The 1,004,892-nt window shown below is 40.7% G+C and overlaps 3 protein-coding genes across 5 annotated transcripts; 2 read left to right on the top strand and 1 right to left on the bottom strand.

The window, feature by feature from the left end:
- Nucleotides 1–127,794: 127,794 nt before the first annotated feature.
- Nucleotides 127,795–707,795, top strand: RYa (RYamide). Its single transcript, XM_067147954.2, has 5 exons — nt 127,795–127,861; nt 668,440–668,568; nt 687,256–687,402; nt 697,740–697,842; nt 706,381–707,795. Exons 2-5 carry the CDS (start codon nt 668,442–668,444, stop codon nt 706,421–706,423), a joined length of 420 nt encoding a protein of 139 aa, XP_067004055.2. The 5' UTR covers nt 127,795–127,861; nt 668,440–668,441; the 3' UTR covers nt 706,424–707,795.
- An 82,285-nt stretch (nt 707,796–790,080) lies between these two features.
- Nucleotides 790,081–902,050, bottom strand: LOC136873727 (presequence protease, mitochondrial). 3 transcript variants are annotated; one of them, XM_067146876.2, is made up of 8 exons: nt 901,889–902,050; nt 888,743–888,818; nt 868,512–868,722; nt 826,705–826,929; nt 823,226–823,424; nt 809,705–810,088; nt 802,407–802,497; nt 790,081–790,515 (listed from the first exon to the last, which is right to left on the bottom strand). In XM_067146876.2, exons 2-8 carry the CDS (start codon nt 888,763–888,765, stop codon nt 790,230–790,232), a joined length of 1,419 nt encoding a protein of 472 aa, XP_067002977.2. In that variant the 5' UTR covers nt 888,766–888,818; nt 901,889–902,050; the 3' UTR covers nt 790,081–790,229. The 3 variants fall into 3 exon arrangements, with proteins under 3 accessions (XP_067002977.2, XP_067002978.2, XP_067002976.2); XM_067146877.2 differs by lacking the exon at nt 809,705–810,088; XM_067146875.2 differs by lacking the exons at nt 790,081–790,515; nt 802,407–802,497; nt 809,705–810,088; ... (2 more) ...; nt 868,512–868,722; nt 888,743–888,818 and adding an exon at nt 898,355–901,754.
- A 324-nt stretch (nt 902,051–902,374) lies between these two features.
- On the top strand, nt 902,375–955,067 carry Prosbeta7 (proteasome subunit beta type-4). Its single transcript, XM_067147953.2, has 6 exons — nt 902,375–902,578; nt 902,713–902,919; nt 913,202–913,348; nt 933,559–933,757; nt 954,759–954,847; nt 954,956–955,067. Exons 1-6 carry the CDS (start codon nt 902,448–902,450, stop codon nt 954,966–954,968), a joined length of 786 nt encoding a protein of 261 aa, XP_067004054.2. The 5' UTR covers nt 902,375–902,447; the 3' UTR covers nt 954,969–955,067.
- Nucleotides 955,068–1,004,892: the final 49,825 nt, after the last annotated feature.

The following is a 1,004,892-nucleotide window of genomic DNA, read 5'->3' as shown; positions in this document are numbered from 1 at the left end:
ACATATAGGTTCTGGGAAAAGGAGATTGGCGTTTGTTTTCTCCCATTAAAATGTGAGGTTATCTGATCTACTATAGAAATGAAACAATCAACTATATTTGGTAATGAACAAAATATATTCTTTAAAAATTGACTTTAACTACTGACACCTACTGTGATAATACAAAAAGTATAAAACTTTGACATTGTAACCGAAGGAAACTGTAGGCATTAAATTTGAAATCTTCTTGACCGGACATTTAAAATTTATCCCTCACTGTTCACTTGACTGTACCTCGAACACTGAGTGTTATTACGATGTATTCCTTTGAGTTGGTATCAGCTATAGGTATATCAAGCCTGATTTGGGAATGTATCCTTTTAGTTTCATAGACGAGATATAGTATGACTTGAAATTATATTTACACTTCACAATAAACTTTACAAATAATTCACTGATAACTGTTAGTCTGCATTACGACGACTCAGTATTCGGCTGTCACCTAACTGACACATGAACTCAATATGTTTTATATGTTTAATATGTTTTTTTTTTTTTTTTTGGCTGCCTCTGTGGTTTAACAGCTAAGCTTCTAAACCATTCACCACTTAATTATTTGTAGGGCCTACTCAAAATTGGTTTCATTTTACAGTAACTACGAACTATACTCTGTAACCGATACCTAAGTCTCAGTTATAATTATGTATTTGATTACAACACAATGTATATCTATATATATATAAAGTAGCTTGTCCTGACTGACTGACTGATTCATCATCGCCGAGCCAAAACTACTGGACATAAAGAAATGAAATTTTGGGGATATATTCATATTAAGATGTAGGTGCTCGCTAAGAGAGGGTTTTTGGATATTCCGCCGCTAAGGGGGTGAAAAAGGGGGTGAAATTTTAAAATGAGTGTGTCTATATCTCAAAACTTTAAAAGTTTACAGATGTGAAAATTGGTATTTAGAATCTTCTTTAAAAATAAGGAAATACGTATTTTTTTGTTTTCAGAAAATCCCAATAGGAGGGGTGAAAAAGGGGTTGAATGCCTTTAATCAGGATACCGGTACCTATATCTCAGAAACTGAAGATATTACAGACCTCAAAATTGGTACTTTTGATCTCTTTCAAAAATAAAGAAACACATATTTTTTTGTTTTTGGAAAATACAATTAATGCGAGGGTGAAAAGGGGGGTGAATTTTTAAAATGAGTGCATCTATATCTCAAAAGTTTTAAAGTTTAGAGATGTAAAAATTGGTATTTGGAATCTTCATTAATAATAAAGGAACACGTATTTTTTTGTTTTCGGAAAATCCCAATAAGAAGGGAGAAAAGGGGTGAAAAAGGGGTAGAATGCCTTTAAAGAGAATACTTATATCTTAGAAACTGAAGATATTACAGACCTGAAAATTGGTATTTGGGATCTCCTTTAAAAATAAAGAAACGCGCATTTTTTGTTTTTAGAAAATCCAATTAATGGTGGGGGTAAAAGGGGGATGATTTTTTAATATGAGTGTATCTATACCTCAAAACTTTTAAAGTTTATAGATGTAAACATTGGTATTTAGAATGTCCTTTAAAAATAAAGAAACACGTATTTTTTGTTTTTGGAAAATCCAATTAATCGGAGGGTGAAAAGGGGGTGAATTTTTAAAATGAGTGAATCTATATCTCCAAATTTTTAAAGTTTGCAGATGTAAAAATTGGTATTTAGAATCTTCATTAAAAATAAAGAAACACGTATTTTTTTGTTTTCGGAAAATCGCAATAGGAGGAGTGAAAAGGGGTGAAAAGCGGTTGAATCCTTTAATGAGGCTACTTATATCTCAGAAACTGAAGATATTACAGATCTGAAAATTGGTGTTTGGGATCTCTTTTAAAAATAAAGATACACGTATTTTTTGTTTTTGGAAAATCCAATTAATGCGGGGTGAAAAGGGGGTGATTTTTTAAAATGAGTGTATCTATATCTCAAAACTTTATAGTTTATAGACGTAAAAATTGGTATTTAGAATCTCCTTTAAAAATAAAGAAACACGTATTCTTTTGTTTTCGGAAAATCCCAATAGGAAGGGTGTAAAAGGGTGAGTAATGGGTTGAATGCCTTTAATGAGGCTGCTTATATTTCAGAACCTGAAGATATTACAGACCTGAAAATTTGTATTTGGGATCTACTTTAAAAGTAAAGAAACACGTATTTTTTCGTTTTTGGAATATCCAAATATTGGGGGGTGAATTTTTAAAATGAGTGTGTCTACATCTTAAAACTTTAAAATTTACAGATGTAAAATTGGTACTTAGATTCTCCTCTAAAAATAAAGGAACACGTCTTTTTCTGTTTCCTTAAATCCCAATAGGAGGGGTTTAAAAGGGTGAAAAATGGGTTGAATGCCTTTAATAAGGATACATATATCTCAGAAACGAAAGATATTACAGAACTGAAAATTTGTATATGGGATCTCCTTTAAAAATAAAGAAACACGTATTTTTTAGTTTTTGGAAAATCCAATTAATGGCGGTTAAACAGGAGTGACAAAATGGGGTGAATTTTTTGAAAGACTATATCTACAGAATATCTTGGAAACGTAAAATGTTACAGACGTAAAAAGAGGGTGTTTGAAATCTCCTGTAAATGTAAAGAATATATGTGATTTGTTTTGGGAAACTCCACTTAAGGGGAACTCAAAAGGGGTGAAATTTTAAAATGAGAATTTTTACAGTATATCTCAAAAAACTTAACATGTTACAGAAGTGAAAAATGGTATTTTTTATCTCTATTAAACATAAATAAACGTGTATTTTTAGTTTTCGGAAATACCACTTGGGTGGAGCGGGGGGGGGGGGGGGGTAAAAGTGACTGAAAATGGTGTTGAATTCTTTTAGTTAGGCTACTGATATCTCAAATATGAAGATATTACAGACGTGAAATTTGATATTTGGAATCTGCTTTGAAAGTAAAGAAACACGTATTGTCGGAAAATCCAATATGGGGGGGGGGGGTGAAAGAATTGAAATATTAATTGACTTAATTGTATGAGAATACATACATCTAATAAAAACTAAAGTTGTTACAGACGTGATAATTCGTATTTGGATCTCCTTTAAAAACAAAGAAAAACGCGTTTGGGGGGGGGGGGGGGCGGGGAACCATCTTGGAGGGCGGGAGTGTCAAGGAGTTGAATTCCTTTAATGAGGACACATAAATCAAAAACTGAAGAATTTTGAGTCGTGATAATTGGTATTTAGAAGATCCTTTACTATTAAAGAAACAAGTATTTTTTGCGGGAAAATTCACTTGGTGAGGGGGGGAGTAGTGTGAAATGAAGTGCAAAAAGTAAATTATTTTTATGGGGATACTTATATCTCAAAGCTGAAGGTAATAGACGTGAACATTGGTGTTTGGAATCTCCCTTAAACATAAAGAAACAAGCCTTCTTTTAATTTTTCGTCGGGGGGGGGGGGAGGTGGCGGTAAATAAACTTAACGGCGGTGGGGTGTAGAAGGAGGTGAGACCAATTGATTTTACTGTTATTAATGTACTTATAAGGATCCTCCGTTGCCCAGACGCAAGCGTGCCGGCCTCTCACAGCTGGGTTCCGTGGTTCAAATCCCGTTCGCTCCATGTGTCATTCGTGCTGGACAAAACGGAGGCGGGACAGGTTTTTCTCCGGATACTCCGGTTTTCCCTGTCATCAGCCATTCCAGCAACACATAATAATAATAATAATAATAATAATAATAATAATAATAATAATAATAATAATAATAATAATAATAATAATGTTCCGGACCGTCGTCAAATGTGCGGACCGCGCTGGAAACGGCTCCCGGACGGGTAATGACTAAGAATGCAGCCTGGCCGCGGGTTCAGTGCCGCCAAGGCACCGAATATGACACCACGCTGGATCTCCTGAAGGATTTTATCCATATTAAAAATGATTATAGGAAAAGATGGCACAGATTTACGGACCCAACTGACCGGGAGGAATACCTGAGCCTAACCCGGGAAGTACGAAATCGATTGCTGAAAAGGAAGATTGAAAAATGGGAGGAAACGTGCCGTAAAATTATAGAAAACGAGTCAGATCGGGAATTTTGGTGGATTCTCGCAGAAAACGAGTCAGATCGCGAATTTCGGAGGATTATATATCTAAAACAATAAGCATTCAATTATATATTTCAGTATAATACCGTCGCGAAGCACGGGTATCTTGCTAGTATATTATATACACACAAACGAAATTAAACCAAAAACTGTTCAAATAATGTCTGAAAACTATCAAATAGCACATCTGATAAACCTTCATGCAAAGGGAGCTCATTCGAAACTAAATTGACCGAGTGTTACTACACCTACTTTTTATTACCATTAGCCTATCTATTGTTGTCGAAACGTTTAAATGTTCAGCAAAATTTGTGCATAATATGATCTCATGTGTACTATACATCAACAACTAAAATATGATATTTTTATATCAATTTTCATTGCTGTAATTATTTTTAAATAATATGGTGCTGTCTTTTGTGAGGAACGTGCCGCGTTGTTGCAAGGGCAAGCCTTGTTTACAACTGCTGCTAAATGCAACCAAATGGCAATATTCCTCTACGTACAAATTGTAAAGCAAACTACTGTATTCAGACTGATTCTACAAAACCGCCCTGACCATTTCCGTGCAGAGCGACATTAGACTATAGATATATTATTTTTTGCGAGGAGTCTGCGGGCCCCATTAAAGACCCGGGACCGCCTGCACTGCAGGCCCTACAGACCCTACCGTTACGCCCCCGTGCACCAGTACGTTTGAGAGAGGCAGATTTTGCATAAGTCCAAGACAAGGCCTGTACTTTAACATGCCCCATTCGAAAGATGATCATTCACGTCACCTTGCCGCGACCAGTAGCGCAACCGACTATTACCTTCAAATACTTGTAACCCATGATTTTTGGCATGTCAGTATGTATATTAACGATCACAAACATCTAACTGCCGAGCTAGAGGAATTAACTAGACACGACTGAAATCCTCGGTCTGGGCGGGAATCGAACTCGAGACCCTATGAACCGAAGGCTACTACGTTGATCATTCGCACAAGCAGCCAGATCGAAATACAAATGACGTACCATCTGAAAATTTGGAATGCACATAGAGAATGTCACATTCTTAACCATATACTTGTGTCAGACTCCATCGTCTATCCTATCTGACCTTCCCTGGTCAACTCTTGTTCTTTTCCAACTAATGGATGCCTTGGGAGTCTTTCATTTTAATGCCATTGGTGGCCCTGCCTTTCTTTGGCTAATACTTCATTTTTCGAAGTGTTGGACCTCTTCTCATTTTCCCCCTCTCATTAGTGCTAATAGAAAATGTCCCACTAACTACATTTACGATTTTCGAAGACGCTGAGGTGCCGGAATTTTGTCACGCAGGAGTTCTTTTACGTGACAGTAAATCTACCTATACGAGGCTGACGTATTTGATCACCTTCAAATACCGCCGGACTGAACCAGGATCGAACCTGCGAAGTTGGGGTCGGAAGGCCAGCGCCTCAACCGTCTGAGTCACCAAGTCCGGCAGTGCTAATAGAGGATGGTTGCCCAGTTGAACTTCCTCTTAAACCAATAGTCACCATCACCACCTCTTAATCGTATTCATCCAACAGCCTTTAAAGAGTACCGGTATATACCACTAAATGAATGTTGCGTCTATCCTTAACGCCAGGTAAACTAATCAGTAGTCCACCCGCTGTTCGCAATTTTGTAAGCAAACTAATCTTGTCCTCTCTCGTCTAACTCTAGGTATGGTAAACACACCTAACAAGATATAATAACGAAAGCGTTCTTCTGTGACCGAGCAAGGTCTATATGCAACATGTTAAGGCAGATGCCGCGTTGTGCGAGCACATATATCGAGGTAGCGGTAGATAACACTCTAAAAGGACGCCATGACCGTCGCTGATAAAGTTTTTCTACCAGTTTTATCCACTTAGTATTTACTGGCGCATTTTGGTGAGAATACGTTTATGCAATGCAATTTTACAGTAAATATAAACTTTATTCCGCCTCAGTAACGGAGGAATGGAAGAAGGCTCCGCTGAGCTATTCTACTTCTTAGCCTGGGGGCGCTACGATGAGATGGTAAATGAGAGAAGAAGTGGCAAATATTTTAATGTAAAAAATACAAACCTGTTATTTAAATGTTAGCATAATTGGTGAAATGAGACAATATAATCTTAGATGTAAGAACAAGTAAACTGGAATACTGTATATTAAATTACGTACTACTTAGTCGAGCAACTCGTCTCCTTCCTCCCAAGTCTCCCCGGCCCAAACTTTGCAATATTTTTGTAACTACCTTTTTGTCTGAAATCGCCCAGAACAAATCGCGCTGCTTTTCTTTGGATTTTTTTTCCAGTTGTTGAGTCAAGTAATCCTGGTGAGAGTCCCATACACTGGAACATTAATAACTGGTTCGATAGAAGGCAGTTCGGGTTTAGGAAATGTTATTCCACTAAAGCTCAATTTGTAGGATTCCAGTAAAGATATTGCAGATATCTTGGATTCAGGAGGCCAAATGGAATGTATCGCGATTGACCTATCTAAGACAGTTGATAGGGTAGATCGTGGGAGACTACTGGCAGAAATGAGTGCAATTTGACTGGACAAAGGAGTGACTGATTGGGTGACTATATTTCTAGAAAGTAGATCTTAGTAGACGAATAAGTTTGAGCGGTGTCTTTAAAAGTAGGAAGGATCACAATATGAACATAATTTGGAATTCAAGAGGACAAATTGGGGCAAATAATCGTTTTTAGGAAGGGGAGTTAGGGATTGGAATAACTTACCAAGGGAGATGTTCAATAAATTTCCGATTTCCTTGCAATCATTTAAGAAAATTCTAGGAAAACAACAAATAGGGAATCTGCCACCTGGGCGACCGCCCTAAATGCATATCAGTAGTGACTGGATACTTTGAGAGTTGATATTAACATTGTAGGAAATGTCATATTCAAGCTATTCCGTTTAGTACTGTATGCAAGATGTATGCAGTATAAGAGGTAGGCCTACCATTAGGTTGTAACAATTTTATTTATCCCCATGCCTTCCAAGGTAGGAAATGTGAAACTTACTGCAGTAACCTTAGTCTACGTTAGTAAAGCATTATTGAGTCTTCTAGCTTTGAATAAATCCAGTCGTTGCCGCCTAGAATAAACCACAAATTCGTCAAGCGTAAACATTGTTTTCGTGAAATCTGAGACCACTTTTCCTGGTTTTCTTGTTGGAAGTCTCGATGAAATAGTAGAAGGCAAATGTTTAACCGGTTTAACCATTAGATCTTCCTCCTCCATAACTATCTCTCAAAACTCTTCATTCCGCAACATTGCTCCGCTTGACGTTCTGCATAAGCACCAGCCGCTGATAGATCTGTGAGCTTTCGTGCAGAAGCGTAGTGCAGTAAGTTTGATAATGAAGATTGGGATGTGTACTACAGTATGAATGCCAATATTGGGTAGAGTCGCACTTCTTATGGCTATGAATGTGGGGTCCTAGTTACGACGATATCGATTGGGACATAGAACGTGCTTCAGAAACATACAATTCACTATCAGAATGTTGGGTGGTCTAAAGTAACAGATGCTTCGGAGTACATTGTCAGTCCAAACTCCTGATGTATCTGTAACTAAGTTAACCTCTTTGTTTTACTTGTGCAGCATGACGATCTACTCTTAAGGTGAAAATTCTCGATTGATGGAAAGAAGAAAAATGTAAACAGTGCACTTTCGTTACTGTCTAGTGCTTTCTTATTTAAAAGTTGCTTTACGTCACACTGTCACAGATAGGTTTCATGACGACGATGGGATAGGAAAGGAGTGGGAAGAAAGCGGCAGTGGTCTTAATTAAGGTACAGTCCCAGCATTTGCCTGCTAATGAAATGGCGTATGGCTTTTAGTACCGGGAGTGTCCGAGGACATGATTGGCTCGCCAGGTGCTGGTCTCATTTATTTGACGCCTGTAAGGCGACCTGCGCGTCGTGATGAGGATGAAATGATGATGACGGCACATAGACTATATCCAGCCCCTGTGCCAGCGGAATTAACCAATGATGGTTAAAATTCCCGACCCTGCTGGGAATCGAACCCGGGGCCCCTGTGATCACAGGCCAGCATACTAACCATTTAGCCATGGAGCCGGACATTTGCCTGATGTGAAAATGGGAAACCACGAAAAACCATCTTCAGGGCTGCCGCGAGTGGGGATCCAACCCACTATATCCCGAATGCAAGCTCACAGCTGCGCACCCCTAACCGCAAGGCCAACTCGTTCGGTACTGTCTAGTACCATTTTTATTTACAAAATAATATGTTCTAAACTTCTAAATACCCCTCTCTTGTTCCGCACAAAGCACTATACGCCTCATAACTCTTGCTTGCACCCTCGACAACATGAGTGGTGTGGAACTTCCACTTGCTGCCTTATCCTTCCCGAAAGATTTCTTATACTACTGAAATCTGTGAATAGATCAGCCCATGGAACACACTGTATTTTTTTGAATACGGGTTTTCTACAACCCCTTCCTCAATGAGTTATCAAGCGAGGTTTGATTGGACACAAGATTTTGTGTGTAACAAATTCTAATTTTCACGAACATTCGCCTATATATGTACCAGGTGGCCCTCTAGTCCCGTACTTTCTTCGTATAAGTTTCCCGCATGCACTAATGATGAATAGGTTGCCTAATCGCTGGTTTACAAAGGAGCGCTACAACGTGCTATATTTCGGATGTGACACAAACACACGTTCTCTAAATAGAGTGCATCTGTAAACACGCAAAAGATGCAGAAAATAAAGTTGAATAACTCATTAAGTTATACATATACTCACGGTGTTTGTGCTCAGCGCTACGGCAGCTCCAGAATGGCAGACACTGGCGTAGTTCTTGACCTTGCCAGCAGCCTGCACGTATTCGACCTGGCAAATATGAGTCGCTAGTCTGAATCTCAGCTGTTAACATGGTGAGACAGTTATCAGTGCAACACCCTATTTTCGTATATAAAAGTTCTGGTTTCATCTTAATGGTCGTCTGAATAATCATAACAACTCTCGCTATTGGTGTGCAGAAAATCTTAATGGTATTTATGAAGTCCTTCATTATTATAGGAAGATTGCTGTTTGGTGTGCTGTTAGTGCAAGACAAATAATTGGGCCTATTTTTTCGAGACGACAGTAAATGAAGAGAGGTATCAAGATGACATTTCGACGCCATTCTTCCATCAGTTAACGGAAGGAAAAACTCGCGTGGGCCGTTTCAGCACGATTCTGCTCATACAGAAGAAGATTCCCTTCTTACAATCTTGGAAGTGTTTTCAGACGGAGAGATCAGTGCTGCTCTATTTCTCCTTCATTCTCCAGATCTAACAGCGTGTGATTTTTACTTGTGGGGTAAACTGAAAGAAATAGGGTATCGAACAAATCCTCACACGTTGGAGGAACTGAAAGAAAATATTACGAATCAAATCACAAACATTACAGTGGCAGAATTCATTCGTGTCAGCCAGAGTGTGGTTACGAGGTACGATGTCCGTATAACCCAGGAAGGACGACACTTCCAACATATTTTATAAGGTAATATTTCATACACTACTACCACTAAAATGTTTTCATTCCTCCCGTGAAGGGGGAGGTGGACCTCTTAAACGGTGACGCCCTCACTCAGAGATCTGTTGCGGTGAAGGAGATGTTCGGAGAAGGTGAGGGGTTGGCGGTCGTGGCCTGTACTAGGAACTGTCTCGGCATTCGCCTTTGTACAGGAGAATGAAAACCACGGAAAACCATTCTCAGGACAGCGTACGGTTGGGGCCAGTTGCGAGGTCCAGCCCTTTCCCGTCTCCCGAATGCAGAGCCGTAGTGCCACGGTAGAGCCGTGGCCACCTCTCCTCTGTTGGCCGGTCGGAGTGCAGAGCTGGTGGACCACAGACCAGCTGTGGCCACTTGTGTGCCGAAACCCACTCTGCATCCACCGACCTATTTCATACAAGATTGTACACACGCTTAAAGCAGGCAGGTCGCGTGCGACATAAGTTCCGCTAAGGCAGTTGCCGTAGCGCAGAGTACAAATACCGTGCGTTCGGTCCGAGTTTGCATGAGAGACCCTGTAGACATACCAGCTCTAGCAAAGAGTTGCTTGTGTGTGCCTTGCACGATCCATTAGCTCTTAATTGCAACTTTTTCCAGCGAAATACGTGTAGCCTATAGAAGGCAGGCGGCTAGATGAAAACTCCTGCGAATACTGTCTGCGAGCTTCGGTTACATTCCGACCAGAATCCCCTTAGATTAAAATTATGCTTGTATATTCGTCGTTGCTGAACACACCAGCCATTGTCGATCAGTTGACAGCAACTGGAGTGCTGATATACGAAATACCAGTCTTGCGTTCGAAAACGAAGCTTACTAACGCAACGAGGGTGCACTAAACTGTTAGCGCTGAGGAACATGCAGCGAGCGGTCGTCCGGTTGTAATCTCTTCGTATTCTGGCGTAACCTTCCTGTAGACAGCAATACCCCTGTCAAATCAGTAATTAGATATCCCATTCATCACTTCTGCATGCGAGACACTTATAAGTAGAAAGTACGGCGCTGGCGCGTCACCTGATGTATACCCTATTTTCAGTGGTTTAGTTGGACCGGAACGGGCCGGAACGCCGTTCCAGAAAACATTTTCCCGCTTTAGAATGACGTAACATTTTTACATTCAGTAAGAAAATCTTATAATCCATACATAGCGCTGAAACGTCACGGGTGTACTCTAGCGGACTAATATTGAACCTTACGGTTTTATGTTCATAATTATCAGTGATTCAAAGGTACTATACAAAAATAATTGGCCCTCCACTTCTACTTTGGATATCTGCTATGGTGATGAGAGTGTTGGCAACCTTTGTGACTTTTTCCACATGTCAGACAAGATGAGGTACATTAATGCTTTTAGAAAGTATGTCGAGACCAAGGAAATTCCTATTGAGCTGATGCCTTTAATCAAGAATGTACAGACTATTCCCGTCTTTTCAGCAGAAGCTGAAAGAGCTTTCAGTACCATGAATGAGATCCACGCCGAAAAGAGAAATAGGCTGCTGGCTGCAAGATCAAGCGGACTTATTTTCATAAGCAGCGTTTGACCTCCTGTGCATACAACCATATGTCAAGTCATGGCTACGAAAGGGGAGACGTTCATCTGATGAAACGACTTGTCGGAAACATGAGGCCGCTGATTTTGACACCCAATACGAGTCCATCTGGAAATTGCTGAATTAATAAGGTGAGTTCCTGTAAATATTTTTTTCCAACTAAATCACTGCCTATTTTCCCCTGAACATACGCAACCAGCTAGGAATTAAATGTCTCTTATTCCTATCTTACGCAACATCGTACAGCAATTTTATGTGGAGTTAGCCCGACTTCTCCGCACAATGCAAAAACGATACAAGAGGAAGTAAGTGAGGCCCATCTCAAAAACCCTGTATCACTGTATGTAGAACTGTGTACACTACTCTATAGCCATTTTTACGAAATGTTACTGTACTGTACAAATCATAGCCACTCTTATAGCTGTCGGTAGAGAATTGTGCACGTGACTGGTCCAAGAGGCCATTTTCTTTTGATAGAAAAGGGTGGTCGCTGTATTATAGAAAACGTGATAGGTTAGGACCAAATATGGGCATGCCAATTCACCGTCATTTTGTATAGTCTCATCACATCGAAGTTGATTCTTCGCAGTATTTTATAATCTATGACACGCAGATGCTGCAAAGCAGATGTGAAAGCTTGTGGCATATAATTACTATCGTTACAGCGTTTAATAAAGGTATAAGACTATAACACATCCGTAACTTTTCGAAGCGAGAACTTTCGCACTTCTCGTATAATATAATTTCGTGTGGATATTTCTAGCCGAGTGCAGCCCTTGTAAGGCAGACCCTCCGACGAGGGAGGGCGGCATTTGCCATGTGTAGGTAACTGCGTGTTATTGTGGTGGAGGATAGTGTTATGTGTGGTGTGTGAGTTGCAGGGATGTTGGGGACAGCACAAACACCCAGCCCCCGGGCCATTGGAATTAACCAATGAAGGATAAAATCCCCGACCCGGCCGGGAATCGAACCCGGGACCCTCTGTACCGAAGGCCAGTACGCTGACCATTCAGCCAACGAGTCGGACGCACTTCTCGTGAATACAGAGTTATAAAAGAGTTAAACTTCGCGCTGGAAGTAGCTGCGTGGAGTTATGCATGGTACACGCACTTAGCTAGGCATCTTGGAGTAGAAAGGGCTCAAACCCTTGTCGAGTCATGCCTTTTGTTTATTTCCTTTTCGTACTCGCCTAGGCATCCTCTATGAAGACTTGACTTTAGGCGGTAGAGGTGGGATCCCTCGCTGAGTCCGAGGGAGAAGCCGAACCTGGAGGGTAAACAGATGATGATGATGATGATGAAGCACTGACTATGGACAAACGACTTGTAAATATAACCTGAAACATTGTGCAGGACTCATTCAGCCAAGTAATAGGTAGATCTCTACGCGTAGGGAATGGTTGCAACTATCTGGGCTTGAGAGAGACACGATTCTTTATCACACTGTGGTGTTTGCAGCAAGGTAAACCTCTCTGTACATTAGGTTCAGAACTTGCAAAAATACAGTAGTCACAGAAGGTATTCGTACAGCAACATTTTAACGTATACCTTGTATATTAAGCACCATGAAGTAATATAAACACATCCAGCGAGACATATGCATAAAGAAAAGTCACCTCGCTGTACATTTGCTATGAGATTTGCAGCGCTCAACATAATAAACAAATAAACTCGTCTTTTTTTTTTTGCTAGGGGCTTTACGTCGCACCGACACAGATAGGTCTTATGGCGACGATGGGATAGGAAAGGCCTAGGAGTTGGAAGGAAGCGGCCGTGGCCTTAATTAAGGTACAGACCCAGCATTTGCCTGGTGTGAAAATGGGAAACCACGGAAAACCATTTTCAGGGCTGCCGATAGTGGGATTCGAACCTACTATCTCCCGGATGCAAGCTCACAGCCGCGCGCCTCTACGCGCACGGCCAACTCGCCCGGTAACTCGTCTTTTAACACAACAAAAAGTAATCGTACACTACTAGATAATTCAAACACTTGTCGAAGTCTTTGTTCAAACACGGTCTTAATAGTTTGTACGCATGCCTTTAGCTTTGATGACCTGTTCCAGACGTCTTAGCATTGAGTTAACTAAACGTTTGGTGTACTCTTGAGATATGTTGGATCTTGCATTTGAGAGTATCTCTTTAAGATATCTCTTACTAGTAGGATGGCGTTTTTTCTCTTCTTTGGCTAGATTTTCCCACAGGTTCTCTATGGGACTGGGATATGGATTCTGCGGTGAAGTGAGAATTCTTCTTGGGGCGTTGTTCACGGGTTATCATGGCACAATGCTTAGAATCATTGTCCTGTTGGAAGTGGAAGACTCCTTCCAGATAAAGCTTTTGTGCACTGCTGCTTAAATTATGGCGCAACACATCTATGTACTTCCTGGCATCCATAATACCATCAATAAATGCCAGGTTTTCCAGTCCATTCGCAGCCATGTAGCCCCAAACCATCACCATCGTTCCTCCGTGTTTTACCGTGGGGATTGCATATTGAGGTTCACGTTCGGTGTTTGGCTTCCGCCATACCTTCCTGCTCCTACCAGTTCCAACTGTGTAAATTTCGCTTCATCAGAAAAAATTATAGTGTTCCAAAACTCCATTGCCTTTCCACAACACTCTTTCGCGAACTGTAGGCGCGTCTGCCTACTTCTTTCACTTGTAAGTGGCTTCTTTCGTGGACATCTACTGCTCAGGTTCGTACTGTGCAATACATTCCTTATAGTTTGCACACTGGCCGTTTTGTTGGGCCTTGAAGCGAGTTCTGTAGCACTTCGGAACGGTTCCTTTCGTGCCGAATGCACAATATTGCGTCGCTCCCGTACTGTCAGCACTTTTGAATGACCAGATCTGAGTTTGTTTTCTGTTTGTCGGCTGTGTTTGTAATTATTATCTATTGAACTCACCGTAGTAAAGCTAATGCCAAGCTGTTTTCCAGTCTGACGATAACTTTTACCTTGTTTATACAGTAACACTATATTCTCTCGTAGACTCAATGAAAGTTCCGTCTTCTTTCGCCCCATACTAAATAACCTTGTGGTAACGACAGCACAGTGTTAACTGAATAGATAACAACCCCTCCTGCAGACAGCGGCCTAAACCTGTGGCGACAACTGATTTAACCAGTCACAAAGACAGTGCACCCGCACTGTACGAATACTTTCTTGGCGGTACGATCTGCAGTTTGTATACAATATAGTGCCGATCATGTTACATTTTTAAACGATCTGTATGTTCAGCGTGTATATTTGATCTCTGTCGTTATGCCGTTTATATATCTGACTTCAGCTCGTAAGTCGTAATGATGTTCCATCACTTTCCATAGGTGTGCGAATACTTTCTGTGGCCACTGTACAACAGTTTCGAAGCGAAAGACTAGATTATTTAATTAGTACAGAGTTACGGGTCGTACTGTTTGTCGCCTGGAGTGGCTACATGGTACTAATCGCACCCAGAATTTGATATTTTGCAGCGATTCGGAGTTCGAATCTGATTGCGAGCTTTTCAATTTTATGTTTATATTATATTCGTAAATGGATTGTTAATTAAGATTTAATTTCCTTAAGTCTCAAAAGGCATTCTTCACCTTTGCAAAGAAAGCATACATAAGAAAGTAATAATAACATGCGACTTACATATGGCAAACGTCTACAACGAACACCCGGTCTAGAAAGTCAAGAATAATGACCGAGAGGATTCGTCGTGCTGACCACACGACACCTCATTATCTGCAGGCCTTCGGGCTGAGTGTGCAGCGGTCGCTTGGTAGGCCAGGGCCTTTTGGGGCTATTACGCCATGGTTTTTTTCTACAACGAATGAAACATACTGCGCTTATTGTCAACATTATGCCACACCCGTTCAACCAAGCAACTCAGCACGTTCGATTCGTAGGGCACATAACAGAGCGCGTCGTAATCTTTGCAGCAAATTGCGAACACCTGATGTACGGTTAGCGCAAAGGCAAATATTATGTATTCGCGGGATTCCTCAACACATAAGGGACAACATGTTCCCCAGAAGAAAGGGTTTCCATAATAGGGGCCAGCACAGGATCTTGACGTTGATATTTTTCAATATCCCTAAACAACATGGGGGCATCAGTTAGAATGGCATTTACACCAGAAAGTATGGGCGCGGGAAGAGAAGAACTATCATCCAATTCGGAGGTCTCCACATCATTAGCAAACATTCGGCTTAGTCCGTTCGCCGTAACATTTTCCGATCCTCTGATATGCCTAACATCAAACTGGAAGGCAGAAATCTTGATGGCCCATCGGGCTATACGACCAGTACGACGCGGCCTAGCTAAGACCCAACTTAAGGCTTGGTTATCTGTTTCTAGGTCGAACTTGACATGTTCCAGATAGAGGCGGAACTTCTCTAATGCAAATACGACTGCCAAACCCTCAAGTTCATAGATGGAATACTTGGCTTCTTGAGCCGATAGTGTCCTAGAGGCGATGGGTCGCCTTCCGAGTTCAGTTTCTTGAAGAAGCACAGCAGCCACCGCCGACGACGAGGCGTCGGTCTGAACGATGAATTTCTTCGAGAAATCAGGCATAGCAAGGACGGGGGCGTTTCAAAGGTCTAATTTCAGATCTTCAAAAGCGGCTTGTTGAGAAGGCCCCCACTCGAATTTGACGCCTTTTCTATGGAGTACGTTCAAGGGCGCCGCTCTGTTAGCGAAGTTGGGAATAAATTTCCTGAAGAAATTTACCATGCCGATGAATCTGGCAATACCTTTGATGTCCTTAGGAGGTTTGAAATCACGGATGGCCTGTGTTCTAGAATGATCAATAGAAACACCATCGGGCGACACAATATGCCCTACGAATGACATGGAAGGCTTAGCAAAAGCTACCTTAGATAACTTCACCGTTAACCCTGCCTTACGAAGGCGATTGAGAACTCCTTTCAGATGATCTAGATGTTCTTCAAAGGTCTCCGAAAATACGACGACATCATCAAGTATTCGAATTTGATGTCGGAGAAGACCCTATCTAGCAGTCTCGTGAACACGCGGTTGTACTCATACAAGTTCCAATCCGTTGCAAAAGCTGTTAGATGTTTCGATTCCTCGGCTAGAGGGATCTGATTATACGCCTGATTAAGGTCTAAGATGGTGAAGAACTTAGCTTTCCGAAACCATGAAAAACAAGAGTGTAGGTCGGGAAGAGGAACAGATTATAACACCACCTTACGATTTAAAGCTTTATAGTCAATCACAGGCCTGAAAATACCTTGGGGTTTCGGAACCAGGAAAATAGGCGATGAATACGCCGACTTAGAGGGTCGAATAATACCATCCTTTAGCATTTGATCGATGATCTCCTTGAGAGCCTTCATTTTAGGAGAAGATAATCTATAAGGAGGAAATCTAACTGGGATAGAATCCGTAACCTCAATCTTGTATTCAATAAGGTCAGTAACACCAAGAGTATCGGAAAATACATCCGGAAACGACTGGCACAACTTACGAATCAGCCTGCTCCTCAGGTAGATGTCTAAGGTCTAACATAATCTCATCCTGGGTAGGCGAAACAGATGAACATGATGCAGAACTACATTTAAGCAAAGGAATTTTACAGTTACTAGCAAATTTGAAAGTGCACGACTTGCTCTGAATATCGAGCACTAGACCGGTATAAGACATGAAATCCGCTCCTAATATAATGGGGCAAGACACGTGGTTAGCCACAAACAGTTTAATTTTTAAAGTAAATTTAGAAATCCGAATTTTGGCAAATAGGAAACCTAAAATTTCTAATGGAGAAGAATTAGCCGAAACGCATTGAACTGAAGTCGAACAATAACCAGAAAATTTACAAACGGACTTTAATTTAGAATACCAGTCCGATGAAATAATGGAACAAACACTCCCTGAATCTAATAGAGCGGTGACGGGTTCATTATTCAATTCCACTTTCAGAAAAGGTACAAGTGCGGGGGTCTCCGCCGCAATCCTAAGGCATTCTTTGGGGCTTTCAAGTGCGGAATTAGAAGAACTTCTACCTTGTTCCGAGCCTGAGCTTTCGGACGGTTTAACAGGGGCTGAGCCTTGAAAAGATGAACACACTGACTCAGCCGGAGATACTAGTCATTTCCTATTATTGGAATTGGTGGAGGTTGCACCAGAAGTTGAACAGGAGGGGGTGCTATTGGCATTAGGGCAGTTCTTGGCAAGGTGATTAAATGAGCCACATTTAAAACAGCCTTAGCATGACCCTGATCCATTCTTTGTCCCACTTAATTTCATCACTGGGCACTTGTTACGCAGATGATCTGCCGACCCACAAGCATAGCATTTGCGGGTATTGAAAGTTCGGCGAGGTTGAGGCCGAAAATTACTCGAAGACGGAGGGGGCTCCTTAGCGACTCGTAAGGTGTCGGTATACCTCACTCCTTCGGCTGAGACCGCCATAGCCTCTAATTCAGCAAAAGTTTGAGGGCGCGACGCAAAACACAAGTATGACCTGTAGGGTGGGGAAATGCCTTCCACAATGGTCTGAACAATTTGATCCTCAGGGAAATGAAGAGAAAATATCCTTGTATAGAACTTAATGTCCTGGATGAAGTCGGCGGGATTTTCATGCAGTCGCTGTACTCTGTACTAATACCTTTGATTCAATGATGACATTGCTCGAGCCGGAATGAAATTCGCCAGAAAGTGTGCATGGAAGTCTTCAATAGAGGATTGTTCAGCTATGGCTCTGACTATTTTGTCTGAGAGGACACCTATGGAGTAAGGGTAAATAATTTGAAGAGTTTGAGAAGGGGAAAGAGAAAACACTAGAGCGTGATCTTGGAATTCAACTAAAAACCTTAAAAATGAAATAACCTCGTTAGTGGAATTAATAGAAAATTTAGAAATTCCCCTGAGCAACATAGCCAAGGATGAGGCAAACTACTGAACACGGGTGACATAATCGGTGCAGGCCTAGGGGGTGAAGAAGCTTCAGAGACAGCATTATTCAAAAAGAAAGGTGGAATTGAGGTACGACGATCAGACTCATTTCCTAATGGGGCAGAAGTTTGTTGAGTAGCTACCGACTTCCCGCTTTCTACATTCTTGGACGGGTATTCCTCAGTTACGATGTTTACAACAGCGGTTGGTCGGTTTTGGGAGTAGTAGTCCCAGTTAACAATTGACTAACTTTACTGGACATTTTAGAACGGTGTTCAACAAGATTAGTTGTCTCCTTACCCTGAACTTCGTTCAACTTAAGAGACAATAAATCGCTAACTCTATGGTAAAAATGAAACAATCTAGCCTGCACTCTTTTAAGTTGGTTAGCCGAAGGATCACTCACTTCAAAAAAACTAACTACGTATGCTAGCTCAGTGGTGTTATCAATGATAGTGGAGAGAGCCTCATCAATTTCTTTCTCTCCCAAAGTGGGGATACTAATAGGTAATTCTAAAGACTCTTTAAGCTTGGCGGTATCGGCAGCAACCGTGCCTCCAGATTGAACATTCCTAATAAGCAATTCGTAAATTAATTCCTCCTTGCGCAAGTAACCGGGATGGAGGACTTCGCGAGGGCCAGACATGATGGAAGAAATTCACAAATTTAGAAAAGAGAAAAAAGAAAATTCCAGCGACTGAGAAAATTGTTCGAGTATAAATCGAATCCGATATTTAGCCGTCAAAATGGGCTTAATTGAGACCCATTCAACCACCCCCTGCTACCACTTGTTACGGGGTTACCCGTGGACCAGCAGAGGTGAAAGAAGGTGCCGGGGTGAATGGGTCTAACTACAATGTCCAGAACAAAATTTAAAGTTCAAACTGAAGGTTATATTTAAAAAACAACAAAACTTTAACAACCTTTCGCTTAGTGAGATAACAATGACAGTTCAGGTACAAGACTTAGGAAAAATCCAAAATTTCGGAACTTTAACACATTTGGGCTACCAGCCCCTTGTTTTACAATTTTTGTGAGCTCTTAATTCGAATTTACAAATGTACAAATTTACACAAGGGCAGAAATCCCTCAATACATGGAGCGCTTGCTCCCAACTCACTATATCAAGCCTCCCAGAGGCATTCATTAATCTTACAAAAACTTTGAAAAAGAGCTAACAGGCTCTCAGTTTTCCAAGCCTATTCAAGGCAGCATTAAATTATAAATTCTGGCCTCTGAAGGCACAACTTACAATAGGAAAATGATTATACAGGCGTATTTGGTACTCAACCTATTGGGCTGTTGCGGAAAGAAACAGGTTAAGTAAATGGCCTGAAACACAAATTGAATGGAGGCGAGTACTTGCGCTCCTAAATATGCATCCTTAAAACCTAAAGAGCACTAGGCCGATGAAACAGGGGCTATTCCCAAACTAAGGAGCTGACTCGTATACGAAAGAAAATTTAAGACATTACGGAAAGGAAGAAAACCAGTTATAAAACGTAGTCATCTCAAACCAATATGAAGGGGAGCTCGAGAGGGTACATTACTCTCTATCCCCGATTTGCAGTTAAAGTTTTATGAAGTTATTACAAAAGCCGGCAGAAGTTACATTTACAGAAAAGTAGGTTACATAGTTAAGGTTTCGGACCTCTCCATCGGGTTAAACTGCAGAGCTAGCAAGAAATAAAGATGTTAATTGGTCATGACCTTGCTGAAGAACTGCTGCCTGATGAAAGAGGCGCCCCCCGCCTCCTGCTTGACACACACACTTAGTTGACGATCAAATGGCCAAGAGCCGTAAAAATACACAGTTTATAAACCCTCGGGGAAAGTTCGAGACCTTTCATGAATAAACCAGCCACACCCTCTCACTTTATTGGAGAATTTAAAAGTTACACTCAATATCGAGGAAGAAGCCTGTGATGGGCGGAAAATTAATTACAGAAATTCGTGATTGGCTAAATTCAAAACTGGCTGAAAGAAAAGATAAATATTGCAAACCAAAAAATGAATGAATGAAATTTAGTAAAAAAAAAAAAAAAACACACAACAACGTATGAATACAAAATTTCTTCAAATAAAGGTTCTTCAACTTCGCACCAGGGTGCATGATCATAGTTTGTGAGCATTTTCATCTGTTGAAGAAAGTCCAAACTTCTTGTTAAAAGGCAAACAAAACAAGTAGAAATTTACACAGTACTGGAAACTTCACAATAACAAAATTACATCAAATTTTAGTGGTGCTATCTTCAGAGTAAATTTATAAGTTGGTCCAGTTTCAAGTTCACTGTTCCTCCAGTAGAGGAGTTCTATTAGGCGCAAGATTTAAATGTGCGGCGTAGAGGTGTACCTCCCGGTACACTACTTATCAATAATATATTAATAAGAAGCCGATTTATTAGTAAGCTGTTTTTTTCTAATATTTTTCAAGTGAGAGTACATGCCTAGTTTGTTTGTTTGTTTGTTTGTTAAAAGACAAATTCAACGACCTTGCTTTTACAATCACTGTCTCGAGTAAAAAGTACACAATTATGTATACGAAATATACTAATATTTATGTTGAGTAACCGTTTGAGTAATACTGAGAATGAGTATTTTTATAGTATATTAGTTTAGCATTATTTTCTACTGTGGAGAACAGTAAAAAAGAGGGATATACAAGGCTGGGGCGATCAACTGCCTTACCAACGTAGTGCAGGAATGAACCAAAATGGCGGGCAAGCATTCCTAGTCTTTAGAGAGCCCTATACAACACTCAATAGCGGAGTACCCTGAAGTCGATTCTGACAAGTACAGATATCAACAACACTGATTCGCGCACTCGCTTGAATTCACCGTCTCACTCACTCGAGTCCCATACTCTGACTCCACCTCGGAACCCAACTGTCACTCCCAGTCCATCACTTGTCTGAGTCCTAAGAACTAAGAACTGAGAACTAAGAACTAAGAACTGACTTCACTGACTGACAGCTCGATATATATACCATTCGATCAACCATCTAGAATGATCGACTTCTGAAAGAGTTCTTAGAACACTCCAATGGAACACACTCGAAACGTCGATCGACCAGCTAGTCGAATGGGTACTCGAACATTCGTTGACTATTTACTAATCCATATGGAAACATCTACAACATTCGTAATATCTCTACATGTATCTGGATAATAAAACTTTCGAGTAAGTTTCCAGAACTTTTCATATATACCAAATATAGTACAACAAGTCTAATATACGAACATTACTGTATGGAATTTTCTACCGCTTTCGACTATCTAGATTTTGAGGTTAAACTTATACACAATACGTATTTGAGGTTATACAATTTTATACTACATATTTACAGGGAAACCATGCACTAGTCATGTTTAACACTTAATAATATAATACCGAATGATGGTGTCCGACTAGTTGGCTGAATGGTCAGCGTACTGGCCTTCGGTTCAGAGGATCCCGGGTTCGATTTTCGGCCGGGTCGGGGATTTTAACCTTCATTGGTTAATTCCTGTGGCCCGGGGGCTGGCTGTTTGTGCTGTCTCCAACATCCCTGCAACTCACACACCACACATAACACTATCCTCCACCACAATAACACCCAGTTACCTACACATGGCAGATGCCGCCCTCCCTCATCGGAGGGTCTGGCTTACAAGGACTGCACTCGGCTGGTAATAGCCACACGAAATTATTATTATTATTACCGAATGATGGTAAAGGATCGTGAAAATTCTGTACCACAGGAACGTCATGTACCGCACAGAACAAAATGAAATGGCGTATGGCTTTTAGTGCCGAGATGTGCCTGCTCGCCAGGTGCAGGTCTTTTGATTTGACTCCCTTAGGCGACCAGCACGTCGTAATGAAGATGAAATGATGATGAAGACGACACATACACCCAGCCCCCGTGCCAGGGGAATCAACCAGTTAAGGCCCTGTGACTAAAGGCCAGCACGCTAACCATTTAGCCATGGAGCCGGACACCGTGCAGAGAATATGATGGCTGAATGACTAGAAGTAGTTACTAACATAAGACCAGTAAATGAAGACTCGTGATAGCCGAGCGCGGTAAAAGTTAGAGGAGGAAACCGGTGCGAGGTTCGAGTCCGATTGTCGTTGGTACGACATCGTAATTGTATGTTTAATATATTTTAATAATAGTTTATTTAATGCTAAATTATCTTTTATTAATGCTGATTTGATTGTTGTGGGTAGCCAAGGTCAATATATATCTACGGGGTGCATAAAACTGAGTGGATAGAGGCAGCTGCACCACACGGTATATTTAATAAGGGTTTTGTCTGTACATTGCTCACAATTAACATGTTAGGTATCTTCTCTTGTAATATTGCTTCGTATTCATATTCCACCCTATGCAGGGACAATGAATGATCGTTTACTTCAGACTTAGGCGCGAGCCTAAGGATAAGAATTGGTGCTAAAAGTTACCACGTGCAAATGGAGTCTTCCGGACGTGCATTATCGCTGTGACCATTTCCTTCCTCTGAGCAGTTCTGCAGAAGATAAGGACAGCTAAAACTGATTTATAACGAACAGTTCTCAAGATAGCCTAACCGAGAGTAAAATTATCCTGAACTTCCATTCATAATCGTTACTTTATTCCTGCTCGTTTGGAAAGACTGAGCTTTTTAAGTTGTTTTCTGTCAGGATAGAGAAATGTAAAAATGTAAATGTAGCTGATAAATTTTGTCCGTTATGAATAATAAGAAAATAGTGCATATCTTCTTGAAGAAAGCCTTCGTAGCTCAGGCAGTACGCGCCGGTCTCTTACTGCTGGGTTCCGTGGTTCAAATCCCGGTCACTCCATGTGAGATTTGTACTGGACAAAGCGGAGGCGGGACAGGTTTTCCTCCGGGTACTCTGGTTTTCCCCTGTCATCTTTCACTCCATCAACACTCTGCAGTGTCATTTCATTTCATCTGACAGTCATTAATCATTGCCCCCAGAACAGTGCGACAGGCTTCGACAGCCGGCACAGTTCCTATCCTCGCCGCTAGATGGGGGCTTCATCGATTCCATTCCTGTGGATTTTCATTTAATTTTCATCTTCTTCAAGAAAACATTCAAGCGATTTGATCAGTTTCTGGCAAAGGTTGACGGAGAGCGTTCTGGTTATTTTCAAGTGGTATCATAGAAATCCAGTCTTTCCCTAGCAGATGACTTCATTTTAGGATCAAAGAACTGAGTGCATCTATCTTGTGTGCGTTGGCCATCACCGTAGAACAAATTGCAGTTCGGGTTAGAATCCCAAGAGAGGTTACATTTTTAGTTTTCGTATTAAAATCATGTCGGCCCAGAAAACCAAGAAAAACGGCCGAGAGAATGTGTTGTGCTGACCACACGACACCTCGTAATCTGCAAGCCTTCAGGCTGAGTAGCGGTCGCTTGATAGGCCATGACCCTTCAAAGCTGTTACGCCACGGGGTTTTATTAGAATCATGACCACTATCTTCTAAACCCACTTCTAAGTTTAATTTACATGTACACACCAGACCTGTGGAGTAGCGTTAGTACGGCTGTAGCCGGGCTGAGTGGCTCAGACGGTTGAGGCGCTGGCCTTCTGACCCCAACTTGGCAGGTTCGACCCTGGCTCAGTGCGGTGGTATATGAAGGTGCTCAAATACTTCAGCCTCGTGTTGGTAGATTTGCTGGCACGTAAAAGAACTCCTGCGGGACTAAATTCCGGCACCTCGGCGCCTCCGAAAACCGTAAAAGTAGTTAGTGGGACGTAAAGGCAATAACATTATTATTATTATTATTATTATTATTATTATTATTATTATTATTATTATTATTATTGCTGTCTCTTTCCTGGAGGTCCCAGTTTCGACTTCCGAGTCGTCCAAGGATATTCATCCTAAGCTGAGGAATGAACTCAACATCTTGGGGTCAGTTGAGGAGCCATTTGAGATGTCTCATTTCTAGACATAGGATTTCTATGCTGTATACATAATCAATATAAGCATGCAACCGTGCTGCAAAAAGTTGTGAAATATGAATTTAAGTACGCACTTACTTTCGCGCTATTAAACACTTGAATGACCGAGATCGATAGCTGCAGTCGCTTAAATACGGCCAGTATCCAGTATTCGGGAGATAATGGATTCGAACCCCACTATCGGCAGCCCTGAAGATGGTTTTCCGTGGTTTTCCACTTTCACACCAGGCAAATGCTCGGGCTGAACCTTAATTAAAGCCACGGCCGCTTCCTTCCAACTCCTAGCCGTTTTCTGTCCCTTCGTCGCAATAAGACCTATTTGTGTCGGTGCGACGTAAAGCAACTTGCAGAAAGAAAAAAAAGAAACCACTTGAATGCAATGAAAATTTAACATTCCTTTACTCGACTCACGCGATTCACCCACACCAATACCTAAAATCATGATCATGAATTACTGAATGGAAAACAAAAATCACACTGCTTGCAGCCGCGGCTGTTCCACTAAAATAGTACAAACAATCCGTGCATAGTTTGTGAGACGTATAAATCTATCAGTGTTCACTGTTAAAATAATATGACCGAACTCGATAGTTGCAGTCGCTTAAGTGCGGCCAGTATCCAGTAATCGGGAGATAGTGGGTTCGAACCCCACTGTCGGCAGCCCTGAAGATGGTTTTCCGTGGTTTCCCATTTTCACACCAGTCAAATGCTGGGGCTGTACCTTGATTAAGGCCACGGCCAATTCCTTCCCATTCCTAGGCCTTTCCTATCCCATCGTCGCCATAAGACATATCTGTGTCAGTGCGACGTAAAGCAAATAGAAAAAAAAATGAACACGTCTTCTCGATAAGACACAGTGTGCTAATTAATATACATGATAAACCAATTAGTAAGGTTGCAAGAAAAACATGTAAAAAAAAAAAAAAAAGCACAAACGTGAAGAAGCACGCTTAAATAAATATTCTTTTGTTTTCATTTAACACTGCACACCTGCTTTGCAATACAATACACAATCATCTCCAAGTTTTCTGGTATAAATCTGTGACGTTTGTCTGTTAAAACTAGCTTCAATGCGGAGAATGATCTCTCTACATTTCCGATGTGACAGGACATTGCTTGAATTCGGGAGCGAGTGTAGGTGCGAGATCCACATTATTATTGTTACCGTGTTTTCGTGGAGCAGAGAGGTGAAAGATGGTGCTGGTTTGAATGAGTTTATCTACGACAGTCAAAAGATTCATTTAAAACTTGAAAATTTAAGGTTATATTTCGTTTGAGATATTCAATTTTAACAATCAACAAGATTTCAGGCACAGAGCTAGTTTGGTACAAAATAGAAAAACAAAAAAAACCTAGAAAAAGTTAGTTACAATTGGAGCTCCCTATTTACAGAAGTCCCTACATCATTAATAAGGTTATGTTTAGACAGATAGCCAATTTCTTTTACACGATATTTAAATCACAATTTTCAAGAGCACATTGCTCCAACGGTTACAGGTTACGGCCTTCCAAAGGCACCACTCATTATTTACACAAATATCTATTACATTACCGAATAGAGTCTCTAATTAAACCGAGGAGACTGCTCTCCCAAACCATTACAGCCTAATCACGGCAACCTTTAAGTTTACATTACAAACTAGAGCGCCTTTGCTCAGTAAATTTTACACATGCAGGCCTCTCGAGGCACAATCTATATTTAATAGTTCAAAAAGATATAATTGTCTCCAACACTCAACAGTTTAACAACTTAACAGGAAAGTTTTTACACGAGTATAGAAATACTCATTCTACCGGCCCTTGGTGGGAAGAATTAAAAAAAGGTTAAAGTTACTGGCCCGAAAATCAAATTGATGTGGTGGCAGACACGGATACTTAGCCCTAGTAGGGCTCACTGCTCGACGTTACAGGGGCTAATCCCATACTACTGAGGTGACTAGATGGACAAGTTAAGTTACAATTTACAATAGCGAAAACAGTTAAAAAATTGCAGTCACTTCAACATTAACAGAAGGGGAATTCGAAAAGGTAACGCACTCTCTATCCCCGGTTTTCAGTTGAGTACTCTCGACTTACTTGAACTTTTACATGAGACGGAAGAAAAGTTTACATTTTAGGAAATTGACTGTTACATAGTTAAAGATTGGAAACCTTCCCCTCGAGTCAGCTTGCGGAGGTAACTACTGAGATGGAAAAATGGTGGCCATTACCTTTGCTGATGTTCTGCCTGACAATAGACGAGGCCGCCATCTCCTCTCTCAAAACACACACACACACACACACACACACACACACACACACACACACACACACACACACACACACACACACACACACACACACACACACACACACACACACACACACACACACACACACACACACGAGCGCGCGACGTTCAATAACACAAGTTAAATCGAAAAGGCGTCAGCTTTTATACCCGAGAGGAAGGTTCGAGAAGGCTCTGGACTGAAACCGGACACACCCTCTCATTTTACTGGTAGATAAAATAGGTACAAGATTAAATATAATTGGCTGAAAAATAAATACAAAAAATTTCTGATTGGCCAGGATCCAACGTTGGCGGGATGATCAAGAAGTGTTGCAAACCTTGAAGTAACCCTAAAACAAATGAAGTCAATTCAGCTCAGGAAACATATAAACACAAAATTTCTTTAAATTTCGAGTTGTTCCACTTTGCACCAGAGTGCATGACATCAGTATTTTAATAGAGACATCTATGGAGAAAACTCCCAACGTCTTGAAATAGCTATTGCAACTTTATGTGTTAGATAGCGTTCTTCAAGGCGCTTCATTTAAATGCACGGGAGTTGAGGTGTAGCCCGGTACAATTATTACCAGCCAAAGGCCTGTGTTAAACGCACTATCAGTTATGATGCTATGTCTGGTCACTTGCGAGTAGAGCACAATATTCTGACACAAACATTTCTGTTTTACCTTCTGCTGTTCACTTACGCAGACTGGTGAAGGGGTTGGGTGCTCTGTGGAAGGTTATCACTTTGTGTATGTGATCTTTGGTGTTATTTCACATTTGCAAGACAAAACCTATCTTTGAACCGCAAAGAAAATACTAAAATGGGAGAAAGCTAAAATTTGTCACGTAACGGAAATGTAGAGCTGAAAATGTGGCTAATTGCTAGACTCAAAATTTGGTGGCAAATGACATTTCAAAAATAGCTAGAACTAGCTATAAAATGGCTAAATTGGCAACACTGAGACAAAGGTGTTCGAAACACAATCTACTCTGTCCCCTCCATAAACTCTAGCAAACCGAACTTGATAGCTGCAATCACTTAAGTGCCGCCAGTATCCAGTATTCGGGAGATAGTAGGTTCGAACCCCACTGTCGGCAGCCCTGAAGATGGTTTTCCGTGGTTTCCCATTATCATACCAGGCAAATACTGGGGCTGTACCTTAATTAAGGCCACGGCCGCTTCCTTCCTAGTTCTAGCTCTTTCCTGTCCCATCGTCGCCATAAAACATATATGTGTCGGTACGACGTAAAGCTAATAGCAAAAAAAAAAAAAACCCTAGCAAACCGGGGAGTTGGCCGTGCGGTTAGGGGCGCTCGGCTCTGAGCTTGCATCCGGGAGAAAGTCGTTTAGAACCCCTCTGTCGGGACCCCTGAAGATGGTTTTCCGTGGTTTCCCATTTTCACACCAGGCAAATGCTGGGGCTGTACCTTAATTAACGCCACGGCCGCTTCCTTCCCACTCCTAGGCCTTTCCTATCCCTTGATCGCCATAAAATCTATCTGTGTTGGTGCGACGTAAAGACAATTGAAAACAAAACCTAGCAGTTTCTAACAGACTTTCGAAACTCGCAATGTAAAGTAAATATATGAGAGCACGTTTTTTCTCTGTCTAATAGTTTATAACCCATGTTAAAGTCGGTGTCCTCTGGCATTGATCCTGCAGCTGCTTGGGTGGAGAAGTGCGGGGAGGAAGTAAATATAATTTTAAAAAGCTGCGAACTTAATTGGCGGGATGGTGTGCTAATGGGAAAGTCGTTTAGTCAGACTTGCTCGCCATCTTCTGTTGTATTCCGGAAACATACACGCCCTCGAGAAACAGGAAAGGAAGGTCCACCATGGTCTCGGGCTTAGCATAATAGCTTCCTTGTGGGCGCCGGGTTCGAGCTCCATTTCTACCATGAATTAAGGGTATGTTTATGGGATTGGAACCGGCTGCACTAAGCCTCAAATTGTGATTTTCACACTTCAATTCCAGGCGGGTGCATGGACCGTGACCAATATACACTCAGTAGCGGATTAAATAGTTACAAGCTAAGAAATCTCTCAAATAAAAACAATCTTATTACTAGAGATGGGAATTATTGGCAGGGATAAGTTAGATTGCAAACGTATTTGAACAGGGCTCAAGCGTTATCTAGCCGCTCTACAGTTATGTAGTTGAGTTGCATTAATTTCAGGCGTTCTGATAGTCCGGCTCGCTAATATTTATGCCAATCTCACTGCAAAACTGTTGTGCGGGTAGACAACACTTGCCCCTTGATTAAGTACGTTTGCTTTCTAACTTGAGTATTCGTGCCTATAATTCCCATCTCTGCTTATTACTAACTAACTGTCTGGCTCCATGCCTAAATGGTTATCGTGCTGGCATTTGGTCACAGGGGTTCCAGGTTCGATTCCCGGAACGGTCGGGAATTTTAACCATCATTGATTAATTTCGCTGGCACGGAGACTGGGTGTATGTGTCGTCTTCATCATCATTTCATCCTCATCACGACGCGCAGGTCGCCTACGCGATTGAAATAAAAAGACCTGCACCTGGCGAGCCGAACTTGTCCTCTGACACCCCCGGCACTAAACGCCATACGCTATTTTGACATTTCATTTCATTTCACTTCACTTCTTTTCTTCTCTTTCTACCGCGTTTTCCCACACCTGTGGGGTCGCGGGTGCGAACTGCGTCGCACATTTAGATTTAGCCATGTTTTGCGGCCGGATGCCCTTCTTGACGCAACCCTATATGGAGGTATGTAATCACTACCGTGTGTTACTGTGGTGGTTGGTAGCGTAGTATGTTGTATGAATATGAAGAGGAGAGTGTTGGGACATACACAAACACCCAGTCCCCGAGCCAGAAGAATTAATCAGAAGCGATTAAAATCCCCGATCCAGCCGAGAATCGAACCCCGGACTCTCTGAACCGAAGGGCAGTACGCTGATCATTCAGTCAACGAGTCGGACTGCCATTTCATTTCACTAACTAGCTATATTACCCGGCACTGCCCGAGCATTTTAATGATTGTTTACTTTTAGGTATTTTATTACCTGTTAATTATGTGTGAAGCGAATTTTTGTAGATTTAGTTATTGTGATGTTCACTGATACGTCACCACCTTTCCATAATCTGGTCCATTTTGAACTTTATTCACCCCTTTTCACCCCTCCCCATGCTGATGGGGGCTGAGCTTGGACTTAGACAACATGCGGTGTGTCACTGTTCATCTCAGCGACCCCGAAACCTATGGATTCGACAATATTTTCGATTATTTTTATATGACACCCCCTCCCCACCTCCACCCATAGTGCTTTTTTTCCAGAAAGTCACATGTGTAGCAGAATATCTTCTTCTTCTTCTTATTAATCCGTTTGCCCTCCAGGGTTGGTTTCTCTCTCGGACTCAGCGAGGGATCCCACCTCTACCGCCTCAAGGGCAGTGTCCTGGAGCTTCAGACTCTGAGTAGGGGATACAACTGGGGAGGATGACCAGTACCTCTCCCAGGCGGCCGAACCTGCTATGCTGAACAGGGGCCTTGTGGGGGGATGGGAAGATTGGAAGGGATAGACAAGGAAGAAGGAAGGAAGCGGCCGTGGCCTTAAGTTAGGTACCATCCCGTCATTTGCCTGGAGGAGAAGTGAGAAACCACAGAAAACCACTTCCAGGATGGCTGAGATGGGAATCGAACCCACCTCTACTCAGTTGACCTCCCGAGGCTGAGTGTACCGCGTTCCAGCCCTCGTACCACTTTCCAAATTTCGTGGCAGAGGCGGGAATCGAACCCGGGCCTCCTGGGGTGGCAGCTAATCACACTAACTACTACACCACAAAGGCGGACTAGAATATCTCCTTGGTCTGGTCTACATTTACGCACGTGCCTACTTCGAACCGCAGGCCTGTATTCTACTGTAGAATCCTTGATCTGGCATTGCCATAATTACGGCCGATCATTTCTTCATCCGTATCCTATAGCGGGGTATAGTGATGGCAATATCTTCATAACGGTTGATTTCAGGCCCTTAAAACATGACTTTCGTGGCCCGTAGTGCCTTACCGGGTTTTGTTCTTCGCGTCGTGAGCTTTGCCTCGTCCTTGTGCGACAAATTCGATATTTCGTCTGTATTGGCCCATAATGACTTTTATAGGCAAATTTTCGATACCTTGGGTTACATGATTTGAATTTTCATAGGGATCTCTAATTGTTTTGAAAATAAAATACAGCCCATATTACTCATTGGTAAATAGCTTTCTATAGGTGAAATAATTTTTCAAATCAGTTCAGTAGTTTTTGAGTTAATCGATTACAAACAAATATATGAACATACAAATCTTTTTCTCTTTATGATATTAGTATAGATTCGAAGTGTGGGCTGTAATAACGATTATATTATTTTCCAGTTCTTGTTGTATACCTTTATGAACTTCTTGTTCGTTATTTACATTTTCTCTATTCAACCTTCTCCTATACTTGAGAGATAATTCACTTTATAAACATTACTAGCAACCGGCCCCAGCTTTGCACAGTAGCAATTTTGAATTTATGGTGGCAGGACTTATATTTCCTTGTAGGCAACAGCATAATAATAGTTTTTCTCCCCTAATGTATGTACGCTTGGGAGCAAAAATTCTGGCCCGTATAGGAAGTGTGAGTTACGTTACTAATAAAATGTTTAACAGTCCGTCTTCCTCCTCCTGCATGTTTCTAGCAACATGATTGATAAGTACTTCTTCTTGTACCATATCCTCATTGGATGTCGACTGTCATCAGGACGATCTGATTCTTGCTCTCAGTAACTATGAAATGAGTAGGGGTACTGAGTCCATATTGTCTTTCCTCCAATTTTACAAGCTGCTTTACGTCACACCGACACCGATATGTCTTATGGCGACGATGGGACAGGAAATGGCTAGGAGTGAGAAAAAAGCGGCCGTGGCCTTAATTAAGGTACAGCTCCAGTTTTGCCTGGTGTGAAAGTGGGAAACCATCTTCAAGGCTGCCCCGACAGCGAGGTTCGAACCTAATATCTCCCGAATACTGGTTACTGGCCGCACTTAAGGGACGGCAGCTATCGAGCTCGGTCCAGTTTGACCTTGCAATATAAGCTGAAGGAGTCTATACTTATCAAGGTACTCAAGTTTCTTCTTTATGATATTGTGGATGGCCTCAAGCTCTTTGTGTAGGTGTTGGAGTACGTCAGTGTTCCGTATTTTATCAACCCATGATATTGTGAGCAGGCGCCGGTAGCAGCAGATCTTAAAATGATCTTTTTTGGTGGTGTTCTGTGTTCGGAACCAGGTCTCAGACCCATGAAGTAAAACAGAGAGTACAGTACAGAACACCGAAGTAAACGGAGATTAAAATTAAAGTCCCTATTACAAAGTAATTTACTTATTTTCTTGAATGCAGTCCTTGTCCATTCATTTGGAGATGTAATTTCGTCAGCAGCCGAGATACTTAAAGCGCTGGACTTGCTCCTGTGTTGTGTCAGCTACTGTCACGTTAACAAGTTGAATGTCCGGTTTGCTTACGGTCGTTACTTCGGTGTTTTTTTTTTTACAATCTCCTTTACGTAGCACCGTTGCAGACAGGTCTTATGGCGACTATGTTATAGGAAGGGACTAGGAGTGCGAAGGAAGGGGCCGTGGCCTTAATTAAGGTACAACCCCAGCATTTTCCTGGGGTAGAAATGGGAAACCATGGAAAATCATTTTCAGGGGTGCCGACAGTGGCTTTCGAACCCACTATATCCCGAATGCAAGCTCACATCTGCGCGCCCCTGACCGCACGGCCAACTCGCACTGTACTTTGGTCTTTTTCGTGTTTAAACGCATATCGCAGATTGTTTATTGTGATCCCATTAAAGATGATATCTTCCTGTTTTCCTTTCAGTGCTTCAGAAATGAGCCTTTCATAGTGCATAATAAAGAGGAGTGGAGACAGATCTCCTGAAGAATGAATGGAGTATATCACTCACCCCCCTTCCCCTCTCTCCAATCTTATTACATTGAGCTAGCTCCCTCTCCTTATTTACTCCAATGATGACACATTTGAGGAGGCTGTTAATGGCCCATTTTTCATTTTACACCGAATGTAACATCGTTGGTTCGTTCTTGTTTCTCTAGAACAGAGGTGTTCACGCTGGGCATTTCATCCCGCGGGTGCCCGGTACTGTAAGCGGCTTGACAATAGTGTTACTTTTTCTTCATATTCTGATAGTGAATAAGAACTGTTTAGTAACAGCCAATTTTTGAGATATGTTTCGAAGTTTGTTAAGGGCATATCTTTCCATTGGGTAGACAGCTTACTGGACAATTGAATTCCATTATATCTATAATTTTATTGTGCTTTTTCAATCTACAGTTCATGTAGTGCTCTGTTTAATGACATTTGGATGCATTTTTTACAGGGTGATAGGAAATAACTTTAACCGAGTATATGAGCGTTAGATCTTTTGTCATTCTGATAAGTAATTTGAAAAAGTTTCGTCGATATCTCGCTCGGTTGTCATTTTATCAGCTGCTGAAGTTAGCCAATCAGAACGCTTCACGGGCGAATTGAAATGGGCTTTACGAGGCGGTGTTGCCAAATCTGCACGTGGCTTGGTCGGGCTTGAGAGCCGTGAGCATCAAACACTAACACACCGTGAGTTTCAGCCAATGCCAACATAGCGTGCTTGCTGTGGACCGAGCCTATCAGCAGAGTCCCTCCCCTGGAAAAGTTTATTTCTTCTATTTGCGCTCTCAAGCCGGACGTAAGCCGCGTGCAGATTTAGCAACATCGCCTTGCAAAAGTCCATCTGAAGTCGTCCGTGAAGCGATCTGACTGGCTAACTTCAGCTTCTGATAAAATGACAACGGTGCGGGTTATCCAATTATTTATTTCCAATTATTATATTCATCAGTATGACCAACTCTCTAACACTCAAATACACGGTTCTCATTGTTTCCGACCACGCTGTATATTTTAACTGTAACTTATGTATTGCATTTGACTGTCAATTGCAATTGTATGGTGTAATGCCAATAAACTATATTATTTTTGTACCGGGCGGTACACCTCCTCGCCGCTAATTTAAAATGTGCGCCTGTTGAAACTCCTCTGCTGGAGGAAGTCTGAACTTTATGGACAGTATTAATTTTCTACTTTCTCAGAAGATGTCACTACCTGTAAATTTTGGAGTTTTAGAACTGTGTCATTTTTGATGTGTTTTTGTTTTGCTTGAAGTAAGAAGTGTGAACTTTCTCTTCTAGAGGACACTACTGAAGAACTACAATAGTGCACCCTAGTGCGAAGAAAAAGAACTGTTCTTTGGAGAAAATTTTATTTCAAAAGTTTGTTTCTTGTTAAATTTCCTTCTGTTATTGTTTAAGTTGGCTGTATACCCCTCTTTTTCCCCTTGTTTTAGATTTATCCAATCCCGAATTTCTTTGAGTAATTTCCGACCAATCCGATGTATCTTCCCCCAACTTGGATATGTTTCTGTACCCTAGCCAATAAAGTGATTGTGGGCGGGTGTTCTCTTCCCTAAAACGCCTAGAACCTTCCGCGAGAGTATTTAAACTGCTGATTTTTGGGTCTCCGGGCCACTTCTGTTCCATCTTTCAGTGTGTAAAGTACATAGCAGGGGGCGGGAAGCGCCTCTTTCTTCTCCAGCTGTTCAACACCAGGTAATGGCCTCTTAATAACTTCTTTTCTTGCTAGGTTGGCAGTTTAACTCTCGGAGCGGGTTCGAAGCGTTTCCACCATGTAACCTTTTCCTAAAATGTAACCAATCTTTTCATCTATTCTCTTTTAAAGCTGCATATTGGGATAGAGAGTGCTAACCCTCTCGAGCTCCCACTCACATTGTTTTGAGGTGAACTTATTTTCTCAACCTATTCTTCGTTAACGTAAAACAAATTGCTCTTTTCTAAAGTCACCTCTGTAGTATGGGATTAGCCCTTGCATTAGTGGCCTAGAGCCAGATTAGGTTTTAAAAACAAGTGTATTAGGAGTGCAGATCGCCTCCTCTCAAATTGTTATTTTAGAGGTCATGTAATTGCCCCTTTTCATTTAATAGACCTCAGTAGGTTGGGTATTTTACCCCTGTGTCTATGTCCAGTGAGGACAAATCGAAGGTGGAGTTTGGTGTGGCCTTTGAGAGGCTTAAAGTTGAGAGCGTGTGGCTCTTTTGAAAATTGAGTGTTGTATGCCTCGTGGAGGCTTTTCAGTGTAATTTGGAGTAAGGACTCCTAGGCATGAATGGGGTTTTCTGCCCCTCTGTTGAAACTTGTGTTTGGGGTAAAACTGAGCTGATTGCCCAAGCATTGTGAAGTCAGGGCGCGAAGCCCAAATCCTGTAAATATTGTAACTACCCTTTGGACTTGCTACTTTGTACCTGCCATGCTTGTCTTTTTTGTTTTTGAAAAGAAAATATAACCTTGTTAAATTTTAAATTAATTTTACTTTCGTAGCTTGAGACCCGTTCACGCCCGCACCTTATTTCACCTCTACCTACCGCTAAAACACGGTAACAATTATTATTATTATTGTCATTATTATAAGGAAAAAGAACCTTACCGTACTGTAGGAATTTATCTTTGCTTGACGTATTTACGCACTCCTACAGTATAATGTATTTAAGACTATTATTTGTACCCGTTCTTCGCACGGGAATTCGCAGTGGATTACATGTCTCCTTCAGAAATTTATGCGAAGTAACATGGCTCTATTTACACATTTAATGCGTCATGTTAAAATGATATTTTCCTACGAAAGCTCCTGGTAGTAGCGTAGAATATGATGAGGCTGAACAAAATTGATAGAGAATGAGGTCGATTTCCGAATTTATTGTACATTGCAGTTCTTGATCCGAAGTAGTGTGAAATTCTCCGTGGTTCTCATTTTGCATATTGTATCTCTGACCACTGGCGTGGCGCTCTGACGATGATACCTCTTTGGTTTTTCCGATGCCCACCTTGAAGTGACATGCACGACATGTCCCTCGGGACTTGGACTAAAAATCAATTTTTCGTAATCATCTCCGTTATTATCCGCCATACGATGATATACAGTCTTTTGATACATCTAATGTTAAAGAGAATATTTGAGAATAACCTTCCTATAAATACCAATCCCATGTGCATACCATGCCATCATATGCACGTGATAACACAACCCTGAGTGATTAGATTGCAAATACGTAGTTTGGTTGAAATAAGTCCAACAGTTTTCCTCTTTTAGGAATATGCAAACAGATAGACAGGCAGGCAGACAAACAGACAGACACCAAAGGGAAAAGTTCTACTTCATGTTTTCTCGGTATTCAGTAACTATAGGTGGGATTAATTTTCAAGCCGAGCGAAATATTATGCATCCTCTGATTTTCTCCTGATATAGATCTTCAAATAACTATAGGTGTGCGAGGGTGTCCGTCACTGCCTGTAGAGCATGAAGCTCGTAGAAAATAAAAAGAATTCTCCGTCATTTGAAGAGCAAGTGAAATTGTGTACATAATAAAAATAATTTAAAATGAAGGAACGTTTTACTTATAGTCTAAGCTGCCTCTGTGGATCAGCGGTAGAGTGTCGGCATCCGGATCCCAAGATAGCGGGTTCAAACCCGGTAGAGGTAGTCGGATTTTTGAAGGGCGGAAAAAAGTCCATTCGACACTCCATGTCGTATGATGTCAGCATGTAAAAGATCGCTGGTGACACATTTGGTGTTTACCCGACAAAATTCATTAAATCTCAGCCATAGACGCCCAAGAGAGTTTCGGTTTACTCGGTCTGCCACCTAGTGGGGGCCTAGAGTAAAACGAAACGTCGAAATTGACGAGCAGACAGCCAGATGGCGTCAAATTGAAATGTCTGCACACGGTAGCTGAGGCCATACGATTATTATTATTATTATTATTACTTATAGTCTACAAATTTTACTTATAACCAATAGTGTAAGAGAAAACTGAAAAAAAAAACCGTTCTTCTGGTCTTCCTATATATCCGCAATCTATTCAGTGATTTTCATATGATATGCATATAAACCTGATCCTAGATGGGTAGACTCTAAATACGAAGTTTGGTCGAGATCTATTCAGCTGTTTATCCGTGATAGTGGAAGAAAGAAAGAAAGAAAGAAAGAAAGAAAGAAAGAAAGAAAGAAAGAAAGAAGAGAGCTAAAAACTACTGATATGACCTTGAGTTGACTTAAAACTGATAAATACCTGTTTCAAAATATGGCGAAATAAATGACATTACAGACAGCGGATCCCTACAACTTTATTTATAAGACTAGGAAATGTACCCGTGCTTCGCTACGGTACTCTGCATTGTATACGGATTTCTGCGTGAATTATTGTAAATGCAGTGAATAAGATTATATTAAATAGCATATCTCTTAGCGCAATCTGATAAACAAAACAGGGAGGACGCCATACGTTGTTTCTGAGGTAAGGTAGGCATTGAGGAAAATTTTGAGGATAATGACAGGCCACAATTCCTACTGCCAATCACAGTCGAGTTCGGGGGTTTCTGCTATAACGAAAGGCTCACTTGGCAACTGCCATTCACAATAGAGATGGAAAGTTATCATTATAAAACAGGACCCTTTTCCTAATGCCAGTCACATTCGAGTTGGAGAGATTTGATTATAATCGAGAAACGCAGCGCTATCTATCGTATCAACAATCGAGACACGACAAAAAGTCATAGGACCAAAGTTGTAGATCTCTCCAAATTGAACGGCGATTGTGCTATCTGTTTTGTGAAACGACTTACCGTTTAGCCACCAATTAACCCGAAACGAAGGTCTGAACCGCCATTAAAATGCATCCATATTTCGATACTTTCCGGGGCCGAAAGTTATACATTTGAACAGCATGGAATTTTCCCTCAAAGAAAAGAGTGTCCAGGTTACGGGATTAGCACTCGCATACATACGGAGTAATAAGGGAAGAAAGTAATACAGTTTAAATTAATAGAAAATGGGACAGGCTGATAAGACAAATATGTAAATACTGAGTGGATGTATTGGAAAGTAAAACATCTCTCAATAAATTGTGTTAGTATGAGTTGGGTTATACAGTAAGAAGGCGGTAACAGAGGCGCAGGGATTTTAAGGTAAACAGATAAGAAGATGACTTATGGTGTTATTACTTAAGCCTAAAGAGGCAAGGCAGAGGCAATAAATTAAAGCGAAAAACAGAAGTAGAATAGAAATGCAGTAAAAATTATAGCAAATGACATAAAACACCTTACGGAGTGAAATAATGGCCTACACTCCGCGGTACTGTTCAAATATCAACAGCGCCCCTTAGTGCTATTCGAGGACGATTGCAACCTCCAACGTTATTCTGCCAATACCCCGCAGAATGGGCGACTGACAACATCTCGTGCTTTCTACCCGTGGAACAATCACGAGTTTACAGGAATGAAGACGAAAATGACAATACGTTACTTTCCTGTTGGCAAGCAGAGACGTTACCATGGTAACCTGTAGGTTCGTTGTCGGTCTGTCGGTCACTCAATGGAGAGCATAATGAAGGGTAGTTTCACATACAGTCCACGTATTTCACAGAAAATCAATAGTGTGAGAGAAAATGGAAGAAAACTGTCCTGGTTTTCCTATAAACCCCCGTCTATTCAGAGATTTTAATATCATATGGATATCAAAACCTTCCCTGGGATGAGTATACTTAAATGTGAAGATTTGTCGAGATCTATCCAGCCGTTTCGCCGTGATGGTGGAACAAATAGACAAATAGAAACGAAAAATAAAAACCACTGATACGGTCTTGAGTTGACCTAAAACGGATAAATATCTAAAAAAAATGGCAAAACAAACGAAATTACAGACAGCGGACCCCCTACAACTTTATTTATATGGATTTACACACTAACTAGGATTTAGAAATGATGACGAAACTGAATTTGAATTTAAAATAGTGAATCTCATTCGTCTATAAAATTAATAAAACCTAAATTCAAATTAAAAAAAAGCAATAAGGAATTGACTTAAAAGTAACGTTAAGTATATTATTCAAGTTAAAATTAAAAACGTATTAAAACACTCAAAATAGACAAAAGCACAGTGAAAAGATTACAAATTTGGACTACAATAAAAGAAACGCCCAAAACAAATAACTACAATTAAACCGTTAAAACGATAAACAGGCCATTATCGTTCATAAAACCAGGGCGAATGAAGTATAAAGTGCTGGAACTCATGTAGTTCAGCGTTACCGCCGCAAGTCTCGCTAGTGCCACTTGGTCTTAAACAGTTGGACCTCGAACTTGTCGCCGCTGTACTTCTGCACATAAATTAAATGCAGATTAATGCGCCTGTTATTGTGTGTTCTATATAACGCACTGCAGTACTGTTTGCAGAAAGAAATGGTACAAAATATGCGTTGCAGAATATACACAGTTATAGAGAAACTTAAAATACTTTTGTTGCTGCTTTAGAAGATGACCTGGTCTTCGCCTCTCTTGGTATTTCCTTCACCCAAAAATAAATATGGAATTAATGTAATGAAATAACATTGTGGGTAAATATAATACCAGATGATCCTCTGAAGAGAAAAAAAATTCTAAACGTCATATCCACACAGTCTGAAAATACATCGCGTCTTCCCTTTTTAGCTTTTCTTCCATTGTAACGTCCACACGTTTCAGCACGTCATAGAAGGCATTGAGACATTTAGAGTCACTACTGCCAAAAACAAGTAATTTGGAAGGAGCGCCTACATCACTAAGGACACAGTGAGTTTCAAAACCATATTCTAACAATTTCACACACACTCATTACCGAGTACAATTTTATTTGCTTTTCTGTGAATCAAGCAGTTACACAAATAATACACTTGATTATCGCCTGCTCCAGCTGAACTGTTATCATTTATTGACAGATCCATGGGACCGAGCCTGGTTTAATATCTGTCAGTGAAATAGTGTCCTCTATCTGATCATGAAGAAAGAAATGGTAAAGAATTTGCGATGCAGGATATACAAAGTTATTGAAAATGATCACCTACAGTTGGAAAGAGCGAATTCCTTGCATACATCCCATATACAGTACTGTAGGCCGACGCAAAAGGTGAGAAAAATAAATAGCATCAGAAATGTTGCTCTTATCACGTGTAAATATTTCAAGCACTCCTCTGTTTTCGAAGCCATGCACACTAAGTGCTCTGTAAAATACCACACCTAACGCAATTGACCTTCTAAACAGCTGCATCGCCAACTTGGTATCCATCTTTAGAAAAACCTTAGGATTGATGTACGTTAAGATTTACATTCTGACAGAAAACAGTCTGCCATGATGCTAACTACATTCGATAACAACAATCAATACACTCGCAAACAATATTATATAGAGTGCGTCGTGCCTTCACCATATTGCTTTCAACTGCTAACCGTTGAGACTAAACGATCTGTGCGGCGCGTGGTGTTGAAATACGGAACTCATTTCGCTGGACTACGGAGCCTTATGGAAGTTCCAACACTACTCGCCCTGCTCACCTCAACTGAATGTATGGGACATTGTTGAAAGAAGGCGTTAGCAAGTCTCCACCGGTCTGTGTGACCATCGCTATGTTGCTAAGTTTGCGAAGGCGTACAAATCACGAAATCGAACGAAAATTGGCACCATTGATAGAGAGCACGTGACTTAAGGTAGAAACGCCCGTGGTAGAAAAAAGGAAAAAAGGGTTTCCATCGTAGAAATATGTATTCTTTCCAGTGATGCTGCTACTCTTATTGTGGATTAATTGCTCAAAGAAATAGAGGTCTTACGAGTTAAAAAAGGAACCTGTAATTTTAAAAATGTGATTGCATATATTTTAAGCGTTCAGTGCATTATAGGGAAAAATAAGCTGCCTCTATGGATCAGTGGTAGTGTGTCAGCCTCCGGATCCCAAACCCGGCAGAGGTAGTCGGATTTTTGAAGGGCGGAAAAAAGTCCATTCAACACTCCATGTCATACTTGTCGGCATGCAAAAGATCTCTGGTGACACATCTGGTGTTTACCCGACAAAATTCATTAAATCTCACCCATAGACGCCCAAGAGAGTTTCGGTTTACTCGGTCTGCCATCTAGTGGGCCTAGAGTAAAACGGAACGTCGAAACTGACGCGCAGACACCAAGATGGCGTCAAATTGAAATATCTGCACACTGTAGCTGAGGCCATAGATTATTATTATTATTATTATTATTATTATTATTATTATTATTATTATTATTATTATTATTATTATTATTGTAACGGGTGGTACACCTCCACGTCGCTAATTCAAACTTTGCGCCAGTTGAAACTCCCCTACTGGAGGAAGTCTGAACTTTATCTAATGTGTTAATTTTCAAGTTTCTCAGAAGATGTCACTACTTGGAAATTTTGAAGTTTCTGAACTGGGTCGTTTTCGATGTATTTTTGTTTTGCCTGTAGTAAGAAGTGTGAACATTCTCTTCTAGAGGACACTACTGAAGAACTACAATGGTGCACCCTACTGCGAAGTGAAAGAACTGTTTTTTGGAGAAATTTTTATTTCAAAAGTTTGTTCCTTGTTAAATTTCTTTCTGTTATTGTTTAAGTTGGCTGTATAACCCTTTCTTTCCCCTTGTTTTGAATTTAGCCAATCCCGAATTTCTTTAATTAATTTATGACCAATCTGGTGTATCTTCCTCAACGGGGATATGTTGCTTAACCCTAGCCAATAAAATTCTTGTGGGAGGGTGTTCTCATTCCTGAAACGCCTCGAACTTTCCGCGAGAGTATATAAACTGCTGATTTTCGGTCTCCGCGCCACTTCAGTAACATCTTTCAGTGTGTAAAGTACGTACCAGGGGGCGGGAAGCGCCTCTTTCTTCGGGCAGCCGTTCATCCACAAGGTAATGGCCGTTTAATAACTTCTTTTCTTGCTAGCTCAGCAGTTTAACTCTCGGGGCAGGTCCGAAGCCTTTTCCATTGTAACTTTCCTTTAAAAATGTAAAGACACTCGGTGTCAATTCTTTCTGTTTTAACTACATATTGGGATAGAGAGTGCTTAACCCTCTCGAGCTCCCACTCATATTGCATTGAGGTGAACTTATTTTCTCAACCGTTTCGTCCTTAACGTAATGTAAACTGTTTCCTTCTAAAAGTCACCTCTTTAGTATGGGATTAGCCCTTGCAGTAACGGCCTAGTGCCAAGTAGGTTTTACATAAAATGTATTAGGAGTGCGGATCGCCTCCTCTCAAGTTGGTATTTTAGAGGCCACGTAATTAACCTTTCCTTACTTAATAGGCCTCAGTAGGTTGGGTATTTTTACCCCTGTGTTTATGTCCTTAGAGGACAACTTGAAGGTGGAGTTTGGTGTGGCCTTTATAGGCTTGAACGTTGAGAGCGGTTTGCTCTTTTTGAAATTTGGTTCTGCGTGCCTCGAGGAGACTTTACTGTGTAATTTGGAGCAAGTGCTCCTGGGCATGAATGGGGTTTTCTGCCCCTCTGTTGAAACTTGTTTTGGGGTAAAGCTGGGCTAATTGCTCAAGAATTGTGAGTTCGGGGCTCGAAGCCCAAATCCTGTAAATAATGTAATTGTACTTTTGTTGCCTTGCTACTCTGTACCTGCCATGCTTGTTTTTTCTTGATTTTGAAAAGAAAATATAACCTTGTTAAATTTAATCTTAACTTTAATTTCGTATTTTGAGGCCCGTTCACCCCCGCACCTTCTTTCACCTCTGCTGTTCCACAGATACCTCGGAACAATTATTATTATTATTATTGTTACCGTGTTTTGGTGGTAGTTGTGCATGAAAGAAGGTGCTGGGTGGTGAAGGGGTCTCAAGCTACTAAAGTGAAATTAATTTTAAAATTTAACAAGGTTATATTTTCTTTTGAAAATTAGGTAACAACAACTAGAACAGGTACTTAGTAGCCGAAACACGATTGACAATTACATTTACATAGGTACCCCATTTGGGGCTTCAAAAGGTCAGAAACATAATTCTTGAGCCATGAGCCCAACCTTACAATGAACACCATACAACAAAGGGGCCGAAAACCCCCAAATATGCCAGAAACACCGGCTTCCAATTACATCCAAAAGCCTCCTTGAGGCAGAAACACAATTTTCAAAAAGGGCAACTTCCCCTTAAAATACAAGCCTATCATAGGCCACTCCGAACTCCACCTTTAAGCCGTCCTCAAAGGACATATACACAGGAGCAAAATACCCAATCTACTGAGGTCTGTTAAATGACAAGAAAGTTAATACATGACCTCTAAAATCACAATTTGAGAGGAGGCGAACTTGCACTCCTAATACACTTTGTCTTTAAGACCTATTTTGGCTCTAAGGCCACTGATGCAAGGGCTAATCCCATACTACAGAGGTGACTTAAGAAACTACTAACTTACATTACTGAAGAATAGGTTGCGAAAAATAAGTTCACCTCAAACAATGTGAGTGGGAGCTCGAGAGGGTTAACACTCTCTATCCCAGTATGTCGCTTTACAAGAGAATAGAAGAAAAGAGAAGTTACATTTTAGGAAAAGGTTACATAGGGGAACGCTTAGAACCTGCCCCGAAAGTTAAACTGCTGAGCTGGCAAAGAAAAAATTTATTAATCGGCCATTACCTTATTGTTGACCGCTGCCGAGGAAAGAGGCGCTTCCCGCCTCCTGCTATGTACTTAATACACTGAAAGATGGAACAGAAGTGGCCCGGAGACCCAAAATCAGCAGTTTAAATACTCTCGCAGAAAGTTCTAGGCGTTAGGGGAAAGAAAACACCCTCCCACAAAGATTTTATTGGGTAGGACCCCGCAACAGATTCAAGTTGGGGAAAGATACACCAGATTGGTCAGAAATTAATTGAAAAAATTCGTGATTGGATACATTCAAAACAAGGGGAAGAAAGGGGTAAATATTGCCAACTTAAACAATGACAGAAAGAAATTTAACAAAGAACAAACTCCTGAAATTAAATTTTCTCCACCAAAATAGTTCTTTGACTCCGCACTAGGGTGCACTATTGTTGATCTTCAGTAGTGTCCTCTAGAAGAGAAAGTTCACACTTCTTAATACAAGCAAGACAAAAGTACGTCGAAAATGACACAGTTCACAAACTCAAAATTTTCCAGGTAGTGACATCTTCTGAGAAATTTGGAAATTAAGACCGTAGATAAAGTTCAGACTTCCTCCAGAAGAGGAGTTTCAACTGGCGCAACTTTTAAATAAACGGTGTGGAGGTGTACCGCCCGGTACAGACCTCCCCCCCCAAAAGTTCCTCCACGGGGTAACACAGAAGAACATAAACTTTTGTTTGAAAATAAGTTCCAAGTTTTGATGTTGATATTAAGATAACTTGCAGAAGTATTTGAGAAATTTCTTAATTCGGTTCCAAAATTTTGTTGTTGGAGGTGAAGTGAAGTCTTTAGGTTTATAGAAGTTGAATTTCTGAAGATAAGCTTTTACTACTTAAAAGTGAAGGAAAAATTTGCAATGTCCATCAGATATTGCTGTTGAATTCCCAAATGTAGTTATCTCTTATAGTAACTGTCCATGTAGTTGATGTTGATGAAGTTGGATGGCCGGACCGGCCGTTGCAGCTTGCGTCCAAAAGGAGGCCGCTCGGACCCCTCAAGTACCCTGAGATACCGCTCGCCCGCACTATGAGGGGAGCAGAGGTGTTGAAGCACGCCGCGCCCGCGGTGAACATATACAGGCTGCGGGCAAGTAGCAGGTCGTGCGCCGCACATCAGCCTTGGCCGGGAGGAGAGCTCCGGCTCGCCGTGCACATGTCGTCCTCGCTGGAGAGGAGGGGGCCCATCCCCCTCCCCAGTTGCTGCACGGCGCTGCGCGGCTGCGGGGGCACTGAAACATTAAGTCTAGGCGGCAGAATTGTGTTGGACCATCGTCTTTTTGAAGGCACAGGCATTATGGAGAGGTTGAGGGGCCAGCGGCGTGTAGATATCCGTGGCATTTAATCTAATGAAGCCACAGTGTAAGGTGGAGCAGGAGACGGGAGCGTGGTAATGGCCGTGGCAAGAACAGGATGGCAGTTTAACGGATCGGGGCGGGTTTTACAAAAGGCTTACATCTAAAACCAAAATATTATAGAAGGGGCAGAATGCCATAAAAGTGAAACTCAAAAAAAAATATAACCTTCATATCCTTTCAAAATAATATGAAGCAAGTTAACACAAAATTACACCGGTTTCACCTGGGACAGGTGAACCCTAAATATCCTCTCGGTGGCTGGATTACTTAACAATAAGGTAACCGGCGTAAGAAAATCGAGAATGATACAAGGCCCATGAAATCTGGGGGCAAGCTTGCCCGCGGGAACAAAATTTTTGACCATAACCTGGTCACCTACCTTCAAAGGGGTTGGTCTCCGTCCACGATCATACCTTTCCCTAACCTTTTCATGAGACACTTTAAGATTGGCTTTAGCCTTCTTCCAAAGATCTTTAATGTTATCCGGATCTATTGTCTCGGGTAGAATGTCATTCAGAGACCAGAGGTTAGAGAGCGGCGAGTTGGGAACAAACTTGAACATCAAAGAAGCTGGAGTAAACTTGTGAGATTCATGAACCGCCGAATTCAAAGCAAAAGCTATCCAATGCAGGGACGTGTCCCACCTGGAAGGATCTTCATGATGATAGGCAATGAGTGCGGACCTGAGATTACGGTTAACCCGTTCAGCCAGAGATGTTTGAGGGTAATAAGCAGAAGTAGTTACATGAGAGATGGATAAGTCAAAACAGAATTTACGAAATAAATTAGATGTAAAAGCCTTAGCATTATCAGATACAATATATTGACACGGACCAAAAGAAGCAAAAATAGAATTTAAGCAGGTAATAGTAGACTGAGCGGTAGCCAGCTTAGTCGGAAATAACCAAGAAAATCTGGTAAAACCATCTACGCACACAAAGATGAACTTGTTAGCATTACCCTTTGACTGGGGGAAGGGTCCTACATAATCGATATACAGACGTTCCATGGGGCGCGACGCTTGATGCGAAGACAAAAGGCCTACCTTGGTGGACATGGTGGGTTTACTGAGCAAACAAGATTTACAAGCTTTTACAAGTTCACGGATTTCACCGTCCATACCTTTCCAGATGAACATTTCACGAATCTTCTCACGAGTTTTAAAGATTCCAAGATGCCCTCCTAATGGGGTCTCATGATAATACTTGAAGATCATAGGTACAAAAACAGCTGGAACGACAACTTTCATCATCCTATCATGCCTCGATGGGCAACATAGAACACCATTCCTCAGAACATAAGGGACAACATGTTCCCCAGAAGAAAGGGTTTCCATTATCGGAGCCAGCGTCGGATCTTCACGTTGGTATTTCTCAATATCCCTAAAAAGCATGGGAGCATCTGTTAAGATGGCATTAACACCAGATGGTATGGACTCGGGAGGTGATGAACTGTCGACCGGTTCGTGGGTCTCGACGTCGTTATGAAACATACGGCTGAGTCCATCAGCAACAACATTTTCGGTACCTCTGATATGCCGAACATCAAACTGGAAGGCGGAAATACGAATAGCCCAGCGGGCTATACGACCAGTACGACGCGGCCTACCTAAGACCCAGCTTAATGCTTGATTATCTGTCTCCAGGTCGAATTTGACGTGTTCCAGATAGAGACGGAACTTTTCTAAGGCGAATAAGACTGCCAAACCTTCGAGCTCATAGATGGAATACTTGGCTTCTTGAGCCGACAAGGTCCTAGACGCATAGGCGATGGGTCGCCTCCCTAGTTCAGTCTCTTGAAGAAGAACTGCCGCTACCGCCGACGACGACGCGTCCGTTTGGACGATGAATTTCTTTGAGAAATCAGGCATAGCAAGGACAGGTGCATTACAGAGAGCTAATTTCAGATCTTCAAAAGCGGCTTGTTGAGAAGGTCCCCACTCGAATTTGATGCCTTTCCTACGAAGAAGGTTTAAGGGCGCCGCTCTATTAGCAAAGTTAGGAATGAACTTCCTGAAGAAATTCACCATACCAATGAACCTGGCGATACCTTTAATGTCCTTGGGAGGTTTAAAATCACGGATGGCCTGTGTTCTAGAATGATCGACTGCTACACCATCGGGTGACACAATATGCCCTAGGAATGACATAGAGGGCTTAGCAAAGGCAACCTTGGACAACTTAACAGTTAACCCAGCCTTACGAAGGCGATCGAGAACTTCTCGCAAATGATCTAGATGTTCTTCAAAAGTCACTGAAAATACGACGACATCATCTAAATAGTGATATAAGTACTCAAATTTGATGTCGGAGAAGACCCTATCTAGTAGCCTAGTGAGCACAGCTGCCCCCGTGGGGAGCCCGAAAGGCACGCGGTTGTATTCGTATAAATTCCAGTCCGTGGCAAACGCTGTAAGGTGTTTAGACTCTTCAGCAAGGGGAATTTGATTATAGGCCTGATTCAAGTCCAAGATAGTAAAGAACTTGGCCTTACGAAACCATGAAAAGCAAGAATGAAGGTCGGGAAGGGGCACAGATTGTAACACCACCTTCCGATTGAGAGCCCTGTAGTCAATTACAGGCCTGAAGCCCCCTTGGGGTTTCGGGACTAGAAAAATAGGCGAAGAATACGCTGACTTAGAGGGCCTAATAATACCATCCTTCAACATCTGATCGATGATTTCTTTCAGAGCCTTCATTTTAGGTGGAGATAGCCTATACGGTGGAAAACGGACAGGAATCGAATCCGTGACCTCAATTTTGTATTCGATCAGGTCAGTAACGCCAAGAGTATCAGAGAATACCTCGGGAAACGACTGACACAGTTTGCGAATACTAGCAGCCTGCTCCTCAGGTAGATGTCTAAGGTCTAACAACATCTCATCCTGGGTAGGCGAAATAGAAGAACATGACACAGAATTACACTTTAATAGTGGAATTTTACAACTAGAAGCAAATTTGAATGTTCATGACCTAGACTGGAGATCGAGCACAAGACCAGTGTGAGAAATAAAGTCAGCTCCCAATATAATGGGGCAAGACAATTGCTTGGCCACAAACAATTTAATTTTCCATGTAAATTTAAAAATACGAATTTTGACCAGTAAGGAACCTAGAATTTCTAATGGAGATGTATTAGCTGAAACACATTTCACAGGAGAAGAGTCATAGACAGGTAGGTTACAAACAGACTTCAATTTCGAGTACCATTCAGCCGAAATAATGGAACAAACACTGCCTGAATCTAATAGAGCTGTTATAGGTTCATTATTTACCTCAATCTTAAGGAAAGGAACAGGTGCGGGGGTATCCGCCGCAATCTTAAGACACTCTTTGGGGCATTCAAAGGACAGATTAGCAGATTGAACGTTCCCAGGATTTTCGATCTGCTTACCAGGGGCTGAGCCTCGGGAAGATGAATTAGTTGACTCAGCCGAAGCCACTAGTCACTTTTGATTGTTGTTGGAAGTTACCCCAGAAGTTGAGCAGGAGGGGGTGCTATTCGAATTGGGACAATTCTTGGCGATATGTGAGAAAGCCCCACATTTAAAACAGCCTTGTGATGAACCAGCTCCATTATTTGCCCTACTAGACTTGATCAGAGGACACTTATTGCGCAGGTGGTCAGGCGCCCCGCACGCATAACATTTACGGGGATTGACTGGTCGGCGAGGTGGAGGCCGAGTGTTACTAAAGGAAGGCGGGGGTTCTTTCGCGACACGCAAAGAATCGGCGTATCTAACTCCTTCCGCCGAGACGGCCAACGCTTCAAGTTCCGAGAAGGTTTGCGGGCACGCCGCGAAACACAAATATGACCTATAGGGAGGTGAAATTCCCTCTACAATAGCCTGCACAATCTGATCTTCAGGAAAATGAAGGGCAAACACCCTAGTATAAAACTTAATGTCCTGTATGAAATCAGCCAAGTTTTCATCCAAGCGCTGTACCCGATAATAGTATTTCTGAATCAGAGATGACCTCGCGCGGGCAGGAATGAAATTTGCAAGCAAGTGTGCGTGAAAATCTTCAATAGATGACTGTTCAGCAATAGCTCTTACTATTTTATCTGAAAGAACACCAATAGCATAAGGATAGATTATTTGTAAAATTTGACAAGGGGAAAGAGAAAACACAAGGGCGTGATCCTGAAATTCAACTAAAAATCTTAAAAATGAAATAACTTCACTGGTGGTGTTGACAGAAAACTTAGAGATACCTCTTAGCAACATTGCCAATGGATGAGGCAAGCTGCTAAACCCGGGTGACATAGTAGGTAGAGGTTTCAGGGGCAAAGAAGTTAATTCAGAACGGATGTTACTCAACGATGCACGGCGTTCAGACTCGTTGTCCAATGGGGCAGAGATAGTTTGAGCAGTGGGGGTTTTCCTATTTACTTCTCCCTTAGGAGACTCTTCCTCGCTACCTACATTCACTATGGTGGGTTGATCAGATTTGGGAGGAATTTCCCCAGTTAACAATTGAGTGACTTTACTAGACAATTCAGAAATAGTTTCAAGGAGCGTATTAGCTTCCTTCCTCTGAACGTCATTCACCTTTAGAGACAACAGATCATTAACTCTATTTGAAAAATGATATAGCCTGCCTTGCACACGCTTAATTTGATTAGGAGACGGATCATTTTCATCAAAAAAACTAACGACCGATGCTAGCCCAGTAATGTTCTCGACGATCGTGGAAAGAGAGTCATCAATTTCTTTCTCTCCCAAATTGGGGATGGAAATGGGCAAATCAAGGGAGTCTCTAAGCTTGTTAGTGTCGATAGCAACCGTGCCTCCAGATTGCACGTTTCTAATAGTTAATTCGTAGATCAACTCCTCTTTGCGCAAGTAGTTAAGGAGGAGAACATCGCGAGGGCCGGGCATGATAACAGAAAAATTTTGAAAAACCTCAATAAAAAATTTCCAGCAACTGAGAAAATGGTTAGAGTTCGGATCAAAACAGAGCTTAGCCGTCAACAGGGTCTAAATTGAGACCCATTCAACCACGCTCTGCTACCACTTGTTACCGTGTTTTGGTGGTAGTTGTGCATGAAAGAAGGTGCTGGGTGGTGAAGGGGTCTCAAGCTACTAAAGTGAAATTAATTTTAAAATTTAACAAGGTTATATTTTCTTTTGAAAATTAGGTAACAACAACTAGAACAGGTACTTAGTAGCCGAAACACGATTGACAATTACATTTACATAGGTACCCCATTTGGGGCTTCAAAAGGTCAGAAACATAATTCTTGAGCCATGAGCCCAACCTTACAATGAACACCATACAACAAAGGGGCCGAAAACCCCCAAACATGCCAGAAACACCGGCTTCCAATTACATCCAAAAGCCTCCTTGAGGCAGAAACACAATTTTCAAAAAGGGCAACTTCCCCTTAAAATACAAGCCTATCATAGGCCACTCCGAACTCCACCTTTAAGCCGTCCTCAAAGGACATATACACAGGAGCAAAATACCCAATCTACTGAGGTCTGTTAAATGACAAGAAAGTTAATACATGACCTCTAAAATCACAATTTGAGAGGAGGCGAACTTGCACTCCTAATACACTTTGTCTTTAAGACCTATTTTGGCTCTAAGGCCACTGATGCAAGGGCTAATCCCATACTACAGAGGTGACTTAAGAAACTACTAACTTACATTACTGAAGAATAGGTTGCGAAAAATAAGTTCACCTCAAACAATGTGAGTGGGAGCTCGAGAGGGTTAACACTCTCTATCCCAGTATGTCGCTTTACAAGAGAATAGAAGAAAAGAGAAGTTACATTTTAGGAAAAGGTTACATAGGGGAACGCTTAGAACCTGCCCCGAAAGTTAAACTGCTGAGCTGGCAAAGAAAAAATTTATTAATCGGCCATTACCTTATTGTTGACCGCTGCCGAGGAAAGAGGCGCTTCCCGCCTCCTGCTATGTACTTAATACACTGAAAGATGGAACAGAAGTGGCCCGGAGACCCAAAATCAGCAGTTTAAATACTCTCGCAGAAAGTTCTAGGCGTTAGGGGAAAGAAAACACCCTCCCACAAAGATTTTATTGGGTAGGACCCCGCAACAGATTCAAGTTGGGGAAAGATACACCAGATTGGTCAGAAATTAATTGAAAAAATTCGTGATTGGATACATTCAAAACAAGGGGAAGAAAGGGGTAAATATTGCCAACTTAAACAATGACAGAAAGAAATTTAACAAAGAACAAACTCCTGAAATTAAATTTTCTCCACCAAAATAGTTCTTTGACTCCGCACTAGGGTGCACTATTGTTGATCTTCAGTAGTGTCCTCTAGAAGAGAAAGTTCACACTTCTTAATACAAGCAAGACAAAAGTACGTCGAAAATGACACAGTTCACAAACTCAAAATTTTCCAGGTAGTGACATCTTCTGAGAAATTTGGAAATTAAGACCGTAGATAAAGTTCAGACTTCCTCCAGAAGAGGAGTTTCAACTGGCGCAACTTTTAAATAAACGGTGTGGAGGTGTACCGCCCGGTACAATTATTATTATTATTATTATTATTATTATTATTATTATTATTATTATTATTATTATTATTATTATTATTATTATTATTACCGTGGTTTGGTGGATTAGCAGAGGTGAAAGAAGGTACTGGAATGAATGGGTCTAACTACAGAATCAAAGTTAATTTTAAAATTTCAAATAAAGGTTATATTTTTGAATTTTAACAATCGATCAACGACAAAATCTTAACAACATTTACTTTGGGAATAACAATTTGTAAACAAGACTAGAAAGATCCAAGATTCCAGAACTTTAACTCTCTCGGGCTACACGCCCCTAGTTTTACAAAACCACAATTTGTTCAAAGGGGCAGAAAACCCCTACCACATGGAGCACTTGCTCCCAAATTTTAACCTCAAGCCTCCCAGAGGACTTCTTACAACACCAGAAAAGAGCAGACGCGCTCTCAGTTTTTCTAGCCTATTTAAGGCAATGTCAGACTTTACAATAAATTGCCATCAAGGCACAACTTACAACAATTGAAACAGGAGTATCTCGTACACAATCTACTGGGCCATAGCAGAAAATAACAGGTTAAGTAATTGGCCCGCAACATCAAGTTGAATGGAGGCGCGTACTTGCACTCCTACATGAAACCTTAAAACCTAAAAGGCACTAGGCCGATGAAACAGGGGCTATTCCCAAACTATGGAGGTGACCCGTATAAGGAAGAAATTTAAACATTAAGGAAGAGAAGAAAATCAGTTACCAAAACGTAGTCACCTCAAATCAAAAAGAAGAGGAGCTCGAGAGGGTAAGGCACTCTCTATCCCCGATTTATAGTTAAAGATATTTACATAAGCCGGCAAAAATTAGATTACAGAAAAGTAGGTTACATGGTAAAAGTTTCGGACCTTTTCCGCGGGTTAAACTGCTGAGCTAGCAAGAAAATAAAGATGTTAAACGGCCATTACCTTACTGAAGAGCTGCTGCCTGATGAAAGAGGCGCTTCCCGCCTCCTGCTACACGTCCATACACTAAGTTAGATGATGATGAAGTGGCCAGGAGACGTAAAAATCAGCAGTTTTTATACCCTCGGGGAAAGTTCGAGACCTTTCATGAATAAAACAGCCACACCCACTTAATTTTATTGGGTCGCTTAGATTTACACACCAAAATCGAAGAAGAAACCTGTGATTGGTAGAAAATTAATTACAGAAATTATTGATTGGTTAAAATCAAAACAGGCGGAAAGACAAGATAAATATTGCCAACCCAAAAATGAATGCACTAAATTTAGTAAAGAACAAACTTGCGAATACAAAATTTCTTCAAATAAAGTTCCTTCACTTCGCACCAGGGTGCATGGTCATAGTTTTTTTTGCAGAGATATCTATGAGAGAATGTCCAAACTTCTTGATAAATATTAAACAAAAACACGTCGAAATGCACACAGTGACATCTTCAGAGGAAAGGTTTAAGTAGGTCCAGTTTTAAGTTCAGAGTTTCTCCTGTAGAGTTGGATTTATTGGCGCAAGATTTAAAGGTGCAGCGTAGGGGTGTACCGCCCGGTACAATTATTATTATTATTATTATTATTATTATTATTATTATTATTATTATTATTATTGAACAATACTTTTCACTTCGAAATGGACAAACCTGCAGTAAAGGCGTGTAAATACAAAGCCAGCACGGCACAAGTTTTTCTGGTTTCAATTACAGGATATCGGTGCAATGCAGGAGAACTGAGAACCCTACTACTCGTACTCTTGGGTGAAGTCCATTACTAGCCTCTATTTCTATATCATATTTACCCTAGGAGTTGGTCATCAGTCACTGTACTTGTATTTCTAGAGACTTCACATCATTTCGTTACAAAATGAGTCACGAAGCTGATTTTGGCTTTGCTAGGTGGGCTGTGAAATTTTTTCTCCATTTTTACTGAGATGAGTTACTGATAGTGAATATAATCAAATATCACATCCACCCCTTTAATCCTTATCTTGACCAGATTTAACTGTTTCAAACAATATTTATTGTACCGGGAGGTACACCTGAATTCCGCACATTTAAAAGAAGCGCCTTAAACAAAACGCGAAACAGCTACGGCATGAAGTTGGGACATTGACCAGAAGAGGTCAAAGTTGCCTAAACTGACTGGATTTATTTGTTTTGTTTTGGTTAAGAAGTTGGAACGTTTCTCCATAGATGACATCACAAAAAGACTGAGGTAATGCACTCTGGAGCAAGGCAGAAGAATTGGTGATTTAAAGAAGTTTTGTGTTTATAGGTTTTCACAACTAAACTAACTTTCATTTATTTCTATATTCCAAGGTTTGCAACACTTCTTTCTCATTCCGCCAACTTTTGATTCTGGTCAATCACAAATTTTCTGTAATTATTTTTGTACCTTTTAAATTTGCCAATAAAAATGAGAGGATGTGTCCGTATTTAGTCCAGAACCCTCTCGAATCATCCCCTCGGGTATATAAGCTGCGGCTTTTCCAGCTACCTTGTCTTACTGATCGTCGTCTTACTGTGTGTGCGTTAGGACAGGAGCCGGGGCGCCTCATTCTCCGGCAGGCAGTTCAACAGCTCAGGTAACAGCTACCAGATTTATATTTCTGTAGCTACCTCCGCATACTTACACGAGGGAAGGTTCTAATTTCTAAATATGTAACCACCTGTTTTCTAAAATGTGAACCTTCTTTCGACTAATATAACATTTCATAAAGACTTAAACTGTAAATCGGGGATAGAGAGTGCGTTACCCTCTCGAGTTCCCCTTCAATTTATCTTGAGGTGACTACGATTTTGTAATTGTTTCTCCTTTCTGTAAAGCATTAAATTAACCTTCATTCTAGTTACCTCAGTAGCTTGGGATTAGCCTCTGCATCATCGAGCTGCGAGCCCAATTAGGGTTTTATACTTAATTTTCTAGGAGCGCAAGTGTACACCTGCATACATTTTGTGTTTGGGCCAGTAATTTAATCTGTTCTTCTTTCCACGAAGGCCCAGTAGTTTGGGTAATAGATACCCCTGTGTAAAAATTGTAAATTGTAGGTTGGGCCTAAAGAGGCCAGGAATTTGTAAGATTTTTTTTTTTGGTGTAATGTTGCCTTGAGCGGGCTGTAAGAAATTGGGAGCGCAGTCTCCTTAGTTAAAGTTCAATCAATCAATCAATCAACCAATGAATACTGATCTGCATTTAGGGCAGTCGCCCAGGTGGCAGATTCCCTATCTGTTGCTTTCCTAGCCTTTTCCGAAATGATTTCAAAGAAATTGGAAATTTATTGAACATCTCCCTTGGTAAGTTTTTCCAATCCCTAACTCCCCTTCCTATAAATGAATATTTGCCCCAGTTTGTCCTCTTGAATTCCAACTTTATCTTCATATTGTAATCTTTCCTACTTTTATAGACGCCATTCAAACCTATTCGTCTACTAATGTCATTCCACGCCATCTCTCCGCTGACAGCTCGGAACATACCACTTAGTCGAGCAGCTCTTCTTCTTTCTCTCAATTCTTCCCAACCCAAACATTGCAACATTTTTGTAACGCTACTCTTTTGTCGGAAATCACCCACAACAAATCGAGCTGCTTTTCTTTGGATTTTTTCCAGTTCTTGAATCAGGTAATCCTGGTGAGGGTCCCATACACTGGAACCATACTCTAGGTGGGGTCTTACCAGAGACTTATATGCACTCTCCTTTACATCCTTACTACAACCCCTAAACACCCTCATAACCATGTGCAGAGATCGGTACCCTTTACTTACAATCCCATTTATGTGATTACCCCAGTGAAGATCTTTCCTTATATTAACACCTAGATACTTACAATGATCCCCAAAAGGAACTTTCACCCCATCAACGCAGTAATTAAAACTGAGAGGACTTTTCCTATTTGTGAAACTCACAACCTGACTTTTAGCCCCGTTTATCAACATACCATTGCCTGCTGTCCATCTCACAATATTTTCGAGGTCACGTTGCAGTTGCTCACAATCTTGTAACTTATTTATCACTCTATAGAGAATAACATCATCCGCAAAAAGCCTTACCTCCGATTCCACTCCTTTACTCATATCATTTATATATATAAGAAAACATAAAGGTTGGAGAGCATGTGAGCTCTTATCTGAGATTGCTAATTTAACTGTAATATTGAAGGGTGCCTTTGGAAGGCCGCATTGTAACCTTTATAGCAAAGTGCTCTTGAATTGGGAGATTCGCTCCTCGTCCAACTAAACGTAACATTTGTGATGTGGTAAACTTGTAAATTTGGAGCTGGAAGCTCAGCACTTGTAATTTCCAAACTGCTATTTGTACCTGTAACCTTGTTAAGTTGGTTAAGTTTGTGATTTGAAAAGAAATATAACATTTATTTAAAGATTTTCTTTTTCTATTTGTTCTACGTCGCACCGACACAGATATGTCTTATGGTGACCATGGGATAGGAAAGGTATAGGAAGTGGAAGGAAGCAGCCGTGGCCTTAATTAAGGTACAGCCCCGGCATTTGCCTGGTGTGAAAATGGGAAACCACGGAATTCCATCTTCAAGGCTGCCGACAGTGGGGCTCGAACCCACTATCTCCCGATTACTGAATACTGGCAGCACTTAAACGACTTCAGCTATCAAGCTCGGTTATTCAAAGTTTTAAGTTAATTTTTGATATAGTAGATAGACCCATTCAACCTGCACCTTCTTTAACCTCTCTGCGATCCACAAAACCCGGTAACATTTATTATGCATATTTTGCTGTTGTAGACTTGAGCCAGTCCTGTGTTCAGGAGCAATTTACCGTGAATATCATACTTTTCCCTTTAAATATTCATAACTTTCATCCGGCTCTCATGACAGTGCTTCATAACAATACCACATCAAACTACAATCAATACGAGGACTTTAAATGTTATTCTGCGCCAAGCGAGGATCAACGACGAAATTGGACCACAGAAGAAGAGCAATCAACTGCTAAGTTACGAAATTCCTTGCTTGTTGGAGGTACACTGACTGACAGTGACAATGCAACACCAAGGAGGAGTGGTTCGAAAGGGATGAAAGTTGGGGAAAAAACAGAGTCGGCACGGAAGAATAATTGATGTTTATTTCAAACCGATATGCAGGTTACACAATGCGCACGGCATCGACTCAGTAGGATGTAGGACCACCGCGAGCGGCGATGCACGCAGAAACACGTCGAGGTACAGCGTCAATAAGAGTGCGGATGGTGTCCTGAGGGATGGTTCTCCATTCTCTGTCAACCATTTGCCACAGTTGGTCGTCCGTACGAGGCTGGGGCAGAGTTTGCAAACGGCGTCCAATGAGATCCCACACGTGTTCGATTGGTGAGAGATCCGGAGAGTACGCTGGCCACGGAAGCATCTGTACACCTCGTAGAGCCTGTTGGGAGATGCGAGCAGTGTGTGGGCGGGCATTATCCTGCTGAAACAGAGCATTGGGCAGCCCCTGAAGGTACGGGAGTGCCACCGGCCGCAGCACATGCTGCACGTAGCGGTGGGCATTTAACGTGCCTTGAATACGCACTAGAGGTGACGTGGAATCATACGCAATAGCGCCCCAAACCATGATGCCGCGTTGTCTAGCGGTAGGGCGCTCCACAGTTACTGCCGGATTTGACCTTTCTCCTCGCCGACGCCACACTCGTCTGCGGTGACTATCACTGACAGAACAGAAGCGTGACTCATCGGAGAACACGACGTTCCGCCATTCCCTCATCCAAGTCGCTCTAGCCCGGCACCATGCCAGGCGTGCACGTCTATGCTGTAGAGTCAATGGTAGTCTTCTGAGCGGGCGCCGGGAGTGCATGCCTCCTTCAACCAATCGACGGGAAATTGTTCTGGTCGATATTGGAACAGCCAGGGTGTCTTGCACATGCTGAAGAATGGCGGTTGACGTGGCGTGACGTGCGGGGCTGCCACCGCTTGGCGGCGGATGCGCCGATCCTCGCATGCTGACGTCACTCGGGCTGCGCCTGGACCCCTCGCACGTGCCACATGTCCCTGCGCCAACCATCTTCGCCACAGGCGCTGCACCGTGGACACATCCCTATGGGTATCGGCTGCGATTTGACGAAGCGACCAACCTGCCCTTCTCAGCCCGATCACCATACCCCTCGTAAAGTCGTCTGTCTGCTGGAAATGCCTCCGTTGACGGCGGCCTGGCATTCTTAGCTATACACGTGTCCTGTGGCACACGACAACACGTTCTACAATGTCTGTCGGCTGAGAAATCACGGTACGAAGTGGGCCATTCGCCAACGCCGTGTCCCATTTATCGTTCGCTACGTGCGCAGCACAGCGGCGCATTTCACATCATGAGCATACCTCAGTGACGTCAGTCTACCCTGCAATTGGCATAAAGTTCTGACCACTCCTTCATGGTGTTGCATTTGCTCTGTCAGTCAGTGTATTTACACTTCACTTATACCGTAACAGGAAATGCAAATATATACCGTATTTCTCAGAATCTTGTGTGAAATATCAAGGGTCGTCTTGCATTCGCGACCTAACAGTAATGAACACCACTGGCAGCTACCATGGTAACCTCGTTCTTCTTTTCAACCCCCACGCGCGTGCACACAAAACTCGTTGCCAATTATCGTCCGCCTCTTTATTATAGATCGCTAGCCGTAGCAACCGGTTGTACAGTGCCTGTGTGTGACGTCACTAGATCTCGGTATATAGTGAAGAGAGAATGACATTCTATTAGTCTCTACAAAAACGTTCCTTAAATCCACAGAATGGAATCAAAACATGCGAGCCTTCGAATTCTTAGAAAGGCCAAGGCTACTCAATGGCAAAGTTATAACGCGTCTACTGTACCTGACGCTTCGTAAAATTAAGTTTCATGGACAGGAGGAATATTTTCATGATGGATCGTCGTATTGTAAAGATACGTGGACCAGGTATTGCCGGCAAATTTTCAACGAGTTCTCGTCGATATTATGATGCCAATTTTAAGTTAATGGTTATTGATGATGATGATAATGATGTTTGTTGTTTAAAGGGGCCTGACATTGAGGTCATCGGCCCCTAATGGTACGAAATGAGACGAAATAAAATGGCAAATTAAAATTCCAAAATCCTCCACCGACCAGAATTCAAAGCGTGAGGACAAAGAATGAATGGATGGATGGAGATGATTTTGAAACCATCAGTGGATCCAACCCACAGTGCCTCACATACACAGAAGCTGGTACAAAACAATTGTATTACTGACCAAGGGGCTGCTTCTATAGCACGATGCTGAATCGCTTATGCTTATAGTCGAAACGCGTCCAAAATCCAGGTCAACGGCCCCTCATAATGGTATTTATCGCTAGGGAAGTAGAACCATGCTATTTGTCATGTTGCGGTATTAATCAAGAGTAGCGTAGACACGCGGTATTCCACACATTATGGTACTACTCACAGGTAATGAAATTCGCACATGTATTACAGACCTACTGTGTTTCGCACATTGCGGCGCCATTGAAAGGCAACGCAAACCTATGGTGTTCATCACCTAAGTGTACTAACCACAGGGACTCGTACTATCCCGTGGTGTTCCTCATATAGTGGGTACTAATCCTAGGCAAGCCAGAACCATGGGTTCCATCATCCCATGGTGTCGCTTATATAGTGCTATCAGTCACAGATACAAACCTATTTGGTACCTAACATAGTGGTACTACGCGCAAGTAAATTCGACCCATGGTGTTCCCCGCATGGTAGTACTAATCACAAGTAGTTTCATGGTTCTAATATAATCATCCCTTGGTCGCCCCTTTTAGTCGCCTCTTACGACAGGCAGGGGATACCGTGGGTGTATTCTTCGACTGCGTCGCCCACCCACAGGGGGTTGTGTGTTTGGTCCGCGAGAGGTATTTTATTTCCCTCAAGTCCGCCGGCAAGCCGGTTAGGACCCCCCTTTCCGCCACCTGGGACGCGCCACGTAGGAGTATCACCTCCCCCCCTGCTACGCCAGCGTAGTAGGTTCGTGGAAGTTAATGGTTATTAAACACGCGGAAATGAAGAATAATTTTGCATCTGCAAGAAAATACGGCACAGGCCTAACTAAAGCCAATATTCGGCGTTAGCGTGAAGACAAAGATAGGTTAAAAATGTGTACTGTACTAAAACTGCATTCTGTGGCCCACAACAAGGACGCTTTAAAGAAGTCCTAAGATGAAATTTTGACGTATGTGCGCGAAGAACTCAAGGGCGGAATGGCCACACCACGGCGCAATAAACTCGTTCGTTAATCTTCAATTGCCGTATATTTATTAGGCCGTTGCATCGCTAGCCGCTGAAGTCGGCCGAACTCGGCAAGCGAGACGTGCGTGTAGCGGCAGCCGGTTGTACCTGACGCTGAGTAAAATTAACAGTTTTATAGACAGCAGGAATATTTTCCTGATGGATCGGCGTATTGTAGAGACGCGTGGAACAGGTATTGCCGGCAAATTTTCAACGGGTTTTCGTCGATATTATGATACCAATTTTAAGTTAATGGTTATTGAACCCGCGGAAATAAAGAATAATTCTGCATCCGCAAAACATACGGCATAACTAAAGCCAATGTTCGGCGTTGGCGTGAAGACAAAGATAGTCCTAAAATGCGTAATGTACAAGAAAGGCATTCATATGATTTTAAAAAGTACTTTTTAAGCCCGATTTTTTGAAGGAAAAATGGGGATCGTCTTGCATTCCGGGTGGTCTTGGATACTGAGAAATACGGTATTTTCAATATAGACATGCCTTTCAGCATTCAGTCTGCAAACCTCTGTGAATAAATTAAGCGCCCCCAAACCAAACCCCATGGCGCAACAGCCCCGAAAGGTCATGGCCTACCAAGTGACCACTGCTCACCCCGAAGGTTTACAGATTATGAGGCGTCGTATGGTCAGCACGACGAATCCTTTCGGGCGTTATACTTGACTTCCTATACCGGGGCCGCTATCTTACCGTCAGATAGCTCCTCAGTTGTAATCACATAGGCTGCTATTGGCTTTACGTCGCACAGACGCAGATGGGTCTTACGGCGACGATGGGGAAGGTAGCGGCCGTGGCCTGAATTAAGGTACAGCCTGGTGTGAAAATGGAAAACCACGGAAAACCATCTTTAGGGCTGCCGACAGTGGGATTCAAACCCACTATCTCCCGAATACTGCACATAGGCTGAGTGGACCTCGAACCAGCCTTCACATCCTAGTAAAAAATTCCTGACCTGGCCGGGAATCGAACCCGGGGCCTCCGGGTAAGAGAAAGACACGTTACCCCTACACCGCGGGGCTGCAGTAAAGCCTCCCCCAATCCTCTATTTATAACTAGTTCTGTGGTCTTGTGTAGTCCCACACGCCTTGTCTTTAAATGATTACCGTCGTAGTCTTGGTATTACTCTGTTTCTCTTACTCCTTACAGCCGAGTCCACTATTCTCCTAGATAATCTATCGTCACCCATTTGCCTGGTGGTTGTGGTGATTATTGTTTTAAGGGGATGTGCAACTGGGAGACCATCCTCTATTAATGGTTAATGGTGGAAGGGGAGTCCGAAACTTCGAAAAATGAAGGTATCGGCCAAAGAAAAACAAGGGCCACGAAGGGCATGAAAATGAGACTCCCTAAGCCTCGAATGCTCTAGTACCATTGAGGTCGTAGAAGAACAAGAGTTGACCAAGGGAAGACGGATAGGAGGGAGGAATGTTAGGAGCCTCGCACAAGTAAGTGGAAGAAATGCTAGCTATTTGCTTTACGTCGCAAAGACACAGATAGTTCTTATGGCGACGATGGGATAGGAAAGGCCTAGGAATGGGAAGGAAGGAGCCGTGGCCCTAATTAAGCTACAGCTCCAGCATTTTCCTGGTGTGAAAATGGGAAACCACGGAAAACCATCTCAGGGCTGCCGACAGTGGGGTTCGAACCCACTATTTCTCGGATGCAAGCTCACAGCTGCGCGGCCCTAACTGAACGGCCAACTCGCCCGGTGGAAGAAATTCCAGAACTCGGCTAGAGCCGCGTGGTCGCCAACCTACGATCCCAAATTAAAAGGTCCTGGGGTTCCATTTGCCTCACACGACTCCACTGGCAAAGCCGATTTGTAGACCCACATCGAGTTCATTATCAACCTTTACATCCCTACTAAAACCCCTAAATAACCTCATAACCATGTGCAGAGATCTGTACCCTTCATTTACAATCCCATTTATGCGATTACCCCCATGGAGATCTTTCTTTTTTCTTATATTAATACCTAGGTACTTGCAGTGATCCCATAAGGAACTTTCAACCCATCAACTCAGTAATTAAATCTGAGAGGACTTTTCTTATTAGTGAAACTCACAAGCTGACTTTTAAGCCCGTTTATCGTCATACCATTGCCAACCGTCCATCTCACATCACTATCGAGGTCACCCTGCAGCCGCTCACAATCTTGTAACTTATTTATTACTCTGTACAAAATAACATCATCTGCAAACAGCCTTATCTCTGATTCCACTTCTTTACACATATCATTGATATATTTAAGAAAACATAATCCCCCTCTAAATTATTACAGGATCAGATAAAGCTTCACCTATTCTAATTCTCTGAGTTCTACTTTTTAGGAATATAGCCACCCATTCAGTCACTCTTTTGTCTAGTCCAATAGCCCTAATTTTTGCCAGAAGCCAGTAGTTTGTTCTTAATTGCTTTCAAAGCAGTTCGAATTTTATCAAACATCTCCGTTGATAAGTGATTACAATCCCTAATTCCTTTGCCTATAAACGAATATTTGCCCCAATTTACCTCTTGAATTCGAAATTTATCTTCTATGATCTTTCCTACTTTTAAAAATCTCCAATCAAGCTTATTCGTCTGAGAGCTCGAAATATTCCGCTTTGTCGAGCAGCTCGTCGCCTTACTTCCAAGTCTTCCAAGCCCAAAGCTTGCAACATTTTCGTAACACTACTCTTTTGTCGGAAGTCACCCAGAACAAATCGCGCTGCTTTACTTTGTATCTACCGGGCGAGTTGGCCGTGCGGTTAGGGTCGCGCAGCTGTGAGCATGCATCCGAGAGATGGTGGGTTCGAACCCCACTGTCGGCAGCCCTGAAGATGGTTTTCCGTGGTCTCCCATTTTCAGACCAGAAAAACGCTGGGGCTTACCTTAAGGCCACGACCGCTTCCTTCCCACTCCTAGACCTTTTCTATCCCATCGTCGCCATAAGACCTATCTGTGTCGGTGCGACGTAAAGCAAATAGCAAAATACTTTCTATCTTTTCCAGTTCTCGACTCAAGTTATTCCTGTGAGGGTCCCATAGGGCCTACACTAGAATCATACTCTAATTGGGGTATTGCCAGTGACTTACACGCTTTCCCCCTTAGATTATTACTACTACTCCTAAATACCTTCAACCATATGAAGATATTGCAACCCTTATTTACTATCCTGTTTATGTGATTACCCCAATGGAGATTTTTGTTTTATTGATATCCGCATAGGTACTTACAATGATCGCCATGAATTACTGTCATCCCGTCAACACAGTAATTAATAAGAGGACTTCTCTGTTTTGTGAGCCGGGCTCCGTAGCTCAGGCGGTAAAACGCTGACTTTCTGAGCTCAATTCGGCGGGTTCGATCGCGACTCAGTCCGGTGGTACTTGAAGGTGCTCAAATACGTTAGTCTCGTGTCGGTAGATTTACAGGCACGTTAAAGAACTCTTGCGGGACAAAATTTCGCCACCTTGGCGTCTCCGAACACCGTAAAAGTAGTTAGTGGGACGTGAAACCAATAAACTTCTTTTTCTTTTTCTTGGTGAAATATACAACCTGACTATTCACCCTGTTCACCATCATACCATTGCCTGCTGTCCATCTTGTAACTTTGTCAAGGTCTTTTTGCAATCACTCACAATACTGTAACTTAATTTTTACTCCAGAAAGTATAACGACTGTGGCGCAGGCGGCGGCCTCTCACCGCTCGGTTCCGTGCTTCAAATTTCGGTCTCTCCATGTGAGATATGTGCTGGACAAAACGGAGGTGGGACAGGTTTTTCTCCGGGTACTCCGATTTTCCCTGTCATCTTTCATTCCAGCAACGCTCTCCGATATCATTTCATTTCATTTGTCGGGCATTAAAAAACATTGCCCCAGGAGTGCGACAGGCTTCGGCAGCCGGCACTGTTCCTGTCCTCGCCGCTAGATGGCTTAATTCATTCCATTCCTCACCCGGTCGAATGACTGGAAACAGTATGTGGATTTCTTTTTTCTTTTTTTGCTATTTTCTTTACGTCGCACTATCACAGATAGGTCTTATGGCGACGATGGAACAGGAAAGGCCTAGGTATGGGAAGGAAGTGTCCGTGGCCTTACTTAAGGTACAGCCCCAGCAGTTGCCTAGTGTGAAAATGGGAAACCATGGAAAACCGTCTTCAGGGCTACCGACAGTGGGGTTCGTACCCACTATCTCCAGAATACTGGGTACTGGCCGCACTTAAGCGACTGCAGCTATCGAGGTCGGTACTGTGGGTTTTAATTTTCACAGTATCACATCATCCGCAGAAAGCTTTATCAGGTGGGTGTGGACATATGAAAAGGTCTAACTAACTAACCAACTAACCCCATGGCACTAGAGTCCTGAAGGGCCTTGGCCTACAAAGCGACCACTGCTCAGCCCGAAGGCCTGCAGATTACGAGGTGTCGTGTGGTCAGCACGACGAATCCTCTCGACCGCTATTCTTGGCTTTCTAGACCGGGGCCGCTATCTCACCGTCAGAGAGCTCCTCAATTCTAATCACGTAGGCTGAGTGGATCTCGAACCAGCCCTCATATATAGGTAAAAATCCATGACCTGGCCGGGAATCGAACACGGGGCCACCGGGTACGAGGCAGGCACGCTACCCCTACACCACGGGATATGAAAAGGTCAGCGTATTTAAATGAATGCATATTATAGAATACACAATCGCAAAAAAAGGAAACATGTCCTTTTAAAATCCACCATTTACCGCTTTAATAGATAATTCGCTACCGCTTGTGTACTGACGCACGTGTATTGCCGCACTCCTGCACACAGAGAATATATATTTATTGAACGAATCAACGACTTCCCGCAATTACGGGTTGCCACAATGGACAAAGTAAAGCTTATCAGGATACAGAATATTTTTATCACATAGAAATATAGCGATGAAACGGATTTTTTAGGTTATGGAGGTCCGAACAAGTGAGATTTTAGGATGTGTACAGATCCACGTATGGTGGTGGTAACTATTCTTTCGATGCTGTTCATAGGCAGGTCAGGGCTGAGTGGCTCAGACGGTTGAGGCGCTGGCCGTCTGCCCCAAGTTGGCAGTTTCGATCCTGGCTCAGTTCGGTGGTATTTGAAGGTGCTCAAATACGTCAGCCTCGTGTCGGTAGATTTACTGGCACGTAAAAGAACTCCTGCGGGACAAAATTCCGGCACCCCGGCGTCTCCGAAAACCGTAAAAGAGTAGTTAGTGGGACGTAAAGCAAATAACATTATTATTATTATTATTATTATTATTATTATTATTATTATTATTATAATATTATTATTATAGGCAGGTCAAACTTCTTCCAGAATTCTACGAACAACGCAGGTATTGTGCCACGAGCACCAATCATTAGGCCGATAATCTTTACTTCATTCAGCTGGTATTTATTTTTGTAGAACGGAATGGTGGGCGCGTAAATGTTCTGCTTTTCAAGAAGAACTTCAGTAGACTGGCCGCCATGGGGCTCGAATCGGATGGTCGGATCGATAATGAAGCCTTTCTTGTCGTTATCTTTAAAGGCAAGTATGTCAATTCGTCTTGTACTCCCTGTCGTAGACAAACCGTGGACTTCTTCATATACACGGAAGTTTTTGCTACGGAGTTCTTCTGCAATCAGTGATCTTATCTTGTGGTGACGTGAGTTTCTCAGTACTTCGCCGTAGGGACAAGAACCCAGAACGTGAGCCAGTGTTTCTTTCTCTCTGACGCATCTGCGACAGAGGTTTCCGTCCTGAGTTCTGCCCGGGATAGTTCGTGCTGCAGAAACATTTGATGTCATCTTGATTGCCTCTCGCAATTCGCTACAAGAAAGTCCCTGGTTATGCCTAATCCAATTATTGGCCGGAGTGTATTCTTTATACAACTCTACACCGATCCCCTTCTGAGGCAAAGAGCACCAAGTTGCCATTTCACGACTTCATAGGTCTTGGCGGATTTTTCTTGGATTTGGAAGGTCACTGCCTTTATTGGAGAATCTGTTTATATCTGTGATGTTGAGGGCCTGTAGACAATGCGTCGTTTCGGATATCAGATCACGCATCTTTAAAACGTAGCTATTGCTGGCTCGGCGAAGAGCGTTGCATGCGCTTATTTGTTGCGGATGTACTTCCCAGCTTGCTTTGAAAAGTCCGAGGCCTTTGAATCTTAAATTAGAATACAGAGCACTATCGGGTGTATCCCTGGGTAATTGCAAAATTTCCTTTAGGGAGCTCTTTACCATTTTGTCGGCGGTTTTCAGGAAGCTAAGCGGTACTTGTCTAATTTCAGCGGTCTGAAAAGCATACACGAGAGTAGGGCTGACTGCTTTGTTCAAAACAATGAACTTTTGATCTGCCTTTAACAAAGGTGAGGCTGTAAGCACATCTAACTCTTTGTGCAAAATTTTTAAAGAAGTGTTCGCATCAAAGGTGAGTGTTTCGTTAAAAGTGACGCCAAGATATCGAATTTCTTCTCTTTCTTTAATTGTACTGATCCTAAAATTGTCGTGAATATCGAGCACTCCTTCCACGAGTTTCCCCTTTTCAATACATATGCCCACACATATGTTGGCATTTATCTGTAGACCGATTTTCTGGAACAACGTGATAGCGATGCGTGTCAACTCAAGAGCTGCTTCTTTATTTTTGCCAACAATGACTGTGTCATCGGCGAAACCAATAATACTAAAAGGGGGCAATTCTGCAGAAACTGATTTGCCATATGCTTGTACTAGGTTTTCTTCTGTTATCTCATCAAAAATGAAATCTGTGGCCAGGTTATACAATGCTGGCGATAATGGTGATTCCTGCATAAGTCCTCTCAACAAGCGAAATTGGCTTTGTTTTACCCTTAGTGGTTTCGGTCTGTGTTGTATTGTCAGTCTGTAGATTAAGGATTAGTTCCTTCAGTTTAGATGGAAGTGGCTCGGCAGTTAGTGTTAGATTTAGGTGATGATGTCCGATGTTGTCGAAGGCTTTTGATATGTCTAAAAAAATCACAGTAACATCTTGCTTCTCTGTCTTTGCTGTCCTGAGGAGTCCTCTGAGAATAGAAGTATTTATAAGGCATCCTGGCTAGTCGTTAAAGCCTCTTTGGTGTTCACTGAAAGTTACAAAGGAGCGCCAATGCTGATCTAATACCCTTTCAATAACACGTCTAATTACCGAACAGATCGTTATCGGTCTCCAGTTTGACAGACATTCGACATCGTCTTTCTTATGTATCAACACGGTTCTAGCACTCTTTAGACACTGGGGTATTTTGCCTGTTGAAAGCATTCGAGTCGCAAGATTGCTATGATTTCGCATACCGTGTCGTCCCTGCTGACACGTACTAAGACACGGTCAGGACCAGGAGCGGTATCTACTGCAATTCGACGTGTTGCGGCGGAGATTTCTGGGGCTGTACGTTTCATCTAGCTCTACACGGTCTACGCCACTGATTTTGGAGCAGTAATCGTGCCTTATATTGGAATTTTCAATGGAAAATAAATCGGAGTAAATGGCAAATATTTTGGAAATATCGACGTTGCAAGATTAAGATCTTGGATTCAGTACCCTCCGCACGGCTTTCCTTAGCTGATTGTAGAACCGAAACTGAGTGAGCTGATAGTCATATTTACGTTTTCTTTCTTGGCGTTCTCTCTTGGTCGCACGTTGTGGACTCGAGGACTTACTAAGTTATATGTTTTACCTTGATGTCCGAGACGTTGTTTTCTCCTGGCTTCGTAATAGTTCGTAGCTGGGTGTTTTGGACCAGGTAAGAGGTGGATAGAGTTACTCAGAAATTCCGACAACTTCCACACGAGTATGTCGAACTCAGAATCGTTTTCACTGGAGAACTGAATGAATTTGTTCTTCCATTCCTTTAATTCTGACTGAAAAGTAGTCTCCTCTTGAACAGGATATTGATGCTCGATGGGAATAATATCTTCTGACTGAGATACGCGTTGACTGAAGTTGGTTCACAAGGTAGTTCGATGTATTTGTGGATGAGAGCGACTGATGTGAATGTTTACACCTTTTGCTCCTTGAAAATACCCACCACAGTGAGGGCATTGGGTTCTTCGCGTATCGGAATTATCTTCCGTTCAGTTCACAGTCTCCTCGTTTTGTTCATCCTGTACATCTTCACTTTCTGTCTCAGAGTCCGAATATTTATACTGTGGTCTAAAATTTCTTCCTAACGAAGACAATATTCCCGTGGAGCCCGTAGAAGTAGTATGTCGTTCCGTGGGGGCGTAGTACTGATTCTCATTCTGGCTTACCTATCTTATGCTTCTTCCCCATGTGGACAAGCAAACCTTTATGAGAAAAGGTTTTATCACAGTGAAGGCATTTATTTCTTGTTTCTAAATCGGTCTCCATTTTGAATGAGGACGGTGGTATGATCATTCATGGCAGAGTACCATAGAGACCAAATAACAGCTTAACTAAAATCTAGCGCCTAGCGATCGCGGCGGAATTATTATCAGTTAACGGAGAGGTCAGACTGGACTCTTGCAAAGAGAGTGTTAACTAAGGACCATATTATCACGGCCCCCTTCACCAGCCTCTATCCACAGTTATTTGAGTTAAACGTAGTATAATGCGGGATATCGCTAAGGTTCCATTGATTTTCAATTTGCATCCTTCACCACGAGAAGAACCTGGAAGGAACTAGTTGGTATTTTGTGTGGTATGGTTTGACAGAAAATTGATTTGAAAACGTGTAATCGAGAAAATTAATTTATTTCACAAACGTCTTAAAAATGTACTCGTTGAGAAATGGAATGGAATAGAATGGACTGGACTGGACTGGAATAGAATAGAATAGAAAATATTTATTTATCACCTACAGGATGTCCCAATTACAGATGATTTTGTAGTTATTGATGATGGTTATGTACTTAAATGAATAATAGAAAAGAGATGGTGTATTTATGTGTTTAATTAACACTCCGAGTATCGTGGAGACGAACGTAAAACATGAATAATTATCAGAGAGAATATAGATAACATTAGAAGAACAGAACATCAATATATAGAAGTCTTCGAAACATAAACAAAGTTCAAGGAGTTTATAAACATATATTAATACTCGAGGCCGCCACAATGTAATAGAAAATTAAATAAAAAATTAAATTAAATAATTAAATTAAATACAAAATTAAATTTAATATATATACAAAATATACATAAATATACAAACATATAAATCTTCACATGTTTTCTACAGATTATTTACATAATTTACAAAATTATGACGTTCCACCCTTGAGGAGAACTTCACGAATTGCAGTGGAAGGGTGGTGAAAAATGTCGAGAGACCCTTCCAGCCGATTTATGGTACTAAGGGCTTGCATGAACCAAATAGTTTCATGTGCAATACATGTTCTCGAAATTACTAAGTAAAGGGTAGTTGGATGTGAAAGCTGCATGCTTTAATGCCCAATTTGTAAGGCCATACGTAAGAAACTATTTGTTCCTAGACTACCAATATTTGCTCACAATTTAATATCAACTAGGACAAATACAATGCATCATATGAATTATCTGTCTCCCTCAGTTCATCAACAGTGATGAAAATAGCAACAAATCATTTAAAAATCAAGTTTCTGCTACAACTTCCAGGGAGAATATTACGTTGCAAGCATAAAAGCCCAGTACCAATTTTATGCAATGGGCTTGAGAAATGTATCGTTCCACTAATTGTGTTGACATTTGAAACTAGTAACTGAATACCGAAGCGTCTGCAGGAATCTAAACTTTTGCCTGGTGTGAAAATGGGAAACCTCGGAAACCCATCTTCAGGGCTGCTGACAGTGGGGTTCGAATCCACTATCTCCCGAGTGCAAGCTCATAGCTGCGCGATCTTTACTGCACGGCCAGCTCGCTCTGTGAGACAATGTTATTAAGCACAGAGTGACATCTTTCGTCCGATAAAGTGGACATCCTCAGATTTTCACATTGTAGATATCAAAATGACTTTCGATAACAATGATTATCTGTACGGTAATGGGAATCAGGTACAGAGAAAGAGAGGTTATTTACAATATGCACAAAGCTCGAACTGCAGTGATAAGAGTTGAGGTATATGAATAAGCAACTATCGAGAAAAGAGTGAGGCAGGGTTGAATTTTTTCCCAGTTCCTATTTTATGTCTTCCTAAGATAGACAAGTAATAAAATAAGATAAAATAGAATAAAGTAAAAGAAAAGAAAAGGGAAGAAAAGAAAAAAGGGATAACGTAACATGTGATAGCTGTGAGGACCAGTTTAGCTGTACTAATCAAGGAAACACTTTAACCTACAATATATTGCGTGAACATATGAACCCATGGCTTGTTGACACCTCCTTTATGAAAGTGACCATATTATTGACCTGTCATGAGGTTTATGAAGACGAGTTGCGCCTACTTGCAAATACACTAGAGAGAAAGAAGACAGCGTCGGTACAAAACAGAGGTCTCCTGCCAAACACATTCAAAGGATTGGTTAATTTGCTTTCTTTTTTTTGGAGGAAGTCCAACGGGGCATACGGAGATTAATAATAATAATATTCAACAACATCATGCTAATAAGTTGAAGATAGTGGGGAGATCAATCGAAGTCGGTCTCAGGGATACAACTAAGGTACTGAGCCTTGGAGGTTGCCTCAAGATGTTTCCAGGTTGTTATTTTACAGCTTTAAGCCAATGGTATTTGGATGAAAAGGAAATCACAGGAAATCTATCAAATGACAGAAAAAATCACAGACACCAATAGAAAAAGAAGATAAAACTTCTATTGTCACCTGATCAGGACAGATAAAAATAAGCTAACAAAGAAAATACTTAATCTCGCAGTATCTCTCAAAATCACAACTGGCTTACAGAAATAAACAAATATTTTCAGGAAATTGGTATAAATGAAGAAATCTTGCAAGACGGAAAAAAAAATTTCAGAAATCTCATAAACAAACCGAAATTTGATGATCAACCTAAAGGACACGCTACAGGATTGACGGAAGAACGCAAAAAGGAGCACAACGAAATGATGAAAAGATTTTGGGAAGACAAGAAGAAACGTTGTGCCAAATAAGTTCACACGCGCACTTTAGTTGGGCATAACGAATCAAAAAAATCGACATCATCTTCCCGACAAGGATCAGGCCCAATGCCCTGTTTTGGCTTCAGTCCATCTTACCTTTGGCCTTCCAACGTGGGGGGTTGGTGGGGGGGGGGGGGTACTGATGTGCAAGTTTTGCACAACTGGATGGGTACATACGTTCTACATTCTGCATGATCTTCCAGTTTTTTCTTTGTTTAAGTATAGGTTCCATATCCAGTTCTAGTCCGCCTCCGTAGCGTAACGGTTAGTGTTATTAGCTGCCGTCCTCGGGGGCCCGGGTTCGATTCCCGGTACTGCCAGAAATTTAAGAATGGCAGGAGGGCTGGTATGTGGTTGAAATGGCACTCCAATGGGAGTGTGCCTGAAAAGAGCTGCACCACCTCGGGATGAGGACACGAGTTTACTTTATCCAGTTCTAGACGGATGTGTTCGTTCTGAATCCTGTATGCGGAGGCAGTGCAGACGTGCTTATTTGACCCGAATGGACGTGATTTCGAGTCCCGTCTTGGAAGTCAAGAAATTTAGAAATGATATTTCCATTTCTAGAGAAGACCTTGGCTGTGAGGTCCATTCATCCTGCACCAAAACTGAGCACCAGGTTAATTCCTGGGGGCCCAAGCAGGTGAGAAAAGAGTTAACCATTCTATTCTATTCAGTGCCGAGGTTACGGATAGTGAAGGCTTTTACCTTTCACTACCTTTCGGGGCTTGCACGGAGGAATCTTTGCTTTGTAATTGGTATAGATAGCTGAAGATAAATATTATTTACACAAAATTTGGAGAGAAGTTAAAATAAACTTTATTCAATAAAACAGCTCCTTTAAAATTATCGAAGGAGAAATAGAAAGTAACAAGGCATGGATAAAAGCAGGAAAGGGCCATGAAAGGTGAAAACATGAAAGCCCCGCTGGGCGTAGGTAGAAATAATATAATATCGGAAATGTTAGAAGAGAACAAGATTTGACCGAGGAAGGAAGGAAGGAAGGAAGGAAGGAAGGAAGGAAGGAAGGAAGGATGGAAGGAAGTTTTTCATGTTCACACCAGGCAAATGCTGGACATGTTCCTTAAATAAGGCCACGGTCGCTTCCTTCCCACTCCTAGCCCTTTCCTATCCCATCGTCGCCATAATACCTATCTGTGTCGGTGCGACGTAAAGCCAGTTGTAGAACATTGAAGAAAGAAAGAAAGAAAGAAAGAAAGAAACCAAGCACAAATATGTGTTAGGAATGTCAGACTGCTGATACACTGGGAATACCACACACTGATCTAACAACAACGAAGTATAACTTCAAGGGGAAATTGTCATCATATTTAAGTGTATAAGTTATCTGATATGAAATGGTATGTATTTGTAGTGTCTGAATTAGCAGGCACATCTGTAAAATTTCGGTCTATTTTTCCCTTCCTTTATCGTTTTTTGGATGTTGAACTGCGTTGCCTGATACGTAATACTATTACCACCACCACCTCCGTGTGGCAATTTCATCCAGATGCAACCTTTGTAAAGAAGAGTCTCCGAAGAATGTACGCGGCATCAGTCGTGTGTTGGAAGCTACGTGTTAATGTGTGGTGGACGACAGTGGTGTGTGTGTGTGTGTTGCAGAAATATTGGGGACAGCACAAATACCCAGTCTCCGAGCCAAGATAGTTAACTGCTTACGATTAATATCCGAAAATCCAGCCAGGTCCATAAATGAATGGAAAGCAATGGTTTCCACTATATGTAACCTCGAAACTAAGTGGGATTGATTAGCTTCATTCCTTTGCCTTCAAGAATTAATCTGTACTCATTTTTGGTTCGTCAGGACCATGTGTGTCTATAGAAGTGAAAGTCTCGTTTCTGAACGTTTCGACCGAACATGTGTCCATCTAAATGAACCGAGCATGCCTTTATCGAGTTGCTTAGATATGCCCCTAGTCCAGGTTATCTGAAATGCCCCCGAAATCGCAAATCCAAAAGACACGTACTGTACTGTAGACAAAGTAGGGGTTTCCATACTACGAACAACGTAAAATTAAGCAGTTTCCTCAATTGTGTCGAAAGTTGAAGGTCTAAAAGGCCAGGAAAGGTTTAACATTGTGAGTTTTGGATAGCTCTATCAAACAAGCAAAACAAATTTCAAAAATCAGTTCCGGCCTAAATGTAATTCCAGAAAAACAGCCTAAAATCGCTTTTTTTTTTTTTTTTTTTTGCTATTTGCTTTACGTCGCACCGACACAGATAGGTCTTATGGCGACGATGGGACAGGAAAGGCCTGGGAATGGGAAGGAAGCGGTCGTGGCCTTAATTAAGGTACAGTAAAATGGGAAACCACGGAAAACCATCTTCAGGGCTGCCGACAGTGTGGTTCGAACCCACAATCTCCCGGATACGAACTCACAGCTGCGCGCCTCTAACCGCACGGCCAACTCATCCGGTGTTCTCACATGCAGTGAGACGTCCTTCTAGTGAAAAGATGACGGGACATAGCTGCTCGAAAACGTTGAGAGAGACGCAAGAAACAAACAAACATTACTGAGCTTTTTGAATGATTAATGCACAGTAAGTGTAGGCCTAAAGCCGCCTCTGTGGTGTAGTGGTTAGCGTGATTAGCTGCCACCCCCGGAGGTCCGGGTTCGATTCCCGGCTCTGCCACGAAATTTGAAAAGTGGTACGAGGGCTGGAACGGGGTCCACTCAGCCTCGGGAGGTCAACTGAGTAGAGGCGGGTTCGATTCCCACCTCAGCCATCCTCGAAGTGGTTTTCCGTGGTTTCCCACTTCACCTCCAGGCAAATGCCGGGATGGTACCTATCTTAAGGCCACGGCCGCTTCCTTCCCTCATCCTTGCCTATCCCTTCCAATCTTCCCACCATCCCCCTACTAGGCCCCTGTTCACTATAGCAGGTGAGGCCGCCTGGGCGAGGTACTGGTCATACTCCCCAGTTGTATCCCCCGACCAAGAGTCTGAAGCTCCAGGACACTGCCCTTGAGGCGGTGGAGGTGGGATCCCTCGCTCAGTCCGAGGGAAACGCCGAACCTGGAGGGTAAACAGATGATGATGATGATGAAGTGTAGGCCTATATTGATGTTCTGCAATCCTAAAACCGTAATTTTAAGTTTAATAAAGAACATACCCGGTACTGTACGTGTAGCCTACAAAGATAGTTCTGAATTAGATTGGGATTCAAAATATTTCAGAATCACATACTGTAATTAGATAAATTTAGTTATAGATGTTCGCGGCTTAACAGAAAAAAATAATTTTCCGAAACGGCTTTTCCCTCCTCACCCTTTAGTTCGGTTAACCGAGGTTGTGCTGTATTTTTCTCATTTTCATCTGGTACCCTCGTTTCTAAGCTCTTGAAATCCCATGACTTACCCATCTCTTGTACCGCAATTACGAATATTTCTGTTCGCAGAAATAAATTTGAGAATAATGTAGAATATATGTGAATATTCAAAACTCAAAATTGCACAGTAACTAATTTGAACAAAACTGGGTGTTGTGGCTCAAGAGTGTAGATTTAAATATATAAAAATAATCATACATTAACAAACTGTCAGTCTCAAGCTGCTGTTTCAAACTGTCGAAGACTGATGCTCACTTCCCCCCCCCCGTCCCATGGCGCAACATCCTCCAAGGGTCATGGCTTACCAAGTGACCGCTGCTCAGCCCGAAGGCCAGCATATTATGAGGTGTCGGTGTTTTCAGCACGACGAATCCTCGCGGCCGTTATTCTTGGTTTTCTAAACCGGAGCCGCTATCTCATCGTCAGATAGGTCCTCAAGTGTAATCGCGTAGGCTGAGTTGACTTCGAACCAGTCCTCAGGTCCAGGTAAAAATCCCACAATTTGCCGGAAATCGAACCCGGGGCCCTCTGGTAAGAGGCAGGCACGCTACCCCTACACCACGGGTCCGGCGATGCTCACATAACCAACATGAAATATTGATGAAAGGGCATCAAGATGACAGATAATTTCGAGATGAATCCACTAACTTTCCTAAAAGCACTTCCCCGCGTTGTAGAGATAGCGCTAATGTTTTAGCGGGACTGTTACACGATTTAACATCGTGTCCGCTGATCCGCGCAGGTGAAAATATTCACCAATAACAGAAAAGTTACAGAAGATTTTGCACTTACGTGTAAAGAAATGAACGGATGGATGGATGGATGGATGGATGGATGGATGGATGGATGGATGGATGGATGGATGGATGGATGGATGGATGGATGGATGGATGGATGGATGGATGGATGGATGGATGGAACATTCGTAAAACTGATGACAGAGATTACAGTCTGTTTGTCCATTACTACATTAGACATTAGCCCAATTAATGTTTACACCAATTCCCCAAACTGTCACTGATTTTTTTGTTATATAATCTAGGACAATATGTAACCTACCCTTCAACAGCCAAATTATTTTATTTTATTCTTATTTTCTTTCACCACATATTCTTTAATGTAAAAAATAAAATGCTGTCCTACCCGGTGTGATTCACTCTTTGTTTAATAATTATAAAATTTTTCTTCTTTCTTTCTTTCTTTCTTAATCTGTTTACTCTCCAGGGTTGGTTTTTCCCTCGAACTCAGTGAGGGATCCCACCTCTACCGCCTCAAGGACAGTGTCCTAGAGCGGGAGACTTTGGGTCGGGGATACAACTGGTGGGAGGACCAGTACCTCGTCCATGCGGCCTCACCTGCTATGCTGAACAGGGGCCTTGTAGGGGGGATGGAAAGATTGGAAGGAATAGACAAGGAAGAGGGAAGGAAGCGGCCGTGGCCATAGGTTAGGTAGCACCCCGGCATTTGCCTGGAGGAGAAGTGTGAACCACGGAAAAAAACTTCGAGGATGGCTGAGGTGGGAATCGAACCCACCTCTACTCATTTGACCTCCCGAGGCTGAGTGGACCCCGTTCCAGACCTCGTCCCCCAGTGGGTGGGGGCGGTAGAATAACACCCACGGTATCCCCTGCCCGTCGTAAGAGGCGACTAAAAGGGGCCCAGGTGCTCTGAATTTTGGAGCGTGGGTTGGCGACCATGGGGCCCTTAGCTGAGCCCGCCTTTGCCCTAAACCTTATAGATAACCATTAGCAGTGCCATACCTCTTATTTCTCTGTTCATTTATTTCTTTATTGACAACATTTTGACAACTTCACAGAATTCTGGTAATGGATGTTCTTTTGGTTCTACATTCTGACATGTTCACCTGCTTCTCATTATCTTTTACTCGAATAGTCACTTTCTTACTCAGCTTCTTTTCTTCGCTCTGAATTTCTTTATCCCAGTAGTTCCTATTCCTATTCTATCTAGCATCCTTTTCACCTTGATTACTCAGTGAACGTTGTGTAGAACAGGCATCGTCAATCGAGAACGAAATGCCTTCGAAGCCAGTTTGCTCCCCGGTCTTGAGGAACGAGAACAGCTTAGGGAGCAAGTAGGGGAAGAAGTAGGGGAAGTGCATGACGTAGTACGCACTGAAGGTCAGTAGCGCAAAGGTATAGCACATAGCCCAGCGTAGGCCATCGACGCCAACAAGTTTCAAACCTTCTTGGAAAGAAGAGTATTTGATACTTAAAGAAAAACACAAAATGTTCAATATGTAATAAAATATTTCATCTCATTAAAAAAATTAATCCGCAGCGCCGTTGTTTCTTACGTCATGCCAACAAGTATGATAAATATGAAGGCAGAGAAAGGGTAGCGTTACTAGAAAAAACATAAAAATACTAAATTTGAGGATGTATGTACATTTTATATTATCCTACTCAACTCTATTGATATTATAATGTTTCATAATACCTCAGAGATGATTTATTTACGTACCTGTATGTATTTCATTGCTGTTGCTCAGATGGTAACATTTCCGAGCGGCAAGTACAGTACCGCCACGGTATGCAACCCGCCTGTCCGCTGCTCTCTTGTCACGTGACTGACAGCCGTCCCGAGCAGAGCAAGTAACACCGGCTCCCTAGAGCAAATACGAGATGACGTGTGCCCTAGAGCAACTACGTGATGACTGATGACGTCTGGTGGAGATGCTTCATTTAATTTTGGTGTGGTAAATTCAATATTTCAATCCCTCCCCCTCCTTAATCTTAACCGATAGTTTTGTTACTCTTTTAGATATATCTATTTGTATAATTTCATCTTTATATAGAATTTAACTCCATTATTAGCTGCACATTCTGGTAGCCCCATTATTATCTTACAAAACTTCTTACTATCATTTCTTTACTGCCTTCTTCAAGGCAGTGAACACTCTAGTTCTGCCCCACACCAGAAGAGAAAATGCTCTGAAAAAAGACTATATCTGATTCTTGTTTGAAAGTTACAAGATATATCAAGGGCCGATGGTTAGTGAAATAGACAGTTCTGCGAGTATCAGTGTTGGAGGCGGTCATTCCCATTAGTTAGAATTTCTGGCGAGTGTAATTGCCCTTGGATGTTCCCGGATAAAATACGCTCCCCATTCATTAAGCTAATTATATATTTTTTCCTTCTTCCTTACCAGGTGTGGAACCAGTGTACAGTATATGATGCGCCTACACTGTACGCAAGAGCCTATTTGTACAGTTCACGTAGTCTGACCGTTCGGGATGATTACTGAGACGGTTTGCACGATAAATGCCAATGTTAGCCTCGTGGACACGATAGATCCTTAGAGTTATCGAAAGTCAAGTCATCAGGACGTCGTGAGGGTAATTATTCATTATAAAGGATAAAACAAAGGGATTATCAACCAACCATTGGAAGAGAGTACGTGCGCTATTGGATGGTAGAGAAGTTTAACATAATTTATAGACAAAATAAGCTCAGAATAGGGTGTCATTCGTCTCGTTTCTTCACCCCGTGGGTAGCGGCGGTAGAAAAGGAGCCACGGTATCCCCTGCCTGTCGTAAGAGGCGACTAAAAGGGGCTCTTAACTTGGGAGCATGGGCTGGTGACCATGGGCCCCGTAGCTAAGTCATGGCATTGTTTCCATTTACTTGTACCAGGCTCCTCACTTTTATCTCTCCTATCCGACCACCCTTGGTCAACTCTTGTTCTTTTCCGACCCCGACGGTATTACAGTATTACAGCATTCGAGGCTTAGGGAGTCTTTCATTTTCACATCCTTCGTGGCCCGCGTCTTTCTTTGTCCGATATCTTCATTTTTCGAAGTGTCGGATCACTTATAATTTTCTCTCTGATTAGTGTTATGTAGAGGATGGTTGTACTTCCTACTAAAACAATAATCATCACCACCACCACCACCACTACCGCTACCATCTCATTTCATCCCAAATTCTTCATCGAGTGAGTTGGTCGTGCGGATTGGATCGCTTAGCTGTGAGCTCGTATTTGGGAGATGATGGGTTCAAATCTCACCGTCGACAAACCTGAATATGGTGTTCTGTGATTTCTGATTTTTGCACCAGGCAAATGCACCGGATCACGGCCTCTACATTCCCAATCCTGTCATTTTCCCATCCTTGTGTCGCAGAAAACCTTCGATGTGTTAGTGAGACGTTAAACCACTAGCAAAAAATAATATTCTTCTTAAAAAATGGCTTTCATGGCCGAAGATCTTTAAATCTCGGGAATAGAACGGGTTCTCTCTTCTTCTTCTTCTTCTTCTTCTTCTTCTTCTTCTTCTTCTTCTGCATGACTTCGTCCCCAATTTACTGTGGTCGGAACTTGAGTGGACTCGACAGAGTTTTGTGACCGAGTGCCCTTCCTAATGTCAACCCCATGTGAGAAAGTTATTTCCAAAAGTACCAAATCTGAAAAATTCTACATTGAGATGATGGACAATATACCTTTAGGAAGCTCCATGTTATACAGAGTGTCCCAGGAGGAATGGTCAATATTCTGGTACTTGACAGGAACGACCATTTGAAGCAAGTAACTTCATATGGACATATGCGCTATTCAGAATGGTTTTTGAGATAGAACATGTTTAATGTACATTTGTTTTTGGGCTAGTGGAGCGGGCGCACGTATGTCTTACTCACCCAACCTGTTTGACGTTTTGGAATGGGTACAAGTTTTCCGCATGTAATGTTCGTCATACACGTGTTCGTGGGACGTTGATACGTGCAGAAAGTCGCCGTGTGCTGGTAGTAGGACTACGCTGCACCATTTCAGCAATTTGTTGCTGTTCCTGCATAGAAGAAGAATGGAAACTTGGAAGAATACCTGTTTCGTCGTGTCGGAAAGCGCCGATGGTATTCCTCTACAGCAGCAGGAGCACTGCTGTACCATCGCAGAAGCCATAAACATACACCATATCTGCATATCCTTCATTAGTGTAGATGTGTGGCAGTTTAGCCAGCGCGTGTACAAACTCAGTTAACCGATATTTATCTCTGATACACTCTCAGTCCCTCGCACCATTTCACTCGCAGCCGGACTAGTGGCTCAGACAGTTGAGGAGCTGGCCTTTTGACCCCAAGTTGGCAGGTTCGGTGGTATTTGAAGGGGCTCAAATACGTCAGCCTCGTCTCAGTAAATTTACTGGTACGTAAAAGAATCCCTGCGGGGCTAAATTCCGCCACCTCGGTGTCTCCGAAAACCGTAAAAGTAGTTAGTGGGACGTAAAGCAATTATTATTATTGTTACGGGGTTACCCGTGGAGCAGAAAGAGGTGAAAGAAGGCGCGGGCTTGAATGGGTCTAACTACAATATTAAGAATTAAATTAAAATTTTAACAAAGGTTATATTTCTTTAAATATCAACAAACAAACAAATTTCCACAAGGAAAAATAACAATCAGGTACAATGCCAATCTTGAAATCAGATTAGAAGAAAATCCAAGATTCAGAACCTTAACAACTTTGGGCTTTAAGCCCCTAGTTTTACAATTTTACAAATGGAAGTGGAGATAGTTAAGGGCAGAAATCTCCTAATTCAAGAGCGCTTGCTCCCAAAATACAGTATCCAGCCTTTCAGAGGCACTCGTTACAGTTACAAAATTTTGGAAAAGAGCAGACAGGTTCTCAGTATCTTCTAGCCTATTCAAGGCAATATCAGAAAATTACAATCACTCGCCCATCAAGGCACAACTTACAAATTGAAAGATAATGTTATACAGGGGTATCTGGTACCCAACCTACAGGGCCTATGCGGAAAAGAACAGGTTAAGTAAATGGCCCGAAACACAAACTGAATGGAGGCGTATACTTGCACTCCCAGATATGAACACTAAAACAACCTAAGGGGCTCTAGGCCGATGAAACAGGGGCTATTCCCAAACTACTGAGGTGACTCGTATAGTAATTACTTTACCACATTACAGAATGAAAAACAGTTATGAAAACGTAGTCACCTCAAACCAAGATGAAGGGGAGCTCGAGAGGGTAATTCACTCTCTATCCCCGACTTACAGGTAAAGAGTTTACAAAGTTTTTACATTAGCCGAAAGAAGGTTTACATTTTAGAAAAGTTGGTTACATAGTTAAAGATTCGGACCTTTTTCTCGGGTTAAACTGCCGAGGTAGCAAGAAAGAAAAAGTTATGTGGCCATTACCTGGTAGAAGTTCTAGCAGCTGACGAAAGAGGCCACTCGCCTCCCGCTTTGACACACACACTCAGTAAGATGACGATCAACTGGCCAAGAGACGTGAAAAGGTGAAGTTTATAAACCCTCAGGGAAGGTTCGAGATCATTCAAGTTGAATCAGGACACACCCTCTTGATTTTATTGGTTAAACACAAGGTGAAGAAGAAATACGGGATTGGTTGGAAATTAATTACAAAAATTAGGGATTGGCTAGATTCAAAACTGGCGGAAGGAAAAGGAAGAATTGCAAACACACAAATATATGAACATCATTCAGTTACAAAAACCTAGAAATACAAAACAACTTTAAATTATAAGTTCTTTAACTTCGCACCAGGGCGCATGATCATACTTTTTAGTGGTGTCCTTTGTGGAAGAATGTCCAACTTCTTGATGAATGTCAAACAAAACAAGTAGAAATTCACTCAGGTTAGGAAACTGCACAATAACAAAATTACATCATATTTCAGTGGTGACATCTTCTGGGTAAAGTTCTAAGTTGGTGTAGTTTCACTTTCATTGTGAGTTCATTTAGGCGCTGAATTTAAATGCGCGGCGTTGGGGTGTACCTCCCGGTAAATTATTATTATTGTTACGGAGTTTTGTGGATGTGCAGAGGTGAAAGAAGGTGCGGGGGTGAACAGGTCTCAAAATACGAAATTAAAGTTAAGATAAAATTTAACAAGGTTATATTTTCTTTGCAAAATCAAGAAATAACAAATAGAACAGGTACTCAGTAGCCGAAACACAATTCGAAAATGTACAATTACAGTGATTACAGGATTTGGGCTCCGAGAGCCAGACACACAATTCTTGAGCTATAAGCCCAACCTTACGATATACAGAATTCAACAAAGGGGCAGAAGACCCCAATCATGCCCAGGAGCACTTGCTCCCATTTACACAGTAAAGCCTCCTCGAGGCATGCAGAAACAAATTTTAAGAAAGAGCCACCCGCTCTTAAGTTCAAGCCTATCAAAGGCCACACCAAACTCCACATTCAAGCTGTCCTCCAAGGACATATACACAGGGGTAAAAATACCCAACCTACTGAGGCCTATTCAGTGAAGAAACAGAAATATTACATGGCCTCCACAACACCAACTTGAGAGGAGGCGAAACTGCACTCCTAATACGCCTTATTCAAACCTACTTGGCACTAGGCCTCAAATGCAAGGGCTAATCCCATACTAAAGAGGTGACTTATAGAAGGAGACAATTTACATTACGTTAAGGAAGAAACGGTTGTGAAAATAAGTTCACCTCAACGCAATATGAGTGGGAGCTCGAGAGGGTTAAGCACTCTCTATCCCAATATGTAGTTTAAAAGATAGAATTGGTACCAAGTGTCTTTACATTTTAGGGGAAAGTTACATGGTAAAAAGGCTTCGGACCTGCCCCGAGAGTTAAACTGCTGAGCTAGCAAGAAAAGAAGTTATTAAACGGCCATTACCTGGTGGTTGAACTGCTGCCCGAAGAAAGAGGCGCTTCCCGCCCCCTGCTACGTACTTTACACACTGATAGATGTTACTGAAGTGGCGCGGTGACCCGAAAATCAGCAGTTTATATACCCTCGTGGAAAGTTCGAGGCGTTTCAGGAATGAGAACACCCGCCCACAATCATTTTGTTGGATAATAACGAAAACCCCTACACCAGATGAAGAAGAAACACATTATTGGTGGAAAATTCATTAGAGAAATTCGGGATTGGTAAATTCAAAACAAGGGGAAAGAGCAGGGTTATACAGCCAACTTAAACAATAACAGAAAGAAATTTAACAAGGAACAAACTTTTGAACTCAAAATTTCTCCAAAAAACACTTCTTTCACTTCGCACTAGGGTGCACCATTGTAATTCTTCAGTAGTGTCCTCTAGAAGAGAATGTTCACACTTCTTACTACAAGCAAAACAAAAATACATCGAAAACGACCCAGTTCAGAAACTTCAAAATTTACAAGTAGGGACATCTTCTGAGAAACTTGAGAATTAACACAGTAGATAAAGTTCAGGTTTCCTCCAGTAGAGGAGTTTCAACTGGCGCAAAGTTTGAATTAGCGGCGTGGAGGTGTCCCACCCGGTACAATTATTATTATTATTATTATTATTATTATTATTATTATTATTATTATTATTATTATTATTATTATTATTATTATTCACAGTGGTTCATGTTTGTGGGTTACTGTAGTCACGTCCTAGTTCGTGAACCATGGGCAACGGCTGAGTGGCCTAGTAAGTGGTCCTGAGAGTCGGGATACCAGTTGCTATGGAATGGGAGTGGGCATCTCGGACATATTCTGAGTCCTGGCCCTCCTTGTGCTCAGGCGGCTAGGACTATACAATCCACCGGTGGTCCACAACCCGTTAGAGGAGAGATCCTCACTTGGACTATGTGCAAGTAGGGCAGCATCCTGCTTCATGAATCGACCGAGCTCAGAACATTTTAAGCAAGCCTCGGACCTATGGGAGTAACGGAGTCCCACTCCCATTTGACAGGCGAGGGACTCCTTGGAAACAACTTTGCGAACGAAATGGAATTCGATGGGGAGCTATCAATATTAATGGGGCTTATGGAAGAAAGAAAGTAGAACTGGCTGAGTCAGCAAAGAGGATGCAGCTGGATGTGCTGGGAGTAAGTGATATTCGGGTAAGGGGAGATAACGAGGAAGAGATAGGAGATTATAAAGTGTACTTGACGGGTGTTAGAAAGGGAAGGGCAGAGTCTGGGGTAGGGCTCTTTATCAGGAATAACATTGCACGGAACATAGTTTCTGTTAGGCACGTAAATGAGCGAATGATGTGGGTAGATTTGTCAGTTGGAGGAATTAGGACTAGAATTGTGTCCGTGTATTCACCATGTGAGGGTGCAGATGAGGATGAAGTTGACAAGTTTTATGAAGCATTGAGTGACATCGTAGTCAGGGTAAACAGCAAGGATAGAATAGTGCTAATGGGCGATTTCAATGCGAGAGTTGGGAATAGAACTGAAGGATACGAAAGGGTGATTGGTAAATGTGGGGAAGATATGGAAGCTAATGGGAATGGGAAGCGTTTGCTGGACTTCTGTGCTAGTATGGGTTTAGCTGTTACGAATACATTCTTCAAGCATAAGGCTATTCACCGCTACACATGGGAGGCTAGGGGTACCAGATCCATAATAGACTATATCTTAACAGACTTCGAATTCAGGAAATCTGTTAGGAATGTACGAGTTTTCCGGGGATTTTTCGATGATACAGACCACTATCTGATCTGTAGTGAACTAAGTATCTCTAGGCCTAAGGTAGAGAAAGTGAAATCTGTCTGCAAACGAATAAGGGTAGAAAATCTCCAGGACGAGGAAATTAGACGGAAGTACGTGGATATGATTAGTGAGAAGTTTCGAACAGTAGACAGTAAGCAGGTTCAGGATATAGAAAGTGAATGGGTGGCATACAGGGATGCTGTAGTAGAAACAGCCAGGGAATGCCTTGGAACAACTGTGTGTAAAGATGGGAAAAGGCGAACATCTTGGTGGAATGATGAAGTGAGAGCAGCTTGTAAACGTAAAAAGAAGGCTTATAAGAAATGGCTCCAAACAAGGGCCGAGGCAGATAGGGAGTTGTATGTAGATGAAAGAAACAGAGCGAAACAAATAATTGTTGAATCCAAAAAGAAGTCATGGGAAGATTTTGGTAACAACCTGGAAAGGCTAGGTCAAGCAGCAGGGAAACCTTTCTGGACAGTAATAAAGAATCTTAGGAAGGGAGGGAAAAAGGAAATGAACAGTGTTTTGAGTAATTCAGGTGAACTCATAATAGATCCCAGGGAATCACTGGAGAGGTGGAAGGAATATTTTGAACATCTTCTCAATGTAAAAGGAAATCATCCTGGTAGTGTTGTGAACAGCGAAGCTCAAGGGGAGGAGGAAAATGATGTTGGTGAAATTATGCTTGAGGAAGTGGAAAGGATGGTAAATAAACTTCATTGTCATAAGGCAGCAGGAATAGATGAAATTAGACCTGAAATGGTGAAGTATAGTGGGAAGGCAGGGATGAAATGGCTTCATAGAGTAGTAAAATTAGCGTGGAGTGTTGGTAAGGTACCTTCAGATTGGGCAAAAGCAGTAATTGCACCGATTTATAAGCAAGGGAATAGGAAGGATTGCAACAACTATCGAGGTATCTCACTGATTAGTATACCAGGCAAAGTATTCACTGGCATCTTGGAAGGGAGGGTGCGATCAGTCGTTGAAAGGAAGTTGGATGAAAACCAGTGTGGTTTCAGACCACAGAGAGGCTGTCAGGATCAGATTTTCAGTATGCGCCAGGTAATTGAAAAATGCTACGAGAAGAATAGGCAGTTGTGCTTATGTTTCGTAGATCTAGAGAAAGCATATGACAGGGTACCGAGGGAAAAGATGTTCGCCATACTGGGGGACTATGGAATTAAAGGCAGATTATTAAAAGCAATCAAAGGCATTTATGTTGACAATTGGGCTTCAGTGAGAATTGATGGCAGAATGAGTTCTTGGTTCAGGGTACTTACAGGGGTTAGACAAGGCTGTAATCTTTCACCTTTGCTGTTTGTAGTTTACATGGATCATCTGCTGAAAGGTATAAAATGGCAGGGAGGGATTCAATTAGGTGGAAATGTAGTAAGCAGTCTGGCCTATGCTGACGACTTGGTCTTAATGGCAGATTGTGCCGAAAGCCTACAGTCTAATATCGTGGAACTTGAAAATAGGTGCAATGAGTTTGGTATGAAAATTAGCCTCTCGAAGACTAAATTGATGTCAGTAGGTAAGAAATTCAACAGAATTGAATGTCAGATTGGTGATACAAAGCTAGAACAGGTCGATAATTTCAAGTATTTAGGTTGTGTGTTCTCCCAGGATGGTAATATAGCAAGTGAGATTGAATCAAGGTGCCGTAAAGCTAATGCAGTGAGCTCGCAGTTGCGATCGACTGTATTCTGTAAGAAGGAAGTCAGCTCCCAGACGAAACTATCTTTACATCGGTCTGTTTTCAGACCAACTTTGCTTTACGGGAGCGAAAGCTGGGTGGACTCAGGATATCTTATTCATAAGTTAGAAGTAACAGACATGAAAGTAGCAAGAATGATTGCTGGTACAAACAGGTGGGAACAATGGCAGGAGGGTACTCGGAATGAGGAGATAAAGGCTAATTTAGGATTGAACTCGATGGATGAAGCTGTACGCATAAACCGGCTTCGGTGGTGGGGTCATGTGAGGCGAATGGAGGAGGATAGGTTACCTAGGAGAATAATGGACTCTGCTATGGAGGGTAAGAGAAGTAGAGGTAGACCAAGGCGACGATGGTTAGACTCGGTTTCTAATGATTTAAAGATAAGAGGTATAGAACTAAATGAGGCCACAACACTAGTTGCAAATCGAGGATTGTGGCGACGTTTAGTAAATTCACAGAGGCTTGAGACTGAACGCTGAAAGGCATAACAGTCTATAATGATAATGTATGTATGTATGTATGTTATTATTCACTCCCAACACACCACGGACAATCGCGTGTTCAACGGACAAGTTTAATGGTAGAAAGAGAGCAAGATTTGACCAAGTAAGGTCAAATAGGAAAGTGGCGAACGACTCGGTATCACTAACTAGAAGTAATGGAAGACTCAACCACGAGATCCATGGCCACCGACTAATTCTCCAAAGTTAATTGATGTTATTGCTTTACGCCCCACTAACTATTTGAACGGTTTTCGCAGACGCAGAGGGGCCAGAAATTTTGCCGCGGGAGTTCTTAAACGTGCCAGTGAATGTGCCGAGACAGGGCTGGCGCATTTTTAAATTTTTAATAATTAAAAATATATCGGAATTGGGAAATATTCCGGTGGCAATGATTACTTTATTATTACACTACCGTAAGTGAAGTTAAAGCATTATTACCCAACAACAACAATAACAGTACCGGCACAACAATACATTTCCATAATTTACAACTTTTACTTTTGAACACATTCAAATACCTCCGGACTGAGCCAGGATCGAACCTATTAACTTGGGCTCAGAAAGCCAGCGACTCAACAGTCTGAGCCACTTAGCCGGAAGTTGAGACACCCTTGTCCTCCCTTCTGACGCCTCTTATAGTAGGCAAGAGATACCGTGGTTGTGTGATACAGCCCCATCCACACGGGATTCTTAAATTCAATAGCAACTAAGGCAAGAGTTACCGTGGATGTACGATATACTTGGGGAAAAATCATGACGACCTCAGTTCCTGGAAGTGAGCTGGAAGTTAGCAGCCCATCACACCCTGCAGCCTGCTGACTTAACGAGTTCTAAGTGATCCCTGTTTGGTGTGGAGAGGTTACCAACCAACTTTCTTCCACACTCTCTTCAGTCTTTAAACTTTCTCCGTGTCAAGTGCAGTAGACGATTTGCCGAATTCGGCTACAGTAGACGTAGTAAATTCTATAAGCCGCTAATAGACACCAGGCTGCCGATGGAGATTAGTGGTGTAAGGCAAGGTCGTCATGTTTTGTTCCCAAATATATACGGTACAGCTCCCATCCATAGAGGGTTCTTAAAATTAATGGTAACTAAGGCAACAGATTCCGTGGATGTATGCTATATAATACAGCTCCCTCCATAGAGGGTTCTTAAAATTAATAGTAACAAAGGCAAGAGATACCGTGGATATATGATATATGATACTGCTCACACCCTTAGGGGTTTCTTATAATTAATAGCAACAAAGGCAAGAGATACCGTGGATATATGATATATGATACTGCTCACACCCTTAGGGGTTTCTTATAATTAATAGCAACTAAGACAAGAGATACCGTGGATATATGATACAGCTACCATCCATAGGGGGTTCTTAAAATCAGTAGCAACTAAGGCAAGAGATCATCATCATCATCATCATCATCATCATCATCATCATCACCATCATCATCATCATCATCTGTTTACCCTCCGGTTTTTCCCTCGGACTCAGCGAGGGATCCCACCTCTACCGCCTCAAGGGCAGTGTCCTGGAGCTTCAGACTCTTGGTCGGGGGATACAACTGGGGAGAATGACCAGTACCTCGCCCAGGCGGCCTCATCTGCTATGCTGAACAGGGGCCTTGCGGGGGATGGGGAAGATTGGAAGGGATAGACAAGGAAGAGGGAAGGAAGCGGCCGTGGCCTTAAGTTAGGTACCATCCCGGCATTTGCCTGGAGGAGAAGTGGGAAACCACGGAAAACCACTTCCAGGATGGCTGAGGTGGGAATCGAACCCACCTCTACTCAGTTGACCTCCCGAGGCTGAGTAGACCCCGTTCCAGCCCTCGTACCACTTTTCAAATTTCGTGGCAGAGCCGGGAATCGAACCCGGACCTCCGGGGGTGGCAGCTAATCACGCTAACCACTACACCACAGAGGCGGACAAGGCAAGAGATACCGCGGATATATGATACAGCTCCCATCCATAGGGGTTCTTAAAATCAGTAGCAACTAAGGCAAGAGATACCGTGGATATATGATACAGCTCCCATCCATAGGGGTTCTTACAATCAGTAGCAACTAAGGCAAGAGATACCGTAGATATATGATACAGCTCCCATCCATAGAGGGTACTTAAAATCAGTAGCAACTAAGGCAAGAGATACCGTGGATATATGATACAGCTCCCATCCATAGAGGGTACTTAAAATCAGTAGCAACTAAGGCAAGAGATACCGTGGATATATGATACAGCTCCCATCCATAGGGGGTTCTTAAAATTAATAGTAACAAAGGCAAGAGTTACCGTGAATGTAAGATATAGCCTCATCCATAGGGGGTTCTTAAAATTAATAACAACTACCGTAAGGCAAGAAGTTACCGTGGATGTGTGATATATGATACAGCCCCCACCCAGAGGGGATTCTTAAAATCATTAGCAACTACAAGGACGATAAGCAAGCAGCAGCAGCAGCAGCAGCAGTGAAACTCTGTCGGGGAGACTCTGTATCAGATTTCAGAACGACTCTGGAGGAATGGCTGCCCGTTCTTTCTGCAGAGCTGTAGCCAGGACTGTATGTGGTGGGTGTCTGGAGCTAAATAGCTGTTCTCATTCATCCTAATGCCTTTTCATTCAGGGTATAACTTTATAGACTGGTCAATCCGTTTCCAGATTCTTATTGCCAGGAAATAATTCTTGCTCAGACAGAGAACTGTCGTTAAAATGAAAATAGTCATTATGAAATCAATCTTCTACTGCAGATAGTAAAAAAAAAATTAAAAAAAACTCCTCTTGAATTTAAATTTCCATGCAGAATTACAGGTGTGATATGCCCATTCCATGTAATATATGCAAATCCTGCATTTACAATTTTTGAAAATCCGGTTCACAACATTTGGATTCAAGCCAGCAACGTTAGGTAGTGGGGATTAAAACGATTTAAAAATCAAATTTGTTGTTTGATTTAATTACCAAATATCGTGTCAGGAAGTCGGATGAATTCATTTTTGTAAAACTGAAACTGGCATTATTCCATCATCCGATGATGACCAAATATCGCTCATTTAATACAAGAACGTCATAACTCAAAAACAGCGTGTTTTGAGTTATGTATATAATTTTATTGGTTATTACATGCATTTTTAATTGGTACGGATAATCCAAAACAGGCAGTTCTTGCGTTATGACTTTGTTGTATTAAATGAGCGGTATGATTTTCAATTTTTCATGTTCAGTATCATGACGTAATTTGCAATGCAAAAACAACACCACTTCTACAACTGATTTTTTAATGTACCAGGGTATTTACTGAGTTAAGTCTAACACACTCAAAAAGTAAAGTCATCTGCGTACAGGCCTTGAAGGCCCTTGGAGGAGTGAAAGATGAAGGCCCCCACAATCCGTAACCTCGGCACTTGGTGGGAAAGGGTGGTTAGCTCTATACATGACTACTTTTGGTCCCAGGTGTTAGCATGGTCCTCATTTTTGGTGTAGGCTGAGTGAACCTCACGGTCATGTGTACCTTCGGAAGTCGAAACCTCGTTTTTAAAATTTTTCGACTTCATGACGGGGAATCAAACCCACGTCCTTCCAGGTGAACTAAGCACGCTTTTACCGCCTCGGTAAGGCATCTGCTTCTCCCATACTCAAGCACTCTAAAATACTGATGGACTATGCCGTAATTCCGTCTCACTATATTGGGCAGTGGATGTAAATACCTAACAACTTGCACCACACGGACGGTTTACGTTGCAATTACGGAATGATTACGATGACTAGGCCTCGAAGATACCTGTGTCGGATGAAAGGACTGAATTCTGGAGCTTAACATTTTCTTTGGGAACGTATGTGTTTCAGAGAGAGTTACTTCGAACAGAAGCTATCAAAAGAGGCAGAAAAATGGCATGCAAGTGATAAAAGGCAATGCTAGACATTAAAGGTGAAGCCTTTCATCTGAGAGGAAGCACGTAAGTGAGTTTTCAAGACCGTGATGTAGCCTGTTGAATATTCTATAGAAGGAGATGTAGGCGAGTAGTTGTACTGCTGTGAGTTCCAGGTGGTAACACGTCTCATTCTCAGAGAATAGCGGAGAATGTAGATACAGAAATTACAGTCAGAGATCATGAAAAGCCAGATTGCAAGTTTCAACAGGAGAGAAAAACCCTCTGTTTTAATTACTGTGTTGATAGGGTGGTAGTACCTCATGGGGATCATTGAGTATCTAGGTGTTCATATAAGGAATGATCTTCATTGGGGTAAGAATATTAACGAGGTTGTAAACGAAGCATACGGATCTCTTTACATGGTTACGAGAGTGCGTATAAGTGACTGGTAGAGTATGGTTCCAGTGTATCGGACTCTAACCAGGACTACTTGATGCGAGAAACGGACCAAGTCCAAAGGAAAGCAGCACGATTTGTTCTAGGTGATTTACTACAAATTACGAAAATGTTACAAACTTTGGTCTGGGAAGATTTGGGAGTAAGGAGACGAGATTTTTTAAAAAAATCTATTTGTTCGGGGCGTCGACCTAGAAAGATCTTTTGCCCCTACTTGCACCATATGTTATGAACCTGCGTGTATTAGGGAAGTGTAGGGTGTTGAATGTGAGGAAAGGAATGTTAGGGACGACACAGACACCCTGTTCCCAGGCCAGGGATATTGATCATTTACAATTAAAAACCCCTGACCCGGACGGGAATCGAACCCGGGTCCGCCGGGTGACAGGCGGACACGTTGCTCCCTACACCGCGGGGCCGGACAAGGAGACGAGCCACTCGACTAAGTAGTGTGTTCCGAGCTGGCAGTGGAGATTTTTGTTTGCTTTGTTTACAAGTTACTTTACGTCGCACTGACACACATAGATCTTATGGTGACGATAGGATAGGAAAGGGCTAGACGTGGGAAGGAAGCGGATGTGACCTTGATTAAGGTACAGCCCCAGCGTTTGCCGAGTGTGGACATGGAAGACCCACGGAAAACCATCTTCAGGGTTGCCGACAGTGGGATTCAAACCCACTATCTCCCGGATGCAAGCTCACAGCCGCGCGCCTATAACCGCATGGCCAACTCGCCCGCTGTGGAAGTTTTAAAAATAGGAAGGATCATAATATGAAGTTGGAATTCATGATGACATATTGGGGTCAATATTCATTTATAGGACGAGGAGTAAGGTGTTGGAATAAGTTATTAAAGTCAATTTTTTAAAGAAACTTTTAAGGAAAGTACAGGTAAACAAGTGACAGGGAGTCTGCCATCTAGGCGATAGCCCTAAATGCAGATCATTGATGACTGATCGATTATTTTAATAAATGTGCCGGCCTCGTGGCGTGCCTGTCTCTTATCCGGAGGCCCCAGCTTAGATTCCCGGCCAGTTCAGCAATTTTTACTGGATCTGAGGGCTGGTTCGAGGTCCACCCAGCCAATATGATTACAATTGAGGTGAGGTAGCGGCTCCGGTGTAGAAATTCAATATTATCGGGCGAGGGGATTCATCGTGCCGACCATACGACGCCTGGTAATCTGCAGGCCTTCGGCTGAGCAGCGGTCGCTTTGTAGGCCAAGGCCCCTCAGGGCTGTTGCGCCACGGGGTTTGGTTCTGCTTTGGCTGACTTAGACATCCACGTAGGATAGTACGATACCGGGGCCATGGCCACAAGTTTTGATGCAAAATATGTTTCCTATTGTAACGGTTCAAATCCCGTTACAAGATGATATCTGTATTTTTATTATTGTATGATTTTATCTGTATTATTATTATTATTATTATTATTATTATTATTATGTCAGTATTGTTATTATTTTATCTGTGATATTGTTACTATTATTGTAATTATCCGTTTTATTCAATTTTGCAATTGCCTGTTGCTTGCAAGATTGTACTTAGATGTATGCATATATACGTATGTGTAGATTATCATTAAACACCTGTACAGTGAGAATTGTTGTATATATCAGAGATTGAGTGTGACGTTGGGACATTGTGCAAGATTAGTGGCGATTCTGCCAAGTCATCGCCGTGATGGCTACGTCATCGTATTTATTTAGCAATGCGCGCACGGAGTCGGCCAGCCGCGGGGCTATTTCACCACTGTGTGTAATATCTGTCGCGTAGGTGGGAGTATGTCATTGTTATTTCTGGAGATTACGTAGTTGTGTCAACCAACGTCTATATAAGGTGGATGCACATTGTAGCGTCAGTCATTACTTATACGGATGCAGTACAGTGAAGTAGTCTACTAGATCAAGAGGCCTTAGTTGGCCAGTGAACGAGAGATGGTGAAGACTCAGTGAGCCATTATTGGTCATTGAGAGAGTGAGACCAAATGGTTGGTCCGTCACTTAGTGGAAGACGCGGACGCAAGGCTTACCAAGGAGTCAGAGAGGGCAACCCTGGACCTGCCAAGAGGTCATACCATAGTGACTTACAAAGAAGTCAGATGATATGGAGAAGAAGCAGTCGCAAGGATGTATCACCACGTTAGGCGTGACACATCTACAGTAAACACCAGAGCAAAGGAATACGTCGTAATTACACTAAAAGTGTTGAAGGTACAGTCAAGTGAATCAGTGAGGGAAATATTTCGTATAAATTGTTAAATGTCCGGTCAAGAAGAATTCAAATTCATGCCTAGTTTCTTTCAATTGCAATGTCATAATTTCATATTCTCATCTGTTTTATCGCAACAAGACTCACTATTTTTTTGATATATTATTTAAAGAATATATATTGTTCTATCAAACGAATTCATAGTTTCATTTCTTTGAAAGTAAAATATCTTAACCTCAAAATTAATGGGGAAACCGAACGCCAATCTCCTTTTCCCAGAACTTATATGGTATGTTGTCAAAAGTAAGCTTATTACCCCACACCCTAGAGATGGTCAAGAGTCTCATTCTATTATTGCTGTACTGAGTGACAGCTGGCGCCCTTCAAATAACGTATGTGTAAGTAAGCAGGTAACAAGTAAGTGTGAGTACAGGGTTCGACGAGTGTGTATTTTATTTAATGAATGTTAATTTTCAGATTTTCCATTATAAATGCAGATATTCAGATTTTCATATTAAATTCAGATTTACATGTCTCAAAAGTTAGTCAGACAATTTAGGAAAGTCTCACTATGATACGTATTGTCGAAATAAGCTATGTAGTCAGTATGGGTTTGAAATGTTATGTTTAAACATTTTATTTCTTAATTGTAAACCAGGCTGCCGCTGTGGTGTAGTTGTTAGTGTGTTTAGCTGTTATTTCCGGAGGCCCGGGTTCGGATCCCCGCTCTGCCACGAAATTTGAAAAGTGGTACAAGGACTGGAACGGAGTCCACGTCAACTGAGTGGAAAGGGATTCGATTCCCTCCTCGAAGTGGTTTTCCATGGTTTCCCACTTCTCCTCCAGACAATTTTTTTTTGCTAGGGGCTTTACGTCGCACCGACACAGATAGGTCTTATGGCGACGATGGGATAGGATAGGCCTAGGAGTTGGAAGGAAGCGGCCGTGGCCTTATTTAAGGTACAGCCCCAGCATTTGCCTGGTGTGAACATGGGAAACCATGGAAAACCATCTTCAGGGCTGCCGATAGTGGGATTCGAACCTACTATCTCCCGGATGCAAGCTCACAGCCGCGCGCCTCTAAGCGCACGGCCAACTCGCCCGGTCCAGACAAATGTCACGATGTCACCTGGCCATAGCCATTTCCTTCCCATTTCATTCCCTACCTTTTCCCATCTTCCCATCCCCCAGAAGGCCCTGTTCAGCATAGTAGGCGAAACCGCCTTGGCGAGGTACTGGTCCTCCCGATCCAAAGTCTCACGCTCGAGTACAGTGCCCTTGCGGTGGTAGAGATGGGATTCCTCGCTGAATCCAAGGGAAAAACCAAACCTGGAGGGCAAAAGGGTTAAGAAGAAGAATAAACGAATGAAACAATTTATTTGAAAAAAAATTACATTATGCGTGGTCTGTCGCAAACTTATTGCCAACACGTGAAATCTTCAGTAATATTAATATAACTGTGGCAAACCTGCCTCCGCGCGATGCTCGTGATGTGCGAAATTCCTATGTTACGAATGTTTCTACGATCGGTATCATCCAAGGGAATGCACTGTATCCTCTGAAGCGTTAATATAAGAATGTACTTAGAAAACATTGTAATCCCTGAAAAGTAAGACACATATACATATAGGCTTTATATAGGTCTATAACAAATGTACAACATTTTTTTTGAAACCCATTTGTAATTTTTACAATCAAAATAACGCCCTTGTATCCATTAACTTGTCCACCTCTGTGGTGTAGTGGTCAGTGTGATTAGCTGCCACCCCCGGAGGCCTGGGTTCGATCCCCGGCTCTGCCACGAAATTTGAAAAGTGGTATGAGGGCTGGAATGGGGTCCACTCAGCCTCAGGAGGTGAACTGCGTAGAGATAGGTTCGATTCCCACCTCATCCATCCTGGAAGTGGTTTTCCGTGGTTTCCCACTTCTCCTCCAGGCAAATGCCACGGCCGCTTCCTTCCCTCTTCCTTGTCTATCCCTTCCAATCTTCCCATCCCCCCGGAAGGCCCCTGTTCAGCATAGCAGGTGAGGCCGTCTGGGCGAGGTACTGGTCATCCGCCAATTGTATACCCCGACCCAGAGACTGAAGCTCCAGGACACTGCCCTTGAGGCGGTAGAGGTGGGATCCCTCGCTGAGTCCGAGCGAAAAAGGGAGCCTGGAGAGTAAACAGATAAAGAAGAGGTATCCACTAACTTGATAAGAAACATTCGTTTAGTAATCGTGATTGGACATATTGTAAGAAGATATTTGAAAAACGAACAACAACAACAACATCCTCCCCCTGCCTCCATTTAATTGGGATTTGAACACGAGGCTCAAAAGTGCCTAGTCGCGGTGATAACTTGAACTTGTAGCACTGTAAAGGCACATACAGCACGTCGCAAACTTCGACCGTCATTTCTTGGAAAGGGTCGGGTGTCAACGGATAAACCGAAGCATGTGTACACTTATTTCGACTCCTCTTCACTGAGCGAAGTTTCTCGTGGGTTCCCCTCCTCAGTTCGCTGGTATTTGAATGTGCTCAAAAACGTCAGTCTTGTGGCAAGTAAAAGAATTCCTGCGGGACTAAATTATGTCACCTCGGCATCTCCGAAAACCACAAAAGTAGTTAGTGGGACGTAAAGCCATTATTGTTATATTTGTAACTGAGCTATAAAATAGGGACTCAAAGTCAACTCTGATAAGAGCCTGATCACCATAATAGGACAGCAAGCAGTTTAACTAATATTTAAATTGGGAGCCTACCTGGCATTTTGTTAAATAATACAACAGTTTCACTGAGCAACGAGTGTTGGAGTTATGTTCGACAAAGTCCTCTCATGTGCAGAACAAGTAAAATACTGTCTATACCTGTTCGAGAGTGAATCGGTCCCTCCACCTATTGGAAGGAGCCAGAAAATTCTTGCCTCTAGCAACAAAAAGATAACTAAACACTCTAGTGGTCCTATTTGACTACTGTGATGTTTTATGTAACGACCTTAACTCGCAGTTAGCCAGTAAGCTACAAAAAGCGCAAAATTCGTACCTCTGTTTCATCTTCAATGTGTCGACAACATATCTCTGCGTATCTTGACGAAATGCCGCCTCTGTGGTGTAGTGGTTAGCGTGATTAGCTGCCACCCCCGGAGGTCCGGGTTCGATTCCCGGCTCTGCCACGAAATTTGAAAAGTGGTACGAGGGCTGGAACGGGGTCCACTCAGCCTCGGGAGGTCAACTGAGTAGAGGTGGGTTCGATTCCCACCTCAGCCATCCTGGAAGTGGTTTTCCGTGGTTTCCCACTTCTCCTCCAGGCGAATGCCGGGATGGTACCTAACTTAAGGCCACGGCCGCTTCCTTCCCTCTTCCTTGCCTGTCCCTTCCAATCTTCCCATCCCTCCACAAGGCCCCTGTTCAGCATAGCAGGTGAGGCCGCCTGGGCGAGGTACTGGTCATACTCCCCAGTTGTATCCCCCGACCAAGAGTCTGAAGCTCCAGGACACTGCCCTTGCGGCGGTAGAGGTGGGATCCCTCGCTGTGTCCGAGGGTAAACCCGAACCTGGAGGGTAACCAGATGATGATGATGATGATCTTGACGAAATGTCTATGCTAAACCTTACGTTAAAGGGCAATAGGACTGACTGGCTTAAATTATAGAGCTCAAGTTGATGGGTTCGATTCTAGCGCAGTTTAATGGTATTTGAAGGTGTTCAAAAACACGAGCTTCATGTCGTGGATTTACCGACACTTACAAACTCCTGTGGGTCAAAATTATTAATAATGATACGGAGATTCCATGGCTCACAGAGGAATAGAAAGCGCCCGGATCGAATGCCTGCACAGGGGATTACTTGGAGCAACTTTTAGTATAACAAATTTGGAAATTTTATTTCTTTCAAGGAATATTGAATTTTCACGACCGCATTGCAATCGAAACCGACTTTCAACCTATTAGGTCGTGTTACGTACATTTAGTAGCCTACGTGTAGAAGAGGTGTTAAGTACAGGACAAAAATGGCCAACCGGACACCAGTGGGATCCGAACTCACAACCTCCCGACAACAGAACAAGGATGACCTAGGCCACCATAGCTCAACTGGTAGAGCAACCGACGCGTTCTCGGTGTTGTTCCTTTGTTCTGTGTTTATTAAAGCAAAGGAAAGCAAAGCAAAGTCATCTCCGTACAGGCCATGAACGCCCTTAGAGGGGTGGAAGGTAAAGGCTTCCACTATCCGTAACCTCGGCACTTGATGGGATAGAGTGGTTAGCTCCATGCCCTGCTGCCTTTGCCCCCAGGAATTAAACTGTTACTCATTTTTGGTGTAGGCTGAGTAAACCTGTGTCCACAAGAACAGGGCACATGTTTTTTCAAAATGTTTCTTTCTTTGGCCTCCTGTTTTCCAATCAGGCCTTTCTCGTCTATTGTGAGATATTCCGCGACGTATAAGACATTTGGTCGGATTATTATTATTATTATTATTATTATTATTATTATTATTATTATTATTATTATTAGTGTCCGGCTCCATTCCCGGGTTCACTTCCCGGCAGGGTCTGTAATTTTAACCATCATTAGTTAATTTCGCTGGCACGGGGGCTGGGTGTATGTGTCGTCTTCATCATCATCATTATTTCATCCTCATCACGACGCGCAGGTCGCCTACAGGTGTCAAATCAAAAAGACCTGCACCTAGCGAGCCGAACATGTCCTCGGACACTCTCAGCACTCAGCGGAGCGGCCGCGCGTTAAAGCGCTACGGCTATGGAGCCAAAGCTCTGCATTCGGGAGATAAGCGAGTTCGAACCCCACCGTCGGCTGTCCTGAAAATTTTCTCTGGTTTACCATCTTCACCTCCAGGCAAATGCCAGGACAGTTCCTTTTCATAGGCCACATCCGATTCCACCTCCTTACCCAATTCATCCGCCATCATTTATTTCATCTTCAGTAGCTCCTCAACTGAGGTTGGCATCAGGAAGGGCATCCGGTATAAAATAATGTCATATAATTGCATCTCATCTCATCTCATCTCATCTCATCCACGACTCCGTGTCAGAGAACAGGACTAAGGGGTAGACATACATTATTATTATTATTATTATTATTATTATTATTATTATTATTATTATTATTATTATTATTATTATTACGGGATTACTCGTGGAGCAGAAAGAGGTGAAAGAAGGTGTGGGCTTGAATGGGTCTAACTACGACGTCAAAAATTGAATTAAATTTTAAAAGGTTACATTATTTCTTTTCCGAAAACAAACTTAACAATCTTTTTCACTGAGTGAACAGCATGAGATTACAGGTACAATGACAATTTCAAATATGGGAAAATTCCAAATTCAGAACCTTAACCATTCTGGGCTTCAAGCCCCTAGGTTATACATTTACAATTTGAAGAGGTATTATCGAGGTAAGGGCAGAAAACCCTTTGCTCCCCAAAATTACAATATCTAGCCTTCCAGAGGCAGCCTTCACTATTACAAAACTTTGAAAAAAAGCTAACAGGCTCTCAGTTTCTTCCAGCCTGTTTAAGGCAACATTACATGAAAATCTGACAATCTCTGGCCTCTCAAGGCACTATTTACAAATTGATATACACTGACTGACAGAGCAAATGCAACACCAAGAAGGAGTGGTCAGAACTTTATGCCAATTGCAGGGTAGACTGACGTCACTGAGGTATGCTCATGATGTGAAATGCGCCGCTGTGCTGCGCACGTAGCGAACGATAAATGGGACACGGCGTTGGCGAATGGCCCACTTCGTACCGTGATTTCTCAGCCGACAGTCATTGTAGAACGTGTTGTCGTGTGCCACAGGACACGTGTATAGCTAAGAATGCCAGGCCGCCGTCAACGGAGGCATTTCCAGCAGACAGGCGACTTTACGAGGGGTATGGTGATCGGACTGAGAAGGGCAGGTTGGTCGCTTCGTCAAATCGCAGCCGATACCCATAGGGATGTGTCCACGGTGCAGCGCTTGTGGCGAAGATGGTTGGCGCAGGGACATGTGGCACGAGCGAGGGGTCCAGGCGCAGCCCGAGTGACGTCAGCACGCGAGGATCGGCGCATCCGCCGCCAAGCGGTGGCAGCCCCGTACGCCACCTCAACCGCCATTCTTCAGCATGTGCAAGACACCCTGGCTGTTCCAATATCGACCAGAACAATTTCCCGTCGATTGGTTGAAGGAGGCCTGCACTCCCGGCGTCCGCTCAGAAGACTACCATTGACTCCACAGCATAGACGTGCACGCCTGGCATGGTGCCGGGCTAGAGCGACTTGGATGAGGGAATGGCGGAACGTCGTGTTCTCCGATGAGTCACGCTTCTGTTCTGTCAGTGATAGTCACCGCAGACGAGTGTGGCGTCGGCGTGGAGAAAGGTCAAATCCGGCAGTAACTGTGGAGCGCCCTACCGCTAGACAACGCGGCATCATGGTTTGGGGCGCTATTGCGTATGATTCCACGTCACCTCTAGTGCGTATTCAAGGCACGTTAAATGCCCACCGCTACGTGCAGCATGTGCTGCGGCCGGTGGCACTCCCGTACCTTCAGGGGCTGCCCAATGCTCTGTTTCAGCAGGATAATGCCCGCCCACACACTGCTCGCATCTCCCAACAGGCTCTACGAGGTGTACAGATGCTTCCGTGGCCAGCGTACTCTCCGGATTTCTCACCAATCGAACACGTGTGGGAATCATTGGACGCCGTTTGCAAACTCTGCTCCAGCCTCGTACGGACGACCAACTGCGGCAAATGGTTGACAGAGAATGGAGAACCATCCCTCAGGACACCATCCGCACTCTTATTGACTCTGTACCTCGACGTGTTTCTGCGTGCATCGCCGCTCGCGGTGGTCCTACATCCTACTGAGTCGATGCCGTGCGCATTGTGTAACCTGCATATCGGTTTGAAATAAACATCAATTATTCGTCCGTGCCGTCTCTGTTTTTTCCCCAACTTTCATCCCTTCCGAACCACTCCTCCTTGGAGTTGCATTTGCTCTGTCAGTCAGTGTTTTTTACACATGGGTATCTAGTACCCGAACTACTGAGCCTTTGAGAAAAAAAGAACAGGTTAAATAAACGGCCCGAACACAAACTGAATGGAGGCGATCACTGCGCTCCAGATAATGAAAAATTAAAAACCTACAGGGCTCTCGGCCGATGAAACAGGGGCTATTCCCAAACTACTGAGGTGGCTCGCATGGAAATTACTTTAATACATTACAGAAAAGGTTACTAAATCGTAGTCACCTCAAACCAAGATGAAGGGGACATCGAGAGGCTAACTCACTCTCTATCCCCGATTTACAGTTAAAGACTTTATGAAATTTTACATTAACCAAATGAAGATTTTTATTTTAGAAAATTTTGTTACATAATTAAAGATTCGGACCTTCCTCCCGGATTAATTGACGGATACAGCAAGAAAGATAGAATTTATGTGGCCATTACCTTATAGATGTTCTGCTGGCTGAAATTGAGGGATCCCGCCTCCTGCCTTAACACACACACTTATAAAGACGGCGATCAACTGACAAGGAAACGTGAGAAGCCGCAGTTTATATACCCTCAGGGAAGGTTCGAGAGGATTCTGGGCTAATCCGTACACATTCACTCAATTTTATTGGTTAAATTCAAAAGTTACACTCAAAATCGAACAAGAAGCCTGTGATAGGTAGAAAATGAATTACAGAAATTTTTCATTGGCCAGATTCGAAACCGGCGGAAAGAAAAGAAGTGTTGCCAACCCAAAAATAAATTAACATAGATTCAGTTATGGGAAACCTAGGAATACGAAACTTCTTTAAGTTATAGGCTAAGTCCTTCCATCTTGCACCAGAGTGCATGATCATAGTTTTTGGTAGTGTCATCTGTGGAAAAATGTCCAAACTTCTTGATATATAGCAAAACAAAACAACGAGAAATTCAATCAGTTTAGGAAACTTCACCATAACACAATTACTTAATATTTCAGTGGTGACATCTTCTGATTCATGTTCCAAGTACGTGTAGTATCAGTTTCACCTTTTAATCGATAGAAGAGTTTATCAAGGCGCTTATTTTGAATGCGCGGCTTTGAGGTGTACCTCCCGGTACAATTATTATTATTATTATTATTATTATTATTATTATTATTATTATTATTATACCGTAGTCCGGCTCCATGGCTAAGTGGTTAGCACGCTGGCCTTTGGTCACAGGGGTCCCGTGTTCGCTTTCCGGTAGGATCGGGAATTTTAACCACAATTGGTTAATTCCCGTGGCACGGGAACTCGGTGTATTTGCCGTCTTCACCATCATATCATCGTCATCACGACGCGCAGGTCGCCTACGGGAGTCAAATAAAAAGACCTGCACCTGGTCTCTCCGGAGGACACATGGCATTTCATTCCATTATAACGTATTCTTTCTACCGTGTCTAGCAGATTTTTGTCTCGATGATCTGATGCTCAAATCGTAGTGGAGACAATTGGGAAGTTGTTTGGACAAAGATGACGTGGCACTGGTGTATAATATCAGCTGCTATTGGGTTGAAGTCAAAGAAGTTGAGAGCGTTGTAAACACTTGCCGATTTACAAACACGCCTTTCCCCTAATCAATAATATGATCTTGGCTACTTTGTGAATTAGTGCAATTTACGGCAAGGTACAGAGACAGACAGCTCTGCACATCCACTACATGTCCTCACACACACCTGTGGCCGGGCGTTTATTATATCTCACCTCTGTGAAATGGCCTCTTGACGCATTAATATTACGAAGTAGACGTGATTTGGTTAATCCAAGTAAGGTGTCCCCCTGAACTTCTTTCCCTGACTCACAAGTGGGTTCAGAAGGACGCTCTACAATATTTTTATCTTCAGGGGGAACACAAATTTCTAGAAAAGTAAAATTGTGGAATACTGTTGCCTGCCTCGTGGGGTAGGGGTACTGTGCGTACCTCTTACCAAGGCCGCACTATAGATAGACAGGCCACAAGGCTCGGACCATGACGTCACGAGAGTGGCTGGCGTTCAACATGGCAGTGTACGGCCCACTCTCACTGTCTCCACGATATTGTTCATTTATTCAACCTTAACGATATAATTGAACACTCCTTCAATTGTGCCTTTATTTAGGCTTGTATACCACACGAGTTTTATGCGGGGAGAAAACTGGCGGGGCAGTTTATGTACATTTCTTTACGTAAAATTAAGCTTATTTCTGTCATTTGTAACGGAACACGGTTTCATGTAAAACATTACAACGCATAATATATATAAAAATAGTTTTAATGTTACTAGGAAAATACACGATGTCAGTTGACAACAATAGTCTGGCACCTTTCTTAGAAATTAAGCTTCAACTTAAAACTTACCTAGCAATTCCTAAGGTTTCAGTTTATACATTTTTCTTTTCTTGAGTATTTCTTCTTCTTAGCCATGAGTTTGTCTACTGATAACTTTTCCATTGATATGTGTATACATTTGTCAACGCAATGTTTAAAACTACTTCTAAAATCACTGCATGTTTTAAACATGATGTTTTCGTTTTCCAGACAAGCGAAATCAGAATGTTTCTCTGAGAATCCTCATGTAAAAACATTAGTGTACAGGTTTACATTTTGTAGCTCTAAAGGAGTTGGGTACAACACTTTTTGGTTCAGGGCAGGAGCAAGCCAAGGACGCACTAGATAGACTCAGACATTTTTGTCTGACTCAGGGTTGTCAAAGTCAGGGTGTTGTCAGTTTGAAACCCGTTCGGTTGGCGATGAGGCGAGATCCGCGGCTACAAGTCGCTTGCTCGACGGGGAACGCGGATATTGTGATGTTTGGGACATCACTGCATGTTTTCAATTATTGAACTATATAATTAATTGATAAGATGTATATATTTAATCACTGATAGGTAATGTTTAAATATATATATCTAGGGATTTTATCATCCATTTCAATCATCATTTCATTTTTTTGTATCGCGGCTATAACGTATTCTGAACGAACAAATTATTGGGTAAAGTATTTCAACATCATTCATATTTATAACTTGCAGTAAATTTTCCAATAGCCGTTGTGAGGTGACCAAAGTTAGCAGGCTAATTTCGGCCCATTTCCAGGAAAAGTACGTCATCAAGGTTACGAGAGATATTACCCTCTCCACCTCATGAAGAGACAGTTGATACATTATAAACGCCCACTTTTCGAACTTCGCTACCTGACGCTTTATTTCAGCGGGAAAGTTCAGCCTATGTGAATGAACGTAATGAAGCAACGTGATGGATTCACAGCAATACATAGGAGAAGGGATGAGACCTCGAATCTTACTGGACCATGTGATATGGCTGATGGAAGGAGACTTTTGAACCGATATACTTCGAAGACAAGAGCTGGGGAGAGCATTCTTATTCTTACTCGTAAGCAGATTGTTACTCGTATTCGGACATTCTTATGCTGACTCTTGGAAGACACTCTTACTACGATTCTACGTCTGCACCTCGGAGAAGATTTTAACTTAGTTCACTTCGCATCTGAGTATATACTACTCAAAAGTTACTCTCATTGGGACTTGTTATCTCAATGACGAGAGGTAGTCAACGGGAGACCGGTTTTGACTAGTATAGGGGAGGAGAGCTTTTATTATGAGTTTAGCTACGCTACTGTTCCGTAATACGGAAGAATACAAGTGTATTCTCTCCATGAACATAACCCGTGGTGGTTTTGCACTTAAAAGTAGGACTCATTACGACTTTATGTAAGGAGTAAAGTAGGAAGTGTTAAAGGCAGGAAAAGCATAAGTAGGACTGGAATCTAACAACAGATGAGGCAGCCTGTACGAGAGATCCACCCATCATCAGCTTCAAGACAACAGAGTCTACATATGTGAGCTTATGGCATAAGTTACTGCAAGTCTTCGCGCAACAGTTCATTATCTTAGAGTTAATTTAATTCAATTTTTCTTTTGCTTCCGTAAGTTCAGATTTCGTTAATACGCCGTTACGTCACGCTTTTCATCCTAATAAATAGCTTTTTTTAATTTGTATGTTTTGAAATTATTATTAATGATCCTTCAATTCAAAGTTAGTGTACTTAATGATTTGCGTCCCATCACCCTACCCCTGGGAGTATTATTATTATTATTATTATTATTATTATTATTATTATTATTATTATTATTATTATTATTAATTATCAACTTTCGTTTTCAAGCCATAAGCTTGAAGGCTGGCGCCCATGGGATATTGTTTATGGAGAAACAGTGAGATATCATTTATTTATTTTAATATTAAAGTGACCCGCCACGTTATAATTTTGTCAAACATCTGTGGGCCGAGTGGGTACGTCACAACATATCCACCGATTCAAATGATTTTTTCTCAGTTGCCTGCCTGCAGAGATTTACTTCTTTTTCAGCAGCGTATTCTGGATGAGTCTGCCCTCTGATGTGAATTTTTTCAACTATGTTCTCCCAATACCAATGTGCATCCACGAGTTGCATCATAAGGAATGCAGCTTACGTCCGGGCAGGTACGACCTAAAGCCTGAAGCTTTAGCTCATGCAATAATATTGGATGCAATAATATTGCTGTAGAAGGGATTTCTAGAGATTATGATACGGAACTGACCTTTCCGATGACAGTTCAGAACTGTGACCTGATTTATTATTACCTGACTTGATTTCTTCCTTCACGACTGGAGTGTTTACCGCGAGTTACACAACATTTATTATAGTACGCATCCGTATTACCGGCACAATTCATGATTTTTTTTCCAAACTTCAGAGACCAGGATTCTATTCGAACCACCGAGCTCGATAGCTGTAGTTGCTTAAGTGCGGCCAGTATCCAGTAATCGGGAGATAGTGGGTTCGAGCCCCGTTGTCGGCAACCCTGAAGAGGGTTTTCCGTGGTTTCCCATTTTCACACCAGGCAAATGCTGGGGCTGTACCTTAATTAAGGCCACGGCCGCTTCCTTCCAATTCCTAGGCCTTTTCTATCCCATCGTCGCCATAAGACATATCTGCGTCGGCGCGACGTAAAGCAAATAGCTCTATTCGGACCTTTTTCGTACATTTATTCCGCTAAAATATCTCAAAGGATTACCGGCCCCCACCGTTAGAGAAAGATGTTTTATGGGTCATGATAAACGAAATGTTGGAATTTAGTGGGGAGAATAGTGATCTTAGTGAAGTAAGTTCTGCTGAAGGGGAATTCGTAAGTGACAGGAATTTACCTGGAAAAAGTACTGCAGACTCGAATGTACAGGTTTCAGGTCCAGTTAATGCGAATGTTCAGTAGTCACGAAAAGACAACTCGTGTTCTATTCCAGTTCAAGTAGCGATCATGCCAGTGACAGCGGTGACGATAATACTGAACATACCAACCAGTGCAACTTCTTCGTCAGCTTAGACTGAAATAGGACAAAATTCCATCATGATGTAAAGGGAGAGTTTTTAGGGAAAACAGTTTACTTTTCATGACGAGATGTGCCAGAACACAGCTGAACAGACAAAAGATGCCCAGCAGAAAATCGCATATAAAACCCACTTTTGTAAGATGAAACGAAGGAGTCGAGATCAAGACCGGATTCGGGCAAATAAGGACGAAATAAACCTTATGGCCATACTGTTGCCACAGGGGATTGTGCAGAAATCTAAATTAGGACACTATATTTCTCACAATCGCTTGTTGACTACGCTTATTTTCTATGAGCTGATGACACAGAAGAGGTTTTTCCTCGGCAGGCTGAGTGGCCCAGACGGTTGAGGCGCTGGCCGGCTTCTGACACCAACTTGGCAGGTTCGATCCTAGTTCAGGCCGATGGTATTTGAACGTGCTCAAATACGTCAGCTTATTGTCAGTAAATTTACTGGCATGCAAAAGAACTCCTGCGGGACTAAATTCCGGCACCTCAGAATCTTCGAAAACCGTAAAAGTAGTTAGTGGGACGTAAATCCAATAACATTATTATTATTATTATTATTATTATTATTATTATTATTATTATTATTATTATTATTATTATTATTATATTTTCTTCCACAGCTGTTTACATACCTCTGACAATGAGGAGTATAATGGACAAATTCCTCCCAAAATATACAAGATAAAGCCAGTATTTGACCTCTGTTAGCAAAATTTTGGGAAGCTTATATACCCCTGATGGCAAAGTGCCAATTGTTGAGAACCACTTGGAAAATTTACATACCAAGAAAACGATCGCGTTTCGAAATGGAATCATACAAATCATGCGAAACCGGGAGGGGGTATGTAACATGATCTGCTACCGCGAGTAACATAATGAACAGCTGTAAAAGACATAACGCCGTGAATACTGCAAATAATACCTGTAGTGTAGTGTAATATAGTCCGTGAGTATCACTTATAATAATGCGTTTATTGCAGCCAATGGCCATAGAGAAACTTACATACTGTACAAAGTAGATTATTATAAATTACAATTTCATCAAATAATTCTCAGTCTGCACAGTATTAACTCTCTTCCGAGCAGAATTTCTTAAGCGACATACGCCGGTTCTCACAAAATTGCACGTGGTATCGATCGCATAGCTTGCCACACAATGAACAATTACAGTCTTCACATGGCTCATGGAATCGATCCGTGCAACAGACTTTGAAGTGAAAGCCGTGGATCGCGAACCTTGTCACGAGGTGCCTCAGCTCGTAGTTCGCTTCCTTCCAGTCATTTGTCGTCATCGCGTCTGTGCTGTAGAAGGCAATCCAGATGTCTTTCTTTTTCCTCTGGTGTTTGGAGACTATTTCTTCGTAAGCTGGCGTGGATGGCAATCCAAGCTATTGGCGGAGATCTTCCAAAAGCATCATTTCGCTGCACAACTCGTAGATCAATGAGTATCACTTATGAATTATAGGTATTTAAACTGGATCCATCGAAAGCGCTAACTAACATAAGAAAATTTTGTGAGTTTTAGAATTTATTCCATTATAAATCTTTTAAGTACATGTAAACTTTGTAAGTATACAATTTACATATAGAGAAACATTTATTTTCGGGCAGAGATTGTTAGTAAACTGCCAAAAATATTCAGGTAAATGTTACTGTATAAACTGTACAGGGAGGTACACCTCTACGCCGCACATTTAAACCTTGCGCCAATTAGAACTCCTCTACAGGAGAAACACTGAACTTGGAACTAGACCTCCTTAAACTTTTACTCAGGAGATGTCACTACCTTAATTTTGTGATTGTGAAGTTTCCAGGACTGTGTGAATTTCAACTTGTTTTGTTTTCCATTGATCAAGAAGTGTGGACATTCTCTCATAAATGTCACTGCTAAAAACTATCATCATGCACCCTGGTGCGAAGTGAAGGAACTTTTTGAAGAAATTTTGTATTCATAAGTTTTTTCTTTACTAAATTTCGTTCATTCATTTCTGGGTTGGTAATATTTATCTTTTATTTCCGCCAGTTTTGAATCCAGCCAGTCGCTAATTTTTGTAATTAATTTCCGACCAATCCTGGATTTCTTCTTCGACTTTGAGTGTAAATTTTGTACGGTCCAATAAAATTCAGAGGGTGTGGCTTGATTATTCGTGAAAGTTCTCGAACCTTCCCCGAGGGTTTATAAACTGCAGATTTTCACGTCTCTTGGCCATTTGATCAACATCTAACTAAGTGTGTGTATGTGAAGCAGGAGGCGGGAGGTGCCTCTTTCATCAGGAAGCAGTTCTTCAGCAAGGTAATGGCCGTTTAACATCTTTATTTCTTGGTATCTCCGCAGTTTAACCCGAGGGATCGGTCCGAAACTTTAATATGTAACCTACTTCTCTAAAATGTAATTTTCTGCCGGCTTATGTAAAAACTTCCTAAAATCTTTAACTGTAAATCGGGGATAAAGAGTGACCTACCTTCTCGAGCTCCCCTTCACTTTGGTTTGAGGTGACTACGTTTTGTAACTGGTTTTCTTTCTTTCCGTAATGTCTTAATTTATTCTTATACGAGTCACCTCAGTAGTTTGGGAATAGTCCCTGTTTCATCGGCCTAGTGCCCTTTAGGTTTTAAGAAGTCACATCGAGGAGTGCAAGTATTCGCCTCCTTTCATTTTGTGTTCGGGCCATTTATTTAACTGTTATTTCTTTTACACGAAAGCCCAGTAGGTTGGGTACAAGATACCCCTGTTTCATTTTTGTAAGTTATGCCTTGATGGCAGCAATTGTAAGGTTCTGATATTGGCTTGAATAGGCTCGGAAAACTGAAAGCGTGTCAGCTCTTTTCTAGTGTTGTAAAAGTGCTTCTGGGAGGCTTGATGTTAAAAATTGGGAGCAAGTGCTCCATGTATTGAGGGGTGTTCTGCCCTTGCATAAAATGGCGATCTTTGTAATTTTGAGCGTATAGCTCGGGAATTGTAAGGTGAGGGCCTGAAGCCCAAGGTCTGGTTATACCACCAATCTTGTCCTTTCTAGACTTGCTCACCGCCACTTGTACCTGCTACATTGTTATTTGTTGATTTTGAAATTCTAAAAAAGAAAATATAACCTTGTTAAAGTTTTAAATTAACTTTGATTTGGTAGTTAGACCCATTCACCCCGGCACCTTCTTTCACCTCTGCAGGTCCACCAAACCACGGTAACATAAACGAAAACCAGAGCTTTGCTATTAAGAAGAAATGAGCTCGACATCACAGTGCGAAAGCACTTAGTACATTCTTGCACAAAGTATTGAAATAATAAAAGAATATAATTTTTAAACAATTAAATACACTATATTCAAGTAAATATTTCTCTTAGGGCTTTTCTATAGTTCATTTTAGTTTAAGATTGTCTTTAATCAAGTAATTAAATATTTTCCCCAATCAGGGAAATCGCTCCCCACCTGGGGGTGAGCCGGTGTGTACCGAGCTCCCCGCTTAAGGAGATAAGCCAGTTATTTCTTAAGCTTTAAATAAATGAACAGTATCATTTATCTATTTTTTGTGTTTCGTCAAATGGGTTTTGAAAAGTGGTTTGTAAATTGCTTTTGCACAGCTTTTCAAACATTTTCCTACTAACACTGGTATTATGAGAAATTATGCACGCTACCTTATAACCTATCTGTTAATACTTTAAAGACTTGCAAAGTTAGTTCTTCTAAGAAATGTCACGTTAGGTTATTACGTGGAAACATATCAACATCTTTATTTTTTTAAGACTGGATGACAACATAAAAGTTTGTGTAGTTGTAGCTAATGTAGTGTTATTTTCTCCACTTTTACTACTAAAAGCAACGCCCTGTACCTTTCCTTCTACCGTGCGATTTGGCTGTGCGGTAAGGGGTGTGCAGCTGTGAACTTGGATTGGGAGATAGTGGGTTCGAATCCCACTTTCGGCAGCCCTGAAAATGGTTTTCCGTGTTTTCCCATTTTCACACCAGGCAAACGCTGGGGCTGTACCTTAATTAAGGCCGCTACCGCTTTCTTCCCATTCTTAGGCCTTCCCTGTTCTATTGTCGCCATAAGACCTACAGTATCTATGTCGGTGTGACGCAAAGAAACTAGCAAAAAAGTAGCTTCCTTCCAGCTTTTAGGCCTCTCCTATCCCAACGTCGTCATACGACCAATCTGTGTCGGTGCGACGTTAAGCCAGTAGCAAAAAAAAAAAAAACTTTCCTCCTTTATAGTTCAGCTCAGGTTTTACGTAGACTCCATCCAACAAGTTACAAAATCTTTCATGCTCATTTAACAATGTTAGTTTCTTTTTCAGGTAATTCCAATGTGAATCATCAATACCCGAAATTTCCGTGTTGGTTTTGCAGTAAAAGACTGTGAGGCATTGTAAGGAACGTTGACTGTCTTATCTTCTTTTACGCCCCAGGAAATGCGAAAAATATTGAAGCAGGACTAAACAGGAAGTTACAAATACTTTTCAAATTTAATAATAATAATAATAATAATAATAATGTTATTTGTTTTACGTCCCACTAACTACTTTTTAAGGTCTTCGGAGACGCCGAGGTGCCGGAATTTAGTCCCGCAGGAGTTCTTTTACGTGGCAGTAAATCTACCGACACGAGGCTGTCGTATTTGAGCACCTTCAAATACCACCGGACTGAGCCAGGATCGAACCTGCCAAGTTGGGGTTAGAAGGCCAGCGCCTTAACCGTCTGAGCCACTCAGCGCAGCACTTTTCAAATTTGACCATCTTAGTATCATGCCCCCGTCACTTAATGCACGTATATCAGGGTTATCATTCATGAAAATATCATGTTTAATGACTCTTAAATCGTTTAATGTTAAAGAAGTATTAATTTTCGGAATATTTTCCTTAGTCATATAAATTTTGAAAATACAGAGATTTTGGGGGTTAAAATTGAAAAAACTTTGTCAAAATCTAATTTGCGTTTAATACTGAAATTACTGTGAATGTCATCGAATTCCTTGATCCTGTCATCTTCTTCCTCAGCTTTCTTTCTTTCTTTCTTTCTTCCTTTCTTTCTTCTTCTTACCGTTTTTCAATTTCTTCTTGTCTTTGAATATGAGTTTTGCTCCATGTTGGAAGATTTTTAGATAGATAGACAGGCACATTTTCAAACTTAGGAATAGCGTCCTTTGAGAGTTTTAAATGATAAGGTTTTACAGTTAAAATATATACTACTCATCAGATCTTTTAACAGAATCCTCCCTATTACGAAACGTTCGTCGACGTGTTTTATGCACACAACTGAGCTTGCTGAAGGGACGAATTCGGTTCGATGCTTGGCTATGATCCACTTTTGTTTCCGAAACAAGTCAGTAGGAAATTTAAACACAGAAATATTAGGCTGTTTTGAACTATTGTTGATTCTACAACCTGGCATACAAAACGACGAGGGCATAATTCACAATGTTCACATACGTTTAAATCATTCAACACAATCGGTAGCCTCACTGCTGCGAGGTTCAGATCAGCCTACAAGTCACTGGCGAGAAGTGAAGCAGCCGGCGACTTGTGTGACGTAGTGCCCGAAGTGGAGAGGGAGCCTTATAGCCTGTCTATCTAGTAATCAGGGGTTCTCAAAGGCTGTGCCGCGGCACACCAGTGTGTCGTGAAATTGTTGGACTGTGCCGAGAAAAAAATGCTTGTGTTTTCAGTATTTTACTAATACTGTTTATTATTATCATTAATAATAATAATAATAATAATAATAATAATAATAATAATAATAATAATAATAATAATAATAATAATAATAATAATAATAATAATAATAAACGTATGGCCTCAGCTACCGTGTGCAGACATTTCAATTTGACGCCATCTGGCTGTCTGCTCGTCAATTTCGACGTTCCGTTTTACTCTAGGCCCGCTAGATGGCAGACCGAGTAAACCGAAACTCTCTTGGGCGTCTATGGCTGAGATTTAATGAATTTTGTCGGGTAAACACCAAATGTGTCACCAGAGATCTTTTACATGCCGACATCGTACGACATGGAGTGTCGAATGGACTTTTTTCCGCCCTTCAAAAATCCGACTACCTCTGCCGGGTTTGAACCCGCTATCTTGGGATCCGGAAGCCAACACTCTACCACTGATCCACATAGGCAGCTTAATACTGTTTATTAATATCACAGAACGGCGTAATCCTACATGCAGTAAGAATTTTTAAAAAATCCTTTTCAATAATACTACACTATTGTTGCAGTTTAATGGGAAATGAGGGCTTGTTTACTTTTGTACAACTGTTCGATGCGAGGAGGAATCGCAGAAAATCACACCTGTAATTCTTGGTCTACAGAAAGAAGTCACTCGCCTTTCTTACCTTTAAAGGAGATCAGTACCGAAAATCACTGTTCGCACAGATATGTTGTTGGAAACAAATATAGCATGCTCTGATACCATTGAGAACTCTCTTTTCACCGAAAACCAGAACAGAAGTAGTGTTTTTCCCCTAAATTTCAGCTTCAAAGTTCGATCGACTTGAAGTTCAGCCAATTCTTCTGCCTCTTCTAATGGTAGATGTTTTATGTCCTAAGCAGTAACGGCAAAGGGATTTTGAACCCATTCGCATTCGTTCACGTTGAGGGAAGGAAAATATTCTTGTACTTTATTCCCCAAAACAGAAAGATGTTCTAAAATCAGACTGGAACAGATGTCGGTATCAGCTGTGAGAGGAAACATTTGAAGATCACTTCTTCAACTTTTGACTCCAACAGTTGAATTTTTCTTAAGAGCCCTTTCAGCTTGTCAGTTGATTTAAGAATATTCTCTTTCCTTCCCTGCATACTGACACTGAGATTATTCAAATGTCCAAATATATCACCGAGATATGCAACTTTCTAACATCAAGTTTTGTGCCAATGAGGTCAGCAAACTCAAGATTTTCTGTGACAAATATTTGTAACAACTCATTTCTAAGTTCATAAAATCTGGAAAGTACACTTCCTTTGGACAACCAGCGAATTAAGGTGTAATAATAATTTCGTGTGACTATATCTAGCCGAGTGCAGCCCTTGTAAGGCAGACCCTCCGATGAGGGTGGGTGGCATCTGCCATGTGTAGGTAACTGCGTGTTATTGTGGTGGAGGATAGTGTTAAGTGCGATGTGTGAGTTGCAGGAATGTTGGAGACAACACAAACACCCAACCCCCGGGCCATTGGAATTAACCAATTAAGGTTAAAATCCCCAACCCGGCCGGGAATCGAACCCGGGACCCTCTGAACCGAAGGCCAGTACGCTGACCATTCAGCCAACGAGTCGGACAATTAAGGTGTGATGGACCAGAGTTTCACGAACAGCTCTTGCTTCCTGACTCATCACTTTGAGAAGTCTATATTTTAGAGCTCTACTTTCAATGTAATTAAACATTTCAACAACTGAGCTCATTACGTTCCTTAGACCTGAAGGAATGGTTTTGACATCAAAGCTTCCCGATTTAAAAACAATGTGTGGATCCAATATGCAGAAAATCTTGCTTCAAACTTGAAGTAAAACCTTTCATTTGACCAGTCATTGCTGGGGCTCCATCAGTACACACTGAAATTCAATTGTTTCAACTCAGTCCATTTTCTTCCAATGCCGCTGTCGTATAATTATATACAGTATATGCCTGATCCTGCTGACGTCATAAGTAATTCTTTGCAGGATAGGAACTGTTCAGTAGGTGATTCTTCGTTTAAAAATTTTTTGTAGCTCATTAATTGATATTTTTAAGGTCCGTTGATTCGTACAATTGAAGTACAAATTTGTTCCACTATATAATTTTTCCACTAGTTGTTTTTAATGTCAGCCGACATCAGCAATTCTCTTTTGACAAAGGTACTTTGGATATCTCCCTCTCGGCAGACTCTCCTAACATGGATTTATCTATTTCTTTACAAGCAGGTAAAATCAAAGTTTCTGATGCTGTATGTGACTGCATATTCCTGGCAATTATTTTTGCTATTTTATAGATAGCTACTAGCGCTTTTTCTAAAGTAAGGTAAGGTAAGGTAAGGGTTATTCTGCCCAAAGGCAGGTCCGAACCTCCGCAGAGGTGCTCCTGAGCCGGAGTTTACGTGCGGTAGGGTGGCCAGTTCCTTTCCGCTCCTCCATTCCCTTACCCCCCACCAACAGCACGTGGCAACCCATCCATCTCCTGACCACGCCCAATGTTGCTTAACTTCGGCTACGGCCGTTGGCTTTTCTGAAGTGGTGATTATTTTATTCATTGCCTTGCCTTCTTTAATTTGAGAAGAGAGTAAACGACTTATATTAGATTTATCTTTATTTTCAAAGTGATTGTGTTTCGTTTTCAAGTGTCTCTTTAGTTCGCTTGAAACCATACATTCATTGCTTAATTTTTCGCCACATAAAACACACTCACGAAATTCACGATTTCCAGATTCAGTAAATGTAAATCCGAACTTAGCCTAAATAAGAATCCTGATACCTGCGCACTGCACCGGACGATGAACTGCTTTGTTGCGGAAGTAGCTTCTCATTGACACTTGATCCGGGTGATTCACTTATTCTATTTTCACTTTGATGTTCTTCACTGATTTTTTTCTATTTGCTTTACGTCGCACCGACACAGATAGAGTTTAATCGTTGGCTTCTCCATATTACAACACAATATCTGTATATTTACTTCAGTTTTATAATAACACCAAATATTGCGACTTATTCTGCAGTCAGTTGCACTAACTTGTGTACTACATTAAAAAACCTCTCCGTTTCCAATTGAAGTACTGAATTAATTGAAGGGGAGCGTTGGTTGGTTTATATATGCTCCACTAGGGTTCGGGGTAGTCGACATACTGTATTTCTCTACTAACGTTCCGGTGGTTCGCGTACCCTTCGCGAGTGTTCCGATTCTTTCGGAACTGTTCTGTAGCGTTCAAAATTCCTCTAACGCAGGCATAGTTATTGTACGTTGGGCTTTGCCGCTATATTCAGCATAGCGAAACAGTGTGCCGCGAATGAAAAAAGTTTGAGAACCCCTGATCTAATTGGCCTTGCTCTTACCCGGAATCCCCGGCTTCCATGAGAAATGTTTACCTGGCTCTGAGGGCTGGCAATCAATCAATCAATCAATCAATCAATCAATCAATCAATCAATCAATCAATCAATCAATCAATCAATCAATCAATCAATCAATCAATCAATCAATCAATCAATCAATCAATCAATCAATCAATCAATCAATCAATCAATCAATCAATCAATCAATCAATCAATCAATCAATCAATCAATCAATCAATCAATCAATCAATCAATCAATCAATCAATCAATCAATCAATCAATCAATCAATCAATCAATCAATCAATCAATCAATCAATCAATCAATCAATCAATCAATCAATCAATCAATCAATCAATCAATCAATCAATCAATCAATCAATCAATCAATCAATCAATCAATCAATCAATCAATCAATCAATCAATCAATCAATCAATCAATCAATCAATCAATCAATCAATCAATCAATCAATCAATCAATCAATCAATCAATCAATCAATCAATCAATCAATCAATCAATCAATCAATCAATCAATCAATCAATCCATAGGAAAGGAAAAGTAGCAGCTGTCGTATGAATGAAGTTACAGTCCCGGCATTTAGCTGGTAGACATATGGAAGGAAAACTGCAGAAAATCATCTTCAACGCTGCCATCGGTAAGGTTCAGTCCACCATCTACTGAATATAATCTTAGAACTGCACGACCCGTACTACATAGCCAACTCATGCAAGCTTGTGGCTGTTGATGTGATCAGAACCTTGAGATATACGAGAAATTTAAACCACAGCGACCAGACTTTTCATTTCAAAACATCCATATGCACTGATCGGAATTCGAAGCGCAATCAACTTTTTGGCTCTCACGGCCCGGACAAAGATACTAACTCCAATAAACTTGTTACATTTTATTTCCTCCACAGTTGAATTAATTACTATTACACCCAATGAAGTACCTCGTTCTACCATTTCAGCTGTAATAACACCCACTCATTGAGAAATGTCTCACCTAGGTCATTCAGCGTATTACTGTCCTTGACCTAAACCTATTAAATGGATTACAGCCCCCGTTGGCTTATTGGGCATCTGGCCAACAGTGGTGGAAGTGATTGGTGTTCAAAGCTCTTCAACAATTCATTTGCTCTAACAAATGACGCGGTCTATACATGTGTAGCAGGACACAAATTGATATGTCCTAGGAAATTACCCTGTAGATTAGTTAAGGAACTTAGACTCTTGTAAATATACTTAAGTGTAATTAATCTCAATCTGTATTAAATATGGAACTCCTACAAGAAATATAATTTAAATTATATGTTAGAATCCATTCATTTTAAATAAATAAATAAATAAATAAATAAATAAATAAATAAATAAATAAATAAATAAATAAATAAATAAATAAATAAATAAATAAATAAATAAATAAATAAATAAATAAATAAATAAATAAATATTTTATTTATTATATCATTTATTTATTGTGATTCTGACAGGTAAAGACCCAACAATAAGAAACACAAGCGATAAATACATAATACGATACTATACTATATTAATACTATTGCATTTCAAACATTAAACATTTCATAGATCATTTTCAAATTTAAATAAACTCATTAAAATACTAAAGTTAAAACATTCTACACTAATAATTTCCAAGCATCAACTAGTTACATTAAAAAGCTAGGACACAACTATCAAAGACAAACATGAAGTGTGATTTACGTAATGCTATACAAACAATTCATTTAAATATTGGACATAGGTTTCATGTTCGTGGATACTCCGAATAATAAGTTTAATGAAGGAAGAAGGTCATCGAAATGCATCGAGTACATCGTTGTTATCTAAATATTAAACAATTACATTTTCAGTGTTAGAAATTCTAGTATTGTTTCCACTCAATTGTCTTGCAAAGATAAAGAATAAAATACGTTAGTGTGCTTCAAAATATATCCACATTGAAAGTTACTGAGTATTCATTACAGTTAATTACTGGAGAATGCTCGTAGTTCTTGTTTTTGGGCAATGGAAGATAGCCAGTCAGCTTTTGACGTGTTGTAGCGGGAGGGACACGAATGTTGAATTGTGAGAATGAATATGGACTATTTATGCAGAATTATTGAATAGTTTCAAAGTAAAAATGCTTTATAATCTAGCGAATTTAGTAATTTGTCATTTATATATTAAAAGAGTTTACTAAAAACAGTTCATTCTATTTCTTTACAAGCAAGTAAAATCAAAGTTTCTGATGCTGTATGTGACTGCATATTCCTGGCAATTATTTTTGCTATTTTGTAGATAGTTAATAGCGCTTTTTCTGAAGTGGTGATTATTTTATTCATTGCCTTGCATTCTACTGGACCGATTTGCTTAATATTTATAATTCTCTCTGGAATTACCTGCCTGTGAATGATCAGACGTTGATAGATCTCTAAGTTCAGTCAACTTCGAGTAAATCATAAAGTCAAATCATTAAATGATCAGTCCAATAATTGCACGTGAAGGCTGCATAAATAATTTTCAAATTTAAATAAACTCATTAAAATACTGAAGTTAAAACATTCTACACATATAATTTCCAAACATCAACTGAAGTTACATTACAACACCAACCCGCGATGCATTCTGTACTTAACGGGTTACTAAGCAACTAATACTTTAATTAATATTCTGATGTATATTATTTTCATCTTTACAATGTCATTGCATGCAGCCATTACTACCTGTCAAGCCAGTGAGTGTACACTTCCTCTGATCACGGAAGAATATTATTCCCTACTAGATACTCTTTGATTCTCTAACTTACCCCACCTTCCAAATATATTCAACAGATGGCAGAGCGTTCTTAATAACTTACCAAGGTCAGTATAGGAAGGTCTGGTCACGCTACTACAATCCTTTGCGGTGACGGTCATATTGGGTCTTAAGCATCGTTATGATGCGGGCGGGCCCGATGTGATAATATGAAATATATTTGCATTTTTAAAGGTCATGGGATACTGCGCTACACCAAATTGTCAGAATTAGTCAACTGGCGGGATTATAGTGTTTCGCTTTCCACTGATAAGGAATGGTGAGCTCAGTGGATACGGTAAAAAATTACAGGCGTGTTAAATGGCAACCCACTTATAATTCCGTCTTGTTCGAGGTTAGTAAGTTATTACAATGGAATTATTCCTGAAGAATCACATGTTTATATGAACAATTTTTGTATTTGTAGGTTCCATTATGTGTTTTCTTCTGATATCATTTAGATGAATCGCAATTTGAATAGAAGAGTGTAGATGGACGGTAACACTCAACTGGAATTCGATCCCAAAAATGTTTCTAATCCACCCAAGTACACTGACTGACAGAGCAAATGCAACACCAAGAAAGAGTGGTCAGAACTTTATGCCAATTGTAGGGTAGACTGACGTCACTGAGGTATGCTCATGATGTGAAATGCGCCGCTGTGCTGCGCACGTAGCGAACGATAAATGGGACACGGCGTTGGCGAATGGCCCACTTCGTACCGTGATTTCTCAGCCGACAGTCATTGTAGAACGTGTTGTCGTGTGCCACAGGACACGCGTATAGCTAAGAATGCCAGGCCGCCGTCAACGGAGGCATTTCCAGCAGACAGACGACTTTACGAGGGGTATGGTGATCGGGCTGAGAAGGGCAGGTTGGTCGCTTCGTCAAATCGCAGCCGATACCCATAGGGATGTGTCCACGGTGCAGCGCCTGTGGTGAAGATGGTTGGCGCAGGGACATGTGGCACGTGCGAGGGGTCCAGGCGCAGCCCGAGTGACGTCAGCACGCGAGGATCGGCGCATCCGCCGCCAAGCGGTGGCAGCCCCGCACGCCACCTCAACCGCCATTCTTCAGCATGTGCAAGACACCCTGGCTGTTCCAATATCGACCAGAACAATTTCCCGTCGATTGGTTGAAGGAGGCCTGCACTCCCGGCGTCCGCTCAGAAGACTACCATTGACTCCACAGCATAGACGTGCACGCCTGGCATGGTGCCGGGCTAGAGCGACTTGGATGAGAGAATGGCGGAACGTCGTGTTCTCCGATGAGTCACGCTTCTGTTCTGTCAGTGATAGTCACCGCAGACGAGTGTGGCGTCGGCGTGGAGAAAGGTCAAATCCGGCAGTAACTGTGGAGCGCCCTACCGCTAGACAACGCGGCATCATGGTTTGGGGCGCTATTGCGTATGATTCCACGTCACCTCTAGTGCGTATTCAAGGCACGTTAAATGCCCACCGCTACGTGCAGCATGTACTGCGGCCGGTGGCACTCCCGTACCTTCAGGGGCTGCCCAATGCTCTGTTTCAGCAGGATAATGCCCGCCCACACACTGCTCGCATCTCCCAACAGGCTCTACGAGGTGTACAGATGCTTCCGTGGCCAGCGTACTCTCCGGATCTCTCACCAATCGAACACGTGTGGGATCTCATTGGACGCCGTTTGCAAACTCTGCCCCAGCCTCGTACGGACGACCAACTGTGGCAAATGGTTGACAGAGAATGGAGAACCATCCCTCAGGACACCATCCGCACTCTTATTGACTCTGTACCTCGACGTGTTTCTGCGTGCATCGCCGCTCGCGGTGGTCCTACATCCTACTGAGTCGATGCCGTGCGCATTGTGTAACCTGCATATCGGTTTGAAATAAACATCAATTATTCGTCCGTGCCGACTCTGTTTCTTCCCCAACTTTCATCCCTTTCGAACCACTCCTTCTTGGTGTTGCATTTGCTCTGTCAGTCAGTGTATTTAAAATGTTATAGGAAATTTTCCCAACAAAGATGAGTTTTAAAAGAAGCAGCAAATGTAATAGGAACTGTATAATAATATTATTATTCGTATTTTCCTTTTTACGAGTTAACTACACAAGGGAGGTCGTTTAGAAAAAAAAAATGAAGTATGGAGCCTGGCACAAGTAAGCTAAGTGACAGAAAAGAAGCCAGGACTCAGTTACGGGTCCCGTAGTCGCCAATCCGGGCTTCATAGTTAAGAGACCCTTGGGGCCTCTTTTAGTCACATCTTACGACAGGCAAGGGGATAGCGTGGGTGTTATTCTACCACCTCCACCCAGGGGAACGGGTAAAGATTATGAAAGGCTATACAAACAGGTTCGCAATTATATACCGCAAGTGTTACACCACTCCTACAACATTGATACATGTGATTCGAATTATAACTGTAGTCCAATATTCACATAATGCCTAAGTATTCTTCTTCTTTTTATTACAATATGGTTGACGTCGCACCGACACAGACAGGTCTTATGGTGACGATGGGATAGGTGAGGGTTAGGAGTGGGAAGGAAACTACCGTGGCCTCGTAATTAAGGAACAGCCCCAGAATTTACCTGGTGTGAACAATAGGGAAACCACGGAAAACCATCTTCAGTGTTGCCAACAGTAGAGTTCGAACCCACTATCTCTCGAATGCAAGTTGATAGCTACGTGACCGAAACCGCACAGCGACTTGCTCGGTCTTCTTCTTCTTCTTCTTTTGATGTTGATGATGATGATGATAATTAGTATTACCTTAATTTGTTTGCCAAAAGCTAACTGAAGTCTGTAGCCCTACAAATTATTATCACCGGTTTTCAAATGATGTTGACATAAACATAATACAGATGTCGGGTTTGAACCATTTTGTGGGGACAGTAGAATACATCCAGGGTAGCCCCTTCCTGACGCAAGAGCCGACTAGAGGGGGCCCCAGAGACTCTTAACTTGATAGCGTGGGTTGTCGACCACGGGGCCATTAGCTGAGTTTTGGCTTTCTTTCTACTTACTTGTGCCAGGCTCCTCACTTTTCTATCGTATCCGACCTTCCTTGGTCAACTCTTGTTCTTTTCCGACCCCGACGGTATTAGAGCAGTGGAAGATTTGGGAGTCTTTCATTTCCACGAACTTCGTGGCCTTTGTCTTTCTTTGGCCAATATCACAATTTTTCGAAGTGTCGGATCGTTTCAAAATTCCTCCTCTGATTAGTGTTAAAACTGGATGGTTGCCGAATAGTACTTCCTCTTAAAACAATAATCACTACTACCACTTTATACTACTCAGCTACATGTGTTATCCATAAACTAGTACCCAGTAGCTAAGAACAGCACTCTTGTTATAGGCTATATGAGAACAGTATTTTTGCCTCAGAACCCAAAGAATTTACCACATCAATGTATAAAATCAGCGTGCGGTCAATATTCGGGAGGTAGTTTGTTTGAACCTAACTGTCGGCAGACCTGAAAATGGTTTTCTGTGGTTTTCCATTTTCACTCCAGGTAAATGTTGGGGCTGTACCTTAATTAAGGCCACGGCCGCTTCCTTTCCACTCCTAGCCTTTTCCTGTTCCATCGTTGCTATAAAACCTATCTATGTCGATGCGACGTAAAGCAACTAAAAAAAAAAAAAAAAAAGAACCAGCGAACATAATTTAATGCACTCAACTCAAGAGGCATTCAGTGTTTGTCAACATGCTGAAGTAACCTTTTAGAAACGCAATACCCGTTACTGCTTTCTTAATAAAGGAATGCTCAAGGAAAATTACTACAACTGTGTTTAAATACATTTAAGTTCAATCTTTCATCTATTCATGATATAATAGAGGTGCTGTACAGATTTCTATATTTCTGTGAATGAGATTACGTTTTTTTCTTGCTAGTGACTTTACGTCGCACCGACATAGATAGGACTTATGGTGACGATGGGATAGGAAAGAGCTAGGAGTGGGAAGGAAGCGACCGTGGCCTTAATTAAGGTACAGCCCCAGCATTTGCCTGGTGTGAAAATGGGAAACCATGGAAAACCATTTTCAGGTCTGCCGACAGTGAGGTTCAAACCCACTATCTGCAAACTCACAGCTGCGCAACCCTAACCGCACGACCAACTCGCCCGGTATTTCGTATTTTGACAGACGACATTGATTAGAAACACGGCAAGATCAAGTAATAAAGAAGTGAAAGAGTAGGCCTATACATGAGCTTTTCTCCTGATTCTTGTTTCTCAAAAAATGAATTTTAGGTTCTATTAATTATCTTCCTATTCAAATAGCTGTGAATCCATTTATGTCATTTACGTGTTGTACAGTTATATATATATATGAACAAGAGATACCCAGTAAAATTCTGCATGAGAAATAGTTTTCGTTTCTTTTTGTTCAATATTTGATGCCTAAATCCTCTAAATTCGAATACACTTGCCTTTGGTAACGTTCACTTACGAAAACCCAATATGGTGGCTCCACAAGTAGCATTCGTGACTTGACCTCCCTAGACAGACCTTGTAACTTACATGCTGCCAAAAGAAAAAAAAAGCTGCGTACAAACAAACCCCTCGTGCGGTTAGGGTCGCGCAGCTGTGAGCTTTGCATCCTGGAGATGGTGAGTTCGAACCCCACTATCGGCAGCCCTGAAGATGGCTTTCCGTGGTTTCCCATTTTCACACCAGGCAAATGCTGGGGCTGTACTTTAATTAAGGCCACGGCCACTTCCTTCCCACTCCTAGCTCTTTCCTATCCCATCGTCACCATAAGTCCTATCTATGTCGGTGCGACGTAAAGTCACTAGCAAGAAAAAAACGTAATCTCATTCACAGAAATATAGAAATCTGTACAGCACCTCTATTATATCATGAATAGATGAAAGATTGAACTTAAATGTATTTAAACACAGTTGTAGTAATTTTCCTTGAGCATTCCTTTATTAAGAAAGCAGTAACGGGTATTGCGTTTCTAAAAGGTTACTTCAGCATGTTGACAAACACTGAATGCCTCTTGAGTTGAGTGCATTAAATTATGTTCGCTGGTTCTTTTTTTTTTTTTTTTTTTAGTTGCTTTACGTCGCATCGACATAGATAGGTTTTATAGCAACGATGGAACAGGAAAAGGCTAGGAGTCGCCATAAAGACCTATCTGTGACAGTGCGACGTAAAACAAATAGCAAAAAGACCTCATCATGACATACGCCTTAGACATTATGTGGGAACACCTATCGAAGGATAACCTAGCTACACTAGAAAGAGTGAAGGTCATGCATCTTAAAAATGTCTTCTGTCTTTAAAAAGCCACTCCTTCGAGACTAACCTACGAGCTTACAAGACAACGATTCTGTTTAGAGGAAACAGTGATTAAAAATACCACTGCCTTCGACGACACAACACCAAGCTTTACATCAATAAATGCAGGATAAGAAAGCGAAAATATGGATAGGTTTTCAACAAACAGACGGCATGATAACGTACGAATGGACTGTGATCTGCGGCATATCATAACGCGCTTCTTATTAGATGTTCATAAAATCATCGAAAGGTCAGGCGAGACAATATGACTACAACGGGCATATCAGGACGAGTTTACCTGACGTATTTATAACGAATGCTCAAATAGGACCACTAAGGTTTATCCGGTTGTAAGAAAACCAAAAAAAACCGATGACAGCGAATTAATGAGACGTATTAGGCGTGAAGAGGAGTGAGGAATTGTCATTGCTTTCTTCATTGGGCCAGAAGTGCTATTGCAACGCGACTGAGTCGCAGCTTTCGTAACATCGGGATGCAATCGGCAGCTTCCACACTGCTAAATGAGAAGTTACATTTTACTGTACCGAGCGATTTGGTTGTGCGGTTAGGGTCGCGTAGCTGTCGCCTGCTTGCTCAAAATGCCCTGCGTTATCATTTACACAGAGTGATCAGACACAACGCGAATCCGTTATATCAGACGTCGTCACGTAGTTGCTCTAGGGAGCCGGTGTTACTTGCTCCGCTCGGGATGGGTGTTTGTCACGTGACAAGAGAGCAGAAGTCAGGCGGGTTGCATACCGTGGCCGCACTGTGCTTGCGCCACTGGCCTTCAGTACATACTACGTCATGCACTTCCCCTACTTGCTCGCTAAGCTGCTCTCGTTCCTCGAGAGCGGGGAGCAAACTGGCTCCGAAGGCATTTCGCTCTCGATTGACGATGTCTGCGCTATATGACCGTTAGAGGATTGATCGTACTGGTAAATAATTTTAAAATATCGATATCTTTCTCCGTTGTCATTTTATCAGCGGTTGAAGTTAGCCAATCAGATGAATTCATGGGTGAATTTAAATGGGCTGTGCGAGGCGGTGTTGCTAAATCTGCCTAGAAATCAGCATCAAACACAAACACACCGCGGATTTCAGCCATGGTTACAGTAGGGTACATAATATGGCGCGTTCCTGTCAGTTCGGAGGTCCGTGTTCAAATCTCTCCCTTGGTGAAGGTCTTTCCTTCGATTGGTGCTCTCAAGCCTGGTCTTAAGCCACGCTCAGAATTAGCAACATCGCCTCGCTAAGCCCATTTGAATTCACCCGCGAACCGATCTGATCGGCTAACTTCAGCACCTGCAAGATATCGAATTATAAAAATAAAAAAAATGTGTCAGTATGGCCAACCTTCTAACGCTCATATACCCGGTTCACGTTGTTTCCTACCACCCTGTATAAATCCTAACGGAGGGCATTTGAACATTTCATGTGAGAACGAGTTTCATGTGGTATTCTGCTACGTTATCTTCCTTGTGTTCTCCATGTTCCCTATGTAGAGTTGTAGAAAATGGGTTCTAAAAGCGTTTCCTGGCCCACGTCCATATAACATCTTTTATTCTTCTATGTGTGAGGAATGTGCCCTGAAAGTCTGCACGTACCTTATTGTTGCACCCTGTATTATGTGCTTATTCCTAACAACATTCAACTGCGTGAGGTAACGACTGATTATTTCATTTTGTCTATCCAATAATATTGATCTCTAACAAAAGTGTAATTTCTTAAGGTAACGAATGCTTTCGCAAAACTGAGTAACACTATACACACGTGGTTAGTCTGTATTCAATGGAATAATATCAATAAGTTAATTTATTGAATTTACCACCTAATCAATACAAAATGTCATACTTTAGTTGGTTTATTTTGGCATATTAACTAAAATGGTACATGTTTCGCCTTGAATTCAGGCATCATCAGCCATTATCTTAACTTAAAAATAGAAACAGGCATCTGATTTATATATACATGAAATAAAATTTAAAAACCTTGGAGAGACTAAAATTACAATTAACATATAGTAAAAGAATTAAAGTTAAGTTGGTTATAAAGATATTACAATGAGTCAGTAAAATTACAATTGGTGGAAGTAATGGTCATATGACATTATAAGGTTTCTATTATAATTAAAAAGAAAGAACAAAGCAACAGTTTGTCATAACGAGTGATAGGATTGCTAAAAATTATGTTGGCCGACCAGCGGTTACAACGAAAATGACAATGATGGTCGTATTTAATAAAAATGTAGCTTAAAATAATAGTGAAATACGGTCATGTGACCGTCAATACTTGTTGACTAGAGATAAATCGAAAGTCAATGGCATATGGTGATATGGTTCAGTTTAATAAAAATAAAAATAAAAATACGAAGTTGAATAACGATGTTTAAATAGGGCCTTTATAGACCATCTCAATTTGTTGCAAATACTGCAATGTTCTTAAGAATGTGTGGATGATTGACATTCGAGTCGATACAGAAGTGTTACAGTTGAATCTGTAAAAGGAAACAAAAATGTGGTGTTAATTGAGTGAAAAATCATAATTGAATGTTAAAGTGAAGATTGTGTACACTTACCATTAGACTAAGAGAGGGTAGTTTGTTACGTTATTACGTTAGTTAATATGCCAGAGTAAACCAACTAAAGTATGACATTTTGTATTGATTAGGTGGTAAATTCAATAAATTAACTTATTGATATTATTCCATTCAAGTATCATCAATACGGATCAAGAATGATATTTATCACATGTAATATTTATCACATGTAATAGTCTGTATTCATGCTGAGTCTAATGTACGCGGGCCGATGACCGACATGTTAGGCCCTTAACAACAAGCATCATCATCATCATCATCATCATCATCATCATCATCATCATCATCATCATCATCATCATCATCACCTTTCTTACAATTTGCTTTACCTCGCACCGACACAGATAGGTCTTATGGCAACGACGGGATAAGAAAGGCATAGGAGTGGGAAGGAAGCGGCTGTGGCCTTAATTAAGGTACATCCCCAGCATTTGCCTGGTGTGAAAATGGGAAACCACGCAAAACCATCTTCAGGGCTCGAACCCACTATCTTCCGGATGCAAGCACACAGCTGCGCGTCCAACTCGCCCGGTATCAACATCATCATCTCAAGTACGCTGAGAGTGAGAGTACAGTAGCTCGCGCTGTCCTCATACCACTACAGGGAAAGGATCGATTCCTTGCTTGTATCTTCCACTGTGCTGTTTTGTTTGATGGCCCTGCTTTAGAACAATATTGCGAGGCTCATAATGAATTTTTTCCAGAGTGCCAGTATCTACCTAATTATGATACTAACGACACTGTTTTCTATACCTAGCGTTAGAGTCATAAACAATGTAAATTCAGCAGTGTGATTATTCTTTAAACAACACGTTCTCGAGGTAATGGAATGTCTTCATCGTGCTTCATACGCAAGCCTTGGGCCTTTTATTCGAATGAATCATAACTAGGTCTCAAAAGTACAGGCTAAGCATCAGCTACTGAGCGAAGGACATCCTTCAACCTCTTCTGATAGCTCTAATATGCATTCGGGTAATCAAATTAACGAGGTTTTACGAGTAATTAAGGGTTACAGATCTCTTTATTTATTTATTTATTTATTTATTTATTTATTTATTTATTTATTTCATGTCACTACCAGACATGTTTCTCCAGTCCCTTCTTGGGAGCTTAGTTACTATATATTGAAAACCCACAGCTTGTTTCCAGTCAGGAGTGGAATGAATGAAGCCCCCATCTAGCGACGACGATAGGAGTTTTGCCGGCTGCCGAAGCCTGTCGCACTCCTCTGGGGCAATGATTAATGACTGACAGATGGAATCAAATGATACTGGAGAGTATTGCTGGAATGAAAGATGATATGGAAAGTGGGAGTACCCGGAGGAAAACTTGTCCCGCCTCCACTTTTTCCAGCACAAACCGGGATTTGAACCACGGCACCCAGCGATGAGAGGCTGGTGCGCTGCCGCTTAAGCCACGGAGGCTTCACTGTACATTAAGTATTAAAAATAACACATGTTAGGAAGAACGTAAAAAAAATTAAGAAGGAAAGCAGCAATCGGAATTTACAGTACATTAATTCTTTCTCAAATTCGAAATAGACATATCACCTAACATATACCTAAAAATAAAAAATGCCGGGCTGAGTGGCTCAGACGGTTGAGGCGCTGGTCTTCTGACCCTAACTTGGCACGTTCAATCCTGACTCAGTCCGGTGGTATTTGAAGGTGCTCAAATACACCAGCCTCGTGTGAGTAGATTTACTGGCACGTAAAAGAACGTCTTCGGGACTAAATTCCGGCACCTCGGCGTCGTCGGAAACAGTTGAAGTAGTTAGTGGGACGTAAAGCCAATAACTTTATATTATTATTATTATTATTAAAAATAATAAATACTTACAATTCAAAGACATTAAGAATTAGTATCTATAGCACAGTCCGCCACTGTGGTGGGGTGTTTAGTGTGATTAGCTGCCACCCCAGAGGCCCGGGTTCGATTCCCAGCTCTGCCACGAAATTTGAAAATTGGTACGAGGGCTGAAGTAAGGTCCACTCAGACTCAGGAGGTCAACTGAGTAGAGGGGTGCTCGATTCACTACTCAGTCATCCTTGAAGTGGTTTCCCCACTTTCCCCTCCAAGCGAATGCCGCGATGGTACCTAACTTCAGGCTACGGCTGCTTGCTTCCCTCTTCCTCGTCTATCCCTTCCAATCTTGCAACAAGGCCCCTGTTCAGCATAGGAGGTGTGGCGGCCTGGACTAGGTACTGGTCCTCCTGCCCAGTTATATTCCCCGACCCAAAGTCTCACGCTCCAGGACACTGCCCTTGAGGAGGCGGTAGAGGTGTGATCTCTCGCCGATTTCGAGGGAAAACTAACCGTGGAGGGGAAACTGATTAAGAAAGAATCTACAGCACAAAAGAAGTAACTCTAGTCTTAAATTGACGCCATTTCGAAAAGCAAGTATTGACATGTGAAAAGAAGAAAGAAAAACAGGGGAAGTAAAGAAAGAAATACATTTATGTTTGATAAGAGAAGAAGTAAAAACCTCCATGGTTAAGGCGGCAGCGCGTCGGCCTAGCACCGCTGGTTTCCGTGGTTCAAATCCCGGTCAATCCATGTGAGATTTGTGCTGGACAAAGCGGAGGTGGGACAGGTTTTTCTCCTGGTACTCCAGTTTTCCCTGTCATCTTTCGTTCCAGCAACAATATCCAATATCATTTCATTTCATTTCATTTATCACTCATTAATCATTGCCCCTGAAGAGTGAGAAAAGCGTCGGCAGCCGGCACAATTCCTATCCTCGCCGCTAGAGGTGGGCTTCATTCATTCCATTACTGTCCCGGTCGATTGACTGGAAACAGGCTTCAACCAGTAATATGCAAAGAAAGCCTGCATATGTCGATTGTTTCATTTTTGAGATTCTTGTGGTTTTGAAATTGGCGTAAGATACTAAGCATTTAAAGAAATAATGCGGATAGGAGCGCGGAGCTGTGAGCTTGCATCCGGGAGATAGTGGGTTTGAACCCCACTGTCTGCAGCCCTGAAATTGGTTTTCTGTGGTTTCTCATTTTCACAGGAGGAAAATGCTGGGGCTGTACCTTAATTAAGGCCAGGGCCGCTTCCTTCCAACTCCTGGTGTGAAAATGGGAAACCACGGAAAACCATTTTCAGGGCTGCCGACAGTGGGGTTCGAACCTACTATCTCCCGAATACTGGATACTGGCCGCACTTAAGCGACTGCAGCTATCGAGCTCGGTCTTCTTGTTTTCTGTTGAGTGCCAGTTTTTCCTTTGCGTAAAGGATTGTTGGTTTTATGAATGTGTTGCAATACTGAATTTTTGTATGTCTTGATATGGAATTTTTTTGTAGATATTTTGGACTAACCCTAAAGCTTTTAAATTTTTTTTTGGAGACGAGTTTGTTGTGAGATCTTTTCAATGCCTGTCGGTTCGATAAATTCTCAATAGTATTTAAAGTAAGGGACCCTGTGAATTGTACCGTACTTTGTTCTCAGGCTCTTGATATGTCTTTGAACATAAGAATTTAGTTTTCTCAAACGATATCTGTAGTCCCACCTTTTCTGCACTTTTTAAAAAATTATCTCGAACTGTTTAACGGCAATCTCCTCTTCCTGCTCGTTATTATTATTATTATTATTATTATTATTATTATTAAAGACGTCAAAATATCAAATCTATTTGGTAGATTATGCTCACAATAGTTCATTAGTCAATAAGAAAACATATTCTAAGAACAGTATAAGAAACCTACCGCAATAAAACTGATCTATAAAATAATCCATGAGACAGGTAATTAGTCGCTATGCAAGATCTGGTTATGTCCTAGAATAGAACTACTCAATAGCATCTTCCGCGTCCTCTCATGAAAAGAATATTAATACGCACGTCAAATGGAAAGGAAAAGTTGAAATAATTTCTCGGAAGTGTTTACCAACAATATGTTGATTAGGTTGTAACAAGGCAGCGTACAGTGTTTTAATACTGTTTTATTTCATCCAGGGAATTAAGGGAAATTTCCTCGCGGAAAGAGCTGGTGCGTGTTCGGTATTGGTCGCCCTCCCTCGCGGGACTGACCACCTGTGGGTAGCATCACGCATCCCCCTCTCCAGCGCGCGACGTCCTTATATAAAGCGACGCCTAGCGCCGGGCCCAGTGAACCAGGAGCGCGATAGCGGACGAGGGCGCCAACAAGCTTTCAAACCTTCTCGCTACATCTCACGTACGACACAGGTAAGGCAATGCAATACGACTTTAGGGGAAATTTATTTACTCGCATCCTATGTACTTAACATACACTATATTCGAGAAATCACTTTAACCACGCAATGCACGTCCATTAGAACTACAAATTTCGGAAGCTTAAAAATTAAAAATGAAAATTCGATTACAATTCAATCAAATATTTTGAGATATCTGATGACTGGCAGGTTATGTAACGGACGAAATACTAGACCATTAATTTTCAAAGTTTTTAAATACTGTAGAGTTATAAGAACGAACATCACAATTTCTAGGGAGCAATTACGGATTTATTACGACAAAGAATTTATTGCAATTAACAGTATGGAAGCAGTAAATGGCTAGTGTGTGGCTTCGTAATTGCAACGCACAATATTGCTCTGAGAATCACCATTTAAACGCTTCAATCGTAAGGAGAAAGAAATCAATGGAATAGTATGTATTTAATAACGATTTGCGAGTCCATAGTGTAAATGATTAATAAAAAAATTATATACCCATGAGTGCGTTCTATTTGGCATGCTTCAGTAAAAACGTACAAGGAACTTTAAATTTCACCTCTTCCCATTTCCCCAAACTAAACTTTTATCCTTTATATTTCTCAGCCAAATACTTTGCGTGAATAAAACACTGTATCTCTTAATTTATAATCCGTCATTCAATTAAATTTAACTCCAATCATTCAAAAATGTATGATAGTGGAAGGGGGAAATCAATTTTGCCACTAAAATCACCAGTGTACTGTCTGAGTTATATACTTGAATAGTGGAGGGAGTTAGAAGTTATTTAGGTGTGCACTATGTTTCTGATAGCGAGTACACCTTTTTCAGGAAGAGTAAATACGACTAAACACTTTTCCCAAGACATATGTTGGTGTAAACCAAAGGGATCTGTACGAATAACTAAGCTCAAATTTTTCAGATTGAAAAATAAAAGTGTATAGCATTACTTTAGAAATCCTCCTTCAAGGTAGGGCAAGTTAGCCTACACACATGTAACGGCACGCATGTGAATAAAATCCTAAGAGAATTGTTTCATATATGTTCTGTATTCATAAGTATAACCAAGAATTAATTGCGACTGTCTGCCACTAAACTGCTAAGCGAAATTCGATCTGTCAGAACATAATAATCATGATATTCGTTGGCATATTGATCGAAGACGTGGCATTAATTGTAATCGCTCTAATTCACTTTATTTCTTGTTACAAATTGCGGGGCATTTAGCTTTTAAACGACGTGTTTCTCCAACCATGAAATATATACATGACTTTTTGTTTTATGAAGTTTTCTTACTACGCATATTTATTTATTTATTTTATTTATTTATTCAAGGGGCACCTGAGCCTAAGCTCGTAATAGTTCAGTACATACATTCAATTACACAGCAGATGTAAACTAAAATATATATAAACGGTGTCTGACATGAGGTAGTTAACTACTTTACGCTTAAAAGTAAGCAATGTGCATGTCTCTTATGTCTTTAGGGAGGCTGTTAAAATATCCACAGAGTAATTCTATAATGAATTGAATGTGTACCAAACTTACAAGAATATATTTAATTCAACTCTATGAGACTGAAATGACACCAATATTTTGGTTAAGCCATAGAGGACCGTACCAGATTATACAGCCGAGATGGAAGTAAGAGAAAACTTATTGGCTTACCTTCTCTGCTGATAGTGTACTATTTTTGCATTTAGAGTAACACCAAACAGTATTTAGCAACATATGGGGGATTCCTTGTTATACTTATAGAATAAGAAGAACATTTAACTGTCACAAATAGTTTGTATACAACATGTAATAACGTATTAAATTAATCGTAATTAGGTGAGCTGCCTTTTTTGATAGTACATTTGGCGAAGAATAATGAATGGAACTATTTCGCAATCTTGACAGGTGTGGCTGATCGTCAAATATATGTAATGAACGTATTTTTAAACATTTATGTATTAATTACCAATTTATGGGTTGCCTAACATGACAAAGGATACCACATCACTGGCATTCCAAATAGTAATGAACAGTGGTTGTTCAAATGGGTTGTAAAGGTGATTGCGAATAATTTGAAGAGACCTCTTGGTCGCTAATATTGATACAACTAGGAGGATGCTGTTAAGAACCCCCAGATTTCGTAGATGTTTCACACAACATTTAGGCATTGTTCTTCTGGCGACGATTAACAGTCCAACAACATTAACGCTAGAAATTATATATTAGTGTTTGAAATATTCTATTGTTGGCTCACAGATGGCCTCTTGTATGTATAAGCTTACAAATAGACCTTTAATTTACCCAACAAAGAAACTACACTTGTTTAAGTTATGTGACAAGTATTTCTCGATCGACGCTCTTTTATTACATTTTATGAAATGTATTGTTAGTTTTATTATCAATAGAAAATGTCATTTAGCCTCCACAAACTAGAGGTAGCTCAATAAACAAAGCATTTTGATCAAATATATCTTTATAATGAAGATTGTAAGAGAGAAATTGGTTCTAACAGAGAAAGGTCGGCTGTTCTACATGTCGCTTATAAGTCTAGAGTCCGGATTATTAGGTGCTGATAGGTTAGAATGCAAACTTACTTAAGCCAGTAACAAGTATACCCTACACTGTACAGCGGTTATGCTATGAGATTTGCATAGATATTAGGGGTACAGCATATAGAACTCCTTTAATTTATGCTACTCTTCTTACATTATGGTACAACGGGTAGCATGACACTTCCTACAAACCAAATTACTTTACATTCTAACCTATTACCACCTACAAATCCTAGGTATAGAAGTGTTGATGATATTGACTGTCAAAAGTGCAATCGAACCCTTTACAGTCAACGAGACTACCATTCTCATAAATATAAATAGCTTACAGAACTGTACAAAATCATAAGACCCACAACCACCATGGACGTTATACATTTCCTTGTAGTAAGAAACTGAGTTCCTAGGCGTCGCATTTCTCTTTACGAATATCTGCTGGTTAGGTTTCAGCAACCTCAATCCTACCGGTAGTGTCAATTATAAATTCACGAGTCCAGCCTGTTGGAATGATTGTCACATCTATTCGTCTTGAAGATCCATTGTGTTGACGTTCCCTCATGGTTCGAGTGCTGTAATGGTGGGAGTTTCTAAGAGCTTCACCATGTTTGCAGGCATACAAGACGCGTGGGAGAATTTACATCTCACCGTGGCAAAGGTTCCATATGGTAAAGAAAATGTCAAGAGAAATATTTAGTTTGGAACCTCTGTCATTTAATGACATGTATATTAATGAAGCATTATTTAGCAATTTAGAGTCTCCGTGGCTCATATAGCATCGCGCCGGCCTCTCACCACTGCGTTCCGTGGTTCAAATCCCGGTCACTCCATGTGAGATTTGTGCTGGACAAAGTGGAGGCGGGACAGGTTTTTCTCCGGATACTCCGGTTTTCTCTGTCATATTTTATTCCAGCAACACTCTCCAATATCATTTCATTTCATCTGTCATTCATTAATCATTGCCCGTGCGACAGGCTTCGGCAACCGGCGCAATTCCTATCCTCGCCGGTAGATGGGGGCTTCATTCATTCCATTTCTGACCCGGTCGAATGACTGGAAACAGGTTGTGGATTTTCATATTTAGTAATTTCTTTGCTGTGTCGGGGAGGTTGTTAAAAAACAGAAGATTAGGAACATCCAAGTTACTGAAGTTAGTTTGTACAAAATGAATAATATCGCACTAAACGCTACAAGCTGAACATTGTTCTATGATATACAATATTTCACCCTCCTACGCAAAAATCTCGAAAAATTTCGAAATCCTCTCCATATTTGATTAATTTTCAAAAATATTTAATGAAGAGTTAAAGAAGTTATGAACAGATTTTCCGTTAACATTTAAGTGCATAGGCCTACTTTTATTTATACTACGTGAAAAACTTCTCAATGAGCGTTACATTATTCAGTACTGTTAAAAGTGCCTGCCTCCGTAGCGTAACGGTTAGTGTTATCAGCTGCCGTCCTCAGGGGCCCGGGTTCGATTCCCAGTACTGCTAGAAATTTAAGCAGGGCAGCAGGGCTGGTCTGTGGTTGAAATTGTACATGCAGCTCACCTCCAATGGGGGTGTGCTTGACAAGAGCTGCACCACCTCGGGATGAGGACACGAGTTTACTTTACTGTTAAAATACGCATTCCGACTCCTTGGCTGAATGGTCAGTGTACTGGCTTCGGTTGAGGGATCCATGGCTTCGATTTCCGGCCGGGCCGATGGTTTCAACTGCGTACAGGTAATACCTATGGCTCGGAGACTGGGTGGTTTTGTTAATCTGAATACACTTCCTTTCATTTACATAGCACACACCTCGATAACAACCACCACATAAACACGCAATGGTGAATACATCCGTTCACATAGTGTTGGCGTCAGGAATGGCATCAGGCCGTAATAATAGGCAATATTCACATGATGCTCTAACCCTTATAAACTGGGAAGAAAGCTAGGAATAATAATAATAATTATTATTTTAACAATACGTTCTTCATTCCTTGTAAATGAGGGAACACGAAAATCGTGAGATGACATTAAGACTTACCGTAGGATATTCATAAACACAACAAAAGGGGGTATCGATTTCTTGCTACTAAAATACTAAGCTAAATATGATCAGCCAGAAAATAGTAAGCACGACAGTCGTAGGGATATTGATCGGAGACTTGGCGGTGATTGTAATCTTTCTAAGGGTATTGTCTATTTCTTTACGTCCTACTTATTTGCGGTTCTAAAGTACAGTGACAATAATGAATACATTCCTTAGAAGAATTAAGTTTATTTCAACCAAAAAATATATAGGGGTGTTTTATGGAATTTTGACTCAATGTAATATTTAAATTAACACTATGAGATTAATATGATGACGAGTTTCGAGAAGTCCACCTTAAACGACATAGTTCTAAATGTTATACAGTATTTAAGTGACCTATGGTCCCACTTTTGCTACTGTTTCAATTTGCTTTACGTCCCACCGACACAGATAGGTCTTAGCGACAATGGGATAGGAAAGGGCTAAGAGTGGGAAGGAAGTGGCCGTGGCCTTAATTAAGGTACAGTCCCATCATTAGCCTGGTGTGAAAAGGGGGAGACCACGTAAAACCATCTCCAGAGCTGCCGGCAGTGGGGTTCGAACCCACTTTCTCCCGAATGCAAGCTCAGAGCTCCGCACTCCTAACCGCACGACCAACTAGCTCGATCTGCTACTGTTAGAATGATTTTAAAGACTATAATTTATTTATTTTATTTTGTCTTACATTTGTGGTGAAGTTAGGGCCTACGGCCCTCTCTTATACTTAACCACTTTCAATAACAAATTAAAAAAATATAAACATAAAGGTAAAATTAAGACATAGTAATTCTACAAAAAACTAAATAGTAGGGACAGATACCCTAATATCAGGTTACGAATTAGTAAGGCAATAGGAGTGATAATACCAATAATAATAATAATAATAATAATAATAATAATAATAATAATAATTTCGTGTGGCTATTTCCAGCCGTGTGCAACCCTTGTAAGGCAGACCCTCCGATGAGGGTGGGTGGTATCTGCAATGTGTAGGTAACTGCGTGTTATTGTGGTGGAGGATAGCGTTATGTGTGGTGTGTGAGTTGCAGGATGTTGGGGCCAGCACAAACACCCAGCCCCCGAGCCACTGGAATTAACCAATGAAGGTTAAAATCCCCGACCCGGCCGGGAATCGAACTCGGAACCCTCTGAACCGAAGGCCAGTACGCTGACCATTCAGCCAACGAGTCGGACATAATAACTGATGTACATAACAGATAAAAGAAAACCCATTCACAGAACATACGAGCTCAGTTATGTATGCCCAGGTATAACTTTCGGCATGCATAGTGAAGAATTTGGCCCATAAAATAACACTTCCAAAACAAAGATGATGGTGTTTTCTAAACAGACAATACGAGAAAATCTCGCAATGAAAGGTCATATAGTAGAGCAAGTGTCCTTCATTTACTTGGGCACCATGCTCAAAGACCAATGTGATTCCAAACGAGAAAATAAATCTAAAATTGATCAGGACAGGAAACAATTCATTACATGAAGAAATTCTTTGTAAGATCAGATCTCAGACTGCAGTTACGAATCCACACGGTCCCCTGCTACATATTCCCTACTTTCCTGTATGGATGTGAAAGCTGGACCCTGGATCCAAGCAATGCAAAACGTATAGATGCCTTTGAAATGAAATGTATCTGTACCGCCGTCTCCTGCGCATACCTTGGATATTGAAAATTTCAAATGTCGAGGTCCTTCATCAGATGAAAAAGCAAAAAGAACTATTACTTATTCTAAAACAAAGGAAAACACAATACTTAAGGAATGTTTTGAGGGGCTAGCGGTATCAATTATTACAGATAATTATTGAAGGAAAGATACAAGGGAAACGGTCCGTTGGTAGATGGAGAAATCCATAGCTAAAGCTTTTCATGTTGCATTGTCAAGATCAGAGCTGGCTACGTGGATCGCCAACCTCCGTATGGAGGCGGCGTCCTAAGAAGAAGCATGCAGATTTGAATGTATGAGAGGAAGTAAATTGCCGAATGTCCATTGGGAGTGTATTCCAGAATGATTGGAGGAATTCGTTCGATTTAGTGTAATTTCAAGCAGGGAAACATAACGAGTACGAATTTCATGAAAGGAGGAAAGGAAACGAAAATTAAAAGATAGGTAAATAGTAGTGTTCGTCGAAAGCAGTTGGTAAACAATTGGCCTTAAGTGAAAATTCCTTCGTTCATTTATGCGTAGACATCGCAATGTTTCGAAATACGTTGTAACATGTGCGCCATGTCGCAGTTGGGAGGGATACCGTATGCATGAGTTTTGTGTTGTTCAGCATTTAGATTGATTAGTATCGTATCACAGTAGTCTAAATTTGGGAATAGGAGTGCATGGATCAAATTTAATTTAAGGTTTTGAGGAAAAGCATTCTTGTGATGTTCCAGGGGATATGGATTTGCATGAACATTTCTACATACTTTAGTTATGTGCTCATTCCAGGTCAGATTCTCATTGATGGAGATTCCAGGATTAGTTACATTTTGAAGGTACGGTACAGCAGTGCCAGTGATAAAAAATTGGAGGGGGATTGATATTGCATATTGTGTGTAGTAATTTAGAGTTGCCTACGATAATACATTGTGTTTTACGAGGATTTAGGATTAAGTGGTTGTTTTTACAGCCTTTCAGTATCTGAATTATTATGCTGGATTGTTTCATATAAACTCGTTTATTGTAGTGTGTTTGTGTATCCTGAAGATCATCAGCATATACGTGGTAGTTACAATATTGAAGTGTAGACGATATGTCATGAATATGAAAGACGAAAAACAGGGGCCCTAGAACAGACCCTTGAGGGATAACGTATGTGAGCCTATTGAGATCTTTGATTGTTTACAACCACGCCCTGGCATGGTGGTTAAACTGAGGAAAGTCAATCAGTCTGCTATCATTAATTGATTTATATTGCATTCTTATAATTTGTACAAGGCAAACTGATTGCATAATCTTGAGATCAACTAATCACGTGGATTCATACTGACTCATTAACTGCCTTACTCTTAAATGTATAAAATAATAATAAAAATGTTATTGGTTTTTAAGTTCCACTACCTACTTTTGATGCGATTTTTGGAGACGACGAGTGCCGGAATTTAGTCCTGCAGGAGTTCCTTTACGTGCCAGTAACCCTGTCGGCACGAGGCTGACGTATTTGAACATTTTCAAATGCCACTAGATTAGGGTTGCCATGTGTTCCGTATTATGCGGGATTTCCCCTGTTTGAAGGTCTGAAGTACTGTCCAATTTTAACAGCATACGGGACTCCCTTTTCCCCCCCAATATTTAAAGAAATTACCTCTGCCATGGTTGAAATAATCTATTTACAAGCTTTCAATGAAGCAATACTTGAGCTTAAAAATAAATTTAACATTGTTGAATCTTATGATACGATGTCAAAATTGACGTCGAAGTTAATCTGTAAGAAAGATTATCATTTTTAGGTGGGAAATTACGTCATTAATAGATCAACCCCTCCCAGGCCTTCAGAATGAATGGAGTGAAATCTAAGCTGAAGAGCGTTTACAATGCTGAAATACAGTAAATTTTCTGGAAAAAGTTTATTGACTTCAGTGATGTCAATATTTTTAAGAAACCAGATGTTAAATGTTTTGGTTTTGAAGAAATGATTAATTATTTAAAATTCACCGTAATTTTTCCAACTTTTAATTTGGATAGCTTTTATGAAGAATTTCCTTCCCATAACATTGAATTACATGACGCTGGATCTACATATACCTGTACTGAGGGAGATCAGATCTGTAATGTTAACTCAAAATGGGTGAATTTTTTCTCTAAATTTAGATGCTGTTCCAAATGCACTAATGTTCGAATCTTATAATCTATGTATTCCTGGATCGAATGCGTCATGTTGAAACAGGTTTTTCAATTCTGAGAAACAAATGGAATGATGATAGGAATAGACGTTTAGCAACACTGATAAAGTCAGAAAATATTCAAATCTCACTTAATTTTGATCATAGCTGTCAGAAATTTTATGGCTTCGTTAAGGAAAATTCAAAATTATTGAAAAAGGCTAAAAGTGAAGAAAATATGGGTTTTGCACTTTCTATGTAGAAAATGAAACATAAAAATATTGCAATAAAATTTGTGCATACAATGTTATTATAGAACAGTAAATTATATCTCAGTGTTTTCTTGAGCAAAGGTCATTACGTCGTGTCGACATGACCTGTCCCTTATTGGCACATCAGAGACCTGGCAACTCTACACCAAACTGGGCCAGGATCGAACCTGCCGTCTTGGGGTCAGTAGGCCAGCATCTCAATCGTCTGAGTCACACAACCCGGCAAATATTTGAAATGCCATCATATCTTTATTTATCTCAATATATTTTTGTTTGATAGAATGAAAATAATATTTCCTTTTTTTTTTTTGCTAGTGGCTTTACGTCACACCGACACAGATAGGTCTTATGGCGACGATGGGAGAGGAAAGGCTTAGGAATGGGAAGGAAGCGGCCGTGGCCTTAATAAAGGTACATCCCCAGCATTTGACTGGTGTGAAAATGGGAAACCACGGAAAGCCATCTTCAGGGCTGCCGACAGTGGAATTCGAACCCACTATCTCCCGGATGCAAGCTCACAGCCACGCGCTCCTAACAGCACGGCCAACTTGCCCGGTATATAACTTTAGTTATGTAGTTTTTATCAATAGGACCTCTAATAACATAAATGCAGTATTAGATAATTACATTTTAGGCCCTCCTTTAAACTACCATTTCACTCAGCGTGAACAAAATTAAATTATTGTACTGCCTCATTCCCAGAGTTTGCATACCAAATGTTATTAAATTCTCTTCAGCCATTTTCTCGTAATGCCTTTACAGACAGACAGACAGACAGACAGACAGACAGACAGACAGACAGACAGACAGACAGACAGACAGACAGACAGACAGACAGACAGACAGACAGACAGACAGACAGACAGACAGACAGACAGACAGACAGACAGACAGACAGACAGACAGACAGACAGACAGACAGGAGATTACGGAGAATTTGAAAGTGCATTTCCTTGGACACGACCGATACATAACCACGATTCTTTTTAAATTCCGACCAATGTACATACAAAACTCTTATTTATAGGCAGGGATTTACTATTTTTATAAGACACTGTCTCTGTGTGTGTGTGTGTGTGTGTGTGTGAAATAAAATCTAGCAACGATCTCTTACGGCACAAAGCTTATTCATTTCATTTCTAGTTCTTAAAGTTTATCTGTACGAATTCCACGCATCAGTCCATCAAATTATTTTGTCTAAACAAAATCTTGGGATGAAACGTGTCATCTTCAAAAGTGTCCGACTCGTTGGCTGAATGGTCAGCGTACTGGCCTTCGGTTCAGAGGGTCCCGGGTTCGATTCCCGGCCGGGCCGGGGATTTTAACCTTAATTGGCCCGAGGGCTGGGTGTTTGTGCTGTCTCCAACATCCCTGCAACTCACACACCACACATAACACTACCCTCCACCACAATAACACGCAGTTACCTACACATGGCAGATGCCGCCCACCCTCATCGGAGGGTCTGCCTTACAAGGGCTGCACTCGGCTAGAAATAGCCACACGAAATTATTATTATCTTCAAAAGTAAATAATCTGAAATGGAGTTTGTGTCGGTCCATTATTCCCGATCATTTATTTATGAATTAGCATTATATCATTATATAATAAATGTCAGCTCCATTTCAATTGCTTCAGAGTTTTTAACCCGGGGTTGGTCCCGATGCTAGAAAAAATCTGACATCGGTAGTTTTTTTGCCACCATATTGTCTACGCACAGATCAGCGGTTAGATCTCTCCCCTCTTCTTTAGCGTTGCACCTGACTGTTTGGAACATTATGAAGTGGACCCCTCCCCGCCATGTTATTTGTCATCTACCCGCGTCTATAGTTTCAAGAAATATTTAACTATTCGTTTCTCAATGTCTGCCCGTATACTCATCCATGAAGAGGTGGGTATTTAAACAAACGAAAAAAGCCAGTCCCCGAGCTGGAGGAATGAATCATTTACAGGTAAAACCATTGCTGGGGTTATTTAGCTGTCAAGCTCCCTGGGTGAATGGTCTTCGATTCAAAGCAAAACTCCATACAAAAGACACCACAGATATCTTCTGAATTCCAAAATCTATGTTTGCACTGATCAAACGATGTCTCTTATTAATAAAAGACCGTTTGGCCAGCCCTACTCACCTTTTAATCTCTTTCCTGCTGCACTTTTCTCCATTGGTGATTAGACTTCCTAGATAAGGGGAACTGGTGATTTGTTTCACTACCTTGTCAGTAAGCTTGATTTGTTTCACTATCTTGTCAGTAAGCTTGATGTTGGTGTGAATTCGTTGAGGATGTTTACTCATAACTAATATCTTGGTCTTCTAAACATTAATATCAAGCGTGAATTTGACAGTGCTGGGCTGAGTGGCTCAGACGGTTAAGGCGCTGGCCTTCTGACCCCAACTTAGCAGTTTCGATCCTGGCTCAGTCTGGTGGTATTTGAAGGTGCTCAAATACGCCAGCCTCGTGTCGGTAGATTTACTGGCACGTAAAAAGAACTCCTGCGGGACTAAATTCCGGCACCACGGCGTCTCCGAAAACCGTAAAAGAGTAGCTGGTGGGACGTAAAGCAAATAAAGCAAATAACTTTATTGTTATTATTAATTTGACAGTGCGATTGACAATACATTCAGCACGTTGGACAACTCTTCGGAGTCTGCTACAAATGCTATATCATCTGCAAATAGATTGCATTGGATATGGTGCCCATTTAATTTAACTCCTTTTGTATTTATCTTCTTCAGAGCTTCTTCAATGAATACATTAGAGAGGTACGTTGAGAAAGAGCAGCCTGCCTTACGCCTTTCTGATTTTTGCTATCTGTGTACTTCCTCCGACATCTATAATCATGGTCTGTCCTTCATAGAGTCTCAGTATCAGCCCCCTGTCTTTCCATTCCAAATCTGTAGCTTTAAGAATTTTTTAAGTTTATCGTAACTCTCACTCTGCCTCCTTTATAATTTTACTTAAGTTATTAGTTCTTCTTTTTCAAAAGTATAATCTGTCACTATTTGATCTTATTTGGTCATGCAGCAAAATCATGACAGCAACACCATCGTATCATTCACTAAAAGTTTGCCAAGTAAGAGACTGAGTACAAGGAATGTCGTGGACACGACTTTTGAAGTTACAAACTCAATTCATGGGAAATCACACCAAGAAGGCCTTTCCAATCCCAGCCTCTACAAAAGGGAAGCAAGATGTTATTTCACACACAAATATAACTTAACTTGGAGGTATAAACTTTTGCATTGATTCCTTGATTTGTTGGGAGAAATTAATTCGTTCTGCCGTTGGTTCTGATATGACGTTGCTTGCTAATTTTAACTGTTTAATAATCCATGCCGTAAAGTACAGCACCTCTTTCGTAACGAAGTATTTCAGGATAAGAACAAATACCTTCAAGTAAATATGTAGGCCTGTGTATTTTATTCGTAGAAAACTAAATTTCATCTCTTTTAATTGACTAACCCAGTGCAGCGACACTGTCATCCCCTCGTTTCAGATCACATTGCAACTGGGGAGAGAGCTTTCATTTATTACAATTCGTTTATTTGACACAAGCATTAAATTAATCTTTTTATCTATGACTGGCACGTATTCAAAACTAATGGTAATTATACCCATTCCGGGACATAGAAAGTTCGATTTCCAGCGTCAGCAGCTCTAAAGATGTTTTTCTGTGGTTTCCCATTTTCACACCAGGTAAATTCTGGAGAGTACCTTAATTAAGCGTAAGGACTCTACCTTATCAATTCTAGCCCTTAACCATCTTTCCGTTTCCGAAAACTATCGATGTGTTAGTGCGACGTTAAGAAAGTAGCAAAAATAACAATATATCCATTCCCCATGTTATCACTCTCTTTTCCCTTTTTGTCCTAGATGTAATACAGAACAAAGATGTATCTCACCCTTCATTATTTTCGTTATTTTATTTTTCCTTATTTCCTTTTGCCGCATATATTCTGAATAGAGAAAAATTTTGCTGATCTTACCGCTGTATCCTGTTCTATGTTTAATAATTATTAACAATAGTATAGAATTCTTTCTCTCTTTCTACTTTTGTTTTATGTTTCCTACCAATATATTTTACTCTAAGTGCCTCACTCTTCCTACAAACTCTCAGTAGATGCGCCTCTTATACTATTACTCCACGAAATAAACGACGACTTTTGTGATGTTTCTCTCTCTGACCCTTATTCTTACAAATCCCTATTAAGCAGCACACCATCTTAATTCTATGTTTGGAAGCCTTTCTTTCGATTATTTATTTATTTATTTATTTTGTGTGGATGATTTCGCAGAATTCCGATAATGTTCTTTTAGTCTTACACTCTGCCATAATCATCTGCTTCTCGGTATATTTCACTCTAATCGCACAATTTATTATCTTTGTTCTTAATTTCCTTATCCCAGTATTCTCCCATTCCTATTCTGTCAAGCATCATTTCGTGTTGGTATGCTAAATTCAATATTTCCCTCCCGTCTCTCCTGCTTAATCTTAACTTCAATAATATTTGATTACCTTTTTAGCTATATTTGCTTGTATACTTATATCATCACATTGTCTTATAACTCCGCTATTAGCTATACATTCTGGTAGAAACATTATTATTTTTTAGAATTTATTACTAATTTCAAGTAGTTTTTTTCCTATCTACAGAGTGAATCAGAAATGCGGCTATTTGTTTGATCGATTGCTCTTGCTTGATTATAACTCTTAGAGATGGAGCATGACAGCGTCGGAGAGTCATGACTCCTTACTGTCGATACACGTCAATGGAACAACAAAAATCAAAATGGCGCTGAATATGAAACAGCAAATTACCGTAGCTGCATGGGCGACTGCTTTTCAGATTTATCGTGAGGACATTTACGCTCGAAAACCACGAGACATCGACATGCTGAAAACAGTAACTGAGGAAGAAATTCGTACTATACCCTTGTTCATTTATCAGAAAGCAATGGTTGATTTACCAAAGCGCTGTCGACTTTGCTGAGATGTTAATGGTGAACAGTTTGAGGCAATTATGTGACTTGGTATTGTTGACGTATTTTGTTGCATTGTTGTGTGTTGATAGTGTCAGGCCCTGATATTCTAACGGAGTAAGAGTTATTTTTTTCTTGCTAGTGGCTTTACGTCGCACCGACACAGATAGGTATTACGGCGACGATGGGATAGGAAAGGGCTAGGAGTGGGAAGTAAGCGGCCGTGGCGTTAAGTACGGTACAGCCGCAGAATTTTCCTAGTGTGTAAATGGGAAACCACGGAATAACATCTTCAGGGCTACGGACAGTGGGATTCGAACCCACTATCTCCCGAATACTGGATACTGGCCGCACTTAAGCGACTGCAGCTATCGACTTCGGTAGTTATAAATTGAACATCAGCAGTCGATCAAACATAGAGCCGTATTTTTTGACTCACCTGTACTTACTTCAAAACCCCATTTTTCTGCTCCACACAAAAATATTTTAAATGCGCTTGGGATATCAAGAGGGACGCTAATTCTAAACTTTGATACCTCGTCCTCTGCTATGGTCTTCTGTTCAGAGGGCCCCTCGCGATTCCCGGCTGGGTCGGAAATTTTAACTGCTATGGTTAATTCCTCTGGCTGGGATTCTGGATGTTCGTGCCTCTCTTCATCTATGTACAACAACACACCCCACTAAGCCATAGTGAATATATCCCTCCACAGAGAGTTGGCGACAGGAAGGGGATCTTACCGTAAAACTAGGCCAAATTCATATCGACTGCCAATAGCAGTAAATAGGGAAAGAATGATATACTATGCTAATAAAGTTGCATAGTTCTATTATTAATCGGGCGAGTTTGTCGTGTGGTTAGGGGCGCGCGTCTGTGAGCTTGCATCCGGGAGAGAGTGGGTTCGTATCCCACTGTCGGCAGCCCGGAAAATGGTTTTTCGTGGTTTCCCATTTTCACAGCAGGCAAATGCTGCGGCTGTACCTTAATTAAGGCCAGAGCCGCTTCCTTCCCACTCCTGGGCCTTTCCTATCCCTTCGTCGCCATAAGACCTATCTGTGTCGGTGCGACGTAAAACAAATAGCAAAAAAAACTATGTTAATAGAATGACAAACAGCGTTTAAGTCTAGTTGTAGTAAATGCTACAATTTAACTGGTGAATATTTTATATTCAATGATTTAATTAATGTGTCCGCCTCTGTGGTGTAGTGGTTAGCGTGATTAGCTGCCACCCCCGGAGGCCCGGGTTCGATTCCCGGCTCTGCCACGAAATTTGAAAAGTGGTATGAGGGCTGGAACGGGGTCCACTCAGCCTCGGGAGGTCAACTGAGTAGAGGTGGGTTCGATTCCCACCTCAGCCATCCTCGAAGTGTTTTTCCGTGGTTTCCCACTTCTCCTCCAGGCGAATGCCGGGATGGTACCTCACATAAGGCCACGGCCGCTTCCTTCCCTCTTCCTTGCCTATCCCTTCCAATCTTCCCATCCCTCCACAAGGCCCCTGTTCAGCATAGCAGGTGAGGCCGCCTGGGCGAGGTACTGGTCATACTCCCCAGTTGTATCCCCCGACCAAGAGTCTGAAGCTCCAGGACACTGCCCTTGAGGCGGTAGAGGTGGGATCCCTCGCTAAGTCCGAGGGAAAAACCGAACCTGGAGGGTAAACAGATGATGATGATGATTTAATTAATTCAATATCTGTTTAAAGTGACTAAACATCTTTTATAAATCCAACACGTAGTAAAGGAGAGGGCGTATAAGATACGAATCAGAGTTTGGTTCCAGTGTTTGGGACCCACAGTAGGATTATTTAATAGGAGAACTGGGGAAAGATCCAAAGAATCAAGTGACAAATCTGAATGTAATATTAAATCATGTCATTGTAAAATCAACGGTAATGTTATAATTAATTGCCAAAAATTAGCTGGGTGGCTCGAAGCTATTAACCGATCATGAAGTAGGATGATCCTGCATATGCACAGTAGAATACATCAATAATGCTGTTTTAATATTACATAAAATATGTTGTACCAAGAAATGAGATTTTGATAACACAAACAGAATTTCACGCAGTACAAATATATTTTACTAACTGGTACAGTACATAAATGTACAGTATGAAAATATTAACTTTAATATTTCTATATTGTTTGTAATGGAGGCTAAACTCTAATGTGACACGAAACCGTGGTCATTTATACAGAAACGTGCTTGCTATTAATATAATTTATTATACTACAAACAAGGAAACTGGCGGATTCCCGTTTAGAATCATTCACTTTGTCATCCCGTGGAGAGCTTACGTTACAGCAACAGATATGCAACACGGTTTGCTCTGGGAGATTTCGGAGAAAGGAGTAGCGTTACGAAAATGTTGCAAGCTTTGGGCTGGGACCACTAGGGAATAAGGAGACGAGCTGCACGACTAAGTGGTTTGTTCTGAGCTGTCAGTGGAGAGATGCGGTGGAATGACATTAGTAGACGAATAAGCTTGAATGGAGCTTTTAAAAGTAGGAAAGATTATAATATGAAAATAAAGTTTGTATTCAAGAAGTCAAATTGAAGAAAATACGTATTTATAGGACGAGGAGTGAGCGAATAGAATAATTTATCACGGGAAATGTTCGACCAACTTCCAGCTTAACACGGGGAAAACAGGCCAATATTCATTCGATTGTTAAATACTATATGCTACAAACGTTGTTGACAAATGCTGCACATATCCCAGTATTGGCATACTTCCTAGCAATCTGAAGCAACTTCAATAACGTCAAAATTCTAATTTTAAAATGAAGTGTTCAAAATTTCCCACCTTTTTAATAATATATCACGGGTTCCTTCATAATTCTCTTACTGTTTCACGGATAGTTATGATTTCTTCAGGGTTTCCTCCCATAGTGTTGTATTATAATTTGCACCTCATTCAAGTCAAAAGGATGTATATTCGATTTTATATAACATATTTATTTACAAAAATATTAATATTTTCAGGTGCTCGGAATAAAAACTCAACAAAAACATCTAAATCAGAGTCTATGCTGGCGATTGAGGTTCATTTTGTAGGTGGAGGTTTTGTACACACTTTAAAAAAGGAAAACGTACTAAAATTCTTATAAACTTGGAATTTATAAGGGAAAAAGTGATATATTGATAAAAAGGCGGGAAATTTTGAACATTTTATTTTAAAATGTAATAATTAGAATTTTGACATTTTTGAAGTTGCTTCTGGTTGCCAGGAAGCATGCCAGTACTGGGATATTTGCACCAATTGTCAACAACAATTGTAATATACAGTATATATATTTTACAAGTTGCCTTACGTCGCACCGACTCAGATAGGTCTTATGGCGACGATGAGGCAGGGGAGGGCTAGGAGTGGGAAGGAAGCGGCCGTGGCCTTAATTAAGGTACAGCCCCGGCATTTGCCTGGTGTGAAAATGGGAAAACACGGAAATCCATCTTCAGGGCTGCCGACAGTGGGTTCGAATCTACTATCTCCCGAATACTGGACACTGGCCGCACTTAAGGGACTGTAGCTATCGAGCTAGGTACCTTTTATTTCTAAAATCCCCCAATCTATTCAGTGATTTTTAAAGTATATGCATATCAAGACCTGCTCCTGGATGAGTAGACTCTAAATTTGAAGTTTGCTTGAGATCTCTTCATTCGTTCGTCCGTGATGGTGGAACGAACAAACAAACAAACAAACAAACAAACAAACAAACAAACAAACAAACAAACAAACAAACAAACAAACAAACAAACAAGCAAACAAACAAACAAACAAAAGCTAAAAACTACTGATATGACGTCGGGTTGACCTAAATTTGGCGAAATAAATGACATTACAGACAGCGGACTCCTAGAATTTTATTTATAACATAAGGTATTGCGAATTAGATCCACTAATTTATTTAAATTCATAATCATTTTTCATCATAATATTTTTAATTCTAGTCAGTGGGTAATTTGAAATTAATATTTCATTTCGTCTCATCTCCTACCATTAGGGGCAGATGGCCTAGATATTAGGCCCCTTTAAAAACAAATATCATCATCATCATCATTACATAGGAATTTCAAATGATTTAGTTGAAGCACTTATTTTACAAATATAGTTTTGACAGCAATGAACACACTAATTATATTTCGACCAATTTGTTAAATCTCACATTTCCATCATTTTTTCTTAATCCATTTAACGTCTAGGTTTGGTTTTTCCCTCGGACTCAGCGAGGGATCCCACCTCTACCGCCTCAATGGCAGTGTCCTGGAGCGTGCGACTTTGTGGCGGGGGATACAACTGGGAAGGAGAATCAGTACATCGCCCACGCGGCCTCATCTGCTATACTGAACAGGGACCATGTGGGGAGATAGGAAGTTCGAATGGGTTAGACAAGGAAGAGGGAAGGAAGCGGCCGTGGCCTTACGTTAGGTACCATCCCGTCATTTGCCTGGAGGAGAAGCCTCCCGAGGCTGAGTGAACCCCGTTCCAACCCTCGTACCACTTTTCAAATGTCGTGGCAGATCCGGGAATCGAACCCGGGCCTCCGGGGTCGCAGCTAATCACACTAACCACTACACCACAAAGGCGGACAAGAAAGAAAGATAATCACCCATACTGAGGAGAAATTGCACTACGGGAGTACATTTAAATATTGTTACGATGCTGTTTTTCAAAAGGAAGGTCCTGCTTCAAAACATTTTTCAGGTCACTTCACAACACGACCTGCAGTTGGCCACTTCAATATCTCCTCGTAAAAAGAGCTGTGCGTCTTCTTGAATGTATTTAATCAATTTCCGAATATCTTCGATTTTATTTTTGTTTATCTTCATGTTTCCTTGTTTGTAAACCATGTGTAATGTCTTAGGAAACTCTGGTACCGTACCGAACTTTTTACCGGGTTAAAGGAATGATTACTGCAACCGTTTATAAAAGTATAGGCGGTTACTATCCAGGCATTGTTGAGTCATACGTGTATTGCTTAAACAGAGATACGCAGAAGCTTTGCTTCACATCTCTGTGTCCTGTTTCTCTAGACAGTACATTTTTCTTGTAATAACAAGTGTCATCTATACCTCGGATTTGTAGGTGGTAATAGGTTAGAATGTAAAGTAATTTGGTTTGTAGGAAGTGTCATGCAACCCGTTGTACCACAATGTAGGAAGAGTAGCATAAATTAAAGGAGTTCTATATGCTGTACGACTCATAACCAGCCTTAGTCGCCGCCTTACGGTGGAGAAAGAAGCTAGATCACTGAGATAATTCCATTCTCGTCGTGATGATTAATATTGATATGAGCTTTCAACCCTTAGAATATGGCGCACAAAATTCCTTTCAAGACTGGACGATGTGTCTTGGTCAAATTAATAATAATTCGTGTAAATACGAAAACGTACAAAAAGTGAGTAGGCCTATATTTTTTTCACGAACATATTCATATATATTTTTTTATCGGCAAGAAATGAGAGAGAGAAGCAGCATTGGAATTTGACCCATTATCAAATCCTGAAGTATATCATAGCTTACCGAGCTCGACAGCTGCAGTCGCTTAAGTGCGGTCAGTATCCAGTAATCGGGAGATAGTGGGTTCGAGCCCCACTGTCGGCAGCCCTGAAGATGGTTTTCCGTGGTTTCCCATTTTCACACCAGGAAAATGCCGGCGCTGTACCTTAATTAAGGCCACGGCCGCTTCCTTCCACTTCCTAGGCCTTTCCTATCCCATCGTCGCCATACGACCTATCTGTGTCGGGGCGACGTAAAGCAACTAGCAAAAAAAAAAAGTATATCATAGCATATCGGGTGAGATAGACTTTCAAAACCACAAATTTCTCTTGATCAATAAGATACCTTATTTGATGGACTTTAAATAGTGTATAATGCACCGCCCTCAGCGGAAATAAAGTTATGAACTCTTTATCTGCAGTTTAGAAGAAAATACTGAGCTTTAATTGACTCATTGTTCTTTAAGGTATTAAGGTACTGCATTCAATACGCATTGTATGGGGCGCTTTTATGGAACAATGAATACTACTTGGGTATATAGATGTTGCTAGAGAATGAAAAGAAAGGAGGTAGGCTAAGTGTAGGAACGTAAATCAAATCTATATTTTTTACTGTGTGTGCAATATGATTTATTTTTCATACCGACATAGATAGGTCTTATGGTGAAGATGGGACAAGAAAGTGCTAAGACTGGGAACGAAGCGGCCGTGGCCTTGATTAAGGTACGCCGGGTGAGTTGGTCGTGCGGTTAGGACCGCGCAGCTGTGAGCTTGCATCCGGGAGATAGTGGGTTCGAACCTCACTGTCGGCAGCCCTGAAGATTGTTTTCCGTGGTTTCCGATTTTCACACCAGACAAATGCTGGGGCTGTACCTATCTGACTTATCTGTGTCGGTGCGACGTAAAGCAAATAACAAATATATTGAGGTACCGCCCAAGCATTTGCCTAGTGTGAAAATGGGAAACCACGGAAAACCATCCTCAGAGTTGCTGCCAGTGGGTTTCGAATCCACTACCTTCCGAATGCAAGCACACGACTGTGCGACCCTAACCACACGGCCAACTCGCCCGGAGTGTAAAATGAATGTTAATTTCTTTTATTGTGCAGGTTTACCTTCATAGATGATAGTTTCTCTTTCGTTTTGGAATGACCTATTCATCACCATCTTCTGTATCAAATTAATGGAGTTGCTGGTCAGTGACGTACCAAGCTCGATAGCTGTAGTCGCTTAAGTGCGGCCAGTATCCAGTAATCGGGAGATAGTGGGTTCGAGCTCCACTGTCGGCAGCCCTGAAGATGGTTTTCCGTGGTTTCGCATTTTTACACCAGGCAAATGCCGGGGATGTACCTTAATTAAGGCCACGGCCGTTTCCTTCCAATTCCTAGGCCTTTCCTGTCCCATCGTCGCCATAAGACATATCTGTGTCGGTGCGACGTAAAGCAAATAGCTAGGCCAGTGACGTATCCACGTATTGAAGATGGGGAGGGCTCACCTCTAACTTATATTCATGTTTGTGACATACTGTATAACTGGGGCTGGTAGCATCTGAGGATTCACAAATAATGGGAAAGAGGCGTAATTCATATTCCTGCCTTCGTATTTTCTGCTAGTTTTTGAGTCTTTCTTTTTGCGAAAAATCAGTAATCCTTTCTTTTTACTTATTTTGAATTCACAACCAAACGAGCAAGATACCCGTGCTTTGCTACGATTTTAAACGGAATGTTATGTTCGAAGTTTTAAATTTTGGAGGAACTATTGTCGGCTGAGCCTATAATAAACGCCCTCAGTTCGTACGTCGAACAGTTTTGGAGGAATTATTATTTTTGTCGTCATGCCTCACCCCCAATTCAACCGCCTTATCAAGGTATTGTTCTTCGACCACTTCTTATTTAAAATCTAAGACATATAGTGACAACCATCATGCGAACTTTCAATCTCATATGTCAAACGCTTTCAGAGAAATGAATATATTTGTATTCGGGTGTTAACCTTTATTTAAACCCTTAAGGGCCAAGTCTTTCTAGTACATAAAAGAGAGAACCCCTGTGTGAACTAATTTTTCCGCTGGACGGTTTCGGAGGAACGAACAGTTTGATTTTCAGGATTTTACCTACTTTTTATCCCCTTAAGGGTGGAACTCTTTAAAACCCTTCCTAGTGCACACCTACGCTGTAGTAGAATAGTATCCCCAAAATTTCACTTCTTATTGTCCAATAAGTTCGCTTCTGTGGTGTAGTGGTTAGCATGAATCGTTTCCACCCCCGGAGGCCCGGGTTCAATTCCTGGCTCCGCCACGAAATTTGAAAAGTAGTACGAGGGCTGGAAGGGGGATCCACTCAGCCTCGGGAGGTTGTTTCCGTTGTTTCCCCACTTCTCCTCCAGGCAAATGCCGGGATGGTTCCTAACTTAAGGCCACGGCCGCTTTCTCCCCTCTTCCTTGTCTGTCCCTTCCAATCTTCCCATCCTCTAACGAAGCCACTACTCAGCATAGCAGATGAGGATGCCTGGGTGAGGTACTGGTCCTCCTCCACATTTGTATTCACCCACCCCAAAATCTCGCGCTCCAGGACACTGCCCTTGAGGCGGTAGAGGTGGGATTGCGAGCTGAGTCCGAGGGAAATACCAACTCTGGAGGGTAAACAGATTAAGAAAGAAAGAAAGAATTGTCCATTAGTTTTGCCTGGGCGTTGATTGACACTCAGTCAGGACATGCCTTTTATAGGTACAGATTATGTATAATATAAGTAGTCTATCGTCGTGGCGTCTAGAAAAACTGCTATGTGATAATATTTCAGTTTAGAAATATGGCCGGAAATGATCTGTCATCTAAAATTCAGTTTTTCAAGAATTTTCGTTCTAAAAGAAGAGGCCAGACCCTGCGTTCAACCGATTTCAACGAGCTTCGATGTACCTGTTGAGGGACTGCGGTGTAACTCTCCAAATATATATGCGTTGCATTGGAATCTGGCATTCCTCAATTTTTAGGAAATTATTAGGTTGCGGACCTGACATGTTTAAGTAAAATTTGTTCGCCTTTTAGTGTTCTATCACCTCCACTTGGTCCAATGAAGATCTCGTGTCATGATATTTGACTTCTTTTTTTTTCTTTCGAAAATGAAAGCGTATTGATCTAAACCTTTCTATAAGAGTTACTGTTGAGTGTCCGCCAACAGGTACATCGAAGCTCGTTGAAATGAAATATTCCTTGCGGGTCACTATTTCTCCCCTCGACATTGCCATACAACGCTATTTTGAGGGGTAACAACGCTACTGTATATTGTTCCGTTATGCTTAGGTCTTCGTACGTACTTCACTTGTTTCCATTGTGAAGTATTGTTTCCTATTATCTTTTACTGTTCTTCTTTCTCTCTTTCTTCCTTAGTCTGTTTACCCTCCAGGGTTGGTTTATCCCTCGGACTCGGCGAGGTATCCCACCTCTACCGCCTCACGGGCAGTGTCCTGGAGCGTGAGACATTGGGTCGGGGGATACAACTAGGGAGAATGACCAGTATCTCGCCCAGACGGCCTCACTTGCTATGCTGAACAGGGGTCTTGTGGTGTGATGGGGAGATTGGAAGGGATAGACAAGGAAGAGGACAGGAAGCGGCCGTGGCCTTAAGTTTGGTACCATCCCGGCATTTGCCTGGAGGAGAAGTGGGCAACCACGAAAAACCACTTCCAGGATGGCTGAGGTGGAAATCGAACCCACCCATACTCATTTTACCTCCCGAGGCTGAGTGGACCCCTTTCCAGCCCTCGTACCACTTTTCAAATTTCGTGGCAGAACCGGGAATCATACCCGGGCCTCCGGGGATGGCAGCTAATCACACTAACCACTATACCACAGAGGCGGACATCTTTTACTGTTATGCTTCATATTTCTCCTTGATGCGTATTGCTTTTCTCCCTTATTTTACATTTTTCAATCTTTTAACTAGTGTAGCCATTTCTTGTTCTGTAATTGAATCTTAATATTCCTTAATCATCTTATAATTTAAGTAGTTAAGTGTAAGATGAGGGCATGATCCATAACTTCGTTATAATAATAATAATACCTCCTACTTGTGAATAAGATATTCCGAGTCCATTCAATTAAAATACAACTAAAATAAAAAAAAACATAACTTGGTTTTTATTACACGTAATTTTACATCGCACCGACAGAGATAGGTCTTATGGGGACGATGGGTTAGGAGTGGGAAGGAGGTGGCCATGGCCTTAATTAAGTTACATCCTGGTGTGATCAGGGGTGTCAGATACCTGAAATCAAAATACGGGACAGATGTGTGATCGAGGAAATCAGTGGCCTCGTATTCTATAAGTTATAAAATTAGTTTCAAAATGCTACGCTTATTATTATGTTGACATCATCGTGCAGTTTATTAATGCAAGCCGTAACATTTATACACAGATTGAAACCGAGCAAGCTGGCCGCGCGATTTGAGTCATGTAGCTATGAGCTTGTATTTGGGAGACGATGGGTTCGAACCCCACTGTCGGCAGGCCTGAAGATCGTTTTCCGTGGTTTGCCATTTTATATCAGTCAAATGCAGCATGCCTTAAGGTCACTGTCGATTCTAATCCTAGCCCTTTCCTGTCCCATCGTCACCGTAAGACCTGCCTCTGTTGGTGCGACGTAAAAAATTGAAAAATAACTCAGTGTAATTTTTCATACCAGTTCTTTTAATTTCAAACTATTTTTCATTTTTCTGAAGTGCTGGTAACAGGTGATTTTTCATTGTTAGCAATTTAATAAATATTTGTGCATGATACTGTTGAAAAATGTACAGAAATGAACAGCTCAGACCTAATCAAGTCAACATAATATTTCTCAGTTGACAATTTCACACTTACATGCGGTGGACTCGGACTACCCTTAGGCAGCCGTCCGCTATTACGCGTCTTATTCGCCAGAATGAACAACCGGAAAATTGCAAAAAAATAAAATGAACAATTTTAAAAATCTACGAATTCACGCCAGATAAAGAAACCAAGGAGTGAATAAATCTATCATTTGAAAGAAATAAAAATATATCTTGGTACTTATCAGGGGTAGAAACACTGGCGTATTTCTCTCGAGGTTCAATATACGGGACAGTTGCCGTTCCGGGTAGGAATTGTCCGGGACTCGGGACATTTAACACGAATACGGTACTGTCCCGTAAAATCCGGAACGTCTGGCAACCCTGTGTGTGAACATGGGAAAAGAACGGAAAACCATCTTCAGGGCTGCAGACGGTGGAATTCTAACCCACCATCTCCCGAATGGAAGCTCATAGCTGCGTGACCCTGCGGCCAACCCGCTCGGTAACATGACTTTAAAATCCACCGCCTGTTTACAGTCATCCGACCGAGTCAGGAATGGAATGAATGAAGCCCCCATCTAGCGACAAGGATAGGAATTGTGCCGCGCTCCTCTGGGGCAATGATTCAGGAACGATGTTGGAAAGTATTGCTGGAATGAAATATGGCAGGAAAAACCGGTTTACCCGGAGAATAACCTGTCCCGCTTTGTCCAGCACAAATCTCACATGGAGTGACCGGGATTTGAACCACGGAACCCAGCGTTGAGAGGCCGGCGCGCTGCCGCCTGAGCTACGGAGGCTATGCTAACATAACTTGTCTTCGTAAATCCACATAACTGAACAAGTACAATTCGAAGACATTTTTTTGTATTCGACTGTCTTTCTTTTTGTATTCGATTGTCAGTATTCAAACCTATTCTGAACGATACTTACTTCAATACGAATTTACAGTAAAGTAGGGCTCATAACAACGGCAAGTGCAGGGAAATTGCTTACTTGGGGCATACATTGCTTAGAGGAGTGTATCTGATTCTACGGCGAATTCTGAAGGACAAAATTGATGTAAAGAGGAAGCAAAGGAAGGAGGGGATCATCTTGCATTAGTAACATCAAAGTGGAAATGGAGTAAGTACTTCTTCAACAGTTGTGTCGTCTCGTAAGGAACTGAGTTGCTCTAGTCTTAGTGGTCGTCAAGAAGATGAAAACTAGACATTAGAAGAAGTAGTAGCAGGAGGAGAAGATAAAGACAAGAATAATAAGTCAATCCTTTATAGCAGCGGAAAAATAAGAATACTACAAGTCAGTGTAAGTGAAGTAATTGTGAGTCACTTGGAATTGCTAGTATCCACACTCAGACCATATTTTCCGCCCCTGATTGAGAAAATCATGTGGATCAGAAATCCCGTCTTTGAAACTAAACATGAACTGCCCTCCCTTGGGGAAGATCAACTAGCCCAAATATCTTTGCAGAGAGAAAGTGAAAAATAAATTTGGGGAATCAGATAGAGTGGCATGTTAGGTCCAGGAAGTTCCATGAATGTATCACAAATCCGTGTCTCTGATCGACTTTTAGGTTTCAGTGAGGCATGTAGGTTCGATGTCACAAATTACCGTGTATTTACATTGACGAAAATGTTTTAAGACGCGACTTTCTAAGAAATGAGCTCTTGGCGAGTGATCAATCAATCACTACTGATCTGAATTTAGGGTAGTCGCCCAGGTGGCAGATTCCTTATCTGTTGTTTTCCTAGCCTTTTCTTAAATGATTGCAAAGAAATTGGAAATTTATTGAACATCTCCCTTATTAAGTTATTCCCATCACTAACTCCCTTTCCTATAAACGAATATTTGCCCCAATTTGTCCTCTTGAATTCCAGCTTAATCTTCATATTGTGATCTTTCTTACATTTAAAGACACCACTCAAACTTATTCGTCTACTGATGTCCTCCACGCCATCTCTCCACTGACAGTTCGGAACATACCACTTAGTCGAGCAGCTCGTCTCCTTTCTCCCTAGTCTTCCAAGCCCAAACTTTGCAACATTTTTGTAACGCCACTCTTTTGTCGGAAATCACCAAGAACAAATCGAGCTGCATTTCTTTGGATTTTTTTTCCAGTTCTTGAATCAAGTAATCCTGCTGAGGGTCCCATGTACTGGAACCATACTCTAGTTGGGGTCTTACCAGAGACTTATATGCCCTCTCCTTACATCCTTACCCCTAAATACCCCCAAAACTCTGTGCAGAGATCTGTACCCTTTATTTACAATCATATTTATGTGATTAGCCCAATGAACATCTTTCCTTATACACTGACTGACAGAGCAAATGCAGCACCAAGAAGGAGTGGTTAGAACTTTATGCCAATTGCAGGGTAGACTGACGTCACTGAGGTATGCTCATGATGTGAAATGCGCCGCTGTGCTGCGCACGTAGCGAACGATAAATGGGACCCGGCGTTGGCGAATGGCCCACTTCGTACCGTGATTTCTCAGCCGACAGTCATTGTAGAACGTGTTGTCGTGTGCCACAGGACACGTGTATAGCTCAGAATGCCAGGCCGCCGTCAACGGAGGCATTTCCAGCAGACAGACGACTTTACGAGGGGTATGGTGATCGGGCTGAGAAGGGCAGGTTGGTCGCTTCGTCAAATCGCAGCCGATACCCATAGGGATGTGTCCACGGTGCAGCGCCTGTGGCGAAGATGGTTGGCGCAGGGACATGTGGCACGTGCGAGGGGTCTAGGCGCAGCCCGAGTGACGTCAGCACGCGAGGATCGGCGCATCCGCCGCCAAGCGGTGTCAGCCCCGCACGCCACGTCAACCGCCATTCTTCAGCATGTGCAAGACACCCTGGCTGTTCCAATATCGACCAGAACAATTTCCCGTCGATTGGTTGAAGGAGGCCTGCACTCCCGGCGGCCGCTCAGAAGACTACCATTGACTCCACAGCATAGACGTGCACGCCTGGCATGGTGCCGGGCTAGAGCGACTTGGATGAGGGAATGGCGGAACGTCGTGTTCTCCGATGAGTCACGCTTCTGTTCTGTCAGTGATAGTCACCGCAGACGAGTGTGGCGTCGGCGTGGAGAAAGGTCAAATCCGGCAGTAACTGTGGAGCGCCCTACCGCTAGACAACGCGGCATCATGGTTTGGGGCGCTATTGCGTATGATTCCACGTCACCTCTAGTGCGTATTCAAGGCACGTTAAATGCCCACCGCTACGTGCAGCATGTGCTGTGGCCGGTGGCACTCCCATACCTTCAGGGGCTGCCCAATACTCTGTTTCAGCAGGATAATGCCCGCCCACACACTGCTCGCATCTCCCAACAGGCTCTACGAGGTGTACAGATGCTTCCGTGGCCAGCGTACTCTCCGGATCTCTCACCAATCGAACACGTGTGGGATCTCATTGGACGCCGTTTGCAAACTCTGCCCCAGCCTCGTACGGACGACCAACTGTGGCAAATGGTTGACAGAGAATGGAGAACCATCCCTCAGGACACCATCCGCACTCTTATTGACTCTGTACCTCGACGTGTTTCTGCGTACATCGCCGCTCGCGGTGGTCCTACATCCTACTGAGTCGATGCCGTGCGCATTGTGTAACCTGCATATCGGTTTGAAATAAACATCAATTATTCGTCCGTGCCGTCTCTGTTTTTTCCCCAACTTTCATCCCTTTCGAACCACTCCTTCTTGGTGTTGCATTTGCTCTATCAGTCAGTGTATTAACACCTAGGTAGTCGGGCCCCGAGGTGTAGGGGACAACGCGTCCATCTGTCACCCGGTGGCCACGGGTTCGATTCCCGGCCGGGTCAGGGGTTTTTAATTGTAATGACTAATATCCCTGTCGTGGGGAATGGGTGTTTGTGACGTCCTTAATCTTCCTTTCCTCACACACGAGATTCCACAGTACCGCCATTTCAATTACACGCAGGTTCATACAATATTGTGACAGTAGGAGCAAAAGATCCACATGGGTCGACGCCCCGAACAAATAGCATTAAAAAGACTTAAAAGGAACTTTCACCCCATCAATGCAGTAATTAAAACCGAGAGGACTTTTGCTATTTGTGAAACTCACAACCTGGCTTTTAACCCCATTTATTATCATACCATTGACTACTGCCCATCTCATAACGTCATTTTGCAGTTGCTAACACTCTTTTAACTTATTTATTACTATATATTCAACCTAGATCTCAAAAAGGTTCAAGGAAACACTGCGTTTAATGACTTTTACAACACCATACATGTATGAGTGCACCTTTTCTGCTCCCACACTAATGAAAACTAAGTACAGAAAGAGAGCTAATGTAGAGGCTGATCTTCGTTTCGAGTGACTAGGCTTGTAAAACGCTTGGTCTTTGGTAAACAGCACCATTCATTCCATTGATCCAACAATCGCAACAAGTTAAATTATTCAAGTGAGTTTCCATATCCAGACTGTTGTAATTATTAGCCAAGTGTCTTATCATTTTACCATTTCTGTGCATTTATAAGGTAAGGGTTATTCTGCCCGAAGGCAGGTCCGAACCTCCGCAGAGGTGTTCCTGAGCCGGAGTTTACGTGCGGTAGGGTGGCCAGTTCCTTTCCGCTCCTCCATTCCCTTACCTCCCCACCAACAGCGCGTGGCAACCCATCCAACTCCTGACCACGCCCAATGTTGCTTAACTTCGGAGATCTCACGGGATCCGGTGTTTCAACACGGCTGCGGCCGTTGGCTGTACATTTATAAAGTATGAAGTTAAATTAAACTTTCTATGAAAGTACATATTTGTCTTAAATTATACGAATAAGATCAAACATGGTATCATTACAAAATTCTGCTTTTTCGGTTACTGAATGCAGTATTATGATGATGATCATGCTTGTTGTTTAAAGGGACCTAACATCTAAGGTTATCGGCCCCGCAGTATTATGTGCTTGGACGTGCATGATATACGCCTCAGAAACAAAATGTTTGGGAAAGTCTGCTTTATAGTATCAATGAGGAATATGCTTTTTAAAGCACTTCTATGTGCACGGAATATGTTCTATGTTTAAATATTTCTCAGTGGATTTTGATATATTTTATCTGATATCTACGTTTTAAAACATTTATTTACTCCCGTTGCCAGACATCTTCCTGTAGTGTACAGTTATATCGTGTTATATTGTGAAGTTATATCGTGATGGATGTACAGGTTATTACGTTATACTTCAGTCAGATTTATGTTAATGAGAACAAGCCTGTGTAAGCTGTGGCTAGCATAGAATGCTTATATTTCTTCTATGTATTCCTCTTTAATCGAATTTTACGACATGCAGCGAAAACCGTGGGCCTATTCTATGAACCAAACCCACAAGGGAAAGAATGAAGTTAGAAAATACTAGGTTAGAAGATTTATAAATCAAATCAACCCATGGAAACAATGGTAATGCCTCTTTACCCGGTGGTCCCTGGTTCAATTCCCGGCCAGATTAGGGATTTTTACCTGGATCTGACGGATGGTTCGAAGTCCACATAGCTTACGTGATTAAAATTACGGAGATTTCTTCCAAACACCACTTCAGTCATTTTTAAGACTTTTTGCTTTTGTGTTAAAAATTCTTGTAATTGTAATTTCGTGCTCACGCATTTTCAAATGTAAATTGGTCGTAAATTAAATGTTATTTGCATGGTTTTATACAGGAGCACGAACACATCATTCTAACAATAATTTTTAAACACAAAAATGTGTAAAAAATGATTTAAGTGGCATTTGCAAGAAAGATCGTCAATTGCAATCGTAATTTGCAGGTCTTCGGACTGAGAAACGGTCGCTTGGTAGGCCATGGCCCTTCGGAGCTATTGCACCATGGGGTTTGGGTTTAGATTTTAGAGTTCATTGTCATCTTCATTTCCATGACTTCGAAATTATGTTCATGTCTTCTTGTGACTGGCCAGCACTCCGTCCCGCACAGAACCACAGGATGAACGACCGTTCTATAAATCTTTGATTTCAAGTACAACGCGATCTTCCGGTCGAAATGGCGTATGGCCTCCGGGGATGCCTGGTGCAGGTATTTCGAGTTGACACCTTACAGGTAACCTGCACGTCTGTGAGGATGGGGTCCTATCTATGATTAATGCTAATGCTAAAGACGACACCCAAGCCATCGGAATTAACCTATAAAGGTTGAAGTCACCGATCCGGCCGGGAATCGAACACGGGACCATTTAGTCCAAAGGCCAGCACGTTGACCATTTAGCCATGGAGCTGGACATGTGATATTTATAAAATCCGTCCGGCAGTTCTGCTGGACCGATTTTATTAATTCCTTTATCATTCTCTCCGGTATTACCTGATGATGAATCATCAGACATTTATAGGTCTCTAAATTCAGTCAGCTTTGAGTAATCTTAAAATCAAATCTCTAAATGATCACTCCAATAATTACAGGCGAAGGCTTACCCTAGCCCGCAATACATTATGTACATAGCGGGTTGCTAAGTGATGAACACTTTCATTAATATTCTGATATAGTGATTTTTCATCTTTGGTAATGTGACTGCAGGAGCCATGTTTGATTACTACCTGTCAAGCCAGAGAGTATACACTTTCTCTGATCATGGAAGAATACTATTCTCTGCTAGATACTTTGATTCTCTGTCCTTCCCCAGCTTCTAAATATACTCAACAGATGGCAGAACGTCCCTAGTAACTTACATGCTGCTAAGAGAAAACAATTAACGTACGCACAGACGGGAAGGTATCGAATTAACTAGCCTTCTGTATGACCATTAATAAAGCGCAGGGACAAACGCTTGAAAAAAGTGTCTACTTACCCGGACCAGTATTTAGTCACGGCCTATTGTATGTTGCACTATCTCGAGCAAGATCATTTGAAAATGTTAAGATCCAGATACGCCCGAATGGTCGACGCACAGTGAATATTGTATGGAAAGAAGTGTTATAATAGTACTTATGCAACAAGCCTATACTGGCAATAAATAAGACACGAGTATGTTTTATAATTTCCGTACGAGTGTTTTAATTACAAATATAGGCGAATTGCATCCGACTGTTTATGCTGGACGATAATTATAACTCTATTTTTTAAATATTCATAAATTTCTGTCGAGGTGTCGCTTGGCAGTTGAGTTTACTGAACAGAGCGCAGAACGCATGCGCTGGATTATTGTTTTTCCGTGCGTGGATCAGAGACCTTGACAATGTCACATGTTTTCAAAGCTTTGATAGAAGATTATCATAACCTAGCTGTATTTCAAATACAAATTGTTTATTGTACAGTTGGTGAAGTGAATTTGCAGGAATGTGCCATGTGGTTGTGGAATATTGGAAGCAGAAAGTGCGTATGTGTGTCCGACATGTTTGATTTTGGAAACAATTGCGAAGCCAGTGCGTTGAGCGCAGGTGCGATGCTATCTTTACCTAATTGGTCAAACAGTTGTATCATAATGGGAATCTGAACTCTGATTGGTAGAGAACCTGTATCATAATAAAAATCTGAACTCTGATTGGTAGAGAACCTGTATCATAATGAAAAACTGAACTCTGATTTGTGGGTGGAGAACCTGTATCATAATTAAACTTGAACAATTATGAGCCTCATTAAGATTCAGTTTTCTGGCATATAATATTTAGGGGCTGCCTGGCCGGGGTGGTAAAAGCGTACTCGGTTCGCCCGGAAGGACGTGGGTTCGAATCCCCGTCAGGAAGTCGTAAAATCTAAGAAATGAGATTTCCACTTCCGGAGGCGCATATGGCCCTGAGGTTCACTCAGCCTACATCAAAAATGAGTACCAGATTAATTCCTGGGGGCAAAAGTGGCCGGGCGTAGAGCTAGCCAGTCTACCCCATCAAGTGCCGAGGTTACGAATAGTGGAAGCCTTTACCTTCCACCACTCCCAGGGCCTTCATGGTACAGAGATGACTTTGCTTAGATTGCTTTTTTTTTGGAATATAATATTTATATTTCGGCATCGTCAAGCATAAACTACAGTACGAATGAATAAATTATTATGTACCTGTGTTAAATGTTCAGAAAACTATTGAAATGGGCAGGAAAAACAATATGCCAAGACAGACATCTCAAGACGAGTTATCTGACCCATATGTAAATAATGCTGCGGAGAAACACGAGTCCACTAGTAATTACCAGCATTCTGAGTGGTTGTTTCTCTATTACATCCCAGTAATCATTACAGGCTATTCTTATTTGGATAGAAAGGCGAATAGCTGTGCAATGGATCTCAATCTTCGCGACGGAAGTCAAAGGTTTGACGCACAATTCTATTCACACGGGAAAGCTGCATCAGGGAGGTGAGTGCGTACCTTTAGCCACCTTAACATGCATTATTCACCACGGCCTTTGTTGTGGGCCGGAGAGCTGTTTGGAGTACTGTTACAAACAAAAATACAGAATATCAAAGCGAAACTGAACATCCCAACAGAGGAGAACTACATAGGAGAAACAGGAGTGGTGAATGCTATATTCATTTAAGGTGCCATAAGGTGCGTGTTTGGGGGAGCGTATTTTTCCTTTACTTGGAGGCTCCGTATTCTATTCCTGTTTCCTCCAAGGACTTAAATACTATTATGAGGATCTGAACAGAATTCACTCTCAACGGACTCTCGCCATATCAATATATCTGATATATTATATGCCAACTCTAAGTCCCGTTTCTAGATACAGGGATGGGCATGAGGATGAGATGAATTTATAATAATAATAATAATAATAATAATAATAATAATAATAATAATAATAATAATAATAATGTTATTTGTTTTACGTCCCACTAACTATTTTTTAAGGCCTTCGGAGACGCCGAGGTGCCGGAATTTAGTCCCGCAGGAGTTCTTTTACGTGCCAGTAAATCTACCGACACGGGGCTGTCGTATTTGAGCACCTTCAAATACCACCGGACTGAGCCAGGATCGAACCTGCCAAGTTGGGGTTAGAAGGCCAGCGCCTTAAGAGATGAATTTATATGGCAGTAATTACCTTAATTAAGGTCACGGCCGCTTCCTTCCAATTCCTAGGCCTTTCCTATCCCATCGTCGCCATAAGACATATCTGTGTCGGTGCGACGTAAAGCAAATAGCAAAAAAGTAGTAGTAGTAGTAGTAGTATAATTATGTTTTAACTTTATTATCACACTACTCTAAGTGATCTTTGCACCAGTGATATTTCCCAGTTGCGATGTATTTGTTAATAATAATAGAGCAAAAGTTTTAGCCGCCTACCTTAGAAGCTGCCTCAGCTCGCCTGTAGCCTTGTGTGAAAAAAACCTCACCGTCCGTAACACTCATCAAGATAGATACATAAGGTCCAAGATCGCTCCTATTTACAAGAGTGAGCTGGGTGATGACTAGTTGATTTAATTTGAAATCACAGTGGTGGCAACATAGAAACAGATGAAATAAGCAATCGAGTGCCAACTCCGTAAGAGGTACAATTATCTACTAAACCACATTCATTCCAAGTCCTAGGTAGCACTCCAAACCAAAAGCAGTAAATGAAATGGCGCATGGACTTTCATGCAGGGAGTGTCCGAAAATATGTTTGGCTCGCCAGGTGCAGGTCTTTTGATTTGACTCCCGTAGGCGACTTGCGCGTCATGATGAGGATGAAATGATGATAGAGACGACACATATACCCAGTCCCCGTGTCAGTGAAATTAACAAATGATGGTTAAATTTTCCGACTCTGCCGGGAATTAAACCCGGGACCCCTGTGTCCAGCACGCTAACCATTTAGCCATGGAGCCGGACACCAAAAGTAGTGACATCTGTTAATAAACTAGAACATTATGTGTTTTTCATTAAGTTCAGGCTATCTCCGCAAGACTTCATCATATACAGGCGTTTAAGGTGTTGCCTACCACTAGGGCGATGCCTTACTGATGGTACAGGTTTAAAATGATAAATTAGTATTATTGGTTTGACTTCTTCGGTGACGCTCTGATGCCGACAATTTCGTCCCTCAGATATTCTCAGATGGCACCAATTTGAGCATCTTCAAATACCATCGGGCTGAACCGGGACCACAGTTGTGAATTTGGACGGATGATTTCCACTAAACTAAAAGTCATGTTATATATAAGCCTGAAGTTCGTCACCAACATGAGCCACGAAACGAAATGGACACTTCGTTGTGATATGAAAATAAGACGTGCGTGTGCCTCTATATCGTGTAATGTTATTGTTTGTTGCTACTTGTTTTATGGTAGTCCTATTAGCATCCTGCATTAATTTAGAGCGTACTTTCTTTTAGACGCACGCATCCATTATAAATCACATGGTAAAGTGTTTCAGGTTTATTTCTTTAAATACATTGCGTGTTATAAGTTCGTAGTCATATCTCCGACATCATACATAGCACGTAACAACAGTGAATTTCCTGATGCTTTGTATATTTCCTGATACACGTATATTGTAAAATAGCAATCCTTACTAAGGGAAAGTTGAATTTGAGATGTGAGACAAGGTCGTGTTTCAGTTTGCGCCGAGGTAAAAGAAATAATATGCCTGTATTGCCATTACTAGCGTAGATATGATTTCTCCTGAGGATGTATTTCGAAAGTTTTTGGAAAACAATAAGTATACAATAGGCCTACATACAACACAAAATGAAATAAAACGTATGTTTTTTTCTTGGACTATATTCGACTGATAAAACTTACTGTACCATACTATAGGAATATGTGTTTGCATGACATATTTTTTTTTACGTCGCACCGACACAGACAGGTCTTACGGCGACGATGGGACGGGGAAGGGCTAGGAGTGGGAAGGAAGCGGCCGTGGCCTTAATTAAGGTACAGCCCCAGCATTTGCCTGGTGTGAAAATGGGAAACCACGGAAAACCATCTTCAGGGCTGCCGACAGTGGGGTTCGAACCTACTATCTCCCGAATAGTCATGACATATTTACCCGCTCTTAGAGTATGATTTATTTAAGGTTCATTTTCCTTTGCACATGCGCATAGGAAAATGAACTCAACGAAAATTGTTCTTATGGTCTACATATCAATATGTGGCTGGGAGGCGTGACCAGTCTTAAGGGCAATAATGGATAGGAAGAGCATTGTCACATTTGCTCTTTTGGCATAGGAGCGACGATATCAAAAATTAAGTTCCCAGAAGGAAACTACAATTTAATTTGATCGAATGTAAATGTTAAAAATATTCAAGCTGTTTTAGGTCTTTCCAATCGTGAAATTACCAAGGTTTCGCCCCAGTGTAGCTTTCTTTTTACGATTTACTTTACGTCGCACCGACACAGATAGGTCTTGCGGCGACGATGGGATACGAAAGGGCTAGGAGTGTGAAGGAAGCGGCCGTGGCCTTAATTAAGGTACAGCCCCAATATTTGCCTGGTGTGAAAATGGGAAACCACGGAAAACCATCTTCAGGGCTGCCGACAGTGGGGTTCGAACTCACTATCTCCCGGATGCAAGCTCACAGCTGCTCTCCCCTGACCGCACAGCCAACTCGCCCGGTATCCCAGTGTAGCAGTGGGCTCGTCAGCTGGATTGCTACACCTTTCTAAGGCGCTGGTGGCTAGTGCACCCTTGAGAGTTAGAATGTTTTTAATATTTTCAATCGATGAAATTAAATTATAGACCGGACGAGTTGGCCGTGCGCGTAGAGGCGCGCGGCTGTGAGCTTGCATCCGGGAGATAGTAGGTTCGAATCCCACTATCGGCAGCCCTGAAAATGGTTTTCCGTGGTTTCCCATTTTCACACCAGGAAAATGCTGGGGCTGTACCTTAATTAAGGCCACGGCCGCTTCCTTCCAACTCCTAGGCCTTTCCCATCCCATCGTCGCCGTAAGACCTATCTGTGTCGGTGCGACGTAAAGCCCCTAGCAAAAAAAAAAAAAAAAAAAAAAAAAATAAATTATAACTTCCTTCTGGGAAAATGTTTGATATACTGTAAGAGCTAAAGGCAGGCATTTATTCAAGTTGAGGCATATACCTTCCCTAGTGCACTATCACCGCATTGTTCTACATAGGAAGCTTACAGTAGGTGTCTCAACGAGGTCGGCAGTTTCAGAGTAGGCTTCGGCCTACAAGTGACCACGGCTGGTCCGTGGTTCGACAGCTTTCCCACTCCGACCGCCAACCGAACAGAGGAGGAATGGCCACGGATCTACCATGGCTGTACGTGTCTGTATTCGGGAGGAGAGGGACTGGTCTCCATCGTCGGCTGTCCTGAGAATGGTTTGTCGTTGTTTTCTATTCTGCTGCACTAAGGCGAATTCCTAGTAGAGGCCACGGCCGCCAACCCCTTCACTGTTTCCGAGCATCTCCTTCACCGTAACAGATCTCTGTCTAAGAGGCCCGCCTCATCTTTAGGGGGAGGAATGAGTATTTAGTAGTAGTAGTAGTAGTAGTAGTAGTAGTAGTAGTAGTAGTAGTATCATCTCAGAACACACCACACTACGAATCACCACAGAAATACGCAATAGTGGATACATGCCTGCAAATAGGGTTGGTGTTAGGAAGGGCATCTGGTAGTAAAACAGGGCTATATCCACATGTGCGACAAGGTTCACTCCCGCCATCGCACAGCTGCGGGTAAAAACGGCATAATAATAATAATAATAATAATAATAATAATAATAATAATAATAATAATAATAATAATAATAATAATAACGAAGAAGTATGTCAACGGCGCACAAGTCGCCGCGTCCTGTGAAGGCATGACAATCCAACTGATGAGCCCACTGCCACACCGGGGCGAAACGTTGGTTGTTGGCTGTTGAAGCACAGTTTAAAGTCTATAACTGCGGCTAGAGGAGAATCCGTTATCACGGGAACGGAAAGCCAACGGGTATCCTACTGCACCACCACAGTCGGATACACATTGTTTGAAAGTCTCCGAAATTATATTTCCTGAAGAATACGAATCAGTGCTGAATATTTAAATGAATGGGTCGTTGAGGAATGTATTTTTCATTTAACTCTCGCTGCTGTAGATAAAATACAAGCACGGGTGCAGGACAGTCCTGTAAGATTCACAACGTATGGTAAGTCAATAGACGACGACGAGAATTACCATGCAGAGAGAGACATTCTATTCGGAATATTCATCATCGTTCCAAACAAGCTTTTCTACACCCGTGTAATCATGCGTACAGTCTCGATTAATTTACGAATAATATAAAAATATACAAGTCTATAAAAATGAAAATATTGTACTGGGTGACCCAGAAGTCTGTTAACATTTGACGAGGCAATACTTCGGGGAATGTTGGAGGTAGAGTGGTAATGATTGACACACATGATTGGAAGGACATGTGGTCGTAAAGATGGCCCCCTACTCCTCAATTAATGAAGGTACAAACTTTATGATATACTGAGATGCTGTGTATCCAATATTTAACTGTCGGAAACGGATTACTCTATACATAAAAATGCTATTTGTTCGGGGCGTCGACCTATAGAGATCTTTTGCCACTACTTGCACCATGTGATATGAACCTGCGTGTGATTGGAGAGAAGGAAGTGTAGAGTGTTGAATGTGAGGAAAGGAACGTTAAGGATGACACAAACACCCAGTCCCCAGGCCAGGGATATTAATCATTTAAAATCAAAAAACTCTGACCCAGCCGGGAATCGAGCCCGGGGCTGCCGGGTGACAGGCATACGCGTTGCCCCCTACACCATGGGGCCGGACGACCTATACATTAGTCAGTATTATGACGGCAACAGATTACTTGAGTTTGGAATGCAGATACGCCGTTTTTTAGTGTAGACAGGGCCATGCACTGGTGCACGGTGCAGAAGACGACTTCGCTTGGTTGACCAGAGTGCAGACCCCCACTCCTCGATTTGGAGCAATAGCGCTGTCTCTCTCTTCCCCCACGCCTGTCTCTCTCGCTCCGCCTGTCTCCCTCTTCCTCACTTACACCGTAGCGCTCCAAATCCGAGCCGAGTTGAGCCGAGTAGCACAGAGACGAAGCGCTGGTCCGAGCCGAGAGGGAACGATGCACTGTGCACAGGAACTCTGCGTCTCATTTTGCACGCGTGAGTTTTGGGGCGTTTGAGAAGCCCAAGTGTAGATGGATACGGAATCACAGTGCTGCAATCAGGCGCAGAAACAATTCAGCACGGTTAAGTTTGGTGTTGCTTGATTCATGATCTATCTGACCATCCGTGTTTCCATTACTGTGAAGTGGAGTTCAGCCAATCAGAAACGATTTTGAATAAAACAGTGCAGGAAGTAATAACAGTACGTTAAAGTATCGTTTCCCGTACTCTTTTGGGTACGGGAAGAAGGAAATTACGTCATAGTATGAAATAAAAATTGTTAAATGGCTCTTCAATAATTCTTTAGGATAGAATATAAAAAGATAAATTATACTGCTGACAATTTTTAACGCAGTTGGAGCAAAGTACAGTACCGGTCCAAAGTTTATGACCACATTACAAAATCATGAAGTTCCATCTAGAACCTAAAATTGTGCTACTAGACCTCTGTATTTTTTTCCCCCGAGCTCTCGCATATACGATGCTATACGTCACTTGATTTCAGTGATTTACGCCAAGTATTGTATAAGTCATACAATTTTAACTGTTGGAAGGTCACATCAGAAAGTAAACATTTTTGGAAATATTATGTACTATATACTCTAACTGGTTTTAAATATATATATTGCAAGTTGCTTTACGTCGCACCGACACAGATAGGTCTTATGGCGACGATGGGACAGGGAGGGGCTAGGAGTGAGAAGGAAGCGGCCGTAGCCTTAATTAGGGTACAGCCCAGCATTTTCCTGGTGTGAAAATGGGAAACCACGGAAAACCATCCACAGGGCTGCCGACATTGGGGTTCGAACCCACTATCTTCCGAATACTGGATGCTGGCCGCACTTAAGCGACTGCAGCTATCGAGCTCAGTAGGTTTCAAGTATCACCACCAAGATTCTTTTATACACTTAGCAATATTTGGGGGTCATTTTAGCTCTGTTATGTAAGGTTCAGTATTGATGAACGAATTTTCGTTCCAAGTGATACCTGTGCTGCGGGTCAGTATTTCTCCCCTTAACATTATCACATAACGCTATTTTGAGGCGCAACGACGATAAGTTCTATTTAATTTTGTTCCTAGCAGGTAATTACTCAACATTACTCACGTGCGCAGAATACATTAGAACAGTTGTGTATCTAGGCGAGGCGTAGGTAGACATTACAGTTCACACAGCGAGGTTTGGTCCTGATTTGGATCCAAAAATATAGTCTTGGAATTTGCTAGCCAAAAAATGCAACAAAAACACACACTGTGACACCCATAAAATCAGATTTTTTGTTGTTGAAAAAAATTCTTAGCAAATGAAGTATGGGTCCCCATACTCGGAAAAACGAAAAATTAAACAATTTCCACAATTGTGCCAAAAGTGAAAGGGCTAAAGCTCTATCAACTAAACAACACTGAGTATCACTTCCGGCCTAAATGCAGTTCAGGGAAAAGAGTCTAAAATCGCTTGTTTATTTACTCGTTTTCTTTTTATTCAAATCCTATCCAAATTGACTGATTTACATATTTTTTATGTAATGTGTTCCTTGGTTCAAAACCTTCAGGCATTTCTTAATTGTTTGAAAGTTGTCCATACTGAATGTACTGTAGTTATAAGGGTTTCAGTGAAACTCTGCATTGACTTACATTAGCGCTCGTAGTGGTAGACAAAGGCAAACGGCTAATCTAATCGAACGGATTGTAATTTTTTGGAATAAATAAAGAATATATTAATATATTTTATTAAATTTAATTGACCTAAAATTCGTAATTCATATCCTCAGGACGTTTTAAGCATTGAGTTACTTGCCTGAAGGATTTTTTCTCGTGATTTAACGTCCCACTAACACACTGAAGGTTTGCTGTGACGCGAGGATGGGAAATGATTAGGATTAGGATGGAAGCGGCCGTGGCCTTAGTTAAGATACAACCCCAGCATTTTTATAACCGTTAGGCGGGGAAGGTTTATCATTTTCTTTTTACTATCTGTTCTACGTCGCACCGGCTCAGTTCGGTCTTACGGCGACGGTGTATAAGAAAGGGCTAGGAGTGGAAAGGAAGCGCCCGTCGCCTTAAGGTCTGGCTTTGCCTGGTGTAAAATGGTAAACCACGGATACCCTCTTCAGGGCTGACGACAGTAGGGTTCGAACCCATTATCTCCCGAATGCAACCTCATAGCTGCGCGCCCCTAACTGCATGGCCAACTTATTCGGTAGTGTATTTATTAATCTGCCGTAATCTCATCGTAGGGATCCAGAACACAACAACATATCTGTAAATTGACTGAATTTTGAGCGTAGTCTCCTTCGTTTCAGAGGGACCCGGGTCGGTTCCCGGCCGGGTGAGAGATTTTAACCTTAAATGGCTATTTCCCCTGGCTCGGGGACTGGGTATTTGTACTCTCTTCAACATTCCCGCAACTTCCACACTACACACAACGTGCAGTTTCCTATACACGGCAGATACTACCCATCCTCGCTGGAGGGTCTGCATTACGAGGGCTGCACCAGGCTAGGAACTGCCACATGAAATTATAATAGCACTTATCAACAAACCCCAGATCCAAACCAAACCCCATGGCCTACGAAGCGACCGCTGCTCAACCTGAAGGCTTACAGATTACGGGGTGTCATGTGGTCAGCACGAACGTCGAAGAATATAGGGATAACATTCCATTTTTGCAGATTCTTTCCATATGCTCTTTTCAATTCGAATAGTCATTCCTCAAACTGAAGCTGCTGGAAAAGATTATAATCAGTAGAGTCCGGATTATTAGGTACTGATAGGTTAGAATGAAAACTTACTTAAGCCAGTAACAAGTATACCCTACATTGTACAAGGTTATGCTGTGAGATTTGTATAGATATTAGGGGTACAGCATATTGAACTCCTTGAGTTTATGCTACTCTTCCTACTTTATGGTACAACGGGTTGCATGACACTTCCAACAAACCAAATTACTTTGCATTCTAACCTATTACCACCTAAAAATCCGAGGTATAATAATCAGTATATGGTTAGTAAAATAAGCTTTTTACCTGCTGATTATCACTTCATTTTCTCTAGAAAAATGTGTCCTAACCTCACACAGCTGTGAATGTTCTGTTGGCTGCCACTTATCACGTCAGCAATTCTGCATCCATTTTGCACTCCTATTCTTATCTTTCGGGATTCTAAAGAATCTAGTCCCGTTATATGAGTGACTTTACAATCTGGAGCGACACAATAACCCATTATAACATTAATCTCATTGCACTGGATAACACTCAGACGATAGTAAGTAGAGAACTTTAGTCTCAAAAGGGCCACTGGTGCAGAGAATTCTGGGAGCGTGACCAGACGGCCTATTAGACGACGAGGACTGTAACTAGGATGATTTCGAACGCTGAATACGTCACACGGGCCCAGCCTCGTTGAGTCCGAGGGAAAAACCAACCCTGGACGGAAAACGGATTTTTTTGCTAGGGGCTTTACGTCGCACCGACACAGATAGGTCTTATGGCGACGATGGGATAGGAAAGGCCTAGGAGTTGGAAGGAAGCGGCTGTGGCCTTAATTAAGGTACAGCCCCAGCATTTGCCTGGTGTGAAAATGGGAAACCACGGAAAACCATCTTCAGGGCTGCCGATAGTGGGATTCGAACCTACTATCTCCCGGATGCAAGCTCACAGCCGCGCGCCTCTACGCGCACGGCCAACTCGCCCGGTAGGAAAACGGATTAAGAAAGAAAGAAGGAAAGAAAGAAAGAAAGAAAGAAAGAAAGAAAGAAAGAAAGAAAGAAAGAAAGACATATTATTGTAAATATTGTAATAATTATTTAGTAAATTCATATAAATCTATGACAGTTCTTTAACCTTTAGATTCGGTTTTCTTGATAATAGTAGTGCTACATTTCTATAACTTATTCAATTATTATTATATAAAATGTATATCACTCCATTACACTAGGGAACTCGTGTTCTCGTCCCGAGGTGGTACAGATCTTTTTGAAAGCACGCACCTTATGAAGGTGAGATGCATGTACAATGTCACCCACATACCAGCCGTTCTGTCATTTTTAAATTTCTGGCAGTACAGGGAATCAAACCTGGCCCGCGAGGACCGTAGGTAATAACACTAACAGTTACGTTGCGGAGGCGGACACTGTGTGTATTGCAGTTTTCTGATATTTGTATGTTTTTCTGTTACTAAGAATATAGCCTAAACTGCTGGCTGTAATATTAAAAGCCTTAATATATGTGTAATTATTTAATTCTAACCGTCCACACTTCTTTGATCATTATATTACTGTTTTACTTAAGTACCCTACTGGTTGAAAAATTACTATGATCATTTTTATTTATTTCCACTGCAACTGTTCACAATATATCAAACCAGATTTCTTATAGATGGTATAATAGAAATCTTTATATCAAATTCGCAGTTTATAGGAAAATTATTAATTACATGTAATCCGAAGCAAGTAAAATTAATTTTAACAGCTTTGGTATTAAATCCATTTTAAAAATCTGAAACTCGTCTATAGGCAACATGGAAGTGCTGTAGCGATCGCCCACACTGAGTCCCAAAATAATGGTTCCATAAGCAACATTCGTGTCATGACCTGTGTTATTGACCTCGATTTATACTAGATGTCCCTTATCATCTTTGTCCATTATCTGCAACTACGTCAGGGATGGCGAATTTCCCAAACTAGAGTAATATTAGATTTCGACTTGTTCTACTCAACGCGCTTGTCCTCTTGCTAACTTAATCATCCTTCCATTCCACACATAGTACTGTGAGGTCATGGTTGTTTGTTACAAAGAATCGTCCATTGTGCAAGAGTCTGTCATCCTTAAGAGCCACGAGCTGTTAAGTGATGGCGACAATGGCAGGTCATTAGACTCACCCGAATTATTTCCTTTCCACAGCAGTGGCATTTTATATTACTTTATCCACTCCCAGAGTTGGCGACCAAGTGTAGAATACAAAGGAGAGCATCTTTTCTTTTTAAGCAGAAATAAAAATAGAGCGTGTTTGAAACAAAAGCGTGTGGGACCAGTGGAATAACAGCACTGCTGATTGTCCTTCTCACTGCAAAAGAGCAGCTGGTTTTACTCGTAAAATTATTGAAAGTAGACTGTTTCCATTTTGTCCCGCAGGTGTTCTTTTGGATTTGTCGGCATAAGGGTGACGTATTACAACACCTTCAAATGCCACCGGATAAGTTGGTATTGAACCCGCCAAGCTGGATTTACTGACAGCCGTCCGGCTCCATGGCTAAATGGTTAGCGTGCTGGCCTTTGGTCACAGGGGTCCCGGGGTTCGAATCCGGTAGGGTAGGGAATTTTAACGATCATTGGTTAATTTCGCTGGCACGGCGGCTGGTTGTATGTGTTGTCCTTATTATCATTTCATCCTCATCATGATGCGCCGGTCGCCTACGGGCGTTGAATCAAAAGACCTGCACCTGGCGAGCCGAACATGTCTTCGGACACTCCCGGCACTAAAAGCCAAACGCCATTTCATTTCATTTCACTGACTGAGCTACTGATATTATTGATTTACGGCCTACTAACTACTTTTAGGGTATTTGTGGACGCCGAGGTGCTGGAATTTTGTCCCTCGGAAGTTCTTTAACGTGCCATACGACACGAAACTGACGTATTTGAATCAGTAGCGGCGCTAAGAAGCACGCTCCCCCTCGAAATAATTGAAAATAGGCCGCCTCATTTCCTGATAAGGAATGTTACAAGTTTATTTCGCAGTACATGGTTATATATTATTACAATAATAATAATAATGTTATTTGCTTTACGTCCCACTAACTACTTTTACGGTTTTCGGAGACGCCGAGGTGCCGGAATTTTGTCCCGCAGGAGTTCTTTTACGTGCCAGTAAATCTACCGACACGGGGCTGTCGTATTTGAGCACCTTCAAATACCAGCGGACTGAGCCAGGATCGAACCTGCCAAGTTGGGGTTAGAAGGCCAGCGCCTTAACCGTCTGAGCCACTCAGCCCGGCATATATTATTACAACGAAGAGCAACGACGATACTACTACTACTACTACTACTACTACTAATAAGTTACACAATTTAGTTTTCAAATCCGAAGGAATTTAAACAATGCACTTAGATGGTACGAACACACACAAGCACATACAACAAATGCATATTCCGATTATAGTAACGAAAACACGCTAACCGTCACAATATCAGAAAATAATCTCGTTCCTAGGACCAAACAATTTACAACTCAACTGTCCATCGTAAGCCCACTTACCTACACTGACTGCCGAGAGTTATATATCGGCTCGAAACATCAGTATTTGAGTTTAGATAAGGAGGATGTATTTGTTATTGTATCTTCGCTGACTACTGAGTTCGCAGAAATGACAAATTACTTCAAAAGCCTTGTTGATTGTTGTGAGTGGCAGCAAGAGATGGTTATTATTAGAACAGGTTGGGCAACCCACATTGTTTCAGAAATAACTACCGTACTCCTATTGACGAAAGAAGCTCTGCACTACGACGGCCTAAGTTTGGTATAAGGCCCCGTAATACAAATAATACTGTGTTGTGTGCTGTGTCTTTATCAATGTGTAAAATCACTCTTCAGGTATTGAAGTAAGAAACAGTCATGAGCACCTCACAAGCCTTGCCCCCCCCCCCGTACCCCGCGGGGTCTGTGGGGTACTTATCGCTGCCACCGAACTGAGCCAGGATTGTATCTACCAAATTGCGCTCAGAAAACCAATAAAATCAATAAATCAAAATCAATAAAATTATACCCTACTCTACTTCAGTGACTAACTTAGTAATTATTATGACTGAGACCCTAAATTGGACTCAACAGATAATAAGCACATGTAATAAAATACATAAATGCTTATATCCATCTGTAATCTATTCTCAGTTCGACTTAAAGTACAACTAATTCACTGTCTGATAATACCTATATTTGACTATTGTGACACTGTGTTGACTGAAATAACCTGCGACAGTAACAAGAAACTGGACCGGAGCCTGAACAACTGCGTAAGATATATCTAATCTGCGATATGTTGCTCATGTATCCTTTTATTATAAGGAGCTGTCGTGGCTTCGAGTGCACCAGCGCCGTGAACTTCACATGTTATCGCTTCTGCACAAAATACTTTCCACTAATACTTGCAAATATCTTTCTTCACCTTTTTCTTAACTCTCGTCCTATCATGACCAAAATACAAGATATGGATCCTTTCTTGCCATACCTGTAAACCGCACTGCTGTTTACAACCGCTCTTTCATAATCTGTGCGTCCAGGTCATGGAATTCGCTACCTGAGAACATTAGAGACAATCCTTTTCATCGCAAGTTTTAAGTGGCTTGCCGCGAGAATTTGCTGACTTGTTGGATAATTGTTGAGTGAATGAAGGAATTAATAGATGAATGAATGGATTACTGTAGTTAATTTAAGTTGCACTTTATTTTGTGTATTTTAAAATTAAGGTTTATTATTATTATTATTATTATTATTATTATTATTATTATTATTATTATTATTATTATTATTATTATTATTATTAATACCCTGGGGATATCGAAATACGCAAAATCTCGACTAGCATATGAACTTGCCAAGAAGACCTTCTTCATCGAGCATCTCCGGATGAAGAGAGGGCTTCCATTCACAGACGCCTAAGAGAAACTAATGCAGGACGGAATGAAAAAATAGACTAAATCTTAATCGACTTTTATACAATGGAGGCCACGATGAATAGATCATACACAAACACTCACCAAGACCTGAGATATTTTGTTAACTCGGTCGTGGTACCATAAGCTATGTAATACCGAGTACTTCCATGACCCAGACGAATCCTGCGTATGTAAATTATGCGGTGTGCAATAAAGCCGATACCATATACTCACTTGTACAAATCGGAGATCTTCTACTGTGATCTTTTCTAAAAGTAATTGATATCAGTATATTGATAGTTCTAGTTTGTCCTTAACTGTATGCAAAATTTGTGGGCAATATCTTCAAATAAATTAATATTATTACTAATGTTATTGCCATCAATGAAGGCATTATCTATCTATCGTCAGAGCTACTCGGTCTTGCCCAATAATTGTGGTTGGGTTGTTTGTCATAGACTAATTAGGCCTCGCGGTACAGGATGTGAAATTGTAAGCTTGTATTGGGAAGATTTTTAAATTTATTATTTTTGGCTTCGCGTTTCAAAGCCAACGACCGTAGCCATGTTGAAACAGCGGATCCCGTGAGATCTCCGAAGTTAAGCAACGTTGGTCGTGGTGAAGATTTGGATGGGTTGCCACGCGCTGTTGGTGGTGGTAAGGGAATAGAGGAGCGGAAAAGAACTGGACACCCTAACGTACGTAAACTACGGCTCAGGCACACCTCTACGGAGGTTCGAACCTGCCTTCGGGCAGAATACACCCTTACCTTACCTTGCGTTTCAAAGAGTCACACAGCCAGCCATATACAATCACACAATGATAGATATAACAAAAATGAACATGATTTTAAAAGTGTAAATTAAACTGTCGTAGGAAAGAGACAATGGCATGATAAACCTGAAGGTTGTTTGACGAAAGTAAACACTGAATGGTATCTGGGAACTGAAATCCCAATACACCCGAACGGTTAAAACTTGATCGCCGTTGTTCTTGCATAGAAAATGTAATTTAAATCTTGATTTAACTGATTGTCGCATGAGCAGTGGGGAGAGTCAATAACTCCACTACTGCATTTTCATTCCGTCCCTGAAGGGTTAAGGCGGGCCTCGTAGACGGTAACGCCGTCTCTCAGGCCAGAGAGGTGTGATACGGTGAAGGTGGTGTTCGGAGAATGCGAGGGGGTTGGTAGCCGTGGCTTATACTAGGAACTGTTCCGGCATTCACCTTAGCGCAGGAGAATGGAAACCATGGAAAACAATGGAAAGCCATTCTCAGGACTGCCGACGGTGAGGACCAGCCCCTCTCTGTCTCCCGAATGCAGAGGCTTAGAGCCAGAGCAGACCGTGGCCACCCGTCCTCTGCTCGGTTGGTCGTCGGAGTGCAAAGCTGTCGAACCAAGACTTGAAAGCTTCTTGAGTCGCATACGTATCTGTCAGCATTCCATTCGGATAACCAAGGTTTTCTTGGCAGGTGTGGTTGATCTGAAGCATACAACTGTCCTTTATCTCTTTGTATCATTATTCCAACGTTGATACTATTCTTCTCAAGTGCGATTATGGAGCAGTGGAAAGAAGTCTCTATAACGACATCAAACGGTGCTCCTGTTATTACCTGTTTAGCCAGTTGGTCGACTGTGTCGTAGTCGATAATGCTTACACGTCTTTAATCCAAATAAAATGATTCTCACTACCTGAAGATAGCGCTTTATTTGTGATCCGGGGTTACACGTGGAACGCAGAGGTGAAAGAAGGTGCCGGAGTGAATGGGTCTAACTACAATGTCAAGAAAGAATTTAAAACTGAAATTGAAGGTTATATTTTTGTAAAGCAACAAGTTAACAAATTAGTGAGATAACAATGACAAGAATAGAAAAATCCAAGATATCAATTCCTCGAGCTCCCAGCTCAAATTTCCCAAAACAAAATTTACACAAGGGCAGAAATCCCTCCATACATGGAGCGCTTGCTCCCAGCACACAATATCAAGCCTCCCAGAGGCACTTTTACAACACTAGAAAAGAGCTGTCGTGCTCTCAATTTTCCAAGCCTATTTAAGGCGATATCAGAAAATTACAATCACTTGCCATCAAGGCACAACTTACAAATTTGAAACAGAGGTATCTAGTACCCAACCTATTGGGCCGTTGCGGAAAGGAACAGGTTAAGTAAATGGCCCAAAACACAAATTGAATGGAGGCGAGTACTTGCACTCCAAAATATGCATTCTTAAAACCTAAGGGGCACTAGGCCGATGAAACAGGGGCTATTCCCAAACTATGGAGGTGACTTGTATAAGAAAATAATTTACCACATTACAGGATGAAAAACAGCAATAAGCGTAGTCACCTCAAACCAAGAGGAAGGGTAGCTCGAGAGGGTACATCACTCTCTATCCCCGATTTACAGTTAAAGTTTTATGAAATTTTTACATGAGCCGAAAGGAGATTTACATTTTAGAGAAGTTGGTTACATAGTTAAAGTTTCGAACCTTTCCCTCGGGTTAAACTGCGGAGCTAGCAAAAAAGTAAGATGTTAGATGGCCATTACCTTGATGAAGAACTGCTGCCTGATGAAAGAGGCGCCGCCCGCCTCCTGCTTGACACACACACTTAGTTAGATGACGATCAAATGGCTAAGAGATAAGAAAATCCGCAGTTTATAAACCGTCGGGGAAAGTTCGAGACCTTTCATGAATAAACCAGCCACACTCTCTCACTTTATTGGTCATTTTGAAAGGTTACACTCCAAATCGAAGAAGAAGGTTGTGATAGGTTGAAAATTAATTACAGAAATTCGTGATTGGCTAAATTCAAAACTGGCGGAAAGAAAAGATAAATATTGCCAACCCAAAAATAAAGGAACTTCAATTATTAAAAAAAAAAACTTATGAATACAAAACTTCTTCAAATCAAAAGTTCTTCCACTTCGCACCAGGGTGCATGATCGTAGTTTTTTAGCAGTGACATCTATGGCAGACTGTCCAAACTTCTTGATGAATGGCAAACAAAACAAGTAGAAATTCACACAGTACAGGAAACTTCAGAATAACAAAATTACGTCAAATTTTAGTGGTGACATCTTCAGAGTAAAGTTCTAACTTCCTGTATTATTGGTTTTACCTTTGGTAGATAGAGGAGTTCTTTTAGGCGCTCATTTTGAACGCGCTGCGTAGAGGTGTACCTGCCAGTACAATTTGGAAGATGGCAGGCACAACTCGTACCGTCTCTCCAGCTCCTTAGTTGAATGGCCACATGGTAACGCTCAGTTCTCTGGTTTACTGACTTGCGCACCTGTGTTCCATTTAACGGTGTGACTAGAAACCATGAGATATACACAATATGGAACGAGTTTTTTTTTAAAAAAATATTGGTGTTAGGCCTCGGAAGAGCATGCTGCCAGCATTTACAGAGTGAGCATACATGTATGGTACATACATTTCGTGCTTCAAAACAAAAACTCATATCGTATAAATTAATATTACAATCTGATAAATATTGGCAAATTACAGCGCATAATTGTGGAGTAAGGTTCGATAACAGGATGACAACTGAAGTTGGCAGTGGGGTGTTTAACCTCACCAAAGAAGAGTACAGATGGTTCTGTTGTTGGAAGTACTTCTTACAGAGAGCGAGATTTCTTCCTTCTTTTCCGAGCCATCAAACAGGGAAACTTACAGTACTTACTTTCATAATCAAAATAACCTGCGCCTTCTAACTTGAATAGCGGTGCCCTGAGAATAGTTATTGTGTCATTAATACAAGTACATATTGATTTCTATAGTAAATAAAATACTCATTGACTGCGATGACCTTATTACTAAGAGGCAGTGACATTGTCACTTGGTTATCGCGCTTCGTATTTAATTAATTAATTTATTGTCGGTAGATGCAGAGTGGGTCTCGGCCCACAAGTGGCCACGGCTGGTCCGTGTTCCTACAGCTCTGCACTCTGACCGGCCAACCGAGCAGAGGAGGGGTAGCCACGGCTCTACCGTGGCTCTACGCCTCTGCATTAGGGAGACGGGACAGGGCAGGACCTCGTGGCTGTCGGCTGTCCTGAGAATGGTTTTCCGTGGTTTTCCATTTTCCTGCACTAAGGCGAATGCTCGGACATTTCCTAGTTTAGGCCACGGCCGCCAACCCCCTCACCTTCTCCGAGCATCTCCTTCACCGTAACAAATCTTCCGGCCTGAGAGGCGGCCTCACCGTCTAAGAGGCCCGCCTCACCCTTCAGGGGAGGAATGACAATATTTTAGTAGTAGTAGTTTATTTATTTATTTATTTATATTTTTAAATTTTTTATTAATCGCTAATCAGCCAAGTAGGGACTACGATAAGTTTCATTATACAGTGCATTCTGGCGTTTATTCAATTTTCGATTGACCCAGTAGATTTTCATCAGATCGCTGTGTGGAGCACGGCGTTCATCCAGCCACTTTGCACCTGTTGTCCATTTCTCATCCCGGAAAGTCCCAAAAGTCACGATGCTTGTTCTGAAAAGGTCCCGTTTGTGCGCGTCTTCTGATCGTAGGCCCATTTCTTCGAGGCCTTTCTTGACGTTAACGTATCAGGGAATTGTTGTTCTTGGTTTTGAGTGAAAATAGTTTAAAATGCGTTTTGTCCATCCAGAGTCGTCCATCAGTCGTAGGTGACCGTAGAAGCGAGACCCGCGTTTGCACATTGTGTCTGTGCTCTTCTCTACCTTAGCGTAGATTTCTTGTCTGGATTTTCTTATGTAGATCCCGTTTTTGTAGTTTGGGTCAAGAATGGTGTGGAGAATAATTCTTTCTCTTTTTGCTCTAAATTAGCGCGCGCACATTTCTGAGAGAGGATAAGGCATTCTGACACTTAGAGATATGCCGGATTGACGACATTGTTCTTATGATAAATGTTGGTATTTCTTATAATGAAATCTTCCGTGTGGTGTGGATAGCTACCTCCATTTCTTTTCCCTCTGGCCGCTAAAGCCTGTGTATCTAGTCACTTTGATAGGATCCACTTTCCAAGGCATTTAACCTTATGGACTAGGTTTATTGTTCCATATTTGCTGTTCATTTTCCAGAGAGATCACCAACAGGGTGCAAAAGAGGTTCCTCTTTTGCTAAAGACACCTTCTTAGTGAATTCATATCCATTTGTCCTTCTGTGGGTGGGGGTGGTGGCATAACACCTACTGTATCTGCTGCCGGTCGTAAGAGGCCCCAGGGGCTCTAACTTTGGAAGTGTGGGTTGGTGACTACGAGACCCTTAGGCGAGTCCTGGCATTGCTTCCACTTACCTGCGTCGGGTTCCTCACTTTCATCTATCCTATCCGACCTTTCTTGGTCAACTCTTGTTATTTTCCAACCCCAACGGCATTACATCTGGAAGCCTAGGGCGCCTTTGATTTTCACGCCCTAAGTGCTCATTAGTCTTTCTTTGGCCAATACGTTCATTTTTAGAAGTGTTGGACCCCTTCCTTTTTTTCTGTTTGCTTAATGATAATAAAGGACGGTTGCCCAGTTGTACTCCACTTAAAACAATTTCTTGGTTTTTTTGGTTGCTATTTGTTATACGTCGCTCCGACACAGATAGGTCTTATGGCGACGATGCGATAGGAAAGGCCTAAGAATGGGAGGGAAACGTCCGTGGCCTTAATTAAGGTACAGCCCCAGCATTTGCCTGGTGGGAACATAAACAATAATCACCACCATCAGCATATCCATCTGGTTCGGATTCTACGTTCAGATGGTTTTACCGTTACTATGATCACGATATTAGCAGCCATGTGAAACTATAAGATTGCCGTTTCACGATAATAATAATAATAATAATAATAATAATAATAATAATAATAATAATAATAATAATAATTGTTACCAAGTTTTTGTGGTAGGTAGAGGTGAAAGAAGGTGCGGGGGTGAACAGGTCTCAGGCTACGAAATTAAAGTTAATTTAAAACTTAACAAGGTTATATTTCCTTAGCAAAATCAAGAAATAACAATAATGGCAGGTACCGAGTAGCAAGGTAACAAATTACAATTACAGTATTCACACGATTTGGGCTTCGAGCCCCGAACTCACAATTCTTGGGCAATTAGCCCAACTTTACCCCAAAACAAGTTTCAACAGAGGGGCAGAAAACCCCATTCATGCCCAGGAGCACTTGCTCCAAATTACACAGTAAGGCCTCCTTGAGGCGCGCAGAAAACAAAATTTTCAAGAAAGAGCAACTTGCTCTCAAAATTTAAGCCTATCAAAGGCCACACCAAATTCCACCTTCAAGCTGTCCTCTAAGGACATATACACAGGGGTAAAATACCCAACCTACTGAGGACTATTAAGTGAGAAAAAGGTTAATTACATGACCTCCAAAATAACAATTTGAGAGGAGGCGATCTGCACTCTTGATACCTTTTGTTTAAAACTTAATCTGGCTCTAGGCCGCTAATGCAAGGGCTAATCCCATACTAAAGAGGTGACTTTAGAAGGAAACAATTTACATTACGTTAATGAAGAATCGGTTATGAAAAATAAGTTCACCCCAAAACAATATGAGTGGGAGCTCGAGAGGGTTAAGCACTCTCTATCCCAATATGTAGCTTTAAAAGAAAATAGATGCTAAGAGTCTTTACATTTTAGGAAAAAGTTACATGGTGGAAACGCTTCGGACCCGCCCCGAGAGTTAAACTGCTGAGCTAGCAAGAAAAGAAGTTATTAAACGGCCATTACCTTGTTGTTGAACTGCTGCCCGAAGAAGGAGGCACTTCCCGCCCCCTGCTACGTACTTTACACTTTGAAAGTTGGTACTGAAGTGGCGCAGAGACCCGAAAATCAGCAGTTTAAATACCCTCGCGGAAAGTTCGAGGCGTTTCAGGAAATGAGAACACCCTCCCGCAAGAATTTTATTGGTTACAGAACCCAGTTACAGAGCAGTTTGGGGAAGAAGGCCCCGATTGGCCGAAAATTAATTTAAGAAATTCGGGATTGGCTAATTTCAAAACGAGGGGAAAGAAAGGGTTAATATTGCCAACTTAAACAATGACAGAAGGAAATTTAACAAGAAACAAACTTTTGAAATAAAAATTTCTCCAAAAAACAGTTCTTTCACTTCGCACTAGGGTGCACCATAGTAGTTCTTCAGTAGTGTCCTCTAGAAGAGAAAGTTCACACTTCTTACTACCGGAAAAACAAAAACACGTCGAAAACGACCCAGTTCAGACACTACAAAATTTCCAAGTAGTGACATCTTCTGAGAAACTTGAAAATTAACACCTTAAATAAAGTTCAGACTTCCTCCAGTAGGGGAGTTTCAACTGGCGCAAAATTTGAATTAGCGGCATGGAGGTGTACCGCCCGATACAATAATAATAATAATAATAATAATAATAATAATAATAATAATAATAATAATAATAATAATAATAATAATGTCCACCTCTGTGGTGTAGTGGTTAGTGTAATTAGCTGCCACTCCCTGAGGCCCGGGTGCGATTCTCGGCTCTGCCACGAAATTTGAAAAGTAGTACGAGGGTTGGAGCGGGGTCCACTCAGCCTCGGGAGGTCAACTGAGTAGAGGTGGGTTCAATTCCGACCTCAGCCATCCTGGAAGTGGTTTTCCGTAGTTTTCCGCTTCTCCTCCAGGTAAATGCCGGGATGGTACCTAACTGAAGGCCACGGCCGCTTCCTTCCCTCTTCCTTGTCTCTCCCTTCCAATCTTCCCATCCCCCATCAAGGACCCTGTTCAGCATAGCAGGTGAGGCCGCCTGGGCGAGGTACTGGTTATTCTTCCCAGTTGTACCTTCGACCCAGAGTCTGAAAGCTCCAGGACACTGCCCTTGTGGTGGTAGAGGTGGGATCCCTCGCTGAGTCCGAGGGAAAAAAACAACCCTGGAGGGCAAGCAGATGAATAGATAATAATAATAATAATAATAATAATAATAATAATAATAATAATAATAATAATAATAATAATAATAATAATAATAATAATAATAATAATAATAATAATCGATTGATAAAAAATAATAGATTACGTAACCTTACTTAAGAACTCAACACTCTGGCTTAATGGATTTAGAAAGGACCTCAAAAACGCAAATAGAAGTCCAACAGACATTCTGGAAAGAGACATATTAGTCACAAAGTAAACAATTGGGAAGCTGCATCAGAGCAACCGCAACAAAGCAGTACAGACCAAAGAGGTCGGAAAAACCTAAACAAGCCTTCTCGAAAAGAATGATAGTCTATTGGAACAACTAGAAGAACCCACAGAATTGACAGAGTTATTTGCTTAACGTCTTCCAATATTGGGAGAATTCGCTGCTACTTTTACTGCTACTGCTACTACTAATAATAAATTACTAATTATTTCGGTTGCTTGTTCTTTGTCTGGTAATGACATGCTGCAATCACCAAGAGGAGCATGGGTTCATTTCCCGTCCAGGAAATCGGGAAGTTTAAAACTTAGATTTTACTTTCTTGGAGAGGAACGTGGTCCTGAGGTTCACTCAGCCTGCACCAGAAATGAGAACCAGGATAATTCCCAGGGGCAAAGGCAGCCAGTCGTAGAGCTAACCACTCTATTCTACTTAGTGCCAAGGTTACGGATTGTGGTAACCTTTGCCTTCCGCTCCGCCAAGGGCCTTCATGTCCTGTATACATATGGCTTTGCTTACTTGTTCCCCTAGAGACAGTGCTATGATGAGTTTGTCGTCGATTGTATGGGATATACTTCATTATTGTTATGTGAATTGTATAGCCTGCTTTGTAACTGTGTTTTTTTTAATGTGTGCTCGAAGTCACAATTACCGCCAACATGTTGTGAAATGAAGTTTTCCCCGGGCGACGTTCTTCACTGACATGTGTGTATTCATAGTTACCCTCCGAGTATTTCCATGCCAGAAATACTCATACGAATGGTCAGAATAAAACGCACATTCCACATTGTATTCTAGACTTATTGTGGGGTCTTGACGATACCTCAAGACATATGTCACTGAGATCAGCTCCCATTCATACGGCTTATTTTTTAACGTAACTTTGTGTGAAGTAGAAGTTTAGTTTTCTTGAATCTGACAGGAATAATCAAGCAACTGTGGCGGTGATTATTGTCTCACAGGGAAATACACGGTCAAGGGTCACCACACTCCGCGTAGCGAAGAGCTGATTCCCAGATTTGAAAACAGTTGATTTAATCGGGATATTCGTTCATCGGGGAGTCTCCGTGGCTCAGACGGCAGCGCGTCGGCCTCTCACCGCTGGATACCGTGGTTCAAATCCCGGTCACTCCATGTGAGATTTGTGCTGGACAAAGCGGAGGCAGGACAGGTTTTTCTCCGGGTACTCCGGTTTTCCCTGTCATCTTTCATTCCAGCAACTCTCTCCAGTTTCATTTCACAGCATCTATCAGTCATTAATAAATCACTTTGGGAGTGGCGACCCCATCGTACTAACAACATATATATGCTTCATTCGTTACATCCCTGACCCAGTCAATGCCTGCTAAACAGGTTGTAGGTTTTCATTTTCATTCGTTCATCGGAAGGGGACGTAAAGCCTTGGGCTATTCGAGATGAGTAGGCTATGTGCCGGCACCGGGTTGCATCTTCTCCATTCCTACTGTCATATCGCGTCATTCATTTCATCTCATTAACTCCTCTGATGACTGTGACGTCAGAAAGATCATGCGTTCGTAAAAACGAACATTCATCTCAAAACCCCGTAGGGAAACGGGACAAGGGTTGGACATATATGCATAGGCCTACGTATATACATACATTCATTTATAGGAAACGTATAGCACATAAGATAGATAATAATAAACTAGGGCGAGTTGGCCGTGCGGTTAGGGGCGCGCTGCTGTGACCTTGCATCCGGGAGATAGAGAGTTCGAATCCCACTGTTTGCAGCCCTGAAGATGATTGGTCGTGGTTTCTCATTTTCACCAGGCAAATGCTGGGGCTGTACTTTAATTAAGACCACGGCCGCTTCCTTCCCACTGCTAGCCCTCTCCTATCCCATCGTCGCGATGTAAAGCCACTAGACAAAAAACTAGGGATAGTAATATATATGTCAGTCAAGGCGTCATCTTAAGTCTGTGGCATAGGAAGCCATTTTCCTTCAGTCCATAATATTTTTCTATGTGTGTGCATGTGTGCGATGCCCTGTCAAATCTGCGGCACGCAAAGATCTGAACTTTTTGTCATAGTTGGGCACAGCATTTCACTGATCACGCATGGCTGTGTAAAACAGCAATTCCTGTTCCAATAAATTACCTGTCAACGTTATCAGCAACATTTACGAGAATTACTCAGTTTTCTACAAATTTACATGTCATACAGATGAGGCTATCAACTATGTGACAGAGTTTTTGAGTCACCTGGAGTTCCCTCGAACATCTTGGGACCGAGCTCGATAGCTACAGTCGCTTAAGTGCGGCCAGTATCCAGTATTCGGGAGATAGTAGGTTCGAACCCCACTGTCGGCAGCCCTGAAAATGGTTTTCCGTGGTTTCCCATTTTCACACCAGGCAAATGCTGGGGCTGTACCTTAATTAAGGCCACGGCCGCTTCCTTCCCACTCCTAGCCCTTTCCTGTCCCATCGTCGCCGTAAGACCTATCTGTGTCGGTGCGACGTAAAACAACTAGCAAAAAAAAAAAGAACATCTTAGAGCGGACAATTGTGGCATCGATTATCCTTCTCAGTAATATGAATCCTTCCCTCTGCAACGGAACGCGACTCTCAGTCAATAAAATGATACCGAATATCATTGAAGTCACTACCATGATTGGACATGCCGCGAGCGAAGTAGCAGCCCCAGCATTTGCCTGTTTTGAAAGTGGGAAACTACGAGAAACCATCTTCAGGGCTGCCGACTTTGGGGTTCGAACCCAGTACCTCAGGCATGCAAGCTCACAGATGCGTGACCTAAATGGCACAGCTACTTGCTCGGTATTCTTATTATTGCTCCTGCTATGTCAAAACAATAGCATTTTGAATTTAAAATTTCCAGAACACCCAGCCATGTGAACTGTGGATATTCCCACTTAATGTCAGCAAGCTCTGTTAATCCATTTAAATTCCATCTTCGTGGATGGAATTCAAATGGTGGACGACTAGAGCTGATATTTCGTGATATTTCATCACTGTCTAAGAGAAACCTCTCAGATTTGCCATCCTCTCTCCCTTTCTCTCTTCCTTTTTATCTGTCCTTTTCTATACACAACGAGATGAGCAATTCCTCCAATTGTGCATGAATGTTGCATCGGTGGGGGAGTCTTCTAAACTTGTTGAAACTTCATGACACAATAATTCTGTAGTTTTGAAGTGTGCCTTATATCTCGATTTACTGCCATTTAATATGTAATGTTTCATTTAGGAATTGCAGTAATATAATTACTTAACGGAAATAGAAATCGCTACAAGACACACAAATCTGTTTTAATGTCAGAGCTTTATTTGTTATGAACGCTTCTTTAAATAATTAGTGTTTGTCTTAATTGTACAAATTATCGACCTCCTGCAATCAAACGAAGCTTAAAATTCAACTAAATTGTTTAATGTTAGAGAATCAATTTCCGTTTTAACTGGGAAAAATGAGAAATCAAAGGAGTCGTACGTAGCAACAGTTTCACACTGAGTGATTAAGCACGATTTTTTAATCAAAATCTCCCGATTCAACAGTAACAAATTTCCATACAAATATAGTCTTTATACCACACGTAGTAATTACATAATAAAATTAATACACCATTTGAGGAAACATTCGCGTATTGATCGTTAAATTGTTTCTATAACTTGATTAAAACGGGAACCTTTATTAAGCGCCGGGTTCTAGATGTGGGAGTTACATGCACGTAGGTTGGACACCACAGTCCAATGGATACTCAGCTAGCCAGAAAGCAATAAAACCAGTACGAAGTTTCTCTTTCATTCAGTGGTTACAATATCATAAGTCACATTTTGCCATAAAGTAAATTAAATTAAAATTCGAATTAAATTTCCAGAATTAATTTCTTCTAAGAATGCCTTCACTCCTTATGAGTACTGCTCGGATGTTCAGGAAATGCTATTTTCTTTCGTCTTCCGTTTTGGTTATTTGTTGCAAAATAATTGGACTGGTCTGGACGTTTTGAGCATTTTAACCTTATTTTCTGTTTTCATTAGTTTCACCCTCTTTGGGATACGTTGAATTAATATTTTCTCTGTCTGTTGTTCTTTTCATAGTGCCCAGTATTTCTTCATTCTTTCTGATCATCGTTTCCTGTAGCCTTCATAGATAATTCGTTTGGCTTTTAATGCAGATTTGTCTTGGGACCTTCTATTTTCGTCTTTAGTTATTACTTTAACTGATCGATCGAAAAGCGAATTTTCTGTAATTTTTAATTCTAGTAGGTATTTTTCAGTTTTTTAAACCAGTTGGGTTTTGTTTTGCGGTTACGGAAGAAATCAAAGATTTGTTTGGCTCAATCTATTAGAATTCATTGTAAGAAAGTGACCATTAGAGTGTATCCTTTTTAGCTTACCTTAATATCTGAGAGTTTTTCAAATTTCTTATAATGTTTCATTCTTGATGTATATTAAAAACCTGAAATTTTGGTCCTATGATCTTTCCTAAAATTTTCTTTCCTTTTAGCTCGATTTGCTCTATCTGGCCTTTCGAATTCATGTTTTTATTTTTATTTTTTTGGGCATGCAGTATTTCGGTCATTTTAAGGTTATCTTTTGGGCATACTTTGCAGGGAAAATTTACTGTACTTTGAATGCTATATCCTATGTTGCTTGTGTTGCTGTACCTTAATTAAGGCCACAGTCGCTTCCTTCTCATTCCTCCCCCAACGTTGCCGTAAGACCTAGATGTGTCCCCCTTCCTTAAAATTAATAGGTGTAATTGGATTATTTAATAGATTAGTTGCATGATTCGAAATCAATCTTGTATCCTTTATTCCATTAATAATTGACATAAAAATCTTATATAGATGTGTCGTGCGAAGTAAAGCAAATTGAAATAATAATAATAATAATAATAATAATAATAATAACAATAATAATAACTGTACCGGGAGGTACACCTCTACGCCGCACATTTAAATCTTGCGCCAATTAAAACTCCTCTACAGGAAAAACACTGAACTTGAAACTAGACCTATTTAAACGTTTCCTCTGAAGATGTCACTACCGTAATTTTGTGATTATGAAGTTGCCAGTACTGTGTGAATTTCAACTTGATTTTGTTTTAGGTTCATCAAGAAATTTGGACATTCTCTCAGAGAGGTCACTACAAAAATCTATGATCATGCACCCTGGTACGAAGTGAAGGAACTTTATTTGAAGAAATGTTGTATTCATACGTTTTTCTCTTTACTAAATTTCGTTCATTCATTTTTGGGTTGGCAATTTTTAGCCTTTCTTTCCGCCTGTTTTGAATTTAACCAATCAAGAAATTTCCAACCAGTCATGTCTTTCTTCTTCGATTTTGAGTGTAAACTTTGTATCCTCCAATAAAATTCTGTGGGTGTGTCTTGATTATTCATGAAAGGTCTGGAACTTCCCCGAAGGTTTATAAACTGCGGATTTTCACGGCTCTTGGCCACTTGATCAACATCTAACTAAGTGTGTGTATGTGAAGAAGGAGGCGGGAGGTGCCTCTTTCATCAGGCAGCAGGTCTTCAGAAAGGTAATGGCCGTTTAACATCTTTATTTCTTGCTAGCTCCGCAGTTTAACCCGAGGGATAGGTCCGAAACTTTAACGATGTAACCTACTTTTCTGTAATGTAATTTTCTGCCGGCTTATGTAAATATCTTTAACTGTAAATCGGGGATAGAGAGTGCTGTACCCTCTCGAGCTCCCCTTCACATTGGTTTGAGGTGACTACGTTTGTAACTGGTCTTTTCCTTTTCCATAATGTCTTAAATTATTCTTATACGAGTCACCTCCATAGTTTGGGAATAGCCCCTGTGTCATCGGCCTAGTGCCTTTTAGGTTTTAGAATGAGTATTCAGGAGTGCAAGTACACGCCTCCATTCATTTAGGTATTTCGGGCCATTTACTTAACCTGTTCTTTTTCTGCTAAGGCACAGTAGGTTGGGTACAAGATACCCCCGTGTCATTTTTGTAAGTTGTGCCTTGATGGCAATTAATTGTAAAGTCTGGTATTGCCTTAAGGGACTTGAAAATCTGAGAGCGTGTCAGCTCTTTTCAAGTGTTGTAAAGGTGCCTCTGGGAGGCTTGACATTGACATTTTGGAAGCATGTGCTCCAGGCATTAGGGGATTTCTGCCCTTAAGTAAGGTTATTAGGTTGAGCGTGTAGCTCAGGAAGTGTAAAGTGAGGTCTTGAAGCCCAAGTTCTGTTTATACCACCAATCTTGTCTTTCCTAGACTCGTTTGTTTATCCTGTTACTTATTTTTTAAAAAAAGATAGAAAAGAAATATAACCTTGTTACAGTTTTAAATTAACTTTGATTTGGTAGTTAGACTCATTCACCCCGGCACCTTCTTTCACTTCTTCTGATCCACCAACCACGGTAATAATAATAATAATAATAATAATAATAATAATAATAATAATAATAATAATAATAATAATAATGATAATAACATGTAATGAGTTAATAATGAAATTTATAGCATGCATCCCAAAATTAACCAATATGAGACATAAGACAAAAGCGTATAAATGTAAAAATTGCGGTGCTTTCTGAGATATGTGTTTTCTGAGGAATGTGATCTTCGTTGACGCAGAAAAACTGGCAGACAGATGTTTTCGGATAGTCGTATCACACCATTCATACGTCATGTGACGGAAAAATGATAGAATGTCTTCTTTAAGTCCACCACCTGCCTTGGGCAAGCCCCGTATTAGTTTATACCGACAATAGTTGGGACATTTTGCTCCCAGCTATTACTGTGCGCTTATGAATACACCACGGTGCTTTAATGAAGGCTGAATAATTAAATTTCCGTGCTCAGCCTCAGATTATCCTTGAGGCTGAGGTTCAGAATTAACTGTGATTTTTTAAGTAAACACCATGAAACTTCCTGGATTTGGAGGAAGATTGACTTCTCCTATGATATTAAAAACATATACAGTATGTTTAAATAAGAATGAGTTTCCCGTAAAGAGGCTAAGACTATTATTTTCTAAACTCTCCTTCATTACAAGATTTATTACCGGTATATTGATGATGATGATGATGGTTGTTGTTTAAAGGGGCCTAACATCGAGGTCATCGGCCCCTAATGGTACGAAATGATATAACAAAAAGTTGAAATTCATCCACTGACCAAAATAAAATAAAAAATGTCATGAAGAATGGATGAATGGACATGAACCCAACAAAAAGCAAAAAACAAACACAAAACAGTGGATCAGACTCAAAAAAATATCGTAAAGAATAGTACTACTGACCAAGGGACCACTCATAAAGCACAATGATGTTTGATGTCTAAAGGGGTGCGAAATCCATGTCTAAGGCCCCACAGAATGGTCGCAGACCTATGGTGTTTGTCACACAATGGCGCCACTCATAGCCAACGCAAACCAATGAGTTTCCTCACCTAGGTGTACTAGTCACGGGTGCCGGTCCCACGGGCCCCGTGGTGTTCCTCACATAGTGGGTACTAATTACAGGCAACGCAGACCTACGGTGTCGCTCATATAGTGGTACAACTCACAGGCTACGCCCAGACCCGCGGTGTTGCTCACATGGGTACGACGCACGGGTACTGGAACCCACAGGGGAACCACTCTCTGCTGCTACTAATCACAAACCTATTGTGTACCAAATATAGTGGTACTACTCGAAAGTAAAGGCAACCCATGGTGTTCCCCGCGTGATGGTACTAATCAATAGTAGTTTCATGGTTCTAATACCAGCATCGCTTGGTCGCCCCTTGTAGTCGCCTCTTACGACAGGCAGGGGATACCGCGGGTGTATTCTACATGTGCGTCCCCCACCCGCAGGGGGTAGTGTGTTTGGTCCGCGAGAGGTATTTTATTTCCCTCAAGTCCGCCGGCAAGCCGGTTAGGACCCCCCTATCCGCCACCTGGGACGCGCCACGTGGGAGTATCACCTCTCCCCCTGCTACGCCAGCGTAGCAGGTTCGTGGACCGGTATATTGAAGGTGATCGCAAAGAATAGGAAACAGCAAAGTGATCTCCATGGTACCGAGCACGTTTTAATGTTGAAAATATTTCTTACGAGACAAAGTAGGGGTCCTCATACCACGAAAAAAAACCCCGTAAAATTAAACAATTTCCTCAATTGTGCCGAAAGTTGAAGGACTTAAAGGGCCCGGAATGGTTTCGAATTATGAGTTGTGGAGATCTCTGTTAAACTCAAAAAACAAAGTTCGAAAATCACTTCCGGCCTAAATGCAGTTCCGGAAAACAGCCTAGAATCTCTTATTTCCTTACTCGGTTTCTTTTTCATTCAAATCGTAGACAAACTAACTTATTTACGTAATTCCTTCTTTAATGTGTTCCTTGGTTCAATACACTCAGGCGCTTTTTGATTTCTTGAAAAAGTGTCGACACCGAATGTAGGTATAAGGACTTAGGTGAAACTCTGCATTGTCTCGCATTGGCGCTCGTAGTGGTAGAAAAAGACAAACTGCTAATATAATCGAAGAAATCAAGAATATATTCTCATACTTTATTATATTTTATTTACCTAAATTTCGTAGCTCATATCCCTAGGATGTTTTCAACAGTGAGTTACTTGCCTGAAGGGCTAGAACTGTGAACAGTTTTTACCTTTTCAATCCCAGGCTCTTTTCAGTCTTATGCATGTCCCATGCTACAGACTATTCTGGACGTTTCGACAGTGGTTCAAATAAGAAAAAGTACCTTGTATTTTCCCAGATACTAAACAGTCATGGGATGACAATATTAGCGATAGTTTCCTCTTGTCTCTTTTACCAGAACTTGACAATGACGTGATAAATGTCTGCGTCTTATTTCACTGCACCTTATCTTATTTTATTTCCCTCAAGTCCGCCGGCAAGCCGGTTAGGTCCTCCCTATCCGCCACCTGGGACGCGCCACGTGGGAGTATCACCTCTTCCCCTGCTACAAGTCAGGCTCATCAACATTCCATAAAATTTATAAATTATAATCTTCCTTCATGTTTTCTTTACACTTCTGCGCACCCGTCTCAGAAGACAGATATGAAAGAAGAACACAAGACACACATTTATTGTCAAAGTACGGTAAGGTGATTTATGAATCGTCCGTATTCTGAACAGAGAATGTGATGAACAACAAAACTACAGGGTGAACTCGAAAATGGAGAAGAGCGCATTGCTTGAAATTAGATTTAACTTGTGTTTGGGACAGTGGGAGGCATGTTGATGTCCGAGTTAAGTCGTGTTTGGGACAGTGGGAGACATGTTGATGTCCGAGTTAAGTCGTGTTTGGGACAGTGGGAGACATGTTGATGTCCGAGTTAAGTCGTGTTTGGGACAGTGGGAGGCATGTTGATGTCCGAGTTAAGTCGTGTTTGGGACAGTGGGAGGCATGTTGATGTCCGAGTTAAGTCGTGTTTGGGACAGTGGGAGACATGTTGATGTCCGAGTTAAGTCGTCTTTGTGACAGTGGGAGACATGTTGATGTCCGAGTTAAGTCGTGTTTGGGACAGTGGGAGACATGTTGACAGCCGAGTTACGTCGTCTTTGTGACAGTGGGAGACATGTTGACACCCGAGTTACGTCGTCTTTGTGACAGTGGGAGACATGTTGACACCCGAGTTAAGTCGTGTTTGAGACAGCGGGAGACATGTTGACATCCGAGTTACGTCGTCTTTGTGACAGTGGGAGGCATGTTGACAGCCGAGTTACGTCGTCTTTGTGACAGTGGGAGACATGTTGACACCCGAGTTAAGTCGTGTTTGAGACAGCGGGAGACATGTTGACACCCGAGTTAAGTCGTGTTTGAGACAGTGGGAGGCATGTTGACAGCCGAGTTAAGTCGTCTTTGTGACAGTGGGAGACATGTTGACACCCGAGTTACGTCGTCTTTGTGACAGTGGGAGACATGTTGACACCCGAGTTACGTCGTCTTTGTGACAGTGGGAGACATGTTGACACCCGAGTTAAGTCGTGTTTGAGACAGCGGGAGACATGTTGACATCCGAGTTACGTCGTCTTTGTGACAGTGGGAGGCATGTTGACAGCCGAGTTACGTCGTCTTTGTGACAGTGGGAGACATGTTGACAGCCGAGTTACGTCGTCTTTGTGACAGTGGGAGACATGTTGACACCCGAGTTACGTCGTCTTTGTGACAGTGGGAGACATGTTGACACCCGAGTTAAGTCGTGTTTGAGACAGCGGGAGACATGTTGACATCCGAGTTACGTCGTCTTTGTGACAGTGGGAGACATGTTGACACCCGAGTTAAGTCGTGTTTGAGACAGCGGGAGACATGTTGACACCCGAGTTACGTCGTCTTTGTGACAGTGGGAGACATGTTGACACCCGAGTTAAGTCGTGTTTGAGACAGCGGGAGACATGTTGACATCCGAGTTACGTCGTCTTTGTGACAGTGGGAGGCATGTTGACAGCCGAGTTACGTCGTCTTTGTGACAGTGGGAGACATGTTGACACCCGAGTTAAGTCGTGTTTGAGACAGCGGGAGACATGTTGACACCCGAGTTACGTCGTCTTTGTGACAGTGGGAGACATGTTGACACCCGAGTTAAGTCGTGTTTGAGACAGCGGGAGACATGTTGACATCCGAGTTACGTCGTCTTTGTGACAGTGGGAGACATGTTGACACCCGAGTTAAGTCGTGTTTGGGACAGTGGGAGACATGTTGATGTCCTAGTTAAGTCGTGTTTGGGACAGCGTGAGACATGTTGACATCCTATTTAAGTCGTGTTTGGGACAGCGTGAGACATGTTGACATCCGAGTTAAGTCGTGTTTGGGACAGTGGGAGACATGTTGACATCCTATTTAAGTCGTGTTTGGGACAGCGTGAGACATGTTGATGTCCTAGTTAAGTCGTGTTTGGGACAGCGTGAGACATGTTGATGTCCTAGTTAAGTCGTGTTTGGGACAGCGTGAGACATGTTGACATCCTAATTAAGTTATGTTTGGGACAGCGGGAGACATGTTGACATCCTAATTAAGTTATGTTTGGGACAGCGGGAGACATGTTGACATCCTAATTAAGTTATGTTTGGGACAGCGGGAGACATGTTGACATCCTAATTAAGTTATGTTTGGGACAGCGGGAGACATGTTGACATCCGAGTTAAGTCGTGTTTGAGACAGTGGGAGACATGTTGATATCCGAGTTAAGTCGTGTTTGGGACAGTGGGAGACATGTTGACATCCGAGTTAAGTCGTGTTTGAGACAGCGGGAGACATGTTGACATCCTAATTAAGTCGTGTTTGAGACAGTGGGAGACATGTTGATATCCGAGTTAAGTCGTGTTTGGGACAGTGGGAGACATGTTGACATCCGAGTTAAGTCGTGTTTGAGACAGCGGGAGACATGTTGACATCCTAATTAAGTCGTGTTTGAGACAGTGGGAGACATGTTGACATCCTAATTAAGTTATGTTTGGGACAGCGGGAGACATGTTGACATCCTAATTAAGTTATGTTTGGGACAGCGGGAGACATGTTGACATCCTAATTAAGTTATGTTTGGGACAGCGGGAGACATGTTGACATCCTAATTAAGTTATGTTTGGGACAGCGGGAGACATGTTGACATCCTAATTAAGTTATGTTTGGGACAGCGGGAGACATGTTGACATCCTAATTAAGTTATGTTTGGGACAGCGGGAGACATGTTGACATCCTAATTAAGTTATGTTTGGGACAGCGGGAGACATGTTGACATCCTAATTAAGTTATGTTTGGGACAGCGGGAGACATGTTGACATCCTAATTAAGTTTTTTTTGGGACAGCGGGGGACATTTTGACATCTGATTTAAGTCTTGTTTGGACCGAGCGAGTTGGCTGTGCGGTTAGGAGCGCGCAGCTGTGTGCTCGCATCCGGGAGATAGTGGGTTCGAACCCCACTGTCGGCAGCCCTGAAGATGGCTTTCCGTGGTTTCCCATTTTCATACCAGGCAAATGCTGGGACTGTACCTTAATTAAGGCCACGGCCGCTTCCTTCCCATTCCTAGGCCTTTCCTGTCCCATTCCTAGGCATTTCCTGTCTCATCGTCGCCATAAAACCTATCTGTTTTGGTGCGACGTGAAGCAACTAGCAAAAAAAAAGAAGGTCTTGTTTGGGACAGTGGGAGACATGTTGACATTCGAATTAACTGGAGCATGGGATGGAAAAGGTTTATGGCACGCGGCTTCCGGAAAGGCGTGGTGTAGGTCTTTCGAGTTGACACCTATAGGCGACGTGTACATCTGTGAAAATGGGGCCCTACCTGTGATGAATTCTAATGCTGAAGACAGCACACACACCCAGCCCCAAGCCATCATTTTCTTCATGATGGTGCACTACCCCATGCTAGCCGCAGTGTTCGTGAATACCACGCCATTGGATAGGACACAATGAACAGGTTAAATGGCCAGTTCTGTCTCCTGATTTATATTGTCTATATTTTTATCTATGGAGACATCAAAACGACACGGGAAATGAGCTCCACCAACGTAGTTTTGCTACAGCGGAATCCATACGAGGGACCCGTAAGTGTTTGCACGTGTTCGGGCATCTTGGTTTTGCGCATCTGCGATCAAATGGTGCACATATTGAATACCTAACCTAGTAGTTTGGGTGTCCTCTGTGTCCATTTGTTGTCCTCACAATTTCTACCACCAGATGTCATGTTGTCCGAGTGATGATCAACGTCCACTAATTCGCAAACTACCGAGCTCGATAGCTGCAGTCGCTTAAGTGCGGCCAGTACCCAGTATTCGGGAGATGGTAGGTTCGAACCCCACTGTCGGCAGCCCTGAAGATGGTTTTCCGTGGTTTCCCATTTTCATACCAGGCAAATGCTGGGCTGTACCTTAATTAAGGCCACCGCTGCTTCCTTCCCACTCCTAGCCCTTTCCTGTCCCATCGTCACCATAAGACCTATCCGTGTCGGTGCGACGCAACTAGCAAAAAAAAAAAAAAAAAATTCGCAAACTCTTGCTGTGTGCCATAGACACCAGTGCCATGGTTGTTTGTCTGACCCGTGTACAGTGAGAACAAATTTGTTTACAAAAACTTACCACGTGTACGTAAAGCAAATCGGAAAACTTGAACTTTTGTTCTTCTGGACAATAACAGGACGTTGGCAGTTCTACCATATTGTACACCAAAAAACCAAACCAAACCCCATGGCACTACAGCCCTTGAAGGGCCTTGGCCTACCAAGCGACCGCTGCTCAGCCCGAAGGCCTGCAGATTACGAGGTGTCGTATGGTCAGCACGACGAATCCTCTCGGTCGTTATTCTTGGCTTTCTAGACCGGGGCCGCTATCTCACCGTCAGATAGCTCCTCAATTCTAATCACGTAGGCTGAGTGGACCTCGAACCAGCCCTCAGGTCCAGGTAAAAATCCCTGACCTGGCCGGGAATCGAACCCGGGGCCTCCGGGTGAGAGGCAGGCACGCTACCCCTACACCATAGGGCCGGCTCTACCATATTGTAGCAAATGTAATTCCTACATATCCGTCACATTTTGGTGTAACTTCCTCTCACACCCAACATTTAGAGTATATTAGGAGTGAGGGATGTCACTTGCTTTTACCTTTGTGTACTCTTGCATGTAAAGACTGCACCAATACGATGTCTGTATTGGGGACAAGGAAAACATCGGAAGGTAGGAACCATTTGCTTAGCCAGGATCGACCGATGGGGGGCGGGGGGGTGGGGAGGGAGGTTACAGTTAGAAAATGTTAGAACACAATGAAGGTGCTTGTCCGTGTGTGGTGCGCGCATGCTAGACTTGTCACTATAAGAACACTGGTACAAGTGAATTATGTAGATATTCAGATTGCAGTACACTACAAAATCTTACATGAAAATACAGAACAAGAAGAATACGATCAAGGTCATCAGTTTACAATCTAAAATCCAACTTTCGAGGCTTCTTACAAAATATATTCGACAGAACTTTTGGTTCTACAATTATGTCTCTGAATGTTTATATTTAGTTGTGCTTGTGCACTTCTCCTGTGGAGCCTGGAACAAGGTTACCTCAATGTTGCGAGACGTCGGTGAGAGTTTTGTGTGTACATGGATACAATTATTTGAAAGCATAATTTAATTACGGTATCGTCTAATATTTTAATAATATCGTCCATCGTGAACATAACGCGGTTTAGAAAGTTTTAAACTCATGCTCTGGGTTACAAGGCACGATAAAAATATTTTAAATTAAATCGGCCAGCTCAAAAAGTTACAAACGGTGGGTAATTACATGAAAGAATAGGTTCGTTTATATTGCCAACGGAACAAAAAGGACTCACTAGGTAAATTGAGCTCTTCGGGACACGAACTTTTCCCTCGTGTATGGCTTGCAAAATCTTCTTCTTCTTATTATTATTATTATTATTACTATCAGGTATTCAGACTGATATTGAGGTGTTATGAGGGTTCGAAACTCACCTTTATTCATCCCAAATAAGGACTCCCGTCCTTCACTACAAAGACACCCTGAAAATGTAGTGATGAGCTCTTGTGACTTCAAAAATTTCCACTCGCTTTATCCCCAATCATCAGTTCTGGTGATTGTCTTAAGGGTCTAAATCACGCTTAGCATACAGAAATAATAATAATAATAATAATAATAATAATAATAATAATAATAATAATAATAATAATAAAAAATCACACAGTAAAAGAATGGAAGAAATCTGTATGGACAGAATGGAAGGCAAAAGCACGTCTCTAAGTATTTTACGTAGTCTTAGTGAGCTTATTTGCTTCTTCTTTTTCTTCTTCTTCCACCGCTTTTTCCGCACCTGCGGGGTCGCGGGCGCGAAATGCGTAGCAAATGTGGGTATGGCCATGTTTTACGGCCGAATGCCCTTCATGACGCCAATCCTATGTGGAGGCATGTAATCACTATTGCGTGTTTCTGTAGTGGTTGGTAGTGTAGAGTGCTGTGTTGTCTGAATATGAAGAGGGAAGTTTTGGGGCAAACACAAAATCCCAGTCCCCGAGCGAGAATAATTAATCAGACATGATTAAAATCGTTGATCCGGCCGGGAATGGAATCAGGGACCCTCTGAACCGAAGGCGTCAATGCTGATCATTCAGTCAAGGAGTCGGACTAGTTGTCTTATTTACTACTACTACTAGTAATAATAATAATTAACATTGTTACGGAGTTACTCGTGGAGCAGAAGAGGTGAAAGAAGGTGCCGGGATGAATGGGTCTAACTACAATGTCAAGAAAAGAATTTACAACTTAAACTGAAATTTTATTTTTTGGAAAAACAACAAACTTAACAACTTTTCACTTAGTGAGATAACAATGACATTTCAGGTACAAGACTTAGAAAAATCCGAGATTTCAGAACTTTAACACTCTCGGGATACAAGCCTCTAGTTTTACAATTTTTGATCTCCCAGCTCACATTTTACAGACGAGCATAAATTTGTTCAAAAGGCAGAAATCCCTTAAATTCATGGAGCACTTGCTCCAGCAATTCCAATATCAGGCCTCCCAGAGGCACTTTTACAACACTTGAAAAAGAGCTAAAGTGCTTTCAGTTCTCAAGCCTACTCAAGGCAACACCAAAAATATCTTACACCTTTTGACCTTCCATGGCCCAACTTACAAATTGAAACAGGGGTATTTCGTACCCAACCTATAGCGCCTTCTTGTAAAAACAAATACAGTTAACTAAATGGCCCGAACACAAAATGAAAGGAGGCGAATGCTTGCACTCCCAGATATGAACACTTAAAACCTAAAAGGTACTAGGCCGATGAAACAGGGGCTATTCCCAAACTATGGAGGTGACTCGTATAAGAATAAATTAAGACATTACGGAAAGGAAGAAAACCAGTTACAAAGCGTAGTCACCTCAAACCAAAATGAAGGGAAGCTCGAGAGGGTACCTCACTCTCTATCCCCGATTTACAGTTAAAGATTTAGTGAAGTTTTTACCTAATCCGGCTGAAAGTTACCTTTTTAGGAAAACTAGGTTACATAGTTAATGAATCGGACCTTTCCCTCAGGTTAAACTGCGGAGCAAGCAAGAAATAAAGATGTTATGTGGCCATTACCTTGTCGGTGTACTGCTGCTTGATGAAAAAGGCGCCTCCCGCCTCCTGCTTGACACACACACACTAAGTTAGATGACGATCAATTGGCCAAGAGACGTGAAAATTCGCAGTTTATAAACCCTCGGGGAAAGTTCGAGACCATTCAAGATTAAACAAGCCACATCCTCTCGTTTTATTGGTTGATTTAAAGGTTACAGTCAAAATCGAAGAAGAAGGCTGTGATAGGTTGAAAATTAATTACAGAAATTTGGGATTGGCTAGATTCAAAACTGGCGGAAAGAAAAGATAAATACTGCCAACCCAAAAATAAAAGAGCATCAATTAATAAAAAACTTATGAATACCAAACTTCTTTAAATCAAAAAATCTTTCACTTCGCACCAGGGTGCATGATCATAGTTTTTTAGCAGTGACATCTATGGAAGAAAGTCCAAACTTCTTGAAGAATGACAAACAAAACAAGTCAGTCAGTTCAGGAAACTTCAAAATAACCAAATTCCACCAGATTTTAGTGGTGACATCTTGTGAGTGAAGTTTTAAGTAGGTCCAGTTTCAAGTTCACGGTTTCTCCGGTAGAGGAGTTCTTTTAGGCGCAAGATTTAAATGCGCGGCGTTGGGGTGTACCTCCCGGTACAAATATTATTATGTTCGTCACCATGTCTAAATGGTTAGCATGCTGGCCTTTGGTCACAGGGGTCTCTGGTTCGATTCCCGGCAGGGTCGGGAATTTTAACCATAATTGGTTAATTCCTCTGGCACGGGGACTGAGTGTATGTGCCGTCTTCATAATCATTTCATCCTCATCAAGATGCGCAGGTCGCCTGTGTGAGTCAAATCAAAGGACCTGCCCCAAGCCTCTCCGGAGGACACACGCAATAATAATAATAATAATAATAATAATAATAATAATAATAATAATAATAATATATCGAGTTAAGATTCTACGAACACCTACCCAAAATGAATAACAACAGTCTGACAAAGATACTTCTAAACCTAGCTCTATCATGAAAAACCGGAACGGTTGGTTAGTGGAAATTAAAGATGATCAACAAGAAATTGGTATTACCGGAGAAATCATTCAAGACAGAACAACATTTAAAAGCTTAGTAAGCAAGCATGTCCACCTCTGCGATATAGTGATTAGTGGGATTAGCTGCCACCCTCGGAGGCCCGAGGTCGATTTCTTCCCACTCCCAGCCCTTTCCTGTCCCATCGTTGCCATAAGACCTCTCTGTGTCGGTGCGACGTAAAGCAAATAGTAACCTACGATTACTAGTTTTCTATTTTAGACTTCTGACGAATCAAGTAGGTTCACGTAGGCCCATTCTACACGAATTATTTCAACGCTTCTGTGAGACCGCTAGTAAACCGCGCCAGCAAACATTCCCGAGCTATAAGGACTGAAACTTTCCTTTTCGTCTAAAGGGATTGTTTCACGGCGGGCTTCGTTGGTGTTTAAACAGCTACAGGTGGAGCACGAGGAAGTAACTGGCAGTTGAACAGCGCCCGCACTTTATCTATCGTCTGCTGGAGAGACTCTTCCTCATGACGGGATTACGTTCTGGAATATTTTCACTCACAAAATACAGTATGCAGTTCATGGAATGAGGAAACAGGTTTTCTATAGAACTGAGAAAACTTATCTGGACACATCCTACGTTTACCGAACATGATATTAAACTGTCCTTCTGAAAGGCGGTTAGATAATGTGGGGCGAGTCCACCAACGTCTCTGTTGAAGAAACTTTTATTTACGAATTTCTTTAACCAATATAAACCCCCCAAAAGAACCCATCTACAGAGTCAATCTGGAAAGTGACCCGCTTAATATCAGCGTTTTAACTGTTCGTGTAAAATAGCCAGGTGCATTCATCGCAATTTAAAGGCCGCATTTTGACAGGCGGCCGTACAGTGGCGATTGGACAGCTCGTGTAGAATGGGCCTTAAGAGAGTCAAACAGTTTAACAGTCTAAGGAAACCAGAATATTGAATACTCAAACCAGAGCTATGAACAAAATCCTGTGTTCAAGGTTTATCTCCAGGAGCACGACGCCGGGGCTGTACAAAGTAATACTATTGCCGATACTGACATATGTGTGTGTGAGGTTCAGGTGAAAAGAAAGGCTGACAGGGAAATAATTGATACAGTGAGACATCCATTGTGAAATGGTATTTAACAGAGAAAATGAAGAAGAAGAAAAAGTACAGAGATTGTCCATAAAAGAGACTGCAGTTACTCCTGCAATGTTTAAGACACGTTACCACAATGGGAGAGAGAAGATTTGCCAAGCAAATAAAGTATTAATTTTTTATTTTGATTCAGGGAGATATGAACCACGCGATTCCGAATGTTTTCTTCCATGGTCTTTAATCTTTGCCCCATTATTCCCGCAATTGTCTATGGTGAAATGAAATGTCGTATGGCTTTTAGTGCCGGGATATCCCAGGACGGGTTCGGCTCGCCAGGTGCAGGTCTTTCTATTTGACGCCCGTAGGGGACCTGCGCGTCGTGATGAGGATGAAATGATGATGAAGACAACACATACACCCAGCCCCCGTGCCATTGGAATTAACCAATTAAGGTTAAAATCCCCGACCCGGCCGGGAATCGAACCCGGGACCCTCAGAACTGAAGGCCAGTACGCTGACCGTTCAGCCAACGAGTCGGACATCTTTGGTGAGATTCCTGGGGATGATCCCCACCGTCGGCTGTCCAGAGAACGGTTTTACGTGGTTTTCCATTCTCCCGCACTAAGGCGTATGCCGGGACAGATCCTTTCATAGTCAACAGGAAACACACTTCACCTTCTCCGCACCTCAAAGCACCGCTTCAAATCTCCTTGGCCTGAGAAAGGGCTTTACCCTCAAGGAAGCCCTCAAGAAAGTAGTAGTAGTAATGTTTCAGGATGTCATCACGTGTGATATCCACTTCCTGTAAGTCGCTTTTCATCTCGGTAAAACTGTCCCATTCGGTCTTCTTGTCCGACAGATTATATAGTGATCATAGTCACGGGATATACAGTTTTACGTAGAATGCGTACCACAGGGACTTTAATATTCATTTCAAAACTCTTACATGAATTGGAGGGATTTGAACCACGGTCTCTTTGATAAGAAGACTGATAGTGCAACACGACTGCCATGCCATAGGTCTTATGGGGACGATGGGACAGGAAAGGGCTAGGAGCGGGAAGGAAGCGACCGTGGCCTTAATTAAGGTACAGCCCCAGCATTTTCCTGGTGTTAAAATGGGAAACCACAGGAAACCATTTTCAGGGCTGCCGACAGTGGGGTTCGAACCTACTATCTCCCGAATACTGGATACTAGCCGCACTTAAGCGACTGCAGCTATCGAGCTCGGTCCGATTATTAATACTGTTGTTCAAGATGTCTTAAGAGTCGGTGAGTGGACTACGCGGTACAGGTTGAATAACTGCACAGACAAAATCATAATTTAAAATAATACGTAGCAGAGTCATTAAGTTCGTGGACTGGCCGCCTAGTGTCGCTGTGGTGTACTATGACGGAGAGTTTGCACCACGGGGTGTTGCCGTGACAGTTCTCCGCTAGTCCCAGCAAGAGGCAGTTGCGTGCGTACAGTAGGTCTCTGGTGTGAAAGGTAGCTGAATGTCAGTGGCTGGACTTGACAATGTCGTAGTTTCAGCAACGGGCGAATTTTAATTTCTGCCAAAAATTAGGCAAATCCACTAGCGAAATATTTAAGATGATCAAGTCGAAATCGCCCGGATCACCACGATGTGAAAAACACGCGAAATGGCACTCAAAAGACTATACCGTGATCCTTGAACTCTTAGCGCCATTCCACGAACATATTGACTGTAGTACGTACCTAGGAGTACACTGTGTTACCTATACTGTAGGCGCCAGTCCAAGAAGTTATTGACGGTAGTATTTACGGCGGAAATAGCATTCATCCAGTGTTGCAATAATGTACCCGTTAAAACCACATTCGTGGGACAAATGTGGTGAGCTAATATTTCGTAATACTTTCCGGAAATCTCCTTGGAAGGTATGACGAAATATAGCCTTACCACATCGCACTTCCAGGATGAGATGCATCAGCAGGAAGGGATCGTCTCTAAGAGAGCGGAAACCGACATGTAGGCTACGTATTATTAAAACGCATCCTTCGAGTACCGTTTTAGAGTGAGCTATGTTATATCGAAGCCTAAATAGAATTCCAGATCGGCCCGAGTTTGTATCTGATGCTGACTTAAAGCTCTAGAAAGAGTTGCTCTCGTATTAATAGTGAATCGGTTGACTAAGTGAGGAAATTTAAACTATGAATAATATCTAGCTGTAAATTTTATACTGTATATGAATCATGTAATTTGTATGTGTGACCCATTGTAACCATTAGGTCTCCTGCACGCCTGTTCAATAAAATAAAATAAAATAAAATATAATAAAAATAAAAATAAAAATAAAAAAAATAAAAAAAATAAAAAAAATAAAATAAAATAAAAAAAATAAAAAAAATAAAAAAAATAAAAAAAATAAAAAAAATAAAATAAAATAAAATAAAATAAAATAAAATAAAATAAAATAAAATAAAATAAAATAAAATAAAATAAAATAAAATAAAATAAAATAAAATAAAATAAAATAAAATAAAATAAAATAAAATAAAATAAAATAAAATAAAATAAAATAAAATAAAATAAAATAAAATAAAATAAAATAAAATAAAATAAAATAAAATAAAATAAAATAAAATAAAATAAAATAAAATAAAATAAAATAAAATAAAATAAAATAAAATAAAATAAAATAAAATAAAATAAAATAAAATAAAATAAAATAAAATAAAATAAAATAAAATAAAATAAAATAAAATAAAATAAAATAAAATAAAAATAAAAATAAAAATAAAAATAAAAATAAAAATAAAAATAAAATAAAATAAAATAAAATAAAATAAAATAAAATAAAATAAAATAAAATAAAAATAAAATAAAAAAAATAAAAAAAATAAAATAAAATAAAATAAAATAAAATAAAATAAAATAAAATAAAATAAAATAAAATAAATAAAATAAAATAAAAAAAATAAAATAAAATAAAAAAATAAAAAAATAAAAAAAATAAAATAAAATAAAATAAAATAAAATAAAATAAAATAAAATAAAAAAAATAAAATAATAAAAATAAAAATAAAAATAAAAATAAAAATAAAAATAAAAATAAAAATAAAAATAAAAATAAAAATAAAAATAAAATAAAATAAAATAAAATAAAATAAAATAAAATAAAATAAAATAAAATACTTACTTACTTACTTTACAACTTCATGCGTACATTCCTCATTCAGTAACATACATAAATAAACATCAGGGATTTATAAACTACTAGCAAATGTACCCGTGCTTCGCTACGGTATTCTACATTGTATACGGATATAGACGTAAATACTGTGCGTGCAGCAAATGAGATTGTTTTAAAATTGCATGTCTCTTAGCCTTATCCGAGAAATAGCATGGGGAGGTCCACATATGTTGTTTCCAATGTAAAGTGAGGGTTGCGGGGTTGTGATGATAACGGCAGGCTCACTTGCCTACTGCCATTCACAATCGAGTTGGCAAGTTTACATTATAATTGCAGGCCCCAATGCCTACTGCGCGGTCACAATCGATTTGGGGAGTTTTAGTTACAATGGCAGACCCATTTCCTACTTTCAGACAGGTTACAGTTAAGGAGTTTTTATTATAATACCAGGCAACTTCCCTACCACCAGTCAAAATTGAGTTGTGCAGTTTTCATTATAATGACAGTCCCTTTTTACTGCTGCTAGCCAGCTTACTGCCAGTCACACAGAATTAGTGAGTTTCCATGAAAATAGCAGGCCACTATGCCTAATGCTAGTCAAATTTTAGATTGGAACATTTGTTTATAATGGCGAGCACCCTGGCCTAGAGCCAAACACAATAGAGTAGGGGACTTTCGAACAAAACTGCATGATCCCTTGCCTTTTGCAAGACAAATCGAAAAGTGAATTATTCATTAAAATGGTAGGCCCTCCTTACTAATGCCAGTTACACAGGAGTTGGAGAAGGACCCCATTCCTACTGCCAGCAGTCAAAGTCGGTGTAGGGAGTACTGATTACAATAGCAGACACATCCTTTCTCGATCGCTACAAATCGACATCAATGAATATATACAGATGGACATACGAAACTATATGAATGTTTACAATATTGCAAACCTTCATTTACAGATTAACTGGTGCTAAACGGTACGTCATATCAACAAAGGATTGTACGGTAAGGCGCAGTATTTAGCGATCTAAATGGCTGGTCCTATGATATTTTCTCGCATCTAAGCTATTCATGGGTCAGATTGAATCAGAAACGTTGAATAGGCTGAAATTTGTGTAAGAATATCTTACATTGCATTACTTTTCGGATAATTATGTGACACAGCATTTGGCTCACACATGGGTACTGGGTGGGCCAATGTTCGTGTAGAGTTTGATCATACCATCTTTCCTGTAAGTGATTGAAATTATGCACATGAGAAGAAAAGGTTTAGAAATTAATTTCCATTAAGGCAGGTAGATTTCCATTAAGTTTGGTTGTGTGTATTTTGAGGGAGTGCAAAATCACGGTTTCGGTTTCGTATAAACCCCCAATTAGTTCAGGGATTTAGAAACAATATTTGCAGTAAAACATCCCCAAAGGACAGGTGGATTCTAAATATGAAGTTTGGTGGAAATATATCCAGTAGTTTTCAAGTTAGAGAAAGACAAACAGACCATAAAACAAACAAACTAACTAACTAACTAACTAACTAACTAACCAACAGACACCAAGGAAACCTACCCTCGGACAGATGGATGCTATATATAAAGTTTGGTTCAAATATCTTGTTAGTTTTCAAGTTGTAAGAAGTACGCTTTAAAAGCACCCGCTCTTGCGTTAAGTCCGCTGGGATTTGTACCGAAAAACGGTCCGTTAATGATATCTCCCTTACTAAATCCTGTTATCGAAATGATGCACATGAGAAAAAAAAGTTTAGAAATTAATTTTCATTAAGGCAGGTTGATTTCCATTAAGTTCGGTTGTGTATACTTTGAGGGAGTGCAAAATCACGGTTTCGGTTTCGTAAAAATCCCCACTCAGTTCAGGGATTTAGAAACGATATTTGCTCTAAAACCTACCCAAGGACAGGTGGATTCTAAATATGAAGTTTGGTGGAAATATATATTTAGTAGTTTTCAAGTTATAGAAGGACAGACAAACAGACAAACAGACAAACAAACAGACACCAAAGCTAAAAATGATGCAGATGGTCATTATTACACCTGAAACGGATAACTGTACGGAAATTTCGCCAAAATAATCAATGTACAGACACACGGTCGTTACGATTTTATTTATATAGATGACGGATAAGCATGAGCACGTTGAAAAGTGCAGACTTCCACTTCGAGATTCATATCTCCTAAACAAATTATGATATTAAGAAACGGTTTGCGCCATCAGACGCCCCATTTATTGCCCTAAATGTTTGTTTCTAAACAATATCCTCGTATCTCCCATATTAAGGGGGTAAATTGAGTTCAAAGTTTGAATACGGTGAAATTTGGGTGCATTTTTAACATTTTACATTACATTTTGCCTACTTATGTATAAGCTAGAATCATGAAATTTGGTACACATATGTCCCATAATCGTGCCAATGTGCACACCTAACGCGATGATCCTATCATTCTTATAAGTGTGTCAAACAATGAAATATACTTGTGAAAATCACCAAATTTACGAACAATCCAGAAATACGGCCAAATTTAACGTATAAGGGAGAGAGATACGACAAAATGTCACAGGACCAAAGTTGTAGATCACTCCCAATTGAAGCGACATTGTGCCATCCGTTTTGTGATACGACTTACCGTTTAGCCAAAAAAATAGCTCAAAAGGAATGTCTGCACAGTCATTAAAATTGCCTCCATATTTCGATATCCTTGGGGGTAAAAAGTGAAAAATTTGAACATCTTGGAATTTTCCCGTCGGTTAGGGACCAAAAGCTATAATTTCACCAAATTTCAATTGTCTACCTCGTCTGGCAGGTTGTGCCGCCATCTTGATTTGGGGGGATAGGGGATAAAAATGAGGAAATTCCGGAAAATTTTTAAGCCCACGAAACCTATAGGTTATCGTTTTGGATATACTATACGACTGTGTTCTTATGCTGAGCCCAAAATTTGAGCCCCCCCAGCGTGCCCCCTTCAGGGAATTTTGAGAATTTCCGATTTTTCTAGGGATCCTGGGGTCATCAGTTTCCCTCGTACCAAGTTTCAAATTTCTGAGATTTCTGGAAGTGCCTCATTAATTCACGTCTTTTTTCATTTTTAAATATTTATATATACATCGCTCCAGCCCGACTTGCTTTTATATATATAGATGACGGATAAGCATGAGCACGTTGAAAAGTGCAGACTTCCACTTCGAGATTCATATCTCCTAAACGGTTTATGATATTAAGAAACGGTTTGCGCCATCAGACGCCTCACTTATCGCTCTAAATGTTTGTTTATAAATCATATCCTCGTATCTCCCATATTAAGGGGGTAAATTGAGTTCAAATTTTGAATAGGGTGAAATTTGGGTGCATTTTTAACACTTTACATTACATTTTGCCTACTTATGTATAAGCTAGAATCATGAAATTTGGTACACATATGTCCCATAATCGTGCCAATGTGCACACCTAACGCGATGATCCTATCATTCTTATAAGTGTGTCAAACAATGAAATATACTTGCGAAAATCACCAAATTTACGAACAATCCAGAAATACGGCCAAATTTAACGTATAAGGGAGAGAGATACGACAAAATGTCACAGGACCAAAGTTGTAGATCACTCCCAATTGAAGCGACATTGTGCCATCCGTTTTGTGATACGACTTACCGTTTAGCCAAAAAAATAGCTCAAAAGGAATGTCTGCACAGTCATTAAAATTGCCTCCATATTTCGATATCCTTGGGGGTAAAAAGTGAAAAATTTGAACATCTTGGAATTTTCCCGTCGGTTAGGGACCAAAAGCTATAATTTCACCAAATTTCAATTGTCTACCTCGTCTGGCAGGTTGTGCCGCCATCTTGATTTGGGGGGATAGGGGATAAAAATGAGGAAATTCCGGAAAATTTTTAAGCCCACGAAACCTATAGGTTATCGTTTTGGATATACTATACGACTGTGTTCTTATGCTGAGCCCAAAATTTGAGCCCCCCCAGCGTGCCCCCTTCAGGGAATTTTGAGAATTTCCGATTTTTCTAGGGATCCTGGGGTCATCAGTTTCCCTCGTACCAAGTTTCAAATTTCTGAGATTTCTGGAAGTGCCTCATTAATTCACGTCTTTTTTCATTTTTAAATATTTATATATACATCGCTCCAGCCCGACTTGCTTTTATATATATAGATGACGGATAAGCATGAGCACGTTGAAAAGTGCAGACTTCCACTTCGAGATTCATATCTCCTAAACGGTTTATGATATTAAGAAACGGTTTGCGCCATCAGACGCCTCACTTATCGCTCTAAATGTTTGTTTATAAATAATATCCTCGTATCTCCCATCTTAAGGGGGTAAATTGAGTTCAAATTTTGAATAGGGTGAAATTTGGGTGCATTTTTAACACTTTACATTACATTTTGCCTACTTATGCATAAGCTAGAATCATGAAATTTGGTACACATATGTCCCATAATCGTGCCAATGTGCACACCTAACGCGATGATCCTATCATTCTTATAAGTGTGTCAAACAATGAAATATACTTGCGAAAATCGCCAAATTTACGAACAATCCAGAAATACGGCCAAATTTAACGTATAAGGGAGAGAGATACGACAAAATGTCACAGGACCAAAGTTGTAGATCACTCCGAATTGAAGTGACATTGTGCCATCCGTTTTGTGATACGACTTACCGTTTAGCCAAAAAATAGCTCAAAAGGAATGTCTGCACAGTCATTAAAATTGCCTCCATATTTCGATATCTTTGGGGGTAAAAAGTGAAAAATTTGAACATCTTGGAATTTTCCCGTCGGTTAGGGACCAAACGCTATAATTTCACCAAATTTCAATTGTCTACCTCGTCTGGCAGGTTGTGCCGCCATCTTGATTTGGGGGGATAGGGGATAAAAATGAGGAAATTCCGGAAAATTTTTAAGCCCACGAAACCTATAGGTTATCGTTTTGGATATACTATACGACTGTGTTCTTATGCTGAGCCCAAAATTTGAGCCCCCCCCAGCGTGCCCCCTTCAGGGAATTTTGAGAATTTCCGATTTTTCTAGGGATCCTGGGGTCATCAGTTTCCCTCGTACCAAGTTTCAAATTTCTGAGATTTCTGGAAGTGCCTCATTAATTCACGTCTTTTTTCATTTTTAAATATTTATATATACATCGCTCCAGCCCGACTTGCTTTTATATATATAGATGACGGATAAGCATGAGCACGTTGAAAAGTGCAGACTTCCACTTCGAGATTCATATCTCCTAAACGGTTTATGATATTAAGAAACGGTTTGCGCCATCAGACGCCTCACTTATCGCTCTAAATGTTTGTTTATAAATCATATCCTCGTATCTCCCATCTTAAGGGGGTAAATTGAGTTCAAATTTTGAATAGGGTGAAATTTGGGTGCATTTTTAACACTTTACATTACATTTTGCCTACTTATGCATAAGCTAGAATCATGAAATTTGGTACACATATGTCCCATAATCGTGCCAATGTGCACACCTAACGCGATGATCCTATCATTCTTATAAGTGTGTCAAACAATGAAATATACTTGCGAAAATCACCAAATTTACGAACAATCCAGAAATACGGCCAAATTTAACGTATAAGGGAGAGAGATACGACAAAATGTCACAGGACCAAAGTTGTAGATTACTCCCAATTGAAGCGACATTGTGCCATCCGTTTTGTGATACGACTTACCGTTTAGCCAAAAAAATAGCTCAAAAGGAATGTCTGCACAGTCATTAAAATTGCCTCCATATTTCGATATCTTTGGGGGTAAAAAGTGAAAAATTTGAACATCTTGGAATTTTCCCGTCGGTTAGGGACCAAAAGCTATAATTTCACCAAATTTCAATTGTCTACCTCGTCTGGCAGGTTGTGCCGCCATCTTGATTTGGGGGGATAGGGGATAAAAATGAGGAAATTCCGGAAAATTTTTAAGCCCACGAAACCTATAGGTTATCGTTTTGGATATACTATACGACTGTGTTCTTATGCTGAGCCCAAAATTTGAGCCCCCCCAGCGTGCCCCCTTCAGGGAATTTTGAGAATTTCCGATTTTTCTAGGGATCCTGGGGTCATCAGTTTCCCTCGTACCAAGTTTCAAATTTCTGAGATTTCTGGAAGTGCCTCATTAATTCACGTCTTTTTTCATTTTTAAATATTTATATATACATCGCTCCAGCCCGACTTGCTTTTATATTATATATAGATGACGGATAAGCATGAGCACGTTGAAAAGTGCAGACTTCCACTTCGAGATTCATATCTCCTAAACGGTTTATGATATTAAGAAACGGTTTGCGCCATCAGACGCCTCACTTATCGCTCTAAATGTTTGTTTATAAATCATATCTCGTATCTCCCATATTAAGGGGGTAAATTGAGTTCAAATTTTGTATAGGGTGAAATTTGGGTGCATTTTTAACACTTTACATTACATTTTGCCTACTTATGTATAAGCTAGAATCATGAAATTTGGTACACATATGTCCCATAATCGTGCCAATGTGCACACCTAACGCGATGATCCTATCATTCTTATAAGTGTGTCAAACAATGAAATATACTTGCGAAAATCACCAAATTTACGAACAATCCAGAAATACGGCCAAATTTAACGTATAAGGGAGAGAGATACGACAAAATGTCACAGGACCAAAGTTGTAGATCACTCCGAATTGAAGAGACATTGTGCCATCCGTTTTGTGATACGACTTACCGTTTAGCCAAAAAATAGCTCAAAAGGAATGTCTGCACAGTCATTAAAATTGCCTCCATATTTCGATATCTTTGGGGGTAAAAAGTGAAAAATTTGAACATCTTGGAATTTTCCCGTCGGTTAGGGACCAAACGCTATAATTTCACCAAATTTCAATTGTCTACCTCGTCTGGCAGGTTGTGCCGCCATCTTGATTTGGGGGGATAGGGGATAAAAATGAGGAAATTCCGGAAAATTTTTAAGCCCACGAAACCTATAGGTTATCGTTTTGGATATACTATACGACTGTGTTCTTATGCTGAGCCCAAAATTTGAGCCCCCCCAGCGTGCCCCCTTCAGGGAATTTTGAGAATTTCCGATTTTTCTAGGGATCCTGGGGTCATCAGTTTCCCTCGTACCAAGTTTCAAATTTCTGAGATTTCTGGAAGTGCCTCATTAATTCACGTCTTTTTTCATTTTTAAATATTTATATATACATCGCTCCAGCCCGACTTGCTTTTATATATATAGATGACGGATAAGCATGAGCACGTTGAAAAGTGCAGACTTCCACTTCGAGATTCATATCTCCTAAACGGTTTATGATATTAAGAAACGGTTTGCGCCATCAGACGCCTCACTTATCGCTCTAAATGTTTGTTTATAAATCATATCCTCGTATCTCCCATCTTAAGGGGGTAAATTGAGTTCAAATTTTGAATAGGGTGAAATTTGGGTGCATTTTTAACACTTTACATTACATTTTGCCTACTTATGCATAAGCTAGAATCATGAAATTTGGTACACATATGTCCCATAATCGTGCCAATGTGCACACCTAACGCGATGATCCTATCATTCTTATAAGTGTGTCAAACAATGAAATATACTTGCGAAAATCGCCAAATTTACGAACAATCCAGAAATACGGCCAAATTTAACGTATAAGGGAGAGAGATACGACAAAATGTCACAGGACCAAAGTTGTAGATCACTCCGAATTGAAGTGACATTGTGCCATCCGTTTTGTGATACGACTTACCGTTTAGCCAAAAAATAGCTCAAAAGGAATGTCTGCACAGTCATTAAAATTGCCTCCATATTTCGATATCTTTGGGGGTAAAAAGTGAAAAATTTGAACATCTTGGAATTTTCCCGTCGGTTAGGGACCAAAAGCTATAATTTCACCAAATTTCAATTGTCTACCTCGTCTGGCAGGTTGTGCCGCCATCTTGATTTGGGGGGATAGGGGATAAAAATGAGGAAATTCCGGAAAATTTTTAAGCCCACGAAACCTATAGGTTATCGTTTTGGATATACTATACGACTGTGTTCTTATGCTGAGCCCAAAATTTGAGCCCCCCCAGCGTGCCCCCTTCAGGGAATTTTGAGAATTTCCGATTTTTCTAGGGATCCTGGGGTCATCAGTTTCCCTCGTACCAAGTTTCAAATTTCTGAGATTTCTGGAAGTGCCTCATTAATTCACGTCTTTTTTCATTTTTAAATATTTATATATACATCGCTCCAGCCCGACTTGCTTTTATATATATAGACAAGTTTTCTTACGATTCTTGGAACTTCTTTTTGGTGTGTTTTAATCGACATTTTATCTATAATACGTTCCTATTCTGCTTAAATATATGGTCTAAACTATAATATGTATTCTGCATGTCTCATGTATTCCCAGGGCTGTTGCAGCCATCCTGCCTCATTTTATGGTACTCCTGTGAGACTAAATTCCGGTATCTCGGCGTCTCTGAAAACCATAAAAATTATCGGATGTAAAGCCAATAGCATCATTAGTATTAGATAGCAATAGGTTAGATTGTAAACTTATCGAAGCGAGTAACAAGTATACTCTAGCCCGCAGAACGGTTATGCTGTGAGTTTTGCATATACATTAGAGGTACGACTAATCAGGACCTCTAGAATTTATATTACTGTCGCTACATTACAGAAGAGCGAGTTATACGACTCTTCCTAATATAACCATTCCAAAGTATTACTGCTTAAAAATCCGATGTATAGTATTAAACATTAACGATTAGTGAAACTACGTCCTCGGATAAGTTGTGAGGATGACACAGTACAGGAGTGATTTCACGAACTGGATGAAAGTACCCCAAACTTCACGGTATTATGAAGAAAAAGAAGAAGGACTAGAATATCTTCCTACACAATCTCTCTACCTAGTCCATTCCTATTTATGTAGTGACGATAGTCGAAGACACTAATTTATCACGTCCCCTGCCATGTACTAGTATGGACATATCTGCAACACTCTTATACTGCACGGGTAGCATCATATTGCGGTGTTCAGGCGTATAAGTAGGCAGGTGAGATTGCTCTGCTTAATCTTTAAATACTCTTTGTGGTGTATTTTATCGGATCGACTCCACTGTGGATTAAGCCCAGTTTTATGTCCGCATGCCCTTTCTGATGACCATCGTACGTGAAGAGACGTATTCACTTTTGCGCGCTTTTGGTTCATAATTTGTTGTATGCAAATTAAGATGTGTATTAAAACTATCACGAACACCCAGCCCCTAAGCTGGTATATTTAACTGTATGTTGGGTATTCAGACCGAAGGCTGCTTTGATCCTTCACAGCTCCGACAACAGTTGTCATAAATAGCCTAGGCGTCACTGAAGAGGCGTACTAGGGAAATGAGCAGCGAGGTAGTTTCCGGTTGCTTTCCTCACCGAGTCAGAATCTGTTATTACATATCGGTCTGCCAAGTCCACTGAAATGCATCCACTAACCGATCCTATGAGTGATATTTTCACACCATTCATAACAGGGACTGACTGCATAATGAATGGTATTACCAGCATCGCTCATACCTCAGGCACTTTCATATTGTCAAAGCCAAGGATGAGACTGAGGCAGGTCAATGAAAGTAATAAATTTATTCTAGCCCTAGATGCAGATAAAATCCCTGACCCAAGCGAGAATCGATCCCGAGACCATTCATTTACGAAGCCGGACTAACAACATTCTCATTCATGTATTTGCAACAATTATGGCGATGTAAGGCTATTAATAATTGAATAATTTACTTCAGAAACTAGACTTCTCCACTTTTCTGTAGTTTTCAGTGAAATGTACAGTCGCTAAAAAATGAGTGCATGGTACTGTGTAAGTTCCTCGCGGGTACACATTTGTTAGAAAAATATTGAACCCGTAGTTACAATGTGTGTTGCTGGTATCCACAAAATCAGGGGTGCTCTTCGTGTTATGCTATGAACGATGGTGCCAATCGGATTGGAGGAGAAATATTTTCTTCTCTTCGAGAAAATGACGTCATTTGTTACTTCCGGGCGCGCGATTCAAATTGACGAACTCGTATTTGCTATGTCAGAGCACAAGCCGCTGCCGTGCTGCAGGGAATAGAAGGGAAGGTAGGGGAAGTGGGATGTATGATGGAGACAGAGTTAATGCTCCGCGCTTATGCACAAGTTTCTTCATTCGACTTGATCTTACAGGCAATATCCACAATTCGTTTATTAAACAGCCCTAACTGCACACACTGTAATTAAGACACACTTATCAGTCCAGGAATGCACCAGATCGTTTCTCCTCTCGTCTGTTGGTCGCAGAAACGTTCTTTATTATTTATCATGCTGCAAGATATAACACTGCCACTCCACTATTGTGTATTACTTCACTCACAACAATACTCCCAATGGTTTGAATACAGTGAATGTTCAATACGCCCCCCTCCTACTTCGATTCACAGCTCACAACGGTGTAGTAGTAACCTTGGACTCTGTTCAGGATGTGTGCTGTGTCGTGAACGACCCGGATAGGTGCCATGTTTTTAGCACAGGTTCATCTTGTCTTTCTACGGGGTTCGCATAGTAGTGAATTTGTGCAGAACAAACTGTACACTGCCTACTGGGACTGGGAAGCGACTATGCGGAACGAAGGATAAACTTGTGCATTCCCACCGAGCATTAGCTCTGTCTCCCACTTGCCACTTCTCCTCCCTTCCCTTCCCTACTCTGACGCACAGCAACAAGTAGCGGCTGGCTCTCTGGCATAGCACATACGGCAAGTTCATCAATTCCAATCGCGCGCCCGTAAGTAACAAATTAATTTTATTTTCTCGAAAGGAAACATTTAGGCCTACTCCGCCAATTCGAATGCAACATCGTTCTTAACATAACAAGAAAAGCATCCCTGATTTCTTTTAGCACCACTTCATTGAATATGATTAACGAACAAGCAGTCATGTGGTTGTCGATGGTTAAATACAGTACGTATTATCGGCACACTTTATCTTGGTGCATTTGTGTACGGGGGTGAAGAGTAAGGAGGCATCTGTCCCGGTTCCGGTAGTGCTGCCAACTGAATGAAAATGAAATCTGAATTTAATCGAGAATATTATCGATCGATATGAAGTTTCTAAACAGTTATTATCTTAAGCCAATAACTGTGTCACATACACATTATATAACATTATATAACATTTCTCTATGCGAATCTTGTTCCTAGAATGAATTCTATAGTTTGGCTTTGCTGTGTAAACAACAACAATACTAGTACGTAAAGTGTACGCCAGATGTCGCACAACGATGCTTAAGCGATTCATAGTTTGTGTTTCAAAGGTTGTCAGTACGAATCTTGAAGAATGCCGAGGTCGACCGATTCAGCACTAGGGTGTAAATGCACCAAGTTAAAGTGTGCCGATAATACATAGACCTTCAATTTCGAACTCACACCACCAACATCTTTACCAGATAGTACAAAAGCTTATTCCGATGGAAAGTTCCAATAAGTACACGGAAGTCAGTGATATAAAACAGCTTCTTGGCTACATATTAGATTAATAGGGCTATTTTAATGCATATAATACATCATAATAGAAAGAGATCTAAATTGTATCGAAGACGAATACTACATTTAAAAAGGCTTTTTATTTTTTACTGTGTTTAGGATTTCAGTTTTACGATTCGCTTAAAGGTAAACGCGTTTGGGAAGTTATAGTGGTACCAGCATAAATAACACCATCAAGTCCTTTTTTACTCAATTGTTCACTATTTAAAACTGCCTCATTGTACTGTCAGTAATTGAAGTGTCCATTTAATTACTTTTATTTAGTTTACCGTCCAGGTTTGCTTTCTCTCCCGGACTCAGCCAGGGATTCCACCTCTATCGCCTCAAGGCCAGTGTCCTAGAGCGTGGGCATTTGGGCGGGGTTACAAATGTGAAGGAGGACCAGTAACTATCCCATGCGGCCTCACCTGGTATGCTGAACAGAGGCCTTGTAGGGGATGGGAAGTCTGGAAGACACAGGTTATGAAGGGAAGGAAACTGTTCGGTACCATCCCGGCATTTGCCTGGAGAAGAAGGTCGGAAACCACGTACAACTACTTCGAGGATGATTGAGGTGGGAACTGGAACTCCCTCTACACAGTTGACCTCCCAATGCTGAATGGGTCCCATTCCAGTCCTTGTAATACTTTTCAGATTTCATGGCAGAGCCGGGAATGGAACTCAGACATTCGGTGGTGGCAGCTAATCACACTAACTACTATACCACAGAGGCACACCCATTCAAATATAACGCACTCATGTCTAACAGTCCTATCGGAGTGGTGCATTCAAGATTTTGTTTTAACACCTTATGCCATGGCATCCATAATTTTAACCAGAGCCAGCTTGAAGTTCCGGATTCTATGAGATTTCCGAAGTTAAAAGTGTGTTCGACTCATGATCTGTACTTCGCGGGTTCGATTCCGGCTGAATTAGTCTACGTTTTGAAGGACGGAGAAAATACTTCACACTGCAAGTCATCGTTGTTACATGTTAAAGATCTATGGCGGCGCATTCAGCGTCACTCAAGAAAATTAAACTGACTCAGCTACCGTATCCATTCCAGTAAAATTCGGCTTTTCTTGATAGATAGCAGCACAATTGTGATTTCGAAATTGGTAGGCAGACCTCCTAGATGACACTAGTTCAGAAAGTCTGCAACACGGTATGTATGTTCAGTCGTCAGCCCGAAGGCTTGTTGGGTCCTCAACAGCTCCGCCATCAGCTGTCATAGATGGCCTAGGCATCACTGAACAGGCGTACTAGGGAAATGAGGGGTGAGGTAGTTTCCCGTTGCTTTCCTCACCGAGCCAGAAGTTGCTATTCCATACCAGCCTGCCAAGCCCACTGAAATGCATGCATCAACCAACCCTATGAGCAACATTTTCACACCATTCATAGCAGGGACTGGCTGCATAAGGATTGGCATTACTAGCATCGCTCATACCTCAGTCACTTTCATATTGTCAAAGCCAAGGATAAGACAAGACAGATCTATGAAAGTAACAAAATTGCTCTAGCCTTTACCACAAGACATAGTGCACTGAAACACTAGGTCCTGCCAGTGAAGGCATTGCAACACGGTAGCTGAGGCCAAACGGATATTATTATTATTATTATTATTATTATTATTATTATTATTATTATTATTATTTTAAAACGGAATGTCTGTATGCTAGTGAATGCCACCAAATGACAGGAAAAGCGGGACTGAGAGAAGTTGAGAAATTTGAAAGAAAGATCCTTCGCAAAATATTGGGCCCAAAGATTGTGGATGGACAGTATAGGCTGCGAGGAAGGGAAGAACTTTACCGAGACAATGAAAGGCTAACTGAGTCCATGAGAAAACGGAGACTTAAATTCTATGGGCATTTATTTAGAATGGATGAGAAGAGACTAACGAAAAGGATTTTCACAATACTAGACAGCAGACATAAAGTGTCAGACAAATGGTTCAGGGAGGTGAGAAAGGATCTCAGACAGGTGGGACTAAATTCGGAAGACATCTCAAACCGGACAAAGTTTAGGTCAGTGATCGACAGATTTCAGGGATTCCATGACGAACCAAAACTTAACCGTGGGTGGACAGACGAAAGAAGACAGGCTGCCAGAGAGAGGATGCTGAAGTTCTGGGCTGTGAGGAAGGCTTCCAGAAACATGTAATTGTTATCTAACGTGGTCTCTAATGGCCGTAAACGAATATATATATATTATTATTATTATTATTATTATTACTGTGTTTTTGTGGAACAGAAGTGTGAAAGAAAGTGCGTACATGAATGGGTGGATAGAGAAAAGATTTAAAATACTAAATATATTTCTATCCTCGGTTTTCATTTTTCTTTTCACTTTTTACACTTTGCTCAGCAATAGCAAATAGTCAGGTACCAAAATTTACCTCATGAGCTCAAGAAAAATCTAGAACAAACAACATAATTTAACAACATGAGCTTGGAGCTCCCCCGTTTACAGTTTCAACAAGACCAATACTGTTCCCTTCAATAATTTCTCAAGGAGACTGAGTTCCAAAATTTACAATAGCAGGAAGAGCATCTTTGCCCATACAATTACTCTCTAGGAGACTATTCTCCAAAGCTTACAAGTTCAGGCCTCTAAAGGTACAATCTAGATTTTACAAAAATCAAACTGTATTCACTGCTTTATCTGCTCAACAGTTACATTTAAAAGGAAATTAATAATGGAAGTTAATTTTAACAGGGGTAACAAGTACCCATTCTACACGGCCTTAGTTAACAAAAAGAAAAGGTTAAAATAACTGACTGAAAATCAAAATGTTAGGAGGCGAACTCTTGCACTCCTCTGAAAAACATTTGAAAAATACCTAAAACCCTATTTGGGCTGATGGCCCTAAGTTACAGAGGCTAAGACAAATGTAAAGTTTACGAAATCATAGTCACCTCAAGGCCAATTTGAAGGGAAATACAAGAGGGTTCCCACTGTTTATTCCCTAAGTTAAATTACGACCTTAAACCTGATTTACATGGCCGGATTACATTTAAAAAAAATTGAAACCTTCCCCTCGAGTTAACTTTCTGAGGTTATTACATGCTTACAATATGTCTGCCATTACTTTGAGCTGGTGTACATTCCGGAGATGGATGAGGCAAGTCCTCCCGTTCCTCCAATACTAACACACTACTGCGGACTGGAGCGATCAAAAGACTAAATGGTCCGGACGGTCCCAGCCTTTATAGCGGAGAGGAGGGTTTCAGATTTCTCTGAACCGAAGCCCTGACACACCTACAATTCCCATTGGACAATCAGATAAATATCAAAGTTTTCTCATTGGTGAATATTTAATGCCGACAGGAAGAGATAGAAATACTAGAAACCTTAGAACACCAAAAACAATCTACAAACAATTCAGTTTAGGAAACCTTGGCACACAAAATTACATAAAATCAACTTCATGGTCCGTATCGCATTTAAACAGATTCACGACTATGTATTTTTTTTATTGCATTGATACTTTGTTTATAAATGAATTTTTCATCTCAACAGTGTTATGTGGCTGAAAACATTAATAATATACGAAACATGTACTTCTTTAAACCACTAAGTTGCCAATAAGCAACAAATGTATCGACAAGGTGGAAAATAAAAAATACTTAGTTGTGAACACAAAATTACTTTGAAAATTGATTGTTCATCCACGTAGCAGAGGGCGCACATAAGTCGACAGTATAGACATCTGACGATAAACGTCCAAACTTCTTACACTAGCAGTTTCGGAGTTTATACCACAGATGGCCTTCTAAAAGGCACTTGATTTAAATGATTTATTAGTCAAACAAGGAAATATTCCAATACCTGTAAATCGTTGTGTTAAGATATTGAAAATAAGTTATCTGTGAATTTTTACGTGCTTGCTCTGTGATCACACCAATATTGCAAAGGACATCAGCAAATCAGATTCAACAAGATTAAGAGAGAGACCAATACTGCCAAGTATACAAAAAGATCGTAGCGACGGATATACCGTAAAACATACGCAGACGAGGACGGAAAAAAGACCAAATCATCATTGCCAGATTCAGGTACCGGAAAGAAGCTCTGGCAAATGCAGAATCTGCCGGGAAAGTAACGAGACAATGGGACACCTGTTATACGAGTGTACGTGGACAAGCAGAAGAGACGAAGGAAAAATTTGTCAAGAGGACGTATTGGACGAAAGAGAGGGTGGAGAAATGTGGATGAGATACATCATAAACCAACGAAAATATACCACTGTATAAATTATTTCAATCCTTGTATATATGACCATTGTGTATTAGTTATTGTTAAATGCCAAATTTCATTCACTGTGTGCTCTGTTAACATTGTAATTGGAATATCTTCAAAATCGAAAGGCAAGAAATAAAACTACTACTGCTAAATTACAAAGGGGCAGTTTGTAAATATTGGGTAATGAATATCTTAGTGTCTACACTGCAATTATGTTACGCAACAAGTAGGATGATATTTAAGTTATTTTCCGCAGATTTCACATTAACTTCTGCGCGATTGCTTTTCAATACAAGTCGCGTGATCTGTTTGATTATCAGCTATTTTTGCTCCTTTGTTATCGGTTTTACATCGCAATGATTCAAACAGCTCTTATGAAGATGACGGCAGAAGGCAGGGCGAGGACTGAGAAGAAAGGTTGGTGATGATGATGATGCTTGTTGTTTAAAGGGGCCTAACATCTAGGTCATCAGCCCATAATGGTACGAGATGAGACGAAATGTAATGACAATTTAAAATTCCAAAATTCATCCCTGACCAGAATTCAAAACATGATGATGAAGAATGAATGAATATCAATTTAAAATAATCTACGGATCCAACTCACAATATTAACATACATACATACATACATACATACATTACATTACATTATCATTATAGACTGTTATGCCTTTCAGCGTTCAGTCTGCAAGCCTCTGTGAATTTACTAAACGTCGCCACAATCCTCGATTTGCAACTAGTGTTCTGGCCTCATTTAGTTCTATACCTCTTATCTTTAAATCGTTAGAAACCGAGTCTAACCATCGTCGTCTTGGTCTACCTCTACTTCTCTTACCCTCCATAGCAGAGTCCATTATTCTCCTAGGTAACTTATCCTCCTCCATTCGCCTCACATGACCCCACCACCGAAGCCGGTTTATGCGTACAGCTTCATCCATCGAGTTCATTCCTAAATTAGCCTTTATTTCTTCATTCCGAGTGCCCTCCTGCCATTGTTCCCACCTATTTGTACCAGCAATCATTCTTGCTACTTTCATGTCTGTTACTTCTAACTTATGAATAAGATATCCTGAGTCCACCCAGCTTTCGCTCCCGTAAAGCAAAGTTGGTCTGAAAACAGACCGATGTAAAGATAGTTTCGTCTGGGAGCTGACTTCCTTCTTACAGAATACAGTCGATCGCAGCTGCGAGCTCACTGCATTAGCTTTACGGCACCTTGATTCAATCTCACTTACTATATTACCATCCTGGGAGAACACACAACCTAAATACTTGAAATTATCGACCTGTTCTAGCTTTGTATCATCAATCTGACATTCAATTCTGTTGAATTTCTTACCTACTGACATCAATTTAGTCTTCGAGAGGCTAATTTTCATACCATACTCATTGCACCTATTTTCAAGTTCCACGATATTAGACTGTAGGCTTTCGGCACAGTCTGCCATTAAGACCAAGTCGTCAGCATAGGCCAAACTGCTTACTACATTTCCACCTAACTGAATCCCTCCCTGCCATTTTATACCTTTCAGCAGATGATCCATGTAAACTACAAACAGCAAAGGTGAAAGTCACAATATTAAAAGTTACAATAAATCCAAAACCCATCCACTGACTAGAATTGAAAGAGATGATTTTGGACAATGATTATGAACTTAAAACAATCAGCGGATCCGACCCGCAATGCCCCACCTTCCCCAAAAATAACTTGAAACAATGATATAAACTGAACAAGGGACAGCTTCCAAAGCAAAATCCTAAATCGGTGATGCTTGTTGTCTAAAGGGGTCCAAAACCTAGATCATCGGCCCCTCGTAAAGGTACTAATCGCTGGCAAAGCAGAACCATGGTGTTCCTCATAGAGCGGTACTAGTCACAAGTAACGTGGACTCACAGTGTTCCTCACATAGTGGTACTAATCGCAAGTAAAGTCGACCCATGGTATTATAATATTAATTTGGGTATATTAGGTCGCGTAATGTTTATAATTTGCTGACGCGTTTCGGTACCGCGACCAGGATCGTCTTCAGAGCAATAACAAATAAGGTATTGGTAACTGTCACTCCATAGTAACTAGAATAAAGATAGACAGACCCTATTAGAAATGTAGTTCATTCCTACAGAGTCAGTCTACGCGTGATGGCACTAATGGCACGTAATTTCATGGTTCAAGGTCCACAATCCCTTGGTCACCCCTTTTAGTCGCCTTTTACGACAGGCAGGGGATACTGTGAGTGTATTCTTAATCTGCGTCCCTCACCCACAGGAGGTTAATAAGGAAGGAACCGTAGCTTTAGTTAAGGCACAGCCCTAGCATTTGCTTGGTGTGAAAAAGGGGAACCGCGGAAGAAAAAGGTTCTGGATTGCCGACAGTGGGTTGTCGAATGCAATTCTTTAATTCGTTTTCTTTTTGATAAATTTTGTGGACAAGCACGGAATGTGTATTAAAGATTATAAGATCAGCTTCATGAACTAAATCAAATTTTAACTTGCAGTAGTACTGTAACTTGTGTATGGGCTGTTGCTCAAGAAGCAGTTACTACTTCGGAGCCACATTCTCTTCTCTGATCATTAATCCGTACCGCTCTTAGCTAAACGGGTCTTCCACTGCGGTGGGCAATGCCGTGACTCAATGAGATGGTAGGCCAACCCTTTACTGCTCAAGTAAATCACTCAACCCGACATTGGCCAGTTCAGGTACAAGCAAAGGCAGTCAAAATAATGAAATATATTTAAGGACCTAGCCTCCGTGGCTTAGGCAGCAGCGCGTCGGCCTCTCTCCGCTGGGTTTCGTGGTTCAAATCCCAGTCACACCATGTGAGATTTGTGCTGGACAAAGGTTTTTCTCCGAATACTCCGGTTTTCCCCGTCATATTTCATTCCAGCAACATTCCACAACATCATTTCATTTCATCTGTCATTCATTAATCATTTCCCCAGAGGAGTGCGACAGGCTTCGGCACCGGGCATAATTCCTATCCTCGCCGCTAGATGGGGGCTTCATTCATTCCATTGCTGACCCGATTGAATGACTGGAAATAGGCTGTGGATTTTCATTCGTTTCATTTAAGGACGTCCAAAAACCTTTCGGTAGTTGAAGCTGAGTTAGGAGAAGATCAGTTTGGCTTCAGAAGAAATGTAGGAACACGTGAAGCAATCCTGACTTTACGTCTGATCTTAGAGGGTCGAATCAAGAAGGACAAGCCCACGTACATGGCATTCGTAGATCTAGAAAAGGCATTCGATAATGTTGATTGGACCAAGCTATTTATGATTCTGAAGATGATAGGGATCAGATACCGAGAACGAAGAATTATCTACAATCTGTATAAAAATCAGTCTGCAGTGATAAGAATCGAGGGCTTTGAAAAAGAAGCAGCAATCCAGAAAGGAGTGAGTGAAGGCTGCAGTTTGTCCCCTCTCCTTTTCAATGTTTACATAGAACAGGCAGTAAAGGAAATCAAAGAGAAATTTGGAAAGGGAATCACAGTCCAAGGAGAGGAAATCAAAACCTTGAGATTTGCTGATGATATTGTTATTTTATCTGAGACTGCAGAAGATCTCGAGAATTTGCTAAATGGTATGGATGAAGTCTTGAGTAAGGAGTACAAGATGAAAAGAAATAAGTCCAAAACAAAAGTAATGGAGTGCAGTCGAACGAAGGCAGGTGATGTAGGAAATATTAGACTAGGAAATGAAGTCTTAAAGGAAGTAGATGAATATTGTTACTTGGGTAGTAAAATAACTACCGATGGCAGAAGTAAGGAGGACATAAAATGCAGACTAGCACAAGCAATGAATAGCTTTCTTAAGAAAAGAAATTTGCTCACTTCAAACATTGATATCGGAATTAGAAAGATGTTTTTGAAGACTTTCGTGTGGAGCGTGGCATTGTACGGACGTGAAACATGGACGATCACTAGCTCAGAAAGAAAGAGAATAGAAGCTTTTGAAATGTGGTGTTACAGAAGAATGCTGAAGGTGAGATGGATAGATCGAATCACGAATGAAGAGATAATGAATCGAATTGGTGAGAGGAGATCGATTTGGCTAAATTTGACGAGAAGAAGAGATAGAATGATAGGACACATCTTAAGACACCCAGGACTTGTTCAGTTGGTTTTTGAAGGAAGTGTAGGTGGTAAGAACGGTAGGGGTAGACCAAGGTATGAATATGACAAGCAGATTAGAGAAGATGTAGGATGCAATAGTTATGTAGAAATGAAAAGGTTAGCACAGGATAGGGTGGCATGTAGAGCTGCATCAAACCAGTGTATGGACTGATGACTCAAACAACAACAACATGTTTTCTTTCAGTTCCTCCAATGTGCGATGATATGTTCGATACACTTTTTCTTTCAGTTAGAACACAAGTAAAAACCACACACTCTTAGATCTGCAGAACGATGGGGAAATAGACTAGCACTGATCACTCCATCTGCAGTCGCTTCCGACATTGTAAGAAGAGAATCTTCTGCTATATGAGCAGGGGCTGAATCTTGTTGAAACCACCCACGCAATTTTTCTTCTTCCGTTAAAATGTCACACTGGTACCTCTCTGCATTTACTGTCGTCTCAAAAATAGGCCCAATTATTCGTCTTGCACCAACAGCACAGGGACTTCATAAATACCATTAAGATTTTCTGCATACCAGTAACGAGAGTTCAAACGACCATTAAGATGGAGCCAGAATTTTTATAGTCTCACCATGTTAACAGCTGAGGTTCATGCTTGCCAGGTCGAACACTTGAAGGCTGCTTGCAAGGCCATAAATGTACTAATCGCTGGTAAAGTAGAACCATGGTGTTCCTCATATACTGGTACTAGTCACAAGTTACGTGGACTCATGGTGTTCGTCACATAGTGGTACTAATCGCAAGTGAAGTCGACCCATTTTATTATAATTCTAGCAAATGTACCCGTGCTTCGCTATGGTATTCTACAATGTATACGGATATCGAAGTAAATTATTGTACATGAAGGGTAAAATAATTTTTAAATTGCATGCCTCTTGGCGTTATCCGAGAAAAAGCCGACGACGTTGTTAGCAGTGTCAAGTGCGAGTTGCGGAGTTGTGATGATAACGACAGGTCCACTTGTCTACCACAATTCACTATGCGTAAGGTCAGTCACATTTGGTTACGTAAACTTGTTTATAATCGCGGGCACCCTTGCAAGGGGGCACCTATACCTAATGATAAAGAGAATCAGGTAAAAGAGCTTTGAAAAATGCAAGCTCCCTTCCCTTCTGGTAGTCAAACGGAGAAGGGAATTATTCATTATAATGGTACACAGGCATTGGAGGAGGACCCCATTCCTACTGCCAGTTAAAGTCGGTGTGGGGAGTACTGATTACAACAGCAGACGCCCGCCTGCTGACAGTCACTATTGATTTGTAAAGTATTAATTACAATGTCCGAGACACCCCTTCTAGATCGCTACAAATCGACTTGAATGAATAAATGTAGATCGACATACGGAAGTATATGCATGTCCACCTTCACTTACAGAAAAACTGCTGCTAAACGGTGCATTCACATTGAAAAACGGATTGTATGAAAAGACGCCTCTGGCCTCATTTAGCGATCTAAATGGCTGGCCCTATAATATTTCCTCGTATCTCATCTATTTAAAGGTAAAATTGTTATAGAAACGTTGAATGGGGTGAAATTTGTTTACGGTTTTCACACGACGAATTACTTTTCAGATACTTATGCGACAGCTTCAAACACAGAATTTGGCTCACGTATGGCTACTGGGTGGACCAATATTCGTGTAGAATTTGATGATCCCATCTTTCCTATAAGTGAACCACACCATCAATTATACGTGTACAAAGTGCAAAATTCAGGTAAATCCAGAATTTAACGTATAAGGGATAGAGGTACGACAAAAAGTCATAGGACAAAAGTTGTAGATCACTCTATATTGAACGGAGATCGTGCCATCCGTTTTGTGATACGACTTACCGTTTCGCCACCAAATACCTCGAAAGGAAGGTCTGGACCGTCATTAAAATTGCCTCCATATTTCGATATTTTTCGAGGGTAAAAAATGAAATTTTTAAACATCTCGTAAATTTTCCGTCGGTTACAGGCAAAAAGCTGTAATTTTGCCAAATTTCAATTTTCTAACTCGTCTGGGAGATTGTACTGTCATCTTGATATGGGGGAGGGGGTAAAAAATTAGGACTTTCAGGAAACTTTTAAGCCCATGAAACCTATAGGTTATCGTTTTGGATAAATATCACCGACTGTGTTCTTAAGCAGATTTGAAACTCCCAGCGTGTCTCCCTCAGAGAATTTTGAGAATTTTAGATTTTTGTAGGGATCCTGAAGTCATCAGCTTGTCTCGTACCAAGTTTCAAGATTCTAAGATGCCTAGAATGGTCTCATTAATTCACGTCTGTTTTCATTTTTATGCCTTAATTTATATATATAGATCGCGCCAAACTGACTTCCATTTATTAATATGGATTATATTTCACCCGCTTCCCTAGTGATTCTAGGGGCGTCTTACTCTCACGGTATGTTTTCCAGGTAGTAAGTCATACTTGAAAGTCATAGGTACTGGAATATGCACACGTCTGTTATCTCGGTCATTTTTGACAATTTATTTTTTCACCCTTTCTCACCCCCTATCCCAAAGGGGGCCGAGTTGGACTTTAAAAATCCGGAATGTTACTATTCACCTCAGCGCCCCGGAAAATTATTGATTCGGCAGTAAGCTATATTCGATTATTATTATTATTATTATTATTATTATTATTATTATATCTCACTCCCCCTCCCTAAATGGGGCTAAACTTCGAGTTTATCGTGAGTGGTACTATTCATCTCAGCGACCCCGAAGACTATGGATTCGACACTATTTTCACTTATTCTTATATCTCAATCCCCCCTCGACCCCCACCACAAAGGGGGATGAACTTGTACATATAAAATATCAGGAGTCTCATTATTCATCTCAGCGACCCCGACAACTATAGATTCAACACTATTTTCGATTATTTTTATATATCACTCTCCCATTGCTGAACTTCAAAAAATTCCGGAGTGTCACTATTCATCTCAGCGACCCTGAACAGTATGGATTCGACACTACTTTCGATGATTTTTATATCTCAGCCCCCACCCCCACCCCTGCCCCTAAGGTTTCCTGGGGTGTCCTACCCTCACATGGTTTATCTCCTGATACAAAAAATTCGAAGTGTACAATTCACCTCGGCGACCTCGAAAACTATGTATTCGACATTATTTTCGATTAATTTTATATATTACTCCTCCATCACCCCTCCCACCACGAAGAGGGCTGACCTTGGGCATTAATAAATTCTGGAGTGTTGCTGTTCATTTCAGCGAGTCCGAAACGTATGGATTCGACACTATATTCGATTACTTATATATATCACTCTGCCCTCGCCCGCCACCTCAAAGTAGGGTGAACTTGGACTTAAAAAATACCCGGAGTCTTACGATTCGTCTCAACGACCCTGACAACTATGGATTCGACATTATTTTCGATTATTTGTATATATCACTCTCCCATTGCCCCCCACCACGGAGGGGCTGAAATCGGACTTTAAAAATTCTGGAGGGTCACTATTCATCTCAGTGACCACGAAAAGTAAGGATTCAACACTACTTTCGATTATTTTTATATCTCAGCCCCCTCGCCCCGCTGCCCCTAAGGGTTCCTGGGGTGTATTATTCCCACGTGGTTTGTCTCCTGATACTAAAAATCCGGAATGTACAATTCACCTCGGCGACCCCGAAAACTATATATTCGACACTATTTTAGTTTAATTTTATACTGTATATCACACCCCCTCACCCCCCACCCAAAAGGGAGCTGACTTTGACTTTTAAAAAATCGGGAGTGTCATTATTCATCTCAGCGACACCGAAAACTGTGGATTCGACACTTTTTCCATTATTTTTATACATTGCCTCCCACCCTGCCTCCCCGCCCCTAAGGGAGCTACGGATGGCTTACCCCTACAGTGCTCGTCTCCAGATAGTAAGTCATAAGTGTACCAAGTTTGGTTGAAATTGCTCCAGTGGTTTAGGAGGAGATATGTCATTTACATACAAACATCCATTTTTATATATTTAGAAGATTTATTTGGGGATATTAGGTCACGTACATTGCAATTTACTCTTCAAAATGTATATGTACATTTCTCCGCTACTCCCGTGGCAGCTTCCTTTACACTTCTAGCCCTTTCCTATTCCATCGTTTCCACAAAACCTGTCTGTGTTGGTGCGACGTAGAGCAAGTTGTAAAAACCTCCTTCATCCACTGGCTTTTCGAGCTCGTTCTTCTGCCGAGAAATATCTTCATTCGGGTAATAACATAAATATGATTGTACATAAAGGGTACTGATTTCTACACATGGTTATGAGGGTATTTAGGGGCTTTTAGTAAGGATGCAAAGTAGAGGGCATATAAGTCTCCGGTAAGATCCCAACTAGAGTATGGTTCCAGTGTATGGGACCCTCACCAGGATTACTTGATTCAAGAACTGGAAAATATCCTAAGAAAACCAGCTCGATTTATTCTGAGCGATTTCCGACAAAAGTGTAGCGTTACAAAAATGTTGCAAAGTTTGGGTTGGGAAGACTTGGGAGAAAGGAGACGAGCTGCTCGACTAAGTGGTATATTCAGAGCAGTCAGCGGAGGGATGGCGTGGAAGGACATCAGTAGACGAATAAGTTTGAGTGGTGTCTTTAAAAGTAGGAAAGATCACAAGACAAAGTTGAAATTCAAGAGGAAAAATTGGGGCAACTATTCGTTTATAGGAAGGAGAATTAGGGATTGGAAAACTTACCAAGGGAGATGTTCAATACATTTCCAGTTTCTTTGCAATAATTTAAGAAAAGGCTAGGAAAACAACAGATAGAGGATCTGCCACCTGGCCGACTGCCCTAAATGCAGATCAGTAGTGATTAATTGATTGATTGATTGATTGATTGATTGATTGATTGATTGATTGATTGATTGATTGATTGATTGATTGATTGATTGATTGATTGATTGCTCTGTTTTTTCGTTTTCTCGTCGGACAAACACTTCACCTCTGCAGCCTTTCTTCTGAAGACTTCTCTCTTTAGTATCTTCGGAATATTTATGACCATATAGTTTTATAAATCAGCGACCATTACGTTGGATATAGATCTTGATAGGTGGAGCTATCTTGTGGTATGGCATGAGAATGTTGTGTGCTGGATCAGCTGCCATATTGCTGGATGCTACTCTATATATGCTACATATTTCTTTCGATTTATCGTAACTCTTTATCGCCCCTGTGGGTGGAGTCCAAAGGATGCATTATCTCTACCCCGTGCATGTCGTATTATTAATATTATTATTACTATTATTCTTTGTTAGTATCGATCTAGTAAGGACCGCGTTATTTCAGCTGTCTTCTCTGGGCTTTGATCTTTGCCCAGTACTCCTTCATTTGTTGCCGCTCTTGCTATTTTCTTTCCTCTGTCCGCGTCTTCCCCATCCTCAACTTTGGCGTTTCTTGAAAACTCTGGTGGTCTTTTAGTTTCTTCCTCAGTGGGTTGCGTTCTTATATATCTTCACAAGTTATTCCCATATTCTGACAGTCCCTTTCCACCTCCTTGGACCAAGTTGGCTGGGCCTTCTTATCTTTTAAATATGTGAAGATCCGGTTCTATCATCGTGTTGGTTTACTTCCTAGCAAGTGGCCATACAATGGGATTCTCCTTCTCCGCATGACATCAGAGATCTTCTGGACATGAGTATACATCTCATAGTTATGCCGACGTCTATATTCATCTTTGTCATTTATTCGGCCAATAATTTTCTATTTCATTCTTTAATTTCCCACTTTTCTATCAGGTCTTTCTTGTTCATAGCAAGGCATTCCGCTGCGTACAAAGCTTCTGGTCTTATGAAAGTGCAGTAATGTCTGAGTTTTGCATTCAAAGATATGGACTTTGTTGTAAATGTCCTTGGTCAGTTGATAAGCCATTTCCATTTTATTCATTCGCAAGGTAATTAAACTTATCTGTTCGTTTTATTGCCCCTGCTTTACTTTTAGCTCTCTTGATGCTGTTTTGACGTTAGTTATTATTATTATTATTATTATTATTATTATTATTATTATTATTATTATTAATTATTTATTATTATGGAGTTACTCGTGGAGCAGAAGAGGTGAAAGAAGGTGCCGGGATGAATAGGTCTAACTACAATGTCAAGAAAAGAATTTAAAACTGAAACTGAAGGTTACATTTTTGAAAAACAACAAACTTAACAACTTTTCACTTAGTGAGATAACAATGACATTTCAGATCCAAAGTGGCAATTAGAAACAAGACTTAGAAAACTCCAAGATTTCAGAACATTAACACTCTAGCTCTCTTGATGCTGTTTTGACGTTAGTTGTTGTTGTTAATATTATTATTATTATTATTATTATTATTATTAATTTTTGAGCTCCCAGCTCAAATTTTACAGACGAGCATAAATTTGTTCAAAGGGCAGAACTCCTCTAAATTCATGGAGCACTTGCTCCCAAGATACAACATCTAGCCTTCAAGAGGGATACAGTAATCTTACTGAAACAGAGCTAACAGGCTCTCAGTTTTCAAGCCTACTCAAGGCAACACCCAGAATATCTTACACCTTTTGGCCTTCCATGGCCCAACTTACAGATTGAAACAGGGGTATCTCGTACCCAACCTATAGGGCCTTCGTGTAAAAATAAATAACCGTTAAATAAATGGCACGAACACAAAGTGAAAGGAGGAGAACGCTAGCACTCCTGGATATGAATACTTGAAACCTAAGGGGCACTAGGCCGATGAAACAGAGGCTATTCCCAAACTATGGAGGTGATTCGTATAAGAATAAATTAAGACATTACTGAAAGGAAGAAAACCAGTTACAAAACGTAGTCATCTCAAACCAATATGAAGAGGAGCTCGAGAGGGTACATCACTCTCTATCCCCGATTTACAGTTAAAGATTTTATGAAGTCATTACATAAGCCAGCAGAAGTTACATTTTCAGACAGGTAGGTTACATAGGTGATAATTCGGACCTTTCCCTCAGGTTTAACTGCGGAGCAAGCAAGAAATAAAGATGTTATGTGGCCATTACCTTGTCGGTGTACTGCTACCTGATGAAAGAGGCGCCTCCCGCCTCCTGCTTGACACACACACTAGGTTAGATGACGATCAATTGGCCAAGAGACGAGAAAATCCGCAGTTTATAAACCCTCGGGGAAAGTTCGAGACCATTCAAGATTAAACTAGCCACACCCTCTCATTTTTATTGGTGGATTTAAAGTTACACTCAAAATCGAAGAAGGAGGCTGTGATAGGTTGAAAATTAATTAATTAATTGGGATTGGCTAGATTCAAAACTGGCGGAAAGAAAAGATAAATATTGCCAACTCAAAAATAAATGAGCATTAATTAGTAAAACAACTTATGGATACAAAACTTCTTTAAATCAAAAGTTAATTCACTTCGCACCAGGGTGCATGATCAGCAGTGACATCTATGGAAGAATGTCCAAACTTCTTGATGAAGGGCAAACAAAACAAGTAGAAATTCACACAGTGCAGGAAACTTCACAATAACAAAATTATATCAGATTTTAGTGGTGATGTCTTCAGAGTAAAGTTCTAACTTGTTGCATTATTAATTCCACATTTGGTAGATAGAGGAGTTCTTTTAGGCGCTCATTTTGAACGCGCGGCGTAGAGGTGTACCTCCCGGTACAATTATTATTATTATTATTGTTATTATTATTACGGGCTTTCCGTGGCTCACAGAGGGATAAGAAGCGTGTGGGTTGAATGGCTGGACAAGGAATTAACTAGAGAAGAAATTAACACAATACATTTTGAAATTTTATTTCTTCCCCTTTTTTAGTTTAAAATTTGAGAAATAGAAAATCTGTATGAATAAAAACATTGTTAATGAGATTATCAGCTCTAAGAATACAGGGGACTTAGAAGTCCGGATATTCTTGCCAGGTACACAATTTTATAAGAGCAAGAAGTGCTCCAAGAGAATACACTTCGTAGGAGTCTGCGCTCCAACTATATCATAGTCTAGCCTCGCAGAGGCAATCAGTCCCCTTTGATAAATAGTAGTTACACTTGGAAACCCATCAGGTGACCTCACTTCAGAGTGTTCATCAATTATTCCACAAGTACAATGACACTAATCACTGTTTCTAAAGGGAACCACGACGCAGAAACAGTTGCCTAATAAACGGGGGCATAATTGACCATACTAAGTGGCCTTAATGGTAAAAGGAAATGTAAAAAATGACCGGCCACAAACAAAAGGCTAGGAGGCGAGACACTTGCACTCCATCTAGAAATAGCTAAAACCCTAAGTGGGCTTATGGCCCGAAGATGCAGAGGCTAATCCGAAACTACACCGGGGTAATTAAATGAGAAACATTAATATCAAACGGATTTACACAATTTACAGGTTTTGAAGACTTCAGTCACCCCATGCAAGGTTGAATGGGATAGGTAGAGGGTCAACACTCTTCGTTCCCTTACCTTGTATATTTCCCGGTAGGGAATAGAACAGAGTCCACACACTTGCCAAAATTCTAAATTTCAACCACCAGATTTAGAAATTCACATTGAATAAAGGAAGTTAAAACCTTCCCCTCAAACTATCCGCAGGAGCTATCACATATCTGTGAAACTTCTGCCATTAACTCGAGTCGCCGGGCCTTCCTCACGAAGGCCGCGCCCCTGCCTCCCTTCGGACACGCGGTACTCACAATCAATGGAGCAAATCAGACAATATGGCTCTAAAGCGTCCTGCTTTAATAGTACTTTAAGGGGAAACTTCCAGAATTCTTTACTGATAGGCTGGATTCCAATACACACCGCCGGTTTTAATTGGCTAGAGAAAATATTTCCAGAAATCTCATAGGTTGGTTACAATCGAGGAGGAACCAGCTGAAGTGTTCCAACTTCGGCACATAAAAAAAATCCTAAGAACTAGGTGAATAAACTTCTAAAATAAACATTTATGTATGAAATAATTAGAGATTACCCCGCTAGAGGGAGCAAATAAACCGATAGTAGAGACATCTAACAGTTGAAGACCAAAGATTCTTGTAGTTCACAAGTTCAAATTTGTTTACATAGATGGCCTTTATTATTATTATTATTATTATTATTATTATTATTATTATTATTATTATTATTATTATTATTATTATTATTATTATTATTATTATTATCATCGTTTCAATCACCTGTGGGTTGCGATTACACAATTTCTATCATTTTATCAAAATTCTCTCTCTCTCTCTCTTTCACCAATACTCCCTTCATCCACCGATCGAGTTGGCCGTGCGGTTAGGGTGGCACAGCTGTGAGCTTGGGTTCGAACTTCACTGTCGGCAGCTCTGAAGATATTTTTCCGTGGTTTCCTATTTTTACACCAGGCAAATGTTGTGGCTGTACCTTAATTTAAGTGTAATAACCTACAGGTCCTTTACTTTGACTGCGTGGAACGACAAACTCAGTATTAATCTGCAGAAGAAATTCTATAAGTAATCATAATTCAGTGTTTCACTTTCAGGGACTTGGGAGATTACCCACAGTAATGTTGCAGAACTCCCTCGGTTGTAGATTACAAAGTATCTGGAAACTGGTGTGAGGAAAGGAATTTCATTATGGTAAACTCACTCTTTTCAAAGGTTACAGGTCACTGCATATCGTGACAAGTGCACTGGAAGATGTGCTAAATAGATACCAGAAAGAGATTTGTCTCTACCGAGACTCCAAATAGAATGATGTGATAGTATGTCCGATCCCAAATATTATTATAATATTAATCCATTTGAGTAGAAAGTAAAAGGAGGAAATTATTTTCAGAGATTTCGGAGTAGATAATAAAAATGAACATACAAGTTGGTCAGAAAGAACATGAACCGAGTATATGAGAGTCAAATGTTGGTCATACTGATAAATATTTTGAAAAAAAAATAGTTCGATATCTCGCTCTGTTGCCATTTTATCAGCTGCTGAAGTCAGCCAATCAGATCGCTACGCTGACGATTTCAAACGGGCTTTACGAGGCAGTGTTGCTAAATCTGTACGTGGCGTAAAACTGCCTTAAGAGCAACAATCGGAAAAAAGGAAACTTCTCTCCAGGGGAGGCATTCCAACACAAACCTCCGAGCTGACAGTATCGCGCCATAACAAGTACGCTACGTTGATACTAGCTGAAACCCACGGTGTGTTTGTGTTTGATGCTGATTTCTCAGCATGGCTTTCAAATCGCTCTTAAGCTACGTGAAGATTTAGCAACACCGCCTCGCTAAGCCCCTTTGAATTCGCCCGCAAAGCGATCTGATTGGCTAATTCAGATTATAAAATGACAACGGCACGAGATACTTAATTGAAATGAAAATGAAAGTCCCCAGCCTGTTTCCAGTCATTTCACCGGGTCAGGAATGGAATTAATGAAGCCCCCATCTAGTGGCGAGGATAGGAATTGTGCCGGCTGCCAAAGCCTGTCGCAATCCTCTGGGGCAATGATTAATGACTTGCAGATGAGATGAAATGATATTGTAGAGTGTTGCTGGAATGAAAGATGGCAGGGAAAACCGGGGAACCCGGAGAAAAACCTGTCCCGCCTCCGCTTTGTCCAGCACAAATCTCACATGGAGTGACCGGGATTTGAACCACGGAATCCAGCGATGGGAGGCCGGCGCGCTGCCGTCTGAGCCACGGAGGCTTGTGAGATACTGAATTACTTTTTCCATAGAATATTATTTATCAGTACGACCAACCCTCTAACACCCTTATACCTGATTTACCTTCTTTCCGACCACCCTGTATACAAGAAAATTTCTGATACTGCCGATTTCGACTAATACTGTGCGCGTCTGTAATATTTGTCTTGGCGTGTTGATTTCAATACAGTACGCTGACAGAGATAAAACCATTGCTAAAATCATCCTGACTCTATTACCTCATACTTGGAAAAGGAATTCATTAATGTTATTGTTTTTACGTCTCACTAATTACTTATACGTTTTTCGGAGATGCGCGGGTGCCGGAATTTAGTCCCGCAGGAGTTCTTATACGTGCCAGTAAATCTACCGACACGAGGCTGACGTATGTGAGCACCTTCGAATACCAGCGGACTGAGCCAGGATCGAACCTGCCAAGTTGAGGTCAGAAGGCGAGCGCCTCAACCGCCTGAGCCACTCTGCCCGGCAATTGGAATAAGATATTCATAGCTAAAAATGTGTAGTCTAGAACTTTCGAACAAGACTGAACCATGGATTCTGTAAACTGTAAATCTGAAGATGGTCGACTCATTTTGAAATATGGTGATCTAAGACATCGTTTTTCAAATGAGTGCTCCAACTGCAACTGTGCATATGGGGAAACGATTTACAGTGGAGAAATACAACTTACTTCCCACACCTTGTATCATTTAAGGAACTGGAAAACTTGAAACATCATATTGGAGTCATTCGGTATTTAACTGAAGAATTTTCGAATAGATTCCAAGATTTGCTAGAACTGATGCCAACATTTGGTTTAAACGACTCTATTAGTTGAAAATATTCCACAAACTTTGCAAATGGTGGTGACTGAACTGTGACGCAATATTGAACTTAAGGATATGTTCCACTCGACGCATTGTTTGCAAGAATGTTACCCTAAATTTCCCCGTAATAACTTATTCTATATTCTACAGCATACAGCTAAGTGCTTTCAGTATTCAGATCGACAGATAGTTTGGAAAAATTAATTACGGTTTTCAATATTTTAAATTCCACCTTAGAAGGATCATTTTAGTATAACAATGATCGTCACTGTTTTTGGTTGTAGAAGTCAAAACTCTTGCCTCAGTCTTAAAGTTCGTAAAACGCTGGTAATGTATTCATTAGCTCTTACCAAAGTTGGTTATTATGCATACTTACACGAAAGAGTTTATTTCTTCCTACCGGGCCGTGCGGTTAGGGGCATCGAGCTATGAGATTGCATCAGCGAGATAGAGGGTTCGAACCCCACTGTACCCCGCCAAGCAAACGTAAACCAAAGTTCTCACTTCCTATTACCGTGTAACATCTTCAAAGCACTGGAATTCGGGTACAGTCGAGGCGGAGTGCCACAAGCTGCAACTCATAAGATGCTGTTTTTTTCTTCAAAATTCCAACATCCGCAGATACTTATTCACCAATTCAAAGGATTAAGTTGCGACCACAATATACGATGATGTGTTGCAAATTCCGGAACGCAACTTCATGCTAGGTAAAACCTGAATGGACTACCAAACAGGGCAAACCACATCGTATTCCTAAAATGCTGTGCTAGTCTATATTACTAAATGACGCAATTTTTTATAAATCACTTAATACTGCATACAAATTACCTATACTGGATAAAAATTTAAAGGACCAAACACACAACAGTCTACAATTACTACAGTCCGACAGAGGAGCTCCGATGGGAGCACCGGTATTGGTACGTCACAAACCACCTATCCCTCCAAGATAGGTGGAACATACAGAACCCAGGGGCCGTCAGCAGCCCTGAACATGGTTTTCCGTGGTTTACCATTTCCACACCAGAAAAATGCTGGGGCTGTACCTTAATTAAAGCCACGGCCGCTTCCTTCCAACTCCTAGCCCTATCCTGTCCCATTTTCGCCACAAGACCTATCGGTGTCGGTGCGACGTACAACAAATTATATATATATATTCCTCTCTTCTGTATCAACTCTCAGACTGCATCACATAAAAAGCACTCGCTAAAGCTTAAAAGGCTGTCTCAGATTCCTCGTTAGCAAAGCGATATCGTATGATACGTCGCCTTGTAAACGCCGCGCTACTGACACCTCCCGGCGTGCAAAACCTTCACACACTGAAATGAAATGGCGTATGGCTTTTAGTGCCGGAAGTGTCCGATGACGAGTTCGGCTCGCCAGGTGAAGGTGTTTTGATTTGACTCCCGTAGGTGACCTGCATGTCGTGATGAGGATGAAATGATGGTGAAGACGACTCATACACTCAGTCTCCGTTCCAGCGGAATTAACCAATGATGGTTAAAATTCACGACCCTGCCGGGAATCGAACCCGGGACTCCTGTGACCAAAAACCAGCACGCTAACCATTTAGCCATGAAGTTCTCACCACTGTTCTAGAAGATGCTGATGATCATTTTCTCCCTTGTGCCCCTTTTTTTCTTTGTAATTTTCAGCTGGGATTGTTGCTCATATAAGGAATGTTTAATACAATGTGGCTGCTTTCCTATACTTACTCTTACCAGACCCGCATGTCTAGATTATGTGCTCTTCCCAGACTCCTTCCTCCATGTCATACGATCTTGGAAATTTCTTTATCATCAATAACCTGTTACTGAATTTGAGCACCTTGAGAATGGACTCGTTAGGCTTACATTACAAAGCACCGCAGGAAGACACGTTTAGCTCTACTGAAATGGAGCTATCCTAATATTTAGTCGAGTCATCGTGTGTTAGGCCATGAACTGTAGCGGGGCATTTGAAGTTGCCACTTTGTAGAGAAAACATTGCATTTTAATTCCATTTTAGCCGGCTCAAATTATTAAAAACAAATTTTACAAGCCCTGCTGTCCTATCAGCTCTTTCTTTTATTTTCTATGATTTATAAAATTCTTAGCGGAAAAGCTAAGAAAATGTCGGTTGTCGCTGCTAACCGATTTATGTAGCGCCACAGCAAGCAGTGGAGACTTTGCAAGTGCTGGGAGGAAGGGTAGCAGGGGTATATTATTGCCAAGGTCATGGACACTGAGGTATGATTCACCCGCTTGCTGCGCGCATTCGCCGGTCTGACAGTCTCGTTAGTGTTAGTTTCTAAGTGTGTAGTCAAGTACTAAATTATTTTTAATTGTATTATCACTCCGTATTTCTATTCAATTACTCGTAATTGTTCATTTGAAGAAAGTTTTATTGTATAGTATCGAATCAAAATAATAAACAACTATTATTCATCATCTTCATCATCTGTTTACCCTCCAGGTTCGGTTTTTCCCTCGGACTCAGCGAGGGATACCACCTCTACCGCCTCAAGGGCAGTGTCCTGGAGCTTCAGACTCTTCGTCGGGGGATACAACTGGGGAGAATGACCAGTACCTCGCCCAGGCGGCCTCACCTGCTATGCTGAACAGGTGCCTTACGGGGGATGGGGAAGATTGGAAGGGATAGACAAGGAAGAGGGAAGGAAGCGGCCGTGGCCTGAAGTTAGGTACCATCCCGGCATTTGCCTGGAGGAGAAGTGGGAAACAACGGAAAACCACTTCCAGGATGGCTGAGGTGGGAATCGAACCCACCTCTACTCAATTGACCTCCCGAGGCTGAGTGGACCCCGTTCCAGCCCTCGTACCACTTTTCAAATTTCGTGGCAGAGCCGGGAATCGAACCCGGACCTCCGGGGGTGGCAGCTAATCACGCTAACCACTACACCACAGAGGGGGACAACAACTATTATTACCGCACTTAAGTTGGTCAACTGTTACCTCTTTGTCGAAATTCGCTCAAAGAGCATTAAAAAATAACCATTTTGTAGCTTTTTGTTTCAGTTTTGATATTTAAATGTCCATTCCCCCGCCACTACATCCCACAAACCCGGGTATGTTTTGTTGTCTGTACAATTTTTTGACCCGTCCCCGCCACTTCTAATTTCCAATCGCCGGTACTGGCCATGAAGAGTGACTTTCAGAACCAAGTTCACATGATCGATGAACAGTAGCATTCTAGAAATTACCGGGAGTTAAAATGAGACCCCTTACATGCGTTGAGCTCTATTCTTTGGTATGCTCAGAGACAAACTATTCAGAAAGGAGTGAGACATTTTGAGATGTCCTCCCGCTATTTGTTTATATAGATCAGGTGAAAAAGCACAACAAAGATCTGCTGAGGATTTGAAGAAGTTTCTGAATGGTCTGGGCAGAGTCTCAGAGAAAGTAAACAATATAAAATATAACCCATTCGTATAAGAATTCGTATAACAATGAGAATGCTATTTTTTGCTACTTGTTTTACGTCGCACCGACACAGATAGGTCTTTTGGCGACGATGGGATAGGAAAGGCCTAGGAAGTGGAAGGAAGCGGCCGTGGCCTTAATTATGGTACAGCCCCGGCATTTGCCTGGTGTGAAAATGGGAAACCACGGAAAACCATCTTCAGGGCTGCCGACAGTGGGGCTCGAACCCACTATCTCCCGATTACTGGATACTGGCCGCACTTAAGCGACTGCAGCTATCGAGAGAATGAGAATGAGAATGAGAAACATGGTCAATAACTAGCTGAGAAGGGAAGAGAACAGAATGTTTTGAAATGCAGTGTTACAGAAGAATGTAGAAGGTGAGATGGATAGATGGAATCATGAATGAAGAAATTCATACTGAGTCGAATTGGTGAGTGGAGAACGATTTCGTAAAATTTGAGCAGAAGAGAGAGAATGACAGGGCACACCTTAAGGCACCCAGGACTTGTTTAGGTAGTTTTTGAGGGAAATGTAGGTGGTAAAAATAGTAGGGATGGACTAGGGTATGAATAAGACTAACAGCTTAGAGTAGATGTTACGTAGGCATGAAAAGATTAGCACAGGATAGGGTGGTGACTTGGAGAGCTGCATCAAAGCAGTCTATATTGGAATGAAGGCACGTGATGCGAGGACTATCTGATTACGCAATTATTAAAGAGAAATGATGAATGTTGTTATTTGAGCAATATAATGATTGTAGAAGTAAGGCGGGCATATTTTGTAAGACTAGCTCGAACTAGGGAAAAATTTCCTAAGAAATATAGGGATAAGACATTAATATAATCAACAGATAGATTATATAGAGGATGAAATCATCAATTAGAAGTGGAAAGGACTGAGCAACTTGACCGTACGGTCAGGGGCGCACAGCTGTTAGCTTGCACCCGGGACATAGTGGGTTGGAACCTCACTGTTGGCAGTCATAAAGATGGTTTTCCGTGGTTTCCCATTTTCATACCAAGCTGTACCTTAATTAAGGCCACGGCCGCTTCCTTCCAACTCCTAGCCCTTTCATATTCCCTCGTCGCCATAAGACCTAACCGTGTCGGTGCGCCCCAAAGCAAATTTAAAAAGAAAGTTGCATTCGGGAGATAGTGTGTTCGAACCTCACTGTCGGCAGTCCTGAAGATGATCATCTGTGCTTTCCCATTTTCACACGAGGCACATGCTTAATTAATTATTTAATCATTATTAAGGCCACGGCCGCTTCTTTCCCACTCCTAGTACTTTCCTGTCCCATCGTCGCCATAAGACCTAATTGTTTCGGTGCGACGCGACGTAAATCAAATTTTAAAAAGTGGTGGAGCGGTTATTATTGGATAGGCTGAAATGCGGGTTGCATAAAACTAGTCCATGAACTGATAATTCAAATAAATAAATAAATAAATCAATAAATAAATAAATAAATAAATAAATAAATAAATAAATAAATAAATAAATAAATAAATAAATAAATAAATAAATAAATAAATAAATAAATAAATAAATAAATAAAAATCGATACTTTCTACTGTGTTATGTAAGGGTAGGAAACGAATTCCGAAATAAGATCGGATTGTTAGTCCGAAATGATTGTTTCTCGTAGTTACTCCACTAGGTTTTCCCGCTCTCTCTGAAATTCCTCATCCGCCTTTGAGACCGTTGACCGTGTTTCACCCTCCTTTCTCTACCGGGCTTGGGACCGGCTGTGGCAGATTTATTCAACTACCTGTGGAACAAGGATAAAACAACGGCATAGATGAAGGAAATTCGTAAACCTTGAGAAGTCCAACATCCAGGAAGTTCAGACGTTAGACAGGAAAATATTTCGGACCATGATTCAAAATTTGGAAGGGTTTGAAGTCCAAAGAACTGCAAAGACGGGAAGAGTCTGGACGGATGAACAGAAGAAACAGCATAGCGCCCATGTATAGGAGTACAGGAGGAAGAGGGAACTTCGGACAAAAATGAAATGAAATTGTCAATTCGGCAAAAAATGAACCGTTCTATTGAGAAAAGGATGATTTAATATGGAATTAAGGGTAGTAGTCCGTCTATGTGGTGTAGTGGTTAGTGTGATTAGCTGCCATCCCTGGAGGCTCACGTTCGATTCCTGGCTCTGCCACGAAATTTGAAATGTGATACGAATACTGGAATGGGGTCTACTCAGCCTCGGGGGCTCAACTAAGTAGAGGGAGTTCCATTTCCACCTCCGCCATCATAGGAATGGTTTTTCGTGCTTTCCCAGTTCTCATCCAGGCAAACGCCGGGATGATACCTAACTGAAGGCCACGGCCGCTTCCTTCCCTTTGCATTGCCTATCACTTCTAATCTTCCAATTCCCCCACAACGCTCCTATTCAGCATAGCATATGAGGCCACCTGGTAGTGGTACTGGTCCTCCACCACAGTTGTATACCCCTTCCCAAAGTCTCACGCTCCAGGACACTACCCTTGAGGCGGTAGCGGTGAGATACCTCGCAGAGTCCGAGGGAGAAACAAACCTTGCAGGGTAAACGAATTAAGAAAGAAAGAAAGAAAGAAAGAAAGAAAGAAAGAAAGAAAGAAAGAAAGAAGGGTAGTTGTATGTGAAATCCTCCTGACCCGTGGTGGAGGGGTAGAGTGCCTGCCCTTTACTCGGAGGTCTCGAGTTCGATTTCCAGTCAGGTCAGGGATTTTTTTACCTGAATCAGAAGGCTGGTTCGAGGTCCACTCAGCCTACATGACAGCAATTGAGGAGCTACCTGACGGTGAGATAGCGCCCCCGGTCTTGAATGTCAAGAATAACGCCCGAGAGGGTTTGTTTTGCTGACCACAGGATACCTCGTAACCTGTAGGCCTTCAGGATGAACTGTGGTCGGTTGATAGGCCAATAGCTCCTGCGTCAGGGGATTTATTTATTTACTACTCAGTATTTCATTCACTCTATTCTTTTTGCAGTTAAAAAGGCAACGAAAATTTGTAAACATTCAACGCAAGCTTATCTTCAGTACAATCTGTTCAGCATTTATGAAATTTTCCTGTCGCTTTAGTACTGACAATGTGTTTGTAATACATTTCCCGCCGTTGAACTCTTTGTCCTTCTCAGCGACAGAACTTTTTAAATGTTACAATACCGAGAAAATTACAGCGGTATTATCACACATTTGATTTAATATTTTCTATTGTGGTAGTAATGCAATGCTGAATGTTGCAATTCACTACACTCTTGTCATACCTACAAGAAAATGATTAAGTCTACATGATTGCTTTCCATCCCCCGTTGGTTTATTTATTTTGGAAACGGTTATTGTGTTATTCAACCATACTTTCTGAGTTGAATTGAAATCAAAGTCGTTCCAAATTTTTTCTCCCTTTGTTGGCTTCGAATTGAAGGACATGCAGACATTAGTTCTGTATAATTTCCTGTGAATATATCCTACACGATAAACTGTTCTGTGATATTATGTTATCAGTAGAGCCCGGAATTTTATGCATTAGTAGGTTAGAATGAAAACTTACTGAAGCAAGAAGCAACTATAGTCTACCTTCACAACGATGATGCTATGGGGTTTGCATAAACATTAGGGGTAGGCCATCAGAACCCCTATAATTTATGTTACTCTTGCTACATTATGGAAGAGCGGGTGGCCGACATTTCCTACTAAACAAATTAGTTTGCAATCTAACCTATTACCGCATGCAAATCCGGGCTTTAGTTATCAGCATTAGTCCGTACATTTTTGTTTGTTTGTTTACACGTTGCTTTACACCGCACTTACACAGATAAGTTTTATGGCAACAATTGGATAGAGAAGGCCTGGGAACGAGAAGGTTGAGGCCTTGATCTCAATTAAGGCATAGCCCCAGCATTTGCTGGTGTGAAAATGGGAAACCACGGAAAACCATCTTCAGGACTGCCTACAATGGGGTTGGAACCCACTATCTCCCGAATGTATGTTCACAGCTGCTACCCCTAACTGCATGACTAACTCGCTCCGTAACGTAAGCAACAATCACATTCTAAGGACTCTGGCTTGTTACCGAAAAGGCGTATTGAGGAAATGAGGTAGTTTCCCGTTGATTTCCTCACCATGCCAGGTTAAGCACCTCAGACAGTAGACTGCTGCCCTTTTGAATTCAAGGTGATGGTTTTGATCTCGGTTCATTGTTAGACCGATGGTATTGGAAGGTACTCAAATACGCCAGTCTCATGGCGGTAGATTTCCCGCCAAACAGAGGAACTCCTGTGGGACTAAATTTGGGACCCTGTCGTCCCTGAAATCCGTAAATATTAGTTAGCCGGATTGAAAACAAATAACATTACTATCATCATCATCATCATCATCATCATCATCATCATCATCATCATATTTGCGTTCACCGAGCGAGTTCTCCATGCGGTTAGGGGCGCGCAGCTGTGAGCTGGCATTCGGGAGATTTTGGGTTCGAACCCCACTGTTGGCAGCCGTGAACATGTTTTTCCGTGGTTTCCCATTTTCACAAAAGGCAGATGTTCAGGATTTATGTCAATTAAGGTCACGATCGCTTCCTTCCTACTGCTTCTCTGTCCCATCATCGCCTTAAGACCTATCTGTGTTCGTGGCGTATCACGGGTACGTCTGGTAGTCTACAGTAAAAACTTACAAGTGTATCCAAAGAGTATTTTACTCCATTAAAATGGACTTTCGAAAAGAAAATTAATTTTCCCTTAAATTTTTGGAGGTGGTTAGTGTCACAAGAATTATATTTTAGTGAAATTATATTATTTGCCAGCCTTCGTTGTAGCTTTTCGCCAATTAAATATTTTTTTACAAGTTGCTTTACGTCGCTCCGATTCAGAGAGGTCTTACGGCGACGATGAGACAGGAAAGGCCTAGGAGTGGGAAGGAAGGGGCCGTGGTCTTAATTAAGTTATAGCCCCAGCATTTTCCTGGTGTGAAAGTGGGAAACCACGGAAAATCATCTTCAGGACTATTGGTATTGGGGTTCGAAACCACTATCTCCCGAATACTGGATACCGGCCGCACTTAAATGACTGCAGCTATCGAGCTCGGTACCAATTAAAGAAGTGTGCTAAGTTTGATAGAGAGGCTGCCTGGCCAAGGAGGTAAAGACGTGCTTGATTCACCCGGAGAAACATGGATTCGATTCCCCATCAGGGGGTAGACAATTTTCAGAAACGAGGTTTCTACTTCAGGAGATGCGCATGGCTCTGAAGTTCACTCAGCCTACAGCAGAAATGAGTGCAGGTTAATTCCTGGGGGCAAAGGCGGCCGGGCGTAGGGCTAACCACTCTACCCCACCAAGTGCCGAGGTTACTGATAGTGGACATTTTTGCCTTCCACCCCAGTAGCGTGGGTTGGCGACCACAGGTTTCTCAACTGATTCCTGATATTGCTTCCACTTACTTGTGCCAGGATCCTCATTTTCATCTATATATCCGACCTCCCTTGGTCAACACTTGTTCTTTTCCGACTCCGACGGTATTAGAGCATTCGAGGCCCAGGAAGTCGTCTTTCATTTTCACATCCTTCGTGGACTTCGTCCTTTCCTTGGCCGATACCTTCAGCTTTCGAAGTGTCCGGCACCTTCAATGTTTTCCCTCTTTGATTAGTGTTAATAAAGGATGGTTGCTCAGTTGTACTTCCTCATAAACAACCACCACCGACACCACCACCACCACCTTTACTTTCTACCCCTCCAAGGGGCTCCATGGCCTGTATGGGGATGACTTTGCTTTTGTGCTACGTTTCATAACTATCTGTTATGGTTTCTGAGAAGAGTGTACCGAAATATTTAAAAACAGGAAATAATAATAATAATAATAATAATAATAATAATAATAATAATAATAATAATAATAATAATAATAATAATAATAATAATAATAATAATAATAATAATAATATCTTAACGTCCCACTAATTACTTTTCTGCTTTTCGGAGACATCGAGGTGCCGAAAATTTGTCCCGCAGGAGTTCTTTTATACATTTTAAAATTTTATTGCCTTATTAGTTAAGTGCTGATGATGATCCAAAAAGGTCGAACCATGTGTACTATTATTACCTAAAGATTGAATAGTAGTGTGTTGAACTAGGTGGAATAAAAACAGCTTTTCAATTGTGTAATACAGTCAATAAAATGATTTTTATTTCTTGAAATATTATTCTGTCCGCCTCTCTGGTGCAATGGTTAGTGTGATTAGCTGTCATCCCCGGAGACGCGGGTTCGATTCCCACCTCACCCGCCTTTGAAGTGGTTTTCCGTGGTTTCCCATTTCTCATCCAGGCAAATGCCGGGATGTTACCTAACTTAAGGCCAAGGCCGTATTTTAAGGCCCCTGTTCAGTATAGGTGAAACCGCCTAGGCGAGGTACTTTTCCTCCTTACCAGTTGTATCCCCCGACCCGAAATTTCACGCTCCAGGACACTGCCTTTGAGGCGCTAGAGGTGAGATCCCTCTCTGAGTTCGAGGGAAACCAGTCCTGGAGGGTAAGCTGATTAAGAACGAAATATTATTCTATTCAAAGAAATGAAACAAAAAAATGTGATCTTTTTATGATTTCCGCGTCCAGGTTACCTTAAGATGTGATTATTTCCAATCACACGTACAAGCTAACTTGAGGATGTTAGCTTTTCTTGTTGCGTTTAATTTGCAACGTCCACTTTCCTGTACTTAGCAAGTGCCACGATACGAGAGCTCGTTTCATTCCCAAACACATTTGTTTTTTTATATTTTGTTATCAGTAACACGCCATTACATATTCCCCTCCCCATTAATATCTACACGCCACTTACTGACTTAAATATGAACTACAACAGCTATGATTAAACATGTATGACCTACACGACCGTTATGTATTCAGATATGATCTTTATAGCCTGGGTCACCGCAGAATATTTACCTCCTAATTACAAAGCATCCACTTTGTATTTGACACCTGCGGCAGTGTTGCCAGGTTCTCCGAGATTTGGGAAGACCTTCCGATTTTAAAAAAAATTCCAGAAAATATGAAATTATGTGTAAATCTTCCGAATTAACCTGTGTCTTCACTTCATAGATAAAATTAATCAGGTGATAATGTCATCCAATAAGTTAGAATGCAATATATGTGTTTAAGTATTTCAACTGAATAAGTTGGCCGTGCGGTTTGGGGCGCGCAGCCGTTAGCTTACATTCGGAAGATAGTGGTTCGAACCCCGCTGTCGGCACTCTTAAAGATGGTTTTCCGTGGTTTCCCAATTTCACACAAGGCAAATGCTAGGGATGTATCTTTATTAAAGCCACGGCCGCTTCCTTACCACTGCTAGATCTTTCCTATCCCATCGTCACAATAGGATCCCTGTCTGTGCCGGTGCGACGTAAAGCCATTTTTAAAATATAGTAATTTTTCTTCACCTGGTAATCAGTATTAAGATATGTTGGAATACGATGCGGATAACATAATGCTTTTCAAACGGGTCATTAATATGTCAGGGGTATGAGTCTCTCCTTTGCAGGTGGTCATAAATACCAGCTGCCCGTACTGAGCATCTCATTTTAAAGGGGTTTTCGAACATCGATGTTTTCAAACATGGAGCAACGTTTCTAAGTCCGATGTAGTACGACACTTATAAAGACTGGGAGGACGAGGAAGAAGCATAGATTGATAAGAACAAAATATTAAAGTTAGTCTTTCAGTGCTGATTGTACGGCTATTTAGTTTTAAAATTACCTTTAAGTTAGCCATTCTATTAGAATATCAATCAATCAATCAATCAATCAATCAATCAATCAATCAATCAATCAATCAATCAATCAATCAATCAATCAATCAATCAATCAATCAATCAATCAATCAATCAATCAATCAATCAATCAATCAATCAATCAATCAATCAATCAATCAATCAATCAATCAATCAATCAATCAATCAATCAATCAATCAATCAATCAATCAATCAATCAATCAATCAATGATCTGCATTTAGGGCAGTCGCCCAGGTGGCATATTTCCTATCTGTTGTTTCCTAGCCTTTTCTTAAATGGTTGCATAGCAATTGGAAATTTATTGAACATCTCCCTTGGTAAGTTATCCAATCCCTAACTCCCCTTCCCACAAACGAATATTTGTCCTCTTGAATTCCAACTTTATTTTCATATTGTGATCTTTCCTACTCTTAAAGACACCAGTCAAATTTATTCGTCTACTGATGTCTTCCCACGCCATCTCTCCACCGACAGCTTGGAACATACCACTTAGTCGAGCAACTTGTCTCCTTTCTCCTAAGTCTTCCCAGCCCAAATTTTGCAACATTTTTGTAACGCTACTCGTTTGTCAGAAATTACCCAGAACAAACCGAGCTGCTTTCCTTTGGATTTTTTTTCCAGTTCTTGAATGAGGTAATCCTGGTGGGGTACCATACACTGGAGCCCTACTTTAAATCCTTACTGCAACCCCTAAATACCCTCACAACCATGTGCATAGATCTGTACCCTTTACCTACAATAATATTTATGTGATTTCCCCAATTGAGACATTTCCTTATATCAGCAACTATGTACTTACAATGATCGCCAAAAGGAACTTTCACCCCATCAACGTAATAATTAAAACTAAGAGGACTTTTCCTATTTGTGAAACTCACAACCTGACTTTTAACCCCGTTCATCACCATACCATTGCCTAGTGTCCATCTCGCAACATTATCGAGATCATTTTGCGGTTGCTCACAATCTTGTAACTTGTATGTTGCTCTGTACAGAATAATATAGTCTGCAAAAAGCCTTATCTCTGATTCCACTTACTTACACATATCATTGATAAATATATAAAAAAAAACATAAAGGTCCAATAATTCTGCCTTGAGGAATTCCCCACTTAATTATTACAGGGTAATTCTCTGAGTTCTACTTCTAGAAACATAGCCACCCATTCAGTCACTCTTTTGTCAAGTACAATTGCACTCATTTATGCCAGTAGTCTCCCATGATCTACCCTATCAAGTGATTTTCATAGGTCAAGCGCGATACAGCCCATTTGACTTTCTGAATCCAAGATATCTGCTATATCTTGCTGGAATCCTACAAGTTGAGCTTCAGTGGAATAACCTTTCCTGAACTCAAACTGCCTTCTATCAGACCAGTTCTTAATTTCGCAGACATGTCTAATATACTCAGAAATATTGCTTTCCCAAAGCTTACCTGCAATGCATGCCTGTAATTTTCATCTTTATGTCTATCATCCTTTATACACAGGGGTTACTACAGCAACTCTCATTCATTTGGTACAGCTCCTTCATGCAAACAATAATCAGATATGTACTTCAGATATGGTACTATATTCCAACCCATTGCCTTTAGTACTGTATATCCACCGAAACCTTATCAATTCCAGCTGCTTTTCTAGTTTTCAAATTTTGTATCTTACTGTAAATGTCATTGTTGTCATAGGTAAGTTTTAATACTTCTTTATTATTAGTCACCTCCTCTATCTGGATACTAACCTTGTAACCAACAATCTTTACATACTGCTGACTGAATACTTCTGCCTTTTGAAGAACCCCGCACACACACTCCCCTTGTTCATTAATGATTTCTGGAATGCCCTTCTTGGAACCTGTTTCTGCCTTTAAGTACCTATACATACTCTTCCATTTTTCACTAACATTTGTATGACCGCCAATTATGCTTGCCATCATGTTATCATTAGCTGACTTCTTTACTAGATGCAATTTCCTAGTATGTTCCTTCAATTTATCCTTACTTCCACAGCCATTTCTAATTCTCTTTCCAACCTGCACTCCTTCTTAGTCTCTTTAGTTCTCTGTTATATTATAGTGGATCTCTACCATTTCTTGCCACTTTTGAAGGTACAAACCTATTTTCATATTCCTCAACAATTATTTTAAACCCATCCCCGAGTCTGTTTACAATTTTATTTACCGTTTTCCACCGGTAAAAGTTACTTCTTAAAAACTCCCTCATGCCTGTTTTATCAGCCATATGGTACTGCCTAATATTCCTAATTTTAATACCTTCCTTTCTTTCACATTTATTTTTAACTACCACAAAAACAGCTTTGTGATCACTAATACCATCTATTACCTCGGTTTCTCTATAGAGCTCATCTGGTTTTACCAGCACCACATCCAGAATATTCTTCCCTCTAGTTGGTTCCATCACTTTATGAATCAGGTGCCCTTCTCATTTAAATTATTTGCAATTTTTTGGTCATGTTTCCTGTCATTCGCATTACCTTCTCAATTGATTTGGTACATTGAGATCACCCGCTACAATCACGTTCCTTTCCTTATCGTTTCCTACATAGCTGATTATCTTATCAAATAATTCTTAATCAGCGTCAGCACTACCCTTTCACGGTCTGTACACTCCAAAGACATCAAGTTGCCTATTATCTTTAGAGATGAGCCTTACACCTAAAATTTCATGTTTGTCATCTTTAACTTTTTCGTAGCTTACAAATTATTCTTTCACCAGAATGAATACTTCCTCTCCTACCATTCCTATCCTACCTCTACGATACATACTCCAGTTCCTTGAGAAAGATTCTGCATCTATTATATCATTTCTCAGCCATGACTATTGCAATATCTGGTAAGTATATATCTATTAAATTACTTAGTGCTATTCCTTTCTTTACAATACTTCTACAGTTCAGCACTAACATTTTTATGTCATCCCTACACGACTTCTAGATCCCTCTACCCGTATCACCGCTCCCTACATCACCCCTTTCCCTGAACGTACCTCCCTACAACCCTTCTATGCAAATTTCATAACTTACATGTACCACCGCGGTTTAAATGAAGGCCATCTGAGCGCATATCCATATCTTCTACCCACCCGTTAGGATCTAGAAATCTCACTCCCAGTCAGTATCCCTCCTACACAGTATTCCACTGATAACAATCTCCGCTTCCTTAAACTTCACCCGTGCTGCATTTACCATATCCCACACATACCCAGCTATGTTGGTACTTATACCAGCTTGTCTTACGTTGTTGGTACCAACGTGAAACACTACCGCCTTCTCCTTTCCTTCCTCCTTCTCTTCTACTTTCCTCGACATCTGCCTTAACGGAATTCCTGGATAACACTCTACTCTGATTCACATTCCCCCGCACACTTTCCCCACATATCTAACAATGGAATCTCACATGACAAGACCCTCAACCCTACCCACCTCATTTGATCCCCTCCCCTCCTGGTCAGTCCTGTCTTTCCTGACAGCTGCAGAAGCTATTTCCTCCTCCCTTTTTTCAATTCCATGATCCTGTTCCACCTGTCTTTTCCTATCCACTACTGCACATTTCCCTTTCCTATCCTTTCCATTCCTCCTACTTCCACACTTTTCAGCAACAGTTCCCTGTTCCTCGTCTTCCATGACTTGCGCCGATTTCTCACAGAAAATTTCCTTAACTCTGATCCTGAATGGAGCCCTTAGCCTGCAATCTCCTTCCCCATAAAACATTAGACCACCTGTCGTCTACAATTCCGCTCTTTTCCTCCCATCCCTCTTTTACACCTACTGTATCCTGTACATTGTTTGAAGGAGGCCTACTTTCCTTCCTGTCTTCTGGGAGGACGCTAATTATCTCCCTCAAACTCTCCAACTCCTCCCTCACACTGTTTAATGCCTGACCACACCCACAGTTCCTACACTTGCATTCCTTAGCCATTCTTTACTGAATAATGACAAGAAAAGGAAAAAAAACTTATTCTGTGGAAAATGAATATGAAAGGAAATAAATATTGTTTAAGATAGTTCACAAAGATCACACGACAATAAGGTAATTAATATAGGCTACTACTACACTACAATACTACTTAGTTGTACGATTTTTCCTACAACACCCTACCAGGATGAAAATTGCTGTTAATTACTGAAAACAGAAAATAATACACAAGAATTACACAATTTTAAACTGAAGTTAAGTCTTCCCTAATTAATACAACAGAATTCTAGTAAGAGAGTTACTGCAGATACCACAGATACAATACTACACAAATATTTCACAGTAATACAATAAACACACTCATTTCTAATAAGATACTATAATACACTACAATAATTTAGACTACGTTCAGACTACGTTCAGATACTACAATACACTAGAATAATTTTAAACTACGATCAGACATATCCTAATTACAACAGGTTATTACTAAGTGCAAGCAGAAGTGGAAATTACAATTAAAGTTTGAAATTTGCAAGACTACTCAAAATAATAGAATAAGCACTCTAATTTATAAGTTACTAGAGTATTCTATGATAATTTTTAAATTACGTTGAGATATATCCTAATTACAATAGATTATTACTAAGCACAAATAGAGCTAAAAATTCCAATTAGGCCTAAAGTTAGAAATTCGCAAGAACTAATCATGGATTACCAACAAAGTGAAACGCGTAGACAGATAAATATAAGTTCTACCTTATCCTGCTATGCTGTAATAGAAATGAAACCAACCGTTTGGTTAAATGCTAAAGTATCGAAAGGGTTACCGAACACAAAGTTACACACGAATATACCAGACCATCAAATATACCGTATCTACACTACAATTATTCTCAACTGAAATGTGGTTATGTGATTATTACAGATGGTGGATCAATATTATTTTCCCTACTCCGCGAGAGGGAGAATAAAAGTGTTCTTAAATGCTGAAAAATATGAGGTTGTTTACGATAATTTCTCAAAAATACTTCTCTCAAAACTACACCAGGGACTTGAATTGCAATTATTGGGATATAGGAACTTGTTTATTATTAGCTAACCGCTCATAAATACTGAAAGATCGAGGGTGTGAAATATAAATTACGGATACTTTATCTGCTTACTCAGAACTACAAATGATCGGAATACAAGAATCAGCTGATTTTTATTTATATTTTCTTGATACACTGCACCCTTTGTACACGACTGTAGCCAACAATGCAATATTTGAATACGGAGAGCGACAATAATCAATAACAACCATGGGCGCCCACCCATATGACAGTTTCTAGAGGGGGGCCCAGACCTGGGGGTACGTAGTCATTTTAATATTTTGGAAGATAAATGGCGATTTCTATTCTGCGGTAGAATAACCCACGGTATCCCCTGCCTGTTGGTAGTACCGCTTTTACGTAATACTGACTTTTAAATCATTTTCTTGACAGGAAAACACGTGACTACACTAGATTTTTGACTTTCCCGGAGAGCTAGCGGGGGGCCGCGGCCCCACATTGCCCCCCCGGGTATGGGCGCCCTTGGTAACAATACAACGACCGTTAACTATTCCGCCAGTGAAATACTGTATATTCTGTTGAAATCCTTTCTTTAAACAAAATTTACAACAGTATCGCGTTATTTAAAGAAGTTATTACTTTCATGATAGGTGGAACAGTTGAACTGCTATTTGTAATTCCCTGTCAATTGCCTGCACTAATATAATCGTTGCCGAAGTTACGACTCTTTTTAATATCCCGTCTTTGTAAGTATTTTATCAACAAACCTACTGATATTTTAATAAAAATATTAAAAAGAAAGAAGTATTTCTTCTTTCACGCAGTCCTAAATTACAACTTGTAATCTAGCGAACGCCTACGGAACTACTCAGTGTGAAAATTGAAAATAAATACCACTAATCGCAGTTACTACAAACATTAAACACCAATATTTGTTGAACTAATTGTATCATACACACACAAAATTTGCTACTTTTCTACAACTTACTATTGACTACTTTATCACTAAGATAATACAGAGCTCTTGGAACAGCCAACAACGCGCTAGCGCACCCTACAATGGAATCCTTTTTTTTTTTCTTAACAACATTGCTACATACAGTACATAAATCAATGGTCAATCAATTGTAACGTTCCTATCTCCTGGAAAGCTCTCTTCAGTTCAAATTCATGCTTTTGCTGCCTGTCAAAAAAAAAAAAAAAATCTGGAAGTGGGTTACAAAAGTGTTGTACAAGGAAAACCCAAACAAGTCTCACTTGGGAATTACGCAAGAAAAGGTACTACATTTATACAAGACCCTTTGGAAGAAAATAGCCAGTTTCTGGGCGAGTGATATGAGGTTCCTTCAATAGCGACATCTAACAATATCAGGAGCTTGTGTCTGCCTCGCCTCTGAGATTACTGGATTGTAATCTTGGATTATATTAAAACGACGATTTCGATGTTTTCGTTAATTTGCAATTTTTTTCCTTTGCTAGTTGCTTTACGTCGCACCGACACAGATAGGTCTTATGGCGACGATGGGACAGGAAAGGGCTAGGAGTGGGAAGGAAGCGGCCTGGCCTTAATTAAGGTACAGCCCCAGCATTCGCCTGGTGTGAACATGGGGAAACCACGGAAAACCATCTTCAGGGCTGCCGATAGTGGGGTTCGAACCTACTATCTCCCGAATACTGGATACTGGCCGCACTTAAGCGACTGCAGCTATCGAGCTCGGTAATTTGCAAATTAGTGACCTAAGAAGATATTACCATATTCCTCATTTTCTGTTTGAAAGAACTGTTTATTCCTTTGTAAAACAAACATTACCGAGCGAGTTGGCTGTGCGTTTAGGAGCATGCAGCTGTTAGCTTGCATTCGGGAGATAGTGGGTTCGAACCTCAATGTCGATAGCCTTGAAGATGGTTTACCATGGTTTCCCATTTTCACACCAGGCAAATTAATTAAGACCCCGGCCGCTTCCTTCCCACTCCTAACTCTTTCCTACCCCATCGTCGTCATAAGACCTATCGGTGTCGATGCGACGTAAAGCAACTTGTTAAAAAAAAAAAAAAAAAAAAAAATGGAAGGAAAATATCACTATCCGCTTAAAACTTTATAATCCATATTGTTAACTTCTTCTCATAAAAACTTCTATTATTTCGTATAGTAGTTGGATTTAATTCACTATCCGAGCAAGACTGAACCTTATTGCACATCATCAAGTTAAGTTCCATGCGGGTGGGATTCGCCTGCGTCCAGACTGGCGGTACAAGCTCGCTGTACTCGCCAGCCCAGCGGGACCAGAACGGGGTTTTTGCTTGTACCAAAGCCATCGTGCGGACAAGAAGATACTTGGTGCCCGTCTGCATTCTGATTTATTTAAGCAATGTCCGACTTTTCATATTTGAGGTAGGCCTACACGTGCAAATTAAAACATCTCTTAAAAATGTGATATCATTATGATTTGTCTAATAAATTAGCCACGTACTGAAGTGCATGGTACGATTCCTTGTTAGCCTTATACAGTCGCTCAAAAAGAGAATGAGCACATGGTATTGTGTAAGTTCCTCGCACGTTTTCTCAGAAACAATATTGAACATATTATATTTGTTGTGTGTAAATCACACGAGAGGTGATTTACTGTGTATTTTGATGATTATTAATGTTACTGAGCTCAGTGAAAGTAGAAGGGAAGAAATGGAAGGGCCAACGCCACTGGACAAAAGGACCGCACAAAAATCTTAAATTGTGAATACTGTAATATTTGCCAAATGATCTTTTCTTTTCCTTTGTTTAATTTCTATGCTCTTTTAAAGCAACAGAAACAAGATTAACAAGCAATAACAAAACATAACAAGGTGAGGTTTAGATCTTAATAGTTCACAGGAGAGGAGGAACTCCCATTCAAAAGACTGATAGCCTTAAGGTAACAGTGTAGTGTAAAATTGGCAAATATTGCAGAACTTCACAAATATTCCTATACTTCAGAACATTTTAAATTTGAAATTTGTGTGACTTGCTTAATATGGACATATGAGGATAAACCAAACCAAACCTCAGGGCACTATAGCCCTTCAAGGGCCTTGGCTTACCATGCGACCGCTGCTCAGCCCGAAGGCCTGCAGATTAAGAAGTGGCGTGTGGTCAGCACAACGAATCCTCTCGGCCGTTACTCTTGGCTTTCTAGACCGGCATATGAGGATACACAGTAATTTATATTGCTCATAGTCCAACAGTATTTTCATAAGGGCACTAATAATATTTAAAATAATGCATCCAATGCCTACATTGGTGTACCTTCCTCTCAAAAATATTTTTTATACGGGAATGTAATTTCAAACAGAAAAAAGTAATTATTATGCTTTATCATGATGAATAGAATCACAACTCTATGTTGAACAGTTTCTTAAGTATGCATTTTTGAAATCAGTAAAAATAGTTCCATTTTTTCTAATTCTATTGTTCCATATCGTTGCCTTGTTTCAACTCTATTCAGTACTCTTTTCATTTGTAATCCAACCTACTCATCTCACTTTTCATATTATTCTTCAACACCATATTTCAAGGACGTCTGATCCCTTTTGTTCTAAACCTGCTTTTGTTGAAGAATAATATTTAAGAATACGGTTTTCGTCACTCCTTTCAGGATTTGTTTAAATTGCTTCACTAGTAATGACGCAGCATGAGTTATAATTCTAGACAGGATGAAACCTTTTACAATACAATTTATATTTCGTTACGTAAATACCTGCCATCAATGTTGATGGAAATCACTACGGCTGTGTCAACCGCCAATGTGGAGGCTTTCGAGGCCGGACAACCAAGTAAACTGTGTGTGAAGCCAAACCCGAGCTCAAACAAGGCTCCATGCAAAGCAGATCCTAAATTACAGATTCATCACACACCGGTACTAGGGATATCCAAAGAGCTATTTTACTTTCGTGCCATATCGTCGAATTTTTCCTCTCCAAAATGCCAACTCCAGAATAAGCCCATAAAATCTAAAAATATTACCGTAAATAAGAAAGGACACAGAATTTATTTCGTCATTTCTTCTTGCTTGAGTAGAACCTCCGTGGCTCAGGTGGCAGCGCGCCGGTCTCTCACCTCTGTGTCCCGTGGTTCAAATCCCGGCCACTCCACGAGACAAAGTGTGCTGGACAAACTGGAGACGTGACAGGTTTCCCTCCGGGTACTCTGGTTTTCCCTGTCATTCCAGTAACACTCTCCGATATCATTTCATTTCATCTGTCGGTCATTGATCATTGCACAGGAGAAGTGCGACAGGCTCCGGCAGCCGGCATAATTCCTATCTTCGTCGCTAGATGGCGCTTTATTCATTCCATTTCTGCCCAATCAAATGACCGAAAACAGACTGTGGATGTTATTTTTCTTGCCCGAGTGATAATGTTGCAGTAGTAGGCCTACGTAAAGGAGCGGAATGGGCTAGGATGAGGAAAGTAGCTACCGTGTAGCGATAGGTCGAACCAGTTTATTCGTATGAACTACTTCAATCACACTCTTTACTGTGAATCGTTCAAATGAAGTAATTCGTTCATGTCCGACTCGTTGGCTGAACGGTCAGCGTACTGGCCTTCGGTTCAGAGGGCCCCGGGTTCGATTCCCGGCCGGGTCGGGGACTTTAACCTTAATTGGTTAATTCCAATGGAACCGGGGCTGGGTGTATGTGTTGTTTTCATCATCATTTCATCCTCATCACGACGCGCAGGTCGCCTACGGGAGTCAAATAGAAAGACCTGCAATTGGCGAGCCGAACCCGTCCTGGGATATCCCGGCACTGAAAGCCATACGACATTTTATTTCATTCGTTCATGAAGTAACGAAGCTTGAGGAAGCTGCTCGCTGTCATTCAGCAGAGACTTCCTTCGCAGTGTCTCACTCTGCTTCATGATACTTAATAATATTACTAACAGATGGCAGAGCTATGTAATTATGGACATTCAATGGCTCACCCGCTTACAGCATCTGGATAATGGTTGATAGAGATAAGGAAAAAGTAAACAGGGAAGCCCGTCTCATATAAAGAAGGAAATATGGTTAAGAACTCAGATGACAGGTAGGATGGGCCTTTAAGTGAAGGTGTAATGAATGACGCAGATAGCGGAAGGGGAAAGAGACTGAGTGAACGAACAATAGATGAAACGAATGAGTTGTGAATGTTATGAAGTGTGAGAACTGTGAAGTGTTTTGAACTACCAGTTCAATGAAATTGACTGTTTAGGAGTGAAGCGTTCGTTTTGAACGACTCATTCACGAGCTACCCATTACTACTACCGTGGCATTAAATAAAGTAAAGCCCCAGAATTTGTTTGGTGTGAAAATGGGAAACAACGGAAAAGCATCGTTAGTGCTATCGACTGTGGGATTCGGACCTACCTACTATCTTCCGAAAGTAAGCCAACAACTTCGTGATCCGAACTTCGTAGCCAACTCGCTTGGTCAATAAATTTGCATTAAAATATCAAATAGATGCAACCTCACATCTCTTTTGTGAAATGATGAAAGAATTACAGTTAATTTTATTATACTATCGCCTCTTATAGTTCTCTCAATCTTCTCTTTAACAGCCTGCGACTCAAACATTAAGCGGCACCACCCCCCGACAGTAACCAGATTTATGACTGTACAGTCGCCTCTGTTGTGACCAATAGCAGGTGGCTCTTGACTAATAGCATGTTTGCTTTGTCAGTGACAGTCCGCGTGGAGTACTTCAAAAGAGTGCCGGTCCTGTAGCCCGCTCGCTTGTCAGGTCTTCAGTGTTGCACAGCTGCACGCAGTTTTGTCTAGTTTCGCTGCTCGCTCTTAGTGGCTAAGTAATTAAAACGGAGATTTGACAACGCTGTGTCCCGAGTTAGGGAAATATTTCCACTCTTCATACAAGGAATGTAAACACAGCCGGTAGCTAGGCTTCAAAAGCGTGCTGGTCATTAACGAGGAAATTGCAAGAACTATAACAGACGTAGCCGTCAGGGCTTTTTATATTCGTCTACAGTTTTAGAATTGTTATTACTGTTCGGAGGGTACTGTGGAACAGCAGAGGTGAAAGAAGGTGCGGGTTGGAATAGGTCTCAACTACCAAATTAAAGTTAATTTAAAACTTTAACAAAGGTTATATTTTCTTTTCAAAATCAACAAATAACAGATAACAACATTCAACAATTCCCACTAGGTGAAATAACAATGAAAGTCAGGTACAAAATTATTTTTCCCGTTAGGGTTTTTATTAACCAAATTTTGGGCTTCGAGCCCCACACTCACAACCTTTGAGCGAATAGCTCAACTTTACCCAGTTACCAAATGGCCAAAGGGACAGAAAACCCCATCATGCCAAGGAGCACTTGCCTCTAATTACAATGGTAAGCCTCCTAGAGACACGCAGAGATCAAATTAGGAAAGAGCAGTCCTGCTCTCAATTATACAAGCCTATTAAAGACCACAACAAACTTCACTCCTAACTGCCCTCAAGGCACACATACAGAGAAACAGGGGTATCTTGTACCCAACCTACAGGGCCTTCATATGAAGAAAACAAACATCAAGTTAAGTTACTGGCCCATAGTGCAAAATAGAATGGAGGCGATAACTTTTACTCCAACACAACGTTTGTGTCAAAAACCTATGTGGCGCTAGGCCGATAATACAGGGGCTAATCCCAATCTATGGAGCTGACTAGTCGGCAAATAAGTTTAAGACCTTAAGAAGGAAGAAAAAAAAAACGGTTACGAAAACATAGTCACCTCAAATTCAAAATGAAGGGGAGCTCGAGAGGGTGAAGCACTCTCTATCCCCGCTTTACAGATTTGTAATTTGTAGATAGACAGAAAAGAATTTACATTTTAAAAGGGTAGGTTACATACTAAAGGTTTCGAACCCTCCCCGAAAGTTAAACTGCTGAGCTAGCAAGAAATGAAGATGTTAACAGGCCATTACCTTATAGATGAACTGCTGCTTGAAGAAAGAGGCGCTTCCCGCCCCCTGCTACATATTCACACACTAAGAAAGATGTTACTGAAGTGGCACCGAGACAAGAAAATCAGCAGTTTATATACCCTCGTGGAACATTCGAGACCTTTCATGAATGATAACAACCCGCCCACGAACTTTTATTGGCCAACAGCAAAAACTAATACACAAGATGAGGAAGAAACACCTTATTGGTGGAAAATTAATTACGTAAATTCATGATTGGTTACATTCAAAACGGGCGGAAAGAAAGGATTTACATTGCCAACCCACAAACCACAGAACAAAATTTAGTAAAATATAACTTAGGAATACAATATTTCTTCAAGAAATTTCATTCCATTGCACCAGAGTGTGTTACCATAGTTTTGGGTAGCGACATCTGTTAGAGAATGTTCAAACTTCTTGATACGGAGCAAACAAACACAAATCAAAATAGACACAGTTCAGAACACTTCAAAATTACCAAATTTACAGTAGTGACCTCTTCCGAGAAACCGTTGAGTTAATACAGTTTGTTAAAGTTCAGGCTTTCTCCTGTAGAGAGGTTTCAACTGGCGCAATATTTGAATTCGCGGCGTGGAGGTGTACCGCCCGGTACAATTACAATGATGACAGAGCTAAAAATTAGGCGTGTGTATATCGATGTGAGTGATCACGGAGAAGGGAAATCAAATCTCTGTTCTCTGCCAACAACGCAACATCCGCACGACCCTGCTTTGCAGATTGTTATCCTGTACGGGGCTAAGTACATTAGACTTAACCTTCTCATCACACGCTACCCATGGTTTACACTTATGACGTATAATCTATATATATCAAAGGTTCATGAAAACAGCTCTGTCCAGTCATCCCATCTGTTCTATTTGTCCGCTTTGCTTTATTTATTCTTTAGCCTCTCCGGAATCACCTGCCGGTGAATTATCAGACATTGATAAGTCCCTAAGTTCAGTCAAATTTGAGTAATCCTAAAATCAAATCACTAAATGATTACTCCGCCGGGCTGAGTGGCTCAGACGGTTAAGGCGCTTGTCTTCTAACCCCAACTTGGCAGGTTCGATCCTGGCTCAGGCCGGTGGTATTTGAAGGTGCACAAATACGACAGCCTCGTATCGGTAGGTTTACTGGCACGTAAAATAACACCTGCAGGACTAAATTCCGCCACCTCGGCGTCTCCGAAGACCGTAAAAGTAGTTAGTGGGACGTAAATCAAATAACATTATTATTATTATTATTATTATTATTACTAAATGATCACTCCAATAATTGCAGGCGAAGGCTTATCCTAGCCCGCAACACATTCCGTACTTAGCGGTTTGGTAAGCGATTAACACTTTCGTTAATATTACGATATCATGTGATTTTCATGCTTAGTAATGTTATTGCTTGCAGGCATGTTTGATTACTACCTGTCAAGCCAGAGAGCAGACACTTCCTCTGATCATGGAAGAATACTATTCTCAAAGTCTGCTAGATACTCTTTTATTCTCTGACCTTCCCCAGCTTCTGAATATATTCAACAGGTGGCAGAACATTCCTAATAACTTACTTGCTGCTAAAAGAAAACAGTCTACGTATGCACAGACAGGAAGGTCGACTAGCCTCCTGTATGATAGCAATACAGCGCGGAGACAAACTCTTGAAAAAGTGGAAAATTGGGTGTCTCTACTTATCCGAACCAGTATTGTCAAGGCCAATTGTATGTTGCATTATCTCGGGCAAGATCGTTTGAAAATGTTAAGATCCAGATACGCCCGAATGGTCGACGCACAGTGAATGTCGTATGGAAAGAAGTATAATAAACTACACTACGAATGAATCTATGTACATGTATTAAATGCTCATAGAACTATTGAACTGCGGCAGGCATATCAACACGAACTACGCGAGCTATTTAAAAGAAATGCTGCGGAGCACCGGGTCCTTTAGTCACCCGGCGGCCCCGGATTCGATTTCTGACCGGGTCAGGGATTTTAAATTGTAATGATTAATATCCCTGGCCTGGGGATTGGGTGTTTGTGATGTCCTAAATGTTCCTTTCCTCACACATAACATTCCACACTACCGGCAATCCAATTACATGCAGGTTCATACAATATGGTGCCAATAGGGGAAAAGATCCACATGGGTCGACGCCCCGAACAAATAGCAAGAAAAAAAAACCCGCTAGCCAGCAATACTGTTACGGAGCAATATCTTTACGTAGTAAAACTAAAGGATAAAAAATGGTGACGCCTATAAGCAAATCTGCAATTTCAACCAAAATGGGTACTCGTATGACCTGGAGAGAAATACTGTGGAAGAAGACACGCCCAGCACCTCTAGGGGTGGAGTGGGGATGTTTCAGCATAGCTCTCAACCAGACTTGTTACACATATGACGTACTAGCTGAAGAAAAATACTACGGGGCAAATTGTTCATAAAATACCAATCAGCGTCACAACAAACATATTTACTAAAATTCCCTTGACACAAAATGAACAGTTAATAAAAATACTAAACTGAAACATTGAAAAACAGTAGCCGGGCAGTGCATGGAGCATTTTTGTATCAAGACACGTTATCTGACCTATTTATAACAAATTTTACGGAGCAACACCGATTCTCTAGTTCTGTACATTTAAAAAAATTGAGTAATCCTAAAATCAAATCACTAAATGGCCACCCCAATAATTGCAGGCGAAGACTTACCCTAGCCCGTAATACATTCTGTACGTAGCGGGTTGCATACAGTTAAGGAGCAATGCGCGCTCATGACAGCTTTATTTCAAGTTTATAAAAATGAATAATTTTCGTAGATTGCAGCTTGATACCAACTCTATAACCACGAATAATATCGTACGGTCATTAATATCGAGCAGAATTTAATTTGTATAACTAGAAATATACTTCATGGATCAGCCATATCACACTGCCCTTGGGGCGGTAGAGGGGGGATCCGTCACTGAGTCCGAGGGAAAAACCGACCCTGAAGGGTAAACAGATAAAGAAGAAGAATATCAGCCATATCGCATGTTAATATATAAATATAATACAAACTGTAACTAAAATCACGAATCTTCACTCACATCAACAACTTAAAACATAGCCTACCTGAGGAATTAAGCTTAATTGCTATAGAATTTCCAGTTTAATGTTCCCTACAATTGTAAGTGAATTGGAGGTTATCTGTCCACTCCAGAGATATTCTATCAACTTAGAGTTTTTCTAATTAAAAACGCGCTGTGTAATTGCTCCTTCCATTCCTTAAACAGCCGACGCTAAAGAGATGGATGATATTAATATATCCTTTTCGTCGCTCGTTATGATGAGAATATACTCAGTTATCAGCTACTTGTAGACGGTTCGTAACATTCCATTTAATACAGCAGTTTAATTCTAACTTCTTATAATACATTAGTTCAGTATCTCACGCCTGCAAAATTTAAACCGTATTATTTACAGAAGAATGGAAAAAGAAGTTGAAACTGAGTTGGGAGAAGATCAATTAGGCTTCAGAAGAAATGTAGGAACACGTGAAGCAATCCTAACTTTACGTCTGATCTTAGAAGATCGAATTAAGGAGGACAAACCCACATACATGGCGTTCGTAGATCTTGAAAAGGCATTTGATAATGATGACTGGACCAAGCTATTTGAGATTCTGAAGGTGATCGAGATCAGATATCGAGAAGGAAGAATGATCTACCATCTGTATAAAAAATCAGTCTGCAGTTATAAGAATCGAGGGCTTTCAAGAAGAAACAGCAATCCAGAAGGGAGTGAGGCAAGGTTGCAGTTTGTCCCCCTACTTTTCAATGTTTATATAGAACAGGCAGTAAAGGAAATCAAAGAGGAATTTAGGAAGGGAATCACAAACCAAGGAGAGGAAATCAAAACCCTGAGATTTGCTGATGATATTGTTATTTTATCTGAGACTACAGAAGATCTGGAGAAACTGCTGAATGGTACGGTCTTAGGTAAGGAGTACAAGATGAAAAAAAAAGAAAGAGTCCAAAACAAAAGTAATGGAGTGCAGTCGAACGAAGTCAGGTGATGCAGGAAATATTAGATTAGGAAATTAAGTCTTAAAAGGAAGTAGATGAATATTGTTACTTGGGTAGTAAAATAAATAACGATGGAAGAAGTACGGAGGACATAAAATGCAGATTAGCACAAGCAAGGAAGAGCTTTCTTAAGAAAGGAAATTTGCTCACTTCAAACATTGATATAGGAATTAGAAAGATGTTTTTGAAGACTTTCGTGTGGAGCGTGACATTGTATGGAAGTGAAATATGGACGATAACTAGCTCAGAAAGAAAAAGAATATAAGATTTCGAAAGAATGCTGAAGGTGGGATGGATAGATCGAATCACGAATGAAGAGATACTGAATGGAATTTGTGAGGGAAGATCGATTTGGCTAAATTTGACGAGACGAAGAGATAGAGTGAGAGGACACATCTTAAGACACGCAGGACTTGTGAAGTTGGTTTCTGAGTAGAGTGTAGGCGGTAAGAACGGTAGGGGTAGACTAAGGCATGAATATAACAAGCAGATTAAGAGTAGATGTAGGATGCAGCAGTTACGTAGAAATGAAAATGTTAGCGCAGGACAGGGTAGCATGGAAAGTTGCATCAAAACAGTCTATGGACTGATGACTCAAATAATAATAATAATAATAATAATAATAATAATAATAATAATAATAATAATAATAATAATAAATGTTACGGGGATATCGTGGTGGACAGAGATGAAAAAATGTGCGTGCATGACTGGGTGGATAGAGGAAAGATCGAATTTTAATTAAAACTTTAAAATGAGTAGTTGTATTACTTGCCTTTCTTTTTTCTTCTTTTCTTTTCAAACTTTACAGTTTGCTAAGCAAATAACAAATAATCAGGTACAAGGTCTAGCTCGTGAGCTCAAGAAACAGTATAAGACAAATCTAGAATAATCAGATAACAATTTAACAGCATGAGCTTGAAGCTCCCCCGTAACAAATTTAACAAGAGCACCATCGCTCCCTTCAATACATACTCAAGGAGACAGAGCTACAAATTTTACATCAGTAAGAAGAGCGTCTTTACACAATTACTCTTTAGGAGACTATTCTCCAAAATTTTCAACTCCCACTCCTATTAAAGGCACATTTAACAAAAACAAACCATAAACACTGTCTTATTTGCTTAACAGTCTGATTTACCACGAAACAAAATGAAAAGTGGAAGTTGACTTTAACAGGGGTAACAAGTACGTGGCCTTATTCGGAAACAATAGGTTAAAGTTAACGGCCGAAAATCAAAATGTTAGGAAAAGAACTCTGCCACTCCTTGAAATTGACATGAAAAACTCTATGCGGGCTTATGGCCCGACCTTACAGAGGCTAAGCCTATACTACAGAGATGAGTAGATGAAAGAAAAAGTTAAGTTACGAGTTAGATTTCAAAGGTTACAACATCATAGTCACCTCACTGCCAAGGTAAAGGGGAATACAAGAGGGTTCCTACTCTTTATTCCCTAAGTTCTCTAGACTTGTTTGAGAATGTACATGAGAAATATGTCACATTACGAAATAAATTTGCAACATTCCCCTCGAACTATCTTCCAGAGACTATTACATGATTACATGGAGTCTGTCATTACCTTGAGCTGGTGGACCTCCCGGTGATGGACGATGCAGCCCTTCCCCTGATTCCGCTACGAACACACTCCAAACCTCTTGACTGGAGCGATCGAAAGACAACATGGCTCAAACGGTCCAAGCTTTTATAACCGAGAGGAAGGTTCCAGATTTCTCTGTGCCGAAGCCCTGACACAGACCCAATTTTCATTGGATAATCAAATAAATATAAAAATCCCTGATTGGTTACTTAAATAAATGTACAGAATTTCCTATTCGATTCGGTTTTAAGCTGGCGGGAAGAGATAGAGTGCTGATAAACTTAGAACATCAAAAGCAATCAATAAACAATTCAGTTTAGGCAGCCATGAAACACAAAATTACTTCGAAAATTAATCAATCATCCTCGCCCCAGATGGAAGTTGATAGTAGAGACATCTGTCGATGAATGTTCAAACTATTTCCATATGGGGTTGAGAGTTTATGTTATAGATGGTCTTTCAAACGGCGCTTAATTTAAATTATAATTTAATTATAATAATAATAATAATAATAATAATAATAATAATAATAATAATAATACGTCTAATTATTTTTAGATTTATTGGAGACGCCAAGGTGCCTGGATTTAGTCCCACATGAGTTCTTTTACGTGCCAGTAGATCTACCGACAAGTGGCTGACGTATTTCGACACCTTCAAATACCACTGAACTGGCTGGGCCGGGATTAAACCCGTCGACTGCAGTCGTAGCTGTTGGACGACCTGTGCGAGGCAAGCCATTAACAGTTGCTCCCTCCCGTACCGCTTCCATGCTCGAACCGCAGCACTTTGATTATGGCCCGCACGTGGAGCTGCTGGAGAGGCCTGGCGCAGGGCTTTCGATTTGACGTCCTTCATAGGTGACCTGAGTGTCTGTGAGAATATGACTCTATGCGAGATGAATCCTAATGATGAAGACGGCACAAAAACCCAGCCTAGATCCAAATGAATTAACCAATAACAGTAATATCCCCGACTCAGCCGGGAATTGAGCCCGGATCCCTTGCAGCGAAGGCCGTCATGCTAGCTATTTAGCCACAGAGTCGGACAAAAGTAAACCCTCGAGGTGGCACACCTATTAACAGACACACCCCCAATGAAGCAATCGAACTCGGGTCCCACGAGGAGTGCAGCTAATAACGCTAACACAGTATGGAAGCGGATTTCATCCCAACGAAAAGAAGACAACCGAGCTCGATAGCTGCAGTCGCTTAAGTGCGGCTAGTATCCAGTAATCGGGAGATAGTTGGTTCGAGCCCCACTGTCGGAGCCCTGAAGATGGTTTTCCGTGGTTTCCCATTTTCACACCAGGCAAATGCCGGGGCTGTACCTTAATTAAGGCCACGGCCGCTTCCTTCCACTTCCTAGGCCTTTCCTATCCCATCGTCGCCATAAGACGCATCTGTGTCGGTGCGACGTTAAGCAAAATTGCAAAATAGCGAAAAGAAGGCACAGTATTTTTTACTATATAGAAGGAACTGAAATACTGTATTTCCTTTTTTTTTTTGCTAGTTGCTTTACGTCGCACCGACACAGATAGGTCTTATGGCGACGATGGGATATGAAATGCTTATGAGTTGGAAGGAAGCGGCCGTGGCCTTAATTAACCTCTTCAGTCCCGAGCTTGTTTTCGCATTCGATTGATTATCGTTTCCTCATGTAAATTTTAAAAATTTACCAAATAGTGTAGTATGTTTCACTAAGTTGTTTTATGCCGTGTAGCATATATGCTACATCAGGACTCAGAGTTGACTTTCCTACCATTATTATTTTTGCTTTAAATTGTTTTGTATTATTATAAGTAAAGCTCACAGCGAGCCCCTGACCGCACGGCCGTATTTGCTTTTAACTCAATTAATAGAAAACCAGTGGGCTTATACGTTAACGAAGATATGTTATTAGTTCTGAATCTTGGTTAAGATTTCCAGGCAATCAAATTCATAACACTTGATCATATTTTTTACATGATGCTTTCAGTAGCACCGACACAGATAAGTCTTATGGCGACGATGGGATAGGAAAAGGCTAGGAGTGGGAAGGAATAGCCAGGCTGAGTGGTTCACATGCTTCAGGTGCTGGCCTTCTGACTCCAACTTGGTAGGTTCGATCCTGGCTCAGTCCGGTGGTATTTGAGGGTGATCAAATACGTCAGCCTCGCGTCGGTAGATTTACTGGTACGTTAAAAAACTCCTGCGGGACAAAATTCTAGCACATCGGCGCCACCGAAAACCGTAAACGTAGTTAGTGGGACGTAAAAACAATAACATAATTATTGTGGGAAGGAATTTGCCGAGGCCTTAATTAAGATACAGCCACAGCATTTACCTGGTGTAAAAATAGGAAACCACGGAAAATAATTTTGTGGACTGCAGACAGTGCAGTTCGAACCTACTATATTCCGAATGCAAGCTGAAGGCTGCGCGCCCCTAACCGCACGGCCAACTCGCTCGGTTCCTTCCTTGTTGTTTTCTCTTCTGCTCTTTCCAGTATTCCCTTATATTTGCACTATGCTTCATTCTTCTTTCCTTAGACCACTTTGGACCGGGTTTCCTTGCCATTCTTCCTTGGAATCTTTCCATTCTTAAAAAGTCCTTTTTTAAAAATCTCTCTTTCCAAGTTTCCTTTCTATGATTTTATTTCGTGCTAAATATTTATTGACCTCCTGGATCCAGCTCGTTGTTGATTTTTTCTCCCAAAGGTACTTGAATAGGCCTATCTAATTTGTTAATCTGTTATCATCCATTCTTTTAGATATGTCAAAAATCATTCTAATCCTTCTCTGCTCTTAACAGACATCTTGCTTTCAGGCAGATTAAGATTACCTCCCAAATTTAAATATACTAAATCATAACAGTTCTGATATCTGGTAAACCCTGTTGACCATCCAGAAAGCTATGGGATAATCGATTTGTGAAATAATTGATAGATAAATATTTATCCTGGCAAAGTTAGGGACAGCTGTCCCTGTCTTAACTAACTCCCCTCCCCCCATGGCGCAAGAGCGCCGAAGTACCATGGCCTGCCAAGTGACCGCTGCTCAGCCCGAAGGCCTACAGATTACGAGGTGTCGTGTGGTCAGCACGACGGATCCTCTCGTCCGTTATTTTTGGCTTTCTAGACCGGGGCCGAGATCTCACCGTCAGATAGCACCTCATTTTACTGTAAATCATGTAGACTGAGTTGCCCTCTAACCAGCCCTCAGATGCAGGTAAAAATCACTGACCTGGCCGGGAATCAAACCCAGGGCCTCCGGGTAAGAGGCAGGCACAGTACCTCTACACTAAGGGGCCGGCTGTCTTAACTAAACGAATATCAAAATTCGGTTTATAACTAATTACATATTATTAAAAAGTAACCTATCATAAACTATGTGGGACTATTGACCTGTAGTTAACTGTAACTAGTTGTATATTAAAATTACAAAAGTCAGGGGGAAAGAGCACTATAATAGAGAAAAGAGGTACAGATTTTATGATATACATAAACATTAAAGTTACAGAAACAAAAAGAGAATTACTAAACGAAATGTAATTATCTGTGAAATATAACTCTTGTCCTGTGAGGTTTCACCCAAGTTAAGAAAGGTACGGGGAAAGGATAAAATAGACGGGAGGAAGGGAATTTAAAAGAAAAGAGGACCAGGAAGTAGGAAAATGATAATGTCTCACTGCCTTGCTATTTGTATCTTTCCACCAGATATTTTGCACATGCATTTTAAAATTTTTTGGACAGTGATATCCCTCTGACGTCTGAGGCAGGTTGTTCCATTCACGAATCGTAATAACTGTGAAGGAATTGCCATATGCTGGGTGTGGTAAGGATATGCATGTTTTGCGTTCTTGTGCTTTTTTCGTCGTGTAATGAGAGATTACACGAACGTTCTTTAATATAAGTGGGGAATTGGCATTTACATTTCGTTGCAGTAAGGTTCGACAGCGAAAAGTACGTCTTTCTTGTATACGGAGCCAGCCGTTTTTGGTGTAGCACGATGTCACATGGTCTGTGTATTTAAGTTTGCAGATGAACCTCACACATGCATTTCGTGCGCGTTGTAACTTCTCTAACGTTTCGTCATTGTAGTCGATGAAAAATATCTCACAGTAATCAAAAATTGGCATAACTAATGTTTCAATTAAAATCATTTGAGTTTAAAGGGAAATATAAATTTGAACTTGCTGAGTGTATGCAATGACGCAAAATCTCACTTGCGCGTTGATTCCGTATGTGTGGACCATGACAGATGTTCATCTAGAGTGATTCCAAAATTTTTTACGGTTTCACTGTAAGGTACGACTTTCTTTTGTATCCGTATAGTTGGAAGAGTTGCGCGGTCTGCTTCGGATAATAATCTTCGATTGGTTATAAGGATTGTTTAATAATGCTATTTGCTTTACGTCCCACTAACTACTTTTGCGCTTTTCAGAGATGCAGAGGTGCCGGAATTTTATCCCGCAGGAATTCTTTTACTTGCCAGTAAGTCTGTCGACACGAGGCTGACGTATTTGAGCACCTTCAAATACCACCGGACTGAGCCAGGATCGAACCTGTCAAGATGAGTCAGAAGGCCAGTGCCTCAACCATCTGAGATACTCATCCCGGCAAAGGTTGCTTGGGATTTTTCCCAGTTGTTTACTGATTCGAGATATAAATTTAATTTCTGTGCTGTTTCTAAAAGGTAATCGAGGGACTGATTCTCAACATTCTTCCAGCTTAACAAGGTGGACTTAGGGCACAGGGGAGCAGTGAAGATCAGATATTAACACTGATGACTCAGACAGAGGTTGGCTTTGAAACCGACTCAATTCTTTTTTCAATTTACTTTACGTCGCACCGACACAGATAAGACTTATGGCGACGATGGGATAGGAAAGGGCTAGGAGTGGATGGAAGCCCCCGTAGCCCGTAGCCAACATGTTAAACCACGAAAAACTATATTCAGGGCTACGGACAGTGGGGTTAGAACCAACTACCTCCCGAATGCAAGCTGACAGCTACCTGACGCAAGCGCCGGAGCCACTCCCTCTGTCGACTTAAATCGCGTGCAGTGTTTGTTGATCTTCAGACGGCCTGTAATACTGTAAGGAGCAAAGGTGTTGTGTACACATAGCTATGAATGCCAATATACCAACTTCTATCACAGCTAATTAATAACTTGTTGACGAGCTGATAATAGTAATGGACAGTAATCGCTGTAATCTAAAAGTCGTAGAAAACGGTTGTCTTCAGGACTCAGATTTCTCCACCTTATTTTGTCCAACCTATATTACTGATATGCTGGATACCACCTCTCGCAAATTTGCCTGTGCTGATGGTCTGGCAACAGTCGTTAAGCACACCATAGTGGATGAAATTGAGAGAACTCTGAACAGTGCACTTTTAAGGCCCTTACACAGTACTTAGTCTAATGTCGTCTGGCTCCCAGCAAAGTAGAATAGAGGTGTACCTGTTCCATTTAAACTATAGGCAAACTTAGTCCTCTCTCGAAGTAATTCTGAATGGCACATACTTATCTCACAATCACAACATAAGGTAATCGTATTTTGGTGTAACCCTTGACTTAACACCGTCCTCAGCAAGCACGTAACCAACTCTCTCTGATTAAAAAAATAGGAACAATATTCTTCAAACAATTTCCGGAACCACATGGGGAGCGCATCTGTATTGTGGATGATCTGTTCCATGGCTGAGTACTGTTACTGATTCTAGTTGAACGCTAGGTACACAAAGATCGTTATGGTCATTAATCAATGCATGTGGATCATCTGTGGTGCAGTAAAATCTACTCCATTAGTCTGGCTTCCGGTTTTAAGTCATATTGAACCTCCAAGGATAAGGAACCGAAGTAGCCTTGTTGGGGTATCCAGCGATATTTCCCAGAATATTTCTCTCTCTCTCCCTATTCAAAGCGATTCAGCAGCGAGATCCCAAGGTCTACACCCATGATCACCTTTGGTGAGCACAACCCAGCAATAATGTCCAGAGGCCACAATGGAATATATGTGTAACATTCAGCATGCTGCTCCTCTTAACTGTCAGCCTTTCTTTAATCAGAGAAATTCCCATTCAGGCTTTGATCTTCCTGAAGAGATTTAGGTTTAGCTGTATCGATTTAGAAAAGGACATGGAAGACGTGGATCACACCTTCATTTGTGTGGTATTCGACCATCCCCGTGCTGCGACTGCTGGGAGCTGAACTAGACTGTTCATAACATTCCTTATGAGTGTGACAAGCAAGCATTCGATTGATCTACTGAGGATATTGTTGGCTTGGATAAAAAGGCTCGACGTAGCATGGGAATTTTACAGCTTATTATGCACACTTCGATTTAACATAGAGATACCAGGGTTGTGAATATAGTATAGTGAGAACGTAGTCCAGACACTCGCAGGAGAACGGGCATGCGCAAATGGGATAAGGGAGCGATCAGGTGGGGCTGTTGTTGATGTGTAGTTTGAAATTTTTGCTGTGTGGCGTTGAAGTGAAGAGTGTCGATTTTACCGCTCTAAAGAAAATTTTCAGAAGGTGATCAGAGTTCGTGGATTTAAATCTAGGTTGTCAGTGCCAAAAATGTATCAGAATTTATCGAGGATTACATGAAACCTGTGGCCAGAATTCATTACCGTATAGGACGGTTGCACGATGGTTCAAGGCATTTTGTGCGAGTCGGAATGAGAGTGGGGATTTCACCGCACAGGTCCGCCGTCCATTCCTGAAGATCAGATTCATATGGTTTCCGTAGAGCAGCGATAGACTGACCGGGATTTATCCGTAGAGGTTGGTCTCAGTCATCAAACCGTGTGGCACATACTGACGAAACGTCTTAACATGAGGAAAATTGCGTCTCTTTGGGTGCCACATCAACTCACCGACGTACAGAAATGGCACCAGTATGCACTGGCTGGCATTGCTCCTGGACGGATACCACAACAAAGGAGACAAATTTCTGCAGCTTATTGTCGCCATCGGAGACGTGTACACGAGCGTGAATTAAAGCGTCAATCGAATGAATGGCTCATGCTGATTGAGACATAAGACTACGAGGGTGTTATTCTTACGCATGCTGTGTCTGAGATACAAACCGTCAATGGTGACTACTATTGCCGATTTCTGGAGCGACATCTGCGTCCTGCTATGCGGTGCAAATGTCCACGTTTATTACGAGACGTTGTTATGTCGCAAACAATGTCCAGCTCTTACTGCAACGGTGGCATTGGGAGGTCTTGGAACAGCCTCCGTACTCACCAGACATGAGTCCTTGTGACTTCGACCCTTTTCCGATTTTCTGACGTGGAATCTGTACTCCGCGTAGTAGGGCGCTCCGTCGCTGGTCATCAACAGAGAACGCCTTGCCAACGGTCCCCAACAACTTTCCGACATTTGGCGAAAGGTTTGTGATTGCATTGACGGAATGTAATTAAATATTGCGTTCTATCAATACTGAAAATGAAAACCTACAACCTGTTTTCCAGTCACTGACCGGGTCAGGGATGTAATGAATGGCTGTTAGTACGATGGGGTCGGCACTCCCAAAGTGATATATTAATGGCCGATAGATGCTATGAAATGAGAATGGAGAGTGTTGCTGGAATGAAAGATGACAGGGAAAACCTGAGTACCCGGAGAAAAACCTGTTCCGCCTCCGCTTTGTCCAGCACAAATCACACATGGAGTGACCGGGATTTGAACCACGGTATCCAGCGATGAGAGGCCTACGCGCTGCCGTCTGAGCGACGGAGGTTCTCTATCAATACTACCTCTGCTTTATTTACAGCCCTCGTAATTTTGGTCTAGGGGTGTAACCGGAATTAGCGCCATCAATTAATCCTTGACAATTGAAGAGCTCCCCACGATAAGGATGTAACCAACAAGTCAGTGATCTTTCAGGACAGAAGAAAAATACTTTTGGGATTGATTTCATGGTGTACACTAACATACCTACATTTCTTGTCAACTTCTGCAATACCTTTGGGCTAAATAGAGATTGCATCTATAACATCGCGATTACCACACTCAAGAAGTCCATCATGATCTTTAAGAACCATGCTTGCGGACCTCAAATAAATGTTGAAAGTGCTGCCTACATTTAACATCATACGATCGCATTAATTATCTAATATATTATTGTTGTTCTCTTCGTCCTTTGGCAACCTGCAGCTGTTGCAGGAAGACTGTATAATAATAAAAAATGCTAGTGTACAAATGAGTCCAAGTATTAAAACAATATGTTATTGTTATAACTTAAGGTTTAGAAAAATAATTTATGAATTGAAAATGATACGATGGAAAATAATCTGCAAGTGTGTTTTACGTTTGTATATAACGGAAGATAAATTCTGTACATGCACTTGGAACAAAAATGATAAAAGGAAAGCAAAGTCATCTCCGTACAGGCTATGAAAGCCCTGGGTGGGGTGGAAGGTAAAGGCTTCCACTGTCCGCAACCTCGGCACTTGATGGGGTAGAGTGGTTAGCTCTACTCCCGGCCGCCTTTGCCCCCAGGAATTAACCTGGTACTCATTTTTTGTGTAGGCTGAGGGAACCTCAGGCCTATGTGCACCTCCGGAAGTGGAAATCTTGTTTCTTAAATTTTACGACTCCCTGACTGGGATTCGAACCCAGGTCCTTCATGGCGAACCGAGCACGCCTCTACCACCTCGGTCGGGAAGCCCCTGGACAAAAATGATAGCAAGTAATATTAGTGTTATAATAAAAATAATAAAAGTAAAAATAAAAATATCAAGAAGATATTTCAAAATGTGGATGTGATTACGTCTATCTATTACAGCTGATGATGAGCCAGCACAAGCCCTGTCCACTGATATTCCATCCTTACACCATAGAGGACAATGTTCTGCAGACTGTAAACTACCTTGAAGTTCAGATGTAACACATAAGATGACACCACAGCATAGCGGCGTGATGATACGCCATACTTCCATTGAAATCTCACTTACATCCTTCTTCCGAGGAGGTATTCAATTTTGCGTGCACAGAAAACCGTAGAGTAGATACAAATGGCGCCGTGTTTTAAACGAGTTCCCTCTGTCTTTGACTAGCGTTTCGCCTACGTCCAAGCAGATCACATACCAAAGCCCAGAGAACCGAGAAAGTGACTGTGCGGCTTGGGTCACGCAGCTGTCTACTTGCGTTCGGGAGATAGCTGGCTCGAACTCCACTGTCGGCAGCCCTGAACATGGTTTTCCGTGGTTTTCCATTTTCACACCAGGCAAACGCTTGGAGCTCTACTTTCATTAAGGACGGGATCGCTTCGTTCCCACTACTACCCTTTTCCTATCCCATCGTCATCAATCAGGCCTAATAATAATAATAATAATAATAATAATAATAATAATAATAATAATAATACTTCCCAAACGGAAGGCTGAGGTTCAAATCCCGGTAAATCTCGGGTCCTTAGGACGGGCATCCGGTCTTCAACCCCTGGCGAAAACCAAAATGAGCCTGAGTGGCTTCACTGATAGCAGAAATAACTGGAATAAGCTGAAGAAATGAATAAATAAAAAATAAAGGCACTTATTATTATTATTATTATTATTATTATTATTATTATTATTATTATATGGGGCCGATTACCTTAGATGTTAGGCTCCTTTAAACAACAAGCATATTATTATTATTAATATTATTATTATTATTATTATTATTATTATTATTATTTTTAAGTAACATTATCTAACGGAGTGGCTGCGCGTGTTATTCTGTACTTGAGAGACAAGTGTGTTCAAATCTCACCGTCAGCTACCCTGGAAATGATTTTCTGTGGTTTCCCATTTTTACTTCCAGGAAAATGCCGGGAAAGTTCCTATTGACAGGCCACAGCTGATTCCTTCCACCTCCTTACCCTACTTTATTCACCATCATTCATTTCATTTTCATTAGCTCCTCAACTGAAGTTTGCGTCAGGAAGGGCATCCGACGTAAAAAGAAGGAAAGCCATCTTATAATTCACCACTTAACTGCATTTAATGCTGTCATCCAGGTGACAGATACCCTATCTTTTGTTTGCCTAGTCTTTTCTTAAATAATTGCAAAGAAGATTGAAATTTATTAAATATCTCCCTTTGTAAATTATTCCAATCCCTAACTCCTTCTTTTATAAACGAATATTTGCCCATATTTGTCCTCTTGAATTCCATATTTGTTTACATATTGTGATCTTTCCTATTTTAAAAATCACCAAACGTATTCTTCTACAAATGTCATTCCACACCTTCTCTCCACTGACAGCTCGGGACATACCACTTAATCGAATAGCTCGTCTCCTTTCTCTCATGCCTTCCCAACCTAAACATTGGAGCATTTTCGTAACGCTACTCTTTCGTCGGCAATCACCTAGAACAAATCGAGTTGCTTTTCCTTGGAATTTTTCCAGTTCTCAAATCAAGAAATTCTGGTTAGGGTTGCATACGCTGCAACCATAGGCTACTCTAGTTGAGGTCTTACCAGAGAATTATATGCCCTCTCCTTAATTTCCTTTCTACATCCCCTAAATACCCCAATAACCACGTTCAGAGATCTGTTCCCTTTATTTACAATCCCGTTTATGTGATTACCCTGATTAACACCTTTCCTTATATTAACAATTTGGTACTTATAGTGACCTCCATAAGCAACTTTCACTCCATCAACATAGTAATTAAACCTGAGAGGACTTTTCCTATTAGTGAAACTCACAACCTGCCTTTTAACCTCATTTACCATCATACCATTGCCTGCTGTACATCTCACAACATTATCGAGGTCTTTTTCCAGTTGATAACAATAAATCCATCTCACCTCATCCCCGACCCCGTAACAAAGACGGGAGTAAGTGGTAGAAATAAAGAAAACCGGGCGAGTTGGCCGTGCGGTTAGGGGCGTGCAACTGTGAGCTTGCATCCGGGAGATAGTGGGTTCTTACCCCACTGTCGGCAGCCCTGAAGATGGTTTTCCGTGGTTTCCCATTTTCACACCAGGCACATGCTGGGCCTATACTCTTAATTAAGGCCAAGGCCGCTTCCTTCCCATTCCTAGGCCTTTCCTATCCCATCGTCGCCATAAGACCTCTCTGTGTCGGTGCGACGTTAAGCAAATAGCAACATAACAGAAATACATTGGTTTTTCGTACCAGCAACTACTTTTACGGTTTTCGTAGACGCCGAGTTCTTTAAAGTGTCAATAAGTCTACCGACACGGGTCTGACGTATCTGAACACCGTCAAATACGACCAGACTGAGCGGGGATCTAACTCACCAACTTGACCTTAGAAGGTCAATGATCTACCACCTGAGATTTTCAGCATTATTATTATTATTATTATTATTATTATTATTATTATTATTATTATTATTATTATTATTATTATTATTATTATTATTATTATTATTATTATTATTAGCGAATTCTCCCAGTATTGGAAGACATTAAGCAAATAACTCAATCAATTCTTCTGTGGGTTCTTCTAGTTGTTCCAATAGGCTTTCGTTCTTTGCGAGCAGGCTTATTTACGTTCTTCCGACCTCTTTGATCTGTACTGTTTTTGTTGTGGTTCCTCTGATGTGGCTTCCCAATTATTGTTTACTTTGTGTCAAAAGATGACTTTTTCTAGAATGTCTATTGAACTTATGTTTCCTTTTTTGTGTCCTTTCGAAGTTCGTTGATTTCTTAAGTGAGGTTACATAATCTATTATCCTTTGTGTCAATCGGTTTTCTGGTAATCTAGTGAGATGACCGAAGAATTTCATTCGTCTCGCCCTAATGTCAATTTCGATGTTTGGGAACATTTCTGTTGTTTTCATTGATTGTAACCTGTAACCGTCTTGCGTGTACCTTGGTCCTACGATTTCCCTAATGATCTTCATCTTCTTTGTTTTCTTTTACTTCCTCAAGTTCTTGTTCTCTGTTTAGTGACAATGTTTCACTTGCGTAAAAGACTGTTGGTTTTATGACTGTGTTGTAATACCGACTTTTTGTATATTTTGAGATGGGTTTTTTGCTGTAGATGTTTTGGACCAACCCTAATACTTTTTTAATTTTTTGGAGACGAGTTTGTTGTGAGATATTTTCAAGGCCTGTCGGTTAGATACATTCTCCGAAGTATTTAAAGTAAGGGACCCTCCGATTCCTTGGCTGAATGGTCAGCGTTGAGGCCTTCGGTTCAGAGGTCCCGGGTTCGATTCCCAGCCGGATCGGGGATTTTAATCGTGTTTGATTAATTCTTGTGACTCTGGGACTGGGTGGTTGTGTTTGCTCCAACTCTTTCCTCTTCATATTCAGACAACACACTATACTACCAACCATCACAGAAACACGCAATAGTAATTACATACTTTCATATAAGGTTGGCGTCAGGAAGGGCATCCGGCCGTAAAAAGGGCCAATTCCATATGTGCTACACCCCACAGGTGTGGGAAAAGCGGTAGTAAAAGAAGAGTAAGATTTAAAGTAAGGGATCCTCTCAATTGTGCCATATTTTGTTCTCAGGCTCTTGATATTTGTAGTCCCACCTTTTCTGCACTTCCTTTAAGTATCTCGAGCTGTTTATCGCAGTCTCCTCATCCTGTGTTAGTATCGCCAGATCATCTGCAAAAGCGATGTATGGTATGTAGAGGTTTTCTTTGGGAAAGCCCAGTCGGATTGGCTTTCAGAACTCACATTTCTTGAGTTATTTCTCCCAACTTCCACAACCTAGTCAAGGACGACGTTGAACAAAATAGGAAAGAGTCCATCGCCTTGTCTCACGTCTGTTTGAATGTCGAAGGGTTCTGAGATTTTCACCATAAATTTCACTTCAGGTATCGTGCCAGTCAGTATTTGTTTTATGAGTTCTCGAGTTTTGGGATCTAGTCCCTCTCTTCTACAATTTGGAACAGTAAGGGCCTGTCGATCGAATCGTAAGCTTTTTGAAATCTGCAAATGTGCATACGAGGGGTTTCTGTCTGAGAGCTCGCATTTTGAGTATAGTTTTGAGGTTAAAAATTTGTTCGGGCATGACCTATTTGGTCTGAATCCTGTTTGATATTCAGATAACTTTGGTTCTAATTGCTTTTGTGCTGTATGCAAGAGACATACTGATATAATTTTGTAGGTGACAGATACAAGAGAGCTCCCTCTATTATTATTATTATTATTATTATTATTATTATTATTATTATTATTATATTATTATTATTAATGAAAACTTCTAACAGCCACTTGCGGGTGATGTGCCGTTGAATACACAGCTGTATCACGTCAATGAAGAACGTGTTTATACCGGCCATTGTATAGAAGAGCTACTTTAAAAATGCGACAAATCTAATCTCAGCTGATTAATTTATTAGTTACTCTAACAAATTTGAAAAGTGCATTAAGGTACGGAACTCGTTGAGAGGGACCCTGTAACGATCGTAAAATGTGATTCTGCACGAACGCTCCGGCCTGCGTACAAGTGCGAGGACAAAGGCTATCCACCCGGCAGCTAACTGAAACACTAGAGCGACAACGACAAAGGAAGACGAATGTTTTTAACTCGATCACAGACTTAATGGAAGCAAGTCTCGGTCAAGTTAGCACCTGACACGAGTAGAAGGGTCGAGGTCGCTTATTGGATAATGACAGCTTGGTCACCGCAACGGCGAGGGGGACTTGCTTGATTGGCTGACTTTCATATTCTCTGTAACAGGAGAGACAGGAATCACGTTTGCTCGATTGTGCCGTCGCTAACTCTGTACTTGTGGTGTGCATTGAAGCTCAGCTGACTGAAATATTTTCAGCTCTATAGAACGTGGTGGTTAAGACACGGATGATTCACATTAAATATTCTTATGTGCCGACTGGAATTCGAGTCTCTGGTATTCGAACTTGGAATCCTAAAAACGTAGGGCTGTTGTCTAACCATCTGCAATACTCCACTACGTTGCTCCAAAGAGAGAAAATTAAATATTATCTGATTAGAAGCCTGGAATGCATTTCCTTTAATGAGATAATAATAATAATAATAATAATAATAATAATAATAATAATAATAATAATAATAATAATAATAATAATAATAATAATACATTGCCCTCCAAGAAAAGTGTAATACTTGATAAGTTAAAAATGTGAACATGTCGGAATTTTCCATCAGTTACAGGCTAAATGCTATAATATTGCCAAATTAAAATTTTCTAGCTCGTCTGCCAGATTCTGCCACTATCTTCATCTGCGGGGAGGGGGGTAAAAATTAGGACTTTCCTGAAAGTTTTTAAACCCACGAAACTTATATCTTATCGTTCTGGATAAATATATCCGACTGCGTTCTTATGCTGAACCCCAAATTTGAAACCTCCCCGTGTGCCCGCCCCCTCCAGGAAATTGGAGAAATTTCGATTTTTCTAGGGATCCTCAGGTCACCAGTTTCCCTGGTACCAAGTTGTAAGTTTCTGAGATGTCTGAAAGTGCCTCAATGATTCGCGTCTATTTACATTTTTATACCTTTCTATATAAATCGCTCCAAATCGACTTTCATATTTTAATATAGATGACAGATAAACATGGGCACGATTATGCGTGCAGACCTTCATTTCAAGACTTACTGCTCCTAAACGGTATCGGCAAACAGATTTCACCATTCTACATTGTTGGTCCTATAACATTTTCTCGTATCTCCCATATTTATGTGTTAGATTGAGTTAGAAAATTTGAATAGAGTTAAATTTGGGTACATTTTAACACTTTACCTTATTTTTTGCATACTTATTTGGAAGCTAGAATCGTGAGTCGCATATGGCCATCAGTCGTGTCAATGTGTGTGCCAAATCTGATGACTGTCTTTCCTATAAGTGTGTCAAACTATGAAATATCGTGTAAAAATGTACGTGCAATCGAGAAATACAGCCAAATCTAACATATAAGGGAGAGAGATACGACGAAACGTCATAGGACCAAAGTTGTAGATCACTCCATATTAAACAATATTGTGCCATCCGTTTTGTGATACGACTTACCGTTTAGCCACTAAATACCTCGAAACAAACATCTGCACCGACATTATAATTACCTACATATTTCGATATTTTTCGGGATTAAAAAAGTAAAATATTTTCTGTCGGTTACAGACTAAAAACTACAATTTCGCCAAATTTCAATTTTCTAGCTCGTCTGGCAGATTGTGCCGCCATCTTGATTTGGGGGAGGGGGTAAGATTACGAATTTCCTGGAGGTTTTTAAGCCCACCAGACCTGTAAGTTATCGCTTTGGATAAATATATCCGACTGAGTTCACATACTGAGCCCCAAATTTGAAGCCCCCAGCGTGGCTCCCTCAGGGATTTACGAAAATTTTCGATTTTTGTAAGGATCGTTTTTATTTTTATACCTTTATATATGTCTCTCTCAGCCTCCGTGGCTCAGATGGAAGTGCGCCGACCTCTCACCGCTGGATTCCGTGGTTCAAAACCCGGTCACTCCATGTGAGATTTATGCTGGACAAAGCAGAGGCGGGACACGGTTTTTTTCGGGTACTCCGGCTTCCCCTGTCATCTTTCATTCCAGCAGCACTCCCCACTATCATTTCAATTCATCTGTCAGTCATTAATCATTGCCACAGAGGAGTGCGACAGGCTTCGGCAGCCGGCACAATTCATATCCTCGCCACAAGATGGGGGCTTCATTCATTCCATCCCTGATCCGGTCATTGACTAGGAAACAGGTTGTAGGTTTTCTTTTCATACATATAAATCTCTCCAAACCGACTTGTATTGTTAAAGTAAGATTATATATATATATATATACATACATTAAGCACAGACAAAAAATAACACATTGTAAAATGAAATCACAGGAACTGATTTTTGGTCTTCAATTTATTCACTCAAAATGCTACTGTCCGAATTTTCACTTCCACTGTCGGTTTCTGAGTCTTCAAAAGGTACAGTCTCGGTACCATCAAAAGCATTGCTGATATCGCATTTCTTGAATGATTTTTCCGTAAGTGATGGTCGAAAGGTCTTTCTATCCTATTTCCATTTTTTGGCGTCTTTACAACAAAATCTCGTCTGTTTACCAAATTCGTACTGTCCTTAACACCAGATGGTTCACTCTACGCTCTGTGCTATGGGTCATAGTTCAATAACCTGTATACATCCGTTACTGTATTATTATTATTATTATTATTATTATTATTATTATTATTATTATTATTATTATTATTATTATTATTATTATTATTATATGTCCGACTCGTTGGCTGAACGGTCAGCGTACTGGCCTTCGGTTCAGAGGGTCCCGGGTTCGATTCCCGGCCGGGTCGGGGATTTTAACCTTAATTGGTTAATTCCAATGGCACGGGGGCTGGGTGTATGTGTTGTCTTCATCATCATTTCATCCTCATCACGACGCGCAGGTCGCCTACGGGAGTCAAATAGAAAGACCTGCACCTGGCGAGCCGAACCCGTCCTGGGATATCCCGGCGCTAAAAGCCATACGACATTTCATTTCATTATTATTATTATTATTACCTTTTTCACATCCGCGTCTTCAACTCGTTGTAGTACGTGTTCTCCTCCGCTCTGTGCCGGGAAGGTCTCAGAACAACATCTTTTGTCGGCGTTGCCACAGAGAGCATGAAACTCTTGCCCACGTCATGGTGCCTGTCCTCATCGCGGGGGGTATTGAGAAATTCCCGCCGTCATTCAATACGACACATGATCGCGAACTCGCTGAGAGTTCACGGTTTCACAGTGCACGAAGAGATTTCTGGCCTAGCTACCGATGGGAGTTACAGGCGCATTGACACGATAGCATTAATAATAAATAGTAATGTTATTTGCTTTACGTCCCACTAACTACTTTTTAAGGTCGTCGGAGACGCCGAGGTGCCGGAATTTAGTCCCGCAGGAGTTCTTTAACGTGCCAGTAAATCTACCGACATGGGGCTGTCGTATTTGAGCACCTTCAAATACCACCGGACTGAGCCAGGATCGAACCTGCCAAGTTGGGGTTAGAAGGCCAGCGCCTTAACCGTCTGAGCCACTCAGCCCGGCGATAGTATTTCAATCAACTAGCAAGCAAGGACTAATCCCACAGTACGCTTCGAGTCGTACATTGGCCAGTCTGAAGAGGTGGACGCCGAGAAGTAGTCGATTTACCAGCCGACTGTAATCTATTATACAGGCAAATATCATCTAGACAACATCTCCGTCTATGGACTCGTGATCGGAGCTCAAGCCACAATCCCTAAATTTCTTGAACAGCTATGGGATTCTCTCAGTCTCAACCGGACACGATCTCACGACATCGGTATCACCGCAATACGAGGTTCAATAACCATACTCTGCAATCATCTGTATAGCATTTGACGAACCGTACATCATGCCACATTCCAAATTTACTTCTAAGTCTTGTGATTGTCGTTATTTATAACTGGCACACTAGCAAACTCGCCAAAAACTTAAAAGACATAATACTGTGTAGTCGATATACTTTGTCCTCATGAGGGAAGCTCTGTATTAATAAAATACGGTCAGTCTTTCGTTGCACTTGATTTTATTTTTCATTTAACTTTATTTTTATTTATTATTTCTTTTACTGCATTCGTCCCTGATTCGTCTGATGATCTTTCTGTTTACTTTGCCCGCACATACGATGGAACAAGAAACATCTTAATTGGAGCTTTGAAGGCCAGCACACATTGAGCCATCTAGTGGCGAACGAGATTATCACTTAGTATAGTGGAGATTGATGGTGGTGATTATTGTTTTAAGATGAAGTTGCCTAGGCATAGTCCTCTATAGAAATAGAAATAGAAATATATTTATTTAAAGTTAATTACAAGTAGGACCAGAGGTCCCTTTGGCTGTAACTAACTGCCACTTTAACTTAAATGTATCACCTAACATACAAAATCTAATGAAAGAATACATAAAAAGCGTAAGATACATTTTCCTACTGAGGATATAAGAATAAGATTAAAAACTAAACATCTAGGAGAATACAATAATACTTTTAACATTACATAAACATACACTATACTAACAAGGAACAGAAGACGAAACAGAAACCTAAGAATTTTAAAGCCGAGGATGAATTAAGAGTAAAACTGAGCATCTAAAATGTATCTAGGGGATTATGATATTTCGTACTATTTAATTAATTAGGTGAAAATTCATTTACATGGCTTAATAAGTGGAAAGGTAGCGGTATTTAAGAGATTTTTTCTGAGTTCCAACACTACTTTGCTGAATTTCATATAGTTTAAGATCGTTGTATAATTGAGAGGCAGTGACAATGAACGACTTACTGCACTTTACCGTACGATGCTGTGGAACCAGAAGGGTGTTAGCTGTAAACCTATTGTCCCGGTCGTGCACTTGACTCATCTGGACAAAGGACTTGGTCAAATATGAGGGAGCATTAGATTTTAAAATTCTCAGAAGTAAACAAGCAGCTGAGTATGATCGTCTATCCCTGAGTTTCAACCACTCTGCGGCTTTGTAGTAAGATGTTACGTGACAGTCTTTACGAATATTGAAGACGAATCGAACACAGGCATTCTGAATACGTTGGAGTTTGCTATTATATTTCTCAGAGATATCGCTGTAAATTACAGCGCCGTAATCTAACATAGGAAATACCATAGTTTGGATCAACATCTTTCTCACCGAGAAAGGAAGAAATGGCAAGTTTCGTCGAAACTGATGCAATATGCCAGACACTTTCTTGACCAAGTGCTTGGCATGAAAGGTCCAGGACAGAGTGTTATCCATTAGAATACCTAAATTCTTAACACATTCCTGATACTTGACTACAGAACCGTTTACAATTACTGGAGGAATGTCCCTGTTGAAAAGATTTGATAAGTTTCTTCGATATCCTAGAAAAATAGCTAAAGTTTTGTTTTCATTTAATAGTAAATTATGACTTAGTGTATATTGATGTAGTCTTTCTATATCTAGATTTATTTTACTAATACTTTCGACAACACGATTCACAGGAAAATGGTAATAGATCTGTAAATCATCGGCATACATATGATGTCTCGTGTAGCGTAAAACTCCAGGCAAATCGTTTATATACAGAGTGTATCCGTGATGATGTTACGAACTTTCAAGGATGACGGAGAACGGCAAATGGATCAGTTTGAGATAGGGAACCGAAATCCGTAAACGTTATTAATAATCCAAAATGTTTCACGTCCGCCCGTTCTTAACAGACGCCGGGGTGTCGGAATTTCGTCCCGCAGTAGTTCTTTAACGTGACGGAAGCCAACGACGTGGGTTTGTCACCTCGAAACACCCTTAAAAGCCACCGAACTCAGTCGGGTTTAAACCCGTTAGCTTGAGATTAGTACACCAACACGGGGGATGTTCAAAAGGGTGCGACAGAACTTTGTGCGACGATGCCATGTCTGCGTTAACGCAGGTGGACGCCATTTCGAACATTTGTTGGAAATAGAGCAACTTGTGAAACTTGTGCAGGTAAACGGACTTAAATGATTATAATTTTGCTCAAGTTTAGACTCAATCCTTCCGGAATATGGTTCCTAATCTCAAATTGATCCAATTGCCGTCCTCTATCATCCCTGAAAGTTTGTAGCATCATCCCGGATACACTCTGTTTAACACTAACCAGAGAGAAAAGGAAGGGGTCCGACACTTCGAAAATTGAATTTACCGGCCAAAGGAAGGCAAGTGCCACGAAGGGTGTGAAAATTAAAAAGATCCCTAGCCCTCGAATGCTCTAATAGTGTTGGGGTCGGAAAAGAACAAAAGTTAACCAAGGAAGGTCGGATATGTTAGATGAAAGTGTGGAGCCTGGCACAAGTAAATGGAAACAATCCCAGGACTTAGCTAAGTGCTCCGTGGTCGCCAATCCACGCTCCCAAGTTGAAAGACCCGGCGGCCACTTACTATCGACATTCTTAAATTCAAACCTTCATTATTAGAGAAGTCTTCCTCGTGAGCAGTCGAGATTTTCTTCTGAAGACGCAGACAAGGAGAAAGCCCAAGAGCTTTTTATCATATCTACTATTACGGGCAGTGAAAGCATCAATATTAACAATATTCTTTAGTTATTCTTGGCACAATTTTGGAAGTGAACACTACGGTATAACTATCGTACTTGTACAAGTCAGTCAGAGTAAACGCCAGTTTTGCTGGTTAAGTTAGTTAATGCGTACAGGCTCCCTTCTGTTGCATACTAAACGATTCACTGCCTGTTCTCGGACAAGCGTCTGGCTTTTGGTAATTACAGGATAATATTCCCTTTCATGCTTCTGTTTCTCATCGCCGCTTCAAATGTAGACAGTGCGCACTTAGCTGGAAATAACCGAACTGACGGAATGTGTTATAATACGCCGAATTTTTACTTACTTCATCTTCATTTCATGAATTGCATTTCACCTGATTCATACCTCTTTTGATGGGGTTATCCCTTAAATGCGCATTTTTTTCAAATATTGTGCTTTTTAATGCCAAAAGTAATACATTATTGTAATAACATTATTTTTAAATATTATTTATGACAAAATAAATCTTTATTTATTTCGATCAGTCAAAAAGTTAAGAGTTCTGAGTTTTGAGTTTTTTACGTACCGGTATATGCAGATCTGTAGAGACTACGTGGCTCTGGTGGCAGCGCGCCGGCCTCTCACTGCTGCGTTCCGTGGTTTAAATCCCGGTCACTCCATGTGAAATTTGTGCTGGACAAAGTGGAGGAGGGACAGGTTTTTCTTCGGGTACTCCCTTTTTTCCCCTGTCATCTTTCATTCCAGCAACACTTCTTCTTTTGCTACCGCTTTTTCCCCACACCGTGGGGTCGGGGGTGTGAACTGCGTTGCACATGTGGATTTGACCCTGTTTTACGGCCGGATGTCCTTCCTAATGCCAAACTTATATGGAGGGATGTAATCGCTATTGCGTGTTTCAGTGGTGGTTGGTAGTGTGGTATGTTATCTGAATATGACGAGGAGAGTATTGGGACGGACAAATACACCCAGTCCCCGAGCCAGAAGAATTAATCAGATGCGATTAAAATCCCCGACTCGGCCGGGAATCCAACTCGGGACCCTCTGAACCGAAGGCCAGCACGCTAACCATTCACTCAACGAGTCGGACCCAGCAACACTATACAATATCATTTCATTTATCCCTCAGTCATTTATTGTCCCGGAGGAGTGTGACAGGCTTCGGCAGCCGGCACAATTCCTATCCTCGCCGCTAGATAGGTCTTCATTCATTGCATTCTTAACCCAGTCGAATGACTGGAAACACGTCGTGGATTTTCATAATCAAAGTTGTGCGATTACTGTAGCCACTGCCACATTTCAGTCTTTCATCACAAATTCACTGTTTTACCTCATCTGTTTAAAGTTGACTCTATTCCAGCTAATTAGCAAGAAAAGTCTTAACATAAAAGGTTGTTCATTTCCAAGGTCAGTCTAGGAAAGTCTGGTAACGCTACCACAATCCTTTGCGGTGACGCCCATATTGAGTCTTAAGCATTGTTATGATGTGAGGGTGCCCGATGTGATAATGTGAAATACCGTATTTACGCGAATAATACCCGCACATTTAAAAAAAAATTGGGGCACGAAATTAGGGTGTGGGTTTTCTTTGCGAAATGTTGGCATTTGTTTCAAAATCAGCCTTCATAAATTTAAGGTGCGGGATTATTCGGTGGCGGGTATTATTCGCGTAAATACGGTGGTGGGGATTATTCGCGTAAAGACGGCTATTTACGCGAATAATACCCGCACATTAAAAAAATTGAGGCACGAAATTGGGATACGGTTTTTTGCGTCAAAGTTGGCGTTTCTTTTTTTCAAAATAAGCCTACCTAAAGTTAGGGTGCGGGGATTATTCGCGTAAATACGGTATAGCCTATATGCATTTTTAAGGAAAAGGGGGAGGGGTACTGCGCTACACCAAATTGTCAGAATAAGTAAACTGGCGGGATTAGAGGGTTTTTACTTTACAGTGATAAACAATGGTGAGCTCAGTGGGTGCGTTTTAAAATTACAGGCGGGATAGATGGCAACCCACTTACTGCACAATTCCATCTTGTTCGAGATTAGTAAGTTATTATTAGTATTACAACGAAATTATTCCTGAAGAATCATATGTTTATATGAACGATTCTTGTATTTGTGGGTTACATTATGTATTTTCTTCTCATACTATTTTGATGAATCGCAATTTGAACAGAGGAGGTTAGAAGGACAGAAACTCTCAAGTTAAATTCCATCCCAAACATGTTCGTAATCCACCCAAGTATTTAGAATGTTCTAGGAAAGCTTCCAAACAAAGATGTTTAAAAGGGAAGTAGCCTGGCTGAGTGGCTCAGACGGCTGAGGCGCTGGCTTTCTGACCCCAACTTGGCAGGTTCGATCCTGGCTCAGTCCGGTGGTATTTGAACGTGCTCAAATACGACAGCCTCGTGTCGGTAGATTTACTGGCACGTAAAAGAACTCCTGCGGGACAAAATTCCGGCACCTCGGCGTCTCGGAAAACCGAAATAGTAGTTAGTGGGATGTAAAGCCAATAACATTCATGAATAATTAATTAATTATTTCTTTTTCGAGTTGACTACGCAAGGGAGGTCGTATAGGAAAAATTAAAGTAAGGAGTCTTGTACAAGTAGGCTAAGTGAAAAGAAAGCCAGGGCCCTGTATCGTCGACCCACGCTTCGAATTTAAGAGACCCTGGAGCTCTTTTTAGTCACCTCTTACGACAGGCACGGGATAGCGTGGGTATTATTCAATCACCCCCACTCACAGGTTCGCGGTTATCTACCGCAAATGTTAAACCCACTATCTCCCGAATGCAAGTTGATAGGTACGTGACCCAAACCGCACAGCCACTTGCTCGGTCTTCTTCTTCTTCTTCTTCTTCTTCTTTCTTCTTCTTCTTCTGATGATGATGACGGTGATGACGAGTGTTACCTTGAACTTGTTTCTTGCCAATAGCCAACTGAAGACTGTATCCCCATAAATTATGATCATCAGTTTTAAAATGATATTGACATAAACATAACACAGATATCAGCTTTTTACCACTCGTCGGGCACGGTAGAATACATCCATGGTATCCCGTGCCTGTCGCAAGAGGCGACTAAACGGAGCCTCGGAGGCCCTTACTTGCGAGCCTCGGTTGGTGACGACGGGGCCCTTAGCTGAGTCCTGGCATTGCTTCCACTTTTGTGCCAGGTTCCTCACTTTTTCTATCCTATCTGATCTCCCTTGGTAAACTCTTGTTCTTTTCCGACCCCGACGGTATTAGAGCAGTCGAAGTCTAGAGAATCTTTCATTTTCACGAACTTCGTGGCCTTTGTCTTTCCGATAACTTCCTTTTTCAAAGTGTCGGACCCCATCAATTCTTTTTCCTCTGATTAGTGTTAACAGCGCTTTATTGCCCAGTTATACTTCCTCAAACAATAATCACCACCATCACCACCACTTTGTACTATTCAGCTGCATTGGTTATCCATAAACTAGTTAGAGTATCTAAGAACATCACTCTTGTTGTACATGGGAAGAGTTGTTTTGCCTCGGAATCCGAATAATTTACCACATGAATGGATAAGAACAGGTAGCAAACATAATTTAATAGACTCAACAGGCATTCAATGTTTGTCACCGAGCTAGATAGCTGCAGTCGCTTAAGTGCGGCCAGTATCCAGTATTCGGGATAGAGTGGGTTCGAACCCCACTGTCGGCAGCCCTGAAAATGGTTTTCCATTGTTTCCCATTTTCACACCAGACAAATGCTGGGGCTGTACCTTAATTAAGGCCACGGCCGCTTCCTTCCAACTCCTAGCTCCTTCCTGTCCCATCGTCGCCATTAAGACCTGTCTGTGTCGGTGCGACATAAAGCAACTTTAAAAAAATGCAAGTAATCTATTAGAAACGCAGTACCGATATTTTCTTAATAAAGGAAATGCTGAAGGTAATTTACTACAACTGTCTTTAAGGATTTTAATTTCAGTATTTCATATAAGTTAATTGTAATATAGCATAGGTACCGTACATATTTCTATTTTTCTGGCAATGAGGTTACGTAATTTGACAGATGGTATTGTTAGAAACACAGTAGACCAAGTTGTATAGAAGTAAAGAGTATACATGAATACTTCTTCTGATTCTTGTTTCCCAAAAACTGAAATTTAGGTTATATTAATTATCTTGCTATTCAAATAGCTGTGAATGTATTCATGCCATTTGCGAGTAATACAGTTATATGTACATGAACAATAGATGCCCAGTTAAATTCTACATGAAAAATGGTTGTTTGTTTTTATTTTATATGTTTGGTACCTAAATCCTCTAAATTCGAATACACTTGCCTTTGGTTACGCTCTCTTAAAGACTCAACATGGCGGTAAGTAGCATTCGTGTCTTGAACCCCCTAGACTGACCATGTTCATTTCTTGCCACACTCGTGACCCCTAGCGAGTTCGTCTGCAAGGTAGAAGTAAATGCATACTTGTAAAATCGCAAAGCAGATATAACACGCAAGTAAATCCTCCTTTGCATATATGTAATGCTGTGCATTTAAGGGTTAAACTTTTTCTTTGTCATCTTGGTATGATTTGAGTTAATTTGCGGATTTGAACCTTTGTTAATCTGTATATAGGTTATTCGTAGTAAGCATTAATTTTGGATTACTTGTTTGTGAATAGAAGTGTTCTTCAATACCTGCTACTTTTCTGATGATTCGTAGCAGTGCGATATTGTAGTTACAAGTTAGGAAAGCATTTAATGATAAATGCATGGAAATTGTGGTCCAATCCCGGAGCCCTGAGGGAAGACCCCTAATATAAATAATTTAATTCTATTATCACATTTTTATCAAATTGAAAATTTTAAGAATTAATTTATCCATTCATTCATTAATTAAGTTTGCAATCTCATTGATATATATTAGAACCGGCTCCTTGATTGAATGGTCAGCGTCGAGGCCTTCGGTTTAACTTTATGGATGTGATTTAATAGAGGAAGACTTGATAATACTAACAATTGTTTCAGGATTTGATTATCTGCCACCCTCTAAATTTAATATCCTCTAACAAATGTCTCCATTCGTACACAATATGATTTTTTGCTAACTACCACACGTTTCCGGATATTTTCCCTTTACGCTTGTGATTTAAATATTTATAAATTAATTAGTACTGAAAATGACAGAGAAATTGCAAGCAGATATTAACAATGCATACAAGCGAGTTCAGATAATTAACTTCCTTTCAATATTCAGAAATCCCGTGTTTTGACCTATACTCGCAGTAAATCTACTTTTGAAGCTTAGTTCACAATGAATAATAAATAAAACTTGCACGGAATAGATACCTTCTGTAAAATATTTAATTGTGATTTTAATTAGTATGACAAATTAAGATCACTTTCTACATTCGTGGTTATTTTATATACATTTTTCTTTTAATGTGTTTGTAACTATGTACACTTTAGTATTATAGTTTGTTTGTCCAAACCTTATCCCGTTTCTCTACGGGGTCGTGTATGAGGTGAGATGAAACTGTCATGGCGGGTTTCACGACTGGCTGCCCTTCCTAACGTCAACCTCACCAGAGGAGTTAATGAGATGAGATGAATGACCCAGTGAGATGAGATGAATGACGTGATATATAATAGTAGGAAGAGAGAGGGTGAGACTCGGTGTCGGCACATAGCCTACTCCTGTCGAATAGCACCAAAGGGTCTGCTCAAAACTTAACGTCTCCATCCAACGGACGAATCGGGATATGCCCTCACTCCCTATGAGCACTGCGGAGAGGTTTCGAATTCAATCCGGGCTTTTGGCACGCAATCTAGTGATTAGAAATTGTAAACCACCACCTCTCCTACCCATTGCTGGCCAACATTCTGATGGTGAACATTTTTTGACGAAAAGGACTCGAACCGGCTAACCACGGTGTCAGACCGTTTATACAATAGACCTCGATGTCTTAATCATGGACACCAGGTGGGCTACAGTTTAGTATTATAGTGTGTATGTAGTCTATTCTAACGTGACGATAGTGATAAATAAACCCACAACAGAAATGGTAGGGTTTTCTCTTTTTATTTAACTGTTATTTCTTATAACTAACACAGTAACACTAGTTCCACAGTTTTCACTCTCTACTCTCACAAATACAGTTACATTGGATTCTTACCGAGCAGTGGCTGCGCGGTTTACATCACGTAGCTATCAGATATCATTCAGGAGATAATGGGTTCGAACCCCACTGTCGGCAGCCCTGAATAGTAACTGAGCGTTTTCGCATTTTCACAGTCGGCAAATGCAGGGGCTGTACCTTAATTAAGGACATGGTCATTCCCTCCCCACTCCTAGCTCTTCTTCTATCCCATCATCACAAATAGGTCTTATGGTAATCCAAAATTATTATCACCATAAGACCTATTTGTGTCGGTGCGATGTTAAGCAAATTCTAAATAAATAAAAATAATAAACACTGGTTTCTCAGTTTACACTCTCCAGTACTACAAACTTACACAGTCTCAGTCTCGGTATACAGTCACACGCTAAACAGTTCCAGTCCTGCACCGCCAATCGCCGGTCGTACACTCGACAGTCGTCGTTCGATTACACATGCTAATCTATATAATTCCATCTTTCTTGCCGTAGCCGCAAATTATTCTGAGGGGAAGGTCCGAATATTTAACTATGTAACCTACTTTTCTAAAATGTAACCTTTATTTCGACTAATGTAAGAACTTCATAAAATCTTTAATTGTAAATCGGGGATAGGGAATGAGTTACCCTCTCGAGCTCCCCTTCATCCTGGTTTGAGGTTACTTCGTTTTGTAATGGTTTTTTTCCTGTAACCGGATCCCGTGAGATCTCCGAAGTTAAGCAACATTGGGCGTGGTCAGGAGTTGGATGGGTTGCCACGCGCTGTTGGTGGGGGGTAAGGGAATGGAGGAGTGGAAAGGAACTGGCCACCCTACCGCACGTAAACTCCGGCTCAGGAACACCTCTGCGGAGGTTCGGACCTGCCTTCGGGCAGAATAACCCTTACCTTACCTTTTTCCTGTAATGTGTTACAGTGATTTCCATGCCCCTGCTTCATCGGCCGAGAACCCTATAGGTTTTAATATTTCATTATCTGGAGCGCAGCGTTCGCCTCCATTCAGTTTGTGTTTCGGGCCGTTTACTTAACCTGTTCTTTTTCACAAAGGCCCTATAGGTTGGGTACTAGATACCCCTGTTTCAAATTGTAATTGGGCCATGGAAGGCCAGAGAGTGTAAAATTTTGATAATTGCCTTGAGTGGGCCGTAAGAAACTGAGAGCCTGTTAGCTATTTTTCAAAGTTTTGTAATTGTGAAGGGTGCCTCTGGTAGGCTTGACATTTTAATTGAGGGAGCAAGTGCTCTGAATTAAGTGGATTTCTGCCCTTGGATAAATGATTCCTTAGTTTGAATTAAAGTTTTGGTAAACTGGATCCGGTCCCTCTGACATTGTAAAATAGGGGATTGAAGCCCAAAATTGTTAAAGTTCTGAATCTTGGATTTTCCTAGTCATGTTTCAAGACTGCTTTTGTACCTGATATATTGTGAAAAATGTTGTTAAGTTTGTTTTTGGAAAAGAAATATAACCTTTTAAAGTTTTAACTCAAATTTGATATCGTAGATAGACCCATTCACCCCGGCACCTTCTTTAACTTCTTTCTGCTCCACGGGTATCCCCTAACAATTATTATTACTGTTATTATTATTATTATTATTATTATTATTATTATTATTATTATTATTATTATTATTATTATTACTATTTCCTTTCATGCAATGAATAATCATATGCTAACTGTAACTGTACGCTATGGTCATTCATTACGTATCCTTTATAGGTGAATAGACCATTAATTACATATCTCATTGTGATTTAAAGGGAGTGAAATTTGCGATCAGGGCAATGTTTGTTCTTCACATTCTTTTCTTGGCACAAGTTGAATGGTTATTTATGTAACCCGTTGGTAAAGTGGACGAGGCGTTAACTAAAATTTCACAAGTGCAAAAAAGGTCACGCCGCGTAAGTTACATACATAATTTTATGTATTAACACACCAAAAATTGAAGATTCAATGGAAATGGACCTGCCTTCGGGCAGAATAATAATTTAAAATATCAATAAAAGTGGTGCTTTCTTGAAGTAGGATGAGTTCTCATTAAGTTTATGACTAATAGAAACATCGAGTTCATACTCTGTTTGTGTGTTTAATCATAATTTCAACGGACGATCTAATTGTTTCCATATTATTACTGTTGAGTACTTCTCCGTTTTATGCAAGCCGAATCACATCGATATTAAGATTTACACATGTCTGCGCCTGATTCCGTGTCATTGACCTTTCATATGTGTCTAAAGCAAGTGTTTGGATTTCTTGTTGGGTGTTACTTTCTATTTTCCAAGTTTTGTTATGAATATAGGCTATTCATAAAAGTCCATTCCAATAATTTTACTTCAATATGGTCTCTAAATGAGTTTCAGAAAGTTTCCAGCTCACGCTGTCTTAGTTGATAAACAAACTTCCAATTTCATTCCATATCCAGGTAACTCGACCAGCATTTAGAGCCACTGATTAAGCAACGGAGAAAGTGGTATCTTCTGAGCTGTCTGTGCTTGGAATGACATTAGTAGACGGATAAGTTTGAGTGGTATTTTTAAAAGTAAGAAAGATAGCAGTGCGAAGATAAAGTTGGAATTCAAGAGGACAAATTGGTAGTCGGGCTAAGTGGCTTCTGAACACAGCTTGGCAGGTTCGATCCTGGCTCAATACGGTGTTATTTGAAGGTGCTCAAATACGTCAGCCTCGTGTTGGTAGATTTACTGGCACGAAAAAGAACTCCTTAGGTACAGAATTTCGGTACCTTGGCGTCTCCGAAAACTGTAAAAGTAGTTGGTGGGTGTCAAGCTATTATTATTATTATTATTATTATTATTATTATTATTATTATTATTATTATTATTATTATTATTATTATTATTATTATTATTATTATACCAGGAGGTTCACCTCTACGCCGCACGTTTAAATCTTGCGCCAATAAAACCTCCTCTACAGGAGAAAATCTGAACTTAAAACTGGACTAACTTATAAATTTTCTCTGAAGATGGAGCCACTAAAAATTTTGTTCTGGTGAAGTTTCCTGAACTGTGTACATTTCTACTTGTTTTGTTTCCCGTTTAGCAAGAAGTGTGGACATTTTCTTATAGATGTCTCTGCTAAAAACTATGATCATGCACCCTGGTGCGAAGTTAAGGAACTTTTTTGAAGAAATTTTGTATACCTAAGTTTGTTCTTTGCTAAATTTCGTTAATTCATTTTTGGGTTGGCAATATTTATCCTGTCTTTCCGCCTGTTTTGATTTTAACCAATCAAGAATTTCTATAATTAATTTCCTACCAATCACAGGTTTCTTCTTCGATTTGGTGTGTTACTTTAAGCGACCCAACAGAATTAAGTGGGTGTGGCTGTTTCATTCATGAAAGGTATCGAACTTTCCCCGAGGGTATAAAAACTGCTAATTTTCACGTCTCCTGGTCACTCGATCAACATCTATCTAAGTGTGTGGATATAAAGCAGGAAGCGGGAAGCGCCTCTTTCATCAGGCACCAGCTCTTCAGTAAGGTAACGGCCGTTTAACATCTTTATTTCTTGCTAGCTCAGCAGTTTAACCCGCGGGAAGGGTCCGAAACTTTTACCATGTAACCTATCTTTCTGTAATGTAATTTTCTGCCGGCTTATGTAAATATCTTTAACTGTAAATCGGGGATAGAGAGTGCTTTACGCTCTTGAGCTCCCGTTCATTTTGGTTTGAGGTGACTACGTTTTGGTAACTGATTATCTTCTCTTCCTTTATTTTTTAACATTTATTCATTATATGAGTCACCTCCATAGTTTGGGAATAGCCCCTGTTTCACCGGCCTAGTGCCTTGTAGGTTTTAAGAAGTTATATGTAGGAGTGCAAAATCACGCCTCTATTCCTTTTGAATTTCGGGCCATTTACTTAATCTGTTCTTTTCTGCTAAGGCCCAATAGGTTGGGTACAAAATACCCCCGTTTCATTTTGTAAGTTGTGCCTTGATGGCAAATAAGTGTAAAGTCTGGTATTGGCTTTAATAGGCTTGAAAAATTGAGAGCGGGTCAGCCTCTAGGAGGCTTGACATTTGTTAATTACGGAGCTGGTGCTCCTGGTACTAGGGGATTTCTGCCCCTTCGTAAATTTATGCTCCTCTGTAAATTTTGTTCTGAAAAACTCAAAAGTTGTAAAACTAAGGGCTGGCAGCCCCAGCGTGTTAAAGATTTGATATCTTGGATTATTCTTGTCTTGTTTTTAAATTGCTCTTGTCAACTCACTAAGTGAGAAATTGTTAACTTGTTGCTTAGAGAAAATATAACCTTCCAGTTCAGTTTAAATTCTTTCTTGACAAAGTAGTTAGACCCATTCACCCCGGCACCTTCTTTCACCTCTGCTAATCCACCAAACCACGGTAACAATTATTATTATTATTATTATTATTATTATTATTATTATTATTATTATTATTATTATTATTATTATTATTTTATTAGGATCGTTTCAACCTCCTACACAACTTCCTTGACTGTTGATGTTCTATTTTTGTAAGCCACTGCTCTTTCATTCTCTGGCTCGCTTCGCTTGTTCCTCATCCGATAACATCCTTCTTGTTCTCTTGGGTTTCTCTATGAACAGATCCGTCACCTCCACAACTTTCCTTCTGAACCCTGTTCTGTTTGCAATATCTCCCTTCACAATGCCACATGTTTTAAGATCCTGATGAACTTCTTTCAGCTATGGTACTTGGGTTTTTCTTCTTTCCTGGAAGATGAGGACCTTATTTGCTAGGCGTTCCGGTCCCATTCTTCTCAGGTGTCCATAGAAAGTCAGTCGGCTTTTCCTTATCGAGCTTGAAATGTTTTCCCATTTTTCACATAGCTCTTGATTTGATCTCAAACGGAAGGTAAACTAATTTCCTGTTGCTTTCTTGGGGCTCAGAATTTTCCGCAGAAATTTACGCTCTTTCTTCTGAATTTAAATATATAACTCTGAATTTAAAATTAGAAATTGAGTGCCTCATCACCAAATACCACGCGAAGATAAACTTGGAAAGAAAATTCGCATCCTATCACTCTCTTTAAACACGCATAAGGTTTTCTTCAATAATCCGAGTATAAAAAATAGGAGATGGTTAGAGCCCCTTCTGAGGAGGGGAAGGAGGAGGAGTCCTTGGTAGATAATAATAATAATAATAATAATAATAATAATAATAGGAAAAGGAGTTAGCAAAGCAAAAGCAAAGCAAAGTCACCTCCGTACAGGCCATGAAGGCCCTTGAAGGAGTGGAAGGTAAAGGCTTCCACCGTTGTTAACCTCGGCACTTGATGGGGTAGAGTGGTTAGCTCTACGCCCGGCTGCCTTTTCCCCCAGGAACTAACCTGGTACTCATTTTTGGTGTAGGCTGAGTGAACCTCAGGGCCATATGCACCTCCGGAAGTGGAAATCTCGTTTCTTAAATTTTTACGACTTCCTGACGGGGATTCGAACCCACGTCCTTCCGGGCTAACCGAACACGCCTTTACCGCCTCGGCCAGGCAGCCCCGAAAAGTAGTTAGGGATTGTAATAATTTACCAAGGAAAAATGTTCAATACATTTCCAAAGTCTTTGCAGTTATTTAAGAAAAGGCGACCTGCGCGTCATGATGAGGATGAAATGATGATGAAAACGACACATACACCCTTCCATCAAGCCAGCGAAATTAACCAATTATGGTTAAAATTCCCGACCCTACCGGTAACCGAACCTGGGACCCCTGTGAGCTAGGCCAGCGCGTCAACCATTTAGCCATGGAGCCGGACTTTAGTACGTGTAGAAGAGATGTTAAGTACAGAACAAAAATGGCCAACCGGACATCAGTGGGATCCGAATCCACAACCTCCCGATTTCGCGTAGGTTGCTCTACCAATTGAGCTATGGTGGCCTAGGTCATCCTTGTTCTGTTGGCCCACAACGGTCGACTTGAACACACTCTACGGTGTGATGCACTGGTGCCAGACCTGTAGCTTAGATCCCTTCCTGTGTGCTTCCCATGATTAACGCACTATGTAGAGTTGTAGAAAATGAGTCCTAACATGAAATCAAACATTCCCGACCCCATGTCCATATAACATATTTACTTCTACGTGAGAAGAATGTGTCCTGAAAGTCTTGCCGCACCTTATTGCTTCACCCTGTATTTATGAACGATTGTTGTCATGGTTTTTTAATTTTGTACTTTTTCTCTGAAGGGCCTTGGCCGAAGACCTTCAGATTACGAGGTGTCGTGTGGTCAGCACGACGAATCCTCTCGGCCGTTATTCTTGGCTTTCTAGACCGGGGTCGCTATCTCACAGTCAGATAGCTCCTCAATTCTAATCACGTAGGCTGAGTGGACCTCGAACCAGCCCTAAGATCCAGGTAAAAATCTCACACCTGGCTGGGAATCGAACCTGGGCCTCCAGGTAAGACGCAGGCACGCTACCCCTACACCACGGGGCCCGCACTTTTTACTAAATACTAAATACTAAATACTAAATACTAAAAATAAATACAACAAGAATATCTCGATCAATGCAACCTCAGACAATGAATGATCCGCCCCAAGGCTTTATATGCAGCTGAATGTTGACCCTGATAGAAGCTAGAAGTTGGGACTAGTGGAGAGACATTTTTTGAGGAAGATACTGGGACTCCAAAGAGCAGAGGATGGATCATAAAGAAAGAAAAGAAGCGAAAAATTATATCTCAAAATGGAAAATACCTCAGATACCATCCGGAAGTGGAGAGCCATGTTCTTCGGACATATCTACAGAATGAACCCGGGAAGACTGAGACCAGTACGCTGGCACCAGGAAGTGAAAAAGGACCTGGAAGAAATGGGAATACAAGGAATGGAAATCAGCAACAGAGATGTTTACAAGTCGAGGATCGAAGCCAGGAAGAGATTTCAAGAAAATCTTAGATTCCGTACCCAAGCACCATGGTTTAGTCACTAACTAATACGTTAATTATTAAAAATAACACATGTTAGGAAGAATTTTACACTTGAAAATAATAATTACACAACATTATTAAGAACTAAAACAGCCATCGGAATTTAAAACACACTATTACTTTTACAAATTCGAAGTGGACGTATCACCTTAAATTTTATTTCTTTCTTTTCTTTCTTTCTTTCTTTCTTTCTTTCTTTCTTTCTTTCTCCATTTACCCCCCAGGGTTGGTTTTCTTCTGGGACTAGGCGAGAGATCCCGCCTCTACCACCTTACGGGCAGTGCCCTGGAGCGTTAAAATTCGGGTCGGGTGACAACTTGGAAGGAGGACCAGTACGTCGCCCAGGCGGCCTCGCCTGCTATGCTGAACAAAGTCCTTGTGGGGGGGGGAATATTGGAAGGGATGAACAAGAGGGAGGGAAGGCAGTAGCCGAGGCTTTAAGTTAGGTACCATCACGGAATTTGCCTGGAGGAGAAGTGGAAAATCACGGAAAACCACTTCGAGGATGGCATGGGCGCCCATATGAGAGTTTCTAGAGGGGGGCCCAGACCTGTGGGTACGTAGTAATTTTAATATTTTGGAAGATAAATGGCGATTTCTGTTCTGCGGTAGAATAACCCACGGTATCCCCTGCCTGTTGGTACTACCGCTTTTACGTAATACTGACTTTTAAGCCATTTTCTTGAAAGGAAAACACGTGACTAGACTAGATTTTTGCCTTTCCCTGAGAGCTAGAGGGGGGCCGCGGCCCCACCTTGCCCCTGGGTATGGACGCCCTTGGAGGATGGCTGAGGTGGAAATCGAACACCCGTCTACTCAGTTGTCCTCCCGAGGCTGAGTGGACCCCGTTCCAGTACTCGTACCACTTTACAAATTACGTGACAGAACCGGGAATCGAACCCGGGGATGCAGGTAATCTCACTAACCACTACACCACAGAGGCTAACTAAAATATACTTAATATCTTAAAATAAAAGGAGAAATACAGGATCATTAAATAAATTAAGAATTAGCATATATACCACAAAAGAATTAACTCTAGTCTTAATTGACACCAATTAGAAAAGCAATTGACATAAGAAGAAAAACATGGAAAGTAAAGCAGGAAATACATTTTTGTTTGATAAGAGATGAAATACGACAATCAGTATCAACACATTAAATCTTAAGAACGAGTATACTCTAGTAATGATTTTTTTCTTTTTCAGTTTTCCTTATATTTTGTTACACTTAAACGACAACGTACTTCCAATAATGCCTTTACGACCTTTATGACCAATCCAACGCCGGCCTCTCACCGCTGGGTTCCGTGGTTCAAATCCCGGTCACTCCACGTGAGATTTGTGCTGGACAAAGCGGAGGCGGGACAGGTTTTTCTCCGGATACTCCGGTTTTCCCTATCATATTCCATTCCAGCAACACTCTCCAATATCATTTCGTTTCGTCTGTCAGTCATTAATCATTGCCCCAGAGGAGTGCGACAGGCGTCGGCAGCCGGCACAGTTCCTATCCTCGCCGCTAGATGGGGGTTTCATTCATTCCATTCCTGACCCGGTCAGATGACTGGAAACAGACTGTGGATTTTCATTTTCATTGTCTACAGTGGACAGCTTACTGTTGTAAAAGTAAATTCGTGTCATCACTCCCAGGTGGTGCAGTCACAAAGGAGGTGAGGTGCATGTACCTGCTTAACCGCATCTACCAATGCCGCGCCGCGTAGCTCAGATCGTGGAGCGCTGGCGGGTTAGATTCAGGCTCAGTTCGGTGGTATTTGAAGGTCTGCAAATACATCAGCATCATATCAGTAGATTTACAGGCACGTGAAATAATTTATGCGGGACAAATTTCCGGCTCATCGGCGTCTTCGAAAACCGTAAAAGTAGTTATTGGGACGTAAAACAAATAAGAATGTTACATCTGTCAATCTTAAATTTCTGGCTGTACAGGGAATCGAACTCGGGCCTCCGAAGATGTCGGCTAATAACACTAACAGTTACACTACTGAGGTGGAAAAAATTCGTGTCACCGAGAGAGTTGGCTGTGTGGTTAAGGTCGCACAGCTGTGAGCTTACATTCGGGAGGCAAAGCTCGAACCCCACTGTCGACAGCCCTGAAGATGGTTTTCCATGTTTTCCTATTTTTACACCAGAAAAATGCTGGGTCTGTACCTTTCTTAAGGCAACGGACGCTTCCTTCCTACTCCTACCCCTTTCTCATCGTTCAGTCGCCGAAAACCTTCGACGTGTTAGTGCGACGTTAAAAAAGTAGCAAGAAATCGTGTTTTTGTCCCGAGGTGGTGTACCTCTTTCTATTTTTTTTAACGTAAACCGCCAATTGAGGTAGAACGCATGTATCTATCTAACCACATCTGCCAAGGTTACATTTCTGACACCGGGAAAATTGGCCGCGCGGTTAGGGGTGTGCAGCTGTGAGATTGCATCCTGGAGATAGTGGGTTCGAACCCTACTGTCGGCAGCCGTGAATATGGTTCTCCGTGGTTTCCCATTTTCACACCAGGCAAATGCTGGTGCTGTACCTTAATTAAGGCTACGTGGCCGCTTCCTTCCCATCGTCGCCATAAGACCTACTGCATCCATTTCGCTGTGACCTAAAGCAAGTTCTTAACATTTCTTGCACTACCGGGAATTGAAATTGGACCTGCGAGGACGGCAGTTAATAGCACTAACAGTTACACTACAGAAAAGGACAACTTACTGGTATACAGTGGCGGCTGGTGGTTTAAAAGTTCAGTGGTGCACAGTTTTTACCAATGATATAATATGATTACAGGCTAATTTTCAAATCTAGATACATCAAAAATACCTTTTTATTATCAAAAATAAAACAAACATTTTATATTTCTATTTTCAGGAATATTACTATAACGCGTTAACATTTTTTCATTTAAAAACTCTTTTACCATACTGAGATGAAACACTTTGAGGTAGCCTAATTCCGGTATTGAAAAAAATATCCTTTTGTAACGTATCTGGTTTCGAAATTAAACGTCGCGTGGGCCTTCCCATTCGTTTCACCTCGGATTGTTCCTCAGCAGTCCGTTGCGGAAACGGCCCAGACATTAAAGACTGCACCGAATTCATAATCTGGCAAAATACCACTAACTGATAAAAACGCACAATAATAAAAACACACATGCTGACACGAATGTTTACACAATGAAATCAATAATCTACTTAGCTTGTACGCACATAACAAAGCTCACGACTATATTGAAAGAAATGGCGGTTTTTATTATCAAATTTAGACATTAGTTATATATCCAGCCACGGCCGACTTGATGCGTCGCTCTAGCCAGGACGAATAGCTCCAACTAGCTCCTTACCGAGCGCAGCAAGGGATCCAACCGGCCGTGATCCAGCAGATGAACTTCCATCTGGTGTCGCTAGATGACACTCCTGTTCTATAACAGAATCTCACATTGAGCAGCAACGGTCTCTAGCGACTTCGCTAGTAGTTGGTTACGTAGGAGCACGGCCGATTTGATGCGTCGCTCTAGGCAGCTCCTTAGCGCAGCGAGGGATCCAGTCGGCCGTGGTAGGAGGAGCCAGGTTGATAAACCTCCATTTAAGCAATGTATAAGAAGCCACGCCTATCTTTTCCTCTCCCCGCGCACCCCTCGAGCAGCCCAAGTTTCATCCTACCTCAGGTTGACTTCTCGCTGCAAACTTTTCGACTCCTGCAGTGAACATCTAAGAGTAGCGGCTTGATAAGTACCCTGTAGTCAATATTTGCTCTTTCAAGCTCTTGAAAGGTTTGTCTTGCTGAATAAAAATACAGTAGTTGAGTAATCCAAATGATAAAAGTTTACCTAAAATAAACATAAAACTTTAATGGGGGTAGCGCAAACCTGCAACCTTATGGAGAAACCGCCCCTGCTGGTATAACCTAGGAACAAAACAATGTGTGAAAATGAGAAACCACCTTCTGGACTGCCGACGGTGGGGTTCGAACCCACCATCTCCCGAATGCAATCTCACAGCTGCCCGACCCTAACCACACGGCCAATTCACTCGGTCCTCCTAGGAATAAAAAAAGCTTTCAATAAGAAATTATCATTTCATTTTCCTCATTCATCATATTCTTTCATCTCACCAAAAGCACATCAGCTTGATTGACCAAAGGCTCCTTCCAAGCCTTTTGATGTGTCCGCTCTTATCAATACTAATGTACTGGAATAAAACCATTCGCCGTTGGGACCACACGTGGCAAAACTTCATCTCAGGTCTTTCACTTGGATATCTTAGTTTGATGTATACCTGCTATTTTATACCACTACCATACGGTAGCGGTCATTGGGAATTAGAAAGGGGAGGGGGCACAAACATTTATAGAAAATAAAATAGTACCGAGGCCTGGGGAATGTTTTGCAAGGTAGACAACAAAACTGAAACTAAATAGCTACAATATGGTAAGTTTTAATGCTCTCTGAGTGAATATATATATATATATATATATATTTGGTAGTTGCTTTACGTCGCACCGATACAGATAGGTCTTATGGCGACGATGGGACAGGGAAGAGCTAGGAGTGGGAAGGAAGCGGCCGTGGCCTTAATTAAGGTACAGCCCCAGCATTTGCCTGGTGTGAAAATGGGAAACTACGAAAAACCATTTTCAGGGCTGCCGACAGTGGGGTTCGAACCTACTATCTCCCGAATACTGGATACTCGCCGCACTTAAGCGACTGCAGCTATCGAGCTCGGTCTGAGTGAATATCGACAGTGAAGTAAAGGTTGAGAGTTTACAAACTTAACTGCGGTAATGACAGTTTTTTTGTTTAAGATTTTTATTCAATGGTATACAACAAAGCTTACAACAAAGCAACAATTACACATGCGCCTAAATAAGGTTTGTGCCATCAGTAGCTAATAAGGGACAGATCATGTCGACACGACATAACACCATTTGCTCAAGTAAATACGGAGTTATACAGTAATTTACTGTACTATAATTACATCGTAGGCACAAGCTTTATTACAGTATTTTGCTGTTTCATTTTCTACGTAACGAAACCCGTATTTTTCTTCACTTTTAGCCTTTTCCAATAACGCTGAATCTTCCTTAATCAAGTCATGAAATGTCTGATAACTATGATCAAAATTAAGTGAGAATTGAGTCTGACGTTATCAGAGTTGCTGGGCATCTATTCCTTTCATCATCCCATTTGTTTTTAAGAATTAAAAAAAAAAAACCTCTTTCAACATATGCATTCGAACCAGGTATACTTGGAACGTTAGATACCAACATTAGTATACTTGCAAAAATACTTAAATTAAAAATTCACCCATTTTGAGTTCACATTACAACTCTGATCACTATCAGTATCCGTACAGGTATATCTAGCTCCAGCATCACACAATTTACTGTTATGGGAAGAAAACTCTTCATAAAAGGTGGACAAATTACAGTAAATTCCAAAGAATTAATCATTACTTGAAAACTAAAACAATGTAAAACCTCTAGTTTCTTAAAATATTAACGTCACTGAAGTCAAAAACCTTTTTCCAGATAATTTATTGCAGCATTGTCAAAGCTCTTCAGGTTAGATTTTCACTTCATTCATTCCGAAGGTTTAGAAGGAGTTGATCTATTAATGACTTAAATTCCCCACCGAAAAAATTATCATATTTCTTTGGGCCACTTGGAGCACAATTTCGACATTATATCATAAGTTTCAGCAATGGAAAGTTAATTATTTTCAAGCTCAATTATTGCTTAATTAAAAGCTACTGTAATTAGATCATTTTACCCATGGCAGAAGGGAGTTGTTTAAATATGAGGAAAAAGTACGTCACGTATGCTGTTAAATCGGGACAGTACTACAGACTATCAAATACAGGAAATTCCGTATAATAGGGACACCTGACAACCTGACCCATTAGACACTAATCGCGCTTTTACACGACGCGCCGCTGTGTGAATCTCCACTGCTTGCTCTGGTGCTGAAAATCGGTTAGCTGCGTCGAATGACATTTTGTGCGTATTTCCGCTAAGTACTCTTTTAATATTTAAAGACATTAAAGGAAAGAATGCGGTAATAGACAGCAGGGTTTATAAAGATTTTTTAAAAATAATTCCTAGTTGTAGGTGGCAAAAATTCTTTTTCTTTTGCTATTTGCTTTACGTCGCACCGACACAGATAGGTTTTATGGCGACGAGGGGACGGGATAGACCTAGGAATGGGAAGGAAGCGGAAATGGCCTTAATTAAGGTACAGCACCAGCATTTGCCTGGTGTGAAAATGGGAAACCACGGAAAACCATATTCAGGGCTGTCGACAGTGGGGTTCGAACCCACTATCTCCCGGATGCGAGCTCACAGCCATTGGGAATTATAAAGGGGAGGGGGGCACAAACATTTATAGAAAATAAAATAGTACCGAGACCTGGGGAATGTTGTGCAAGGTAGACAACAAAACTGAAACTAAATAGCTACAATATGGTAAGTTTTAATGCTCTCTGAGCGAATATCGACACGCTCGGAGATTGGGGGTTCGAATCCCACTGTCAGCAGCCCTTTAGGTGGTTTACCGTTGTTTCCCATTTTCACACCAGAAAAATGCTGGGGCTGTATCTTTATTAAGGCCACGACCGCTTCCTTCTCACTCCTAAGCCTTTCGTCTCCCATCGTCGCCATAAGACCTATCTGTGTCGGTGCGACGTAAAACAAATTGTAAAAATAAAAAATTTGTATCTTTCAACATGCCTCATATTTATAGGGATCTGCGGCCGTGAAATGCACTCCCTGCCATGTAAGTGTAAACAATAAGGGTACAACCTTAATCTTTTCCCCCTGTTAATACTGAAGACAGTGATTTATAATTATTTTCTAACTGTTGGGTTCGATTCAGTGTATCTAAGCATACAATTTAACGACCCCGCCGTTTTACAGTTACTGGTAATCTCGCACGTTGGCACTATACGTTATAGTCATGGTTTTTTTCGTGACGTGAGATTTACGTACTGCCACTGCCGTATTGTGAAAATCACTAGTGTTACATTTGTGGGTAAAAGTAAAGCACGTTTTCTTTTCTTTCTTTCTTTCTTAATCTGTTTAACCTCCAGGGTTGGTTTTCCCTTGGACTTAGCGAGGGATTTCACCTCTACCGCCTCAAGGGCAGTGTTCTGGAGCTTCAGACTCTGGGTCGGGGATAAAATTGGGGAGGTTGACCAGTACCTCGCCCAGGCGGCCTCACCTGCTATGCTGAACAGGGGCCTTGCGGGGGATGGGAAGATTGGAAAGGATAAACAAGGAAGAGGGAAGGAAGCGGCCGTGGCCTTAATTTAGGTACCATTCAGGCTTTGCCTGGAGGAGAAGTGGGAAACCACGGAAAACCACTTCTAGGACGGCTGAGGTGGGAATCGAACCCACCTCTACACAGTTGACATCTCGAGGCCGAGAAGACCCCGTTTCAGCTCTCGTATCACTTTTCAAATTTCGTGGCAGAGCCGGGAATCGAACCCGGGCCTCCGGGGGTGGCAGCTAATCACACTAACCACTACACCACACAGGTGGACTTTCTTTTTCTGTACGATTGTAAATCTGTTTGGGTAATACCAGTTAATTAGAACTGTAGCATGTTCAAATAATGCCTTTAAAACGTAGTTGGCGTGAAATGACGAACGGAGCATTTTATTAATAACGGTGTCCGGCTCCATGGCTAAATTGTTAGCATGCTGGCCTTTGGTCACAGGTTCCTGGGTTCAATTCCCGGCAGGGTCTGGAATTTTAACCATAATTTGTTAATTCTCCTGGCACGGAGACTGGGTGTATGTGCCGTCCTCATCTTCATTTCATCCTCGTCACGACGCGCAGATCACCTATGGGCGTCAAATCTAAAGACCTCCACTAGGCCTCGCTGGAGGCCACACCCCATTATCAATTAATAATGGTCTTATTTCGTCCAATTACTACGTACAGAATTCGATTAGGATGTCTAAGAGGAAAGGAAAATCTGCAAGAACTCCTCCGAAAAGGAAAGGAACGTTACCTCTTTTATAAAGATCAATTCAATTAAACTGGAAGGAAGTTTCGTTATTGAACTAACCTTCTCTTGTCACGACTTTGGCACGGTTTGCAGACTTAGTCTTTGCGCATTCTTATTGACTAACGGCATAAGTGCATGTAATATATTTACTTGTGCGTATTATTGCAGCGTGGTTTCACTTCAGTCCGACAAGTGATGGCAAATTTCAAGATGGAAACCGAATTATTTACACCAAGCATACACCGAGGAATAAACCAGAAATATACATTAAATTGAGTGAGGGTGAGAGAGAGTGTATTTTATAATTCCTCACTGAGCTTGTTCCTTCCATCGTACACATCGTACTGTCGTGTGGCCTGCGGAGAGGCCTGATGCAGGTCTTTTGATTTGACGCCCGAAGGTTACCTGCGCGTCGTGATGAGGATGAAATTATGTTGAAGAAGGCACATACACCCTGTCTCCGTACCAGGGAAATTAACCAATTATGGTTAAAATTCCCGAGCCTGCCGGGAATCGAACCCGGAACTACTGTGACCAAAGGCCAGTACGCTAACAATTTAGCCTGGAGGTGGACAGTACTCCAGATTCAACAGATCGATATAAAGCAAATGCATAATAACCATCATCATCTGCATTGGCAGCAATATTAAAGAATGACTTCTTTAATAACAGCAGGACTCCTCTATACAGGTGTATCCATGATGATGATGTTACAAACCTGGAGGACGGCAGGTTGATCAATTTGAGATCAGGAACCGTAGTCCGGAAACACTCGACTCAAGAGTTATTAATAATCGATCTTGTTTAACGCCCGTTCTTAACAGACGCCGCGGTATCAAATTTGTGTGACGAATCCATTGACGCAGGGGGACGCCATTTCGACCATTTGGAGCAGCTTGTAAAACGTGTGCAAGTGAACGGATTTAAACGAGTAGAATTTTGCTTGACTTTTGACTCGATTGTTTGCGGAATATGGTTCCTTATCTCAAATTGATCCATCATCTCTGAAAGTCTGTAACATCATCACGGATAATGTCTTCTATACTGTCTAGACAACATGATTCCAAGTACAGTAGCAGAATGCGTGGCACAACTTGACCAAGTGTAGTGTACATGCGAGGGTTCACGGCGGACAGAAGCATGCTAAGATAGCTGGACATAAGAGGCGAGGGCTGATACTAGTGAAGTACTGAAATTTAGCTATGATAAAAGGGACACTTTCAAAAACATTCAAACGTTTAATGCTAAAAAAGCGTAGCTCGAATTTATAAGATTTCTGGATGTATAATAAAGGCAATGGGTTGGTATAGAGGACTATTTCAAGTACTTATTTTATTATCATTTGCATGAAGGATCTATACCAAATTAATGGAAAATGTAATAAAAACTTTCCAGTCTGTCAGACACACAACAATTTCAAATGTAAATTAAAACACTTTAAACATACCTGTAAAAATCACGTATTATATACAAAGAATGATATGGTTCCTTCTACAAGAACATCCTCAGATTCTATCAAATCACTTAAATTATGAGCATATATGTACAGTATGGTTTACGTAGTGTAACCTTCCCCATGATGTGGAGTTAGGTGATAATATGAACCATATGCTTTCTGCTCTAGGTATTCCAGAGTTTGTTATTTCAGACCCTTAATACATGAAAATGTTTGTGACTTTAGGTTACTATTTGTTTTACATAGAAACGGTTATGACTAGCACCTTCTTTTGTCTGAGGCTGATCAGGAGGTCTGTTATAGTGAGAGGTGACAGCAGAATTTTCTTGGGCAGTGCAGGTAAGTACAAAATATTTCATTATACGAAATTGGACGTATCCCATACAATCATATTTTTCTCACATATGGTTCACATTATCACCTAACAAGTTTACACTACGTAAACCATACTGTACATATATGCCCATAATTTAAGTGATTTGATAGAATCTGAGGATGTTCTTGTAGAACGAAACATGTCATTCTTTGTATATAATATGTGATTTTTACAGATATGCTTATAGTGTTTTAATTTACATTTGAAATTCTTATGTGTCTGGCAGGCTGGGAAGTTTTTATTACATTTAATAACTCGACACAGGAAAATATGGTTCTTTCCTAACATATATATGTGCCGTATGCTTTACGCAATTTCCCCGCCCCCTTTGGGCTTTGTTGGCTGCCTGATTGCGCCTTTAAGATTGACGTTTGTTTTTCCTATTTATTATTATTATTAGCTATGTTCGGCCTTTTACGGGTTATTATTTATAGATGTGTCTCTAACTAGCACCTTCTTTCGACGTATTTCTAAAGGTTGATTTTCTCCCTTCGTCCTTCCGTCGCGCTACTATGGCAACGTGCCTTCCCCGCTTTTCCAGCCAATATATTTGTTTTACGTTGCATCGACACAGATAGGTCTCATGGCGACGATAGGATAGCAAAGGGCTAGGGGAGGAAAGGAAGCGGCCGTGGCATTAATTAAGGTACATCCCCAGCATTTGTCTGGTACGAAGATGGGAAACCACGGAAAAACATTTTCAGGGCTACCGACAGTGTGGCTCGAACCCACTATATTCCGGATGCAACTCACAGCTGCGCACCCCTAACCGCACAGCCAACTCGCCCGGTCTGATGTTATTCACCACGTTTGTAAAATTACAAACTGGTTTGATAGAAGGTAGCTCAGTTTAGGAAAGGTTATTCCAGTGATTCTTAACACGCATGATTGAAGGAAGATATATTAGATTAGGAGGTCAAATTTACGGTGATATTGTAGTACGTAGAAAAGTAGAACAGAGAGCAGTCGGAATTTTCTTGATTTTTGCTCTAGGTATTCCAGAGTTTGTTATTTAAGACCCTTAATATATAAATATATTTGTTACTGTACGTTACTTTTTATTTTTACATAGAAAAGGTTATGACTAGCACCTTCTTTGCTCTTAGGCTGAAACGAAAAAGAAAGAATGAGAGAAGTAATTTTAGTCCTAGCACAGTCAGTTGGCATGAGCGAGAACGTTATATTCGTATCTGTAGATTTACTTGTGCGTCATGAATTTAATTTGGGAGCTAAGTTTTGGCACTTCACGGTCTCCCAAAAACTATACAAACGGAAGGGAATTTAATCGCTTAACATATTTATCAGAAAATCAAACAAATATTTCATGAGGATAAGTCATCTTTACTCCCTACCACCTCGTAGTGTCCAGTAATGGCCAAGGAATATCGGCACGCCTCAGAATTAAGATAATCAACTTTGTTTTTTAGTGATATACTGGAGCGTGTACTGACGTTTTCGACTTAGATTATAATTCTAACACAGAATCAGCAGCTGCCTCTGTGGATCCGTGGTAGAGTGTCGGCCTCCGGATCCCAAGATGGCGGGTTCAAACCCGGCAGAGGTAGTCGGATTTTGGCGGAAAAAAGTCCATTCGACACTCCATGTCGTACGATGTCGGCATGTAAAAGATCTCTGGTGATACATTTGGTGTTTACCCGACAAAATTGATTAAATATCAGCCATAGGCGCCCAAGAGAGATCCGGTTTACTCTGTCTGCCATCTAGCGGAGCTACAGTAAAACGGAACGTCAAAATTGACGAGCAGACAGCCAGATGGCGTCAAATCGAAATGTCTGCAAACGGTAGCTGAGGCCATACGATTATTATTATTATAGAATCAGTATCAAGTAATGTAATGTAATGTAATTAACATAAATATGTCCATTACGGAATTAATGAGCTCCATATGAACAGTTTTTAGGCCATACTTCAAGTCAACTGAACAAACCGCTGGACCATAGATTCTATGAAATGTATTGTTTCCTTCGTAAACTGCTTCATGCATTGTGTGTTTCCATCAGCTCAAATTAGTGTCGGAGTGAATGCGCTCGTTAGAAAATGTAAAAATATAATCAGAAACTTGAAACACACCGCTCATGCATTATCACACTAAATTCTCAACAGGCTAAGGCCGCGTTATCAACATCTGCGTGACACTGCTGACTAGACCGTGAGCTATGACTGCTCGTTGAAGGAATAAGAAGACCGATGGGGTAAAACCACGAAATTTTACCAACACTACACCTAACAGGACGTACTAACTACTGATGATTTCCAGATACCTGCAAGACCTGGATATAGAACGGTTCACGGTACGTGAGAGTATTTTTGCTCAAATGCCACTTCAGATTTTTATACCACAATAATGTTTCGGTTAAGAACAACCTCCTCATTGAAAGGGAACCATCTCAAGGATCTTCAATTATCTTCGAGTTTGAGATGGCAATTTCATACATGGATTGAGAGAAGATCGCCAGACCCTTGGTGTAGAGGTAGCGTGTCTGCCTCTTACTCGGAGGCCCCGGGTTCGATTCCCGGACAGACCAGGGATTTTTACCTGGACATGAGGGCTGGTTCGAGGTCCAATCAGCCTACGTGATTATGTGTCTTTTCACGAGAGTTGAGTCCTGATGTAAACAAACAGGCGGAGCACGTTGGCCTAGATGTAGTTGATTGGAGAAGCAACCGTCGCACTCACTTGACTGTATGCGAGCGCGAAGAAAAGAAGTACGTCGCATTAATTTTATTTTATTTTAGTTTATTACATTTAGAGTGTATGGAAGAGTACGTAACCAAATTAAAATATGGTTGTCATATATTCCGGTATATATATATTTAAATAAATATAAAATAGTGATTGAATAACGAGAAATGAAGGCACAAGGCGTGGTGTAATACAGGAAGTTTTCTCCTAGTGAGGAAAAGTCCCAAGCTGTACAGCGTGGAGATAAGGTGTTGCATCTTGCAGCAGCAGTCAGTGTCAGTATTCATAGTGAAAGAAATGGAGGAAGAGGTAGGACCATCGCGTGTAGTGAAGCACAAAAGTGGAAAACCGCTCAGAAGTGACCATAATCAGTGCATTGTGAATGTTTTCAATAAACTAAGTGAGCAGAATTCAGGTTCAGTCGTTTATTCAGAAGTTCAGATCTTCGCACTGTTGTCGTATGCGATGCGCAGCCTTGTACATCCGAACACGATACGTTAACGGGGTGGAGGTAGGTACTACACGCTCAGCGAATCATAACTCTTTCTTTGGCGGAGGCGTGGACATACTATGTTTACATCAGGATTAATCTCTCGTGAAAAGACATATACAACTGAGGAGTTATCTGACGGTGAGATAGCGATCCCGGTCGAGAAAGAAAGAATAACGGCTGAGTGGATTCGTCGTGCTGACCATACGACACCTCGTAATCTGCAGGCTTTCGGGCTGAGCAGCGGTCGATTGGTAGGCCATGGCCCTTCAGGGCTGTAGTGCCATGGGGTTAGTTATTGAGAGAAGATCTGCAGCAGATTAAATGTTCGTAGCAGTTTGTTGTGATCTATAAACGGGGATGAGGGCTAGCTGCTGGTTTTCCACCCTGAAGACCAAGGATCGAATCTTCAATCTTAAGTCCATAGTGATCTTCTAAACTGTAAAATCATATGGTATCTGAAATGCCTTAAGGGCTCCATTAAAAGTAAAATGATCCAGCTGGTTCCATCAACTCCAGAAATAACTGGGATAAGTAAAATGCTCTCCCTTCGTTGGAACTTCTAAAAAACTATTTATTGGTTTAAAAATAACGGTTCTGACAGAAAAGTAGCAATGGGAGCTCGACAAAACAAAATGAATTTGGCATACCAACTAATTATAAAGGTCTATAATAAGAAGAATATTTCGATTAATGCAAAATTGAGACATTATCAGCCAGTGATCTACCGGACTGAGTAGCTCAGGCGGTTGAGACATTGGCCTTCTGACCCCAACGTAGCAGGTTCGAACCTGGCTCAGTCCGATGGTGTTTGAAGATTCTCAAATACGTCAGCCTCGTTTCGGTAGATTTACTGGCAAGTAAAAGAACGCCTGCAGGACTAAATTTCGGCACCTCAGCATCTCCGAAAACCGTAAAATTAGTTAGTGGGACGTAACGCAATAACATTATTATGATTATAATTTGTTATACTGTGATCCGCTCTGAAGCCTTATACGCAGCAGAAACACTTAACCCAGTAAGAACAGGAGCACTTAAGATATTAGAAAGATTCTCAGGAAGAAGTTGATCCGCGAAGAACAGAGGATGGTTAATATAGAAGACGAACGAACCAAGAACTGTATATCTAGATATAGAAAATGTCGGACATTATACGGAAAAGAAGGAGCGTATTCTTCGGACACATCCTAAGAATGGACCAGGGGAGTTTAACACTGCAAATAATACAGTTTCTTGTGAATAAGAGAACCAAAGTACGCTGGATCCAAGAGGTACAAAGAGATCTAGCAGAAATGGGAATACAGGAACCAGAGATATAAAACAAAGTGATTTTTAAATTTAAAAAAATTCAGGGTTGTACAGATTATCAGGTCAGAACTAGGCCCAGAACAAAATCATCATTGACAGAAGAGGGAAGAAAGTTGCAGAGTGTGAGAAAAAGAATATTGGACAAGGAGAAAGACCAAAAGAAACGAAGCTAATACGAATTAATGTGGTCCTCATATGGACAAAAAGAAAAATAAGAAAAAGAATAGGAAGAAGAAGAAGAAGAACGTTTCTTCTAAAGGAAGTCTCAGAGGCTTACACTCCGATTCTGTTCAAATTTTGAGTGCGGGTAACTGAGCTAGTTTAAATTTCAAAAGTGACAACTCTATGTGCCCCAATCGATATTTAATGCTGTTTATTTGCCACTGAGGGGTTGTCTGGCCGAGGTGCTAAAGACGTATTCGGTTCACTCGGAAGAAAATTGGTTCCATTTCCTGTCAGGAAGACAAAAAATTTAAGAAACATGATTTCCACTTCCCGAGGTGCATATGGTCCTGAGGTTTACTCATCCTATACCAAAAATGAGTACCATGTTAATTCTTGGTGGCAAGGGCGGCCGGGCTTAGAGATAACCACTGTACCCCAAGTAGTGCCGAGGTTACGGATAGTGGAAGCCTTTACCTTCCACCCCTCTAAGGGCCTTCAGGGCCTGTACGGAGACGACTTCTTTGCTTTGCTTTTTACTGTTGAAAGCTTTTCTTAGCAGACCAAGTAGGGGTCCCCATACTAGTAAAAACGTAAAATTAAGCAATTTTATCAATTGTGTCCAAATTTGAAGAGATAGAGGGCCAGGAAAGGTTTCAAAATGTGAGCCTCCATCAAACTAAAAAAAACGAATTTCTAAAATCACTTTCTGTAATGTGTTCCTTGGTTCAATATCCTCAGGATTTTTTTTATTTTTTTTGAAAAATACCCACACTGAATGTAGTTATAAGCGCTTAGGTGAAACAATGCATTGGCTCACATTAGCGCTCCGTGTGGTGCTTAAGTGAAACGATGGATTGACTCACGTTAGCGCTCCGTGTGGTGCTTAAGTGAAACGATGGATTGACTCACATTAGCGCTCCGTGTGGTGCTTAAGTGAAACGATGCATTGACTCACATTATCGCTCCGTGTGGTGCTTAAGTGAAACGATGGATTGGCTCACATTAGCGCTCCGTGTGGTGCTTAAGTGAAACGATGGATTGACTCACATTAGCGCTCCGTGTGGTGCTTAAGTGAAACGATGCATTGACTCACATTATCGCTCCGTGTGGTGCTTAAGTGAAACGATGGATTGGCTCACATTAGCGCTCCGTGTGGTGCTTAAGTGAAACGATGGATTGACTCACGTTAGCGCTCCGTGTGGTGCTTAAGTGAAACGATGGATTGACTCACATTAGCGCTCCGTGTGGTGCTTAAGTGAAACGATGCATTGACTCACATTATCGCTCCGTGTGGTGCTTAAGTGAAACGATGGATTGGCTCACATTAGCGCTCCGTGTGGTGCTTAAGTGAAACGATGGATTGACTCACATTAGCGCTCCGTGTGGTGCTTAAGTGAAACGATGGATTGACTCACATTAGCGCTCCGTGTGGTGCTTAAGTGAAACGATGGATTGGCTCACATTAGCGCTCCGTGTGGTGCTTAAGTGAAACGATGGATTGACTCACATTAGCGCTCCGTGTGGTGCTTAAGTGAAACGATGGATTGACTCACATTAGCGCTCCGTGTGGTGCTTAAGTGAAACGATGGATTGGCTCACATTAGCGCTCGTAGTGGTAGAGAAAGGCAAACTGCTAATCTAATCGACCGGATAACGATGATTAGAATAGGACTGTATATTTTAGGATTGAATAAATAATATATTCTCATATTTTATTGTATTTTATTTACCTAAAATTCGTAGTTCATATCCCTAGGACGTATTCAACATTGAGTTGCTTACCTGAAGGGTTAGAGCTGAGGATATTTATTTACCACTGAAGGTGATGAAAGTACACGCGAACACGCTCTGGTTTGGAGGGAAATTAATATTGAACAATGGAAGTAATATTTCCTCACTTAGAGAACAACTAATATACGTTATTTCATCATTATTTCGAAGTGACTTTCAGGTGACCTTTGGAAGCCAGCACAGAAGGTGACTGTACACGTTTCAACTGATTAGCTCCTCCGTCTGAAGTGGAGACGTCGTTAATGAGAAGCAATTGCGGTCTACCTCTCCAGTTAACACTGAGATAATTGATTTTGGAGACTCGTTTGTATTTAAATCAAACTCCAAAGACAACACGGATCTGTTGCAAGTGAGTTAGGAAAGTCATTGGGGAGAAGTTTTATCCTGGAGTTCCGCAAACTGCGTGAAAAACTGATCCGAGAATAGAACTCTCTTTCGCCCCCCCCCCCCATTAGAAAATTTAACTGACCGTTTCTATGTTCAATTGTACAATATGAGCTTGTAATTCAATATAAACAGCCAGAACGGTTAGACGTGTCCTTTTCATGTTTTGAATCGAGTACCTTCAATTTTCAATACGGACCTCTAAAGAGTATTAATAGTGATTAATGCGTTCGAAACCCACTGTCCACCGATTAATTATGTTATTATTGGCTTGTTCGTGGTAATAGTTCTAATTTATTGAGAATGTTTAAAACATACACGGTATGCGGCAAAACCAACGACACTAACCAATCGACCAATTCATTTGGTATAATAATAATAATAATAATAATAATAATAATAATAATAATAATAATAATAATAATAATAATAATAATGGCCGGGCTGAGTGGCTCAGACGGTTAAGGCGCTGGCCTTCTGGCCCCAACTTGGCAGGTTCGATCCTGACTCAGTCCGGTGGTATTTGAAAGTGCTCAAATACGTCAGCCTCGTGTCAGTAGATTTACTGGCACGTAAAAAGAACTCCTGCGGGACTAAATTCCGGCCCTTCGACGTCTCCAAAAACCGTAAAATAGTAGTTAATGGGACGTAAAACAAATATTATTATTATTAATAATAATATTAATAATAATAAATTTTCTAGTATAAATTTTATTTTAGTTTTTTAAAGTTACTTATATTATATTGTTTCATATTATTTTCAACCTATGTTTAGTGTGAGAGAAGACTTTGTAGCTTTAACTACGCTAAGTAAAACAATATAAATAAATAAATAAATAAATAAATAAATAAATAAATAAATAAATAAATAAATAAAGTCGATTATGTTGACTTCGTCATTTTTTACGTCCAGATGTCCTTCCTGGTGCCAACTCACCATGGAAGGATGTTTTCAATATCACATGTTTTTGTGGTACTTGGTAGTGTCGTGTGTGTTGTTGAAGCGGTATATATTGAAACAAACGCAAACACCCAGTCCTAAGGAATGAAACAAACTAGCCTGAAATACCCCACATGACCTGATTCGAACCTGGTGTCTTCTGAACTGAAGACTGTGACGTTGATCATTCAGACAAGGAAATAATATTACACTAATTCACTATTGATAATTGACGAGTGCACCATTTCCTCTGCTACCACTCATCTACGCTGAATAGCATTACTGCTTCAATGGCACAAAATCAACCCATCACATACGAACACAACAGTGATCCGTTCATAATATTACGTTTACATAAGTACTGACATTGTGAGCTGAGCCCACGTTATAAAATAATAGACTGATCGTTTATAATCTATTGCAATACAGCGATAAATCCTATGATGTGATTATTTCTGGAATTGTTTTGCTATTATAAATAGGATATAGCTATATATAATTACTAAATATAAAACGTGCTCAATAACAAATCGAAAACAATCAATATCAACGTTTGTAAATCTCTAATAAATTAGTTAGTGGAGTGTGAGAGAATGAATATTTTCTTGAAGTTTGCAAAGCAAAAAAGAAAAAAAAAAGCAATGTCACCTCAGTACAGCCCATGAAAGCCCTTGGAGGAGTGGAAGGTAAAGGCTTCCACCATTGTTAACCTCGGCACGTAATGGGGTAGAGTGGTTAGCTCTACGCCCGGCCGCCTTTGCCCCCAGGAATTAACCTGGTACTCATTTTTGGTGTAGGCTGAGTGAACCTCAGGGCCATATGCACCTCCGGAAGTGCAAATCTCGTTTCTTAAATTTTACGACTTCCTGACGGGGATTCGAACCCACGTCCTTCCGGGCGAACCGAGCGCGCCTTTACCGCCTCGGCCAGGCAGCCCCTCTTGAAGTTTGAAATCACATTATTTTGAAGCATCATATACAGGCAGTGTTGCTAGGTGTAAAAATGATATTTTGGATGATAGTTCTAAAAAGATTCGGAAGATTTAATCAACATTTCGGAAGAATTTAGATACAGGGTGTACCAGAACTATACGGGCAAAACAATCAGGGATGCACTTTATGATATGTTAAGAAAGATGGTGCAGTAGGATTGGCGGAGAAAATGAGGTTACTTCCGGGCGCGCGATTCAGAGTGAAGAACTGCGGTATTTGTTATGTCAGCCGCTGCTTGTTGCTGTGCGTCACAGGAGGGAGGTGAAGGGAGGGGAAGTGGGAAACAGAGGTAACGCAGGGTGCGAATGCACAGTTACTCGTTCGTTTCGCATAGTCACTTCCCAGCCACAGTAGGCAGTGTACAGTTTGTTCTGCTCAAATTGACTACTATGCGAACCTCGTAGAAAGAGAAGATGAACTTGTTCCAAGAATACAGGCAGCTTTCCAGGGCGTTCGCGACACATCACACATCCTGAACAGAGTCCAAACGCCACTACAACACCGTTATGAACCGTGCATTGAAGTAGGAGAGGGGCGTATTGAAAATCTACTGTAATCAAACCATTAAGCGTATTGTTTCCTTCGTTCAGTAATAAATTTCCAAAATCACTTCCGGCCTAAATGAAGTTCAGGGAAAACAGTCTAAAACCGCTTATTTCCTTACTCGTTTTTCTTTTTTATTCAAATCCTAGCCAAATTAACTTATTTAAATAATTCTTTCTGTAGTGACTTCCTTCGTTCAATATCCTCATGCGTTTTTTAATTTTTTTGGAAAATGTCCACACTGAATGTAGTTGTACCGGGCGGTACACCTCCACGCCGCTAATTTAAAAGTTGCGCCAGTTGAAACTCCTCTTCTGGAGGAAGTCTGAACTTTATCTACGGTCTTAATTTCCAAATTTCTCAGAAGATGTCACTACCTGGAAATTTTTGAGTTTGTGAACTGTGTCATTTTCGACGTACTTTTGTCTTGCTTGTATTAAGAAGTGTGAACTTTCTCTTCTAGAGGACACTACTGAAGATCAACAATAGTGCACCGTAGTGCGGAGTCAAAGAACTATTTTGTTGGAGAAAATTTAATTTCAGGAGTTTGTTCTTTGTTAAATTTCTTTCTGTCATTGTTTAAGTTGGCAATATTTACCCCTTTCTTCCCCTTGTTTTGAATGTATCCAATCACGAATTTTTTCAATTAATTTCTGACCAATCTGGTGTATCTTTCCCCAACTTGAATCTGTTGCGGGGTCCTACCCAATAAAATCTTTGTGGGAGGGTGTTTTCTTTCCCCTAACGCCTAGAACTTTCTGCGAGAGTATTTAAACTGCTGATTTTAGGGTCTCCGAGCCACTTCTGTTCCATCTTTCAGTGTGTTAAGTACATAGCAGGGGGCGGGAAGCGCCTCTTTCTCGCCAGCAGTCAACAACAAGGTAATGGCCGATTAATAACTTCTTTCTTTGCTAGCTCAGCAGTTTAACTTTCGGGGCGGGTTCTAAGCGTTCCACTATGTAACCTTTTCCTAAAATGTAACTTCTCTTTTCATCTATTCTCTTGTAAAGCTACATACTGGGATAGAGAGTGCTAACCCTCTCGAGCTCCCACTCACATTGTCTTGAGGTGAACTTATTTTCTCAACCAATTCTTCCGTAATGTAATGTAAATTGTTATTTTCTTAAGTCACCTCTGTAGTATGGGATTAGCCCTTGCACTAACGGCCTAAGGCCAAGTAGGTCTTAAACAAAGTGTATTAGGAGTGCAAGTTCGCCTCCCCTCAAATTGTATTTTAGAGGTCATGTATTAACCTTCTTGTCATTTAATAGACCTCAGTAGGTTGGGTATTTTACCCCTGTGTATATGTCCTTTGAGGACAGCTTAAAGGTGGAGTTTGGTGTGGCCTGGGAGAGGCTTAAAATTGAGAGCGAGTGGCTCTTTTGAAAATTGTATATTGTATGCCTCGAGGAGGCTTTTCAGTGTAACTTGGAGCAAGGGCTCCTGGGTATGAATGGGGTTTTCTGCCCCTCTGTTAAAATTGTGTTTGGGGTAAAACTGAGCTGATTGCCCAAGAATTATGTTTCTGACTTTTGAAGCCCCAAATGGGGTACCTATGTAAATGTATTTTTCAATCGTGTTTCGGCTACTAAGTACCTGTTCTATTTGTTGTTACCTAATTTTGAAAAGAAAATATAACCTTGTTAAATTTTAAAATTAATTTCACTTTAGTAGCTTGAGACCTATTCACCACCCAGCACCTTCTTTCATGCATAACTACCACCAAAACACGGTAACAAGTGGTAGCAGAGCGTGGTTATGCATGAAAGAAGGTGCTGGGTGGTGAATAGGTCTCAAGCTACTAAAGTGAAATTAATTTTAAAATTTAACAAGGTTATATTTTCTTTTCAAAATTAGGTAACAACAAATAGAACAGGTACTTAGTAGCCGAAACACGATTGAAAAATACACTTACATAGGTACCCCATTTGGGGCTTCAAAAGTCAGAAACATAATTCTTGGGCAATCAGCTCAGTTTTACCCCAAACACAATTTTAACAGAGGGGCAGAAAACCCCATTCATACCCAGGAGCCCTTGCTCCAAGTTACACTGAAAAGCCTCCTCGAGGCATACAATATACAATTTTCAAAAGAGCCACTCGCTCTCAATTTTAAGCCTCTCCCAGGCCACACCAAACTCCACCTTTAAGCTGTCCTCAAAGGACATATACACAGGGGTAAAATACCCAACCTACTGAGGTCTATTAAATGACAAGAAGGTTAATACATGACCTCTAAAATACAATTTGAGGGGAGGCGAACTTGCACTCCTAATACACTTTGTTTAAGACCTACTTGGCCTTAGGCCGTTAGTGCAAGGGCTAATCCCATACTACAGAGGTGACTTAAGAAAATAACAATTTACATTACATTACGGAAGAATTGGTTGAGAAAATAAGTTCACCTCAAGACAATGTGAGTGGGAGCTCGAGAGGGTTAGCACTCTCTATCCCAGTATGTAGCTTTACAAGAGAATAGATGAAAAGAGAAGTTACATTTTAGGAAAAGGTTACATAGTGGAACGCTTAGAACCCGCCCCGAAAGTTAAACTGCTGAGCTAGCAAAGAAAGAAGTTATTAATCGGCCATTACCTTGTTGTTGACTGCTGGCGAGAAAGAGGCGCTTCCCGCCCCCTGCTATGTACTTAACACACTGAAAGATGGAACAGAAGTGGCTCGGAGACCCTAAAATCAGCAGTTTAAATACTCTCGCAGAAAGTTCTAGGCGTTAGGGGAAAGAAAACACCCTCCCACAAAGATTTTATTGGGTAGGACCCCGCAACAGATTCAAGTTGGGGAAAGATACACCAGATTGGTCAGAAATTAATTGAAAAAATTCGTGATTGGATACATTCAAAACAAGGGGAAGAAAGGGGTAAATATTGCCAACTTAAACAATGACAGAAAGAAATTTAACAAAGAACAAACTCCTGAAATTAAATTTTCTCCAACAAAATAGTTCTTTGACTCCGCACTAGGGTGCACTATTGTTGATCTTCAGTAGTGTCCTCTAGAAGAGAAAGTTCACACTTCTTAATACAAGCAAGACAAAAGTACGTCGAAAATGACACAGTTCACAAACTCAAAAATTTCCAGGTAGTGACATCTTCTGAGAAATTTGGAAATTAAGACCGTAGATAAAGTTCAGACTTCCTCCAGAAGAGGAGTTTCAACTGGCGCAACTTTTAAATTAGCGGCGTGGAGGTGTACCGCCCGGTACAGTAGTTATAAGGGCTTAAGTGAAACTCTGCATTGACTCACATTAACGCTCGTAGTGATAGAAAAAGGCAATCTGCTGATATAATCGACCGGATAACGATGATTAAGGAAAGGATTGTAGTTTTTAGGAATAAAGAAAGAATATATCCTCGTACTTTATTATATTTACCTAAAATCCTTGGCTCGCTCATCCCTAGGATGTTTTCAACATTGAGGGCTAGAACTGTGGATTTTTTCTCTTGGGTCGTAACTTTACTTTTCCCTCTGCGAGCGGACAGCTGTGGCACACAACTTGTTAATGGACCAACACTTCAGGCAGCGTATTCACATTTAATGGTCCTAAACGCACATTTTTTCCAGCTTTCTCTACTTTATTTTACAGCCACCTACTTCCCTATATGTATGTATGTGTGTCCAACCATTGTCCCGTTTCTCTATGGGTTCGGATATGAAGTGGGATGAATCTGCGTGGTGAGTTTTTACGATCGTCTGCCCTTCCCGACGTCAATCTCATCAGAGAAGTCAATGAGATGAAATGAATGATGTGATATATGATAGGAGGAAGGGAGAGGATGAACCCCGATGCGGGCACATAGCCTACTCCTGCCAAATGTGTGCTCAAGGCTTAACGTATCCATCCGACTAACGAATTACCATCAGCAGCGACATATGCCTTTACTCCACTACGGACACTTTGGAGAGGTTTGGAATTAAATCCGGCTTTTGACATGCAATCTACAGATTGTAAATTGTATTCCACCACCTCTACTACTCTGCTGGCCAACATTCTGATGGTGAAAAGTGTTTTAACCAACGGGACTCGTACCGGCTAGTCACGGTGTAAGACCAAATAGACTTCACGCCTTAACGATCATGGCCACCAGGTGGGCCCCTGATAAGTTTTGGAGCTTATAATAATGTCGAAGTATTTTCGTGGTGAAGGGGATACTGAAATCTTTTGAGGGAACTGGGAAGTGTGATAGTCTCAAAAATGTCAATTTTCGTTTTCGAGCTTACAAAAGCTCCAATCTTTCCTGAAAAATTTGGTGTATCAATATTGTGATGAAGTTATATTTGAGGCAATAAAATTATGTTTTAACACAATTTTGCACGCTGCATATCATTCGATGCCAGCTACCAGTACAACATTCTTTTCTCCGTAAGTCATATGTCTTGAAACTTTGTGTACCTTTTTCTCAGAAACTATCACATCAATGTGTTTGAAATTTGGCATTCTCTTAAACACTATATAGATATGCATGTGGAAGTAAACTTAATCAGATATCTTAATTAGTTCATGAAGGCCAGCTTGAAGAGCACTGAAGAATTTTTACAGAAAATTTCAGTTTTCAGCTAGGATATATAAAATCAACTCCTGTAAACAATAGGACACTAATTTTACTTCAGCAGCTCAAAAAAAGTTTAAATATTATGCATGCAAAGTTTCTTGGGTCTGGTTTGAGTATTTTCTCGGAAAAAGGTACTTCAGGTAAGGGAATTTAAAAAACATATTAATAGAAAGTTCCTTCTGACATAAAATATTAAACATAGAAACTTCGTATTCTACCTAAATAATGATGAATGTATTCTAAATATATCAAAAGAACATTCAAAGAAATACCTCTTTTAGTTTGTGATATATTTAAGTTACATTTTCTATCGTTTCACACTTCCTGATTCCCTTGAGTGGTTCTCGAGATTACCTTGTTCCGATTTTCGAACCAGCTCACTACTCTAATTGAAATCGTTAACATTTGTGGCATTGTCGTAGCCAACAGTTTGATATAACAAGGAATTACCCCTACACCGTACGACTACTGTACGTAACATAAAACTGGTTTTCTAACCACAACGTTGGAGGCAGACACTAAATATCAAGCGTTCCTGTACCGATAATCAATTGCTGAGGACTACTGACGCCCTCAAGATTTATCATCATATGATCTCGGTTTAAGTACTTAAACTCGGGTAATTGTGGAGAGAAGGTAATTTCCTCTAAGTCTAAAAACTAATTTCAGAAACCTGTTCCATTATCACCTTGGAATATACAGACTCATAACGACTTAAAATTTTCAGATATAATCTGTATGCTGACGATTACCAAATATGCAGGGTGACCCAAAAGTCCGTTAAAATTTAAGGAGGCAATACTTCACGGAATATTGGGGTACAGAATACATGAAATGACCAACAGATGGCGATGGACAGCAATACGTCAGGTACAAAAGGCCACACATCCTTGATATGGCATGGGGTTTTATTGACACCAACAACGAGTGCAGAAACAGGCCACAAATGACACTGAACACCAAGACGTCTGTGATGACGCATGAGACCCGTGGATGGTATAAAAGGAGCTGTCGTGTGAGAGGGCTTAAGGTGCGCCTGCAATCGCACATGATGACGTTACCAGACTAGTGAAGGTTGAAGAAATATAGATCTACTTCTTGTTCTTAGAGTAATTCAGTCTAATAACTGGCTTGCCCCTGCGACGAGTTTTCTCCAACTGGGTCGGTCAGCTTGATCATCGGCAAATTTGATGATCTGCATTAGTCTCCCTCCTATTTTCATCCCAAGCTTGGTTTTTGTTATATATTCATTGACTATTTTCTCAGCAAAGACATTAAATAGGGAAGGAGAGAGCAGACAGCCTTGTCTCAATCCTTTCAGTTTCTGTACAAGGGCTGCTACTTCGTTGCCAAACCTGATAACTGCATTTTGATGTTCATATAAATTGTAGAACAGCTGTGTCATGCGATGTGAGCAACCTATCTCAACGAGAAGTGGAACGAGTTTGATCCATGGCACTTTATCAAACGCTTTTTCGTAATCAATGAAGCATACACACAAATTCCTCCTGCAGCCCAACAATTTTTCTCCCATACAGCGTAGTGTAACTATGGCATCACGTGTAGAGAATTCCCTGCGGAAACCAAACTGAGTATCGCCAAGGTTCTGCTCAATCCAACTCCCCATTCTGCATTTTATGATATGCAGGAGTATCTTAGGTGTGTGAGTGAGTGAAATTATCGTCCTATAGTCATTACAACCAGTAGGAATTGTTTTCTTTTGAACAGGTATGATGATTGAAGAGTAATTCCTGTGACCATTCGCCTTGTTCATAAATTTATTTCAAAAAGCCATTCCTTTGTCAGTTCGCCACTGTTCTTAATAAGCTCCACAGGAATATTATCAACCCCTGGACACTTTCCCGTCGCGTAGATATTTAAGGAAAACTTCAAATTCTTGCCTAGCTATGCCATCCTCTTCCAGCGTTCTGTCATCAAGTGCTACTGGTGCACTGTACACATACTTCACAAACGTTCTCCATAACTCTAATTTTAATTAATGTTTTTTTGTTTTACGTCCCACTAACTACTCTTTTACGGTTTTCGGAGACGCCGAGGTGCCGGAATTTAGTCCCGCAGGAGTTCTTTTACGTGCCAATAAATCTACCCACACGAGGCTGACGTATTTGAGCACCTTCAAATACCACCGGACTGAGCCAGGATCGAACATGCTAAGTTGGGGTTAAGAAGGCCAGCGCCTTAACCGTCTGAGCCACTCAGCCCGGCTGACTCTAATTTTAAAATAGTCTAGTACCACTACACCATCCTTATCCTTTATCAACCTTGTGCAAAATCCTTTTATTATCGAAAATTATTTCCTGAAGTATAAAACTGCCTGAGTGAATGATGTATGATTGTGTGAGTAATTAGTTGTATTTCTTCTTAAGATTTTAGGATAGCCTATATAGATACACTTCCAGTATAACTACTTGTTGTGTAATGTAGGATTATTACCGTAGCTAGGTTCATTTTTTTGTTTCTAATATATCACCATGATCATATTTTTGTACTGTAGCTGACGTTCAGGAGCTCTAACTTCGCCATTAATAAATGCATTGATAATAAAAAAAATAGTTTGTAAGCTAAAATAATATCCTTTTCTGTAAAAGGTTCAGACGTAAGATATTCTGATCGTTTTAGCTTACACTGGAAATGGATTTAAATTGGAGAGCATGTTTGTCTTTTTGGTGAATAATTTACCGATTAGGGAACTACTGTATCTGACAAATGGCAACTCTTTCGCCCTGTTTGATGGTTAACTCATTAGTTCACCTATTAAGGCTATTTATATCAATTACCAGTTACACCACCATTTTTCCATTTAATATTTGTTCTATTTATTTTAACGGCCATCGTATTAGTAATCCCATTAAGGCAGTCCTTAATTTTCTGTTATAAACAAGAAAATATTATTGGCTGAACAGTAAATATAGAACTACAGAAGAACCCCTTTAAGCCGCACTGATGGGGGGGGGGGAGTTAACCAAACTAACCAGTGGCGTATGCTGGGATAAAGCTATGGGCTACCACTAGACCTAGGTTACCCCTTTTCGATAGTTGGTTTAGTGAACGTCAAGCCTTAAGCGTTTTAAGCTGCAGCCAATAGCCAACGGAGTAGACTGCTATGTAGTCAAGACTGCTTCACAAGGTCTTCTGTTACTGTAAATAATAATAATAATAATAATAATAATAATAATAATAATAATAATAATGTCTTCACGTCCCACTAACTACTCTTACAGTTTTCGGAGACGCCGAGGTGTCGGAATATAGTCTCGCAGAAGATCTTTAACGTGCCAGTAAATCTATCGACACGAGGCTGACGTATTTGAGGCAGGATCGTACCTGCCAAGTTGGCGTCAGAAGGCCACCTTCTCAATAATCAACATCTGATCAGTGGATATGGTAGCCTAAGGTCTAGCAAATTAAAGTCCGGCTCTGTGGCGAAATGGATGGAATGCTTGTCTTAGGTTCGATGGGCCCGGTTCAATTCCCAGAGTCAACACCCTCGTACTCTTAATTCGCCCTGGCGTGGGGAGTGGGCGTTTATCATGTCTTCGCCATTCGTTTCCCCGTCATTAGTTAACTACCAAGCCGATACAGATGCGATGCACCATTATTATTATTATTATTATTATTATTATTATTATTATTATTATTATTATTATTATTATTATTATTATTATTATTATTATTATTATTATTATTATTATTATTATTATTATTGTACCTCAACCCCGTGCATTTAAATGAAGCGCCTTGAAGAACACTATCTAACTTATTAAGTTGCCAACAACTATTTAAAGAATTTTTGACTTTTCTCAATAGATGTCTCTGTTAAAAACTGATGCCATGCACTCTGGTGTAAAGTGGAACTACTAAAAATTTAAAGAAATTTTGTATTTGTAGGTTTTCTAAACTGAATCGAGTAATCCTTGTTTTTGATATTTCAAAGTTTGCAACACTTCTATCTCTTCCCACCAGCTTTGGAGTCTGGCCAATCAGAAATTTTGTGTATTTAATTTTCAGCCAATCACATGCTTCTTGTAACTTGTCGATTGTCCAATAAAAAGTAGAGGGTGTGTCTGGACTTAGTCCAGAGCCTTCTCGAACCTTACTCTTGGGTATAAAACTGACGCCTCTTCGAGCTAACTTGTCTTATTGATCATCATGTTACCGACTCTCTGTTTTAAGAGAGGAGGCGGAGGCCTCATCCATCGGCAATCAGAACATCAGCTAAAATAATGGCCACCATTTTTCTAACTCTGTAGGTATCTCTGCAAGCTGACTCATGGGGTTTCCTATCTTTAATAATGTAACTGTAAATGTCCTAAAATGCAAACTTTTCTTTTTCTCATGTAAAAGTTCAAGTAAGTCAAAAGTACTTAAAGGAAATCCGGGGATAGAGAGTGCATTGCTCTCTCGAACTCCTCTTCAATTTAATTTGGAGGTGACTACGATTTTGTAACTGTTTTCACTATTGTAAATTGTAATTTATCTTGTCCATCTGGTCACTTCAGTAGTTCAGGATTAGCCTCTGTATTGTCGGGCCACAAGCCCAAGTAGGGTTTTAGTCTTTGATTTCAAGGAGCGAAAGTTTCCGCCTCCACACATTCTTGATTTTTGTGCCAGTAATTGAACCTGTTGCTTTCCACAAAGGCCCGGTAGAATGGGTACTCGATACCCCTGTATTATTTCTTCCATGTAAACTTAAAGTACAACTGATACCTTCTTGTAAATTTTAGGTCGTGCCTATAGAGGCCTGAAAGTGTACATTTTATTGAGCAAAGACACTCTAATCCCAAATGTAAAAGTTAATGGTTGCCTTGGGTAGACTGTAAAGGTCTTGGTAGAATTACAGAGAATAGAGGCTCTTTCTTGTAATAGATATTTGTGTGAATATTGAATGATGCCTTTGGATGGCCGTAGCTTGTAACCTTTGGAGCACATGGTGCTTTAAATGTCCTATAAAAGAAATTGGGAGATTCGTCTCCTTGCCTGTCTAACTAAACGCAACAGTAGTGACGTTGGGAACTTTGTAAAATGGGAGCCTGAAGCTCAAATTGTAACTTACCACTTCTTGGTTTTTCTGTTTTTGTTCTACCTTGTACCAAACTAGCTCTGTACCTGAAATCTTGTTCTGTCGCCAAGCGAATTGTGTTGTTAAAGTTTAATATCGGAAAAGAAAATAACCTTTATTTTTAAAGTTTTAAATTTATCTTTGACCGTCGTAGATAGACCCATTCAAGGCATCACCTTCTTTCACCTCTCTGTGATCCACAAAAACACGGTAAAAATTATTATTTTTTAAATATTACAGCGGTCGTACCCATCGTTCATTGGTTTATTAGCTTCCTCGTTAGGTCAGTGGTAGTGTCCGACCAATGATCACGGGTTCGATTCCAACCAACCAAGAAGAACACTAAACCTGAAAGATAACATTTCATTTTAGCAGATATGCCTATGTCCGTCTTTGTGGTGTAGTGGTTACTGTGATTAGCTGCCACCCTCGGAGGTCCGGGTTCGATTCCCGGCTTTGACACGAAATTTGAAAAGTGGTACGAGGGCTGGAATGGGGTTTACTAAGTCTCGGGATGTTAACTGAGTAGAGAAGGGGTTTGCTCCCCAAGTCAGCCATCCTCGAAGTGGTTTTCCGTGGTTTCCCAACACTTCTCCAGGCAAATGCCGGGCTGGTGCCTACTTTACTCTTTCTTGTCTATCCCTTCCCATCTTCCCATCTTCCCATCCCCCTACAAGGTCCCAAGGCAGGGGAGGCAACCTGGACGAGGTACTGGTCCCCTTCCCCAGCTCTATCCCCAGACCCCAAGTCTCACATTCCAGGACACTGCCCTTGAGGTGGGATCCGTCGCCCATTCCGAGCGAAAAACTAACTCTGGAGGGTAAACGGATCAAGAAATAAAGAAGGAAAGAAAGATCTACCTATAAAAAGAAAACGATATTACTCCTATAACAATAGCCCTGTGTATTCCTACAAGGATCCAGAAGCAAGAGGGTGTGAAATACCAGCACTCTGTTATCTGTATAATTAAGTTAGAAGTATGAGGTGAGGAAGTATATATGATGAGGGATGCATGTGTCAGTTCGGAAACTTCCGGAGAACTTCGAGTATATCTCTCCTTCGTTAGCACTGGCGAGCTGACGGAGAGAAGCCTAGCACGCGTATCCTCTGTCCCCGTCCTTGTACCTTTCGGCCATTCTACAGCCGCTCTAGGTGTGAGACGCAGCGTCTGGGCTGCAAGATCATTCTCCGAGGACCTACCTTGCACTCAGAAATGTAAGCGACATTTTATCTCATTGCGTTCAAGTTTTGTAAATAGAACAATGTGTCAGATGCTTACATTATAATGTGCTTTAGATTTCCATCCTACTCATTTGAGGTTTGAGCTTCTCCGATAGCCTTGGTAGCTGTCAGTATACGCCACTGGAACTAACGAAAGTCCAGATTAACCGAAATAACCTAGTAGAACACTAAATAGTGCTTTACAACTATGTTTACTGTATTAAGATAGAGAAATGTTTATTACAATTGTCTGGGTTTTTCAAATAACGATTTTCACAATAATGTTCGCATACAATATGACGGTTACGTTCACCGTAACGAGGAAATATTTTACTTTCGGATTTTATTCTTCACCTTTGAATCTACTGCATTGTTAGAGAAGCCACCAATAGAGCCAGTCTTTAAATCTCCATTTTAGACGCAAAAACGGAAACATTTTTATTAGATGTCTTAATTATGCCCGCATGTTTATATTTTTTAAATGCATTTGTACTCTGTTAATTTTAACTTGATGTTAAATGAAGATAGTCGAAACAAGGATTGAAACATGTACTAATTTAAAATTAAATAACTATTTATTAAAACTGAATAGTTGAACAGAGAGTGGATAGTTGGATGTTAGTTTAAACAAAGTCTTCCTTGTGGAAATTTATTGATATTAATATTATAAAACAGTACGGAACAAAACCAGGGATGTATTCTACGGGCTACCGGGGCTACCGGTGGTAGCCCAAGAAAATTACATTAAAAATAAATAACACTTTATTACAATTTCAACAGAGCATTCAAACAATCATGACATTCATTCTTCTTTATCGAAAGAAATGATAGTGATTACTGAACGCGATAGCGCTGTAGAAACCGCGACCGGAGATCGGCTGCCTTATGCCCCTCTCTCTCTCTCCTCTCTCCGCAGCCGCACTCGTTCAGAACCTAGAGAAGCTTTTCATTCTCAGAAGGGGAGGGGCGGGCCACCTAGAAGGTAACGCCTTCTCTCTGGCCAGGACTCGTTCAGAGCAGCTCAGCACTGAAAGCCAGCCAGTTGCCGTTAGGAGCTAGCGGTTTCTTACGTAGTTAAGGCGTCTGAAGCAAGAAATAGTCTACAATATCTAGACAATATCGTAAGCATGGATGTGAATATGTGTGGGGGGCTTTAAATGCCAATGACTGTATAAAAGAGAGTTTGTTAAAAGTTCCTTTCAGCTGTCCTCGTCCATACAGTGACGAAGCTCAATTTTGAACACGAGAAGGCCAACGCCTGAACTGCAGTTATGTACCGAAGTGAAGGTACAGTAAAACAGAAGGAGTGTACACGTCATAATACATCATCTGCAGTACCATATGGTCGATGGAATTCGTTGTATGGTAGTTCTAAGATGTCTAAACTGTATTGCTGGCCATATCGTTATTTAGTCGTGAAGCTAGGTCAAAGGAACGGTTTTCAAATATGAACTCTTTTTTGCACGGCAGTTCCAAATATGATAAATCGAAGCTCACATTTGCCAAAGCATGAACTTTGCAAACTTTGGTAACACAAGAATAGATTCACAGCTAGATAAACAATATGCTCTACATACTGAAAAACATAATGCTCTTGTAAAAAAATCGTGAGATTTTAATTTCTCGAAAAATACAGTCCATGAAATTCTTTCCGTCATATATGAAAACAGACTAAATCAAGTGATACCTGAAGTACTAAAATCGGGAACATTAATTGTGAAAATACCAGAAACCTCAGAATCTGTAGAAATAATGTCTTCTGTGCTAAAGAGAATAAAGACATATTGTCTTTCAACGCAGACGTTTATGTGGTTTGACGTTAATGTCAGATGAAATGTCCTTTCTTCAGAAACTTCCCAAGTGTCCCTACTGCAACTTCATTGACGACATCTTCAAGGAAGTTTCATCCCAAACCAGACGACTCAACTTCACATACAAATCGATAATATTTTAAAAAATGTAATTTAACATTTTGTGTATTATTAGGCTGAGTAGTAGCCCATATCTTCAGACCAGTATACGCGACTGAACAAACCTGAAATTCATATGTTGTATATTTTTACTGTAACGAAACATGTTCATAACAATAATAGACTATGTTATGGCGTTTTCGAAATCTGAAAATCCAGCCTTTTCTCTGTAGCTTGAATTTCAGTTGGTCTGACTGCCAATCCACTCCTAAAAGGGTTAAGAAACTGAAGTCACAATAGTCTAAGGTAGTATCACTTGATTTTAGCTTCATTTAGGAAGCTATGAAAGCACGAAATAACATTTCCAGCAATTCACGTGAAATGCTGCATCTCGTGGGTTATATAAAGATCACAAGAGCTCGAGTAAGTATTTCTCAAAGGGTTAAGATAAACATATCATGTAGCATTGCTGTATACATCTTGTATGATTAAATGTACCTCATCTTCCGCCAGCTAAACGATTGTAGAATTAAATTAGGAGATGAGAGAGCTGGTAATGCAGCCTGGCCTGGCATGAGGCTACTGCAGTTTTCAGTCGTCTGGTAGGATATATTATGACATGGAGCAGCAACATTATGTTTAAGCTTTCATGAAAGCTTTGCTCCGGGATATGAAAGTGTAAGTTGTGGTCATTTTCTGAGCGTTAAGGAACGGGCTCAGTGTGGCCTGTTTTCAGATACTTGGTATGGACCCTCACGCTGACAGCAGTCATCTTGTGTGTGAGTGACTGGTGTAGGGTATGGAGTACTGCATGTACAGTAACTATCTGGTGGGGACAAAGTACATTCGTATCGTTATTTAGAACGCCTGGAAGGTATGCATAACACTTAATTGGCGTGCATGGACAAGTTGCCGGCTGAACTCCTAGCCATTCCAGTGCAAGGACACTTTTTGTATTCATTTTGGCTTTCGATCTTAACGTCCATTTAGCCAGCTACAATTTTGGAAGTTTCTGATTATTAATTATGAATTGACAAGTTGTGTATGTTTCTAATTATTAATTATGAATCGAGTTTCATTAATTGAACATATACATTTAAAACGAACACACACACCCAGCCCTTAGGCCGGAGAAATTAACCAGACGAAGTTAAAATCCCCGACCCGGCCAGGAATCGAACCCAGGACCCCAGTGATCAAAGGTCAGCAGGCTAACCATTTAGCAATGGAGCCGGACGCAAGGACACCTGTTATCGCTGCTGTGGAGTGGGTTGCAGCCTCCCAAATCTGAATATTCCTGCTGTATGGATTTCTTTCCTAAACAGTTTACCGTCCAGGGTTCGTTTCTCCCTCGTACTCAGCGAGATATCCCACATCTACTGCCCCAAGGGCAGTGTCCTGGAGAGTGAGACTCTGGGTCGGGGGTAAAACTGGGAAGGAGGACCAGTACCTCACCAAGGCGGCCTCACCTGCTTTGCTGAACAGGGGCCTTGTGGGAGATGGGAGGAAGCGGCCGTGACTTTAAGTTAGGTACCATCCCGGAATTTATCTGGAGGAGAAGTGGGAAACCACGGAAAACCACTTCGAGGATGGCTGAAACGGGAATCGTCTCCCACCCCCACTACCCAGTTGATTTCCCGAGGCTGAGTGGACCCGGTTCCAGACCTCGTACCACATCAAATTTCGTGGCAGAGCCGGGAATCGAACCCGGGCCTCCGGGGGGGGGGCAGCTATTCACATTACTTACATCCCTACCAGACATAACATAGAACTCCCCTTTATACAGAACTAGCAAATGTACCCGTGCTTCGCTACGGTATTCTACATTATATAACTTAAGGATTATTACGTAAATTACTGTATACATGAAGATTATATTAAATTTCATGTCTCTTAGCATTATCCGAGAAACACCACGGGGAGGTCCTCATACGTTGTTTCCGATTTAAGGTAAGATTGGGGAGTTTTGATGATAATGGCAGGCCATGTTTCCTCCTGCCATTCACAATCGAGTTCGGGAGTTTCTACTATAACGGCTGGATCACTTGCCTACTGCCATTCGAGATGGACAGTTTTCAGTGTACAGACAGGCCCCTTTTCTTAACGCCAGTCACAGTTGATTTGAGGAAATTTGACTATAATCGAGAAATGTAACACTATCTAACGCATAAGGGACCGAGATGCGACAGTCATAGAAGCAAAGTTACAGATCTCGCCAAACTGAGCAGCGATTATGCTACCTGTTTTGTGATACTTCTTATCGTTTAGCCAGCAATTACCCCAAAACGAAGGTCTGCACCTTCATTAAAACTGTCTCCATATTTCGATATTTTTCGGGACCAAAACTTACTGAATATATTGGAATGTTTCCTCAAAGGAAGGTTTCCAGGTTTTGGGATTCGCACTCGCATATATAAGGCCTAAGGGTTAAATTAACGAAGATACTAATGCGGTTAAGAATGCTGACATTAATTGAAGATAATATACTAAATGCGGACAGCGGGATAGGACAAATATGTAAATACCAAGTGGATGTATTGGAAAATGATCTGTACGCCACTAAATTGTGATATTATGAGTTACGAATTTAAAAAAGGAGTAACAGAGGAGAAATTGTGGTGCAGGGATTCTTAGATAACGTGACTCATGGTGCTATTACTTAAGCCTAAAGAGGCAAGGCAGAGGCAAGAAATTAAAACAGAAAAGGGAACTAGAAGATAAATACAGAAGAAATCATAGCAACTGCCAGAAAACAACTTATGGTGTGAAATAATGGGCTACACTTCCCGGTACTGTTCAAATATTAACAGCCACCCTTAGTGCTATTCGAAAACGATTGTAACCTCCAACGGTATTCTGCAAATATACCGCAGAATGACAGCTTTACGTCTCTCTCGCCTTCTACCCAACGAACAACCACAAGTTTACAGGAATGTTGATGAAAATGGCACGTTACATCGCTGCTGGCAAGCAGCCAGAGATGTTGCCATGGTAACCGGTTGGTTCGTTGTCGGTCTACCAGGGTGTCCGTCACTCAACGCACAGGACGAAACCCGCAGAAAATAGTCATTTTCTCCGTCATTTGAAGAGTAAACTAAATTATGTAGATTACAAAAAATATTTAAAATGAAGGGAAGTTTCACATATAGGCTACAGATTTTACAGAAAATCAATAGTGATTAAGAAAATATCAAATAACTCGTTTGATGTCCCAGTCTGTTACGTGATTTTTAAATCATATGCATATCAAAACCTGCTCCTGGGTAAATATACTCTAAAATGAAGTTTGCCGTGATGTTGGAACAAAGAAAACAGACACCAAAGCTAAAATCCCCTGTTACCGAGCTCGATAGCTGCAGTCGCTTAAGTGCGGCCAGTATCCAGTAATCGGGAGATAGTGGGTTCGAGCCCCACTGTCGGCAGTCCTCAAGATGGTTTTCCGTGGTTTCCCATTTTCACACCAGGCAAATGCCGGGGCTGTACCTTAATTAAGGCCGCGGCCGCTTCTTTCCACTTCCTAGGCCTTTCCTATCCCATCGTCGCCATAAGACCTATCTGTGTCGGTGCGACGTAAAGAAAATTAGCAAAAAAATCCACTGTTGCGATCTTGAGTTGATCTGAAACGGTCAAATAATTGAAAAAGTGGCAAAATAAACAAAATTACAGACAGCGGACCCCCTGCAAGTGACGTAGAATTTGGAGAATTTATCCTTGTACTCACCTGTGTCCTTCAGCCTGATGAATTAACAGTTTGAGAAAATACAACCGTAGCTCAATATATCGAACATCCATTACTCAAATTTTCAGTATCTCAAAGTAACTTCAATCTTCCGGTCGTTTGTCCTATTCTTCACATGTATTTATTTCTCTATTACTCGAAATTCGGTAACACTCGATTTCTCGAAGCAAACGTTTCTCCCCTTGAAGCAAAAATACTTTGTAACCCGAATTGTGTACAACATTGATTGCGTAATACAGCATTTGTAGTTTGTGAGGAACAGTTGACAAGTAAGGAAAGTGTTACAGTGTTGCTGGGAGCTAAAATGACGGGAACCGAAAAACAAACTTCTAGTGATCGGAAAATCGGCGGAGCCTCGTTGTTCTTCGGGTGTGAGTTCATCACCGGTCACGTACAAAAGCAAGCCCGGAAGTCGAGGATGACAAAGCTCCATTTAACGAATCTTGGCCGCGTGGTATCGAACCTACATACAGAGTCAGTCTAACATGAAAGACAGTGTTTCTCACACCAATAAATATTGTTGAAAAGTATGTGGAAGAAAAGAAGAGTAAAAAACAGAAGAAACTAACGATTTTTTTCCAAATGTGTTAAGGGAGGAATGCTTGTTTCACTACTGTATGTACGGTATTCTATTTTCTAAAAAGTGACTTTAATAAGGGTTATAATTAAAGCGATGCCGTAAAACATGAGTTTATTAGTATATTTTTAAATACTGTATTCAGTATAAGCCCTTAGATACATACGATTCGATTATTCCCTATATCTCGAAATTTCGGTAACTCGAAACTAAATTTAGCTCCTGAGGTGATTCGATATATCCAGTTGCAAATCATATATAGACCCTACCCTTAAGAAAGATCGTTCAGCTCTTGTTATCATTTACCGTAATGCAATATAACTGAACGATTATGAGAAACCTATTTGTAAGAGAACCGTATAAATATATATACACACATACTGTACATGCGTATAAATGATGTAAAATAGCGTGAATATACACAAATTCAATTAATTACCCATGGTACACTAGTTGAATGGTCTGTAACGACATAGACGTTACAACCTGATCAGGTATCAATCAAAGAAGGTCGAGAGTTACCACCTTCTCTGATATATGGTCAAGACTGAACAGTATCCGAACAGACCAAGGAACGTTTAGCTCCAGATTGAAGTAGCAGTGACTTCGTCAATAGTGTCGAGCTATAGGCAGTTTTCACAGGCAAGTCTCTGATTGCCTTAATTTTGATTTACCATGTATTCTTTGAGACATGTTTTAGACAATGAGCTATTAATAGTCTTACAGGAACATTAGCGAAATTTTATTTCAACATTTCTACAATTTACGTAATTAGAGATTTCTTCCTTTCTCACTACACGAGTTGACAGACTCACGTTAAAATATCCTTCGATGTCAATTTACTCAGTATGTTGACTGTACTCTGCGGACTATGAATAAAGGAATATTAAACATTCAATACTACCGAGCAAGGAACTCGTGTTTATAAACTGGCTAGGAAACATATAGTGACTTTCTCTCTATTGACCCGAAATTCAATTGAAAGCTACACCATTTTCAGATAAGTAGAGACTCCCCAAAGAACAATAATTGTATTACAAATTCCCCAGCCTGGAGGGTGTTGTTGCCATGGCAACTTTCAAGATAAGAGCTTTTTAAGGCTGATAGATAACCGACTTAACAGCACGAAATGCTCTATAATTGTATCAATATTACTTTATGTTAAGACTGTAATCGCTGTTATCACAGCCACTTCCACGACACTGCTTTTTAAAATAGGATAGAAACACAAAATATTTATTCTAGCAAAAGCCACGGTTGACATGAATTTGACGAGACTTAGCACCACTATCTAGTGCATTTGTATTCGCTGTGTACATCTGTATATATATATGTATATATATATATATATATATATAAAACAATCAGTGTACTTTTTTTATTGAGTGATCAATAATTGAAGTAGTAAAATTGTGCTCATTTAACCCGGAAGTACGTGGGTTCGATTCGATGTCAGAGAATCAGCAAATTTATAAATGAGACTTCCGCTTGGCTCTGGGGTTCACTCAGGCTACAGCATACATTAATACCAGATTAATTGCTAGCGATGTAGCACCACTAGTCTAGTGATTAGCGTCCTGACTTCCAGGGTAGCGTCTTAGGTTCGAGGCGAGGCAGAACCAAACTTTAGTTCTAAGAGTTAAAGGAACCAAACTCCTGGGCGCAACAGTCCCGAAGTGTCGTGTGGCCAGCACGTAAGCTAAGTAGAACTCGAACCAGCCCTCAGATGCAGGTAAAAATCCCTGACCGGTCCGGGAATCGAACCCGGGGCCTACACGCAAGGGGAAGGCACGATACCCCTACACCGCGGGCCGGCTTCTACGATATAAGTAAATTGAAAAGCAACAAATTGCTACACAGTGCAAAACTAAGAGGTCACCGGGAGAATATTGCAATGTATTGCAAGAATGAGGACTAACGTAGATAATATAACAAAAAGGAAAGTGAGGGGAATAACATAGTGGTTAATGGGAGTACGCAAAAATAAAGCATACAGAGAGAATAGGGATGATAATAAGTGTTTATTAAGTTCTAAAGAAATGGTACGGGCACATATTATAAAACACAGTTCATAGACAACGGAAATAAGAGAGGAATTGATGGATGAGGACGATATGAGGACTAGAGCCAAGTGGAAGTCTCGTTTCTAAATTTGTTGATTCTCCAACATCGACCTGGCCGCGAATTGAACCCAGGATCCCTTGGACCAAGTTTGATTATGTAGAGTTATTGTAAAGAGATTGGGTGCACCCAGAAAGAACTGCAACATTATTACAGGAATGTGGGGAATTAAGTTAACAGAGAAAATAATTGACACATGCTAGTTAGTGACAAAATTGTGCCGCTTCCTTCCCACTTCCAAGCCTTTCTTATCCCATCGTCGTCATAAGACCTATCTGCGTCGGCACGACGTAAAACAAATTGTAAAAAAGTTGTATCCTAATCAAATTGAATGTTTTGACAATAAAATACTAATATTCATTCGAGATGTCGGACGTGGTATGGAGGGACTTATGATGCCTTCTTCTTGTTTCCGAATTTGGACGCCTATGGACCGCATTGAACATAAAGCTTCTTCTTCTTTTCTCCTCCTCCTCCCAGAACCTTCATCCTTTCACTTCTGATCTTCCTTTCTTTCTCAGATACGACCAATTTGGGTCTATATTTTGGTGGTTTTTCCTGGAATGTGTTGATGCTGTCCACTCGGCTTCTAAATTCTTCCCTGTTGTGAATCATATCCATTTCTAGTCCACTTTCTATTGCATTTCCTTTTACCTCTTCTATCCACTTCGTTGAAGCTTTCAGTCCAGTGGTGTACTTGAATATTTTCTTAGTTAGCCGTTTCTCACCCATTCTTTCTAGATGCCCATAGAATTTTAGCCTTCGCTTTCGCACGGTGACAGTGATTTTTTCGGTGTATTTGTAGAGGTCATCAGTTTTTCTATTCCTAAAATTTTCGTTAAGATTCTCCTCTCCTGTTTTTCAAGATCTTGAAGCTCACCCTTTTTATTCATTATCAGGCTCTCTGAGCTCTTGCATAGAATATAATATACATCGCCTGATTTTAGTAATTTACGCCACGTTTTGTTTAAGTTATACAATTTTAACTGTTGGAAGGTCACATCAGAAAGTCAACATTTTTTGAAATATTATGTACTGTATCCTCTAATTGGTTTCAAGTATCGCCACCAAGATTCTTTTATAGGTTTAGCAATAGTTAGGGGTAATTTTAGTACAAATATAAAAATTCTGAAAAAATGCGGCACCCATTTTTGTATGTTTATTTCTTCAAACCAGCGCTAAAATAGTCAATTTTTCCTTGTTGTAGTCATAGGTCACAGTGTGAGCTATCAGCATCAGAAATGCGTTCTTGGATGCCATCCGCAGAGTGCAAATGAAACTATCAGGGCAGATAAGTTTTATGCCGATAGCTCACCTTGAGACCTTGCGCCATCATGACAAGGGAAAGAAAAATCAACAATTTTGGCCCTGGTTCAAAAATTAAAACACGCAAAAAAGCCGGTGGCGCATATTTTCGGAATTTTTATATTTATACTAAAATGGCCCCACCTATTCCTATGCTAAGTCTACAAAAAATCTTGTTTGTGATACTTGCAACCAATTAAAGTATTTAATACATTATATTACCAAAATTTTTAATTTTTTCGAGTGACCTTCCAAGAGTTAAAATTCATAACTTCTACAGCATTTGGATTAACTCAATGAAATCAGGTGACATATATCCTATTAGATGTGAGAGCTCAGAAAGAAAATTACAGAGGTCTAGTGGCACAATTTTAGGTTCTAGCTGACATTTAGCGATTTCTTTATGTGGTCCTAAACTTTTGACCGGCACTGTAAATCACACATGCACTACGACTTTGAAACTTAGCGACAGCACTTCAATTCTCAAGTGTTTCCAGAAAGAAAAGTTTATTGTCAGACCTTAAGACTTGAGATAGGCTCACGCGCGGGAGCGATGCTTACCCCTTCTCGTCAGACGGCCATAGTATTCGTGTGAAGTGCAGATAAACGTCTGTGTATCAACCAGCCAGCATTTCGATGACTATTTAACTCATGGCTCTAATACCGTGCTATAGTTACATGGTAACTGGGGTTTAACGTCTCGCTTATACAGAAACTTTTTCACGACAGTGGGATAGTTAAGGGCTAGGTATGAGAAGGAAGTGTTCACGTGGCTTCAATCAAGGTACAAAATGAAAATCGGAAACAACGGAAAAGAATCTTCAGAGCTGCCGATGGAGTGATTCGAACCCAACACATTCCGAATATGAGCTTACAGTTACACGCTACGAACCGCGCAGTCAACTCGCTCGGAGATGTCCCTATATTCTTAATAAAACAAGAACAATGACAACTAAATTACCCAGGTACTTAAGAAGCTGACAAACTAGCGAAACACGGCTCAATGGGTTCCTTCATAGGATCAGAGCCCTTCCTGGGAGTGTCACTCCGAAGTGTGAGACTGGCAATATCCCAATGGATAAACCAGTCTCACCTAGATATTTGGAAGAGGTTAACCATAGCAAGACAGGCACGTGAACTTATCAAAGGGCCTAGTCAAAGCTATAAAAAGGTCCTAATGAATTTGAATAGGACCAGAATGAGAATGGTAGTTGGACTGTTAACAGGCCACAATACCTTACAGAGACACCTACACATCATGAAAATCACCCAGGATCCGATGTGTAGAAGATGCGGTAAGGAGGAGGAGACCTCCGCGCATGTGTTATGTCAGTGCGAGGCTTTTGCAAGCACTAGACATCGATTCCTGGGCTCACATTTTGTGAGCCTGGAGGACATCAGGAATGCCAAAATCCGGGCACTGGTATCCTTTATAGGAACACTAGGGCTGGACTAGGCAAACCCGTTCAAGGGGCACAAAGGGTTTTCATAGACCTACGTGTGGAGCTCTGCGAAAACAGGGCTCACCCATTTCTTATCTATCTATCTATCTATCTACCCAGGTACTTTTGAGTTAACAAGAACATGTAAGAAAAAAAAAAGTAAACTTTCTCCTTTGCGAAAAGCCAATGATCATGAATTTGTTTTCAATAAATAAAACTCAGATACTGGTATTAGCCCGCGCACTTCTCAAGGCCACTGTTGCTAGGCAAAATTAATTATTTCAACACACACACTTTATACTGACTTCCTCCTTCTCTCATACTTTGTCCTGTACTAGTGTCTTCAATTTGAACACACACTATTTATACTAATCCACAGCCCGTGCACCTCTCAAGGCCAAAGTTGCAACGGACAACACGTCGTGACGTCACCTTCGTTACACATTTTGGTGCGTCACGCCACATACACTTTCATGTTGAAGACATTTCTTAGGAGACAAAGTATTCACTCATACTACGAAAAACGTAAAATTAACCAATTCTCTCAACTGTGCCGAAATTTGAAGTGCTAAACGGCCCGGAGGGTTTTCAAATTTTGAGTCTTAGATAGCTCCATAAAAGTAAAAAAAAAATTCGAAAATCACTTTCGGCCTAAATTTAGTTCCGGAAAAACAGCCTAAAACCGCTTGTTTCTTTACGCGTTTTCTTTTTATTCAAATCCTAGCCAAATTAACTTATTTACATAATTATTTCTGTAATGTGTTCCTTGGCTCAATACCCTCACGCGTTTTTTTTTTTTTTTTTTTCGAAAATGTCCCACACCGAATGTAGTTATAAGGCATTGACTCACATTAGCGCTCGTAATAGTAGAAATAGGTGAACCACTAATTTAATCGATCGGATAACAATAATTAAGAAGAGTATTGTAAATTTTAGGAAAAAAATAGCTGCCTCTGTGGATCAGTGGTAGAGTGTCAGCCTCCGGATTCCAAGATAGCGGGTTCAAACCTGTAGTCGGATATTTGAAGGGCGAGAAAAGTCCATTCGACACCCCATGTCGTACACTGTCAGCATGTAAAAGATGTCTGGTGACACATTTGATGTTTACCCGATAAAATTAATTAAATCTCAGCCATAGACGCCCAAGAGAATTTCGGTTTACTCGGTCTGGCATCTAGTGGGCCTAGAGTAAAACGGAACGTCGAAATTGACGAGCAGACAGCCAGATGGCGTCAAATTAAAATGTCTGCACAGGACAGCTGAGGCCATACAATTATTATTATCATTATTTTTATTGTTCCGGGGTATCCGTGGAAAGCAGAGATGCAAGAAGGTGTTGGGGTGAATGGATCCAACTACAATATCAAAATTATTTAAAACTTAAACTGAAGGTTATATTTTCAGAACTTCAAACTTAACAATTTTTTAGAACAATGGAACATCTTGAAACAGGTCTAGGAACAGACAAGATAAGTACTCTTAACAGATCCTGGGCTTCAAGCCCTCGCTTTACATTTCCTGAGCTCCTAGCTCAAATTTACAAAAGAGCACAAATTATTCAGGGACAGAAATCCCCTAATTCAATTCATTCTTAATACCAAGCCTTCCAGAGGCATTATTTACGATTACAAAACTTGCAAAAGAGCTAACAGGCTCTCAGTTTCTCAAGCCTACTCAAGGCAGCATTCCATGAAAATCTGACAATCTCTGGCCTAACAAGGCACTATTTACAAATAGAAATATTATTACACAGAGGTATCTAGTGCCCAACCTAAAGGGTCTTAGTGAAAAAGAACAGGTTAAATAAGGGGACCGAGTACAATTTAAATGGAGGCGACGACTGTGCTCCAAAAAAAAACCAATAGGGTACTAGGCCGATGAAACAGGGGCTAATCCCAAACTACTGAGGTAGCACGGATGGAAATAACTTTAATACATAGAAGATTTTTTTTTTTTGCTAGGGGCTTTACGTCGCACCGACACAGATAGGTCTTATGGCGACGATGGGATAGGAAAGGCCTAGGAGTTGGAAGGAAGCGGCCGTGGCCTTAATTAAGGTACAGCCCCAGCATTTGCCTGGTGTGAAAATGGGAAACCACGGAAAACCATCTTCAGGGCTGCCGATAGTGGGATTCGAACCTACTATCTCCCGGATGCAAGCTCACAGCCGCGCGCCTCTACGCGCACGGCCAACTCGCCCGGTAATACATAGAAGAAACGAAAGGTTACAAAACGCAGGCACCTCAAACCAAGATGAAAGGGAGCTCCAGAGGGTACTTCACTCTCTATCCCCGATTTACAGTTAAAGATTTTATGAAGTTTTTACATTAGCCTGCAGAAAGTTACATTTTTCGAAAAGTAGGTACAAAGCTAATGATTCCGACCTTTCCCTCAGGTTAAACTGCGGAGTTAGCAAGAAAGAAAGATGTTATGTGGGCATTACCTTGTAGATGTACTAGCTGCCGACGAAAGAGGCCGCCCGCCTCCTGCTAAGCGCACACACTCTCAGATGGACGTTGATCAATTGACCAAGAAACGAGAAAAGCCGCAGTTTATAAACCCTCAGGGAAGGTTAGAAATCATTCACGATTAATCAAGACACACCCTCTGAATTTTATTGGTAGATTTCAAAAGTAACACTCAGAGAAGAAGCCTGTGATAGTTGGAAAATTAATTGCAGAAATTAGTGATTGGTTGGATTTAAAACTGGTGGAAAGAAAAAGTAAATATTGCCAACCCAAAAATAAATGAACATCAATTAGTTAAAAAACCTAGAAATACAAAACTTCTTGAAATTATAGGTTCTTTCACTTCGCACTGGGTGCATGATCATAGTTTTTAGTGGTGTCATCCGTGAAAGAATGTACAAACTTCTTGATGAATGTCAAACAAAACAAGTAGAAATTCACTCAGGTTAAGAAACTGCACAATAACAAAATTACTCGATATTTAGGTGGTGATGTCTTCTGATTAAAGTTCAAGTTAGTGTAGTTCCAGTATCACTGTTTCACCAATAGAGGAGTTCATTTAGGCGCTAGCTTTGAATGCGCGGCGTTGAGGTGTACCTTCCGGTAGAATTATTATTTAGGAAAAATTTAAGAACGTATTCTCATACATTTTTATATTTTATTTACGTAAAATTTGTAGCTCATGTCCCTAGGATGTTTTCAACATTGAGTTGCTTACCTGAAGTGCTAGAATTAAAGATTTTTGAATGAGCCTCACCACTAAGACATATTCATGTCAGAAGGTTATAAATATACTTAGATTTTTTATTGCTTTCTTCTCTCTCTTTACAGGTATGGCATTTCCATATTATACAAACTTTCAGTGTCTCTCAAATTCCAAGGTAAGTCACCTTTGCTTGAAATTTTTTTTGTGCAAATTTAACCTTAGCCTCATGGCTATGGTTGAAACATGGTGAAATGACGAACAGCACTGAGTTTACACAGATAATACGTATGGCTTATAGACTGGCGTGTGATCGAGTGTCTTAGCAGAGTCAGGAGCGCAAATGTATTAATTACTCTAAGTTATTGCAGATAAACTGCTCGTAGAAATGATCTCTTGTTTCTGTGACGAATTCTGCCATCAGTCTTCTCTTTGTACTTGTAAAGAAAGGCACAGGTGCTATATTTTACCATGGAATATGAAATAAATAAATTGTATATTATACCAAGTATCATTTTTTTTGTATGGGAAGGGTTGGTGGCACGTATTACCGAAACCTGTATCCATCAAATGGAGTAGGATATGCATATTCCTCTTCTGGGTATATCCACCAAATTCTCCTTACTTGGAGAGACATCAACGTATAGCGCTGAAATTGTGGCTGTCCGCGGCGCTGTTTGATATGGTCGTGCATGCCTGTTCGAAAATATCTCATTCTCTCAGATTCACAAAGCGCACTGTAATCCTTTAAACTTTGTTACACCGAATGTGATGTTAATAACGAGTTGTACCTCCACGAGCCCTCATAGGGGCAGCCATACAGCGAGGCATCGACTTTGTTAGATATTGGAATCGTTCTACAGAAATCTGGAGCTATTCATCGTGCACTGCTACCCACAATGGGTCTTGTGTAGTAGTTGCTGCGGGGTTCATGGAGCGTACATCAGCATCGACAGCATCGCATTAATGCTCGATTGGATTAAGATCAGGGGATCTGGATGGCCAATCCATCGTCAAAACTTCACTGGAGTGCATGTTCAACCGCCTGCATGACACCACAGAGCGGTGACATGGCTATTGTCCTGTTGAAACATGGCATGTCCATCAGGGTAGCCTAGGACCAGAAAGGGATGCAGGTAGTCTGAAGGAATGTCCGCATAACGCGCTCCCTGCAGCCAGACAATGGAGCCTAGTTGAGACCGTGAGAACGTCGCCCAGACCAGAACTGAGCCACCTCCCGCCTGGACTCAACCTTGTTGACACGCAGGACCCATAGCTTCATGGAGCATACGCCACACTCTCACGCGCCCATCAGCTCGGTACAACTGGAACTGGGATTCATCGCATCATACCACACGCCGCCACTGTTCCATGGTCCATTGCCGATGATCGCGGGCCCAAGCACGTCGTTGAACTCTGTGTCGAGGTGTCAGCAAAGGGATACGACTTAGTCGTCGGCTGGTGAAGCCTATGCGGTGCAGTTGCCTCCTTACAGTCCTGGTAGAAATGTGTTCCTGACCCCCAGCATTCAATTGGGCGGTGATCTGACTCACAGTAGCCCTTCGAGCACACACTATGGTTCTGCGGAGGCGATGTGATGTCCGTTCGTTAAACACCTGTGCTCTTCCCGTTCGGAGGTTTACGCGGGTGGTAACATTCCCTCTGCGATACTGAAGATCCACCCTCGACACAGATGACCTCGGAAACCCGAATGCTATGAACCATGCGCCGTACGCCGATGATTATTCCCTGTTTAAAGTCCGTTAACTCGTGACGTGTTGCTATTTTCACGAGACTTGTGTCTGTGACAGACTGCTCAGCTACGCTCAGGGATCATACACGGCACATTTTCTAATGGGACATCGCTTCCCGTGCCTTTTGGTCACTCTATGTGTGTCACAAATACATTTACAAAATTCGGCAAATGGTGCGGGAAAGGCGATCTTCACGTTCCGATATTAATTTCATTCGGATTGAAGGACACGTAAGCATTATCCACCACAACATAGTCGACCAACTGGCTAAATAGGCAATAACTGGTGCACCTTTTGATGCCATTGCTCTTCCGTTTTGTTTCATCATCGCACTCGAGAAGAACGGTCTAAAATTTGCAGAAAAGTTCAAAGATATTTAGAACAGTTTTATGCTTCACATCAACCAGATCTGCCAACAAAACCTTGGTTCTCCAAATTGAACGCCGACAAGAAATACATAACATCTATTATACGTATGCGACTCAATCATGGAAGCAGCTTATGTCGCATTTTAGTTGTTGAATTACCCTACTGTTCGTGCGATAATCAGTCAATTCAAGATTTAAATCACATTTTCTTTGCGTGTAACCTCTATCGAGAACAACGGCGATAGTTTTTTTCACAGTTTATGCATGTTGGGATTCCAGTTACCATTCAGTGTTTACTTCCTCAAACAACCACTGCCTCCTTCCTAAGATAGTCTAATATACACTTGTAAAATCAGTTTTGTTCAGTATTGTTATGTCCGTTATCATGTGTGATTTTATGGGATTGTGCTTTAAATTACATTTGTAAATCACTTTCGTAAGGAATTTCTATTTTTTAATTTTAATGTTACCAGAATGTTGCAAGGACTATTTTTATTAGAAGACTAATTTGAACAGTGGATCAAAAGTCTATTTTTACCAAAGGTATTATTTCCTTCTGTGTGCATTTCTGTGTTTTTGCACTTTGTTATGTCTGCAGTCCAACAAAAACGTTCTCCGTTAATTGTTGCATCATATTTTTCCAATGACTATGTCATTCACTGGATTTTAAAGTTGTTAATTTCTTTTCATGTACTGTACCCTTGAGAAGGATAATAAAGCATCTGGATGATTACAGTTTCACTGTGTTATCTCGCCTCTTTCCAATTCAACATCAAAGAAACAATAGCTTTTTTTAACTCCGAAATGCTGTATATCATATTGTGCAGTAGTTTCTCGGACTTCCTTGAGATAAGGGCGAGGTGTATGTGTTTATCAACAAGGCGTGAGTCACGCATCACAGCGAATGGCGCATCGCATTCTAATACCTACGCTTATGAAACCCTTTAATATCTCCATAAGTACTCGTCAGATGCGCAAAATAAGCATAAAGCTAGGATCGAACCTGCCAAGTTGGGGTCAAAAGGCCAGCGCCTCAACCGTCTGAGCCACTCAGCCAGGCACTAATAATCAATGACTATAGAATACCTCCTTGACATAAATACTGCCGTTCCCTTACAGCTAAAGAAAATTTTCCATGTTTGAAGTATCTTTGAAAAGAATTCAGGTGAGGTAGTACTCTGAAATGAAATGGCGTATGGCTTTTAGTGCCGGGAGTGTCCGAGGACGTGTTCGGCTCAACAGGTGCAGGTCTTTCGACTTGACACCCAAGGCGGCCTGCGCGTCGTGATGAGGATGAAATGATGATGAAGACAACACATACACCCAGCCCCCGTGCCAGCGAAATTAACCAATGATGGTTAAAATTCCTGATCCTGCCGGGAATCGAATCCGGGACCCCTGTGACCAAAGACCAGCACGCTAACCATTTAGCCATGGAGCCGGAAAGCAGTACTGTAATATCCCAGGAAGAATATTTACTTCAATCACAATAAATATACCATGTTTTTTTTTGCTCTTTTGCTTTACGTCGCACCGACAACAGATACGTCTTATGGCGACGATGGGGCAGGAAAGGCCTAGGAATGGGAAGGAAGCAGCCGTGGCCTTAATTAAGATACAGCCCGAGAATTTGCCTGGTGTGAAAATGGGAAACCACGGAAAACCATGTTCAGGGCTGCAGACAGTGGGATTCGAACCCACTATCTCCCGGATGCGAGCTCATAGCTGCGCGCCGTTATCCGCACGGCCAGCTCGCCCGGTAATGAAAATACTTTCACGATAGACGTACACAAGATAAAACCCGATCAACAGCTTGAAGTGTGCGTGCCTCCGTGGCTCAGGCAGCAACACGTCGGACTCTCACCGCTGGGCACCGTGGTTCAAATCCTGTTCCCTCCATGTGAGATTTATGCTGGACAAAGCGGAGGTGGGACATGTTTTCCTCCAATATCATTTCATTTCATCCGCCAATCATTAATCATCGCCCCAGAGGAGTGCGACAGGCTTCGGCAGCCGGCATAGTTCCTATCCTCACCGTTAGATGGGAGCTTCCTTCATTCCATTCCTGACCCTCTTAAAACTGGAAACAGGCTGTGGATTTTTATCATCAAGAATCAGGCCAGCATTACTTGGCTGGCAGAATGACTGCTAGATCCAGTTCATTAGGCTCTCCTAAAGTAGAAATTTCGTTTCTAAATTTCTCGACTAACTGACCTGCAATAATTGATCCTATGTCCTTTCTCCGCTTTTGAGCGCCACCTGCTCTGAAATGATCAGTGCGAGAGAGCCAGCTCCTGAGAAGACGACAGATCTGATGAAGGCCTTCAGCATCAGTATTTTTAATGGTGAAAACAATTCTTAGCAGACAAGTAGGGTTCCCCGTGCTACGAAAAACACCGAGCTCGATAGCTGCAGTCGCTTAAGTGCGGCCAGTATCCAGTATTCGGGAGATAGTAGGTTCGAACCCCACTGTCGGCAGCCCTGAAGATGGTTTTCCATGGTTTCCCATTTTCACACCAGGCAAATCCTGGGGCTGTACCTTAATTAAGGCCACGACTGCAGCTATCGAGCTCGCTGCTAGTGGTTTTAACGCCACCTCAACACATGGAAGGTTTTCGCCTTCGTAAAGATGGGAATTGGCTAGGATTTGGAAGACATCCGACGTGGTCTTAATTAAGGTACAGCCCCTGCATTTGCCTGGTGTGAAAAAGGGAAACCACGGAAAACCATCTTCAGGACTGTTGAGGGTGGGATTCGAAACATAAATACCCAGGAATTCATCGAGTTGGGGGTTGATAGCGCTCATAGCTTCCCTTCTGACACTCACAGATCACTTGTATTCTCCGGGATGAGATTATGGACCTAATTTATTTTTAAAGTATGTATTTTTTACGAATCTGTTTGAGCGTATGCTTTACCTCAGGCAGCCTTTAAGTAGGGAAAAATTTTGAAAAATAAATAAATGCAAAGCTACCCGACCTTTTAATTGGCGATCGTTTGAGCACGGAAGTCTGTTTCAAATCGCTCCCCTAGAGAAGTTTATTTCTTAAATTAGCGCTCTCAAGCTGATCTTTAGCCATTTGCATATTAAGACAAAAAGAAAAGTCGCCGGCCCCGTGGTGTAGGGGTAGCGTGCCTGCCTCTTACCCGGAGGCCCCGGATTCTATTCCCGGCCAGGTCAGGGATTTTCACCTGGATCTGAAGGCTGGTTCGAGATTCACTCGGCCTACGTGAGGAATTATTGAGGAGCTATCTGACGGTGAGATAAAGGGCCCAGTCTAGAAAGCCAAGAATAACGGCCGAGAGGATTCGTCCTGTTGGCCACACCAAATTTCGTAATCTGCAGCGGTCGCTTCGTAGGCCAAGGCCCTTCATGACTGTAGTGCCATAGGGTTAGTTAGCTTGGGAAAGTCTATTTGAGGTCGCCCGCGAAGCGATCTGATTAGCTAACTTCAGCAACTGATGAAATGACAACGGTGTGAGATATCGAATTATGTATTTTCCAATTATTTATCAGTATTGCCAACCCTCTAACGGTCATGCACTCAGTTCACGTTGTTTCCGACCGCACTGTATAATAAAGAGCTACAAGAGGAATTGGGCCACCGAGCGAGTTAGGGTCGCCCAGCTTTGAGCTTGCATTTGGGAGACGGTGTGTTAGGCAGCCCGTAAGATGGTTTTCCGTGATTCCCCATTTTCACATCAAGAAAATGCTGATGCTGTACTTTAATTAAGGCCACGGCCGCTTCCTTTCCACTCCTAGCCATTTCCTATCCCTTCATCGCTATAAGACCTATCCGTGTCGATGTAAAGTAAACTAACTTGTAAAAAAAAAAGAAAAGACATAGGATTCCCTACCAAAATAGCATTAAGGCAAAAAACTTGGTTTACCGGGCGAGTTGGCTGTGCGGTGAGGGGCGCGCGTCTTGAGCTTGCATTCGGAAGACGGTGTGTTCGAACCCCGCTGCTGGCAGCCCTGAAGATGGTTTTTCGTGGTTTCCCATTTTCACACCAGGCAATTGCTGGGACAGTGCCTTAATTAAAAGCACGGATGCTTCTTTCTAACTCCTAGGCCTCTCCTATCCCATCGTCGCCATAAGAGCTACTGTATCTGTGTCGGTGCGACGTAAAGTCAATAGAAAAAAAAAGTTGGTTATAAGACAGTGCTGCTTGAAAATATTGAAACTAATCAACGAGGTGGTGTCTGATTTACTTACCCAGCAGACAAGAGAAGAGAACTCGTGGCAGGGAAAGAAATTATCATGATATCTTAATGAGGAGTCCACCGACAACATCCGATTTGAAATTAAACACAAGAATTCTCAACTTTCCATTTTGTCGACCCTGGCAGGTGGGATCTTTTGTGTTTTAGGACAAAAGAACACCGTTCGTTCTCAAATAATACTGCATTTGTTTTTCCACGCTGTCACAGATTTCAGGTACGAAATATCTGTTCAATATTAAAATTAGTGAAAAGAAAGGGTGTTTAAGAACTGAAAGGCACAATTCATCTATTTTCCACGTGTGTCACAAACTTACTAAAACGATATACAACGTGTACTCTTCATTACAATCATATGTTTACTCTAGAGATGGGCAAGTTCTTATTACCTAAGTCAGCTGAACATGCAGAACTCACTAAGAGTAAATGGGTTACCTACTTTGTTTAATCTTCATTGGTATTACACTCGTACAGTCAAAACCGACTTGTACTCCAAGTAATCAGGAAGTCCCACTTTACTTAATAATAATAATAATAATAATAATAATAATAATAATAATAATAATAATAATAATAATAATAATAATAATAATAATAATAATAATAATAATAATAATAATAATAATAATAATGCAATGCATTGCATTAACTTTTGTATACAATACGAATTAATCTTTAATTGATTATACATAAGGTTCGGATTTTCAGGATGTCATATTTTTTCTTCATCTTTCGTTTTGGCTATTTTTTACAATTAAGCACGAATTTGACGATTCTGAGCATGTTTAGCCTTATTTTGCTTGACACAAAAATGCCCAGACGATGAGGAAGAAGAGGTTTGGATATTTCCTACATTTTGCTTCAATTGAACATTTTTGGCGACAGTCGGCGCATGAATGGTTGACCATTTTTATTGTTTTCGTCACATTTCAGCCATTTTAGTTATTTAAGGTTATATTTTGCACGGAAAAATTTACTGTACTTTGAATGTGATGTCCGATATTGCTTGTGCAAATGTGTTTGTAACATTGTGACAAAACTTGAAGCTCGGACCTCAACGTTGAACATTTCACGCTTATTATATCTCACCCGAATTTACATCACTGGTGTTAGAATAGCTTATTTTAGATGACGATTTGTAGCGCGGGTAGTTACAACCACTGGGTGCCAATCTTTTTAAGGAAATACCATAAGGTATTATCTTTTGATCCGTCTTAGCACTCGCAGCTCACGAACATTTTAGCTAGCGCCTAAATGACCTTTGTCCCCTTCAAAAGTGATAGAACTGACATAAGGATACCTAAAGAAAGTCTTAAATTAAGAAATAGCGTTAAAGAGTTCGGGGATGAAAGCTTCTCTGCAAAATGTGCGAAGTTAAAGTGCTATACAGTGTTTGAATTTTCGTGCGGTTATCGACACTGCTAGGCACAAAAATACCCAGTTGATGAGGAATAAGAGGTATGGATATTTTCTACATTTTCCTTCAATTAAACATTTTGGGCGACAGTTGGCGCGTTCTTAATTCCGAAAACATACGATTTCCATTGGTTTGCAGGAGCAACGATGTGGTCTCTTGTTACCATTGTATAAGAGTGCGATATTCGTTAAAATTATCTTCAATATTGACCATAGTTTAATGATCAATAATGAATTTATGATAGAGACTAGTGGAATGAGGTTGAAAGAACTAGTAAGGATAATAATTGAATGAGTGTAATAAGATTGTACTAAAGGACCCGTGCTGCTCCGTAGCAGGCGTTATAAATTGTGATAGTACATAAATCACACCCTCGCACTATATGTAGAAGTGAGATATATTATTGTCAGTTTTCGATTTACTTTATTATTATTATTATTATTATTATTATTATTATTATTATTATTATTATTATTATTATGTATTTTGCCATTAATATTTGTAAGCTGGGAGGTCGCCATATGTGGTATGAGTAATTTGTTTTGTACAACGGCTGGGAAAACATTGCTATGTTGAACTTGGAAACCTTGTATGAGTCATGTGTATATCCCACTGTTTGATGAGATGGACTTCTTGTTGTTCAATGAATCATATGAATAGCCCAGAATCACATGATCTTGTTGATGTTATAGTCGGGAATCTCCGATGGGTCATCTGAAACACCCCAGAGTTTGTTATTGTCTTGGGACCAAGAAGAAGTTTACGACTAGACTAGAGGATCTACTCATGATTGGTTGAGAGGAAGGGGAATGCTGATAGCTATTTAGCACGTGTTCAAACGGCACAAACACACACTGTACGAGAATGAAGTAGTGCGGACACACACACACACCATACACTGCTGCACTATACTGGACTGAACTTCGAACTTTCATGTTTGTAGAAAGTGGCTGACCGACAAACTGTGGAGTGCTTACGCATTGAGTATTGTATCACTTTGTGGCGGCCTGGTATTACATATTGGTGAAAGCAATGGGGTGCTATATCTCAGACATTCCATAATTTATGTTCAGGAACGACAAGCGTGTGTTGCTCAAATGTGTATATCTTTAAAAAAAGTGTTAAAGTCAGTGAACACAGTATTGTGAGGTAGAGTGTCTGTGTGATATAATAATTGCCGATTATGAGAATCGGCAAGTAGTGCTGATACAGAGACAGTGAAGGGTACTTATCTACATATATATACATTGTTCAACGGACTAACCGCAAATGGTGGCTTAGTTCTCGCTTTCGTTTTCTCACTGTTTTCATTGTTGTTGTTGTAAATATGGAGTCTTCCAGCAATGTTTTGTGTGTGTGTTATACGTATATTGTGTTGATGAGGTGCTCATGCACGGATTTTATTGAGAATTTAGTTATTTTAGAATCAGTGGAGTTATTGATGAAGCTAGGTGCAGTTCCTACCTATTTAGTCGTTTTCGGAAGGGAGCAGATGTACCAGTACGCAGCATTATGTACACGCCCTGGGAGATAAAGAATTATCATGCTCTATCTAAATCCGTGGGATCAATTCAGGTGAATTCTGGCGCCCATACTACGGACATTTCGATTAATTATTGTTATGAATGTTATTAATTCATTTTATTTCAATTATTTTATTAAGTTTTTGAGTAATTTTATTTATTCAGTTATTTATGTTTATTAACAGTAAACTTACAAATTGCACCCAAGTGTGGGGCAATGATTACAGTTAATTATTATAATTATTGGTATTTATCAGTTACAAAATAGGTCAGATAACTCGTCTTGATATGTCTGTCGTAGTCATATTGTTTTGCCTGCCCTTTTCAATGGTTTTGTAAACAATTAATAAGAAGCGCGTTATGGCATGCCGCCGTTCGTAGTCAGAATTCATCAATTCTGACGCCATCATGCCGTCTGTCTGGTAAAAATCTATCCATATATTTGCTTCTTTATCCCGCAGTTCGTGATGTAAATCTTGGTATTGTGTCGTAGAAATCAATGCATTTTTAATCGCAGAACGGTTGTCTTGAGTTCATAGGTTAGTCTCGAAGGAGCGTTTTCTGCCATGTAAACATTTTTAAGGTACATGGCCTATATTCTTTCTTGTGTAGCTAGGTTATCCTTCGATAGGTGTTCCCGAATAATGTATAAGGCATATGTTATGATGGGATCTCTTTGTACGTAGACTTTTCTCTTAGCAGTACGTAAATTATAAGGAACGCTCTGCCATCTGTTGAATATACGTTGTATTTAGAAGCTAGAAACGATTAGGGAATCAGAGAGTATTTAGCTGGGAATAGTATTCTTCCGTGATCAAAGGAAGTGTATATCTGGCTTGACAGCAAGTAATCAAACATGGCTGCATGCAGTGACATTATTAAAGATGCAAATCACATATCAGAATATTAATGAAAGTGTTAGTTGCTTAGCAACCTGCTAAGTACAGAGTGTATTGTGGGTTAGGGTAAGCCTTCGCCTGCAATTACTGGAGTGATCATTGAATTATTTGATTTTATGATTACACGAAGATGGTTGAACTTAGTCACCTATGAATGTCTCATGATTCACCGGCAGGTAATTCTGGAGAGAATAAAACAAAAATGAAGCAAATAGGTCCAGTAGAACGGACGGACGGATTTGCCAAAGCTGCTTTTAGTAAACTCTTAATATATAGAGAATGAGTTGTATTTTTAATATAAAAGAACTAGTGGCAAAAATCATTCGTTGGAAGTAAATATGTTTGGTCATATTTTCCATTTTAGGGTCATATTTATCTATTTTAAGAACATACTCGTCTGCGTATTTCAGCGACCTTTTGGTCCTCCACATCGGAAACCTAATTATAAACAATTATTTCCTTGTATATGTTCATGAAGGATTTTACTGTACGTCTCTCTGTCTACTTTTATGGCTTATGTAGACGCCTAATTTTCTGGAAACGTGGTCCTTCAGAGTTCCTTTATGTACCGAAAAACGTTCTGTTACCAGGCTGTCGTATTTCAGCAACTTTAAACATGATCGGACTGAGACGGGATCGAACCCACAATATTGGGTTTAGAAAGCCAGTGTTTTACAACATGAACCATTCTGCGCACTGAAATGTACTTTCTTTGTCCACTCTAAAAGAAGAATAACGAATTTTGAATGATAATACAAGGAACCATACTAATTGGCTAAGTCAGAGCCACATCCTGTTGGGCGTTTGATACCGGGTGTCGTCAATAGTATTTGATCGAGCTTAAATTCAACTCAATTTCGTTGGCCTTTGGCACGTAAAGGAACTCCTATGGGACACGCTTCTGAAATTTGTGAACATCTACAGGGGTTGTTAGAGATTACAATATGCAGGAATCGCCCTTGCCTTCAATATTAACTTGTTTTTGTATCGGAAAGGGGAAGTAACGGCTTCAGTTGGGTTCAGTTTTATTTGTATTTTATTACAATATCACAACAATACAGCGAGGATGAGATTCATAAGAGTAAGAGCGTTTGGGATCTCAGCAATTCATTTTGCGATTCTTATTAAAGTAAGGAACAGGTCGAAGTTGAGAGAAAGATCTCACCACAAAAAGGACCAAGGGACGGTAATATTTACCTTAATATTAGTCTAATTAAAATAATGCCTATTACTAAGTCTGTAGTAAACGTTATTTCCTATTATCCATTTCATGCACATTTTTATAAGACTATTATTAGCACTAAACGAGACGTACTGAGAAGGGGGCGGAGCTGAGCGTTGCCATACGCGCCTTCCTTTCGGCCCGCCTTTCTGCCTGAATCATTCTGATCTTCGAGCTCGTCCTATATGCTCACATCCAATTGAGCAAACCGGCCCAAGGTTTTGTATTCGTGAGCTGGTTTTGGGTGTTGTTTTCTTTTGAATCGATCTACAATATTCGAAAAATAAACACATTAAACCGATAACCGTCCATCCTGAACTTCCAGCTCTGTGTAGTGAGTGTTCAGTTCTGAAGACTAGTTGGATCCTCAACAGCTCCACCATTAGCAATCATAGATTGTTTAGGCATCACCGAAGAGGCGTAAGAGGGAAATGAGGAGTGATGTTGTTTCCCGTTGCTTTCCTCACTGAGCTAGAAGTTGCTATTACATATCAGTCTGCACCAACTGACCATATGAGCAACATTTCCACATCATTCATAGGCAGGGACTGGATGCATAAGGAATGGCATTAGTGGCATCGCCCATACGTTAGTTACTTTCATATTGTCAAAGCCAAGGATAAGACAGACACATCAATAACAGTAAAAAAAATTGCTCTAGCCCATACCAGAACGCTAGGTCTCGCCAGCAAGGACATAGATAAGAGGGTATGTGACAATTATAGAGGAATTACAGTGTTGTCACAAGCACCCAAAATATTGAAGAGAATAATAAAAAGAATGATAAGACGAAGGGCGGAAATACATTTAGAAGAAGAGCAGTATAGTTTTCGACTAGTTCAACAATATACCCTACATTTACCATAAGATTATTAATTGATAAACTGTGGGAATATGGAAAAGTTTCCAGTGATGGCATTCCTTGATCTAGTGGAAGCATACAATAGTGTTAATGGAGAAAAGACAAGGATGTGGAAACAATCAAGGGAATTAGTGAAAATTAGTGTATAGTACACCTAGTAAATAATGACTCAAGTGTAATAATAAAGACGGGTACAACAAGTTTATACGGTGTATCGTCGTTGCTCTTCGAAATGTGAAAATGTCTAGGGGAGAAATACTGACCCGCAGCACAAGTATGACAACGGAAATTCGTTGGTATAGTTCATGCAATACTGAACCTTACATGCCAAAACATTTCTGATCAGAGTTCTAAGCTGAAATAGCGGTATTCATGGGAGTAACGTCGACATACATAAAATGTGAGTCTAAGAGGTACGGTGAAACGACCGATATCGCAAAGGCAACGTATGGTTAACGCTGCGTGCATACGCTTGTGAAGAGAGATACATCTCGAGAAGTGTCTCCTAGCGTTGAACACACGGAGCTAAAACAAGTTAGTCTGCTACGCCCAGTCGAACTTAGTGCGTGTGAAGCCTCGTGTTATAGTGCAATGGCGTAACGCATAAATATCAAGTTTTGTCATAATACGTGCCGGTGAACGCGTATTGGATCACCAAGCTATAAACATTCTGATTTATTTACCTCCCAGAAGACTTTTGCGTTTTATTTAAATAGAGCAAAATTATGTACCTTGTTCTTCATTGGATGCTCAGATAGATAATTAAATGTCTACCTTGAACGTTATTTAAATATTTACCATCAACACTTTGTGATTCAATCTGCAATATTCCTATCTTATATAAGCAGAGTCCGGATTATTAGGTGCTGATAGGTTAGAATGCAAACTTACTTAAGCCAGTAACAAGTATACCCTACACTGTATAACGGTTATGCTATGAGGTTTGCATAGATATTAGGGGTACAGCCTATAGAACCCCTTGAATTTATTCTACTCTTCCTACATTATGGTACAACGGGTTGCATAACACTTCCTACAAACCAAATTACTTTGCATTCTAACCTATTACCACCTAAAAGTCCGAGGTATATATATAAGTCACTTTCGTAATGAGAGATGCTTTTCGCAACACCCAAATGAAAATTTTCCATCATTCTCCTGAGGGCCAGGTTTTCCAATAGAAGATAATACAACATAAACCAGACGTTGTGTGGCAATTTCAAAGCTTTCTATACAGTTGAACATGGTCTACATTTGAGTAAATTATTAACATTTGGTTTGTGTTCTGAGTTGTCGAAATTTATTTCCTACTATCTGTCGGACATAATACAATTTGTAACTTACGCACGAAGTTAAATTGGATTCCCTCAGGGCTCAAAACTTGGTCCGCTTATATTTTCGTTATTTATAAATGATATACCGAAGGTATTACAATACTCTAAGTGCTAGCTATTTGCTGACGGCACAAAGTTATATAAGCACATTACTGGGTATGATGATGCTGTGGAACTACAAACTGATTTGAATAAATAACAACTGATGTGTTGGAAACAGATTTTTTAAATATTAAAACGCGTTTAATGGTTACAGTTTCTCGCAAGAATAATGTTTTCGTGCATAAGTACAGTCTTTTCTTCTCCGTTAAGTTGTGATACTTCACCTGTAATACATTACACTGAAAGTACGTTAATTCTTAACCTGTGTTACAGGATTATGTTTTTTTATATATTTCAAACACACACACTATGCACAAAATATTTTTAAAATACCGTGTTATAGATGTATAAGGCCTACCAACAATATTGTACTTTGCCGACCTCGAACTGGTATACGTTTCTCATTACTGATGTTGCCAAATCAATACGCAACAGAGATGAGAGAAGTGTGACGTCGATACATATTGACAAGCATAATCTGTAAGTATGGAAAATTGCATTTGTCATTCGGTCATTTCTTTCAGTTGATCGAACCAAATTTTATGAATTCTGAGATTTTTTTGGAATACCTATCCCAGAAAGATAAATTGAACTTTGACCATAATTGCAAATATCATTACTAAAGTTCGGATGTTAAGGAAAAGTTATATTTCTTTCCTGGGTTTATTTTCACAGAAATCTGAAAATTAAATGTGAAGGATGAGTCCCTGGCCCCTGGTTGCTTATAAAGGCATATTTTGGGCCGCACCCATTGTGTTCGTTATATTTTGCTCTTTTAGTAGCCTTTTTTTTTTTTTGCTTAAATTGAGGCGTCGGTTTTAACAGCGCACGTGTTATCTGCATCGAGTTTCAAGCACAGAATTTCCAAATACTGAAGTAGTTTCTTTCCCCTAGAACAGACCGCCCCCCCCCCCACCTACCCTAAAACCACCAATGAATTTCAACAGAATAGTTAGACTTGTAGTACTACATTGAACACCATCATGCTTAAAGTAAAGTTCAGTGAAGGTGTAAAATTAAGAAATGATATGAAAGAGTTCGGCGAAGAGATCTTCAGTACTGACGGAACACTTGACTTTTGAAAAGCGTGTGAAATTAAGGCAGCGACAGTAAGACGATTTTCTGTGAATCAGTATTGAAAGTGTTAACGTACTGTAGCTCTGTCAGTTTGCACGATTTAATCTGTCTGCTCTATCATCATTCATTGCTTTTGGCTCTAAAGACTTTTAATGTTAGTAACACTTTAATACTTTCTACCTGCCCCTAAATTCCGGAAGTCATATTTTACATTTTAGGTCATATTTTCCGAGATTTTAGGGCATATTTTGTATTTCTTTAGGCCATAAACCTCCGAACCCAATACATCACATCTCTAGCATAGACATAATAAATGCCTGTAGAAATTATCTATAACAATCTATGACAGTATTAGAAAATAATTAGCTCGAATTAAGTACTTACCTCTGCAAACATCAAACAAGTATATAGACGAAAACTGCAGCAGACTGGAATTAGAAAAGAATAAAGGCTGAATTATTCAAATAATAATAAAAAGTAAATAATGCTAAGTCCTGCATATCTAAATACTTCAACTACCAAGCTGCAGGTGGAGGTGATAGTTATATATAGAAAATAAGAATTGTTCAAAGGGAAGGATCAGACTTTTTACGAAGGTTACAATGTTTTTTGGAATCCTCGACATATTCCAGGAAGTCTAACAACTACTTGACAAATGAAAATCCTCGGCCTATTTCCAGTCATTCGACCAACTCAGGGATAGAATGAATGAAGCCACCTTCTAGCGGCGAGGGTAGAAATTGTGCCAGCTGCCGAAGCCTGTTGCACTCCTCTGAGGTAATAATTAATGACTGACAGATGAAATGATATTGGAGAGTGTTGCTGGAATGAAAGATGACAGGGAATACCTGAGTACCCGAAGAAAAATCAGTCCCGCCTCCGCTTTGTTCAGCACAAAACTCACATGGAGTGAACGGGATTTGAACAACAGAATCCAGCGGTGAGAGGTCGGCGCGCTGCCGCCTAGACCACGGAAGGTCTACTTGACAAGTAACCCACAAATTCAACAAACACCCACCACGTAGTTTGGAACGAATAGTTAGATGAGACATACACGAAGATAACAGGGACTGTTGATGTTCTCTAGACAAAATTACTAATCAGTAAATAATCAGTAAATTATAGTATTTTATTTTTAACTACATGGAATAAATATCCGTAGAAATCCACAGGCAGGCCGGCGGTTCAGGGGTAGTATGCCTGCCTGTTAACCGGAGGCTCCGGTTTTGATTCCAGGCCAGGTCAGGGATTTTTACCTGGACCTGAGGGTTGATTCGTGGTCCACTCAATCTACGTGGTTACAATTGAGGAGCCATCTGACTGTGAGATAGCGGCCCAGGTCCAGAAAGCGAAGAATAACGGCCCAAAGAATTCGTCGTGCTGACCATGCTACACCTCGCAATCTGGGGGCCTTTCAGGTGAACAGTGGTCGCATCATAGACCAAGGCTGTTTCGCATTGGGGTTTAATATTTTTTATTCTTTTTATAAATCTACAGGATTCATGGGAAATGACAATGTGTCGTTGTTCCAGCAAGCTAACTTTTCATACAATGTCGAATTTATCTAGGGCATTCGAAATTATTTTATTATAAATGATTTTGACACATCGCCAGGCAAATCACGCATCATCGAAGTGGCCGCGACCAACAGTATCAATACAACAGTAGGTTAAAAAATTATAAACACGGGGATGTTCAGAAAATCAGTACTCGAGAGCAAATTTCAACCAATAATAATAATAATAATAATAATAATAATAATAATAATAATAATAATAATAATAATAATAATAATAATAATAATTGTGCCAGGGGTAAACCTGTCCCGGCTATTTAAACTGTGCGCCTTCTCCACTATGGTCATCCTTGTCTGTAATTAAGAACTTTTAAGACTTACTCAAAATTTCTTCCCCGAAGGTTAGATATCTCTGTCATCTATTTTCTACCGATCTCCAGTTGTCTAAGTACCAGTTAATCGCCAGAGAAATTTAGTTTGTTATAATTGGTAAACTTTTCTTCTGATCATTGTTTTTTCATGTGCCGAAGTTGTCAACACTTCACCTGATTCCTCCTCTTATGAAATCTGCCTACCACATGCCTGTAACTAAGTTCTCGAACCAATCAGAATTCAGGTTAGTGAATGGAAATGTAGCCTATAGCGTTCTGGATTCTTCTGAGGATCTCTTTAAGGAGAGGGCTTTCGGGCTGTCTAGTCTGATTTCATCCGTTGATTGAGAGTGCGACTTGACGGAGGTTAGAGGGGGCAGGATGCAGGAGCCAGAGGGTGGCCCGCTTGAATAAGATCCAGTGCTGGCAGGTAATGGCAGAATTCAGCTAAGTATGTGATTGTGTCGGCGTGTGTTTTGAGGAGAAGATTTTAGCAGTTTTCCTTAAAATATAATATGAAATCCTTTCATTTTTCGCTGAAATGTAGGACTTTCTGCACAGTCTTTACACTCAGTTTATATTCCATACTGGAATAATATTTAATGTGGGGGAGCACGAGTGGTGACCCTCGGAACTCTCTTCTTCTACTTTTGAACTGGATGACTAAAATTTGTCAACCTCCAAATTTTAGAAACTGGTTAATTTTCAATGATCAAGTTTTCAAACTATAGTTCATTTCATATTAAGAAAATAGTTTTGCCCTTATGACAACAAGTTTGCCATATCGAACGGCTCTGCTCAACACCATCACAGGTAAATGGCGGCAAATAAATGTGTGAAATTCAGTATTTAAGTTAAATATAAAAAGCGGAGAAACTGAGCTGAAAATTACCTTTATGAACTAAAGGGGTCGGGGGATTTACAGGGGCTATTCCTTGTTTGTACAGAATCCAAGGTAAACTACGGCACAAAAAACTCAGCATTGAAGTGTAAGGCTAATTGGGGGAGAAAATAGACAAACAATTTTTTTATGGACTTGAGGGGTGAATGATGCGTTTAATTGCATTTAATAAACTTCCCCAGGCAACGCTGAGTACTACTGTGCTGTCGTATCACTCATAAAAGCAATAGTAAAAGTTAAATGCAGTCTTGAAGAAAAATGGTAAAATTAAAATGCGCTTAAGAAAGAACACAAAAATAACAAAACCAAGCACAAATAAAACACACGGATAACTTTTCATCAGTACAAGTTATGCCGTGACGTATCGCTGAACACAACACCAAAATAATTAATAACAACTTCTGTACAGTATCTATTAGCTTGACCATTATGGCTAGTACAGTACGAAAATAATAGAACACACACAAATACTATGCAATATACAACCAAATATCACTCAACACAAGACAAGTACGCAATGATTTAAAGCGTAAAAACACACACGCAAAAAATGAAATGAAATAGCGTATGGTTTTTAGCGCCGGGAGTGTCCGAGGACATGTTCGACTCGCCAGGGGCAGGTCTTCTGATTTGACGCTCGTAGGCGACCTGCATGTCGTGATGAGGATGAATTGATGATGAAGATGACACATACACCCAGCCCCCGTGCCAGCGAAATTAACCAATAATGGTTTAATTTCCTGACCCTGCCGGGAATCGAACCCGGGACTCCTGTGACCAAAGGCCAGCACGCTAACCACTTAGCCATGGAGTTGGACACGCAAGAAATAAATAGTGTAGATGACTTCAATACAGAACTGAGCTGCCGGCGTTTCACCGAGTGAGGGACTACACGAGGCTTGTACCAGAGCAACACAGAAGGGAAATGAAGGAAGACAACGAAGCGATGGCTGTTTCTGCCACTGTGCATCCTCCCTACAAATATATTTATGAAAAAGAAAATATTATGTACTTATTTTAATAACACACGAGCAAAAATACCTCATCCTTTTTATCTGCCTTTCATAATACATTACAAAGTACAGTATAATATCACTTAATCACGAGGAATTATGGGTGCCTCAGAGGGGGTGTGTTCACTCTTTGTAGGTCCATAGGAGCAATACAGTTTTCTTCAAATGAAATGAGCTGTAGAACATCCGAATGTTGGATGTAGTGCACAACTTCGTATACGTTGGGACAACTATCAGTGATAAGGGAAGTTCCGAGAAAGTAATAAGGATAAGTATTTTGCAAGGACAAGTCACTCTGATGAAAAAAATAAGATCTGGAAGAAGAGGGGAATTACTAATAATACGCAAGTTCGTCTCGTTGAAAGCCTCGTACTCTCTGTTAATTCGTATGGCTGTAAACCTTGTACCGTCAAGGCATAGGTCAGAAAACCCATCATTGTCTTTGAAATATGGTACTGGCGTAGAATGCTACGTGTGCGTTGGACTGCAAGGAGACCATTCTTCGGGAGCTGAAGATTTTTTAAACGCCTTTCTTCTCGTTTCAGTTAAAAAGTGCTTCAGTTATTTGGACACTTTGCGAGACGATCTGGAGAAAATCTAGAGAAATTAATCATGTAATGGAAGGTTGAGGGCAGTAGATCACTAGGAAGCACCGCAACCAGAGACAGGGCAAGTGAAGGCTATCACTGGTTTATCCTTCAATGTGCAATGAGGAATGTGTGGTTTGTTAGATGTTTATTCTGTTCAAGTGATCTCTCTAAGACATTGGAAAGATAACGATTTTAGAGTGTAGAAACCATCCTAGAATCTAGCCTTCTTAGCAGTAATCGGATACTTACTTAATGAACGTCACTTGTACTTAAAGTGGCCTCACTCCATGGACGGATCGTGTCTCTAATCGAGAAGAAGTGCTGTTTGTTTAAAGGTTTAACACTCCCTCGCACACAGGCCTGCCACGACGTAACCGCATTAAGAGATAAGCCGTGGAAGATTGTATCAGATGACCAACATTCTTGATGACGCGACCGAAGAATTTGCTTTAAAATTCTGTGTCGTCTGTCGACCACCTGAAGAAGGGTATTAATAGTATTGTTTTATTTGACTTCTACAACAATTCGGGATGATGAATCCTACACCTGTCTAGCTCCTTGGCTGAATGGTCAATAATAATAATCTCGGAACGCTAAATTAAAGCACTATAACACTGTAGTTAAGCGTGACGCATTGTACGCATCAGAAACCTCGATCACGGGAGACAGATCGCTAACTAAAACTTCAGAAAAACAAGAAAGAAAAGTCCTCAGGAAAATCTCTGGGCCAGTGCGCATAGAAAGAGTGTCGATGAAAAGGAAGTCTCCTGAATTATACCAGCATTCTGAAGAAAAAAAATCAGATACCACTGTATTAGAAAAATACAACCGAAAACTTATTGCCACATTCTAAGAATGGGCAGAGAAAGACTTAAAAAGATATTTAATTATGTCGCATCACGGAAAGTTAAAAGTATTGAATATTAAAAATTGAAGAAGGCCATCAAGAAATCAGTATAACAAGTAAACTTATATTGGACAGGCCTAGAGCCAGACAAACATAATTTTTGCTGAGAAACCCAAGATGAGAACCACCACTACATGGACGGAAGAACCGAAGAAAAAACACAGCGAGAGGACGAAGAGTCCGCCTCTGTGGTGTAGTGGTTAGTGTGATTAGCTGCCACCCCCGTATGCCCGGGTTAGATTCCCGGCTCTGCCACGAAAGTTGAAAAGTGGTACGAGGGCTGGAACGGAGTCCACTCAGTCTCGGGAGGTCAACTGAGTAGGGGTGTATTCGATCCCCACCTCAGCCATCCTGGAAGTGGTTTTCCGTGGTTTCCCACTTCTCCTTCAGGCAAATGCGGGATGCTACCTAACTTAAGACCACGGCCGCTTCCTTCCCTCCTCCTTGTCTATCCCTCCCAGTCTTCCCATACCCCCCGCAAGGCCCCTGTTCAGCATAGCAAATGAGGCCGCCTGGGCGAGGTACTGGGCATCCTCCCCGGTTGTATCCTCCGATCCAGAGTCCGAAGCTCCAGGACACTGCCCTTGAGACGGTAGAGGTGGGATCCCCCGCTGAGTCCGAGGGAGAAACCGACCGTGGAGAGTAAACAGATGAAGAAGAATAAGAAAAGGAAAAGCATATTAGAAAATGAAACCCTTTTTACAAGTTGCTTTACGTCGCACCGACAGAGATAGGTCTTATGATGACGATGGGACGGGAAAGGGCTACGAGTGGAAAGGAAGCGTGGTTTGAAAATGGTAAACCACGGAAAACCATCTTCAGGGCTTCTGATAGTGGGGCTTTGAACTCAATATCTCCCGAATACTGGATAGTGGCAACACTTATGTGACTGAAGCTATCGAGCTCGGTAAAAATGAAACCCATGTACAGGCTGAGATAGCTAAACGTTCACTTAAACACAGAAACCATTAAGGATATCGAAAATTTGCATTCACTCAATATTACGAACTTCCAGTACTTTTCCGAATTTCGTTTTTGTGATATTTAAAGCCATCTAATTCAGTTTCGACTCATTTAATTAAAACGGAAGTTCTTCAGTCTGCCGAAAATAATTTTAAGTAATAAATTCATAAAATAGCTGGAAAGGGAAACATATTGTACAATTTAATTAAAATAGAATGACATGTTTCGTTCTTGAAAGAGCATCATCAAGTCCCACTCAAATATTCAGAAATATGTAAACATTCATGTTTATTTCTCTTTAGATACTATGTATAGAGTGCTTTCACCTTCTTCCGACCACCAAGCTGGCCTGACGTAAATGCGGGCAGCTTACGTAGCAAGCATACGTGAGAGTACAGCGAGAAAGCGAACACACTTTGCAGAGAAGTGGAGCAGTGACATTCGATTGTAATTACAAAGCTCTTCTCCACTACTCAGAGAAATGCTGATTAGGGTACAGTATTGCAAGAAAAGAAAGGAAGAAGACTCTATAATCGCAAGAAAACCGACCTTTTTAAGATATTCCCGTTTGATTTGTACCTCACTCAATATAAACAGTCAATTTTATTTTATTACATTCAAAGAAAACCGACACTTATAATTTACAAAGATGCGGGACTTAGCGTACAAGTTACGATTTACAATTCCTTGGATTGGAATGACAGTATTTGTATTAAGGAAAGTAAAATGCTTGTTATTCGTTCACCAAAACGTAATACGTTTACACAATTCAACAAGTTTAATGTCTGCCTGCGTAGCTTAATTTTTAGTGTTATTAACCTCCGCCCTCGGGGGCCCTGGCTCGGTTCCCGGTACTGCCAGAAATTTAAGAATGACAGGAGGGCTTGTATGTGGTTGAAATGGTACATCTCTTCATCGGGGATGTGCCCGAAAAGAGCTGTACCACCTCAGGATGAGGACACGCGTTTATTATATAACAAGTTTACTGTTTTATTTTCCACAGTGTTGTAGTATTATGTGACTTCTCCCGTTCACTTTATTTCCGAAAATAGTATTTGAAACTTATCAGGCGTCCGATAATAGCTAGCCTATAAATGCCCAGGGAGTTTTATCACGAGTGAGGACATAGATAGTTACTATCCAAAATTAAAGTACAACAATCTAAATTCACTTACCATACAGATATACAGTACTAGTGCACAACTCATCTTGATATGCCTGTAGTAGTCATATTGTTCTTTCTGCCCATTTAAATAATTTTATTAACATTTAATACCGATAATATAGTTTATGGATTTTTTAAAAATAATTTTTTTATTTTTAAAGAAGATTCCAAATACCAATTTTAACGTCTGTAACATCTTCAGTTGTACGATCCCGCCCGTATGTGTGTCTTACCCTACAGTTTTCTTTCCCAAACAGTAAGTCATAATATGTTTAACATACCGATTGGGAATGAACTTCGACTTAAACGGCATTCAGAGTGTCACAGTTCATCTCAGCTATCCCAAAGACTATGAATTCGTCACTAATATAGTCATTTTCGGATTTTTAAGTTTCACCTCCTTCCTTTAGGGGTGCTAGGGGTTTTTTGCCCTTACAGTAATTTTTCCGGATAAAAGCAGAAATAAGTTTTAAGGAACACATCATAATCTTCACATACTGTTGGGTAGGCAACCCAGTGATCGGACTTGTATTGCGGTTTGCTTATCTTCCCCTATTTCATTTTTAACCCCTTAGCGCTGAACTACCAATCAGATTTCGTTCAAACTACTTCATAATCCCTCTCAGATGAAATAAGAACAAAGTGTGAAAATTTCAGGGAAATGGGTCCAGTAGTTTTTGAGTCTATTAGCTCCAAACATACCAACATCCAATTTTATATAGATAGATGTCTTCAAAAAAAAATTTACTCATGTTATTCCCGGTAAGCATGATTGGATTGTTTGTGAGTTTATCAGATAATTTAAACCCAAGTAACCTCAAACCATAGCGTATCCAACCTTACATCCGTATTATATTAAAAATGTTTCTAAAGCACATCTTAAAATATAATAGCGAAAATTGTAATTCATTACGTACGGTACAAAAATATTTGAGGCCTGACTCTATTGTAACCAGCCAACATACATAAATTGCAATGAACAGAAGTAACTTATTTCTTACAACGTAAGTTCAAAATGACGTGGATTTGTGGCCTCTTTCTTTCATTATTTTCTGCATCCATTTTAAACTCGGGTATCGCCACAGTGATCGAGTGTGATTGGCAGAACTTCACCCAATCTTCACGGCATGGGACGTAACCACCACGTCACTGTGGCTGAATAGCACACGCTCATCGCCTACCAGCCCGCCCGCTTGCAGTGCTGTGTGCCCGCGGGACGAAATGCCCAGCGCGAGCACCTCTGCTCTACACTGATGATTACAGCGCCCCTCATATAAACTAGGACCGTCGAAGTGGCGTTTCTACACTCCGATACGTAAGCTGCAGTATGGGAGGCGAGCCTGCATGAGTTCGACCTGGGAAGCATGAGTTGCCAGTCTGAATCTCAGCTGTTAACATGGTGAGACAGTTATTATTGCAACACCGTATTTTCGTATGTTAAAGTTCTGGTTTCCTCTGAATGGTCATGTGAACTGTCATAACTACGCTATTGGCATTCAGAAAATCCTAATGGCGTTTATAAAGTCCCTCATTATGATAGGATGATCGGTGGTTAGTGTGCTGTTAGTGCAAGACGAATAACTGGGCCTAGTTTTTTCGAGACGACAGTAAATGTGCGATAGGTACAAAAATTACATTTTGGCGCCGTTCATCCATCAGTTAACGGAAGAATAAGAATCGCGTGGGTGGTTACAATAAGATTCAGCCCCTGTTCATATAGCAGAATATTTCCTTCTTACAATCTCGGAAGTGTTTGCAGACAGAGTGACCAGTGCTCGTCTATTTCACCCTTGTTCTTCAGATCTAACAGTGTATGATTTCTATTGTGGGATTAACAGAAAGAAAAAGTATATCGAACAAATCCTTCCACATTGAGGAACTGAAGGAAAATATTAAATCAATCAATACTGATCTGCATTTAGGGCAGTCGCCCAGCTGGCAGATTCCCTATCTGTTGCTTTCCTAGCCTTTTCCTAAATGATTTCAAAGAAATTAGAAATTTATTGAACATCTCCCTTGGTAAGTTATTCCAATCCCTAACTCCCCTTCCTATAAATGAATATTTGCCCCAGTTTGTCCTTTTGAATTCCAACTTTATATTCATATTGTGATCTTTCCTACTTTTATAAATGCCATTCAAACTTATTCGTCTACTAATGTCATTCCACGCCATCTCTCCGCTGACAGCTCGGAACATATCACTTAGTAGAGCAGCTCGTCTCCTTTCTCTCAATTCTTCCCAGCCCAAACTTTGCAACATTTTTGTAACGCTACTCTTTTGTCGGAAATCACTCAGAACAAATCGAGCTGCTTTTCTTTGGATTTTTTCCAGTTCTTGAATCAGGTAATCCTGGTGAGGGTCCCATACACTGGAACCATACTCTAGTTGAGGTCTTACCAGAGACTCATATATGCTCTCTCCTTTACATCCTTACTACAACCCCTAAACACCCTCATAACCATGTGCAGAGATCGGTACCCTTTATTTACAATCCCATTCATGTGATTACCCCAATGAAGATCTTTCCTTATATTAACACCTAGATAGTTACAATGATCCCCAAAAGGAACTTTCACCCCATCAACACAGTAATTAAAACTGAGAGGACTTTTCCTATTTGTGAAACTCACAACCTGACTTTTAACCCCGTTTATCAACATACCATTGCCTGCTGTCCATCTCACAACATTTTTGAGGTCACATTGCAGTTGCTCACAATCTTGTAACTTATTTATCACTCTGAATGGAATCAGAAATATTACAGTGGCAGAACTCACTCGCGTGAGCCAGATTGTGGTTACCAGGTACAATGCCTGTATAACCCAGGAAGGACGGCACTTCCAGCATCTTTTATGAGGCAAGATTTCACAGCAGACTGTATACACGTTTAAAGCAGGGCGGCCGCGCACAACAAGTTCGGCTGAGGCAGCTGCCGTAGCGCATACTACAAACACCGTGCGTTCGGTCTTTGTTTATATGAGAGACCTTATATCAGCTGGAGTTTTGGAAGAAAGACGCTGTGGTCAGTCCGGTAAATGTACTGTGATAGTGACTACGATGTCGTCAACCCCCATACTAGCCGTGTGAATAACAGGTGAGTACAGGTTGGGTAAGACACGAGATCTCATCGCATTTGATCGCTGACAGTTTTACATGCAGGCACAGAACTTCCAGCGCAGAGAAATGAAGTAGTTACCCTTTGTCCGCCTTTCATCCGTATCTCTGCCTTTCAGAAGGGTTTCTATTGGCGTTCCGCAAAGCTATGGAACTCGCTTTCAGCGGACGTCAAGGACTTGCCTCTTCCAAAATTTCAAATGCATATAAAGAAAAATGTAATTTAATGCAACTGCTTCATGTATCTGCGAGTGTGTGGGTGAATGAGTGAATAATTGATAGAATGAAAGGAAGTATACGAGTAAGGAATGATCGAATGAATGAGTGATTGGCTAACTATCGAGAGGCAGAATGAACAAGCAGTAAGAAATTCAATATATATGTATATCTTGCAGATTACTATTGAACTATTTTGTAAAGTATGTAAATATTGTAAATAACATCTCATCTTAAGATAGGTCTTGGGAACATTTTATATGTACATGGGGGCTCACCCTTTTCTCTACACCGGGCGAGTTGGCCGTGCGATTAGGGTCGCGCAGCTGTGCGCTTGCATCCGGGAGATAGTGGGTTCGAACCCCACTGTCGGCAGCCTTGAAGGTGGTTTTCCATGGTTTCCCGTTTTCACACCAGGCAAATGCTGGGGCTGTACCATAATTAAGGCCACGGTCCGTTTCTTCCCATTCTTAGCCCTTTCCTATCCCATCGTCACCATAAAACCTATCTGTGTCGATGCGACGTAAAGCAAATAGCACCTTTTCTCTAGACCTTCCATATTTCTGAACAGAATTGTGGTAAACAAATAACGCTAATACTAACACCACACGTGGCAAGAGTGAACCCTGAGTACGTGAATTCAGACAAAGCAATTGCCGCCCGGTTGCACTGTCATGGTGTGCAATGTGTTCGTGACAGGGTAAGAGCGGATACACGGTTCGTAGTGCATGAGATCACTTGCAAATTGAATGCTGGGCAACAAGAAATATCAGCAGCATTCCATTCTGCACCATCGTTACGGAATAGGGTGCAGAAGCCACCGTCTCAATAGTATACATCTGCTGATCCGCACGTCACAAGGCACAACATTGACAGGGACAAAGCAACGCCCCACCTTTAGTCTCTCGAAGACCGAGCTCGATAGCTGCAGTCGCTTAAGTGCGGTCAGTATCCAGTATTCGGGAGATAGTAGGTTCGAACCCCACTGTCGGCAGCCCTGAAAATGGTTTTCCGTGGTTTCCCATTTTCACACCAGGCAAATGCTGGGGCTGTACCTTCATTAAGGCCACGGCCGCTTCCTTCCCACTCCTAGCCCTTTCCTGTCCCATCGTCGCCATAAGACCTATTTGTGTCGGTGCGACGTAAAGCAACTAGCAAAAAAAAAAAGAAAGTCTCTCGAAGCATGGTAAATGATCACCTGGATAGATGAGTTGAGATTCCAGTTGGTCCATGCTGATGGCAGGGTACGAATGCGTCGCTAAGTACTAGGGGTATTTAGTTGTATTTTTGCAGTGTTGAGCAATTCCCAAGAATTTTACACTTCACTTGTCGCCTTTTCTTCTATTTTTTTAGTTTAATAAACCTAGCATAGAATCTAAAATATGTTACAATCTACCATCTTTTGTCGTTCGATGTACTAATGCTTCCTAATGGACCAATAAACGCTGCCGGCATAGAAATCTAATTCAGGGGGTTTCCTTTCGTTCGGCAACTCCCAAGCGGGCAGCACTGCGCAATTAGTTTCAGTAGAGACGAACCTAAGCATCAGGTAGCACGCTCACCAGTATCTGTACTTGGGTGTTGCGCGAGACTAGCAAGCCCCCTATCGAGAAACGATTCCAAATGTCCCCGTTAGATTGCACCACTGTGCGGAGATGACTTCATTCCTGCTTTCTCTCCTCTCGCAACGGCAATTCCTTTTCTATGCCACTAGGGTACCCGGTACCGGACCACCAAAAATGTTATCAACATTTCGCATCAATGAAAACAGGAGGGAAAATTTTCAATTCAAGTGAGGTAAGAATAAATATAGTTATACTTTATTTCCAGTGTTCGAATTGCCGGGTTTATTTCAATTTGTATAAAAACGTTACATTGACAATTTTGGTGCAACTCCCAGTTTCAGATACCACCAGCCACCACTGCTAGGCACACATGCAAAGGAGTCCTCGCACGAGCAGGTTGGTGGTGGTGGTGGTGGTGGTGGTGGTGGTGGTGGTGGTTATTTTAAGAGGAAGTACAACTACGCAACCAACCTCTACATAACACTAATGAGAGATAAAAAGAAATACAGTCCGCCTCCTTGGATGAATAGTCAGTGTTGAGTCCTCGGTTCAGAGGGTCCCGCGTTCGATTCCCGGCCGGGTCGGGGATTTTAATCGCCTTTGAATAATCCTTCTGGCCCGGGGACTGGATAGCGGTAGAAAAAGGAGAAGAGGAGAAAAATCGAAGGGATCCAACACTTCGAAAAAGAAAAACAAGGACCACAAAGGGCGTGAAAATGACAGACCCCGCTAGACCTCGAAAATCTAATACCGTCGGTGTCGGGAAAGAACAAGAGTTGACCAAGGGAGGTCAAATAGGATACATGAAAATGAGGAGCCTGGCACAAGTAAGTAGAAGCATTGCCAGGACTCAGCTAAGGGCCCCGTGGTCGTCAACTCACGCTCCAAATTTCAAACCCCTTGCCTCCCTTTAGTCGCCTCTTACGACAGGCAGAGAATGTCCTGCGCGTTATGCTAACGCCCCCACCCACAGGGGGAGAGCAAGGTAGAGTTCAGGCTGGTGGTTGTGGTGGTGGCGGTATCCTTGTATGGCGGCTGTTCGCATGGGATGAAATGAGGCCCCGGGTGCAGCTACCAACATTCCTCACTGACGAACGATACACCTGCTGCCAGATCGTGTCCACCCATCTGTTCCTCTTCAGTACCGTAATGGGGTCAGTACGAACACTAAGAAGATCTCCGTGTATCACGGGAGGCTGTGCAGTGGTCATAGACCAGCGCGTCTCCCCAACGATCCCGGCGTGTTGTAGAGTCTATGTCACGCTATGTCGCCGCCATCATTCGGTCGAAAGTGGATGCTACAGGCTACTATCCAGGTATCTCTTATGCTATTGCTCATAAGTGTAATGTGTCGGCCCCGTGATGTAGGGGTAGCGTGCCTGCATCTTATCTTGAGGTCCCGGGTTTGATTCCCGGCCAGGTCAGTGATTTTTATGTGGATCAAAGGGATAGTTCGAGACCCACTCAGGCTACGTGATTACATTTCAGGAGCTATCTCACAGTGAGATGAAGGCTCCAGTCTAGAAAGCCAGGAATAACGGCCAAGAGGATTCGTCGTGTGCAGGCCTTCGGGCTGAGCAGCGGTCGCTTGGTAGGCCATGGCCTGTCGGGACTGTTGCGTCATGGGTTTCGGTTTTGGTTTCTCAAAAGTGAAACGTACCCGTAAATACAATGAAAATAATCTACGATAATATGATTTAAAACCTTTAATATCGCCATAGGTAACAATTCATTCGAATAGGGTGCCCTACGTCTCAGTCCGGTGATACCCCAGGCTGTAAAATACCAAGTCTACAGCTAATATCTATGGCTTGCCCAACTGTTCGGTTATCATCACACACCTGCTCGTATCGAATACAGGCAAGCTCTTGTGCGGAACAGCTTAGGGCTAATAATGCTACATCTGGAATCCAAATACACATGCCTATGGTAAAAATGTAATTATTTATGCGAGTATCAACCTGCAGAATTACATAACAGAAGGGCTCTTGTATGAGATGTTCGTAACTGCGCCAGCTTTAGCACGTGCTGTGGTGTAGGCTCACTGGTACGTGACGTGTTTGTGAATATTCAGAGAAGAAGGAAAGCCATGCTTTCCCCTGTGGCCAGAATATCGAATGATTGTACATTAGGTGTATTTATTTTGTATTTATTTTGGTGTTGTTTCATTGAGTTCTTACTGCTAAAGTAAAACTACCTTATGCAGATCCTCTTCTCTTAAAACTCCATAGGATATTATTATTATTATTATTATTATTATTATTATTATTATTATTATTATTATTATTATTATTATTATTATTATTATTATTATTATTATTATTATTATTGCTACAGCAGTTTGTTTTACGTCGCGCCGATACAAATAAGTCTTATGCCGATGAGATAGGAAAGGGCTAGGAATGGGAAGGAAACGGTCGTGGCCTTAATTAAGGTGTACCTGATGTGAAATGGGAAACCACGGAAAGCTATCTTCAGAGCCGCCGACAGTGAGGTTCGAACCCACTATCACCCGAAAGCAAGCTCACACGTGAGCGAACATGACCGCATGCCGACTGGTTAAGACGCGCAGGTCGCCCATGGGAGTCAAATACGAAGAACTGGACCAGGCGAGCCGAACGTGTCCTCGGACACACTCGGCACTCAAGACCATACTTTCTTTCTTTCTTTCTTTCTTTCTTTCTTTCTTTCTTTCTTTCTTTCTTTCTTTCTTTCTTTCTTAATCCGTTTACCCTCCAGGGTTTGTTTCTTCCCTCGGACTCAGCGAGGGATCCCACCTCTACTACCTCAAGGGCGGTGTTCTGGAGCGTGAACTTTGGGTCGGGGGATGAAATAGGGGAGGAGGACCAGTAGCTCGCCCAAGTGGCTTTACCTGCTATGCTGATGAGGGGCCTTGTAAGCGGTTAGACAAGGAGGGTGCAAGGAAGCAGCCGTGGCTTTAAGTTAGGTACCATCCCGGCATTTGCCTGAAGGAGAAGTGGGAAAAAACGGAAAACCACTTAAATGATGGCCGAGGTGGTAATCGAACTTCCCCCCCTCCACCACCACCACCACCACCAAACACACACCTCCCGTCCTTTACTCATTTCACCTTCCGAGGCTGAGTAGAACCCCGTTCCAGTCCCCGTACCACTTTTCAAATTTCGTGGCAGAGCCGGGAGTCGAACCCTGGCCTCCGGGGGTGGCATCTAAACACAGTAAGCACTACACCACAGAGGAGGACCTGAACGAAAATTGGGGATTTTTTGTTCTGATTTCCTTTACCTCGGCCTGTCATTTTCTTAGACCCTATATAAATAAACATTATTATTATTATTATTATTATTTTATTATTATTATTATTAAAAATAAGTCTATAGTATGAAGGTAATTTATGAACCACTGAATTATTTAATGATGATTTAATCGTATATTCTTCAATGACAGACTGTCCAGTATTCAACATATTTGCATCTGCACCGCCCGATATTTACGCTTTTTAGTAATTTTTTCAAATTTCAGACTACTTGGCTGAATGGTCAATGTATTGCCTTTCAGCTGAAAGCATCCCCGGTGTAATTCCCTGTAGCGGTCGTGGATTTAAATCGCTTCTGACTAATTTTTCTGGCTCGAAGATTGGGTGTTTGTGTCTGTTCCAACCCTCTCCTCTTCACAATCAGAAAACATACAACACTACCAACTACCAGAGAAACACGTAATTGTGATTACATCCCTTAGCACCAGGAAGGACATCCGGCCGTAAAACAAGGCCAAATCCAGATATGCATCGCAGTTCGCACCCATGACCCAACAGGTGTGGGAAAAGTAGTAATAGTAGTAGTAGTAGTAGTAGGACGAGGAGGAGGAGGAGGAGGAGAAGAAGCAGGCGCGTAGCGTTCATGGATCTTTTAGAAGCGCCATTTTAATTCAAATTTTAGATACTTGACTTTATTGATTTAGAAAGCTGCCTCTGTGGATCAGTAGTAGAGTGTCGGCCTCCGAATCCCAAGATAGCGGGTTCAAACCCGGGAGAGGTAGTCGGATTTTTAAGGGCGGAGAAAAGTCAATTCGACACTCCATGTCGTACGATGTCGGCATGTAAAAGATCTCTGGTGACACATTTGGTGTTTACCCGACAAAATTCATTAAATCTCAGCCACAGACGCCGAAGAGAGTTTCGGTTTACTCAGTCTGCCATCTAGTGGGTCTAGAGTAAAACGGAACGTCGAAATTGACGTGCAGACAGCCAGATGGCGTCCAATTGAAATGTCTGCACACGGTAGCTGAGGCCATACGATTATTATTATTATTATTATTATTATTATTATTATTATTATTATTATTATTATTATTATTGTTATTATTATTATTATTATGTCGGTCGTCGGGTGGTAGGACGTGAACTCCCGAGCTCCATGAATGTGATTCTGAAGTTACAAGCAAGATGACGAAGTTGTACGAACGTCTAGTAAATTTGTCTTCCGTATTGCTGTTTAGCTTTTCGTTAGGTGCATTCTCAAAGTCAGTGGTATATTTAATTAATGTATGGTGTTGTGTATGACAGTGACTTGGTGACAGCGAGCAAAAATGGTAAATGAAATGGCGTATGGCTTTTAGTGCGGGATGTGTCCGAGGACTTCGGCTCGCCAGGTGCAGGTCTTTTGATCTTCGCGTCGTTGAAGAAGAAGAAGACCTACAACCTGTTTTCCACTCTTTGACCGGGTCAGGGATGTAATGAATGAACCATATAGGCTATAATTACAATGGGGTCGCCACTCCCAAGGTGATATTAATGACTGATAAATGCTATGAAATTATAATGGAGAGTGTTGCTGGAATGAAGGATGACAGGGAAAACCGGAGTACCCGGAGAAAAACATGTCCCGCCTACGCTTTGTCCAGCACAAATCTCACATAGAGTGACCGGGATTTGAACCACGGTATCCAGCGGTGAGAGGCCTTCGCGTCGTTATGAGGATGAAATTATGATGAAAACGACACATACACCCAGCCCCTGTGCCAGTGGAATAAACCAATTATGGTTAAAATTCCCGATCCTACCGGGAATCGGACCCGGAACCCCTGTGACCAAAGACCAGCACGCTAACCATTTAGCCATGGAGCAGGGCACCAAAAGTGATGTAAGAATGAAATGCGGTACAGGGATTACAGAAAATAGTAAGTTGGAAGTGTTCAATTGAAAACTACTCAAGGCTCCATCCTTGTTGTTGTTACCATTTCATGAGAAACTGGATATTGTTGAAAATGATCCACCAAAGACATTTACTCAGCACTTCAACGAGCGTGTTGATGACTACACCGAAGCTGTGTGGCTGTAATTAATTAAATAGAGCGTCCTGCCTTTTATTTTCAGAAGGAAAGGAACGTATGGAACATGACGATTTAAATAACAATTATAAAGCAGATAAAAGACAATTCTAAAAAGGAAAGCTTCAGTTATCTGGAAAAACACGCGAATTGTCTTTTGTTTAAGAGGGCAGCATAAAATTGTCATGGGAAAGCACAATGAAACTATTGAAAAGAACAAAAAAATGTCTTTTAATAACTATTGTTTACTTTCTAGGCTCTCAGGGATTTGGTGTTAACGGTCGGAAAGAAATTAGTGTATCTTTGAATCGAGATATCTATGTTCAGATTTTGAACATCTTGGCACGTTACGACAATTAACTTCGAATCTACTTGGGCATTTCAGTAGTTTTTCGTGGTACTTCCGCAGACATTCAGAATGATTCAACATTCATTCTCTCTCTCTCTCTCTCTCTCTCTCTCTCACACACACACACACACACAAACACTTTTCTCTGAGGTGTTAACTATCACAGGCGCGTTGTCTTTTTAATAAAATTCTTACCTTACTTACCCAAGAACAGCCGGAGAGTTGATCAAGTTTACAAGAAGTATGGAAAATAATATTTTACTTAAATGCTTTCATAATCACTCAGTAACTATTAAAAAGTCCGGCGTCGCTTAAGTGCGGCCAGTATCCAGTATTCGGGAGATAGTGGGCTCGAACCCCACTGTCGGCAGCCCTGAATATGGTTTTCCGTGGTTTCCCATTTTCACACCAAGCAAATGCTGAGGCTGTACCTTAATTAAGGCCACTGCTGCTTCCTTCCCATTCCTGGCCCTTTCCTGTCTCATCGTCGCCGTAAGACCTATCTGTGTCGGTGAGACGTAAAGCCAATAGCAAAAAAAGTCCGGCACCGCGGTCTGCCTGTCACCCCGGGGTTTTTAATTGTACATAATTAATATCCTTGGCCTGGGGACTGGGTGTTTGTGTCATCCTTAATGTTCCTTTCCTCACATTCAACACTTTACACTTTCACAGTTTCCAAATACACGTAGGTTCATAACATATGGTGCAATGTAGGGGCAAACGATTTTTTTTTATCGACGCCCCGAATAAATAGCATTAAAAATATAAAAAGCTACTGTGCTAGTTTTAACTATAATCGTAAATGAATTCAATAAAATGTTTTACTGAACAGTTTTCTCTAACTAGAAAACCACTGAGTAGAAGAATAAGTGATATTTGCAGACGCGAGTCAAATTGGCGTAAAGAATACAGCCCACACAGCCCCGGCTGTGGGTTGATTTCCGATTGCAGAGTATAATGTACACACAACCTTGGGAATAAATATGACGAATGAAAAAAAAGTTGGGTATCACACGGTGTAGCTGTACTGAGCGGTCACCCAGAACATTGTAGCCGTGTGTGTAATAAATAATAAAACGAACACAGTGTTGCGGTATTTCAGGAATTTAGTAGTGTGGTTAGTGTAGGCCTAATAATATATCTCCGTATGCACATCGCTCATTACTCCTACACTGGACTGGCATGAGGGCGAGTGTAAGTTATTCTGTTTGCTTACAGAACTGTTGTTCATGAGATGTCTGCAGTGATCACGAGGTCCTGAACGAATCTGGAATGAACTCCTATTATTTGGACTAGCCTTTTCTCTTTCATCGTTTCCACTTTCTTATAACTTCTTTATCTTCATATTATTTAAGCTTATTCGTCTACTAATGTCATCCCACGCCATTTCTCCGCTGACAGCTCGGAACACACCACATAGTCGAACAGCTCGTCTCCTTTCTCCCAAGTCTTCCTAGCCCAAACTATCATAAACATGCTTTCCGGTCGCGGCCTTCCATCAACGGCTGCTAGTAGTGGTGGTGGTGGTGGTGGTGGTGGTGGAGGTGGTGGGGATTATAATTTCAGATGACAACCAGCCATAAGACATTGTCTGCACAGTACTATGGTTACACCTCCGTCACACATTTCGTCATGTCACGTTACATAAAATTTTCGGATGGCCCCCGGCAGAAGACATATTTATATCAACACGTCATTTCAATATTAACTATTGCGTATGTAATTTTCTACCTTTTGATGGCAAAAAACAGCATTTACTTACTATCCGTCCGGCTACTTGGATAAATGGACAGCGTAATCGCCTTCAGTCTTTATCTTGTAAATGGGAGACAGAACTGATGCTAACATAACAGGAGAAGAGATAAATTCACTGGGCACATCTTGCGACATAATATCTTTCTTACCAATCTATTGGAAGGGAAAGTCACGGTGAACAAAGGCCGAGGACGACCGAGGAAAAAATTCGTTCAAGACTTGGCACAGACTCTTCATTATGGTTCTTGTTATGAAATGAAACTAGGATCTGAGGACAAATAAGAATGGTTAAACACACAAGGCCTTTAGAAATTTATTATTATTATTATTATTATTATTATTATTATTATCATGATGATGATGCCACATCCCACATCGAGTAGCTTTCACCATATTGGTCACAGTCACATTCGAGTATGCGACTCCCTTGTGTGCCCCGAGGGGCCTTGATAGCTTGGGAGGGAGGGGAAGGGGGGTGTTTTGTTTGGTGCAAGTGGTTTTATATTCTGCCAAAATGTAAGACATTGATTGTCTTAGATACATTTTGTTTAATTGCTACTTGTAAAATAAGAATGTGTGCATTTGGGCTCGGTAGGCAGCATGCTATGTTTAGGCGTGTTGCGTATTTCCAGTGTTCGCCTTACACCTTGAATCGGTTACTTTCGCCTACAGGATCATTCCTTGTTAAGAAAACAATATTGCTTTTATGGAACTAAAAGGACCGAATACATCCCTAATTAGACGACGCCCATAATTCCCCATGGAATATTATAGTGTACTTTATATTTTAGTATAAAATACAGAAAAGGATGAGGCATTTTTAGCCCGCGCGTTATTAAAATAACTACTGAAGATTTTCTTCTTCATAAATACATTCGCAAGGAGGAAGCAATATTGCAGGAACAGCCATCGCTTTGCTGCCTTCCTTTATTTTCCTTCTTTGTCGCTCTGTTACATGTAATGCGTAATCTGTCATTCTGGAAATCCTAACAGCTTATTACTGTTGTAGAAAACTCGTATATTTATGTGTTTCATATGTATATTTTAGTCTTTATATTAGTGCGTACTTTGTCTTGTGTTGAGTCAGTGTTATGTGATTAATTATGCTAAGTGTGCGATTTTTCTTTAACATTAATACAATGATTAATTTACTTTATGGATGAGGCTGAAGAAGAAACGGCAAATTGTGATTAATTTGCACTTTAATTCCTTCCCAATTTTACCTTAATAACTGAGTTTTACAAATTTGTTTTCCGCTTCTTTTCCGTTATGTTGTGAACATCAAACTGAGACCATTTACTCGTCACTCGCCCCCAACTGCTAGACTTAACGAAAATAATTTTCAGCGTGAGTTCATTCTACCTTTTGTTTTGAACTTAAATACTGAGTTTCACCAACGTATGTGCCACCGTTTTCTCATTACGCTCTGAATATCAAAATAAGCCCCCTCTAAACCCCCAGACCCCTTGAGTTCATAACAATAACTTTCAGCTTATTTTCTTCCCCTCTTTAACTTGAAGTTAAATACTGAGTTTCACAAATTTACGTGCCAACGCTTAGCCGTTGTGCTGTTTACCAGATATATTCGATATGACAACCCTGTTTCATAAGAACAATACTTTTTCTTAACATGGAATGAGCTATACAAGTCTGCGTGTGGTTGTACTGCTTTATTGGATGCAATCCACTGTGTTTGTGTTATGCGGGTTGCTGTGGATCCGTTCCTGTAGTGGCGCTTGCCTTGTTAAATAGGCAAGTCCAAAACCTGACACAGGCGTAGCTCGTAATCTATCGACCGTAGGACTTTTTGTGTTTTTTGGGATGAACTATTCACCCCATTACTTTCCACATGTTTGAGAACACCCTGTACAAGATGTTTAGAAGAAGAAAGATGTCCAGTTAAGAATACTGGCGGACAGCTACGTCAAGCGTAAGACGGAGAAGTCTCCGTTTCTCTAATTCCGCGAGAGAAGTCCTCCCGCTAAGTGATGAAGTGAAATTCGATACCGCGTCTAAGCTATTAATTTCCACCGTTGAATCAGTGGAAATAGATTTAGTCATCTAGCGCAGCCACACGATGTCGAGTAAATCGTTCAGTTCCAGTGTGTATATATGAAAAGTTAAGACATGACAGCCCAGCGGTGAAGCTTGGAACTTTATCACTTTTGTTGTATTTAATTAATTTCGTACTAAGCCAGTGGCTCCGTAACTATCAGCTTGCGTTCGGGAGATAGTGGGTTCGAACCCCACTGTCGGCAGCCCTGAAGATGGTTACATACTAATAGTTCCATACTGGTTCCGTATTGACGTCACTAAACACATACAATTGTCAAGGATCAACCAATTCAATAAAGCCAACGGCCGTAGCCGTGTTGAAACACCGGATCCCGCGAGATCTACGAAGTTAAGCAACATTGGGCGTGGTCAAGATTTGGATGGGTTGTCACGCGCTGTTGGTGGGGATAAGAGAATGGAGGAGCGGAAAGGAACTGGTCACCCTACCGCACGTAAACTCCGGCTCAGGCACACCTCTGCGGAGGTTCGGACCTGCCTTCAGACAGAATACACCCTTACCTCATCTTAATTCAATACTCTATTTCATCCAATAAAACCAGAACTAGTCACATACAAACAAGGCTGCAGACCAGCTTGAGAACTTCAAAGGGGCCAGCGGGGGGTAAGTTGTCACCTAACTTCCACTCTCTTTTTAGGTTAATTTTGTTTTGTCTTTCATATTCTAATTTGAATTTTTTTTCTTGTTTTTTTTTACACATTACACGTCTTTCGCGTGTTATATGCGGTTATCGGTTTGCAAGATCTTTAAGGTTAAAAGGTCGAAGCCCACTGCAATATAAAACAGACTGATGCACGTTATAGGAGGATGTTTACCCCTGATTTAAATGTTTCTTATGCACACTTTGTTACATGAAACAGGTTTACTTTAATTTTCCATACATCAAAACACTGTGTATTAACATATCAACGAACAATGTTAAAACTTTCATGTGATTGGTTTGCCACGCAAAAAATATTTGATGTTTTTATGACTCGATAGATGTACTTTCATGATGTATTTCATGTATTTTAATTTGGTGGTCCATTCCACAATTTTAATGGGTCATGCATTAGTTAACCTGTGGATATTTTAATTTCCAAATTTCCATTGTTTTCTTTTAATACTCTTAAGTTAATTATATGAAGATGCCCACTAGGTGGACGAAACATGTACTAATAATTTCTGTCAGGTGATTTCTTTTATCTAATTGTCCAGCTCCTTGCCTGAATAGTAGGCACTGAGACCTTCTGATCAGAGGGTCTAGGGTTCGATTCTCGGCCGTGGCAGAGATTTTAATCGCTTCTGATTAATTTTTCTGTCTCGAGGATTGGGTGTTTTTGTCTGTCCCAACACTCTCCTTTTCATATACAGCCAATACAATACACAATCAACCACTGCAGACACACGCAATAGTGATTACATCCCTCCATACGGTGTTGGCGTCAGGAAGAGCATCCGGCTGTAAAACAAGGCCACAGTGTGGGAAAAGCTGTGGAAGAAGAAAAAGAAGAAGAATACGTCTTTTATCTGATTAAACAGTGTATTGAATTGGTGGATCCTTAATAATAGTATATGTTTTTTTCTGAATGTGGTTTTCGGTGGTTTCCCTTTTTCACACCAGGCAAATGCTGGGTCTGTATCTTAACTAACGCCACGGTCACTTCCTTCCCACTCCTAGCTCTTTCCTATGCCATCGTTGCCATAAGAGCTATCTGTGTCGGTGAGACGGGAAAATATTGATGGCGCATGGTTATTATTAGCCTGATGCACCTCTTGTAAAGGAGATCCTCCGACAAGGGTGAGCGGTGTTTGCTGTTTATAGTAAACTGCATGTTAATGTGTTGGTGATGTACATTGTTGTAAAAGGAAATGCAAATCGGCAACCAACTTCTCTTTAGTCTAGAGCAGAGGTGTTCAAGTTAATTTGGGGGCGGGCCAAATCATTCTTTAACAACCTCCCGCCTCCCCATCCTTCCCTAACACACAAATACATCCACACACCCAGGTGCCCCCTTCTTCAATCACCAACCAATTAAACAGCCTCTCACATGGCTATTGGACAATACAAACAATAACCTCCCACAATACAAAGGAAATTGAGAAAAGTAAACAATACTCCTTAACTTAGAATAATGAAAGGTCTGGGCCTCATGGCACGGCACACTGTGCACTTTTTTTTTTTTTTGCAAGTTGTTTTACGTCGCAGCGACACAGATAGGTCTTATGGCGACGATGCGACAGGAAAGGGTTAGGAGTGGGGAGGAAGCGTCCGTGGCCTTAATTAAGGTACAGCCCCAGCATTTTCTTGGTGTGAAAATGGGAAACCACGGAAAACCATCTTCAGGGTTGCCGACAGTGGGGTTCGAACCCACTATCTTCCGAATACTGGATACTGGCCGCAAGTAAGCGGTTTTTCTACGTTTGGGAAGGGACATTTTCGTTCACAAATAAATTAAAAACGGCTTTAAATTTAAGTAGTTCGTAAGAACATTAGTTCACACTACAGTAGTAAACCATAATGAACCTCCCAAAGCATTTTCCGGGTGTAAACTGGCCATTTCTTGTGGATGTCCCAAGATAACTGTATCTACATAATTCCCCGTGAGATGAGAGGCTCCTACGTTAAGCGTTCCTACGGGGAAGCCTGGGAGTTGTTCCCCTCACTCATTACAGGATTCCGTGCGGGAAGAGGGGAAAGAGAGGAAAGGAAGGGAATCGGTGTTGGAGATCCAAGAGAGGGAATATCATGTTGACTTAGCTCAAGTTCAATTGTCATAGACTCGACATGTGCAACCTTTTTTATATTTGATTTTGTCTATATTTCCTCTACGAAGCTGATGGAGAAATATGTAGTGTTCTAGAAGGAAATAAATGTAGGATATATATAATCCCCCGTGGAATGCAGCAGGTCTTTCACTCTCCGGAGAAGTCTGCAGCTGTAATTCCAAGAAACGAACCGATAATATCTAATTCTTAGCAAATTTTAAGGTGTGATTAATTATGCATCTTAGAATTTTCCTACAGCCCAGTGAAATAAACGTCACGTCAAAGAAGTAAACTACGAATAATTCAAAGATTTTTCTTATGGTTTATTTCCTTTCTCCATAAATTACAAAAAGTTCTTAATTTGTTTTTGGTATCTACGAAAAACAAACTGAAACTTAAGCACATTATAAAAACTCGGCTACGAAGGCCATACAAAATGCCTTTGCGGAACGAACGCGGCCCGCGGGCCATATATTGCACACCCCTTCTCTAGAGTAACCAGAAGGATAAAAGGAAAGTGTTAGAAAAGTTTGAAAAACGGATATATCGGCAAAAGAAAGAGAAGGGATACGAAGGGCGTGAAAATGAACGACTCGCAAGGTCTCGCAAAACTAATACTGTCGGGGTCGTAAGAGGACAAGAGTTAACCAAGGAAGGTCAGATAGGAAAGTTAGGATCCTTGAAAAAGTAAGTAGAAGGAATACCACTCAGGTAGGATCTCGTGATCGCCAACCTACGTTTACATGATTCCCCTTTTAGTCGTGTCGACTTCCCAATCTACCGGTGGTTTTCATCTGGCGGAGGATAGATTTGGCTGTGGTGTGGGAATTGCAGAAATGTTGGTTCAATTACAAACACATAGTTCCCAAGCTAAGGGAAAACCCGTCCAAAATTGAATTCCCACGGTCCGGACAGGAATCGAGCCTGGGACCCCAATAACCGAAGCGTAAGATGCTGACCAGTCAGTCACGGAGCTGGATAGAACGTCGTCAATGGGTTGATTACAGAGTCAGTTGATACACACAGCTCAAAGGTTAGAATTTGATTCAAAATACCACCACATAGTTAACGTTTTATGATCAGGGTCGTCCACTTAACGCAGAACCGCAGCCGAGGTGAGGCTGAGACCGGCAAGCTAACACTTACTGCCGGCCTAGCAATACTAGAGCAAGGTAGAGTGACGGCCGGGTAAATTATAATGCACTTTAACAGTACTCACTACTAATTACTCGTCATGAAGAGGTTCCTTGTGAATTCCTGTTTTGTGAATTTACGTACCCACGTAAGTGAAACCACGCTTCGTCCGAGAAAATAATGTTATTGGGATCAATTTCTCCGTCATGCACTTTATTAAAAATCCATTCACTAAATGTAATATTACACACAGGGACATCCCGTTCAAGTTTTTGCACCACAGTCCATTTATAGTTAATTTCGTAGCCCTTTGTGCGGAGCCGTAAGAAATTCCCGTTTGCTGAGAAAGACGGCTAAGAGATTTCTTATAATAATGTTTCAGGCGTTTCCAGTATCTTCAAGATTTTATCCTTCTTCGCTTCCTTACATTAATATTTCCCATTTCAGGAAATGTATGAACCGTCTCAAGATTTGGAACTCCTGGGCATTACTCTTGAGATAATACACTTTCAGTACGAACGCATTCTGTACGGACATACGATTCGTAAAAAGCACTCGATGTGGAAGAGAATAATTAGACGTATTGATATTGTTACGGACTTTTCCGTGGTAGGTAGAGGTGAAAGAAGGTGCGGATGTGAATGGGTTTCAAGCTACGAAATTATAGTGCGACGTAAAATTAATTTAAAATTCAACAAGGTTATATTTTCTTTTCGAAAACAAAGAAATAACAAGCATGGCAGGTACAAAGTAGCAATTCAAAAGGGGTTAGTTACAATATTTACAGAATTTGGGCTTCGCGCCCTGACTTCACAATGCTTGGGCAATCAGCTCAGTTTTACCCCAAACACAAGTGTTAACAGAGGGGGAGAAAACCTCATTCATACCTAGGAGCCCTTGCTCCAAATTACACTGGAAAACCTCCATGAGGCATACAACCCAGAATTTTCAAAAGAGCCACTCGCTCTCAAAATTTAAGCCTCTCCCAGGCCACACCAAACTCCACCTTCAAGTTGTCCTCAACGGACATAAACACAGGGGTAAAATACCCAATCTACTGAGGTCTATTAAAAGAAAAGCAGGTTAATTAAATGACCTCTAAAATAACAATTTGAGAGGAGGCGAACTTGCACTCCTAATACACTTTGATTAAGACCTACTTGGCACTAGGCCGTTAATACAAGGGCTAATCCCATGCTAAAGAGGTGACTTAAGAAAAGAACAATTTGTTTTACATTAACGAAAAATAGGTCGAGAAAATAAGTTCACCTCAAGACCATGTGAGTGGGAGCTCGAGAGGGTTAGCACTCTCTATCCCAATATGTCGTTTTACAAGAGAATAGATGAAAAGGGAAGTTACATTTTAGGAAAAGGTTACATGGTTGAACGCTTAGAACCCGCCCCGAAAGTTAAACTGCTGAGCTAGCAAAGAAAGAAGTTATTAATCGGCCATTACCTTGTGTTGAACGGCTGGAGAAGAAAGAGGCGCTTCCCGCCCCCTGCTATGTACTTAACACACTGAAAGATGGAACAGAAGTGGCCTAGAGACCCAAAAATCAGCAGTTTAAATACTCTCGCGGAAGTTTCTAGGCGTTAGGGGAAAGAAAACACCCTCCCACAAACTCTTTATTGGATAGGACCCCGCAACAGATTAAAGTTGGGGGAAGATACATCTGATTGGATAGAAATTAATTTAAGAAATTCGGGATTGGTTAGGTTCAACACAAGGGGAAGAAAGGGGTAAATATTGCCAACTTAAACAATGATAGAAAGAAATTTAACAAAGAACAAACTCTTGAAATTAAATTTTCTCCAAAAAAATAGTTCTTTGACTCCGCACTAGGTTGCACTATTGTAGATCTTCAGTAGTGTCCTCTAGAAGAGAAAGTTCACACTTCTTACTTCAAGCGAAACAAAAACACATCAAAAATGACACAGTTCAAAAACTCAAAATTTTCCACGTGGTGACATCTTCTGAGACGGTAGAAAATTAATACTGTCAATAAAGTTCAGACTTCCTCCAGCAGAGGAGTTTCAACAGGCGCACATTTTAAATTAGCGGAGTGGAGGTGTACCGCCCGGTACAGACCTCCCCCCCCAAAAGTTCCTCCAGGGATGACACATGAAATCAGTTTGAAACAAGGTCCAAGTTATGCTGTGGGTATGAAGATTGATTGCCAAAAAATTTATAAGATTTTCTTAATTTGGGTTGATTTGGTTTCAAAATTTGTTGTTGCAGATGAAGTAAAGTCTTTATATTTGTAGAAGTTGAATTTCTGAAGATAACTTTTTATACTTGAAAGTGAAAAAAAAATTTCAAAGTCCACCAAATATTGCAGTTGAATTCCCCAGTGTAGTCATTACTTATAGTATCTGTTCATGTAGTAGATGGTGATGAAGTGGGATGGCCAGACCGGCCGTTGCGGCTTGCGTCCAAAGGAGGCCGCTCGGACCCCTCAAGTACCCTGAGATACCGCTCGCCCGCACTATGAGGGGAGCAGAGTTGTTGAAGCACGCCGCGCCCGCGGTGAACATATACAGGCTGCGGGCAAGTAGCAGGTCGTGCGCCGCACATCAGCCTTGGCCGGGAGGAGAGCTCCGGCTCGCCGTGCACACGTCGTCCTCGCTGGGGCCGAGGGGGCCCGTCCTCAGCTCCAGTTGCTGCACGGCGCCGCGCGGCTGCGGGGGCACTGAAACATTAAAGCTTGGCGGCAGAATTGTGTTGGACCATCATCTTTTTTGAGGGTACAGGCTTGTGGAGAGGTTGAGGGGCCAGCGGCGTGCAAATATCCATGGCATAAGTCAAGCCACTGTGTGTATTGACGCAGGAGACGGGAGCGTGGTAATGGCCGAGGTAAGGACAGGATGGCAGTTTAACAATCGGGGAGGTTTACAAGAAATGCTTACATATAAAATAAAATAGAAGGAGCAGAATGCCTTAAGAGTGGAACTCAAAAAAAAAATATAACCTTCATATTCCTATCAAATTATATGAAGCAAGTTGACACCAAATTTACACCGGTTTCACCTGGGACAGGTGAACCCTAAATATCCTCTCGGTGGCTGGATTGCTTACTAACAAGGTAACCGGCGTAAGAAAATCGAGAATGATGCATGGCCCATGAAATCTGGGGGCAAGCTTGCCCGCGGGAACAAAATTCTTGACCATCACCTGGTCACCTACCTTCAAAGTGGTGGGTCTCCGTCCACGATCATACCTTTCCCTAACCTTTTCATGAGACACTTTAAGATTGGCTTTAGCCTTCTTCCAAAGATCTTTAATGTTATCCGGATCTATTGTCTCGGGTAGAATGTCATTCAGAGACCAGAGGTTAGAGAGCGGCGAGTTGGGAACAAACTTGAACATCAAAGAAGCTGGAGTAAACTTGTGAGATTCATGAACCGCCGAATTCAAAGCAAAAGCTATCCAATGCAGGGACGTGTCCCACCTGGAATGATCTTCATGATGATAGGCAATAAGTGCGGACCTGAGATTACGGTTAACCCGTTCAGCCAGAGATGGTTGAGGGTAATAAGCAGAAGTAGTTACATGAGAAATTGATAAGTCAAAACAGAATTTACGAAATAAATTAGATGTAAAAGCCTTAGCATTATCAGATACAATATATTGACACGGACCAAAAGAAGCAAAAATAGAATTTAAGCAGGTAATGGTAGACTGAGCGGTAGCCAGCTTAGTCGGAAATAACCAAGAAAATCTGGTAAAACCATCTACGCACACAAAGATGAACTTGTTAGCATTACCCTTTGACTGGGGGAAGGGTCCTACATAATCGATATACAGCCGTTCCATGGGGCGCGACGCTTGATGCGAAGACAAAAGGCCTACCTTGGTGGACATGGTGGGTTTACTGAGCAAACAAGATTTACAAGCTTTTACAAGTTCACGGATTTCACCGTCCATACCTTTCCAGATGAACATTTCACGAATCTTCTCACGAGTTTTAAAGATTCCAAGATGCCCTCCTAATGGGGTCTCATGATAATACTTGAAGATCATAGGTACAAGAACAGCTGGAACGACAACTTTCATCATCCTATCATGCCTCGATGGGCAACATAGAACACCATTCCTCAGAACATAAGGGACAACATGTTCCCCAGAAGAAAGGGTTTCCATTATCGGAGCCAGCGTCGGATCTTCACGTTGGTATTTCTCAATATCCCTAAAAAGCATGGGAGCATCTGTTAAGATGGCATTAACACCAGATAGTATGGACTCGGGAGGTGATGAACTGTCGACCGGTTCGTGGGTCTCGACGTCGTTATGAAACATACGGCTGAGTCCATCAGCAACAACATTTTCGGTACCTCTGATATGTCTAACATCAAACTGGAAGGCGGAAATACGAATAGCCCAGCGGGCTATACGACCAGTACGACGCGGCCTACCTAAGACCCAGCTTAATGCTTGATTATCTGTCTCCAGGTCGAATTTGACGTGTTCCAGATAGAGACGGAACTTTTCTAAGGCGAATAAGACTGCCAAACCTTCGAGCTCATAGATGGAATACTTGGCTTCTTGAGCCGACAAGGTCCTAGAGGCATAGGCGATAGGTCGCCTCCCTAGTTCAGTCTCTTGAAGAAGGACTGCAGCTACTGCTGACGACGACGCGTCGGTTTGGACGATGAATTTCTTCGAGAAATCAGGCATAGCAAGTACAGGGGCATTACAAAGTGCTAATTTAAGGTCTTCAAAAGCGGCTTGTTGAGAAGGTCCCCACTCGAATTTGATGCCTTTCCTACGAAGAAGGTTTAAGGGCGCCGCTCTATTAGCAAAGTTAGGAATGAACTTCCTGAAGAAATTCACCATACCAATGAACCTGGCGATACCTTTAATGTCCTTGGGAGGTTTAAAATCACGGATGGCCTGTGTTCTAGAATGATCGACTGCTACACCATCGGGTGACACAATATGCCCTAGGAATGACATAGAGGGCTTAGCAAAGGCAACCTTGGACAACTTAACAGTTAACCCAGCCTTACGAAGGCGATCGAGAACTTCTCGCAAATGATCTAGATGTTCTTCAAAAGTCTCTGAAAATACGACGACATCATCTAAATAGTGATATAAGTACTCGAATTTGATGTCGGAGAAGACCTTATCTAGTAGCCTAGTGAGCACAGCTGCTCCCGTAGGGAGCCCGAAAGGCACGCGGTTGTATTCATATAAATTCCAGTCCGTGGCAAACGCTGTAAGGTGTTTAGACTCTTCGGCAAGGGGAATTTGATTGTAGGACTGATTTAAGTCCAAGATGGTGAGGAACTTGGCCTTACGAAACCATGAAAAACAAGAATGAAGGTCAGGAAGGGGCACAGATTGCAACACCACCTTCCGATTGAGAGCCCTGTAATCAATGACAGGCCTGAATCCTCCTTGGGGTTTCGGGACTAGAAAAATAGGCGATGAATACGCCGACTTAGAGGGCCTAATAATACCATCCTTCAACATCTGATCGATAATTTCTTTCAGAGCCTTCATTTTAGGTGGAGATAGCCTATAAGGTGGAAAACGGACAGGAATCGAATCCGTGACCTCAATTTTGTATTCAATAAGGTCAGTAACACCAAGAGTATCAGAGAACACCTCTGGAAATGACTGACATAATTTACGAATACTATCAGCCTGCTCCTCAGGTAGATGTCTAAGGTCTAACAACATCTCATCCTGGGTAGGCGAAATAGATGAACACGACACAGAATTACACTTTAATAGTGGGATTTTATAACTAGAAGCAAATTTGAATGTGCACGACCTAGACCGGAGATCGAGCACAAGACCAGTGTGAGAAATAAAGTCCGCTCCCAGTATGATGGGGCAAGACAGGTGCTTAGCCATAAACAATTTAATTTTCCAAGTAAACTTAAAAACACGAATTTTGACCAGTAAGGAACCTAGAATTTCTAATGGAGATGAATTAGCCGAAACGTATTGAACAGGAGAAGAGACATAGTCAGGAAGTTTACAAACCGATTTCAATTTAGAATACCATTCAGCCGAAATAATCGAACAAACACTGCCTGAATCTAAGAGAGCTGTTATAGGCTCGTTATTTAACTCAATCTTAAGAAAAGGAACAGGTGCGGGGGTATCCGCCGCGATCCTAAGGCACTCTTTGGGGCATTCAAAAGATGTATTCGAAGACTTATCGTTCCCTGAATTCTCGACCTTTTTGCCAGGGGCTGAGCCTTGGGAAGCAGAATTAGTTGACACAGCCGCAGCCACTAGTCACTTTTGATTGTTGTTGGAAGTTACACCAGAAGTTGAGCAGGAGGGGGTTCTATTCGAATTGGGACAATTCTTTGCGATATGTGAGAAAGCCCCACATTTAAAACAGCCTTGTGATGAACCAGCTCCATTATTTGCCCTACTAGTTTTGATCAGAGGACACTTATTGCGCAGATGGTCAGGCGACCCGCAAGCATAACATTTACGGGTGGTGACTGATCGGCGAGGTGGAGGCCGAGTATTACTAATGGAAGGCGGGGGTTCTTTCGCGACACGCAAAGAATCGGCGTATCTAACTCCTTCCGCTGAGACGGCCAATGCTTCAAGTTCCGAGAAAGTTTGCGGGCACGCCGCGAAACACAAATATGACCTATAGGGAGGTGAAATTCCCTCTACAATAGCCTGTACAATCTGATCTTCAGGAAAATGAAGGGCAAACACCCTAGTATAAAACTTAATGTCCTGTACGAAATCAGCCAAGTTTTCATCCAAGCGCTGTACACGATAATAGTACTTCTGAATAAGGGAGGACCTGGCCCTAGCAGGGATGAAGTTAGCTAGCAAATGGGCATGGAAATCCTCAATAGATGATTGCTCGGCAATGGCTCTTACGATTTTATCAGAGAGAATACCAATAGCATACGGATAGATAATTTGCAAGATTTGACATGGAGAAAGAGAAAAAACAAGGGCATGATCCTGAAATTCCACTAGAAATCTTAAAAATGAAATTACGTTACTGGTGGTATTAACGGAAAACTTAGATATACCTCTGAGCAACATTGCCAATGGATGAGGCAAGCTACTAAACCCGGGTGACATAGTAGGTAAAGGTTTCAATGGCAAGGAAGTTAATTCAGAACGGATGTTACTCAGCGATGCACGGCGTTCAGACTCGTTGTCCAGTGGGGCAGGGATAGTTTGAGCAGCAACGGTTATTCTATTAACTTCTCCCTTGGGAGGCGCTTCCTCACTACCTGCATTTACTATGGTGGGTTGATCAGATTTGGGAGGAACTTCCCCAGTTAACAATTGAGTGACCTTACTAGATAATTCGGAAATATTTTCCAGGAGCGTACTAGCTTCCTTCCTCTGAACATCATTCAGTTTTAGAGACAACAGATCGTTAACCCTATTCGAAAAATGATATAGCCTACCTTGCACACGCTTAATTTGATTAGGAGACGGATCATTTTCATCAAAAAAACTAACTACAGAAGCTAGCCCAGTAATATTCTCCGTGATCGTGGAAAGAGAGTCGACAATTTCTTTCTCTCCCAAATTGGGGATGGAAATGGGCAAATCAAGGGACTCTCTAAGCTTGTTAGTGTCTATTGCAACCGTGCCTCCAGATTGCACATTTCTGATAGTTAATTCATAGATCAACTCCTCCTTACGCAAATAGTTAAGAAGGAGAACATCGCGAGGGCCGGGCATGATGACAGACCAATTTTGAAAAACTCAAAAAATTCCAGCAACTGGGAAAATAGTTAGAGTTCGGAACAAACAATATTTAGCCGTCAAAAGGGGCTAAATTGAGACCCATTCAACCACGCTCTGCTACCACTTGTTACGGACTTTTCCGTGGTAGGTAGAGGTGAAAGAAGGTGCGGGTGTGAATGGGTTTCAAGCTATGAAATTATAGTGCGACGTAAAATTAATTTAAAATTCAACAAGGTTATATTTTCTTTTCGAAAACAAAGAAATAACAAGCATGGCAGGTACAAAGTAGCAATTCAAAAGGGGTTAGTTACAATATTTACAGAATTTGGGCTTCGCGCCCTGACTTCACAATGCTTGGGCAATCAGCTCAGTTTTACCCCAAACACAAGTGTTAACAGAGGGGGAGAAAACCTCATTCATACCTAGGAGCCCTTGCTCCAAATTACACTGGAAAACCTCCATGAGGCATACAACCCAGAATTTTCAAAAGAGCCACTCGCTCTCAAAATTTAAGCCTCTCCCAGGCCACACCAAACTCCACCTTCAAGTTGTCCTCAACGGACATAAACACAGGGGTAAAATACCCAATCTACTGAGGTCTATTAAAAGAAAAGCAGGTTAATTAAATGACCTCTAAAATAACAATTTGAGAGGAGGCGAACTTGCACTCCTAATACACTTTGATTAAGACCTACTTGGCACTAGGCCGTTAATACAAGGGCTAATCCCATGCTAAAGAGGTGACTTAAGAAAAGAACAATTTGTTTTACATTAACGAAAAATAGGTCGAGAAAATAAGTTCACCTCAAGACCATGTGAGTGGGAGCTCGAGAGGGTTAGCACTCTCTATCCCAATATGTCGTTTTACAAGAGAATAGATGAAAAGGGAAGTTACATTTTAGGAAAAGGTTACATGGTTGAACGCTTAGAACCCGCCCCGAAAGTTAAACTGCTGAGCTAGCAAAGAAAGAAGTTATTAATCGGCCATTACCTTGTGTTGAACGGCTGGAGAAGAAAGAGGCGCTTCCCGCCCCCTGCTATGTACTTAACACACTGAAAGATGGAACAGAAGTGGCCTAGAGACCCAAAAATCAGCAGTTTAAATACTCTCGCGGAAGTTTCTAGGCGTTAGGGGAAAGAAAACACCCTCCCACAAACTCTTTATTGGATAGGACCCCGCAACAGATTAAAGTTGGGGGAAGATACATCTGATTGGATAGAAATTAATTTAAGAAATTCGGGATTGGTTAGGTTCAACACAAGGGGAAGAAAGGGGTAAATATTGCCAACTTAAACAATGATAGAAAGAAATTTAACAAAGAACAAACTCTTGAAATTAAATTTTCTCCAAAAAAATAGTTCTTTGACTCCGCACTAGGTTGCACTATTGTAGATCTTCAGTAGTGTCCTCTAGAAGAGAAAGTTCACACTTCTTACTTCAAGCGAAACAAAAACACATCAAAAATGACACAGTTCAAAAACTCAAAATTTTCCACGTGGTGACATCTTCTGAGACGGTAGAAAATTAATACTGTCAATAAAGTTCAGACTTCCTCCAGCAGAGGAGTTTCAACAGGCGCACATTTTAAATTAGCGGAGTGGAGGTGTACCGCCCGGTACAGATATTATTTCCTATTTATTCTCACTACATGTTGAATGCAAGTGTTGCTCTCATTGAAATAAGCTGCATTGCGAGGCAAATTCAGAGCCGGCAGTTTGCCCAGGCTCCCCTCCCTCACTCGCAGCTGTCGCATAGTCACTCCCAGCCGCCGCGTCGGTTCCAAGATAACTTTTTTGCAATAATATTGTAATTATTGGCTTTACGTCGCACCGGCACAGATAGGTCTAATGGTCACTAGAATTGGCCAGCGTGCGTATGCTTCGAAACACTGAGCCGGCGCAATCAGCTGTCTTGATACCTCGACACAACAACGCTTCACTGTTTCGAGTGTCGTGCCGCACATGTCAGCTACATCGATGCTTCGAAACAGTGACGGTGCTCTGTTAATCCTCTCGCCTCAAAAGAAACTCTCTGCGTGACATTTCCCTGAAAATGAGCCGACACTCGTTAATAAACGCTTCATATTCCGAAGCTGTCGATGAGTACATCTATCTTGGACACAAGATAAAACTTGGGAAAGACAACCAACGTGTAGAAATTCCTCGCAGAATAGGTATGAGTTGGACTGCATTCCGAAAACTAAGATTCATCCTCACTAACAAGGATGTTCCAATTAACCTGAAGACCAAGGTTTATAATACGTGCGTGCTGCCAGTTACAACTTACGGTCTGGAAACGATGACTCTGACGAAGGAAAGTGCTCGCAAGCTTCAGCGAACACAACGAGCCATGGAGCGACAGATGCTAGGGATCAGCCTTAGGGATAAGATCCATTCAGAGGACACCAGGAGAAGAACTAATGTTACAGACATCCTAGAGATAGTAGCAAAACTAAAATGGCAATGGGTAGGACACGTAGCTCGACAAGACTACAACAGGTGGAACTCTAGGATTGTTCACTGGAGACCATGGGGACACAAGAGAGGCATTGGAAGACCCCTGAAGAGATGGCTCGACGACATAAAGCTGTTGGCTGGAACACGCTGGTTCCAAGTGGCTCAAGACCGAAGACGATGGAAGCACATGGAAGAGGCCTATATCCAGCAGTGGATTGAAATAGGCTAGAAAAGAAGAAGAAAGAAGAAGAAGAAGAAGATTCCGAATCACGAGTGAAGTTAATAAAAGAACAATGTACTGCTCAATGTAAGGTCATTGTTTTACACAGAAAAGGACATTGTTGTCAATGAAGGATCATACTATAACAGAAAGGTGCTTCCGTTTGTCAAGTACAAAAGTTTCGATAATTACGTTTTTAAACTTCAATACGAAATAAATTTTTAAACTGGATAAGGTAAAGTCTGTTACTGTACATAAAATACCGAGCTGCTTGTTAATATACACTGACTGAGCAAATGCCATGGGATAGCGGAGCACTGATGCGCAGGTGTGTTATCAGCGCACCACACGCCCCCTGTGCCAGCGGCAGTTGTATAGGAGACCTTGTGAGCAGTGGCTGTGCATGTGACAGGTGTAACATGGAACGTCGTCGTGAGCTGATATCGTTCGAACGGGGTATGGTGGTCGGTACCCGACGGATAGGAAGTGCGATTTCGGAAGTGGTGCGGGAATTCGGCTTCACACGATCAACCGTGTCCAGGGTGTATCGTGAATGGTTGAATGCGGGTGTCACCGTCCACAACAGACGAACGACTGCCCGTCCAGTCACCCTCGACTACAGTGACCGGCGACATCTGAGACGGATTGTCAATAGTGACAGACGGGCAACCATGAAACAAATCACGGCTCTATTCAACACAGACCGTGCTAGACACGTCTCCCAGTGGACAATCCGTAGGAACATGAGTTCTATGGAGTATGCGAGCCGGCACCGCACACGGGTGCCACTGTTAACCCAACGTCATCGGACACAACGACGCGCATTTGTCGCCAGTCACCAGGGATGGACACTGGAACAATGGCGTAATGTGATTTGGTCGGACGAATCACGATTTCAACTGCACCATGCCGATGGGAGGCACCGTGTATGGCGCAGACCAGTTGAAGCGATGGATCCCGCCTGCCTCGAAGGTGTGGTCCGGGGCGCTGGTGTCTCTGTTATGGTCTGGGGTGCATTTTCCTGGTATGGAATGGGCCCCCTAGTTGTTCTGGAAGAGATTTTGAATTGTACGCGGTATGTTGAGGTGCTCGGAGACCATCTCCACCCATTTTTGGCCTTCCAGCGCCCACACGGTTCTGCAATGTTTCAAGATGGTAACGCACCACCACAGCGCTCCAACGTCGCCCGGGAATAGCTCCAGGAACATGCAGCGGAGGTCCGACGACTGCCATGGCCACCCAGGAGCCCAGATATGAACCCTGTCGAGCATATCTGGGATGTCCTGGAACGCAGGCTCTGTGCCATGGATAATGCACCCACGAACAGACCAGCATTGGCGGCCGCTCTGCAAACGATTTGGTGTCAGCTGCGTGCAAAGGACTAGCAGGGACTTGTCGACTCACTTCTACGGCGTCTCACTGCAGTTCGCAGGGCCAGAGGAGGCCCCACACGCTTTTAGGTGACTATCCCATGACATTTGCTAAGTCAGTGTACATAAAATTCCGATATCAGACTCTTCTTGCCATTCAATACTGATTTTATAATGATTATTAAAGTTAGTTCACTTACTTAGACTACTATTTTACTAGGTATGCTTTAGTAAGTGGATTAAGTTAAGTTTATTGTACATAGAATACCTTTTTAACTTTCATTAACCATTTTATAATTGTTCAAATTACTTGTTAGTGTGATTTTAACGGCAAAACTTATCACTTTTAGTATAATTGTAAGCGCTTAGTGATGAAACGAACGCAGTTTCTTACTATATATTGTGCATCCATCTCTAGAATGTGAACTTGATGAAATCATGGTAGCTTTTCCATTTGAGGACTAGCTGTCTCAGACATCAAAGTATTACCTAATCTAGAGTTCAGATGTCATTACTTGTCAGGAAGAAAGATTGTACTTTGATTTCATTTAAACTGTTGATTTTTCATTGTTTATTTTAATTATCTGAAGTTACCTAAACTCCAATTTATTTAATCCGCCGCTCTAGAGGCGGGATATCAAGCTAATTCACCTATCAGAATATCTTATATGAATTCCATTTAACCCGATCAAAAGAGTTTTCTCTAAAACTTCGAGATGGTTCTGCCAAAACCTCTGTATAAGAAGCGAGCTTTGAGTAGAGTCCGTCAGATCTTGCGGCAGTTTTAATGTGTGTGTACTACGAACTAAGAAGAGAGGAAATCTCCTTCAGGAGATAAAGAGGCGGAGATTTCACATCACGACATCATAATAAACAAGGTATGGCAGTCAATTTTATTAAGTGAACTACTGCATGTGAAGCTACGTTCCCTTTATTATGAAACTGCTAGGTCACTGGGTTAGTTCTCAAATTAAATGTAGGGCTTCCTCTTTCAAGAACAAATGTAAATATTTTTATATTTTCATTTCCTTTGCGGAAATAGTTGGAATGTAAGGAAGCACGAGAGTTTACCCTCGTTAACCTTCATCTAAATTTGTGTAGGGTGACCGAGCTTCCATCCATTTAAGTTTTCTTTTTTTTGCGTTAATCCTTCTCATAGTTATTCACCCGGTAGTATGGGTTAGCCTCTGTGTCATAGGGCCGGACGTCCACTTAGGGATTTTACTTCTTAAATTAATTTTGAGTGCTTAGATTTTTATTTCTCTCTGTACTTTCGGCCTTCTAAATTTAAACCTTATTTTATATTTCTTTGGCCGAGTAGTGTGAGCAATATACCTCTGTAAATCAATCCTTATTAGGGTAACATTCATAGTACAGTAGTTGTGTAGAGATAATTTGTATGGCAGTGCACTACTGTTTTCTTCATTGTCGATGACCGACGCGGTCATGGATGAATATTCATAGCCGACAAAGAGGCAAGTTGTACTCTGATGTAAAACGAACACTTGGGTTTGGAAAACCTGTGCATTGTAAATCTTCGGGAAGCTAAGGCTTCTGCTTTCGACTTATGAATTACAGAAGGGATTGCCTCCCCCCTTTACTAGTTTCTGAAAACCTGCCTGTCTGTTGCTCAAAGCGAGTTTTATTTAATTCATCATACTGTTGTAAATATTTTGGAGCCTTCGAACTCCCATACTGTAAATATCCGGAATTAACTTCTGTAAATTCTAGAACGTCTCAACTTTCGGTGAATTATTGAAGGTACCTTCCCAACTGATATTATTGTAAATTTGTTAAATACAATGAAAGAAAAATAAACTTCAAATGTGATTTTGTTGTCTGTCCGTCAATTCTGGTTAATCCTTGTCCAGCAATTCACCCCTCACACATTTTCCCCCTCTCTACTCCGCGGAAATAAGCACTTCTAACACAAAATTCCATTCATAAAAATTGCAAAGTGTGTGGCGGAAAATTTGCATGAATTTACAAAACCAAACCAAACTCCAAGGCGCAAGAGCCCAGAAGGGCCTTGGCCTACCTAGTGACCGCTGCTCTGTCCAAAGGCCTGAAGATTACGAGGTGTAGTGTGGTAGGCGCAACGAACTCTCTCGGCCGTTATTTTTGGCTTCCTAGATCGGAGCCGCCATCTTACCGCCAGATGGCTCCTCAACCGTAATCATATAGGTTGAGTGGACCTCGCACCAGCAGCTCTCAGATCCAGGTAAAAATCCCTGACTTGGCCGGGAAACAAACCCTGGGTCTCCAGGTAAGAGCTAGCACGCTACTTCTACTGGTTCATCAGTGATGATTGGGAAGATGTATTTAATTTCTTCCTTTTTCCGAATGTCCACATTAAGTTTTTGCGTCAAATGATCGTTCCTGTCATATCCCTGAATACTGACTATTCCCCGGGACACCTGTATATAGAAGTGTATGGAACTACTGAAAACCTAACCCCATGGCACTACAGCCTTGAAGGGCCTTGGCCTACCAAGCGACCGCTGCTCAATGCGAAGGCCTGCAGATTACGAGGTGTCATGTGGTGACCACGACGAATCCTTCCACCCGTTATTCTTGGCTTTCTAGACCTGGGCCGCTACCTCACCGTCAGATAGCTCCTCAATTGTAATCACGTAGGCTGTGTCGACCTCAAACGAGCCCTCAGATCCACGTAAAGTCCCTGACCTTGCCGTGAATGGAACCCGGGGTCTGCGGGTAAGAGGCAGGCACGACACCCCTATACCACGTATGGTACTACTAGATATTAACATGGATATGTTTTCGGACCGGAAGCCTATCGTCACCAATTTTCCGACACTATTGTAATCATGACAACCAGTGTCCGTTTATGTACACAAGGCCAAGAGAGTCACTTCTCGCTGTGCGCTTTCTCCTTAGGAGTTTGAGAAAATCTCGTATCAAATTAACCTTGTTCTACTCCTCAGTCTGGAATTAAGATCCTTGAACTAGTCAAAAAACGAACCCAGGGCCTTGGAATAAGAGACAGGCACACTATTTCTGTTTTGCTATTTGTTTTACGTCGCACCGACACAGATAGGTCTTTTGGCGACGATGGGATAGGAAAGGCCTAGAAAGTGGAAGGAAGCCTTAATTAAGGTACAGCCCCAGCATTTGCCTGGTGTGAAAATGGGAAACAACGGAAAACCATCTTCAGGGCTGCCGACAGTGGGGCTCGAACCCACTATCTCCCGATTACTGGACACTGGCCGCACTTAAGCGACTGCAGCTATCGAGCTCGGTACACTATTTCTACACTGGGTAATAAAAAATAAATAAATAATATACATACATAATAATTATAGACCGTTACGCCTTTCAGCGTTCAGTCTGCAAGCCTCAGTGAATTTATTAAATGTCGCCATAATCCTCTATTTGCAACTAGTGCTGTGGCCTTATTTAGTTCTATACCTCTTATCTTTAAATCAGTCTAACCATCGTCGTCTTCGTCTCCCTCTATTTCTCCTACCCTCTATAACAGAGTCCATTTTCCTCCTGGGTAACCTATCCTCCTCCATTCGCCTCACATGACCCCAACACCGAAGCCGGTTTATGCGTACAGCTTCATCCATCGAGTTCATTCCTAAATTAGCCTTTATCTCCTCATTCCGAGTACCCTCCTGCCACTCTTCTCACCTGTTTGTACCAGCAACATTCTCGCTACTTTGATGTCTGTTACTTCTAACTTATGAATAAGATATCCTGAGTCCACCCACCTATGTAATGACAGTTTCGTCCGGGAGCTGACTTCCTTCTTACAGAACACTGTTGATCGCAACTGCGAGCTCACTGCATTAGCTTTATTGCATCTTGATTCAATCTCACTTATTATATTACCATCCTGGGAGAACACACATCCTAAATACTGGAAATTATCTACCTGTTCCAGCTTTGTTTCACCAATCTGACATTCATTTCTCTTGGATTTCTTACCTGCTGACATCAATTTAGTCTTCGAGAGGCTAATTTTCATACCATTTTCAAGTTCCAAGATATTAGACTCCAGGCTTCGGAACAATCTGCCATTAAGACCAAATCTTCAGCATACGCCAGACTGCTTAATACATTGCCACCTAACTGAATCCCTGCCACTTTATACCTATTCAGCAGATAATAATAATAATTATAATAATAATAATAATAATAATAATAATAATAATAATAATTGTACCGGGAGGTACACCTCTACGCCGCACATTTAAATCTTGCGCCTAAAAGAACTTCTCTGCTGGAGGAACTGTTAACTTGAAACTAGACCTACTTAAACCCTTACTCAGAAGATGTCACTACAGGAATCTGATGAAATTTTGTTATTTTGAAGTTTCCTGAACTGACTGTATTTCTATTTGTTTTGTTTGCCCTTCATCAAGAAATTTGGACTTTCTTCAACAGATGTTACTGCTAAAAAACTATGATCATGCACCTTGGTGCGAAGTGAAAGAACTTTTAATTTGAAGAAGTTTTGTATTCCTAATTTTCTTTTTTACTAATTGATATTAATTTATTTTTGGGTTGGCAATATTTATCTTTTCTTTCCGCCAGTTTTGAATCCAACCAATCAATAATTCCTGTAATTAATTTTCCACCTATCACAGCATTTTTCTCCGATTCTGAGTGCCACTTTCGAACTTAACCAATAAAATTCTCTGGATGTGTCTTGATTATTCAGGAATGATCTCGAACCTACCCTGAGGTTTTATAAACTGCGGACTTTCACGGCTCTTGGCCAATTCATCGTCAGATTACTAAGTGTGTGTGTGTGTGTGTGTGTGTGTGTCAAGCAGGAGGCGGGAGGCCTCTTTCACCAGGCAGCAGTTCTTCGACCAGGTAATGGCCACATAACATCTTTTTTTCTTGCTAGCTCCGCAGTTTAACCCGAGGGAAAGGTCCGAACCATTAACTACGTAACCTTCTTTTCTAAAAATGTAATTCTCTGCCGGCTTATGTAATTAATTCATAAAATCTTTAATTGGAAATTGGGGATAGAGAGTGATTGACCCTCTCGAGCTCCCCTTCATCTTGGTTTGAGGTGCCACGCTTTCGTTTCTGCAATGTGTTAAAGTTATTTCCATGCGTGCAACCTCAGTAGTTTGGGATTAGCCCCTGTTTCGTTGGCCAAGTGCCCTATAGGTCTTTAAATTTTTTGGAGCTCAATCTTCGACTCCATTCAAGTTGTACTCGGACCGTTTATTTAACCTGTTCCTTTATTTTTACTAAGGCCCCGTAGGTTGGGTACTAGATACATCTGTGTAATAAGATTTCCTTTTGTAAATAGTGCTTTGTAAAGCCAGTGATTATTAGATTTTCATGTTGTAGGCTTGGAATCATGAGAGCACCTTGCTTTTTTTCAAGTGTCGTAAAAGTGCCTCTGGGAGGCCTGATATTGTAGCTTAAGGAGCAAGTGCTCCATGTATTAGGGGATTTCTGCCCTTTGAACAAATTTGCACTCTTTTGTAAATTTGAGCTAGGAACTCAAAAATTTTAAAACTAGGGGCTTGTGGCTCAAGAGAGTTAAAGTTCTGAAGTCTCGGATTTTCCTAAGTTTTGTTTCTAAACTGCTATGTCATTGTAATCTCACTAAGTGAAAAGTTGTTAAATTTGTTGTCTTTCAAAAATATAACCTTCCGTTAAGTTTTTAAATTATTTTCTTGACATTGTAATTAGACCCATTCATCCCGGCACCTTCTTTCAGCTCTGCGTTCCACGGGTAACCCCATAATAATAATAATAATAATAATAATAATAATAATAATAATAATAATAATAATAATAATAATAATAATAATAATACATTTATGAGATCTAGAATGTATTTCATTTTCTCACAATTCAAAACCTTGCCATCCTTTCGAGGATACGCTCATTTTTCTTTCAATTTATCGGAACTCTAATCTCCCTTGCGGGTTGAGTCAAAGCATGCATTATTTGTATCCGCTGCATGCCTCCCCCTATGGGTGACGGCGGTAGAATAACATCCACGATATCCCCTGTCTGCCGTAAGAGGCGACTAAACGAGGATCCATGGGCTCAGAACTTGGGAGCGTGTGTTGTCGACCAGTAAGCCCTGGAGTCCTGGCATTGTTTGCTAGGCTCCTCAACTTCATCTATCCTATCCGACCTCACTTGGTCAATTCTTGTTATTTTCAGGCCATGACGGTATTAGATTCCCAAGGACTAGGGAGTTTTTTCATTTTTACGCCCTTCGTGGCCCTTGTTCTTCTTTTGCCGATACCTTCATTTTTCGAAGTACAGATCCCTTCCATTTTCCCCTCTGATTAGTGTTGCTAGGGGATGGTTGCCTAGTTGTACTCCCTCTTAAAACAATTACCACCACCACCACCACCACCACCACCACCACCACCACCACCACCCTGTTAGTCGTAAATGGCTACTAAGAGGGGAGCTTCCAAATAATCTCTACTCACTCTATAATATTCTATACCCAGAAGCTTATACATGAATCTATGATTTTCCACGCAAAGGAGAAAAAGTACTCTAGCGATTGTTTCAGCTTCTGTTGCCCTCCTCCCATTCACGGAGATTACAAAATGACAGGTGAACTTCGCTATTTTCACCCAAAATAATTAATAAAGTATAGCAGACATTTACAACATCACACAGTAAAACTAGCTAGTAGAATTATACGTATGCTGAGTCCTTACTAATTTACATTCCACCATTGTTAGCTGGCGCTTGGACTTTCCTCACCAGTTACATGTTGCTGACAGCATCACGTCATGTCATGTCACATTACGGCCCTTTTCACAGCAAGCTCCAGGAGCCTCTGTGTGATTGATAACCCAGGTCTCTCGGTGACTTGGCCGTCTCTCAGAGGCACACTGAGAGCGTTCAGGGTTCGTAAGTCTAGCTAATACCTTCTGTTTATTTTTCAAACACGACAATTCTTGGCATTCTCTCTCTCGAACAGCATGGAATACGATCTTTGATTACTCTCGAAGGAGGAGCGGAGCTTGATAGTAGATTTTCTCTTTGTACAGTGAAGGCACCCGAGGAAATTGGTACAATGTTGATGCTTACTACACTTCTTGCCGACAAGAACAAAAGAAACAGTAGAAGTCTTGTACGAGTTGATTCTGTAATTTGGAATTGCCAGATACGCACACAATGCGTGTTCCTCGTCGCAAGACGATCAATTAGCATAAATTAGCACCTCGGATGGGCAAAATAAAATTGGCCTGGAAAATATTTACAACAGGACTGACAATGGATTGACCCTTGTAAATGAACATCACAGAAGATGCTGGAAATGGCCTCATCTAAAAAGAAAAATGAGGATGCAAAAGTCCTGACTTCACTTCAGTCAGAAACCATCAGCAGAACTCAACACGCGAAGGTTCGTCGGGATGCTTTAACGTATGTACAACAGTAAATTTGTAAGGATAGAGATGCAGGTCCTTTTTAATAATGTTTCGACACGACGATCTTTTAATTTCCACTTGCACAGTTAAACGGCGTTGAGATTTCGTCGGAATTCGTTCCAGGCTTTCCTTCACTCGAGCAACGTTTCCTGCTGGTGTTCGAACTTTCCTCGGATAGTTACGGTTTCTATTCGCTACACAGCCCCTTTCACGCCATTTTACCACTATGTTTGGCGTTGCGGACATTGCTGGAGGTTTTACCAAAACACTTCCAGTCTAACACTCTTGTGCAAACAGGTTTTCCACGAATCGTGCTTCGCATAATACTCGTCAACGAGCACGCGCTGTTTTATCGCGAACACCATTTTGTTGCATTTAACAGGTCACTAAACACAACTGCTGCTCTCACTCACTCACACATAATGACACAGCGACGTATTCGGGAGCAGACATGCGACAGAAACCGATTGATGCATCAAAATCGTGGTTTCCAGCATTTCATGTGATGGGCAGTTCTCCTGTTCATTAACACGGGTCAATTCCGCGCCAGTCTTATAAACATTTTTCGGGTCAGTTTTATTTTGCTCACCCTGTATTACTTTCTTAGAGGCTGCCTGGCCGAGGCGGTAAAGGCGTGCTCGGTTAGCCCGGAAGGACGTGGGTTCGAATCCCCGTCAGGAAGTGTAAAATTTAAGAAACGAGATTTCCACTTCCGGAGGTGCATATGGCCCTGAGGTTCGCTCAGCCTACACCAAAAATGAGTACCAGGTTAATTCCTGGGGGCAACGGCGGCCGGGCGTAGAGCTAACCACTCTACCCCATCATGTGCCGAGGTTAACAATCGTGGAAGCCTTTACCTTCCACCCCTCTAAGGGCCTTCATGGCCTGTACGGAGGTGACTTTGCTTTGCTTTTTGTATTACTTTCTTCAATGAACCCAGGGCCCAGGTGACTAAGGTCGTATTTAAGAACTTTTTTTAAATATTTGCTTTACGTCACACCGACACAGATAGGTCTGATGGCGACGATGGGATAGGAAAGACCTAGGAATGGGAAGGAAGCGGCCGAGCCTTAATTAAGGTACAGCCCCAGCATTTGCCTGGTGTGAAACATGGAAAACATCCTTCAGGGCTGCCGATAGTGGGGTTCGAACCCACTATCTCCCGGATGCAAGCTCATAGCTGCGCGCCCCTAACCGCACGGCCAACTCGCCCGGTCGTATTTAAGAACAAGACTTTCAGGAAAGGTCGACTTTGTACCCACCACAGTTAGCATTTTCTCATTCATAGTAAAGACTTCGCGGAAAGTAGACTTTCGCCGAGATTTTGCTTCAAAGCTGCCAATGGCAAAGTCCACTGTAGAGGATAATACAATGGCGAACATTCGAAACAAAATCCAGTTTGTGAAAGATCTTGATGATGTCCAGAAAATGATCCAAGCCGCACATACTCATCGTTGAGTTATACGGGACGCCCAACACCCGATTGTGTTCTAGAGGTATAGGAAACTCAAAATTAGGCACAGATTTGATAAACGAACTGTATTAGTTCGAAGATGAACCAACGACAGAAAATAAGATATGACTAGGCCTGCCTATTACTCTAATGATACAACTGCATTGCTTTAAGAAAGAGTGTCAGGAGTAAGTGAGAATTACTGGACATTAACTTATTATTTATTGTAGTACCTTTACAAGTAACTGAGTGAGATTATGTTAAATGAACAAGTGCAATGTTCTATAATATTTATGGACCTAATTTATTTTTTCTTAAAGGAAATTTTCAATTTGTCTCTGCTGACTCGTGAAATATTAGCCAGCCAACAGTCAGCACAATAATTAAAAGGGTATCTGTACCGATTGCTAGAAATAAACCTCAACTTATCAAGTTTTCACAAGCTGAAAATATTTCTCTTTCCTTCCATGGTTGAGAAAAACAACACGAAGAATTACGACACGCTATGCCTGATCAGAAATAACTAAAAATTCTTGATGCAAGGCTCTTTTCACTTGTTTTATATTATTACTTCAGTCATTAGCATTGCCAACCTCAAATACTATTCATAAACTATCAATTCTGCAAAGTTTCCTTCAGCCAAAGTCGACTTTGGAGACAGTAGCGCATATGAAACAGACTTAGAGCAAAGTTAGACTTACCTGTCAAAGACTTTGCAAAGTACCCGCTCAAAGCCTTGTTCTTGAATACGGTCCTAAGATGAACACCCAAATGGTATTAACCTCCTTATGTGAGACTCTGTGATGATTTATGAGTAGGGGAGAGTTGTTGAGCGCCACATGTTGCCTGAAGGGCACGTGCCCGAGTCACAGAAAGTCTGTGGGGCGTCGAGAAGGTTCTCGCTTTAAAACCCAGAGCTGCTTTCACTGATAACCTCACATCACAAAGGCTCGGATACCAGGACCTAACATTGTTACTTTCTTTAACGTCCTTTGGAATCACTAACGGTCTTAATATGTGGGCCGGAGTGTCAGAATTTTATCTTACAAGGATACGTTAACGAGGCAGAAAACAACGACACGGAGTTATTGAATTTAAAAAACTTCGATGCCACATTCTTGTGAACAGAAGAATAATGGTAACCGAATGTGCCACTGACGTTGGCTCAAATCTTGACTACTATTGCTCTTAGTGCGGTGGTTTTCGAACTGTGAGGTGCAACCCCCAGGAAGGGGGAGTGTTGTACAGGAGAGCCCAGAAAATGTTCCTACAGTTAAAAACTAAAACTACCGAGCTCGATAGCTGCAGTCGCTTAAGTGCGGCCAGTATCCAGTATTCGGGAGATAGTAGGTTCGAACCCCACTGTCGGCAGCCCTGAAAATGGTTTTCCGTGGTTTCCCATTTTCACACCAGGCAAATGCTGGGACTGTACCTTAATTAAGGCCACGGCCGCTTCCTTCCCACTCCTAGCCCTTTCCTGTCCCATCGTCGCCGTAAAACCTATCTGTGTCGGTGCGACGTAAAACAAATAGCAAAAAAAAAACTGCTTTAAATAAATTTTGATAATAAGAGGGAAACCTACAAGTTGAAAATAAGGAACACAAAGAGTTTCCAAGAAAAAGTTAGTTTGCGGACCCAAACACCATGGACGGAAGAGAGAAGAAGATTGCGGAGTGAAAGAACGAAGGATTACTAGGCGCAGATCAAAGCCCAGAAGCAGTTGAAATCGAATTAGCGTGGTCCACAGTTGGCCAAAACGAAAGAAAGAAGAAAGTAGAAATACATAAGAGATACAACAATAAGTAATTTTAACGAATTAATTGGATTGAAAACCATTAGGAAATGCTCCTGGGCCGTCATTCCCGAATGTAAATGATCTCATGGATCTCAGGTAGTGTATATTCACGGATTAACCGGCGTCTAGTCCTTCACGCTCTTCCACACCGCCTGAGGTGGAGTAAGGTCTAGAGGGCTAAAGGGTAACAAGGTGGAGGTAGAGGTGAAGGAAGCAGTCCCTCCACAGTGGAGGCCGTGAGGAGGAGAGTGAGGAAGAGGATGCCGGTGAACCCGTGAATATACACTTATCTCACTAGAGATTCTTCACTGAATGTTCTTTTAAGGAACTCTGCTTGCAGGAGTTCTGAATGCATAATGAGAAGTCATTTTCAACTTTCAGCCAAAAGTCACAACTTGCCTATTCCTTTCACAACAACGTACTTCTGAAAACGAAGCATTTCCGTTTTGGAAGCAATTAAATCCAAATATCGAAGATTAAGTGTCGAAAATGAAATTAAGGTTGCCATTTCTAATTGTTCCGGGGTTTATTGTGGAACGCAGAGATGAAAGAAGGTGCCGGGGTGAATGGGTCTAACTACAATATCAAGAATTGAATTTAAAACTTAAACTGAAGGTTATATTTTTGAAAAACAACAACTTTTCACTTAGTGAGATAACAATGACATTTCAGGTACAAAATAGCAATTGAGAAACAAGACTTAGAAAAATCCAAGATTTCAGAACTTTAACACTCTTGGGTTACAAGCCCCTAGTTTACAATTTTTTGAGCTCCCAGCTCAAATTTTACAGACGAGCATAAATTTGTTCAAAGGGCAGAAATCCCTTAAATTCATGGAGCACTTGCTCCCACAATACAACATCTAGCCTTCAAGAGGCATACAGTAATCTTACTTTGAAAAAGAGCTAACAGGCTCTCAGTTTGCCAAGCCTACTCAAGGCAACATCAACTTACAAATTCTGGCCTCTGAAGGCACAACTGACAATAGGAAAATGATTATACAGGGGTATTTAATACCCAACCTACTGGGCCTTCATGTAAAAGGAAAAACCGTTAAATAAATGGCCCGAACACAAAATGAATGGAGGCGAATATCTTGCCCTCCTAGATATGAACACTTAAAACCTAAAGTGCACTAGGCCGATGAAACAAGGGCTATTCCCAAAGTATGGAGGTGACTCGTATAAGAATAGATTAGAACATTACGGAAAGGAAGAAAACCAGTTACCAAACGTAGTCACCTCAAACCAATATGAAGGGGAGCTCGAGAGGGTACATCATTCTCTATCCCCGATTTACAGTTAAAGGTTTTATGGAGTTTTTACATTAGCCGGCTAAAAGTTACATTTTTAGGAAAACTAGGGTTACAAAGTTAATGATTCGGACCTTTCTCTCAGGTTAAACTGCGGAGCTAGCGAGAAATAAAGATGTTGTAGGCCATTACCTTGTCGGAGTACTGCTACCTGATGAAAGAGGCGCCGCCCGCCTCCTGCTTGACACACACACTAGGTCAGATGACGATCAATTGGCCAAGAGACGAGAAAATCCGCAGTTTATAAACCCTCTGGGAAAATTCGAGACCATTCAAGATTAACCAGCCATACCCTCTCAATTTTATTGGTTCATTTAAAAGTTACACTGAAAACCGAAGAAGAAGACTGTGATTGGTAGAACATTAATTACAGAAATTAGGGATTGGCTGGATTCAAAACTGGCGGAAAGAAAAGATAAATATTGGCAACCCAAAAATAAATGAACATCGATTAGTAAAAACAACTTATGAATCCAAAACTTCTTTAAATCAAAAGTTCTTTTACTTCACACCAGGGTGCATGATCATAGTTTTTTGTAGTAAGATCTATGGAAGAAAGTCCAAACTTCTTGACGAATGGCAAACAAAACAAGTAGAAATACAGTCAGTTCAGGAAACTTCACAATAACAAAATTACATTAGATTTCTGTGGTGACATCTTCTGAGTAAATTTATAAATTGGTCTAGTTTCAATTTCACTGTTTCTCCACTAGAGGAGTTCTTTTAGGCGCTAGACTTAAATGCGCGGCGTTGGGGTGTACCTCTCAGTACACTAATATTGAACCACGTCTGGATAATTTTGTGCTCAGATACTTGCCCATCGGTCAAAATGAACTTTGGTATTTTAATAGTTATTTACGCAACAGCCACAGAAAGTGGTCTTTTTACGTTACAAGTGAGATGTTTACGGAATTTTGAAAAGAGTAACGTAAACTTATGGCTTTAGCGTACAATATTTTATTTCATACTGTGGTGAATTTGTTTACTTTAAATTATATTAACTCAATTATACACTGACTGACAGAGCAAATGCAACACCAAGAAGGAGTGGTCAGAACTTTATGCCAATTCCAGGGTAGACTGACGTCACTGAGGTATGCTCATGATGTGAAATGCACCGCTGTGCTGCGCACGTAGCGAACGATAAATGGGACACGGCGTTGGCGAATGGCCCACTTCGTACCATGATTTCTCAGCCGACAGTCATTGTAGAACGTGTTGTCGTGTGCCACAGGACACGTGTATAGCTAAGAATGCCAGGCTGCCGTCAACGGAGGCATTTCCAGCAGACAGACGACTTTACGAGGGGTATGGTGATCGGGCTGAGAAGGGCAGGTTGGTCGCTTCGTCAAATCGCAGCCGATACCCATAGGGATGTGTCCACGGTGCAGCGCCTGTGGCGAAGATGGTTGGCGCAGGGATATGTGGCACGTGCGAGGGGTCCAGGCGCAGCCCGAGTGACGTCAGCACGCGAGGATCGGCGCATCCGCCGCCAAGCAGTGGCAGCCTCGCACGCCACGTCAACCGCCATTCTTCAGCATGTGCAAGACACCCTGGCTGTTCCAATATCGACCAGAACAATTTCCCGTCGATTGGTTGACGGAGGCCTGCACTCCCGGCGTCCGCTCAGAAGACTACTATTGACTCCACAGCATAGACGTGCACGCCTGGCATGGTGCCGGGCTAGAGCGACTTGGATGAGGGAATGGCGGAACGTCGTGTTCTCCGATGACTCACGCTTCTGTTCTGTCAGTGATAGTCACCGCAGACGAATGTGGCGTCGGCGTGGAGAAAGGTCAAATCCGGCAGTAACTGTGGAGCGCCCTACCGCTAGACAACGCGGCATCATGGTTTGGGGTGCTATTGCGTATGATTCCACGTCACCTCTAGTGCGTATTCAAGGCACGTTAAATGCCCACCACTACGTGCAGCATGTGCTGCGGCCGGTGGCACTCCCGTACCTTCAGGGGCTGCCCAATGCTCTGTTTCAGCAGGATAATGCCCGCCCACACACTGCTCGCATCTCCCAACAGGCTCTACGAGGTGTACAGATGCTTCCGTGGCCAGCGTACTCTCCGGATCTCTCACCAATCGAACACGTGTGGGATCTCATTGGACGCCATTTGCAAACTCTGCCCCAGCCTCGTACGGACGACCAACTGTGGCAAATGGTTGACTGAGAATGGAGAACCATCCCTCAGGACACCATCCGCACTCTTATTGACACTGTACCTCGACGTGTTTCTGCGTGCATCGCCGCTCGCGGTGGTCCTACATCCTACTGAGTCGATGCCGTGCGCATTGTGTAACCTGCATATCGGTTTGAAATAAACATCAATTATTCGTCCGTGCCGTCTCTGTTTTTCCCCCAACGTTCATCCCTTTCGAACCACTCCTTCTTGGTGTTGCATTTGCTCTGTCAGTCAGTGTAAATAATATTGATTCGTCGCGAACCAACCCATTCATATTTGCACATGCATTGACGTTTTCGTGTTTTGTTGTTCGTGTCTTGCTATGAAAGTGGTTGTAATAAAACGTAAGAATTAACGTTATTTGAAGCAGGAGAACAGTCCACTAAGCTACCAGAGTCTTAACCATGGTCCTCTGGTCCTAAATGAAGGCAATACAAATGTATGATATATCGTGATATATACAATATTTATCAGTTGGAAATGGATTAACCTATAGCCTACATTAGTGCAGTGGCGGCCGTGGACTCTCACTTCGGTGGAGCGACCACAGTACCTTTTCCCCACAGCTCTTTCTTTGCTACTGACCAGTACCACCGCACTCATTCCGCGCGAAAACAACTAATCCACGACTGCCAACCCTCACAAAACGCGGGATGCAAGCCAGAGACCTATTTTGAATCAAAATTCCTGGTCTCAAAAGTTACATTCCAATATAATTATTTATTATTTTTCCTCTTAAAATATAAATAATCGGGCAAACAAGGTCATAAAATATTATTTAATTTTATTTTATGCGACCATGGAGATTTGGCTGGCGCATGCTCGTATAAGGGTTTGTGAGGACGTCTTTACTGCTACACTGCTACGGACTCTGCCCCAGTGAAAGCTCCTTCCCGCACCCTTCCTCCCCCCGAAACCGTCCACCAACGCGCTTCTCCATTACATCTCAACCCGCTCATCAAAACTATATCCTCGGACGGAAGCTCGAGAGTCCGTACCTTATATTCAACCTGTGAACATTTACCAGTGAACTGCGCACTGAAAGTAAGTCAGTCAGTCAGTCAGTCAGTCAGTCAGTCACCTAAGTTTGATATTGTCGAGCAGTCTTCCTTATTGATGAGATTTTACAGTTTTAGAATGAATTTTACTTTTTTTTATAGCATTATTCGAGTCCGATATTTGACTTCAAATGTCGAGAGGAAATTTTTGAAAAACCTCTTTGTTCTTTGCCATGCCGTTACCCTGTTCGTAGCATTGACACATGGCGGTAATTTTGCTGGTGAGTGGGTTAGGGTGAGAATTTAGTCAGTCTTTGACCAGGGTATAGCCGGGCGCATGAGCGCTGTGTGGGACTTTGTAAGTGCAGAGTAGTAGCGCTAGGCGCTTGTAGGGAGAGTGTAAGTTAAATGCGCTAGGTGTGCGGAGAAGTTAATTTGTACTTCAGGCCGTGAGTCTCATAAGGAGTCTAGTGTTTTAATGTGGGGTTACCACACATTGGGGCCATCTTGTAAATTGTTTTACCTAGTTTGACCATTCTCACCCTAACGGTGTCTATCTGGCACAGGTTACGGAGGGGGATGGTACGTGTGTACCGATCGCAACCCGTTATAAGCCGCAGGGCCCGGTTCTGAACAGACTGCAGCCTACGCAGGTGGCAATCGACGGCAACGCCCCATATAGGAGAGGCATACTCAAGTAGTGGCCTAACCATCGCCGTACACGAACCTACTACGCTGGCGTAGCAGGGGGAGCGGTGATACTCCCACATGGCGCATCCCAGGTGGAGGATACGGGGATCCTGACCGGCTTGCGGCGGACTTGAGCGAAATAAAATAGCTCTCGCGCACCAAACACACATCCGCCTGTGGGTGGGAGTAGCAGGCGAAGAATACACCCAAGGTATCCCTTACCTGTCGTAAAAGACGACTAAAAGGGGTGACCAAAGGATGATCGAATTAGAACCATGAGACTACTTGTAATTAGTACCATCACGCAGGGAACACCATGGGTCGCTTTTACTTGCCCGTAGTAACACTGTTTGTGATTAGTAGCGACAATGTATGAATCCCGGTGAGTACCCGTGGCTAGTACCACTCTATGAGCGACACCATGGGTGAGCGAGACGTTGGGTCTGTGATTAGTACACCTATGCGAGGAACACCATAGGTTTGCGTTGCCTGTAAATGGTGCCGCAATGTGAGAAACACCATAGGTTTGCGTTATATGTACGTATTACATTACCTGTGAGTAGTACCATAATGTGCAGAATACCGCGAGTATACACTACTTTCGATTAGTACCGCAACATGACAAATACCAAGGATCTACTTTCCTAGCGATAGGTACCATTACGAGGGGTCGATGACCTGGATTTTGGACCCTTCATATTACAAGCATCATCAATTCAGGATTGTGGCTTAGAAGGAGTCCCTTCGTTAGTAATACTATTGTTTAACGCTAGTTTCTGGGAATGCAGGGCATTATTCATATTCATCCATTCTCCCTCATAATGTTTTGAATTCTGGTCAGTAGATGATATTGGACTTTTAAATTGTCATTACATTTCGTCTCATTTCGTATAATTAGGGGCTGATGACCTAGATGTTAGACCCCTTTATACAACAAGAAGCATCTTCATCATCACCATCGTCCGACTCGTTGGTGGATGAATGGTTAGCGTACTGGCCTTCGGTTCAGAGGGTTCCGTGTTCGATTCTTGGCCGGGTCGGGGATTTTAACCTTCACTGGTTAATTCCAATGGCTCGGGGGCTGGGTGTTTGTGCTGTCCCCAACATCTCTGCAACTTACACACCACACAACACTATCCTCCACCACAATAACACGCAGTTATCTACACATGACAGATGACGCCCACCCTCAACGGAGGGTCTGCCTTACAAGGGCTGCACCCGGCTAGAAATAGCCACACGAAATAATGATAATAATAATAATAATAATAATAATAATAATAATAATAATAATAATAATAATAATAATAATAATATTGTCATCGTGTACTGGAGGAGCCAGGGAGGACACCGTCCGGGAGTCCTAAGGGCTGGCCGCTACTGCATTAGTCACTATTATGAGGGCAGATTACTTGAACTGGGAATGCAGAGACGCCATTTTTGCATAGTTGAGTGCGCAACTATGGTGCTGCACTCGGGTGGAGAAACTATTCAACAAGGTTAAGTGTGGTGTTCCTTGATTCATGATCTCTGTGACTATCCGTATTTACTTTGCTGTGAAGCGGAGTTCGACCAATCAGAGACGATTTCTAATGAAACAGTGTGGGAAGCAATTACAGTACGGTAAAGTGTCATTTTCCATACTGTCTCCACTACAGGAAGAAGGCACTTACGTCATAGTGTGAAATAAAATAAATGTCTTCGCTGGGAAAATTTATTTAGGCTGCATGTTACTTACATGTAGTTTTTTTGTATACATTAATGTTGTTCGCCTACATGTGTTGATTTTTTTTACCATGGCGTAAGGGTAGCATTTCTGCCTCTTACCCGAAGATCCCAAGTTCGATTCGCCACGGATACAGGAATTTCAATTCCTGATTGTGGGCTGGATCTTAGTTCGCTCAGCATCGTCAGGCCAAGTGATGAGCTGAATTATACGAAAGGCTACGGAGCCGGTCATGGAAGCTGAGCAATACTGCTGAGGATACCGTCACGCTGACCACGATACACTCCAGTATAACCAGGCCTTCTGTTTGGACAGCAGTCGTTTAAGCAGTCCATGCGCCTTAATACCTTATATTCTCGATGAACCTCTTGTAGACTAATATTATGATACTAAAATCTTGAGTAAAATCTGCTAATTACTAGCAAAATCACAAAGATGTCCACCTCTGTTGCGTAGTGGTTAGTGTGATTAGCTGCCAGCCCCGGAGGCCCGGGTTCGATTTCCGGCTCTTCCACGAAATTTGACAAGTGGTACGAGGGCTGGAACCGGGCCAACTCAGCCTCGAGAACTAAGCAGAGTAGTGGGAGGGCGTTCGATTTCCACCTCAGCCATCCTCGAAGTGGTTTTCTGTGGTTTTCCACCTCTCCTCCAGGAAAATGCCGGGATGGTACCCAACTTAAGGCCACGGCCACTTTCTTCCCTCTTGCTTGTCTATCCCTTCTGATCTGCGCATCTTTCCACAAGGCCCCTGTTCAGCACAGCATGTGAGGCCGCCTGGGCGAGGTACTGATCTTCCTCCCCCGCTGGATCACCAGACCCAAAGTCTCACGCTCCTGGACACTGCCCTTGAGGCGGTAGAGGTGGGATCCCTCGCTGAGTCCGAGGAGAAATCCAACCCTGGAGGGTAAACGAAGAAAGAAAGGAAGAAAAATCACAAAGTAAACTCAATAATAACAAACTATGATTTCTACTTTCATAAATAAATTAGACTGCGGAGGGGGTTTGAAGGTACTTTTCTTGTCATGTGGGTGGACAGAGGTAAAATATTTGAGAGCCACTGCTCTGTTGAGTTCCTGTACAGTCTTCTATCCTCTCGATAACATTCCCTGTACATTAGGAGCAATTGCCTCGCACACACACAGACAAGGCGGTGTATTACTGGCTGACCTATAGATAAACAATACACAATAGAAGCCAGAATACCCCATCTTCCTAATGCACCTTGCATTAGAGGTTAACGAGCACGGTAACTCACCGACGATGGTCTGTTAGTGGTAGTGATGAATTGCTTTTAAAGGGAAATGCCAGTATAATGAGATAATTTCTTTCTTAACACTTGCCGGGACGAGTGGCTCAGTCAGTAGGGCGCTGGCCTTCTGAACTTAAGTTGTCTGGTTCAATCCCGGCTCAGTCCAGTAGTGCTTCGAAGGTGCTCAAATACGCTACCCCCCTGTCCGTAGATTTACTGGCACGTAAAAATTCCTGCACCTTCAAATACCACCGGACTGAGTCAGGATTCAACCTGCCAAGTTGGGATCAGAAGACTAGCGCTGCAACCGTCTGAGCCACTCAGACGGCATGAGAAAAAAAGTGATCCAATTTTGCAGTGTGGCGAGGTAGGAGCAGTTACACTGTCAGGTGGTCGATTGCAATTATCATGTCCGACTCGTTGGCTGAACGGTCAGCGTACTGGCCTTCGGTTCAGAGGGTCCCGGGTTCGATTCCCGGCCGGGTCGGGGATTTTAACCTTAATTGGTTAATTCCAATGGCACGGGGCCCGGGTGTATGTGTTGTCTTCATCATCATTTCATCCTCATCACGACGCGCAGGTCGCCTACGGGAGTCAAATAGAAAGACCTGCACCTGGCGAGCCGAACCCGTCCTGGGATATCCCGGCACTAAAAGCCATACGATATTTCATTTCATTATGCTATATTTGGTCGTGCCAGCCCCATGGTGTAGGGGTAGTGTGCCTGCCTCTCATCCGGAGGCCCCGGGCTCGATTCCCGGCCAGGTCAGAGATTTTTACCTGGACCTGAGGGCTAGTTCGAAGTCCACTCAGCCTACGTGATTAGAATTGAGGAGCTATCTGACGGTGAGAGCGGCCACGGGCTAGAACGCCAAGAATAATGGCCGAGAGGATTCGTCGTGCTGACCATACGATACCTCGTAATCTGCAGGCCTTCGGGCAGAGCAGCGGTCGCTTGATAGGCCAAGGCCCTTCAAGGGCTGTAGTGCCATGGGGTTTGGTTTGGTTTTACATTTGGTCGGATGTTAACCCTGCGGGTGGCAAGATATTGGGTGGAATGAGGCAGCACCTATCTATGAACTCGTACTGGCAGGATCTAGGTGCAAGTCTCCGCTGATCATTGCTTGTGAAGTTGTAAATAAAGCAGCGTGATTCATTGTAAAAGTATACTAGTTATGAGTAGCGGCGATTGTGGGGGCCACAAAACTTTATAGACTACAAGAAGTACCCAGGACTGAAGGATATAGCGGCCGGGGTCAGCACTTGTTTTTCAAAACTGAAAAATAAAACTACAAAATGGTAAGTTCTTGATGCTCTCTGAGCGAATTTTGACAGAGATGTAAAGGTTGACAGTCTACCAGGTAGTTTTTATATCGATGCTATAAATACAACTTTCACCAAGGGAACAATAATTAAACACACAGTATATAATGAATAGAAGTACGGTGTAATTATACAATTAAAAATCGTTTAGTATTCGAAGTCACCCACCCCTGCCCCTCCCGACAAGTCACTTTGTCAATTCTCACTTCCCAACAACATCTAAGCCGCCTTCTTTTCCTCCTCCTAAAGCATTGGAACAGACGCACAGCAGTTACTGATAGTTAAGCAACATCGGGCGTGGTCGCTCATAGGATGGGTGACCTAACGTCCGAACTTCTGCTTCACTTTCTCAAGCGCCTTGCGCCACTACTAGATGCTTAATAAGCACACACTGCGCACATGCGCCCGGCTATACTCTGGCCAATGAGTGACCAATATCACACTCTAACCCAATTCTCCAACAGAATTAAAGCAGGGGAACGCACTTTTATGATAGAGCTCTCAAAACCGACACCGCTTGACAGGCTACAAATACAAAGTATTGGGTCTTGCCCTGCTACTCTTGCTACACGCTGCTGCGTGAGTCTCCACTATTTGTTGTGGTGCTGTACGAATCGGTTAGTTGCGAAGAACATTTTGTGCGAATTTTCGCTAAGAATTTTGTTACCGGGCACGTTGGCCGTGGGTTTCGCGACGCGCGGCTGTAAGCTTGCATCCGGGAGATAGTGGGTTCGAATCCCACTGTCCGCAGCCTTGAAGATGGTTTCCGTGGTTTCCCATTTTCACACCAGGAAAATGCTGGGATTGTACCTCAATTAAGGCCACGGCCGCGTCCTTCCAACTCCTACGCCTTTCCTATCGCATCGTCGCCATAAGACCTATCTTGTCGGTGCGACGTAAAGCAAATAACAAAAACAAAAAAAATTGTTGTTAAAGGAAAGAATTAGTTTAAAATGCAATAGGGGTTATACAAATTCTTTTTTTAATAATTCATTATTTCAGGCAGCTAAAATGGAATAAAAATGTAGTTATAATCACAGCAATAGAACCAGCTTTTGGGTGGTTAGGCCGTGGGGCATAATGCAGAGTTTCGTCCAGACGTGCCATTTGGACTCATCAGCTGGAATGGCACGCCCCTCCAGGACTCTGCATAGCAGTGGCAGACCAAACTGTGTGGCCCCGCCGAGTAGATTTGCTAACTCGGCGGGGCCACACAGTTTGGTCTGCCACTGCTATGCAGAGTCCTGGAGGGGCGTGCCATTCCAGCTGATGAGTCCAAATGGCACGTCTGGACGAAACTCTGCATTATGCCCCACGGCCTAACCACCCAAAAGCTGGTTCTATTGCTGTGATTATAAGATCTGCGGCCGTGAAAGCCTTTTTTGAAAAATGTAGTTGTCTCTGCACAAAGCGTGTGTGTGGGGGGGGGGGGGGGGGACCGACTACTCCTCTCTCACCCCCTCTAATTGCCGCCACTGCTAGTTAGAATGAGAAGTGAAGAACACCCTGTTTGAGGTCACTCTACTGAGGATCACAGAATAGCAGTAACTGTTCACAATAGCGGTTAAATTTGACAGTATATGAACTTTCGAACCGGGTTGAGTGGCTCAGATGATTAAGGCGCTGGCCATCTAACCCCAACACCCCCTGTGGGTGGGGGCGGTAGAATAACACCCACGGTATCCCCTGCCTGTCGTAAGAAGCGACTGAAAGGGGCTCCAGGAGCATTGAACTTTGGAGCGTGGGTTGGTGAACACGGGGACCTTAGCTGCGACCCGACATTGCTTCCACTTACTTGTGCCAGGCTCCTCACTTTCTTCTATCCTATCCGATCTCCCTTGGTCAACTCTTGTTCTTTTTCGACCCCGACGCTAGTTTGCGAGGGCTAGGGAGTCTTTCATTTTTCACGCCCCTCGTGGCCCTTGCCTCTTTTGACCGATACCTTCATTTTTCGAAGTGTCGGATCCCCTCCCTATTTTCTCGGAGGGTGGTTGGCTAGTTGTACTTCCTCTTAAAAGAGTAATCACCACCACCACCACCTCTAACCGCAACTTGCCAGGTTCGATTCTGGCTCAGTTCGGTGGTATTTGAACGTGCTCAAGTACGTCAGCCTCGTCCGACTCATTCGGTTCAAATGGTCCAGGGTTCGATTCCCGGCCGGGTCGGGGATTTTAATCACCTCTGATTAATTCTTCTGGCCCGGAGACTGGGTGTTTGTGTTTGTACCAACACTTTCCTCTTCATATGCAGGCAACACACTACACTACCAAGCACCACAGAAACGCACAATAGTGATTACATCCCTCCATACAGGGTTGGCGTCAGGAAGGGCTTCCGGCCGTAAAACAGGGCCAAATCCGCATATGGGACACAGTTCACACCCCCAACCCCACAGATGTGAGAAAAGCGATAGAAGAAGAAGAAGAAGAGGAAGAAGGAGAAGAAGAAGAAGAAGAAGAAGAAGAAGAAGAAGAAGGTCAGCCTCGTGTCGATAGATTTACTGACACGTGAAAGAACTCCTGCGGGACTAAATTCCGGCACACCGAGTCTCCGAAAACCGTAAAAAGAAGTAGTTAGTTGGACGTAAAGTCAATAACATTATTATTGAACTTTTGATCATAGCCACCCACGACCCCTTGCGCTCTCCGCTATCCGGACCTATCCTAGAGGTCATGGTGATCAAACCAATCTGTAGTACGTTTGTAGAAATACTCTACGTGTTATGAAACTATGTTCAAACCTTCACCGTGAGCGGTGAGCAGCAATTAGTTTTCATCGCGCTCTGAGTACAAGATAATAAATACCAGCTAGCAGCGAAAGTGGGTGATAAATCAATTCATAAGCGAGCGGAAGTTATGGCGGCCATGAAATTTGTTGATGGATGCACAGAGCCATCTGATTCAATGAACGAAATATGTTTCCTCACATCCTTGTGTATGTGGTGACTGTTGTGGGTTACTGGGGGTGGATTTAAATGGCTTCATAATTCATTAGCTGCTGAAATGGAAGAGTTGAGATCATACATCAATATCGTGGGTAGAGGTTAGGGTTTTATCGCAGCATGACCTTTGTTTTGATTAATAGATAAGAGGGTATAGAATCATTAGTTCACACCATCAGATATTTATTTCAGAAAGATGTTCTCTGGAATTTGTTCTACTATAGGAACCGACTGTCACATTCAAAAGCACAGATCTTCTTCCTCTTTATCTGTTTACCCTCCAGGGTCGGTTTTCCCTTTGACTCAGCGAGGGATCCCACCTCTACCGTCTCAAGGGCAATGTCCTGGAGTTTCAGACTCTGGGTCGGGGATACAACTGGGTAGGATGACCAGTACATCACCCAGGCTGCCACACCTGCTATGCTGAACAGGGGCCTTGCGGGGGGTGGTAAGATTCGAAGGGAGAGAGAAGGAAGCGGCCGTCGCCTTAAGTTAGGTACAATCCCGGCATTTTCCTGGAGGAGAAGTGGGAAACCACCGAAAACCATTTCCAGGATGGCTGAGGTGGGAATCGAACGCAACTCTAGTCACTTGACCTCCCGGGGCTGAGTGGAACCCGTTCCAGCCCTCGTCCCACTTTTCGAATTTCGTGGCAGACCCGGGAATCGAACCCGGGCCCCCGGGGGTGGCAGCTAATCACACTAACCACTACACCACAGAGGCGGTCAAAAGCACAATTCTGGAGTTTAATCATCGATAAGAAAAGGCGAACGGGTGGAAATATTCACTCGTCCCGAGTAAAAACCAGATAAGTCATTTTTTCACTGTTTTTGATTTTTGCTCTCTATCTTTTGACACTAACAAGATAAGTCATAATACTGAAGAAATAGCCTAATTTTACTTCAAGATTATTCAAGAATCACTGGTAAGAACCACATAAGTTGAGTTATCTTGTTTACCCATTGCCATGCATATATTTTCCCTGAGAAATGTACCTTGGAATGCGATTATTTTTCTACATCTTATGTTATGTATGCTAAAATGGTTACGAAAGCATACTGCATCAAACTAACAACATTTTGGGTTAGAGTTTAACTTACTACCATTAACTGAAGTCTCTTAAGGTATGGTACACCTTGAAACATCCATCCACGCGGAGGGTAACTTTGCATTTGTTGCACTGGAAGCAAAATTCCTTCCGGATTCCACGCTCAAAACAGACTTGATGTGGCTGATTTACTTGCTGTAGGAGCAATCGTTTCACGAAAATGAATCCAGTGCCTTCCCTCTAGTCTGGTTGGTGTGCTACCTTGAGATGGACCTCCTATAGTGGCGTAATGAGGAAGGGTGACATCTTCCAGAATTTTATTTTCATATGCATTGGTTTCCTTGCAAATTCCCTCCCAAAAAGTGTCAGTAAGGAACTGACTCACGTCATATTCTGTTGCATAATCACCCAGACGCCTCCTGATTACAGTATTCAGGTCCCGAACAACTGCACACGCATTGCCTTTCGGAAAATTACTGGCCAAACCCTATATTCAATTGTTCGATGCGGTGAGGTTATGTACGAAGTTATCTTCATCCTCACTATCACTTTCACCAGCGGAGTCACAGTTCTCAGACGCACTATCACTGCTAAAGCTACTATCAAATAATTCTGAGATATCTTCATCGCCACTATCAAGATGAAATTGCAGAATTCTTTCCTCTTCCTCCTCGCGATGTTTACACTCCGTTGTAGCATTCATTTCAGGAACAAGATGACCAATTGTAGAAGCAAAATGAACGTTGACAAGGTAGCCTTTGGGTATTAACATTGGCTTGTAAACCCTCTAGAACAGGGCCTCTCAAACGCCCAAAATCTCACGCGTGCAGATAGAGGCGCAAGAGCTCCGTGCACTGTGCATCGCTGCCGCTCGGCATGGCTCGGATCAACGCTTCGTCTCTGGGCTACTCGGCTAAGCTCGGCTCAACTCGCCTATACTCGGCTCAAGTCAGCCCGGATTTGGAGCGCTACGGCGCAAGTGGGGCAGAGGGAGACAAGCGGAGCGAGAGAGACAGGCGTGAGGAAAGAGAGAGAAAGCGCTATTGCTCCAAATCGAGGAGTGGGGGGTCTGCACTCCGGTCAACCAAGCCAAGTCGTCTTTTGCACCGTGCACAGTGCATGCACCACGCGCATGCGCCCTGAGAGGCCCTGCTCTAGAACTATCTAGGAACGTAATTCTAAAGTACAACATAACAATCGAAGGATATCGGTAGTCATGCAGACGTACTTCCCACTTGTGTACACGGGGACGGTTGTACTAGTCATTGCATGTTAACGAATGTGGAACTCTTGACGGCTGTACCCGTCATTGTAGCGAAATGGGTTAATGAATATTGTTAATAAAAGTGGCTTCAACTCGGTAAGTTAGTATAGTTGTGTATTGTATATTTTCTGTTGGTATTTTGGACGTGGAAATTATCAACTTGTAAATGAATTATTATTGTTGTTGAATTTACAACAGCTGCCTGTGTTAAAGACAACTGTTAAATCTTACTAGCTAACAATACACAAAATAATGTCACACCACTTTGCTTTTGACTGGTCCACATCAGAAATTAACGTCTGGTCAATATACGACAAGTCATCGAAACAGACTTTCAACTTATTAGGTCGTGTTACGTACATGTAGTACGTGTTGAAGCGATGTTAAGTACAGAACAAAAATGGCCAGCCGGACACCAGTGGGATCCGAACCCACAACCTCCCGATTTCGCGTCGGTTGCTCTACCATCTCTTCAACACGTACTACATGTACGTAACACGACCTAATACGTTGAAAGGCTGTTTCGATTACAATGCGGTCGTGAAAATTCAATATTCATACGACAAGTCACTTTGATTCAAGGTCCAAAGCAGACACTTCAGTGATATTTTGAATTAAATAAAATCAAGCCAAAACTATTATTTAAAAAGGTATTTCGTATAACGCAGAATGGTTTGACAACATTTAGTGAATCGTTGACTTCATATTATTTAAAAAACAAGGAAATGTTTACCCTGAGAACTTAAGCTTTTTGACTTATCTTGTTATTCCCTGGAATGAGTGAATTCAAAACCAGATTATACAAAATTGTAATTGCATTCATGTGCAATTAGTGGTGGTATATACTGTATACACACAGGATGTCCCAGGAGAAATGGTCAGTATTCTGGCGTATGGATAGGAATGATCATTTGAAGCAAAATACTCCATATGGAAATACGCCCTATTCCGAATGGTTTTCAAGATAGAACACATTATTTTAATGTTGCTTTTTGTTGTTTTTTGGCGAGTGGCGCGCACGTATGTCTCTTACCCACCTAACCTCTTTGTTCCAGATGTATTTCTGCCATTAAACTAGTCCGTTGAACGCTCAGTTGTCCAGGGTGTGTTGTGATTATGCACAGTAGTGCGAGGGATTGAGAATGTATCACCGGGCGAGTTGGCCGTACGGTTAGGGGCACGCAGCTGTGAACTTGCACCCGGGAGAAAGTGGGTTCGAGTCCCACTGTCGGCAGCCCTGAAGAAGGTTTTCTGTGGTTATCTATTTTCACACCAGGCAAATGCTGGGACTATACCTTAATGAAGGCCACGGCCGTTTCCTTTTCACTCCTAGCCCTTTCCTGTCCCATCGTCGCCATAAGACCTATCTGTGTCGGTGCGACGTAAAGCAAAATAGAGTGTGAATCAGAGAGAACCATCGGTTAACTGTGTTTGTACACGCACTTGCCAAAATGCCACACACCTACACTAATGAAGAATATGAAGATATGGTTGATGTTTACGACTTCTGCAATGGTAGTGCTCCTGCTGCTGTCAAGGAATACCGTCGACGCTTTCCGACACGTCAAGTTCTTGATTATCATCGCCATAAGACATTGATGCAAGTGTAATGGACTAGTATAACTTGGAAATAATTCTCTATCCCATGGGTAAATAATGGAAATATCGTGGAAATATCGGCTCGATTATTATTATTTATTATTATTATTACTTTGATTTGTGAGGTATGGCTACGAACTTGTTTTAAATCTGTTAGTATTATTATTTATGTGGTTATGTACGGACTTTATTTGGTATAAATTGTTATTGTATTATTTGTGAGGTTATGTCATAAAACATCTGCTGTATGTATATTAATATGAGTTTATTTAATGTGAGAACACGTAATTAATAGTATATAATGTATTATCACCTGTATATAGTCTATGATGTATAAATTCTATTCATTGTAACTAGATTATGGGAGACTCTTGAAATTACGAGAAAACATGTTTTGTCATATTCTTCTAGAAGCCTGGCCAGGTAATGTACATAAAGAGGCAGTATTGAGGGTTGAGTGGAGTCGTTTAACGAAACTTGTAGTGGAAGCCGTTGCCGAGTGTTTGAAGTCAAGTATGTGAACTTATTGGGTTGGTAGCTGGTTGACATGCAAGTGTTGCAGTCACCTTCTTCTTTGTAGCAGTGTTTTGTTGGAGAGGGCAGTCACTGGTTTGTGTGTGTGTGTATAATTTGTAAATAAAACAGTACACAATTGACAGTATTTCGTGTGTGTGTCTTTGTAGTAACAACAACCTATTAGCAAAAAAAAGACAAAAAAGTGTGTTTGACAGAGTTTTCAGCACATTACGTGAAACAAACATTCTTCCAAGTTCCCATTTTTTTTCCGAACGTGTAGTTCAACAAGCTGTGCAGGGACAGCAACACATTGTTGAAATGGTGCAGCGTAGTCCTACTACCAGCACACGGCGATTTCCTGCACGTATCAATGCTCCACGAACACGGGCATGTGGAACACTATGCGGAAAACTTGTACCCATTTCTAAACGTGAAAGAGATTGGGTGGATAAGATACATATGTGCGTGTTCTATCTCGCAAACCATTCAGAATAGAGCATATGTCCATATGAAGTTTTTTGCTTCAAACGATCGTTCCTGTCATATCCCTGAATATTGACCATTCCTCCTGGGACACCCTGTATATATATACTTTTCTGCATGTTCACTGGTTTAGTTATTTTAATTGTAACCAAGATAGTCTGTTTTTCTTCTACAGGCAAATCTGGATTTAATACGCGCCATCTAATGATACTTGAATTTTATTGTCAGGGTACTTTAGAATTTCTTTTACCAGTTAATTGTGTGCAAAGCGAATTATTTTACTTTCTTTATTGTGTTGTTGATCGACATTTTACGAAATATGTTCTTGTTTAGCAGTAATTGTTATGTGTTTAATTTTAAGTTTTGGTTTTAAATTGATTATTTCGTTTTAATTAAACTTTGGCTTGATAAAATTGATGCTCTGGAAGGTAATTAATCCTTTCGAATAAATAACAAAGCGATTATTGTATTTATACGTCGCGCCATAGATATGCTGCACACGATTCCAGCTGTCACTGGGACTGTCATCAATCAACCTAGAGACCCCAAAACTGTGGATTCAACACTAATCTCGGTCAGTTTGGACATTTTATTCCTGACCACTTTTCAACTCCCAAGCCGGTTGGGGCTAAACATGGACTTAAATGGCATCCGGCGTGTCACTATTCATCCGAACGGCTCTGAAAACTATGGATAGGACTTGACACTAATATTCGTCTGGTCGTTTTCGATTGTTTCTAAATGCTATCCCCTTCCGTAAGGGTGCTACGGGGTGTGTTACCCTCACAGTACTATTTTCCAGATAGTAACTTATGTGTGTGCCAAGACTGACTGAAAGCGGTTATGGAACTTGCCCACATACATCCATTATCTCTGTCACTTTCTATATTTTCTTTCTCACTCACTCCCATGCCGACGAGGGCTGAACTTCGGCTTAAACGGCATCCGGAATGTCACTATTCACTTGAGCGACCCCGAAAACTGTGGATAAGACACCAATATTGATTATTTTCCATTATTTTACATGCCACCCCCTCATCATTCCCGCCCAAACGGATGCTGGGGGTATATTACACCCATATTTACTTTACAGATAGTAACCCATATGTGTACCAAGTTCGGTTAAGAGGTATACCGGAACATACAGATACATCCATGTTCTCTGTCTTTTGGATATTTTCTTCTCACCTCTTCGCACTCCCATGCCGATGGTGGATGAACTTCCAATTAAACGACTCTTGGAGTGTCACTATTCATCTGAGCGTCCCCGAAAACAGTTGATTTGACACCAATATTGTTCGTTTTCGATTATCTTTTTTTTTATGTCGTCCTCTCTCGTTGTGGCCCTAAAGGGTTTATTACCCCACAGCATTGTTTTCGGGTACTATGTAATGTGTGCACCAAGCTTGGCTGAGAGTTTTTCTGTAGCACACACACATTCTTCTATAATTTCGGTCATGTTAGACATTTTTTCACCCCTTCTCACTCCCATGACTTAAACGGCATCTGGAGTGTCATTATTCATTTGGGCGACACCAAAACTACGGATTCCACACTAATATTTGTCGTTTACGGTTATTTTTATGTGTCATCCACCTCCGTTGGGGTGCTGGGTGGATGTCATGCCCCCACAGTATTTTTCTTCCATATAGTAAGTCATATGTGTACCAAGTTTGGTTGAGAGCTGTACTGTAACGTGCATACATAAATCCATAATCTTAACCCTCTACTGCCCAAATTATTTTGTTGTGTTTTAAAAAAAATTCTCTGCCATATACGAAGTAAATATGTTGTAAACTACACATAAATGCAGTTTTTATTGAATTTTCATTTTTGATTTTCAGAAATTAGGTTTGTGACTTCCAGGTCACACCGGGCAGTAATGTTCTGATATGTGAAAAATTGACTAATTTATAAAATAACAGTCTCATAAAATATTCAAGATGCTTACCTTTGGTTTCTATATTTTTTATGCATATAATTTGTTAGTAATAACACAAAACATAATTGTAAAACTAGCTATCGGCCATGTGCCTGGGAAATGCTCCCAACCATACATTTGGCGCTTCCTGGTGGCTTATGCATATAACTATTAAACTATAAACAGTTGAAAATCACACAGCCATACTGTAACTTGAAAGTTACACTGGGAAGTAGTGGCTCAATTGCATTTTAACAGTAGAAAATGTGTACAGAATGATGTGTGACTTCAAAGTCACATTGGGCAGTAGAGGGTTAATCATTATCGACATGTTCCTTTTCAACCTTCTCACCCCCTGCGCTATACTAATGGGGAGTGAACTTGGATTTAAATGATATCCGGTGTGTCACTATTCATCTCAGCGACCTCGACAACTATGAATTCGACAATACTTTATATTACTTTCACATGTCATCCCTCCCCACCCACACCCCTCCCTATGAGTGCTAAGGGCTTCCCACTCCCACGGCATTTTTTTTTTCAAATAGGAAGTAATATGTGTACCAAGTTTTGTTGAAATCGGCCCAGTGGTTTAGGAGGAGATATGGAGCAAACGTCATGCATACGTACAGACAAACAATGAGTTGTATACAGGGTGGTCGGAAACAACGTGAAACGAATATATGAGGGTTGGTCATACTGATATATAACTAGAAAGAAATAATTCGATATCTTGCGCCGTTGTCATTTTTATCAGCTGCTGGAGTTAACCAATCAGATCGCTTCCCGAGGCGGTGTTGCTAAATCTGTACGTGGCTTAAGACAGACTTGGGAGCTATATCAAGAAATCAGCATCAAATACCAACACATTATGGGTTTCAGTCGGTGTCACCGTAGTTCACTTTGTATGGCGCGATCCTGCCAGCTCGGAGCTCCGTGTTTAAATCTCTCCCATGGCAAAGGTTTAATTTCTTCAATTCATCCTCCCAATCTTATCTTCACTTAGAGTATTTGCCCCAGATTGTCCTCTTGAATTATCTTCTTATTGTGATCTTTCCTACTTTTAAAGACACCACTCAAACTTATTCGTCTACTAATGTCATTCCACGCCATCTCTCAATTGACAGTTCGGAACATACCTCTTAGTCGAGCAGCTAGTCTCCTTTCTCCCAAATCTTCCCAAACTTGGCAACATTTTCATAACACTACTAATTATTCGAATATCACGCAGAGCAAATCGAGCTTTTTTCTTTGGATGTTTTCCAGTTCTCGAATGAAGTAATTCTGGTGAGGTCCCGTACATAGGAACCATACTCTAGTTGGGGTCTTACCAGAGACTTGTATGCCCTTTCCTTTACATCCTTACTACAACCCATAAATACCCTCATAACCATGTGACCGTTTATTTACTATCCCATTTATGTGATTACCCCAATGAAGATTTTCCTTATATTAACATCTAGGTGCTTACAATGATCCCCATAAGAAATGTTCACTTCATCAACGCAGTAATTAAAACTGAGAGCACTTTTCCCATAAGTGAAACTCACAACCTTAATTCTTAACATCGTTTATCATCTAACAACATTATCGAGGTCATTTTGCAGTTCCTCACAATCTTATAACTTATATATTATTATATACAGAATAACATCATCCGCAAAAAGCCTTACCTCTGATTCCACTTGTTTACTCATATATCACTATCACTATCAGCCATATTCAATCGTTTTTACGATGTGGCCTCTTTAAGTCCGAAGCAAGGTAGGTTTCCATGAGGTCTCTCCATCTGGGACGGTCTTGAGCGATGTTCTGCCAATATTGATCCCAGTAATCTTCCGGATGTCTTTATCCCATCTGTCCGGTGGTATTTCCCTTGGTCTGAGATGATCTTTCGGACACGACTCAAGCACAAGCTTTGTCCACCTACCATCAGTTCTCCGAGCAACATGGCCTGCCCACTGCCATTTTAGGGTAAATACCCTTTCTAAAATGTCACTGACCTTTGTGACTGACCTGATGTAATCTGCTCTCTTCCTGTCTTTCTTCGTCAAGCCTAGCATGAACCGTTCCATACCTCTTTGGGTTGTTCTGAGTTTTTGCTTAACAAACTCGCTCAATGTCCAGGTTTCACAACCGTAAGTCAGTACGGGGAGAACACTCTGGTCAAAGACTCATATAATTTATATATATATATATATATAAGAAAACATAAAGATCCTATACACTGTCTTGAGGAATTCCCCTGTTAATGATTACAGGATCAGATAAAGTTTCACTTACTTTAATTCTCTGAGTCCTGTTTTCTAGAAATATAGCTACACAGTTTTCCCAGTAGTTTCCCATCATCTACCCTATCAAATATCTTAGATAGGTAAATTGCGATACAGTTCATTTGACCTGAGTCCAAGGTATCTGCTATATCTTGCTGGAATCCTACAAGATGAGCTTCTGGTGTGTGTTTTCAACCAAAGTTATCCAGACAATTTTAAATGGTCTAAATGTGGCATGTGATATTTATTGCGTTCAAGTTGTAAATTGTATGCATTGTGTATTGTTTGCGATGCTAAGCAGGAAAAAAAAAGGAAATTAATGTTGTTTATCGATCATCCTGGAGGACACACTGTTGGTGATATTTCAAATTCTGCATAAAGACAGGGAATAGAGGAATAATCCACACAATATCAAATTGAGAGTCTAGCTAAGTGATTTGCTTCCTGAGCTCAAGATGGCGGGTTCTGTTCCAACTCAGTCTGAAGGTGGTCAAATACATCAGCCTTGTGAAAGAACTCGGGTGTCTCCGAAACCAGTTACAGTAGTGGAACGTAAAGCCAATATTATTTTTATATATATTCATTCATCTTGTTATGGCCAACTATGGACTACTGTCTCTTCCTTTGGGCTTCGATATTTGTCCATTTCTTCAGCATTTGTTCTCAGTGTTGTTCCTTTCTCTCCTGCGTCCTTTCCTGGATTTAGCTTCGGTTTATTCTGGAAACCATGGCATGCTTTAAGTGTGTACCGAGCGAGCTGGCTGTGCGGTTAGGGTCGCGCAACTGTGAGCTTGCATTCGGGAGATAGTGGGTTCGAACTCCACTCTCAGCAGTCCTGAACATGGTTTCTAGTGGTTTTCCTATTTTCACTAGAGGCAAATGTTCGGGCTGTACCTTATTTAAGGCCACGGCCGCGTCCTTCCCACTCCTAGTTCATTCCGTCCCATCGTCACCGTAAGACGACGGTGGGACGTAAAGCACATTGTGAAAGAAAAAGTGCCTGTTCAGTGCGACACGCTCCAGAATGTCATTACGTGTGACCTCCAGTTGTTCTAGATCAGTGAAACAGGCCCTTTTGATATTTTGTCCTCAAAGTAATTAATGATTCGTGTGCCAATCTTAAATGGATCATCGAGCGAGTTGCCCATGCGGTTAGGGCGCGCAGGTGTGAGCTTGCATCCGGGAGATAGCGGGTACAAACCCCACTGTCGGCAGCCGTGAAGATGGTTTCCTGTAGTTTCCCATTTTCACACCAACCAAATGCTGAGGCTGTACCTTAATTAAGACCAAGGTCGCGTCCTTCCCACTCCTAGCCTTTTCTTATCTCATCGTTGCAGTAAGACCTATCTGTGTCGGTGCGACGTAAAGCAAAATTGTAAAAAAAAAAATGTAAAAATTTTGATGGGATCATCCGCGTCACGTGTCCTTAAAAGGTGATCCTTCTTCTCATTTTTTCCGGAACAGTGGTAACGTGTCGGTCTTCGGATCCAAAGATAGCAGGTTCAAACCTGGCATAGGGAGTCCGACTTTTGAACGGCGGGGAAAAGTCCATTCTACACGCCATGTCGTACGATATCACCATGTAAAATATCTCACGTGACACATTTGATGTTCAGTCGACAAAAGTCTTTAAAACTCGTTCATAGACGCCTACCAAGAGAGATACTGTTTACTCTGCCATCCAGTAAGCCTAGAGTAAAATGGAACGTCGAAATCGATGGAACCCAAGATTTGTTTCAAAATATTCCTTTCTTTGGACTGCAGTTTTTCAATCAGCCTTTTCTTGTTCACTGTGAGGCATTCAGCAGCATATAAGATCTCTGGTCGGATCACACTGGGTTAGTGCCTCAGCTTCGCACTAGTTATCTGGTGTGGTATGCCATTTCCAATTTTTTTATACGTGACGGGAAGGCTTCTTTTTGGTTCACTCTCCCCGGAAGTTAAACCATTCGGCTCACTTGATTTCTCCTTGTCCCACCACACGCTCTCTGGACGCCGGCTTCATATTCGTTATGAGCTCCGTTTTCTCAAAAAAAGGTCTGGAGTCTCACCTTTCCTTCTTGCGCCCTAAGCTGATTAATTATTATTATTATTATTATTATTATTATTATTATTATTATTATTATTATTATTATTATTATTATTATTGCCCAACTCATTGACAATGAACAGCGTTGAGGCCATCTGTTCAGAGGGTCCCAGGTTCGATTCCCGGCCGGGTCGGGGATTTTAATGGTCTCTAATTCTTCTGGCGTGGAGACTGGGTGTTTGTGTTTGCCCTAACACTCTCCTCTTCATATACAGACAATACACCACACTACGAACCACCAAAGAAACACGCAATAGCGATTACATCCCTCCTTATAGGGTTGGTGTCAAGAAGGGCATCCAGCCATAAAACAGGACCAAATTCATATACGCTACACAGTTTGCACTCGCGACCCCACAGGTGTGGGGAAAAAGCGTTAGAAAAAGAAGCAGATTAATTTTATTAATACTATTATTTATTTATTTATTTATTTATTTATTTATTTATTTATTTATTTATTTATTTATTTATTTATTTATTTATTTATTTATTTATTTATTTATTTATTTATTTATTTATTTATTTATTTATTTATTTAATCAGTTTACGCTCCAGGGTTGGTTCTTCCCACGTACTCAGGGATGGATGCCACCTCAACCTTTTCAAGGGAAGTGTTTTGGAGCGTGGGACATTTGGTCTGTGATAAAACTGGGGAGGACGACCAGTACTTCACCCAGGCGGCCTCACACGCTATGTTGAATAGCGGCCTTGTTGGGGGATGGGAAGATTGGAAGGGATAAGCAACCGTGGCCTTAAGTTAGGTACCATCCCGGCATTTGCTGAAGGAGAAGTAGGAAACTACGGAAAACCACTTCGAGGATGGCTGACGTGGGAATCGAACCCCGCCTCTACTCCGTTGACCTCCAGAGGCTGAGTGGACCCCATTCCAGTCCCCGTACCAACCTTTAAAATTTTGTGGCAGAGCCTGGAATCGAGCCCAAGCCTCCGGAGGTGGCAGCTAATCATACTAACCACGACACCACAGAGGCAGATTATTATTATTATTATTATTATTATTATTATTATTATTATTATTATTATTATTATTATTATTATTATTATTATTATTATTATTATTATTAACTTTTCAGGAGAAAAGAACAATTTTATTAGTTCTATGTAGCTCCATGGTGCAGGGGCAATGGTCCTGCCTCCTACCCGGGTTCAGTTCCCGACTATTGCATGGATTTTAATTCTTGAAGAATAAGGGTTGCAATGGGATTTATTCATCCTTACAAATTTAATTGATGAACTGCTTATGTCAGAAGCAACAAACTCGATCAAGAAAGCCGAGCAACAGGTTGAGAAAATCGTGACGCTGCCCTCGTGACACCCCAATATGGCAGGTCATATGTCTTGATAGCAGTCTTATTTTCAGGCAAAGTTCCTCAATGGGCGTTAGGTGCAACAGTGTCTAACATTAATTTAATATGAATAAAATGAATTATAATATATGGGTGTTCAGAAGCATAGTTGACACATGCATCTCACAATAGGCTACTTATATATTAAAAACTTTTAAGGTTCATTTCTTTAACTCATTCTCCTGAAGTTTTGAGGTAAATAAGGTAACATTTAGTGAAAACTTTATTCTTACTGACTTATACAGGGACTCTAAAAAAAAAAAAGAAAAAAAAAGACCATACGTACGGTGTTTGTACTCTGCGCTACGGCAGCTGCCTGAGCCTAACTTACGTCACGCGCGGCCGCCCTGCTTTAAGCGTGTATAGAATCTTATATGAAATGTTACCTTATAAAGTGTCGTCCTTCCTGGGTTATACAGGCATTGTATCCGGTAACCACATTCTGGTTGACGTGAGCGAGTTCTGCCACTGAAATGTACTCTGACTATTTCCTTTCACTTCCTCCAGTGTGGGAGGATTTGTTCTATACATCTTTGCTTTCAGTTTACCCCACAAGTAAAAAGCACACACTGTTAGATCTGGAGAACTAGGGGGGAAGTAGACCAGCACTGGTCACTGTCTGCAAACACTACCGATTTTTCTTCTTCCATTAACTGTTGGAAGAACGTCATCAAAATGTCATCTTGGTACCTCTCTGCATTTACTGTCGTCTCGAAAAAAATAGGGCCAATTATTCGTCTTCCACTAACAACACACCAAACACTAATCTTCCTATCATAATGATGGACTTCATAAACACCATTAGGATTTTCTGAACGCCAATAGCGAGAGAGTTATGACTGTTCACGCGATCATTAAGATGAAACCAGAACTTTTGCATACGAAAATACGGTGTTGCAATGATAACTGTTCACCGTGTTAACAGATGAGATTCAGAGTGGCGACTCATGCTCGCCAGGTCAAGAAATATGCGCGCGCGCCTCCCATACTGCAGATGCCGTAGCGCAGAGTACAATCACTGTGCGTTCGGTCTGGGTTTATATGAGAGATCCTGTATTTGAAATTTCTCAATTAATTATTAATTATCAATTTGTTTCGATTCCACCTCAGCCATCCTCGAAGTGGCTTTCTGTGTTTTCTCATTTCTCCGTCAAACAAATGCCGGGATGGTACCTAACTTAAGGCCACGGCCACTTCCTTCCCTCTTCCTTGTCTATCCCTTCCAAATTTCCCATCCCTCCCTCCACAAGGCCCCTGTTCAACATAGTAAGAGAAGTAGCCTGGGTGAAGTACTTGTCCTCCTCCCCAGTTGTATCATTCGACCCAAAATCTCACTCTCCGTCTCTGTGGTGTAGTGGTTTTATGTTCTACATGTGTAATTACTGTTACCTTATTTATTGAATTTCTTCTTCTTTTCTTCTTCTTCCTCTTCTTCTAATGCTTTTCACGCCCTTGTAGGGTTGCGGGTGCAAACTGGGCCTTACATGTGAATTTGGCCCTGTTTTAAGGACAGATGCCCTTCCTGACGCAACCATATGTTGAGGGATGTAATCACTATTGCGTGTTTCTGTGGTGGTTATAGAGTGTTGTCTGAATATGAAGAGCAAGTGCTGTAAGATACACAAACACCCAGTCACCGAGTCAGGAGAATTAATCGGACGCGATTAAAATTCCCGACCCAGCCGGGAATCAAAACCGGCACCCTCTGAACCGAAGGGCTCAACGCTGACCATTCAACCAGGCAGTCGGAAACCTTATTTAGCGATCATCGTTAATGAAATACTCGCTAGATCGATTTTCCTGAATGGATATTTGCACTCCAAATCAGCAACATTTTTTCTCCTCTGTGGTGTTGTGGTTAGCATAATTAGTTGCAACCCCCGGAGGCCCGGTTACGAATCACGGCTCTGCCACGAAATTTTAAAAGTGGCACGAGGACTGGAATGGGATTCACTCAGTCTCGGGAGGTCAAATGAGTAGAGGTTTGTTTCGATTCCACCTCAGCCATCCTCGAAGTGGCTTTCTGTGTTTTCTCATTTCTCCGTCAAACAAATGCCGGGATGGTACCTAACTTAAGGCCACGGCCACTTCCTTCCCTCTTCCTTGTCTATCCCTTCAAAATTTCCCATCCCTCCCTCCACAAGGCCCCTGTTCAACATAGCAAGAGAAGTAGCCTGGGTGAAGTACTGGTCCTCCTCCCCAGTTGTATCATTCGACCCAAAATCTCACTCTCCGGAACACTGCCCTTGAGAGGTGGGATCCCCCGCTGAGTCTGAGGGAAAAAACCAACACTGGAGAGTAAACAGATTAAGAAAGAAATATTAAATCAGGAAAAAGCAAGGGTGGGGGAAAGTAGTGATTGTTACCGTTTATAGTTAAATTACGCATTTTCCTACTGCAACAACGAGGGCCATGGAAACCCATTCTTGTCTACAGACAGTGTGATATGATACCATCATCTCCTGAATTCATATCCCGTACGTCTAACCAACTCTCTCGATGCTGGCAACGTCAGTGTCGTTGAATCGTACGGTATCTCAACAAGTAGCTGACATTTTTATCGAATTCGTTTGAGCAAATAACGAAGTATGTAAATGATACAAGTATTAGGTCACGAAGGTGGTAAATTATTCTGATCAATAGAGGGATACTACATATTAATGAGTGTTCATGTATACAGTGTTATTTATATCCTCAATAGTTTTCACACCAATACACTGGCAGAAAATTAAATCCCAAAACCGAGAACGAGATGCGCTAGTTAAACGAGATTCGGGAGGGGCGTTTGCACATCTGAAAATTGACGCCTATTGAAATTTGCGCGCTAGTCGAAGAAGAGTGTTGCTAGTAACACCACTTTGCATTGCTTTAAAAACGCACTATACACTTCGTGAGAGGTAGTCATCATTCTGTGATGAAATGAAAGGGCGTGTTGCTCTTTAGTGCCGGGAGTGTCCGAGGACAAGTTCGGCTTGCCAGGTGAAGGTATTTTGAATTGAGGCCCGTAGATGACCTGCGCGTCGTGACGAGGATGAAATGATGACGAAGACAACACATACACCCGGCCCCCGTGCCAGCGGAATTAATCAATTATGGTTAAAATTCCCGACCCTGCCGGGAATCGAACCCGGGACCGTTGTGATCAAAGGCCAGCAAGCTAACCATTTAGCCATGGAGCCGAACGACGTAAGCTAAGTGTGAATTAAGACGAAGAGCTTACTGAGTATGAACGGGGCCGTGTAATAGGGCTATGCGAAGGTGGATGTTCTTTCCGCGATATTGCAGAAAGACTTGGCAGGGATGTATCTACAGTGCATCGGTGTTGGCAGCGATGGTCACGGCAAGGCACCGTTTCAAGAAAACCGAGGACCGGCCGCACTCGGACCACTACGGAGAGGAAAGATCGACGTATTCGCCGCATAGATGTAGTGAATCGTACCGAATCTACAGCAGCCACTAGAGCTTCAGTTGGCATCAGAGTAACTCCGAATCACTGCCATCTTCAACTTCAGTGGTGTCAAGCTAGAGCTCATTGGAGGGCGGAGTGGAGATCTGTTGTGTTCTCAGATGATATCCCTTTCTGTCTTGGAGTCAGTGATGGCCGTAGCATGGTGAGAAGAAGACCAGGTGAGCTCTTGGACCCAAGCTGTCCGCGGCGTCGACACACTGGACCTACACCGAGAGTTATGGCCCAGGGAGCGATTTTATTTGACGGCAGGAGCATTCTCATCGTTATCCCAAAGACTTTGACAGCGGATTTGTAAGTCATGCTGGTGCTGTGCTGCTATTCACTCGCACTATCCAAGGGGCTATTTTCCAACAGGATAATGCTCGTTATCATACCGCTGCTGTCACCCAACGAGATCTACAGAGTGTCGACTAGTTAGTTGCCTTGGATTACGAGATTACCAGACCTTTGGCCACTGATCTCGTACGGGACATCATGGTAAGACAAATTCAGCGTCATCCAATACCAGCTATTAACCGTTGCTGATTTGACTGACCAAGTACAACAGGCTTGGAATTGCTTCGCACAAAATGGCATACGACACCTGTACGACACAAGGCACACACGCTTGCATTCAAAATCGTGGCGACTGCAGTGGTCATTAATGTACCACTATGTCACATGTCTTCTCGTGCTTACCTGAACCTGTGATCTGGGAACTTTAATAAAATATATAAGTTACCTAGGAAATTGCTTAGCCTAAATTGCATTCCTCGAAACTAATGTCTTCTTGGTGCTGGGATTTCATTTTCTGAGAGTGCATTTAAATCGTAAAAATTCAACAATATATTCTTTATATGGACAATTTTAGACATTCTATGGATTAGTTACGAGATGAAAGAATTTCCGTTCCCTTATTTCCTTCTACTTAAATTTGGTAATAAATATATCGTATTATTGCAAATTTGCTGTTGATTTTCATTTATTAATTAAAATTCAAAATTACGTGAAATTCGGTATCGTTGTCGATATAATTTTATTTATCTTCTGTTCCACAGTAACGGGAACTGACTGATCCTTCGTGAAACATTACTCTTCAGCGCTAGATTCAGTAGAACAAAGACGTGACTGTAAGGCGGATGGTCCATAAGATTCCGAACGTCTATTATTGCGTTGACAGGTTGTTACGTGCGTTGTCCTGGAGCAGTAGTGGTGGAGGTGATTACTGTTTTAAGAGGAAGTGCTACTGACCAGTCAGTCGTTCTCTCTTAACACTAGTCAGAAGGAAAATGGAAGTAGTCCGGTACTTTGAAAAATGAATATACCGGTAAGAAGAGAATGTAAACTCGTGTCCTCATCCCGAGGTGGTGCAGCTCTTTTCAGGCACACCCCCAATGGAGATGAGCTGCATGTACAACCACATACAGTACCAGCCCTCTTGCCATTCTTAAATTTCTGGCAGTACCGGAAACCGAACCCGGACCCCGAGGACGGCAGCTAGTAACACTAACCGTTACGCTACGGAGGCGGACAAGATATAAGTAAAAGGCCACAAAGGGCGTGGAAATGAAAGATTCCTATGCCTTGAAAACCTAAACTGTCAGGGTCGGGAAAGGAAAGATAAAAGCGAGGAGCAGTGGAAGCAGTGGCAGACTCCGCTAGAGGAACAGTGATCTTCAACCCACGTTCCCAAGATGACAATCCCTCCTACGACAGACAGGCACCATGGAGTATATTCACACTTCGTGACAGGTTGCATCCTCTGGGACGTACCAGTAACGATTAAAAACGAACATTGCTTTAACTTTCTTCCCTACTTAGCGGTTGCGTCTCTCAGTCCCAGTTTCTTCAACGAACGTTAAGTGTTAACACTGCTTTTAAGTAGACTTAACACATAATTTTAAAAAAATGGTCGTCTCATCAATAATTGTTAACGCTAACAAAATGTTAACACTTGTGTTAAATTAACATGGCAGCAGCCCTGTGTTAACAGCTGCAAACATTTCAAAATGGTAGCATGTAGAAGACGTAAGTTTGAAGCTTTACTGCTCTATGAAGACTATTTATAAACCGGAGACGGCAAATGACGTTCCATATTAAGGAGAAAAGAATTTTTACAGTTGTCAGAATAAAGTTTTCTACAGTGATACCTAATTACCAAAGCCATAAATGAACAAGGTACTGGAAGAAATTGAAAATAGGTTAGAGTTCCCCACAGATTGAAATGTATCAGTGTCTCCAGTATAGTACTCAGATATTATGACTCAGACTCTTTTCATGTAATTGTAGGCGGCTATGTTCATGAGTGCAGGACAAGGGAGTGTAGAGTTCTGTAAGGAGCTTCTGCTGACATTGCAGCATTGGCAAAGCATCACATTATTTTACCCACAGTAAAAGAATGCCAGAAAATCATTCAAGATATTTCAATTACCACATTTTTCCGGTGTTCGAAGAGCCTTAGATTGCACTCATATCAGAATATATTGAATGTTGTGATGTTAACAGTTCATTTTTCAAGCACACTCGCGATACTTTCAAATTAAATCTGTAACAACATTGGTCTCACATTCATCATTATAACGCTTTTGTTTGCTCTCACTGCACATGTTTTTGTCTTAGCGGTTTCCGCAAATCACAGCCTACAACAATGTCAACCATGTGTGACACAATACTATTCAAACCTACCACTAGGAGGGATTTATGTAAAGAAACAAAAGACGATCACTGCCACAGCGTTCAGAAATCTCACGGAAACGTACTATTTTGTCTTTAACGATTGTTTCCTGACGAATGTTGGAAATGTGTTTGCGAAACAGGGTACTTTTAATGTAAGTCTTAAATTAATAACAATTGTTAGTTAACATTTGTTAACTAAAATTTGACACAAGCCTGGTTTCTCCAACTCTGTGTTAAATTTTAGTCGAGTGTGCTTGGAAAATTTAAAAAAAAAAGGGCTATTATATCACAACATGCAATATATTATTTATGAGTGCAATCTAAGTTTCCTACAACGTATGTTCCTACTATCACATGTCACGTCATTCATTTCATCTCATTCACTCCTCAGATGAAGCTAACGTTGGGAAGGGCATCCGATCATAAAAACTCGCTGCGAATATCACTTCATACCCAATCACGTAGAGAAACGGGATAAGGGTCAGACATACATACGAAGGCTGCGTAAATTTCACCATTTCAGAACGCCAATAACTCCATAGCTAAGGTTATACGATTATTATTGTTACTATTATTTATTTAATCGAATAGCACTTTTACAGAGCACGTTATATTAATACTTCAATTCTTGGCATGTTCCTTCTTCCTCTCCGCCCACTTCTCTTTCATTCGTTCTGATCTCTGTTTCCGGACCTGTTCTGTGTTCTGTGGCTGATTTCTTTTTCTTCCTTCCTTCCGGAGCTGTTCTATGTTCTGTGGCTGATTTCTTTTTCTTCATTCCTTCCTTCCTTCCTTCTTTCCTTCCTTCCTTCCGGAGCTGTTCTATGTTCTGTGGCTGATTTCTTTTTCTTCCTTCCTTCCGGAGCTGTTCTATGTTCTGTGGCTGCTTTCTTTTTCTTCCTTCCTTCCTTCCTTCCTTCCTTCCTTCCTTCCTTCCTTCCTTCCTTCCTTCCTTCCTTCCGGAGCTGTTCTATGTTCTGTGGCTGATTTCTTTTTCTTCCTTCCTTCCGGAGCTGTTCTATGTTCTGTGGCTGCTTTCTTTTTCTTCCTTCCTTCCTTCCTTGCTTCCTTCCGGAGCTGTTCTGTGTTCTGTGGCTGATTTCTTTTTCTTCCTTTCTTCCTTCCTTCCGGACCTGTTCTGTGTTCTGTGGCTGATTTCTTTTTCTTCATTCCTTCCGGAGCTGTTCTATGTTCTGTGGCTGATTTCTTTTTCTTCCTTCCTTCCGGAGCTGTTCTATGTTCTGTGGCTGATTTCTTTTTCTTCCTTTCTTCCTTCCTTCCGGAGCTGTTCTATGTTCTGTGGCTGCTTTCTTTTTTTTCCTTCCTTCCTTCCTTCCTTCCGGAGCTGTTCTATGTTCTGTGGCTGCTTTCTTTTTCTTCCTTCCTTCCTTCCTTCCTTCCTTCCTTCCTTCCTTCCGGAGCTGTTCTATGTTCTGTGGCTGATTTCTTTTTCTTCCTTCCTTCCGGAGCTGTTCTATGTTCTGTGGCTGCTTTCTTTTTCTTCCTTCCTTCCGGAGCTGTTCTATGTTCTGTGGCTGCTTTCTGTTTCTTCCTTCCTTCCTTCCTTCCTTCCTTCCTTCCTTCCTTCCTTCCTTCCTTCCTTCCTTCCTTCCTTCCTTCCGGAGCTGTTCTATGTTCTGTGGCTGATTTCTTTTTCTTCCTTCCTTCCTTCCTTCCTTCCTTCCTGAGCTGTTCTGTGTTCTGTGGCTGCTTTCTTTTTCTTCCTTCCTTCCTTCCTTCCTTCCTTCCGGAGCTGTTCTGTGTTCTGTGGCTGCTTTCTTTTTCTTCCTTCCTTCCTTCCTTCCTTCCTTCCGGAGCTGTTCTATGTTCTGTGGCTGATTTCTTTTTCTTCCTTTCTTCCTTCCTTCCGGAGCTGTTCTATGTTCTGTGGCTGATTTCTTTTCCTTCCTTCCTTCCTTCCGGAGCTGTTCTATGTTCTGTGGCTGATTTCTTTTTCTTCCTTTCTTCCTTCCTTCCGGAGCTGTTCTATGTTCTGTGGCTGATTTCTTTTTCTTCCTTCCTTCCGGAGCTGTTCTATGTTCTGTGGCTGATTTCTTTTTCTTCATTCCTTCCTTCCTTCCTTCCGGAGCTGTTCTATGTTCTGTGGCTGATTTCTTTTTCTTCCTTCCTTCCGGAGCTGTTCTATGTTCTGTGGCTGATTTCTTTTTCTTCCTTCCTTCCGGAGCTGTTCTATGTTCTGTGGCTGATTTCTTTTTCTTCATTCCTTCCTTCCTTCCTTCCTTCCTTCCTTCCTTCCTTCCTTCCGGAGCTGTTCTATGTTCTGTGGCTGATTTCTTTTTCTTCCTTCCTTCCGGAGCTGTTCTATGTTCTGTGGCTACTTTCTTTTTCTTTCTTGTTCCTCCCTGAAGTTCACGTTTTGAATTTTGTCCCTAAATAGCTTCCTATTATGTGTATCCTTGGTGTCAATGTTTGGTTATTTGAGATCATTTAATGTCCGTGTAAACATTGCTGGTTGTACTTCAAGTTGTATGATTTTGTTAAAAATTTGTTTTATCAGTCTGTCATTATTCATTCTGTTCAAATGTCCGAAAAACGACAATCTTCTTTCACTCATGGTGTGTACTATATTCTCCACTTGTACGTAGATTTCTTTATTATTATTAAAATGAGAGATTTCACTGAGCTGGCTCCAACCCACAAGCGATATTAGCTGTGAAACGTGCCGGCCTGGTGTCAGCTGCAGGAAAGAAGGATCAGTAAACAGTAGGCTACACAACTTTCACGTTTACAAGAATGTGGTTGGCATGGGTAAGAATTACAGCCCAGATGATGTCACGTATACACTCCCTTCCAAGATATTCAGATACGTACAAAGAGGGAATAGACATATCGTATGCTTATAGCATAAAGAAGATAGTAAAAATCACAAATTCATAACGCGCTGAATTGGTCAAATAACACAACAGGTTAGGTGCTAACCTTCTGCTTTCAAGACTTTAAGAACTGTTATATGCGCCAGACGGTACGACCCGGAAATATGAATTTAGCTACAATATTAAGTTCCAAGTTTATTTCATTAATAGAGGGAGAGCTTAAATTCAGAGGCTGATCATTTTACGATGTAGTGTTTAGGAAATATGAAATTGTGACAATAAAATAATTTTTTCCAGTGTGTTACTGAATCTAGAATAGTGATCGAGGCTCGAGGCACAATCCCTAAATTTCTTGTACAGCAATGGGATTCTCTCGGTTTCAACTGGACATGATTTCACGACAGCGCTATCGCCGCAATACGAGGCTCAATAACCAAACTCCGCAATCATCAGTATAGCATCGGACGAACTGTTGTACATCATGTTACATTCCAAATGTATTTCTGAATCTTGTTGTTATTTTTATCTGGCACACTCTAGCAAATTCACCAATGACTTGGGAGACATAATATGTTGTAGCTGATATACTTTGTCCTTGTGGCAGACTCCTCGTGGGGGAAGTTGTATTAATAAATAAAAAGTAATAATAACAACAGATTTGATATTTAAGAGTACATAAACCGATCCTACATCTGCAATTCCGAGCGAAGACTGCCCTTACCCGATTCTACTACTCACCCGATCTAGAAAATTGTTGAACACATTTCGAAGATATTTTCAACACACGAATGTTAGGTGAATTCGAATTATATTCTAAATGTTTGCAAAGTTCCACCCCTTTGAATGTCTTTTTTAATTATTCTATAATAACGTCATCAATCTCTATTCTCAGGAGTTATGATTAAAGAATGGCAGGTTGATAAGTCTCATTTTCATTATATGACCAGTATTCACAAGGAAAGCGTGTGTTGTAAAGTACATGACTATAATATTCATGATTCAAAAGCATACGGTCATGTGTATGGAAGTAGCCGAGGGTACTTTTTTTAATTTTCTGTAATTTTTTAACATTATATTTAAAATACGGTCCACCTCTCTGGTGTAATTCTTGGTGTGATTAGCTGCGACCCCCAGCTCTGCTACGAAATTTGAAACGTGATACGAGGGCTGAAAATGGGTGCACTTAGCCTTGGGAGGTCAACTGAGTAGAGAAGGTTCGATTCCCACCTAAGGTATCCTCGAAGTGGTTTTCCGTGGTTTCTCACTTCTTCTCCACGCAAATGTCGGGATGGTACCTAATTTAACGCCACGGCCACTTCCTTTCATCTACCTTGCACATCCCTTCCAATCTTACCATCCACCACAGTCCCTGTTCAGCACAGCACGTGAGGCCGCTTGGCCGAGGTAGTGGCCCTCCTCCCCAGGTGTATCTCGGACCCAAAGTCTCACGGTCCAAGATACTGCCCTTGAGGCGATAGAACTGAGGTCCCTTGCTGAACCTGAGGAAAACGAACCTTCAACGGTAAACGGATTAAGAAAGAATGAAAGAAATATATATATTTTATGTAGCCGATGACCTATGTCACGGCCTCTCAAACGTCCAAAATCTCACGCGTGCAAATCGAGGCGCAAGAGCTCCGTGCACTGTGCATCGGTTGCGCTCGGTTCGCCTCGGACCAACGCTTCGTCTCTGGGCTACTCGGCTAAGCTCGGCTCAACTCGGCTCGGATGTGGAGCGCTACGGGGATAGGGGAGGAAGAGGGAGACAGGCGGAGCGAGCGAGACAGGCGTGGGGAAAGAGGGAGACAGCGCTATTGCACTCTGGTCAACCAAGCGAAGTCGTCTTTTGCACCGTGCACAGTGCATGCACTCTGAGAGGCCCCGACCTATATGTTAGGCCCTTTTAAACAGCAACAAAGAAATATTTTTTTAGGAAAGGCCATAACAGGTGACGAGATAAAGAGCAGGTTAGTTTGTAGTTTCACGTGACAGCTGGCATTCACAGTCACAGTTCTTCCAGTTGTATGTGGAATTGAATTATTAACACGCGACTTTTCATTCCAATAATACCATATGCATTAGCTGAGATTCAAACCATAGCCACCTTGGTGAAAAGCGAGTGACTATACCACTTGGCTATCACTCACCGCCTCCCCCCGCACCCCACCTTCAACGCCCCCATCCCCACACGAACAGGATGAAGTATGCATAGTTTGACGATGATTTCTCTGTATTGACTCAGCTGAGTTTTCTAATTTACTTTCTTTAATCTTATGTCAGGAAGGTTACTAACACATGACATAACCTCAATACCTCCAAATTCAAGACAAATATCAAAGCCGGGCTGAGTGACTCAGATGGTAGAGCGCTGGCCTGCTGGGCCCAACTTGGCAGGTTAGGTCCTGGCTCAGTCCGGTGGTATTTCAAAGTGGACAGATACGTCAGCCGCGTGTCAGTAGATTTATTGGCAAGTAAAAGAACTCCCGCGGGACAAAATTCTGGCACCTCGGCGTCTCCGTAAACCCTAACAGTAGTTAGTGGGATGTAAAACCAATAACATTATTGTTACAAATGTCAAATTTATTTTAATGGTGAAAACATTTCTTAGCAGACAAAGTAGGGGTCCCGTTACTTCATTAAGCAATTTCTCTAATTGTCCCGAACGTTTAAGGGTTAAATGGTCCGAAAGGATTTCAAATTGTGAGTCTTGGATATCTCTATCAATATAAAAAACAAATTTCGAAAATCTCCTCCGACCTAAATGCAGTTCCAGAAGAACAGCCTAAACCCGCTTGTTCCTTTCATCGTTTTCTTTTATATTCAAACTAGCAAGATACCCGTGCTTCGCTACGGTATTACATTGAAATTTATAATTGAGTGCTTAACGTTTTATATATAATCCTCCGATATTCGCGATCTGACTCGTTTTCTGAGAGAATCCGCTAAAATTCGCGAGCTGACTCGTTTTCTGAGAGATTACGGCAAAGTTCCTCACATTTTTCAATCTTTCTTTCAAGCAATCGATTTCGTACTTCCCGGGCTAGGTCCAGGTACTCCACGCGGTCAGTTGGTTCCATAAATCTTTGCCATCTTTTCCTATAAGCATTTTTAGTATGGATCAAATCCTGATGGAGATCCGGCGTGGTGTCGTCTTGGGTGCCTTGGTGGTACTGAACCAGCGGGCGGACTGTATTCGTAGTCATTACCCGGCCAGGACCCGTTTCCAGCGCGGTACGCACAATTTGACGACGGTCCAGAACATTATTATTATTATTATTATTATTATTATTATTATTATTATTATTATTATTATTATTATGTTTTGTGCCCCACAGCAAGATGCAAGACCGCTACTTGGCGGTAAATTACATCTGCTGCCATTGTCATTGTTGACAATGTGACCAGCACCATAGTCGCGCATAGGCAAGTGTGCGGGATTTCTGGCTATACGAATGACATACTTCCGTGCATTATTAACCTTATTATAGAGGTGAACAATATAACGGTCAATCTCATCCCTATCGTTTATTTCAAATGTGTTTAATTTTCTATTTATATGCCAGGAGAGTCTACTGTAATCTAAGAACGTTCTCCGAAGGAAAAGATGGCTGTTGAAATCGAACCCAGGAAAGATTAAAAATGATCGGTTGATGATCAGAATAAGTACATCGAAAATCTACGGCCTGTTTCCAGTCATTCGACAGGGTCAGGAATGGAATGAATAAAGCCCTATCTAGCGGCGACAATAGGAATTGTGCCGGCTGTCGAAGCCTGTCGCAGTCCTCTGGGGCAATGATCGATGAATGACAAATGAAATGAAATATTAGACAGTGTTGCTGGAATGAATGATGACAGGAAAAACTGGAGTATCCGGAGAAAACCTGTCTCGCCTCCGTTTTGTCCAGCACGAATGTAACATGGAGTGACCGAGATTTGAACCACGGAACCCAGCTGTGAGAGGCCGGAGTGCTGCCGCCTGAGCAACGGAGGCTTCTTAAAAGTACATTATGAACAGTGAAATCATTTGGTCTCACCTCCTTTTACACTCCAGCGCCGTTAAGTTTATTTCTCCCCCCCCCCCCAAAAAAAAAGTTTATGTAGGCGTATTTCTTTATGTTTAAAGGAGATTCCAAACACCATTGTTCACGTCTATTACCTTCAGTTTTGAGATATAAGTATCTCCATAAAAATAATTAACATTTTTTCACTTCCTTTCACACTTCTCCCCCCCCCCCCCCAAGTGAATTTTCCGGCAAAAAATACTTGTTCCTTTAATAGTAAAGAATCTTCTAAATACCAATTATCACGACTTTAACTTCTTCAGTTTTCGATTTATGTATTCTCATGAAAGGAATGCAACTCCGTTTCACTCCCGCCCCCCAAGATGGTTCCCCCAGAACGCGTTTTTCTTTGTTTTTAAAGCAGATACAAATACCAATTTTCACGTCTGTAACATCTTCATTTTTGAGATATAAGTAGCCTAATTAAAAGAATACAACACCATTTTCAGTTATGTTTACCCCCCCCCCCTTCTACCCAAGTGGTATTTCCGGAAACTAAAAATATACGATTCTTTCTTTTTAATAGAGATAACAATACCATTTTTCACTTCTGTAACATGTTAAGCTTTTTGAGATATACTGTAGAAATTCTCATTTTAAAATTTCACCCCTTTTTAGTTCCCCTTAAGTAGAGTTTCCAAAAACAAATCACCTATGTTTCTTTACATTTAAAGGAGATTCCAAATACCCAATTTTTACGTCTGTAACATTTTACGTTTCTCAGATATTCTGTAGATATAGTCTTTCAAAAAATTCACCCCAATTTGTCACTCCTGTCTAACCGCCATTAATTGGATTTTCTAAAATACAAAAAATACGCATTTCTTTGTTTTTAAAGGAGATACCATATGCAAATTTTCAGTTCTGTAATATCTTCAGTTTCTGAAATATTAGTAGCCTCATTAAAGGCATTCAACCCATTATTCACCCTTTTACACCCCTCCTATTGGGATTTATAAAAAACAAAAAATGCTTGTTCCTTTATTATTAAAGGAGATTCTAAATACCAATTTTGTCATGTGTAAACTTTTAAAGTTTTAAGATGTAGACACACTCATTTTAAAAATTCACCCCCCCCCCTTTCACCTTTCACCCCCATTGTTTGGATTTTCCAAAAACGAAAAAATACCTGTTTCTTTATTTCTAAAGTAGATCCCAAATACCAATTTTCAGGTCTGTAATATCTTCAGGTTCTGAAATATAAGTAGCCTCATTAAAGGCATTCAACCCCATTTTTGACCCTTTTCCACCCTTCCTACTAGGATTTTTCGAAAAGAAAAAGTACGTATTTCTTTATTTTTAAAGGCAATTCTAAATACCAATTTTTACATCTATAAACTTTAAAAGTTTTGAGATATAGATACACTCATTTTAAAAATTCACCCCCTTTTCACCCTCCCATTATTTGGATTTTCCTAAAACAAAAAATACGTGTCCCTTTATTTTTAAAAGAGATCAAAATTACCAATTTTCAGGTCTGTAATATCTTCAATTTCTGAGATATAAGTACTGGTATCCTGTTAAAGGCATTCAACCAATTTTTCACCCTTTTTCACCCCTCCTATTGGGATTTTCTGAAAACAAAAAAATACGCGTTTCGTTATTTTTAAAGAAGATTCCAAATACCAATTTTTACATCTGAAAACTTTTGAAGTTTTGAGATATAGGTACACTCATTTTAAAATGTCACCCCTCTTTACACCCCCTTAGCGACGGAATATCCAAAAATCCTCTCTTAGCGAGCACCTACATCTTAATATGAATGTATCCCCAAAATTTCATTTCTTTATGTCCAGTAGTTTTGGCTCGGCGATGATGAATCAGTCAGTCAGTCAGTCAGTCAGTCGGTCAGGACAAGTTATTATTAGACCTGGGATTTTAAGGCAAATGCCTATTTCGTTCCTCATGAAATAACATGATTTTTTAAAATATGTTGACGTTTCATGATAAATCCCTTAGATTAATAGAGTTTTATAGTGCCCTAAAATGCCTATTTGGACCTTTAGAGCCTATGTTACTATTTTAGTGCCTAAAAAGCCTATTTTCAACATTTAAAATATAATTCAACTTCTGTAACTTTTACAATCACACAATGGACATTCCTGGAACGAGCAGAACAGCAGAGGGTGGGTTTTTCACAGAAATGTGCTCTTCCCAGACACTGCCACCCAAGGAATGCTGAGTGAAGGGTGGAGGTGGAGGATTAGCTCAGAAGAACAACGAGCAGGTAGTAAAGGACGTACTGTGTCGAGTGACGGGGAGAGGTGGAGGATTATCTACGAAGAACAAGGAGCAGGTAGTAAGAAGGGACATACTGTGTCAAGTCGCCAGTGAAAGAACATCTGTTTAAGTGAATATAGTTAATCATGCCTATAACGAAATCATCTAAGAGTGTGCTTATACAACAATGGCTTGTACAATTTCAAGGGATGACTTTTGATGGCAAGATTATTTTCTGCCAGTACTGCAGTAAACAGGTATGTGCATATATCTTAAATTTCATATTAATCTAAAAATAACCTTTTAATATTGGCTCCTCTAATTAATTGTAAACACCTAGTCCAGGCTACCTGAGTTCGATTTCCAGTACCGGCAGTAATTTAGAAATCTATGAGGTGTGGAATGGTGTTGACCCATCATCGTGAGGACAAATGAGAAGCTACAGTGGGCAGGGGTCACGGAGGCAAAGCAATACGGCTGAGGGATGTATCGTGCTGACCACACGCCACCCAATATCTGCAGGCCATGAGCTGGGCAGCAACCGTTATTGAAAGCCAAGGCCCCTTGGAGACTGTAGTATTCTTGTTCTTAATTAACTTAAGAGTAATAATGGCTTAATTTAAATAGTTCAAAATTACAAATTTTATTCAATAGCTCACATTTTCTATTCCTCATCTTAGTCTCAAACTGACATCACTTTATTGTGTTTTAGATTTCACATGAGGAAAAAAAATGCCACCTTCAGCAGCATGCAGATACTGCCATTCACAATGCGCAAGCAGCCATTAAAAGCAACATTAGACAGACTCTGCTCACACAAACTATATCACCTACAACCCATAATGGTTTCTATGCTGATATGTGTAGAGCCCTAGTTGCAGCAAATATCCCCTGGAATGCTGTGCATAATCCGGTTTTCAGAGATTTTTTACAGAAATACACCAAGCAGCACATCCCATCAGCATCTACATTAAAGAAAAACGACATAGATATTTGTTACAATGAGGTCATTTTGTCAATCAGGGAGGATATTGGGGAGTCTTGCATATGGTTGTGTGTGGACGAAACCACCGACTCCGTGGGCAGGTACATTGCTAACCTTATAGAAGGAAAACTGGAACCCAATCAGGCATCTACCGCCCACCTTCTTTGCTCTAAACAGCTTGAGAAACTCAATAGTCAAATCATTGCATACTTCATCAACAACGGGTTGCAATTGTTGTACCCTGGGAGTGCTGATGATTCTAAAGTCCTTATCCTTGTCTCCGATGCTGCTTCCTACATGATTGCCACTGTACCTCTCCTCAAAACTTTCTATCCTTCTTTAATTCATGTTACTTGCATGGCCCAGGCCTTGCATAGACTCGCAGAAACAGTTAGGGCCGAGTTTCCTGCAGTAAATACTCTCATTTCAACAATGAAGAAAGTGTTCTGTAAGGCTCCATCAAGAATAGTCATCTTTCGAGTGAAACTCCTTTCTATTCCCCTTCCACCACAGCCAATCATCACACGTTGGGGTTCCTGGATGGAAGCTGCCCTGTATTATGGAGAACATCTTGAGGAAATCAACTTGCCTTTAACGGACAACTCTGCGTGTGTGTCGTCTGTCAAAGAGCTATTAAATGATTGTTCCAGTGTTCAGAGAGGCATTGCGTATATTCAGGAAAATTTTTCATTTCTTCCAGTTACCATTACAAAAATGGAGGAAAAAGGAAACAGTCTCAAACAGCAATTTTCTGTAATTGAGGAAGCTGAGAATATCATACAAAGTGTTAGGGGCAAGGTAGGGGATAAATTAAGAGACAAATGGTTTAGTGTACTGCAGAAGAACCCAGGTTATTCAGTGCTGAAAAGGGTATAACAGGTAATGGATAATGGATGGGGACAAGGTAGACTTACCAAGTGAAATACTGAATTGAAAAATGTAGGTAAGTTTTCCTATGCCCCTCTAACTTCTGTGAGTGTGAAGCGCTCTTTTTCTGCTTTCAAAATGATTTTAACAGACAAAAGACACAGCCTGGCTGTGGAAAATTTGGAGGAGATTATTGTTATGTACTGTAAAGCAAACTACGAATGAAAGTACTGTAGGAATGTTCCTCACAAATAATAAACACATACTCCATTCGAGTTTACACCGCTTTTGGGTGCCTACAGTGCTGTAATTGTGTACAATGATTTTAGTATTAAGGTTTTAGATCAGTACTGATAATGATATATCATATCATCCATAACTTTTTAAATAATAATGTTATTTTCTTTACGTCCCACTAACTACTTTTACCGTCTTAGGAGACGCCGATGTGCCGGAATTTAGTCCCGCAGGAGTTCTTTTACGTGCCAGTAAATCTACCGACACGAGGCTGTCTTATTTGAGCACCTTCAAATACCACCGGACTGAGCCAGGATCGAACCTGCCAAGTTGGGGTTAGAAGGCCAGCGCCTTAACCGTCTGAGCCACTCAGCCCGGTATATCTTTTCTGACACATGACTTTTTTATATTGTTTTTGACAAATGTCTTTTTTATTCTGTCTTAATTTTGCAGTTATTTTGGTTAAGAATAAGGATACCATGTTTGTTTAAAAAAGTATAGGTCTAACGTTACAGTTTAAGTGTATATTGTAATATATTAAAATCTATATCCTGCCTATCCACACATTTTTGAAACATATTTTAAGTGCCTATTTTCTCTTTTAAAAGCCTATTTACTTGTTTTAAAAGCCTATTTTAGGCGCCTAAAACAATTTTTAGAGCCTAAAATCCCAGGTCTAGTTATTATATATATATTAACTTATTCACATAATTATTTCTGTAAATGAAAACCGAACTGCTCATGTATACCCCAACTCATCATTAACCAGTTCTGTGTATGATACTCGCCACATTTCGCGCATTTCAAATATATTATTGTAATTTATATTTATTTCAAAAAGCAGTCACCAATCTGACAAATTGGTCAAAAGAAAACAATTTAGAAATTAATGATCAGAATACAGTAGTCATGGTATTTATAAGGGGAGGAAAAAGAGCAGCATGAGACATAATACGCTACGAAGGTTCACCTCTAAGGATTGTCAATACATTCAAGTATCTCGGAATGACTTTTCAGACAACTGGAACCACATTTACAGCTCACATAAAGGAAAGGACTCTGGCTGCAATCATAGCAATAAATGACATAGATCACCTTAGTCAACTGTCAATCAAAACGGCCTTGAAACTCTTCCGCTTCAAAGTTACTCGAACTGTTACTCCACTTGAAACAATTTGGACCTTCCTGAAAAAGAAACATCTAAAAGGGATAGAAAGGGTGAAAGCAAGTTTTCCTTAAAAGAGCCCTATGTGTATCTAAATACACACCCTCTAGACTTGTGTATGAACTTCGTTGAGGACTTGCGACATACAATGACTCTACAATCAACACAGGCATATCGAGAGCTCTTACATGAATTAAAATTAAAGAAGTCAAAAATTTGGAGTGATTTCTATATAACGGATGCAATGACAACAGTCAGTTGGTGTCAGAGTTGCTTCGACCTCAGACATACAGTGACCCGTGCAGCTGTCCATGACTTCCATCACAAGGCATGTGTTGTACCTAGATTTCACGATCCTAACCATGACTGTGTATATCGATAGTGTGAGAAGTTCTGTGGTCGTTACCACGCATTGGAGTGCTCGAAGAGACCGTGTTCTCTGACAAAACTATGTAGTGATTAAGTTTATAACCCTGCACATTGTGCGCTTTTCTGTGTAAATAAATAATTATTTCTGTAGTGTGTTCCTTGGTTTCGAAACCGTTGAGCGGTTTATGATTTTTTTGAAAAAATGTCCACACCGAATGTAGTTATAATGGCCTAAGTAAAACTCTGAATTGACTCACATTAGCGCTCCTAGTGGTAGAAAAAGGCAAACTGCTAATCTAATCGACCGGATAACGATGATTAAGAAAAGGATTGCAAATTTTGGAAATAAGTAATATATTCTCATAATTTATTATATTTTATTTACCTAAAATTCGTAGCTCATATCCCTATAATGTATTCAACATTGAATTGATTTTGATTGAATAAATTTTTGATATTGCAACTTCTGTCGCAATACCTCAATACTTCCAACTGATGTTTTTTAAATTTCAATTGTTCGGTCATATGAGTAATTTGGTAGTTAAATAAAAGATTAATTTAACAATGATTGTAGAAAATGAAAGCACTTATAACATAGTTTCGCCTCCATAATAATAGACAGATTAAAGAATATTAATCTGAAATGTTCAGACTTAATTTTTGTATTTCTTTTCACATGGATATGTTTTTGGGCTGGAGTATATCTGAAATTAGCGTAAGCAATTGAAAGTCGACAAAAACCGACATCGTAACCAGGCAACCAGTGTACGTCATATGGATGTAAGATCGACGCCATTTCGATGGACGGGAAGGCATGTTCTTAGAAGATGTTGATGTTGGACGTTTTGGACTTATAAATAGAGACTCTAAACAAAGCAATGGAGAATAATTTAAATGGGAAAAACAACCCCTCTTCGAAGTACGAACAGAATTTAGACTAGATCAAAAGGCAACAAATATCAGAAACACTCATAAGGGCCAAATCTAAGGCAAAATTTATGGGAGAATTGATAAGACAATTTTGAATAGACACATAAACACGACAAGGAGATGGCTTATCCCCATTACTCTTTAACTTTGTGCTTGAAAGTGTTGTAAATGAATGGCGAAAAGCAGATGCACCAATACACCGGATCGGGCCAAAACATAAATGCATAGAATTGAACTGTATAGCATTTGCAGACGACATGGCACTGATTGCTCAGGACATTCCCGATGCACAAAACCAACTTGAACTCCTGCAAGAATAAGCAGCGAAAGTTTGGTAACAAATTTCATTTGAAAAACCAAATTTATGATAGATATCAAAACCGCCCCATCTGAACACCAAATTGGCTCCAATCACATCTCTCGTGTGAAGGATTTTAAATATTTACGTAGATGGATCAAAAGGTTAGTTGCACTAACGCGCCGCAGCAGCGCACTGTGTGTCGCAAACGTGGGCACAGCGGAGAAAGGGACAGACACTATCCACACGTGCGTTAGGCAGGTCTCGGTGGTGTCTCGTCTAGTATTGTGTGAATGGCGGCCAAATGCAATGGCGCGTCAACTGGACGTTCACTTCAAATATGAGGTGCGTGCGACAATCCGATTCCTATGGGCCAAAAGGAAGAATTGCACGGACATTCATCGTGAAATTAGTGCTGTGAATGGGGAGCGGGCCATTTCCCGGCAAGGTATCGTAAAGTGGTGTCAGCAATTCGAAGCCTGACGCACCGATATCACTGACAACCATCGCGAAGGCAGGCCTAAACGTCCACGACCCGTGCAAAGGTCAACAGTGTGAATGCGATCATTAGACAGAACCGGCGCATTAAACTGAGAGAAATCACGACGCAGCTGAACATGTCGTATGGCAGTGTGTTCGCCAGTGTTCACGAGGAGCCTCGATATCGTAAGCTGTGTCAAGGATGGGTCCCACGTCTTCTCACCGATGAGCACAAGGGACAACGTTTCCAATCCTTCCTGGCAGTTTTGCAACGCTATACCGCAGGCGGCAACGGGTTTCTGCGGCGAATCGTCACAGGCGACGAAACGTGGGTCCAACACTTCACCCCCGAAACGAAGAGAACATCAATGGATTTGGTTCACCCCTCATCACCACAACGAAATAAGGTCAAGGTTAAACCTTCAGCCGGTAAGGTTATGGCGACAGTGTTCTTTGACATGGAGGGTTTGCTGCACGTGGAATTCATGCCGAAAGGAACGACGATCAACGCAGCGTCGTATAGTCAAACGTTGCACCGGTTGCGTAAGGCGATTAAAGAGAAGCGCCGGGGGAAATTGAGCGCCGGTGTGATTTTATTGCACGATAACGCAACACCTCGCAAGGCCCGCCAAACGAGAGTACTGCTGCAGCGTTTCAAGTGGGAGGTCTGGCAACATGCACCATACAGTCCCGACCTAGATCCATGTGACTTTCATCTGTTCGGTAAGCTCAAAACGGAGCTCGGTGGTCGACGTTTCCAGACCGATGAGGAGGTGAAGGCCGCTGCCTCCGAGTGGTTGCAGAACGCTGGAGGAGATTTCTATGCATCCGGCATCGACAAGTTGGTTGTGCGTTCGCAGAAATATTTGGAGTCTCTTGGAAACTATGTGGAAAAGTGAAGTTACAGTGTATGTCGGTATAGTCGTGTTGCTGTTGTATAGGTGGCGTAATAACTGGCCATCACTGGGAAGTGCAACTTATTTTTTGATCTGCCCTCGTATGTGAATGGATTACTGAAAATTGTAATGAAAAGAAATCTATTGAATCGCGACTCCAGAAAATGGACACTGTATTTCAGTTAACAAAAAATATTTACAACAATACAGTATAGTCTCTCGTGGAACTGTAAAATCCGACACTATTCTACAGTAATCAAACCCGACGTTCTCTACGCATCATAAACTCTCAATTTCCAAAACAAAACACTAAAAGGACAATTAGAAGTGAAAGAAGGTAAAGTAATGAGAAAAATTCTAGGACCGAAAATCAAAGACGGAGTACATTTTCCAAAACCAATGTGGACATACATAAAAGAATCTCCAAAATTACAGACACAATGCGCATGCGAAGAATATAATTTACGGGGCACTTAAAAAGAATTGCCTCAAACAGACTGAATCACAGAATTCATATATTCTTAAAGAATAAAACCACTGGATCAAATTGGTACAGACAGACAGTGACCTGAAGGAACCAGGATCACCTAATCTATTGGACCGAGATGAAATCAGAAAAATCACACTCACACGGGATTTCGAGAATGATAAGAGAAAGTCTAACCAACATGTATGGTCCCTGCAACGAAAACATACCCATTCACTACGTATGAAGGAATACTGAGCTAAAGGAAAAAGCCAACAAATGTTGATTCCGCGGTGTCCTACGTGACACATTCACGACGAAGGAGAATTGGAATTCTGACCAATGCGGAGGGAAAAGAAAATTATTTCTTTCGATTTATCGGAACTTTGTCTCCCCTGTGGGTTAAGTGAAAGGATGCATTCATTATCTGTACCCCCTGTATGTCATTACGAGGCTATTGAGAGGGAAACAAAGCATTTGTATTCAATCCCTAGTTTTCTACGCCCGAAAACATATCCATGGTGTTTTGTACCGGAAAAATTTGCATATCTCTTTTCTCCAATGAAAAATATATTTTGGAATTAGTATGAAAATTAATAAACTGGTATGGAATTCGATTATATTGTAAATTATTATTATAAAAGCGAGTTTTTGCCTACATAGCTGAGCTGTGCAAGTGGCAGGAATTACATGCAGTAGTGGCTGATAATGTACCAGCTTTTATCTCAATCAGTGTTATAACTAGATTCGGAACCGCTCCACAAACCCACAGCCCTTTCTGTCCATTGCAGATTATTAAGCCGTTCCATCTCCTTTGTACAACTCTCCAGTTATATGATTCTCACAGAGATTTTGCAAAAACCTCTTCAGAGAACTGTATGAAGTCTTAATAGGATTATCTCTCTCAACTCACAAGGTAATATTTATCTTCTAATGGAACGTACCGCCCTAGGTGTTCTGTTAGTGATGATTACAGCCAGGTCAGAGGTTAGGCTGGCCCGACACCTCCCGGCACGGGGAATAATCCAGTCCTCTCAGAAAGTCATGCATATTAACACTTCCTCCCTGACAAGTACACTATGTATACTGTGTAGAACAACCTGTCATAGCTGGATATCTCCACTGTCATGCTCGGTATGAGCAGAGACTTGATGATGATGATGATGATGATGATGATAATGATTGTTGTTGTTGTTGTTGTTGTTGTTGTTGTTGTTTAAAGAGGCCTAACACCCAGGCCATCGGCCCATAAACTTTAAAATATCCGCTGACCAGAATCTGAAACGAATTATAGTGAAAATACGACAGTGAAACAAAAACGATCGATGGATCCAATTCACAATGTCTAAATTACCAGGATCATGCTCATTATCTAAACGCGCCCAAAATCCAGGTCACTGACCTCTCATAATGGTACAAATCACTGGTACAGCAGAACCATGATGTTCCTCCTATAGTGGTACTGAAAAAATGAAATGACGTATGGCTTTGAGTGCCAGGAGTGTCCGAGGACAAGTTCGGCTCGCCAGATGCAGGTCTTTTGATTTAACTCCGTAGGCGACCTGCGCGTCGAGATGAGAATGAAATGTTGATAAACACGACACACACACCCAGCCCCCGTGCCAGCGAAATTAACCAATTAAGGTTAAAATTCCCGACCCTGCCGGGAATGGAACCCGGGACCCCTGTGACCAAAGGCCAGCACGCTAACCATTTAGCCGTGGAATCGGACATAGTGGTACTAATCACAGGTAACGTAGATTGATGGTGTGTCTCGCATGGTGGGGCTAATCACAGGTGATTTAGACCCCTGGTATGTCACACATAATGACAACTCACAGGTAACATAACACCTATGGTGTTTAGCACATAAGGGCACTACTCACAAGCAACGCAGACCCATGGTGTTCCTCATATAGTGGGACTAATCATGGGCGCCGGTATTCCCGTGGTGTTCCTCACTTAGTGGAATTAATCACAGGCCACGTATACTCGTAGTGTTGCTTACATAGTGGTACTAATCATAGGCAATGTAGCCCCACGGTGTACATGACACATTACGGTAAAGCCTACAGGTAATAAATCCCATGGTGTTCTTCACATAATGGAACTACTATCACCGGGCGAGTTGGCCGAGCGGTTTGGGGCGCGCGGCTGTGAACTTGTATCCGGGAGATAGCGGGTTCGAATCCCACTGTCGGCAGCCCTGAAGATGGTTTTCCGTGGTTTCCCCATTTTCATACCATGCAAATGCTGGGGCTGTACCTTAATTAAGGTCACGGCCAATTCCTTCCAACTCCTAGGCCTTTTCTATCCCATCGTCGCCATAAGACCTATCTGTGTCGGTGCGACGTAAAGCAACTAGCAGGTAACGCAGAAAATAACGATGAAAACATATCTGCAACAGTTTCTCCAAACCAGTGAGCGTAGCAAGTGTGGTCAATGAAGGTGTGCCTTGATTGTCATGTTCTACTTCTGTACTGCACGAGTTATTCTCTATTTTGTAGAGCCTTAATTTAGTTTTATAATACTGTACTGTACTACATTTTACTGAACAGAGTGTTTAAATATGTACCTTCGCTCATTTCATAAATTACCGGGCGAGTTGGCCGTGCGGTTAGGGGCGCACAGCTGTGAGCTCGCATCCGAAAGATAGAGGGTTCGAACCCCACAGTCGACAGCCGTGAAGATGGTTTTCCGTGGTTTCCCATGTACCCCAGAATGTGCCTGGTGTGAAAATGGGAAACCACGGAAAACCATCTTCAGGACTGCCAACAGTGGAGTTCGAACCCACTATCACGCGAATGCAAACTGATATCTACCGTGACCCAAACCGCGCAACCACTTACTCAGTCTGAACGAACCTAGCTGTTTGCTTCTCCTAAAAACAATTACTATTTTTTAGATATCCCTTTTTACATCTCGTGATTTAAGTATTTTAGCTGAATATCTGAAATATATCCATACCCAATTTCAACTTAATTCGTAGGGTAGTTTTGGGGTGACTGAGGGATAAGGGAACGGAAATAATTTCGCGAATAATATACTTTTAGTTAAACGCTTGTTCAAAATCTCATGAAATTCCACGCAGCGATTTAGACATGACGACGTTGTGGAAGACAGACAGATAGGCTCATTTAGTTGTTATGCAGAGAGTAAATACAGTAAGGTACAACGAATACAAAGTGATAAAATAGTATTGCCATTCCCGTAGTGTAAAGTGTTTTCCTGTTATCTGGAGCTCCTGGGTTCCGTTCTCGGCTTGTCCAACGATTCTAATCCTGGAGTGTTGGATCTAACAGGGTTCCGTCAGCCTCTTGTGACCAACCGAGCAAGTGCACAACATGAGAGGCAGTGGAGCCAGTCATCATAGCCAAGAATTGCGATTGAGTATACCGTTACTCTGACAACGTAGATTCCAGTGTATCCTTGCCATCTGGCTGGACTGCAGTCCTCTAGGTACTGTAGGTCAAAACACTAAATGAGAGAGCTGTATGTTGTGCGGGTTGGTTTGTGTTGTTTCTGGAAAGCTGGCATTACCTCCAATAGAGTCCGGCTCCACGGCTAAATGGTTAACGTGCTGGTCTTTGTTCACAGGGGTCGCGGGTTCGATTCCCGGCAGGGTCTGGACCTTTAACCATCATTGCTTAATTTCGCTGGAACGGCGGCTTGGTGTATGTGTCATCTTCATCATTTCATCCTCATCACGACGCGCAGGTCACCTACGGGCATCAAATTAAAAGACCTGCACCTGGCGAGCCGAACATGTCCTTGGACACTCGTGGCACTAAAAGCCATATGCCATTTCTTTTTTTTTTTTTCCTCCAATAGAATGTTGACTACAAGTACTATGTCGTGTTTGTTGATTAGTGTTGAATACAGAATGTTCTACAATTATTTATTTACATTATATATTACTGTGGTTAATTATGTATTTCGTGGTTAACATAGTGTACTCTTAGGTTGTAGGACCTCAGATAATACATATATTTACATTTACATTTTATTTTTAAAGCTCAAATTGCATAATAAAAACAATTTATCAGCGTTCTAATTAGTATACAGGCTATTCTAGGATTGATTACCAGAAGTACTAACCGCAGCATTTCCTGCAGTGGTGCCATCTATATTACAGGCTGTTTCAGAACCCGTATAACAACCTTAAATAATTTTTTTTTTTTTTTTTTGCTAGGGGCTTTACGTCGCACCAACACAGATAGGTCTTATGGCGACGATGGGATAGGAAAGGCCTAGGAGTTGGAAGGAAGCGGCCGTGGCCTTAATTAAGGTACAGCCCCAGCATTTGCCTGGTGTGAAAATGGGAAACCACGGAAAACCGTCTTCAGGGCTGCCGATAGTGGGATTCGAACCTACTATCTCCCGGATGCAAGCTCACAGCCGAGCGCCTCTACGCGCACGGCCAACTCGCCCGGTCTTAAATAATTGACAACGTTAAGAATCTAATCCTAGTCACTTAGTCAAAGTTAAAATACTGAACTCTAAGCGACGGAGGTGGCATATATGACCAGAGTTTCTTCAAACAGCTGTACGTTGTGCTACATATCGGTAGTTAAATCACTTCGGAACGAGGAGAGAATAAAATATATGGCATTTTCAGAATGCGTAATAATAATAATAATAATAATAATAATTCCCTTAACTTGTACGAAATGGGAGAAGTTCTGAAGGTGTTTTGTACAATCTTAGGGATATGAGCTACGGATTTTAGGTAAATAAAATTAAAATTAAAACAAGATTTTATTGAAAATGAACTGGCTCACCTCTCCTGTGAACTGTTCACCGAAAACCGTTAGGAACTACGATATATTTGCGTACCCCTTGGGACGAACCCGCGTACCCCTAGTGGTACGCACACCACACTTAGAATACCGCTGGCATAAGTCTTAAGGGAGCTATAGTCTGCCCAGCCGGATGGTTCATTCTGCCAAGTGAACCAACGAAAGTCCTACGCAAGTACAAGTGTTGGGAGGTACAGGGAAAACGTGTTTATAAAAGAAATGGTAAAATCAACACAGCTAGTTGCGGCTTCCTTCTATGTTATTATTGTTTATCGTATTCACACTATCCCCCTCTCTTTAAACCTGCCTGGAACCAGCGGAACGAAATCAGGGTTCGACCTGTTTCATTAAGGCGGTAAAAAAAGGGTTGGAAAAGGATTGACCTATGGACTTCCAAGAAAACTGTCCTCACTGGCAGTTACAAGGTTACTTTCCTCTGGTGCAATTTATCTTTCCTCGCGAAAACTGGTGTTTCTGCGAATGAGTTTCGTAGCCTACGTTTGTAACTGTACCGGTAACATGACAGACAAGTGTAACGTTTTCCCAGGAAACTAATTTTCCAGTCTTCGTATTAGGAAAATATCTTCAAATCAAGGCTTTGGGAAGGCCGCTTCCATTTCTGAATGTTTTTCAGCGTCGATATGGTGAAAGTAAGTAGTTTTATAGATCATTCAAGCCTTGACAATACTGTTATTATTATAACATTCCACTACCTAATTTCGACGGTTTCCGGAGACACCGAGGTGCCGGAATTTTGTCCCGCAGTAGTTCTTTTACGTGCCAATAAATCTACAGAGACGAGGCTGACGTATATACGTACCTTCAAAAACTGCCAAATCGAGGTCAGAAGGCCAGCGCCTCAACCGTCTGAGCCCCAAATTGGTACTCAAGAGAAAGAAATTAGTATGTGAGCCCGATCGAAACGTCAAGTCAGTAGGACATCGATGTAACCATCTCCAATGGCCACATACGTCCGAGTCTAGCATGTAATCTGTCTTACAAATGCTGAACCTCTCTGGGGTACGATATCCTACGCTCGCTGTACTTCCTCGCACAAAATGTGCGATGGTCGTTGCCGGGGCTGAGGTCTCAAGACCTAGTGGGTCAGTTTTCTAAAACCCGCTCTGCATTTTCTTTTACAATTGGCTTTACGCCGCACCAACACAGATAAGTTTTATGACGACGATGGGACAGGAAAGGGCTAGGAGTGGCAAGGAAGCGACCGTGGTGTCAATAAGGTACAACCCCAGAATTTGCATGGTGTGGAAATGGGAAACCACGGAAAACCATCTTTAGGGCTGCCGACAGTGGATTCGAACCCACTATACCCGGAATACTGGATAATGGCCGCACTTAAGCGACTGCAGCTATCAACTGTGCCACCCCTAAATGTGTCTTATGAATATAGTTAACAAATTAACTGAAATCATAAATGGAAATTTTATTAGTGAGTTGTACGGATTGTTTGTTTTTTATGTTCTTAACGCATTTCGCACCATAAAGTCCATTTCAATAAGCGTATAGATTCTCATGTTATCGAGCCGCTAGAAGATTTAAAAAAGAGTGAATCAAACATCTTAAATATGTCTGATACAGTTAAACATATTGTTACCTCCTATTTTAAACAAACCTCTGTGTCGCACTGCACGCACCTGTTAAAGCGTGTTCTGGGCACCAGATTGCTATGAATTTATCTTTCCACTACACCCATTTAGTTGTAACAGGTACTGCTCTAAAACTATTTCAAAATTTTCATTCTGTAAAATCTATATGATAGTAGGCTAAAACCTATTTTGTTACTATAGTTTTTGTTTTCGCCCCCTCCCCCCCAACAATCATAACGCCTTCCCAAACAATTCCTGTGTACGGCTTTGCTGCCGACGGTGGTGCTCGAACCCACTATCTCCCGAATGCAAGCTCACAGCACGGCCAAGTCACTCGGTAACCCGCTCTGATTGGACGATGTTCACTAGGTGTTCTGTAGTGCATTTTCACTAACTTAGTGTATTTCGTCAACGATTTTTTAAAAACATTACACACATAACAAAATTTGTTGGAAAAATATTTTGAAAACACATTACTCACTCCATTTTCTGTAGAGACTAGTTATTGCTAATATAATTGTGGAAAAGTCTTTTCTAATTTTCCACAAATAATATTATGAAAAGTATTCTTCAATAATGTAGCTATACTGAGTGCGTTTTTCTACCAAGGTAGTCATGGACTCCACAGAAATGGTGGGCTAATACATTATTTCAAGTTCTAATAGACCAACTAACAATTACAGTGCACGCACTCTTACAGGTGGGAATTACCGTTATAAGAGGAAGTACAAGTAGACAACCATTCTCTATTAACACTAATCAGAGAGAGGAAGTCGAAGCGGACCAACACCTCGAAAAATGTAGGTATCGGCCAAAGAAAGACACAAGGGCCACGAAGGACGTAAAAATTTAAAAACCACTTCCAGGATGGCTAAGGTGGGAATCGAACTCACTTCTACTCAGTTGACCTCCCGAGGCTGAGTGGACCCCGTTCCAGCCCTCGTACCACTTTTCAAATTTCGTGGCAGAGCCGGGAATCGAACCCGGACCTCCGGTGGTGGCAGCTAATCACGCTAACCACTACACCACAGAGGCGGACACTTTTCGTCCTAAAAATGAATATTTGCTAAGCCGGACTGAGTGGGCCTGGTTTACGACCGGAAGCCCTTCCTGACGCCAATCCTATATGGAGAGATGTAACCACTACTGCGTGTTTCTGTCATAGGTGGTGTTGTGGTTCGTTGTCTGAATATGAGGAGGAGAGTGTCGGTACAAACACAGACACCAAGTCCCCGAGCCAGAAGAATTGAAGAAGACCTCAGAATAAGGATGTAAGAAATCACTCGGTAATTTTTCAGGAGGAAGGAATATTTTGTGGGGGGGAGGGGGAGTTTGATTTCACAGTATAAACTACTTGAACCAATGGCATATGCAAGTGTACAAATGAGTTCATCTCTTAAAAAACAATGTATGAATGGGAAGTGATACGACTGAAAATAATCTACAAGTGTGTATATATCAGAAGAGAAATTCTGTACATGCAGTTCGAACACAAGCGATAAATAATATTGGTGTAATAAAACAATAAAAATGGCAATAAAATAATTCAATATGTATCGGTGATTTCGTCTATGGCCTTTATTTACTATTTATTATTTAAACTATTCACCATCCAGGGTTGGATTTTCCTCCGTACTCAGCAAGGGATTGCACTTCCATCGCCTCAAGGGCAGTGTCCTGGAGCGTGAGTCGCTTTGTCGGCGATACAACTAGGGAGAAGGAACAGTACCTCACCTTGGCGGCTTTACTTGTTATGCTGGACAGGGGCCTGGGAAGATCGGAAGGGATAGACAAGGAAAAGGCAAGGAAACGGCCATGGCCTTAACATACAAACATTGTCCCCTGTGGGTGGGAGACGCAGACGAAGAAAACACCTACGGTATCCCCTTCCTGTCGTAAGAGGCGACTAAAAGGGGCGATCAAGGGCCATGAAACTACTTTTGATTAGTATCATCACGCGGGGAACATCATGGGTCGCCTTACTTGCGAGTAGTACAACCGTGTTAGGAACACAATAGGTTTGTGATTAGTAGCAACAGAAGATGTGTCTGTATTGGTTTTCCAGTACCCGTGATTAGTCGTCGGCCACTACTCGTTTTGTGATTAGTATCTTTGTGAGAAACCACGGGTCTGGGTGTTGCCTGTGATTAGTACACCTAGACGAGGAACACCATCGGTTTGCGTTGGCTATGAGTGGCGCCATTAAGTGAGAAACACCATAGGTCTGTGTTACCTGTACGACATACAATACTTAGTCCCATAATATGTGGAACACCGTGAGTCTACGCTACTTTTGATTAGTACCGCAACATGACAAATACCATGGTTCTACTTTAGTAGCGATAAGTAGCATTATGAGGGAATGTTGACCTGGATTTTGGACCCCTTTAGACAACGAGCATCCTCGATTCAGGATTGTGCTTTAGAAGCAGTCCCTTGGTCAGTAATACTATTGTTTATGATAATTTCTGGGTCGGATCCACTGATTAATTTAAATTCATGTTCATCCATTCGTTCTTCATCACGGTTTTTTTTTTAAATTCTGGTCAGTGGATGATTTTGAACTTTTGAACTGTCATTACATTTCGTACCATTAGGGGCCGATAACCTTGATGTTAGGCCCCTTTAAACAACAAGCATCATCATCATCATCATCATCATCAACTTACAAACCATCCCGGCATTTCCCTGGAGAAGCAGAAAACCACTTCGAGAATGGCTGAGATGGGAATCGAACTCTTCTCTACTCATTGGCCTACCGAGGCAGAGTGGACCCCGTTCCAGCTGTCGTACCAATTTTCAAATTTCGTGGCAGAGCCGGGAATCGAACCCGATCGTACCGCGGTGGCAGCTAATTAATATAACCACAACACTGCAGAGGAGGACTTATGGCCTTTATTTAAATGATCTAGTACACCTAGTGATGAACCAACACACACACTGTCCACCATCTTGACTGATATTCCATCCTTACACCACGGATGACAAAGTTCTGCTGGCTGCAAACCAGTTTGAAGTTCAAATGTAAGACATAAGATGACACCACATCATAGAGGCATGATGATACATCCCATTTCCAGTGAAATCCCACTTTTCAAAAATTTGTTGGTTACATTCTTATTCCGGGGAGGTCTTCAGACGCGATCGGTCGGCAATCGAACCCAGGACCTTCTGAACCGAAGGCCTTAACGTTGACCATTCAGCCAAAGAGTCGGACAGTAAACAGTTAATGAATCCTGGTTCTATTTAAGGCTGCTCGCAGACAGAAGCACGTGAGCTGACGAGTTAAATTGTAATGGACATATCAGCAACCTCGTGAGCATTCGCTTTCTCAGCCGCTAATTAGAAAAGAACCTCTCCTTTCACGTGTGAATAAATGAGGACTGGATAATGAGAGGGAGGAAGAGCACGGCTCTCCAGGGAGGGCTGACTAGCACACATGAAGATACAGCGTACCGTACTTCTACAAACAAGTCATGAGCTTCACACTCGCTCTTCACTTTACCTTTCTACAAATAAAAATTACCTCTTTACTAGATACATATTAATGAAATAATTTTTGTAAAGTGGGTATATCACATTAAGGAACTCTTCAGGGGAATATCTGTTTATGAATGTATTAGATTAAGAAGGGAAAGATTCCAGTTTTTGGTCAAATTAAACTGAGATAGCCCTTGTGTAACTTATACGCAGTAGCATCAAAAAGTGGAAATAAAGAAGAGAATCAACGAATTTCCGTGGCGTAATTGGAGGTTGAAGTTCAGAGTTACTATTAGAAGAGAAATGTTTTCCTTCTTAAACTCAGCTTGTAACCAATTTGCTTTTGTTAGGCTAGAAGAATATGATAAAATTATCATAAAGGCAAAAAAGACAGCCCCTTTATTTTGTGTTCACACAGTACTAAATGAAAAAATTAAGTACTACAAAAGGAAGTGGCCAGGTCAACTTAAATACGTACAAACATCTGCCTTTCATTATCGAGGAACCAGGGTATGTTGCCGTGGAATCCTTTCCTATTTAATCACACCCATTTAATTATAATTTAGACGTCTCTAGTCGACTCGTTTGTCTTGATGATGATGGTGATTATTATACGGAACTATAATAGCTGTTTTTAAGCTATTAATCAGTAGAGAAAGAGATCTGAGTAGGCCTATCGTAAATTCCTAAATTATATTACTTTTTTGTCGATTCTTCGCATTTCCAAACCCAGTGAGATAAAGAAGGAAAAGATTCCATTGACTTTAAATTGAGCCAGGAGCCAGAATATTAATACTACTTGGTAATATATGTTACAGTATGGTGACTAATATTCATACAAACAAATATGTCATGGTACGTTTTTCAATCTGAGTAACAGTTTTGTGGTAAAACAGTTCTTTTAGTTAACCAAAACTACTGCGAGTGGAATCTTTCTTTTTTTAATCTCACCCAGTCATATATAAAATACTTAATTCTGTCTGTCATTCAAAGCGATATGGAGAAATGAGAAGATTTCAACAGGTGAAATTTGTAGCAGTCAGAATTCTGTGTCTTCTTTACAAGAAAAACACAAACTTCTCACGACCAAGATTTCTGTACTTTTTAGAAGAAAAATACGTTTCTACCAGCGAAGTCGTCGTCGCATATTCGCCATGATGGCGTAGGTATTATCTACGAAACTTTTAGTGACACTTTGCTTTACGAGGATGAGGAGTAAGGAGGGAACTACCCCGGTTCCGGTAATACTGCCAACTGAATGGAAATGAAATCTGAATTGAATCGATAATATGAATTTCCTAAACCTTTATTATCTTAAGCCAACAACTGTGTCGCACACAAACATTATACAAAATTTCTCGAAGCGAATCCTGTTCCCAGCATTAATTCTCAGAAATCGTCACAGCTATCTGCAGTACTACTAATTACAGTCTTATCCATGGCTATTTCCATGAAACCGTCGTGCGTCCAGTATTCCTCTTCCAGTTTTTTCACCATTTTGCAATACTCCTCCCAGTCTGCGTCAGATACTGAATTGAATGCCTCGATGGTCAGTCGTCGTAAGCTGGCTGCTGACATGTCTCCCGTAATATTTTCCTCACTCATGTTCAGTCCTAACATATATTTTGGCTTTGCTGTGTAAACAACAACAGTACGTAAAATGTTTCAATTATACCGCGAGATGTCTCATGGCGATGCATAATCGATTCATAGTTTTTGTGTTAAAGGTTGACAATACGAATCTCGAGGTCTACGTATTCAGCGCTAAGGAGCCGAAGTATCACTAAAAGTTTCGCGGATAATATGCTGCTGTATTATATGCATATCAAATTGCGTACGTCCTGGCTTCTGTTGCCTACCACAGATGTATTTGAGAGACTTGAACTGGTACCAGTTATGGGTTACAAGTGCAATGCAATATGACCATCATACTTGAACTGTTCAGAGAAAAATATTCAGTGAAATTAATGACTTTCTGTCATTCTGGCGTTTATCTCTATCGATAAGAAAGAGATTGGGGTGGCCATGGTCGTTAACGCGTCTAGTCTGATACCGTGGTTAGCCGGTTCGAGTTCCGTTCGTTGAACTGAAAATACTGTTACCATCAGAATGTTGGCCGGCAGGGTATGGGAGGTGGCGTTATAGAGTTCATAATCTCTAGAGTACCGGGCGAGTTGGCCATGCGCGTAGAGGCGCGCGGCCGTGAGCTTGCATCCGGGAGATAGTAGGTTCGAATCCCACTATCGGCAGCCCTGAAAATGGTTTTCCGTGGTTTCCCATTTTCACACCAGGCAAATGCTGGGGCTGTACCTTAATTAAGGCCACGGCCGCTTCCTTCCAACTCCTTGTCCTTTCCTATCCCATCGTCGCCATAATACCTATCTGTGTCGGTGCGACGTAAAGCCCCTAGCAAAAAAAAAAATCTCTAGAGTGCGTGACAAAAGCCTATATTAAATTCCAAATCTCTCCGCAGTGCTCATATGGAGTGAGGGCATATGGCGCTGTTGATGGTGGTTCACTTTGGACAGTTGTATGTAGCTTTCTCAAGAGTACGCAGATCCATAGATGTCGAAGTACAACTCCGATCTACAACTGCACATAATACGGTTTGTAAGGAAATACTGCAATAGCTGTTTTGATTCCAATCGAATGCCGCATCCAACCCGGAAAGTGAAACTTATTTGTAAGATACACTGGCTGAAATAAATATCCAAACACCATGAAATAAGGAATGAAGAATACGGAAATGTTGGCAATATATTTTGAAGGTACAAGACTACAAATTAATATTCGCGTGAGAAAAGGCATCGCAAATGTGTCATGCTGGTCCATTAATAACCGGTGCAATCGCCTGATTGTGGAAGGAAGGCATTGTGTTGTACAGGTGCCGGATGTCAGCTTGTGGGATGAAGTTCCATGCCTGTTGCACTTGGTCAGTCAATACAGGGACGGTTATTGTCGGTTGTGGGTGACGCTGGAGTGGTCGCCCAATGATGTCCCATATGTGCTCGATTGGGGACAAATCAGGGGATCGAGCAGGCCAAGGAAGCATATTGACACTGTAGAGCACGTTGGGTTACAACAGCGACATGGAGGCGTGCATTAGCCTGTTGGAAAACACCCCCGGCGAATGCTGTTCCTGAATGGCAGCACAAAGGCCGATTCACCAGACGGACATATATCTGCAGTCAGGGTGCGTGGGATAACCACGAGAGTGTTCCTGCTGTCATAGGAAATTGCTCCGCAGACTAAAACTCCCGGTTTAGGTCCAGTGTGTCGACGCCGCAGATAGGTGGAATGCAGGTGCTCACCTGGACTCCTTCTAACCAACACACGGCAATCACTGGCACCAAGGCAGTACCGGCCTTCATCGACCTCCACTCCATCCTCCAATTAGCTCTCGCTTGACACTACTGAAGTTGCAGACGGACGTACACATTTGCAGTCATGGCAATAGCGCGGAAGGAAAATCCACCTTCACGTAGCCCTATAATACGACCACGTTCAACCGCAATCAGCTGTTGATACTGGCGTCTTCGTCGTCGTAAAGGCATTCTTGACCCACTCAAGGCCACTCCGTCCAATCTCACTGGTAAGCAACGCTCTCGCACAGTACAGCTCGTATTTAGAGCAAACCTGATGTGTAAAGTCATGAGGCCGCCACTAGCGCCATGCTAATGCGATTTGTGGGAAATTTGAATCACCGTCATCTTTCAAATGTATAAACACGCCTACCAACGTTGTGTATTTTTTCCGCCACTATATATTGATAGTCCATTTAGAATTTCCAATTAATTTATAGATGGAAATTTACACTGTCAACGACAGGCTTGTGTACTACGATATATATAATTTTCTACTTGTCTTCCACTAACACATCGAAGGTTTTCGGTGACGAAACAATGGGAAAGGGCTAGGATTGGGAAGGCAGTGGCCGTGGCCTTAATTAAGGTACAGCCTCAGCATTTATCTGGTGTGAAAACGGGAAAACCACGGGAAAGCATCTTCAGGGTTGCCGACGTTGGGATTCGAACCCACAATCTTCCGAATGCAAGCTCACAGCTGCGCGCCCCTAACCACACGGCCAACTCGCTCGGTAAATGAAATATAAACGACTGTCTGAAAACTAAACGATGTGAATTAAGCAAGATTCTCAGTGGTCAGCCGTAAACAGACACTGTGCCGAAAGTTTTCAAGTAGAAGTGGATAACATGTTCTTTATTTCATTTCAATTTAAAGTTGAATCAAATACTGACTACGTAATAGATCCAACTGTGAAGTTTGAACTGAGCTCAGCTCAGTCACACGAGGCTGAGAATGAGAAGAAGGCCATGTACGAAACCACAGGGCACTACTATAAAAATAAATACAACCATCATATGGAGGTGATTGAATTGATGGTGGGTGATCGCCAATCGATTCCAGGTCTTTTTAAACACCTGAAAGATGCTACTCATCTTAAAATACAAGGTGAACCGAAATTCGCGCACTCGGGTGTCGCAGCGCGACTCCTCACATGCCAGCAATAAAATTATGTCTCTCACAAAAGTTCGTCCTTCGAGTGTATCCGGCAGAAAAAGCACGTTGAAGAGTGGCAATCTGGCAACACTGTAACCACATGTAGGGTAACTACCTCTGCCAGCATATATTATTGGTGCTGTACAGTTGGTGTATGCCTTTGCTGGCAAGATGTAGTGTTTACAGTGCACTATGTCTTCTGATATGGGCTATATCAAATTTGTTACCTTCATTGATCTGTTTCAGTCTCATCCTTGGCTTTGACAATATGAAAGTGACAGGTATGAGTGATGCTAGTAATACCATTCCTTATGCAACCAGTCCCTGTTATGAATGGTGTGAAAATATCGCTCATAGGGTTGGTTGGTGCATGCATTTCAGTGGGCTTGGCATACTGATATGTAATAGCAACGGCTGGCTTAGTGAGGAAAGCAACGGGAAACTACCTCACTCCTCATTTCCCTAGTACGCCTCTTCAGTGATGCCTAGGCTATTTATGACAGCTGTTGGCGGAGCTGCAGATGATCAAACCAGCCTTCGGGCGGACTACCCAACATACAGTTGGTGCAGGGGATAGAGTTTAGGGCTAGCATCCAAGAGGTCGAGGGGTCGATCCTGGGTTGAGGCGTATGTTTTTTCTTTCGTATGAGCTTGCATCCGGGAGATAGTAGGTTCGAATCCCACTATCGGCAGCCCTGAAAATGGTTTTCCGTGGTTTTCCATTTTCACACCAGGCAAATGCTGGGGCTGTACCTTAATTAAGGCCACGGCCGCTTCCTTCCAACTCCTAGGCCTTTCCTATCCCATCGTTGCCATAAGACCTATCTGTGTCGGTGCGACGTAAAGCCCATAGCAAAAAAAAAAAATTTTCTTTCGTAAATGTAGTCCTGGTGGTATGGTATCTGGCGTATTAATTGTCAACAGTGAATAAAGTCGTGCCCACAACGTGGGAAGGGCGTCTTTCAAAGCTGACGAATGAAAACGAGTGTTCGTCCATTTCTTGGATCGCAGTATGTAAGTGGAAATGGTTTCTAGAGGACCCGCTGCAATCGCTGTTGACGATTAAGATGCCAGATACCATACCACCTGGACTACATTTACAAAATAAAAAACATATGCCTCAACCCAGGATCGAACTCTCGACCACCTGCATGCTAACCCAAAATTCTATCCACTGCACCAACTGTACAGCACGGGTAATATATGCTGACAGAGGTAGTTACCCTACATGTGGTTACAGTGTTGCCAGATTGCAACTCTTCAACGTCCTTTTTCTGCCGGATATACTCGAAGGACGAACTTTTGTGAGAGACATTTTTTTTTATTGTTGGCATGTGAGAAGCCTTGCTGCGACGCCCGAGTTCGCGAATTTCGGTTCATCCTTTATAAAATCAAAGAAATTGCATTCTCGCCAGGTAAGGGATCTGTTGCGATTTTACGATAGCAATTATGCACTATGCAACTTATGTCCTATTGTTCTTTATCTCTTATACTATTTTCCTATTTTTTTAAAATCTGCAATTGTCTAACCGTATTATTCATATAATTACTACAGTCAAAGGTTCGTGAACTGGCGCCTACAGTGTAGGCAACACAGTATACACGTGTGTGCGTACTACAGTATCTTCGTGAACTGGCGCTAACAGGTAAAGGATCACATAGCCTTTCGCGTCGTATTCCCTTCGTCATGATTCGGGAGATTTCGACTTGATCACGACAAATGTTTCGCTAGTGGACTTGTCTAATTTTTTACAGAACTTAAAATTTGCCCGTTTTCAAGTTCCGCCGCTGACATTCAACTCCCCTTCACAACAGAGACCGTAGTTCTGCTCATACTTTATGCACGCAACTTCCTCTTGCTGGGACTAGCGGACGACTGTCACTGTAACAACCTGTGGTGCAAACACTCCGCTGCTGTGCACCACAACGACACTACACGGCCAGTCCACGAAATTAATGACTCTACTACGTATACAGTTTCATACTTCATTCCTGGAACAGCCTTGATAATTTTTAGGAAGCTAATTAAATATAATTAATTAAATGTAATTTTCTTTTTACACAAATATACCTAATAACCGCCAAAATAATAATAATAATAATAATAATAATAATAATAATAATAATAATAATAATAATAATAATAATAATAATAATAATAATTGTTACGGAGTATTGTGGATGTGCAGAGGTGAAAGAAGGTGCTGGGGTGAACAGGTCTCAAAATACGAAATTAAAGTTAATTTAACAAGGTTATATTTTCTTTTCCAGATCAATAAATAACAACTATAACAGGTACTCAGTAGCCTAGCAACAATTTGAGAGTGTACAATTACAGTGTTACAGGATTTGGGCTCCGAGAGCCAGACACACAATTCTTGAGCTATAAGCACAACCTTACGATATACAAGATTCAACAAAGGGGCAGAAGACCCCAATCATGCCCAGGAGCTCTTGCTCCCAATTACACAGTAAAGCCTCCTCGAGGCATGCAGAAACAAATTTTAAGAAAGAGCGACCCGCTCTTAAGTTCAGGCCTATCAAAGGCCACACCAAACTCCACTTTCAAGTTGACCTCCAAACACAAATAACACAGGGGTAAAAATACCCAACCTACTGAGGCCTATTCAGTGAAGAAACAGGACCATTACGTGGCCTCCAAAATACCAACTTGAGAGGAGGCGAAACTGCACTCCTAATATACTTTACTAAAACCTACTTGGCACTAGGCCGCTAATGCAAGGGCTAATCCCATACTAAAGAGGTGACTTATATAAGAAAACGATTTACATTACATTAGAAGGGAAGAAACGGTTGTGAAAATAAGTTCACCTCAAAGTAATATGAGTGGGAGCTCGAGAGGGTTAAGCAATCTCTATCCCAATTTGTAGTTCAAAAAGATAGAATAGATACCAAGTGTATTTTACATTTTAAAGGAAAGTTACATGGTAAAAGGCTTCGGACCTGCCCCGAGAGTTAAACTGCTGAGCTAGCAAGAAAAGAAGTTATTAAAAGGCCATTACCTGGTGGTAGAACTGCTGCCCGAAGAAAGAGGCGCTTCCCGCCCCCTGCTACATAATTTACACAATGATAGATGTTACTGAAGTGGCCCGGAGACCCGAAAATCAGCAGTTTATATACCCTCGTGGAAATTTCGAGGGGTTTCGTGAATGATAACACCCGCCCACAAGCATTTTATTGGATGATGGCAAAAACTACTACACTAGATGAAGAAGAAACACCTTATTGGTGGAAAATTAATTACAGAAATTCCTCATTGGTCAAATTCAAAACAGGCGGAAAGAAAGGGTTAATATTGCCAACTTAAACAATGACTGAAAGAAATTTAACAAAGAACAAACTTATGAACCCAAAATTTTCTCCAAAAACGCAGTTATTTCACTTCGCACTAGGGTGCCTAATTGTAGTCTTTCAGTAGTGCCATCTAGAAGAGAATGTCCACACTTCTTACTACAGGCAAAACAAAAATACATCGAAAACGACCCAGTTCAGAAACTTCAAAATTTACAAGTAGGGACATCTTCTGAGAAACTTGAGAATTAACACTGTAGATAAAGTTCAGGCTTCCTCCAGTAGAGGAGTTTCAACTGGCGCAAAGTTTGAATTAGCAGCGTGGAGGTGTACCACCTGGTACAATAATAATAATTGCTCCAGGGTATTCTGTGGAACGCAGAGGTGAAAGAAGGTGCTGGTGGGAATGGGTCTGTCTACGATAGTAAAAGATTAATTTAAAACTTTAAAATAAAGGTTATATTTCTTTTCAGATCTTAAATTTTAACAAAACTCTTCACTAGGTGAAAGACCAAGATTTCAGGTACAAAGCAGTTTTGGTACAAAACGGGAAAAAAACCAAGAATTGGTAATTTACAATCTTGAGCTTCAAGCTCATAATTTACAAAGTTCCCAACATCACAAATGTTGCGTTTAGTTAGATTAACCGGGAGAGATATCTCCCAAAACACAATTTCCAAGAGCACTTTACAAAGGCAACACTCAGTATTACACAATTATCTATTACATAACCAGGAAGGAGCTTACATGGTTTACAAATTCAACCAAGGAGACTGCGCTCTCAACCCTTACAGCCTGATTAAGGCAACCGTCAAGTTTACATTAGAGATTAGAGCTTCTTTGCTCAATAAAATTAATTTTCTAGGCCTCTCTAGGCACAACCTACAATTTACAACGCCATATCGATTAGTTTACACAGGGGTATCTCGTACCCATTCTACTGGGCCCTTATGGACATGAACAGGTTTAATTACTGGCCCGAAAAACAAAATGAATGGAGGCGAACACTTCCGCTCCTTGAAATTAAGAGGTTAAAACCCTACTTGGACTTGTGACCCGACGATGCAGAAGCTAATCTCACACTACTGAGGTGAATAGAAGGACAAGTTAATTTACGATTTACACTAGAAAAGCAGTTACAAAATCTTTGTCACCTCAACATAAATTGAAACGTGAATTCGAGACGGTAACACACTCTGTATCCCCGATTTACAGTTTAAGTCCTTGAGACTTACATGAAATTTTACATGAGAAGGAAGAAAGTTTACATTTTAAGAAATTGCCAGTTACAGTACATAGTTAAAGACTGGAATCTTCCCCTCGGGTCAGCTTGCGGAGATAACTACTTAGATGGAAAACTGTTGGTCATTACCTTAGCTGATGTTCTGCCTGACGGAGAATGAGGCCCCCGCCTCCTGTCTTAACGCATACACTCAGTAAGACGACGATCAGAAAGACAAGTTCGACAGATTTTATACCCGAGAGGAAGTTTCCATAAGGCTCTGGACTAAATCCGTACACACCCTCTTACTTGATTGGACAGACAAAAGGTTACAAGAATCCTATGATAGGCTGAAAAATAAATACGCGAAATTTCTGATTGGTCAGAAACCAAAGCTGGCGGGATAAGAAGGAAGTGTTGCAAACTTTGAAATATCAAAAATAATGAAAGTCCATTCAGTTTAGAAAACCTATAAACCCAAAACTTCTTTAGACCTCAAGTTATTCCACTTTGGACCAGAGTGCATGACATCAGTTCTTTAATAGAGGCATCTATGGAGAAAAGACCAAACTTCCAGTGATACACCAAAACAAAACAAAATAAAATCCAGTCAGTTTAGGAAACTTTAAAATAACATATTACTCCAACATTTCGTAGTGACATTTTTGATCGACGTCCCAACTGGATGTTTCAATTTTTATGATAGATAACGTTCTTCGAGGCGCTTCATTTAAATGTCCGGGGTTGAGGTGTACCTTCCGGTACATTTATCATAAAAATAATCATACGCAGGTTTCATTTTTTAGGGAAAAAATATATCAGTCACGTAATATTTTGCAGATATATTACGAGAGTCAACTATATAATGCAATAGTAACAAAAACCGTTACATTACCGTAGTTTTAATTACCTCTGTATATACATATTAATGAGATCTTCCTCCTCAAAAACAAACGAAAGTTTCAAAATTCATCACACAATCAATCAGAAATATAACAGATGCCTGTTTAAAACCAGTCGATAGCCTTATACGGCTACAATATGAAACGATAAAAAAGAAAATGGCCGGAAATATGAGTTATGCCGTTTCAACAAATTCCTATTCATTAATGTGTCAAATGTCCCTTTAATTGCCATAGATTTTAAAAGACCCCAGTTTTAGTTGTAGCATTTATCCCCTTCAGTGGCAACCAATCTAGTAGGGGAGCGCGTTTATCGCAATGGTTTAGCTACAAACTTTTCACCCGGACGGCCAAGGTTCTATACTTCGTCAATCCTGACTTGGAATTTTCAGTTGAAAATCAAAAGGTGTCAGGAAAGGCACCCGGACAAAACACAAAATGAGCCATGGGTTTCCAGCGACCACAGAAATAATTGGGATAAGTTGAAAAGAGTTTGTTAATGCCAGCCAATTAAACAGATCCCTCTTCATAAATAAAAGTAAACTATCTTTTTGTATTATCTTCAGTAATATTTGGTGTATCTGCCAGTTCTGTTTCTATCTTGAAAGTGAAGATTTAAAAAAAATGAATATCTTTAAATATTTTAACGCGGTCTGGATAGTGGTTTCGAACCTCAGTGTCGCAGCTCTGGTTTCCCAGTTGCGGTGGTGGTAATGGTGGTTCTCCTTTTTTTTACACGTACAAAAGAGAAGGAGTGAACCGGACGAGTTGACTGCGTGGTTAAGGGCGCGCGGCTGTGAGCTTGCATCTGGGAGATAAAGGGCTCACTATCCCATTATCCCCCGAATACTGGATACTGACCAAACTTAAGCGACTGCAGCTATCGAGCTCGGTGGTTCCTCTTTTAGGAGGAATTACAATTGGGCAACCTTTCTCTATTAACACTAATCAGAGGGAAAAATGGAAGAGGTCCGACACTTCGAAAAATGAAGATGTCGGCCAAAGAAAGACAAGAGCCACGAAAATTGGGAGAAGGAAAGATCTCTAGGCCTCGAATGCTCTATTACCGTTGGGTTCAGAAAAGAACAAGAGTTGACCAAGGGAGGTCGGATAGGATAGGTGAAAATGAGGAGCCTGACAAGTAAGTAAAAAGCAATGTCAAGACTCAGCTGAGCGTCCCATGGTCACCAAACCAAGCTCCCAAGTTAAGAGCCCCTGGAGCCTATTTTAGTCGCCTCTTACGACAGGCAAGAGATACCTTGGATGTATTCTAACATTCCCACCCGCAGGGTGACGTGGTTCCCCATTATACCAGGCAAACCCTGGGGCTGTACCCTAATTAGGACCATTGTCCTTTTCTTCCCACTCCTATCCCTTTCCTATCCCATCATCGCCATAAGACCTATCTGTGTCGGTGCGATTTAAAGCAAATTGTAAATATATAATTAATGCAGCACATATTTTTGTAAATGTAACATATTTTCGATATATGTATGTTGATTTCTTTGCGAATATTTTCATCAGATTCTATCCAATAGTTCTATATTGCCTCCTCACATTGCTTTCCTGCTGACACGATTATTTGGTTACATTTGCCATTGATACCGCTTCAATGTTTACATAGAACAGGCAGTAAAGGAAATCAAAGAGAAATTTGGCAAGGGAATCACAGTCCAAGGAGAGGAAATCGAAACCTTGAGATTTGCCGATGATATTGTTATTTTATCTGAGACTGCAGAAGATCTCGAGAAGTTGCTGAATGGTATGGATGAAGTCTTGGGTAAGGAGTACAAGATAAAAATAAATAAGTCCAAAACAAAAGTAATGGAGTGCAGTCGAACGAAGGCAGGTGATGTAGGAAATATTAGATTAGGAAATGAAGTCTTAAAGGAAGTAAATGAATATTGTTACTTAGGTAGTAAAATAACTAACGATGGCAGAAGTAAGGAGGACATAAAATGCAGATTAGCACAAGGAAGGAAGAGCTTTCTTAAGAAAAGAAATTTGCTCACTTCAAACATTGATATTGGAATCAGAAAGATGTTTTTGAAGACTTTCGTGTGGGGCGTGGCATTGTATGGAAGTGAATCATGGACGATAACTAGCTCAGAAAGAAAGAGAATAGAAGCTTTTGAAATGTGGTGTTACAGAAGAATGCTGAAGGTGAGATGGATAGATCGAATCACGCATGAAGAAATACTAAATCGAATTGGTGAGGGGAGATCGATTTGGTTAAATTTGACGAGAAGAAAAGATAGAATGATAGGACACATCTTAAGACACCCAGGACTTGTTCAGTTGGTTTTTGAAGGAAGTGTAGGTGGTAAGAACTGTAGGGTAGACCAAGATGTGAATATGACAAGCAGATTAGAGCAGATGTAGGATGCAGTAGTTACGTAGAAATGAAAAGGCTAGCACAGGATAGGGTGGCATGGAGACCTGCATCAAGCCAGTCTATGGACTGACGACTCAAACAACAACAACCGCTTCAGAAAATATTTGTTCCATCTAACTCCATAGTGGTTAAGGTTGTCTGATTTATTTAACCTTCTAGTCGGCCAGCACAGAGTTACAACATTCTCTGACGTGTACCCAAAAAGCAATGTTGTAAAAACTAATGATATGATTAGATTGTTTTACGTCCCAAAATATACGTTTTCTGTTTCCAGAGAAGCCGAGGTGCCGGAATTCTGTCCCATATTAGTTATTTTAAATGCCAGTAAATCTACCGACACAAGTCTGGCATATTTGAGCAGACTCAGATATCACTTGAATGAGCCGGAATCGAACCCGCCAGATTAGGACTGCGAAGGCCAGCAGTCTAACATCTGAAACACTCATTCCGACAGAAGGCGTAGAACTAACTGGCTCCTCCGATTAGATGGACACCTATGAAACTGGAACGTAGGGCTACAATAGGACCGAGGGTAAATTCAGAAATCTCCACACCGCGTCGTTTCACAACGGAACTGTAGATTGTGAGTTACGGTGATAGGAAGATGTGGGCGTAATCTAGCATCCTGCCATTATTGTAATCATAGACTGTGCTGCTTTTCTCGTACATCAAGGAAATTGCAACTTAACCTGTACCAACATCTTTAATCAACAAATACGTTCCTTTTAACTCCGAGCAGAGCTTCGGCAAAAACTATTAGACCACTTACTGTAGTCATAAAGATGAGATTTTCAAGTTATACTGTCAATAACGGCGCAAGAGTATTGTGTAAAGAGAGGAATATAAGAGAAATTAGGTTAAAAGAATAGTTACAGTTCATTAAATTATAGTAGAACTTCCCTCATAGAAACAAACACATAATTTAACCTTCGATCACACACTCGCGGTCTGCGAGTCCGCATCTGCGATTATCGGCTTGTAAATAATTAGGGGTCCGCCTCTGTGGTGTAGTGGTTAGTGCGATTAGCTTCCACCCCCCGGAGGCCCGGATTCGATTCCCGGCTCTGCCACGAAATTTGAAGAGTGGTACAAGGGCTGTCTCACTCTTTACTATTATTTTAACATCAATCGTGATAATTTTAGCTTCAATCCACTCAGCCTCGGGAGGTTAAATGAGTAGAGGTGGGTTCGATTCTCACCTCAGCCATCCTGGAAGTGGTTTTCCACTTCTCCTCCAGGCAAATGCGGGGATGGTGCCTAAGTTAAAGCCACGGCCGCTTCCTTCCCTCTTCCTTGTCTAACCCGTCCAATATTCCCATTCCCCACAAGGCCCCTGTTTAGCAAAGCAGGTGAGGCCGCCTGGGAGAGTTACTGGTCATTCTTCCCAGTTATATCCCCGACCCAGAGTCTGAAGCTCCAGGACACTAACCTTGATGCGGTAGAGGTGGGATCCCTCACTGAGTTTGAGGGAAAAACCAACCCTGGAGCGTAAACAGGTTAAGAAGAAATAATTAGGGAAAGGATTTTTAGGCTGTAACAGCTTAGAATGCAAACGTATCTGAACAAGGCTTAAGGGTTTTCTACCCGCACAACGCTTCTGCTGTGAGATTTGCATAAATATTCGTGATTTCAGAACCCCTAAAATATATGCAACTCACCTACATAACTGTACAGCGGTCAGATGACACTTGCGCCTTGTTGAAATAGGCTTTCATTCTAACCTAGTCGTGCTTAAAATGTCCGGCTCCATGGCTATATGGTTAGCGAGCTGGCCTTTGGTCACCGGGGTCCGGGGTTCGATTCCTGGCAGGGTGGGGAATTTTAACAATCGCTGGCACAGAGGCTGGGTGTATGTATCGTTTTCATCACCATTCTCGTCCTCACAACGACGCGCAGGCCACCTACGGGAGTCAAATCAAAAGACCTGCACCTATAAATTAGGCAACAATGCCGACACATCCATATTGCCTTCGAGGAAGCCGGGCATGTCAGCCAGTGTGATTTATGAAATGATCGACTGAACATATCAGCCTAAAGTTTGAATTACAATCCCACATTCCATGCGTGTACTGTTGTGCATTGTATTTTAATTATTTGCACTTGCATAATACTTTCAAAACGTCAATGAAGTTAATTATGAATATTTTATATGTTTTTGAAGAGTTGTAGCTGTTTAAATTTTCATAGCGAGCTCGATAGCTGCATTCGCTTAAGTGCGGCCAGTATCCAGTAATCGGGAGATAGTGGGTTCGAACCCCACTGTTGGCAGCCCTGAAGATGGTTTTCGGTGGTTTCTCATTTTTGCACCGGGCAAATGCTGGGGCTGTCCCTTAATTAAGGCCACGGCCACTTCCTTCCTCATTCCTAGGCCTTTCCTATCCCATCGTCGCCATAAGACATATCTGTGTCGGTGCGACGTAAAGCAAATAGCAAAAAAATCATAATGACCGCATCATCTCTAGGCATTTTCCAGATACGTGGCCTTCAAGATCCCCCGACCTGAAACCACGCGACTCCTGGCTGTGGGTATACTTTGTATTTGAATTATCATGTCTATGAGAAACATACCCGATTCCTAGGCCTTTCCTATCCCATCGTCGCCGTAAGACATATCTGTGTCGGTGCGACGTAAAGCAAATGGCAAAAAAAAATCATAATGACCGCATCATCTCTAGGCATTTTCCAGATACGAGGAAACTTTCCAGCGATATTGTTACAGAATGGCTGCATTGATGTGCGTGAGGCAGATGATGTTGATCTACAGGCTAGAATACAACAACATGCCGCTCTGATTTTACCCGATATGCTGCGGGAAACTGTCGATCATTCCATGTTACGGATGCAACATGTAGCTGAGTTGGGAGGCCATATCGAAAAGTATTTGTAATCATAAATCCTATTAAATATGCCAGAACCACCGTTATTATGTGTTTGGTTCTTCCCACCTTTTTTCTGCTTACAGCGCTATATTTTCGGCAAGCGGCAAGACTTGGAACTAATAATTTTTGTGGCATAATTCGCGAGCGAATTACTTGTTTAGTTAACATTTAAAACTCCTACGATCATTCCAACCCGGGCTGTACTGCGCTGAACACCATCAGTTTAATTGTGAACACCCGGTACTTAGGCGTTCTTCTAGATAGCTCGCTCAAGTACAAAGAACATTGAGATAGAACCGCAGCAAAACTTAAAACTCGCAACATCCTGCACAAATTAACTGGAACCGGCTGGCAAGCAGATTCATGGTAGCTAAGCTGAGAACTGCAGTTTTGTGTGGTTCAATAGTACACACACGAAGAAGGTAGATGTCCAGTTACATGACTCAATGAGGACAATATCTGGAACCGTTAGATCAACACCTATAAAATGGCTGCCAGTGTTGAGGCGCTGCAGGTGAACGTTTGAGTTGACACAGGAAGGAGCATCACCATGAGACTCAGCGCCTTCGCAGCCGGCTTTCATTTGTTTTCGAGTATTCAGACCCGGTAGCATCCCGTTTTTGTGCAGTTCATATCACACGTATTTCTTTTCCAGTACAATTTCCCATTTTTCAGTGCAATTTATTATTTCCCTTTTAGTTTCCATAAACGCTGTTTCAGACCATCAAACCAGGCTCCAGTTAATGACAGAGGTGGTTATTGAACCCGGGTTAACCAAGCGAGAAGCTGCGAACCTAACCTCTAGATGGTGGCGAGCACAATATATCAGATGTTTGGAGGAAACTTTCCAGCGATACTGTTACAGAATGGCTGCATTGATGTGCGTGAGGCAGATGATGCTAATTATTCTTTGCCTTTGATACATCATAACGAGATGTTAGATGTAGATTAACATTCTCCATAGGTCAATCCAGGAACATAAACCAAGACTTGCGGTCATGTATCACAGTTCCTTCTTATTAGTCACTGATGAGTTAATACTACGTCGTATAACTTGCACAATTACACATTTTTAAATATAAGCTCTTCCAAATTAAATCCAAGGTAGGCTATACCGAGGGAGTTTACCATGCGGTTAGAGTCATGCAGCTGTAAGCTTGCATTCGGGATATATTGGGTTCGAATCCCACCGTCGGTTGCCCTGAAAAGGGTTTTCCACATTTTCCCCATTTTCAAAACAAGCAAATGCTGAGGCTGTACCTTAATTAAAGCCACGGCCGTTTCCTTCACAATCTTATACCTTTCCCGCCCTTGCGTCGCCGAAAACTTTCTATGTTTTAGTGTGACGTTAAACTATTTGCTATAAATAAATAAATAAATAAATAAATAAATAAATAAATAAATAAATAAATAAATAAATAAATAAATAAATAAATAAATAAATACGTACATAAATATATAAATAAATACATAATAAATAAATAAATAAATAAATGAAAATTCTCAGCCCGTTTCCAGTCATTCGGCTGGGTCAGGAATGGAATGAATGAAGCCCCCATCTAGTGGCGAGGATAGGAATTGTGCCGGCTGCCGAAGCCTGTCACACTCCTCTGGGGCAATGAAATGAAGTCAAATTGGAGTGTGTTGCTGGAATGAAAGATGACAGGGAAAACCGGAATACCCGGAGAAAAGCCTGTCCCACTTCCGCTTTGTCCAGCACAAATCTCACATAGAGTGACCGGGATTTGAACCACGAAACCGAGTGGTGAGAGACCGCCTGAGCCACGGAAGATAAATAAATAAATAAATAAATAAATAAATAAAGCAAGGAAACCTGCACCTTTGCGACTAATACTAATACCAATAAAATAATACCAGAATCAGGTAATATCCGTAGAGTAGCCCCCAAGCTATGGAAATGTAGACCTGCCGTATTGGCAGCCTGCGACATCGAAAGCAATGCCATCCAGCGAAAATGAATGGGAGCAGAAGAGTGAGAGGAGGAGCAGGAGGAGGTGGTGGTGATAATTGTTTTGAAAGGAAGTGCAACTAGGCAATCGCCCTCCATTAACATCAGAGCAAAAAATGAAATAGGGTGGTGATGACGATGATGATGATAATGATCGTTGTTTAAAGACCCTTAATGGCATGTGTTGAGAAGAAGTGAGATTGAAATTTACCCATTGACTAGGATATATTAAAAATATTATAATGATGACGACAATGGTTGTGAATTTAAAATACACTGACTGACAGAGCAAATCCAACACCAAGAAGGAGTGGTCAGAACTTTATGCCAATTGCAGGGTAGACTGACGTCACTGAGGTATGCTCATGATGTGAAATGCGCCGCTGTGCTGCGCACGTAGCGAACGATAAATGGGACACGGCGTTGGCGAATGGCCCACTTCGTACCGTGATTTCTCGGCCGACAGTCATTGTAGAACGTGTTGTCGTGCGCCACAGGACACGTGTATAGCTAAGAATGCCAGGCCGCCGTCAACGGAGGCATTTCCAGCAGACAGACGACTTTACGAGGGGTATGGTGATCGGGCTGAGAAGGGCAGGTTGGTCGCTTCGTCAAATCACAGCTGATACCCATAGGGATGTGTCCACGGTGCAGCGCCTGTGGCGAAGATGGTTGGCGCAGGGACATGTGGCACGTGCGAGGGGTCCAGGCGCAGCCCGAGTGACGTCAGCACGCGAGGATCGGCGCATCCGCCGCCAAGCGGTGGCAGCCCCGCACGCCACGTCAACCGCCATTCTTCACCATGTGCAAGACACCCTGGCTGTTCCAATATCGACCAGAAGAATTACCCGTCGATTGGTTGAAGGAGGCCTGCACTCCCGGCGTCCACTCAGAAGACTACCATTGACTCCACAGCATAGACGTGCACGCCTGGCATGGTGCCGGGCTAGAGCGACTTGGATGAGGGAATGGCGGAACGTCGTGTTCTCCGATGAGTCACGCTTCTGTTCTGTCAGTGATAGTCACCGCAGACGAGTGTGGCGTCGGCGTGGAGAAAGGTCAAATCCGGCAGTAACTGTGGAGCGCCCTACCGCTAGACAACGCGGCATCATGGTTTGGGGCGCTATTGCGTATGATTCCACGTCACCTCTAGTGCGTATTCAAGGCACGTTAAATGCCCACCGCTACGTGCAGCATGTGCTGCGGCCGGTGGCACTCCCGTACTTTCAGGGGCTGCCCAATGCTCTGTTTCAGCAGGATAATGCCCGCCCACACACTGCTCGCATCTCCCAACAGGCTCTACGAGGTGTACAGCTGCTTCCGTGGTCAGCGTACACTCCAGATATCTCACCAATCGAACACGTGTGGGATCTCATTGGACGCCGTTTGCAAACTCTGCCCCAGCCTCGTACGGACGACCAACTGTGGCAAATGGTTGACAGAGAATGGAGAACCATCCCTCAGGACACCATCCGCACTCTTATTGACTCTGTACCTCGACGTGTTTCTGCGTGCATCGCCGCTCGCGGTGGTGCTACATCCTACTGAGTCGATGCCGTGCGCATTGTGTAACCTGCATATCGGTTTGAAATAAACATCAATTATTCGTCCGTGCCGTCTCTGTTTTTTCCCCAACTTTCATCCCTTTCGAACCACTCCTTCTTGGTGTTGCATTTGCTCTGTCAGTCAGTGTAATATATAGATCTAATTCGCAGTGCATTAGTTTCTTATTATATGACTTAAAATAGATTCAAATCTAATACAAATTGAGTAAAACATTGCCTTAAAAGAGATATCACGTATTTTATTCAATTTAATAGCGTAAAACATGTAAAATAATAATTACGGAGTTTAAAATAAGATTTAAAACAAATACAAAATAAAAACCGTCACTTTTAAAAACTGAAAAAAGAGCCCACTATCTCCCGTAAAACGGATGAGGAGGTCTAATGACTTATTCGCCCTTCAAAAATTCTGCTACCTCTGTCAGGTCTGAGCCCCCGATCGTGGGATCCGGAGACTGACTACTCTACCATTGGCCCACAGAGGGATCTACCACTCCAGTAAATTTGGTATGATACCTTCTCAAACAGACAAAAGTGAAACGGAAGGTGGAATTCACCGATTTTATCCCACACGAGAAATAAATTTTTTGTCAGATCCCGTAATGTTTAAGAGGGGAAAGGGGTCCCTCAAGGCAGTGCTATTGGACCTTTGTCTTCTGATTTATATAAACGATATGAGTAAAGAATGGAATTTCAGATAAGGCTTTTTGCGGATGATGTTTTAATCTATAGAATAATAAATAAGTTGCAGGATTGTGAGTGACTGTAAAAAGACCTCGAAAATGTTAAGAGATGGACACCAGACAATGATATGATATTGAACAAGGCTAAAAGTCAGGTTCTAAATTTCAGCAAGATGAAAAGTCCCCTCAGTTTTAATTACTGTGATGTTGAGGGGGGGTCTAGTGGTTAGCATAGTAGTTTCACACCGAATTTAATTTATTGACCTTTGGCTACATTACCACTTGGTCATCACAGACATCAATATAAAACAATATACACAGAGCAGTAAAGAAAAATTTACAACACAAATTACAAATTACCATGCAATCAAGGACTTACATTTTAGTGTCAGTCTCCCGATACCACGATCACGCATTCAGACCCGACAGAGGAAAGAAATACCTTTATTGGATTAAATATAAAAAAAGGCACTGTAAATAATGATTTATTTATGAGTTTCAGGATGTAAAATAGAGTGCGTATAAGACGCTGTTACGACCCCGGTTAAAATACGGATTTAGTATATGGGACCCTTACCAAATCTTCCGGGTGGAAGCTCACATCTACACAATGTTAACCACGCAGCCAGTTCGCTCGGCATTTAATAACATGAAAACTGATAAACTTGATGTTTCCCCATAAACAAGCAAGAGCTAATACCTCCATCATTAACTGCGTTAAGTGTCCATTTGTAATGAAATGTCGCTGTGCGTGGCTGATATGTTAGACACCAATCAGGCTTTCGCCGGGCGATGAACAGAGAACGGGTGGGAAACAACGAAATTTTCCTTGCTTCTGAATATCAAAAAATTAGAAGTTCTAGCAACACTGATAACATTTTTAAAATCGTGTGGTATTAGAATATAAAAGTATAATTTATTGGACTAAATATGGACAAGAAATATGTGAAGTTGGAATAAAATGTAAGTAAGTCCTTGATTGCATGGTAATATGTGTTGTAAAATTTTCTTTATTGCTGTGTATATATTGCTTGTATTGATGTCTGTGATGACCAAGTGGTAATGTAGCCAAATCTTCTCTTTCTCTCTCATTCTCCTCAACCTGATGGTTGGTGGGTAGCATGACTGTCCTCGTCCAACGACCTTCTATACTGAGCCAACTGCTTGATTAGTTTATATGGACGTCGCCCTTTAATGCCATCGAGGAACTCTGCTCTTGGTCGTCCTCTTCTAGTCTTTCCTTCCAGTTTCCCTTCAAGCAATGTGGTGCACCATGATGAATGCCGGAGTAAATGACCTATCCAACTACATCTTCTTTTCGCGATCATTTTCTCTAGACTGATGGTTTCTTCAGCTCTCTTGAGAACCTCTTCATTTGTTAGCCTGTGAGTCCAGGGAATTCGTAACATTCGACGCCAGCACCACATTTCAAATGCATTTATTCTTTTCTTATCAGCCTTTAATAGAGTATAGGTTTCAGAGCCATAGGTCGCAATGCTCCAAATGAAGTTCTTAATGAAATGCTTTCTTACTGGTAGGGATATTGCCTTGGAGGTCAACAGGCTTCTTTTTTATTGAAAGCTTCCTTAGCCTGGGCTATTCGAGAACGGACGTCCTTTTCACACCTCCCATCAGATGTACCAAATAAAAAATTAAAATTAGGCGGGGAATTACTATGCTAATCTCTAGACCAGAGGTGCTCACCCTGGGCATTTCGTCCCCCAGAGTGCCCAGCACTGCAAGTGGGCGGGCAGGTGGACTGGTAGGCGATGAGCGTATGCAATTCAACCACAATGATGTGGCTACGTCACAAGCCGTGTAGTTTGGGCAAAGTCCTCCCCATCACTCTCGATCACTGCGGCAATAAACGAGTTTGGAATGAAGGCAGAAAATAATTAAAGAAAGAGGGCAGAAATCCACGTCATTTTCAATTTACGCTCTAAAAAAATAAGTCATTCATGTTTATTGTAGTTTACGTATTTTGACCGGATACAATCAGGAGGGTTACAACCTCAAATAGTTTTGCACTATACGTAATGATTTACAATCTTCACTATTAAATTTTAAGAGGTGCTTTAGAAGCTGTGGCTTGTGGTTGCTTGAATTCAAATTATCTGATAAACTCACCAACAATCCAATCATGCTTGCCGGGAATAACATCAGCTAGGTTGAAGGCATACTGTACATATATTTGGTAGATACATTTACATTGCCGTTGTACTTTAATCTTGGATAGTAAATATCGATGCCTCCACTCCATATGAAACTCGCTCGCCATTTAGAGACTAGCTATTATCATCGGACACCTGACAAGTTGTAAATGCTATTTTCAAATTCAGTGAACAGGGAAATTCAAACAACACAACAACACTGTGAAAAATCAAGCACTAAACTTGTTGAATTCTTTAAATACATTACTCTTCGCTGAATGAATAACAGAAATTTAAATCTTTTAAGAAATGGATAAACTGTCATTTCCTTGCAAGGAATTGTAAATCTAAGCTTGCACGCTTAAAAAATGTACTTTTTTAAATTATAAAACAGAACTTTTAAGGTGTTGGTTTTATTTGAACGTATAAATATAAGAAATTAAAACTGACTGTTTAAATCGAGCGCAGTATAAATCAAATAGAAATATCTTGAAAAGGTCGGTTTTCTTGCGATTATAGCGGGTTTTTTCTTAGAAACTGTACCCCATTCAGCATTTCGTGGAGTAGAGAAGGAGAGCTTCGTAATGACAATCGAACGTCACCGTTCCCTTCCTGAAAAATGTGTTCACTCTCACGCTTCACTGTGACGTATACCTATTACGTAAGCTGCCCGCATTTACGTCACGCCAGCCCGCCCGCACTGGGCTAGCCTCAACGGGCGCCCAGCTGAGCACCTCTGCTCTAGACCACGATCCTTCTTCCCTCGAGCAGTCTGAGTTGTCTGTTAACAAATTTTTAACACGTCGAGTGTTAAGATTTGATTATTACTCGAACAACCTATCGAATGGGCAGACAACTTGTCCATAGAGATGTATTAAGTAACCTTTCATTATTTAATTTTCTTGTTGATTAGTCCCTTGTGAGTTTTTAATCATTGTCAGAAGCTAATCCCACAGACATGTGACACCAGTGTATTCGCTCTTCGACTCGGATATACAGTATTGCAGGAGACGAACACCCAAAAGCAATGGTTACGGACAGTTGCTAGTTTAGTAGAAGATTTATTGTGTTTATTGCTTCAGTTATTCCAGGATATGTTCTTCACTTTTGGTGTATTACAACCGTGTTTGCCATATGATATTATTCGTGTATTACTGTAGAGCTGGTGAGACCTAGTGTTTACAGTGCACTATGTCTTCTAGTATGGGGTAGAAGAATTTTGTTACTTTCATTGATCCGTCTCAGTCTTATCTTAGGATTTGACAATATGAAAGTGACTGAGGAATGAACAATGCTAGTAATGCCATTGCGTATGCAGACAGTCTCTGTTATGAATCGTGTGAAAATGTTGCTCATAGTCAGAGAGAGCCCTGCGCGGATATACAAAATATTATCTACATCCGCTCCGCATCCACATCCGCGAATGGTTATCCGCAGATATTGCAACTGTATAATGCCCAAAGTACTGAAACGAATAAGCTGTTAACATAATACAATAGGTCTGATACTTTGCACCAGACCCCAACAGTCACAGGTTTATGTGGTATTTCCCCTTGCGACAACTACGACATATTGAGTGGTTCTCTTTCGAAACCTTGGAACCTTCCTTCCTTCCTTCCTTCCTTCCTAATTGTGGCAGGAGCCAGTTAGGCTTAAGTCAGATTTACGGCTTTATGGATTCAAGACTCATTATATATCACCATTCTCCGATAGCAATGCCATGGGTCACCTAACCGCAAGCAAAAATAAGAGTATACCTGAGTGAAAATGAATAAACATTATTTTAAATTATCACCAAAATTATCCGCACTGCCATTCAGTTTGCTTGCATCCACGAACATACTAACTTCGTGCAGGGCTCGACTCATAGGGTCGGTTGGTGCATGCATTTCAATGGGGTTGGTAGACATATGCAATAGCAACTACTGGTTCAGTGAGGAAAGCAACGGGAAACTACCTCACTCCTCATTTCCCTAGCACGCCTCTTCAGTGATTCCTTGACCATCTATGGCAGTGAATGGTGGAGCTGTTGAGGATCCAACCAGCCTTCGGGCTGAGGAGTGAACATACATATACTGTAGAGCACGTATTTGTGTGACCCGCGTTGTAGGGGGCAACGTGTCCGTCTGTCACCCGGTGACCCCGGGTTCGATTCCCGGCCGGGTCAGGGTTTTAAAAATTGTAAATGATTAATATCTCTGGCAGCCGGCCCCGTGGTCTAGGGGTAGCGTACCTGCCTCTTCCGACCAGGTAAGTAATTTTTACCTGGACCTGATTGCTGGTTCGAGGTCCACTCAGCCTACGTGATTAGAATTGAGGAGCTATCTGACGGTGAGATAGCGGCCCCGGTCTAGAAAGCCAAGAATAACGGCCGAGAGGATTCGTCGTGCTGACCACACGACACCTCGTAATCTGCAGGCCTTCGGGCTGAGCAACGGTCGCTTGGTACGCCAAGGCCCTTCAAGGGCTGTAGTGCCATGTTCTTTTATATCCCTGGCCTGGGGACTGGGTGTTTGTGTCGTCCTTAACGTTCCTGTCCTCACATTCAACACTTTACACTTCCGCCACTTACAAAATACACGCAGGTTCCTAAAGTATGGTGCAAGTAGGGGCAAAATATCTTTCTAGGTCGACGCCCTGAACAAATAGCATTTTTTTTAAAGAGCACGTATTTTCGTAAGTTATATTGAAACACTATCATGGTGGACACAAAATTAAGCGCTTTTACCATTCGAACGCTTTCAGAAAAAGAATTTCTCCAGGATTTATTTACAAAATGTATTTATAAAATATGAGAAGCCCTGCCTTCAACATTTCGCAGTCACACAAACATGAGTTACTTCCCTCGTGAAGAGGAATTAAATGTAATTCAGAGGGGCCGTTGCTTGTAGTAGTTATTTTACTTTAGAAAGTTGGGATACGTTGTTTAACAATTCCGTGCATTTTTTCTGGTATTTGACTGTAGGCTAATTTTACAGCATGTTATAAAATTATATTTGTATTCGGGAGATAGTAGGTTCGAACCCCACTGTTGGCAGCCCTGAAAATGGTTTTCCGTGGTTTCCCATTTTCACACGATGCAAATGCTGGGGCTGTACCTTAATTAAGGCCATTGCCGCTTACTTCCTACTCCCAGCCCTTCCCTGTCCCATCGTCGCCATAAGACCTATCTGTATCGGTGCGACGTAAAAGCAACTAGCAAAAAAAAAAATCTATTTTGATTAATAGTTGCGCCTGTAACCTCAAGTAATTCCCTTATGTTCAGTTCATACTCTTTAAAATGTTTCAACCTCGTTTTATTTATGACTAGCTGCAGTACCCGATGTTGACGGGACAATCATACAGCATGTGCAAAGTTACCTAACTCCCCAACTATTTTCCGCCAATATTCAGGCATGCTCCTTTACTCGGAGATGCGTAGCAAACAGAAGAGACAAAGCATGTCACAACAGTGGTCAGTGTATTGTCGGCACACTTTATCTGGATGCATTTACACCCTAGTGCTGAATCGGTCGACCTCGGCAATCTTCGAGATTCGTACTGGCAACCTTTGAAACACAAACTATGAATCGCTTAAGCATCGTTGTGCGACATCTGGCGTACACTTTACGCACTGGTACTGTTGTTATTTACAGAGCAAAACCAAACTATAGAATTCATGCTAGGAACAAGATTCACATCGAGAAATGTTATATAATGTTTATGTGACACAGTTGTTGGCTTAAGATAATAACGGTTTAGAAACTTCATATCGATCGATCATATTCTCCATTCAATTCAGATTTCATTTTCATTCAGTTGGCAGCACTACCGGAACCGGGACAGCTCCCTCCTTACTCCTCAACCCCGTACACAAATGCATCCACATAATGTGTGCCGATAATAATGTTATTGTTGATCCGTTTTATGATCTTTCGATATTTTAGACATTCACATTTAGTTTTCTTTCGAATCTGCGATATTAGAGACATCTAATGTAAAGGAAGTCCTTCATTCTTTCACGTTTCCCTCTTGTCTTATTCTTCAAGCGATCGTTCCTTTACGATTATTTCTCATCTTTTGTAATCATCTTCACATTCTTCCTTGTCGATATGTACCACTGACCACACGACCTTACACCTTAAGACAAAACAAACCATCGCCAGTTAACACTATTAAACATTATCTCTATGTTAACAACGCTTCGCGTTGATATGAACTAAGCAACAAGTCTAAATTCATTATTCTATATTATCATAGTCGGTACGGTAACACTGTGATTGGAACTGGTATTTCCAATAATTTGTTTGTGGTATGTAATAATTTTCAAGAGGACTAATAACGTAGGTATTTAAAAAAAATTAGGCATCTTCCCCTAAACCACCATTTCATCCAGCGTGAAGACAAATTATTCATAACCTAGACTGCAGTACCTTATTCACAGACTTTGCATACCGATTTTCGTTAAATTTTCTTCAGCCGTTTTGTCGTGATGCCCGTACAGACAGACAGACAGACAGACAGACAGACAGACAGACAGACAGACAGACAGACAGACAGACAATTAAGAAGTGCATTTTTGTTATGTGGAGATGACTGATACAGAAAAACCATTTTTTAAAAATTCTGAACAATGTAAAGACGAAACTCGTACATATATAGATGTGATACATTTCTAACAATAGGCGATGAAATAATGGGTTAGAAGTAAAAGTATTTATAAAGTAACATTCATTCACGACTTCTTAATCAAAATAATGTACATTCGCCACACTGCTGAAAAATTATTTTTTTAAATCATTATTAGGCCTACATACAGCGTGAAGCCGAACTTTCCCGACAAACGTTCGGAAGTTATTCAGGAATACCTGCTGAGTATATTGGTTAATGGACCCGTGTTCTCTGGTGACTCATTACGGAGTAATTGCGTTTCGTTTGATCTGTTGCCCCATTTAACTTTGTATCGGTATTCCACTCCAAATAATAAAAGCTAGTTTTTGACAAATGCCAGGCTCTCAGAATATTGTCCCGCAGGAGTTCTTTAACATGCCGAAAGCCAACGATGCCATTATCACACTGGTAGACACTTGGAACAATCCCTGTAAGCGAACAGTTCTGGACTGTTTTTACGTACGGTACTGTACTGTACAATAGAGAACGCTGAGAGAACAGATTGAATGCGCTGTAAGTGTTTAGTCGGTGATTTGTGTTGTACGTTTTGGTTATTGCACATTACAGGCTTTTTCACCGATATGAAGGTATTTTCACGGAAACAAGGATGATTGGGGTAACAAAACAAATAAATAATAATTACATTCTGACTCTGTAACGAGTCACCGGAGACCACGGGTCCCTTATACCAATATACTGAGAAAGTGTCTCTCAACAACCTCCGAAAGTTTGTCGGTGGAGTTCGGCTTCACCCTCTATTTACTTAAGAAATACTGGGTTAAGAATATCAAAGTACCTTGCATGGTAGGCTAATGAAAGTCATTGGCCATGGATATAGCAGTTCTTTCAGTGTGTGTTCAAAGTTCCTGAATTGTCTATGTAGGCTTAAGTCCAGAAGTCAAATATATTCTGATACAATTCCAGTTTTTATTATAGCATATAAATATCTCATCGTCCGCTAACATAAAGAAATTGATGGGAATTACGTAATAAAGATGTTACAGCAGTTGCGATTCTATGAGTTATTTCCCACCGAACGGTTTGACTCACGTAGCTTCAGCTTGCATTCTGGATATAGCGAGTTCGAACCCCATAGCCAGCAGCCTTGAAGATAGTATTCTGTTTTCCCATTTTCACACCAGTAAAATGATGGAGCCGTACCATAATTAAGGTCACGGCCGGTAACATCCCACTCCCTTCCCTACCTCATCTTCACCATAAGACCTGTATGTGTCAGTGCGAGGTAAAGGAAATTGTGAAGATATTTCCGTCAATGGATAATATGGATATGGATCATAACGTGATTTCCGTAATATATGACCATCATCATCATCATTATTATCATTATTATTTATTTATTTATTTATTTATTTATTTATTTATTTATTTATTTATTTATTTATTTATTTATTTATTTCTCCGTTAGGGACTTCTACGAACCCCGTTAAAATTTCAATCCTTCATCCTTTCTTGTTCTTTCTTCTTTCTCCAATACTGATTCATCTTCAGTATGTCTTCTTTTCCTATCCTCGGACCTTTTCGAGCCTGTTTTCTTTCCCCACAGACCTTGAAATCCTACCATTTTAATACTTTCTTTCTAAATCTCTCTCTCTGTTGATACTACTTCTCGTATATTGCTTCTTTCCAAATCTCTCTTGACTTCATGAATCTAGGTTGTTATAGACTTCTTGTTCCGAAGATATTTGCAGATATGTTTGGTAACTTGTTTCTTTCTTTTCTAGTTGCTTTACGTCGCACCGACACAGATAGGTCTTATGGCGATGATGGGACAGGAGAGGCCTAGGGATGGGAAGGAAGCGGCCGTGGCCTTAATTAAGATACACAGTGCCTGGTGTGAAAATGGGAAACCACCGAAAACCATCTTCTGGGCTACTAACAGTGGGGTTCGAACCCACTATCTCCCGGATGCGAGCTCATAGCTGCGCGCTCCTAACCGCACAGCCAACTTGCCCGCTGGTGTACCTGTTGTCATCCAATGTTTCATCCCAGAACTTATCAAACGTTGAAGTTGGGAAACCACGCTAAACTGTGTCAAGGATAACAACCATTGATATTCGAACAGGAACTTCTTAATAAGAGTTTAGTTAAGTAGATGTTAATCTTTGCGAAAGGTGTCTGGTATTTCAACTCGAGCTAAGTACAGCTGACTACTAACTTGAGTTCTCATTACGGACCTGTAAACTAGTTCCGACAAGAATTCAAAACAGTCCCGAGCTGAGCTGCAGTCGCCATGCTCCATATAACGACAACAACGTCCAGCCGCCATCGCCGCAGACGAGAACTTCCTCCACCACGCGCTTACTCGCGAATTATTAATGGGTTCTGATTAAACTTTGCTCATGTACTTCTGTCAAAAACTTGATTAGAGAGCTTGGCAAGGCAGCCAAATGTTGAGTGAAGATGTGTGGAAGCCAGACGAGTTGATCCCTGCAGCTGCTCTCTGGCATTCTCAATTATACACCAATAATTTTGTGAAAATCTTAAGAGGGATTCTCGCCAGTAAGAGGTAGAAAATCTATTTTTTAGTTTCAATTGTAACTACAGACAAACTGCTGTGTACCCTTCCCTGACAGGTTAGCGTTTGTAAATTGCAGCAGTAATGCAATCTAACAGAGATGAGTGGCAGCAGAAGAGACGATACACACCACAATAATAATATATTTTTATTTACTAGGTGTAGTACTCAACTCTGCTCGGACACTATCTTTGAATGTTTAATTTTATGATTTGTATTAACTGTCTAAAGTGTTTGTTTTCCGGTTGTTGTTTTTTTGTACATTCCTTCATTGTGACGTTGACGGATAGTTCACGAACTCTTTTGTAAATCTGAGATATTGTTGTGTGTTTAAGTTTTAGTTTGAGAATATTACTTCGCGTTAAACTACTTCCTTGTGGCAGCCCCGATCGTCAGGGAAGTAGCTGATCCTTTCATACAGTGTAAACAATAAAAGTACGTACGTCTAGTGTCCGGATTATTAGGTACTGATAGGTTAGAATGCAAGCCAGTAACAAGTAATATACCCTACACTGTACAGCGGTTGTGCTATGAGATTTGCATAGATATTAGCGGTACAGCCTATAGAACTCCTTGAATTTATTCTACTCTTCCTACATTATGGTACAACGGGTTGCATGACACTTCCTACAAAGCAAATTACTTTGCATTCTAACCTATAATCACGTAAAAATCCGAGGTATAGTTATAACTGTATATATTTACGCCTCGCGCGCAATAGATATGATGTAAACGATTCCAACTGTCATTGGGGCTGTCACCATCCAGGCTGAGGACTCGAAAACTGTGGAATATCGGTCACTTTAGCCATATACTCGTTCACCCCTTCTCAAACCCCATGCCAATGGAGGCTGAACTTGGACTTAAACGGCAGACTGTCACAGAAAATCTCAGCGACACTAAAATCCGTGGATTCGACGCCAATATCGGTCTATTTCGCTTATTTGTACATGTCAACCCCTCCCATAGGGGTGCTAATGGTGTTTCACCCTCATAGTACTTTTTCCAGATAGTAAGTTACGTGTGTACTAGTTTGGTTGAGAATTTTGCTGCAACATACATTCATCCATAATCTCGGTCATTTTTGGGCATTTTCTCCTTACTCCCTATGCCGATGGGGATTGAACTTCATCTTAAACGGCATCCAGAGTGTCATTGTTCATCTCAGCGATCCCGAAAATAATGGATTAGACACTCTTCGATTACTTTTACATGCCACCCCCTTCGCACTGCCATTCCTATTGTCTCCAGATAGCAAGTCATAAGTGTACCAAGTTTGGTTGAAATTACTCCAGTGATTTGTTGCAATCCTTACCATTTACAACATTATTTTTTTTTTGCTAGGGGCTTTACGTCGCACCGACACAGATAGGTCTTATGGCGACGATGGGATAGGAAAGGCCTAGGAGTTGGAAGGAAGCGGCCGTGGCCTTAATTAAGGTACAGCCCCAGCATTTGCCTGGTGTGAAAATGGGAAACCACGGAAAACCACCTTCAGGGCTGCCGATAGTGGGATTCGAACCTACTATCTCCCGGATGCAAGCTCACAACCACGCGCCTCTACGCGCACGGCCAACTCGCCCGGTACACCATTATTAAGATTTGTACATTTCATTAGCGTAATAATATTTTACACATGGTCATTTCGTCCTGTGTTCCGGTTTTTTTTATCAATACCAGAACGTATAATTAAAAATAGATAAATCTTACGATAATTTTTTCCATTCATGGGCAAATATCATCATCATCATCATCATCATCATCTGTTTACCCTCCAGGATCGGTTTTTCCCTCGGACTTAGCGAGGGATCCCACCTCTACCGCCTCAAGGGCAGTGTCCTGGAGCTTCAGACTCTTGGTCGGGGGATACAACTGGGGAGTATGACCAGTACCTCGCCCAGGCGGCCTCACCTGCTATGCTGAACAGGGGCCTTGTGGAGGGATGGGAAGATTGGAAGGGATAGGCAAGGAAGAGGGAAGGAAGCGGCCGTGGCCTTAAGTTAGGTACCATCCCGGCATTCGCCTGGAGGAGAAGTGGGAAACCACGGAAAACCACTTCCAGGATGGCTGAGGTGGGAATCGAACCCACCTCTACTCAGTTGACCTCCCGAGGCTGAGTGGACCCCGTTCCAGCCCTCGTACCACTTTTCAAATTTCGTGGCAGAGCCGGGAATCGAACCCGGGCCTCCGGGGGTGGCAGCTAATCACGCTAACCACTACACCACAGAGGCGGACCATGGGCAAATATTTAAACTGTAAATGTCTTTTCTATGACCCATATTTTCGAATGTTTTAAATAATAATAATAAGAAGAAGAAGAATGGTTTTGTGTCCAAGTAATTATTTTTACGGATTTTGGAGACGCCGATGTGTCGTTATTTTGTCCCACATGAGTTCCTTTGTGTGCCAGTAAATATACAGACACGAGGCTGGTATATTAGAGCACCTTCAAATACCACTGGACCGAGCCAGGATCGAACCTGCCAGCGTGAACACAGAAAGCCACCGCTCTACCGTCTGAGCCACTCAGCCTGGAAACACACACCTCAAACAAGGACAATAGTTAGTGTAAAGCAGGCCATCACGTTTTGTTTCCTTCTTCCTCAGTGATATTATGCCTATAAACCTCTTTCCCCACTCGTTTTTGTGATTCCTTTTCCCCCTAATCCTTGGGGTGATCGTTCCTTCAGTTTTTCTTGTCACTTCTTCACTATCTTCCTGGCCAGCCCCGTTGTGTAGGGGTAGCTTATCTTCCTCTTACCCGGAGGCCCCGAGTTCGATTTCCGACCCAGGTTAGAAATGTTTACCAGATTCGAGGGCTGGTTCGAGGTCTTAGCCTAGGTGACCGAGCTCGATAGCTGCAGTCGCTTAAGTGCGGCCAGTATCCAGTAATCGGGAGATAGTGGGTTCGAGCCCCACTGTCGGCAGCCCTGAAGATGGTTTTCCGTGGTTTCCCATTTTCACACCAGGCAAATGCTGGGGCTGTACCTTAATTAAGGCCACGGCCGCTTCCTTCCAATTCCTAGGCCTTTACTCTCCCATCGTCGCCGTAAGACTCATCTGTGTCGGTGCGACGTAAAGCAAATAACAACAACAACAACAACAACAGCCTACGTGAAAATAACTGAGGAGCTATATCTGATGGTAAACTAGTAGTTCAGGTGTAGAAAGGCAAGAATAATAGCCGAGTGGGTTCTTCACACTGATCACGCGTTACCTCATAATCTGCAGGCGTTCCGGCAGGGCAGCGGTTGCTTTGCAGGCTAATGCCGTAGAGTTTTCTTTCTTTCTGTTAATCGTCCAGGATTGGTTTTCCCCTCGGACTCAGTGAGGGATTCCACCTCTACCGTTTCAAGGGCAGTGTCCTGGAGCGTGAGACTTTGGGTCGGTATACAACTGGACTGCAGGACCAGTACCTCGCCTACGCTACGCTACGCTGAACAGGAGTCTTGTGGGAGGATGGGATGATTGGAGGGATAGGCAAGGAAGAGAGGAGGAAGCAGCCGTGTTCTTAGGTTAGGTACCATCCCGTTATTTGCCTGGAGGAGAAGTGGGAAACCACGGAAAACCACTTCGAGGATGGCTGAGGTGGGAAACGAACCCCCTCCACTCATTTGAACTACAGAGGCTGAGTGGATCCCTTTCCAGTCCTCGTACAACTTTTCAAATTTCGCGGCAGAGCCATAATCGAAACCGGTCCTCCGGGGTGGCAGCTAATCACACTAACCACTACACCACAGAGGTGGACGCCGATACATTTACCGAGATGTAAACGAATTTCATTGAAGAAAATTTTCTGCTCCTGGAAAACTCCGGAAATTGTAAATGTAGTGGGGCATAAACCATCATTAAATCATTTAAAAGTACTCTAAATGAAAGCAATGAGGCTTGGGCACTTCTCTACTTCTTGGTTGTACAACTGAGTAACTCTATCGTGAGACTTCAGCGGTACTGCACAAATCTCAAGCTATAGACGATGCTACTCAATCATATTTCCTATAGTTCCATAGAGAAGGAAAGAATGTAGAAGTTATATGAGTCGTGAGGCCACCTGAACTTCTTTCACGGGATATCGAGTTCAACTTTTTAATTACTAGTTTGAGAGATTTATTATAAGATGGGCATTACTCTCTTGTTCTGTAACTTTCTGCCTTCAAACGATGACCATTTTACGACCTAATTCTCCATTGAGGTAGCTCATAGACTTCTTGCCACTTTACTTAGTGGATGTTATCCATGAAAGGTCGAGTCTGTTTCTGTGAATCATAAGGGTTGTTCTTACGTGGTTGTTGTTTGAAATATAGAGGTTTATATCCTCGTACATTTATGAGGCGGAGTTCCAGGACAATGTGTGTAAACTACTAAGCAACGAGATAGAAGTCCACAGAGTGGCTCTTGCACTGCTATATTTGAATGCAATTGATCGTCTCAACCAATACAAGTGGGTGTTGTGATGAAGCAAGAACACAGGCAGCAGGAATAAATATTGTTACACATTTTCTTAATTAGGAAAGCACTCAAAGGTCCACAATGCCATTTTAAAGGGACTTACTACACAAAGAATGAAAATCAACACATTTATACGAATTCCGAAAGAAATCAAAATACACTGCCATTAAATACATTTTTAGCATTACAGTACTTCCAGAGAATGAAAGTAATCGAATAAAAACCTTGAACAAAATAATATGAAAACATGGAGAAACTATTCATACCACTTGGAACTAGAGTTACGACGATGCTTCAGACCAGTTAGGCATATTTGGTTTAATACCAGCTACAATAAGTGTATTTGGCTATATTGGCAATTTCAATGCGCGCAAAGAAAAGTAACATCTAAAAATTGTTACAGTGGGATTTATTTCTTAAATACATTTTACAGTCCAAAATATAGAAATATATTATTACTATTCGGTACGTAACTCTAAACTGTGTGTAAACCATACTTGGAATATTAATAAGAGAAATTTTATAAGACAGCATTGCCAAATGTTTGCCTCATATAGGATACTGTTACATGATAAAAACGTTTAAAGAAATTTTTTTCATTGAAAAAGCACAACGACAAAATTACCAATTATCTCCGGGACAAACAAAAAAATGTCTGGTAGTCTCTAATCATAATATTTGTCAGATTCGTCTTTACATGATGACTAGAATGTTTCGATGATCTGTGTGTCATGTATCTGAGGTTCCACTGTATATAAACCAGCTTTTCAGTTGTACCTAGAGACAGTATTTCTTAGTGGAGTGTGAATTCGTCCGTGAGCTGAAGAATAAAGCTCACTTTCTGCTGAGGAATGTGGTCATTCAAAATTCTAGAAGCAAGTGAACATAAGGGTTGTTTAGTACATAAGCCTTTCCGCCATAAAGAAGGCGATACATGTTTTGCTGCAGTCCATAAAGCATTATGTTGGAAAAAGAGTTTGGCTGCCCCGAATGTGGCCTAATTTCCCATAATGACGCCTCTGGCATATCCCAATACTTGACTCATTGTTGCTATGAAGTCTAGAGCATGTGTTTCCTCCTGGCTAAGAGCTTCCCCCTTAACACGGGGATACAACATATTTGCAGCAGCATGAATAGCTTTACCTGCGAACTTGTACCTCGTGTTCACAGCGTCTCTAATGGAATTTTTATCTATGGAGAAAAAGTGTATTGCATTCTACGAGTACAGAAATGCTATCACAGAATTCATGTACATCCTAATGTACAACATTATTGGCTTCAACCTTGCGAATGGCTTCTGATATTGGTCGCAAGAGACGCTATGCCTCATAATATTGCTGCCATGTTTCAGCTGCTATCACAGAAGCTTTAAGTGTTCTGTCGCACTACACAATTGGACATACGATAGTTTCTAACACAGTCTCTTTATTTTTAAGTAAACTGTCCAAACAAATCAAAGTACCTGCCCAACGGGTTGTGATGGAAACTTTAGTGTGTCGGAGGTATGGCGTATCTCTCTTTCCTCTTCGTTTTCAATAAAGCATGGGGGACATGGCGATCCTTTAAGAATTTTACTATTTTATTCGCTAGATGGAAGTGCTCTTGCAACGTTCTCGGTGAAATGATGTCCTTTGTTAGTAGATTAAATATATACGTGCTGTACAGCCTAAGCAGGATGTATGCAAATTGCTCCTCGACTATTTTCCACGCAGCACGAATATTTCGCGCATTGTCTGTGACCACTGCTTCGAACCTCTCCACGCCTGTTTCACTAACACACTTCAATTAGTTTAGAGGTATGCAGTTTCTCTTTCCCCACCAGGACTTATACTTTTATAGAATATTGGTTGAAGTGTTGTCACGATAAGGTTCACGACATTCCCTGACACATCAGTCAATCCATTCGAAATCAATGCATGGGCAGTTGAACAACCTAATTACTTTGTGACAAATGTCTTCACACGATGATATTCGGCAGACAGAAACGAAGTGTTAAGCAGGTGGTGACTAGGAGGCTAATAGCCAGGCCGTATTTTCTAAAGCGCTTCCCGCCAATATTTCGAATTCGCCATAGATAGTGGAGCAGTTGAAGCATATTTATAGCTTCGTCAATGTTGCTTGATGGGCATTCTTACTCCCGGAGGCTTGTGGTGAATCTGTCGTAAGTTGCTCACTGAGAGAAGAAACAAAAGGCATGGATGATAGTGTAGATAAAGACGCTGTCCTTGATACTTCAATATTCTGCAGCCCATCTTTTCTGACATATTTGTTTCTTTCCCTTTACATGCGATGCATCATCCGAAGCTACCCGTTTAACAAACTGAGGGTAAAAGTAACATGTGATAAGATGTGTACCGGCTGATACACCTCTACGCCGCACATTTGAATTTTCCGCCTTAAAGTACTCCTCTACAGGAGAAACTCTGAACTTTAAAAACTGGATTAATTCATAAGTTTCTCAGAAGATGTCACTACAGTTAATTTTGTGATTACGAAGTTGTCAATATTGTGTGGAGTTCCACTTGTTTTGTTTTCCATTGATCAAGAAGTGTGGACATTCTCTTATAGATGTCTCTACTAAAAAACTATGATCATGCACCCTGGTGCAAAGTGAAGGAAATTCTCTTGAAGATATTTTGTACTCATAAGTTTTCCTATAACTAAATTTCGTTCTTTCATTTGTGGGTTGGCAATATTAACCTTTTCTTTCAGTTTTGAAGTTAGCCAATCAATTATTTCTGTAATTAATTTTTGACCAATCGTGTCTTTCTTCTTCAATTTTGATGTGTAACTTTTAACCAGCCAATAAAAGCCTGTGGGTGTGGCTGTTTTATTCATTAAAGGTCTCGAATTTTTCTCGAGGGTATAAAAACTGCTGATTTCCTTGTCTCTCGGCCACATCATCAACAGTTAACTTAGTGTCTGGACGTGTAGTAGGAGGCGGGAAGCGCCTCTTTCTTCAGGCAGCAGTCTTCAATAAGGTAATGGCCGCTTAACATTTTTATTTCTTGCTAGCTCAGCAGTTTAACCCGCGGGGAAGGTCCGAAACCTTTACCATGTAACCTATCCCTTAAACATGTAGAATTATGTAAAACTTCATATATCTTTAACTGTACATCGGGGATAGAGAGTGCGTTACACTCTCGAGCTCCCCTTCATTTTGGATTTGAGGTGACTACGTTTTCGTAACCTTTTTTCTACTCTTCCTTAATGTGTTAAATTTATTCTGTATACGAGTCACCTCCATTGTTTGGGAATAGCCCCTGTTTCATCGGCGTAGTGCCTCGTAGGTTTTAAAAAGTTTCATGTAGGAGTGCAAATTCTCGCCTCCATTCATTTTGCATTTTGGGCCATTAACTTAACCTGTTATTTTTCTACTAAGGCCCAGTAGGTTGGGTACAAGATTCCCCTGTTTCTTTGTAAGTGTGCCTTAAGAGCAGTTAATGGTAAAGTCTGTTGTGGCCTTTGAAAGGCTCAGGACATTTGTGGTAAAAGTGCCTCAGAGAGGCTTGATATTCAAAGGTTCGAGCAAGTGCTCCATGTTATTAGGGGTTTTCTGCCCTTTGGTAAATATGTGGTTGTTAGCTGAGAGCTCAGAAATTGTAAAAATTAGGGCTTGAGGCCCAGATTGATAAATTGTCTCTAAATCGTGGCTTTCCTGGTCTTGTACCTGATTTGACTTGTTATTTGTTGAAATTTTATGTGAAAATTGTTAAGTTTTGCTATTTTCGAAAATATAACCTTTAATGCAATTTTAATTTATATCTCAGCTTTGTGGATAGTCCCATTCCAGCCCGCACCTTCTTTCACGTCTGCATTCCACGGGTAACCCCGTAACAAGATGTTCTTTTTTCCTTTTTGCTATTGGCTTTACGTCACACCGACACACATAGACCTTATGGTGACGATGGTACAGGAAAGGGCTAGGACTGGGAAGGAAGCGGCAGTGGCCTTAATTAAGGTACAGCCCCAGCATTTGCATGGTGTGAAGATGGGAAACCACGGAAAACCATCTTCAGGGCTGCCGACAGTGGAGTTTGAACCCACTATCTCCCGAATACTGGATACTGGCCGTACTTAAGCGACTGCACCTATCGAGCTCGGTAAGATGTTCTTTTCATCGTGACGCCAGGGCGTTATGATATTTAGTTTTACAATATTTACATGTTGCCTCTGTCTTACCTTCAACTGCCCTAAATCGAATAGGTTCCACACCATCGATCGAGGACGCGTTCCACTAACTAAACTATTAGGTTTGATTGCGTAAGACAGTTCAGCCCGTAAACTGAGGCGTGTCAGCACTTTCTGGCTTTATCGAGATCTGTGACCTTGTTGGTACATGTTTCTGGATTCATTTCGTTCATTCCAGGATGATAACCCCTGATGCTTATGCAGTACATGCTGCTGCATGGTATAACGGGTTGCGCGACAGCCGGGTTGAAAAGAACCATTCCTACCACTCTTAGAGTTTTAAACTGTTTAAAACAACACGTTTGTCAATTCAACAGTATTAAACAGTATTTTTAAATCTCAGCTTGGAACTGATTTAATAAAACAACTAGAGGACCCATGCTACTCCGCAGCATTCGTTATAAATACTGTAGGTCAGATAACTCGTCCTGATATGTATGTCGTAGTCACATTGTTTTGCCTGCCCTTTTCATTAGTTTTATGAACGTTTAATGAGAATTGTGTTATGGTATTGCGCAGTTCTCAGTCAGAATTCATCATTCTGACGTCATTATGCCATCTGTTTGGTAAAAATCTATCCCTGTAGTCGCTTCTTTTTCCTTCAGTTCTTGATGTTAAGTTTGGTATTGTGTTGTAGAAGACAATGGTATTTTTAATCGCAGTTCTTCTACATCAGTGGTTTCCAAAGGGCGGCCGGCGGGCCACATATTTTGCGATCCACTACGGTTGTAAAAATCAAATATTTTAAGAAATGTGAGGAAAATTTACAAAAAATGTCATAGCTCGTTCAAAAAGTATTATTTTTTATACCTTTTATCCTGTACACCCAAGTCATAACTAATGCACTCTTTAATATTATTTCCTTTTTAAGTATTCAATTGGTATGAATAGATTCTTTTTTATTTTAAAAATGCAAAATCCAAACTTCGGCGGAGAATTCCAGTGCTAAATTTTAACCATTATAAAATGGCTATAGGACTCATACCAAATCTTTAACTCTATGCCAACCTCACTGTGGAGATTACATGAAACGTAGCATGCAATTAATACCAAGAATTTTTTGCCATTGGTGTAAGAAATGATTTTAATTCTTCGTTCTTTTCTCAGTGGTAGCACTGGCACGTACACAGTGTTGCGCACTCGAAGAAATGTTCAGAGAAGTACTCCTGGAAGTACATTGCTAGGATTTTAGGCTGTTACAACTGTACACTACTCCCACTAAATTGTACCCCTTCAAGTTTTTTACTACATTATTAATTTCAGTTTTTCTTTAGGTATATTTTTCCTTTTTGTCATTTGTCAAATATTAATTTAAATGAACCGGCATTGTTTGTTGTACTCGTTCCAAATACAATTGTCTTGGGTATAATAGGGTTCATTTTAAATTTTACTCTTTTATGCAATTACAAAATAGTGATTTAAGCAATTAAAATTATTAAACCTTCATTTCATTTGAACTATGCATGTTATTTCATACTGGTGCTTCATCTGCGTAGTTTTATAAAAATCGGCCTATTATTAAAGTGCGACCCACTATCGTTCCTAAGGTTTCCAATGTGGCTCTCGAGCACTTACAGATTGGACACCCCTGCTATATATAAAACGTTGTCTTGTGAGCTCATAGGTTATTCTCGAAGGGGCGTTTCCTGCCATCTGTTGAATATATTTGAAAGCGGTGAAAGGTTAAAGAATCAAAGAGTATTTAGGAGGGAATATTATTCTTCCCTGATCAGAAGTGTATACTCTGGTTTGCCAGGTAGTAACCGAACATGACTGTTTTCAGTGACTTTACTAAGGATAAAAATCACATAAATCAGAATATTAATGAAAGTGTTAGTCGCTTACCAATCTGCTAACTACAGTATATATTGCGGGTTAGGGTAAGCCTTCGCTTGTAATTATTGGAGTGATCATTTAATGATTTTATTTTATGATTACTCAAAGTTGGCTCAACTTAGAGACCTATCAATGTCTCATGATTCACTGGTAGATAATTCTGAAGAGAATAAAACAAAAACAGAGCAAATCGGTCCAGTGGAACGGGCGAACGGATTTGACAAAGCTGTTTTAGTAAATTCTTTTAATATATAGATATACTGAATTACAGCTATAGTAATAATTAAAATACAGTAGCATGGTAGAAATTGTTCATATTCCTTGAATAAATAATAATAACTTCTTAAAATCTCTGATCTGGCTGGAAATCGAACCCAGAGCATCTGGGTAAGAACGCGGGGCCAGCTATAGAGTATTTGAGCTCCTTCACATATCACTAGACTGAGCAGGGATCTAACTTGCTACCTTGAGCTCAGAAACCCACCACTCTACTATCTTAATTTTCAGCCACTACTTGGCTGACCCAGTATGTTATTTGCAGCGTTCCAGCTCTATGTTTCAATGAATAATACTAATAATTATATTATTATTATTATTATTATTATTATTATTATTATTATTATTATTATTATTATTATTATTATTATTATTAACGTTCTGCCCATCTGAGGACCACGTTAATTCGTATCAGCTTCGTTCCTTCTCTTCTTTCTCCTTGTCCAGTATTCCTTCACTCTCATACTTTGCAACCTTATTTTCACTTCTGTCCATGATGATCCTGTTTTCGGTCTAGTTCTGTCCTAAAAACCTGTGCATGCCCGATTTTTTTAAATTTTTAAATCACTCTGTTATATATCTCTGGTTTCCCTATTGTTATTTCTCCTAGATTCATCTTTATCTCTTGGATCCGGCGTACTTTGGTTCTCTTGTTCACAAGAAACTGTATTATTAATTTGCAATGTTAACCTCCCCTGGTCCATTCTCAGGACGTGTCCGAAGAACAACCTCCTATTCTGTATGATGTCCGAATTTTCTCTACCTTGGTATACAGCTCTTGGTTCTCTCGCTTCCTAAATTGACCGTCCTCTGTTCTTCACGGTCCCAATATCTTCCTGAGAATCTTTTGTTCTACCATTTCTAATATCTTAAGTACTCCTGTTATCACTAGATTAAGAGTTTCTGCTACGTAATAAGGCGTCAGGGTGCATCACTGATAACGTCTAAGTTTTGCATTAATCGAAATACTCTTTTGCAGACGTACATTGTTAGTTTGTAGGCTTAATAATAACAATTGTTACGCAGTTATCCGTGGTAGTTAGAGGTGAAAGAAGGTGCTGGGATGAACAGGTCTCAACTTACGAAATTAAAGTTAATTTAAAATTCAACAAGGTTATATTTCCTTTTCGAGATCAAGAAATAACAAGTACAACAGGAACTTAGTTATATAGCAACAAAATAAGAATGTACAATTACAGTTTATTAATGTATATTGGGCTTCGAGTTCCAGAAAGACAATCCCTGAGCAATGAGCCCACCTTTACTTATACACAAGGTTTAACAAAGGGGCAGAAAACCCCAATCATGCCCAGGAGCACTCGCTCCCTATTACTCAGTAAAGCCTGCTCGAGGCACACAGAAACCAAATTTAAGAAAGAGCAACCCGCTCTCAAAGTTCAAGCCTATCAAAGGCCACACCAAACTCCACCTTCAAGCTGTCCTCCAAGCACATGAAAACAGGGGTAAAAATACCCAACCTACTGAGGCCTATTCAATAAAGAAACAGGACAATTACATGGCCCCCAAAATACCCACTTGAGAGGAGGCGTAACTGCACTCCTAATACACTTCTTTAAAACCTATTTGGCACTAGGCCACTTATGCAAGGGCTAATCCCATACTACGGAGGTGACACGATTGAAAAATGTTATGACATTACGAGTAGAAGGGAAACTGTTAAAAAAATGTAGTCACCTCAAAACAAAATGAATGGGAGCTCGAGAGGGTTAGGCACTCTCTATCCCAATTTGTAGTTAAGGAAACAGAATTTATACCAAGTGTCTTTTACATTTTAAATATAGGTTACATGAGGAAAGTTTCGAACCCGCCCCGAGGGTTAAACTGCTGAGCTAGCAAGAAAATAAGTTATAAAACGGCCATTACCTGATGGTTGAACTGCTGTCCGAAGAAAGAGGCGCTTCCCGCCCCCTGCTACATAATCACACAAAGAAAGATGTTACTGAAGTGGCGAGGAGACCAGAAAATCAGCAGTTTATATACCCTCGCGGAAGATTCGAGACGTTTCATGAATGATTACAACCCGCCCACAAAATTTTATTGGATAACAGCAAAAACTAATACACCAGACGAAGAAGAAACACCTTATTGGTGGAAAATTAATTACAGAAATTCCTGATTCGCTACATACAAAACAGGGGGAAAGAAAGGATTATATTGCCAACTCTCAAACCACAGAACAAAATTTAGCAAAAACAAAACTTATGAAAAATTTCTTCCGGACAGTTCATTCCTTTATACCAGAGAGCGTTATCAGTTTTGGTAGAGACATCTGTTAGAGAATGTTCAAAGTTCTTGCTATGGAGCAGACAAATACGAATCGAAATTGACATAGTTCAGAACACTTCAAAATTTACAGTAGAGACATCTTCTGAGAAACTTTAGAATTAACATGGTTGTTAAAGTTCAGGCTTCCTCCAGTAGAGGAGTTCCAACAGGCGCAATGTTTGAATTAGCGGCGCGGAGGTGTACCGCCCGGTACAACAACAACAATAATAATAATAATAGCGTATGGCCTCAGCTATCGTATACAAGAATTTTAATTCGACGCCGTTTGGCTGCTTACTTGCGTGGATGTTTGCTCGTTAATTTCAACGTTCCGTTTTACTCTAGGTCTACCAGATAGCAGAGCAAACAGAATCTCCCTTGGGCGTTTAAGGAAGGGTTTATATTTAATTTTACCGGCTAAACACCAAATGTCACACCAGAGAGTTTTTTCATGCCGACATCGTACGACAGAGAGAGTCGAAAGAACTTTTTCCACCCCGTCAAAAATCCGACTACCTCTGCCGGGTTTGAACCCGCTATCTTGGATCCGGAGGCCGACACTCTACTATTGATCCACAAAGGCAGCTTTATGTTCCAATAATTATGGCTGATTGCATTGTGTGATATTATTTGCTTCTTAATAATGTTTTTTAATAAAGAAATTGTGTAATGTACTCTACATCTTACTTATTAAGGATTTTGTACTTTTCTGAATATACATAGAAACAAAGCAAAGTCTGTAATGTATACGAATATATTTGGGCCTAAGAAACTCAAGGAGATGGATCATATTCATGAGACCTGGAACACCGGTGGACAAAAACAAGATTAAAAGGAGACCCTTCTATTTTCACAGACAGAAGTATCGGTTGGGTGAGTGTGAGTGAAGTTCAACTCAAGAGATTAGAGCGCGACTGGTAAGGATCATCAAGGTGGCTTTATACCAGCTCTGCCTTCTCCCGATATTTGAATCGAATTGGAAGCGCCAGTTGACCTTCTGGTTATCACACCGTGAGCACAAAGGACCTGGAGTGATGTGCTCGCAAAGCACTTGACTGTTGCTCATAGGCAAGTTTTTTTTTTTTTTTTTCGCCGCACCAACACAGATAAGTCTTATGGCGACGATGGGATAGGCAAGGGCTATGAGTGGGAAGGAAGTGACCGTGATCTTAATTAAGGAACAATCCCGGCATTTTCCTGGTGTGAAAATGGGAAATCACGGAAAACAATCTTCACCACTACCGAGAATGGGGTTTTGAACCCACTATCACCAGAATGCTACGTGACCCACACCGCGCAGCCACCTGCTCGGTACTCTGAAGAATACAACTGAATAAGAGATTTGAATTATAAACCTACGCAAAATAAAATGCGGAATCTGTTCCTACTAAATATGAATTCTAAATCTATTGTAGCCGCCTTTGTGGTGTAGTGGTTAGTGTGATTAGCTGCCACACGCAGAGGCTCTGGCACGAAATTTGAAAAGCGGTACGAGTTCTGGAACGGGTCCACTCAGCCTCGGGAGGTCAACTGAGTAGAGGGGGTTCGATTCCCATCTCAGCCATCGTCGAAGTTGTTTTCTGTGGTTTCCCACTTATCCTCCAAGTACCTACTTAAGGCTACTGCCACTTCCTTCCCTCTTCCTTGTCTATCTCTTTCAATCTTCCCATCCTTCATAAGGCACCTGTTCAGCATAGCAGATGAGGCAGCCTGGGCGAGGTACTGGTCTTTCTCCCAATTGTATCCCCGACCTAAAGCCTCACGCTCCAGGACACTGCACTTGAGGCGATGCAGGTGGGATTCCTCACTGAGCCCAGGGGAAGAACCAATCTTGGACGGAAAACGAATTAAATAAAGAAATAAAGAAATAAAGAAATAAAGAAATAAATAAATAAGTAAATAAATAAATAAATAAATAAATAAATAAAAACCAACTGTACGACATATTAAAAATACAGGAGCACGGAATATAACATGAAGACTGTGATAATAAAAGTGGCCACGGCAGTTCTCAAATATGGATTAGCACGCTTAGCACTTTCAAAAATACAACTGTAGCCTCTAAAAGCTTCCCGCGAAATGGTGCTGTCATTCTTCTATAACTGAATGTGACCACAGCCCAAAAAAGAAGAAAGCAGAATTATCTTGAAACCCTTTAGAGTTACGAAGAAAATGCATGTGATTTTTTTTTTCTTTCAAGTTGCTTTACGTCGCACCGACACGGATAGGTCTTCTGGCGACGATGCGGCAGAAAAGGACAAGGAGTGGAAAGGAAATGGCCGTGGCCTTAATTAATTGCCCGGTGTGAAAATGGGAGAACGCAGAAAACCATCTTCAGGGCTGCGAACAGTGGGGTTCGAACCTACTATCTCCCGATTACTGGATACCGGCCGCATTTAAGCGACTGCAGCTATCGAGCTCGGTACGTTTCTCGTAGAAAATGTAATGTCAAGGTCACTCGGTGCATCTCATTTTCGAAAGGGCCAGCCATTAACACGTTATTTTAGTTGATGTAGGGCAAAAATGCCCAAATTTGAGACATACCCCTGTAAAACCCCCACTAGTTCGAAATGGTGAAATATTTCAAAATCAAAATTATCCCTTGCGTAAGTTGCAATTTCAAGCTGTATCCTTTGCAAATTCCAGCTCAATCGGTCCTATAGTTTTCGAGCCTATTCGGAACAAACAAACAAACAAACAAACGGATAGACATCATCTCATTCTTATTAAAATAGTATAGATACCGGATGGCCCACCAGCCCTTATAATTTATGAAGTTATGCAACCCATCGAACACTCTTAGTCCTTATGGTTGATATTGCTATTCTTACTACATGTACGTCAGCAACGTATAAAGGAGCAGACTTGTACAGAATGAAGAACTGTATGCTATCTTCGCACTAAGATAAATGGATCATACACATATACAACTAATAGGAACTAGTTAATAGGTTGAATGAAAATATCTGTCATGACAGAATGTAAAATCAACGCTATAGAACACGAATCAGAGATATGAAAAGGATATTACATTACAAGATGGATGGTCATGGCCACCAAGTAAGTCTTTCAAGAGCTCAACGTTATATGGCAAGAGTGAAGTGGCAAAATGCCGGTCATCCGGCAGGGTTGACATTGGATGGACGATTCGAATATATTTTTGTAAGTGCTCATATCTTCGTAGTACAAATGAAGACTAAACCAAACCCCATGGCACTACAGCCCTTGGAGGGCCTTGGCCTACCAAGCGACCGCTGCTCAGCCCGAAGGCCTGCAGATTACGACGTGTCGTGTGGTCAGCACGACGAATCCTCTCGGCCGTTATTCTTGGCTTTCTAGACCGGGGCCGCTATCTCACCGTCAGACAGCTCCTCAATTCTAATCACGTAGGCTGAGTGGACCTCAAACCAGCCCTCAGGTCCAGGTAAAAATCCCTGACCTGGCCGGGAATCGAACCCGGGGCCTCCAGGTAAGAGGCAGGCACGCTACCTCTACACCACGGGGCCGGCTACAAATGAAGACAGCAGGAATAAATAATAATGTTATTTGCTTTACGTCCCACTAACTACCTTTCTACGGTTTTTGGAGACGCCGAGGTGCCGGAATTTAGTCCCGCAGGAGTTCTTATACGTGCCAGTAAATCTACCAACACAAGGCTGACGTATTTGAGCACCTTCAAATACCATCGGACTGAGCCAGGATCGAACCTGCCAAGCTGGGATCAGAAAGCCAGCGCCTCAACCGTCTGCGCCACTCACACCGGCATGGTAGGAATCGTTAGCACCACTGTTAGTATTCAATATTTAAAATTGCAATGAACTCTTAATACGATCAGAGATGTGAATAACACACGTTACAAAAGGATGTTCATGTGGACTATGAGGAAATACATCCTAGTTCACCTCAGCTAAATAAAGTACAATATAAGTGCTTTTATTTATCATCATCTTTATCATCATCATCATCATCATCATCATCTGTTTACCCTCCAGGTTCGGTTTTTCCCTCGGACTTAGCGAGGGATCCCACCTCTACCGCCTCAAGGGCAGTGTCCTGGAGCTTCAGACTCTTGGTCGGGGGATACAACTGGGGAGTATGACCAGTACCTCGCCCAGGCGGCCTCACCTGCTATGCTGAACAGGGGCCATGTGGAGGGATGGGAAGATTGGAACGGATAGGCAAGGAAGAGGGAAGGAAGCGGCCGTGGCCTTAAGTTAGGTACCATCCCGGCATTCGCCTGGAGGAGAAGTGGGAAACCACGGAAAACCACTTCCAGGATGGCTGAGGTGGGAATCGAACCCACCTCTACTCAGTTGACCTCCCGAGGCTGAGTGGACCCCGTTCCAGCCCTCGTACCACTTTTCAAATTTCGTGGCAGAGCCGGGAATCGAACCCGGGCCTCCGGGGGTGGCACCTAATCACGCTAACCACTACACCACAGAGGCGGACTGCTTTTATTTATACTTTCTCTAAAATATTGCTTAGTTTGTTGAACATCCTATTCCAAAAATATATTATGGCATAGTTAGACATGGCCATTCAATGTTGGTGTAAGAGCAAGCTGAGAAACTTCCTGATACCTGATAGTTACTTGACCAAAATACAGTCCTGTAACAGAATTTAAACCGAAGGCGGGCACAATTCGGCTCAATGAGCACCGATCCAGCTCAGGCAGGTAAAGGAGCAGAGTACAGCCTAGCAGCTGCTTGCACGGCTCTCAGTTACGAGTGCAGGGGAACGAATCTAAAGAGATCAATACTTTGAACACATTTATTGTGCCTAACGTTTAATTCTATTTAGTGCATTGGAATATGGTGATGAAACAAAATAAGTTATTTTGTATACAAACCCCTTGTGCTAAGTAAATACGGTTAAGTATATTCATTTCATGAGGGTATGCGTAGGAAACAAAATTATTTTTGACGTGTGATAACTAAATACTGTAGCGAGCCTCCGTAGCTCTGGTGACAGCGCACCGGTCTCTCACAGCTGGGTTCCGTGGTTCAAATCCCCGTCACTCCATGTGAGTTTCGTGCTGGACAAAGCGGAGGCGGAACAGGTTTTTTCTCCGGTTCTCCCCGTCATCTTTCATTCCAGCAACACTCTCAAATATAATTTCATTTCATCTGCCATTCATTAATCATTTGCCCACAGCAGTGCGACAGGCTTCGGCAGTCGGCACATTTTCTGTCCTCGCCGCTAGATGGGGGCTTCATTTCATTCCTGACCCGGTCGGATGACCGGAAACAGGCTGTGGATTTTCATTTTCACTACTGCCTGTACTCATAGAAATACTGTAGGCCAGCAAGCTTGTTTAGGAATAAATCATAAAAAAACGAACACCAATAAAACGGTATGATTAAACTGAGTAAACAAAATGTGCCCGCCTCTGTGGTGTAGTGGTTAGCGTGATTAGCTGCCACCCCCGGAGGTCCGGGTTCGATTCCCGGCTCTGCCACGAAATTTGAAAAGTGGTACGAGGGCTGGAACGGGGTCCACTCAGCCTCGGGAGGTCAACTGAGTAGAGGTGGGTTCGATTCCCACCTCAGCCATCCTGGAAGTGGTTTTCCGTGGTTTCCCACTTCTCCTCCAGGCGAATGCCGGGATGGTACCTAACTGAAGGCCACGGCCGCTTCCTTCCCTCTTCCTTGCCTATCCCATCCAGTCTTCCCATCCCTCCCCAAGGCCCCTGTTCAGCATAGCAGGTGAGGCCGCCTGGGCGAGGTACTGGTCATACTCCCCAGTTGTATCCCCGACCAAGAGTCTGAAGCTCCAGGACACTGCCCTTGAGGCGGTAGAGGTGGGATCCCTCGCTAAGTCCGAGGGAAAAACCGAACCTGGAGGGTAAACAGATGATGATGATGATGATGAAACAAAATGTGGCTCAGCCAGGTATATTGCTGTGACTTTGCTTGCAGCTAGACTCCAGTTCCTCTCTGCTCTTACAGTGCTCATGCCGTTAGCTCTAGAAATGGGATTCTCGCACTGCCCCCTATGATTTCAGTCTATATCTGTGTTTAACTTGAAGTACACAGACGCATCTTACGTCAGGTTTTAGTTTAATTAAACTCCCATTCTGCTGCTATTAAAGGACACAAGCTCAACCAGTTTCAGGACGATAATATCTCGCAATGTGACAACGTCCTGTGATGAAACTAGAAACGGGACAAGAGAAGAGAACAGGTGAAGGAATACGTATGAGTTACACAGAGAAGTTGTGAGGTTTCTGCGATCAGATTACTGCTCCGCCGTTCTTTATCCCGCTGAATGTTGTCTATTGTATTTGGTTTATAGCTGTTCACATCGCCTTTAATACTCTTCACTCGTCTTCGTTCGCATCTGACACACTCGGGAATATGCGAGCGACAATGAAAGAGAAAATAAAGTGATAATTATCTTCCTATCTTTCAAATGGTCCACCCTACTTACTTTGGCAAATGTTTCTATAACGTAACCATTCACGACGATTGTCCGGTTCCATAGTTCAGGACTCTGGGTCTTGATTTCGATCTTCGGAGCCTCCGGGTCGATTTCCGGTTGAATCCAGGGATTGTTACCGTAAACGGTTTGTTCATTTGGCTGGGGATTGGGTGTATGTGCCGTCTCTAATATTCTGACACTCTTACACCACACACAACACTACCGCCCACCATATTTGTACCGGGAGGTACACCTCAACGCCGCGCATTCAAAATTAGCGCCTTGATGAACTCCTCTATTGATCAGAAGGTGAAACTGATAACGCAACAAGTCGGAACTTTAATCAGAAGATGTCACCACTGAAATATTAAGTAATTATTTTGTTGTGAAGTTTCCTAAACCGACTATATTTCTCCTTGTTTTGTTTGGTTATACATCAAGAAGTTTGGACATTTTTCTACAGATGACACTACTAAAAACTATGATCATGCACTCTGGTGCAAAGTGAAAGAATTTATAATTTAAAGAAGTTTTGTATTTCTAGGTTGCCCATAACCGATCTATGTGCATTTATTTTTGGATTGGCAACACTTCCTGTTCCTTCCGCCAGTTTTGATTCGGACCAATCATAAATTTTGGTAATTAATGTTCCACCAATCCCGCATTTCTTGTTCACTTTGAATCTACCAATAAAAATTTAGAGGGTGTGTCCTGATTAGTCTTGAATAATCTCGAACCTTCCCTGAGGGTATATAAACTGCGGCTTTTCACCTTTCCTTGCCAATTGACCATAGTCTTTCTGTGCGTGCGCGCGCGCGCGCGCGTGTGTGTGTGTGTGTGTGTGTGTGTGTGTGCGTGTGAAGGCAGGAGGCGGGGCTGCCTCTTTCTTCAGTCAGCAGAACATCTAGAAGGTAATGGCCACATAAAATTATTTCTTTCTTGCTGCCTCCGCAGCTTTATTCCAGGGAAAGGTCTGAATCTTTAACTATGTAACCTACCTTTCTACTACTTTTCTTTCGGCTAATGTAAAACATCAAATCTTCAATTGTAAGTCGGGGATAGAGAGTGAGTTACCCTCTCTAGCTCCCCTTCATCTTGGTTTGAGGTGACTACGTTTTCGCAACCTTTCGTTTCTGTAATGTATTAAGGTAATTTCCATGCGAGCCACCTCAGTAGTGTGGGAATAGCCCCAGTTTCATTGGCCTTGAGCTCTATAGGTTTTAATATTTCATTATCTGGAGCATAGTCTTTGCCTCCATTCAGTTTGCGTTCGGGCCGTTCTTTTTCACAAAGGCCCTGCAGATTGGGTACTAGATACCCCTGTATAAAATTATTTTCTATTTGTAAATTGTGGCTTGAGAGGCCAGAGGTTGTAAATTTTGATGTAATGTTGCCCTGAGTGGGTCGTAAGAAACTGACAGCCTGTTAGCTCTTTTTCAAAGTTTTGTAAGAGTAATGAGTGCCTCTGGAAGACTAGATTTTGTATTTTGGAGCAAGTGCTCTTGAATTAAGGGATTTCTGCCCTTGAGTAAATGATTCCTTGTTTGAATTAAGGTTGTAAAAAAGATCCGGTATTTCTGGAATTGTAACACTAAGGGCTTGAAGCCCGGAATCTGTAAAAATCAGTAATCTTGGATTTTCCTAGTCTTGTTTCAAGATTGCTATTGTACCTGATACGTTGTTACTTGTTGATTTTTTAAATTCTAAATAAATATAACCTTTGCTAATGTTTTAAATACCGAGCTCGATAGCTGTAGTCGCTTAAATGCGGCCAGTATCCAGCATTCGGGAGATAGTAGGTTCGAACCCCACTGTCGGCAGCCCTGAAAATGGTTTTCCGTGGTTTCCCATTTTCACACCAGGCAAATGCTGGGGCTGTACCTTAATTAAGGCCACGGCCGCTTCCTTCCCACTCCTAGCCCTTCCCTGTCCCATCGTCGCCATAAGACCTATCTGTGTCGGTGCGACGTAAAGCAACTAGCAAAAAAAAAAGTTTTAAATTAATTTTGATATTGTATTTAGACCCATTCACGCCGGCACCTTCTTTAACCTCTTTCTGTTCCACGGGTATCCCCGGAACAATATTAACACGCAGTTTCCACACACACGACTGATGTCCGGATGACATTATTATTATTATTATTATTATTATTATTATTATTATTATTGAACATATTGTAAAGGCCTGCAGAATGCTAGGCATCCCAAATAATAGAAACAAAGACTTTTATAATCTCGGTAGTTAAGGGATTTGTTGCGTTAACGTACCCAGGAGCTCTTGCAAAAGAAACAACAACTATGATAATGTTGTCGGATTTATGCTCCCCGACTACTTTTACGGTTTTCGGAAACACCGGGGTGCCTAAATGTATTCCCACAGGAGTTCTTTCACGTGTCAATAAATCTACTGGCACGACGCTGACGTATCTGCGCACCTTCAAATACCACCAGACTGAGCCAGCATCAAACCTGCCTAGTTGGGGTCAGAAGGCCAACGCCTCAACCATCTGAGCCACTCATCCCGGTGGTGAAACATTGCACAACTTAAGATGACACATTGTTGTTGGCAGAAAGTCTAGAACAGGGCCATCCAGCCATTGCGCTCCGAGAGCGCGCCCGCGCTCGGGGAGCACTGGGCAGTCAGGCTAGCGCTCCTTCCCCTACCACCACTACAGTGTGGCAGCGAGGAGACCTGAGACAGACGATGTTCGGACCGCGCTAACTAGATACGTACGTACAGTCGTTCGTCCGACGGCTTTTGTGGGTTTGTTGACATCATATTGATAGGGCTGTTTTGCCATAACAAATATACCGCATATACAAATCGAAAGGTACTCCGATGTATGGAATATGCAGGAAACGAAATCAAGTGTTAAGTAAAGAATACAATAATGCGATTTATTCAAAACTGAAATTTGAACATACCTGAGAGGAAAATTCAACAAAATTTTACCAATATTATACCAATATTCTTAAACAATTACGCGAGTTTCTATCGCTCATCGTTGCACGGTGTTTACTTTTGGTAAGCTTAAGAACCGAAAATAAACGCTCACAAATGTACGTTGAGCCGAACATTGACAGAACTTTATATGCATGTTTATATAAAAGGGGGTATTCTCCTTGCGGAAAGCCACTATAAAATTCTTCCAAACTTCGTGACATTAGAAAGCGGTCTTTAAGACGAACATTGCACTGCAGTTCAAGCTACTCTAATTGAAATAGCTGTGGAGCACTGTTTGCACTAAGAGAAAATGTTCGAACAATTACATCTAACACCGCTTGGGGTTCTGATAATTCAGAAAATCTCTTTTCAAACTCTTCTTGTAATTGGCGAATTGCCTGCAAGTACTCATCAATGTCGACACCTAATTTCACTGCTTCAACCAATGGAAAATGTCCTATGTTCCTTGCACGCAACTGGTTTTCCCACAAAATCTATTTTCATTTGAACTCTTGAATTTCTTCCACCAAATAACAGATATTGTGCTTTTCGCCCTGAAGCGATTTTTTTTCTTTTTGCTATTGGCTTTACGTCGCACCGACACAGATATGTCTTTATGGCAACGATGGGGCAGGAAAGGGCTAGGACTGGGAAGGAAGCGGCCGTGGCCTTAATTAAGGTACAGCCCCAACATTTGTGTGAAAATGGGAAACCACGGAAAACAATCTTCAGGGCTGCCGACAGAGGGGTTCGAACCTACTATCTCCCGAATACTGGATACTGGTCGCACTTAAGCGACTGCAGCTATCGAGCTAGGTAAGCGAAGTGTTCAAGGTATTCAGATGGACAGTAATGTCACTTAAAAAGGCCCAGTCCGCCACCCACTTAGGATTACGCAATATAATTTCGGGCCGCCTTTCATGTCATAAAAGGTATCTCTTGCATTCCGCAAGCAAAAAACTCGATGAAGCACCTTCGCCTTGCTCAGCCATCTTACTTCTGCATGGTACGGGATATCCGGATACTCCACTTCGATGTCATCCAAGAACTCTTTGACTTTTTTTTTGTTGCTATTTGCTTTACGTCAAACCGACACAGGTAGGTCTTATGGCGACGATGGGACAAGAAAGGCCCAAGAATGGGAAGGAAGCGGCCGTGGCCTTTAAGGTACTAATTAAGGTTCAGCCCCAGCATTTGCCCGGTGTGAAAATGGGAAACCACGGAAAACCATCTTCAGGGCTGCCAACAGTGGGCTTCGAACCCACTATCTCCCGAATGCCAGCTCACAGCTGTGCGCCCCTAAGTGCACGGCCAACTCGCCCGGTACTCTTTGAATTAACGGCGCGTGAGTCCATGGGATCGAATAAAATTTACCACTCGCACAAGTGTTCCGATTACGTCTTTAAGTTTGGCGACTTTTGCACAGATTGCCTCCTGGTGTATCAAGCACTGGATCGCCGCCATTAGGGTAGTACCGCTCTGTCATTTTTAATTTTACATAGCTGAGGAACCCCGTGCGTAGACTACGTAATGCAGGAGCTCCATCCCTCGTTACACTCGTGAACCGCTCACATTTTAATCCCATTGACTCAAAAACACACTCCACTGCTTTGAAAATATCGAAACCGGTAGTGGTGTCTTTGAGAGCTACCAAGTCTAGGAAATCCTCGGTGAGCCGAATATCGTCATCCACCCTCGAATGAAAATAACGATCTGAGCTGTGTCCGCAATGTAGGTTGATTCATCGAGGGCGATGGAAAAGGATACAAAATTTGCTGCCTTCTCCATTAATTGTTGTTCCATATCAACGGCCATATTGTCTATTCTGCGAGGTACAGTGGAGGAGAAAGAGAGATTTTGTGAAATTTCTCAACTAGCTCCATAGGACAAATACATGCCGCCGCGTCCATTAGGCACTCCTTGATTACATTCCCTTCCGCGAAGGGTTTCCCAGCTTTGGCAATTTGCGACGAACATTTGTAGCTTGTTCGTAAAGTGGGTCCACCAACCTCACTCTCCTCAATCTCCTGTCAGACAAAAATACGGCAAGTCACAACTTTAGTGTTCTTCAGATAATTCAATCATTTATACATTCCCGTTTGTAAATAAGCATTTAAAAATTAAAACAATAATATCTACAGAACAGTGCTGCTTGAAATTTTCTTTCAATTCTTCCAACTTCGATTAGCGACTGGCGTCTGTCAAATCACCGTAATAATCCCTGTGGTTGGCACTGTAATGCCGTTACAAATTGTGTTTTTTTAAACATAAAATCTCTGTGGCACACTAAAAAATCGGATGCTCTCTTCGGCCCGGCGGGCAGACCGCTCGCTCAGCTAGCCAAGCTCCTCCCACCACTACCGAAACTACCTTCCCTCCAAGCGCTCGGAGCACTGGCTTGGAGCGCGGCCAGAGCGCTAGCGCTCGGGGAGCGCTGTTTGGATGGCCCTGGTCTAGAAGATGTACAGCGACTGACCAACCGAGTCGTGTAACCAATGGGACTTAATGTGAGTCACTTTTTATGGTAGTAACCCGAATACTTAAGAGCTTGATGTCGAATGGAGAGACAGTACAGACAGTAACAAAGTACAAGTAAGTAAACTCGTGTCGTTATTTTGAGGTGGTGCAGAGCTTCCCAGGCACAACCCCAATGGAGGTGAGCACCATGCAACATAAATATGCCTTATGGCCGGGGATCATCCGAAAATTTGTGTAAATAACGCAACAAAATGTATGACGGAAGTGTAACCATAGCAAACGTTCAGGCAGTGATGTAAGGTACAGACAACGGTCAGACAATGTTACCAATGTTTTTCTTAATCTGCTTACATACCAGGGTTGGTTTTCCTCTCGCACTCAGCGAGGATTCCCACCTCTACCGCCTCAAGGGCAGTGTCATGGAGCGTGAGACATTGGGTCGGGGATACAACTGTGGAGGATGACCAGTACCTCGTCCAGATGGCCTCACTTGCTATGCTGAACAAGACCCCTGGTGGGGGATGGGAAAATGAAATGGCGTATGGCTTTTAGTACCGGGATTGTCCGAGGACATGTTAGGCTCGCCAGGTGCAGGTCTATCGATTTGACTCCCCTAGGCGACCTGTGCATCATGATGAGGATGAAATGATGATGAAGACCACACATACATCCAGCCCCCGTGCCAGAGAAATTAACCAATGATGGTTAAAATCCCCCACCCTGTCTGGAATCAAACCCGGGACCTCTGTGACCAAAGGCCAGCACGCTATCCATTTAGTGATGGAGCCGGACGGAGGATGGGAAGATTGGAAGGGATAGGCAAGGAAGAGGGAAGGAAGCGGGCGTAGCTTTAAGTTAGGTACCATCCCAGCATTTGCCTGTAGGAGAAGTGGGGAAACCACGGAAAACCACTTCCACGATTGCTGAGGTGGGAATCGAACCCACCTCTACTCAGTTGACCTCCCGAGGCTGAGTGGACCCCGTTCCAGCCCTCATACCACTTTTCAAATTTCGTGGCAGAGCCGGGAATCGAAGCCGGGCCTCCGGGGGTGGCAGCTAGTCGCACTGACCACTACACCATAGAGGCGGTCAGCCATCCTTAAATCTTTAGAAGTACCGCAACTGAACCTGGGCCTTCGAGGACGGCAGCTAATAGCGCTAGCCGTTATCCTACGAAGTTGAAATATTTAGGAACAACTGAACTGTGGAAATAAAATCCAGGACTGGCCAAGAAAGATTTTTTTCTTTTGCTAGTGGGTTTGTTTATTATAATTTACTTTGAGTTGCACCGACGCCGATGTCTTATGGCGACGATGGGATAGGAAAGGGCTAGGAACGGGAAGAAAGCGATCGTGATCTTCATCAAGGTACAGCCCCCAGAATTTGCCTGGTGTGAACATGGGAAGCTGCGGAATACCATCTTCAGGGCTGCCGACAGTGGGGTTCGAACCCACTATCTCCCGAATGCTGCTAGCGCTTTAACGTCGCACTAACACATCGAAGGTTTTCAGTGATGGAAGAATGGGAATATGTCTAAGATTGGGAAGGTACGACCGTGACCTTCATTAAAGTTTGATTTGCCTGGTGTGAAAATGGGAAACCATGAAAACCATCTTCAGGGCTTTCCCCCAAATACAAGCTCACAGCTACGTGACCCACTCCCAACACTGCCAGCTTGGTTGCAGTAGTAGTAGTAGTAGTAGTAGTAGTTGAACTACAACACGGAGAAAGGACCAGTTCCACCTGCGGCATACACTCGTATTGCCTCTCCGCGCATACAGGTGTTAATTATGTGCATTATGTAAACATGTCCTGTACTAAAATAGTAATTATCATACGTGTGCATCCGATGCAAGGTAAATACATATTTGCTTTAATACATCAGGAATTAGTAACTATTGTACATTCGTGGAATTACGCGCTACGTATCGTGTAGCTATGAACATGCATTTAGAAGCAGCTCTAAAGATGGTTACAAGTGGCTTCCCATGTGCATACCAGACATTGCGCGGATGTATCTTAGTTAGCCCTTAAATGCGCATTTTATGATTTCTTTCAAATATGATTGTGTTTCATTCCAGAAGTAATACATCTTTATCCGAAACATATTTTAAAAATTATTTGTGAAAATAAATATATTTTTATTTATTGGGATCAGTCAAAATGTTAAGAGTTTTAAATGTTTTACGTACCGGTATATGCAAAGGTGTACGATTACTGTACACGGTAGCTGAGGCCATATTATGATTATTATTATTATTATTATTATTATTATTATTATTATTATTATTATTATTATTATTATTATTATTATTATTATTATTGTTATTATCATCATCATTGCAGCTACTGCCATACTTCAGTCTTAGGAATGCCTTGGCTCACGAATTCTCTGAGATAAACAACAATCTATTTGTTTCACCTTTCATGTTTAAAGCTTATACTTCACTCCAGCTGATTAGGAAGAAAAATCATAAAATAAAGGACTGATCATTTTTAATACACTACCGACACCTAGCAAGTTCGTCTGCAAAGTAGAAGTAAATGCGCATTTGTAAAATCGTAAAGCAACATGCAAGAAAATTCTCCTTTGCACGTATGCAATGCTGTGCATTTAAGGGTTAAGATCACAGTCGCAACATTCCTGGTCTTATTGCCGTACCATCATCTTCGAAAACATGCATGTGTTGCTGCAACATTAAAAAACCATCACCGTCATCATTGTTACGGGGATATCGTGGATCACAGAGGTGTAAGAAACTTCCGGGGTGGATGTGCGGCTAGGAAATGATTAGAGCATAAATTCATCATCATCATCATCATCATCATCTGTTTACCCTCCAGGTTCGGCTTTTCCCTCGGATTCAGCGAGGGATCCCACCTCTACCGCCTCAAGGGCAGTGTCCTGGAGCTTCAGACTCTTGGTCGGGGGATACAACTGGGGAGTATGACCAGTACCTTGCCCAGGCGGCCTCACCTGCTATGGTGGACAGGGGCCTTGTAGGGGGATGGGAAGATTGGAAGGGGTAGACAAGGAAGAGGGAAGGAAGCGGCCGTGGCCTTAAGTTAGGTACCATCCCGGCATTCGCCTGGAGGTGAAGTGGGAAACCACGGAAACCCACTTCGAGGATGGCTGAGGTGGGAATCGAACCCACGTCTACTCAGTTGACCTCCCGAGGCTGAGTGGACCCCGTTCCAGCCCTCGTACCACTTTTCAAATTTCGTGGCAGAGCCGAGAATCGAACCCGGACCTCCGGGGGCGGCAGCTAATCACGCTAACCACTACACCACAGAGGCGGACTTAGAGCATAAATTAAAGCACTAAATTTAGAAATTTTTTTCCCTTTTTTTTAGCTTACAATTTGATGGATTGAAAATCTGAATAAACAACAAGTGATCTCGACAACTCTGATAACAACACTGGACTATAAGTCCAAAAATCAGGCACAAGAAAGAGAGAAAACTATCCACACGATAATCTACAAGGGATGAGCAATATAGCTCTACACCGGTACGCTTTCATAAGAGCACGTTGGTTCCACTCATTTACCTCCTAGGAGAATGAGCTCCAAAAGTTACTGTAGTCCAGCCTCTCAGAGGCACAAGCTTCTTACAAGGTTATACTTGGCAAACTTCAAATAATGTACCTGCAGCCACTTCTGCTCACCAGTTTGTTACACACTGGTCTGTGAACAATTACAAATAAACAGGCGCAATGAGTGCCCATTCTAAATGGCCGTGAAGTAAAAAAAAAAAAAAAAAAAACAAAGGAAAGATTTAATATGAATGGCCATGAACGAAAGGCTAGGAGGCGAAACACTTGCACTCATTTTTGAAAAACTCCTAAAAATTTTAGTGGGCTTTTGGCCCGAATTTGCAGAGGGTACAGAGGGGTGACTAAAGGTAAGGTAAGGTAAGGGTTATTCTGCCCGAAGGCAGGTCCGAACCTCCGCAGAGGTGTTCCTGAGCCGGAGTTTACGTGCGGTAGGGTGGTCAGTTCCTTTCCGCTCCTCCATTCTTTTACTCCCCCACCAACAGCGCGTGGCAACCCATCCAACTCCTGACCACGCCCAATGTTGCTTAACTTTGGAGATCTCACGGGATCCGGTGTTTCAACACGGCTACGGCCGTTGGCTGGGTGACTAAATGAGAAATATTAAATCCCAAAGATGTGTTAAGAATTTAGAGGTTCAGATAATTTTAGTCACCCGTACCAAGTTGAATGGGCTACTTTTTTGCTAGTGGCTTTACGTCGCACCGACACAGATAGGTCTTATGGCGACGATGGGATAGGAAAGGCCTAGGAGTTGGAAGGAAGAAGCCGTGGCCTTAATTAAGGTACAGCCCCAGCGTTTGCCTGGTGTGAAAATGGAAAACCACGGAAAACAATCTTAGTGGGATTCGAACCCACTATCTCCCGGATGCAAGCTCACAGCTGCGCACCTCTAACCGCACGGCCAACTCGCCCGGTAAGTTGAATGGGAATCAACAGAAGGTGATCACTCTTTGTTTCCTTAGTTTACATGTTTCCCAGCAGGGATTAGAACAGAGTCCTCAGTCTTGCCGAAAATCTACATTAAAACCATAAAGTAGGACTTTACATAAAATAAAATAAGTTTGAAACTTTCCCCTCAAGCTATCTGCCGGAGCTGTCACATTTTAAGAAAATTCTGCCATTACCTTGCTTGCTGAGTCTTCTAAACGCCGATCTACGCCGCACACGATCAACTGGAGTGATGAAGCTGACAATACGGCCTTAAAGCGCCCAGCTTTTATAGCATCTCTGAGAGGAAGTTTCCAGAACTCTTTACAGATAAGCTCGATGTCTGTACACATTTTAATTGGCTAGATAAATATACCAAAATTCCTGATTCGTTAATAACTAAAAGAAGAAGGAAGCAGTAGAAGTGTTGGAGACTTTGATACGTCAACAAAACAATTTTTAAAAACTAAGTTAACAAAAAAATTTGAAAATTGAAATATTTCCTTAAGAATTAATTGTCCTTAATGTCGCCAGAGGGGGCACTTAGGCCGATGGTAGAGACATCTAATGGTTGAAAATCCAGTTTGTTACACACCGGTCTATAAACCATTACATTACATTACATTAGATCCAGTTCCATAACACAGATGATCTTAAAGAAGGCGTGAAGTTTAACAGGACGGAGAAGACGTACACCCGGTACAATCATCATCATCATCATCATCATCATCATCATAATTAGTAGACTTCGGATTTTAGGCAAAAAAGCTATTTTGTTCCTGAAAAGATAACTTGAAATGAAGTTGTATAAACACAAATGTGATCCTATAGTGCCTAAATTTACCTACATTGACGTTAGGAACTATATTTGCCTATATTATTGTAATTCCTGCTTCTTGATTCCTAAATCGACTTCAAATTCTTTTAAATTATTCCCAGAAATTAAAATATTTGATGACTCGCTTAAAGTACCTTGAACACTATATTCTTACAATACTTATCAAAATTTTAAAAGCGAGAAGTTGTTAACCAAACTTCGCGGAAGTCCTCACGCAGTAAACACACCCGCAGTATGTGTGTCCACTGTCCATTGATCTGCTGGAAAGAAAACTCATTTCATTCTGAGAGAACATTTCATTGTGTCCGTTTGTTCAGTGTGACCAGTGTTGCCAACTTATATTTTCAAGATCCGATAAATACTACTAAAAATCCTCTAAAATTCCGCCAAGAAATCTGATCTCAAATAATGAGCAATAAAAATGAGCAATAATGATAAATAATAATAAAGTAAATATCTGCACTCACTTGATCTGTGAGATTCACTGGGATTAACTTGAGAGCCGGCGAGCTAAAACTAGTAGGCGTTTTATTGCCGGGTACAAACTAGGTGTATCCCCTACCTCAAAGGCCACACACAGAACAGGCCAGCTCATTAAACGGTCTTCCTTCATAGCATAAATATAAATGCCACTCTCTCACAGTTTCAATATCTGTCGTCAGTCGTCAAGTAAGAGAAAAGTACCCTTTCCCCAAGCATTACAAATTTATGATACCATGATCTCATAACATCAAATCCAAATAACACGTTTTCCTCATGTGACTCCTAGCTCCTGGCAAGAAATACGGAATAGCTCGGAGAAAGACTGGATTACAAATTTAAAAAAAACGTAAAATGGATAAAACACTAAATTCCGCTATAATAAATCTGGAATTCCGCCAAAAAAATCCGCTGTCCGCTAAATGATATATTTCTCCGCCGACAGTCTTCTAATTCCGCCAAATTTAGCGGAAAATCAGCTAAGTTGGCAACACTGAGTGTGAGCAGAAAGTGTCTGCTTCCATGTCGTATATAATTAAACATTGGTCACAGGAGTTCCCGCATTTCATATCGGATGCTGAAATTACACTAAGTGGCCGAAAGTCATGGAAAGACACTGGATGTGATGTTAATAATGAGTTGTTCCTCCACGAGACCTCAAAACGGCAGTAGTACGGCGAGGCATCTACTCTAAAAGGTGATGGAATCCTTTCGGAGGAATATGGACCCACGCATCTGGTATTGCTCCCCACAATTGGTCTTGTGTAGTTGGTGCGGGGTTCATGGAGCATACACCATTATCGACAGCATGCCATAAATGCTCGACGGGATTTCTTCCATTCCCTAACAACTTTTTGTAGAACGCAATTGAACATGAGTCCGTCTCCTTGTCTTACGCCGGTTCTATTATTATTATTATTATTTCCGACTCGTTGTCTGAACGGTCAGCGTACTGGCCTTTGGTTCAGAGAGTCCCGGCTTCGATTCCCGGCTGGATCGGGGATTTTAACCTTAATTGGTTAATTCCAATGGCAGGGGGGCTGGGTTTATGTGTTGCCTTCACCATCATTTCATCCTCATCACGACGCGCAGGTCGCCTACGCGCGTCAAATAGAAAGACCTGCACTTGGCGAGCCGAACCCGTCCTGAGATATCCTGGCACTAAAAGCCATACGACATTTCATTTCATTATTATTATATATATATAATTCGCTGGAGCCATCAAGGACCACGTTAAGTCTTGTTGCATTTGACACTGAACTTGGCCTTCTTTAGAGCCCAAATTTCCCTCATTCTTTGTGAGTGGGCCTGCTTACGCTCCTCTGTCCAAGGGGCACCGTGTCTTCTCTTCGGTTGCTCGTCTCGGTTTAGCCCGTTCGTCAATATTTTCTTGCGGAAGAGATCTCTGTTAAGGGCGTCTTCAGCTGAGATATGTAGCATTTGCAGGTCGTCTTTGGTATTTCTAAACCAGGGAATTGTGGTATTATTATTATTATTAATTTCATCATCAAAATCATTATCGGTATCAATATTTATAATGCATCACATTTACCAACTATGGGTCTTTGGATAGCTGAAGAAGTTCTGACACAATGATGGCTCATCAAATCTCTAACTTCTCGTTGTAGAATCTGGTGATTAGTTTTTTTCCCATTCTCTCCTTCGTTTTATCTCGTTTATCAAACTCGTACTTCATTGTTCTTGTTCAGTGAATGTGTCACGGACATGATCACGTCGGCCGAAGAGGTGCAGCGTGCACACAGTTGCTAGTGTGAATCCGGCAGTCCTTCATGTCAGACTTTAGAACATCTTTGTATCGCTTTTGCTGTCCTCCCTCATTACGTTGTCCATCCTTCAACTGAGAATACATCCTAGGCTTTGTTAGGTATGGGGGGGGGGACGAGACCACATCACTGAAGTCGGAGCGGATTGGCCGTGCGGTTAGGGTCGTGTAGCTGTGAGCTTACATTTGACAAGATGGTGGGTTTGAATCCCATCATCGGCAGCCCTTAATATGGTTTTCCGTGGTTTCCCATTTTCACACCAGGCAAATGTTTAATTAAGATGATGATGATCATTGTTGTTTAAAGCGGCCAAACATCGAAGTCATAGGCCCCTAATGGTACGAAATGGAATGACAAATTAAAAGTCTAAAATTCTCCACTGACCAGAATTCAAAGCGTGAGAACGAAGAATGAATGGATGTACATGAATTTAAAACAATCATTGGATGCGACCCGCAATGCTTTACATTCACACAAACTGATGTAAAAGAATAGGATTACTGACCAAGGAACTGCTGCTATAGCAAAACACTGAAATGATGATGCTTGCAGTCTAAACGTGGTCCAAAATCCAAGTTATCAGCCCCTCATAACGGTACTGATCGTTAGGAAAGTAGAACCATGGTATTTGTCCTGTTGCGGTACTAATCAAAAGTAGCAGAGACTTGCGGTATTCCACACATTATTGTACTACTCAGAGGTTATGAAATTCGACATAATACAGACCTATGTTTTTCTCACTTTGCGGCGCCATTTACAGGCAACGCAAATCTATGGTGTTCATCATATAAGAGTACTAACCACAGGGACCTTCCCCTATCCCGCGGTGTTCCTCATATAGTGGGTACTAATCAGAGGCAAGGCTGCTATCATCCCAGGGTCCTGCTCATATGGTGGTACTAATCACAGGTACTGCAAAAGCCGACCGCACGGTGCTCCTGTGTGCTACTAATCACAAACCTATTTGGTACCTAATATAAGGGTACTACGCGCAAGTAAAAGCGACTCATGATGCTCTCCGCGTGGTGGTACTAATCACAAGTAGTTTCATGGTTCTAATCCAATCACCCCTTGGTCGCCCCTTTTTAGTTGCCTCTTACGACAGGCAGGGGATACCGTGGGTGTATTCTTCGTCTGCGTCCCCCACCCACAGTGGGTTGTGTGTTTGGTCCGCGAGAGGTATTTTATTTCCCTCAAGTCCGCCCACAAGCCGGTTAGGAACCCCCTATCCGCCACCTGGGACCCCCACGTGGGAGTATCACTTCTCCCCCTGCTACGCCAGCGTAGTAGGTTCGTGGAATGCTTAATTAAGGCCATGGCCGTTTCATTTCCAATCCTAGCCTTTTTCCTACCCACTTGCGTTGTTGTGCTTTGAACTGTACAACATTGCATGTGACTTATGGGAAATCAGAAGTTTTTCGATACCACAAACCGTGTGTGCTATTATTTGCTCGCCATTTTCTTCCTTGTCACAGATTTGATCAAAGGTATGATGACCACAACTTTTATCACAGAACTATGTCAAAGGTGCTATATTAAACTGTAAAATATTTTGTCATATTGTTACGTGCCAACCCTGTGGTAGCCCCTTTCGATACTTCTTGGGAGGGACTAGTGAGTCAGCCGATCGGGGAGCTCCCAGCCGGCCTGGAGGGCATGGCCGGCCTTTCCGTGTACTGTTCTCGTCAGCTGGATTGCCTGTGAGTTTCTTGGAGATGCAAAGAGAATATTCCGTCTCTGGTCACATCGCGATTATTCTGGTGCACATCGCCCGTGTTATAAAAAGGGAAGCTAACCGTGGACTGTCAGTGGGTGCTGGACTCGGTGTGAGTGTTGGACTCTGTGTGTTGGGGTTCGGTGGCTGGGCTGAGGGCGACAGAGGTAATGGCTGTCGCTAGTCGTCCCACCGAGTTCTGAACGAGTTCTACTACCTGAGAGTACTGTGTGTGTATTTCTATGTACTGAGTATTGCCGTGAGTTAGCGAGGAAAGCCGCTAACGTGAGTGTGAGGGTAATTGGACCTGTGTTAATATTCGCTGCTGTGAGTATCGTCCTGTTGTTGGAAACTGTTGAGCTGTTGCTGTTTAGTTGTTCACTGTATATGACTGTGTGAATTACTTGACTGTATCTGGAGTTGAACCGAGGAATAGTCATAGTGTGTTGTGTAGCCCGTAGCCCTGTGTTCAAATCCAGCGGTCTACACACAGCTGCGGTATGAGGTAATGAAATGGCGTATGGCTTTTAGTTTCGGGAGTGTCCGAGGACAAGTTCGGCTCGCCAGGTGCAGGTCTTTTGATTTGACTCCTGTAGGCGACCTGTACATCGGGATGAGGATGAAGACGACACATACACCCATCCCCCGTACCAGCGAATTGAACCAATTAAGGTTAAAGTTCCCTACCCTGCCAGGAATCGAACCCGGGACCCCTGTGACCAAACGCCAGCACGCTAACCACTTAGTCATGGAGCCGGACGCTGTACGAGGTGACTGTACTTGAGGAAGTAAGTGAATATGTGTGTATGTGGGGGGGGGGAGGGTCATCCTGAAATAAATTAGAATAACAAAACAGATGGAGTTTATCAAACCTCTGTGACACAGAAATGTGATAGCAGTAAGAACTGGCGGAGTCAGTTGTCGGTTTGGTAAATACGGAAACCTTACGGAAGTGAAACACCATTTCAATCTACAGATTTTCTGCCCATTATAATGCACATTGGATCAGAATGGGTCAAAAGTTTACTCTATAATTGCGAAATTGGAATTCAGTGAGGTCCAAATTAATGAGATACGTGGACTAGCATACTTGACAGCTTCCGCCATAATTGCCCCGTCCTGGCGAAGTGACAAGCCGCAATGAACGAGTCCACAACCTATGAACTTTTCCTAGCCATGTTGTGTGGCACAGTATTCCAGCTTGCGAGTGTGTCTGTGGAAGCCAGGATTATAAGGTGTAGCAGTAATTAGCAGGTCGTTAGCATTAAGTAATTAAGAGCCAGACAAACACACATGCGAGTAAGGAGGGGCAAAAAAATAACTCAAGAAAGGGGTATAGCAAAAAAAAAGTATTGGGAAGTCTCTAATCAGAACTCGTCCCCTAACTGTACTTTCAATGAAAGGACTGCCTCATTAACAGGTAACTATTACTGCTGCCTCTCATATCCCGTGCAAGTTAATATTATTTTCTAAAACAGTTGGTAGTGTATAATAATAATAATAATAATAATAATAATAATAAAACAGGTAAACGATGATAACTTTTGTGGACTTCAAGAAGGCACAGGACTCGATAGACCGACACTTTTCCGTGTACTGGAAGAATTCAAAGTAGGCAGAACAAGAGAATTAATAATACAAATACTAACGAGCACTACTTCAAAGTTTAAATTCTTACGGGAATTGTCTGAACCATTTGATATTAGAACAGGCATCCGACAAGGACACAGGTTGTCCCCTTTATTGTTTAATCTTGTATTGGAAAAAGTGATTAGGAATTGGGAAAAAGAAGTTGAAGGAACAAACCTTGGTAGGCTAGGTGAAAAAAAATTCATTTACGGTGTTCGTCCTTCGCTAATGACTTAGCAGCTTTGTCCACTAACTGACAGGAAGCAATTGCATCCAGAACAGGACTCCAAATTTCATACCAGCAAACACGCCAGATAAAATGATCTCTTCGCAGATAGACAATCAATGAAAATCCAATTTAATAAAATATCTCATGTGGATAAATTCAAATACCTGGGTGTTGTCATCCAACCTTAAAGACTGAATCGTGAAGCAAATAAAGAAAGGGTCTCTAAACTCCAAAGAGCGTACAGACCCAATTGGAACAGATATGCCGAAAAGCAAAATTAAGGCTTTGCAAACACTCTAGTCAAGCCTGAATCACTATACGCACCTGAAACATTGATCAATGGGGGCATATCATTGATTAAGGATGTAAAAAAGCAAGAAGGAAAGTCTTAAGGAAATGTTTTTGACCACTCTGTACAGGAGGAGAATGGTATAATGAAGTCTCAATTCATACCAACACTCAGAGAAAATCTCAAGACACGTTAAGGAAAATTTGTTTGAAATGTTACGAATATATTCTCAGAATAGATTGGCCAAAATATTCTGAACCTTGCGCTATCAGTGAAAGTACAAAGTAAAAGACAATTGGCAAAAGAAATGAAATTGTAGCGTGATCCTAAGTGGTCAATTCGCAAATAAAATATAAAAATAATAAGAAGTTATTACTAATAAGTTGTTTTGTTGTCGTGTGGGTCGTCAGTCCATAGACAGGTTTGATGCAGCCCTCGATGCCATCCTATTCAGTGTTAACCTTCTCATTTTTAAGTAACTGCTACATCCTACATCTACTCGTTATATTCATGCCTTGGTCTATTTCTCCTACTGTCCTCAACGCATACTCGTCCCTCAGATGCTTACTAACTACAGACGGTCGTTCGGATGTCTGGGGGCGACGTTTGAAGAATAATTAGCTGATAAAAAGTCATGTCCCCAACAACGATCATACTCAATTGGAAAGCCAGCTTTTCTAGCTATAGCCCAACAACGTAATTTCCATTGCAACAGACTTTTTCGCAGAGCTAGCATGTCTATCTTATCCCACTCCTCCTAACAGACTTTCCAGAGGCCATTGATTGTGCGTGGATGTCTATTTCTTAAGGCCCGATTTTAGGACTCCATCGGGTACCTTCAACGGAATGTAATAATACGTAAATAACCTTTCGTTTATCAGGAAATCCGTCGTCCCTTTAATAATAATAATAATAATAATAATTTTAAGCAAGTTAAATTAACATCTTTATTATTATTTGTTTCTGCAATATTTATTTAATAGCCCACAGAAATGGAAAATAATGGATTTAAGTACCAAAAGCCGATAAAATAGTTCCAGTGTTTATATATGTATTGCATCTTTGGAATTATTTGAAGCATACCCTACAAACAGCTTTTAGAATATGAAGTACTCCAAACTGGCTGCTGAAAATCATAATAGGATAACAGTTAAAAACCTTAGACGACGGAAGGACTGAATGCACCTGAGCGCTTATTTCTCAGTGGGTCGCTCTGTACATTCACATAGTATTTGTTTGATGATGTCAAGTGTGGTAGCAATGTTAGGCATGCTTTTTCCTTGATATGCTCTTTTATTCAGTTAACTCATTAAAGGGAAGTGCGAAACAGAGCGAGTAAATGTAGCTTTAATACGGATAATGCGCTAGTTTAATGAGCTTGGTATGATTCTAGATTCTTCGATGATCCGCAACATGACCTCTCATAAGTGTGAATGGTGGACCTGAAGAACAACAGATACCGAGGGAGTTGGCCGTGCGGTTAGGATCTCATAGCTGTAAGCTTGTATTCGGGAGATGGTGAGTCCTACCGTCGGCAGCCCTGAAGATGATTTACCGTGGTTTTACATTTTTACCCAAGGTAAACGCCTTAATTCAGGCCACGGGCGCTACCTTCTCAATCTTAATATTTGCCCATCCTTGTGTCGCCGGTAAACTTCGATATATTAGTGTGACTTTAAACCACTAGCAAAATTAAACCCCAGAATATTGAAAACATTATACTACACTTTTGTTTTCAGGTGACTTTATTTATTTATTTATTTTTTATTTATTTATTTATTTATTTATTTATTTATTTATTTATTTATTTATTTACTTTTTTTATTTAAGGTACAAAATGTGAACAAATGGATGCAAAGTAATCTCTATATGGGCCGTGAAGGCCCGTGGAATAATGAAGAGTAAAACCTTCCACTATTCGTAAACTCAGCATTAGTTGGGGTACTGATGTTAGTTCTTTGCCCTCAGAAATTAACCTAGTGCTCAATTTTATTATAGTCCGGCTCATAGGTAAATGGTTAGCGTTCTTGCATTTGGTCCAGGGAACCCGGGGTTCAATTCCTGCTGGGTCAAAGATTTTAACCTTTATTGGCTAACTCCAATGGGTTGGGGCTGGGTGTATGTGTGTCTCCTCTTCAGCATTAGAATTCATCATAGGTACGGCCCCAGGTCGCTTATGACGCGTTACCTTGAAAACCTTGCACCAAGCCTCTTCGGAGGTCACGTATTATTATTATTATTATTATTATTATTATTATTATTATTATTATTATTATTATTATTATTATTATTATTATTACTCTTTGTTAACGTCCCCCATAAACGGTAACTGAGCCGATGACTTGCATGTTTGGCCCCTTAAAACAGCTACCATTATCATCATCGTAATGTATCAACACAGACGCATACAAGATGCTGTCAGTTTGTACAATGAATTTTATTCACATGTAATCACAAATTACACACTCGCATAACATTAATCACAGTATCACAATAAAAACACTTCACTTCAAGAATATCAACAAGCCGCCATTATTAAAACAGTTGACAAATGACACTGAATACCACAGAGGTTACACTTTGAAACACAGTTGGAAACAGATGACTACCGATCAGTTCAACATGGAGACTGCCTTAACTCGGCATGTCAGCCAAGTCCTACTAAACAATAACTTACAAACCACAACTTCAGTAACTCAACAGTAACTGACTTCACCGTCAAGATCGTCTCTTTATATATATCTGACCAGATTTCCAGAAAGATACGTTACTAAATAAACTATCTTCTTGAATACTCCAGAGTGTCCAATACATGGATTACAATGTATAGAATATTCTCAAACGTTCTAGTGCCTTATTACCATTCTGGAAGTTACAGTGTGTTTAACAATTACGGTTTACAATTTATATATACAGGTAAGTGTTACGTGGAGCGGAAAGAGGTTAAAGAAGGTGCCGGGGTAAATGGGTCTAACTACGATGTCAAGAAATGAATTTAAAACTTAAACTGAACGTTTTATTTTCAAAAACTTCAAACTTAACCATTTTTACAGGTACGAGTAGCAACCATTAAACAAGATGGGGACAAATCCAAGATACAGAATCTTAACACTTTGGGCTTTAAGCCTCTAGCTTTACATTTGCTGAGCAACTAGCTCAAATTTACCAAAGATCACAAATTTATACTTGGGCAGAACTCCCCTAATTCGAAGAGCACTTGGCTTCAAGAGGCATTCATTAATCTTATTTTGAAAAAGAGCTAACAGGCTCTCAGTTTTCCAAGCCTACTCAAGGCGACATCAACTTACAATTTCTGGATTATACAGGGGTATTTAATACTCAACCTACTGGGCCTTCATGGAACAAGAATAACGACTAAAGAAATGGCCCAAACACAAAATGAATGGAAGCTAATACTTGCACTCTTAGATATAAACACTTAAAACCTAAAGGGCACTAGGCCGATGAAACAGGGTCTATTCCCAAACTATGAAGGTGACTCGTATAAGAATAGATTAGAACATTACGGGGAGGAAGAAAACCACTTACAAAACGTAGTCACCTCAAACCAATATGAAGGGGAGCTCGAGAGGTTCCCTCACTCTCTATCCCCGATTTACAGTTAAATATATTATGTTTTTACATAAGCCGGCAGAAATTACATTTTCAGAAAAGTAGGTTACATAGTTAAAGTTTCGGACCTCCCCCTCGGGTTAAACCGCAGAGCTAGCAAGAAATAAAGATGTTAATAGGCCATTACCTTGCTGAATAACTGCTGCCTGATGAAAGAGGCGCCTCCCGCCTCCTGCTTCACACACACACTTAGATGTTGATCAAATGGCCAAGAGACGTGAAAATCCGCAGTTTATAAACCCTCGGGGAAAGTTCGAGACCTTTCATGAATAAACCAGCCGCACCCTCTCACTTGTATTGGTTGACATCAAAAGTGACACTCAGAATCGAGGAAGAAGCCTGTGATAGGCTGAAAATTAATTACAGAAATTCATGATTGGCTAAATTCAAAACTGGCGGAAAGAAAATATCAATATTGCCAACCCAAAAATGAATGAACATAATTTAGTAAAAAAATAACTTATGAATACAAAACTTCTTCAAAAAGGGTTCTTCTACTTCGCACCTGGGTGCATGATCATAATTTATTAGCAGTGACATCTGTTGAAAAAGGTCCAAACTTCTTGATGACTGGTAAACAAAACACGTAGAATTTCATACAGTACATGAAACTTCACATTAAGAAAATTACGTCCAATTACTGTAGTGATATCTTCTGAGTAAAGGTTGAAGTAGGACTAGTTTCAAGTTCACGATTTCTCAAGTAGAGGAGTTCTTTTACGCGCAAGATTTAAATGTGCGGCGTAGAAGTGTACCTCCCGGTACAATCACATAGGAGGTTTTGTCCCGGCAACGACGATATATATAGTAAGTTACGACTACACCTCCTGCTAAACTCACTCAACTCCGCGTTACCTCTGGCTTCAGTTGTATCGCGGGTAGCCTCATCGAAGGGCAACAGGCGCCAACAAAATAGTCCACATCTGCGGTATAGAGCAACATGTAGTCTGTGAGATATTGTATACAGCGTGACGGCACTGGACAGTACAACACTGTACAAGTAAATATGAATATAATAAGAAATACTATCAGTTATTGCGGTTATTTATGGGGAATTTTGCCGAGCGAGTCGGCTGCACTGTTCGTGTCACGTAGCTGTGAGCTTGTTTTCGGGAGATGATGCGTTCGAACCCCACTTTCAGAAGCCTTAAAATGGTTTTCCATTGTTTCCCATTTTCACGCAAGGCAAAGGATGGAGCTGTACCTTAACTTACAGTCGCGTCTTTCCCAATCCTAGTCTCTTCACATCCCATCCTCGTCGAAAAGAAACTCCTGGTGTTGTTGCGATGTCAAACGACAAGGAAAGAGAATATCTATGTACACTATATACTCATCGTCTGACTCCTTGGCTGAATGGTCAACGATGAGGCCTTCGGTTAGAGGGTCCCGGGTTTGATTCCCGGCTGGGTCGGAGATGTTAATCGCATCTGATTCATTCTTCTGGCTCAGGGACTAGGTGTTTGTCCTTTTTCTAACACTGCCCTCTTCATACAAAGACAAAACGCCACACTACTAATCAGCGCAGAAACACGCAATAGTGATTAAATCCCTCCATATAGAGTTGGCGTCAGGAAAGGCATCCGACCGTGAAACAGAGCTAAATCCACATGTAAGACACAATTAGCACCTACGATCCCACAAGTGCGGGATAAGCTTTAAAAGAAGACTTTATACACTCATCAAGAAGGTACTCATATGTTCACATTACCCACCAATGTCTAATACGAGGGCGATTCAAAAATTAAGACACACTTCCAAGGTATGGTCATTTGTGAAACCACCTACACATAGGCAACACGGCTATGACATCATACAATGTAAGTTCACTTTTCCACATAGTTCCCAAGAGATTGGAAATATTTCACGGAACGGTCAACCAACTTTTCGAATCCGGATGCGTAGCAATCACCTCCAGCGCTATATAACTGCCTGGAGACAGCTGATTTCGCTTCCCCATTGTTTCGGGATCGTCGTCCACCGAGATCCTTTTTCTGCTTACTGCACATATGATAATAGCATGGCGCTAAGTCTGGACCAACCCAGTGAAAGTCTAATGGGGCTTATGGTTCCAATCTGTAGCTAGCTTCAGGTAGTTCCAGTCTTAAATTTTAGATGGTGCTGGAGGTCATTCACAACGTGTAGATAGTTGTAGGAAGGTTGTGTAGATGGCTGGCAAGTGGGCATGAAAACAGTAATTTTTGTAATTAAAGGCCGTTTGCCTCGAAGTGAAGTATTTTAAGTCTAACCTCAATCAGTGGGCCCTTCTGACAAAGCAATAGTCGTGTAACGTCAGGTATTATGGAGATAATATTGCTGGATTGCATTGAATCCGACTTAACCCAATCGATTGACTTTGTTCGAACTAATATCAATTTAAAGCGATAGTTCCCATGATGCTACAGTATTTGCGTTGTTTGAATTCCAAGTGCCCATATGCCTGTGCTGTAAATCTTTGTTCCTTGTGCTTGTTTATTAGAAACATATATTCGCCAGTCTTCCTGAAATCCTGTATTTCCTGCTTGAGTACACCTCAGGGGCTGGAAGCTGAATGGTTCTATTAATGAATTTATATATTTCCTGTCTCATTGCACTTAATTCTGTTATTTTTATTTTCATGTGGTACTTGGATACTGATGTGATACCCATATCTTGCGTATGCTATGCTCTACTGTCTTGCTTTTCAAGGAATTTATTTCATAATATCACCTTTGTGGTAATGTGTCAATCATTCGTATCAAATTATAGCTACTTTGTTGTGCGAGGTTATGCTCTCAATAACATAGTATGCCATACGAACTAAGGGTACCAGATCATTATCATTATTTAGGACATAGCAAGTACTTAAAAATAAAAATATATTAATTATAATGTATTGGGAATGGAAATAGTAGTACTGCATTATAATGGTTATAGTAGGTGAGCGGGTGTGGTGAAGGAGGTGGGAATAGGAAGGAATGTGGAGGGAGCGAGGAAAAACCGGATGTGCGTCTCTACAACGGAAGTCACTTCTCTGCGCTATCTGTTGATAATAACAGTAAGGTACTGCGGCCCAATCTCTGATTGCGGACTGAAACCACAAGGGACCATCTGTCTTGAAACCGAAATTTATTATTGACTTTCATCTCTATCCTATTATATACACTTCAGTATGGACTGTATAAAGAATGTTGCCATACCTCCCACTTGAATCGCTGCTTCAGTTCGGATGTTTGGCGAGCCGTGTGAGGTGTTGCGTTATCGTGCATCAAAATCGCACCAGCGCTCAATTTTCCCCGCCATTTTTCTTTAATAGCCCATAAAAATCTGATCGTTGCACGCACGTCCAATTTGGAATAAACATCCAGTTGACGTGCCATTGAGCCTAGCCCACTCTGCACACACAACACGACGGGATACCAAACCAACATTCTTATCGGACGTGTCAGCAGTTAAGGGGCCCATAGACGTGCAATATTATTGTGCAAAATGGATTGTACAATATATTGTTAGCTGCCCACAGACATACAACATTATTGCACCAACAATCGGGTTTGTGCAATAAATAGAGTCGTGCGGAGATAATATTGCTGGTTGCGCAATATATTGTGTAAAAGCGGTCATAGAAGTACAATATGCTTGGCAATATATATAGTTACTCCATGCCGATATTTTGTTTGGTGAACACTCTTTTCTGTATCACGAAGCCGTTTCACTTCCTTCCGGAAGTTTGTACGCAGAGAACCGATTTTTTTACAATAACTTCTTGCCTGTCAGCCTTCGGGTATTTTTCGCGATATTTCTCAATAAGTACCTCGTTCTCTTCACCATTTTGAATGCAATTACTGTAATCTTTGCTCTTAACGTCCCATAGAGCCGAAAGGCTTCCATAAACTCAAAAAAAAAACTTTTTCACCACCTGTTTGTCTGCCATCACGATACGTTCTCCTCCACTTCTTGATACCAACTGGCGTGAGGACGCGATATTGCACAATATTGCCAACACACGGCACAGTATTTTGCGATTTGCGCAATATATTTCAAACTGCTTTGATTTCGTACAATATATTGCACAACCCTTCAATATTAAATACACACTATCAATTATATTGCACAAACCCCGATATTGCGCAATAATATTGCACGTCTATGGGCCCCTTTACTGTAGCTTGCTCCGCATTAGCCATGGCCACGACACACAGCGTGCTCTCGCATAACTTACTTTTTGATTCGCCCTCGTATTTAAGTTTAATTTAAGGTTAAATGGGAAATATGTTGTTTAAATCGTGCCGACCCTGCCTTCTTCACATCTAGAGACATTCGACTCACGACTAGTACATTAACCCAGTAAACGACAGCTGAGGTGACATTCAGGCAAACTTGCCAGTGAGACTCGCTTCTATGCTCCGTACACTGAAGTGCCCCGTCATACGCTGTCTATAGCAGATCACATCAAAATAATTATACCATAATTATTTTGATGTATGAGAACATAACACAACTTAACGTTGCCAACATCACTCGCGTGAATCAAAGTGTTGTCTCCAGGTTGTGGAAAAATGTTTCAAGACACCCATTCAGTAGCATATCGGCATCGCATGGGCCGTCCACGCACAACAGCAACAGCTCAAAGCTGTGCATATCTGCACGTAGAAACCCTACACACAGAGCTACTACTCTGCGCCAAGAGCTTCGAGACGTCACAAGAGTGCAGAAACTGTGCGCAATAGATTCTACAACTAGTAACTGCACTCAAGAAAATCCCTCGGGCCTCCTCCACTTTGAAGATATCACAGAGTGGCTCGCGTTCGATGGACTAAAGCACATCAGATTTGGACTCTAGAACAATGGCCCAAAATGTCGTCCACCGATGAAGTGAAAATTGGTTTACGTCCTGATGACAATGTCTATTCGTAAGGAGGACAACAGGGCAACGTTACAGTGAATCACTCTCAGTAGAAACGTCGCCAACAGTCTGGAGATTCTGGGCACGTATTATGTTCGGCCGCCGCACACCAGTAGAGAAGCATGCCGGCTACAGTGAACGAACGCATTATTCTCCTACCCATAGCAAGTGGTTTTGCAGAGACTGTGGGAAATAGGTTTACTCCACAGCACGATAACTCTCGTCCACATCGTGCAACAGCTGTGAATGGATATCTGGAGTGGTGTGGGATCCGCAGATATACATCTCTCGCTGTTATTGGGCATCTCAAATCTCTGCAACTTCTTCTATATTTTTGCTCGGCCGGGTGGCTCTTCATCTTTAATTACAGCTCCCGCCGACTGCAAGAAAGCATATACGCCGACTCCGCACTGGTAGTTGGCCTCCCCAACTACAATCCTTTCCCATCACAATGATCACCATCACTACAACCACGACCTCCACTCGCACCTTCCATTTTGTACCTCTCACCACGCTCACGTCTTCCCATCCATCTCCGATCATGTCCTCCCTCCTCCTAACGACACCTGCACGCCCTAGTCAACGGCAGCCACTTCAAGCCACACCTGCCACACCACAAGATACGGCTGTCGACGTACCTCTACCATCGCCACCAACGCCAGCTCCGTCACACCATGGAATATATAGCTGTATCATCCGTGGCGTTGACCCTACTCTATCTGTCTCAGCCATTCTCCGAGAACTGCACGCAGCAAGCGTTCCGGCACGCCGAGATTTCCGCATCAAGAATCCTACTGGCCCGACATTCTTGGTACGCATTCATCTACCTACGGAAGCAGACGTCCGCCATCTCCTCACCAACGGCGTATATATCTTCAGACATCGACATAAAGTTGAACTCACTCGTCCCCCCCCACCTCAATCATTATTCAGACATCCTCCCCCAAATCCACGACATCGCACCAGGCCAGCCCCTATTTCCTATCAACCTAGCGCTTCTGTCCGCCCACCTCCTCCCTCAACTCGTTCCTTCCTTCCAAAACCTCTGCAAGCAGCCCTTCTCCGACTATTCACTACGCCCTTAAGCCAGCTCGTCGCTACACTCCTCCCCAATCACCTCAACCCTGGCACTCTCGTATAACCCACCACATCTTTTGCACATCGTACCTCCATCACATCTTCCACGCAAATCTCCTCTCATTCTCAACACTGCAGCCAAGAGGCCTCATTTTCCTCCTTCCTCAAATCATCACATCGTTCTATCCACCTTCCTCATCTCCACGCACCACACACTTTTCCTCACAGCTACGGCCCGGGAGACGGCGTTACCGTTTAGGGGCCCGCCCCGCCCTTTGGGCGGGGAATGAAACACGTTGTCGTCGTCGGGATCCGCAGAATGGGCTGGCCAGCATCTTCCCCGGACATGAAGGGGAAAGAGCACGCGTGGACCTTACTTAAAGAGCACTTTCCAAACGTTAACATCCACCACTAAGGATTCAGTCCCTAATGGATGCTGCCATCGGACAGTGGGGCGTTTATCTCAAGAAATGCTTGATGATTTCGTACTGAGCATGTAAGCATCAGCGCATTGAAAGTGCCACACGAGCGAGTTGGCAGTGCGAAGCTGTGAGCTTGCATTCAGAGATAGTGGGTTCGAACCCCACTGTAGGCATCCCTGAAGATGGATTTCCGTGGTTTCCCATTTTCACACCAGGAAAATGCCGGGGCTGTACCTTAATTAAGGCTACAGCCATTCCTTACCACTCCTAGCTCTTCCCTACTCCATCGTCACCGTAACACCTATCTGTGTCGAAGTGAAGTAAAGCATCTTGTGTTGTGAACCCGGTGGCAGCCCATAGCCTACTTCTGTCTAATAGCAAACTATGTGACGCTATGTTACCTGGCAACAGTACCTTGAGAGCTGCACACGCTGTATCTATATGGATCTTTACGTCATGACCATCCGTCAATTCTTCACATCACATCCTACACGGTTGCTAGGTAACAACGCTTCACTAATTTTACTGAAAGACATATTATCGTATGAATTTTCCAAAGGGAAATTTACCGTGAATTTTATTTATTTCCCATAATGCTTCACTTTTCATCCATCTATACATCCATCCATCTATCCATCCATCCATCCGTAAGTTTGTGCATCAATAAAGATTGCAAGAAGTCATTTGTGTGCCTTTAATTGAATGGATTGGATTAAAAAGGAAAGCTCCCACTCGCAATAGTTTTTGGTAGAATAGAATACTCCCGTCTCCCAGTTCAGGATCACCTGAAGGTGAGGAGAGAGCATTCGTTTATTACAATTCATTAAATTCGATACATGACTTACATTTCCCTCTCACAATTATTGACTATCACTATACTGAATATAATTTATTTTGTCCTATACGTTAACAATATTATATATTCTAGGACAACATGTATCTTGCGCTATCTTAGTTTAGTTCATACAACAATTTTTATATTACTACATTTAAAATGAGAAATTAAAATTAGAACGGCAAAATTAAAATGAATTGCGACATTACGGCACACTGGCAACCTGGCGCAAGGCCATCCAAATGGAGGAGAGTATCCTCCTTTATCTCACCTGACTGACACAACAAGTCATAACATTCCACTTCTACCTCTCCTGACACGATCCACTACCACTTGTTGTACAGTCATCATATTACATCCCTGCTGAACTTGTGTCTTACATTGTCTTCGTGTTTCTACTTAGTGCATTATTCTGTTTTCATGTTACCTCTCATTACTCATTATACCACATATAATTCAAGTTTACTTGTCTATCATCACACCCATCAAAATCACATTTACTAACAATAGCATTACTTTTAGTTAGTGCTAAATTCTTCTCATTTCTTTCTGCCACATGTTTCTTAAAATACAAAAAAAACTTAGCTATTCTTCTTGGGGTGATCCATTCTTTATTTAACATTTTAGCTATTGTATACAATTCCTTCTCTCTTTCTACTTTTAATTTATATTAATCACCAAGATATTTAGTTCTCAGTGTATTTGTTCCCTAGTTTTTGGTAGACTAGAAAAAAAAACTGGTTTACAACAAAACTATTTCTCAGATCGAAGAACGTACATTTATATATTTGTTTGTTTGTATATTAGTCACCATACTGTAATATACAGGGTGAAGCGTAATTCGCGCACTCGGGCGTCGCAGCGCGACTCCTCACATGCCAGCAATAAAAAAATGTCTCTTACAAAATTTCGTCTTGCGATTATATCCGGCAGAAAAACGCCATTGAAAAGTAGCAATCTGGCAACACTGTAACCACATGTAGGGTAACTACCTCTGTCAGCGAAAGTTAGTCGTACTGTACAGTTGGTGCAGTGGATAGAGTTTTGGGTTAGCATGCAGGAGGTCGAGTGGTCGATCCTGGGTTGAGGCGCTTGTTTTTTATTTCGTAAATGTAGTTCAGGTGGTATGGTATCTGACATCTTAATCATCAACAGCGATTGCAGTGGGTCCTCTAGAAACCATGTGCACTTACATACTACGATCCTAGAAATGGACGATCAGTCATTTTCATTGGTCAGCTTTGAAAGGCGTCCTTTCCACGTCGTGGGCGTGAATTTATTCGCACCACTTCATCTACTAGATCAGGGATGGCGAACCTTTTCCAACAAGTGTGCCATTTTAAGTCTGGTTTATTATTCTCAACAGTTCACTGTGCCACTTGTTTTCCATTAAGGAATGTCTACAACTTACAAACCCCCACCCCGCGACTTCCTTTCTGAATTCCCCATTATGTTTCATAATATGTTATTTATTTACTATTCACTTATTTATTACACATATATCTTATAAATACATTTGATTGCATGTCCCGTGGGGCTGTACTTCAATTAAGGCCATGGCGATTTCCTTCCCACTCGTATGCCTCTCCTATGCCATCGTCGCCGTAAGACCTATCTGTGTCAGTGCGACGTCAAGCAACTTGTAAAGACAAATTATTAGGTATAAAAATCGAAAGTAGTAATATTGCGAATGGACTTCACTTCCTCCATTAGCGTCATTATCTTTCTATGTTGTCGTAGTTTGTATGCTCAACAATTAAACTAATTTCTTCTTTATCACAGCTATCCTTGCTTGTAAGATCACATTCATGCTTTCATCAAAACATACATGTGGGAGTTATCCAAATTAGCTTTCAATTGCTCGGAAACTTCTTCACTCGTTTTTTTTAATTATTCTATCCTCGGCAGCAGTTCGGCAGGGTAAGATTCCTTCAATTCTGTTAATTATTAGTTGTTTGTTAGGGAAGTTTTCAAAAATGTGTCGGATGTCAAGAAGAAAGTTTCTTTCAACAACTCACCTTGAGAAATCGGTTTCCCATGCGTGCTGTACTATGCAGCGAGACAGCCGCACTGATATTGTTCCTGGGCCGGAAAGATGATACAAAAGAACTAGTTAGTTTTGTGTAATGTTCGATATTGTGTGAAACGAACTCCCTTCTTCCTTCATTTGAAATGGAACAAACATTTGAATGATTAGTCTCGAAATTGAGCTTTACATCAAATGTGGGGATACAATTGTTTTCGAACACAGGCAACACATCTTTCTATCAGTCCAAATTCCCTTGCCCAGAGTTCTTGAAAAGTACGGTCACCACCTTTGTTAAGTTTCTGTTCTTTTCGGCACCGAAATATGTTTGTGATGTCCGTATAAAAACCACCAGAAAATGACACTGTTATCTCACTTGACTTTCGGACCTATCAGTGTAGCATTGTTGCCATATTGCACCTCTGAATGGAACTAGTATTTAGATTTTCGATATTTATTTCTTACACGTGAAACACTATAAGATATGAATTGTCCGTAGTAGAAGACGTATATAAAAGCATTATTATGTTCATGTGACGTGCCACCGAAATCGTGTTCGCGTGTCACCTAGTGACACGCGTGGCATAGGTTCGCCATCCCTGTACTAGATCATAACACTATCCACCACCACAATAACACGCAGTTACCTACACATGGCAGATGCCGCCCATCCTCATCGGAGGGTCTGCCTTACAAGGGCTGCACTCTGTCAGTAATAGCCACACGATATTAAAATCTACTAGATGCGAAACCTGTTTGTTTTAGCTGTCTATTTCTTATTAGTCTAACCAGGTATTTGTTGTTTCAGCGTTACAAAATGTTGTAAATGTAGGATACATGCCACCTCAGAAACGGTGTCTTACTGTATTACAGTAGGTAATGTCAGATGGAAATTAGCAAATAAAAATGCGCCTCAACCCAGGATCGAACCATCGACCTCCTGCATGCCAACCAAAAACTCTAACCACTGCACCAACTGTACAGCACGACGTGGACGTGCTGACAGCGGTACTTACCCTGCATATGGTTACAGTGTTGCCAGATTGCTACTCTTCAACGTCCGTTTTCTACCGGATATACTCGCAAGACGAAAATTTGTAAGAGACATTTTTTTATTGCTGGCATGTGAGGAGTCGCGCTGCGACGCCCGAGTGCGCGAATTACGCTTCACCCTGTGTATGACCAAGTAGTATTAATATTCTGTCTCCTGACTCAATTTAAAGTCAATGGAATATTTTCCTTCTTTATCTCACTGGGATTGGAAATGCTAAGAGTCTATAAAAACGTAATCGAACTTAGAACATTAGTTTTTTAATCAATATTATTATTACCTTTACACCCGCCAACATTCTATAAATTATTCATAACATAAAACAATATTGTGTTAGTGGGCTATACCGTTTATTTCATACAAAGAATTTCTAGTATGTATTTGGTAACACTAGTCACTGTCATCATTGCCCGGAACACTTGTTGGTGGGCAAGTTGAGAACGTTCTCATAAAACTGTTTGTGCTAATCGGGAATACAGTGGGTAACTTTCGCGACATTTTCTAGTTTTGCCTTGAATGGAACTCTTCCGCCATCTGTATTTTGCAAAGGAAGGTTCAGATTTCCGCCTGTAAACAGTCTAAGGCTTTCAGTAAGCAGTCCTTTTATGAACTCCTTAGCTGCAAAATATCCTGGTTTCTCTATTTTGAAAGTCAGATGTTTGTACTTACTTATTTTGAATTATTCTTTCAAGCGCAGAATAAACTCTTAGACGTCTTATTAAATTGAGTAAGCCAACATTTGTTTTCAGTCCTTAATTTCCTCATTTAGTACTGTGTTAACATAAAATAAAGGGAGCTATCTTGTTTGCATCTATGATAATTTTATCACCTTCTCTTAGCGTTACAAAAGCAAATTTGTAACAAGCTGTGTTTAAGAGGGAAAAACAATCCAACTCACTGACTTCAACTCCAATTGCGTCATAGAAATTTGTTAATTATTTCCACTTCTTGATGCGACTGCGTAAGCCATATAAATTACATAACGGCTATCTCAGTTTAATTTGACCAAAAAGTGGAATCTTTTCCTTTTTAATCTCACCCATTCAATTATTATTGTGAGATTGTTCATATGCGTACCATACAAACAGTTGTAATTCCTCGTACAATGAAAGATGAACATATATTTTATGACCTGTTTACTCGAAATGGTCTGTACTACTGCCTCCCTGAAGCAACCTGTCATCAAAAAATATATATCGTTTTCTAACTCCCACGCCACACTTTTCAAGCTCTCCGAAGTGCAGTTTATTAAATACATCTGCTTTACATCTTAAAATGACTTGAGGGGTGATATACTTTTAGTAAGCTTGTAGAGAGTAAAGTTGTCTACGCTATCGCCAGTAGGCAGTCCAACTGCCCGCTTCGGGCTCTATGGCAGGCTCCCTTGTTGGGTTAATACTTTATTAAAATTCATTTTATGTTGTACAATAGGAATGACCGCCAATTCCATTGAGCTCACATTACATTGTGCAGTAGCTCCTACTTTCAGGTCACTTCACATACATTGTAATGTATCTGCTAAGCTGAGATTATATAATGGTTCAGTAACCACCAGTCTCTTTTATAAAGGTCATTGAATTATGCTTACTTGGATAGTGAGAATCTGTCATATCAGAAATAATTTCGTGCGCTTAGCATTTCATTGTAATCAGTCCAGGGTATTCTTGGAGATACAGAAGACCCCTCGTATTTTTGCCTAACTCCAAAACGGAGACAATGTTCGACACTCCATGTCGTACGATGTCAGCATATAAAAGATCTCTGGTGACACAATTGGTGTTTACCCGACAAAATTAATTGAAAACTCAACCAATGATCTGCCATCTGGTAGTGCAAAACGCAACGTCAAAATTGACGCGCAGGCAGCCTAGATCGCGTCATATTAAAATGCCTGCACTAAGCAGCCGATGCTGTTAATATTATTATTATTATTATTATTATTATTACTAGAGTCCGACTTTCATGCATTAATTGCTTTTTTTTTTTTTGCTAGGGGTTTTACGTCGCACTGACACAGATAGGTCTTATGGCGACGATAGGATAGGAAAGGCCTAGGAGTTGGAAGGAAGCGGCCGTGGCCTTAATTAAGGTACAGCCCCAGCATTTGCCTGGTGTGAAAATGGGAAACCACGGAAAACCATCTTCAGGGCTGCCGATAGTGGGATTCGAACCTACTATCTCCCGGATGCAAGTTCACAGCCGCGCGCCTCTACGCGCACGGCCAACTCGCCCGGTGCATTAATTGCTGAAGCAAGCAGTAAGTATAGTCTACCTTCACAAAAACTATGCTATGGGATTGCATAAACATTAGGGATATTACCCATCAGAACTCCTACAATATATGTTACCCTTGCTACATTATGAAAGTGTGGGTGGCCGACACTTTCTACTAACCAAATTAGTTTACAATCTAACCTGTTACTTCATAAAAATCCAGGCTTTAATTATTATTATTGTCCTGCTCCTTGTTTGAATGGTCTGCGCAGTGCTCTTCGGTTCAGAGGGTCCCGGGTTCGATTCCCAGCCGAATCGGAGATGTATCTTTAAATTGTTAATTCCCTTAGCTCGGGGACTGGGGGTTTGTGCTGTCCCCAATATCCGTGCAACTCACATACCACACATAACGCCATCCTCCACCACAATAACACGCAGTTTTCTACACATTGCAGATGCTTCCCACTCTCATCGGAGGGTCTGCCTTACAAGAGCTGCACCCGGCTAGAAATAGCAACACGAAATTATTATTATTATTATTATTATTATTATTATTATTATTATTATTATTATTATTATTATTATTATTATACGAGGAGGGAGGCGTTATTAACTCAGTGGCTTAGCTGCCGGTTTTCCACCCGGAAGGCTACAGTTCGAAACCCGGTCAATTCTGGATCGAGATTTTCGTGTTCAAGAATCACATGGAGTAAAGAAGGGCATCCTGCCTTAAACCTTCAGTCAAAACCGACGAGCGTGGATGGCTCCAGCGATTCTAGAAATAACTGAGGTAAGCTGAAGAAAGTAATTAAACAGGGCGAATACTGAAGCTGTATCTTAATATATTAAAGACAATGCCGTTACTTTTCCAGTCTCTGCCCCTTCCTCTCCCTGCTCAGCCAAAATCTTAAGCAGTTGGTAACAACTACTACTACTACTACTACTACTACTACTACTAATAGTGATGTGTCTCATTCTATCCGACACAGCGCATGTTCAAATGGAATACTACATTCCGTAATCACTTGGTCATGAGACGATGATATAAGCTAAAAGGAACTTCCGAAGTTATTTCTAACAATTCTAACTTGAATGAAACGGGGTGTACATTTACACTTGGGAGCGACGTTTTGCCTGTCAACAGAAACTCATTTCATTAACAAATAACTAGAATTTATTCAGGCACGATTCACTTAAAGTCTAGTTTATTGGTTGGAAATTAAAATGCTAGTGTTTCACGCAAAGATCACCGGAAAGCTGACAGATAATGTAATTGGATTTGCTTCAAATTTGTTTATTCCCTAATTAATTAAATTTTATCTGGCCGAGGCGGTAAAGGCGTGCTCGGCTCGCCCGGAAGGACGTGGGTTCGATTCCCCGTCTGGAAATCGTAAAATTTAAGAAACGAGATTTCCACTTCCGGAGGTGCATATGGCCCTGAGGTTCACTCAGCCTAGACCAAAAATGAGTACCATGTTAATTCCTGGGAGCATCAAGTACCGAGGTTACGGATAGTGGAAGCCTTTACCTTCCACTCCTCCAAGGACCTTCATGACTTTGCTTTGCTTTGCTAAGAAACTGAAGATCCTACGTAAATTGGAGTCCGTAAAACTGACGAAGTTATTTGTAGGGGCTGGTTTTTTTTTCTAGTTGTTTTACGTCGCACCGACGCAGATAGGTCTTACGGCGACGATGGGACAGGAAAGGGCTAGGAGTGGGAAGGAAGCGGTCGTGGCCTTAATTAAGGTACAGCCCCAGCATTTGCCTGGTGTGAAAATGGGAAACCACGGAAAACCATTTTCAGGGCTGCCGACAGTGGGGTTCGAACCTACTATCTCCCGAATACTGGATACTGGCCGCACTTAAGCAACTGTAGCTATCGAGCTCGGTAGGGCCTGTGTTAGAATCCTTTGTTCTGAATGGAATGTAATAAGTGAATGTTAAACAATCCTGGGTACTTTTCTCAGTGTTTACAATGTTGATGCCCGGGCTGTACCGCAATTAATGGCATGACACCTTCCTTACCTGCCTTGGTGTGAAAATGGGAAATCACGGAAAATCATCTCCATTGTTGCCGACGGAGGGTTTCGAACGAACCATCTCCCGAATGCAAGTTTACAGCTACGCGACCCGAACCACACAGAATAGTGTAACGACAATTTTTGCAAATTTTGGGCTGGAAAGACTTGGGAGTAAAGAGACGAACCTCCGAGCTTTCAGTGGAGAAAGAGCGTGGAATTGCATTAGTAGACCCATAAGCTTCAGTGGAACTTTATAAAGTAGGGAAGATCATCATAACCGAGCAAGTGGCTCTCAGCTTGCATTCTGGAGATAATAGGTTCGAACCCCACTGTCAGCAGCCCTGAAGATGGTTTTCCGTAGTTTTCCATTTTCAAACCAGGCAAATGCTGGGGCTGTACCTTAGTTAAGGCCACGGTCGATTCCTTCGCGCTCCTAGCCCTATACTATTCCATCTTCGCCATAAGACCTATATGTGCCGGTACGACGTAAAGCCAATTGTAAAAAGAAACATAATATGAAGGTAAAGTTGGAATTCAAGGGGGGAAATTTGGGCAAATACTCGTATTAATTTATAGATAGAGGAATTCGGAAGTTAAATAAATTATCAAGGAAAATATTCGATAAATTTTCGAGCTCTTTGAAATCATTTAAGAAAAAACTGGTAAACAGCTGATAGGGAATCAGCCACCTGGGCGACTTCCCTAAGATTGATTGATTGATTGATTGATTGATTGATTGATTGATTGATTGATTGATTGATTGATTGATTGATTGATTGATCAATCAGGTTCGGACCTTCTGCTGGTGTCGCATACGGTAGCATCTTATTGATTTCTCTAGATTATTACATGTACGATATAAACAGTGTCTCCTTAGCTAAGTAGTCAGCGTCTTGGCTTTCGGTTCACAGGGGCCCGGGTTCGATACCCGGCCATGTCATGGGTTTCAACGTTGTCTGGATCGAGCTCCGGTGCTGGGCCTTTGTGCTCGCCTTAATACACATCTTCATTCACAGACTAGAAACCACCACAGAAACACGCAATAGTGAATGCAACCCTCCATGTAGGGTTGGCGTCAGGAAGGGCATCTAGACCTAAAACAGGTAGTTCCATATAACGTGATAATCCCAGGTAAGTGAAAAAATCTCAGGAAGAAGAAGAAGTACCACGTAAACAGCCCTGCTCCATGGCTGGGTGATCGGCGCTTTGGCCTTCGGTTGTCGGGACCGCAGACTCAATCCCCGGCCAGGCCGAGGGAATTCAATTTTAAACAGTTAATAATAATAATAATAATAATAATAATAATAATAATAATAGCTTTAGGTCCCACTGACTACTTTTACGGTTCTCGGAGACGCCAAGGGGCCGGAATTTAGTCCCACAGAAGTTATTTTACGTACCAGTAAATCTACCGACACAAGCCTGGCGTACTTGAGCCCCTTCAAATACCACCGAACTCAGCCATGATGGAACCTGCCAAGTTCGGGTCAGAAGGCCAGTGCCTCAACCGTCTGAGCCACTCAGTCCAGCTTTTAACTCTCTTACTGCCACAGCCGCTGTGAGTGATCCTCAAAAATTCAACGGAACTTGGCAGCGTCGCCCTGAAAGACGCTTCGTTTCTATATTCTCTGATAGGCTTTTAGACCAAAAATGGTGCCTAATTTTGGCACGACCATCGAAGAAAGTTCAAACAACCATGTTCTGACAAATTTCCTTTACTTGTTCACACGCGACTCGTAAAACGTGGCGTCGAAATGTAAGAAGAGTGGTGTAAGAGAGGAGAAAATTAAAGAACTGATGATTCCAGGAACTGTTGTGTAGCCTGTGCAGGATCATTCTGGCTAACATTATTTGTTTACCAGTCACTGTTAGTATCAATATCATCACTATAACTTGTTTGGTTATATAGTCACATTCTGCGCTGGTAATTAATTGTCTGAGGTGAAATCGGCACTTGATCCGTCACCAAGATCGAAATCACTGTCCATGAAGACTCATCAGTTATTAGTTCACTGTCATTGTGCTTACTTGTGTGTTTGCATTGTTGGTGTATTATTACAATATGCTAGATTTTAGAAGTTTGGAATTTTGATGACGCTTGTTGTTTAAAGAGGCCTAACATCTTGTTCATCGGCACCTAATGGTACGAAATGAGACGAAATGCAATGACAATTTAGAAGTCCAAAATTCATCCACTGACTAGAATTTAAAACGTGATGATGTAGAATGAAAGGATAAATATGAATATCAAATAATCAGCGGAGTGTATTCACAATACTAAAAATTAAAAATAATTCCAAAATCGATCCACTGGCTAGAATTCTAAAAGATGACTATGAACAATGATTATGAACTCAAAACAATCAGTGGATCCGACCCGCAATGCCTCTTCCCAGAAACGATATTGAAAAATTAGTATTACTGACCAAGGGACTACTTACAAAGCACAATTTTGAATCAACGGTTCTTGTTGTCTAAAAGGGTCCAAAATCCAGGTCAACGGACCCTCATAATGGTACTTACCGCTAGTAAAGTAGAACCATGACATTTCTCAAGTTGCGGTACTAATCAAAAGTAGCTTAGACTCGCGGTGTTCCACACATAATGGTACTACTCACAAGTATTGCACGTCGCACAAGGTACGCAGACCTATGGTGTTTCTCATGTAACGGCGCCACACGTAGGCAACACAAACCCATGGTGTTCTTCACATAGTGGTACTAAACACAGACAACGCCCAGACCCGTGGTGTTTCTCACAATGGTACTAATCACAGGCAACATAAACCCGTGGTGTTTCTCACAATGGTACTAATCACAGGCAACATAAACCCGTGGTGTTCTTCACATAGTGGTACTAAACACAGACAACGCCCAGACCCGTGGTGTTTCTCACAATGGTACTAATCACAGGCAACATAAACCCGTGGTGTTTCTCACAATGGTACTAATCACAGGCAACATAAACCCGTGGTGTTCTTCACATAGTGGTACTAAACACAGACAACGCCCAGACCCGTGGTGTTCTTCACATAGTGGTACTAATCACAGCCAACATAAACCCGTGGTGTTCCGCACATAGTTGTACTAATCACGGGTACTATAACCCCATCCAGACCCACCCACTATTGCTTCTAATCTCAAACCTATTTTGTACCCAACATAGTGGTACTACTCGCAACTAAATGTGACCCATGGTTTTCCCCGCGTGATGGTACTAATAACAAGTAGTTTCATGGTTCTAATTCAGTCATCCCTTGGTCGCACCTTTTGGCGGCCTCTTACGACAGGCGGGGGATACCGTGGATGTATTCTTCATTTTAGAATTTTGATACCCCTGCAGATATTTTTATAACAAACGAAATGCTTCTTGGTTCTAGTAGTATGTATGTGTGCCCTCCCGTTTTCGTTTATACTCCATTTGTGAGCGTGTGATATTAAGTAATAAAATTTTCCAACTTATATTTTCCTGAATTAATTATTTAAATTAATTAATTAATAACGTGAGGAATAAATTTCATAATGATCTGAAAGTCATCCTGAATTTAAATGAATATGTTTTGCACACTGATTAAGTTTAGCCTACATTTTCCGTTAAAACAGCCTGGCACGTTTAAACCTCACCTTTAAGTTTTTTCCTGGCACTAAAAAGGTTAATCAGTTAATTTATTTGGCTCGGGGACTGGGTTTCAGAATTTTCCCCAACAATATAAATACACTAACCTCCACTGTATTAACGCTCAGTTTCCTATACATGGCAGATGCTACCCACCATCGTCAGAGGTCTGACTTACAAGGCCTGTATCAGGCAAACGATAGCCAAAACCGTTTATACGATATAGACATATCCAGTAGAGTTATATATTGCTGTACAGTACTCACTGCTTCATTCCTCGCTCTGTTTTATTCGTCTGAAATTCAACGTCATTCTTCCCACTAGAAGGCAGCTTGTTTTTCCTTCGACCAGATAATTAACAGCCGTGTTCACGTCTGTGTACTTTAGAGCAGAACGATAAAAATGTAGAAATTTTTTTTCTATTTGGAATGAGATAGATATAAAAAATGTTATTTTATGTCCATTCTTATTGATAAAGGTCTTAACAGTCGCAAATACAAAAATTTGCGTACGCAAATACTTTCTTCGGGTACTGGAGAATCCGTAAGATGAAGGAACCACTGCGTGTGATTTGCTAGTGAACAGCTGAAGACGTTCTGCAGACAATCGATCACTCTATTCGCACTACCCAGAGATTAGGCAGTGACGAAGGTATCCAAAAGTTTTCGCGTCGCCAGGAACACGTACATGACGGCCTGTGAAAGCTATAACGTGATATGCATGCTATGAATCTAGAAAATAAATAGTTGTTACTACTAAAAACAACCTGTGTATTACAAAGTGAAATTTGACGAGCAGATCATTCATTGATTTCGGTGTCCGATCAACACTTCCAAAAACAGCAACTGAGATTGCCTTGCTGTTTCCTGTAAAAATATCGTGTGATATGAATGGGTTATCCAGGAGTGTACAGATAAATGGGTGGCTTGTTTCTTGTTCAGCACCACATTCACACGAGATGTCGGCGTTTTCTGGAAGGATGCACCATTTTTCAGGTTGGTCTTGCATCGGAGGACGTCCACCCTTAAGCGGTTGAGAGACCTCCATACAGGGTAAGGTAAATCGAGGCCAGGAGCTAGTTCTTCCTTTGGTGACATGTCTGTGGGCTCCTCCGTCTGTAATACGAGTTGTTTCCCTCCTGCGGCAGAGTCCTAGCAAGGAAGCTTTTGTTGGTTTTGAAGCAAGACCTTGCAGCCTGATGACTATGGAGTGGATATCGATGGTCATTCTCCTGTTTGCAGCAGTGGCCCTCTGGATATTGGGTGAGACTATTCCAAAAATCTGGTAAAGTTTCTGCACTGGCGTTGGTTTTAGGCATCCCGAGATTAGTATCGTTGACCGCAGTTCAACCTGCCTGAAGCGTTCAACACAGGAGCGGCATACTCAGCGGCTGACACACACAGGGCAAAGTCCTCAGGATGTGCGGGCTGGCTCACCAGGCACTGCCGATCAGCTTCTGAAATTGCCATTGCGAGCACTGACCTGTTTCGTGTTCAGACATTGCTGCCTGTTCGTTAGAGCGCGGTCTGGTGTGACAGCGAGATAAACTGGTGGTGGAATATTATCAGTCGTTCCCCTCGCCGTGTAATGTTCAGCCGTCGCCACGCTTCCTTCTTCCGTAGATGAAACGCACAAACTTGAACAAATCTAAGCTATCTAGTGACAGATGAACATTTTTAAATCGGAGTTCTATCAATCCAGGATATTATTCTTGTCACTAATAATTGATTTAAAGATGTGTGCCAAATATTTGTACACTAATAAAATCTATTGACTGAAACTGTTTCTCAAATATCCATAACTAAACAAATTAGTTAAAATCATTTCTGATAAGAAAACTGTTTGAATAAATGGTACAATTTTGCATTACTAATTCACTGTTTTCAGTACTGTTCAGCTTCCTAATCGCCATGAATGTTGCGGAAATCACCGGTCTCCAAGGAGTGCCAAAGTATGACGAAACCAGAAGTCAGACACACTAGTAAGAAAGACAGTACACTTCCAGAACTTTACTGCAGAACATAGTTCAGTAAGATGCAAATATACATCACTAGCTACGTCTAACAAGATAACGAATGTTTTAACACTGGTACTACAGAGAAGCCGGGATAGTCGAATATATCTCTGCTAGGAACTTGTTGGGTTAAAGAAAAAAATGTGTAATCATTTGACAATGCTGTATAGCTGAATAACCTATGGCACGCAATGATATCATACATACCTGACTGAAGCGAGACGTAGGAGCTAATGTGTGGCTTTGTGAATGTCTACCTGCATCATAGTATCAAGTCAGACAAATGCCGTTTGTAGTTTCTTTACTCGTCGTGAATCTTCAGCAGGTTCCGCGCTCCCGAACTGCTGAAACAGAATGACATGATAATTTATTTATTTAGAATTTGCTTTACGTCGCACCGACACACGTAGGTCTTATGGCGACAACGGGATAGGAAAAGTGGGAATGAAGCGGCCGTACAGCGAAGGTACAGCTCTAGCATTTGCCTGGTGTAAAAATGGAAAACCACCTTCAGGGCTGCCGACAGTGGGGTTCGAATCCACTGTCTCCCGGATGCAAGTCCACAGCTGCGCGCTCCTAACCGCACGGCCATCTCGCCCGGTGACGTGATAATTAACACCTTAAAACTTATTATCGTAATAATACAGGGGCGGTTCAGTGAAGAAGTCTTGAAATACCAACACACGATATTATTGAAGTAGTTCTTTCTTATACAGATTCGTGAAGTCTCTTTCCTCTTCTTTTTCTTCTTCTTCACCTAGTGATTCAAAATGTCTTTGCTAGCGAAACCCAGTGTTTACAGTGCTCTGTATTTTCTGGTATGGACCAGAACAATTTTTTTTTCATTTTCCTCTCTCAGTCTCATCCTTGGCTTTGACAATATGAAACTGACCCAGGTATGAACGATGCTATTATTGCTATTCGTTATTGTTTTTAAACATTAAGAAGACAAAATTTATGAATTTTTCAATAACAGATACACGAGACTATTTTAATGAATTACCTGTACACAACATTCACTGTAATTTTAATTGTAAATACTAAAAAAATTATGAAGTAAGTAATGTTAAATATTTGGGATTATTAATTGATGCGAACATGAAATGGGAAAATCACGTTATCGATTTAAGAAATAAAGTCAGAAGAAGTATTTGTACATTTTACAATTTAAAATACATATCGAGTATGGAATTTTCAAGAGATGTTTATTATGCTTTAGTTCAGTCTATTCTTAGCTACGGAATAGTGGCAGCGGGAGGAGCCTACAAAAATGTAATCAATAAAATGCAGGTTGTTCAAAACCTTATATTACGAATAATGTACCAGAAACAAAGATTATACCACAAGTAGACTGTTATTGAAGAAAAACTAAATGAAAATATCACGTCATCATATTCAATGTTCGATTCCCGGCAGGGTCGGGAATTTTAACCATAATTGGTTAATTTCGCTGGCGGGGCTGGGTGTATGTTTCGTCTTCATCATCATTTCATCCTCATCACGACGCGCAGGTCGTCTACGGGAGTCAAATCAAAAGACCTGCACCTGGCGAGCCGAACATGTCCTCGGACACTCCCGGCACTAAAAGCCATACGCCATTTCATTTCTTTTCATCATATTCAATTTCTATTCGATGCTCCACCATGTGCTGTTGATAATACCTATCATTCACTCATACATCCATACTCGTACTTCAGGCATCATTGTTAAATATACTTCTTTCTTATATAATTAACATTCTAAATTGCCACACACAAGGTTTCACCTTAAGTAGTATTTTACTGATATCCTGACTCGATACTGTTGAGGTTGGTGTGATTATGTTACTATCATAATAGTAATAATAATATTATTAATAATAAGAACATATTTAATCTGTGAAAGAGATAGTTACAAGTTCAATTTATTATAAGTATTAATATAGTTATACTACTACTAGTACTGTAATATATTGTACCCGTAAAAATGTGCTCATATCTTTAAGGCGCTTGATATTAAATTAACGAGCATGATTCTTAACCTAGGGAGTGACTTTATCATTGGAGCTGGTACAGAGAGAGGTATAGTTATCAATTTTAGGGATTCTTTTGATAAATTGAGTTTATTGATCATCAAAGAAAGTTCATATCACCTTCGTACAGCAGCGTGGAAGTGTCGTGGCTGGTTGGTACCTCCAAGTCCTGGGATGGTGCTGGACATCGACTGGGTAGGGACCACACCTGCTCGGATGAGGAGTTCTGGAATGTCTGGAGGTTCTGGAAATGTCTCGACGTTCTGGAATGTCCCGAAGATTGGCACACGTTCCTGGGTTCGATTCGAGACGTAATTCACACCTGAATTTCCTGCACGGCACTCCACACATTCAGGGTACTGTCTGAACAGATATTACCTTTTAATTATGGTTACTGCACTCTAGATATTAAATCAAAACGTTCTGGAATAATCACTCGAAGAACAAGTACTGGTAGAAATGCAAGTTCATAATGCAAGCTCACTGTAAGATAGAATGTTCTAGAGGATTACTGTCACTGCAGTCCTAAACGCATAGTTCTGAAGATTTAAAACATGTTGGCAATGCACTGAATAAGTAGCACTCGGAAACTGTCCTGTTCCGTCAATAGGCGAAGTAAATAGCCATTAAAGAAAGTAATATTTGAAAGAAAAAGTCTGACTTCATAAATTATGGATCACTCAAAATACTGGAAAGTTCTAGGCTTTCTGGGAACGCGATATGCGTATTCTGAATTGTCACAGTCTTTAAGAATCAAAACATAAGTCCCTGTGCAGCACTTGGAAAGTATTGCATATTTCACAATTAAACGTAATGGTGAATGTCCCCTAAGTTTCATAGTCTTTACAAGGCGTAAATTCAATGAGGCACTTGAGAAAACAAGTCACATCGCTCACACGAAAGTTTATGTTGGTAGGGCACAAGTTTATCCTACACGCTCGGAAAGTTTCAATGTTCAAAAAATACAAGTTCGAATAAGTTCGAAACGTAAGTTCAATGCGGTAGACAACACTCGTGAAAATTCAAAGTCCTTTCAATCGTCGTCGAATAAGTAAGTCCTTATGTGGCACTTCAAAAAAAAACAAAGTTCCAATGTGTAGAAATAACAAAGTTCCGATATGTCAAAATATTAAAGTCCCATCACGACACTCGAAGAAAATTAAGTTCCGTGGTGTCAAAATGTTAAAGTCCCAACACGACACTCGAAGAAAATAAAGTTCCGATGACAATGTTCCAGTATGTCACCTTAAGAAAATAATAAAGTCTTATCGCGACACTTGGCGAAAATAACTAAGTTCCAATGAGACGCTTCAGAAAAATAACAAAGTTCTTATATGGCACTTTAAGAAAATATCAAAATCCAATCACGACACACGAAAAATAACAAAGTACCAATGTGTAGACATGACAAAGTTCCAATACGATGCTCGCAGAAAATAAAGTCCCATTCAGGCACTTCAAGAATATGATAAAGTCCCGATACAACACTTAGAGAAAATACCGAAATACTTGGATTTCGCAGACTGTCAACTAGAAGTTCGACACACACAATACTTCTCCTGTCACCCGTGTCACAGAGACGGCGGAGTGACAGACACTGAATTCGTAGGTCGGGTGGTCCTCCTTTTATACACGTTCGCATGGAAGTGTCTAGAACTCGGGTACTATCTACCCTTATAACTTCTATAATACTCGGTGGATTTTCTTGAAATCTTAACAGATGACGTCCATTGTAAAGGTTTTTAAGATGGCAGTGTCAAAATAGCGATAAAGTAGCTCAAAATGTACTTTTGAGGATGAGCTGGAACATTACCATATATGGTAGCGGATAGCTGGCTTACGGCGGCCACGTCACTCGCTGGGTACGTCACTGCGTTCGGCGGGCTGCCTACCTTCCACCTCGCGCGAAGTTCAACAAACATACTTCGGACTTCTCTCGTAGCGGCGTTCCCGGTACAATATATAATAGTAAGTTACAAGATTATTTTTTCAAGTATTATTAGAAGTGTCATGTAAATAAGAAAGTCATATAAATGTGTAAACAACTTAATAGTGAAACAAGTGCAGCTAATCTCTATTATGAATGGTGTGAAAATGTCGCTCATTGGGTCGGCTGGGGCGGACATTTTAGTGGGAGGGCAGACTGATATACAGGGTGGCGCACGAATAGTTGACACATTTGATTTTAGAATAACAACTTTATTTTTCACAGAAGACTAATGAGATATTAGATACAGACAGCTTGGACTCTGGAAACACATTTCACTATAACACATGTTCAATGTGGCCTCCACTTCGGGGGATAACCTCTTCAAGACGAGTACGCATATTTCTGACGACTTTGCGGCACAGGTCTTCATGAATTTCACTGGAGAGCTGCACAAATCGAGCACGCTTTTCCATGCGGCTTTGAGGTCTTGAAGCGAAGAGTTATTCTTTCAAATAGCCCCACAAAAGGAAATCACAAATATATAAATCTGTGCTTTAAGGAGGCCAGAATAATCCGCCATAATTGTTGTACTGTGGGTAACGATGAGACATTACTCAATCAACACATACTCCCCTCAAAAATACAAAAACATCGTTAGCTGTGTGAGGTGTTGCACTATCTTGCATAAACCACTGCGTATGACTAGGTACAGCGAGAATTTGGGGCATGAATTTATCCCCCAGCATGTCCTTGTATCGCTGTGTATTAACTGTCTGACTGAAGAAAAATGGTCCAATTAACCCATTGCTTGACCCATACGTATTTTTTTCGTGAATAATGTCTGGTTTTCTGTAGCCCAAAACCTCACATTTTGTTTATTAACTGCCCCTTTGAGATGAAAATAGGCTTCATCAGAGAACCAAGTGTTAAACAGCACTTCATCTTTATCTTGAGCCCATAAGGCGTACTGCAAACTCTTCTGCCTCTGAAGATCTGTTAGCTTGTGTAGCACAGACATTTTGTACGGGTACATGGCGTGCCTCGGCGCAGCGATGTTTTCAGGAGATTGAACTGATGGTGAACGTGGTCGCTTTTCTTCCTTCACACTGCCTTGTTCTTCCAAGGTTTCTGTATAAGCGAAGGATGGTGTTCCTTGCTGGTGCCCACCTAGTCTGAAATGCAGCTCGAAATTTCTTTTGTGTCGCCGTAACACCTTTTGATTCGCATTAAAAGATTACTATTTGTGCGCGCTGCTGAAGGGAGAGTCTGCCGTGGCCGGTCGTGGCAGAAAGCTCACTGGAAAGCAGGCGTTTGTGGAGACAAAGCAGCAGTGTTACCTCCACAGGTATTTCCATAAAACTGGGAAGGTGTGCAAGAAATTTTAACAACATAGTACATAAGTACATTTTATATTTGCTTTTCAAATGTGTCAACTATTCGTGCGCCACCCTGTATAATAGCAACTTCTGGCTTTGTGAAGAAAGCAACGGGAAACTCATTTCCCTTGTACGCCTATATAGTGACACCTGGGCTATATGCGACAACTGATGCCGGAGCTGTTGAGGACCCGAGCAGTCTTCCAGCTGCCTATTCAACACACGTAGTGACTGAAGCTCCGGAGGGTACAGGACTCACTAAATGAAACTTTATTATACACAACACTCCAGGGCATTCAATGTGACGGCGGGTTGTTGTTGTATGAATGCTAACGGAGGGGATTTAACATGTGTAAGAAAGAGTTACGTCCTGTTCCTGTGTGTTTCCCATAATTAATGAACTATATATACAAAGTCTACCAAATAAACTAAGACCGTCAAAGCGGTGTTTTTACTCTCAGATTGGGGTTCTGCGGTATGGCAGGCACGCGCATAGTTCTTGACGTTGCAAGGAGCCTACACATGTTCGACCTGGCAAGCATCAGTCGCCAGTCTGAATCTCAGCTGTTAACATGGTGAGGCAGTTATAATTGCAACACCGTATTTTCGTACGTAAAAGTTCTGTAAAAGAATGATCAGTCCTGGTCTATTTTCCCCGTCATTCTCCAGGTCTAACAGTGTGAGGTTTTTACTTGTGCGGTAAAATGAAAGAAGTGTATCGATCAAATTCTCACACATTGGAGGAACTGAACAAAAAAAACATTACGAATTGAGCAGATCTCACTCGCGTCGGCCAGAATGTGGTTACCAGATACAGTGCCTGTATAACCCAGGAAGGACGACACTTCTAGTATCTTTTATAAGGTGAGATTTTATACACGCTTAAAGCAGGACGGCCGCGCGCGACGTAATTTCGGCTCAGGCAGCTGCCGTAGCGCAGAGTACAAACACCGAGCGTTCGGTTTGAGTTTATATGAGAAACCCTGTAGTTGTAAAAAGTTAGTTCTTATTTCTTCTGCTAGTGGCTCTACGTCACACCGACACAGATAGGTCTTATGGCGACGATGGGATAGGAAAGGCCTAGGAGTTGCAAGGAAGTGGCCGTGGCCTTAACTAAGGTACAGCTCCATCATTTTCCTGGTGTGAAAATGGGAAACCACGGGAAACCATGTTCAGGTCTGCCGACAGCGGGATCCGAACCCACTGTCTCCCGGATGCAAGCTCACAGCCGCGCGCTTCTAAACTCACGGCCAACTCACCCGGTGAAAATGAGTTCGAACGTGGAAATAAAGCGTTTTAGAATGGAACATACAGGATATTTTCTTCTTCCACGTGTGAGGAAAGTGTCCTGAAAGATTGGCGTTAACTTAATGTTACGAGGGCAAGTCAATAAGCATCTGCAATTATGTTCTGCCACTCGCTGTTTGCACCAAGGAAGAACAACGTTCCGTAATCCTTTTTTTCGTGGTCACAGGGTGTACCAGAACCAGAAATTCAAACTGCAATATGGATTATTTTACATGCGCGTATCGAAAATTTTCGATATGTGTTGTTGATGTTCGTGTTGCTTGAGTCATCAGTCCATAGAATGGTTTGACGCAGCTCTCCATATCCTGTGCTAAAATTTTCATATTTTCGTAACTACTACATGCTAAATCTTCCCTAGTCTGCTGGTCATATTCGTATTTATGGTCTACCTCTACCGTTCTTTCCGCCTACACTTCCCTCAAAAACCAGCTCTACAAGTCCTTGCGTCTTAAGATGTGTCCTATAATTCTATCTCTCCTTCTGGTCAAATTTATCCAAATCGATCTCCACTCACCAGTTCCATTCAGTATCTCTTAATTTGTGATACTATCTACCCATCTCACCTTCAGCATTTTCTGTAACACCACATTTTAAAAGCTTCTATTCTCTTTCTTTCTGAGCTAGTTATCGTCTATGTTTCACTTCATACTATGTCACTCTCCAGTATTAATAAACTAATACTCTCTCCTCCGTTTATAATGATCAATCAAGTAGGGTACGACCCGGCGAGTTGGCCGTGCGGTTAGAGTCGCGCAGCTGTGAGCTTGTATCCGGGAGATAGTGGGTTCGAATCCCACTGTCGGCAGCCCTAAACATGGTTTTCCGTGGTTTCCCATTTTCACACCAGGCAAATGCTGGGGCTGTACCTTACGTAAGGCCACGGCCGCTTCCTTCCCACTCCTAGCCCTTCCCTATCCCATCGTTGCCATAAGACCTATCTGTGTCGGTGCGACGTAAAGCAACTTGCAAAAGCAAAAAGTAGGGCACGAGAGTATTCTGTTCTACGAATACATTTCCCTATTTCTTTATTATTTTGTGTGTAATTAATATTCTGTTGAGTTTTGTGATCTACGGAATAAGGAAAGTACTGTAAGTGGGTGTATAAAGTGAATAGGTATTTTGTGTGGATCGTTTGGTTCATGCCACAAGCACCATCGGTCCACATGCAAGCCATCAGAGTGACGCACTTCCATACGTAACGAATGAAGCCGCGAGGTATTTCATTAATTGCTTTACGTAGAAAAATAAATCGAGAGTAGGTGTAGAGAAAGACAGTAAATGTCAAAGTTAATAAGAGGAAAGTGGAATAGTGGAGCTACATGATACTTGCTGATCTTTATTCAGAGAAATACCGGAGGTTAGTTTAGTTTATTTATAGCACTCATTAATAGTTACTGTATGTAATACATGTCGAAATATATCTACATGAAGAATGGTCGGAAACAACGTGAATCAGATATAGGAGCGTTAGAGGGTTGGTCATACTGACAAATAATTTGAAAAAAAAAATCGACATCTCGCGCCGATTTCATTTTATGAGGTGCTAAAGTTAGCCAATCAGATCACTTCGCGAAGGAATTCAAATGGGTTTTTGTGAGGTGGTGTTGCTAAATATGCAAGTGACGGAAGTCAGGCTTGAGAACACCAATCAAAGAAACAAAACTCTTGCCATGGGAGGGATTTAAGCACGGACCTCCGATGTGACAGGATCGCGCCATAACAAATACACTACGGTGACACTTGCTGAAACCCAGGATATTTTGTGTTTGATGCTGATTTCTCGGCAAGGCTCTCAAACCGGTATTAAGCTTAGCAACAGATTTAGCAACACCGCCTCGCAAAGACCACTTGAATTTGTCCGATAAGCGATCTGATTGGCCAACTTCAGCAGCGGATAAAATGACAGTGCGAGATATCGAATTATATTTTCAATTTTCTTTATGGTACGACCTACCTCTAACGCTTGTATACCAGTTTCATGTTGCGTCCGACCACCCTATATAGTATTTGAGGCAGGAATGACATCAATCCGAAAAATCGGGAAATACAAAAACACTTGCCGATCAAATAAGTTGGAAAAAGGCCAGGAAGAAGGCGAATTAATTATATGCAATGAAATGTATTTATTTATTTATTTATTTATTTATTTATTTATTTATTTATTTATTTATTTATTTATTTATTTATTTATTTATTTATTAACAATTGGTGTATGTCGCACCGAAACAGATAGGTCTTATGGCGACGAATATAAAATATAAATTTTAATAAGAGGTTATGAATGGTGAACATTTTACATTTATGGTGGATATAGAAATGGTTACAATCAGGTGTTTAAGAATTGCCTCAGACAAGACTATTCCTATTCATTTCTGGGATTACGGAGCAAGGTGGTCGTGCGGTTAGGGGCGCGCAGTTGTGAGCTTGCATTCGGGAGATAGTGGGTTCGAACGCCATTATCGGCAGCCCCGAAGATGGTTTTCCGTGGTTTACCATTTCCACACCAGGCAAATGCTGGGGGTGTACCTTAATTATGACCACGGTCGCTTCCTTCCCACTCCTAGGCCTTTCCTATCCCATCGTCGCCTGTCGACTGTATGCGTCGGAGCGACGTAAGGCAATTAGTTAATATAGGCCTATATGTGTATCAAACTTTATTAACCTTCTGAATTACTTTCCTGGCAGTATACCAAGTCTTGGTTTTGGGTATCGTGTGATTACGCCACTCCGTATTAGGTATTTCATTTAATCACATTAAGTCTGTATAATCATTTCCTTGTCCTAATAATTTTGAAGCGCCTGTACTGTAACAGGTATTTATGTAACTACCACGAAAAGTGATATTTTAGGTTTCGAGTGAGATGCAGAAGACCAAGGATGACTTTGAATAAAATCGAAACTCGCGTTTCAGAATTGGAGTGAATTAATGATTTTTAAAAATGCATGTCAAACTTACAATAAATTTAATATTGTGTTGCCTGCAGGCATATACCATGATAACACACAAAATATTATTTTGTGTTCCAACCTCTTTAGTGTTCAAATTTCGACACTGGCAATCCTGAACCTGGTTCTTCTCTATCACACTTAACTCGGAAATGTTTTTTTTTGTTTTACAAGTTGCTTTACGTCGCACCGACACAGATAGGTCTTATGGCGACGATGGGATAGGAAAGGCCTAGGAGTAGGTAGGAAGCGGCCGTGGCCTTAATTAAGGTACAGCCCCAGCATCTGCCTGATGTGAAAACGAGAAACTACGAAAAACCATCTTCAGGGCTGCCGACAGTGGGATTCGAACACACTATCTCCCGGGTGTAAGCTCACAGCTGTGCGCCCCTAACCACACAGCCAACTCACCCGGTATTATTATTATTATTATTATTATTATTATTATTATTATTATTATTATTATTATTATTATTATTATTATTATTATTATTATTATTATTATTATTGCTACCGCAGATCCCGTGCGAATGAAGGTCATTACACACATCATTTCGAGGGAATGAGTATTTATCTGTACAAAACCTCTAAATTGTGTCATAAGGTGGAGATAATTGCAACATTGTTAATTCACTTCGGAAGCCTTAATCATGGATTATGTTAAATCATACAGAAAAATGAATTCAATATAAACTCATGAGCATTTGAATTAGAGCTACCTAGCTAGTAGCGTTTACCCATTCACACCTTGATGACGGAGTGATGCGGTGGGCATGGACTCCAAGACACCGGAGGTGTTGGGGTGCTGCACAGCCTCCGATAATCCACGAAGATTGGTCGAAGTAAGATGCAGAGCACGCACATCCCTCTCGACAAAATGCTCAATGGGATTCAGATCAGGGCACCTCGGCGGCCAGACAAGCATCTCCACGTCCGTGGAATGGTCATTGAAACTGTCAGCCACAATTCAGGAGCGATGGGCTGGAGGTACAGGTTGCCTGCAAGGTGCTGAAGGTGCACATGATCTGCCAGCAGGTTCCTGTAATGTTCACCGGTGAAGGACGTTGTCAGATGTACCAGGGAGTCCCTCTTCACCTCACGTGAACAGTCCTCGTGCGAGGATACCATCACGACCACTCTGAAATGTATCCTGCTGGCAAGAGGAATCCATTACCTCATGTCGTTGGCGAAGCACACGTAACCGAGCATCGGCTTGTATACGCATTCACAGAAATGGTGTACCGATATAAACAAATCATGGCGTCTCCCACCTCCTCGCTTAACAGATTGCTGCAGGCAGACAGCCCGCTACAAGACTGCTGTGATTGAAATGGGCACAGTGGTGGATGTATAGCAATGCACACACTGTTCACTTCCTTCCCCTCCTTTTCGGCACTGGAGTGGCCTACAACACTACCCCTTCACTGCCTCTCCACATTTTCAGTCCTGGAGTGGAGGAGTATTGATGGTTTATGTCAGGACACCACTTCTGTGCACGCGTGCACCAACTGGTACCTCGACTGGTCTGTCGAGGCGACCTTTTTCTATACTTCGAGCGTCCAATGGCAGTGTTCCTTTGTTCATATCAGTCGTTGTGCCTTGTGACCGGTGTTGAGTGAGGTACCCTCGTGAGACGTTTGCTTCTTTACTCCATGACGGGAAGATGGTTCTAGATTGTCTGGCTGCTCACACGCTGTTATCCACTGAGCTGCTGCAGTGTGGTCCGTTTATTCTCTTTACGATCCGAACTAGCCGAAGGCGACCCCTGTCATAAACGCGCCGTACGCAGTTGACTCTGGCGGCTGTAGTTCTACCCGAATTCACGTACTCTTGGTACACGCTTGATACAGTGGCCCTTGGAAAGCCCAGTGCCTGCAAGATTTCAGAAGTGAAGTAGTCCATACGTCTGGTGCAGACAATCTGGCCGCTATCAAATGCGAGGTGGTCTCCTGTCTTCCCCATCATGTAATCAACATTTACTCATACAGCCCGTACGAGGTCTGACGTGTTCGCTGTTATATGGCACGCCCTCCCCTTACACTTGTCGGGCCGAGTACAGCGCCATTTCCCCACTACGGCAGCTATCTCTAAATCAATGCTCATGAATGTACATGTAGAAGGAATGCTAAATCATAAAAATTGTCAAAATTATAATCAAACCTAGCGATCAACTTCAAACCACATAGGCCTACTGTTTCATGGATACAAACCGCATTAACAGGAATAATTCTGCGCACCTTGAGGTATTGGTTATAAGGAAATATTGTCAGCATATTTAGCGCCCACTTTACGATCGTGTACCTCACTCCGCATATTTCTACTTTTATTAAGGTATTTATCTTTGAATTGAGGACCACAAATCTCAGGTAAGAGCGAGTTTAAAGCTAACACGTTCATTTATTACCACAATCACATTTTTAACGAAGTCGTAGTAGGCGGAGGGTCATAAACATTCTTGACAATGGGCCTCCTATTTTAAGGTGCGCACGCTGTGAGAGATTTATGTTCTATTTTTGGGAACGAAGTGGTGCATGATAAGACATAGGGTACTAAAATATACAGTGTAATTACAAGATGTTCTGGGAACACACATGTATTAAATGTCCTAATATTAGTAGAGCATTGACCGAAGTTCATAGTAGAGGTAGTCCAGTGTGTGATCGAAGAACACTAAGAATATTTTGAATCACGGTTTGAATGAAAACTCGTAGATGAAGGTTTGCATTATAAGACTGGTAGAAAATTTCGTAAAAACTGTTAAAAATTTGTGGAGCAACTGGACTCAAGTTTAAGGTACAAGGTGCAGGGGAAAAGCATTTGCCTTTTCACAACTAAGGGAAATAGGGGCTGCCTGGCCGAGACGTTAAAGGCGTGCTTTGTTCCACCCGGAAGGACGTGGGTTCGATTACCCATAAAGAAGTCCAACAATTTAAGAAACGAAACATCCACTTCCCGAGGTGCACATGACTGACGTTAACTCAGCCTACTTCAAACATGAGTACCAGGTTAATTTCTAAGGGCAAAGGCGGTCGGGCGTAGAGCTAACCACTCTATCTCATCAAGAGCCGAGGTTACAGATTGTAGAAGCCTTTACCTTCCACCCCTCCAGGTGCCTGCATGGACTGTACGGAAATGACTGTTTTGCAACTAGGGACAATGTAGTTGTAACTTTAATGACTTGTGCCCTCCGAAGAGATCTGATGCAGGTTTTTCAAGTTGACTCCTTATAAGCGACCTGCGCGCCTGCGAAGATGGGAATCGAACATTAGACTCCTTGAAACAAAGGACAGCACGCTTACCATTTTGCCATGTAGCCGGACAAAACTCGTACCCTCATCCCGAGGTGGTGCAGCTCTTTTCAGGCACACCCCCACTGGAGGTAAGCTGCATGTAACATTTAAACCACATACTCCTAAATTTCTGGCAGTACCTAGAAGCCAACCCGGGCTCCCCGAAGACGCTCGTAATGATGCTAACCATTAGGCTACGGAGGTGAATATACACTGACTGACAGAGCAAATGCAACACCAAGAAGGAGTGGTTCGAAAGGGATGAAAGTTGGGGAAAAAACAGAGACGGCACGGACGAATAATTGATGTTTATTTCAAACCGATATGCAGGTTACACAATGCGCACGACATCGACTCAATAGGATGTAGGACCACCGCGAGCGGCGATGCACGCAGAAACACGTCGAGGTACAGAGTCAATAAGAGTGCGGATGGTGTCCTGAGGGATTGTTCTCCATTCTCTGTCAACCATTTGCCACAGTTGGTCGTCCGTACGAGGCTAGGGCAGAGTTTGCAAACGGCGTCCAATGAGATCCCACACGTGTTCGATTGGTGAGAGATCCGGAGAGTACGCTGGCCACGGAAGCATCTGTACACCTCGTAGAGCCTGTTGGGAGATGCGAGCAGTGTGTGGGCAGGCATTATCCTGCTGAAACAGAGCATTGGGCAGCCCCTGAAGGTACGGGAGTGCCACCGGCCGCAGCACATGCTGCACGTAGCGGTGGGCATTTAACGTGCCTTGAATACGCACTAGAGGTGACGTGGAATCATACGCAATAGCGCCCCAAACCATGATGCCGCGTTGTCTAGCGGTAGGGCGCTCCACAGTTACTGCCGAATTTGACCTTTCTCCACGCCGACGCCACACTCGTCTGCGGTGACTATCACTGACAGAACAGAAGCGTGACTCATCGGAGAACACGACGTTCCGCCATTCCCTCATCCAAGTCGCTCTAGCCCGGCACCATGCCAGGCGTGCACGTCTATGCTGTGGAGTCAATGGTAGTCTTCTGAGCGGACGCCGGGAGTGCAGGCCTCCTTCAACCAATCGACGGGAAATTGTTCTGGTCGATATTGGAACAGCCAGGGTGTCTTGCACATGCTGAAGAATGGCAGTTGACGTGGCGTGTGGGGCTGCCACCGCTTGGCGGCGGATACGCCGATCCTCGCGTGCTGACGTCACTCGGGCTGCGCCTGGACCCCTCGCACGTGCCACATGTCCCTGCGCCAACCATCTTCGCCACAGGCGCTGCACCGTGGACACATCCCTATGGGTATCGGCTGCGATTTGACGAAGCGACCAACCTGCCCTTCTCAGCCCGATCACCATACCCCTCGTAAAGTCGTCTGTCTGCTGGAAATGCCTCCGTTGACGGCGGCCTGGCATTCTTAGCTATACACGTGTCTTGTGGCACACGACAACACGTTCTACAATGACTGTCGGCTGAGAAATCACGGTACGAAGTGGGCCATTCGCCAACGCCGTGTCCCATTTATCGTTCGCTACGTGCGCAGCACAGCGGCGCATTTCACATCATGAGCATACCTCAGTGACGTCAGTCTACCCTGCAATTGGCATAAAGTTCTGACCACTCCTTCTTGGTGTTGCATTTGCTCTGTCAGTCAGTGTAGTTATATAACGTAATCGGCGACTTCTCACAGAGGTAGTTGCGGTCCGAATTCTGGGCAATGTGGTGGCGGTGATAGTTGCTTTGTGGACCAACAGTGTTATTAACATCCCCTTCTGGTCAACATAGGTGATATTACTTAAATGAAAATTCACGTTCATGTAAATTTGAACCTACATACGACTAAAAGTTTCTTGGCGATAATCACAATATTAGCAGTCACATAAAACTACAATCTTCCTTCTTTACATTGGACTAAATTTAAAAGATATAGAAGGTCGGCGAATGCAGAGTGGCCACAGCTGGTCCGTGGTTCGACAGCTCTGCACTCTGACAGGTCACCCGAGCAGAGGAGAAGTGGCCACAGCTTTACCGTGGCACTATGCTTCTGTATTCGGGAGACGGAGAGAGGCTGGTCACCACCGTCGACTGTCCTGAGAAGTGTTTCCAATTTTCTTCACTAAGACGAATGCAGGGACAGTTCCTAGCATAGCCAAGGCCGCCCACCCCCTCACCTTCTCCGCACATCTCCTTCACCGTAACAAATCTCGTGGCCTGAGAGATAGCGTCACAGTCTAAGAGGCCCGCCTCACTCATCCGGGGAGGAATGATAACATTTTAGAAGTAGATACAGAAGTTAAACTGAGAAAGTTTAAAGGAGATTTTAACCAGTATTTGTATATTAAATTGAAATATGATCATATGATTGTTTTACACTAAATGTACATTCTATCACATAATTTTCTCCCTCCCAATTTTCACATGATGTGAAACAACTCGAGGACAAAGATAACATTCAAAGATAAAAAAGTAGAGTGTCCTCCACGAAAATTCCATACTTTTTTTTTCCACAATTTGCTTTACGTCGCACCGACACAGATGGGTCTCATGGCGGCGATGGGATAGGAAGGGGCTAGGAGTGGGAAGGAAGTGACCGTGGCCTTAATTAAGGTACAGCCCCAGCATTTGCATGGTGAGAAAATGGGAAACCACAGAAAAACATCTTCAGGGTTGCCGACAGTGGGGTTCGAACACACTAACTCCCGAATGCAAGCTGTTAGCTACGTGACCCAAACCGCACAGCCACTTAATTAGCAAAGGTAGCCACTGAAATCTCTTCTATGTTTCCGAGTCCAAGCTTTACCGAAAGGAAAAATCACGTTATGCGCGTTATGCTTTATGTACATTTTACCAATAAACAATTAATTCTTAAAAAATAGAATATATGAATTATTATTGTAATCTTAAAGATAATCTTTTTAGTAATGTTATTGCTCTTACGTCCCACTAACTATTTTTGACAGTTTTCGAAGACGACGTGTTACCGCAATTTTGTCCTGCAAGAGTTCTTTTACGTGCCAGTAAATCTTCTGACACGAGCCTGACGTATATGAGCACCTTCAGATATCACCGGACTCAGGCAGGATCGAACCTGGTGTCAGAAGGCCAGCGCCTAAACCGTCGGAGCCACTCAGATAATCTTTAGTTGTTCTGTATTAAAATTATATGTTTTGCATTATTTATATCTGCTGCAGTTAAATTTGTGTGTGTTACTAACAGGTTTTATATAACTTATTTGAGAGGGTCCAATTATAATTTGTGCAGGTCTCCGTCTTACTCCACCAGACTGAAGAATAACCGAAACTAGACTTATTGAGGAGTTTTATTTAATTTTGTCGGCTATACCTAGAGATCGTTAACATACCTACATCTTACACCATGCAGTCCCAAATGCACAGAATGACCCAAAAGTTCGTTAACATTTGATGAGGTAATACTTCACGGAATATTGAGTGTAGAGATGTTATAATTGACACACATGATAGGCATGACATGGGGTTTTAAAGACACCAAAATGAAGTATACGAAATGATCAACAGATGGCGCTGCACAGCAACACGTCAGCAATGCCGCATGAGACCTGTGTACGGTATAAAAGGAGCTGTCGTGAGAGAAGGCGTCAGATGCGCCTGCAATCGCGGCATGTCATGGTTGGCCTCCCCGGTTACCTGACCTCAATCCGTGTGATTATTGGTTCTGTGGTTACCTGAAGTCACAAGTATACCGCGATCGTCCGACCTCATTAGGGATGCTAAAAGACAACATCCGACGGCAATTTCTAGGGCGATGCAGAGTAGGTCTCGACCCACAAGTGGTCACGACTGGGCCGTGGTCCGACAGCTCTACACTCCGACCGACCAACAGAGCAGACGAGAGGTGGCCAAGGTTCTAGCGTGGCTCTACGCCTCTGTATTTGGGATATGGAGGGGGCTGGTCCCCACCATCGGCTGACCTGAGGATAGTTTCCCGTGGTTTTCCATTCTTCTGCACTAAGGTGAATGCCGGGAGAGTTCTTAGCACATGCCACGGCCGCCAACCCTCTCACCCTCTCCGATACAAATCTCCTGGCCTGGGAGACGGCGTCGCCGTCCAAGAGGTCCGCCTTCCCCTTCAGGGGAGGAATGTAAACAGTTAGTAGTAGTAGCAGTAGTAGGCAATTTCTCACCATACCTGCGGGTATGTTGTACAATTCTGTTCACAACATTGTGCCTTGACTAAGGTATTGCTGATGAATGACGGCCGACATATTGAGCATGTGCTATAAAGAACATCATCTTTGCTAAACCTCGATTGTTATGCTAATTATTGCTTGTGTATCGTATGAAGCGCCATATGTTGGTCATTTCGTGTACTTCATTTTTGTGTCAATGATGTCATGCCAATCATGCGTGTCCAATTATTACCTCTCTACCTACAATATCCCGTGAAGTATTGCCTCGTCAACTTTTGGGTCACCCTGTACTTTCCTCTCGCCCTTGAAAAATGCAGCTACCTCTATTGTGAATGAACCTATGATGCCAGGATCCTAAGGCAGATAAAGACAACTGTGGTAATACTGCACCGTTGTTATTGGATCACTCCTTAAATGATTGCCCCTTCCTGAGTTCCCTTTTACCTAACAACTGCGGAATATAAGTGACACGTTTTCGAGAAAGTAGAAGCCACTAGAGAAACGTACAGACATTGTCCTATGAACACAGTATCTGGTGATGACTTGCCCGGATGTTGCAATTCCTGTCTCCTGGCCGTAGGATGCAAGAGCCCCACCATTTGCGACCTATGACGTTAATGTATCCTATCACACTTAACACAAGGGAGCAGAGAGAATAAAAGAAGAAATAGACGAACACTTTTCAGATACTCAATTCGGGTTCAAGAAAGGAAAATCAACTCTAAAAGCAATAGAACTACTACTAAATAACATATGGGAAACCCTTTAAAGAAAAGAAAACCGAGCTCGATAGCTGCAATCGCTTAAGTGCGGCCAGTATCCAGTATTCGGGACATAGTGGGTTTGAAACCTCACTGTCGGCAGTCCTGAAGATGGTTTTCCGTGGTTTCCCATTTTCACACCAGGCCACTTCCTTTTTTTACTCCTAGCCCTTTACTCGTCCATCGTCGCCATAAGACCTCTCTGTGTCGGTACGACGTAAAAGAAACTTGTAAAAAAATAAATAGGGAACTTGTGATACAGCAACTAGAAAAAACCTTAGACAGAAACAATAAATATGGACGCAAATTATAAAATCAATACTCAAATGGAATAAAAAATGTCAGACAATCTCTCACTCTCAGAACCCGATACCCAAATCAAACAGGGTATTACAGGGTGAGCCAATCGGTCCTTTACTTTTCATCCTGGCAACAGAAGAAATTATGTGAACAGCCCAGAAGGAGGTCATAGTGTCACACGCATACGCTGACGATATAGTGATCGGATCAAAAGACATAATAAAACTCCAAAACATAATAAACGACACGGAAGAATGGTGTTCCAAACGGAAGTTCCAGATTAATATTTCAAAGACGAAAATGGTGATTCGACACAACTCCAGCTTCGGAAGAAATTTTCATCAAGAGGACAAAGATAAACATCGTAAAAGATTTTAAATAGCTAGGCATCACGCTGCAAACAAGTGCCAAATGCTTCACAAAGCATGTGACAGAGAAAACAACGCAAGCAGTACGAGTAGTAAGGTAAGGGTTATTCTGCCCGAAGGCAGGTCCGAACCTCCGCAGAGGTGTTCCTGAGCCGGAGTTTACGTGCGGTAGGGTGGCCAGTTCCTTTCCGCTCCTCCATTCCCTTACCCCCCACCAACAGCGCGTGGCAACCCATCCAACTTCTGACCACGCCCAATGTTGCTCAACTTCGGAGATCTCACGGGATCCAGTGTTTCAACACGGCTAGGGCCGTTAGCAGCAGCACGAGTGATGCGTGAAATAAGCTCCATCAGAATCCTTAACTTAGAGAGAGAAATGGCGCTATTCACAACTATACTGCTAATAATAAGAGTTGACGTCTGACATTTCTTAGAGGGAGGTCCGTTTACTGCCTGCCGGGGCGGGATAAAGGGAGTGGCTGTGTGGTTGCCATGGAGATAAAACTTCAGGGCAGCTCGTCTTGCTGGGAGTTGCCAAACCTGTCACTGTCACTGATAAGAACCTGATTGTATAAGAGTGATCGCAAATGGGACGACACCGCCTGGCCAGGTAGTCTACAACAGATCACAGCGGTCAGAATGAAGGAGGGAACAAGTGAGCCGGAAGCGAGGGGTAAGAGCATGTAGAAAGGAATGCTGGAATGTGGCAACATCGTGAAATGGCACGTGCAGTGCTCCTCCCTCCAACCTTACCTGTCAGACGCCAACTTTAGTTAAGTCTAGTATAAAATCATGCCTATACTGACGTATGGGATAGAAATCATATGGCCATACCTCACAGAAAAGAACCTGTCGACACTAGAAAGCGTAAAAGAGCTATACATCAAAAGAGCGATCGGAGTATCAAAGACTACAAGATCACGACTGGTCTACACGTACTCGCACGAGAGTCATTCCTCGTTGAAGACCTAAGAACACATTTTTCCTCTACCCAACACTCATAAAAACGACTAACAACACTACAAAAAAAGAAGATATACCTCCAGACTTCTATGGATCTGGGGCCATGACAGATGGGACGTGGGCAACATCCAACTGTGAGCTGAGGCATGTGGTTACAAGACTGGTAGTACATGGTTTTCACCATATTATTTGTACAAATACATCTTACCATGAACCAACAGAGACGTGTGAATGTGAACTATGTGGAGATACGTGTGAACACTGCCACTTAGAACTCGGCAGCGAAAGAACAAAATCAATTAGTGATTATACAAGTGTGCAATATTAGTGTATCCTTCCTCTATATGTTATGGCTATTTGGCTGCAATAGAGATAATATTATTATACTGGAGGAGTCAATGCATATGGGAGTAAATCTATTTCATGAAAACCATACGAAAAACACGGCTGCGCCACTATATTAAAACGGACACAAACACCTCACCCCGAGCCAGAGGAATTAACAATATGCAGTTAAAATCCTCGGCCTGGCCTGGAATCGAACCGAGGCTATCTGAACCGAAGGTCAGTAGGCTGACCATTCAGCCACCCAGCAAGGTCTGAAATATTTCATTTCATTTCATTTCATTTCATTATCCGTTTACCCTCCAGGGTTGGTTCTTCCCTCGGACTCAGCGAAGAATCCCACCTCTACCACCTCAAGGGCAGTTCCTGAAGCGTGAGACTTTAGGTAGGGGATACGACTGGGGTGGAGGACCAGTACCTCGCCCAAGCTGCCTCACCTGCCATGCTGAAAAGGGGTCTTGTAGGGGATGGAAATAATGGAAGAGGGAAGTAAGCGACCGTGGCCCTTAGGTTGGGTACAGTCCCGGCATTTGGCTGGAGGAGGGGTGTGAAACCACGGAAAACCACTTCGATGATGGTTGAGGTGGGAATAGAACCACCCTCAACTCAGTTGACCTCCCGAGGTTGAGTGGACCCCGTTCCAGTCCACGTTCCACTTTTCAAATTTCGTGGCAGAGCCGGGAATCGAACCTGGGCCTCCGAGGTTGGCAGATAATTACTCGGACGCCTGACTTATAAATAATGAAAACCTATTTGTCCGCCTCTGTAGTGTAGTGGTTAATGTGATTAGCTGCCACCCCCGGAGGCCCGGGTTCTATTCCCGACTCTGCCACAAAATTTGGAAAGTGGTACGAGGGCTGGAACGGGGTCCACTCAGGTTCGGGAAGTCAACTGAGTACAGGGGGGTTCAATTCCCACCTCAGGCATCCTGGAAGTGTTTTTCCATGGTTTCCCACTTCTTTTCCAGGCAAATGCCGGGATGGTACCTAACTTAAGACCACGGCCGCTTCCTTCCCTTTTCCTTATCTACCCCTTCCAATCTCCCCCCCCCCCAACAAGGCCCCAGTTCAGCATAGAAGGTGAGGCCGCCTCAGCGAGGTACTGGTCATTCTCCCCAGTAGTATCTCCCGACCCAATGTCTCACGCACCAAAACACTGTCCTTGAGGCGGTAGAGTTGGGATCCCTCGCTGAGTCCGAGGGAGAAACCAACCCTGGAGTCCGGCTCCACGACTAAATGGTTAGCTTGCTGTCCTTCGGTCACAGGAGTCCCGGGTTCGATTTCCGGCGTGGTCGGAAATTTTAACTATAACTGGTTAATTTCGCTGACACGGGGACTGGGTATATGTGTCGTCTCCATCATCATTTCATCCTCATCACGACGCACAGGTCGCCTACGGGCGTCAAATAAAAAGAGCCGTGCATCTGGCGAGTCTAACTTGTCCTCCGACCCTCCCGATACTACACGCCATACGCCATTTCATTTCACCAACCCTGGAGGGTAAACAGATTAAGAAGAAGAAAACCTATTTTTTAATACTCAAGTAATTAAACAATTCCCTTTCAAAACTCGTATTTTATGTTCGTCCTCATTTATATTGAAGAGAAGGCTGCAGAACACGCAATATCTGCCACGTGGTTTAAGGATAACGAGCCTGTCTCTAACCAGAGGACCCAAGTTCGACTCCTGGCCGAGTCAGGGACTTTTCCTTTAATCTAAGAGCTGGTTTGAGGCCCAACCTGCCCATGCTAGAACAATTGAAGAGCAATCTGATGGTGACATAGCACCCCCGGTCTAAAAAAAAAATACAAGAATAACGGCCAAGATGATTCATTGCGCTGACCACTCATCACCTCGTAACCATGGCTTCTGGCTGAGCAGGAACCATCTGGATTGTACCACTGAGAGGTTTTAAATCGTATTTCATAAATATAAGAACAGTATTGAAGGAACCACAGTTAATGACCTTTTGCTGCACGTGTTTATTATTTTCTAATGAACAAACTGTTTGAAACAAGGAGGGTTATTGTAATTTAGATAATTTCGGTAATGCTATTGTCAAACACGAAACGATCGCAAACAAACAATTCGTTTGTCCTGCTTATGTGCTTCGGAAGTGTTCGCATTGATATCCAATTGGGTCAACAATTGAAAGTTGATGTGGAGCATCGCAATGAAATGGTCAAGAAGAACTAGGAAATATTGAAGCGCTTAATTGATGCAACATGATGCTTATCCATGCAAGAATTACCTTTCAGAGGACACGACGAATGTGAAGATTCATTCAACAAAGGTAATTATGTAGAACTTTTGAATTTGTTGAGCAGCTATGACTCTATTCTTGGAGAACATCTAGAGTCGTCTTCAACTTTTAAGGGCACATCGAACAGGATTCGAAACGACTTTAACACGCTACTGATACCAACATTAATGGAAACCATAACGAATTGGATTTCAATGGCCCAATATGTAGCAATTATTTTAGATGAAACTTTCGATATTAGCAACAAATCACAACTGTCCAACACCCTCAGAAATGTTCATCACCAGACAGCACAGGTTCAAGAAACATGTATTCCCTTCGTTGACGTGAGTGCAGATAGATCCGCTAATGGCTTACTTAATCATGTAATGGATATAGTGACTCCCTGTGATATCAGAAACAAATTGGTAGCCCAGACATACGACGGTGCTGCAGTGATGGCTGATGAACTACACTGACTGACAGAGCAAATGCAACACCAAGGAGGAGTGGTTCGAAAGGGATGAAAGTTGGGGAAAAAACAGAGACGGCACGGACGAATAATTGATGTTTATTTCAAACCGATATGCAGGTTACACAATGCGCACGGCATCGACTCAGTAGGGTGTAGGACCACCGCGAGCGGCGATGCACGCAGAAACACGTCGAGGTACAGAGTCAATAAGAGTGCGGATGGTGTCCTGAGGGATGGTTCTCCATTCTCTGTCAACCATTTGCCACAGTTGGTCGTCCATACGAGGCTGGGGCAGAGTTTGCAAACGGCGTCCAATGAGATCCCACACGTGTTCGATTGGTGAGAGATCCGGAGAGTACGCTCGCCACGGAAGCATCTGTACACCTCGTAGAGCCTGTTGGGAGATGCGAGCAGTGTGTGGGCGGGCATTATCCTGCTGAAACAGAGCACTGGGCAGCCCCTGAAGGTACGGGAGTGCCACCGGCCGCAGCACATGCTGCACGTAGCGGTGGGCATTTAACGTGCCTTGAATACGCACTAGAGGTGACGTGGAATCATACGCAATAGCGCCCCAAACCATGATGCCGCGTTGTCTAGCGGTAGGGCGCTCCACAGTTACTGCCGGATTTGACCTTTCTCCACTCCGACGCCACACTCGTCTGCGGTGACTATCACTGACAGAACAGAAGCGTGACTCATCGGAGAACACGACGTTCCGCCATTCCCTCATCCAAGTCGCTCTAGCCCGGCACCATGCCAGGCGTGCACGTCTATGCTGTGGAGTCAATGGTAGTCTTCTGAGCGGACGCCGGGAGTGCAGGCCTCATTCAACCAATCGACGGGAAATTGTTCTGGTCGATATTGGAACAGCCAGGGTGTCTTGCACATGCTGAAGAATGGCGGTTGACGTGGCGTGCGGGGCTGCCACCGCTTGGCGGCGGATGCGCCGATCCTCGCGTGCTGACGTCACTCGGGCTGCGCCTGGACCCCTCGCACGTGCCACATGTCCCTGCGCCAACCATCTTCGCCACAGGCGCTGCACCGTGGACACATCCCTATGGGTATCGGCTGCGATTTGACGAAGCGACCAACCTGCCCTTCTCAGCCCGATCACCATATCCCTCGTAAAGTCGTCTGTCTGCTGGAAATGCCTCCGTTGACGGCGGCCTGGCATTCTTAGCTATACACGTGTCCTGTGGCACACGACAACACGTTCTACAATGACTGTCGGCTGAGAAATCACGGTACGAAGTGGGCCATTCGCCAACGCCGTGTCCCATTTATCGTACGCTACGTGCGCAGCACAGCGGCGCATTTCACATCATGAGCATACCTCAGTGACGTCAGTCTATCCTGCAATTGGCATAAAGTTCTGACCACTCCTTCTTGGTGTTGCATTTGCTCTGTCAGTCAGTGTAAATGGACTAAAAAAGCAAAGTTCAAGAAACGTACTCTGGAGGTCTCTTTGTTCATTGTTTCAGTCACGTTGCAAATCTGGTCTTATCTCAGTCAACTGTGAGTATTAAGGAGTGCCGTATCTTTTTCCAAAGTCTTAGTGGATTAAGTATTTTCTTACGTCTACAAATGTACCCATGCTCTTACTGGTTATTCCAACAAGAAAATTCCACGAAATGCACCAAAAAGATGGAATTTCTCTTCCAGAGTAATAAATATTGTCAAAGAGAACCGTGAATTACATGTGGACTTCTTTCAAATCATACTAAACAACTCATCAGACTAGGAAAATTAAACTGTAGCTCTTGCACCTGGGTATTTGTCTTTCCTTTTGGAGTGTGAGACCAAATTCCATCCTTGTGTTTTATCAAAGATCTATTCATATACTGATATTCTATGTAACATTCATCAGACAAAGCATTTGGACATCTACTGTATTGTGCAAAAATGTGAACGAAACCCGCACGTCATGATGAGGATGAAATTATGAAGAAGACCATGCATACACCCAGCCCCCGCGCCAGCGGAATTAACCAATTATAGTTCAAATTCCCGGCCCTGCCGGAAATCGAACCCAGGACTCCTGTGACCCAAGGCCAGCACGCTAACCGTTTAACCATGGAGCCGGGAAGAATCACATAGAACATGTACAACAACAAATCAATATCACGGAACCCTGAAGCATTCTACCCATCAGAAACCCTGATTATCGAAGGCAGATCACTAACTAAAAATTTAGAAAAACAAGGAAGGAAAATCATTAAGAAAATCTCCTGAGTGTATAGGCCCTACCAACATTCTAAAAGAAATATCAGACACTATTAGAAAAAAGACTATTTAAATTCTATGGCCATTAGAAATGAAACACTTACTAAAAGGATGTTTAATCATGCTTCCATAATTGTATAATCGAAACCTAAAGAGACAAGAAATCAGTATAACAGGTGAAATGATATGGGACAGGCCTAGCTTTGAACGTTGGTGAACAAACCCCTTTTTTTCTGAAAAACCCAAGATTGGAACAAACAGTTCATGGAGGGAAGAATGGAAGAAAAGTTATAGCGAGAGGATGAAGAGATTTTGGCAAGAGAAGAAAGCAAATTCATCTGCTAAATTTCACAACGTTGTGAAATAATAGCGACAAAGGCACTCTCAGATTTGGAAAAGAAAGGAGGTTCCGTCGAAAGATTCTTTGACCCAGAAAATCATCAGACAAGTTTACGTTTCGCATGAGACCAAACCAAGAACAATACCAACAATTTGAAAACATCACCATCACAATGAAAAAGAGGAGATTGAAGTTCTACGGACATATTAAAAGGATGAGATCAGAGAGACTCGTCAACAGGATCCTCACCTTCCAGGAGAACAGAAAGGCACAAGACGCATGGATTAAAAAAAATGTTCGCCAAGATTTTGAAAAATGTGGGATCACGGCAGAAGATATAACAAACAGAAAAATCTTCAGGCAGAGAGTTGCGGAGGTGAATGACCTAGCTGATGAGAAAACGAGGAAGATTAGAGTATTCTCGGCAGAAGACCGAGCACGAGCAAGCCAACGGATGAAGGAATACTGGCGAAAGATGAAGGAGAAAGAACTTGAGAAAGCAATGGAAGTTAGGTAATCGCAGCCCAGAGATGCCCTGAAACGAAAAGAATAATAATAATAATTATATATATATTATAAAACTACTTTTATAGTATTCTGAGACATCGAGGTGCCGGAATTCTTTCCCGCAGGAGCTATTTAACGTGCCAGTAAATCTACCGGCACGAGGCCGACGTATTTGAGCGCTTTGAATGACAATCGCACTGAGCCGGCATTGAACAGCACTGAGACAGCTTGATCTCAGAAAGCCTCTACCGCCTGAGCTACCCAGCCCGGCAACAACAAGTATTATATCAGGCCTGCCATAATTGAATAATAATTAAAATTCCCCACTTTTCAGAAAGAGAAGTACTACGTAAGATATGCCGTTTCTGCACTATTTTAGAAGTACAAACAGGAAAAACAACCCTTTTAGAATGGCAAGATATATATCCCTTTTGAACACTAGACTTATGAATCAGCTTCCGATTAACAGAAGAAGAATGTCTTAAATAACTTCCATGTGTCCTTTACACGCTTGTAATTAAGTTGGAGGTTTTAGTGATTCTTTCGTTTTCTCCTTCATTGATGCGAGACAGCTGACATCATTCCGCTCCAGCCTTCATGCACGAGCGGTACTCGCTTCTAACTTCTTTGTTTTCTGTAAGTTTCCCCTATATAGGATTCCGTATAAAACTCATCTCTTTCTAATGATATCTAGGTTACTTTAGGACGTTGAATACACAAGCATGCAGCCGAAGATGATTTCAACTTCGATAAAACTAACTAGAAGTTCGCAGGTAAACAGCGGATGTTGTTATTTTTTAACGAGCGACTGGTGTAGCAACAAAAGGTCAGGAGAAATTAATTATGTTGTAACAGTGTATTTTTGTGAGAACCAAGAAATCTGTTGAGCTAGTGAGAATCAGAACGGCTCTTAGGCAAAACTTGAAAAGAATTATTCAACTGTGGATTTCAAGTAAGTTGGTATCCCTGCACTGCTGAGACGATAACCTAATGGTGTGTTTGAACTTATCTCCAGCAGATGACATCATAGCTCGAGGTGGTGGTGGTGGTAGTTATTGTTTTAAGAGAATGTGCAACTCGGCAACCATCTGATATTAGCACTAATCAGAGGGGAAAATTGGAAAGGGTCCGATACTTCCAAAAATGAAGGTATCGGTCAAAGGAGGACAAGGGCCACGAAAAGCGTGAAAATGGAAGACTCCCTAGGTCTCGGATGATGTAATACCGCCGGGATCGGAAAATAACAATTGACCAAGAAAGATCGGATAGGATAGACGAAATTGAGGAGCTGGCGCAAGTAAGAGGAAGCAATGTCAAGACTCAGCTAGAGGCCCCTTGGTCACCAACCCACGCTCCCAATTTGAGAGTCGCTGAGGCCCCTTTTAATTGCCTCCTACGACAGACAGGGGATGCCGTGTGTGTTATTCTACCGCCCCCACCCAGAGAGGGTCGTAACATGACAGCCGCTAAAAAAATTATTAAGATGTGGAGGAGCACATTTGTGTCCCTATAGACCGAAGAGGTTATATATACAGTAATATTTTTTCATTCATTCAACAGTCTCTTCATAGATGCAGTTACCTGATATCATTGTACGATGTGCCGTTTCTACATCTTTCTAGAAGAACAATTAGGAAAAGCAACCATTTTAGAGTGGCAAGATATCAATCCTTTGTTGAACAGACAACAACAATGCTCACTACAAAACCCGAGGTAGCCAGGATACAGCTACAGCAATCCACTGTACCACAAGACTGGATGAAGGCCAAAGAAAGCCTTTCTGCAGGCCGCGACAGCAACTGGGAAATCTGGCGATCACTCAACAGACTTCGGTGTCGTGTGAGGAGATGTAAAATTAATTCATATTAATGAAGATACCTACAGGGTTCAGATCTCTGCGAGTGTGGTGAGAGACAGTTGATGTTATACCTGAGTACCTGTGAGCTGTGTCCATACTCTTGCACAACGCAAGAGTTAATGGTAGGCTGTGAAAGTGGTCCATTTCTGGGAGAAGATCATCTTTACAAGTTCATTTACGTCACATCAACACAGATACAGTACCTGGCCACATTATTAGACTCAAGGACCTTTTTTGCAATTCTTTTCACTTGACACCCTACTTCTTGGATTTATGTGACAGCAAACCCATTGTTCATACTTGCATTGTAGGACATGGTATTCTTGATAATAATATGAATTTTGGAACTTATTATTTCTACAAATTCCCACCTTTTTTACTTTATTAACGTATTACCTACCTTGCCATAAACATATGAGGTAATAATTCCTGCGGTTCTTGTGTCAGATGTGTGTTTGGTTTACTGATAATTAACTTTAACAGTTTGTCTTGCTGTATTTTAGATATTTACGCTAAATCTGTGTTGATAACAGGAACTTTATGAAGTAGCAGTGGTTTTTAATTTGTTAGGGAAATCAAACAATTTCTTGAAAACAGAGTTATGGGGAAGTCTCAGGACCTTTCTCCTCGCAAAATTGAGTTTGTGAAGGGACTTTTGCAGCATGGAAATCTGACACAACGAGAAATTTCTGCCCATTCAGGAATATTGCAGACTTCTGTGCGTCGTATAAACAATACAAATAAAACTGGGAGAGATTACCCGAAGAACAGAATGTGGTAGGAAGAAAATTCTGACTCCAAGAGCAGAACGTTTGCTCGTCAAAATTGTGAAAGGAAACAGAAGGGCATCTTATGCTACTATAACCCAAGAACTGAACAACAGTGGTATCAAGGTTTCTGAGAGAAGAGTGCGTCAACGTACTTGCAGCTTGGGGGTACCGATGTCGTCGACCAGCTAAGAAAGCCAAACTTACTGAACGAATGATAAAACGGAGGCTACAGTGGGCAAGAAAACACCAACATTTCACAGCAGAAGACTGGAAAAGGGTAAGTTCCTTACGGTATATAAATTCTTTAACAAATGATGTTTTAGCTAGGAAAATTCCAACGAGTATTTACAACTTTAAATTTCATACACATCATCTTAATTTCTACGTTTGCTTCAGTGATGAATCAACTTTTGAGGTGTCAAGCGAGAAATACCGGTTTGTAAGAATATTGTCTAGTGAAAAGTACGAGAATAATTGCGTCCAACAAACAGTAAAACATCCTACCAAGGTCATGATTTGGTCAGTGATAAGTGGAAAGGGAATGGGACGTCTTCAGATTGTGGACGGTATAATGCGTCATGATCAGTACAGACAAATACTTGAAAAGAGACTGTTCCCTCAATTGAAGGACTGGTTTAGTGAAGGTAAAAACAAGATTTTCATGCAAGATGGGGCTCCATGCCACACAGCAAAATCTATTAAGCTTTTCTGAAAGAGAAAGAAATTCCTCTTTTGGAATGGCCTGGTAATTCACCCGATTTGAACCCGATTGAGAATGTGTGGCAATGTCTGATACGTGAAATTGGTAAAGAGTGTATCACTACCAAGCTTCAACTACTTGAAAAGATCATATTTCATTGGAACCATAATGAAAAGTTGTCTCCAGCAGCTTCATCTTGCATTGCAAGTATGCCTCGCAGGGTGCAAGCAATCATAAAAGCTAAGGGTGGACTGACTAAATATTGGAATTGCAGTCTTAAAACTGCTTATGACATCGTAAATCAAACATACTGTAATGCTATCCGTTAGTGAATGTGTAATATTCCATTAAAAATATATTAATATAACATTTTGTTAGAAAAATGAAGATTTTTATGTTGAGTCTAATAAAGTGGCCAGGTACTGTAGGTCTTACGGCGACGATGGGACAGGAAGGGGCTAGGAGTTGGAAGAAAGTGGCCGTGGCCTTAAGGTATAGCCCCAACATTCGCCTGGTATGAAAATGAGAAACCACGGAAAACCATATTCAGGGCTGCCGACAGTGGGGTTCGAACTCACTATCTCCCGAAAACTGGATACTTGCCGCACTTAAGCGACTGCAGCTATCGATCTCGGTGAAGATCATCTGATCTGAGAAATTTTCTCTTTTATTTTTCAATTTTAAATTTATAATTGTAACTAACGAGGGTCTGGGGAATATAGTGGGTGGGTAGAAAATAAAAATTGAACAAAATAGTTATAAAATGGTATGTTGTTAATGCTCTCTGAGCGAATTTTGACAGAGAAGTAAAGGTTGACAGTTTACCAACTCAAGTGCAGTATTTATTTATTTATTTATTTATTTATTTATTTATTTATTTATTTATTTATTTATTTATTTATTTATTTATTTATTTATTTATTTATTTTTGAGATTTTGAATCAAGTCAATACTATACAATGAAACTCAGCAAAGGAACAATTACACATGTGTTCAACAAACGTTTTGAGCCATCAGATATTAATTGCGCTTCTACACGCTACTCATCTAGGCTCTACTACTTGTTGTGGCACTGTACGAATCTGTTAGCTGCGAAGAATTACATTTGTGTGCATATTCCCGGTAAGTTTCTGTTTCAATATTTATAGAAATTAAAGGAAAATTAGGTAATAAACAACAGGGTGTGTATAAAATGACCTTTTTATAATTCCTAGTTTTAGGTGGTTAAAATGGAATAAAAGGTACTTTTTCTCCATAAAATGGGGGGACGATTGCTAAGCTGCCCCCCCCCCCGTTATTCTTCGCCACTGGTGAAAACTCGAATTAGAGAGGTTCATATACGTACTTGTTTCCGAGAATCACTCCACAAATCAAGAATGGCCCCTCTAGGACCTATTTACTTACATTGATGTGTCCTGAGGGAGTACTGCAAATAGGATTTCATCAGATTACGTCTTGGCGCCGCTAATGATAGAGGAAGGGTGTGGTAACACATATGAATGACCTGTTTTCTTACAATGAATACCAACATAATGCAATGACTGTCCTTGTTACAGTTTTGTTCAAATAAAAGGCAATATCATGAACGACCTTTTTTAAAGCAATTCGTCCAATATACTTTGTCATTGTATCCAGTTTTGTTTTAAACAAGGTCTGAAGAGCAGCGCTTCAACCGTCTAAGTCACTCAGCCACGCTATACTTGGCTTTACACACCGAGTCCGCTATCTCATTGTCTAACTTGGTAGGTTGGATGTTGGGTCAGTCCTGTGGCATTTGAAGGTGTTCAAATACCTCAGCCTCGTACCGGTAGATTTACTGGCACGTGAAAGAACTCCTGCGGGACTAAATTCTGGCATCTCGATGTCTCAAAAATCCATCAATAGTAGTTAGTGGGACGTAAAAGTAATCTATGTATTAAAAGAGCTTACTAAAAACAGCTTTGACAAATCCGTCCTAGTGGACCGATTTGGTTCATTTTTGTTTTAATCTTGATGTTGATTGATGTTTGTTATTTCAAAGGGCCTAACATCGAGGTCATCGGCCCCTAATGGTACGAAATGAGACGAAATGAAATAACAACTTAAAATTCCAAAATCCTCCACTTACAAGAATTCAAAGCATGAGGACGAAGAATGGATGGACGGATATGAATTTAAAACGATCAGTGGATCCGACCCACAGTGCCTCACATGCAGAGAAGCTGGCACAAAACAATCGTATTACTGACCAAGAGACTGCTTCTATAGTACAATGCTGAATCGATTATGCTTATAGTCGAAACGGGTCCAAAATCGAGGTCATCAGCCCCTCATAATGGTATTTATCGCTAGGAAAGTAGAACCATGCTATGTGTAATGTTGCGGTACTAATCAAAAGTAGCGGAGACTCACGGTATTCCACACATTATGGTACTATTCACAGGTAGTGTAATGCGCATATGTAACACAGACCTATGGTGTTTCGCACATTGCGCCGCTATTTGCAGGCAACGCAAACCTATAAAGGAAACGCAAACCTATGGCGTTCTTCCCATAAGTGGACTAACCACAGGGACTCGTACTATCCCGTGGAATTCCTCACATAGTGGGAACTGAGCATAGGTAAGGCAGAACCATGGTGTCGCTAATCCCATGGTGTCGCTCATATAGGGGTACGAATCACAGGTACTGCAGGACCCCCATCCTGATTCACACACTGTCGCTACTAATCACAAACCTATTGCGTACCTAACGTAGTGGTAATACGCGCAAGTAAATGCAACCCATGGTGTTCCCTGCGTGATGGCACTAATTACAAGTAGTTTAATGGTTCTAATTGGATCATCCCTTGGTCGCCCTTTTAGTCGCCTCTTACGACAGGCAGGGGATACCATGGGTGAATTCTTCGTCTGCCTCCCCCACCCAAAGGGGGTGTGTGTTTGGTCCGCGATAGGTATTTTATCTCCCTCAAGTCCGCCAGCAAGCTCGTTAGGATACCCTATCCGCCACCTGGGACGCGCCACGTGGGAGTATCACCTCTCCCCCCTGCTGCGCCTGCGTAGCATGTTCGTGGTCGCAAACCTATAAAGGCAATGCAAACCTACGGCGTTCCTCCCATAAGTGGACTAACCACAGGAACCCGTACTATCCCGTGGAATTCCTCACATAGTGCGAATTGAGCATTACTTGTCGGTGAATCATGCGACATTCAGCCAACTTTGAGTATTCATAAAATCAAATCATTAAATGATTACTCCAATAATTGCAGGCGAAGATTTTCCTTAACCCGCAATACATTCTGTGCTTAGCAGATTACTAAGCAATTATTATTATTATTATTATTATTATTATTATTATTATTATTATTATTATTATTATTATTATTATTATTATTATTATTATTATTATTATTATTATTATTATTATTATTGAATTTCCCATTACAAACCCTATAGAAGTATGATCTAAACTTTCCATGTAATGTCAAAAACTGAGTTATAATATGTTCATCTTGCAAAAACCTACTTTGTAGTCTGTCTTGAATATTTGGAAAGAACAGCTCCCTTGTTAGCCGGCCATTAGTGCTGGTGATCCATTGGTTGTTCCACATATCTTGTGCATACTCCCTCAGTTCCCTTTGTACATGAGACATAGGGGACTTTTCATATATCAACAAGGCGTCAGAAGAAGTAGTAGCTGCTTTGGCAAGTTCATCAGCTCTCTCATTTCCTTCTACTTCTAATATTCTGATATATGTGATTTTTATCCTTAGTAATATCATTGCATGCAGCCGTGTTTGATTGTTACCTGTCAAGCCAGAGAGTGTACACTTCCTCTGATGATAGAAGAATGCTATTCACTGCTATACACTCTTTGATTGCCTGACCTTCCCCAGCTTCTGAATACACTCAACAGATGGCAGAAAGTCCCTAGTAACTTACATGCTACCAAGAGAAAACAGTCTAAGTACGCACAGACGAGAAGATATCAAGTCGACTAGCCTTCTGTATGACCATTAATAACGCGCAGGGACAAACTCTTGAAAAAAAAAAGTGGGTAGTCTATTTACCCGAACCAAAATTCAGACAGGCCAACTGTATGTTGCACTTTCTGGGATAAGATCGTTTGAAAAACGTCCGAATGGTCGAAGCGCAGAGAATACAGTATGCAAAGAAGTGTTATAAACTACATTATGAACTAATCAGCTATGTACAGGTATGAAAGGTTCACAAAACTACTGAAAAGGGCAGTCAAAACAACAAGATTGTGACAGGCATATCAAGAAGAGTTATCTGACCTGTTTATAAGGAATGCTACGGAGGAGCGCGGGTCCACTATTATTATTATTATTATTATTATTATTATTATTATTATTATTATTATTATTATTATTATTATTATTATTATTATTATTATTATTTATCATAGTGGCATTTTACAGGGCGAGTTGGCCGTGCGGTTGGGGGTGCGCAGCTGTGAATTTGCATCCAGGAGATAGTTGATTCGAAACCCACTGTCGGCAGCTCTGAAGATGGTTTTCCATGGTTTTCCCCATTTTCACACCAGGCAAATGTTGGGGCTGGATTTTAATTAAAGCCACGGCCGCTTCCTTGACACTCCTAGCCCATTCCTATCACATCGTCGCCATAAGACCAATCTGTATCGGTGCGACATAAAGCAATTTGTAAACAATAAACACACTGACATTAAGTGGCTATCATCATTAGGTGAGACTACAATGCACGTAACACCTTGAACTTCCGAAATGTATTCCTACTACTTAATGACGTTTAGCGTTTCAAATAATTTTCCATTTACTTTCAAATAAAGTAATTGGTTCTTAAAATTCTCATCACTAATCCTAGAAGTCTTAATGGGGAAAGTAAATCTTAGCATGTACTGAAAATACGTCGTACAGGGACACTTGAAGAATTACCTGTGTTTTATTTTAAGAACATCGTTGGAATGTCTTTGGAAGTACTGGAGAAGAACTGGTGAAGCTACTGGCTCTGGTTTTAGTAGAACTGAAAAATGTATCCTGATCACCATGTATTTGTATCCATTTCTGCTTCCGTGCGATGTATATACATTACTAGAATGTAATGATTACAATGTTATTTCAGGAAGTAAATTACAAGTAAAAATTACTAAGAATGGAATCGTTACAAGTAATCCATTAGCCGGGCTGAGTGGCTCAGACGGTTAAGGCGATGGCTTTCTAACCCCAACTTGGCAGGTTCGATCCTGGCTCAGTCCGGTGGTATTTGAAGGTGCTCAAATACGACAGCCCCGTGTCGGTAGATTTACTGGCACGTAAAAGAACTCCTGCGGGACTAAAATCCGGCACCTCGGCATCTCCGAAGACTTTAAAAGTAGTTAGTGGGAGGTAAAACAAATAACATTATTATTATTAGTAATCCATTAGCTGTGAGCTTGCATCTGGGATATAGTGGGTCCAAACCTCATTGTCGGCAACCCTGAAGATGGTTTTCTGTGGTTTCCCATTTTCACACCAGGCAAATGCTGGGGCTGTACCTTAAGGCCACGACCGCTTTCTTCCCATTCCTAAGCCTTTCCTATCCCATCGTCGCCACAAGACCTATCTGTGTCGGTGCAACGTGAAGCAAATACAAAATAATAATAATAATAATAATAATAATAATAATAATAATAATAATAATCCATTACGTGCAGGCCTACTCATTGTTTTCCCAACTCTGCACTTAGTTTACAAGCTCCCAGAAGTGTAATACACCGGTCACGGTCAATGTGTTACTGCGATACGAAAAGGGGAGGATAATTAAATCAAGTGCAGCAGTGGAGAATATTGGAGGAAAAGAAAGGCCAAATTGACACCTTCAGTCGATATCGGCACATGTGATATTCACAGTCGACTGCAGCCAATAAAGCTAGCGTGAAAATATGACGCAGGCTCGTACGTGTGGAATGTATGCATGACGGGATGTCTGCTATTGTACACCTCCAACCCCTATTTCTGGGCTCTGAGGGTTAACATACAAAAAAAGTTTCCAGCATCGTTGGACTAGATTCCATTCGCGGCTCGACCATGAACGCTTATGCGCTTTATATTTGTTACTATTCGCAAAGGCATAGATAGCTCCTTTGGCGACGATGGGATAGGAAAGGGTTAGGAATGAGGAGCAGGCGGCCGAGGCATTAATTAAGGTACAGCGCACCGGGCGAGTTAGCCGTGCGCGTAGAGGCGCGAGGCTGTGAGCTTGCATCCGGGAGATAGTAGGTTCGAATCCTACTATCGGCAGCCCTGAAGATGGTTTACAGTGGTTTCCCATTTTCACACCAGGCAAATGCTGGGGCTGTACCTTAATTAAGGCCACGGCCGCTTCCTTCCAACTCCTAGGCCTTTCCCATCCCATCGTCGCCATAAGACCTATCTGTGTCGGTGCAACGTAAAGCCCCTAGCAAAAAGAAGGTACCGCGCCAGAATTTGCCTGGTGTGAAAATGAGAAACCACGCGAAACTATCTTCAGGGCTGTCCGAACTCATTATCTTCCGAAAGTAATCTCACTGCTGCACGACCCCAACCGCACGGCCAACTCACTAGTATGAGTTTTAGACTTAACAGATGAGCAGTCGGCCTTGGACAGTTCAAATGAAAAGGAAAAAGTGTTGGGCTAAAAGATGATGGTGGTGGTGGTGTTAATAATGATGATTATGATGATAATAACTGAAACACGACTGTGTAGTAGTCAGGCCGACATACTTTTACGCTGCAGAATCACTAGCAAAGCTGGAAGGTATGTCGACTGAAGAAAAGGAAGTTCCTCGGAAAGATTTTAGGACCTAAGAAACTGTCCATCTGAATTCAAGCAAGGAACTGTATGCGAGAGTCCACTGTTAGGAATAAACGAAGATTAACTTTTTACGGTCATCTGAAGAGAACAAATCCGGAGAGATTGGCGCACAAATTGTTCACTTTCCAGGAAAAATGTAAATCTCGCCCCCCTGGCTGGGGGTGGTGCACCAATAAACGAGGGTAAATGATATAAGACCAGCCGACGTAACGGAGCCAGGAAGAAAATTACGGGGTTGAGGGATCATCCAGAGAAAGAACCTGCTAAACCGCGGAACATTTCGGCGGAAGAACGACTGAAAAGGAATGTGAGGTTTAAAACCCTCTGGTTACATTGTAAACGAAAAGGTGTAAGCCTAAGAAAGAGGGACAAATAACTTGCGCAATCGTAGTCCACAGTTGGCTGTATCGATGTGAATAAAATAAATAATTGTGACTGAGTGGTTACGTTTCGTTGGGACGACTATAGTAATATTATCATTAAAAAATACACTGACTGAGCAAATGTCATGGGATAGCGGAGCACTGATGCGCAGGTGTGTTGTCTGCGCACCACACGCCCCCTGTGCCAGCGGCAGTTGAATAGGAGACCTTGTGAGCAGTGGCTGTGCATGTGACAGGTGTAACATGGAACGTCATCGTGAGCTGACACCGTTCGAACGATGTATTGTGGTCGGTGCCCGACGGATGGGAAGTGCGATTTCGGAAGTGGTGCGGGATTTCGGCTTCACACGATCAACCGTGCCCAGGGTGTATCGTGAATGGTTGAATGTGGGTGTCACCGTCCACAACAGACGAACGACCGGCCGTCCAGCCACCCTCGATGACCGTGACCGGCGACATCTGAGACGGATTGTCAATAGTGACAGACGGGCAACCATGCAACAAATCACGGCTCATTTCAACACAGGCCGCGGTAGACACGTCTCCCAGTGGACAATCCGTAGGAATATGGCTTCTATGGGGTATGGGAGCCGGCGCCGCACACGGGTGCCACTGTTAATCTAACGTCATCGGGCACAACGACGCGCATTTGTCGCCAGTCACCAGGGATGGACACTGGAACAATGGCGTAACGTGATATGGTCGGACGAATCACGATTTCAACTGCACCATGCCGATGGGAGGCACCGTGTATGGCGCACACCACACGCAGCGATGGACCCCGCCTGCCTCGAAGGTGTGGTCCATGGTGCTGTTGTCTCTTATGGTCTGAGATGTATTTTCCTCGTATGGAATGAGTCATCTAGTTGTTCTGGAAGAGACTTTGAATGGTACGCGGTATGTTAAGCTGCTCGGAGACCATCTCCACCCATTTTTTGGCCTTCCCGCGCCCAGACGGTTCTGCGGTGTTTCAAGATGATAATGCACCGCCACATTGCACCCACGTCGCCCGGGAATGGTTCCAGAAACATGCAGCGGAGGTCCAACGGCTGCAATGGCCACCCACAAGTCCCGATATGAACCCTATCGAGCTTATCTGGGATGTCCTGGAACGCAGGCTCCGTGCCATAGATCCTGCACCCACGAACAGACCAGCATTAGAGGCCGCTTTGCAAACGATTTGGTATCAGCTGAGTCTAGAGGACTACCAGGGACTTGCCGACTCATTTCCACGGCGTCTCACTGCAGTTCGCAGGGCCAGAGGAGGCCCCACACGCTATTAGGTGACTATCCCATGACATTTGCTAAATCAGTGTACATCGTAATTGGAAAATATCCCAGTATCAATGATCACTTACAATAGTGTGATAATAACAAAGTGAAAACGTAATTATACAGCAACAACAACAATAGAATATAACAAGCAATTCCATGGAAATAAAATATTACAAGTAATACTACTAGTTTAACATTCTCAATCCAGCATCACCATATACAAATTCACACACAACCTAAGTATTTCCAGTGCTTAACACTACAGCTTACAATACTATAAGTTGAGCATACTACACATATGTTCATAAAGAACAGAACACCTTGAAAAACTAGAGATAGGAAGTTCATATTCACAGGACATGTTCATTAGTATGTTCTGCAGAAACGATTAGCATTTCAGTTATCTAGGTTCAGCATGTGTCCTGTTGCCTACTAGACATTGGGTACTCCATGGGCACTGATAATTTCTTCCATGCGTGATGGCAACGACGCATACAAGGCACGAATGGCGTCCTGGGGTATAGCGATCCATGCTGCATTCACCTGGTTCCACAGTTCATCTTTGGTGGTTGGCATTGTGTCACAACGCCGCACCCGTCGTTTCACCATATCCCACACATTTTCGATTGGCGACAAGTCCGGTGATCTGGCGGTCCAGGGCAACAGTCTGACATCCTATGCACGTGTTCTTGCAGCAACATATCGTCGCGCCTTGTCCTGCTGAAATATGGCGTCTGGGGTGTCGTGCAGAAAGGGGATGGCCACGGGTCCCAGGATGTCATTCACGTAGGTCAAACTGGTCACACTGCCCTGGACACGCACCCACTGTAATTTGTGGTTGTATCCAACAGCACCCCACACCATGAGTTGGCGCTGTATGTCTTGTGCGAATGCAGTCAATGTGATGCCTCTCTCTCTGTCTGCGGCGAACCTAAATGTAGCCATCATTTTCAAACAAACAGAACCTGGATTCGTCCAAAAACACTATCTGCTGCCATCCCTGCTCCCAGGGACGTCGCTCCATACATCATTGCAGTCTAGCATGTTTATGCATATTAGTCAAATGTAGGCGGAGAAGTGGACGACGCGCCGGTAACCCAGGCGTTAATAAACGGCGACGGACTGTCACTTTTGATAGTGTACGATATGTTACACAGTTCCACTGTTGCGCTAAAGCCGAGTACGACGCAGATCTGTCCTGCAATGCCATTCGGATGAGGTGTCGATCTTCTCGGGAGATGGTCTGGGTGGTACGACCAGACCCATCTCGTCGTGTTCTACGGCCTTCTGAGAATCGTTATGTACACACCCATTGCACTGCCGACACACTTAGTCCCACATGAGCAGCAATTTCCCGGATGGATGCATCACGTGCCAATATATTTTTTTTTTGCTATTGGCTTTACGTCGCACCGACACAGATAGGTCTTATGGCGACGATGGGACAGGAAAGGGCTAGGACTGGGAACGAAGCGGCCGTGGCCTTAATTAAGGTACATCCCCAGCATTTGTCTGGTGTGAAAATGGGAAACCACGGAAAACCATCTTCAGGGCTGCCGACAGTGGGGATAGAACCACCTATCTCCCGAATACTGGATACTGGCCACACTTAAGCGACTGCAGCTATCGAGCTCGGTCGTGCCAATATTGAGCCCTCTTTCAAATTCACTCATTTGACGGTACGGTTCTCGCATACGTCTGCAAGGTATCCTGCACGTCTGCTCAAGTCACACTGATCCATTACCTTTGGTTTATAGCGACAACGAGAGCCGTAGGCACATTTTACCAGTCGGTGATGGTGCCTCGAGATATCGATGTGGACCGTGAACCTGAGGATCGATACGGTTCAAATGCTAATCACTTCATCAGAACATACTAATGCACATATCCTGTGAATATGAACATTCTATCTCGAGTCTTTCAAGGTGTTCTTGTTTTTATGAACATTAGTGTACTAGCTTAATATTACAACACCATCATATACAAATTCACACATACCTTAAATAATTCAAATGCCTTAATACTACAATTTACAGCCCATGAAAATATGACACCATCACACAGAAATTTACACACAGTTTTCAGAATGTTAGAGTCTATTCTTGAAGCATCTTACATTTTTGGGAAAAGGCTCTAAGACAGCTGCAGGTAACGCATTTCAATCATCAGTTTCCCGATTCAGAAACGAATGTTTACTATAGCTAGTTTTCTGCGATATACCTTTTACTTTATGCGGATTGTCTGTCCTACTCACGTAACAGGGCTTTTCTAGTCGACTGATCAACTCTCCCCAAGCTAATTCGTGTAGGCATTATACAAGGCACATAACAGCGTTTGTTTCCTTCTAGTCCCCAGTGTCTCCCACCCAAGATTTTCTATCATACTTGTCACACTACTTCTAGGTTTGAAATCCTTGTAGCCTTTCACTGTACCATCTCAAGTTCCTTAATGAGTCCTGTTTGGTATGGATCTCATACGGCTGCTCCATATTCCAGGACTGGCCTAATGAATGATATATAGAACTGAGTCTTCGCCTGGGAACTGCTGCCCTTTAGCTCACGAAGTGTTTCCAACTCATTGGCTTAATGGTCAGCGTACTAGTATTCGGTTCAGAGGGTCCCGGGTTCGATTAACCTTCATTGGTTAATTCCCTTGATTGAGCAGCTGAGTGTTTGTGCTGTCCCCAACATCCCTACAACCACACATAACACTATCCTCCACCACAATAACACGCAGTTACCTACACATGGCAGATGCCACCCACCCTCATCGGAGGGGCTGCCTTACAAGGGCTGCCCTCGGCTAGCCACACGAAATTATTATCATTATCACGAAGTGAAAGGACTTGTACGCTTAGGAAATCACACTTCTTACGTGGGTGTCCTATTTTAGATCTCTCTTTACGTGAATCCCTACGTGCATGCATGAGTCTACAAGAGCATCCGATTCAAGACAATATTGAAAGTACTGTATTCTTGCCTATGTCTTTCCCATTCTTATGAGACTTAATTTTCGAGGGTTTATTTTCATTTTGTTATCGAGTATCCACTTGTGGAATATATTTAGATGGGCTTGTAATGATCTATTATCGCTAGCATTCTGTACTTTCTTCTAGATTATGTAATCGTCTGCAAACAGTCTGCATACACTTCTTATTCTCATTCATTTATTATGCAGAAAACAAGATCACAAATGAAAAGACCCGGGTGTTACTCAGTAAAATCAAAACCAAACAGGGCCAACAAATCAATAAATAGTTATTTTAAATTAAAGGCACTGTGAATCAAAACTTACATCAGGAATAACCAGAAGTTACGTAAATGGCAATACATCCACATAAATCTGTGGCTTGGTTCTAAAACTATAAATGTCATTTTTTATCCAAATTTATATAGTAACAGATACAAACACGTTTTATCATGGCGTGCAGTATATTAAAAGCGCCAATGTCCCTGATAAATATTAAACGAACAGTTAACGTCTAATTAAATAAGCTCATACGGTTAATGTTAGATTAGTAAAAAAAAAGACTAGAGGCATGGGAAATTTTAAAGAATACTATAGAAAAATTTAGTATTTAATCAGTTAATTTCCACAGAGAAAGCGTAAAATGTAAGGTTACTTGTTGAAAAAAATAGTTGGAAAATGATATGCAAAATTTCAAATACCCGTAGCTCGAAAACAAGTTTTCTAGCACGTTCCCTTTTAGAACCAAGCAACAGAAATATAAAGACAACGCCCAATTAATCCCATACTATAAAATTTTACACGATCGGTGTTGAAATGGGTCTTCCATTAACCCGGAATTACTAATTACTTAAGTGGACAAAAAAAGAGAAAAGATTGTACAAGACTGAAATTCAATTGGAAATTAAGGCATTACATCACAGTATAAACCAAAGTATAATTTATAATATTGCAGGAACCGTAGACTGAGTTTACATGGTTATGCTAACTTCAAACTGACCTACATTCATCTTTCATCAAGCATGAGATGAAAATATACTCGTCATTTCACCGTCTCAAAACTTGCCAATGTCTTCTTCCACAGAGCATGAAAATTATACTTAATCAAACTCACATATTTCCCATAATTAATTATCGTGATGTCATAATTATTGACGCCACCATGAAACAAATATTGAAATTACAGAAGGCAATAAACTCATGTATTAGATTTATATTTTCAGTTACATTTTCAACTCATATCTCCCTCCATTATAAAATAATTTCCTGGTTAAAAATCGACAAACTACGATATCTTCATATTGCAACTCTTGTGTTTTGTCTTTAATGAATTAAACCCCCAGTATCTCTCCTCAAATTTTAATTTACTCTCTTCGTCTCATGAACGTAACACACGATCGACTTCTACACTCAATACCTGTGAATTGTTCATGAACAAATAACCACACCTTTCAAGTGTCTGGTGCAAGGCTATGGAATTCCCTTCCAGTTAGTGTTACGAATTTCACCGCTTCAGCCCCTTTTAAGCGGTCTTGCCGAGAACACCTATTAATTATACAGGGTGTATCAGAACTATACCGATAAAAATAAAGTCAGGGATGCGCTTCGTGTAACGTGAAGAATGATGGTGCAATCGCATTGGCGGAGAAACAATTCTGTTCGAGAAAATTAGGTTTCTTTGTTACTTCCGGGCACGTGATTCAATTTGACGAAATCACCATATTTGCTGTGCCAGAGCACAAGCCGCTGCCGAGTTTCATGGAAGAGAAGGGAAGGGAGGAGAGCGGAAGTGGGGTGTATGATGGAGACAGAGTTAATGCTCCACGCGTATGGACAAGTTTCCTCGTTCGACTCACATAGGATTGTCCTTGTCTCTCACAGGCAAAATTCACAGTTCGTTTATTAAACAGTCGTAAACGTACACACAGTACAAGAACACACTGTAATTTAGATACACTTGTCAGTTAAGGAATGCACCAGATCGTTTATTCTCTCGTCTGTTGGTCACAGTAACGTTCTTTATCATTTAACATGCTCCAAGATGGAACGCTGCCACTTCACGATTGCGTATTCCTTCACTCAGAACATTTTAAATGGAATGAAAAACTTAACGAAGGAAACATTACGCCCAGTGGTCTGATTACAGTAGATGTTCAATACGCCCCTCCCCCTACTTCGATGCACATTTCACGACGGTGTAGTAGTGACATTTGGACTCTGTTCAGGATATGTGATGTGTCGCGAATGATTTGGATAGCTCCCCGTATTCTTGGTAAAAATTAATCTCTTTTTCGACGGGTCAATTTGTGCAGAACAAACTATACACTGCCTACTGGGGCTGGGAAGCGACAATGCGAAACGAACAAGAAACCTGTGCATTCGCACCGAGCATTACCTCTGTCTCCCACTTCCCACTTCCCCTCCCTTCCTTCCTTTGACGCACAGCAACAAGCAGCGGCTGTTTTATTCAGCTTAACCGTATCGACGTATGGAGAATGTCGTGCGCTGCACTTTATCTATATACACTGAGTGACCTAAAGTCACGGTAAGGGGCGTCCCATTGGAAACTGTGCCGTGTGTGACTCCTGAGCGTTGCGGCGTAGCTGAGCAGTCTATCACAGACACCAATATCGTGATGATGGCAACACGTCGTGAGTTAACCGACTTTGAACGTGGGATGATCATCGGCGCACGGCACAGGGATTATAGCATTGCGGAGATTACACGCGAATTCTGGTTTCCGAGGTCAGCAGTATCGAGGGTGGATCTTCAGTATCGCAGAGAGCATGTTACCACCCGCGTAACCGTCGCACGGGAAGACCACAGGGGAACGGACATCACGTTGCCTCCGCAGATCCATACTGGGCGCTCAACGGGCTACTGTGAGTCAGATCACCGCCCAGTTGAATGTTGGGAGTCAGAAACCCATTTCTACCAGGACTGTATGGAGCCAATTGTACCAGCCGACGACCAACTCGTGTCCCTTTGCTGCCACCTCAACGACGTGCATGGGCCCGCGAACATCGGCAGTGGACCATGTAACAGTGACGGCATGTGGCATGATCCTATGAATCTCGGTTCCAGTTGTATCGAGCTGATGGGCGTGTGAGAGTATGGCGTATGCCCCATGAAGCTATGGATCCTGCGTGTCAACAAGGTTGTGTGCAGCCGGGAGGTGGCTCAGTTCTGGTCTGGGTGGTGTTCTCATAGTCGAAATTAGGCCCCATTGTCCTTCTGCAGGGAGCGCTGACAGGTACACGTTAATTGGACATTCTTTCAGACCTTTTCTGGCCATAGAGTACCCCGATGGAGATGCCCTGTTTCAGCAGCACAATGCGCCATGTCACCGCTCTTTGGTGGCACTCAGGTGGTTGGAAGAGCACTCCAGTGAAGTCACGACCATGCATTGGCCCTCCACATCCCCCCTATCTTAATCCAATCGAGGTCCGGCTCCATGGCTAAATGGTTAGCGTGCTTGCCTTTGGTCACGGAGGTCCCGGGTTCGATTCCAGGCAGGGTCGGGAATTTTAACCATAATTGGTTAATTTCACTGGCACGGGGGCTGGATGTATGTGTCGTCTTCTTCTTCATCATTTCATCCTCATCATGATGTGCAGGTCGCCTACGGGAGTCAAATCAAAAGACCTGCACCTGGCGAGCCGAACTTGTCCTCGGACACTCCCGGCACCAAAAGCCATACGACATTTTATTTCAATCCAATCGAGCATTTATGGGATGCTGTCGATGATGGTGTATGCCCCATGAACTCCGCACCAAATACACAAGACCAATTGTGGTAGCAGTGCAAAATGCGTGGGTGCAGATCCCTCCAGGACGATTCCAGAACCTTGTAGAGTCTATGCCTCACCGTATTGCTGCCCTTTTGAGGGCTCGCGGAGGAGCTAATCGTTATTAACATCCCATTCAGTGTCTTTCCTTGACGTTTGGCCACGCAGTGTACATAAAATAAGAGTTTTGTCTGTGGATTTCTCATAATTTAAAAAGAATGGTATTTCTGTAGCGGATGTGTCCACAGTAACAAGGAAATTTCAGTCATCTTTGTCGGTCTGTGTAGGCGAATCACGAGAAAATGGCTCAACAGAATTTAATGATAATCGGTATGTAAAGTCGGGGAATGAGCCTCTACGATCTAGACTATAAATCATTTTATTCACGCTGAGTGAAATGGTACTTTAGGGAAAGATCTAAAATTTAATTCTCAAATATTTGTGTTATTAGTGGTCCTATCGATAAATACTACATAACTATAAAATTATATGGAATTACATTTCCGACCACTTATGTCTTATACATATTTACTGTAACGGCTTTGATAACACAGATATCCATGCATTTTTATTTTAGTTGCTGAGTCATCAACGCTGAACCACTAGAAAATGGCTAAACAGATTTTACTGAAACTCTTTATGCAAAGTCGGGGAATAAGAAACTGCAGTCTAGGATATAACGAATTTTATTCACCATGGATGAAATGGTCGTTTTGGGGAAGGTGCCTAAAATGTTATTTTTAAATACCTATGTTATGGGTCAATCAAAAAGTACTACATACCAAAAGTTATAGAGAATACAGTTTCCCATCTTTTATGTTCTTTTCAGTTTAACCGTATCGACTATGATGAGAGTGGTATTTCAGAGTCGGAAGAAAACTAAATGCAAAGGTCTACAATATCAACAATAACAATATATTGACCATTGTTGTGATGTTCTTTGTCTGTTCTGCTGCCACTCATCTCCTATACATGGGATTACTGCTGCGTACAGAGAATAACAGTCTGTCTGAATATTGGAGGGAAATAGGTAGGCAGATAACATTTTTCTTTAGCATGTCATTCCTCTGGTTCATATTTTGTCTGATACTACTGGTACGTAACACACTGGTCCATCGTTGTATTCCAGCTATTTAATCTCTACTCTGAAGCGCTGTTTGGAATGATCAGTGTGCACACTTAAAGGAATAATGGCAGAGAAGTGTTCATGGCCGTCTGCGGCCTGGTCATTCCAGCTCTGGAACTTTGGACTGTTATATCGCACCATTTTTAATGCTATTTGTTCGGGGCGTCGACCTATAGAGATCTTTTGCGCCTACTTGCACGATATGTTATGAACCTGCGTGTAATTGGAATTGCGGAAGTGTAGAGTGTTGAATGTGAGGAAAGGAACGTTAAGGACGGCACAAACACCCTGTCCCCAGGCCAGGGATATTAATCATTTACAATTAGAAACCCCTGACCCGGCCGGGAATCGAACCCAGGGCCGCCGGGTGACAGGCAGACGCTTTGTCCCCTACACCGCGGGGCCGGACTTCACACCATAGTATTGTACGTTAAAAATAAGAAAATCTGCGGGGGTTTTTTTCATTTGATCGAGCATTTCCTATGACAGCATTTACTTTTATTCGCGACATTCCTACTGAAGGCATTGTAATGACCTATGTTGATTTTAGTTGGGAAAACACCTAAGACAGTCTCTCTGGGGATGTAGAAAGTCAGGTGGACAGTGAGTGTCCATGATGATAATGAAAACTCCCTAACTTGTTTATAGGCAAGAAGGCCTACCATTACAATGAAAATTCCCTAACCCAGTCTTCACATGACAAAATGCGTATGGTGACTTCCCCATCAAGTGTCTGGGGTAACGACGAGAGCTATGCAGTTACAACGTGTACACTATCTAACATAGAAATGTGTATAAAATGTAGACTTCCGTAGCGAAACACGAGTACATCAGCTAGTTAGGTTATAAAAGTAAATGTACTTTTGGGGGCGGGCTGGTGGGTCCCTAGACATCGCAATGGAAATATCTCACAAATCCGAAGTAATATTTACATTATTTCTACCTCCTTATAATGTTATTAACCTATAAACATATTGTATACTTTTACCATTATTTCTACACGGTGTAGCCCAAAAAACAATATGAGTACAGCGACTATTATTTACCGCAATTATTCATTCCCCAGTTCCATGGCTACTCAGTGGTACATGGTCACAGAAAAGGAATTATAGGGATTAAATTACCTCTGCTTTTCTCCCTACCATTTACTGGATATGCTTCAGTGAGATACTGTTTCCATGATGAACCACCCCGTGATAATGGAGTGATATTTCAAAATTAACTTAAATCGATTATAAACATTAATCAGTGGCTAACGTTCCAGCCAATCTGGAACATGTCACACCTTTAAATTCAAACAATATTTGACACTCTCATAATAACCTGAGTGTCGGGGAGCGGATATTGTACATTTCCTGATAATAATTTCATCGAGAAAGAAACCTCACGCCTCACATTGGTACCACCATCATTCTGGTCAATACGCCAATGTTGACGTATACTTTTCAAAAGAAGAGTGAATGCCCTAAAGGATGTCCTTTTATTTCGACGAAATTTATCACTGTAGTTTAAGAAATTTACAGTCCGTGCATTCCTTAAGGTCACTGTTTTTCCTTTCCTTCATCCGTTTACCCTCCAGGGTTGGTTTCTTCCCCTCGGACTCAGCGAGGGATCCCACCTCTACCGCCTCAAGGGCAGTGTCATTGAGCGCGAGACTTTGGGTCGGGGGATACAACTGGAAAGGAGGACTAGTACCTCGCATCTTCCCTAGGGGGCTAGGAAGATAGGAAGCGATAGACAAGGAAGAGGGCATGAAGCGGCCGTGGCCTTAAGTTAGGTAGACCTACCACCACGGCATTTGCCTGGAGGAGAAGTGGAAAACCATTTAGAGGATGGCTAAGGTGAGAATAGAATCCCCTCTACTCAGTTGACCTCCCGATGCTGAGTGGACCCCGTTCCAGCCCTCGTACCACTTTTAAAAAATGTCGTGACAGAGCCGGGAATTGAACCCGGGCATTCGGCGTTGGCAGCTAATCACACCAAGCACTTCTCAAGACCACTGTTGCTAGATAAAATCAATAATTTTAACGCACAAAATTTATACGGACCTATTCCTTCTCTCACAGTTTGTCCTGTACTAGTGCCTTCTATTTGGATACTGTTTATACAAATCCACTGCCCGTGCACCTCTCAAGGTCACTGTTTATAGAAAGGGGAGGGCGCCGCGAGTTTTTTTTTTCTAGGAAAGTGTTCAAATTTTGAGGATTTGCCCTTCATCACAAATCGAAAGTTCTAGCCCTTCAAGCAAGCAACTCAATGTTGAAAACATCCCGGGGGTATGAGCTACGAATTTTAGGTAAATAAAATATAATAAAGTATGAAAATATATTACTTGTTTCTAAAAATTATAATTCTTTTCTTAATCATCGTTATCCAGTCGATTAGATTAGCAGTTTGCCTTTTTCTACCACTGCGAGCGCTAATGTGAGTCAACGCATTGCTTCACTTACGCGCCACAACGAGCGCTAATGTGAGTCAACGCCGAGTTTCACTTAAGCACCACAACGAGCGCTAATGCGAGTCAATGCATTGCTTCACTTAAGCACCACAACGAGCGCTAATGCGAGTCAATGCATTGCTTCACTTAAGCACCACAACGAGCGCTAATGTGAGTCAATGCATTGCTTCACTTAAGCACCACAACGAGCGCTAATGTGAGTCAATGCATTGCTTCACTTAAGCACCACAACGAGCGCTAATGTAAGTCAATGCATTGCTTCACTTAAGCACCACAACGAGCGCTAATGCGAGTCAATGCATTGCTTCACTTAAGCACCACAACGAGCGCTAATGTGAGTCAATGCATTGCTTCACTTAAGCACCACAACGAGCGCTAATGTGAGTCAATGCATTGCTTCACTTAAGCACCACAACAAGCGCTAATGTGAGTCAACGCAGAGTTTCACTTAAACCCTTATAACTATATTCGGTGTGGCCATTTTTCCAAAAAAAAAAAAAATCAAAAAGCGCTTGAGAGTATTGAACGAAGGAACACATCACGGAAAAAATATGTAAACAAGTTCATTTGTCTAGGATTTGAATAAAAAATAAAACGAGCAAAGAAACAAGCGAGTTTCCTTTTTCCGGAACTGCATTTTGGCCGGAAATTATTTTAGAATTTTTTTGGCTTGATAGAGCTATCCAAGACTCACAATTTTAAACATTTTCTGGCTCTTTAGCCCTTCAATTTTCGGCACAATTGAAGAAAAATGCTAATTTTTACGTTTTTCGCACGCCTGACTGACTCACCTACGTTCACTATTCAGGAGCAAGTTATTGCAACTATGAACTCCGGAAAGTATATACTGCACACACATCCAACGAAACAATACAACACATCACGTATGAATGCCGATTATTGGACTACAGATACAGGCATGATGAACTAACAAAAATAATCCATCAGAAACTGGCTCATCAAAACCAATTTGTGACAATATCTGAAGCCATCTCTTTTCAGTTTCGACTGAGTTATTTTATACGTGTTAGGTTCTTCAGTCCATCGTAACTAATTTTGAGTAAATACATTTATAAACTACCTGAAAAAGAAAACACGTGGTAACAGAATTATACTTGAAAAACACAACTTAATTCTATTTTAATGATAATGAAATGAAGTGGCGTATGGCATTTAGTGCCGGGAGTGTCTTCTCGTTACGGGATCGAGTATCAGTATCACCTGAGTTCCTATTCATCAATCATGGCAAATTCCCCACAAATGATATAGAGAAAAATGCCATCTGCTCACGCAAATTGATTCCTACAGTTCTCTCAAGGGCGCCAGTTTAAACGGAAGGCAATTTTCCATTCAAAGGCTTCCTCTGCAGCGTAACATTCATATACAGCGAAACCTGTTAGAGAATGTCAGCTAGAAGGCGTGATGTGAACAGAAATAGATTGCTCCATTTAAAATACTAGTCTTGATCATGACCTACAAAAGTATCAATGTGACGTCTTCTCAATCGATCACCTGTCGCATATACTCGGTAACAAAACTCTACATACACTCCCACTCATTCCATCATTTCTCGGGCAACCTTTATTGCATGTTAAAAACATTCAATCCCTTTAGGCCTTTCCAATCATGAAATTACCAGCGTTTCACCCCAGTGTAGCAGTGGGATCATCATTTCTACACCTTTCCACCTCCTGCGTATGGCAATGCAATGACGGTGCACTAAGGGAAGCGAGTGCCTCCAGTTGTATGAATTCCTGTCCAGAATTCCCAGAAGGTAAACAATTTAATTTCATCGACTGCAACTTTGTGAAATGGTTTCCTTCTTATTGCATGTTTATAGCTTTGATACTTCAGCTCGTGACGTCCTCCTAAACAGTTACAGTAAATATTTCTGTCCTTTACTTCAGTAGGATAGAAAGCATAAAGTATAGAGAAAACCTTATTAAATCCTCCAAAAGGAAAATCCTGTTCCATCATAGAAACATGGAGATGGGAACGTTCTTTCTCTTAGGGGGTTGCATGTTTGGTGCTCGAGTAGGTAATTTCGTGTTTATTGAAAATGGATAAACGGAAGTATTTGGATGTATTTGAGGAAACTCTGAAACAAAATGCTGAAACACTGGGACAATGAAATGAGTGGGTCTTCCAACAAGACAACGACTCTAAACATAACGGAATGTCGACAGGATGCCTGGCCTTGTGATGTTCCAAAGCATTGAATTCACCTCCCCTGTATCCCGACGTCAACTCTATTGAACACTCTTGGGAAGAATTCCATAGGAGGATTAGGAAATATTCCATCTGGAGGGAGGACGATTTGAAACTTGCCATAACAACAGAATGGATTAACACTTCACCTTAAGTCAGTGTAAACCTAGTGGAATCGGTGCCCCCGGCCTTTCGCAGGAAAATGTGGAAACATTGAACATGAGAGTGCAAAATTATGACTATATGTTCACTTTGCATCCTGAACATTTGTTCCGTTTCGGAATTGAACGATATATTTCCTTTAATCCTACACGTAGTTTGTAATGCCACACTATTATCTACATGCCTTTCATTTTATTTTAACCCCTGTGGGGGGACGCAGTTGAAGAATACACCCACGGTACCCACTGTATGTCGTAAAAGGCGACTAAAACCATGAGAATACTTGTGATTAGTACCATTACGTGCGACCATGGCTCGACGATATTTGCAAGGAAACCCATGGGTCTACGTTACATAGGAGCAGTACCATTATGCGAGAAACACTACGGGTCTGGGTGTTGTTTATGGTGATCATCGTGTATACTCCACTGGTCGGTTTTACTGTGTTCAGAATGAGTCTGCGTTACTTGTGAGTAAAACCACTTCACGAGAAACCCCATGGGTTGACGTTGCCTGTGATTAATGCTACTAAATGAGAAACACCACAGGTTTGGTTGGCACCCGTGATTAGTACCACTATGTGAATAAAACCAGGGTTGTTCTTTGCATGAGAGTATTAGAACAATTGTGAGGAACACCATGGGTTTGTGCTGCCTGTGGGCGTTGCCATTATGTGTGATACATGGTGGGTCTACATTGCCTATGATTAGTACCCCTATGTGAGCGACACGATGAGTATACGTGGCCTGTGATTAGTTCCACTATGTAAGGAGCACCGTGGGTTTGCATTACCTGCGAGTGACGCCATTGTGTGTGACATACTATGGGTCTACACTACCTGTGATTAGTACCACGAGCCAAGAAACACCATCAGTCTACGTTACCTGTGATTAGTACTATTATGAGGAGCCGTTGACCTGGATTTTGGACCCCCTTAGATTAGTTTCATCTCGGGACATAAGGCATTGCGAATTTAATCCACTGATTGTTTTGTTTCGCGATCAATTTTTCATTACCATTCGTTTCATTTATTTATTTATTTATTTATTTAATTATTTATTTATTTAATTATTTATTTATTTCATTTATTTATTTATGCCTTTGTATGTGGCGAGGTTAGGGCTCACGGCCCTCTCTTACACTTAACCACAACATACAGTGCATAGTTACATATCTTGGAAAAATAACATTAACAGTCTCTAGGAACTATCTAAATTAATGGAGTAATATTATAACAGATTATAATTGCTCTATATCGTACTTATACTCATACACACTAACATTCATACAAGCTGATCACGTATTTAAGAGGAAATCTCGACAAGGCAGTTTAAATGAGATTATTGAAGTGCTATTACGTATACTGACAGGGAGTGTATTCCATAGCCTTGCCCCAGACCCTAGGAAAGAGTGGCTGTATACAGTTGAGTGATTAACAGGTATCATAAGGGTAGGAATCGATCTGGTATTATCTCCATGGATAGACGAGAGGAAGTTTGTTTCTGGTCAGTGGATAAATTTTAAGTTTTAATTTTCGTTTCATTCACCTCGTACCATAAGGGGCCGGTGACCCTTTAAACAAAAATAGTATCATCATCATCGTCACCATCATCATTTTATGTTACAAGCCCAGATCAGTAAAATGTTCTGTTTGTTCACATTTTTTACATATACATGATTTCTGAGATTTACGTAGACTTGTGTTTTCGACTACAGTCCATTTTTGAGTGAGAGGTCGAGTTCCATATTTAAAATGACTCCGCGACGGCCTTCATCCCCATTATAGACAAATTCTATATTCTGCCCTTCATAAAAACTATTTTCACGCGTGATACCGTAGCTGCACTCTATTTCTATATTCACATTGCACCTGAAAAACGCACAATTTACTGAGCGTGTCAACATCCAGCTTAACTGAATACCGAGAGTTTTAAAATTACATTAATAAATAATGGGTTTATTTGCAGATAAAAATTGCTTAAATAAGATCGCACTGATTAATGATAATATGCAATATAATGATTTTGTGCAAATTCGTATGTAAATTCACTTGTAGCTAACGGGACTGAAGGAACCTTCTGGTGTCCTTCAACTTGAAAGTGTAAAGTGAATTTATTTACAAGTCGCTTTTCGTCGCACCAACACACGTAGATCTTATGGCGGCCATGAGATAGGAAAGGGCGAGGAGTGGGAAGGTAGCGGCCGTGGCCTTAATTAAGGTACAGGACCAGCATTTTCCTCGTGTGAAAATTGGAAACCATGGAAAACCATCTTCAGGACTGCGGACAGTGGGACTATGTCCCGAATGCAAGCTGACAGCTGTGCGCCCCTAACCGTACGGCCAACTCAGATAAGGTAATCTTTGTGTTTTACGTTGATTAGAGGGTAGTGTAGTGATGGGATAATCCAATACTTTTAATAATCGAATGAGTTTCAAGTATCGTTCAGTTGTATCGCAAAGAACATCCGGATGCATCATGAATCAAGTTTTCGGTTTAAGTATGGATAATCGATTATAGTAAGCGAATAGACGAACTATTTTGAAAACTAGAAATACGCCTTTTTCCAAAAGTATCTCCAAATGTTGAAACTAAATGAGTGAATTAACTGTCTTAATAACATCACTCTTCATTCCATTATTCCGAAAGCATTCACTATCCAATTGCTTCATTAGTTCGAATGCAGTTCCGAATGAATAATCGAAGAAATAGTTGAATGGAAAAATTCACTATTCGATTGCCTCAGTGATTCTAATGAGTTTTCGGATAGATTGTCAAAAATAATCTAAAAATAATCAGATGGAAATAATATTCACTATTCGATTCCGTCATTCATTCGAATGGAGTTTCGAATGAATAATCGAAAAAATAATCAGATGGAAATAATATTCACTATTCGATTCCCCCGTTCATTTGAATGAAGTTTCGAATGAATAATCGAAAAATAATCGGATGGAAATAATATTCACTATTCGATTCCCTCATTCATTCGAATGAAGTTTCGAATGAATAATCGAAAAAATAATCAGATGGAAATAATATTCACTATTCGAATCCCTCATTCATTCGAATGGAGTTTCGAAGGAATAATCGAAAAATAATCAGATGGAAATAATATTCACTATTCGATTCCCTCATTCATTCGAATGGAGTTTCGAATGAATAATCGAAAAAATAATCAGATGGAAATAATATTCACTATTCGATTTCCTCATTCATTCGAATGGAGTTTCGAATGAACAATCGAAAAATAATCAGATGGAAATAATATTCACTATTCGATTGCCTCATTCATTCGAATGAATAATCGAAAAATAATCGAATGGGAAATATAATCGATTAATAGAATGAAATGATATAATCGATAAGCTATTATTTTGTATTCGATTATACCATCACTAGGGTAGTGGACAGTCTGACAGTAATATAAAGAAAGAAAAGGGCGCATTAAATCTCCTATTGAAGTTGATGACAGGTAATATGCTATATTGTGGTTCAATGGCAAGCTCTCATTATGCATAAAAACGGTCCTCATTTTATCATATCAAAATGTAATCTTAACCAGAATGGAGCCAGGATCCCTTGGGAAACATCCTCTTCACGGTGAATAGCGAGTTGGCTCTCCCCAGAGCCTGCCTGGATAACGAGCGAGCCGACCTCCAGCTCAACGTGGTGCGAACACTGTGGGACAGTACGGGGATTCATTATTGTTCAGAGCGCGCCTACTTTGTTTCCCGGACGTGCTGTGCTATTTTAACGGTTGGTAGTTAATTCCTCTGATTAGGGAACTGGGTATTTTTTCTGTTTCTACATGTCTCTGCATTTCACACAACAACTATTATTATTATTATATCCGGGTGCATAGCTAAATGGTTAGCGTGCTGGCCTTTGGTCACAGAGGTCCCTGGTTCGATTCGCGGCAAGGTCGGAAATTTTAACCATCATTAGTTAATTCAGATGGCACGGGGTCTGGATGCATGCGTTATCTCATCATTTCATCCTCATCAGGACGCGCAGGTCGCCTACGAGGGTCAAATCGAAAGACTGGCACCTAATGAGCCGAACATGATCTCCGACACTCCAACTAGCGCAAGAAGTTTACACTTTTCTCTACAGATGTCTCTACAAAATAACTTACGCTAAGCCCTCTAGTGTGAAGAGGAACTACTAAAATCCTAAACTATTTTTTTTTTTAAGGTTTACTACAATGAGTTGATTATTCTTTGTTTTGGTATGTTAAGGTTGTCAAAACTTCCGTCTCTTCCCGCCATCTTAAGATGTTGGCCAACAGAAAATTTTGTGCATTTATTTTTCAGGGAATTACATTTTTCTTGTAACCATTTAATTATCCAATGCAAATTGGGGTGTGTCGGGCCTTAGCCCATAGCTCTCTAGAACCTTCCTCTCGGGTATAAAAGCTGGCACATTTTCGACCAGGCTGTCTTATTCATCGCTCCAGTTTAGTGCATGTGGTTATTAAAGAGGCAGGGGCCTCTTCCATCATCGAGCAGACCAGCAGCTCAAGGTAATGGCAGTCCTATAGAAATGATAGTCTTTGACAGCTAGTTCGAGGGGAAGGTTTTCAAACTTAACTAATGTAACTGTAATTTTCTAAAATGTAACTTTCAAACTAGTCACGAGAACTTAGCCGAAATCCGGGAATAGACTGTGTGATACCCTCTCGCGTTCTCAATCAACTTCACTTTGAGGTGACTATGACTTTGTAACCGTTTTCTGTCTGTAACTTTTGTAACTTAAATTTCCTCTATCTAGTCACTTCAGTAATAGAGGCTTACCCTCTGTAACTTTGGGCCAGAAGCCCAAATGGGGGTTTTAATTTTTAATAGCAAATTTCAAGGAGTGCAAGTGTCCACCTCTACATCATTTTGAATCTTGGGCCAGTAACTTTAACCTGTATTTTTTCACAAAGGCCCGATAGTTTGGGTATTCGATACCCCTGTGAAATTCTATTTCATTCCGTGTAAATATGTTAGACTGTTGAGCATCTAAGGCAGTAAATACTGATTGAATTGTAAAATGTAAGTTGTGCCTTTGATAGGCCTGAACATTTTGTTGAAAATGTAAATTTTATAGAGTGAAGACGCTCTGGGTGTTAATGTAAATGTTGAAGGATGCCTTTGGAAGGCTGTAATGATGTAATTTCCGGATAATAGTCTCCTCGACTCCTAGATAATTTTGTGGAGCAAAAGGTGCTCTTGAAATATTGTACATTTTGAATATTCGTACTCTGTAAAAGACATTCGGAGGGTCGTCTCCTTGACTGTTTATTTGAAAGGAGCCGCAGCGCTCATTGGAGAACTTAAAATGAGTGAATTTCAGGCTCAATGTGGTTGTTATCCGATATTCTAAAATTGTTACCCTATCTTATGATCTTTTGTACCTGAATTTTGTAAAGTCTTTTTTTTTCGAAAAAAAGAGAGCTGAGAAAGATATATATAACCATAATTTTAAAGTTTAAAATCAATCTTCCGATTGTCCTATCTTAACCCATTCATGCCCGCACCTTCTTTCACCTCTGTCCAACCACAGAATCCCAGGAAAAATTATTATTATTATTATTATTATTATTATTATTATTATTATTATTATTATTATTTAATATATCTGACAGTTTATCTGTAAAAGACAAAAAATGTATTGATAAACCACCTTTCCTTCTTTCTAAATCCATTTACTCTCAAGGGTTGGTTTTTCCCTCGGACTCAGCGAGGGATCCCAATTCTACCGCCTCAAGGGCAGTGTCCTGGAGCGTGAGATTTTGGGCCGGGGTATACAACTGGGGAGGAGGACCAATACCTCGCTCAGGCAGCCTCACCTGCTATGAAGAACAGGGGCATTTCGAGGGGACGCGAAGATTTGAGGGGATAGACAAGGAGAGGGTATATAAGTCTCTGGTAAGACCCCAACTAGAGTATGGTTCCAGTGTATGGGACCCTTATCAGAAGTACTTGATTCAAGAACTGGAAAAGAATCAAATGGAAAGCAGTTCGATTTGTCCTGGGTGATTTCTGACAAAAGAGTAGCATTACAAAAATGTTGCAAAGTTTGGACTGGGAAGAACTGGGAGAAAGAAGACGAGCTGCTCGACTAAGTGGTATGTTCCAAGCTTTCAGCGAACAGATGGCATGAAATGACGTTAGTAGACGAATAAATTTGAATGACGTCTTTAAAAGTAAGAAAGATCACAATATGAACATAAAGTTGGAATTCAAGAGGACAAATTGTGGCAAATATTTATTTATAGGGAGGGGAGTTAGGGATTGGAATAACTTACCACAGGAGATGTTCAATAATTTTCCAATTTCTTTGAAATCATTAAAGAAAAGGCTAGGAAAACAACAGATAGGGAATCTGCCACCTGGGCGACTGCCCTAAATGCAGATCAGGATTGATTGATTGATTGATTGATTGATTGATTGATTGATTGATTGATTGATTGATTGATTGATTGATTGATTGATTGATTGATTGATTGATTGATTGATTGATTGATTGATTGATTGATTGATTGATTGATTGATTGATTGATTGATTGATTGATTGATTGCAGTCGTCGCCTTAATGTACGTACCATCGCTGTATATGCCTTGAGGAGAAGTGAGAAACCACGGAAAACCAGTTCGAGGATGGCTGAGGTGGGAATAGAACCCAGGGTTGGTTTTTCAGGGGACTCAGCAAGGGATCCCACCTCTACCGCCTCAAGGGTAGTGTCCTGGAGCGTGAGACATTGGATCGGGGATACAACTGGGGAGAATGACCAGTACCTCACCCAGGCGGCCTCACCTGCTATGCTGAACAGGGGCCTTGCGGGGGTATGGGAAGATTGGAAAGGATAGACAAGGAAGAGGGAAGGAAGCGGCCGTGGCCTTAAGTTAGGTACCATCCCGGCATTTGCCTGGAGAAGGGGGGAACTACGGGAAACAACTTTCAGGATGGCTGAGGTGGGAATCGGACCACCTCTACTCATTTGACCTCCCGAGGCTAAGTGGACCCCGTTCCAGCCCTCGTACCACTTTTCAAATTTCTTGTCAGAGCTGGACATCGAACCCGAGCTTTGGGCGTGGCAGCTAATCACACTAACCACTGCACCACAGAGGCGGACGGAAGGCTTATTACTGAACAGTAAGTACCGATAGGTAAAATGATGACTGTAATGAACCCGTTTAATTAGAACTTCCGTAAAAATAATATTACTACTACTACTAATAATAATAATAATAATAATAATAATATCTTTACGTTCCACTAACTAATTTTCACGGTTTTCGGAGACGCTGAAATGCCAGAATTTTTTTATCGCAGTATTTTTTAATGCAAATAAATCTACAGACACGAGACTGACGTATTTGAGCACCTTCAAATACCACCGGACTGAGCCAAGACCAAGCCTCCCAAGTTGGGTTCAGAAGGCCAGCACTTTACGCAGTGCTGCACCAATCATCTTGCCGGGCTGAGTGGCTCAGACGGTTGAGGCACTGGTCTTCTGAGTCCAGTCTTGACAAGGTGCTCAAATACGTCAGCCTTGTGTCAGTAGATTTACTGGTACGTGAAGAACTCCTATGGTACTAAATTCCTGCAAATCCGCGTCTCCGAAAACCGTGAAAAGTAGTTAGTGGGACGTAAAGCCAATGACATTATTATCATCATCTTACCTGCACAGTTCATAGGGGTATCTTACCTGGAGTTCCTCTTAGGTACGTTATTAGAGCTTTCAGAGGTCGCTCCGTTTCGACTACGCCGAAACATGTGGTTTTTACACGATGGTCCACCACCTGATATAAGCCGCTTACTGTGTGATCATTTGGATCAGTCCTTTGGTCTATGGCGAATAGGACGACATGGACCCATCAATTGGCCCGCCAGATCTCCAATGGATATTACGGAAGACTGGATTCGGAGAAGTGATTTTCTTTTGTTAGTTGCTTTACGTCGCACCAACACAGAGAGGTCTTATGGCGACAATCGGACAAGAAAGGCCTAGGAATGGTAAGAAAGTGGTCGTGGCCCTAATTAAGGTTCAACCCCCGCAATGCCTGGTGTGAACTTGGGAAACCACGGAAAACCATCTTCAGGGCTGCCGACATTGGGGTTCGAAGCCCCAATCTCCCGGATGCGAGCTCACAGCTGTGCGCTCCTAACCGCATGGCCAACTCGCCGGGTACGGAGAAGTGAAGCCTGCAGAGTAGTCCAGGGAGGTCACTTGAACAATTGCTACGTGTTTCACATTGGTATGTCAGATGTTACACCATTTCTGCAGCGTATTGAGTTGGGAGTTCAGTTCTCAATCGATGTAGTATTTTGAGTCTCGATAGTTCGATATTCTCATAAATCCGAGCAGAAAAATTGAAGTACCGGTAACAAAAATTATAAATCTAGAGTTTCAGTTCGCGATTGCCTTGTACGTGGCGCAAGCTGAACACAACACACGGAAGACGTGCTTGTTAAAACGCTAGATATTGACCTTGAACACAGCATGGCAGTTCTTCATTCTACACTGTACTGGTTTGGGTACATTGCGTGTGTGTGTCTGTTGATGTGCATGTTTGATGTTTATACACAAAACCTGTTTGTCACACTTTGTCCTCTAGTGCTAACCACAATACGAAGATACACCTGACTCATCGCAAAGAGACCTGGTTCTGGTCTTACGCATACTGTCCTGTAGTAAACTACTGCGAGCGATGTAGGCACGGGTGAAGTACATTTCATCTTGTTTCCTCCTACACCACGCATATTTTACTATTTTCTTCCCTGCCTTTCAGCTCCTAATGACTTGTTAATAATAATACCGGTAATGCTATTTGCTTTACGTCCCACTAACTACTCTTACTGTTTCTGGAGGCGCTGAGGTGCTGTAATTTAGTCCCGCAGGAGTTCTTTTTATGCGCCAGTAAATCTACCGACACGAGGCTGACTTATTTGAGCATCTTCGAATACCATCGGACTGAGCCAAGATCGAGCCTGCCAAGTTGGGGTCAGAAGGCCAGCGCCTCAACCGTCTGAGCCACTCTGCCCGGCAGCAAAAAATATTATTATTATTATTATTATTATTATTATTATTATTATTATTATTATTATTATTACCGGGCGAGTTGGCCGTGCGGTTAGAGACGCTGGGCTGAGAGCTTGCATCCCGGAGATAATGGGTTCGAATCCCACTGTCGGCAGCCCAGAAGATGGTTTTCCGTGGTTTCCCATTTTCACACCAGGCAAATGCTAGGGCTGTACCTTAATTAAGGCCACGGCCGCCTCCTTCCAACTCCTAGGCCTTTGCTATCCCATCGTCCTATAAGACCTATCTGTATCGGTGCGTCGCACCGACACAGATAGGTTTTATGGCGACAGATATAACTAAGGACTAGGATCAGCAAGGAAGCAACCGTGGTCTTAATTAAGGTACAGCCCTAGCATTTGCCTGGTGTGAACATGAAAAACCACGGAAAATCATGTTTAAAGCTGCCGACAGAGGGATTCGAAGCCAGTACATCCCGAATATTGGATATTGTTCGAACTTTAGCGACTGCTACTATCAAGCTCGGTGATGATTTAAGAGTGGATTTCTGCCGCTGGTTAATTGATCAAGCACTCAATCCAGAATTTCTGTCAAGTGTATTAGTGACACATGAGGCAATTTTTATAGAAGGAGTGTTTAATATTTAGTATACCAAGGCAACCTCTAGCACCGGCTCTCAATTAATATCTGGATGAATGCAGTGGGAAGTCTGTCTCTTTGACCAATCGTCTTTTTATTAGCGTTATTTTGCTTTACGTCCCACATACTATTTATACCGTTTTCTGAGACGCTGAGGTGACGAAATTTCATATCGCAGGAGTTCATTTACGTGCCAGTATTTCTACGACACGAGACTGACGTATGTGTGCCCCATCAAATATCATCAGACTGAGCCAAGATTGAACCTGCCAAATTGGAGGTCGGAAGATAAGGACCTCAACGGTCTCAGACACTCAGACCGGTACCAATCACCTTACTTGCATAAATTTGATCGGTGTAGCTTTCCTTATGGTGACGATGGGACGGGTAAGGGCTAGTATCGGAAAGGAAGCGATCGTGGCATTCATGACGTTACAGCCCCAGCATTTGCCTGGTGTAAACATGGAAAACCACGGTAAACCACCTTTAGGGCTGCCGACAGAGGGGTTGGAACCCACTATATCCCACTCATGAGCTGTGGAATATCCCCATTCAATAGGACAAGGCAGTTTCCAGCACCGGTTCTAATTAATATCAGGATGGGTGTAGTTGGAGGTCGGTTACATCTTTTTATTGATGTTATCTTGCTCCTGTACAGTAGATACCGTACGTTACTGGAGCTTTCAGAGGACGTGTCGCTTCGACTACGCCGAACCACGTGGATTTTACACGATGGTGCAGACATTTCCTCAACGGTAGACAGGACGATGTGGAACTATCAATTGGCCAGCCCTTATTCCAGTGGATTGTTATGCCTGGGGGGACATGAGAAACAAAGTATACCGAACTGAGGTAACCACTTCGGATGACCTCCGTGAACGTATGTTTAAGCACCAGAGGATATTCTGAACCACAGTGATGTCTTGGCTCGAATGACAAGTTGCTTTACGTCGCACCGACACAGATAGGTATTATAGCGATGACGGGGCAGGTAAGGGTTAGGAGTGGGAGGGAAGCAACCATGGCCTTAATTAAGGTACAGCCCCAGCATTTGCCTCGTGTGAAAATGGGAAACCACGGAAAACCATCTTCAGGGCTACCGACAGTCCGGTACGAACCCACTATCTCCCGAATACTGGATACTGGTAGCACTTAAGCGACTGCAGCTATCGAGCTCGGTGTACCAGTAAATATACCGACACGAGGCTGACGTATTTGAGCACCTTCAAATACCACTGCACGGGGCCAGGTTCGAACATGCGAAGTTGGAGTCAAAAGGCTGGCACTTCAACCGTTTTAGCCACTCAACCAGGCAGGTACGTTTAATTTACTTAGTTGTATAATATGTCCATTTTTCGTTTGAAACAAAACGTTCGATGTGCTTCGATAATTCAATTCTGATTCTACTCATATGGATATCATATGCCATGCATTTGTTCGTTGGCGCAAGGAACTGTCTTCCTTCTTCTACCTTTATGCAATGCACAACGGGGATCGTACCGCTTTTCACGTCCCGGCGTGCGTATCCCAACCAATAATTATATCACATGCTCGTACAGGTCGCGCACCGACACAGGTTTTCAGGTCATTTCCATACTCACTAGACCACAGGGCTGACGACCACAGATATCCCTATCCCCTAAAGGACGTAACAGCAAATGAACCAGTATTAACGCTGAGAATTCAATACATCTCCAGGGTCCGAAACCGATAACTAGTGTTGTCTGAAACCCCTAAGACGGAAACTAAATGCTAACAACAACAAACCAGTCTGGCGATAATGTAACGTAACATGTTGTAGACTGGTAGCCTTCAGCTGTTACCGTAGGTCAGTTGCTCGTAAACATAAAACCAGTTTGGCAAGTATATTACGTAACATCTCGTGGCATTGAATAGGGAGCGCTCAGCTGTCACAGTAGTACATTTGCTCTTAAACATAAAGAGAACAGAAACCAGTTTGGCAGGGATGGCGCGTGACTTGCCTGTTATCAAAGGAAAGCTATTCATTCACAAGAACAAGGCATACTACCTATTCTAAAAACATCGTACCCCTTTGCTCTCGAAAATAACTTCCGAGGATTACTAAAAGTTTGATATATAGTGATTCGTCACATCGTTCTCTATTGCTACAATAAATATCTGCACGTATACACCTAACACCCTGTATATAGGCGACTGGGCCAAGGCCATAGCCAGTGCAGCCCCGTCAGTGCAGTCCCATGTACAGAGTCATGTGTGCACAGTGTGTGTAGAAAGTATGCTCCGTCGCGATTCGCGAGGATATAATAGTGGCCGAACTCAAACGCTGTTGTAGTAGTAAAAGGACGTCGTACCGTACGTAAAGTTTCTGCCGCGCCGCGACGACTGTAAGATTCTAGACATTTTCAAGGTGATAGAATACTTGCAAATTTGTTATAAAGGTGAAGCTATAATAGGAAGTAAGAATAAAAGTATCTCATATTTCACTGACTAAAATACGACACCGCGAACTGTGCAAGTTCCACATAATTCTAAACTGTGCTAATATCATAAATCATTGCGTGTCGTCACCATCTATTATTCGCCATGCGATACTATCCGTCTCTCTATCTGCTCCAAAAAACACCGGACACTGCCTGAGATCCTTCCCATGCTCAAACCCCACAATCATTTCCCGGTACGGTATGTATGTATGTACGAATTTCGACCCACGGGTCTTATTTTACGAGTCAGAGTTGTCATATTTGAACGCCCTCAAATGATACTAACCCGAACTCTAGTCGAACCCATAGACTCCATAGAGGAAAATAATTAACCCGCTGAGTTTACTCAAACTATTTTTTGTCACTAATGTAACTTTAAATGCCGTAGTGTCAATAGGTTTGAAATATTTCACAGGTCTTTACCAGCAAGACGAAATATGATACTGTGTAGGGCTTATGCCGTGTCACGAAAATAAGGTGAAATTCTTTACGTTCCACAGAGAACTGTGCTCTGCGTCATCAGAAGAAAATCTTGACTGTCCACGAGAAAGGCTTCTCAAACAATGACTTTTTGAAATCTAGACGTTATAATAGAAGTAGAAATGATACATTCATTCGTCACCAGATGGCTCCTCGTACGTGGCACAGCGCTAGCGTTTAAAGCGGAAGCTGACCGAATCAGAATCAGCCGAAAAGCCTATACAGTATCATGTCTATAAGTACGGGCTGTTAAAGCATCAATGGCAAGACGAAATATCACAGCGTGGCACATTCCATGAATTGGCATGCCCTCTGAACTATTAAACAAAGGTTTCTTTTAAAAAATGGCTTTAGGTAACAGACTAAACATTAGAATAAAAAAATAAATATAAACAGGAAATTTACACTAGCAACACAATACCTATGAAGTATTCCATAATGGTGTACTTGGATTTCGTACTTAATTCCGAGTCCTCACAGAATACTCACACACGCAGTCTGTTATTTTTGCCGACATTGTAGAAGTACAGACCGTACCATCTTAAATCTGTCTCTTTGAATAATCTGGCAATCTCTTCGTACATCTCTAGCTGCAGGGAGAATAAAATAAACTGTATGTTGAGTGTTAGTTGTAAATTGATTGAAAGTAAAGTTATTATACTTCTTTTCTACTTGCATCCGGAAGATAGTGGGTTCGGATCCTACTGTCGGCAGCCCTGATGATGGTTTTCCGTTGTTTTCCATGTTCACACTAGGCAAATGCTATCGTCGCCATAAGACCTATCTGTGTCGGTGCGACATAAGGCCACTAGCTTTTTTTCCACTGCACATGATAAAGTTGCCATGAGATGAAGATGTGATTTAGATCAGCGAATGGTTGACGGTCACAGGAACAGTAAGGCGAGTCTAGGACTTCTGTTGCGTAGAGATGGTTTGCAAAACTACCGTGATCGAAGCTCGTGCGAATAAGAGAAGTGACGTAACGGCGACAAGCATTCGACTTGGGGAACCAAGGTGAGTGGTTGTACAACAGCGGTTTCTTTCCCCCGCTGCATTTTTTATGTTGAGAACATTTCTTAGCAAACAAAATACGTAAAATTAAGCCATTTTCTCAATTGTGTCGAAAGTTGAAGGACTAAAGGTCCCGGAAATGTGTCAAATTGTGATTCTTAGATAGATCTATCAAACTTTAAAAAAATCGAAAATCACTCCCGGCCTAAGTGCAGTTCCGGAAAAACAGCCTAAAATCGCTTGTTTATTTACGCATATACCGAGCTCGATAGCTGCAGTCGCTTAAGTGCGGCCAGTATCCAGTATTCGGGAGATAGCAGGTTCGAATCCCACTGTCGGCAGCCCTGAAAATGGTTTTCCGTGGTTTCCCACTTTCGCACCAGGCAAATGCTGGGGCTGTACCTTAATGCGACGGACGCTTCCTTCTCACTCCTAGCCCTTCCCTGTCCCATCGTCGCCATAATACCTATCTGTGTCGGTGCGACGTAAAGCAAATAGCAAACAAAAAAATTACGCATATTATTTTGTATTTAAATCCTAGCCAAATTATTTACATTATTCTTTCTGTAACGTGTGCCTTGGTTCAATACCCTCGGGCATTTTTGTTACATTTTGACAAATGTCCACATTGAATGTATTTATAAAGGCCTAGGTGAAACTCTGTATTGACTCACATTAGCGCTCGTAGTGGTAGAAAAAGGCAAACTGGTAAGATATTCGACCGGATAACGGTGATTAAGATAATGATTGAAATTTTTAGAATAAATAAAGAATATATTCTCATTATTTATTATATTTTATTTACCTAAAATTCGCAGCTCATATCCCTAGGATGTTTTCAACATTGAGTTGCTTGCCTGAAGGGCGAGAACTGTGGATTTTGTAATATATCATTCTTCAATTTGCGTTTTGGAACGCTGCTTAATACATGGCACATAGTCGGAATCGGCACTGGTGAATGTAGGCGTTGGCCCAAATGCTTGCTGTTCTAGCGAGCCGGTCAACATATTCGTATTAAAAGGAATAAAATAAACTAGGAGCAGTGACAGACATCAGCAGGGAACACATTCACACAATCATTGGTAAGTGGTGGCATCAATCCCAGAGCTCCCTTGTGTCGTACATGAAGCACACAATACCCAATGTTTACTTGTGCTGTGTATAAATGCAGAAATTGTCACAGTCATCAGTCTAGCTGTCAAACAGAGACTAAATCACACTCTAGACACTTCTATACAGACACACACACACTCCTTCCTTCAACCTGAGTGACATTTCGAGTTGGTAGATTTTCCCCCCGTTTCTTCCATTACCAGAACATTCAATGCTACAATAAATCATGCCTACATCAGTGGTTTCAAAGTGTGGTGCGCGTACCGCTAGGGGTACGCGAGGTCGTTTCAAGGGGTACGCAAATTTATTGTACGTAGCTTCTGTTTTCGGTGAGATGTTCAGAACAGAGTCTAACCTGCTCATTTTAAATAAAATATTGTTTTGATTCAGTGTTTTTGTCTACCACTACACAGAGTCACCCTCTTCGAACTACCGGTATTCATTCTAAAACATATGTCAGTTTGTACCCCCGATTGACTAGGTATAAAAATGCTTAATTATTGTTCTAGTTTTTTGTTTCGAAATCCACTCGTTCAATTCAATGTTTCAGTGCCAGCGTTCATAAGTAATTATTGCATTAATAATACTCGTTAGGCCCCTTTAAACAACAAGCATCAATAATACTAGTGTATATATAATATATACAATACACTACTGTTGTTACTGGGGAACAGGGTGGTGTAGCAGCTTAGCTGCTTGCCTGTCATCCCGGCGACCACGGTTTGATTTTTAGTGTTGCAGGGGGGATTTTCAGCTGAAAATCCTGTAGTGCCAGGAAGGGCATGCGACCTTAAATCACCGGCCACGATTCTCCCATGCCTCAGTGCAGAGAGATGAAGAAGGTGCTGGGTTTTAATGGGTCTAACTACGATATAAAAAAAATAATTTAAAACTTTAACAAAGGTTATATTTCTCTTTAAATTACAAACTTAACAAATTTTTCACTGCGTGAAATCAACAAGATCTCAGGTACAGTGCCAATTTTGCTACAAGGGTGTAACACCCCACAATAGGCTTCAAGCCCCTAGTTTACACAATTACAATTTCAAAGTGGTATTATTTAGACAAGGATAGAAATCTCCCGAATTCAAGAGCACTTTGCTCCAACAAATTTACAGCCTTCCAAAGGCACTCCTCAATATTACAATAAACCAGAAAATAGCTTACATGCTCTCCAACATTCACCAAATTTTAACATCCCGCTTAAGGCTACATTACACAAAACTTTATGATCGCTGGCCTCTCAAGGCACAATTTACAAAATTTATTTTACACAAGGGTATTAATTACCCAACCTACTGGGCCTTTGTGGAAAAAGAACAGGTTAAATAAATGGCCAGAACACAAACTTAATGGAGGCGTACACTTGCGCTCCTAGATACTTAAGTATCACAACCCTAACAGGGCTCTCGGCCCGATGATACAGGGGCTAATCCCAAGCTACGGAGGTGACTCGAATGAAAGTTAATTTAATACAATACAGGAGAGAAAAACAGTACTAAATAGTAGTCACCTCAAACCAAGTTGAAGGGGAACTCGAGAGGGTAACACACTCTCTATCCCCCATTTACAGTCTTAAGAACTTATGAAACTTTACATGAAAAGGAAGAAGTTTACATCGAACGGTTACATAGTTAGAAATTAGGAACTTCTCCTCGTGTAAGTCGGCGGAGGTGGCTACAGAGAGATAAAACTGATGGTCATTACCTGGGCTGATGAACTGCCTGGCGAAGAATGAGGCGCCCCGCCTCCTGTCTTAAAACACACTCTTAGAAGTTCGGCGATCAAATGACAAGGTAGCCAGAGCCGCCGCAGTTTATATACCAGAAGGGAAGGTTCGAGAGGATTCTGGACTAATCCGGACACACCCTCTCATTTTTATTGGACAATTCAAAAAGCGACAACAAGCCTGTGATAGGCTGAGAAATAATTACAGAAATTTCTAACTGGTTAGATTCAAAACTGGCGGAATGAAAAATAAGTGTTGCAAACCCAAAAATAAATGTGCGTAGATACGGTTATGAAAACCTCGAAAAACAAAACTTCTTGAAGTAAACAAACACAAAGCAATTAAATCCAGTCAGTTTAGGCAACTTCACAACAACACAATTACTCAATACTTCAGTAGTGACATCTTCTGATTAAAGTCCCAACTTGATGTAGTAGCAGTTTCACATTTTGTGGGATAGATAGAGTTCATTAAGGCGCTTCTTTTGAATGCGCGGAGTTGAGTTGTACCTCCCGGTACAATTATTATTATTATTATTATTATTATTATTATTATTATTATTATTATTATTATTATTATTATTATTATTATTATTATTATTATTATTTCACATCCAGCAACAATCATTTTTTATTTCTGGTATAATCGCAATATAATCGTAATTTTGGGGTACGAAGTTGAAATAATCGAACTTTGGGGTTACACCAACCAAAATGTTGGAATACCACTGCCCTGCACATGGAGCTTTCGAAGTCTTGTACAGGGTTTCCAGACATCCTATTTTCAACGGGATCATCCCTTCTTTTACTGCCTGTCTCGTTGCCCCGATAACAACTTAATGGGACGTATAATTGCCCCGTTACTTCTGTCTGAATTGACTGGAGATAAATCCTAAATTGGAATGGTGCTGCACTCTCTGGACAATTTACCTTAACTATTAATCTTATTACCACCGCCGTCTCGATCCTCCTATACTGCCTGCTCAATGCGAGCCTTTTTGCGACTACGCTGCGACAAAATTTCTCCGCTAGATGGCAGACATAGACGCACAATGTTCTAAACTTATTCTAATGACGACAGCCTACAAAACACTATGCAGTTTGGTCATATATTCACTAAAGCTCGTAAATTACATCAGTAATATTAAATATCGGCAATATTACCTGTATGAAGTCGCAGTTGGCCTCTTCATGCACAATTTAAAGATTTTCCTGTTACCGTACTTTTTGTGTTCTTGCCAACGCAATATCAAATAATAGAGGTCTTACGAACTTGGTTAGGATAATATCACTAACAGTTTGCTGATGTTCTTTGACCTCACGCTGTAACAAAACACATTCTGAAAGTTTTTTTTCCTATTTGTTTTACGTCGCACCGACACGGATAGGTCTTATGGCGACTGTGGGATAGGAAAGGCCTAGGAATGGGAAGGAAGTGGCCGTGGCCTTAATTAAGGTACTGCCCCAGCATTTGCCTGGTGTGAAAATGGGAAACCACGGAAAACCATCTTCAGGGCTGCCGACAGTTGGGTTCGAACCCACTATCTCCCGGATGCAAGCTCACAGCTGCGCGCTCTTAACAGTACGGCCAACTCACCCGGTATTCTGAAAGGGAAGACGTCGCAAGTCCTCGTATTACGATCGTACGTTTTAAGAACTTCGACAATAGGGCACAGCAGCTTAAACGAACTCCTACAGATGCTTCACCAGAGCGACAAAACAAGGTTTTGGGTATCGAACTCCTACTCTGTCCTAATGCATAATCAGTTCCATTTAGCTGTGTCGAAGCTCTAGGCAGTGAGATGTTGCTGACACAAATGTCGCACTCCATCCTCGCTTCAACAACACGAACCTAGTACCCGCAAGTTAGGATTTGATTTCCTGTTTCTAGTTTGATTGGAATATTATCGTCTGGATATCTGAGGTTGTCCAAAATATCTAAACATGAAGGCGTTTTGTGATTGTCCGTCACAATTGTTATCACAAGGAATCCACTATCCTCCACGGCTTTAATCACCTTCTGGAAAAAATATCCGCAGCCTTTTTCCAGTCATTCGACCGGGCCAGGAATGGAATGAACGAAGGCCCCATCTACCAGGGAGGGTAGGAATTGTGCCGGCTGGCGAAGCCTGTCGCACCCCTCCGGGGCAATGATTAATGAATGACAAATGAAATGATATTCGAGAGTGTTTCTGGAATTAAATATGACAGGGAAAATCGGAGTATCCGGAGAAAAACCTGTCCCGCCTCCGCTTTGTCCAGCACAAATCTCACATGGAGTGACCGGGATTTGAACCACAGAACCCAGCGGTGAGAGGCCGGCGTCTACCGCCTGAGCCGCGGAGGCTCCATCAAATTCTGAAATAAGGTGTAAAGGCACAGATGCGAGAGTAATCTGAGGATATCCAATTACTTCCTTCATTAGATCCTTGCCTAGATAAAGCCGACAGCCGCTTTTCTCTCAATTCTCTTCTAGACGGTATTTCATGGAGTCGTATATTTTCTGGCTGCGAACAACCTTGCCGAGATTGGCAACATGGTATACAACAGTTGAATATTTCGGGGAAAGAATCTGAAGTTTCAGTTCTACGAAAAATATACCTTGCACGAACGGAAAGAAACAAGTACCAACACCTTAAAATCACTTTTGAAATATCTATAAACATAACATAATTAATTCATTTCACAGTTCTATTCAAAATATATCTTGTACGAACGAAAGTGACCAGACACGTTTACTCATTGTACAAAATAACTCAGGTTTTCACACACATTCATGCACCAATAATACAGTGCTACACCCACACTGACAGCGAAGATTGTGCGTCTACTGCTGCACTCTTACGGCGATTTGGAGAACTATTGGTAGTCGCGCCTTCCTGTGTTAAGCTAGTGGCATAGAGCAGGCAGTATAAGAGGATCGAGACGGCGGTGCTTATTACTTTATTGATCTGGCAAGTTTTTCGTCAAGACTTAGTGTATTTAGAAGGCTATGAAAAAGGAATGTGACGAACTTCGCCGTTTTATAGCTAAATCAAAACGTTTTATGTTTTAATTTTTACAGCAATAAAGCATTCGACAAGATTAACAGGCTGGTGCAAGCAACCTTGCACAATACCACAGCCAGAGTAAAGTTTAGAGGACAACTCTCGGAGAGTTTCGCCATTAAAACAGGGGTGAGACAAGGAGATGGCATCTCATGTATATTATTTAACTGCGTTCTGGAAAAGATAATTAGAGAGTGGATGAGATTCCTTCCAGAGAACACTGGATTACGGATGGGGATTAAAGCAGACAACCTGAGGATACCATGCCTAGCCTTTGCAGACGATCTGACTTTATTGGCAAATGACATACAGGAGGCTACTACTCAGCTCCAAACACTGCACTCAATAGCGGCTAAAACGGGTCTTTTGATCAACATAGGAAAGACCGAGTTTGTTACTAACATCAAAGATGCCCCTGGAAAGATGAGAGTCAGTGATAATATCTACATCAAGAGAGTCAAAAGTGTAAAGTACCTTGGGGAATGGTTCTCAGAGGACCTCAGCGAAACAATGGCTCTTGAACACAGGAGACTCAAACTAGATAAGGCTTACCATGCCTGTAGAAAGCTGTATGCTTCAAAAAATCTGTCGATGAATGTCAAACTAAGACACTACAATGCAGTAATCAGACCGTCAGTCCTCTATGCAGCAGAGTGTCTATATTTAACTAAGAAGACCCCACTAAGAGCCCTCGAGGTACAAGAAAGAAAGTTCCTGAGACGGATAGTGGGACCAAGAATTTTACCAGATGGAAGCCGATGGTATCAACCAAATCGTGAGCTATATAAACACCAAGAAAATCTCATAGATGCCATCAGAAGAAGGCGACTGGCTTTTTACGGACACCTATCCAGAATGGACTCAAATAGATTATCTCATAGGATCTTCAAGGCTGCTAACAAGGGCAAAGCTACTGGGTTCGTGTGGATGAAGCAAGTGGAGAAGGACCTTTCGGAACTCCACATAAATCAAAACGACATAGCTGATCGGAGTAACTATCATTCAACTCTTAAAACTAAATCCTTTGTAACATCCCTCACAGAAGTTACCCACAGACCAAAAGACGAGACCAGGAAATGGTCTGAGGAACGTAAGATTGAATTTAGCCGGAAAATGAAGGACTACTGGGCCATCAGGAAAGCTCGAGGTACCAACAAGAAAACAGCTGCCAAACCAGCCGCTAAGAACACCAATTGTGGCAAACAACGACGATGACTTCAAGAAACAGCTAAAACACAAGCACCGTGGTCCATAGATGGCCCTAACGAATTAAAAAAAAAAGCATTCGCCATACATTCATTAGAAAGATACAAGAATTTGAGTGTAACTCAACTGAAACAGGTTTGAAACCAACTACATAACATTAAAATAAAGCAACTTCTTAAATAATGTACGGTACCTAACGGTTGACATATCTCTTTATTTTTGTGAATAAAATATTGAATTGGTTGTAAAATTACCTATGAGTATGGATGTTCATTATTTTCTACATTCACTAGAATTATGATGAAACTGGTTCGTAAACCTGTCTTCGACAATCCAGATTACTATCTAAGAAGTACTGAGAATGACAATAATTGAATATCTTCCACCTTTTTGATACTTTTCATTTGCTTTTTAGCAAATTGTCAATTATAAACAGTACATGTTTCGTTCTCACTTGAGAACATCTTGAGCTGTTGTTAAGCTTAGGTGAATCGCTAAGTTTCTGAATACATTGTTTGCAGGTACATAGTTCCTCTTAAAGACTATTTGAATACAAACTAAATTAAAATGATGTTAAAATGATGTGGGGGGTTAATGGGTTAATGAAATGAGTCTGGATGATTACATAGTCAGCTTAAAAACTACATCTGTTAATTAGAATAGTAGTTAAAAAAAATTCAACCCTGTTGCACTAAAAATATTTGTTTGTCTTCCTGTTAAAAGGTTTTAAAAATGATTGGCTTCTTGACACTGTTCAAATTGTTGATGAATGTTTATTTCTTTCACTCCTTCCAGGTAGGCTGTTATTTGTTTGTGCTTGCTTAATGTGCCCTAAATCGAGTCTAATGCGGAATTTTGAAGCTGATTGCCGGTCAATTTTTGGAAAGGGAGCTTCGTCTCATTTTCTTACTGTTGCTAGACTCCAATTCTACCGCGACCCTGGAGGGGGAACGTTTGATACTGCTTTACGTTTAGTATAAAGCTAGACTCGAAGCAGAAAACTACGTGACCAAACCACGCAGCCACTCGCTCTGTACTTAAGAATCTTAAAACAATGAGCAATTAGTTTCCTCTTTTGTTAAATAATTGCACATTTGTACAATGAATATCTTGAAACAAATGTGTGTTAGCGGTCACATACCAATGCGTGTATTTTATTCACATCTGTCTGACTCGTTGGCTGAATGTTCAGCGTACTGGCCTACGGTTCAGAGGGTCCCGGGTTCGATTCCCGGCCGAGTCGGGGATTTTAACTTTAATTGGTTAATTCCAATGGCCCGGGGCCTGGGTGTTTGTGCTGTCCCCAACATCCCTGCAGCTCACACACCACATATCCTCCACCACAATAACACGCAGTTACCTACACATGGCAGATGCCGCCCACCCTTATCGGAGGGTCTGCCTTAAAAGGGCTGCACTCGGCTAGAAATAGCCACACGAAATTATTATTATTATATTCACATCTCACCTTAATGCACAAACACTTTTGGTTAGCAGCCCTGTATACTTTGTTCCTGTTTGTTAGAACTTGTGTTACTGTGAATCTGACGAAGAACTAATCCCCTTCTTCGTCGGAAAGCACAATATTTTTATATGCATAGTAGAAAGCGTCACACAACGACTACAGTCCAAATAAGTTGTAAACGTCCTGCGCGGGAAAAGTCATTGCATGTGAGGAGGGGCAGTCGAAGGGTACTGCCTCGTCTCTCACTCCTCTCGCAGCCCATCCTTCGCCTACACATCGTGCGAAGCATTGTACGCAGTGGCTGAACACAATGTGTCAACAAGCGAGTTAAGAGATAGCGAGCCGGGAAAAGAGGGAGCGCGCGCTCCAACACTACCTACATGAGCACGCCCCGCCGGTCACTCAGGACGTTTACTAAGTATCTAGACTGTAGCTTGCAATCACAATATTAGCGAGTAAAGGGAAGCTCTCTCCGCAGAAGAACGATGGCAAATTTACCTTTGAGTACTCCGGACACTGAACTGAAAGATGGTGTATTGGGGATAGGAGTTGCATTTCGCAAAGTGGTGGCTGTTGCACTCTCACCAGCGAATGAGGAACGAGTCACTGTACTGACAAAAAATATAAGTGACCGTAGGCTGTCACTATTGTAATGACCATAGGATTTTGAGGGTCATAGACATACTTATTAGAAATTCTTGTCTTTTAACAAAGTCGTACTTGATGTAGATGCACATTCATTTACTTCAAAATAGTTTCTTCTTGTAAATTGTTTTCGCTGTTTAATTTCCCATAGTAACGCCGATTACGCTCTTTTCGTTTCATTAATTTTATTCCTTCGTCATTCACTTTTCTCGTTTCAACTCTTTCTTTCTTTTTGCCGAATCCTATCAAATCTTTGTCTTCCATTATTAAATTTGTTATACTATACAATTGACCACGATGTATTTTCAACGACAACTAACCTCCAACTGAGCGCGCGAGCAACACAGCGCCATCTTATAACAGAGTATACGTGTGACGTCACATATTTAGCACAAATGTTTGCCCTACTTTGAAGCGCTATTTCATGAAAACTAGATTTCAGATTTTCGATATTTTATTTATTGTTTTTATTTTTTACTTAATTTTTTGCAACAGATAGCCACCTCTTTTATCTGTCAATTGAGACATTAAACATAATCGTAAGTTAAATACTATTGGCGAAATACGTGTACTATCCAAATACTAAAAGCGTCTTAAAATATTTATTTCCATGTGCCCGTTGTCGAGCAACGTAAGTCTACATTAACAAGCTCATGCCATCTAAATCAAAAGCGAAATTATTCGGTGTGATAAAACGTGTATGACGAGTAGATGAGTAACCACTATTCAACAACGCATATTGAATTATCACTCTATACCACCATTCTATGAAAACTGTATTTTATGACATTTTCCCCTGGCCTCTTCAAATTTCGCTTGATTGAATCACAGCCTTCCTGATGTCCGGGACGTATTGTAGCGACCACGAGAAAGCAATCAGCTGATCGCTACGGTGGAAGGTTAGCCCATGGTTTATTTGAACTCGCTGTGAATGTTTCGCTGTTCTATTGACATTTTTCACGTTGGCCGTATATTTACTCAGAACAGACCGAGTCACCATCGACTGCATTTTTAAGTTAAAAGTCCGTAATTAGCGAAGAAAACGTATGTGTGAGCGTGTATCCTGTGAGCCTAAAGGTTAAGAAGATCGCTCTTCAGTGTTTTAACTTTGTAGTTGTTTTTTTTTTTTTGACTAGTTGCTTTACGTCGCACCGACACATATAGGTCTTTATGGCGACGATGGGACAGGTAAGGGCTAGGAGTGGGAAGGAAGCAGCCGTGGCCTTAATTAAGGTACAGCTCCAGCATTTGCCTGGTGTCAGTCTAACCTAGTCAGTGGTCGGAGGCGGACGTGCTGAGTGGAGTGTGAGCGAAGACCGGAAAAGGAAAGACGGGTGGGAAGAGGAAGATGATTGGTGTGGATCAATATCGGGTAGTTATTGGAAGATGGCAGGGGAGATGGAAGAAGGGAACAGCCAGGAGTGAAGGAGGTAAAGTGGAAACAAGAATGATGGGTGAGATGATACTGGTGGCAGCGGTGATTATCGTACTGCTAGTTATAGGGGGTGTGGAAGTAAATCCCGGCCCGACTTCCAGTGGCAACATGAGCTGGGAAGACGTGGAGGTCATAAGAAGAGTGGTTAAAGAAGTTGTGGAAGAAGTATGCCCGTTTGAGCAGATTAAAAATATGATGAAGGAACAAGTGAAAGAATTTGAAAATATGAGGCGCTGGATACAGGGAAAAAACAGATGAAACAATGGCCAAAGTGGAAACCAACGAGAGAGAAATTATATCGCTCAAGGTGAAAATAAGGGAGATGGAGGAAGAGATGGTGAAGCTGAAGGCAGAAATAGAAGACGGTAGCTTAGAACGCAGGAAGAAATGCTTATTTATATATGGAGTGCCGGAAGAAAGAGGAGAGGACAAAATGCTGACTATCTACAAAGTTGTGGAAGTCATCCAGAAAATGATGAAAATTAACTTTAGTAAAGCTGATATTGACGATGTGGAAAGGATAGGTAAAACACGGGGTGATCGGCCGATAAAAGTGAAGTTGTTTCCCACCCTGATGGCGCAAAATTGTGTTAAGAAGTGCGGAGAATATACGGAGGACAAAAATTTGGATTAAAAGAGACATAGGAAGAGAAGAGATTAAGAATATAAACACTCTGAAAAAACACTTGGTCAGGGCTAGATTGCAAGGGTTATTTTTTTTGCTAGGGGCTTTACGTCGCACCGACACAGATAGGTCTTATGGCAGCCCCAGCATTTGCCTGGTGTGAAAATGGGAAACCACGGAAAACCATCTTCAGGGCTGCTGATAGTGGGATTCGAACCTACTATCTCCCAGATGCAAGCTCACATCCGCGCGCCTCTACGCGCACGGCCAACTCGCCCGGTGCAAGGGTTAAGAGCCTACATTAAGGGCCAATTATTAGTGGTAACCAATGGGCAATGGATCAGATTTTGGACAGTAACGAAATTACGTGAAATGGAGAATATGAAAAACGAAGTGGTAATGGAGAAGAGAGTGGAAGAAAGGCTAATTAGAGACAGCAAAGTTGATGAAGACGTGCAGGGGGATAAAGAAAAAAACAAGGATAATAGGGCATTGGAACAGAGCGTGCAGCTAAAAGTAAGTAACAGGACAGAGGAGGTCGCGCAGGCTATCTTCGAATCATTCATAGAAGGAGCCAGGGAAGCAGCAACTGAGATGAGGAGGGAGACTAGGGCAATATTTAAGGAGATGAGCACGGAGATCAGTGCGAGAGGAGAAAAGAAGATACAGGGAGTGAATGTGGGGGGTGAAGCACAAGATGTGACAAGTGTACATAAACGAAGTGAAAATACGGCCTAGAGAGAGAAAGAAGCACGAGGTGCCTTGACGATAGGGAGACGCTTGAGCCTAAAAGAAATGTGGGATAAGACGAGTAAATTGGACGTAGGCGTAACGACTAGAAGTAAAAAAGCAAGCAACAGCAGTAAGTAAATTGGTTAAGCACATGATAATAGTGGAGGGTTTGTGTTACTTGTAACTGAGATAAGAGCGATTAAGTATTTTAAATTAGTGGGCGGTGAAGTGTGTATTTAATATAGTGAGATGGTAAAATGTAGTGGTATCATTTAATATGGTGAGAGGCTTGCGTGGATATAGTAGAGATACTTTGGTTGGTGAATACAAGAAGGTGGCAGGATGAGTGCGATTCAAAGTTGTGATGGCAAGTGTGGTGGCTTAGTAAATAATCACGAGCTTTCGTGATTAAGTTAATGTGTGGAGTTGGATGGTATAAGGTAGTCGAGTGATTGTAAAATATATGTGATGAGTCAAGGCTGGCGGATGAATAAGGAGATAGTGATTTTTGGCTGGTAATGTATGGAATGGCAAGTGAGATGGGCTCATTTAATGTCGAGAGTTGCCTGAAATTGAAAAAGAAAATAAGTGTAGCAAGATAATGGAGTTTAACAGTGGACAATAGTAATGAAACGTAAGGAGAATAATTGCACACCGGCACGTCAGTGGATGTAGCATGAAAGCTGGGTTTGCAACTTAAGTACAACAACAGAGAGGTCAGTGTTCAGAAAGGATTGCGCTGAGTTGCGAACCAAGCCGGAAGTGATATGCTGTTTAAGTTACAAATGCCGTCTGCTGACACTATTGTACTCTACACAGCAATATGTTATTGTTTTAGTTTTTTATTATTATACTGCCTTACTGCCTTCTGCCATGGCCAACAGACCACCAATAAGTGTTGATCTCGGGCCAGGCGACAGTGATTATCCTGCCTCATTGCCATTTTATTATTATTTATATTATTATTACTATTATTATGTATGGTTTTGTTCATGTGTCTGTCTATCTGGTGACATTCTTTTCCTTCCCTTTTTGTGAGCTGGCTTAGGTAAGACTTGTTATTTTTTCTCCACATTAATGGATCGTATACATATTATGTAGATCTGGAGAAAGAATAAAGAAAGAATTCCATTTGCCTGGAGTGAAAATGGGAAACCACGGAAAACCATTTTCAGGGCTGCCGACAGTGGGGTTCGAACCTACTATCACCCGAATACTGGATACTGGCCGCACTTAAGCGACTGCAGCTATCGAGCTCGGTAAACTTTGTAGTTTACTTGTGTAGTATTACATATTCACAGTGTAAAATTAAGATAATTCATTCGGTGTTTTATTATCAACAACGATGTATATGTAATTGAATTAAGATTATCAGTGAACAATATCACCATGCCGATGAGCTGCTCTGTGCCTGGCTGCAAAACTAATTATGAACGAGGAGAGTATACCCCAGAATTTCAGTTTCCTTCATATGAAGAAAGATTATGGAAGAAGGCTATTTCTAGGGGGAATATTTAATAGTTAATCAGAAAACAGTCCTGTCTCTAAACCCATTTTTTGAAGTCCAAATCCTGAAGGAAAAACAAGTGTTTCGTCCAGATGGTGTGTTGAAATGTATTATGTCATAAGCACGGGTAACGTTAGGTACATTTTTTAAATGTAACCGGGCTTGGCTTTCTCTGAGTTCGGTATATTTGAAAATTCATGTCCAATTTGTACATATTCTGAATGTATTGCGAAATAAGACTGCTGAGATTTGTCCTAACAAACTTCATATCGTAGATTATGATACTGGGTTATTCCATGAAAACTGAAGATGAAAGTATTTGTAGAGACGTAATTTTCTGTTTAAAAATGTACTTTAACAATAGCTTAATTTCATGACAGTGACAGTAAACATTTTGTTTTGTTACAGTTCGGGGTTACAGGTCAAGAAAAGGTTCATGGTGTGGAAACAGCGTGGTACAGAAATAATTTACATTTGAGCTGCATATGTAATATTGTATTGGTAATTAGTTGCATGTTTTCTATCATTGTGTACGATGTGAATGCTCCAGTTGACTAGAAAATGGATAGAAATCTCAAGAATATGTCGGCAAGTACAAGCCTCTATTCAAGGAAACGAATAGAAATACGCAAGAAATAGAACGTTACAGGGAAGTATATGCATTCTGTGTCATAATGAAGAAATATGTATCGATAGTTTTAGGTTTTATAAGGTGTTGACAGTTTCTTAAGTAATTTAAACGAGTTTGTTATTCTGCGCATTGTCTCAAAGTCCCACCCAAAGCGTGACGTCATCAGAGCTACAGTATGACCTCGACATCACGAAGACAGTGAATGAATGTGTAAATGGGAGGGCGAAGCTACGTCCAGAATAGCTCTTTAGGGTCGCGTGTTAGATCTCCATTCCAAGCATAATGCTGTTGTTGTAGCCTGTTGTCGATCGCTACTAGCAACTTGGATCCTCTATTGGCCATGTACCTCAATACGAATGTGTGCGTTGGCATGAGATTTGGGTAAAACTCGCGGTAGATAAGAGATTACATTTAATTTCTCCGCTACAAGGGAAAGCATAGAATCATAGATATATTTTTGAGCTCGAAAGACGAGAGAGCAAGTACAGGTACTGTGGTTGTTCCCCTCTTGGTATCCTCTTACTACATACAGGGGGTTCAGATAATACATCCTTTCACTCAACTCACAAGGGAGATCAACAGTTACAATATATCAAAATAAATTATGGAGCATCATGATCTACGTCCAACAATATGGCAGCTGATCCAGCACGCAATGTTCCCATGCCATGTTACAAGATAGTTCCACCTGTCAATATCTACGTTCAACAATATGGCAGCTGATCCAGCACACAACATTCCCATGCCATGTCATAAGATAGCCCCACCTGTCCAACAATATGGCAGCTGATCCAGCACACAACCTTCCCATGTCACAAAATAGTCCCACCTGTCAAGGTCTTCGTCCAACAAAATGGTCGCTGATTTAGCACACAATAATTCTATGGCCTGCAAGATACCTATGTATTATGGGAAATATTTTGCTGCCTTCGGTGACATTAGCGTGTGTAAGGGGCTTTGCTAAGACCAACTACCTATATTATACTACATAGACCGGCGGATGACCTGACATATTTGAAGAAAGTTGAAAGCTGCTGAGCCGTGCTTCCTGGGAGCAGTAAAAGAGAAGGTGGCGGAGCCACGCAGTGTATAATAATATAGGTCGTTGAAAGGATCGCCACTTGCATCGCCAACATCTGCGCGCGGTATGACTGTCGTATGTTTATGTATGTTTATTTCCCGCCGAGAACGACTTAGGCATCTTTCTTTTTTGACTATTAACAGCTGACGAGTGACACCAGGAAACATGGCGGACCTGTTGCAACTTTCCTCAGCTAGGAGCGCTGTATAAGCCCGTTCAGCCAGTCTATGTAGTAACATAATACAGGTCGTTGGCTGTGACCTAGACAAAACGCGAGTCAAAGACAGTGGAAACTCATTTAAAACACGGCGCCATTTGTACCTACTGTAATAACAAATGCAAGAATATATAGACTGGTTGCGTGGTTACCACGGAGTCTATTTCCTATCCACGCAAACTGTCTACGTTAGATTTATGACGGTAATTACAGATGGAACTTCAGCCTAAAAAACGTATCAAGTGTTAATATGCCATGGAGTAGAGTCAGGGAAAACGCAAAATAAACTATACTCTGGATAGCAGCTACCAGAGCTCCTATTCGAACCTTGGATATACAACAATTGTAGCAAAACAACCTACCCTACAGCACATTGCTTCATTGCTAGATGGTGCTATTGCGATGCGAGAATTGAACTCGCCGTTGTGAAGTGAGGCCTAACTTTCCTGGTTAAGAAGATTCAGGCTGCTATTGGGAAGCGAACCTAACTCGCTTTTAAGGCGACTCATGCTGCTATTGGGAAGCGAACCTAACTCGCTGGTTAAGACGACTCATGCTGCTATTAGGAAGAGAACCTAACTCGCTGGTTAAGACGACTCTTGCTGCTATTGGGAAGGGAACCTAACTCGCTGGTTAAGACGACTCATGCCGCTGTTGGGAAGCGAACCTATCTTGTCCAAAGACAAGTACGAAGTAAACCATATTCAACAAGCAGTCCTTTTTGTCTCTCAACTGTCCACCGTACAACAACCTGTGGCTCTTTGTTTTCCACACATATCGATCAAGCAACAGGTGCACAGCTCCATAGCCCTCGAGACACAGCATCTTCGGATATTTTACACAACTCGTATGATATAATAAATTTCATTCGAAAATAGAACTCCCAGGTATATAAAGCAAAATATGGCTTACAGCCATACAATCTTTTTTACATAACCCGGGAAGATGAGGAACGTTCATGTAGGTATTCCATTTAGAGGACACGGACAGATTTAGAATTTAGACTCTTGTGTATCTGTGGCTGTTAAATCTAGCTAACATGAATTTTTTTTAATGCCCCAGATATAAATTCCACCTGCTGCCATTTCTCGATGCATCTGCCTCTTGGAACAGGCCAGAGCATTTTATTGTCTTGTTTTTTATACCTTTATATATGTTTTTACGTCGCACCGACACAGAATTAGGCTGTCTTATGACGACGGTGGGATAGGAAGGGGGTACGAGCAGAAAGGGATCGACCGTGACCTTGATTACGATACAGCACCAGAATTTCCCTAGTATGAAAATGGGAAGCCACGCAAAACCAGCAGTCCTGAATATGGTATTAAACGCACCACCGAGCACTACTGGGTAACGTCAGGGTACAGCACTTCCTGGAGACCATAATTACTCACTCGGGTGCAATATTCGCACTTGCTAGACCAGGCCAGTTAAGTGAAAGGTGTGTTAAGGTGCGGAACCTTTACCACCCCTCTTCTCCACGTGCTCGTGTCCTACATTTCCGGTAAGAGATAAATTTGCCAGCAAAAAGGACCGTAGAATGGACTTAATTAATCGCCAAGTGGTCTAAACCGTTAGAAAGATGGGGAGTGTCTACGGCTGATGGAAGGGTAAACCTGCTATTATGTTTATATGCGTTTTGTGTGTGTTAATGGGGGGAGGGGAGAATTTTGAATTTGAATTTATTGATGATATACATGCTACTGAGGCTGAAAAGCCCCTTTATGTAGCGACTTCGTATAATACAATACAGGTTTATGAACACACTAACTACATTTTTATAATGTTAAAATATTAAACTAAACATTGAACTTTAAAAATATGAAAATACAGATACCCAATCCAGTAAAATTAAAACATACATTATATAATACGTACGAAAGTAAATCATTAAGCCCATTTGTTATTTTGGGCTACATGGATCTAGAGAATATAAAGCTAAAGCAGAGAAACAATTTTCTTCGAAATATACATATTTCTGATTGTTAGACACAAGAATGCCTGATCTCAGCCTCTTGCGTATTCCTCCAAGAAGACAGATGTTAAGGAAGGCTTTAGTTGGATATAGAGAGAGAGAGAGAGAGAGAATGAGTATGAATGAGGGAAATGTTGCACATCCATTTGAATAGACCACAAAATACCACTGGTTCGAGTTAGAAAATGAGACGTTGAGGTGATCAAGGGGCGAGGATAAAAACCCACTACACTCACTCACTCACACACTCAGTCTCACTCTCACAATCACACTCACAATCACACTCACTCTCTCTCTCTCTCTCTCTCTCTCTCTCTCTCTCTCTCTCTCTCTCTCTCTCTCTGTGTGTACTTCAAAAAGAAAATTAGTTTTAAAAACAATGCTGCCACGTGGGCAGAAGTCTCCACAAAAACAGTGCATTTATGTTGTGAACAGTGATACGCAATCTGGGTGCAGTTATAAATTGCCAAATGCAGAATGAACTACGAATGATGTCCTTACATACATTCATTTGGAAAGAAAATGTGCACCATAAACATTTCGCGTGAGAACAACAAACGTACCACACAGTATAGTCATAGGCTGACATGTGTTCCATTTGCGTTTAATACTGATTATTTGCGCGATGGTGGTTAGTGTAAGAGAAGGCCCAATAGCCTTAACTACGCCAATAACTGAATCTATCTATCTATATATTGGGGCGTACATGTCCTTCCATTACTTTTTTAATTGTCTTCACGCCGCACCGACAGATATGCCTTATGGAGACGGTGCGACAGGAAAGAGATAGGAGTAGGAAGGAAGTTAACCCTCAAGCACACGCGCCAAATCTTAGGACGCAGACACACGCGCGTGGGTGCTTTCCACCCCACATATAATTGTATTGTAAAATATGAATCACTGTATAAATTGGAGATTTTAAGATAGATTATGTAAGAATGACTCTTTCTGCGGGAATCCAGCCAGAAAGATATAAGAGCGGGGAGAGCACAGGAAAGTTATTTGTACATTTCACTAGGAAATAAAATGACCTGGGGTGGATTCCACCCCACACGCGTGTGTCATCGGCTCCTAATCGTACGAAATGTAATGACAATTTAAAAGTTCAAAATCATCCACCGACCAGAATTAAAAATGTGTTGAAGAATGAATGGATGGATGTGAATTTTAAAACAGTCAGTGGATCCGACCCAGAAATTATCATAAACAATAGTATCACTGACCAAGGGACTGCTTCTAAAGCACAATCCTGAATCGAGGATGCTTATTTTCTAACGGGGTACAAAATCCAAGTCAACGGCCCCTCATAATGGTACATTATGATACTACTCAAGTATTGTAAGTCGCACAGCTAACGCAGACCTATGGTGTTTGTCACATAATGGTGCCACTCATGGGCAACAGAAGCGCATGGTGTTCTTCATCTAAGTATACTAATCACGGGCGCCAGTATTCCCGTGGTGTTCCTCATATAGTGGGTACTAATAATAATTTCGTGTGGCTATTTCTAGCCGAGTGCAGCCTTCGTAGGTAGACCCTCCGATGAGGGTGGGCAGCATCTGCCTTGTGTAGGTAACTGCGTGTCATTGTGGTGGAGGATAGTGTAATGTGTGGTGTGTGAGTTGCAGGGATGTTGGGGACAGCACAAATACCCAGCCCCCGGGCCATTGGAATTAACCAATGAAGGTTAAAATCCCCGACCCGGCCGGGAATCGAACCCGGGACCCTCTGAACCGAAGGCCAGTACGCTGACCATTCAGCCAACGAGTCGGACATAGTGGGTACTAATCACAGCAACGCCCAGACCTGTGGTGTTTCTTTTTTTTTTTTTTTTTTTTTTTGCTAGTTGCTTTACGTCGCACCGACACAGATAGGTCTTATGGCGACGATGTGACAGGAAAGGGCTAGGAGTGGGAAGGAAGTGGCCGTGGCCTTAATTAAGGTACAGCCCCAGCATTTGCCTGGTGTGAAAATGGGAAACCACGGAAAACCATTTTCCGGGCTGCCGACAGTGGGGTTCGAACCTACTATCTCCCGAATACTGGATACTGGCCGCACTTAAGCGACTGCAGCTATCGAGCTCGGTTGTGGTGTTTCTTACAATGGTACTAATCACGGGTACTGGAAACCCACAGTGAGCCACTCTCTGCTGCTACTAATCACAAACCTGTTGTGGACCTAACATATTGGCACTAATCGCAAGTAAAAGTGACCCATGGTATTCCCCACCTGATGGTACTATTCACAAGTAGTTTCGTGGATCTAATACTATCATCCGTTGGTCGCGCCTTTTATTCGCCTCTTACGACAGGCAGGGGATACCACGGGTGAATTTTTCGCCTGCGTCCCCCACCCACAGGGGGTAGGAAGGAAGTGTCCGTGGCCTTAAGGTACAGCCCCAGCATTTACCTGGTGTGAAAATGGGAAACCACGGAAAACCATCTTCAGGGCTGCCGACAGTTGGGTCCTCTACCATTCGTAGATGCAAGACACCGAATAATGCCTTAGCGGTAGCAGTGTGAGCCATAACTAGCATCTAACACAAACAAGCGCTATGTCCACAAAGCTACAAAAACAAGCCCGCTTGGCCTGCCAGACGTAAGATGCCCGAGAGACGTGCTCAGCGTGATAGCATCATTAGTCTTGTTGCACGACTCCCTTCAATGGGCCCACCGTCTCTCTTATTAGCGACCTCTTCAGTTAGTCTCAGGAGTCAGACTGATTGAACATTATTCGAGCCCTCATTCCAGGGTTAAAATAATTTGTACGAGCCGGAAATCGAGCCCTGCACTACTCCGTTAAAGGCACCTTTACCGTGAAGTTAGCCACTAAGCCATTCTTACTGATATTAGAGGAAGAGTGCTAAATATTGAATACCTACTTATTTTTGACATGTTAAGATTGTATATGCGTGTCACGATGCTACCATCTGTCTGCTTTCAGCCACTTGTTTTCATTCCGATTAGCACTTAATATTTTTGTAAATTACAACATATAATGGGAATTGCACTTTCCTTGTTCTGAAAAAACTGTTCCTAAAATGGAATATTATCATTCTACTCCTAAGCCTCATATTTTAACGAAAGTTCGTATTCAAAATAATAAGGCATTAATGAATAGAATTTAAAATAGTAGACCATTATTTGCAATATTCACACACAAATGTGTCACCTTCTGCACTTGAACACTCGATATGGCACCATAACATGCACTCCAAGCACTGAAACAATTTCTCGCCCCTTCTATCGCTGGAATACTTGCCGTCAGAGTAGAAGCATGTAGCATCTTCATCACTTGGGTCCACGCTTCCATGTTCCTCTATATCAAGATCCGATTATTCGTCACTTACGTTGATTGATTCTTTATCCGAAGACGAACTGTCATCTCTCGTTCTCTTCTTTCCTTTTCGCGTAGGGTTAGGTCTGCTCAAACCACTGCCCAAAGGTTGATTGACTTCTTGAATGTCTACTCTCGCCGCAGTTGTAGATCTAGCTCTCTTTAGGTAAGTATCTTTCCTCTGCTGTTCTCTCTCTTTGTTGCCAAACAAACCAGAGTTGTTCTTGGTACACCATATGCTCTTGCTACCACTTTATTCCCCATTTTCCCCGTCCTTGCTGCAATGATAGCTTGATACACATCTAGTACTTTCCACTTCTCCCGTACCTTTCCCCCGAGCTGTCCTTCCGATCGGCCAAGCTTCTGAGGGAAAGAAACTCTGCCTATGCATATTGCAAATGTATGGCTCCTAATATGGAATAGCATTCCACATTTGGAACACCACAGTATTCCATATCAGGTACCCGGTCGTATTTAATTTCTGTCTTACAAATTACTTGAGTCCGTTCATCGAATTTATTTGTCCACAGTATAGTTTGTATGGTTAGTTCGCCCTCTACGCACAGCTAAGAAGCGTTTTAATTTTTACTTAAGACCTTGGTGTGCAAATGACTGCAATTCTTACCTTCCCACAACTTCTTGGAAGTTGAAAATCACTCGGTCGACTGTCACAGACAAAGAACGCAGCTCAAGTAACTTCCGTCAAATCGCCACCACAGAGCCCTTCCTTACATATCATTCTACCTTTTCCAGGCAGCGACGTAAAGTTTACTTTAACATATTTTGGGGTATTGCATATTTGGGGATATTCTATATTTGGTACTCTTCCTCTACTCTTTTTGAGCAAATGTTGTGTTCTATATTACAAGGAAAAACCTGGTTTCTCACATAAATGAATTCTCTGTCTACTGAGCTACTCTATAGATGGCAACTATATTTTCCTTCACATTTGCACGGCGCTATCAAACAATGGTGGTATATCCTGGAAAGCATGACACTCAGAGTACATGGGCACAGCACAAAATGGCGGTGTATTGGACAGGTACCATACACAAGGTGATGGGACTGCAGTACTGACTCAGGCTCCGTAGAGAATGGATGTGACGAGACAATTAGTGGACCACCCGTTATACTCACCGGACCTATCTCCGCGCGATTTTGAAAATAAAGCGATAACCGCCCTCCAGAGTGGATTTTTATCACATTTGGAAAGCGTCAGTATGGTATATATCCTCCACGAGCATTTATCATATCTTGGCACCTACCTCCGTATAAGTCGATGGAGGTCACGTTGCGGTATCAGGTCCCCTTCTTCAATGAGAGCCTATTCGAGGTCTTTGAGAGTCTGTGCTGGAACAGGACGCCCACGAACACTTCTGTCAAGCCTCTCTAACACATGATCGATGGGATTAAGGTCGGGACTCACTGCTGGCCATTCCATCTCTTAAATATCCAGAACTCGCAAGACAGCTCTGATGATGCACGCTACACGAGCCCTGCCATTGTCGTGCATGAATACGAATTCAGGGCCAACACCGAACGCAGCAGCCAACACATGCTGTAGCTGTATCTGCTCGATAGACCCCGCAGCGGTAAGATTACCACGGACGAGACAAGATTCATACGGCCATCAATACTGATGCCACCCCATCCGATCACAGAACCTTGTCCGAATCCGTCGCCTTCCTGGACAACATTTAGCATGTACTGCTCACCACGGCGTCCATCACGCTGTGTCAGGGGAAATCTGGACTCGTCTGTGAACAACACAGGTCTCCATTGGCAAAGTTGTCAGTTGATGTGGGTACGGGCAAACAGAAGGCGTGCTGCACGATGTTCCTGCGTTAAACGGGGCATTCGAACAGGACGTCTGGGTCGTAAGGACACTTCTCTTAACCTGTTCCTTACTGTCTGGTCAGACACCGTGACTTCAGTGACCCTCCCGAGGTCTTGTTGCCGTTCTCTGGCAGTTGTTTAACGACGCCGCAACGCACAAATGGTCAGATATCGGTCATCCTGTAGGGTTTTCTTGCGTCCAGCACCTTGTCCAACCCTCCTTGTGAACTGGCATGTCTTATTGTAGCGATTCCATAAGCGTTGAATAACTGACGGAGAGACATTGAGATACATAGCAACACGATCCTTCCTGCATCAAAGTGACGGCCTTGCGACTTGAACCTCGTTAAGATGTCTCATGGAATGTGCTGGTTTAGGTACAACGTGCTCAGATGACCGCAGTAGTCTGTGTACCTCACAACGACACACGGACGCACCATTATTCACTTTGTTTTGAGGGGTCACCTGACACTTTAATGCATGGCTACGCCTACAGATGGAGTATAACTTCGATTTGACACACCATGAGTAGCTAAGGTCTCAAGGTATGCTGTACGACCATCGGAACCCCATCTACCAAATTAACTTTCACATACCAGACGTTACAAAACATGTTCCCCTAATTTTTTGAACTGTGTAAAAGAACATTGCCTGTATTAACGACATACTGTATTTCTCCTGGGCCTTCAAAGAACATATATTCTTTGACCAAATAGGAGTGTGTGCTCAGCTGATGAAGTGCAGAAAATAGCAGCAGAACAGATATTTCGTGGAACTTGAGGCATGTTTGCCCAGTGACCACGTTGAGTTCTATGAGGACATTTTGCATTGGCCGGTAGGTGATAAGATAACAAAATGGCAAGAGTGACAGATATTTTGGAATTTTTAGGCTTGTACTGAGTAGTATTACAGGTTGCTTTAGTTTATTTGATTGCAAAGCAACTTTCTTTCTTTCTTTCTTTCTTTCTTTCTTTCTTTCTTTCTTTCTTTCTCTTTCTTTCTTAACCTGTTTACCCTCCTTTTTTGGTTTTCCCCTTGGACTTAGCGAAGGATCCCACCTCTATCGCCCAAGGGCAGTGCCCTGGAACGTGAGACTTTGGGTCGAGGGATACAACTGGGGAGGAGGTCCAGTACCACGTCCAGGCAGCCTCACTTCCTATGCTGAACAGGGGCCTTGTGGTGGGGATGGGAAAATTGGAATGGATAGGCAGGAAAGAGGGAAGGAAGCGGCCGTGACCTTAAGTTACGTACCATCCCGGCATTTGCAAACCACTTCGAGGATGGCTGAGGTGGGAATCTATCCCCCTCTAGTCAGTTGACCTCCCGAGGCTGAGTGGACCCTGTTCCAGTCCAGTCCTCGTACCACGTTTCAAATTTCGTGGCAGAGCGAGAAATCGAACCTGGACCTACAGGGGTGGCAGCTAATCACAGTAACCACTACGCCATAGAGACGGACTTGCAAAGCAACACAGTAATAAAACTACCAATCATTTTGTTTGTATTTTTGTGGGGAAAAGTGTGTTGTGACATTTTTAAGTTCATCTTACATTTGTAAGGCCATTCTGTGCATTTTAAATAATAATAATAATAATAATAATAATAATAATAATAATAATAATAATAATAATAATAATAATAATAATAATAAATATATTATATATACATATATAATATACAATATTATTATTATTATTATTATTATTATTATTATTGTTGTTGTTGTTGTTGTTGTTTTGGCTTTACATCCCGTTAACTACTGTTACGGTTTCCGGGAACGCCGAGGTGTCGAAATTTTGTCCAGCAGGAGTTCTTTTACGTGCGAGTAAATTTACCGATACGAATCTAGCGTATTTGAGCACCTTCAAGTACCACCGAATTGAGCCAGGACCGAGCCTGCCAGGGGTCAGAAGACCAGCGCCTCAACCGTCTGAGCCACTGAGCCCGGCCATTTTAAATAACTGCAGAAATGTATTACAACATAAAATTACGCATTTTATCATTTCATCTGTTTAAACTAATGCTTTAGAATAAAAGTATTAGAACAACAAAATTCACCATAATTCTCCTCGTAACTCATGTCCTTTCAACAAATCATTATTCAATTTAATTTGTACAGGAATTTAATATAATCAATTTGCAATAATTTCAGAAATTTGTGACATTATATTACATACGTGTTACGGCAATTTTATTTACAATACAAAAATTTACAATACAAAAATCTCAGAATTAATATTTGGACAGTTTCAATAAATCTGTGCTGGCTTATTACATCTTGGATATATAAGAGGGAAATCGTGAAGCTATAAAGAAAAATTCTGGTGTGGAACGTTAAGCGTTCAGATATTCTAACAGATTTTGATAACTATTGATATAAACTGACAATATTCCAGCCTAACGCTTGTGATAAGTCACAAAGAAATGAGCATTAACTACGGCAATACGCATGGCAAAAGTTGCAAATCGTTGCAAGCTTCTGATTGGTTAGCACTTGCCAGGTATTTGCCTGGAGGAGAAGTGGGAAACCACGGAAAACCACTTCGAGGATGGCTAGGGTGGGAATCGAACCCCCTCTACTCAGTTGACCTCCCGAGGCTGAGTGGACCCTGTTCCAGTCCAGTCCTCGTACCACGTTTCAAATTTCGTGGCAGAGCGAGAAATCGAACCTGGGCCTACAGGGGTTGAACTGTCTCGGCTTAATGATGGACCATGGTTTGTCCTGGAGCAAGAATATAGAACAGGCTTTACAGCGTGCCAAAGCACCTCTACTATATACTAAATGTCTCTCTTCAAGTATTGACCAAACCAAACCCCACGGCACTTACGGCCCTTGAAAGGGCTTTGGCCTGCCCAGCGACCGCTGCTCAGCTCGAAGGCCTGTAGATTACAAGGGGTCGTATAGTCAGCACGACGCTTTCGAGACCGGAGCCGCCATCTCACCGTCAGATAGCCTCTCAATTCTAATCACGTAAGCCGAGTGAACCTCGAACCTGCCCTCGTGTCGAGAGAAAATCCTTGACCTGGCCGGGAATCGAACCCGGGGCCTCCGGGCGAGAGGCAGGCACGCTACCCCTACACCACGGGGCCGGCCTTCAAGTATTAAGATGAACATTTATTTAGCATATCTCAGGCTCGCTCTGCTGTACGGCTGTGAGGCCTGGGGCTATATTCCAAAGACTCCTCTTTCCAAATTAAAAACTTTTCAAAACAAAATATTACGCATGATGACTAGAGCCCCGCTACTGAAATCTAATAGGAGGATACGAACTGAACTGTCGGCAGCCCTGAAAATGGTTTTCCGTTGTTTCCCATTTTCACACCTGGCAAATGCTGGGGCTGTCCCCTAATTAAGGCCACGGACGCTTCCTTCCCACTCCTACCACTCCCCTATCCCATCGTCGCCATAAGACCCATCTGTGTCGGTGCGGCGTAAAGCAACTAGCAAAAAAGATCTCAGGTAAACGAAATAGTAAAGATGACCAAATCTAGAGTCCTTAGTCACTCAATCGACCCAGGCATCCTACTCTTAAAACCGGGTCGTAATGACCAAGAAGCGGACCACACGATTCAAACACCGCGGCCCTTGGCTAATTTACGATCTGTTTTAACGGCTATCCCTGCAATCTTTCGGCATATTCCAAATTTTGAAACATTCATTAATCAACATCAAAATTAATTCCCTGAAAAGACCCGTTTCTTATGAAGGAGAACTTTTCCCACTCCCATCTCTTTAGCCACGAAATCAATTAATATATATTATTGATAATAATATATTATTTGGATCTCAACATTTTTAGCAATGAGGGTGTTTCTTCTCTCTAACATGGCGGAAAACACACCGCCTCCATAACAGATCTCTTTCTCCCCCGCAAGTGTAGTAAAATGGAGATTTTCTGATTCACCGGATATTCCCGGATTCAGATGAGTAAAAGGGCATAGTTTTCGCTCTGGGACTCTCATGTGCTCGCTCTCAACAAGACCGAGCAAGGGGCCGTGCAGTTAGGGTCGCGCGGCTGTGACCTTGCAATCGGGAGATAGTGGGTTCGAACCCTACTGTTGTTGTTATTATTATTATTATTATTATTATTATTATTATTATTATTATTATTATTATTATTATTATTATTATTGTACCCGGGGTACACCTTTACGCCGCACATTCGAATTTTCCGCCTTAAAGAACTCTTCTACTGTAGAAACACTGAACTTAAAACTGGACCTACTTAAATTTTTCCTCTGAAGATGCCTCTGTGTGAATTTCGACTTGTTTTTGTTTACTATTTATCAAGAAGTGTGGACATTCTCTCATAGATGTCTCTACTAAAAAACTATGATCATGCACCCTAGTGCGAAGTGAAGGAACTTTATTTGAAGAAATGTTGTACTCATAAGTTTTTGTCCTTACTAAATTTCGTTCTTTCATTTGTGGGTTGGCAATATTCATCTTTCCTTCCGCCAGTTTTGAACTTAGCCAATCCAGAATTTCTGTAATTAATTTTTGACCAATTGTGTCTGTCTTCTTCGATTTTGTGTGTAACTGTGTACTGTAGTCAACAAAATCCTGTAGGTGTGTCTTAATTATTCATGAAAGGTCTCGAATCTTCCCCGAGGGTATAAAAACCGCTGATTTTCTTGTCTCTCGGCCACTTCATCAACATCTAAGTGTATGGACGTGTAGCTGGAGGCGGGAAGCGCCTCTTTCTTGCTAGCTCAGCAGTTTAACCCGCGGGGAAAGTCCGAAACCTTTACCATGTAACCTATCTCTATAAACGTGCAAATTTCTTCCAGTTTATGTAAAAACTTCATATATCTTTAACTGTAAATCGGGGATAGAGAGTGCTTTACCCTCTCGAGCTCCCCTTCATTTTGATTTGAGGTGACTACGTTTTCGTAACCGATTTCCTACTCTTCCTTCATGTGTTAGATTTATTCAGTATACGAGTCACCTCCATACTTTGGGAATAGCCCCTGTTTCATCGACCTAGTGCCTCTTAGGTTTTAAGAAGTTTCATGTAGGAGTGCAAATTCACGCCTCCATTCATTTTTGCATTTTGGGCCATTTACTTAACCTATTATTTTTCTACTAAGGCACAGTAGGCTGGGTACAAGATACCCCCGTTTCATGTTGTGTAAGTTGTGCCTTGATGGCAATTTAGTGTAAAGCCTGGTATTGCCTTTAATAGGCTTGGAAAACTGAGAGCGGGTCCGCTCTTTTAAGTATTGGAAATGTGCCTCTAGGAGGCTTGACATTGCTAGGTGGGAGCAAGTGCTCCGTGTTATTAGGGGATTTCTCCCCTTGGTAAATATGTGTTTGTAAGCTGAGAGCTCAGAAATTGTAAAAGTTGGGGCTCGAAGCCCAGATTGTTATATTGTCTCTAAATCTTGGCTTTTCCTGGTCTTGTACCTGATTGTCGGTTATTTGTTGACTTCTTGTTATATGTTAAATTTTGAAATTCTATGTGAAAATTGTTGAGTTTTGCTATTTTCGAAAATATAACCTTTAATGAAATTTTAACTCATATCTCGATTTTGTAGTTAGACCCATTCACCCCGGCACCTTCTTTCACCTCTGCTGCTCCACAGATACCTGGGAACAATTATTATTATTATTATTATTATTATTATTATTATTATTATTATTATTATTATTATTATTATTATTATTATTATTATTTAATCTTTAAAGTACTGTGAACCATATTTTGCCCAAAGGTATGTTAGGGTTGTAGTTTATACAAAATATACAATTTCTCTGATAAAATTCAATGCATAAATAGCAAAATAGATATGAACAGAAATGGAAAGATAAAAGTATGATATGGTCCACCTCTGTGGCGTAGCTGCCACCCCCGGAGGCCCGGGTTCGATTCCCGGCTCTGCCACGAAATTTGATAAGTGATACGAGGGCTGGAACGGGGTCCACTCAGCCTCGGGAGGTCAACTGAGTAGAGGGGGATTCGATTCCCTCCTCAGCTATCCTCGAAGTGGTTTTCCGTGGTTTCCCACTTCTCATCCAGGCCAATGCCGGGATGGTACCTAACTTAAGGCCAGGGCCGCTTCCTTCCCTCTTCCTTGTCTATCCCTTTCAATCTTCCCATCCCCCGACAAGGCCCCTGTTCAGCATAGCAGGTCAGGCCGCCTGGGCGAGCTACTGGTCATTCTTCCCAGTTGTAACCCCCGACCCAAAGTCTCACGCTCCAGGACACTGCACTTGTGGCGGTAGAGGTGGGATCCCTCGCCGAGTCCGAGGGAAAAACCAACCCTGGAGGGTAAACAGATTAAGAAAGAAAGAAGAGGCTTGATAGGTACAATCCTTAATACTAGAGTATTTAATATTTAAAATACCAGATCATAATGTACTGTATACAATACAAACAGCTAATAAGCAGACAGTATCAAATTATATGTGTTTAAATACATAATCAATAAATTCTGAAAATTGAAAAGAGCAGCATTTTTATAAAATATGAAATTTAGTTATTTTTCGAACCCCAATGTTGACAGCCCTAAAGATTGTTCTCCGTGGTTTCCCATTTTCACACCAGGCAACTTAATTAAGACTACGGCCGCTTCCTTCCAACTCCTAGCGCTTTCCTATCCCATCATCGCCATAAAACCTATCTGTCGGCGCGACGTAAAACAAATTTTAAATCAAATTGCTCTCAACAACAACAAAAGACGGCTTTGGAGTAGGGGTTCAACTCATTTCTCGTCTCGGCCACCCCCGCGAGGCTGAATGGAACCTACACAAACAAGTGGGAAGCTACCGCATTAACTCCTACAGTTGGTCAACAATAAATAAGATGAACACCAATGGCTAGATGCCAGTACATACAGCTTACTTTAGGGCTTGTTAATTATATCACCTGAAAATTCGAGGTTAATTAGTCTCTGATTGTCTTCTATGTTCAAAGATTAGTTACTGTAATCACTTTAACGCAAGGACAATAGCCAGGTTTGTACAATACCCATCATTAAAATTGTGGTATTACGATCTAGGCAATAGCACAGAAAGCCCTAGTGATGTTGGTGGCGATTATTGTATTACAGGAAAATACAGCGTGATTATCAGCCGCGGCCTTCAAAGTCATATTTAATATACAGGGTTATTCAGCTAAGTTGTCCGCCTCAAATATCTTCTAATCCTTTAAAAATATAGACATTCAGATTTCAAATTAAATTGTATAAGGGGCTCGTTTGCCTGCTGCCATTTCTTGATGGATACAGTACTTCTGTATCCGTCCCTTGGCACAGGCCAGAGTAAAGTGTAGCTTCCACCGAAGTCCCAGTCTCATCCATGGCTGTGACAATATGGAAGCTGCTGGGGTATGGGTGGTGCTGAGTATTGACATTCAGAGCACGACTAGTGCATCTGAGTGTTATGAAAGGTGTTGCTCATAGGGTCAGTCGTGCTGCAATAGCACTTTCTGACCCAGTGAGGAAAGCAATGGCAAACTACCTCACTCCTCGTCTTGCCTAGTACGCCTCATTTTGGTGCTGCCATTGGTTTTTGCGGTTTCCTTATAACCGCATAACCTTTGGTGGTGCTATTTGAGGATCCAACCAGCCTCTGGGCTGATGACCTAACAGACAAGGGGCTCGTAAAACGCTGTCCGATTCGTCTCCATCACATACCGTACGTAATAACCGAGAAACCGGCAGAAAAATTAAATTGGAATATATTAATTTTACCAAAGTCTGACTCATTGCCTGAATGGTCAGCGTTGAGGCCTTCGGTTCAGAGGGTCCCGGGTTCGATCCCCGGCCGGGTCGGGGATTTTAATCGCCTCTGATTAATTCTTCTGGAACGGGGACTGGGGTTTTTGTGTTTGTCCCAACACTTTCCTCTTCATATTCACACAACACACTACACTACCAACCACCACAGAAACACGCAATAGTGACTACATCCCTCCATATAGGGTTGGCGTCGGGAAAGGCATTCGGCCGTAAAACAGGGTCAAATCCACATCTACGACACACTTCGTACCCGCGACCCCACAGGTGTGGAAAAATCGGTAGGAAACGAAGAAGATATTAATTTTACCAAATAAAAATGTACCGGGTGGTACACCTCTACGCCGCACGTTTAAATCTTCCGCCTTAAAGAACTCCTCTACAGGATAAACAGTGAACTTGAAACTGGACCAACTTAAATTTTTCCTCTGAAGATATCACTGAGTTTCGACTTGTTTTTGTTTACTATTTATCAAGAAGTTTGGACATTCTCTCATAGATGTAATTGCCAAAAAAACTATGATCATGCACCCTGGTGCGAAGTGAAGGAACTTTATTTGAAGAAATTTTGTATTCATAAGTTTGTTCTTTACTAAATTTCGTTCATTCAGTTATGGGTTGACAATATTTATCTTTCTTTCCGCCAGTTTTGAATTTAGCCAACCCTGAATTTCTGTAATTAATTTCTAACCAATCACTGGCTTCTTCTTCGTTTTGGTGTGTAACTTTAAACTAACCAATAAAAGTGAGAGGGTGTGGCTTTATTATTCATGAAAGGTCTCGAATTTTCCCCGAGGGTTTATAAACTGCGGATTTTCACGTCTCTTAGCCACTCGATCAACATCTAACTAAGTGCGTGGACGTAAAGCAGGAGGCGGGAAGCGCCTCTTTCATCCGGGAGCAGGTCTTCAATAAGGTAATGGCCATTTAACATCTTTATTTCTTGCTAGCTCAGCAGTTCAACCCGCGGGAAAGGTCCGAAACCTTTTACAATGTAACCTCATTTCCTAAATATGTAATTTTCTGCAGGCTTATGTAAAATCTTACTTAAATCTGTAACTGTAATTCGGGGATAGAGAGTGATTTACCCTCTCGAGCTCCCATTCATTTTGGTTTGAGGTGACTACGTTTTGGTAACTGATTGTCTTCTTTTCCTCAATGTTTTAAATTTCTTCCTTATACGAGTCACCTGCATAGTTTGGAATAGCCCATGTTTCATCGGCCTAGTGCCTTTTAGGTTTTAAAATGTGTATTTAGGAGTGCAAGTACACGCCTCCATTCTTTTTGGTATTCCGGGCCATTTACTTAACCTGTTCTTTTCCTGCTATGGCCCAGTAGGTTGGGTACAAGATACCCCCGTGTCATTGTTGTAAGTCGTGCCTTGACGGCAATCAATTGTAAAGTCTGATATTGCCTTGAATAGGCGTGAAAAACTGAGAGCGTGTTAGCTCTTTTCCAGTGTGTAAAAGTGCTTTTGGGAGGCTGATATTGCAATTTTTGGGAGCAAGTGCTCCATGTGGTAGGGGTTTTCTGCCCCTTTGAACAAATTGTGCTTTTGTAAAACTAGGGGCGTGTAGCCCTAGAGTGTTAAAGTTCGGGAATCTTGGATCTTTCGAGTCTTGTTTCCAAATTGTTATTTCACAAAGTGAAATGTTGTTAAGGTTTTGTCGTTGATTGATTGTTAAAATTCAAAAATATAACCTTTATTTGAAATTTTAAATTAACTTTGATTCTGTAGTTAGACCCATTCGTCCCGGCACCTTATTTCACCTCTGCTGTTCCACAGAAATCCCGGAACAAAAACAATTAAGAATCGAGCGATGAGTTTAGTGATGTGTTTATTTTGCGAATCTGACGATTACTTTTGGAGATATTAAAAGGTTTCGTATATGCGGGCATCAGACAGAAAGAGATGCGCCACTCGCTCTGATGTAGAGGACATGCTGTGTGACTCACGCCTTGTTGACAAACGCACACACTGTACCTCAACCACTTTGAGTTGTCTGTTCATTTCCCTGCGCGATGGAAGTGATTAACAAGGAGGAGAATGAAACAATGCTCCTAAAAATAAACATACCTGAACAATATTGTCTAAACAGCTGTGTGCGCTAGCATATCAGAGTAATTCATTCTCAATTCGACCACTGCCTGTTGCATGTTGGCTTTTAAGGAGGATCAAAGAGGCTAAAAATAACGTTCTTCCTTAATTTCTGCATCCATTTTTTCCAATGACCATGTCATTCACTGGATTTTGAAGCTGTTGATTTATTTTCATGTACTGTGTACTCATGAGAAGGACAAGAAGCACTTGAATTATTACAACTTCACTGTGTTATCTCGTCTCTTTCCGATTTAATCAAAGAAACAAAAGTTTTGTCACTTCGAAATGCTGTACAGGGTGACCCTAAAGTCAATTAACACTTGATGAGGCAATAATTCACTGAATATTGGAGGTAGAGAGGTAAAAATTGACTCGCAGGATTGACATGACATGAGGTTTTATTGACACCAAAATAAAGTTTCAACATGCTGCGATTGCAGGTGCACCTGACGCCCTCTCTGACGACAGATCCTTTTATACCGTACACGGCTCTCATGCAGCATCACTGACGTGTTGCTGTCCAGCGCCATCTGTTGGACATTTTGTGTACTTTACTTTGGTGTCAATAAAACCCCATGTCATGCCAATCATGTGTGACAATTATTACCTCTCTGCCTCCAATATTCCGTGAAGTATTGCCTCGTCAATTATTGACGGACTTTTGGTTCACCTCTGTACTTCTTACTATTATTTCTCGGAGCCCATTTGAGATAAGACAAAGGTGTATGTGTTTATGAACAAAGCGTGAGTCACGCAGCATCACAGCGAGTTGCGCATCGCTTTACGTCTAATGCCTACACATATGAAACCCTTCAATATCTCTGAAAGTACTCGTCAACTTTGAAAAATAAGCTCATCAATAAATTTGTCGCTCGATTCTTAGTTGTTCTGTTGAATGAAATTATAATCTGTGCCTTCACTGTAAATAACTTAATTTTGATAACTGTATATCTAAATACAATCAGCCTCTGATGACTGCAGTGAAATGTATGACTTTCAGAGGGATATCGTTAGGGCTTCAGTCCTAAAAGTATCAAATCCATCCTGTTTTCTTGAATGTTTATTAAACTGTAAATGTTTTAACAAAAATCTTTTGTATAATAATGCATTTATTCTATATGGAAGTAATAAAAATTGGTAAAATGAATTTTCAGTTGAAACCTTTCACTCTGAACTTTTTTCCTCTCTCCTGAAAAATTTTACCTTTGAATTTCGTACCTTTTAGAAGTACGCTTCTCAGGTATGGGATATCTTGAGTAAATTATACCGCCTCCAATCTCAAGGAAGTTCATATCTGCAGCTCTGTAGCTGATCTTATACGACTATCATCATCTATATATTAAACAAGTTTATTACAAACATATTTGTCCACTTCGTCCCTCCGTTCTACTCGAATGATTTGCTTCACTTTTGTTGTATTCCCTCCGCAATTACCTTCCGGTGAATCACCAGCCATTGATAGGTCTCTTTAAGTTCAGTCAATTTTGAGTAATCCTAAAATCAAATCAGTAAATGAGCACTCTAATAATTGCAGGCGAAAGCTTACTCTAACCTGCAATGCATTCTGTACTTAGCGGGCTGCATAAACTGAAGGAGCAATATATTTACGTAAAGAGATCGGCGAAGCTAAACGATTGAAAATGACGACTATGGGCAATCCTGCTATTTCAAGCAAACTTAATGTTACCTGGAGAAAAATGCAGTGGAAAGAGACACGCCTAGACAACAGGGGCGATGGCGGTGTTCAACATCTCGTTGTAAAGAGCAAGGTGGTGGTGGTGGTGGTGATTATTGTTTTAAGAGGAAGTACAACTAGACAACCATCCTCTATATAACACTAATCAGAAGGAAGAAATGGAAGGGATCCGACACTTCGAAAAATTAAGACATCGGCCAAAGGAAGACAAAGGCCACGAAGGGCGTGAAAATGAAAGACTCCCTAGCCCTCGCAAACCTAATAGCGTCGGGGTCGGAAAAGAACAAGAGTTGACCAAGAGAGGTCGGATAGGATAGATGAAAGTGAGGAGCCCGGCACAAGTAAGTGGAAGCAATGCCGCGACTCAGCTAAGGGCCCCGTGTCCGCCAACCCATGCTCCAAAGTTCAGAGCCCCTGGGGCCCCTTTTAGTCGCCTCTTACGACAGGCAGGGGATACCGAGGGTGTTATTCTACAGCCCCCACCCACAGGGGGAGTAAAGATCAAGGAGCAATTAAGCTATCAATAAGAGTCTAACCTCAGTACGACGTTTTTGCGTGAAACTCTCTCCGCAGTTGGTGGCTATTGACTGGGAGAGAGGACTGTCAATCCAGTCCATTCATTCATTAGGCAGTCAGGATTTCATTCATAATGGAATGATCAATACAATCCATTACAATTCAACCACGAAACCATCCATTTACCAATTCATGCAGTCATCAACTCATTCAATTCAGTCCAAATATGTTGAAATGGTACGATAGCTCCGTAAGACTTGTGACATAAAAGTAAGCAGTAAATAAGCTAAGGAAGGAGAAGATCCCTGTTGACCTTGAATATATAGCATTGTTAACGTCTAGGAAATAATGAACTATATTTACTGTAGTAATAGTCAAATTATTTATTTATTTATTTATTTATTTATTTATTTATTTATTTATTTATTTATCTACTAGCGAATGTACCCGTGCTTCGCTACGGTATTCTACATTGTATTCGAATATCGAAGTAAATAGTGTGCATGTAGTAAATAAGATTGTTTTAAAATTGCATGTCTCTTAGCGTTATCCGAGAAAGAGCATGGGGAGGTCCCCGTACGTTGTTTCCAATGTAAAGTGTTTGTTATGGATTTGTGATATAACGACAGGCTCACTTGCCTACTGCCATTCACAATCGAGTTGGGAAGTTTACATTATAATTGCAGGCCCCATTGCCTACTATGCGCACAGAATCGATTTGGGGAGTTTTCGTTAAAATGGCTGCCCCCCTTTCCTACTTCCAGACAGATTACAGTTTTTATTATAATGGCAGGCAATTACCCTACTATCACTCGAAACTGAGTTGTGCAGTTATCATTATAATGCCAGGCCCATTTTCCTACTTCCAGCCAGCTTACTGCCAGTCACACCAAGTTGGTGAGTTTCCATCAAAATAGCAGGCCACTATGCCTAATGCCAGTCACATTTTACATGAGGACATTTCTTTATAATGGCGGGCACCCTTGCCTACTGCCAAACACAATCGGGTAGGGGAGTTTTAAACAAAACTGCATGCTCACTTGCCTTCTGCAAGTCAAATCGAGAAGTGAACTATTCATTACAATTGTAGACCTTCCTTACTAATGACAGTTACACAGGAGTTGGAGAAGGAACCCTTTCATACTGCCAGTCAAAGTATGACACACAAAGTCGGTGTGGGGAGTACTGATTACAATAGCAGACCAACCCTTTCTCGATCACTACAAATCGACATACGAAAGTATATGCGTGTTTACAATATTGAAGACCTTCATTTACAGATTAACTGCTCCTAAACGTACGTCATATCGACAAAGGATTATACCATAAGACACGCCGGATTTGGTGGCCTAAATGCCTGGTCCTATGATATGTCATCTATTCTTGGGTCAGATTGAGTTAGAAACGTGGAACAGGGTAACGTTCTTGTAAGATTATCTCACATTACATTACTTTTCGGATAATTATGTGACAGCTACATACATAGCATTTGGCTGATATATGGCTACTGGGTGGGCCAATTTTCGTGAAGAGTTTGATGATTCTGTATTTCATATAAGTAATCGAAGGTATGAATTATGCATGTGAAAATTCCAAATTGACTTAACATCCATTAATAGAGAAAAATCAAACGTAAAAGGGATACAGATACGGCAAAAAGTCATAAGACCAAGGTTGTAGATCATTCCAAATTGAACGAATATTGTGCAATCAGTTATGTGATAGGAATTTCCGAAGGTCTGCACCATCATTAAAATTGCCTGCATATTTCTATATTCTTCGCGGATAAAAAGTGAAAAATTTAATGATCTAGGATGTTTTCCGTTCGTTACAGGCTAAAACGTATAATTTTGTCAAATTTCAATTATCTTCTTTTTCTTCTGGCAGATTATGCCGCAATCTGGATTTTCGGCGAGGCGGGTAAAAATTAGGACTTTCAGGAAACTAAACCAAAAATTATGCAGATGGTCAATATTACCCCTTAAACGGAAAGCTGTACGAAAATTTCGCCAAAATAGTCAGTGTAGAGGCACACAGTCGTTACGATTTGATTTATGTAGATAAGGAATCTGCTCCATGTAAAACACCTTTTTGGCTATGTCCGCTGGACTTAACCTGCAAAACTGACCATTCATGATATCTCCCTTATTAATCCTCCTGACGAAAAAATGCACATGAAAAAAAGGTTTAGAGGTAGAATTCCATCACGTTTGGTCGATTTCCAGTCAGGTTGGTCTTGTTCTGTATATATTGTGGAAGAGTAAAATCACCATTTCGATTCCCTATAAACCGCCAGTCCATTCCGGAACATGAAATGTTATTTACGTTTAAAACCTACCTTTGGACAGGTGGATGCTAAATATGAATTTTGGTTCGAATGTCTTCAGTAGTTTTCAAGTTGTAAGGAATACGCTTTACACGCACCCGCTCGAGAGTTAAGTCCGTTGGGACTTGTACAGGAAAACGGTCCGTTAATGATATCTCCCTTATTAATCCTCATATCGAAATGATGCACATGAGAAAAAAGGTTTAGAAAAAAATTTCTACCAAGGCAGGTAGATTTAAATTAACGTTGGTTGTGTATATTTTGTGGAAGTGCAAAATCACTGTTTCGGTTTCGTATAAACCCCCAGTCAGTTCAGGGATTTAGAAACAATATTTGCCCTAAAACCTATCAAGGACAGGTGTATTCTAAATATGAGTATTGGTGGGAATACATCCAGTAGTTTGTAGCATTCGCGTACATACGGCGTAATTAAGGAAGAAAATAGTACAGTTAAGAGAGTTGAAAGTAATAGAAAATGGATTATAACTGAGGACAGCCGGAAAACGACAAATATGTAAATGCCTAGTTAATGTATTGGAAAATCAAATGACCCTCAATAAATTATGCTAGTGTGAGTTATGGATATAATAAAGCGGTAACAGAGGAGAAATTTAGGTCCAGTGATTCCTAGGTAAACAAAAAATAAGAAGATGACTAATGGTGTTATTACTTAATCTATTCGAAGGCGGTTATAACATCCAACGATATTCCGCCAATATCCCGCAGATAGGCCAATTGACGCCTCTCCTGCCTTCTACCTAAGGAACAACCACGAATTTAAAAGCATGGTGAGGAAAATGGCAAAACGTTACTTCCCTGCTGGCATGCAGTCAGAGACGTTGCCATGGTAACCTGTAGGTTCGTTGTCGGTCTGTCGGTCACTCAATGCAGAGCATGGTACCAGCAGAAAATTGTAAATTTCTCCGTCATGTAAAGAGTAAGGTAAACTATGAACATAACGAAAGTTGTTTATAATGAAGAGACGTTTCACGTACGGTAAACGAAGCTTACAGAAAATCAATAGTATAAGAGAAAATGGAGGAAAACCATTCTGGTTTCCCTATAAACCCCCCGTCTATTGAAAGATTTTAAAATGATATGCATATTGAAACCTTCCATGGGATGAATACACTCTAAATATGAAGTTTAGTTGAGATCTATCGAGCCGTTTCGACGTGATGGTGGAAAGACCATTCTGGTTTTCCTATAAACCCCCGTCTATTCAAAGATTTTAAAATGATATGCATATCGAAACCTTCCCCGGGATGAGTATACTCTAAATATGAAATTTCGTTGAGATCTATCCAGCCGTTTCGACGTGATGGTGGAAAAACCATTCTGGTTTTCCTATAAACCCCCCGTGTATTCAAATATTTTAAAATGATATGCATATCGAAACCTTCCCCGGGATGAGTATACTCTAAATATGAAATTTGTTTGAGATCTATCGAGCCGTTTCGACGTGATGGTGGAAAAACCATTCTAGTTTTCCTATAAACCCCCGTCTATTCAAAGATTTTAAAATGATATGCATATCGAAACCTTCCCCGGGATGAGTATACTCTAAATATGAAGTTTGGTTGAGATCTATCCAGCCGTTTCGACGTGATGGTGGTAAAACCATTCTGGTTTTCCTATAAACCCCCGTGTATTCAAAGATTTTAAAATGATATGCATATCGAAACCTTCCCCGGGATGAGTATACTCTAAATTTGAAATTTGGTTGAGATCTATCCAGCCGTTTCGACGTGATGGTGGAAAAACCATTCTGGTTTTCCTATAAACCCCCGTGTATTCAAAGATTTTAAAATGATATACGTATCGAAACCTTCCCCGGGAAGAGTATACTCTAAATATGAAGTTTGGTTGAGATCTATCCAGCCGTTTCGACGTGATGGTGGATAAACTATTCTGGTTTCCGTATAAACCCCCCGTGTATTCAAAGATTTTAAAATGATATGCATATCGAAACCTTCCCCGGGATGAGTATACTCTAAATATGAAATTTGGTTGAGATCTATCCAGCCGTTTCGACGTGATGGTGGAAAAACCATTCTGGTTTTCCTATAAACCCCCCGTGTATTCAAAGATTTTAAAATGATATGCATATCGAAACCTTCCCCGGGATGAGTATACTCTAAATATGAAATTTGGTTGAGATCTATCCAGCCGTTTCGACGTGACGGTGGAAAAACCATTCTGGTTTTCTTATAAACCCCCCGTGTATTCAAAGATTTTAAAATGATATGCATATCGAAACCTTCCCCGGGATGAGTATACTCTAAATATGAAGTTTGGTTGAGATCTATCCAGCCGTTTCGACGTGATGGTGGAAAAACCATTCTGGTTTTCCTATAAACCCCCCGTGTATTCAAAGATTTTAAAATGACATGCATACCGAAACCTTCCCCGGGATGAGTATACTGTATATATGAAATTTGGTTGAGATCTATCGAGCCGTTTCGACGTGATGGTGGAAAAACCATTCTGGTTTTCCGATAAACCCCCGTGTATTCAAAGATTTTAAAATGATATGCATATCGAAACCTTCCCCGGGAGGAGTATACTCTAAATATGATATTTGGTTGAGATCTATCCAGCCGTTTCGACGTGATGGTGGGAAAACCATTTTGGTTTTCCTATAACCCCAACGTGTTTTCAAGGAGTTTAAAATGATATGCACATCAAAACCTTCCCCGGGAGGAGTATACTCTAAATATGAAGTTTGGTTGAGATCTATCCAGCCGTTTCGACGTGATGGTGGAAAAACCATTGTGGTTTTCCTATAAACCCCCGTCTATTCAAAGATTTTAAAATGATATGCATATCGAAACTTTCCCCGGGATGAGTATACTCTAAATATGAAATTTGGTTGAGATCTATCCAGCCGTTTCGACGTGATGGTGGAAAAATCATTCTGGTTTTCCTATAAACCCCCCGTGTATTCAAAGATTTTAAAATGATATGCATATCGAAACCTTCCCCGGGAGGAGTATACTCTAAATACGAAGTTTGGTTGAGATCTATCCAGCCGTTTCGACGTGATGGTGGAAAAACCATTCTGGTTTTCCTATAAACCCCCCGTGTATTCAAAGATTTTAAAATGATATGCATATCGAAACCTTCCCCGGGAGGAGTATACTCTAAATATGAAGTTTGGTTGAGATCTATCCAGCCGTTTCGACGTGATGGTGGAAAAACCATTCAGGTTTTCCTATAAACCCCCCGTGTATTCAAAGATTTTAAAATGATATGCATATCGAAACCTTCCCCGGGATGAGTATACTCTAAATATGAAGTTTGGTTGAGATCTATCCAGCCGTTTCGACGTGATGCTGGAACAGACAAACAGACAGACAAACAGAAACAATTTTATTTATATAGATTTTTACACTCGTTCTTCACCCCCTTTCCATCCCCGCCCAAAGGAGTCCTATGTGTGCCTTACACAACAGTATATTTTTTCCCAGATATTAAGTCTTATTTGTACCTATTTTGGTTGACAGCTATGCCCAAACGTACATGCATAATCTCACTGCTCTAGAATCCTGGAGCTGACGTTGCCATGGTTACGGCAGTTCATTTCTTTATCCGATTCCTAGAGCAGGGGTAGTGTGGTGCCAATATCTCCGTAACGGTTGGTTTTAGGGCCTTAAAACATGGTTTTCGGGCCCGTAGGGCTTACCGAGTTTTGTTCTTTGCGTCAAGAGGATTAAATTGAGCTTTGTCTCGTCCTTATACGACAAATTCGATATTTTGCCTATAATAGTATAAGAGAAAATGGAGGAAAACCGTTTTTCCTATAAAACCCCCGTCTTTTCAAAGATTTTAAAATGATATGCATATCGAAACCTTCCCCGGGGTCAGTATACTCTAAATATGAAGTTTGGTTGAGATCTATCCAGCCGTTTCGACGTGATGGTGGAACAGACAAACAGACAGACAGACAAACAGAAACAATTTTATTTATATCTATATATCTATATCTATATATATATATCTATTTATATCTATATATATATATAAAATTGTTTCTGTTTGTCTGTTTGTCTGTCTGTTTGTCTGTTCCACCATCACGTCGAAACGGCTGGATAGATCTCAACCAAACTTCATATTTAGAGTATACTGACCCCGGGGAAGGTTTCGATATGCATATCATTTTAAAATCTTTGAAAAGACGGGGGTTTTATAGGAAAAACGGTTTTCCTCCATTTTCTCTTATACTATTATAGGCAAAATATCGAATTTTTCGTATAAGGACGAGACAAAGCTCAATTTAATCCTCTTGACGCAAAGAACAAAACTCGGTAAGCCCTACGGGCCCGAAAACCATGTTTTAAGGCCCTAAAACCAACCGTTACGGAGATATTGGCACCACACTACCCCTGCTCTAGGAATCGGATAAAGAAATGAACTGCCGTAACCATGGCAACGTCAGCTCCAGGATTCTAGAGCAGTGAGATTATGCATGTACGTTTGGGCATAGCTGTCAACCAAAATAGGTACAAATAAGACTTAATATCTGGGAAAAAAATATACTGTTGTGTAAGGCACTCATAGGACTCCTTTGGGCGGGGATGGAAAGGGGGTGAAGAACGAGTGTAAAAATCTTACTATATATAGAAATGGAAGTGTGTGTGTAAATGACACATCTCCAACTAAACCACTGGAGCAATTTCAACCAAACTTGGTACACGAATCACTTACTATCGGGAGACGATCACTGTGGGGGGTAAGCCATCCCTAGCGCCCTTAAGGGAGAGGGTCAGGGGGGTGGTAGTTACAATAATAATCGAGAATAGTGTCGAATTCATAGTTTTCGGGGTCGCTGAGTTGAAAAGTGATACTCTAGAATTTTTTTAAAATCCAGCCCCCTTTTAGGTTGGGAGCAAAGGGTGGGGGGGTGGGGTGAGATATAGAAATAATTAAAAACAGTTTCGAATCCATAGATTTCAGGGTCTCTGAGATGAATAGTATTACTCCGGATTTTTTGCAAATCCAAGTGGGGAGCGAAGGGGGTGAGATATAAAATTAATCGAAAAACTACATATAAAAATATTTTCTTCTTACTATATTTAAAAATTGATGTATGTGTGTGCGTGGGTGTGTGGGTGTGGGTGTGTATATGACACATCTCCTCCTAAACCACTGGAGCAATTTCACCAAACGTGGTACACTTATCAATTAGTATCAGGAGACAAACCGCGTGAGGGTAAGACACCCCTAGCACCCTTTTGGCAGGGGGCGAGGGGAGTGGTATAAAAATAATCTTATAAATAAAGTTGTTCGTTTCTGTTTGTCTGTTTGTCTGTTTGTCTGTTCCACCATCACGTCGAAACGGCTGGATAGATCTCAACCAAACTTCATATTTAGAGTATACTCATCCCGGGGAAGGTTTAGATACGCATATCATTTTAAAATCTTTGAATACACGGGGGGGGTTATAGGAAAACCAGAATGGTTTTTCCAGCATCACGTCGAAACGGCTGGATAGATCTCAACCAAATTTCATATTTAGAGTATACTCATCCCGGGGAAGGTTTCGATATACATATCATTTTAAAATCATTGAATACACGGGGGTTTATAGGAAAATCAGAACGGTTTTTCCACCATCACGTCGAAACGACTGGATAGATCTCAACCAAACTCCATATTTAGAGTATACTCATCCCGGGGAAGGTTTCGATATGCATATTATTTTAAAATCTTTGAATACACGGGGGGTTTATAGGAAAACCAGAATGGTTTTTCCACCATCACGTCGAAGCGGCTGGGTAGATCTCAACCAAACTTCATATTTAGAGTATACTCCTCCCGGGGAAGGTTTCGATACGCATATCATTTTAAAATCATTGAATACACGGGGGGTTTATAGGAAAACCAGAATGGTTTTTCCACCATCACGTCGAAACGGCTGGATAGATCTCAACAAAATTTCATATTTAGAGTATACTCATCCCGGGGAAGGTTTCGATATGCATATCATTTTAAAATCTTTGATTACACGGGGGTTGATAAGAAAACCAGAATGGTTTTTCCACCATCACGTCGAAACAGCTGGATAGATCTCAACCAAACTTCATATTTAGAGTATACTCCTCCCGGGGAAGGTTTCGATATGCATATCATTTTAAAATCTTTGAATACACGGGGGTTTATAGGAAAACCAGAATAGTTTATCCACCATCACGTCGAAACGGCTGGATAGATCTCAACCAAACTTCATATGTAGAGTATACTCCTCCCGGGGAAGGTTTTGATATGCATATCATTTTAAAATCTTTGAATACACGGGGGATTTATAGGAAAACCAGAATGGTTTTTCCACCATCACGTCCAAACGGCTGGATGGATCTCAACAAAATTTTATTTAGAGTATACTCATCCCGGGGAAGGTTTCGATATGCATATCATTTTAAAATCCTTGAATACACGGGGGTTTATAGGAAAACCAGAATGGTTTTTCCACCATCACGTCGAAACGGCTGGAAGGATCTCAACCTAATTTCATATTTAGAGTATACTCATCCCGGGGAAGGTTTCGATATGCATATTATTTAAAAAAATTTGAATACACGGGGTGTTTATAGGAAAACCAGAATGGTTTTTCCACCATCACGTCGAAACGGCTGGATATATCTCAACCAATCTTCATATTTAGAGTATACTCCTCCCGGGGAAGGTTTCGATATGCATATCATTTTAAAATCTTTGAATACACGGGGGTTTATAGGAAAACCAGAATGGTTTTTCCACCATCACGTCGAAACGGCTGGATAGATCTCAACCAAATTTCATATTTAGAGTATACTCATCCCGGGGAAGGTTTCGATATGCATATCATTTTATAATCTTTGAATACACGGGGGTTCATAGGAAAACCAGAATAGTTTATCCACCATCACGTCGAAACGGCTGGATAGATCTCAACCAAATTTCATATTTAGAGTATACTCCTCCCGGGGAAGGTTTCGATATGCATATTATTTTAAAATCTTTGAATACACGGGGCGTTTATAGGAAAACCAGAATGGTTTTTCCACCATCACGTCGAAACGGCTGGATATATCTCAACCAAACTTCATATTTAGAGTATACTCATCCCGGGGAAGGTTTCGATATGCATATCATTTTAAAATCCTTGAATACACGGGGGGTTTATAGGAAAACCAGAATGGTTTTTCCACCATCACGTCGAAACGGCTGGATGGATCTCAACCAAACTTCGTATTTAGAGTATACTCATCCCGGGGAAGGTTTCGATATGCATATCATTTTAAAATCTTTAATACACGGGGGGGTTTATAGGAAAACCAGAATGGTTTTTCCACTATCACGTCGAAACGGCTGGATAGATCTCAACCAAACTTCACATTTAGAGCATACTCCTCCCGGGGAAGGTTTCGATATGCATATCATTTTAAAATCTTTGAATAGACGGGGTGTTTATTGGAAAACCAGAATGGTTTTCCTCCATTTTCTCTTATACTATTGATTTTCTGTAAACTTCGTTTACCGTACGTGAAACGTCTCTTCATTATAAACAACTTTCGTTATGTTTATAATTTACCTTACTCTTTACATGACGGAGAAATTTACAATTTTCTGCTGGTACCATGCTCTGCATTGAGTGACCGACAGACCGACAACGAACCTACAGGTTACCATGGCAACGTCTCTGACTGCATGCCAGCAGGGAAGTAACGTATTGCCATTTTCCTCATTATGCTTTTAAATTCTTGGTTGTTCCTTGGGTAGAATGCAAGAAAGGCGTCAATCGGCCTATCTGCGGGATATTGGCGGAATATCGTTGGATGTTATAACCGCCTTCGAATAGATTAAATAATAACACCATTAGTCATCTTCTTATTATTTGTTTACCTAGGAATCAATGGACCTAAATTGCTCCTCTGTTACCGTTTTATTATATCCATAACTCACACTAGCATAATTTATGGAGGGGCATTTGTTTTTCCAATACATTAACTTGGCATTTACATATTTGTCGTTTTCCGGCTGTCCTCAGTTATAATCCATTTTCTATTACTTTCAACTATCTTAACTGTATTATTTTCTTCCTTAATTACGCCGTATGTACGCGAGTGCTACAAACTACTGGATGTATTTCCACCAATACTCATATTTAGAATACACCTGTCCTTGATAGATTTTAGGGCAAATATTGTTTCTAAATCCCTGAACTGACTGGGGGTTTATACGAAACCGAAACAGTGATTTTGCACTTCCACAAAATATACACAACCAACGTTAATTTAAATCTACCTGCCTTGGTAGAAATTAATTTCTAAACCTTTTTTCTCATGTGCATCATTTCGATACGAGGATTAATAAGGGAGATATCATTAACGGACCGTTTTTTTTTGTACAAGTCCCATCGGACTTAACTCACGAGCGGGTGCGTGTAAAGCGTATTCCTTACAACTTGAAAACTACTGAAGACATTCGAACCAAAATTCATATTTAGCATCCACCTGTCCAAAGGTAGGTTTTAAACGTAAATAACATTTCATATTCCGGAATGGACTGGCGGTTTATAGGGAACCGAAATGGTGATTTTACTCTTGCACAATATATACAGAACAAGACCAACCTGACTGGAAATCGACCAAACGTGATGGAATTCCACCTCTAAACCTTTTTTTCATGTGCATTTTTTCGTCAGGAGGATTAATAAGGGAGATATCATGAATGGTCAGTTTTGCAGGTTAAGTCCAGCGGCCATAACCAAAAAGGTGTTTTACATGGAGCAGATTCCTTATCTATATAAATCAAATCGTAACTACTGTGTGCCTCTACACTGACTATTTTGGCGAAATTTTTGTACAGCTTTCCGTTTAAGGGGTAATAATGACCATCTGCATAATTTTTGGATTAGTTTCTGAAAGTCCTAATTTTTACCCGCCTCGCCGAAAATCCAGATTGCGGCATAATCTGCCAGAAGAAAAAGAAGATAATTGAAATTTGACAAAATTATACGTTTTAGCCTGTAACGAACGGAAAACATCCAAGATCATTAAATTCTTCACTTTTTATCCCCGAAGAATATCGAAATATGCAGGCAATTTTAATAATGGTGCAGACCTTCTGAAATTCCTATCGCATAACAGATTGCACAATCTCCGTTCAATTTGGAATGATCTACAACCTTGGTCTTATTACTCTTTGCCGTATCTGTATCAATTTTACGTTTGATTTTTCTCTATTAATGGATGTTAAGTCAATTTGGAATTTTCACATGCATAATTTACACCTTCGATTACTTATATGAAATACAGAATCATCAAACTCTTCACGAAAATTGGCCCACCCAGTAGCCATATATGAGCCAAATGCTATGTATATAGCTGTCACATAATTATCCGAAAAGTAATGTAATGTGAGATAATCTTACAAGAACGTTACCCTGTTCCACGTTTCTAACTCAATCTGACCCAAGAATAGATTACATATCATAGGACCAGCCATTTAGGCCACTAAATCCGGCGTGTCTTATGGTATAATCCTTTGTCGATATGACGTACGTTTAGTAGCAGTTAATCTGTAAATGAAAGTCTTCAGTATTGTAAACACGCATATAGGTATGTCGATCTATATATATTCACTGATGTCGATTTGTAGCGATCGAGAAAGGGTGGGTCTGCTATTGTAATCAGTACTCCCCACACCGACTTTGACTGGCAGTATGAAAGGGTTCCTTCTCCAACTCCTGTGTAACTGTCATTAGTAAGGAAGGTCTACAATTGTAATGAATAGTTCACTTCTCGATTTGACTTGCAGAAGGCAAGTGAGCATGCAGTTTTGTTTAAAACTCCCCTACCCGATTGTGTTTGGCAGTAGGCAAGGGTGCCCGCCATTATAAAGAAATGTCCTCATCTAAAATGTGACTGGCATTAGGCATAGTGGCCTGCTATTTTGATGGAAACTCACCAACTTGGTGTGACTGGCAGTAAGCTGGCTGAAAGTAGGAAAATGGGCCTGACATTATAATGATAACTGCACAACTTAATTTCGAGTGGTAGTAGGGTAATTGCATGCCATTATAATAAAAACTCTAATCTGTCTGGAAGTAGGAAAGGGGGGCTGCCATTTTAACGAAAACTCCCCAAATCGATTCTGTCCGCATAGTAGGCAATGGGGCCTGCAATTATAACGTAAACTTCCCAACTCGATTGTGAATGGCAGTAGGCAGTGAGCCTGCCGTTATATCACAAATCCATAACAAACACTTTACATTGGAAACTACGTACGGGGACCTCCCCATGCTCTTTCTCGGATAACGCTAAGAGACATGCAATTTTAAAACAATCTTATTTACTGCATGCACACTATTTACTTCGATATTCGAATACAATGTAGAATACCGTAGCGAAGCACGGGTACATTCGCTAGTTTATTTAATAAATGTGCCACCAACAGAGACACACTCCAATTATAGGTGGCTTTTACAAACTATTTGAACAAATAACATAGAAAACCAAAAGGAAGAAAATGTGAAAACGCTATGTAAATGAGATGATAATGCTCTGTATGAAATGGATGAAACAATATCTCATATACAGAAGTCTGTTAATAAATCAAACAAAAAATTGTAACAAAATCATGTAAATATCATACATATAAACAAATCACTTCGACGAGAAAAATTATTTTAATATATTTACATATGTGTCATTTTCATAAGCAGAGTCAAGATCTATATGATACTTATTAAGTTATTGTGTGTTTCACACATATTGATAAACGGAGAGTTCTTAAAAAATACAGTTTTGGAGACTGGAGTAATAAACAATTGCCGAAATCTTAAATTTCCTTTTCTAACATTAAAGCATAACTCGTGAAGCGAACTATTATCGTCAATTAATGCATTAACCATCTTATAGAGATAAATTTGTTGAGCTATTACACGCCTACTGGCTAGCGATACATATTTAAATTCATTCAACAAAAATACATATGAAACATAATTTCTAAATGGGAATATCTTATATTTTTATAATAAATACATCTTAAAACGCGTTTCTGCACCCTTTCAATTTGATTTTTATAAGATTTATAACATGGAGACCAAATTATACATGAATACTCAAGTTTTGATCGGACAATACTATTGAATAATAAGGTGAGTGCATACGTGTTAGTAAAATCTTTTGAATTTCTAATTATAAAACCCAATTTCTTATAGGAATCATTAACCATTGTATTAATATGCTCCTTGAAAGATAAATTTATTGTAATAATTACCCCTTAGACATTAACAGAGTGAACAACTTTGAGTTCTTCTTTATTAATTTTATATTTATAATTCAATGTATTTTTCTTATTTGAAATCTGAGGGAAACAGCATTTATTTATATTAAGTTGCAAACATTTTTCAATACTCCATCTGTATAAGTAATCCAAATCATATTGTAATTTCAACATATCATCAACATTTTTTATCTCTCTATAAAGTTTGACATTACCAGCATATAATAAACACTGAGAAAACCTAATTCTAGTGGGCAAATCATTAATATATAAAATAAAGAATAAAGGGCCAAGGTTAGACCCTTGTGATACACCAGAAGTAACAATGTATGCGTAAGACGCATGTTGATGATAGAAAAGATATTGTTTCCATACACTAAGATAAGATGCAAGCAGTTTTAACCAAGTAGGGGTCAGACCAAAGCATGACAATTTTTTTCATTAAAATGCCGTGATCTAATTTGTCGAAGGCATTGGAAAAATCGGTGCATATTACGTCGACCTGTCCTTGATTATTCAAAACGGCGCACGCATACTGTATAAATGTTAATAGATTAGTCGTAGTTGATCTACCTGGCATAAAACCATGCTGATTAATATGTATACCGACCCTCACACGATTAAATATACGCGTGTACATTATTTGCTCAAATACTTTATCCGGTGCACATAAAATACAAACAGGGCGATAGTTTTCAATATTTTTACTGTCCCCACATTTAAAAACTGGACACACTTTCGCTATCTTCCATACTTTTGGAAAGGTTTGCATTTTTACCACAATGTTGTATAAGGCTCGTAAGGAGAAATCCAACACATTCGAACATGCTTTCAGTACGTACGGCGGTATTCCATCAACACCGCATGACCTTTTAGGTTTTAATTTTTTAATAACTAACATATATTCCTTTTCATCCACGAATTCTAAAGATAACGGATAATTAACATATACATCAGATGAATCAGGAATATCATACGTTGGTGGAGGTTTCGAATATACCGATCCAAAAAAGGTTGCAAAGCCATCAGCTATATTTTTGTTATTATGCAGTAAGATATTGTTAAATTTCATGCCCTGTTGCAGACTCACCTTGGTATTTCTTTTGCATTTCATATAACTCCAGAACTGATTAACATCACTTTTGATATTCTCTTGAAGTCTAGAAATATAATTGTTACACGCTTTACTGATCATATGTTTCGTTTCTCTCCTTAACTGGTTAAATATTACCCTACTACACTCTGAATGTTTCCTTCGCTTTCTGTGGATTTCCTTCAGTTTCAAGTTATTTATTATGTCTTTAGTAAACCATGGAGGATATTTTTTCTTTGTGTGAAAATTCTTCATTGGTACCATTTCACAAAATACAGAGTGTGCCTGAGCATAAAAATACTCAACAGCCTGGTCAGCGTCTGTAAATTCTACAATCCTAGACCAATCCATTCACTCGAACATTTTATACATTTGAAAGAAATTAGCCCTTCTAAAGTCAAATAACTGCTTAGGTTGTTCAGATTGTTGTGAAACATGGTTACGCTCTCTTTTTAAGAGTAGCGTGACTGCAATTGCAGGATTATAACTATCCTCCTTAATTAAGGAGTACTCATCTCTATATACTGTTAATTCGTAATAATAAGATCAAGTTTATTTCCATTTGCATTAAGAATATTATTGACCAAGTGCAACTGATAGAGTGACATAAACTCAGCTAAGGATCTATATACAGGTCCAAAATTTACAAGATTATATTGCTCACCAGTAATTAATGGCAAATTAAAATCACCAGCTATAATAAGATCTAAATTGGAAAGGTCCTTCTTAACTTCAAACAATCTATAGAAGTCTAAATATGATTCCAATTTGGTTGTAGGTGGAAAATACACTGGCATTATTACATAACTGTGACCATTAACTATAATTTTTACACAAAGTGCTTCAGTATCACCAAAATCTAACGTTATTTTTCTTGATACTATAGAACCTTTAACAGCTATTAATGCGCCTCCTCCTTTCTTTGTACCTCCACGATCTTTTCTATACACATTAAAATCCCTACTAAACAGTTCGCTGTTAGCAACATGAGATTGTAACCATGTTTCCGTAATCAACAGAATATCGTATTCTGTTTCACTATTGTTAACATAAAACTCCGAAATTTTAGTGTTTAACCCTCTTACATTCTGGTAGTAAATATTAATAGCATTAAAAATCATTTTTCTCAAAACACAAAAGTTACACAGTCTCATTTAATCCATTCACATTGTCCAGGGTTTTTAGATTAAACACCTGCCGATCACCCTCTCTTTTTCGGAGTTCTGTTACCTCCGTGATCTACCCATAGAAAAGCATAATTTCTCTCCTTCTTAATTTTTCGAGCTTGGCCAAGGACCTTTCTTCGTAGGGACGTCAAACTGTGGTTTATATACACCGTCTCGTACTCAGAGAATCCGAGATAAGACGCATTCAAATCCCTTTTAACCTTGCGTTTTTTGAAAGTTCATTCTGGACATTACGGTGTACAAACTTCACTACAATGGCACCTGAAGCCTCTTCAACCTATGACATGCATCAATCGATTCATTCTTGATCTCCACATTTAATACTCGACCTACATGCTTAATTTCATAAACATCCTCATTAACTCGTTCAAGTATGCCTAAAATTTCAACCGTGTTACGACGACCATACTGATCAAGTTCATCTAACTGTATTTGTGTGACTTTTAGTTGCTTCTTAAGATTTAAATTTTCTTCTCTCAATTTTTCCATTTTCTCCATGCACTGATTTATTACTTCCGACTGTTTTTAATGAATGTTGTATTCTCATCCAATTTTACGTGAGCTAACTCCAAACTTTTTCCTAACTCTCGCTCAGCCTTTACACTTGATTTCTTAACCTCTGCAATTTCTTTCAACTCAAGTAAGAGCTGATAGATGTCGCCAATAGATGGTGCTGTTGCTAGTTCCAAGTTATGTACACTATTTCGTCTTTCCTTTTCACAACGAGCGCACCTCCGAACTTGATTTTCAGATTTTAAGAAATTTAATTCAACGTCTCCTATATTAACACATTTGCAATGGAACCAATCTTGACACTTACTACACTGAATCTTAGAATTTATATCTTGCCTAGAAACAGCCTTCTGACATGCTACACAAGTGTTCACGGTGGCGAAGAATGGTATCACGATCGATATAAAAACTGATTGTGTAAGTTGACGGTAACCGCTCTTCACTACTCTTTGGAAATATGTTCAAGTTGGTAGCACTTCACCTCAATGTTTACATTAACAGATTCTTCCTCAAATAACTTAAACTTGGCTCGTAATACATCACTAATTAAGATCTAATAAAATGTAATAGGTACATCAATTCTTCAAACCTTAGTAATCCAGAGGCACACGGTTTCACTTCATTACTCAAACTACGTACATCCAAAATCACAAGATATTGAGGAGCACTACCCTCACACACCCACTACTCAGCCATTACGGACAGTAAGAGGATAATGTAATGCATGTATCGAACTTAACGAATTGCAATAAAGGAGTACTGTCTCCCTAGTCTAAGGCGATCCGGAACTAGAGGGTGGGAATATTCTATTCCACTATCTGGAGAAAACTATTGTGACGGTAAGATAACTAGCACCCCTAGGAGAGGAGTGTGGAAGGAGTGACATATAAAAATAAGTGAAAGCTACCTATATTAGTGTTGAATCCATAGTTTTCGGGGTCGCTGAAATGAATAGCAACACTCTAGAACTAGATGAGCCTCCATGGAGGGTGAGAAGGGATGAAAAAAAAATCCAAAATGACCTAGATTAGTATTGATTCTACAGTTTCCGGGTTCGCTAGGCTGATTAGTGGGGGTTTAAATTACAGTCGGAGTCGTCTGCATCATACGTTTAGCGGACGCGTAAACACATACCGCCATCACTTAATTTTATTATTTATTTGAAAGGATCAACTACTTCACAGACAATAAGGGGTGCAACATGGACGAAGTTCCACGCGAAGCAAAATAATGTAAACTTAAAACTTCAATTTAAACACGCAACAATAACTTTAAAACCACAACATAGTTCGTAAAATATCAACCCCAAGTCAAAATAAAGAAATCTACAAAGATTCACTTGACAAAAAATAAACAGGTAACGTAGGGGACCCCTATCTCGTCCCCTTAACAGAGTTAGAGTTGTAGAAATTCAGGAATATTATAGACAAGGCTAGAAACTGGTATATATATTACTGAATATATTTTCCACTTAAAGCGAGTACAATCAAACTGTTATAACGTAATATTTGACTTAAACACTTCAAAAAATTAACTACCAAATATGCGTTCGCAATTTCGTCCCCCACCAAATGTATGAAAAGTACAATAAATGATAATATTATTTTCCTTTCTAACCTTACCAAACACTTTCCCTATAATTAATTACTTGAAGGCCAAAAATGCTTTCTTGGTATTCTTTTTAACATAGTCCTTCAGCGTTGCTCGCGGGATGTTAAAAGCTGTATATGCACGTTTGTAAACCATTATCTTGTTCTCGCTGCCTTAAGGGGCTTTTCATAGCCTCCTTATCCCACCGCTTGCGTTTTCCCATACGAAAATAATATAAACTTCACAAATAACAAATAAAATGAAAAGGGACGAAATTACGAACATTCCCTTATTTATTATAATGGCCGCTACAGTATGAAATGAAATGGCGTATGACTTACTGACGGTAGTGTCCGAGGACATGTTCGGCTCGCCAGGTGCAGGTCTTTTGATTTGACTCCCGTAGGCGACCTGCGCGTCGTGATGAAGATGAAATGATGAAGACGGCACATACACCCAGCCCCCGTGCCAGTGGAATCAACTAATTATGGTCAAAATTGCCGACCCCACCGGGAATCGAACCCGGGACCCCCTGTGACCAAAGGCCAGCACGCTAACGATTTAGCCATGGATCTGCACTATCTCTAGAAATAACAGGCTCTTAATTTGTATGCTGCACTAACTAAACTCAGCATGAGAAATGAATCCACCCGGCAAGTTAGCCGTGCGGCTAAGGGAACGCAGGTGTTAACTTGCATGCAGGAGATAGTGGGTTCGATCCCCCACTGCCGGCATCCCTAAGATAACTTTCCGTTTTACCCCATTTTGACACGAGGCAAATGCTGGGGTTGTACCTTAATTAAGGCCACGGACACTTCCTTCCCACTCCTAGGCCTTTCCTGTCCCATCGTCGCCAAAAGACCTATCTGTGTCGGTGCGATGTAAAGCACAATTGTAAAAAAAAAAAAATAATAAGTGAATCCTCCTTGTACACGGAAACTGGACGTGGTGCACACAACCAACTCTCACAACAAGACAGCGGGTCGAGGCTACGCGTGTGCACGCGGCTAAACATGAGGTACCAACCGTACAAACTGGAAATCCCTAGGGGGACGAAATTAGGTGCGGGGACGGAATTTGGCCCCTCTACCTTAATACAAATCCTAAAAGTAAACATTCAGAAACAGCACCGGACAACTAATGGAGCAATTTCATAACAAGACACGATATCTCACCTATTTATAAGAAATGCTGCGGAGCAGAAACGGTCCTCTAGTTATTATTATTATCATTATTATTATTATTATTATTATTATTATTATTATTATTATTATTATTCCGGGGTATCTGTGGAACGCAGAGAGGTGAAAGTAGGTGTGGGCCTGAATGGGACTATCTACGACAGGGCCTCTCAAACGCCCAAAATCTCACGCGTGCAGAGCGAGGCGCAAGAGCTCCGTGCACTGTGCATCGGTGCCGCTCGGTATGGCTCGGATCAACGCTTCGTCTCTGGGCTACTCGGCTAAGCTCGGCTCAACTCAGCCCGGATTTGGAGCGCTACGGCGCAAGTGGGGCAGAGGGAGACTGGCGGAGCGAGCGAGAGAGAAGTGAGGAAAGAGTGAGTAAGCGCTATTGCTCCAAATCGAGGAGTGGAGGGTCTGCACTCTGGTCAACCAAGCCAAGTCGTCTTTTGCACCGTGCGCATGCACCCTGAGAGGCCCTGATCTACGATATCAAATTAATGTAAAACGTTAAATAAAGGTTATATTTCTTCTAGAATCTCAAACTTAACAAACAATATTTTCCGGTACTGCTAATCAGGTACAAAACAGCCATAGTGATACAAAATCGAAAACCCAAGGATAGGTAATTTACAAGTCTTGAGCTTCAAGCTCCATTCGCAAATGTTGCGTTAGTTAGGTAAGGAGAGATATCTCCCAATACACAGTGTTCACGAACACTTGGCTCCCACAGTCACAATTTACGACCTTCCAAAGGCACCCCTCAATATTACAGTAAACTTAGAAAAGAGCTTACATGCTCTCGAACATTAACCAATTTCTTCCAGCCCGCTTAAGGCAACATTACACAAAACCTTACAATCTCTGGTCTCTCTAGGCACAATTTACAATGTACAATTTATTTATTTATTTATTTATTTATTTATTTATTTATTTATTTATTTATTTATTTATTTATTTTTACACAGGGGTATCTATTACTCAAACTACTGGGCCTTCGTGGAAAAAGAACAGGTTAAATAAATGGCCCGAAAATGGAGGCGTACACTTGCACTCCTAGATAATTAAGTATAAAATCCTAACAGGGCTCTCGGCCCGATGATGCAGAGGCTAATCCCAGGCTACTGAAGTGACTCGAAAGACGGTTAATTTAATGCTTTATGGAAAAGAGAAACAGTTACAAAATCGTAGTCACCTCACGATAAATTGAAGGGGAACTCGAGAGGGTAACACACTCTTGTCTTAACACACACACTCAGAACTTCGACGATCATTGAGACAAGGTAGCCAGAAGAGCCTCAGCTTATATACCCGAGGGGATTGTTCGAGAGGATTCTGGACTAGATGCGGACCCACCCTCTCATTTTTATTGGCAGAAAAAAAGTTACACCCAAAAACCAACAAGAAGCCTGTGATAGGCTGAAAAATAATTACAGAAAAAATTGATTGGCCAGACACCAAAGCTGGCGGGAAGAGAAGGAATTGTTGCAAACCTTGAAATATATAAAATAAAATAAATGAAAGTTAATTTCCTAGAGAAAACCTATAAACACAAAAGTTCTTTCAATAACAAATTATTCCACTTTGCACCAGAGTGCGTGACCTCAGTGTTTGTAGAGACATCTATGGAGGAAAGTTGACGTACACCAAAACAAAACAAAATAAATTCAATCAATTTAGGAAACTTAGAAATGACAAACTTCTCAGTTATTGAGTAGTGACATCTTCTGATTAATGTCCCAACTTCATGCCGTAGCTGTTTCACGTTTTGTTTGATAGGTAGAGTTCTTTAAGGCGCTTCTTTTGAATGTGCTGAGTTGAGGTGTACCTTCCGGTACAATTATTATTATTATTATTATTATTATTATTATTATTATTATTATTATTATTATTATTATTATTATTATTATTTCATACTGTTTTAATAAATCAAGACTGTGTTGTAATCATGCGTTACGTTTGTTACAGTGATGGCTTCATCACCCTGCACGTGGTTGGTCCTCCTCACCGCCATCATCTTTGTTCTGGTTCTCTCCTGCTCGGCGCAGCAGTTTTACCCCAGCGGCAGATACGGCAAACGCTTCGAAACGTCTCCAGGTGAGTAAGAATCCTGTACATCGGCGGTTCTCCAAGTGTTGTGCGCTGTCCTCTGTGGTGTAGTGGTTAGCGTGATTAGCTGCCACCCCCGGAGGTCCGGGTTCGATTCCCGGCTCTGCCACGAAATTTGAAAAGTGGTACGAGGGCTGGAACGGGGTCCACTCAGCCTCGGGAGGTCAACTGAGTAGAGGTGGGTTCGATTCCCACCTCAGCCATCCTCGAAGTGGTTTTCCGTGGTTTCCCACTTCACCTCCAGGCGAATGCCGGGATGGTACCTAACTTAAGGCCACGGCCGCTTCCTTCCCTCATCCTTTCCTATCCCTTCCAATCTTCCCATCCCCCTACAAGGCCCCTGTTCAGCATAGCAGGTGAGGCCGCCTGGGCGAGGTACTGGTCATACTCCCCAGTTGTATCCCTCGACCAAGAGTCTGAAGCTCCAGGACACTGCCCTTGAGGCGGTAGAGGTGGGATCCCTCGCTGAGTCCGAGGGAAAAGCCGAACCTGGAGGGTAAACAGATGATGATGATGATGATGATGATGATGACAGAGAGAAATTAAAAGGAGTGTAAACAAGTTACAGTAAGCATGTACAAGTGCTGATGAGTGAAAGCTTTAATTATCTTCTTCTTCTGTCGCTTTTCTCACACTGTAGGATGCGGGTCACGCGTAAATTTCGTCTTGTTTTACGGCCGGGTGTCCTTCCTGACGCCAATCCTATATGGAGGGATGTATTCACTACTGCGTGTTGCTAGTGGTGGTGGTTGTTAAGAGGAAGTACAACTGGGCAATCATGCTCTATTAACACTAATCAGAGGAAAAATTGGAGGGGGCCAACACTTCGAAAAATGAAGGTATCGGCCAAACAAAGGGAAGGTCCACGAAGGGCGTCAAAATTAAAGACTCCCTAGGCATAGACTGCTCTAATACGTAGGCGTGGGTTCGATTCCCCGTCAGGATGTCCACTTCTGGAGATTCACATGGCGCTGAGGTTCACTCAGCCTACACAAAAAATGAGAACCAGATTAAATCCTGGAGGCAAAGGCGGCCCGACAAGAAGCTAACCACTGTACTCACAAAGTGCCGATGTTATGAATAGTGAAAATCTTAACTTTCCACCCCTCCAAGGGCCTTCATGGCCTGTACGGAGATTGCTTTGCTTTGGTTTGCTTTGTTTTGATTTTTGCTGTGCTCATGAAAATAATTATTATGAAATTCATATTTATATACTCCTTGGCTAAATGGCCAACGTTGAGGTCTTCGGTTTATACGGTCCCGGGTTCGATTCCCAATCGTCTCGGTGATTTTAATCGCATCTGATTAATTCTTCTGGCGCGGGAGTGAATGTTTGCATTTGCTCTCAACACCATCATCTTCATATTCAGAGAACACACCAAACCACCAACCACTACAGAAGCACGTAAATTCCCTGTGGGCGGGACGGTATAATAACACCCACGAAATTGCCAGCCTGTCGTAAGTGGTGGTGGTGATTATTGTTTTAAGAGGATGTACAACTAGGCAACCATCCTCTATATAACACTAATCAGAGGGGAAAAAAGGAAGGGATCCGACACTTCGGAAAATGAAGGTATCGGCCAAAGGAAGACAAGGGCCACGAAGGGCGTGAAAATGAAAGACTCCCTAGCCCACACAAACCTAATAGCGTCGGGGTCGGAAAAGAACAAGAGTTGACCAAGAGAGGTCGGATAGGATAGATGAAAGTGAGGAGCCTGGCACAAGTAAGTGGAAGCAAGCCTGTCGTAAGAGGCGACTGAGAAGGGTCTCAGAGGCTCTTTACTTGAGAGTGTGGGTTGGCGACCACGGGGCCCTCAGCTGATTCCTGGCATTGCTCCCACTTTCTCCTCACTTTCATCTATCCTCTCCGACGTCGTTCGGTCAACTCTTCTTTTCCGACCTTGACGGTATTTGAGCACTCGAGGCCTACGGAGTCTCATTTTAACGTAATCTTGCCTATCTTTAGGCGATCTTCATTTTTCGAAGTGTCAGATCCCTTCAATTTTTTTCTCTCTGATTAGTGTTATATAGAGTATGGTTGCCCAGTTGTACTTCCTCTTAAAACAATAATCACCACCATCTCCTGCAACAAAATGTGTGACGCGATGTTACCTAGCAACAATACCTTGAGAACTGTATATCATGGTCATTCATCAATAGTTCACAACACAGCCTGCACGGTTGCTAGGAAACATCGCATCACACCTTTTATTGAAACACATTTATGATCATTTGATTATCCCAAAAGGGAAATCTATTTTAATGCTCTTTTTTTAAGTCTAGTTTATTCTGTATGGTCCCAGTGGTACACCATACGTGACAGAGTATAGCTCCTCTCTGCTGGTGGCGACACCGAAGATAGGCTAACGAAAGCAATTAACAATGAAACATGTTGGTTGGTTGGCAACAACAACACGCGGGACTTCCCTGCGGCCGAGTGGGGGATTCCCAACAGACCCACCACGCCTACTCAATGTTGACGAAACAGAGGCGAATTTACAGGATATTGAGGGACTTGAACGTGACTTAACTTCATCAGAGGGTTGGTGAACGTTACAGACATAATAATACAGGAAGTAACACCCACTCGCAATTGTTCACGTAAATAGAAAACCTACGAATATGGCACAGTCTGGCACACAGATAACTTTAGAATCGATTTTTTATAATACGGACCTCTTTTCAGTCTTGCATACGACAGTTGCGAAATCTATTTCGTTAGATATGTTCTTGGTATTATTAAAATGTTTTGTTACGGCAAGTCTTAGAAATATTGAGTTCAGGAAATGTCGATCATCAATTTGAATGAATATAATGATGTTTGTTGTTTAAAGGGGCCTTAGAGCTGGGACATCAGCCCCTAATGGTACGATGTGCAACGAAATGCAAATTAAAACTTCAAAATGTATCCACTGACTAGAATCTAAAATGAATGGTGATGAAAAAATGATCGTGAAACAAAAAAAGTCAGTGGATCCAAATCACAATGTGTTAATTACTGAGATGATACGTATTATCAAATAGGGGTCCAAAATCCTGATCACCGGTCCCTGTTAATGGTACTAATCACTGTTACAGCAGAACCATGATGTTCCTCCTATAGTGGTACTAATCACAGGTAACGTAGACTAATGGTGTGTCTCGCATGGTGGTACTTTTTCTTACAAGTTGCTTTACGTCGAACCGACACAGACAGGTCTTATGGCGCCGATTGGATAGGAAAGGCCTAGGAGTGGGAAGGAATCGGACGTGACCTTAATTAAGGCACAGCCCCAGCATTTGCCTGGTGTGAAAATGGAAGCCACGGAAAACCATCTTCAGGGCTGCCGACAGTGGGGGTCGAACCCACTATCTCCCGGATGAAAACTCACATCTGCGCGCCCCTAACTGCACGGCCAACTCGCCCGGTGTAGTGGTACTAAACACAGGGAATGTAGACCCATGGTATGTCACATACAATGGCACCACTCGCAGGTAACACAAACCCATAGTGCTCCTCATGTAAATGTACTACTCACTATCTTAACATATCTTAACATGATACTGTATCCTATTCCATAGCAGTAAGTTGTTCCAGAAATATTATGTTCCTCCGGAGACCAAAATACAGAAGTAACATTCTCAGCAAAACCAAGGGAAGGGTAGGGAGTTTCTGATTGGCTAACGGATATTAGGAAGCATAGTAGTTCGCATTCAGCGTGCACTCTTGCGCAGGAGCGAGCGATAATTTTGTAACAGTTTAGTGGCAGTACTGATAATCCTACCCTGTTACTTGCTGGACGTTTACAGATATTCGAAGTGCTTTGTATTAGGCTTACTGGTGGTAATACATACAGTAGCGTAGTTCCTCGGAACAGTTACGCGTAGTCTTCCCACCTTGCATCTCGAGTTTCACGCCGTGTTCCGGACAATGGGTGAGTGGATATTAAATATTACATCCGATACGATTTATGTGGACAAAAACTCAATTACAGGAAAACGTCTTCTTAAAAGCGCGTTAAAATAAGGTACCCTGTAATAATAATAATAATAATAATAATAATAATAATAATAATAATAATAATAATAATAATAATAATAATAATAATAATAATAATTTTTTAAAATTCTACTGGTTCATGTAGTTCTGATGAAATGAAATGTCGTATGGCTTTTAGTGCCGGGATATCCCAGGACGGGTTCGGCTCGTCAGGTGCAGGTCTTTCTATATGACTTCCATAGGCGACCTGCGCGTCGTGATAAGGATGAAATGATGATGGAGACAGCACATACACCCAGCCCCCGAGCCATTGGAATTAACCAATTAAGGTTAAAATCCCCGACCCGGCCGGGAATCGAACCCGGGACCCTCTGAACCGAAGGCCAGTACGCTGACCGTTCAGCCAACGAGTCGGACATGTAGTTCTGATAATGTACATGGTACTCAAATATCAGGCCCTGAAAAGCTATCGCAAGTCCCATCACGTGAATCTGTGCGTCCTTAAATTTCGTCATCGACTGCAACATGTGAGGCAGTGCAGCAACCGGGCGAGTTGACTGCGTGCTTAAGGGCGCGCAGCTATGAGCTTGCATCCGACAGATAATGGGTTCGAACTCCACTGTCGGCACCCCTAAGATTGTTGTCCGTGGTTTCCCATTTTCACACCAGGCAAATGATGGGACTGTGCCTTAATTAAGGCCATGGCCGCTTCCTTCCCACTCCTAGCCCTTTCTTGTCCCTTTGTCGCCGTAAGACATATCTGTGTCGGTGCGACGTAAAGCAAATTGTAAAAAAACATTTACAGAAAACAGACTCTGGGCAAATCACTTACACTGTTTGCCACATATCTACAACCCTCTGTCTATCACGAAAGACGATTCTGGAGCCTTTTATTTTGGATTTATAGGGCGAGTTGGCTACACTGTTTGTGTTACGTAGCTGTTAGCTTGAATTCAAGAGGTGGATTCGAACCCCACTGCCGGCAGTTCTCAAGATGGTTTTCTGTGGTTTCCCCCATTTTTACATCAAGCAAATGCTGGGACTGTTCCTCAGTTAAGGCCATAGTTGTTTCCGTCCTAGGCCCGTCCTATTCTATCCCATCGTCACCGTATGATCAGTCTGTGTCGGTGCGACGTAAAAAAAAAACAAATAACAAAAAGTACTGGATTAAACACTTCTTACGTCTTGCTGATAGAGCTACTTCCTCATGACCCATTCCGGCGGCATCTGAAGTGTATATGACACTCATTCATAAACATATTTTATCAAGTCTGGTCCTAGTGGCTGTTTAACGACAGATCCTTTGACATCTAGGAATGCACACAGCTACCTAGCAGCCACGGCGCCTTTTATAAATGAAGGCTTCCAAGTATTGATTCTCTGAAGGTAAATGGGTCATTGCAAATATTTTTCTAGGAATAGTTAAGAATGTGAATGACGAGCTGGCGAATGGGACAGTGGGAGAGAAGAATGCGAGATGAAGATATAGTATTTCTATGTATAAGTGTGGTTAGGGGCTACAAGAGAAATCAGGTACAGTATAAGGAATGTTCCTTCCAAAAGCCGACCTGCAATTTTTATTATATTATTTTTACATCCTAATACTCCAACCGAACTACAGTGCAACGGATATACAGGAACATGATACTGGAAAGTAACCATTTATCCCATCCCTACTCCTCACAAGCAACGCAGACCCATGGTGCTTCTCAGATAGTGCGGACTAATCACGGACGGTGGTATTGCCGTGATGTTCCACACGTGGTGGAACTAACCACGGACCACGTATACTAATGGTGTCGCTCATATAGTAGTACTAACCATAGGCAATGTGGAGCCACGGTGTATCACACATTACGGTAACGCCCATAGGCAACTCAAACCCATGGTGTTCCTCACAAAGGTACTACTCACAAGCAATACAGATCTATGGTGCCCCTCACATAGTGGTACTAATCACGGGTGCCAGCCAAACCCGTGGTGTTTCTCACATAGTAGTACTAATCATAGGTAACGTAACGCATGATGTTTCTCATAAAGCGGTACTACTCGTGGGTAACGCAGACCCATTCTGAACACAGTGGAACCGACCGATGGAATAAACACGATGACCCTTATCACAAGCAACGCCCAGACCCGTACGGTTCCTCACATAAGGGTACTGCTACTATATAGCGTACACCCATGGTTTTCCTCACAAGGTGGTATTAGTTGCAAGTATCGTCGATCCATGGTGTTCCGCACCTAATGGTACTAATCACAAGTAGTCTTATAGTTCTAATGTCATCATCCCTTAGTCGCCACTTTAAATCGCCTCTTCCGACTGACAGGGGATACCTCTGCATCCCCGACCCATACGGGGTAGAAAGAGAGAAATAGGAAAAAGAAGGGATCCGACACTTCGAAAAATGAGTTACTAGACAAAGAAAAACAAGTGCCACGAAGGGCGTGAAAGTGAAAGACTCTGGGCCTCGAATGCTCTAATACCGTCGGGGTCGGAAAAGAACAAGAGTTGACCAAGGGAGGACGGACAGGATAGATGAAAGTCAGGAACGTAGCAGAAGTGGAAGCAATGCCAGAACTCAGCTAAGGGCCCCGTTGTTGTCAAGCCACGCCCCAAGTTGAGAGCCACTTGGGCCCCTTTTAGTCGCCTCTTACGACAGGCAGGGGATACCGTTGGTATATTCATCTCCGTCCTCCGCCCACAGTAGGTATGGAATGAACTGAATACTATTCTCTCCCATTCAAGGTTGAGCACCAACTGAAGACAGTATTCGTTTATTACAGGCAGTCAGTTTTGTAAGTAGAATAGAACACTCCCCTCCCCTAGTTCCGGATCGCCTGAAACTAGGGAGAGAGCATTAATTTATTGTAATTTATTTATTTCCATTCATGCATTACATTCTCCTTTTACAAATTATTTGACTATTTCTACACTAAATATAATTTTTGTCCTAGACATTAACAATGCTATATTGTCTAGGACAACATGTATCTTCCCATTCCGTAGCTTGTTTAGTGCTCACTTTTGTGTCACAAATCATTTGGAGTATCCTGCCATTACAACATATACAATGATTTTTATTTTTTTTACAACTTGCTTTACATCGCACTGCACAGATAGGAGTTTTGGCGACGATGAGATAGAAAAGAGCAAGGCAGGTCCGGACCTCCGCAGAGGTATTCCTGAGCCGGAGTTTACTTGCGGTAGGGTGGCCAGTTCCTTTTCGCTCCTCCATTCCCTTGCCCCCCCCCCCCCACCAACAGCGCGTGGCAACCCATCCAACTCCTGACCACGCCCAATGTTGCTTAACTTCGGAGATCTCACGGGATCCGGTGTTTCAACACGGCTACGGCCGTTGGCTAAGAGCAAGGAGTCGGAAGGAATCAGCCGTCGCCTTAATTAAGGTACCGGTACATCCCCAGTATTTGCCAGGTGTGAAAACGTGAAACCACGGAAAACCACCTTCAGGGTTACCGACAGTGGGGTTTGAACCCACTATCTCCCGCACGCAAGCTCACAGCTGCGCGCCCCTATTCGCACGGCCAACTCGCCCGGTATGACTGAATTGAATAATGAGTGAATGACTCCATGAATTGGTAAATGGATGATTTCATTGTTGAAATATAATGGACTGTAATGAGCATTCTATTATGAATGAGATCCTGACTGCCTCCATGAATTAATTAATGAATGAACTGTATTCCAACCAAGTCCTCTCTCCCAGTCACGGATAACCATCAGCCGAGTAGAGAGTTTCATGAATTAATTAATTAATTGATGGCAAATGAAGACAAAAAAGATCAGCAGTTTCTTCAAACCAGTGAGGTGTGAAGTCTGGTCAATGAAGGTGTGCCTTGATTACCATGGTCTAATTCTGTAGGCCTACTGCACTAGTTAGTCTGTATTTTTAGGGCCTAATACTGTAATGCATTAGACTATATCTTGTATATGATATAACCTATGTAATTTTGAAATTTGAAATGCTGTTCTGTACACGTTCTTCGTTTACTAAACAGGGTGTTTAAATATGTACGTTGGCACATTTCATAAGTTATATTGTTTAATCCAGACTTTCATTAATTCGAACAACCTAGAGCCTCAAATAATCCGGGTTAATGAGGTTCTACCGCTTTTTCAAATTAACAAAATGTCACAAGAATTTATTAAAATAGAATTAACTAATACAGTACATATCCAATGCGCGTTATTTGTAAATATCTTTAAAAGTTGGACGACCATAGCATTCTGAGGTATTTCCTCGATTTTAACTAAGTTATACAATATCTTGCTGTTTACTTTGCCCCTACATACGATGGAACAAGAAGCATCTTAATTGGAGCTAAGATGGCGTTGTCACTTCCCACTCGGAAGGCTATAGGACAGTGAGCCATCTAGTGACGAAAGGAAGTACCATTTACTACAGGCCAACGGTAAAGTATTCTTAAATTGGAGCTTTCATTATTAGCGCATTCTTGCTCGTGAACAGATGAGATTTTCTTCTGAAAACGCGGAGCAAAGTCCTCTGCACAATGTAAAGAATTTCGCCTTCTTTTCTTGACACAGGAAATACTCAAAAGCTTATATCATGTCTACAACAATAATAATAATAATAATAATAATAATAATAATAATAATAATAATTGTACTGGAGGTATACCCCTCCCCCCGTATATTTAAATTAAGCGCCTTGGAAAAGGCCCTCTGGAAAGCAAAGTTTGAAACGACTATTACAAGAAGTTTGAACATTTCTCAACAGATGTCGCTACTATAAACTTACGTTGTGCCCTCTGGTGGGAAAATGAACTATTAAAATTATATAGTAATTTTGTATATTAAGTTTTCCTAAACGGAATTGTTTACTTCGTTTTCGGTGTGCTGAAGTTTACAACACTTCTCTCTCTTTCCGCCAACTTAAGAAGTTGGCCAATGAAAAATGTACATTTACTTTTCGGCCGACCTTCCGGTCTTTATTTGATTATCCAATGAGAATTGGGCGGGGGGGTGTCAGGGCCTTAGCCCAGTGTTTTCTGGAACTTTCCCCTCAGCTATAAAAGCTGGCACATTTTCGGACCAGGTTGTCTTTGTGATCGCTCCAGTCTACAACTAGTGTGTGCTCGTAAGGGAGACGGGGGTGCCTCGTCCATATTCGGGAGATCCACCAGCTCAAGGTAATGGCAGATACAGTTTAAAATCTGAGTCTTTCAAAGCTAGCTCGAGGGGAAGGTTTTAAATCTTTAGTAATGTAACTTCATTTTCTAAAATGTACATTTCTAACTCTAAATGCAAATTCCAAACAAGCCGAAAGAACGTAACCGAAATCAGGGAATAGAGAATGAGATACACTCTCCTATTCCCTCTCAACTTGATTTTGAGGTGACCGTGATTTTGTAACATTTTCTTTCTTGTAATTTCTGTAATTTAAATATGTTTCTCCATCTATTTACCTCAGTAGTATAGGCGTAGCCTCTGTAACGTCGGCCCATAAGCCCAAATAGGGTTTTATGCATTTAATGTCACTTTCTAGGAATGCAAGAGTTCGCCTCCTTGCCATTTTCGTTTTTGGGCCAGTAATTTAACCTATTGTTTCTTTTAAAGGCCCTGTGGAATGGGTACTTGTTACCCCTGTAACTCCATTTATTTCATGTTAAAGGTATCAGACTATTGAGCAGTTAAGACAGTGAATAATGTTTAATTTTGTTAAATGTAGGTGGTGCCTTTGATAGGCCTTAAAAGTGTAAATTTTCGAAAGTAGATTCCTAAATGTAAACTGATAGAGCAATAATGCATTTCCTATTGTTGTAAAAGAAACTGGGAGATCCGTCTCCTGGACTAGTGATTGAGTGGAGCAGTAATGCTCAGGTAAAATTGTTTTTAGGAGCTTCAAGCTCAGATGGTGAACTGTTGATTATGCTGATTTTACAACATTGTACCCAAAAAAACTGAGCTAGTTCTGTACCTGAATTGTTGTCTCAGTTAAAAGTTGAAAAGAGAAAAAAGGGGAAAGGTTAAGAAAAGAAATAAAACTGCCAATTTTAAAGTTTTAATTCAATCTTTCGATTTTCGTATATCCACCCATTCATACCCGCACCTCCTTTCACCTCTGCTCTCCACAATATATTCATAACAATAATAATAATAAGATGGGGGGCCAAATTCAGTCCCCGCACCTAATTTCGTCCCCCTAGAGATTTCCAGTTTGCCTGGTTGGTACCTAATGTTTAGCCGTGCGCACACGCGTAGCCTCATTCCGTTGTTTTGTTGTGAGAGTTGGTTGTGTGCACCACGTTTAGTTTCCGTGTACGAGGAGGATTCATTTTTCATGCTGAGCCGACTTAGTGCAGCATTCATATCAAGAGCCTGTTATTCCTAGAGTGAGCAGTGATGTGTGTATGAAATACCGAACTGCATTTCAGTCGTGTAGTGTAGTTCCTGGCGTGTAATTACTACATTGAGGTGGTTCATAATTTCGTCCCCCTTCACTTTATTTGTTATGTATGAAATTCATTTTTATTTTCACGTGGAAAAACGCAAGCATTGGGATAAGGAGGCTATGCAAAAGGCTAGTAAGACAGTGAGGGACAAGATAATGGGTTACAAACGTGCAGGTAAAGCGTTTAACATTCCACGAGGAACGCTGAAAGACTATATTTAAAAGAACACTAAGAAAACATTTTTCATAAATGACCTTCAAGTAATTCATGATAGGGAAAGTGTTTGGTAAGGTTAGAAAGGAAAAACATATTAAAATAAATTATATTTTACATAAATTTGGTGGGGGACGAAATTACGAACACATGTTTGGCAGTTTAGTTTTTGTAGTGTTTATGTCAAATATTCATTACCTTACGTTATGAAATGCCGTATGGCTTTTATTGCCGGGATATCCCAGGACGAGTTCGGCTCGCCAGGTGCAGGTCTTTCTATTTGACTCCCGTAGGCGACCTGCGCGTGATGAAGATGAAATGAGGATGAAGACAACACATACACCCAGCCCCCGTGCCAGTGGAATTAACCAATTAAGGTTAAAATCCCCTACCCGGCCGGGAATCGAACCCGGGACCCTCTGAACCGAAGGCCAGTACGCTGACCGTTCAGCCAACGAGTCGAACACCTAACGTTATAACAGTGTCATTGTAACTTGCCCGTGAGTGGAGAATATGTTCAGTAATACATACAGGGTGGTCGGAAACACAGTGAATCGGGCATATGAGCGTTAAAGCGTTTGGTCATTGGGAAAAAAGAAAGTAATTAAACATCTCGCACCGTTGCCATTTTATCAGCTGCTGAAGTTAGTCAATCAGATCGCTTCGCGGGCGACTTCAGATGGGCTTTGTAAGGCGGTGTTGCTAAATCTGCACGTGGCTTATGACCGGCTTGAGAGTGCCAGTAGAAGAAATAAACTTCTCCAGGAGAGGGACTAGAACAAGGACCTCCCTGGTGATACGCTTGACCCCTGAGCTGGCACTGGCTGAAACACACAGTGTGTTAATGTCTGGTGCTCATTTCTTGGTATGACTCTCAAGCTGACCAAGCCCCTTGAATATTTAGCAATACCGCCCCGTAAAGCCCGTTCAAATTCACCCGCCAAGCGATCTGATTCGCTAACTTCAGCAGCTGATAGAACGACAACGGCGCGAGATATCGACGTAATTTTTTCAAATTCCCTATCAGTATGACCAACACTCGAACACTCATATACTCGGTTCACAGTTTCCGGCCATCCTGTCTACCAATTTCTAGGCTTCTCTATAATATTCCTGACCTACAAATGCAAATCTGTTAAGGGAACGAAATATGGACTCCTATCTTAATAATAATAATAATAATAATAATAATAAGACAAGAAGGAGGAAAGAAGGAAAAGAATTATATGCCACAGCTACCGTCTACCGTCTACAAATATTTTAATCTGATGCCAATTACGCTACCTCGATATTAGTTCCGATTTTCCGTTATACTCCACCAGATGGCAGATAAACCGGATATCCGTTGAGCGGTTTAACAGCTAAATTTTTAATTACGTTTTTATCGGGTAAACACCGAATAGGCTATCACAAGAGTTCTTTTGCATACTAACATCGTACGATAACATCGTACGACAAAGAGAGCCGGAGAAGAATTTTGCACCGTTCCAAAATCCGACTACCTCTGCCACTCTACCAATGATCCAGAGACGGAGCTCATTGCAGCCTACAACGTCGCGATAAGACTATCGTGTCAGGAATTGGTTTACCTGTACATTATCTACTAACAGTGTGTCGAGCAGTGCGGGTAATGAGGGCCATCGGCGGGTGTCTAACGTAGGCCATTCCTCTAGCAATAGAGTGTCTTTGCGTAACACTGTTTCTTTATATTGTAGTGGGAAGAGTTCATCATCAGATTCTCTCCACTCCAGCGATTCTCTTTTCCATTTATCACCTCTTCCTAGCCGACCTTTACCCTCAATATCGATGGATTTGTAGAATGAGAAACGTTTCTGACAAAAATAAATAAATGTAACATGAAGTAATGCACCCGCTCAAAGCCTGAGTCCCAACCAGCATTTATCTCCGGGGTGTTACGGTTCGAATCTAACGCAAATAATAAACAACAACAAAAAATTGAAGATACGGAATCTCCAATTAAATATATGGGCGCTATCTAATTAGTACTACAGGGTAGAACAGGGCACTCAAATTATCAACTTTAAGGCTCATCATAAAAACAAACAATAACACGTTAAAAATAGATCAAAGAAAAATGGTAGGGTCCGTCCTATGAAAAGGGGCGGATATTTTAAACGGTCACCAAGGGTATACTTTTCTTCAAGAACAAGAACTTGGAACGGTTTCCTTGCAAATGCTTAAGGAGCATTTCTTTAAATTGTCTTCTGGAACACACGCAAAAAATTTGTTGATCATTATTTTGCCCATATTTTGGCAAATCATTCCCGAAAATGTACATAACAAATTTGACACTGTAGACCACCCATCCACTTGGGTGGTTGAACCGTTGATTGCCGAGGGTTGAAACACGACCCTCCTGACAACACCACGACCAATTGGTCGAGACCATTTACCTGTTGGCAAGGTGGGCACGATCACATGAATTATGTCATCGCCTCCGCCTTTATTGAGATGAGACCAACCCGGGATTGTACAATACCGTCCCCGGGTTCCTAACCAAGATATGCTACTGTTAACGGAAGGAAACGACAAAGGGACTCTAAGCTAAACCTCCAGATGTAGGGATTTGCCATCACATTTAACGTCATAAACTTAGCTTATTATTTACAACTTGACATTATTAAGTCATTTCGCAGCTGACTTCCCTAGTCTCCGTCCACATCATCATCTGAAATAATTCATAAAACAAAAATAATTATTTTTTATTATTATTATTATTAGTATCATTATTATTAATAGTATTTTTATTATTATTATTATTATTATTATTATTATTATTATTATTATTATTGTGCTCAGAAATAATATCGTAAATTATTCTTAAGCTCTTCAAATTATTATTATTATGATAAATTAATTTACTTGTTACACGGCAGTTAACTATTATTACATTTAATGCATAACCCTTTACGGTTCCGGCCTTGTTTGACACTAAGCAATCAGTTAGGACACGATTTACTTGGATTATTACTATTATTATTATTATTATTATTATAATTATTATTATTATTAATTTGAAGTATTACTCCCCAATCTTTAGAACTGAGTCACGCATGTTAATCCCATATGAACAACCAAGATCCGATTTCACATCGGTCGGGACACAATAACGGAAATCGAACCACAACCTTACTTCATTTCGTGCTATCTTTTAATTTATGGAACACCATGTTCCCCAAGACAAATCTCAAATCCCATGACACCTTGCGGCTGAGAATCTCCATCCTGTCCCTGCGAGTGCTAAATTATTCCTTCCTTCTCATTTGAAGTCCATTTATTCCACTGAACCTTCTCAAAACATTTTATTGAGTAATCCTCGGTGCGTGGACTCTTCTGCCACTCATAACACTGGAATCGGCATATAACATCGACGTAGGCCTTGGGATTCATGTATTTTATCATCAACATCAGTACGACTCAATTTTATCTCATGCCGGATTTCTGTCCCGCACGACTTCCAAAATCAAAAATGGGCTTAACCCACTCTGAGCATTTAACATAGTCTAACCATAATATACAAGTGCCTCTATCGCTTCTAAACCTAATATTATGATTATTATGGAGGCCAAAGTTTAAATCAACAATTGATATAAACATCAAATTTACTACTCGAATTAAAGGCTTCCACGTGCCACATGTTATCTCCATATATAACTTTAACTTACAATAATTCTATAAAATCAAGCCCGTGCCTTATTCACAAAGCATTATTATTAAACACTCATTTAGACATAAGCCGTCAATTTATCACTCCGAAACTTCTAATAATTATAATATATGACGTCTACTGGCGAAACTTCACGGCACACATCATCATTGGTATTTACATACAAAACAATCGGACTTCAATCCAGTTCCACAATATTGAAATTCACTGGCAACCCTGTACCTCTGGATAATCTTACAACATGCCTTAACATCTATAAAATTTACGAGAAACTGACCTAAGTCAGACGAACGCCTCTGGAGCAATTCTAACATGAATCTCAATTTATCTTTAAGTGAAACATGCTCCTATACAATCAATCATGAACACTTCAAGCACTTGAACAAAAGAAAATCAACCCTAATTTACTCTACTAAATTAATCAAGAATATTATGAGCGCTTGATATAATTATTTACATATTAACCTGTCCCTTTGTCTACCTACATTTGTAGGAGTCGTGAAGCGGCATCGCTTGACGTTCAAGTTACATATTAAAGGATATGATCTTCCTCCGTTAACGTTTATAAATTCTACATAATTTAATAGGTATTTGAACTCATCTCAGCCTGTTGTCTGCTAAACCGGACGAAAACCCTCATGGCCCTTCGCGGTTTAGCAATGCATTCTGTTAGCTGTCATGTCAGCATGAAGAAGTAATCCAATGCACTTTGGAACTTTACACATTTTTACGTCTTAAAATTTTAACATGTGACAAGTTTTACACTCAGAACTTATTTAAATGAAATAATACACTTGTGGCCTTATTTCTGACAAGCCTAATTTACACATACATATCTACGTTCCTTCGCGGGACTAGGAACTGGTGATATTAACGCGATCACCTTAACGGCCCGGCACGTACTCGGTTTACGAAATCAGCACTCCCGCAATATTGGCATCCTTGTCTACTAATGTCCGCCAGACTGACCAGGTCTTGTTCCGAATCTGCAAGTCTTCGTAAATGTTTATGAATTGCTGTAATTTTGCCGGTAAGCAATCACTGCTGGTGACTCTAAACTTTATGGAGTCGATTGGGTACACTATCCTAAAGACATAGTGACCGTTCAAACTTTAGCAAGTGTCTTAGCGACACGTACTGACCGCTCAAATAAATAATTTCAAGTGTCTGGGTAACTCGTACAGTTACGCGTGGTAACTGTCTGAATACCCAATTTCAAATTAGTTATAAGCCGCATGGACTTATATATGAGTTGCATCCCCTCTCAGGGTTCACGAAAGGTCATGATAGAATGAGGAGCTCCAGTTTCCCCATTTGCCTACACGCAGGCCGGCCTGTGGCTTAAACTGTGGTACACTGATGTGATAATATATTTCTTGCCTCTGTGTAAAATTTCAACTCATTTCTATCTCTGGTAATATAATTGCGAATTGAGCTCCTGTATTCTTGGCGGGAAATTTGGCGCCATTTGTCGCGTCCCTTGCTTTCAACCAATCAGCGAATAGCGTCAATGATTTCTAAGAATTATTACAGCAACTCTTCATTAATTAATAACTTTTAATATTGGGTCATATTTCTAAATTTTTGCTGATTAAGAATCTGTATTCAGTTCTTCATTAATGCACTTTGCGAAATCAATCCGTATACCACCTCCCCTAAAGTCATGTTGGCTTGTCCGCTTCTTCTGGTGAAATTTTCCATTGGCCCACCGCTAAGCCGCAATTTGAAATCTCATCTAATTCTTATTGCTACCAACTGCAAGCTTCGGCGTAGGATTTCCCATGACGTCATTTCAGAGAATCTTGCGCGCCGTATTTTCCTTCTTCTAAATATCGCCTGTCCCTCAGGCTCGGTATTTTCCGTTGACTCGGAAATAACCATCCCGTTCCTTCTCCCTCTTGCTGAGATTTCTCATAATACTAATTTCAACTTGCCATTGTGTTCCATAATCTCTCGTGGAGACAGAAGTCTGTGTAGGTTTCACAATACCTTCCGAACTAGCTAGTAGGCCTACAATATATAATGTATGATATTCTAGCACAGTGAATATGAAATATATTTAATAAATAATTCTAATTGAATGACGCAGCTCACCAGTGGTACAGTAATTCGCTTTTATCTAGAGAAAAACACACAGTGTTGTTTAAAACATCTAATATTAATTGACCTATCAGCTGATTATTATTCAAAATGGGAAAATGAAATTAAAGGTTAGTTTTTAACTATCAGGCTATATCGTAACCAAACCGCAGAGGCGGAAGTACCGCACATCAAAAACCGTTTGGCATCATAACTCACAATTCATAACAGTTAACATAAAAGTGGGGGTGAGACATATCTGAAACATCATCTTCTTGGCCTTTTCCTCAATTTATTAGAGTCGCGCTTCATATTTGTCCTACTTCAACGGCTGGGTATGCTTCCTGACACTAACCCTATGTGAGATATGCATTCACTGCTGCGTGTTTCTGTGGTGGTTGGCAGTGTTGTATGACGAGATATGTATCAAAACGAAGAAAAACACTCAATTCCCAAGGGATTAACCGTACATAGCAAGAAACCCATATCGGCTGGGAACGAACCCAGCACCTATGAACCATAGGCCAATAACGCCGACAATTCAAACAAAAAGCCAAAGGAACAAAAGTCTGTTCATATCGCTATTTACAACGCCTGGAAGGTATGCATAGCCACTTAAAGGCGCGGATGGACAAGTTCCCGGCTTAACTCCCAGCCATTCCAGTGCAAGGACATCTGTATTATCACTACTGTAGAGCGGATTGTGGCCTCCCCAGGCTGAATATTCATACTGTATGGATAACAGACCAAAAGTACTTTTGTCTCAACCATATATGTTCGAATCCTATTGCCCAAATAAGGTAAATGAAGGAATGGCTATGGATATCCCAGTTGAAAGACAGGAGCCTGGCACAAATAACTTGTGACAATGCCAGACACAGCTGAGGCTCCATAGTCGTGTAGCACATTACAAGTTTCAAACTTCAGTGGTACCGTATACCGGTTCACTTCACGCAGACTACAAGAGATGACAATATAGGATATCAGCATTCATCCGTCCGCCCTTCTTTTGAATCGTAAACCTGAATAATAGTAAGCGGTGCCAAATGAGAACAATGAGCTTAAAAAATAGACTCCTTTATTAGAAAATCTCTAAACCGAATTCTTGAGGAAATCAATTTGCCGATTTCAAAACATGGAATAATATTTCGAAGGTTTTATAAATTCTATGCACGTCCAAAGACTGGTTTTCCAGCTCGAATTAATATCAGTGCAAAATAATGTGGTTTTTAAATATCCGCGTTACAATGAAGTTGTATGGATGTAATTATACGTATTTCTGTCACTAAGAACTTAACATTATCATATGCAGCTAAATTTTCTTCATGGCTGCCGACAGTGGGGGTTCAAACCTACTATCTCCCGAATACAAGCTCACAGCTGCGCGACCATAACCGCACAGCCAATTTATCGGCGGTAAATAAACAAAACAATTGATACATTATCTGCCACCTGGGTTACAGCTTTATTTTCAGATCACTGATGATTTAATTTTAATTAAGAAGCCATGTAATGCACTAAACCGATCAATTACTGATGTATAAGATGCAATCACGCTGTACGCTATACGGAAGCTTATCGCAGGTTAGCTGAGATCATGAAATCTCTGGGCGAGCTATAGACCTCGTGCGAATCATGTGCAATTCAATAATTATATAATCATGTTTAAGTTTAGGCCTTTACCTAAAATATACTAGTCGTCTGTTTTATTGATCGGAGGACTGAAGTTCACTAAGACACCTACGAGACGAACAATTTTGTCTAAAAGAGTTAGGTACCAAATGCGTGCTTATCGTTTGGGAATACGAAGAATTTCGTTCCAGGAGGACAATTTGTATAGGAATAGTTACATCCAACCACAGACCAATTTGTTCTACTCTTTGTAGAACTTTCTTCCATCTCGATTTTGATTTCGTATCTCAACAAACGCAGCCTGATAATCGCGTTGCTTCACTTCGCTGACGAGAGCAAGTCACATGAACTATTCGAGCAACTTGCCGCCAGAACGCAGCAACATCCATGCGCACGAGGTCTATATGGGTCAGGTGGCTACTGCATTATCCACTCATCCAGACCATGAACAGGGAATAACCCAAGAAATGACCATTGGTACCTAAAGCATAACCTGATGCTTACTACCTTCCATTGCTCTTCATTTTCTTTTTTGGTTAAATATTCTACCACTGTCATCAGTCTAATGACCTTTTTATTTTAGTAGTAGTAGTAGTAGTAGTAGTAGTATAATGACTAGGTTCTAATTGTAATACCTTGTCCGCAGGTCGAGACACGTCGAGCAGATTTTGGAGCGGCAGTCGGTACGGTAGGAGCAACAGCAACCAAAACCTGGCAGTGGTTCCTAGAACTGACAGGTTCTTTCTGGGAAGTCGCTACGGAAAGAGAGGGGATTGGGAGGCGCTTTCTAATGGTAAAGTATATCGTAGTATCATGGCCCTAATATCGATAAGATGTTTTTATTTTATGTTTTCAATTTGCTTTACGCCGCACCGACACAGACAGATCTTATGGCGACGATGGGATAGAAAAGGGCTAGGAGTGGGAAGGAAGCTACCGTGGCCTTTATTAGTCTAAGGTACAACCCCGCATTTATCTGGTGTGAATATGGGAAACCACTGAAAAATATTTTCAGGGTTTCAGACAGTGGAGTTCGAACCTACTCTCCCGAATGCAAGCTCACAGCTGCGCACCCTTAACCGCATGACCAACTCGCTCGGTAATAATAATAATAATAATAATAATAATAATAATAATAATAATCATTTTACATCCCACTATATAATTGTTACGTTTTTGGAGACCCCCGGCACGGAAAACGTGTCCTACAGGAGCTCTTTCACGTGCCGATATAGCTACAGATATGAGGTTTGAATATTTGAAAACCTATTACAGCGGACTGAGCAGGGATCGAACGCGCTAACTTGGGGCCAGGAGGCGAGAGCCGTACAGTGTGAGGCACTCAGTCTGGCTTCCCAGTGTTATCATGAAGCTGGGCTGAGTGACTCAGGCGGTTGATCTACTAGACTTCTGACCCCAACTTGGCAGGTTCGATCCTGCCTCAGTCCGGTGATATCTGAAGGTGTTCAATTACGTCAACCTCGTATCGGTAGATTTACTGGCATGTAAATTTACTCCTGCGGCACTAACTTCCTGCACCTCGGCGTCTCCGAAAACCGTACGAGTAATTAGTGGCACGTCAAAAAATCATTATTATTATTATTATCATCTTATCATGGAAGCTGACATAGCCACTTGACCATTAAGGCAGGAGTATGTAGCCTTAATGGTTTTTTTTTTTTTTTTTTTTTTTGCAAGTTGCTTTATGTCGCACTGACACAGATAGGTCTTATGGCGACGATGGGATAGGAAGGGGATAGGAGTGGGAAGGAAGCGGCCGTGGCCTTAATTAAAGTACAGCCCCAGCATTTTTTGTCTGGTGTGAAAATGGGAAACCACAGAAAACCATCTTTAGGGCGCCGACAGTAGGATTCGAACCCACTATCTCCCGAGTACTGGACACTGGCCGCACTTAAGCGACTGCAGCTATCGAGCTCGGTAGCCTTAATGTTGGACAAATGTATGCCATCACTAAGTTCCGCTCACAGAAGGAGCTGTGAGACTTAACGATTTTTGAAACTAGTATGTATATTTTTCTTCCTGGAGGAAGATATGTTGAGACATAAATCTCACCCTCTGTACTGCCACACACATTAGTCTCAAGCAATGAATGTTCTCCTCTAGGCTACAAACGGATTTGGACTCCAGTAACTCCAGTAACATCTGTTTCACCTCCGAACCTCTTAATGACAATTCACTTAGCGTGGAGAATTGCTTCTGTAGCACCGTTTCTCACCGGAATCCTCACTGCTTTTCTCCGTCACGAGTTTATGATTCATAAACACCAGAAGACTACTACGACAGTCTCGAGCTGAATGCCTACAGCGATGTAACTCGGAGATCTGCCACTGCATCCAGTTTTTCAACAGCCGGTTAATATATTGTTACGAATAAAACAGCGTTTGTTTTATTAATTTAATTTAGTTCAGGGTGACCCAATAAATGGACACACACACATATACACAATTCTATTCAACCATTAATGACCAAGTTGTTGTCAATTTACAAGTCTCTCTTCTTCACACAGCAGGCGACCCGGCCCGTGGTTACCTGGCGACAGCTATAATCCTTACTTTCACTTCTGTAAGTCCGATCACCCTATACAGCAGGTGTGTGCAGACCGCTGGGTTTGAATACAGTGTTACTGGCTACACAACACACGATTACTGTTCCTTGGTTCGACTCCGGACACAGTCCAGCAATTCACACAGTCACGTGCAGTGAAGAACTAAACAGCATGAGCTCAACAGTATTCAACAGCTGGACGATACTCACAACAGCGAATATTATCACAGGTCGAAATACCCTCACACTCACGATAACTACTTCTATCGCTGAATCACGGAGATCCTCAATCGACAGTAGTACACACACACACACACACACACACACACACACACACACACAGAGTACTATAAGGTAGTAGTTCTTAAACTGGGGTATGTGAGCAGCCTTCAGGGCAAAAATGAAGAATATAATTGTGGAAATAAATAAGAAGAAAGTTAAATATGTATGTATGGAGGCACGCTTCCCTTGAAAGTTTCACCTGGAAACTTTGTCACGCCATGCAAGAACACCCATTGAAATTTTGATGGTTCGCAATGCCTAAATTCCAGAATGAAGATCGAAAATATTTCATCCTTATTTATTAATTTCATCTTCTTCTGCGGTGATCAATCCGAAGATTGGTTTGTAGCGCCTTTCCATGAACTCCGGTCTGTGGCTAGTCTCTCCAAGTCCAAGTAATTATAATAACCTTGTCGTGAATGATTTGTTTTATATATCCTAGCCGTGGTCTACCTCTACAGTTATTTCCTTCCCCACTGCTCTCCAGTGTAGTGTGCAGAAGACTTCCATTCCTCCAGATAAGTCCAATCCAATTGTCCTTCGGTGAGTAAGCATATTCCGTAAACATGGCTTCTCTCCAATCCTTTTCAGCGTTTCTTCATTAGTGATTTTGTCCACCCATGGAATTTTCAGTATTTTCCTGTTGCACCATATTTCAAAGGCTACGTTTCTTTATCAGCCACGCTAAGAGTCCAGGTTGCACTACCATACAACAGTACGCTCCACACATATATCTCCACAAGACATTTCCTGAGGCTCATACTAATGTTTTTGCATGTAAAGAGCTTTCCTTTTCTTGTTGAACGCTCTTTTGACTTGATATTGAAGCTGAAGTCGACCCCGTGGCGTAGGGGTAGCGTGCCTGCCACTTACCCGGAGGCCCGGATTCGATTCCCGGCCTGGTCAGGTATTTTTACCTGGATCTGAGGGCTGGTCCGAGGTCCACTCAGCCTACGTGATTAGAAGTGAGGAGCTATCTGACGGTGAGATAGCGGCCCCGGTCTAGAAAGCCAAGAATAACGGCCGAGAGGATTCTTCGTGTTGACCACACGACACCTCGTAATCTGCAGGCTTTGGGGCTGAGCAGTGGTCGCTTGGTAGGCCAAGGCCTTTCAAAAGGCTGTAGTGCCATGGGGCTAGGTTAGTTATTGAGGCTAAAAGCTAGCATTTTGTGAAACTTTCATACAAATTGGGTATCCTATGTTACTTTATCATTGTATTATACTTGATACACACAAATTCTTAAATTTCTTGTGATGTGTTATCAAAATGTATTTAATCTCCCAACCCTTCTTATTTACGATTTTTTTTAAATGGCGTATGGCTGTTAGTGCCGGGAGTGTCCGAGGACAAGTTCGGCTCGCCAGATGCAGGTCTTTTCATTTGACACCCGTAGGCTACCTGCGCGCCGTGATGAAGATGAAATGTTGATGAAGACGACACATACACCTAGCCCCCGTGCCAGCGAAATTAACCAATTATGGTTAAAATTCCCGACCCTGCCGGAAATCGAACCCGGGACCCCTGTGGCCAAAGGCCAGCACGCTAACCATTTAGCCATGGAGTCGGACTTATTTACGATGACCGAGCTCGATAGCTGCAGTCGCTTAAGTGCGGCCAGTATCCAGTATTCGGGAGATAGTAGGTTCGAACCCAACTGTCGGCAGCCCTGAAGATGATTTTCCGCGGTTTCCCATTTTCACACCAGGCAAATGCTGTAGCTGTACCTTAATTAGGGCCACGGCCGCTTACTTCCCATTCCTAGCCCTTTCCTGTCCCATCGTCGCCATAGGACCTATCCGTGTCGGTGCGACGTAAAGCAAGTAGCAAAAAAAAATTACGATGTGTATTTAAAGAATGGTTTATAATCAATTAAAAATGCCTTAATAATTATCCAGGAACTCGTAATTTTAAACCTGTCATATAGGGATATTTGTGGGGGAACATTGAAGTTTATCTATGAGTGAGAGGACAATCTCATGCTTATGCTGTAAAGCAATACACAGCCCTCTACCCCGTAGGTCGTCTGCAGTCCAGCTACTCGCTTGACACTCCGACACAACCACCACCTCGCTCGCAGCGGCTTTATACTGTATTTATACCTCGATGATGGTTTTCTAGAATATACAGGGTTCGCTTAGAGACAGAACATTCCCGCTCCAGAAATCGCGTGGCGAAACTAGACGAAGGGAACAGTAAAGGAAGGGCCGCGGCATGTCCTCGGGCGGGCTGGGAGGTTGCCCAAGTTGGCTTGGTCATCCCTTTCAGGGTCTGCTACAAGGCTGACAGTCGCTTGAACACTATCAAAACGTGATATAAATTAATTCGTATTTTATTCTTTCTCCTGGAAAAACGTAAATTCTTGTATTAACTTTCTAGAACAGAGGTGCTCAGCTGGACGCCCGTTGAGGGTAGCCCAGTGCGGCCGGGCTGGCTGCACCAATGTTGCAGTATTGTGAGACTTTCCCTGTTCACTGAATTTCTGAAAATAGTATTTAAAATTTAAAGGGCGTCCGGTGATAACAGCTAGCCTCTAAATGGCGAGAGGGGGGTTCATCACGAGTAAGGACATAGATATTTACTATCCAAGATTAAAGAACAACAACGTAAATATATCTACCAGGTAGATGTACAGTATGCCTTCAAATAAATAACCTCATTGATATTCCCGGTAAGCATGGCTGGATTGTTGGTGAGTTAAACAGACAAAAAAAAAGCTGTTCCTAAAGCACCCCTTAAATGGAATAGTGAAAATTGTAATTCATTACGTACATTATACAAATATTTGAGGTTGTAGGCGTAACTCTTTATTGTATACGGTGAAAAAACAAACTGTAATAAGCATAAACAACTTTTCTCTTACAATGTAAATTGAAAATTACGTTTATATCTTCCCTCTTTCTTTCATTACTTTTTGCGTCCATTTCAAAATCGGGTATCGCAGCAGTGATCCAGAACGATTGGGAGAACTTCGCCTATACTTCACCTGTGACGTAGCCACAGCGCTCATCGCCTGCCTGCCCACCCGCTTACAGTATTGGGCGCTCGCGGGACGAAAAGCCCAGCGTGAGCACCTCTGTTCTACAAATTATTCTGCCCTTAATTATGTCTTCTGTTATCCCCATTTCGTCCATATATGAAGTCCGCAAACAGTACAGAGTTGTGAAAATTACTAGACTCAAGATCTTTTCTTTTAAATTGAGCACATTTTATTGTCTAAGAACAATTTTCACCAATTGAACAGTACATTAGTATTTTGTGTGCATGCCTTTATTCTTGATGAGCAGTTCAACACGCCTTGGCATGCTTTCTGTAAGTCTTGAGCATGCCATATTTGGATCAGCTTCTCGATGAGATGCAACTTCGTTGTAATGTTGCTCTTCCTCAACTTGTGCTTGACGATTGCCCATAGATTCCATAGATTCTCTTTTGGGTTCATATCTGGGCTATTCCCAGGCCGTGGCAACCTTTTTTCGTTGATTTCAGCTAATAACTGGGTAACTGGCTTACCTTTATGGCAAGGTGCACCATCGCGCATGAATACAAAATCTCCCTCCGGAAACCAGTCCTTTACCTGGGGTAGAAGCCTCTTTTCCTGAACTTTCCTATACTGAATTTGATTCATTGTACCTTCCACAATATGAAGACGGCCTGCACCCTTTGCCGACATGACACTCCACACCACAATAGAATTGGGATTTTTTACGGTTTGTGCCAAACAGAGCTCAGAAAATTCCTCTTCAGTCGTTCTTCTCACATATTGGCTCCTTCCTTCATGTATGAATAATATAGAGTCAGAAAAACAGACCTTATAAAGAAACAATTTATTCTGATAAACCCACGATTTCATACGCTACATGCTTATATAAACAGTACTGAGCAGAGGAAAATTTCCACTTGCATTTTTGCAAGGTTTGTGTTGAAGTTATTAATATATTAAGAGGAATTTTCACATACAGATTTCTAATTTCCTTTAATATAGATGATTTACCTTGCTCCAATCATCTCCAACTGACTTCTGATTCATGAGCCCATTTAAGTCTCTTTGCAGCCATTGCCGGGGTAAGTTTTCCTTTTTTGCGTGGGCGACGTGCCGGAAGACCTGCACTAATAAGCCTTCTGCGAACTGTGGAGGTACAAACGTCGACTCCTTACGTCTCCAGAGACTTCTTTAAAATCTTGACTGGTAGCTCTTCTGTTGTCTTTGGCCATCTGGACAAGTTTGCGTTGAGTTCTCAGAGATAGTTTGCTCTTGCGTCCACACTTCCCTCGACGTGCAGGACTGAGGTTATGTTCATCTCTTGCTGCCTGGCATATATAGTTATATACTTTTAAAATTAGTGATTGTTCTAGGAATTTCATTACCGAGCTCGATAGCTGCAGTCGTTTTAAGTGCGGCCAGTATCCAGTATTCGAGAGATAGTGGGTTCGAGGCCCAATGTCGGCAGCCCTGAAGATGGTTTTTCGTGGTTTCCGATTTTCACACCAGACAAATACTGGGTCTGTGCCTTAAATAAGGTCACGGCCGCTTCCTTCCCACTTCCAGCCCTTTCCTGTCCCATCTTCGCCATAAGACCTATCGGTGTCGGTGCAACGAAAAGCAAATTGTAAAAAGAAAAATTGACTAAGGGAGGTGAGATAGGAAAGATGAAGGTGAGGAGCCTTGTCAGACTCAGCTAGGAGAACCATGATCGCCAACCCACGATGCCGAGTTGAAATCCTCTGGTTCTCCTTTTCGTCACCTTTTACGACAGGCTGGGGATATCATGGATGTCTTCTACCACCCCCACCCACAGGGGATGCTTTTGAAATATCAATGTTAACCGTAACGATACCAAGATAACTTGTGTTACACGCATTACCACTGGGGGTTGTTAGAGGTCCATAAAGAAAACATCAGTTTAACTTCACGTGCTATTTGTACACTTTGGGTAGTTGAAAGGGCACTTCTTCCAGGTCTATAAATTTCATTAGCTTCTATTTCACCTTCTTCTGAATCAGATTTTTTTTTCTAAACTTCTTGAATCATTGTTTCAAGAGAGCTATCTCATATACAGTAAAAGGTGTATCCGTGATTATGTTACAAATATTCTGTGATGATGGAGGACGACAAATTGATCAGTTTGTGATAAGGAACCATATTCCGTAAACGATCGAGTCGAAAGTTAAGCAATTCTACTCATTTAAGTCCGTTTACCTGCACAAGTTCCACAAGCTGCTCCATTTACAAGAAATGTTCGAAATGGCGTCCCCCTGCGTCAATATAAGCATAGCATCATCGCACAAAGTTCTATCATACCCGTTCGAATATCGCCGGTGTGGTTTGAACAGCGTCGCAGGCAGCGAGAATTCTTGCCAAGAGATCCTCTTCAGTCTCGACAGGTATCTCATACACGAGGCTTTTCACATGGGCCCACAAGAAGAAATCAAGTGGGGTGAGATCAGGTGAACGAGTGGGCCACGAAACAGGACCTCCTCTTCCTATCCACTTTACAGGGAATGTCTGATCCAGGTGTTCACGAACTCTCAGTCCAAAGTGAGGTGGGGCTCCGTCATGTTGAAACCACATCCGTTGACGAAGGGCAAGTGGGATGACTGACGTCAAACAACTTGGATTATTAGTATCTTTGACTCGAAAGTTTTCGGACTATGGTGCCTTACCTCAAATTGTTCCATTTTCCGTCCTCCATCATCCCTGAAAGTGTGTAATATCATCACGGATGCACTCTGTATAAAGGAATTTGCCCGTTCAACAAATGGCTGCCACAAGTAGGTAAACACAAAGAGTTAGTGGAGTGTAAATCTCTATAAGCGTTTCTATGGCATCAATCAAAAGAATTCAAAATGTAGACTGTAAGGCCAAGATAATGAAAAAAAAACAAAGAACAATCTTAATAGAGTAATCTATGGACCCAATACAGAAATCAAAATGCTGCAACTGTTACATAAGCAGGACAGATCGTCCGCATAAAGTAAAAAGTAGACTGCAGAATACTATGGTAAATATTCGTTTGTAAATCGGGGAATTGATTATTGGAATGTATCGCCTGCAGCTGTCCTAGAGCCTTTTCCCAAAAAATAGAAGATGCTTTAAGAATAGACTTCAGCATTCTGAAAATTGTGTGTGCATTTCTGTGTGATGGTGTAATATTTTAATGTAATGCTCAACCCACTGTAAATTGTAGTACTAAGGCATCTGAATTATTTAAGGTATGTGTGAATTTGTACATGAACGTCCTTTATTTACGATGCTAAGATAATAGTTAGTAATTAGACCGCTCAATCTGCTGTATTCCATAGTACAAACTTTTGAAATACTTAAGATTCGTGTGAATTTGTATATGATGACGCTGGATTTAGAAAGTTAAACTAGTAGTATTTGTTGTAATATTTTCTTTCCATGGAATTGCTTCTTATACTGTTGTTGTTATTGTTGTTGGTAATAATGTTTTACTTTACTTTATTATCACATTACTGTAAGTGATCATTGCCACTAGGATATTTCCCAATTGCGACATATTTGTTAATAATAATAATAATAATAATAATAATAATAATAATATAGGGCAGAAAAGATACCCAATTTACACAAAATAGGCCACAGATTACTAGGATAACACTTTAGCACAATCAACGTATGAAATAAAAACATACATATAGACTGGCAACTACAAATATAAATATAACACGGAAATATTATTAAAAACACACAGCTTCACTATACATTAACCTTCTTCATGGCCTTTGTTCAAAAAAATGTGAAAAGACAACGCCAATGCCTTCGTCAGATCTGAAGAGACTCTGCCTGACAAAAGAACTGAAGAAATGGTCGGATGTCAACGTAACTTCGTACATGCAAACATCATCGGCGGGTATGTAAATGATTAGAGTTGCAATTCTCTGGCCTCCAGAGTGTATTAGTGTTGTTACCAGGCCTGGTAGGGCAATAAGAGCTGTGAACAGCGTCAGGTGTTGAGTGATCACTGTGAAGAACATGAAATGCCGCGCACTCGTGTGAGACAGCGTTATCAGCATCTGACAGAGTTTGAAAGGGGCCTCATTGTGGGTCTCCATTTGGCCGGCTGGTCGAATCGTGCAATATCGAGATTCCTGGGGCATTCAGGTAGGACAGTGGCCCGATGTTGGACTCCATGTGAAGGTGAGGGCAGGCATACTCGTCGTCAAGGTTCCAGTCAACCATGTCTGACCACCACAAGAGAGGATCGTCGTATTGTGCACCAAGCAGCTGCGCCTGCTCATCCGAGAACAAGTAATGGTCTCCCTGCAACATTCTGTGTCATCCCGCACCATTGGTCGGAGACCAGCAGCAGCCGGAGTAGGGAATGGGAAGGCTGCCGTTAACACCACAACGAAAACGGCTACGTTTGCAGTGGTGCCGTGACCGTGAAGCATGGACTGCTGATGAATGACGTCACAACGTGTTCAGCGATGAATCGCGGTTCTGCACTAACCTGGATGACTATCGTATGCGAGTATAGCGGTGACCTGGGGAGAGGACACATTCTTCCAATGTTCTGAAAAAGCACAGCCGTGTTACTCCTGGCGTCGTCGTGTGGGGAGCCATCGGGTAGTGATTTCAGGTCACGGCTGGTAGTGATTGATGGAACTGACGGTACATGCTGCGTCCTCATGTGTTACCTCTCATGCGACAATATCGTGATGCCATTTTTCAACAGGATAATGCTCGTCCCCATACCACATACGGCACGTGTCTCTATGATGTTGAGATACTCTCGTGACCAGCAAGATCCTATATCTGTCCCCGATAGAAGATTTGTAGGACCAGCTCGGACTTTAACTCCGTCACAGTGCTAGTATTCAAATTATCAAGGACCAGTTACAACAGCTGTGGGCCAGCTTGCCTCAAAAGAGGACACAGCGGCTTTATGACGCCCTTCCCAAAAGAATCAGTGCATGCATTCAGGCCAGAGGAGGTGCAACGTGGTACTCGTAAGTTGGCTTGTACTGTCAAGTTCTTTGTAAATTTGACTCGATTTCGTAATCTCTGAAATAACGTTACATGCCCTCTCAACACGTGAAATTTCATTACATTTTATCCTTCCCTTCTGGGTGCTTCAATTTGTTTTATGTCAGACAGTGTATTTGATATGCTCGCTCTTAGTGGCTCACTTTGTATATAGAACATCGTACAGATGTATGAAAACCAGTCATAAATAAATAATCTAAGTAGACTAAATCGTTAAGTATTATCTGGTTCAGAAAAAGTCCTATTCTAAATATGTATTCCTGCTCTGTGTTCAGGTGGAGTGAAGGAGATGGTGACAGCAACGCTGGAGAACGATAGCCAACAACAAGTTACCTGCCTGTACACAGGGATCACCAACCTGTACCGCTGTTATAACAGGTGCGCTCTCTCTCTCTCTCTCTCTCTCTCTCTCTAAATCTTTAGGTGATCGAACACCTCCATAGCTTTACGACTGGCGAAGATCAGTGATAAGAACATGAAAACTAATTAGCTCAGGCTTGTTTGATAAAATGTCGAAGACCGAACGAGTTGGCCGTGCGGTTAGGGGCGCGCACCTGTGAGCTTGTATTCGGGAGATGTCATCCCTGAAGATGGTTTTCAGCGGTTTCTCATTTCCACACCAAGCAAATGCTGGGGCTGTACCTTAATTAAGGCCACGGTCGATTCTTTCCCACTTCTATCCCTATCCTGTCAAATCGTTGCCATAAGACATATCTAACATAGATAACAAGGAGGAACAAAATAAGACACGAGATACGTCGTCTTGTCCAAGTGAAACAATCTGTGTCGAAGCCATCCTGGAATGGTTTGGTCATCTCAAAATAATGGACACAAAAAGAACAGCTAGAGCGTGGTTTGAGAACGAACTCTAAGGCAAAAGATCAAGAGATCGGCCAAGGAAGAGATGGATCGATCTGATCAGAAATGATCAGCTGGCCAAGGTCTGGATTTGCAGCAGGTTATGGAAGAAGACACCTACATGGTCAGAAATAAGTGAAGAGGGCTCATTCACCGCACCCGGTCCTAGACCTCGTTCAGGATGATGATAACTTCTTCGAGCTGCAGCCGTATGCCCTCAAAGAAAAGTCGCGTTGCTAATCAAGCAATGTCACTATGTTCGTATATATCAAGGAACAATAAAATAAGAACGTGTAATTATTCAAAGCAGTGAACTCTCAAATGTTTTATCCACGCGCCCTTACTTTATTTATTTATTTATTTATTTATTTATTTATTTATTTATTTATTTATTTATTTATAAAGTGGCGAGATTAGGGCTCTTGGCCCTCTCTTATACTTGACCACATACATTTTTTTAGATTTTTTATAGCATGATAATCAATTACAGTTTAATGAGATAAGACGAGTAATTCACATATTCTTAAGGAGTAACAATAGTACAATGAATTAAGAATACTATGGGTAAAAAAGATATAGGATAAATAGGGAGTACACAATAACAGAAAAATATTAAATTAATAATTAAAGAATGTATCTACTAACTAGCTTAAAGTAGAACTTATTCTAGTATGAGGCAAAATGAAATGAACTGGTTATTACTACAATCTGAGTTCACTAAAAACCATGTTACGATGTTATCTATTTCTAGAAACAATCCACAGTCTTGAATGAGAAGAGTAAGAACGTAAATGGGGCAGCCTAAGATAGTTAAGATTTAATACATACTTTTTGGTTTCATTCACACATCATTCACACGTACATTCAATCAAGTCAACTGTATGCACTCTGGAGGAATTTACGGTAGGCTGTTTTAAACGTGCTAGGGGAGCAAGACGTTTTCATGCGTATCTACCGGGATCGTGTTCCATACCCTCGAAGCAGTGCCCAGGAATGAATGGCTGTAGGTAATTGTTCGATGCAGTGCTATTTCAAGTAGTGATCCGTATCGAGTATTAATTTCGTGGAATAAAGAAATTTGGACAATAGATAGGTGGGGCTGTTTGTAGAAGGCAACTAGTAGACGAGGGTTATTTAGTGGATTTTTCTACCGTCGTTTAAACGTAACCATCCAAATGTTTTGTAGTATGGTGTACGTGTGTAAGGTATGGGAACCATATTTCGTCCCCTTAACAGATTTGGACATTTATAAATTCAGGAATATTATCGACAAGGCTAGAAATTGGTGTATATATACCAGGTGGCTCACAGACGCATCCGGGAGATCGTGGGTTCGAATCCCACTGTGGGCAGCCCTGAAAATTGTTTTCCGTGGTTTCCCATTTTCACACCACGCAAATGCTGTTGATGTACCTTAATTAAGGCCACGGCCGCTTCCTTCCCATTATTAGGCCTTTCCTGTCCCATCGTCGCCATAAGACCTATCTATGTCGGTGCGACGTAAAGCAATTTGCAAAACAAATAATAATAATTCCTAGTTCCAGGTGGCTAAAGTGAATATGTAATGTTTACTCCACAAAGTGGCGAGGGGCGGGGGCGACTTTCCCTTCACGCCCCACCCCCTAATCGCCGCTACTGTTTGTTAACACGCCAAAGATGCAGAAAAGGAAATTTAATCACTTGTTAATTTATACATGTGTAGACATTCCACTCGATAAAAGAGTTGCTTGTATGAAGAAAAAAAACGATACTGTTCGGTGAAATACTTGTGTAGAAGGCATACGTCTGTTTGGAGCTTCGGTTGCATTCCGACCGGGTTGTCCAGATTAAAATAATGTCTATGTATTCGTCGTTGCTGAACACACTAGCCATTGGCGATAAGCAGACAGTAAATATAGTGCGGCTGTACCATACACCAGCCTAGAACTATGCGGTCGAAACCGATGTTTATTAATGCAAGGGGTGCATTCGACCGCCAGCGCTGAGTAACATGCTGCGAGTGTGACTCTGTTTCTTATCTCTTCATACTGTGACGTAACCTGCCCGCTGGCAGTAGTTCCCCTGTTAAAATCAGTTGGTAGCCACCCCACACATCACTTATGCATGCTGGACATTTATAAGTAGAAATTACGGCGTCCGTGAGCCACCTGGTATATATATATTACTGAATATATTCTCCACTTAGTGGCAAATCACAATGAAACTGTTATAACGTAAGGTAGTCAATATTTGACAAACATGAACACTGTAAAAACTAAATTACCAAAAACGTGTTTGTAATTTCGTCCCCCATCAAGTTTATGAAAAGTACAATATTCATTTGTATATATTTTTCGTTTCTAACCTTACCAAACACTTTCCCTATAATGAATTACTTGAAGGCCATTTATTAAAAATATTTTCTTGGTGTTCTTTTTGGATGTTAAACACTTGACTTGCACGTTTGCAACCCATTATCTTGTCCCTCACTACCTTAGTAGCCTTTTTCATAGCCTCCTTATCCCACTGCTTGCATTTTCCCATCTGAAAATAATAATAAACTTCATAAATAACAAATAAAATGAAGGGGGAAGAAATTACGAGTATTCCCTGAATATTATAATGGCCGCTACAGTAACTCACGCCGACCACCTCACTGTAGCGATTACAAGCCAGGAACTACATCATACGACTGAAATGCGGTTCGGTATTTCATACACTATCAGTGCTCACTCTAGGAATAACAAGCTCTTAATTTGAATGCTACACTAACTCAGCTCAGCATATGGAAACTAAACGTGGTGCGCACAACCAACTCTCACAACAAGACAACGGGATGAGGCTACGCGTGTGCGCACGGCTAAACATTAGGTACCAACCGTACAAACTGGAAATCACTAGGGGGACGAAATTAGGTGCGGGGGCGGAATTTGTCGTCTTAGAATTTCATTGTTATACAATGGGCATTGTAGTACACTGCAGTTGAAATATACAGGACTTTCAAGTTAAAACCCGTGGATGTTATTCTACCACTCCTACCCACAGGGGTTACATGGAGAAGCATGGAACCGGAAAAAACATGTGACAACGAATGGATTAGGCAATTTCCATTTCCCTATTTGAACAAATATTTTGAATTAGTTATCCTGAAAATAATCAAAACATGAATGTTACATTAAAACTTTGCCTGGGACTAAATGTTACGAAAGTTTATTTACTTTCACCAAATGATGATAGCCACTATGCTAAAAAAACTGTGGTATCATTCCATTCCCATGTGAAAAAAGTCAGTGACTTCCTAAAGACTGAAGTAATTGTAATTTTAATTTTACTGATTACTTGTTGAAAGGTAATTAGTATTTGTAATTGAGTAGGCTCTAAATGTTTCCTCAAGTAACCGTAACCGAGCCCAGTTACTTTTATTTTGTACTTTTTCATCGCTGGCTGTTTTGTATGTCCAACCCTTATCGCGTTTCTCTATGGTGTCGGGGGTGAAGTGAAATGAATCTTCGTACGGAGTTTTTTCGACCAGATTCCCTTTCTGACGTCAACCTCATCAGAGGATTTAATGCTATTTGTTTTACGTCGCACCGACACAGATAGGTCTTATGGCGACGATGGGACAGGAAAGGCCTAATAATGGGAAGGAAGTGGCCGTGGCCTTAATTAAGGTACAGCCCCAGCATTTGCCTGGTGTGAAAATGGGAAACCACGGAAAACCATCTTCAGGGCTGCCGACAGATCTCCCGGTTGAACGGGATAACCATGGTGTCAAACCAGATACAAAGTGTATCAGAACTATACCTACAAAAATTCAGGGATGTTCTTCGTGTAATGTTAAGAATTATGGTACATTCGGGTTGGCAGAGAACTTTTTTCTTTTCGAGAAAATTAGGTTACTTTCTTACTTCCGGGCGCGCGATTCAAAGTGATGAACTTGCCGTATTTGCTGTGCGTCAAAGGTGGGAAGGGAGGGGAAGTGGGAAGTGGGAGACAGAGCTAATGCACAAGTTTCTCGTTCGTTTCGCATAGTCGCTTCCCAGCCTCAGTAGGCAGTGTACAGTTTGTTCTGCACAAACCGACTACTATGCGAACCTCGTAGAAAGGGAAGACTTGTATCAAGAATGCAGGCAGCTTTCCAGGTCATTCACGACACATCACACATCCTGAACAGAGTACAAAGGTCACTACTACACCGTTGTGAAATGTGCATCAAAGTAGGAGGGTGGCGTATTGAACATCTACTGTAATCATACCATTGGGCGTGTTGTTTCCTTCATTGAGTATTTCATTCCATTTACAATTTTGCGAGTGGAGGAATACAGAATCGTCTGGTGGTAGCGTTGAATCTTGGAAAATGTTAAATAATGAAGAACGTTTCTGCGACCAACGGACGAGAGGAGAAACGATCTGGTGCATTTCTTGACTGACAAGTGTGTCAATTACAGTGTGTTCTTGTACTGTGTGTGTAGTTACGGCTGTTTAATAAACGAACTGTGGATATTGCCTGTGAGAGATATGGACAATCCTGGAGTCGAACGAGAAACCTTGTGCATAAGAACGGAGCATTATCTCTGTCGCCATCATACACCCCATTTCCCCTCTCTTCCCTTCTCCTTCCTGAAGCACGGCAGCGGCTTGTGCTCTGGCATAGCAAATACGGAGAGTTTGTCAATTTGAATCGTGCGCCTGCTTGTTTAAAAAGGAGCCTAACATCTAGGTCATCGGCCCCATGAGATAAAATGTAATGACAATTTAAAAGTCCAAAATTCATCCACTGGCTAGAATTAAAAACGTGATGATTAAGAATGAATGGATGAAAATGAATTTAAAATAATCAGAGGATCCAAATTACAATACTGAAAGTTGAAAATAATTCCAAAATCGATCCACTAACTAGAATTCAAAAAGGGACGATCAACAATGATTATGAACTTAAAACAATCAGTGGACCCGACCCGCAACTGTCTTAAAACAATAGTATTACTGACCAAGAGGCTGCTTCCAAAGCACAATCTTGAATCGATGATACTTGTTGCCTAAAGGGGTCCAAAATCCAGGTCGACGGCCCTCCATAATAATATTTATCGCTAGTAAAGTACTAATCAAAAGTAGTGTAGACTCACGGCGTTCCACACATTATGATACTCCTCAAGTATTGTACGTCGCACAGGTAATGCAGACCTCTCATGTTTCTTACATAATGGCATCACTCATAGGCAACGCAAATCCATGGTGCTCCTCACATAAGGGCCGGTATTCCCGTGGTGTTCCTCACATGCTGGATACTATTCACAGGCAACTCAGACCCATGGTGTCGCTCATATAGCAGTACCAATCACAGGACACGCCCAGACCCGTGGTGTTTCTCACATAATGGTACTAATCACAGGCAACGGAAGCCCATGGTGTTCCGCATATAGTGGTACCAATCACAGGTACTGTAAACCGACAGTGAACCACTATTGCTACTACTAATTACAAACCTATTGTGTACCTAACATAGTGATACTACTCGCAAGTAAAGGCGACCTTTGGTGTTCCCCGCGTGATTGTACTAATCACAAGTAACTTCATGATTCTAATTCAGTCATCCCTTGGTTGCCCCTTTTAGTTGCCTCTTGCGACAGCCAGGGGATAGTGTGGGTGTATACTTCGTCTGAGTCCACCACCCACAGGAGGAAGGACATTTTCCTTCGCCAATTCGATTGGTACCATAGTTCGTAACATAACACAAAGAGCATCCCCGATTTTTTGTCGGTATAGTTCTAATACACTCTGTAGACTTGACGCCATAATCTTCATGGCCACCAGACGGGCTTACAATAACATATTTATATCACTTTCACAATATTGTCTGATAATGAATTTGGTTCCACATTGTCAATAAAAATGATATGATGATTATTATTGTTGATCGGCCCCTCGAGAAAAATAAATCCTATAAGAATTCGAAATATGACGTGTATGGTTGTAAACACGAGAGCTCTAAATTAACCTGAAATTATTCCTGCTCATTTTATTAGACTCCTTTCTAGAATTTTCTTGAGCACTGACAGTATTAAGAAATCCAAGATACAGAGATCAAAGTGTATTAGCGAATTGTGTCTGACAACATTACGCAGAGCTAAAATTCACTTACTAAACTTTCCCTCAATCAAACTCAAAAATTCCCTTGTTGGCAGCACTGAAGATGGTTTTCCGTGGTTTCCCATTTCCACATCAGGTAAATGCTGGGGCTGTACCTTAATTAAGGCCATGGCCGCTTTCTTCCCACTCCTAGGCCTTTTGTATACCACCGTCGCCACAAAACCTAGCTGTGTCGCTGCGACGTAAAGCAAATAAAAAATAAAACCCCAAAACTGGAATAATCCAAGCAAAAATGAATATTGTTGCCTATAATTTCAAATTACGAAATGTTTCACGCATTCTCATTAGTGATGAATTCTTATTATATAATGTATTATTCGCATATAAAAGAAAGTTTGTCTTACTCGCAAATTTGACCTTTTTACATTATTGTTCCAAAAGAGTGCTGTTTTATCGTTTATACCATTTATAATTTTATATAGATAAATTTTCTTAAATATTCCTCTATGTCTTTTCATATATTATTAAATTATATTAACAGGTTTCAGTATAATTTCTTATCTTTATACCACAGCGCTGTAGTCCCAAAATTCTCACATGGCATATTCTAAATCAGGGCATAACAAATCGCGGATGCAAGACCACCCTGATGTTTAAAATTAGTGGGTTACAGCTAGTTACAACAAACGGCTCTGAATTTGACATAAATCAGGCATATAGGAAACATTTTATGATGACAAACAAGACATCCATATTTTAATGCTTGAAAATCTTAATTTGCTGAAAATTTTCGACTGGACCGACTTCCAGCTGTTTATTAGAAAATAATCCGAGCTGCCTCTTTTCATTTACGATCACACTTTTCACTGGAACAAACACTAATTGTTGTATGTTTCAGTACGGTGGTTTTGCAGCCACGTCTTCATATATTTCTCAGGCTTAAGTCCGTCACCTGGTGAAGCATTTGAATGTATGAACGTGATGCTGGAAACGTAACCAACGAACAATGATGAGCTTAAATAAGTGATGGCTGATAATGTTATTCATCAAGCTGAACCTTCTGTGTTGACGATTACGAGGGTAGCGGGAGAGTTAAAACTCACTGACAGAACGGCGAAATTAAGAAGAAAAGATACCGAAGTAGACGGTATACGCAAGAAACCAGAAGGAATACTCTAACGAGTGGAGTTAAGCAGAGGGCATGCGGAGTATACTCGCATGTACCCTGGACTACAGCCATGTTCATACAATGAGCGAGTGTATTGATTGAACTACACATTTCCTTAAAAAAATATGCATGAGTAAGGTATCCGGAGTTTGTTTTAATCAGCTTTACGTCGCACCGATACAGACAGGACTACGAGTGGGAAGGATGCGACCGTGGCCTTAATTAAGGTACAGCCCCAGGTTTTACCTAGTGTGAAAATGGAAAACCACTGAAAACCATTCTCAGGGCTGCCGACAGTGGGGTTCGAACCCACTATCTTCTGAATGCAAGCTGATAGCTACGTGACTCAAACCGTTCAACCACTTGCACGGTATATCCAGAGTTTACCAAGCATGCATTCCCCTACAGAATAGTCTGTCCACCGAGCTCGATAGCTGCAGTCGCTTAAGTGCGGCCGGCATCCAGTATTCGGGTGAAGTAGGTTCGAACCCCACTGTCGGCAGCCCTGAAAATAGTTTTCCGTGGTTTCCGATTTTCACACCAGGCAAATGCTGGGGCTGTACCTTAATTGAGTCCACGGCCGCTTCCTTCCCACTCCTAGCCCTTTCCTGTCCCATCGTCGCAATAAGACCTATCTGTGTCGGTGCGACGTAAAGCAACTAGGAAAAAGAATAGTCTGTCTAGAAAAGAGCGATATAAGGATAATTTTGTCTATGAACTCACTTCCTTATTCGCAAAAGGTCTCAATAATGAAGCCACTGCATTACCTTTGCCATACCTCTGTTGCTCTATTGTTATTAAAATAATTGTATTTGTTTCAGGAAAGACAACTCGAGTGAAGACACGAGCAGTGGACAGAACTGAGACGCCTCAACTCTTGATGAAACATTCTTCCTCTAGTGTGTTCGACTTGACGGTCTCCTAGTATTCTCTTCTAGTATTCTTTCTGTACCAGCCGACAGTTTATCGTGACATCATTCGCTCACCGTAATGTTATGACTTGTGTAATATGTCATGGAAGAAATGATACAAAATGAAATATTACTCTTCATTTTGTGTCTGGATAGTGAGCCTCAATGTTTATTTAGCAATAATAAAGACAAATTATGGCATTGCTTAATGAACTTTCCTTCTGCCTCAGGGATTCGAAATATTAAATTAAATTAATCTGAAATTGTTCCTACTCATTTCTACCAGACTCCTTTCAAGAATTTTCTTACGTTACCTTCTTCTTGAACACTGACAATGTTAAGGAATTCGAGGCCAAAAGACTTTCAATTGTCTACATTTCTTACCTCTCTCTTCCTTTAACCAATTCCATCATTCCCTCATACAGTGAAAAATTCCCTTCAACGCGAGAATATGAAGTAAAATTGTTATCTCAAATTGAAACAAAGAAATCAAGTTACTTCTTTAGTTTTGGCGAAGAATCTATTTTCATTAATTGTCATAAATCACTAGTATTGTCTATATTTTTTTTTACTTTAAACAATCTCTTTTACAATTAAGGAGGCCTGGAAGTCACTGAGTACGATGTATTTTGACGCTATACGGCTTTAATATGAGCACGTTATGAATGTAATTTTGAAAACTGTCATAGCTACTATACATCGAAGTATAACGTTTTTATTTTCATAAAAGGAGTAAGTACCCTACAGAAAATATATCCACGATTTTGAGACATGGATGCATTTATATTCATTTCTACATTTGTATCTAATAGGAGTTTCATACTGTGCCAAGTTCTCAATGATTTGTAATACTACACTGCTGAAAAGTTTAAATTAATTTGAGTATCATCCTGAATTTTCATTGTTAAGTGGTCAAGATTTAGAAAAGAGTTTGCCACACTATTGTATAGTGTGTATAGGGCTGAATGTGCATTCTTTCCAGTAAATATTTGTATTAAATTTAATCAAAAAATATAGTCGAAATTTTCCTTGGTATATAGTTTACGCAGCAAATTGTTTTCAGTGTAAAATATGATTATTTCAATAGAACTATTCATGGATTGGTAAACATTAAGAAATAAATTGTATAGCGTATCAGTTTTGTATACTTATTTCTTGCAATTCAACGTTGCAAATATCCTAAATGTAGCATGATCCTTTTTACATTCTAAATTTAATACATAAGTATATATATGAACTATTTTCTGTTAAGGCCTACACAGGCATACATCGTGATTCATAAAATGATACAGATTATACTTATAGTCAAATTACTCAACATATTATTTACTTTACTAAGATAATTGTATAGCAAAGCATAATGTAAGAAATGCAAGGTTAATCTCACAAACAGAATTCCCTAATACAGTCTATGTCCATAAGCCTCTAATTTTCTATAGAAAGAAGGAATAAAATTCGATACCATTATACCTGATTACATAAGTAGATACAACAAATATGTAGACTATTTCAAGTATACAGAGTGGTCGGAAACAATATGAATCGGATATATGGACGATAGAGGGTTGATCATACTGATAAATGGAACGAAAAAATTGGATATATCGCGCAGTTGTCATTTTAACATCTGCTGAAGTTAAGACAGTCAGATCGCATCGCAGGGCGAATAAAAATTGGCTTTGAGAGGCGCTGTTGCTAAATTAGCACGTGGCTTAAGGCCGACTTGACCGGGCGAGTTGGCCGTGCGGTCAGGGGTGTGAGGCTGTGAGCTTGCATCCGGGAAATAGTGAGTTCGAATCGCACTGTCGGCAGCGCTGAAGATGGTTTTCCGTGGTTTCCCATTTTCACGCCAGGCAAATGCTGGGGCTGTACCTTAATTAAGGCCACGGCCGCTTTCTTCTAACTCCTAGGCTTTCCCTATCCCATCGTCACCATAAGACCTATCTGTGTCGGGGTGACGTAAAGCCACTAGAAAGAAAAAGATCTGCTTGACAGCAGCAGTCGATGAAAACACTTCGTCAGAGAAGGGATTTGAACACAGACCTCCAAGCTGACAGGATCGCGCTATAGCAAGTGCTCTACGGTGACACTGGCTGAAACCCACGGTGTGTTTGTGCTTGATGCTCGGTATGGCTCTGAAGTCGTTCTAAAGTCACGTGCAGATTTAGCAATACCGCCTCGTAAAGCCCTTTCGAATTCGCCAGCGAAGCGATCAGATTGGTCAACTTCAGCAGCTGATAAAATGGCAATGGCGCGAGATAGGCTATCGATTATTTCAAATGATTTATCAGTACAACCAACCCTCTAACGCTCACATACCCGGGTTCACGATGTTTTCCACCACCCTGTATATCAGTTACTGTATTTGAAAAGTGTAAGTCTTCAGCATTCGAATAGGTATTTAGAACTAAATATTCACTATATTCTACATTCAAACTGTTCTGATATGTCGTTGTAACAAAAAGAAAGATTTTGCATTGCTGTCATTTACGATACTATTTCATATCAATGTGTTAATACTGCCAGACGATTCAGTATTTCGGCAAAAGTCAAGGAGCGAATAGGTGCATGCACCAGTGCTTTGCACTGTGTACGGTGCAAAAGACGACTTCGCTTGGTTGACCAGAGTGCAGAACCCCACTCCTCGATTTGGAGCAATAGCGCTGTCTCTCTCTTTCCCCTCGCCTGTCTCGCTCTCTCCACCTGCCTCCCTCTTCCTCGCTTGCTCCGTAGCGCACCAAATCCGAGCCGAGTTGAGCAGAGCTTAGCCGAGTAGCCGAGAGACGAAGCGTTGATCCGAGCCGAGCCGAGCCGAGTGGGACCGATGCAGTGTGCACAGGAACTCTGCGCCTCAGTTTGCAAGCCTGATATTTTGGGCGTTTGGGAGGTCCTGGAACAGAGCAATTCGTGTAAAACAAAATTCAAATCCTCCTAAGATATCCTGAGTCAGAAAGGCCGTTGAAGGTGGTCAGTCTGTAACAATTTCGCTGATAAAATTATACTGTTATTTACCTACTAAATCAATTTTTACTAGATGACCCGAGCTGCTCCGCAGCATTCGTTATAAATAGGTCAGATAACTCGTCTTGTTTCGCCTGTCGTAGTCATATTATTTTGCCTGTCCGTTTCAATAGTTTTATGAACATTTAATACCGATACATAATAAATGATTCATTCGTGATGTACTTCATAAAACTTCTTTCTGTACAATATTCACTGTTTTTCGACCATTCTGGCGTATCTGGATTTTAACATTTTCAAACGATCCTACCCCATTCAATTGGCCGTGACTGAATACTGGTTCGATTTTTTTTAAACACCCACTTTTTCACGTGTCTGTCCCTGCGCTTTATTAATGATCATACAGAAAACGACTTGACCTGCCGGTTTCTGCGTACGTCGACTGTCTTATCTTAGCAGCATTTAAGTAATTAAGAACGTTCTGCCATCTGTTGAGTATATTTAAAAGCTGTAGAAGGTGAGAGAATCAAAGAGTATCTAGCAGAGAATAGTATTTTTCCATGATCAGAGGAAGTGTATACACTCTGGCTTGACAGGTAGTAATCAAACATGGCCGCATGCAATTACATTACCAAGGATTCAAATCACATATGTCAGAATATTAATGACTAATAATAATGAATAATAATAATAATAATGAATAATATTAATGAATATGAACGAATATTAACGAAAATTTTAATCGCTTAACAACCCGCTAAATACAGAATGCATTTCGGGGTAGGGTATGCCTTCGCCTGCAATTACTGAAGTGGTCATTTAATGATTTCATTTTAGGATTATTCAAAGTTGACTGTACATAGAGACCTGTCAATATCTGATGATTTACCGGCAGGTAATTCCGGGATAATAAAAATGAAATAATAAAAATAATAAAAAATAATAAACTAATAATAATACAAATACAAATAATAATGAATGAAGCAAATCGGTCCGGTAGAAAGGCCGAACGGACTGGACAAAGCTGTTTTAGTAAACATTTTTAGTCCGGCCCCGCAGTGTAGGGGGAAACACGTCCGCCTCCGGCGACCCCATTGCACAAGGATTTTATAAGAGAATGGCCAGCAGGTTCACCTGACTCGACACCCTCCGAGTATTATTTTCTTACAAAACCATCGAAGTAGCTAGTGAGATGTAAAACCAATGACATGATTACTACTTTCGCTGCAAGTTGCACCAGGCGTCGTGCAAAGAACAACTACAGAACTCCTGCAGGTTCTGGCGTGGTACACTGAAATACAAATGCCTGAAGTGTAAATAGAGGACGCCACTTTGAACTTCGATTGCAAATTTTATGTTTTAGTTTTATCGTACAAGACTTTCGTCCGGAACGTGGCATTTTATGGAAGTGAAAGATTGACGATAACGAGCTCAGAAAGAATAGAAGCTTTTGAAATGTGGTGTTACAAAAGAATGCTGAACATGAGATGGGTAGATCGAATCACAAATAATAATGAAAGGCTAACTGAGTCCATGAGGAAACGGAGACTTAAATTCTATGGGCATTTATTTAGAATGGATGAGAAGAGACTAACGAAAAGGATTTTCACAATACTAGACAGCAGACCTAAAGTGTCGGACAAATGGTTCAGGGAGGTGAGAAAGGATCTCAGACAGGTGGGACTAAATTCGGAAGACATCTCAAACCGAACAAAGTTTAGGTCAGTGATCGACAGATTTCAGGGATTCCATGACGAACCAAAACTTAACCGTGGGTGGACGGACGAAAGAAGACAGGCTGCCAGAGAGAGGATGCTGAAGTTCTGGGCTGTGAGGAAGGCTTCCAGAAACATGTAATTGTTATCTAACGTGGTCTCTAATGGCCGTAAACGAATATGTATAATAATAATAATAATAATAATAATAATAATAATAATAATAATAATAATAATAATAATAATAATAATTGCTTTACGTGCCACTAACTACTTTTACGGTCTTCGGAGACGCCGAGGTGCCGGAATTTGGTCCCGCAGGAGTTCTTTTACGTGCCAGTAAATCTACCGACACGGGGCTGTCGTATTTGAGCACCTTCAAATACCACCGGACTGAGCCAGGATCAAACCTGCCAAGTTGGGGTTAGAAGGCCAGCGCCTTAACCGTCTGAGCCACTCAGCCCGGCCGAATCACAAATGAAAAAAAATACTGAATCGAATTGGTGCGAGGAGTACGATTTGGTGAAATTTGACCAGAAGAAGAGATAGAATTATAGGGCACATCAAGACATCCAGGTCTTGTTCAGTTAGTTCCTGAGGGAAGTGTAGGAGGTAGAAACGGCAGGAGTAGACCTAGGTATGAATATGACAAACATTCGAGTAGAGTAGATGTAGTAGTTATACGTAGAAATGGTTAGCACATGATAGGGTGGCATGGAGAGCTGCTTCAAACTAGCCTACGTATTGATGACCCAAACAACAACACATCGTACAATCAATTTATGTTTAAAGATTTAAAAAAGAAAAACGAAGTTGGTAATAATAAAGCAAAATACAATTTTCAGCGCATCAGACTTCTCCACCTTCAACGACTACTCGTGACCAGGATACCTGTTCGCAATTTGTTCTACACGAGCCACTGTAAGTGCTCTTGCTTTTTTGCTACAACATTTTTAATCACTTTGTATATCTAAACCCGTAGCCATGCAATAACTTGTTCTATCATTTCACAAAGCGGTAAATCTTACCGTACTTAAAAACAGTCTCTAGTTGATTTGTGTTTGACAAATTAAACCTCGTGTGTTGTTTTCTCCATTTATATGGTAATCACACCAATCTATAAATTAGGATGTTCTCCGGGTTCAAATCCCTATGGGTTCCAACATATTTCCATTTACAGTCAGTCCCTCAGCTTGTTTTACATATAACAGCATTAGTAGTAAATGAACTGACTCAATTATGTGATGTACAAATTACAGGGTTCATTTTGAATCACAATGACTAGAGAAACTAACAGGACCTACAACAATATTCAGTTCCACCCAGTAGCGTATGTAAAGGTTGGGGGGGGGGGGGATACCAGGTTTAACTCCTCCGCTTGCTGAGCATTTGAACTCCATTCTTTTGGTTAAACATAAAACAGTATGTAATGAAAATATTATTAATTTAATCTCTTTGCTAATTTTTCACGTTCAAAGTAACACTTGTGACTAGAAATAATAATAGCCTAATAACGCTAGTGAAAATTAAAATCCACAGTCTGTTTCCAGTCATTCGACCGGGTCAGGAATGGAATAAATGAAGCCCCATCTAGCGGCGAGGATAGAAATTGTGCGGGCTGCCGAAGCATGTCGCACTCCTCTGGGGCAATGATTAATGAATGGTAGATGAAATGAAATGATATTGGAGAGTGTTGCTGGAATGAAATATGACAGGGAAAACCGGAGAACCCGGAGAAAAACCTGCCCCGCCTCCGCTTTGTCCAGCACAAATATCACATGGAGTGACCAGGATTTGAACCACGGAACCCAGCGGTGAGAGGTCGGTGCGCTGCCATCTGAGCCTCGGAGGCCCTAAGAACGCTAGTAGTAGGATATTATTATTATTATTATTATTATTATTATTATTATTATTATTATTATTATTATTATTATTATTTCAAGTTGCTTTACGTCGCACAGACACAGATAGGTCTTATGGTGACGAAGGGATAGGAAAGGGCTAGGAGTGGGAAGGAAGCGGCCGTGGCCTTCATTAAGATACAGCCCCGGCATTGCTGAAGTGAAAACTGGAATCCACGGAAAACAATTTTCAGGGCTGCTGACAGTGGGGTTCGAACCCACTATCTCCCGAATGCAAGCTCACAGCTGCGAGCCCCTAACCGAACTGCCAGCTCGCTCGGTATATAATAATAATAATAATAATAATAATAATAATAATAATAATAATAATAATAATAATACACAGAAAATATCTACACGAATCCTTGTAAGTGTTCAGGAATAGGTGCCTGCTGTACAAATTATACTAACCGCTAAGTAGTTGCAATCAAAGGGTGTACGGACACTCAGAACTGACCGCCAAGAAAAATAAAGCCTCCTTGACGAAATTCTACGTCGCCATTGGCTCCTCCTATATCATACACGTTAATATAAGGGGCTGTAAGATAGTGATGCAAATTATGGCCGAGCACGAAAATATTGGGCACTGCATCAATCGTCCCACATCGTTCCATGTTTTTCAATGAAAACTACCTACTCTAATGTAACATTAAATACACATACTTTTGTCAAAATGTATTTTACCAAATATGTCATAATGTAACTTCATAGTATAAATTTCACTTCTTGCTAACAAAAGAAATGCTCACGGTGAACTGTCCAACACACTCTAATGTGAATCCTACGATGTTTTCGCAGTGACCTCCAGTACTGCAAAACTACTATTGTTCCAAATGATCCCACTTCAAAGGTTTTTAGTTCAGTACTAGGGAATGTTACACCTTACCCGTAGTTTAATCATTGTGTATACCTTGTACCGGTACTTATCTATTTTTATGCTTAAATTCGCCATTTCTTAATATAAATGTACTGAATATTGAAAAATTAATAAAGAAAATATTTATTGTATATATCATTATTACTACTAGTTTGACATATACCGCATCAATGTTATCTAGGAGAAAATATCTGTAATTATGACAACCTTCGGGACTCAAACCTGAATCCTTCTCTCCCAGGACAGTTGGGTTAACTATTTGCGGTAAGAACGGTCAACACATCAGAGAACCACATACAGCTCTTTTGATGTTAATTTGGCAGTCGCAGATTCCCTACCTGTTGTTTACTTAGTCTCTTCTCTAATCATCGCAAGGAATTTGGAAATGTATTGAATATCTCCCTTGTTAAATTATTCTAATTCCTAACTCGTCTTCCTATAAACGAATATTTGCCTCAATTTGTCCACTTGAATTCCAACTTTATCTACATATTGTAATCTTTCCTACCTTTAAAAACACCACTCGAACTTCATCGTCTACCAATGTAATTCCATGTCAACTCTCCACTGACAGCTTGGAACATACCACTTAATCAAACAGGTCGTCTCCTTACTCCAAAATATGCAAAACTTTCGTATCGCTACTCTCTTGTCTCAAAAATTACCCAGAATGAATCGAGCTGCTTTTCTTTGGAAATTTTCCATTTCTCGTATCAACTGGGTAGTCATGGTGTAGGTCCCATACACTGGAACCATACTCTAGTTGAGGTCTTACCAAAGACTTATATGCCCTCTCTTTTACATCCTTACTACTACCCCTAATTACCATCATAACCGTGTGAAGAGATCTGTACCCTTTATTTATAATCCCGTCTGTGTGATTAACCTACTGAAGATCTTCCCTTATATTAACACCTAGGTACTTACAGTGATTCCCATAAGGACCCAAGGACCGGGCGAGATGGCCGTTTCAGTCGCTGCGAGCTTGCATCTGGGAGATAGTGGGTTCGAACCCCACTGTCGACAGCCCTGAAGATGGTTTTCGTGGTTTCCCATTTTCATACCAGGCATATGCTGGGGCTGTACCTTAATTAAGGCCATGCCCGCTTCTTTTCCACTTCTAGGCCTTTCCTATCCCACCGTCGCCATAAGACCTTTCTGTGTCGTTGCGACGTAAAAGCAAATTGTAAAAAATGAAAAACCAAGGGGACAACTGCAGGCCATCGAGTGGATTATTTTGAACAAACGGTACACCAGCCGTTCTCATTTCTTGACATAATAAAATGTTTCATTGTACCTGCAATTTACAGTATACATTGTCAAATAGGGAAGGACCAAATTAATGAACTTCAGTGTTGAAAATATAATTCTGCTACCAGTACCATTTTTTCCAGATTTTGGGGGTCGTGAGTGCAAACCGTGCCCTGATTTACGGCCAGATGCCCTTCCTGACGCCAACCCTACATGGAGGGATGTAATCAGTACCGTATTGCGAGTTTCTGTGGTGGTTGGTAGTGTAGGGTTATCTGAGGTGGTTGTGGTGGGGGGTGGTGGTGGGAGTGGTGGTGATTATTGTTTCAAGAAGAAGTACAAGTAGACAGCCATCCTCTATATACGACTAATCAGAGAGAAAAAATGGAAGGGATCCGACACTTCGAAAAATTAAGTATGCGGCCAAAGAAAGGCAAGGGCCACGAAGGGCGTGAAAATGAAAGACTCTAGGCCTCGAGTGCTCTAATACCGTCGGGGTCGGGAAAAAACAAGATTTGACCGAGGGAGGTCGGATAGGATAGATGAAAAAGAGGAAGTGATACAAGTGCCAAAAAAATGTTTTGTGCGAACAAATTTAAAAAATCTGCCTGCCAGTAAATTCGATTTTTAATGAACTATTAACTCTATTTAAAACCATCAGCATCAACAATCAAAAGGGAGAATGTGAAATTGAAAATTCAAATGTAGCTGTTGCAAACACAAGTGATCTAATTAAACGCATGAAGTCTTAGCTGGAAAGATCGAAGTCCAATTTATTGGTACAATCCATTAACCTCAGTGAATCTGCTCGGATACTGTCGAGTACTGAGAATTGCACACTACTGTATTTCAGCAAGAACATCAGTACACTTGGTGTGTACAACCACATTGATCCTGATTTTACAGTACATTGTTGATTTAAAAAATGTAGCACACAGTAATTAGCAAGAAAGAAACCTAGAAAGATTGAAAAACATGCAGCATACCATCTTGACATTCTGAAAACAATAACAATGATAAATAAATTGACTAATTCAACATAAAATCAAACTTTAAATAATAAGTGAATTGAGAAATGAAGTAAAGATAGAAACACAATCATGAAAAGTTAAAGGTGGTTTTGCAGGGTGATTAAAGTGTCCTCAGTTACACCGATGGTAATGTCTTTCACAACGCTATGCCTAATTCCGCATCCTTCAAGATGTTCCGAGTGTATTTGATGACACTGCCTCTGCTACTGAACAGCATCCTAATTGTCTGTTCGTATGATGTAGTGCTGGCTGAGGAAATGCGCGGTTCATAAACGTCACTTTTCTCGGTATCAACTTCTGCGGCCTGACCCATTTCTTTTTCAAAGCATATCAAAATCGTCTGGAACAGTATTTAGGCCTACTTCAAATTCCGACAAGTACTGATATTAACAAGGAAGGGAAAATCATAACCTCAGCAATTCAGAGGGCAGCAGATAAAGCTATTGGAAGGAAGAAGAAATTTAGGGGAAAAAACTGGGCTTAAAATATTGAATAAAGATAGTTTAGAAGCTGTCAAGCAAAACCAAATATACTTGAAAATGATACAGCATCGCACCCCACAAAATGAGAAAGAATATAAGAAAGCAGGAACAAGGTCAAGTAACTAACGAGGAAGTCCGGCCCCGCGGTGTAGGGGGCAACGCGTCCTCCTGTCACCCGCCGGCCCCGGGTTCGATTCCCGGCCGGGTCAGAGGTTTTTAATTGTACGTGATTAATATCCCTGGCCTGGGGACTGAGTGTTTGTGTCGTCTTTAATGTTCCTTTCCTCACATTGAACACTTTAGACTTCTGCAATTTCTAAATACACGCAGGTTAATAAGATATGGTGCAAAGTAGGGGCATTTAAAAAAAACTAACGGGAAAACTCAAGCAAGAATCATGGGATATGTTAATACACTCAATGATGATATCCATGGTAGGCAAAATATGGCGTATAGGTTAATGAAGCACCTCAACAGTGATGAAATAGAAACTGCCAATGTAAATGTAATCGAAGTAAATGAAATGGCGCATGGCTTTTAGTGGCGGGAGTGTCCGAGGACATGTTCGGCTCGCCAGGCGCAGGTCTTTTGATTTGACTCCCGTAGGCGACCTGCGCGTCGTTACGAGGATGAAATGATTAAGACCACACATACACCCAGCCCCCGTGCCAGCGAAATTAACCTGTGATGGTTAAAATTCCCGACCCTGTCGGGAATCGAACCCGGGACCCCTGTGACCAAAGGCCAGCACGCTGACCATTTAGTCATGGAGCCGGACGTAATTGGAGAATCATGATACAACACTACAAAGAATTGTGGCAGAACGGCGAGTATAGAGAGAGTCAGGAAGATCAAGACATATACCGGGCGAGTTGGCCGTGCGGTCAGGGATGCGCGGCTGTGAGCTTGCATCCGGGAGATAGTGGGTTGAATTCCACTGTCGGCAGCCCTGAAGGTGGTTTTCCATGGTTTCCCATTTTCACAACAGGCAAATGCTGGGGCTGTACCTTAAAGCCACGGCCGCTTCCTTCCAACTCCTAGGCCTTTCCTATCCCCTCGTCGCCATAAGACCTATCTGCGTCGGTGCGACGTAAAACCACTATCAAAAAAGATCAATATATAGATAACAACGTTTAAGGAATTGACCGAATATATATAGGACTTAAGACTGTTCTCAAATCCTTCAAAAATAGAAAAGCACCAGGGTTAGACAATATAAATACGGAGTTGTTAAAATATGGTGGGATCATTCTTAAATTTAGATTGCTACATTTAATTAATCTTTGTTGGAAAAGAAGAAATATACCCAAAGAATGGAGGAAAGCTGAAATAATATCACTTTTCAAGAAAGGAAGATCGTTAAGGCGTTGAAGTCTATATGGTCTGACACCGTGGTTAGCCGGTTCGAGTCCCGTTGGTCGAAAGAAAGTTCACTATCAGGGTGTTGGCCGACAGGGTATGGGAGGTGGTGCGTGACAAAAGCCTGGATTAAATTACAAACCTCTCCGCACTGCTTATATGGAGTGAGGGCATATGCCGCTGTTGATGGTGGTTCGTCTGTCGGACGGAAACGTTAAGCCGCCTCCTACAAAAACCATACTAAAATAAAGTTCATAATAAAAAATAAGTATATGAAAAGTAAACCAAATAAACTTAATACAACAAATTCCAAACGTAGCAATATCGATAATAAATGTTTACGATCTTGGCCACCAGGCGGGCTTAAGAGGTCATATGGTGTATCAGGTTTTAACTTTTTTAGCAGGGGAGGTCAATAGTGTTGTATGTCCTCCGCTCTCTCCGCTCAGTGCCAGCCAGCCGCACGCACGCAAGCGTGGATATTTCGAGACTCGACGCGCAGCCTTCAGTGCGCGTGCCTGTAACGTCGAGTGCTGTATAAAAGGAGCTCCCTGTCAGTCACTCTCCAGGATTCTCCCCAGTGTCCTGCTCCAGAATACACTGTACGTCGAACACGGAGGCTACTCCTCTTAAAAATGTGTCTCGACCAGGTGGACTGAATTCTGGTAGTATGAGGTTTCACCTCAGGTCACTGCTCCAAGTTCCCGTTCCTTCATTCCAGTCGAGCCCCGATGCTGTACTCTACACATCCCCAATCTCACTCAGGCTCCGACACACACGTTAGATTCTCTAATTGTGAACTTAGCTGTCATTCTGTGAAAACTCATAAACTCAGACACTTCGAGTTAGGAGCTCTATTCGCTAATCAATGCTAGTGAAACTGATAGTTTTCGACTATCACGAACTGAACATTCCTACAAACTATCTTTTCAAGATAGAAGCTATTGTAAATACATTCAAAGTGTACATAGTGTATAGCGACAGAAACTCTCTCTCAAGCGTAATTATCCACTTTGCTTCAAGACATTTTATGTTTATTCTTGTAAATTTCTATGTGAAACAAATAAATAAGTTGTGTTCATGTAAACCTTTCCTTGTTTACAACAAATAGTATCATTATTTTGTGGATATGATGTTGAAGCAATAAAAACTAGAAAAGCGGCTGGAATTGATCAGATTTCTGGGGATATACTAAAGACAATGGGTTGGGATATAGTACCATATCTGAAGTACTTATTTGATTATTGTTTGGCCGAAGGAGCTATACCAGATGAATGGAGAGTTGCTATAGTAGCCCCTGTGTATATAGGAAAGGGTGATAGACATAAAGCTGAAAATTACAGGCCAGTAAGTTTGACATGCATTGCATGTAAGCTTTGGGAAGGCATTCTTTCTGATTATATTAGACATGTTTGTGAAATTAATAACTGGTTCTATAGAAGGCAATTCGGTTTTAGGAAAGGTTATTCCACTGAAGCTCAACTTGTAGGATTCCAGCAAGATATAGCAGATATCTTGGATTCTGGAGGTCAAATGGACTGTATCGCGATTGACATGTCTAAAGCATTTGATAGGGTGGATCATGGGAGACTACTGGCAAAAATGAGTGCAATTGGACTAGACAAAAGAGTGACTGAATGGGTTGCTATATTTCTAGAAAATAGATCTCAGAGAGTTAGAGTAGGTGAAGCTTTGTCTGACCCTGTAATAGTTGAGAGGGGAGTTCCTCAGGGCAGTGTTATCGGACCTTTATGTTTTCTTATATATATAAATGATATGAGTAAAGGAGTGGAATCGGAGGTAAGGCTTTTTGCGGATGATGTTATTCTCTATAGAGTGATAAATAAGTTACAAGATTGTGAGCAACTGCAACGTGACCTCGAAAATATTGTGAGATGGACAGCAGGCAATGGTATGTTGATAAACGGGGCTAAAAGTCAGGTTGTGAGTTTTACAAATACGAAAAGTCCTCTCAGTTTTAATTACTGCGTTGATGGGGTGAAAGTTCCTTTTGGGGATCATTGTAAGTATCTAGGTGTTAATATAAGGAAAGATCTTCACTGGGGTAATCACATAAATGGGATTGTAAATAAAGGGTACCGATCTCTGCACATGGTTATGAGGGTGTTTAGGGGTTGTAGTAAGGATGTAAAGGAGAGTGCATATAAGTCTCTGGTAAGACCCCAACTAGAGTATGGTTCCTGTATATGGGACCCTCACCAGGATTATCTGATTCAAGAAGTGGAAAAAATCCAAAGAAAAGCAGCTCGATTTGTTCTGGGTGATTTCCGACAAAAGAGTAGCGTTACAAAAATGTTGCAATGTTTGGGTTGGGAAGAATTGAGAGAAAGAAGAAGAGCTGCTAGACTAAGTGGTATGTTCCGAGCTGTCAGCGGAGAGATGGCGTGGAATGACATTAGTAGACGAATAGGTTTGAATGGCGTCTATAAAAGTAGGAAAGATCACAATATGAAGATAAAGTTGGAATTCAAGAGGACAAACTGGGGCAAATATTCATTTATAGGAAGGGGAGTTAGGGATTGGAATAACTTACCAAGGGAGATGTTCAATAAATTTCCAATTTCTTTGAAATCATTTCGGAAAAGGCTAGGAAAGCAATAGATAGGGAATCTGCCACCTGGGCGACTGCCCTAAATGCAGATCAGTATTGATTGATTGATTGATTGAAAACTGGCATCTACTCTATTTTTCTTCCATACGCAATACTTTTTCATCCGCTGTAAGTTATATCACACTACATTCCTGATTCTTAAAGCAATTTACTATTTTCATTCAAGAATCCTTTACTTGTACTAATAGAACCAATGCTATCTCGACATATATTTAGAAAAGCAATATGTGGAAAATTCAAAACATAAGTACTTCCTATGAACTAGTCTAGTCCAGGAAATGGGTAAGATTGGATTGCATTTTAAAATAACAGACCTGGGGAACATCTGATGCGTTTCACTTTCCAATCAATCGATCACCAATGATCTGCATTTAGGACTGTCGCCAATTTGGCAGGTTACCTTTCAGTTGTTTACCTCTTTCCTTAAATGATTTCAAGGAAGTAGGACATTTATCGAATTGGTATAAATACAGTAAAAGACACCTTTGGTAAATTATTCCAGACCGTAATTCTTCCTATAAATCAATACTCGTTTCAGAAATAAAATTATTTAAATGAACTTTCTATTACCACGCGCTTTTATATATAATAGCCTACCTCGACCAAGATTTTTGTTAAAAACATAACCCTGTCACGAATTTCAATTCTCTCATAACAATGATTCTGACAACGATTCACCTAACTGTTAAACTTCAGATAATCTTTGTCTCTCAATCTCAATAGCTGGATCGATTTGAAGTTACTAGGTGCACATGAATCTTCGTATAAAACACAATAACACCAAAATCATTGGTCAGTCAATGCCCTGCTCTCTAATGTAACCAAGAGAATCTTCATTCACATATAAAATAAATAGCTTCATCACTTTTTAAAACTTCAAAAGATACAGTACCGGTAGTTGAGAAACGTACTAGGATAGGCATCAACTCAGAGCTTTGGCCTTATCCGGAAAAAAGTAGCCATCAGGTACACGGAAAGTACCCTCTCTAATGAAAAATCTCCCCTCGAATGTTTTAATGTATTCTAATGAATTATTCGCAACTACAAAATCACTATGAGTACACTTTATCTGAATCTGAGCGCATCTAGTTTAATACGATGCAAGTTACATACAAACACACAACACGGACGACACGGTCCTAATATATCATATTAGTTTTAAAACCAAATGTTAATTAAAACTACAATACGCTTAAGTTTCCTAATCAAATCAAACCAACAGAAAAAAAAACTGATGCTTCGCGCATGCTCATATTTACATTTGAACAAACCGAGCGCGGCGCCATTAACTAATATCGATAGCTGCATTAAGGTATGATATCAAAAATAAGGTTCCTAGAAGGAAACCATAATTAAATTTCATCGATTATTTTTTATATAAAAGCCAAAGGCAGGCATTTATACAAGTGGAGGCACAAGCTTCCCCTAGTGCACCGCCACTGCATTGTCCTACATAGGAGGCTTGTAGTGGTGTCTCAACGGCGCACTAGACGCCAGCACCCGCTACCACCCACCTATTCCCAACTCCAGCCACTGCCCGAAAATAACGATCAGAAAATTAAAATAAACCACTGCAGATAGCGTAAAAGTAGGGCCAAGTCCCCACAAATAATTCTACCATCGACAACACACAATACTGACTTTAAGGCGATAACACAGCCATCAATTAAAGTACAAATACACCAATAATATTAAACACACGAACATACATCACACAAAAATGCCTGTATTATATCCCTTTCACTCAAAACAATACACTACACGAATATAAAATGTAACAAAACACAAATTACAATAATAACAATTGTAAATTACCAAAACCGCAAGCAAAAGAATTCAAAAACTGAAAAAATGAAGTGATAATATTGCAGTGAATGTGGTTATAATATACACCTTATACACAATACAACACACTACACCCCTTCAGAATTTAACAACTACATAAAACACAAGATTGAAAAATGTTAATAACAACATCAAGAAAGAACTTACAATGAAAAGTGCAGTGAAATCAAGTGAAATGTGAAATTAATTCTGTGAATATTGTAATTTTTAATAATGATCAATGATAGATGAGCAAAAACTCTGAAAGAAGAAGAAATGAAAATAATATCAAATGTAAATATTGTAAGAATTGTAAACTAAAAAGATTCAATAAACGGGGGATAGCAGGATAAAAGCCGGGTGGGTGCGGTGCGGGACTCACACTGGGTGACGTCTTGTGAGAATCCACACGCCAGTATTTATATCTATACCAACAAAATCAAAAATACGTGTGCCATAGCACAACTAAAGCAAACTCAAACAAAACCACCCAGATCCATGGCCAAAGAGTCCCTAGTTGGACTGGTGGCCCGCTCCCAAAATAGGGAGAATGAAATAATCACAAGCAACAGCGTCTTGGAAAGGTGTAGCAATCCAACCGATGAGCCCACTGCTAGACTGGGGCGAAACGCTGGTAATTTCACGATTTAAAAAACCTAAAGAGCTTAAATATTTTTAAGGTATGATATTGTAGATGGTATATGGAATGACTCAACACGACTCTTGCCCTCGGTATTGTCCCAAGTATGGCAAGTAAAGCTGGGGCATCTTCAGATTCAACTTGACAGTTCACCGGGAGTCGGAGCGGTGGCACCAAGTTGTTAACGAGAACGATCAGCTGACGCACAATACAACGCTAGAACAGAACCGCACTAAGCCGTGCTCATGATCACAATAAAATCAATGTTATAAAATACGAAATAACAGTTATCGTAATAACTAAAATATTTAACAAAATTTTTGATGGCAAAAAGAATTCCAAGTTGTTGGCAAGAAGAAATAATATGTCCGATATACAAAAGAAAGGGGGAAAGATTCAGCACAAATAACTATAGGAGTATTAACGTGTTTGATACACTCAGTAAGATTTACACCGGTATTTTGACAAAAATAATTATGAAATGGGAAAAAGTTTAGCCTACTCTATACTCTCAGTGTACCAGTCAGGATTTCGGAAAGGAGTGAGAACCACAGATAATCTATAATAAGAGTTTTGTCTGTACATTGCTCAGAATTTGAAAAGAATGGTGTTTCTGTATCGGTCACGTCCACCGGAACAAAGAAATGCGCCTTTTACTTTTCCGTAATTTCTGTCTGCCTGTCTGTCTGTCTATCTGCCTGTCTGTCTACGCATCACGAGAAAACGGCTGAAGAGAATTTAATGAAAACCGGTATGTAAAGCCAGGAGATGAGCGACTACCACCTAGGTTATAAATCATTTTATTCACGCTGAGTGAAATGATAGTTTAGCGGAAAGCCTAAAATTTAATTCTCAAATATTTATATTATGAGTGGTCCTATCGATAAATACTACATAACTAAAGTTATATAGAATTAAATTTCCGACCATTTATGTTTTATTCAGTTTTATCGTACGGACTATAAGAGTGGTATTTCAGACTCGGAAGAAAACTAAATGTAAAGGCCTACAATATCGAAAGCGCATAACAAAAACATTATATTGACCATTGTTTGTTTTGATGTTCTTTATCTCTTATTCTGCCACTCAGCTCTGATAGATGGGATTACTGCTGCGTACCGAGTCTAACAGCCTGACTGAATATTGGCAGGAAATAGCTGGGGTGTAGATAACTTTCTTCTTTAGCATGCCATTCCTCTGGTTCTGATACTGCTGGTACGTAACAGACTGGTTCATCGTAGTATTCCAGCTATTCGATTCTTAATCTGAAGCGTTTTGAACATAGAGTTAGTAGAATTGTGATATTTACCAACTCTATGGTTTTGAATTAACAGTGTGCACACTTAGGCCAAAGGCAGAGGCTCACTTAGTAGTAGTAGTAGTAGTAGTAGTAGTATAACCTGGTCTAGAATAACTACTTAGGCCTACTCCGAATTATAACACCGCAATTCACTAAATAACTCAAAATTCAACCATGAAAAGAGCCGTTTCTTAAGAAAAGCTTCTTCCTCTTCATTTTTATTAAATTCTACATTCATTTTATTCCAACTTAGCATGAAGGTGTTTCTCCTCTGGCTTGGAGGAACAATTTGCCTCCAAGTCAGATAGATTTTTTCCGCCACCAGTGTAGTGAATTCAGATTTTCCGACTCACCGGGTACTCCTAGGAAACATATTAGTAAAAGGGCGTAGTTGTTGCCCTCGGACTCTCCACCATTCGACCCCCTCCTCCCCCGCCGAAAAAAGACGAAGAGTGTTCACGGACACGGCTGTCTGCGGCTTGGTTATTCCAGCTCTGGAACTTTGGACTGTTAGATCGGCAGCTCAGTACTATTCGTTAAAAGTGAGGAAATGTGTGATTTTTTATTTGATCGAGTATTTCATATGAAAGCATTGCTTTTAATCGCGCCATTCCTACTGACGTTATTGTAATGACCTATGTTCATTTCGGCTGGGAAAACCACTAAGATGATGTAAAAAGGCAGGTGGAGAGAGAGTGTCTGCCATTATAATGAAAACTCCGAAATCTGATTGTGACTTATGGTAGGAAAGCGGGCCTACCATTACAATGAAAATTCCCTAACCCAGCCTTCATATAAGAGAACCGGGCGAGTTGGCCGTGCGCGTAGAGGCGCGCGGCTGTGAGCTTGCATCCGGGAGATAGTAGGTTCGAATCCCACTATCGGCAGCCCTGAAGATGGTTTTCCGTGGTTTCAAATTTTCACACCAGGCAAATGCTGGGGCCGTACCTTAATTAAGGCCACGGCCGCTTCCTTCCAACTCCTAGGCCTTTCCTATCCCATCGTCGCCGTAAGACCTATCTGTGTCGGTGCGACGACTTCCCCGTCGCGTTTCTATGGTAACGTTAAGAGCTATGCAATTTAATACAACCTTACTCACAACGTGTCCACTACCTAACCTAGAATTCTGTATACAATGTAGAATTCCGTAGCGGATCACGGGTATATTAGCTAGTATATTTATAATTGAAACTGTACCGGGAGGTACACCCCAATACCGCGCATTCAAATTCAGCGCCTAAATGAACACCTCTATTGGTAAAACAGTGAAACTGGAACTACACCAAATTAGAACTTTACTCGGAAGATGTCACCACAGAAATAGGATGTAATTTTCTTATTGTGCAGTTGCCTAAACTGACTGAATTTCTACTAGTTTTTTTTTGACATTCATCAAGAAGTTTGGACTTTCTTTCACAGATGACACTACTAAAATGAATGGTGCGAGGTGTAAGAACTTAAGTTTTTTATTTCTAGGTTTTTGGAACTGAATTATGTTCATTTATTTTTGGGTTGGCAATATTTCCTTTTTCTTTCCGCCAGTTTTGAATCTAGCCAATCCCTAATTTTTTGTAATTAATGTTCTACCTATCACAGGCTTCTTGTTCGATCCTGAAGTGTAACTTTGGATTTGACCAATTAAATTGAGAGGGTGTGGCTGGTTTATTCCTGAATGATCTCGAACCTTCCCTGAGGGTTTATAAACTGCGGCTTTTCACGTTTCTTGGCCAATTGATCGTCATCTTACTGAGTGTGCGTGTCAAATCAGGAGGCGGGCGGCCTCTTTCATCGGTCAACAGAACATCTACAAGGTAATGGCCACATAACTTTATTCTTTGTTGCTACCTCCGCAGTTTAATCCGAGCGAAAGGTCAGAATCGTAAACTACGTAGCCTTCTTTTCTAAACTGTAACTTTCTTCCGGTTGATGTAAAAATTTCATAAATCTTTAACTGTAAATCGGGGATCGAGAGTGATGTACCCTCTCGAGCTCCCCTTCATCTTGGTTTGAGGTGACTACGTTTCATAACTGTTTTTCATTCTGAAATGTGGTAATTGTAATTTCTATACGAGTCACCTCAGTAGTTTGGGAATAGCCCCTGTTTCATCGGCCTAGAGCCCTTTAGGTTTTTAGTGCTTATTATCTTGGAGTGCAGGTTACGCCACCATTCATTTTGTGTTTCGGCCAGTTATTTAACCTGTTCCTTTTCTATGAAGGCCCCCGTAGGTTGGGTATTAAATACCCCTGTTAAATTAGTTTTCATATCGCAAGTTGTGCCTTGAGAGGCCAGTGTTTGTAAGTTGAGGTTGCCTTGAGTAGGCAGTAAGAAACTGAGGGCCTGTTAGCTTTTTTCCAAGTTTTGTAACTGTAAGGTGTGCCTCTGGGAGGGTAGATATTGTGATTTAGGGAGCAAGTGCTCTTGATTTAGGGGATTTCTGCCCCTCATTAAAAAAATACCTCTTCCTTTCGTAAAATTATATAATTAGGGGCTTAAAGCCCAAAGAGTTGAGGTTCTGAATCTTGGATTTTCCCCAATCTTGTTTAATGATTGCTACTTGCACCTGTATTATTTTCATAAAATATTGTTAAGTTTGAAGTACTGAAAATATAACCTTCAGTTTAAATTTTAAATTTAATTCTTGACATTGTAGTTAGACCCATTCACCCCGGCACCTTCTTTAACATCTGCGTTCCAAGGATACCCCGGAACAAAACAATAATAGATACATATTTAAAGAGGAAAGGGGGTAGATTATATATATATTGCAGCAATAGACCTTCAAAAGGCGTTTGATTCGGTTAGCAGGCAGGCTGTCGTTGCGAAGCTGGCTAGCAAAGGGATGTCAAAATTATTAAACTCATAGAAGAACTATATGCAGAAGTAATATGCTCGATTAAAGTAAAGGAATATTTAATGGCAGGCAGGATACATTCGAATATTGGACTTAAGCAGGGATGTAAATTATCACCAATATTTTTTTTTACTTTTTATTAATTATGTAATGGACTACCAGGGGAAGGATGATAGGACAAGTCCCTGCTTAAATAACAAAAAAAAAAAAAATCCTGGCCTAGTTTTCTCAGACGACATCCTTCTGCTCACACTAACAACAGTCGGTATGCGAAGCAGTCAAAAAAACTGCTGAATATTTGCAGAACATGGAATTTGAAAATCAATATCAAGAAAACAAAAATAATGGTTTTTAAAAGAAGAAATAAATTAAAGAAAACATAAGGCGCTGGTGGTTAAAAGATGTAGAATTAGAAGTTGTCAATAAATTAGAATATTTAGGAATTATAATAACATCGAAAGGGATGTGGAAGGAACAAATAGGACATGCAAAAATGAAAGGATTGGCCGCCTTATCAAGCACAAGGTCTTTAGAGAGGAAGAAGCCAAATATTGAATACTGTACAAGCTGCACAAAAATATTTCAAATGCGCTTGTGATATCAAGAGCACTGTATGGAGCAGAAATATGGGGTATCGAAATAGACAAAAAAGAATTAGATGTATTCAGTTATAAAGTCTGTAAAAATAATAATGGGTCTACCAGAATGTACAACAAATAATGGAGCTAGAAGACTATGCGAAGATATCAGCATCCAAGCAGATGTAACTAGGAAAGTCGTAAAATATTGTATAAGATTAAGACGGGGAGATAGGAGGGAAATATTGAACCAAGCTACCAATACCAGATGAAACATCTAAATGATGATGATTATTGGCTGACGAAAGTGACAAGCATGCTAGACAGAATAGGAATGGGAGAATACTGGGATAACGAGATGCACAGCAAAGAGAAGATATCCATCAAGAAAGTAACGATCAGAGTGAAGGACATTGAGAAGCAGATGATTGTAGCAGAATGTGAGACTAAAAGAACTTTATCAGAATTTTGTGAAACTGTCCAAAATATGTCAGTAAAAAAAAAAAAAGAAAGACTCCCAAATAGAGAACTAAAAGGTGTCTAATGGGGATAAAGTATAAGGGGCTGAGAGAGAAACATAATGAAAATCGTTCACTCTGCGAAGAAATAATGGAAGAGGCTCATATATTGAGAGTATGTAGGGGAACTGATGCACTTAGAATTAAATACCGTATCTTGGTGGTGAATATAAATCAAAAATAGAATGAGAAAGAATTCTATACAATTGCTAAACTGTTAAACAAAGAATGGATCACACCAGGACGAATAGCAAAGATTTTTTTTTTTTTTTGAGATGTGGCAAAAGGAAATGAAAAGAGATTAGCACTAACTATATGAAAAGAAAACCAAGAACGATGCCAACATTCAGAATCATGGTTGTATTGTTGTTACCATTGTTAATATGTTAAACTGTCTGTGAATATGCTTAGCTTACAATAGATGGAATTGTCTTCCTCAACTGCTGGAATGCCGTAGCTGCAGGTTGAGAATTCACGGCAGACCTGAAGATGGTTTCCCATTTTCACACCAGGCAAATGCTGGGGCTGTAACTTAATTAAGGCCACGGCCGCTTCCTTCCCACTCCTAGCCCTTTTCTGTCCCATCGTCGCCATAAGACCCATGTGTGTCGTTGCGACGTAAAGCAACTTGCAAAAAATATTGGAATTTAAGCCTTCATTCCCTACATGTTGATCCGGTCTTGTTATGTTGATGTAGATAGATAGCCACCGTGATGGATCACACTGGCATGAAGATTGGAACCTTGTGCCCTGTATATTATAATCCCTAGGTTTTTTTTCTTTTCTTTGTTTTCTTTCCTCAGTACAGTATTATGTTGAAAAAAGAAAACCTACAACCTGTTTTCCAGTCATTGACCGGGTCAGGGATGTAATGAATGAAACATATATAGGCTATTAGTACGATGGGGTCGCCACTTCCAAAGTAAATTATTAATGACTGATAAATGCTATGAAATGATAATTGAGAATGTTGCTGGAATGAAAGATGACAGGGAAAACCGGAGTAGCCGGAGAAAAGCCTGTCTCGCCTCCGCTTTGTCCAGCACAAACCTCACATGGAGTGACCGGGATTTGAACCACGGTACCCAGTGGTGAGAGGCCGACGCTCTGCCGTCTGAGCCACGAAGGCTCTCACAGTATTATGTTATCCATGTTTATCTTATTTCAGTTTATCTTATTTCACTGCTTATAACTTTCACTCACAATTACATAACATCCTGCATAGATTTTGATCCAACTGATATGACGATTAGTGGCTGGGTATAACGCACAAGCGAAGCCCAATAAACTAAGTAACAGAAGAAGTAGAATCAGAAGAAGAAGAACTCGCTCAGAGGCACGAGCTACGCTACCCTCACAGCAGAGTCAACCATGTCTGGGCTGGCCGGACAGAAATGAGCAGTGTGTCCGCAATGTTTGCTCTACCGGCCGGGCTTAGCCTATAGTGAACGGGGCAGTAGTGGTACAACTATCAGTCCTATCCGTCCAGTTGCTATCATTCTCGGAAAGAAGACGTCGGTTGATTTCTTTTAATTTCTTTAACATCGCACCGACACAGATGGGTCTTACGGAGACGATGAGATAGGAAAGGCCTAGGAGTTGGAATGTAGCGGCCGTGGCCATAATTTTTTTTTTTTTGCTTTACGTCGCTCCGACACAGATAGGTCTTATGGCGACGATGGGACAGGGAAGAACTAGGAGTGGGAAGGAAGCGGCCGTGGCCTTAATTAAGGTACAGCCCCAGCATTTGCCTGGTGTGAAAATGGGAAGCCACGAAAAACCATTATCAGGACTGCCGAGAGTGGGGCGAAATTCATGTTAAACGGTTCACATCCGCACATTCATGATGTCTGTGCAGAGAAAAGACAAGCAGTCTGTGACGGAGAAGTTTTCGAGTGGTACATTCTAACAACAAATTTTAAAAAGGGGGTAAAAACACCAAGTAAGAACGTACACGGAAATTGTGTGCCACAAGGATACAGGATTACATTCTGGCTATGGTCGAATACACACGCAATTTGTTTTACGTCGCGCGGACACAGATAGGTCTTATGGAGACGATGGGATAGGAAAGGCCTAGGAGTTGGAATGTAGCGGCCGTGGCCATAATTTTTTTTTTTTTTTTGCTTTACGTCGCTCCGACACAGATAGGTCTTATGGCGACGATGGGACAGGGAAGAGCTAGGAGTGGGAAGGAAGCGGCCATGGCCTTAATTAAGGTACAGCCCCAGCATTTGCCTGGTATGAAAATGGGAAACCACGGAAAACCATTTTCAGGGCTGCCGACAGTGGGGTTCGAACCTACTATCTCCCGAATACTGGATACTGGCCGCACTTAAGCGACTACAGCTATCGAGCTCGGTGTGGCCTTAATTAAGGTACAGCCCCAGGATTTGCCTGGTGTGAAAATGGGAAACCACGGAAAAACCATCTTCAGGGCTGCCGACAGTGGGATTCGAGCCCATTATCTTCCGGATGCAAGCTCACAGCCGCGCGCCTCTAACCGCACGGCCAACTCGCCCGGTGATAGTAACTCTCAGCAAAATGTCGCAAGGCTTCTTTTTTGACAATTTGTTTTACTTCGCACCGACATACATAGGTCTTAATGACGACGATGGAAGCGGCCGTGGCCTTAATTAAGGCATAGTGCTAGCATTTCCCTGGTCTGAAAATGGGAATGGGAAACCACAGGAAACCGCCTTCAGGACTGCCGACAGTGGGATTCTAACCCACCATCACCCGAATGCAAGCTCACAGCTACGCGACCCTAACCGCACGCCCAACTCGCTCGGCAAGAAGAAAATTTGTGGATGGTTCCTCTGCCTCTTATCATTAAATACACGGCAGTCGTAGACTCGAGATTATATTTTTCTCGAAAGTATGTAATAGTAGGTTCGTACATACGTCTCTTTTCTGCTACAACATACCCTGCAATACATGGCTTCAAAGACGTACCCAGGGGTGGGGCGTTCAAATCTCCTCCGAAATAAAAGTGAACTAGACAAATTCAAACAGCATGTACGGGTTTTGAAATAGCCTACAATAAATTAGAATTATTATAAAAACAGGCATTTGCAAAATAAACAGTTGAATTTAATCCATAAAATATGTGCCATCTTCAAATGTTTCTCTATGAATATAGTGAAATTTACTGAAAACACAAATGTAAATTTTAATTTTGGTGTGATATGCGGATTGTTTGTTTTTATGTTCTTAATACATTCTGCACCATAAAAATCTATTTCAGAAAAAGCATATAGAAACATTTTATCGAACCGCTACAAGATTTTTTTAAATGAATCAAACCTCTAAATATTTCTAATGCTTTGTTAGAGCAAAACATATTGTTGCCTCCATTTTTATACAAATGACAAATCTTTGTGTCGCACTGCACGCACCTGTTAAAATAAGTAAAATTGTAAATGGTACTGCTCCAAAACTATTTCAAACTTTTCTTTCTGTTAAATCCTTTGAAAGTAAAAACAAAACAAAACATCACTATAGTTTTTGTGTTCGGAAGACACCCCCCTCCCATAACCCCATCCGAAAAAATATTTCGGGGTAGGGCCTTGCATGGTTTGATTGATTTTATCGTAACTTCCACATACATGAGCATTAAATTATAGTTTTTATTTGTTTACTTATGCTGCTTCATTGACGGTAAGCTCGATAACTTAGCTTTGACTCGAAGTCTGGAGCCTCTAGAAGCCATGTGTGTGACAAACTCGCCAGAAAACACATAACCTACGAACAGGGAATTCGGGATCAGTGAGATCAAACGTGTTGAATTTTTTCGAGTTAAAAACACTAATCATTTTCTCGAAAACTAATGACCACATAGAATTCTTTTTATACTTACAAAAGGAAATATCTCCAAACCACCTTCTGAAAGTTCTAAACCTATTTCGCATTCACGCTGTATGTAGTATATTTTCTTAACAACGTTGTATAAGTTTAATTCAACCCTTGAAATGGTTAAATTTCTTCTTCTTAATCTGTTTACCCTCCAGGGTTGGTTTTTCCCTCGGACTCAGCGAGGGATCCCACCTCTACCGCCTCAAGGACAGTGTCCTGGAGCGTGAGACTTTGGGTCGAGGGATACAACTGGGGAGAATGACCAGTACCTCGCTCAGGTGGCCTCACCTGCTATGTTGAATAGGGGCCTTATGAAGGGATAGGAAGATTGGAAGGGATAGACAAGGAAGAGAGAAGGAAGCAGCCGTGGCCTTGATGTAGGTACCATCCCGGCATTTGCCTGGAGGAGAAGTGGGAAACCACGGAAATCCACTTCGAGGATGGCTGAGGAGAGAATCGAAGCCCCCTCTACTCAGTTGACCTCCCGAGGCTGATTGGACCCTGTTTCAGCCCTCGTACCACTTTTCAAATTTCGTGGCAGAGCCGGGAATCGAACCCGGACCTCCGGGGGTGGCAGCTAATCACAATAACCGCTACACCACAGAGGCGGACGCTTAAATTTATTTCAATTCAAAGTCACGTACAAGTTGTTATCCTAGCACATTTGAGAACATTCTAACCAGGCGTCAAGGTATGTTTATGAAAATCGCATCGAAAGAAGCGGTCTACATCCAAGAGAATACTCAAGAAATGAATAAGTTAAGTTCTATGTTCAGAACCTTTAAATATTTCGCGTTATTCTTTAAAATGGCCGTCGTGGGCTTTGTACACGAAGTATACTGTACTATCTGCGCACTTTTTAGTGATAGATTTACACCCTAGTGCTGAAGCGGTCGACCTCGGCAATCTTCGAGATTCGTACTGGCAATCTTTGAAACACAAACTATGAATCTCTTATGCATCGCTGTGCGACGTCTGGCGTACACTTTACGTACTAGTACTGTTGTTATTTACACAGCAAAGCCAAACTATAGAATTCACTCTAGGAATAAGATTCGCATCGAGAAATGTTATATAATGTGTGTGTGTGTGTGTGTGTGTGTGTGTGTGTGTGTGTGTGTGACACAGTTGTTGGCTTAAAATAACAAAAATTTAGAAAATTCGTATCGATCGATCATATTATCGATTCATTCCCGATTTCATTTCCATTTAGTTGGCAATACTAACGGAACCGGAAGCGTTCCCTTCTTACTCCTCAAACCAGAGCCATCTACAGTAAAATGTAGACGGCTCTGCCTCAAACCCGTACACAAATCTATCGCTAAAAGTGCGCAGATAGTATATCGGGTGTGTCTCTGTCTGCCTGCCTGTCGGTCTTTCCTTCAGTCAGTCAGTCAGTCAGTCAGGATGACTACAAATCATTTGAATATACTGATGTTATAAAGCAATAATTATCTATACTATGAATATAAGAATCGCATCCTGGGTATACAATAGAAGTTAGATCAGTCAGCATACGTAACGTAGTTTAAGTCATCATTCCACTTAATATGATCTGAACTTCAGATGGGGCACCAAACAGCGATTGAACCAGTCCAGATGGTACTATGGACACCCAGAGATAATTGTTCATGGTACTACTCAGCTGAAAAATGTAGTTTTGAACTGTCAGTGAATTACTATATAGAAACTCTAACAAACATGAACATTCCTCCAGCTCATTTACACGTATTACTTCTGATGACTACAATAAAAAATTGGAGGTCTAGATAAACCATTTCTTTTAAGTTTACCGACTGTGGAATTAATTACACCCCGGAATTTGCTGAATTAAAATATAAGTGCAGATATCAGAATAACTTTTTAAATCTTAAGTTTAAATAGCCATCAATAAGGTAATGACAAAACATTGCACGCTGCTTCATGACAAGATAATAATAGCATATTGATACCTGCAAAGAATCGGTCGAGGTCTGAGGTAGACAGCTCATGTGACTAAGCCTGAACACCAAGAAACTGGTACCGCTAAAGAAAGATACTCTCTTCCATTGATCAACAGTTCATTCGCACAGTTTAATTGCTTTCGGCGAGCAAAACTAACAACATACACAATAACTTACTGCTACACAGTACAAATAACGTGGCATGCAAAATGACTAACCAAATAGAATAATTGTGAGGAATAAAATACACACAATCAATATAACTATATTATGGGTGTGGTGGTTCAGTGACATCGTTACTTCTCACCAAGTAGCTTGGTTCGAATCCTAGTCGATTTATCAGATTTTTTAAATGAAAAATTAACCTACTGTGGTTCAGATTTAATTTAAAACTATAGATCTCTTGATCAAAATATTGGCATTCACGAAAACAACCCACTCTTTCTTTCGTTGTTTGTAAAATTGGGAGATCGGGGGACAAGTTTCGTTCGGTCATGTTCATTGAACTGTCTTTAAAAAATCTGTATATTGACATTAATATCCCACTGGATAACACTGAAAACAACTATTCTCAAAACGTTAAGAAATCCTCAACATAAAATAAATATAGGTCCTTAATTCAGTAATAATAATTATAATAAATAATTAGTGCAATTCAAGAAAACAGAACTGAATTAAAAGCCAACAAAATTAGATACCAACAAATTGAAACAGCATTTCGATTTACATAAAATATCTGTAAGAAAATATACGTTTCCAAGCACATAAAACTGAGGCATTGAACCAGAACGTCTCTATGGATCAGAGACACTATAATTTTGAACAGAAAAAAAAACATTTTTTCAGGCAATACTCCTCAGATTTCCAAAATAATCACGGTGCTGAATTTGTAATGTTTAAGGCTAGGTGTAGAAAACAACATAGTTCCATTTTTAAGTACCGTTATCTCAAAAGATATTGACACCGCAAAAAAGCACTGTAAGTCTGATTATGAGGCCCTTGTTAGTGAAAATGAAAAGAGAATGTAAATATGTTTAACGGATCACGAGTTTAGTTGGACATCTTAGCTGAATAACCTTGTATCTTCATTTGTCATCCGATATACCTCTCTGGTCTCCAACATTCCGTTGTGGCATCATACTGTATTTCGGAAGACTCTATTGTCATAATCATAAGACGACAAAGAAGAAGAAATTAAATTACTACTGGTTTCACTGAAATCACTACCGGTATTTTAATTTCAGTTTAATGCGGGATTCACTGCTTAACACAACAGGATTTTTTAAAGTGATATTACGAATAGGGATTCGAAATTTGGCCGTCAGTGTGTAAATCTAGCAGCTATAATACTGGGTTATTATATCTCATAACAACAATAATAATAGAAATTGGTGCAATTAAAATTTTGTGTCACGAACCTGTCTCTACTTTGGATCTCTGTTCATTTAGACGTGCAATGCGAACCTTTGTCGATCTCTCATCACATTAACATCACGTCCCGACTACTAACATGTAATAACTACGCATGCTCTACACCATGAGTTTCTCCCTCTCACACATCTAGCGCGTGCGTAGTAAACTCTGCTTCAGTAACAGTAATATTCGACCATTTTTAGCTGAGTGCCAAGAGGTTTAAACAAGGTTCCTCCAAAATGGTTATTCTATAAATGCATAGTTTTCTTCAAGCTTTTAAAGTTTAATAATAATGTTATTTGCTTTATGTCTCACTAACTATATTTTTTACTGTTTTCGGAGACTCCTCGATACGGGAATTTTGTCCCGCAGGTGTTCTTTTACGTGCTAGTAAATCTACTGACCGAGCTCAATAGCTGCAGTCGCTTTAGTGCGGCTAGTATCCAGTAATCGGGAGATAGTGGGTTCGAGCCCCACTATCGGCAGCCCTGAAGATGGTTTTCCGTGGTTTCCCATTTTCACACCAAGCAAATGTCGGGGCTGTACCTTAATTAAGGCCAGGGCGCTTCCTTCCACTTCCTAGACCTTTGCTATCCCATCGTCGCCAAAAGACCTATCTATGTCGGTGCGACGTAAAACGAATAGCAAAAAAAAACTCTACTGACACAAGGCTGACGTATTTGAGCACCTTCATATACCACCGGACTGAGACAGCATCGAACCTGCCAAGTTGGGATCAGAAAGCCAGCGCCTCAGCCGTCTGAGCCACTCAAGTCGGTTTTTAAAGTTTTCCTTTTTCTTACAATTTACAAGTTGCTTTACGTCACACCGACACAGATAGGTCTTATGGCGACGATGGGATAGGAAAGAGCTAGGAGTGGGAAGGAAACAGCCGTGGCCACAATTAAGATGCAGCCCCAGCATTCGCCTGGTGTGAAAATGGGAAACCGCAGAAAACCATTTTCAGGGCTGCCTACAGTGGGATGCGAGCCCACTATCTTCCGGATGCACGCTCACAGCTGCGCACCTTTAACTGCACGGCCAACTCGTCCGGTTTTCTTTTTAGTTTTAATTTTTTAGAATATGTTTGACGTCACACCGACATATAGGTCTTATGGTGAGGATGGGATGGGAAAGGCCTAGGAGTGTAAAGGAAGCAGCCGTAGCCTTAATAAAGGTACAGCCTCAGCAATTGCCTGGTATGAAAATGGGAAACCGCAGAAAACCATTTTCAGGGCTGCCCATAGTGGGGTGCGAGCCCACTATCTCCCGGATGCAAGCTTACAGCTGCGCGCCCCTAACCGCGCGACCAACTCGCCCGGTTTTGTAAAGTTTAAACGGCATTCAATCCAATAGGTAAGCAAATACAGTATAAGTACCTCGGCTGTTGGATGACTGGCTCCCTAGATCCTGATATAAACATTAAGACCACCGGGCGAGTTGGCCGTGCGGTTAGGGTCGCACAGCTGTGAGCTTGCATCTAGAAGATAGTGGGTTCGAACCCCACTGTCGGCGGTGGCGTGCCAGATGCGACCGTGCCGCATGCGACCCGTGACACTAGCGCCCGCATAATCTGTAACCGTGCCGGATACGACCGGCGTTGACAAGCAAATTGTCATTTGATAAGCTTTGTCATCACCCAAGATAAGGTAAGGTAAATCAGAACCAGAAAAAGTTAGAAAAATGGCCAAAAATGGAGAACAATGCTTACGAGGTAGGGAATGAAATTGTCTTCGTTCTGTTCAACTACTAAACCGCAAACTGTGCACAACATTAATGTACACTGAATTAGTCATCGGGAAATACAACCCATACAGCTCTTTACGGAGAACAATTCGAACGATTGCATGAAAGGCTCATAAATAATAATGAATGAGTACATTTCTTACGAAAGTTTAAATAAAGCATGCATCACTTCACATACACAATTGAAGAATTCGTTGAAATATGTCAGTGTAATGTATAATTTGGAATGCCATAAACCGAGGTATTCCTTCCCCAAAGAAACCATAGATGTGTCATAAATAGGCATAATGCAAGATATATTTCAAGGACAAAATCCTAAAAATTTGGGGGAAATGTACAACCAGGTAATGTTCAGCTGAATACTAGAATAACACAAGTTCGGTTATATTTTAACAAGGATTATTTGTTTTACAGTTAACTGATCTGTAAGTACAGCTCTTGGGGATCATCAGGACCAGTCCCTGGATTTTTGGGAAACAGATATGACAGAGCAGCATCTTCTTCAGTTGCGTTTCAAGAACTTTCCTGTGAAGTACCAGTACGGAGTGTAATGTCATTTCAACAAGTCCTATAAGCAGCTGCTGAGCCTACTTCATGTAACACTTCTGGGGGAAACTCGTTGTGTTACAACACGAAATATGGTGATGCGTTTACGTCTTTTCCTAAAATATGTCCTATATGAAGCTGGGTTTCCATGTCTGGAAGAAGGTACCAAGCAGGTTAGGTCAGTGCATTGCAGCACGACTAGTTACAGCTACTTCGGTAGGCTGCTGGATTCGAATACCCCGTTGGCCATCCTCGAAAATGGTTTCTCGTGGTTTCCCATTTTCATCTTCAGGAAAATGCCTTGATGGCACCTTCCTCCAATTTCTAGCCCGTGCAGTTACACTCACAGGGAACACCCTCACACAGCATACATCCTCGGACACTCCTGGCACTAAAAGCCAGATGCTAAAAAATGTTAATCAATCAATGATTTGTTGTGTCTTCTAGTGAGGACTGTTGTAGCAGGTATAAGCCCTACAGAGAATAGCTGGCATTGGAAAAGCCATGCCCATGCCTGAAGCTGGTGGGTCTAGGCCTGATCTTCGTACAGAGGACCACATACTAGAATTTACTGCAGAGGACCCCCAGCAGCAATACTCGCCAAATCGCGGCAGTGGTAGGAGTGGACCGACCTACGAACATAACGGGAAGACCGGCAACATCAGTATCATTTGCAGTGTGTTCAGCACTACTAGAAAGAAATTATGCACCGCAGATAGCCTTCTGTGAATAGGTCCATCCTCAACTTCATGTTCATAAATGAGGTCTCATTTACGAGGAATGGCAGCTTCAGTTTTGACAACACGCATGTGTAGTCGGAGAACAAGCCCCATGCTATGAGACGTTCCCACCACTAGGTTCGGTTTTCCCATTAATGTTTGGACAGGGATTTTGGGGAGCATTATCAGACGATTTGTGATATTACCTCATAGAATGGCTAGCGTATCTTGTCTACAGTTTCTAGAAGTCACTCTACCGCTACTACTACTAAAGGATGTTCCACTCCATACGCGACGGCATCTGTGGTTGCAACATGATGGAGCACCCCTGCACTTTACCAACGCAGTGCGCCGTCACCTGGACGCCGCCTATCCGCAGCGATGGATCGGCCGACAAGAAGTCCCGAACAAAACCCCTTAGATTACTTATTTTAGGGGTACATGAAATCTAAGGTTTATCGTAGACAAGTGGAAACTCTGAAAGAGTTCCGGGAATGTGTCTTGGAAGCTGCTCAGTACATCAGTCAAAACAACGAGGTACTAGCCGTGATCAAGAGAATTTCCTCCGAAGGTGCCGAGCATGTATTGCCGCCAATGGTGTTTTCGAACACTGCTGTAACAATGAAAATCATTTCCCACGGCCAGTCTGGTCAAGTGTGGTATTCTCTAAAAGGCACATAAACGCTTTTGTCGTTTTTAATGTTTTTCTTTCAAAAAGTAAATACACTTAGAGTTTTACGTGACTTTTACTTTTGTGATCATAAGCCACAGGACCTCCATTTTTATGTAGAATCCGACCCGTAGGACGTGGCATTTAATTTCGTAAATCCCACACGTATTGGCCGGGAATCAAACCCGGACTGCCTTGCTGAGAACCGAGCAGTGATACCACTAGGCTCGTTTCTATTACTCCCCACTTTATTTGGTTTTTACTGCGGGTCAGGGTTTGTAGCAGATTTAGCAGACTTATGGCTGGATGTTTCTCTTGACGCCAACCATTAGATGAGAAATGCTACGTGTTAATGTGGTGGTGGTGATTATCAGAGAGAAAAAATGGAAGGCATCGGACACTGCAAAAAATGAAAATATCAGCGAAAGAAAGACAAGGGCCACGAAGGGCGTGAAAGTGAAAGACTCCCTAAATACCGTCGGGGTCGGAAAAGAACGAGAGTTGACCAAGGGAGATGGGATAGGATAGATGAAAGTGAGGAGCCTGGCACAAGTAGGTGGGAGCAGTGCCAGGACTCAACTCAGTGCCCCGTGGTCGCCAACCCACGCTCCTAAGTTGAGTGCCTCATACGACAGGCAGGGAATACCCTGGATGTTATTCTACTACCCCTACCCACAGAGACATAACACTATCCTCCACCACAATAACACGCAGTTACCTCCACATGGCAGATGCCGCCCACCCTCATCGGAGGGTCTGCCTTACAAGGGCTGCACTCGGCTAGTAATAGCCACCCGAAATATATATACACTGACTGACAGAGCAAATGCAACACCAAGGAGGAGTGGTTCGAAAGGGATGAAAGTTGGGGAAAAAACAGAGACGGCACGGACGAATAATTGATGTTTATTTCAAACCGATATGCAGGTTACACAATGCGCACGGCATCGACTCAATAGGATGTAGGACCACCGCGAGCGGCGATGCACGCAGAAACACGTCGAGGTACAGAGTCAATAAGAGTGCGGATGGTGTCCTGAGGGATGGTTCTCCATTCTCTGTCAACCATTTGCCACAGTTGGTCGTCCGTACGAGGCTGGGGCAGAGTTTGCAAACGGCGTCCAATGAAATCCCACACGTGTTCGATTGGTGAGAGATCCGGAGAGTACGCTGGCCACGGAAGCATCTGTACACCTCGTAGAGCCTGTTGGGAGATGCGAGCAGTGTGTGGGCGGGCATTATCCTGCTGAAACAGAGCATTGGGCAGCCCCTGAAGGTACGGGAGTGCCATCGGCCGCAGCACATGCTGCACGTAGCGGTGGGCATTTAACGTGCCTTGAATACGCACTAGAGGTGACGTGGAATCATACGCAATAGCGCCCCAAACCATGATGCCGCGTTGTCTAGCAGTAGGGCGCTCCACAGTTACTGCCGGATTTGACCTTTCTCCACGCCGACGCCACACTCGTCTGCGGTGACTATCACTGACAGAACAGAAGCGTGACTCATCGGAGAACACGACGTTCCGCCATTCCCTCATCCAAGTCGCTCTAGCCCGGCACCATGCCAGGCGTGCACGTCTATGCTGTGGAGTCAATGGTAGTCTTCTGAGCGGACGCCGGGAGTGCAGGCCTCCTTCAACCAATCGACGGGAAATTGTTCTGGTCGATATTGGAACAGCCAGGGTGTCTTACATATGCGCTGAAGAATGGCGGTTGACGTGGCGTGCGGGACTGCCACCGCTTGGCGGCGGATGCGCCGATCCTCGCGTGCTGACGTCACTCGGGCTGCGCCTGGACCCCTCGCACGTGCCACATGTCCCTGCGCCAACCATCTTCGCCACAGGCGCTGCACCGTGGACACATCCCTATGGGTATCGGCTGCGATTTGACGAAGCGACCAACCTGCCCTTCTCAGCCCGATCACCATACCCCTCGTAAAGTCGTCTGTCTGATGGAAATGCCTCCGTTGACGGCGGCCTGGCATTCTTAGCTATACACGTGTCCTGTGGCACACGACAACACGTTCTACAATGACTGTCGGCTGAGAAATCACGGTACGAAGTGGGCCATTCGCCAACGCCGTGTCCCATTTATCGTTCGCTACGTGCGCAGCACAGCGGCGCATTTCACATCATGAGCATACCTCAGTGACCTCAGTCTACCCTGCAATTGGCATAAAGTTCTGACCACTCCTTCTTGGTGTTGCATTTGCTCTGTCAGTCAGTGTATATATATCGATTGTCTGATACTTCTGGTACGTAACGCACAGGTTTATCATAGTATTCCACGCATTTGATCCCTACTCTGAGGCGCTGATGGAAATCAGTAGTGTGCACTCTTAAAGGAATAATGGCAGAGGAGTGTTCAGGGCCGTCTGCGGCCTGGTCATTCCAGGTCGGGAACTTTGGATTGTTAGATCGGCAGCATAGCACTGTTCGTTAAAAATAAGAAAATGTGCGATTTTCTATTTGATTTCATATGATAATATTGCTTGTAATCGTGACATTCTATCGTTCTACGTTGCGATTTTATTTGACGTAAATAAATATCACACGAGAACACGTTCACTTCCTTATATAAATTACTTTATTTACACTGTACGACCCAACACACAATTATACACAGTCGCAAATGTCGCTATATACAACACTCAATAGCGGAGTACCCTGAAGTCGATTCTGACAAGTACAGATATCAAGAACACTGACGCGCGCACTATAACATTCTCTCTTTCGAATTCACCGCCCGACTCACTTGAGTCCAGTACTCAGACTCCACCTCGGAGTCCAACAGTCACTCCCAGTCCATCACTTGCATGAGTCCCAAGAACCAAGAACTAAGAACTAAGAACTGCCTTCACGGACTGACAGCTCGATATTTATACTCCTCGATCAACCATCTAGAATGATCGACTTCTGGAAGAGTTCTTACGACACTCTAATGAAACACACTCGAAACATCGATCGACCAGCTAGTCGAATGGGTACTCGAATGTTCTTTTCCTATTTATTAACACACATGGAAATATCTACAACATTCGTAATGTCTCTACAAGTATCTGGATAATAAAACCTTACAGTAAGTTTCCAGAACCCTTCATATACACCAAATGTAGTACAATAAGTCTAATATACGAACATTATGGAATTTTCTACCACTTTCGACCATATAGATTTTGAAGTTAAACATTACGTTTTTGAGGTTATACAATTGTATACTACATATTTACAGAGGAACCCTATACTAGTCACGTTTAACACTTAATAAAGGATGATTTAGCATTAAATAAACTATACTTAAAAAATATTAACCATACTAATTGAAGGTTTTACACCAATTACGATGCCGTACCTACGACAATTCCTACTGACTTCATTGCATGACCTATGATGATTTCAGTTGGGAAAACCACAAAGACAGCCTTTTTAAGGATGTAAAAAGGCAGGTGGAGAATGATTGTCTGCCATTATCATCAAACTGCCCAACTCGACTGACTGGTAGTAGGAAGTGGGCCTGCCATCGTAATGAAAACACCCCAAGTTCATTGTGACTGATAGTAGGCAAGAGGAACTGCCATTATAAGTCCCTAACCCAGTCTTCACATGAGAAAAGACGTATGGTGACTTCCCGTCGCTTTTCTGGGTAACTTTAAGAACTATGCAATTTAATAGAATCTTACTCACAACATGTAGAGTACTTAATCTAGAATTCTGAATACAATGTAGGATTCCGTAGTGAAGCACGGGCACATCAGCTAGTCATATCTAAATTTGCTTCAGAATCTAATTACTCTGTACCGGGGACTCCGAAATTAAGGTTGAAACCCTTTCAGAAAACAATCGATAATGTTTGGTAACAAAAAACACGAGTAGCGTTACGAAAATGTTGCAAATCTTGGGCTGGGAAGACTTAGAAGTAAGAAGACGAACTACTCGACTAAGCGGGATGTTCCGAGTTGTCACTGAAGAGATGGCGTAGAATGGCATTAGTAGACGAATACGTTTGAGTGGTGTTTTTAAAAGTAGGAAAGAATACAATATGGAATTAGAATTCAAGGAAAAATTGGGGCAAATATTCGTTTATAGGACAAGGTGTTAGGGATTGGAATAATTTACCAAGGGAGGTGTTCAATAAATTTCCTAATTATCTGAAATTATTTATGACTTAGGCCTACTTACTTATCGTGTCCTATTAGTGCCGGGAGTGTCCGAGGACGTATTCCGCTCACCTGGTGTACGTTTTTCTACCTGACTCCCATGGGCAACTTGCGCTTCTGGATGTGAGATTATGATAATGAGGTAGAGAAAGGGTGAAACCCGGTGTCGGCACGTAGCCTACTCCTCTCGAATAACTCCAAGGGGTCTGTTCAAAGCTTTACGTCGTTATCCGACGGACGAATCACCATCATGAGCATCATATTCCCTCACTCCATTTGAACAATGCGAACAGGTTTGGATTTGAATTCAGGCTTTTGGCACGCAATCTAGTGATTACAAATTGTATACCACCAACTTTCCTACCCTGTCGGTCTATATTCTGATGGTGAATATTTTGACCATCCAGGCTAAGTGGTTCAGACGGTTGAGGTGCTGGTCTTCCGACTCCAACTTGGCAGGTTCGATCCTGGCTCAGTCCGGTTGATGTTTGAAGGTGCTCAAATACGTTAGATTCGTGTCGGTGGATTCACTGCCACGTAAAATAACTCCTGCGGGACTAAATTCCGGCACCTCGACGTCTCCTTAAACCAGAAATATAGTTACTGGAACGTAAAGCTAGCAACATTATTATAATTATTTTTTCGTCCAACGACACTCGAACCGGTTAACCACGGCATCAGACCTTTATTTTAGGAAAGACTAAGTTAGTAACTGATAAGCAACCTGCCACTTGGTGACAGCCCTAAATGCAGATCAGTTGTGATTGATGGGTCGCATGCGGCACGATGCTTATACACTCGGTCGCTATTGGCACGATAATGGCCGGGTCGCTTCTGGCACGTAACCCTGTCGGCAGCCCTAAATAGGGTTTTCCGTGGTTTCCCCATTTTCACACCAGGCCCTTAATTAAGGCCACGGCCGCTTCCTTCCTACTCCTAGGGCTTTCCTGTCCCATCGTCGCCATAAAAACCTATCTGTGTCGGTGCGACGTAAAGCATAAAAAACACATTAAGACCTTTATAGAAATAGCCAGAGTCACATTTAAGAGAATAATTTTTTGTTTTGCAATGATGCTCTCAATTTAAAACTCTTGACAGCGCATGGTAAGATATTATGTGCGGATCACCCTGCTCTACGTTGGTGAGACTTGGACTCTGAAACAACACACAGTTAAGAAGTTGGAAGCTAAACAGAAGAATGGTAAAAGTCCCCTGGGTTCACCGTGAGAGAAACGAGCATGTTTTACAACGCGCACATAAATAAGAAGAATTTCTTTCTTGCTTAATCCCTTTACCCTCCAGGGTTGGTTTTTCCCTTGGACTCAGCGAGGGATCCCACCTCTACCGCCTCAAGGGCAGTGTCCTGGAGCGTGAGACATTGGGTCGGGGGATACAACTGGGGAGGAGGGCCGGTACCTCGCCCAGGTGGCCTCACCTGCTATGCTGAACAGGGGCTTTGTGGGGGATGGGAAAATTGGAACGGATAGACAAGGAAGAGGGAAGGAAGCGGCCGTGGCCTTAAGTTAGGTACCATCCCAGCATTTGCATGGAGGAGAAGTGGGGGGAACCACGGAAAACCGCTTCGAGGATGGCTGAGTTGGGAATCGAACCCACCTCTACTCAGTTGACCTTCCGAGGCTGAATGGACCCGGTTTCATCCCTCGTACCACTTTTCAAATTTCGTGGCAGAGCCGGAAATCGAACCCGGGCCTCCGGGGGTGGCAGCTAATCACACTAACCACTACACCACAGAGGTGACAATACAAAGAATGACTGGTTGTCATCTAAAGTCATGTACTTCGTTGTGAAAAATACAAGATTCTGCAACTTATTTTGAAGTGGAAAAAGACGAATAATAACAATGTTATTTGCTTTTACGGTTTTCGGAGGGACCTCGGTGCCGGAATATAGTCCCGCAGGAGTTCTGTTACGTGCCAGTAAATCTACCGATACGAGGTTGACGAATGTGAGCAACTTCAAATACCGCCGGACTAAGTCAGGATCGAACCTGCCAAGTTGGGGTCAGAAGGCTAGCGCCTTAACCGTCTGAGCCACTCGGCCCGACATAATACGTATACCTCCCGTAATCTCTATATATAAAATAAGAGTTTTGTCTATACATTGCTCAGAATTTAAAAAGGATGGTATTTCTGTATCGGTCGTATCCACAGTAGCAAGAAAATGCATCTTTCAATTTTCCGTAATGTCTGTCTGTCTGTCTGTCTGTCTGTCTGTCTGTCTGTCTGTCTGTCTGTCTGTCTGTCTGTCTGTCTGTCTGTCTGTCTGTCTGTCTGTCTGTCTGTCTGTCTGTCTGTCTGTACGCGCATCACGAGAAAACGGCTGGAGATAATTTAATGAAAATCGGTATGTAAAGTCCGGGAATAAGTCACTACAATCTGGGCCATAAATAATTTTATTCATGCTAAGGGAAATGGTAGTTTAGGGGAAGGCCTAAATTTATTTCTCGAATATTTATGTTATTAGTGGTCCTACCGATAAATACTGCATAATTAAAGTTATATAGAATTAAATTCCCGATCTTTTATGTCTTATACCTATTTACCATACCGGCTATGATAACAGAGATATTCATGAATTTGATTTTTTTTTTTTTTTTTTTTTTTTTTTTTGCTAAGTCCATATCAGCACCGAGTCTACGCTATAAGTTATTTTATAAGACGCCCTAATATCACAAAGTCGAAAAAACTGAATGTGAAATTCTACAATATAGAATGCTCATAAAACTGATCAACAATAACATTACATTGACCATTGTTTGTTGTGATGTGCATTGTGTCTTCTGTAGCCACTCATCTCCGATAGATGAGATTACTGCTAGGTACCGATTTCCTTTTTTCTTTTTTTTCTTTTTTTTTTCTTTTTTTTTTTGCTTTACTTCGCACCGACACAGATAGGTCTTCTGGCGACGATGTGATATATAAGGGCTAGGAGTGGAAAGGAAGCAGCCGTGGTCTTAATTAACGTACATTTGCCTGGTGTGAAAATGGGCAACCACGGAAAACCATCTTCAGGGCTACCAACAGTGGGGTTCGAATCCACTATCTCCCGGATGCAAGCTCACCGCTGCGCGCCCCTAACCGCACGGCCAAGTCCCCCGGTCGTATCGAGTATAACAGCCTGCCTGAATATTGGCGGGAAGTAGCTGAGGAGTTGGATAACTTTCTTCTTTACCATGCCAGTCCTCTGGTTCATAAATTTTCTGATACCACTGGTACGTAACACACTGGTTCATCGTAGCATTCGAGCTATTCAATCCCTACTCTGAAGCACTGATTGGAATGAGCAATGTGCACATTTAACGGAATAATGGCAGAGAAGTGTTCACGGCTGCTGGCGGCCTGGTAATTCCAGCGCTGGAACTTTGGACTGTTAAATCGGCATCGTATTACTGTTCGTTAAAAGTAACAAAATGTGCAGTTTTTCATTTGATTATTTTGTATGATAACATTGCTTTTAATCGCTACATTCCTACTGACGTTTTTGTAATGACCTATGTTGACTTCAGTTAGGCAAACCACAAATACAGTCTTTCTGAAAATCCCGCAGTGAAGCACGGATACATCAGCCAGTAACATCTAAGATTGAGCTGATTTACAGAGCATTGAACAATGTACTGTGTTGCAGGGGACCGAAAAGCATTCTGTGGTGTTGCACTGTCTTGTCAATGTATCTTAAAAATATGGAACGTAAAAATTGAGGTCTGAATACCAAATTTTTAAGAGATCCATGGCGCAACAGCTCCGAAGGGTCACGGCCCACCAAGAGACCACTGCTCAGCCCGAATACCTGCAAATTACGAGGTGTTGTGTGGTCAGCACGATGAATCTCTCGGCCTTATTCTTGGATTTCTAGACCGGGGTTGCCATGTCACCGTCAGATAGCTCCTCAATTGCAATCACGTAGGTAGATTGGACCTCGAACCAGCCCTTAGATGTAGGTAAAAATCTCTTACTTGGCCGGGAATCGAACCCAGGGACTCCAGATAAAATGCAGGCACGCTACACCGCGGAGCCGGCTTTCGTTTATCTAGCACACATAAATTGCCTAAGTGATGTGACGTCGTAAGGCCTATCACCATCATCATCATCATCATCATTAGTCGTTCTGCTCATTGGTGAGCGTCGTGATCTCATTCACTTTACCATATCTGTGTAGCGGCTTTGACGAGACGTATGTTTCCAGAGCGATCTTCAGCCAGTGATTTTCTTCGCTTGATCAAACCATCTAACTTATTTGCTGTTCTTCCTCATGGTCTCCTGCCTTCAACTTTGCCTTGCAAAATGATCTTTTACAAATTCTGTCCTCCTCTTCTGAAAATATGGCAAAGGAACTGGAGGTAAAACTCACACGGGAAGATAGACGTTTCTTGACGCTTAGCTCGTATATAATGGGAGCATATGCTCTCCTTTCCGTCTAGGATATACGTAGCATACCACCACATCTCAAAGGCATCTTTTCGATTTGTTTTGCATAGCTTTCACGGTCTAGGTCTCACAGGCGTGCAAAAAGACGGAGAACTCTAGTGATTCAACGAAGCGCATCTTCGTAGCTTTTGATATCGTCTGGTTCTGCTAAATCTCGGTGAGTTGAATAATTGCAGCTCCGCCTAGGGCAATGCGAGTCTTTATCTTTCTTTCACAGGTTCCCGTGTCATCGATGACTGGCCTCAGATATAAGAATTCCCTTCAGGTCCTTTAAGCATCCTGTAAGCTGGATTTGACCTTGCCTGTCAACTACCATTAGTTTGGCCTTTTTCATGTTTATCTCTAGATCATAAAAGACACTAATGTTCTTCAAGAATGTAATCAGATCAGTAAGTTCCTCTTCACTTCAAGCAATGAGGACAATGTTATCTGCTAAGCGCAAATTGTTAATTTTTCTGCCGCCAATCGAGATTCTGCCATTCCAGCATTCGAGAACTCTTTTGATGACATACTCTGCACAGACGTAGAGTTGAAGTGATAATATACAACCTTGCCTTACACCATTTGTCACATTGAAAAATCTGAGAAATCTCGCCTAATAATAGTAATAATTATAAACAGACTGTAAAGAAATGTCCGGGGTTAATCTTTTATTCGTCGCACTGACCAAGATAATCTGCAGGCCTTCGCGCTAAGCAGCTGTCGCTTGTCGATCAGAGATATAGCACAGACGAGGGAGGGGTTAATCCCTTGGTAGCTGATACGTGGGATAAGTAAATGAGCCCCCACCAACTTAAAAAAAGGAATGAATAAGTCGGATAACAAAGTACCATTCATAAAAAAGTCACTTTTTGGTAAGATGGTGGTGATGATTATTGTTTTAAGAGGAAGTGCAAGTGGACAATCATCCTCCATTAACAATAATAGCCAGAGGGAAAATGGAAGGGGTCCGACACTTCGGAAAATGAAGGTACCAGCCAAAGAAAGACAAGGTCCACGAAGGGCGTGAAAATGAAAGACTTCCCAGGCCTCGAGTGCTCTAATACCGTCGGGGTCGGAAAAGAACAAGAGTTGACCAATGGAGATCGGATAGGATAGATAAAAGTGAGGAGCCTGACACAAGTAGGTGGAAGCAACGTCGGGACTCAGCTAAGGGGCCCATGGTCGCCAACCCACGTTCCCAAGTTAGAAGACCCTGTGACCCCTTTTAGTCGCATCTTACGGCAGGCAGGAGTTACCGTGGGTGTATTTCTACCGCCCCCACGCACAGGGTTATTTTTGGTAAAAATTTCACCTACAGGCGCACTGTACCTTCCTAATCTATCGTAAGTAGAACACAACTAGGAGGATATATTTATGTGGCATTTAGTGCATCGTGGTTTGATCACGTACCTATCAGCTTGCATTCGGAAGACGTTGGGTTCAAACCCCACTGTCGTAGCTCTGAAAATGGGTTTCCGTGGTTTCCCATTTTCACGCCAGGCAAATGCTGCAGCTGTACCTCAATTAGTCCATGGTCGCTTCATTCCCTCTTCTACCCCTTTCGCATCCCATCATCGCCTGAAGTCGGTGCGACATAATGCAAATTTTTAACAAATTTAGTGCCGGTAAAGTCTGAGGACATTTTGGGCTCCCCTGGTGCAGGGTGTGAGTTGATGATAATGAGATAGGGAGAGGTTGAAACCCTGTGTGGGCACATAGCCTACTCCTTTATGACCTCATCACTATCACCATCAACAGCGTCATACGCCCTCCTTCCGTACGAACACTGAGGTGATGTTTAGAACTGAATCAAGGCTTTTGGTGATTAGAAATTAGAACTTGGGAATTTAGAAGCCAACATTCTGATGGTGAAAATTTCTTCCACCATCGGTAGTCGAACCGGTTAACCATGGTATCAAATCACATAGATTTAACGCTTTAACGATCACAACCACCAGATGTGGTCACAACTAGGAGAATTTGCGTAATAATAATCAATATGGTGCAGAAAACGATCCTTCAAATGGCGTATATTTTTTAAGAGACCGTTAGTAGAGGCCTCCTTCTTATTATTATTATTCTTCTTCTTCTTAATCTGTTCACCCTCCAGGGTTGGTTTTCCCTCGGACTCAGCGAGGGATTCCAGCTCTACAGCCTCAAGCGCAGTGTCCTGGAGCTTCAGACTCTGGGTTGGGGATACAACTGGGGAGGATGACCAGTGCCTCGCCCAGGCGGCCTCACCTGCCATGCTGAACAGGGGCCTTGTGGGGGATGGGAAGTTTGGAAGGGATAGACAAGGAAAAGGGTAGGATGCGGCCGTGGCCTTAAGTTAGGTACAATCCCAGCATTTTCCTGGAGGAAAAGTGAGAAACCACACGGAAAACCACTTCCAGGATGGCTGAGGAGGGAATCGAACCCCCCTCTACTCAGTTGACCTACCGAGGCTGAGTGGACCCCGTTCCAGCCCTCGTACCACTTTTCAAATTTCGTGGCAGAGCCGGGAATCGAACCCGGGCCTCCGGGAGTGGCAGCTAATCATACTAACCACTACACCACGGAAGCGGACTAGTAGAGGCCTACCGAATTTTATTTTCTGATATGGAGCTCTTTAACGTTCTGGTTAAAAATTCTGACACAAGTCTCCAGTACTTAAGTACTTATGAATTCTAACCGCTGCTCTGAGATTTGATCTCTCTGCCTTGGACATGAGCGCGTCTTAACCAACTAGACTGAATGCGATCTTTAGTGTATCTTCTTCTTCTTCCTCTTCTTCTACTCTTCCTACCGCTTTTCCCACACCTGGGAGGTTGCAGGTGCGAACTGCGTCGCACATGTGGATTTGGGCCTGTTTTACGGCCGGATGTCCTTCCTGACGCCAGCCCTATATGGAGGGATGTAAGCACTATTGCGTGTTTCTGTGGTGGTTAGTAGTGTAGTACGTTGTCTGAATATGATGAGGATAGTGTTGGAACGGACACATACACCCAGCCCCAGAGCCAGAAGAATTAATCAGAAGCGATTAAAATCCCCGACCCGGCCGGGAATCGAAGCGAAGTCCAGTAGGCTGACCATTCAGCCAACGAGTCGGACGCGATCTTTAGTGTATATCACTGCAATAATATGAACTATATATCGCGGAAACCCGTAAGTTAGAAAAACAATAGAGTAAAAATACGGTTCGTGTTATAAAACATTCACTAAATAGCAAGTCTCCTCTGCCCGGACAACGAAACACCCTACCACATTGCTGCAGGGGGAAAATACGCAATAACTTCGTGTGCAGAGGAAATATGCGCACCAGCGAGTAATAGCTTATTTGACCTTCCGCTAAAGCAACTCTAATGAACATGAGAATAATGAGACATGTTGTGGAAAACATAGAACTATGAGGCAAATTGTTTAATATTCGTCCTCAACTAGTAGTGTGAGGCTCATGTGTGAGGCTTGTGGTTCCAATCCCACCTGCAGTATGCATGGAAATGACTTTGAAGAAAATAAGAATGCATATTAACATAATATGAAAAATAACACCATCAATTTCTTACCGTCCATCTCTGTGGTCTAGTGGTTAGTGTTATTAGCTGCCACCCCTTGGCCCCGTGTTCGATTCCCAGCTCTGCTACGAAATTTGAAAAGTGTTACGAGGACTGAAACGTTGTCCACTCAGCCTATGGTGGTCAACTGACTAGAGGAGGTTCGATTCCCACTTCAGCCATCTTCGAAGTGGTTTTCCATGGTTTCCCACTTCTCCTCCAGGCAAATGCCGGGATGGTACCTAACTTAAGGCCACGGCCGCTTCCTTCCCTCTTACAATCTTCCCACCTCTCACAAGGCCCCTGTTCAATATAGCAGGTGTGGCCGTCTGGACAAGATATTGGTCCTCCTCCTCCGTTGTATCCCCCGATCCAAAGTCTCACGCTCCAGGACACTGCGCTTGGTGCGGTAGAGGTGTGATCCCTTACTGAGTCCGGGGGGAAAATCAACCCTGGAGGGTAAATGGATTAAATAAATAGTAAATAAAATAACATAAATACTTCCCCCAGGAGATGGAAATTTTATTCTGCACTGTAAATAGTGAACCATAAACAATCATTCGCTCTACTAGGCTAGCAGACCATTCTCGTGGGTACAGAACCTGCACGGCATGTCGAAGGGTCGTGTCTTCGGGTGCAGTTAGTAGTTAGTACCTCGCGAAGTCTCGTTCCCCTAACCACAGCAATCTGTCTCCACATACACCAAGTCCAATTGTTGGCACACTCAGTCTTCCTTCCTCCATACCGCGGCACTAAGCACAGTCTTCGTATTCTTAAACTTTGTCTTACCGAGTGAACTGAAACCCGGTGCCGGCACGTAGCCTACTCCTCTCGAATAGCACCAAGGTTTAACGTCTCCATCCGACGGACGAATCGCCATCAACAGAGCCTCATATGTCTTCACTCCATATGAACACTGCCGAGATATTTGGAACTGAATCAGGGCTTTTGACACATAAACTAGTGACCAGGAATTGTATACCATCTGCCGACCAATATTCATATGGTGAAAACGTTTTCGGCGAACGGGACTCGAACCACAGTGTCAGACTATATGGACTAGAAGCCTTAACGATCGCGGCCACTACGTGGGCTGCTTAAAGTGAACGTATTATATATAATTTATTAATCCGTGTTTTATTATTTACGTCGTTCAACTCCACGTCCTGGCAAACACAAACTGGTTTAGAAATGTGATGGTATTCGTGCTGTAAAATGCGTGGCATGTTGAAGCTTGTGGTATTTTAATGCCGACATTCTTGGCAGACGATGTTAATAACTTCTCTTTTAACACATTTCGCATTAAAAAATCTCTCACCACCCAAACTGAGGGAGAGTATCCAATTATTTAACAGGAAGATAATTACACGGAAAATATCGTAAAGAACTGTGTTCTATGAGGAGGAAATGAAAGGTTCAGGGTCAGAGAAATAAATAATCAGTCCTATCAACGATAAAGGAAACAGAAGAAAAGAAGGAAAGTACTTATCATATGAAAAAGGTAGTGGTGATGGTGGTAGTTGTTACATCTAGGACCATGCTACTTTTTTTAAGTGCTATTTGTTCAGGACGTCGACCTGTAGAGATCTTTTGCCCCTACTTGCACCATATGATTTATAACTGCGTGTAATTGGAATTGCGGAAATATAGAATGTGAGGAAAGGAACGTTAAGGACGACAGAAACTCCCAGCCCCAGGCCAAGGATATAAATCATTTACAATTAAAAACTCCTGACCCAGCCGGGAATCAAACCCGGGGCCGCGTTGCCCCCTACATCGTAGAGCCGGACACCACGCTACTTTACTTGGTATTTATTTATTTATTTATTTATTTATTTATTTATTTATTTATTTATTTATTTATTTATTTATTTATTTATTTATTTATTTATTTATTTATTTATTTATTTATTTATTTATTTATTTATTTATTTATTTATATAATCCGTTTACTTCCAGTGTTGGTTTTTCCCCCGGACTCAGAAAGGGATCCCACCTCTACGGCCTCAAGCGCAATGCCTGGAACGTGAGATATTTGGTCGGGGATACAACTGGGGAGAATGACCAATATCTCGCCCAGGTGGCTCACCTGCTATGGTGAACGGGGGCCTTGTGGAGATGGAAAGATTGGAGGAGATAGACAAGGAAGAGGGAAGGAAGTGGCCGTAGCCTTAAGTTATAAATCCCGGCACTTATCTATGGGAGAAGTGGGAAACCACCAAAAAACCACTTCGAGAATGGCTGAGGCGGGAATCGAATCCCCCTCTACTCAGTTGACCTCCCGAGGCTGAATGGACTCCGTCCCAGCCCTCGTACCACGTTTCGAATTTCATGGCAGTGCCAGCAATCGAACCTGGGCCTCCGGGAGTAGCAGCTAATCACACTAACCACGGACTATTTTACTTGTTACATGACAAAATTGAAGAAAGCTGGATAACAAGGACAGTTCCAATTATTAAGAGAGGCGTTAGACAAGATGATACCATCTCGCCAAAACTATTTGCCTTGGCGTCAGAGGAGGTGTTCAAGAAACAAGCCCGGAACAAGAAAAGAGTCAACATCGACGTTAAATATATCTCAATCACTGCCGCTTTGCTTAGGATGTCGTCCTCATCAGAAGTGATGCCGGGGAACTGGAAACAATGCTGCAGGAACTGAAGTAAGCCTTCCAAGCCGTGGGACAGAAAATGAACCTGCAGAAAACTATGAACCCAAGCAACATGAAGGTTACCATCAAATGCCACATCCTTGAAAATGTTGAAGAGTATGTGTACCTGGGGCACAATATTAAACTTGGGTGAGACGATCAGACAGGAGATATTACCAGGAGAATCGGGTTAACGTGGGTGGCACTCATGAAACTCAGCTACATCATCCGTGAATCAAACTTGCCTATAAACCTCAAAAGAAAGATATGTGTATCCTACAGGTTAAAACTGCGACTTACAAGCAAAAGCTCAAATTGATTCTGAATTTGCCAGGTAGCGATGGAGTGGGTGATGTTGGGGAACAGCTTGAAGGACCGAAAACCGAACCAAGAGATTCGGAGAACAATAGAACGAGTTGCACGGCTCCAGTGGCAATGGGCTTGCCATGTTTCAGGAGGTGAAAACGAATGGATCAAGTCTGTTGTACAGTAGAGACCCCAGGATTCACAAAGGAGAGTTGGCCGATTCCAAGCAAAGTAGCAGGACGATATCCAGCGCCATATTAAAACTGCCCAACACAGAACGGCAGGGAAGCAATTGGAATAGGCCTATGTTCAGGAGTGGACGTAGAGAGGCTATCGAAGAAGGAGAAGAAGAAGAAGAATGGGGAGGAGAAGAGAATAAAAAGAAGTAAAATAAGGACTTTCTTCCTACTCATTGTTTAACGTCGTACTAACACATGGAAGATTTTCGGCAACGCAAGGATGGGAAAGGGGTAGGACTGAAAAGTTAACAGCCTGGTGTGAAAATGGGAAACGAAGGAAAATCCTCTTAAGAACTGCGGACGGTGCAACCCCTGAATCCTCCCATAACCACATGAAGAGAGCTGTAGCCTTTATTTACAATCTCGTTAAAGTGACTGGATAGAATAGAATACACCAATGAACATCTTTCCTTATGCCAGCACCTAGGTACTTAAAGTGACCGAGCGAGTTGGCCGTGCGGTTAGGGTCGCGTAGCTGTGAGCTTGCATTCAGGAGATGGTGGTTCCTCGTGGTCGCCAACAAGAACCAACAACACAGTAAATAAAACTAAGAGAACGTCTCCTCTTGGTGAAGCTTACAACCCGACTTTTCACCCGGTTCATCATTGTCCGCTGTCCATCTCGCAACATTCTCGACGTCTTTCCACAGTCGCTCCGAGGTTTGCGAGGCTGATAGAGCGGTGCTGGTGGTGGTGGTGGTGGAAATAGTGTCATGTGGCCGTATAGGTGACCTGCTCGTCTGTGAGGAAGGGACCCCACCTACGATGAATTATAATCATGAAGGCAGCACGCGTGCACGCACGCACGCACGCACACACCTAGGCCCGAGCCTTCGGAAGTAACTACCGAAATTTAAAATCCTCGTCCAAGTCGGGAATTGCACCCGAGACACTCTGGGCCAAAGGCCAGCATGATAACCATTTAGCTCTTTTTTTTTTTTTTTTTTTTTTTTTTTGCTAGTTGTTTTACGTCGCACTGACACGGATAGGTCTTATGGCGACGATGGGACAGGGAAGGGCTAGGAGTGGAAGGGAAGCTGCCGTGGCCTTAATTAGGGTACAGCCCCAGCATTTGCCTGGTGTGAAAATGGGAAACTACGGAAAACCATCTTCAGGGCTACCGACAGTGGGGTTCGAACCTACAGTACTATCTCCCGAACACTGGATACCGGCCGCACTTAAGCGACTGCAGCTATCGAGCTCGGTAAAACATTTAGCCATGGAGCTGGACGATGGTGGTGGTGGTGGTGATTACTGTTTTAAGAGGACGTACAATTGGGCAACCGTCATCTATTAACACTATACAGAAGAAAAGTGGAAGAGGTCTGACACTTCGAAAAATGAAGATATCAGGAAAAGAAAGACAAGGGCCATGAAGGGCGTAAAAATGAAAGACACCTTGAGCCTCGCGACCTAATAGCATCGGGGTCAAAAAAGAACAAGAGTTGACCAAGGGAAGTCAGATAGGATAGATGAAAGTGAGAAGCCTGGCAGGAGTAAGTGGAAGCAATGCCAGGATTCAGCTAAGGGCCCCGTGGTCGCCAACTCAGTCCCCCTAGCTGAGAACTCGTAGGGGCCCTTTTATTCTCATCTCATGACAGGCAGGGGATACCGCGGATGTTATTCTACCGCGCCCATCCACAAGGAGATCCAAAGGAAAGCCGCACGATTTGATTTGGGTGATTTCTGACACACACAAAAAAGTAGTGTTACGAAAATGTTGCAAAGTTTGGGCTGGAAAGACTTGGGAGTAAGTAGACGTGCTGCTCAACTAAGCTGTATGTTCCGAGCTATCAGTGGAGAAATGGCGTGGAATTACATTAGTAGACAAATAAGCATGAGTGGAGCTTTTATAGGTGGGTAACATAATAATAATAAGATACATTTGGAATTCAAGAGGATATACTGTAGCAAATATTACTTTATGTTGGATATTCAGCTCAGCCCGAAGGCTGGTTTGATCCTCAACAGCTCCGCCAACAGCTTTCAAAGAAACCCTAGACGTCAGAGGAATTAGGGATTGAAATAATTTATCAAGGGATGTGTTCGAAAACAATTCCAAATCCTTTGAAATCATTTTTTAAAAAGACTAGATAACAACTGATAGGGAATCTGCTACCTGGGCGACACTCCTAAATACAGATCATTGATTGATGTACTGTACTGTCCACAAACACATGGAGTGCAAAAAAAATATGCTGTTAAAGGCATTAGTAGTGAGATCGGATGTTAAATAGATGAAAAATATATATAATTGTGTGAAGATCGATAAGATAGTTTTAAAGTTTCTGGGATCTCAAATTACTCAAACCGAGTTAGGGCAATATCGTAATGTAATTACTAGAAAAAGAGGACTCAAAAGATGTGAACATCATTGGGAAATCTAACGCTATAACACTACGTTATAAACCATCCACACTCATGAAGTAATTACATGTGAGTACGGCGAACAATAATCGTAATGGTTTAACTCTTTCAATAGCCATAAATGTATGCGATCATTATCATAAAACAATAATAAGGATGTTTCCAGCCGCATGGGACAGTTATCGGATTGTGGTAATTCTGTTAAATACCTGGAGAAACGGTCATAACATTAGTGCAGCCCATTAAGCAAATAATCTCCGAGTTTTTAACGGGAATCTTGTGAATGAAATGATTGGCTTCGATCACTGGTTGTTCACAATTTAGGTAAACTCATTCAGTTAAAATTACTCAATCTTTTGCCTCTAATAATGAATGATAGGGCCTTAGGAGATATTTGATAATTAACTACGTGACTAGGTTAAATGTTCCTGTGCATTTAGTTTAAGTTGAAAGCGTTAATACTACTAGTCCAGGATAACAAGCCCGCTGACTTTGCATATAAAATCACGAACTTCTTGATTTAACAGGCCTTGGTGACATATGGTACACGCTGTGTGGTGGTGGTGGTGGTGGTGGTGATTGTTGTTTTAATAGAAAGTAAAACTCGGCAACCACCCTCGATTAACGCTTATCAGAGGGAAAAAACTGAAGGGTTCCAACATCTCCAAAAATTAAGATATCGGCCAAAGAAAGACAAGGGCGACGAAGGGCGTGAAATTAAAGACTACCTACTGTAGGCCTCGGAAACCTCATACCATCAGGGTCGGAAAAGAACAAGGGTCGACCAAGGGAAGTGGGATAGGAAAGAAGAAAGCGAAGAGCTTGACACAAGTGGAAGCAGTGCCAGACTCAGTTAGGGGAACCGTAGACGCCAACCCACACTCCAGTGGCAGCTCGTGAAGTTTCGTATAGGAGGGTCCCTTTTCGGTTTAAATACGGACACGGATAATATAAGTCTAAGGTACACATATTTACACATGAAAGTATAAACAATAAAAGACAATATGCAAAAACACCCCTAGGTCAACCTCATTATTAAAAATTCTTATGTCAGATCCACCCTTCTTTCTTTATCTGTAGCTAATCTCTCGAGCATAGTCTGCGCATTTTTAACTCTGTTTTCATCGTACTTCTATTCTATCTAATATAGAGAAACACCTTTCTCTTACCACAGTGGCACAGTAGTCATTGATATGGTTGCAGTATTATTTTCAACAATAACACATTCGGAAATACAAGTCGGTGAACTGTGGTGTAGGCCTAGGTTTTTTTTGTTTTTTTTTTTTTTTAGACCTGCTACGCTTCTCGGTCACAGTTTGCTTGTGACCGAGGCTCTCTCTCATTACAGCAGTCCTTTTCCCCAAGAAACATAGCCAACGGCAACATTTGTAGACCTTGTTCTTTAAAAGATGCTCCACGGCCACATGGGGGTAAAAATTAAAATATCAATGTTTATTGGGAGGCTACGTGACCCTGGTACTGGCAAACAAACGGAAGGGCTATCAAGAAACGAAAAATTCCTAGGCTTCACAATCGGAAATGAGCAAGAATTGACTGAGCGAGGTCAGATAGGAAATATAAAATTGAGGAGCCTGACACAAGTAAATGCTTGCTTGTCGTTTAAAGGGACCTGACATCTAGGTTATCGGCCCACAAGACCATTAGGCCTTAGGTAAGAGTAAGGGACAATGTAAGCCAAGTAGTGGAGCGTGCCCACTTCACCGCATTTTTCATTTGTCTCATTCTCCAATTGCAGGAATAAAGCAGCATACTGACGTTTGAATGTCTGCTCCACGCGGAGGGTGCGTTGCATTATTTCAGGATCATTAAGGAGCTTTTAGCGGTGTTCGCAATAACTGCTGCTTTTAGGCTAGTCCATTTCTCCATTTAGATTTCTGGTTAAGAACAGCATGATCACACGAAAATAAAAGGAAAAGTGGCAACAAAGCATTCTTCGGAACTCGATAGGTGACGCGGACCTGGATCACTTGAAGTGCCGCCGAAGGAAACTTGAGAAAATACTACACACAGCTGGCAGCGCAGACGATAACGATTCTGCCAGTGAGCTGTCAAAATTCCCTATAATGTGATGATAGACTCGGGGGGAGAAAGGAGAGAGTAACAACCACCGTGCCTCTCGAATCTATGACTACTGGTCGCAGTTGATTGCGAAATAGTAGGCCATATAAACCATTAAAAGCTTGTCATTTTGACTGCTATTTAAGACAGAACGAACCCCGTTCCAGTTCTCAAATCAGAATAAAAATTCTCAGATGGGCTGTAAATCCAACCGAGGGCTATCGGCTAAGAGACGGAGACTACCCCTACACCACGGTGCTGGTTATAGTGGATTATGCTTGAACGTATTTATATGTGAACAGCATTTCTAGCTACTACAGGAAGATAATTATGTTCAATTTACAGTCACTGTTCTTGACGTATGTAGACCTCCTCTTGCGTTCTCTTTACATTTAATTACTGTTTACGGCTTCAAAGGAGTGAAGTAATAATATTTACTTCTGTTGAAGATAGTACACATTAAACTTGCACATTCATTAGCCGTCCTCCTATTACTATGTGTAACTGGAAACTTGACGCCTATTTCACAAGTACTCTTTACAGACTACGTTCCTCTAGTCCCTCATTAACAATGCGAAACAAGAATGTTCCAGTCTGTCTCTGTGGTGTAATGGTTAGTGTGATTAGCTGCCATCCCCAGAGGCCCGGGTGCGATTCCCGGCTCTGCCACGAAATTTGAAAAGCCGTACGAGGGCTAGAACGGGGTCCATTCAGCCTCGGGAGGTCAACTGACTAGAGGTGGGTTCGATTCCCACCTCAGCCATCCTGGAGTGGTTTTCTGTGGTTTCCCACTTCCTCTCCAGGCAAATGCCGGAATGGTACCTAACTTAAGGCCACGGCCGCTTCCTTCCCTCTTCCTTGTCTATCCCTTCCAATCTTCCCCCACCAGGGCCCCTGTTCAGCATAGCAGGTGAGGCCGCCTGGGCGAGGCAGTGGTAATCCTTCCCAGTTGTATCCCCCGACCCAATGTCTCACGCTCCAGGACACCGCCCTCAAGGTGGTAGAGGTGGGATCCCTCACTGAGTCTGAGGGAAAAACCAACACTGAAGGGTAAATGGATTAAGAAGAAGAATGTTCCAAGTTAGCTTGGAGTTTGGCATAACTCGATATCGCGATTATAGTTAGGAGCGTGAATTTTCATTTCACAAATCGCATGTGCCTTAATTGGGATTGGAACCGCGACTACCTTCATGAAAAACCAGTTATGACGTCACTTGGCTAAGACTATAGTAGTTTAATGTGGAATCCGAGCCATAGGGATGTGACCTGTGAGCTGTAAGCTTGCATTCGGGAGATGTGGGTTCAAACCCCACTGTCGGCAGTTCTGAAGATGGTTTTCCGTGGTTTTCCATTTTCACACCAGGCAAATGCTGGGGCTGAATCAAGGTCATGGCCGCTTCCTTCTCACTCCTAGCCCTTTCCAATTCCATCGTCGCCATAAGAACTATCTGTGTCGGTGCGACGTAAAAAAGAAGTGGAATTTTTGAAGTTTGTTTTTACAAGTTTTTACAAATACGTAAAGCCAATTGTAAAAAAGAAGATATGGGATTTTTTAATAAAATAAAAGGGCTAGGAGTGAGAAGGAAGCGGCCATGACCTTGATTCAGCCCCGGCACTTGCCTGGTGTGAAAATGGGAAACCACGGAAAACCATCTTCAGGGCTTCCGACAGTGGGGTTCGAACCCATTATCTCCCGAATGCAAGCTGACAGCTGCGCGCCCGTAACCACACGGCCAACTCGCTCGGTAAATCCCACTTCTATTGACAGGAAGATTCTAGAAAGAGTGTTCCATAGGCCGTTCTTTGAACTGTGATTCTGTCGATTGTAATGCCAAGTTTAGAGACTGAAGAATTGATCCCACTTATATCATACATACATACATACATAGATACATACATACATACATACACGCATACACCTTCATTATAGACCCTTATGCCTTTCAGCGTTCAATCTGCAAGCCTCTGTGAATTTACTAAACGCTGCCACAATCCGCTATTTGTAACTAGTTCTGTTACCTCGTTTAGTTCTATAACTCTTATCTTTAAATCTTTAGAAACTTAGTCTTACCATCGTCGTCTTGATCTCCCTCTACTTCTCTTACCCTCCATAACAGAGTCCATTATTCTCCTAGGTAAGCTATCCTCCTCTGTTCGCCTCACATGACCCCACCACCGATGCCGATTTATGCATCGAGATCATCTCTAAGTTGTCACCTCCGTAGCGTAAAGGTTAGTGTTATTAACAGCCTCCTCGGGGGTCCGGGTTCGATTCTCAGTACTGCCAGAAATTTAAGAATGGCAGGAGGGCTGGTATGTGGTTGGAATGTTACATGCAGCTCACCTCCAATGGGGGTGTGCCTGAAAAGAGCTGCACCACCTCGGGATGAGGACACGAGTTTGCATTGCGTTTCTAAATTAATCTTTATCTCCTCATTCCGAGTACCCTCCTGCCATTGTTACCGCCTTTTTGAACCAGCAATAATTATCGTTACTTCCACGTCTGTTACTTCTTAGTTATGGATAATATATCTTGGCTCCACCCAGCTTTCACTCCCGTAAAGCAAAGTTGGTCTGAAAACAGAATGATGTAAAGTTTCGTCCGGGAGCTGACTTCTTTCTTACAGAATACTAGTCTATTGATTTTTAATATTGCACTTTTTTTATTCATTTCCCTACTAACAAGAGATTATAATAATTAGAATATATCATCATCATCATCATCTGTTTTACACTCCAGGTTCGGTTTTTCCCTCGGACTTAGCGAGGGATCCCACCTCTACCGCCTCAAGGGCAGTGTCCTGGAGCTTCAGGCTCTTGGTCGGGGATACAACTGGGGAGTATGACCAGTACCTCGCCCAGGCGGCCTCACCTGCTATGCTGAACAGGGACCTTGTGGAGGGATGGGAAGGTTGGAAGGGACAGGCAAGGAAGAGGGAAGGAAGCGGCCGTGGCCTTAAGTCAGGTACCATCCCGGCATTCGCCTGGAGGAGAAGTGGGAAACCACGGAAAACCACTTCGAGGATGGCTGAGGTGGGAATCGAACCCACCTCTACTCAGTTGACCTCCCGAGGCTGAGTTGACCCCGTTCCAGCCCTCGTACCACTTTTCAAATTTTCGTGGCAGAGCCGGGAATCGAACCCGGGCCTCCGGGGGTGGCAGCTAATCACGCTAACCACTACACCACAGAGGCGGACCGAATATATAATAATTGAAACAAAATTATTTCCTCACGCATAATAGCAGTTAAAATAAATACGAATTAACACTGTATTTTCTATGCTTCCTTAAATTTATCATCTCATTTACAGCCAGGTTTTTAATGATTATTATGGATAACCAAAATGTCGTTCACCCTATCAGGGCCTGAAAGGCACATTTTTAATTACAAATTATTTTATTTCCTATGGATGAAATGGATACATAAATAATTACAGTGCTGTTTAAACAGTCATAACGTTACAAATAAACATCAGACACAAAAACTACAAACAACAATCTTCAGAGATGCACGACTATTAAGTATATCCAGGTTTAAAAAAATAATATTCACACGTGATCTATCACTTTAATACAAAGAATAAAAAGGCAATTCCACTTAGTCTGTATCCTACAACTACTGTACAAGTACATCGTTAAATTAAATAATTAAACGAAGAAACAAATAAATGTATACATAAACAAAATAGTATTTACTCGTGCTCTATCATCATAAATCAAGAACATAAAGTCTATTGAATTTACCTTGCGCTCCAGAACTAGTATACAATGTCAGTTTTTGCCTTGCTGTCTTGATAAACCGCCTAAAACTTTGTACAAAGCCTTTATCTTCGGTCTGCGCATAGTGAAAAAAGCCCATTGCTAGCCATACTAAAGGCGAACTTGTTTTTCCTGTTGGTTACGTCCAAAGTTAACAATATATGGTAGATATCATTAGGGTTGCTGTAAGATGTTAACTGCTGCACCATATGAAGTGTCCATTGTCAGACGTTTAACGCGTCGTGTTAGTCTGTGGAGTTGTCTGTCAATAGTTGCCATCTCACAATTTTTACACAAGGGTGACTGGAATAAGTTGTGGCGAATTTCTTTCTCCTCGGGCGGTATGACGTCTTGGATGGCTATGTATGCTGAACTTTTCCGGTCTGTTGGGATCTCGTGACTTGTGAACTGCTTCCCGATATTTTTCCAGGTTTTGTTGGGGAATTTTTCCATGATCTGTAGTGTGACAAAATGACGGTTTAAAAGGCGGCTGTAGAAAGCAGTGAAAGCATCAATGGCAATGGCTGTAGATGACTTTCGTGGGTGAAATGCACTGTTGATTCAATAGGATTCAATAGTATGCAGTACTTGTTTGAAGCTTAAAGTCTGTGGTGCCGTCCAAAAGTACATATCATTTATATCTCCGAATCCGTACGTTCTTTGCCATTAGAATTTCTCAGAAGCAGAGCCTGACATTTAGCGGAGACTGCGATGATTCCTAGGCGTCCTTGGTCAACTGGTCTTCTGAGCTGATTTATTGACATGCGATAGATGTATCCTGGATAAAACTCATTCCAAGTTCCACTCTTTGTGCATGTTTCTCTGAAATGGGAAGGACATGAACCACGTACCATAATTTAGACAGCGCGAGTGAATTACTGTGCCATACTTTCTGTATTAGATTAATATTCTTGCTGAGATGCGTCGTCATTGTGTTCCGGACAGTGTTGATGACTGCAGTCCAATTCTTTTCGACTCTCTCTTGAAAATTGCCTATACATTTCAAACTGAGAATTTTTATTTCTTCTTCTACAGGGATTTCAGCAATTGGCATGTGTTTTAACCAGGTATCGAGTGGTAACAAGACGGATTTCTGATAATTCACTTTCGCGTTGGCAGCTCTTTCGTACGCAGATACTATTCCAATCAGCTGATCCCCTTGGGTTCGGTTCCGTAATAAAAGTGTTATGTCGTCAGCATACGCTCGAACGGTAAACATCTTGTCCGGATTTGGTACATCCTTTAGGAGGTGATGGACAGCTCGAATTAAGGGCTCTACACTTAAGGCGAAGGGGATCATAGATAGAGGACATCACTGACGCACTGACTTTCGTATTGGAATAGGTCTAGAGAAATTACCATTTAGGAGTACTCTGGAATGAGCATTAGTGTGCAAATTTCTAATGATACTACATGTTGGCTGTAGAATACCAAACTTGTCGGGAATCGTGAACATATAACCATGGTGAACTCTATCAAATGCCTTTTAAAAGTCAAGATTAAGTATTCCTGCATCATTATGAGGGTAGTGTTCACATAATAATCTAGCATCTCTAATTGCTTGGAGATTAAAAGTTATTCTCGTGTTCGGAATGCACCGAGCTCGATAGCTGCAGTCGCTGAAGGGCGACCAGTATCCAGTAATCGGGAGATAGTGGGTTCGAGTCCCACTGTCGGCAGCCCTGAAGATGGTTTTCCGTAGTTTCCCATTTTCACACCAGGCAAATGCCGGGGCTGTACCTTAATTTAGGCCACGGCCAATTCCTTCCACTTCCTGGGCCTTTCCTATCCTATCGTCGCCATAAGACCTATCTGTGTCGGTGCGACGTAAAGCAAATAGCAAAAAAAATGTTCGGAATGCCACACGTCTGCCTTAGCTGAATGATGGTTTCCAGAAACGGCCGTAACCTGTTGCCGAAAATGTTCAGAAATAATAATTTGTAGTCTGCATTTAGTAAAGTTATAGGACGATAGTCTGATAAATTTCGGGGTATTGACACTTTTGGAATGTGAATTATTATGCCTTCGCTGAACCCAGTTGTTCTTATGAACTGTTCATTAATTCTAGGAGCGTATCTTTAATAACGGGCTAGCACTTTTTGTAGAAGGTATAGTTGAGACCATCTGGGCCGGGAGCTGATCTTTTACTTGCAGTGCGCAGGGCCTTAAGATGTTCTTCCTCGGTGATTTGCACGGGTCAGCTGCTGTTTTCCTTCCTCAGACAAACGTTGATCTAAGTAGGATATTATTTTGTTTTGGTCGGGTATAGATTCCTCACCTTCACTACATGTTTTCTGGAAGTATGTTTCGTCATCAGTAATGCAGTATCTTATAGTGGTGAGTATTCTATTGTCATCTGTAATTAGCGAGTGAATGTATTTATTTTTCGCGTTATTCTTTTCGGAGGCAAGGTGGTACAATTGTGCTCTCTCTTCGTGTATGACTGATGTTGCACGAGAGCGGGTGATTGCTCCTCGTAGAATAGTTTCCTGAATATAGGTTATTTGGCGTTTTACTGCGGTCAAATGATTTGAAACGTCATTTCCGGCTTGCTGGCGGGTTACAAGATTGTTAAGAATCACGTAATAAGAATGAAACGTACGGCGTCTGTTGATGGCCTTTTCTATTCCCTTACGTTTGAAAAAGCTCTGAATAGCTGACTTAAAGTTATATAGCCAAGACTTGATCGAAATTTATCCACTTCTTCGCACTCTGGTTTCCAGATCATTCCACGTGAGGGAAAATTTATTTTGTATATCTTCGTTAAAATGAACTGTTTATTTTCCAGTAACCCCTTCCCATTTGTGCCGCATGTCTGTACCCCACAGTCTTCATCACTTCTGCATGACGATCGCTGAATGTCGCAATATTAACAGTTACTGCTCGGATATGATTCGCTGATTCTTTATTTACATAAAATCGGTCGATACTTGAAGCAGTCTGCCTCTGTGGTGTAATGGTTAGTGTGATTAGCTGCCATCCCCGGAGGCCCGGGTTCGATTCCCGGCTCTGCCACGAAATTTGAGAAGTGGTACGAGGGCTGGAACGGGGTCCACTCAGCCTCGGGAGGTCAACTGAGTATAGGTGGGTTCGATTCCCACCTCAGCCATCCTCGAAGTGGTTTTCCGTGGTTTCCCACTTCTCCTCCAGGCGAATGCCGGGATGGTACCTAACTTAAGGCCACGGCCGCTTCCTTCCCTCTTCCTTGCCTATCCCATCCGATCTTCCCATCCCTCCACAAGGCCCCTGTTCAGCATAGAAAATGGGAAACTACGGAAAACCATCTTCAGGGCTGCCGACAGTGGAATTTGAACCCACTATCTCCTGGATGCAAGCCCACAGCCGCGCGCCCCTAACCGCACAGGCAACTCGCCCGGTTATACATTTTACAACATTTACAATATTAGTTTTAAAAAGTACAACAAAGTTCGAGAAACTGTCTCAAGCAATGTTCATTTTGAAATGGGAAGCCGGAGAATTTCTCGCCTTCTGCTTATTTTTTTCCAATTTTAACATTCTTTCCTAATTCCCAACCAGGCAGAGGAAATCTTCTCTTATGCCAGAGTATGCTTTGTAACAGTGGGAGGTAATAGAAATAGCGGAAAGGAGACTCTCTCTCATCAGTGTGATAAAGCTTGGCTCGAGCGGCCACAGCACTCGGGACTAGGCCTGTGTGTGCAGTTTCGTTGTCACGTCACATAATGATAACATTTATCTTAAATGTGAAACTTTATCATTATTTACTATAATTCGAACACTGGAGGCAATTATTTATTATATACGACACTTTTGGAACATATTTTACAAAAAATAATCGGACGTAGGTATAAAGTGGTCGGACGGGAATATATAAACATTGCTAGAGTTTTTTTCAATGAAAATCTACACTTTGAACTGGTGTTGTAAAGAATCATCAGATATAAGAATAAAGTAAAGTGATATAAAATGAATAAACAATACAAAATTAAATCTACCTGGCTCATACATTTCTCTCGCCACCTCACTCCATAACAACTTCTACACATCCCGCATGTGGTAATTAGACTCCGCTGGTCCCACAGATACCTCCTATCTTGTACCGGAAGTATCAGCTTTTCAGCAGTGATGATAAAACGCAGCTCTTCGGCCGAAAAATCCAAACCAATTTGGATAGTTCGCAGTTCGCACGTGTTCGTGCGTTCGCTGACGAACCAAGTCGGTTCCAATGGACGCAGTCTCGCGTGAATTCGACGGTTTGGATCCTTTGGCCGTTTTCGTGCGTGTTCGTACGAATTCGTCATCGCAGCTTTTCGCAGGTTTCCGCTTCCAGTGGACGAGAGCCCTAAGAAATTCTATCAACCAGACACGGACTGTGTAGGTGAACGTTGTGGCAGGAGCTGTGAATGTTATCATGCCATGATTTGTACTTGTCGGCGCGAATCGATGACAGCCTTCTGCAAATATGACTAATGTTGTGTTATTAATGTAAATATCTTTTGGCCATTGGCTCCAATAAAATATATTATTATTATTAAATTTTTAAGAAGTGAAAATGGCGGACCCCAAAATATTAACCTCTTAACAAATATCAAGTACCAACTAATGCCCTACTCTCTTCGCCGACAAAAGAGATAACACTATCACTTAGTCAGAAAAAAGTACATAGCATGCTCATCAGAACGACTAACAAATATTTGACGTATTTTCTCTTATTCCACGTCGTTAAAATCACGGTTCGCGACTCACGTGTCACTGCCTTCTATTGAGCTATCCAGAGAGGGATTTTATGTGGAGGAGCTAAGGTTACAGTTGTTACTTCTAGCAACAACACTTTATGTACATCTGCTTCGAGACCTACGATCGAAGAAATCTGGCATCTGGGAAGATTTCTACTCTACCGACGCCATGCTAAATCGCGAGTAGGTTCAAGGTGGATATGAACTGCGGCACTTGCTGACAAGGTTCTCCGTTCATGGGTTCCATTATAAACTATGTAACATAAAGCATTATCATGAACCAGGTTTGAACTGTGTACGTTTAAGATGTGGTGCACACTGTACTAGGTACCATGTTTTAAGTTGTAAACAGTGATCGGAATCACTGGTGAAATTTTGTAGCGAAGAGTAATGTATATTAATTCTTTGCACGTTGTGTGGATTAAATAAATTATTATTTCTATGTTACGGTCTGAGTAATGGAGTTGGTCTTGGTCGTAACTACCTATTGAGTTGGCCATGGCCCAAGTATAACTTAGCTGATATTTATACACTGAGCGCACCGAGTACGTTACTTCTTCTCTTAACATCTTCGATCGGAATGCTCCAATAACAATAAGCCTTGCTAGCAAGAACTGAAAGTCGTTAAAGGTTTATTATTTCTTGAACTACACTACGATCGATAGCGCAAACTATTCACTACATCGAAGTGACAGCGATAATTATAGGTTTGTTCCAACACGATTCCGAATCGGTTCTGAACTGTCTGCTCATGCGCAGTAACTCGACGGGCGTTCCAACATAAATGAGAATCGATTCTGAACGGTTCTGAACTCCCAGCTTGCTGTTCCAACATAATTCAGAACTGATTCGTAACGGTTCCGAACCGGTGAAAACGATTCTCGGTCTAGAGCGAGAACTACACGTTCTGGTCATGCGCACTAAAAGGTTTGTTTTTGTTCCAAAGAGTTCGGAACGCATTCTGCGCACTTACTGGTTATTCTCTTTGCTTACTGGTAGATTCTGCACTTCGTGTATAACCCTACATTTTGAGATTTTGGAAATTAAGGAAAATGAGTGATTTAGATGGTGACAGTGACCTCTATGAGGACAGCTTAAGTGATGAGGATGAGTTAGAGATGAACGTGCTGAGAAAAAAGAATGAAAATTATTTAGGTAACTAATAATTGAAGCTTTATAATTAGGTTAGGCCTATAATATTGAAGCCGAAGTTACGGATAGTGGAAGCCTTCACCTTCCACCATTCCAAGGGCCTTCATGGCCTGTACGGAGGTATCAGTATATAGGTACCTCCGTACAGGCAAGTATCAGTAAAATAGAATAGGTCAGTGCAGCTTTATTGATATTAGATGGCATGATATAGAACTGGGAATTGTAATAACAATCTTTATTGCAGTCAATTTTGTGTTCAGTTTCTTTCGACTCTGACGATAATAATACACCTTCCATTTACCATTATTCCAACACATGAAGGTAAATGCACTATTTAAGTATGGTGAATGTGCAAGCCCTGATACAAGCCAATTTAAAGACAGTAAACAACCTAGCAGCTAAAGCGCGTGGCTTCCAATTGGCGAAAAGATCTCCGATATTTGTTATGAATAGGAGATGCCACTTTTTTTTATTATTTACTAGCCAATTTTTTACCTCAAAAAAGGTAATCTCAGTCAGAAGATTTCCAGGAAAGCCATCTCTCTGATAATGACATCGAAACCAAATTCTTGTAATTTACTGCATTTTACATAAATGAATCACTTTCAAGTATAATATATATCTAAAACTGTTTCCATAATGGTGCAGACTGCTTGCACCGATTTTATGAAATACGAATTGTTTGTGGTAAATGCACTGTTATTCCTCGGTGGAATCATAGTGCTAGTGATATTAAGTTATATAGTCCTAGTAACATTGAAGACAGATACAAATGAAGAACAAAATTTTTATCAAGTAGCTTTTTACATCGCTTGTGGAATTCTTTGTATAGTTATCCTTGTTTCGTGTATGGGTTGCTCGGGCGCAATTCAGGAATTTCAATGTTTACTATCATATTTCCATTTGATAGTACTTATGTTCTTCATAGTAATGTGTGTTTTTGGACTTTTAATGTATTTGTTCTACGGCAGCCTTAACAAATCAACTGAAGACCGAATATACTCTTCGCTAAAAAAATATGGACAAGAAAATTCACAATACACAACAACTTTCTGGGATTTGACTCAAAAGAATTTTGAATGCTGTGGTGTAAATAAACGAGAGGATTGGTATGAAGCCAAGAAGAAGTACCCAAAAAGTTGCTGTAAGAACCAGACCAGCTGCAGTGAGGAAAATGTGAGTGATATGCATGCTATAGGATGTTTTGCGATGGTAAATAACTTCACAAATTCGCACAGGATTGGGATTTACAGTTTGGGTATAGGAATAGTTGTGTTAACATTAATATCACTCATATTTTCGAAATGCCTTCTGATGAAAATTAGAAGGAAACGGCTACGTGGATATATAAATATACCAAATCCAAATCCAAATCCCACTTGATTTCTTTGCAGTCACCTCCCTGAATATGGCTCTTTTGCAGATAGTTTTAAAATTTCATAATTAACTTCTATGGTAGGATTTACAGTAATACAAAACTCTCCATAACGATCAAACAAAGTATGTGTATGCTGCAGAAGTGAACATAAACAATGTACATGGATTTACGAGTTCTTAAAAGGTAGTTTGGTGCTAGCTAACCTTAACTTCCGTAGGGAAAAGAGGTGTTCGTTATTACTAATGTGTTCCTCAAGTGTTCAGACTAATTTCTGTGCAATTTTTTCACATAAGAATTATACACGTTTGTAGTACTTTATTCACGAATGCTTTTGTTTGTACTGGGCTATATAAACACTGCATACAATTCTGTGTATGAATATTTTCGACTTTGGAATAGAGTGGATTTTAATTATTATTATTATTATTATTATTATTATTATTATTAGTAGTAGTAGTAGTAGTATCCTAGCCTAAATCTCTGGAACATTATGTTTGATGACTCTTTGCGTTGGAGATGCCGGAAGAAACTATGCTAGTGGGTGGCACTTGACACCAAACATACATTCTGGGATCATATTAAACGTGGGACAGATAAGGCGCAGAAATCAACGATTGCGCCAAGCAGATGTGTTTTTTTTTTGTTTTTGTTTTTTTTTTACGTCGCACCGACACAGATATGTCTTATGGCGACGATGGCATAGGAAAGACCTAGAAAGTGGAAGGAGGCGGTCGTGGCCTTAATTAAGGTACAGCCCCGCCATTTGCCTGGTGTGAAAATGGGAAACCACGGAAAACCATCTCCAGGGCTGCGGACAGTGAGGCTCGAACCCCATTATTATTATTATTATTATTATTATTATTATTATTATTATTATTATTATTATTATTATTATTATATGGGAGATTGGCTGAAGTAGTTGGCTTAACTTTGTATCGCCATGTCATTTATCTTTCAGTACTGATTTCCTTCATTAAATAGTTTTCCTTTGTTCATTTGAGATAGTTCATAAACTTTCTTACGTCATACGGTAGTTAGAACCTTATGACCAGAGCATGTAGGTTATCATAACTTGTCAGATAAAACTTCCAGACAGTGAAGTTGCCTGTTATCCCAGTAGTTTCCCAATGGTCGATACTTCTATGGTCAGAACTCATTCTCTTTTGAGTAACAAAAAAAGAGGGTAATTACCTAGTATTACCGCTTAACACATCCACCAAAGAAAGGAAACGGCCATGGAAAGCGAAAAAACAAGCAATCTCAAGTTTCGCATTACTACTAATATCAGAATCATTTGCATGGGACCTCCAGTTTTACTTGAAATCCGAACCATGGATACGTGACTTCCGATTCAAAACTCTCACATGCATTGGTCGGGATTCGAGCCACGGCAATCTTGGTAAGAAAGCAGAGACGATATCACTCAGCGACCATGCCCGCCATTTTTTTATTGGCTTTACGTCGCACCGACACAGATAGGTCTTATGGCGACGATTACTAATTATAAGAATACTACTTAGGCCTGCCAAGCCTTATTAACATCAGTTGCAAAAGAATAAGAGTAATGGCCAAAATGGCAGGACACGTCACAAATAACGCCAGACTCAGGTGGTACCTCGAAATTGCAACACGACTCACATGGTGCTATTCTCTGAAGGTACAAAAACAGGTGTCCTTAAGAAAATGCTAGAGAATTTGCGTGTTCCACTGCACTTAATGCCTTTAGGAAGGTAAGTAGTTTCAACATATTTACCATTTTACCGATAACGGTATCCATAATCATCATTATTTTACAGTTTCAGTTTCCCGGGTACTGTTGGCGAGTCTCTTCCATTCTTCTTATTGAGATAAGTTATGTTGTTAATGACGTCCTCCAGTGTCCTTCCCCGATCTGTAATGTCCATCTTTACGATGTCCATCCAGTGGGTTCTTGGTCTTCCCACCAACCGCTTTCCTGCCGCATGTCTCTCCAAGTTAACATGTTAACATCAGCTGTCCTTGTTGGGTCCATCCTCATTATATGCCCAAACCACCTCAATCTGGACATGCTGACCCGATCTAACAATGACGTCTCAATTCCAGTTTCCTTTCTAATCACATCATTACTTGACTTGTCCAGTTTTTGTTTTTTTGTTTTTGTTTTTTGTTTTTTAATTTTATTGTAGACCTAAGTAACTTCATCTCAGATGCCTGCAACCTTGATGAGTCTTTCTTAATAAGGATGCACGTTTCGATACCATAGCTTAAGATTGGTACGAAGTACTGATTGAACATCATCAGCTTTGATTTTTCTGGTAACTTTGGGATCCCAAAGGAGTGTTCGTACTTGCTGGTAAAAGTGAGAGCTCTTCTGCACTCTATGTGCCACCTCCTTTGTGGCTAGTGTATCTCTAGATCACTGCCTGCTCGATATGCATCCGATAGCTGCTTATACTACCTGCTCATTCCATACTCAAACGTGTAACACAACCTGCGAAGAATCCGCCTCTAGATGGCAGCACCAAACGGCTCTATTTATCGCGGAAAAACTAGTAGACAAGCATGTAAGCGGAGTTCTATCTCCGAAAATAAAGTAGAAAAAGGAAAGAGTTTTACTTATAAAGAGATTTATCGAGATTTATAGCTTGAGGGCTTCTCGAGAAGGAGGTTTAGACACAGAAGAAAACATGGAATATCGTCTGCATTAAACTTTCCTACATTACTGAGAGAAGGTTTCATAATTTTAGCCACCATAGTTTGCGACGCAAGTTCCTGGTGATTATTGTTACCAACACACTTTAAATGACTGCACAAGTTCTTGCAGTACGGTAGAGCAACCTCAACAAATTCATATAGCCCCGTAATTAGGCCAGTAAATCGCGGCTGGGGATACCGCAGGCGTATCCGAGTGACTGATCAAGTTCATCAATAGGGATGCATTAACTGAGGTGTAAACATTATTCAAGCACGCACTGCATTCAGTTTCTTCTTGGATTACACGAGCCAAATAACCACACACACTAGTGCCTGCGAAGCTGTTATCAAAGTGGCACACACAGATTCGGGGGGCTCACAAACATCTTCCAGTAAGTCAAATATCACTGATTCTGTTTAGTCAAATCTGAAAGAAGATATTGAGGCAGAAAAATGTAAACTTTGCTTGCGCATGACGCTAGCACAATCGGTGGAATTAAAATACCGGATTTCAGAATTCTCTTTACAGAATTCTGAGCAGCACGTGAGTCAGTCATGTCACTGCTCCCTTTTCCAATCTTAATAGCCCTAAACATGGCTTCAAATAAATCTCCGTGGTTTCCCATTTTCACACCAGGCAAATGCTGGGGCTGGGGCTGTACCTTAATTAAGGCCACGGCCGCTACCTTCCAACTCCTAGGCCTTTCCTGTCCCATCGTCGCCATAAGACCTATCTGTGTCGGTGCGACGTAAAGCCCCTAGCAAAAAAAAAAGAAATCTCCTGAAAGACCTGTGTCAGCACATTTTAAAAAAATCATTCTGTAGAAGATGAACAATGAAAGAGGAAGTAGATAATCTTCTTCCACCACTTTTCCCACACCTGTAGATTTGCGAGTACGAACTGTATCACACATATGCGGACTGTCTCCTGTTTTCGTCCTGATGCCATTCCTGACGCAACCTTATGTGGAAGGACTTAATTGCTATTGCGTGTTTCTGTCATGGTTGGTAGTGTGGTGTTTTGTCTGTATTTGAAGGGAACAGTGTTGGGACAGACACAAACACCCATTCCCTGAGTCAGGATAATTAATCAGAGGGATTAAAATCTTCGACCCGGATGGCAATCGAACCCAGGACCTTCTGAACCAAAGACCTCAACGCCGACCATTCAGCCAAAGAGTCGGACAGTGATAATAATAGCTTGATGCGTTTCTTTGCCAAGTTCTTTTTATTGGGATCTTTGGACGCTTCTTGTATCTCTTCAACATGTCGGAGGAAACTGTCACATGGAGTTGCATGGATGAACCACACATGACTTAATTCTTCGTCACCAAATTTTTTGGAACATGGGAGTATTTGTTTTGTGCTTGTCCGTCACAAGACGAATAACATAGAATCCAGCCTTCAAAACCTGCTGAACCAAACCTCCTTGCAATGCCTTCACCATGAAGTAGGCAGGCGGACTCGTAAATTTGTTCGTCAATCCATGAAATACAAAGCACAGCAATCTGCTTCGACAAGTCCACAGAATATGTCCTCTTCTTTATTATAGAGCAGCCGCTCTTTAATTAACATTTCGTCGCAAACAAGAGAACAAACTTCCTTCAGGGCTTCTGCTTGCAATCCTTTCTTAGCGGTGAAATACCTGCTCCATACTTCATCGCTGCTGGATACTTATCTAATATAGCCTACTACGTGAAGGTGTCCATATTAATTTTAATCTCCGCCCATACTGATAATCTTTCGGAGAAGCAATCCGCCAACAAATACAATGCTGTATAATAAACCATTTACACTAAAAAAACGTGCAGTACTAGCCTATTTTCCGCTATTTCATGCCGAGAGACTGGGGCAGGTTGGCGCTGCCGCCTACCGTATGTGTAAACCACCGCCGCCTCAAGCTCTATATACTGCCTGCTCTATGCTATACGGTTAACATGGACGGCGGTGGTGTAAACCGTTGCCTACGTGATGTACAAAGCCGGGAAGTGGACCGATAGAAATGCGGGTCACAAGTAGTTTTACGAACGTCCGCTAGAGTTCTCGACATCGTGCTATGTATGCTGCTCGCGCGAAATACATTCAATTAATAGTACATGCTGGTTTCTAAAGACGTAAAAATCTACAAATAATGAAGTTAGGACCACCTAAATGTGATTTAGAGTTATTGGATGTAAAGTAAAGCACATTTAAGTGGTATTTGGAATTATTTTAGGCGAAGTCAAGTGCGATAATTAATAAAAGTAATACATTAAAAATGACGTACCATGATCACTGCTCGTATCACTCACATTTTTAAGATCTTCCAAATTAAAGGCTTTGCGCTGAAGTTCTTTTCCAAGTCATGAGCATCTGTAATTGTATGACCTTCATTATCGAGTATTGGTTTTAAAAGTTTCGTAATGAGAGTTGCAGTCTGTACTCTCTGATCACACTTGTCATATTTGAATTCCTCAATGAACTTTGGAACAGCAAAAACGTTAAGTTTTTTAAACTAAATTCGTATTCCCAGATAACGTAATGAGTGACGCGTAAAATTCAACACATTTTGCAGGAAGTAAACAAATTTTATTGAGGGGTAGCATAATGCTCCACGATCTTTCATCCTAATGAGACACATCAATGGACTGTCAGTAGTGGCCGAGGATATCTGTCCCAAGCATGATTCACAGTTGGAATTTTCTTCCGCAACTCGAACAAGATAACCACATATCATGGCCAAGGAAGACAACTCCAGAGTGACAGGTTTTTCTGAAAAGGCATGGTATCATTCTTAATATCAATAGCATCTAAGATAATATAAAACTACCGGGCGAGTTGGCCGTGCGGTTAGGAGCGCGCAGCTGTGAGCTTGCATCCGGGAGATAGTGGGTTCGAATCCTACTGTCGGCAGCCCTGAAGATGGTTTTCCGTGGTTTTCCATTTCCCACCAGGCAAATGCTGGAGCTGTACCTTAATTACGGCCACGGCCAATTCCTTCCCACTTCTAGCCATTTCCTATGCCATCGTCACCATAAGGCCTATCTGTGTCGGTGCGACGTAAAACCAATAGCAAAAAAATCTTCCAGATATTTTAGGCCTATTAAGAATAGTACAAATGAAAGAAAATAGAATAATCGCGAATTGATTAGTTAGCTTACCTTCGAGCGTCTCATCAAGTAGGCCTATTTCCAGAACTGTTGCTGATCAGGATTACGATTATAGTATACTCTGGGCTTGATAGCCATTTCATCTATGATAAGGGATCCTAACGTCAAATTCATGGCTTCGTACTGGAGGTTTTCTTTAATGAAGTGGTGGTGGTGGTGGTGGTGAGTATTGTTTTAAGGGGAAGTACAACTAGGCAACCGTCCTCTATATAACACTAATCTGAGGGGGAAAAATGAACGGATCCGACACCTCAAAAAATGAAGATATCGGCCACAGGAAGATAAGGGCCACGTGAAAATGAAAGGCTCCCTAGTTCTGGGGAAGCTAATACCGTCGGCTACGGAAAACACAAGAGTTGACCAAGAGGAGTCGGATAGGATAGATGAAATTGAGGAGCCTAGCACAAGTAAGTGGAAGCAATGCCAGAACTCAGCTGAGGGCCCCGCGGTCGCTAACCCACGCTCCAAAGTTCAGAGCCCCTGGGGCCCCTTTTAGTCGCCTCTTACGACAGGCTGGGGATACCGTGGGTGTTATTCTACCGCCCCCACCCACAGGGGGATTTTTAATGAGGGATGTTATTCTAGTTTGTTTTTTCATTCGAAAAGCCAACATAGGCCTAATTCGTGTATTTTGATGCGGTAGTCGGAGGCAGTGAAGTGATCTAATGAATCTGTAACCCATAAACTGAAGTCTCAATATTTAAAATGTAAATTACAGACTCTGGATGACGTCCAAGGCGACCAAAGCAAACCTAATTTGCCCCCCCCCCCCTCGTCCAGATGTATCAAGTATCCACTTCTCCATTATGACTGGATCGTCTGGAAATGATTGAAAACTCCAATTGTTCTTTTTTTTTTTTTTTTGACGAATTTGACTTAGAGTACGATATACCGTATTTTATAGAGTATATGAAATTTACTTGGAGTTCATTTGAACACTAACAGTAAGTAAAATCTATAAGTAAACGTATTAAAAACACTTTTCCCCACATGTTAATACACTACAGCACATGCAAACTATAGCACGATGTCGAGACATCTGGCAGCAGTACTGCGAACCTGGTTGGGACCGGTTTTTTTTTAGCTCAGAACTAGCGTACACTTCCCGGCTTTGTATATCTCAACGAGCTAGAATAACATAGAGGGGCTGTAAGCCTGTCATCAGCGCTCCCTGCTTGAAGCGAGTTGGTAAGGGGCAGCCATGTTATCGGTTGTCAAAACAAAGCGAATTGGCGCGAGAGCATATGTTGAGGTGACAGGGAGATCGTGCATGCCAATTTAATTCCCTAAGTTTTAAGAAGTGAAAACATACATTCTCGCTTTCAAGAATGCCAGCCGTAAGCTCAGCGTATGGTTGTTCTAATCGGAGTAATAAAACCAAGGATATATCGTACTTTAAGTAAGTATTACTGAATTATAGCCGAGATTCCTTTTTGTAATTTCTGTTTGTAATTAAATCCATTTTATTGTTTACTTAGCGAAAGTACGGATAGCCACGGTTATTATTTGTCGAATTTTGTTTCAGATTTCGTTTAAAGAACAAGGAATTAACGGAACAATGCGTTGTGAGGGCGAAAAGAGATAAATGGTATCCCACTCAATTCAGTTGCTTATGCTCTGTACATTTCCAGCCCTATTTAATTTTCATTCACATTTACAAATAAAGGAAATGGAGCGCCCACAACCAAGAAAACGTAACCACAAAAAAAAAAAAAAACCACCTATTTCGTTCAAACGTACACTAAGTATGGTAAATACAGTATTTCACTGCTATTTTTGAAATGTATACAGCCTTTATTGTAGATGTCTGTTGCCTTGGTTTTTAAAACTATGCCACACTTCATAATGGACAACTTTCAAGCTTACCTTTCAGCTAGTAATCCCAGTATGATATGGTAATGGGAGAAACATGATATCCCCCCCTATATCATAATAAATAATTACACTAAACGATTATTGTGGTAAAGTATTCATGGGCCGCCTCTTTGGTGTACTGGTTATCGTGAGCAGCTGCCACTCCTGGAAGCCCGGGTTCGATTCCCGGCTCCGCCACGAAATTTGAAAAGGGGCACGAGGGCTGGAACGGGATTCTATCAGCCTGGGGAGGTCAACTGAGTAGAAGTGGGTTCGACTCCCACCTCAGCCATCCTCGAAGTGATTTTCCGTGGTTTCCCACTTCTCATCCAGGCAAATGCCGGGATGGTACCTAACTTAAGGCCACGGCCGCTTCCTTCTCCCCCCCCACAAGGCCGCAATATGATGAAGTGGCGGTATTCGCTTTAATGCTTCAAGCTATCGGCAACGGTCTTTAATTCTCCCCCAGTGATTCTAAAATGCGTATTTTCTACACTTTTCGTCATTTAAAGGCCATGCCCCCTTGCTTGTGTGACAACGGGAAACATGGCGGACTTTCGTTCTATTAGCTTCACCCAGGCAGCGCTTCCGCCTCTCTATGTTATTCTAGCTCGTTGGTATATCTCGTAGGCAACGTGTAAACACACTGTTTCATTTAGTGCCATGTTAAAATGTTGTAATGAGCAGGCAGTATAACCAGCCATTGGATGCAGATCAAGCAGGCAGTGCTCGAGATATTACACTGCTGAGGTATGTAAAGTTTTCCACCCTTTCTAGCGGATGGTTTCCTGGCATGATGCTTGCTGGTCGTCCCTCTCCGTTAGCCATCACTACTGTTTTGGGTTCGCTTATCTTGAGATTGAACTCCTGGAATTCTTAACCTTTGTACTTGTTCCTCAGTTTCTCCCCAGATTATAACAGCATCGACGAAAGCCATTGAATTTAGTTCACAAGAGGAATTCTTGATGTTCTTCATTATGTCATCCATGATGGTGATAAACAATTATAACGGTCTCGGGACAAAAACCAACTGGTTCTATTCCCGAGATTTTAAGATCTGCGGCCGTGAAAGCCATTTTTGGAATAATAACGGTACCGGTATTCAGAACTATAATTGCTCTAATCCATAGCTTACAGCTGCAATATGCTTACAACATGCCTTGGGGTCTGCTCCAGCAAAACATTCATATTCCCTTCCGGATCCCAAGATAGCGGGTTCAAACCCGGCAGAGGTAGTCGGATTTTTGAAGGGCGGAAAAAAGTCCATTCGACACTCCATGTCGTACGATGTCGGCATGTAAAAGATCTCTGGTGACACATTTGGTGTTTACCCGACAAAATTCATTACATCTCAGCCATAGACGCCCAAGAGAGTTTCGGTTTGCTCGGTCTGCCATCTAGTGGGAGCCTAGAGTAAAACGGAACGTCGAAATTGACAAGCAGACAGCCAGATGGCGTCAAATTGAAATGTCTGCACACGGTAGCTGAGGCCATACGATTATTATTATTATTATTATTATTATTATTATTATTATTATTATTATTATTATTATTATTATTATTATTATTATTATTTTATGTCACCGGGTACCCCTAAAATAAGCTTCACATTATAGGTCTTATATTTTGTGTACTCGGATTTCACAGCACTGCATTTTAGAATTTCATCCGATTGAAATTAACCGAAAATACCGGTATTTGTGGGAAAAGCATGTAAAAAAACAGTGGTACGCGCCGTGACAAATTGAGGGCAATAGCATAACTCGTCACTATTATCGTGAGAAACTAAGCCCCTCAGTTTATACCGGTACCCTTATTATTGGACGATATTACAGATAGCATTCTTACGTACAAACATTGAATGACCGAGCTCGATAGCTACAGTCGCTTAAGTGCGGCCAGTGTCCAGTATTCGGGAGATAGTAGGTTCGAACCCCACTGTCGGCAGCCCTGAAAATGGTTTTCCGTGGCTTCCCATTTTCACACCAGGCACATGCTGGGGCTGTACCTTAATTAAGGCCACGGCCGCTTCCTTCCCACCCCTAGCCCTTCCCTGTCCCATCGTCGCCATAAGACCTATCTGTGTCGGTGCGACGTAAAACAACTAGCAAAAAAAAAAAAAAAACATTGAATGACAAGCGCGTAGTGTAAACTTCATACGGGAGGAATGAACGAGCATTTTCACAGGAATTTATAACTTGTCGCTATTATTGCGCGAAAGTACACTCCTTCCAGATCAAATCAGTGTGCAGAATGGGCAGTGAAGAGCATTCAAGACCTTTATGACATTTGTAAAAAGAAAAAGAATAAAATAATTATAAGGTACAGTTTGTTCTCATTTTGTCTAACAAAAAATTTATGGCTTTACATTACGCTATTATTATGCTAAATACTAATTTTCAGCTATTACAGCTTAATACAACTATTGCTACTTGTAGAATCGATATGTAAGTTTGTGGTTTTATAGTTCTTTCTAATTTTTGGAGGCTTGGGGGTTTGGGGTGACATTTTACAAAAATTAATTCGAAATAATGTATTTTTCTTTACTTTTGAGCAAAAGTTCATCCATCTATGGCATAGAAACTTAGGGCCACAAAAACATCATAACCCTAATGGTTACCCAGTTATACCTCCTCTTAGAACAATAATCATCACCATCATCGCCTTCAAAAGTAGGGCTGCCAATAAACCGGTATCTCTAAAGTAAACAAAATCTTCCGTGAATATTTCCAGTCGTCAGAATGTGCCTATGCTTAATTATATAAAAATCTTCCTTGTATTTGTGTTTTGATTACAAATGGGGTTCCCCACAGTAATATTGTTTTGAAATTTCGTAGGAGATATTTTATATTTTGTTGGGTTACTTCACTGGTTACATGAATACGGCGTTTGTCTTTATAGAGCTAAAAGCCAATTCCGACAAATGGTAGGTTTCATAAAACCGACGGCAATATAACATACTGCATAGCACATTTAATACAGTTTCATAGGTAGTTATGTTGTTGATATAAATAATATAATATTAATGTTATAGAATTCAGCCTTCTCACTCATAACGACGCACGGACTAATTTACGAATTTGGCTAAAGCGAATGCCGGGACAGTTCTTAGTATAGGCCAAGGATCATATATATAGGCCACGGCCACCAACCCCCTCACCTTCTCCGTGCTTCTCCTCCACCGTAACAAATCTCCCCGCCTGAGAGACGGCGTTAGTCTAAGAGGCCCGCCTCCCCCTTCAGAGGAGGAATGAAAACGTAGTTACGCTTGGGAATAACATACACAGGTGAATGGTTAGCGGGAGTTTTTATTTCAAGGTAGCATATGGTCGTTACTCTCGTTATTTCGTCATACGCTACGAGATGAATTCTCTGCAGCACTCTAAGCCAATCTTACTTGTTCCTACGAGCTCTCGAGAACAGCATTCTTCACAAATAAATTGAAACGAGAGGAAGACGCTATAGGGTTCCGGGATATAATAGGTATGCACGTGATGCGACGATTGGACGTTTACATTTAAGGGGGTTAACATCAGTGAATATTGACTGACAATCAAGTTCCTTTTCCCCTTTAAACAATAACAATGATAACCGGTGAACTTAATCGCTCGAAGAATGATAAGTCATGTACGGGAATAGTGCTATGAAGGACATCTTCCGTGGTCACATATGGGGAACGTGCAAGACACGAAGTTCAGAGCACTCTAGCGGACCTCCCAGAGTTAACGTGTAGCCTAATCTTGAGAATTGCGAATGTAAGTAGTAAGCATGGAGAGATCATCGAGGGATATCCCGGCACTAAAAGCCATACGACATTTCATTTCATTTTTCATCGAGGGATATTATCATTAGTGATTATAATGCCGTGAATTTTATACCCAAAAGTGAATCAAATAATACCATCAAATGATGTATAGGTGTTAAATAACAGAATGTTTCAAAAAATATTTGAATTTTTTCCTTTCTTCACAATTTAATTTACGTCGCACTGACACAGATAGGTTTATGGCAGCGATGCGAGAGAAAAGGGCTCTAGGATCGGGAAGGAAGTGACTGCGGCCTTAATTTAATGATATCAGGTCGAGAAATATTGATTTTAACAAAAGAGAAACCTAGATTCTAAATGGCTATTGTAAACAGCGCGATGAATAATGAACTTCATCGTATTCAATTTTTCGAGTGACACGCAACATGTGGGGGCAATAAGTGTCTTTGTCATGTTTTTTTTTTTGCAAAGTGTCAAGATAAATGACATTATTTTCTTTGGTGCAGTTTCTTTTATCTGTGCGTATATTCTGACAGCATCCATTGTACATAATATAGCACCAAGTTCGTTCTTGACACTTTGCCACTAAAACACATAAAAAGAGTTGATATTCATTTGCATGCTCAAACTTAAGCAACCGTGAATTTTTCGAAAGATTTATAATAATTATTGTTATAAAATAATAATAGTTAAAAATGTTATTTGCTTTACGTCCCCCTAACTACATTTTTCGGTTTTCAGAGTCGCTGAGGTGCCGGACTTTGGTCCAGCGGGAGTTCTTTTACGTTCCACTAAATCTACCAACACAAGGCTGATGTATTTGAACACCTTCAAATACCACCTGACTGAGCCAGGATCGAACCTGCCAAGTTGAGGTCAGAAGGCCAGCGCCTCAACCGTCTGTGGCACTCAGCCCAGCGGAAGTAAAATAAAACGAAGTACGTTAAGCAAACAGAATTATATTTATATTAACCTAAAAAGAAGAAAAGTGAAATCAAAGAGCGGAGGAGAAGAAAACCGGAGAAAAGTCCTTAAATACCAGCATTTTTCAAAATATGTTCTAAAGATCCAGGATGCCCCTGTGGGTGGGGGCGGTAGAATAACACCCACGATATCCCCTGCCTGTCGTAAGATGGGACTAAAAGGGGCCCAGGGGCTCTCAACTTGGGAGCGTGGGTTGGCGATCACGGGTCCTTCAGCTGAGTCTTCATACATAGTTGCCCCATGGTAGGCTTATCTATTACAAAGTATGACAATCAGGTTAAGTATTGTGCCAGGCTCCTCACTTTCATCTGTCCTATCCGACCTCCCTTGGTCAGCTTGGTCAGTCTTTCATCTTCACGCCCTTTGTGGGCCTTTTCTTCCTTTGGCTGATACCTTCATTTTTCGAAGTGTCAGACCCCTTCCATTTTTTCCCTCCAATAGTGTTATGTCGAGGATGGTTGCCTAGTTGTACTTTCTCTTAAAACAATAATCACCACCAACACCACCATCACTAAAGATCCAGGAGCAGTGGGTAGTTCGGAAAGCACGATAGCTGGTTAGTTCTAAAGGAAATCATGTTTGTGGCGAGAAACTCATTCGATCTAGGCTGGTTTATCCTGTATTCAAAAAGACAATAAATTTATTTTTGACGTGAAAGCGTCTCATTCCGCGGGACTGCAGGCACGAGAAATTGGTAATGCGAAAATCTACCTGTTTATTACCAGTCATTTCGGGCAAACTATAAGTGATACACTTAATAATAATAATAATAATAATAATAATAATAATAATAATAATAATAGATACCGTGATTCCGTGGTTCACAGAGGAATAGGAAGCACCTGGGTTGAATGGCTGGACAGGAGATCACTTACAGCAAACATTTCATTTTAAGACATTTGGGATTTTTTTTTCCTTTCTTAAAATTCAGAGAGAGTAATTTAATGACATAAGGAAACAGTTGAAAAATTATTTGGGGATATTCACATTAACAACGAGCTCGTCAGCTCCAACAATGCATTGGAATCAGAAGTCCTTAATCGGGTACAAGATTAGTAGGGAGAAACTCCCAGTCGTTAACTTACGAGTACATACGAAAGAACATAACTGCTCCTGACATTTACAATATTATGAAAGGGCATTGTTGCTCCGAACAGGTAAAATATTATGAAGTCTGAGCTACAAAATACATAGAGGCTAGCCTCAATCAAGCAATCAGATGCAATTTACAATCTCAATCACACTCGATAACCCCTAGGGTGATCCCACTTCATAGTGTTCATACACAGTTTGCCCCATGGTGGGCTTATCTATTACAAAGTATCACAATCAGGTTAAGTATTCTTCCTCAAGCGAATGTAAAAGTAGACGCGGTTACCGAAGAACCATAAAAAATATACTGGGGCATAATTACCCATACTACATGGCTTTATGAATAAAAAAAGGATTCACAAAACATGCCATTAAAAAGGCAAGGGGGCGAAACACCAGCACTCCTTAACGAACATTCGGGAAGAGACAAGAACCTAAGTGGGCTTAAGGCCCAATGATACAGAGGCTTATCCCGTACTAGAAAGGGTGACTAAAGGGGACAAAATTTAAAAGCCGAGACAAGATTTCCAAAATATATAGTGTACCAGGAAGGCATAGGCTCTGGCACATATGTGTTGTAAAATCTTTATTCATGAGAGAACGGCTGTTACGATGTTCGAACAACTGTACGAGAGAACGTTCTCGTCTATACCGCTCTGCGTGAGGAAGACAGCATGAGTGGGGCAAGGTCGAGTGACGTCAGCACCGCATGCATCTCACCTCCCCGCCGAAACGTCTCGAAACAATTTTTATACTTCTCAACGACTTGACCAATAAATATGAGACTAACATCAAATTGTAGCTTACATTTTAAAAGTGCAACGTAGCAAATTTGAGATTAATCCGCCTAGAGGTTTCAAAGATATACCGAGTTGAAGTTTGGGAAGTATTATCACCCCTCTGTCGCCCGACTCAGAGAGCTGCTTCCAGCCGGATATAAATAGGTCGACGACCCGAGGGTATAGTCAGTGTATCTTAAACTCTATGACTCGATTGTGACAAGACGTCACTATGCCCCGTCGCGCTCCGCGAGAGACATGAAAGTTACACTCTAGAACTTTGAAATTGTGCGAGGTCGTCGCAAGTGAAGTGTCAACCGCGTCGTGATGTGTGAAATATTGTAAAGTTTCATCAGACTGAATTTTCATTGTATAAGATTTACGAGTGTCTTAACCAAGTGAATTTACGATAGAGACTGTGCATCGAAGTATGAGTGAGAATTCAAGTGTTTAATTTACCTGTTGACGGTATTCTGGACTTTGTCAATCTCGCATAATTTTGAACTTTGTCATTGACAGTGACAGCATACTAGGACATTGTGTGTGATAAACTGAAAATTCAATTTATGACAATTTAATTACCTAATTCTGAGACGCATTTCTAATATACTATTACGATTATGAACTGTTTGAAATTCCAATCCACTAGAATATTCAATAATTGACAGGACTGAATGTGACTATTTTTCACGTATTTTCTCGAACTTTCGATTATTACCATGAGAAACTAACTGAATGTTAAGGACATTTTATGGCAATATTAGGTCATAGGAACTCGTGTCATGCAAATGCAGTCATAAAACCTCTTAATCTATGAACACTAGTATTCAAGAGACTGTTCTAGGAACGATATTAATTGCATTTTCTCGAGTGTTTCATGGGCTGTGATGGTTACTCTACGAGTGAATTTAAGACATAATTAGTGACTGTTATGAACTGTGACAGTGTTCAATTCATATTTTATAAACTGTGAGTGAAAGACTGTGCTTTCCATTTTGAAAACGACTGCAGGTCATTACTGCATTAACTTGACTTATGGATCACACTGTAGCATAAACTGTGATATCCTGAATAACGTATTTGACATCGTAAAACAAAAGTGAGAATACAAACTGTGCATTAAGACTTATGTCAGTGTATAATACAACTCTTTAACGATAATTAAGAGTTCTACAGCCCATTATATTGTGCCAATTGAACTTTCCGTGTTTCAACATTTCTCTTTAAAAGAACATCAGAAATCTTGGCGAAGTATCATGATATTAAACTGCGTAGAACGTCATCTCCAGCGTGGGATTAATCGTGGTTTCTTCGAGCGCGGTATCCGACGAGGGATTGATCGTGGTTTCGACGAGGGATGATAACGTGCTGTCTTCATTGGATGGAACTTGTCACGCTGCTGGTGTCGAGTTCGAGTCTTGGCTGCATGCTGCAGAAAGTTCCAGTCACCAAGCCGCAGGACAGTACTTCATCAATCCTTATAAACAGATTACAGGTGATGTAAGAGTTTTTCATATATTTTTTGAGTGCGTAATTCCACTTGGACACTGACTGACTTTTAACAAAGCACTCAATCATTCACAGTGCTCTATTCATCAAAAGAAAAGTGCTGCCTGTGGATTCTAATCCTACTGTTCCTAATAATTGTAGGAGGTTATTCAAGAAGACTTCAGGTCTTAATTTGAACTATAGATTTTTCTTTAAAATTTGTGTAAATTGAAGTCATTTCACTTAGATGTACTATAGGGCTTGCCATAGAACAAGTGCACTATTTCATTTTCTTATAAAATTGGTTTAAATAAACTGTAGGAGTTTACAGCAAGTGATTGAAAACATTTATTTAAACTATCAGATTATTAATGGAAGTGTGTGTTAATATTATGTTTAAAAATCTTAGAAAAACTGTAGGTTTGCACCGCAAGTGATGGACTTAATTTCTACGCAATCTAGAAATTTGGTTAAATGAAGTTTTATGTACAGAGTGTTATTTTGGAATTTAAACCTATATAAGAGCTCCTAGATGAACTGTAGGGTGTGTAAGATCTCGGAAAATTGATATTCATTTTGGTATACATTTTTAACATCAAGTGGATGTCTCAGAATATAACGGAGCCTACATTTCATTTTTGCATTCTGGAGAGTTTGATTGAAAATTTAATCTTGATCAATCAACCGCACCAACTATGTCATCTCAAAGGCATCAGTTTCTAACTGCGCACTTCCAACCTATTGGTTGCTCTTAATGAAAGAATTTACACAAAGTAGCCTCAAGGAGGGCTTGTCTATTGCTCAACAGTACAGTATATAACTTTCTGTCCCTCAAGGGAACTTCACACCAGACTGATTTCTACACACCATAATCAATTTATAGGGGCAAAAGTGCCCACACAAAATGGCCTTAATGTAAAAAGAACAGGTTGGTTGTAATAGGCCATAAACAAAATGCAAAGGAGGTGAAACGCTTGCACTCATAGAAAAACTTAAAACCCCAAGTGGGCTTATGGCCCAATGACACAGAGGCTAAGCCTATTTTTTTCTTACAAGTTGCTTTACGTCGCACCGACACAGATAAGTCTGATGGCAATGATGGGACAGGAAGGGGCTAGGAGTGGGAAGGAAGCGGCCGTGGCCTTAAAGTATTTACACCCAGTTGCCCTGATGTGAGTTTATCTATTGCTCAACAGTTGCAGAGTTCACAGTTCCCAAAGGGAACTAACACCAGAAAACTTTACACACAGAAATAAATGTACAGGGGCATAATTGCCCATACTAAGTGGCATTAGTATAAAAAGAAAAGGTTGCACATGACCGGCCATAAACAAAAGGCTAGGAGGCGAAACACTTGCCCTCCTTATAGAAATAGTTAAAACCCTAAGTGGGCTTATGGCCCAAAGATACAGAGGCTGATCCTATACTACACCAGGATGACTAAAAGAGAAACATTAATGCCAAATAAGTTTAAAAAAATTTAGAGGTTTGAAAACTTTAGTCACCCCATGCCAAGTTGAATGGGAATCAACAGAGGGCAATCACTCTTTGTTCCCTTACATTACATATTTCCCAGTAGGAAATAGAACAGAGTCCTCAGACTTGTCAAAAATTTTATTTGCATTAAATAAAAGACATTGAAACCTTCCCCTCACACTATCCACAGGAGCTATCACATATCTATGAAATTTCTGCCATTACCTTGAGTCGCTGGGCCTTCCTCATGCAGGCCTGGCCCCTGCCTCTCTCTTATGACACGCTGCACTCAAATCACTGGAGCAATTCAGACAATACGGCCCTAAAGTGCCCTGCTTTTATAGTACTTTTAGGGGAAGCTTCCAGAACTCTTTACTGATAGGCTGGATTCACACACACACACACACACACACACACACACACACACACACACACACACACACACACACACACACACACACACACACACACACACACACACACACACACGCGCGCGCGCGCGGTTTTAATCGGCTAAAGAAGTTATATCCAAAAATCTGATAGGTTGATTACAATGAAGGAGGACCTAGCTGAAGTGTTGACAACTTTGGTACATGAAAAAAACAATCTTAAGAATGAGGTTAATAAATCTCGAAAATAAATATTTCTTTACAAAATTATTATAGTTTATTCCACTAGAGGGAGCAATTAAACTGATGGTAGAGACATCTAACAGTTGAAGACCCAAGTATCTAACAGTACACCAGTTTAAGTTTGTTTACATAGCTGGCCTTAGAGAAAGCGCGCAGTTTAACTAGCCGGCGAAGGTGTACACCCCCGATACAGATTGATTGATATTCTGCTTGAAAAATTACCTTACTGTGGCATTTCTGAGAAAGGGACACTTTTTAAATCATACTTATCTGGTCAATCCGAGTACTGTGCATGAAGGTAAATAAAGTTGCTTCAAAGGAAACTGAAATGAAATATGACGTGCCTCATAGGTTTATCCTCGGTCCCCTTCTCTTCCTGATTATGATAAATGATTTAGATTAGGGTGACTGGATTTTTTAATTTAAAAAACAGGACATTCCTGAAATAAGGAAATAAAGAACAGGACAAAACAGGACATTAGTTACAAAGAAAATATGCTGCATATATGACTGCACTGCTTTACTGAGATAAATAAAAACTAATATTTACATATACAAAGACACATTTAATAACTACTTAAAAACATACTTATCATGGCACTGCATCGTATTATAATGAATCAAGTTTTTCAAGAACTGAGCCAAAATTTAGAATATTAAAAAAATTGACTGATTGAATAATTCCAAACAAGTAAACAGTAGACACCAACAATCTCCTGAACATGAACTTACAGCTTCTGAATAAGGAGCATCACTATTAACTTTGTACTTATCAGAAGATCTGCTGCTGCTACAAATGTGTACTGTGTAGAATTGTTATCAATAGATGTTCGTACTAAACTCAAGCAGGAAATGAGTGATGCCTCTCTGTACTCTCAACAAATCTTCAGATAGGATTGAGTGTGCTTTACTGTGGTATATATTTTTTTCCCTAACGGAGTTCGATAAGAAGAAGAATTGCTTGGCTTCAAGGATATTAAATGCAGTCCTGTGGAAGACATATATTGGACACTACGTGCCATTATGTCTGAGAATGATATGAAATGGAAAATCTGTCTGTTCTTGGTTGTAACAAATGATGCTCGTAGCAGCGTGGCAGATAAGAATGGCCTGGTGCATTACATTCGAGATCAAAATTGTAATGTTGTGTTTTGCCACTGCATAACTCACGAAACTATATTGTGTAGAAAGTTGTGTCCTGAGTTGTCTGGTGTTATGATTACAGCCACTTGTATGGCTCATTTTTACGTGAGAGATCATCATTGACACACAAACTTTTCATAACCTACCTTGAGGAACTTGGTTCCATGCACACAGATCTTTTACTTGATGCAATCAATTGATAAGTAATAGGAAAACGAACTGTACAGAAGAGGAGAGGGGATGGCTGATAGGAAGAGATAAGGAATGAATAGCACGGGCAATTTTACGGTCAGCACGGCTTCTTGAGAAGATTTTTGAAGTGAAGGCTTTGACAAGAAGCTGCTCATAGGACAAGAAGGATTCAGGAGTGGAGAAGATCCAGGCTAAGCTCAAAAGTGGGAAGATTTAGCAATGTTTAGTGAGCACTGTAAATGCTGCAAAAAGTTTTAATGCTTTATTTTAGCATAACACATGTTTCTCACTTGGAAGCACAAATAGTATATATGTTTAATTTATTTCCTTATATAACATGTTCATTATTCATTGGTGTAGATGTGCTTCAACAATTCATTTTAGATACTACTGTTATGTTTGGACATCCTATTTCATGCATTCTTTCATTGACATAAGCAATTTTGTTTGCTTATGTACATGTTAACATGATTTTGCTCTGTTCCTATTCCCTTTATGGTAATCCAAAATAAGAATAATAGCATATTTCACATCAAGGATTACAAAAAAGGTATTATTTATTGGTTCATCACATCATTCCTGATTGCTACAAGAAATACTTGCACTCATACCCTTAACACACTACATATGCATTTTCCGGGATAATTTCTTCTACTTCTTTTTCTTCTTTTTAACATTGCACTGACTGAGTTAGGTCTTTTAGGGATGATGGGATAGGAAAGTGCCAAGACTTGGAAGGAAGCAGCCATGGTCTTAATTAAGGTACAGCCCCAGCATCTGCCTGATCAATCTCATTTATCCTTTTTCTAAAATTCACATAAGAACAAATACAGAAAAAATTCTCTGCTCTGTTAGTGCTTCTACAGTATTTCACATCTTTTAAACAGGTGTACAAGCATATAACAGTAAAGAAGAATGTCATCATATTGTATAAAATTATCACTTTCAAAACAAAAACACTACAGTGCACTGGAGTATTTTCTGGCAACCAAAGCATGACATCGGGCAGAAATATTATCATCCATTACTTTAATCAGATCATATGACAAAAGAGTATCATTGTTTTCCTGCAAGTAAATCATTTTATCAACCAAAACAAAGCTCTCAGCAACGCTTTGCATCATCATTTGCAAACCAGTCACTGCCTCTGCTAGTCTGCACAGACCACTGTATTTGCTCCAAAGATGTGTTAAATCTTGACGAACATTCAGAACAACATTCTTATCTTCAGTGATGAAATCATACCTGTTGTATCAAGAACAGAACATATTAAAAGAGACATCTCCAAGAGAGGAAAAAAAAAAAGATATTCCAAGAGCATTTAGTAGAAGAAACCTCAAGAAGCAAAGTTTTTGTTCTGTTTTGTTTTGTCTTGGGTGTAATCAATAACTTGATATACAAACCCAAGATACATTACATAAAATGTACAATACCCAATACAATATAGCTTCCAGACAATGGTACCAAATATAAAAATTATTCACACAATCTTGTACAAATACAAATCATTACCATTCACATTCATCTTTAACCCTCAACCAAACATGTGTACAACGAGAACAATCAACACATATGTGTGGTCCCTGACACTGCTGCTGTATTTATTATTACTGTGAACACAAGAAGAAAACAATGGATATGAAATACACTGCATGGTGTCCTTGTATATTCTTTAGCCCAATTAATAAGAACATGGATATATTTTTTTTAATGCTATTTGTTTTACATTGTACCAACACAGATAGGTCTTATGGAGAGAATGGGATAGGAAATGCCTAGGAATGGGAAGGAAGCTACTGTGGCCTTAATTAAGGCACAGCCCAAGCATTTGCATGGTGTGAAAATGAGAAAACATGGAAAACAATCTTCAGGGCTGCCGACAGTGGGGTTCGAACCCACTATCTCCCGGATGCAAGCTCACAGCTGCGCACCCCTAACTGCACGGCCAACTCACCTGGTGAATATGGATGTAATATATTGCAATCTTTAATTAATAATTACATGAACAACCTTAACCAGGCACAACCCTTCCACATTTCAACATCTCCATCTCAGATACTCCAATGGAGCAGGTAGACCAGTTTTCGTACCTGGATAGTATCCTATCTGTGTGCTGTAACTGTGAGTAAGATGTGGAGAAGAGAATTGGTGCTGCTCATGCACCATTTGGGTAACTACTACACCAGGTGTTCATGAATAAAAACCTGACTATGAACACAAAACTCATGATGTACCATACTGTTGTCATCACAACATTGCTGTATGGATGTGAAACTTGGACCCTTTGCCAACGTAACTTGAAAACGCTTGAATGTTTCCACCCCCAAAAACTTCAATCCATCCTTAGGATCAGAAGGGAAGACCATGTTACCAACACTGCTGTTCTTGAAAAAGCAAATGCCAATAGTATAGAATCGTCCATCATTGGTCATCAGCTTTGATGGACTAAACATGTCCGTCGGATGAGTGATACCAGATTTCCCCGCCAAATCCTGTGTGGTGAACTTTGTTCTAGCAACAGACCTCATGGAGCTCCGACGAGGTGCTAAAAGGACCAGCTTAAGCACACTATAAAAATGACAGATCCACAAACCTGGCACACGCTGGCTCAAGACCGTTCAATTTAGCGCCAAACCTTCCCTGTTGCTGTCAATCTGTTTGAAGGGGAACGACGCAGATATGAAGAGGTCAGGAGGGAAGCATGAAAACTCCATGCGGTACAACCATATGCTCCTCCAACAATTCTGTGCAATCTGTGTGGACACTTGTTCCATGTTAGGGCTGGTCCGTTCAGTCATCAAAAGTACATCCATAGGCAGAAGTTAATTTATTTGAAAAAGATAGTTACAAGTGACTATTTTCATTTTTGACTGTATTGAATTCAAAATATTAAATGTTTAACAATTAATTTATTGAAATCATTATATTATATTATATTATATTATATTATATTATATTATATTATATTATATTATATTATATTATACTAGCATGTACCCACGGCTTTGCCCGCGTTTATTAATTCAACTTTTTTATATAATAAAAAACTATTTTTTCCTTATAGAAATTCCTGTTGAACTATATTTGTGTCCTTCCAAATGGAGCTAAGATATATAGTGTGTATGCTTTTCCAACTCTTGAACAAACCACGCACAGTTGACAATGGGAGAAGCAGCCTTTTCGAAGATGGAGTCATACAACTTTAAGAGATTGTTCTTGTGCCTTGTTGATATTCATAGTGAAACTGAAATAAACAGGGAACTGCAGACATCTAAACTTAAACTGTATATCTGAAGAAATTATTTGAATCCGAGGAATGAATATTACTTCGCTTGTGGCATGCCCAATCAGGAGAATGGCTTCAATAATATTAGTCATCAGTTTCAGAGTTGTGTTCATTGCAGAGGGCAGGATTCTTATTCTTAAGAAGGATAATCAGTGCCACAATCATCCACTCTAAGATGTTTGAGGGTACTCCAGGTGACTCCTAGTCTTTCAAAAGTTCTGCCGTGTAGTCGATAGACTTGTAACTTTGTAGAACATCGGGTAATTCTTGTAAAAGTTGCTTGTTGATGACGTTGACAGCTTCACTTCTTAGAACAAGAATTGCTCTTTGACATAGTCATGCGTAATTGGTGAAATGCTGTGGCCACAAACGTTAAAAATTTATTATAATTTAATCTTCTTTACTATAGCCTATGTTTTTTCTAAATGAAATAATAAAACATGAGATTGAGTTAGTTGAAAGACATCATGGTAACTGGATAATTCTTGTGAGTGTTGCTTATTGATGACATTGACAGCTTCATGTCTTGGTGCAAGAATTGCTCTTAGACACAGCCATGCGTCTTAGGTGAAAACCTGTGCCCACCTATGACAAACATTTCAGATCTCTTTTTTTGCTGTAGATTTGGCTGGGCATCACAGACAGACAGACAGACAGACAGACATCATGGACCGAAGAAAAATGGCTTCCTATTCCACGGACTTAAAATGCCATCTTGACTGATATATGTATTATTCCTTGTTTATTCTTATTGTCTATCTTGTGCCCTATATATTTCCTCCAAATGTATACATGTCCAACCCTTGTCCCCTTTCTCTATGCGGTTTAGGTATGCAGTGAGATGAATCTGCGTAGTGAGTTTTTACGACCAGATATCTTTCATGATGTCAACCTAATCAGATGAGTTATTGAGATTAAATGAATGACATGATATATGATAGTAAGAATGAAGAGGATGAAACCTGGTGCCGGCACATAGCCCACTCCTCTCAAATAGCTCAAGACTTTACGTCCCCATCCGACGGACGAATCACCATCAACAGTATCATATACCCTCACACCATATAAGACCAAAAACGGCTTCCTACACCATGGACGTAGAATGGCGTAGAATTGTGTTCTCTACTTACCTTATGTACATTGCCTAGCAACAGTGACTCTATGCATTTAATCTTGGTGACAGCACGTTGGATTGTCATATCCCAATACACGTTTTCCGATGGTTTTTCGTTCAAAACTCACCAACAAAAGCGAAAATGAAAATTCCGGCTTCGAGGTGCATTCGGACCCCCTTCCATCTACCTATGTTCAAAATTTCAGATCTCTGCGTGCTGTAGATTTTGCTGGGCATCGCGCACAGACAGACAAACAGACAGACACTTCCTTTTATTATATTATATTATATTATATTATATTATATTATATTATATTATATAAAAGTTTAATATAATGATTGTATTCTAGTCTTAAAGACTTTAATAGTATTGAATAGGTGATTTTCAATAAATTAATTGTTAAACATTTAATAGAAGTTAGTTACTCGGAAATGAGATAAGCTACGACCGCTGACATAAATTCTCATTTTTGTGCCAACTACTGCTTGTACAGTGTGAGTCCCGCAAGGGTTGCCATCCATCCTGCATGCCACACGTTGATAAATGAGAGTGCAGTCGCCATCACACCATTACAATATGCTTGTAGAAAACCCATCAACTTTGGTGAATGGATAATCAGGTTGAAAAAATAGAAGAACAATAAAACTTACCCCATTACCTTGATTATATTGAACATGCTTTCCCTCAGTCTGCAAACAAGCATAGCATGTGATGATATACTGGTTCACTCTCTGCTCTTTAGCCTTCATCATCAATTCTCCTTTACCAGATGACACTGGGTGGGGGCAAATGTGGTTCCTCTCCACCATTCCTCATCCAATACTGTGTTCCAGTCCAGGTTCCATTGTCCTATGCAGTTCTTCACAAAGTCCATCCATTGTAATCTAGGTCTGCTGTGTCCTCCCTTCCTCGTCATCTGTCTTTCCAATGCTTATCTTGGCAGTTTTTCTTCTTTCATCCATTTGACATGTCAAAACCATCTCAATCTGTTCTGTTCCAGTTTGTCATTTAGCTCTTTTTGTATGTCTTCATTTCTTACTCTATCTCCTTCCTTGTCTTCTGTACCATACTCCTCAGCAATTTCATTTCTGCTGCCTGCACTCTACTCTCATATCTTTGTGACACTGTCCAGGCCATTGTAGGTACGTAACATCCCCTCGTATATGAATTCTTAGCCTTCATTGGTATATCTTTATTTCACATTAATCTCCATATCTGGTGTTAAAAGGCACTTCCCAGTTGTATCCTTCTGCTAATTTTCATATCCAGTCTTCCATTTTCTTCAGTTCACTTCCTGTTCCTTGTCTCCAATTTTGATAGCTCCTTTTCCTTCTTTACTTCCTCTACTCATCACCCAACATCTTGCTCTTTTCCACGCTAATCCTCAATCCACTTTGTTCAATCCTTCTATTCAGTACATTCAGCTGTTCTTGAACATCCTCCTCATCTTCTCCCAAGATCACATCATCCAAAAAGGATCATTACATTCATTCTTTCCCCTCTATATCTTTCTCCTGCTTCCTTTATGATGTCATCCACCACCGTTGTGAACAGTAAAGGCGACAACACACTCCTCTGTTTTAGCCCATTGTCTATTCCAAACCATTCTATTCTACCCGCTCTTGTCTTCACACAGCTGTAACAGTTATCATATACTGCTTTTATCATTGTTATTAGTTCCTTGCCAATGCCCCTGTGTGTCAGGCTTTCCCAAACTTTTGATCTGGGGATGCTGTCATATTGTTTGTTTGTCCAACCCTTGTCCCGTTTCCCTACGGGGTCGGGTATGAGGTGAGATGAATTTGTCGTGGCGGTTTTTATTTAATGACCGGATGCCCTTCCTGACGTCAACCTCATCGGAGGAGTTAATGAGAGATGAAATGAATGACGTGATATATGATAGTAGGGAGAGGGTGAAACCCGGTGCCGGCACATAGCCTATTCCTGTCGAATAGCACCAAGGGGTCTGCTCAAGGCTTAACGTCTCCATCCGACGGACGAATCACCATCAACAGCGTCATATGCCCTCACTCCATATGAGCACTGCGGAGAGGTTTGGAATTTAATCCAGGCTTTTGGCACGCAATCTAGTGATTAGAAATTGTATACCACCACCTCCCCTACCCTGCCGACCAACATTCTGATGGTGAAAATTTTTTCGACCAACGGGACTCGAACCGGCTAACCTCGGTGTTAGACCGTTTTAGACTTCAGCGCCTTAACGATCATGGCCATCAGGCGGGGCCCTTCTTAAATCTATAAATGTCATTAATATATCCTTCTCATATTTCCAACCATTTTGTATAATCTCTCAGAATGATAATGGGTTCTACTGTTGACCTTCCACTTCATTCCTCTTGTAACTGACTTTCCACCTTTCCTCTAGTTCTTTTTTCCAATATCCCTTCCATTATCTTGTCAACATGGGAGATGATTGTGATTCTTCTGTAGTTTCCACACATCTTATCTGATTTCTTGAATATTGATATTATAACCCCCTTTACCCAATCGTTGGGCACTTTTCTCTCTCTTCACACACACACTTGAGTATTCTATAAGTCCACTGGAGTCCTGCTGCTCCTGCAGCCTTGATCATTTCTATGGCTACTTCATCTATTTCAACAGCTTTTCCTATCTTCATCTTTTTAACTGCCCATTCCACCTCTGTCACTGTGATGCTTGATTCCTTCCCTGTTACTTCTTCTATTCCTGCTGCCTGGATACCTTCTGCATTTCTGGTTTCTCACGTTCAGCAATTCACTGAAATATTCTTTCCATCAGTCTGTCATCTCTTCTGGTTATGTCAGTATTACTCCTTCTTTATTCTTCACAAATCCTGTGTTCACTGTTTCATTCCCACAGTTTCATATAATTTCAAATAATAATTCTTTCTCACAGTTTAAATCTTCCTTTACTTTGTCGGTGAATGTTTCCCAACTTTTCTTTGGCTATTACTTGTTTACAAACTCTTTTCGCTTCCGTGTATCAGGCTCTACTCTTTTCAATCTTTTATGTTTTCCATTCTTTCCAACTTTTCTTCTTTTCCTTTACTTCACCTTTATCATTCCTCCATGTTGTCTTTTTCTCTCTTACTTTTCCTTATGTTCTGCCACATGTTTTCTCTGCACACCTTACAAATGCAGTCTTAAAATTACTCCATTCCTGTTCAGCATGATTAATATCTGTTCTTGGTATCAGTCTTTGTAATTCTTTCCTGAACACTTCCTGAACCTCCTTTTCCTTCAATCTTCAGACTCTAATCTTTCTTCAGCCTTTGCGTTTCTCAATTCTTCTATGGTGCAAGCACTCTATCTTTCAAATACCCTGCAAATAGAGGTCACAAGGTGCTAAAGCGGGAGAGCAAGCTGACCATAAAACTCCACTAATTATTTTGTCCCAAAAACATCACACACTGCATTGAATTTGCTAGGCTGAGTAGCTCAGACGGTTGAGGCGCTGGCCTTCTGACCCCAACTTGACAGGTTCGATCCTGACACAGTCCGGTGGTATTTGAAGGTGCTCAAATATGTCAGCCTTGTGTTGGTAGATTTACTGGCACGTAAAAGAACTCCTGAAGGACTAAATTCCGGCACCTCAGCATCTCCGAAAACCGTAAAAGTAGTTAGTGGGATGATTATTAACATTCACTGAATTACAAGGAAATATCCAAGTGACCTTTCATGCCCAGTCAGCTGAGAAAAATACTTTTTTTCTATGTATCAGTCAGAATTAAGTTGTAAAAAAAAATTGGCCCTACAATTCTTTTAGCACCAAACTCCTATTTTAAGGTCATGAAGTGGTGTTTCATAAATTACTTTAGGATTCCCATGTTACCAATACTGTATTCAAAAAGTAATTCTTAAAAAGAATTTAATAATAATAATAATAATAATAATAATAATAATAATAATAATAATAATAATATTGTTACCGGCTTTACGTCCCACTAGCCGAGATGCCAACTTTCAAGAAAGGCAATTCGTAATGCAGCCGTTTGGGCAGCGAAGGAAGGGGGTGGGGGGGTGGGGGGTTGCGGCGACCGTACAATTTTTTTTGTCCAGATCTTACTAACTTACATATCAATGAAAAATCAATGTACAACATAAAATTCAACCAGATATTCAAAGACTGGCATATAAAGAGTGTATGATTCTTACCTGCTAAAGTAACAGGTGATCTGCACTACATATCTGAGTGGAGGTTGAAGGATCAATTCTTTTGTTGAGTTCTGTAGTTGCTCCCTTAGCAGCTTGTAGTTGCTGTTTGGTAAATGTACATTGGTGACATGCTTTGCCTTTTGATATCATGTGCATCCTCTGCACTAACAAAGCACTTAACAGATCGGAGTTCATATTAGCACGGAACTCAGTCTTGTTCTTCCTCACCATGAAAATGAAAATCCACAGCCTGTTTTCAGTCATCAGACAGGGTCAGAGATGGAATGAATGAAGCCCCCCATCTAGCGGCGAGGATAGGAATTGTGCCGGCTGCCGAAACCTGTTGCACTCCTCGGGGGCAATGATTAATGAATGACAGATGGAATGAAATGATATTGGAGTGTTGCTGGAATGAAATATGACAGGGAAAACCACAGTACCCTGTTCCGCCTAAGCTTTGTCCAGCACAAATCTTACATAGAGTGACTGGGATATGAACCACGGAACTCAGCATTGAGAAGCCAGTGCGCTGGCATCTGAGCCACGGAGGCTCTGTTCTTCCTTACCGTGTGCAACTGAAAATTCGCGGCTACACACATTACAAAACACGTGTGAATGAGATTTTAAGGAACGCAGTAAACAGGGCCATTCTTTCGAGTATTCCTCCCTAAATTTTTGGTTTACTACTAGCGTCACTAATCACGGTAATGTCACCACATGTATTTTCATGTACAAGAAATCACCTCATTATTTCAAACCTTTCGCATTTTGTAACACATGATTAGCATATATCCTAGAAGAGCAATATATGTCAATTTGGCAACCAAAATTGCAATAAATACTTCTTCAACAGTCATGCACATAATATCCACAATGAAACGGAGTTTGTCACCACTTTGCCGCCAAAACAAAGACAAAAGAACTCGCATACTTGCATGGAAGTCTGGTCATGTGATATTATTATTATTAGCGTATGGTAACGTACACAAAACAATACAAAGATTAAATATATAGCACAAAATATTATATTCATAATTACAAGATATACACATAATATTGAAAACAATCATGCAAGCAAAAGGGTTCAAAGAGATAGATCTAAGTTCTCTACCCATTGTATGGCCTCAGAAGAAGCCATCACAAAGTCCTGGCTGGATCCAGCGAATGCCCTTCCAATGCATTCGGTGACAATATGATTGATAGTCTGCTTAACTGCACCACAGTCGCAGGCTGGAGATGATCTCATTCCCCATTTAAACATTGATCCACACCTCCCGTGGTTAATACGTACTCTGTTGAGGGCTACCCATGTCTTGCGAGGCAAATCAAAGCCAGCTGGAAGATTCTTATAATTTAATTGAACAGTGTCTGCCATTGAATCGGAGCTACACTGTTCCACTCTTGTTGCCAATCAGTTTTTGGATTGAAATTCCTCCTAACAAGTTCCTGTGGTGTTCGAATACGAGGAGATCTTTATTTTAGGCGGCTGAATCTGAGGTTAACATCTTCATGGATAGGGAGATCAGGATTGGTTAATATCTTGTTGTATTCTCTAACCAAGTTATTCAATCTTCTAATTCTAGGAGGTTCTATGTGGCTGAGCACTGGCAACCAGAAAAGAGGAGTAGATTTTACTGTGCCACTTATGACACGCGTTGTTTCATTCACGACTGTGTCCACCTTTTTAGCGTGAGAGCTGTTGATCCAAACTGAAGAACAGTACTCAGCTGTGGAAACCACCAGCGCCATAGCTGAAGTACACAAAGTAGATGCAGAAGCTCCCGATGTGGAGCCAGCAAGTTTGTGGATGATGTCGTTGTGTGACCTAAATTTGGCTGCTAGGTTGGTTAGATGTTTCCTGTATGATAGTGTTCGGTCAAGAGCAACTCCAAGATATTTGAGGTCGGCATTGTGAGGGAGAAGACTTCCATTAAGTGACACTTTCAAGGTGATATTCGCTTGCCGGTTATTTAAATGGAAGAAGCAGGTTTCCGTTTTATTAGGGCTTGGTTTCAAGCACCACGTTTTGAAGTATCTGCACAGAACATCCAGATCTGCATTTAAAGTTCTCTCTATCACACTAGCATCCATATGCTGACTAATTATTGCCAGATCGTCGGCATAAGCAAATCGACGAGAGCACGTGACAGGTATGTCTGCAATATACAGGTTAAACAGTAATGGAGGGAGAACAGATCCGCAAAATATACCACTTCACAGGTGCCTATTTTTCCGGTACTGGAAGCACACACTGCGTTCAGCTCATGAAAACTCAAAATAGTCTTAAACAAGGACAGGAAAGGGGCATAAATTATTACTGAGAACTCTGAAAATAACACTCTGAGAATTCAAGCTGTAATGGCATTCCTAGTGCATCCTTTTGAACACTTCATACACTTAGATTTAAAAATCAACAAAAAATCGTAATCTGTGTTGTGTTTCGTAAAGGCGTAACTGTGATGGGTAATTTGTAATTATTACAATTGAATCGTAATTGTTGGCATCTCTGCACTAGCTACTTTTTTATGGTTTTCATAGACAAAAAAGAGAATTTATTATGAAGCTTCCACTTATTCACTACTTAATATCTACTACTCAATAACTAAACAGTCATGCCTAAACAAGAACATGTTTTGGCCTTCTTGTGGCCGTCTTCAGCTACATTCAAATAATGTTTTAATTACATGGCAGTGACATGTTAAAAACAGGATATAAACATTAAAACATTTTTTTATACAAGTTAAATAAATAGGCTCATTATTCTATAAAAATTATGTAGTTGTTAGTTTGTTTGAAAAGCTCTTCAATAATAATAATAATAATAATAATAATAATAATAATAATAATAATAATAATAATAATAATGATGATGATGATGATGATGATGATGATGATGATGATGATGATGATGATGTATAGCCTACAAAGAGGCCTGGTACGGGTCTTTTGAGTTGACAGCATGTAGGCCCCCTGCATGTCTGTAAGAACAGGGCCCTACCTAAGATCAATTCTAAAGAATAAAGATGACAGAAACATCCAGAGCCAGAGGAATTAACCAACTAATGTTCAAATCCCAGACTCAGCTGGGAATCAAATCTGGGACCCCTTGGACCAAAGGCCAGCATGCCAACCATTCAGCCATGGAGCTGGACACTACAGTCTGTAATTAAGGCTGTGGTCAAGCTGGTCTGAAGCCAGTACTCAGTAACTTCCCAACAATGGAGTGATTTCTGGAGTCCACTGATGAAGGAACCTATCGTAGAGCATCTACATGATTTAGCAACTAGCTTTAGAGATTACTTCCCTGGATCAAATCCTAAAAATATGCTTGCTGTTTAAAGCAAATAAAAAAACAACAAGCAATTGTTTTAGGATTTGTGGATAAGAAATCCTTTTGAACACAGTGAGGGACAATTCACAATTATAGCTGAGGAGGAGCAAGCTGAAATTATTGAAGTGAAATGTGATGGTTCAGCAAAGACATTTTTCAGTTCTGGGTAAGGTATTCTCAGATTATAATAAAGTATGCAAAAAAGCTTTGAAATATCTATTATACAGTAGTCACATTTTGTTCCATATATCTTTGAGAGCAAATATTATCACAGTCAAAATGGGATGATTTCTATTTTTGTTCCCTAACTCAGGTAGCGCCCTTGCACAGCCTGTGAGTTTGCATTCAGGAGATAGTGGGTTAGAACCTCCCTATCGACAGCCCTGAAGATTGTTTTCCGTGGTTTCCCATTTTCACACCAGGCAAAGGACTGGGGCTGTACCTTAATTAAGGCCATGCCTGCTTCCTTTCCACACCTAGCCCTTCCCTATCCCATAGTCGCCACAAGACCTATCTTTGTCGGCGCGACATACAACAGAGTGTAAAAAAAAAATTGTTTTTCTCTTTTTTCTTTTTCTGCCTCTTTTGCTTCATTGTGGATCATCTCATCTTTTCAAAGATCCAGTTGGTAACAATGCTTTCAATTTTTACAGGCAGAATAATATTATTACTTTTTTATTTAATCCATTTACCCTCCACAGTTGGTTTTCTCCCAGGACTCAGCAAGGGATCCCACCTCTACCACCTCAAGGGTAGTGTCCTGGAGCGTGAGACATTTGGTCGGGGATACAACTGGGGAGGAGAACCAGTACCTCGCCCAGGCCGCCTCACACGTAGAATAATAAAAGTGACACAAAATAAATGTACATTTCAATCAGGTCCTGATGCTTACTAAGAAAACATCATTAAGATTTTACTACAGCTAAAGACCTTCATGCCATAATTTCAAACTTCTACAGTTCGGGAGAGTTTGAGATAGTTAAAAAAGTTCACCATTAGTCTTAAATAGAGTTAGTGGCAGTCTGAGACAGGTCTCTACCACAGAATTAGAACTAACTACAATAGTTGAAATTTGTACTTTCAGCAATAGATTGCTGCCAATGACATGCTTTCATACAGAAGAACTTATTGTAAATAATGGAACTGCCAAAAATTAAGGGTTTTTGTATACATAATTTTACAGACCCCTTAAACTGGAAACCACTGGCCTAGAGTATATGAATAGTTTAAACTTCACATTCACTTACCTTAATAAAATATCTTCAAGAATAGAACTAAACGTATGATGTCGAGTCTTTCGAACTCCTCTGCGTCGTTTCTTCTTCAACGTAACTCCAGCTACAAAAGTACCATACATTACCATATTAATCAAACTACATAAATACTGCAGTAAATGAATACAGTCCTTTCCTTCTCAAAGAAGGAATACTCACAAGAACTTACTTCCTTGCTTGTTGAACGAGCACAGGTTGACATAATTGTCCATGTACGTACTAAAAAACCTAAGATGACACCTAGCGACCTGAGCAATTATTTTACATCAATAAACCAGTTTTCTCTCTTCCATAGTTCACTACTATTAAGGGCATAATTTATTTTGTTTCTACAAAAGGAAAAGAGGCCTTGAACAAAGGGAGAAGTCTGAGCTTAAGGGACTTGTGGGGAAAGAAAACTAAAAGTGTTACAGATAAGGAGGGCAAAGAGCATCTCAAAATGTCCGAAAAAGATGAAATGGAAGTGGAAAGTGAGAGGACTATAATAACGAGAAGTAAATCAAGTAATGTGACAGAGGGGAGTAAAAATAAGGGAGGAAGTGGAGATAAAGGGGAGGTTAGGTTATAACTAGACTGGAAGATAGGATTTGTAAATACTGAAGGATTGTTAAACAAGATAGGTAATGAAGAAGTAATAAAATTAGTACAAAGCTTCGATATTGTGGTGCTCCTAGAGACGTGGTTAAAAATAGGAAAGGTGTTAACGTGGAGGGGGTTTGTAGTCAAGTACAAATCCAAAAGAAAAGAACGAACCAAAGGTAGTGAGTTAATCGAAGAAATTGAGAATGAGATGCAAGAGGTGGTCTGGGTCAGGTTTAATATGGGCAGTGAGAAAGGGAGAGAAAGGAAGGTATGCTTGGCTTTTATATACTGTCCCCCAAAAGTTCCACATATGCTAATGATAAATTCTTTGAGGATTTATTATTGGAAACAAGTGTCATAGGAGGGAAATATGAAGAAGATGGAATGATGCTATTTGGTGATTGGAACGCCAGGATAGGTGATCTGTGTTCAATATTCAGCAAAGAAGATGAGATGATGATGGGGAGAAGATGTAGTGAAAATAAAGAAAGAAATATTATACGCGAACCTATTCTTGAGCCCGATTTTTACGCGGTGAGGAGTAAGGAGAATATGAATTTTCTAAACATTTATTATCTTACGCGAACAACTGTGTCACACATACATTATTTAACATTATATAACATTTCTCGTTGCAAATCTTGTTCCCAGCATGAATTATATAGTTTGGCTTTGTTGGGTAAACAACAACAGTACTAGTTAGTAAAGTGTACGCCAGATGTCACACAGCGATTCATAGTTTGGGTGTTTCAAAGGTTGCCTATACGGATGCCGAAAATAACCAAGGTCTACCGATTCAGCACTAGGGAGGTCAGGGCTCAAGAGAAAGTTCGCGTATAATAGTTATGAGGTAAAATTCTTAGAATTATGTGCTGCAGGCAAATTTCATATTTTGAATGGCTGGTAGGAAGGAGATAGGAAAGGAAAGTTGACATATATTACATCACAGGGTGGAAGTGTTATAGATTTAGTAGGAAGTGTTATAGATTTAGTAAACAGCTTGGAAGACATGTTAGGGAGAATTAAGAGGATAGAAATCGGGGATTGTGTTGAACCTCACCATGCCCCGCTTTGGGTGATTATGGAAAGAAGTGAGAGAGAGGAAAAGAAAGGTGAGAAAAAGAGGAGTGTTGAGAAGGGTGTAGGATATATTAAATATAAATGGTCAGAAAATGTAAAACAGGATCTAGATGCTCTTATAGAAAATGAACTGCAATTAATTAAGTGTGGACGGGAGACAGCGTTGAGAATAGACAATGTTGATTGAGCACTGGAATTAATTGAATACCCAATTAAGAAGGTAGCCCAGATAGCTAGATGTAAGAGAGGACAGAAGGGGAAGAAGGGTGGGTGGTACAAGAGTGTAAGGAAATGAGAAAAATAGTCACGAAGTCCTTAAAAGATTATAGAAAGCATGGAGGGAGTGCTAAAAGAGAAGTTTTTTTTTTTTTTTTTGCAAATTAAGAAAAGAATATTTAAAATTGCTGAGAGGAAGAAAGTATGGATGAGAGAACAAGCAGAGGCAATAAATAGGGAGTGCAGGATGAAGCAACCTGAAAGGGTGTGGGACAGAGCAAATAAAATTAATAAGGGAGGGAAGAAGATTGACAAACCGAGTATCGACTACGACCAATGGAATTATACAGGAGGGCAAAAAGGCCATATGGAGGAATGTGGATATACAGAAGTACGAGCTTGATAAAAAAATGTCAAAAGAAGAAGTATTAGGGGTGATAGGAAAAATTAAGTGTAGGTCGGCTGATGGATGCAAGGGCATCAATACCTTGTTTTGGAAAGAAATAGGCAAATATAGTCAGATGATAGAGGGCATAGTAAAACTATGTAACAAGGTTTTCCATGGTGGCAGGTTTCCAAAAGAGTGGCAAACGGGGATTATATGCCCAATCTACAAAAAGAAGGATGAGAGGAATTTTGCAAGTAATTATAGAGGTATAACCTTACTAGACTCCTTGAGCAATATTTATACAGGTGTACTGGTGAACAGACTGAGGGACTGGGCGGAAAAGCCGTCAATACTGTCAATTTTTCAGGGTAGCTTCAGAAAGGGTACAAGAACAACTAATATGACACTCAAGATGATTTTGGAGAAATATTTGAATAAGGAAGGAGGTAAAGTATATCTAGCTGCTATTGATTTTGAAAAAGCTTTCGATGCAGTGAGTAGAAGCACGTTAATAGAAAAATTAGGAAGGGTGGGAGTTTCAGGAAAGATCATCCGAGTGACTGAGGCTATATATGATAAAGTTTATTGCTGTATTAAATTGGAAGAAAATTTAGTAAGCAGTCTGATTGAATGTAAGATGGGATTAAAACAGGCTTGTAAGCTATCGTTGATTTTATTTCTATTATTCATAAATGACATTTTGCAAGGTCACAGAGAGAAAAACTGGGCATTGCCAGTTGTAAACGATGTAGAGATCCCAGGATTGATTTTTGCCAATGATGTGATATTAATGACCTTAACAGGGTGGGGTTTACAGAGAAGTTTAAAGGCAGTTTCCAAATATGCTAGGATGTGGTCCCTGAAAATTACCTGTAATAAATCGAAGGTGATGTTAGTCCGAAAGAACAGGGCGAGAAAGAAGGAGAGGAAATGTGTGGTCCAGGGGGAGATGATTGAAGAGATAGATAGGTTTGAATATCTAGGAGTACTTATAAACAAAAGATGGGAATGAGAGGATCAAATTAAGGGAGCGAAAAGGAAAGGGGTGGCAGCTCTCTCAGTGGTTAAGATTCTGGAGACTAGGTACCCGGGTATAAAGTATAGTACTCAAAGGATGGTGTTAAAGTCCTTAGTTTGGAGCAGAGTAATGTATGGAGCTGAACTATGGGGTCTAGAGGAAGGAAGAGACATGCAAAATCAGATTATTTGTAAATTGTTTCATTGTTCCCGCAGTGTACTGCAAATGCGGTGGCGATACTAATTTGTGGGGAGTATATAGAAGTTGAATGTGTGATGAGGGTACTTAACTATTGGATGTGATTACAGAAAGGGGAGGGGGTATAGTGTTACAATCAGCCTACCAGCAACAGCTGAAAAGTATGTATGCTGGGAGCTGGCTGTCGAAGATTAAAATGTATGTGGAAAGGTTGGGTATGGGATACATACAGCATGTGGTTTGGTATAAAAGGGGTAGAAACAGTCGGAGAACAATTTTAAGGTGGGTTAAGGATAGACAGCAGCAACGACAGACGGAGGAATGTAGGAAGAGAGCATCCATAAGCATATTTAACAATGTAAGCCAAGTATCAAGGATAAATATTGGTAATGTGGATAGGTCAGTGAGAGGAGGTTTACTGTGGTGGATTTTGGGCTTGTACTAAAACAAGGGGTGGATCAGAAATAAAGATATGTATACTGTATGGAGAAGTGATTGAGGACATGCACATGTTAGGTCGATGTAAAGAAACAGAAAAAGTGAGCATGAAACTTTTGAGTGTAAGGCACCTAGAGCTAGTAAAACAGGGTAACAAGCAGGAAATTCTTGGGTGAGTGATTAAAGAATGGAATAGGGTAGGGAATCTGAATTGGTATTTATGTGCTGTAAAATAATTATGTGTTAAAAAAATTAAAAGAAGTGACTGTGTAAATTCATTTAGGGTAGGGAATCTGAATTGGTATTTGTATTTAAAAATTAAAAGACGTGACTAAAAGAAGTGATTGTTTAAGTGGGCTAATGAGACAATTGGACATGTAATCAAACGAGTGGGGCAGCGTGTGTAATATTTTGCGTTGTCGATATTGGGTACCTAGGTAGTGAGTTATAAAAGTATAAAGAGGAAGGCAGGCACGAGACTCAGCAGATTAAAGAAATGATAAGGGTGGATCAGCAAGTCTTGTACAGTGAGGTAGGTCACGATAAGGAGCAAGCAGCCTTGTCGAGAAACAATGAAACATGAATCAATGACAACAGTTGCTGTGCTCCAGCATATGGCACGGAATGTAAATAGATCAAGACTTGCTGATTCAAACAGGGTTGGTGAGGAAGTTTTTAATTCTTTGTTTTGTGTTGCTGCGTTGCAGAAATGAAGTGGATTATCAGTAATCACCCTCTGCACCCGAGAAAAATTTGAGTCAAGTCCAAAGCATGCTCCTTCATTCTCCATAATGACACCCCTTTTGCCCTTCCCTCTAGTAATCTATTTGAAAGTATATCATATTACACAAAAACGTATGCACACAACCTGTCAGTTCTATGATAAAACATATCTTGTAGCTTGTTTCTCATGCAGCATCTGCTTTTCAGTGTAGTTTTTCTTGAAGCATCCTTCCTACTGTAATGACATTTTCGTCCTCTGAACCATAAGCGATTCCAGTGTAGATGTGTTTACTGTAGGCCTCACTTCTTTTTCAATCTTTATGTCAACTGTCAGGTACACTTAACACAGCAAATACAGCATTACTGAAGGATTTATAGTGGAGAAGAGCAGCACCTGAGCTCCTTCATTCACAATGAATTTTACAACGCTTATGGGTAGCAAAAGGAAGTCACGATCGAATAAGTATCGTTGCCAACCCACAGCATTGAAACAAGACAATTTAGAAGAAAGGCTCGAAAGGATTGAACATTTTTCCTTCTTTTCTTTTTTTTTTTTTCTGTAGAAATTTTTTTTTTTGTGATAATGTCAGCTTTTCCGTAATAATTTCCTCTTGGACCATAATTCCGTAATTGTGAGGTGAAATCCGCAGTAATTATGGACAATCCATAGTAGTTGGCACCTCTGTATGTTGCCAGTATAAATTTCACCTGTTGAAAAATTAGGTGGTTGTGTGTTCATTGTGTTATTGAACAGCCTTTCTTTGAATACGAGAATGGTCTTTTGTATTTGGTTTGATTGTGATTATTGTTTTAGTTTCCTCATGTAACTCATAATTTTTCCTAGTTTTGCTTGGGTTTGTAAATGTTGCTATTTTTCTCAGTGGTGATCGGTTAGGTTAGAAAACTGTAAGATCTGGAGAAAAATAAGTGTACTATACTATTTTGTTTCTACTATCTGAATGTTTCAAAGGCTTCACACTATTCAACATCTGTATGTGACACCATTCTTTAGATTCTGTACAAATGTAAAAATGTGTAATTAGAAACAGCACATAGATACTCTGAAGAAATAACTCATGGTTCCTTCATCATGAGAGTGTGCTAGAGGACCAGCTGTCAGTAGATCTTGCCATTTGCACAGAAAACAAAACTAACCCGTCATTCCTCGACCTACGTACTCCCATGATCTGATCCCTGCAAACTTACTTTCTTATTTATTTCCAAAGCTGAAATCTTCAATGAGAAGACAAAGATTTGAACAAGAGAAGAGGATGAACTACATTAGCAGAGATAGTTACACGTGATCACATAAAACAGCAATTTTGAGACTGCTTTCAAAACTGGAAATAGTAAGAAGAATGGCACATCAACCACAGAGGATAGTATTTTGAATGATCATTACTCATCTCTCTAACAGGAATGGGTAGGGTCATGACCGACCTGTTGTGTTTCTCCAAAAGTCATACATATGAACTAAAATCTAGAATTCTTCTTAATGAAAAGAGGGATATACCATATTTCTCTGAATCCAAGAACACATTTTTTAATCAGAATTTCAGGTGAAAAATCAAGGATCATCTTGCATTTGCAACCTAACAGTAATGAAGGCCACTGGCAACTACCACGGTAACCATACTGCTACCATTCAACCCCGTGCGCGGACATTCAACCTCCATGTCTTTATTATACATCGTAAACCACTGAAGCCAGCCAAAGACAGCAAGCAAGATGTGCGTCTAGTAACAGCCAGTACCTGACGCTTAGTAAAAGTAACAGTTTTATAGACAACAGGAATATTTTCGTGATTGATCGTCGTAGACACATAGAACAGGTATCGCTGGCAAAATTTCAAGGGGATCTCATTGATATTATGATGCCAACTTTATGTTAATAGTTATTAAACATGCAGAAATAAAGAATAATTGTGCAGTCGCAAGAAAATACTTTATAACTAAAGCCAATGTTTGGCATTGGCATGAAGATAAAGATAGTCTAAAAAAGCATACTATACAAAAAAGACATTCAGCGACCCGCAACAAGGATACTTTGAAGAAGTTGAACATGAAATTGTGAGATATGTGCACGAAAAATGCAAGGTTGGAATGGTCATAACACAAGATGTGACATGAATGTGCGCTCACAAAGAGGAATTCCCTGAACTTGCAAAGGCAGTATCAGATACAGTACCTCTAATGAAAATTATTAGGTAAGTAGGTAGGATTTACATGATGTGTGTGTATGAGTGCGTGCATGTGTGTGTGTGTTTTTTTTCTCAAATTAAATATATTCGTTATAAATAAAATTATTTCACAAAGCACTTCTTAAGCCTGATTTAATTTTTTTGAAGGCAAAAGCAGGGATTGTTTTGCATTTAGGGTCATCTTGGATTCAAAGAAATACGGTAATTTCAGAACAAATAAAACACTGACAATGACAAGTAGTCAATGCAGTCAGTGTAGCATCACATGCCTAAATCTAGATCATCTAGAAAATGTGCTGCTATATGTACCTTTAGGAATTTTATACTAGTGCAATAGATAGGTTCAAATCCCATAGAACAACAAAACTCACAGATTTTCGTATTTGGAAAATATGAAGTTTGTCTCAAGAGTTATAGCCAAAGCTCACCATTTTTAGCGTAGAGGTACAAGACAGCTCGTGCCATCAAGTTCAAACTGTGCTCCGCATGGTCGTCTTCAGAACGTTGCTCCCACTTTGCACAAGTTTCTTGAGAAGCCAACCTAAGGAATGGACGGCAAAGGAAAGTTCTGGCATCCATGAACACAGTGTCCATTGACCTCTTCAAGGTTTTACTTTGTGGAAAATACTTGAAGATTTCTTGCTCATCTCTACACTCCAAGAGAGACATCTTGTGGTAACAACAAGGTAGCACAATGAACAGCTGTAGAACAGGCAGGTTGAGGAAAAGATCAGACGCACTAGCAGCGAGATCACCACAGCAATGGAGACCAACAAGACAAGCATCACTACTATCTTCAGTATCTGCATGACCTACGAAAATATAAACACGCTCCAGAATAACAAAGAAAAGTACACACCAGACAAGTTGGCCGTGCGGTTAGGGGAGTGCAGTTGTGAGCTTGCATCCGGGAGATAGTGGGTTCAAATCCCACTGCTGGCAGCCCTTAAGATGGTATTCCATAGTTTCCCATTTACACACCAGGAAAATGTACCATAATCAAGACCACGGCCACTTCCTTCCCACTTTTAGCCCTTTCCCATCCAATCATCGCCATTAGACCTATCTGTGTCGGTGCGATGTAAAGCAAATTGTAAAGAAAAAAAATTTACAGTAATATTTTCGAAACAAAAGATATAACTTGAGCTGGAAAATGAAAGTCTTTCATCTAAGACTCTTATAGTATAAATAATAGGACCTGTACCTAAAGAATGGATGCTCTAATCATAAAGGTTTTAACTACAGGGTCTCTCATATAAACTCAGACCAAACGCATGGTGTTCGTACTCTGCACTGCGGCAGCTGCCTCAGTCGAACTTACGTTGTGCGCCCGCCCTGCTTTAAGCTTATGTCGTCCTTCCTGGGTTATACAGGCATTGTATCTGGTAACTACATTCTGGCTGACACAAGTGAGTTCTGCCACTGTAGTGTTTCTAATTTGAATTTGTAATGGGTTATTTTCAGTTCCTCCACGGTGTGAGGATTTGCTCGATACATTTTGTTCTTTCAGTTTACCTCACAAGTAAATATCACACACTGTTAGATCTGGAGAATGAGGGGGAAATAGACCAGCACTGATCACTCTTGTCTGCAAACAACACGCACGCAATTTTTCTTCTTCCATTAACCGATGGAAGAACGACGTTGAAATGTCATCTTGGTACCTCTCGAAAACAATAGGCCCAATTATTAGTCTTGCACTAATGGCACACCAAACACCAATCTTCCTATCATAATGAAGGACTTTATAAACACCATTAGAAATTTCTGCACACCAATAGTGAGAGTTATGACTGTTCACATGACTATTAAGATGAAACCAGAACTTTTAGATATGAAAATATGGTGTTGCAATGATAAATGTCTCACCATATTAACACCTGAGATTTCAGACTGGCATCTGATGCTTGCCATGTCGAATGCGTGCAGGCTGCTTGCAAGGTCAAGCAAGAACTATGCGTGTGGCTCCCATACTGCAGCTGCCGTAGCACAGAGTACAAACATCGTGCGTTCGGTCTGGATATAGATGAGAGATCTTCTATACATATTTAAAGACTTTCATTTTCCAGAGGAAATCTAGTACAGTACAGCTGAAATGGAGAAACGAGTGTCACGGAGATAGTGGCAAAGTTACTGCCAAAAAAAAATGTCAGCATTCAATTCTGTGCTGATTGTTAGTTCCAACTTGAGTATTTTCTGACAAAGATTTCTGTTCTGAAATTGAAATCTTCACACAGATAATGAATAGTCGCAAAAAAAAAAAAGAATTACATGAAATTTTCTTCAAAGGAAACAAGTAAAAAAGAGCCCATCTTAGTCAATAAAAATTGAATCTTTAAAAACTAGTATAAAAGTATACAAACAGTACATGTTTTGGACTTCATTTGGCCTCTTTCAGCCATGAGAACAAATTACAATGACAGAAAACTAGTGAAAATGACTAAAAATGTTAAAAATATTAAAACATTACACTGAAGAGTAGTGTTAACCGATGTTAACTGAAGAAAATATTTTATAAAAAGTACTTATATTAAAGAAATTTGTTTATCTTGATTGTGGGAAAGTTCCATTGAGAATGGAAAATTGGTCACAAAGAAAGAACATAAAGGCACTCATTCCTAAAAGAATTTATTTATTTAATTATTTAATCGTATGGTGATTATAACTACAAATTTATAAGTCCAGGTCCAAGTGTTTCAGCCATTCTACAGCACTTTCTGAAAGATGATACAGGTCGCTGGGGGTTCCGGAGTAGGCATGAAGGGGGCACCGCAGGATGACATGGTCCATGGTCTGCTCCCCCTCACCATATTCACACATTGGAGAATCCATCCAACCCCACTTGTGGCGTAAGGTGATTCAATTGAGCTTGTTGGTAATAAAATAACTTAATACACACTTGATAGGAACTTGATATAAACGATTAAATTTTACGTCAACATGGAACAATGAGTAGCTGGTGAGTAAAACTGTGAGTGGTGGGAATTAACTACTACTCACTGTTTTGTGCTGACATCAAATATCATTTATATCTTTATTTCTCAAGTGTGTTTTTAAGTGACTTTATTACCAACAAACTATTCTCGAATACAGAATACAGAAATCAATGCAGAATGATTATGTATCTTCCAACATCGAGATGGGATACCAAGAGAATTTTTTTATTTTTTTATTTTTAGAAATGAGTGCCTTTATGTTCTTTCAAAGTGACCAATTTTCCACTGTCAATGGAACTTTTTCACAAGCAAGATGAATGAATTTCTTTAATATGAATATTTTATAAAAGTTTTTCAATATTTGTAATATTTTTGGTCATCTTCAGTAGTTTTCTGTCATCGTGATTTATTCTCGTGGCTGGAGAAGGTCAAATGAAGTCTGAAACATGTACCATTTATACCCCTTCCAGACCGTGTACACACAATTGTGCGGGTTCGTATTTTATTTATGTCTGAGCTTATTTGACGTTTTCTTGGTGCTAGACTGGACTGCAGTGCTTGTGCAGGACAAGTAGCATGTACTTCAGTTGTTTTTATTTAGCGCTTGACCACCAGGTGGCAGGAAGAAGAGTTTAAAACTACAGTTCATCGGCAAGATGGCAGGAAGCAGTAATGCCTAAAGTATTTATTTATTGCATTCACATTAAACTAGAAGTTTTACTGAATATCAGAATGTAATCAATGAAGTGTTTAAATTGTTTAGCGAACGTAAACTGTGAACTTACATCATCGTACATAATACCATGAAGTTTTGAATGTTGATGTGCACAATTGTGCGGGCTAGGTTTCCCAACAGGCAATGCATCCAGGAGTGCTGGGTTCTGCCACCAAAAGGATTGTGAAAGTAGAACTCGTAATCTATGTGAGAAATGTAATGTATAAGATTTAAATTGTGCTAAATCATTCCACACTGTGAAATAGAACATTTGATCAGGTACATGTGTATATTCACGTGTACAGAGCTGATTTTTTATAATTTTTTATTTTTTTAAGTAGTGAATTAAGTCCTGACACGCATAATTGTGAATTGTGTGGGTGCTGTTTTACAGATGATAGTTCTTATTTTTAAAAATAAACTGTAAACACACATATTTAAGAGCATTTTAGTAAGTTTTGACGTACAAACAAAAAATTCGACCTCCAGTTTTCTTTCAGGTCTGACGGCCAGTTGCTATGGAATGGGAGTGGGCATCTCGGATATATTCTGAGTCATGGCCCACTTTGTACTCAGACAGCTAGGACTATACAATCCACCGAAGGTCCCTAACCCATTAGAGGAGAGATCCTTGCTTGGACTATGTGCAAGTAGGGTAACATTGTGTTTCATGAATTTACCGAGCTCAGAACATTTTAAGCAAGCCTCGGACCTATGGGGTAACAGAGTACTACTCCCATTTGACGGGTGAGGGACTCCTTGGGAACAGCTTTGCGAACGAAATGGAATTCGATGGGGAGCTATCAATAATAATGGGGCTTATGGAAGAAAGAAAGTAAAATTGGCTGAGTCAGCAAAGAGGATGCATCTGGATGTGCTAGGAATAAGTGATATTTGGGTAAGGGGAGATAATGAGGAAGAGATAGGAGATTATAAAGGGTACTTGACGGGTGTTAGAAAGGGAAGGGCAGAGTGTGGGATAGGGCTGTTTATCAGGAATACTATTGTAGCAACATAGTTTCTGTTAGGCAGGTAAATGAGTGAATGATGTGGGTAGATTTGGCAGTTGGAGGAATTAGGATGAGAATTGTCTCAGTGTATTCACCTTGTGAGGGTGCAGATGAGGATGAAGTTGAAAAGTTTTATGAAGCAATGAGTGACATCGTAGTCAGGGTCAACAGCCAAGGATAAGATAGTGCTTATGGGCAATTTCAATGCGAGAGTTGGAAATAGAATTGAAGGATATGGAAGGGTGATTGGTAAATGTGGAGAAGATATGGAAGATAATGGGAATGGGAAGCATATGCTGGACTTGTGTGCTAGTATGGGTTTAGCAGTTATGAATACATTCTTCAAGCATAAGGCTATTCATCACTACACATGGGAGGCTAGGGCAACCAGATCCATAAAAGACTATATCTTAATCGACTTCGAATTCAGGAAGTCTGTTAGGAATGAACAAGTTTTTCAGGGATTTTTCGATAATACAGACCACTATCTAATCTGTAGTTAACTAAGTATCTCTAGGCCTAGGATAGAGAAAGTGAAATCTGTCTGCAAACGAATAAGGGTAGAAAATCTCCAGGATGAGGAAATTAGAAGTACATGGATATGATTAGTGAGGAGTTTCGAACAGTAGACATTAAGCAGGTTCAGGATATAGAAAGAAAATGGATGCCATACAGGGATACTGTAGTAGAAACAGCAAAGGAATGACTAGGAACAACTGTGTGTAAAGATGGGAAAAAGCAAACATCTTGGTGGAATGAAGTGATAGCAGCTTGTAAACGTAAAAAGAATCAGAAATAGCTCCAAACAAGGACCGATGCAGACAGGGAAATGTACGTAGATGAAAGAAACAGAGCGAAACAAATAGTTGTTGAATCCAAAAAGAAGTCATGGGAAGATAGCTCGATAGCTACAGTCGCTTAAGTGCGGCCAGTATCCAGTATTCGGGAGATAGTAGGTTCGAACCCCACTGTCGGCAGCCCTAAAAATGGTTTTCTGTGGTTTCCCATTTTCACACCAGGCAAATGCTGGGGCTGTACCTTAATTAAGGCCACAGCCGCTTCCTTCGCACTCCTAGCCCTTTCCTATCTCATCGTCGCCATAAGACCTATCTGTGTCGGTGCGACGTAAAACAACTAGCAAAAAAAAAAAAAGGTAACTTGTTAATTTTGGATATTTTCTCTTATACACTTCATTAAAATTAAATGTGTTTTCCAGATGGTACAAGGAATGCGATGATCCAATCTCATTTTTCCAGACCGAATAAATTCCAAATTATTAAATTAACATTGACAAATTAAATATGTGATGTTCAAAACTCTGTTAGAATTGTAGGAAAAACTAAGTCACGTGTACCACCCCATTTGTTAGTACTGTTTTTATGTCACATCAAGATTCAGCAATAAATTAACGTAACGTAGCGATTATTTCCCATCATCATAGATGTCAGGATGGCACAAGTTTTATTTTATTTTGAATTAAAATGTCATAAGATTTTCTATACATCAAATATTCTTATTTTCCGAACCTCATGTCATTCCTGCCACTTGTATTTATTTAGCCAGTAATCCTATCGAACTGAGCACCCCTGCGGTGTCTCTTGTTCACCGGCAGACCTAGTTACGGGTACAATATTTTGAGCATCTTCTCAACGTAATAGGAAATCTTCCTGGTGGTGTTGTGAATAGCCAAGCTCATGGGGAGAGGGAAAATGATGTTGGTGAAATTACGCTTGAGGAAGTGGAAAGGATTGTAAACAAACTCTGTAGTCATAAAGCAGCAGGAACAGATGAAATTACACCTGAAATGGTGAAGTATAGTGGGAAGGCAGGGATGAAATGGCTTCACAGAGTAGTAAGATCAGCATGGAGTCTTGGTAAGGTACCTTTAGATTTGACAAAAGCAGTAATTGCACCTATCTATAAGCAAGGGAACAGGAAGGATTGCAACAACTATCAAGGTATCTCATTGATTAGTATACCAGGCAAAGTATTCACTGGCATCTTTGAAGGGAGGGTGCAATCATTGGTTAAGAAGAAGTTTAATGAAAGCCAGTGTGGTTTCAGACCACAGAGGGGCTGTCAGGATCAGATTTTTAGTATAGGCCAAGTACACGAGAGGAATAGACAGCTGTGTTTATGTTTCGTAGATCTAGAGAAAGCATATGACAGGGTACAGAGGGAAAAAAAGTTTGCCATACTGGGGGACTATAGAACTAAAGGTAGAATATTAAAATAAATCAAAGGCATTTATGTTGACAACTGGGCTTCAGTGAGAATTGATGGTAGAATGAGTTCTTGGTTCAGGGTACTTACAGGGGTTAGACAAGGCTGTAATCTTTCACCTTTGCTGTTCATAGTTTACATAGATCGAATGTTGAAAGGTATAAAGTGGCAGGGAGGGATTCAATTAGGTGAAAATGTAGTAAGCAGTCTGGCCTAGATGACTTGGTCTTAATGGCAGATTGTACCAAAAGCCTGAAAATAGGTGCAGTGAGTATGGTAAGAAAATTAGCCTTTTGAAGACTAAATTGATGTCAGTAGGTAATAAATTCCACAGAATGAATGTCAGATTGGTGATACAAAGCTGGAACAGGTAAATAATTTCAAGTATTTAGGTTGTGTGTTCTCCCAGGATGGTAATATAGTAAGTGAGATTGAATCAAGGTGTAGTAAAGCTAATGCAGTTAGCTCACAGTTGCGATCAACAGTATTCTGTAAGAATGAAGTCAGCTCCCGGACAAAACTATCTTTACATCGGTCTGTTTTCAGACTAACTTAGCTTTATGGGAGCAAAAGCTGGGTGGACTCAGGATATCTTACTCATACGTTCGAAGTAACAGACATGAAAGTAGCGAGAATTATTGCTGGTACAAACAGGTAGGAACAATGGCAGGAGGGTACTCAGAATGAGGAAATAAAGGCTAAGTTAGGAATGAACTCGATGGATGAAGCTGTATGCATAAACCGGCTTCGGTGGTGGGTTCATGTGAGGCGAATGGATGAGGATAGGTTACCTAGGAGAATAATGGTTTCTGTTATGGAGGGTAAGAGAAGTAGAGGGAGACCAAGACGACGATGGTTAAACTCAGTTTCTAATGATTTAAAGATAAGAGGTTTAGAACTAAATGACGCCACAGCACTAGTTGCAAATAGAGGATTGTGGTGATGTTTAGTAAATTCACAGAGGCTTGCAGACTGAACGCTGAAAGGCATAACAGTCTATAATGATAATGTATGTATATGTGTAAATTATTCCACACTGTGAAATAGAACATTTGATCATGTACATATTGTACCAGGAAGGCATAGGCCCTGGCACATACGAGTTATAAATCTTTATTCATGAGCAAACGGCTAAGTTACGATGCACGAACAGCTGTGCGAGAGAAGGTTCTCGTTCTCACTGCACTGCATGAGGGAGACCGCATGAGTGGAGCAAGGTCAAGTGATGTCAGCACTGCCTGTAGCTTGCCTCCCCTTAGAATTCTCTTGAAACCATTTTTAAGATTCTCAATGACTGGATCAATTAGTATGAGACCAACACTAAATTGTAGCCCATATTTTAAAAGTACAATCCTGCAAATTTGAGATCAATCCATCCAGTGGTTTCCAAGCTATAACAAGTTAAAGTTTGGGAAGTGTTATCACCCCTTCACTACCTGACTCAGAGTGCTGCTCGCAGCCGGATATAAATAGGTCAACGAACTGAGCGTATAGCCAGTGTGCATTGTGTTCTACGATTATGATAGAACGACGATATGCTCCATCGCGATCTGCGAAGACGTAGAAGTCACACTCGAACACTTTGAAACTGTGCAAAGACGTTGCAAGTAAAGTTTCTACCATGTCGTGACAAACGAAATGTTATAAAATCTACTCCAACTAAATCATCATTATATAATATTTAGGAGTATGTTAACCGAGTAAAGTTACAAAAGAAATTGTGAATTGAAGTGTCAAGTATTTCATTTACCAGTTAACGATATTGTGGACTTTGTTATTATGTAATTCTGAACTGGAACATTGACTGTGACAGTATTCAAAGCCATTGCGTGTGATAAACTAAATTTCTAATTTGTGACCATTTTAATGATTCTGTGACACATTTCTCCTATACTAGTACAATTGTGAACTGTGTGAGATACTATTCCACCAAACATTCAACAAGTAACAAGGCTAAATGTGACTATTTTTTTGTGTATTTTCTTGAACTTTCGATCACTACTACGAGAAACTAACTGAATATTAAGAACTTTTTATGACAATATTAAGTCGTACGGACTCGTGTTATGCAAATTCAATCATAAAATCTTCTTAATCTATGAACAGTATTATTCCAGAAACTGTTGTAGAGACTATTGTTAATGACATTTTTTCAAGTGTTTTATGGACTGTGATGATTATTCTACGGTCGAACCTAAGACATAATCAGTGACTATTACGAACTGTGACAGTATTAAATCCTCATTCTATAAACTCTGTGTGTGTGTGTGTGTGTGTGTGCGCGCGCGCGCGCGCGTGCACGCGTGAAAAACTGTGTTTTCCGTTTTGAAAATGATAGTAAGTCATTACCTCATTACTCTGACTTACAAATCATACTGTAATATTCTAAGTCACGTACTCAACACCGTAAAACAAACATGAGAATACGAACTGTGCATTGAGACTTGTGTATAATACTAATCTTAATGATAATTGAGAGCTCCATAGTGCCAATTGAACTTTCCGAACATCAGAAATTTTGGCAAAGTGTTGTGAGATTCTGCTGCATCGAACGTCATTTCCAGCATGGGATTAACGTGGTTTCATCGATCATGGTACCCATCGAGGCACGTTGACGAGGGATAATAACGTGGTATCTTCACTGAACGGACTTGTTATGCTGCTGGTGCTGAGTTCGAGCCTTGGCTGCACGCTGCAGAAAGTTTCAGCCACCAAGCCGCAGGACAGCACTTCACCAACACTTATAAGCAGATTCCAGGTGATTTTCTTATATTTTGAGTGAGTAATTCCATTCACTGACTTTTAACAAAGCACTCAGTTAATCACAGTGCTCCATCCAACAACAGAAAAGTGCTTCGTGTGAATCTCAGCTTGCTATTCATAATAATTTAAGAAGACTTCAGGTCTTGCTTTTGAACTGTAAATTCATTATTAAAATCTTGTATAACTTGAGGTAATTTCACGTAGATGAACTCTAGAGTTTGCAAGTGCATTATTTCATTCTACTTTCTTAGATGAACTGTAGGAGTATACATCAAGTGATCAAATATTTTTTATTTGAACTATCAACTTATTCATGGAAGTGTGTGTAAATATTATATTTAAAATATTAGAAAAACTGTAGGTCTGCATCATAAGTGATGGACTTATGAAATTCAATGTACAAAGTGTTATTTTGGTATTTAAATCTATTTAAAAGGTCTTAGATGAACTGTAAGGTGTTTACGATCTCCAAGAAAGTGATATTTTCTGGACATTTTAATCAATTGGATGTCTCAGAATACAACAGCATCGATATTTTATTTTGCATTTTTTTTTATATTGACTGGAAATTTGATTTTGAAGTTTCAACTGCAGGGTGATTTACATGAATATTTTTAATAAATATTGTCAAAAATATTCTACCATCTATTATTCGCCCTGCGATACTATCCATCTCTGTACCTGCTCCAATAAGTAACCGAACACTAAATGAGATCCTTCCCAAGCTCTGGCCCCATAATCATTTCCTGGTACAAAATGTATATTCACATGTACTGAGTTGATTTTTTTTTTTTTTTTTTTGTAAGTAGTGAATTAAGTCCTGACACGCACAATTGTGTGGGGGCTTTTTTTAATTTTTATTTTGTAAAATAAACTAAAAATATATGTATTTAAGAGCATGTTAGTCATTTTTTGACATACAAACAAAAATTCACACCTCCAGTTTTCTGTCAGGTCTGAAAGGATTATACTAGTTTTTACAGATTAATGACTCAATTTTTATTGACTAAGGTGGACCCTTTCCTTTTTACTGTTTCCTTTTAAAGGAATTTTATGTGATATACAGTCAATAAGGAACAATAAAAATATGAATTTCATGAACTGCACATAACAAATGAGTATATGGCATTGTATATGTTCCTTACAGGCATACTTTTCTCAAAAGCAAGTCAACCTAAAAATATAATGTTAATTGTAGTTATCCATGGGGTTTTTATCTGTTGGGGAGGTGAATGATATGTCATAATAACTAAAAAAAATAGTAACTGTGAGGATCGTACAATACCATGCGCTATTTTTTTTTATGAGCGACTATATAATTATAGGCCCAATTACAGCACTATGTAAGATCCAAAAAAAACACACATATATATGGATATAAAACTGAACATTATTTTAAGACAATATGTCATAGAGCAAGGTAAACATGACAATGCATTTATCCTTGATCACACGAAGTATGTCATGAATCCTCCATGTCTCTAAACATGACATTATAGACTGACAATATCAAATATCCACAGGAAGTGAAATTCACAACATTGAAGTCAGGAGAACATGGAGCCTATTCAATGGAATCTTTGAAGGCAAAGCAACAGGGAAAGTTATTATCAAACCAATAGTGTACTGGTACTCCTGTGGGACAATAGGGTTTGATTACTAAGAACATCCAAGCTTGGCATTAGCCAACAACTTGATATCTGTAGATAGGGTTTGCCAGTCACATATGTAATAACAATGTGTTGCTATCTTGAATGCTCATGTCAGATTGGAAAGCCAACCCTTAAGTTGCTTACAAACTTACCGACATCTGTATGTAACTAGCTCTACCCATTCACAGAATGTCAAATCCAAAAGCATTCAGCATTTCACTTCAAGTTGTTAGAAGTTGCTTTACGTCGCACCAACACAGATAGGTTTTATGGCAATGACGGGACAGGAAAGGGCTAGGAGTGGGAAGGAAGTGACCGTGGGCTTAATTAAGGTACAGCCCCAGCATTTGCCTGGTGTGAAAATGGGAAACCACAGAAAACCATCTTCAGGGCTGCGACGGTGGGGTTCGAACCCACTATCTCCCAAATACCAGATACTGGCTGCACTTAAGCAACTGCAGCTATCAAGCTAGGTACTTGTAGTTGTAGCAATGGTAAGGAAGCATTAGAGATATGTTCTGAATAGTAGTGAAAGTCCACGAAGTCAACAAGATCAGTATCAGCATTTGATTGTGTATACATAATCACCTTATGTCAAAATGGATTATCAACAAGGAAAGTTGCTCAGTAAGTGCAAGTTTATTAAGGAGAATCAATTTAGAAGTGAAATAACTTCAGAACAACAGATGGTGTTAACAATTTAGTTCCCACAGGCCAATTGAAGTTCTACAACTGTAGCCAATGACCGTTACATCGAACTACTGGCCCAGAGGAACCCTTGCAATGAGTACTACAGCACTCAATTCAACATTCTTGATGGTTGCAAAATTATGTGTGTCCAATTAAACTGTTAGGAACAAGTTGGATGATATCAATCTGCCTTCCCTAAAACCATTGTATGTTCCAGCAACTACATTTCAACACTATGCAACCCGTTACAGATCAGTGGACTCCCCATACTTGGTGAAGGTTTGTGTCCATCAATAAATGTCATGTAAGTCTTAATCTAAACTATCACAGACAATCCATTTGGAGGGAACCAGTGATGTCTCAGGCATCATGACTGACCTGTGTATCAGTGACGTGGCTCAGTTACAACCTGCAGTGGTATTACAAGGAGCCACTGTACATCTCACACGATTGTTCAGGACACTCTTAATCTCCAAATTACATGGATGTCATTCTCAAACCAGCAGCATAGTGTATAGAAGAGAAAGTTGCAATGAAGTGGACAGATGTTATTCCACGGAAGGACAGAAATCTCACTAGGATGGTTTCCAAGTTTTGGAAAGTAATGTGAATGTCACATAGCACTTTAGCACAATGCAAATTCCTGCCTTTAAATTTGGATGACTTTTGTTTCCTTTTTGTTTTACGTCACACCGACACAAATAGGTCTTCTGGTGACGATGGGATAGGAAAGGGCTAGGAAGCAATTGTGGCTTTAACACGTTCAGTGCGGATCACGCCCTGGGCGCGTGACGCTACCTTATAAGCACTTGCAGAGCACGCACCTAGCGCATCATGGGACGATTGCTAGGAAATGTGAATCACAGGTTTAACGCATGGAAAGAAAGTCTCTAATTTTCATCCCGCACATTGTGTAAGTCCCGTCTACTAGCAGATTCATCCATAGCCATATTTGCGCATGCGTATTCCGTTTGCCGCGTATTTCCTCTCCAGAGTTGTCATCATACATCATCATTCATTTATGGGATCTTTGAGCAGCAAGACCATTTCAATACGAGGTAAGACACTGCATTTTCTGTTTATTCATTCCTCAACAGAATTATGAGTGATTCTGCTTTTGAAATAAAAAAATCCACTACTGCAATATGTTCAGTAAAAGAAATGAACTTGAAATTGTCATTTATTCTTGCATCATATATGTGTATAACACGAAAGAACTTCTGTCATTTATTCCTGCATCATATTTATAAGTAACTTGAAAGAACGTGCAGTAATCATATTTGACTGTGTCGTGATGCTTATGTTATCATTTTATTTACATTTTTTTTCAGATGGCCGACAATGCGGTTCCTTCAACATCACGAGACCCACCCAATTAGCCAAAGTATTTCATTTTTGTTTGCCAAATTCTGTAACAGAGAAGTGTAAATATGAATATATTTATGTCTGTAACTTACTTTATGCATTTGTTTGCTATCCGCGGTAAATAATGCACACTAATCTACCAACGCGCGTGGCGCGTGATCCGTCTGGTGACCAGTATTATTTCTCGATTTCAACCAACGTGCGGGTCAAGCACCAGGCGCGTGAGTGGATAAGTAAACGAGTTCGATAGAACTCGTCCTACCAACGTACAAAACTTCGATACTTGCAACTTGTAAAGAATCCCACACAAATATTTTGCTCAGGTTGGCAGATATGTCACGCTCTGCTAACACGCAGTGAACGTGTTAATTAAGGAACAGTCCTTATATGCCTGGTGTGAAGATGGGAAACAATGGAAAGTCACCTTCAGGGTTGCTGACAGCAGGGTTAGGACCCACCATATCCTGAATGCAAGTTAATGAACCCAAACCGCATGGCCGACTTGTTTACAAAAGTAAACTTATAGCGAGATCAAAGTAGCATCACAAGATGATAAAAATAAATCCTGACAGACCAAAGAGACTTAACATCATACCAAGCAACTTCTCCCGAATGGCTAGTTGAACTTCTTCCTTAGAAGCAGCTGAGACCTCACACTGAAGATAAGACACTTTACCATCAGCAGCACGTAGACCCTGATATCGCACTTCAGCCTTCTCCACATGGTGAGGATTAGACTCTAGTCCAAGTACCTCATATCCATACTGATGATGTAGGACTTGGTCCAAGTAGCCCTGAAATGGAGAGAAAGCTTTTCGTACTATAATATAGCTGTTTTATGTGGAATCTGAACAGCAGGGACAAGGGTACTCATTTTAGAACTTCTGCATGTATGGTTCTGAAAAATTAAGCAAATAAAAAAGTAACACACAACAATGTTTTGATGCACTATTATGGTGCCTGGGATGCAAAAATTTGACAGAAAAATAATTTAAAAGTTGCACTAAAGCCATCACTACTTAGATCTAGTCTCACCCTTACAGCAGAGGCATGAACTACTGAATAAAGATGGCAGAGCAGCTAGTGTAGTAGAGATATGAAGAGCAAAGAGGTGTGGTCCATTTTTGTGGGTAAAAGGACATAGTCTGAGAGAAATTCGCAGGAAAATGTTGGGCGTGCATGGGGATGACTTTATGGACCATAGCAACATATCTCAGTGGTGTACGGTTCTTTCAAAAGTGTCATGTGAAGTGCCACATTCTGGGTGACTAACAACAACTGCAACACCACAGAATGTCAGAGACACTGAGCAGCAATTCTGAATGATTCCTGGATTCATCTACAAACCTTGACAGTGTAGTTCAGCATGTTGTATGGTAGTATAGAATTTTATGTATAATATACTCAAATTTCATAAAGTGTGTGAGTGCTGGCTGATGGAGAACCTAATAGATGAGCTTAAGGACCAGAGAACAATGGCATGCTTGGACCACTTAATGTATTACGCTGCTGGTCATGACTTTTTAGCAACTAGTGACAAAACCTGAGCATACTTCTATATACCTGAAAGAAAGCAGGCCTCTATGATGTTGAAATATTCCAACTCTCCAACACCAAAGAAATTCCGAGTATACAATGGATGCAATGAAAAAGTTTCTGTGACTGTGTTCTGGGAAATGCATGATGTTCTGTTGGAGGCATTTCATCCAAGATGGACAACTGTGAACACTGAAAGCTACCCCCCACCCAAAAAAAATACATTGTGCCCTTTGTGACAAATGCCCCAACACTGCATATGTCAGGCAACTCTACGACAAAGCTCATCTCTAAGTTGTTACTTCTTTTCATGTAAAACTCACTTTGGTTGTAAGGTGCTCCAGCAACCACCATAGAGTCTAGACCACACATTATTAAACTTCCATCTGTTTGGACCAATGAAGAAATTCTGGGCTGGCCAACGCTTCCAATCGGATGCAGAAGTTACATAGGTCATGTGCAGATGGCAGGAATGGAGTTCAGCGAACAAGGTATAATGAAACTGCATGCAACGACAAAAGAAATGTATCAGAAGACTAAGCTAAGAGATGTACTGTAGCTTCAATGCATAAAATTTTCTATTTTTTCCTACCTACAAAAGTTACGTGTTACTTTTTGATCCACCCACAGACATATTTTTACATCATCCTCAAAATGCACAACTAGCAATATGTCAACAAAAGATATGCCATATAAATTTCTGGTTAGATTTATATATTTACTTAATGATGTACAGCTTACTAGAGACTTGTTTTAAGTATGAAACATTTTGATAAACCATCAAATTTGCTAAACAGAATCAATAAGCAATAGATTGCTCCAGAAATTAGCTGATTAGGACAAGATCTTGATTAATATACTATAATTGTGGTAAATATCAGCTAGTAAGTGGAACAATGAGCTAAAAAGTTGTGAAAGAAAGCACATTAGACTATGCTGAGAAATAAATACAAATGTAACCTGAAACATAAGATGCATACATGGACTAATATTTTTAGTTCCACTCATTCCATAAAGAAGTCAAGAGCTGAATTCACTAAAATGTTCTTAATCCATTTTAACAAGCAACAGTACAATACAATAACATAAATACAACTTGGAAGAGTTTTCTAATACAATATCTAAAATCTACCACGGAGGAAGATGTGCCACTTAAGTCTAAAGAAATAATGTACGAGGCATATATGGTTGAAACATGGTCAGTGATGCATAATGTAATAAAATAAAGGAAAATAAACTCTGTTGGTTGAGTCGCATTAAAAAGCAGATTAAGGATGTTGTATCAAATAGGAGAAGGAGAGGTCAAGGAGGAGCCACTTGCAACTTGAAATGTCACCTACAGGTTTTGCTAAAAATTTGACGAGTTGCACGAGGTCAACTATAGCGACATCAGTTTAAGCGGCACCTCCTTTATAGCCTAAAGTATTCTGCTGTGCCAACACATTCCTCATAAAGAAAGTGTTTTTAATCCTTGCTTAATGCAACAAACATATGTGTATCTTAGATCTAAAGCTCCCATGGTACGTAAAGTTATTTAGTTCTTCTTCCAGGTTGAACCATGTTGTTGTTTTCTGTTTGCCAACCATCTTCAGTGCTGCCAACAGTGGGGTTCGAACCTACTATCTCCCAAATACTTGATACTGGCTGCACTTAAGCGAATGCAGCTATCAAGCTCGGTTAAAAGTAAGTACAATCTAAAATAAACTTGATTTTGTTCTATATCATTTTAAACCTCACTTGATCAATAGCATAAATCTTGGTTATGACACTCGTTCTGTCATGTGTGACATTGCTCCAATTTTAATACAGTATCATATGTGTAACAGCTCCGGCCTAATTTTAATACAATATTTTAATTGTACACGTACAGGGGTTACTTATTAGGACTGTTTATTTTAGATTAATACCAATGGCAAAATTCAACTAGTGGACTTCAAATTCACTAATTATAGTATTATAGACTGATAGATTTTTGCCTCTTTTGCAAAATAATTTGTAATAATACATAATATTTTTAAAGTGTTAATTTGATAGTATTTGCAATATACCTATATTGTCAATTTTAGTCTATGGCTGAAGATGACCCATAATGGGGTCAAAAACAGTCCAATTGTACAAGTGATTTGACGTCATATTAAATGGTATCGAATAGGTGGACCTTCATTTTAATTTCTTATTAATGCACGGATTATGCCAATCAGGTTGTTTAGCTCCACTTTTTAATTTAGATTTTGTGCCTTCTTTTTGTATGTTTTTGTTTCTCACTCTGTACCACACTCTTCAATAGCAAAACACATACCATAGTGGCATATTATAAAGCAAAAGGTTTAAATACTTGCACGTTTGTTACTAACTCTACAAACTCAGAAAATTCAAAATCTTAATATGTACATGACCAGTCTGCTCATATTTAGGATATTCACAGACCTGCCTATGTACTTAACTCCCTTTCTTTTTTGACAATACCTTTCTATGATTTTTCACCACTGTATTTATCTGTGAACATTATTATACACATACCATGAACAAATGACTCACCAGCCCAGATCCAATATCCAAAATCCTTCTGATGCGTCTTGATGAACATTCCTTGTGGATAAGAGCAGCCAAACGTGCTACTTCGTGCTGTTTCTTTATAGTAAGACCATGACACAAATGAGTAGGAATATCATAACCAGAATCATTCCCAGGCAGAGAATGTAAAGGAAGCTTTAAAGCCTGGCACTGTTTGCAGAACTCTTGTAGAGATTCAGGCCATGTTTCCTGGATCATTGAGAAAAGAAATCTTTATAGAGAACACAGGCAAGGGTACATTAGGACAAGAGTAAATATTTATAAGTAGATATTTTCACAACAAGAATATATAAACAATCTTTAGATGAAACTACCACTTGCTATTTATTTCCCACGAATGTAAATGAATATAATGTTTGAAACTTCTTCCTCACCCTTTTCCCTACTTCATTGAGGTTGGCACTTGATGCGGCTCAGTTTTACGACCTAATGCCCTTCCTGATGCCAACCCTATGTGGAGGGATGTATTCACTATCAGATGTGTCTGTGGTGTAATCATGCAGATGAAGATGAACACAAGCACCTAATCCCCAAGCCAGAAGACACAGTTAAAATCAAATCTGGGACCCCTCTGAATCACAAAGGCCAGTATGCTGACCATCCGGACTACTACTACTACTACTACTACTACTACTACTACTACTACTACTACTGCTGCTGCTGCTGCTGCTGCTGCTGCTGCTGCTGCTACCTCCAAGGGGACCAGTGCAGGTCTTTCAAACTCAGAAGAGGTAGCAGTAGAAAGAGGAGACAAGGACAAACATGAAAATACTGAAGGGCAAGGGCAATCTTATCATCTTCATGCACTGCCGTCTTCAAATAGATAGGTTCTCTCCCCATTGAACTATATCTATCTCTTTTCAACCCCCGACAAGCTCGTTTCCATTTCACAGCTTCATCAAGAGGGCAGCCATCAAGTCCTTCTTCTTAACCTCCACTTCCTGCATCAAGATTGAAAATCTGTCAAGATGGACCCTAAAGAACGGTGATGTCCACCCTCCACAAGAAGCTGGGAAGCAGATATCAGTTCACTGGTGGCTGAGAAGAAATGGAAGTAGAAACAGTGGCTGCGATTGGGGTGACTGCCCCCCCTTTGCATCCCCCCACTGCCACTTTGTGAAGAAAATAAATAAATTTTGATTCCATTTTATCCACCTAAAACTAGGAATTATAAACAAACATTTTACACAAAACATGTTGTCTTATCATCTAATTCTTTTCTTTCTTTCTTCTTCTTCTTCAGACGCCGTCTCCATATGGAGGTTGGCGATCCACGTAGCCAGCTCTGATTTTGACAACGCAACATGAAAAGCTTCTTCTGATGTATGTTTGTGCCAACTTCGAATGTCCTTTAGCCATGAATTTCTCCGTCTACCAATGAACCGTTTGAACCGTTTCCTTGTATCTTTCCTTCAATAATTAGCTATAATAATTGACACCGCTCACCCCTCATAAAATACCGTAAGTATTGTGTTTTCCTTTGTTTTATAATACGTAACAGTTCTTTTGGCTTTTTCGTCCAATGAAGGACCTCGACATTTGAAATTTTCAATATCCAAGGTATGCAAAGAGATGCATTACAGATACATTTCAAAGGCATCTATACATTTTTCAGTACTCAGATTCAGAGTCAATCTTTCATATCGATATAGGAGAATAGGGAATATGTAGCAGCAGATCATGTGGATTCGTAGCTGCAGACTGAGATCTGACCTTACAAAGAATTTCTTCATGGTAATGCATTGTTTCCTGGCCTGCTCAATTTTAGTTTTATTTCTCGTTTGGAATCACATTGGTCATTCAGCATGGTGCCCAAGTATTTGAAGGAGGACACTTGCTCTACTATATGACCTTCAATTGTGAGATTTGCTTGGATTGACTGTTTAGAAAACACCATCTTTTTTTTTTTCAGAAGGCTTAACATATAGGTAAAATTCTTCAAGAATACTTTAAGAACATGAGACATCAAACTAATCATACGATAGTCATCACATTGAAAAGAGTTGGACTTCTTTGGGAGTGGTATAAAATAATGTTGATTTCAGCCAGTCAGACAGTATCCCTCCTGAGATTTATATTCTGTTGAATAATGATGCTAAGATATCAAGACTGGTAGAATCCTGTTCTATCACTACATTGAGAACTTCAGCATACACTCCATCTGAACCCGTGGCTTTCCCATTCTTCTGAAGTTTTACAGCAGGCACAACTTAAATTCTTGTTACTTCAAGGCTAGTTTCTCTTATTGTCTCATCTGGTGAAGGAGGATCATTTCTGTCATCTTTGAAAAGAGTTCCAAAGTATTCCTTCTATCTTTCAAGTTTCCCTTCCACACCCAAGATGATTTCATTGTTGACATTTTTCAGAATTTGACCATACTGTTTCCGTTGCAAACCACAAAGTTCTTTCCCTTTCTTATGCAGGTTAAAATAATGGTGTTTCTCTCTCTGTACATTTGCCACACATCCATATTATCGGGCTTCCTTGCACTCTCTACGTAGCGTCTTGTGCAGGATTTTGTACTGAACGGGATCTTTGTTTTTATATTTTCTTCTTTTATTCATAAGTTCTAGAATTTCATCCATCATCCATGTCTGTTTTTTGTTATTGATGATGTACCTGATGTGAGTTTCCTGGATTTCAATTTTACTATGTTTTATGGAATTCCAGGTGGATTCTACCTCTGTTGGCCTAATGTTTCTTATTGTTTCCATCTTCTTTTCCAGCACATTTCTAAAATAAGTTCTTACTTCAGAATACATAATTTTCCTAGTATCTGTGTGCCTGGAAGGTTAGCAATTGTTTTAACTTATCTAAAGCGTAGCATTTTAAAATCCATTACAACTGGATTATGATCACTATTTACATCAGTACCAGAATATGTTTTTACAGATGTCACATACTTCTTCAGTTGTTGCTTCAACAAAATGAAATCAATTTGGTTCCTTATGATCTTTTCGTCGCTATCAGCGGGTAATGTCCATGTGTATAGCCTCCTAGGAGGAAGTTTGATGAAAGTGTTTGAAACACACAGATCATGTTCCGTACAAAACTGTACCAGCCTGTCTCCTCTTAAGTTTTCATCTCAAAGTCCAAAGCTGCCTATGATATTACCTTCCACACAGCCCCTATTTTTGAATTAAAATCACCTGTGACCAGCGTTATCTCTCCCTTCCTAGTGAGTTTCATTGCTTCTTCTAATGTGTCATAGAATGATTCTACTTCTTCATCTTCCTTATCAGCAGTTAGCACATGGACCTGAATAACATTCATGATCCGGTATGATGTTTGCATCCTCAATAACATTACCCAATCACTAAGTGGTACAAAATCCAGAAATGAGTTTGCGATTGCTGATGAAATAAGCACAGCAACTCCATACCTTTCGTTTCTTTAAATATTAAAAATTTACTTAATGGATATACGCACGAAATATCATTTGATGCAGCTAACAGTACAGTGCCAAGTAGTGGGGATTCGTGCAGTAGCGTGCAGAAGCACGATTACTATCTAACAGCACAAAACCTTAGTTGCGCACTAAATGAGTTCTGTATGCAGACAAAGACCCTGGAGAATGAGATATTATTCACCCGCTTGCCGCACACAGTCTCACTCAGTAAATGTGTCTGTATAGTTCTAACTAGTGTCTTACTTTGTTAGTTTGTAATCAAATACTAAATGGCTTTTTACTGCATAATCATGCCATACTTCTATTTAATTGTACCACATGTCTAATTGTTCCTTTACTGAAAGTTTATTACATAGTGTTACCGTGTTTTTGTGGTAGCTATGCGTGAAAGAAGGTGCGGGGTGGTGAACAGGTCTCAAGCTACTAAAGTAAAATTAATTTAAAATTTAACAAGGTTATATTTTCTTTTCAAAACAAAGAAATAACAAGCATGGCAGGTACAAAGTAGCAAGTCCAAAGGGTAGTTACAATATTTACAAGATTTGGGCTTCACGCCCTGACTCCACAATGCTAGGGCAATCAGCCCAGTTTTACCCCAAACACAAGTTTCAACAGAGGGGCAGAAAACCCCATTCATGCCTAGGAGCCCTTGCTCCAAATTACACAGAAAAGCCTCCACGAGGCGTACGACACTCAATTTTCAAAAGAGCCACTCGCTCTCAAATTTAAGCCTCTCCCAGGCCACACCAAACTCCACCTTCAAGTTGTCCTCAACGGACCTAAACACAGGGGTAGAATACCCAATCTACTGAGGTCTATAAAATGAAAAGAAGGTTAATTAAATGACCTCTAAGGTAACAATTTGAGAGGAGGCGAACTTGCACTCCTAATACACTTTGATTAAGACCTACTTGGCACTAGGCCGTTAATACAAGGGCTAATCCCATACTAAAGAGGTGACTTAAGAAGAGAACAATTTGTTTTACGTTAACGAAGAATAGGTTGAGAAAAATAAGTTCACCTCAAAACAATATGAGTGGGAGCTCGAGAGGGTTAGCACTCTCTATCCCAGTATGTAGCTTTAAAAGAGAATATATGAAAGAGTAGTTACATTTAGGAAAAGGTTACATGGTGGAACGCTTAGAACCCGCCCCGAGAGTTAAACTGCTGAGCTAGCCAAGAAAGAAGTTATTAATTGGCCATTACCTTGTTGTTGACCGCTGCCGAGGGAAGAGGCGCTTCCCGCCTCCTGCTATGTACTTTATACACTGAAAGATGGAACAGAAGTGGCCTGGAGACCCTAAAATCAGCAGTTTAAATACTCTCGCGGAAGGTTCTAGGCGTTAGGGGAATGAAAACACCCTCCCACGAGGATTTTATTGGTTGATCAATAAACCCCCTACACAATACTAAGAAGAAACACATAATTGGTGGAAAATTAATTTAAAAAATTCGGGATAGGCTAGATTTAAAACAAGGGGAAAGAAGGGGTAAATATTGCCAACTTAACTAAAGACTGAAAGAAATTTAGCAAAGAACAAACATTTGAAATAAAAATTTCTCCAACAAAATAGTTCTTTGACTCCGCACTAGGTTGCACTATTGTAGATCTTCAGTAGTGTCCTCTAGAAGAGAAAGTTCACACTTCTTACTTCTAGCGAAACAAAAACACATCAAAAATGACATAGTTCAAAAACTCAAAATTTTCCACGTGGTGACATCTTCTGAGAAAGTAGAGAATTAATAGCGTAGATAAAGTTCAGACTTCCTCCAGCAGAGGAGTTTCAACAGGCGCAAATTTTAAATTAGCGGCGTGGAGGTGTACCGCCCGGTACAGACCTCCCCCCCCAAAAGTACCTCCAGGGGTAACACATGAAATCTGTTAGAAACAAGGTCCAAGTTATGCTGTGGATAAGAAGATTGATTGCGGAAGCATTTATAAGATTTTCTTAATTTGGTTTGATTCAGTTTCAAAATTTTGTTGTTGCAGGTGAAGTAAAGTCTTTATATTTGTAGAAGTTGAATTTCTGAAGATAAACTTTTAATACTTAGAGGTGAAGAAAAATTTTGCAATTGCCGCCAAATATTGCTGTTGAATTCCCAAGTGTAGTCATTGCTTATCGTAACTGTCCATGTAGTTGATGTTGATTAAGTTGAATGGCCAGACCGGCCGTTGCAGCTTGCGTCCAAAAGGAGGCCGCTCGGACCCCTCAAGTACCCTGAGATACCGCTCGCCCGCACTATGAGGGGAGCAGAGGTGTTGAAACACGCCGCGCCCGCGGTGAACATATACAGGCTGCGGGCAAGTAGCAGGTCGTGCGCCGCGCATCAGCCTTGGCCGGGAGGAGAGCTCCGGCTCGCCGTGCACCTGACGTCCTCGCTGGAGAAGAGGGGGCCCGTCCTCTGCCCCAGTTGCTGCACGGCGCCGCGCGGCTGCGTGGGCACTGAAACATTAAAGCTAGGCGGCAGAATTGTGTTGGACCATCATCTTTTTGAGGGCACAGGCTTGGTGAAGAGGTTGAGGGGTCAGCGGCGTGCAGGTGTCCATGGCATTTAATGTAATCACGCCACAGTGTGTATAGCAGGAGACGGGAGCGAGGTAATGGCCATGGTAAGGACAAAATGGCAGTTTAACGGATCGGGGAAGGTTTTACAAAAGCTTACATATAAGACAAACTATTATAGAAGGGGCAGAAAGCCTTAAAAGTGAAACTCAAAAAAAATATAACCTTTATATTCCTTTCAAAATAATATGAAGCAAGTTAACACAGAAGTTACACCGGTTTCACCTGAGACAGGTGAACCCTAAATATCCTCTCGGTGGCTGGATTGCTTACTAACAACGTAACCGGCGTAAGGAAATCAAGAATAATGCATGGCCCATGAAATCTGGGGGCAAGCTTGCCCGCGGGAACAAAGTTCTTGACCATCACCTGGTCACCTACCTTCAAAGTGGTGGGTCTCCGTCCACGATCATACCTTTCCCTAACCTTTTCATGAGATACCTTAAGATTGGCTTTAGCCTTCTTCCAAAGATCTTTAATATTATCCGGATCTATTGTCTCGGGTAGAATGTCACTCAGAGACCAGAGGTTAGAGAACGGCGTGTTGGGAACAAATTTGAACATCAAAGAAGCTGGAGTAAATTTATGTGATTCATGAACCCCCGAATTCAAAGCAAAAGCTAACCAATGCAGGGACGTGTCCCACCTGGAATGATCTTCATGATGATAGGCAATAAGTGCGGACCTGAGATTACGATTAACCCGTTCAGCCAGAGATGGTTGAGGGTAATAAGCAGAAGTAGTTACATGAGAGATGGATAAGTCAAAACAAAATTTACGAAATAAATTAGATGTAAAAGCCCTAGCATTATCAGATACAATATATTGGCACGGACCAAAAGAAGCAAAAATAGAATTTAAGCAAGTAATGGTAGACTGAGCGGTAGCCAGCTTAGTCGGAAATAACCAAGAAAATCTGGTAAAACCATCTACACACACAAGGATGAACTTGTTGGCATTACCCTTTGACTGGGGGAAGGGTCCTACATAATCAATATACAGGCGTTCCATGGGGCGTGACGCTTGATGGGAAGACAAAAGGCCTACCTTGGTGGACATGGTTGGTTTACTAATCAAACAGGATTTACAAGCCTTTACTAGTTCACGGATTTCACCGTCCATACCTTTCCAGATGAACATTTCACGAATCTTTTCACGAGTTTTAAAGATACCCAGATGCCCTCCTAATGGGGTCTCATGATAATACTTGAAGATCATAGGTACAAGAACCGCTGGAACAACAACTTTCATCATCTTATCATGCCTCGAAGGGCAACATAGAACACCATTGCTCAGAACATAAGGGACAACATGTTCCCCAGAAGAAAGGGTTTCCATTATCGGAACCAGCGTCGGATCTTCACGTTGGTATTTCTCGATATCCCTAAAGAGCATGGGAGCATCTGTTAGGATGGCATTAACATCAGATGGTGTGGACTCGGGAGGTGATGAACTGTTGACCGGTTCATGGTTCTCAACGTCGTTTGAAAACATACGGCTGAGTCCATCAGCGACAATATTTTCGGTCCCTCTGATATGGCTAACATCAAACTGGAAGGCAGAAATACGAATGGCCCAGCGGGCTATACGACCAGTACGACGCGGCCTACCTAAGACCCAACTTAAGGCTTGATTATCTGTCTCCAGGTCGAATTTAACATGTTCCAGATAGAGACGGAACTTCTCTAAGGCGAATAAGACTGCCAAACCTTCGAGCTCATAGATGGAATACTTGGCTTCTTGAGCCGACAAAGTTCTAGATGCATAGGCGATGGGTCGTCTCCCTAGTTCAGTCTCTTGAAGAAGGACTGCCGCTACTGCTGACGACGACGCGTCGGTTTGGACGATGAATTTCTTCGAGAAATCAGGCATAGCAAGTACAGGGGCATTACAAAGAGCTAATTTAAGATCTTCAAAAGCGGCTTGTTGAGAAGGTCCCCACTCGAATTTGATGCCTTTCCTACGAAGAAGGTTTAAGGGCGCCGCTCTATTAGCGAAGTTAGGAATAAACTTCCTGAAGAAATTCACCATACCAATGAACCTGGCGATACCTTTAATGTCCTTGGGAGGTTTAAAATCACGGATGGCCTGTGTTCTAGAATGATCGACTGCTACACCATCAGGTGATACAACATGCCCTAGGAATGACATAGAGGGCTTAGCAAAGGCAACCTTGGACAACTTAACGGTTAACCCAGCCTTACGAAGGCGATTGAGAACTTCTCGCAGATGATCTAGATGTTCTTCAAAAGTCTCTGAAAATACGACGACATCATCCAAGTAGTGATATAAGTACTCAAATTTGATGTCGGAGAAGATCCTATCTAGTAGCCTAGTGAGTACAGCTGCTCCCGTGGGGAGCGCGAAAGGCACGCGGTTGTATTCGTATAAGTTCCAGTCCGTGGCAAACGCTGTAAGATGTTTAGACTCTTCGGCAAGGGGAATTTGATTATAGGCCTGATTCAAGTCCAAGATAGTAAAGAACTTGGCCTTACGAAACCATGAAAAGCAAGAATGAAGGTCAGGAAGGGGCACAGATTGCAACACCACCTTCCGATTGAGAGCCCTATAAACAATGACAGGCCTGAAGCCTCCTTGGGGTTTCGGAACTAGAAAAATAGGCGAAGAATACACCGACTTAGAGGGCCTAATAATACCATCCTTCAACATCTGATCGATAATTTCTTTCAGAGCCTTCATTTTAGGTGGAGATAGCCTATACGGTGGAAAACGGACAGGAATCGAATCCGTGACCTCAATTTTGTATTCGATCAGGTCAGTAACACCAAGAGTATCAGAAAACACCTCTGGAAACGACTGACACAGCTTACGAATACTATCAGCCTGCTCCTCAGGTAGATGTCTAAGATCTAACAACATCTCATCCTGGGTAGGCGAAATAGAAGAACATGATGCAGAATTACACTTTAATAAAGGGATGCTACAATTAGAGGCAAATTTGAAAGTGCAAGACCTACTCTGAAGATCGAGCACAAGACCAGTGTGAAAAATAAAGTCCGCTCCCAATATAACGGGGCAAGACAAGAGCTTGGCCACAAACAATTTAACTTTCCATGTGAATTTAAAAATACGAATTTTGACATATAAGGAACCTAGAATTTCTAATGGGGATGAATTAGCTGAAACATATTGAACAGGAGATGAGACATAGTCAGGGAGTTTACAAACAGACTTCAATTTAGAATACCATTCAGCCGAAATAATCGAACAAACACTGCCTGAATCTAAGAGAGCTGTTATAGGCTCGTTATTTAACTCAGTCTTAAGAAAAGGAACCGGTGCGGGGGAATCCGCCGCAATCCTAAGACACTCTTTGGGACCTTCAAAAGATAAATTTGAAAATTGCTCGTTCCCTGAATTTACAACCTGTTTACTAGGGGCTGAGTCTCGGGAAGATGGATTAGTCGACTCAGCCGAAGCCACTAGTCACTTTTTATTATTGGCATAGGTAGAATTTGCACCAGAAGTTGAGCAGGAGGGGGTGCTAATTGAGTTTGGGCAATTCTTGGCGATATGTGAGAAAGCCCCACATTTAAAACAGCCTTGTGCTGAACCAGCTCCATTATTTGCCCTACTAGTTTTGACCAATGGACATTTATTGCGAAGATGGTCAGGCGACCCGCAAGCATAACATTTACGGGGTGTGACTGGTCGGCGAGGTGGAGGCTGAGTATTACTAAACGAAGGAGGGGGTTCTTTTGCCACACGCAAAGAGTCAGCGTACCTCACTCCTTCCGCTGAGACGGCCAACGCTTCAAGTTCAGAGAAGGTTTGCGGGCACGCCGCGAAACACAAATATGACCTATAGGGAGGTGAAATTCCCTCTACAATAGCCTGTACAATCTGATCCTCCGGAAAGTGAAGAGCAAACACCCTAGTATAGAATTTAATATCTTGGATGAAGTCAGCCAGGTTTTCATCCAAACGCTGTACACGATAATAGTACTTCTGAATCAGAGATGACCTCGCGCGGGCGGGAATAAAATTTGCAAGCAGATGTGCATGAAAATCTTCAATAGATGACTGTTCGGCTATGGCTCTTACTATTTTGTCAGAGAGAATACCAATTGCATAAGGATAGATAATTTGCAAAATTTGACATGGAGAAAGAGAAAACACAAGGGCATGATCCTGAAATTCAACTAGAAATCTTAAAAATGAAATTACGTCACTGGTGGTGTTAACGGAAAATTTAGAGATACCTCTGAGCAACATTGCCAATGGATGAGGCAAGCTACTGAACCCGGGTGACATAGTGGGCAAAGGTTTCAATGGCAAGGAAGTTAATTCCGAACAGATGTTACTCAACGATGCACGGCGTTCAGATTCGTTGTCCAATGGGGCAGGGATAGTTTGAGCAGCAACGGTTATCCTATTGACTTCTCCCTTGGGAGGCGCTTCCTCACTACCAGCATTCACTATGGTGGGTTGATCAGATTTGGGAGGAACCTCCCCAGTTAACAATTGAGTGACCTTGCTAGATAATTCAGACATATTTTCAAGCAGCGTACTAGCTTCCTTCTTCTGAACGTCATTCAACTTTAGAGACAACAGATCGTTAACTCTATTTGAAAAGTGATATAGCCTAGCTTGCACACGCTTAATTTGATTAGGAGAAGGATCATTTTCATCAAAAAAACTAACTACAGAAGCTAGCCCAGTAATATTCTCTGTGATCGTGGGAAGAGAGTCGTCAATTTCTTTCTCTCCCAAATTGGGGATGGAAATGGGCAAATCTAGGGACTCTCTAAGCTTGTTTGTGTCTACTGCAACCGTGCCTCCAGATTGTACATTTCTAATAGTCAATTCATAGATCAACTCCTCCTTGCGCAAATAGTTAAGATGGAGAACATCGCGAGGGCCGGGCATGGTGACAGAACAATTTTGAAAAACTCAAAAAATTCCAGCAACTGGGAAAATAGTTAGAGTTCGGAACAAAACAATGTTTAGCCGTCAAAAGGGGCTAAATTGAGACCCATTCAACCACGCTCTGCTACCACTTGTTACCGTGTTTTTGTGGTAGTTATGCGTGAAAGAAGGTGCGGGGTGGTGAACAGGTCTCAAGCTACTAAAGTAAAATTAATTTAAAATTTAACAAGGTTATATTTTCTTTTCAAAACAAAGAAATAACAAGCATGGCAGGTACAAAGTAGCAAGTCCAAAGGGTAGTTACAATATTTACAAGATTTGGGCTTCACGCCCTGACTCCACAATGCTAGGGCAATCAGCCCAGTTTTACCCCAAACACAAGTTTCAACAGAGGGGCAGAAAACCCCATTCATGCCTAGGAGCCCTTGCTCCAAATTACACAGAAAAGCCTCCACGAGGCGTACGACACTCAATTTTCAAAAGAGCCACTCGCTCTCAAATTTAAGCCTCTCCCAGGCCACACCAAACTCCACCTTCAAGTTGTCCTCAACGGACCTAAACACAGGGGTAGAATACCCAATCTACTGAGGTCTATAAAATGAAAAGAAGGTTAATTAAATGACCTCTAAGGTAACAATTTGAGAGGAGGCGAACTTGCACTCCTAATACACTTTGATTAAGACCTACTTGGCACTAGGCCGTTAATACAAGGGCTAATCCCATACTAAAGAGGTGACTTAAGAAGAGAACAATTTGTTTTACGTTAACGAAGAATAGGTTGAGAAAAATAAGTTCACCTCAAAACAATATGAGTGGGAGCTCGAGAGGGTTAGCACTCTCTATCCCAGTATGTAGCTTTAAAAGAGAATATATGAAAGAGTAGTTACATTTAGGAAAAGGTTACATGGTGGAACGCTTAGAACCCGCCCCGAGAGTTAAACTGCTGAGCTAGCCAAGAAAGAAGTTATTAATTGGCCATTACCTTGTTGTTGACCGCTGCCGAGGAAAGAGGCGCTTCCCGCCTCCTGCTATGTACTTTATACACTGAAAGATGGAACAGAAGTGGCCCGGAGACCCTAAAATCAGCAGTTTAAATACTCTCGCGGAAGGTTCTAGGCGTTAGGGGAATGAAAACACCCTCCCACGAGGATTTTATTGGTTGATCAATAAACCCCCTACACAATACTAAGAAGAAACACATAATTGGTGGAAAATTAATTTTAAAAATTCGGGATAGGCTAGATTTAAAACAAGGGGAAAGAAGGGGTAAATATTGCCAACTTAACTAAAGACTGAAAGAAATTTAGCAAAGAACAAACATTTGAAATAAAAATTTCTCCAACAAAATAGTTCTTTGACTCCGCACTAGGTTGCACTATTGTAGATCTTCAGTAGTGTCCTCTAGAAGAGAAAGTTCACACTTCTTACTTCTAGCGAAACAAAAACACATAAAAAATGACACAGTTCAAAAACTCAAAATTTTCCACGTGGTGACATCTTCTGAGAAAGTAGAGAATTAATAGCGTAGATAAAGTTCAGACTTCCTCCAGCAGAGGAGTTTCAACAGGCGCAAATTTTAAATTAGCGGCGTGGAGGTGTACCGCCCGGTACACATAGTATTGAATCAAATTGTATTACTTGATTGAGAACTGGAAAAAATCCAAAGAAAAGCAGCTTGATTTGTTCTGGGTGATTTCCGACAAAAGAGTTATCATTACGAAAAAGTTGCAAAGTTTGGGCTGGGAAGACTCGGGAGAAATGAGACGAGCTGCTCGACTAAATGGTATGTGATGAGTTAGCTGAAAAATTTATAATATCCAATAACGGACCATTTATATTGGAATTATGAATTTACTCATTCAAGACAAATATTTAAGGTTCCTTATGGGAATCAATATCTATCATATGATGGCCTAGCAGGCATCAATTTTCGTAGGTGAGACAAAGTTTCTCATAGTGCATTGGCACTGCCGATGGCTCCAAGTAACCTGCACAGTGGCCTCCACGGTATGCACTAGCCATGCGTCTTGGTAGGTGTGCTAGTTACCAACTGAAGAGCCCAAATTGGCACACTGGGGCAAAACGCTGGCAACCAAGAATGAGTAAGCTGGAATTAAGTGGTATGTTCTGAGCTGTCAGTGGAGAGATGGCGTGGAATGACATTAGTAGACAAATAAGTTTGAGTGATGTTTTTAAAAGTAGGAAAGATCACAATATGAAGATAAAGTTAGAATTCAAGAGAACAAATTGGGGGCAAATATTTGTTTATAGGTAGAGGAGTTAGGGATTGGAATAATAATTTACCAAGGGAGATTTTCAATAAATTTCCCAATTCTTTGCAATCATTTAAGAAATGGTTAGGAAAACAACAGATAGGGGATCTGCGACTGCCCTAAATGTAGATCAATGGTGATTGATTGATTCGAAATCTCAAAAACTATTATTACCACAGTTAAGTTGGTAAACTGTCAACCTTTAATTCTCTGTTGAAAAACTTTCCATATTGTAGATATATTTTCAATTTTTCTCCCTCTATATCCCCCAGAACCCCAGTACTTTTTGTGTGTACATTTCATTTTGCTCCCTCACTTCTAAGAGATACTTCTCAATCGCCACTTCTGAGTAGAAAAACTGGGATTGATGAGACAGCCATCTGTCTCTTGGCACATATTTGTAACATTCATTGAAATTTCAGTCTAATTTATAACTATGTAAGCTATTGATGGTGCTGAGCAATCAGAGTCTGGTTAATGCCAGTGGATACTGTGAAAGGTGCAACTCGCAGGGTTGTTAGTACTTCCAGACTCAAAACAGAAAAAAGTGGCAAATTATCTCACTATTCACCTAGTTACCAATAAGCAGAATGAATCTGGTTTCTCAGATGAATGGTCAGCATAGTGGCCTTCGGTTCAGATGACCCGGGTTCAATTACTGCCCAGGTTGTGGATTTTAATCTTAAATGGTTATTTCCCTTGACTTGAGGACTGGGTGTTCATGCTGCCCCAAACATCCCCGCAACTCATCACCCAATACAACACTATCCTCCAAAAAAATAACGCGGTTTCCCATATTTTTCACAAATTTTAATTTCTACATAATCAATACATAGTTTATATCATCAAATAGTACTAGTTTGGCTGTTCACTGCAGCCATCCTCAGCTTTTCACAACAAATTATTAGGACACAATATCATTAAAATCAAATGGGGTTGAATACCATACGTTAAAATTACAAAAAAACGAATACATATACATACATTTAAAAAGTTCAAACATTTAACACTTGGAGTAATGGTCTTGTGGATTTGAGTTCCAACTTACATGAATTTTGTGACCAACTATAGTCCCATTCTGGAATTCAAATCCATAAGACCATTACTCCAAGTATTACATGTTTGAACTTTTTAAATGTGTATATGTATGTACTAGCTGCAATATACTCCTGACCGAACTCGATAGCTGCAGTCGCTTAAGTGCGGCCAGTATCAAGTAGTTCAACAATAATAAAGGTGTTTTAATTTGATCCACCTATTCAATACTTATATTTTCACTTATAGTAGTTACATAAATGGATTCTATCTACCATTATTGTTGAACTGTACAATTTTCAATACCGACCTAAAATGAGGTTTATAACATGTAACAGTATTAAGTATTCAGGAGATAGTGGGTTCGAACCTGACTGTAGGCACCCCTGAAGATGGTTTTCCGTGGTTTCCCATTTTCACACCAGGCAAATGCTGGGGCTGTACCTTAATTAAGGCCACAGCCGCTTCCTTCCCACTCCTAGCCCTCTCCTGTCCTATCATCGCCATAAGACCTATCTGTGTCAATGCGACGTAAAGCAACTAGCAAAAAAAAAAAAAGTATACTCCTGAGCACGTAAGCCCATACACCAAGGGTGCAACCTTACTCTTTCTCCCCTGTAATGAAAAGGTAGTGATTTATAGTTACTTTTCATTTTTTTTTTTTTTTCCAGTATAGGAAACCATACAGTTTTGGGACCCTACTTGCCGATACGACCTCTTACAGTTACCGTTAAGCTGCCACGTTGGCAACATTCAGTTATGGTTGTCACCTGAATTACGTATTGCCACTGCAGTACTGTTAAAGTCACTAGTGGTACATTTGCAAGCATATTTAAAGCATTTTTTTTTTTCTGTGGGATTGTAAGCCAGCCCCGTGGTGTAGGGGTAGCGAGCCTGCCTCTTACCCGGAGGCCCCGGGTTCGATTCCCGGCCAGGTCAGGGAATTTTACCTGGACCTGAGGGCTGGTTTGAGGTCCACTCAGCCTACGTGATTAGAATTGAGGAGCTATCTGACGGTGAGATGGCGGCCCCGGTCTAGAAAGCCAAGAATAACGGCCGAGAGGATTCGTTGTGCTGACCACACGACACCTCGTAATCTGCAGGCCTTCAGGCTGAGCAGCGGTTGCTTGGTAGGCCAAGGCCCTTCAAGGGCTGTAGTGCCATGATGTTTGGTTTGGTTTGTGGGATTGTAAATCTATTTGGCTAATATCAGGTAAGTAGAATTGTGGCATGTTTGAATAATGCATTTAATAACATAGTTTGTGTGAAATAATGAACACATCATTTTATTAATTACAGTCCTATTCCGTCCAATAATGACATACAGAATTTGATTGGGATGTCTAAGAAGCAAGAAAAATCTGCAAGAACCCCTCCGAAAAGGAAAGCAACGTTACGTCCTTTACAAAAATCAGGTCAAGAAATGCTTGTACATTGCTACAAGCAATTGAAACACGAAGACAAAGAAGAAGATCAGTCGTAGTGATATGGACCAAATTATAAGAGTTTCAAAATTTACTAGGGTAAGTGTTTATTTTAATCTTGTTACTATGATAAGTTTCTGACATAATGGCAATCAGTTGAAATGGAGGAATATTTCATTATGAACCTAACCTAACCTAACCTAATCATGTATACCATGTCTTGTCTTGTCTCAACTTTGATACAGTTTGTAGACTTAACCTTTGTGTATTCATATTGACTTACAGCATACGTGTATGTAATGTATTTCCTTGTGTGTACGCTTACAGCGTTTCAGTTTCGTCCAAGATGTAATAGGAAATTTCAAGAAGGGAGTTGAATATTCTACCCCAGGTAAATGCCGGAAGCGTGAACATCCAGTGACCGGCATAGACAGTTTTTCTAAAGAAGCAATAGCAAGGTTTATTTATGATAAATTACATAAAGGTAACTTCACAAGGAATCTTTTTTTTTTTTTTTTTGCTAGTGGCTTTACGTCGCACCGACACTGATAGGTCTTATGGCGATGATGGGATAGGAAAGGCCTAGGAGTTGGAAGGAAGCGTCCGTGGCCTTAATTAAGGTACAGCCCCAGCATTTGCCTGGTGTGAAAATGGGAAACCACGGAAAACCATTTTCAGGGCTGCCGATAGTGGGATTCGAACCTACTATCTCCCGGATGCAAGCTCACAGCCGCGCGCCTCTACGCGCACGGCCAACTCGCCCGGTCACAAGGAATCTATTTCAACATTATTTATAGAAAATGGCACACACGTGAGATAACCTCCCAGAAATATTTTGTGCATGTATCGACATACAGCTCTTTTGAGCCCCTTGTAACACTCTTTTTCTCTTTTTTCTCCCCACAAGAGAAGTTGTAACTGTAAGACAGGTTTTCGACCACATGAAAGCAAATTATGATACTTATTTGTACAAGGGCTAAGAAACATCATTAAGAATAATTTTGAAGGCCATAGGATTTGTGTGGAGTAAAGGGGACCCTATGCATATGTTAGAGAAAATGAAGACATTTGTTTTATGAGATCCTGTTTACTGAGGGAATACATGTGAAATAAGGACAGTTGTCTTCTTGGATGAGACTTGTATTTTTATAAATGGTGAATATATATGTTATATAGTATATTTTATGTAAAAATCATAGAATAATTTATCTTCATCAGGTGTCTTTGCTTTCAAATGTGCATTTCTCTTTCAGGGTCACCCACATACTCCTGGAATAAACCACACAAATCTGGACATGATATTCAAGGAGTAATTCGTCGACCTGTGTCTGAGGGAGGAAGACTGGTTATTGTTCATGCTGGAATGAGAGATGGCTTTGTCCCTGGTATGTTCTTACTTTATTTTACTTCATTTTATTATAGCCAGCTGATTTCTCTTTACATAGTTATGAGGGTATTTAGGGGTTGTAGTGCGGATGTAAAGGGGGGGGGGGGGGGGCACATAAGTCTCTGATAAGACCCCAACTTGAGTATAGTTCTAGTGTATGGGACCCTCACTTGGATTACTTGATTCAAGAACTGGAAAAGTTCAAAAGAAAGATGCATGATTTGTTCTGGGTGATTTCTGACAAAAGAGTAGCGTTACAAAAATGTTGTCGAGTTTGGGCTGGGAACACTTGGGAGAAAGGAGACGAGTTGTTGGACTAAGTGGTATGTTCCGAGCTGTTGGTGGAGAGGTGGTGTGGAATGACATTGGTAGACGAATAAGTTTGAGTGGTGTTTTAAAAGTAGGTATGATCACAGTACAATGATAAAGTTAAGGATGCAAACTGGGGCAAATATTTGTTTTTTTAAGAAGGGAGTTAGGGATTGGAATAATTTACCAAGGGAGATGTTCAATAAATTTCCAAATTCTTTGCTATTATTGAAGAAAAGACAGGTAAACTACATCTGCCACCTGGGCGACTGTCCTAAGTGCAGATCAGTGGTGATTGATTGATTAATTGATTGATTGATTGATTGATTGATTGATTGATTGATTGATTGATTGATTGATTGACTGAAATTGACTGGCACTATATCGGAAGTGGCATTATAACTTACTGCTCACTGGATTCTATATGTGGTTCTTGATTTTGACTTCTCCACTGTCAAGGGATCTCTTGGTTATTAAAAAGACCTGCAGGTATTCACTTTAGGCCAACGATTAACTTTAGAGAGGTACTTCAATCAAAACTTCTCCAGTGTATTTTCATATAATATTACTGGATATTTGCATCAGTAAATTACTTGTATTGTAGGCCTATTTCTTATGTTTGTTCTGTATTCGACAATCTAAACCTGAATCAGTGCATGATACCTGACTGTTGAACACCTTCCAAGCTTCTTATTTCTTAGTGCCTGATATAGGTTCAGTGTTCACAGCAATTACATTTGTTCTAAAGTATTAAAATTAGTGTTTATACTTACATTATTAATACACGTGATCGTGGACTTGTAACCTAGATATAGGCCTACTAATGGAAATACATTCATGACAGATGTTAGAATAAAGTAGTGAAAGTAGTAATTCATTGACTTCATCACCAGGTAACTTTGCTACATTGTAGTTGGTTTCACTTGAAATCAGACTTCTTTTCTATTATTCAATAGAAAACATAATTTTTGTCTATTAATAGGCCTATCCCTGAAGAGGGTGATCTCACTCATATTTTTAGGGAATACTTTTTTAGAAGAAATAACTTCATTCTAAAACTTAAAATTCTTACAGGTACTGATTTGATATTTGCCACAAACTTGAAGAGAAATCACGATTATCATGGTGCTATGAACAGTGAGAAATTTCAGATGTGGGTGGAAATACAATTAATCGTAGGATTAAGAAATATAGGACCCTGTGTTATTGTAATGGATAATGCAGCATATCACTGTAAGCTTGCGGAGCATCAACCAACAATGAAATGGAGGAAGGATCAATTAGTGGTAATTATACTACATTTAATATTTCCTTCTACTGAATGATATTTAATGTTACAGAATTTTATTTTTCCTTTAATTTATAGTCATGGTTGAGGCAGAATGGGATGTCTCCACCAGAAAATGCAACAAAAGATGAGCTGCAAGGGTTGTGTCATATGAATCGAAGTCACTTAAAGAGATACAGAAACATCGAAACATAAGTTTAGATAATGTTGTTCACTTGCATGTATGCATAGCAATATTTCTCTGTTTTTTTTAAACCAGGTACACTGTTGACGAGATACTGCACAATGAAGGCCATACTGCCCTACGACTTCCTCCATACCACTCATTTTTCAATACCATCGAATTACTATGGTCTGTGGTAAAGCAGTATTGCAACAAAACAGTGGCTTCCAGACCTAGCCATGGATTGGACCAAGCTAGAACTGTGTGGAAAGAATCTCTTGATCAGGTAGGCCAAGTGGAAATGTTATTTATTGGATAAAGGCAAGTGGAGTTTATCAAATACTTGTCAGGTTGTGATACTTCAATATATCCTACAGGTGACAGCAGAGATGTGGAGAAATGAAGTGAAACACACTGAGAAGAAGATTGTTGAGTTCTACAATAATGAGGTGAGAGGTGTTCCTGAAGTGGAGGAACTAGTCATTCATCATGGAAGCAGTAAAAATGAAATGGCGTATGGCTGTTAGTGCCGGGAGATCCCAGGACGGGTTCGGCTCGCCAGGTGCAGGTCTTTTGATTTGACTCCCATAGGCGACCTGCGTTGTGATGAGGATGAAATTATGAAGACAACACATACACTCAGCCCCATGCCAGGAAAATTAACCAATGTTGGTTAAAATTCCCAATCCTGCCAGGAATCGAACCTGAGACCCCTGTGACCATAGGCCAGCATGCTAACCATTTAGCCATGGAGCCGGACAATGGAAGCAGTGAATCAGAGAAGGAAGAAGAAAGAAGAGGAAAATCTGAGGAGTTAGCTGTACCATTGTAAGAGCCATTCCATGAGATTAAGGATTTTATAACTTTGCTGGGAAAAAAAATAAATAAATAAATAAAATAATAATAATAATAATAATAATAATAATAATAATAATAATAATAAATTTCTAATTGCCCTGTCCTTTCAGACATAACGAAGTTACTTTTGAAAATTGTGGGGAAATGCTACCATTTTTTCTAAACATAGCTATTTTATGCTGGTACTGCAGTCTAGGTGTACTAACAAGGGATCATCAATCAATGTTAAGAAAACTTGAAAGCAATTTATACACCATCCAAAAGAGCAGATTGAAATATATAAAACCCTCGAATATTACATCCTATCCTGAATATATCTACGAGTTACAGGGCGATATAGATGTGCAGGTGGGGATTGTCAGTGTCCAATCGGAGTGAAGTTATTTTGAACTGCTGTGGCACGGTGTAAGGAGAAGCGGGCGAGGAAGAGAGAGAGGGAGACAGCACTGTGATGGCAATGCATCATGTAAACATTGTACGCCTGTTAAACTACGTATTTCTTTTAAATCATAACGCAGTAATTACAAAACTTGGAATTAATTTATACAGGTAGAAGCTTATTTTGGAACGACCCGTACACAACTCACGATGCCTCACTGCACTCCCATTCCTGTCTGCCCCCTCTCTCTCTTGCTTGCTTCTCCTTACATCAGCAGTTCAAAATAACTTCAGTCTGATTGGACACTGACGATCCCCACCCATACATATTTACCGCCCTGTAACTCATACATGCATGCACGATAGGATGTAATATTCGAGGGTTTTACATATTTCAATGTGCTCTTTCCGATGGTGTATAAATCGGTTTCAAGTTTTCTTAACATTGATTGATGGTCCCTTGTAAGTCTGGCTCCTATTAAGTGTTATGGTACTTTTAGGAGATTTCCACCGTTAGAATACAAATTAACTTTATTCCTTTCAGAATAACATTAAATCACGGTACATGTTTTGTCCTCATTGTAGAACATCAAAGGTCACAAAAAGAAAAAGAGAACAAGGATAAATATTTAAACTTTCAAAGACTGGATATTCTTGGTATCTAGTCCTGTCTATGTGCTCTGATCAAAATTTATCACATTATTACACATGCATCTAGGGTTTCTTTTTTTTTTTTTTTTTTTGTACAAGTTGCTTTACATCACACCAACACAGATAGTTCTTATGGTTCAATGGGACAGGAAAGGGCTAGGAGTGGGAAAGAAGTGACCGTGGCCTTAATTAAGGCCTGGTATGAAAATGGGAAACCACAGAAAGCCACCTTCATGGCTGCCGACAGTGGTGTTTGAACCCACTATCTCCCAAATACTGGATACTGGCTGCACTTAAGCGACTGCAGCTATCGAGCTCGGTGCATCTAGAAATTTAAACAGTAGAGTCTAGTAAATAAAGCACCATTATCAAAATATAAAACGAACAAACATTTTTCACGTATTAAAATACATTGTGGTGTTAAATTGAGATTCGTCATTAATGGACTATAGTTGAAAAATCTTAATGTTGGATGTAGTAACACATAAAATATAGGTTAGTGTTTGTTAAAATCATAAGGTGTTTTCTTACAATTATCAATCAATTATCAGAAAACAAGTCATAAATAATATGTTCAACACTTTTGCTGAAGGCTGTGGTTCCTATTAGACTGGACTATTTTCGAGGGGGAACTTATCTTAAAAGTGTTGCAAGCTGAATGCTGGGCTTGGTTTCATTAAAAATGAAGAAGTATCCTCGCTAGTCTCGCATCAGCCTGGTCAGCCTGTGTGCCACCTTGAGGTGAATTGCATGGTGAAAGAAAGATGTACCATGTGCATGTATCATGATTTAATGTTATTCTGAAAGGAATTCATTTAATTTGATTCCCCCCAGATAATCCACTGAACGTTCCTATCATCTGCAAAAACCATGACTTGCCAATACATTTCAGCAATATCTGCAGAGAAGGCAAAGGTATGCATTCTAAATCTTAGAATAATAGAGTAAAGATCCTCTTGTATTGTTATTCCAACCATTAATATATCATTCAATGAAATATTGTTAGAAGTTTTTGCAGATGCATCAAATACAACCCCCGGTTTTGTAGTTGAGCTACTAAGCTTAAAAACTGGATGATGGGGTAGATAATAGCTTCCAACTTCATTCCCTAACCTTAACCATATGCCCCATGGCCTCATACTTATGAAGAAAGTTACAGTACTTGTGCTTAAGTGATGGCTGCCTACTGAAACACAGTTCTAGTCGAGTTAGTCTTGACATGGCATGATTGAAGGAGTTTCCCAGAACCTCAGGTTTCTGCTTGAGGGGTAAGTGAACTATAAATCTACCTGTAACATCCCTAGTGGTATTCTCTGTAAAGTGCCTTTCTGTGGCTCTCTCTTCTCTTGTCATGAATGGGGATGTAAGCTCTTCTATTTCCCACAACTGCTGTATCTGGGTATCTAACCTGTCCTCTGACTTCAAGAAACATGTGATTAGAGTAAGACATTTCTCTTCCCTCTGATGGTAGTGTCCAGCAATAATCCACGCTAGTACAGTGTCTTGAAGGATAGGATTATCTGGTGATCGAGTTCCGAGACCAAATTTCAATAATGAAATGAAATGTTCTGTGCCTATTAATCAATTCAGTGTCACCTGGCTGGAACAACTTGAGTTCAACGAGCTTCAAGTCAGTGAGCAAGTTCCAATGCTCATGCTAATTGTAGAGCTAACCACACTATCCCACCAAGTGCCAAAGTTATGGAAAGTGGAAGCCTTTACCTTTCACCCTTCTAATGGCCTTCATGGCTTGTACGGAGATGACTTTACAGTACTTACTTACTCCATGCCTCTACGGTCCTTTAAGAACCTTGGCCTCCTTGACCACAGCTCTCCAGTCGTCCTGATCTTCAGCACGCCTACGCCACCTCCTGACTCCAAGAGTCCTCAGATCAGTCTCCACGTCCTCCAGCCATCTCATCCGGGGCCGATCTCTCCTTCTCCTGCCCCCAGGATGCCCTGTCAGTGCCTTCCTTGGAAGTTTTCCCTCCTCCATCCATTGCACATGCCCCAGCCATCCAATTCGTCTCATTTTGACTGAGGTCACCAAGTTCGGCTCCTTATACAATAATCTTATTTCTTCATTTGTTCTGAATCTCCATAAATTCCCCTCCTTCACCGGTCCAAATATCTTCCTCATTACTTTCCTTTCCCACACATTTAATCTCCTCTCTGAGGCCTCAGTCAATACCCATGCTTCACTCCCATACTTTTATCGTTTTGTAGAGAGTCAGTTTTAATTTCCTGCTTAAGTTTTTACTTCTTAGAAGAGGGTACAGTGCTCTGGAGGAGCTGTTGGCAGCTTTAATACGATTTACAATATCGGTCTCAACTTTATTTTCTGATGTTATTACTGAGCCAAGATATATGAAGCTATCTACTGCTTCAAAGGTGTAATCATCCACTAGGAGTTTTCAGTGCTCCTTCCACTTCTCTCCGTTACCATATATTTAGATTTAGCCTCACTTATCACTAAACCCAAAGACCCAAATGCATCTTTCAGCTCCCTCAAGGCAGTTGTAAGTGCCTCGTTACTTCTAGCAGTTATCACCACATCGTCTGCATAAGCCAAAAACTGGATCAGTATATTGTAAATATTACCACCCGGATTAGTAGTTATTGATCTTACAGCTTTCTCCAGGACTATATTAAATAACACTGGTAAAAGGGATCTCCTTGTTTTAGGCCTTCTTCGATTCTGAAAGATCTTGACAGATTCCCCGCACTTTTACCTGACTTCTGCTGTTTTTCAGGGTCATCTTAGTCAATTTTATTAACTTCTGTGGGAATTTAAAATCCTTCATTATTTCCTATAACGTCGATCTCTTTACTTTGTCATAGGCTTGTTTAAAATCTATAAAAAGATGTCCTAGTCGAACGTTATATTCATATGTTTTTTCCAGAGTCATTCTCATGGTGAAAATATGGTCCATCATCGATCTTCCAGGTCTGAAACCAGCTTGGTACTCCCCTATAATTCTTTCTACTCTACTACTAACTCTCTTTGTTATGGCTGTAGAGAGGATTTTGAACACTATACTCAGTAAGGATATTGCATGTGTGACCCCTTCTTATGTATAGGGCACATATTTGCTAGTATCCAGTCCTCTGGCATTTTACCTGTTTCCCATACAATTTTAATTATCCCATGTATTTTCCTCATCAACACTTCTCCTCCATGTTTTAGCATTTCTGCCATTATGAGGTCATTCCCTGGGGCTTTACTGTTCTCCAATTGTTTCATAATTTATCTTATTTCTTCAATCGATGGTGAACCCATGTCGTCTTCATCCTCATCTCCATTCTCATTGTTCCTCTCTTCCCCCCTCACACTCATCTCCTCATCTCCCTCTGAAGTTTCCATACTACCTGATCCTTCTCTTTCTTCATTTATTGGTCTGACAGAAAGTAATGTTTTCAGAATTCGTTCTTTCCCAACAATCAGTCTATCAGTCTCATCCTTAAGCATATTCACTCAAGGTTGATATCCCTTCATTACTTGTCCAACCCCATGGAAGAAGTTTGTTTTCAAAATTCTGCATTTCATCCACTCTCTCCCTTTCTATTCTTTTCTTGTTGCTTATCAATGTCTTTGCTATTCTCCCTTTCCCTTTAAAAACTGCCATATTATTTCGAGTGGGTCTCTGTAGCATTCTTTGTTGGGCCGAATTTCTCTCTTCCAGAACCTTACCCACTTCTTCATCATACCATTTATTTCTATTCTGTTTCCTTCACTCTCCAAGTACTTCCTGCACTATTGTATTTATTGGTAGCTTGGTTTCTTCCCACATGTATTGATGTCCACATCCCCATTTCTGCTCATCTGCAGTTTTCTTTGCAGCCGGTTTCTATACTCTGCCTCCTTCCTCTCATCCCTCAACAGTTCTACATTACAGACCTTGCTCTGCTCAGCTCTGTCCCTAGGTTTAATTGCCAATCTTTCTTGGAACTTGATTCTCATTAGTATGTGATCTCAATCATTATCTGCACCACGCATGCTTCTCACATCTGTAATATTGGAGGCATGTCGCGCATCTATCAGCACAGGGTCTATCTGGTTCTTTGTCAGACCATCTGGTGATATCCATGTCTCTTTATGGATCTCCTTATAGGGAAAACATGTGCTCTTAATCACCAGTTCCTAGCTAAAGGCAAAATCAATCAATTTCCATCCATTCTCATTGGATTCTTGGTGTTTACTGTGATATTCTGCCACTGGGTTGTTTTCTTTCCCTTTGCCTACTTTAGCATTGTAATCCCCTAGGACAACTTTAACATCATACTTGGGCAACTTGTCATATACTTGCTCCATTTTTTCACAGATCTGTTCTTTCTCTTTCTCTTTGGCATCCTCTGTTGGAGCATGAACACTAATTAGCGATATGTTGGCAAATCCCCCTTTCAATCTTAACTGGCATAGTCTGAGACTTATTGCTTCATATTCAATCATATTATGACTGATCGATTTCTTAACCTATTCTACAGCATTTTCTTCCTCCCCACTACTGAACAAAATGTAGTGCCACCTTGTGATTGTCTTCCATCTTATCTCCTGTAATGCTGCCACATCTATCTGATATTTAAGTAATTCCTCCTCCAATTTTCTACTAGCCCCAGCCTGAAACAAACTTCTCACATTCCATGTTCCAATATATCCGTATCATTGCCATTTAGTGTGCTTTAGTTGTCGTAAGTTTGGGACCGTCCGGTTATCTTGATTTGGTTTCTGAACAACCCCAACCTGGAGGACCAGGGTATCACTCTTAGTCTGGATCATCACCTTACACCTGTCCAGCTTGTGTGGCCCTACCAGGAGTATATGGATAGCTCTAAGGATCATTTGAACACACAAGCCTCCAAAACACCCAGCAAAATATATTTTGCCTTCCGTCAAGGTGGTGATACCATCGGGAGGACGGAGATGATTGCTTGTTGCTTTTTAAATACTAGTACTCATGTTTATTATTATGTTTGTTTATTCATACCCCCTGATTTGTAATTCAGTGACCATGGAATGGCTCTTGATGTGCAAATTACTGTGTATTTATTATTTATTAGGCAGTTGTCCTCTTATACGGTCGTTTTTCCAATCTGTTGTAGTTCCCACACCTTAATCTTAAGCAATTTCCTGGTTGTTATCTTTGGTACATTCATGTCTTTCAGATCTGCTACTTATAACCGGTGTGACAAGTATGATAGGAAAACTTGGGTGGGAGACACTGGGGACTAGAAGAAAACAAACATGGTTATGTGCCATGTATAATGCTTGCACGAATAAGCCAGTTTGGGAAGAGTTAAACAGTTGACTAGAAAAACCCTGTTTCATAACCAGGACAAATCATCCACATAAAGTTAAAGATAGATCGCAGAAAACTATCTATGGTAAATGTTTGTTTGTAAATCGGGGAATTGGTGATTGGAATGCATTACCTGCAGCTGTTTTAGAGCCTTTTCCCAAAAATGTACGATGCTTCAAGAATAGACTCCAACATTCTGAAAATTGTGTGTAAATTTCTATGTGATGGTGTCATATTTTAATGTAATGTTCAACCCACTGTAAACTGTAGTATAAAGGCATCTGAATTATTTAAGGTACGGTATGCGTGAATTTGTATATGAACGTACTGAATTTACAATGCTAAGATAATAGTTAGTACCGGGACCGCTCAATCTACTGCAAGTCATTGTGTAAAATTTTGAAATACTTAAAGTACGTGTTGAATTTGTACTAGTACTAAGTTCAACCTATAGTATTGTAAGCCATAGTGTTAAGCACTGGAAATACTAAGACTGTGTGTGAATTTGTTTATGATGATGCTAGATTTAGAATGTTATACAAGTAGTATTTTTTGTAATATTTTCTTTCCATGGAATTGCTTGTTGTACTCTTGTTGTTATAGTTGTTGCAGTTGTTGGGTAATTATGTTTTATCATCACACTATTGTAAGTGATCATTGCCACCGGGATATTTCCCAATTGTGATGTATTTGTTGATGATAATAATAAGTCATGTACATGTCGTGAATAAGATTCTATTAAATTGCATAATAACATAGGTACAGTACAGTATTTAAAAATTAAATACTAGGCATCTTCCCTAAGTACCATTTCATCCAGCATGAATATTTATTTATTCCCCGACTTAACATACCGATTTTCATTAAATTCTATTCACCCATTTTCCCATGGATCAGTATTGATATGAATTTAGCAACAAAAATCAAAATTCATGAATATCTCAAGTTACCATAGTCGGTAAGATAAAAATGTATAAGACATAAATGATCGGAAATGTAATTCTATATAACTTTAGTTATGTAGTATTTATCGATAGGACAACTACTAACATAGATCTTTGGGAATTGAATTTTTTTTGCAAGTTGCTTTACATCGCACCGACACAGATGGGTCTTATGACAACAATGGGACAGGGAGGGGCTAGGAATGGGAAGGAAGCGTCATTGGCCTTAATTAAGGTACAGCCCCAGCATTTGCCTGGTGTGAAAATGGGAAACCGCACAAAACCATCTTGAGAGCTGTCGACAGTGGGGTTCGAACCCACTATCTCCCGAATACTGGATACCGGCCACACTTAAGCGACTGCAGCTATCGAGCTGGGTGAACTGAGTTTTAGGCCTTCCCCTAAACTACCATTCCATTCAGCGTGAATAAAATTATGTATAGCCTAGATTGTAAAACCTTTTTCCCCGACTTTACATACCAATTTTCATTAAATTCTCTTCAGCCATTTTCTGCGTACATACATACATACATACATACATACATACATACATACATACATACATACATACATACATACATACATACATAACAGACAGACAGACAGACAGACATGAGAGAAAATTAAAAAGTGCATTTCCTTGTTACTGTGGTCATGACTGATAGAGAAACACCATTCTTTTTTAATTCTGAGCAATGTATATATATATATATATACAGAGAGAGAGAGGAACATGAATAGTATAAACAGAATAACAGGTTAGCGTGAGAATAGGGAACAGCAGATCAGTGGCAAGCATTTCAGGTAGGCTAGGTATTCGGTGCCTAGCCAGCAAAGGAATAAACTGAACCTAATTACATTTGTATGAAAAGTAGCATTACATAATAAAATCCTCAAATATATTTGCCAATGGACGATAAAGTCTTATTTTTCATTTAATTTTGGCCAATGTTACGTGCCGATTTCGCATAGGTGTTTTCAACTGCGTGGTCTGCGGAATAAGCAGACGGTGTAGTCAGTCATATAGCCCCTCCTGCTCGTCTATGAAGCTGTGTGCTGTGTTCCTTCTTCTTTGGTGCTGTAGGCACCACATACGGGCTATGCAACGAGCATAGTGTTCCCCTTCATAGCCGGACGCATGCGCTGTGATTTGTGTACGTAGCAGCTTGCCGTAAGACATTCCCTGGTAGGCGCTATTGGAAGCGCTTTTGGTGCCAAATTGACTGCAATTATAGCGCTTATTTCAACAGAGTGAAGAATAATTAGGTCGATATTGCTGGATTTGGACAGAATATCGTTGTAGCATATCTCTGATGATTCTTTTTACAAATATTTTGTCTCTCGTTCCTTTAGTGAAAAAAAAGTGACATTGTAACAGCCAGTAGTGGCGATTTGGGGTGGGGCAAGGGAGGGCAGCCCCCCGCCCACTTTGTAGAGAAAACATTACATTTGTATTCAATTTTAGCTGGCTAAAGCACAAGGAATTATAGAAATTATTAAAACAAGCAATTTGTACAAGCCCTGTTGTCTTATCAGCTAATTATTTTCTTTTATTTAATTATTAAAAAAATTATCAGCGGAAGTACACATTAAATGTTGTTCATCGTGGTTAACCTATTTGTTTAGCGCCACAGCAAGTAGTGGACATTTTTGCATCTTCTGTGAGGAAGAGAAGTAGGGGATATTTTTTGCTAAGTTGATGGACACTGAGGTACGATTCACCCGCTTGCCGTGGGCATTCGTCAGTCTGGCAGTCTCTTTAGTGTTGATTTGTTTCTTTTATTTTCTTAGTGTGCAGTCGAATACTACAAATACTAAATGATTTTTAATTGTATAATCATACTGTCATCATCATCATCATCATCATCATCATGCCTTACTTCTATTTAATTGTAATACACTTTTAATGTTGTTCCTTTTGTGTAAGTTTTATCGTATAGTATTGAATCAAAATCTCAAGAAACTATTATTATCACAGTTAAGGTGGCAGGCTGTCAACCTTTATCTTTCTGTCGAAATTTGCTCAGTGAGCATAAAAATTTACAATTTTGTAGCATTTTTTTTCAGTTTTGATGTATATAACCCCCTCGCTATCCCATAAACCCGGGTACTTTGTTGTCTATAAATTTTTTTTCCCCCTACTTTTAATTTCCAATTGCCGCTACTGGTAATAGCATAGAGCTCCCTCTCCATAACCAGTCAATTACATAGGCTGGTGCACACACCGTGATTTGTGTACGTAGCAGCTTGCCGTGGAACATTCTTTGGCAGGTGATATTGTAAGCGTCTTTGGTGGTGACTGTGGTTATAGTGTTTATTTCAACTTAGTGAAAAAATTAGGGCAATACTGCTGCATTATCGCAGAAAACTGTTGTATAATTGAAGACATGTTTAAAAAGCCTCTTGGTTCTCGATCATGTAGTCAAAAGAGTGACATTATAATAGTGGAAAGACCAGTGCCAGCGATTCCAAAATGAACATTTCTTCATAAGGAAAAGGGTAAAGAATATTTATGTCATTTTAATAAGAATCAATACAATAAAACTAATTGTTGCATGTTGTCATTTTAATAAATTATTTTACTGGCCATGCTCAATATTTTGTAATGAACAAACTGTTTGGAATAAGGAGGATTATGGTAATTTCAATAATCTCAGTAATGCCATTGTCAAACACGAACTATCGTAAAGTCATTTATTTTTGTTTGTTCAGCTTACGTGATTCGGAAGTGTTCGCATTGATACCCAACTGAATCAACAATTGAAAGATGATGTAGAGCATCACAATGAAATGGTCAAGATGAACAGAGAAATCATAAAACAACATGCTTCTTATCCGTGCAATAACTGCCGTTCAGAGGACACGACAAAAGTGAAGGTTCATTCAACAAAGGTAATTATGTCAAACTTTTAAATTTGTTGAGCAGCTATGACACTACTCTTCGAGAACATCTAGAGTCATCTTCAACTTTTAAGGGCACATCGAACAGGATTCAAAACAACTTGATTGGTGTTATCAGTAGCAGTGTTGATGGCAATCATTAGGAATGAGATTTTCATGGCCCAACACGTAGCAATTATTTTAGATGAAACTTCCAATATTAGCAACAGATCACAACTGTTCACCACCCTCACATATGCTCATCACCAGACAGTGCAGGTTCAAGAAATGTTTATTTCCTTCAATGACGTGAGTGCAGATAGATCCGCTAATAGCTTACTTTTTTTGCTAGTTGTTTTACGTAGCACCGACACAGATAGGTGTTACGGCGACGATGGGACAGGAAAGGGCTAGGAGTGCGAAGGAAGCGGCCGTGGCCTTAATTATGGTACAGCCCCAGCATTTGCCTGGAGTGAAAATGGGAAACCACAGAAAACCATTTTCAGGGCTGCCGACAGTGGGGTTCGAACTTACTATCTCCCGAATACTGGATACTGGCCGCACTTAAGCGACTGCAGCTATCGAGCTTGGTAATGTCTTACTTAATCATGTAATGTACATAGTGACTTCCTATGACATCAGAGAGAAATTAGTTGCCCAGACATATGACGGTGCTGCAGTGATAGCTGGTGAACTAAATGGACTAAAAAGCAAAGTACAAGAAACGTACCATAGAGCTCTCTTTGTTCACTGTTTCAATCATGTTCTAAATCTAGTCTTATCTCAATCAACTATGAGTATTAAGGAGTGCCGTATATTTTTCCAAACTCTCAGTGGACTAAGTGGCTTCTTCTTTGAGTCTACAAAATGTACTCATGCTCTTACTGATTATTCCAACAAGAAAATTAAACGAAATGCACCAACAAGGTGGAATTTCCCTTTCAGAGTTGTACGTGTTGTCAAAGAGAATTGCTGGTGGACTTCTTTCAAAGTATACTGGACAACTCATCAGACTGGGAAAATGAAACTGTAGCCTTTCTACATGGATATTTGTCTTTCCTTTCAGAATTTGAGATCAAATTCCTTTTTTATATTTTATCAAACTTCTACTCATATACTGACATTCTACATAACATCCTTCAGACAACGCATTTGGACATACCATACTGTGCAGAAAAGGTGAACAAAACAAAGTGTATTATTCAGAAAGAGAGAGATTTGAAGCAGTGTGGAATGATGTTTGTAATGGTGTCGAATACGAAGAAGTGCTACAAAAGAGAAAACACCTGGACAGCGATATCGTGAAATACAGAAGAGTATATTCTGAAATAATAGAGAATGTGACAAATTACATTGCAGACAGGTTTGGAAACTTGCCCCAACTGGAATTTCTTTCATCACTTGATCAAACCAAATTTGAAGTGTACAAAGTAAATTTTTCTAATCCTGCTCTAGATGTGCTGAAAATGAAACAGAATTCAATATTTCATGTTGTTCGATGCAAAAATGAACTGACAGTCTTATATTTCATGGGTGAGTTTTGTGGCAAATACTCTCACCTACTGGCAACACAAATTTAAATCGAAACAACTCCACATGATATTTGCTGAATTATGTAAATTGACATTACTTGCTTTGACCATACCAAGCACTTCTGCATCGACCAAAAGATCATTTTCTGCATTTAAACGGATCTAATAATTCCAAAGTTCAAGAGAAGGACAACAAAGATTGAACAAGCTTTGCACGGATGTCCATTGAGAAGAAGAAGTTGAGAGAAATCTAAAAATCGCCAACATTCCATGGCGATATCATTGAGGTGTTTTCCAAACAAGAACGCAAAATGGAGTTATCCTTCAAGTAAAGAAGGTAATTGTTTATTTTACTCATTTGCAATCAAGATCAGCATGGCCATGGTTTGATGTCAGAAGCCATAAATTATATTAAATTACTAATGTGTTCAAGATATTGTAAGGGACCGATGAAGTATTACGTAAATTTTTACAGTTCAAACTTAGCTTATTCTGTTGGCAGGTGGGAGGAAAGGACAGAGCAATGCTTATTAAAGACAGAAAAAATTGCAAATTTCCAATTATTAAACAAAGAATGGAAAATTATTCATCACTTTGGTGTAATTTTGTTGTTTTCATTTATTTTTTCAATGGTGTTTACTGTTATTATTTTAATACCTATACACTTCTACTTCAGAGTAGACAATGAATTTAAATATTGAAACCAGTAGTTTGGTCAGTGATGTGACGTAAACAAATCAGATAAATCTTACATAACCACAAAAGGTTCAGAGGACCAAACGTTTATTCTTGCTTACAGGACGAGGGAGGGACTTTATAAAAGACTACAGAAGGCTGTGGATTTGACCATTGATTTCAGTCAAGCAATGTCTGTATTGAAATCAACCAAATTGTGCTTGTTTTGGGGTTCACCAACTGATTGCGAAGTTTGTTAGTGTGTTTTACATAGGTGGCTGAGGTTTCTTTTTATGAAAATGTTTCCACTAAATTCTTAAGTTCATCTGTGAATAAGACGACAGCCATCTTGTTAGAGTTTCTTGTTTGTCGTTGATTGTAAAATTTCTCTTTGACCTTTTTGAAAGGTATATTATGTTAGTTAACACCACCTAGGTGTCCTTTACACTAACTAAGGAACAGTAGCGATATCTTGTTAGACAGAACATAACGAACAATTGCCTGTCGTCTATGTAGGAAATCAGGTGATGCAAGATCCAATGTATTACTTCTCTGTGAGATATGTCATTCGAGGATTCATGGAATTTGTGCTGGCATCTCTGATGTGGAAGTTCAGGTCTTTACTAGCGCTGCTGACTCGTGGATGTGTCCATCATATGAATTACTAATACATTTGGGCCGATGACCTTCCATGTTAGGCCTTTAAACAACAAGCATCATCATCATCATCATCACTAATACATTTGCAAACTTCTTCCGAAGTTGGTGTTGAGTTAATAAAACTAACCTCTCTGCGATAAATTTATTAAAGGTACGAAAGATCTTCGTATTCATTGGTCCCAAAATCATCTCGATAAGCCTATTAAAGGAGATGGTACGACAACGACATCACAGAATTCTTTTTATGAGGAACTGGCTTCGTGTAAGAATAATATACGTATGTTACGTTGTATTCCCAGATGTGCTAAGTATTTCGTCGCCGAAAATTTATGTCACCTAATAGAGCGTTGCATTTAAGATAATACTGAGGACTGCTGGAGAGGTCTACTGCTTTTCGCTTATATTGCTCTTTGGGTCCCGGATAAATCCCTAAATTATAAAGCTCCGTCTCTTGTAATCAGTATTAAACATAACTTCAAGGAATTTTAATTGACATGTCACATAAAGTGATATTACTAATCAAAAATACATATTGTAGAATATTTTATTGATATTGTCTACTCTACAGTTCATTTTTGGAAGGTGTGGGCTGCAGGTTAGAATTCACTCACGGTAACCTCTGCCTGTCGTAAAAGTGGCTACCGGTATAAGTGGCCCCCCTCAATGTCGTCAACAGCCTCCTCCAAGGGTGGATGAGCGAATTGAGGTCAGGGCACTAATGTTGGCTACTGAATGCACGATTCGAAGCAGTGTATCAATTCATTCAAGTGTCTGAGTGAATCGATTCGTAGGAACGGTGAGCTCACGGCCCACGATTCAGTTTGCTCCCAGCAGACAGTGATGAGTGGCGCACTCACTGGACGTTGACGGGGAGCCGAGCTTCTGCTGCAGCGAGACAGTCAATCATGGCACATCGAAAGAATCGTGAACGAGCACGGCTCAGTGAGACACAAGATACACATGGCTCCTTATCGGCACACTGGACACTGGCGGAGAGCCGAGCTTCTGCTGCAGCGAGACATACAGTGAGCAATGACAAATCGAAAGAATCGTGAACAAGCACAGCTCAGTGAGACACAAGTTAAACACACGGCTCCTTATCGGCACACTGGACACTGGTGGAGAGCCGAGCTTCCGCTGCAACAAGACATACAGTGAGCCATGGCACACCGAAAGAATCATATGCAGTTGCAGATCATTGAGACAAACACACGGTTCATTATCGGTACACTGGACATTGGCGGGGAGCCGAACTTCCTCTGAAGCAATAAATACAGAGCCATGGTACACTGAAAGAATTGTATACTATAATGGACTCTCGAGCTCAGCTCATTTGAAAATAATACCCACTTGTATTCATTGTCTTCTTCTTACAGGGAGGTTTAAATAATAGATGGATTTATTTGCAGTGTTAAAAAGGTAGTCAAAACATAATTCTGAAGCAGCTAGTAAGTAGGTAGGCTGTTAGGTTATACTATTTATTAGTTTAATGAATCTTAGTATTATAACTTAGTTGACATTTGACAATTAAACTTGATTCTAGCCTGCCCTATGACTATGAGTCATGCTCATGACCACTCAAAAGTACCTGTTTTGTATTGGGAAGAACAGCTCAATATTCTCTCAATTCATATGTCACATCATTGCACACGACTTCAATCATATGTTGACTGCAAGTGAGCCGATTGATGCAATAACTTAACCAACAGTATGTTGAATCAGAAAACCAGCGGACTACTGTACATCTTGGGTAGCCTATACTATACAAAATATGACGATTTTAAAAAATCCTCAGCTGATATAAAAATACATATTTTCAAAAATGCCCGAGTGAGTTGGCCGTGCGGTTAGTATCGCGTAGCTATGCGCTTGCATTCGGGGGATGGTGGGTTTGAATCCCACCGTCGGCAGCCATTAAGATGGTTTTCCGTAGTTTCCTCATTTTCACACCAGGAAATGCTGGGACTGTACCTTAATTAAGGCCATGGCTGCTACCTTCCTAATCCTAGACCTTTCCCATCCTGCGTCGTCGGAAACCTGCGATGTATTAGAGTAACTAGCATTTTTTTCTAAGAAAGGAGTTCATAGTATGAAGACCAGATGGCAGCAGCGAGCACTGAACGTTGTTGCTGCTGTCTTACCAGTACATACTACACAGATGCAGTAGGAGCGGTGACTAATGTGCCGTGAATCGGATCACTGTATCGATTCAGTAACGTGAACGGAATCAAATGAATCGATTCAGTAAAATGAATCGAATGTCCCATCACTACAGGACATTCTCTTGTCCTTGGGGTGAGAAATTGCTCCTAAAGGTGGATGAACCTATACATATTGGTCAACGGCATAGAATGGAGAAGGCAACGGGAAACCACTCCATTAAAGATCCTAAGGATATCCCAAGTAGAATGCAACCATGGAAGCTGACATTAATGAAGAAACGTTAATTACTGATCATGGATTTTGGAACCCAAGATCTGGCAGGAGAGGTAAGAGGGCTCCTCAGGTCATTAGCAAGCAAAATCCCTCTAAAACCGCCATGAAGATGGGAACATGGAATGTACGAATGCTATTGAAAGCAGGAAAACTGATGAAGTGAAAGACCAGATGAGGAAGAATGAGATAGATATATTAGGTATGTGTGAGACAAGATGGGAAGGAAATGGAGACTTCTACAGTGATGAGTTTACAGTAATTTATAGTGGTGGAGAGAAAAGAGGAAAGCATGGAGTGGCAGTTATAATAAGAGGAAAACGGTCAAATAATGTTTGCAGTACGTACCATGTCAGCGACCGGTTAATGATGGTGAAAATTAATAGCGCTCCTGTGGACTTAGTAATAATTCAGACATATTTTCCAACATCGGCTCATGACTTGGAAGAAGTGGAGACTGTGTATGAAGATATTGAAGAACTATTAAAACTAACTAAAGAAAAAGATAATGTTGCAATAATGGGTGATTTTAATGCAATAGTGGGATCCCATACAGGCAATAAGACAGTAGGAAATTTTGGTCTGGGGGAAACAAATCAAAGAGGTGAAACTTTGTAGATTTCTGCAGTCAAAATGATATGGTTATTACAAACACATTATTTGAAGTTCCTCTTAGAAGAAGGTACACGTGAGAGGCACCAGACAAAAGATGATTTCAGTTAGATTATATACTAATGAAGCAAAGATACAGGAATCTGATAAAATCATGCCACAGCTACCCAGGTCCTGATATAGTGACCATACACTTGTGTTAGCCAAGTGCAACATTAGATTTAAAAGAACCAAAAGATCTATCAAAAAGAAGTGGAGACTAGAAGGACTGAAAGAAGCAGCAACAAAGCCAGCTTTTGAAGAAAGAACCAATAAAGTAGATAATGGAAGTGATGGGCCAATGCAGTGGAATAACATCAAGATAAGGATAATTGAAGTAACAAATAACCTTTTAGGAAAAAGGAAATTGGAGCCCAGAAAACCTTGGATGACAGAAGTAATACTAAACCTAATTCAAGAAAGGAATAAGCTCAGGAAGGAAAACAATGTAGATGACTACAAAAGGATTAAAAATCAGATCAAAACCAAATGCAGAAAAGAAAAAGAGAAATGGACCAAAAACATTGCTGAAGAGATAGAAGATATAAAAAAGGGAAAACAGGATCAAGTTTATAAGAAAATCAGTGCCCTTCAGTACAAAAATAGAACCAAATCTGCAGTAGTAAAAAACAAAGAAGGAATGTTACTGATAGACAACGATAAGATATGTGCTCAATGAAAAAAATACATAGAATAACTGTACGATGATAAGAACTTCAAGAATGACAATAAGCTAATTGAAGACATCAATGAGTGTGGAAGAGAAATTCAAGGTCCTCCAAACATGAGACATGAATTTGAACATGCCCTTCAGAGTCTGAAAGAAGGAAAAGCAACCGGTGTATATGACATCCCAGCAGAATTACTGAAAAATGTAGGTATCAACATGAAAGACCAGTTATGTAACCGTCCAGGCTTCTCCGGCCCTACTAATTTAATATAATATCATTTTACGCGATATCATTTGATATCAAGTTTATCCGCCATCGGCAATTATTCGTAATAACATATTTATTCAACGTCAATCATTTGTAATCAAGGCCTTTTGGAATCATATTGTATATATGATAACATCGTTTTATTATTTAAATTATTATATTATGTAGGATAGGAATTCATTATGTTGTAAATACGGTCAATATGTTGAGACATAGTTGTTTTCATTTCATCTCATATTTGTGTATACGGAAAGTTATTCTTAAAGTTGGGATTTTGCGTGACTCATGGGTTTGGCGAAGGCAGTAAACAGCGACCCGCGCGCGAGGCTTGCATACCAGCAGAGTACATCATCGCCACGCCTACTAGACTCGACAAGGAAGAAGAGAAGGGGAGATGATAATGCGATCTACGAATCAGATGTCTCGTTATATAGAGATCTGAGATTAAGCTGTTACCAAGAGTGGGGGAGCCCGGTGATATTATCAAGTGCGGAGCGAGATACTTACGGGTACTCCATCACTACTACTTCTACTGTGAACATCTACTTTGAACGACGTTATTTGATTTTTGAAACAGTGTGTGGTCGCTCCGCGACATAGTTATTTTTGTACAATGTGTTGTCGCTTCGATACAGTACTTAGATGCGGTAATGTTGTCGGATCTGCGTGAGACGAAACAAGCTTACGGCTTGTGTTATTTTCAGTAAATATTCTAGACGAAGATCTATGTTTAGTTCAAGTCCATGGAATTAAGGTATAAGTCTGTACCGCATAAATAGTATAGCTCAGTTGGATTGAGATTTCTACTAATATGGAAAAATTCATATCTCTGAATTTTCTCCTCATACGATCAACGCTGATCAGTTTTTACTAGTATAGGGCCAATGTCTAATTTAAAGACTAGGCAAATAGGGAGTGTTAGTCCAGATAGCCCGTACCATATCAGAGAAGGAAGGAAGGATGTCCATGGAGCAAATTCTACATCGAGAAGAAGAGAACGAGTAACCACGGAAACCAGATAACTTCAACTGAAGCTGCAATTGGTGAGCTTCAATTAGATAAAGCAAGCAATATTAAATTCAGTAAAGTAAATTATAAATGCCTCCACGCTTTAAGGAACTTTTCCGATTCATCTCATTTTTTTTGTATAATAAATTCATTTGTATTTTATATTGTGTTAATTTTCTTTCTTAAGCGATACTTAATGGCTAATTATTTAAAATCCTACCCCTGTGATTTAAGTATAAGTCTCTATGCTAGTAAATATAAATTTTGGTTTACAGTTTTGTTTAAAACTGTAACCCTGGCGCCCAAACATCACATAGAGCAATGGGAAACCATGGAATGTTAATTGGTTCTATTTGCGTGGCAATTTGCGGGCAAGCCACATATAGTTTATTTGATATTCATGTGTCCCAAGATAATAACTTTCATCTCCCCAAGTGTTTTGATGAGGGGTCGAACAGTTACAGTTATTCAGAGTAATAAATGAATGCTATGAAAGAGGAATCGTGCCAGAAGACTTCACACAATGGAGAACCATTACCATACCTAAAATAGTAAGGGCAGTTGACTGCACCAATTATAGAACACTATCAATATTAACACATGCCTCCAAGATACTCATTAACATAGTTAAGAACAGAATAAAAGGGAAAGTAGATAAGTATGTTGGAGAAGACTAATTTGGATTTAGAGAAGGCAGAGGAACAAGAGAAGCAATTCTGACCTTACGCATGTTATTGGAGAGAAGGATGGAAATGAATAGAACGACTTATCTTACCTTCATTGACGTAGAAACAGCTTTTGACAATGTGAACTGGGAACTACTGTTTAGAACTATGAGGAAAATAGGACTGGACTGGAAAGATAGAAGAATGATTAATCAACTGTATCTGAACCAAAGCACAAAAATAATCATCAATCAGGTAGAAGAAAAGGCCAGGATTAGGAAAGGAGTTAGACAAGGTTGTCAGCTATCACCGTATTTATTTAATATGTTCATTGAGGGAGCTATTCAGATCATGAAGGAGAAGACAAAGGGAATAAATGTCAATGGTGAAAGGATACATTGCATCAGATTTGCAGGTGATATCGTATTCATTGCAGACTCAGAAAAAGAAATGAATAGAATGCTGAAAGTCCTCTCAGACACTTTTGAACTATGGAAATGAAAAGTAAACAAACAGAAAACGAAAGTAATGGCGGTATGGAAAAATATGGAAGAAATTAAAACCAATATAAAAATTGATGACGTCAGAATTGATCAGGTGAAACAATTCTGTTATCTTGATAGTATGATAACAGAGGATAATAGATGCTTCCTGGAAGTAAAGAGAAGAATAGCATTGGCAAAACAGGCATTTATGAGCAAGAAAAACATTTTAACCAGCACACATATGAATATAGATGTCAGAAAATCCTTTGCAAAATCATTTGTATGGAGTACACTTCAGTATGGAGTTGGACTCTGGGTAAATTAGAAAGGAATCGACTTGAAGCTGCTGAAATGTGGATATGGCGGAAAATGACCAGAACGAGCTGGATGGAAAGAAAAACCAACCTGGAAGTCTTAAGGGAAGTTAAAGAAGAGAGAAAATTTTTAAACAAAGTGGAAAACAGGAAATTAAAAATTTATTGGACATGTCATCAGACACAATACTTTCATCACTAACATACTTGAAGGGAAAGTGCTGGGAAAGAAAGGGAGAGGAAGACCTAGGATGAAGTCTTTGGACGACATCAAGAAGAGGTTAGGTTGTGACAATTACATGGAACTGAAATGAACAGCCGATGAAAGAAAAGAGTGGTTGCATCGACAAAGCATTAGCCTTTAGAATATTGATTGATTGATGCTTAGGTAATACTTGAATGGTTGCTAAGTACATGAAAACATGAAGAGCCTACCCTGTTGCAGAAGATACTGCATGCCACTGCAATAGATGGAGGAAATATGAAAATACAAGAGGACAAGAACAATACTGACTTGTTCAAACAGTGTCATCTTCACAAAGATAGGCTCTCTCCTCACAAATCCTAGTTTTTCTATATCCATTACTTCTCAAGCCCCAACAAGCTCATTTCTCCTACCCAGCTCCATCAGGATAGGCTTCAACACTCATTCAGAGGCCACTTTGACATTAAGAAGTGTTTGAATAAGAGATTGTCCTTGTCTCCTGTGTATGTCACTCCCTCTTCTCACACTGATGTGTCATCACTCATCATGTTTATCCTATTACGTGTTTCTATTCATAATCCCATCTTTTCATACACAACGTCATTTGTTACTTACAGCAAAACCTCGATTCTCCGTTTGTGGTGGGACGACGGGGAAAAAACTTACAATAAGGGAAAACTGAAAAGCTGGGAATTAATTAAATCATCAACAATTTGGCTAAACATCACAATAATGAAATATATACTATTATTATCTTACAAATACTCCTAAACCAAACGAAACCAAACTAAACCTCAGCTGGAAGGTACGTTGAGACATTTACTGCACAAGCCAGTATGAGTGGGAAATTATACAAACATTTTAAATGTTATGCTGCAGATTTAAAATGACTGTGATTTTTAAGGGCATTTTACCAACAACAACAAAAAAACATAAAAATCCATCTTATATTAAGACCCAAACGGTAATAGGCAATCCCAAGACTTCCCATGGCTTTATATAGCCTATTGATATTTAGAAATTTCATGATCCGTATTGAAGCAAGGTTACAATAATTGAAATTAACAGGGGTCCTCCTACTCAACACAAAGACATTTATTAATGTGAATCAATCACATATCGTTCAAATGAGGTACAAGTTTCGGCACTAAACTTGTGCCATCATCAGCCAACGAGTCAAATCAGGCAAACACAATAACAAACAGAAAAAAACAACTTTAAAACACACTGTAACACCTGCATAGATGAATATTAAATAAAATATGGTACATAATGATATTGCACTTCAGTGTAAAATCCTTTTAAAATGACGATGACTCCGTTGTTTGTACATATGGTGGTTTGTCCAGCTTGTACATGTCTTTAGTTCTTTGATCCTGTTGAAATTGCGCTGCAGAGTTTAATGTCATGTGAAGTTAACATTTTGTTTGATCTATGGTTTGGTTCCATCACATGCACGTTAATTTTTCGGATCTAAGAACTAAAGACATATACAAGCTGGACAAACAGCCATATGTACAAACAACGGAGTCATCGCCATTTTAAAAGGATTTTATACTGAAGTGCAATATCATCATGTACCATATTTTACTGTATTTAATATTCATCTAGTGCTGAAACTAGTACCTCATATGAACAACATGTGATTGATTCACATTAATAAATGTCTTTGTATTGAATAGGAGGACCCCTGTTAATTTCAATTATTGTAATTTATATAGCCTATGTAATATGCAACATCTGTTCTGGTCTTCAGAAAATAATTGTTTCCGATCATGTTAAAATACTAGATTCATGTTAGGAAGGAACAATTTCAATTCTTGTCTGAAAGCCCAGTGACTGTATAGTGCCCTGTGAGAAGTGCCTCTTCGGCGATATAAACGAAAAAAGTAAAAAATAAACATATAAACCTGGATGTCATGTACAAGTTTTACAAGTACAAACAATTAATGAAACTTGTTCCGTATTCAATTAGAGCTGTCAAAATGCACTCTGTCTCCTTCCAGTTATTGTAGCCACACTCTGCTTTACGATTTCCACGGATTCCCTAAATAATACCGGCCAAATGCTATGCTAAGATGGTCCCTCATGCAAGTTCACTGCCAATCGCTTTCCCAGTACAGTACTTGTTCTAATTACTGCAATACCAGGACGTTAATGCAAAGATCCACAGGTATGTCATAGCCGTCCTTCATGAGATACTGTTTCTTGAAAAATGCTTGATCAAGGATTTAGCATTGATGAGACTGAAATTTCTGGACGGTTGATGCAGGGAAACCATTCATTCGAGGAATGGATAATGCAGGATTTTTAAAATACGTAAGAAGCTCACAGGACCACGTAATTTGAACTAATCCAGGAAAATGTAGATTCCGGGAATGGATAATCAAGGTTGCACTGCATTTGTTCCTCTTCATTACAGTTCTGTATTATGAGGATGAATATACCATCTTACCTTCATAAACCCATTGGGTAGGTCATTAAGCTCCTGGTTGCTCAGTGAGAGAAGAGTCTCCACCCATTCTACAGGAACAGAGTCAAATACACCAGACACTAGGAGATTGGTGACAGGAAAGTTGAATATCCAACGATACTTGCTCAAGAAATGCAAAGCATCATGGATATACGAGTCACTATCCATATAACCATCCGGAAGATACATGGAACTGCAAACAAGCCGATGATTTCATTACAGCATATATATTTGCAAAAATACTTTCAATGACTTTGTTTTGAACTACAATCAATTTACTGGGCATTCAACACTGCATAAAAAACAATATTTTTTAATACACCCTTTCTTTCTACTCTGGTGTACTTCTCAACTAGGAATGGTACTAGGCCTCTGCAGGCCTCATACAACAGATTACAAGAAAGTCTATTTACCTTTAATTTACATGAGAAAATGTATAGTTTGTCCAACCACCATTGTTATACATGGAGATTTATATAGACCGTAAACGATCGCACTTCCGTCTGATAGCAGATATAGGAAGATGCGACTGCTTTCTAAAGGTGACAGACAAAACTCTGGGAGATTCATCAAGAGTTATGAATTTCATGTTGTTGGTCCGTATTGAACTGAGAATAACACAAATTATGCACAGTAGAGTTTTCCACCTATATCACACGTAATATCTCATTTTCATTTGCTACATTTCAACCACACTTCATATTGAAATTTATATATTCATAAGATTCTTACTGTTAAAAAACATGTTTTAGGATTTTGCTTAATATTGTGTATGTTTTAATGTGGCTGATGATGACCCTGAGGAGGGTTGAAACTAGTCCCATGTAATGTAAATATTGTAAATACATCTTAGTATTGAACAGGTGGAAAACTCTACTGTGCATAATTTATATCTGAGAGATTCACTTACCAACATTTGCCAACAATACGCAGGTTATTCTTTGTTAGGCATCAATTGTTTCCCCCAATTTTCCTTGTTGCTAGCTAGCTTTTTATTTTAACATACATTCATTTGTGATGCAATACACATTGTCTCAGTGCATGCTTTTAGTGAAAAATAATTGAATTACAACACCCATCGTAGCCCTGTAAAGGGCATTCAGGAGTATGATGTATGCAATCCACCTGAGACAGACACTACTGTATACTGGCTACAGACAGTTGGAAACAATTGGGTCTTTGTTGAATGAGTATGACAAGCATCGCACATCTGGTTTGGCAGACATGGCAGATGTTCAGACTCATTAGCTTCTGTCTCCTAGGAAATCATTGCGTTGTTTGTCTTGGGAGGTGGGGTATTAGCATTCTATATGTCAAATAGCGGCCAAGGTAAAGAAACTGTGGGTGTACAAGGTGACTGCCATTCATGAGTTCCAGGAGCCATATAAGTAAAAACAAATCCGTTACTACACATAGTTCTTGAATTTTACTGTGCGGCAAACAGAAATTCTAAACATCACATGGTTTACAGGTGAAACCTGGTTCCATCCAACTGGTTACATGAATTCTCAAAATACCCTCATTTGGGACACACATAATATACAGTATTCACAAGACCCTTGCACACACACAGGAGGTTGAAGTTTGGTGTGCAGTCTCGGCAAACCAAACAGTGGCTCCGTTCTTCTTCTTAGATACAATGAACACAGACCAGTACAAACCAGCAGCTTCTTTGAGGACTGAGTAATCTCGAATAATATGTGGCTGCCAAGATCACCGGACTTAACAACACCAGATTATTTCCTGTGGGCTTATCTCAAGAATAAAATATATCAAAATATACCAGAAACAATTGAAGATGTATAAAAAAAATCAAAGGAAATCAGAAGAACAGACGAGGAAATGTTGCAGGAAACTGCCAGATGCACGGAGCCATAGGTAAGGATGTGTCTACAAGAAGATAGAGGCCATTTCCAACATCTGCTGTTTCTTCATATAAGGAACACAGTTGCATTTTTCTAATCTGCTATCAGACAAAAATGGGGTCATTTTGAAAACCAGCCGGTTTATAAACATCACCATGTATTAATGTAGAAAGATGTAGACATGGTAACAGACACTCAATACACAAGGCATCAATCCAATTAATATACAGGGTGATTCCAACTACGCTTAGTATGTTGTGCGGGATGCCAAAGTAATCATTTTTTTAAGTGGGACCCATGTCTGAATGTGTATGGTTCAAGCGTTGTGGGACATCAAAGCTTGATAATGCTTCGGATAGCCTGCTTGGTGTGCATTCCACACTTTGTCAAGAAACCACCACCGACCTAACAAAAGCATCATATCATGCATTAAATTACAGAAGAGGTTCAAATTATCGACCTCCAACTTGATTACAGAACCTTCATTGGTGGAGCAGAGATTGGTGCATACGATCAAAGATATATGACTGTGTGCTCAGTATTTCAGTCGCTGCATCAATTCATGTAATAAGGTCCTCTTTTGATGATACAGGAGTCTTGAACACCATACGCTTGATAGTACCCTCACCGGGCGAGTTGACCGTGCGGGTAGAGGCGCACGGCTGTGAGCATGCATCCTGGAGATAGTGGGTTCGAATCCCACTGTCGGCAGCCCTAAAGATGGTTTTCAGTGGTTTCCACTTTCACACCAGGAAAATGCTGGGGCTGTACCTTAATTAAGGCCAAGGCCACTTTCTTCCAACTCCTAGGCCTTTCCTATCCCATCGTCGCTGTAAGACCTATCTGTGTTGGCGCTATGTAAAGCCCCTAGCAAAAAAAATAGTATCCTCAAACAATGTCTTTGACCATGTGCACTAAAAATGTAGGTAATAATAATGTTATGTTAACCGAGCACGAGTAAATGCTACATGGTTGAAGTGGCATCAGGTCACTGGTGTACCATATGACAAAAAAATTCCCATCCGCCTGAAAGGAAAAGTCTCCAAATCCATGGTCCGACCAATTGCACTTTATGGATCGGAATGATGGCCTACAACTAAGGAGCATGAGCAGGCTCTACATGGTATGGAGATGATAATTTTACGTTGTTAAGAATGAAGCCATATTTTCCAGTGTCGACTTAGTTAAATTTTACAGGTATGTTTATAGTGTTATAATTTATATTGTAATTGCTGTGTGTTTGACAGACTGGAAAGTTTTTATTGCATTCAATTTTACGTTGGTCACTGGGTCTCACAAGACTGGACCATGTCAGGAATGAAGATGTCTGAAGGCGATTGGGAGTGGCACCTATCCCAGAGAAAATACAAGAAGCAAGACTTAGATGATCATGTCGTCCGAAGCCTTGAAGACTCAATGATACATAAAGCCCTCCAATTTGATCGCGGAGGTTCTCAATCCCAAGGTCATCCCAAGAAGCGATGGTTCAACTGTATCAAAGAAGATATGCATCCTGTAGGCATTACTGAAGCTGATGCCCTTGACCGCAGGAATGGGAGGATGACATGTTTAAAAGCAGAACCTGCACCAATGCGGGACTAAACACTAGGAAAGAAAAAGAATAATGTTATTCGCTTTATGTCACACTAACTACTTTGGTGGTTTTCAGACACACCAAGGTGTCAGAATTTAGTCATGCAGGAGTTCTTTTTAGTGCCAGTAAATCTACTGACATGAGGCTGACGTATTTGAGCACCTTCAAATACCACTGGACTGAGCCAGGATTGAACCTGCCAAGTTGGGGTCAACCACTCAGCCCAGCCAAAAATGTAGGTTTTGAAATCAAGTTGGTGGTCAACAATTCAAATCTCCCTTGTAATTTAACCTTTTCACTTTGGTGGACTGTTGTAGAACTCGGAAGATAACCTTGCTGGGTAGCTGGTGGACTGCTCAAGCAGCCACGCAGGAGTGATGCCGCACATCCGGTGAACTGCTGTAGCAGTCGTGTGTTGTTCAGCATTTCTGTGCTTTGCTACAGTAGGCTGGGAGAGTTTGACCTTTGTGATGTCTAGTGGCTGTTTTGAGAGCCTATAGTTACCTGTAGAGACACCAGATGTCAGCAGCAGTCAGTTCAGATGTAAGGGTTCAAGTGACCTTCACATTTAATAAATGAAGACTAGTTTCAATTCTCTTGGAATCATCATCAGTTCAAACAAATGCATAATTTATTTAAGGTATAAATGATATAGATTATATAAAGTGTTGAATAGTGGAACATCCTTTGAACAATTCCTATCATATAAGTCAAATATCAACACGGAAATTAAAGTTATAAATATGACCTTCACGTTCATCACTAGGTTCACACTGCCGCCTAGTACCTGTTCACTGCCAGCGTGTTCACACTTCTATAGGTAGCTTCAAAGTGTTCTGGTACCATATGTCAGAGAAACTGCATGCTGCCAAGGAAGTTCTTACCCTCATCCTGGGTCGTGATTTCAAAAGAGATGAAGATGGGAAGAATTTAACTCCGTCAGTGTCGTGTACAATAACGTGGATCTAAAGGGAAGGGAAGATTTGCATGAATGGAAATAACTAAAATATATGCAATGATATTTGACTGAATTGTATACAAACTTGGTCAACCTGCCATGTCTTAACGTGAACAAATGCGACCGAGAAAGTGGAGAGTGGTAAGTATTCTGTAGAGAGGGCAGAGCCAACCGCCCAAGGTTCTCGTCCTAAAGCCATGCTTCCACTCTCTCTATGCCGGAGTTAAAAGTTTAATGCATGTTATGATGCTCTTGTTGGGCTGGTGGAAGTTTCTTGACAAATGTGGAACGCACATTAGGGTGGGCCGAAAAAACTCGAATTCTTTTTTCCAAGTCGTGATACTGCGGAAAAGTTGTGAATTGGGGAGAATAAAACGTGGTAAAAAAAGAAACAAAATAGGTTCATTTCTTCTGGTCACGCACGTGCTCTAAAGTTTGCTGAAATTCAGAAAAAATTTATATTTTTACGATAATTTTCTAACCTTGCTTAACTTGTCAATATTTAAATGTAATAGCTCTAGTCGACTCTTACCCGAACCGATAATGATTTAGAAAAAAGAATGGTTCAAATCGGTTAAGGTCTTCCGCTCGCGCAACAGCCGTCAAAAATCTAACAAAGTTTCGCGCTCGTCGTAACTCACTCGGGTCAAAGACCCTGACGCACAGCTCACCCACCACTCTCGCTACCACGCCGTGCCATTGTTGTGTCAGTCTGCACTTATCCTTTATGTTTGATGTGTGTTTCATTTGCTCTTCCAGTTACTATTGTGGCATTTGCATCTACTGTATTTCGATGTTTGTTTTGTGTTATGACATTTTTGTGTAACTTTGTGACTTAACGGTGGTATACTATGGCTGTACCTCAGAAACTCACCACAAGACAGGTAGTTTATTGCCCTATATTTGCTGCACCTAAAGACTTTTCATCAAATAAGCTTCCTACTGGTGAGGACGTGATTCAGTGTTGTTCACAGGAGAGATACCACTTGGCGCTTCAAGTTAATAATAAGAGCGTCAGTTTTTCACACGTTGCCAGTACAGTAGCTAACAAAATAAAGCATCAGAAACCATCCATCCTAACGGTTACAGATAAGAGAACTGTGCAACTTATAAAAGCGTTGCATGATAAATATTACAACATTCGAAAATCATATACTCGGGATATAAGAATGAAGATTCGTTTAAGCAGGAAATTGACGAGTTTAAGCAAGAATGCTCATTGCTTTTTGACGTAACGGCATGCAAATGCCCCATTGTTGTTAATTGCATTTGCAACAGAACCCCTGATTTATGTAAATGCGATATAACTGTCAACTGTGTGCAAAATCAAACAAAATACCTGCTATTGAGCTAAGATTTGTTTACTTATTACGAGCACACGGAATAGGAAACATTGGAGGGTTAGGCGTGTCTGAAACAAAGAAACGTATTAAATCATTGGAAAGGAGATCACGTGACAGCCATTTAATTCTGGATGATGAATCTGAATCTCATCTGAAACCCTCGTGCTCGTATTCAAATGTAAATATTGTTGAAACTGATCTTGGTCGCTATCGCTATATTTACTAGAAGGATAACAACTTGAACTTGAACTTTAGATTGTTTGATGAAAAGTCTTTAGGTGCAACAAATATCGAGCAATCCAATACCTGTCTTGTGATGAGTTTCTGAGGTACAGCCATAGTAAACCACTGTTAAGTCACAAAGTTACATAAAAATGCCATAACACAAAACAAACATCGAAATACAGTAAATGCAAATGCCACAATAGTATCTGAAGAGCGAATGAAACACACATCAAACACCAGGGATAAGTACAGACTGACACAACAATGGCACGGGGTAGTGGCGAAAGCGGTTGGTGGGCTGAGCGTCAGAGTCTTTGACCCGAGCGAGTTATGACGAGCTCGAGAATTTGTTAGATTTTTGACGGCTGTTGCGCGAGCTGAAGACCTTAACCGATTTGAACCATTCTTTTTTTCTAAATCATTATTGGTTCGAGTAAGAATCAACTAGAGCTATTACATTTAAATATTGACAAGTTAAGCAAGGTATAAAATGATCGTAAAAATATACATTTTTCCGAATTTCGGCAAACTTTAGAGCACGTGCGCGACCGGAAGAAATGAACCTATTTTGTTTCTTTTTTTTTTTTTTACCCCATTTTATTCTCCCCAATTCGCAACTTTTCCGCGGTATTACGACTTGGAAATAAGAATTCTAGTTTTTTCGGCCCACCCTACTGCACATCCATCACCATATCTGAAGCATTTTCAAACTTCAATGTCCCATAGCAATCAAATGCTAAGCGTTGTCACATTCATTCATTCTGAATCACCTTGCATATTCCCTGTCCATCTTGAATTAGAGAATGTAACTTAATTTGTGCTTGGAACTTCCTATATTTCTCTCCTCTTCTCAAATATCACAGCTTGCCAGTATGCCCACTTGTTGGCTATGATCGTTCAGGCATTAAATCTACATGGTTTGATACTGTGGATAGCAGGTTTGAGTCCCATTGATGAAAAAAAAAAAAAAAAAAAATGTTCACCATCAGAATGGAGGTCAGCAGGGTAGGAGAGGTGGTGGTATACAATTTCTAATTACTAGACTGTGTGCCAAAAGCCTGGACTCAATTCCAAACCTCTTCTGCAGTGTTCATATGGACAGAGGGCACATGACACTATTCATGGTGATTTATCCTTTGGATGGCAACGTTAAGCCATGAGCAGTGTTGGTGGTGATTACTGTTTTAAGAGGAAATACAACTAGGCAACCAACTCTACATAACACTAATCATAGGGAAAAAATGGAAGGGATCCAACACTTCGAAAAATGAAGGTATCGGTCAAAGAAAGACTCCCTAGGCCTTGAGTACTCTAATACCATCCAGGTCGGAAAAGAACAAGGGTTGACCAAGGGAGGTCAGATAGGATAGGTGAAAGTGATTAGCCTGGTGCAGAACCCTTGCCGTTCATCATCATCATCATCCCATATCCAGATCGACACGTCGCCCGTGGGTGTCAAACAAAGACTTGCATCAGGCAAGCCAAGCATGTCCTTGGACACTCCTAGCACTAAAAGCCATACGATAAATAAATAACCACTTACCAATAGTTTTATTAGGGCTTCTTATGAGACATTATTTCTCATTGTCACCAATGAAGTAAAAACAAGCATTCCACAGCATGATCAGATGACTCATAACCTTTATGGTAGAAGCCCTGAAGCCAAGTACCAAGTTGTGAAAATGAGTATGACAATTTCATCCAACATGAACCTATATCCTACGTAATCAACTTTATAGGAATAAAATATGTACTACTTACGGGGCAAGAATGATCCTCTCATTGGAAAACTTTTGGTAAGGCCACATTCCATCATTCCTTTCCATTCAGTCAGGTCTTTTACAGTATGTTAATTTAGAACCAGTGTGACTGTACTTTATCTTATTTCAATCAAAGAATACCCAATATTATCAGCATGGTATTTAACTGTGCAAATTAAGAATGATTGCAGCTTAATTTAAGCATGAACGATGATTTTAAAGACTAGATTTTATCCTCTCCACTTGGGTACTTCATAACATTTTCTTATGTAATGAGAAAGAGAGAGATATTCCTGATGCAGGGAAGAAAAATATATATTTTTTAAAATTTCAATGGCAGTTACAGTGGTACAACATGTTCCCCAGACACCAGACTCTAGTGCATGATCTAGAACACAGGTTAGATCAATAATTTATAGTGGACATAGAAGAAGAGGAATAATTATTTTTATATATTTTCACCCATTACAGTACATAACATCAGATGTATTTTCAAAAAAGTGTTATGTTGAAAAATCTTCTATTTTGAAAGCATTTACAGAACATCTTATGACAAAATTTAAAACATGTTTACAGGGAAGTTACACATAGGCCTATTCAACACTCAATTTTGCTTCAGGTGCATTTTATTTTTTCACTTTGTAGGTTCACAGGTCATGGAAGAAATGCAATTTCTGTTATTCTGCAAGCACAGGAATACTTTACATGTGCTGCAATGAATTCGAGCTTTGCTCGCCATACATCCAGGCAAACAACACCTGATCTTCATCACGTTGTGTGAAATTTTTAAACATGCTCTGCTCTATGTCCCCTATAGGGCACGTGGGGTATGAGGATACCCTGGTGACCAATCCTTAATACTCGCATCTGGTTTAGGTCTATTTATTTTAATTAATTTTATCCTTGGTTTCACTATCGATCACATTTTTAATAATCGACCTAGCCTGATCACCAAAGAGTAGGTTCCCAATTGAGGGGCTCAAATTGGCAGGCTTGATCCTGGCTTAGATTAGTGGTATTTTACAGTGGTACAATATGCCAGCCTTATGTCAGCAGATTTACCAACACAAAAAAAAAAAAAAAAAAAAAAAACACCTCCTGTGGAACAAAATTTCCAACACCTCGGCACTCCAAAGAATGTTTAAACAGTTTATATCATATAAAGGCAACATTATTCTCATCCTGGTTTCCATGATAGGATCAGAATAAATATACATACCAGCAATAATAGAGGATCAGAATCAATATACATAACAGTAATAATAGAGATAAGTAATGGGGAAAGAAAGCAAAATTCTTGGTACTTTATAAGAATAATTCCCTTTTATTACTTTATTTCATTATTTCTAAGGTGGGATTTATAAATTTTTAATCTTAATTTTAGTTACCAGTGCAGGTCTTCAGACAAGATTCCTTTTCATCTCTACTTGGCATGTGTTTCTAATCTTTAATCCCCTGCATTAACCTTATCTCACTGTATTGTCTCTTTCCCTACCTTCTTTTTTCAATTTGGTTATATGTTGCACTGGCACAGATAGGTCTTATGGCAACGATGGGATAGGTAATGGCTAGGAGTGGGAAGGAAGTGGCCATGGCCATAATTAAGGTACAGCCCCAGTATTTGCCTGGTGTGAAAATGGGAAACCACGGAAAATCATTTTCAGAGCTGCTGACAGTGGGGTTTGAACCCACTATGTCCCAAATACAAAATCACAACTGCGCACCCCTAACCGCACGGCCAACTTGCTCAGTTTTTCCCACTTTTCTTTTTAATATTGTCCCCTCAAAATTGAATGTTTGTCAAGATAGCCTTCTAAATGAGCATCAGTACCTACTCTCTTAAAGAAACAGGAAAGTAGAAAGAAGCCTGTAGAGTGCTGAGAAGAAATGGATATAGATGAAAGGAAGAGGATGAAAAAATGTAATATTCCTATACTGTCACCCATATTCACAGCAATGCCTAGCTTCAATAAACAAAAATTGCATAATATATTAGACCAAAAATCTGAAATGATGGAAGAAAGTCGAGCATACAGTGGTTCAATGCCCTTTTCTTTTTTGAAGTGGACCTTGTAGCAAAACACTACTTGATGGTTGTTGTGTAGGTAGGAAGACAGAAACCTGAAGATGGTTACCACCTCTTATTTGGGACATGGAAGGCTTTAAGAAGGGTGAGATTAGCATATCAAGCAAAATATAATTGCAGATATTATATTTTAATGCTGTATAGCTGACTATACAAGAATGGTTAGGTATACAGTTCTGAAAAATTGTTGGTCTATAACAGGCTCGTCCAGACTTAGCAGGCCAGGCAAGCAACTCCGGTTTACCAGCATGCCGAGCCCCCACCAAATCATTTGCAATCACCTAGCACCACAGCTATAGTGAGATACTTCACAAGACAGCATTCAGATGTATTTTGTGGAAGTCTCATATCTTTTCTTACCTTTTTTGAATTCTGACCTAAATATCAGAGCCTTAAGTTATGCATAAAATATAAACAAAATATATTATTATAAATGGAAAGCAATTGATTTTTGGAATAATAGTCTTTTTAGTGGGTTGGACTGAGTAGCTTGGGAGATTCATCCCTAACGCTGCCTGGTGCTATTTGAAGGAGCTCAAATACATCAGTCTTGTATGTGTTGGTAGATTTGCTGGCACATAAAAGAACTCCTTCAGGACAAAATTCTGGCACCTTAGCACCTTCAAAAAATCATGATAAGATTTACTTGGCGAGATGTAAAACCAATAACGTTCTTCTTCTTGCGTTCCGGCCTTCTAAGGACCACATTACAATTTCAATTGTTCCTCCTTAGTTGTTCTTTCCTTTTCTTCCAGTATTCTTTCATTGTTTCACTATGTTTCTTTTTCCTGTCTTCAGTCCACTTTGTGCCTGTTTTCTTTTCCTTCCTCCCTTGGAATCCATCCATTTGTAAGACTTTCTTCCTAAAAATATTTCTTTCCAATAATTCTTCTTCTCGTATGTTGTTCCTTTCCAGGTCTTTCTTGACTTCTTGAATCCAGGTGGTAGTTGATTTCTTTTCCCAAAGGTACTTGAAGATTCGTTTAGTTAGTCTATTGTCATCCATTCTGTAAATGTGTCCAAGAAATAGCAATCTCCTCTTTCTTATTGTTTCTGATATGTTTTCTACGTTCTGGTAAATTTCATTGTTACTTCTTAATTTCCAAAACTCTGCAATTCTTAGAGGACCTAATATTTTCCTTATAATTCTTCTTTCTAATATTTCTAATTTATCAAGCTTGTAGTTCAGTGAGACATTTGCTGGCATAAAGGCATTTTGGTTTCACTACTGTGTTGTAGTGCTTTATTTTAAGTTTTCTTGACAAGCACTTTTTGTTGTAAGTATTCTTAGTTATACCGTATGCTCTTTCCATCTTCTGTATCCTCTCCTCTATAGCAGATTTTTCTAAACCATTTTCTTGAATTGTCTCACCCAAATATTTGAATTTCTTTACCTTTTCTATTTGACCAATATCCATTACTAAAAACTTTGGGGCACTTTTTATATTCGTCAAAAATTTTGTTTTCTCAGCAGATATTTTCAAGCCTGTCATGTTGGCTGTCTTTTCAAGGAGATTGACTTGCATTGCTGCATCTGTAAGGCTTTCTGAAAGTATGGCAAAGTCATCTGCAAATGATAGGCAATTTATTGCAACACCTTTGTTCTTCTTCCCCAGCATGAGTGGCAATATTTTAGATTCTTAGATTATTATTATTTCTGCTTACATTGTGTGTTTATTTACATAGGGTGAGGAGGTTGTCTTTTGTGAGAGATGCTAACAACCTGGGCTTGATAAGCTTTATTCCTATATCAATGTTCGAAGTGAGCAAATTTCTTTTCTTAAGAAAGGCCTTCTTTGCTTGTGCTAGTCGGCATTTTATGTCCTCCTTACTTCTGCCATCATTAGTTATTTTACTACCCAAGCAACAATATTCATCTACTTCCTTTAAGACTTCATTTCCTAATTTAATATTTCCTACATCACCTGACTTCATTTGGCTGCACTCCCTTACTTTTGTTTTGGACTTATTTATTTTCATCTTGTACTCCTTACCCAAGACTTCGTCCATACCATTCAGCAATTTCTCCAGATCTTCAGCAGTCTCAGATAAAATAACAATATCATCAACAAATCTCAGGGTTTTGATTTCCTCTCATTGGATTGTGGTTCCCTTCCCAAATTCCTCTTTGATTTCTTTTAGTGCCTGTTCTATATAAATACTGAAAAGTAGGGAGGACAAAATGCAGCCTTGCCTCACTCCTTTCTGGATTGCTGCCCATTTTTTTTAATAGCCCTCAATTCTTATCACTGCAAACTGATTTTTATACAGATTATAGATAATTCTTTGTTCTCAGTATGTGATACCGATCACCTTCGGAATCTCAAGTAGCTTGATCCAATCAACAATAGTGAATGCCTTTTCAAGATCTACAAACGCCATGTATGAGGGCTTGTCCTTCTTAATTCGATCCTCTAAGATCAGAAGTAAAGTCACGATTGCTACATTTCTTCTGAAGCCAAACTGATCTTCTCCCAACTCAGTTTCAACTTTTCTTTCCATTCTTCTGTAAATAATACGTGTTAAAATTTTGCATGCTGCATGAGATAATAAACTAATGGTGCGGTAGATTTAAAACTTGTTTACACCAGCTTTCTTAGGAAAAGGTATAACAACATTCTACCAAAAATTGGATGGCATTTCTCCTGTCTCATACATCTTCCTATTTATGTCTCTCAAGGCTCATCAAATTCTGACCTCAAAATTGGGTCCCCCATTTCATCAGCATCAACAGCCCCTTCTTGTTCCAGAACATATCATCTACGTCCTTACCCTGATACAACCGTTGGATATATTCCTGCCTTGTCTTCTTTCCCCAGAAGTGGTTTACATCTGAGCTCTTACTATTCCTACACCTAGTTTTCCTTTCTTCAAAGGTTTCCTTGATTTTCCTGTATGCAGCATCTACCTTTCCTAGGACCATAAAACCTTCAACATTTTTGCACTTTTCCTTCGGCCATTCTTCCTTAGCCGTCCTACACTTTCTATCCACTTCATTCTTTAATCACCTGTATTCCTTTTTGTCTTCTTTTTTTGCATTCTTGTACTTTCATCGTTCATCACTCAGATCTAGTATCTCCTGAGCTATCCATTGATTCTTAAGTGATCTTTCTTCAACAGCCCTAGAGACCTCATTCTTCACGACTGTCCATTCTTCCTCTATTGTGTTTCCTTCGGCCTCTTCATTTAGTCCTTGTGCAATATGTTCCTTGAAACAGACCCTCACACTCTTTTCTTTCAACTTGTCTAGATCCCACCTCCTTGTATTCCTTCAATTTCTCCAATTTCAGGTGGCATTTCATGACCAACAAGTTGTGGTAGTCCCCTCCTGGTAAAGCTTTGGAAATTCAACACCTGGTTTCTGAATCTCTGCCTAATCATAATGAAGTCTATTCGATACCTTCCAGTGTCTCCAGGTCTCACCCACATATACAGCCATCGTTTGTGGTGTTTGAACCAAGTATTGGCAAGGACTAAATTATGATCAGTGCAGAATTCAACCAGATGACTTCCTCTTTCATTCCTTTGTCCCAATCCGAATTCTCTTACTGTATTACATTCTCTTCCTTGACCTACCATTTCATTCCAGTCTTCCATCACAACTAGATTCTCGTGACCGTTTACATATTGTATTAAATCTTCTATCTCTTCATATAATCTTTTGATTTCTTCATCATCTGCTGAACTAGTAGGCATATAAACCTGCACTACTGTAGTGGGCCTTGGTTTGGTGTCCATCTTGACAACAATAATTCTTTCACCATGCTGGTCGTAGCAGCTTACCCGTTGTCCAGTTTTCTTATTCATTATTAAACCAAATACTGCATTTCACATTTGATTTTGTGTTGCTAATTCTGTAGTCGCCTGACCAAAAATCCTGCTCTTCCTGCCAACGTACTTCACTTAAACCAACTACATCTAACTTTAATCTATCCATCTCCCTTTTCAGATTCTCGAACCTACCACAATGATTCAAACTTCTAACATTCCACGCTCCAACTCGTAGAATGTCGGTATCCATCTTCCTGATGATTGCCCCCTCTCGTGTAATTCCCATATGGAGATCCAAATGGGGGACTATTTTACCTCCGGAATATTTTACCTGGGAGGAAGCCATCATCAGTACATCATTCATATAGAGAGAGATGCATGTCCTCGGGAGTTAGTTATGGCTGTAGTTTTGCATTGCTTTCAGCCGTGTAGCAGTATCAACACAGCTAAACCACGTTGAGTATTATTACAAGGCCATATCAGTCAATCATCTAGACTGCCGCTCTTGTAACTTCCGAAAGGCTGCTATCCCCCTTCCGATGAACCATTCGTTAGTCTGGTCTCTTGACATATACCCATCCGATATGGTCACACCTGTGGCTCGGCTCGGCTATCTGCTTCATCGCGACACGCAACACTCCACCACGCCAAGGTCGCATGATTTGCAGAGGAGGCCTCAGCCCCTAACAAATTCAGTTCTGCTTGCTCTTACATATTTCTTTCGACAATCATTTTTTGTGTCTTCAAAGGCTTCATTCTGTTGTTTCCGATTCCACAATCATGATGTGAGAGACTCCGGTATGAAATAAAATCAAAAAGCATTAATAAGCAACTTATGCAGTTCTATACAATATGGATGTGAGAGAGATAATGAACTTTCGTCTCTTCATTTCCTTGAAGATACTCCAGTTAGGATGTTTGAATTGCTAATGAGCTGCTTTGATTCTTGAACTATGTGGAGAAGAAGAAACTCCGTATATTCCAGACAAGGCAGATACAACATACCTGTTATTATTGCTGATACTGTTGCATTATTAAAGTTATCTCATAGTAATAGAACACATTTCATGTGTTTTAATTTTATTTTTTTCTCTTCACGTCGCACTAACACAGATAGGACTTATGGCTACGAAGGAATAGGAAAGGGCTAGCAGCGGGAAGGAAGCGACCATTGTCTTAATTAAAGGTACAGCCCTAGCATTTGTCTGGTGTGAAAATGGGAAAAAACAGAAAACCATGTTCAGGGCTGCCGACAATGGGGTTCGAACCCAAAGTATACATTTTAACAGTGAGCTTCTGTTTGCTGTAGCAATAGCTACGCAAAAATACATTCATCAGCAAAGGAAATGGTGAAATTGAAGGTAATTCAATTGAGTTTGATGGCCTCACATCCTCATCACCACTCCCACCCTGTCCTATCCAGTCAAATAAGTAGTTCACTGAATGATCGCTGTCCTCATCTTGTCACAATTCTTCTTCTGGGTTTGAACCCACTATCTCCCGGGTGCAAGCTCACAGATGCATGGCCAACTCATCCAGTCGCTTCTTTAATTCTTCAAGGTCTACTGTGATATAACCTAGCAATTCATTCTCCGAAAAATGAATCTCAGTTCTATGAATGAATATGGAATGATAGCTTTCAGGTGCAGATTACTTGCTTCAATCATACGTGACATAGCTTTGCATTCCTCTTTGTTTCTAAATTCTAAAACAATGCCTTTAATATGTATTCTCTTGTCCGACTCGTTGGCTGTACGGTCAGCATACTGGCCTTCGGTTCAGAGGGTCTCGGGTTCGATTCCCGGCCGGGTCGGGGATTTTAACCTTAATTGGTTAATTCCAATGGCACGGGGGCTGGGTGTATGTGTTGTCTTCATCATCATTTCATCCTCATTACGACACGCAGGTCGCCTACGGGAGTCAAATAGAAAGACCTGCACCTGGCGAGCCGAACCCGTCCTGGGATATCCCGGCACTAAAAGCCATACGACATTTCATTTCATGTATTCTCTTGACTATATTTATTCCAACCTGTAGAGACTTCATTTTAGTTGCAGAATGCAGAAATATACATATATAATGAGTAAAGAAATGGAATCAATAATAATAACGTTATTGGCTTTATGTCTCACTAACTACTTTTGCGGTTTTCGGAGACACTGAAGTGCCGGAATGTAGTCTTGCAGAACTTCTTTTACATGCCAGTAAATCTACCGACACGAGGCTGACGTATTTGAGCACCTTCAAATACCACCAGACTAAGCCAGGATCGAACCTGCCAAGTTGGGATCAGAAGGCCAGCGCTCTACCGTCTGAGCTACTCAGCCCTGCTGAAACAGAATCACAGACAAAGATTTTAGCAGATGTTGTTATACCGTTATAGAGTAATAAGCAAGTACCAGAAGAACAGGTATTACCCCACCGACTGGAGGATGTAGGCTGACAGGGAAGACGAAGATTCAATAAGTGTTATGAAGAGATCCATTGGGAATCAGGAAGGCAATATGCCATGAGGAAAACTCCACAATCATAGTTCAAATGCCCAGCTTGTGAAAAATTCTTGTTTGGACTGTTTCTTCAAAGTGCACACATTTGTAGTGTGATTGTGAAACATAGTTTGAATTATATTTCTTCAGAAAGTCTCATTTGTTATACTTTAAATTCATACGCAAAAAGTGTACCAATTTGTGGTGTGATGGCGAATGAGACAAAGTCACAAATATTTTTTCTAGAAAGTTCATGTAATTTTATGTCCTATGTTTTAAATTTGTCTATAGATCCTGACATGAGACAATGAATAATGAGAACACTATACAATCTTTTGTTATTTGTACACATGACATGATCTGAAAAAAAAAAAAGTCATCATAATTTATATGTTGTGGTTGATATATTACAGTGACGTACAGGCTACGTGGTGCCACATCGGACTCGCAAATGAACAGGCCAAGAATACATTCATGACGTACTGGCCACCTACTTTCATTTAACATACGTTTACATGTGAAGTGTGATGACAGTATGGCACCACGGGGCCTGAGACTTGGAGAGTGCATGTGAGTCCACAGCGGACTCACGCGGCCCGAATGGCATTAAGCTCTGTGAGTCAACGTTGGTCTCACGTGGCACTCAAGGTGTTAAAGTAACACGGAACTTCCCCTGCCCATAGAAGGTCTTTTCCATTCAATTATCCCTGGGTATTGCTATCGGCAACATAAATCCTGGAGGTAAGTCCTGAGAGCTAAACATTATCAACTATACTTTTTGTGGTATACAACTCAAATTAGCTCAGTTATGTTAATAAAACATGTAAAACAAAGTATCAGTTGTGAAGTAATTAAATGGAATGGCGTATGGTTTTTTGTGCCAGGAGTGTCCGAGGACATGTTCGGCTCGCCAGGTGCAGGTCTTTTGATTTGACTCCCGTAGGCGACCTGCACGTCGTGATGAAGACGACACATACACCCAGCCCTCGTGCCAGCGAAATTAACCAACGATGGTTAAATTTCCCGACCCTACCGGGAATCGAACCCGGGACCCCTGTGGCCAAAGGCCAGCACGCTAACCATTTAGCCATGGAGCCGGACTGTGATGAAGTGAATGCTTTGGTATTTGCAGATGATGTGGTGATTTGGGGAAAGGAAGAAAAGAAAGAACAAAGGAGACTGGATATTTGGAATGAAAATCTGAAGGAGTTTGGAATGGTAATTAGTAAAAGGAAAACTTTAGACATGCACTGTAGAAAAGAGAAAAAGAGAAACCAAGTGAACATAGACGGAGAACAGTAGCATCTGGGTAGCATTATTAATGGAAGTAATGAAATCAACCCTGAAATTAATAACAGACTAAGTAAAGGTACAACTTTTTTTTTTTTTGCTAGTGGCTTTACGTCGCACCGACACAGATAGGTCTTACGGCAATGAGTACAACATTTTATCATCAAGTCAGAGAGCTTTTATGGGATGACAAAGTACCCAAGAGAACGAAATTAACATTATATAAACAGCATTTCATACCAATTGCAACATATGGACTAGAAACGCTGGTAACTAATAAGAGACAAGATAGTAAGATCCAAGCAGTAGAAATGAAATTTTTAAGAACATCAGTTAAAAAGACAAGAGACAGAATTCAAAACATTAGGAAAAGGTAGGTGAACAATGATAGGGAATCCACCACCTAGGTGACAGCGCTAAATGCAGATCATTGATGATTGTCATCCAAATATTTGAGCAACGTGGCAAAAGGTCACGGGAGTGACGTCACATTAGTCATTAACATAGGCCTTGGTTGCCAAAAATGCTGCAGCTGTGGATTTGTATAAATAGCGTGTGTTGAAATAGAAAGTGTACCGTCAGTTATGTCACATTAGTCGTTACTGTAGGCCTTGGTCACCAAAGATGCTATGACTACAAATAACGCAATATTTGAGTTTCATTTATTGAAAGACATATTCATGATCATTAGCTTTTTGGAATGGGAAAAGTTTTTTCTTTTCTCTATTGTTTTCTTGCATTTAAAGGTTACTGAATTCTACTTCCTTTCTTCAAAAATGCACATGGACATTTTGACAACCTAGTGACCAGGCCCGTACTTACGCATAGGCCACATGGGTCCGACCCCGAGGTGGCAAATGTTTAAACAAATTTGGGTATGTCTGAATCTCAAGAGCTCTTGAATAATCTGGCTACATTATAAATAGAAATTACTTTACTGTGGATTTTTAAAATGTGATTAGTATGTTCACTAGTATACAAGCAAGAATAAAATCATTTGCTTAGTAGAATTCTGTGGTGTTGCTGTAATAAATTTGACTTGGAAGTTTGGTACCAATATTGTGGCAAATTCTTTGTACATTTTGTAGTTTTGATGACTTCTAGCTTTCTTTTGTTTCTCAAGAACCTTTTAATGATTTTGCATATCAATGTTTTAAATTATTCTTACTGAATACATATCTGTAGGCACGCACTTGTACAAGCATATGGGAGAGTAAAATATTCTCAGGACCAAGGGTACAAAATTCCTAAATACAGACCTGTTAGTGACTATTGCCCATTATTATTATTATTATTATTATTATTATTCTTGTGTCAGAAACATCTAGAATATACAGTTACATTTACACTCAGTCACAGTACACACATTTCGACCAAACCTTTGCTGCATCAAGTGCCTTGAAAGAGTTCTCCTTCTGTAAAGGATGATGGGCACAGCACACATTGAATCATATACTGTACTGTAGAGCAGTGGTATTCCAACTTTTTTGTTGGTATACCCCCGAAGTATGAGTATACTGCGATTATACCAGAAATAACAAATAATTGTTGCTAGATACCAAATAATATCAACTACAATCGTCGTCATAATCTTAGGCAGCTTATTCCGTTTGCTCAGGTTCCCTGCATGCTCTGAGGCATAAATTACCGGTAGTTGCAGCCGGAGATTTAAGGTCGCATGCTCTTACTGATACCATGGGATTTTCAACTGAAAATCCCACCCCAGAAACACTGGGAATCAAACCACGGTCACCGGGATGACAAGCAAACAGCTAACCCACACCACCACCCTGCTCCCGATTAATAACAGTAATGTGAAAAACAATGAAAACCTACAACGTCTTTGACTGGGTCAAGGATGTAATGAATGAAACATATATAAGTTATTAGTACAATGGGGTCGCCACTTCCAAAGTAATTTATTAATGACTGATAGATGCTATGAAATGAGACTGGAGAGTGTTGCTGGAATGAAAGACGACAGGGAAAACCAGAGTACCCGGAGAAAAACCTGTCCTGCCTCTGCTTTGTCCAGCACAAATCTCACATGGAGTGACCGGAATTTGAACCACGATATCCAGCGGCGAGAGGCCGATGCACTGCCACCTGAGCCACGGAGGCTCGTATCATATATAATCATCACTGGGCAAAGAAAACCTTGTTACTCCTTTGGAGTAAAGTTTACAGAAGTCCACGACTGAGTGATCAGCAATCACCGGAGAACTGCTCCTTCATTTTCATTCCTTAATGATAGCCCAGTTATTCGACCAATGGAGTCTTCTGTTCCCTTCTCAGGCAAAGCAGCAAGATGAAAGAAACGTGGTTTTCTCACGAGTGGAATTAAGAGGAGATATATATCTCTCTCTCCAACAAGTACTTTTGTACTATACACAATGCTACTGAAAAATTAAAGTCAATGGGTGGATTTTGAAATAAAAAATTAAAACAAGATTTTTACATACTTAGTCAATAGGAGGTACAAACTGACGCGTACCGTATATTAGAATGAATTGTTCGGAAAGGGGATTCTGTGCAGTGGTAAACAAAAACACAATCTAAACAAGATTTCATTGAAAATGAGCAGGCTTGACTCTTTTCTGAACTGCTAACTGAAAACAGAAGCGTATCCCTTGAGACGACCCCACATACCACACTTGGAATACCACTGCTGTAGAGTATGGCCTGCCCCACAAGCACACTTGATCTGTTTAGCATCAATGTAACCCCATCTCGCTAAGGTCACTGTGGATCTCCTCACACCTGATCTCAACCTATTCAGGAATCTCTATGTTAACCACAATCAGCATCCTTATACAAATGAGTTATTAGACTTACCTTTTTAAATCAACACCGTCCATCTGCAAATCTCTTGCATAACATTCTTCAATGTTACATCAGCCATTCTTTTTCCCTGTAAAAGAGAAATAGTAATTTTCTTACCACTTCCTAGATCTGGCTGCACTTGTTCTTGAACTATCTTCGCAAGATTTAAAGATATTATAATAATGCCTATGGAGGTAATATCTTAAGAATTCCTTATAATTCAACATAAAATAAAGGAACAAAGATAGGTACATACAAGGATAAACGCAATGACAGGTCAGGGTGTAAAGAGGAAGCAACTGAAAAAGGAGAGAAGGACTACAGATCGCACTGCACGATGAGAGATGATGAAGATGATTGTTGTTTAAAGGGGCCTAACATCTAGGTTATTGGCCCCTAATGGTACGAAATGTGACGAAATGAAATAAATTAAAAGCCCAAAAACATCCACTGACCACAATTCAAAATGTGAGGGTGAAGAATGAATGGATGGATATGAATTTAAAATGATCAGTGGAACCGACCCACAGTGCCTCATATGCACAGAAGCTGGTGCAGAACAATAGTATTACTGACCAAGAGACTGCTTCTATAGCACAATACTGAATTGATGATACTTGTAGTCGAAAGGGGTCTAAAATCCAAGTCAGCGGCCCCTCACAATGGTACTTATCGCTAGGAAAGTAGAACCATGGTATTTGTCATGTTGCGGTACTAATCAAGAGTAGCGTAGACTTGCTGCATTCTACACATTATGGTACTACATACAGGTAATGAAATTCGCACAAGTATTACAGACCTACGCTGTTTCACACATTGCGGCGCCATTTACAGGCAACACAAACCTATGGTGTTCATCACATAAGGGTACTAACCACAAGGACTCGTACTATCCCGTGCTGTTCCTCATATAGTGGGTATTAATCATAGACAAGCCAAAACCATGGATTCCCTCATCCCATGGTGTCGCTCATATAGTGTTACTAATCACAGGAACTGTAAAAGCCATCGTGCTCTCGTCTGCTACTAATCACAAACCTATTTTGTACCTAACATAGTGGTACTACGTGTAAGTAAAAGCGACCCATGGTGTTCCCCGCGTGGTGGTACTAATCACAAGTAGTTTCATGGTTCTAATTTGGTCATCCCTTTGTCGCCCATACGACAGGCAGGGGATACCGTGGGTGAATTCTTCGTCTGCGTCCCCCACACACAGGGGGTCAAGATGAGAGATCCATCAACAATCTTCCTCCTGGCCTGTTATTACCAGGGGTCAGCACGTTGTATGGATTTAGCCCACCTTCCCGATACCAACCCTACATTGAGGAATGTATTCACTATCACGTGTTTCTGTGGTGATTTGTCATTTGACATATTATGTCAAGAAGCTGGACAGATATCCATCAACAATGGCTCCCTGAATATCCCATCCCCATTCCACTCCTCAGCTCTCCAGAGGATGAGTAGCTATAGATGTAAAATAACTGGAGATGATGAGGAGGAAGCCATCTATGTAGAGATTTCAGATTACGAACATGTGGAGTTCTATGTGTCCTTTTGTGTTTCCATGTTTGTCATCTCTCCTTTCTGACATTTCCACTTTCCACACTAATGAGCATTGTATATGTTCTTAGCTTCATTCATAGCACTGATTTTGAGCTTATAAGTTCTCTTTTCAACACCCACAATGGTACTTATCGCTAGGAAAGTAGAACCATGGTATTTGTCATGTTGCGGTACTAGCATAGCATAATAATGTACCAGTGTATAAGGGACATTCATGAATATACTATAATTCAACAGAATTGAAGAATAGGTTACAAAGTCCTACAGACACTTTCAGTACAGACTTTTATACACATCCAGTCTGCAAACCTCTCTGAGATAGCAGTTCTAATGTATTCACTCCTGAACTAACCTCTCTCCCATTGTATGTTGTAGTCCTGTAGTTATCTCCCAAAGTTCATTCTGGCAATAATTCTAGGTCTGTTATGTATGCAGCACCCTTAACCTTATGAACAAGATATCCTAAATCTCCTCAGGTTATCTCCTTATGGAATGAATAGGCTTACAAAATAACCATTCAGTCCAGCACTCTCCTAGGGTCTACAATGAGTTCACTCAACTTGTCATATATGGTGGTCATTTCCTTTTGTCCCCCTCTATTTCAAAAGATTCTTTATAAAGTTTTCTCTCCTACCAGAGTTAAGATTTCCAAAGTCCTTATACAATTTTTTAAAGATTCTATCAATCATCAGTCATGGTGCATACATAAAATCTGTGAGACTCCCCATATAGCTGAGAATTTTCTGAGGATGTTCACAAATTTCCCAATGTGCTAGGAAGCTGAAACTTTGCACATACATTCTCTATAGTGTGTAGTTTTCCAAAAATCATAAAAGTACAATACAAAAGTGCTGACAACAATTGCATAAATAATGGCATATTCCTCTCTCACAATCCCTTGGTCTCACTCCTTCCATCACGATCATAGCAATCTGCCTCTCATCATTCACTCACTCTATCTCACCCACATAGCCTACCCAACAGACTGATAAGTTGATTCGTACAACTGGCCACCCGAAAATGACAGGGACAACGCAGATCTTACGATGGGCTTGACAAACTTCTTGAAATAATCAATCTGTAACAATGTGAAGGTAAGAGGTACGGAACTAAATGAGGCCACACAGCTAGTTATAAATATAGGATTGTGAAGGCGTTTTATTTAATTCAGCCTTGTAGACTGAACATTGAAAGGCATAACAAACAATAATGAAGAGGTATGTATGTATCCATGTGTTTTAATAGTTGACTCAATTATTGTGGAAACATTCAGCCACAAACTCAAATCACATGGTAAACAAAATTCATTGATATGTCACATTATGCCCTAAGCCATGAAGGAAAAAACACACTGAGGTAGTAGTAGTAGTAGTAGTAGTAGTAGTAGTAGTAGTAGTAGTAGTTTCAAGTGGCTATTGCAAGCTTGTGTAGCCCTTGTCAAGCAGACCCTCCGATGAGAGTGAATAGCATTTGCTGCGTATTGGAAACTGTGTTAATGTGGCAGAGTGTAGTGTTGTGCGTGCGACTTGCAGTAATCTGGGGACAGCACAAATACTCAATCTCCGAACTAAGGGAATTAACTGTTAAGAACTAAAATCCCATGAACCAGCCAGGAATTTAACTCAGAAGGCTAAGATGCTGACCAGTCAGGTATGGACCTAAACACATTTTAAAGTGAGAAGTTAAGATGTATTTAGGTGTACAGAAGTTCCTTTCATTGTGATAATGAAATGAAATTCCACAAATGTAAAAACAGCCTCACAATATCAGAAATGAAAATGGCCAATTTGAAAATTAGCTTCATAATAATTCTTTCAAGTAATTTAAATATTACAGAAGGTCTACACAACGGCACCCTGCAAGCAGTTATCAAAGTAGAAAGCAACCTAATATATGCTACAATCTCCATTAAGGGATCCCAGTCTTTTTTACCACCTACAAATCCTAACCTGTTATTTATACTAAACAAACAACAATTGTCAATGACCAAAAAGAAGTTTCCAGGTCAGACATTAAATAAAATAGGTATTTATTTACAGGAGCCACTTCTTAGCTATTAACAGTTTTACATAGCACTACGTACAGGGTGGTCACAAAATCCTGTTACCCCTTATAAATGTTAATGTACCTTCGTTTTGTTCTCTGTTTCAGATTGTGTGAACTAAACTATGGCTGATATGTCCAGTTACAGTATCGAATGTCTTATTGCAAGTTTTTGGATGCATGAGAGGGGGCAAACTGGGAAGACAATAGCACATGTTCATACTGTTTTTCGGGCACAATTGCAATGAGAACTTTCTCCAAAACAAATGCATCTGCGATGGGAAAAGAAACTCTTCACCACAGGAAGTGTGAAAGATAAGGACAGAAGTGGGAGACCCTCCACAAGAAGAGAAACATGTCAGTTTGTCGAGGAGTCCGTGGAGAGGTCACCGAAGAAGTCGACGCGTAAAAGATCGGCGGAATTGCAAATATCCCGGTCGACAATGCAGAAGCACATGAAGAAACACTTAGACTTGCGCCAATATCGGCCTATGCCCATCCAGGAATTATCAGATGCTGACATGGACCGGAGAATGGAGGCATGTGCAGAACTTCTTCAGATACCAATTTAATGGTCCATTATTGGACATTATAAATTTCCAGCAAACTCATTCTTGGTTGCCTGCGTTTCGCCCCTATGTGCTAAGTTGGGCTCACAGTGCGTTGGCACTGCTGGTGGCTTCAAGTAGCCTATGCAGTGGCCTCCACGGTATGCACTAGCCATGCGTCTTGGTGGGTGTGCTAAATACCAACTGATGAGCCCAACTTAGCACATAGGGGCGAAATGCAGGCAACCAAGAAAGAGTTAGCTGGAAAATTTATAATGTCCAATAACGGATCATTAAATTGGTATTATAAATTTACTCATTCAGGACAAATATTTCATATTCTCTGTGGGAATCAACATCTATATGAACTTCTTCAGATGTTCGACACAATCCAAAATGAGACAAAGTGCTCTTTTCCAATGAGAGTGCGATTTACAAGAGCTCTCACGCACGAAATGGGGTCTTCTGGAGCAACACAAATCTACACTTTTATGAAGAGTTGGAAAATAACCTGCCACATGTCATGATATGGGCAGCCATGGACAGCAGACACTTGTTTGGGCGTTCTTTTTCGACGGTGCTGTGAATCAGCACAGTTACCTGAACATGTTGCAGGACTGGTTTGTTCCTCTCTTGGAGGAGCACAGAATTAAAGAGACATGTTTGTTCCAGCAAGATGGGGGACTTGCCCATTTTGCCATCGCAGTGCACGAATATCTTAATGAAGTTCTTCCAGGGTGATGGATAGGTCGTGGTTCTCCTGTGCTGCCGGCTCCACTTGCCTGGCCACCACGAAGCCCAGACCTTACCACATGTTATAATGTGCTATGGGGGTTCATAAAGGATATCATTTCACAAAACCGATACCATACCACGGATGAACTGAAAGATACTGTAAGACAAGCTTTCACTAAAGTCACACCAGCAATGCTCTGAAGAATGTTGCACGGAACTTGGCGCCGTATTATCCTTTGCCATACAAATTATGGTGCACAGACTGATGCTTTGGATTCGTAATGCTGTATATTCCCAAGAAAACCTCTCTTAGAAATGGTGTACAACTTATTTAATTAGGTTTAGGGGTTTCTATTGGTTAAAAGAGGGGGTAACAGGACTTTGTGGCCACCTGTAGGCTACAGTCTGCAGGTAAATTTAAGTCAAAGTTGAAATCCTTAATGCTTAGTGAAAACATAAAGGAATGCACTAATGATGTATAGTAAAACAGATTTTATATTAAAAATATGATTCCAGATGCTCACTGAACCTATATTAAAACCTTCCAATGACCGTATTCTAGGCAGTAACTGCATAAAAGACACGTGTTAAAGATGCTTTTGTAATGGTTTGTTCTTTGCATTATCATTTGAAAAGAGGTAATAATCAGAGATGATGGGCAAGGTGAGCGAGGCATCAAGACACTTACATTGGAAGATGATTGGAACAGTCTTCATGAAGAGAAAATGTAAAAATATTATCACACTCCTTATTTTTGTGCAAAAGTACTATTCTGCTAAGAAAGCAAATTCAAATTAATGCATACACCAAATAGTAACATGGAACAGCAAAACATGTTGACAGGTAAGATTATTTTTCAACAATTTGCTTTACGACACACTGATACAGATGATGGAATAGAAATGGACTGGGAGTGGGAAGGAAGCAACCATAGCCATAATTAAGGTGTAGCCCAATCATCTGGCTGGTCTGAAAATGGGAAGTCACTGAAAACCATCTTCAGGGCTGTTGAACGTTGGATCCAAACCCACTATCTCCCAAAAAGAAAGCTGAACAGCTAAGTGATCCAAATTGCACAACCACATGTTCAGTCACAGGTTAGATTGATTAGTAAGTTTACTTCATGTGCTGCCCAAAATCAAGGGGCAATTAAGGCCCAAGTCAATGGATTTTTTAAAACAAAAAATGCTGGCACAGTCTATTTTTTTCTTCTCATAAGGCATATGTTGTGTGTCCATCCAACAATATTCTAACTCCTACTCTTCTATGCCACCTATACACAGAGATTCTCTACTGGAAGCACAGACTAGTAAATGACTGATGTTGTCGCTGTAAGACTTGCCTGTGTCAGTGCAACGTAAAGCCACTAGCAGAAAAAAAAAAAAAAAAAAAATGTTGGTACCATCTAGAACAGAAATACAACTGAAAAATTGAAGTGCAAATCACTCAGGGTGGAGCCATTAAACCAAGACACTTGGAATCATTACTCAAGGCCTTACGATAGTATTATTGAATATACAGCAGTTTTTACGAGTTTCAAGCTATTCTCATACTTTATACTACAGGTAAGGTATAAAATAGAGGCTACACCTCATTTAGCACAGCTTCTGTAATCAGATGAACAGTAGCTGTTCAACATGATTTCTCTTAGCATGGAGGCAAGTTCAACAACGCTGTTGAATTGAGTTAAATTGCCAATTAGTACAGGCTGACATCTGATATTTTCTGCAACATTCCTAACAAAGTTTGCAACATCTGCACTGGGTTAAAAATTCAGAACGATATTTTTTTTCTCATTCACCCTTACATGAAAAATATATAAAATAAAAATTTCACCCTTACATTGAGGAAAGCAACGGGAAACTACCTCACTCCTCATTTCCCTAGTATGCCTCTTCAGTGATGCCTAGGCTATTTATGACAGCTGTTGGTGGAGCTGCAGAGGATCAAACCAACCTTTGGGCTGAATACCCAACAACACCCTTACATGTAGTTTCATGAAGGTCAGGTCACTATCTCCATGACTAATTCATGTTCCACCATAGATGCCTCCCTTGTGAATCACATGACATTTCTTCAGAACAGAGTATTGTACTCCAGCAAAGCTATAGAGTCAACCATAATTGGATAGGTATCAATCAAAAGGTAAACTAATAAATGGCTCAATGTACAGTGGCAACAGCCCTCAGAACTTATGAGGATGAAATCTGGATGAGAGATTCAAAACAAAATTACAATGTTACTCCACATAGCTATGTTACTACTGCCGTGCAGCTGACATCAACAAAAACTACAGCAGTATTTTCCAAGTATAGGCACTCCTCAACATCAAAAATTTATTCAAATACAACCTTTTTAAACAGCATTACCAATTAGTTCAAACCATGCACATGGGTGATCGAAGATGAAGATGGTAGGTAACCTTATTGCTCATAAGAATAAAGCGACAGAGCAATGGAAACAATACTAAAAAATGCTGTATTGCAAACCAAATAACCCCATGGAAACAATACTGCAAAATCCTGTATTGCAAAGCAAATAACCCCATGGAACAAAAAATAACTACGAGACCCAACAAGAAACCTGATATTCTATTCCGTGAAATCAAAAATGCAATCAAGAAGGTACCTGATCTTCCATTCAGTGAAATCGAGAATGGAATCAGTCTTTTTGCAGGACAAAGAAGAAAAACAAGATCAGTATTATTTGAAGAACAACAAAGCCTCACATATTGATGGTATTCTGGGAGAAATACTGAAAGTGATGGGAGAGGAACAGCATGTGTGTCTTAAATTCAATATGCAATGCAATGCGGAAAACTGGTGAACAACTGCGCATCTGAAATAATCCTTCTTCACAAAAAAGGGTCCATAAGGGATCGTTCCAATTATCGTACTAATACATTAATACACCGTGCTAGCAATGCCCTGCTCTACATTATAAATCAATACATAAAACCATTCCTGCAACCTCAGATATCCATGGAATAAGCAGGTTTTGTCGAAGATAAAGGGACTACTCTGGATGGAGACGTCTCACCACGGACGCGACTGAAATGACAAAGAAAATGTGGTCACGACGCTCATCAACAAGCTGAATGACTAATGATGATGCACCTCTCTCTGAATAATTGCATGACGTACAATAATAATGGCTTTCTCCCAAGTAAAATATCCTCTTTTTGTATTTCTGCACAAAGATTACTCAAGAGAAAGCTCATCATCACAACATAGAATACTGACATACTGCATATAGCAGATAAGAATATTTGAAGTCTAAATTACTATGACAGATTAAAGAATCTGAAAAGAGCAGGGGTTAAGATGATGTTCAGTGTAGTTGAGTCATAAGTGAGGTGCACAAACAAAAAGATACTTCTGTATTCAGAAGGCAGGAAAAACCAGTGCAAATGCATCAAGGAAAAGAAATAAAAGAGACTGTTTATGCAAAAAAAGATGAGAGCCAATTTTGAGGTTAGAATATGATCCAGTATCAAGGGACCTATGTAATAACGAAGTACGGTACCTGAAATTGAAGATAATTATTACCAAAAAATTAATAGCTTCTTTGAAAGAACCTGCAAATGCAAAACTATGCAAGGATATGAGACAAGAATTTGTGCAATCTGACTATATCAAAACCAATACATGCTGACAAGTGTGCAACTGCTGTAATCCCATGTACAGCTAATCTGTTTTTTTTTTTTTTTTGTTTTATTTTTATGTGGTACCAACACAGATAGGTCTAATGACTATGATGGGAAAGGAAAGGACTAGGACTGGGAGCAACCGTGGCCTTAATTAAGGTACAGCCCCAGCATTTGCCTGATGTGAAAATGGGAAAACTCAGAAAACCATCTTCAGGGCTGCCGACAGTGAAGTCTGAACCCACTATCGCCCAAATGCAAGCTTACAGCTACGCAACCCTAACCACATGACCAACTTGCTCACTCTGGGAAAAATATTAAATAATTTTAACTAATTCATATTCTTGAGATTCTGCAGATGACCAGAATCAGGTATAGAAAGATTATCTGCAATTTGTACAAATAGCAAAATATGGTAACAAGAATAAAGGAATATTAAAAGGAAAGCAACTATCCAGAAAGAAGTCGGGTAGGATTGAAAGTTGTCCCTGTCTGGTACAAGTAAACAGATATAACGGTATTGTATTTATACCAAGTTTCTCATCTGTTTTAGAACTAGGCCTACAAGGTACTTACATAAAGAGTGAAAGCACCCTTCCATCCATTTCATTCTCTGTTTGAAATGGGTTTTGTTGTGTAGGTATGAAGAAGCCTTTGCCTCTGCATTTAGACCTATCACCATGTTACATAAAGTAAATGTCATTATGCATTAAATACATGTGGTTCAATGTCCAGCATGATTCAGCAATCACTGATTTACATCCAACAAGTCAGATTTCAAAACAATAAAATAATTTATATAATGGAAGTGATCACACATCTTTGTACTTTTTCACAGTTTAGTTTTATGCAGATAAAACATGTAAAATGTCAGAATAGAAATTATCTTTCAAGTGAAAACCTAACCCCTCCTGACTTCAATGTGGAAGCTGTTTCAAACATGCCATAAGGAAAAACACTCAAGGATAACAAATGACTTTTATTTATCCTCATTAATCAAAAACAGAATGGGATGCTAAGTTAGCAATGTGAGGTGTAAAGTTTGAACACTGGGGGGAAAAAAAAGAGCAAGATTCTGTAAAGAAATTAAACTGATAAGCATTTTATTGACATACACGACATCTTCACAAATACTTTATTACAATGAAGAAATTTACATTTAGATATACAAGGACAAAAATACTCTTGCAATACAACTAGTCAAAAATGGATACTATATTACATCAGTCGCATATTAACAGAAACAAAATACGTTGTTACTATTAACAGTTTATACAGTTTACAGGGAAGTTTATACGTCAATGAACGCATTTGAGGAACAGGAGTATAAAAATCACTCTTGTATGATAACTTCCCAGTTTTCATTAGTCCTTGAAGATACCAGCTCCTTATTTTCAGGCCCAATAAGAGCTCGACCACACTTAGCTTTCTCACTCAGATACTGATGTGCAACTCGTAAAATATCATCTCTAGTCACAGCCATGAGAGCTTCGCGTTGCTTTTGGAGCAGTACATCATCGATGCCATACAAGAATCGAGTCAACCCCTTAGACCCTGGAGGAACAGGTGCATCCACATGTTGAAACACACCTAGCTTTGCTTCTTCAATGTCCTGTTTAGTGAATGAGTTCTTTGCTACCCATGCTTCAGAACCATCATATACGTCAAACGTAGCAGTGGATCCTGGATCACGGTAGGAGTAGAAATTAAAAACACCTGAAGCAGAAACATTTGCACCAGCACCATAAGCTCCACCCTTCTCTCGCACCAAAGGATGGAGATATTTAGAGGATAGTAAACGTGCCAGAATTCGAAGAGGAGCAAAGTCAGGGTGACGATAAGACACTGCACATAAAGATTTAGCAGTGAAGTTCACTGGGATGGGAAGTACGTGATGAACAGCAGCAGGCACAGAAACTTTGCCAGCAACTTTGGTCTGAATGAAGGATTTTTCAACTGAACCAGGTAAAGAACTGAAAAACACTTCAATCTTCTTCAAAATGTCTGCCTCATTCTCGTGTGACAAATTTATGGCACATCTCATGTGTTTCTTATTAAGTACCAAGGAAGCAATTTCCTGCATCTGATTCAACACAGGTGAAAGGTCAGACATTTGAGCAATCTCTCTCATCTTGCCAACATGACTTAGTCCACCAGCCATTTCTTTTTGCCGCAGAGAACTACTAACCAAACCTCCAGCACATGACACAGCATAATGATGACCACTATCTGTAATGCCATTCACAAGTTGCGCTGCAGACATACGAACCAAAGTCTCAAACCTCTTAAGGTCATTTAAAGTAACATCACTGAAGAGTTCAGTAAACACACCAAACATATCTTGTACATTTCTATCCAAACAATGGGATGTAAATGCAATACCTTCTTCCAAAAGAGAGATATCTTCTGTGTCTTCTGTATAGTGTATGCTAAAGCCAACACCACCAGTTTTAAGTTGAATCAATTGATCCATTGCACGATAATCCCGCTTCTTAGTGCCCATCTTAGCTACAACACGATTAAATAAAGGTATCAACAATTTCAAATCTTCATTTGCTGCACTAGTGTTTATTATGCCTCTAAAATATGTAATACCGTTTGTAGGTTGCATACAAACCTGAACAGGAATTTGCCCATGGACAGAATCACGGAGAGGAGTTTGGTCAATTTCCTTCTTCAAATCATCAATATGGAGTGTAGGAAGACAAGAAGTATCCTGTACTTTCTGTTGTTCATCCAATAGTTCCTTACCCTGTACAAATAGTTTCCTCCGATCATCTTCACTTAAATTTGAAAGTTTTGATTGTAATAGTAGTTTTTGTGCCTGACTTTGTTTCTCATCATAATCTTCTTCAGGTGACATGGAAAGTGTTAATTTATGAGGATTGCCTTTAAAATACTTTTCAACTAGTTGTTGTAAGTACTTAGGGTTTTCCTTCATGTTACGACGGAGCTGGGATACTTGATTATTAGCATGAAGAGCCTGAATAATGTCCCCATCATGATTCCATAGTGGTGTGATTCCAAACAAAAGACCAAGACCAAAGTCTGCAGACTGGTGTCTTACAGACAGTTCGATACCATGCAGGATTGCTTCAATATGTTCTTTTTCAAACCCTTTCTCAATTACAGAATCAATCGTAGAATTATATATCTCAATTACACGATCAAAGTCAACTGGATTAAGACCTTGCAGCCCAACAGTAAAAAAAGTATCTCTCGTCTGAGATTCGTATCCTGTTATGGGAGCAAACCCAGCACCAATGTTCGGTTCTACCAGAGTTTTGTAGAATGCAGAGTTTGGTCCTCGAACAAGAAGCTCACTTAAGACTTGAAGTTCAAATGTACCTTGGATATCTGTAATACCTGTACACAACTGACTTATTGCAAGCGTTGACTGCTTCTGAGGATTAGCTGCAAGGGGATCAAACCGGCATGCTATGTGCTTACGACACTCTGAGGTCCAACGAATTTCTGGAGGAACTGCAGTATCTTTTCCTGATTCAAGTAACGCAGGGTTGAAATTACTCAGGTAATTCTGATTTATATATATTAAATGATCTGCCAGAGGAAAATTTCCATAAGAATAAAATCTACTGTTACTAGGATTGTAAAATTTGGCATGAAAAGCTTTCAAATCTTCATACGTCAGTTTAGGTATCACAGCAGGATCTCCACCAGAAACATGCCCATAAGTATGACCAGGTAGTAAACTGTTCAGCAACTGCTGACCAAACAATGACTGATTATCAGAAAATACACCTTTCATTTCATTATATACCACACCTTTAAAAATGATAGGCGAGTTTGGATCATTCACATCTTCGTGTTCAAGACGCCACCCTTCTTGTCGAAAATCAGATTCTCTTAACTGAGGTTTGAATACAGCATCAAGATACACAGACATAAGATTATTATAGTCCTGCGGATTCTGGGTAGAAAAAGGGTATATTGTATAATCAGGTCCTGTCATAGCATTCATAAATGTTGCCATGGAGCGGTTTAACATCTTGAAAAATGGATCACGACAAGGATATCGCAGACTACCACACAGAGTTGTATGTTCCAATATGTGTGGCAAACCTGTAGAGTCTTGAGGAGTTGTTCTGAAGCCAACTGAAAACGCATTATTAGAGTCATCACGGTAAATGTGCAAGTACTCGGCTCCAGTAGCGAGGTGCTTCAATCGTGCTGCTGTAAGATGAAATTCAGGAACCTCAGAAACTTGCTCTACAACAAAGCCTTCCAACTCATTACCCACATTCAGTTTTTGAGTTTTATGAAAGTCAGTACTACTAATTTCAACGGACTCTTTGGGTTCAACCAACGGTGTTAACTTCGATGTCGACGAGCTCCTAAGAATGTGGACTAAATGTTTACTGATTACGGAGGGAGTCCTTCTGCACCTCATTACCGGAGAATGGGATAGTTTCCACATTTTGAAGAGATTAACTGATGTCAGTCGAGCAGTAATTCTACCACAAATCTGAAAGAGATTAGGAGAGAGATTCTCCTTAAAATCAGAGTACCAATAATTTGACAAGTTGCAGGCCTACCAGCAATGCTTGATGCCAATGAAAACTACAATACAGATCATGTATTTAATCAGGAAATACTCACCTTAAAAGAATAACTGGACTGCAATATAAATCTTTCTCCCAAACAGTTGCCTTACATTTCGGAAACATACAAGAACAAGTTAAATTCTAATCTAACCTAACAATGCAAGCATATCACAAATAATACTTTTCCGCACTGGCACTACATGCTCGCCTACTTATTCTCTTTGATGCTCGCCAGGGGATCTTTCATGGAATAATTATTCATACAAAGAATAATAATGAATTAAAGTGAAGTGAAAGAGTGCTATGTATTACGTCGAAATTATTATTTAATATTATACACATATATGAGAATATATATAATTTTACGTATTCTAAATTTCACTATTTTTTCATAATTTGTGTATGTTTTAGATTTTGATTAGATTTGATTTGATTTTTGTGGTTTATACCTTAACCATCATTGCACATAAATATTCTTTGGGTGCACATATTGGAACGCTCTCTATTCTATCCTCTTTGACTCTTAGTCAACAGTATTTTGATTTTCGATGTGTTGTGTTGTGTTCAAAGAGCTTCTGTGTGTACTGTGTATCTCAGCTTAAAAGTTGCACATCATGGCAGGAAGTTGTGGGACAGAATCAATTTTCTCTTCTCCTTTTTGGAGTAATGGACCTTCTCCTCAAGCACTTTACAATTTTCCAGGAAAAGTAGTTATACCTGACAACTATGGTGCTAAAAGAACACAGTAAGAAAACGTAATATGTAAAACTGGTATAGGTTAAGTCTGCAGTTTCAAGTCATTTTTCCATTATAGGTAGTTGTTGTGTTATTCTTCTTCATAACAGCAGATTTTACCGATGAATGTATTTGTTTCTGTAGAACACCTGTCACGACAGGAACATCCGTTTTGGGCGTCAAGTTTGATGGTGGAGTTGTGATAGCTGCTGACGTTCTGGGATCCTATGGATCTCTGGCACGTTTCCGAGACATATCACGGGTGATGAAAGTAAACGACAACATCATCCTTGGCGCTGGAGGAGATTATGCAGATTACCAATACCTGAAGGATATAATTCAACAGAAGGTGTAAGTAGTACTTTATATAGAGTGGGCAAATTCCCTGTTTTCTTACCATAATCGAAACTGATATTACAATTTTCCGAGTCATTGGTAAACGTTTCTTATGCCAAATTTTGTATTGGTAAAACTTAACATAACCCTCACCAGTGCAGGAACCGCTGTTAAATGTTAATTTTGTCATTGAGGATGTAAGTAAGTTCTTGGTGACTGGTACCAACTAGCGCTGTGAAGAGGAGGTGGACCTCCAGTTGATTGAATCGGATAATACGATTACAGCCCTCCTCCAGTGATCTCTGGTACTGCCGACAGAGGCAACGGAGTTACGGAGCTTTGGAGGTTAACCTGAGGTCATCACAAACCTACTGCGCTGGCGTAGCAGGGGGAGAGCTGATATTCCCACGTGGCGCGTCCCAGATGGCGGATACCTTGTAGAGGAGAGATGTGTTCACTGCGACAGTTAAGATCCCACCCGCTGTCCCCCAGATTTAATTTTGCTTTTATAACCTAATACAATTTATCACAAGCCGTAGTCCATCGCCTAAATACGTTCCAGCATTTCCATTGGGTGAGACACAATGGGATATGACGTCACTTGTAGCAATGAAGTATATGAATTCCGTTACCAACCCACGCACAAGAAATACACAACTGTCCAGACCGATGGAGGTGCCCCACGGGTTACTAGAGGTTTAGGGCCGCTTCGCGGCTTCTAACCTGGGGGCGTAAGCTTTGCCTGATCCAGACCAATGGCCTAACCAATCCAGACCAATGGCGTTGTCACGAGATTCGTAAATTCAAAAGTAGCGCCGCTGCACTAGGACTAGTTCTTTATATGAACAGTTGGCAGCTCTGTCCACCACACGATCAAGCCCATCGTGAGACGCAAGCGAGAGAGAAACAAACGACAGTGCAATCGCGCCTAGATGCGTGCGCTGGAAAATGTAACCTGTTCTGAATTTTTGCCCGGGCTTGCCGGCATACTTGAGGGAAATAAAATACCTCTCGTAGACCAAACACGCAACCCCTTGTGGGTGGGGGACACAGTCAAAGAATACACCCACGGTATCTCCTGCCTGTTGTAAGAGGCGACTAAAAGGGGCGACCATGGGGGTGATCAAATTAGAACCGTGATACTACTTGTAATTAGTACCACCACGCAGGGAACACCATGGGTAGCTTTTACTTGCGCGTAGTACCACTATGTTAGGTACACAATAGGTTTGTGATTAGTAGCGACAGTGTGTGCTCAGGATGCATTTTACAGTACCTGTGATTCGTACCACTATATGAGCGACACCATGGTTCTGTCTTGCCCATGATTAGTACGCACTATGTGAGGAACACCACGAGATAGTGCAAGTCCCTGTGGTTAGGCCACTTGTGTGAAGAACACCATAGGTTTACATTGCCTGTAAATAGCGACACAATGTATGAAACACCATAGGTCTGTGTTACATGTGCGCATTACATTACCTGTGAGTAGTGCCATAATTTGTGGAATACCGCAAGTGTACGCTACTTTTGATTAGTACCGCGGGTCGGATCCACTGATTGTTTTGACTTCATATCCATCCATTCTTCGTCCTCACGTTTTGAATTCTGGTCAGTGGAGGATTATGGATTTTTAATTGTCCTTACACTTCATCTCATTTTGTGCCATTATGGGCCGATGACCTAGATGTTAGGCCCCTTTAAACAACAAGCTTCAACCTGAGGGCCGCCTCCTATTCGCAGCACTAGTTCTGACTGTACGGACATATTGGGCTGTAATTTCAAACTCATGTCCATGAATATAGGCACCCTATAAAAAAAGCGTTTCAGCGGGCGAGTTGGCCGTGCGGTTAGGAGCGCGCAGCTGTGAGCTCGCATCCGGGAGATAGTGGGTTCGAGTCCCACTGTCAGCAGCCCTGAAGATGGTTTTCCGTGGTTTCCCATTTTCACACCAGGCAAATACTGGGGCTGTACCTTAATTAAGGTCACGGCCGCTTCCTTCCCATTTGTAGGCCTATCCTGTCCCATCGTCGCCATAAGACCTATCTGTGTCGGTGCGACGTAAAGAAAATAGAAAAAAAAAAAGCGCTTTCTACATACACAGAAACTGATCTATATCACTATATATCTATATATACAGTACCTCAACAAAGAATGTATAGTCATTTAGAAAAATGAATGCATCCTCACACAAAAATATCATTGACATGTAATTCATATCTCATCTAGATACAAGCCCTGTATATCGCACAACAAACATTATATCTACATAGGTTCAGTTGTTTCTCAGAAAAGTGTAGACCCTACCTGGGAAGAATTTAATTGACATATTAATTCATCATATCTCATCTAGATACAAGCCCTGTATATCGCACAGCAAACATTATATCTACATAGGTTAATTTGTTTCTCAGAAAAGTGTAGACCCTACCTGGGAAGAATTTATACAATCATCATCATCAATGTCCCACTCCAGTCGTCCGGGTGTGCTTAACAAGCCTCCTCCACTCCTTCCTGTCCTTCCACTTTTCTTGCTCCGTTACTTCCGCCACATCCAATCCACCTTCTCTAATGTCCTTCCAAATCTGATCTATTCACCTTCTTCTCAGTCTTCCAACTAGTCTTTTTCCCTTAACTTCTCTTTCCAATTCCCTTCTTGCTACCCGTTCCTTTCCCATTCTTTTTATATGTCCGAACCATCTCAGTCTTGCTTTCTGTATCTTCTGTACTAACGGTTCTATATTTAGCTCTTCTCTGATTTTAATATTTTGAATTGTATCTCTTCTTTTTTAACCGATGTTCTTAAAAATTTCATTTCTACTGCTTGGATCTTACTATCTTGTCTATTATTAGTTATTAGTTACCAGCGTTTCTAATCCGTATGTTACAATTGGTGTGAAATACTGTTTCCAGCGCCACCGTGAAGCTCTTAAGGCAATCTTCAATTCCAAAAGAGGAGGCTAAACATCTGTCCCTGGGGGGGATGCAGTGCCACCTAGATTATATGGACTGCCTAAGGCCCATAAAAAAATTTTCCCCTCAGACCTATTGTTAGTGCGATAGGTTCTCCTACGTATGCTCTGGCTACCTAAGCAAATTGCTTCAGCCACACATAGGACGTACCGAATCATACGTCAGGGTCTCTCGGTATTTCTTCAACAGGCTGTCAACCATAACCCTTCAACCTAATGCACTTCAGTGAGTTTCGATGTGGAGTCCTTGTTCACTAAGGTGTCGATTGACTCGGTCATGTCTCTCATTGAACACCTGTTCCCTGAGGACATTACTAAGCTATTTTACCACTGCATGACTTCCAGCTATTTCTTGTGATACCCGTCAAACCTATGATATGGTGGAGATATGTTGATAATGCATTTGTGGTCTGGACAGAAGGTCCTGAGAAACTTCATCTATTTCTAAACCACCTAAATCAGCAACATCCTTCAATAAAATTCACTATGGAGATAGAGTCGAACAAAAGCCTTCCTTTCTTGGCTTTCTAGTAAGAAAGAAACTGGATGACTCCTTAGGGCATACCGTCTATCGCAAGCCTACCCTCACAAATCGCTATCTTCATGCAGATTCTCACCACCATCCATCACAAAAACAAGGCATTCTCATGACACTCGCCAAGAGGGCGAGACGAATTTGTGAGCCATCAAATATCCAGGTGGAGATTGACACGCTCAAAGTCACATTCAAGGGTAATGGTTACAGCGATTTGCAGATTCATAGAGCCCTGCATCCCAGAGAAACGACCAAGCAAAGCTCACAGAAGGAAGAAGTGAAGGGAACTGCCTACTTGCCTTACATTCACAACACCACAGATCGAATGTCATCTGGAAAATTGGAATACAAGAAAGTTTATGCCAAGTTGTGTACCAGAGAATCCTGCAATTCTTCGGTCACATTATGAGAAAAGAGGATGACAACCTGGAAAAATTAATTGTCCAAGGAAAAGTTTCTGGCACAAGGACACAAGGACGGGTCGCAAAAAAGATGGGTTGATCAAGTAAGAAAGATTATGGACTTACCATGGAGAGTTACTGTCCGGAAGACGCACGTACATACAGAATGGTATCAGCTTATAAAAGAAACAACAAAGTCCTTGGGTCACGATACTCAGTCATGAGTGGAACGACTGGAGAGACCTATCTGTGTTGGTGCGACGTAAAGCAAAAAAGTGTGTATGGAAAGAGAAATGTGTGTCAAAAGACAGGAGAAAGGGAATAATAATACCAGCCTTTAAGAAGGAAAAAAATGTATGACAGCTATAGAGGGATCACACTCTTATTACAAGTGGCAAAACTACCACTACTGCAACGAAATTACCATGGATGCCTTCATGGTCTCTTTTAAGCTGTCAGTATAACCAGAGAAAGTCAAGGTACAGGCTATAGTTGCGACGTCAGGCCGTACAGTCTAGTTATAGGCACTAAAAACAGTTAGAATAGGAAGGCATATAGGCTCTTAAATTAGCCAAAATAGGCATGTAAACAGGCACTAACATTTAAAATAGGCATGAAAAAAATACTAATAATTTAATAACAGACTCAGTTACTATGAAAGGAATTAACAACAAGCAACTTTTCAATGTTTTCCGGTAACAATCTTGTTGTTCTGTCGGGCAGAATGTTGTGTACTCAGAGAAAGATCTCTCAACATCACAGGAAGTGATTGGACAAAACTTCAATGAAGCCACTTCATCTTGCTTTAGTTCAACTGCTTCATTTACCTCACCTCATAGCACCCTGGCTATTTTTACCGTCACTTTCCATCATGGATTCTGCTGCAGGACTCTCATGGAACTTTTTTCTGACAGCGAGCGGCTACCTTCCCAGAGGTTCCGTCACAACTTCTCCTGACCTCTTACACAACCCTAAATGACTCCACCAGGGGAAAGCCACTCTTCTCCAACTCGGTGATTGCTCCCGGCAGCTTGTTGAAGTTTGAAGATGCTCCAGTTTATGCAGGGGGATATTAGCTCCCACCATTGCAGTGCACAGGTCTATAGAAAATTGTTGTTGGTCGCTGTACACAGTAGACTGGTAGAAAAGATGCGATGACACTGCTTTGTGTACTCATGTCAAATGCATCGCAGTATTTCTGTATGGTATCTTTTCACATTTGATCTGAAAAAGAATAAAAGTGACTTAATTTACAATGTTCCTATATCTTAAATTTCTACAGCTGGGCTAATTGGCAATAATGCTTATTATAAACATGCATTTGTTTCATAAAAGAAAGATAAAGACTATTAGAGGTGATGTTTCTAGAAATATAAAACTTTAAAGTAGGAACAAGAGAATTCGTAATTTACATGGAAGTATGTCCTCAAAAATGTTCAGTTATAATCTGGCAGTTTACTGTCGAACTCACCAGGTGAAAAAATAATAAAAATGTTGTGAAACGATACCTGAGTAGCGTAGAGGAGAGATCCTTCCTATATGCTTGCCAGGGACTCACCAAGCTGCCCCTAGCAGTATACGTACTTATATAGAAGAATTACAACTGAGGCACTATAAATCTCAGATTTGTAAACATTTTATATGTTGCTATTTGCCGGCTTTGGTCATCCGGGTCAGCTGTCATGAAGACTATTTTCTGTTGACTGCAATAGATCCTTCATCATGTGTGCCCACAAGGCTGCCACCCTCGTTGAAAATTAGAAAACGGCGTGATTTGAAATATCGTGGCATGCGCCCATAACCTTACTTGTTGTCACAATTTAGCAAGACTCTAGATGGGATGCTAGAGCTTACACACCCCAGACTCTCTTTGCTTGCCCTCCCTCCGCCAGCACAACGGTTACTAACCGGACCTCACTAATCCAGACCAACGGTCTTTTCACTGGCCTGGTCATGTAGTCTTTGCAGCCTTGTAAAACACACTGTGACATCGTCCAAGCTGTGCCGCATTCGATCTTCAACGTATGTTTCGCAAAGGCTTAGTGGAAGCTTAATAGAGTTCACTAGAGCCTACACATAGTGTTGGTAAAAGTTACTCACGATTTTTTAAAATTACATTTCACTTGTAGTCCACTTTGTAGGTGTAGTAATAAGCGTGATTAGCTGCCACCCACGGAGGCCCGGGTTCAATTCCCGGCTCTGCCACAAAATTTGAAAAGTGGCATGAGGGCTGGAACGGGGTCCACTCAGCCTTGGGAGGTCAACTGAGTAGAGGTGGGTTCGATTCCCACCTCAGCCATCCTTGAAGTGGTTTTCTGTGGTTTCCCACTTCTCCTCCAGGAAAGTGCCGGGATGGTACCTAACTTGAGAATGCAGCCACTTCCTTCCCTCTTCTTTGCCCGTCCCTTCCAATCTTCCCATGCGTTAGAAGGTTAGGCTGTCTGATGCATAAATGCAATAAAAACTTTCCAGTCTGTCAAACACACAGCAATTACAATATAAATTATAACACTATAAACATTACCTGTAAAATACACACTAATATACAAAGAATGACTTGTTTTGTTCTACAAGAACATCCTCAGATTCTATCAAATCACTTAAAACGTGCTTATATATGTACAGTATTGTTTACGTTGTGTAAACTTGTCAATGATAGAGAGTTTAGTGATAACATGAACCAGTAATGACAAAAATAAAATAAATATACAAGTATTAATATAATGGAAAACTTACATATTTATCTAGACTGCTGATGCTAAGTCCGTTGTCACCAAACACTATTTCAGGACTGTGGTCATGAAAAGTTTAGGGCGAAGCACACTGCTCACGGAGAGGGGAGGGCCCTTGTGGAACGTTGTGGATCTCTCCTATTGGATGATAGAGGGGAGGGGGCAGTAGGGCGGAGCAAATGGAGCGAGTTGGAAACTTCCATAAACATTGGAGAGGGGAGAGTAGAGGAGGTTATTGACCTACTTCATGTTATCATGTACTTGTATGTAATATGGATGAATGTAAATTAAAATTTTAGGTTAATAAAGTAGGGAGTTGAAATAGAGACTAAATATTAAATGTTGTTATTAAGAAAAAGGCTAATTTAATGAGAAAGTTTTGTACAGATGTTATGTGAGTAGGGCGAAGAGGGGGGGATTTTTTAAATGTGTATGGCCATTTAGGTTAGTTACATTAGCATTTTTTGTGATGTAAAGTTCTATTGCTTCCTTTATATTCAAAGATTTACTTTTATTTTCGATGTGTAAAATTTTTAGATCAGTGTTGATGTCTGTAAAATGGTGTGAACAGTCGTAAATGTGCTCCCCGAAGGCTGAATTTCGATTATATCTGACTGCGTTTTTGTGTTCTTTGTATCTTGTGTGGAAATTACGTTTCGTTTGACCGATATGTGGCATTGCAGTTACGTTCTTGACACTTCAGTTCATATACTCCTGACTTTGAGAATGGGTCCTTTTTGTTGAGGTTGCACTTGCTGATGTGTCTCTGTAGTGTGTTATTCGTTCTAAAGGCTACTTTTAAACCTTGTTTCTTGAAAATATTAGCTACCTTGTATGTGTTATTGTTAACATAGTTGAGAACCACGTATTTTTCTTTGTCATGTGTGGTGGTTTCCCGGCGATTTTTCTTATGTTTATTTAATAGTTTATCTACTGTGCTTGGAGGGGGGTTGTTTTCTTTCGCAGTTTGTTTAATGATTTGTACCTCTTCATTGAAATCCTTTGTGCTCAATGGTGTGGAAATAGATCTGTGTATCATTGTATTCAGTCTTGCTATTTTGTGTGTGTATGGGTGCTTCGACTCGTCAGTAGTGTGCGACGTCTGATTGGGCTTTCTGTATACTTTGTAAGATAGGTTGTCATTATTCCTGTTGATTGCGATGTCTAAATAGTTTATTTTCTTGTTAGTTTCTGGCTCCATTGTGAAACTGATGGACCTATGTAAAGAGTTTAGTGTGTTTAATACTTGGTGTGCATTAGTGATGTCATTATCATATATGCATATGGCATCATCCACATATCTGCTCCAGTGTAAGATTCTTTTTGAATGCTGGCCCATTAAGAAGATATTTTCGAAGTTATTCAGAAAAATGTTTCCTATTATACCTGATAATGGTGAGCCCATGGCTAACCCTTCCTTTTGGCAATAGATTTTGTCATTGAATGCAAAGCCAATAGACCTTCTTGTTATTGTGTGGATAAGGACTAGTTTGTCTATTTTATAAAACATTTTAAATTACTAGTGTAATATCATACCAACTTCAACCTTTTCTTCGTAAACATTTTAAATGAAGTTTCAATTGTAAATTATTATTTAAGAACTCATAACAATTTCTCACATTGTATAATACTCATTTCCAATCTTATATTCTCATTTTTATATTTTTTACCACGACAATCAGGATCCTGATTTTTATCTTTGAGGTATGAGTGTAAAAATGCGGATGATGCCCTTATGAAGGGTGAGACGTGTCCCTTCAAATTTTAGTGTAATAAGATGTAAATCCTAACTTTGGAAACTCAGTTGTATTGAATAGGTTGATCCTAATCAATTTTGGTAATATCTTAAACTGATGTACATTTCAATACGGACCAAACATGAAATTTGTAACATGTAACACCCTAGGTCGACGTTACTTGCGACTAGTACCACCTTGCGAGGAAAACCATGGGTCTATATTACATAGAAGCAGTATCATTATGCGAGAAACACTACGGGTCTGGGTGTTGTTTGTGGTTAGTGTCATCGTGTGCATTCCACCGGTCAGTTCCACTGTGTTCAGAATGGGTAGTGGGACTTTATAAGAAACACCATGGGTCTGCGTAGCATGTGATTGGCACTATTTTGTGAGGAAAAACCACAGATTTGACTGGCACTGTGATGAAAAATCATGGGTCTGCATTGCCTGAGAGTAATGCGATTATGTGAGGAACACCATGGGTTTGTGTTGCTTGTGGGCCTTACCATAATATGTGCTACACCATGGGTCTACATTGCCTGTGATTAGTAGCACTATGTGAGCAACATCATGAGTATACATCGCCTATGATTAGTTCCACTAATTGAGGAACTCTACGGGAATACTGGTGCCTGTGATTAGTCCCACTATGTGAGGAACACCATGGTTCTACATTGCTTATGAATAGTACCCTTATGTGTGAAACACCATAGGTTTGTGTTACCTGTGAGTAGTGTCATTGTGTGTGACATACCATGGGTCCTCATTACCTGTGATTAGTATCACCCTGCGAGAAACACCATGAGCCTACATTACCTGTGATTAGTACCACTATAGAAGGAACACCATGGTTCTGTTTTACCAGTGATTAGTACCATTATGGATGATCTGGATTTTGGACCCCTTTAGATAAGTATCACCGGGCGAGTTGGTCGTGCGCGTAGAGGCGTGCGGCTGTGAGCTTGCATCCGGGAGACAGTAGGTTCGAATCCCACTATCGGCAGCCCTGAAAATGGTTTTCCGTGGTTTCCCATTTTCACACCAGGCAAATGCTGGGGCTGTACCTTAATTAAGGCCACGGCCGCTTCCTTCCAACTCCCAGGCCTTTCCTATCCCATCGTCGCCATAAGACCTATCTGTGTCGGTGCGACGTAAAGCCCCTAGCAAAAAAAAAAAAAAGATGAGTATCATCCCAGTACTTACGGCATTGTGAATAGGATCCACTTATTGTTTTTGTTTCCAGATCATTTTTTAATCATCATTCATTTTAGACTAGACAGTGGATACATTTTGAAGTTTTAATTTTCATTTTGTTCACCTCGTACCATTAGGCCCCTTTAAACAACAGTAATCATCATCATCAAGCACATGACCATAGCGGTTATCTCTATTAGGTGCTGTCCTCAATGGTGTAGGTTCAATTCCCGATACTGCCAGGGATTTAAAAATGGCTGGTATATGATTAAAATGGTACATGCTACTCCCCTCCATTGGGGATGTGCATAAAAGGAGTTGTACCATCTTGGAGAGAGGACTAGAGTTTAGTGAACTATTTAATTTTATTAATTTTAATTCATTTTGTAATCATTTTACAGAAAATAAGGCATTGTGAATCAGACCCTCTGATTATTTTCAATACATGTATATATTCAGTGAGTGAGTAAATTTTAATTTATAATTTCATCACATGCCATCAGAGGCCAGTGACATAGATGTTAGGCCCCTTAAAATAACAACAATCATCATCATCTCTCTCCCTCTCTCTCTCTCTCTCTCTCTCTCTCTCTCTCTCTCTCCTTTTCTCCTGATGAGTTGTTCTATACTATTCTCTTTCATAGCCAATACAGAATGAAATCTGCTGCACTTATATCATATTCATACTCTTTCTGTAATAATTGCTGTTATTAATTTTCTTCAGAATTGATGAACAGTGTCTGGATGATGGATTCTCCCTGAAGCCAAAATCTCTACTCTGCTGGCTGACAAGAGTTTTGTACAATAGGCGTTCAAAAATGGACCCTTTCTGGAACAATTTCATAGTTGGTGGCTTGCAAGATGATGTACCGTAAGTAAATATCATTTAATTTTGTTCTTATGGTGTGAAGTTCTATATTTAAGAGCTGGCCTCTATATAGCAGTTGTGGTGGTAACTGCTGTTTAAAAGGATAAAGGACCAGGATTATGAAGCCCATGTATGTGGTCTGGGGTAATCATTATTATTAGTCATTAATATGCTAATCTTATAGTTCATCCTTATAATATAAGGATATACCGTAGTGATATTATCACTCAGCCTTTCTATCGTTCCATATGTCTTTACTTCTCTCTGTATTCCACATTGGTTCACTTGAGTCATTCCACGTTCACTTTCTCTTTGAAGGTTGTACTGTTTGGTTCTTGTTATGTGCCCAGTACTCTTTCATTCGTTCCAATCATAATTTTCTCAATTCATCTGAAATCACTATAGACTTTCTACGTGTAATTTCTTCTGCAAATTTGTGAGTCTTAAGAAGTGTGTTGATTTAAATTTTGTTCTCTGAATATGCTATCTCGAGTCCAATTGCTTTGAGATCTTGCTGAATTTTGTGGATCCCTTGCCTTCTTTAATATACATTGTTCTCAAAAATGTTTCTTCTGCCGATATTTGCTTTTCATCCTTTTTCAACTACTGGGTTTCAGCTACTTTGTGTTATAACAGGTAGGTGATGTGACTTGTACATTAGGCTTATTTCTTTAGTGTTTGTCAGTATATCTTTGTTCCATAGTAGATTCCTTACTCTGTATTAGAAAGCACTCCTAAGATGCATCTTCTTGCTAATTTACGTATCCAGTTCACAGTTTTCCATTAATTCTTTCCTAATTATTTGAAATTCTCCAGAACGATATATTTCACTCGGTTTTTTATATTTTCTTTTTGGTCTTGCCTTCCTGTGGTCATTACTGTTTCTTGTGCCGTTTTGATTTTAATTCCCTCATCACATTTTTCAGTCTTCTCGTTTACAGCATCAAGGTGTTCCTTGACTTCTACTTCATTCTATTTCCAAATCATATCAACAAATGGCTTTGTATTAATTCTTGTACCTCAATAAACAGTTTTTGCTGCCCTCACAATTATAAACAATAATCGTGATGACCAATTTCAATCCATTTTGTTTTGTCTACTTATATTTTGACACGGTGGTAACACTTAAAATATACTTCTTCTATTACTGTACTTTTGAGGTTTTCTTCTCCAATTCTTTTCTCTACCAGACTTCCCCAGAATATGGCTCTAGTAACACTGTCGATGGTAGTTTCTAAATCATCATCACCACCATATCCTTCCCATATTCCCAACACTTCTCCGTAATTTGTCTTGTAATGAAAATGAGCTGCACATCTACTGATCTTCAACTTGTGAAAACAAACTGAGGATATGACTATTAATCTCATCAAAATAAACATGTACTGCTATGTATTAATGGTATCCAGTCATCTGTGCATATGACTTCATGTTATAAATCATGAATATGTGAATTTACTTCATATTGGCAACAAAGGAATGTTGAGAACATATACCGTATTTCACGGCATAATCGTCGCACTTTTTATACCAAAATTTTCGAAAAATTTGTAGGGTGCGACCATTATACGATGAATATTTAATACCAGTATTTGTATTACTCAAAAAATGTATTTATAACTAAATTGTATTTGATACAAATTTAAGATGCACGTAATACTCGCGTTTATACATCAAAATAATTAAAATAGTCTAAAACAAAATTCATAATTTTTCGCAACAATTCGGCGAACGTTTTTCCAACCTGAAAATAAAAATGAACGTATTAAGTTAATTTGTCATTAATTTGAGTATTAAAGTTAAAATATTACACTTGCAAAAAATTCTCGCTTTGTTGTGAAATGCGGACTTACCGGTACGCAATTTATTCCAAATCTTTGGTGTCGCTATCGCAGGTTTCGCTATCTGATGCGCCGTCCTCGCCTCTGTTAATACCAGTATCAGATTCTTCGTCTCCTTGCCACACTGCGTCATCTTCGGAACCGTCTAGTGCATTCGAAATCCCAGTCCTTTTGAAGCTCTTGGAGACTAGTTCAGGTGGTAGAAGATCCCAACTCTTCTTCACCCACGAGCATAACAAGTCCAAGGGTGGACGCCTGATATTTCCGGCGAGCGTCAATTGCTGATCGCCGCTCATCATCCACTCGTTGTAAAATCGACGTAAGTGGTCTTTAAAGGGTTTATTAACACATACGTCTAGTGGCTGCAAAGCAGATGTTAGGCCACCAGGAATGACTATCTGTCGTGTCTTATTTGTAGTGAGAATTTGCTTCACTTCGTTCACGAGGTGACCTCGGAAACTATCTAAAACAAGCAGAGCTGGTTGTTTTAGTAGTGCACCAGGTCTTCTATTCCACACAGTTTTAACCCAGTCCAGCATGAGTTCTACGTCCATCTAACCCTTTGGTTGCACTCGTACATGAATTCCACGGGGAAACTGTATATTCTTAGGCATCGTTTTCCTCTTGAAAATGATGTAAGGCGGCAACTTTCTCCCGTCAGCTGTAATGGCTAGCATTGCCGTGCATCGCAACTTCTCACTACCGCTGGTTTTCATTAATACACTCCGTGATCCTTTTAGCGCAATAGTGCTGTTGCGAGGCATATCAAAAAAGATTGGAGTCTGATCGGCATTACCGATTTGAGAAAGCAAGTACGAAGTTTCCTTGCGCAAACGTATGACAAATCGGTGAAAATTTACAATCTTGTCCGTGTAATCAGCAGGCAACTTTTGGCTTAGTGTTGTTCTCCTTCGCACTGACAGATTGTGTCGTCGCATGAACCCCTTAATCCACCCACGAGTCGCCTTAAACTGAGTTACCGGTATGTTGTGTTTGCGCGCTACCTCCTGTCCCTTAATTTGTAACATTTCATATGATACACTGCAGCCATTGTTACGTATTTCACTGACGTACCTAAACACTTCTTCGTCAATTATAGGAAACTTCCCTGTTTTAGGACCTCTAAACGCGCGTCTAGAAGGTTTTGTGCTTTTTAGCTTGTTTTTTACTTTCCGCCAGTCACGCACCAACTTTTCACTCACAGAAAATTTTCTTTCTGCAGCTCTGTTCCCGTGCTGTTCAGCGAAGGCAATTACGCTTAGCTTGAAGCCCGCAGAATAGTTTCTATATTTACCCATAATCGCTTATAAATGCTTCACACGTTAATGTTTTGCGATATAAATGACTTTCCGTAATTGTTCACTATTAAAACAAATTATTTCTGCAAACACCCAAAACACAAATTAAAAACTTAAATTCTCACGCACACATGTCTACAGTAATCATGTACTGAAACAAATAAATGCATCTGTGATCTGTCCATTCCAGAGCAGCCAATACTGTTAGGCAGCAAGGAAGCATGCAACAATTTATCAGTTTAGCTCGTTGGTTGCGACACACTACTGCGCTTGCGCAAAGCTCGCAAACCGGAGCTCTAGCTAGCGCGGTGTAGATCTACTGTATAGTTGACTGCTCTCTTTGGTTGACTGTATTCCGAGACGTCAGTAACAAACATTCATTTTTTTCAATTTCTTTTAAACATACGGTAATTAGGTTAATATTTCTTCCCAGTTATTGATGATTTTACATTACATTACTGACGAGTTTATAAAATAAAACTTTAATAGCATTGGATAATAATTATCTTGACTGCTTGGATAAAAGTTTTCATCCCATGCCCGGACACTTATGACGTAGTAGTAAGATAAGAGTCTAGCGATGACAACTGAGACATCGTAAATAATTCGGCTGAATAATTCCGTGGAAATCTGCGTTATCGTCTTGGATTTCACTTCGTGCGCAATAACACAGGAGCCGGCCCCATGGTGTAGGGGTAGCGTGCTTGCCTCTTACACGGAGGCCTCGGGTTCAATTCACGGCCGGGTCAGGGAATTTTACCTGTATCTGAAGGCTGGTTCGAGGTCCATTCAACCTACCTAGCCGGTATTTCCTGGCGACGTTGCCGATAAGCGATAACTTACAGCCTTACGTATTTCAAATGGGAACTCATAATATGTAGGTGGTGAATAAATAGTACACTGTCTCGCGACCACGTTGTCAAACTGCCAATAGCCTACCGGTAAGCATAATATGTAGGCGGTGAATAAATAGTACACTGTCTCGCGACCACGTTGTCAAACTGCTGATAGTCTACCGGTAAGCCATGCGTCGTACATATACCGGTATTATTTATTTATACGTTGTGCAACATGTCGCAAACGTGACTGTGTTGCCAAATTTCCCATAAACCATACACGTATTTAAATTGCGCATTCATGTGCAACTTACGTTGCAGTTCCATTTACCTTTTAACCAGATTAGTGAACAAAATTTGGACGTGCGACGATTATGTAATTAAATGTTTAAAGTCCGATTTTTGTATTGAAAATAAAGGATGCGACGATTATGCCATGAAATACGGTAATTACTCTTTATCTGACATATTTGCACCATGCAACCATAGCTGAGGTTGCATGAGTACAGTACTACTATCTTTTATTTGTGAATACATAGATGGAACGTTGATGGAGCCTTATAGCTAAGTGACATTCTCACTGCCATCTCACCAAACCGGCCATGGTTCAAATCCTGGTCAATACACGTGGGAGTTTAAAAAAATGAAAATCATGTTCTTGTGATTCGGATTCCGCATAAGAATAGAGTTCCTGTGGTTATTACGATATCTAAAACTTTTTCCAACCTGTCCCTGTTATATCTGGGGTCTCTGGAGCCACCCAGGCTCATTTTGATTTCGACCAGCAGGGTTTAAACCGGGTGTTCTTTCTGATGCCATGTGATTCTTGAGATGAAAATCTCGATTCATGATCGACCAGGATTTAAAACTCTGCATTCTGGACGGAAGTTAACAGCCACTGAGCTAATCATTCTGTGGTCACATAAAACTACAAGCTTGCTTTCAGAAGTTTGATTCCCGGTTATGTGAATGATGTTGATCCACGAAATATCACTGTAATATTTGTCACAAATGGAAGATAGTAATTGATGTTACTAAAATAAAGTCTCAAATCGGAGGCTGATTAAGAAATACCGTCATTACTAGCGAGAAATATGTATACGTACTTACGGGCTGTAAAAGGGACTCCATTATGTTGGATTCCGTTGCTCGCACCGTCTTTTGTTTCTTTCTTGAGGTCCAGGGCTGGCACCGATGAATGGGAGTGCTATGTCTGTGAATTCTCTTTTTTTTTCATATGTCTAGGACAGGTTTTCTTTTCTTTTTTGAAAAAAAACATGCATGATCCCTGGACCAATACATACATAAATATATTTTTTTAAACAAAAACAGCATGATCCCTGGACCAATAAATCGTTTAATGAATCAGTTAGGGCACATGAAGTGACAGCCCTTCAAATTACATCGAATGAGAAAAATCAATAAAACAACACCAGAGAACTTCAGTGAGCAAAGACATCACACACGACAGTGTTAAACAAACAAAACAGTTACGGAAGCACTGTGACGAAGCAGAAATAGTAGTTGTAAGGCAGTAAAGTATGTGTTCTCTAAAATAAAATATTTCGGATTATTTCTTAATCAGCCTCCTATTTGAGGCTTTATTTGAGTAAAAGCAGTTATTATCTTCCATTTGTGACAAACATTGCAGTGATATTTCGTGGATCAACATCATTCACATAATCTTGATTCCCTACCAGTTTATTAGTTCATGTCAACTGTGTTAATCGGGGTGTTTTCTTTTTCATAAACATTTAAATTTCTTCATTCTAGTTCATTGTTTCCTTTCTGCAACACTTTATGGCATGAGTTATCACACCATGAAAGCTGAAAACATGATTCTCTATAGTACAGAGCTATCACAAGGTGCTAATAAAATTTTGATCAAAGATGACATTTTTGATTGACTTTTCTATCCAGTTTTGTTAAGAATTCACTTCCTGGGTATCTTTAAAAGGGTTACGCTATTTACCAACTTAGCATAAGTTATAACAGGTGAGTAATAACATGAATTTGTAAGAAATAAGAGGAACAATAATTCATGGTAACATGTCTGCTCCAGAGTGGTGACGAGATGTGATCGAGAAGAAAGAGGGAATATTGAAGTAAATGGAAGATCTTTAGAAGTTGTGAAAAGCTTCAAATATTTGGGGAGTGTACTATCAGATGGGAAAAATAAACAAAAGAATTGGAAAGAGAATGCAGCAAGTCAGCAGGTTAGCCATTGTGAGAAATGCAAGAAAATTCTGTACTCCACGTATTACACACCAGTTTTGACATACGCAGTGGCCACATGGACAACATCAAAAAATTATAAAAGAAAAATTGAAGCTGCCGAGATGAAGTTTCTTAGAGGAATACAGTAACTGGAAAGACACAAAGAGATAGAACAGAAATATAAAAGACAGGATAGAGACCAGTAATTTTTTTTGTTTTGTTTACAAGCTGGTTTACATTGCTCCGACACAGATATGTCTTATAGAGGCGATGGGATAGAAAAGGGATAGGCGTGGGAAGGAAGTGGCTGTGGCCTTAATTAAGGTTCAACCCCAGTATTTACCTGGTTTTAAAATGGGAAACCATGGAAAACCATCTTCAGGGCTACCAACAGTGGGGTTTATTTATGACTACTCTCTCCGTGAGGAGGCTCTACTAGGACAAAGTATAAACAACATAAGGTTGTGTATTGAAAGAGGGATAAGAAAAGAAACTAAAGAAAATGCAATAAATTGTCTACAGGTTGATCAAGGTGGTGATGATGATTATGATGATTGCACCTGTGCCAAACTATTCAGATTTTGCCAGGGTATGGTCAGTGATCCTCTGATAGCACTGGTGGCGATAGAGTTCCAAAGCAGGTATATACGTACAGAGAGAATAATAGAAAGACAACAAGGAGGGCCCAGAAAGAGGTGGAGGGAAGTATAGAGAGGAGAAGAGTAGAAGTTGGAGAAAAGAAGGGAGTGGTGGAGAGAGAGACAACTGCAACTGTGGAAGTCCTTGATTGACAACCCAACTCAGAAAGCAGGAAGCAGGAAATGATGATGATGATGATGATGATGATGATGATGATGCCTGCTCAACTAGGAAAATAGCAACTTGGCTAATGCCTAAAGGGTTGCATATTCTGATCTGAATATAAATTACTGTTTACAGTGTATTACTTCTGTGCCTTCTTCTGTGACTCTTTGCAGTACTTCCATTTGTTTGAGACTGTCTGTGGATAACCAGATTTTAAGTAAAGTCATATTCAGATACAATTTAATTAATGGAAAGGACAAAAAGAGTGCAAATCAAGACATACGTTAAAACCTCATCAAGATGTTTCTGCAGGGTACAAGGTAAGAGGATGTCTTAAACCAGAACAGACCTTGACCCATTGGGTTCCTTTCCTCCTTTTGTGTTTGTACTACATCCCTAGGCCTGAGTTAAACAACACTGGTTAGTACTTAAGAAGCTCTTAAATCATTTTAACATCTGAATTAACCAAATTTGCATTTTGTCAACAACTGTTAACATTAAACTTCATATTAAAGTTAACATCCCTGTTTCCTGTGTTAAATGGCTAACATTTAGCAACCTGTTCCAAAATGGCTGCTATGAATTGCTCTATTTAGATGTTTTATACAACAATCCTGATCAAAGAAGGTGTAGCATGTAATGACTTGGAAAATCTGACGGATGCAGAATTTCTTCAGATATACAGATTATCGAAAAGAGTCATTGCTAAGGTTGTTGACAAAATTCAAGTGAAGGTAGAATATCCTACGAAGAGAAACTTATGTCTTTCACCACTGTTGCAGGTACTAATAATGTTAATATTTTATGGTACTGGTTCTTTTCACGTAATAGTTGGAGACAGTGCAGGAATTTCTAAAGTCACGGTTTGTAGAGTTGTTAGTCATGTTTCTGCATCAATAGCATCCGTGAGGAGAAGGTATATAACATTCCCTTCAGTAGAAGTTCAGCAAATTATCCGAGACTGTATGAAATAAACCATTTTTCCGACATTTTAGGTACAATAGATTGTACACACATAAGAATCCAATCACCTGGAGGCAATAGGGCCAAAATATATCGTAATCGGGATACTTTTCTGTTAATGTTCAAGTGATTAGTGGTCATAGCCTCCAAATCAGGGATGTAGTTGCTAGGTGACCTGTTCTGTACACGTTAGTGCTATATTTAATAACTCCCATATCAGAGCACAGTTTGAAGTGGGGACAATTAATGAAAGGCTTTTGCTTAGTGATAGCTGATACCCACTAAGAAAGTATCTTTTAACCCCATACTTATATCTTGAAGGAAGACCTCAAAACCGTTACCATATAGCGCACATCAGGGCACGGATTTGCTTCGAAAAGATTATTTCCTGTTCTTAGCTTGGGATTGCATGACCAGTTCAGTGAATAATTCCTTTTCGAAGGAGGAAAAATCAGAACATCCATTTCTTTTCACTTCACACACCATATTTAACAGCTGTATTGAAACAAAAGCGCATCCGAGCATGCTGTAAAACAGCATGTTCATACTCCTGCCTCCTTGATTTGCACCAGTTTGCAATGTTCAGAGTGTTAACAGCCATTTAGCTAACATTTCACAGGAAAAGTTTGAGGAAATGCAAGAAACCTAACACGTCATTACATTTTTACCTCGGTATTAACTAGTTGGAAAACCAAATTCCTTGGCCACACACTTCGACATAATACATTCCTCATGACTATGCTGGAAGGAAAAGTTCTAGGTAAGAAGGGAGGAGGAAGAAGTACCTAGATTCCGTGATGGACAGGCTGAATATGAAAAAATGTGTTGACCTGAAACGCTGAGCAAAGGAGAGACGAGTGTGGTTGCAGCGACAATGCCTTGCCTTTAGGATATAAATGAATGAATTAACTAATTACTTGTTAGTATATATTTCACAGGCATTGATGAAGCCGGGCTCTAGTCTTTAACCATCTTTATCTTTTTGTCACCGAGCTCGATAACTGCAGTCACTTAAGTGCGGCCAGTATCCAGTACTTGGGAGATACTGGGTTTGAACCCCACTGTTGGCAGCCCTGAATATGTGTTTCCGATTTTCACACCAGGCAAATGCTGGGGCTGTACCTTAATTAAGGCTACGGCCACTTCCTTCCCACTCCTAGCCCTTTCCTGTCCCATCGTTGCCATAAGACCTATCTGTGTCAGTACGACGTAAAACAACTTGTAAAAAAATGTATCTTTTTGTCTCTTCCCATTTTCTCAAATGAGACGTGTATTTCCATGTTTGTCCTTCTTTCCTATTTCTATTGCTCCTTCTTCCCACCACACTGACCTGGCATTGTGTTCGTCCTTTATATGTGTTCCTTTCTTATTCCCTCTCCCTCCCTCCCCCTCCACCCCAACTCCTCTCTCTCTGACTTGATTTGACACTTGTTTGTTCCTTTCCTATACTTATATTTGGAATAAGATGTTCTAGGCTCTGATCTAAACTTTTTTGACTGGGCGAGTTGGCCGTGCGCTAAGGGGCGCGCAGCTGTGAGCTTGCATCCAGGTGATAGTGGGTTCGAACCGTACTGTCGGCAGCCCTGAAGATGGTTTTCCGTGGTTTCCCATTTTCACACTATGCAAATGCTGAGGCTGTACCTTAATTAAGGCTACAGTTGCTTCCTTCGCAGTCCTAGCCCATCCCTATCCCATCGTCACCGTAAGACCTACCTGTGTTTGTGTGAGTAAAGCAACTAGCAAAAAAAAAAATTTTGATGCTAAGCAACTCAAAATCTGAACCCTGATTATGAGACCCTTAATTTTTTTCTACACCTATAGGGTCGCGGGTGCGATCTGTGTTGCACATGTGGATTTGGCCCTGTTTTAAGGCCAGATGCCTTTCCTGATGCCAACCCGATATGGAGGGATGTAATCACTATTGTGTATTTTTGTGGTGGTTGGTGGTGTACTGTGTTGGATTATGAGACCCTTAATATGTCAGAAAAAATACTGCTACGTCAGTAATTTTAGAAAAACCTGAATATCCTCTTAACTTTGTGTTTGAAGACCTGTTGGAGTATGTATTGTGACCTTTCACATATTCTGATACAGGGTTCAAGTTGTTAGTATTATGCCTCGGCTGGTGTCATGCGTAGAAGCAAGGAACTCCACTCAAGGGACGTGTAAGTTCGTCGAGTCTGGTCACAGGATCTCACCGTTTCGATTTTCGAAGTCCGACTGATGTATGAGAATGTATATCTTTAAAACTATACCATACTATAATATTAAATTTAATCTATTAATGAGAATTCGAAGAATGATTTCTTTTCTTGGAAGGATATTCTGTTTAATGAATATCATATCATGAAAAGACAGTTACAACTTAATCGAAAAGCAACATAAATGGATGCCTTTTTGAAATTGAATAATATGACTAATTATAACTCTCCAAAGTCCCTAAACTTTTGTTGGTTATTATATGTCACCACATTAACCTCCATTCATAACATAAATTAAACATGTTGGCTTCGCTATCAATCTTAAAATTCCAATAAAATAAAAAATCAACATATGAGATGCTGAAGGCTTAATTACAATATAAACTCATTATTCACATTAATTATCTTTAGGCTAATAAAATGAAATTAAAGAAATTTTATTTATTAGCACTCGTATTCACTGACCCCAAAAATGTGTGTCTTTCAGTATTCGTTATCTTTTGAAATCATCGCCTACTTCGGGAAATCTAAATAAAAACAACTTGGATGCTCCAGTGATATGTTCTCAACGTTGTCGCTTGTACCAATATATAATCAGGAAATAGGACTACATTATGAACCCTCTAATTACTAAAGTCACGTAACAAATTAAAAAACAGCCTCCTTCGAAATACTGCAATAGCTGCGTCTGGACAACAAATTCCTGAAAATAAGGACATCAATAATAATAATAATAATAATTCAAACTTCCGATTAATCTGCAGCCTCTGGTATTCTCCACGAACAATCTTGAAAAATCTGCACTCAATGCTCACTACCAAATCTGTGATCTACCAAAAGAATATTATTTAGCATGAAATCAAGCTACACATTGGTCAGAACAATATCTACACATCTCATCTGCGACATGGTTTTCATCTACGTGGTGTCATTTATTATTGAAGATTCTATTTCATCCCTTTACATCTGCGCGTAATGCACTCACATTAACTCTTAGGTTATTGCATCTTTGACGATTATCAGATAAGCAACTCTAGTATTCTTCGAAAACCTTATCACAAAAAAATTGCATTCATGCTTAAGTACACATCATTCATTACCACCATTAAATTCATGTGCATGACGAACAGTAATTATCACCTCAATAAATATATCACCGGGATCTTTTCGAAGACTGCATCACATTATTTAATGCACATCCCCAATGAATTACTATCCATCAAACAACACATTAATTATTCACCTGATCTCGACAATCCTATTCAAAACCCTTCTCATTTTATATGCGCATCATGCTCAATAAATTCTCAATTCATTTTCCAAATACTCAAGCACGTTATTCTCGAAGACTACCTTGTCCTTGCATATTCAAAAATCAGTATCAATGTGATAATACTGTCATCTTATTCGTGAAAGTTACGCATATGACGTGAAAATCTGGTATTGGATGAATCTAATTTTACACACATGTCAATCATCTTATGGTCACCTTCAAATGAAACATATCTACATAATAAATCATACACTGAAGTTCACTTATGATGACATTATCTTAGTAAAATGCAGCAACCATAACTAAAAATCTCCTGCGTAATGTCTACTGTTAACCGCTTGGACTCAAATATAGACTACAGATTATAATTTTTTCTGGATTATTCACGATGAAAACACATTTTCTGTCCGTTATGAAATAATGATTGACGATCATACAGTATCATTCAAGTTGTTTTGCCTATACATGGTTTTTTTTTTTTTTTTTTTTTTTTTTTTTTTTTTTTTTTTTGCTTTACGTCGCACCGACACAGATAGGTCTTACGGCGACGATGGGACAGGAAAGGGCTAGGAGTGGGAAGGCTGGGGCTGTACCTTAATTAAGGCCACGGCCGCTTCCTTCCCACTCCTAGCCCTTCCCTGTCCCATCGTCGCCATACGACCTATCTGTGTCGGTGCGACGTAAAGCAACTAGCAAAAAAAAAAAAAAAGGGAGTGGGAAGGAAGCGGCCGTGGCCTTAATTAAGGTACAGCCCCAGCATTTGCCTGGTGTGAAAATGGGAAACCATTTTCAGGGCTGCCGACAGTCACATTTTTGACACCACAAAACAATTCTACACTACTTTAAGCAACTACATAGCAGAATAGATGAAAGACATTTATTTTTGGGTACTTATCGAACTGGTGGCTTCAGGAAGATGATGTCTTCCATCTCTCGAATCTTACTTTTTATCATTTGACATCCATCTCAACACTCTCCAGGTCTTTTGGGACCACCTCTTAATTTAGCACATTATCATCTGGTAGCTTGACATCATGTAATCAATTTCATTCATGTGTGGCGACATCGTAATACCTGAAACTTGTAATGAAAGATTAGTACAATGTCATATGCATAAATGGCATTTACAATATACTGAGTTAGCACTCGCCTTATATCTTGAGAGAATAAGGTATATCTTTTCCCTTTTTCAATGAATAATTCGTGCTATTCATTAAATATTTTACAATTATAATTGGCTTTTGATCTCGCTTCTTCCTAATCATGTGCGATACTTCTGATGACCTTTTAGAAAACTTTTTTTATTATCCCTGTACCGGGCGGTACACCTCCACGCCGCTAATTCAAACTTTGCGCCAGTTGAAACTCCTCTGCTGGAGGAAGTCTGAACTTTATCTACTGTGTTAATTTTCAAGTTTCTCAGAAGATGTCACTACTTGGAAATTTTGGAGTTTCTGAACTGGGTCGTTTTCGATGTATTTTTGTTTTCCCTGTAGTAAGAAGCGTGAACTTTCTCTTCTAGAGGACACTACTGAAGAACTACAATGGTGCACCCTAGTGCGAAGTGAAAGAACTGGTTTTTTTGGAGAAATTTTTATTTCAAAAGTTTGTTCCTTGTTAAATTTCTTTCTGTTATTGTTTAAGTTGGCTGTATAACCCTTTCCTTCCCCTTGTTTTGAATTTAGCCAATCCCGAATTTCTTTAATTAATTTCTGACCAATCAGATGTATCTTCTCCAACTTGAATATCTTGCTTAACCCTAGCCAATAAAGTTTTTGTGGGCGGGTGTTCTCATTTCCGAAACGTCTCGAACTTTCCACGAGAGTATATAAACTGCTGATTTTCGGGTCTCTGCGCCACTTCAGTACCAACTTTCAAAGTGTAAAGTACGTAGCAGGGGGCGGGAAGCGCCTCTTTCTTCGGGCAGCAGTTCAACAACAAGGTAATGGCCGTTTAATAACTTCTTTTCTTGCTAGCTCAGCAGTTTAACTCTCGGGGCGGGTCCGAAGCGTTTCCACCATGTAACTTTCCCTAAAATGTAAAGACTCTTAGCATCTATTCTCTTTTAAAGCTACATATTGGGATAGAGAGTGCTTAACCCTCTCGAGCTCCCACTCATATTGTTTTGAGGTGAACTTATTTGTCATAACCGATTCTTCCTTAACGTAATGTAAATTGTTTCCTTCTAAAGTCACCTCTTTAGTATGGGATTAGCCCTTGCATTAGCGGCCTAGAGCCAGATTAGGTTTTAAACAAAAGGTATTAGGAGTGCAGATCGCCTCCTCTCAAATTGTTATTTTGGAGGTCATGTAATTAACCTTTTTCTCACTTAATAGACCTCAGTAGGTTGGGTATTTTACCCCCGTGTCTATGTCCTTAGAGGACAACTTGAAGGTGGAGTTTGGTGTGGCCTTTGATAGGCTTAAAGTTGAGAGCGAGTGGCTCTTTCTTGAAAATTGAGTATGTATGCCTCGAGGAGGCTTTTCTGTGTAATTTAGAGCAAGTGCTCCTGGGCATGAATGGGGTTTTCTGCCCCTCTGTTAAATCTTGTTTTGGGGTAAAGTTGGGCTAGTTGCCCAAGAATTGTGAGTTCGGGGCTCGAAGCCCAAATCCTGTAAATACTGTAATTGTACTTTTGTTGCCTTGCTACTCTGTACCTGCCATTCTTGTTATTTCTCAATTTTGAAAAGAAAATATAACCTTGTTAAATTTTAAATTAACTTTAATTTCGTAGCCTGAGACCTGTTCACCCCCGCACCTTCTTTCACCTCTGCTAATCCACCAAACCACGGTAACAATCCCTATTGTTTTCTCAAAACGAAATCCAATTCTAAGATATAATAATAAAAGTCGGTTTGCATTTAATAAATCTTCCGAATTCGGCAGCCTGTAATCTCCCTTCCAGATGATTTTGACATTTAACGCATGACCTCTTTGATACAGAACGCTCTTGAAATGACTGATCTTGGCAAAGGAACATGTTTAACAATCTGTCGCCTTCATAACTTTACATACCAATCGACTATCTCAATATGGTTCTCGATTCTCGAATTATATCATAATAGATAGGCATTGTATGACCACCTTATACGAATTGAGCTTGGCCTGTTTGATTCAACCATTCTATGGCCTCCGCTACATATTTTCGTCATTGAGGTTTCATGCCATCTATTGATATCTGTTTTATCTTCCGCTGAAGAAAATACAATATTTATTCAATATTATCTCATCGTATAACATTGTGTTACAAGTAACTAAACTCATTTTGTTCCGTATTGAAGACGCACTATGTAAAACTCTTTCAAGATTAAAATTATTGTGTCCAGCTTTTCAATACAAATGATTTTTTAGTGATTAAATTCTACATGAATTAAAAACACCAGTTAGGGGCATGTTTCGCCCTAGTTATGGGCATCTTCAGCCTAATACTAATCTTAAGGTCAAGAATTAAAACTATAAACATCGGAACTTAATAGTAAACTAAATACTAAATACAATGGTCTTATGCTTTTTACATAGTTTACAATATGTACAGTATGAACAATATGTACATTAACTTTGCTAGAATTTTATGAACAATGAATTTATTTTATAATGACTAGACATCCAAATTGTAGATTGGATTGATCACAGCGTGAATTGGGGTTTCTCAATTTGTATTGACTAGAGATTTATCACAGTGTGAGTTGGGGTTTCTTCAACTGTTATGGGCGCCTGAGTCGTAAGAATTGTTACAAAACCGGAATCTTGGGTAAAGTCGTTCATGTTAAGGTTGAAGCATGTATGTTGAAAACATATTGTTGATATCATTCATTAGGGCTCATCGGATAAAAATTTGGAATAGTAAGTCATTCTTGTTGATTAACTTCCCATTGGTGCATTGTTCAACCTTGGGAGGAATATGAGTTGTCCGTAACTGGATAAGAGAAAAAACAGGGAATTAGAATGATGAATGTGGAACCCAGTATGTTAATAATTGTAGAGTGAGTGTTTATCGCATGAACTTACTTGTCTTGTCGACGTTAGCTGGGACCAATTGTTTCGGTTGTGTCTGAACGAGTAAGCTTGCTACTCCTAGTATAGTATTGATGCTGTAACAGAGGGGTGGAGCGTGAAGGGGAAGGGGGAGTGAGTTTCAAATCGTGCGTCCGTGTTGTTGCTTGAGAGGTGTTAATTGGATTGGGCGGGCCTGGCATTAGGCGTGGCTATTGGAGCGCACGCGTTCTGTGATTTAAACATACTGGGAACTTTATTCTGATTTACGGCCTGGATTTACCTCGGAGTTGTCTCATATAACGGATTTTTGTTATCAATGACATCGTTAAGATTATTATTTTTATTATAAGTTTGTTCCAAATAAATGTACAAGTTTTCCGTTTCGTTCAATAATTTCCCCTTGCCTAGGCTTTAAACGATCGTCAAATCATTCTCTATTGAGGTGAACTTATGGCCTGTTTCAGTCATATGCATTGAGATTCAAAACTATGTTAGATACGAAGTAAAAAAGAAATTAACCCAAACTGGCTGAAGAGTTAAATGTTAATTTTTATTTCAATCATAAAAAACAAATTCAGAAATTAAAAACAAAAATAGACGACAATTACATTATTGTTACAAAGGCAGATAAAGGAGATTCCGCAGTCCTACTAGACAAACAGTTTTACACTCAAAAAAACAGAAGAATATTTTAATGACACAAGTTATTCGATAGTTAACAAAGATCCCACTGTAAGAATTCAGTGAAATTCAAAAACTTTGGTAAAAAGTTCTAATTTTCTTTTCAACGAACAAGAGCAACAAAATATTTTCAACATGAACCGCAGTATCCCTACTGCCAGTGCTTTACCTAAGATTCATAAGAAGGACACCCCAAAGCGTCCCATTATAAATTGTGGGAATAGCCCTACCTATAAAGTATCGAAATTCATTCATAGGTTTTTAAGAAAATATTATGTTTTTAACAATAAATCCCCCTTAAAAAATTCAATTAATTTCTGTGAAATATTGAAGAAATTTGAACTGCAACCCAACCATATTTTATGTTCTTTTGATGTCGCAAGCATTCCTACTAAAGAAACCATTAAAATTATCCATGACAACATCAATAAACACAGCGGCCTTAGTAAAATGGAAATTGAAGAATTCATGAAGATATTGAATTTCGTTCTAAACAATAATTACTTCTCCTTTAATGGTAAATATTATCAGCAGAAAGGCCTAGCTATGGGAGACTCTCTATCTGGCATTCTGGCAGATATTTACATGGACTATATAGAACATACAAAAATGTCACTAATAAAGGGCATTAGTTCGTGGCTAAGGTTTGTTGACTATACTTTCGTAATCATCAATAAGGACATTACTTCGTCGCCGTAAGACCTATCTGTGTCGGTGCGACGTAAAGCCCCTAGCAAAAAAAAAAAAAAAAGGACATTACTGACAGTCACGATATATTAGTCTCACTGAACGAAATAGATCCTAATGTCAAATTCACCAAAGAAGACGAGGTCAACATTTCTTTAGATTTTTTAGATTTAACCCTGACAGTACCACGTCTATAAATATCGCTTTAGTTACACCACACGTCTCGAAGACGTACCACTCAAAGCCTATTATTTAAAGTTACATTTAAGTTACCAGACAGAATGAACAAGGAATAGAGGTGGTGGGGGGGATAACTCTCCCCTCCGTATGAGGACTAGATGGCATTCATTCGCACAACACATCAGAAAATCGTATGGTGTAATTGTCAGGGTTAACAATTACATGCTTGAATAACACTTTTGAATTTCAAATTTTTAGGAAACCTACTCATTCACCCATAACTATTAAAGATTCGTCGTTACATCCTAAGACCCAAAAACTACCTGCCTATCATAGTCTAATATATAGGGCACTAAAAATTCCTCTTTCACCAAAAAGTTTGGAAACACAGCTAAATTACATAAGACAGTTAGCTCGGTTTAATGGCTTTAAAGTAAATGTAATCAATCGGTTAATTAATAAGATCAAAATTAGGCTATCTTTCAACCTAGTCCCAGAGAAATCAAAGATAAACAGCTACTCCCCATTTACGTATAATAGCCCGGCTATCCATCATATCAGTAATATTTTTTAAAAACACAGCGTCAACATAGCCTTCAGGACAATAAATAATAATCAGAACATATTCCTCAACCACAATAGAGTCAATAATAATAACAACATTTACTCAGGATCTGGCGTTTATAGGTTAAAATGTGCCCAATGTGAGTTCACATATTTTGGACAAACATGGAGGAGCTTTTACACAAGGTATCTGGAACATTACAATGCTTCCAAGCATAACAAGTATTTGGCCATGATCCAGCATATGACTGAAACAGGCCATAAGTTCACCTCAATAGAGAATGATTTGACGATCGTTAAAAGTCTAGGCATGGGAAAATTATTGAACAAAACAGAAAACTTGTATATTTATTTGGATCAAACTTATAATAGAAATAATAATCTTAACGATGTCATTGATAACAAAAATCCATTATATGAGACAACTCCGAGGTTAATCCAGGCCGTAAATCAGAATAAAGTTCCCAGTATATTTAAATCACAGAAAGCATGTGCTCCAATAGCCATGCCTAATGCCAGGCCTGCCCAATCCAATTCAAGTAACACCTTTCAAGCAACAACACGGACGCACGATTTGAAACTCACTCCCCCTTCTCCTTCACGCTCCACCCCTCCGTTACAGCATCAATACTATACTAGGAGTAGCAAGCTTAGTCGTTCAGACACAACCGAAACAATTGGTCCCAGCTAACGTCGACAAGACAAGTAAGTTCATGTGATAAACACTCACTCTGCAATTATTAACATACTGGGTTCCACATTCATCATTCTAATTCCCTGTTTTTTTCTCTTATCCAGTTACGGACAACTCATATTCCTCCCAAGGTTGAACAATGCACCAATGGGAAGTTAATCAACAAGAATGACTTAATATTACAAATTTTTATCCGATGAGCCCTAATGAATGATATCAACAATATGTTTTCAACATACATGCTTCAACCTTAACATGAACAACTTTACCCAAGATTCCGGTTTTGTAACAATTCTTACGACTCAGGCGTCCATAACAGTTGAAGAAACCCCAACTCGCACTGTGATAAATCTCTAGTCGATACAATTTGAGAAACCCTAATTCACGCTGTGATCAATCCAATCTACAATTTGGATGTCTAGTCATTATAAAATAAATTCATTGTTCATAAAATTCTAGCAAAGTTAATGTACATATTGTTCATACTGTACATATTGTAAACTATGTAAAAAGCATAAGACCATTGTATTTAGTATTTAGTTTACTATTAAGTTCCGATGTTTATAGTTTTAATTCTTGACCTTAAGATTAGTATTAGGCTGAAGATGCCCATAACAAGGGCGAAACATGTCCCTAACTGGTGTTTTTAATTCATGTAGATTTAATCACTAAAAAATCATTTGTATTGAAAAGGTGGACACAATAATTTTAACCTTGAAAGAGTTTTACTTAACATTCTGTTGCCGACCGTCACCTAATAAAATACACGGGGTTCTGAGCTTGTGAATTCACCGGTACCTTCAATTCGTTATCTGTCATTTATTTATCTGAGCGAGTTATTTCATTTACTGACGTACTTGGACGTATGACAGCTGGACGTATGCTCTCTTTAACTTTAATCCAACAACCATTGGAAGGTTATAGTATCGACTAACTAGTAAAAAAAGCTAGGGCATTCCAAATTAGAGCATTGCCACTGAATTCATAGCTGAGCTTAGCAAAAACAACTTCATTAGAGAGATGATAGGAAAGGTCATCATGATACTATTTATGAATATGTAAGCAATTTTGCTCTGCAGGTACCATTGAATTGCTTGAATTTTTGCTTTACCAATAGATTAGTGTGGGTCTCTTGTATTTAAGCGTGCTAGGATTCAGTTCTGTAACCTAAAGCACAGGGACCAACTGTGCCACATATTAGGAACATTTATTCCCTTGCATAGTTCATAAAATGAAAATGTATTTCTTTAATAAAATTGTTCCTTGAAAAATCTATTTATTAAACTAATATGTCCAATCAAATAATCTTGAGTATACAAAATTGTAATAATATTATTACACAAAATCTGTATGCTCATGCTTCACTACAGCGTCACGTCATTAAAGAAGAGCGCACATTCGTCTGCTTTGGCCACGTAATGATGCATATGCAACAACCTCTGTTGCAGATGTTGTTATTTAATGACATTGTAGTACAAAGTTAACGTGATCATTGAATGTTTGGTACTGCCACTAGTAACTTAATAATCTCTTGCGTTTTTCTGTCCAGTATTTGTTGATCTAATCTACCCTCTTTTCCTCCAAGTTGTCCAGTTGATACATAAATGCTAAAAAACACTATTTGACAGTAAGTTATATATATATATCAGTGTAATATTGAATATTGGTGAGAGTGTTGTATGAAATTTTATGTGTTTTTCTAACTGGTAATTAAGTCTGAAGATGGCCCATTTTACAGGGTCGAAACTAGTCCCTTATATCTAATAAAGATATTTTCTATAAATCAAATGGTATTGAATAGATGTACCTCCCTTTCTGTGTTTATCACTGTTCATTGTCAAATTTTTTTTTACATATTGTCCAGTTTATGAAAAATTATTGGTAATGTGCTTCTTCATTAGAGCCAGAAGAATGTAGTAGCATATTCAGATTTTACTTTTAAGGAATTTATCTCAAAAATTCTTTTTTATTTTTTCAGATATTTGGGTACTGTTGATAAGCTGGGTACTGCATATGTTGACAGTCATATAGCAACAGGATATGGTGCATTTATTGCATTGCCACTGATGCGAGACGAAGTGGAGAAGAAACCGAACTTGAGTAAACGAGAAGCTCAGCAGTTGTTAGTTCGCTGTATGCAAGTTCTCTATTATCGGGATGCACGCTCATATCCTAAAGTAAGTTGGTGTTGATATATTTATTTTTAAAAGAAAGTATCCATATCACAGCCGTTTTATATAGTGAACAAGAAAAGCTTTTTAAGGGAGGAGATTGTCTCCCCTGTTATGTAAGTAGTAGTGTCGGCCTCCAGGTACCAAATTCTGGGTTCATAGTCCGCAGAGGTAGTTGAGTTTCTGAAGGGCTGAAAAGAAATCCATTCAGCACTCCCATGTCATATGATATTGACATTTAAAAGATCTCTGGTGATTCATTTGGTGTTTATCCAACAAAATTAATTAAAAAGTCAGCCATGGAACAGTCAAGAGAGTTTTGGTTTCTCTGTGCCATCTAGTAGACTGAAACAGAGCATCAAAATTGACATGTAGACAGCCATAATGTTACCAAGTAAAAATGTCCACAACGCGATAGCTGAGGTCATACGAATACCGTATTTACACGAATAATCCCCGCACCCTAACTTTACGCAGGCTGATTTTGAAAATAAAATGACAACATTGACGCAAATAAAACCCGTACCCCAATTTCGTGCCTCAAATTTTTTTAAAAATATGCGGGTATTATTCACGTAAATGCAGTATTATTAATGTGCGTTTGGTCCTATAAGGAGCACATAGAACCATTAGTTAACATCGGTCTTCTTGTTACATTCCCAGAACTTCCTTGCCCTCTCGCCATGAGTTTGTCGTTTTTTCTTTTGTCCATGCAGTTTCGAGTTTCAAATTTCTTGCCATTGATTTCGTGTTATTGCTATTATGAATATAATTAAAGAACAGTTGACTATTAATATTGTGGAGACAGAGTCCGCTTAACAAGGCCGAAGAATGGGGAGGAAGTATATTGCATTATCCTTCACCCAGTTTGTTTTCTTTAACCTAGTTTTTTTCCATTAGCTCACTTATTTAGCTTTTTCGTTCTTTCTAGACTCCATCATTATTGATATTTAAAACATTCAGAGAACCGCGTTGACATTTTTACTATCAGAAGCACGCTCTTTCCACTAACAGGATCTATCCACTATATGTGAACAAGAAGAGTTCCCCCAAACCTAGCCTGATAAATATTAAAACTAGCCTTCTAAAATCTCATTTGCCAATTTTTATTCAGACTGAATATAGTAAGTGAGATTGAATCAAGGTGTAGTAAAGCTAACGCAGTGAGCTCGTAGTTGCGATCAACAGTATTCTGTAAGAAGGAAGTCAGCTCCCAGAGGAAACTATCTTTACATCGGTCTGTTTTCAGACCAACTTTGCTTTACGGGAACGAAAGCTGGGTGGACTCAGGATATCTTATTCATAAGTTAGAAGTAACAGACTTGAAAGTAGCAAAAATGATTGCTGGTACAAACAGGTGGGAACAATGGCAGGAGGGTACTCTGAATGAGGAGATACAGGCTAATTTAGGAATGAACTCGATGGATGAAGCTGTACGCATAAACCGGCTTCGGTGATGGGGTCGTGAGGCGAATGGAGGAGGATAAGTTACCTAGGAGAATAATGGACTCTGTTATGGAGGGTAAGAGAAGTAGAGGGAGACCAAGACGATGATGGTTAGACTCGGTTTCTAACGATTTAAAGATAAGAGGTATAGAACTAAGTGAGGCCACAACACTAGTTGCAAATCGAGGATTGTGGCGACGTTTAGTAAATTCTCAGAGGCTTGCAGACTGAACGCTGAAAGGCATAACAGTCTATAATGATAATGTATGTATGAAGCAAGAAGATACTTTTAACATAAGTTTTTTTTCTTAAATTAAAAAACCTTTTTACTTATCCATGGTTTCTCAGCTGAAGATGACCTTCACAAGGTCGAAACTGGTACTGTAGAACAATAATATATAAATATATGTATTGATTAGGTGGAAGCTTCAAAACTTCATATTTGTGAATATAATCAATACGGAAATGAAACTTATAGATTATGAACTAGCGTATGTTACGAATTGTACTTCCGAATGTAACACATAGTAACTGAAAACATTCTTTTGATCACTGCGGATATTGAAACACAGATCCTATTTTTAAGTAGCCTACATTTCAAGCTTCTCATCAATTATAGCTGCTAAACGTAAGAAGCTGACTCTTCAACAAAAGATCAAGATCATTAGTGATGTTGAAAGGGATAGCCAAGTACGTTTGTCACAGACAGAAAACAAATATGACTTGGCATTCTCTACGCTGTTTGGCATCATGGAAGAGAACGAAGCTATTCTGACCGTGGAAGTAGAGTGCGGTTCTGGGGCAAAAATACGGAAGAATATTCGTTCTTCACCGTACAACGAACTTGAAAACATTTTAATGAAATGGTTTGAGGAAAAAAGGAGTGAGAACGCTCCAATCGACGGGAACATACTTCAACAAAAAGCTCAAGAAGTCGCACTTCAGCTGGGTTTGGTCGATTTCAATGTTTCTAATGGCTGGTTTGATCGTTTTAAAAAACAGCACAATCTTTTGTTTCAAAACATGTACGGTGAGAGTGCAAAAGTTAATGGCGATACAGTTGCGAACTGGAAAACGTATATGTTGCCTCGACTTCTTGAAGGATATGATGCTAAGGATATTTTTAACGCAGATGAAATGGGAGTGTTTCACAATTTGCTCCTGTCCAAGACATATGCTGCTCACAGTGAAAAATGCCACAGAGCAAAAAAAAGTAAAGAAAGACTGACAGCGTTATTGTGTGTTAACAGCGATCGGAGTGAAAAATTACCCCACTAATAATTGGAAAATTTAAGAATCCAAGATGTTTCAAGAACACTCCCGTGTAAATATAATTTTAACAAATATGCTTGGATGCTAAAATGGGATTGGCAGGAAGGAAGATAGTGCTGGTGATAGATATCCTGCTTATCCTTCAGATACCTCTTTCCTGTGGAATATCGAAGTGGTTTTCTTTCCTCCTAACTGCACCAGTCACAGGAAGGCCTTGGTTCAAACCGCTATTTCTTTTCTCGAAAGACACTATTCAAAACTGCTTTGGCCATGCAGTTTTTTGTGCCATTTCAGATCTTTTTAATGAAGATGACGCTACTGATGACAATGGAAAGATTGGGGGGGGGGGGTATCAAAGGACTCGAGTGCCAAAATATTTGAAGAATTTGTTACTTGTGATGATATCCTAACCTCGGCACCGCAGATGAATGTTGGAGAACTTTGTGACAATGCAAAAAGACAAAGTAGTGAAGTGGAAAAAGAAGAGGAGGATCCACCAGAACCAACTTTTGGGGCAGCAGTGGAGGGACTGGAATTGTCCGCTGGTGCTTCTCCTCCTTCAACGTTGATGAAGACCTCATCAACAGCCTCAACCAAATTGAGAGGAAACTTCTTTCCGTGAGACATCTGGGCAAGAGGATGCAAACTACTGTACTGGACTATTTCAGAAAGTGAAAGTTAATAATATGCTTATTCTCACAGTTCTCATGGTCTATTTTTCACAAATCTCTTTAAAATCAAGTTAGGCCTGTGTTCCTTCAAGTTAAAATTGCAAGTCAATAATACCTACTTCTCTTTTCCTTGCTGCAGGTTGTGCTCCCAATGGTTCACTAAGGAATTTGTTGTGTGTGTTGTTTTGTAGATATTTTCTGTCATTCTTGTGTTAATATGACTTTATAGTATTTCTAACACATTTAATTATTATTTCTTGACATTACATTAGTTAATTACATAATGTATTATTATTTCTTGTGATATGTAGCCTATTTTCTTTAAACCCCCTTTTAAGGAAGAAGTATCAAATCCCCCTGAGATTCATTGAAAAGGGTTCTACTGCACATTGCCTGATTACTTGGAAGACATACACTAGCATCCTGTCAACAGCTGAACTTCATGCATGATGGTGCTGCCACACATTTTAGTCTTTTTACCTGCAGGCACCTTAATGTTTATTATCCTGGGCATTGGATAGGTAGCTTGGCCACCGTGCTCCCCCGGACTTTTATCTTTGGTGACACACATAGTCTGCCGTGTATTAAACTGCTGTTGATTATGAATCAACTAAAAGGTCAGATAACTCTGCAGTTATGCATTTCTGAGCCCTTATTGCCATACCCTTTTTTCTTCTCTCTATGCCGGGCTGAATGGCTCAGACGGTTGAAGCACTGGCCTTCTAACCCCAACCTGGCAGGTTCGATCCTGGCTCAGTCCGGTGGTATTTGAAGGTGCTCAAATACGTCAGCCTCGTGTCAGTAGATTTACTGGCACAGAAAGAACTCCTGCGGGACTAAATTCCGCACCTCGGCATCTCCAAAAACCGTAAAAGTAGTTAGTGTGATGTAAAGCCAATAACATTATTACGAGGTGCGGCAATTAAATAACGAGACTGACGTGAAAAATATGATTTATTGCAAACAAAGTTACAATACACTTTTATCCCCTTCAACATACTCCCCTCCCATATCTATAATTATTCGAAAAGTATTCCTTGTTGATACATTAAATTTTCTTCTGAAGACGCGGAGCAAAATCTCTGTTCTATTCTATTCTTCTGTCCTTGTAAGTCTTTAGTTGTACTTGTTTATTTTATTTTATTTCTCTACCACATTCCTTCCCCAACGGCTTTGATTCATCTGATGACCTTGCTGTCTATTTTGCAACACACATACGTATTGAACAGGAAACTTCTTAATTGTAGCCAAGATGCCATCGTCATTTCTCACTGGGAAGGCTAGCACACACTGATGACAAACGAGAATACCAAGGGTAAAGTATTCTCAAATTTGAACTGTCATTATTAGAGAAGTTTTCCTCATGGACAGACAAGTTTTTCTTCTGAAGGCCTAAAAGTTACAGCATAAATTTAAATACCAACATGGCCTAATATCCTGGATAATCATCAAAGCTTGTTATTTTTGAAGTAGCTTCACCAGCATTCTTTCACGTTCTGCCAGACAACTTGTAAATGGCATGTTTTGGTTATTTGCTGTTGATACATTGGACATCTTAATTTAACTCATTGGCATATACTGACGGCTCCCAGCCATGCGATTGTTCGCGGGACGTAACTTAGCTTGATGGCTCGCAGCTGTCGAGCCAAGCACGAGTAGATTTTGCACATACTTCAGACGTTCACCGAGAGATAGCACTGACATATTATATACTGTCGGATACAGGAAGAGTTACTCTTTCTTGCAATAGTGATTACATTCAGTTATCTTGAAAAGTTCACATTACAATCAACTTTAACCTTTTGCACTCCGATGTCGAGCTCCACTCAACATGACAATTTCTCATACTTTCAGCGCTCGTATGACGACTGTGCCTTGTTCTGGTATTTTACAGCTATCTAACGGTCTCTGAGAGAACACGTTTTCCTATTTACAATAGTTCGCAGGAATTGTGGTAATTTTTTTTTAAGCTCTGTTATTCTCGAATGTTTATGCAAGCTCACAGATGATGTTGTTTGAATATAAACATGGCTTCTGCTTCGTCTTCACTCGCGGAACTGGATATTTTAGAACAGTTAGTGGACAGTGATAGTGACGATGATGAACCAACAACTGACTTGGATGATTTATTAGTGAATAATGTTAGTGAAAGTGAACAAAGTGATAGTGATAATGAAACCGGAGGTGGTGATGCTTCTCCATAACCATGGCGCGAGTGAAAAGCTGGCGATTCTGATTTACCTGCATTCTCATTCAATGAAACAATTTGTGGATACAAAGCATCAGGTAGGAACAATCCCTCAACACCTTACGGACTTTTTTCAACTTATTTTTAGTGACGAGTTATTCGAGCAAATTGCCAACGAGACCAACAGATATGCTAAGGTCAAAATTCAGAAAGTGAGAAAACCCGGTCTCCACCCAGAAAACTGTTTTGAAAAGTACCATACAGTGAAAACATACAAGAATTAATGTATTTTGTGTGCCTAATTGTAAATGTATTCATGTAACATACTTATATTTTGTGTTAGATTCTTTTGCATTGTTTACATTCTACAGCTGTTCATAGTGCACAAATTAATTAGGAGTGGAGCAGGAAGCATGTGCTAAGGGTAATGGAGTTCAAAAGGTTAAAAAGACGTAGCTTGACGGCTTGCAGCCGTGGAGCTGAGCACGAATACATTTGAGCGCGTATTTCAGACATTCATCAAGAAATGAAACTAATATCTTATATATCGCCAGAAAAACTCCGCCAATTCTTATATTTTGTGATAGATACTTTTGCATTGTTCACATCCTACAGCTGTTCATAGTACACAAATTAATTAAGAGTGGAGCAGGAAGCATATGCTAAGGGTAATGGAGTTCAAAAGGTTAAAAAGATGTAGCTTGACGGCTTGCAGCCGTGGAGTTGAGCACGAATATATTTGAGCACGTATTTCAGACATTCATTAAGAAATGAAACTAATATCTTATATATCGCCTGATGAAAAACTCTGCCAGTGCCGGTCCCAAGCCCTGGGCCTCATCTCGCAAGTGATGAGGAAGGAGGAGGGGGAGGAGTAACACCTCGTAAAAAAAAAAAAAAAAAAAAACAGGGCTCATCTGGCTCCGGATGATAGCACCCTGTATCATCTGGGTTACAGATGAAGAAGGCGACCAACAGCTTTCACAGAAATAGAATACATAATCTCCACGGTGTTAAAGGTGAAGAATCATCTATCCCCGACAGTTGAGCTACAATCCAGATACACCTACTGGAAAGGAGCAACCCTAAGGCTTACAACTTTGGTGGTATCTTGAGCTGATCCCGGTTGGTTCACCCAACAACTCCCATTAATTTGCATGATGGAAACATTTCTTATGGAAACTATTACAGGTGACAGCCTCAAGAGGAAATCAACCACTGCTACAAGCAGTTCACTTGGGCTGTCGGATTCTGGAAAGCCCAAACCACCATGCATAGATGAGTCAGAGCATCTAGGAAACCCATTGCCATCACATGCATCCAAACTGAATACACCAAAATTAAGACCTAAACAGAAACACTTTTTTGGCATGCTGAACATAAATTCACTCCTAAAAATGTGACTTACCCACTCGGCCCACAGATGTGTGACAAATTTATGACGTGGCACGTCACCTTAATATTAATATAAACAAATTATATCTCATTGTTTCTCCATAAACAATATCCTATGGGTGCCAGCCTTCAAGCTTATGGCTTGAAAACGATAGTTGATAAATAATAATAATACGTAATGAGACTCGAAAAACTCCCAGGGGTGGGGTGACGGAACACACATCATTAAGTACACTAACTTGGAATTTAAGGATCGTTAATAATAATTTCAGAAAATACAAATTAAAGCAGCTATTTATTAGGATGAAAAACGTGACGTAACGGCATATTAACGAAGTCGGAACTTACGGAAGCAAATGAAAAATTGAATGAAATTAACTCTAAGAAAATGAACTGTTACACGACAACTTGCAGTAACTTATGCCATTAGCTCACCATTTGTAGACTCTGTTATCTTGAAGCTGATGATTGATGGATCTCTCTTACCGGCTGCGTCATCTGTTGTTGGATTCCAGTCCTACTTCTGTTTTTCCTGCCTTTAACACTTCCTACTGTACTCCTTACATAAAGTCGTAATGAGTCCTAATTTTAAATGGAAAACCACCATGGGTTATGTTCATGGAGAGAATACACTTGTATTCTTCCGTATCACGGAACAGTAGCGTAACTAAATTCATAATAAAAGCTCTCCTCCCCTATACTAGTCAAAACCGGTCTCCCGTTGACTTTACCCCTCATCATTGAGATAACAGGTCCCAATGAGAGTAACTTTAGAGTAGTATATACTCAGATGCGAAGTGAACTAAGTTAAAATCTTCTCTGATGTGCAGACGTAGAATCGTCGTAAGAGTGTCTTCCAAGAGTGTGAATCTGAATACGAGTAAGAGTAAGAATGTCCTCTCCAGCTCTTGTCAGTGGGTATATAGCCATCAAAATCTCCCTCCATCAACCATATCACATGGTCCAGTAAGATTTGAGGTCTCATCCCTTCTCCTATGTATTGCTAGGAATCCATCACGTTGCTTCATTAGGTCCATTCACATAGGCTGAACTTTCCCGCGAAATCAAAGCGTCAGGTAGCAGACATCGAAAAGTAGGCGTTCATAATGTTTCAACTGTCTCTTCATAAGGTGGAGAGGGTAAGGCCTCTTGTAACCTTGATGACGTACTTTTCCTGGAAATGGGCTGAAATTAGCCTGCTGACTCTGGTCACTTCACAACGGCTATTGGAAAATTTACTGCAAGCTATTAATATGAATGATGTTGAAATACTTTGCCCAATGTGTGGTTCGTTCAGAATGCGTTATAGATGCGATACAAAGAAATGAAATTATGATGTGAAATGGATGATTAAAACCCTATATATATATATATATATATATATATATATATATATATATATATATTAATTTTAAAATGACCTATCAGTGATTAAATATATACATCGTATCAATTAATTATATAGTTTAATAATTGAATACATGCAGTGATGTCCGAAATATCACATTCACCCCTCTGAGCCTGAAACAAGTAGCACTTTGTTGAGGGCTCATACCTACACTTTGCCACTTACGTTTCACTTGTTTTTTAACACAACTCTACATTCATTCATACAGATGTATGATGTTCATCATCTCTTGCTGATTTCATGAATCCAGTGTATGCAACACTTGACCATTCAATTTAGATCTGTACAAACTTAAAACAAACAAAATATATCGTATTACTCTTTCAAGTGTTTATACTTTCTTGCTGTATGACTATCACTTCACACATGCTAACACATTCGCGTGGTTTTAGCCTAGGGTAGAATTATTGCAAGTCTTTATGATGACTTCATATAGTCTACGGAGAATCTACAAATCTTAATCTGCAATATTAATGATCCTCGTTATATTAAATCAATTACTAGATTACCCATGCATGGCATTACATAAAGAGAACAGACGTAACCTTGGTAATAAACTCGTGTCAATCGTATACACACACATCGTGTAGCAAGCAAAACAAAACTTGGGAAACTCCACCTTCCAGAGAGCTGTCACTCCTCGCTGCGACATGTATATTATATAAGAGATAAGCGTGGCCTGGCCCACTGACTTATATTCCAGCTCTACGGAAAATCCACCGGACTCGTAATATATTTCTGTAAACTCCTAATGTTGTACGAACCCAGTAAAATGCAATTGCCGTCAGGTAATTTATAAGCACAAGGTCCTAGTTTCTTATGTATACGATAAGGTCCTTGATATAAAACTCCAGCCATATCATCAATAAAAACCGTGGCGAAATCCCCTGTATCATCACCTAATGCAATATTTAATGCTCTAATTAAGGCTGCAGAACTTGTCTTCGTCCCGTAGGAAACATGCTGAAACTGATACAAGCTGTACTTGTGACTAAATGTTGTCAGAGGCCTGTCCTCTACTTTTAAAGGAATCTGCCAAAAACTACTTCTTACATCAACAGATGAAAACCATTTTTTATCCTGAAAACCCTGAATTAACTCTTCAATTGTCTGCGATCTTAACTGGTCAGCACAAATACGTCTATTCATATCTCTCCCATCACAGTCTAACGCTTCCATCAGTCTTAGGCACAACGATTAAAGAATTTAAATACTGGTTATTTGACACTTCAATAATCCCATCGGCTAACATAACTTGTATCTGATCGTCAACTGCCTTGGCATATTTGTGTGGGATAGCATACCGTGGCCCGCTGAAAGGACTGTCATCCAGCACTGAGAAAGAATGTTCATAAACACGTGTTCCACCGTTTTTCTTAGTGAAAATCTCAGCGTGTTCACATAACACTGCCAACAATTCGTCCCTCTAGACTTCTTCTAATTTACTGTTACTCGCAGCTTCAAATAAGTCATCCTTCTGATCCTCTTTCAACCACAATTGGCATAAATTAAACCCATTACTGGGTTTCTCCTCATACCTAGAAACCTCAGTTACACTCCACATAGCACAAACATTCGTTTTCCTCTGAATTTCATTTTTCAGTTCGAGTTTGACATACTTATTATCCCACTTCAGATTTACCATTGCATCTTTGTAATCTAACTGAGCTGATTTCAAAGTCAACCAGTCACATCCCAAGATGAGATCAAATACCAGGTGAGGAATAACCAAACATACCTGTAACTGAAATTAAACCCTCTATACAAATTGGCACCGCGACTTGCTTGCATATTTGTTTTGACTTTTCACCCACAGCTGTAATAATGAATGTTGACTAATAGGCATCTCTTCCATCTTAATACCCTGTTTAACTAAAGAATCATACCATTCTGAGCTATGCCCCCACACTTCTAATTGAACCACAGGATTAACCACTTCTTCACCCAAATCTAAATAATTATGATCTGGTTCACACATAAGATCTTCCTTAACATCTAGGTCATATGGCAATAGTTTCATAACACAATTTCTAACTACTTCCTGGTAAGGCTGGAATTCTGACCCATCATTACAGCCTGCATTTAGTTTAAAAGTTGCCATCGTGTACCTACACTTGGCTCGTTAGTAACTTGTCCTCTGACTTGTTGGGCATTTCCCGTTCTCTTTTCAGGTGCTCCACCCCTACCGTTATTCCTTGGCTGAAACTGATTACGATTCTTGTAGTTATGCTGTCTTCTATTGTCCCTTGCTTCACTATGAGGAACAAAATTATGCGAGTTTCCTGTTCTATGCCCGATGTTTCCTAATGTATCAAAACTCCCTAATAACTGCTCCATTTCCTGGATAGTTTTAATATTTTGCATACACGCTGCTTCACATACCCTGTCCGGAAAATGTCGTAACAGTAATCCGACTACATCTGAATCACTCGTGATTTCGTCTAAATTCTGGCAAATCATAACATGTGACAGGAAATACTCAGTCATAGAGAAGCCTTCATTATGTTTGAATTTCCCAAATACTACCCTTTCTCTTTCACGGCTTTGAACGTGATCGTTCCAGTATTTGTCTGTGAACTTCGTCTTAAATTCCAACAGACTTTTCATGTTGCTTTTGTAGACTGGAAACCAGGAACGCGTCTCTCCCACAAAAGCATGATCAATAATGTCAATCGCCTCTTCCCAGTCCATAAATCTCTCCTCAATCCGTTTCCCAAGCCGTTTTTCTACTATCTTAAGAAATTCTAGTGGGTTAGTTTGTTTCCCTTTGAACTTTGGTAATTCGATTTCCTTACTGTAAATCCCTCCATGACTTTGCCTCTCAGTGTTACCTTGTCTTTCTCTTACTTCTCGTCGTATGCGTGCTTCTGCCATCGCTGTGCGGTTATCTACATCTTTATCTCTTCTCTCAATTTTATTCACTACTGTATTCTGTTTTTCTTTCAATGTCTTAATCTCCACTGTATTGCCTTCCACTATCGCAACCTTTTCTCTTTGTTCCCTAGTGATGTTTTCAATCATACACTTAACCGTATCGATCTTGTTTTGTACCTGATCTTTAAATTCTTTTATTTCTTCTATTTGGGTCTCAACATTATTATTAATACTTGTCACCTGTGTCTCTATCTCCTTTCTGGTGTTGCTTTCTTTTTCCATTAATCCCAACAATTCACTCCTCTGCTCTACAAATTTATTTTCTACCTCTTGTTTGTTTTGCTTAGTTATCTCTTTCTGTTCCTCTGTCTGCTTGTTAAATCTTTCATTTTGTTTAAATAATTCTTGTAACTGTTTGCTGTGTTCGTCCATCATTTTATTAGCTTCGACTTTGTGTTCATTCAATGCCTTTCTTAATTCTCGTTTAGTTTGTTCTACTTCATTTTTAATTTCTGACTTAGTTTGTTCCACATCTGTTTTAATTTGTTCCAATTCCTTTTTTATTTCGGATTTATTTTGTTCCATTTCATTTTTATTTCAGATTTACTATCCTCTATCTTCCTCAAAATTAACTGCATCATTTCAAGTAACTGAGTATTATTACTTATTGTTAGGGCTAACCTCCACCTCACCCCCCATCGTAATATCGTCTGAATCTAACGTAACTTCGTCATTCCTACTCTTATTTCCTTCGCTTTCTTCGCTCCTATTATCAGTTTCCTCCTCTACACATTTATCTACCTCTTCCTTAGAATTACTTAAAGTACTACCCTTCAGCACATGCCCACTACGCAGCGTCATTTCTTTCTCCTCTTGCTCAGCAAACACACAAGAAAAGTATAATGTGGATACCCGACAGTTACCCCCAAACTACTGATTTTATCCGTTTTATGCAAGTACTTAATGATTTACGAGCCCCACACTTGCGGCGACAATATGTGACGTACCCACTCTTCCCACAGATGTGTGACAAATTATAACGTGGCGGGTCACTTTAATATTAATATAAATAAATGATATCTCATTGTTTCTCCATAAACAATATCCCATGGGCGCCAGCCTTCAAGCTTATGGCTTGAAAACGAAAGTTGATAATTAATAATAATACGTAATGAGACTCAAAAAACTCCCAGGGCTGGGATGACGGAACACAAATCATTAAGTACACTAACTTGGAATTTAAGGATCGTTAATAATAATTTCAGAAAATACAAATTAAAGCAGCTATTTATTAGGATGAAAAACGTGACGTAACGGCGTATTAACGAAATCGGAACATACGGAAGCAAAAGAAAAATTGAATGAAATTAACTCTAACAAAATGAACTGTTGCACGACAACTTGCAGTAACTTATGCCATTAGCTCACCATTTGTAGACTCTGTTATCTTGAAGCTGATGATTGATGGATCTCTCTTACCGGCTGCGTCATCTGTTGTTGGATTCCAGTCCTACTTCTGTTTTTCCTGCCTTTAACACTTCCTACTGTACTCCTTACATAAAGTCGTAATGAGTCCTAATTTTAAATGCAAAAACACCATGGGTTATGTTCATGGAGAGAATACACTGTATGCTTCCATATTACGGAACAGTAGCGTAACTAAATTCATAATAAAAGCTCTCCTCCCCTATACTAGTCAAAACCGGTCTCCCGTTGACTTTACCTCTCGTCATTGAGATAACAGGTCCCAATGAGAATAACTTTAGATTAGAGTAGTATATACTCAGATGCGAAGTGAACTAAGTTAAAATCTTCTCCGATTTGCAGACGTAGAATCGTTGTAAGAGTGTCTTCCAAGAGTGTGAATCTGAATACGAGTAAGAGTAAGAATGTCCTCTCCAGCTATTGTCGGCGGCAGTGGCGGTTTCTGGTATAGCGCAATGGAGCAATGAACCTCCAGTTTATATCAAATTTTATTCAACTACTTAATATTCATAACTCCCTTGTCAATCTCGAAGCTCTTGCTTAGCCCATCTATCCGTAATATACTCGTATTGGCTTTCATTTCATGTGAACTGCGCACGTTCCGTGGCTGGATACTTGTCTGGAATGAACCCCCTTCGAAGGCGCTCTCTCCGTCCGTACTACCTGGGCGAAGGGAGTGGCGAGGTGCGGGGAGACATCGGCCAGCACGTAGACAAGACCAGGATATCGCAGAAACAGATATCCTTGGTTTACGCATGCGCAATATGCCACTCTCTCTAGTCGTGTTGTCGGGGGTGTTGGGGCAAGGTAGACTGACCTTGTGTTGGGGTATGTGCCTGCCATCTGTTGCCCTTACAGGAATTCAACTACGTAACAGAAAATAGTGCACATAATTAGCGCTAGTGTTGAAGAGCATCATTACTGCCAGCAGTCACATTAAACTGCCAAATTCCAATTGATGTATTTTCCAAATTTTGCCTTCTTTGGAATAATTACTTTTTGGAGAGAAAATTAACTTAAAAATCACAGAGGCAAAGAGTAGCGGGAATGTAATACCAAAGAAAACGCTAACTGCCTAGCCACAGGAGTTCTTAAAATTAAGTTACCAACATTGTGAACATGCATCCATAAAGTTTACTCTGTTTTTCAAGTGTGATGCTAGTGTTTACAACAGTTTGCAATAGTTATCATAATTCGTAATATTATTGTACGCTGTGCAAGCGTGTGAGTGTTTTTCTGCATTGTTGTGCCGTTCAGAAACATAATTTTTAGGACATAAAGAAGTAACTATATTTTCTCCGTGTGTGTATTTTTGTGCACTGTAGTTGCGTCCATAATTTTTGTTCCCGGGAAAGGTAAGGAGCTATATAATAAGTTTGAAGAGTGATAAGACACTTAAGAAGACAAGCTTTCTCTCTCTCTCCTTCTCTCTCTCTCTCTCTCTCTCTCTCTCTCTCTTTTGAGCGTAAACTTAAGATTAAGGATGCCGGACGCCCAATGCCTGATCTTGATATAACGAGGCATCCTAAAAGTAAAAGTAATGAAATCGTGCGTAAATTCAGATTGGATTTACACTGTATAAAATAATCGAGTGGATCTGTGGGTGCAAAATTACTAACATGTTGATTTGTTTTCCTTTTTTATGATTCATGAGTGATGAAAGCAAAGGGACTTGGACCAAATTCGGAGTGGTAGATATAGGATATCTGCCCAAAAAATAATAATAAAGAAACACAGAAGTTCTAAATCTCATATGCTTGCCCAGTTACAATTCGATCTCCTGGGAAGACACGATAACCGTCAGTAATTTGACTGTGCTTACAGGCAGTCTGTGGAAAGAGACAACGACCAAGTACGGAAAATTCGTTATGTGCTGTGTAAAGTATGTGGCGCGTTTGAGATGGCATTGCACGGGCATGACGAAACAAGTGAATCATCGAATCCTGGCATATTTCGAGGCCTCGTTAATTTTAATTCTGAAATTGACGTTGCATTAAGAGACCATCTGTTCAAAGCTACTGTTTTCAAAGGCACCTCGAAAGACATTCAGAATGATTTGCTTTCGTGCAGGTATGAAATCTGTCGTGAGGAAAAAAAATCACCACAGCGCACTTCATTTCGGTAATCACAGATGAGACCACCGATATATCAACTACAGCACAATTTGTTATCATTCTTCCCAACGGTAAGCCAGTTGAAAGATTCTGGGGTTTCCTCTACCCTCTAGTCATGATGCTAAGACAACAGCAGAGTGTTTAAAATTTTCTTTGAGCGAAGTTGTGGATAATAGAGATAAGTTGATTTCACAAGGTTACGATGGAGCAAATGTAATGAGTGGTCACCATTCAGGGTGCAAGTTCTAATCAGGGAAGATTTTAGGCATGCACATTCTGTGCACCGTTATGCCCATTCTCTGAACTTAGTCATGGCACAGGTGACAGGGAGGAGAGGAGATATTGAGGGGGGATATTTCCTTCTGTTGAACCCCCAGTGACGTAAGTCACGTACCGCCACTGGTCGGCGGGTATATAGCCGTCAAAATCTCCCTCCATCAACCATATCACATGGTCCAGTAAGATTTGAGGTCTCATCCCTTCTATGTATTGCTAGGAATCCATCACATTGCTTCATTACGTCCATTCGCATAGGCTGAACTTTCCCGCGAAATCAAAGCGTCAGGTAACGAACTTCGAAAAGTAGGTGTTCATAATGTTTCAACTGTCTCTTCATAAGGTGGAGAGGGTAAGGCCTCTCGTAACCTTGATGACATACTTTTCCTGGAAATGGGCTGAAATTAGCCTGCTGACTCTGGTCACTTCACAACGGCTATTGGAAAATTTACTGCAAGCTATTAATATGAATGATGTTGAAATACTTTACCCAATATGGGGTTCGTTCAGAATACGTTATAGCCGCGATACAAAGAAATGAAATGGATGATTAAAACCCTATATATATAAATTTAAAAATGACCTATCAGTGATTAAATATATACATCTTATCAATTAATTATATAGTTCAATAATTGAATACATGCAGTGATGTCCCAAATATCACAAAAACAGGAAAACTTAAACAACTTACAGACGTAATGAACCAGCAAAATATTCTGATCATGGCACTTCGAGAAACAAGATTCATGGATGACATCGCTATGGAATCAAGCATCTATAGAATCCTGAGAGGCAAGGTTGACATAAGGATCATGAAGAACATGCCACACTAAGGAACAGCATTTGTAATCAATAAAATGATTCTAAATTTGGTTATAGACTTCCAGTCTCCAAATGGAAGGCACTCACTACTAACCATTAAGTGTGTAAAGAAAATATACACCCTCATTAACCCATTCCAGTCTGGGCCTTAATATCCCTAACAAACGTTCTGGACTGGACATTTTTAAGGATTTTTAAAACATTATATCTCTGTACCTGTAGTAGATATTGGCATGATTCTTTTTTCTTTGTGCTTGTTTGAGAATCTAATTTTCAAAAGCGCTCTTTGTATCATGTCAACTATCACTCGAGATTTTAAAATTGTTTATATATTATACCATGTTTTGCGAATGGAAGAAAAGTCTGACGGATAACTAAGCAAGTACAGTTTTCTGAAATACAGTTATATTTACCCTATTTCGCTAATATAAAATGTGCATTGCATTTACAAAACAACAACAATAATGAGTACGATATAAAAAAATAATTTTTCAATAATAATAATAATAATAGTAATAATTACAATAATGAAAATGGGAGCTCTTACGATATTTTATTTTAATTGATAAATTTTGTTAAAACTTACTCAAATGTAAAATTATTGTTCCATTTACCACAAAATACTTCTGAGAAAGAGAAAATAAGTCTTCTAAACGGACAACTTTACGAATATCTAGACAATCTTACATATTCACGCAAATATGAAATACGCGGGAACATGCGCTAGGCCGTAAAACGATCACCAATCATAATGAAATGCAAGAAGTTGTTTCGAATTCATATGTCAATAATATGTTCATTTTCGCATAAGCTTATAATATATCATAAAATATCGAAAATATCACCTTCGTTAAGCACATGTTTGCCGCGAGAAACCATGTCTTAGAGCTCACTGAGTGACAACATGTACTGATGCATGCAGTTCAAAAATATCGTAAATTCTCTGACTTTGACATATAATACTGCCATCTGCTTAAATACTCTCGTAACTAATACATGAAGAAACACGATGTAACCACCAGAATACGTGCATAGCTCGTTCTCTATTTTTAGCGAATTGTCAAACCTTACTACGGGCTATGCCCGCAGCGCGTCCTGAACGTAATTTCGGCCGCTGCGAGCTATGCTCGCAGTTAGACCGGAAAGAGTTAATGCTCATGCACCAATTAATGATTACAATCAAACTAACCAACAAAAGGTTGATGACTTTTGGGAAGAATTAGAATTGGTGACATCAAAAATTCCTGATAAGCATGTGAAAATACTACTTGGAAATTTCAACGCACAGGTAGGACGAGGAAAAGTCTACAAGAGAATAGTGGGGGATTTCCCAGCTCATAGAAGAACCAACCAAAATGGGCAAAGACTTATAGAGTTCTGTAGGAACCTTAATTTGAAACCCATGCCCACTTATTTCAAGAAGCTTCCTAGGATACAAACGACGTGTTCATCACCAAACAAACTATTAGGAGAATATCAAATTGATCACGTTGCAATCTCCAATAGAAGTCAAAAAGAAATATGAATGTTAAAGTTAAGAAAGGAGCCAGCATAGAAACAGATCACTATTTAACAATCATCAAGATAAAGTTTATTGCCAGCTGCAAGAAGAAATGCACACACAACAGATTACTAAGATTCAACACTCAAAAGCTGAAACAGAACAGCAACAAGTACCAAGAACTGACAAACATTGAAACAACTGAATGGAAGCAAATGCAGCAGACCATGATAGAAACAGCATTACTCAAGGAATCACGAAAACATCCATGGTGGAATGAAAGATGTGAACAGGCAATATCACTCTGACTATAAAGATGGAAAAAATGGTACTCATCAAAGAAAGAGGAAGATTACAACAGCTTCAAAGAACAAAGAAAATCAACCGCAAAAATCATAAGAGGAGAAAAAATAAAATTCGAGAAAGAACAACTGGCTGTAATAGAACAAAACCTGCTAAAGAAACACAGGAGCCTTTCTAAATACCAATCACCCAGCTTGTGTATCAAAAAAGAGGATGGCACCATCGCAACAAACAATGAAGAAAATTGCCAACTGTTAGCAGAATACTTTAACAGCTACTTACATAACTGCCCAGTGTGAGAAGAGAAGCTCGCCACAGAACATTTGCAACAGAACCCAGACTCAACACCGCCATATGAAACAGAAATCATAAATCTAATCCAGAATCTTAGGAACAACAAAGCAGCTGGTGAAGACTCAATAACGAGTGAACTATGGAAACATGTGAGCACCCAAATTATCAAGAACCTATGCCAGTTAATGCAAGAAATCTGGAACACTTGTAAGATTCCTGATGATTGGAAATTAGCCTTAATATACCCACTACACAAGAAAGGGGACAGAACAGATGTCAGCAATTACAGAGGCGTTTCCTTCAAGAGACATACAAGATATATGTTTGGCACTGCTATCAAGATTAGAACAACAAGTTGAACACAAAATCGGCGAATACCAGGGAGGCTTTCGGAAGGGACGATCATGTGTGGAACAAATTTGGAACCTCAAGACAATACTGAAGGACAGAGTTGCCAGGGGCAAGAAGTATGTAGTAGTTTTTGTTGACTTTCGAAAAGCATATGATTCAGTTGATGAGCACATTGTTTAACATAGTTTATGGGAAGGATATCTGAACGCTTTGAAATCAAGACAGGCGTAAGGCAAGGCCTATCCCCACTGCTATTCAATTGGGTCCTGGATAAGGTCATCAAAGAATGGGAAAAAGAACTTGCAGAAAAAGGCATTAAGGATAGGATACAAGAAAGAGAACATCACTATCAACTGCTTAGCATTTGCTGACGATCTTGTACTGTTATGAAAAAATATTGAATCAGCGATAATACAAGTTAACACTTTAAAAGAGGTAGCAGTGAAAACCAGCCTGCAGATACCATTTGAAAAGACACATTTCATGACCAACATTAAAGAAGCCCCAAGATACATAGTAACAACAAACAATGATAAGATAAATTTAGTTGTTAAATTCAAATACCTTGGTGAGATAATGCAACCTAATGGGCTTGATAAAGAAGCAAATTGCGAGAGAGCCAGAAAAATGGAGCTTACAAAAAACACATACAACAAGAAAGCGATCTCCATTAGGACAAAACTACGCCATTATCAGGCAGTAATTTAACCAGAGTGCTTGTATGCTTCAGAATGCCTGGGATTAACAACCAGGAAAGTCATTGAAGATATTGAGAAGGAAAGAAAGATTTTAAGAAAAATCCTCGGTCCAAAGGAATGTACTGACAGATATCGTTTACGCAGTAACAAAGAAATATATACAACATGCAGCGGAATTTCAGATGCCATTCAAAAGCGAAGAGTTAAATTTTTTGGACATATTTTAAGAATGGGCGGCTGAAAAGAAAGAGGCAACAAGCAGGAGGATGAAGGAGTACTGGCGCCAAAGAAAACTTAAATCACGAGGAGTTATTTACGTGGTCCACAGCTGACCAAAATCGATAAAAGAAGAATACTGCCGGAAAGAGAAAACCTTGCTCCTTGTCGCAATGGTAATTGCGTTTGATTATTTTGAACAGTTAGTATCATAATTGATCTTGAAAAGTTACTCCTTGTTGTGTCTGTCCCTATCCAAGGTGAGTAGATGAGTAGCATGGCGCATAGAAGGCAGTTGTTAGCTAATGGTGATACATCAGATATTCTGAACAGAAGTGATAGTGAAAGCGAGTCAGAAACTTCAGATTTTGAAGCATTATTTAGTGTCTGTGGTGATAGTAACAGTATCGGATCCAAGAAAAATTACAGCGAATCAGAAAATTCTGATGGTGATAGTGATGTCTCTAATGTTGAAGTGCTAGGTGCTAGAAGCGTTAAAGAAATAAAAAATGAAAACTACTGAAATGCCAAAATATCCCAGTATAAGATTTACGATTTTTTCATTTCGTAAATTAAAGTTTGCATGGCTCAAGCGGCAGCGCACTGGCCTCTCACCGCTGGGTTCCGTTGTGCATATTCCGGTCACTCCATGTCAGATTTGCACTGGACAAAGCAGAGCCGGAACAGGTTTTCCTCGGAGTACTCCGGTTTCTCTGTCCTCTTTCATTCTAGCAACACTCTCCAGTATCATTTCATCTGTCAGTCAATCATTACTCCTGAGGAGTGCGAAAGTTCTCATGAACTGTGGTTAATGTAAATTAAATACAAATTGTGGGCATGCGAGGGGCTAAAAAATCAATATGCCAATGGATTAATGAATCTGTAGATGTTGTATTTGCCTCGTGCAGTTCTTCCTAATGAATTGTATGTACCAATGAGGATATTTGCAAAGAGAAAATATATTGATTATGCCAATGACATTCAACATTGGACAAATTTTGCTGTAATCAGCTGGACTTCCTGTCCATATTACGTGGATGTTTAATGTGTAATGTACCTTCAGGATTGTAAATGTGTTTGGAAACCTTATGTGAGAAGAGTTTCTAGGTTAAGTTTTCTGTGAAATAAATTGACTAAATAGTATCTTAATAAATCTGATATTTCATAATACAGCCATGTTTCTATAATTTGAACATCTTATTTGCCCATAATACCTCTCTTTATGTGCACTAAGAAAATACTTTCAAGTATGTGAGGTTTCCAAATTAATAATGACTGCAGAAACTTATGAAAGAAGTCATTCAATTTTTATGGAAGTGTCTGTTATAATTCGCTGTTGGTATTTATAGTTATTTTCTACTGACATCTGTCCTTCAGTTAATATGAAGATATTTCTTTCTTTCTTCACTTGTCATCACAATTTTTAGTTGAAAGACTTGTGGCCTTTAGGACCTTAGGCAATTCTTCAACGAAGCAGTACTGTCCATATATCTATTCAATATGTAGTATCTTTTGTATCTTGTCAAAATCTCCCCAAAATGATTTTTATTTTTATTTTTCAATTACAGTTCCAAACACAATTATTCCTATTCATTGTTATTTGTGTCATATCTCTGCAATTTATTGGATCACCCCTTCTTTTATTTGCTTTATACTATGACTTACTGAAAATCATTCAATTTTTCCACAGTACCAACTTGCTACTATAACTGCTGATGGAGTTGAAATTGATGGTCCACTGTTGCTTGAAACTAACTGGGAAATAGCTCATATGACTAGGTATGTATGAATAACTCGGGCAATAGACAGTGTGGTATTTTCTGTTAATTCTTGAACATTATTATTTAATTAATCAATTTCTAAATCACATTGCTTTTTATTTTTCAGGGGCTATGAATGATTCTACAGACTGGTGCAAATGTTCACAATATTTCTAAACAAACTCTCTTATAATTTGTGTTGTCTTTCTTTGTGAATAAAAAATAAACTAATAACTTAACTAGTGTTACTACTGATTTAATCCATATTGTGATCTCTGCATTTCTTCGACACATCTAAGATACTTCATATATTTTAGTCCATATGTATTTCATTACAATCTTTTGTGTGTTCGACACATTAGCCTTTATACCTATTAAATTTAAAATAATAGCAACCTGCAGTTGTGGCTAGGTAAGCAACTCTTTTATAAATTATCAACGACAGTGAAACTGTTCTTTTTATGCTCACATTTTATTTCCTTAAGTCAAGTGTGAATGGAAAATATAGAGCATGTAATTAACATAATGCAAGATCTGTCCAAAATGGAGCCAAATACACTGACTGAAAAAGAAATTGCTTTAATTTACTTATGATTGTTAGGTTTTAACGTAATTTAGAATGATATACAGTGAATCCTCGTTAGTGCGTTCCTCATTAACACTTCCTGCTTAGCACACCATAAGTTCGAAGTCCCAGTTCTCATCGTATTAAATCTATATTAAAAAAATACCTTGCTTATCATGTCCATTTAGTACGATCACATTTCTCCTAGCCCTGAAAATATTATTTGCCATCCATTGTGAAAGAAATGTGATTTTTAACTCTGGTCAGAGCCGTCACCACAGTTACGTGAGTACGGGAAAAGGCCTTGAACTCCTGAACTTCACAGGATAAGTTGCACCTTTGGGGAGCAAGCTGTTAGCCTCAAGAATGTTCAGATTTGCTAGCAGGTTAGCAGCGAGATTGCTGAATAACACCATAAGCCTGTTTGTGCTTGTATTTCACATTCCATTCGGAAGTTATAAATTTATTTTTCATTGAGTGGTACAGTGAAGTGTAGCGAATATTTGTCACGTGATGGCCTAAATCTGAATTAGGGACATAATTGTGTTAAGTTGACTAGCATGGTGCACATTTGTCTTGTGATAGCGTAGTTATGGATACAGAAAAAATCATGAAATTCCTTACTAATGAAAACACGACTAAAATCTGTGCGAAAGTGGACTGGAATCTGCATCTTTAAGTGTGCAGAGGTAGCAAATGTTGAAACTCGCACCTTCGAGTTTCAACTCGATCACTCGTTGGTCGAAGTTTTGACAGATTCAAAATGGCAGCCAAAGTCATTCCTGTCAGTCGCACGTGGTCGAGTGTTTTGTAACCTTCAATTTATTGTCTAAGAGTGTGACCTGAAAATAGGGTTTAAAACCCACTGGTGCGAAACAAAAGCCTTCTACTTTGGGATCTGTAATAATAACTTTGATATATTTTTATTGGCCCTTGTGCACATGTTTTCATATTTGTTCTCTCATGTTTTTCACACCTTTTAATACTTTCCTTTCATCGTTAGAAATGGTAAGCCTAGATATAATTTTCACGACGTAAAATGTCCTCATGTCGCAAAATATTGTATCTGGTGTTACTATATTCCTGTCGGGTAGTTTTCCTTTGTATATTCAGTAGTACATTTTCTCCCTTAACACGTTCGTTTGTCCCCTGCAGAAACATATGCAAAACATATTAACAAGGTTTTACTATACTGTATTTCCCAGTGTATAGGATGCACCCCAAAATTTAACACAATTTTTCAGAAAAAAATAAAATAAAAGAATGACTATAATTTTAAAATACTGTAATAGCTTTTGAACATTGCAGTAAACTTTTAGAAAATTGTAAAATCCATGCCATTGCCATATCAATCTTCTCCCCCACTTACATCATCGCTACCATCGATATCTGTTTCTTCTTCTTCTTCATTACAGTTAGGGTGACCAGTTGTCCTGCTTTTCGCAGGATACCCCTTTTTTTAACACCCTATCCTGAAGTCTGCAAAGAGGCTTGAAAATTGTATAAATATCCTGCTTTTTATAAAATATCCTGCAAAAATACTGCTAAATATTTTTGCATTATAAATGGTTTCATTTCTTTTGCAGAATGTGGTATATGTAATTATTAATGCTATAAACAGATGAAAGGGAACGAGAAATAACGAATATTTCATTTAAGATGGCTACAGCTACAAATATAACCACTCCCGTTTCCGGTTGTCGTTGCTATCACTTTCACGACGAGAAGAGCAGTTTGGAGCAGTGTAGTTGTTTACTGGCGTTGTGACAACAGTACAAACTCGCGGACAGTGTTGCTGCATCCAGCTCATTTCTCACTACTTTCTTTCGAGGAGCTGAACTGGGGTCAGCTGAACAGAAATTGGCAGTTTCTGAAGACAGTTTTGCATTCCATACTATTAAACATAACCAAACATTTTGCTCGGCAGACTGCACGTCTAAACTGCTTCAGAAGTGTTTTAAACCAAAATATTTGTGTGTTAAGACAAAGTATGAAGCTATTGTCACTAATGTGATTAGTCCATTTGCGATATCTGAAGTGAAAAAGGACTTGGAAAATGTGAACTATGTCTCGGTCTACACACTCTTCAAATCATAAAACCACCAAACTTTCCCCCCTTCTTGTTCGCTATTTTATTTACAACAAGGGGGTACAGGTAAAATTGTTAGATTTTGAAGAACAGGTAGGGGAAACTGCTGACATTATTTTGTCATATGTCCTGAAAACCCTAAATGGTTTTCATCTTGAAAGTAAAGTAGTTGGACTCTGTGCAGGCAACACTAATACTAACTTTCATGGCTCATCTTGGGAAGATTCTAAAAATGTTCATTCCATCGTGCAGAAGTCTCTTGAGAAATCGATTGTTGGTGTTGATTGCAGTGCTTACATTGTCAGCAATGCAATACAAACTGCTGTGGACTGTCTTCCAGTTTATGTTCAAAGTGTAGTGCAGAAAATCTACTCATATTTTCACATTTACACTGTACGTGAGACCTCCTTAATTGAGTTTTGTGATTTTGTCGAAATTGAGTATTCCAAAGCTCTTGGTTTCAGTAGAACAAGGTGGCTTTCCTTGTTACGTTCCATTGAACGAGTACTGAAGTTGTATCCAGCCCTGAAATCATATTTTGAATCACAAAGCAGGTGTCCAACTGTAATCAAACAGTTCTTTGTTGATCCCTTGTCTGAGATGTGGTTGAATTTTGAGCATACTCAAGCAGCAATTTTTCAGTGTTATTCAGTTATTAGAGGGGCAACATGTTGTTATGTTGGATGCTTGTAAAGTACTTGAAGATCTCAGGAAAAAGCTCTCAAATAGGCTACACTGTGTGTTTGTGCCCTCAGTTGTTCAATCTAAATGATGGCTTAGTTAATGTTTAACATTTCAAGAAAAATGTTGAAACATTTTACTCCACTTGCTTGGAATACTTAGAACAGTGGACTTTTCATTTTTCTGAACTCAGTGTGTTAATTTGGTCAGATCTTAATTCTGTGTTCGAATGGAGTGATGTACAAAGGTCATTAGATTTTGTACTTAAGTACACTGGGAAAGACATATGTGAAATTGATGAGATTGTTAATGTCACGGAATATGTCACAGTTACTAAAGTAAAGGAATAGAATTCGGCTCGTACACCAACTCATTTGAGGTGGGTGGAAATATTCACTAATTTTGAAGATAGGAATATTGGCTTCAGGAATATAGGTGATATTGTAGAATCTGTGTTAAGCTTGCCTGCTACAAATGCTCCTATAGAACAGAGATTTTCATTAATGAACTATTTTTGAACAAATGAAAAATCCAGACTAAAGCCTAAAAATGTAAAACACATGGTAATCACTAGGTGCAACTTGGATTATAACTGCGTAGAGTTTTATGACATACTGCGTGGAAGCTTAAAGTTGTTGAAGACAATTCATTCAAGTGAAAATTACAAGAGCCTGTCACAGTGACTTCACACTGCAACGTGTTAATGTAACACTTTGTTTTGTAATGTAAACAAATGTAATAGCATAATAGGTTAGTAGGTTAATAAAATTTGGTAATTTTTGTTATTGGAGCACATTACTTCCTTTTTTATAGTCTCTAAAAATCAGTGTGTTTTTAAATTTTATCATGCTGTAGTGAATAATAATGTAAGATTTGTTGTATGCTTTTTATGCTTGGTATCGCTTAAAAGGAACGAGAAAAATCGGCGATCAAGTTCGCTGCTAGATCATATTTACGATCATGTCCTGCTTTTTGTCTCTGAATATCTGGTCACCCTAATTACAGCTTCATATGGTACCAAAAATGGATGGTGTTATGCATCACTTGACCAAGCGCCAAAAGTAGATTTTGAGATATTGACACAAACGCAAAATCCTTTGTATTAATTCATATTTCTTGTTAAATGTGACGTATTATATACCAGAATGAAGATAAAAACAAATTATCTTCTTAATGTATTCAATTTAGGGATATTTGAAGTATATCGTCATAATCTGAGATAATGATGCTTGGTCACTTTATGCTTTATTGCAGTTACATTAGTTTTTTGTTTTGCATCACTTGACCAACAAATAAAATTGTCATTTAGTGATCGATTTTGACTTTAAAAAAATCATTGTAGTGTAAAATATGGTACCGGTACTTGTTAACTAATTTTATTGCTTATTTAAGTACAGGATTACATTATACATAACAGCATACAACATGACATAGAAAAAACATTAATTTTAGAATATACAGTAGTATAGAAATTACACTGGTAGATCATAGTATTAAGGCATCATAAAAACACAGTTTCTCCAAGTGTAATATAATACAGGATTTTAAGAATTTTTGAGTTCAAAATCCATATTTCCACAATCAAACCCATCTATATCATCGTCTATTCCACGATCACTAAACAAGCCGTTGGACTTGTGGGAAAACCATTTCAATAACATCCTCAATCTGAAGTGCACCACTCCAACCGCAAGTGTATCAACACGAACAGGAAATCAAAGTTGCACCCAATCCCAATAACAACTCATGAGGTGAAACAAGCCATATCAAAAACCAAAAGCAGGAAAGCTGCTGGTCCTGATGGGATCTGCAATGAACTTATCAAGGCAACCGAAGACGTACTCCCAGAAGTGTGGACTGAGTTATTTAACGCATGTCTAGACAGCGCACAAATACCTGAATCTTGGAGGAAGTCCACGATAAAAGTAATCTATAAAGGAAAAAGAGACAACATGGACCCAAACTCATTTAGAGGCATTGCCCTAGAAAACAATGCTTTCAAGTTTATGAGAATAATCACGGACCGATTAGTGAGGGAAATGGACCATCTCCTCCCTGAACGTCAGTATGGCTTTGGAAAACATCGCTCGACACTGCAGGCAGCAACGAACCTAATAAGTGAAATAGAACAGGCCTTCCGATTTCCAAACGGAAAATACTACACAGTATTCATCGAGTGCACAAAAGCCTTCGACACCTTAAACAGAAAAGTAGTGATTGAGAAACTAGCACAAATGATTGGAGAAACACACAGCATTACAATCCTTCTGAAGAACATCCTAGAATACAACATAGTTAACATAAGTGATGGCATCTCTCTTTGCCAAGATATTTACCAGACCAATGGAGTAATGCAGGGTGACCCAATTAGTCCAATACTATTCAACATTGCAACTGCAGACGTATCGAAAGTAGTAGTATTCAGTGAAACAGTATCACAACACATATACGCTGACGACATGGTAATTGTGTCATCCAACTTGGAAGACGTTCAGGAAGCAGTGAACAAGCTAGAAACATGGGCAGAAGAAAATGATCTGCAGATAAACGAATCTAAGACAGTAATGATGATCTTCAGAAAAGGAGGAAGAGCTGCAACAAAGGACAAAATTAAATTTCAGAACAGAGACCTAAAGATAACGAATTCCTTCAAATACCTTGGAATAATCTTACAAACGACAATCAACTCCTACAGAATGCACATAAAGGAAAGGACAACAACAGCCATCAAAGCTATATATAGAATTAAAGACCTCCAAAAAACTTCTTTAAAAACAGCACTAGAGTTATTTCATGCTGCAATAAGCCCAATTGCCACTTATGGCATTGAAGTTATTTGGGAAAAGTTATCTGTGGCTGACCTTAGGGCTCTAGAGAAACTAAAACCCAGATTTCTAAAGCGAGTATTAGGTGTGCCTACGAACACAAAGTCCAAGTTAGTGTTCGAACTTTGTAAAGAACAATTCTATATCGAGGATCTAAGAATCAATCTAGTTCTGCCATTCACAAGACAAAGCCCAAAGATAATTGAAGAGAGAAGAATGAAACTAGCCCAAATCAAGCTCGAATTTTATGCCATCAACGCCATGCTGGAGCGAAAATGGACAGAAGCGAACTACGAACAGTGACATGTAGCTACAAGGATGGCAGTCCATGGCTTCCACCATAAGCTATGTGCGACTAAGCGATTCCATGAGGTGAACGACGAGTGTGTGTGCTCTCTATGTGAGAAAGTGTGTGATCGCTACCACATACTTAAGTGCAAAAAAAAAGAACAAGATCAATCAACAAATACAGTAAAGACAATTAACTATTAAACTTTTTGCACATTTGTGCACATTTCACTTATTATTATAGAAAGGCTTAGCATCATTGGGAATTAAGCTTCATGAGAGAGCGCAGGTCGTTCAGTTTCGCTTCTGAAACTGGTTTTCCATTGGGCCATAACAGAGTGAGCAGACCATGTAGAGTTGATCCATTTTCATTCTGAAGCTGGTGACCAACTGTAGATTTCTTAATGTTCACTTCAACAGAGCGTTCTGCATCGAAATGCATTTTGAAGAAAATGCTAAAAGGTTTATCTTTCTTCAACTCTATTTCTCTCACATGCAGCTAGTTTACCTTCTCACTGTTTGTGCCTGTCTTCCTGTTTACAATGTGCTTCTCCAGATGAACTGTACTATGAAAATCCGGTCCGGTCATTCTGTGCACAACAAGCAGGTTCTTCTTTCGGCACATCTTCATTACATTTATGTAGTCTTCGGCATTATAGAAGCGCTGCTGAAATTTGAAAGCACGTTCTATATTCCCAAAGTTGCTGTTGTTAGGGAGGAAGGTATGGCCTGGAAATATTTGTGCAATCTTTTCAATGGTAGGGTGTTGTCCAAAACTTTTTTCAGAAGTAGGACACTCTTTATATTACGATTCTGGCCTCCGCAAGAATCTGACCACAATATGACTTCTTTGGCTTTGTGCACGTTTTCCATGAGATGCTTGTACAAGCAGGATCCAACTCCTGAGCCCCTCATCCTGCTTTGCCACGAACCTGCTACGCAGGCGTAGCAGGGGGAGAGGTAATACTCCCACGTGGCGCGTCCCAGGTGGCGGATAGGGGGGTCCTAACCGGCTTGCCGGCGGACTTGAAGGAAATAAAATACCTCTCGCGGACCAAACACACACCCCCTGTGGGTGGGGGAGGCAGACGAATAATACACCCACGGTATCCCCTGCCTGTCGTGAGAGGCGACTAAAAGGGGCGACCAAGGGATGTTTAAATTGGAACCATGAAACTACTTGTGATTAGTACCACCACGCGGAGAACACCAAGGGTTGCTTTTACTTGTGCGTAGTACCACTACATTAGGTACGAAATTGGTTTGTGATCAGTAGCACACAGGAGCACCGCGCGGTCGGCTTTTGCAGTACCTGTGATTAGTACCACCATATGAGCAGGACCATGGGATGATAGCTACCATGGTTCTGCCTTGCCTATGATTAGTACCCACTATATGAGGAACACCACGGGATAGGGAGAGGTCCCTGTGGTTAGTACTCTTATGTGATGAACACCATAGGTTTGCGTTGCCTGTAAATGGCGCCGCAAAGTGAGAAAAGCATAGGTCTGTATTATGTCGAATTTCATAACCTCTGAGTAGTACAATAATGTGTGGAATGCCGCAAGTGTCTGCTACTTTTGATTAGTACCGCAACAGAACAAATACCATGGTTCTATTCTGATAGCGATCAGTACCGTTATGAGGGGCGGATAACTGCGATTTAGGACCCCCTTTTGACTGCACGCATAATCGATTCCGTGTTATGCTATAGCAGTAGTCCCTTGGTCAGTAATACGATATTGTCACGTCTGTTTATGTGAATGTGAGACATTGCGGGTCGCAACCACTGATTGTTTTAAATTCATGTCCATCCGTTCATTCTTCGTTCTCACGTTTTTGAATTCTGGTCAGTGGAGAATTTTAGAATTTTAATATGTCATTCCATTTCGTCTCATTTCGTACCATTAGGGGCCGATGACCTAGATGTTAGGCCCCTTTAAACAACAGTCATCATCATCATCATCATCATCATCCTGCTTCTCCTTCCAACCAGACATAACAATGACCTTGATTATCTTTTCCACTATGAATCTCTAAGTTATATAACCACAACTGGCGCTTGTAAAAAACCACATCTGTGGTAATATGGGGCAATGGCAGTGTTTTTTCAAGGTCAAAACAAAACGTTTCCAGTTTTTCATCCAGTTTCGATTTTTCCATATCGGAGGATTTTAGTTTCTGGGCGTATGCCGCAGGGAAGAAAACCTGTGTGGGAATCTTCATTTAGCATCACCTGACCAAGCGACTACATGCTTGTCGCGTGATCATTTGATGCATAATTCATATTCAGAAATGGTGGTTGGTTACTTCATGCAAAATTTCAATTTAATGAGAGGTTGGCGTTTGGTCAAATTCATTTCCTGCGAAATCATATTGAGAATAAAAGTCCGAACAATAACCTATGTAAAAGTTTACACCTTTAGCTACCAGATGGTGCAATCTTTAAAAAATCCATTTTCGTGCTTGGTCAATTGATGCATAACACCATACAAATGATCCTCATGTTTATCAAGGACATTACTGAGGCTGCACTTCAGAAAAGATTATGGAAAATTTGTTCATTCTCATGCGACCATGATGCCTTCACCCACTCGCACAATTTTGTGATAGTAGTCTGTTCCAGAGCTCCTTTCAGTATATCCTATGAACATTGGTTAGTGCTGTGATAACAGCCAATTCAGTATTGCACTGTTGGAATTTGTTTGATGGACTCCATCAAGTGTGATAGGGTTCAAGAAAGCTTTCTTCTTTAGTAGCGCACCTTTCCTCCTTCCCTGCATAGTTTTAATCCATACTTTCATGCCATTTTCATTCTTTCAACCCTTTTCATGCACATACATAACAACACCTGCTGATTATCTTTTCCTTAGGCTGAGTCAGTCTTACTTGAAGGTTACCATCGGCAACAGCTTAGCACCATCAGTACAACACACATGTACTACATTGTAGTGTGTTTCTTTATGCTCACTCATTTACATTTTAATGCTTTTTTCACCTTTCTCGGCAACAGTCCTGTGCAGAGTACATCAAATATGAGTGGCGTTTTATCCATATTAGTTATGTCCCATTTCAAAATTGTTCCTTGTTTAGTTGTTGAATCACAAATCTTTGAAAGGAAATAATTCTATTTTTGTATTTCTTTTTCCAATTTCTGACAAATTTTAATTTTGTTACACATAGCAAGTCCATTACCTTACATGAAACAGTCACACCATGACACACTCCTTGAAATCATCAACCTTACCTTCACAGGTTGTTTTAGCCGCATTTGTGCAAATCATTTTTGTAGAAATCGTTACGACATTTTGCTGATTTCCTTCACAATTGTTCAGAATGTCCTGACCAAGCCATGTTCTACTCATTTTTTCTGTTGGTAGTGGTCCAAAATGTCTTTCAGCATTCTTATTCCCATGTTCTTCAGCATTAACCTAAAATTTGTAGCAAGTGTTATATGAACGACACCTGTTAGTATTTTCCATGGTTAACTACCATAACGATAAACACATATACATTCACTCTTAAACTCAACTCGGTAACTGAATATTCAGGTGAGATCACTTCAGCAGAATATCCCCTACTGACGGCCTGTATTGTGTGACAAGGTCATGCACAACAAAGATCTTGGAAGTTCAAAGACAGCACGTAAGGCGCTTCGGAAAAAAAGGAAAGCAAAACAAATCTGTAGCTTTGCTATATAAGTTGCACTCCATTTTTAAGACCTATTTTAAGAATAAAAGGATGCGTCTTGTACAGTGGAAAATATGGTAATGCATGTTTATCATTGGTAAGTATGGTTTTATTGGTTGCATTAGTTAGTGTTTGAATGCATAGCACCTTCTTACCTACTGTATTTCCTGGTATAACCGTCTCATTGTATTTTCCCAGTCCTAAAACTGGTTTACGGCATAACTGTGGCTTTTAAAGATAAAAATTTCATTGTTCCGTATTGAAATTATTAACATTAAAAATTAAATAATTGAAGTTCAACCAATTCAATACATAAAAGAAAGAAATGTAGTAATTACATTCTTATTTAAATGGGACCGGTTTCGACCCTAGTATTATCTTGCACTGTAGCTTCATGCTGTGTTAGGATGATGTTTATTAAGCAAATGATGTAACACTGCGGGATTCTCAGGCGATGTTTTTTAGGTATCCAGTAATGCAAGACACCAGGAAAGGCTGGGGTGTGGAGTCGCCAATCATCTGTAAGTAGGCTGAGTTGTTGCTACCACCAGTTGTGACCTTGGTTTAAGAGATGAGACGCAGTTGACAGATGATTAATGAAATGGCATGCCGGTCCTCCAGCCTGTCGGCTTCAGCAGTGGTGAAACAGTATTTAGTCGGCCAGTTCTCGTGTGATATTGTATGTGAGAGTTTAGTGATATGCATTTTTATTGTGGGAGCAGGATTCAAGATGATTGTGACTGGTAGCGGCAGCTGTAACTCGTGTCTGAGTAAACATATTCTTCAGCAATTTAAATTTTCACACTTGCAATGCTTTGTGAATATGTTTCATATGACTTAGTAGCTCAATTTGGCATGAAACATACATCCACACAAATCACATGGAATGGCTGGGGAAGGGCGGAACTGAGCTTGACGGAGCTTCCGTACTTGTTTATCCTCTTATTGTTGTCGTCGTTCCTCTTCAAACATCGTAACTGGTGTAGTAACAGTGTAGCGCCAAAGTGTACAATTCTCAGTAAGTGTATCCCAGGATTGAGTGTTAATTCCAGTTCTTTTCATAATATGCTTTAGCTTATCCTTGAAATGCCTCAGAGGGGCTCCTTGAAGTCTTGTGCCAGAGCAAAGTTCACCATACAGGAGTCGACGAGGAATTCTGGTTTCACTCATGTGATGGTCGTGCCCTATCCATCTGAGACTGTGGCTGATGATGGTAGCCTCAGTGCGTATAGCATGTGCTTTCTCAAAAACTGCAAGGTTGGTGATACAGTCTTCCCATTTGATGTTCAAGATGGCTCCAAGTTTTTGCAGATGGAAGTGCTCTAGCTTTTTGATATCCTGACAGTAGAGGGTCCAAATTTCACAACCGTAAAGCAGTGTTGATATGGTAACAGCATGGTAAGCCACAATCTTGGTGTGCATTGTAAGGTCCTTATTCATGAAGACACGACAGGATAAACGTTCAAATGCTGAGTGGGCAGCACCATTTCTCCTATCCACATCTTGTGAGCAGTTACCATTTGTTGAGAGGATACTTTCTAGATATAAAAAATGATCGACCTGCTCCAGTAGAGTATCCACAATGGAGATATTGAAAGCTGGGAGGTTCGACCCAGGTACAGGTTCTGCGAGTACTTGTGAACATTAATGGAGAGACCAAAATGATCGCAAAGACTCTTGAAACAACTTACTGACTGACTGCTGTAGCTCCTCAAGGGTGAGCCTGAGACATTTCTCATCCTAATTCCTCCAGCTGCTAAATTTGCTCATCATTTGCTCATTTTTGTGCCTGATGGAAACTATTTTGCAAAGCAATAGTATTCCGGATGAACAGTTCTACCCTTCCCTTTTTAACACCTGTTAAGAATACCTTGTAATCACCTATATTGTCCTCATTATCTCCCCTTCCCTGAATATTATTACCTCCTAGTACAATATCTTCCAGAATAGAGAGAAAATTTAAGTTGAGCATACACAGAAAAAAAAAGCATTGGCTACATATTCAGTCACTAACCTATAAGGGGTTACAACAGGCCTAGCCCTTTTTAAACATGTTGGGACATACCCCCAGCGAAACATGCAGGTAGCATTGAAAGAAAATGTTTGATGGGTATCAAGCCACTTTATGACCTTTAGCTGTATGTCATCCATTGTAATAGTATTTTCCATTTCGGAAGTGTCTGTATTGCATTTTTCTGCATACTTGTCCAGTAAGTGTATTCCACCACCATCACATTAGACATCTATTGTTGTTCTTAATGTGCCAACTTCTAGCAAGTGTTGGCGATCTTGAATTTGGATGCAGCAATGCGGAACAGGGACATCGTACTCAATCCATATCAGTCCATGAAAATTTTCAGCCACCAAGTTCATCGCCTGCCAGATTTTCTATGTTCGTTTCTTCTTCCTTGTTTGACAAATTGGGGGATTCTCTACTTATCATTCCGCATTATATGGCCAAAGTATTCCAGCTCCTGCTGGAATATGACTAAAACATGGCGTACATTCTACCAAGATGTGTTAGACATAATTTTCCTTACAACATTCGTGCAGTTGTAGTGGAACTGGAACTGAGCAAGTTTGAAATTATAACAGTTTTGCAGACTTTCTGCTTTCGCTGTTAGTAGTAGTGATTTTGACCTTCTGTAGGTCAACCCACCAGGATTCAGTTTTCTAACTTGATGCTGTAATAGTATTTCACTGCTGGATGTGTAGGTGCATCTGTGGATCAGTGATATTGTTGGCCCCCGAATCCCAAGATAGCGGGTTAAAACCCGGCAGAGGCAGTCGGATGTTTGAATGGCGAATAAAAGTCCATTCGATATTCCATGTCATACAATTTCAGCCTGTAAAAGATCTCAGATGTCACATTTGGTATTTACCCAACAAAATTCATTAAAATTCAGCCATAGGCGCCCAAGAGAGGTTTAGTTTACTCTACCATCTATTAGGTTTAGAGTAAAACAGAATGTCAAAATCGGCGAGCAGGCACTACATGGTGTCAAATTAGAATTTCAGCACAAGGTAGCTGAGGCCATATCTTTATTATTGTTATTACTGCTGGATATTGGGGCCTTTCACAGTGATGGCAGAAGTAAGGAGGACATAAATTGCAGGCTAGCACAAGCAAGGAAGGCCTTTCTTAAGAAAAGAAATTTGCTCACTTTTAACATTGATATAGGAATTAGAAAGATGTTTTTGTAGACTTTCGTTTGGAGTATGGCATTGTATGGAAGTGAAACATGGACGATAACTACTTCAGAAAGAAAGAGAATAGAAGCTTTTGAAATGTGGTGTTACAGAAGAATGCTGAAGGCGAGATGGATAGATCGAATCACGAATGAAGAGATACTGAATTGAATTGGTGAGAAGAGATTGATTTGGCTAAATTTGACAAGAAGAAGTGAATGATAAGACACATCTTAAGATGCCCAGGACTTGTTCAATTGGTTTTTGAGGGAAGTGTAGGTGGTAAGATCAGTTGAGGTAGACCAAGGTATGAATATGACAAGCAGATTAGAGCAGATGTAGGATGCAGTAGTTATGTAGGAAAAAAAGGCTAGCACAGAATAGGATGGCATGGAGGGCTGCAATCAAACCAGTCTATGGACTGATGACTCAAATAACAAATTGCATGAACACTTGCACAGGCCTACCTAAAAATCTACCCTATGAGATTCTCAACTCTCAACTTTTTGACCCCAGATGAGTCTGGGTATTACTTCCACTTATGCTAGATTCCTTTCTTTCATTTTCCTTATCTGTCCTCCTTGGTGTTCTCTTCTAAATCTAATGTATTAGGTTCATAAAGCCTAGGAAGTTATGTAATTCAGCTATTCATGGCCCTTTTCTCCTTTTAGTAAATACCCTCATTATTCAAGGAGTCAAAATTACTTTTTTCCTAGGATTGATGTTATGAGAGGCTGATAATACTTTACTATCTATTTACCTCTTTAAACAATAACTGCAGGACTGAGTAGCTTAAACTGTAGAGTGCTGGCTGTCTTGAGCTCAGATCGGCAGGTTTGACCCCTAATCAGTCCAATGGTATCTGAAGGTGCTCAAATACACAAACAAAACTGTGTTTAATAACTCCTGTGGGACCAAATTCTGGCACCTGATATCTCCAAAAATGGTAAATTTAGTTGGTGGGATGTTATTGTTATTAATTAAAAAATTACCATAACCATCATCCACAAAACATCTAGGTTCCTTAAATTCTGTCCATTCTCCTGCTGCCCTATATTGTAACTTAAAACTATAATATATTTACAATGCTGGACAATATGATAATTTTTGAAGAGGGCTGGTATCCCTAATATATTTGAACCCAAGTAAAGGAAATGTGTATACAAAGCTGCTGTCAGGTGCAAATACACACACTCATTGGAAGAAGATTGAATAGGCTAATTGACATTTCTAAAAAAATATAAAAATTGGTTCAAATAAATATTGAATCATCAGCAGAATATGATTTAATTTCAGAAATTTTCTGCATTAAAGAACAATACAATATATGTTTTCAGAGACAAAACACCCATGTTCAATACATAATTAGTACTTCTGTGTACAAATAAAAATAAGTGAACCCAACAAGAATATGAGAAACAATAACAATGACGACTTATGCACCATATACAGGGACTGCCTTTTTGTCTGCAGTCACTATGTTGTTTATGCAATACATGCCAATATATAAAAACAAATTAAATTACCATAACATATAGATAATAATTAAACGTGTATTCAAACTAGAAATACGTTGTTTTAATGATTTGAAGATCGGCTGTGACAACACTAAATGAATACACTAGAAAGTCGTCGTGAAAAAATATCACAGCTGAAGTAGAGTGCTGATAATCCTACAAAATATATATATATATATATATATATATATAAAACTTTAATTTGTGGCCCATGGATAGGGAATAAGAATGCAAACGTATAGCAACATGAATATGAAAGTCATCTTGCTAATAAATGTTCAGTTACATTTTTAAAAATTAAAATGAATTTCAGGGCCCAGGTAAGAAGAGTGAGATTCAATTCCTATATTTTTACTTCCAAGCAAAGAACATTATTAACAACAACCCACAAGAGGAAGAATAATCAATTGAGGGCTGGAAGAGACAAGAAACCAATCGACTGAATAATACGTGCATTGCTTTGTAAATTAACAGAGCAGCTCTGCTGTGTGATATCTACCTGAAATCTGTAGCCACAGTGATGATAATTGAGGTATTAAGTGATAGAATATACTATGCCACATAACTGTCAAGGAAAAAAGTAACATCTGAGGATACTTTTCTCAAGCTCAATGCATATTTCTAATCTAGCTAATGATACAAGTATAATAATAATGTTATTTGCTTTACGTCCCACTAATTACTTTTATGGATTTCGGAGACACTGAGGTGCCGGAATTTAGTCTCGCAGGAGTATTGCATGTTTCACTATTCACTCTCTTACTGTAAGAGAGGGGGCAATACTGCACAGAATTTTACTTCATACAATGAGAAGTCATAGCATTGCTGCTTCTCAATTAAACGAATATGAAGACAAGGACAAAAGTCAATGTGTATCACATATGAAAGAGTTGTACTAACTAAAAGTTTGAAAACCTTTGGAAACACTTCAAGAACATTCAAATTGTAACTCCTTTTCTTTCAATGAATTAGCAACAAAACTTAGGATATCATTGTTATGGAAGAATAAGAAAGTGTCATATCTCAGTGAAACACAGCCAGGCTGAGTGGTTCAGACAGTTGAAGTGCTAGCCTTCTGAACCCAACATGGCAGGTTCGATCCTGGCTCAGTACGGTGGTATTTGAAGGTGCTCAAATACATCAGCCTCATGTCGGTAGATTTACTGGCATGTAAAAGAATTCCTGCGGGACTAAATTCCGGCATTTCCATAAACCGTGAAAGTAGTCTGTGAGATGTAAAGCAAATAACATTATTATTATTATTAGTGAAACTAAGGAGCAAGGGTTCCAAAACTACTACAAGTATATTGAAAAGTGAATTACAACCCCTATGGGAGGGAGCGGTATAATACATCCACAACCCCCCTTGTCTGTTTTAAGAGGTGATTGATAGAAGTAACCCCAAGAGGCTTTCAAGTTTGAAGCATATCTTGGTGACCAGGAAGTCCCTGACTGAGTCTGGCATTGCTTCCACTTCTGCCAGCCTCCTCACTTACATCTTTCCTGTCTGAGCTCGCTTGGTCAATTCTTGATTTGTTCCGACCCTGATGGTATTAGACCTGGGAGGCCTAGGAAGTATTTCATTTTCACACTCTTCATGGACCTTTCCTTTCTTTTGCCAACTTCTCTGAAGTGTCAGATTACCTCTATTTCATTTACTCTGGAGAGGAAATGGTTACCTCATTGTACATGCCCTTAAAACAATCACCACTACCACTAGAGAGAATTGCAACACATGATAATCTACTTGATCTGATTCCAGCCAAGATAGAACTCCAACTAGTGTCAAGGTAGAGAAGCTAGTAGTACTCCTCCATGGTAATGATGTATATTATCAAGCATAATGAAAGTGGAGAGAAAAAGAAATATTTAACAAGATTCAGACATTGTATGTGAATCATGGACGAGTTCATCTCTGCTAACAATGAAGGCTTGCCATCAGCCAGAAAAGAGCTACTACAAGATCTATGCAGCCAGCATCAGTATCATATACTGAACATACAGGAGAGAGATAGAAGCAGTGAAATGTGTAAACCAAAAATAAATGGGATGCTTTTTGCTCTTGAAAGTCCCTGTCATAAGTACGGAAGATGTCATCTTTGTCCATCCAGACAACCAAGTATATCTACAGAATTAATTGAAGAAATCGACACAAAGTTCTTGCTGTAGAAATTAGCTATGAATATGAAGATGAGAGCAGTGCAAGAATGGACAGAAAAAAAATCACCTTTGTCTAATTCACAATGCAAAACTACCTGCAACAGTAGAAGTTGGAGAAGAGGCTACAACCCAGACCTCATAATTAGTAGCAGTCAACAATGCATGAAAACTATCTGTTCACCAATATATAACACACAGCACAGACCAATAACTTGTCAAATATATGCTGTGGTTGGACCTCAGAAATTCCCTTTCCAGGGAAGGCACAATTTCAAGAAGGCAGAGGCATCGAAGTTCATAGAGCTACTAGAAACAAATTTCACCACAGATGATATAAATGTTGATTCCCATACAGAACCTGAAATATTTGTCTCAAATGAGTAAATTTATAATACCAATAGAGTTGGTCTGTTATTGGACATTATAAATTTTCCAGCTAACTCATTCCTGGTTGCCAGCATTTCGCCCCAGTGTGCTAATTTGGGCTCATCAGTTGGTAAATAGCACACTTACCAAGACACATGGCTAGTGCATACTGTAGAGGCCAGTGCATCCTCTACTTGAAGCCACCGGCAGTGCCAATGCAGTATGGTATTGGGACAAATATTCCAGGCCCCCTATGGTAATCAACATCTATATCACCTGATGGCCAGGCAGGCATCAATTTTTTTTTAAGACAAAATCTCTCACAGTGCACTGGCACTGCCGGTGGCTCCAAGTAGCCTACGCAGTGGCCTCCAACGGTATGCACTAGCCTTGTGTCTTGGTAGGTGTGCTGTTTACTAAATTAGCACACTGGGGCAAAATGCTGGCAACCAGGAATAAGTTAGCTTAAAAATTTATAATGTCCAATAATGGACCAACTATATTGGTATTATAAATTTACTCAATCAGGACAGATGTTTCAGGTTCCCTATGGGAATCAAAAATCTATATCATCTGATGGTCTGGCAGGCATCAATTTTTGAAAATGAGACAAAGTCTCTCATAGTGCATTGGCACTGCCAGTGGCTCCAAATAGCCTATGCAGTGGCCTCCACCGCATGCACTAACCAAGTCTTCGTAGGTGTGCTATTTGCCAGCTGATGAGCACAAATTGTCACACTGGGGCAAAACGCTGGCAACCAGGAATGAGTTAAATCGAAAATTTATAATGTCCAATAACGGACCAATTATACTGGTATTATACATTTGACCATCCTCGGTCCAATATGGTCCATATTGGCTATGAAACAACTATATAACTCAAAAGGCTCTTAGTGGGTCTACCCTGTCAATGTACTTTATTAAAACTGCTACTTTTCATCAATCATACACATTTCAAGAAAATGACCCATTCTCTTCATCAGCAATCAAAATATTGGTGTTTTTGTCACGTAAGTTTATCATAACTTCAAGAAGGAACTTGGGACAATAATACCCAGATGAAAATAATAATAATAATAATAATAACTGAACTATAATTTTTAAGCTAATTTTAGATGTATAATATCAACTGTTGATTATTTGTAATTTGTTTTGGGTCTTTGTTTGTATGGATGTTTTTATATTTTTGATCGCTGATGAAAAGAATGGGTCAATTTCTCTAAACTTGTACAACTGATGTAAAATAGCAAGATTTTATGTACTGACAAGACAGACCCACTAAGAGCCTTTCGAGTTATAAAGTTGCGCCACTGGATGCCAAAGTGTCTTGTACAGAACCAACACCAGAATCTTATGACACCATCATAGCTGTAAAGAAATACTCCAGAATGTCCATTCCTCTTGGCTGTCAGACGTCATATTCCCAATCTCACCTCAGACATAGCCGCCCTACTTACAGAATACAAAACCTTCTTTGAAGAAAATCCTTTGGGAAAATTGACAGTGGAAGCTTGAAACCAACTTATTTCATCTATATGAGAATGGATTAGAACTATAGAAGACTAGATCTGACGAGAAACGGTCATAAAGCATGGAAACCAATGAGGTGCCTAAATAAGGACTCGACTAAAGAAACTGATTATTATACCACTGCCAACCAGATTACACAATAGCTGCTCAGGGACAGGAAAGCTATCCAGAAAGAAAACCATCCATGTCACCTTTACAACATAAACTACTAGAAAGAATGATCTTAAATTGCATTCACCTTTACAATATAAACTACTAGAAAGAATGATCTTAAATTGCATTCTACCTGTGACTGATCCTCTGCTCATACCCCAGCTACCTGGATTTCATCCTGGTAAAAGCTGAACTGGGCAACTGATGAATCTTACACAGTTTATAGAAGATTGATTTGAAGATTCTAAGGCGACAAGAGTGATATTCAGTGATTTATTAACAACAAATGACACTGACAACCATCAGCTACTATTTGTTAAGGTCTACAATGTAACCAACTATCAAGCTAACCAGGTTTATTTCCTCTCTTCTCCAGAACCATAGGTTCTTTGTAAACTTCCAAAGGCAGTGCAGTTAATGGGGAATGCGGAACAGCCTTTCTGATGGAAGTGTGTTGGCCCCAACTCTGTTCAACATATATACAACCAACCAACTCATAGTGCCCCTAGCTCCAGGAGTTTTCTGTATGCTGCAGATCTCAGTTTGGCCACACCGAGCATAAACTTTGAAACCGTGGAAAGCCGTCTAACTAATGCCTTAGAAGGTCTGTCAAGTTACTACAGCATAAACCAGGTTAGACCACATCCCTCCCAAGACACAAGTGTACGCTTTCATCTGAAAAATAGGGAAGCCCATGAAGGTTAAAGATAGAGGGGTCAGGTATTGAACTAGAACACTGTGATACTCCAAAATACATTCAAATAGCACTGCATGAACTGCAAGTTGAATGTTTCCTCCTGGAACAATCTGGTGCAAAAACTGTTCGGATCAGCATTGGCTCTGTGCTATTTTACTGTTTGGTACAGTTCATATCCTACCAGACTGATAACAGGTCGTCAGAAGTCTATTCCAGTCGGATGGCTTTATCCTCTTGCAAGAGTAGCACCAACCTGTGTCTGATGGGAAGTAGCAGCAAACAAGGAAAAGATGAAAATGGAACATGAGAGAACACTCGAGAGCTTATTAGGAACATTAAAGGAACTTAAAATCCCAGCTGAAAAGGCTAAGCTGCAACAGTGGACAGCCGAGAAATGTCCCTCCACTGGTTGAAATGAAGTAGCTGAAAGTTTACCACCAGACCATAATGTGGGATGGCTAGTATGAAAGCCTTTGAACGGGCACTGGCAAGTCCAAAGTAAAATGACAAGATGGGGCTACATTAAAGATGATAATATCAAATGTTATTGCAGAAAAGAGCAGACTGTCAGGCATGTGTTTCAGTATCAACTGTGCCCAACTTCATGCATGGAAGACAACCTACATCAGGCCTCAAAGAATATGCTGGATGTGGCCAGAATATGTTTAAATATACAAAATTATATGTAAAAGAGAGAAGGACGTATATGAGGATTTGCTGCCCTTCATACTTACAATGTTCATAAATGTGAGACAGTAATGAGGAGGAATCAAATCACTCAAATCCGGGAGATAGTAGGTTTGAATCCCACTATCAGCAGCCCTGAAGATGGTTTTCTGTGGTTTCCCATTTTCACACCCAGCAAATGCTGGGGCTGTACCTTAATTAAGGCCATGGCTGCTTCCTTCCAACTCCTAGGCCTTTCCTATCCCATCGTCGCCATAAGACCTATCTGTGTCGGTGCGACGTAAAGCCCCTAGCAAAAAAAATCACTCAATGCAAGAAAAAAGAATGAATAATTATTCAACGGTATAAATGAGACAAAATTATTATTGTGAATAAAGAACACTTTTGTTGGTTTTTTCACATTCAAACCTGGTGGGAGCAGGACGAGGGAAATGGATGATGATGATGATTTATTCATTAGAACTACCTCATTATTATGTCTTAATTTATTTTAGAGATATTCTGTGAAGATGAAAGTAAAATCAGGTGATTAATTCAGGATGGCTAAGGTGCATTTGAAAACTGGTTATCTTATTAAAAACGAACAATTCTGAAAGGTAAAAATCTCATATTTCTGTGGCAAAGTTCTTCTAACTTGACACCTCAACTGAAAGGTAAAAATAATACAAAATGGGTACAAAAGCATTTTAATATTGTATCAACTGAAATTACTAGACATGTAATCAAATTTCACTCATCAAGCAATATACCATGTTTCTCATTTTCAAAGTACCAGCTAAAATGAACTCTGACCAGCCAATATGCATGTACTGTGCAACTACTATGACCACTTTCAATTTTTTAGAGAATTTGTCATAACTACCACTAAAGAAAACTATCATTAGAGCATCATCTTGATCATGAATTAATATGCATAGGTTTCTTTATAGTGGCAGCGGCTTTAAAAATAAATACAGTAGAATCTTAGTAATTTGAGGTAGACGAGACTGAGACTAACTCGAACTATAGAAAAACTCTCAGGCTTACAAAATTACATAAAAAAGCATGTGTACATAAGAAGAAATGACCTATGTTAAACATTACAACACAGTAGTGTAGAAAACAAAACAAGAATACAGTATTACGTTAAACTAAAAGAAATTGTCCAAGGTCTTTTGAAAATAAAAACATTGTAGAGCCTATTTCAGTAATGAAAAACTAAACCAAACAAAAATTTATTACATTCAAAAACTGTCAAGTGTCTTCTGTCTTAACAAACTGCATCCTTTCTGAGCAGCAATGTCGTGCCGCCATCTAAGCAAGTTCTTCATTAGGGTCACCTTGGGCTGTTGTTCGACACAGCGCATAGCTGCCTGTAGTGCAGTGTGCCCCTCACTACAGCTTATAAGCGGTATAGTATCTGTCACATCCTTGTCACTTCCACATTATGTTGGTTCATTTCTATGGTATGAGGCATCTGTAATTTTCAGCTCTTCATCAACTTTTAAGCACTCCACAACATCAGCAAACGGCTGGTCATCTTCATCATTGTTCTCCTTCTCTTCACTTTCTGCACTCTCTTGCTTCATTTTTTTTTTTTTTTTTTTTTTTTTTTTTCCAATACTTAACTACTGTTTATGACTTTACTTTACTCCATAACTCAGCCACAAATTACACAACATCCTTCACTGATATTTTTATTAAGCTCCAACAATGCAATCCTCACCTATTGCTCGTTAGAAGAGATTGTAGCAACTGGCACCAAAACTTTTTATTAAGGCGTTACAGAAATTAAACTAGTGACGTCAGGTGCTAAAATAAGGCACGAATATCATCACTCTGCTGTTCATCTTCACTTGGGTGTGAATCCCGCACTGTCCAGTGTTAAAATTGCTTTGCATGGCAAACCTTTCTCATTTACCTGTGGTCCAAAATCATTAAAAAAATCAATTCTCGAACATTTCCTGGTCCATCTATGCACATTTTTTGTGTGTATAGGTGACAAGCAGCACTGCCATGGAAACTTGTTGAAATGCTCTAGACTTAGCAGACTTTCTGATAACAAGTACAATAGTTTAAGCTTATGATTTCCAGAAGCGTTGAGCGCAGCGAGATCTGTGAGCCGTTCTTTGCTTTTTGTGACCCAGAAGCACTTTTTTCTTTATGCAAAGTGAGTGTTTTAACCAGTAACATTTTGAAATTGAGCCCCATTTCATCTATATATATAAAAGAACATGTCCCGACCGACCGACTGATTCATCATCGCCGAGTCAAAACTATTGGACAAAAAGAAATGAAATTTTGAGGATACATATATATTACAATGTAGGTGCTTGCTAAGGGGGGATTTTTGGATATTCCGTCGCTAAGGGGGTGAAAAGGGGGATGAATTTTTTAAATGAGTGTATCTATATCTCAAAACTTTAAAACGATGATAGGAAAAACTTTACTGACGTAAAAATTGGTATTTAGAATCTCCTTTAATAATTAAGAACGTATTTTTTTTTGTTTTCAGAAAATCTCAACAGGTGGGGTGAAAAAGGGCTGAATGCCTTTAATGATGATACTTATATCTCAGAAAATCAAGATATTATTACAGACCTGAAAATTGGTATTTGGGATCTTTAAAAATAAAGAAACACACTTTTTTGTATATGGAAAATCCAATTAATGGGGGTTAAACAGGAGTGACAAATTGGGATGAATTTTTAGAAAGAGTATTTCTACAGTATATCTCAGTAACGTAAAATGCTACAGACGTAAAAATTGGTATTTGGAATCTCCTGTAAAAGTAAAGAAACATAGGTCATTTGTTTTTGAAAACTCCACTTAAGGGGAACTAAAAAGGGGGTGAAATTTTAAAATGAGCATTTCGACTGTATATCTAATAAACTTAACATGTTACAGAAGTGAAAATTGGTATTTTTTATCTCCATTAAAAAGAAAGAAATATGTATTTTTTTGTTTTAAAAAAAAACATTTGGGTGTGGGGGGAGGGTTAAAGTGACTGAAAATGGGGTTGAAATCGTGATATTGGAAGAGCAGTCAAGAAAACATAACTAGATGGTCAATTGTAAGAATCTCATTTTCCAAGAGTTCTTTAAATTTCATACAAAATTGCACAATGGCCTCAGAATTAGCTGAGAGCCTCTCACCACACATCTGTAGTTGCCATACACCATACCTCTTTCCCCCCACTTGTTCAACCAGCCTAAACTCGCAGTGAAATTAGCATCTCCTTCCTTCAGCTGGTTTCTTAACATCAAAGCCTTTTCCTGAAGGATTGACCCTGAAAGTGTTTTTCCCTTTTACCTTTGCTGAATAAACCACACAAACAGTGTCTCCCTTCATTTTTTCTTTTACTCTGACTTATCCAGCAAATTTCAATCAAAAGGTTCATGAGAGAACTAGTTATATGGAAATGTTTTTGCCAACTATCGCCAACTGTGACCTTACTAACACTGTGTTCTGTGACAAGATTCTTTCTGCCTCACACTAGTCAAATCTCTTCACTTGCAAGGTCACAAATTTCCTTGTGTGTTTTGTACTTTTGACAGCACACACAGTGAATAGAAACATAACCAGTAACTGCTTGAACAAACATAATGAACCGTGACCACATGCCAAAACAACACGGTCAAAGATCTGACTGATTTATTTTTAGAACGTAGTGTGATGTAAAAATGAAATGTCGTATGGCTTTTAGTGCCGGGATATCCCAGGACGGGTTCGGCTCGCCAGGTGCAGGTCTTTCTATTTGACTCCCGTAGGTGACCTGCGCGTCTTGATGAGGATGAAATGATGATGAAGACAACACATACACCCAGACCCCGTGCTGTAGGAATTAACCAATTAAGGTTAAAATCCCCGACCCGGCCGGGAATCGAACCCGGGACCCTCTGAACCGAAGGCCAATACGCTGACCGTTCAGCCAACGAGTCGGACAGTGTGATGTAGATGAGGAGGGAGTAGTGGTGGAGAGGGTTCAAGATCAGTCTCCAATGTGTTTTGTTCAGACTTTGCCTTGTATATGGCACTCGTGCACTCGAAACTGACTATCTATTACCTTTGTTAATTCAAATTTTCAGCTCAGATTTATGGAAAAAGCAAACTATTGAGACCCGAAATACCAAGACTCTACTGTATAAGATCAATTATTTGCCTAAAAGTATTTGGCAATTCTGAATTTCTTAAGTCTTATCAATTGAACGTACCATTACATTAGTTTGCATTTGGTTAATATTTTATAAGAGCTCAAATTTCTGCTATATCATACCATTATTTTCTAGATCAGCTCCTATATTCCATAAAATACAATCAAAATTCCTCACTAATACTGAATTTCAATACTTACAACTCAAGAATTGGAATTAAATCCACACAATCCCTTCGCATTCGACAGTACGTGTGAAATGCCTGGACAATTACTGACAGGAATTTCATTCAAAAAACAGTATACACATGAACACCAATAGATCTACTGAAGTGTTGCATGAATTGGACAATTTCAGCTTAGTTCTGTTAGGAATACACAAGATATACTTGCTTTGGTATGGGCAGACAAAGAAATCTCCAATAATTAATTTAATGGAACATTTACAACAAAGTTATAACAGATTGCTCATATTAATATTGTTCATGAGTGTAGATTTAGAACACACAAGAACAATCAAATTTATCTTTTAGAAATGGATGGGAGGAAAATGTTCTACATATTTCTTCTTATTACATTCTCTGATATCGCTATTTCATGCATAGGAAGTGGAGATTTTACCACGGTCAAGATCATACTGTCCCCGTTAAAATTGGCGATATTGTGAATATTTTCAACAAGTGGAAAGTAAAAGTTTTATTGTCTGCTTGGAACTGCAGCATGTCATTTGGGGAGTAGTGGCAAGCTAAAAACGAGTTTTTTTCGTCGTTCAGAGGGGTGATACACGGCCTGGACTGTGCCAAGGTCAGAGCAAACCACGTGACTACCGCCGCACGCGCGCAACTCACAATCTGGAATAGTCTGAGCCAATTAAATGAGACCATCAGCCAATTACCGTTCTCGTTGAAGATCACACCTCCCAGGCTGATAAGATAAAAAGGCATTGTTTCGAGTAAATCGCTCTCTCTGAATATCCTTCTCTTACCCTGAATATTCTTCGCTGTGCTGCTGTGTGGGACACTACGTTATCGGACCACGTGGAGAAGTAATTTCCAGTTCAAGTCGACGCCCGTTCTGCTAGAATTTAGCGAGAATTAGTGAATTCCTATGGAATAAAAACGCCTTAAGAACCAAGTTAAGTGTGACTGTGTAGACGAGCTATTAATATTCGACGTGTGCTTGTGCAAAATACTTAATCTTGTCATCTCAGTTACAGCTTGTGACCGGCATTCTACGGAAGTCGTCTTAGAAGTTGAACACCTCAAGATGGATAATTCCGCAACCACCGACAACACAACTTCATCGAGGGACACCTGCTACAGAGCCTCCATGGAGCTGTAAAATGTGAGGCATATCTGGTAATTGGAAGGAGACTGACCGGAGGAAAATGCTGGAATAATTGACTGTCGACGGGAATCGAACTCCATCTAAAACTTGAGTACCCTTTTAATTTAATTTATCTGTCTTACCTTTTGTACAACTAGAGGTCTTTCTTCTTTAAGTCGTAGAACTATTAGTTTGTTGTAGTTAGAAATATTTAATTTTTCCACTTCTTAAGGTGTCGTGGTAGACTAGGTACGTGTGAATGAAATTTTGAATCTATTAGAGTAGACATGTAGGTTGTCTTTGATTGATTTCCCATGCTTAGGAGCTTTATACTTAATAATCACTGACCACACGATAAATCTACTTTCCTTGTAATGTTGAAAGTTACTGGACTGAAATTTGCGTGTACATTTTGAGTGAATAGGGTCGAATCTAGTGTCTTTCAAGATCACTTGTTGTATTTATGATGAAGTCATCTAATTTTACGATATTCCACGAGGATCAGTAGATGTAATAATCACTTAAATAATAATAATATTGACTAAAGATCGGGTAAAACAGAATTAAACGCTTGTGAGCCATAAATTTACTGTAGAGTCCTTATATGTGAGATTGAATGTGCTCTGTTCATGAAGGGTCTGGAATATGACCAATCCTGAGGGATATTTGTTGTATAATTGAGCAATTGACGATTTAATGGTGATATTTGACTTATTCTTGTGTATTGGGAGCGCAAGATAGATTATAATTATTGGAGCACGTGTCGCAAGTGTATTTCACAGGTAGGGAATAAAAATAATACGATTAAGGCTCACGCTCGCGATAGTTTCAACCTGTAGCCCAAACGATGGTAGTGCTTATGGATTTTACTAGAATCTTCCATTATAATTTCAAGAGTTAGATGAACTTACATTGATATGTGAAATGTGTTTCTACCAAGTGATACCCATGACTTCGATCACTAGTCACCATTAATGAAGGATAATTTCAGTACACAGATTATTTCTGCTAGATATTACGCGACCTGTCCACTCGTAAAAATCATGAATAAACTTGCCAAAACAGGATTCGATGTAAATAATGTACATAAAAGACGTGTTTCCTAGTGTGGATGTGTGTGTGTATGTAAATATGTATATTTCTCTTGTATCATGTTGGTCCCATTTAATTTGATCTGGTCGTGCACTTGCTGCGACGCAGATTACACTCATCGTTGTGTGTTGCCTTAAGAAGTAATTCTCATGCCCTTAAGGGAAAATTTTGATCAACTTAAGTCGAGGAAGACTAGAAAAGGATTTATTTTCTTCATTAACGAGATTTAAAAGGAAAGATCATCTCGTTATTTTACGAAGGCACTCGATTTGTAAATAAAATTTATTTAACTAGCTCACACGTGGGTAACGTAAATTTCTGACACATTTATAGTTGAACTTTGAAATGTTTTAAGATTAATTTGAATGGAAATGAAATACAAAGATCAGAAGTAGAAGTTCGTTAGCCGCATGATTACTTTGAGTTATGGTGAAACCAAGTCATTAATAATTAATTGAAAATAATTATTCTGAAATACTAATGACGATCATTAGGTAAATGATGCAGTGGAAAATTAATGAGAACACGATCGTGTGACAGTGAAACATAGGTTAATTAAATGATGAGAAATTAATAATAATAATAATCAAAATAATAATTAATTAATTTTGAGAATTTTGAAATCAATTTTCATTTTCTACTGAAGTTCATGTTGGTGTCATTGACTAATATTAAATACTGTAAATGATAAATTCAGTTGAGTACATTTTAAAACCACGTGTTGAGACTACTTTGAATTGGTAAAACTTTGAACACATTTATTGTAAAACCCTCGTTAGCAAGACAGCTGTTAATTATTTTACGAACCTCTATGTTAATTTATTTAAATTCTTTCAATCAAATATTCTGATTTGGAAAGGCAAGAGGCCTAATTTTTCTTTGGTTTTCATTACAGCACAGTAAGGCTGGAGATTAAGAATGCGTGTCACTCTAAATAAGGAGGAAGAAAATCCATATTATGGAAGTTCTATGTAAAAAAATATATATCAGTAAGAATATTTTCATTTATTGTTTGCTTATGTGAATAAATGTCAGAGTGTTGTTTTAATATTTCTTTTTATCCTGCTTGGTCATCAATCCTTAACATCCCTTAAATGCCTCTAGAAAGTGATAGCCAACGATCGAACGGTCCACCTTGGGATCTCTCGCTCGATGGCTGGGCTTAGCTCGGGAAAAATGGGGGCAATACGAAACACAAACATGTAATGCAAAGGAATAAAACAGTGGAAATCAAGTCATATATAGAAGGGCAGGAGCACATAAAACAACAAACACAATGATAGGTCAGTCTGGGAAGAGGGGGTAATAGAAAGAAAACACGAAAGGACAACAAGAATCTCCACATTTTCATACACTGCCTCTTCAAGTAGAAAAGCTCTCTCCTACAGCTCTGTAAATCCATTCCATTTTTCCATCCCATTCCACCCACTTCACACACCACTGGCTTCCCATCCCATCCTGTCCCATATCCTGATCCTGCCCATCCTGCTTATTTTTATGGTGGCAGGATGAACAGGATTGGAAGCGGCTAGGTATTGTCTTGAGGTGAAGAGAGCAATATGCAACTGCACGTGAAGATATGAAGCTGTCACCAAGGAAAAGGACTTATTTTCTTGTACACATCACTTGGCTACGTAAAGTTTGAAGTGTTTCTTTATTGATTTTAGCAGTGAACCCATATATGATGTACTCAATCTTTTATAATGTTTTATTTGAAGGCTTTTTGAAAACAGATACATTTACAGTGGTCATGAGTATCCCCAATTCTGTCAAAACTGCCATATTATTTTCTAGAAACACATAACTTGCCATCTTTCCTCCTCATACATCCCATCATGCCCTGCACTCAAGCCCTCACAAGCTGGTTGCTGCATCTGTCGCATCCCATTTCCTGCACGAGCCTGCTCTCTCTCTGTCCATCCCATCCTCCCTCCGGAAAATAGCGGGGTGCTGCACGATGATCCCATCCCACAATGGGACCTGCCTTCCCGCACAGACCTCTACTCTCTCGTTATCAATCCCTATTCTATTTCTCCCTATTACCAAACTGACGTGTCATTGTGTTTGTTCTATTGTGTGTTCTTTTTGATGCTGCTATCTTTCTATAAATGACCTGAAAGGCAAACAAATTACCATTGCTACAGTCAAAGTAGACAAGCACTAGCAAACTCTAGATGATCCACATAAGAGTAGAACAAATATATGACTAATTATGATGTGTCCACTTCCCCATATAACTGTACTTAAATAGAATACAAACAAGAAATGATTGTCGAAGAAAGACATATTACAAATAGTCATGTAGCCCATTTAACATGCATTTACAAACTTCACTGTATTCACTACTCCAAACTTCCTAGTACCAATTAAATGAATTCATTACGTTAACAACTGAAACTGAACTTAATTACAAAAGAAAAAAATTAAGTGGATGGCAAGAACACTCGTGGATACAATATTCTTTACAGTCACAATGTTATTTTTAATAGACTGTGAAAGGAAACAGGAATCATGAGAATGTTTATAGTCAGACAGGAAAAATGCAGCGCTAAAGTAACTAACCTTCTCCTGCTTTCTTCTAATGTTTGTTTTATTTTTTTTTAACATACTTATAATTTGGACTGTAACATGAGCTAAAATATTTTTAAAATTCTAAGATAATTTTTATTCAAGAGTTCTCTAAGCATCCTGAAGATTAATATTAAAGCAATAATTTAATGAAGTTGGTGGAATACCAGACCACTTTTATTTTAGCATATGTGAGATTTATTAGGTTGTATGCTGACAGAACAAAATGTCATTTGTAATAAATAGCATAAATTTCACAGCTTAAAAAATGCCTAGTCTAAAAGATTTCTTCTTGCATAATACAAATAGCTGAAAAAGTTAGTCAAAGACTAGTTCACATTTTACTTAGAACCAAGAACTTAGATACCACTGCAATGGAGAGATTCCACAGTCATTCTGGGAGGACAGAGTTAACCCTTGATGTCAAACTTAATATGTTAAAGCTGCATTAAACCCAGCCTTTCTTTCAACAAATAATGAAAAGTTTCATTTCAGTATTAACATGAAAATGAATATTACTTTGGAAATTGGCTGCTTCACTAGATAATACTTTCTGACTGTATCTTGTGACTTAAGTTCTTATTACTTTCCGGCAATAACATTTTCATTGTTTCTTTAGACTGCACTATTACTATAGATAGATAGATAGATATGATGAAACATTCAATTAAAAATGGAATATATGATCAAGTAATGGTGCTTGTAAGCATATCATTAAAGTTTCTGACATTGGGCTTTTATATTATCATAGGTTATCCATAACCAATTTTAAGGGACTGGCGTATATGATATCAAACCTTGAGCAAATACTACATAAACCAATTATGATTGAGCATTTATACCTTTATATTGTCATTTATATGAATTTATAAATTTTTATATTACCCATGAGGGCTGCCATTATGCCATCCACTCTTTCAATGACCAAAGTACCAAGCATAATTACGATAACAAAAAGAAAATTCACTAGACTAATAAAAAAAAAAACAGTGATAATGATCAATTTCAAACGACTGTAAATATGAAAAATATGTAGTAATAAGTCGTTCATTTCATTATACATGTTTCAATTTATTTATCTGCATCTGCACTCGAAATCAAAAGAACCAATTCTCTTGCAATATACAAATCATCTGGCCAAAATTTAGCTTGTCATTTTCTATTCTTATTAAATTATTTTGTACTTATACAGGAACCCAACACCTCAAAAATTACTTTTAAAAAATATATTTTAGTACTAGAATGCTTCCTTCAATATGGCTATTGGAAGACTAAAATCTATATATGTAAAATAGGAGTTTTGTCTGTACATTGCTCAGAATTGAAAAAGAATGGTATTTCTGTATCGGTCGTGGCCACGTTAACAAGGAAATGCACTTTACACTTTCCCATAATTTCTGTCTGTCTGTCTCTCTGTATGTATGTACGTGCATCACGAGAAAACGGCTGAAGAGAATTGAATGAAAATTGGTATGTAAAGTCATGGAATAAATCATTTTATTCACGCTGAGTGAAATGGTAGTTTAAGGGAAGGCCTACAATTTTATTCTCAATGTTTATGTTATTTATGGTCCTATCGATAAATACTACATAACTAAAGTTATATAGTATTACATTTTTTAATCATTTATGTCTAATACATTTTTACCATACTGGCTATGTTAACAGAGTTACTCCTGAATTTGGATATTTGTTGCTAAGTTCATATCAGCGCCGAGCCACGAAAAAATGGGTATAGAATTTAATAAAAATTGGTATGTAAAGTTGGGGAATATCTACACTATAAATAATTTTATTCACACTGGTTGAAATGGTAATTTAGGGGAAGGAGCCTAAAATTTAATTTTTAATTACCTATATTATTGATCTTATCGAAAAGTACTACATAACAACAGTTAAAGAGAATGCAATTTCCAATCATTTATGACTTGTTCAGTTTTACTGCACTGACTATGATAAGATTGGTGGTGGTGGTTATTGTTTTAACTAGTAGCACAAGGCAACGATCCTTTATATAACACTGATCAGAGAGAAAAAATGGAAGGGCGTGAAAATGAGACTCCCTAGGCCTACATACGTAATACTGTCGGGGTCAGAAAAGGACAAGAGTTGGCCAAGGGAGTTCAGATAAGATAGATGAAAGAGAGAAGCCTGGCAAAAGAAGTAACTCAGCTAAGGGCACCGTGGTCACAAACCCACCCTGCAAATTTCAGAGCTCCTGGAGCCACATTTAGTCGCCTCTTATGACAGGCAGGGGGTACTGTGGGTATTACTCTACCACCTCCTCTCATGGGGACGACTATAATAAGAGAATTCATTAATTTAGATGAATTTACTTTTGTTGCTTAGTCCATATTAACATCGAGCATTACTGACATGGAAATATTGTTCAATCATGTTAATTGGCGATGGATTTCGTCATGATTGTCGCAAGGTCATCGGTCCATATTGACAGGGAAAATTGTGGAAGATGATTATAAAAAAGAAAAAAATTGTTAAGGAATGATCACTTGAATAATGAGGCAAGAGAGAGTCATGAAAGAAAGGAGGATTCATTTTACATTAGAAGCCCTAATATCACAGAGTTGGAAGAAAACTAAATGTGAAAGCCTACAATACAGAAAGCTCATAAAATTGATCAACAATAACATTACATTGACCATTGTCTGTTGTAATGTGCTTTTTGTCTTCTGCTGCCACTCATCTGCTACGTAGCTGTGGAGTTAGATAACTTTCTTCTTTAGCATGCCATTCCTCTGGTTCATAAATTTTCTTAAACTACTGGTACGCAATGAAATATGTTAAGTTTACATATCAATATATTCAGCTATTCGATCCCTACTCCGAGTCTCTGATTGGAATGAGCAGTGTGCACACTTAACGAAATAACAGCAAGGGAGTGTTCACGGCTGTCTGCGGCCTGGTCATTCCATCTCTGGAACTTCTCACTGTTACAATGGCAGCGTAGTACTGTTACATATTACAAATCTCATGTTATGGACCGTATTGAAATGTACCTAAAGTAAAATAATAATACTAGATTATAAATTCCACCTGTTCAATACATAAGAGTTTTATATTTAAATTTAAGAAATAGTTCTTAACATATCAGATATAGGGACATGTTTCACCCATAATGAGGGGATCATCAGCCTAAAAATCTCATACCTGAAAGAAAGATCAGGATCCTAATTATTCTTATACCTAAATAAGAGGATACTGTTTTAGGTACAAATGTGTCTTAAATAAATAGCAAGTAGAATATAGTAGTTATAAGTACTGTTATGACAAAGTCTTATAATCAATCCTTATTGTAGATCTTTACACAAAAGAGATACTCCCATACGTCCAATAATCAATTGCAGAAACAGCCCAGCTTATAAAACATCTAAATATATCCACAATTTTCTCCAAAAAAAACATGACTAATTCAAAAATTCCCTTTAAAGAATTCAGTAGACTTTGGCGATATTTTAAAAAAATTCTCCTAGCAACCCAACCACATATGTTCTCTTTTGACATTACTAATATGTAGTCTAATGTACCAACCAAAGAAACAGTAAACATAGTAAACTTAGCAAGTTTGAAATAGAAGATTTCTTAAGAATACTAAACTTCATGTTAAAAAATAATTATTTTACTTTTAATGATAAAATTTACCATCAGGATGGTCTAGCTATGGGAGACCGCTTATCTGGCATCTTAGCTGACATATACTTAGATTCCTTAGAACATCATAAAATATCAACAAATATAAAAGGCCTCAGCCTTTGGCTCAGATATGTAGAAGACACTTTTGTAATTATTAATAAAGAACTCAATAACAGCGATAATATTTTAAATTTCCTTAACAACCTAGACAAAAATATAAAATTCACCAAGGAAGATGAAATCAATAAATCCTTAAATTTCCTAGATATCACAGTAACATGTAATAATGATAACTTTGACTTCCAAATTTATAGAAAACCAACCCACACCGCAATAACAATAAAAAATACTTCATTATATCCAAAATTTCATAAACTAGCTACCTTCCATAGTTTAATTTACAGAACCTTAAAAATCCCTCTATCACCTAAAAACCTAAAAGATGAACTCAATTACATAAAATATTTTGTTTTAATCAACAAAATAAAACTCAAATTAACAACTAACCTCATCCTTGACAGACCCAAAAATCAAATTTTATTACTTTCACTTACAACAATCCAGACATTTACCAAATTTCAAACCCCCTAAAAAACCAAAACACTTTAGAACAAATAACACCAACCAAAAATTATTTTTCAATCACAACACAGTCAATTCAAATAACAACATTTACTCAGGTTCAGGCATTTACAGACTCACTTGCAACCAATGTGGCGTCTCTTACATTGGACAAACTAGCCACAGCTTCCACACTAGATACTTAGAACATTATAATGCCTCCAAACACAACAAATTTTCAGCTATGAGCTCTCATATGAAAGAAGCAAGTCATCATTTCACTACTATGGATCAAGATCTCACTAGTATTTAAAAAAGTAGGTAAAGGGAAATTAATGAACGAATTAGAAAACATCTATATATTTTTAGACCAATAATACAACAAACATTCAAACCTTAACGATATTATTGAAGTCAAAAACCCATTATACGAGATTTGACCAAAATTGTTGCAATCTCTAAATTATAAACACAATAACTTAATAAACAATCTAAAATTATCTTCTTCCAAGACCACTCCCACTTTAGGAGGTACAGCTCCCTCCCCATCCACCCCCACCCCCACGGGCCACCCACATCCAATGGCACTTAAACCCGACGCCCCGCCCCGCCCAACCCACCCTCACCTCCGCGTCCTCCCCCGCCAATATCGCATCGGTATAACACTAGAAGCACAAACATCAGTCATTCAAATGATACCATGACAAAGAATTAACATTACAACAGTTGAAAAGATAAATTAAATTCACACACAACAACCTCATATTTAACCAAATTTACATCACAACTGTCAAAGGGGTAAGTAATCTTCACACACATCATTTTTTCTTCGTTCTCTCCTTCTCCTTTAATTTTATTCCTTAACATTTCACTCTCCTCCTATTTCAGACATAACACCACAAGATCTACACAACCTCGCATATTTTCCTTTCGACTTTTAATATAAGAAGCAACAACCACGTCTACCAGCTAATTATAAATATAGCTACGTTTTCCAACGAAACACCTGTCCTCACTCCTAAGTGCTTCAAGAAATTTTTCGTCTTATCTTTTCATATAAGATTAACAACTTCAACGGACAAACAACTTTGGATTTTACCTCATCTTTAACCAAATTAACATAACAACTGTCGAACAGACATAACACCACAAACTCTACTCAACCGCACACATTTTCCTTTCGACTTTTAATACAAGAAGCTACAACCACATTTACCAGCTAATTATAAAAATAGCTACGTTTCAGATGAGTACTTGTCCTCGCTCCTAAGTGCTTCAAGAAGTTTGTCGTATTATCTAATGAACAACTTACTACCACTAACAGTGACTTTTATCCTAAATATTAAGCTATTATAAGCTCCTTACGCCATCTCCAGAATAAGGTACCATATTTACCAAATTTCATTTCAACGCAGCAATTTACGTATTCTTTTTGAACTTTTAAGCATCCCCTTGTTACCACATTTAAAAAAGACATTCATAAAGATCTACAATAAGGATTGATTATAAGACTTTGTCATAAGAGTACTTATAACTACTATATTCTACTTGCTAGTCATTTTATACACATTTGTACCTAAAACAGTATCCTCTTATTTAGGTATAAGAATAATCAAGATCCTGATCTATCTTTCTTTAAGGTATGAGATTTTTAGGCTGATGATGCCCCCATTATGGGTGAAACATGTCCCTATATCTAATATGTTAAGAACTATTTCTTAAATTTAAATAAAAGACTCTTATGTATTGAACAGGTGGAATTTATAATCTAGTATTATTATTTGACTTTTAGTGTAGTACTGTTTGTTAAAAGTGAGAAAATGTGCGTTTTTCCATTTGATCAAGTATTTCATACAATAGCATTGCTTTTAACCGTGACATTCCTACTGACATCAGAGTAACGACCTATGTTGATTTCAGTTGGAGAAACCACAAAGACAGTCTTTCTGGAAAAAAGGCAGGTGGAGAGTGAGTGTCTGCCATTGTAATGAAAACTCCCCAACTCAATTCTGACTGGCAGTAGACAAGTGGGCCTACCATCATAATGAAACCTTCCCAACTTGATTGTGACTGATAGTAGGCAAGAGGGCCTGCCATTAAGCTGAAAATTCCCTAACCCAGTCTTCACATGACAAAAGACGTATGGTGACTTCTCCATCGCCTGAGGTAACGTTAAGAGCTATGCAATTTAATACAATCTTAATCACAACATGTACACTACTTAACTTAGAATTCTGTATACAGTGTAGAATTACAAAACAAAGCACGAGTACATCAGCTAGTAGTAAATAAGTTCAAATTCGTGGAGTAATTTGTCCAGCTGAAACCATTGGGTAACTGTGGTAATTACCAAACTGAAGTCCTCTCACATTCCTGTCCTTTCCTTTGGCTATACTTTGCTTAAATTTATAGCCAATGGAACTGCACTAGGATTATCTACCATATTTTTTTTTTTTTTTTTTTAAGATAAATGATGTAAGAAAGTTTACACTATACCAGATAAACTAATTGCCCCTTTTAATGTAGTTTGATGCCACCCACTGTTTATAGACTACCTCAAAACATCAGTCTCTGTACAGTTACTGTAATAGAGAAAGGTCTCGTTATTCCAGAGCTTGCTTAATCTGGACCAACTGAGCTCGATAGCTGCAGTCGCTTAGTGCGTCCAGTATTTGGGAGACAGTGGGTTCGTACCCCACTGTCGGCAGCCTGAAGATTGTTTTCCATGGTTTCCCATTTTCACACCAAGCAAATGCTGGGACTGTGCCTTAATTAAGGCCACGGCCCCTTCCTTCCCACTGCTATCCCACCGTCGCCATAAGACCTATCTGTGTCGGTGCGACATAAAGCAACTTGTGATTGTTTGCCCATTGTCGTGGATACGTAGTGGTGATCATTGCTGTCAGGTGTAATATTAAGTATAGCGGCAGCGGGCGCAATGAGCCTGACAGGCACACTTTAGAAATCAGCAAAAATAATTTATGGCATTTGATGAAGAAAACTTCTATATTATTTTAATAATTGCCCTGTAAGCTATACTTATCAGTTATGTTTACATAAATATTATTCTATGAAAGTCGATTTTTATTATATTCTTGATAAATACTGTTTTTCCATTATTCCTTCTCATTTTCATTGGTAAACTCACCAACTTCATTGTTTTTACATATAACCCACAGTGAAAATCAAACAATAGTCATTTCAACAATCAGTTTTGGTACAATAGTGAATACACTCATTCATTCTCTACATTTAGGTTGTTACTACAACCACCATAACACTGACATAAAAAAGTGTAGATCTACTTTTTTGCACTCGTATCTAGTTAGTCTTCTGAGGCGAGTTTCCGTCATACATGTTGCACATCTTCCTTTGTCGGGCTGAGTGGCTCGGACGGTTGAGGCGCTGGCCTTCTGACCCCAACTTGGCAGGTTTGATCCTGGCTCAGTCCGATGGTATTTGAAGGTGCTCAAACACGTCAATCTCGTGTCAGTAGATTTACTGGCACGTAAGAAAACTCCTGCAGGACTATTTTCTGGCACCTTGGCATCACCAAAAACCATAAAAATAGTTAGTGGGCCGTAAAGCCAATATTATTATTATTATTATTATTATTATTATTATTATTATTATTATTATTTTTATTATTATTATTATTCCTTTTATGGAAGGCTCTGAATTATGCTCATCTTGATTTTCCTCCTCCTGATTTGGTCCTAGGGTTCTCCTTCTAACACTTTTCAGAGGTGGATTATGACTCCATTTAGTTATTTTATCCTTTCCTAGAACATAACTGCTACCTGAAGTTGATTCATCCTCCTTATCTGTTCCATTGTCCTCTTACTCAGTTTCAGAACCCCCATCGAGATCCTCTAAATGGTCTTCAGAACTTGTAGCACTGTCATCAATGTCCTCATTCAGGCTTTCACCATTGTCTTCCAGATATCTCATTTTCTCTACAAGGTCATTAGATTTATTCAGGTCGTAGACTTCCATCGAACTTGATATCCTGATGTATAAATTGTGAAAATAATAACTGAAATCGTCGTGTTCGGGCGCAATGTGCCTGACAAGCATAAGGATAGATAATATTACAATTTTTGCGAATATTTATGAACAACAGCATTTTTTCATTATCAAGTAAGTAAAATAAAAGATTCTTATCTAAATAAATTAAGAACACCTACCTCGAGTAATGGTGCACGATCGTGTGCAATGTGCCTGGCAGATCATTTTCGCAACAACAGCATATGTGGAGAGTCAGTGATGAACTGGCTGATATGGGCTTGAAGGCCATATGGAAACAGGAAGCTACTGAAAGGTGGAAGTAGCACTGTCCCCATGAATGACGACTACGAGATAAGAATGAAAACTTGTGCTTGTCAGTTCAGTTGTGCCCGACGGAAGGTTAAGAGGGAGTACAACTAGGCACCCATCATCTATATAACACTAATCAGAGAGAGAAAAAAATGGAAGGGATCCGACACTTAGAAAATTGAAGGTATCGGCCAAAGAAAGACAATGGCACAAAGGGCTGAAAGTGAAAGACTCCCTAGGTCTCAAATGCCATCAGGATTGGAAAAGAACAAGTGTTGACCAATGGAGGTCGGATAGATGAAGGTGAGAAACCTGGCACAATGTGGATACACACTGCAGTCAGTTTCTAACTGTATTAATCTGTTGTCAATCAATCACCAATGATCTGCACTTAGGGCTCTAGACGGCAGATTCCCTTTCGGTCTCCATGTCCTCATCTGAGTTCACCACTTTCAGCTGCCTGGAATACTTAGGCATACCAAAGAAGTGGCCTGAATATCTGATATATCTTTCTTCTGACCTTCCTTTAAGCATACATTTGAAATTTGCTGGTCTCAACTGAACCAATTGTGAAATAGAATATAAGGAAATCAGTCATGGCTGGTTTCTCTCGTAAGGGGAGTGGTGCCTATTATTTATTGACATTATACAGCTGTCGATAATTTCAGGAATTTTAAACCTATTTGTTCTTAAACATAGCTGAAAATATAACATTCATGTTTGTTAATTCGTTTTGTGATTTTTCAGAAACCTGGCATTGTACATACGCTGTCCTCATTTGAGAACACTGTGTTACAAAGGAACAATCTATACAGAAAGTAACTTGCAGCTGATGAACTAAGATGTACATTGTTATCATTTTATTCATGCAATATTCTTTGTATTTTTCATCCCTCAATGCATATGACACACTACATCTAATAGGGAATGGAGCTTGCCCCTCAGTATAGGGTTAACATGCCTGCGTTTCATCTGGAGGCCCCACATTTGACTCCTGGCAAGACCAGGAGTGTTTACCTAGATCCACTCAGCCTACATGAGAAAAATTACGGATCTGATGGTGAGATAGTGGCCCCAATTCAGAAATACTAGAATAACGGCCAAAGCGTTCCGTCGTGCTGACCATGTATCCCATCATAGTCAACCAGTGCTGCTTGATAGGGACTGTAGTAGCATGGGGTTTCACTGCTTTATTCCACACTCATTTGACCATACCAAAGAGAGAAAAGATATTCTACATATTCACATCAGAATTCTCAAGTCATTCATAAAACAAGGAAAGAATGCGAGTAGCAATAAAAGAGGATGTCCATCAATAAGCAGGCCCTTCAGCTTGACAGCATACGGATGTTGAAACCAGACCTATACGAGAGGTCCAAACTGTTCATCTACATCGAGGGAAGACATGCTGGGTTCTGCAAATTCGAGATCTTCCCATGAAAATGACAATGGTGCTGTTGAAAATGTGAAGTTATTTTTGGCCTGACCAAGGAAAGCAACTGTTTCAGAACTGTTAACACTGTGATATGGGTAGGTCATGCTTAATGAAGAGCTGAATTCTTTAATATTATGTATTATAGAACTGATATCTACGATCATTCATCCTGCTTTTAGGAGAGGACTTTGCATGCTATGCAATCGTTGAGTACTTTTGTCCTCAAATGAGGACATCGTGTATTACCAAAACCATTTAACGTAAATTCACAAAAATTTGCACGTACTTATTCTTTCCTCATTACTTAACAGATGTGAAAAAATAGATTTTTCTGATCAGTAGAAATAAATAGTGATTGAAAGGGTCAACTATTTTCTTGAATGAGAGAAAAGAAGATAACGTGGAAAAAGAAAATATTTTTAGGCTTATGTCCTTTAACACACTCACTACCGCCTTAATTAAACCTTATAAATCACCCCAAGAGCCGATATGTTTTTCTTTTCTATTAGTTGGATGGTAGATTTTAACATTACATGTCAATTTCTTTTTACACATAACTCACGAAAAATCATTGATGATGCACATATCACCACTGAAAAATGATATAATATCCTAAGTGCTGGTAGGCGCACATGTGCGTCAGCCATATGCGTATTATTAATATAGCATATTCAATTTAGTGGCCTCTGTGGCTCAGTTGGCAGTGCACCAGCCTCTCACTGCTGGGTTCCGTGGTTCAAATCCTGATCACTCCATGTGGGATTTGTGCTGGACAAAGCAGAGGCGGGACAGGTTTTTCTCCGGGTACTCCGGTTTTCCCTGTCATCTTTCTTTCCAGCAATAACTCTCCAATATTATTTCATTTGATCTGTTATTCATTAATCATTGCCCCAGAAGAGTGCGACAGGCTTCGGCAGCTGGCACAATTCCTATCCTCGCCGCTAGATGGGGTCTTCATTCATTCCATTCCTGACCTGGTCGAATGACTGGAAACAGGCTGTGGATTTTCATATTCAATTTACATTGGAACAAATTGCATTTACTTTTTGTGTTGGAATTTGAAGGACCAATGGAATTGTTAGTGTGACTCTCATCCATTATATTACACCACGCTTGAAAGCAACAGGTCACAAAACAATAACGTGAACACGTAACTTGAGACTTCCGTCTGAGTGCTATTACAGAAGGACAAAACCCAATCACAGTGCCAATCAGTAAAGACAAGCAAAATTGGATCATATACGATGCATATACATGTCAACGGTATGTAGTACAGGAATGACATGACACACATGTGCATCAGGCAACAGCCAACATGTTAAATGTAGCATAATAAATCTGTGTTTTGTTGTAAATGGAATTTTAATGCACTTTCTATTATTCTTTTTTTTTTAAATCAGTAAATCCAAGCTTTTGTTAACCTGGTCAATTTATTTCTCCCAGGTTTTACTGAATTACATAAATTTAATTGGTTTCTGAGTCTTATAAGAGAATACTCTTGGCAAGCATCCAAGAAAGTAAGTTGAAAGGATCCAAGGAGAGTTCTTGATTACAACGTCCAAAGTTCTTTGGAAGAGGCTATAGAGCAGTATTATACAAGTCATTAAAAAAAAATACATGACTGAGTTCTGCTGACCTGGCTGTATGAAAACTGTTGAAAGCTAATGCCTGGAGGTTGGTGATGAACTGACTGGATCCAGCAACTGGCTTAAGTTGTTTACAAAAGAATACATTGCAGAACATTTGATAATAAAAAATCATCAACTTCAGATGTAGCCATATTTGAATTCAGCTCAAAATATAATGTAACAGTTTTTGAAAGTAAAATGATGTACCGGTATCTGAAAAGAAATAGTAATGTCTGACCTGTTGTTCTTTATAATACACTTCTAGTCAGACCTTTATCGTAAGTATCATTCTCATTCAACTTACCCAGATAGATGTAACTGGTGGAACCCAATAAAATATCCACTGAGAATGCTGTACTTAAATTTCAATACTGACATTTGGTAGATTCATCAAATGATAGACAATGGCTGCTGGAGTTTCAATAAAGCAGAATCAAATGTAGTCCACAATGCATAGAAAATTTCACTGTCCAATCAATCAATCAATCAATCAATCAATCAATCAATCAATCAATCAATCAATCAATCAATCAATCAATCAATCACCACTGATTTGCAATTAGGGCAGTTTCCCAGGTGGCAGTAACTGTATCAAACACATCCCATTCTGTGTGTTGTAGGGTATTGTATTTTAACGAGTTTTCATGTTATCTTTATGCCATAGAGTAAAATCTTTTCTGGACAGAAATGCAAACACCGGGGTCTTTCTATACATGAAATATTACCTTTTAATAGAAAAGCTTGAAGAGTGTGCATCCTTGACTTTTGTGCAGACACAAAACATTAAAGAAAAAGAGTGAACTGTTAACATTTCTGCAAAATGTAATGTTGAAAAAGAAAACTGAAAAGCGAGGCAAATGAGAAAGTCTGCTGGGCAAACCCAATATGATGCTGTGTATCGTATAAATGATGCACACACTTATATTCAAGTCGAATAGTAGTCAAAGAAACTGAAAATCAAGATGCAGTGGAGCTTTTCAGAGGGTTCAAGCTGGCTTTTCAAGATGTAAAAATCCCATAACATACAGTAGTGAATACATTTTTTTAGGTCTATGCCCTTTAAATGTACTATAATAAACATGTTTTGTTGCAGTAAATGGAGTTTCAGTTCAGTTTCTATCTGAAGTTCTTCAAGTCTTCAGTCAACTTATCCCCCCAATTAGTAGTCCATATTAATGAGGTTTTACTGTAATACACAATGAACGCTAAAGAAAATCCGTCAAGGACATAGTAATGTCAGCAATTTCTGTTTATTTGTCCTCACAGCTAACAAAAAATGGGATGTGACCATGGTTGTTAATAAACAAGCAGTGAGCATAACAATGACATATGTTTATTCCTATAAAAATGATAGCTGACAAATTGGTGGGCTGTGGCTTGCTGAACGTGGTGAGAGAATGTAAGCTTGAGTAGAGGTTTCCCGTAGCAAACTAAAGTAACATACCGATGTTTTACTGATTGAATGTGGCAATAACTAGAAATATACCAGTGTTTTACTGACTGAATGTAGCAATAACTAGTCTGTGTTTGAAAACTGAATCTCCATGTACAAGTAAAAATATTTATACAACATGAGACTTGAACCACAGAGCATACTACAATCCAACTAGCACTCCAACTCCTATCCCACTCAGTTATAGAACAGATGTGGAAAGGGCTTGTCTTAAGAATATCTAGTAAGTAATTCTATTCCATTTTGCTATTTCATGATTGTATGATGTCACTGTATCATACTTTTAAGTGTTAATGACACATTTGGTCATGATCATGAGGGACTCCATTATTAGGCATGTGGGGAAAGTGTGTGAAGGAAAGGGAAGAAAGGCAGTTTAGATGTTGAGGAAAGTTGAAGAAAATGAGGATAGAAAGGAGAAGGTGTAGTTTTTCGTGTTGCCACCAACATAGTTGGAGATGTGTGGGATCTGCTTAATGCAGCAGGGAGAAGTTTAAGAGAGTCGAGATTGTTATCAGTGGAATATTCTGTAGGAGGGATACTGACTGGAAGGTAATCAGGGATTTAAATGAGTCTATAGAGAGGGTATGTGGGAAACTAGGAGTGAGATTTGTTCATCCGAATGAGTGGATAAGAGATAGGGATTTGCACTTGGATGGCCTTCTTTGAACACTAGTGGTAAGTGTAAGTCAGAAGGTTTGCTTAGAAGGGTGATAGGGAGGTGCATTCAGAGACATGGATCGACTACGGAGTGGTGATAAGAGTACAGGAAACTGCAAGTCCAATAAGGATGACATAAAAATATAAGTGTTAAACTGTAGAAGTATTGTAAAGAAAGGGAACGTAGCGGATGATCTTTATTCACCAAATGTCAATAGGAAAGGTAATGGGAATGACAGGAAGCATGACCAATAAATCGTAAATACATTAATCTGGAAAAGACAGTTGAATCAGAAAGTGATGGAACCAACTAGAAGGAAGAATATTCTGGACATGGTGTTGGAGAAACTAGCCAAGTTTCATTGGCTTTCATCAGAACAAAGCTTGACGTTTTTTTGTTAAGGCTCATGAATATAAAGAGTCTTTAATCCAGATATAATATTTATTTATTTAATTCAATAAATGACAATGAGCCACAGAAACCTACATTCAGTAAAAATAGACTTTGAAATGGTTGTAACTGAGTGATATGGCCGCGTGGTTAGGGGTGCATAGCTGTGAGCTTACATTCGGGAGATGGTGGGTTTGAATCCCATCATCAGTAAACCTGAAGATGGTTTTCCATGGTTTCCCATTTTCACACCAGGCAATTGCTGGGGTTGTACCTTAATTAAGGCCATGGTTGCTTTCCTTCTCAATCCCAGCCCTTTCTCATCCTTGCATCGCCAAAACCTTCCAGGTGTTACACCACTAGCAAACAAAAGATGATGTGGAAGTAAGGAGAAATTGAAGGAACTTACTGGGAAATTGAATCTAGCAAAGAAGTCAGCTAAGGATAAGATGATGATAAGCATAGTAGGCAATCATACAAATTTTAGTGAAAAATGGAAGAGTATATATAGGTACTTTAAGACAGAAACAGGACATTCCAAGAATCATTAATGAACAAGGGGAGTGTATATGTAAGGATTTACAGAAGGCAGAAGTATTCAGTCAGGATGTATATAAAGATTTTTTGGTTACAAGGATAATGTTCAGGTGGAGTAGATGACTATTGCTAAGTGAGAATTGAAATTTACCTACTATAACAAAGACATTTACAATAAGATACAAAAGTTGAAAACTAGAAAAGCATCTGGAATTGATAAGATTTCTGGGGATATACTAAAGGCAATGGGGTGGAATATAGTGCCATATCTGAAATATTTGATTACTGTTTGCATGAAGGCGCTATACCAAATGAATGGAGAGTTGCTATAGAAGCCCCTGTGTATAAAGGGAAAGGTGATAAACATAAAGCTGATGATTACAGGCCAGTCAGCTCGACATGTATTACATGGAAGCTTTGGGAAAGCATTCTTGATTATATTAGACATGTTTGCAAAATTACTAATTGGTTTGATAATAGGCAGTTTGATTTTAAGAAAAGTTATTCCACTGACACTCAACTTGTAGCATTCCAGCAAGATATAGCAGGGCATCAATTGCGCTGTATCGCAATTAACCTTTCTAAGGCTTTCTATAGGGTAGATCATGGGAGACTACTGACAAAAATGAGTGCACAATTGGACTAGAAGTCAGCTAAGAAAAACATGATGGCAAGTATAATTGTCAGTCATACACATTTTAGTGAAAAATGAAAGGTTATATATAGGTACTTTAAAACAAACAAGACCGGGCGAGTTGGCCATGCGGTTTGGGGCGCGCGGCTGTGAGCTTGCATTTGGGAGATAGTGAGTTTGAATCCCACTGTCAGCAGCCCTGAAGATGGTTTTCCGTGGTTTTCCATTTTCACACCAGGCAAATGCTGGGGCTGTACCTTAATTAAGGCCACGGTTGCTTCCTTCGAACTGCTAGGCCTTTCCTATCCCATCATGGCCATAAGACCCATCTGTGTCAGTGCTACGTAAAGCCACTAGCAAAAAAAAAAAAAAAACCAGGACATCCAAGAATCATTAATGAACAAGGGGAGTGTATATGTGAGGATTTACAGAGTGGGTGGCTATATTTTTAGAAAATAGAACTCAGAGAATTAGAGTAGGTGAAGCATTATCTGATCTTGTAATTATTAAGAGGGGATTTTATGGACCTTCATGTTTTCTTATCTATGTAAATGATACGAGTAAAATATCTATGTAAATGATACGAGTAAAGGATTGGAATCTGCGATAAGGCTTTTGACAGATGATAATATGCTGTATAGAGTAATAAATAAGTTCAGAGATTGTGAGCGACTGCAAAAAGACCTCGACAATATTATGATGGTAAATGGAGTGAAAAGTCAGTTTGTGAGTTTCACAAAAAGAAAACATTTTCTCAGTTTGAATTACTGTGTTGATGGGTTGAAAGCTCCTCATGGGAATGGTGTTAATATAAGGAAATATCTTCCGTGGGAAAATTACAAACGGATTGTAAATAAAGGTTACAGATCTCTTCATATGGTTATGAGGGTATTAATAGGTTGTAGTATGGACGTAAAGTGGAGGGTATGTAAGTCTTTGGTAAGACCACAATTAGAGGATTCATTCAAGAACTGGAAAAAATCCAAAGGAAAGCAATTCAATTTGTTCTGCGTGATTTATGACAAAAGATTCAGGTTACAAAAATTGTGCAAAGTTTAGGCTGGGAAGACTTGGGAGAAAGGATATGAACTGCTTGACTATGCAGCATGTTCTGTGTTGTAAGTTGAGGTGACATGGAATGACATTAGTAGACGAATAAGTTTGAGTGGGTTTTTTTTTTTTTAAGTAAGAAAAATGACAACATATACATATTTATATAAAATAACATGCCCTGACTGACTGATTCATCATCGCCAAGCCAAAAATGGGGAGGTAATATGAAATCTGGTGGTCTCATTTCATAATGTAGAGACTCACTAAGGAGGGATTTTTCAAAACTCAACACCTACTGAGGTTCAAATTTTATAGGGAGAAATGTTATTTAATGCACCTATTGGCTTAAATCTTCGTAAAAGTACTCAAAAATTTAAATAATTAAACTACTAATGTTTGTATTGAAAAAAGTTATGGTTGAATTTTCATGAAACTTAGCTTAAATACTCTACAACACAAAGAATGAAGTATGTATTCCAGCATGGTCTTTAAACAATACACCTCAGAGGGGTTTTGATTGGTGAGGTGAGACGTGATGCCAAAAATAGTCATTTCTCTGAAACAGTTTGACATATGTGGTTAAAATTTGACACAATGGTTTCTCCTATGTCTTAGAATTTAAATAAATGGTGATAAAACAATACATCCCTAAGGAGTTTTGTTTGGGGCTTGGGGGTGGGGGTGAAGCCTGATGACAAAAAAATTCATTTCTCTGAAATCATTTGATTAAGAAGTTAAAATTATGATGGTTGCTCCTCTATGTCTTGGATTTTAATTAAGAAATGGTCTCAATACACCCCTAAGGGGTTTTGAGTGGGGGTTGAGCCCCAATGACAAAATATATTTCTCTGAAACCACTTTACACACAAGATTGAAATTTCATGTGACGGTTGCTCCTCTATATCTTAGATTTTAAATAGGAAGTTGTCTTAAAACAATACATCCCTAAGAGATTTTGAGTGTAAGTGCGGAGGGAGGGGGGGGGAAGAGGGCAGAGGGCGAGAGGCCTGATGACAAAAATAATAATTTCTCTGAAACCGTTTGACTTACAAAGTTAAAATTGCAAATGCAAAGTATTAAATAACTGCAGGTTTGAAAAAAAATAAACCCCATCTCTGAAAAAAAGTAATTCCTCAAAAGTAAAAAAACATTTAAAGTACGAAAACAAAATTCCAAATGGCAGTATGCATTTTACATCCTAGATGCGAAATATGAACAATTTAAAACTTCCACCTCTAAGGTGTTAAATGGGGTTAGCTCCGGAAACAAAATTATTCATCCCTCCAAAACTGCTTGATGTATGAAGTTGTAATTTTACAAGAAGGTTTCTCTTTTATGTCCTAGGTGTCAAATATCAGATATTTCAAAATATTTCTCCCCTAAGGTATTTAGATGCCTTTGCTGGCAGGACCTAGTGTTTACAGTGCACGATGTCTTCTGGTAAAGGCTAGAGCAATTTTGTTACTTTCTTAGATCTGTCTCTGTCTTATCCTTGGCTTTGACAATATGAAAGTGACTGAGGTATGAGCGACGCTAGTAATGCAGCCAGTCTCTGCTATGAATGGTGTGAAAAAGTTGCTCATACGGTCAGCTGGTGTATGCATTTCAGTGGGCTTGGCAGACTGATATTTAATAGCAACTCTGGCTCGGTGAGGAAAGCAACGGGAAACTACCTCACTCCTCATTTCCCTAGTACGCCTCTTCAGTGATGCCTAGGCCATCTATGACAGCTGATGGCAGAGCTGTTGAGGATCCCACCAGCGGCATCGCTGACGGACTGAACGTACGTACATACATACATACATACATACATACATACATACATACATACATACATACATACATACATACATGATATTTAGATGGGGGTTAACTCTGAAAATCACAATATTCATTCTTCCGAATCTGATCATCATCAATGTCCCATTTCAGTCGCCCAGGTGTGGTTAACAAGCCTCCTCCACTCCTTCCTGTCCTTCCACTTTTCCTGCTCCATTACTTCCGCCACGTCCAATCCACCTTCTCTAATGTCCTTCCAAATCTGATCCATCCACCTTCTTCTTGCTCTTCCAACTGGTCTCTTTCCAATTCCCTTCTTGCTACCCGTTCCTTTCCCATTCTTTTTACATGTTCGAACCATCTCAGTCTTGCTTTCGGTATGTTCCGTACTAACGGTTCTATATTTAGCTCTTCTCTGATTTTAATATTTTGAATTCTATCCCTTCTTGTTTTTTTAACCGATGTTCTTAAAAATTTCATTCTATTGCTTTGATCTTACTATCTTGTCATTAGTCACCAGAGTTTCTAATCCATATGTTACAATTGGTATGAAATACTGTTTATATAATGTTAATTTCGTTCTCTTGGGTACTTTTGTCATTCCATAAAAGCTCTCTGATAAAATGTTGTACCTTTACTTAGTCTGTTAACAATTTCAGGGTTGATTTCATTACTTCCATTAATAATAGTACCCAGATATGTAAACTGTTCTACATTCTCTAACCGTTCTCCGTCTATGTTCACTTGGCTTCTCTTTTTCTCTTTTCCACAGTGCACAATTAAATTTTTCTTTTTTACTAATTACCATTCCAAACTCCTTCAGATTTTCATTCCAAATGTCCAGTCTCCTTTATACTTCCTTTTCTCCCTTTCCCCAAATCACCACATCATCTGCAAATACTAAAGAATTCACTTCATCACTACTGATACTCTGTTTTACATGTTTTATGATTTCATCCATCAATATAATTAACAATAATGGCAGCAGTGCACTTCCTTGCTTGAGACCTTTTTTTATAAAATGTTTCAGAGTCACCACTCCCCACTTGTACACTGCTTTTACTCTCATGATACAACATTTTTATCTTGTTAATTATGATTTGGGTACATTTCCAGGTACAAAAATAAAATTTTGCTTGAAGGTTGGTTGGTCTTCTATGTCCTAGATGTTAAGTAAGAAATATTATTAATATTCTACCCCTAAAACAAAACAATCATTCCTCCATAACTGTTTGACATACAAAATCAAACTTTCACATGTCGGTTGCTTTTATGTCCTAGATGTTAAATAAGATGATAGGATTTTAAAACACTCCAATTCTCAGGCGTTCAAATGAGTGTTGGATCTGAAAATAAATAATAATTCCTCTAAAAACATTTGACGTACAAACTGAGGGTGTATTTACAGGCTCAGCTGATGGTGGACTCCCCAAAATGTAAAACTCTGAAATATAATTTTCAGCTTAAAACCATAGCAAAGCATGGGTATCCTGCAAGTATGAAGATAATGTTGGAATTCTAGAGGACAAATTGTGGCAAATATTTGTTTATAGGAAGAGGAATTAGGGATTGGAATAATTTACCAAGGGAGATGTTTGATAAATTTCCAAATACTTGGAAACTATTTAAGAAAGGACGAGGTAAACTAGGAAACTTGCTACTTGCGTGACCACCCTAAATGCCGATCAATAGTAATTGATTAGTTTTATTATACCTAAGCAGTTGGCATGACCTAAAACTCAATCATTTGTTAGAATAATGTACAACAACTGATTGAAAGAATGACATATTTCTGGAATGGTTTTACTTTTATGGAGCAATGGATTAATAGAGTCCAGTGCGCTTTGCAGGTTGTACTTGCAATGTGTTAGTGACATATAGGAGGCAAGCAGAGGAATATTGACCATTACAACTGAAGCATATTACTAGATTACATTTCTCCTTAAATTATTCAGAGCTGCTGATTCACCTGTGTTATGCCATATGACTTTCCTATTTCATTCTTCTGGGATAATGGTCAGGTAAGAATGTTAATACGACCCCCCCCCCCCCCCCGCCCCAATGGCACTACAGGCCCGAAGGGCCTTGGCCTACCCAGTGACCGCTGCTCAGCCTGAAGGCCTGCAGATTACGAGGAGTCATGTGGTCAGCATGACGAATCCTCTCAGCCGTTATTCTTGGCTTTCTCACTGTCAGATAGCTCCTCAATTCTAATCACGTAGGCTGAGTGGACCTCTAATCAGCTCTCAGATCCAGGTAAAAATCCCTGACCTGGACGGGAATCGAACCCGGGGCCTCTGGGTGACAGGCACGTTACCCCTACACCAGGGGGCCAGCAAGAATGTTAATAAGAGTGAAATGCGATATATTTGTGGCATGTACGAAACTACTGGAGGGTAGTGACTTACCA

Source organism: Anabrus simplex, chromosome 5 (genome assembly GCF_040414725.1).
Source record: "Anabrus simplex isolate iqAnaSimp1 chromosome 5, ASM4041472v1, whole genome shotgun sequence".
NCBI lineage: Eukaryota > Metazoa > Arthropoda > Insecta > Orthoptera > Tettigoniidae > Anabrus > Anabrus simplex.
This window is presented reverse-complemented; position numbering and strand designations above follow the sequence as displayed.

Bases quoted from the DNA above. Each gene is read 5' to 3' on its own strand.
- Prosbeta7 (XM_067147953.2), top strand. From the start codon at position 902,448: ATGGCAGGAAGTTGTGGGACAGAATCAATTTTCTCTTCTCCTTTTTGG. The intron at 913,349-933,558 runs GTAAGTAAATAT...TTATTTTTTCAG, and splicing joins GGCTTGCAAGATGATGTACC to ATATTTGGGTACTGTTGATA. The intron at 933,758-954,758 runs GTAAGTTGGTGT...ATTTTTCCACAG, and splicing joins ATGCACGCTCATATCCTAAA to TACCAACTTGCTACTATAAC.
- RYa (XM_067147954.2), top strand. From the start codon at position 668,442: ATGGCTTCATCACCCTGCACGTGGTTGGTCCTCCTCACCGCCATCATC. The intron at 668,569-687,255 runs GTGAGTAAGAAT...CCTTGTCCGCAG, and splicing joins ACGCTTCGAAACGTCTCCAG to GTCGAGACACGTCGAGCAGA. The intron at 697,843-706,380 runs GTGCGCTCTCTC...TATTTGTTTCAG, and splicing joins CTGTACCGCTGTTATAACAG to GAAAGACAACTCGAGTGAAG.
- LOC136873727 (XM_067146875.2), bottom strand. From the start codon at position 901,706: ATGTGGAAACTATCCCATTCTCCGGTAATGAGGTGCAGAAGGACTCCC.